This window comes from Molossus molossus, unplaced genomic scaffold (assembly GCF_014108415.1).
Source record: "Molossus molossus isolate mMolMol1 unplaced genomic scaffold, mMolMol1.p scaffold_m16_p_7, whole genome shotgun sequence".
In the NCBI taxonomy this organism is placed as follows: Eukaryota; Metazoa; Chordata; class Mammalia; order Chiroptera; family Molossidae; genus Molossus; species Molossus molossus.
The window spans coordinates 35,473,305-36,569,781 of record NW_023425401.1 but is presented as its reverse complement, the minus strand read 5'-3'; the positions used below and the strand labels follow the sequence as shown (position 1 = coordinate 36,569,781).

The window sequence follows — 1,096,477 nt, the reverse complement described above, 5'->3', positions numbered from 1 at the left end:
TTTCTCCTGTGCATTTGTTGTTGGGTCATTCAAATATTTCGTTCTGGATTATTATCACCTTCACAAGTGCTGATTATGTAAAACAATCAGTCTTGCTGAGAACGATTGTTATTTTTATATATAATTTACTTTTTCTTCGTCTTTATTTTTTTAATTCGTCTGTATTGTTGAAAGTATTACAGATGATTTCCACTTTCTCCCACTGTCCCCTTCCACCCTGCTCCCACCCCACCCCAGGCCTTCACCACACTGTTGTCTGTGTCCATGGGTTACGCATATAGGCATATAAGTTTTATATTTTATATTGTTATAACAACAGTTTTGTATTACATTTCATGAAAAGCAGTTCAAACCCTAGACAGAATGAAAGAAAGATTTTTTTCCATTTTAATACTTTTGTTGTTTTAAGTTGAACTTTATGATTAATCTTTTTGCTAGTTAGCCTTAAAATTTACCTTGGCAAAAGCTAGGTCTTCCTTCAAAATAAGGTCTTTCAAGCCCTTTGGTATTTTTTCATAGAAATTAGAACTCTTAATTATCTTTCTCATTTCAGATACAAGCCACACACAAGCAAAGAGAACTGGCTAATAAATCATGGGAAAATTTCTTGGCTAGAACATCAAATGCTAAAACTTTAAAGGTAGGATTTTTGAAATATTATGATATCCACAACAAATAGCTAATTCTGACAGACGTTTTCAGGAATAAATATCCAGTCACCCTTTTCTGTTCATCTTCCTGTAGAATACCAACACTGTTAGATCCCCATGTGCAGTTTAGGGTGATAGCTGAAACTGACTTTTCACAGTTACGGAGATGCCACTGTGAGTTTTATTTGAAACAGCAGCGGGAAGCGAGGGCGGTGTTTCTGGTTTGTATAAAGGAGATGAGAGGTGGCCAAGAACAAGCTTCTGCCTTCTGCTCTGAGCTTTCATATTCATTGATCTGTTCCATAGACAGAGGGAAAGAGAAAAAGTAATTATCCATATTATTCTCTCCCCCAAGGATGATTTTCCTTCGTGACCACCAAAAGAAACATATTAAAGTTTAAATGGGAATTTGGGATAAACACCCATTTGGAAGCTGTTTCAGCTATAATGTTTATAATGCTAATTGTTCTCTTGAAATATGTGAGAAGCAATATGGATTTCCAAAATCTCATTAATTTTATTCACCTTTTCCAAATACAGTTTTGTAACATTGTAATTCTTCCTCTAGATTTGCAATTGTTAAATGTTATATTAGTCCATGAAAATAGTGGGATCATATTAAGATAGAAAAAGCAAAGCTAAGAACACGCTTAATCAAAGTACCATGTCTTCCCTTTCTCAATGAAAGTTCTTTCCAACTTTACTTATAAAATATGCTTATAACTACCTGTACTTTTAAGAAATAGCTAATGCAAATCAGCCCTTTCTGACCAGATCATTGGTTACCTTGAATTTCACCTGTTCCAGTGCTTCAGATTTTGAGCTTGAATATAACTGCGAGTTACATAATTTATGTTATTCAAAATGCTTGAAACATTTAAATGTACTAAATTAGTATTTAATTTATACAAAATACTTTGAAAACATACCTGATATAAATTCAGTAGCTTATTCAATTATACATTAAAAATTGAACCTGATTTCTATAAGACCTTTTTTATTTCTTAGTATGTGACCAGGATTTCTGGAAATCTCAGTAATTTTTTTAGGTATTCTGCAATATACAAAAGATACAACTTGCTAATAACTATCTTCTTAGCCTAAATTATTAGCAGATTCAAGTGCTAACTAATTTTTTTTAAAAAAAAGCCAGACACAATTAAGTATAATTTGTATACTTCATTATAAGTATCACAGTTAACGCTTTAATAGCAATATTATTTTCTTTCTACTTTAAAAATCTTCAGAAAGCAAAAAGGCTTCAGGAAAAGGCTATAGAAGCCTCTAGACATAGTGAGCGACCACCAAATGCAATATTTCACCAGACAGATATTAAAGGCCTTAACACAACGGTAAGACTTTTTTCTCCATTACTTTTCTTGGTAGATATTTAATTTAGTCCCCAGAGTGATATTTCCATGGGGTTTTGTCTCATTTTTTTTTTCTGCCATTCAAATTTCATATAGTTAAGGCATGTTTGTCTTCAGGGTACCTCCACCCTCATCCAGTGCTGGTTTAGACTTAACCCAGCCCTCCAGGATTCTCAAGAAACTGTGGCAAACACCAGTCAGATGATATCTCTATGTCTCTTTGACAGAAAACGTGCAGTGCCTCCTTTGCCTGCACACAGATCCATGCCATATCCCAGTGTTCCTGGTGTCCTCTTCTAGACATAATTTGGCCCTGACTGCAAAGCTGATAAGCAGTAGAAGTAGAATTCAAACCCATTTGCCTGCTCCAAAGCCCTTTCCAATATGTCACGCTGCCTTCTAGGTGTTTCTGTTGTTATTGTTTTACGTTTTTTATCTTCACCTGAGGATATGTTTATTGATTTTTAGAGAGAGAGGAAGGGAGGGAATGAGGAAGGGAGAGAGAGAGAAACACTGATGTGAGAGAGAAACGTCAAGCCTCCTGTACGCACCCCAACCCAGGATCTAACCCACAACCTTTTGGTGTACTATATGATGCTCCAACCAACCGAGCCGCCGGCCAGGGCTTCCTCCTAGTTTCTTAGATGTACATTTTGTGTCTTTTTTAAAGTAACCTGAAGGATAAATGAGTTTTTCTCCTATTGAAAAATTTTGTAGATGGACTTTAGATATTTACCTTCTGGTTTTTTAGGTGCCCTCTGGTCGGGTAGTAGCGGTGGAAAGCACTCCTGTCCGGTTAGTGGGCGGACCTCTGGCTGACACAGATATTGCTCTTAAAAAACTTCCTATTCGCGGAGGAGCCTTGCAGAGGGTGAAAGCAGGAAAAACCGCGGCTGAGCCAAAGAAGAGTGTTGATATATAAAATGCTCTAGAGACGTTTTGAGATAAATTCTGCTTATAATTTTTTAGTTAAATATATCTTTATATACAAATGTAAAGCAAATATTTTAGAATAAATATTTTAGTAAAATTACTATAAAAATAAAAGTAAGCACATATCAACATACAGCATCAGTAAGGTTGTTACCAATTTCTTTGGAGAGATTACAAATTCTATTAATTGAAATTATGAACATATTGTATCAGTTAAGACTCCTTTGGTTACATATGAACTATTCCAACTGATTTAAATGCAAAAAAAAGAAAATACAAAAAACTTTTACAGGTTCTGTAACTATCAAACCTAGCAGTAATTAAGACTGCGGGCATCTTTGGATCTAAGGACTGAAATTCTGTGAGTGGGATCTTCCCCTTCCCTAGCAGCTCCTGGATTATGTTCTCCCGGGTTCTTATCTAGTAGAGAAGAGTGCATGCCTGTCTCTCAGTAGTCCTGCAACTGCCTTTGCCCATTCACCATGACTTTGGTCAAGCCTGAGTACTGTCAAACCTTGGAGCCAGAAGCAGGCCAACCCCACCCAAAGCATAGGGATGGAGTCACGATATTGTTATAATGAGTATATATAAATACTGGGCACAAAAACATTAGCAACAAATACACTGGTTGAAGTAAACAAGTTATTTCTGTTATAAAAAGCAAATGTTAGTTATGGGGTAAACAACAAAAATTTTAAAAACAGATAGTTTTAATATTTTTTATCCTCATTCGAGGACTATTTTTTTGCATGTATCTTCAGATAGAGTGGGAGGGAGAGAGGGAGGAATAGAGAGAGAGAAGCATCAATGTGAGAGACACATCCAGTTGTCGCCACCCACATGACCCCAACCAGGCCGGGGACCAACTGCAACCGAGGTACATGCCCCAAGTGGGAATCAAACTCAGGACTCTCTGGTCTGCCGACCAACATATAACTGCTGAGCCAAACTGGCCAGGGCTGGTTTTACTTCTGATATATAAATGTACAAAGCAAATTCTGTGCTACTTCTCTTCTTTAATGGAGAAGGGAAAGGGAGAGGGGGAAGTGTTTTCTCTTTTTTGGTGATAGAGGTTATCTTGCCAAAGAATAGGAGGTAGATGTATTAATCCTGGATGTAGAGTAGTGTCTGTGTCCCTGTGTGCCATTATGAGGTTTCCATAGCCTGTCTCCATTCCCATCCCCTTCTCCACCCAGGAAACCACCAAGTTGGGTTCATGTCCAGGACTGGGAGAGATAACCTATTTTCTTAGACAGGAAGATATACAGAATTTGTCTGGATTCTAGACCCATAGGGCACACTCATCAGCATACTGGTAAATGTATAACAACCATCTGTTCGGGGGGGGAAGCCCCCCTTTGTAGTGTTTGCCAATTTGCACTTCACTATGACCAATTCCAAGCTACCAGCACAATGCTACCAAATGTAGAGTTGGGAAGTGCACTTTCATTGTCCAATAAGAAAGGGCTCCAACACCCCACTGGGCCCGTCTCTACATCCTCCTTTCTTCTCCTCTTCTTCCCCCAACTCATATTCCTCCAGGAATTTTCCATTATCTTTATCGGTGAGGACAGTAACATGTACTATGGGGGAAGAAATTGCAGTTGTTGTCGTTCTAATTGGAATGTGTCGCCAGTTCCCTCTGGCCAGCAGCTTTTCACCCTGGCCCAGCTGCCCGCTCTTGTGGCCCACAGGAGTAGAGTATATGTATCAGCTTTGTCCTCTCCTGGATCGCTTTCTGTCTACCACCACCCACAACAAGACATTAGAAGGCAAAATGTGTTCCTCCTCTTCACAGGGAGCCCTAAGCACAAAGATTCCACGCAAAGGGGAGTTGCTGAGACACAAGAATGGATGTGGGTAGAAACATGTAATGATGAGATGCCCGTACAAAAAGCACCACACACACCTCAGATATGTCTCAGATACACACAGAATCAGGATGAAGTGTCCATGGCTAAGAACAATTAATCTTTGCCCCACTTTGTAGACTATAAGCTGCTCCCTCAGACTCTAAGCTCCCTAAGGACAAGGTAGAAACCATTTCTCTGTCGTTATTGTAAACAGTTCCTCAGTAAATTAATTATTCAGTAAGTGTGATGGTGGCCTCAGCTCCTGGCAGCCTTTCCCTTGAGCTCTGCAAATGCAGCAAAGTCCTGAGCTCAAAGGAAAGATTCAGCCAACAAAATACTATACAAGTAATGCTAAACTTGGACATGTTAAAGTAGATCAAATGTATTTACTTCAGAACAGTGAAATATTTTCTCTCAAACGATGAGGCATAAGTACTATTCCATTAATAAAGCATGTGTAGAAATAGAATCAATATCACTTGATTGACTATTCTTTTCTGTCTGTAACACGACTTGGTAGCTCCAGATTAATGAGGATTGACTACAATCAAAGAACCCTGGCCGGTTTGGCTCAGCGGTTAGAGCGTCGGCCTGCAGTCCAGAGACCCGGGTTCGGTTCCCGCTAAGGGCACGTCCTCGGTTGCAGTTTGTCCCCAGCCTTGGTTGGGTCATGTAGGTGGCAGCCACTCAATGTGTCCCTTCACATCGATGTTTCTCTCTCCCTCCTACTCTAGCTGAACAAAAAAATGGAAAAATGTCCTCAGGTGAGGATAAAAAGAAAAAAAGCACTTCGTGATGTCTGTGAACCTTTCCCCTACCATGTAGATCTTATTATTCTGGAAGAGAAAAGTTAAAAAAAGCAGATTACCAGTACACATTAACAGCTGAATAGATGCATACAGGTGGAGGGCAGTAATGTTGCTTAATCCAGACCCTTGCACTGGTAGACAGACTGTACCCGAGTTTGCCTATGAGAATTCTCCTGCAGGGAGTGAGTGAGTCAGTCTAGCTATCTGACAATGTCACCAGCTCTGTACCTGTCTCCTCACATCCTGTGCTCCCACACCACTCCTGAGCCCTGGGGGATGCACTACCTAGCCTATCCAGCCTGACTGGAAGGTGGACAGTCTAGTTCCTCCCGTTAAGTCAGTGGAGACAAGATTTCAAGCTCTCCAGCTGGAACTTTTGCTAACAAACTAAAATGGGGGTGGGGAGTTAAAAGAATAAAAATGATGGAGTTTGGTGAGCACAGATGAAAGTGGCTTCAACACCCTTCCGTAGTGAGGATTTTACCATATGAGGGAGCTCATTCCATGCCAAACTCTATTAGCCAGTGATTGCCTACATTAAATGAAAACCAGTGAATAATTCGGTGAATTAAGTTTCATTAATCTGGTTCTCATTCCACCTTCTGCAACACAAGGTACATTTCATATCACAGGGAATAACTAAGGTATTCACGCTAAGCCTTCTCAGGTAAAATACCAGTTTCTTTCATCATTCTTACTTAATCCTTCCAGACCTTATGAATATAAGCCAGCCCCTTCTAAATAAAGTGCTACAATTTGTTATTTCTCCCTGCTGTCATCAGCCCAGCCGAACAGATTTCTAGGTGTAGCCAAACCCATGGAAGGTAGTATAATGAAACAGTCCCTCTCATTTTACACACTTTCTGCCCACACAACCTACGAGAATACTGGTTTCATTCGCAATCATGTTTCTGGTTGCTTGTATTTAGTTTGCCATCAAGGAAAATGTCAAAGATGCTTTCTGGGAAAGGAAGAAGCAGCCCCTGACACCCAGAAACCAGCCTGGTGCTATCAGGTCAAAATTCTATAGATAGACCTAGTACTAAGATCTTGATTTCTAATAATATTCTCTAATAAAAGAAACAGTGTTCCTTGGAGAAATGCTGGTTCTAGAGATGGGGCAGAAATATACAAGATGTGTCTGGAGTACCCCATAGAGCCCCCAATGGCTAAAACTGGAATAAATTGAGCAACAAAATAAATAGTATAGTATTGGATTATACAGTGATACCTCGGTTCTCGAACGCCTCGGATTTCGACCAAATCGGTATTCGACCAGGAGATTCGAGAAACTTTTGTCTTGGAATCCGAACAAATATTTGGAACTCGAACTTCCGAGATGAACCGAGTTGAGCCGAATGGCGTTCATTCGGCCCAGCGCGCCTTGCTTGCGGCATCAGTGTGAGTGCAGAGAGAGAGTCACGCTTTGTGGAGAGAGTCACGCTTTACACTGAATTTAACCCTTAGACATACTGTACACTTTTATTTCTTGTGGAGACTTATGTTTTTCTACATATTATATACAAATTAGGCCAGTAAATAGGCATTTTCTGGGGCTTGGAACGAATTAATCCAGTTTCCATTATTTCCTATTGGGTTTCATTGCTTCGGTTCTCGAACAATTTGGTTCTCGACCGTCCTCCTGGAACGAATTATGTTCGAGAACCGAGGTATCACTGTAATCCAAAGTATAAAAAAAAAAATCTGTAAATCCGTATTTATATAAATAAGTAGGGAAAGGAAAGGAGGGGGAGGCAAATCTGCCACACGAAGAACTCCAGATAATTTATGTAGCTATTCCCTACTCGAGGAGATGGAACACAACTTGCCATCCACTTAAGTGTAGGTTATGCTTAGGGGCTTGCTTCCAAAGAAGAGTATAGAAAGAGAGGGTCTAGTACCTGTACAGCAAGGAAACCTGTCAAACATTACGTTAGCCAAGGTTAACATCATCATTGATGTCAGTTGATAGCATGTACCCTTGATATTAAAATGTCAAGAATAGTTCTTTACCTCTCTGATTTTCATCCAAAAAAAATCTGTAACTCTAGTCTAATCATGAGAAAAACATCAGGCAAACCCAAATTGAGGGACATTCTGCAAAATCATCAAGATCATCGAAAACAATTTCTTACACCCTAAGTAGACATGACAACTCAATGTAATTGTGGTGTCCTGGATGGGATCCTGGGACAGAGAAAGGACATTAGGGAAGAACTAATGGAATCCAAATAAATTATGAAGTTTAGTGTATAATGTATCAGTATTGATTCATTACTTATGACAAACGTACCATACTCATGTAAGATGATAACAGGAAGAAATGGGTGAGGAGTATACAAGAACTCTGCATTATCCTTGCAACTTTTCTGAAAACCTAAAACTATTCTAAAATAAAAAAGTTTAAAATAAAAGAGAGAGAGAAATTCTATAGAAAGAGCAGAGGAACTTTAGGTATAGATACTTAATTATTGTCCATTTTATCACCTTGTGAAGAAATATGCTTTTTTTCCTGTTTTTCTCCTCAGCCTTAGCTACCTGGAAGATGCCTGGTTCTAAGTTAATCTGCATATGCTCCATATAAACCCTTAGCTATGAAACTGATGGAGTATTCATCATATCACTGCCTGAGTTGGTGGGTTTTTTTGTTTGGTTTGGTTTTGAATGGTCTCTTGACTGATCTGATCAAATTATTTGAATAGGGCAAAAGAATGCATATTTATTTTACCACTCAACCCCATTTTGGCCACCATTTCTCTTTTTTCTTAACTAATATTTTGATATCATAAAAATGCTTTTGAATTAATTATATTTCCTACTTCACCTTTGTCCTGTTGCAGTGACAGCTCTGAGTCAAGAGCTGTGTCTGAATTGTTCAGCAGTGTACCTCCAAGCTCAATGCATTTTTGTTGAATAAGTGAATAAATAAATGATGAAAAAATAAAATTTTCTATACACAAATGTCATGATTTGGGACAAAAACTGGGGGGAATTTTAATAGAACATGATTTCTAAGAGGCTTAAGATAAACTGCTCAAACCAGAATGCCCTCTTTGGCAAATGTCCTTATTTCTAATATTTTTAATAATCCAACGTAGCATATCAGTTCAAGTAGGAGAACCAAGAAACCATTTGTAACTAACCTATTTTGGAAGGCAAATAATTATATTAGTTAACACTAAAAAGTTCTTTGCTGCAACAAAATTTTTATGACAACTATGATCAATGACAACTGGTTGAACAATCTTTTAGGCTAAAATTATGGTATCTTTATGGCATTGAACTTTTGAGCTTCAATAATTTGCCCATGGGTTGTAAAGGAGAACAGTTTTCTAAGAAAAATCACAACCCTGTGCCTCTTACCTTCAGAAAATGAATTCAGCCTCTTCTTGGGAGTGTGTCTGGTCATTTTTAGGAGAACATAAGCCCTACCCTCCAACCAGTTGATTTTCTGAGCTTAGGAATCCACCTTTCATTTGGCAATATAAAATATTTTTAATCTAGGGATTTATTAGACTTATAACCTCATATTCTCCACAACCAGTTATTATATAAAACTCAGTTTTATGAAATATTTGTAAAAGATACCGGAAAGTGCACTGGCCGGTTTGGCTCAGTGGACCAGAGACCTGGGTTTGGTTTCCGCTAAGGGCTCGTACCTTGGTTGCAGTTTTTTCCTGGCCCCAGTTGGAGTTGTGTGGGTGGCAGCCACTCGATGTGTGTCTCTCATGTTGATGTTTCTCTCTCTCTCCCCCTCCCGCTCTCCCTCCCATTCTATCTGAAGATAAATGCAAAAATGTCCTCAGGTGAAGATAAATAAAATAAAATTTAAAAATACCTGAAAGCTATGCAGTCCATTCATTCTTTAATATTAGTGATTCTTAACCTGAGGTTCATGGGCACACACACACACCCCAAAATTGTATACAAAATGATGAGTAAATGGTCTATAGCTATATCAAAATTTTGGAGTGGTCCATGACTCAAAGAATATCAGTCCCCCTCACTTAATTCAAAGTTTAATATTGGATCAAGTCAAACCATCAGACAGCTGCATACTTGTTCAGTATTATTTTTGCTGCATTTAATATTGCTTATTTTTTACTGTGTTCGGGTGTACTGGTATCAACCTGAATGAAAGGGAAGCTGTCATTGTCAGGATACTTGAAAACAGTGCTATACACCATGGTGGCCACTATGAAACCCAATGGGACAGATTTCTACTGGATCTGAGTCCTAGGAAAAGCTGGGCTTCTCCCAAACATATTGTTTGGTTTTTCTTATCAGTACTGTGAATCTTGAAACTGCTCATGAGTCTCTCTTCACTTAGAGAAGTAGAAAACTCAGACCAAATTCACAGCTACCATTTATCAAAGGTATAGGTTCTTATGACATGCATTTCAAAGTAATGATCTAAATTAAAACTGCATATTATTAGTTTCCTGTCTTTGTTCCCCATCATCACAATTTCCTCACCTACTTCATGTTACCCTATTTGTTGAGATATATATATATATATGTATTTTAATCCTCACCCAAGGAAATTTTTCTATTTATCTTCAGATACAGTGGGAAGGAGAGAGAGAGAGAGAGAAACATCAATGTGAGAGAGACACATCAATTGGTTGCCTCCCATATGACCTCAACCAGGGCTGGGGATGAACTGCAACCGAGGTATGTGCCCTTGACCAGAATTGAACCTGTGACTTTTTGGTCTGCAGGCCCGCACTCTAACCACTGAGCGGAACTGGCCAGGGCTGTTTGCTATATTTCTTTAAAACTTCATATCCTTCTTGGAATAAGATGTGAAATACAAATAGGAAATATTTAAAAAAACCAACTGAGCTAACACCTAAAGATAAAAATTCTATGAAACTGCACTTTACCAAAATAAATATTCTTACTGCCTTCCTTTTTAAAAATGAAGACAACAAAAATGAGAAAATAACAAAAATTTACTCCTTAATGCATAGAAAAATACTTTAATATATAAGATGGCTCGGTGATGAAATGAACGTATCAGAAGCCACAAGTGTACTACATCAAAATTAAACATTACTTTTTTAGGACAATACTGGTATTAGTTTTGGCACAACTTTAAAGTCAATATTATGTACAAGATACCTTATAAAATTGGTTGCAATTTTACTCCAGTGACTGTTGCATTAAAAAATAGGTTGCATTTGCATTTTAAGTGTTTTCTTTAAAGATGCTTTACAAAGATGCCTTCTAAGTAAGAAACTATTAACAAATTACTTGAAAAGAAGGAAATGACCATTCAATAGCCAGAAAGCAATTACACATCAACAAAAATACAACCTTCATCAATATTACAGAATTAGAAATAACAATTTTGATAAATACCACAAGAAATACTTGACCTCATAAATACTAACAGTTAAACTTTCAGGTTGGTGTCATCTTGCTTGAGATATTTTCCATGTTCTCTCTTAAATATAAAATCCACGTTTTATAAAATCCATTCCTACAAGGTTACAGAGGAGAAATTGTTAATATTAATTCTAATATGACTCTTAAGATTCCCTCCTTTTAAACAACTCTATTGAAAAAATTAATTTTAAAAGGCTAAATACATGTCCAATGTTTAACAACTTCATCAACAAATGAAATACGAATAATTACAGTATGAAATGGCTTTCTCATGAACTATTCATTGGAAAAAAATAATAACTTTAATGATCTATTAAAATGTATTATATTCCAAGATCATATAGAATCAAGTGTTTGTCCTTCAGAGCTCCTGTGGTTTCTACATTATATAAAATCAGTAAAAATGGAACTCAAAGCTGATTGTATTAGAAAAAATATGGCAAGTTTGCTAGTTTGTTTGTTGGATAAATGAAAAATCAAAATGATTAAATATTGAATTTTTAGGAAAACTAAACTGTTACTCTCTTAAGTAGACATTTAAATTACCTCCTGTTATCTTCTGTGGAAAATTATACTTGGGAGGCATCACCTGTCTTCTGCCCATTCCATGAGACCTTGAAAGCAAGCAGTCTACATACATGTCCCAGAAATCCTGAGCTATGCTTAAGAAGACATTATAATGTCTAGGCCACTGGGATTTTTGCAAGAACAACATGAAATTCCAGAAAGCGTTCACATTGTGCTCTATCTTGAGTTCCTTGAGATCTATCAGTGTCAGAGAGCAAGAGTTCCAGCACTGGAGATCGATGTCTTCCGTGATCCCTGGGCTGACACTGGCAAGCACTCCCTTTTGAAATTCAAAATCCGCATTAATCAGACTGATCAGCACCATACACCCCAATGGCAGACAGAACCATCTTCCTGTGGCAAAGTTCATATTCTATACAGAAGAGAAAAAAAAGAGAGAGAGAGAGAGAGGATATGGTTTTAACTTAGAAAGAAAATTATTCAATTACTCAATGATCTCTTTAAACTTAAAAAATTATGAATAATACATATTCATTTTTGATTCAGCCAAATTTGCCTACTATATATTTGTTGGTTTTCCTCTCAGTTGCTCATTCTCAGACCATCCTTTGAAAGGATATCACAATTACAACTTGTTTAATATTCTAATAAACAGTCTTCAGGGGTCACTGAAATCCAACATGTTTATGACGATGCTATAGCTATATTTCATCATATACCTTGAGAGCTGGAAGAAACCTTAGAAAACATGTGCTCCCACCTTATCCCTTACAGCATGGAAAAATTCTCAGTGATGTGGGTCAGGAAGTTCTCCTGTCTCCTGTGTCCCGAGCCAAAACTCCTACCACAACACATTTCAACTAAGTGGATCAAAATGCAGCTCATCATATGTGTAACCATGAGAAAAAGTTCACCCAAATGGTATTGACACTCAAGCAACATTTTAAGTTTCTAAGTTACTGATATTGAAAATGCTGTTTCATTTTATTAATTGAACAATGTTTGTTATGCATTGATTCTCCCAGGTTGTTCCGGATTAACATACATACACGAAGCACCAAGACAATAAAGGTGATATAAGCTAATATGGCATGATGCAGGGGCAATGATATTCAGCAAAATCTTGGCATTTTCTAATGGCTCTTTACACAAGTTTCCCTGCCAATTGATCACTCAGTAAATCACCTCAAAGCACCGAGGTGGAAGTCAAGGACTAAAACTGCCTTTGAACTGCCACAGAGCTACTATATTTCAGGCTGGCATTAGAAATGCCCCTGACACAAGCTTGACAGCCAGGGCGGGGGAGTGGAGTTGTGAAGGCAGGTTTAGAAGACAGGACTCACTCCCTTCACGGTATGCTGCTGATGGCCGCCTACCAAAAAAAGTTACGATGAAGAGACAAATCAAACGAAACCAATTTAAATTTAGGTTAGTAAGGTCATTTCACAACGTCGAAAATTGTGCAAATTACCCAAAATGACAGTGGCCACTTTACAAAGTGAAGGACTAAAAGGGAGGGGCTGGCAGGACCGAAGAATTTTTTCCCCTGTGACTTTCGGGTGACGCTCCCGACCACTGCCCTCCCTTCGGGTGGGGTCACCTGGATGCAGACGAGGGAGCCCGTGCGTGCGGGAGCGGTACCTCTCGGTGGCGGCCAGGGCGCGCGTCCTGGCGCGGTGTCCTGCGTGCGCTGCGCTCCCCGGGGGACGCAGGCTGCTCCTGCCTGGGACGGACCAAAGGTCTCAGCGCGGGCTCGGGACGAGCCCCGGCCCTCCAAGCCCTCACCCCTTGTCCAGCCGGACCCACCCGTGGGGCAGGCGAAAGGCGGGAAGCAGCGCTCTGCGCCCCGCTGCTCCGAGCTCACCCGGTTGAACCGTCTCGGCTCCTTGAGAGGCTCTGTGTCTCCAAAAGCGGCGCCACGGACTCTGCTGCTGCGGCCGCCGGAGCCTCCGGAGTCAGCCGCACAGCCAGAACCGCGCTCCTTTTCTAGGGACAGTGAGGGGGCGGAGGGGCGTGGCCGCGCTCTCAAGGCCCCGCCCTCACCTTGCCCACCTTCCCAGGCCGGAGACCCGCCGGGCCAGCCGCAATCCGCACCGCGGCCAGGGCTGCTGTTCCAGCTCTTTCGCCTACCTGCTCTCTCTCCCTTCTCACCTTCTTCCTTTCCCTCCTTGAGAAAATCCGTCGCGGCAGTAGTGGACATACTCAAGCTGTCTCCTCCGTCTACCCACCCAGCCTCCACGCCCTGTTCTATCCAGAGGAAAACTTTCCAAATGTGTTGTTGAGTTGTATGAGTTCTTTATGTATTTTATTTTATTATTTTGGGTATTAACTCCTTATCAAAGGTATCATTTATAAATATCTTTTCCCCTTAGGTGGGTTGCGTTTTTGTTTTGTTGATGGTTTCTTTAAGATCATTTTTATAAAACTAATGCATGGCTTGGGAAACATATTGGGTTAGGGGGGATTGGGTTTGTTTGGAATATAATAAATTAGATGGATTAATTAACTTGACCAACTATTAAGTCTAAACTTCTCCTTGAATTTATCATAGCTACTTTAAAAGGTAGTGTGTGGCCCAGTGGGTGTGGCTCAGTGGCTGAGCATGGACCCATGCACCAAGAGGTTGCAGGTTGGATTCCTGGCCAGGGTACATACCCAGGTTGTGGGCCAAATCCCCAGTGGGGGGCATGCAGGAGGTGGCCAATTTATATTCTCTATGTTTCTATCTCCCTCTCCCTTCCTTTCTCTCTCTAAAATCAATAAAGAAAGAAAAAAGGTAGTGTGTACTTTTGAGTTTCACCAGTGCGCTTTCTTTTTGCCACAATAAGATACCACCTCACACCTTCTAGAATTGCTAGCAATAAGACAAGAGGTAAGTGTTGGAGAGGGTGTGGAGTAAAGGGAATGCTTGTACACTGTTGGTGGGGATGTAAACTGGTACAGCCACTAGGGAAACCAATATGGAGGTTCCTCCAAAAATTGACAGTGGAGCTACCTCCTAACCCAGCAGCAATCCCTCTTCTGGGAATCAACCAAAAAAAATTTGAAAAAGCATATCCGTAAAGATATATGTACCCCTGTGTTCACTGCAGCATTATTCATAATAGCCAAGACATGGAAACAACCAAAGTGTCCTTTAATGAATGATTAGATAAAGAAGATGTGGTACATATAGGGTGTCACCCCAAAATCTAAACACTCTTAACAGCAGATAGCTCAACTGGTGTTTTTTTCTTCTCAGATTTAACCCATTGGAATGTATAATTATTCAAAGTGTGTGTACATTTTTTAGGAAACCCTGTATATACAATAGTATCTACTCAGCCTTTAAAAAATGATGAAATAGCCTGGCCAGTGTGGCTCACTGGTTGAGTGTCAACCCATGCACCAAGAGGTCACTGGTTCGATTTCTGGTCAGGGCACATGCCCAGGTTGTGGGCCCAATTCCCAGTGGGGGGCATGCACGGGGTGGCCAGTCAATATTCTCTCCCATCAATGTTTCTATCTCTCTCTCCCTCTCCCTTCCTTTCTCTCTAAAATCAATAAAGAAAAAATATTTAAAATAAATTAAAAAATGATAAAATATTGCCATTTGCAACAACATGGATGGATCTTGAGAATATTATGCTAAGTAAAATAAGTCAGATGAAAAATGATAAGAACCATGTGTTTCACTCATGTGGGATATAAAACAGAAAGCCACACATGAACTAACAAAACACAAACTCATAGACACAGACAACAGTATGATGGTTATCAGAGGGGAAATGATAGTGATGCCATTGTAATAACCTGGTTATTAATTAACAGGAAAGGAGCAAAGAAAAGACCAAATTATATAGCCATGCCATTTGTACAGCTTTGCCAGGAAGCTGAAGTTTAACATTCTCCAGGTCTGTTCCCTACAGGTTGATGCGGAAGGGACTGGACAGAGGTAGTTTAGATGCATGCCCAGTAAGATCTGGGTGATGTGGGAAGATGCTTGCCTGTCAGTCACACCTGAATACAGATCATTGGCCGGAATGAGCGTGGCCACTGCAAGTGAGGGAAGATTCGATATTTAAACTCCTGAACATAGGAGTTCTGCCCTCTTGGCTCTCCTGGCCCTCTTGGCCCTCTTGGTTCTCTCTCTTGCTTGCTCTCACCTGACTTCTGGCTTTCGGAGCTCTCATGCTTCTGCAGTCATCCACATGGCTCAGGACCATGTGGACCCCACACACAATGGACTAATGGACTACAGTCTGATGCTGCATGCGACTCAGCTCCACCAGGGAAAGGAAACTTTGAACACTGGCTTTGCTTTTAGCTCTGCCGAATCCCCAGCTGCATATCTTCCAGGACTGGTTTAAGGATAATGGGACTTTGCAAACCTAGGGATGTGACTACGTGCTATTAAAGCTTTTTACCACATCTCATTCTCCCATGGAGGCCTCCAGAAATGCTTATTTCAGCAGTGCCCCAAGAACCCCGTTCTCATTAGCACCGGAGAAGGGCAATCCACAAAATTCTCCAATCACAGTAGGAGACTAGACTTTGGATGGTGAGCACACAATGCGATATAGAGATGCTCTATTATAGAATTATATACCTAAAACATATAATGTTACTAACCAATGTTACCCCAATAAATATAATTTACAAAGAAAATGTGATTGATACACACATGCAATGGAATGTTGTTGTGTTTTTTTTTTTAATCATCTTCACCAGAAGCAATATATTAATCACTATCCTATCATGATCATCCTATTCCCATTGTCCCTAGACTTTATCTCTGAGTTATATCAGAGAACATTCTCTCTTTCTTCTGTCACTTTAGGCCTTGAGCCCATTTCAGAGTCCCTTCCGCTTAATTGAGCCTTATTTCTGCAATTAGGTGTTCATTGTCACTGCATTACTGGGCACCTGTTTGTATTTGTCATCTACTACATATGTTGTCTTTTTGTCCAAGAGAACATGTGATCTTCCCTGTGAATTTATAAAAATACTATTTATTTCATGTTTTTCCAGTGACTGGTATAGAATACAATGGGCACTCAATAAATATTTTCAGCTGATTTCTATTTCATATTCATGATATTCTCTCCACTTAGGAAGTTGTATCAGCTTTCCCAAGACACACACAGGTCGTTCGGAACTCTAGTGTTCCCTGTGATGATTTCCTGGTTTAGTCAGGCCAGGGGCCTATTTATTTGTCCCTGTGCTTCCTGCCGTCCAGTCATTTAGTTGCAGTTCTGTCATTCTTGTGTTTATCCCATTTCTCCTGTACACAGCATGTTTCTCCAGGAAATACTGCCTCACCACCCTCCACTGAGTTCAGAAGAGCCTCCGCACACAGCCTGAGATGTTGCCTGACTAAGGCTGAATATCTACAAAAGGGGGCAAAAAAACCTCAATTCATTGACTTTCTGACTCATTATAATGAAAGACATTAATTTAAGATGTCTACCACTGCAATTCCCTCTGGTAAACCTTAATGACAATGTATTTATCAACGTGTGATTCAATGACCTTGGGGAGAAAAAGAGCAGGAAATGAAGATGAAACAAATAAGTACCCTGCAGAGAAAACAAGCACTCTTTGATTGCTGACTAATTGAAGGGAAAGAGGGCTTTTTTTTTTTTTTTTTTTTTTTCAAGAACATGGGAGACAATGATGAATAAAATACTGTCTCTGAGATAGGAGATAGGAGAAAAGAAAAATTCAGGAGAGAAACTGAAAAAAGATCATTGATCCTTACTCCTGCCCAAAAGGACCATTAGTATAAAATATTTAGTTGTCTTTTTTTTTTTTAAAGAAAAGTAAGAAATGAAAGTTTATCTTAGGTTTAGTTTATCAGTATCTTCAGTTTAGCTAAAACATAGAAAGTGTATAAACATCATGTGTTCTAGGATCCTTATTATACCTATTTGCATTCTTTAGTGGTTTCTTTTAAAAAATTTTTTGTTTATTGTTGACAGTATTACATGTGTCCCCCATTTCCCCCTTCTGCCCCCCTCTACCCAGCTCCCACTCCACCCCAGGCATTCCCCACACCACTGTCTGTGTCCATGGGTTATGCATAACTGTTCTTTGATTAATCTTGTCCCGTTACCTCCAGCCGCCTCCCCTCTGAGGTCTGTCAGTCTGTTCCATGCATCCATGCCTCTGGACCTATTTTATTAGTCAATTTACTGTGTTCATTAGATTCTACATATTAACTGAGATCATGTGATATTTGTCTTTCTCTAACTGGCTTATTTCGCTTAGCATAATAATCTCCGAGTAGGTCTATCCATGCTGTCTCAAAAGGTAAGAGCTCCTTTTTTTTTTTTTACAGCATGGTATTCCATTGTGTAAATGTACCACAGCTTTTTTATCCACTCATCTACTGATAGGCACTTGGGCTGTTTCCAGATCATAGCTATTGTAAATAACGCTGCTATGAAAATAGGGTGCATATTTTCTTTCTGAATGGTGTTTCCAGATTCTTAGGATATATTCCCAGAACTGGGATTGCTGGGTCAAATGGCAGTTCTATTTTTAATTTTTTGAGGAAACTCCATTCTGTTTTCCACAGTGGCTGCACCAGTATGCATTTCCATCAGCAGTGTACTAGGGTTCCCTTTTCTCCACATCCTTGTATGCACTTGCTGTTTGTTGATTTATTGGTTGTACCCATTCTGGCAGGCGTGAGGTGATACCTTATTGTAGTTTTAATTTGCATCTCTCTGATGGTTAGTGACATTGAACATATTTTCATATGTCTATTGGCCATCTGTACGTCCTCTTTGGAAAAGTGTCTATTCAGGTCCTTTGCCCATTTAATTGGATTATTTGTCTTCCTGGTGCTGAATTCTATGAGTTCTTTGTATATTTTGGAAATTAACCCTTTATCAGATGTATCATTAGAAAATATGTTCTCCAATATCCCTTTTTATTTTGTTGGTGGCTTTTTTGCTATGCAGAAAATTTTAGTTTGATGTAATCCCATTTATTTATTTTTTTCCTTTGTTTCTCTTGCCCTAGGAGATGTATCGGTGAAAATGCTGCTATGTGAAAAGTCTGAGATTTTACTGTCTATGTTTTCTTCTAGGATATTTTTAGGTTAGCAACTTACATTTAAGTGTTTTATCCATTTTGAGGTTATTCTTGTGTATGGTGTGACCTGGTGGTCTAGTTTCATTTTTTTGCATGTACCTGTCCAATTTTCCCAACACCATTTATTGAAGAAACTGTCTTTACTCTGTTATATGATCGTACCTCCTTTGTCAAATATTAATTGACCATATTGATGTGGGTCGATTTCTGGGGTCTCTGTTCTGTTCTGTCTGGCCTATCTTGTGCCAATAACAATCTGTTTTGATTAAAGTGGCTTTGTAGTATAGTTTGATATCCAGTATTGTGATCCCTCCAACTTTCTTCTTCTTCTTCTCAAGAATGCTGAGGCTATTTGGGGCCTTTTTTAGTTCTATATAAATATTTGAAATATTTGTCCTAGATCGATGAGAAATGCTGTTGGTATTTTAATAGGGCTTCCCTCGAATATGTAGATTGCTTTGGGTAGTATGGACATTTTAATGATACTAATTCTTTCAATCCATGAACACAGTATGTGCTTCCACTTGTTTGTATTTTCCATTCCTTTGTCAATATCCTATAGTTTTCCAAGTATAGGTCTTTTACCTAGTTGGCAAAGTTTATTACCAGGTATCTTATTTTTATGTTGTTGCAATGGTAAATGGAATTTATTTATTTATTTTTTTTAGTTTCTTCGAGAGTTTATTATTGGTGTATTAAAATGCCATTGATTGCCTGGCAGGTGTGTCTTGGTGGATGAACTTCGACCCATGCACCAAGGTTACTGGTTTGATTCCCAGTCAGGGCATGTGCCCAGGTTGTGGGCCAAATCCCCAGTGGGGGTCATGCAGGAGGCGGCCAATCGATGTTCTCTCTCATCGATGTTTCTATCTCTCTCTTCCTCTTTGTTCCCCTCTCTCTCTAAAAATCAATAAAGAAAAAAAAATTTTTTAATGCCATTGATTTCTGAATGTTAATTTTGTATCCTGCTATGTTGCCAAATTTATTTATTAGATCTAGCAGTTTCTTGGTGCAGTCTTTAGTATTTTCTCCATACAATATCATGTAATCTGTGAATGATGACATTTATTTTCTCTTTTCCAATTTAGATGTCTTTTATTTTTTCTTCTTGTCTGATTATTGTGGCTAAGACTTCCACTACTATGTTGAATAAGAGTGGCAAAGAGTCCCTGTCTTGTTCCTGTCCTTAAGGGAAATGCTTTTAGTTTTTGCCCACTGATATGATGTTGGCTGTAGGTTGTCATACATGGTCTTTATTATGTTGATGTAAGATCCTTCTATTCCCACTTTGCTAAGAGTTTTTGCCACACAAAAAAAGGGTGCTGGATTTTGTCAAATGCCTTTTCAGCATCTATTGATATGATCATATGATTTTTATCTTTCATTTTGTTTATGTGGTGTATTACATTTGTTGATTAGCGAATATTGGACCAGCCTTGCATCCCTGGGATAAAACCCACATGGTCATGGTGAATAATTTTTTTAATATATTGCTGAATCTGATTTGCTAATATTTTGTTGAGGATTTTGGCATTGATGTTCATCAAGGATATTGGCCTGTAATTTTCTTTCTTTGTACTATCTTTATCTAGTTTTGGAATTAGGATTATGCTGGCCTTATAAAAAGAGCTTGAAAGTCTTCCTTCCTTTTGAACTTTTTGGAATAGTTTGAGGAGAATAGGTGTTAATTCTTCTTTGAATGTTTGGTAAAACTTCCCTGTGAAGCTGTCCAGACCAGGGAATTTGTTTGCTGGGAATTTATTGATTACATCTTCAATTTCTTTAGTTGTTATTGGACTGTTCAGATTTTCTGACTCTTCCCTGTTGAGTTTCAGAAGCTTGTATAATTCTAAGAATTTATCCATTTCACCCAAATTGTCTAGTTTGTTGGCATATAGTTGTTCATAGTATTTTCTTACAATCCTTTGTATCCCTGTGATGTCAGTTGTTACTTCACCTCTTTTGTTTCTTATTTTATTTATTTATTATCTATCTATTTATTTATTTATTTATCCTCAACCGAGGACATTTTTTCATTTTTTTGTTCAGATAGAGTGGGAGGGAGAGAGAGTGAGAGAAACATCGATGTGAAAGGGACACATTGAGTGGTTGCCACCCTCACAATCCAACCAGAGCTGGGGACAAACTGCAACCGAGGTACGTGCCCTTAGCAGGAACCAAATCCAAGTCTCTCTGGACTGCAGTCGGACGCTCTAACCAGAGAAAAACTGGCCAGGGTAGTTTCTGATTTTATTTATTTGGGTCCTCTATCATTGTTTTTTGATAAGTCTGGCTAAAGGTTCACCAATCTTGTTTATCTTTTCAAAGAACCAGCTCTTGGTTTTATTGATCTTTTGTATTGTATTTTTAGTCTCTATGTCATTTATTTCTGCTCTGATCTTTATTATTTCTTTTCTTCTGCTTACTTGGGACTTTTCTTGTTATTATCTTTCTAATTATTTTAGTTATAGTGTTAGATTGTGTATTTGAACTTTTTCATGTTTCCTGAGGTATGCCTGAAATGCTATGAACTTCCCTCTCAGGATTGCTTTTGCTGTGTCCCATAGATTTTAGATTGCTGTGTGTTCATTTTCATTCATTTCTAGGAAGTTTTTTTATTTCTTCCTTGCTCTTATTGGCAATCTATACATTGTTTAATAACATACTATTTAGCTACCATGTGTTTAAATGCTTTTGAGTTTTTTATTGTAGTTGATTTCTAGTTTTATGCCATTGTGATCCAAGAAGAAGCTTGATGAGATTTTAATGTTCTTGTATTTGTTAAGACTTATTTTGTGTCCTAACATGTGGTCTATCTTTGAGAATGATCCATGTGTACTTGAGAAGAATGTGTATTCTGCCAATGTGAAATAAAATGTTCTGTAAATATCAATTAAATCATCTGATCTAGTGTGTTGTTTAAGGTTGCTGTTTTCTTATTGATTTTTTTGTCTGAAAGATCTATCTAGTGATGCCAGTGAAGTGTTAATGTTCCCTACTATGATTGTATTGCTATCAATTTCCCCTTTGAAGTTCACCAAGAGTTTTTAAAATATATTTAGATGGTCCAATGTTTTTTGCAAATATGTTTACAAGTGATATTTTCTTGTTGGATTGATTCCTTTAGTATTATGTAGTGATCTTCTTTGTCTCTTGTTATGGCCTTCGTTTGAAGTTTATTTTTTCAGGTATGAGTATTGATACCCAAGCTTTTTTGTTTGTTTGTTTCCATTTGCATGGAATATTTTTTTCCATTCTTTTACTTTCAGTATGTGTGAGTCTTTTGCTTTTTTTTTTTTTTTGCGTTTATCTTCAGACAGAGCGTGAGGGAGAGATGGAGGAAGATAGAGAAACATCAACATGAGAGAGACACATCAACTGGCTGCCATCCACACAACCCCAGCTGGGGCCAGAGACAAACTGCAACTGAGGTACATGCCCTTAGTGGGAACCAAACCTGGGACTTTCTGGTCTACAGGCCAATGCTCTAACCACTGAGCTAAACCGGCCAGGGCTGTGTGAGTCTTTTGATCTGAGGTGAGAATCTTGCAGACAGCATATATATGGGTCATGTTTTCTTATCCATTCAACTACCCTATGTCTTATGATAGGAGCACTTAGTTAATTTCCATTTAAGGTTATTATTGATAAGTACTTTTTTTTTTTCTTTAGAGAGAGAGAGAAACATCGATGTGAGAGAGACACATTGACTGGTTGCCACCCACATGACCCCAACCGGGTTTGGGGACAAACTGTAATTGAGGTACGTGCTCTTAGCAGGAACTGAACCCAGGACTCTCTGGTCTGCGGGCCAACGCCCTAACTGCTGAGCAAAACTGGCCAGGGCCTTTTTTTTTTTTATATATATTATATCTATGTTCCTCTCTCTCTCTCTATTTCTTCTTCTTAAACAGTCACTTTAACATTTCTCACAGTGCTGGTTAGGTGGCAATGTACTTCTTCAGCCTTTTTTTGGTCTGGGAAGCTCTTTATTTGACCTTCTATTTTAGATGATAAGCAGTGGGAGAGGTGAGAAGAGATAAACCAAAAAACTTATATGCATATATGCACAACCAATCATCATGGACATTAGGCTGGGGAAGGCAGGAGGGGAGTGAAAATGAAAAGGAGGGGGTCAATGGGGAAAAACAGGGTCATCTGTAATACTTTCAACAACAACAACAACAACAAATTCTTTAAATGATAGCCTTGCTGAATAGAGTAGTGTTGGATTCATGTCCTTCTTTTTCACTACTTTGCATACTTCATACCAATCCCTTCTGGCCTGAAGTGTTTCTGTTGTTAAATCACCTGACTGTCTAATGGGAACTCTGTTTTAGGTAACTTTCTGTCTCTCTCTTGTTGCCTTTAAGATTCTTTCTTTGTCTTTAATGTCTGTCATTTTAATAATGATGTTACTTGATGTGGGTCATTTTGAGTTCATCTTGAATGGGACTCTCTGTGCTTCTTGAACTTGGGTGACTCTTTCCTTTACCAGGCTAAGGTAATTATTTCTTGTGTCATTATTTCTTTAAACAGGTTCTCTATTCCTTGCTCACTTTCTTCCTCTTTTGGTGTCCCTATGATGTAGATGTTGTTATGTTTCATATTGTCCCAATGTTCTTTTAAATTGCCCTACTGTTATTTTATTCTTTATTTTCTTTTTGCTGCTTTAACTGGATATATATATATTTTTTTTTTTTTTTTTTTTTTTTTTCCTCCTCACCCGAGGACATTTTTCCATTTTGTTGTTCAGGTAGAGTGGGGGGGGGGGGGAGAGGAACAGAGAGAGAGAGAGAGAAACATCGACGTGAAGGGACACATCGAGTGGCTGCCACCCACACAACCGACCAGGGCCGGGGACAAACTGCAACCGAGGTACGTGCCCTTAGCGGGAACCGAACCCAGGTCTCTCCAGACCGCAGGCCGACGCTCTAACTGCTGAGCCAAACCGGCCAGGGCTGGATATTTTTTTTTCTACCTTATCTTCCAAATCACTGATTTGATCTTCTGTTCATTCAATCAACTTTCAATTCTTTCCAGTGTATTCTTTTTTTTTTTATTTAAATCTTTATTGTTGAATGTAGAATGTATTACAGATTTCCACATTTTTTCCCCACTCCCGCCTCCCTCCTGCCTTTTCCCACACTATTGTCTGTGTCCATTGGTTATGCATATAAGTTCATTGGTTTATTTCTTCCCACCACCCCCCCCGCCCCCTTCCCTTTGAGGTTTGTCAGTTTAGCAACCAATTTGTACTTCTTAATCCCTTCACCTTTTTCACCCATTCCCCCAAAACCCCTCCCATCTGGCAACCAACAAAATGTTCTCTGTATCTATGAGAATGTTTCTGTTCTATCTGTTCATTTTGTTTGTAGATTCCATTGTTGATAGATATGTATTCATTGTCATTTTGTTTGTTCATACATTTTATCTTTTTCTTTAAAAAGACCCTTCATCATTTCATATAATAACGGTTTGGTAGTGATGAACTCCTTTAACTTTTTCTTGTCTGGGAAAGTTTTTATATGTCCATCGATTCTAAATGACAGCTTTGCAGGATAGAGTAATTTTCGTTGCAGGTTCTTGGTTTTCATCACTCTGAATATTTCTTGCCACTCCCTTCTGGCCTGCAAAGTTTCTTTTGAGAAATCAGCTGACAGCCTAATGGGAACTCCCTTGTAGGTAACTAGCTGCCTTTCTCTTGCTGCTTTTAAGATTCTCTCTTTGTCTTGAACCTTTTGCATTTTGATGATGATGTGTCTTGGTGTGGGCCTCTTGGGGTTCATCTTGTTTGGGACTCTCTGTGCTTCCTGGACTTGTATGTCTGTTTCCTTCACCAAGTTAGGAAAGTTTTCTGCCATTATTGTTTCAAACAGGTTTTCGATTTCTTGTTCTCTCTCTTCTCCTTCTGGCACCCCCAAGATGCGAATGTTGGCACGCTTGACGTTGTCCCAGAGGCTCCTTACACTCTCCTCATTTTTTTGGATTCTTTTTTCTTTTTGCTGTTCTGATTGGGCATTTTTTGCTTCCTTATATTCCAAATCGATGATTTGCTCCTTGGATTTACGTACTCAATTATTGAAGCTATGTAAATTATTCTTTATTTCAGTTAAAGCCTCCTTCGTTTCTAACTGTGCATCGATCATTTCTGACTGGTCCTTTTTTATGCTCTTGAGGCCCTCACTGAGTTCATTGAGCATCCTTATAAGCAGTATTTTGAACTCAGCATCTGTTAGGTTGCTTATCTCCATTTCGCTTAGTTTTTTTCTTGGGGTTTTGTTCTGTTCTTTCATTTGGGACCTGTTTCTTTGTATCCTCATTTTGGCTGCCTCCCTGTGTTTGTTTCTGTGTATTACTTAATGAGAGGTATGGGGCTAGCTGAGACCAGATGCTGCTCGTTTGAAAGAATTTAGGAAACACCTGAAGCAGGATCCAAGACAGGCCAATCCTATGGTTAAGCAAGTAGCAACAGCTTGGGTGGGCTTGAAAGTTGTGTGGGGCGGGGTGGGGCGGGGCGGGGTGGGGCGGGGTGGGGCGGGGCGGGGTGGGGCGGGGTGGGGCGGGGTGGGGCGGGGCCTCAGGGAGTCAGCAGGGCGGGGCTACCAGTGTGAGCCAGGTTGCTGGAGTCCCAGATATGGCAACTGTCTGCCGCCCCAGGGAAGGGCTCACCAAAGGAACAAAGGCCTCTTACAGCACGTTTGTCCCCGAGAAAGCCCCCTCTCCAGCCCTCGCTCCAGTGCCAAACAGCTCAGTTCTTCCCTGTATTTCTCTGGTGCCCCTCGAGCTGCCTCCCCTCCGAGCTTAGAGGGAGAGAGTCCGATAAGTTCGTGCGCGGGCCCTTTAGGGAGCTGCCTGTGGCTCCAGCCAGGTCAGCTTCCCTGAGCCTCAGTTTCTGCTGGTTTTTCCAGCCAGAAGTTATGGGGATTCTCTTCCTGGCACTGGAAACCTGAGCGGGGCACCTGGTGTGGGACGGGGACCCCTCCGTCCTCAGGAAGGACCTTCCCAGCCGCGGGAGCCTCCTGATTTTTATCCGCCACACGTGGGTGTGGGACCAGCCCATGCCCGCCGCCCCTCCTACCAGTCTGGATGTGGCTGGTGCTTTAATTCCGTAGTTGTAGGACTTCCATTCAGCTTGATTTCAGGCGGTTTTGGATGATGGTTGTTCTGTAGTTTTGTTGTAACTTGGATGTGGTTGTGGGAGAACGCAATACTGTGTTTCCCTATGCCGCCATCTTGACCGGAAGTCCCTGGGCACTCCTGTTTTAATTGGGTTTTGATTGTTGTTGTCCCATTTTTGGGTGGTGTCTCTCCTCAGGCTGGATGACTGTGAGGCTCAACTCAACCACATTATACAAACTGTAGTGCAGGTGCTGACAGAACTGACAGAACAAAACAAACACAACACAACAAAGCAAGAAACAAAATAAAAACATACAAAAGACCCCAGTCTTGAGCTGGTTTCTGCCTTTCCTTATTGAAAGTCTTCCCTTCAGCTAGTCTTCAGTTGGTAATTCTCGGTGAATCTTCCCCAATTTAGTTTTGTTTTCAGTTTGGCTTTGGGATGAGGTGCAAGAAAGATTCCCCTACTTGCCACCATCTTGTAAACCCTTTAGTGGTCTCTCTAAGGATCACAATAGATATCCCTAACTTTTCATAGGCTGCTTAGGGTTAATATTAAATAAAATTATGTAAAGTGTAGAAATCTTGCAAGGTATGACTCAATTTACTAACCCCTCCATCCTTTTTGCTATAGTTGTCAAATGTATTATATTTACATACATTATAAACTCATGATACAATGCACATTTTGCATTAAAGCATTCTTTAGCCTGAAGAACTTTAATAATTTCTTGTAGTTTATGTCCACTATCAATATATTCTTATCTTTTTTTAATCTGCAAATGTATTTTATTTCATCTTTACTCTTGGAAGATCATTTTTACTGGATGTAGAATTTTAAGTTAATGTGGTTTTGTCTGGAATTTCCTTTCTTTTTCATTGATATAGTTTTTCTCTGCTAGATTTTATATTTCATTTATGACGTACATATTTTCTTTTATATTCTTGAACATGCTTATAGTAACTGTTTTAAATCTTTGTCTTCTAATTCTAACATCTGGTGCATCTCCAGGTTGATTTCTGTTGATTGTCTTTTCTCTCAAAAATGGGTCACATTTTCATCTTTCTTGATTTATTAAGTAATTTTAGGTCATATCCTTGACATTGTAAATGTTATTTTGTAAAGACCCTGAATCTTGTAGTACTCTCCCATAGAATGTTTGGTTTTTGTTTGTTTGTTTTGTTTTTTCCTTTGATTGGTTGTTTTGGTTTAGCATGCAGTTAACTTGATTGGGTTATGTTTTATGGGCAGCAGTTCAAACATTAGGTCAGTTCTCTTAAACTGGGCTTGGCTACTTAAAGTTTGCCCTGTTCAGGCATAGTTAAGAGGTGCAAGAGATTTATGAAAAGAATTTGGGGATTCCTTTCTCTGGATCTCTCCTTCCTTGGATTTTCTCCTTACTTTCCAGCAACTAAACTTATCCCAAACTATTCCCCCATTCTTCAAGCCAGGAAATCTGGTATTTTGTATCAGAATTTTAGTCAACCTGTAGGGAGTAGACTGAGGTCATCCCTTGGGCTAGAAACTATGAAAATAGGAGTCAGTGGTGTCCTTCTAACAAATGTCAACTGCCCTCCAGAATCTGCTTACTTTTGGTTATTCTCCAATGCCTTCAGCTATTTGTTATCTTTTACTTAGAATTTATCCTTGCTATATGTAGGAGGATTAGTCTGACAAGAGCAACTGATCATCAGAACTCCTTTATAGCCCTCATTTTGTAAATTAATAAAATTGAGGCCCAAGAAGGTGTTTCCTTGTTCATGAGAAATTTATTGGAATTGGGGTTTGCCACCATGAGAGTTGAGTTTTTTAGTGGTATAGAGGTACAGAGCAATTTCCTTAACTGTAATAGACACTAGTTTAAACTAAGTGAAGTGATACCCAATCAGTCAAAATGCTATACTATCAAATACTATAATAGAAATGTTATAACTTTACATTACTTTTTAAGGATGTTCTAGCAAAGTGCTGAAAATAGAGATTCCTAAAAGATATGTTTATTGAATATCCAAAAAGTTTTTGAAATAAGCATATACAAATATTCAACAGATAATCTAATATGAATGTTTATTTATTTATTTTTTTTGTACAGACAGAGTGGGAGGGAGAGAGAAGAAGAGAGAGAGAGGGAAACATCGATGTGAAAGGGACACATCGAGTGGCTGCCACCCGCACGACCGGGGACAAACTGCAACCGAGGTACATGCCCTTAGAGGGAACCGAACCGGGGTCTCTCCGGACCACAGGAGGACGCTCTAACCGCTGAGCCAAACCGGCCAGGGCTGAATGTTTATTTCAAGAGGTAAAATAATATACACAAAAACAAACAATAATTATTTCTCTGATGATAGAATTTAGGATGTCAGGGTTTTTTTTTGGTTTGTTTGTAATATTTTGAGCCTGCAATATTTTGCAATAAGAAAAAAAGTAATTTAAACATAAAATAAATCCTCAAAACATTTCATTCACATTAAGCTATGTAAGTACTTCCTAACATCTTACTTTCTGGCTTATCTTTTTCTTTATCCTTTTGTGATTATGATTTTGTGAAAGCAGAGAAGAGAGTACAGATTAAATTTTTAACAAAGAAAAAAAAATTTTTAACAAAGAATTTTAAACATATACAGAGGTGGACAAAAGTAGGTTTACGGCTGTTTGTATGAAAAAATAATACAATAATTAATAAATAATACAATATAAACTGTGTTTCACATACTCACAACTGTAAATCTATGGTTGCCCACCATGTATAAAGAAAAGAACACATTTCGAGGGCTAGCTCTCTTTTTAATCTCACTTTATTGGGAATATAAGAATATACAAGGTAGATTTCCAGATTTCCTTTTAATTTTCTTGCTATATGTAACATTCTTAAGCATTCCCTGGTATAGGCTATGCTATACTCTTCACAGCCTCTCCTGCCAGGCTAAACACACATCTTCTTTGCCATGCCTAAGGAACATCTTTTTTTTTTTATCCTCACCCGAGGACATTTTTCCATTTTTTGTTCAGATAGAGTGGGAGGGAGTGAGAGCCATTTTTGTTTCAAATAGAGTGGGAGAGTAAAAGAGAGAAATATCGACGTGAAAGGGACACATTGAGTGGCTGCCTCCCTCACGACCCAACCAGGGCCAGGGACAAACTGCAACCGAGGTACGTGCCCTTAGCAGGCACCAAACCCAGGTCTCTCTGGACCACAGGCCAATGCTCTAACTGCTGAGCCAAACTGGCCAGGGCTTGAGGGTAACTATTTTAATCCTTTCTATCGATAGTCATTATATCAGATAGAGTTCACTCAAGAAAACAGAACACTATGAATTGTATGGAATAAGGAATTTATTAGAGGTATAAGAACTTACACAATTGTGAGAGAAGCTGAGGAAATAAAGGTCTGAATATGAATAAATGATTAGAGAAAAGCCAATTATAAGGAACCACAAAGAAATCTGTGGAAGGTTGTTGCCTCTGCATATGGTGGTGGGCCTGAGATCATTGTAAGTCAGTAGGTCAGAGAATTGGGGAGAAAAGCTAGACAGTTGGGTAAAGCAAAGGCACATTTTTCTTCCACAAAGACAAAATGAAGCCTATGTAGATCACTTCTCATGTCAAACCCCAAGGATTCAGGCCACCTGCAGAAAAAGATATTTTGACCATCTTGCTATACATGCTAACTGGCCCAGGAACTGGAAAACTGAAGGAGGAGATTTTGTAGAAGCTAGAGAAGCTGTGGGCCTGGGTGCTGCTCCATGTGAACAAGGTGAATAAGGTGAGCCAGAATGTCAGTAAACACATACACACAGACGTGCACTCATGTATGTGATGTACACAAGCATGTGTTGAGCAATGCCTGGGACCTGGCACCAACCTTCTGCTATAATGGCTGCTGCTTCTCCCTTCTGAACCTCATGCAAATTTCTCTAATGGCCAACTTTAATTGAAACTACTAAAGGTAAGGAAATTCTGAGAACTATAATTCTAGCTACATTGACACAGTACTAAATCACCAGAGTCATGCTCATTCACCTTGACCCCAACCATGGCCTTACTGAAAAAGACCTGAAGTGAGGTTGGATGTATTTAGGACCTACAGAATGTGATGGGAAGAAATAACTCAAACTCAACTTTCTGGTTCCAACCATCCAACAATCTATGTAAAATTCTCATAGACATTATGACTGGCACTAACATAGCAGGTTTTTTCTTTTTTTTTCATTAACTTGGGCTACTATTATTAGTAAAAGGCAAGGCTGGATAGATCATAGCTTTGACTCAGTGGTAATTCGTATGTGCCTACATAAATAAAATGGGTCAAGATTACTCAGTTTTATGTACTGTCTAATTTTGCTACCATCTTTTACATCTAGCCTCACAGTAATGTTTTATAAAAAAAAAACTTTGCTTTCTTGTTGTAACACTTTAATATCTTAGTAGGAAGTAATACAAAATTGATGTAGTTATTGGCTTTTCTCTTGTGTGAACTGTAATTTCTATACATCATAGATCTCATTTTCTTTTAACAAAGAGTGTTCATCAGCTAATAAGATACCATTTTTCTTTGATAAAAAGAAACTACCTTTCATCTATGAAAGAATTTTTTGTCAGAAGTCTTACATGGCAAGATTACAATATGAAAATTTTTTTCTAAGAGAAATTTCATGTAAGAGATGATTTCTTTAATGAAGAGATGCAATCATTCCAGACTACTGGAGAGACAATTTACCAAGTAGGTAAAGAGAAGTCCAGATTTAAAACTAATGGCATACAACAGAGCAGTTCTCACAGTCTAAGATCAGCCCATAGAGGTTTACTGGAAGGATTATTACTTCCTTTTCATTTCGGAAGGGATTTTTTAAAAAAAGGATAAAAGAAGTGGGAAATTCATCCCCAAATAAATATCAGTTATTGTAATAGAAAAGTTGTAAAGAGAAAAAATTTATTTTAATGCCTTCTCCAACTGCCCATAACAAAATTACTAATTAAGAAGGTAAATGACAGCCCTGGTCGGTTTGGCTCAACGGTTAGAGTGTCAGCCGGTGGACCAAAGAGTTGCGGGTTTGATTCCAGTCAAGGGTACATACCTTGGTTGTGGCTCATCCCCAGCCCTGGTTGGGGTCCTGCAGGAGGCAACCAGTCGATGTGTCTCTCTCACATGGTTCTTTCTCTCCCTCTCCCTCTCTCTCCCTCCTCCCACTCTATCTGTAGATAAATGAAAAAATATCCTCAGGTGAGGATTTAAAAAAAAAAAAGAAGAAGAAGATAAATGACATGAGTTTGGGATCATGCAGAGAAACCAAAAAGAATAGGAAATAACGTGTTCATTTTTCACTCAAATTTTATTCCAGTCCCAAATTTCACATTTCCCCAAAAGGAAATATCTCAGACCATTGAATGACATTATAGCCAATACATCAAAATGAAGTAAATGCTTCATACTAAAGATGCCAGACCCAAATTCAGATTTTTAAAGGAAATGATCGCAAAATTATTGGACCACTGAGGTCCTCCAGCTCCAATGGGGAGGGAGTAGGGGATGCCCGATCTCTTTCTTCATGCTTGTTTGGATGTGCAGGGGCCCCCAAGAGTCCTGCTAAGAGAGACTATCCTACCCCTGCCATGATGAGGCCCGTAGTCTGCCAATGCTTCTTTCTAGAGAAGAATATTTTAGCTGGTTAATTAATGATGTGGTAGTAATAAAGACAAGCTATGCACACATATGCAAATATAAACATTTCCTTATTTTGAATTATTATTAAAATTACCTAAGACTTCTATTTTATGGTAAACACTTATTGCTTTATGAAGTATCAGTAACAAAGAAAATGGGTTAGGTTAATGAGGGTCCTGAATATATTACTGACTTTCCTGCTGTATGAGCACTCTTGTTTTGAACAAGCAGGAAAGAGCATTATCAAAGTCTCTTCTGATAATTCCACTGTCATGGTTATACCTGTAGATGATTATATAAAAGAGAAAAATCAATGACTCATGGGATAGCAATAGCCCCTTAAAATATCTTTATTCCTCTAGTACAAGTGGTTGACAATGGGGGTCTTAAAAACATGATTCAACTAATTCTTAGGAGCTCTATAAATATTTCTAAGAAAGTAACCTTTCAATGATACCTTTCCTATTAAAAACAGGATGCATTTAGAACAAATTCATGTTCTATAAGTTTTTTCTACTCATTGTGAATTCTGGTACCAGAAATATTAAAACTTGCTTCTTTCTTTCATTAACACCCCTACTCAACTGTATTATTCTTGCTTAGTAATTTTAAAAACATGGCAGTTTTCTAGCACATAGCTGTGTGTGTAAGATAAACTAGGAACTCAATAATTGTTATATAAATAGATGAATGAACAAACTATAAATCTTTAGGAAGAAAGGCAATAAGATAAAGCCACTTTTTTTTCTTCACATAGGTTTTATTTCAAGACAAAAAGTTTATGGCCTGCGGCCCTCAATTTGACACTGCTACATTTGAGTTTAGAGAGATTACCTGGTATGTAGCTCTCATTTGTTTAATCTGCTTACCTTTATCTAGACTTTGATTTAATTGTACAGTGAAAGACCCCAATTTATAATGGTTCTCAGAGTAACAATATTTTGAATAGCATGAAACTAAAAGAATAGATGTTACTTTTGGAGATTTATAGGGCTAATGAGTGAGAATAACTCTATGACCCACTTCCAATGATTTATATGTCATAGGAGTTAGCAATCCAGCCACTGTCTTTCTTAAGAATAAATTGATTAACTAACAAATATCCAGAGAATATATACTGAGTCCAAGGCCTGAGCCAGATGGCCCCTGTTAGGATATATAAAAAAGGATAAGCCCAGCTGGTGTGGCTCAGTGGATTGAGCATCATTCCATGGACTGAGAGGTCCGGGTTCAATTCCTGGTCAGGGCACATGCCCAGGTTGTAGCTCAATCTCCAGTAGGGGGCGTGCGGGAGGCAGCCGACTGATGTTTTTCTCTCACATTGATATTTCTATCTCTCTCTTTAAAAAATCAATAAAAACATTGACCAAAACATTATGCTCAATTAATATTTGACAAAGGTGTCAAGAGCATACAGTGGAGTAAAGACAGCCTCTTTAATAAATGGTGTTGGGAAAATTGGACAGCTATATGCAAAAAAATGAAACTAGACCATCAACTTACACCATACACAAGAATAAACTCAAAAGGGAAAAAACACTTAAACGTGACTCGTAAATCCATAAAAATCCTAGAAGAAAATGTAGGCAACAAAATTTCAGACATCATACGCAGCAGAATTTTCACTGATACATCACCTAAGGCAACAGAAACAAAGGAAAAAATGAACACATGGGACTGCATCAAACTAAAAAGCTTCTGCACAGCAAAAGAAACAACCATCAAAATGGAAAGGGAACCCACTGTATGGGAGACCATAATTGTCAATGATACATCAGATAAGGGGTTAATTTCCAAAATATATAGAGTACTCATACAACTCAACAAAAGGAAGACAACAAACCCAATTAAAAATGGGCAGAGGAGCTAAATAGACACCTCTCCAAACAGGACATACAAATGACTAAGAGACGTATGAGGAAATGCTCAACATCACTAATCATCAGAGAGATGCAAATTAAAACAACAATGAGGTATCACCTCACACCTGTCAGAATGGCCGCCATCAACAAATCATCAAACAAGTGTTGGCGAGGGTGTGGAGAAAAGGGGACTCTAGTGCACTGCTGGTGGGAATGCAGACTGGTGCAGCCACTATGGAAAACACTATGGTGTTACCACAAAAAATTAAAAATTAAACTTCCATTTGACCCAGTGATCCCACTTCTAGAAATATACCCTAAGAAGCCTGAAACACCAATCAGAAAGAATATATGTACCCCCATGTTCATAGCAGCACGATTTACAATAGCTAAGATCTATAAACAGCCTAAGTATCCATTAGTAGACAAATGGATAAAAAAGCAGTGGTACATATACACAATGGAGTACTATGCGGCTGTAAGAAAGAAGGATGTCTTTCCTTTGAGACGACATGGAAGGACCTGGAAAGTATTATCCTAAGCAAAACAAGTCAAGCAGAGAAAGACAAATATCACATGATCTCACTTATTTGTGGAATATAATGAACATAACAGTCTGAGGAATAGAGCAGACAAAGAGACATGGAAGTAGGGTACAGACTGACAGTTCTCGGGAGGGAGGGCTGGGGGGGAGGAAAGAGATAAACCACAGAACTTACATGCATGTACGCATAACTGATGGACATGGACAACAAAGCCTGGACGGGGTGGGAGGGATGGGGAGGAAGGTGTCAATGGGGGAAAAAAGGAGAAACATCTGTAACAAAAATAAATTAATAATAAAAAAATATTTTCAAGGTTGAAGTAGCAAAAAGATGTAAGATCGGAAAATTCAAAAAAGTAACTTCATAAATGTTCCAAACTAAAACATGGATATGATGGCTGGAACCATGGCAGTCATTCTGAGACCATAAGAGGTCTTGAATACAGTGATATGATCAAATCTGTTGTTTAAGGGGAAAAAAACACCTCTGGAGATCACTATGGATAAAGGATTACAGTGACAAAGAACTTTGGTTATATTATTTTCTTTGCATATGAAAGGTGGTAAAGCCTGATCACAGGTTATAGAATCAATAAAATAATTGAGGTTAAAATGAATCCTACAGAAGCAATGTAAGCTGTGATGCTCTGTTATATTAGGGATACCAAGAAGCCTTCTCTGTTTCCACATATTTCCTACACTGAAGGATCTCCTACACTAAAGTTTGAAGTTCTTTTAGTAGAAGCCAAGGCCTTGTGTTCATTCCACAGTCAGAGATAAAAACTAAAAAGTAAATGCTCTGAGGGAATTAACACACTGACTTAAATTCATGTCAACTTGTAAAATACAAGTATCAAATCCATGCCTGAGATCCAGTTTTGATGGGCACTGGGAGAGGAAGGCAGAAAGCCACTTAGTACCTGGAGTTCGAAGTAATTATAAGGAAGAAAATGGGGGGAATCCATAAAAGGGAGGTTATATCTATAGAAGAGGAAATTCAGAGAGGAAGCATTTTGTTTATAAGTACTAGTAAATGCAATTTAATGATTACTGCTTGCTAACCTATAATATTCATAACAAAAATTATAGATGCTGAAGAATATCAGAAGGTTAATCTTATAGCACATGCTGAGGTAAACTATTTACATCTCGAGTAACTGTATTAATATAGAGAAGTGGGGTGAATAATATAAAACAATAAAATTATGTGTATGGTTCTACATGTAGTGATATACTTTCATTTATGATGTATAGGAAACTTCCTGGGAATTTGAGTACAGTTATTATCTCATAAAAATTAACTTGAATACTCACTTATAAAGGCTTATTTATTTACACCATTAATCTCATTCTTTTCCATCTGGGTTAGGCCTATGGTCAATATCACAGGAAACATCTGACCTAAGCAGATCTGAAAGACCTGCCTGTCTAAGCAGATCAGAAGAGACCAAAAAGCTCTTCCACTGACCCGCCATGGTACCTGAAAATTCCAGCAATAGAGTTATTTCTCCTACATGAAGTAACCAGAAGCTGTGTAGCAGGTAATTATTTTACTAGGAGTAACTTTATGCTGATTCCACCTAAAAACATCATGACACAATTGATTAGTTAAGACTGGCTGGCCAGTCTTTGCTAATGTTCTAGAAAGAAAGTATGGTCTGAGTAAGAGTTGATACAGAGGGTAAAGACAGAGGAAACTAAAGGTACTTACCGAGGAAGAAAAAACACATTAGGAGTTCCCTTGAGGACCCTGGGAAATGAATTTCTGGTGTGGAGGGGAAGACCCTGTCACTTCTAGGAAATTAATGAACACCAGAGAGAGTGGTGTGAAATTGTTGACAGATTCTACCTTTGCTGTTTCACATATAGACCCTCTAACAAAATTATGTTGACTCCTCTTGGACAAACAGAACCAAAGCATGATAGTCAAAAAGTGTAGATCTAATTGACAAGGTGAGAAGACACAAGATCAATTGAAATAATCTACAAAGGAGAGAATGAAGTTAGACAAAACAGTTTAACATCATAAAATATTAGATTTCTAAATTATGTATTTGTTCATGTTATACTTAAAATAATTATACTAAAATGTTTATTAGATTGAATGTAATATAGTATCCAGAAATGGACCCTGGAACAGAAAAAATTTTTAGTTAGTTGAAAAACCAGTGAGATCAAATAAAGTCTGCAGTTAATAATATTGTATCAACATTATTTTCTTAGTTTTGACAAATGGTTATATAAGATGTTAACATTCGCACAAGTTGAGTAAATGGTATATGGGAACTCTTTGGGCTATCTTTTTAACTTTTCTGTAAATTTAAATTTATTCCAAAATAAAAAGCTTGTTGAAAATGTTTTTATTAGAATAACTATTTTATATTAAACATTTTAAATTGTGAGTTATGCCAGTGGCTCATTTGGGATCACCATGCCTATAATGCAGAATTCTTTAGAGCCACTAAGTTTAATAGTTTGACTGTCTTCTGAGCAGCCATGGGGAAAGCATTCTGTCCTCTCAATGGCAGAAGTAGTAGTGCTCTTCTCTAATAATGACTTCTGCATCAGGTCTGGATAATACCTCGGGTCATTACACCTCATGTTCATTTTAGCGCACATTTTAAAAGGGGTAATTTCCAGGTTCATGTTTCTTTTGCTATCCAGTAACCAGAGCTGTAATAAATACTTCAGGCTCTGACCATACTTTGTTCAAGAAAAATATTATGCTTTCTCCTTTGTTTATAGTACCTAATATTCCTCGGTAGTTTGAGATTTTTTGTATCAATTTCTCATTTATATTTTATGTGCTATTATCATGTTCCCATACACTTCGTGTATTTCCAAAGAATCATTGTCATAAGCAAGGGGTAGAAAGGTGAAAGGATTGTGGAAATGAACAGCCTTGGTGGTTAAGGAGGATTTTAAGACTGGAAGTGTGGTGCAGGGTCGCCTACTATGGCTGTGAACATTTCCCACTGCAGAGGGCCGGGGAGAGGGGAGGGAGCTGCCAGATTCATAGAATGCAATTCTCAGACCCTGATTTGTGTCCTGGAAATTTTTGCTAGAGACCACTCAACTCGTCAGTGAACTAACACCATTCTCGGGTCCTTCTTTCCCAGTTGATTTTCTATATCTTTTACCGTTTGGTTTTATTGTTGTTTTGTTTTGTTCATACTGCTTTGGTAAAGACAGAGACACTCTATGGTTTCCGCAATCAGTGTGCAAATTCCTCTGAGGCAGCTCATCTCAAAATGTTCCCATTCAAAATGTTAACTCCTGAGGCACACACTCCACACCCAACTGACAACGGCGTTTCCGACTGCTTTCAGGTAAACAGAGACTACCTTCCTCCGTCTCCTGGGGGCGCACCACAAAGCGCATGCGCTGTCCCTTGCAAGTACGTTTTACGGCGCATGCGGCTTTCCCGTGGGAACGTGCAGAGGTAAATAGCGTCAGTGCCCGGCGATGACGTAAAAAGGCCGCGCGGCGCTTACTTGGACACACCTGCTGCGGCCGTGAGCCTCTGCCGGTCGCAGTCATGGTGCGCTGCAGTTGCGTGTTCTTCAGAAAGGTCCGTGACTGGTGCCCCTCCGCCTGATGCCCGAGGGCCAGGTGCTTCTAGCCCCCCCGGGGGGCTCTGGTACTTCTTTTCCAACCTACCTTTTCTATTTGCGGAGTCTCTTTCCTGCTTTTTGCTACGAAGGTGTTCTTTCTGCCCCTCCCGGGGGTGTGTCTACCCGGCAAGGTTGGGATGGTTGTTGGGGGACAAGGTGTGAGATTTTTCTGGGGAATTGTATGCACGTGGGATGAAGAGCTGGGGTACCTGCCTGCCTTTAGACCTGTATTAACGGTATACATGGAGTGTAGGTTTGACTTTCTCTTTTGGCTCAAATGGAGTATTTTTCGTTTAAGTAATAATATCCGTAGTCTGTTTACATATACATTTTCCTTGAGTGCGTTGCTTTTAAGAGCTTTCTAAAGACGACTTTTTATCAGTAAATGAAAATATAATAATCGGCTTGCCTTGCAAGAAATTTAGGTCAGTTTTTGTATAGTGTCGATTTTAGAATAATTTCTGTAAAAAAACTTACAGTTGCTTCAAATTTAAAAGCCTCTTTGAGAGCCTTACTAGTGTTTTTTGAAACTAGCCGGCATCATAGTTTGGCCATTACCTTATTACTAATGATGAGATGGAGATGTTTCTTTTAAGTTTGGGTTCTAAATCTGACTCTGATCAATGTACAACGGTAAAAAATGCATAAGCTACTGCATTTTTTGTGGATAAGTTATTAAAGGCTACTTGTGTAACCTTACTGCCATAAAAAGTCACTTCCAATCAGTGTCGTTTGCAAAGGGAATCTATCTCTTCACTTATATGTGATGCATTTCTGATCTAGACATGTAGAACCAAAGTGTAAGTTCTTCAGACCCAGAGAAAAATACTCTGGTTGGCCCTCAAGTTTATCTTTTATATATTCCTCCCACCTTATTCTCTTACAACACTGTTTTAAGAATACATTTGCATACTTTATGAATCTCTGCACTTTGATTCTGTGCTATGACATCCACTGCAATATCAGATCTGGACTGCATCATAATCACCAAGAAAGCGTTTGCTAAATGTGCTTGCTTGACCTATCCTTGTCCTCTCCTCCAGAGTATATCAGAATGGTCAGGGGAGTATATATATTTTATAAAACGTTTCCAGATTTTTTTTTTTAATCCTCACTCAAGGACATTTTTCCATTTCTTTTCAGACAGAGTGGGAGGGAGGGAGAGAGAGAGAGACATCAGTATGAGAGAGACACATCAATTGGTTGCCTCCTGCATGACCCCGACCAAGGCGGGGGACCAAACTGCAATCGAGGCACATACCCTTGACCAGAATTGAACCTGAGACCCTTTGGTCCATGGGCCAATACTCCAACAGCTGAGCCAAACCGGCCAGGGCATCCAGATGTTTTTGATACAACTATCCTAGATGACTAACGATGTGAAGATTATTAATTTAAGAAATTACTTGGTAAGGAATCTTGATAGTCTAAGAGATTACTCCATAGGCTCTTTACCTGCTAGAAGGTGTTGATTTAGTGAAGGAAACAGAAGTAAACACTAAATGCAGTATAAGATTTCAGAAAGTGTACGAATAGAGGTGTAATCAAATTGCTAAGAGCTCGGCAAAGTGGATGGTAAGAGTTGATTAGAGGAATGAAGAAAGACATCAGCAAATACGACATTCAGGTGGGTTTATGATAGAAAAGAACAAATGGCATAAGTAGAGGAAAAGCATGAGCAGAGTGGCATGGAGATGTGGAAGTATAACATGTAGTACAGAGCAAAAAAGGAAGAGGACATAGGGGGCTGAATGAATGGAAATGAAACAGGATAGGTTAAGAGCTTTGAATATAGTACTGAGAGTTTTAGACTTTATTTCATAAACAGCAAAACACACAAAACATGAATGATTTTTGAGTAAGGGAGAAACATGATTAGAGATCCATTTTCGGAAAAATAGCTCAGGCAGCAAGATGAAGGGTGCATTGAGGAATGACTAGATGCTGAAAGACCAGTTAGGGGCTAATGTAATGGTTAAGTTACTAGGGCAGTTTGTACCAGGAAGGAAAGAGAGCTAGGGCTTTGGGGAAAAAAGCATGTATAGTCAAAGATTCCCGTATGCAGTCTCAATGAATAATAAACTATGATTCCATAATTTTAAAGATCATTGGAGGAACAGACTTTACCTAAGGAAAAGTTTGGTTTTGCCCTATTAACATATATTTGAGATGACAATTACCCTTTCAATACCCATGAACAAGTTACATATTTCAGGGGTTTCAAATATAAGTTAAATACAGATCTTGTTCTCAGTTGCTTTAGACTATTAGTTAAGCTTACATCCTGATGATGTCCAACAGACTGGACATAGAGAATATCTCACCTAGGTAATAGTTATTGGAACAGACCGAGATCACCCAGGGGAAACAGTCTAAATTGAAAAGTGGACCAGTATCAGAGACCTTGAGAATAAGTGGGACAACAATTGATAATTGAAAAAAAAAAAAAATTTAAGAGTTAAATGGAAAGAGGAGGTCAGATAGGAGATGAACTGAGAAAAGACTATAAATTTGGCATGCAGGAAGCCATTATTAACTTTTCGAGGCATTTTAAAGTGGCAACAAAGAACTAGACACGAGTTCTAAATAGGTAAGCACATTTGGTATACAAATGTTCTCTTTCTCTCCCTCTCTTTTTAAGTATGGAAACTTCATTGATAACCTAAGACTCTTCACCAGGGGAGGAAGTGGTGGAATGGGTTACCCTCGTTTAGGTGGAGAAGGTGGAAAAGGTGGTGACGTCTGGGTTGTAGCCCATAAAAAAATGACTTTAAAACAACTTAAAGACAAATATCCTCAGAAACGGTTTGTGGCTGGAGAAGGAGCAAACAGTCGGTGAGTATTTACTGAATAACTTTGATTTTATAAAAGTAGTTCCTCCTGGAAGAAAAAAAAGTTAAAAGATAAAAATGTATTTAGTAAATGTAATTAGTAATTTGAAGTTAATTATATCCTGTATTTGTAACTGAGCAAAAATCTACATTTGTCTCAGCTGTAGTAAAGATAAAAGATAGGTACTAAGAAATGTTTTGGAGCATTCAAATTTTTTATCCTTTTCTTCTCCCAATGTCTGTTTATATATGTTTTTCACTTCCTCTGTAGAAACAAAAGGATCCGAATTCCTACTGTTTTCTTCTTAAATTATCTTTAACAGTCTTTAAGAAACCTCTCTCAAATCTTAACCAAGCCACTCCACCCCATCACCACCAATAGTTCTGCCAGCATCTCAGGCAGTGCTGAAAATTTAGAACCTATTTCACTGATATATCTCCTGTATGTTTTCCCTTTTGCTTCTGTTTCATTCTTTCTGATAGCAAAACCTTTCCTTAATTTTTCATTAATGTTTGTTATTTTCTGTGGAACATATGTTGGCATCAAAATATGAGAAGAATTTTTTCTTTCAAAACACAGGCTATGCCCTGGCTGGTTTAGCTCAGCGGTTAGAACTTTGGTCCGTGGACCAGAGTCACAGGTTCGATTCCGGTCAAGGGCATGTATCTAGGTGGCAGTTCAATCCCCAGCCTTGGTTAGGGTCATGCGGGAGGCAACCAGTTGATGTGTCTCTTTCACATCGATGCTTTTCTTTCTCCCTCCCTCCCTCCCTCTCTATTTGAAAATCACTGGGAAAATATCCTCAGGTGAGGATTAAAAAAAAATGTATGCTATGATTCCTCAGGCCTGACTTATCTGTTATTCTGTAGGAGGTATTGGTTAATTGGCTAGACGTTATGTCCCTCTCTTCTTTTTTCTTCCCACAGAAGTGTTGATATATGTATTTTGAGCATTTTTGTTTTATGAATAGTCTGATTGTTACCATTTTAGCAATTTTTTTTTTTTTAATTCTCACCCGAGTCTATTTTTCTGTTTATCTTCAGATAGAGTGGGAGAGAGAGAAACATCGACATGAGAGGGACACATCGACTGGTTGCCTCCCACACAACCCCGGCCAGGGCTGGGGACAAACCGTAACTGATGTACATGCCCTTGGCCGGAATCGAACCTGCGACTCATTGGTCCGCGGGCCAACGCTCTACCGCTGAGCAAAACTGGCCGGGGCTGATTGATACCATTTTATAGGTCGAATGTTGAGAACCTTATATTTGTTAGAATTCAGTAATCGAATTTTTGCATACAGAATATTTTATTATTTTGATATTACCAGGTGGGAAATAACAGCAGTTTACATCCTAAAGTAAAATGTCTTAACATTTTATAATTTCCTTTGAAAAGTAAGGTTGCTATAATTCCAATTTTATTCTGTTTGCAGATCAGTGGTATACTAAAGATGGTATACAATATTTAAATGTTAAGAAAGATTTAAGTACAGTATAACATATTTCTTACTGGGGTTGTGTTTTGCATTTTTCAGTGTAGAGTGGTTTAAATCTAAAGGATTAATAGGAGCCAGCAAGGTAGAGCGGAGGAAATAGCATTGCAGGAAGGGTAATGTGAACAAAGGCCCAGTAATAGAAGACAAGTACCAGTACAAGACACTAAAAGAAGGCCAGTGTGGCTGGAATGTGGGAAACAGAGAGGCGTAGAGGAAGATGAGACTAGAAAGATAGGTACAGGCCAGACTTCCATTGAGACTGTCATTATTTATGAAATATTGCACTCTTCTCCAATTTGGTCTTCAGTCTCAGTCATCACCTTCAATCTGTTCTTTATCCAGTTATTCTTAGAGTTATTTTTCTAAAACGCCAACTTGTTAATGTCACTTGCCTATTTAAAATCCTTCCATGTTCCCTGTCACTCTAGGATAATCTTCAAACTCTCTAACACAGACTATCAGACTCTTCATGACCTGGACTACAGTGTCTTTATTTCACAACGTGCTACTCCACTTGTACCAGCGTTATGCTAGAAATAACTCTTATTTTTCCAAACAGCTTGTTCCCTCCTAATCCTCTGTGTGTATGTATGCGTGCACATAAATATACATATATATTCAGTTTGCCAACACCCTTTTCTGCCTTGACTGTCTGGCAAAGTCCTATTCCCCTTTTAAGACTTGGTTTAAGCACTACTTCCACAATATAGATAACTGAGTAAAATTTGAATTTCAGATGTCTAATAATGTGTACTAAAAATCAGACTGCTTTTGTTTGTCATGAAATCATCTCCCAGTAAATTGGTTTATGCTTGCTCAACTATGAAAATTATCAAATACTATTTCAACTATTTAAAAAGTTCTTTTTAAATTTAAGTGTTAATGTTTTTAATAAAATAGTATTTTATTATTATTTTTTTTCTTTATTGATTTTAGAGAGAGAGGGAGGGAGAAGTAGGGAGAGAGAAACATCAACGAGAGAGAACATCAATTGGCCGCCTCATGCATGCCCCCTTCTGGAGATCAGGCCCACAACCTGGACATATGCCCTGACCATGAATCGAACTGGTGACCTCTTGGTGCATGGGTTGACACTCAACCACTGAGCCACACTGGCTGAACTAATAAAATAGTATTTTAATAGAAAGTTCACGAATGGTAACAAATAAGAATGAAAATTAAATCTTGCCTCTGTATTCTAAAAATTGTGACATACATCCCAATAAGAGAAGTGTTCTGTTTACGTTTTTCTTTAGTTTATTTCTAATTCATCCATTTCTGTCAATCCAATTCATTCATTCAACTGATGTTAATTGGTATCCACTATGTACCAGTCACTGTACTAGATGCCTAGGATACAATGATGATCTAAACTAATATGTACCCTGCCATTCTGGAAGTTACTGTAGCGTAGTGGAGAGCAGACATTAATCAAACACATGAAAAATGGAAAATTATGACTGTGACACCTCATATGACTGAGAGCTTACACATGTATGTGGGTCTGGAAATTCTGACCTAATCATGGAGATCATGAATAAAAATATTTTATAAAAGGTCAACCACTATAATTCCAGAAATAATCAGTGTTAACCTTTTCTTGACTTTTCTGTGTGTATACACAGTTTGGGGGTACAAAAATGAGAGGACAGTATTTTGCAACCTCCTCATTTCACTTAACTTTTTCTCTGTGCCAGAAGATTGTTCAGAGTGGCTGCATAGTTAGTATTGGAAATAACATTATTTTGTCATTCATCTATTTTGATAATTATTGATTTTTTTACTGTTATATTCACAATGCAACACACATCCATGTGTATATAGTAGTTTACATGATTGTTCAGTTACTTTCTTTTAGGATAAATATCCAGAAGTGGATTTATTAGTTAGAAGTTTGTACCAATGTATTCTCTCATGAGCAGTTTGAGAGTTGCCAGATGAGCCCCCTATAATTAGAGTACTCTTGTCTGAGGTAATTTTTTAAAAAGCTTTGTTATTCAATTGATTTTTTTTTCTAGTTTATTTGTGTACATTTCGGGTGTACAGTGTATTAGTTCATTATGATTTGTGATGACTTTTGGTGGTTAGCTTGGTAACAGAAATCATTACTTAATATTATCTTTATTGGGATATGATAGTTTAAAATGTAAATAAATAACTAGGGATAATTTTATTTTTTCTCTAATATTTGGCCATTTAACATCTACATTAGAAGAGTTGGTTGCTAGTCTTCTTTATAGACCATTATCTTTGCTTGGCACATAAGCCATTTAATTTCATGGGTTTTCCTTGTTTTAACTTGGTTTTATTTTTCTGTAGGGTTAATGCACTAAAAGGCTCCAAAGGAAAAGACTGTGAAATTCCTGTACCTGTGGGTATTTCAGTAACTGATGAAAATGGTAAAATTATAGGTAAGTGTGCTATAGATTCTAAGGCTCTGAAAAAGGTGCACATTTTCTAAATTGTTTGGGAGCTGTGGGGAATAGCACCTCTTGAGTTCCAGGGTGTTTTTTTTTTTTAAACATTAACTATTTCAGCTGCTAATTTATGAAAGTACTTTTAAAAATAATATATAGCTCTTGTCTGTGTGGCTCAGTTGGTTGGGCATTATCCCGTGCACCGAAAGTTTACCAGTTTGATTCCTGGTCAGGGCACATACCTGGGTTGTGGGCTCGAACCCCAGTCCCAGTCAGGTTGCAAGCAGGAGGCAACCAGTTGATGTGTCTCTCTTACATCAATGTTTCTTTCTCTCTCTCTCTCCCTCTATCCCCCTCTCTCCATCTCTTCTTCTCCCTCTCTCCCTTCCCTCACTCCCTCCCTTCTCCTCTCTCTAAAAATCAGTGGAAAAAATATCCTCAGGTGAGGATGAAGAACAACAACAAAAAAAATATAAAGGTTGTTGAAAATTAACTGCTAGATTTAAGATTATTTTAAAGATAGAGTATTTACTTGGTTTTAAAACATATAAACTATTCTCTTTCAACTGCTTACAGAAGTGTTTTTCCAGGGTCAAGCTTTTTTTTTATCCTTGCTCAAGGATATTTTTCTATTTATCCTCAGACAGAGTGGGAAGGAGAGAGAGGGAGAGAAAGGCAGAGAGAGAAACATTGATGTGAGAGGGACACATCGACTGGTTGCCTCCCACACAACCCTGACAAGGGAGGACTGGGGATGAACCACAACCAAGGTACGTGCCCTTGGCTGGAATAGAACCCACAAGTCATTGGTCCGTGGGCTGACGCTGTACCGCTGAGCCAAACCGGCCAGGGCAATGTCAAGCTTTTAATCAAAACTTCTGTCCTCTATTTCTGAAAGAAAAATTCATTAATGATAAGCTCCACTTACTAATCTTGGCTCTGAGTATCTTTATCTCTCTTTTTAAGGAGAACTCAATAAAGAGAAAGACAGAATTTTGGTAGCTGAAGGAGGTCTTGGTGGTAAATTCTTTACAAATTTCTTACCATTGAAAGGCCAGAAACGAATAATTCACCTTGATCTAAAACTTATTGCTGACGTAGGCCTAGTGGGGTAAGTATCATTCATATCTTTTTTGTTCCTAATCCTCACCTGATTATCCTCAGATAGACTGGGAGGGAGGAAGGGGAGGAGGGAGGGAGGAAGAGAGAGAAACATTAATGTGAGAGAGACACATTGATTGGTTGCCCCCAACACGACCCTGACCAGGGCCCAGGATGAACTACCACCAAGGTACGTGCCCTTGGCTGGAATCGAACCCGAGACTCTTTGGTCTGTGGGCTGTTGCTCTAACCGCTGAGCAAAACCAGCCAGGGCTCATTAATATCTTTATTTTTATTCTTACACTTCCAGAGAGAGTTCATGAATAAAAAATAAACATAAATGGTAATTCAGGGACAGAATTATTTCTAGTTTATGAAATTTGTGCATAAACTAGAGAATTTGTGTACTTAGAGAATATGCTGTTAAATGAAGTTATTTTCACAATGTCAGCATTGCATTTCATATTTACTATTTATTTGATAAAGATCATAGCAATTGAGTAGTCTAGTGAAATGTTAGAAATGAATAAAGAAAAGATTAATTAAAAGTAGTAAAAGAAGGTAAAAGAAAGATACAAGATATTAAGGAATAAAATGAGAATCTGAACAAAGCACATTTTTAAATGTGTGTACAAGGAAGTAAAAAAAAGGGAAAAATGATTAAAATATTCTTATAAATCTTATCATTAATCAGATGGCTCAAGTCCAGTACAGACAATCTCAGCCATCAGACTTACAGCTATTGAGCACCAAGTTGGATCTTGCAATGACTGTTTCCCTATCCTTTACACTCTGCTTAGGATCTGTCCGTTCTCAGTACGGTAGACCACCTTACAGTGCTGTCCTCTTCCACCAGCTTCATTTTTTCATCAAACAGTGCTGTTTAGCTTTGGGTTTGCAGTGCTCCCACTCGGCCAACTAGAGAGAGAGACAGAACAAGATAGAGAGTAAATAAAGGAAGGGAAAACTTCAACTTTGTGACATATAAGTCTAGTTAAAATAAGTCTAGTTAAAATCCATCACTACACAGTTACAAATTTTTTTTCTTGTGATGAGAAATTTTAACCTTTACTCTTAGCAACTTTTAAATATATAATACAGTATTATCATATAGCATTATTTACTATAGTCACCATACTATATATTATATGGCCCATGACATATTTATGTTACAACTAGAAGTTTGTATCTTTTGACCCCCTTCACCCATTTTGCCCACCTCTACATTCCCACTTCTAGCAACCACTAAGACGTTCTGTCTCTGAGTTCATTTTTTTGTTTCTTTGTTTAGATTTTACATATGAATAAGATCATACAGTATTTGTTGTTCATTGTCTGACTTATTTCACTTAGCACAGTGCCCTCAAGGTGCATCTATGTTGTCAAAAGTGGCAATATTTCCTTTTTATGGTCGAATAATATTTCATCATATGTATATGTATATATATAATAAATGCCACATTTTCTTTATCCATTTATCTATCAGTCTAAGTGTCTATTGATAGATGAACAGATAAAGAAAATGTGGCGCATATATATATATATATATATATATATATACATACATGTACATATGATGTAAATAATGCTGCAGTGAACATAGGGGTGCATAAATCTTCTCAAATTAGTGTTCTTGTTTTCTTCAGGTAAATACTCAGAAGTGGAATTGCTGGACCATCTAGTAGTTTTATTTTCAATTTTTTTAGGAAATTCCATACTGGTTTCCATAATGGCTGCACCAATTTACATTTCTATTTGTACAATAAATTTAATGAAAATATCTGAATGAAATTTAGGAACTCCTCAGTTAAGAAACCCTCATTCCTAGTACTTTCTTTCATGCATTGTGGGCCTTTCCTGAGGGGAATTTTACAGTGCACCTTTGAAAGGAGTTTGCCTTACATAATTCAGTAGAAAAAGAAGGCCAACCAACTATGGATAGTCTTTCAGAAAAAAAAAAGGAAATCAAAACGGGATCTGATCAAGACTTTATATGTTACTACCAATTAATAGAAAATCCAGGGCAAAAGAGCATGTTATATGACATCATGAGGTGTCAGCAGACTATGGAAAAACTGTACAGGACAAATGACCCAGTTTTATAAAAAGTAAAATTACAAAGGGAGAATCAAGATGGAGGGGGAACTGTTACCAAAAGAAATCTAAGAGACCCTTCACATCAACCAGGTGTAATGCAGACCTTATTGGAGTCCTTATTCAAACAAACCAACTTTTTATTAAGTACTGAGAATATATTAATACTTGTTGAGCTATGTACTGGCTAAATGGGATTTATTACTCCTCTCTAGTATATATTTGAAAATGTCTGCATAAAATATTTATATATTTCTGATTGCCTAACCAGGGGCTCAGTGATTGAGTGTTGACCCATGCACCAAGAAGTCGCCGTTTTGATTCCTGGTCAGGGCACATGCCCAGGTTGTGAGCCAAATCCCGGGGTGGGGTGCATGCAGGAGGCTGCCAGTTGATGTTCTCTGTCATTGATGATTCCATCTCTCTCTCTTCCTCTCTAAAATAAAGAAAAAGTAAATAAGTAAGATGTTTCTGATTATTTTTAGCTCTGGCTGGGTGGCTCTGTAAGAGCATCGTCCCATACACCAAAATGTTGTGGGTTCAATTCCTAGTCAGGGCACATACCTCACTTACGGGTTCAATTCCTGGTTGGGGCACGTACAGAAAGCAACCCATCGATCCCCTCCCCACTTCCTCTCTCTGTCAAAATAAAATCAAGTTTTAAAAGTTTAATATAATATTGTTTAATATAAGTAATATTTAATCGGTGTTTGGCTAGAGATTATAAATTACAGGCATTTTAATTAGTTTCTGTTTGTTTTCCTATGCTTTACAAGTTGGTTTTTTTTTTTTTTGGAACGTGCCCTTAGCGGGAACCAAACCCAGGACTCTCTCTGGTCCTCAGACCAATGCTCCAACCGCTGAACCAAACCGACCAGGGCTTTACAAGTTTTTTTTTAAACATAATTTGAATTATTTATTCACAATATTCAAACATTTTCAGTGTCCAGCATGGATTTATCCTTACCTATTTCATAAGTACATTTTGTTCCTCAAGTTTTTCAAGATTATTTTAAATATATACTCTACTTTTAATCTCAGAAATATTCAAGACACTTGCTTCTTTAAATGTTAAGCATTCAGCCCTGGCCTGTTTGGCTCAGCGGTTGGAGCGTTGGCCTGCGGACTAGAGAGTCCTGGGGTCGGTTCCCGCTAGGGGCACATATCAAAAAAAAAACAAACAAACAAACATGTTAAGCATTCAGCCCTGGCCGGTTTGGCTCAGCAGTTGGAGCATTGGCTCTCGCCCCATTTGGGGTTGTGCAGGAGGCAGCTAATCAATGTTTCTCTCTTTCTCTCCCTCACTCCCTCTCTTCCACTCTCTCTGACAAAGCAATGGAAAAAATATTCTCCAGTGAGGATTAATTAAAAAACAAAAAAACTAATATTTGTTGCAATGTATAAATTAATTTTCTTGTTTCAGATTCCCCAATGCTGGAAAATCCTCTTTGCTAAGTCAAATTTCTCATGCAAAACCTGCAATTGCAGATTATGCATGTAAGTATAAGTTGTTATGTATTTCAATGTGTGGTGGTGAAGTTTTAAAGACTAATCTTTCTTTTAGTATGCATAAAATGACCACTCTGAGTGTAGCCTTATTTTGAAAACTCTTGGCAGAATATATGCATTTCCCATTAATGTTTGAAACCTCTCTAACCTTCAGCAAAGTTTCTAGTATGTGTTATTTTGTTGCATTTACTTTTCTGTTGCATAATCATTTATTTGGTTTAATTATGATTTTATGAGCACCTGTCCTTTATCAGGTACTGTGGTAAATACTAGGAAGGCAGAGTTGAATTCTTTCACTCATTGCTTCACTCACAGCAAATAGATTTTTCTTGGAACTGCGTGACAAAGACTGGTAAGCAGAAACATACTATTCTGACTTTTATTGAGCTTACAGACTAGTGGAGAAAGGCACATAGCTCATTAACGAATATAAGGAACTATAATACAGTTCTATGAAAGAGTGTAGGTGACTGCTTTAGACTTTTTTGTGGAAGTATGATGCTGGGGCTTAGGTTTGAAGAGTAAATATGAGGTAATCAGTGACATAGTTGAGGTGATGGGTCTTTTAGTCAGAGGAAATAGCATGTATACAAAGGCTCTTTGGTGGCAGGGAGTGGATTTGTGTATCTAGAGGACATGTGGTGAGGGAATCAAGGTGAGGCTGGAGATATAGGTAGAAACTGCATCATGTAGACCATGTAGGCTATATTTGATCTTTATATCCTTAAGATAGCCTTTTAAGCGAGGGATATAATGATTATATTTGCTTTAAAAAGATTTCTGCTTATAATACAGAAAATGGATTGGTGTGGGACATAGGTAGACCTGGGAAGAACAGTTAGTAGACTATTGCGATAGCAAAATGAGATATAATAGAAGCTTAAACTAAGAGTAGTAAATGAATATGATAGGATGGATATCTGCCATCATTAAACAAAAAGGTACAGAATGACATTAACCTGAAAAATAAAATTAAGCCATTCTAAAAATAGACTCTGATAAAGTAGAGTTCCTTTTGGACTTACTGCTTTAAATTACATGGCCAGTATTTATTATTATAATACAGGTATTCTTGAGAAGGAAAGAAGAATAAAAGAAAAAAGTCATAGGGCCCTGGCCGGGTTGGCTCAGCGGTTAGAGCATCGGCCTGCGGTCCAGAGAGACCTGGGTTTGGTTCCCGCTAAGGGCGCGTACCTCGGTTGCAGTTTGTCCCAGCCCTGGTTGGGTTGTGCAGGTGGCAACCACTCGATGTGTCCCTTTCACATCAATATTTCTCTCTTTCTCTCTCTCCCTCCCATTCTACCTGAACAAAATATGGAAAAATGTTCTCGGGTGAGGATAAAAAAAAAAGTCATAGGGAGGATGCTAGTGCAGGATTGGTGAGGATAACTAACTGAGAAAGGACTAGACCAAACCTAGTGATAGAAGACCAAACCTAGTGATAGAAACCTAAATTCTGACCCCCCACCCACCATGCTGCTTCAAGTGTGATAGAGGAACTTTAAGGCCCACTAATTAGATTAGACTATGCTTATTGTAAAAATCTGTGTTTCCAAGCATATTGTAAATAGCAAAGATAATTGTACCTTCTTTTTCAACAAATGAGAACATGATCTGAAATTGTTCACAGAAAATATATATTATTTATTTTATACATAATACTAAGACAGTTTTAAGAGTACCAGCCTTTATTCTAGCCCTAATTTATTATTGCTGTTTTTCTTTCAGTTACAACATTAAAGCCTGAACTTGGAAAGATTATGTATAAAGATTTCAAACAGGTGGGTACTTTTAAAGTAAGTCACTTGAAAAAAATAAGTAAATAAAGTAACACACTTGGTTAGAAGTGAAAGTACTTGCTTTTGGCACTTGGACTTTATATTTGACTATTTCTGTCGTGTTGGGGGTGGGAGGGATAGTTGCGAGATTTGGTTTTTAATAAGTGAAACTGTGATCAAATCAGTAATGAGCACCATCATAGTAAAATATTGTATATGAATGTAACTTTTAAAATTAGGTATTACTATTTTGATCCCCTTTACCCTTTACTACCTCTTATACCCCCCTTTCCCTCTGGTAGCCACCATATTGATATCTGTGTCTATGAGTTTTTGTTTGTTTATTTTTCTTGTTTGTTAATTTGTTGCTCTCAGTTTTATATCCCATACATGATTTCACTCATATGTGGGATTTCACTCATATGTGAGCATGTAACTTCTTTTTTTTGTACTTGCCCCTAGTGGGAACCAAACCTGGGACTCTCTGGTCCCCAGAGGCTGGCGCTCCAACCGCTGAGCCAAACCGGCCAGGGGGAGAATTTAACTTCTTGTTCTTTGAGAAGTTAAGTCTAGTTTATCATTACAACATTGTATCTTCATTTTTCTTTTATTGTTTTTTTATCCTCACTGGAAGCTATGTTTCTATTGATTTTTTTTTTTTTTTTTTTTTTTGGAGAGATCAAGGGGGGGAGAGAGAGAGAGAAATGTCAGTGTGAGAGAGAAATACTGATCGGTTGTCTCTGACCGGAGATTAAACCTGTGCCCTGATCAGGAACTGAACCCAAAACCTTTTAGTGTGGGAAGACACTTCAACCAACTGAGCCACACCAGCCAAGGCCGCTTCTTTATTTTCTTAATCTCTGTTTTTTCTCATTGCAAATTCATATTTACTTCCATATTTGATTATTAATTTTTACTAACTAAAAACATTTTCTAAAGTCCATGGAAATGATTTTATTTCAACTTTCTCTTTAGAAAAATTTTAATTGAAAGGGATTCTGGCCTTGTCTAACTTAGAACTATTTTTCTTTAATAAGGAAAAACTGTAGATATTTTTAGTAATTAGACTAAAACAAAAATATGTAATGTGCAGTCAGCAATCATGTTCATTGGGATTTACCCATATGAGTTGAAAACTTATGTCTAAATAAAAACCTGCACACACATGTTTTGTAGCATCTTTGTTGGTAATTGCCAACATTTTGAATCAACCAAGTTGTCCTTCAGTAGATGAATGGGTAAAACTGTGGTACATCCAGAAAATGGAATATTATTCAGCACTAAACAGAAATGTGCTACAAGTTATGAAGACACAGAGGAATCTTAAATGCCTATTAACTGAGTGGAAGAAGCCAGCCTGAAAAGGTTGCGTACTGTATGACTCCAACTATATGAGATTCTGGAAAAAGGCAAAACTATAGAAATAGCAAAAAAAAAAAAAAAATCAGTGGTTGCTGAGGATGAGGGGAAAGGAAGGGATAAACAGGTAGGGCACAAAAGATATTTAGGACAGTGAAACATCTCTGTACGATGCTATAATGGTGGGTGGGTGTCATACATTTGTCAAAACGCATAGAATGTACAACACCAAGATTGAACCTGAATGGACTTTTGATGATGATGTATCAATGTAGTTTTATATAATCCATTGACACAATTCAAAAGAAATAAGATTTGTATTCATTTACAACTAGCATAATAGTAAAAAATTAATAAAATTTCAACAATTATTTATAATAAATAATAAGTAAATTTAGCCCTCGCTGGTTTGGCTCAGTGGTCAGAGCATCAACCCGCAGACCAGAGAGTCATGGGTTTGATTCCAGTCAAAGGATCGTACCTCAGTTGCAGTTCGTCCCCAGCCCTGATTGGGATCGCATGGGAGGCAACTAATTGATGTGTCTCTCTCACATTGATGTCTCTCTCTCTCTCTCTCTACCCTTCCCTCCCACTCTATCTGAAAATAAATGGAAAAATATCCTCGGGTAAAGATTAAAAAATAAATTTATAAATACAAGGTAATATGAATATAGCAAACTATTTATTTTTTGTTAATCCTCACCCAAGGATATTTTTCCAATGATTTTTAGATAGAGTGGAAGGGAAGGAGGGAGAGTGGGGGAGAGAGAGAGGGAGAGGGAGGGAAAGAGAAAGATACATCGATTGGTAGCCTCCAGCACCACCCCAGCCAGCGCTGGGGATTGAACCTGCAACCCAGGTACGTGCCTTTGACAGGGAATTGAACTGCAACCCTTTGGTCCAAGGGCCAACGCTCTTAACTGCTGAGCCAAACCGGCCATGGCAGCAAACAGTACTTAGAGGAAAGGAGATCATTGTAATTTTTTTTTTTTAATCCTCACCTGAGGACATTTTTCCATTTTTTGTTCAGATAGAGTGGGGAGAAAGAGAGAGATGTGAAAGGGACACATCAAGTGGTTGCCACCCGTACGACCCAACCAGGGCTGGGGACCAACTGTAACCGAGGTACATGCCATTAGCGGGAACCGAACCTGGGTCTCTCTGGACCGCAGGCTGATGCTCTACCACTGAGCCAAACCGGCCAGGGCAGATCACTGTAATTTTACAATGGAGGAAAATTAGTAAAGAACCTTCAAACAGAATTTCAGGACATGAGACCTCTGTAGTGTGCGCTGCTTTGTCACACACATCTTTTAAAACTCTGAAAGCTTTCTTCACATGAGCAGTGTGTGTAAGCAATGCTTCCCACTCCTTATTGCTCATCAGAATTATTTGGGTGACTTAAGAATAACAATGATAAAAGAAGCCTGTGCCCCAGAAATTTCAAACCAAATCTCTTCGGTGTAAGGCCTGGGCATCTGTAGTTTATAAAAATGATCATGATGCACAGTGAGGTTTGAAAACCACAATTGTAGAATAATGGTTAATAACGCTTATCTTTTCCAAAGGAATATAAGAACACTGTAATCTTTACTTTTAAAGAATGATCTATAGTTCTCTTCATAGAATAAACAGAAAAGGAACATTAACTACATATAGAATTTAAACTTAACACTATAGAGTGTACTAAGTAAATGTCAGCCGAATTAATGTCCTTGAACACTTAAGAATTCAGAAAGTTGAAATTCTATAGAAAGTTTATATTAAACAGTATTTATGGAATTCTTACTAGAATTTTGTGATTAATAATTGTTAAACTATTTCCTAAAGTTCTAGATTGTTAGATTAATAATTAAAAATGAGACTCTAATTTCTGATAACAAAGGATTTGATTCTTAATACATTTATTTTGTTGTAATACATTTTTTTTTCATCTTGGCTTTAGAAAGATGTAGTTGTAATCATAAATCAGGAGCTGTTTATACTTGAAATACCATGAAAAATTTTGAAAGTAATGGTTCTTATGGTTTTCATGTCTTTTTTTCTTTTATCAAACCATTTAACTTTGTATTAGATATTAGTAGCTGACCTTCCTGGTTTAATAGAAGGAGCACATGTGAACAAAGGAATGGGCCACAAATTCCTCAAGCATATAGAAAGAACTACACAACTACTGTTTGTTGTAAGTCACCTATATCAATGCAGTATTCAACTGAATGTAAAAATCAATCAATTTAGTTTTCTTAGAATTTTTTTATAATAAATTTAAAGACAAAGTGGTAGCATATGTGACTCCACTAAGTCTATTTAAACGAGGGTCAAATATTATAAGCAATCTTTGTTTATAATGTGGGGGTGGAAATAGCATTATTTACTGTATCAGATGTAAGTTTGGCCATACTTGTCAAGGTTTAATTCTTTAATTCCTTAAGATTTTCAACGTATCATAGAGTGTCTTTTTCCTACTTTATTGGTGGTGCTAGAGTTATACAGCTGACCCTTGGACAACATGGGTTTGAACTGTGCAGGTCCACTTATACGTGGATTTTGTTCAGTAAATACCTGTACCATTTTCTATCCATAGTGCTGCTGATGTGGAGGGCTGACTATATGCATTGATCTACGCCATTTTATATACAAGACTTGAGCCTCCACAGATTTTGGTATCCTTGCAGGGGTCCTGGAACTAATTCCCTGTGAATACTAAGGGGCTGTAGTTAAGTTATGGGGAAGGCCAAACGTATACACTGATTTTCAACTGTGCAGGGTGGGGTAGGTGTTAGTACCTATGACGCCCAAGGTGTTCAGGGGTCAGCTGTTTATCAGATTGTCTATATTAGTTTAATTGTTATTTATACTAGTTTTTCATTTTATTAATGGTTGTGATTTTATCCGAATAATTATAGTTATCTTGATACTTCATTTTCTCTTATTTTTTTTTTATCCTCACCTGAGGACATTTTTTCGATATTCAGATAGAGTGGGAGGGAGAGAGAGAGAGAGAAACATCGACGTGAAAGGGACACATTGAGTGGTTGCCACCCACACGACCCAACCAGGGCCGGAGACAAACTGCAACCAAGGTACCTGCCCTTAGCAGGAACTGAACCCAGGTCTCTCCAGACCAGAGGCCGATGCTCCAACTGCTGAGCCAAACTGGCCAGGGCTCTCTTACTTATTTTTAATTACTAAATTACCAATAGAGTATAGATTGAAAATTATTTTTAGGTTGAGAGAATAAAACATTTCAAAACAGAAATGTATTATCTTGTTAAAGGCCATCTCTTTTCCTCTTACTTTCCCTCAGGTTGATGTCTCTGGATTTCAGCTTTCTTCTCGAACTCAATACAGAACTGCCTTTGAAACCATAATACTGCTCACAAAAGTAGGTTTTCTGTTTCTATTTTACTGCGTTCTGCATCTAGTCTAATATGCAGGCACATAAGACTATCTGAAAAAACAAATAATTACAATAAATATGTATTCCATCTCTATGCTTTGAAGCTTCGATGTTAATATCTAAATTTGCTGTCTCCAGTTCTTCAATATTAGCCTGATCCTCAAACAATTGCTACCAGTAAAACCCTCCTTTTTGCATACTTCTCAAATTTTATCTGGCTTGAACTTTTCTTCTTACTTCTTAGACTACCTCTCTCTTTTATGCTCTTTCCTATTTATTTATTTGTTAGTCCTCACCTGAGGATATTTTTTCCATTGATTTTTCTGAAAGAGAGTGGAAGGGAGGGAGGTGGGGGAGAGAGAGAGAGAGAGAGACAGAGAGAAACATTGATGTGAGAAGAGACACATCAGTTGGTTGCCTCCCACAACCCCAACCAGGGCAGGGGCCCTTGCTCTAACCACTGAGAAAAACTGACCAGGACTCCTTTTTATTCTTTAAATAGCATTCAGTTAAGTAAATATACTGATGACTGCCAAATCTGTATCTGATACCCAGATCTTTCAGTTAAGCATTAGACCAGCTGCTTCTTGGACATCTTTGATTGGATATCCCATTAACTTCTCAAACTTTTTATGTATAAAACTGACCTTTTTTTTTTTTTTTTAAACTCTTTAGCTTCCTCCAGAACTGTACTGAGTATGTAAACGGGAACTGTGGGTGGTGGTCTTGTTTCTATCTTTTTTACCACCTGTATCAAGCCCTGTCAGTTTTACATCCTAATCTGCTGAAATTCATCTGCTTGTCTTCATCCACATTGTTTTAATCATCAACCCCTCTCATTAGAATGTTGTAAGTCCTTCCTATCTGGTCTCCTTGCTTCCAGTCCCATTTCTCTACAGTATTTTTTTATGTGGCATCTAGAGTGAGCTTTGTAAAAGAACTAAGCTGATACTCGTTTCCTGCTTAAAACACTTGGAAGGTGCCCCATTGTTATTAGGTTAAAATCTAACCTGAGCATGATTTGTGAGGTCTGGCAAAGTTGGGTTCCTACCTAGCAGTCCATCTCTTTCTCCCTGCCCCTCTTTCATTCTATATCCAGCCCTGTGATTTCTGTCTAGCATTTTTTGATCTTTCTTATCTCCAGGACTTTGTATATCCTATTTCCTTTGCCACTTTTTACTATTATGAATAATACTGTTGTAAATATTTGTGTACAGATATTTGCATGGACATGTTTTTATTTCTGTTGAGTATGTACCTAGGAGTGGAATTGAATTGCCAGATGACATGGTAACTCTGTGTTTAACATTTTGAGGAACTGCCAAACTGTTTTCCAACGTGACTGTACTGTTGCACCAGTTTACAATTCTACTCACAGTGTGTGAGGTTTCCACTTTTTCCACTTAATGTCTGCACTTGTTATTGTCTATCTTTTTATTTTAGCCACCCTAGTAGGAATGAAGTGGAATTTCATTATGGTTTTGATTTATATTTCTCTAGTGACTGATGATGTTGATTGTCTTTTCATGTGTTTATTAGCCTTTTGTTGTCTTTGGAGAAATCCCTCTTCAGATTCTTGGTGCATATTATAATTGGGGTTATTTGTCTTTTTATTGTTGAGTTGAAGCGAGCCTTATAGTTTGGATACAAGTCCTTTATCAAATCCATGATTTGCAAATATTTTCTCCTATTCTGCCTTTTTAGTTTCTTTATGATATGTTTTGAAACACAGAATTTTAAATTTTAATTAAGTTTCATTTGTCTATTTTTTTTTTTCTTTCGCTTAATGCTTCTTGGTGTCAAAGCTAAAAAACTATTGCCTAATCTACAGTCATGAAGACTTACTTCTATTCACTTCAAATTTTATTTGTGTGCTTCATAGAAGTCCAGATATTTGTATTTGGCTCGAGGCACAAATCACAGCTCTCTCTGGGTTGCCGTGTGAGCTAAAATAAATTAACACATGACCTAACTATTAAACATTTTCTGACTTTCCTTTGTTAATCAGTTTTGTGGTTGTTGGGATTTATTGCATTTCAGAGATGTGACTGGGCTGTAGATTACCTAGGCCTATAAGGTAAAGAAAGATATTACCAAAGAAGTCATCTATATAGATATTTTAATAAAATTATTTGGTCTTTTGTTTTTTTTATTTAAAGGAGTTGGAGTTGTACAATGAGGAACTCCAGGCAAAGCCTGCGCTCCTGGCAGTAAATAAAATGGACTTGCCAGATGCCCAAAATAAATTCCATCAACTGATGAACCAACTCCAGAATCCTAAAGGTAAAACTGATTCATTCATTTAATGCCAGTTTAATGAATACCTAATATGTGCAGAGTGCACTAAGTGATATAATCAGTGGAAAAGAAAACGAACAGTTGCTACTCTTAAAAAAGTATGTTTGAAGAAAGACCCCATACCACATGAAACATTTAAATAACATTGTAATGTAATACCAAGTTTCAGAATGTGTAATATAAGTAGTGAGAGGAGACAGAAAAAAAAAAAGATAATTTGAGCTGAAAACGCCAGGCTCATGAAGAAGTAAAACATAAACTGGGTCCTTAATATGTTAATGGGGTTTGGATTAGAAGAGGGAAAAAATCAGCATCTACCTGTAAAGTCTTTCACTTGAACATATTTCACAGTTCCTAGAACTTTATTCTCCTAATACATCATAAATTTAAAAACAGCTAATAGTTCTAAAGAGGTGTGTGTCTTTGTAATGTCAGCTCTATGGGTCTTTGAACAACACTAATCTTCTGAAAAGAACTTGTGCACATGTCTGTGTATGTGTAACACAGAAAAACAGATACTGTTACTCCAGAAGGATTTGTTTGTTTGAAATTTGTTTCTAAATGGACCACTTTATGTAAAAGAACTTAAAAGGACTCTCCACTGTCTTGAATATTGAACTTTGTAGAACTCTCTATCATACAGTGATGAAGCTTTCATTTTTCTAGAGAAGAAGACCTCTTCACAAATGAGGAAAAGTAGAGTGGATAGCAAGTGGTTAACATGTTTTTGAATAGTACTGATTTTTCTGTTTCTATCCTTAGGATAAAAATTGCGGAAAATAAGTTATTAGGACTAGCAGACAGCACCAGAAGATTCTTTCTCCCTTCAAAAATATTCCCCTGGTGTAATTTACATATTGGGGCTATCCTTGAGTTAGTAAGTTACTTTTGGGATATAAATATTTCCTGAAATTAGTAAATAGTCTTTATTCCTTAATGTCATTTGCTTTATGAGATTATTAGATCTGTTTGCTCATTAGTCTTGCAGAAAAGGGCATTTTCAGAGGAGGTACCAGAAGGGAGGGTAACTCAAGAGTTGATGGCTGTTTTGGACCATCATAAAAGAAAATATAGCCCTGGCCATTGTGTCTCAGTTGATTGGGCATTGTTCCGTGCACCAAAAGGTTGCCAGTTCGATTCCTGGTCATGGCACATGTCTGGGTTGTGGGCTCAAGGCCCAGTGGGGTGGGGTGTAGGAGGCAGCTGATCAATGTTTCACTCTCATATCGATGTTTTCTTCTCTCCCTCTCCCTTCCTCTCTCTAAAAATATAAAAATAAAACAAAATATTGTCCCCTCAGTGATAATTCCTGCATTAACCTTTCTAAACCTCTTGGAGGCAAATGAATCTTGGAATCCAAGCTCCATGTTGGTTTGTCCATTATCTCTCAGTACAGCCTTTGCAGTTTCATATCAGTATTAACCCATCCATTGTATTTCCTCTTCCCATTGCCTTGGTGGCAGGGGAAAGGAAAAAGTAATGTAACAGTTCTCAGGCCCCGTGGAGTGATAGAGTAGACTCATCTGAAAGTACCTCCCCTTGAACCACCCCCACACCCATCTCAGTGTTAGTAGGGCTCCTGTACCATTGCCTATACTTCAGGGCGTTAAAGGCCACTTGTGTACTGAGGCAAACTAGAGTAACCCAAATCACAGATGATGTTATTTTTATAAAAAGATTGTTTTAGCCTGGCTGGTGTGGCTCAGTGGGTTGAGCTTCATCCCATGGACTGAGAGGTCCAGGTTAGATTCCCGGTCAGGGCACATGCCCGGGTTGCAGACTCAATCCCCAGTAGCGGGTGTGCAGGAGGCAACCGATTGATGTTGATATTTCTGTTTCTAAAAAAAAATCAATAAAAACATATTTTTAAAAAGAAAAAAAAGGTCCTTTCAGAGAATCTATGTTGTCTCACTTTATCGAACCCACCCCCAAAAGCAACTTGCTTCTGTAAGTAAATCATCTTCTGTGATTCTTTTATCTATATTTAATTTAATATCTTTATCCAACAAATATTTACTAAGCCTCTATCATGTCCCAAGAACTTTACCATTGTCACTAGTTAAAAAAAACAAGCATTCTGAGAGCTTATTATGAGAGAGAAGGAAAAAAGAGAATTAAAAATGCAAGTTTTTGCCCTGGCCGGTTTGGCTCAGCGGTTAGAGCGTCCGCCTGCGGTCCGGAGAGACCCGGGTTCGGTTCCCGCTAAGGGCACGTACCTCGGTTGCAGTTTGACCCCGGCCCTGGTTGGTCGTGCGGGTGGCAGCCACTCGATGTGTCCCTTTCACATCGATGTTTCCTTCTCTCTCTCTTCCTCTCTCTCCCTCCCACTCTGTCTGTGCAAAGGATGGAAAAATGTCCTCGGATGAGGATAAAAAAAAAAAATGCAAGTTTTTGGTTCCTTGGTTCACAAATCAAACCTTTAACATAGTTTTAACTTACTTTCAAAAACAATGAAAATCATCATAGTGTTGTTTTTGTTTCAGATTTTCTGCATTTATTTGAAAAGAACATGATTCCAGAGAGGATAATGGAGTTTGAACATATCATCCCCATCTCTGCAATCACAGGAGAAGGAATTGACGAATTAAAGAACTGTATAAGGAAATCTCTGAACCAAGAAAATGATGCATATCATAAGAAACAGTTGCTTAATTTACAGATTTCCAATACATCTCACAGGGAGCCACTATTTCAGAATGCTCTTGCTAGTTCCAGAATGGATACAATTTAAATTTGTAATAAATTGTATTCATTTGAAATTGTGTTCATTTGAAAGCTTTTTCACAGACATGTATATTTTAGAATGTTAGTTATTACTAACCTTCTGATATATACGCCATTGTTTGAGAACCATATATTTTTAAGTTGTTTATAGTTAAATGTATCAACAGTAAAAATAATTGAGAGCTAAAAATGACAGTTTATAATTTTATGACCAATCCACTTATAATAAAATTCTCTGATATTTCTATACTTATGATGTCTCTAGTGAGGTCATTTTTGTTTTTAATATAAAATGATTTCTAGAATATAATGAGAATGAGCAACTAGGTTTTGTTTGTTTGTTTTTGAGTCTGTCATGTACCTGGCTCAACTATTTATAATCTCATTTTTAGAAAAATCTAAAAATAGATGTTTGTAATTTCAGCTTTTAGAAAAATTTCTTTTTTATTTTTATTTACTTATTTTTTTAAGAATTTATTTTTGAGAGTATTACAGATATCCTCCATTTTACCCCCTTTGACCCCTTCCACTCAGCTCCCACCTCACCCCACCCCCTGGCCTACACTGCACTATTATCTGTGTCCATGGGCTATGCATATAAATTCTTTGGTTAATCTCTTGCCGCTTTCCCTCCCTCCTTCCCTCTGCAATCTCTCAGTCTGTTCCAGGCTTCCATGCCTCAGGACCTATTTTGTTCATCAGTTTATTTTGTTTTTTAGATTCCACATATAAGTGAGATCATGTGATAATAGTCTCTCTGACTGACTGAATTTCATTTAGTGTAATAATCTCCAGTTCCATTCATGCTGTCACAAAGGGTAAGATCCTTTTTTACTGCTGCATAGTATTCTATTTTGTAAATGTACTACAGCTTTTTTATCTACTTATCTACTGATGGGCACTTGGGCTGTTTCCAGATAGTAACTATGGTAAATAATGCTGCTATGAACGTAAGGCTACATATATTCTTTCTGATTGGTGTTTCAGGATTCCTAGTATATATTCCCAGAAGTGGGATTACTGGGTCAAATGTCAGTTCCATTTTTAATTTTTTGAGGAATCTCTATACTGTTTTCCACAGTGGCTGCACCAGTCTGCATTCTCACTAGCAGTGTGCCAGGGTTCCCTTTTCCCCTCATCCTGTCCAGCACTGGTTGTTTGAAAATTTTCTTTTTTAAGTATGAGAGTGTTTTTTTCTGCTTTGAAGCAGACTGGTATATGAGTCTTTTTCTTATGGCTTAGTCTGTTTCATTGTCTACTTTCATATTTTAGTAAAGAGAAAATAGAAAGTACAGACTTTAAACAATACTATCAATCGTCAATATATTCTTCAGATTATAATTTCTACCTGAATTTCAAAATATTTACAAATTGGACATTTGTTCTTAATGAGTTTTCTTGTAAAATATACATGTTCATTGTAAAATAAAAATTTAAACAGTGCAAGAGCATATAGAGTAAAAAAAGTTCCCATCTTTCTGCATTAGGCACTCCAGGCCTTCCCAGACAAAACCACTGTTAATAGTTTCCTATGTTCTTGCAGATTTTTTTAATTTATCTTTTTACCCAAGTGAGTTTATTATATAAACTTTTTCCAAGTTTATTTTTTTACAAAACAGTAGCAAGTTAATGAGCTTTTAATAATTACTCTTCAATGCTGCTTTTAAATTATTAGGCATTGTTTTGGAATTTAAGGTTTAGTGAATGGCTATAAATAAAAATGATGTAAATATTGGTCTACTTAAATTTCTTCTGATAAGACAATGTGAGTGACTTTTTACAAGCATTATTTCACTTTCATTTGTTCTGTTTTCTGTACCTCCCACCTCTCATCCCTGTCCCCAGATCACTGGATTTTCTTGTATTTCTTTTTTCTTTGTTGCACGGATATTTACTGATATCCCCTGTACCAGGCACTGTGCAGGGCGTTGCATGTACGGTGTTGAAGAGAACAGGACCTACTGCCCTCATGGATCAGCCGTTTGATAGCAGAAACTGCAGGGAATAGAATAGCTTGGATTCACTTTATAACAAAGAAGTAAAAGTGAAGAGAGTATTTGGAATTTGAACATCTGTACTGATTATAGTGATTATGTTTTATATTGGGTATGTTTTTTAAATTTATGACTTCAGGGTCATTTTTTCTTTTTCTTTTTTAAATTCTGTTACTTCCTAACTATAAACAAGTAGCAATGGGAGGACAGTTGTATCAGGTGAATTTCTGAAGCTCTGACACCATAATATTATTCTCTGCTGTGGCGAAAGATAGTAATTGTGTATTGAGGATTAAAACGAATTGTATGTTATTAGCTTTGTCAAAAAGTTAATGAAATCTTTAGATTTTTTTCTTGCCAAAAATTAACATAAACACACAGAGTATTTTCCAAGCAGTTTCACAGGGATTGCAGAATTAAGGTGAAAAAAATCAAAGGTAACAAAGGTAAGATCCATCTAGAAATTTTTAATCTTTAAGGTACATTAAAAATAATTTTTCAGAGCAACAGCATAAGTGGACTTACAAAATGTAGCTTAAAAGTGAAATGAAAATTAGCAATAATACACATTTCAAACTTTACACAAAAGACACTTTATTTAAAAAATAGGGCAACATTTTGTTTGAAGACCAAACTGAAGTGAATTTAGTGGATATTTTTAAGTTCTTAAAAGTATCTTAGATTTAGTTTGAATCTGTCTCTCCTTGTGGAATAGACAAGTGAAACACATTTTAAAAAATGTTTGAATACATGATTTGTGCTGGTAATCATATTCTAACATGGCAATGTTTACATGCTGGCACTGCTGAATGTTTCTCATATATCATCTCTTTAAACACTACACTGTGTTGCCTCCTGCTCATTTATTAATTTGAAATTGGGTGGTGGGTATATGAGTGTTTGGGGTTTTTTAAAAACCTTTTTGAGAGTCTAAAATATTTTATAATTTTTGAAAAGCATTTATTTGCCTTACAAAAGTTTATACCTTGATAATTAAGCCATTTAGATACTCAGAGTTGGGCCCAGCTGGTATGGCTCACTGGTTGAGCATCGACCCATGCACCAAGAGGTCACCGGTTTGATTCCCGGTCAGGGCACGTGCCCAGGTTGTGAGGGGCATGCAGGAAGTGGCCAGTCGATATTCTCTCTCATCAATGTTTATCTCTCACTCCCTCTCCCTTTATCTCTCTCTAAAATCAATTTAAAAAAATTTTTTAAAATAAAAATAGATCCTCGAAGTTGACAAATGTTGACAGAACATGCTATAATTTTTACTGCAAAGTTAAACAATAAGGACAAATATACATTTATTGTTTTCCCCCTTAAAGAGGTATTTCATAGAAGCATTTTGTTTTCTCTTTTGTGATTGGAGCTTGGTGAGTAGATGAAAAGTATCTGAGGAATTTTTTTAGCTTTGAGTGGGTGTTGCAAGCCAGCTGAAGGAAAAAAAATCAAATAGGTGAAGAAATGAGTAAAGGAGAGAAAAAAGAAAAAAAAAGTATGTATGTTAGAAAGTTCTAGTATTTCCCTGTGGATAGTTCAGGAGTAATGGGCAGGGTTATTGCCTTAGCTGGCTATCAGGATGAAAAAGCCAAGGACAATTTCAACTACCATTTCTTTTCTTTTTTTTTTTTTTTTCATCCTCACTTGAGGACATTTTTCCATTTTTGTTCAGATAAAGTGGGGGGGGGGGGAGAGAGAGAGAAACATCGACATGAAAGGGACACATCGAGTGGCTGCCACCCACACGACCCCAGCTGGGGCCAGGGACAAACTGCAACCAAGGTATGTGCCCTTAGCAGAAACTGAACCCGGGTCTCTCTGGACTGCAGGCCGATGCTCTAACCGGTGAGCCAAACTGGCCAGGGCTCAACTACCATTTCTGATCACAACCTACCTTTAATTGTAGGCAGTTCTAGTTTTGCTTTTTTTTTTCTGTTTCTCATTATATGACTGTCACTTAATAGTTGTTGGGTACTTGAAAGACTTCAGAGGAAGTAATCACCTTTGTATATATTATTAATGTGTCCATAGTAGATATTAAGTCTGTTGGGATGCCCAGATCCCAAGCTATGTGAAGCATTGCTATTACCTGAGTCATGTCCTTTGAAATACTTGGAATTTGAAGAACAGGATATACAGTTTATATTACAACTAATTTTGAAGGAATATATGACAAGGTAGTTTATTTTTATAAAATCTGAGTACATTGAAAGTTAAAAGTGAAGGACAAAAGCTTTTTTGTTCATGGCACATATTTCAGTATATTTTGAAATTGCCAATATCTTCTGACCAGCACCTTCATTTTCTTATTTGCTACCAAGCATTATTATTGGTACTATATATAAAAGGCTTTAAGAAGACCATGTTGTAATTTTCTTATATTAAGTCAAGGAACAGGATTATAAAGCTAAAATATACCTTCAGTTTAGTTTGTATATTGTTTGCTACAGATTGAGGGAGACTGAAAATATTTTAAATCAAGAGCTGACACTGAGTAAAAGGTTTTGGCTTTGGATAGATTTGAAACATGATTAAATGAGAGTAAATAAAAGCCCCTGGTCAACCAAACCCTAATGGGAGGGAAATAAGAATACTATATAATAATTGAGCCTCAGTTTCAAAAACAAATTTTTCCATAATCAAGACAAATTGTAAGAATAGTACAAAGAGCACACGTGGCCTTTCCTATAAAAATACAAACCACCTCTGGCCGGTTTGGCTCAGTGGTTAGAGCGTCGACCTGCAGTCCAGAGAGACCCGGGTTCGGTTCCCGCTAAGGGCATGTACCTCAGTTGCAGTTTGTCCCCAGCCCTGGTTGGGTCGTGCAGGTGGCAGCCACTCGATGTGTCCCTTTGCGTCGATGTTTCCTCTCTCTTCCTCTTTCTCCCTCCCACTCTATCTGAACAAAATATGGAAAAATGTCCTCGGGTGAGAATAAAATAAAAATACAAACCAAAAAAAAGTCACTTGCTTTACAAAACCATTAATGTCAAATTTTTGACATATTTATCAAAAGTTTAATACCCAAGTTTCTCTTTGAAAACTGGGTTAAGCCCTGGTCAGTGTGTTCAGTGGTTAGAGTATTGGCCCCAGCCTGGATGGGGCATGTGCAGGAGGCAACCAATCAATATGTCTCTGTCACATTGATGTCTCTCTCTTTTTCTCTGCCTCTCTTCCTCCCTCTCTCTCTTCCCTCTATTCTCTCTCCAAAAATAAACAAGTCAATGGAAAAAATATTTTCAAGTGAGGATTAACTAACTAAATAATAAATACAGTTAAAAATAGTGGTGGGAGGAGGGAGTAACTATTTGTGACAGCATGCATGGACTTCAGTGAAATAAGTCAGTCAGAGAAAGGAAAATACCATATGATTTCACTGTGTGGAATCTAAAGAACAATATAAGCCAACAAACAAAATTGAAACAGACTTAGAGATACAGAGAACAAATTGATGGTTGCCAGAGAGGAGGTGGGTTGGGGCACTGGGTGAAAAAGGTGAAGGGATTGAGGGGTGCAGATTGGTAGTCACAGAATAGTCACAGGGATGTAAAGTACAGCAAAGGGAATAAGAACATACAAAAAAACCATACTTGGGGGAAAAAAAAGACAATAATTTAAAACACCTGAATGCAATTCCAGGCAAACGCCTTCAATTATCCTACATAAGGTAACTCTTTGGTACAATTGCCTTCCCTGCCCTCTTCACTAGTAACTTTATTAAAGAAGACTTGAAATGTGCTGTCATTCTACCCATTTAATGGTAAACACAAATTTAACAGTTTTTTAAATTAAGGTGTAATTGCATTTAATGTCATTAGGTTCAGATGTACATCATAACGATTCATTATTTGTGTACATTGTGAAATCACAATAAATCTAACATCTGTCACCACACATAATTAAAAAAAAATTTTTTTTCTTGTGATGAGGACTTTTAAATCACTCTGAGCAACTTTCAAATGTGCAATACAATATTACTAACTATAGTTACCCTGCTGTGCCCAGGACTTTAAAACTGGAAATTTGTATGTTTTTTTTAATCCTCAATATTTTTCTATTGATTTTTTTTTTCACTTAGAGTGGGAGGGAGAGAGAGAGAAACATTGATGTGAGAGAGACACATCAATTGGTTGCCTCCTGCACAACCTCACCTGGGGCCAGGGGTCAAAGCTGAAACCAAGTTACAGGCCCTTGACTGGGAATCGAACCCGAGACTCTTCAATCCATAGGCCAACTCTCCAACCGCTGAGCCAAACTGGCCTAGCTGCTAGCGGTTTGCTGGCAGTCTTTGCAGTTCCTTGGCTTTTAGAAGCATCATCCCAATTTCTGCCTTTGTCTTCACATGGCTGCGTTCTCTCTGTGTGTGGTTCCCCCTTTTATAAGGGAACCAATTATGGATTAAGGCTCACCCTCAATGACCTCTTTTTAACTTGATTACCTCTGAAAAGACCCTATCTCCAAATAAGTTTACATCCTAAGATAAGTTATCGAGGGAGTTAGGACTTCAACATGAATTTTTGAGGGACACATTTAACCCACGACACTTTCTTGCTTTTCTCTCTACACTTCCCAAGTTCACAATCAGTAGATGATGTTATATCTTATTTTTTTACAGTCTCCTCTAAAATACAGTTTATGGGGAGTTTTTTTTAAAATTATTAATCCATATTTGTTGAATTTCAGTTAAAGACTTGGAAATACGATGGTGAAATATATCTGTGGACAAAAAAAGGGCCATGTACTAAACCTGACAGGCTCAGGTACTGTACCTTAGGAAGTCAGAGGCCTAAAGTAACCACATAGCATGGTCTGAAATGAAAACATTTTAATTGAAAGCGAGTCTTGGCAGACAGTCATGTCCTAGGTCAGCATCTTCCTCGACCAAGCCTGTCTATTGTCTTTTTGCATCTACCATAACATACCTGTGGAGGTCAGAGTAATCCCCCTTTTGCCGGACCTCTCAGGGCACAACCTCTCACCAGAACTGGACACCACAGAATCCTTCACTGTTATCTTGTTCTCCCATATGCCATCTCCATGTTGTAAACGTCAACTGTTAACTCTCCTATACCCACCTATGTAAAAGCAGTATCTTTCTGTTTTACTTTTTATCCCATCTCAGAGGTTTCGCCACTGTGCTTTCTCCCACCTCCCTAACCTATCACCAGTGGATTTTATGTAACTCCTCATGTCTTCTTTGTCTTTGATAAGTGGTAAAACTGCTATTTTCTGGAGCATTTTCTCAATCTGTTGAGATTTTGCTTCCCAGCAATTGTCAGTTTGGTTCAAATAAAGTCATAAAAATTCTCTACAGATTTTGATGTTTCTTATGTTGACATAGGCCATTCCAAGTTCAGGAATAGCATCAATGAGCATTTAGGGTAAGTAATGTATTAGGGCAGAAGTCCAAAATAAAGGAGACCGTTCTGAGTCTGCACAGTTCTAAATGGTGATAGCAACCTTTTAGGAAGGTCTACCACTTACTACTTATGGGAAAATTATTTAACCTCTCTGCATCTCAATTTCTTTGTCCTTAATATAGGGTTATTGTGATTATATTAGGTAGTCCACGAAAAAGTGCTTGGCACATAATAAATATTCAATGTGATGCAGGTACGTAATAAATGTATTATTTTAAAATAGGCATTAATATATGTAAGGAAATTGTTGCAGGTGCCTTAATGTGGAGAGGTCAATTTTTTGTATCTGTAACAATGAAATGCTAGGTCTCTCAGGCTCCATTTTTTTCAAGTTTTCATTGGTCCCATGATCTTTAGGCTAATAGCTCCTGCTTTTGACATGCTATTCACTAGAGGAATTCAGTTTGGGGTGTGAGTTTTTACAAAAACAGCACCTCCCATTTTCTCTTCCCTCGACATAAAAGAAGCCAGAACTCCACTTTTTTAAAGATAAATTTGAGAAACTGCTAGTGCTCCCATCATTTTGGCTGGCACCTTCTTGATCAATAAACTTTTCCTTACTCCAAATTCTGACATTTTGAGTTTTGGCCTTTCAGAGTGTTGGGCAAATGAACTTTGAACCAGTAACCCAGTGAATAAGTGGCAAGTGGCTATTTCAAAGGAAGAAGGCAGAGAATGTGGTTTCTAATTTGAATAAAAAGTATGAAAAAAATATAAAAGAAGGTAAGAAATAAGACAATCGAGAAGAACATAAGAAACCCTGACAAGATAAGGAATAATGGAAGACATAAGGGGTACAATTATTAATCTGTATTTGGAAAATGCTGAAATTGAATAGCAGTTAACCACATGAGCTGGTAATTAGAAGTAGTACTAACGTTATGGAAAGTCTTGGCCAGAGATATGGATTTGGGGAGATAAAAAAGAGGTTGCCTTCTGAGGAAGTATTTTATTGATAGGACCCAGGACAAAGCCTTTTGATTACTGGGGAGTGGGGAGAGGAAAACGAAAGCAGCAGGTGGACAGGGAACTAATCAGATACATTTGAAGAGAAGTGGAAATGTTGGTGTTTTCACATCCAAGACAGAAGAGTTTAGGGGGGAATCAGGCATTTAGAATTGTGCAATGTGGATCCGGAGACGGTGGAAGAGAATTAGGACCAAAGAGAGGCTTGTGGATTCAACCAGAAAGAGGTTAGTGACTGTGGAAGGCAGACTAATGGTGTCCTAAGCCTTCCTCATCCTCATCTCCAGAATCTGTGAATATGTTCTGTGTATGTCTGGGGGGATTAAGGTTGCTAGTTAGATGGCCATAAAATAGATACATTATCCTGGGTGGTTTGGATAGGTCAAATGTAATCACAAGGATTCTTAAAAGACAGAAGAGGGAGGCAGAAGAATATCAGAATGATGTTGAAAGACTCGACCAGCTGTTGCAGGGTTTGAAGATGGGAGGGGGCCACAAGCCAAGGAAGCAGGTATCCTCAGGAAGCTGGAGAAGGCAAGGAAACTGAACCTCCCATGGAGCCTCCAGGAAAAAATGCAGCCCTGCTGACTCCTTGATTTTAGCCCGGTGAGACCCATGTCAGATTTCAGACCTCCAGAAAGGTAGGGTAATGAATTTGTGGTGTTTTAAATCATTGAGTTTGTGGTAATTTGTTACAGCAGCAATAAGAAATTAATATGGTAATCAAGTGGGAATATTTGTTTAATTTTGGTGATGAGATAGTGCAGTGAATTTTTTGTGCCTCACTCCTTAAAGAATCTCTGTTGAGAAAAACTGGAAAGCCGAGATTGTTAATTGCTATCTGAAGTCTTACCTAAAGTACTCTTGAGAATGATATTTTAGTATTCTAGTTAATCTAGTCCCCCTAGGATATTTAAGTATTTTGTTATGTCTTTGCTATATTGAATGCAGGCCAACCATAGACCTGAACTTTATCAGTAAGTCTAGAAATAGGATTTTCCCACCATCATTATCGAGCTATTATTTTTAAAATTATAGTTAATTTCCTATACATCCCAGATAAAATCTGCTAACCAGGTAGTGTTCATCAGTGATTGGGAAATGCATTATAAAATGATTTTGTACACAGCTATTTGACTCAATTCAGTTTTATAGATAAGAGAACTAGAGTTCAGAGCAAAGAAGTGAGTTATACTGTGTCACATTGCCATTATCCATCTACTATTGGTAGAGCTGGCCTGCAGCCCAGAGCCTGTGTGTGCCCAGATCCTTTTACCACCCAATGCTATTTTCCTTTCTCATTATTACATTTCTAGGTCTGGCTTTGTCATTGGATTGCTTCTGGCCTTAGAAGCAATATGGAAGATGAGAAGGTGTTAGCAGTGGACCGACAGTAGTTTTTCCCCCCTTTTCCATCACTAACAAATGGTCCAATTGTTATCAGAGCAATACAAAATGGAAAATAGTAATAGCAAACACATACAGTCCTTACTGTGTCAGACACTGTTGTAAACTTCTCTATGTGTAGTAATTTGTTTAATCCTCACCATTATTTTTTTAATTGATTTTTAGATAGAGAGGAAAGGAGAGGAGGAAAGACAGAGAAACATCGATGTGAGAGCAAAACATCAATTGGCTACCTCCTGCACACCCCCTACCAGGGATTGAGCACACAACCCAGGTATGTGCCCCGTCCAGGAATTAAACCGTCACCTTTTGGGTGCAGGGGATGACGCCCGACCAATTGAGCCAAACCAGCCATGGCCCCACTATTATGTTTTGATGTAGATACAAATGAGATCCTGAGGCACAAAGAGTTTACTTAACTTGCCCCAGGTCATACAGGGGCAAGGTGGGACAGGTAGATAGATGCTATCCTTTACTTTTGTTTAAAGCTATGATACTTTTTCTCAAACTTTTTCTTTTGAAAAAATTTCAAAGGTACAGAGAATTAGAATAGTACAATAAACACTCATATACTTAATCTCTCTAGATTCAACGTTTATCAACATTTGCCACATTTACTTTATCTCCATTTGTGTGTGTAGGCATCATTTGAAAGTAGTGGGCATCAATACTTCATCATCTTTTATTTAAAAAAAAAAATCAGATCAGTCTCATATAAGCCTTCTAAATTCTTTATATTCTATTGACTAAAACAGGACTTCACATTTAGAAGAAACCATAATAAAACGGGAAAGGACAGTTGAAATTGTGCGGGAGAGTAAAGTTAGTTCTATAGCTAGTTATGTGCTTGGTACTTTGCCTATATTAACTCTTAATTTTCAAGAAAACCCTATGATGTTGGTGATCTTATCCTTATTTTACAGATAACCTCAGACAGAGACAAGGAAGTTGCCTAAGGCCACCCAACTAATATGTAGTGGAGTCCCATATAAACCTAGGCAGTTAAATATATGTTTAAAAGTTTTAAAGGACGCTGAAGTGTCATGATGCCTACTGCTTTCAAAAGATTACACACATAATAAATGGGAATAAGATAATGTGGCAAATGTTGATAATTGGTGGCTATAGAAGGTAGGTACATGAGTGTTCGTCGTAGTATTCAAATTCTCTGTAACTCTGAACATTTTCGAAATAAATTATAGCTCTTTTCCACTTCCTGCCTTGCTAAGTACTTTGAGGGGGGAAAAGTATTTAAAGATTTTTTTGCTAATAAACATTACAGATAAATCACATTTAATTGAAATATTTACGTTGGTACCCAACTCAAACCTATCTTCAGGTTTTTTCGTTGAATTTTTTTTTTTTTTTAAGACTGATTGCCCAAATCTGGACGGAACTGAAGGTGCGAGGGGTAGAGAGTAGGCAGGGGAAAGGCGGGAGAGGCGGCCGCAGGATGTCGCGGCCGGCGGCCCAGTGGGTTCTGGGAATTGTAGTCTCCCAGGGCATTCCTGTGTGGAGCCTCGGGAGAACCGGAGCAGGCTCCCAGAAGTCTCCGGGGCGGCTCGCCGGGAACGCACTTCCTGGGACCCTGAGAGGGAGATTCATCGAGAGGCTGTTCGGTGTGGGCGAGCGAACTACCCTGGTGTGAAAGACAGGTAGGTGTAGGGAAGAACATTCCGATTTCTGGGTCTTCTGCATAAGTAGCTGAGGATTTTGTATAAAACATGTGGTAACTCGAAGGGAGTCAGGGACACTGGAAAATGCCGACCACGTCTGTGGGCACGCACCTTGAGTGGGAAGTGTTGGTAACGCTCGGGAAGTGTGTTTGGTACCCGGGGAATGGAGAGGGCGGAGTGCCTTGCGGGAGCAGCCGGGGGCTTGCGGCGTGGCCCGCGGGGGTGCTCTGTGCCGCTGCAAGGTGCTATTTTCGAATCTCCAGCTGCGGGTGCTTGTGTAATGATGACCTGCTCGCGGTTCAGACCCGCTCACTGTCGCAGGGATGGGCTTGTTCTGAGAGCGTCACAGCCACTGTGGCGGGCTCCCCACTGGCTCCAAGAGAGTCCCCCCTCCCCCCTTTTCTTTCTGCCAGCTCCGGTGCCCCTAAGGGCGCCGCTCGGAGGGAGGGGGTGGGGTGCGGATTGCCCTGGGAGCTTGCTTTGCTTTCCTCTGAAGCCTAGTTCTGTTCCAGGCCAGACGTAGTGACCGCACTTAAAATAACTGTAATCAGGGATCCTAGGCTGTGTTTTGAATTGTGAAATGATCTCCCTTAACTTTGGAGTGAGCAGTTATGCTCGATACCAACGCAAGAAACACACATTTAGAAAATAAAAATGGTGTGATTGAAATCTCTTCTGTGCAGACTGCGTGGGATGGTAATCCGTGTCGCGAGCATAATAGCGATGGTGACAAACGCCGTGATTCAGGAAGGTAGCAGGCGTTTACAAGTTTTCATTGGCAGCTTGCCTACCGAGATCAATAGTATTTGAAGAGGACATTGCTGGTGCTTAGAAAAGATATGGAAACATATTGAAATGGCAGGTTGAGCCATTTGGTGGAACTTAAACTCAAAAAAGCATGCTAGTTGCAGATGTTAGGATGCACAATGCAGATCAACTTTGCTAAGTTTTGTCATCAGCATCCATTTAAAAAGCATACAGGAAACATAATGAATTTTTTACTTCCCAGACAACTAACTGCACAGTGTTTCCTCAGCCCTCTTTATTCTTTCATTGTAGTTATAAAAATGATCTAAAATTTCATCAAATGTTAATAGTTTTATTGCCATGACAGTAAAGTGACTTTTCCCCTTATTTCTCCTATCTTCTCAAATCATAAAATGAGTTCATTTTTCTTTTGTATTTACATATGATGTGTGAATTTAAGAGTAAACTGCCTTTTAAAAAAAAGCTTACCGCCCACCTTTTTTAATATAACATTTCATTGGTTTTAGATGATTGCTAATTATTTATCCTAATTCCGTGTGAGTCCAAAATGAGTTTTAAGGAAGTATTGTATTAATTTGGGGCATTTTCCCTATTTCCTTAGGCCCAGATCAATTCTACTCTTTGTTCAGATGTGCAGATATTTCTTCTAAGTTGATTAAAGTTGTTTTAGAACTATCAAGCACCTCAAAGAGTAAGTAGATCCTTTGATTATATTTCTCTTCTTTTTGCTACCATATGTCAGATGACAGATTTTTCTCTTATTCAATAAAAAAGTTGTAGGACAGACCTCCCTTGTGAATGCAATGATTGAAGAACTACAAGTTTCTAAGAAAACCCACATTACAGGTAGAGGGACTGCAACTATAGCATCAGGAATTAATGTAGCTGCTGTTACATGTGTTCTCATATAGCCGTTCCTTAGGATTATCCCTGAAAAAATACATAGTTATGGGTCTGTGAATTTCTACAGCTCTTAGCCACTATTCCAGCTCCATACTGCTTTGAACTCTATTCAAAACCACAGAACAAATATCCTTTTGAAAATATTTTTATTTGAGATATCTTTGATAACCTTTAATTGGGTACCAAATTTTAGTCATCTACTTCTCTAAAAGGCATTGTGGAACAGATAGCCAAATGACAGATGTGAAGTAGCTGTTTGGAAACAATCCTTATTTGATGGACATTTTTTTTTTTTTTTGAATTTATTTATTTGTTTATTTTTTTGTTACAGATATTTTACCTTTTTACCCCATTGGCACCCCCCACCCCACCCCCCCTCCACCCTGTCCCTAGCTTAGTTGTCCATGTCCATTGGTCATGCATACATGCATATAAGTTCTGTGGTTTATCTCTTCCCACCCCCCCACCCCCCATCCCCTCTTCTGAGGGATTTCAGTCTGTGCCCTACTTCCATGTGTCTGGGTCTACTGTATTCCTCAGACTGTTATGTTCATTATATTCCGTATATAAGTGAGATCATGTGGTATTTGTCTTTTTCTGCTTGGCTTCTTTCACTTAGGATAATACTTTCCAGGTCCCTCCATGTCGTCTCAAAGGATAAGAGATCTTTCTTTCTTACCGCTGCATAGTATTCCATTGTGTATATGTACCACAGCTTTTTGATCCATTCGTCTACTGGTGGACACTTGGGCTGTTTCCAGATCTTAGCTATTGTAAATAGTGCTGCTATGAACATGGGGGTACATATATTCTTCGAAACAATCCTTATTTGATTTGGTCAGTAACTACTCCAAAGAGAATGCTCTGGCATTATTGTTATATGGCTAAAATAATCTGTGGTTGTTTGCTGATAATTCAGAAGAAGATTATGTTTCTAGCTAAATGAAGTATGTAATCCTACTAATCATCATTACAAACTTAAATTGCTGACCATATTCTGTTTTACAGAGGACTTTACCATTCATGATTTTAAATTACCTTGGGGGACATTTTACAGATGAATATTTAAGGTTCAGAGGGCACAGATATCTTGTCCAGTTTGTAAATGGTACCTTTTGAATAACATTTGGGTCTTTGATCCCCTAGGCTACAATGCCAAGTTGCCTCTCAAATGGAAGCAACAAGCCCACACAATCATATATATATATATATAACCCAGCTCAAGGCTGTTTCCCAGCTAGTGTTCATGAATGCTTCTCAGTTTTGTTAAAAGGTGTTCTTAGCTTTGCATATTTTCCACAATCCCTAGTAAGGGGTTTTCATATGGCAAAAAGATGTTTGTTTTTTTCCCATTGCTATTTTAAAAAGAAAATATAAATACAAATGTAATAGTCCTGGCCAATTTGGCTCAGCAGTTGGAGCGTCAGCCTGCAGACTAAGGGGTCATAGGTTCAATTCCCAGTCAAGGGCTGGTACCTGGGTTGCAGGTTCCATCCCTGGCCCTGGTCTGGGTCGTGCAGGAGGCAACCAAGCAATGTGTTTCTCACATTGATGTTTCTTTCCCTCCCTCCTTGCCTTCCACTCTCTCTAAAAATTAATGGAAAAATATAGAGTGAGGATTAACACACACAAAAAAATACAAATTTAATAAATTACTTAGCGTTGATAAACATTGATTTGATATATTAACCACTCTTAATGAAGAGGGTATAACCAGTGTGTAACATACTTATTAAGTTGAAAACATAAACAACAGCACAGTCATAATTGATTGACTCCCTAACCAGTGTGTAACTTAATCAGTAATGCCAAACTTAGGTATTTCTGGAATCATAGTTTATATGTAAATACCTGGAAATCGCCGCATTTTTCTTAGGAATTTTCTAGGGGAAGAAAATGAACTTTTGTTTTACGAAAATGGGAGAGACTTTGCCAATAAAGAGAGGAAAGCAGGGTACAGTCTGAAGCAGCTTGGAGGCTTGGAACACAGGATATGAATGAATGGGACTGTTGTTAATAGAGCACATTTATAACTTTCTGTATCCTAACTATACTCATATGGACCTTTCATTTGTTTGCTTGTTTATTCACTTAACAATATTTGAGTGCCTTCTATGTGCCAATGTTGGACAGACACAGTGAGTAAAACAGAAGGCTCTCTGTCCTCCTGGAGTTCACAGTCTGGTGGGAAAGATAAATACTTAACAAGGAATTAATAAGCACAGTGCTGCTACCAGAAAAACTACAGAGGTGCTACCAGAGCATCTAACCAGGGATAGGGGAAGATTAGAGAAGGGAGGAGGGAGGGCATGGTCAGGGCCAGGAAACTAGAAAGATGAATTAGTCTTCGCTAAGCAAAGGATAGGATGGATTAAGAAAGTTCTAGGAGGAAGAATAACATGAAGAAAAGACCTTAGCTAAATTAAAAAGAAAGATTTGGAAGTGAAAAAAGCTACATAGGCTCTAGTGTGTAAGGTGCGAGAGTGACAGAGAGATGGAGAATTTGGCAGGAACCAGATGGTGGGAAACTTGAAAAACTTTATTCTGAGGGGAATAGGTAGTCACTGCATGGTAAGAAATGTAGTGAAATGATTCGATTTGCATTTGAAAGAAAAACATTCTTGATTCAGAATAAGTTGGTGCACAGCACAAGAGTGCAGGTCTTTTTACCATCTCAATACAAAGAAATCTTAACCTGAGAGTCAGCATTATCTTTCAGTTTTAAATCACTAAACATATTCCTTTTCCCACCTATTCCTATAAATGTTACTTCATCTCTCTAGTGGGTTGTATGACTTATCAATCATGCATATATGGAGTTAAGAACAGCATAATAAGTAAAGTAGCCAAAGATAGGTACAAAGAGCAAGGACATTAATTCTAGCACTGGGGTTGAAATTTAGCTAAAGAATTGAGGTTAATAGTATTTTCCATCTGAAAAGAATTGCTGAATTCCTGTTGCCTTTGTAAATGAGACTTTTAGGTAATCTCTGTGATCTGAGCTAAGAATGCTTCAGTGAAAGCAAGTTCAGGGGACTGTTATATCGCGTGTATTGATTTGATGCAGGATAAATTTGAACACATTTTATACTGAAAAAGATATCGACCCATCTCTGTTTATCAGTGTCATTGAATAGTCTGTAGACTAAGAAATACAGGAATGTATTTATTAATCATAAAGTCGTTCATCCTGATCTTGTTTCTCATTCATTTGCATTGTAGGAACCAGTGGTGCAGGGCAGTTTGGAGAACTCCCACTGACACTGATACTCCAAGTGTCTGAACCCTGCCTCTGAAAGCGAGAAGGAAGTGTGAGAGTTAGGACCATGAGTAGGTTGTCTGAAGGAGTGCTGAAGCTTTGAAAGAAACAGAGGGATCCTTTTTCTTATGTCTTCACAACTTTCTATTTATTTTTTTATTAGTCCTCACCTGAGGATATTCTTTCATTGATTTTTTTTTTCCTTCCTAAGTTAGAGTGGAAGGGAGAGAGGGAGGGAGGGAGAGAGAGAAACATTGATGGAGAGAGACACATCAATTGGTTGCCCCCCGCATGACCCCAACCAGGGCCGAAGATTGAATCTGCAACCCAGGTATGTGCCCTTGGACCGGGAATTGAACCTGAGACCCTTTGGTTCATGGGTCGATGCTCTAACCACTGAGCCGAACCAGGGCAGTCTTCGCAACTTTGATCAAATTATCATTGTCTTTATTGTTCAGTCTTTTTCTAACCCTGGATAATACATTTTTATAAACAGGTACCTTATTGGTTCACTTTGCTTAATACTGAACAATAATCGCTTGATATGTGGTAATCATACAACTGATTCACTATCAGTATTTTGAGTTCATATCAAACAGCATATTCTTTCCCTCAGTCTGACTGTTAACATATTGGGGCAAGGTCCAGATCTTAGTGGCCTCTGTGTTCTTCCAGGGCCTAACAATGTTTTGCATGTGCTAGACACTCAGTAAATACCTATTGAATGAATGACTGCTTAGCAATGGCACCTTGTTCAACTCTACGTTGACAGTAGCCTACCTTTGTGAGTACTGTGGCCTTGGAACAGGGCCTGTTACTCATTTATGCAAATATTCCTGGAATGATTTGTGTGCCAGGCACTGCAAGTTGCTTACAGTGTGTGGGGGAGACAGGTGAATAAGCAAAAGCTAACAGGAAGCTGAATTCCGGAGCTTGACATCATTAGGGTTATCGAACAGAAAAGAAAGAGTTTGTCCACCTGGTGTTAGCAGAGCCAAACACTAGACACCAAGAATTGTAGTGGAGAAATACTGGCTGTTTCATTATGAATGGCACCACCAGGAGAATGGGAATTTAATGCTCAAAAGCTCAAGCTCCCCGATGGCATGTAGGTTACAGATTATATAGGACAAAATCACAAGACACCATAGGTTGGGAGGTTTGGGTCATGCTAGGGGTTGATTGGTCAGAAGTAAAGTAAAGGTAATAAATCATTCCTTGAGGTCTTGAGGGCAGTTCTGAGGTTTGTTCTGGTGTCCTTTTATCTGGTTCTTGGGAAGTAGCCAGGGGTTCATTTCACATTAGGGCTCAGGAGCTGAAACATAACTTAAGTCAAGATGTTATCTTTAGCCTGCAAGAGGTCAGGGCCCTGTGACCATTAGCCAGCTCCAGGCTACTATCTTCTGCTGCCTCAGGGGTTGCTAATTATCTGAGGAAAAGATTAGGTGTGGGGGGAGGGGTGTGTGTGTGTGGAGAGAGAGAGAGAGAGAGAGAGATGGTTTCTAGAGGTAGGGTTTAAACCTAATTTTAGTCAAAGTCATAAGGCCCCTCGGTTTCATTAGTCGTCTTTTCCAGTGTAAATATTCTCAAACCTGCACTAGAACTTTCCTTGCTGGACCAAGGTGGTTGGTTGCTAAATTTAAGCAGGACAGTTTTTTCCCCCAGTTTGCACACAAAAAATAAGGACTAAAATTTTTTTATTTTGTTTTTATCCATAACATTTTCTGAAACAATTGCTACTTCTGGCAACATTGACAGAAAGCAGTGTGATAAACAAGTAGTAAACTTGTTAAATATTAATGGAGAAACTTAGAAATAATTATGCTTAACTTGAAAATTTTAATAAAATGGTCACTTGTGCTTAAACTCTGATTTTATATTGTACACGTATATTTGTATAGGTATGTGTGTACACACACCTATATTTTCTGCTACAAAAATATTCCTAAATTATATTATTAAATTAAATATACAAATACATTGTTTTCTAAAGAACATTGGGCCTTCCCATTGAACACATTCGGTGAAGTCCTAACCCAGTTTTGGAGCATTTTGGTCATGTTCTTCTTTCTGACCCCTATACTCCTGAAATGCTGCTCCATCTTCACAGTAGACAATCTTTGACTCTGCAAAGGATGATGGGTTCTCTAAACCTGTAGTGTGTCCAGAAGTAAGAATATTCTCAACCTTGCCATGATCTGACTAAAAGAAGTAAACGTGCTACCTTATTAAAGTAGTCTGATCTGTTGCCTCCTAGGGGGCATGATAGAAGGCAGAGAAAATATATTTGAGTGATGTTTGGAGAGTGAGTTTCAAACTTTTGAAAAAAAATAAAGCTGAGTAAGATAGTAGTTTTTATAGTTTGTCATATACAGAAGAAAAACACAGCCCCTTAATTTGGGATGAGAGAAAGGCCTGGCTACTATTCTTTTCCTTATAATAGCACGAATAGAGCTAGGTTATCATTACTTTAGAAATCTTAGCTTTCATCTTACATGACCAGTAATAGCCAGGAAGTAGCTGAGCAGAATAATTTCAGGCAACTTTTTCTTGTCTTTTCACTTGACTAACTCCTTGGAGAGGAGTCCATTTGCATTTTGTAATTTTCTGGTGTGCCTAGTATAAAACTGAGATATTTGCTTTTTCTCCTTTACCATTTATTGAACTGCTGCAGTATATCAAGCATTGAGCTGGTCACTGAGAAGTAATTAACATTTGCCTTGCACTTACAATGCACCAGACATGTTTTAAGCACTTGACATTATATTAATTCATTAAATACTTAAAACAGTTCTGTGGGGTAGGCACTGTTATTTTTCACATTTTACAGATGAGAAAAAAATGAAGCACAGAGAAGTTTGTAGCTGACCCAAGATCACTTAGCTAGTAAGTGAGGAGGTAGAGATTAGAACTCATCTACCTGGGCATCTGCCCTCAAACACTCTGCTGTGCTGTGGTGCTTCTTTCTCTGCACCTTTGTGGTTTATGAGCCGCCTTCACCTCTGCTGTGTGCGGGTCTCATTTCACGTTTGCATGAGCATTTGAGGCTGAATTTGTGGTGTTTGTAGTTGATGGTTGTTGAATGCCCTGTCCCTATGTATTTGAATGCCTGACACATGAAAGCACTTAATATATGTGTGTTGAATGATTATTGACAACCACGAGAATTTCAGATGTGATGTTAAGAGAATTTGAAATTATTTTGGTTGTTCCTCTGATTCTCTGTGAAGAAAAATACTCATGTCTAAAGTTGCTAGTGACCCAGTAAGCCGTAACCGAGTGTGTGCTCAACTGTGTTCTGAAGTCTCACGCACATGTATTTTTAAACATTTTTATTGTATATATGGAGACTACCAGGACAGAATTTCCTCTTCTCAGTGACATCATTAGTTATGTTGCCAATCAGCACCACCTTTTCTACTCTGCTCTCCTGTTGTCCCCTCCTGATTCTGTGCTCTTGTGTGTCACCCCTAGTCTGACCGACTGTACTGCGCAAGCCTGCCTGCCATGGGCTGTCGGGATGTCCACGCGGCCACAGTCCTCTCCTTCCTGTGTGGAATCGCCTCGGTAGCGGGCCTCTTTGCGGGGACGCTGCTTCCCAACTGGAGAAAATTACGACTGATCACATTCAACAGAAACGAGAAGAACCTGACTGTTTACACAGGCCTGTGGGTGAAGTGTGCCCGCTATGATGGGAGCAGCGACTGCCTGATGTACGACACTACTTGGTACTCGTCAGTTGACCAGCTGGACCTGCGGGTCCTCCAGTTTGCCCTGCCCCTCAGCATCCTGATCGCAATGGGTGCCCTGCTGCTGTGCCTGATCGGAATGTGTAACACGGCTTTCCGGTCCTCCGTGCCCAACATCAAACTGGCCAAGTGCCTGGTCAACAGTGCAGGCTGCCACCTGGTGGCCGGGCTGCTGTTTTTCCTGGCAGGCACCGTGAGCCTCTCTCCGTCCATCTGGGTCTTCTTTTACAACACCCACCTGAACAGGAAGTTCGAGCCAGTCTTTACATTTGACTACGCAGTGTATGTCACAATCGCTAGTGCGGGGGGCTTATTTATGACTTCCCTTCTACTGTTTGTTTGGTATTGTGCATGCAAATCTCTGCCTTCTCCCTTCTGGCAGCCACTGTACTCCCATCCTCCCAGTATGCATGCCTACTCACAGCCCTACTCGGCACGCTCCCGCCTCTCTGCCATTGAAATCGACATTCCAGTAGTTTCACACAGCAACTAATGGAGAAAGAGTTGTTAAAGAAAACCTTTGGGCTCACATTTCCCTTTTACAAGGAGCTGTCTTGGACCAATGTACATTTTCCTTTGTTTCTGACCAGTCTATGAAGCCAAATGTGTATGGTAGAATGAAGTGCTGCTAGCTTTATGAAACGTGCATTATTTTAAATGTGAATCGTTCATCTTCTTATGCTACGGGGATTTTTAACCTCCACAGTGATGTCTGATCAGTAATTCAAGTGGAAAGGACCTGTGTCTCAATTGAGGTGATTTAGAGCAACATGGTAGTGTAAAAAGTGATGGCTGGGAGAAGCTGCTGCATATGGTCTTGATGAATATTTCAGAGTGTGTATTGTCCTTTTTCTTGAATACCTTAAGCCAGTAAAAAAGGGGGGGGGCAATTTCAGATATAAGAGATTTTTTCAGGTAAGGGGAGTTAATATCTTTACAGTAGTCAGCCTACCAGCCTAAGGCTGTGACTTCCCTTAGTTCTCTCTTGGGGCTAACTGCATTGGATAGAGTTCAGTGTTTTGAAGAGTCCTTTCTTTTGTGAGTTCCTTATCTTCTACCTCATGCCAGAGTTTAAAAATAAAATACATTTTAAGTGATATCAGAGAAAATAAGCCAAACATTTAAAATATCTATTAGTATGGATAACACTGAACAATTTTAAGAGTTAATGATTCTATAAATTATATTCTTGTAGTTAAAATGTGCCATGAGATGGATTGGTGCTTCCTCTGAGGCAGAAAACATTTTTTACAGATATCAGCCACTAAGTGGTACTAATACCCATGTATAACCTCTTAGTTACTAAGAGAAAAAAAATAAAGAGGCCCAAGTGGTTTATTATCTTTTAGGCAGTGTCAGGGGACAAGCATCTGTCTTCAGTGACAAACATCAGAAGTTCACTCTCATGACTGCCTTTGAGTATGGTTAAAGTAAGGTATAGCTTCTCCATGACCACATTCACTCCCGACTCAGTTCCTGCCCCTCATCAAGTACGTCCTTGAGCATATGTCTTTGCGCAACACTTCAGTAGGTGCGAGAGAGGATACATGAAAAGTATGAGACCTTGTCCCATTCTCTAAGACATTTTGATAGAGAAGGTCAAAATATTATCAGACAATTAGGGAACAGTAGGACTTTGTTGGTAGCTGGTCTTAACTCCTCAATTGTTGATCCAGGAATATACTGCAGCTAGAGAGGTGGCTTTCTGGTAGACAAGCTTGTACAATGCCGGGAGTATTCTGGAACCTAGACATTTCAATTCGTTGGATCCTTTAGAGCGCCTATCTTAGCCTAGACACTGTAATAACACTATACAAGATTCATGAGAATGGGCGGAAGCAGTAGAGAAATTAAATGTTTACTTTTCACTTCTGAAAGTATGGTGATGTATTGAAGAAGGAGGAGTATTTAAAATCTCTTCAAATGGGCTAATGTTTAGATGAAACCATGTTAACACTGAGATGAATGCTTAGAAATTCAGGGATATTGGGTCTTTACCCTTGTGAACTTGAGCTGCTTACTTAATTGGTGTATTCTGCTACACATCAGTACTGTGTTCATAAGGATTTTGTTCTATTAACCATTAACCATTACTGAACTGTTTTAACATTTCACAAACAGCTAGTTTGCATGGTAAACAGATTCTTGTGCCTCTTTGCAAATCTGAATATGATACTAATATGATTCTAGTACTTCTGTGGATGTAAGCGATACTTTCTAATTCCAACACTAGTTTATGTATATAGCAAATAAATCCAGGCCTGTAATTTCTACGTGCCATCAGGAGAACGCATGCACGCCTATGGGCTTTTAGTTATAGCTCCTGATTTCCTTCAGTCTGTTCCTTCGAACTCGCCTCTGATCGAGCTGCGTTTTGATCATTTCAAGACAATGGTGGTAGAATTTTGAGATTAATACTAATTTCCCTCTTTGCTAATTAATTTCATTCCCTTCACTAACTTTGTCCAGAAGTGTCAAGAAGTCCACCATCCCCTGGTCTTTGTATAAACAATGTTAAAGAAAAGTAGACTCGACCATTAATATATCAGACTGTTTTTAGTCCAGGGGATCATAAATATAAGTGTTAACCTTTTCCTACAAGAATGTTTCGGATTCTTTTCATAATCTGTAGCCTTAAATCGGTATTTATTATAGAGTCACTAGACAAATGAAACAGCTGTTTCCCTTTTTGTCTTTAATATTTCAGATTTGCCATCAGTAGCTATTCCTCAAAGCCATCCAAGGAAAGCAAGTATTTATGATTCTTTTTTGTAATTTTCGAGTGCTCATCAGGCTCTCCCTGTGACAGGGGATCTATTTTGTTACAAGCTATCAACGTTAAGGGCCTTTTGCAGAAGCCAGCTCGAAAAGCACCTTGAACGTGGTGTGATGCGCCAGCTTTGGTTTGCCCAGCCATGGGGAGAGCCCTAAGTGTACTTCACTTGTAAATGTTCGCTGGGTAGAGGACACGTTCGCTGTGAGCTGCAGTGGAAAGCCTCGGGAAACTGCACTGTACTTCCTGATGTTATTAAAAGATGTATTTTTACAAGTTTCTGTTCCTCTCCTCATTTTCCTCTATGCTTTGAGGTAAATTGCTTTCAGAAATGTTTTTTCCAATATATGCAAATTTTAAAAGACACAGCCCCTGCCCTGGCTGGGTGGCTCAGTTGGTTGGAACATTGTCCCGCACACCAAAAGGCTGTGGGTTCAGATCCCAGTCGGGCACATGCCTAGATTGTGGGTTTGAGTCTGGCTGGGGCATGTACGGAAAGTAACTGATCAATATTTCTCTTTCACGTCAATATTTCTCTCTCAAATCAATAAAAAACATATCCTTGGGTGAGGATTAAAAACATTTTTTAAAAAAGACATAGTCCCATTTAAAGCTATATAGAATAGCAGTTGGAAAGGAATTGGAAAATTGTATTTATTATTTCAGAATAATAATTGTATTATTATTTCAAGACCCTTTGTCCATTTTTTTTAGAATATTTTTCCATTGATTTTTTTTTTTCAGATATAATGGGAAGGAGGGAGAGAGAGAGAGAGAGTGACATGAGAGAGAGAGACATTGATTGGTTGACTCCTGAATGACCCGGACTGGGCCAGGGATCAGACCTGCAACAGGTCTGTGCCCTTGACTGGGAATCCAACCGGGGACTCTGGTCCTTAGAGTTTACTGGACTGTTCAAACATGCCACGAAAAAGCACAAAGTGCAATCAGTGCCAGATCTGCCTCATCAGTGGAGTTACTTAATGGACTGTGACTGGAGACTGGGAGTTATCAAGTGGTTGAAGAGAGGACCTTGCCTTACTCTGCGGAACTTGAGGTCACCAGGAGACATGGTCCTGACAGGTAAGTCACGTCAGCATTTCTGAAACCTGGAATGAGCTTTTAGTGGTCTGGACTCCCGCCTCCTGGGGGTAGTTCTCGCGGGTACTCACCGAGCGCACGGCACCTTAAGCCATGCAATGCACTGGAAACCCAGAGCTGCTGCTGGCTGGGCGTCTTCAGCTGGCTGTGCCAACACGCCCCAACCCCGAGTCCGCCCCGAGCTGGGCAAGCTCAGTGAATGCTGGAGAACCCTTTTGTGCAATCTAGTTCACAACAGACTGACTCACCAACCGGAAATGAGAAATACAGATGACTTGCAACCACTATCCAAGGCCAGTTTTTAAAAATACACCCTATGCCCTGGCTGCTTTGGCTCAGTGCTTAGAGCATTAGCCCTTGGACTGAAGGGTCTTGGGTTTAATTCTTGGTCAAGGGCATATACCTGGGTTGCAGGTTCAATCCCCAGCCCCAGCTGGGTCATGTGTGTTTCTCTCACATCCATGTTTCTCTCCGCCCCCCCCTCCCTTCTACACTATAAAACAATGGAAAAAATATACTCGGGTGAGGATTAAAAAAAAAAAAAAAATGAGTAATACATTCCACACAGAGCTCCTTGGAGAGAAGACTAATTCTAGTCCTGGCTAGGAAAGTACAAGACAAGCCCAACCCATCTTGATCTCCCAGAAAGCGAGGACATGCCCAAGGAATGCTGGGGGCCCATCAGGTTACGTAGAAGCCGGCCTGCAGAGTTCTCACTGGCCACGTCTGGGAAATCTGAGCATCAAAATAAGAAGAGTTATGGGTTATAACCCAGTGAATAAAGCAAAAACCTGCGTGTCCATGCCGCTATCCATCAGTGGAGAAGGAAGAAAAGCTGTGCGTCAGGAAGACTGAGCCGAGCCCACAGAGCCCTTCAGTCTCCCTGTGCAACTGGGGCAGGATTGACACATCTAGAACCTGCCTCGTATTCATTGCCAAGTCTGTTTTGAACAGGGCGTTTAGGCTTGTTTGCTGTGTTTTGTTTGGAAATATGCCAACATTCCAGGCTGTCCTATGAAACAAATTCTTCAGTAAATTAGGAAGAAAGTGAGACCGCGGATGAGGAAAGGAGGGCACGTTTTCAGTGTTTTGTATGAAAAACCCAGTGTCACGGTCCTGCTGGCAGGAGACTAGTAACTGCAGAGGCTTTTAGTGAGCACGAATACCTCAAGATCGATGATCTTGAGGTATCCGTGCTCACTAAAAGCCTCTGCAGGAAGACAGTATATGTTCAAGCCTCCAGGATTTGGCTTTATAGGAAAAAGTAGCAACTTCTCATTAAGAGAAAAGGCTTTCTCAATAACTTTGCTTGCATTATATCTAGTGGCTCCACTCCAAGATCCACACTCATCAGTTTGAAAGGATACTTCTAGTAAATCAGGACACTTCAGTTACATTGTAACATAATTTTTTCTCTACCCCCATGTCCTTTTTCCTGCCTTTACCCTCAGGCTAATCCTGTGCTGGAAGGTCCAGGTGGGGACATTAGCACTGCAGACAGCTGCAGGGAGGGGGAAGACCCAGGTCCTGGCAGCACCTCTGCCCCGGGGGCGAGCAGGGAGCCCGTCCTCCCCCTTGCTGGCCATGTGAACAAGGGCTTTGGCTCCACTGGTCCCTCGTGTTTCCAACCTACAATCTGCTCCGGCCTGGAGCCAGGTGGTACTGGCCAGATATTTACCAGCACACACCATTGCTCAGGCAAGATTAATTTGCTGGTGTAATAAGAGTTACATTAAAACACATAGATAAGGTACTTTGGAAGCCCTGAAGGGAGAGGGATTTATTTTAGGTGGGACTCATTTACCTATCTGACTTCCTCCTTCGGTTCATTACCTGCAAACTGCCTTTCTAGCAGTTTCGCAAAAACATGAACTGTATTTCTGCCTTTGGGGCTTTTTACTGGTGGTTCCTCTGTCCACATTGCTCTCTCCCTCGGCTCCCACTGGGTCTTCTTGACCACAGTATTTAAAATAGTATCCAACGATTTCTCCCCGAAACACCAAAGATCTCCTAATGCCATCTGTTTCATTGTTCTGCGTAGCATTTATCACTGTTAACGGCCGTAACTTTGGACTTGTTTGTTCAGTCAGTCTGTGTTCACTACAACTTAAGAAGCATAAGGGCAGGAATTTTTGCCCGTTTTGTTCATTGTTTGCTGTGTCTCCAGGGCCCAAACAAGGCTTGGCGTATGCTAGACACCCATACATGTTTGTTAAGTAAACGTTTACATTAAAACAGATTAATTTGCTGAGCTTCAGGTTAGTTGATGAGGAAATTAGGAATCATATCAAGGGTTGAGAGCTGTAAAACTTTACCTGTGATGAAAGGACTCTCTGTCTCCAGTGTTGCTCCATCTCCCTCCCTACCACCAATCCATCTTGTAAACAGGCAATAGAATGAGCCTGATAAAAGGCAAATATAATCTAGTTTCTGCCCTACTTAAAATAATTCAGCAACCGCCTGTCTGAGCAGAGTCTAAGCTCTTTAAGTCTGAATGGAAGGCCTTGTGCAGTAGTACACACAGGAGTACATCCAAGAATAGAGAGCCAAGGAAAGCAAACTACTTGGCATAGCATGGCGACACCAGTCACCTAGAAGGTTGTCCTCACTGTGCCCATAGCTGACAAGACTTTTAGCAATTACTGACAAGATAGCTCAAAAGACTGTAACAAAAAATGCAAATTTAATCATAAGAGGGACTATCCTTTTTCAGGGACCACTAGATTGGTCACATTCCTTATTCAAGGAATTTCTGTTTCCTTTATGATGGAAAGAGTGACATGGTGATTGTGGTTATAGCCTTTAAGATGCCCCCCGTATGATCCTTGCCTCCTGGTATTCATACCCTTGCATGGTTCCATCCCACACTGAGTAGTGTTGACCTATGTTTCCAGTGAGATTTTGCAGAAATGATAGTGGGTGACTTTTGAGGTTATTAGTTATAAAAGACATTGTCGCTTCTGCCTTTCTCTCTTGGATCACTTGCTTTGGGGGGAGGCAGCTGCCACGTTGTGAAGACAGGCACAGCCCCATGGCCATCACAGGAGGAATGAGGCCTCCTGCCAACAACCAGTACCAGTTTGCCAGCCGTGTCTGCAGGAGAGCCATGCGGGACGCAGATCTCAGCTGGTCACGCCTTCAGATGACTGCAGCCTGATTGAGAGACCCCCAAGCCAGAATCAACAGCTAAGCTGCCCACTTCCTGACCCACACAAACTCTGAAATAGTGCTTATGGTTTTAAGGTGCTAAGTTTGGGAGTGATTTGTTATACAGCAATAGATGAGTAATACAGAGAGCTAAAGCAAATACCGGGGATCATTTCTGAGGACTATGTGTGTGTGTCTGTTTTGTTCTGCCATGAAGAGGTGTTGTGAGTTCTCCTTGCTGCATATCATAAAAACCTCCCTCACAATCCCAGATTCCCTTGGAAAGTGCTGAATATTTATTGCCAGCACGGGGTAAAACAGCCTCATCTGAAGTGTGTGTGTTGGGGGTGGGAGGAAAGAAAGATCGGAGTTGAGATTGGGAGCAGAGTTCTCTCTAATTCTGGTTAGGTTGTGAGTGACTGCTGACGCTACCAGAGAAATACACTGAAGGATAAACATCCATGGGCTTTGGGATAGAAGTTAAATATGTTTACAGTCGCGAGTTATGTTTTATGGTTCCAGGAACAAATAAACTATAACTATAGAAAAGGCATTATTTATTTTTATCCATCTGATTATTTCTGGGGTCAACTCTCAGAAAGAAAAGAAATCTGATAGTTTCCTAGGTAGGAGAAGAATAGCTGATTCTGAGATTCATTAGGCAGTTGAGTTGGCAAGCAGTACCTCCCTCTGCTAGAAAAAAAGTTTGGGACCAGGAAGCTGACTTGTATTGACATTTCAGTACAGTGACTGTAATCTGATTGGTCTGCTAACACTTGGCCTGAAAAGGGGCCAGATTGGGTGGTGTAGGCCTCCCAAAGGGGAGAGGCCCACGGACACTGAGTTCCTTGGTTGGGGAATGAAGGAGACTCATAGAAGACGATGTGACCCAAGTGGAAAGTGGCACAGCAGTGCGAACACCAGAAGCCAGCTTCTCTACTCTTTCCAGGCTGCCTCTGTCTCCACTCTGTCGGCTCTACGGTAGAGGAAGTCCTGATGCTAAGACAGAGGAGGGAGAGACGGGTGGACTTTCCCAGGTGGAACCGCCATGCCCATGGAATCAAGCCCGCTCCGACACAGAGCAGAGCAGGAAATGAGAAAGTCCTAACGCCTCGTGGTCAAAGAAGTCGTTCAGCTCAAGTCAAGTGAAATCCTGTGTCCTTAGAAGTGATATCGTGAAGGAATGATGGACAACATTCACTTTATTCAGAGAACAAAAATATGTGTGGAGGAAGTAAAGGAATCACACTGTTAAGACGTCGAAAGAAAAATGGCAAAGGAAAAAAATCATCTTACTCTTAGTTTTACTTACAAATCCTGCTCTTGTCAGTCACATATCAAGAGACGGCAGCCGGTCTGTCTGTGCTTATATATTGGTTTTTGTCCCTACAGATGCCTCTGTGTTTTTTGTTGGAAGCAACGTCACTCAGGCTGCCAAGAGGGTTAGCAAAGCTTCCACAGGGGCGCAGACTTGAATCACCCCATGGACAGATGGAGGCACCCCTCCCCCACCCCAGCTCCCGCTGGGCCTGTGCCTTCTGAAGGAATCGTGACTTCAGGGCAGGACTGGCTTCATGGGCATGAGGCCTGCGCAGTCACACAAGGCCCTGCTCGTGTGGTCACTGCCTTGACCACTGCCTCTTCATTTTTGAACAAGGGGCCCTGTATTTTCACCTGGTTCTGGACCCCACAAATCATGTAGCTGGTCCTGCATGAGGGCACTCGGGAAGGCAATACACCATCTTTGGAGGCCTGCAGAGTTGTGATTTTATCCAAACCACCTCCTACTTGCTCTGCATTGGGACAAGTTCTTACATTTCCATCTGCAGCGAGGACAGTGCCATCTACCCCAGGTTATCACTGTGGGAATTAGGTGTGTTTGTGAAGAAAGGCAGATAAAGCAGCTAGCGCAGGGTGCCTGGCTTCACTGTGACTGTTACTCCTAAGTCCAGATATCAGATCCCAAATGCTATGACTGCCGGTCATAGAAATAAGTATCTGTATCAAAACAGGTCTCTATTTTTGCTTTACTCTTTACAGATAGCTATGGATTTATGTCATGACTGCTATCACTTTTGCCAGGATCCTCAACTTATTCTTTCTGTTGGAGCCGTTAGGAGAGACTAAGGCTACTTCATGTAGAGTAGTTCTGTTCTTCGTGATTCTAGAAACAAGGGCCGTGTGAGTCTCCCTGATTCTACAAGGAGATTTGAAGGTAACTGGAATTATGGTGCCCTTGCTGGTGACCTTGGGCAGAGGATGTTGCCACTGTTCCCACTATCAAAGCAGCCGGACCCTTTTCTGGTTGAAGGGAATATAAATTTGAAACTTATGCGGTGACCAAACAAATAACCTCATGTTTTAAGCCAGCCCCAAAATAGCTACAGGAAGGGAAACATCCTTCCTTGTTTATTACTGTGAAAGAAACAGTGATACTAGAACGCGGATTGACTAAACCCGAACCAATCCTTCAGTGGTTCCACTGTGAGGGAGGACGGAGATGATGAACCTCAAACCAACAAGTACAGATTGTGTCTAAATGCAGCCGAGTCTCACCATTTTTAGTCATGTCTATAAGGTCACCGTGAACAATGAATTAGCGGATACTGAAGCCCTTGCTCCTGGAAGAATAGAGACTTGGGTCCCTGGAACCCTCTGTTGACAACATTTCCATCAGTTGATCAACACACAACCTTGTTTTATGTGTGTTTCTGTTAAACATACCTTATTCGATATACATTTTTAATTCATCAACATTGAACTCATGGCCAAGAGCACGCATGCCTGAACAAACTTATCTAACAGGTGTTTTCTTCCTAAGGCACCTCACAGCTTTCTGGCACTTAGGAACACTATTCAGCACTTAGCACTGTGCTTCAAGGTCCTTTTAAATAGCAAAATCACCAACAAAAAGCCAAAAATGTGAAAAATGTGGCATGAAATAGATCACAGAAAGGACACTGTGGACACAGGGCTGGAGCGAGAAGGCCGAGCATTGCCTTGTTTGACCTCAGCTGAGAACATGCAAGTCGAACCCTTCCAATCCTCGTTGTCCTGCACGAGTCCTCGGATGACCGGGAGAGCCCCACTTCTTTCAAAGGGCGGTTGTAAGGGTGCAATGGGTTTTTTCAAGTTCTGTTTACTGCCACCTGATGTTGGGCAGGGAATGACAATGAAGCAGGTGTCATAGCGTGTATCAGAAGTTCCCCTTGTAGGTGGTTTTTCTCCCTAGAAAAATAAAAAGCCAAGTCCATGCAAATATTTGGATTTGGATAAGTATGTTTCCAGGCAAAATGCATTATGAATCCAAAGAAACTAAGTATAACTATGAGCATTTTCTGGATAAACTTGCCTTCCTAAATAAAACAAAGCATTTGAGCCCATAGGTTTTTTTTTTAATCCTCACTTGAGGACATTTTTCCATTTTTTTTGGTTCAGATAGAGTGGGAGAGAGAGAGGGAGAAAAAGAGAGAGAGAGAGAGAGGGAGAGAGAGAGAGACAAAGAGAGAGAGAGAGAGACAAAGAGAGAGAGACACATCAACGTGAAAGGGACACACTGAGTGGCTGCTTCCCACACAGCCCTGACCCAACCAGGGCCGGGGACAAACTGCAACCGAGGTACGTGCCCTTAGCGGGAACTGAACCTGGGTCTCTCTGGACCACAGGCCGACGCTCTAACTGCTGAGCCAAACCAGCCAGGGCGAGCCCATAGTTTTAAGACCTACCACACCCCTCTTCTACTACTGTTTTTTTTGTGTGAAATTTATTTATTTATTTATTTATTTAATATGAATTTTTATTTATTATTTTGTTACAGATATTTTACCTTTTTACCCCATTGGCACCCCCCACCCCACCCCACCTCCGCCCCGTCTCCGGATTAGTTGTCCATGTCCATTGGTCATGCATATATGCATATAAGTTCTGTGGTTTATCTCTTCCCACCACCACCCCCCCCAATCCCCTCTTCTGAGGGATGTCAGTCTGTGCCCTACTTCCATGTGTCTGGGTCTACTGTATTCCTCAGACTGTTATGTTCATTATATTCCATATATAAGTGAGATCATGTGGTATTTGTCTTTTTCTGCTTGGCTTCTTTCACTTAGGATAATACTTTCCAGGTCCCTCCATGTCGTCTCAAAGGATAAGAGATCTTTCTTTCTTACCGCTGCATAGTACTCCATGGTGTATATGTACCACAGCTTTTTTATCCATTCGTCTACTGGTGGATACTTGGGCTGTTTCCAGATCTTAGCTATTGTAAATAGTGCTGCTATGAACATGGGGGGTACATATATTCTTCCTGATTGGTGTTTCAGGCTTCTTAGGGTATATTCCCAGCAGTGGGATCACTGGGTCAAATGGAAGTTCAATTTTTAATTTTTTGAGGTAGCACCATATTGTTTTCCATAGCGGCTGCATTCCCACCAGCAGTGTATTAGAGTCCCCTTTTCTCCACACCCTCGCCAACACTTGTTGTTTGATGATTTGTTGATGGCGGCCATTCTGACAGGTGTGAGGTGATACCTCATTGATGTTTTAATTTGCATCTCTCTGATGATTAGTGATGTTGAGCATTTCTTCATATGTCTTTTGGCCATTTGTATGTCCTGTTTGGAGAGGTGTCTATTCAGCTCCTCTGCCCATTTTTTAATTGGGTTCTTTGTCTTCCTTTTGTGGAGTTGTATGAGCACTCTCTATATATTGGAGATTAACCCCTTATCTGATACATCATTGGCAATGATGTTCTCCCATACAGTGGGTTGCCTTTCCATTTTGATGATTGTGTCTTTTGCTGTGCAGAAGCTTTTTAGTTTGATGTAGTCCCATGTGTTCATTTTCTTCTTTATTTCTGTTGCCTTAGGTAATGTATCAGTGAAAGTTCTGCTCCGTATGATGTCCGAAATTTTGTTGCCTACATTTTCTTCTAGAAATTTTATGGATTCACGGGTCACATTTAAGTCTTTTATCCATTTCAAGTTTATTTTTGTGTATGGTGTAAGTTGATAGTCTAGTTTCATTTTTTTGCATGTAGCTGTCCAATTTTCCCAACACCATTTATTAAAGAGGCTGTCTTTACTCCACTGTATGCTCTTGCCACCTTTGTCAAATATTAATTGAGCATATTGCCTTGGGTCCATTTCTGGGTTTTCAGTTCTGTTCCACTGGTCTATATGCCTGTTCTTGTGCCAGTACCAGGCTGTTTTGGTTACAGTTGCTTTGTAGTATAACCTGATATCTGGAATTGTGATCCCACCTACTTTGTTCTTCCTTTTCAAGATTGCTGTGGCTATTTGGGGTCTTTTTTGGTTCCATATGAACTTTTGAAGTATTTGTTCTAGTTCTATGAAATATGTTGTTGGTATTTTGATGGGGATTGCATTGAATCTATAGATTGCTTTGGGTAATATGGACATTTTAATGATGTTAATTCTCCCAATCCATGAACAGGGTATGTGCTTCCACTTTTTTATATCTTCCTCTATTTCTTTTTTCAATGACCTGTAGTTTTCTGCAAACAGGTCCTTTACTTCTTTGGTTAAGTTTATTCCTAGGTATCTTAATTTTTTTGGCGCGATGGTAAATGGGATTGTTCTCCTAGTTTCACTTTCTGTGAGTTCATCATTGGTGTACAAGAATGCCATCGATTTCTTGACGTTAATTTTGTATCCTGCTACTTTGCCAAATTCATTTATTAAGTCTAATAGATTTTTGATGGAGTCTTTAGAGTTTTCTATGTACAATATCATGTCATCTGCAAATAACGACAGTTTCACTTCCTCCTTTCCAATTTGGATCCCTTTTATTTTTTCTTCATGTCTGATTGCTGTGGCTAAGACTTCCAGTACAATGTTAAATAAGAGTGGTGAAAGTGGACATCCCTGTCTTGTTCCTGTTCTTAATGGAAATGTTTTTAGTTTCTGTCCATTTAGTATGATGTTGGCTGTAGGTCTTTCATATATGGCCTTTATTATGTTGAGATATGATCCCTCTATTCCTACATTGCTGAGCGTTTTTATCAGAAATGGATGCTGGATTTTGTCGAATGCCTTTTCAGCATCTATTGATATGATCATGTGGTTTTTATTCTTCATTTTGTTTATGTGGTGTATCATGTTTATTGATTTGCGAATATTGTACCAGCCTTGCGTCCCTGGAATGAATCCCACTTGGTCATGGTGAATAATTTTTTTGATGTATTTCTGGATCTGATTTACTAATATCTTGTTCAGGATTTTGGCGTCTATGTTCATCAGGGATATTGGCCTGTAGTTTTCTTTCTTTGTAGTGTCTTTTTCTGGTTTTGGAATTAGAATTATGCTGGCCTCATAGAACGTGTTTGGAAGTCTTCCTTCTTCTTGAATTTTTTGAAAGAGTTTGTGGAGAATGGGTGTTAGTTCTTTTTTGAATGTTCGGTAAAACTTCCCCGTGAAGCCATCTGGGCCTGGGCTTTTGTTTGCTGGGAGAGTCTTGATTACCTCTTCAATTTCCTTAGTTGTTATTGGTCTGTTCAAGTTTTCTATCTCTTCCGGGAATAGTTTTGGGAGACTGTGTGTTTCTAGAAATTTGTCCATTTCGCTTAGATTGTCGAATTTGTTGCCATATAGTTGTTCATAGTAGTTGTTAACGATCTTTTGTATTTCCGTGGTGTTGGTTGTTACTTCTCCTCTTTCATTTCTGATTTTGTGTATTTGGGTTCTCTCTCTTTGTTTCTTGGTGAGTCTAGCTAAGGGTGCATCAATCTTGTTTATCTTTTCGAAAAACCAGCTCTTTGTTTCATTGATCCTTTGAATTGTTTTTTTGGTCTCTATGTCATTTATTTCTGCTCTGATCTTTACTATTTCCTTCCTTCTACTTGCTCTGGGGTTTTCTTTTTGTTTGCTTTCTAATTCTTTAAGTTGTGAGGTTAGACAGTCAATTAGAAATTTTTCTTGATTTTTGAGGTAGGCCTGTAGTGCTATGAACTTCCCTCTCAGAACTGCTTTCGCTGCATCCCATAGATTTTGTGTTGTTGTGTGTTCATTTCCATTGGTTTCCAGGAAGTTTTTAATTTCTTCCTTGATCTCCTCGGTGACCCATTCATTGTTTAATAACATGCTATTTAGCCTCCATGTGTTGAAATGTCTTTGCATGTTCTTGTTGCAATTGATTTCTAGTTTCATGCCATTGTGATCTGAGAAGATGCTTGATATGATTTCAATCTTCTTGAACTTGTAGAGATTCAGTTTGTGTCCTATCATGTGGTGTATCTTTGAGAATGTCCCATGTGCACTTGAGAAGAATGTGTATTCTGTAGTTTTGGGGTGTAATTCTCTGTAGATATCTATTAAATCCATTTGGTCTAGTGCTTCATTTAGAGTCTCTGTTTTCCTTGCTAATTTTTTGCCTAGAGGATCTATCCAGTGCTGTCAACGGGGTGTTGAAGTCCCCTGCTATGATTGTATTGTTGTCGATTTCTCCTTGGAAGTCCTCCAGAAGATTTTTAATATATTTTGGTGCTCCTATATTGGGTGCATATATGTTTATCAAGGTTATATCTTCCTGTTGGATAGATCCTTTCAATATTATATAGTGGCCTTCTTTGTCTCTAGTTATGGTCTTCATTTTGAAATCTATTTGATCAGATATGAGAATTGCTACCCCAGCTTTTTTTTTGCTTTCCATTTGCTTGGAAAATTTTTTTCCATCCCTTCACTTTCAACCTATGTGAGTCTTTTGTTGAGAGGTGGGTCTCTTGTAAACAACATATAGATGAGTCATGCTTTCTTATCCAATCAGCTACTCTATGTCTTTTTATGGGAGCATTCAATCCATTTACGTTTAAGGTGATTATCGATATGTACTTATTTATTGCCATTTTTGTTTAGTGTGGTTCTATTTTTCTTCCCATTTCTACTGCTAATTACAGCAGTCCTTTTAACATTTCTTGCAGTGCTGGTTTGGTGCTAATGTATTCCCTTAGCCTTTTTTTGTCCGGGAAGCTCTTTATTTGATCTTCTATTTTGAATGATAGCCTTACTGGGTAGAGTAGTCTTGGATTCAGATTCTTGTTTTTCATGAATTTGATTACTTCATGCCATTTTCTTCTGGCCTGTAGTGTTTCTTGTGAGAAGTCAGCTGAGAGCCTTATGGGTTTCCCTTTGTAGGTAACCTGTTGCTTATTTCTTGCTGCTTTTAGGATTCTCTCTTTGTCTTTAATTTGTGGCATTTTAATTACTATGTGTCTTGGTGTGGGCCTGTTTGGGTTCTTCTTACTTGGGACTCTCTGTGCTTCTTGAACTTGAATGCCTTCTTCCTTCACCAAATTAGGGAAGTTTTCTCTCACTATTTTTTTGAATATATTCTCTATCCCTTGCTCATTTTCTTCTTCTTCAGGGACTCCTATGATGCGAATATTATTACGTTTCCAGTTGTCCCATAGTTCTCTTAAGCTGTCTTCCTGTTTTTTAATAGTTTTTTCCTTTTGTTTGTCTGATTGGTTGACTTTTTCTACCCTGTCTTCTAATTCACTGATCCGGTCCTCAGCTTCCTCTACTCTGCTTTTTAAACCTTCCAATGTGTTTTTCATTTCTGATATGTCATTTTTTATCTCTTCTTGTTGGTTTTTAATTTCCAATTGGCTTATTTTCAGTGTCTCTATGTCCTTACTCATGCTGTTCAGCTTCCTCAAGATCATGGCTCTGAATTCTAGCTCTGTTAACATGCCTAATTGCTCCACATTGATCTCATCTTCGGTGGAGGTGTCTTGCTCTTTCATTTGGCTTCTGTTTCTGTGTTTCACCATTTTGGCTATCACTGTGGGCTTTGGAGCCTGTCAAGTTCTCCCTGTGGGTGTTGGTGTTCTGCTGTTTGTGGCTCCCTCTCCTGTGTTTAGATGAGCGAGGGAGGACCCACATTGAACACCACTGTCAAGTCTTACTTTCCTGGTTAAAGTTGCCAGCCCAGGGAAGGTACTGTTATCCTCTAGCTGTTTGCCTGGAGGCTAGCAGTCTAGGTTACTTGATGAGTTTTGGGTTGTCAGTTGATTGAAAAACTCCCTCTGGTGCTCAGCCAAGGGGCTTTCACGAGGGTGGGGCAGATGCTGGTTGTTAGTGAGCCTCAATTAGCACTTCAGTGGCCCACAGGGTGGGGTTGGATCTCCGAGGGAGGGGCTGCTACCTCTCCTCAGAGCCCTGGGAAGGAGCAATGTGGCCACCGTCCTGAGTGGCTGCACTCAGCCAAAGCTCTGAGCGCCCTCCAAATCCTGAATGTCCCGACACAGTTCCAGTCCAGTCCGCCTTCCCTCTGCCGGAGCCCAAGGTGAGTGGCTGTGGCTGTTTCAGCCTCTGTCCCGGCTGCGCTGTGGAGCCGCCTGGGAGTGTAACCCGAGGGCGCTGCTCCCAGCTAAGGCTGCTGCCGAGCTGCCGAACGTGGGCTCCCAGCCCCGTCTAGCGCCTTCGCAAGCCTACCGGGATGGAGTCAGTGTCCCTCGTTGTATGGTCCTCGCAAGCTGCTTTTCTGTTGGTTTTTCTCGTCGATTTGTCTGTGTTATAGTTGTAATTCCAGTTTGGTTCTGGGAGACGGTCTGTGTAGCTCCGTTCACTCCGCTACCATTTCTCGGTTCTCCCTTCTACTACTGTTTTAAGGGGAAATATGGGAATGAGAGATAACACTTCTGATGGAACAACCTTGGGGGAGGGGCCCAGTGAGAAGCTGGCTCCACTGTTAAGAACAGGAGTTGGGGTAGGTGGAGGAGACACTACAAAAGGCCCCGGCCGCCCTGGCCAGTTTGGCTCAGCGGTTAGAGCGTCGGCCTGCGGACCAGAGAGTCCCGCCGGGTTTGGTTCCTGCTAAGGGCACGTACCTCGGTTGCAGTTCGTCCCTGGCCCCGGTTGGGATCGTGTGGGTGGCAGCCACTCAATGTGTTTCTCTCACATTGCTGTTTCTCTCTCTCTCTTTCTCCCTCTCTCCCTCCCACTCTATCTAAAAATAAATGCAAAAATGTCCTTGGGTGAGGATAAAAAAAGATTTTTTTTTTTAAAGGATAATGGAGAGGCCCAGCCAGTGAAGCTCAGTGGTTAAGTGTCAACCCACGAACCAAGAAGTCGCCAGTTCAGTTCCTGGTCAGGACACATGCCCAGGTTGTGGGCCAAATCCCCAATGGGGGGCATGCAAGAGGCGGCCAATCGATATTCTCTCTCATCAATGTTTCTATCTCTTTCTCCCTCTCCCTTCCTCTCTAAAAGTCAATAAAGAAAAAATAAATAAATAAAGACAATGGACTGGACATGCAGTGCCCAGGCTAAGAGCCACCTCTTTCTCCTGTGTGGTCACCAACCCCAGTTTAACTAGGCCAAACCCAATGAATCTTCAAAACCACTGAGTAATAGTGCTTAAAGGGTCACTCCATGCAGAGCTATTTTAAACGTAATATTCTGTTAAATTCCTCAAAATTAATCTTCAGCAATGAAATTTTAGGTATTATGTGTGCTAGGGGTGAGATTCTTTGACACTTGAGTTTCTCCTGGAACTCCTAAATCATATCATCTGAGCCTACCCAATCTCAGTGAGTTTTAGGCTAAAGCCTTGTAAAAGCGTGTAAAAACTCACTGAGATTTCTTTTTTTTATCCTCACCCGAGGACATTTTTCCATTTTTTGTTCAGGTAGAGTGGGAGGGAGAGAGAGGAACAGAGAGAGAGAGAGAAACATCGATGTGAAAGGAACACATCGAGTGGCTGCCACCGACTGACCAGGGCCGGGGACAAACTGCAACCGAGGTACGTGCCCTTAGCGGGAACCGAACCTGGGTCTCTCTGGACCGCAGGCCGACGCTCTAACCGCTGAGCCAAACCGGCCAGGGCTGAGATTTCTTTCTGAGAAAATATTTTTTAAAGAAAATTTGAAGATCACTTTGTGAAATGGTGTTTTGGAAAATACTCTGTGATATGGAAAACGGTCCTTGCTGTAGAGTTGCCCTGGGTGGCATGTGTAAGTACCAATTATTCTAAAAGAACGGACTGTACATATGGAAAATTTCTCTGCAGCCTTAGAATTCCATTCATCTACCAAGCAATAGCTGTAGTTTTGAGGATCAATTGTGACATCTAGTGGTTATTCTAAGCAATTGCAAGGAATGGTTTTGCATGTTATGTTTCTGACTTCAATTCATTTAAATATGAGAATTTGACATTCAAACAATACTGTAACAAATATCTTTTTATATAATTATATGGGATAAAGACAAAGTAGTGGGATTTCTGAGTGAAAGGATATGTATTCGAAATGTTGATAATGCCAGTTCACCCTTCGAAGAAGGTTGCACCAATTTCCACTTCCACTGTGACTGAGATAGTCAGTCCTCCATGTCATCCCAGCAATGAGTGTTACCAAGCATGTTCATTTTGTTTTAATTTTCACTTCTTTATAAATGGGGATGTTCACATTCTATGCTTTTTCCTTTCACTTTCTTTTGTTTTTTATTTTGTTTTTTAGCTACTTTAAAAAAAACATTTTATTTATTTACTTATTTATATTGTTGACACAAATACAGATGTCTCCCCACACACACACACACACGCTCTGGCCATCACCACACTTCACCTTCTTTAGTCCAGCCCCCCCGCCCCCACCCTCACCCCCTGCCAACAGCTGTCAGTCTGTTCCGTGCATCCAGGCCTCTGGTTCTATATTGTCTTTCAGTTTATTTTGTGCATTAGATTCCACATGTAAGTGAGATCACATGGTATTTGTGTTTCTCTGACTTTGCCATTTCTTTATCAGTGAGCTAACTCACATCTTTATTCCATTTTTAAAAACTTATTACTTCTTTTTTTTTTTTAATCCTCACCCATGGATTAATTCCTGTGTCGAGATCTCTGTAAAAAACTGTAACTCTAATTTCCTGTAGCTTATGTTTTTCTTCTCTCTTCCCCACTCCAATGGCTTATTTCATTCTTTAAAAGTCTGATTAATCAGATATGTCTCATAAAATAAGATTATATACTTCATTAATACCTTTATAGGCAGAGATTTGTGGTTCAGAAGATAATTGGATACAAAAATATCTGACATGAAGGTTATTTCTTCCACTACATTTCAGCCATCCATGACTCTTTTTTTTTTTTAAATCCTCATCTGAGGACATTTTTGCATTTATCTTCAGATAGAGCAGAAAGGAGAGAGAGAGAGAGAAACATCGACGTGAGAGAGACACATTGAGTGGTCACCACCCACACGACCCCAACCGGGGCAGGGACAAACTGCAACTGAGGCAGGTGCCCTTAGCGGGAACTGAACCCGGGACTCTCTGGTCCACAGGTCGACGCTCTAACCGCTGAGCCAAACTGGCCAGGGCCCAAGACTCTTAATCACTGGATTTCTCTCCATACGTGACTGACCTCATCTATATTTTATGTGGAATAAGTAGCAAATACTCCTGATGTTCTTTGAATTCTTCTTACTTATATAATTATACTCACCCTTGTTCCAGAAATGATTTAAAGTAGTTAATAAAAACACACACAATTTAAAAATAAGCCCTGGCTGGTTTGGCTCAGCGGTTAGAGCGTCGGCCTGCGGTCCAGAGAGACCGGGGTTCGGTTCCCGCTAAGGGCATGTACCTTGGTTGCAGTTTGTCCCCGGCCCTGGTTGGTCGTGCGGGTGGCAGCCACTCGATGTGTCCCTTCACGTCGATGTTTCTCTCTCTCTCTCCCTCCTGCTCTATCTGAACAAAGAATGAAAAAGTGTCCTTGGGTGAGGATAAATAAATAAATAAATAAATAAATAAATAAATAAATAAATAAATAAAATGTAACCAGCTATAGTAAGTGTAAAATAAGTGGGTGAAGAAATAAGGACAAGGAAAATATAAGAGAAAGAAAGAAAACGAGATCATAAGACAAAATCTGTCCCTTAAGGGCCAGCACTCTTCTTGAGAGCCATCCCAGCCTCCTCAGCCACCAAGAGAGAGCAGAACTGGAGAAGGTCACACTGTGCTGAGATCCAGGCCAGAGGGAAACCACTCCATGCATGAAGTTTATCTGTGACAATAACAGCATTTATGGAGGCTTCTTTATGGGTCAGGAACAGGTCTCTTTACATCATGGTTTTCTTTAAACTTCACAATAACCCCATTGTTCGCGGGAGATATTTATGTCTATGTTTTTCTTGATTCCCGAGGAGGGAAACATTTGGGAGTCACTCTTTAGGCGTCTCAAATCTGCCGCTTACGTAATTTCTTCCTCCTCAGGAGAAGTTTGAGAGAAGAAAGGAGCCTGTTCTTCAGCACAGAGGCCCTGAGCCCTCCGTGCACAAAGCTTGCTCTCGGAGCTCTGCTTCCGGCCCTGGGCCTGCGTGTTCCTCATGCAGCTGCATCACTAAGAGACCGACGCTGTCCCCAGTCCCTTATCCAAAACTCCCGAGGCCACGCGGGTTTCAAAATTCGGAAACATTCTGATCTTAGAAAGGTTATATGGTTCATCTACGGGTTCCGGGACAACTCCACATCATCAAACATATGATTATTTCTGCAATAAAAGGTATAAATTCTCACACTGAGTGGGATCAATTAAGCCTATATCACATCGATTCAGATTGGATTTCGCTGTCAAAGGAGTTCAGACGATGCTGGATTCCGATGCCCAATGAGTTACAAACCACTTTTGGTACTCAGAACTTTTTGGATTTTGAATTGTAAATGTCTGACTTCTGTGTCTATTTTCTCTGTTGGTTCCTGGCTTGGAGACTGGAGGAAGGTAGAAGTAGCTGTACCTGGAAAGTAATAAAGATTAAGCTGCAGGGCCCCTCCTCTAGCCCTATAACTTATTTAATTTTTATAATTTTATAGTCTCGCTTTTAAAGAGACCTCTCAAAAATATAAGCTTCAGGCCCCCAAAATGTAGGTCCACCCCTGGAGAGAGGTTGACTGCCTTCCCTGAAACCCCAGTAGCCTGAAGATAGGAGCCAGAATCACCCTCATTTTGCTAAGGAAGAGACTGAGGAAAAGAGAGTTTATGTAATTGGCATTCACGTGTAAGCGGCAAAGTCTGGATTCAAAACCAGACAATGGAACTACCGAATTTGTGCCCACTCTCCCTTAACTAGGTTTTTATTGCTTTTTTGAGAGGGAAGGAGAGAGAGAGAGAGAGAGAGAGAGAGAAACATCAATTGACTGCCTCCTGCACAACCCCCACCAGGGATCGAGCCTGCAATCCAGGCATGTGCCTCGACAGGGAATCGAACCTGTGATCTCCTGGTGCATGGAACGATGCTCAATCAACTGAGCCACACCAGCAGGGCTGAGTTTGTGCTTTTAATCACTGCCTTTCTACATGTGTGAATAAAAATAAGAAAATAATTGGCATTTTTTGTTTTCCAGTTGAAGTAAATTGAGAGGATAGCCCTTATCCCAACAAAAATCACTTTAGGCATCTTAATTTATATCAAATGTCTGATGAGAAAAGAATGACATTCTTCAAATAAATAACACTAGCATCATAGGAAAAGTACTAACATAACACCTCTGTATACTTTCTTCTAAAGAAAATCTTCAGGATTACGTCCTGTTTGCACATTATCATCTTCCTGATATCCAGCCTTTGGTATTAGGCACGATCTCTGCTTGTTCCCCCCTAAAAGTGATTGTTTTTCCCCTTCCTGACATCTTAGCTGTGTCTGGCTCTTCACGTAATTCAATCTGGAGATCAGTGAGTGCTATGAACACAGAATCCTGCCCCATTTCTGTGACAGTCAACAGTCTCGCATCTCTGTCGCCTCGTTTACTCTGCACAGCAAACCTGTGAGAAAGACTTGTTCATTCTGCAAGAGAAGAAACTGAGGACAAGAGAAAGCTGATTCTCCAAGGTCACCAAGTACTGGTAAAATCGGCACGAAGATTCAGAACATTTTCCACCCAGTCCAGGGACACCAGAGCCACCTCCGTTTTATAAAATCTTGAGGAACAGGTTTCTCCATAAGGAGAAGCACAGAAGTTTGTTTATCTAAAGAGTACTCCCTCTGGTGATACCCGTTCCATCTTGTTTCACACACAGCTTCGTCTGCTGCCAGATTGTTGGTGAATTTCCCCAAGAACGACAGAACCATTTACACATTCAGACTGATTCTTTTTTTTTTTGAATCCTCACTGGAGGATATTTTTCTGTTTATTTTCAGATAGAGTGGGAATGAGAGAGAGGGGGAGAAAGGGAGAGAGAGAGAGAAACATCAACGTGAGAGGGACACATTGGCTGGCTGCCTCCCGCGCGACCCCGACCAGAACCGGGAAGAACCACAACCGAGGTACGTGCCCTTGACCGGAATCAAACTCAGGATTCACTGGTCTGTGGGCTGACATTCTAACCACTGAGTCAAAACGGCCAGGGCCAGACTGATTCTTATTTCATTCTCCACTTGGCATAAGAGAACAAGGAAAATTTGTTCTATTCCTCACAATTACAATAGCATTTGAAAGCATTTTATTATGAAATAGAAATAAGTTATAGAGAATAATGAATCCCTTGAAGAGCATGGTGATATTCAGCACCCAGCTACAACACACCTTCACATTTTGCCATGTTCGCTTCAGATTTTTTCTTAAGTAATAAAGTCCCAGTGAGTGTTTCTCCAATCCCAGTTTTTTCTTGCACTACCCAGAGGTAACCGTCAAACTAAATTTTGTTTATTAATCTAGAAATATTTATAGTTATTTTGCATACATAAAAAAGAGATTTCTATTTATATAACAAGATAAATATGGTATTGATATAAATATCTTGTATTTTCCATTCTGAAATTTTTTTTTATCCTCACCTGAGAACATTTTTCCATTTTTTGTTCAGATAGAGTGGGAGGGAGAGAGAGAAAGAGAGAGAGAGAGAGAGAAACATTGACGTGAAAGGGACACATTGAGTGGCTGCCACCCACACGACCAACCAGGGCCGGGGACAAACTGCAACCGAGGTACATGCCCTTAGTGGGAACCGAATCTGGGGCTCTCTGGACCACAGGCCGATGCTCTAACCGCTGAGCAAAACCGGCCAGGGCTGAAATTTTGTTTTTTACACTCAGTGGTTTTTTGTTTGTTTGTTTGTTTGTTTGTTTTTTAATATTGAAAGTTAATAGATTTATGCCTTTAGTTTTTTGTGTGTGATGTGGAGAGATCTTTGTTGCCATTACGTTTTGTACTTGGTTATGACTGGTATATGAGAACACTATTGATTTGGAATCAAGGAAACGTTCTGAGTTCATTTATTAGTTCTAACAGCTTGTAGAGTCTCTTAAGTTTTCCATGTGGACAATCATCTGAAAATAAGAGCAGGCAAGCATTTTCAGAATGATTGTATAGCTCAGTGTAACCTGCTACTTTACAGAATGAGAAGCTCCCAGGATATCTCATTTCTAAAATAAAATCACTCGCTAGTAGCTACAAGCGCACGTTCCAGTGCACAGATTCAGGAACGGCCTCCCATTCCCCATCCTGAATGGTCTCCAACAGGTGTCATTATAACCCCGATCTTTTCTTGCTCTGTCGCCAAAGCCTTTATTCCCGAGGACTGCTTAGTGTGGCTTCCAGCGGAGCAGCACGAGGCCAGACGACTGGAAGCAAACAGGCTACTTTTGTGTCAAGAAGAGCATATGACCCCACTTACGGACACCTGTGATTTTATAGGACTGTAGACTTTTTGGAGAAATAGTCTTTAGATTTAGGAAGCGCCTAATCGCATTGTTCTGTAAATAGATTTATATTATTTCTTTAAATAAATCTACTTCTTCACTTTTTGTCAATAAAACAAGTTGAGGAATAGCTGTGAATTCAACATCATCCGTTCCCATTGAGAAGAAAAGGAGAGTCACATAATGAAAATCAAGGCCAAAGACCCGTTCTCTTTGGGGCCATTTATTCTGGGTAAAAGAGACTAGTACTCTTAATAAAGCAAGAGTCTCCTGGAAAGCATCGTCTGGTTTCCATGGGAACTGGGAGTCAGAGCTTTAACTGGCATCCTTTCTCATTATTTTCAACTGACATCGTTAAAGGACATTTCCCCCAAACTCTGTTCAATAAAAGACATTATTGAATAAACTAGGCATTAATTAGAATTTTTTGGGTGCAAACCATAAGAACTGACTAACCTAAGCAAAAAAGTTACTGGAAATATTCTAGATAGCTCAGAGTCAAATAAAATGTTGAGCAATTTGGCCTCAGGAAGGATAGAGATGAAGGCAGCTCTGGGAGTCTGGGTAGTCTCTGCAGAGAGCTGCCACCTGTCAGCTCTGCACATATTCCTGTCGGTCACCCACTCACGATCAAGAGAGATGGATTTGCCTGGCCTCTGCTTGGTGTTGATGGGCGAAGGGGGGCACCTTCATTTCCACGTCCTTCCAGGACTAGATGTGCTGCAGAAGGGGTAGTTCCGAAGGGAAATCGGGGTTTTCTTATTCAAGAAAGGAAGAGAATTTTTGTACAGGAGGACGCACATGTATTAATTTCACTCCTCGGCATAATTTTTTTTTTTCTTTTGGCATTTATCTTCAGATAGAGCAGGAGAGAGAAAGAGAGAGAGAAACATCAATGTGAGAGAGACACATCGAGTGGTTGCCACCCACACGACCCCAACCGAGGCCAGGGACAAACTGCAACCGAGGTACATGCCCTTAGCGGGAACCAAACCTGGGACTCTCTGGTCCTTGGGCCGACGCTTTAACCGCTGAGCCAAACCGGCCAGGGCTCCTCAGCGTGATTTTTACCAAACCTTGATAGAGTCTCCTGGCAGAACCTCCTGGAAATAGCACCAGAGGGATCTAGGACCTCAGAGGAGATGACTCCTCTGAAAGTGGGTCTGGGAATGCTGGGGGGTGGGGAGGAGCCTCCATTAAGTTCACTGGGGACACCAGGCTGCCAGCATGGGCCTGAGTCCTCTGGGAGGAAGTAGCCTTATCACACACACGAATAATAGGATGAGCCTTTCAAACCCGAGAAGAGTATCCCGTGGGCCCTTCCGGGTAGGCTGGCCTAGAAGGCTTACAGGAAAGCACAAAGGTCCCATAAAGGGACTGGACTTTTATTTTTACCTTCAGACTATTAGCGCAGTGAGCTCCCCTGGAGACTTCTGTGGTGCCCGTCTCCTGCTTGGACACCTTGGCTTGACTGCCGAAGTTGATTCTGAAACATCTCCCCCATCATCCTTGTCTTGCTTCTGCTGCTGCTCCCATTGCCTTTGCCTGTAAAGCAGGTAAATGTGCAGATTCCAGCATGGAACACCTGAGTGCAAATCTGGACTTTTCTTCCTACTTTCCATGTCCCTATCCTGGCTCACATGTGACTGTTGCTGCTTTATCACTTACAGCTCTCTAAACTTGCTCTTTCTTCATAAGATTTATTAAGTTACCCAGTCATAGAGTTACTCCCATTTTCTGATAGCATCTAGTCTGGAGAAAAGTCTTGCTTCCTTAAGCCCTCCTGCAAATCACCTAACGTAAAGCCAGTTCCTCTTAAGTCCTTTCTAATACCTTCTTATTGAGACACCCACATTGCCTCATGCTGCAAATTCTCCCTCTCGGTAATGAGTAATAAATCCAACTTGTTGAACCACAGGTGTTCCTGGTGGTCTTTAGCTGCAGAGTATTGACACAATTATGTGTTCTGAAATTGGGTGACCTGGTTTGGCATCCTGGCGCCGACACTTAACAGCTGTATGTATGAGCTGTTACACATAACAGCTGTATGTATGAGCATAGAGATAACAGCTCTCTATGCCTCAGTTTCCTCATTTGTAAAGTGAAGATAATTATAGCACCTTTCATCTGCTGTTATGAGTATTAACATCTAAAGAGCTTAGCACAGTGCCTTACACATAAGTTATCAATAAATATTTACTATTATCATTGGCTCAGTAAAAGCATAACTTTTTTCATCGAATGGACATACTAATTCTAAGATTTGCATTTGATTTTGCCTTTATTTTAGTTTTTTTGAATTTTTACTAATTTATTTTTGTTACAGATGTTTCTCCTTTCCCCCCTATTGACACCCTCCTCCTGATTCTGCCCCCCCCAACATTGTTGTCTTTGTTCATTTGTTATGCATACATGCATATAAGCTCTGTGGTTTATCTCTTCCCTCCCCCCATCTCCCTCTTCTGAGGTTTGTCAATCTGTACCCCACTTCCATGTCTCTGGGTCTATTTTGTTCATCAGCTTGTTTAGTTCATTATATTCCACAAATAAGTGAGATCATGTAATATTAGTCTTTCTCTGTTTGGCTTATTTCACTTAGCATAATACTCTCTAGAAACCTCCATGTCATCTCAAAGGATAAGAGATCTTTCTTTCTTATAGCTGCATAATATTTTATGGTATATTTGTACCACAGCTTTTTTATCCACTCATCTATTGGGCTGTTTCCAGATCTTAGCAATTGTAAATAGTGCTGCTATCAACATAGGGGTACATATATTCTTTCTTCCTATTTCTCCTACTAATTATAGCAGTCCTTTTAACATTTCTCGCAGTGCTGGTTTGGTGCTAATGTATTCCCTTAGCCTTTTTTTTTTTTTGTCTGGGAAGCTCTTTATTTGTCCTTCTATTTTGAATGATAGCCTTGCTGGGTAGAGTAGTCTTAGATTCCGATCCTTGTTTTTTATGACCTTGATTACCTCGTGTCATTCTCTTCTGGCCTATAGTGTTTCTGTTGAGAAGTCAGCTGATAGCCTTATGGGGATTCCTATGTAGGTAACCTGTTGCTTATCTTTTGCTGCCTTTGGATTCTCTCTTTGTCTTTAATTTTTGGCATTTTAATTACTATGTGTCTTTTGTGTGGACCTGTTTGGGTTCTTCTTACTTGGGGCTCTCTGTGCTTCTTGAACTTGTATGCCTTTTTCCTTCACTAAGTTAAGGAAATTTTCTGTCACTATTTCTTCAAGTCTCTAATCCTCGCTCATTTTCTTCTTCTTCCAGCACTCCTATGATGCAGATGTTGTTATGTTTTATGTTGTTTCACAGTTCTCTTAGGCTGTCTTCCTGTTTTTTAATTGTTTTTTCTTTTGGTTTTTCTGACTGGGTGATTTTTTTTCTACCCTGTCTTCTAATTCACTGATCTGATCCTCAGCCTCATCTACTTTGCTGGTTATTTTTTCCAATGTGTTCCTTATTTCTGCTATGTCATTCTTCATTTTTAGTTGGTGGGATTTTCAATGTTTCTATATCTTTAATCATGCTGTTGAGCTTCCTCATGATTATCACTCTGAACTCTCTGATATCTTGCTCAATTCCATTTAATTTATTTCTGTTCCTGTCAAATTATCTTGTTCTTTCATTTGGGATTTGTTTCTTTGTTTCACCATTTTGGCTGTCTCAGTAGGTTTTGGAGCCTGCCAAAATTTCCCTGTGGGTGTTGGTGTTCCGTTGATTGTGGCTCCCTCTCCTGGGTTTGGAGGAGTGTGGGAGGACCCACGTTAAACATCACTGTCAAGTGTTACTTTCCTGGGTAGATTTTCAAACCAAGGAAAGGTTCAGTTATCCTCTAGCTTTTTGCCTGGAGGCTATTAATCTCAGTTACTTGATGAGCCTCAATTTGTAGCCCTCAGCTGAATGAAAAATCCCTCAGCTGTAAGAGGATTTCCAGCGGGTGGGGCATTTGCTTGCTGTCAGACTTTAGATGTTAATGAGCCTTAGTTTGCATTTCTCTGGCCTGGCCTGGTGCTGTTGAATTCCTGTGGGAGGGGCTGTTGCTTCTCCCCAGGCCCTGGGAAGAGGCTCTTTGAGTAAGATGGCTACTGTCCTGTGAGGGAGTGATTCAGTACAAAACTCCCGGTGCCCTCTGGTCCAGCTCTCAGCTCTCTCCTGAGCCAGAAGCCCCAGACTCTCTTCACACAGTTCCAATCCAGTCTGCCCTCCCTCTGCCAGAGCCCAAGGTGAGTGGCTGTAGCTGATTTGGTGCTTTTAAAAACCGTTGCTTGCCCTGGCTGGTTTGCCTCAGTGGTTAGAGCATGAGCCCATGGACCAATGAGTCACAGGTTCGATTTCAGTCAAGGGCACAAAACTCGATTGCGGCTCATCCCTGGCTTTGATTGGGGTTGTGTGGGAGGCAACCACTCAATGTGTTCCTCTCACATGGATGTTTCTCTCTCTCTGTCTCTGTCTCTCTCCCTCCCACTCTTTTTGAACAAAAATGGAACAATATCCTTGGGTGAGGATTAAAAAAAAACAAAAAACAAAAAACAATGCTTGCTTTCTCAGTTCGAAGTGCACACCACTAATACAGCCCACGTTGCTGTTCATGGACTTCCATTCTGCCCCCACATGCCTCCTCAGTTCCTACCAGGCTCAATTTAGCATCCTCTCTCTGTCCCTAGTTGCACTGGCTCACTTCCAGCTGCTCCTCAGTTGGTTTTTCCCAATGATTTGTCTTTATTTAATTGTAATTCCAGTTTGGTCCTGGGAGATGGTCTGTGTAGCTTCCATTCACTCCACTGCCATCTCCTTTTCCACCTGATTTTGCCTTTAAAGATTAGTAAAATTATCCTTGATTTTTTCCCCATAGTTCTTGCCAGATCACATAAACTTAAATTCCAGTGTATGCATGTGAGGGTGTGCATACACTCATTTGATGCGAAGATGAGAGGGCCTGACATTTATTGAACATTACATAACAGATACTTTGCTGAGGTTGTTATTTTTTGTAATGAACAAAAGCTAAAGAGATTTTTCTGAAAAAAATTTTGAGACCAGATACAATCTTTTCCAGCAAAGCTGCAAACAACTTTGCTGGAAAAAGGGGGCCATTCAGCCGTCCTCCAGAGGAATTTGATCCTAATGTAAGTCTGAAGCAAGGATTTGGATTTAATTTTTCAGCTAGGGGTTGGTATATTCTCTGCCAAAGACATGGCCTTCTTCTTCTTTTCTTTTTTCCTAAGAAATATCTTTTAGAGCCTGCAAAACAAATTCAACTCACATGAGAATGTAAATCAAGTTAGGACATGAAATCACATATGCTACTTACTGGCTCCATAGAAGTTTGACAGCAGAGCTTAGATTGCAACAAGCTTCAGGATACCCGAGAAGACCTTTCATTTCAGGGTCTGAAATGATTCAATGATTAAATTTGCTCTTTAATAATTAAACGTGCCATCTGTAGAAGGCAGAGTGTGACCTTTCACCCTGGGTCTCTCAGGCTGTTCTAGAATTTCTGCAGTTGGCACATAAGGTATCAGAAATCCATTGCTATTCTTCCTTTGAAATCTTAGAGGAGCGGACTTAAAGCAGCTGTTTTTGTGCTGCCAGATTTCATTGAAATGTGGGTTTTAAAAGCTCTTGGCTGTCATTTTGAGTTAGCTTACCTTCATCAAAAATTTCACCATAATATAATTCAACTGATGCCTGAAACTCAATATAGCAGAACATTTGCTGAACAATGCACTTAACAACAATAACCAACCAGAATGTACATTTTCCATTTAAATGTCCTTTTCACGTTTTATGTGCCCTCAAAAATGTCTAACAGATTATGAACATTCCTTTTTTCTATAACAAAATATCAAGAATACAATCTTCCCTGTACGCTCTTTCCCCGGGCCGGGCACATAAAAGGAATATGAATTTGGAGAACTATATGTTCTATTTCTGCAGCACCACTGAAAAATTGATGCAACCCGTCATTAAGCCAACAGTAGTAATTAGACAGCAAAGATGAGTACACTTGCATGTTTGTCTTAAATGTTATAGCAAACAACTCCCACAGGTCAGAGATCGACAGGTAAGATGGTTCGTATAAAGGGATATCCACCGCCATAAACATAATTTCTCTGTGTGTTTTGGGGAAGGGGGAATTGACCTTAACAGTGCTCACAAATTAGTCTGCAGTGTCCTGGAGACTGTTCATCTGCTTGTCTTCAACAGGCTGTTTAGTTATTGAAGTTCAGCTGTTGGACTACATCGAATGCTTTAAACGTTGACTTTAGTGCTTCTTTTGGAGATAAACTCAATTCTCCACTTCCGTTTAAAAGTGTGAAATTTTAAAGCCAGAAGCAAAGATAAGTGAATTAGTCTTATTCTTAACATATACTGCAAATTTTATTTTAAAAAGCTAAACAAAAAATGTGGAGGAACTAAAAAAAAGAAAACCTGCATAGTCAAGACAACATTATGGTGATTAACAGGGAGTGGAGAGAGGTAGGAGAGGATACGGGGGGAGGGGTAAATGGTGATGGAAGGAGACTTGACTTGGGGTAGTGAACACATAATATACAGATGATGTATTATAGAATTGTACCCCTGAAACCTATATAATTTTATTAAATCAAAGTTACCCCAATAAATTCAGTAATTATAAAAAAAAGTTTTTAAAGCTAAACCATGAATCTGTTATTTGAATTTGTTTCTCACATAAACTTATAGCTGATAATCTGAAAAAAATTATTCTGTTTGCTTTATTGATTTCTTCATTGTACTCAGGAGCCAGATGGAAATTGCTGGGCATTAAGACATAACATAAAATAGGGCACATTTGTCATATCTGTTCCGGAAAAATTTTAAGCCATGGGCATAGATAACAAATATTTACTTATTTATTTATTTAAAAATATTTATGATTTCTTCATATAATAAATATTGGAATACTTATCACCATGAATGAGACATGTAAGAACTCAATCTTGGATTAATACACAAAACCAAATGCATAAAATAAATATCCATAATACAAGGCAGTTTTACATATATTTATACATATGTACAAATATATATATACATACACATACACATTGATAAATCAGGATAAGGAGAATTCAATTTGTGAAGGAAAGGTATGCTAATTATTCACCAGCTAACTCCAAATTCATTCTCTACCCTTCTGTGCCATACTCTGACCTCTATGGATTGCATTTCCTGAGTTACTTTGCCCTTCTGACTTTGGGAGGATAGGTATTAAGAGAAGGAAGAGAGCAGGGTATTTATTTCCTCTACTCCCTCAGCCAAATGATTTTCCTCTACATTATGACCACAGCTCCAATCGGGCAGTCTCTCTCCAATTCTCTCTGAATTTCAGCCTCTCTGCCCTTGCTTTGCCCCTTCAATTCCAGGGCTGCTAATAGCTTCCCTTGGTTACTGGTCCCAGGGTGCTTCCCCATCCTTTGTTCTTGTTAATCCTGCCCACACCTCTGTATTTAGTCCCTTCATTGATTTCTCTTCAATTAACCCTCCTGCTGGGCCCTAGACTGACACAGAGTGGGATATAGAAGGCAAGAAAGGTAATGCAGAGCTTCCTGTACCTTCAGATGTTCAGCATCTGTACTTGGATAGATCTGAGCAAAGCTATTATCTAGACTGAAAACATGTCATTTTTGTTGCCACCAACAGATGGCATTAGCAGTCATGTCAATCATTTAGGGCTGTGCATTGTTCCTTTCTTGAGTCTGTTAGCTATGGTGATAGCCACCCTGGGTTTCTCCGTTTCAATTACCCATATGTATAGGGGAAACGTGGTATCCATGGGGTTCAGTACTGTCTGCAGTGTCAGGTATGTACAGGGATCTTGGAATGTGTCCTCCGCAGATAAGGGGCGACTATTGTATTAGGACTTATAATAAGAAACATATATATTTGCACTTCATGTCCCTTTCTGAGAGCTTTACGTTTGCTTTTGCTATGTTAACAAGTAGCATCTGTTGAAGTCCTAAACCCCAATGTGATTGTATTTGGAGAAAGAGCTTTTGAGGGGGTAATTTAGGTTAAAGAGGTCATAAGGGTAGAACCCTAATCCAATAAAACTGGTGTCCTTATGGGAAGAGGCAGAGGCACCAGGAGTATGCACCATGGAGGAAAGGCTGGTCAGGTAAGGACTCAGTGGGAAGGGGGCTGTCTATACACCAAGGAGAGGGGCCTCCGGAGAGACCAGCCCTGCCGGCACCCTGGCTTGGACTTCCAGCCCCCAGACTGTGAGAAAGAAACTTCTGCTGGTTAAGGCACCAGTCTGTGCTATTGTACTGTTGCGCAGACACCGGCACCAACCAGTGGACAATAATCCACAAGAGACTAGGACAAGGGACCGAGACAACGAAAGAAAATATTTGTATGTGTGGCTAAAGGATAATAGCCAATGCCTGTTAGCATTAGGAGAGGACTAGGAGTTTGTTCCAAACTTAAAGTGAGGAATGACTTTGAGGTTTCTCTCTAAGGTGACTGGATGGGTATTGGTGTTATGAATCAAATTAGGAATATAGGAGGAAGAACAAACATGATGGGGAATATGAGCCTGACTTTGGGCATACTGAATTTAAGGTGTCTGAAGAACATTCAGGTAGAGATTTCTAGAAAGAACTTGAAATATAAGCCCAGAGCTAAGGTAATAAATGACTGTTGGATATAGATTTAATTCAAAATATTTATTGGCCCTGGCTGGTGTGGCTCAGTGGTTGAGCATCCACCCAAGCACCAAGAGGTCGCCGGTTCGATTCCTGGGCAGGGCACATGCCCAGGTTGTGGGCCAAATCCCCAGTAGGGGGCATGCAGGAGGCAGCCAGTGAATGTTCTCTCTCATCGATGTTTCTATCTTTCTCTCCCTCTCCCTTCCTCTCTCTTTAAAATCAATAAAGAAAAAATTTAAATATTTATGGAACACCTATTATATGCTAGGTCCTTTTCTAATGCTTGGTTTACATCAGTAAACAAAAGAGACAAACATCCTTCTTCTGTGGAGCTTATATTCTAGTGGGCAGGAGAAAGGGGAAAAAAAAGCAATAACATAACAAGCAAATTATATAGTGTTTTAGAAGGTAATACAGTGCCTGGGAACCCTAGAGCAAGCCTAGGGGATTGGGAGTGCTGATATGAGGAGGGTGTGGGTTGCAATATTCTCTGCGGTGGTTCAGGCTAAGGCTCATTGAGAACATGCCATTTAAGCAAAGATTGGAAGGAGCTTAGGGAGTTAACCAAGGGGCTATCTGAAGGAAGTGTTTTTCAGAGGAAACAGCCACTGTGAAGGAAGGCCCTGCGGGCATAACATGCCTGGTATATGTGAGAAGCAGCAAAGATGCCTGCATTCCTGTAGCCTAATCACACGAGGGGGGAGTAATTGTAGATAATGCCAGAGAGGCAAGTGCCAAAGTGTCAGATCACATAGGTGTCAGCTTTTTATAAAGATCTGGGCACGATTCTGAGTGAGATGGCAAGTTTGGGATAGAAGTGTTACCTGGTCTGACTTTTAAAAGAATGACGAGCTAGGCCAAGAGAGTAGGGCAGGACCCGGGGTGGGAGTGGGGGTGGGGGGCAGAGAGAGAAGTTAGGAGGCTCTTACAGTAACAAAAGGGGAGACAGAGGTTGGCTCATTTGAAGTTAGAGATGATTTGCTAATGAATTGGATGAGGAGTTTCAGAGAATAAAAGAAGTCAAGGATGATTCCAAGGTTGTGAGACCAGAAATACTAGGACAGAAAAATGGATGGAAGGAAAGCTCATAAATTTTGAACATGTAGAGATGTGGAGATGAGATGTTTGCTTTCCATCATTTGAAGAAGATGAATAGGCATTTTGATGTATTTGACTGGAGTTTACTAGAGAGGTCCTAGCTGGAGATATACATTTAGGAGCCTGGAGCACATGGTTGATATTTAAAGCCTTATCACTGGATGAGATTACCAAGTGAATAAATGTACCTAGAAAAGAAAATCAAGGATTCAGCCTGGACCACTCCAATATTAACAGGTCTTAGAGAAAAGTAGCACCCAAAAAGGACACTGAGCAGCACCAACCTAAGAAGTAGGAAGACATTTAAGAGAGCATGAAGAACGGGAAGCCGCCCTGGCCGGTTTGGCTCAGCGGTTAAAGCGTTGACCTGCGGTCCTGAGAGACCCGGGTTCGGTTCCCGCTAAGGGCATGTACCTCAGTTGCAGTTTGTCCCCGGCACGTCGATGTTTTTCTCTCTCTCTCTGTTCCTCTCTCTCCCTCCCACTCTACCTGAACAAAAAATGGGAAAGTGTCCTCGGGTGAGGATAAAAAAAGAAAAAAAAAAGTACGGGAAGCCAAGAGGAGAAGGTTATCAAGGAAAATGGTGTGATCAGCAGCGTCAAATGTTGGTAATAAGCTAAGGAAGATAAGGGCCAATATTTGATCATTGAATTTAGCACAGATAGGTCATTAGTGTCCTTGACAAGAGACTTTTTGGTGGTGTGGGGGTGGGGGAGTCTGGTTAACGAGGGTTTAAAAAAACAATTGGTTGAGAGTTTAAGTCAATGAATATAGACTACTCTTGCAAAATTTTTTTTTCTTTCTGCAAATTTTTTTTCCAAGGGGAAGGTAAGGTTAAAGAAGTGGGGTTAGGACAAAGTTTGTGTTTTTAAAGATGGGACCAATAACAGCATGTTGATATACTACTGAGAATGATCCAATAGAGATTGGGGGGAAAAAAAGTGATGCAGAAGAAGAATAAGAGGAGAGTTGCTGGAGCAAAGCTGTTGGAAAGATGAGGAAGGTGAAATCTAGTGTCCTTGGGTCAGGTCTGACTTTAAGTAGGAGCATGAATAATTCCTCTACATGACAAGCAGGAAAGCAGAGAATGTGAGTGCAGATACTAGGTAAGTGTGGAGGTGGGGTCTAAGTCAGTCCTTCTGACTGGTTCCATTTTTTCTGGTAGTAAACAAGGTCATCAGCTAAAAGTAATTTGGGAGGCTGGTGAATAAGTGGCAATTGTTGTGTCTGAAGTGTGTGAGATTGCTGGTTCCAAGTCAGGCAGGGTCGGGACTACCTCACTGGACAAGATGGTGCTTTTGATGAAGAAATGAAACCTCACTCTTGAGACACCAAAAGACTGAGGTCAGTCCAAGGGTTTTCAGGTTTCATGGGTGGTAACATCATTTTCCCAACCGTCCGCCTGAGGTGGGATGTTGCAGTTATCTGAATAGATTCAGGACTAGTGAGGTATACATTTCAGCCAGGGGAGGAATCAGTAGGCACAGCAGAGTGTTAAAGAACAAAATCCAACAGAGTAAATGTGGAAATCTAATTGGCTTTATTAAGCAATTCATGAACCAGGCAGGAATCTCATATAGCAACCAGAAGGATACTCCAAGGAGTTATACAAAATGGCAAGTTTTTATAGGAAGAGGAATGAGGCTAGGGAGCTATTAAGAAAAGAAAATAAGGGATTATTTTTAGGTTGGGGAACAACAAGGATTTTTATTATGCAGATTGCCTCTTCTTTCTATGGGGGAGGGAGAGGGCCATGTGACAGATTACCTCACTGGTATTGACCAGAAAACTCCAGACAGGTTGATTAAGCTTATATTTCTGGGAGAGGCTGTAACAGCAATTAGGTCAGGTATTAAATCTAGGTTTGGTATCATGGGCTTTAGCACAGATGACGCCATTTGGGCCTGTGGTTTTCTCTTTAACAACTGTGGTGCTCTGAGCGAGGGAGTGTCCTGATCTTTTCTACTCTTCTGCTCCAGAAATTAGGGGTCTTCTGTAACACAACAATCACAATCTACTGTTCTTACTCTGGAAAAATATCAGAAAACTTTCTTTGATTTTTTTAAATTTCTTTTTTCTTTACTAATTTTAGAGAGAGAGAGGGAGAGAGAGATAGAAACATCTATGAGAGAGAACATTGATTGGCTGCCTCCTGCATGCCCCCCACAACCCGGGCATGTGTACTGCCCTGGAATCAAAACTGGTGACCTCTTGGTGCATGGGTCGACGTTTAACCACTGAGCCACACTGGCCGGACAGAAAACTTTCCCTTTGGATAGATAATTTTTATTTATTTTATGTTTGTGTGTATGTATAATAAATATATACTTACATATATGCAAATTGTATATAAATAGAAAGAGCAAGAGAGCAATCTTGGTTTGTGAACAAAGGAGCTTTATACATGAGATTGGTAGACTTACTTATTCCTCTTCTTCATTGCAGACATTCAGATCAAAAGGAGCACAGAGACCTTGCTTAAGAACAATAAACAAAAGTCTGTTACCACCATTTCTCCTTCCTGTGAGGAGTCATGATATATTGTCCTCAAGGAAAGCTCAAGAGATGAAAAACATCTCTCACACTGGCTTACGCAAAGGGGGAATTACAGATTCAGACAGCAGAACAATTGTACTCCAGGGACCATCTGATCCAGGGCCAGATAGATCAGCAGGAACCTGTTTCTTCTGAAATGACTCAATTCTCATGCTGGCTATTCCCTTATGAGGTGGAGTTCTCTGAGAAGCAGATGCCGAGACAGGATGAGACATGGTGATGGTTTGGGTCTCCATGAGTCAGTGTCAACTCAGGCCCTGTGTCCAAAAGTCCTCAAAATGTCAGGTATTCCTCTTTTCCCAGTGTACAGTCCCTAGTAAATGGCTATAGGTCCCTTTGGGCAAGGGCTGGGAGAATCATTATAGTATATTTCTGAGGCAGTGGTGTGGAGTCCCTTCTAAAATGTGGACACCTCTTCAGTCAGTTATAGCCAGAAAATTGGCTCAATTTGGGAACTGTGGAAGGGATCATGACTTTTTATTGGGGCTATTGCCCTCAACCTCCTGCTGCTCCATTGTTGCCCTTTGTTGTGGATGTTAAACAGCACCTTGCTGACTGCCCCTCTCTTTTGCTCTGTCAGCCATCTCCTTACCTTGCCATTGGTCGAGCCTCCATTGGCTTCCTCTCTGACTTTGGTGGTTGTTATGGCAAATGTGGCCTCTGGCTTCTTGCATTAAAGCATACCAGTTGACTATGATTACTTTGGGGGCTCTATCATTCTGATGGGATATGATCAAGCCCAGATCCATGACCGCTTCTGCTGTCAGTCCTGGCCTGCACTGAAGAGCCATCACTGAATCTTAGTGACACTGGTGTGCTTCTTACCAACACATTCCTGATGGCCTTGGTGAATGGTGTTTTATCGGGACCCTCTCCTGGAACATAATCATCTGGTGGTTTTCCTGGCCTCATATGTCTACTTCAGTAGGCCAAATTCTCTAGCCAGTTTATTCCTTCCTATTCCTCCTGCCTGGGCAACTCAGACATTTCTACTTTTCTCAGTGTTGGTCATCACTTTCTTCAGGCTTCTGAGAGTGAGTTTGCCTCCATCCCCCGAGAGCTTGCCAGGGCAAACATCCCATGTCCTACAAAAGTATTCCCATGCCCTGGACATGGACAGGTGGCTCAGTTGGTTGGAGTATTGTCCTGTACACCAAAAAGTTGCAGGTTCGATTCCCAGTCAGGGCACATACATAGGTTGCAGATTTGATTCCTGATTGGAGCGTGTACAGGAGACAACCAATCAATGTTTCTCTCTTACATCGATGTTTCTCTCTCCCCAACCCCTCTAAAAATTAATTTTAAAAAACCCAAATCCTCGGGTCAAGATTTTTAAAAGTACTCCCAAGTTGATGAACTCTTGTTTATCCAGTTTAGCATTCCAGCCCCTTGTTCAAGTACCTTCAAAATTCAGTATCAGTGGTACTCTTTGGCAGAGCCAAAACAAGCTAATTATACTTTGGAATATAATTTCTTTCCTTCTTATCAGGCCCAGAATATCTCTGGCTGGATTCTACTGAGATTTAACTGTTGTTGGCCTACAGTCCAGGAGAAGAGGCAGGGGCACCTATGTGGCACCCATTCAGACACCCTTGTTTTCTAGCACACAGGGAAGCCCCCTCTGCAAGCTCTAAGATTTCAGAGGGAACTGCAGAGTCAACCTGACATCCCTAGGAGCTCCGATCCATTCACCAAGGTCATCAGGAATGTGCCGATGAAGGGCACCAGCGTTGCTAAGAAGCTCAGCATGTCTTCTTTACCGGCTGAAACAGTAGAGGCTGGGCTCATTAATATCCGTTGGAATAACGAGGTTCCCAAAGTAATAAAGGCCAGGGGGTGGCACTCAAACACAGAAGCCATTTCAGGGTCCCGAGTTTTCCTAACCAGAGCTCTAGCCTCAGTACAAGACCAGACTGACTAGGCACATAAATGCCTCTGGAGCTCTCTAACTATCAGGTCCTCAGTTTGCTGCTTACCTTTGTCCACTCTTCTATTACAGGGGACAAGGGCTACCAAAGAGGTCCTCTAGATTTCACACTTAGTCTTTGAGTGCTAGTCACTGGCCCTTGGTTTCTCATTACCCCTCTGCAGGGCATCAATATAACTGTGTAGCCAACCAATTCTGTTCTTCTTTTAGGCACTGCTCCGCTATTCTTTCAAGCAATTGAATTATTATACCTACCGGGGCATTCTTATCTCAACTAGTTCATTTTCCTAAGTGGAAAACATTTCACCACCAGTGAAATTTTTAGCAATTCATCTGTCATCTCTTTTCAGGGACTATTCATATTCCACACACTACTCAAGATGGCATCTTCTGCCCAGCTGGTATGGCTCAGTGGTTGAGCTTCAACCCATGCACCAAGAGGTCGCTGGTTCGTTTCTGGTCAGGGCACATGCCCAAGTTGTGGGCCCGATCCCCAGTGGGGGGCATGTAGGAGGCAGCCAATCGATGTTCTCTCTCATCAATGTTTCTATCTCTCTTTCTCCCTCTCACTTCCTCTCTCTCTAAAATCAATGAAGAAAAAAAATATATATGACATCTTCTTTACCCATTGGATAATAAGTGAATCAGTCTCAAAGCTTTATCTTATCTTTTGTTTTCTCAGGATACTTCTTGTAGTATTTGTGTTAGTTTTTGTCCTTGAAGAATCAGCCAACCCTGGCTGATTTGGCTTAGCAGTTAGAGCGTGGGCCAGTCATGGGTTTGATTCCAGTCAAAGGCACATACCTTGATTGTGGTTCAGTCCCCAGTCCTGCTTGGAATGGTGCAGGAGGCAACCAATCGATGAGTCTCTCTCACATAGATGTTTCTCTCTCTCTCTCTCCCTCACACTCTATCTGAAAATAAATGGAAAAATATCCTTGGGTGAGGATTTAAAACAAAAAAAGAATCAGCTGCCAAGATGAGATTAGAAGTAGAAGAGGTTTATTGGGGAAACAGTTGAGCAAGATGAAGAGGAGGGAGCTAGCGAGGGTGAAGAGAACCTTCACACAGCACACAGGTATGAAACCTGTAAAGGGGGGAAAGGGAGCATTTGTTTGGTAGAACTTCAGAGTATAGCCCAGTTCTAATAAAGTTTCAACCAGGCTGCGGGGGAATCCTCGCGCTAGAAGCTTCTGTTGGAGGCATCCTGCATTAGCACTCGGGCCGTGTTTAGCCTTGGATGGGAGCAGCCTGTGGAAGCATGGCCATGGCACCACTATGATAGGAGAATCCAAGGCACAACCGCTGGGACCATCAGTGAATTATGGTCTGAGCAGGGCATGTGCACTGCCATACTCGGCATGGTCTCAAGACAGCTTTTAGCAGCTACGGGAATCAAATCTTTCCCAGTTCAAATCCAGAGAAAAATAAGCATCTTTTCCCAGAAAAGCCCTGAGATCGACTTGGACCAGTTTGGGTCATGTGCCTACCCCTGACCCAGTCAAGGTGGCCAGGGAAATGCCATATTCTGATTTGTCCAGGTCCAGTTTTCAGGCTCTACTTCCAGGGTAGGTGTCAGAGCCCCAGTTACACTGAGAATTGGGAGGCAGCGATGGGCAGATTCCCAAATAAACACACACACATAAAGAACATACATATTTTTAATGTTAATGGCTGTTGCCAGTTTGTTTTCCAAAGACCCTATAGCAATTCACAGTTCCACCGAAAGTTATAATGGTCATTTCCGTGCTTCTTCACTAACAATGTGTGCTAGCTTTGTTTTAATTTTTTGCCAACTGGATGGGTACAAAGTGCTCCTTATTACTGTAATTTACAATTTCCTAGTGCTAGCATATTTTAAAATATTTTTTAAACACATTTATTGGCTACTTGGATTTGCTTTTCTGTAGATGGACTCTTCACCTCTCTTTTCCATTTTCCTTTTTTTTTTTTGGTACTTTTCTTGCCAGTTTATAAGAGCAGTCCTCACATTATAGCCACTAACGCTCCATCTGACCTCCGCATTGCAAACAGGGGAGGAAAGAAGCAGTCTGGAACTCCACATCCTTCCCTTTCTCCATCGTCACTATCAGTACCAGGTCCATCGTCCTCAGGGTGCAGGCTAGATCCATACCCCAGGAGTGCTAAGGGACAATCATTCGTTTTCAAAAAACAAAGCAAGATAGGCCCTGGTCAAGGACAATTCTGCATGCCCTGTTCCACCTCCACATTGGGGTGATATTGCTCAAATCTCAGTCATCCAGGAACCGTCTGTACCATTTTGCCATGTCCTTTAAATCATGTACGGCCATCTGCAGTTCTGAAACTTTATCTTGTTGCCACCATTTCATTATAACTACTAGTTATATTTTTCTGATACACTTTAAAAATAAATCCATAGCTATGAAAATAAAAAAAAATAAGTATATTCATCTGTGTAGCACTTAAAACACATCATAATTTGGGATACTGGTTAGAGAATGCCATAGGGCCACAGACTAGTCAGGGACAAGAGCAAGGATACACAGAGTTGCAGGACCTCACCACCGAATCACACAACCACCCGGACAGGGCGGGGTGGAGGGTAGGTTATTTACATCTGAGGAAAGCGGCTCAGAAAGGTGCAAAGCATCACACATTATTGGGCGGTAAAAATTAGAATCCAGATCTTGTCCCAGACACAAAGGCATAGCAAGGACCAGTGGACAAACTGTCCCCGGTGGTCAGGCCTGGGATCGCAGTGCGAACATTCTGCGTTCTGGCCGGAACATTAGGAGTCCTAAGGTTCTGTGAATTATGCCGGGGTCCAGGGCTCGGAAGGAGCTGCCTTAGGACCCAGGGCTACGACAGATCACAGCTCCCGAGCGGGGTCCGCGGGTCCAACCCCGGCCCCAGGCGCGCGCCCGGGCCCACTGGCCAGGAGCAGGTGGAACCCAGGCCCGAGGAGCCATGTGCTGGCTGCGAGTGTGGGGCCACATCCTCCTGCCGGTTTTCCTCTCTCTCCTTCTCATCCAGCTGCTTCTCAACTTCTCGGAGAACGGATTTCCCCAAATCTCCAGACAGAAGGGCAAGGGGAAACCAAAATCTACGAACCAGGACGGTGAGCCACCAGAGCCCAGAGGCGGCAGCCGCACCGCCGCCCTCCGTCCCCTCCGTCCCCTCCGTCCCCTCTGTCCCGCCAACCTGGCAGGCTCTCTTCATCCCTAAAATTGCCGTTTGGTGTTGGCTAGAAAACGTATCTGACGTTTTGGGTGAAATCCAGTTGAATTGGGCTCGCATTAGTATGTTTTATCTGAAATGGAAAGAAGTGGATTAAAATAGCTATGAAGTTGGGAAGGCAGGTCCCCGCCCCTCTTTTCGCCTGACCTACGTAGCACCTGCGCTTTGTGCTGTGAACCAGGCGTTCGCTTTCCTTCTAGTCAGACTCCACTCAGTGACCACAACTGGTTTTTCAAGGTGTTTTAAGGTCTTAGTCAATAAATTGCTTACGTTGGGTCTTATCTTAAGAAATAATAACTTTGGTTTGGAGACTTCCCTTGGTTCTCCTTCCCAAACTGAAGATACTTTGCAGTGCTCAAAATCGTTAGGAGTCCAATTCATGAACTTGGAAGCAAGGTGTTTAGAATCCTAAATTAGAATTGAATAGATAGAATAAGGGCAAAATTTGAATTACTTGGAAAATGTCCTGTAAAGCCAAGATTGCCATTTTTATGGAGACTGTAAGACAGAATAATTACTGCTGTCTGGTTTCCGGAGTCTAAAATAATGTCACTGTCTGTTAGCGAATCAGTCTTCCTTACTAAAACCGAACCCAGAGCGCTCAGCCTGTTTCCTTCGGTTTCATTTTCCCATCGATTTCTCTCTTGGTCATCCCCATGCTCCTTCCAAGAGGAACAGTGTTCTAGTGCCATCTTGCCCTGGTCTCCCCACACACAGTGCCCCCAAACACAGGCCACACCTAGGCACAAATCCTTCCCTTTGTTATCTAGCAAACTGGAATCATACTAGAATGTTTTCAAAAGACCTTATAAAAATGCTTGAGGAAGAACAAAAAGGGAGTAAACAAAAGAAAGCCAGAATCATAGAGAACACAGTCAGTTCTAGGGCGGACCGACCCTGGTCAGTGTTGCTGAGGAAACAGCTTCTTTTTGCGAGGGAAAGCCTGGTTCAGCTTGTCCTGGACCTCCCCAGGGGGTTGGCTTCCCCGCTGGGCAGTTTCTCCTTTGTGCTTGCATATTACTTTCCTATCTGACAAAGATGTGGTTTTTAGACATGATTCCTTCACTTCCAAAACTGAGGAAGAGGTTCTAAACCCTCACTGAGATCCCCATCCTGGTAGGACTTGGAGTGAGTGGTAGGGTCTCACCCAGGAAAGCACAGGGCTTTGTGAATGAGCCCACATCAAGTGAGACCTCCCCCAAAGCAGGTTGCTTTGAATCCCAGGCCTTTGAACCCTAGTGTTCATTTCTATTTGAGAGTTTAGTAAGCAATATCCCAAGAAGTTACAGTTTGCACTTGGAACTTGGGGTTAAGAATTTTTCCCCCTAATATCTAATGAATGAATTAAATAAGTACTCACATGTACAGAAGTTCTTTCATGAGAAACAACAAGACAGCAAATAGGCATAGTCTAAAACACAGGTATCAGCCAAGAAAAGAAATGGAACGTTCTGGGTCAGGGTAGAATAGCACAGCATTGCAGAGCTACCATCACCCCTTAGAAGTAATTAGTGAGTCACTCAATTCCAAGAATTTTCATTAATACTCCCAGATTTGGAGAGATGCAAATTGAGCAGGTATCCTATTCTTTACCCTATTATGAAGATCAAGAGAGAGGAGAGAGAGAGAAAGAGAGAGAGAGAGAGAGAGAGAGAGAGAGAGAGAGAGAGAAAATGGTTACAGAGGAGACACAGAAACTGAAGAGTAGCCTGACTTTGATAGAAACACAGGTTCCTCAGCTACAACATGGATTTAGGGGGAGATTTACAATCCAAAGGTAGCTCCATTATAGAAATGGGAAACACTCCTAATTAGCTAGAGTGAACCCTGACAGTGGAAAATGGCCAAACCTCAGAAGAGAGTATAGAGCCACGACAGTCTAACAAACTCTGGCATAGCCTCATCTGAGTTCTATCGCATTGTCAAATGCTAAGAACAAGCAACTGAATAGAACATAAAATATCATAAAACCAGTTTCTCATTTAAAAGAATTCTAAAGGACAGTGGTAAGGTGATCAAGATGAAAATCAACAATATAGCACCTAAGCAAATACTGCATGGCTAACAAAATAAATAATGAAATTAAGGAGCATACGATAGCATGTAGAAAAAAATCCACCCTAGAAGAAAACATAACTCAAGGAACAGATGAAAAATTTCCCACAAGTTCTTTGAGCTAGAGAACCACCAAATGAGAAACAGATTCAGTGAAACAAATCTCAAAGTCAAGATAAGATATCAGGAAGAGATGAAAAGACAGATTTCTTCAAAGAAACAAATGGAAGGTTAAGTAATTTGAATATGAGGCAAGGCATTCAGGCTTTCTATTTATTCTGTAAGTATCCATTGATTTATTTCTGCCGATGGTAAACATCAAGGATATTTTTCATGCACACCCTAAGTATACTTACTGTATTGGGCTCTGGTAGCTGCCTCCTTCATTGGTCTCTAGCCTGGGGAGTGCTGTTATCTGGGAGGAGGTGGGGTTTCACTCTTTCCCTTAATAAACTTTCCAGTCTCTGTCATCATCTACTTACCCAATAAGGGCAAGGAAGACTATAAGAAAGATTGCTGGTTAGTTATACAAATCTGCTACCTCAGAGATGGATCCAGAGCAGGTGAGTCATTGACACGAAGGTAATGAGGCCATGTGGGGCAGACTTGGAAATGGAAAGGTCAAGAAAAGTGAAGGTCTGAGTGATGTCTAGATGCCTGTGAGAGAAGAAAGAAGATGCTTCTCGGAGAACAGAATATTGTGATTTAAGAATTCAGCCCTGGCCGGTTTGGCTCAGAAGTTAGAGCATCAGCCAGCGGTCCAGAGAGACCCAGGTTCGGTTCCCGCTAAGGGCATGTACCTCGGTTGCAGTTTGTCCCCGGCCCCGGTTGGGGTTGTGCGGGAGGCAACCACTCGATGTGTGTCTCTCTCTCTCTCTCCCCCTCTCTTCCACTCTGTCTAAACAAAAGTGGAAAAATGTCCTCGGGTGAGGATTAAATAAAAAGAGTTCATGGTGCCATGGACAGTTTGGCTTAGCGGTTAGAGCATCAGCTTGTGGACCAAAGAGTCGCGGGTTCGATTCTGGTCAAGGGCACATACCTCAGTTGCAGTTCGTCCCCCGTCCTGGTCCAAGTTGTGCAAGTGGCATCCAGTCGATGTGTCCCTCTCACATCGATGTTTCTCTCTTCTTTTCTCTCCCTCCCACTCTATCTGAAGATAAATAGAAAAATATCCTTGGGTGAGGATTTAAAAAAAAGTTCATGGTTTAGAGCCGTGTGGAATGATGGCAAAATCCAACTTTAGGTCATGGAAATAGTTTACCTAAAGTAAGGTGAAGAATAAACATTTTTCTGTATGGTGGAATTTCAGTTGATTTTTATTTTTATGTATATTTATTTCTTATATTGAATATATATATCACTACATAAAGATAGTAATCCTGTTTTAAATTGGGGGGGGGCAGGAAATGGCAGAAATGAAAAGAAGGAAAATGTCAAGGCTGTGAACCTTATACTCACTAGAACATTTTTGGATGCGGTGTAAGAAAGCAAGATTAGCCCTGGCCGGTTTGGCTCAGCGGTTAGGGCATCGGCCTGCAGTCCGGAGAGATCCGGGTTCGGTTCCCGCTAAGGGCATGTACCTCGGTTGCAGTTTGGCCCCGGCCCTGGTTGGCCGTGCGGGTGGCAGCCACTCGATGTGTCCCTTTCACGTCGATGTTTCTCTCTCTCTCTCTCTCCCTCCCACTCTATCTGTGCGGAAAAAGCAAATAAAAAAAATAAAAAAAAAAGAAAGCAAGATTATGCATATAAGAGAAATGTAAATTTGTCTCACTTGAGCTAAACAAGAGAAGAATAGAAATGTAGTGGACCCGAGGAATGAGTGAATCACCACCAGCTCCCTATTTCTTCTGTTTTCACTGCCTATCAGCTTCATTCTCTCCTTCTAGCTTCTTCCTCAGGACTTCGTGGCCACTGGCAGCTCCCACGCCACATCCTGTCAGCTTTCCAAGCAAAGAGAACGAAGCTCCCACTACCCCTTAACCCTCAAGTTCCAATTTCTTAATCACGGAGGAGAGGATTATGATTGGTCTGACTTGGTCATATTCCCTCTCCCTGGACCAATGAGTATGGTCTGAAGGATTCAATTAGCTCAGTTTGACTCAGGAGCACAGCCTTAAGTGCCTGGCTGGGATCAGGGACTTTGCATAGGAAATGGCAGTTACCTGTCCTACTATGTGTTCAGAGCTGAGGAAGGATGGGTTCTATTTCCCAGGAGAAGGGAGAGGTGCTGGTGGCCAAGTAAATATCTTGGATGCAAATCCTTACTCTGTCATATTCCTAGGTGAACTTAAATGTGTCGACTCTTGTGAGATCATCTTCTTTATCAGTAAAGTGGGGATAATAATAACCACCTTCCGGGATCTCAAAGATTGGCTGCACTTAATCACAAGTCAGCATTTATGTGTATAAATTGCTTAGTAAGGATTACATATAACCTGAGGGTGAAGGCCAGCTTATATTCCCCATTAGGCCAAGTTTCCAGCTGTGGCTGCTCAGAAAAGGTGAGCATCTTTCTAACTGGTCCTCTCAGAGGTGCACCTTTTCCAAATTAATATGAAGATGCCCTGTGTTTTCAACTCGTGCTAGCAGCAGCCCTGTCTTCCATGTTCTTCAATGTATTTAAATATGTAAAAGTTAAAAACCATGTTAATATCATGTCCATGACGATATGAAGCGATACAGAGGAAATGTCACCTCTGTAGTGTTCTTTCCTAAAACCCATACTCACTCCAACCATGAGAAAAACACCGGACAAATCCAAATTGAGGGACATTCTGCAAAATATTTAACCTGTACTCAAAATTGTCAAGTTCATGAAAAACAGGGAAAGGCAGAGAAACTGTCATTGACCAGAAGAGATACGATGACTAAATGCAATGTGGTATCCTGGATCTTGGAACAGAAAAAGGACGTTAGTGTAGTTATTGGTGAAATCTTAAAATCTGGACTTTAGTTGAAAGTAATGTATCAGCCCTAGCCAGTTTGGCTTAGTGGTTAGAGCGTTGGCCCACGGACCAGAGAGTCAATTCCAGTCAAGGGCACGTATCTCAGCTGTGGTTCATCCCCAGCCCTGGTCGGGGTCATGCAGGAGGCAACTGGTCAATGTGTCCCTCTCATGTTGCTGTTTCTCTCTCCCTCTCCCTCTCTTTTCCTCTCTCTTCCTCCCTCCCACTCTGTCTAAAGAAAAATATCCTTGGGTGAGGATTAAAAAAAAAAAAAGAAAGAAAAGTAATGCATCGATGTTGGATTTTTAGTTTTGATAAACATATTATGATAATGTAAGATGTTAGCAATGGGGAAACTGGGCGAAGCATATACAGGAACTCTCTGTATAATCTTTGCAATTTTTCTGTAAATCTGAAATTATTCCAAAATAAAAACTTCAGCTGACAAACAAGCTGTGGGGAGCGAGCAGAACCTGGTGGCTCAGTCACGTGCCCTTCCTTCCCAGTCCTGCCTCCTGGAGTGAGCCTGAAGCCCCTGTCCCCATCAGGGCCGAGGCAGTAGAATCTTTCCCATGGACCTTGCCTTTCCCTCCACTCAGCTTTTCCCTTGGAACTTCAAGGATGCTTTTGGATAGAAGGAAGAAATATTCAATAGGACTTAATTTGAAAAACTGTTGCAATTTTTTTCCCCAGCCACATCAAATCTGTATCCAATCAAACAATTTGAAATTAAGTAGAGAAGTATGACGTTTTCCATAGAGCCTGTGAACCCTGTTCCCCAAAAAACAGAGTCACTTCAGTGATACTGTATCATAAGACAACTAGGGTATTGATTTTAGACCCTACTTACTTTACAGAGATGTTGGAATAATAAAACGAACCATCAAAATGTTTTTTCATGATCCCATATTTTTTTATTCTAGAACTTTCAAATATGAATTAATATTGTTTCTTTTTTCACAAAAAAAGAAGAATGAAAATTCTCATTTGGAGGAAGTTTTTAAAGCTTTGTGGTAAAACAAGATGAAGAATATTTATTTTTTTAATATTTAAAGGACTAGTTAACCAGGTATATCTTGGTAAAAACATGCTGAATAACAAAAGAATTACTAAAAGAGATATTTAAAGTATGGCGTTTTAATTATACAGTGATATTGCAAATTTTTCTCCTTATTGTTTTTTGGAAGTCATTTTTCTTAGAACTGACTTGGCTAATCAAAGTTCGATGGTGCCAGTTCCTATTTTTCCAAGTAACAGGAGAAAATAAGAAACAGTTAGGATTTAAATAGCACCAATGGGAAATTTTTCTAGATTTAAGAAAATAATAAAGTAAAATGCTGGGGTATGGATGAATGTGTAATGAAATGGGAATGACTAGATGAAATGCACTTTCATATAATATTAAGCAATAAGTAGGCTTTGCATTTACATTTTTGTACTTAATATTTTTCTTATAGGATGTGCATTAAAGAAAAGTTGTCAATTGTGCCTAGAAGATAGAAAAGTAAGTTAACTTTCATATGAGGAAATTCTCTTGGGAATGTTGGAAAGTCACATAATTTAGAGCTGCATTCTAAAAAATACGCTAAACTTTGTTTTACACAATTTCTACTATATGAGTGACTAATAGCAGTTATTACGATGTATTTCTACATTTCAAACCATTCTCCAAGGATATAGAAAGAAACAATAAATAATTTAGTATAAACATGCACTTCCTTCTAGATGCTTCAAAACCAGAACAGTTTTGTGGGGTTTTTTTTGCATGAAAAAAAATTATACTGACTTTAGGAAGAATTTTTTCTATGTCAAGGAAACAAGAAGCCCTTTGAGATACAGTAAAAATGTTCTTGCTCCTCTATTCCCTAAAGACTAGAAAGGATGACACACTGTTCCTTAAGCACAATGTAGCTAAGGTCCCTTTTTCTGACAATCAGATGTCTGGCACCATTATTCTTCACTTCAGATTTGGAGGAACGCAGAAATGCCATAAGTAACGAGGTAAATGGTGTTACAGAGAGCTTGGCAGCAACCTTCTCAAAATCATTCTGGAGAACTGAAAATGAACACCAAAGACAGAGAGACGCAAAATCACTAATTAGAAAAAGGCACACTCTGGTCTTAGTGGTCTGGATGCACCGCACCCTAGTGGTCTGGATGCACCGCACTGTGCCCCTGATTATCTTCACCTAGGCCATTCTTCTGCTTCTATGAGGCCCTGGGCTCACGGCTCTTGCACTTCTCCACCCAGTTCCTGCCATAACCAGGTGCTTTCTGTACTTGCGACGGCCGGACACACTCGGTGCTGCCACGTCCCGAATCCCTCAGCTCTGTGGATTAGGAGGTCACTTCCATGGCCACACCCTGAACTCTGCATGATCCACAGTGGCTTTTGCACTCTCATCCCCTTACACTGTACATACTTTTTGGCCTCACCAAGACAAGAACATCCTCTAGTTCCTTAATCTCTTTGTTTTCCTTTAGTTTATAGCCCTCTCCTATGGACTCCCGACATTCCTGTGAATTCTCCTGGCTGTTCATTTGAATAGACTCTTTCTCTGTTACAATGGACATTTTCAAACATGAAAACAGTATAGCAGTTTATACTCCATTCCCAAGATACACCTTGACCAATCTTATGTTGTGTATGCCCTGTCCTCCAAAATGGATTATTCTGAAGCAAGTAATGATATGGATACCAGATCATTTTATTAGCAAGTCTCTCTTTCTGTTCACATGGAAAATAATACAATTAATAATAAATAATAATACAAGCATATAAGAATAAAATTTGTTTTACATATAACTGTAAACCTACTTTAGTCCCACTCTGTAGATGTATGTATGTATGTATGTGTATAGATAGATATAGATACATTGATAGATATAGATATATAGATACATAGATGTAGATCCTCTTCATTCCCTCAAAGATTCCAGTTTGAATGATGAATTATATGCTTATACTTCTTAACTATAAAGGAATCTTCCTCAGATTCTATCAGAAACTCTGCCCTGTGATTCAGTAATATGTGACTAGCCTCATTACACTCTTATCGAAAGCAAATCCATAAAAAGCAATGAAGTTACAGTACTACTCCCAATACACAACTCATAAACACAGCATATAAAAAGCATTATATATTTGTTGATATCTTGTCTCCCATTAGAAATAAAATCATACTAAGAACCTTAGTGGTTTTGGCTTTTATTGTTCAGAATCATGATGGTGTCACTGCTGATTCCTTGGAATGACAGGTTTCAATTATGGTGTCACCATGATGAGACTTGTCATAAGTGATCTTTATGCAAATGACAGTTAAAAGACTGAGTTTTGCAACTGACTTAAAAAACGAACTAGAGCAGATTATAGGTTTTTCTCCATAATCACATCTTTCTCATTCATTGCTTCTTGATATGGGATATTAGTTGGTACAGAAAGGAAGTTATGACAACCCAGTGGATTTTTAAAATATCTTCCGTAGTCTGCCTCATCTATTGCACAGTTCATAGGAAATGACCATTACTCACATGCTCGTAAAATGCGTTTATAAATCGCCTTACCTCAAACCCCACAAGGGTGCCCACTGTGATATTTTTCTGAAAAAAGCATGTGTGTGTGTGTGGAGGGGGGGCATGAGGAAGGGAGAGTGGACAGGGTCATGGATTTGAATCTGGATATGCCAGTGTCCATGTTGATATCACCTGTCAAGAGTTTCTCAGCTGAAAAAAATGTGGAGGACTAGTGTCATGGATTATTCTCCAAGGCAACTATTCCCAACACCTTAATTGCTCTTGGCATGACCGTCCTTCTGGTGCTTGATTTTCCTTGAGAAGCTTAAGGGCATCTATCAGGTTCAAGTTTTTTTTCATTTTTCTTCTGAACCAAGTAAGTGTCTTTCTCTTACACGCAGTTTCCCCTTAGGAAGTCGTTTCTCAGTTCCAAGGCCACACCTGGGTCTTTGCCTCCATGCATGCATCATACTCAGAAACACATTCACAAACTCAGATTTCCTTGTTCCCTTTATGTCAAATCAGTCTATTTCTCGGCACTGGCTCCTTTTTTATCAGTTCAGAATGAGATGAAAAAACACCTCGTTTCTCTCTAGCAGCTCAAGTCCTTATGCTGCCTTTGCTTGCTTAATGCCCATGATTTAATCATTAGCAAACTAAGAGCTCACAAAAGACTCTTCATATCCAAATGCGATTAGTCAGTCCTGGAGATTTGCTCCTGTCTTGGTTATCTGGACTTTACATGTTACCCTGTTCTGCCTCTTTCCTCATCTCTCCACTTCCTTCATCAGCTCTTCTTCCTCATACTCCAAAGCATATTTCATACCATGTTCTCACCCTGTGCTGTCTCACCTACTACTGTGGCCTCTGCTAGGACCTGCACATAAACACATCCCAACTTCGTATTCTTAGACCTGATTAATAGCCCCAGGAACTTGGGGTGACACAGTTCTTGAATAACATGTCTTCATCACCTCAAGTTCAAATATTCTGTAACTAAACATCATTTTTCTTCCCCAAAGAAGCTCATTTTATTTACTTCTGTATTTCTGGTAACATTCGCCCAGACATAATTTTCTAAATCTTTGGCTCCTTGCTCTTAGTTTTTCTCTCTCTGTACTTCGCCAAGTCCTATTAGTGCTTCTATTTTTGTCTTTCAACTGGAACAATCCTAGACTCTCTAGGCTCCTGTCCCTCCAGTCCCTCCTCATGCTTTATTCATTATCATAAATTAGCACTTTTATTATGTCACTGGTTAGCTCAAAATAATTCAGTGGATTCCTGTTGTTAAAACACAGACAGCCCGGCTGGTTTGGCTCAATGGTTAGAGCATCGACCTGTGGACCAGAGAGTCCCGGATTCGGTTCCCGCTAAGGGCACGTTCTTCGGTTGCAGTTTGTCCCCAGCTCTGTGTGGGGCTGTGTGGGTGGCAGCCAGTCGATGTGTTTCTCCTACATCGATGTTTCTCTCTCTCTCTCTCCCTCCCCCCACTCTATCTGAAGATAAATGCAAAATAAATGCAAAAAGGTCCTTGGGTGAGGATAAACATAAAAATAAATAAATAAATTAATTAAAGTTTAATTTCTTTTTTAAAATTTGTTTTATTGATTTTTAAAATTTAATTAAAATATATTTTTGTTACAGATGTTTCTCCTTTTCCCTCCACTAATACCCCGTCCCCCCACCCTCCCCACCCTGTCCCCAGCTTTGTTGTCCATGTCCATTGTTCATGCACACATGCATATAAGTTCTGTAGTTTATCTCACCCCCTACTCCTCTTCTGGGGATTCTCAGTCTGTATCCTACTTCCACGTCTCTGGGACTACCCCATTCCTCAGACTGTTATGTTCATTATATTCCACAAATAAGTGAGATCATGTGATATTTTTCTCTGCTTGGCTTGTTTTGCTTAGGATAATACTTTCCAGGTCCCTCCATGTCGTCTCAATGGATAAGAGATCTTTCTTTCTTACAGCTGCATAGTACTCCATTGTGTATATGTACCACTGCTTTTTCATCCATTCGTCTACTGATGGACATTTGGGCTGTTTCCAGATCTTAGCTATTGTAAATAGTGCTGCTATGAACATGGGGGTATATATATTCTTTCTGATTGGTGTTTCAAGCTTCTTAGGGTATATTCCTAGAAGTGGGATCACTGGGTCAAATGGCAATTCAATTTTTAATTTTTTGAGGTAACACCATATTGTTTTCCATAGTGGCTGCAACCAGTCTGCATTCCCACCAGCAGTGTACTAGAGTCCCCTTTTCTCCACACCCTCGCCAACACTTGTTGTTTGATGATTTTTTGATGGCGGCCATTCTGACAGGTGTGAGGTGATACCTCGTTGTTTTAATTTGCATCTCTCTGATGATTAGTGATGTTGAGCATTTCTTCATATGTCTCTTAGCCATTTCTATGTCCTGTTTAGAGAGGTGTCTATTTAGTTCCTCTGCCCATTTTTTAATTGGGTTCTTTGTCTTCCTTTTGTTGAGCTGTATGAGCACTCTATATATATTGGAAATTAACCCCTTATCTGATGTATCATTGGCAATGATGTTCTCCCATACAGTGAGTTGCCTTTCCATTTTGATGGTTGTTTCTTTTGCTGTGCAGAAGCTTTTTAGTTTGATGTAGTCCCATGTGTTCATTTTCTCCTTTGTTGCTATTGCCTTAGGTGATGTATCAGTGAAAATTCTGCTGCGTATGATGTCTGAAATTTTGTTGCCTACATTTTCTTCTAGGATTTTTATGGATTCACTAGTCATATTTAAGTCTTTTATTCATTTTGAGTTTATTTTTGTGTATGGTGTAAGTTGATGGTCTAGTTTCATTTTTTTTGCATGAAAGTTTAATTTCAAAACCAAAAAAACCATAGACTCTATAGTCTGCTACTTCAACCCCATCAAAATCTGAGAGAAATTTACCTTCCAAATAATTCCACAGACATCCACTGCACCAGATTTCTGCTCCTGCATGTTCTCTAGTCTCACTGTGGCTGTGTGTCTAAGGCCCACTCTGTCCTGTACAGATTTTACCTAATCTTCTAGGCTCAGACCAAATTCTGCCTATTCCCCGAAAGAAATCTAATCTAATCATACCACCTACAAAAGAATACTTTTTCTTATAAACTTCTATTACATGTATATCCGTTCCACTCCTTTTGAAATTATAATATTCTTCCATTTAGAGATTTGTGTTTTGTGGAGTGTACAGATCGTACCTGTCAAACAAAGCAAAAACAGCACTCTCTGCATCTGTAACCTCTGCTGTGTCCTGCATTTGCCCCTAAATCATTAGTAAATGCTCTTAGAGCTTTTTGATGCCACCACTTTATGTTTTTATTTTTTTAATCCTCACCCGAAGATATTTTTTCTATTTATCTTCAGAGTAGGAGGGAGAGAGAGAAAAAAAGAGAGAAGAGAGAGAGACAGCAAGAAGCATCAATGTGAGGGAGACACATCGACTGGTTGCCTCCTGCATGACCAACCAGGGCTGGGGACCAAACCGTAGCAGAGATATGTGCCCCCAACTGGAATCGAACCTGAGACTCTTTGGTCCATGGGCCAACACTCTAACCGCTGAGCCAAACCGGCCAGGGCGATGCCACTACTTTAAAATCCCCATTTGCACAATAACAGTTATGTAATGTTTTTTGCAGTGTAATATTAAACCATTTGGTTTACACAATGTTAACAAACCGCTAAATATTATGACGTACCTTCCCCCTTTCTGCATTTTTTTTCATTTCAATGATATTTGTTATAAAAATATAAATTTTGATGTCTATTTAAGCTTGTTCACACAGAGTTCTACCTTAGAACACTTGCTCTCGTTTTCCTGTGGGACAATATTAACTATCATTTTAAAGTCTTTCGGCTGACTTCTCAGTTGTCACTCTGAAGAGTGTGGATAAGCATGACTTTGTATTTATATGGATAATCATTGTAAACTACAAGAAAAATATCCATGAAATTTGTCTTAAATTATGAATGACCAATTTAGGGATGTTGCATACATTATTCTGTTCCTCTAGGTAATGTGAAGTTCTGCTCTTTGAAGACTTCTTTTAGATTTAGTTAAGGTATTAATCAAATATTTTTGCAGTGAAAGAAACTTAACTCAAACGAATATAATAAAAATGGGGATTTTTGACTCGCAAAATTGGGAGGCCCCAGAGTGGCCTTGGCTTTATGCACTGCTGGATCCTAAAGGATGGTATTTCCATCTCCTCTCTCTTCATCTCCCCGTTCTGCCTCCCTCTGTGTATTGACCTTGTTTTCTTGCATGGCAAATAGACATTCTCCACTAGAGAATGAGGCTGCTCCCAGCAGATATCTTCCAATTTCTGTATACAAATCCAAAGACTCTGATTGGCCTGATTTGGGTCTTATGTCCAGCCCAGCATTAGTTACTGGGCCAGTGGGACGGGCTACCCTGAGAGCCACCACCTGGGTCAGATGATTCCTTAGTAGGAAAGTGGTGAGCAAAGCTGACTGACAGCTGCAGAGCCACACAGAGTTAGGGGGGGAGGTCCACAAAGGAAAGAGGGTGTAGTTGCCAGAAGAAGAAAGATGGTTATACGAGTTGGGCAGACAGAGTAAAAAATAAAAGACCTTATTTTACCCTTTAACCTTTCAAGACACACACATTTTGTTTCCCCATCCCTACATTTCAAAAGATGCCCCTGCAAAAGAATGCAACTAGCCGTCAACTTAAGTTACCCAAAGGCATTGTCAGTTATTGCCTCCCAGCTCTAAGCCTGGGACTCACAGAGATGTACAGATTGTGCAGTTTGCCTGGCCAGGTAATGAGTCACCAGTCTGGCTGCCCGGGCTTAACCTGTGAAGGAGCTCTCTTTTCCATGGTCTCCTGAGCCCCCAGCAGAGAGAGGCACAGGGAAGAATGTCTCTTCTGAGGGCTGCACTGCTTTAGAAGCTCCCCTGTTGCCAACTTGGTTACTGGGGCCTAGGAATCAGCTCAGTGCTGAGTAACCACAAGCTCCTCTCTCGGGTTCAGGTTTTTACTGGCAATTCATGTCCCTTACAACCCTGCTAGATGGAAAACAAAACAACCTGCTAGATGGCATAGACTTGATTTCTAGAAACTCCAAGAACTAACAACCAAAGCCAGAAGTCTCTGGGTTGCAGTCCTTGAATCTAGGCCTTGACTTTGCAGTTCTAGTCTTTATACAACAGTCCAAAAGGACAGGACCCATTGAGCCTAACTGGCTTCAATCTCAGACTTGCCTAAAGGGCTTCATTTGGCCTTTGGTCTTGGTTTGTCTGAAACAAAAACTGGCCTGTGAATACCTCCTGCTCTCAGGCCATGTCTAAGGTGTGGTTTTTCACACTGACGTGAGTCATTATTTCTGCTGGACTCTGGATGTACAGTCAGAGTGACTGGCAGAGAGGTCTGGAATCAGTCCTATAGGGTTGGTTACCAGCATAGAACCACACAGATTAGGTTAGAACTCCAGGTCTCCTATTTACTAGTTGTGTGGCCTTATGTAAGTCGTTTGACTGCTCTGTGCCTTATTGTCCTCATTTATAAAGGGGACATAATGGTACCTGACTCACAGGGTTATCATGAGGATGAATTGAGTTAATACATAAAAAGGGACTTAACAATGGTGCCTATCACATGGGAAGCTCTCTGTCCTCTTTTTTTTTTTTTACTTATCCAGATTCTAGTCTTATCCCCCACAATGGTTTCCACCTTTGTACCTTGATTTTGCTTACTTCAACAAGGGACTTAGAATTCAGTATTCCTATTTCCACATGATCATGTGACTACTCATGAGCAGGAAGAGGGAAGGAGATGAGGCGAGGTTGACTGACAGCATCACCTGGCCCCACATGTAACAGAGTGGGTGCTGCCAACAAGGAATATGGGAAAGTATATTAGAGAGAAAAAAATCCTATCTACTGAAGTCATTATTACTACTTCACAAAGAAATGTCTTGGGTTTAGTTTTCTAAATGCAGAGCCTGAGAAAAGTATTCAGGTACATGTTATTTCTTGAGTGACTGCTCTTCAGCAAAAATCTATGAAAGAATAAGGCACAAGAGCCCAGCAAAGATGTGGTCTCAGCTAAAGCCTACACTCGGCCTGTACCATGGGCAGCCCTGGGGCAAAATAAGAATCACGTAGCAGAGTTGTCCCTGCCCTCAGGCAAAGATGCCCACTGTTTGGGACCCTTTATATTAGTCATTTACTGGTGGGTTGAGGGGTAGTTACCTCATGGGCAAGGTAGTCCCTATCTACTGAGGACAACTCAAAGAAGGGCACCTTGAGCCACACTCATTCCAGCTGGGATTGGGTGCATGGGCCTTGTAATGGGGATCTGGGTGGACCACCAATAATAATAAAATGATGCTGATGGCTGTTATTTATTGAATATGTATTGAACTAGCACTAAAAACGTACTGGAATTGTGATTATCATACTTGGACACTGCTTTTTTCTTTTTCTTTCTTTCCAAATACAGTGTTTTTGGTGCCATGGAGAAAACATTTGCAAAACGTTTTGTTTTTCATGTTTGGGGTGTCAATTAAGTTCAGCATATTGGTTAAGCTGTAATGGTGAGTTGTCCCTATTTGAATTTTTGTGTACTTTTAAAAATTGACTTGCAAATACTAGTGATTTGTTACATTTGAAGGATCATAAATTATTATATTTGCTTTATTAAAATAAAAGCAAGTCTGTTCATCAGTGTTTCCCCTAATATAGGCTGATACTAGTTCTTTCCAGCCTCTGTATGTTCAGTTAGGTCAACATTCATTCTGATTGCTGGGTGCTTTACCGTATCAGTTGTTAAATACTTTAAATTCATCTCTACTCTGTTTTACAACAGCCATAACCCAGAAAAGGGTTCTTACATTGTTTTAGGAACTCCAGGAGTTTCTTATAAGCTAGTCCTGGGTGAGGACATGTTGAGTCCAGTAGCATAACTATAGCTTACATTTCCTCAGCTAATGAATTTTTTACTGAGAATTGCCATTCAGACCAATAACTACCTAAAACTGAACAAACCTCAATCATCAAAGAATCTTTAAATACTATCTATATGCTATGTATTTGGTTTGTTATATGGTAACTACCAAGGCAGGAAAATGTATTAGAACCTTTTAAAAAGTTTTCAAAAAGAGTCCAAACAAAAGGCTTTCCAGGGGAACCCTGACTATATAAGAAAACCCTATCTACAGCAACCAGTTTTCTATGTCTTTTTCTTAATTGAGTGAAAAAACATAAAATGTGCCTTCAATTCCCTGTTTTCTTCAGGTACTATTAGGTATATTTAAATCAGAATTGTCGGTAGCAAAGATCTTATTCAAGTAACATGATCTATTTAGTATGAGTGGGAACCCTAGTCTCCTATTGCATGTTCTGCCCTTACAGTTTCACATAGCATGGGGTGGGGTGGGGATGGGGGTGGGGGAAGGGATTACAAGTGTTCGTAATCTGTTTCCCAGAGCATGTGTTATCTCTTTGATAAAGAACTGCTGAAACTCAAACAACAAAGTTTACCAGTTTGGAGATAATGTTACCTCCCTTTAGCAACCCAGATTATTTTTAAATGTTAGTGACTGCTGTGTTGATGGTCATTTGATGGTAGTGTGTGATGTATGTTACTGTATATTCAGTAATGACTCAATTTGTCCCTAAGAATCAGACTGGGTGATATTAGAAAAGATGAAACTATAAGAAATTACTAATCTTCTGTTAACTTAAAACTTGTTTCTTTTTATACATTTCAGTTGACTTGTTTGGATTCCTGATGATTTTTCTCATTGTACTATTAATTATAGCATTCATTTGGCATTGCTGCATCTTTCAGTATTACCTGCAGAGGTATGTTCATTTTATCCTTAGTAAGAATACACTTTGGGACAATATTGTTGAAGAAAATGCTAAGCTAGTTATTAGAAATGTTTTACCTTTTTATGTGATAAAAATAATATATCCATATAAGGAAAAAAATTCAAGAAGTGCAGGATATTATAAAATGAAAAATTTAACGTTCCCACCCTCTACTCCATTTCTGATACCTGCTCCCCAGAAATAATATTTTTAGTATGATTTTATTTTTAGTTCTTTTTTTGGTTACCTCTATGTATTTTAACAATATGGTTAGAATCTCCTCTTCATGATTCATTACCTTTAGATGTTATCTATTGACTATCAAAAAAGCTGAAAAATTTATCTTACATTACCCATATATATATTTTTTTATTTTGCTGATAGTGGATATTATCGTTTATTTTTGAATTGTAGTTATTAGCTCTTAAAATTGCTAATATTTCTTCTGTTGGTTATCTTTTTGACTTTGAGCAATATAATCTATGTTTCTATACTTGTCCCATTATTTAAGAAAATTTGGAACCCTATAGGTGGTGCTTCTTTTTATCCTCCCCTCCCCTATCTTCTAAACTCTGTAACTTTCTCACTATTTGACCTTATCAAGTGTACATTTACATTCTATTCTGTAACTATCTTTATATCTTAAAATGTTTACTCTACAGTTTGAATGTAAAATTTATAAATGAATAAAGGTTATAAGCCCAGCTGGTGTGGCTCAGTGGTTGAGCATAAACCCATGCACCAAGAAATCACCAGTTCAATTCCAGGTCAGTGCACATGCCCAAGTTATTGTCAGTCTGATCCCCGGTTGGAGGTGTGCAGGAGGTGGCCAATTGATGTTCTCTCTCATCAATGTTTCTATCTCTCTCTCCCTCTCCTTTCCTCGCTCACTAAAAATCAATGAAGGAAAAATTTTTTTTAAAAAAGATAATGGAACATACTATGATTGTATAAATATTATTTATAAAGAACTAAAATGGAAATAGGAAATGTAATCTGGTCACCACCCAGATTGCTTGAAAAAGAAGTATCTAGTATCAAAATAAAAAAGTCAGTGAAGTAAATGGAAGCTACACACACAATCTCCCAGGACCAAACGGGAATTACAACTAAAATAAAGACAAATCATCGGAAAAAACAGCAACAGAAAAGCAGCGGGAGAGGACCATATAACCAAACACTGGTAGGATATGTGGAGGCACGAGGGGGTGGTGGGCTGAAAGCCCACCAACAGCAGCAGACTTAGCTGTGAGCAGCACCTTCGGGGTTAAAATCCCAAGCCAGCTCCACAGTGAAGAGGACCAGGAGAGAACAATAGATTGGCTACAGCCACACACCTTGGGCTCCAGCAGAGGGAGAGTGGACTGGACTGGAACTCTGTGGGGACCCCCGGAATTTGGAGGGCGCTCAGTTTTTGCTGAGTCGCGGCCAAAAACGACAGTGGCCAGCTTACTCCTTCCCAGAGCTGAAGGGAAAAGCAGCAGCCCCTCCCTCAGAGATTCAACCCCACCCAGGTGAGCCAAAGAAATGCAAATTGAGTCTCATTAACAACCAGCATCCACCTCACCCTTGGGAAATCCTCTTAGGCTGAACACCTGAGGGCTACATACCAAGGGCCTGAGTAACTGAGACTAATAGGCTCCAGGTAAAAAGCTAAAGGATGACTGAACCTTTCCTGGGCTTGCAAATGTACCAAGGAAAGTAAGACTTGACAGTGGGGTTTAACGTGAGACATCCCATGCTCATCCAAACCCAGTAGAGGGAGCCACAAACAGCAGAACACCAACATCTACAGGGAAAATTGGGCAGGATCCAAAACCCAGTGAGATAGCCAAAATGGTGAAACATGAAAACAAATCCCAAATGAAAGAACAAGAGACATCTACCAAAGATGAGATAAATAAAATTCAGTCAAGCAAGTTATCAGAGGTAGAGTTCAGAGCATTGATCTTGAGGAACCTCAACAGCATGAGTAAGGACATCAACACCATGAATAATGATATAGAAACACTGAAAACCAACGAAGTCGAAATTAAGAATGACATAACAGAAATAAAGAACACATTGGAAGGACTAAACAGCAGAGTAGAGGAAGCTGGGGACCAGATCAGTGAATTAGAAGACAAAGTAGAAAAAAATCAACCAATCAGAAAACCTAAAAGAAAAAAACAATTAAAAAACAGGAAGACAGCTTAAGAGAACTGTGAGGCAACTGGAAACATAATAACATTTGCTTTATAGGAGTCCCCACAGAAGAAAATGAACAAGGGTTAGAAAATATATTTGAAGAAATATTTACAAAAAAGGAAGAAGGCATTCAAGTTCAAGAAGCACAGAGAGCCCCAAGTAAGAAGAACCAAAACAGGCCCACACCAAGACACATAGTAATTTAAATGCCAAAAATTAAAGACAAAGAGAGAATCCTAAAGGTGGCAAGAGATAAGCAACAGGTTACCTACAAAAGAAACCCTATAAGGCTCTCAGCTGACTTCTCAACAGAAACACTACAGACCTGAAGGGAATGGCATGAAGTAATCAAGGTCATGAAAAACAAGGATCTGAATCCAAGACTACTCTACTCAGCAAGATTATCATTCAAAATAGAAGGTCAAATAAAGAGCTTCCCAGACAAAAAAAGGCTAAGGGAATACATTAGCACCAAACCAGCACTGCAAGAAATATAAAAGGATTGCTGTAAATAGTAGAAGAAAGAGGAAGAAAAATATAACCACAATTTTAAAAAATGACCATAAATAAGTATATATTACTAATCACCTTAAATGTAAATGGATTAAATGCTCCCATAAAAAGACAGAGTAGCTGATTGGATAAGAAGGCATGACTCATATATATGTTGTTTACAAGAGACCCACCTCACAACAAAAGACACACATAGGTTGAAAGTGAAGGTATGGAAAAAAATCTTCCAAACAAATAGAAAGGAAAAAAAAAGCTGGGGTAGCAATACTCATAGCTGATAAAATAGATTACAAAATAAAGGCCATAACTAGAAACAAAGAAGGTCACTATATAATATTGAAAAGATCTATCCAACAGGAACATATAACCTTGATAAACATATATGCACCCAATATAGGAGCACCAAAATATATTTAAAATCATCTGGAGGACTTCAAAGGAGAAATTGATGCAATATAATCATAGCAGGAGACTTCAACACCATACTGAAATCACTGAATAGATCTTCTAGATACAAATTAACAAGGAAACAGAGACTCTAAATGAAGCACTAGACCAAATGGATTTAATAGATATCTACAGAGAATTACACCCCAAAACTATAGAATTCCCAATCTTCTCAAGTGCACATGGAACATTCACAAAGACAGACCACATGTTAGAACACAAAGTCTCTACAAGTTCAAGAAGATTGAAAGCATATCAAGTATCTTCTCAGATCACAATGGCATGAAACTAGAAATCAATTGCAACAAAAACATTCAAAGACATTGGAACACATGCAAGCTAAATGGCATGTTATTAAACAATGAATGTGTTATCGAGGAGATCAAGGAAGAAATTAAAAACTTCCTGGAAACCAATGAAAATGAAGACACAACAACACAAAATCTATGGGATGCAGCGAAAGAAGCTCTGAGTGGGAAGTTCATGGCACTACAGGCCTACCACAAGAAACAAAAAAAATTTAATAGACTATCTAACCTCACAACTTAAAGAACTAGAAAGCAAATGGGGGGGGGGGGGACCCAGAGCAAGTAAAAGAAAAGAAATAGTAAAGATCAGAACAGAAATAAATGACATACGAAAAAAAAAAAAAAAATCAAAGGATCAATGAAACAGAGCTGGTTTTTCGAAAAGATAAACAAGATTGATGAACCCTTAGCTACACTCACCAAGAAACAAAGAGAGAGAACCCAAATACACAAAATCAGAAAAAAAAAAAAAGAAGAGAAATAACAACTGACACCACAGAAATACAAAGGATCGTTAACAAATACTATGAACAATTATATATGGCAATAAATTCGACAATCTAAGCAAAATGGACAAATTTCTAGAAACACATAGTCTCCCAAAACTGGACCAGGAAAAGAGAAAAAACTTGGACAGACCAATAACAACTAAGAAAATTGAAGAGGTAATCAAGACTCTCCCAGCAAACAAAAGCCTAGGCCCAGATGGCTTCATGAGGGAGTTTTACCGAACATTCAAAAAAGAAGTAACACCCGTTCTCCTCAAACTATTTAAAAAAACTCAAGAAGAAAAAAGACTTCCAAACTTGTTTTATGAGGCCAGCATAATTCTAATTCCAAAACCAGAAAAAGACACTACAAAGAAAAAACAAAAAACAAAAACGCAGGCCTATATCCCTGATGAACATAGATACTGAAATCCTAAACAAAATACTAGCAAATCAAATCCAGGAATACATCAAAAAAAATTATTCACCATAACCAACTGGGATTCATCCCATGGATGCGAGGCTGGCACAATATTCGCAAATCAATAAATGTGATACACCACATGAACAAAATGAAAGATAAAAACCACATCATCATATCAATAGACACTGAAAAAGCATTCAACCAAATCCAGCACCCATTTCTGATAAAAATGCTCAGCAATGTGGGAATAGAGGGATCATATTTCGACATAATAAAGACCATATATGAAAGACCTACAGCCAACATTATACTCAATGGGCAAAAACTAAAAGCATTTTCCTTATGAAAAGGAACAAGACAGGGATGCCCACTTTCACCACTCTTATTTAACATAGTACTGAAAGTCTTAGCCACAGCAATCAGACATGAAGAAAAAGTAAAAGGGATCCAAATTGAAAAGAAGGAAGTGAAACTGTCATTATTTGCAGATGACATGATATTATACATAGAAAACCCTAAAGACTCCATCAAATATCTACTAGACTTAATAAAAGAATTTGGCAAAGTAGCAGGATACAAAATTAATGTCAAGAAATCAATGGCATTCTTATACACCAATGATGAAGTCACAGAAAAAGAAACTATAAAAACAATCCCATTTACCATCATGGCAAAAAAATTAAGATACCTAGGAGTAAACTTAACCAAAGAAGTAAAGAACCTCTTTGCAGAAAACTACAGGTCATTGAAAAAAGAAATAGAGGAAGATAGAAAAAAGTGAAAGCACATAGCTTGTTCATGAATTGGAAGAATTAAAATTATTAAAATTTCCATATTACCCAAAGCAATATATAGATTTAATGCAATTCTCATCAAAATACCAATGACATATTTCACAGAACTAAAACAAATACTTCAAAAGTTCATATGGAACCAAAAAAGACCCCAAATAGCCACAGCAATCTTGAAAAAGAAGGACAAAATTGGTGGGATCACAATACCAGATATCAGGTTATACTACAAAGCTGCTGTAATCAAAACAGCCTGGTCTGGCACAAGAACAGGCATATAGACCAGTGGAACAGAACACAGAACACAGAAATTGACCCATGACATTATGCTCAATTAATATTTGACAAAGGTGGCAAGAGCATACAATGGAGTAAAGACAGCCTCTTTAATAAATGGTGTTGGGAAAATTGGACAGCTACATGCAAAAAACTGAAACTAGACCATCAACTTACACCATACACAAAAATAAACTCAAAATGAATAAAAGACTTAAATATGACTCGTGAATCCATAAAAATTTTAGAAGAAAATGTAGGCAACAAAATTTTGGAAATCATATACAGCAGAATTTTCATTGATACATCCCCTAAGGCAACAGAAACAAAGGAAAAAGTGAACACATGGGACTATATCAAACTCAAAAGCTTCTGCACAGCAAAAGAAACATTCATTAAAATGGAAAAGCAACACACTGTATGGGAGAGCATGATTGCCAATGATACATCAGATAAGGGGTTAATTTTCAAAATATATAGAGTACTGATACAACTCAAGAAAAGAGAGACAAATAACCCAATTAAAAAATGGGTAGAGGAGCTAAATAGACACCTCTTCAAACAGGACATACAAATGGCTAAGAGACATATGAAGAAATGCTCAACATCACTAATCATCAGAGAGATGCAAATTAAACAATAATGAGGTATTACCTCACACCTCCTAGAATGGCCGCCATCAACAAATCATCAAACAAGTGTTGGTGAGGGTGTGGAGAGAAGAGGACTCTAGTACACTGCTGGTGGGAATGCAGACTGGTTGCAGCCACTATGGAAAACACTATGGTGTTACCTCAAAAAATTAAAAATTGAATTGCCATTTGACCCAGTGTTCCCACTTCTAAGAATATACCCTAAGAAGCCTGGAACACCAGTCAGAAAGCATATGTACCCCCATGTTCATGGCAGCACTTTTTACAATAGCTAAAATCTGAAAACAGCCCAAATGTCCATCAGTAGACAAATGGATAAAAAGCAGTGGTACATATACACAATGGAGTACTATGCAGCTATAAGAAAGAAAGATCTCCTATTTTTTTGAGACGACATGGAAGGACCTGGAGAGTATTATCCTAAGTGAAACAAGCCAAGCAGAGAAAGACAAGTATTATATGTTCTCACTTATTTGTGGAATATAATGAACATAACAGTCTGAGGACAGGGTAGATGCAGAGACAGGGAAGTAAGGTACAGACTGACAAGCCCCAGAAGAGGAGGTGGGGGGAGAGGGAAGAGATAAACCACTGAACTTATATGCATGCACATATAACCAATGGACATGGACAACAAAGCTGGGGAAGGGGTAGGGAGGGAGGGGGAGGAGGGTGTCAATGGGGGAAAAGGAGAAACATCTGTAAAATAAATAAATAAATAAATAAATAAATAAATAAATAAATAAATAAATAAATAAATAAATAAATAAATGAAGTACCTAGTGTCAAGATCAAATGGATTCTCTCAAACAATCCAAGTGTCCATCAGTAGATGAGTAGATTAAAAAGCTGTGGTGCATGTACACAATGGAATACTATGCAGCTGTAAGAAAGCTTTAAATATATCTTTCCTTTGAGATGGCATGCAAGGACCTGGAGAGTATTATGCTAAGCAAAACAAGCCAAGCAGAGAAGACAAATATCACCTGATTCCACTTATTTGTTGAATATAATGAACTACACAAACTGCTGAACAAAATTAACCCAGAGACATAGAGGTGGGTTACAGACTGACAGCCTCAGAGGAGGTGGGTTGGCTGGGGAAGAGATAAACCACAGAACTTACATGCATGTATGCATGACCAATGAACATAGACAATAAAGCTGGGGCTGGGGCTGGGGAGGGGGAAGGAGAGGATGGTGTCAATGGGGAAAAAATGAGAAACATCTGTAACAAAAACAAATTAATAAATAAAAAATAAATTAATTTTAAAAAAAGGATCAAATAGATTCTCTTTGCTTACTCTCCATTTCTGAAATCATGCTACATTTCAGTTTGTTGCATGTTTACATTGTGACTTTCCAATACAGCTTTTGCATTTTCTCAAGTTTTTCACTAAGGTCATTGTTTCTTGTCAAGAAAGACACATGAGACATGAGCCCTGGCCTGTTTGGCTCAGCCGTTATAGCGTCGGCCTGCAGACCAATGAGTCACAGGTTCGATTCCAGTCAAGGGCACGTACCTCGGTTGCAGTTTGTTCCCGGCTCTGGTCAGGTCGTGTGGGAGGCAACCAGTCGATGAGGCTCTATCACATCGATGTTTCTCTCTGTCTCTCTCTCTCCCTTCCTCCCACTCTACCTGATAATAATAAGAAAAATATCGTCAGGTGAGGAATAAAAAATAAATAAATAAATAAATAAATAAATAAATAATAAGAAAGATACATGTATCTTTATTCTCATCACTGTGGTTATTTATCTATTTGGTAAATATAGTCATTTTCTTGTTATAGACATTATTCTAAAAGTCCTGACTTCGTATTCTAATTTATAAAACTTAGTTTTTTTTCAGTGCTCTCTGAGTTCAAAGAATATTTTGGATCTCATATTTTCCTCTTTTAGGATTGATTTTTTTCTCTCTCTCACTGGAGTACATCCTTGAGTAATTTTTTTTTCAAAAGGAATTCACAGAGGTATAGAAAATATTTCCATGATCCACATATGTCAAAAAATTTGTTTTTCTCCATTATCCTTCAGCCCAGCTTGGTATTGTTTTCTTTCTTCAAACTTTATACCTTTTCCAAGAAGGCCATAGATAAGACCAATGTATGCTAATAGGCCCACCTATAAGTAAAATGTGCCTATAAAAAGATAAGTGTGGCCAAATATTCTACTTGCTTACTTAAGACCTCTACTTTGTATATGAATTTGTATTTTTCTGGCTCTGAGACTTTCTATCCCTTTTTATTAACATACAAAGATTTAAAAAAAGGATAAATTGGAATTCAACTTCTCATTTTTTACCTCCAGATCATAAATATATTCAGAGGAAGAACCAATAGGATATATTACTAATAGGTACATGTTTGGTAAGAGGCTATGGCAAATATGTTATTTTTTCTTTCTTTTTTTTTAGGAAGCTCAGAAGGATATTTTATTCTCCTTGCTTTTTCCAGTTTATAGTAACCACCCACAATCCTTAACTTTTCCCTCCTTCTTCCATCTTCAAAGCCCACAGCATAACAACTTCAAATCATTCTCTCTCTCTCTCTTTCCCTGATCTCCGCTTTTGTCGTTGCATATCCTCTTCTGATTCTAATTACGATCCTCCTAACCCCCTCTTGTAAGGACCCTAGTGATTACATTGGGCCTACCGGATAATACTGATTAATCTCCCAACTGCAAAATCCTTAACTCAATCACATCTTCGAAGTCCTTTATCCATGTTAAGTACCACATTTCCAGGTACTAGGGATTAGAAGACATTAGGACATGGAAGATCATTATCCAGTATACAGCATTCTTTTCTTTTCTTTCTTTCCTTCTTTTGTTTTTAATTTATCTTTATTGTTGAAAGTATTACAGATGCCCCTCCCCATTTTTTTTTTTTTTTATCCTCTCCCGAGGACATTTTTCCATTTTTTGTTCAGATAGAGTGGGAGGGGGAGAGAGAGGAAGAGAGCAAGAGAAACATCTACATGAAAGGGATACATTGAGTGGTTGCCTCCCATACGACCCAACCAGGGTCGGGGATAAACTGCAACCAAGGTACGTGCCCTAAGCGGGAACCAAACCCGGGTCTCTCTGGACCACAGGCCGACGCTCTAACTTTTGAGCCAAACTGGCCAGGGCCCCATTTTTTATTTTATATATTTTCTTCTGAAGATTCTGGTTCTTATATGTGTCATCACTTTTTTTGTATAGTGATTATGAGTAAAGTGGCAAATTATACCCATAAGAGAATAGGGTCCTGAAAAATATCCACCACTGAAGCTTCTTTTATCTGCATTTTAAAAGGAAATCCAAGGCTGGTCAGTGTTGCTCAGTGGTTGAGCATTGACCTATGCACCAAGAGGTCGCTGGTTCAATTCTCGGTCAGGACACATGCCCGGGTTGTGGGCCAGATCCCCAGTGGGGAGCATGTAGGAGGTGGCCAGTCGTTCTCTCTCATCAATGTTTTTATCTCTCTCCCTCTCACTTCCTCTCTCTCTCAGATCAATAAAGGGGAAAAAAATAAAAATAAATAAATAAAAGGAAATCCAAGTGCTGGCCTATTTGCTCAGTGGTTAGAGCATAGGCCTGCTGACCAAAGAGTCATGGGTTTGATTCTCAGTCAAGGGCATGTACCTCAGTTGTGGGTTCAATCCCCAGCCCTGGCTGAGGTCGTGCAGGAAGAAATCAATTGATGTGTCTCTCTCACATCAATGTTTTTCTCTCTCCCTCCCTCAAACTCTATCTGGAAAAGTTAATGGAAAATATCCTCGGGTGAAGATTAAAAAAATAATAATAATAAAATAAAAGTAAATAAACGGAAACCCCACAATGCAATATACAATGTGTCATAGAATTGTACACTTGAAATCTACATAGCTTTATTAACAAATGTCACCCCAATCAATACATTTAATAGAAATAAATAAAACTTGGGGGTGGGGAAATTCTTAAGTCCTTTCTGCAAATATAGCCGAACAATTTGTACTCAGTTCTGGTTTTTCACTGAAAATCGCCCATTATGTTTTCCTCAGTTTCTCCTAGAGATCTCCTAGACCTAGTTAATTCAATGAGCACTGTATTCTGTTAGAGGATTTGTCTTACTAAGGCTTTAGTTCATTTCATGATCTAAAGATCCTAGTTAGGTTCCAGAAACATCCATCTTTTCTTTAAAAAATACCCTTGAATGACTAATGGAGCATCAAAATATTACTACATTTAATCTAATATTCTTGTTACTCAGCAGATATGATTTTAAGCACTTAAAAGTTTCAAATGTTAAAGAATATAAATGTTTAACTGCTCTTCTACTCAGTTCCTCCTTGACTCTCACCTATTTCAGCAAATACTTATTGAGTATGTATTATGCCCTAGGCAGTGTTGTTGTCTCTAGATATATAATTGTAAACAAGAAAGATCAAATTTCTTCCTTTGTGGAGTTTACATACTACCAAAGGAACACAAATAAGAAACAAGCAATTGTTAGTTCTATTATTAACTTATTGATATTTTTACTGATAGTTCACTTATTTTAATTGCATTGTTCTTACTCAAACACTTTAATTCTCCTGGTGGATAAATAAATAGAGAATTTTAATAGAGTATTGGTAATTTTAAAATTGCATAAGTTTAGTCTTCTAATGAAATAAAATAATTTCAATTATAACCTTAACTATTATGAAAATAAACCTTACTAATTCTGAATTTACCATCATTTTGAACAGACATCGAATACTTTTTACTTCAAGAAGGCACGCTTTTATGGCTCAACATAGGAATGCTGGCAAGTGTTTTAACTTATTTGATGAGGTGCCCCAGACTCTTTTGGTAACTTAGAGCTGGAAGTCTTTCCCTTACTATTCTAGGCCTCAATATGAAAGTGTGAGTAGAAAACATGACAGATGTCATTTTCCCATTTCTAAGACACATTTTTATAACTTCAATAGTCTAGTATTGGTAAAACCATAAAATTGATGGAGAAGAATTAAAATTTCCAACCCAAAGTGAATATTAATAGCCTTCCCAGTTCCCCCAATTCCCACACCACAAAAGCAACTCAACAAAAGATGACCCTTGACTTAAGGAATCCTTGTAGGCTTTCCCCAAATTAATTCACTTCATCTTACTTAGTTGGCTGATCCTCTATCCACACTTCTCAACTCGATTCTTTAATCTTTCCCTTAGTTATAAGGCACTCTCTTTCCCAGAACCCAAATCTTGGCTTCCTTCAGCTCAAAATTCACAGCTCCTGGCAGGCCCTTCCACTCCCCTTCCCAGGCCAGGATCCTAAAACTCCAACTGAAGTCAGAACCAGGGCACTCCTTTTCACCTGGGTAATTGGACCACAAAAAAGTTTAGGTCAGCCCTGGCCTGTTTGGCTCATTGGTTAGAGTATTTGCCCATGGACCAATGAGTCGCGGGTTCAATTCTGGTCAAGGGCACATATGTTGGTTGCGGTTCATCCCTAACCCTAGTTGGGTTTCACAGGAGGCAACTGGTCAATGTGTCCCTCTCATATCAATGTTTCTCTCTCCCTTTTTCCCCTCCCTCCCTCCTGTTCACTCTATGTAATGATAAATGAAAAAATATCCTTGGGTGAGGATTAAAACATTTTTTTAAGGTCAGAATATGACTGAGAAAAGAGTGCTTTATAATTACCATTAAAAATAACTTTGGAGGTTGCCCTGGCCAGTTTGGCTCTGCAGTTAGAGCATCGGCCTGTGGATCAGAGAGTCCTGGGTTTGATTGTGACCAAAGGCACGTACCTCGGTAGCAGCTCATCCCCGACCCCAGTTGGGGTCATTTGGGAGGCAACCAATCGATGTGTCTCTCTCACATCAATGTTTCTCTCTTCCTCCCTCCCTCTTTCCTACTCTATCTGAAGATAAATAGAAAAATATCCTCCAATGAGGATTAAAAAATAATGATAATAACTTTGGGAGAACATCCAGAGTGTTGTGCTGCTCTGGGTCTTCGGGACAGAATAGTACATCTGAATGAGAAGCAGAGCAGACCTCACAGGGCCAAGGATGAAATGTCTAGCACATACACACTCCATTGCCAACTCCTAGATTTGTCATGTAGAAATTGTTTTGGTGGTAACAGGGTATTGAACTGTGTCAAAAGCTATTTGAGGAGGGGGCTGAAGTACCTCCTGGGGTTGAAATCAAAGCTGAAGACTGCAGAGAATGCTGCTGCATTTCTATTTGTCTTCCTCCATTTTAAATTCCACAGCAGACTGGGCCAGGAAAATGCTCTGAAAAGAGCACATAATTGAGTATTTATTTATTTTAGGTAGAAGCAATTATAAACAATTATGTGTTCACTACTTGAGAACAATTAGTTATACTAGATCCATCATCATAGAGAATAAAATATAATAAAATTTCCAAGTCAGCATGACTTTCCACCCAGGAGAATAATCTCTAAGCCCAAGGAGAAAACGCCTGTATGAAAGGATGAGTTAAGGAAACAGGATTCTTAAAAAGGAACCAAGATTCTTAAAAAGGAACCAAGAAGATGATGAAAAAGTGGGAGACAGGGATGTCTTAGAGATCAAGAAAGGAGGGTCTGCATATAGAGATTCGTGAGTGTCCTTTGAACTTACAAATCGAGAGTTTACTAGTGATCTGTTTTATGAGTACTTATTCAAGATAGGGAATAAGCAGACTTCTGACTCATGTAATAGAAAACTATGGAACCGGAAAAATGTTCTACACGGTGTGTTATTTGGCCACGGTACTCCTCACTGACCACGTTAACTTCCAGGAGTGGCGGTAATGTCATCCCTCTTGGTCCTTAGTACTTGGGCTAAACTTCTCTAGAACTGAATTCAGAAGATGATTCGCTGGTTAGGGAGTCATTGAGCACCCCCAGGTTTTCTCTCACTGAAGACTAGTCTTGTGGTCACCACAAAAGATTCGACCTTTTCCTCTTTGTCACATGTATACCAAATTGGTAATACCTTAAGTCGCTTGAGTTCTAAATATTCAAAGAGCAGTAACATTAAAATCTCAGAATAGAAATCCTATCATTATTTATAAATATTTTGTGTTTAACATTTTAAAATATTAGGTAAGCCATCATTAACTTTTCTTAGAAATACTCTGAAAAGGTAAATTGATTTTCTCTTCTCATAGAATATGAATAGATGACTGAAAAGATAGATCTTTCCAAGAGAGAAGAAGGAAGTTTCCATAACGGTAAGGTTTGAAATGATATTGCGTGAATTTTCTATACACCTTTCCCTCCATCTTAGTAAGAAAATATTTAGAAATGTAATCAGAATTATCAAGAAAATAAGTGGACTTCAAATCTGTAACATGTAAATAGGTTTTCAACGCCTGGAAACATGTAATAGAAAGCAGCCGAAAACAGCAGCTCCTCAGTCAGGGTGCCTTAGTTGAAATCTGGGCTTCATTACTGAGTACTGTGTTATATTGGACAACTAACTTAACCTGTCTGTGCCTTCCTTAACTCAATTGTTAATATTATCTAACAATAGTGATTAAATCACTGGGTAGCTCTGAGGACAAAATGAGATATTACAGGTAGAAATCTTTAGACTTGTTTCTGAGATGCAGCAACCCCTCAGTCAGTGTCCATTATTACTAGTCTAGTCATAGAATCTCAGCACTGGAAAGCATATAATATAAAGGTCATCCTACCCAACCCCTCATAAATAAAAGAACTTAATATAACAGAGCAGTGGTAATAAAAATTTACATAAGTATAATCTTCTAATGAAATAATTCCAATTATAACCTTAACTATTCTGAAAATAAGCCTGACTAATTCTAAATTTACCATCATTTTGAACAGAACTCAAGTCTGTTGCTAGAAGACAGTTCAAGGAAAAAAAAAATGAAGAAGAAGAAGAGAGTGCAAGGACCCTCTTAGAAAGATCTCCATTATGTTGGATGATGAAGAGCTAGGGACTGTCACTTGGAATAAAACAGTTCCTAATTTGGCTGTGTGTGTGTGTGTGCATGTGCTTACATGTGATTGGCTTACAACAAGGTAAACAGGAGGCATACTTTCACTGCCCCTCCTACGTCCACCTACCCAGAAAGGGAGTCCCTGGCTGGAGGCTCGAACCATAATTCTGTGGCTCCTGAAGTTGTCAGTGCTGGTTAACAGGGAGGCAGGGGAAGAAGAATGCAGTTACCTCCCAGAAACCTGTGGGCACCCTAGGGGCTAGAATAATCTCCAGGGGAGAGATAATACATATTAGTTTAAAAGATCAATGACACTAGAGTGACCATATATCATCCAATCCTTTTGAGAGTGAAAGGAGAGCATCACTCATCATCAGAGAGATGCAAATTAAAACAACAATGAGGTATCACTTCACACCTGTCAGAATGGCCGCCATCAACAAATCATCAAACAACAAGTGTTGGCGAGGGTGTGGAGAAAAGGGGACTCTAGTACACTGCTGGTGGGAATGCAGACTGGTGCAGCCATTATGGAAAACACTATGGTGTTACCTCAGAAAATTAAAAATTGAACTTCCATTTGACCCAGTAATCCCACTTCTAGGAATATACCCTAGGAAGCCTGAAACACCAATCAGAAAGAATATATGTACCCCCATGTTTATAGCAGCACTATTTGCAATAGCTAAGATCTGGAAACAGCCCAGGTGTCCATCAGTAGAAGAGTGGATAAAAAAGCAGTGGTACATATACACAATGGAGTACTATGCAGTGGTAAGAAAGAAAGATCTCTTATCCTTTGAGATGACATGGAGAGACCTGGAGAGTATTATGCTAAGCAAAACAAGCCAAAGAGAAAAAGACAAATATCATATGATCTCACTTATTTGTGGAACATAATGAACTAAACAAATTGATGAACAAAATAGACCCAGAGACATAGACGTAGGGTACAGACTGACCTCAGAAAAGGGGGTTGGGGGGAAGAGATAAACCACAGAACTTATATGCATGTATGCATAACCAATAGATGTAGACAACAAAGCTGGGGATGGGGAGGAGGGTATCAATGGGAGAAAAAGGAGAAACATCTGTAACAAAAATAAATTCATAAAAATAATTAAAAAAAAAAAATTATGCTGTGAGAACAGGTGTAAACCAGGACTATCTTAGGCAAACAGGAGTGTGTAGTCATGCTGGTAAATACCCACTGTTTCAGGGAAATGTGCTCATTTATTGTTGTTGGGGTGATTGATTATATGTAAACTTTTTAGGAGGCACTTTGGCCCTTCCTGGTTTGCTCAGTAGTTAGTGTTGGTCAGAGGACTGAAGGGTCATGGCTTCAATTCCTAGTCAAGGGCACGTACCTAGGTTGCTGGTTCAACCCCGGACCCCAGTGGAGTGTCTAATTGATGTGTCTCTCTCAAATCAATGTTTCTCTCTCCCTCCCTCCTTCCCACCCTACCTTCCACTCTAGATTAAAAAAAAAAAATCAGTGGAAAATAGCCTTGGGTGAGGATTAACCAAAAAAGAAGTCACTCTGACAATATCTATTACTATTTTATTTTTTGTACTCTTTGCTTGGTAGTTCTGCTATTAGAGATTTTTCTTTCCTGTATAGAAACACTTCATGAGTCACAAAATTATGTGTATTAGTAACCATACAAAATTTCTGGATTTTTCCATTTATGACATATCTATAAAAGGGCAATTTTATGTGGTTGAAACTAATGAAATCAGGAGTTGATCTAGGTTTTGTTGAGCCTGAAGCATATGAAATTTTGGAACCCTCTTCAACATTAAAAAAATGTTTTCCCTTTGTTATTTTACAAAATATATTTGACTCTGATAACAAATATTTTCAGGGCTTTGAAAAGGCTAGGGAAAATGTGGGCTCCCACACTTAAGCTACACACATACACATATTTTATGAAATATTTTAGAAATATTCTACACATGCATCCTTGATTAGGCTTGAATAAAAATAGAACTGTTAAGTACTGCATTTGAGGATGTAAATTAGTACAAGAATTCTAAAAATTCTAAAAAATTCTTAGCATAAATTTACTTTTTCTCACTCTTTATCCCAATCATGTCACTTTTGGGAATCTATTCTATAAAAAATAAGATGAATAGTTTTATTTTTTTAACATTTAGCTCTATGAGCCATTAGAATTAGTCATGATATATAGTGTAAGATTCAGCTACAATTTTTTCTTCTTCCAAATGGTTATTCAGTTGTTCCAACACAATTTATTTAAAAGCCCATCTTTATGCCAATTATATGAAGTGGAATCTTTTTCATAGATTAAATTTCCATGCACATCTGAGTGTATTTTTGTATGTTCTATTCATTGCCATTAGTTTGTCTGGCTAACCATTCCCTAATACCATAATTGTTTAATTATGGAGAATATATAAATTATATTAATATCTGGAAATAATATTAAATCATTACTCGTTTTCATTTTTAACATTTTAATTTCAAACAGAATAAAGATAAGCTGTTAATTCTAACCAGTGCCAATGATGGAAATTTCAGAAAATGAAACATTTGGTCTCTGAAAAACATAATCATTCTAGAACTTCAGAGGTAGGACATGCAAAGTAACTTATGAATTTACAATTATTTCCTCTTGATTTGTTTCAGCTTGGTTTCCCCTCATTCCTTCCCTTCTCATCCCTCCTCTCTTTGTCTTTCTTCCCCTTTCCGTCTTTCTTCCTTTCTCTCTTTCTCTTCCTCTCTTTTACTTTTCTCTCCTTCCTTCCTTCTTCCTCTCCTTCCTTCCTTCTTCCCCTCCTTTCCTCCTTCCTTCCTTCCTTCCTTCCTTCCTTCCTTCCTTCCTTCCTTCCTTCCTTCCTTCCTTCCTTCCTTCCTTCCTTCCTTCCTTCCTTCCTTCCTTCCTTCCTTCCTTTGTGTCAAATGCAGACATACCAAGAAGAACTTGATTACATTAGGAATTTAAAAAAATTTTGTCTTCTCCTGCTGCCATGTTGTTCAACTTTTGTACCAGAACATTTTATTTAGAATCAAAGTGGGAACATAGGGGAATGTTACTGCAGAGGAGTGTTTATCATTCAGTTGACTATAATAACCATATAAAGACCTTTAATGTAAAAGATATAATTTTTAATGATTTTTGGCTAGATATTCTGTTAAAAATAAACCAGTGAACCATCTTAGAAATTAGACCTGATAGTCCAATCCAAAATTGACTTCTATAAGACAATATTTTGAAATCTTAGAATAAGGCATTGAAACATGCTGCCAAAAATTATAGAAAGAGTTATGGATTCTTTTTCATATCTTATTAGTAAACTTAAAGAAAACTGTATTGAGAACTGTATTAGTGAACTATATTGAGAGAAAAGAAATTGATCTGGATTGTAAAGAAACAGGACCACAAGAAGAGAGAAATAAAGAGCTGGAAAGACTGGGGTTGGGGGAAGCTTCTGTCTGGGTTTGATGAGAGCAGCTGTGTGCAGTTGGGTTCCCTAGGAAAGAGGCTCTAAGGAAGAGCTTTGCCTGCAGGAGGTTATTGGGGAATGCTCTTAGGAATAACACACGTGCGGGAGAAGGAGAAGCAGACTTGGACAGAGGGAATAGTTGAATTATAAGTCCCAACAAAGCCCTCAATCAATCTTCTAGGGAGCTCTGGAAATTGGATGGTCTCCATGAGGCAAAGAGGCCCAAACCTCCATATCAACCATTATTAGATGTGGGGCGCTGTCCAAGAAGGGGCTTAACTTTGAATAAGGTAGCTCCCTTGGGTTGAGGGCAATACAGAGACTGGGAGCCAGAGCACTCAGTGCCTGGTTACCGAGGGGAGGCTCCTGAGTGGGAGGTTCCTGAGGGGGAGGTTCCTGAGGGGAGGTCCCTGAGGGGAGGCTCCTGAGGGGGAGGCTCCTGAGGGGGAGGTTCCTGAGGGGAGGTTCCTGAGGGGAGGCTCCTGAGGGGAGGTTCCTGAGGGGAGGCTCCTGAGGGTGAGGTTCCTGAGGAGGAGGTTCCTGAGGGGAGGTTCCTGAGGGGAGGCTCCTGAGGGGGAGGTTCCTGAGGGGGAGGTTCCTGAGAGGGAGGTCCATGGGGTGAGGTCTCTGGGGGGAGGTCCCTGAGGGGGACGTTCCTGAGGGGGAGGTTACTGGGGGGAGGTTCCTGGGGGGGAGGTTCCTGGGGGGAGGTTCCGGGGGGGGAGGTTCCTGAGGGGGAGGTTCCTGAGGGGAGGTTCCTGAGGGGGAGGTTCCTGGGGGGAGGTTCCTGGGGGGAGGTTTCTGGGGGGGGCAGGTTCCTGAGGGGAGGTTCCTGGGGGGAGGTTCCTGGGGGGAGGTTTCTGGGGGGGGCAGGTTCCCGGGGGGAGGTTCCTGCAGGGAGGTTTCTGGGGGAGGCAGGTTCCTGAGGGGAGCTTCCTGAGGGGGAGGTCAGGTAGTACACTGCAGCATCTACCAAGTCGCTGATTTAGGAGACTATTGAGAATAGTGATGCTGGGAAGATAGCATTTTGAAATGTTCTACTAGCATTAAGAGCACACTCCTCCCTCACCACTTTAGCATTTTCTTTGTAGCCTAAGTAAATATTTACCTTTCTTTAGTTTTATCTTTCTACTGTGTTGAACTGACTTTTTTTTTTTTTTTTTTAAACCCAGTGCAGAGATTGGACCACATGGGCTCAGCTTTATTTTTAGGTTAAATACATTTTGGAATAGAATTCATTGTGATGGTGAGTGAGAAGGGAAAGCTATGTAAACAGAAGATGGTATATTTACTAGAAAAAGAAGGTAATTTTAAAACGGGGTTTCTTAGAGAAGTAGAAAGAGCAGGTGTAATGGGACAGAGAGTGGGGGAGTAGAAGGTTGTGGCCAGAAATTATAATTTCCTTCTAAAACACTAAGAGATGGAATAACTTATATCAGGGATTGGCAAACGTTTTCTGTAAAGGGCCAGATAATAAATATTTCAGGCTTTTTGGACCTTATGGTCTACTGAACTTTGTTGTCATGGTGCAAAATCTGCCAGAGACAATACTTAAACAAATATATATGACTGTGTTCAAGTAAAATTTTATTTACAAAGTCACGCAGAGGGCCAGATTTGGTCTGCGAGCCGAAATCTGTGGGCCCTTGGTTTAGACGATGAAAAGGACCACTGAGTGGCTAACCTGTGTTTGCCTAACTTGTTACACTGAGTTGTAAACGATTGTTTTTAAAGATACCAAATAAAAGAGCCAACAGAAGAGACAAAGGTAAAGCTCCAATAAAGTAGCCATTATGTAATTTCTAATCCCACTTTTGTCACATGGTTCATCATGTAAGCATAGCATTTCTTTTCTTGATTTACTATTTCATGCTTCACACTTATAGTCTTACTTCAAAAAAAAAAAAAAAACTGCTGTTGTAGATGGAAGCAACAATTAATCCAACCAACATATGCCACCCTGATAAATCCAAATGGGTTTTGACAAACATACCATTAGAAGTAGCTAATCTCAAGATACAAGATGTAGCAGTAACCCAAAAGGAATAGATCAGACTTCTGAAATACACATGAGATGGAGAAAGGGGTCTTTCCACTTAATTTGAAAAATCTTCTAACCTCTATACTTTATTATGCAGCTGTCCAATAAAAACACATTTGATACATTTCTAGAGTTTTGAAATCCACATGACAAATTTTAAACTCATTTGAAAAGATGTTCGATGCCCTTTTAGAGTAAAGCAATATTTTCCACATTCAAGTTACTGCACGACCAAATCCACAAGCAGGGATGTTATGAAAGAAAGCCTTCGCTGAACTATAGTTGAGATGAAATGACCCTAAACCATCATCATTGTACAACCAGTAAAAATGCACTCCATAATTTCATTTACTCTTATAATTTGAGTGCCCAAATATTTTAAAAGGGAGAATTAAGAGAAGCCTTTATGTCTCTCAGCAGTCTGTTGGTGAACACACACTGTTGAATTATATATGGAGCACGCCAGAGCCTAATGAGTAAATTGTGACGGAAAGTTGTGGGGAAAGACAACCCGCTGTTTCGTTCTGGTAGAGAGCAACAGTCAAAAGGCTGAGCGGGAGGGGCAGAGTGACAACAGCTTTGTTAACCCGACCCTGCGGATTAGGTGATCATTGCCCAAAATGCCCGCTTCTGGTTGGCTGTAAGAAAATGCCCTTTTCTCATTTCACTCACCAGCTTTTCTGCCTCCATTGAAATGGTAATTACACATTTATAATGCATTGCCAGTGTGTCTAGTTTTACTCGAAACCCTCTGGGAGCTCCAGAACCTACTACTTTCATAATGAGGGATACCCTTTCGGAGTCATTTATTTGCTTGGGAAGATGTTTGTCCTACTAATTTTTTTTTCACCTGCACATTTTTTACTCAAAACCAATGGGAATTTTTTCCAGTCAAATAATGAGCATTGGCAAAATTGATTAATGATATTGCAGCCGTGTGACTTTTAAATACTATCTATATTTTAAGTAACTTTTAATTGCCTTGGTAGTTGCTGCATACATTTTAATTTGGTGTTGAGTATTGTTTTCTCCTAAATAAATCAGACTGATTGCCATCCCCCTCAATTTTTTGTTTTCAAAATTATATTCTTGTATTATTTTAAATATAAAGGTTAATTCTGATTCTGCACCTTTTCTTTCCTCCCTCTTTGTGCATGGCATTTAGTTCAAGTTCATTTCGGTATTCATATCAGTGTCTGCTTGTTTCTTTAGGTGTAGTATTTTATCATGACCTTCCAAATGGCTCGGGTGCAATAGAGGTACCAGCAAAGCCTAATGATCCTGTGAAATTAATAATCATAAGTACTAAGTATGGACCCTTCAACATATTCCCAACCTAGTGTTTATATAATCAATCACTTAGTATCAATAACTTCTATCTTTCTGATACCAAGATCATTTTTACGTAAAACTCCATCAAACTCATGGGAAAACAAGCATTGTCTTGCCAAGTTGTTTATAATAAGAATTAAGTAGTCAATATAAAAAGATAAAAGTTGGTTTGGCTTAGTGGTTAGAGCATCGGCCCATGGACAAGAGAGGCCCGGGTTTGGTTCCAGCTGCGCGCACGTATCTCAGTTGCAGTTTGTCCCTGGCCCCAATCATGTGGGTGGCAACCACTCGATGTGTCTCTCTCTCTCTTTTCCTCACTCTCTCTCTCTCCTGCTGTATCTGAAGATAAAACAAAATAAAATAAAAAGACAAAAGTTGATACACTATAGGGTGTCCCAAAAAAATGTATACACACTTTGAATAATTGCAAAGCCAGTGTTTATTAAAATGGTTTTATTTTCAACATGTAACGGCTATCAGCTGTAAAAAGTATGTACACTTTTTTGGGGACACCCTGTATAATAACTTTTTTTTTCTATAAGTTAGTGAGATTTCTGTCAAAAGGGTGTCCAAATGAAATAAAACCACATGAGACCTTGTGCATAATAATAAGATAAGAATAAGAAAATAAATGCAGTAATATTTCTTAAGAGACCTAGTGGGGGAGGTCTGTGGTCAGGTTTAAAAGTGTATCTGAATTTACTAGATGCAAAATCTAAGATAAATTGTTTAACCTCTGTGAGCTTTGATATCCTCATGCATATAGGAATAAAAAGAATCACTTTGCAAAGATGCTTAGAGATAATGTAAGAAAAGCTCCTAAGAGCCCTGGCCAGAGTGGCTTAGTGGTTAGAGTGTCGGTCCTCAGAGGGTCTTGGGTTCAATTCCCAGTCAAGGGTGCATACCTGGTTGCAGGTTTGATCCCCAGCCCTGGTCTGGGCACGTGCCGGAGGCAACAAACTGATATGTCTTGTCTCACATCGATGTTTTTCTCTCTCAGCTTTCCCCTCCCTCCTCCCTTCCACTCTCTCTAAAAATCAATGGAAAAAATATCCTTGGGTGAAGATTAATGAAAAAAGAAAGAAAGAAAAGTTCCTAAAATATAATATATAGTCAATAAATGATAGCTACTGGGCAGGAAAAGGAGCCAGACACGATAGCCACCATGAAGTAGAAAGAGTCCAATCCTTGAACCAGCAAGATCCTGGGTTCTATCTCTACCCACCACTTTTTAGCTGCTTAATACTAAGCAAGTTATCATATTTAAATATTGTCTCCCTATGTGAAAGGGAAATAACACTATGAAAGTTGTATGAGAATTTAAACTATGTTAAACACTTTTTATAGTACCTGGCTTATAGTTGGTACTCAATAAATGAGTCTCTTATTGACTATGATGAGCCTATTATGTCACCGTAGGTCTGTAGGCACAGCAGAGTTTAAAGAGTGGACAGGATATCAAGAGGCAGAGATTGGAGTTGCCTGAAGGAATTTTGAGGGACAAAAGCAGAATGAGCAATGAAAACCACAAAGGTGAAAAAGCACAGGTTATACATGAGTAAAATAGTAAATACATCCTATTATTTAAAGTTTAAGGAATGAGGAAGGTGCAGAATTAACAGCAGATACTTTCAGGCATTTATGTGCCTGTCACTGTTCTAAGAGCTTTACACACACTGATTCGTTCAGTTCTCACAACAACCCCATGAACTATGTCTTAGCATTAGCCCCACATTATAGGTAAGGACACTGAGCCCTTCTAGTGCCTGTAAGTGAAATAGAAATCAGTGCCTCTTCCTCTGAGCCTGTAGCAGCCCCGTGCGGAGGCAGAGCTGGGCGAGTGAGCTACACTTCTCACCTCTCACCCTCAGCCGGATGCCATACTCAGGGCCCCACTCAGGACCCCTTAGCCTACACGAGTGCGCACAGAGGCCCTACTTAATGTCACAAAGCTGGGCAATCTGGCTCCAGACTCGGAGCCTTTAATCAAGACACTATGTGATGAGAAAGGCACCTGGTTTTTATTTGTGGAGAACTTTGAAATCTACACTTAGGAATGTGAGCTTTATTTTAAAGTTACTGGGAGACCGTTGACTTTATTTTGCAGGAATGTAGAGGGACTTTTTTTTTTTTTTTTTTTTAGCAGAGATGGTGAGTAACATAATGGTATTCGTAAGGAAACTTTTCTTGATGGTGTTATTAGGAGGGGCAGGGAGATGGGAGGGTGGATGGCTTAGAGAGGGGAGCTAGGGCAGGAAGACCAGTGAGGAGAGTGCCAGGCATTAAAGTGGGAACAGATGAAAGACCAAATGAGGGCAGCGGCACTGGACAAAGGAGGCGGGGCCAGGCTTGAATGACATTTCAGATCAGAACTGGCAAGCCCTAGTGATCATTTCGAAGTAGAGTGAAGCCCTGGCCGGTTTGGCTCAGCGGTTAGAGCGTCGGCCTACGGTCTGGAGAGACCCGGGTTCGGTTCCCGCTAAGGGCACGTACCTCGGTTGCAGTTTGTCCCCGGCCCTGGTTGGTCGTGCAGGTGGCAGCCACTCGATGTGTCCCTTTCACATCGATGTTTCTCTCCTCTCTCTCTGTTCTTCTCTCTCCCTCCCACTCTACCTATGGACTCGGGTGAGGATAAAAAAAAAAAAGAAGTAGAGTGAAAAGGAAGAGCTGAAGGGGACCCCAAGGTTTCCAGCTTGAGTGATTGGAAGATGATGATGCTGGTAATATAAAGACGAAAAACAGGAGGAAGGGCCAGGAAGCTTTGGTGAGGAGGGTCGAGTTTTCATGTTAAATTTCTGGTAATAGCAATCCATGCATGTAGAAGCCCCAACCGAGAGTGGAGATTGAGGGTCTGGAGCTGGGGAAATTTGAGTTGGAGATGTAAATGAGGAAATGACATGAAGCCATGGGTATGGGTAAGAGTGGTTGTGGGGTGTGCTGAGAAAAAAACAGAAGGGCAAGAATGGGTCCTTCAGCATGGCCTTAACATAGGGAGTGGAAAGAAGTTAGGGTGTTCTCCAGGAAGATCGAGGAGTGATTCGCAGAGTGCGTGGGCCAGGACACAGTGCTGAGATGTGGGGTGAGCGTGGTCAGGAGCGCCGAAGGCATGGCACAGCCAAACGTTGCACATCCATGTAGGCTAGTTTGCAAACTGCAGTCATGCTTTTAAACTATTAGGATGTTTCAGGATAGGAAGGAGCAGTTTGCTAAATATTAGGTACCGTGATAGCTTAAAATAGAAGGCAACTTTTCAAAGTGTCTTGCATTGCAGGATGCATTTTCTATCCTGTGAAAAGGGTCATGCACAGTAAAAGTTTTATCTGGCAGGATAGAGGTTGCCTGGAGCGTCATGCAGGGAAGGGATCTGAGCAATGTATCAGCACTGTCTACCCTCTGCAGAGGGAGGGGGAATGCTGTGTCTAATTGCTCTTCCCTTCATTGGATGCTTCTAAGGTATCGCTAAAACTCCGAAGTTCTACGATGATCAGGACCTGATTTATTATACACATCAACTAAAAGGGGGGAGGGGGGCAAATGTCTCCTCATGATTTCAAGCACAGTTTTCCAGTGCCAGGACTTGTACAACAAAGCTGAATGTCAGACTCTGTAAGAGTGAATGAATGCAAAAAATGTCTTCAATATGATAAGTAATGAATCACCACACACCTTCAACTCAGCCCTTTCCTAATACAGGTGTGTGTGTGTACAGTTGTTTGGGACTTAAGTAAATGTTCTAATGGGAGAATAGTGAGGATATGTGAAGGGAATTGAAAGTAATTACTTTTTATTTATTTATTTATTTATTTTTTTATCCTCACCCGAGGACATTTTTCCATTTTTTTTTGTTTAGGTAGAGTGGGGGGTGGAGAGAGGAACAGAGAGAGAGAGAGAGAAACATCGATGTGAAAGGAACACATCGAGTGGCTGCCACCCGCACGACCAACCAGGGCCGGGGACAAACTGCAACCGAGGCACATGCCCTTAGCGGGAACCGAACCCGGGTCTCTCAGGACCACAGGCTGATGCTCTAACCGCTGAGCCAAACCGGCCAGGGCGAAAGTAATTACTTTTTACTGAAAGAGAAAAAAAGTTATTTAAATGTCTTCAGTCAGCTCTGGCCTGTTTGGCTCAGCTGTTAGAGTGTCGACCCGCGGACCAGAGAGTCCCGGGTTCAGTTCCCGCTAAAGACACGTACCTCGGTTGCATTTGTCCCCGGCCCTGGTTGGGTCGTGCGGGTGGCAGCCACTCGATGTGTCCCTTTCACGTTGATGTTTCTCTCTCTCTCTCTCCTTCCCACTCTATCTGGACAAAAAATGGGAAAGTGTCCTCGGGTGAGGATTAAAAAAAGAAAAAAAAGAGTTTCCTAAAAAATAAAATTTTAGATGAGATTCTCTACTGTTCTATGTAAATAATGTTGCAAAAAGCTTTCATTTTATAAGTACTCATTATTATAGACGGTTGTTGTTCTTAGTCTTGAAAAAGTTATGCATAAATACTTTTGGAAAGTTTCATTACAATTTAAATACCCACTGGGATTAATTTTAAAATAATTTTGCTTTGCAGAATTCTAGAACTGTAGTTCTTCTGATTTCTTCTAAAAATATTCACTGTATTGTAAGAATGTATACCAGTCATTTCATCTCTGAGTCAGAATATAAGCCTCTCGAGAGCAAAAGTGGCATTTTGTCACTATGCCATTGACATCTCTGTGGATAGTGCCTAACCTCTCGCTGGTCTCTCCTGACTTTTCTTCTTGTTCACTGATGTTTTCAAGAGTCAGCTTTCATGGCCCCTCTGATGAAAATGTGAGACATGGTGCCTGCCATCAAAAACTTGAAATCTAGTTGTGGAGAGACTATCCACCAAAAATAGATAATAAACTAGTAACAGAGAATGTGTCTCAGTATTTACTATTTTAAAACCTTGATTGCATTTTCATCCCCCTTTCATCCACAGATGGATTCTCAGGGATGTACAGGCAAGAACTTGCACTGTTTGGGCTCAGGAGACGGGACAACGTATGAGAACCCTGCCATTACTGTTTGCTGGGCACACTTCCTTTCTCGTTTTCCCTGCGTCTTTGTCCTCACTGTTTTCTTTCTGGTAAAGGCCTCTTGTACCAATTCCCGATAATCATTTGTCAAAACCCTAATATTTTTTTTGAATCTCATTTTAACTATCACATTCAAACAAATTTTTCTTTTTTTTTTAATCCTCATCCGAGGACATTTTTCCATTTTTTGTACAGACAGAGTGGGAGGGAGAGAGAGGAAGAGAGAGAGAAGGAAACATCGATGTGAAAGGGACACATCGAGTGGTCGCCAACCGCACGACCAACCAGGGCCGGGGACAAACTGCAACCGAGGTACATGCCCTTAGCGGGAACCGAACCCAGGTCTCTCCAGACCGCAGGCCGACGCTCTAACCGCTGAGCCAAACCGGCCAGGGCCAAACAAATTTTTCTAGTCTTGCTTAAGCAGATATGATCTCTTCCTTTAAATGTCCTGCTCACTTTTCTTTCCTCTCTCTCGATACTTATCTCAAGGTGAAAATTGTGTATTATTCAATAGAGTTCAGAATCAGCTTTATCACGTACTGTTTGTTTTATCTGGGGCACATTATTAACCTCTTTATGTCTCTGTTTCCTCATCTTTAAAGTAGGAATAAAAATAGTTGCTTGTCAAAATAAGTCAGAAAGGAAAAGCTAAGAACCATATGATTTCCCTCATATGTGGGATATAAAACCGAAACTCATAGACACAGGCAACAGTACAGGGGTTACCAGAGGGAGGGGGTGCAAAATGATGGTGGGGAGTAAATGGGCCGAATATTTGGTAGCGAAAAATTATTTGACTTTGGGTGGAAGGCACACAATTCAATATACAGATCATGTATCATAGAAATGTATACTTGAAACCTATATGTCACTCCAATAAATTTAACTTAAAAAATACAGTTGCTTGTTTGCATGGTTGTGATACAATGGGATAACATGTAGAGTACTCACAGTCGTGCTGAGCGGATAGTAAGCTCTCAGCAGGGAACATCCGTGGCAGCACCTTACAGTTTCTGGCTTGCAGTGGGTACACATGTTGACTTGAATAATAATGATAAATTGAGTAAATGGTGAGTTAATTTTGGTCTGATTCCTATAAGAAGAAAGAGAGTTAGAAAAAGATAGATTAAAGTAGGATGAATTTGATTGAATAAGCATTTATTATATTTTTGAGGTGTGCCAGCATTGGGGATAGAACGAGACAGATACTATTGGGGGGAAAGGGAAGTATTTGGTCAAAAGATACAAACTTTAAGTTAAAAGATGAATATATTCTGAGGATCTTATATACAGCATAGTGATTATAGCTAATAATACTCTATGATATACTTGATCGTTGCTGAGAGAGTAGATCTGAAATGTTCTTACTACAAAAAAGAAAATGGTAATTATGTGGCATGATAAAGTTGTTAGGTAATTCTATGGTGGTGATCATTTTACAACGATCAAATCAGTCCAGCCAGTGTGGCTCAGTGGTTGAGCATCGAACCATGCACCAAGAGGTTGCTGGTTCGATTCCCAGTCAGGGCACATGCCCAGGTGGTGGGCCAAAGCCCCAGTGGGGGGCATGCAGGAGGTGGCCAGTCAATGTTCTCTCTCATCAATGTTTCTATCTCTCTCTCCCCTCTCCCTTCCTCTCTCTCTCTAAAAATCAATAAAGAAAGATTAGAATTAAAAAAAAAATCAACAGGTTATACACCTTAAACTTACATATTATATGTCAATTGTATCTCACTAAAGCTGGAAAAGATGACAATATGGATACTAAAATAGTGAAGAGTGCCCTGGCTGGTGTGGCTCAGATGGTTGAATTGTCAACCCAAGCACCGAAGTGTAGCGGGTTCGATTTCTGGTCAGGGCACATACTCAGGTTTCGGGTTTGATCCCCAGTTATGGCAATGGGAGGCAGCAGATTGATGCTTCTCACATTGATGTTTCTCTCTCTCTCTAATCAATGAAAAACATATCCTAGAGTGAGGATTAAAAAAAAAATTTTTTTAAGTGAAGAGCAAAGGAAAATAATTTAAAATTGTGACACTCTTAAGAAGAAAAGAAGGAACAGAAATTATGGGAAATAAAGATAGGGAGCCCACTTGAGATAAATAGGAAAGGCCTCCAGGAAGTGGGGTTTAAGCAAAGGCCAAAACAAGATGAGTCAGCCAGGAGCAAGGTTGGGGGAAGGAACATACCAGGTGGAAGTTCCTATGTTAGAGAGTTTGGGGTGTTGGAGAAACTCAAGTTCAGTGGGGCTGAAGTGAGCAAGGGGTTCAGCTGAAGACATAGGCAGGTATCAGATTATGTAGGGATTTATGGGCCATTGGAAGGAGTTTGGGTTGCACTAGACTTGACTGAAACTGTGTGATTTTCAGCTATGCTTAAGACTATGTAAAATGTAGAGAGATATTTGGGAGTAGGCATTGAGATGCAGGAGGTAAGCCATGGGGTTGTGATTAAGAATGGTGTCAGAGAAAACAAGAACTAGTCTGCAAATTGGAGGAGTCGCACTGGGAAATATGAGAAACTGTTCTCTTTTGGAGGATCCCTTTCTACACAACAGCTGCTGCTTTCCTGTAATGGACTTTGACAGGATTTTTCTCATAGCAGACGAAAAGTTGAGCTGACATTGGTGACCTTTGGAATAGATGGTTTCTTTTCTGCCAAGCTGAACTTTTCTGTGAATATTTTTTGCAGAGTGAGCTGCATGACCTTAGTGCAGGGTGGGTCAACGCTATCCTTCAAGAACATTCAACTCTTTTCCTTTTATGTCAGTAGAAGGAAATAAATCATTTATGTTAGTTTGGTAATTGAAGCGTTTCATTTCCAATTTACCCCGGTGTGTGGGGGACTAATTTGAGTTGATAATCATTGTTACCCACATACAGCTTTTCAAAGGATGGACCGTGAGTTGGACAGCATTGCATTTCTGTAAGAATTGGTGTAATGGCCTTGAACTTAAGCTTTCTAGTCTAAATGTGAAACCTGAGAGTTAATATGGTGTTACCTTGCCAATAACAACTGTGTCCTTTCTCTTTCAACCTTCCTTCTGGATTTTAATCACCCTAACAGCCTCTTTGAGAAGGATTAAACTCCAAAATTCCCTTAAGTTAAAATTTTAAATTCTATTGAACATTTTTGTAGAGTATTTTATTACTTGTGTATTATGACTCGTGCGGTAATTTGAGATCATAAGGGTTAAAAAACTCGTGAAACAAGATTTTATGGTTGGTTTAAATGTGTTTACAATCTTAATAGTCTTCCTTTTGAACATAAAGTGGTATAAATATAGAAGGTTCAAGCACCTGACATATAAATTTATATGTGGCATAAGGATAGAAGGTTACACTCTATGATTCTTTCTGACTTTCCTATTTTTTCATCAGTGTTACCAGGTAATAAATACCTACTCTAATTTTATTTACATCATCATTACAAAAATTGCTCCATTATTCAAAATTTTCCCAATGATAGTAAATTTGGGGTAATGATTGATATCATTAGAATCTGTGTTGATGGAATTTTGAGTGGATCAATGCTAATATATTTTTAGTGTAGATACTTTCAAATAAAAGAAGTGAAGACTTACAATTTAAGAAAAATATAGAGGATTTTTTAATAGAGCAAAGTTATGCCAGGCTTGTTTCAATAGAAAATAGTTTCTTTATTAAAATTCAGTAATGTTCTGATACATTCATTAATAAGTGCGTTTCACCAATTTTTCCCCCCAAATTTCTATCTGTTAGGTAAAATTTGGAAAAAGAAGGCAGAAACTTAAATTTGATGGTGTTGCTGCTTGCAGTACTTTGATATAAAACTAATATGGCTTTGGTTGAACTTGGTTAGGGGCAGGTGATATAAAAAAATTATAAAGAACTTGATGAGGATGCATTATATAAAAAATCCATTGTCATAATGGAGATAAATAAAGCTTGATTCTATATATATTGAGAAGTTTGCCCGCAAGATATCAAGGCTGGAAATACTTAAGCTAGGAACAACCAAACTTGTCTTTAGTTGAGGTGACTGTAAATCTAGCAAGACAGATCTTACACTGGAACAAAGATTGATTTCTGTTCTAGAAGGAAATTAGGCTTGGATTAAAGAGCTGAAACAGCAATGCAGAAGTAGGTAGTATCTCTTGTTCCACCAAATCCAAGAACTTCCTCTGTCAGCTGAGGCTCTCTCTTATCTTATTTCTTTCCACTTTAGCTCTTTTCCTGAAATTTCTCCTTATTTTATTCCCCCCCCCAGTTTATTGAGATATAATTGGCAAATCAATTGTACACAGTCATGAGCTGTATACATAATGACATTTCAGCCAACAATGGACCACACATACAACACTGATCCCATTAGACTGTAGTGGAGCCAAAAAATTGTTATCACCTCATGACGTAGCTGTCCATATAGTAGCACAACACTATGCTATTTTTTTCTTTTTTCTTTTCTTTTTTTATTAATCTGTTTTTGTTACAGATGTTTCTCCTTTTTTCCCCATTGACACCCTCCTCCCCATCATCCCGACCCTATCCCAGCTTTGTTGTCTGTGTCTATCAATTATGTATTCATGCATATAACTTCTATGGTTTATCTCTTCCCTATGCTCCACCTCCTCTCCTGAGGATTGTCAGTCTGCACCCTACTTCCACATTTCTGGGACTACCCCATTCCTCAGACTGTTATGTTCATTATATTACACAAATAAGTGAGATCATATGATACTTGTCTTTCTCTGTTTGGCTTGTTTCGCTTAAGATAATACTTTCCAGGTCCCTCCATGTTGTCTCAAAGGATAAGAGATCTTTCTTATAGCTGCATAGTACTCCATTGTGTATATGTACCACTGCTTTTTTATTCATTCGTCTCCTGATGGACATTTGGGTTGTTTCCAGATCTTAGCTATTGTAAATAGTGCTGCTATGAGCATGGGGGTATATATATTCCTTCTGATTGGTGCTTCAGGCTTCTTAGGGTATATTCCTAGAAGTGGGATCACTGGGTCAAATGGAAGTTCAATTTTTAATTTTTTGAGGTAACACCATAGTGTTTTCCATAATGGCTGCACCAGTTTGCATTCCTACCAGCAGTATACTAGAGTCCCCCTTTTCTCCACACCCTCGCCAACACTTGTTTGATGATTTGTTGATGGCAGCCATTTTGACAGCTGTGAGGTGATACCTCGTTGTTGTTTTAATTTGCATCTCTCTGATGATTAGTGATATTGAGCATTTCTTCATATGTCTCTTGGCCATTTGTATGTTCTGTTTGGAGAGGTGTCTATTTAGCTCCTCTGCTCATTTTTTAATTGGGTTCTTTGTCTTCCTTTTGTTGAGTTGTATGAGCACTCTATATATACATTGGAAATTAAGCCCTTATCTGATATATCATTGGCAATTATGCTCTCCCATACAGTGGGTTGCCTTTTCATTTTGATTATTATTTCTTCTGCTGTGCAGAAGCTTTTTAGTTTGATGTAGTCCCATGTGTTCATTTTCTCCTTTGTTTCTGTTGCATTAGGTGATGTATCAGTGAAAATTCTGTTGCGTGTGATATCTGAAATTTTGTTGCCTACATTTTCTTCTAGGATTTTTATGGATTCATGGGTCACATTTAAGTTTTTTTAATCCATTTTGAGTTTACTCTTGTGTATGGTGTAAGTTGATGGTCTAGTTTCATTTTATTGCATGTAGCTGTCCAATTTTCCAACACCATTTATTAAAGAGGCTGTCTTTACTCCACTGTATGCTCTTGTCACCTTTGTCAAATATTAATTGAGCATAATGGCCTGGGTCAATTTCTGGGTTCTCTGTTTGGTTCCATGGGTCTATATGCCTGTTCTGGTGTCAGTATCAAGCTGTTTTGATTATAGTAGCTTTGTAGTATAACCTGATATCTGGTATTGTGATCCCACCAATTTTGTCCTTCTTTTTCAAGATTGTTGTGGCTATTCAAGGTTTTTTTTGGGGGGGGGTTCCATATGAACTTTTGAAGTATTTGTTCTAGTTCTGTGAAATATTTTGATAGGGATTGCATTGAATCTATAGATTGTTTTGGGTAATATGGACATTTTAATGATGTTAATTCTTCCAATCCATGTATGTGCTTCCACTTTTTTATATCTTTCTTTATTTCTTTTTTCAATGACCTGTAGTTTTCTGCGATTAGGTCCTTTATTTCTTTCGTTAAGTTTATTCCTAGGTATCTTAATTTTTTTTTTGCTGCAATGGTAAATGGAACTGTTTTCTTAGTTTCTCTTTCTGTGAGTTCATCATTGGTGTATAAGAATGCCATCGACTTCTTGACGTTAATTTTGTGTCCTGCTACTTTGCCAAATTCATTTATTAAGTCTAGTAAATGTTTGATGGAGTCTTTGGGGTTTTCTACGTATAGTATCATGTCATCTGCGAATAATGACAGTTTCACTTCCTCCTTTCCAATTTGGATCCCTTTTATTTTTTCTTCCTGTCTGATTGCTGTGGCTAAGACTTCCAGTACTATGTTAAATAAGAGTGGCGAAAGTGGGCATTCTTGTTTTGTTTCTGTTCTTAAGGGAAATAATTCTAATTTTGGCCCATTGAGTATGATGTTGGCTGTAGGTCTTTCATATATGGCCTTTATTGTGACAAGATATGATCCCTCTATTCCCACATTGCTGAGCATTTTTATCAGAAATGAATGCTGGATTTTCTCAAAGGTTTTTTGGCATCTATTGATATGATCATGTGGTTTTTATTCTTTATTTTATTTATGTGGTATTTCATATTTATTAATTTGAGACTATTGACCAGCCTTGCATCCCTGGGATGAATCCCAGTGGTTCATGGTGAATAATTTTTCTGATGTGTTGCTGGATCCGATTTGCTAGTATTTTGTTCAGGATTTTGGCATCTATGTTCATCAAGGATATTGGCCTGTAATTTTCTTTCTTTGTAATGTCTTTTTCTGGATTTGGAATTGGAATTATGCTGGCCTCATAAAACAAGTTTGGAAGTCTTCCAACTTCTTGAGTTTTTTGAAATAGTTTGAAGAGAATGGACGTCAGTTGTTCTTTGAATGTTTGGTAAAACTCCCCCATAAAGCCATCCGGGCCTGGGCTTTTGTTTGCTGGGAGAGTCTTGATTACATCTTCAATTTCCTTAGTTGTTATTGGTCTGTTCAAGTTTTCTATCTCTTCCTGGTCCAGTTTTGGGAGATTATGTGGTTCTAGAAATTTGTCCATTTTGCTTAGATTGTCAAATTTGTTGCCATATAATTGTTCATAGTATGTTTCGATGATCCTTTGTATTTCTGTGGTGTTAGTTGTTACTTCTCCTCTTTCATTTCTGATTTTGTGTATTTGGGTTCTCTGTCTTTCTTTCTTGGTGAGTCTAGCTAAGCATCCATCATCTTGTTTATCTTTTCAAAAAGCTATCTTTTTGTTTCATTGATCCTTTGAATTGTTTTATTTATTTATTCATTCATTTATTTTGGACTCTGTCATTTATTTCTGCTCTGATCTTTACTATTTCCTGCCTTCTACTTGCTCTGGAGTTTTCTTTTTGTTTGCTTTCTATTTCTTTAAGTTGTGAGGTTAAATAGTCTATTAGAGACTTTTCTTGTTTTTTGAGGTAGGCCTGTAGTGCTATGAACTTCCCTTTCAGAAGTACTTTCCTGCATCCCATAGATTTTGTGTTGTGTCTTCATTTTCATTGGTTTCCAGTAAGTTTTTAATTTCTTCCTTGATCTCCTTGGTAACCCATTCATTGTTCAATAACATGCTATTTAGCCTCCATATGTTGAAATGTCTTTGCATGTTCTTGTTGCAATTGATTTCTAGTTTCATGCCATTGTGATCTGAGAAAATGCTTGATATGATTTCAATCTTCTTGAACTTGTAGAGACTTAGTTTGTGTCCTAACATATGATCTATCTTTGAGTGTGTCCCATGTGCACTTTAGAAGATTGGGAATTTTGTGGTTTTAGGATGAAATTCTCTGTAGATATCTATTAGATCCATTTGGTCTAGTGCTTCATTTAGAGTCTCTGTTTCCTTGCTAATTTTTTGTCTAGAGATCTATCCAGTGACGTCAGCGTGGTGTTGAAGTCCCCTCCTATGATTGTATTGCTATCGATTTCTCCTTTGAAGTCTTCCAGATGATTTTTAATATATTTTGGTGTTCCTGCATTGGGTGCATATGTGTTTACCAAGGTTATATCTTCTTGTTGGATAGATCCTTTCAATATTATGTAGTGGCCTTCTTTGTCTCTAATTATGGCCTTCATTTTGAAATCTATTTTATCCATTTTATCAGATATATGTATTGCTACCCCAGCTTTATTTTCCTTTTTGTTTGCTTGGAAGATTTTTTTCCCATCCCTTCACTTTCCACCTATGTGAGTCTTTTGTTGTGAGGTGGGTCTCTTGTAAAGAACATATAGATGAGTCATGCTTTCTTATCTATCAGCTACTGTGTGTCTTTTTATCCAAGCATTCAACCATTTACAATTAAGTTGATTACTGATATGTACTTATTTATTGCCTTTAAGATTTCTTGCAGTGTTGGTTTGGTGCTTATGTATTCCCTTAGCCTTTTTTTTTTTTTAAATCTGAGAAGCTCTTTATTTGACCGTCTATTTTGAATGATAGTCTTGCTGGGTAATCTTGGATTCAGATCCTTCTTTTTCATGACCTTGATTACTTCATGCCATTTCCTTCTGGCCTATAGTGTTTCTGTTAAGAAGTCAGCTGACCAAATAAGTGGAACAGCAAATCTCTGTCTGTCCCTTCCTCTCTCTCTCTCTAAAATCAGTAAATAAAAATTAAAAAAAAAAAAAAAAAGTCAACTGATAACCTGATGGGTGTTCCTTTGTAGATAACCTGTTGCTTATCTCTTGCTGTCTTTAGGATTCTCTCTTTGTTTTTAATTTTTGGCATTTTAATTACTATGTGTCTTGGTGTGGGTCTGTTTGGGTTCTTACTTGGGGCTTTCTGTGGTTCTTGAACCTGAATGCCTTCTACCTTTACCAAATTAAGAGAGTTTTCTGTTACTATTTCTTTAAATATATTCTCTAATCCTTTCTCATTTTCTTCTTTTTCAGGGACTCCTATGATGTGAATATTATTATGTTTTCAGTTGTCCCACAGTTCTCTTAAGCTGTCCTCCTGTTTTTTTAATTGTTTGTTCATTTGGTTTTCTGATAGGTTGATTTTTTTCTACCATCTTCTAATTCACTGATCCAGTCCTCAGCTTTTTCTACCCTCTTGTTTAGTCCTTCCAATGTGTTTTTTATTTCTGCTACGTCATTCTTCATTTATTCTTGGTGGTTTATCATTTCCAATTGGTTGATTTTTAATTTTTGTATATCTTTACTCATGGTGTTGATATCCTTACTCATGCTGTTGAGCTTCCTCAGGATCATGACTCTGAATTGTAGCTCTGTTAACTTCCTTAACTGCATTTCCTTTATCTCATCTTTGGTAGAGGTCTCTTGTTCTTTCATTTGGGATTTATTTCTTTGTTTCACCATTTTGGCTATCACAGGGGGTATTGGAGCCTGCCAATTTTTTTCTGTGTGTGTTGGTGTTTTGCTGTTTGTTGTTCCCTCTTCTGGGTTTGGATGAGCATGGGAGAACCCACATTAAACACCACTATCAATTCTTACTTTACTGGGTAGAGTTACTAGCCCAGGAATGGTTCAGTTATCCTCTAGCTTTTTTCCTGGAGGCTATTAGTTGTGGTTACTTAAAGAGCCTTGGGTTCTCAATTGAATGAAAAACTCCCTCATGTGTTCAGCACAAGGGGATTTCCGGAGGATGGGGCAGATGCTGGTTGTTAATGAGCCTCAATTTGCATTTCTTTGGCCCACCTGAGTGGGGTTGAATCTCCGGGGAGGAATAAGATGACCACCATCCTGCGTGGCCGCAACTCAGCAAAAGCTCTGAGCACCCTCCAAATTCTGAGTGTCCCCACACAGTTCCAGTCCAGTCTGCCCTTTCTCTGTCGTAGCCCAAGGTGAGTGGCTGTGGCTATTTTAGCTCTCTGTCCTGGCTGTCTGTGCTGTGGAGTGGGCTTGTGAGTTTTAACCTCGAGGGTGCTACTCACAGCTAAGACTGCCATTGTTTGTGGGCTCTCAGCCCACCTCTCAAGCCTCCACAACCCTACCAGGATCAATTCTGTGTCCCTGGTTATACAGTCCTCACAAGCTGCTTTTCTGTTGCTTTTTCCTGACAATTTTTCTTTTTTTAGTTGCAATTTTAGTTTGGTCCTGGTAGATGGTCTGTGTAACTTCCATTCACTCTGCCACCGTTTTGGAATTCTATGCTATTTTTAAATAAATGTAGCCTAAGTGTGCAGTGTTTATAAAGTCTATACTAGTGCACAGTGATGTTCTAGACCAAGGCCTTCCCATTTACTCACTGGCTTACCCAGGGCAACTTCCATCCTGTAAGCTCCATGGTATGTGCTCTATGCAGATGTACCTTTTGTTTTTTTTACCTTTCATACCATATTTTATTGTATTTTCTATGTTAAGATATGTTTAGATACACAAATACTTATATTGTGTTACAATTGCCTACAGTAGCCTGGCCAATATGGCTCAGTAGTTGAATGTCAACTCATGCACCAAGAAGTTGCCAATACAATTCCCAATCAGGGCACATGCCCAGGTTGTGGGCCCAGTCCCCAGTGGGGGACATGCAGGAGGCAGCCAATTGATATTCTTTCTCATCGTTGATTCTTTCTCTCTCTCCCACTCCCTTCCTCTCTCTCTCAAATCAATAAAGAAAAAAAAATTTTTAAATAATTGCCTACAGTATTTTCAGTATGATAACATACTGTACAAGCTTGTAGCCTAGGAGCACTAGACTATACCACATAGCCTAGGTGTGTAAGAGGTCATATTCCCTAAGTTTGTGTAAGTGTACTCCACAATGTTTACACAATGACAAAATTGCCTAACAACACATCTCACAGAACATATCCCCAACCTCAAGCGATGCATAACTGTATACTTCAAGTTTACAACGTGATTTGCTATACATATACATTGTGAAATCAGTACCACAGTCAGGTTAATTAACACACTTTTTACTGCACATGGTTACCTTTGTGTGAGAATGCTTAAGACTACCCTCTTAGAAAATTTCAAAGTATACTATCATTAAAATCACTCTGTTGCACATTATATCCCCAGAATGTATTCATCTTATCCATTGCTCCACTTTCCCTAACCCCAGCCTCCTAACCACCATCCTAGTTTCTGTTTAGATGAGTTTGGCTTTTTTTGTTTTTTAGATTCCACTTATTAGTGAGATAATACAGTACTTGTCTTTGTCTACCTGGCTTATTATTTCCCTTAGCAGAATATACTCCAGGTTCATCCATATTGTCGCAGGATTTCTTCTTTCTCATAGCTGAATAATATTCCATCACACACACACACACACACACACACACACACACACACACACACACATTCTTTAGGGTGAATACTGACATCTCACTGTAGAAGGTGTGTATTTTATAGCACTCTCCCTGCATGGATTTTTTGGTAATTGTGTCTTCAGTAGCTTTCTTGGGGCTTATGCATATCATCTGAATCCAATTAGCCCCCTTCTTCAGTTGGAAGTACTGCACTGGCACCAAGAGAGAGTAAACAGATAGGTGGGGCCTAGGAAGTTCAAGTTTTAGTAAACTTGCCACAGATTAGAGCTTTTTCTCATAATTCTAAATAAAGGTGAGGTGCTTATATGTAGAAAAATTAGGAAGAATGCCAGAAGGAGGATTTATTTGACTATAAGATTACCATTGCCAGGTTTAAATATGTCTTACTTTTTTTTTTTTAATCCTCACCTGAGGACGTTTTTCCATTTTTTGTTCAGGTAGAGTGGGAGGGAGAGAGAGAAAGAGAGAGAGAAACATTGATGTGAAAGGGACACATTGAGTGGCTGCCACCTGCACAACCCATCCAGGGCCAGGGACAAACTGCAACCGAGGTACACGCCCCTAGCGGGAACCAAACCCCCGTCTCTCGGGACCACAGGCCGATGCTCTAACCGCTGAGCCAAACAGGCCAGGGCATGTTTTACTTTTTATTAGAGAAAATCATATCTCAAAAGCATGTTAACTTTTAGAATGTTAAAAATGCATTCATTTCTTGTTAATTCTCTGTATATGGCCATTTTCACAAATCTTTCAAAATCTCATTAATTGATGTCTTTGGAGGAATTTTATTTTACTTTTTCTCCTTTCACCATAACGATTCCCAATTTAGCTCCTTAGTTCAAAATAATTCAGTACAGTCTGTGGTACCTTCTTTAGACTGTCTTGTCACCTCCAAAGAATTATGGAAAAAAAATCCTTTAATTATACAACTTGAGTATGGCTCTTGATTTATAATCATCTGAAAAAGGGCTTCTATATATAAACATCAAAGGAAAAAATAAAATATTAAGCCACGTTTTATTGTAATTACAATATATATTTTTCAATTAATCTCTTTTTCACTAATCCTAATTAATTCATTTCAGAATCTACCATATTTCTATAATTATAAAAATAATTTACTGACTGGTTTGTAAAATGTTTTTCTTAATCACTTATTTTACACAATCAAATTGAATCAGTACTGATATATTACAATTCTAAAATGTGCAATACTGTATTTAAAGGATTCGTGATTTTGGAATTGCTTGATGTTACATGAAATTTTGAATAACCTTGTTTTCTATGCTCTGTTTGACTTTTTTCCTTTCCTTACCTATCAGGAAATCTAAAAAAAAAAAATTAAGTGCAACTCAGCTGGTTGTCTTTGAAGAATAACAATTTGAGACGAGAGTAAGTCGATAGCGTAGTAATAAGGTCTGATGATCGCTTTCCCATGAGATATCCTATGCTAAAATGACGGAGGCCTGCCCATCACTGCACACAGAATGCTGCCATTCTCGACTTCAATAGGAAAGCATTTATCTTCTGCACCTGCTCCAGGATATGAATAGCTGTAATGTACTCTAACAAAAGAGGGGAAAAACTGTCACTATGATTTTAAACATATTCATTGACATAAGAAAAAGGAAAATATTTTGAGCACTTAGAATATATTGTTCTTGCTCGATTATGCCTGATTTCTACAGTGAATTAAGTTATATTTAATATTATTAAAATTTTCCTATTGAGTTCATCAGTATGACTTCATCATCATAGAAAGCTCTTTGAATTATTAACGAGAGCCTGTGTGTGTGCTCTATGAGTAAAGGAGTGGCATGTAACAGAATGAAGCACCTAGGTAAAATGTAAATGCAGTTTTTACAACTGTCAGTAAGACATAAAATTTACAGTTGAAAGTTAAAACTTATTCCTAAAATGTCACTAAAGAAATTGATTATTGGGGGGAGGGGAGGGAAGGTTGACTATGAAGCCAGAGCTTTATTCATTTATTTTGAAGATACTCTTTATTTTTATTTTATTAATTGTCAAGTTTCTTACTTTGATTAGAATTTTTTATTGAATTTATTTGGGTGACATTGGTTAATAAAATTATGTACGTTTCAGGGGTGCAATTCTAGAATACATCATCTGTATGAAGCCAGAGCTTTTAAAGGTTTAAAAAAATAGTGAAATGCTTTTGCTTTTCCACAACATTTTTATTCCTAACTATTACCGCTTTATTGGGTAAAGCTCTGAAGGAAGTCTGTCAGATTTCTCGAACATTTATGTTTGCCCAGCAGGTGTTTCCTCTCATGGCGTTTTACATGCTGATTTTTCTTATGCTGCTGTCTTTCAAATTTAACTTTCCTTTAAAAAATATTCAAGAGAAGATTACAGCGTAGGTAAACGCGGTATCGCGTCCTCCCACAACCACATCAAAGTTACAACTAAACTACAGAAAAAACCCTCATTCAAAACAGCCTGAAATCAAGCTGAATGGAAGTCCTACAACTACGGAATTAAAGCAGCAGTCTCATCGAGACTGGTAGGAGGGGTGGATGTGTGACGGACTGGTCCTACACCCACGTGTGATGGATAAAAATCAGGAGGACACCTCGGCAGGGAAGGTCCTCCCTGAGGACTGAAGGGTCCCCATCCCACACCAGACACCCCTCTCAGGGTTCCAGTGCCAGGAAGAGAAGTCCCCATAACTTCTGGCTGGAAAAACCAGCGGGAACTGAGGCTCAAGGAAGCTGATGCAGCTGGAGCCCCGGGCAGCTGCTTAAAGGGCCCTAGCACAGACTTATTGGACTCACTCCCTCTAAGCTTGGAGGGGAGGCAGATCCAGGAGCACCAGAGACATACAGGGAAGAACTGAGCTGTGTGGCACTGGAGCGAGGGCTGGAAAGGGGGCTTTCTCTGGGACAAACGTGCTGTCAGAGACCTTTGTTCCTTTGGTGAGCCCTTCCCTGGGGCGGCAGACAGTTGCCTTATCTGGGACTCCAGCAACCTGGCTCACACTGGTAGCCCTGCCCTGGTGATTCCCTGAGGCCCCACCCCACCCAACTTTCAGGCCCACCCAAACTGATGCCACTTGCTTAACCATAGGATTGCCTGTCTTGGATCCTGCTTCAGGTTTTCCTAAATTCTTTCAAACAAGCAGCATCTGGTCTCAGATAGCCCCATACCTCTCATTAAGTAGTACACAGAAACAAACACAGAGAGGCAGCCAAAATGAGGAAACAAAGAAACAGGTCCAAAATGAAAGAAGAGAACAAAACCCCAAGAAAAAAACTAAGCGAAATGGAGATAAGCAACCTAACAGATGCTGAGTTCAAAATACTGCTTATAAGGATGCTCAATGAACTTAGTGAGAACCTCAGTGAACTTAGGGAGGGCCTCAAGAGCATAAAAAAGGACCAGTCATAAATGATGGATGCACAGTCAGAAATGAAGGAGTCATTAACTGAAATAAAGAATAATTTACACAGATTCAATAGTAGAGTACGTGAATCCAAGAAGCAAACCATTGATTTGGAATATAAGGAAGCAAAAAATGCCCAATCAGAACAGCAAAAAGAAAAAAAGATCCAAAAAAATGAGGATAGTGTAAGGAGCCCTTGGGACAACTTCAAGCGTGCCAACATTCGCATCTTGGGGGTGCCAGAAGGAGAAGAGCAAGAACAAGAAATCGAAAACCTGTTTGAAACAATAATGGCAGAAAACTTCCCTAACTTGGTGAAGGAAACTGACATACAAATCCAGGAAGCACAGAGAGACCCAAACAAGATGAATGCCAAGAGGCCCACACCAAGGCCCATTCCAAGAGGTTCAAGACAAAGAGAGAATCTTAAAAGCAGCAAGAGAAAAGCAGTTAGTTACCTACAAGGGAGTTCCCATAAGGCTGTCAGCTCATTTCTCAAAAGAAACTTTGCAGGCCAGAAGGGAGTGGCAAGAAATATTCAGTGATGAAAAGCAAGAACCTACCACCAAGATTACTCTATCCTGCAAAGCTGTCATTTAGAATTGATGGCCATATAAAGAGTTTCCCAGACAAGAAAAAGTTCAAGGAGTTCATCACCACCAAACCATTTTTATATGAAATGTTGAAGGGTCTTTTTGAAGAAAAAGATAAAATATAAGAACAACAAAATGTCAATGAATACATTTCTATCAACAATGGAATCTACAAACAAAATGAACAGGCATTACAGAAACATTCTCATGGATACAGAGAACATTTTGTTGGTTGCCAGATGGGAGGGGGGTTGGGGGAATGGGTGAAAAAGGTGAAGGGATTAAGAAGTACAAATTCATTGCTAGACTGACAAACCTCAAAGGGAAAGGGGTTGGGGGGTGGGAAGAAATAAACCAAAGAACTTATATGTATAACCAATGGACACAGGCAACAGTGTGAGAAAAGGCGGGAGGGGGGTGGGAGTGGGGAGGAGGGGGTCCATGGGGGAAAAATGAGGAACATCTGTAATACATTCAACAATAAAGATTTAAAAATATTTTAAAATAAAAAACAAAAACAAAAAATAAAAATAAAAAAAGTTTAAAAATATTCAAGAGATTTTAAGAGCGTATGTACATACGTGCACACACTGTGTATAAATATATAAAGTTTAGTGACGATTAATCTGACTCATCTTTTAACAAACACTAAAATTAAGAACCCAAGTTAATTTTCTCCCTCAAGGGTATTCACTATTAGAAATTACTCATTTGCCCTGGCCGGTGTGGCTCAGTGGTTGAGCATTGACCCATGCACCAAGAGGTCACCGGTTCAATTCCTGGTCAGGGCACATGCCCAGGTTGTGGGCCAAATCCTCTGGGGGGGCATGCAGGAGGGAGCCAATCAGTGTTCTTGCTCTTTGATGTTTCTCTCTCTCTTTCTCTCCCCCCCTTCCTCTCCCTAAAATCAATAAAGAAAAAATAAAACCAAATTACTTATTTGCCCTGGCTGATGTTGCTGAGTGGTTAGAGTGTTGGCCCGTGCACTGAAGGGTCATGGGTTTGATTCCCAGACAAGGACACGTATCCGGGTTTTGGATTCGATCCCCAGCCCTGGTCCGGGAACATGCAGGAGGAGTTAATCAATTGATATGTCTCTCTCACATTTATGTGTCTCTTTCTCTCTCTCCCTCCCCTCCACTCTCTAAAAAATCAATGGAAAAAATATCCTCAGGTGAAGATTAACAAAAAAAAAAAAAAAAAGAAAATAATTATGCACTTACTTCAGTGCTGCTGCTATTGCTTAAAATGTCTTTGGACCTCTTCCTTTGAAATGTCCTTAAAAATATGCAAAAAATTTTCAAAAATCTTTTCATTCATTTATTGGGGTAAATATAAAAATATATATATATTTAATTCATCTTTATTGTTTAATGTATTACAGATGTTCCTCCTTTTTCCCCCGTGGACCCCCTCATTCTCGTTCCCACCCCCCTCCTGCCTTCCCCACTCTATTGTCTGTGTCCATTGGTTATGCATACATGCATATAAGTTATTTGGTTTATCTCTTCCCACCCTCCCGCTCCCCTTCCCTTTGAGGTTTGTCAATCTAACAACCAATTTGTACTTTTTTTTTTTTTTTTTTTTTATCCTCACCCGAGGATATTTTTCCATTTTCTGTACAGATAGAGTGGGAGGGAGAGTGAGGAAGGGAGAGAGAGAGAAACATCGACGTGAAGGGACACATCGAGTGGCTGCCACCCGCACCACCAACCAGGGCCGGGGACAAACTGCAACCGAAGTACGTGCCCTTAGCGGGAACCAAACCCGGGTCTCTCCAGACCGCAGGCCGACACTCTAACTGCTGAGCCAAACTGGCCAGGGCCAATTTGTACTTCTTAATTCCTTCACCTTTTCCATCCATTCCCCCAACTTCTCTTCCATCTGGCAACCAATAAAAAGTTATCTGTATCTATGAGTCTGTTTCTGTTCTGCTTGTTCATTTTGTTTGTACATTCAATTGTTGACAGACAATACATTTATTGCCATTTTATTGTTTATACTTTCGATCTTCTTTTTCTTCAAGAAGACACTTCAACATTTCATGTAATACTGATTTGGTGGTGATGAACTCCTTTAACTTTTTCTTGTCTGGGAAAGTCTGTTTTTTTAAATGCTCACCCAAGGATATTTTTCCATTTATCTTCAGATTGAGTGGGAGGGAGAGAGAGAAACATTGATGTGAGAGAGACACATTGATTAATTGACTCCCGCATGACTCCAACCAGGGCTGGGGACAAACCGCAACCGAGGTACATGCCTTTGGCCAGAATTGAACCCGCGACTCTTTGATCTGCCAGCTGATACTCTACCCACTGAAGCAAACTGGCCAGGGCTGGGAAAGTCTTTATATGTTCATCTATTCTAAATGAGAGCTTAGTAGGATAGAGTAATCTTGGTTGTGGAGTCTTGCTTTTCATCAGTTTAAATATTTCTTGCCACTCCCTTCTGGACTGCAAGATTTCTTCTGAGAAATCAGTTGACTGTCTTATGGAAGCTCCCCTGTAGGTAACTAACTGCCTTTCTCTTGCTAAGATTCTCTCTTTGTCTTTAACCATCTGCATTTTGATGATAATGTGTCTTGGTGTGGGCCTCTTTGGGTTCATCTTGTTTGGGACTCTCTATGCTACCTGGACTTGTAAATCTGTTTCCTTCACCAAGTTTTCTGTCATTATTTTTTCAAATAGGTTTTCAATTTCTTGCTGTCACTCTCTCCTTCTTCTGGCACCCCCATGATGCACATGTTGGCACACTTGAAGTTGTCCCAGAGGCTCCTTACACTATCCTCATTATATTGGATTCTTGCTGTTCTGATTCAATGTTTTAGCTTCCTTATATTCCAAATCAGTTTGCTTCTTGGCTTTACCTATAATAGTATTTATTCCCTGTAAATTATTCTTTATATCAGTTAGTGCCTCCTTCATTTCTGACTGTGCTTCCTGCATTTCTGACTCTCCTGTTTTATGCTCTTGAGGCCATCACTAAGTTCATTGAGCATCCTTATAAGCAGTGTTTTGAACTCCACATCTGTTAGATTGCTTATCTCCATTTTGTTTTGTTCTTTTCCTGGAGTTTTGATCTATTCTTTCATTTGGGACATGTTTCTTTGTCTCCTCATTTTGACTGTCTTGTGCTTTTTCTATGTATTAGGTAGAGTTGCTATGTCTCCTAGGCTTCCTGTGGTGGCCTATTGTAGTAAGTGCCCAGTAGAGTCCAGTGGCACAACCTCCCTGATTACCCCAGCTATGTCCTCGAGGTATACCCCTCGTGTGGACTGTACACACTTCTGTTATAATTGAGTCTTGATTGCTATTGGCACATCAATGGGAGGAATTTACTCAGGCTGATCAGCCACAAGGACTGGCTGTGCCCACTGACCACTGACCTTTGACTACCTGGGAGAACCAGCTGTGCAGGGGCCCACCACACAGAGCAAGACTTACTTCAGCAGGGCTCTGGTACCCACTGAGTCCAGTCCTTGACTGTGTCACTTGTGGAGGTGGTTAGGTGGTGGTGCTTCAACATTGTCTGAAGCTATATACTGGGTGTGCTGGCTCTGGGGCAAGGTTAGCCACTGCCTGTGTTCTCCCCTGGACCACCATAGTGATCTGCAGATGGCTGCTTCTTGTGCTGGTCTTGGAGGTGCCCAGGCAAAGCCAAGTTGTAAACCAAGGCTGGCTGTTCCTAGTGCCAGGCCTGGGGCCACTTAACAAGAGGTATGGGCTCACTGAGGCTAAATGCTGCTTTTAAAAGAAAATTTAGTAAAATCTGAAACAGGAGCCAAGGCAGTCCAATCCTATGGTAAGGCCACTGGAAAAAGCTTGGGTAGGCCTGAAAGTTGGGTGGGCAGGCTTAGGGAATCACCAGGGCGGGGCAAACAGTGTGAGCCAGGTTGCTGGAGTCCCAGATATGGCTGCTGACCCCATGGGGGAAGGGCACACCAATGAAAAACTGCCTCTGCCAGCACATCTGTCTGGGAGAGAGCTTCCCTCCAGCTCTCTCCCTGATGCCAAACAACTCAGTTTTTTTTCTTGGATGTCTCTGGTGCCTTTCAAGCTGCCTCCCCCATGCTGGAGCCTGGAGGGAGTGATTCTGAGTAAGTCCGTGCATGGACCCTTTAAGAGGAGCTGCCTGGGGCTCCTGCAGCCTCAGCCTCTCTCAGCCTCAGTTCCCACTGATTTATACAGCCTGAAGTGATGGGGATTCTCTTCCTGGCACTGGAACTCTGATCTGGGCACCTGGTGTGGGATGAGGACTCCCCACTCCTCAGGGAGGACCTTCCCAGCCGAGGTAGCCTCTTGATTTTTATTCGCCACACGTGGGTGTGGGACCAGCCTATCTACGCCTCAGCCCCTCCTACCAGTCTCAATGGGGCTTCTTCTTTAATTCCGTAGTTGTAGGACTTCCATTCAGCTTGATTTCAGGCAGTTCTGAATGGTTGCTGTTCTGTAGTTTAGTGTAATTTTGATGTGGTTGTGGGAGGACACGATACTGCATTTACCTACACTTCCATCTTGACCGGAAGTGTAAATCTGCAAAACATTTAAAATACATCCTCAGTGGTGGCAGGTCATCATTCTTTGAGCATGGTTGAGAAATGGGAACCAAGGATTTGTTTTTGAAGTAGCAGAAAGGCATTCAGGCATATGTGATGAATAGGTAACTGTTTCAGATAATTCAGTTTTGATCAGAGTCAGGGATAAAATGTAAAGAATTTGTTGTATGCAGGGGATATGAAAAACTAAACATCAGGGAGGAAAGGATGGGCCAAAATGACTGTAATAGCAATTTAAAAAGAAAAATACAGACTGGTTTCGGCAGTTGTTGGAAAGCTTGGAGTTTTCCATGTTGACTATTTTTTGTTGTTACAGATGATTCTTTTTTCCCCCCGTTGACACCCTCCTCCCTCTTCCTCTCCCTCCCCGCCCTGTCCCCATCTTTGTTGTCCATGTCCATTGGTTAATCATACATGCATATAAGTTCTGTGGTTTATCTCTACCCCCCACCCCCTCTCCTGGGGATTGTCAGTCTATACCCTACTTCCACGTCTCTGGGACTACCCTGTTCTTCAGACTGTTATGTTCATTATGGTGACTATTTTGAACCAGTGCAATCATTTAGAAGTACTGGCTTCCCATGAAGCACTGAGGTTTTATGTGGTTTTCATTTCTACTTCTGAACCCCTTATATCCATATTAAGATTTAAAGTGATATAAATTAAAACTCAATCTGATTAATTTTTTCTAGGCTCTTCGCATACTTAGCATCAGTCTGGCCAAAAAATCTTACTTGTACCATCATGTTTGATTCCTACTGGGGAGACATCTTAACTTTGTTGAGTTTTGAAAACTCTTTAGTTACATAGATAATGCTGAATCAAGGTGGCTCCAGGAAATGTTGGTTTTAGAAAGAGGGAGCAAAGTAAATTTAGAAAAGAGGGAAAGATGCCTAGATTCAGGGAGTCACCAATCTAACCAGAACCTTGGGTGATTTTCACATTAAGAAGCTATAGTCTGGATGATACTTTCAAGGTCCCTCCATGTAGTCTCAAAGGATAAGAGATCTTTCTTTTTTACAGCTGCATAGTACTCCATTGTGTATATGTACCACTGCTTTTTTATCCACTCTTCTACTGATGGACACTTGGGCTGTTTCCAGATCTTAGCGATTATAAATAGTGCTGCTACAAACATGGGGGTACATATATTATTTCTGATTGGTGTTTCAGGCTTCTTAGGGTATATTCCTAGAAGTGGGATAACTGGGTCAAATGGAAGTTCAATTTTTAATTTTTTTGAGTGAAACAAGCCAAACAGAGAAAGACAAGTTTCATATGATCTCACTTATTTGTGGAATATAATGAACATAACAGTCTGAGGAATGGGGTAGTCTCAGAGATGCGGAAGTGGGGTACAGACTGACAATCCCCAGAAGAGGGGGGTGGTGGGAGAGAGATAAACCACAGAACTTATATGCATGTATGCATGAACAGTGGACATGGACAACAAACAGGGGAGAGGGCAGGGAGGGAGAGGGAGGGGGGAATCAGTGGGGGAAAAAGGAGAAACATCTGTAACAAAAATTAATTAATAATAATAATAAAAAAAAGAAGCTATAGTCTGGAAAGGAATTAAAAATGATCAATTTAATACCAGTTGCTAGCTGAAATTTTGTACGAATCATCCAAGCTTCTTTATGTCTTACTTCATGAGATTGAATGATATGCTTAGAAGAGGAAATCAAAATTTAGATTTAGGAGACCTAGTCTTAATTCAGCTCTGACCCTAAATTATTTATAATCTTTACAAATACTTCAAGAAAATGTTGGTTTTCTCTTTTTCTAAATGAATCCTTTGAGACAGGAAAAATTAGTGCTCCTATTGCATAAATAAAAACTTTTTAAAAATCCTCACCTGAGGATATTTTTCTATTTATCTTCAGATAGAGTGGAGGGAGGGACAGGGAGGAAGGAACAGAGAGGGAGGGAGAGAGAGAGAGAGAAACATTGATGTGAGAGGGACACATAGACTGGTTGCCTCCTGCATGACCCCGAACAGGGCCAGGGACCAAACTGCAACTGAGATATAGCCTTTGACCAGAATCAAACTCAAAACTCATTGGTCTGGGTGCCGACGCTCTAACTGCTGAGCCAAACCAGCCAGGGCTAAAAGGGAATTTAAAAAACAAGCCAGACACTGCAAAATAAATTGCCTAAGATCATTTGGTTTTAAGAGACGGAGCTGTGCTTGGGAAGATGCAGCTTTTGTCTTATAAGAAGCTGCTTTTCTATGATGTTATGGCTCAAAATATTTTTTTAAATTTGTCTGAAATCATGCAAGAAAGAGGTGATTGTGCTAGAAAAATCTTTCCTGTCAGTGAAACTGAGCAGTTCTGGAGGAAAATGCTTTCTCATCTGTTCATCAATAAACCAGAAAAATCCATGCTTGGTTATAAAGCTAAGGATAGGTTTGCTTTTTTTTATCCTTGTATTTAGTTCAAACACTTCCAGTGATTTCCAGCTCAAATGTTTACTTTGTTCATCACTGTGAAAATTCCAAAGCACACAGGATTATATTAAAGGAAGTCTTCTGGTCATCTGGAAATCAAATACTAAAACCTTAGGAAATCAGGTTTCATATTTAGGAATGGTTTTATGTCCACTGTTTAATCTTAACTAACATTTGAGACCCTACAGTGCACAAAGCATTATCAGTTGTTCAGAATAATTGCAATAAAAACACTGCATATAAAAACATTACATCGCCCTGGCTGGTTTGGCTCAGCGGTTATAACGTTGGCTCTCGGACCAAGGAGTCTCAGGTTCGATTCCGGTCAAAGGCACATGCTTTGATTGTGGTTCATTCCTGGTCCTGGTTGGGTCATGCGGGAAGCAAACAGTCGTATATCTCTCTCACATCTATGTTTCTCGCTCGCGCTCTCTCTCTCTCACTCTCCCTCTCTCCCAGTCTATCTGAAAATCAATGGAAAAATATCCTCAGGTGAGGATTAAAGAAAAAAAGAAAGAGCCCTGCTGGTGTGGCTCAGTGGTTGAGCATTGACCCATGCACCAAGAGGATACATGCCCAGGTTGTGGGCCTGATCCCCAGTGGGGGGCATGTAGGAGGCGGCCAATCAATGTTCTCGTTCATTGATGTTCCTCTCTCTCTCTCCCTCTCCCTTCCTCTCTCTCTCAAATCAATAAAGAAAAAAAAATTTTTTTAATTACATAATGGCCCTGGCCTGTTGCTTAGTGGTTAGAGCGTTGGCTCTTGGACCACAGGGTTGCAGGTTTGATCCCTGGCCCCAATCAGGGTCCTGTGGGAGGTAACCAATGAATGTGTGTCTCTCACTTCTCTCTCTTGCCCTCCCCACCTCCTTTACACTCTAAAAAATAATAAAATTGCATAGTGTCCCTGGACATCAAGCACTATAGATACAGATTCTAATTAATAGGATATTTTCATGTTCCCTTGCATACATTTACTGCTCTAGCCTATAGACAGAGGTATTTCATTTGAAAATATTACAACAGAAAAAATCAGTGGAATGTTCATAAATATCTGCAATTGTCAATGTTTGTTTTATAAGAAAAGCAAAACATCCATGGTTCAAAAATGTTTCATCAAATGTCTCTCATTCTCTCCAATTGTCTCCTCAAAGATTCCTGGCAAAGTCTCTCCAAAAGAACTCTCATTATTTTATAATCACACATTCTGAATTGTTGTACTAAGGGAAAAAGAAAGGCTAGAATTGCTTTAGGAGAAAGAACCATTTACAATGTTCATTGAAATTGAGCCATATTAAGTACATATTTTTGAAGTGTTTAGTATATGCCATTTGATATACATTTTGCTAACTTTCATTAAAATACTGGCTCTTAATCAAGAACGTAATTTATGCCATATTTTTCCTTTGGGAAAAACACCAATTTGAATTATTATCATTAGCTTATAATAACAAGAATAAAATTTTATGTAAATTTATGTTAACAAAGCATTGTCACAAACTTATAACCCAATGAGAGGCTTTTTTCTTCTTTCCTCATATTTCTCTTCCTTTACCTCCATTCTTCTTTTTTCCAGTTTTATTGAGATGTAATTAATACATAATTTTATATAACATTCAGTATTAGTATTAGCATTAGTATGCAACATAATGATTGATATACTATGTATATGTTGCAAAATGATTACCACAATAACTTTAGTTAATATCCATTGCCTCACATAGTTACAATTTTTTTCTTGTGATAAGAATTTTTAAGATATGTCCTCTTAGCAACTTTTAGATATGTAGTGTAGTATTGTTAACTATTCTCACCATGCTGTACATGCATCCCCAGAATTTATTCATTTTATAATTGGAACTTTATATCTTTTGACCCCTTTTACCCATTTCACCCTTCTCCTACCCCATGCCTCTGGCAACCACCAATCTGCTCTCTGTATCTGTGAATTTGTTGTTTTTTTTTAGATTTCACATGTAATTGTATATTTTTGGCATCTTTGTTATAAATTAATTGAACATATATGCATGGATTTATTTCTGGGCTTCTATTCTGTTCCATTGATCTATGTACCTATTTTTTGGCCAATAGCATACTGTTTTGATTACTATAGCTTTGTAATGTAATTTGAAACCAGAAAGTGTGTTGTCTCTAGCTTTGTTCTTTCTCAAGATTGCTTTGGATAGTCAGAGTCTTTTGTGGTTCTATACAAATTTTAGGATTGTTTGTTCTATTTCTGTGAAAAATGTTATTGAATTTTGACAGGAATTGCATTGAATCTATAGATTGCTTTGGGTAGTATGAAGATTTTAGCAATATTAATTCTTCCAATATATGAGCATAAAGTATCTTTCCATTTGTGTATTCTTCAGTTTCATTCATCGATGTCTTACAGTTTTCAGTGTACAGGTTTTTCACTTCCTTTATTAAATTTATTCCTAGGTATTTTGTTATTTTTGATGTTATTGTAAATGGGACTGTTTTCTGAAATTTCTCTTTCTAATAGCTCGTTATTAGTATACAGAAACACAGCTAAATTTTGTATATTGATTTTGTATCCTGCAACTTTACTGAATTAATTTATTATGTCATCTAAAAATAGACAGTTTACTTCTTCTTTTCCAGTTTGGATGCCTTTTATATCTTCTTCCTACCTAATTGCTTTGGCTATGACTTTTAGCACCATGGTGAAAAAAAGTGGTAAAGTGGATACTCTTGTCTTATTCCTGATCTTAGAGAAAAAGCTTTTAGTTTTTAACCATTGAACATGATGTTAGCTGTGCATTTGTCACATGTGGCCTTTATTATATTGAGGTATGTCCCCTCTATACCTGGTTTGTTGTTTTTATTATGACTGGATGTTGAATTTTGTCAAATCCTTTTTCTGCATCTATTGAGGTGATCATATGATTTTTATCCTTTATTTTGTTAATGTGGTGTATCACATACACCATGATCAGGTGGATTTATTCCAGGGATGCAATGATGTTTCAACATCTGCAAATCAATTCTTCATTAATCTTTGTTTAGGTTATCATGTGTTCCAATTTTCCCAGGATAGTCCTACTGTATGCTTGTTGTCTTGCTGTAATAAACAGAGCCCCCTCAATAAGTACATGAAAACATGTTCACCATCATTAGTCATTAGAAAAATGCAAATTAAAACCAGAATAAAATACTACTAAACAGTCACTGCAATGGCTATAATCATAAACACTGTTCATACCAATGGTTAGTGAGGATGTGGAGAAACTATACTTTCAATACATTGCTCTAAAAAATGTAAAATGGTGCAATCACTTTGGAAAATTATTTGGCAGTTTTTTAAAAACTTAAATGTACTCATCATACCACCCAGCCATTCAACACCTTGACACTTATCTAATAAAAAATAAATACATATGTCTATACCAAGACTTTTACATGTTCATAGCAACTTTATTTATAATTACTCCAAATTGGAAACCCAAGTATTACCAAGAAGAGAATGGATGAATTACGGTATAGCCATATAATGGAAATAAATAGGAAGAAGCTATTCGTGTACACAACATGTAAGAATCTCTATGTGAAAGAAGTCAGACAAAAAAGGATATAATATATGATTCTGTTTATGTAAAATTCTATAAAATAAAAACTTGTGACTTGAACCAGATCTGTGGTTGCCTAGGAATAGGAAAAGAGGATGAAAGGAGAGATTACAAAGTGGTACAAGAAAACTTTGTGGGATGGTGAATATGTTTATTATCTTGACTGTTGGAATAGTTTCACAGGTATATGTCAAAACTCATCAAACTCCAAATTTAAATATCTACAGTTTATTGTATATCAATTCTTCCTCAGTTAGATTGTTAAAAATAATGCCTCCTTTTATTCTTAAAGATATTACAGTTTGAATGTTGGTAATGTCCTATTTCTTAATCTGGTGCTGATTTTATAAATTTTAAATTTGGGTATTTGTCTCATAGATTCATTCAGTTTGTAAAAATCCACTTACAATATGTGCACTTTTCTGTGTATCTGTTATTCTTCAACCAAACAACAACAATAACAACAGAAACAAAAACAAAAAAAAAAATCCTGAAAGAATCCCTGAGGAAAACATGCAGAAAGCATTTCATGTGGCCAATAAATTATAGAATAACCCAGTTCTTTGTATTTTTATGTTTTCCTATTTTAAAGAAAACTAAGATTTAGAAACAACTTGCAAAAAGCCATAAAAAAAAGTAAATATTTCAGTGGAGACTTCAGCTAGCTATTTCTTTCCTGAAAAATCTATGTGCTTTTCAGGCCATTGAAAGAACTGGTCTATCTTTTTTTTTTTTTTATCCTCACCAGAGGACATTTTTCCATTTTTTGTTCAGGTAGAGTGGGAGGGAGAGAGAGAAACATCGACGTGAAAGGAACACATCGAGTGGCTGCCACCGGCACAACTGACCAGGGCCGGGGACAAACTGCAACCGAGGTACGCGCCCTTAGCAGGAACCGAACCTGGGTCTCTCAGGACCGCAGGCCGACGCTCCAACCGCTGAGCCAAACCGGCCAGGGCAGAAATGGTCTATCTTTAACAAAGGTTTGTTATGTTAAAAAATAATCAACCTGTTTTATGATCATCCCTTATACATTTATATCGTAATACATTAATGATTCACAGATTTTTTCACAGGTAAAGGATAATATTTATTTCAATATTTACAGCAAGTTTTGGGACACAAAGCATCTAATCCTTTTCAGTTAGTTCAGTGATGCCAATCCAGTCTTTGGAACAAGGAACTGTAATACAAAAGGATTTTAAGGAAACAAAGAACCTTTTACTAGTGGAGAATGTAATTCTGGTCATAGAATAAATTAACCAGTTGAAGATAATATATTCATTGGCATTTGAGATACAATGAACACTTAAGAAGAAGAAAATACACAGTGAATTGAAGTAGATTTGTATGTATTTTGGAAATCTGTTCTCTATGGAAGATTTTTTATTACCAGGGTAAAAACAGACAAGCCTTTGATAGTAAAGAGCAATTTAGTTTAGAAATTGATTAATTTTATAAAATAATAGTGACTTTTAAGTAATATGGCTTATTGTATTTTAGGAAACACTCCCAAGGATTAATTTATTAGTATGACATTTTGCATACAGTAGTCCTTCAGAGTGGTGTAGACCAATTTAAGTGCAGTTCAAAGCCAGTTTGGGGGAAGGAGAGGAAGGGAGAAGGTGGTACGGCAGACAGGAAAGAAGAAAAGATAGGCAAAGAAGAGCAATGCTCTTTAGGTTCTAAAATCAACTGTTTGCAATGATCATCAGCTGTTACTATGGGCTTTGGGTTCCTTATAGAGTGTAGAAGATTCTTCTGGTTCCCTACTCAATATCCATTTACCTACAGCTATGTGCTAAAATGACCCTGATTTTGTTTGAATAGCCATCCTTCTCCACATGGCCATGTGCTTGAGAGAGGCTGGCCTGATTCCCAGCCCCAGGGGTAAGTCCTAATTGGTCCACCACATTCTCATTTCCTTGCCAGTAATTCCAGTAATTGTTTTAGGAAGGACACATGACCCAATTTTGACCAATCAGAAATAAGAAATTCGCTGGAAGCTTCTAGGAAAGGCTTTCTTACTCTTAAATAAGACACAGTTGGGCAAATTAAAAAACAAACAAACAAACAAAACTTCACCTGAGGATCTTTTTCCATTTTTTTTTTTTAAAGAGAGAGTGAAGTGGGGGGGGAGGGAGAGAGAGAGAAATATCAATGTGAGAGAGACACTTTGACTGGTTGCCTGCCACATGATCCTGACCTGGGCGGGGGATGGAACCTACAACCCTTTGGTCTGAAGGCCAATGCTGTAACCACTAAGCCAAACTCGTCAGGGCAGTTGGGCAATTTTGTATCTGACTGTGATTCCCAGAGCTACTTCAGCTACATTCTTATCATGAGGTAAGTGAGGCCCGCAGACCAATGAGTCGCGGGTTCAATTCTGGTCAAGGGCACCTACCTCTGTTGTGGTTTGTCCGGCCCTGGTTGGGGTCGCACAGGAAGCAACTAGTCAATGTGTCCCTCTCATGTCAATATTTCACTCTCTCTTCCTCTTTCTCCCTCCCACTTTGTCTGAAAATAAATGGAAAAATATCCTCAGGTGAGGATTAAAAAAAAGAAAGAAAGAAAAAGTTGATACCTTTTGAGGGGCAGAACTGAGCTTTAGCAACAACATAGGTCCTGATGATGTCATTGAGCCCCTACATGTTCCAACCCTGGGCTTACTGCTAACCAGCCAGGTGATCTTGAAGATCGATCTGGGCCTCAGTTTCCTCAACTACACAATGAGGAAGACAAACCTTTTACTTGATCCACCTGGGATTCTTCAATTCTACTCTACCATCAATCCACTGTTCTTGTGACTCATACACCCTTCATTGAAGTTACTGAACACCTCTTGCTGGTAAAAGTATATAACCTGGAAAATGCAAACATCAGTGAGCTCTAACATGATTTTTCAGTGTAATTTCTAGGAACACCAGTTTTAAAAGTTGCCCAGGGCCAAGCTATTAAAAAATTTTCAGAAAAAGAAAAGGAAAGATTTTTCAGGTATTTCAAATATCAAAAGCTGATATGTGCCCGTGTTGATATGATGTGAGAAATAATTGGTAAGAAGCTCAAGTAAGTGCCGAGAGCAGAATCTAGGCTGAAACTCCCACATTCTTATTACAGTATTATATTGATCACAGTGTAAAAGAAGAGCTGGTCTATGCCAGACGATCTCACCTCACTCATTTTCCTTTGGGCCATTATACCTTCATATGAAGGTATTTCATAACTTGGTGATTTTTCTTACTACTCTGCCTTTACAGCTTTGAAATTTCAGCTTCAGGTAGATGAAATGGAATTGTCTTTTGTACCAGGAGGTCACAGGGACTATTCTATATCTCTTTTGCTTTCTGTGGTATTGCTGCTACTATCTGTTAACTTACATCCAGTGTTTCAAAGCCATTTTCTCTTGGTCTGGGTTTGCTAATGATGTTTAAGAATTGCCTGACCTTTCAATTACGTACTGTTAAATATCTTCAAAGCAGAGAAAAAAGGATCCATGCATCAAATGGGGTTTTAAGCTAAGCGATTCCCAAGACCTTTTCCCACTCTTCAGAATCCCCAAGAAGCAAAATTTTCCCCAACGGAATTTTTCCTATGTTCGATGTTTCCAAGTTATCGATAGAAATGAAAGTATTTTTAGTTTAAACCTGTCTAAAGTCAGCCTCATATGTAGACAAAGAAGCAGGGATTTTCAGGAGCCCTAGGATGTTCCCATTAGTCCAGCACCTGTGTTTGAAATGCCTGCATAAGTCAGTTAACAACCATCTGATACAGAATTTCCTCTGTCAAGAAAAGATGGACCAGCGTGTTCTCCAGATATTTTTCCTGGTTCAAATTTCTTTGAATTAATATATGAATTAGGAAATTAGTAAAAGCTATTATACTTTCTTCCATATAAATCATATATTTGTGAGTCCCTATAATATACAAGGTACTGTGCTTTCATTTCATGCAAAAGTTAAAATGTTATAGCAAGAAAAGCAAGCCAATAAAAATATAAACATCCCCTTAGAAACCTTGGCAAAGAAAGCAAGTGATAGGAACAGTAGTGGGAAGGGTCAGGGGTAAATCCTGCAATTCATGGCCTACATTAAATTATACCTTGGTTTTCTGTGTCTATAATGGTAGTGCACTGAATGTTTTTGACTGTTAATAAAAGCCACCTGTTTATAAAGGACTTAGAATTTTATGAGTTATGGCAGAGAAAATATAAACATGATGTGGGAATCTTAAAACTAATAATATCACCTAATGCTTTTTAAAAAGTGTAAAAACTCTTTTTTGGTCATAATGCTTCTAACATTGTAAATATCACTGTCGGAGACCAGCTTTTCTCCAGACAGTCTTCCCTTTGGAAGGAATGTTCGGGAAAGCCAGCCTGTTTCCATTCTCCTGCCTCATCTCTTCTCCTTGTCTTTCCCATGATGCCCTCTACTCACGGTCACAATTCCACCTGCCCGTTTCTGTCTAATCATAAGCTCTTCAGACTATCTGCAAGCTTTTCAGAATAAATTCACGCGACCAGACCTGAATCCCTGAGCTCTTCCCTTCAGCATGTTGCCGACGAGCCTGGGTCTCCGGCGTGCTTTGGGTGCCTGGGTTCTTTTCCTCTTTCCCTTCCTCCCTGGTTGGCTTGTCCATAGACACAGCACCTGCCTCAGTTGTCCTGTCTGCTTCTCACTTCTCACCCTCCTCCTAGGATCGACCAAGTCCTGCCAAGCCACCCTGTAAAATAAACCCACAATGCCTTAGAATTGAGCACGAGACACAGTTTTCAGTGTTGTGTCTGGCCTCCTAGCTTCAACACCCATTTCTCCTTTCAGCAGAAGTTCCAACCTTTGCTTGGGATCTGCACTTTCCCTATTTTAGTCCAAGTGGACTGGGTGAGCCTCTGTTCTAAGCACTAGGGGATGGGGCTTGGGACCCGAGATAGGCTCTCCCCACAGTGATTGGTTCGGAGGTGGGAATATGACCTAAGATGACCCAAGCAGAGAAAAAGTCAGACTTCTCCTGGAAGAGACAGGATAGCTGCTCCCTCATCTTTGGTTAAATTTAAACCTGAAAGATTGTAACTGAAGCACGTTTGACACTAACATTTGCAGGTCACGGAGCAAGGGAACAAATGGAGGCCTACATAGAACCATAGGCCTAAATATGTAAAAGTTATAAAATCAAACACACTATTACATACAAATTGTGATTTTCTCTATCTGGACAAATAGATTTTCCTAATAACCCGGAAGTTCCAGTTCAGATTCTCAGACTCACAGTTCCACTTTGGAACATGGCTCGGATGGAAATCTCACACATACTTTGGCCCATCTCCTCTTCTCTCTCCGGCCTCAGTTCTGTACCACAAGAGGGGCTCATAAGTTATGCACGAATGTCTTAGCCTGATCATCTGAATTTTATATACATCCTTTGCAAACAGCTACGTCTTGGCCCCCGAGATTGGCAGTGTGGTTCACCCTCAGGTAGATGGACTCAAGGAGGAGGCCCACACAGGGCTGAGAACTAACTTGGAGATTTTGGGCAGGGAATTCTTGGGTCTGTGGTCCCTGAGTGTGACCTAGAAGGATGTGAGAAGGTTCCAGGGGTGTCTGTGCCTTGGGTTCCAGAGGCTCTTTGCCCCCTGGGGAGGGACATGGCTGGAGGAGAGCCAGAGAAGAGCTGTCTGTAGGGCAGGGTCCGGGAGGGGGCCCTTTGGCCTGGATCTGAGGGTGGCTCTTTGTTGCAGGCAACCATCTCACAAGCATGAGGGCAGGAGATGGCTTAGGAAAAAATCTAACACTCCAGAGAAAAACGAGCCAAACCAAAAGATTGAGGGAACTGGGTTATGGTTACGTCATGTGAATCCCTATATAAGCCACACCTAAAGGCAACCCTGTCCTGAGACTCTCCAGTTTTATGAGCTGATTCATTTGGGTTTTGCTCAAGCCAGTGTGGGGTGAGGTTTTTGTCACTTGACGACGGAATCATGTCTGATAGCCTTCTTGATGATGGTGTGTGGATGACTCATGTCTGGGCTGCTCTGCTTCCTAAAACTGTGGGATAAGCCTGGATCTAGCCAATCTCTGCAGATGAGAGTTCCCCCATCCCCTACACCCTCGTGGGGAGAGGGTTCTGTGTCCAGTGTTAAGTTGCTTCCTTGTCAGCCCTGTTCTGCCCAGGTACCAGCCTACCTCATACCTCATCCTTCAAGTTTACAGAGGGAAGGAGCTATAAACTGCCAAACAATAATCCACTCATTAAACTTTTGCTAAAATATAACACCCAACAGTTGAGCCAACTGAAAATATGCTCCAGTGTAATAAACCACAGAGAAAAGACTCAAACAACGATGACGGCTACAGTCTTGAAAACATCCATGCCTCATCACCAGCTTCTTCAGTAAGGGCAGCCCAGACATGTGGGAAGGAAATAAATGCTCCTGTTTTGAAAGCGGATTATTCTGTTTGTTGACAGGTTGTGTTCATCATTTAGGAAGATGTGTCTTTGTATAGAAACATATTGTTTTCTATTCCACACCCCGATGGCCTCTCTGATTTTAGTACCAGTTAATAAAAGTTCAGCTCAGAATTCTGACTCTCTAGCAGAGACTCTGAACCTGACATTAACTTCTTGAGGTCATATAAAACACTGTGAAAAAGAATAAAGAAAATGAATGAATGAATGAATGAATGAATGAATTTATGAATGGAAAAGCATATAATACTGTATCAATTTCAACTGATGTATCATTATGTTCTCTATGAAATCATGCCCTACTGAAGTGTGTTATTTTTTATTTAATAAAGAGAAAAATGTTGAGGATGCAAAGTCATAACAGGGATTTTTTTTAAGCGAATATTGTAACATAAACTTTTTAGGGTATTAGTCCAACTACAACTCATCCCCAGTTCTCTGAGAAACAACGTCCCCGCTCCTGTGATGGAGGGTGTGTCTGTTCTGTTCATACACCACGCCTCACCACCACCCCTCCCAGCTTTGGCCACAGACAGGGAGGTGTGAGCACGAACAAAGCTGATGAACAAAACAGAGATGAGAGAACAAGAGGACCCAGAGAGAGACTTGCAGACACAAAACAAAGTGATGGCCAAGGGTCTTGACTGCTCTCCAGTTCCTGGTTCCATTCAGATCCTTCCTATTGGCTCTGAGAGACCCCTCGCCCATAGCTTTCCAATTAAATTGGGGGTGCCCCCCTTTAGGTTAGTTGTAGTAGGTTTTTGCTATTTTAAATGGAAATTCTTTCTTGTTAATCCTCACCAGAGGATATTTTTTCCCATTGATTTTAGAGAGAGTGGAAGGGAAGGAGGGAGGGGAAAAGAAAGAGACACATTAATTGGTTGCCTCCTACACATGTCCTGACCAGGGCCAGGGATCGAACCTGCAACCCACGCACCTGCCCTTGAATGGAATCAAACCCATGATCCTTCAGTGCACGAGCCAACTCTCTAACCATTGACCTACACCAGCCGGGGCTTAAGTGGAAAATTTTAACAAACATATGCTTTTTAAAAGTTTGTCTTTTAACATATATACAGTCATGAATTTTCATCTCATTAAACTTTACAGAAAAATTTGAGAGATTTTGTTTTGGTCTGAGCACATCCTGAAATTCCACGATTACTGTCACTTGAACAAGAATTTGCTCTTCTGCTGCATAAGAGATTTCTATTTAAAGCAGTCATTTTTACTGTGGATAATGTGAGTAGTACAACTTGCAGTTTTCTTGGGATTTTACAATAGACATCTTTCTCCTGAATTTCTCAGCAATAATTAGATGTCTAATCAATTGCTAACATCCACAGTGACTCAAATCATCAGCAAACTTGAAAATACGGAACTGTCCCTCTTGGTTTTAATGATCTCTACTCTATATTTAAGTGGTTCTAGTGCATGCTGAAGCTGTCCTGGAGTAAAGAGAAGAAATGTTTTCTATATACCTGTTTTCTTCTAACCTTGATTAATGCCTCCGCAAACCTTCCTTTTTGTTGTTGTTAATTGTCACCCAATGATATTTTTTTAACATTGATTTTTTATTTTTAGAGAGATGGAAGGGAGGGCAGGAGGGGCAGAGAGAGAAAGAAAGAGACATCACTTGGTTGCCTCTCTCACATACCCTGACCGGGGCTGGGGATCAAACCTGCAACCAAAGTACCGTTACCTTGACCAAGAATCGAACCCAAGACCCTTTCCTGTGAGGGCTGATGCTCTAACCACTTAGCAAAACCGGCCAGGGCCACATCTTTTTTCCTTCCTTCCTTCCTTCCTTCCTTCCTTCCTTCCTTCCTTCCTTCCTTCCTTCCTTCCTTCCTTCCTTCCTTCCTTCCTTTTTGAATTTAATTTTTCTTACAGATGTTTCTCCTTTCTTACCCCATTGACACCCTCCTTCCCATCCCTCCAGCCCCGTCCCCGGCTTTGTTGTCCATGTCCATTGGTCATGCATACATGAATATAAGTTCTGTGGTTTATCTCTTCCCGTCCCCCCACCCCCTCTTCTGAGGGTTGTCAGTTTGTACCCTACTTCCGTGTTTCTGGGTCTACCGTATTCCTCAGACTGTTATGTTCATTATATTCCACAAATAAGTGAGATCATGTGGTATATGTCTTTTTCTGCTTGGCTTGTTTCACTTAGGATAATACTTTCCAGGTCCCTCCATGTCATCTCAAAGGATAAGAGATCTTTCTTTCTTACACCTGCATAGTACTCCATTGTGTATATGTACCACAGCTTTTTTATCCACTCTTTTACTGATGGACACTTGGGCTGTTTCCAGATCTTAGCGATTGTAAATAGTGCTGCTATAAACATGGGGGTACATATATTCTTCCTGATTGGTGTTTCAGGCTTCTTCGGGTATATTCCTAGAAGTGGGATCACTGGGTCAAATGGAAGTTCAATTTTTAATTTTTTTGAGGTAACACCATAGTGTTTTCCATAGTGGCTGCACCAGTCTGCATTCCCACCAGCAGTGTATTAGAGTCCCCTTTTCTCCACACCCTCGCCAGCACTTGTTGTTTGATGATTTGTTGACGGCGGCCATTCTGACAGGTGTGAGGTGATACCTCATTGTTGTTTTAATTTGCATCTCTCTGATGATTAGTGATGTTGAGCATTTCTTCATATGTCTCTTAGCCATTTGTATGTCCTGTTTAGAGAGGTGTCTATTTAGTTCCTCTGCCCATTTTTTAATTGGGTTCTTTGTCTTCCTTTTGTGGAGTTGTATGAGTACTCTATATATTTTGGAAATTAACCCCTTATCTGATGTATCATTGGCAATGATGTTCTCCCATACAGTGGGTAGCCTTTCCATTTTGATGATTGTTTCTTTTGCTGTGCAGAAGCTTTTTAGTTTGATGCAGTCCCATCTGTTCATTTTTTCCTTTGTTGCTGTTGCCTTAGGTGATGTATCAGTAAAAATTCTGCTCCGTATGAAGTCCGAAATTTTGTTGCCTATATTTTCGTCTAGAATTTTTATGGATTCACGGGTCACATTTAAGTCTTTTATCCATTTTGAGTTTATTCTTGTGTAGGGTGTAAGTTGATGGTCTAGTTTCATTTTATTGCATGTAGCTGTCCAATTTTCCCAACACCATTTATTAAAGAGGCTGTCTTTACTCTAATGTATGCTCTTGTCACCTATGTCAAAAATTAATTGAGCATATTGCCTTGGGTCAGTTTCTGGGTTCTGGGTTCTGTTCCACTGGTCTATATGGCTGTTCTTGTGCCAGTACCAGGCTGTTTTGATTACCGTCGCTTTGTAGTATAATCTGATATCTGGTATTGTAATCCCACCTACTTTATCCTTCTTTTTCAAAATTACTGTGGCTATTCGGGGTCTTTTTTGGTTCCATATAAACTTTTGAAGTATTTGTTCTAGTTCTGTGAAATATGTCGTTGGTATTTTGATGGGAATTGCATTGAATCTATAGATTGCTTTGGGTAATATGGACATTTTAATTATGTTAATTCTTTCAATCCATGAACAAGGCATGTGCTTCCACTTTTTTATATCTTCCTCTACTTCATTTTTCAATGTCCTGTAGTTTTCTGCAAATAGGTCCTTCTTTGGTTAAGTTTATTCCTAGGTATCTTAATTTTTTTTGCTGCGATGGTAAATGGGATTGTTTTTTCAGTTTCTCTTTCTGTGAGTTCGTCATTGGTGTATAAGAATGCCGCCGATTTCTTGACGTTAATTTTGTATCCTGCTACTTTGCCAAATTCATTTATTAAGTCTAGTAGATTTTTGAAGGAGTCTTTAGGGTTTTCTATGTGTAATATCATGTCATCTGCAAATAATGACAGTTTCACTTCCTCCTTTCCCATTTGGATCCCTTTTATTTTTTTCTTCATGTCTGATTGCTGTGGCTAAGACTTCCAGTACAATGTTAAATAAGAGTGGCGAAAGTGGAAATGTTTTTAGTTTCTGCCCATTGAGTATGATGTTGGCTGTAGGTCTTTCATATATGGCCTTCATTATGTCGAGACATGATCTCTCTATTGCCACATTGCTGAGCGTTTTTATCAGAAATGGATGCTGGATTTTGTCGAATGCTTTCTCATTATCTATTGATATGATCATGTGGTTTTTATTCTTCATTTTGTTCATGTGGTGTATAACATTTATTGATTTGCGAATATTGTACCAGCCTTGCTTCCATGGGTGAATCCCACTTGGTCATGGTGAATAATTTTTTTGATGTATTGCTGGATCCGATTTGCTAGTATTTTGTTCAGGATTTTGGTGTCTATGTTCATCAGAAATATTGGCCTGTAGTTTTCTTTCTTTGTAGTGTCTTTTTCTAATTTTGGAATTAGAATTATGCTGACTTCATAAAACGAGTTTGGAAGTCTTCCTTCTTCTTGAATTTTTTGAAATAGTTTGAGGAGAATGGGTGTTAGTTCTTTTTTGAATGTTTGGTAAAACTCCCCCATGAAGCCATCCGGTCCTGGGCTTTTGTTTACTGGGAGAGATTGATTATATCTTCAATTTCCTTAGTTGTTATTGGTCTGTTGAAGTTTTCTATCTCTTCCCGGTCCAGTTTTGGAAGACTATGTGTTTCTAGAAATTTGTCCATTTTGCTTAAATTGTCGAATTTGTTGCCATATAATTGTTCATAGCAGTTGTTAACGATCATTTGTATTTCTGTGGTGTCAGTTGTTACTTCTCCTCTTTCATTTCTGATTTTGTGCATTTGGGTTCTCTGTCTTTGTTTCTTGGTGAGTCTAGCTAAAGATCCATCAATCTTGTTTATCTTTTCGAAAAACCAGCTCTTTGTTTCATTGATCCTTTGAATTGTTTTTTTGGACTCTATGTCATTTATTTTTGCTCTGATCTTTACTATTTCCTTCCTTCTACTTGCTCTGGGGTTTTCTTTTTGTTTGCTTTCTAGTTCTTTAAGTTGTGAGGTTAGATAGTCTATTAGAAATTTTTTTTTTGTTTCTTGAGGTAGGCCTGTAGTGCTATGAACCTCCCTCTCAGAACTACTTTTGCTGCATCCCATAGATTTTGTGTTGTTGTGTGTTCATTGTCATTAGTTTCCAGGAAGTTTATAATTTCTTCCTTGATCTCCTCGGTAACCCATTCATTGTTCAATAACATGCTATTTAGCCTCCATGTGTTGAAATGTCTTTGAATGTCCTTGTTGCAATTGATTTCTAGTTTCATGCCATTGTGATCTGTGAAGATGCCTGATATGATTTCAATCTTCTTGAACTTGTAGAGATTTAGTTTGTGTCCTATCATGGGGTCTATCTTTGAGAATGTCCCATGTGCACTTGAGAAGAATGTGAGTTCTGTAGTTTTGGGGTGTAATTCTCTGTAGATATCTATTAAATCCATTTGGTCTAGTGCTTCATCTAGAGTCTCTGTTTCCTTGCTAATTTTTTGTCTAGAGGATCTATCCAGTGGTGTCAACAGGGTGTTGAAGTCCGCTGCTATGATTGTATTGCTGTCGATTTCTCCTTTGAAGTCCTCCAGGAGATTTCAAATATATTTTGGTGCTCCTATATTAGATGCATATATATTTATCAAAGTTATATCTTCCTGTTGGATAGATCTTTTCAGTATATGTAGTGGCCTTCTTTGTCTCTAGTTATGCTCTTCATTTTGAAATCTATTTTATCAGATATGAGTATTGCTACCCCAGCTTTTTTTGCTTTTTGTTTGCTTGGAAAATGTTTTTCCATCCCTTCACTTTCCACCTATGTGAGACTTTTGTTGTGAGGAGGGTCTCTTGTAAACAACATATAGATGAGTCATATTTTCTTATCCAATCAGCTACTCTGTGTCTTTTTATCAGAGCATTCAATCCATTTACATTTAAAGTAATTATTGATATGTAATTATTTATTGCCATTTTTGTTTAGTTTGGATATATTTTCCTTCCTATTTCTTCTACTAATTACATCAGTCCTTTTAACATTTCTTGTAGTGTTGGTTTGGTGCTAATGTATTGCCTTATCTTTTTTTTGGTCTGGGTAGCTCTTTATTTGACCTTCTATTTTGAATGACAGCCTTGTTGGGTAGAGTAGTCTTGAATTCAGATCCTTGTTTTTCATGACCTTGATTACTTCATGCATTCCCTTCTGGCCTGTAGTGTTTCTTGTGAGAAGTCAGCTGAGAGCCTTATGGGGGTTCCCTTGTAGGTAATCTTTTGCTTATCTCTTGCTGCTTTTAGGGTGCTCTCTGTGTCTTTAATTTTTGGCATTTTTATTACTATGTGTCTTGGTGTGGGCCTATTTGGGTACTTCTTACTTGGTGCTCTCTGTGCTTCTTGAACTTGAATGCCTTCTTCCTTCACCAAATTAGGGAAGTTTTCTGTCATTATTTCTTTGAATATATTCTCTAATCCTTGCTCATTTTCTTCTTCTTCGGGGACTCCTATGATGTGAATGTTATTACATTTCCAGTTGTCTCACAGTTCTCTTAAGCTATCCTTTCTTCTTTTTTAAAGGGAAAGAAAACTTCTATAAAAACCTCCCTATCGCCCTGGCCGATTTGGCTCAGCGGTTAGAGCATCCACCTGCGGTCCGGAGAGACCCGGGTTCTGTTCCCGCTAGGGGCATGTACCTCGGTTGCAGTTTGTCCCCGGCCCTGGTCGGTCGTGCGGGTGGCAGCCACTCGATGTGTCCCTTTCACGTCGATGTTTCCCCCTCTCTCTCTCTTCCTCTCTCTCCCTCCCACTCTATCTGTGCAAAAAATGGAAAAATCCTCGGGTGAGGAAAAAAAAACAAAACCTCCCTATCAATACACACACACACATACACACACACACACACGATCAAATCACCTTATCATTTAGACATTTGTATTAGTTTTCTAGGGTTGTCATAACAAAGCACCACAGACTGGGTGGCTTGAAGAACAGAAATGTATTTTCTCATAGTTCTGAAGGCTAATAGTCTGAAATCAAGGTGTCAATAAGGGTTGATTTTTTCTGAGGCCCCTCTTATTGGCTTATAGATGGCTATTTTCTTCCTAGGTCTTCAATGGTTTTTCCTTTGTGCTTATCTGTGTTCAAATTTCCTCTTCTTTTATTTTTATTTTTTTATCCTCACCCGAGGACATGTTTGCATTTATCTTCAGACACAGTGTGAGGAAGAGGGGGAGAAAGAGAGAGAGAAACATCGATGTGAGAGAGACACATCGAGTGGTTGCCACCCATATGACCCCAATGGGGGCTGAGGAAAAACTGCAACCGAGGTACATGCCCTTAGCGACAACCGAACCTGGGACTCTGGTCCGCAGGCCAATACTCTAACTGCTGAGCCAAACCAGCCAGGGATCCTCTTTTTTTAAGGACCCCAGTCATAATGGATTAGGGCCACCCTAATGCCATCATTTAACCTTAATTACCTCTTTAAAGGCCCTATTTTCAAATATAATCACATCTTGAGGTACTTGAAGGTTAGGACATCAACATACTAATTTTTTTTTTTGGCCTGGGGAGAGACAATCCAGTCCATAACAACATTTACCAGTGTTTTCTGAGTGCCTAATATGAGCTGTTTGGAAGATTAGGAACAGCTGGAAAAGAAAAGTCCTCCCACCTACCCTTCTAAAGGTCCAAGTCTTGAAGGGCTATTTTACTTAGGGTGCTGTCTAAGCCTCTGTGACAGAGACCCCAGAGTAGAATAGGTGGAGATTTCTCTCCGGGGTTGAGACCTGAGGTGGATGCCAGGCTTGTGGGACGGCTGTGCCATCCTAGCAGCAGCTTCCTCTCTGGGCACAGGGTAGCTCCTCGGGCTCTGACCATCTCCCCCACATCCAGCAGGAGGAGGACAAGGGAATGCACGCTCCTTTTAAGGCCATGACCAGGAAGTTGTGGTTATTATTTCTGGTCAAAAGAGAGTCGTCATGCATCCAAGGTTGGAAAAATGTGCTGTGTATGGAAGTTGTCATGGGCCTAGGTAAAATGCCATTTACTGTGGGGAAAAGGGCAGATGGGTATTCGGGTGCAATTACTGGGACCGTAAGTAGGCAATGGCTTTCTATGGGGAAATAAGGGAGAAGGGTCACTTGTACAGAAACAGCAAAGGCTGGAATAAAGAAGGGTAGACAGGGGGAGCCACGCAGGAAAGTGGAACCCGAGACCCAGACCAGACAGAGGTGCATGAGGAAGAAGCTGCCTGGTTTCCCAGAGCTTTTCAGGTCCTCATTTTATCCCTCATGTTATGAGATCACTTTCTTATTTTTTATTTTCTAATCCTAAATTGCTTATTAATTCAGGTTTTAGTTTCTTTTTAAAGTGACTTTCTTGCTCTCGCCAGTTTGGCTCAGCAGTTAGAGTGTCAGCCTATGGACTAAAGGGTCTCGGGTTCGATTCCTGGTCAAGGGCATGTACCTGAGTTGCAGGTTCAATCCCTGGTCCCAGTCAGGGTCGTGCAGGAGGCAACCAATGGATGAGTCTCTCTCACATCAATGTTTTTCTCTCTCTCCCCCTGCCTCCCTTCCACTCCATCTAAAAATCAATGGGAAAATATCCTCAGGTAAGGACTAACAACAACAACAAAAACATAAAGTGACTTTCTTGTTTACAATGACCACTCACCTGTCAGGCAGGTACTTGCTTTCAACAAACAATTCAGAAAACCAGGTCTTATTGCTTATTCTTCCTGGGCAGTAATTGCCATAATAGCAAGTGTGAAAGAAGTCAGCCCAACAGTTGCTTGATAATATACATTGTAACCACAAGAGAAGGTGTATAAAAGGGCCCTGGCCAGTTGCTCAGTTGGTTTGACATCGTCCCATAAACCAAAAGGTTGCTGGTTGGATTGTCAATCAGGGCACATGCCCAGGGTTGCTGCTGGATCCCCAGCAGGAGGAAGCCAGACAATGTTTCCCTCTCACATCAATGTTTCTCTCTCTCTCTCTCAAAATCAATAGAAATATATATATTTTTTATTTTTTTCAATTTTTATTAATTTATTTTTGTTACAGATGTTTCTCCTTTTCCATCCCTAGACCCTGTCTTCCACATCCTGCCCGCCCCCCCTAGCATTGTTGTCTATGTCCACTGGTTATGCATACATGCATATAAGTTCTTTGGTTCATCTATATTTTTTAAAGGAATGTATGAAAGGGGCTGGAAGTTATTGGTAGGGCCTGCCAAATCTGTTACACCCTTTTATTTTGTAGTAAAACATCCTCTTGAAGAAACAGACCTCATTAGAAAAGTTTCCACACATATTAGAAATTGCTACTGTAGGATTGTACAGGTTTTTGTTTTGTTTTGTTTTGTTTTTTTTTGTTTGTTTGTTTGTTTTAGCAATAAGGTTTTCCTGTAAGGTAAGATAAATGCATGCAAACTATCCCAGTGCAAAGTCTTTACCTACTAGTGGCTGTTGAAAGCTCAGGTGATCTCATAAATGTTTAAAAGGGAAAGCAATTTACTTTGCGTATTTCCTAGATAGGTTTCTAAATACTTGTAGTTAAAAAGAAGCCTGTGATTCCAAAATTTGTTTACTCTGTAATCACTGTCAGTGGGAATTCAGCTGAGACAGCTAGATTTTGCTTATGGCTATTTGGACTTTGGCCATTGAACATCCATTCCCCCTTTTTAATAGCACCCCAGTATCCTTTGGGAAATTACTCCTGCTTTGGAAATACTCTTGGTAAAATGATCAATTCAGGTCCCTCTCCTCCCATCATGGATGAGAAAGGGGCCTTTGTAGGCCCCTTCCACTAGAGCCTCTCATTCAGCGACTGGGGACAGCACTTGCTGTAAGCTAGGTCAAGTTGAACCTCACTCCTGGGGATTTAAATTGTGAACAGAGTGAAAGCAAACCTGATGTTGGTGGGATTTACTCATTCCTGCAGCTGAACTCTGCTCAATGAACTTAGGCCTAGGCCTCCAGAGATGTGCACAAGTTCCCATATAACTCCATTTTCCTTAAATTTAGCAGATTTGATTCTTGTTATTGTTGATCAAAAGCCCTTACTACTTCACCTTCCACCTACTGATTTATAAATTGACCACACTGAACGATGATTACAAGACTGGGAGGGAGGGGCAAAATAACACCCAGTACAACAATTCTATGACCTATGGAGGAACTTAAGTGCCGACAACTGAAAAGACAGACGAAAAGGGGAAGTTGCTGCAAATTTTCTCAAAATTTTCAAAAATCTTTATAAACATGGTAATTGTCTCCAGTAGAAAAGGAAGTGTATCAAAAAAAAAAAAAAAAGTTGAACTTCATCAGTAATCCAAGAGAAATAAATTAAAACTAGACACCAAGCCTGATTGGTGTGGTTCAGTGGATTGAACATTGTCCCATGGACTGAGAGGTCCAGGTTCGATTCCCAGTCAGGGCACATGCCCTGGTTTCAGGCTCCATCCCCAGTGGGAGGCATGCAGGAGGCATGTTTCTAGCTCGCTCTATCTGAAAAAAAAAAATCAATAAAAATGTGTTTGTTTTGTATGTGCCCCTAGCAGGAACCGAACCTGGGACTCTCTGGTCCGCAGGCTGATGCTCCAACCACTGAGCCAAACTGGCCAAGGCAATAAAAACATATTTAAAAAAATAATAATAAACACTGATTTTTCCCCATAAAATTGAAAGTGATGTAAACATTAGTGCTGTTAAGAGGGTGGTGAGATGAGCATTTTCATAAAGTTCTGGTGAGTGTATAAATAATTCTGAGTTTTCAGGAAAGCAATCTGGCAATACATAACAAGAACCATGGAAATACTCCGATAGTGTACTAGTCAGACAAGCAGAACTAGCATGAGGGTTACAGAATATGGGGTTTATTATTATGTAAATAGACCTTACACCACTGTGGGAAAAGTGGGGGAGTGAAAGCAAGACGGGGGTTTGAGAATCAGAGAAAGAGTTACTAGCCAGTCCTGAAGCCCTGGGGTGGGTGGACAGGACAGAAAATTTGAGGCATTGATGTGGACAAGCAAAGGGGGATTTGGATTCGTGGAGAGGTCTCTGGGAGGCCAACGCCTCTGGGAACCCGCAGCCAGACAGGTGGACAGGAAGCAGGGCGGAGTGCCAAGAGCAGAGCGAGGACAACCTGGAACCCACTGAACGGCTCAGCCACTGACAACAAAGACCTGCAAAGAGCGAGCAAGGTGCTGCCTTACTTCTGCTGCCCAAATTTCACACGTGTTCCTCTTTCAGCCAACTTCATCTCTAATTGTGCGGGGAAATTGTGCAGGGAATTCTGGGTATCATAGCTGTCAGCTTAACCAACTTGATGATAGCACAATCCAGCACTCATAGCTTTTGATTCTGTAGTCTCATTCCACATTTAGGAATAGATCCTAATGAAGTAGATGATACAAGAAAAAATTAAATAAAAATATAACTACAGGTACCATAGTTAAAGCAGATAAAATTAGAAATGAGTTAATTACCCAACAATAACAGAATGGTGAAATAGATTAAAGCAAGACAGACAAGATATTCACACATTCATTCAAAAAATTTTTTCAAATGACATGATTGTGTCCTCATGGTATAAAATGAAGAAAGTAGAGACAAAACTGTACTTTAACTATAATTATGAGTTTTGAAACATAGTCAGATTTGATTTTCTTCTTTGGGTTTTTTTGTTTGTTTTTGGTGCGTGCCCCTAGCAGGGGCCGAACCCGGGACTCTCTGGTCTGCAGGCCAGTGCTCCAAATGCTGAGCCAAACCAGCCAGGGCTGATTTTCTTCTTATACTTCCATATACCCTTCCCACTCTTCACAAAGCAGTCAGCGTCTTTTTTTTTTTTTTTTTTTAGTTGTCTCTTTTTTTTTTATTTTTTTAAATTTATTTATTTTTTATTAATTAATTTTTGTTACAGATGTTTCTCCTTTTTCTCCCACTGATTCCCCCCTCCCCCTCCCTCCCTGCCCTTTCCCCAGTTTGTTGTCCATGTCCACTGTTGATGCATGTATGCATATAAGTTCTGTGGTTTGTCTCTCCACCACTACCCCCTCTTCTGGGAATTGTCAGTCTGTACCCCACTTCCATGTCTCTGAGACTACTCCATTCCTCAGACTGTTATGTTCATTATATTCCACAAATAAGTGAGATCATATGATAATTGTCTTTCTCTGTTTGGCTTGTTTCACTTAGGATAATACTTTCCAGGTCCCTCCATGTCGTCTCAAAGGATAAGAGATCTTTTTTTCTTACAGCTGCGTAGTACTCCATTGTGCACATGTACCACAGCTTTTTTATCCATTCTTCTACTGATGGACACTTGGGCTGTTTCCAGATCTTAGCTATTGTAAATAGCGCTGCTATGAACATGGGGGTACATATATTCTTTCTGATTGGTGTTTCAGGCTTCCTAGGGTATATTCCTAGAAGTGAGATCACTGGGTCAAATGGAAGTTCAATTTTTAATTTTTTGAGGTAACACCATATTGTTTTCCATAGTGGCTGCACCAGTCTGAATTCCCACCAGCAGTGTACTAGAGTCCCCTTTTCTCCACACCCTCACCAACACTTGTTTGATGATTTGTTGATGGCGGCCATTCTGACAGGTGTGAGGTGATACCTCATTGTTGTTTTAATTTGCATCTCTCTGATGATTAGTGATGATGAGCATTTCTTCATATGTCTCTTACCCATTTGTATGTCCTGTTTAGAGAGGTGTCTATTTAGTTCCTCTGCCCATTTTTTAATTGGGTTCTTTGTCTTCATTTTGTGGAGTTGTACGAGCACTCTATATATATTGGAAATTAACCCCTTATCTGATATACCATTGAAATTATGCTCTCCAATACAGTGGGTAGCCTTTCCATTTTGATGGTTGTTTCTTTTGCTGTGCAGAAGCTTTTGAGTTTGATGTAGTCCCATGTGTTCATTTTCTCCTTTGTTTCTATTGCCTAAGGTGATATATCAGTGAAAATTCTGCTGCGTATGATGTCTGAAATTTTGTTGCCTACAGTTTCTTGTAGGATTTTTTTGGATTCATGGGTCACATTTAAGTCTTTGATCCATTTTGAGTTTATTCTTGTGTATGGTGTAAGTTGATGGTCTAATTTCATTTTTCTGCATGTAGCTGTCCAATTTTCCCAGCACCATTTATTAAAGAGACTGTCCTTACTCCACTGTATGCTCTTGCCACCTTGGTCAAATATTAATTGAGCATATTGCCTTGGGTCCATTTCTGAGTTCTCTGTTCTGTTCCACTGGTCTATATGACTGTTCTTGTGCCAGTACCAGGCTGTTTTGATTATGATGGCTTTGTAGTATAACCTGAAATCTGGTAATGTGATCCTTCCAACCTTGTTCTTCCTTTTCAAGATTGCTTTGGCTATTCGAGGTCTTTTTTGGTTCCATATGAACTTTTGAAGTACTTGTTCTAATTCTGTGAAGTATGCCGTTGGTATTTTGATGGCGATTGCATTGAATCTATAGATTTCTTTGGGTAATATGGACATTTTAATGATGTTAATTCTCCCAATCCATGAACAGGGTATGTGCTTCCACTTTTTTATATCTTCCTCTATTTATTTTTTCAATGACCTGTAGTTTTCTGCGAATAGGTCCTTCATTTCTTTGGTTAAGTTTATTCCTAGGTATCTTAATTTTTTTGCTACGATGGTAAATGGGATTGTTTTTTCAGTTTCTCTTTCTGTGAGTTTATCCTTGGTGTATAAGAATGCCCTGGCTGGTTTGGCTCAGCGGTTAGAGTGTCGGCCTGCGGTCCAGAGAGACCCGGGTTCGGTTCCCACTAAGGGTATGTACCTTGGTTGCAGTTTGTCCCCGGCCCTGGTCGGTCATGCGGGTGGCAGCCACTCGATGTGTTCCTTTCATGTCGATGTTTCTCTCTCTCTCTCTCTGTTCCTCTCTCTCCCTCCCACTCTACCTGAACAAAAAATGGAAAAATGTCCTCGGGTGAGGATAAAAAAAAAAAAGAATGCCATCGATTTCTTGACGTTAATTTTGTATCCTGCTACTTTGCCAAATTCATTTATTAAGTCTAGTAAATTTTTGATGGAGTCTTTGGGGTTTTCTACGTATAGTATCATGTCATCTGCAAATAATGACAGTTTCACTTCCTCCTTTCCAATTTGGATCCCTTTTATTTTTTCTTCCTGTTTGATTGCTGTGGCTAAGACTTCCAGTACTATGTTAAATAAGAGTGGTGAAAGTGGGCATCCTTTTCTTGTTCCTGTTCTTAAGGGAAATGCTTTTAGTTTTTGCCCATTGAGTATGATGTTGGCTGTTGGTCTTTCATATATGGCCTTCATTATGTCGAGATATGATCCCTCTATTCCTGCATCGCTGAGCGTTTTTATCAGAAATGGATGCTGGATTTTGTCAAAGGCTTTTTGGGCATCTATTGATATGGTCATGTGGTTTTTATTCTTCATTTTATTTATGTGGTGTATCATGTTTATTGATTTGCAAATATTGTACCAGCCTTGCATCCCTGGGATGAATCCCACTTGGTCATGGTGGATAATTTTTTTGATGTATTGCTGGATCCGATTTGCTAGTATTTTGTTCAGGATTTTGGCATCTATGTTCATCAGGGATATTGGCCTGTAGTTTTCTTTCTTTGTAGTGTCTTTTTCTGGTTTTGGAATTAGAATTATGCTGGCTTCATAAAACGAGTTTGGAAGTCTTCCTTCTTGTTGAATTTTTTGAAATAGTTTGAGGAGAATGGGTGTTAGTTCTTCTTTGAACGTTCGGTGAAACTCCCCATGAAGCCATCTGGGCCTGGGCTTTTGTTTGCTGGGAGAGTCTTGATTACCTCTTCAATTTCTTCTATTGATATTGGTCTGTTCAAGTTTTCTCTCTCTTCTTGGTCCAGTTTTGGGAGACTATGTGTTTCTAGAAATCTGTCCATTTTGCTTAGATTGTCGAATTTGTTGCCATATAATTGTTCATCCAACGTCATTTAATAAAAAAAAAAAATAGCGACCAAATCATGTGTCTCCCTTGCCTAAAATTCCCAGCATAGCTTTCCATTGAACCTAGAACAAAATGCAAACCCTTCCTACTGTCTGCAGGGTCTTTCGCAATCCTGTTTTGTCAGCTGCTCTGACTGCATCTCTGATACATCACTGCTCAACTCCAGCCCCACTGACTTTTGGCCAGTTACTAGCCTAGGCTAATAACTCTCTGACATTAAAAGCCTGGCAGTTATTACTCTAACTTTTCCCAGATCCTGACTGACCCCTTCTCATTATTCAAGACTCAGCTCAAATGTCACCTCCTCTGAGAGGCCTTTCCCTGAGCACCCCATCTACTATGTATCATTCCTCACCACACCCAGAAGTCATTCCCCAGTTCATCGCCCTGCTTATTTTATTATGTTCCTCCTCCTCCTCCTCCTCCTCCTCCTCCTCCTTCTTCTTCATTTTTAGAGAGAGAGAGGGTAAGGGAGAGAGAGATAGAAACATCAATGTGAGAGAGAAACATTGATCAGCTGCCTCCTGCATGCCTCCGACTAGGGATCGAGCCATGACCTGGATATGTGCACTGACCGGAAATCAAACTGGGACCTCTCAGTCCATGGGACGATGCTCAGTCCACTGAGCCACACCAGCTGGGCTAAATTTATTATGCTTTTTACTTAGCAGTCTTCCTCACTAGAAATGGAGCCCATGACAGCAGGGTCTCATCTATCAGGTGTTGCACCTGTGTGGCTCCTACACCGCCATCAAAGCTCCATGTTTTCACTGAATGGATGAATCAGTTTTCTGAGTTTCTATAGTGAGCATTTTCCCTCTCGTATAAGGAAAAGATATTTGGGAGGAAAATGTTGCTCAGAGGGCAATCTTGTGTCAGGAAGGCTGTTCACATGTTATATAACTTAAGCCCTCTCAATTGTCATAACTAGTGATTATAGAGGCCTGTTTTGGCTGTTCTATTCCTCTTACAAGATCTAGGTAGGAGAGATGTGAATTAGATGTCTATAAAAGCACAGGAATCTGGAGATACCTCTCCCATTTATTTATTTATTTATTTATTATTGATTTTATTTTATTTTTTAATTTAATTAATTTATTTTTGTTACAGATGTTTCTCCTTTTTCCCCCATTTATTCCCCCTTCCCTATCCCTCTCTGCCCTGTCCCCAGCTTTGTTTTCCATGTCCATTGTTCGTGCATACATGCATATAAGTTCTGTGGTTAATCTCTCCCCCACCACCCTCTCTTCTGGGGATTGTCAGTCTGTATCCCACTCCCACGTCCCTGGGACTACCCCATTCCTCAGACTGTTATGTTCTTTATATTACACAAATAAGTGAGATCATGTGATATTTGTCTTTCTCTGCTTGGCTTGTTTCACTTAGGATATTACTCTCCAGGTCCCTCCATGTCGACTCAAAAAAATAGATCTTTGTTTCTTACAGCTGCATAGTACTCCATTGTGTATATGTACCACTGCTTTTTTATCCATTCGTGTACTGATGGACATTTGGGCTGTTTCCAGATCTTAGCTATTGTAAATAATGCTGCTATGAACATGGGGGTACATATATTCTTTCTGATTGGTGTTTCAGGCTTCTTAGGGTATATTCCTAGAAGTGAGATCACTGGGTCAAATGGAAGTTCAATTTTTAATTTTTTGAGGTAACACCATATTGTTTTCCATAATGGCTGCACCAGTCTGCATTCCCACCAGCAGTGTACTAGAGTCCCCTTTTCTCCACACCCTCACCAACACTTGTTTGATGATTTGTTGATGGCGGCCATTCTGACAGGTGTGAGGTGATACCTCATTGTTGTTTTAATTTGCATCTCTCTGATGATTAGTGATGTTGAGCTTTTCTTCATATGTCTATTAGCCATCTGTATGTCCTGTTTGGAGAGGTGTCTATTTATTTCCTCTGCCCATTTTTTAATTGGGTTCTTCGTCTTCCTTTTGTTGAGTTATATGAGCACTCTATATATATATTGGAAATTAACTCCTTATCTGATATATCATTGGCAATTATGCTGTCCCACACAGTGGGTTGCCTTTCCATTTTGATGACTGTATCTTTTGCTGTGCAGAAGCTTTATTAAAGAGGCTGTCTGTACTCCACTGTATGTTCTTGACACCTTTGTCAAATATTAATTGAGTATATTGCCTTGGGTTCATTTCTGGGTTCTCTGTTCTGTTGCATTGGTCCATATGCCTGTTCTTGTGCCAGTTCCAGGCTGTTTTGATTACAATGGCTTTGTAGTATAACCGAAAATCTGGTAATGTGATCCTTCCTACTTTGTTCTTCCTTTTCAAGATTGCTGTGGCTATTCGAGGTCTTTTTTGGTTCCATATAAACTTTTGAAGCATTTCTTTTAGTTCTGTGAAGTACGTCGTTGGTATTTTGATGGGGATTGCATTGAATCTATAGATTTCTTTGGGTAGTTTGGACATTTTAATTATGTTAATTCTTCCAATCCATGAACAGGGTATGTGCTTCCACTTTTTATATCTTCCTCTATTTCTTTTTTTAATGACCTATAGTTTTCTCCGAGTAGGTCCTTTATTTCTTTGGTTAAGTTTATTCCTAGGTATCTTAATTTTTTTGCCGCAATAGTAAATGGAATTGTTCTCTTAGTTTCTCTTTCTGTGAGTTCATTCTTGGTGTATAAGAATGCCATTGATTTCTTGACATTAATTTTGTATCCTGCTACTTTGCCAAATTCATTTATTAAATCTAGTAAATTTTTGATGGAGTCTTTGGGGTTTTCTACATATAGTATTATGTCATCAATGAATAATGACAGTTTCACTTTCTCCTTTCCAAATTGGATCCCTTTTATTTTTTCTTCCTGTCTGATTGCTGTGGCTAAGACTTCCAGTACTATGTTAAATAAGAGTGGTGAAAGTGGGCATCCTTTTCTTGTCCCTGTTCTTAAGGGAAATGCTTTTAGTTTTTGCCCATTGAGTATGATGTTGGCTATATGTCTTTCATATATGGCCTTTATTATGTTGAGATATGATCCATCTGTTTCACATTGTGGAGCGTGTTTATCAGAAATGGATGCTGGATTTTGTCAAAGGCTTTTTGGGCATCTATTGATATGATCATGTGGTTTTTATTCTTCATTTTATTTATGTGGTGTATCACGTTTTTTGATTTGCAAATATTGTACCAGCCTTGCATCCCTGTGGTGAATCCCACTTGGTCATGGTGGATAATTTTTTTGATGTATTGCTGGATCCAATTTGCTAGTATTTTGTTCAGGATTTTGGCATCTATGTTCATCAGGGATATTGGCCTGTAGTTTTCTTTCTTTGTAGTGTCTTTTTCGGGTTTTGGAATCAGAATTATGTTGGCCTCATAAAATGAGTTTGGAAGTCTTCCTTCTTGTTGAATTTTTTGAAATAGTTTGAGGAGAATGGGTGTTAGTTCTTTTTTGAATATTTGGTAAAACTTCCCCGTGAAGCCATCTGGGCCTGGGCTTTTGTTTGCTGGGAGACTCTTGATTACCTCTTCAATATCTTCTATTGATATTGGTCTGTTCAAGTTTTCTATCTCTTCCTGGTCCAGTTTTGGGAGACTGTGTGTTTCTAGAAATTTGTCCATTTCGCTTGGGTTATCGAATTTATTGCCATATAATTTTTCATAGTAGCTGTTAACGATATTTTGTATTTCTGTGGTGTCAGTTGTTACTTCTCCTCTTTCATTTCTGATTTTTTGTATTTGGGTTCTCTGTCTTTGTTTCTTGGTGAGTCTAGCTAAGTGTCCATCAATCTTGTTTATCTTTTCGAAAAACCAGCTCTTTGTTTCATTGATCCTTTGAATTGTTTTTTTGTTTTTTTTGTTTTTTGTTTTTTATCTATTTCATTTATTTCTGCTCTGATCTTTACTATTTCCTTCCTTCTACTTGCTCTGGGGTTTTCTTTTTGTTTGCTTTCTAATTATTTAAGTTGTGAGGTTAGATAGTCTATTAGAGATTTTTTTTTTGTTTCTTGAGGTAGGCCTGTAGTGCTATGAACTTCCCTCTCAGAACTGCTTTTGCTGCATCCCATAGATTTTGTGTTATTGTGTGTTCATTTTCATTGGTTTCCAGGAAGTTTGTAATTTCTTCCTTGATTTCCTCGGTAACCCATTCATTGTTCAATAACATGCTATTTAGCCTCCATGTGTTCAAATGTCTGAATGTTCTTGTTGCAATTGATTTCTAGTTTCATGCCATTGTGATCTGACAAGATGCGTGATATAATTTCAATCTTCTTTTTTTTTTTTTTTTTTTTTTTTAATCCTCACCCGAGGACACTTTTCCATTTTTTGTTCAGGTAGAGTGAGAGGGAGAGAGAGGAACAGAGAGAGAGAAACATCGACGTGAAGGGACACATCGAGTGGTTGCCACCCGCACAACCGACCAGGGCCGGGGACAAACTGCAACCGAGGTACATGCCCCTAGCGGGAACCAAACCCGGGTCTCTCAGGACCGCAGGCCAACGCTCTAACCGCTGAGCCAAACCGGCCAGAGCTAATTTCAATCTTCTTGAACTTGTAGAGACTTAGTTTGTGTCCTAACATGTCGTCTGTCTTTGAGAATGTCCCATGTGCACTTGCGAAGAATGTGAATTCTGTAGTTTTGGGGTATAATTCTCTGTAGATATTTATTAAGTCCATTTGGTCCAGTGCTTCATTTAGAGTCTCTATTTCCTTGCTAATTTTTTGTCTAGAGGATCTATCCAGTGATATCAGTGGGGTGTTGAAGTCCCCTGCTATGATTGTATTGCTATTGATTTCTCCTTTGAAGTCCTCCAGATGATTTTTAGTATATTTTGGTGCTCCTATACTGGGTGCATATATGTTTATCAAGGTTATATCTTCCTGTTGGATAGATTCTTTCAATATCATGTAGTGGCCTTCTTTATCTCTAGTTATGGCCTTCATTTTGAAATCTATTTTATCAGATATGAGTATTGCTACCCCAGCTTTATTTTTCTTTCCGTTTTCTCGGAAGATTTTTTTTCATTGCTTTACTTTCAACCTGTGTGGGTCTTTTGTTGTGAGGTGGGTCTCTTGTAAACAACATATAGATGAGTCATGCTTTCTTATCCAATCAGCTACTCTGTGTCTTTTTATCAGAGCATTCAATCCATTTACATTTAAGGTGATTATTGATATGTACTTATTTATTGCCATTTTTGTTTAGTGTGGTTTCATTTTTCTTTCAATTTCTCCTGCTAATTATAGCAGTCCTTTTAACATTTTTTGCAGTGCTGGTTTGGTGCTAATGTATTCCCTTAGCCTTTTTTTGTCTGGTTAGCTCTTTATTTGACCTCCTATTTTGAATGACAGCCTTGTTGGGTAGAGTAGTCTTGGATTCAGATCCTTGTTTCTCATGACCTTGATTACCTCGTTCCATTCCCTTGTGGCCTGTAGTGTTTCTTGTGAGAAGTCAGCTGAGAGCCTTATGGGGTTTCCTTTATAGGTAACCTGTTGCTTATCTCTTGCTGCTTTTAGGATTGTCTCTTTGTCTTTAATTTTTGGCATTTTGATTACTATATGTGTTGGTGTGGGCCTCTTTGTGTTCTTCTTACTTGGGGCTCTCTGTGCTTCTTGAACTTGAATGCCTTCTTTCTTCATCCAATTAGGGAAGTTTTCTGTCACTCTTTCTTCAAATATATTCTCTAACCCTTGCTCATTTTCTTCTTCGGGGACTCCTATGATCCGAATGTTATTACGTTTCCAGTTGTCCCACAGTTCTCTTAAGCTGTCTTTCAGTTTTTTAATTGTTTTTTCCTTTTGGTTTTCTGAATGGTTGATTTTTTTCTCCCCTATCTTCTAATTCATTGATTCGGTCCTCAGCTTCCTCTACTCTGCTATTTAGACGTTCCAATGTGTTCTTTATTTCTGATATGTTATTCTTCATTTCTTCTTGGTGGTTTTTAATTTCCAACTGGTTGATCTTAAACATTTATGAATCTTTACTCATGGTGCGCATGTCCTTACACGTGCTGTTGAGCTTCCTCAAGATCATGGCTCTGAATTCTAGTTCTGTTTGCTTGCTTAACTGCACCTCATTTATCTCATCTTTGGTAGAGGCCTCTTGTTCTTTCATTTGGCTTTTGTTTCTGTGTTTCACCATTTTGGCTATCATAGTGGGCTTTGGAGCCTGCCAAATTTTCCCTGTGGGTGTTGGTGTTCTGCTGTTTGTGGCTCCCTATCCTTGGTTTGGATGAGCCAGGGAGGACCCACGTTAAACACCACTGTCAAGTCTTACTTTCCTGGTTAGAATTCCTAGCCCAGGGATGGTACAATTATCCTCTAGCTTTTTGCCTGGAGACTATAATTTGCTGTTACCTGAAGAGCCTTGAGTTGTCAGTTGATTAAAAAACTTTCTCAGTTGCTCAGCATAAGGAGATTTCCCGAGGGTGGGGCAAATACTGGTTGTTAATGGGCCTCAATTTGCATTTCAATGGCCACCAGGTGGGGTTCAATCTCCAAGGGAGAGGCTGCCTCTCCCCAGAGCCCTGGGAAGGAGTAAGATAACCACCGTCCTGTGTGGCCGCAACTCAGCAAAAGCTCTGAGCGCCCTCCAAATTCTGAGTGTCCCCACACAGTTCCAGTCCAGTCTGCCCTCCCTCTGCCGGAGCCTAAGGTAAGTGACTGTGGCTATTTTAGTCTCTGTGCCGGCTCTGCACTGTGCAGCCGCTTGGGGGTTTAACCTGAGGGCACTGTTCACAGCAAAGGCCTCTGCTCCCAGCTAAGGCCGCTGCTGACCATGAGCTCCCAACCCCCTTCTCACGTCTCCGCTAGCCTACCAGAATTGAGTCAGTGTTCCTGGTTATGTGGTCATCAAAGCTGCTTTTCTGTTGCTTTTTCCTGACGATTTGTCTGTATTTTCATTGTAATTCCAGTTTGGTCTTGGGAGATGGTCTATGTAGCTTCCATTCACTCTGCCGCCATTTTGGAATCTCTATTATTGATTTTAGAGAGAGAGGAAGGGAAGAGAGAGAGATAGAAATATCGATGAGAGAGAACATCGATTGGCTGCCTCCTGCATGCCCCTCACTGCAGATTGGGCCCACAACCTGGGCATGTGCCCCGACCAGGAATCTAACCAGTGATCTCTTGGTGCATGGGTCGATGCTCAGCCACTGAGCCACACCAGCTGGGCAATAACTCTCCCATTTAAATCATGTCATACATAGCAGTTAGTGGGCAAAGCCCATTCTCCCATGATAATACTCTGTAAGACTCAAAGAGATCATGAATTCAAAGCCTGATTTAGGGCTACATCTGCCCCGCCTTCTAGCTCAGTGGTTCACTCACTCTCAGCCCCTCTGGTTTGCCTTACCAACAGCACTCAGCCCGCAACAATTCTGTCTCTTCACATCTCTCAGCCGCTCCTTCCTCCATGCCCTATGCTAGCATGACCAATGCATCAGCCATTCCTACTGGTTAATCCTAACCCTCCTTGTTTCTTCTTCCTTCAAACCTTCCTGTCTGAGAAAATCTCAGCTCTAGAGAAACCCAGCTACCTGTCTTCTCCATGTTTGTGCCTTGGCTTTACGCTGTCTCTGGAGTAGCAAAATGTTATCACCTTTTGTCTTAGATTGCCTTTCTATGTTCTAGTCTCAGGTTGTGCCTTGTTCGCCAGCGACTTGAACAGAAAGAAAGAGGTGAAGAAAGGCTGAGTGCCGTCAGGCTCCGGAGCCTGAATATTTGCCCCTTCCTGAGCCAGCAACACAGACACACAGGGTGGGAGACAGCACTGTGTGTTAGTTCCTGTCAGACCCTTCCTTCCTCGGCAGTGGACAAGTGTCATCCAGCCAGCTGATGCATGATTAGCTCACTTGGCAGAAAGCCAACAGTGAAAGGGTGATACCTGCTCCCTATAGCCAGGCCTCAGGTCTGGGGAAGTTGTCTCATTCTTCCTGGGAAAGGGCTAAGTTTTATATATAAGGAGAAAAGCTCATCAGAGTAGAGCTTTAATTAGGTTTTATTCAGAAGGTAGAGTACACAGATTAACCTGTTTCTCAAAAATTCACTTTGGGGATTTTTCGTAAAACAATCTTTTCCAAAATAATCAGTGAAAACTTCCAACACTCTCATATGGTCGATGGGTTTCACTGCTTTTCAGCAAGCGGGAATTCGGGTGAGGGCAGGTTGGCAGACAGCTTTCTGGCTCCTAACTAAACAGCCTGGCTGAGTCTGTGCTCATCTGACTGTGGATTTTGTGGCAAATGAAGCTCTGTGTAACAGGTTCCTTTTTTAGACTCTGAAACTGGCAGCTATTTTGTTCAGTTTTATGGTTATATAAATTTTGGTATCAGCCTCAGCGATTTTTCACGCTGTCCATGTTTTCCAATTAAGGGATATTGGACAGTTATCAGAAATTAGCCATAGAGAACTTCCTCTCACCTATTACTAAGTTCTGCTGGAGAGAAATCACCCTATTGGACAGATTGATTTCGCTATAAATTGTTGGACACGCTCCAGCTGGCCCACGACATTCCCAGTGAAACTTTTGTTTCCCAACTACTTTCTTTCTCTTATTCTCAAAAATATCTTCTCTACTATCAAAACTCCAGTTCACTCCCAGGAAAATACTGTGTATCTTACTTGGTAGAGAAAATAGAAGCCATCTAAAAAGTGCTTTCTGCAGCCCTGACCAGTATGCTTAGTGGTTAGAGTGTCAGTGTTAGAGTATCAGCCTGTGGACTGGAGGGCCGCATGCTCGATACCCAGTCAAGGGCATGTGCCTGGGTTGCAGGTTTGATACCTGGCCCTGGTTGGGGTCATGTGGGAGGCAACCGACTAATGTGTCTTTCTCACTTTGATGTTTCTCTCTCTCTCTCTCTCTCTCTCTCTCCCCCCCCCCCATCCTCCGTCCCTCCCTTACACTCTAAAAATAAGTGGAAAAATATCCTCATGTGAGGCTTAGAAAAAAGTGCTCTATTCTCACTATAATTATACAAAACTGCTCTTGACCCAACTCTTCTCCCTTCCTTCCTTCCTTCCTTCCTTCCTTCCTTCCTTCCTTCCTTCCTTCCTTCCTTCCTTCCTCTTACTGTAGAAGAGGTCTCTTTCAGTTTAAAGTGTTTCACATGGTGAGCAATCTGTAAATGGCTCTCAGTGATCCCCACTTACTGATATCCTGTGTCACACACACACACACACACACACACACCCCATTGAATGAAGGTTGGACATAGTGATTTTCTCCCAACAAACAGAATATGGCAAAAGGCAAACGTAATAGCATGTCACTTCTGGGGTTAGGTTAACAAAAAGATTGTGACTTGGGTACTCTCTAGCTCTCTTTGTCTCTCACTTACTGACCCTGAAGGAAGCCAGCTGTTATGTTGTGAGCTGCCTTATGGAGAGATTGGCAGCCAGCAAGGAATTGAGGCCCTTAGACCAACAGGCTGGGGTGAACTGAATGCTGACAGTAACCACATGAGCAAGTTTAGAAGCAGATCTGCTCCCCTCCCCCACGGTTGAGTCATCGGATGAGACCATAGCCCAAGCAAATAGCCCGACAGCAACTTCATGAGGGACCTTAAGCCAGATACACTCAGTTAAGCTCTTCCCTGGCTTTGGACCCACAGGAACTATAAGAAAATAAGCATTTGCTGTTTTATGCTGCTAAATTTGGGTGTGATTTATTATGTAGTAATTGATAACTAATACAAATTTCATCTGTGCTTTGGATCCTTCTTTCCTACTTCTTTTTTCCACATCTTCTAATCTTCTATTTCTAACCACTCTTCTAATTAGGAATTAAATATGGACAAAACTATTTGAAAGAAAGAAAACCTTCCATTTATTTTAATTCCCCTTCCAGCTACAGCCACGTTTCTCCCCTCCTCTTTAAAGCCAAACTTCTTTAAGTTTCTACACTTACTCAGCTTCCTTTCCCTTCCCTTCACTTCCATTTCATTTGCCTCCTGTCCATTCACTGCTATTCATGGTCTTTAGCCTCATGAACTGCACAGAAGCTTCTCTCACCAATGTCTCCAACAAATCCAGGGGGATTCTCTTATTTCACTTCACACTTGTGTATCATTCAGTACACCCTATTCCTCTCAAAGTGTTGTCCTTCCTTCATACCAGTTAAACCACACTCCCTGGTTTTCCTGTGATCTTTTGGAACATTCCATCTCTGCCTCTTTTGCAGGCTCTGTTTACTCTGCCCTAAAAGCTGTGCTCCTCGGGGCTCAGCCCAAAGTTGTTGGCACTTCTCACTCTGTGTACCCTACCTGGGTAGGTTCACTCCACATGAATCTGGATTAATATCCCAGCTCCTTCCTGAGCTCCAGACACATATATCCGATGGTTCCACTCAGCAAGTACAGAACTATACTTATCATTAATGACTGCCCCCCCCCCCCATCCTCTTCTTCTTCTTCCTTCTTTCATAATAAGTGACTTTACCATCTGGTCATTTTTGCCCATGCTCGAAAAAGTCAGCTTGACTCTCATCTGTCTATATACTAAATTGTTATCTTTCTCTTTCTTGATACTTTACAGTTCTGTCTACTTCCCTCCATTGACAATGCCACAGCTATGGCCTGAGACACCAGCACCTCTTGCCTAGATAACTGTAGCAGCCTTCTAACTGGTCTTGAATTCATTTTTCTCTCTGCAGCCTATGGGATTGTTTTAGAACCCTTTAAAAACATAATTTCCCTGCTTAAGGTTCTTCAGTATTCTTCCATTGCCCTTAGGATAAAGTCAAGGTTTTATGTCAGAGTGCGTAAGTAGTGTGGCCATTTAATTTGTTGTCCATATGGGGCACAGTGGAGAGAGAAAAGAAGTGCTGTTAATAAATATGAAAGAACAGGTGAGTCAGCTGAGACAGTCTGGAAATATGGCTCTAAGGTCAACTTATTCACAGAGCCCTGTGAAAGGTGGTCCCCACAGCAGCCCATCTCCTGTGCTGCCAAACACTCCGGCTGGTCTGAGCTCCAGTGAGTTCCTTGAATTCACCATACTCTCCCTTGCTTTGAGCTTTTGGATATATTGTTCCTTTTGCCTGGGAAATTTCTTACCCCTCCTACTCTGAAAAACTTCTCTTCACCCTCCTGGTCTTGACACAAGTGTTCCTTGTCCAGGGAGATCTTTCCCGACCCGGAGATTCCTGTGCTGTGGGTTCCCAAAGCACATGGAACAGCTCACATCATACCTCTTGCTTCCTCATATTATGTATAAGTACTTGTACACAGTAAGTGGACTGTAAGATCCTTGAAGGAAGATACTGTCCGTGTTTTGTTCATCCCTGTATCACAAGAAGGAAGCAGTTTATGGAGGTAAAATGTTCCAAGTGCCTGTATGGTATTTTTAAAAAAAAATCTCTCACCCTTTGACACTGCAGTAGACGGCATTATCTTCCCAGCCTCCCATTCCAACTTCTGTTGGCTGGCAAATTTCATTGCCTGGAGCAGGAATATAGCACAGAAGGAATTTTTGAAGATTAAGATCTCATTCCCAGAGATCCTCACTCAGTTGGTCAGCTGTGGGCACAAGGAATAGTACTTTAAAAAATCATACTGTAGTCCTGGCCGGTTTGGCTCAGTGGTTAGAGTGTCAGCCTGTGGTCCAGAGAGACTCGAGTTTGATTCCCACTAAGGGCATGTACTTCGGTTGCAGTTTGTCCCCAGCCCTGGCTGGGTCGTGTGGGAGGTAGCTACTCGATGTGTACCTTTCATGTCAATATTTCCCTCTCTCTCCATCTCTCTCTCTTTCTCCCTCCCTCCCACTCTATCTGAACAAAAAATGGAAAAATGTCCTCATGTGAGGACAAAAAAAAATCTCACTGTAGCCCTGGCTGGTTTGGCTCAGCAGTTAGAGTGTCGGTCCACAGATCAGAGAGACCTGGGTTCGGTTCCCACTAAGCGCATGTACCTCGGTTGCAGTTGGCCCCAGATGGGGTCGTGTGAGTGGCATCCAGTTGATGTTTCTCTCTCACATTGCTTTCTCTCTCTCTCTCCCTCCCACTCTGTCTGAAGATAAATCCAAAAAGGTCCTCGGGTGAGGATTAAAAAAATTATATGGCTATGGTAGGGTTCATGCAGGAGGCGGCCAGTCGATGTGCCCCTCTCGCATCAATGTTTCTCTCTCTCTCCCACTCTCTCTCACTCTTTCTCTCTCCTTCCTTCCCACTCTAGCTGAAGATAGATGGAGAAATATCCTTGGGGGAGGATAAACAAAAATGTTTTTAAAAATTTTACTACAACCGGCCCTCGTTTATCACAGTTAATCAGTTCCAGCCTCTACCGCGATAAATAAATTTCCGAGAAGTAGGATTCTTTGCGGTTTTTTCAAATACTATACTATACTATACTAATTTGAAAAAACCATGATAGAGTGAAGCCACAAAAGTCGAAGCACAAAGTGGCGAGGGACAACTGTATATGATTTTATATTATTTTTATTCCTTCTTTTTTTTTAATTTTAATTTTTATTTTTGTTACAGATGTTTCTCCTTTTTTACACCATTGGCACCCCACTCCCCATCACCCCCGCCCAGTCCCTGGCTTTGTTGTCCATGTCCATTGGTCATGCATGCATGCATATAAGTTCTGTGGTTTATCTCTTCCCACCCCCCCACCCCCTCTTCTGAGGGATGTCAGTCTGTGCCCTACTTCCATGTTACTGGGTCTACCTTATTCCTCAGACTGTTATGTTCATTATATTCCGTATATAAGCGATCATGTGGTATTTGTCTTTTTCTGCTTGGCTTCCTTATTTCACTTAGGATAATACTTTCCAGGTCTCTCCATGTCGTCTCAAAGGATAAGAGATCTTTCTTTCTTACAGCCGCATAGTACTCCATTGTGTATATGTACCACTGCTTTCTTATCCATTCGTCTACTGATGGACATGTGGGCTGTTTCCAGATCTTAGCTATTGTAAATAGTGCTGCTATGAACATGGGGGTACATATATTCTTCCTGATTGGTGTTTCAGGCTTCTTAGAGTATATTCCTAGAAGTCGGATCACTGGGTCAAATGGAAGTTCATTTTTAAATTTTTGAGGTAACAACATATTGTTTTCCACAGTGGCTGCACCAGTCTGCATTCCCACCAGCAGTGTATTAGAGTCCCCTTTTCTCCACACCATCACCAACACTTGTTGTTTGATGATTTGTTGATGGCAGCATTCTGATAGGTGTGAGGTGACACCTCATAGTTGTTTTAATTTGCAACTCTCTGATGATTAGTGATGTTGAGCATTTCTTCATATGTCTCTTGGCCATTTGTATGTCCTGTTTGAAGAGATGTCTATTCAGCTCCTCTGCCCATTTTTTAATTGGGTTCTTTGTCTTCCTTTTGTGGAGTTGTATGAGCACTCTATATATATTGGAAGTTAACCCCTTATCTGATGTATCATTGGCAATGATGTTTTCCCATACAGTGGGTTGCCTTTCCATTTTGATGGTTGTTTCTTTTGCTGTGCAGAAGCTTTTTAGTTTGATGTAGTTCCATGTGTTCATTTTTTCCTTTGTTTCTGTTGCCTTAGGTGATGTATCAGTAAAAATTCTGCTCCGTATGATGTCCGAAATTTTGTTGCCTACATTTTCTTCTAGAATTTTTATGGATTCCCGGGTCACATTTAAGACTTTTATCCATTTTGAATTTATTTTTGTGTATGGTGTAAGTTGATGGTCTAGTTTCATTTTATTGCATGAAGCTGTCCAATTTTCCCAACACCATTTATTAAAGAGACTGTTTTTACTCCACTGTATGCTCTTGCCACCTTTGTCAAATATTAATTGAGCATATTGCCTTGGGCCCATTTCTGGGTTCTCTGTTCTCTTCCATTGGTCCATATGCTTGTTCTTGTGCCAGTACCAGGCTGTTTTGATTACAGTCGCTTTGTAGTATACCCTGATATCTGGTATTGTGATGCCACATACTTTGTCATTCTTTTTCAAGATTGCTGTGGCTATTCGGGGCCTTTTTTGGTTCCATATGAACTTTTGAAGTATTTGTTCTAGTTCTATAAAGTATGTCGTTGGTATTTTGATGGGCATTGCATTGACTCTAAAGATTGCTTTGGGTAATATGGACATTTTAATGATGTTAATTCTTCCAATCCATGAACAAGGTATGTGCTTCCACTTTTTTATATCTTCCTCTATTTCTTTTATCAATGTCCTGTAGTTTTCTGGAAATAGGTCCTTTATTTCTTTGGATAAGTTTATTCCTAGATATCTTCATTTTTTTGCCGTGATAGTAAATGAGATTGTTTTTTCAGTTTCTCTTTCTGTGAGTTCATCATTGGTGCATACAAATGCCATCGATTTCTTGACATTAATTTTGTATCCTGCTACTTTGCCAAATTCATTTATTAAGTCTATAGATTTTTGATGGAGTCTTTAGGGTTTTCTATGTATAACACCATGTCATCTGCAAATAATGACAGTTTCACTTCCTCCTTTAGGTAAGGGTCCATCAATCTTGTTTATCTTTTCAAAAAACCAGCTGTTTCATCGATCCTTTGAATTGTTTTTTTTTTTTGGTCTCTATGTCATTTATTTCTTCTCTGATCTTTAGTATTTCCTTCCTTCTACTTGCTCTGCGGTTTTCTTTTTTTTTTTTATCCTCACCCAAGGATATTTTTCCATTTTTTGTACAGATAGAGTGGGAGGGAGAGAGAGGAAGGGAGAGACAGACAGAAACATCGACATGAAGGGACACATCGAGTGGCTGCCACCCGCACGACCAACCAGGGCCGGGGACAAACTGCAACCGAAGTACGTGCCCTTAGTGGGAACCGAACCCAGGTCTCTCCAGACCGCAGGCCGACGCTCTAACCGCTGAGCCAAACTGGCCAGGGCGCTCTGGGGTTTTCTTTTTGTTTGCTTTCTAGATCTTTAAGTTGTGAGGTTAGACAGTCAATAGAAATTTTTTTTGTTTCTTGAGGTAGGCCTGTAGTGCTATGAACTTCCCTATCAGAACTGCTTTTGCTGCATCCCATAGATTTTGTGTTGTTGTGTTTCATTTTCATTGGTTTCCAGGAAATTTTTAATTTCTTCCTTGATTTCCTCGGTAACCCATTCATTGTTTAATAACATGCTATTTAGCCTCCATGTGTTGAAATGTCTTTGCATGTTCTTGTTGCAGTTGATTTCTAGTTTCATGCCATTGTGATCTGTGAAAATGCTTGATATAATTTCAATCTTCTTGAAATTAGAGATTGTAGAGATTTAGTTTGTGTCCTATCATGTGGTCTATCTTTGAGAATGTCCCATGTGCACTTGAGAAGAATGTCAATTCTGTAGTTTTGGGGTGTAATTCTCTGTAGATATCTATTAAATCCATTTGGTCTAGTGCTTCATTTAGAGTCTGTGTTTCCTAGTTAATTTTTTATCTAGAAGATCTGTTCAGTGATGTCAGTGAGGTGTTGAAGTCCCCTGCTATGATACTATTGCTGTTGATTTCTCCTTTGAAGTCCTCCAGAAGATTTTTAATATATTTTGGTGCTCCTATATTGGTTGCATATATGTTTATCAAAGTTATATCTTCCTTGTGGATAGATCCTTTCAATATTATGTAGTGGCCTTCTTTGTCTCTAGTTATGGCCTTCATTTTGAAATCTATTTTATCAGATATGAGTATTGCTACCCCAGCTTTTTTTTACTTTCTGTTTGGAATTTTTTTTTCCATCCCTTCACTTTCAACCTATGTGATATCTTTTGTTGTGAGGTGGGTCTCTTGCAAACAATATATAGATGAGTCATGCTTTCTTATCCAATCAGCTACTCTGTGTCTTTTTATGGGAGCATTCAATCCATTTACATTTAAGGTGATTATTGATATGTACTTGTTTATTGCCATTCTTGTTTAGTGTGGTTCTATTTTTCTTCCTATTTCTTCTACTAATTACAGCAGTCCTTTTAACATTTCTTGCAGTGCTGGTTTGGTGCTAATGTATTCTCTTAGCCTTTTTTTGTCTGGGAAGCTCTGTATTTGACCCTCTATTTTGAATGATAGCCTTGTTGGGTAGAGTAGTCTTGGATTCAGATCCTTGTTTTTCATGACCTTGATTACTTCATTCCCTTCTGGCCTGTAGTGTTTCTGTTGAGGAGTCAGCTGACAGCCTTATGGGGTTTCCTTTATAGGTAACCTGTTGCTTATCTCTTGCTGCTTTTGGGATTTTCTCTGTGTCTTAAATTTTTTGCATTTTAATTACTATATGTCTTGGTGTGGGCCTGTTTGGGTTCTTCTTACTTGGGACTCTCTGTGCTTCCTGAACTTCAATGCCTTCTTTCTTCACCAAATTAGGGAAGTTTTCTGTCACTATTTCTTTGAATATGTTCTCTAACCCTTGCTCATTTTCTTATTCTTCAGGGACTCCTATGATGCGAATATTATTACATTGCCAGTTGTCCCATAGTTCTCTTAAGCCGTCTTCCTGTTTTTTAATCATTTTTTCCTTTTGGTTTTCTGTTTGTTTGATTTTTTTCTAACCTGTCTTCTAATTCACTGATCCTGTCCTCAGCTTCCTCTACTCTGCCTTTTAGACCTTCCAATGTGTTCTTTATTTTTGATATGTCATTTTTTTTTATCTCTTCTTGGTGGTTTTTAATTTCCAATTGGTTTATTTTCAGCATCTCTATGTCCTTACTCATGCTGTTGAGCTTCCTCAAGATCTTGGCTCTGAATTCTAGCTCTGTTAACTTGCCTAGGTCCTCCACATTGATATCATCTTTGGTGGAGGTCTCTTGTTCTTTTATTTGGCTTTTGTTTCTGTGTTTCACCATTTTGGCTATCACCATGGGCTTTGGAGCCTACCAAGTTTTCCCTGTATGTGTTGGTATTCTGATATTTGTGGCTCCTTCTCCTGGGTTTAGATGAGCCTGGGAGAACCCACGTTAAACACCACTGTCAAGTCTTACTTTCCTGGTTAGAGTTGCTAGCCCAGGAATGGTACTGTTATCCTCTAGCTTTTTGCCTGGAGGCTAGCAGTCCAGCTTACTTGAAGAATTTTGGGTTGTTCGTTGATTGAAATGCTCCCTCAGGTGCTCAGCATAAAGGGGATTTCCTGAGTGTGGGGGCAGATGCTGGTTGTTAATGGGCCTCAATTTGCATTTCAATGGCCCACAGGGTGGGGTTGAATCTCTGAGGGAGGGGCTGCTGCCTCTTCCAGAGCCCTGGGAAGGAGCAAGATGGCCACTGTCCTGTGTAGCTGCAACTCAGCAAAAGCTCTGAGTGCCCTCCAAATCCCAAGTGTCCCCACACAGTTCTGGTCAAGTCTGCCCTCCTTCTGCGGGAGTCCAAGGTGAGTGACTGTGGCTTGTTTTAGCCTCTGGACTGTCTCTGCACTGTGGAGCCAATTGGGAGTTTAACCTGAGGGCGCTGCTCACAGCTAAGGCAACTGCTGTCTGTGGGCTCCCAGCCCCCCTTTTGCGCCTTTGCAATCCTACCAGGATCGAGTCAGTGTCCCTGGTTTTATGGTCCTCGCAAGCTGCTTTTCTGTTGCTTTTTTCCGTCGTTTTGTCTGTATTTTAGTTGCAATTCCAGTTTGGTCCTGGGAGACAGTCTGTGTAGCTTCCATTCACTCGGCCGCCATTTTGGAATTCCCTATTGATTTTTTTTTTTTTAATTCTCATCCAAAGATACCTTTCCATTTATTATCAGATAGAGTGGGAGGGAGGGAGAGAAGAAAACATCAATGTGAGAAAGATACATTGATTGGTTTCCTCCCACATGACGCTGACTGGGGCTGGGGATCAAACAAACCTGTAACCAAGATATATGCCCCTGACCAGGAATCTGATCCGACACCCTTTGGTCCACGGGCTGATGCTCTAATCTTTAATTAAAACCAATTAGGGTGAACCTTCTATATCTTGATGGGAGTGCGTTACACAGGTGTCAAAACTGAAACCTGTGTGTCAGTTTTGTCCAAACTGATCAAATGCACACCTAAGAGCTACACATTTCCCTCTATTTAAGTGATACCTTAATTTTTAAAAACTTGAGAATCTAAAAATAATATAATAACTACATTTGGCCTCTGTTACATTGATCCATTGATCCTATTAACTCTACTAATAATGGTCGATTACCCAAGGGTGGTGATGAATAGCAGTTCATACATGTTGTCTACTTAGCTAAAAACTGTTGTTGTTATGGATTTGAATTTTCCTAAACATAGCTGCAGATGTATTTTCATTTTCTTTTGCAGATTTATTTTAACATGTATATTCAACTATAACCCACTGCAGATTTCTTTAGCAAATGACCGATTTTCAACTCAGTTCCCTCAATGCTTTTCACCAACCGGTGATTCCCTTACATGCTTTTGTTCATTTTTATTTTCTGATCTGAAATGTCTTCAACATTTTGTGCCTTGCCACCAACATCCCATCAATTCATCATAGCCCAATACAAGTGCTATTTCCTCTATGAAGTTTTTATTTCCCCTGCAGCTAACATAGCTAAATTCTTCACTGAACTATTAAAGCAATTTTCTCTCAAGTACGAATTCCCATGATGACATAACAGCTTAAAATATATTTGGAACGTCTTTTCTTGGTTGGCCTTCTTTTCTAAAGTGCAGGCCACACAGGGCTAAGCCACAGAAGGTTTCAAATACCTAAATAAATATTTGAACTCAAAATATTTAATCTCAGATAATATGGATTTCCTTCCCCTGAACCCAGAGCATACATGTAAAAAGATAAATGATTTGCCCAGCTGGTGTGGTTCAGTGGATTGAGCGTCATCTCGTGGACTGAGAGGTCCCAGTTCGATTCCTGGTCAGGGCACATGCCCAGGTTGTGGGCTCCATCCCCAGTAGGGGGCATGCAGGAGGCCACCGATCGATGTTTCTATCTCTCTCTCTAAAAAATTAATGAAGACATATTTTTAAAAAGAGATAAATGATTTAAGTGTGACCAAATAGATCTTGCCTTATCTGGAAAGAATTAATAACAGGAAAAGTTGAATGATACTCTAACTTTTCAATGCTTATGGTTAAAATATATCGTTCTCATAACCAAGGTCATTTTATAATTATAGTCATTATACTAGAGAAAGTTCAACAAAATAAAACAATTTTCTGAATGACAATTTCCATCTTTTTTTAAAAAAATTTTTTGTTACAGATGTTTCTCCTTTTTTACCCCATTGGCACCCCGCTCCCCATCCCCCCCGCCCCGTCCCCGGCTTTGTTGTCCATGTCCATTGGTTATGCATACATGCATATAAGTTCTGTGGTTTATCTCTTTCCACCCTCCACCCCTTCTTCTGAGGGATGTCAGTCTGTGCCCTACTTCCATGTTTCTGGGTCTACCCTATTCCTCAGACTGTTATGTTCATTATATTACATATATAAGTGAGATCATGTGGTATTTTTCTTTTTCTGCTTGGTTTATTTCACTTAGGATAATACTTTCTAGGTCCCTCCATGTCGTCTCAAAGGATAAGAGATATTTCTTTCTTACAGCTGCATAGTACTCCATTGTGTATATGTACCACTGCTTTTTTATCCATTCGTCTACTAATGGATGACACTTGGGCTGTTTCCAGATCTTAGCTATTGTAAACAGTGCTGCTATGAACATGGGGGTACATATATTCTTCCTGATTGGTGTTTCAGGCTTCTTAGGGTATATTCCTAGAAGAGGGATCACTGGGTCAAATGGAAGTTCATTTTTTAATTTTTTGAGGTAACAACATACATAGTGTTTTCCACAGTGGCTGCAACCAGTCTGCATTCCCACCAGCAGTGCACTAGAGTTCCCTTTTCTCCACATCCTCACCAATATTTGTTTGATGATTTGTTGCTGGTGGCCATTCTGACAGGTGTGAGGTGATACCTCATTGTTTTTTTCCATCTTATTATTAAAAGACAAGAGTCTGGCCCTGGCCGGTTTGGCTCAGCGGTTAGAGCGTCGGCCTGCGGTCCAGAGAGACCCGGGTTCGGTTCCCGCTAAGGGCGCAGTTGTAGTTTGTCCCTGGCCCTGGTTGGTCGTGCAGGTGGCTGCCACTTGATGTGTCCCTTTCACGTCAATGTTTCTTTCCCTCTCTCTCTCTCCCTCTCTCCCTCCCACTCTATCTGAACAAAAAATGGAAAGATGTCCTCGGGTGAGGATAAAAAAAGAAGAAAAAAGACGAGTCTGGTTTGACTAGAAGTATCTGTTTTAAACAGGCACGTCATACATTTATGACAGCTGTATAAGAAGACAGCTCTATAATTCAAATTACTTGTGGCAGTGGCAAATATGTAGCCAATTCACTAACGAGAACATTGTATACTTTTATTGCAAAGGTTAGTTATATTGTGTTGCGGAGGAGCCTTTAGTATGTATTAAGGACCATCACTAAATAAATATATTTTATTTTTCAGGTGTGTTTTGGTTGTTACATCCTTTACTTTATGACTGAGGCTTGTATCAGTCAGTTCTGTATTATAATGGCAATAAGAGAAACAATGCTAATACGTGATGACTCGTTACACTGGATGTACAAACCCTGCTTCATGACTTTATTCATTATTTTTCCCTGTTCTGGACCTAAACCAGTGTCTGTTCTTATTACATGAGTATTTCAAAGGCCCTGACAAATAAGTAAATACAGAACATAGGAATTAAATGGTATTCAACAAACTATAATATCTTAACTATACTACACATCAAATACTAAGGTAGTTCAAGATACTTACTAAATTAAAAACCACCAGAGGGCAGCTTCATACAATAGTGTTGGAATACTTTAAAGAGTATGGTAGTATTTTAAAAGTAATTCCAATCAGCTAGATACTATAGATATAGAGAAAAGAGAATAAAAAAGAGACATTTAATATTTTAAATTTTCATTTATAGTAAATGTTTCTGAGTTTCCATATTTGCATTATATTTTATATTTAGTGCTCTTTTTAAGTTGATCTTCAAATACAAATGTGAATTAAAAGTATCCACCTCCTGCCCTGGCTGGTGTGTCTCGGTTGGAGTGTTGTACCATACATCAAAAGATTGTAGGTTCAATTCCAGGTCAGGGCACATAACTAGGCTTGGGTTTGATCCCCAGTGGGGGTACATATGGGAAGGCAACGAATTGGTTTCTCTCTCATGTTGATGTATCTCTCTGTCTCCCTTCTCCTCTCTCTAAAATCAACAAGCATGGCCTGGCCGGTATGGCTCAGTGGTTGAGCATCGACCCATGCACCAAGGGGTCACCAGTTTGATTCCTGGTCAGGGCACATGCCCATGTTGTAGGTCAAATCCCCAGTGTGGGGCATGCAGGAGGCAGCCAATCAATGTTCTCTCTCATTGATGTTTCTCTCTCTCTTTCAAATCAATAAAGAAAAAATATTTTAAAAAAATAAGCATGTCCTCAGGTGAGAATTAAAAATAATTATAACATTATAATTATTTGTCAGTAGCAAAATCAGCCAGGATGTCAAGCAACCTGACCAATATTAAAATTTTTTACACGTGATCTTAGATTCTCCCCTCTCTGTAGTGGCCAATGCTCCTCCTGTGAGAAGGACGTGGCATCACTAGTTTGTGTCTTTCTACTTTAATGGAATTAAAAATTAAAAGTAAGATGATAATGATAATTCTACTTAAAGTACTTTTCATAATTTTTTACAATTGATGTATTGATTTCTTTGTTCTTTGTCTCTTCCCCTAGTTTGAATGCTGCATGAGTTCAAGGTTATGTATTTCAGGGACCTTGCCAAACATAGTAGCTAGCTGTTGGTTTTCAATAATTTTTTGTTGGCTTAATTAAGTAACTATAAATTCTTAAGGGACTAACACTTCTAGAGACCATTCCATGTGTTCATGTACTCAACTTCCATTCATCCTGTATCCATCCATCCATCCATCCATCCCCACAGACACCTAACCCTCAAAGACAGTCTTTAGGAAGGATTGCTTTCTCTTTGGTAATTGAAAAAAAACACACAAACCTTTCTCAGTGAAGAATTTCCAGTGTAAAAACCTTCCTCCTAGAATACATAAAGTTGCTAGAGTGGTCTTTACAGCAGGGGAAGTCTCATTTTAAAGACTGACAGCCTTCCTCAATTCTTCCTTTTGGCCAATGCCGCAGTGAGGGTGTGTAAGGGTCCATGATGCTCTATTTCCCTCCATGAAGTCCTGGTCACTGGTTAGGAACCACTTTTGACAAAATGAAAGATGAAGCCTGCCTTCGTTCACAGAATTTATGTTATTTATTCTGTAATATGCCAGAGCTTTCGAAGACAATTTATTGCTACTCTTGTGCTTCTTAGTAAAATATATGAGCACTAGGACTCTGCCCTGGGCCATCACCTCCTCTCAGCTATAATCCCCACAGCGTTAACCATCACCTCCGTGCTGATGCCTCTCAGATCTGTACCTTGAGCTCTACCTGCTTTCCAAATCTTCAGACTTTTGTACCCGCCTGGATGACACACAGCCACCTCCCATCCACAGAGGAAAGGGAAGGGAAGGGAGAAGAGAGAATAGAGAAGTTGGATGTTTTTGTCGAGTTTACTGTCTACTACTTCTCCTTAAAAACCGTGAAGAGAATAGAGACTTCCAGAAAAATGTTTGGCATCAATCAACAGCAGAGGCTTGTCCCCCTTCCATCTAGAAATCTAGGAGCAGGACACCATTTAGAGACCTGGCACAGCATGAGTGAGCCTAAGGGAGGTAGAAATGTCAGTGGGTCATTTTTGGGCAGAAAGAGAGGTGGAGACAATACCCCACCCCTAAGTTCCTCAAAGCTTGCTTGAAGAAGAGAAAAGATATAAAAGTTCCATATACTGAGGTTTGGGGATGCTGAGGATTGAGCCAGGACCTGCCTGGAGTCACCACGAGGGGTCACCTAGAACTGGGGGGCTAAGTGGCAGAGGGATGTCAACCTCCTCAAGAGGACTGAGGAGAGGCAAGTCCAGGGAATGGTGGAGTGATGGGGTGGAATTGGAGATAGAAAGGACAACCACAGGTGTTTGTCAAGAGTAGAGACCAGAAGTCACACTGTCCGGGCACATGCAGTGAAGATGGGCCAACAAGAAACCCCTCACCTGTGGTCTGTGGGAGCCAGTGAGGAAGGACCAGGTGCCAGAGGCCTGCCTTCAGTGCCATTATGTACCACCAGAGTGGTACATTTGTTAAAACTGATGAACCTACACTGATGCCTCATAATCACCTAAAGTCCATAGATTATTTTAGGGTTTACTCTTGGTGCATTCTGTGGGTCTGAACAAGTGTATGATGACATATAGCCACCACAGGGTCACACAGAATGTTTTCAGTGCCCTAAAATTTTTCTGTGCTACACCTATTCACCACCACACCCCTTTCCCCCAGATGAACCTCTGGCAAGCTCTGATCTTTTTTTTTTTTCCCCTCACCCGAGGACATTTTTTCCATTTTTTGTTCAGATAGAGTGGGAGGGAAAGAGAGAAACATCTACGTGAAAAGGACACATCGAGTGGTTGCCACCCGCACAACCCAACAGGGCCGGGGACAAACTGCAACCGAGGTACGTGCCCTTAGCAGGAACCGAACCCAGGTCTCTCTGGACCACAGGCCAACACTCTAACTGCTGAGCCAAACAGGCCAGGGTGCAAGCTCTGATCTTATTACTGTCTCCACAGTTCTGTTTTTTCCAGAATCTCATATTGTTGGAATTATACAGTCTGTAGCCTTTTCAGATTGGCTTCTTTAACTTGGCAATATGCATTTAAAGTTCTTCCATGTCTTTCCATGGCTTGATGGCTCGTTTCCATTCTCTGGATGTACCACAGTTTATTTATCCATTCACAGACTAAAGGACATCTTGGTTGCTTCCAAGTTAGGGCAATTATTATGCATGAAGCTGCTATAAACATCCATGTGCAGGTTTTTGTTTTGTTTTGTTTTGTTTTGTTTTTGAGAGAGAGAAATATCGATTTGTTGTTCCACTTATTTATGCATTAACTGGTTGATTCTTATATGTGCCCTAACTGGGGACCAAACCTGCAACTGTGATATATTAGGATGATGCTCTAACCAACTGAAGTACCCAGCCAGGACCCATGTGCAGGTTTTTGTATGGACATATGTTCTCAACTCCTTTGCATAAATACCAAGGAGTGCAATTGCTGGATGGTATGATCAGAGTATGTTTGGTTTTGTAAGAAACTGCCAAACTGCAAAGTGGCTGTACCATTTTGCATTCCCATCAGCAATGAATAAAATTTCTGTTGCCCCATATCCTTGCCAGCATTTGGTGCTGTCAGTGTTCTGGATTTTGGCCATTCTACTAGATGTGTAGTGGTATCTCCTTGTTTTATTTTGCATCTCTTAGGACAGATGATGTGGAGTGTCTTTTCATATGCTTATTTGCCATCTGTATGTTTCTTTGGTGAGGTGTCTTTTAAATTCCTTGGTTAATTTTTAAATTGTGTTGTTTGTTTTCTTAATGTTGTTTTTTAAGAGTTCCTTGTATATTTTGGAACAGTCCTTTATCAGATGTGTCTTTTGTAAATATTTTCTCCCAGTCTGTGCTTGTCTTCTATTCTCTTGACATAATTTTTGTAGATCAGAAGTTTTTAATTTTAATGAAATTCAGTTTATCAATTATTTCTTTTATGGATTATATCTTTGGAGTTTGAATCTAAAAAGTAATTGCCTTGCCCAAGGTCATAAAGGTCTTCTTCTATGTTATCTTCTAGAAGTTTTATAATTTTGCATTATAGTTTTAGCTCTGTCATTCACTTTGAACTCATTTTAGTGAAGGATGTATACGCAGTGTCTTGATTCACTTTTTGCATGTGGGTGTCTAGTTGTTTCAACACCATTTGTTGGAAAGGCTCTCTGCTCCAACTGTATTGCCTCTCCTCTTTTGTCAAAGATCAGTTGACTATATTTATATGAATCTATTTCTGAACTCCGTATTCTATCTATTCTTTTGTCAGTATCACACTGTCTTAAATTATATTATTATAGTGTTATAGTATGTTTTGAAGTTGGCTAGTAATTGTCCTTCAACTTTGTTCCTCAATATTGTATTGGTTATGCTGGGTCTCTTCCCACTGCATATAAAGTTTATAATCGGTTGGTTGATATCCACAAAATAATGTGTTGAAATTTTGATTGGGATTGCATCTATAGATCAAGTTGGGAAGAATAAACATCATGGCAATATTGAGTTTTTTTATCCATGACCACAAACTATCTCTCCATGTATTTAGTTCTCTGATTTTATTCATCAGACTTTTGTAGTTTTTTTCTCATATAGATCCTGTACATATTTTGTTAGATTTATACTTAAGTATTTCCCTTTTTAGGATGCTACTGTAAATGGTACTATTTTTAATACTCCATTACTGGTCGTCAATACATTTGTTAACAGCAGCATGGTAATTAATTATATGGCTATGTATTATTGTTTTTTTAAAACTTATCTTTATTGTTGAAAGTATTACAGATACTCCTCCTTTTCCCCCAATTGCCACCTTCTCCCCACTCCCACTCCCCTCCTGCCTTTCCCCAAACTTTTGTCTGTGTCCACTGATTACGCATATATGCATATAACTTCTTTGGTTTATTTCTCTTCACCCCTCCATCTCCCTTCCCTTTGAGGTTTGTCAGTCTAACAACCAATTTGTACTTCTTAATCCCTTCATCTTTTTCATCCTTTCCCCAACCCCTGTCCTAGCTGCAACCAACAAAATGTTCTGTGTCTATGAGAATGTTTCTGTTCTCCTTGTTCATTTTGTTTGTAGATTTAATTGTCCACAGATGTGTATTTATTGCCATTTTGTTTATTCATATTTTTTATCTTCTTTTCTTCAAGGAGACCCTTCAACATTTCATATAATAATGATTTGGTAGTGATGAACTTCTTTAGTTTTTTCTTGTCTGGGAAACTCTTTATATGGCCATCGATTCTAAATGATAGCTTTGCAGGATAGAGTAATATTGGTTGTAGGCCCTATCGAAATACCAATGACATATTTCACAGAACTAGAACAAATACTCCAAAAGTTTATATGGAACCAAAAATGACCCTGAGTAGCCAGAGCAATATTGAAAAAGAAGAACAAAGTAGGAGGAATCACAATACCAAATATCAGGGTATACTACAAAGCCACTGTAATCAAAACAGTCTGGTACTGGCACAAGAACAGGCATATAGATCAATGGAACCGAACAGAGAACCCAGAAATGGACCCAAGGCAATATGCTCAATTAATATTTGAAAAAGGTGGCAAGAATATATAGTGGAGTAAAGACAGCCTCTTCAATAAATGGTTTTGGGAAAATTAGACAGCTACATGCAAAACAAAGAAGCTAGACCACCAACTTACACCATACACAAGAATAAACGCAAAATGAATAAAAGACTGAAATGTTACTCATGAATCCATAAAAATCCTAGAAGAAAATGTAGGCAACAAAATTTCAGACATCACACACAGCAGAATTTTTACTGATACAATGCCCACAGCAAGAGAAACAAAGGTAAAATGAACACATGGGACTACATCAAACTGAAAAGCTTCTGCACAGCAAAAGAAAAAACCATCAGCCCTGGCTGGTTTGGCTCAGTGGTTAGAGCCTTGGCCTCCGGTCCAGAGACCTGGTTTTGGTTCCTGCTAAGGGCACGTACCTCAGTTGCAGTTTGTCCTTGGCCTTGGTTGGGTTGTGCGGGAGGCAGCCATTCGATGTGTCCCTTTCACGTCAATGTTTCTCTTTTTCTCTCTTTTCCATTCTCTCCCTCCCACTCTATCTGAACAAAAAATGAAAAAATGTCCTCGAGTGAGGATAAAAAGAAAAAAGCAACCATCAAAATGGAAAGGGAAACCACTATATGAGAGACCATAATTGCCAATGATACATCAGATAAGGGGTTAATTTCCAAAATATATAAAGTATTCATACAACTCAACAAAAAGAAGACAAAGAACCCATTTAAAAAATGGGAAGAGGGCCCTGGCCAGTTTGGCTCAGCAGTTAGAGCGTCAGTCAGCCTGTGGTCCAGAGAGACCTGGGTTCAGTTCCTACCAAGGGCGTGTACCTTGGTTGCAGTTTGTCCCCGGTCCTGGTTTGTCATGCGGATGTCAGCCGCTCGTGTCCCTTTCACGTCAATACTTCTCTCTCTCTCTCTCTTTCTCTCTCTCTCTCTCTCTCTCTTCCTCTCTCTTCCTCTCTCTCCCTGAACAAAAAATGGAAAATGTACTCGGGTGAGGATAAAAAAAAGAAAGAATGAAAGAATGCCATCTCACCCCCATTAGGATGGCTACTATTTAAAAAAAAAATGGGCAGAGGACCTAAAGAGACATCTTTCCAAACAGGACATACAAAAGGCCAAGAGACATAAGAAGAAATGTTCAACGTCACTAATCATCAGAGAGATGCAAATTAAAACAACAATGAGGTATCACCTCACACCTGTCAGAATGGCCACCATCAACAAATCATCAAACAACAAGTGCTGGCGAGGGTGTGGAGAAAAGGGGACTCTAGTACACTGCTGGTGGGAATGCAGACTGATGCAGCCACTATGGAAAACACTGTGGTGTTACCTCAAAAAATTAAAAATTGAACTTCCATTTGACTCAGTGATCCCACTTCTAGGAATATACCCTAAGAAGCCTGAACACCAATCAGAAAGCATATATGTACCCCTATGAACATGGCAGCACTATTTACAATAGCTAAGATCTGGAAACAGCCCAAGTGTCCATCAGTAGATGAGTGGATAAAAAAGCACTGGTACATGTACACAATGGAATACTATGCAGCGGTAAGAAAGAAAGAGCTCTTATCCTTTGAGAAGACATGGAGGGACCTGGAGAGTATTATGCTAAGCGAAACAAGCCAAGCAGATAAAGACAAATATCACATGATCTCACTTATTAGTAGAATATAATGAACTAAACAAACTGATGAACAAATAGACCCAGAGACATAGAAGTATGGTACAGACTGACAAACCTCAGAAGAGGGGATGGTGGGGGGAGAGATAAACCACAGAACTTATATGCATGTATGCATGACCAATAGAGATAGACAACAAAGCTGGGGACGGTGTGGGGTTAGCGGATGGGGAGGAGGGTGTCAATGGGAGAAAAAGGAGAAACATCTGTAACAAAAATAAATTAATGAAAATAATTTAAAAAGAAAAAATAGGCCTTGTAAATACTGGGCATTCTTTTTATTAATAAAGATATAGATAACAACATGAAAAATATATATATATTGGTGGTAGGTTCTTGGTTTTCATCACTTTAAATATTTCTTGCCACTCCTTTCTGGCCTGCAAATTTCTTTTGAGAAATCAGCTGACAGTCTTATGGGGGCTCCCTTGTAGGTAACTAACTGCCTATCTCTTGCTGCTTTTAAGATTCTCTCTTTGGCCCTGGCCGGTTTGGCTCAGCGGTTAGAGCATCGACCTGAGGTCCCGAGAGACCCAGGTTTGGTTCCCGCTAAGGGCGCGTACCTCGGTTGCAGTTTGTCCCCGGCCCTGGTTGGTCTTGCGGGTGGCAGCCACTCGATGTGTCCCTTTCACGTCGATGTTTCTCTCTCTCTCTCTCTTCCTCTCTCTCTCCCTCCCACTCTACCTGAACAAAAAAATGGAAAAAATTTCCTTGGGTGAGGATTAAAAAAAAAAAAAAAAATTCTCTCTTTGTCTTGAACTTTTTGCATTTTGATGATGATGTGTCGTGGTGTGGGCCTCTTGGGGTTCATCTTGTTTGGGACTCTCTGTGCTTCCTGGACTTGTATGTCTGTTTCCCTCACCAAGTTAGGGAAGTTTTCTGTCTTTATTCTTTCAAATAGGTTTTCATTTTCTTGTTCTCTGTCTTCTTCTAGCCCCCCACAAAGATGCAAATGTTGGTACACTTGAAGCTGTCATAGAGGCTCCTTATGCTATCCTCATTTTGGGGGGGGATTCTTTTTTCTTTTTGTTTTTCTGATTGGGTGTCTTTTGCTTCCTTATATTTCAAATTGATGGTTTGCTTCTTGGTTTAACCTACTCTACTATTGAATCTTTGTAAATTATTCTTTATTTCAGTTAATGCCTCCTTAATTTCTGACTGGTTCTTTTTTATGCTCTTGAGGCCCTCACTAAGTTCACTGAAGTTCTCACTAAGTTCACTGAGCATCCTTACGAGCAGTGTTTTGAACTCTGCATCTGTTAGGTTGCTTACCTCCATTTTGTCTAGTTCTTTTCCTGGAGTTTTGTTCTGTTCTTTCATTTAGGACCTGTTTTTTGTCTCTTCCTTTTGGCTGCTTCCCTGTGTTTGTTTCTATGTATTAGGTAGAGTTGCTATTTCTCCTGGGCTTCCTACGGTGGCCTATTATAGTAGATGTTCTGTAGGGGCCAGTGGCACAGCTTCCCTGATCTTTGAGCTGGGACCTCGAGGTGCACCCCTAGTGTGGACTGTACACCCTTCTGTTGTAATTGAGTCTTGATTGCTGTTGGCACATCAATGAGAGGGTTTTACTCAGGCTGATCAGCTGCAAGGACTGGCTCTGCCCACTATCCACCGACCTCTGACTACCTTGGATAATTAGCTGTGCAGGGGCCCCCCACACAGAGCAGGACTTACTTCAGCAGAGCTCTGGTACCCATTGAGTCCATTCCTTGAGTGTGTCACGTGTGGAGGTGGTCATTTGATGTGGTCTGAAGCTGTCCACTGGGTTTGCTGGCTCTGGGGCAAGGTCAGCCACTGCCTGTGTTCTACCCCGGGCCACCAGGCATAAGCTACAAAGCAGTCAGCAGATGGCTGCTTCTTGTGCTGGGCTTGGAGGTGCCCAAGCAAAGCCAAGTTGTGAACCAAGGCTGGCTGCTTCTAGTGTGAGGCCTGGGGCCACTTAACGAGAGGTATGGGGCTTGCTGAGAACAGTTGCTGCTTATTTAAAAGAATTTGGGAAAATCTGAAGCAAGATCCAAGACAGGCCATTCCTATGGTAAAGCAACTGGCAACAGCTTGGGTGGGCCTGAAAGTTGGGTGGGGCAGGGCCTCAGGGAATCACCAGGGTGGGGCAAACAGTGTGAGCCAGGTTGCTGGAGTCCCAGATATGGTAGCTGTCTGCTGGCCTCATAGGGGAAGGGCGCACCAAAGGAACAAAGGCCTCTGACAGTATGAGGGCTGCCTCTCCAGCCCTCGCCCCACTGCCAAACAGCGTAGTTCTTCCCTATGTGTCTCTGGTGCCTTTCAAGCTGCCTCCCCATGATGGAGCCTGGAGGGTTTGAGTCTGAGTAAGTCCCTGTATGTGTGTGTGTGTGTGGGGGGGGACCTTTAAGAGGAGTTGCCTGGGGCTCTAGTAGCCACACCCACCCTCAGCCTAAGTTCCCACTGGTTTTTCCAGCCAGAAGTGATGGGGATTCTCTCCTGGCACTGGAACCCTGAGCTGGGTGCCTGGTGTGGGACGGGGACCCCTCAATTCTCAGGGAGGACCTTCCCAGCTGGGGTGTCCATCCTGGTTTTTATCTGCCACACATGGGTGTGGGACCAGCCCATCCACCTCTGCCCCCCTACCAGTCTCGGTGTGGCTTCTTTAATATTGTAGTTGTAGGACTTCCTTTCAGCTCATTTTCAGGTGGTTCTGAATGATGGTTGTTCTGTAGTTTAGTTGCAACTTTGATGTGGTTGTGGGAGGGGGTGATACCGTGTTTACTTATGCCGCCATCTTGACCGGAAGTTTGATCATGTGGCTATTTAGTAAGTTAACTAATCTCTTTCTTTGAAACAATATTTAGGTCATTTCCTGTTTGCTGCATTTTAAAATATCAACAAGATAATGTAAAATCCTATACATATATCTTTAAGGGTTACTAAGATAATTTCTTTAAAATAAACTCCTTAAGGTGAAATTTCCAGATGAAAAGGTATGCATATTTTTAAGGTGTTTTTTTTTGTTGTTGTTGTTTTTTTTTTTTGGTATGTGCCCCTAGCGGGAACTGAACCCCGGACTCTCTGGTCCTCAGTCCAACGCTTCAACCACTGAGCCAAACTGGCCAGGCCTAAGGATTTTGATATATGTGGCCAAATTGGCCATGAGAAATATTATGTCTCTTTCAATTCCAACCGACAGTGTATGGAATACCTCTTTCCATACTTCTCCAGCAACACTGGGTATCACAGTATTGAAATTCTCTTCTGAAAAAAATATTTTTGATTGAAAAAAATCTTGTTTTAGTTTGTAATTATATGATCACTAAGGAGATGGTACAATTTTTATTTACGAATGAATCTCTCTATCGAGGATAGCAATAATGTGCTTTATGCTGCCAGGATTTTCCCCATTTTGGTACTTTGACAGGTAGGAGCACAGGAAAGTGGCATAGTGTGAAATGTCAGTAATGACAAAAGCAATAGGTGTGTGTGGTTAATGGGCAATAATATAAGAATCCTCTTTTCCTTCTCAACTCATAAAACATAGTCCAGAATAGAAAAATCCATGGACACACAGAGTAAATTAGTGGTTGCCAGAGGCCAGGGGGAGGGAGATTGGGGAGTGACTGCTAATGGCACAGGGTTTCCTTTTGGCATGATAAAAATGTTCTAGAATTAGACAGTGGTAATGATTGCACAACTTTGTGGATGTGCTAAAACACTGTATTGTACATTTTATTATTATTATTATTATTTTCTAATCCTCACACAAGGATATTTTCTCCATTGATTCTCTTAGATAGAGTGGGAGGGAGGGAGAGAGGAAGGGAAAGAGAGAGAGAGAAACATCGATGTGAGAGAGACACATTGATTGGTTGCCTCCCACACAATCCCAACTGGGGCAGGGGATTGTACCTGCAACCGAGGTATGTGCCCTGACCAGGAATCAAACCTGTGACTCTTTGGTCCACAAGCTGATGCTCTAACCACTGAGCAAAACTGGCCAGGGCTAAATTGTACATTTCAAATGGGTGAATTTTGTAGTATGTGAATTAAATCTCAATAAATCCATTATTTTAAAAAGTCAATGTAATTATTTTTCAAATATACAGATGATATTTTAATTAAAATAGAAAGGATAGTGTGTTTTAAATCATCTTCCCAGCCCTGGCCATTTTGGCCCAGCAGTTAGAGCGTCGGCCTGTGAGTTCCGGGTTTGGTTCCCACTAAGGGCTCATACCTCAGTTGCAGTTCCTCCCCGGCCCTGGTTGGGGTCATGTGGGTGGCAGCCAGTTGATGTCTCTCTCACATCAGTGTTTCTCTCTCTCTCTCTCCCTCCCTCTCTCCCTCCCACTCTATCTGAAGATAAATGCAAAAATGTCCTTGGGTGAGGATAAAAATAAATAAATAAATCATCTTCCCAGGTCAAAAGAAAGGTCAGCGGACTCTAGGCTTACTGATCCAACATTACTTCAAAGATAATGGGTATAAGTTTTCTATTTGGGGTGGTGAAATTTTTCTAAAATTACATGTTGTGATGGTTGCATAGCCTTGTGAATGTACTAAAACCCAGTAAAGTCTACATTTTAAAATGGTGAATTTTATGGTATGTAAATTATATCTCAATTTTTAGTTTTTTGTTTTGTTTAAGTTGGCACAGAGTTACTACACGACCCAGCCATTGTACTCCCAAGATCAATGGAAACACACATCCATACAAAAACTTGTAACAAATGTTCATGACAGCATTATTCATAATAGTGAAAACAACCCAAATATTATCAACTGATGAAAGGGTAAATAAAATGTGGAATATCCACACAAGGGAATAGTACTCAGCAATAAAAAGAAATGAAATACTGACACAGCAACAGGATGAACCTTGAAAACACTGTGCTAAGTGAAAGAAGCCAGTCACTAAAGACCAAAGATGGTATGATTCCATTCTAATGAAATGTCCAGAAATGGCAAATTTATAGAAGTAGAAAGGAAATTAATGGTTGCCCTGGGGGGAGGAGGGAAAATTAGGAGTGACTGCTGATCAGTAGGGGCTTCTCTTTTAGGGGTGATGAAAATATTCTGGAATATATGGTGGTAATGTTTGCACAATCTTGTGAATATGCTAAAACCCATTTGATTGAACACTTTAGATGGATGAATTATGTGGTAAGTGAAAATTGTATCTCAAGAAAGCTGTTTAAGAAATAAATAAATTGCCCTGGCTGGTTTTGCTCATTGGTTAGAGCATTGGCCCGCAGACCAGAGAGTCCCAGGTTTGGTTTCCACTAAGGGCATGTACCTCGGTTGCAGTTTGTCCCCAGCCCCGGTTGGGGTCATGTGGGTGGCAACCAGTCTGTGTGTCTCTCTCACATCAATGTTTCTCTCTCTCTCTTCCTCCCTCTCTCCCTCCCACTCTATCTGAAAATAAATGTAAAAATGTCCTCGAGTGAGGATTAAAAAAAGAAAAAGAAAAAAATTGCTAATAAATGGTTACAGAATGTTGAGACAAATGTTGAAGAAAGATAGATGGCAGAAAATACTCTGCTAATATGATGTAGCCCCCCCTCAAAGAACCCTTTTTCCTTTCCCAACCTTTTTCATGAATTATAGCCAGCTTTTACCAACATCTTGAATCTATAATGATTCCTTAACCCTGTTCTAGGTCTTGAGTATATTAGTTAACATTATTTTTCCATTCTTTTCCCTTCACGGATTCATGATTCACTCTTCTGTGCTTGTACACATTGTAACTATCCTGCTTACTCACAGAGTTTATGAAATCCACATGCATTTTTTGCACAATATTGTGCTGTATTACAATAAAAAGTTTAATGCTAAATTTTTGCTTTTACCTTGCACTCTTTCTTTAAAATATAGAAATGCTGAGTAATGTTGGTCATGCACATTCATGCCAGACCACCACCACAATGGTCAATTCTGCCACAAAAAAAGCATTTACCATTAGGCTTTGGTTCTTGTTATTATTCAACTCTCTCTCTATGAAAAGTATGTCTCCCTGCTAACTAGGTTGTTTGAGCCATTGTTTTGACTTTTAACAGCTTGAGGAGTGCAATCTTCTCAAATGTTTTAAGTTATAGCACTTCCAAATTCATTCGACAAACATTTATTGAGTATCTATTATTGGACAGACACCATTTTTTTACAGTGATCATTAAAGAACTACATTTGATTAATCAAATATGATTTTCCCCTTACAGATACTGGTAAGAGCACTTTAAAGATGTGAATGGGATTAATTCAGGGCTGCTCCTCCTCACAGATGTGCCTGTTTATCTGCTTAAGAATGACATGCAAGAAAGGAATTAGGTAAGAAAAAAGTTATTTGAGTAGATTCTTTTTGTAAAGTGCTTTTGTTTTTTTAGGGTTCTTGTTTTGTTTTTTTTAATTTATTTTTTATCCTCACTCGAGGACATTTTTGCATTTATCTTCAGATAGAGCAGGAGGGAGAGAGGGGGGGAAGAGAGAGAGAGAAACAGCAATGTGAGAGAGACACATCGACTGGCTGCCACCCACATGACCCCAACTGGGGCCAGGGGCAAACTGCAACCAAGGGACGTGCCCTTAGCGGGAACCAAAGCCGGGACTCTCTGGTCCACGGGCCAATGCTCTAACTGCTGAGCCAAACTGACTAGGGGCTGTTTTAAAAAAAAAAAAATTCTGAGAAGAACCTTGGGAGTGAGGCTGGGCAATACTTTCAACATGATTCTTCTGTGGATGAGGGCCGGGAAGTGTGATGTGCTCGCTTAGACGGACACAGAAACCTAGAAAGTTTAACTCTCACTATTTTATTTCAACTTGAACTCTAGAAGCAAACATAAATGACCAAACCTCCGTGACATTTTCTCTACTGTCTATTTTACTTCAACTTGATTCTAATCTGAAGGTGTCTTCCTTGAGGAAAGAGCCCTAGATTTCCTCCATGGGACCAGGTATTCCACCCATATTTCTATACAAATTGACCAAGGTTAAAAAGAAAACAAAATCTTTCCTCAACGTTTGGGACAATTTATCTGCAAGGTATAAAAAAGTAAAGTGTACCTCTGTTTTTTGATAAGAAAAGCTCAAATGACTGTGTTCTGTTAATGAAAACTTCACAATACTTAAAATAATAATAATAATAATAATAATAATAATAATAATTAGCCCTGGCCGGTTTGGCTCAGCAGTCAGAGCGTCGGCCTGCCGTCCAGAGAGACCTGGGTTCAGTTCCCGCTAAGGGCAAGTACCTCAGTTGCAGTTTGTCCCTGGCCCTAGTTGGGTTGTGTGGGTGGCAGCCACTCGATGTGTCCCTTTCACGTCGATGTTTCTCTCTCTCTTTCTCTCTCTCCTTCCCACTCTAGTTGAACAAAAAATGAAAAAATATCCTCGGGTGAAGATAAAAAACAAACAAACAAACAAACAAATTTCACAATACTTATCTTTGGCTAGAGATTAAGCATGAAAAATTCCATCCATTCAAAATGATAATTTTTGTAAAATTAGACACCATAAAAACAAATGGATCAGATTCTTTATCTGTTGCAGCAATTTTACAGCTTTAAATATTGCCCAGATGTGTAGAAGTGCTGTATTTGGAGTCATTGTCATAATGTCTCATTCTTATCAAGTACTAATTGTGTACCATAGGAAAACCCACAGTACTCCCGTGTGTCTTTTCTACTCGCACACGACTACCACACCCACAACACTTCTGACATCAGATGTGTGGGGTTTGTTCCCACACCAAGCAATTCTGTGACATCAGCTAGGTGTCCTACATTTTAATTCAGTTCTATCAGTATCTACCTGGACATAGCAACAGATCCTACAAGTTGAGGGCTCAGACCCACAAGACTGCCCCCCACCTTGATGGCAATCAGAAGTAGTAGGTCCCACCCTGGCCGGTGTGGCACAGTGGTTAGAGCGTTGGCCTGTGCACCATAGGGTCTTCAGTTCAATTCCCAGTCAAGGGCACATACCTGGATTTCAGGTTTGATCCCCAGCCCTGGTTGGGGTCATGCGAGAGGCAACCAATTGATGTGTCTATCTCACATCAATGTTTCTCTCTCTCTCCCTCTCTCTCTCTCTCTTTCTCTCTCCATCCCTCCCTTTCATTCTCTCTACAAATCAATGGAAAAAATATCCTCAGGTGAGGAAGAATAAGAACTAGTAGGTCTCCAGGTTATCCACAACTTCTGCCCAACTTGGTTACAGATCAAAGGTTCCCATGACCCCTCTCCATTGGATTTGATTATTTCCTAGAACAGATCACAGAACTCAGGGAAACCCTTACATTTACCAGTTTACTAAAAGATATGACAAAGGACACAGATGAACATTCAGATGGAAGAGCTACATGGGGCAGGGTGTGTGGTGAGGGGCACGAGCTTCCACGCCCTCCCAGAGCCCCACTTGCCAGCGCCTCCGCGTGTTCACTAGCCCAGAGCCCCATTGCCAGCGCCTCCGCGTGTTCACTAGCCCAGAGCCCCACTTGCCAGCGCCTCCGCGTGTTCACTAGCCCAGAGCCCCATTGCCAGCGCCTCCCCGTGTTCACTAGCCCAGAGCCCCATTGCCAGCGCCTCCGCGTGTTCACTAGCCCAGAGCCCATTGCCAGCGCCTCCGCGTGTTCACTAGCCCAGAGCCCCATTGCCAGCGCCTCCGCGTGTTCACTAGCCCAGAGCCCCATTGCCAGCGCCTCCGCGTGTTCACTAGCCCAGAGCCCCATTGCCAGCGCCTCCGCGTGTTCACTAGCCCAGAGCCCCATTGCCAGCGCCTCCCCGTGTTCACTAGCCCAGAGCCCCATTGCCAGCGCCTCCGCGTGTTCACTAGCCCAGAGCCCCATTGCCAGCGCCTCCGCGTGTTCACCAGCCCAGAGCCCCATTGCCAGCGCCTCCGCGTGTTCACCAGCCCAGAGCCCCATTGCCAGCGCCTCCGCGTGTTCACCAGCCCAGAGCCCCATTGCCAGCGCCTCCGCGTGTTCACCAGCCCAGAGCCCCATTGCCAGCGCCTCCCTGTGTTCACTAGCCCAGAGCCCCATTGCCAGCGCCTCCGTGTGTTCACTAGCCCAGAAGCTGTCCAAACCTACACTTTGGAGGTTTTTATGAAGCCTTCATTATAGCACTAATCGATAATTAACTCCCTGTCCAGTCCCTCTCCTTTCTCTAAAGAACAGGTTCCAAATCTTAGAACAAAAGATGCTCCTAGTGCTCTTATCACTTAGGAAATTGTAAGGTTTTAAGAGTTCTATGCCAGGAACTGGGGACAGAGACCAATATATATTTTTAATGATCTCACATGTACTGAGAACTATTATAAGTGTTTATAACTATTAACTGATCTCATACAACACTATGAGGTTGAGCTCCACATAACATAGTGCAATGACGCAAAGCGATGGTCGGATACGACAACGTGATGTGATGTAACATAATGCACCCTCATCGTATAATTGAGGGACTGAGGCACAGGGGGAAGGAGTTTCATAGGTTTTAAGGAATAAGGTCAAGATTATAACTTAGGCACTTAAACACTACCTTATTTAGATCAAATGCTCTCATGTTCAGCACAAGTTCTTAGCTCAGATATGAGTAACTGCCTCCATTCCTACCAAAAGCAAGTTCAGCAACACGAGGGCTTTAGCAAAGTTTGAAATTTTTCTTTAGCATTTTCCCATTTCCCTGCATATGCCTGTGAACCCCCCACCTCCCTTTTTTTGGTCCTTATTCACTCCTTACCCTCCTCCCATGGGCTCCCTGCTCAGCCTGCAGTGCTCCTAAGCCCGGCCCCAGGAGTCCATCCAGGGCAGCCCTTCCATCTCACTGACCTCCTCCTTCCTTCTGCATCCAAACTGCCGCCCCTCTCGCCTCAGCTACTATGAGAAAAGCTCAGCAGTATTTTGTTGACAGAGGGACCTGTCGATTAGGTCAGAGCATAAAGTCTGGTCAGGACTTGAAGGTCATTTTCCCTTTGGCTTATTCCAACATAGCCAACAAGCAGCACAAGGGATAGACAAGAAATCCAGGATGCAAAGGCGTGGCCATGACATCCCCTACCTCTTCCGTTCCCTACCCAGTGTACCCGAAGTCCCTGATGACAGCGAAAAAGCACTATGTCAGAGGAGCTGTCACGTGTGCTTGCTGCCTTTCACACGCATGGTACCCAGGCATGGGGCCACGTCACGGCTCAAGGGCCCACCCTTTTTGCTTACCCGGAAATGCTTGCTGCCCCCACAGTCACTTAATTCTATGTTCTAAGTTTTGGAGTCTACAGAGAAATTTCCCATGAAGCTAATAAGGTTTAATATTTAGGATTCCTCAGTTCCCAGGCCCGAGTGAGTGGTGGCGTTGCCTGGTGTAGTGTCCCAAGTGGGAGGAGAAGCCAAGGTGCAATCAGGAGGCGATTCTGTGGGGGCATTTCCGGTCTATTTCCTAGGGACCCCCTCAGAAGAAAGGGAACCGAATCTCCCAAGCTCCAGTATTTTACTGTGGTTTTCTCTCATTCTAAATAGCCGGTCTCATACCTAGTTTATATATGTAATTCTATGTTCTTTGTTTCCTTCCCTCTTTCCTCCCCCAACCCTCTTTCTTTTTGAAGAGGGCTCACAACATTGCATGAGCTGCAGGCCCCACAAAAATCTGGAGCCACACCTGGGGCCAACCTGCCTGGTCCTTATCTTTGCTGAATTAAATAAGAGTCAGATTTTGGGGGAAGAGATTTGGGAGCGAGCAGCCTGTGCTGAATATTCTGTCTGCGTGTCCAGATCCACTCTCCAGCCGTCTCTCCCTGAAGCTCAGGAGACCACCTTCTCTGCATGTGTCCCTGGCTTCCTGGCCATCTAGTCCGGTCTAGCAGTGGGGGCGCCTGCGGGAGATGGGAGCCTGGAGGAAAGAGCACTGATTCCCCTGGCTCCTTCCTTGCTGGTCGCGCACTGGCCAGAGGGCGGTTTCATGGTACATGCCCTGTGCAGTCAGCGGGCCCGTGCTCAGAAGGGCCGTACACTTGGTTTAATGCTTTGCTGTCACCCTCATGACATTCCTAATTTTTTACCTTTGAACATGTGTGTAGTTAGTGACGTCTGATATGCGAATGGAGGAGATACCCATGATAGGTGTCTGCCCCTTCCAGCTGCCCCGTCAGCATTCCCAGTGCCCCACGGTCACAGGATTCCTGTGCCCGCATGACACCTGGGAGTTCAGTGAGACTCACAACAGGCGCGAGGTGAAAATGTCTCATCGACAACTGATTAAGCCCTGAAATGTCTCTCTTTCCATTTGAATAAAAACTTGCTTCAAATTCAGAAAATAAGGGCAATGGCATTTTTAAGAAACACAAACAGCCCTGGCCAGTTTGGCTCAGCGGTTAGCGCGTCAGCCTGCGGTCCGGAGAGACCCGGGTTCGGTTCCCGCTAAGGGCATGTACCTTGGTTGCAGTTTGTCCCCAGCCGTGGTTGGTTGCGCGGGTGGCAGCCACTCGATGTGTCTCTCTCACGTCGATGTTTCTCTCTCTCTCTCTTTCTCTCTCTCCCTCCCACTCTATCTGAACAAAAAATGGGAAAATGTCCTTGAGTGAGGGTACAAAAAAAAAGGAAACACAAACAACCAAGGGACTGGACATGCCCTTGCTCACCCATGTTACTCCCTATCTTAGCTAACCACCTGCACTAAAAGTGATGCCACAGAGGGAAGAAGGGACAATCCATAGTTCCTGTTTCTTTCAGTCCCTCGTGACTGATCAGTAAGCCAAAGGCCGAGAGTGTTGGCATAATGTGTGCGTACAAAGAAGTGAAATAAAACAGTTGAGTTAGTTTTGTGCAGATTTCCACTGTTCCAAGAAAGAAAAAAAATACTTATGTATATACAAACTATGAAATACGAATTGTATAATTTTGGTCATTCTGCTCTGACAGGCTCATATATTGCATTTAAATCTGACCTTCATAGTGTAAATGGTAAAATCCAGACCAATTATTTCAACTTTTAATTTTTTATTTAATTAATTTATTTTGTGCATGACATGGCTATTCTTTTTTATTTTTATTTTTCTATATTGATTTTAGAGAGAGGGAGAGAGGCAGAAACATCGATGAAAGAGAGCATCGATTGGCCGCCTCCTGCATGTCCCCAACTGGGGATGAGGCCCACAACCTGGGCATGTGCCCTGACTGGGAATTGAACCAGCAACCTCTTGGTACATGAGTTGTTGCTCAACCACTGAGCCACACCAGCTGGGCTCAACTTTTAATTTTTTAAAATTTAGAATGGCATTAAATATAAAATTTTTTTAAAAAGACCAGTCAAGCCCTGGCCAGTTTGGATCAGTGGTTAGAGTGTCGGCCTGTGGGTCAAAGAGACCCAGGTTCAGTTCCCACTAAGGGCACATACTTCGGGTGCAGTTTGTCCCTGGCCCCAGTTGGGGTTATGTTGTTGGCAACCAGTCAATGTGTCTCTCTCACATAGATGTTTCTCTCTCTTTCTCCCTCTCTCCCTCCCCCTCTATCTAAAGATGAATGCGAAAATGTCCTCGGGTGAGGATAAAAATACATAAATAAAATAAAAAGACCAGTCAAGAGAGGGAGAGAGAGACTGTGGAGGCAAAGTAAACGCTTTCTATTTTAGGACCTTTAACCACATTTTTTTCTTGATCTTCAAAATTTGGACTTTACAAATTGTGTACTGGGCCTTGCTTGACAGTGGCTGCATTCCTCCATTCAGGACCACGACCTCAGATGGGTGGCTTTTTCCTACAGCTATGGGCCTCCCTGGGCATCATCCCATAGATTAAAGTAAGGAAAGTGGCTTCCGACACATTACCTGCCTGTTCAGTGAAACTTGGTTCCCTGACTCCCTCCCCAGCATCCTAGCTCATGTTAAACCAGGCTTCGTTTTGCACACAAAGCTGCACAGAGAGGGCATACTCGGTGTCATCCAGAATAAGTGAATCAGTTCAACCAACAGCGTTTATTCCAACAGATTAATAAGTGCTCTGTCTTTTCACTCATAAGAGAAAAGGAAAAGCTGAGGAAGAATTTTTTTTCTTTGTGAGGAGGTCCTCTTTGTGAGAGAATTGATTACATGGTCTTAGGTCAGCAACGTATTTGTCTTCCACAATTTCATGAAAATAATTTTGTCATTAATGAGATTTGCTAGTAAAGCAGAAAGGTCATATTTTACAAGGATAGATTCATTTGCGATATGAGACCCTGGACTTTTTTCTCAGCAAGAAAAAGAATCATTTCAGATTTAATCTTTTTACTAGTAGACACAATAAAAGTAATGTACTAGTCTAGAAATGGGTATTTGGAATTAGACTCTTTTTAATCATGTCCCATCAAGGGTACCATAGAATTGTCTAAATCAATAGGAACCTAAAGAAGGAAGGGGTGGGGGAAAGCATTAATATTTTTGAATGCCTTCTTTGTGTTATAAGTTCTCTCAGGGTCATTATCAATTTAATCCTCATAGTAATCCTAGGAGGTAGATGTTATTATTCCTGTGCTATCTAGGAGAAAAGTGAATGAAACCCAAAAAGGATAAGTTGCTCCAAGGTCCACAGCTACATAATAATCACCATAACCACCTATTTGTGTCTTGCTATGCTTAACTCTCTGCGAAACACTTTACATCCACTGTGAAACTTAACCCCATGCAGTAAATTGCTTTATGCCCATAGTACAGAGGAGGTGGGTTAAGCATCTTGCCCATGGTCACCTAGATAATAACTGGCAGAGTCAGAATTTGAGTCAATTCTGGCTGACTCAAATCCTTGCTATTCTTACTACCCTCTGTTGGCTCCCCAGGGAGATGGGTACAATTTCCTTTTTCATCTTAAATTCTCTTTCCCTTTACCTTTACCAATGTCCATTCAATCATTCTTAGTTAGATCCTTCTCTCTGGTAAAAGACACAAAAGCAAATGTGAGCAGACAGGTCCTTTATCATCATGTTTCATTGCACAATCAATCTCAACAGTGGGCCTGTTCTTACCTCACTCATTTTGTGGTCTAAAAAATGTTCTCCTTTCATTGTCTCCAGACATTTTCACTCAGGACTCCTCCAATAGTTTAAGAAGCAATACATTCCTCACCACATTTTTAAGTTGATGCCTGAAATTTTGATCATGTTAAAAGAGTTGGAAAAATAAAAATAAAAACTCTATCTATCTATCTATGACATATAAAAATAAACTGTCACATGGCTATTTGATATCTCATAAGAGATATTCAGTAGAATCTAAATAATATATAATATAGTAATTCAGTACCCATCATACTTCTATAAAAATTTTTTTTCTTTATTGATTTTTAGAGAGAGAGGAAGGGAGAGGGAGAGAGAGATAGAAACATCGATGAGAGAGAACATCGACTGGCTGCCTCCTGCATGCCCCCCACTGGGGATCAGGCCCACAACCTGGGGATGTGCCCTGACCAGGAATCGAACTGGCGACCTCTTAGTGCATGGGTCGATGCTCAACCACTGAGCCACACTGGTTGGGTGCCATCATACTTTAAACATATACATAAGTCAATTCTTCTTCACCTGTAGGAAATTTGTTGTTCATTTTTCTTCTTGAAATTATATTTTCATTCCACTTGTATATGTAAATAAATAGAAATAATATAAAAATTTATGTGGCCATGGGTTCAAAGTGTTAGAAAATTCCACACAATATCTCAAAACAGTATAAATATGGTACAAATACTGATGAATAATTACTAAACATAAAATGTAAAATTGTATTAGAATTGCAGTTCTTAATGAAATGGGTATAGCCTTTTCTCCTTATATATTCAGGCATAAATATAACAGGATTAAACATCAATGCTGAATGTATGATTTGGTGGATAGATACAGGCTGAGAAACTCTTCACTTAAATAAGTATGTAAATAGGAACCTGGAGTCTTGTTATAGCAACAGGGCTCAGTTTTTTGAATTCTTCTCAGTTATATACCAAAAATTCCCTATCATCAAGATTATTTTTAGTAACCCTCTCATCTGATGACTTAATTAGGTGTCCTTCCCTTTTGTGGAAAGCAGAGAATTGGGGTCCATCTGATTTGCAAAAGGACTAATTAAGTCCTTCACTTCCCCTTTCTTGAGCACACCCTAGGCAATGCCTTGGGAGGTTCTGGATGAGTGTGAGGTACGCCTTTCTATTATCAAGTGATAAAAGAAAGGTGATTGCTCAAAGGAGACAGGAAGAAAGAAACAGCCTGCTGCGTTAATCACAGAGCTTTCTCGGATCAATCCAGTTCCGGAAAGCTTATCTGGGAAAGGAATTCCCTGAAACAAGACTTCAGGTACCTCTCCCTTCCCCCACTCCCAGTTCAAGACTCATTATCTCTACCATTTGCTTTTCCAACCTATAGCTCATTTGGCACTAGAGCACCCTGGCACTGCTGTATGTGCTGTGGCTAGTCTTTTACATGTGTCCTGTGAAACGGGCCTTTTTTCTCCCCAACTTTAGCACATATTTTCTTGAAGTTTAAGCTCTTCTGAAGGCTCCCTTAGGGCCTTGAAAATAAGACAACTATATGGGCAGAGGTGTTTAAGTCCAATTGAAAGGAAAGAAGAAAAGGGAAGGAAGGGAAGGGAAGAAAAGGAAAGAGAAGAGGAAGGAAGATGACAAAATGCTCTCGAAGAGAGAGAGGGGATTTTAAATTGTAAAAGGTTGATTCTAAATGGTAAGAGTTGATTCAGGATGCAGTTATTTAGGCCTCTTGGGCTTACACAGACATCTATTCCCAGCTGCCTCCAGCGGCAGTACCCCGGAGACAGGCAGGTAAGCCAAGGCAAGTGGAAGAGGGAAACTCAGACAGATAGTTAACTGGGCAAGCAGTGTACAGCCATCTAGTAAATCGCAAAATCCTGCCTTTCCTAACCAAGAACACTTAAGAGTAAATGGTTTACTTCTCTTCTGTAACCAGAAGACAAATAGCTTAAATCACCCTACTCAGGGAGAAAATAAAATCCAATTATCCCTATTTGTGCCAACCACACCCAAAGGTGGCTGACATCAGGGGAATAAATCTCATTGCGGAGCAATTAGCATACAACTGATGACTTTTGAGATCTTCCCCTCAGACCTCCCCTAACATCCTCAAGACAAAGGACATAGCACACATTCCCTCTCAGAAGTCCCTGCGCCTTTCCCTCACCCTCCTTCTTCTGTAGGCGTGTTACTTTGTCTTTCCCTCTGCTAAGCTCCAAGGGCCCTTCATTTGCTTCTGTAACTTGTTTCAGAAACTCACTTATACTATCTGTACATTTCTAAATAAACATCCTCTTATAATTTGAGTTCTTGGCTCTGAACTCAAGAACTGAGGTCTAATTTTGCCACTAACACCACTGTTAACCCCCCAGCTCATTCTCAGTTTTGTGGCTTTGGTGATTCTTGTCTGTGCCCTGACCAGGGATGGAGCCTACAACTTTAACATATTGGGACATTGCTGCAACCTACGAGCTGCCAGCTGGGGCCAAGACCTGTTTTCTTTATTACCTAGTCCAGTATATCCCATATTCCCGACTATAGGAATTGATTGGTTCAAAATAGCACATAATTCAATCCAAGAGATTTTGCCCATGCTTCTAAGGAGAAAGAAAGCATATACAAATTCTTTTTTTTTTTTTTTATCCTCACCCTAGAACATTTTTGCATTTATCTTCAGAGAGAGCTGGAGGGAGAGAGAGAGGAAGAGAAACGTTGATTGGTTACCACCCACACGACCCCCACCGGGGCCGGGGACAAACTGCAACTGAGGTACGTGCCCTTAGCAGAAACTGAACCCGGGACTCTCCGGTCCGCGGGCTGATGCTCTAACAGCTGAGCCAAACCGGCTAGGGCTAAAAATTCTTTAAATTTTTGGCAGAGATGCTTCTGGCAGAGATGCTTTTTTTTGCTGACGGGCATGAGTGAAGAGAAGTAGCCCTGGGAGTCTCTGACAGCTATCTTACAACCATGAGGTCAGAGATCTCTTAAAAAAAGATCCAACACTTTGTAGCATAATTTCTTTTCCCATCTTGAGTTTCTCGGAGCTCTTGACAGAGCAAAGAAATTCCCGGGATCAACTTCTCCCTGAGGCAGATAAATTCCCAAATAATCTGTTTCAGGAACCAATGAATTTTTCTTACTGTTGGTTAATCTGAATTAGTTTCCTGTTACTTACTACACAAAAAGTAATAATTAATATAGTCACTACTATAATTAGGACATCTCTGCATTTATTTTGTTACTTTTTTTTTTACTTATTTGGACTAACATATACATTGTTTAAAGAAAAAATACCATTGCTTAAGAAGACTAAAAAGCCAGAGACCTGGATTTTCATTAACTTCAGGAAAGAAATACTGGGTCTTTATAAGGGTCAATATATAGCACTTCTCTTTCCTCTACCTGATCTCCAAAGACATTGAGATCCAGATCGAAATGTCAGCATTCTGTACTGATGGAGCTGCTGTGGCCACAACTTAGTAGAATCATCGCGGTGGACTTCCTACTACTTCAGTCCTGAATTGGACTTCGCACTCAGCCACAGGCAGTGCTGAACCAGCACAGGCTTGTTCTTATGGAACTCTTGACAAGAGCACGCAGACGGATACCCTCAGTGCACAGGCTAGCTTCCAAGAAGGGAGAAAGGAGGGGCAACAGCACCCAGAGTCTGATCTCAAACAGCATGTCGATCCTGTTATCTAGAATGAGATGAATGAGGGGCAGGGGCTGAGAATCAAAATAGCAAATATACAAAAATACGTATTTAGAATTGTGGCAAATACTAGGAAAGAAACAAACAAGGCCTTGTAAAAGAATAAATGGGTGAGGTTGTTTTAAAAGAGGTAGTCTGGAAAGGCTCTGTGAGATGACATTTAAATGGAGACTTGAAGGGTGAATAGAAGCCTGTCATTCAAATGAAGGGAGGAGGCTGGAGTCCGGCTGCATTCCAGGTAGACAGATCAGCAAGCACAAAGGCCCCAAGGTGGGGAAAAGTGGGGATGGAGGGCAGGTGGCACAAGATGGAGCTGGACAGTTAGGCAGAGCTGTAAGGAGGGTCAGGTGTTTGGATTTTATTCCAAGTGCAATGGGAAGTTGCCAAACCATTGAAGAGTGTAAGCAGGAGAGTGACATGAACTGATTTGTGATTTTACAATATCCCTGTTTTGATAATGAACTGGGCAGGAACAAGAGCAGACACAGGGAGGTGATCTGGAGGATACAGCAGTAGCCCAGGTGAGAGATAATGATGCCCTGATCTAAAGCAGTAGCAGTGGGGATAAACAGAAGGCTGGGCCATTTGCTGGTGGATTAAATATGATTAAATAGGAGAAGTAAGCAACATCTTGATTTTGGGTTAGAGCACAAATATAATATTTCCTTCTTTCCTTCCTTTCTTCCCTCCTTTCCCCTTCTCCTCCCTGTCTTTGTCTTCTTATTCTTATTCTTCTTAGTAGGAGAAGAATACATCAATATTTTATTTGTAGACATGTTATTTTTGAGATACATAGTTGAGTTTTAACTATATGGATATATGAATCTGGAATTTACATTTGGGATATGCATTGGAAATTATCAGCAATAGATGGAATTTAAAGCCATGGGAATGCCCGGCCAGTGTGGGTCAGTGGTTGAGCGTCGACCCAGGCACTAAGCGATTGCTGGTTCAATTCCCAGTCAGGGCACATGCCCAGGTTGTGGGCCAAATCCCCAGTGGGGGGCATGCAGGAGGCAGCCAATCAGTGTTCTCTCTCATCAACGTTTCCACCTCTCTCTCCCTCTTCCTCCTGCTGTCTCTCTAATATATCAATAAAGAAAATAATAATAATAATAAAACCATTGGAATGACTGAGAGCACCTAGGGAGAGAGGAGATAAAGAGAAGAGGCCAAGGAATCAGATTGTCCACAACATTTAGAGGTCTGATAGGAGCAAAGGTGCTAGAGAGAAGATTGAGAATGAGCAGCCAGTCGGATGGGTGGAAACCAGAGCAGAGCATCATGGCAGTCAGGGAAGGAGTATTTCAAGGAGGGAGGGGCCAGCTGTATCACTTGTTCTACCAGAGCACTGTGAGAAGAGAGAGACTTGCTGTATTTGTTCCCATGGAGGTCTTCCCTTGCCTTTGACAAAAGCAATTTCACTGGGGGAAGGAAACCTAACTGTAATACCTTGAAGAATGAATAGGAGGTGAAGAAAAGGAAACAGAGTTATAGGCAACCCTTCTTGCATATATGAATCTGGAATTTACATTTGGGATATGCATTTGGAAATTATCAGCAATAGATGGCATTTAAAGCCATGGCAATGCCCAGCCAGTGTGGGTCAGTGGCAGGCAGTAGAGAAGCTATAAAGGGAAGAAAATGTGAGGCCAAGGGAGGGAGGGGTGTGTGTGTGTGTTTAAAGATGGGAGATTTCAAAGCTATTTGTTTATTGTTGGAGACGGTCCAGTAGGGTAGGAGATGGTGACACGCAGAAGAGAAGGGTTAAGCAAAGCATTGAGGTCTTTGAGGAGACAGAATCCAGAGCACAAGAGTCGAGACTGAAAATTGAGAATAAAGGGTTGTCATCTATTTAACAGGAGAGAAAAAGAAGATGAGAGCAGAAGTGAGTAGGCAAAAAAGATGAGAGAGTTTCCACCTGATGCTTCTGTTTTCTTACTGTTATTGAGGACCTAGAATAGAGTAATATTGATATATTGTCCCCAATAATCCCAATGTCTTAAAATAATATTTTAATGCTATCATATGTCAATCAAAATATGAGTTAATTTATAACACGGTGGGACTTTCCATAGATATAAATGCACAAAGAAAAACAACTTTGTTTGTCAGAACATGTATGCAAATGTTTTTACTATTAAGTACATTCTAATTGACCACATTTAGAATTAAATATAAAAGAACCAAGAGTATTCTATAATTATCGATATAATTACTGACATTTGAAAGAAACCTCCTTGGTTGAATAAACCAGATAATCAGAATTTCATGTTAAATAGGCTGAAGTTCAAACCTATACAGGACTGAGTTCTTTGCACAGAGAAAATATTTCCTGGATAGAGAACTACATTCTTAAGCTGGGCCAGGTATTTCAAAAGCATGCTGTTTAGGTCATAACAGAACACTGGGTGGGGATGGAAGGGGTGGGGAGAAAAATATGACACGTGATTGTGCAAACTCATCACCACTGTTGGAAAAACAGCACAAAACCATGACCAAGTTGGTAACATTATCTTTGGCCTATACAGAACAGTATATTTTTTGGCTGACTAACATCCTCAATAATTTATCTTGATATCACGTAATGTGTTTCCTTAAGAAAACTCCTATGCAAGTTATTTCATTTATCTTAACAGCATTCTGAAGCTGGAAACAGTTATGTAGACCAATGCTGTTCAATGAAAATATGATTTCTCGTATCTACATTTAAAAAAAAGTAAAAAGAGCCTGGCGAGTATGGCTCAGTTGACCAATGCACCAAGAGGTCTCCAGGTTGATTCCCTGTCAGGGCACATGCCCAGGTTGTGGGCCTAATCCCCAGTGGGAGGCATGCAGGAGGCAGCCAATCGATGTTCTCTCTCATCGATGTTTCTATCTCTCTTTCCTCTCCCTTCCTCTCTCTCTAAAATCAATAAAGAAAAAAAAAGTAATAAGAAACAGTTGAAATTAATTTGAATATTATATTGACCTGACCCAAGATACCTAAAGTATTATCATATCAACATATAGTAAATACAAAAGGTTGTTCATGAGATACATTGCATTCTTTTGTTGGTACTAAGTCTGAGATCCAGTGTGCATTTAACACTAAGAGCACATCTCAGTGTGGACCAGCCTCATTTCAAGTGCTCAGTAGCATCCTGGCCAGTTTTGCTCAGTGGTTAGAGTGTTGGTCCGTGGAGCAGAGAGCCCCAGGTTTGGTTCCCGCTCAGGGCACGTACCTCAGTTGCAGTTTGTCCCTGGCCCCAGTTGGGATCGTGTGGGTGGCAACCAGTTGATGTGTGTCTCTCACATCGATGTTTCTCTCTTTCTCTCTTCTCTCCCTTTCTCCCTCCTGCTTTATCTGAAGATAAATGCAAAAATGTTCTTGGGTGAGGATGAAAAAAAGCAAGTGCTCAGTAGCCACATGGCATCTCAGCTTTAGAGAATATTGGAATGAGCAATGGATGGTTCCAGAATCCAAATTCCGGGCTCTATTGCAAGGTAATCTAACATGAGTTACACTATTTCATTTTCCTGCTCCAAATCCTCTCAAGAGTTCCCATCATTCCTAGAACAACAGCTAAAACTCTTACCTATGAGGTTGAATATGATACAGCCCCACCTCTCTTGCCAATTTGATGGCCTAACAATTTCTTCTAATTCTGCACCCACTCCCCACTCCCCACTCCCACCCTTACCTCAGGATCCTGCCACTTCCTCCTCCTTAGGCTTGGAATGCATTTGCTCATGGCTTAGTCCCAGAATTCACTCAGGTTTTTGCTGAAATGTCCTCTCAGGAAGGCCTTTGACCTAAAATAGCTCTTCTCTCTAGCCAGTCTCCAGCTACGTACCTGCTTCCTTAGTGTTCATTCCACTACACACTGAAAATGCACGCATTCCTGCCTGGCAGGGGAGGTACCCTCCACGATCTCGAAGGTGGTTTCCCAGGGAGAGGCTTATCCAAAGCACTCGGGATGTGCTGACCCCTGCGATTTCCCCAAATGTGGGAAATGCAACTGTATAATTTGTGGTAGTGGGAGACTGCATTCCTGCTCTGCCCTGCAATAAAAAGAGAAAAAAATTATTTTAAAAAAGAAAAGGGGATTTCCGGTCAAGATGGCGGCACAGGTAAATGCAGTCTTGCCTCTTCCCACAACCACATCAAAGTTACAACTAAACTACAGAACAACCATCATTCAGAACCACCTGAAAATGAGCTGAATGGAAGTCCTACAACTACAGAATTAAAGAAGCAGCCACATCCAGACTGGTAAGAGGGGCAGAGGCTGATGGGCTGGTCCCACACCCACGTGTGGCAGATAAAAACCAGGAGGGACACCCCAGCTGGGAAGGTTTTCCCTGAGGATTGAGGGGTCCGTGTCCCACACCAGGCACCCAGCTCAGGGTTCCAGTGCCAGGAAGTGAAGTCCCCATAACTTCTGGCTGGAAAAACCAGAGGGAAATGAGGCTGAGGGAGGCTGCGGCTGTGGGAGCCCCAGGCAGCTCCTCTTAAAGGGCCCGCACATGGACTTACTCGACCCACTCCCTCTGAGCTCCAGTGTAGAGGGGAGGCAGCTTGAAAGGTGCCAGAGACATATGGGGAAGAACTGAATGGTTTGGCCTCGGGAAGAGGACTGGAGAGGCAGCGTTCTCTCAGACAGACATGCTAAAGGAGGCCTTTGTTCCTGTGGTGAGCCCTTCCTCTGGGCTGCAGACGGCCGCCATATCTGGGACTCTAGCAAGTTGGCTCACACTGTTTGCACTGCCCTGGTGATTTCCCGAAGCCCCGCCCCACCCAACTTTGGGGATTTACCAAAGGATTGGCCTAATTTGGCTCCCGCTTCAGATTTTCCTAAATTTTCTCAAACAAGCAACATCTGGCCTCAGCAAGCCCCATACCTCTCGCTAAGTGTTCCCAGGCCCAGCTTGGCTTTGCCTGGGCACCTCCAAGCCCAGCACAAGAAGCAGCCATCAGCAGATCACTTTGTAGCTTATGCCTAATAGCCCTGGGTAGAACACAGGCAGTGGCTGACCTTGCCCCAGAGCTAGGTGGACACCCAGTGGACAGCTTCAGACCACGTTGAAGCACTACCACCCAACACTTTCACAAATGACACACTCAAGTAATGGACTCAGTGGGTACCAGAGCCCTGATTAAGTCTTGCTTTCTGTGGTGGGCCCCTGCACAGCTGATCCTCCAAGGTAGTCAGAGGTTGGTGGATAGTGGGCACAGCCAGCCCTTATAGCTGATCATCCTTAGTAAAACCCTCCCATTTACATGCCAACAGCAATCAAGATTCAATTATAACAGAAGGGTGTAAAGTTCACACAAGGGGTGCACCTCAAGGGCCCAGCTGGGTGACCAGGGAGGCTGTGCCACTGGACCCTACAGGACACCTGCTACAACACATCATCCTAGTAGGCCTAGGAGACATAGAAACTTTACCTAATACATAGAAACAAACACAGGGAGGCAGCCAAAATGAGGATACAAAAAACATGTCCCAGATGAAAGAAGAGAACAAAACTCCAGGAAATGAACAAAACAAAATGCAGATAAGCAATCTAACAAATACAGAGTTCAAAACACTGCTTATAAGGATGCTCAATGAACTTAGTGAGAATTTCAAGAAACTTAAGGAGAATGTCAAGGAACTTCGTGAGGACTTCAAGAGCATGATAAAGGACAGTCAGAAATGAAGGCTGCACTAACTGAAATAAAGAATAATTTAAAGGAAATCAAAAGTAGAGTAGGTGAAGCCAAGAAGCAAACCATCAATTTGGAATATAAGGAAGCAAAAGACACCCAATTATAACAGAAAAAAAAAAAAAATCCCCCCCCCCCCAAAAAAATGAGGGTAGTGGTGTAAGGAGCCTCTGGGACAACTTCAAGTGTGCTAATGTTTGCATCATAGGGGTGCCAGAAGGAGAAGAAAGAGAACAAGAAATTGAAAACCTATTTGAAAAAAATAATGACAGAAGACCTCCCTAACTTGGTGATGGAAACAGACATACATATAGTGTAGGAAGCACAGAGAGTCCCATACAAGATGAACCCAAAGTGGTCCACAACAAGACACATTATCATCAAAATACAAAAGGTTAAAAACAAAGAGAGAATCTTAAAAGCAGCAAGAGAAAAGCAGTTAGTTAACTACAATGGAGCTCCCATAAGGCTATCAGCCAATTTCTCAAAAAAAACAAACAAACCCCAAAAACTTTGCAGGTCAGATAGGAGTGGCAAGAAATATTTAAAGCGATGAAAAGCAAGGACCTACAACCAAGATTACTCTATCCTGTAAAGCTATCATTTAGAATCGATGGCCATATAAAGAGTTTCCCATACAAGAAAAAGCTAAAAGAGTTCATCACCACCAAACCAGTATTATATAAAATGTTGACAGGTCTTCTTGAAGAAGAAGATAAAAAAATATGAACAATAAAATGGCAATAAATACAAATCTATCAACAATTGAATCTACAAACAAAATGAGCAAGCAGGCTCATAGATACAGAGAACTTTTTGTTGGTAACCAGATAGAAGGGGAGTTGGGTGAAAAAGATGAAGGGATTAGGAAATACAAATTGGTTGTTAGACTGATTAACCTCAAAGGGAAGCGGGGAGGTGGGGCGGGGAGAGAGAAACCAAAGAACTTATATGCATATATGCATAACCAATAGACACAGACGATAGTGTGGGGAAGACGGGAGAGGGGTGGGAGTGGAGACGAGGAAGTCAAGTCGGGGAAGAAGGGGGGACATCTGTAATACATTCAACAATAAGCATAAATTTAAAAAGAGAAAAAGAAAAGGCACATTTAAAATATGTTTACTGTCTGTCTCCAACACTAGAAAGTAAGTTCTATAAGATCAGGGGCATTGCTTTGTATACTGTTGGATCACTAGCACCAGGACCACCATTACCTGGCACACAGCAGATTTGCAGAATGGACAAGTGAAGAGTGTTATTTTTGGCAGGTTGTTTAGAGGCAAAGTGCAATGTTTAAGAGTGTACACACTACAGTCAGATTTGTTGAGAACAAATGTCAGCCTATCTGCTTACCCCTGTGAGTAATTGCTTAACTTCTTTAAACTTCAGGTTCTTCATCTAGAAAATAAGGGTGTTATTAATAATAGCATCAATTTCATAGAAGTGATGTTCCTTTGGAGATTAAATGAGATATAGTATGTAAAGTACCTTATATAGTATTTGGCTCACAATAAGTACTCAAGAATATGTCCTATTATTACCTTCAGTTAAACAGAGATTAAAATGAGAGCTCTGGCTCAGAGGTCCACCTCAGCCTCCCCCACCACCCTAGGGGCGTAGCTCTTTTCCGTCCCTCCTTGCCTTTCCAGTGCAGGGGTTCTCATTCTGGTCTCAGTCACCCTTTCAGTTCCACTGAATACTGCTGAGCATTCTCTTCCCTGACTTCCATAGTACACAGGCCTTCCTGCTGCCCCTCTGCCAGCTTCCTGTCACCCCTTTGGCTGACTCCTCTTCCTCTTCCCTTCAGGCTCTGCCTTCATTGCAGGTTACTCTTTGCCCACATCCTGAGTAATCTCATCCACTCCCAGGACTTAAGGTGTCATTTCTGTGCTACTGATTTCAGATCTGCATCTCCCACTTTCTCTACTGAGCTCCAGATCTGTATCTGCAATGGCCTTGTAGCCATTCCACGTGGATGTCCCAAACTGCAATCAATCCATTCCCTCCAGACTCACTCCTCTTCTACTAAGGAATGGCCCCTCACCTACCCATTTTCCAGACTAGGAAGTGCAGTGTCAGCCCTGAGTCTTCCCTCTTCTATCCCACAGTACAGTAATCAGACCAGATCACAACTCTGTCTACTTGTACCTACCCTGTGGCCATACCTGAATCCTGCCAAAATCATTTTCTGTCTAGATTCCAGGCTATACTAGCTAAGCTTCCTAACAGATACCCTGTATCCATTCTTTCCTCCCTCTACTTCTTCTCCACAAAATAACTAGAGTAACCTTGATGAAATGCAGATCTGATCTCACTATCTTATGTTCAGAGCCTAACTGCTTAGAGCTCCAAGGTGATGGGTAGGTAAGTCCCCATTACCTTTAGGAGAGAGTCAAACTTTATTACAAACAGCAGTCCTCCAATGCAGCCTCTTCTACATCACTGCCCACCATTTCTTACTCTTTGCTTATCAACTATTTTACCTGATTCCTTTGGAATTGTCTCCATATCTTTAAAGAACATTTGCATTGCTATTTGTTGTTGTTGTTGTTGTTAGTCTTCACACAAGGATATTTTTCCATTGCCTTTTTTTTTTGCATTTATTTTCAGATAGAGCAGGAGGGAGGGCGGGAGGAAGAAAAAGAGAAACATTGATATGAGAGAGACACATCGAGTGGTTGCCACCTACAAGACCCCAACTGGGGCCAGGGACAAACTGCAACCGAGGGATGTGCCCTTAGCAGAAACTGAACCTGGGACTCTCTCGTCCGCAGGCTGATGCTCTAACCGCTGAGCCAGACCGGCAAGGGCTCCATTGCTTTTTTAGATAGATTGGAAGGGAGGGAGGAAGAGAAAGAGAGAAATATTCATGGGAGAGAAACACAACGATTGGCTGCCTCCCACACAATCCCAACCGGGGCTCTAGATTGAACCAGCAACCCAGGTACGTGCCCTTGATCAGGAATTAAACCTGACACCCTTTGGTCTGTGAAGTTGATGCTCTAACCACTGAGCAAAACCAGCCAGGGCTGCATTGCTATTTTGTTTAAAATCCAGTGATGCAGTGACTGGTTTGACTCAGTGATGTCAGCCCATGGACCGAAGAGTCTCAGGTTTGATTCCCAGTCAAGGGCATGTACTTTGGTTGCAGAATCCATCCCTGGCCCCTCCTTTGGGTCATGAAGGAAGCAGCCAATCGATGTATCTCTCTTACATCAATGTCTCTGTCTCTCCCCCTTCCTCCCTCCCACTCTTTCTAAACATCAATGGAAACATATCGTAGGGTGAGGATTTAAAAAAAAAATCTGCCCTGGCCTGTTTGGCTCAGCGGTTAGAGCGTGGGCCTGCGGTCCAGAGAGACCAGGCTTCGGTTCCCACTAGGGGCATGTGCCTCAGTTGCAGTTTGTCCCCGGCCCCAGTTGGGGTTGTACGGGAGGCAGTCACTCAATGTGTTCCTTTCATGTCAATGCTTCTCTCTCTCTCTCTCTCTCTTTCTCTCTCTCCCTCCCACTCTGAGCAAAAAAAAAAAAAAAAAAAAATCCAGTGACTTCCAACTCTAGAAGATGAAAATTGAGCTTATTTTCAGCAAATCCTGTGATGCCCACCACATACATGAACACTTCCCTTCTTCATCTTCTCAACACCACATGACTTAATTGTATATTGAATTCAGTATCTGCATTGACATGACTTTGTCACTGTTATTCACATCTGAGCCACAGAGTATATACTATCCTATTAATACTTTTCTTTTCCTGTACAACTTTTTTGCTTTTTTTTTTTTTTTCTTGAATTAATAACTGCCTTTTCTCCTCTGTAACTTGGTTTTTGGAACAAAGAGGCTTGATTCTATTTTTGATGTTTGACTGTTGACAGCTGTCAATTTTCACTCCTCTTATCTGCTCCACACCTGGGCAACCAAGATAAGATCTGTATAGGTATTTACCCCCAGCAGCTGATGGGAATGTCAAATAGTGCAGACTCTAGCACATGCCAGGGGAAGTCCCCGCTATTGTGACTCTATCCTTTATCCACGATAAAAGCCCCCAAACCATCCCTAGTCCTTTGCTCATCTTCTCATTTGAACCGTGAATGAGCCCCTTCTCTGCTGGGAACCCCAGCTTAGTGTCAGTACTAAATATACTTTATTTATATTCACTGGTGGGTGCATTGAATCATGTGTCTAGATATCCAATCAACTCCTGAGTGGGCAACCATGCCCACCACTGGGCAGATTGATCTATGTAGTTTCTAAGTACTCATCATTGATACATCCCCAAAGTGCTCACATCCCCAATTTTGTATATCTCTCAATATGCTTTAAATACTAGTCATTTTATCCAAGTCATGTTCTTGATGCTTTTTCTCACAGGGCCTCTGCCCTGTTTCAGTTCACTGATTGGTTGATCTTTAGGTTCCTTCAGAGCTGTGGTTGTAGATTTTCCTTTTACCAACAATCTGCTTTTCTCATGTATCGGAACCCTACATCCTGGATTCCACATTCTCTCTTCTTATTTTGGTTAAACACGTCTGTTGATAGCGTCCTGAAAAACGGAAGTTTGAGGTAACATTTTTGACCTTTCAAGTCTGAAAAATCTATATTCTACCTCCCACTTAATTAATAATTTGGCAGGGAAACACTACATTAGAAAGCATGAAAGGACAAAAAATAACAATTTCCTTCTGCTATATTCCAGCATCTAGTGTGGCTGTCAAGGAGTCTGAGGCTATTCTGATACCTGGTTCTTTTTAGAATCCTGTTTTTCATTTCTGAAAGTTTTTAGAATATAGAGTTGGCAAAAGCAGGCTTACAGTTGTAATACAAATAATACAGTAATAAATAAGTATTAAGTACCTCAGGGTAGGTTTATTTTCATCTATTCTCTTGGGAGCTCAATAGGCTTTCAGTTTGGAAAGTCGTGTCCTTTCATTCCAGGAAATTTTCTTGAATTGTTTTCTCTGATAATTTTGTTCCCTCCCTTTTCACTGTTCTTTCTTTCTAGAACTCCCATTACTCAGATACTGAACTTTCTGTGCCGTCTCTCGGCCTGCCCAGTTCGGTGCAAAGTAATGAAACTACAAGCACATGTTTCTTGGAGTGAGGTGAGGGGGAGCTTTGCAAGGTAGCAAATGCTCCAGATCTCTGGACGCAGTCTCATTTATTTGCAGATTGGTACCCCCAGGTCACAAGTGGATTTAAGTAAATTATTTCCTTGAGATGGCATTACTGCAAACATACACTCTAGCTTTGTCTCTTGCTTTTTAAGGGAAGAGACCTTGAAGCCAAAAGTTAACAAACCCTTATTCACATGCAAATGAAGCACCCAATACGCCTCCATGGGCCAGGTTTCACCCTGGGGCTAGGATTCCAAGAATGCATTAACACAAGGTTGAAAGTGCTTAACACAAGATTAAAAAACCCCAACCCCACATTTCTGGACTAGCTGGTACCTTTCTCATCTTTTTATCTCTTCTCTTTTCATCTTTTTGTTTTACTTCCTAGGAGGTATTGCCAGCTTTATATTTTAAACCATTGCTTGAAATTTTCTTTTATACTATGATTATTTTAACACCCAAGAATTCATTTTTGCCCTCTGACTGCTATTTATTTATTTATTTATTTATTTATTTATTTATTTGTTTATCCTCACCCAAGGATATTTTTTCATTAATTTTTAGATAGAGTGAAAGGGAGGGAGGAAGAGAGAGAGAAAAACATCAATGTGAGAGAGAGACACATGGATTGGCTGCTTCCCACACAACCCTGACCAGGGCTAGGCTTGAACCTGCAACCCAGGTATGTGCCCTTGACCAGGAATTGAACCTATGACCCTTTGGTCCATGGGTCAACACTCTAACCACTGAGAAAAACTGCCCAGGTATTTTTTATTTTTCAAAAATATGTACATTTTTATTGTTGTCAATATTATAGATGTCCTCCATTCCCCCTCTCTCTTTAACCCTCTCTACCATACCCCTACCCTGCCCCCATGCCTTCACCACACTGTTATCTGTGTCCATGGGCTATGCATATAAGTATGTAAGCTCTTTGGTTTATCTCTTCTTGTCATGCCTCCTCCAGGATATGTCAGTCTATCCATGTCTTGGGACTTATTTTGTTGGTCAATTAAGTTTCTTCATTAGATTCCACAAATAAGTGAGGTCATGTGATATTTGTCTTACTCTGAACACAGTATACACTTCCACTTTTTTGTATCGTCTTCCATTTCTTTTTTCTTTTTTTTTTTCTTCTTTTTTTTTATCTTCACCCGAGGACATTTTTCCATTTTTTGTTCAGATAGAGTGGGAGGAGGAGGAAGAGAGAGAGAGAAACATCGACGTGAAAGAGACACATCGAGTGGCTGCCACCCGCACGACCAACCAGGGCCGGGGACAAACTGCAACCGAGGTACGTGCCCTTAGCAGGAACCGAACCCAGGCCTCTCTGGACCATAGGCCGACGCTCTAACCGCTGAGCCAAACTGGCCAGGGCCCATTTCTTTTTTCAATGTCCTATAGTTTTCCAATATCGGTCTTTTACCTTTTTGGTTAAGTTTATTCCTAGGTATCTTGCTTTTTTGTTGTTGCAATAGTAAATGGGATAATTAATTTTTTTTTTTTTTTTACTTTCTTTTTCTGAGAGCTCATTATTGGTATATAAGAATGCTATCAATTTCTAGATGTTGATTTTGAATACTGCTACTTTGCCAAATTCATTTATTAACTCTAGTAGTTTCTTGATGGAATTATTAGGGTATTTTTGAATGTACAATATCATGTCATCTTCTAATAATGATAATTTTACTTCTTCCTTTCCAATTTGCATGTCTTTTATCCTTTCTTCTTGTCTGATTGCTATGGCTAGAAGTTCCAGTACTATTTTGAATAAGAGTGGCAAAAGCAGACATCCTTGTCTTGTTTCTGTCCTTAAGGAAAATGCTATTAGTTTTTGTACATCAAATATGATGTTGGCTGTAGGTTTGTCATATATGGCCTTTATTATGGTGAGGTATGATCTCTCTATTGCCTCTGCTGAAAGCTTTTATTATAAACGGGTGCTGGATTTTGTCAAATGCTTTTTCTGCATCTATTGATATGATCATGTGGTTTTTATCCTTCATTTTGTTTATTTGATATATCACATTTATTGATTTGCAAATACTGTACCAGGCTTCCATCCCCAGAATAAATCCCACTTGGTCATGGTGTATGATCTTTTTCATGTATTGCTGAATCTGATTTGCTGATATTTTGTTGAAGACTTTAGCATCTGTGTTCATCAGGAATATTGGCCTGTAATTTTCTTTCTTTGTAGTATCTGTCTGGTTTTGGAAATAGAATAGTGCTGGCTTTATAAAAAGAGTTTGAAATTATTTCTTCTTGCTGAATTTTTTTGAATAGTTTGAGGAGGGTAGATGTTAGTTCTTCATTGAAATTTTGGTAAAACTCTGTTATTCATTATTTCCTTCCTTCTATTTCCTCTGGGCTTTTCTTGCTGTTCTCTTCCTAATTATTTTAGTTGTAGGATTAGGTAGCTTATTAGATAGCTTTTTCTTGTTTCTTTCTTTCTTTCTTCTATCTTCACCTGAAGATTTTGGATTTATCTTCAGATAGAGCAGGGGGGAGAGCTGGGGGAAGAGAGAGAAACATTGATGTGAGAGAGACACATTGACTGGTTGCCAACCACACTACCCCAACTGGGGCCGGGGATGAACTGCAACCGAGGTACGTGCCCTTAGTGGGAACCGAACCCGGGACTCTCTGATCCACAGGCCGACGCTCTAACCGCTGAGCCAAACCAGCCAGGGCCTTTTCCTTGTTTCTTGAGGTAGACCTGTAATGGTATGAACTTCTCTCTCAGGACTGCTTTTGCTGTGTGGTTGTTGTGTGTTTAGATTCATTTGTTTCCAGGAAGTTTTTTATTTCTTCGTTGATCTCATAGGTAATCCATTCATTATTAAATAACGTGCTTTTTAGCCTTCATGTATTTGAGTTATTTTTTTTTATTATTATTTTTTAAATTGTAGTTGATTTCTAGTTTCATGTCATTGTGATCCAAGAAGATGCTTGGTACGATATCAGTCTTCTTGAATTTTTATATACTTGTTTTGTGTCCTAACATTTGGTCTGTCTTTGAAAATGTTCCAGGTGTACTTGAGAAGAATGTATATTGTGCCGCTTTGGTATAAAATATTCTATAAATATCAGTTAGATCTATCAGATATAATGTGTCATTTAAGGAGGCTGTTTCCTTGTTGATTATTTTGTCTGGAAGATCTATCCAGTGATAGATAGTTGGTGGTGTGTTAAAGTCTCCTTCTGTGACTCTATTGCTGTGGATCTCTCCCCTAAAGTTCATCAAGAGCTTATATATGTATTTGGGTGCTCCTGTGTTGTGTGCAAATATGTTTACATGGGTTATATTTTCTAGTTGGATCATTCTATTTATTTATTTATTTTTTAATCCTCATCTGAGGATATTTTTACATTTATTTTCAGGCAGAGTGGGAGGGAGAGAGAGAGAGAGAGATAGAAACAATGTGAGAGAGACACATCGATTGGTTGCCACCTACATGACCCCAATCAGGACTGAGGACTGAGCCACAACCCAGGTACATGTCCTTGACCAAATTGAACCCACAACTCTTTGGTCCATGGGCTGACGCTCTAACCACTGAACAAAACCATGCAGGGCTGGATCATTCCTTTTTTAAAAATTTTTTTTTCTTCTTTATTGATTTTAGTGAAAGAGGAAGAGAGAGGGAGAGAGGTAGAAACATCGATGAGAGAGAACATTGATTGGCTGCCTCCTGCATGTCCCTCATTGGGGATTGGGCCCACAACCTGGACATGTGCCCTGACTGGGAATCAAACTGGCATCCGCTATTTGCATGGGTTGACGCTCAGCCACTGAGCCACACTGGCCGAGCCTGGATCATTCTTTTTAATATCATGTAGTGACCTTCTTTGTCTCTTGTTATGGCCTTTGTTTTGAAGTCTATTTTTTCATATATGAGTATTGCTATCCTCACTTTTTTCTTTGTTTCCATTTGCATATACTATTTTTTTTTTCATCCCTTCACTTTCAGTGTGTATGAATCTTTGTTCTGTGGTGGGTCTCTTGTAGACAGCATATATGTGTCATGTTTTCTTATCCAAACAGCTACCCTAAGTTTTTTTATTGGAGCATTTAAATCAATTACATTTAAGTTTATTATTGATAGGTACTTATTTATTGCCATTTTTATTTTTTTTTATGTTTCTCTCTCATCTTCTTCTTAAACAATTTTTTTTTTTTTTAACATTTCTTGTGATGCTAGTTCGGTGATAATATACTCCTTTAACCCTTTTTGTCTGGGAAACTCTTTATTTCACCTTCAATTTTAAATGATAGCCTTGTTGGATAGAGTAGTCTTGGATTCAGACCCTTGCTTTTTATTCCTTTGAATACTTTATGCCACTTCCTTCTGCCTGAAGTGTTTCTATTGAGAAGTCAGCTGACATTCTAACCAAAACTTCCTTGTAGGTAGCCTTCTGCCTCTCTCTTGTTGGCTTTAAGATTCTTTCTTTGTCTTTAACCATTGCATTTTTTAAAATCCTCACCTAAGAACACTTTTTGATAGCGTGGGAGGGAGAGAGGGGGAAAGAGAGAGAGAGAAACATTGACGTGAGAGAGACACATCGACTGGCTGCCACCCACACAACCCCAGCTGGGGCCAGGGACAAACTGCAACTGAGGTATGTGCTCTTAGTAGAAACTGATCCCGGGACTCTCTGGTTTGCAGGCTGATGCTCTAACCACTGAGCCAAACAGGCCAGGGCTAACCTTTGCATTTTGATTATAATGTGTCTAGGTATGGGCCTCTTTGGGTTCATCTTTATTGGAACTTTGTGCCTCCTGACCTTATGTGAGTTTTTCTTCACCCAGGTTAGGAAAATTTTCTGTCATTATTTTTTCATACAGGCTCTCTGTTCCTTGATCACATTTTCTCCTTCTGGTACCTCTATGATGAGGATGTTGTTATGTTTCATATTGTCCCAAAGTTCCCTTAAGCTATCCTCCTGCTTTTTAATTTTTTTTATTTGCTTTTCTAATTGGGTATTTATTTCTAACTTGTCTTCCACATCACTGATTAGATCTTCTGCTGCATCCAAGCTACTTTTTTTCCTTCCAGTGTATTCTTGATGTCAGATTTGTTATTACAGTATTCACTTCTAACTGGTTCTTGTTCATGGTTTCTATATCCTTTTTCATGTTGTTGTAGTTCCCACTGAGTTCCTTGTAATTTTCACCAAGTTTCTGAGCATCTTTTTTTTTTCTTTATTGATTTTAGAGAGAGAGAGAAAGTGAGAGGGAGAAAGAGATAGAAACACTGATGAGAGAGAACAATTGGCTGCCTCCTGCATGCCCCCCACTGGGGATTTGGCCCACAACCTGGGCATGTGCCCTGACCAGGAATCGAACTGGTGACCTCTTGGTACCTGGATTGATGCTCAACCCCTGAGCCACACCAGCCAGGCTCTTGAGCATCTTTGTAACCATTACTTTGAACTCAATGTGTGATAGGTTGGTTGCCTCCATTTCATTTAGCTTTTTTCTGGAGATTCCTCCTTTTTTTCACTTGGGGGTTGTTTCTTTGTGTCCTCATATTAACTGTCTCTTTGTGTTTGTTTCTATGTATTACATAGAACTGTTATGCCTACTCATCTTCATGGGATGGCCTTATTTAGACAGTGTCCTGAGGGGCCTAGTGGTGCAGTCTCTTTGATCTCCTGAGCTGGATGCTCAAGGAATGTCCTTTATGTGCATTATTTTGGCTCTTCTACTATAATTGGGACTTGGTTATTGATGTTTCATTTGTGGGTGAAAACTCCCCTCTGACTTGCTGACTGTGAGATTCTCCCCATACATTGGCATGCCAGCTGTTATACAGTTACTAACAGAACAAAACAAGACACAACAAGACAGAAATGAAAATAACACATAAAAAACTAAGCAAAGCAACAAGAAGAAAGACTAAAGAAAAAAAATAAAATAGCAAAGCATAACAAAAAATTAAAATGCTAAGAGACATGATACCAAAGACTTAGAGTGATATAAAGAAAAAAGAAGAAGAAGAAGAAAAAGAGAATATAGAAGCAAAGAAGGAAGCTAAAAGAACTAGAATAGCCTGGTTGGTGTGGCTCAGTGGATTGAGTGTCATCCCATGGACTAAGAGGTCCTGATTAGATTCCAGGTTGGGGCACATACCTGGGTTGTGGGCTCGAACCCCAGCAGGGGGCGTGCAAGAGGCAGACAATTGATGCCTCTCTCTCACATTAATGTTTGTCTCTCTCTCCCCCTTCCTCCCTCTCTAAAACTCAATAACAATATATTAAAATAAGAATTAGAATATAAAAAGTAAACAGAAAATGTAATAATAGTAATGATTTTAAATAGTAATAATAACAAATATATATATATTTTTTAAATATTGTTTTCTTTCTTTTTTTTTTTTTTCCCTCACCCGAGGACATTTTTCCATTTTTTGCTCAGGTAGAGTGGGAGGGAGAGAGAGGAACAGAGAGAGAGAGAGAAACATCGACGTGAAAGGGACACATCGAGTGGCTGCCACCCGCACAACCAACCAGGGCCGGGGACAAACTGCAACCGAGGTACGTGCCCTTAGCGGGAACTGAACCCTGGTCTCTCAGGACCGCAGGCCGACGCTCTAACCGCTGAGCCAAACCGGCCAGGGCTTAAATATTGTTTTCTTTATTGGTTTTTAGAGAGAGGAAGGGAGAGGGAGAGAGAGATAGAAACATAGAAAAGAGAGAACATCAGTTGGCCACCTCCTGCATGCCCTCCACTGGGGATTTGGCCCACAACCTGGGCATATGTCCTGACCAGGAATCAAACTGGCAACCTCTTGGTACATAGATTGATGCTTAACCACTGAGCCACACCTGCTGGGCTAAATATATTAAAATATAAATAGAAAAAGTAAAATGAGGGAAAAAAAGAGAAGAGACAAGCAAAATAAATTAAAATAAGAAAAATTATTAAGTATAAAAAGAAGAAAAAAGAAAAAGGCAAAGAGAATAGAGTAAAAGGAAAGAGAGAAATTAGAGATATGTCAGAAAAAAGAAAAGGAAAAAACAACAACAACAACACACGCGCACACCTCCTTTAGATGTGCTATTTTTGGAGCTCGTTGGATTTAGCTCTGATATTGTTAAATCTGGTCCCTTGGTGTCTAACCTGGGCCTCCTGGGAGCTTCTCTGGTGCTGGCCAATGTGAGTCACTGTCCCTGCCTGTCTCTGGGCAAGCTGACTGAAGTCCAATAGGTTGGAGCCACAAATAGTCCAGTGCACAGGGACTCTTTAATCCAGAGGCAGGGTCTGCCTCACGTCTTGCACCTTGAATATCCCTGTTCTGAGCTGTTCTCCCTTCCCCCATGGAACTGGGCTCTGCAGGTTTATCCTGGTCTGGACCAGGATGGTTTGATCATAATTGTGTGGTGTGTGGTGCCCATGGCTTGCAGGAGTGGGGCTGGGCACTGCCTCTCCTCCCAATACCTCCGGTCTGCCTGGCTTGCTGGCAACTCCTTGCTGCCACCTGCAGAGGTACAGATTTACAGCTCAGAGCTCTTCCCCCTTGCCTTGGGGGCACTGTAGGGTGGGTCAAAGCAGCTGTTCTGCCCCTGGGGGAGAGGGCACCTCCCCTCCTCTCCAGGTAGGTAAAGATGATCCTCCTTCCTGGTCATACTGTCCAGTCCCATCCTGCTCACTAGTACGAGTTCCTTCAAGAAATAAAGGGGGGGTCCCCCAGATTCAATGCTGGGTATATCCTTCAGGCCCTTCCACGGCAGGCTGTCCCTGAGCTCCTCTGTGGGGCCCTTCCCACTGACACAGACCAGGGTGAACCTCCCAGGCTGGATGATGGCAGGGTGCTAGCACTACTCCCCCAGGGGTTTCAGTCCCTGGCTGCCACTGCTGCACCCCCTCTGTGGTCTCCATAGTCAGCATCCTCCAGGCCACCTCTCTCCATCCCAGGCACTCCCGTCTCACCCGTAGATCTGCAGCCCCTTCAACTTCCGTCTGGTCCTCAGTTCTAGCAGTTCCCAGGGCCAGAAAGGCTACAGCCTCCTCCCCAGCCTCTATCACAGTTCCTGCCTGTGACCTCGGACAGTCGGGCTGTGCAGCTCAGCACTAGGGCGGCGGTGGCAGCATGGTGGCAGTGGTGGTGGCTTTAAGTCCCCTGACTGCTACTTTTATAAACATCTAGTTCTTTTTGGTTTTTGTTTTTAATCCTCACCTGAGGATATTTTCCCATTCATTTTCAGATAGAGTGAGAGGGAGGGGGAGAGAGAGAGAGAAACATCAAGGTAAGAGGGACACATTGATTGGTTGCCTCCCGCACAACCCTGACCAGGGCAAGGGACCAAACCGCAACCCAGGAACGTGCTCTTGACCGGACTCAAACCCAGACTCTTTGGTCCGCAGGCTGACACTCAAACTGCTGAGCCAAACCGGCCAGGGCCATCTAGTTCTTGTTTAATGACTACTGCAGTATCTTATAATGTTTTCTCTATCTTTGAATCTTTGAAGATATTAACAATAGAATTTTCTTTTTCCTCCTGTGCAGTCTTAATTTTTTCCTTATTACTTTTCTAAGTTAGTTGGTTTTGGTTTCTATCTTTCTTATTAGAATATTTCATCAACTGTCTGGATATCCTTAGTTGTCTGCCCATAACTAGAAGAGAAACACTAAAATGTTTGGGGCAAGCTCAGTGTACATGGTTGAGCCTGTCGGCTGTGGGTTTCACTGTAGGGCAATCTGCTGGTCAGAACTATGGGAAGAAGTGAGGAAAGAAAGCAACGTGCCTTCTCTTTCCATTATAAACCTTCAGTAGGTTGCCTCTCAGCCTTGCCAACTATTGGCTTAGGATTCAGCTTTCTTGGGACTGACAAGTCAGCTACTACTGAACTATAACTTTTCCAGCTTCCAAAATTATCTTGGTGATATTTCTTCTTTCATTTTCTATGCGGTTGTGAAATTATGCTTTTAAAAAAATCCATTCGGTATAGTTTTAGTGGGTTTTCAGGAGGAACAGAAACTACTATGAGTGTTGCCTGACATTTTAATAGGGATCAAAGCACACCCAGCTTTCACTGCACCCACCTTTCGGTCCCTGCTGGATTCACCAGTCTCAGACCACCATTCAGATTCTTGAACGCACCACATCTCTTTTTGCCTTCTAGTCCCCACAAGTGCTGATCCCTGGTGCTGGGAACTCCCACTTGCTGCCAACTAACTACCTCTATGGCTCTTTCAGGTCTTAGTTTAGGAGCAATTGCTTGGGGCTGACATCTCTTACCCTCAGATTAGGGTGAACTCTCCCTGCTCTAATGGTATCCACAGGACCCAGTCCTTCCCCTACTTTAAAGTGGGTCATTTTTATTTTCCCTTACTAGTCTGTAAGCTCTGTGAAGACAGAGGCTGTGCCCATGCTCAACCTCTTTCACTGCAGTAGGTGCTCAAAGTGCATTTGATGGATGAACCAATGACACCGTAAAATTACTTGCTTATAAGAAAACAGAAGTAGTACTAGAAACTGATTTTCTCAACCCTTTCTGTGCCACTATCTTGGCCTAGCATTTTCTTAGATTGCAATTAGAAGTCAAACATACTTGTTTAGGAAAAGGAGATAATTACCAAGATAATTGTCTATCTTAGTTTACAGACGAGGAAGCAGAGGATTGGTGAGGCTACATGGTTCTATAGTTCATGACAGAGGGTTCTAGAACTGAGAATTAACATTTCCAGGCTCCTTTTTTTTGGGGGGGGTGGTTCTTAAACTTCTCAGGTTCTAATGGTATGTATGTATGTATGTATGTATGTATTTTCATTGTTTGAAATGCACATAGGATGTTACCTCTCCAACCTTGTTGTCTTTTACACTCCATGGGTATTTTTATGTTGTCTTCTATATCTGACTTTCATGAAATAACTACCATCACATTGCTACTTAAGGGAGTAAATCAGCAATTCTTACTTGGTGGTTGTACAAGAATTGTTTCAGAAGCTTCTTCAATCTATATGTGCCTCTTCCTCCTCTGCCCCTCCAGTAGTCCTTTGAAAATGCTCCCCAAGTGCTATACACTGAATATTTGCCCCCCCCCCCCCACCAAATCATACTTCGAAACCTAATCCCCATGGTGATATTTGACGGGTCTTTGGGAGATGATCAGGTTAGGAGGGTGAAGCTGTCATGAATGGGATTAGGACCCTTATGAAAGAGGCCCCAGAGTGTCCCCTCACCCCTTCTGCCATGTGAAGACTTGATGAGAAGTTGACAGTTCACAGCCTGGAAGAGGATTCTCACCAGAACTCAGCCATGCTGGCACCCTGATCTTGCACTTCCAGCCTCTGGAACTGTGAGCAATACATTTCTGTTATTTGCAAGCTACTATCTGTGGTCTTCAGTTATAGCAACCCAAGCAGACTAAAACACCAAGTAGTTTTGACGTGAATCATCCTCATAGGTGAAGAATATTGGATTAAATAGCAGTTATGATCAAACTGCATTTTATTAATCCACTACTGATGTTTGCTACAATGGTTTAAGTGATACTTGTAGAATGTTTAGTTCATTTACAAACACCAACTAGAGTAGAAAGGAGCCTCGTTTTCTGAGTCAACTATGCATTTTCAATACCACACTTTTAACTTCTTTTCATAACATAGGAAAAAGCAAAATACTTTGCTGGAATTTAGGAGTTCTGACCATTTATTAGCCTTTTTGAATTGGCCAGTTCCTTGAACTCTCTCTGCTTCAGAATAGTTCCAATTTTTACAATAAGGACAACCATGATTATACCCAGAGTATAGCAAAAGAAAAAAAAAAGCCACACATCATGTTTCAGAAATGTTTTATAAAAGAAAAGATTTTGGTAACCAAAGTGTGTCTTAATCTAAAACTAGAAACTGTGTGAAGATTTTGGGGATAGCCTGTGGCATGTCTAGGCCTATTTCTTTGTGTAATATAGTGTATGTTAGCTAGAAATAGTAGTATTTTCTTACATAAACTGCTATTGTACAAATTATATGAAATGAATCAGGAATGAAATAAAAAACAGGAATAAGACGCTGCTGTGATATTTATGCACGGTTTAATAGAAGAGCAGAATTTATCAGTATTTCAATGCACACTTTGACCCCCATAGTTTATTTTCTTTAAAAGTATTCTGAGCTAATTTATGATTGAATTCATTTGGATATTTCAACAACTTCTTTGTTTTCCCTACAGTCATTTGTAAGTACATCAATTTCTTAGTTCCCTAGGTCTCTTGAAATATATAATAAAAAATTGAATTACCTCTAAAACAATCAGACAAACATAGGTCTTATTCCTGAACAAGGCCGGAGGTTTGTGTCAGCAGGGGAGTGATTTCTGTAAATGTGTCAAGGATTTGAATTAGGAGGGAGCAGGTAATAGATGGCTGATAGAGGGGGAGGGGGAGAGAGGAGGGGAGGCTGCATTAATCTGAGCGTGAATACAATGGTTTCTGCAAACTTCCGTTTCCCTCCCCTTTTGATTTTAATTTGCTCTTTGTCAAAAAAATAAGAAGGAAGAGGTGGAGGAAGAATGCTTAAGACTGGACATTATCCAACAGATGGAACATAAAAGTTGTTAACAGGAGTTTTGGATTCCATGTAACAATTTCACTGATGACTCACTGAAAACTGGGTATAGGTGCTTAACCTTGTGCTACTTCAGTTTCTGGATGTGTTCAAAAGAGGAGGATAATGGTTGATCCTAAAAATAATGAACTAGAATGACTATTTAGAGTTCTAAGAAGATATTTAATTATGTAAATTTCCACCACTTTAACAATGATGCTCTGACTATACGTCTTTTTTTTTTAAAATCCTCACCCAAGGACATTTTTGCACTGACTGGTTGCTACCCACACAACCCCAACCGGGGTGGGGGAAAACTGCAACTGAGGTATGTGCCCTTGTGGGAACCAAACCCAGGTCTCTCTGGTCTGTAGGCCAATGCTCTAAACACTGAGCCAAACTAGCCAGGGGTGACTATATGTCTTTTTTTTTTTTCTTTATTGTTGAATATATTACAGATGTTCCTCATTTTTCCCCAATTGACCCTCTCCTCCCCACCCCCACCTCCCTCCCACCTTTTCCCACACTGTTGTCTGTGTCTATTTGTTATGCATATAAGTTCTTTGATTTATTTCTTCCCACCCCCCAATACCCTTCTCTTTGAGGTTTGTCAGTCTAGCAACCAATTTGTTCTTCTTAATCCCTTCACATTTTTCACCCATTCCCCCAACCCCCCTCCCATCTGGCAACCAACAACAGGTTCTCTGTATCTATGAGAATGTTTCTGCTCTGCTTGTTCATTTTGTTTGTAGATTCCATTGCCAATAGATATGTATTCATTGCCATTTTGTTTGTTCATATATTTTATCTTTTTTTCAAAGTATTTCATATAACGGTTTGGGGGTGATGAACTCCTTGAACTTTTTCTAGTCTGGGAAACTCTTTATATGGCCATCGATTCTAAATGACAGCTTTGCAGGATAGAGTAATCATGGTTGTAGGTTCTTGCTTTTCTTCACTCTAAATATTTCTTGCCACTTTCTTCTGGCCTGAAGAATTTCTTTTGAGAAATCAGCTGACAATCTTATGGGAACTCCCTTGTAAGTAACTAACTGCTTTTCTCTTGCTGCTTTTAAGATTCTCTCTTTGTCTTGAACCTTTTGCATTTTGATGATGATGTGTCTTGGTGTGGGCCTCTTGGTATTCATCTTGTTTGGGACTCTCTATGCTTCCTGGATTTGTATGTCTGTTTCCTTCACCAAGTTAGGGAAGTTTTCTGTCATTATTGTTTCAAATAGGTTTTCGCCTTCTTGTTCTCGCTCTTCTCCTTCTGGCACCCCCAAGATGCTAATGTTGGCACGCTTGAAGTTGTCCCAGAGGCTCCTTACACTATCCTCATTTTTTTGGATTCTGTTTTCTTTTTGCTGTTCTAATTGGGTGTTTTTTGCTTCCATGTATTTCAAATCAATGGTTTGCTTCTTGGCTTTACCTACTCTACTATTGAATCTGTGTAAATTATTCTTTATTTCAGTTAGTGCCTCCTTCATTTCTGACTGGTCTTTTTTAATGCTCTTGAGGCCCTCACTAAGTTCATTGAGCATCCTTATAAGCAGTATTTTGAACTCAGCATCTGTTAGGTTGTTTATCTCCATTTCGCTTAGTTCTTTTTCTGGAGTTTTGTTCTGTTCTTTCATTTGGGACCTGTTTCTTTGTCTCCTCATTTTGGATGCCTCTCTGTGTTTGTTTCTGTGTATTACTTAATGAGAGGTATGGGGCTATCTGAGACCAGATGCTACTTGTTTGAAAGAATTTAGGAAAACCTGAAACAGGATCCAAGACAGGCCAATCCTATGGTTAAGCAACTGGCAACAGCTTGGGTGGGCCTGAAAGTTGGGTGGGGTGGGGCCTCAAGGAATTACCAGGACAGGGCAACCTGTGTGAGCCAGGTTGCTGGTGTCCCAGATATGGCGACTGTCTGCCACCCCAGGGAAGGGCTCACCAAAGGAAAGGCCTCTGACAGCAAATCTGTCCTGGAGAAGGCCGCCCCTTCAGCCCTTGCTCCAATGCCAAACAGCTCAGTTCTTCCCTGTATGTCTCCAGCGCCCCTCGAGCTGCCTCCCCTCCAAGCCTAGAGGGAGCAAGTCTGAGTAAGTCTGTGTGCAGGCCCTTTAAGAGCAGCTGTCTGGAGCTGCAGCCACCTCAGCCTCCCTGAGCCTCAGTTCCTGTTGGTTTTTCCAGCCAGAAGTTATGGGGACTTCTCCTCCTGGAACTGGAACTCTGAGTGGGATGCCTGGTGTGGGATGGGGACCCTTTAGTCCTCAGGGAGGACCTTCCCAGCCGAGGTGTCCCCCTGATTTTTATCCGCCACATGTGGGTGTGGGACCAGCCCATCCACCTCCACCCCTCCTACCAGTCTCAATGCAGCTGCTTCTTTAATTCTGTAGTTGTAGGACTTCCATTCAGCTGGATTTCAGGCGGTTTTGAATGATGGTTTTTCTGTAGTTTAGTTGTAAGTTTGATTTGGTTATGGGGGGATGTGATATTGCTTTTACCTATGCTGCCATCTTGACTGGAAGTCCTGACTATATGTCTTAACCTTTAACCGTATATGCTTTGGCTCTGGCCTGGTAGCTCAGTTGGTTAGAGCATTGTCCTGATATGCCAAGATTATGAGTTTGATCCTGGGTCAAGACACATAGAAGCAGCAACCAATGAGTGCATAAATAAGTGGAACACAAAATCCATGATTCTCTCTCGCTCTCCCCGTTCCTTGCTTTCTCTAAAATTAGTAAATACAAAATTTAAAAATCCCCTCTATATTTCATTTCATTTGGGTTTGATTCTTTCCCTTAAAATTTGCTGCCAGTATATTAGCCTGCTATTTTTCTGATAAGGATAAGATCCATTTATAATAAAGGCATAATTTATATATAACATGACTAGAAATAATGTATCTTAAAATTCACATAATTTCTTGTCTCTCTCATGTATGTATTAATTACTCTTCACTAATGTATATACCATTTAGTATAAATCTAGGAGAGGAGTAATTTACCATTCAACTTAGAATCAGAATTTCACAGCTATCACTGGTCATCTAGTTCAAGCCTCTCATTTTAAAGATAGAAAAGTGGTAAGTCACTTACTTGTCTAAGGCACACAACATTTAGTGATAGAGTAGGGACTAGCACTTATGAGTCCTGGGTCTCCAGCTACTGTTACTACTACTCCAGGTCTAATTTATACACATGAATGCTTTAAAAAAATTTTTTTTCTTTATTGATTTCAGAGAGGGGCAAATGGGTGACTTCTTGGTACATGGGTTGATGCTCAGCCACTGAGCCACACCTGCTGTTTTCACACGCATGCTTTAATTGATGAATCTGATTAAAGTCATCCCATGATGAGTTAGCCCCCAGGTAAACTTATGTGTTTGTATTCAGACACTGCACCTTTATTTCAGGCCAACCAAAACTCTAACCTTGTGAACCAGAAATTCAGATGGAGAACTGGCACTGATCCACCCTCCCACTCAAGACACATATGCCATGCAGATGCTGCATAGTCATCGTGGTTTCTGAGGACGACACATCATTTCTCAGTGGCAGCACTATATTCTACATTCATTTAACAAACATTTAATTAACATCCACTATGAAACAGGCATCGTATCTTTTGTTTTGTATCATAGGGTCCCTGCCATAAGGGACCTTACAATCTAAGGTGAAGGCAAATGTGAAACAAATAACTGTATAAAGAGTTGGGTCCTAGCTCAGCTGATGAGGCTCAGTGGATTGAGAGCATCATCCCATGGACTGAGAGGTCCCAGTTCAATTCCAGGTCAGGGCACATGCCGGGGTTGTTGGCTTGATCCCCAGTAGGGGGTGTGCAGGAGGCAGCCTATTTATGTTTCTCTCTCACATCCATGCTTCTCTCTCTCTCTCCCTTCCTCTCTCTCTAAAAAATCAACATATATAAAAAAAGAATAGAGTCCTATAACATAAGTATACATATCTTAAAAACATCCACTTAAAATTTTTCTTTGTTTTATCACTTTCTCTCTGGACCGCAGGATGATGCTCTAACTGCTGAGCCAAACTGGCCAGGGCTCGTTATCACTTTCTTACAAAATTTGCCATTTTAATATATCACCAACAAAGGAAGCAGGTAAGCATATCATGGAAAGTTGGTTATTCATAATTTCCAAGGCTTATTTGGTTCATTACTACCAATCGTTTCTCCTGTCAGGTATACTGTAATTGGTTTTTTTGTAGGTGGGAGAGCTGAAGTTTTGGAGTGGGGTAAGTAAAAATGAAGTCAATATTTTTTTAATATTATAAAAGCAATGCATTCTTTGGGTAAGACATTCAAATTATACTTAAAGGTTTAAAATGCAAAGGAAACGTTCTTTCTATTCTGGGTATGCACACAACAGTTTTCTGGCTTTTTCCCTCCAGAAATTTTCTATGTATATAGAAACATATATATGTATATACTTTTCCCCACAAATAAGTAAATGATAAATGTTTTTATCACTTACCCTAGATATATTTATGTATCAATATACTGATCTCATTTTATTGTATATTTTTTGCTAATCCTCACCTGAGGATATTTTTCCATTGATTTTTCGAGAGAGTGGAAGGGAGGGAGGGAAGGAGGGAGAGAGAAACATTCATTGATTGATTGCCTTCTTTGGGAGGACCCTTACCAGGCTGGGGATCAAACCTGCAACCCAGGTAGGTGCCCTAGTCCAGAACTGAACCCAGGAACCAAACCAGGGGCAATGTGCTAACTGATGAGTCAAACCCTCCAGAGCTAATCAATGTAATTTTAAAAAGCTTTTACTTGTTCCTGTAGGCCTTTGGCTAAGATCAAGGGTGAAAAATGTTTACCTACTACACATACCTTTGTATGCACAGACCATAATTTATTTAAGCAGAAGTTGACCATTTAAGAAGTCTTAAATACTAACTACTGAGGTGGTAAAACAGGAAAAAAACAAACAAAACAAAACATATAAACAGCCATTGTCAGTAAATAACAGAACAACCACAGGCATACAGTAGTCAGAGTTTATCAAATTAATGACTATCTCTGTCAACTCTCAGAACCCATCAGTTATTTAACTGGTTGCTTTTGTCTTCATTCACAGCTGCTGATAACTTTCTCTCTAACCTGAGGAAGTGGTGAAAGTGAAACGTTTTTCTGTCTGAGGTCACACTTAGTGCTATTTGTAATAGTAGATATGGTCACCATTAACCAACATCCCTGCATTTTTACTCATATGGACTTCCTGACAATTCCCCACACTCCTGGTGCTCCCCACTTGGCTTGGCTTCCTTTTTTTTTTTTTAATCAGGTGCAATCTATCAAGACCCTATAATGTGCTCAGTGCCCAGAACAAATCTAAGTGTTTTACGTCACAATATAAGGAAGGCAAAAGGCTAGTTTTTGTTTTAAGATAAAAATCTACTAACAAAACACAAACTCCCAAAACTTCCTTTAAACCAAACTGCATTGTCACAGGCTCACAAGCTCTCATTACACAGCCAGATGACTCAAGATTACTAAATTTCTATTCATAAGAAGTTTGCTGGCTCCAAATCAACACATTCAGGCCCTCCCCCACCTTCCTTTGCTCTCCCTGGGGAGACTGACATTTGGAGCACTCGTTTTAGTGGAATGAAATGATGTGTGTTTGCTGCCTGAACTGTTTGTTCAGGGATTTTATAAAGCGCCTCCTGCCCTCCCCTCCCCCCACTTAAAGTTCTGTTTTTCTGGGGTGGGGGAAGAGGAGGTCAGAATACCTTTGGCCTCAAAGTCTTCCAATTTAGAAATAGATTCTGAACATGGGAAACAAACCAAGGACGTCTGTTTGCTCTTTACCGAAGAACTGGATATTCCTAACAGACATCACATCTACATTCCGACCGTCGCTCCGTGTGGCATGGGGGTGATGGAAGCAGAACCCTAGCCCTGCCTTGCGGGGTTAGAGTTGAAGCTTCTGCTTTTGCTCTTGACTCTAAATCGGCCCACCTTTCCCTTTGCATCTTTCGCTTCACAGCTCCTCGGCAAAATTAAAGGGGGAAAAAAAGTCACCATTAAGCCTGAGTATGTCCTCGAGGCCTTTCCACTCCCCCGGCCAGGAGGCAGCGGTGGTGGACACCCCCTTTTCTCCCCAACTCCGTGCTCTTTTCACACGCGTTCGTGGCAGGGAGAAAACCACTCAGATAAACGATCTAGACTCAGTCCCTTTCCTTTCGGTGGCCTCTCCACAGCCAAGATGGGGTCCCCAGTCGCGGGCGCTCCCAGCCCTGCGGGTTCCCGGCCCTCCACGCCGGTCCTCCAGCGCGAGGGCGGGGCGGCCAGGCCAGGGGAGGAGCGCGGGGGCGGCCAGGAGGGGGCGCCGCGGGGGCACCAGCGGGCGGGGAGTGCTGCAGAGGACGCGGGCTCCGAGCAGAGAGCCGAGGTCGTGCTGGGGTCCCGCGCCCGGGGGCCGTTGCCGAGGGGAAGGCGGGGCGGCGGCGGCGGGAGAGGCGGCGAGGGCGCGGCGGGCAGCGGTTCTGCGTCGCGGCTCTTTCTCCCGAGCGTCCGAAACTCGGGGTTGAGAACTTCTCCTCGCTCCTGCCCCGCGCCCTCGGCGACCCCTGGCTCCCGCACCTAGTCCCTGGCCCGCCCCTGCCCCTTCTCCAGCCGCGCCACCCCCACTGCCGGCCGCGCAGCTCTCGGTTACAAAGGAGGGAAAATGAGCCGGGCGGCGGCGGCGCGGCGCGGAGCCACCACGGTAGCGGCGATCGCGGCCGCCCCCCGGCACCACATAGGACGCCCCCGCCCGCCCAGCGGGGGCCAGGCCTGAGCGGAGCCTGCAGCTCGCCGCTCGCCTCCCGAGCCTCCCGAGCCCTGCGCGTCGCCTCCCGGCCGGAGGAGGAGGAGGTGGAGGAGGAGGAGGAGGTGGAGGAGGAGGAGGAGGAGGCGCCGCCTTCCCCGAGCCGCGCTCTCGCCGTTGTCTGCGCTCCGCTCTGGACCAGTTTGGGGAAGTTGCCTTGGCCCGGTGTCGCCCAGATGTGCGACCTCATTGAACCGCAACCGGCCGAGAAGATCGGCAAGATGAAGAAGTTGCGGAGAACTTTGTCGGAGAGTTTCAGCCGCATCGGTGAGTGGCGCGCTGCCCGGGGCACCTGGCCCGGCGCCCCCGGCGTCCGCCCCTTCGGCCCCGCGCTTCTGGCACCAGCAATGCAGCGGCCACCCGGGGCTCTCGTGGGGTGCGCCAAGCCGCGCGCGGACGATGAGGGAACAGTGTCCGGGACGTGGGGGAGGCTGACGACGGAACGGAGAGACACCCCTCTCCTTCAGGATGTGGGGTTTCATTTGTGGATGATCTGAAGCCTCCAGTTTGGGTTTCCCGGTCCTCGCCACTACCGCTCCTGCTTTCGCGCCCGCGGGGGGGACAGGCGAGGGGACGCTCCGGCCCCGCTGCACACGCTACTGTGCGGCTGTGTCAGTTATTTTTTGCGCGCAGGCGTTGGTATTGGGTGTTTAGTCAATAATTTAGCTTCGGAAATTGGTGAAATGTTGAGTTCTGCCTTGGTATTGTTCAACACAGCTAACCTAAAGAGAAGTGGGACAGATACCTTGGGACCTTTTGTTCAGTACTCAGGTCCTCCAAAGCGAGACTAGGGTGTTCAGTCCCGAGGTCTCTGAATTTTTCCATTGCTGCAGAGAAATGCGCGCTGTGAACTTGTCCGAGCATTTAGGAATGTACCTCGAACTTCTTCCATTTATTTGAGCTCTGGGGCTATTGTCTTTAAACCCACCCACCAATCAACCAACCAACTGACCAACAAATAAAGACCGACCGAGAAATGTGTAGGACATTTACGAATAAATCCATGTGACAGACTATAACAGGGTGACAACAGTATCACGTGGAATGGGATTGCTAGATTTCTAGGGTTGGACATAGAAAAGCCCATTTAAACCTTAAGACAGTGGCCGCCACCTAACATAACTTTCATTTATACAGCTAACTGCTTTCTGCAAGAAAATTGTGCTAGAGCTAAAAATAAGCCCTCAGACTCCCTAAGAAGCCTTCTGGCCTTTGTTTCACTTGTTTAACGTGTCATCCACGTTAATGAAGGTGTTAATGGAAATTAAGCAAAAGGTGCTTAATGCCTTAAAATAAAACCCTAGAGTGCATATGAGTATTGTAATCATCCTTCTATCCATTTACTTAAAAATTATTTTATAAATGCCTTGGAAAATATGTAAACTTAGTTTTTTTGTTGTCTTTTAACTTAAAATTTCGTATTGGGTTGCAAAACCTTTCCCAAGATGACTGTAAAGTTATGGTGTGAAACCAATATTTAGTCCTGGTTTTATTTATTACATGCATTGAATTTTTGCAGTTTCACTTTTACAGGTTAGGGATACATTTGAAGAGTCTGTATATTCAAATGAAGTTTGAAACCAAGAAGAGTGAAAGCCAGCAAGGTGTTGAGATGGTGTTCATTATTAAGGAGGATGTTTCAGCCTCCCACCCAAACCATCACAGAGGCGGTTCTGGAGTCCATTAAGCCCTGTTCTAAAACACATTAACTGTGTATTTACTAATGCTAATGACTCTGTTGGAGCTCTTCCAGTTTTTTGTTAAATAATTCATTGCAATTGAATCTCAGTAAGAAACCAAGGACATTAATATAAAAATTCCTTATGTTTAAATAATTTCAAGGTTTTGATCGATAATCAGCAAAATTTGGATTAACCACAGTGCTGTCAAATGGGGAATTATAGTTAATTGGTTTTTCTAGCTTCTTGAGATTTAGTGATGTGAAACTCCTTTTGATTCTGGCTCTTGTTAAAATGTCTTCTAGGATCTAGTAGATTTTACTTCCTTTCGGAAACAGTACAGTGTAGTAAACATAACTGAGTATTGTATTGATGGAGGGTTTTGATTCTGAATAGCCTTATCTCATTCTGGAATACTGTAAAAGGAGATAAAGAGATTTAAAGTGATTATGATTGAATACTAAGCTCAAGACATTAGAGGTAGCATTACAGAAAAATGAATCCTTGTTATCTATGTATTTTCTTGATGTTGTATTTGCAACATAAAAAATCAATGAGCCCGGCTGGTGTTGCTTAGTGGTTGAGGTCGACCCATGCACCAAGAGGTCACCTGTTCAATTCCTGGTCAGGACACATGTCCAGGTCCTGGGACCGATCCCCAGTGGGGGGCATGCAGGAGGCCACCAATTGATGTTCTCTCTCATCGATGTTTCTATCTTTCCCTGTCCCTTCCTCTCTCAAAAATCAATAAAGAAAAAAAAAATTTACAAAAAAAAAATCAATGAAATCAATCTGATTAGTTAAGGATTTTTAAGGTACTAGATGATGTTGAGTTGAGGTTTTACTATGGGCTTATGTAGTGCATACATAAAGGGTCTTGGTAGGCTGTGTGTCAGACAGATTCAAGATTTCTGGTGTTGCCACTTGTAGCTGAGTGACCTTGGACAAGTCCCTTAACTTGTGAGCGTCAGTTTTTCATGTACAAATCAATTTTGTTATTGGCATTTAGTGAAATAATACATATGAGGTCTTGTGTGGTATGCAATAAAGACTCAATAGATATTCATAATATATTGTCATTATTACTGATCACATCATACTGACATAATTGATCTTCTAAGTGGAAAGCGAGAGAAGTAAGGGAAGAAGTGGCCACTGACTTTACAGTAGAGCTAGCCTGAAAACAGAATAGGTTTTAGAGTTGGGCTGGTCTGGGTTTGAATCCCTTTTTCTGTGCCTGCTGTGCACCTTGGGCAACTAGCAGAATTTCCCTAACCCCCAGAGTTCTCATTTGTAAATTTTCTTAAGGTGGTTTTGAGGATTAAATCAGATAAAATACATAAAATATCTAGTGTAGTTATCTGTCACATGATGGGACTCATCACTGGAGGCAGTTACTTTGTTTTTTCCCTATCTTCCTCCTTTCTTCATTGGTGCTTCATGAGGAGAGCAAAGAAATCTTTATTCCTGCTGAATAACCTGACGTCACAATATATTCACTCCCTTTTACCAATCTATGATGGCTTTTGAAATGAACATATTGACTTTATTTTGCTTTTTTAGTATGATTCAAAAGTGTGGCTTGTTATATGACAAAGAGTACAGTATCATTGTGTAGCCATAAGAAAGCAGTAATCATCTACAGAAAATAAGGGCAATTTTTGAAAGGATGTGATATCCAATCAAATGTTTATTAATGATAATTCTGACTATATAAAAGTGGCAATGCAATGGTAATGTGTAATTTATTTCTACATGAAAGATCATGCCAACTTTATCTTTGCCCACCTCAAATACAGCTAATCTGAGATTTCTGTATTATAGAAGATCTAATAAAACACATTGGCTTTCAAGCCATGGCACTGTAATTTACAGCATCTGCCAGGGAGTGACTATTATACAGCTGTGGTTCTTTTATAAGATGGGTGTAATTGAATTTCAAAGTCATCCATTGATTTCAATAGTATTTATGGTTTCCTGCTAAATAGTGTCAGTGTATTGATTTATTTAGGAATTACTGTGGTTGTCTCATGTGTTGTTGTTTTTTTTTAAATTTAGGTTAGCATAAACAAAGACAAATGGGAATTTGTTAATTAATCAAATGTTTAGAAGTTTATATTAAAATCCATTTCCTCTTTTCTTGTTTTTTATTTTCGAATGTTAGCCTTGGCGGAGAAAGGCTTCCTATAATATCTGGTGTAAGAGTAAGGTCAAACTGACATTTCTTCATATTCATTTGAATGCATTTCTTCACTCTTATTTGGATTTTCTCCTAGAGAAGGGAAGTTTATAGTCTGTGATATTTGAGATGAAACTTATGTATACCATTTCTTTAAAAGAGTTTTTGAGAGAACACAGTAAAAGGAAGGGTCTGTGGTTACGCTGAATTTTGGGGTTTGTTACCTTGCGCTGTAGATGTGTAATTCTAGAGTCCAGTTGCCATTTGATAAGTCCTTCTGTAAGAAAAGAGAAATGCAAGGTTAAAGGGTCGGACAAAATTTAACCGTTGTACCTCTTCCAATGTAGTTTCAGAAAATTTTATTTGAAAACTATGAAATGGCCTGGCTGGTATGGCTCAGTGGTTGAGCATTGACCCATGCACCAAGAGGTTGCCAGTTCAATTCCTGGTCAGGGCACATGCCCAGTGGGGGGCATGCAGGAGGTGGCCAATTGATGTTCTCTCTCATCGATGTTTCTATATCTTTCTCTTCCTCTCTTTCAAATCAATAAAGAAAAAAATATATAAAAAAAAAAAAGAAAACTGTGAAATGAAATTCATATCTAAGATCCTTTCATAAGAGAGAATAGTGTATGGTTTTCAAATACCAAAACATGAGAGTGTCTCAAAATGTGAGATGTTGTCTTTTTGCCATTGAAATGTATAACTCATTAATTCAACAAATAATTATTGAGCACCTCCCATCTTCTAGATATATTGTGCTGGCATTCAGATTCAGTGACCATTGTACTGGTCCTTGTCCTCAGGACTTTAAGAGAAGACAGGCCAATGAATGGGCATTGACAATATGTAGAGAGTGAAAAATTCTACCTTGAAGATTAGCATCATTTGCTATTGGAGGACACAGAAGGGGGCACCACTTTCGTCTTGGTGAGATTGTGGAAAGCTTTTAGAGGAAGCAGTGTCTGAGCAGAGGACTGAATAGAATATCTGGTTATCTTAAATGGCTTAGCACATACCCCTCTGTTAACCAAGAAACATATAATATACATATTATTCCAAGATATCCTTGAAGACACTGTGGGCTTACATTTACATGAATGATTAATGACAATCAGGGAATGTAATCAATAATGAGATGTTGTGTGCTTGTTTAGGTCATCAGTGGCCTGATAAATATTTGGAAATGACACCTTTAATTGGCCTTTGTTGTTACTATCCACTGTTCTTCAGGACAAGGATTCAATATTTAGAAACTGTGTAAGGTGGCAGTCACTGGAACAGTGAAGGGTTTCAGTGAAGCCATTGACTTTTTGGTCTTAAAACGATCTCCTCTGTAGTATCGGGGGCTTGAGAATAGTGTGCAGGGGAGAGAATCTGGCTTCCTGCTCTTGTATTTTAGAAAATACACCTACGATTGATTCCCTCTTCTATTTCCTCCTCTTCTGTCTACGTTTAGACTACACTCCTTTATCCAGTATGTTGGAGGAATTGGCAGGACTTAGGGGGCAAGAAGGAAATAGTCCACAGTGGGTGTTAAAGAATTCTAGTTTTCTGTTTTCTTTATCACTCAACTTGAGGGTCTTCATTTGATATTTGCAAAATAAATCTCTAATAAGTAGTTCTTCTTAGATGCATTGCTTAAGAAAACCATGGCTAAATTTCCAGAACTTTTATTATGTCCAAAGTAAATATATTCAAAAGTTTGCACTGTGAATTATAAGCTGGTGGCTGTTTGTAGCGTGTGTGGCAGCCACATAATGATTTCCATTAATCTTTGTTAAATGTGCTAGGTATGAGGCTGGGCAATAATGGACTTCGTATTTGAAATCAATGTTCTGATCTTTTCTTATTCCAAAATTTTGTTTTTATTTTTTGATGGACCCACTTGTCTATATTTTTGTAGGTCACTATAATATTTTATAACAGAATCTCTAGTCAAGTATGTTAATTAAAGGACATGCCTTGGGTTGAGCGAGTGAGGAATAGATACAGTCTAGTAACTTGTTGATCAGTATTTAAAGAAAGCCTTCTGGATTAGAAATTTTACACTCTAAGTTAAAATTTAACCATTAAGAACTAATCCTAAACATCAAGAACACCTAGGATCTTATATGTGTATTTCTATCAAAACAGGTTGCTTTAGATTTAATGTAAATTTAATCAAATACATAATAAAATATGTGTAATTGAGCGTGAGATAAACCATTTGAGATGGGGACAAAGGCCTGTCTTTTAATTTTCCATTCAGAAGAAATTGTTTTCAATTAAGGGAAGTAGAGAAATCTATTATAGACCAGTTTCTTAGGCAAAGGGGGAAGACTAAGAAATTAAATTTTTAGAAACATTTTATCTCCCTCAACCTGCCCCCATCCCTCTTAACATATCACCGCAAGCACATATTAATGTTTTCTTGTTTTGTTTTACATCCTCACCCAAGGGTATTTTTCCATTGATTTTCTAGACAGAGCAGAAGGGAGGGAGGGAGAGAGAGAGAGAGAGACATCCATGTGGGAGAGACACATTGATTGATGCCTCCTGCATAACTCCCATGGGGCCTGGGATTGAACCTGCATCCCAGGTATATGCCCTTGACTGGAATCAAACTCGAGACCCTTTGGTCCGGAGGCCAGCGCTCCAACCACTGAGCCAAATTGGTCAGGGCCTTATCAATGGTTTTTTAAAAAAATTGATTTATTTTCTTAGTATGAAACAAAACCTTTTTAAGATTGTTAGACTATAAAATATAAGCTTTGATATGAAAACTTCGTTTTAGGCACATGATTTCTCTCAGAACTTAATTGCCAAAATAATTTGCTTTCCACTGGTTTTGTCGATTACCCAAGTACTTCTTCTGTCTGGAATGGGACTATCCAGTGCAGACCAGTAAACACATATGCTCAATTCTATAAATTAAAACAAACTTTTTTTTTCTTTATTGACTTTAGAGAGAAAGGAAGGGAGAGGGAGAGAGAGAGGGAAACATTGATGAGAGAGAACATCGATTGGCTGCTTCCTGCATGCCCGCCAACTGGAGATTGGGCCTACAACCTAGGCATGTGCCCTGACCGAGAATTGAACTGGCAACCTCTTGGTGCAGGGGTCAATGCTCAACCAGTGAGCCACGCCAGCCAGACAATTAATTAATTAATTAAAAAATTTTTTTGCATTTGTCTTCGGATAGAGCAGGAGGGAGAGACAGGGGAAGAGAGAGAGAGAAACATTGACGTGAGAGAGACACATTGAGTAGCTGCCACTCACATGACCCCAACCAGGGCCAGGGACAAACTGCAACCTTAGCGGGAACTGAACCTGGGACTCTCTGGTCTGTGGGCCGACACTCTAACCCCTGAGCCAAACTGGTCAGGGCTAAAATATGTTTTTTTTATTTTTTATTGAGTTTCTTAGAGAAGAAGGGAGAGAGAGAGAGAAACATCGATATGAGAGAGAAACACTGATCAGCTGCCTCCTGCACGCCTCCTACTGGGAATCAGGCCCCACAAACCCTGGCATGTGCCCTGACCGGGAATCAGACCAGGACCTCTCAGTCCATGGAACGAAACTCAGTCCACTGAGCCACACTGGCTGGGTCACACGTCTATAAATTTGAAACATTTCTCCAGCTGGTGGTTTCGGCTAACTTAACTACTATGTGCTTAAGTTAATATGAAACATTCAAACTAATTGTAGGATTTAAGGAACTAGGTGTTTGCAAACTATGCATAATAGTACTTCTCTTTCTCTGTTCCAGTTCTGAACCCATGTGTATTTAAAATAAATATGAGTATTCACTAATTCCTATAAAATATTCTGAACGTATTGCTTCCTTTGTTGATACTTTGTAATAAAATTTCTCATGTGAAGTATTTATGTCTCTGCAGTGCCTATTGTACATGTTTGGTCTTTCATCACTGAACTTAAAGTTTTCTCAGCATGAAAATCTCATTCAAGGCACTGTGCAGTGGGTGTCATCCTGACAATTGGTTTGTGAGGTCCATATACTGTACATAATGATATATGCTCAAAAACCAGAAGTTTTAGGGGATATTTCCTTAATATTACTTTTTGATTCTTTCATACTTTCAGTTAAAGATTTTTCTGCTGAAGAAGAGATAGGGGAAAGATACTTCTCTTTCATACCTGGGAGGACAGTATCATTTACATATGTATGAGAATGTTTCACAAAGATGCATGCTGTGCAATTTTCTTTCTCATTTGCAGCTTTCCTCTTTGTATCATAACATTGTTATTCTGGTTGGGGTACAGTTTTACTCTGAAATGAAAACACTGTACTGCTTTGGTATTTTTTCTGTTTTCTAGAACTTAGTTACTTGGCCTCTTCGAGATGTTTCACAATAACTGTTTCCTTTTCCTTTTTATTTTATAGCTTTGAAGAAAGACGACACCACCTTTGACGAGGTAGGTTAAATTTCTTTATCTAATGTTAGATGTATTTAATTACTGCTAGGTAAAGTCAGTAGGTGCCAACTTTGCACTTAGAAAAAAAATGCTTGAAAAAAACCAACAAGAGGTCATATCGCTTTAGTTATATTATATTCTTTTCTAATTTTATATAATCAGTCAAATGAATGAACAGAAATATTTCTTTTGAATTAACAAATGCACAGAAGACCCCCTCCGGCCTTGGTGGTGGTCTTTTTTGATGGTGGCATTGCTGGCCCAGCCCAGTGTGATGTGCCTGCTTAGGACAGGTCTGGAGCCGCAGGTGAGCTGGGGACCACAGCTCCCTTGCAGACCTCCTCTGAATCAGGGTGTGATGCAATGTTGACGCCACATATTGTCTGTCGGACTCCCAGGGGAGAAGCTGACTTTTCCTGTTCTGGTTTTCCTATTCTTTATATATCAGATCTGTCTTTATCCACCTGCTACAAAGTAGCAGAAAAGCCTGTTCAAGTAAGGCAGAGGTAATTAATAGCATTCTGAATGTGATTTTTTTTTTTATCCTCACTGGAGGACATTTTTCCATTTTTTGTTCAGATAGAGTAGGAGGGAGAGAGAGGAAGAGGGAGAGAGAGAAACATTGACATGAAAGGGACACATCGAGTGGCTGCCACCCGCACGACCAACCAGGGCCGGGGACAAACTGCAACCGAGGTACGTGCCCTTAGCGGGAACCGAACCTGAGTCTCTCTGGACCACAGGCCGATGCTGTAACCTCTGAGCCAAACTGGCCAGGACTGAATGTGATTTTTTTAATTGAACTCTTTCCTGAGTTTTTCCTGTCTCTCTGGGAATCACCAGAGAAATAATGTGTTTACAAAACGTTCTCAAGAGTGCTGTAAAGTGGTGTTTCATTGTTGTGGTCCAAAGCCATAGTAATTGATCTGTGTTGTAAACTGGGCTACTATATGTGTATATTTATTGTGTGTTTATGTATGAACACAGTTGTATCTACACGATGTGCTTCTCCTAAAGCCTAATGAAAGCATAGATTAGTTTGGTGTGGTTAACAGCTGCAGATTCCGTGAAATATGCTACCTGTCGTCCCTCTGCTGTTCTGCTGTCGTGCCTCAGAGAGGAAAGGACATTTGTGCTCATGGAAAGTCCCTCTGGCCATGTGGCCGGCTGTGGTGCAGGGCGGGACCACTCAGGGAGAACCCGCTCCAGACTGGGATTTCTGGATGGGGCCAGTGTTTGGCTCTCACGCTCTGCTGCTTCGTCTGCTGCACCTGTTCTCTTTCCTGGGCCCAGCTCTGCAAAGCTGTGTGTCCCTGGACTCCAGAGCAACTTCCCCTGCCATCATTCCTGAAACATCCTATAAAACCTAGTTACTGTAGACCTGAAGCAACAGAGGAAACTTTTCTTCCTCATCTGTAGTAGTAATAATGATGTTCTCTAAACCTGTATTTCTGGAATTTCAGCAGTGTTACTGAGATGTGTTCGGGAGAGTATTTTCTTTCTTCTCCGAAGAAATCAATGTGAGAATATTGGGCACCTTGTCTCTTTAGAAAGAAAAGTCTCCCCTCTAATTATGTAGGTAATTTAAGCTCGCATATAAAAGAAGAGTAAGGAAAAGGAGAAAAGTCTCCTGAATACTATTATCCAGTTACAACCACTGTTGAAAGTTCGTCTTGCTTCTTTCCTTGTGTTAAAACACAAGCAAAAAAACCACAGCCCATATATTATAGCCTGCTCTTTTCCTTCTGACCTGTAACAAACATGTTATTTTCCTGTGTTTTTACACATGACTCCTAATCATCATTAGGAATGTAAAAAACCTCTTGTCTTGTTTAAATACCATTGTTAATGATTGTATGTTATTCTGTCCTATGGCTGTGATATGTGGCTTTCAAAATGAGATGAGGCTGGAGGCTAGGTGAACGTTAACATGTATATATCAAACCCATAATTACCCACTCTCCGTTACCCCAAAACCTCTGCCCAAAGTCTGGATTTTGTAATTTGGGGAAAAAATATCCTTAGCTTTTACCAAGTCGGTTTCTTCCGCGGTACCACAAGAGATTGGTTCAATACCTTGAATCAGTATATCTCAGAATGCTACCCCTGGAAGAGACATTGGAGGTCACGTGGCCCACTCCATCATTTCACAGATGAAGAAAGTGAGGTCCATCCCTGGCTGGATTTTCTCAGTGGTTAGAGCATCATCCTGCAGACTAAGGGGTCTTGGCTTGATTCCTGGTCAAGGGCACACATACCTGTGTTGTAGGTTTGATCCTTGGCCCCAGTTGGGGTCGTGCAAGAGGCAACCAATCGATGTGTCTCTCACATCAATGTCTCTCTCTCTCTCTCACTGGCCCTCCCTTACATTTTATCTAGAAATCAATGGAAAAATTCCTAGGGTGAGGATTAAAAACAAAAAACAAAAAAGAAAGTGAAGTCCAGAGGAGCCTGGTAGTTTCCAGTTAGGAGCCTGGGAGGCAGCAGTAAGTAGTAAAGGAATGTCTGGGTATAAATAACCCTAACTCAGCTACCCTCCCAAGAGCAATTGACTGACTCTTTCCAAGCCTGTTTACAAAATTCGTGTGAGGATTAAATCAGCTAAGTATACGAAGTTTCCAGAATAGTGAGGGGCACACAGATGTCTCTTAATTGGTATTATAATTACCCTTGTCTTCCTCTTCCTCCTTATCACTGATGCTCTCACCATGACATCCACCTTCTATAGTTGGAAGGGCTACAAGGAGGATGAAGGATTTAGTTTGAAATGAATAATTAGAGCTACCAGGAGAGTTATTTCAGATATTGTGCTGACATGTTCATAACCCCATAATTGACGATTGGTAAATTATTGTGCTGACTTGTTTATAGCTCCATAATTTATGATTGGGAAAGTCCCCGTGTGCCCTCTAGCTGAACCTATCTTGTAAAGACCCCCGGAACCAAGAAATTGTTGGGAGCTGGCTACTTGTCTGACAGAGTCCACAGAGCCTGGAGGTCTTGAGTCAGAGAGTGGACCTCCCCCACAATCTCAAGGAATTAGGCTTGCATTGTGTTTGTGCAGCTCAGGGCTAAGTGTGACCCAGTGTACCTTGAAATACCTAAGATAACAGACTGAGTGTTCCTGGGTGTGCCTGGGTGTTCCTAGGTGTTGCTGGGTAGCCCTGGGTGTTCCTGTTATCTGCAAGGCAAACTAATTCTATACAGCATTGTTGTAGTCCTGGGCATTATATCGAGAAGATCCTACTATATCATTAAACTTTTGCTGTAAGGTATAAAAGGCATGTAATAAAGCATATCGGGGCTGATTCCGAAGACTCTGTCACAGGGGTGTTCGGAATCAGACGCCGTCCAGCTAATAAGTGGCTCTTACTTGGACTTCAGTTCTCTAGTGGTCTTTCTTTGACTCTGTCGTGCCACAACAATATCCCTTTAAAATTCCATACAAGGTGTTGTGTGATGACTTGCAAATTAATTAAAATGGAAAATATTGTCCAAAACCTACTATGTTTCAGGTTCCATCGGAGGATGACTGCATTCAGCTTTGTAATCCCTTGGGTGACTTGCACATGGTTAACAGTCAGTAGGTATCTATTGAATAAGAGTGAATGTCTGCTGCCAGTAAGCAGAGAGAGTGTTGAACTGAGTGTCAGACAATGTGAATTCTCATTTGCCAGTTCCCACCTATCGGGGCAAGTCATTTCATTTACCCAGGGCTCAATTTCTCATTTGTAAACCAGTCAGACTATGATCTTCACTTTGCTTTCTGTGTCTAAATGTATGACAGAATCCTATGTAAAGATCAACTTAAAATGACAGCTTTACCAAGATCAGAAAAGAGCACCAGATCAGTGCTTATATAAACATGAAGTCACTGACTTGGCCAAAGGTCAACTTCAGATTATAGTGATACTGTTTTGTAGTTGGGGGAAGTTGGAGGAATTCAGCCATGTGTTGGAACTCAGTTACGTTTGAGTCCTAAAACCCAGGGCTGGGTCAGCTTCTTAGATGGGCATGGAGGTGTGGCAGCTTTCTCCCTCGCAGTATTTACAGCTGGAGGCTCTTTATCTCAGGGAGTGTCCTGCTCCAAAGTGCTTGGAGCTGAGTTCAGTTGCTACTCCCTGATTTATGTAGAGCAGCGGTTCTCAACCCGTGGGTCGCAACCCCTTTGGAGGCCGAATGACCTTTTCACAGGGGTCACCTAAGACCATCGGAAAACACATATTTCCGATGGCCTTGGGAACCAAGACATCGCTCCTCTATCCCCTCTATCCGTCTCCAGGCGGGTTCGCCCACATACAACACGAGGAACTGTGTTAAAGGGTCTCAACATGAGGAAGGTTGAGAACCACTGATGCAGAGGATTTTTCTAGGGTGTATATACATGTTAGACCTTGAGTGAAGGAGAAAAAAATATATAGATTTATTTGAAAAATAGATTTATTAACTTGTTCTTAAATAGGCTGAAATACTATGACTTAGTTTTCATAACCAGTCTGGAATTATATTCAGGAACTGCGTGCTAATGCTTGTTGTGGAGAGAAAATGAGGCACTTTGGAAATTCAGTATCGAGGGCTTCAGGTAGTTACACTGATAAGTGGTTGTGTTGGAATAGGGATGGATGATCATTTTGCCCTTAATTCATTGTGTGTCTGGGTCCTGATTAAAATAGGAAGCATTTTATGTTCTGTGGGTTTAATCTGCACATTTGATGAGGACAGACTAATCATTTATAAGGATATCCCAAATAAAAAGTTATTGGTTTTAGTTTGTTCTTTTGTTGTTTTTCCCCATAGAACTTTTCGATCTTTGGAGCCTTAGGGTTTGACACAGTACATGGCCAAAATGAAGGGGCTAAATTGTTGGAGAAATGAATGGTTAAGCCATGTTGAAGGGTGAAAGAACATTGCTATTTCGTGTCATAGTTTTAAGTGGACACAATGTTTTGGTGACATTGTGATGAGAGCTTGTCAACTTCATATCTATGACACTGTTGAAGAGCTCTCCAAATGTTTTTCTCACTTTTGGTCCCCAATAAATGGCCATGGTGTGGCCCGAGTGGGTCCCTTCTTCCTGGGTCAGTGAAAAATACACAATGACATCTGGTGAATTTTTGAATCTTATTTTTAAATTTAATTTATTTTAAAATAATAATAATAATAATACCTAAAATGTAAAGGGTCAAATATAGAGTTAATCTGCCCTACTGTAAAATTACCACATGTGAAACCTTTTGAACTTGGGAAGCAAGAAGCTCAAATTAAGTGTAAATATATGTGTGTAGAAAGGGTTGGGAAAGTCTAAAGCCTCAGCAAGCCATTCATGAACGGTCCCTGTGCGTAAAGTAAGAGGGTAAGTTGTGTGGTTTTAGTTCTGCTTCATGCCACCGTTACTTTAGCTTAAAAGTTGTCAGAACAAAGTGTTCCCTATGCTTGGGGGCTCTTCGGGGAAAAATACAAAAATTGTAGTGACTGAAATAAACCTTTGAAATGCAAAGAGTTTTATTTGTTTATGGTATATAATCCAGATAGTTAAGCACTTAATTGTTGGGGGAAAAAATGGGTGGTCACTTAGGAGTTTTTCTAATTATTCTTCGCCCTGCTTGGTTATTTTATGTTTGTGAAGTATAAGGGGCTGCAGCCAAAACATTTTGGCATTTTCTAGCTATTTTAATTTTTGTGTGCTAGAAGAATGTGTACAAAGCCCATCAAATAGCTTCACATTTTTACAGTTGAACTGTAACTTCTCCAAGTACCTTCTTTTTTTTTTTAAACTTTTTTTTCTTTATTGATTTTAGAGAGAGAGAAAGGGAGAAGGAGAGAGAGAGAGATAGAAACATCGATGAGAGAGAATATCTATAGGCTGCTTCCTGCATGTCCCTCACTGGGGATCAGGCCCACAACCTGGGCATGTGCCCTGATCGGGAATCGATCTGGCAACCTCTTGGTGCATGGGTCGATGCTCCGATGCTCAACCACTGAGCCACATCGGTTGAGCTCCAAGTACTTTCTTATAGGTTAACTTGCTTCCTGTCTGCTTAATGTAATCATTTTGTGAGATGGATGGGGTGGGGGGGGGGTAGTGTCCATTGATTATTGATTTCAGCTTCCAGTCTGTACCCCTCTTTGTTATTTTGTATAAAGATGATCATACCTGCAGTGCTGAATGTGACGGTGGTTTTTATGAGAACCAGAGCGCAGTGGTTAGGTACAGATATGATTTAGGGATAATCCTGCCCATTCTTTTCCATCCATTGAGGGTGGTGGCAGCTGCTGCAGTCTTTTCTCACCCGAACAGCATCGTCGTTGGAGGCCCCAGAGTCTGTGAATGATGTGTGCACTGTGCACAGTGGTCTACCTTCAGACATCCCTGCTTTCCGCACCTGAAACCATAACTCCCAGGCCCAGCCATTCCTTCCCAACTCTCTCAACTCCTGCTGCAGTCCCTGTCTCCTCCTTCGCTGACCCAGTTTCCAGATAACCCCTCCTTTGCCTGCCCTGTCCCGTTCTTCCCACTCACGACCTATCCCCCTCGTCTCTGTCAACTCACGGCATCTCCCCCTTTGCTGGTATCCTCAATGGCCTTGCCCCTTTGTACTTTGCTTGCAATCTACTCTGCCAGCCCTTGACTTTGACCTGGCATCTTTTCCTTTCCTACCCGTGGCTGCCGAGAGCTGCCTGAGGAAATCACCCTACAGTGTAAATAAGTGTATGGTCCCCAGCCTTCGCTGGAACCTGACTCCTGCACAGTCGTACACGGGGTGGCTGGCCTGCTTCCTGCTGAAACCTTTCCCTCCCCCCACACCTTCTAGCAACCCGCCTCCACCCCGCCTTCCTTCAAGTAGACACCTTTCCCTCTGTATTAATTTGCTAGAGTTGCCACTGAAAATTACTACACCCTGGGTGGCTTAAAACAACAGACATTTGTTGTCTCACGGTTCTGGAGACCAGGAGCCCAACATCAGAGTGTCGGCAGGGTTGGTTTCCTCCGAGGGCTGTGAGGGAAGGGTCTGTTCCAAGCAAGCCTCTTTCCTCTGCTTGTACATGGCCATCTTCTCCCTTTGTTTCTCCACCTCGTCCTCCCTCAATGGGTGCTTGTATATCCAAATGTCCCCTTTGTATAAAGGCATCCATCACAGTGAAGCAGGGGCCCGCTCTGCTCCAGTGTGACCTCATCGTGATTTAACTAATTACATCTGCGATGACCCTGTTTCTAAACAAGATCACATTCGGAGACACTAGGGATTGAGACCTCCACACGGGAATTTTTGGCGGACACAGTTCCACTCACAACACCCTCCAGCTTCTTGCAACACTCACTGCTGTTAGGCGTGGGCGCCTTACCCACCCATGTGCCACCTTCGCTGCAGCCTTCCTCCCCACCCACCCCCATGTCAGGAGGGTTGTCTTTTCTGTTCCAGGCTCGTCTCTCCTCTCCTCTGGATTCCTTCCCCTTCTTTCCATGCCAGAAACTTGTGTAATCAGTCTTTCTTATCTACACGTTCCGTCTCTTCCTTTGTGTATGGGTATTTCGCCATAGGCCCCGGCATGGTTTAAGTTCCCCATCTCTTTCGTCATAACGGAAACCCTCTGTTCCCCGTGGTCATTTTCTCATGCTGTCCTCGACTGGCGTGTCTCTCCCTTGCTTTTGGCTACTCCGTAATATTGTACACCCATCAGTGTGGCTGACTAGCTTTCTGAGCTCCACACCCAGATGTCCAGCTGCCCAATAGATGTTTCTGCCCCTGCATCTCACGGACACCTGGATCGCAGCACTTACAGAATGTTACTAAGTCTTGTATTCCCTACACCCGCACCTGTTCTCTTTCCTATCTCAGTGATTGTCTTTAATAGCCGCGTGATTTCCCAAGTTGAAAACCTGACACCATCCTAAATTTCGCTCCAAGCCTTAAATCCAGGCATTGGCCCTTGTCCCCTCCTGCCACCTCCATTCCCACCGCTGAGGTGCACATTCAGCCTCCTCCTGTCTTGCCTGGACTTGCAGTGGTCTAACTGGCTTCACTGCCTGGAGCCTGCCTCCAATTCCAGCTGAATGACAGGTCTGAAATACCAATCAGTCTGTTCACCCCCCTAATACTTTAAAAGCTTCTTGTCAGCCCTGGCCGGTTTGGCTCAGCGGTTAGAGCGTCGGCCTGCGGTCCAGAGAGACCCGGGTTCGGTTCCCGCTAAGGGCATGTACCTCGGTTGCAGTTTGTCCCCGGCCCTGGTGGGTTGTGCGGGTGGCAGCCACTCGATGTGTCCCTTTCACATCGATGTTTCTCTCTTTCTCTTCCTCTCTCTCCCTTGCACTCTATCTGAACAAAAAATGGAAAAATGTCCTTGGGTGAGGATAAAATAAATAAATAAATAAATAAAAGCCTCTTGTCAGCTGTAGGTTCCAGCCCAAACTCCTAGCTTAGCTTTCAAGGCCTTTTGTGATTCATCATTTGCCCACCTTTCCATCTCATCAAACAGCCATCTGTCATTTTACGATCTTCATTGTCATTCCAGCGGCCACGACCTCAGTTCAGAACTTTATTACTTTCACCTATTTTATCCCAATAACATGTTAATTGATCTCACGGTTCTCTCTGTCCCTCTCCCACTCCCGCCTTCCCAAAACGGCTTTCTTGTCATGATGCTTCCCTTCAACTCAAAGATTTGTACAGAGTTGTATGTGAGGCTCTGGACATGCTCTGAACCGACTTGGTCTGGCCAGTCTCAGAATTTACCCAACCGATGTGGATAGGTTGACCGGCTCCTGTCATCTTGTGGCCTGGAGCCTGGGTACAGATGCAACATCACTCCTGAGAATAAGCTTTTCTGTCAGTTTGTCTCCTGTTTTATTTTCATCACGGTTGTGTCTGTCAGCCCTGGAAGATCTGGACCAATCCCATGTAAGATATCTAGAAACGTACAGTGTTGTGAGTCATTTCAAATTCAACATTTTGGATGGCTGAAAGAGAACTTCACTTCCTCCTTAAAGCTCTCATTGGAAATTTAGTTGAAAATTTCAGACCCTTGAAACTTTCTGTGCTTGAGTTTTCCCTTCAGTGTGATCGCATTTGCCATCTCCCTAATTATGGTAGGCATAATTGCCGTAATTACGTCTGGCCCCAGACAGTGCCTGGAATGTCTGGGTAGTGCTATAAAGATTCGGAAAGGAAGTGCGTGTCACAAAATGCAAACTGTATGACATTTGTCAGAATTAGTCACTTTCATATGCTTAATTCCCAAAGGACAGAATGTTACAGAAGTTGAAGGCATGAGTAGTGTCTGTTTTCTCTTGCTGAGCACCGTGCATCCTGATGACAGGCCCGTTTACCTGGAGGAAGTCGCTCCTGTAAGGGTGGCTAGTGTTCCCTTGTGGGCAGGGCTTTGATTTGCATGTTTGAATTCATTTGGAGAAAGCTGACCTTTGGTGTAGGAAGTCTCTTCATATAGCCTAGCTACTTGTGATTTTCTTTAACAAGTGCACAATGGGCCCAACTACAGGGAGTTTATTATACCCATTTTCCTTCTGCCTGAAATTTGAGCCACTAATTTATAATCCACAAATCCTTAAATTGTTTGGTTGTGTTTGAGATGGCTCTTATGCTAGGAGCCGTAATGATAACTGAGATCAGCCAAGTCAGGGAGTCAGTTTATTTCTTAAATGCAGTCGTCCCTGGTTTATCGCCATTAATCCGTTCCAGACTCTAGCGGTTGCACCTGGCGTTGAAGTATTCCTGGGGTGCTCGAATACATAGGCCTACAGTCCATGCGTACAGTAATTTTAATTTTAATTGTAACACAGGGGTATAATCGACTCAGACAACCAAGTGCACACTGTCTCGATCAACTTTTTAATGAATATATATGAAAAAACCGTGATAGAGTGAAGCAGCGAAAAGTTGAAGTGCGAAGTGGTGAGGGACGACTGTACAACTTACATAAAATATTATATTAGTTTCAGGTGTACACCGTAGTGATTAAGCATTTTATAACTTACTAAGGATCGATGATAACCAGGTTTGACGGAGACTCAAATATGGGGCCCGCCTCAGAAAGGAACAGTGGCCTCGGCCAGCACCTCTGTCTGGGAGAAAGCTGCCCCCAGCTCTTGCTCTGATGTTCTCCCTGTATGTCTCTGGTGCCTTTAAGGGGAGCTGCCTGGGACTCCAGAAGCCTCAGCCTCCCTCAACCTCCATCCCTGCTGCTTTTGACAGCCAGCAATTAGGGGGGACTTTTCTTCCCAGCTCAGGAACCCTGGGCTGCGGGGCCTGGTTTGGGTCTGGGACTCCTCGCTCCTCAGATCCCTTCTGACTTTTATCCATGATACTTGGATGTGGGATCAATCCCTTCTGTACACCCGGCCCCTCCTACCAGTCCCAATGTGGTTTCTTCTTTAATTCCTTAGTTTTAGGACTTCCATTCAGCAAGATTTCAGGCCGTTCTGAATGATGACTGCTCTGTAGTTTAGTTGTATTTATTTATTTTCATTTTTCTTGTTAATCCTTACCAGAGGGTATTTTCCCATTGATTTTTAGAGAGAGTGGAAGGAAGGGAGGGAGAGAGAGAGACAGAGAAAGAAACATTGATCTGAGAGAGACACATCGATTGGTTGCCTCCCACATGAGGCCAGGGCCAGGGATTGAACCTGTAACCCAGGTAGATGCCCTTGACTGGGAATCAAATCTGCAACCCTTAGGTCTGTGGGCTGATGCTCTAATCACTGAGCCAAACCACTTAGGGCTAGTTTTTAGTTTTAAATTTTTCTTTTTTTTTCTCCCCTCCCCTCCCCTCCCCTCCCCTCCCCTCCCCTCCCCTCCCCTCCCCTCCCCTCCCCTCCCCTCCCCTCCCCTCCCCTCCCCTCCCCTCCCCTCCCCTCCCCTCCCCTCCCCTCCCCTCCCCTCCCCCATATGAGCCTGGGGATTTTATTTAAAAATTTTTTTAAATGATCTTAATATATGGCAGTACTCTTTGCTACAGTGTGTTATAATGCAACATTATATGCTTAATTTTAAAAAATGAGATGAATAGCCCGCTGGTGTGGCTCAGTGGTTGAGCATCCACCCATGCACCAAGAGGTCGCTGGTTCAATTCCTGGTCAGGGCACATGCCCAGGTTGTAGGCCAAATCCCCAGTAGGGGGCATGCAGGAGGCAGCCAATCAGTGTTCTCCCTCATTGGTGTTTCTATCTCTCTCTCCATCTCCCTTCCTCTCTCTTTAAAATCAATAAAGAAAAAAAAATGAGATAGTTTTTATATGTCTTTTTAAATATGTGTTTTTTTTTTTTTAAATCCTCACTGGAGGACATTTTTGCATTTATCTTCAGATAGAGAGGGAGGGGGAGAGAGAGAGAAACGTTGATGTGAGAGAGACACATCGACTGGCTGCTACCCTCAGAACCCCAACTGGGGCCGGAGACAAACTGCAACCGAAGTATGTGCCCTTAGCGGGAACCAAACCCGGGTCCCACAGGTCCATGGCCTACACTCTGACTGCTGAGCCAAACTGGCCAGGGCTTTAAATATGTTTTTATTGATGTTTTAGAGAGAGAGGAAGGGAGAGAGAGATAGAAACATCAATGTGAGAGAGAAACATCGATGGGCCACCTCCTGCTGCCCTCTACTAGGGGTCAAGCCTGCAACCCAGGCATGTGTCCTGACTGGGACCTCTCAGTCCATGGAATGACACTCAGTCCACTGAGCCACACCAGCCAGCCTGTGTAAGTCTTTTAAAATAGCTACTCATTAAATTCTAAATTCCGTGATATTAAATCTTATATGCATGGGTAAGGAATGTGTGGGAACAAAATTTTTAAGGCTCTTATGACCAGTTAAAATAAAGTAGAAAAATTGTTTCAGCATGTAATTATATATTCAGCCGATACTGTGTCAGGTAGAGCACTTATTTGACTTTTCACTGATAGGTGTTTTTCCAGCCTGGCAAATCTCACTTGTAAGTATTGAAAGAGACTTGAGATTGGACAGAGAACCCGGGGCGTCCTGGAGTCACCAGTACCCTATGCTCACTTGTGTCCTCTCAACCTGTGGACACCCTCATGTGAGACGTCTGTAAAGTGTGATTCTAGACGGTATCTTTATGTCCAGGGGGTTGCTGTTCTAGTCTTGCTGACCTCAAACACATTGTTCTAACTCTGTGCTCTGATCAGCTGACATATTGAAGTATGCAAATCATTTCCTTAAAAAATTATAGAGCAGATTGATGTGGGAACGAAAGGAGCTGAGTTGCAGTGAGAACATCAGGAATTTGGCATATTCCAGTTTGCCCACAGGGATGTGCCAAGTAGGAGATTGTCTTGATGTATGTCTTGGTGCAAACAAACTGAAATATGTTCTTCTAGTCTGTTCCTTGCCTTGAGGCCTATGACTGTAACTTAGTTACCTTAGAGCATTATGTCGTCTGTTTTAAAGGATTTTCAAAGCAGAAACTGCACCAGTTTTGTAAAGCAGTGATGGGCTTGGAGGGTGAGAGTTTTCTAAATGCTCCCCGAGGATTTTGGTGGGAGCGTCTCCACTAAATCACACCTGGAAAATACTGCTGCTGCAGTGACCAGGGTTATGTTTTGAGTGTGTCATATCCCACAAGTGTGTTCTGATGATGAAAATGATTGATTTACCACTGAACTAAAGAGGGGTTGAAGATGGATATTGGTACAGTAACACTCCGTCTGAATTTTTTTGAACAGCTCTTGATTTCAGATCATGCACCCCTATTTTTGGTTCAGAAAATATAACCTTAGTTTTTCAACTCTGTATTTCTTTTTTTTTTTTTATCCTCATCCAAGGACATTTTTCCAATTTTTGTACAGATAGAGTGGGAGGGAGAGAGAGGAAGAGAGAGAGAGAAACATCGACATGAAAGGGACACATCGAGTGGCTGCCACCCGCACGACCAACCAGGGCCGGGGACAAACTGCAACCGAAGTATGTGCCCTTAGCGGGAACCGAACCCGGGTCTCTCCGGACCGCAGGCCGATGCTCTAACTGCTGAGCCAAACCAGCCAGGGCGACTCTGTATTTCTTTATATCACATTAATTTTCTAGATATTTTAGCCAGAAGAAAAACTAAGACAGCGATAAAGAAATTTTAAACAAAGGAGGGCTAAGTAGACATTATTCCACAACAGATACAAATTAATAAGGCCTTGTCTGGTTTGGCTCAGCAGTTAGAGTGTTGGCCTGTGAACTAAAGGGTTGTGGGTTTGATTCTCAGTCAAGGGCATGCACTTGGGTTGCAGGCGTGATCCCCAGCCCTAGTCAAGGTCATGCGGGAGGCAACGAATTGATGTGTCTCTCTCACATTGATGTTTCTCTCTTTCTCTCCCACCTCCCCTCCCTCTCTTTCACTCTATCTAAAAATCAATGGAAAAATATCCTTGGGTGAGGGATAACAAAAAAAAAAAAAAGAAAGAAAGAAAGAATAAAGGGAATGCTGTAGATACTGAAAGTATCTGAAATTGTCATAAAAATAATGTCATTCATATGGGTTTTAAGATTTTTATCTTCTAATAATTGTAGAGAAATTAATGTAAAGAAGACTAGGATATCTTGCAAAGTACATACAGTATTTATTTATATTTTCCTTTTATGATGAAAGCACCTTTTTCCTGCACATGAAACACATCATTTATATAAAGTAGTGCAAACCTCTTGGGGAAAGTTCGGAGCTCAATTAAGGCATCTGGGGACAGGCCATATGTTACCAAGCATTTCGCACACCTGAACCCCAATATCTATCTAATGACCCAAGGATGCTCATTTATAAAATTAAATAGTCTGCCTTCTAAGAGAAGAGAAGCAAGCACTGTAGAAATTTTATATCATATTCACTTCAGACAATATAAAGAAACTATACAGCTGAGGATTTAAAATAAATGAGCACCTATAACACAAAAGAAGTTGTAATTCATGCCTTGAATGACTATTACTAACATACAGTTTTATCTTATCAATGTTATCTCTTCTTTAGCTATAATTTTTAATCAGTAAGGATTTCATTAAAATTGAAAAAATAATCATGAAGCTATCCTTATTCTTTTTTGATTAACCCTTAGGTCTGAGGGCCAACGCTTTAACCGCTGAGCCAAACCGGCCGGGTCTCTACAGCATTGCCTTAATTTCCCTCATTGTATTGTTTTATATATGCATTCACCTCGATTTGAAATTTGCTTTTTTCAGGCAGTGCAGGCACATTGAACCTCACCCTGGACTTTTTTCAGGTTCAGAATTTTCCCTTCTTATCATAGTTACATATTTTACACTAAATAATTTTAATATGTACTTCTAAGAAAAGTAATGCTCTTTGCAAAAAATTTACGAAATAGTAAAAAGCATAAAATAAAATTTACACTGTTAAGGGAAGACACCATTGTATATAGAGGAGTGTGATCTCAGCTTTGTAGAGCGTGTGTTTTCTGCCTGGGGGAAACTTCTGAAAAAAAGAAATACGAACGGATAATAGAGAAATCGAAGTTCCTTGAAGTTGTACCTTGCTCAGAGCTCCTCAGGTGGAAAGTGGTTAATCCGTGATTCCAGCCTAGCCTCTCTGATCCAGTGTGTGCTTAGCTTAATGCTGGGCTATGTCCCAGGAGAAGGGACAAAACGCCCAGGCACTGTCTGTGTGATATTTTGTGTATAGACAGGGAACAGACCTCAGGTTGTTACCAAGACGCAGCTGATGTTTGGTTGTAATTCTAGTAGATGAATAGTTTTGCCAATAAGGTGTAAGAGCAAGTGAACCTAAAAAATCCCTGAAGTAGATTCCAATGTCATTTCTGAGCCAAGTTCCACCCATTTTACTGAGGGGAAACTGAGGTCCAGGGAGGTTAGATAAATTGCTGAAGAGAACATGGTTGGTTAGTGTGAGATCAAGGTGGTCTCTTTTCTAAATTACTCTTTGCATTGCTTGTATTGATGTTTTTATCTGTATTTGGGTGGGGATTGGTGGAATTGTTGAAGATATAAGCTTCCTCCTTCTAGTAGTAATAGCTAAATAGAAATTTCCGGTGAGACGTTGGGGTTCAGTGGACAGTGGACGTTACGGAACGTTAGAGATGGATGAGGTACTGTGGACCACTAGCTTGCTGGGAGACACGAGGGTGATGCTGGTCTGTGTTTTAACTGGCATATTGAGAAAACTGTCAGAAGATCTCTCAATGGGTGTATATTGCCTTCCTTGAACAAGGCAAATAGTTACTACTGAACAGAGTACATCAGATAATAAATTCATTCTTTCTCTTCAAATACTGACTCTTAGCTTGAAATGTGAAGTGATTCTAGCTTCATTTTTATTTCAAATTGTGACACCTGAAATCTTTGTGAAGGTTAAAAATATAGAGCAAACAGGCTGATCTTTAAAATATTTATATTTTAGTAAGCAAAAAGAAAGATTTTAGGTGGGTATGGACATTGAATGCTTTGTATTCCTTTTTTTTTTAAAATCTTCACCGGAGGATATTTTCCCATTTATCTTCAGATAGAGATGGAGAGAGAGAGAGAGAGAAACATCGACTTGAGAGGGGGACACATTGACTGGTTGCCTCCTGCACAACCCCTGGACGAACTGAAACCGAGGTACATGCCCTTGACTGGAATCGAACCTGAGACTCTTTGATCTGAGGACCGACACTCTAACCGCTGAGCCAAACCGGCCAGGGCTTATATTCCTTTTAATTGGTGTTGAGAAAAACAGACCCATTTTTTCTCTTTTTATCCTCTTCCTCATGCTTCTAGTTTCATTGGCTGTTCTTTCCTTTTTTTGCCCTGAAAATGCTTGGTCTTGGTAGGGACCGTCCGAGTTCAGCTGCCAACCAGGGTGCTCCTTCACCCTGAGCCCTTCACAGCCCCAGCAGTGGGTCCCGCCAGTTGACAACCTTTTGGATGCTTGTGCCATCCGGCTGTGACAGTGACTCTCCTGGGTGAGCCGTGCAGGCCAGGGGATGCTGATGTTGTGGAATGATTGTACCTGTTCTGCAATTAGAGAATTATGACCCTAAACAAGGACTTGAACGTCCTGTGCCCCCCACTGCCTTCCAGGGACTCATTCTGTCATGCGTGTCATTTGATTTACTTTGTCTAATGCTTTTACCACCAGTTAAGCTGGGAAGATTTAAGGACATAAAGGGTTATTTTTAGATTCTTCTCTGGTACCATTTGGACTCAGAAGTAGGAGAATTTGTGCTCTCTTAGTGTTTTTTTTTCTTTTCTTTTTATCCCTACCTGAGGATGTATGTATTTATTTTGACAGAGAGAGAGAGAGAGAAAGAAAGAAAGAGGCATCGATTGGTTGCCTCTCATATGTACCCCGACCAGGGATTGAACCTAAAACCTAGGTATGTGCCCTGACAGGGAATCAAACCCACATCCTCTCTTTGACATACCGACAATGCTTTAACCAGCTGAGCAACTGAGCCACCCGGCCAGGGCTGTTTTTTTTTTTTTTTTGATGGCAAGGAGCAGGGAAGTGAAAATCTCAAGAGAACAGAATCAATTTTCCGGTCACCAAGCTCATTAAGTTAATATTTACTTTTAAAATGAATGTATTTGCCAGCCCTTCCTGCCGTTTATTTGGGGAACATTTAAGTACACGTGAGAGCCTCTAACTAGTTTCCACTTCCATTCGGGCATTTTACCTCTGAGGCCAGTAGCTGGTGTGATGTGCTGATCACAGTTATACCTATTTATTATTTTTTACTTCAAATCACATTTATCTCGAGAGTAAAGGAAGGGACAGAAATGAAGCTAGGTTGATTTTTTCCTGTTTCTCTGTGTCTACTGCTCAATATTGTTAAAACTACTTCTAATAACTCAGTTGACACATATTTAGGCATTTAAGGAATCTAGGATTAAAACAGAGTCTCAGAACAGATTGCATTTGAAAACTTTTGATCTTTATTTATTGCTAGTAATTCTAACACTATTATATTTTTATGATATAAAGTAATACCTGGTTATTATCTAACACTATTATATTTTTATGATATAAAATAACACTTGGTTATTAATGAAAAGATAAATACATGATGATATAGAAAAATTGGGAGTTTATTAAGATAAAATTTTATATTTAGTAAAAAGTTTTTTCAGTACCTTTAAAAGAATATTCTCAGTTTACAGCATTGTTTTTTCATGCATGCACATGATATTTTCCACTCTTATTTAAGTTTTAAAAAATAAAGATCTCTTCATAAAGTATTGTAGTTTTCTTAATCTTTGTGACTTGCCTTTTTTATTTGTCATTTATGTTATTTTGAAACATCTCTTAAAAATAATACTAATTAGCCCTGGCCAGGTGGCACAGTTGGTTGAAGTATTGTCCCATACGGCAAAAGGTTTTGGGTTTGATTCCTGGTCAGGGCATATACCTAGGTTGAGGGTTCAGTCCCCAATTGGGGCACATACAGGAGGCAGCCAATTGATGTCTCTCTCTCACATTGAAGTTTCTATCTCTCTCTCAAAAAAAGTCAGTAAAAACATATCCTTGGGTGAGAATTAAAAAAATAATAATGCTAATTAAGAATGAGGCTCAATTTTTATTGTTTCTGCTCTTATATATTTCTACATATTTATTTTGTATTTTTTCTATTTTACTAAACTTAATTGGTTTCAGTATTTTCCAGAGGTTTCCTTTGGGGTTCCTAGGTATATAACCATGTCATCTGCAAATGATATTCTTATCTCTTCCTTTCCTGTATTTGCAGTTATTTTTTTTCTCTTGATGCTTATAACTTTCTCAATTAAAGCTGTTATTTTCTTTAGCACTCAGGTGAGTATTTTTCCAGTATAAACAATTTTAATGAACATAATATGTTGATTATTTCAACTTCTAGGTATTTAATATCCAAAGGGTACTCAGGTACATTTTATCGTTGTTTTGTTGGTGAGTTTTTAAAGCATCCTGTGTAAGAGAACTGCTGATTATGTTTTTAATTATTTGAAGGCTGTTTTGAGGAATTTTTAAATTTATTTATTTATATTTGTTTTTATTAGAGAGAGGAACGGAGAGCGAGAAACATGGAGGTGAGAAATGTCCATTGTCTGCCTCCTGCATGCCCCCTAATGGTGATTGAGCCCGAAACCCTGGGCATGTGTTCTGACCAGAAATTGATCCTGGACTTCCCAGTCCGTGGGAGACGCTCAGTCCCTGAGCCACACTGGCCGCGCTAAATTTGTTTGTTTAAAAAAAGAGATATGGGGGGACTTCCGGTCAAGATGGCGACGTTGGTAAATGCGGTATCACGTCCTCCCACAACCACATCGAAGTTACAACTAAACTACAGAACAACCATCATTCAAAAATGCCTGAAATAAAGCTGAACGGAAGTCCTACAACTATGGAATTAAAGAAGCAGCCACATCCAGACTGGTAGGAGGGGCGGAGGCAGAGGGCTGGTCCCACACCCACGTGTGGCGGATAAAAATCAGGAGGACACCTCAGCTGGGAAGGACTGAGGGGGTCCCTGCCCCACACCAGATGCCCTGCTCAGGGTTGCTCGGAAGAGAAGCCCCATCACTTCTGGCTGGAAAAACAGCGGGAACTGAGGCTCAGGGAAGCTGATGCGGCTGGAGCCCCAGGCAGCTGCTCTTAAAGGGCCCGCGCACGGACTTATCGGACTCTCTCCCTCTAAGCTTAGAGGGGTGCCAGCGACATACAGGGAAGAACTGAGCTGTTTGGCACTGGAGTGAGGGCTGGAGAGGGGGCTTTCTCCGGGACAAACATGCTGTCAGAGGCCTTTGTTCCTTTGGTGAGCCCTTCCCTGGGGCGGCAGACAGAAGCCATATTTGGGACTCCAGCAACCTGGCTCACACTGTTTGCCCCGCCCTGGTGACTCCTTGAGGCCCCGCCCCACCCAATTTTCAGGCCCACCCAAGCTGTTGCCAGTTGCTTCACCACAGGATTGGCCTGTCTTGGATCCTTCAGGTTTTCCTAAATTGTTTCAAACAAGCAGCATCTGGTCTCAGCTAGCCCTATACCTCTCATTAAGTAATACATAGAAACAAACACAGTGAGGCAGCCAAAACGAGGAGACAAAGAAACAGGTCCCAAATGAAAGAATGGAACAAAACCCCAGGAAAAGAACGGAACAAAACCCCAGGAAAAGAACTAAGTGAAATAGAGATAAGCAACCTAACAGATGCTGAGTTCAAAATACTGCTTATAAGGATGCTCAATGAACTTAGTGAGAACCTCAGCGAACTTAGTGAGGGCCTCAAGAGCATAAAAAAGGACCAGTCAGAAATGAAGGATGCACAGTCAGAAATGAAGGAGGCACTAACTGAAATAAAGAATAATTTACACAGATTCAATAGTAGAGTAGGTAAAGCCAAGAAGCAAATCATCGATTTGGAATCTGAGGAAGCAAAAAACACCCAATCAGAACAGCAAAAAGAAAACAGAATCCAAAAAAATGAGGATAGTGTAAGGAGCCTCTAGGACAACTTCAAGCATGCCAACATTCGCATCTTGGGGGTGCCAGAAGGAGAAGAGCGAGAACAAGAAGGCGAAAACCTATTTGAAATAATAATGGCAGAAAACTTCCCTAACTTGGTGAAGGAAACAGACATACAAGTCCAGGAGGCACAGAGAGTCCCAAACAAGATGAACCCCAAGAGGCCCACACCAAGACACATCATCATCAAAATGCAAAAGGTTCAAGACAAAGAGAGAATCTTAAAAGCAGCAAGAGAAAAGCAGTTATTTACCTACAAGGGAGCCCCCATAAGACTATCATCTGATTTTTCAAAAGAAACTTTGCAGGCCAGAAGAGAGTGGCAAGAAATATTCAGAGTGATGAAAAGCAAGAACCTACAACCAAGATTACTCTATCCTGCAAAGCTATCATTTAGAATTGATGGCCATATAAAGAGTTTCCTAGACAAGAAAAAGTTCAAGGAGTTCATCACCACCAAACCGTTATTATATGAAATGTTGAAGGGTCTTTTTGAAGAAAAAGATAAAATATATGAACAAACAAAATGGCAATGAATACATATCTATCGACAATGAAATCTACAAACAAAATGAACAGGCAGAACAGAAACATTCTCATAGATACAGAGAACATTTTATTGGTTGCCATATGGGAGGAGGGTTGGGGGAATGGGTGAAAAAGGTGAAGGGATTAAGAAGTACAAATTGGTTGCTAGACTGACAAACCTCAAAGGGAAGGGGGTCGGGGGGTGGCAAGAAATAAAGCAAAGAACTTATATGCATAACCAATGGACACAGACAACAATGTGGAAAAAGGCAGGAGGAGGGCAGGAGTGGAGAAGAGGGGGTCAGTGGGGGAAAAATGAGGAATATCTGTAATTCAACAATAAAGATTTAAAAAAAAGAGATATATGTGTCTTTATTCAGTATTTTCTTGACATTCCTTTGCACTTAAGAGTCTGTATGTTAAATGTTTGTTAATAAAAGGTAGAAGTATGTTATGCAAGATGTAATTAGCACATAATATTTTTGTCCAGTTAGAAACCTGCAAAATGTGTATGAACTTGTGGCGGGACATCTACCATCATTTCGGGGATCAGTGAGCATCACCGATTTGGGGATGAGTCACAGGAACTATTGATTCAGTAGTTGATGGGCTGGGTATTTTGGTTTGAGATTTCTTTTATTTTTGAGTGATTGCTGCTGGCTGTCTTTGGTTGTGGGACTGTGCGCTCTCCAGGGTTTTCCACCCTGAGCTCCCTGTGCTGGAGGGTGGTGAGCCTGGGGATCTCTCTTTTGTCTTCCAGCTGGGAAGGTTCTCACACCCCACAACGTTTTGTGTGCCTCCTTTTCCTTATCTGTCCAGACAAGGATCATAATCTCTACCTGGAAAACTTATTGTGAAGATTAATCAGATAATGCTTGTAAATCCTTTAACAGGTCTTGGCACTTAGCAGGCACTCTGCTTCAGGGCTTGATTGTGCCTCTCACAGCATCCATCATGCTCAGTGACATTTGTGTTATCCTTTGCTCCATGTGAGCCTCACATCTGTGGGGAACAAACTGAGGGTCACATGTCATCTGCTTAGCTTCGTCAGGGGACACCAGTGATCTAATTTTAGGAACCTGCTCATTTTATGTAAAAAAAAATTTTTTTTCCTTACTGATTTTTTTTTTTTAATCTTCACCCAAGGACATTTTTCCATTTTTTGTTCAGATAGAGTGGGAGGGAGAGAGAGGAAGAGAGAGAGAGAGAGAGAGAGAGAGAGAGAGAGAGAAACATCGACGTGAAAGGGACACATCGAGTGGCTGCCACCTGTATGACCAACCAGGGCCAGGGACAAACTGCAACCGAGGTACACGCCCTTAGCGGGAACCGAACCCGGATCTCTCTGGACCGCAGGCCAATGTTCTAACCGCTGAGCAAACCCAGCCAAGGCTTCTTTATTGATTTTAGATAGAAAGGGAGAGGGAGAGGGAGATAGAGATAGAGATAGAGATAGAGATAGAGATAGAGATAGAAACATCAATAAGAGAGGTGAACATTGATTGGCTTGCCTCCTGCATGCCTCCCACTGGGGATCAGGCCCACAACCTGGGCATGTGCCCTGACCGGGAATCGAACCAGTGACCTCTTGGTGCATGGTCGACACTCAACCACTGAACCACACTGGCCAGGCAGGAACCTCCTCATTTTAAAGATGGGAAAACAGGCTGTGAAGTTCAAATTTAGGCTTCCTCCTGCCCCTGCTCCCTACCCCTCCCATCACAGTGGCACTGCCATAACCATGTGCCAACTGGGTGTTTGCAGGAAGGAATGGCCACTGGTGGGATTTGTCCTCGAGGTGGGTTTTGGTCATTTCATTCATTTAGCACAATGTTTTGCACTTAGTATGTGCTGAATAAGTGTCGCTGGAAAGACTAAATAGACAACACTTATGGGGTTTTTCTTTGGTGAGTTTATTTCCATAATCCAGACATAAGATTATTTCTTTTTCTCTCCTTTTTAGAATGCCATAAGAATTCACTAATCATTTATTGATTAGGAGACCAAAAAAACCCCGAAACACCCTAATGTGTTTAAAATTTTTAAAAATTAAATTCATTCAGCTAACATTGGTTAATAACATTAAATAAGTTTGTAAGTTTTAGGTGTACAATTCTATAATACTTCATCCATATATGTTATTGTGTGCCCACCACCCAAAATCTTCCATCGCCATATAGTTGACTCTCTTTATCCTTAAATGTTTTTCTTTATGTACATTATTTAATCTTCCCAATAATGTTGGCATTATTATGTCTGCTTTTACAGGTGGGAAGCTGAGGTTTAAAGTTAAGCAAGCAGCATAGGGCTAGTGACGTGGTGGCATTGGGGGGTGACTTAGCCCTCTTGCCAACAGCTAAGTGGCAGCTGGGAGGGACCTGCTGCGTGGTTGGCCTTTTAAAAGGAAGGTGAAAGTTCCGAGCCTTTAAATGACATTGAGTTACATTTACTGTTGAGTTGTGTGACTTGTACGTTACCGATTAATGCTAAGTGTGTATTAGGATATAGCCCTTGGCTGTGGGACTCACTGAGAAATGCTGCAAACAAATTGATTTTCCTGCTTAGAGTAGTGCTTCCTCCAGTTCTGAGGATCCTCTGGCATTTGCCTTCAGGATTCTTTCTCATCTCATTAAAAAGTGGAGGCCAGATGTTGTGCACGGCCAGTAATTTAGTACCCACTACTTTCGCCCCTGTTGTTAGTTCGTGGACAATTTAGAATAATTTCTACACATTTTCAAAAACCGTAAAGTGACTGTCCATTTGTGTGGTGGTATTTTTGGTCACGTAGAGCTTATGGGTTTTTGTCCTTACCTTGAAATGATCTGGTGGAAACACTGAGGATCTAGTGTGGTGACCTTTTCTCAAGCTTGTAAGGGGGGAGAAACAAGTTGTGATCCATGGGCATGTGTTTTGGGCTAATTCTGCTTGTAGCTTTGGTTTTTCGTCCTTTTCCCCAAGATATATAAAAATTAAACATTAGAGATTAATCACACATTATTAGTCCATTGGATTTTTATCTAAGGTTGTTCCTTCTCTAAGTGGGGAGTGAGGCTGGGGTAATACCTGTCTTATTTGGGAGATGTATTACTCTGATCCCAAACATCCTAGCAAAGCTATCCTGACTCTGTTTTTACTGAAAGCTCTTCCTGTCATTTGGGGTAGTTTATATTGTTTATTTGTTTACCTTTGTGTAAGGAAGTTCCTTTTTTACTGGCCCATCTCATCATAGATCAAAGTTTCCACCCAGGGACCTTTACTTACATAATATTTTGTCTGAGGCTGTGTGTGTTTTCTTTCCTCCTTTCTTCTTCTTTTTTTTTTTCCCTTTTAAAAGCTTTTTGAATTTTTGCCCCATCTGCACTCTCTGGTTTTCCTTCCTTTTATTTATGACTATTGTGTAATGAATATTCATAGTTTCCATTATTAATGTTGTTGCATACCGTTTGGCAGCTCACTGGCTTCCTGGTACTATAATTTAAAAAAAAAATCAGATTCTTTTATTTATTTATCTTAAATTTTGTCATCTTTCTTTGTCTTCTTTAAATTTTTTCCTTGTAGAGTTTATAATCATGTGAATTTTGCGCCCCTAACTGAGACATATGTTCGTGTCTAAAACTACACAGTCCAGAATGTCAGTCGGCTTAAGAGGATTCCTGCCTCGGACTGAAGAGGGTCTGAGCCTTCTGGGGGTATAGTCTGACCATATGAATACCAGGAATTAGACATCATTTATTTTGAGAGAGGGGCAGCTGTTGCTGTAGTTGAATTTGAAGATCTTTAGTTATTTTGTTCCTCTCTTTAAAGAGCTTTTGTCCATACATGCATCTCGTTGGCAGGGTTGATAGCAGACATTGGCATATTGATGATGTGAAACGAGGGAAAAAAGATCTGCAAAGGAATTACCTACAGTGTTCTGAACATTTGATTTTAAGGTATTAGGTTTGTTTTCTTACTTTTTTTTTTTCAGTTTATTAAAAATGGTAAAACCTCTAAGCATTGTTCCTGTCAATTCGTTTTTAAGTGATTTTAAGGTAAGATTTCTACCCATTTTACACTTGATCAGAAGGTCTCGCAATGCGAGCTCCCCGAAAGCATCCTCAGCCATCCCGTGGGGTTTGCTTAGGACGGCAGTCAAGTGGTGACCGTTTGCGCCTTCCTGCAGTTCTCAAGCCTTTTATTTAAATCAGTGCTTATGATCTCTCACTGTTGTTTAAGAACACAGCTCCTGGACCTTAAAATCAGTGATGATTTCAGCCGGGTATGTGGAGTCAGAGGGCCAGACCACCGCCTCCCTCTGCCATGGTGAGAGGCCCCGCCCACCCCTCCTCGTGCTGGTTCACACGGGGAGCAGTGTCACTGCGTATTCATAGCTGCTGTTTATAGGGCTCCAGAGTTTACAAAACAATTTCACATGCTATTTCAGTCCATTCTTGCAGCCGCCCTGTGAGGCAGCAGATAAATGTTTCCATCCCTGTTTTGCAGAGGAGGAAATTGTATTCCGAGAAGGTGAGTGCTGTGCCTTAGGCCACAGTTTTCTGTTCTCACAGTGGAGTTGGGTCTGGAACCCCGGTGTCCTGCCCACCTGCCATCCCTCTGTCATTCTGCTTCACCTGAGAGAGTCCGGGTTGAAGGACATTGCATTCAGGATCAAACTAGGGCAGGTGTGTGACTTTAAAGCCCTAGTAATGTGGAGTTCAAAATGATAGTCATTCCTTCATTATTATAACGTGAATGGCAGATAATACGAGTCACACTAATGTGTCCATGCAGACAAATGCTTTTTATTTTTTTATGTTTTGTGATGGATTTATAGCCCTGAATATTTAATTTTCCATAGCTGTGAAGAGTGTAGCCGCTGCTTGGTATTGTTCAGATGCCTCAAGAACCAGCAGCTCCTGCTGTGCTGGGAATACGGGCACTTTGGCTAGACGGGAAGAAGTGCTAGGTGGCTAGCAACCATCCCCTTGAGAGTAAGGAGAAAACAAGACACTTCTGACAGCATTACGAACTGGGGCAAAGGTTTGGTGAAAACAGGAAGCTGCTTGGGCGAAGAATTTAGCATTAGATATAGATTCAAGTTTCTGCTCCACCATTTAGTAGCTGTGTTACAACGGACAGTCTCTTAATCCCCTGAGCCTCCTGGAAGAGGGAAGGAAGGCTGTGAGGCAGTTTCAGGACTGGGTGAGAAGTCAGGGTGCTCCCTGCCTGATGTCATCAGCCCGCAGTCATGTCCAGGCTGCAGCTCTTCTTGGTTGTGTGACACTGGATCTCTGCATGCACTTTCTTTCATTTAATTAATTTATTTTTGTTAGAGATGTTTCTCCTTTTCCCCCCATCGACACCCTCCTCCCGTTCCCCTCCCCTCCCCATCATTGTCTATGTCCATTGGTTATGCTTATATGAGTAAGTTCTTTGGTTTATCTCTTCCCTCTTCCCCACCCCCTCTCTGAAGTTTTGTCAGTCTGAACTCCACGCATTCTCAGCTGGGGAGATAATGCCCTGGCCAGCATGGCTCAGTTTGTTGGCACATTGTTCCATACATCAAAAGGTTGCAGGTTCGATTTCTGGTCAGGGCACATGAGTAGATTGTGGGTTTGATCCCTAGTTGGCGCATGTATGGGAGGCAACTGATTGATGTTTCTTTCCCACATCGATGTTTCTCTCTGTCCCCCTTTCTCTAGTGTCAATAAAACATTAAAAAGAAAAAAAATGGAATAATAATAGTAATAATAATAATAACAATAAATGTAGGGAGGTATCTGATGCCTCTGTTAAGCTCTCAGGTTTTTTTCCCCTCTTCTCTAGAGGTTAATTGAGGCTAAATCTAATGGAGAGAATTTACCCCTAGAATAAAAATTTTAAATATTTGCATCTCATTTCATTCATGTAGTTATTGGCCTCTTATACCTTGAGCATTTATTTTTTAGATGTGATATTTTTGTACTTTTAATCACCAAAAATACTGTGTTATATCATGTCTAGGAAATTCATTATAAGCCTTTTGAAGAGAGAAGGTTTTGTGATGAAAGCCAGCTGCTCAGACTTTCCCCCTCCTCACCCATCCCCCAGCGGACTGCAGAAGCAGCCTGCTGGCAGAGGTCCAGATTCCCTAAGTGATGGGATTGTTCCTGGGGCCAGGAATGAGAGGAATCTGCCCAGATTGGAGATGGCTTCAGATACTTTGCTTGCTTCATATGCGTCCTCTCATTTCCAGACTAACTGACCTGGCACCATTTTCTATTGTTGGGAATGCTGTTTTAACACTGGTATGTGTGGAGGTCTTGCTGTTTAAAATATTACCTTTAAATCTACTCTTCAATCTCATGGAAGCTCTTCTGTTTTTGCACTGTGGAAGAACTGGGAGTTCATTTTAACTTACAGTTACACCTCTACAAATCAGTATGGTCTGGCTGTGGTGTTCACGGGTGGCCCCTTGCCTGGTGACTCAGGTGTTGAGATTATGGTTTTACTTTCTCCATTAACTCAGGGTGGGAAGGGTTCGTTACTGGAATGGCTCAGGCCAGGAAATTATTGGCTGTTGTCAGTGGAGTTTGTTTATCTTTTCCGCTTCTCTGCATTCCTAGACCCTGAGCAAGCTCATCATCACTGCGATTGCACTTCCGTTTGTACCAGCTCTTCCTTGGCTCTGCTTTTATTAAATACTTGATATTTTCCTCGTCTTTGGATGTAAATTCAGGGAACGCCATGCAGACATTTCAGAAAGGGCTTTCTTCATCAGCATTTGTTAAAAAAAAAAATTTATTGCTGAACATCTCTTGTTCCCTTTTTGTTTGCCTACCTCCTAAATACACATTTTCTGCAGGGATTCTCTAGGATTTAGGATGTCTATCTACATAATTTTTTAAAATTTAAGATTGATGCATGTAGTGAGCTTTTAGACCAACACTGTCCAATAGAACTATAATGTGAAGCCCATATAAATAACATTTTTCCTAGTAATCATATTAAAAAAGTAAAAGAAATAGGTTACTTTAATTTTTTTTCTTTTTGTCCTTACCTGAGGATATTTTTCTTTTTTTTTTTTTTTTATCCTCACTCGACATTTTTTCCATTTCTTGTTCAGGTAGAGTGGGAGGGAGAGAGGAAGAGAGAGAAAGAGAGAAACATCGACGTGAAAGGGACACATCGAGTGGCTGCCACCCGCACGACCAACCAGGGCCGGGGACAAACTGCAACCGAGGTACATGCCCTTAGCGGGAACCGAACCCGGGTCTCTCTGGACCGCAGGCCAATGCTCTAACCGCTGAGCAAAACCGGCCAGGGCGAGGATCTTTTTCTGTTTGTCTTCAGATAGGGTAAGAGAGGGAGAGAGGAAGAGAAAGGGAGAGAAACATCTACATGAGAGGGACACATTAACTGGTTGCCTCCCGCACAACCCCGACCAGGGCCAGGGACAAACCACAACCGAGGTACTTGACTTTGGCCAGAATCAAACCCATGACTCACTGGTCCGAGAGCAGATGCTCTACCACTGAGCCAAACTGGCCAGGGCTAGGTTACTTTAATTTTAGTGTATGTTATTTAACCCCATATAGTAGCCCCCCCCCGCCCTTAATTGAGGGAGGTGTATTCCAAGATCCCCAGTAGATGCCTGAAACCGGTTAGTTCCAAGCTCTATACATACGTACTAGGTTTTTTCCTTTACATACATACCTATGCTAAAGTCTAATTTACACATTAGGCACCGTAAGAAATGAACACTAATAAACCAACAATAAAATAGATGAATTATAACAACATCCTGTAATAAAAGTTATGCGAATGTGGCATTAAGTAGAATAAAGGTGACTTGAAACAAGCACCTTGATATCGCAGCAGTCCGTTTGGTAACTGAGACGGCTGCTCATGAGCCCCAGGCAGGTAGCATGTACAGCATAGATACATGGACAAAGCATGTCTGGTGGGACGGAGCGGGACAGTGTGAAATGTCGTCATGCTACTCAGAATGGCCTGCAATTTAAAACGTCAGAATTGCTTATTTCTGGAATTCTCTATTTAATATTTTCGGACCTTCGTGGAGCATGGTAGTGTGGATAAATGAAATGGTGGAAAGCGAAACCTCAGATAAGGAGAACTGTTTATCAAAATATTACAGTTTGGATATGTAATCAATATAAAAACTATTACTGAGATTTTTATAGTTTTTTTTGTACCAAGTTTCGAAATATGCTTGTCTGTATATGCTTTCAGTATATCTTAGTTTGGACTAGCCACCACATTTCAGGTGGTCAGTAGCCATATGTGGCTAGAGGCTACCTTATTGGTCAGCACAGAGCTACACTGTAACTTTTCTTCTGTCTCAGAAAGGCATCGCACTATACTGCCAAATATTTTCTCATCACAGGGGCTTAGAAAAGAGGCACGAGTTGGTGCTTCCTGCCTTTGCCCACAATTAACACATATCTAGAGACAATTCCTTTGTCAGAAAAACTAACTGTGGGATAAAATATCCTAAAACATGAATGCAGATGTAGCATGTGTCAAGTTGCCTAAACAGTTGACTGCTAGCAATAAAAATTGCTTTGTCTCACGGCAGGACTTAGTAGTCAGGACAAGCCTCAGCATTTAGCACAGTCCCTGGATGCACTCACGTAGAAGCCGTGGAACGCACTCACATGCTACGGATGTTGACTGCAAAGCTGTGCGTGGTGTTCGTGGTTGACACTTTATTGTCCCCCTACCTCCAATCACTTTTCAAGGTCATGAGGTGTAAAAGATGAAAGATGATTGATCCTTAGGATGCCAGCTCATCTGCTTTGTTTTATTTTCTGCCCTCATTTTTCCAGGGCTCCTCAATAACCTTCTCTGAAAAAATGGTTTTCATGTGTTTAAAGATCATTACTGAGTCTTAAATAAAGGTAGTTATGGCTGAATTTCAGCCAGTGGAGGGTCCGTATGATATATTCAAGGACAGTGTTTCTCAAACTTTACTGTGGATGTCAATCACCTGGAGGTCTTGTTACTGTGAGATTTTGATGCAGAAGGTCTGAGACCGGGCCTGAGATTTTGCATTTCTGAAAAATTCTCCTATGATGCCGATGGTGCTGGTCCACAGGCCATACTTGGAGCAGTAAGGATCTTGTGCTATGGTAACAATGCCAATGTTTGTTAACTTTTCATCAGCCCACTGTGAAAAGAGAAAGCTAACAATATAGAGTGAGGATTTCCACCATGCTGAAAGTACTTTTTTTGTTTAATCAATTTCTTAAAATTCAGAAATAATTTCTTGCTACCATGCTGATTGTAAACAGTAGTTATTATTATTTTTTAAATGAACTTTCATGGCAATATTAAAAAGCTGACAACCCTATTTAGATCTCCAAGTTAATAAAAATAAGATAATTACAAAAATTATCTTATTGTAAATCAGATAATTTTACTGATCTATAAACTCCTAAAGTCTGAGGCCACCACACCATCTAAACTAGTGGTTTATAGTTTTTTCAGAGCACTTACTAGGATTTGGTATTGATACAGTTACTGGGTAGTTGTTTAATGTCACTTTCTCCACTGCGCTCTAAGCTGCTTTCCCCCACCACCACGTTGTTCCTCGTACCTAGCACTGGCCCTGGTGTCTGTTAGTTTCCAATCAGTACTTCTAGGACAACTTTGTGCCTTGGGTCTCAGCGGGACTGGTACTGCTTCGCAGGGGATGTTTTGGTAATTGGGGAGAAACTAACTGATTGGCCGAAGGAATGGAGGGTGTACTGGTGTTTGGTGGGTAGGGGCCAGTGGTGCTAGACATTCTGTAGTGCACAGAACAGCCAACCAAGGCAAAGCTTACCCTGTTTGTTCTTCAAAATCTTAGAATGTCCCTGTTGGAAAATCCATTGGTAAAAAACCTGCCAATAATTACCTGAGCCATTTAGCATATAAAGACAAAAATTGGGGGGGGGGGGCAGTTTTAATTTATTATATGAAAATTTCAGGAATGTAACTGCTGAATACTTTATTTTTTTTATTTTAATTTTTATTTTTTTAGGGCCTTCTGGTAAAAACTGGAAGACCTACTAGACAAATTCAAAAAAAGCTGTAAGCACTTGCTGAGTACTTTAAAAGTTGTGCTTTGATTTATCAGTTAGTTAACAAAGACATTTTGGCAGATCCCATCACCAGTAGCAGTGTTGCTTATGGTATTTGAAGTGTACCAGCACTTATTTGAGGGCAATGTGATGATTAGGAATATACAACTGTGTATTCTCTCATTCCTCTCTCTCTCTCTGCCTTTATTTAAAAATGTCCCATAAGAAGTGTTGCAGGTATTCAGGTGAATGTCTTTCAGTGCCTTTAAATTCAAATGTACTCAGTAAAAATGGTTGCAAACATCTTAACTACGTCATTAAGTCATTTAGTGTAGTCATGCTTATTACACAATGAAAGTAAAAATTACTCCCCTCGATTTTGCTTTTATATGAGAGTTTCTCTTTCTGTGTGTGTGTACATTCTCTCTTTGGATTCCAAACGTTTGCTGTCAAAAGGTGGTGCTGTTAAGGAAGCATCGTGGGATCAGGGATTCCTGGCTTTGCCTTATTCAATGTCTCAGAACTCACTGGATGGTCTACATCATACAAATGATAGTAAATGTTCCATGAATGACCTCACACATGGTAAGATGCCCTAGCTTACTTGATGACTATTTGTCCAGAGCTCCTCAGAAAGGCAGACTGCCCACCTGAGACCCTCTGTGCCGCTTCCCATGAGCTTTCAGTTTGGGAAGACAGACGGTTTTGGAGGAGGATTTGCCAAATGCTGAGGTATGAAGGGGTGTGGGGACTGCAGCTGGTGGTGGTGGAACAGTTTTCCTGAGTTCACCAGTTTGTCAGGTGAATAAGAGTAGAGTGGTTTCAGTTTTTCAGGAAGAAGTTAGGATCCTCCAACCAGGGGTGCTATTATAAGACATTTTTGACAATTACATGTTTGTCTGTTTCAGAGCAATTAACAACAAAATCCATTCAGACCCAGGGACCGGGGAGCCTTGTCTATCTTGCTCAGTAGTTAGCTTGGGCGGGCTATCAGCTCAGGCCAAGGGGGGGCCCGCAGTATATACTTGGTGCCAGGAAGGCTCCTGGGACTGAGCTGAGGAGAGATGGCAGTGGGTTCCACAGAAATGTTGCTCATTAATTGGAACTAGGAAGGTATAGGAGGTTCAAGGGTAATTGGCACTGGAAGAAGGTCACTGAAGGTGAATCCACTTAAAACGGATATCAACATTTCATGGTTAATATGCACTTTAAGGTTTGATTGGGATTTGGTCTTTTGGAAAATAATCTGATAATCATGAAAATAAAGTTCTTCTTATTTACAACTATGTGCTAATTCTTAGAAAAAAAGAAAAGAATTAGGTATTTTTGGAATAATTATTTCTGTCAATTATATGAAAACTCATGCTGTCCTTCATTTAAGCATAATTATATAGAGGGTCCTATTTATTTATTTTTATTTTTCTAAGGGATTAAAAAAAATTGGAAATCATTTCATCCTCTCTCTCTTTTTTTTTATCCTCATCCGAAGAGACTTTTACATTTATCTTCAGATAGAGCATGAGGGAGAGAGGAGGGAAGAGAGAGGGAAACACCAATGTGAGAGAGACACATTGACTGGTTGCCACCCACACAACCCCAACCTGGGCCGGGGACAAACTGCAACTGAGGTACATGCCCTTAGTGGGAACCGAACCCAGGACGCTGGTCCGCGGGCTGATGCTCTAACCGCTGAGCCAAACCAGCCAGGGCCATTTCATTCTCTTTTAAAGCATCTATAAAGTTGTAGATTTTTTTTATCTTTAATTGTTAATTATAACAAGTATCCAGAGATCCTTATTTTCTGTGGTTTTATATGTGATAAGCAGTTTTCCAAAATCATTTTTATTAATCTCATGACATGTCTACTTTGCAAGATTAGTAATTGATTTGTTTGCATTTTCATACCACTGGTGGGAGGGCAGATCGAGAGGAATATTTGAGTGTGGAACTGATTTTACAAGTCATGAATTCTCTGGAGAATATTTTTGAATTATGATAAGCTACGTTTGGGGATAAATATTTGGATCACAAATTCCCTTACACCCCTCAGATTCTCTGTATATTTTGTGATGCCAGTTTGGTGATAAAATCAAGGGCTGACATGTATTTATCCTTCATCCCTCTATCACAGAATCGTATGCAAAGTAAGTTTTTAATAAATTCTGGTTGAATGGGATTGTTGAATATCATGAATTCATATTCTCCCATGATTTCATAATTGCAAAGTTTCTCTGAGTTGCTGAAGGTTGACATGATAAAACTTAGCCTAGCATCCTTTTTATGTTACGCTTTATAAGGTAGTGTTTTCATCTAAAATCTGGATCATGACTGAATTTTTGCTTCAAAGAGAACACTTTGTTCTTTGAAATTAATAATAATTAAAAACCCCACACACATACACTGGATAGCATCTGTGCAGGGAACTTTCCTCTCAACATTGAGCAATTATGAAACATGACCAAAGAGAGGTCTTGTAAATTATGAATATTCTGAAAACAATGAGGCATATTCTCCAGCTACAAAGATAACACCGGAGTTAATGGGAGTTTCATATGCCTAGGGGGAGATGTCATCAAGACAAACATGTAGTTTGTCAAAGTGGCATTTAGATGACTGTATGCGATATTAATCCAGTCATAAACTGTTGTCAAGCTTAAGTCTAATTTTAAAAGTAGCTATTTTAGACTTATTTTTATATTACTGTCTACTGTAGCAAGTGATTTGAAGCCATCAAACTTTTGGGGTAAAAGATAGAAAATAGCATATAATTAATCAGCATTTGGATGTCTTCTTATCAGCCGTTGAACACAAACCTTGATTGCTTGAATTATCTCCACTACTTTGACCCATCCTATTTTATGACAAAACATTGGAGAAAGTAAGCTGCTCTCTCCACCTAGGGTACCACTTCTCTCCAGTATAAAAGAGGTATTATGCCCTGGCCAGTTTGGCTCAGCGGTTAGAGTGTTGGCTTGTGGTCCAGAGAGACCCGGGTTTGGTTCCCGCGAAGGGCATGTGCCTCGGTTGCAGTTTGTCCCCGACCCTGGTTGGGTCATGTGGGTGGCAGCCACTCGATGTGTCTCTTTTACATTGATGTTTCTATCTCTCTTTTCTTCCTGCTCTATCTGAACAAAAAATGAAAATATATCCTCGGGTGAGGATAAAAAAAAAAAAAGAGGTGTTAGCAAAGAGAGGCTTTGTGTAATATAACAACTACTCATTATACTTAACCATCCAAAGGAGCATAAGCCCCTGTAAAGCAGCTGTTTCCCAGCTGGGGCACATGTACACTTAGGGGAGTGAACAGGCTTTTAAGTGGTATGTAGGCCTGGATAGTTTTTTTTCCCCCTTTTTTAATCCTCACATGAGGACATTTTTCCACTTTTTGTTTAGATAGAGTGGGAGGGAGAGAGAGAGAAACGTTGATGTGAGAGAGACACATCGACTGGTTGCCTCCCGCGCGACCTGGATCAGGGCTGGGGACGAATCGCATCTGAGGCACGTGCCCTTGACCATAATCGAACCTGCGATTCATCTCTCCAGAGGTCGATGCTCTAACCGCTGAACCAAACTGGCCAGGGTGGCCTGGATAGTTTTAAGAGAATCTCTTTCCACCTCCTTAACCTCTGATATTCTTTGTCAAAATTGAGCTCCCTGAAAAAAACACCCATGGTTTGGGCATCATGCAGAATCTTCCTTCCCACCTGTCTTCTTCCACAGCCTTCTCCTATTTTACATAAAACATACTCTCCTTCATCCGTAGTCTTACTATGGCATGCTGACTCGAGGCTTTCAAAGGCCCGATCATCAGTTGAAAGGACCAGTTCATAGTTCTGATGTCAGGCAGAACTTAAGGCTGCTTAACTCTTCCCTATCCCATCCTGCATACTAAGCAACACATTACCAGTAAAATTTATGTTACTTTTAATAACTATCACAGTCAATATTATGTTTATGGTGCCTATTAATAATGATAACTATAAGTAATTATAATAAAGACATAAAGATAAGAGATAGGAAAATAATCATAACTGAATTCAGAAGACAAATATTAAAGCTTAGAGTTTTGTGGTCACAGGAAATCAAAGGCATTTAAACATTTTAAAGTATGTATGAAACTTTTTTGCTCCAGAGAAGTACAATAGAATATTCCTAAGTCAGAAAAAGACTTTCAAGCATAAATATATGAGGATGAAACTCTGAGGGGAAAAAGGAATAAAATATGATTTCCAGGAGAAATGGGTATAATGTAAATTTTCCTACTCCTTGTTCATATAAAACATGCATAATGTTGAGAATGAAATGTCTAGGGTATTTAAGCTTCTCTGGACACATTTAAAAGAATAATGTTGAGCAAGTGAGAAGACAGCCCATAGAATGGGAGAAAACTTTTACACATTATATGTCTGATAAAGGTCTAGTATCTATAATATATAAAAGACTATTACAACTCAATAAAAAGACAGTTCAATTAAAAATTGGCAAAGGAGGCCGGCCAGTGTGGCTCGGTGGTTTACCATTGACCCATGCACTAGGGCAGCGGTTCTCAACCTGTGGGTTGCGGCCCCTTTGGGGGCCAAATGACCCTTTCATAGGGGTCACCTAAGACCATCTGCTCTCCAGGCGGGTCCGCCCATATGCAGATACGCCCACATACAACATGAGGAACTGTATTAAATGGTCATGGCATTAGGAAGGCTGAGAACCACTGTACTAGGGGGTCGCTGGTTCAATTTTCGGTCAGGACATATACCCAAGTTGTGGGCCTGATCCCCAGTGGGGGGCATGCAGGAGGCAGCCATTCGATGTTCTCTCTCATCCATGTTTCTATCTCTCCCTCTTACTTTCTCTCTCTCTCAAATCAATAAAAGAAAAAAAATTTTTAATTGGAAAAGGATCTGAATAGACACTTATTTAAAGAAGACATGCAAATAGCCAATCAATATATAAAAAGATGTTCAACATGATTAGCCATCAGAGAATTGCAAGCCAAAACCACAATGAGATACCATCTCACTCCTACTAGGAAGACTAGAATGGAAAAGACAGACAATTAGAAGTGCTGGCGAGAATCTGTTCAGCCGCTTTGGAAAATAGTCTGTAGTTTCTTAAATGGTTAACATAGAGTTGCAGTATGATACAGTAATTCTATTCCTAGGTATATACCCAAGAGAAATGAAAACATGTCCACACAAAAAATTCTATCCAGCCCTGGCCAGTTTGGCTCAGCGGTTAGAGCGTTGGCCTGCGGTCTGGAGAGACCCGGGTTCGGTTCCTGCTAAGGGCATGTACCTTGGTTGCAGTTTGTCCCTGGCCCTGGTTGGGGTTGTGCAGGGGGCAGCCACTCTATGTGTCCCTTTCACGTCGATGTTTCTCTCTCTGTCTCTTCCTCTCTCTCCCTCGCACTCTATCTGAACAAAAAATGAAAAAATGTCCTCGGGTGAGGATAAAAAAATATTCTATCCAAATGTTCATAGCAGCATTGTTTATAATAGCTCAAAAGTGAGAACAATCCAGCCCTGGCTAGTTTTGCTCCGTGCTTAGAACATTGACCAAAGAGTCACAGGTTTGATTCCGGTCAAGGGTATGTCATACCTCGGTTGCAGTTTGGTCCCTGGCCCTGGTCGGGATTGTGAGGGAGGCAACCAGTTGACATTTATGTGTGTCTCTCTCTCCTGCTCTGTCTGAAAAAAACAAACAAAAAATGGAAGAACAGTCCAAATGTCCATCAACTGATGAATGAATAAATTAAAAGTGTGGTGTGTCTGTATAATAAAATGTCATTAGTTAATAAAAAGAAATGAAGTGTTGATAGATGCTAAAACGTGAATGAACTTTGATAACGTGCTGAAATAAAGAAGCCAGTCTCACAAGACTACATATTGTGTGATTCTACTTATGTCAAATGTCCCAAATAGGTAACTCTTTAGAGACAGAAGATAGATGAGTGGTTGCCCATGGCTGGGTGGGAGGGTGGTGATAGGATTGGGGATTGACAGCTAAAAGGTGTGGGGTTTCTTTTTGAAGTAATAGAAATATTGTAAAGTTTGATTGTGTTAATGTTTGCACAATCTTGTGACTATAAAAGCTATTGAATTGTATTCTTCCAATGGGTAAAGTGTATGATATGTGAATTATACCTCAATAGAACTGTTTAAAAAAAGTAATCATTTTATTTTTAAAATGTCAGTTTACAATATGTCAGAAATGACATATTTTGCATTTTTTAAATAAACATATGATGAAGTGTTCCAGATGTAACCATAAAAACTTTAGAAAGCACCTTATATCTGCAGTCTGGTATTACCAGCTTTTTGGGTGCATAATATTTCATTGAATTGATGAGTGATACTTTGCTCATTCTCCTATATAAGGACGTTTTTATGTCTTGATATTTTAAAGAGTGAAGACTCCTCTACGCTAAAGTTTTTTTACTTTCTTTTGGATGAAATTTTAACTGGCTTTCAGGAATGAATAGATTGCTGAGATTTTTTTTTTTAATCCTCACCCAAGGATATTTTTCCATTTTTTGTTCAGATAGAGTGGGAGGGAGAGAGAGAGAAAAACATCGACGTGAAAGGGACACATCAAGTGGCTGCCACCCACACGACCCCGGCCGGGGACAAACTGCAACCAAGGTATGCACCCTTAGCAGGAACCGAACCCGGGTCTCTCTGGACCACAGGCCAGTGCTCTAACCGCTGAGCCAAACCAGCCAGGGCTAGATTGTTGAGATTTTTAATATGTATTACTATGTTATTTTTCTGAAGATTGAATCAACTTATATAAAATAAAATTTTACTGTTTTGTTAAGTACACAGTGTTCCATGCCATAGTAAAAGTCAATTTAAATTTCATTTCTTTGACTACATTGTTTCTAAACCTGTTCTTACTTCCCATTATTACCTCATGAATGGTGAGCATTTTTATTTATTCAACAGGCAATTACCGAATACCAGCTCTGTGTAAGGGCTTGTGCCAGATACTAGAGATATAAAGATGAGAAAGACGTATGTAGCCTGTACACGAAAAAAATAGTTCAGCATTTCACGAGGAAATAATTAATTATAGTAGGTCAAATGGGGGTTTAAATCAAAGTAATAGAAGGTGTTTGAGGAGGAACCTGGGGGATGTGGCCTGTCTGGGAGCAGAGAAAGATGAGCCAGCTTTGCCTGGAGGAACGGTGAGGGGCACAGAGAGGGGCCTCCTGGGCAGAGTGAGTTGCAGACACTGTGATGTGGGCAAGGAGTTCCCAGGGGTTTCCTGTGGCTGAAGGGTTGTCAGTGCCTGTGTTTCCTCTTTATTCATTAGTACATGCAGCTGTGTTTATTTTTATTATTTATTTATTTATTTATTTATTTATTTATTTTTTATCCTCACCCGAGGACATTCCTCCATTTTTTTTGTCAGGTAGAGTGGGAGAGAGAGAGAGGAACAGAGACAGAGAGAGAAACATCAACGTGAAGGGACACATCGAGTGGCTGCCACCTGCACAACCGACCAGGGTCGGGGGACACATCGAGTGGCTGCCACCTGCACAACCGACCAGGGTCGGGGACAAACTGCAACCGAGGTACGTGCCCTTAGCGGGAACCGAACCCGGGTCTCTCAGGACCGCAGGCCGACGCTCTAACTGCTGAGCCAAACCGGCCAGGGCTATTTATTTATTGTTAATCCTCATTTGAGGATATTTTTCTTTCTTTTTTTTTAATACTCACTTGAGGATATTTTTGCATTTATCTTCAGATAGAGCAGGAGGGAGAGAGGGAAGAAGAGAGAGAGAGAAATATCGATGTGAGAGAGACACATCAACCGGTTGCCACCCACACAACCCCAACCAGGCCAGGGACAAACGGAAACCGAGGCACATGCCCTTAGTGGAAACCGAACCCGCGACTTTCTAGTCCATGGGCTGACGCTGTAACCGCTGAGCCATACCAGCCAGGACCAGGCATTAATGTTTTGATTATGGTCAATGATTTGTTTGTAATGTGTCAGTCTGCACATAAATCTTGCTTCTAATTAAACAAATGATGAGTTACCTTTAAACAACCCCAAATCCTTTAAAATCACTAAAGAAACGGAATAACTGGTTTTACATTTTCCCCCCTTTTTCTGTAATTCAAAAGTTTAAAAATTCTATGCACTTGCCAGATTTGCATGGAAAAGGAATCTGAATATCTGGTGAAGGTGTTGGTAGCGTTGTTTGGTGGGTTTTCTATATAGTCTTATGATAATATTGCTTAAGTAATTTATAAGGAAAACTCTGGATATATTCCTCTTTTTTTTTTTTTTTTTATCCTCACCCGAGGACATTTTTCCATTTTTTGTACAGACAGAGTGGGAGGGAGAGAGAGGAAGAGAAAGAGAGAGAAACATCGACGTGAAGGGACACATCGAGTGGCTGCCACCCGCACGACCAACCAGGGCCGGGGACAAACTGCAACTGAGGTACATGCCCTTAGCGGGAACCGAACCCGGGTCTCTCCGGACCGTAGGCGGGCGCTCTAACCGCTGAGCCAAACCGGCCAGGGCTATATTCCTCTTTTTTAAATAGGTTATAACATGTATTTGCCAACATTTAAATGAATGTTTTAGACAGCTATGTTTATTTATGTTTGGGTGAGCAAAAATGCCCGCACCTCTTAGCAAATAAAAGCTCATTTCAAGGCATCCAGGTCTTGTCTTTAACATTTTGGCCAAAAGAGAAAAAGAAGGTTCTTTTTGAAAACATGTCGTCCTCTTTTAATTTCCCTTCTTGTCACACACACACTGAGAATAATTAACAGCCACTTACTAGACTTCTTTTAAACAGATCACTGGTCGGGAAGTGCTCACTAGTCTCAGAAAGGGCTTGGTCAATGGAGAAGAAAATCACAGCTGACCTTTATGGGTCAAGGCAGTGGGCAGGAGCGGCGGCTCTTCCACAGCAGTTGTATGAGCTATGGATGACTCCCGCTGGCCAGTGAAATGAGTGCTGACTTCTTATTTCTTTAACCTTGCTACTCTTTGCTCAAACACTCAAAGAAAGGCAATTGTAGCATGGTTCACGAGGCTTAGGGCAGGGGGATGTTCATCTCATGGGCGCCTTCAGTGGATGCGTTAGTGGTTTGCATTAGGATGGCAAGAGAGTGCTCATTTCCTCATTACTGAAAGGCACATGGACGATGCAAAGGACCTTTTCTCCTGGAGATGATCGTTAATGACTGAATGCAAAGTTGTTAAACCCAAAGCCTGACCTGGCTTCTTAGATGGGCTGCATTACAAATTAGTTGAAAATATAATTTAAGCCTTTATTTTTTCTTTTGTTCTTTTTTTCTGCATTAAACTCTTTCCCCTACTTAAAAAAATTAAGAATATAGGCCTGCTGTACAAAAGAAGTTGCCCTTCTCCCAGGTCCTTGCTCCCTAGAGGCAGCTCCAAACAGCATTTTATAAACTCCTTCCAGACATTTTCTCTGCCTACAAATCCTCTGCCCCCTTTTTATACTAATGGGATATAGCTTGTTTTTCTTCCTAACAATATATCTTGCAGGTGTTTCATATCAGCCCATATATAAATTCAACTCATTCTGTTTACAGGTTGCATGCTCTTCATTGTATGTTTGCACTGCAGTTTATTTACCCATTGTTTAAATTGGTGACCAGTTAGGTCATTCATAGGATTTTGTTCACCCAAACAGAGGTAAATGGACAGTTTTGCTCACACCTGGAAGAGCTGAGTTGCACAGGCCTATGTAGAGCTATGTTATCTATATATCTATATCTATATCTATATCTATATCTATATCCATATCCATATCCATATCCATATCCATTATATCTATATCTATATCTATATCTATATCTATATCTATATCTATATCTATCTATATATAATATATATTTTAATATGTTTTTATTGATTTTTTTTTTAGAGAGAGAGGAAGGAAAAGAGAGAGAGAAATATCGATGTGAGAGAGAAACATCGATCGGCTGCCTCCTGCATGCCCCTTCCTGGGGATTGAAACCCTGGCATGTGCCCTGACCGGGAATTGAACCTGGACCTCTCAGTCCATGGGATGAGGCTCAGTCCACTGAGCCCCACCAGCTGGGCTAGAGTTAAATTTTTATTTATTATTTTTTTCTTTATTGATTTTAGAGAGGAAGGGGGAGAGAGAGAGAGAGACAGACAGAAACATCGATGAGAGAGAACATCAACCAGCCGCCTCCTGCATGCCCCCCACTGGGGATTGGGCCCACAACCTGGGCACGTGCCCTGACCGGGAATCGAACTGGCGAATGGGTTGACGCTCAACCACTGAGCCACACTGGCTGGGCTACAGTTAAAATTTTAATGTATATCACCAAACGCCTTTTGGAGAGCACACTCCGATTCATAACCCCACCCACCATATCTTATCTCCAATGTGTTTTCTGAAACTCGCAGATTTTTTTCAGTCTGGCATGTGCAAATTAATACTTTGCTAGTTGTTTTAAATTTGCATGCTTTAGTTTTCAGTTTGGCTGAGCAACTTTTCTTTTTTAAGTTGGTAAGCCATTTGATTCTTTTTCCCCCTGTGAACTCCAGGCTGCTTTTAATACTGATGAGAATTACTACAGTTTTTTGGGGGACACTCAGAGACTTGTGCCTTAGAACCTTCTCAGTGTTATTAGAAACCTCAGAGTCATTTCATATTACCTTCCAAGGGGTGTAAGAAATATTTCATAACCTTTGATCATCTGCTTCAGTGTTTCTAGTTTTAGGGGGCTTAAAACCTCACAGGCATCTGATTCCTCTGTTGGCTTTAAATGACAGAAAATTCAAGATATGTTAAAAGAGTAGTTGAATTTATAGAGAGGGTGGGAGCAGGTGGACTCTTTAAATAAACCACAGTAATCAAGAAGATTAGAAGATTGTCTCAGGCCCCATCTGGGGACTAGAAGCAATGTGTGTTCAGTGAATCTTGTCCATTTGACTTCGCCATGAGAACATAACCAAGGAGGGCTCTTTGGGGATTGTTGGTTAATTACCTATTGCTCCATAATAAGTTACCCCTAAACTTAATGCCTTAAAACAAATAAAAAACATCTAGTATCTCACAGAGTTTCTGTGGGTCAGGAATTTGAGAGCAGCCTAGCTGGGTGGTTGTGGCTGTGGGTGTCTCAGAGGTTGTGGTCAAGGTTGGGCTGCAGTCATCTGATGGCTTGACTGGGCCTGGAGGGTCTCCTTGCACCATGGCTCGCTCGCTTGGCTGCTGGCAGAAGGCCTCAGTTCCTTGTCACATGAATATATCTCTGGAGCCACAGAGATGTCCTCAGATTCTGGCAGCTTCTTTTGGAGTGAGTAATACTAGAGAGAGCAATGTGGAAGCTACAGTGTCTTCTGTGACCTCAGAAGTTGCAGTCATTTCTGCAGTATCATTTTGGTTATAAGGTCAGTCCTACTCAGCAGGAGAGGTGACTACACAACAGTGTGGCTTTTAGGAGGCAGGGATCATTGGGGTATTTGGACAATGACTGCTCTGGCCCCCAAAGACTCACATCTCTCTCAACCTGAAAAACAAGATATACCCCTTCCTCTTAGGGGCCCCAGATCTCATCCCATTACAGAAGCCAACTCTTTGTGTAGAAGTATCAGGAGATAGTTACACACATTTGGAAATGCTAGGAATCTATTAAGAATTTTCCTTTGCTAGAAGAAATTGTTGTACTTGGGTAGCGTTCTCAGTTATAAAAGTATTTCTGTAGGCTCTGTCCTATAAAATTTCTGGCCCAAATAAATAGGAAATAGATCTATAATCCTGACAGAGAAAAGGAGTTCTAGTCAAACATTCCAACTTCTTTTTAGTTGGAAAAGCTAATGACATTCACTAGCTCTTGAAAGTGCGGGTCGGGTTCCTGGAAAACCCACATTGGAGCGTTCTCAGCGGGGGAACTGGAAACCTAATAGGGAAAATGGGGGTGTCAGACCCTGGCTATTGGCTTGTGGTTTCAGCTTCAAGCCCACCATTTTATTTCTTGTTTTGTGAGGCTGGGGCTGGAGCTCTGCAAAGTACATCTCCCAGACTCCCTTGCCAGCTGGCTTCCGTAGGTTCCTGGCAGGAGACACTGCGGAAGATGGAAATATAGGAGGCCGGGGGAGAGAGGACTTGGCTGTTTTCAGCTCCTGTCAGCATTTCTCCTGTGGCCAGCTGTAACGTGAAATCTATAGTTTAAGATTTTTGGCATCAACGTTTCCACAGCCCCAAACCAAGGTCCAAGTATCAGTTCTTCTCTGTGTGTCCTGTACCCCCACCCTGCCTGGAGTCCCATTACCTGCCCCTCCTTTAAGCCCCCAGGTTCTGTCTTTAAAAAAAAAATTTGTTTTTTCTTTATCGATTTTTTTTGAGAGAGAGGGAGGGAGAGAGAGTTAGAAACATCGATGAGCCCTGGCCAGTTTGCTCAGTGGTTAGAGCTTCGGCCTGCAGACCAGAGAGTCCTGGGTTCGGTTCCCACTAAGGGTATATACCTTGGTTGCGGTTTGTCTCTGACCCTGGTTGGGGTTGTGCGGGTGACAACCAGTTGATGTGTCTCTCTCACATCAATGTTTCTCTCTCTCCCTTTTCCTCCCTCTCTCTCTTCCGCTGTATCTGAAGATGAGTGCAAAAATGTCCTTGGGTGAGGCCCTGGCCAGTTTGGCTCAGCGGTTAGAGCGTCGGCCTGTGGTCCAGAGAGACCCGGGTTTGGTTCCCATTAAGGGCACGTACCTCGGTTGCAGTTTGTCCCCGGCCCTGGTTGGGTCGTGCGGGTGGCAGCCACTTGATGTGTCCCTTTCACATTGATGTTTCTCTCTCTCTCTCTTCCTCTCTCTCCCTCCCACTCTGTCTGAACAAAAAAATGGAAAAATGTCCTCAGGTGAGGCTAAAAAAAAAATGTTTTTGGGTGAGGATAAAAAAAAAACATCGATGAGGGAAAACATCAATTGGCCGTCACCTGCATGCCTGCCACTGGAATATTGCGCCCATAACCTGGGCATGTGCCCTGACCGGGAATTGAACTGGTGACCTCTTGGTACATGGGTTGATGCTCAACCACTGAGCCACACCAGCCGGGCCCCAGGGTCTTTTAATCCGATAACCCCTTTTGCTTCTTCAGCCCGCAGGTTGTAGCGGCTTCTAGCAGTTAGTAATATCAGGGTTATCTCTGTCCCCTTTCTTATTTTTTTAGTCTCCCAACACCTGTGTCATCAATTCCCTCTGTTCAGTCCCTGCCATTTCAGATACCTAATGTCTGAAGTGTCAGCACTGCCATGGATGGAAACAGCCCTAAGGTTTCTAAATACGTCATCCTCACAGTTACAGCAACCTATTTGTTCAGTTTTCTTTCTTGCAAGATCATAGCAAGAGGCCACTGTTCTTCTTTGTCTGATTCTTTGTTCATACGTTTAGTTCTTTTCTGATTTTTAGTGCTCATGTCATTGACTTCATTTGATGGGTGTGTACTCATGAGCAGGCCTCCTGGGTCCTCCTTCCTTTTTCCGTGGTGGCCTTGGAGGTGCGGTTATCCAGGGTGCCTGAGTAGTTTCCTTTCGTCTGTTTAACCCCAGCCCTTTTCCCATTCATTCCCAGTACTAAGGATGGTGCACATCCTTGGCTCCACCTGGTCCTGTCTGAGTACCTGCTGTTTGAGACTCTTCTACACACGTCTTAGTGGCCTCCATCCTCACAGACCCTGCCCAACATCGGCACCTGTGGGACCTGCTCTTATTATCCCTCAGCTTCCTTTGTCTTTCCCAAGACTTGACTCCTGTTCTGCCATCTCTTTATTTCCCTTTTTTATGCCCAACTCCACTTCTCTCTCTGTTTCTTATTATCCCCAATTGGAATTATTCATAGTTTGTATATATTAAATTTCAAAGTGCTTGCTGAGAAGGTATATCTGCAGAATTACTTGAATTTTACATAAGAACTCATGCGCGAGGAAGCATAATTATATTAACTTACTGGATCAAGTGAGCATTTTATAGACCAGAGGAGAACAACTAGTGATTTCACTCATGGTGTCTCTGTTCTGCAGGTTAATACATTAATGAAACCTTTCTGCTTTGGCTAGAGGGTTATATGTTTCTTAGTAAATGTTAATCCTGTTGCCCTGGAATCACTCGCACCCCTTGACCCTTCCAGCACAGAGGGGCAATGAGTCCTTGTTGGTAGCACTAACTTGCCCGGACTTTAATTTTTTTCTTTTCTTTTTTTTTTTATTGACTTTAGAGAGAGAAACATCCATGAGAGAGAACATTGCCTCCTGCGTGCCCCCTACTGGGGATTTGGCCCACAACCTGGGCATGTGCCCTGACTGGGAATTGAACCAGTGACTTCTTGGTGCATGGGTCGACGCTCAACCACTGAGCCACACTGGCTAGGCAACATTGATCTTTTTACAGTCTCCATTTTTTTGTCTTTTCCAGAATGTTATATAGTTGATTCATACAGACTGGCTTCTTTCACTTAGCAATATGCATTTAAGCTTCCTCCATGTAATTTAGTAGCTTGATAACTCATTTCTTTTTATGGCTGAATAATATTCTATTGTATGGATATGCCAGTTTATTGATCCATTTACCCATTGAAGGTCTTGGTTGCTTCGAGTTTTTGGCAACTGTGAATACAGCTGTTATAAACATTTGTGTATATGTTTTTGTGTGGACACAAGTTTTTTTTTTTTAAATTTTTTTTATCCTCACCTGAGGACATTTTTCCATTTTTTATTCAGATAGAGCGGGAGGGAGAGAGAGGAAGAGAAAGAGAGAAACATCGACGTGAAAGGGACACATCAAGTGGCTGCCACCCGCATGACCCAACCGGGGCTGGGGCCAAACTGCAGCCAAGGTACATGCCTTTAGCAGGAACCGAACCCAGGTCTCTGAGGACCACAGGCTGATGCTCTAACTGCTGACCCAGACTGGCTAGGGCTGTGTGGACACAAGTTTTGGACTGGCCTCCCAGGATTTAAGATATAACGGGAATTCGGGCATGTCTGTTATTTATTTATTTTTTTAACAGCCAGGAAAAAATGTAATTTTTGTCTCTGTTAATGTTCAGCTCTCACCCTGTTACAATGGCTTGGTTGATTGGATAATCACTAAAGCAAGGACCCAAAATCAAAAGATAACACAGGAAAAGGAAGTATATCTGGAGCAAACTACCCATGCTCAGAAGTGAAGTCCAGTCTCTAATCCAGCAAAGGGATTTCTTTGAACTAGTCAGAGCCAAGGGCAGATACTTGCTTCCTTGCCAAATACACTGAAGCTTAATTAATCACATACTTATGTAGGACCTGAGGATTAGAGTTGAAATAGAAACAGTATCTGACATTAATAAGTCAAGTATGCCATACTTACCTGTTTTATAATTTTATATGAGCAATTTACTTGATGATTTTTATTTCAAACTGAGGAAAATAAACACATTATGAATGCATTTCTAGTGTATGAACTCTTTGGAATGTTAATGTGACTCCCCCTTGCTTCTGAGTAAGCCAAGAGCCATTCTTTCAAGACTTCCTGTGGCCACCATAGTTCTGCCAAGGGACTGACGTCCTGGGAATTTGCCAGCCTTTCTTCAGAGACGTTGACTCATGCTCAGACACCCTTAGAGTTTCTAGCGGTCTGTTTAAATCTTCTGGTTCAGTGAAGGTGGGTGTTGAGCCAGCACATACAAATTCCCATCTCAAATCAGCTAACTCTTGAGTGGTGTAACTTCAGGAAAATCACTTTAACTTTTTTGTGCTTAGAGAGTACCTAGCTTCCCTCTGCTGCCTGGGGACATTATAAAGGTGGATTAGCCCAGGTTTTTTAAAGCACTTAAAGCTCCCCAGGGAAAGGGCCTTGCAACTTCCAGGCATAATTACTGGGTATATTCCAGCTGGAATAAGGCGCACAAAGTGCACTCACTGTAAAGCCAAATGCTCTCACCCTTTTCTTCCGAGGACGCCACTTACTTAGCTCCTTCATGGAAGTAATATATCTTGAATGTGAAAGCATTTGAGTTGCATTGGGGGACGTTTTGATTTATTACTCAATATTCCATCATAAATCTGGACTTACTCTCATTTTGGTATCTGACCCTAAAGACATCATACACAGTGGCTCAGAAGCTCCTTGAACCTAAAGGAGGTGGACAGGTGCTCCTCGTTGGTTCTGAAGAGCCCCTAGGCTAAGCTTCTTGATCTGGTTTTGCCTCTTTAATGGACCCATTCCCATCTATAGTATTCTCCATGTAGCTCAAAGCATCCAGTGTGAACCTTGAAGAATGCTTTTCTAATTTCTTACAATTAATAAACTCATAAACAGAAGTATTTTATATCTATAACATACTTTTTTCTATTTCATAGAAAATCACTGGCTAAAATAATGACATATCTTACCGCTCTTAAGAGTTTGACCCTTCATCTGTTGACATCAACAGATAAAGTGTGAATGCAAAATAGTTGTAGAGGAATAGATATTTAAAATTCTTTTTCTTTATTGATTTTAGAGAGAGAGAAAGGGAGAGGGAGAGATAGAAACATCGATGAGTGAGAACATCGATTGGCCATCTCCTGCATGACTTCTCTGGGGATTTGGCTCACAACCTGGGCATGTGCCCTGACCAGGAATTGAACTGGCGACCTCTTGGTTGCATGGGTTGATGCTCAACCACTGAGCCACACCGGCCGGGCCATCAGTTCCTTAAGCTAAATGTAAAAATTTAAAGCTGGATGTAGTGTAGCATGTGATACTTCATTTGAATATCTTCAGGTCTCTAGTTCTAGATCTACAGAAATTCATCTTTGGATATTTTTTCTCGATCTGTGCTGTCCAGTACTGTGACTACTACTCATGTGAAATGTGGCTTATGGGGATGAAGAACTGAATGTTAGTTTTAATTAATTTACATTTAAATAGCTACATGGGCCCAATGGCTACTGTATTGGACAGCACAGGTCAAATGAGTCATTTGGTTAATAAGGGCTTGTCTTAAATTTTATCTCAACATCCTCACAGACTTAAGAACAAAAATAAAAATTTAGCCCAGGCCGGTTTGGCTCAGCAACAGAGCGTCAGTCCATGGACCAGAGAGTCTTGGGTTTGATTCTGGTCAAGGGCACGTACCTTGGTTGAGGTTGGGTCCTCCCTTGGCCCTCATCGGGGTTATGTGGGAGGCAAACAATCGATGTGTCTCTCTCACATCGATGTTTCTCTCTCTCTCCCCTTTCTACCCCTTCCCATTCTATCTAAAGATAAATGAAAAACTATCCTCAGGTGAGGATTAAAAAACCAACAAAAAAAACCCCACAAAAAGCCAAAAACAAAAATAAAAATTTATTGAGCATTTATTTACTTTGTGCTAGGGATGACACTGGATATTTAGTTTTTATGATTTACAACAACCCTGTGAACTCCAGTTTTACTGTGAGGAAACCAAGGGCCAGGGAGCATCAGTAATCCGAATAGGGTCATAGAGCTAGTCCACGTTTGCTTTTTCTATTTTGTCACAGAATTCATATTCTTTGTGACTGGCTTCTTTCAATTAACATAATGTTTTCAAGGTTCATCCTTGTTGAGGTATGAATCAGTACTTTGTTCCTTTTTATGGTTGAATAACATTCCATGACATGGATATGCCACATTTTGTTTATTGATTCATTGGTTGGTAGACATTTGGGTTGTTACTACGTTTTGGTTGTTATGAGTAATGCTGCTGTAAACATTCATGTACAAGTTTTTGTAGGGATACATAGTTTCATTTTGCTTGGGTGTCTGCCTAGGAGTGGAACTGCTGGGTGTATGGTAACTCTGTGTTTAGCATTTCTGAAGCAGGGGTAGTTTCTTTTGGATAAGTGTCATTGGTTCTTCATTCTTTTCTTGTGGTTTCTGTCTACTGTTGAATCAGGATTACAGTGGAGTATAGATTCAAGACAACAATAATAGTGTATCTGATAGTCTCCTTTAGTGTCAGGTAAGACACTTTAAAAAATAATCAATAGTTGTTTTTAGATTTCTGCTCATGCATTTGGGATTTTTAAAAAAATGTGTGACAGTGTTCCTGCTTATGTCTGTCTTTATACTTTTGTTTAAAAAAAGGTTTATATAGGCTGATTTTTATAAGTGGCATTTCCAGTATAATGTGGACAGTAGAAGTCCACAGATTGTTGGTGGAATAACAGTTGAAATAAGAATCTGTACTTTTGAGTAAGTTTTAAAGATAGTTGGGTGCGGGGGGGTGGGTTATGAACCCAAAGAAGGACGATTGTCTCTGTTGGTTTGTTGTATTTTCCTTGTCCTGTTGGTTTGTGGTATTTTCCTTGTCCTTCCATTCATACCCTAAAGGGTTGGACTACATGTCTTCCTATTGAACTGCCTGCAAGAAACAGCAGAATTTTGAGGCACTTTAGTTTCTTTTTGTTCAATAAATAGATGGACATTTCTTGCTAAGATTACAGAAGTCTGAAACTACTTTAAAAAACTGCATGTGGCTCAACTCTGTGAATGTTGCCAGAGGTGACCTTATTAAAATAAAGTTATTGCACTTTGGCCTGAAAGAATATTACCCTGAATTACAGTACAGTTGGCTTAAAAAGGAGGAAAATAAGTCCTAGGATAAAAAACTCCACTCTTGGGATATTTTCCCTATTTTATCCAAATACTTTCTATTGTATATTTTCTAGTCGTGCTAAGGAGATCACAAAACTATGTGTTCTTCTTGTCTTTAGGGAGTTTATGAAAATAATGATATAAGGCAGAAATGAAGAAAAAGCTCCAAGAATGATATAAAGGGCTGTGGGAAAGTTTCAAGTAGTTCAGAGAGAACTCAGTGGTCTGGGGTCTTTGGAGGGTCTGGAATCCTGGAGCTGAGGGGTATGTGTGTGTGCGTGTGCATGTGTGCGCGCACACGTGTGTGTGTAAATCTTTTGGTTGATTTTTCATTTTAAAGACTTGTTTTTTCAGAGTGGTTTTAGCTTTATACTAAAATTGAGGGGAGATACAGAGATTTCCCATATGCCTCCTGCCCCTGCACATGCATAGCCTCTCCTATTATCAGCATCACTCCCCAGAATGGTATTTTTTTTTTTTAACCAAGGATGGATCTCGGATTGACTCTTTATAGTAAAAGCATGGGCCTTATTGATTTGGACTCCGCTGATTAGGAAATTTTTGTGAAATGGTTAAGGATTGAGTTATAAATATAATTTTCTAAGACATGAATGGCATCAGTGACATCAAGTTTGACCTATTTAGACATCATGTCATTATGTTTGACCTGTTTAAAAGATGATGGTCTAAAGTACTTCTGTAACGAGGAATCCATGCATACACATTCCAGTAACATTTATTGAGTATGTAGAAGTCGAGAAAGGAGAGTGTGATGGCTAAGAGCATACCTTCTAGCATCAGGCTCCCGGGATTTCAATATTGGCTCTACTATTTACTAGCCCTTTGGCTTGGGCAAGTTGCTTAACTTCTCTGAGCCTTGGTTGCTTCTTCTGTGAAATGATAATAATAGCCCTGGCCAGGTGGCTCAGTTGGGTGTTGTGTCGTCCCATATACAAAAGGGTTGCCGGGTTTAATTCCTGGTCAGGGCACATAGTAGGTTGTGGGTTAGATTCTGGGTTGAGGTGCGTGTTAGAGGTAACCGATCGATGTTTCTCTCTCTCTCTCTCTCTCTCACTTTCCCTTCCTCTCTCTAAAATCAATGATCATGTCCTTGGGTGAGGATACAGAAATAAAATAAAATGATAATAATAATCTTGCTTACCTAATAGCATTGCGGTGAGGTTTGAATGTATTAATACGCATCAATACTTAGATCCTTGCTTGGTACCTGATAAGCACTCATAAAGTGATAACTATTTATTAATCTTCATCCGAGGATATGTTTTTATTGATTTTTAGAGAGAGAGGGAAGGGAGAGAAGGAGAGAGACAAAGGAACAGAGAGAAACATCGATTGGTTACCTCCCATATGTACCCTGACCAGGGATCAAACCTGGCAACCCTTTGGTGTACAGGACGATGCCCCACCCAGCTGAGCCACCCAGCTGTGATAACTGTGGTTAATGTGTTCCTAGCACTGTGCTAAGTGCAGAGCAGAGATATAAGAAAATTTCTGGCATCAAAAATTTTACAGACTAGCAGGTCAAAGAACATGTATTGATATATAATGTTCACACAACTTCAGTATAAAACAGTACAGATGGATGCATACTTTCTAGTTTGCAATTTAAAAATGGTAATCAATTCCATGGACTTCCAAAATCTAGTTTGAACCCCTTCAGATAACAGAAAAGTAATAGTTTTTCATATAACATGCTCTGTTGTTTAGACTTTCCCATAAGTTCTGAATGACCTTCCCCTAGTTGGATTGATTTAGTGAAATCTGGCTACTTGTCCCACTGGGGAAATGCACACTAACCTTTACCCTCACATCTCAGGTGAATATACTTAATTAGGAGGAAATGCTCCTGTTTCTTGAATATTTTCTCACAGCCCAGCTGCCACCCAGTGGCTCCAGAGCCTGAGGATATGGACACAGGCAAAACCACGGAGGGAAGCCACGACGTGCGGAGCCCTCGGCCACACCACTTGGCACCTATTTTGCAGGGATTCTGAAACTTTTCTTGAAATGTTGAGACACGAGTGAATTGAATTCTGTGTCTGTTACAGGATTCCTGTGAAACCTTTTGAGAGGTGGAAGTTTGCCTCCTGAGGTCTATTCAAGCTGAAATGAAAAACCACTGTATTTTACAACCTTTCCCCTGGTGAAAGGTACCTGTGGTTGTTGATGCTCTTTTGCTGGCTTCACTGATGTTTCAGAGCAGGGACCCTGCAGCACATAGCTCCAGGGATGGTCCTCAGAGAGAGTTTATGTGAAGTGCACCCCCTGGAATTGTGCAGTCCATGGCCCGCACAGCTGCGGGGTGGGGGAGGGGGTGGTCATGCCGAATTTGGCTCTTCGTCTTCGTTCAGAGCCTGTCGTGACAAGTTCTTTGGAATGTGTGCTGGTCTTATGGATGAAATGGGGCCTTGCACTAGACAGGGCCATCCACTGCAAAGACTCCGCTGATTACCTCCTCAGATAACCCTGGATCTACCCTGTGCCTCTGTCTGGTGGCATGAACCCAAACTCTCACTGTTGTCCCCCAGGTTATGATAACATGCCTTATCAGTGTAACCCAACTGGTGGCTGGATGGAGGAGTTTCTAACCCTCATGTGCTGGGACTTCACTAGGCAATCCTCACTTTTAAGCCTGATGTGATACTACAGCCGCTGTTGCTGGGTTGATCCTTCTGCCTTCCTGCGAAGGGCTGGGAGGTTCTAAATGCACGTAAGGGGCTCCTCTCCCTCTCGCAGCAGGGTGGTGTGCCTCCAGCTGCTCCAGGGGGTCTGCAGCTGCCCGAGGAGCGGAGCCCTCTCTGTCCTGCATTACAGCGGGATTAAGTATGCTCTTTGCTAGAGCTGTGTCTGGCAAGAGTCTTAGACCGCTTTCAGGAAAGAAAAACAAAATCGTATTTCAACAAAGGAATAAGAAAAGTTGGCACTTATCTCCTGAGGTCACTTTACTCTTTATTTATAAATAAAGAGTTTGCACGCTCTCTATTTTAATCAACCTTGTAGGTACTCCGAGGAATACTCGAAGCCTGCGATTCTAACTTACAAAGATTGTAACAATAACTTTGGGGTGACTGGAACCAGGATGTTGTATTTTGTGCTTACAGGTTGTTAGGAGTGTATGTTTACTCCTGAACAAAGGTGATCACTGTTCATACCCGGATTTCTTGATTTTCACATTTGGGAGTTAGGAGTAGTGGTATAAAGCAAGTCTGTTCATTTAAAGCATGGGTGTTTAGAACTGGAGGAAATTCTGGTATCTCGTACGACAAACTCATTTTGCAGGTATCCAAGCTGGGACCTGAGAAGCTAAGTCACTTGTGTGAAGTGACAGAGCCGATGGGTGGTAGAATCTGAACCAGCTCGCAGGCCATGCTGTGCCTCTGAAACAAGTCCTGCCAGATTCTGTACCCGGGCAGGTGCCATGGAGAAGACGGGGAGTCTGGGGAATTTAATGAACCCCTCTGTGCAGCTGAACTGATTTTCATTGGAGCGCTTTATGGGGGTGGTGTGGAATCATGCTTATGAAAGGCCCTATTACTTACTAGAAGAGTGACTTGGGGTAGTTAACCTTTCTCTTCTTCAGTTTCTTAATCTGTAAAATCACATATACTTTCTCATACAAAAGCAGGGATGCTCTGAGCTAAGACTTGTAAAGTACTTACAGCAGCGTTGAACACAGAGTCGCTGCTGTGCAGCCACGAGCTGTTAAGAGTATGTGTTGAAAGTTGCCTTTTAACTTTTTTGTATAAGAGAAGTAGTATCTTTAGAGAGATTTCAGTAGTCATCACCTTACTCCCAGCTCAGAGTTTTGAAAAGGGGAGAGACTTCGATACCAGATAATCATACGTTTGAATCTGGGTCCTCCCCTTTCTAGCTATGCTACCGGATGCAGGTTATGCCAAACTGTTCGGTTTGCTCATCTGCCAAATGGAGACAGGGATATACATCCATATATTCATTAGGTTGTGAAGGTTAGAGGACATGGATGTGAAACCCAGCCTGAGCGCCCAGGTGGGTGGTGTTTTGTTGAGTGGAATGTCCACCCTCCCACTTCTTTTTTTTCCCCGTGAAGTCTTCTTTCTCCTCTCTCCCTTCAGCTCTGATACATCTCTCTATATAGATTATAACACATTTGCACCACTTTCCTTCACTTCATACATAGTGTCTTGAATATTTAAAATAGTTTGCTGTGTATTCACGTTCTCTCTGAAGTTGCGGGCTCCCTGAGAAACAGTGTTAAGGTAGTGCTGAGGGTGTGATAGGTGCTCAGTAAGGAACTGTTGATGTCGATGGAACGGTTCATCGAAGTATCCGAGGAGCGGGTCTGCTACCGCTTTCTGCTTCTGATCTCTGAGGAGGAGCCACTGTCCCTTTGTCTCTGTTGTTAGCGCAGGAAACTAGAGATATTTCCAGTCATTGAATATTTATTAGCAAAATCTTCCTGCTTAAGACTTTTGGTCATATTCCTGTCTTCAGAATGTCCCTCTAAAAATTTATTGCGCCCGGCCAGTGTGGCTCAGTGGATTGAGCGTTGTCCCAGACTGAGAGGTCCAGGTAGGGATCCTGGTCAGGGCACAAGTCCGAGTTGAGGGTCCGATTCCCAGGAGTGGGAGTGTAGGAGGCAGCCGATTGATGTTTCTCTGTCACATCGATGTTTCTCTTTCTCTCTCTCCCTTCCTCTCTCTCAAAAAAATTAAAAAACACATACAAAAATTCATTGCAACCTTTAGTCACCTTTAATAACACAAAAATAAATTTCTATCATTTTCATTGTTCAAGAGCTTCTTCGCAATGCTTGTATTTTATAGTACCTTTCCTCTACAGAATAGAAATGGCTTCCTAAAAAATAAGGGGTTTTACAGTTATAGAGTCTGAGGCTCCTAGAAATTGTTTACATTGTCAATGTGGAGGATTTTTTTTGTTTTTAATCCTCACCCGAGGATATTTTTTCCATTTATCTTTAGCTAGAGTGGAAGGGAGGGAGGGAGAGAGACATGTCTGTTGGTTGCCTCCTGCATGACCCCTACCAGGGCCGGGATGAACCACAACCGAGGTACGTGCCCCTTGGCTGGAATCGAACCCACTACTATTTGGTCCGCGAGCTGATGCTCTAACCGCTGAGCAAAACTGGCCAGGGCAGGGTGTCCTTTTTTTTAATCCTCACACAAGAATATGTTTGTTTGTTTTTTATCCTTACCCAAGAACATTTTTCAATTTTTTGTTCAGATAGGGGGAGGGGGAGGGGGAGGGAGGGGGAGAGGGAGAGGGAGAGGGAGAGGGAGAGGGAGAAATATTGTCGTGAAAGGGACACATTGAGTGGCTGCCACCTGCACGACCAACCAGGGCTGGGGACAAACTGCAGCTGAGGTACGCGCAGAGACCGAACCCGGGTCTCTCTGAGGAAATACTTTATTTTTTAAATTGATTTTAGAGAGAGAAGAAAGGAGGGGAGAGAAAGAGAGAGAGAGAGAAACATCAAGGTAAGAAATATGATCAGTTGCCTCCCATACGTGTCCTGACCAGGGATTGAACCTGCAACCTAGGTATGTCCCCTGACCAGGAATCAAACCCCAACCTTTTGGTGTACGGAATGACGCTCCAACCAAATGAGCCACCCGGCTCAGGCTGCAGAGGGATTTTAAATATGATATCTTCTAATGTGTTTTTCGTAACAAATTTTACATTTTACCCTTAAGATTTTGCTTAAAATCTTTCTAAATGGATTTCCCCCCCTCTAAATGTTGCTTAAAATCATGTTGCTGTTAATGATATGTGAGGAGCATTCATTCACTCACTATTTAATGTTCCCTCTGTGGTGATGTGCTAGGTTTTAGGAATATAGTGGTGGTTGACACAAACTTGGTATATTAGTCCTTGTGGAATTCTCAGCCTAGATGGAAGTAGGAAAAAACTAGTCTTCAAATGAAGTAATATGCAAGGAAAGGTTCAAGTCAGCAGAAGTTGCTAAATTGCACAAGTACTGAAACTAATGAGTTTTAAAAAAAACTGTTCAACATGTGATGAACTATGAAAGTAGGTCAAGATGAATGTATTTTATTCTCCATGATTGTTTACTTCTGCAAAGACTATCATAATTTGTTTCTCTGTACTTTAAGTGACAGAGAACTCAGAGGATCTTAGACATTGTCCTGCAGCCATCTGACACTTGTGACACATTTAACCCCTTGGAGCCCAGTGTTTGAGCGTCAGTGTGCAGCAGTCAAGGGAAAGGAAAGAGCTTCTTTCTGTGAAACTTAAGACCACGGGCAGAGACAAGGTGACTTCTGTTTCTACCAGAAGGTGGACAACTCGCATTTAGATGAAATTTGGGTTGCCTTTACTCTAAATCTTCATCTGATAATTATAACCTCTAGTTGTTACAGCCACCCTCTTGAAGGCACAAAAGCATGAGCAAATAATCCCTGCAACTCCCCACCCCCCCCTTGTTTTTCTACAGTTTAATGAGATTTTGAAAGTTATAGCTACATCTAGTGTAAAATGTTTTTTTTTTAACCCTCTTTGAAAGAGATAAGGATTGATTTTTAAAACTGAAGTAGCTAAAGGAAGAACCAACAGAACTTAATACATTTGCTAAAATTTATCAATCATAAATGATTTAGGATTTTATCTTTAATTAGACATTACCTAGGTGGATTAGATTCATAACTGATAGCAAGATCACAGCAACATGAAATCTGCTCTGTGCTTGAGAGGAATTGTAAATGTCTGGAGACTAAAGCTAGTTGAAGAAACTCTCCCCTTGGGGAGAAATTTTGGTAAATCTCAATTGATGATTAGCTCAGCCCTGTCTTGGAACCCTAACATTTATACTCAAAGCAAAAGAATTTGAAGTCATATTTTACTTAGACAAGGTCATGATTCCACTTCAGTAATTACTTATTGCGTTTTATGGGCTTGTATCTACCAGCTGCATCAGAAATCTCTTTGTTCCTTTTAATTGGTGGGTATTGTTTTTATTGTTAATTATCTTATGTATTTAATTTGATAAACTGCTTAAATTTTTTTGGATTAAATTTAGATCAGTATAATCCTATTTAATAAAAATAAAACCAGGCATGACAATCCACTTTGCATGAAGGTAAATGGGCAAAGTGCAGGGTGGGTGGAGTTCTTGCTACATTTGAAAGGCTCATCTAAGGGGAGTGTTGTTATTTTTATCTCTAGCTGATTGTATCCTGAAAAATTCCAAGCTCAGTATTGACAGATCTTCAAAAATATCAAGGGACTCAAGAAATCCAGACTTTATGTGAAATCACTAGATCTTCAAATGTTCTTAACTAATTAATTTTTTTAAAAAGCATGATGGATGACATAGAAACCAGTTAAAAAGCAAGTTCCCAGCCAGGCAGCAAGGGGACAGTTTTAACCTCAGCTGCAGTCAGGGTCGATAATTGAAAGTGCATCATGGGAAATAACTGTAGAGTTGCTTTTAAGTAATGAGGGGGATTCTTTTAAGTGGCAGCATACCCTGGAAGCTTTCTCCTTTTTTCCAGAAATTTAAGCATCAGAAGGAAAAAGATTTTGGAGAGCTATTTTCTGTGTGTGCAGTACAGGAGACTCACACTTTAAAAAATTTCAGCATTTGCAGCCTAGTTGGAATAGTAGTAGGATTGCATGAGTGAATTATACCCGGGCTGCAGTTTGAATAATTATATATGTGGACTGGGAAGTTGCTTCATTTAGCAAATCAGTTCTAATATGGACACATGACTTGTCCAGAGCAAATCATCATGCTTCCAGGTGTGTGAATGGACGGCATATCTATTTGGGACACCAAAAAAATTGCAGGTTTGACCACATCACTCCTCTGTTAGTACTTCAGTGGCTTTCCACTGCTCACTCATCAACCTCAGGGGACCTGCAAAGCCCTGCCCTGCCTGACTCCTGCCTGCCCCTTCAGCCTTCTCTTCTGTCAGCCCTCCTCTCCCCTTGTATTCCTGTTATCCAGTGATAGGGAGCTACTCTTGGTTCCCAAATGATTCATGGGTCCCTTTGCTTTTGTATCCCTGCACCTATTATTCCCTTTGCCATGAATATAATGTTGCTTGGTTAGCTGCTTCTCGGATTTCCAAACTCAGCTCCAATATATTTTCTTAAACAAAGACTTTCTTATCTCTAAACCAGCATTTCATAATGGATCTTATGAAATGGTGCTAGTGGATCTTAAAACATAGACAAAAATTGTATTTATATCAGGTTCTAGAAGTGATTTGCTTCTCTGCCAGGATTGCTAGAGAAATTATTTCATGAACTTCATAAATATGCTGTATAAATAAGTCGATTTACATGAGTTTTCCAAATCGGGGATCTTATAGCTCCATTGGATAACTCACAGTGAGCGTATTCACAACATGAGAATTAGTGTAGCCGATACTTTAACTTCGTTTGACCTAGTGTTTCTCAAAGTTATTTGACAATGGAACTCTTCTCCTGGAGTGCATTTGTTAATGTCTTGAGGAATGTCTGGTTTGGGAACATAATTTGGGAAAATATTGCCTTAAAACATGGTTTTGGTTAAAAAGAGGAAATACCTTAGGATGGAATGTCTTAGAAGTAGGGGAAACAGCAGATACATTTTGTTCATTTTTTTGAATGGACTTCACGACTTGGTTTCAGTATTTTACTATTTACTCATTATTAGTGGAGACCCTTCAAAGCCACGACTGGCCTAATTGCCACCTAGTCCAACCATAAGAAATGCAAATTTATATCACAATCTCTTAATAATTTTTATTTGAAAAATTTTAAACACACAGAAGTAGAGAAGAGGGTTATGTTGGACCCACAAATACTTATTACCCAGATTTAACAGTTAAGGTTTTGCTACCTTAAAAAAAAAAATCATCTCCCCTCTTCTTTTGCTGAACTGTTCTGAGGCCTTTCCAAACCACCATGTCATTTCACGCCTGCACTCCTCAGTTCACATGTTCACAAAGGGGCATTGCCTTGTATGACCTCAGGAATACTGTTTTATTTATCAAAATTATAATAATTTCTCGGTAATGTCCAAGGCCCAGTCCCTATTTAAACTGAAAAATATTGCCCTGGCTGGTTTGGCTCAGTGGTTAGAGCGTTGGCCCACAGACCAGAGAGTCCCAGGTTCGGTTCCCGCTAAGGGCACGTACCTCGGTTGCAGTTTGTCCCCACCCAGGTTGGGGTCATGTGGGTGGCAGCCAGTCGATGTGTCTCTCACGTCAATGTTTCTCTCTTTCTCTTCTTCCCTCTCTCCCTCCCGCTCTATCTGAAGATAAATGTAAAAGTGTGCTCGGGTGAGGATTTAAAAAAAAGTTAAACTTTGAAAAACATTGAGTTACAGTTCACGTACCATAAAATTCCGTTTCCTTTACAATTCAGTGGTTTTTAGGATATTTTCAAAGTTATGCAACCACCCTCTGATTCCAGAAGTGTTTTATTCCCCCCCAAGAAATTCATACATATTAGCAGTCGCTCCCCGTTTTCTCCTTCCCCTTAATCTAATTTCTGTCTTTAGATTTTGCCTGCTCTGGGCACTATTTGGTCTTTGTGACTGGCTTCTTTCATTTAGCTTAATGTTTTTAAAGTTCATCCATGTCATAGCATGTATTAGTACTTTATTCCTTTTTATAGATCCCATGGTATGGATATTTCACAGTTACTTATCCATTCATCAGTTGGTGGGCATTTGCTATGTTTCCACTTTTTGGTTTATTCTGAAACATGCTGTAATAAACATTCACACACAACTGTTTGTGTTGACATGTTTTTCATTTCTCTTGTGTATATTCCTAAGTAGAATTGATGGGTCCTATAACATTAAGTGACTGCAAATTTTACATTCCCATCAGCAGTTTATGAGGGTTCCAGTTTCTCTACATCCTTACCAGTCCCTGTTATTGTCTGACGGCTATATTTTAGCCATATCAGTGGGGGTAAAGTGGTGTCTCATTGTGGTTTTGATTTGTACTTCCCTAAACACTAAGGATGTTAAGCACCTTTTCATTTAACTATTGACCATTGTATGTCTTCTTTGTAGAAACATCTATTTAAATACGTACCTAGTTTGTTTTTTTTAAAAAATATCCTCACCTGAGCATATTTTTCCATTTATCTTCAAATAGAGTGGGAAGGGGGAGAGAGAGATTGGTTGCTTCCTGCATGACCCCTAGCCAGGGCCAGGGACTGAACAACGACTGAAGTATGTGCCCTTGACTGGAATCGAACCTGCAACTCTTTGGTCCGCGGGCTGATTCTCTGACTGCTGAGCAAAACCGGCCAGGGCTACTTGCCTAGTTTTTAAATAAGTTATTTGTGTGTGTGTGATATATATATATATCTCACACACACACAAATAACATATATATATATATATATTTTTTTTTTTTAAATCCTCACCTGAGGACATTTTTCCATTTTTTGTTCAGAGAGTGGGAGGGAGAGGAAGAGAGAGAGAGAAACATCAACGAGAAAGGACACATCGAGTGGCTGCCTCCTGCATGACCCAGGGCCAGGGACAAACTGCAACTGAGGTACGTGCCCTTAGTGGGAACCGAACCCGGGTCTCTCTGGACTGCAGGCCGACACTCTAATCACTGTGCCAAATTGGCCACGGCATATATGTGTTTTTAATATTGAGTTGAAAGAATTATTTATATGTTCTAAATGTAGTCCCTCATCAGATATATTAGTTATAAATATTTTATTTCATTCTTTGGGTTGTCTTTTTACTTTCTTGATGGTGTGCTTAGGAGCACAGAAATTATAAATTTTGATCAAGTCCAATTTATCTACTTTGTCTTCTGTTGCTTGTGATTTTAGTGTCATACCTAAGAATTTTTTTTTTTCCTGAGAGTTTTCTAGTTTTAGCTAATACATGTAGGTCTTTGATACATTTTGAGTCAATTTTCATATATGGTTTTAGGAAGGGGCCACACTCTTGAAAGTAAAATTTTAGCTTTAGCTTTCAGGTGACCTAGAAAGACAGCTATTTTTCCTTTGCCTACATCTACCTGTGCACCCCATCCCCCACCCCCACTCCTCACTCTTAACCAATCATGACATAATTTATTAGAATCTATTTGTATAGTAGGAGTTTATGAGAGGACAAAGTCTCTATTACAAATGTGATTACATTTAATTAAGCAAACAACCAAGTTGTAATGGACATCTGCCGTATTGCCGTTCTTGCCTACTTCTTCTGTTTTTCTGGAAATGGGACTTGTTTGTTCTTTGTGGAGTCCCCTTGCCACAGCATGTCTGTCTATAGGCTGATTTTACAACACATACTCCTGCCCAAGGGATGAGCAGTGGGCAAATTGTGCTGACTTGGCCAGTGAAGATCCCATCCCCAGAGTCATAGTGACTGATTCAGAGATGGACACAGACCAGAAAGGGTCATGAGAGATTCATTCCTATAATTAGTGGGCAAGAGAAGTGGCTATTCTGCAAATACTGTTGTCTTCCCACCAGGAAGGGGCATCTGTCTGTTTATAAAACCAACACGAGGAAAGGTGAGCTGAGCGATGGATTCTTAACTGTCTACTGAATAGCTGCACCTAGCTTTGCCTGAAGCTTAGACTGTTTCTGGATCTATCAGATACATGACTCTGTATATTCCTCTTTATACTCACAGCTGAAAGAGTTGTGGTTATTACAAAGATGGAATGCTGGAGACACAAGATATATAATAAGCCACTTTCTACCTTTATGGATTTAACAACCCAGAAGGGAGACAGAGAGACATGACTGACTGACTGACTGACTGACTGACTGACTGAATGACAACTACAAGAGTAGATAATTCTATGAAATAGATGAATAACACAACTACTGGGGAGGGGTTAGGGAACTGGAAAATGTCCTCAAAAAGATTAGTCTTAAATTGAAAGGTGGATTGGCATTCACTAAGACTTCCTGTAAACCACAAAACTGATTCTCCCGCTGCCCCCTGCAGAGGTCATTTCAGTTATGTTGTTGAAGATGGATGTGTTGATCCATTGACAAGTGGTATGGCACTGATCATCCAGTGAGCATGACCAGAGCACTTTTCGAATAGCCATGAAGAGAAGGTGGGAACTCACTGTAGCATGTTGTCAGAAAATTCATAATTTGGGAAGTAGCAGTACAGTTTTCAGAATCTTATTTTCATTTATGTAGTGTGTTGTTGACATAAAGGCCCAGTGTGGTATTGTGCCTCAGGTTAATCTAACCCTATAGACTTGAGATCATTTCATCCAACTCATTCATTTCACAGAGAAAAAAAATTATAGCCCGTATAAGCTATAGAATGTGCCGAAATCACACAGCAGGCCTTGAACTGTGGTCTTGGCTTCCTTACTCTTGGTGCAGTCTTTCTACTCCTTGGTATCTTCTCCAAACAAGGCGATAGAGGCGTGTTTTTAAGAAAGAACTTTCTTAAGAAGAAAAGCTGGCAAGGCTTGCAGTAAGATTCTTGAGGAAAAAATAAAGAACAAGGAGGATTTTATGTGGATGAGCCTTTTGTTTAGGACACTGCCAGCTGGATGTTTTCATCATTCCGAGTTTGGTCTACCCAGACCCGCTGGAGTGGCTGGATGGCTGCCGCTCTCCATCCAGATGGTGCTCCCTGGGTCTGTTAGATCGGGCGGGAAGCCGTCGTCCTCACCGAGATGGTCAGCACACCGTTTCCAGCATTCAGAATCGTCAGCGCACTGGATTTGAGATCAAGCACACATTAGAAGCCACAGATCCCTCCCACCCCCGCCAATTCTCAGGAAATTATTTATTTAAATAAAAATCTTTACTGACCCACCATCTTCTCCCCTCTGCATACTCCGTAATGGGAAGGTTATACAGACTCACTCTAGCTTTGAGTAAGGTATTGGAAGTAAATGAGAAAAGGCTAAGGTGTAAGCAAACAAAATAAAAAGTTAGAATCTGTTTCTTAAGGAAAAGTTGATGCCAATGTTTGGTCTTTTCCAGTGGTGGGCACTCAGAATCTTTATATGGAATAGTCTCACGTCCTGGCCAGTTTGGGTCAGTGGTTTAGAGCATCAGTGTGTCAACTGAAGGGTCTTGGGTGTGATTGCGGGTCAGGGGCATGTACTTGGGTTCCAGGTTCCATCCCCAGCCCTGGTCAGGTCATGCAGGAGGCAACCAATAGATGTGTCTTTCTCACATTGATATTTCTCTCTCTCTCTTCCTCTCTCTCTCCCTCCTGTTCTATCTGAAGATGAATACAAAAAAAAAAAAAATGTCCTCGGGTGAGGAGTAAAAAAATAAATAAATGGAAAAATATACTGAGGTGAGGACTAACCAAAAAAACAAAACAAACAAAACATGTATATATATAAAATAGTCTCAGAAGGGGAAGTCTGTTTGTGTGGCAATCAAGAAGACATGTCTTGAAGTTTCATTTGGATAGCAAGCCCATATTTTAAAACATTTGTATGTTATTTGGGATGGCCAAATAGGGAGCGGTTGATGGCTTTGTGGGGAGATGAGTAATGCTCTGCCCTTCCCAGCAAATAGTAGGATATACCACCCTGGCTAGTTCTTTGTGTCTTTCCTGATGCTCGATGAAATCGTTTCTAGTGAATTTGCCACTGTAGTAGTTATGAAACTTACCTAAAGAGTAAGAAGTTTCTTCAGCATCTTTACGCAGGTTATGTAAAAGCAAAAGCTAAAGCAACATGACATACATCCACTAAAAGTTTGCCGCCTACCATGGAGGGTGACACAGAAAGACACCTGTGTTTATGCTCAGCTAAAAATTATTCTGTTCCCTTGGTGTCCAGGAGCTATTTGCCAGAGCTTTGGGAATAGAATAGATTGTCAGTTATCCTCATGTTGAATGTAGTTTTTTTGGGGGGGATATGCAAAGTGGGAGGAAAAGACAGCTTCTGGAACTACTTGGACTGTGTGGCAAGGTGACTGGGAGAGATGAAATCTGCATAAAACTAAGAGAGATAAATATAGATGCATATATGAATATAGAATACAAGAATATAGGAGGTCCTATTATGTTTTAGTAATAGCTCTACTGAGGTATTATTTACATACCATTAAACCCCACCATTTAAAGTATACGAGTCAGTGGTTGTTATTTATAGAGTTGCACAACCATTGCCCCAGTCAGTTCTAGAACATTACATTGCTCGATAAAAAGCCTGGTAGGTTTTACCTGTCACCTCTCTTCCCCTCTATACCCTCTCCCCCCAGCCCTAAGCAGTCACTGATACTCTTTCTGTCTCTGTGGATTTTCCCATTTTGAATATTTTTATGTAAATGGGATCATACAGTTACAATTTGTAATCTTTTGTCTGGCTTCTTTCCCTTAGAGTGTTTGTAAGATCTCTCCATGTTGTAGCATGCATCAGTACTTCATTCCTTTTTATGGCTGAATAATATTTCATTATATGTAAGTATATTTTGTTTATCTGTTCATCAGTTGATGGGAATTTGTGTTGCTTTCACCTGTTCCCATTAGGAATAATGTTGCTATAAGCATTTGTGTTTAGTTTCACAGACAGGTACAGAGAGCAGTGGAAAATTACTCTAACTAAGATGCCTGAAACATTTTTTATTTAAAAAATTAATTAACCTATTTTTTAATTTTTAAATTAACAGTTGACATACATTATATTAGTTTCATGTATACAACCCTGTGATTAGACATTTATATAACTTATGAAGTGATCACCCCGATAAATCTAGTACCCATCTGACACCATCCATAGTCACTACAGTATTACTGACTGTATTTCCTATGCTGTACTTCACATCCCCATGACTATTCTGTAACTAGCAATTTGTACTTCTAAATCCCTTCACCTTTTCACCCATCCTTCCAACCCCCCTCCCTTCTGGCAACCATCAAAATCTTCTCTGTTATCTATGGGTCTGTTTCTGTTCGGCTTGTTCGTTTGTTTTTAGAATCCACATATAAGTGAAATCATCTGGCATTTGTCTTTCTTTACTTATTTTATTCAGCATACCTTCTAGGTCAATCTGTGTTGTTGCAGATGGCAACATTTCGTTATTTATTTTTTTTATGGCTGAATTGTATCCCATTGTATATATGCAGCACTTCTTATCCATTCATCTGTTGATGGAAACTTAGGTTGCTTCCATATCTTGGCTGTTGTAAATAATGAACATATGGATGTATACATCTTTCCGATTTAGTGTTTTGAGTTTCTTTGGATAAATACCCAGAAGTGGAGTTGCTGCATCAGAAACATTTTAGTTTGCCATCGTTTAAATGTTGATTGACCTTTCAGAACACAAAATCTGTATATTTACTTCCAAGGAGTAGATAAAAACATTTAGAAGACTGATTTTAGTTCAAGTTATAGAGATGGAACTTTTCAACTGATTTCATTCTCAGTAGTTATTAAATTTCTTCCCTCATATACATCACAGTTCTCACACTCTTATCATTTTACTTTGTCTATAAGGGATAGGACCTTTTCCTGTCAGACATTGTGGGGCTCTTTCATAGTGATTCTGAAGGAGCGAGGAGAAAATAGACATATAGATATACTTAGTGTGTTAGGTACTCTCATGGGTACCGGGGATGGAGAAGAAGAGGGAGTGATGCTCTCATCCTGGAAGGTTCAGGGAAGACTTTGCTTCACAGATGTGGTCACATTCGAAATGAATTTTTAAAAATTGAATGAGAACCTAGATTTTTTTGTCACAATTTAAAATAGTTTAAATTTTTGCTCACGGATTATTTTGTTACCATCATAATCACTATTTTTAAGCACTCAATATTTTCTTTTTTTTTTTTTGTAAATACCACCCCACTCCTTCCCTCTCTTTATTAGGGAAATGAAATTAAATAAATCATGTTTACATAACAAACTACTAAACCCTGTTAGTTGCACAGAATTTGAAAAAAATTATGTGAACTTCTATTATTGATACTTTTTTCTTAGACACTTGTTTTTGGACTAATATTTCCATTTTTTTATCCGACTACTGCAAGAAAATGTGTAGTGGGGTGTAATATGTAATATTAATGGAGTGTAATATGTGGAACTTTATGTGGGCAGATAAAGTTCTAAGTGTTAAAACCATGGATTTTCCTAAAGTTTAAAATGTCAGTCCTAGTGTTACAATCAATACAATATTTTTGCATAAGTTTTCTCAGTGTATTTTTACTATAAAAATGACATTTTAAATTCTAAATTTATGTTTAAAGTGAAACACTAATTAATTATTGTCTTATTTATAGATGTTATGAAAACTGCTTACTTCATTATATTAAAAGCTCTAGAATTCGGAAGAGACTCTTAAAATTGATTAATTCATTGCTCAGAGTCACAGTTGATGGTGCCTATTAACAAAATTTTCTCTAGAAGTCTTCTGACTTCAGTATGCTAATTATTCCCATCATTACACTGAGAAAAATTGGGATGTGAAGAACCACAAATCCATCTTTCATAAATCACAAAAGTATAAATCTCAGGCCTTATTTATTATGCAACAGGCCTTTACTTTGCTTTTGTGACTACTACTATATAATATAATAATGGAATACTATGGTGCATTTTATTTATTTTAATAACTTTCATATGCCTGAGAGTCTATATCTACATTGTCCCAAATTATCCTAATTTATAGAACTTTTTCATTTTTACTTAGGGTGAACAATAGGAAATTAATATGGAAGATAGATGGACAGCATTTTTTTTTTTAAATCTTCACTTGAGGACAATTTTCCATTTATCTTCAGATAGAGCAGGAGGGAGGAAGGGAGGAAGAGAGAGAGAGAGACAGAGACAGAGACAGAGACAGAGACAGAGACAGAGACAGACATTGATGTGAGAGAGACACATCAATTGGTTGCTTCCTACACAACCCCAACCAGGGCTGTTGATGAACTGCAACCAAGGTACGTGCCCTTGGCCGGAATCGAATCCAGGACTCTTTGGTCCATGGGCTGACACTCTAACTGCTAAGCCAAACTGGCCAGGGCTGATTGGTGCATTTTAAATATTCTGACATCCATTGAATTTATAGCAAGGCTAAAACTTATTTTTATATAGATATCAGTGGTCTAATAAACTGAATTAAAAACTTGTCTGTCACTCCATGTATACACCACTTACTGCTTTATACTATAGAGTGTTCAGTTGTGCTGATTGCATTGGGATGAGTGCTTTGTCATGGAAAATGCTCTTTGGCCCTGGCCGGTTTTGCTCAGTGGTTAGAGCGTCGGCCTGCGGTCCGGAGAGACCCGGGTTCGGTTCCCGCTAAGGGCATGTACCTTGGTTGCAGTTTGTCCCCGGCCCTGGTTGGTCGTGCGGGTGGCAGCCACTCGATGTGTCCCTTTCACATCGATGTTTCTCTCTCTCTCTCTCCCTCCTGCTCTATCTGAACAAAGAATGAAAAAGTGTTCTCGGGTGAGGATAAAAAAAAAGAAAATGTTCTTTGACAGCTGGGCATTTCACTAAGTTGGCTGTCTTGGAACCTCGTTCTGTAGTGAGAGGGTCTGTTGTTCATAATGAAGGGGGATATAAAAAACTGCATGGAAATTTTGAATGAGTCCTACAAAAGGACTGCTTCCAAAGATGGAACAGTATATTTAAGAATATGGTTATTTATAGTAAGAAGAAAAATAAAGCCTTTCTAACAAAGCCATGCATTAATTATTGGGCTATAGGTCCTCCAAGGTAGGATCACGAGAGAGAATCTATAGAGTTGGACCTTTGGTTAGTGGAGAGATGGCTGGGGATCACTTGATGGGCTGTCCGAGTTTGTATTGGAAGGTTTAATCTGAACAGATCATATCAACCTAGAGATAACATAGCCATAGCTGGAGAAAATGATCTTTTGGGAAAGGTGGAGCCAGAAATTCCTCCCAAAGAATATGAAAGATGAATTTCTGCAGATGTGGACATGTTCAAGGTGAGAAGAGAAATGAGCTACACAGTAACCTCAAAAGCTTAATTTGCTTCCATAATTATACTTCTAAATGGAAAGGTTAAAAAAAAACTTTTAGATATTTTAGGGATGATTCTCAGAGGGCTAAAAAAATCATAAAATGCATAATTATGGTTTGTGCAAGCATGTTTTTAAAAAACATTTTGTCTAGGCAATTCTGCAAATGATGATGAGTAGAAACCACAGAGACATACTTGCCTCCTCCCAGGAGCACTGACCCCCTCCCCCTCCTCTGCACACTCGAGGCTCCAGACTGGGACAGGCCAAGGTCTCCCCAAGCAATCCCAACTTGGCTGTATGCCAAGCAGGGCGCTCCTCTCGCCTCTCCTTCCCTGCCAAGAGGGGGCACCCCACCCCTCTCTGACGGCAGAGCCCAGCCCTGTTCATCTGCAATTTATTTTCACCTGTGGTATAGAAAGTTTAAATAGACCCCTCTCCACAATAGTCAATTGTAGGACTCCTGTTTATGGAGCATAGTTCATTCTTATTATATGGTGTTTGGCCATGATGGGGGTGGGGGTGGGTACTGGCTTGTCAACAACATGGATCTCATTATTACTGAGAGATTTTTGGTTTGGGGCTGGTTTTCAGGGTCAGAAAGCCAAAACCTTACCCATTCAGCCTTCTTTTCTATATGTTACCCTTTTATTTATAGTAAGTTTTATTTTCTTGAGGTATTATTTTCCATTTATCTGCATTTATATTCTTGTGCCAGAACTGTGCTGTTTTATTTATTTTAGGCATATAGCACATTATGATAGCTGGTATGGCTAGTCTGACCTTTAATTCATTGTTTTCAAATTTCTTTTAATGATTTCAAACTGAATACTTTGCTCTTAAGGTCTGTATAAATCTTTCCCACCCCCAAATGACTGTTGGCATAGACTATTTGAACTTTTTTCTTGAAATATAAATTTGGCAATTGCCAGCAAAATATCAATAGTTAATTTTGGGTATCATGAAATTGATCGAAGGGATGTGCTTTATGACATAAACAGCCAACTATAACTCTGTTAAGGGGTATATAGGCTTAATTTATAAACAGCAGCTTCTTGAATTACACTCAGAAATAGAATTGATTCAGTTCACCAGTGGAATTTGTTCTTTTCTGGTTATGCAAACAGATATACAAATCAGCCGTTCCCTCCATCGGTTAAGTGTCTGCCACCTCTTGGTGAGCTCATAATATGACTTAGAGATTGCAGAATCGTGTAAAATGGAGAGAAAACCTTTCACAGCAACCACGACCTTGCTTCTTCTTACTGATTTCTTTGCATCCTACTTACTGTCACAAGCAATTTCAGGTTGTTTACAGTAAAATGCCATTTTTTTTTTTAATCCTCACCCAAGGACATTTTTCCATTTTTTTTTGTTCAGGTAGAGTGGGAGGGAGAGATAGGAACAGAGAGAGAGAGAGAAACATCGATGTGAAAGGAACACATCGAGTGGCTGCCACCCGCACAACCGACCAGGGTCGGGGACAAACTGCAACCGAGGTACGTGCCCTTAGCGGGAACCGAACCCGGGTCTCTCAGGACCGCAGGCCGATGCTCTTACCGCTGAACCAAACTGGCCAGGGCTAAAATGCCATTTTTAATAAGAGTTAAAACAGTGACTACAGGAAGGAAGAAGAAAACTAGGAAATGAGAGGACGGAAGGTGAGGCTGTAGATCAAGGATTTGGGGGTTGGCACAGGTCCTGTGGAGTGAGTTAGCCCACTCTGCAGCTCATCAGGAAGGCCGCCTGGTAGACAATCTAAGAACAGTCTTTGTGCTGACTTGTTCAGATAGTCAGGACATATTTATTGAGCAACTCCTAAATGCCTGGTACTCTTTTAGGCACTGGCAATACAGTCGTGAACAAATCTGACACAAATCTCTGCTCTCATAGAGCTTACATTGTAGTGAAGGAGCACCAGTATGCAGCATACACAGTCTACCTGGTATGTGAGACAGTAACAATTGTTGAGAAAAAGAAATAAAGCATGGAAAGGTAGGTAGGAAGTGTTGGGGGGAAGCTTACTTGTTTTGTTGGAGTGGTCAGGGAGGCCCTCCTTGAGAAATTGAATTGGGAAACACGGCCAGAAGGCCATGAGGGTTGGTGGGGATTTCAGGGGAAGAGAGGTACTGGCAGAGGGCGCAGCTTGTGCAAAGGCCCTGGTGTGTTTGGAGGAGGGAGTGAGGGAAAAGGGCTGGAGAGACCGAGCACAGGGAGTGGTAGGAGGTGGCACCTGCAACTCCAGGACCATCCCAGATGTTTTAAGACTCTTCAAATGAGAAAGAGCAGGGCCACAAATAAAACCAAAGAAACCAGCCTTGCCGCAGTTTGTAGTTTTTATTCAGTTGTACATCAGTTTTCATGTATGTGTGCTCAGAGTTTCCAACACCTTGAACAATAAGGAGAAGTAATGGTGTATCCTGTTACGTTTACAGTTCTTTTCTGTTTACTTTGACGTGGGCCATGTTGGAATTTTAGCAAACATCTTAGGATGTACTTCTAAATGTGGTACATCACTGTTTATTTTGGAAGCAAATAGGAAAAGAACCTGTCTGGATCCACTTGGCATCATGACAACTTACACAAATATCCACTAAGAGAGTATTGTGCTAAAAGCAGGTGAAGCCTGTGGTTTGTAATCTTGTTTAAGCAGTCAGAGTTGCAAATACTGATCCTTGAAATATAATTTCCTGTCACTCACCTACCTGCCAACTTCCTCTTAAATTGGGTTCCTACAGAACTGACTGTGAAGCTTGAGGTGCTTGTAATAGTGAATTTCAGACTAATTTTATACTTTTTCCAGACAAAGTTGTCTTAAAATTATGCCACTGAAGTCTCGTAGTCATTTTTCACACTGTTTTATTGTGTTTCTGGCTGTTTGTTATCTGCTTAAAGAAAATAAAGTGATGTTTATAAAATCATGGTTGCAGTTCTGTTCCAGAAATCTAGTTGATTAGCCATTTTATTGAGGTTTCTTCTATGTATTTTCTAAAGGGGAACCCACCAATTCACTCTGCATTTTTGAGGTGCTGGGGAAGAATACATAATATATTTTCTTAGAAGCTGTTCTTTCTTCTTGTGAATAGGAGGAGAAAGCCTACCCTTTGCACCCTGGTGCATATACAGTCAAGCCTGTTTCCTCTGAAGTTGATGATTGGTGCCTAAGATGACTCGATCTTTCCATTTTAGTGACACTTGTGATTTTTTATCCCTTTGTTTATGGAAAGGGAAAATGGGGGCAAGTGTTACGAATGTCGGGTCTCTGTGGTTGATGGTCTCACTCCGGGGTGTTGTTTCCTTCGCTTTCAGGGGAATGGGCTAGGGGGATGCTCAACGCTGCCAGCTGTGTGGCTGGCAAGCAGCTGGACCACATAGGCGCCTCTTTGGCAGAGTCAACAGTTGGGCCAGAAAGGCTGTGACTCAGCGATGAGTGTAAACATTTGTTTAGTTTGAATGATTGGGTGCAGAGCGTCTGGTCCCTGGTTATTAACTGCTTATGAAAGTGAAGGGAAGGGAAGCTACAGCCTTTGTTGGAGAAGAGTGCTGTTAGCAGTATGTAATATAGGGCCTTTAAGGGAACCACTCATGTTCAGAATGTCAAGTGAAACCATGGCGTTGGGGGACAGGCACCTGGTGAGTTCTCCAAAGCTGAGCAGAGGGACCAGCAGAGGTGAGAGAGTGGAAGGTTTGCCTGCCACCCTTGGCCAGGGATTGGGGTAAAAGTAAGGTGTTGTTTGCTGAGATCCTTCGCAGTCACATCAGTACGTGAGTGACTAAATGTGACCCAGAGCTTTAGAGGAAGAGAGTAATAGCAAGAGCCAAGGGAAGAATTACCACCTGTATTATTTGCTTATATTTATGTCTCTCCCACTAGACTTTGGATGCCCTAAGGGTGATGTTCATGCTTATTTGTTTTATATCACCTGTTTACTGAAATAAACTAAAGGATGGGTTAAATTTATCTTTGTAATGTCATTTTTTAAAACCTCTTTAGTTTGATGGTAACTTGTTATTCACATGTAGTATTCCAAGAAGCCCACAGTGTGTAACATCACTTTTCTTCCTTTTAAACATATGGGATTTAAAGAAGGATTACACAAGACCAGAGGGCAGGGTTGGCTTCATAACAGTGCAGAAGTAATCATTGGTTTATCGTTCATTTGTTCATTCGTTTGTTCATTCATTAATCAGGCGTGCACTACTATGTGTCAGGTGCTGGGGTTGCCAACAGAACATAATCAGTGGCTTAAGACGCTCACAGACTTCTGTATTTGAAATAAAAAGAACATGAGAATAATCATCCACCTAAATTGTTTCCAAAGGATTTGTATTAGCAAGAGTTGCAACGAGAGCTGGGAATGGCTCTTGAGAAACTGAATTCAGAGACAGTATTGTGTGATCAGCTTAGACTTTATTAACTGATAGCAACTTGAATTAACAAAATGAATTCAGTTATATATTCAGATATAACATTCTAAAGCTTGTTATTTAAGATACATTTTTCTGATAATTTATTTACTTGAAGTAATTCTATTTGCATTTTATACTAATACTAGTGGCTAATTAGTGTAGGTAATGTATTGTCTCTTGTAAAGCTTCTAATGGGGCCTGGCCGGTGTGGCTCAGTGGCTGAGCATCGACCCATGCACCAAGAGGTTGCTGCTTTGATTCCCAGTCAGGGCACATGCCCAGGTTGTGGGCCAAGTCCCCAGTGAGGGGCATGCAGGAGGTGGCCAGTTGATGTTCTCTCTCATCGATGTTTCCATCTCTCTTTCCCTCTCCCTTCTTCTTTCTCTAAAATCAATAAAAGAAAATGAACGAATAAATAAATAAAAGCTTCTAATGGAAATTATCTCAGCCCTGGCCAGGTAGTTCAGTTGGTTAGAGTGTCATCCAGATACACCAAGGTTGTAGGTTCGATCCCTAGTCAGGGCACATACAAGAATCAACCAATGATGCATAAGTAAGTGGAACAATAAGTCATTGTTTCCCTCTCTCTTTCTCTCTCTCTCTGTCCCTTCATTTCTGTCTAAAATCAATAAGTAAATAAAAAAAAGAAATTATCTCAAACTGAATTAATTTGTGTATTTTTTCAAATTGTTTATTCCTTCTGAGGACCTTTAGAAACACCAGTCCCCAAGGCAGTTTATTTTAAAAAAGAATTATAGCCCTGGTCAGTTTGGCTCAGCGGTTAGAGTGTCAACCCTTGGACCAAAGAGTCATGGGTTCGATTCCTGTCAAGGGCACGTACCTCGGTTGCAGTTAGTTTCCGGCCCTGGTCGGGGTCGTGCAGGAGGCAACCAGTCGATGTGTCTCTCTGACATCGATGTTTTTCTCTCCCTCCCTTCCACTCTGTCTGAAAAACCAAAGGAAAAATATCCTTGGATGAAGATAAAAAAAAAGAGAGAGAATTATAGGTAAAATTGCAGAGAATGGAGACGGATCCAACTGCTGTGGTTTTTTTAACCTTTTAAAATACTCTGCACATTGGGAATGTGCAAGTAATGCTCTTAAGTGACCCCAGTAGAGTTATTGAATAAGAGGAGATTTCTTTTTTAATCAACCCACTTTTGTTGGCATAGTGCAGTTGTATTATGTGACTTGCTGTGTAAATCATTGATTCTGATTTGTAAGAACGAGTTTTAAAGTGCTCTTTTGCTCTGTATATTCATAGTCACCATAGGCTATTGAAGAGACTGCCTCAGAACGTTATGGATGGATGTCTCCAACTTAGTAATGTGCTGTGGTGCTCAGAGGCAATAATCTTCATTATTTTACTCCTAGTGCTCTAGATATAATTAAAAATGATCCTGTGTAGTTGGGTGTGAGGGGTTTATGGCATTAGTTTTCCCTTTGTGTGCCTAAATTGTATTTATACACATTTAGTTTATATATATTTGTACACATGCATTTATGTATATTTTACATATATATTTTGTGTATATATACACATTCATATACATGTTTTGTGTATATGCCATCTTGTGTAGCATGTACATTTTTTTATGTTGTGAAATATTAACTCAACAAATGACATTAGAAGGACGTCAGTTTATATCTTCCTTTGATTTTATGACAACCTCTTTGAGGTGAACTAGAATTTTCTTGCATCATTAGACATTTTCTAATGTCTGATTAAGAAAATGCAGTTTGTTTATCTTAGATTGTCAAATATTATTTAATATAATTAAATTTATCTATGAAATCATGTGGGTAGTAGAGCTCATGTTCATCATTGATTGTAGAAGGAAAATATAGAATGAATAATAAATTTAAAATTACAGTGTAGAAGAGGCCAGATGAGACCCTGGGGTCAGGCAAAATGAGTTTCTATTTGTCTTGCTCTCAAACACACTGTTGTATGTTGGAAATCTGTTGGGCAAATTAATCAAATTCCCTGTGTAGGCTTTTCATAACAAGACAGTGCATTAAATTGCATGTCTCATAACCACATATCAGATGTGCATAATATATAGTGATTCAGATCAGAAGCTGGAGTGTTTGGACACTTTTATTCCTTTGAGTTCTTGAGGGTGGAGAAGAGGTAGGTGTGATAGAAGTTAGCTCTGGGTACCCTGACAGTTATCATTTATTGGTACATATTTCTGGAGACACAATTGGTATCACAGGTTAGATGTCTAAAGTAACTAATTTTTAATGGTTTAATACTTTGTGTGGCAAAACAGATTTCAGCCATGCTTGTACTTTAGAATATGACTATGTGCACAATTAACACATCTTCTCTAAGTTCTGTCAGATAATTAGAGGCTCTTTTATGGATTTTACAGAGACAGATTCCTGCATTTGGGAGTAGTGTGCATGTTTGAAAGTATGGATGCTCGGATTTATTTTAGAAGAGGGTATCAAAGTGAGGGGTTTTGTTCTCCTCTTATCCTGTGTTCTTGTTATTCTTTTTTGATTTGCATTTTTTTTTAGAAAATACTTTGAGACTTGACTACTTGAGGCACAAACTTTAAACTGTTGTTTATTATGCAGCACCAGGCATTTCTGCTCTCGCGTATTGCTGACCTCTAAGAAAACAGGGAGGCTCTTAAATTGAGCCCTCTAGCCTGCAAACTTGATCATATGTCACTTTAATCCCTGTGCACTTCTGGCAGACTAAGAGCTATTTGTAAAATACTTAGTTCACTCGTTTGAGACAAATATTTTCATTGCATACTTGGTCGAGGTGGCTCCATGTGGGTATCTGCCAGTCATTTCATACTGATCTCCACTCAATAGACCCATGGAACGAACAGGTTTGTACTCTTCGTTTGTTCTGAGGGCACACGGACAGCCAGTGCTCAGCTCCTCTCGGGATCCCCTTGCACTGCTGCTCTCATTGGTCGAACTGCGTATTTTGCTAATTGTACTTGTGTTTCTAATAATATAATATAATTAACAATAGATGGCAAAATGTAAGTGCATAGAGAAAGAATGGTTGTTCCTATGAAAAATAAGTTAAATGCATTGGAAAGATACAAGCATGTTCTAAACCTCTTTTTCCCCTTGTTGACTTAAATAGAGGAGAGACAGCTCTGAAGATTGTACAAACTTTTAGAAGACTGTTTAGCTCCAGTGTCTTTAATCTTCCCCTATGAAACTCAATAGTAGCATTTGTAGATGATGCTTTATGGTTATGGGTAGTGGGGGGGAGGGGGACTGAATTCCTGATCATTTTCAAAAGAAAAATCCTTTAATCTATTTCAAAAGATACTTGAGTGAATGTCCATTTATAAGAATTAAGGTAAATAAAATGTTTAAGGCATATATTATACTTTTTATGTCAAGCACTACTTTAACATTTTGCTTTGTCTATTTAGTAGTGATATCCATCACTGGTAGATTATTTATGTTTTACATTCATTTACCTGGATCTGTGCACTGAGATGATATATATTATTTTTTATTCTTAATAATCGAGTTACAGTCCCAAATATTAATGGTTACATTTTCACTATCTAGTCAGAAAATATCTAGAAAACAGTAATAACCTAAAAAAACCTTTAGGAAGAATGTATAAATATCTAAAAGAAGGCTTTTCTTTTATGGCAGAAGCCAACTAAATACATTTTAAAACTTTATTTGGAAATAATTTAAACTTACAGAAAAGTTGTAAGAATAGTAGAAGGAACATGAGAATATCTTCTACCATTTGTTTTATTTGTTCTATCTTTCTATAATCTAATATGTGTAGATATACATATAGATATACTCTCTCTCTCTCATACATACACACACACACACACACACACTGAACTATTTGAGAGTAAGTTGCTATAAGATAATATGTAAGAATAAAGATATTCTCTTGCATTCCCCCAGTGCAGTTATTAACTTCAGTGTATTTTGCATTGACACAATACTTTTTATGTAATCTGTGGTCTGCTTTCCAATTTTGTCAATAAATTATTACCCAATAATATCTTTTTATGGCATTTTTTCTCCTCCAATGAAAAACTAGACATAGGATGACTCATTGCATTGAGATGTCATGTCTTTTTAGTCTCCTTTAATCTGAAACAGTTCTTCAGACTTCTGCATTTTATGACATTGACATTTGTAAATAATTTTTTTTGTTTTGTTTTGTTTTTGATGGAACGACCCTCATGTTGTGTCTGTGTAATGTTTCCTCTCGTTTAGACCAGGTTATGCGTTCCTTGCCAGAGTATTTCATAACTGATGCTGTGTCCTCAGGGTCTCCCATCTGGAGGCATTGATGTCCATCTGCTCCTTAGTTTTGATGTTAATTTTGATTATCCAGTCAAGGTGTTAGCTGATTTCTGTATACTATTTTTTGTTCCGTCCTACTAATAGACAGAATGTGGGGATGTGGGGAGATGTTTTTTTTCCATGCAGATATCTTGCTCCTCATCAAAATATTTCCCCGAGATTTAGCATCCATCAATCATTCTTTGTGTTGGTTTCAAAAGATGAGTTTCCCATTTCAAAAGATGAGTTTCCCCTCCACATTGACCATGCAAGCAGGAGCCCTCCCCTTTCCCCCTTTTATTTCTTTTTTAAAAAAATTTAATCCTCACTCAATATTTTTCCATTGATTTTCAGATAGAGTGGAAGGGAGGGAGGAAGAGAGAGAGAAACATTGATGTGTGAGAGAAATATTGATTGGTTGCCTCCCACATGATCCTGACCAGGGCCAGGGACTGAAACAAAATCGAGGCATGTGCCCTCGACTGGTTCTTGGGCTGACACCCCAACCACTATGCCAAAGCAGCCAGGGCCCTTTTATTTTTGTACTCATTTATTAATGGTGTCAACTTATAGATTCCCATTTCCCCTGCAATGGTTTATAACTCATTCTTGTTTTAAATCATCTTGGTGTTCAAATGGTCTGAGTCGGCAGCAGAAGCCTCTTCAGGCTGGCTCCTGTGTCTTCCTGAGAGGCCAGACCTTTCATTGGAGCTTCCGTCTCACTGCTTCGTGGCACGGCCAGGTGTTAAGGCTGCTCTGTGACTTCTGCTCCAGCATTCCCCAGGAGCTCTGATGCCTCCGAGTGGGGATGGTGTTAGACATGAAATTCTGGGTAGGTATGTTCATGGCTTTCGGGAAATCTGCCTCTCCCTTTATTGATTTTAGAGAGAGAGGACGTGAAAGGGAGAGAGAGAAACATCAGTGAGGGAGAACACCAGTTGGCTGCCTCCTGCATGCCCCCCACTGGGGATTGGGCCCACTACCTGGGCCTGTGTCCTGACCAGGAATTGAACCAGCGACCTCTTGCTGCATGGGTCAACGCTCAACCACTGAGCCACACCAGTCAGACTATATACACATTCTTGTATACGTTCATATATCCATATGCTTGTGTGCATGTATACATGGTCATACATATAATACACATACATATTTTAGAAATTGTGAGTCCACACAAAATCCCAATTCTAATCCATCCCCATGTAAAATTTTACATTTACTCTATTATTTCCCCCTTACCCACTTTAAGATTCCATTCTGAGTGTTTCTTCTATTCTTTTTTCTTTTTCTATTAAAATTCCATTAATTTCTGTTTCTGTTTTTTTGTTTTGTTTTTTCTATTTTACTCCACTGACCTTCCATCTACTCGTTTGGAGATAAATTTCATTGTATATGATAACTAGAGATCTGTTTCATTTAAATTTTTTTTAAAGCCAATAAAATTGAACTTTCAATATATACTTGGGCCTATATACTGATGATGATATTGCATTTATTTGTCTTTCTTTTCCTGTATCAGTACCACTCTTTTAATTATTGAAGCATGATAAGATGCTTTTTAAATATTTGGTCTTCCAATAAATATTAGAATTTATTTTCGAAATTGAAAACATATCCTGTTGAGATTTTGAGTCATATGGCACTGAATTTAGAAATAAAATTAGGAAGAATTGCCATCTTTAGATTCAAAGTTTTTCTGTTCAAAAGCAAGTTATGTCTCTAGTTATTTGTTTTCTTCTCTGTTTCTTATTGGTATTTTCTAGTTTTTCTCATCTAGCCACTGTGGAATTTTTATTACTATTTATTCCTTGGTATTTTATTTTCCCATTTCTTGATATATATATTTTTTATCCTCACCTGAGGACATTTTTCCATTTTTTGTTCAGAGAGAGTGGGAGGAAGAGAGAGAGAGAAACATCGACATGAAAGGGACACATCGAGTGGCTGCCCACCCACATAACCAACCAGGGCCGGGGACAAACTGCAACCGAGGTACGTGCCCTTAGCGGGAACCGAACCCAGGTCTCTCTGGACCGCAGGCCGACACTCTAACCGCTGAGCCAAACCGGCCAGGGCCCTTTTCTTGATATATATATTTTTTTATCCTCACCCCAGGACATTTTTTTATTTTTTTGTTCAGATAGAGCGGGAGGGAGAGAGAGGAAGAGAGAGAGAGAAACATCGATATGAAAGGGACACATCGAGTGGCTGCCACCCGCACAACCCAACCAAAGCCGGGGACACACTGCAACCGAAGTACATGCCCTTAGCGGGAACTGAACCTGGTCTCTCCGGACCGCAGGCCGACGCTCTAACCCCTGAGCCAAACTGGCCAGGGCTCTTTTCTTGATATTTTGGTTGTGCTTTTTATTCAACTCTGTTTTCTGTTTGTTTTCAAGTTGGTACATGAGAAAACTGTTTAAGTCTACATATTACTTTTAATAAACAATACCATAGTGTATGTCTTTAGGCAAGTTCCTTGCTCCAACTATCTAATCTTTTTTTTTTAAATCCTCACTTGAGGACATTTTTGCATTTATCTTCAGATAGAGCGGGAGGGGAGAGAGGGGGGAAGAGAGAGAGAGAGAAACATCTATGTGAGAGAGACACATCGATTGGTGCCACCCACAGGGCCCCAACCGGGGCCCGGGGCAAACTGCAACCATGGTACGTGCCCTTAGCGGGAACCGATCCCAGGACTCTCTGGACCGTGGGGCGACGCTCTAACCACTGAGCAGACCTGGCCAGGGCCAACTCTCTAATCTTTAAAACAAGATAATAGTTGTAACTTGCTCATTTAAACTTGTTTAGTTTAAATGAGATGATATTTTAAAAGGTATTGTCACTTAGTTCTTAACAAATGTCATTTGCTATTATTCTGATTTTTAGTTTTTGACAGCTTTCTCTACTGCATTTTCTTATTGTTCCCAGTGTTGTTTTTTTCCAATTGATTTTTCATAATTTCCAAATATTTAGTCATTCGCCTCTAAATAAATAGTTTTCCGTCTCTTCCTAATTAAGTAAGATTTCAAAGTGCCTTTCTGTAAAACAGTTTAATTCAAGAAAAGGTACCATGGATTATTACCATTTTCATCAGCCTTTGACTTATTGGTCAAAATGTCAACCATCTCCAAGTGAATAAATTTGGATAATTAACTTGTGAAAATGAATTATATAATATGATTTTGTTTGCTTCTTGAGAGGCTCCTGGAAGACATGGTCTGTAAGAAAGGTGTGTTGTCCAGAATGGCCTTGTAAAACCTGACGTCAGCGTTCTCTTATTAAAAGAGAAGGACTCCGTGTTGTTCCTCATTGTCTCCCATGTCCCTGCTTGGGTGCTGCTAAATATTGTAAACTGAATGGACTCACCAAAAATTATGAAATGGAGTACATCAGGTGATATTTAAGTATTTGTTATTATTTTCTGAAAGTGAGGTGTGGTGGTGAATATGATCAATTGAGATTGCTACTAGTGGCTATCGATTTTGAGATATTTGTTGAGGGAGTCAGTGGAATATTATTGTCTCAAATTAAAATCTTCCATGTGTTAAACATTCTGTTGTGTTTAAAGTATATTTTAAGTGAGTAATGCAGTTCCATTATATTGTTTGAACAAGAGAAAATGAAAAACTCTAACCAAATACTGAATTGTTCCTGAACTAAAGACCAGGGAGGAAGAAAGATTTAACACCTATTCATCATGACCGCCTCTAATGAGTGAATGTCTGATCTAATCGTGAGTGAATTTTTTTCAATGCAGCAGCTGTGACTTATGCAGTTTAGAAATGTTAACGTGCATGTAGATCCAGCCAGCCACATCAGGGCAGAAGGGACAATTTATTCACAAAGGGATTTCACTATTTCTTAATTCATGATCTGGGTGGGCTGCAAACCCCATGTAAACATGAGAAGTAGGAAGATTTAAGGGATAGCCAAAGTAGTGAAATGGGTTCTTTTTTTCTTTTTCTCTTTAAACCTAAAAAATCACCTTCAAGGCGGGTCTCTTAAATTAATCAACCAGTATTAAGGGTTTGTTTAGGGCTGGTCTGAAAGTCAGGCTGGGTAAGCAGTATCTCAGGGCTACTTGACTTCTGGGTTCAGGTAACCTTCCTTAAAATAAGAATTGTGACAGAAAATGGCTTTACCTAGGAGGTGGGATTTCAATTTACATCTGAAGGGTGAGCAGGGTTTGAGTAGAAGGTGGAAAAGGGAGGCTTGTGGGCAAGGGCAAAAGATGAGAGCGGAGGTACTGAAAGTAGGAATAATAGTGAGGTATGAGGACAAGGACTCACTTGGAGGCACACTGATGACTCAGTGTGTAATGGGAGGGGAGGCAGTGTGCCAGGGTTTTGGAGTGTCTTGCTAACTAGGCAGTTTTTTTTTGTTTTTTTTTTTAACCTGTGCTGCTTGGGGTAATACTCCCACCCAATCCCCAAAGAAGGATTTAGGCAGTTATTTAAAATATAGCATTTTTATCTTTAAAACATAATTAACTTTTCCCAAAGGCATTTTAAAGGAAAGACAAAACATGATTAGTCACGGAGAAACTTAGCTGAAATTACAAAAGCAGCCTCTGAGCTATTGGGATGAAACTGAAATCATCCAGCTCTTGCTGATGCTCGGACACAAACAGCAGCAGCGGCTGCGGCCGAAGGCCGTCGCCGCCAGAGGACGGAAAAGACAGCCAGTAGATACTTGATTTAAGCCACCAGCTTTGACAACTGAGAAATGTGATTTAGAATTATGATTGCTTTTTTCTCAGTGTCACCTAAATCAATACCAACAGTATTGGAATGACAAAGTATGAAGTTAAAATGCTCAGGCTGTAAGGAAAGTATTAGGAAGGAACTTCAAGAAATTCAGGCTAGCCCTGGCCAGTTTTGCTCAGTGGATAGAGCGTCAGCTTGCGATCCAGAGAGACCCGGGTTCGGTTCCCGACACACACCTCGGTTGCAGTTTGTCCCTGGCCCTGGTTGGGTCGTGTTGGTGGCAACCACTCGATGTGTCCCTTTCACGTCGACGTTTCTCTCTCTCTCTCTCTCTCTCTCTCTCTCTCTCTCTCTCTCTCCCCTTCTCTTTCCCTCCCACTCTATCTGAACAAAAAATGGAAGAATGTCCTCCGGTGAGGATAAAAAAAAAAAAAAAAAGAAAGAAAGGAATCCAGCTAGATTGTAGTAATCACAGAGCAGTCAGAATGCACCTGTCCAACACATTTCTATGACTCTTTCCTGCATCTAAAATGACCCAAAGAACAATTATTGCTGCCCTGGCCGGGTAGTTCATTTGGTTAGAGCATTGTCCCAATATGCCAAGGTTGTGGGTTCGATCTCCAGTCAGGGCACATACGTGAAGCAACCAATGAATGCGTAAGTTGAACAACAAATCCATCTCTCTCTCTGTTTCTCTCTTTCTGAAATCAATGAATTAAATTTAAAAATAATAATAAAAGAAAATTATTGCTTCTCAGATTTCCTGTAGTTGTCTAGTATCTGGTTTAGACACGTGGGATCATACATAGACCAGTGAATACAGATTTCTTATGGAAATTGGTAATGACACCTAAGAAAATAAATAAGAAATGGAAATATAAATTGAAACAGCATGTCATTTTGTTACCATATTAAACACCTAATAACCTGAAGACTTAATTTTTCACTTAGGTCATAATTAGCTTTCCCTATATGTCAGTACTATTAAACCACTTAATTAAAAATCTGCTTAATAATTTACATTTTATAAAAAAATTATTTTTCATTGTTTACATAGCACATGGAAATGACATAATAACTGTGCATGTTCAAACACCAAGTCAGTAATTCGTGGGCAGTGACTGCAATAGTTGTTAACAAAAAACCCAGCAGATTCTTGTAAAAGTAAACTAGAAAACACAATCCGGTGCAAGTTAACAATACATGTTGAAAATGTGCCATTGTAATAAAAATTGTCATACAAAGTGACTCAGTGGCAGAATGTACCAAGATGGCATTTCTGAGAAAACAGGAGTTAAAATCAACAGTGATGCAATGAGTGCTGATTTCAGAGACAGTTTCGAATAGCATTCACGTGTAGAAACAGTGTTTGCGATGTGATTACATTATGCCACCAGCCATATGAATTTACACTCCTTCCCTCTCTTCTTCTCTTTTCCTTCCTTCATCCCTCTCCCCTTTCCTCCATCCCACACACCAAGATGACTGTGCTCCTAAAAATCTACCAGACATTGTGTTTAGAGTTGCAGCCATAAATAAACAAGACAGAGAGGAGTCTCTTGCCCTCTTGTGGAGCTTGAATTCTCTCCCTTTCTTCCACCCTCGGTGCCCCCAGTTTTCAGACAGGTTAAGCGTGCAGTTACAATACAGTGCTAATACGAATATTGGAGTTATGTATATACTTATCTTGATCTTCAGGAGAAGCAGATATGGCTAAATGTGGTTGAAAATGTAGAATAAACTACTGAGTTCTTTTTAAAATTTTTTATTAATTTTACAGAGAGGAAGGGAGGGATGGTTGAACCTGCAACCTTGGCGTTTTGGGGCTGATGCTCTAACCAACTGAGCTGCCAAGTCAGGGCAAGCTCTTAAAAGGACTTGTGGTTACTTTCAGGAGCCATGGCGCTGTTTTAATGACTAATTTAATACCAAATTTATGGTTTATAAAAATTTGTAGTATACAGTAGATTAAACACTGCCTTTATTTTATCATCCCAGGGATCATTTTTTGTTTTGTTGTTTTGAATATGGATTGAGGGATGTTTAGAGAAGTTGGATGTGGGTAGAGAATCTCTTTAAATTGTTGCACAAGAAAGACTGAGACTAGAAGAAAGGGATTAAAGTGGGAAGTTATGCAGGAATGAAAATAAATGTTTAAGTGAGCTGTGGTCTGTGCATCCTTGGTCTCTTTTGAGTTAGAGAAATCCTGAAGGCCTTTTCCCAATTCAGATCTTCCCATACTGGCCCCTGGGGGAACCGCTAACCTAAAGTAGTTTAGTTGCTCATTTGAAAGCCTGTTCTTCGGGGAAGACTAGCAAATTCCTGATTGTTAGGGATAGACTTTGTATAATCAGTGTTCATAAATTGAGTTGTCATAACTTAGGACATTTTTACCTCAAAATTAGAATTGTTTCTTTTTTCTCCCTTTTTATTAAATTTATTGGGGTGACACTGGTTAACAAAATTACATAGGTTTCAGGTGCACAATTCCACAACACATCATCTGTACACTGTACTGTGTGTTCACCACCCCAAGTCAAGTCTCTGACCATCACCATTTATTCCCCTTAGACCCTCCTTCATCTCCTCCTATCCTCCCCTCAAAATAATATGGGAAAATGTTTGGAATTTGCGCCAGTTTCTTTGAAGATATGAAATACATCTTATGTATGTTTGGATCCCTTCCTAGGTAGGTTCGGGCATTTAATCATTGCTGAATGGGTGGAAGAATTTGCAAGTTCCTAGTAAATAAGTTGCATATTACCTGGAAACCATTCTTTGATGGTCCAATAAGAAGAAAAACTTTTGGTCTTTTTTGAGAACAATTTTAGAGAATTTCAGAATTTGTGATTGATATAAGAGACTTACATAGTCTAACTGCTTTATTGATGCTTGAACCTACATTTTTAGTTTATATTTAAAATTTCTAAAGGTAATGTATTTTTGTTGTTGTTAATCCTTACCCGAGGATATTTTTCCCATGCTTTTAGAGAAAGTGGAAGAGAGGAGGGGGAGAAGAGAGAAAAACATCGATGTGAGAAAGACACATTGATTGGTTGCCTCCTGCATGAGCCCCGACCTGGGCCAGGGATCAAATCTGCAAACCATGTATGTGCCCTTGACCAGGAATTGAACCTGAGACCCTTCTGTGATTGGTCCAACACTCTAACCATTGAGCCACACCATAATAATATCCTTGGATAGGATTAACCAAAATAATAACAACAACAACAACAATAATAAATTAAAATACTACAACTTTATTTTATCTGGGAAGGAAATTCTTTTGGAAATACTAAATACTTCATTTATAACTATTTGCTATGATTATGTGGTTTCTTTTACATTGAGCCAGATGGCGTTCTCTAGCTACAGATTAAAGAATCCTTTAGCTGTGTGTCATTTAGTAGCAACCACATACATCACTTTAAACTGAAATTACTGTGGAATTTAAAATATTGATATATGGCAAGTGTATAGAATTTTTACTAGCTTGTAAGAAAATCATGTTTGCATCTAGGTATTTTTAAGCGCATAAAAAAGATGCATTAAAGTAAATACTTGTAAAGGCTTATTTAGACAAAGATTACTTTAGAAATGAAGCAAAGAAAAAACAAAAAACCAGAGAAATCCTGTAAGTTTAATTATAAATGATTATAAATGTGCCCATGAATTTCATGGCGCTCAACTTAGATTTAAGTCCTCAATGTACTCTCTATTGTGATTAATTATTTTATATTTATTCATGGTAATAATTACTTGGAAATATTTTTTTAAAACTCTAATGTAGCCCTGGCCAGTTTGGCTCAGCGGTTAGAGCGTCGGCCTGTGGTCCAGAGAGACCCCGGTTCGGTTCCCGCTAAGGGCACGTACCTCGGTTGCAGTTTGTCCCCGGCCCTGGTTGGTCGTGCGGGTGGCAGCCACTCGATGTGTCCCTTTCACGTCGATGTTTCTCTCTCTCTCTCTCTCCCTCCCACTCTATCTGAACAAAAAAATGGAAAAATGTCCTCGGGTGAGGATTAAAAAAAAACACAAAAAAACAAAAAAAACCTCTAATGTACTTCCTAGTAGGTCACATGCAACTTGATGATTTGCAGATAGAAACCACTTCATTCACAAGTGTTTATTGAACATTTAGTATATGAACTATCAGATACAGCAGTGAACAAAACACACTAAAATCCCTGCCATCATGGAACTTAATTGGGAGGGGAGGCAGGTAGTAAACACAGAGGTAACCTTTGTCTGGTGGTGACAAGTGCTCTGGGGAAAAATAAAGCAAGAGAGTATACAGGAACGTTTGTAATTTTAAATAGGATGAACGAGTCAGAGAGGACGGCATAGAAAATGTGACTTTTTTTTAATCCTCACCCAAGGACATTTTTGCATTTATCCTCAGATAGAGCGGGAGGGAGAAGGGGGGAAGAGAGAGAGAGAGAAACATTGATGTGAGAGAGACACATCAAGTGGCTGCCACCCACATGACCCCAACTGGGGCCAGGGACAAACTGCAACTGAGATTATGTGCCCTTAGCGGGAACTGAATCCGGGACCCTCTGATCCACAGGCTGACCCTCTAACCTCTGAGCCAAACCGGCCAGGGCAAAAATGTGACTTTTGAGCACAGACTTGGAAGCCAGTAGGGAGGGAGCCATGAGGCTGCACGTGCATTTTACGTGGGGAAACAAAAGATCTTGTTGTGGGTGGAACAGAGTGAACTGCAAAATGGACTTGCTTAATGAGATGGGAGACCATTGGATGTTTTTGAGCAGAGTAAGGTGATTTGGTTTTCATTTTAAAAGAATTGCTCTATCAGCTATTCTGAGACTAATCAGAAGGGAGCCGCAGGACACCAGGTGAGAGGCTCCTGCTGCCAGTAAGATGCTGGTGGATCAGGTCACCATTGAATGAGGGTGGCTCCTGCGGAGGTACTGACAGGTGACTGGAGTCCTGATTTACTTTGAAGGTAGAGTCAACAGGATTTGCTAACAGCTTGAATATTAAATTAGACACTCAAGTCTTTGGGTCTGAATAACTTGAATGATGGAATGACTGAACTGACTTGTGGGAAGAGGGCTGCAGGAGTCGATACCAGGATTGTTGTGGGCAGGAGGTCAGCAGTTTTGTTCCATGTTGAGTTTGAGGGGAGAGGTGCAGGTTTCTACATGTAATCCCGTAGCACATGTGTGTTATACTTAAGGGTATAAAAAGTAAAGGAAAATTAGATATGGTGTGCTCCAATTTGAGAAATATGTGCACTTTACATTTGGAATTGTTTTCAAGACACACTTGATTGCAAATATTTAGGGACTTGTATTTCCAGCTTGCTTCCTTTTGTCATTGTTCCATCCAACACTTCTTTTCTGTAATTAAAGAGTGTGTTTTATTTTGTTGGTTTGGTTTTTAGACACATATAGCCAAACATTCCATTACATATTTATCTTTCAGAGATTTATCTTTCAAGTATTATCTACATTGGGTAGCTATGTGTTTATTCCAAAATGATATCACAGTTGCCCAAAAATATTCGGAATTCTGTTTTTATATTAATTCAAAAACTAACTTATAAGCCACACAGAAAAATTAGTCTGGAAGGGGTTTCAACCTCTGCTTTGGCACATTGTACATTGATAGTCCAAAAGAGCCAGCAGGTTTTCATGTGCCACATTTAGTCTTTTATCCGTCAGTAGACTAATGATGTGGACTAGTGAGGGTGCAGGAGGGCTCTGCCTGCTGGAGACTGTGCTGGGGGAAGATACTGGCCCTTGCTGTCCTCTGCCTCCTGTCTCAAGACTGCCTGGCACTGTGACGTTCTCCCCTCCTAGGCCCAAGGAGGTCAGAGTTTGCGGAAACTGTTACTAGCATTTGATATCTTTTTATTTATCCGGAAAAAAAAAAGCCGATATATAATAGATATCATATATTAAACATCTATTTGCTCCCGATGTAGAAACATTTTTTGTGTTTGCTAAGAAGAGGTATTATGTAATTAAACATAGTATCATCTTAGGAGAATCCTTGCCACAAAATTTCCTTTTTTCCTGCATCAGGATTAGTTACAGTTCTCTTGGGGATTATGGGTTTATGGCTTCATTATTAAAAAATCTTTTTTACTTATTGATTGATTATTTTTTTAGAGGGAGAGAGAGAGGAAGGGAGAGAGAATAAACGAGAAACATCAGTTTGTTGTTCCACTTACTTATGCATTCATTGATTAATTATTTTTTTACTTTTTTTTTTTTTTTTCAGTCCTCACCTGAGGACATTTTTGCATTCATCTTCAGATAGAGTGAGAGGGAGAGAGGAAGAAAGAGAGAGAGAGAGAAACATTGATGTGAGAGAGACACATTGACTGGCTGCCACCCACATGACCCCAACCGGGACCGAGGACAAACTGCAACCGAGGTACGTGCCCTTAGCGGAAACAGAACCTGGGACTCTCTGGACCACGGGCCGACGCTCTAACACCTGAGCCAAACTGGCCAGGGCCATTGGTTGATTCTTATACATGCTCTTACTGGGGATCACCCACAACCTTGGCATAGTGGGATGATGCTCTAACCAACTGAGCTGCCCAATCAGGGTTTAAAAAATATGGATACTGAATCATGTCACTTAGTTTGGCTATTAAGAGACTTAGTCTGATTGGTTATTCAGCAATAGTGTAATGCTTTTCCCTTGACTTAATTTTGCCATGCAATTTTATTTTACTTTCAATTGTGATAGAAAGCATATGACATAAAATTTACCAACTTAACCATTTCTAAGTGTACAAATCAGTTGTATTAACTCACATTGTTGTGCAACAGATCTCTAGAACTTTTATATCTTGCAGAATGGAAACTATACTTATTGAACAACAACTTCCCATTTTCTCCTCCTCCTCATCAATTTCTTAAAAAAAAAATCTGACATATACAGAGAGCATTAAAATGTCGAATTATGCCCAGCTGGTGTGACTCAGTGGATTGAGTGCCATCCCATGGACTGACAGGTCTTGGTTCTATTCCCAGTCAGAGCACATGGCTGGGTTGTGGTCTTGATCCCCAGTAGGGGGCATGCAGGAAGCAGTTGATCCATGTTTCTCTCTTACATCAATGTTTCTATCTCTCCCTTCCTCTCTATCTAAAAAATCATTAAAGACATATTTGAAAAAATGCCAGATTATGCTAAATGGATGATTGTAATAAAACAGCAGTTTTGTGTTTCCCATGTATCTTCCCCTACTCATCCTAATCTATATAGACATGGATATTCAACTCTTTTTTTGTTGTTCCTCAGAAATATATCACAATTCTTATTTAAATCAGTAGTGTATATTTTCATTATGGAGACTATGTAATCACTATTCACTATCTAGTGAAATGGTCTACTATGCTAAGTTGCTATTCTTGTATGATTTTTTTGCTTTCATTATTGAGTTAATAATGAACATTTGTTGCCTATTTGTTTACTTTTCTACAGTACCCACCCTTTTGTCGTCCTTCAGATGTGCTGACAATATTTTAAATGATCAAATGATTTGGGGCCCTCACTTTTCCAGCCCAACGCTAGATGGCTTATTCCTTAGGCCTGAAGACTCTTCATTATCCTGGGACTTTCTTTAGTGTCATGTTGGGTTGCATGCCTTGTGCTTTCTTGCTTTGCAGAACACTCAGCCAGTAGCTTCCTGAGGAAAGGAATATTGGAGGCTAAATTTTTTATTCTTTCACGGCTGAAGCTGCCATTATTTCTGTTCTTACACTTGAATGATAGTTTGGGTATAGAATTTTATGTTGGAAATCGCTTTTTTCCCTATGGCATTTAAAAATCGTTGCTCTGTATTGTCCTCTAAATCCCACTTTCACTTTCAAGAACTTTTTGCCATTTAATTGATTATGGGGTGAATCTGGAGACTTGTGTTTTGTCTGGGAAATTTTCTGGTTTTATTTTGCTAATCACCTTTCTTCAATTTACCCTATACTTTTTGTAATGCCTATTAGCTAGACTTTAGATCTACTGGATTATGGAATAGTAGTTTAATCTTTTTTTCTGTTCACTTGGGTTTTTTATCCTTTGGTTTTTTTGTTTCTATTTTCTAAGAGATTTCTTTGACTCAGTTTTCCAACTCCTTGCTTTAAATTTTTATTATGCTAATTATATTTTTAATGTCACAGATCTCTTTCTTGGTCATTGATTTTTTTTTTTTTTTTTACATAACCTCTGTTCTTTATAAAATTTAATTAATTAATTTATTTATTTATTTTAATCCTCACCTGAGGACATGCTTAGAGGGAGGGAGGGAGGGAAAGAAAGAAAACATCAATGTAAGAGAGACACAGGATTGGTTGCCTCCTGCATGACCCCCACCAAGGCTGGGGACTGAACTGGCAACTGGGGTATGTACCTTAACTGGGAATTAAAACCGAAACTCTTAGGTTTGTGGCCACTCTAACCACTGAGCCCAACCAGCCAGGGCCAAGTGTTTTTCAGTTTACAAATTTTCACTCAGTACCTCTATGTTCATTGCTGATTCTGAGTCCACTTTCTCTTGGTGATAGCTGATTCTCAAGCCTCTACCGGTCAGTTTCTCCAGAGGATAACCTGGTTGCGCTGGGTAGGGGCGGAGGCCTGGGGGTTTCAGTTGCTCCATAGGGAGACTTCATCCAACTTTCTTGTTTTTAGTTCTGCTCCTCATTGCCTCTGTCCTTGGTTTTCCTTGCCTGCCTGAGCCTTGTGTATGAATTGGCTCACAACTTATTGGTGTCTCCCTGACAGGCCCTTGACCAGCTGCTGTCTCTGCTTTAACTTTCTCTTTGTCCCTGAGCGTTTACATCATTTTTATCCCTTTACTAGCATGTGTTTTAAAAGCGAGAGGAGAGAAAAGGTCTGAGTGGCTCATCTGCCATGTTTAACAAGTATCCCATCCAACTTTCTGAATTTTTATTTTATCTTGCTAGGTTATAAGTGTTTTGCTCCCCAGCTTAAAAATCATTTATGAGCCCTGGCTGGTTTTGCTCAGCGGTTAGAGCGTCGGCCTGCTGACCGGGGAGACCCAGGTTCGGTTTCTGCTAAGGGCACGTACCTTGGTTACAGTTTGTTCCCGGCTCCGGTTGGGGTTGTGCGGGTGACAACCAATCAATGTGTCTTTCTCACATCGATGTTTTTCCCTCTCTCCCTCCCGCTCTATCTGAAGATAAATGCAAAAATATCCTCGGGTGAGGATTTAAAAAAAAAGTCTTTAATGAAATAAGGCCGGGTAGCAAATGTTTTAAAAGCTCCCTTTAAAGGATGGTGCTGTGTGTGGGCATGGAAATGCAATATGGAGTGGAATACAGAACTGAAAATGAATGAAATCTTAATATAGAGTGAATAGAATTCTGTGTGATTAAAGACAACCTTTGCAGTTTTATATATCCTAAGTATATAATCACCATTCCTTCTAGCCAGATTACCCCCTCTCCATAAAAGGGAAAGGAGAAATTGCCAAAGACTAGAGTATATATACCCTTAGGCACATTTTCTTTATATTACTACCTCTTTTTTATTTATTTATTTATTTATTTATTTATTTATCTACTTAATTATTTTTGATACATGCCCCTAGAGGGAACCGAACCTGGGACTCTCTGGTCTACAGGCTGATGCTCAACCGCTGAGCCAAACCGACCAGGGCTCTACCTCTTTTTTAATGCTTAATGAGTATGTTGGCATACTAAAAAGAATGTGATTCTTGTTGACCAGAATAATTTTAAAGTATGGCCCTGGCCGGTTTGGCTCAGCGGTTAGAGCGTCAGCCTGCGGTCCTGAGAGACCCGGGTTCGGTTCCTGCCAAGGGCACGTACCTCGGTTGCAGTTTGTCCCTGGCCCTGGTTGGGTCGTGTGGGTGGCAACCACTCGACATGTCCCTTTCACGTCGATGTTTCTCTCTCTCTCTCTCCCTCCCACACTCTATCTGAACAAAAAATAGAAAAAATGTCCTCGGATGAGGATAAAAAAAAAAAGTATGGATTATAGATTATATATAATAATATAGATTATATTACTAAAAGTAGGTTTTAAAATAAAAATAATTCAGATTTTATAGTTTCTAGGTTTGATCTATGTGTATTTTTCTGATAGAACTAGTCCATGAAGGTATTCAATGGTGAAGAACTACTCTGTTAATTTTCAAAGAGAAGTTTAATCTTTAGTGGTCACATGACTTAACTTTAGACAGGCAGGTGAAAATGTCCTATAGCCATTTTACATTTGTGTTTGCTCCATTAGGATAACTGAGGTTATCTACTTACTTGGAGTCTAATGCTGAACAAACCTCACATTATAAGGTACATAAATGTTGAATCACTGTGTTGTACACCTAACACTAACATAATATTGTATGCCAATTACATTTAATTAAAAAAAAAAAGATATAGACCAACCCCTCATATCTGTTTTCTCTACATTGTATAGATTTAGTATGTTTTGTACACATCTTCTAAACAGGGAATAATGTATTTATATAAAAGTAGTTTCCTTGCTGGAGTATATTTCTTATATTGCTATATAGAAATAAAAGACTTTATTTCAAGGATAATTCATGTTTGAGCACATCATGATTTTTTTTTTTTTTTAATCCTCACCTGAGGACATTTTTCCATTTTATTGTTCAGACAGAATAGAAGGGAGAGCGAGAGAGAGAAACATCGATGTGAAAGGGACACATTGAGTGGTTGCCACCCGCACGACCAACCAGGGCCAGGGACAAACTACAACCGAGCTACATGCCCTTAGTGGGAACTGAACCCCGGTCTCTCGGGACCGCAGGCCAACACTCTAACCGCTGAGCCAAACTGGCCAGGGCGTAATTGTTTTTTTCTTCTCACTGCTTAGTGCATTAGCAAAAGCTCAGTGTTTGGCCAGAATTGTTTTTGTTTTTAATTTTTAAAAATGTTGTGTATCGAACACTTATATGGTGTTTACTGTGTGCAAGGCTTTGTTCCAAGTTTTTTGCAAAGATCAGCTAGTTTAATTCTCAGCAGTCATCTGATGTTGGTACTGTTATCATTCCGATTTTCTCAGAGACAGGAACTTGGTGGAACAGCTGGTAAAGAGTAGACACATGATGTGAACCCAGGGAGTCTAGCTTCTGGGTCCATGACCACTATGACTAGAAGCAGTGATCACTCACTTTCAACATAAAGCTGTTACAGCTTCTTCAGTCTTTGTCTGAACCACAATAGACATTAAGGGCTTGTGAAGTAACTCTTAGATTCCAAATAAAAACTAAACAAAACTAAAACAAACAAACAAACAAAAAAACTGTTGACTGTCTTGATGCTAGTACAATAAGAGCGGCCAGTTAAGAATCTTGTCAAACTTTACATTTAATAATCCTAAAAAAGGAAAACCGTGAATCTGTCTAAAATATATCCCTCTCTGAAGGTAGGGGTGTAGAGCAGGTAACACTCAGCAGTTCTGTTGTGGTTTCAGCTGGCTGTCACGGAGACAGACTCCTGTCACAATAATGAGGCCCTTTGGCTACTCTTTTTTTGCATTTATCCTCAGATAGAGTGGGAGGGAGAGAGGGAGGAAGAGAGAGAGAGCAACATCGATAGGAGAGAGACCCATCGATTGGCTGCCACCCACATGACCCCAACTGGGGCCGGGGACAAACTGCAACCGAGGTACATGCCCTCAGTGGGAACCGAACCGGGGACTCTCTGGTCCGTGGGCTGATGCGCTAACCACTGAGCAAACAACCAGGGTATGGCCCTTTGGATACTTTAAAAACAGACAAAGACTAATTTATTCTGGCAGTAACATGGGGGATTTTATGATCCTTTTATAGACAATTAACTACACAGAAGGTAGGAGGTGTGACAAAGGTGACTCCAAGGTATGTATTATTGACAAAACCCAGTGGGTTCCTCCAGCACAGGCTTACAGCTTCGCTCTCTCTGTAACCATCCACATGGTACGATTGCAAAGGATGGATTGGAGGGTATATTTTCAGAAGTGGTAAAATAAATCTGTATGCCTTCAACTTGGAATCTCTGTATTTTCTCTTCATGAGGACCTAAAACGTGCACATACACATTACGCTCAGATAGACAGTGTGATGTTAGGTCCTTCCCACATTTGCAGGTCAGCAGATAATATCAGAATTACCCAGATCTCATATACATTTGGTGGGAAATGAAGTCTTCTAGGCAAGGAGGGAGTGTAGACCATCTGGTTCCTGTGTTAGAAGATAAGAGTGTGCCGGAGGAGGACTCCACACAACTGGGTCCCGGAGCAGCTGTAGCTCCAGTCCGCAAAGCTCAGCAGGAAGAGGAGAACATCCCTCTGTGCGTCTGAAGCCATCCTGCCAGCCACCATGTGTTGTGTTAAGGAGAGACCAACCTGATTGTGAAAGATAGTGCAGTTACGATACTTATAAAAACCGATACATGAGAAATAGTCTGACATTAAAGTGTCTTATAGTGAACACTAGGTACTTTTAGGCAAATGATGCTTTCCAGTTACCCATGAATTCACAGTCCTCGGAGGTTTGGGGTGTAAGGAAGAACTTGGCCTACAGCCTTTATAAGGCACAGGTGTGAGTCCTGGTTCTCCACAGTCTTGGGCATGCTGCTCAAGTTCTCTAAGCTCTGTTGTTCTCATATGTAGAATGAGGATACTAGTACCCCACCTCCTAGGCTGACCAATAGCATAAAATGAGATAAAATGAACAAGCATTCAGCACCGGGACTGCCCACTGAAACACCCAGCACATTGTAATGATAATGGTATCAGTGGCAGTTGTCATCAACATCGGTAGCAGCATCTCCTTCTCCTTCGCCCCCCCCATCCTGACGATCTCACAAACAATGTCTTTCTCAGACGTCTCTCCTCCTGCCAGCTCGGTTTCAGTTTTCATCTTTCACTCATGCTGCTGCTACCGTGGTGTCCCGTTTGGCTCAGCGACTCATTTTATACCCCTAAAATCCATCCTCAAAATCCTCACTAGTGATCTTTTTAAAACTCTGATGTGACCATGCCCCTCACTGCTCAGTCCCTTTCAGTACTCACACACAGCCTTCAGATGAAGATGGCTCTTTTCAGAGTTGCAAGGAGAGAGCCTCTCCTTAGGTTTAAGCCCAGGTGGGTATGTTTAGCTTTTGCAGGCTACCATTCGCAGTCTTGGAGAATGAGACAGAGCGTTGTGCTTTCTTGCTACATCTTAGATCATGAAGTCAACCACTGAGCACTTCTCATTGCTCCATTTGTTAGTTATTCAAAGAAGAAAGAAAGATCTTTAGACCTTCTACACATGGTCATACAGCTCTTGAGTCAAATCAGTAAGTTTTTAATGAATACAGTCCATGAATGTAACAAACAAGAATGGACTTTTTCTGTCGGAATCTCAGTCTGAGGCCCTTTTTATTTAAATAATTTCTAAATTTACTGTGGGTTATAAATGTTACTGGAATGTATTAGCAAGTAGAGTGTATGTACTAGTAATTTTTATCTTATTTTGACTCCACCAGCATTTCTATAAATCTGTTTTGACAATATAGGCTATTTGTGAAGAAGGCTTGTAGTCACAATTGGCTTCCCAGTGGTATCTGGGTCTCCCTTGGGAGATATCACCATCAGGAGGGCTTCCTATATGAATAGGATTATTTTATATTTTATTTGTTTTGGTTGAGTGCATTCTGAAGTTATAGATCTGACATCTTTGTAGACATAAACTCAGGCTTTGTTTTTTCACTTACTGCATTGACTTGCATTTTTCATTATATTTTGCATAGAGGTCACTGCACTGTTATGATGAGAAAGAAAAACCGCTTAAAATTCAAGGCATTGCTTCTGTCAAGTTAGAAAAAGTTCTCCCGGGAGACAAGCATTTCGCTAGCAGGGTTCTGCAGCTTGTGGGGTGTGCTAAGAAAAGGTGCATGAAAATGTGGAGCCTGTGAATGAAAGAATAGTTCATTTAGCCTTTGTGTGAAAGTCCAGATTTCTTTTTCATGCTCTTATAAGAAATATTTTAGGCTGTGTACATATTTGCTTCTTTCCATTTTGAAATGGTTGCTCTGCGTTTTCTTCCCAAAGGTATTAAAAATGTGATGACTTCTGTGGAATGTAAATATTAAGGTTGATGTCTAAAGGTCGTTTTTAAAATTTTAAACACCTACACCCCTTCAGACTTATTTATTGAACAGAAGTTATATCCGTTACATGCGCTGCTGGTGAGTCCCGGCGTAGGCCCCAGTCTGCCATGCCTGCCTACACAGACTTGGAGAAAAGGGGCCAGGTTCGCGCTCAGTCTGTAAGTGTTCCCGGGACAGCATCTTGAGAGATTCCCCCATTCTCCTGTGAATTGAGTCTCTGTAATGAATACGCTGTGTGGAGGCCTTTCCTTTGGCTTTCCCTGCAACACTCTGCACCCGCCTTGGTGCGGTTGGGAACTGCCAGGAAAGGCTCACAGGGGACGGGAATGGGGGAGCAGACACTGAACTAGTTTGCGCTGCAGTAAAACCGTGCTGTGTCCCTAGAGTCTGTTCAGTGGATGTCTCAGGCACACATGAACAAGTGCCAGTGAAGCGCGAGGGAGCATCCACTTGGTCCCTGACTTTGGGTCCTCTGCTTTTTTTTTTTTAATCTTCACCCAAGGATATCTTCTATTTATCTTCAGATAGAGTAGGAGGGAGAGAGAGGGAGAGAAAGGAAGAGAGAGAGAAACATCCATGTGAGGGGGTCACATCAACTGGTTGGTTGCCTTCCGCATGACCCCAATCAAGGCCAGGACCGAACCACAATCAAGGTATGTGGAATTGAACCCATGATTCATTGGTCCATGGGCCGATGCTCTACCACTGAGCCAAGCCAGCCAGGACTTGGGTCCTCTGCTTTCTTTCATTCTATTTGTTGTTGTTGTTGATGTTAATCCTCACCTGAGGATATTTTTTCCATTGAATTTTAGAGATTGGGGGGGGTGCGGGAGAGAAACATCAATATGAGAGGGACACTGATTGGTTGCCTCCTGCACAACCGCTACCGGGGCTGGGGATGAACCTACAACTCAGGTATGTGCCCTTGACTGGGAATCAAACCCAAGACCCTTTGATCTGAGGGCTGACACTCTAACCGCTGAGCCAAAGAAGCCAGGGCTACATTCTTCTTAATGATTGCCTTCTGAGATCCTCTCTGAATTGGTGTGAATCATAAACCTGCTTACTGAGCAGAGGGGAGTTGTTTAATAAGGAAGTATAGCTTCCTTTAAAAATGGACTTATAGCATAAGGATGCTAATATAAGAAGGATCCTTGAGGAAGATCCAGTGTGTTATTGGAATTAAGTCATTTGCAGAAGGAGATAAAAGCAGATGGAGGTGGATCATTAAATTAAAGGGATACATTCATCCCTGGTTTATCGTGGTTAATCCATTCCAGACTCTAGCAGTTGCACCGGGCGTTGAAGGATTCCTGGGGTGCTCGAATACATAGGCCTATAGTCTATACGTACAGTAATTTTCATTTTAATTGTGATACAAGGTTGTATAATTGACTCAGACAACCGAGCGCGTGCTGTATCATTTTCACTGTCTTGATCAACTTTTTAATGAATGTATTTGAGAAAACCGCAGTAGACGGAAGCCGCAAAAGTTGAAGTGTGAAGTGGCGAGGGACGATTGTAGTCCACACCATGGTGGATGCTGTCATGCCACACCAATTGGTCACTGTCATCAGGATCTGCTTCAGGGTGGAGCTCTTTCTTACCTTTTCATTTTTGCACCTTAGTGCTTGGATATGTGGTAGGGTGTCAGTACCTGTTTTTTCCAAAGCAGTCAAAGGTGGCGTATGTGTCAAGTGAGATATTGAGAGTAAGCTCTAAGGTGAGAGGGGAAGTAATGACTACATTATAAATACTAAGGATACAGAGAAAGCCAAGAGGAGTAGAAGGCAAGCAGTGATTAAAAAACAAAAACAAAAACAGTGAAGACAGACCATTTATTGTTAAATTGAAAGGCCTTTAATTAAAAAAAGAACTTAGTGTTCTTCAAAATGCTAAGAAACATATGCATTCTATATTAAACTTGTTTATACAAGTAGTAAATATTAAAATCAAACCTACTGTTTTAACCTTAAAAATACAGACTTTTTATTTTTATTTTTTAAATATGTTTTTATTGATTTTTTAGAGAGAGAGGAAGGGAGAGAGAGAAACATCCATGTGAGAGAGAAACATCAATTGGCTGCCTCCTGCACACCCACTACTGGGGATTGAGCCTGCAACCTGGCGTGTGCCCTGACCAGGAATTGAACAGGGACTTCTCAGTCCATGCGATGGTGCTCAATCCACTGAGCCACACTGGTCAGGCATAAAAATATAGAACTTTTTATATGTCTCTTGTTTAGACTAACTGAACTCACTTTTCTTTTTCTTTTTTATTTATTTTATTTCATTTTATTTTATTTATTTTTGTTAATCCTCATCCAAGGATATTTTTCCATTTATATTTTTTAGAGAGAATGGAAGAGAGGGAAGGAGGGAGAGAGGCAAGAAGGGGAAGAAAGAGAGAGAGAGAAAGACATCAGTGTGAGAGAGATATATCAATTAGTTGCCTCCCAAAAGGCCCCAGGGATTGAACCTGCAACCCAGGTTACATGCCCTTGACTGGAATCAAACCTGAGACCCTTTGGTCTGGGGGCCAACGCTCTAACTGTTGAGCCAAACTGGCCAGGGCATAAACTCACTTCTAATTGGAAACTTGTATTGGATAAACTCTAGACTATTTCCATATCTGAATGATCAGATGCCAATTTTTTACTCATTAAAAAAACATAAGTGAAAAATCTTGTTGAATATTTTCCTATCCAGTGTGGTATTAATATTTAGTGTTGTTAGTGAGTTAACTGATTCACCATACATAAACTAGAATCTGAGTGCATTAATTAAAGACTATCATGTAAGTGTTCTTGAATTTAAGAGCTAATTGATTAAAAGTTGAAAATATTCAAATAGGAACCTGCTGAGAAAAGGTTTCATTTGTAAAATTAAAGATTTGTGAGCAAGAAACGATGAATACCTTTTAGGTGTGAATAAAGGGTGAAACAATCATGTGAGACTTAAATGGCATGTCTTGTTTCTATGCAGACCTCCAGCTGCCAAACTGCTACTTAACTTAGAGCAGACATGATTATAATCTTATGTGACCAGAGTAATTTATCCTAAATGAAATTCTGATTGCTCTTTTCTTGCTTATAACTCCCTGGCTTCAAGAGAAATCCCAGACCCAGGCTGGCACACAAGACCCTTCCTGGTTGCCCGTCGTCTGCTTTCAGCTTTGTTCCAAGCCTCACCTTTCACCTGTCCTGCTTCCTTCTCCGCCAGCTTTCCCCACATCTCTGTAGGGAACTACCCAGAGTCTCCAAAAAACGTTCTACTATTTTCTACCCCTTTGTTGTGCCTATGCTGCTCTTTCTGTCTAACATCATGAGACTACAAATATAACTAGAAAAACCTTGAATGGCTCCTTTTGGCATTATATTATGTGTATCAAAGTAATAAATAATGGAAATATCTATTCTCGACCCCAGTAAGCAGAGAGAAAGAGCATAGAATGATTCACCCATGTATTTATTCATTCAACAAATATTTATTGAGCACCTGCTATTTCCCGGGTACAGTTCTTGGCCCTGGAGATTTAAGAGTGAGCAACATAGAGACATTTCTGCCACCGTGGAACTTTTACGTTAGTGGGGATGACAGACAGATAATAAACAGAAATATTATGTAATGGTCAAGAAGATGTTTAAGGAATATAAACCAAAGAAAGGAAAGGGGAAAGAGAGACATGGATGTTGTGGGGCAGTGTTAATGAAATGGTCAGAGAACCTGTTTCTGAGAAGGTGATGTTTGAGTATAGGTCTCAAAGAAGGGAGGGAGCAAACGGAATATCTAGAGGAAGAGAGGACACAGCCTTGCGTCGTAGAGGGGCTGAATGTCCCAGAGAACCCGGGAGGAGCTCAGGGTGGCTGGAGGACCTTGACTAAGGGGACTGGTGAGAAGGTCATGGTTGGAACGGAGCATTTCGTTCTAAGTCAGAAACTCCAAGATTTTGACCAGGACAGTGATAGTTTCTATAGTCCTGGCTGCTGCATACAGACTGGGGCAGGAGAAGAATGGGGAAGTAGTGGAAAGAAGACAAGGTAGGAGCTGTAAGGATGGTCGTGGGGACTCGGACTGGGATGGGAGCAGTGGAGGTCTGAGGCGTGGTTTGGCTTGAAGTAGGTTCTGAAAGTGGAGTCCAGAAAACCAGCTGTTGGATTGGATGCAGGAAATCAGAGAGAACAATCAAGGATCCTCAGGTTTTTAACTAGAAAAATCAAGTTTTTTAATGGTAGAGCAATTCATTGAGATGGAGAATATTGGAGGTGAGGGCTGTTGGGAGGGTGTGGAAGCAGGAATTTGGTTTTGGATTTGTGTCAGATTTGAGATTCATATTCAGTATATCAAAGGAATTGTCACAAAAGTAGTGGGATATCGGAATCTGGGGATTAGGGAAAGGTGGGGCCTGGAGATACAAATTTGAGAACCCACAATGTATTGATGGTTTTAAACTATTACACTTAAGATCACCTAAGGAGAGAGTGTAGACAGAGGTGAAAAGAGATCTAAGGTCCTGTCCGGGGACACCTCCGGCTTTAGAGTTTCGGAAGAAGAGAGACCTCCAGCAAAGGAGCCCAAGAAGGCAAAGGTAGGAAGACAGGACGAGAACGAGCTCTGGAGCCCGAGTGAAGAAACGGTTTCAGAAACGAGGAGGTGGCCTGTTGCTGCTGGGATTGGCATCCTGGGCCATTCTGGCCGTGGTGGAGTGGGGAGCAGAAGCCTGGTTAAACAAGATGAAGATTGAAGGGCACTTTTTGCTTTTGGTCTCAAAAACTCCTTGCGAAGATCGATGTGTGGTAATCATTTCACAATATATACACATATCAAATCATTGTGTTGTAAACCTAGAACTAATACAATGTTAAATGTCAATTATATCTCAATACCTTACCTCTCCCTGCCCCACACAAAAGAAAAGAAAAAAAAACGAGGAGAGTGGAACCAAGTGGGATAAACGGCTTTTTGAGGAATTTTGTTACAACAGGGACCATCGCAATGAAGCTATAGTTGGGAGGGTTGAGGGGTCCAGGGAGAATTAAGGTGGAGGATAACTTTGGGAATAATGACCCTGTCATTCTCCCCCCTCCCCCCTTGTTTTGTTAAACAGGAAGACATGCTGAGCTAAAGCAGTCCCTTAGCTCTATGTTTACAGTCTTTATAAACATGAGACAATTGTCATGGAAAGACACAGAGCTTTTTACTTTCTCTGTGGTGCTAAAAATCTTTTTATAAAGTATCAGAGTTTAGTGCATTTACAGTGTGCTTTTTTCTTTTAACTTCTCAGATGTTAGTGTCTTTGAACTGATAGAAAGTTGAACTATATTGTGTGAGATTTTCTATAAACCTAGAAGTAATTTCAGAGTAAAAATTTGAGGGAGGGCTTCTATGTTTGAGCAAAATTGGTGACAGAGTATTCTAAGTCTTTTAGCATGCCTAAATGGAATTAAAAGAATCAAACGTTTTCCCAATAAAAGGAAGTGTTGGATGGATATGTCAATTGTTAGAAAAATATAAAAAGCACTTAATACTTGAAGAAAAGTAGCTGATACATGCTACTTGATGTTTGGTCTGATACGTGGAGCTGGGTTAGTTTTACTTTAAATTAATTGTCCACCCAATTATATACTTACCAGCCCTGGCTGGTGTGGCTCAGTTGGTTGGGCATCGTCCCATGCACTTGAAGGTTGCTAGTTCGATCCCCGATCAGGGCACATGCCCAGGTTGTGGGCTTGATTCCTGGCAGAGGGTGTGAAGGAGGCAGCCAGTCAATGTTTTATTCTCACATCGATGCTTCTCTCTCTCCCTTTCCCTTCCTCCCTCTCTCAAAATTAATTTAAAAATCTTTTATAAAATACCCCAAACAAATATATGCTTTCTTTACATGTTCATTGCTTGTGGAGAATATCTGGGAGAAGGGGCTTGTGGGGGTGGTATTTTCACCTGTGCTTGTATATACTTTTCTAACACTAATTATATGAGTATGTATATTCTTGCTTTACTTTCATGCTAATTTCAATAATAGCATGATCATGAATTCCACCAGTAAATTATGGTACCCACTCTTAAAATATAATTTTTTAGTTGAACCACCTTATGCTGTTTGTACATAGTGTGAAAGGAGAGAAAGAGCAGAATGGGGGTGGGTGACTGAGATCTAGCACATTGTGTAGACTCTGCTTCTGCATGGACATCATCATGAACGAGTCACCAGACTTTAACAAGAAAGCCATTTATTTGTGTATGTCAATTCGTGAAAGTCGAAGCCTCTGAATTTTACTCCTTCTTTGATCAGATGGAAGGTGTTGCTCACTGTAATCTCAGAAGATGGCGTCCTGCTTGCTGATTGACATCGGTTTTCTTAAAACACCCAACCCTAAATGTCTTAGAAATGTGTGCCTGCCGATTTCGAGCTGTTTATTTGAAAAGTTACTTGGTTGCTACTGGTAAAACGGACTCTTGATAAGTTTTTGCTTTTCTAATCTTGTCCAAAGTTTCAAGTGGCAGCCAGGTAGGAATATGTCACGTGCCTGATTTTCCTGTTGGTAAATGTAAAGCTCACCTCTTCCAACATTCACTACTCCTGAAATTTCCCGTGTGTGTCCTGGTGGTTCTGAAATCTCTTATCATTCTAATCTGTTCAGTAAGCCTTGTTTTTAAACTGCAGGTTTGTAGTTGCAGTGCAGATATATGATAGATAGTGAGAAAAGTAAGAAAGTTGAGAGGAGAAAAGAAGAGAGAGAATGAGAGCAAGCTAAATTTTCTCATTAAAACTCATAAAGAACCATAAATAGCTCTTTCTACCTTTAGCCAAAGGAAATATCAAGAAGAAATGTTGGGCTCACCAGACAGGCTCAATTGGTTGAGCATCGTCCTGTGCACCCAAAGGTTGCTGGTTCGATTCCCAGTCCGAGCACATCAGGGCATATACATGGGTTTTGGGTTCAATCCCTGGTCAGGGCACTTATGGAAGGCAACTGATTGTTGCTTCTCTCTCACATTGATGTTTCTCTCTCCCTTTCCCTCTCTCCCTCCCTTCCTCCTCCCCCCTTCTTCTTTCTCTAAAAATCAATAAAAAAAATCTTTTTAAAAGTGGTTGAATTTCGTGGGATGGTAAAAAGCAAGTGCAGTGGTAATAGAGTAGGAATATAGATACTGAAGAAGAATCAAATCCATAGGAAGTGATGGAGTTAAGGAGTGACCGAGAAAATGAGCCTGGGTGCCCGGACATGGCTGCTGCAGAAGTGCCCAGGCTCACGTGAAGCGAGAGAACCGAGACCAGCACCAAACCTCGTGCAGAAGTGCAAGCCCCAGGACAAAGGGGCGTCTGCGGTGCCTACTGCCTCAGTGGGCCCAGTCACCTTTACATGTGCTCGTCACTGGGGTGTAAAGCCTTTGATTTGCTGAGCACTCTTCTAAGCAGGATATACCATTTAGCCTCACAGCAACCCTCCAAAGTATATGAACTGTTGTTATTATTATTATTATTATTATTATTATTATGGGGGGTGGGTGAAAGTAGGTTTACAGTTGTAATACCAATAAATAATGCATTAATTAATTATAATACAAGAATAAACTCACATACTCAGAACTGTAAACCTACTTTTACCCAGCCCTTTATTTTTATTCTCCTCATTTAGATATGTTGCCCAAGGCCCAGACTGGGAAGCCAGGTTTGTCCAGTTCCTGAGCTCCTGTTTGTCTCTGTCCAGCTGTTCTGCATCTGCACTTACACTGAAGTTGGTACTTCAGTAAACCTGTTTATATGGCTTCACCCATGCTGTTCTTTCCTTTCTCCTTATCAACCTGGTTTCATCCTTTGGAGTTCTGAGTTAAAGAACCTTGGCGGGGCGGGGGGCATGGGTAGAAGGGAAATATCTAAAACCGGGTGGACCTGGGGCAGGATGTGGTCCGGCCAGTACTATAGTGACTATGTGCCCAGGGAAGGAACTGGTTGTGATGGGCTCAGTCAGAAAGTATGACTTATTTTTTATGTGAACTTGTGAACTTCTATATGAACTGAATCTTCCTTGAACAATTAGTAGAAACAGTGACTGTTGAGGGGCTCTGGTGCTTCATAAAACTAAGCTGTTCAGTTGGCCTTTGCTTTGTGGTAAGTGAAACTCCATCTTCCCTAGGTTAGAATGAGAGGGAAAGATGGCCTCCAAGCTCCCGTGACTGGCTGTTGCAATAGTCCTGAAGCTCAGTTTTCCTTAAGGAATAAGGAAAAGGAGATTGGTTGTCTGCATCCAGGATAACTAGGAAGAAACACATCTTCGAACCACAGCAGGCAGTGAACTTGGTGTCCCTGGAGTCCATCCAACTAATCTTGCACCAGAGGATTCAAATCACTAGGCTGGGCTCCTATGATATTACAAAGGTTCTTCAAATTGCATCAAGATAGCCCTGACTGGTTTGGCTCAGCGGATGGAGCGTTGGCCTGTGGACCAGAGAGTCCTGGGTTTGGCCCCCGCTAGGGGCATGTACCAAAAAATAAAAAATAAAAAAATAAAAATCCTGATATAGGTAACAATTTTTATGCTAAGAGTAATCATTCCTAGTCTCTGGATGTACATTTCCACCCCCAACATCTTTCCTATTGAATTCTTTGTGACTCTAATATTCAGATTTTGATACCTAAAGGGAAAATCTGCCAGTTTTGCTCAATCCATCATTCTGAGGACTTTCTCCTTCTGAACTCCTATAGTATTTTCTTTTAGTTCTTCCAGGGCAATTATTTCTTGCATTTTATTTATTTGTATACGTATCTGTGAGAGCAGCAGTTGTGTCTCATTTATCTTTCTACTCCCCGTAGTACTTAATACAAAGGTAAATAAATGATCGGCAAATGAGTAGAATATGACAAAATCCTTTAGTCATAAAATACAGAAAATGTAGGTTCCTTTATAATGTCTTCTTAGAATTTTCCTTACTGTATGTTTGTGGCCTTTTCCAAAACCCATTTCTTTAATTTGCAATAACTCTCTTTCCTTCGTGACTAGAGCCTTTAAAGCTCAGAGGTGGTGTAACAAACTTACTTCCCTTTCATAACCTGCACCATTTCTCAGCTACCGATGGGTGGTGATATTTACCGACACTTTAGAAACGGAGTCTGTAGGCTGAGTCAGCTTATTTTCCTTTAGGTACTGTGCCTAGAATTTGAATACATGCTACCACAGCAACTTGGATGCCCGGTTAAATTAATTGGTCCAAGCATTCAGGCATCTCAGAGGTACAGATAACCTATTTCTAGGTAATGCTCCGTGTCTTACAGCAGTTATAATTTCTCCTGTAAGTTCTAACAATAAATTAAAAAATTTTAATATATATGATAATGTAGAATAAATGTATAGAAATGTTATTATATATCGTGGCTGCGTGAAGTAGCTTTGTAAAAACCTTTGGCTGCTATTAAACCCATCCTTCCCTGCCATCAACATCCACCTTGAGTTCCCTTTGCCTAGAGTTTAAAGCAACACTCCTATTAAAGGACTCTGGCGTTAGTGCCGCTCAGTAGCCCCACATCCTTTTGCACATGTGTTTCCATGGGTACTGGCACTCCTGGTTACAAGGAACTGAAAGTCAACCTAAAGGAGCTAAAGAGAAAATGGGATTTATTGGGAGGATAGCGTGGCAGAATAGAACAAGGGCTGAGCAACCATCCTTGAGAAAGTCAGGCGACCAGCCAGTGCGAGGGCTTCAGCCGGGACCAGGGACTCTGTGTTTCGAGTGCTGCCTGTTTCTTGTCCTCATCTCTAGACTCTCACTCATGGTAGTTTCAGGATTTCAGTCCAGCTTCTCTTCAGAGCTAGAGACACAGACACCGGTGGCTTCTCAGCTGATGCTTTTGCTGCTTTACCACCAACAGTGGTGTCGGGATGGGGTGCAACTCAGTTCTGGTTGGAAAAGTCCCAGGACCGACTGGCTAAGTTGGACCCCCTGTCTGGTTCTGGACAGGGTGCAGCCTCCCTAGATGGCAGTGGTGTACATGTAGTTTTGGAATGATCTAAATTAATACCGGTATTAGCTTGAAAAGGCAAATACTGAAACATCGGCCACATGCAAGTTAATTAAATTACATAGGCTGCCTCGTAAGGGACCCCAACTGGAGCCAGGGATTGAACCTGCAATCGAGGTACATGCCCTTGACCTGGACTCGAACCCAAGATCCTTCAGTCTGTAGGCCAGCACTCCAACCGCTGAGCCAAACTGGCCAGGGCCATAGGAGCACATATTTCAGTTTCAGTTGTGAGTTATCTTTTCATTATTGTGAGTACTTATTGTTGAGTGTACAGTATTGTTATTTTTTTTTCATGGTTCTGCTTCCTGTTTTATTTCTTAGGTGTACAGAGTGAGACAAAGGAAGCAAATTATTTAATGAATACTTTTTATTCTAATATTTAAAGTACATAGTAGATTATTGAGCAGAAATATTTAGATTTAAAAATGTCAGAAGTAGTCCTGGCCCAGTAACTCAGTTGTATAGAGTGTCGCCCTGGTTTGGATTTGATTCCTGGTTAGGAACATACAGTAATCAACCAATGAATGCATAAATAAGTGGAAAATCAACATCTTTCTCTCTCTCTCTCTAAAAAAAAAAAAGAAATCAGTCAATAGAAAAAACTTCAAATGGAATTTGAAATTATTTCTTATTTGTCTATTTGGCAGGAAGCTTTCTTCCTTTTGGGGTTTTTCTGGTTTTCTAACTGAGTGAAAATTTACAAAGCTGGGCTAAAGTTCCTAAAAGCAATAAAGCTGACTCATAACCCTGAACTAGAAAACTCGTTCTCCCCTTTTGATAGTTAGCTCAAAAACTTAGCTAAGTTCTTAAAAAACGAGCCATAGCTCCTTAAGAAACCTTTTGATAGTCATGTATTTGTTAGCTCTCTCCTTCCTGGCATCTTGATATCAGGAAGAGAAAATCCTCACACCTGTTCTCTGTGCCTTTTGACTTTTTTTTCTTGTTGCTGAGGATTTTGTGTCCGCCACTGAAGTTATCATTTAATGCACATTTCTCAGATCATATTGACGCTATACATTTGGAATTCTCTGATACTGTTCCTTGGTGAATGTGGTCATAATAAAATCACTTGTACACCTGGGTCTCCTGCTTTCTTTCGTGCATGGAGCATAGCACCACATCAGAAATCCAGTTGTGTTTTTGCTGGGGTGCGAATAAGGAAAATCTGGACTGGGCCATGGAAATGCCCATGCATTTTATATATCACCTGAATAAATAATAACGACATAAATGTGTATGTATGTAGAAACCATGTAATGTATGTTTATTTTTATTTTTTTAATTAATTTATTTTTTTTTAGAGAGAGAGATACAAATATCGATGTGAGAGAGAAACATTGATTGGCTGCCTCCTGTGTGCCCCTCACTGGGGATCGAGCCCACAACCTGGGCATGTGCCCTGACCAGGAATTGTACCCGGACTTCTCAGTCCATGGGATGATGCTCAATCCACTGAGCCACACCAGCCAGGCTGCAGTGTGTGTTTTAATGCAATGTGTGTTTTATGTGGAATTAGAAATTTAACCGAGGAAAGCAATTTTTAATGCAATGTGTGTTTTTTAATGCAGTGTGTGTTTTATGTGGAATTAGAAATTTAACCGAGGAAAGCAATTTTTAAAAAACAAGCCTTAGCTCCTTAAGAAACTTTTTGGTAGTCATGGGGTGTTGGCTCTCTCTTGCTGGCATCTTGTTGATGAGGACATGTTGTTACCTGGGGTCATTGAGGGCACACAACCAGGAAACACTACATACAGGGGAGAGGAAAATTGTTCCCTGAAACCTTGGGGAGAAGTGTCAGATATCAGATTTTTGAAATATAGGCAAAAAGTAAGGCCTGCCATTTTATTATTGTAGTCTGCATATACTTGTTTGTGTTATTACATTGATGAATCTCAAGCTTCTATGCTGCTTTTTACTAAGATAATTTAAAGTTCCCCTGTTATTAACAGCTCTGTCTTTGCACTTTTAATGTCCAACCTGGAGGAAGTTTGTAAGTGAACTTTTTTCACCTGGACATATTTTCTTCAGTTCACCAGCTCAGGGTGTATCTCTAGCCAAGAAACAGAAACAGAGCCTCTATCCTGTGTGAGCGTGGACACTGCAGGGAAGAGACGGAGCCCATCTGGGCTGTGTGGGTGTGTTCGGTAGGGGCGTCTTGTTTTGATCAGTGTTCTGGATGCATTCGGGTTTTGAGTGGTTTGCCCTCAACCTTATTTTTCTGATAAGCCCTCTTGTTTTTAGGGCGCAATTTAGCACAAGGCGGCATTTTTCAGCAATAAATTTATTGGGTTGTGATAGAATTACATGTGTTTACTGATAAACTTTGTTAATTTTTTTCACCTCTAGAATCCAGAAAATACTCAAAGTTGTGTAATATAAGAAAATCCTAAAGTTTCCATGAGATGCCATAAATGACATATGGATGTTTTTGGTATTGTGGTTGGGTGTAATGGCTTTTAAACATCTGATTCAAACTCCTTCAGAGTGTTTCGAGAAAGTATCTTAAGTAACTTTCACAATGTTTTAAGAAAATATTTTAAGATTTCTTTGACTATATTGGAGTGTAAGTAACAGACTGGCATCTGTGGAGAAGAATTAAGTTTAAAATTTTTAGGGTTTATGCAAAATAGAGTTTAGGTTTTCTAAAACATTAGGAGCATTTTAAAAGAAATCATATCCTCAACATTTCACTGTAAAAGTGTATAATAGAAATAAATTGCCGGGGTTACATGGAATTACAGTAATTTGAAACTCAAACTCTTTTTTGCAAATTTTTATCTTTTCTCTATCACTTTTCAATATAAAATACTTGTCTCTCCTGAAGAGCTTAAACACAATTAAATTAATTCATAAAATAGGTGACTTGTATTAGATTTATATGCATAGTTTTTATTCTTACCTCCTTCCTAATTTTTATTTGTTTCTTTTTCCCTTTTCAGTTAAAGTCCTTCTCTACTTCTATCTTCAGTTCTTTTTTTCCAGGTTCATTTTTAGTTTTGACAGGGGATGGGCATCTGTCTGTAATATCCTACTTGTATAAGTGAAGGTCAGACACCTGGCCGCTTCATATGTCTGGGACAGCTCCAGGTAGGATGATGAGAAACCAGAGTTTGTACACAAATGAGAAGAACCACAAAGCCTGTAGGGCACGGCCTGTGGTTGGTGGGTTCCTAGGCTGTTATTTCTCCACTCAGGAGAAGGTTCCTAGTTCTGCTTTGAACCCATCCATTAACTCCACCCTCTGTTCACAGTTCTCTAATAAGCTTGTTTATCTAGTTGCCCAGTACAAGGGTGGTTGAAGAAGCTGTGGCAAGTCTGAGAAGAATGTGGTGGTGGTAGAAGGAGGAGGAGGCACATTTAGAGCCATAAGAAGAGAAGCCTTAAGAGAGAATGAACCAGAAACATGAAGCAGAAAAACCCGTAGATGTCATTTATTGCGATCAGGGCCCAGTGGCCCTGTGTGCTCACCATTAAACCCTGGTGGCTGTCAGTGATGTCTGTACCTGACCTCGCCATCAACTGAAGAACAGATTGTGTTCATTGTAATCCATTAAAAAAGTCAGGGAAGTACACAACACTCCTTAGAATTTAAAAAAAAATCACATATCAAGGCAGGCACTTCGAGAAAAATTAATTTTTATTTTTCTCCAAAATATGACCTAAGCAGGTGTCAGATTCTCACAGTTTTCTTTTTGGCCTTTTCCTTTATGTCCACTGAGATGCTGCTTTCACAAAAGACTTTTTTTTGTCTCTTCTCTTTACAGATAGAGCCTTTATTTTAACCTCTACTGTTGTTCTTTTATGGTGTGCTTCAGATACATCTCGGTGTCCCCTAATACACATATTCTTAGCAGCAGACGGAATCTGGTGTGCCATGACTAGTGATTATTTTCCTGCAGCTTTGCCCTCTGGCTTCTAGGCTTCTTGCATAGTTGTATACATTTGTTGACACTGTTGTTTACCCCACACATTTCTCAAGCTCCTCCCTGTCCATTTCCATTCTGCAGGAGTGCGAAGAATTAGTTCAAACTACTGTCATCAGCAGCTCCTTCTAATATTTATTTATTCAACAAGTACTGAATGCTGTTCCGGGGGCCGGGAGAGCACAGGAGAGCAAGTAGAAGTCCATGCTCTTGAGCAGTTTACATTCTAGCGGGGAGGAGGACAAATAAATAAAGCCAGTCAGAGAGTGAAGCCAAAGTGGTGCACCGTCGTGGGGGAAGGAGGACAACAGAAGAGGGAAGTTGAGCAGGACTTTCAGGCAGAGATGCCCGAGATCCAACTGAGTAACGGAAGGAGTTGTCTGGGAAGAACAATGTAGGCAGACAGAGCAGCAAAAACCAGATAAGGACCAGCTTTGTGGCAAAGAAAATGTGCCCATCCCGTCTGAAGCGCAGTGTGGTGAATGCTGTGGGCGCCCTTCCTCCCGGGCCTCAGACAGCACCAGGTGTGCACGAGGGGCCCTCGAGCTTCAGGGGGACTGGTGGTGGTGCTTTTACTTCACCTGAGGCCACATTCTTCCTCGCTTTTCCCCCCGTCCTCCTACCCTGCCTCCTACCCCTTTCTCTGAGAGCATGTCCTCAGTAAGCTAGAATCCCGGCTCAGCGCTCTTTCTAGGGAACCCTAAACCCTGACACGTTAGTGAACTTTTGACCTTTTCTCTGGGCTCCAGATCCTTAGACAGGTGCCCACCCAGCATGTCCACTTGACTGTCCCACAGAAGCCTAAAACTCCACTTGGATAAAAATGGAATTCATGGTAATCCCTGCCCTCTTCGAGCTTTTGATCTTCCTGTATCCACGCCATTAGTTTGTGGCCCCACCTTTCACCTAATTGTAGTAAGAATTCAGAGTTGTGCTTGCGTTTTCCCTTTCCATGAGGCCTCGTGTCCAGCTACTCCACCAGTCACTCTTCCCGAATGTCTCTCACTCCCGTTGCCTCTACAGTCCACGTCCACCGCTTTAGCCCAGGGCCTCGACGGGACAATTGTCTAGTCTCCCCAGTGGCCTCCTCCCCTCCCCTCACCCTCTGATCCTTTTCTACACCATTACCCCCTGTAACATGAAAAATCCCATCTGGCCACCTTCTGCTTATAGTCTTGTAGTGACTTCCTGCTGGATGAAATGGCAGCTTCCTGTGCGATAAAGTGGCTCGTTGCTAAGCAGGGCTCTGGTGCCCGTTCTGCTCTGGCATCGGCTGCCTTTGCCCCAGACATCACAGCTGCCACCGCTGTGCGCACTGCTCCGAGGTTTCCCCAGACAGCTTCCGGTTTAGGCCTCTGACCTGTCAGTCCTGTCCTGTCCTGCTGTCCCTCAGGTGCCCAGCCCCCCAGGCCGTGCTGGGAAGCCCCAGCGTGGGCTGCCTCCTCAGCGGGGTCTTCTGTGAGCCCCCGAAGGAACATTATTTGTGTCCGACTAAAGGGCTCTGAAAACACTCAAGCCAGTCTACTGCGATCACTTGCCTTACTTCCGAGCGCTCACTGGGCTCCTGGAATGCAGAGAACACAGTGGTTCACATTGCTGGGCAAATCAGTACATGCTTTTTGAATGACTAAATGGAAGAATAAAGGAGAAACTTGACTGTGTTAAGTTTTCTGGCTTTTATACAAGATAGCTTAATGCATACGAATGCTGTACACGCTCTTATCCACCAACTCTATAGAGAAAAGGATTGAGAACAACTTAGATAAAGTGACTAGCAATAACCCTTGTAATGTGGAGTTTTCCCAGGGGACACTGAATGCTAGCGGAGGGGAGATTAAGCCCTAAAACATGGAGTTGGGCAATTCATTAGTTGGTTAAATATTTATTTAATATCTGCTAGATGCCTAGCATTGTGTCATGTGCTTTGGGGAAATAAAACAAGATGAAGTTGATACTGTTCACTGCACAAGGGCCTCAAAATGGGGAAAATGCCAAAATACAAGAGAGTTTTATGAGGCACCATGTGACCAAATCCTAAATGATTCAAATAAGAAGTGCAGTTGGTTCTGGAAAAGGAGTCTTTGTGGGCTGGAGGGTTGAGCAATCATCAACAAAACCTCGGATTTTTGAAAGCCTTATTGAAATGAAGTTTGCTACGCAGAAATGATGTTCATATAACTTAATAGTTTCCAGATACTAAGGAGATAGTGCTCTCTCTTGGCTTCGGTAAAGAAGCGTGTACATCATATTTGCGTTTGAAGAACTTTTTGTAAGATTTTTGAGTGAGCTTTTGTGTTGTAAAAAAAAAAAAATTAAAGTTCAATATCTTCACAGTGTCACTCAGAAGGATGAAGGTGAAGAAGGTTTGCAAATGGGGAATGGGGGAGATAATTCCTTTAAACCCATTAGGATGTGAAGGGAAAATGCTTTTCCTTGAGCTTTCTGATTTATGTGTTCACCCTGTCCTGGGAGCTATGGGAATATTGGCCGCTTGTCACTGACACAATAGCTACCTCTGCCTATACTTTAATTTCTTAATGAACTGAATATCTCTGAGGTCACATTTCATGCCTGGCTTAAAAAAAAAAATTCCTGCCTAATGTATTTCTCAGTTGTTTCCTTGTTCTTAATCTAATTTATGCCCTTTTGTTCTGTTTTCTGAGGATAGAAAATACTTTAAACAAGGATGAATTGTAGATCAACCACTCTCCTGTAGGGGTCGCTATGAGAGTAGCAGTTTGTCATTCTTCCTTGCCACCCAGCACCATGTGGTATGACTTGACACAATTAGCCTTAGGACTGTCAGATCTGGTTTGTGTTGGCCTTTTACTTTTGAGATGGTATGAACCTAACCCCACTAAGAATTCTGCAGGTTCATCACTGTATTTTATCATTTTAGTCTATAAACGCTACCTGTGCACTTATTTTTTAGCTCACATATTTGGTGCATTATAATTTTAGAGTTCTCATATGCACCACTTGCATATGACAGACACATGCACATAGACACATTAAACCATTTAAGTGGCTTTTGCAGCATGAGTGATGGTAGCCTAAACTTGGCCTTCTGTAGGACCTCAGATTATTGTTTAATGGGGTTGTCACTCAAGGTACTTACTGGCTTCCTCCAGTGCTTTTAAAAAATTGAATTGAGCATGATTAGGTGCATCCCTTGATTAAATGTTTTTCCTCCCATGCACTCACCATTAGCTGTTTGGCTCCAATTCTGCCTTCTTTTGAAGCAGCCCTGCATGGCAAATCAATAGCTTTCTGGAGAGAGTGTTGTGATAGCCTGGACAGCATACGCACAGTTACTTTGGCTGCAATGCTGCTGCAGAGCCCGGTTACTCTGCCTTCCTGGGAACTCCACAGGCAAGTCCATCGTGTTTGGAGGAAAAAAAATTAGAATTCTTTTTTAGAAAAAGATTGGACTGTTAAAGCTCTTGATACTGAATGTTTAGCATGTGCTTTGTGTTCTTCTGAACCATTTTTGGTCTTATTCCACAGAGACTGGCTTCTCTAGGGTGATTTCTGGGTTGGGTTTTTTTTTTTGCTTCTGCTTCCCCCTTTCTTGGTTGTAGTACGGCCGTACCATTTCAGCTTGCTAGTGCAGAAAGATGTGAATTCAGTTACTGGATGCGCCTGGCCTGGTGCAAACACATTGCTAGAGACATGTTACAGAGTTGCAGGTGAACCGAGCCTGAGAGATACAACAGCAAAACGGTAAGAGGAAGCATGCTTAAATTTTAGAGCAGGGGTTTTAATTTGGAGCATCTCGGCAAGTCTGAAGCCTGACTCACTCATTTACAACTTGAAGAGGATTCATTTTATGCATGTCATTTTACTCATCCCCTTCCGTTTAACTGCCAAAACATCACAGACTGATCAAGGAGGTATTTAAATAAGAGAGCTGACTGGAGGTTACTCATGAGAGAGTCCCTTGAGGCTCCCGAGGCTACTGCTTGTAGTTTGTAAACACCAGTAGCAGTGACAAGATGAGGAAAAGGTTTTGCGACTGTGCTTCTTTGCCATAGCTGAGTCTTATTTCTTCGGAAACTTATCTTATTTATTACAGCTTATAGATGTCTTACAGGCTGTTTTGCCTGGCTAGGCTTGGCTGCATGCCCTCTGAGTCAAGCTAGTGAAGGACGGGAGACCACTTTTTTCATTTGGATAAACTGATGTCTATGAATTAGCGGGGTTGGATCTGAGTGGAATAAACATCTCTGATATATTAGGGATCTGGGACTTCCTCCCTGCTCATCCCACTCTCTCCCCGTCTGGAGCACAGAAACGCACCTGCTTTAAGTGTGTGCTGCCTGGCAGAGGTCAGTGTGCTGGTATTTTGCATCGTTACACCTGTAGTGGTTATGCTTTCATGTGTGGAAGTGATGATGCTTCATGCAGTTCTGCTTGAAGCGCTGGCTCGAATAGTGGACCATTAGCATTTTGGATGCAAATGGAGAAACCCCTGCATGCAGGAAGGACAGGGCAGCAGGCTGGCTACTCCAAAATGATGCTCACCAGCTCCTGAAGAGGATAACAGTCAAGAGGCAGAAATGTAAACCTTGTTGTCTACAGAGGCTGAATTCCTATTTTCTTTGTTAAGTGGCACAGAGTATAGTGGGTAGGGGTGGTTGAAGTTGAAGGACATGCTTTAATATTGTTCAAAGTGTGGCTACTACACTACATGGTCCTGGTGAATTTATAAAGATCCATCTATTGTATAGATACTGGATGTTAAGGATGTCAGCATTTGATTTTTTGCTTTAAAAATATTCTATGTGTGTATATTTAACTCAGTAATTCACATAAAATATAAATGATATAGATTGTGAATGTTAGTTGAGAACATCATCAGTAACTTGCTATAGTATGTTGGCCATAGGCCAATTGTGTATAATTTTGTGACATAGGCATTTTTAAGAAAGACCACCTGATTATTTGATAGGCTAATTAAGAGAAATATTGATAATATATTAGGGTTCATTGGGATTTTTTTTTGGTGGGGGGAGGTGCCTTAAATATGTTTCTGTGTTTACTCAACTGTTTATGGTAAAGGTTGGACATTGATTTTTGGGAATGAATATTAGCATTTTCTTCCAAAGAGAGTTCAGATTTTTTCTGTTTTGACATTTAAAAATTATTTCTTAAAGAGTAACGATGGACTATAATCTATCATTTCTCATACTTTATGTCTTCTTTTTCATTTAAAACAAATAATTTTTTTCTATTCAGAAGATGATGTGCCCTGTGTTTACTGTTTCTTTTCGTGAGAGTGATGTGTTCTAGCTATTTATATTTTTACCTCCACTCTGTGTAAGCTGTGAGGCTTATTTTTTCGCCTGTGACAGAAGGAATTGTACATTTGCAAAAAGTAAGTACTTTTTAAAAGGGGGAATAAATAGTAGAGTAATAATATGACCTTGATTTTACAACCATGCATTTTTTTATTTCTCATTGTACAACATTTACTAACCATCTCCTGTGTGTAGGCACTTGCAGGGCATACTCTGGGGAAGGACAGGTAAGATAGATGCACTGCCTTCTGTCAGCTGACGGAGCTTAGATATGGTAGCATTGGTATTTTTTCCTGGAATAGGCTTCATTATACTTTCTCAAGAATAAGTACATGTACTGCTTTTTGTATACTATATTTCCCACTTAGGAGAGTCCTTTGTTTATTTTCTTCTAATTGTTTATTAAGCAAACATTTATGAAGAGTCTATTGTGTCATAGTGTACCTACTTTGTATCAGTAAGTGAAATAGAGCTGGTCCCTGTCCTCAAGGAACTTACAGTCTACTTCCTTTTAAAATATTTCAAGGATCAATTTTGGGGCCCTTGTTTTTTTCCATTTTGAGCACGTGTGAAACAGATACCATGCGCTTTGATTTTTTTTCCTTCATTTTTAAATTATGCTGTAAACTATACCCAGCAAAATTTACCATTTTAAACAAAATTTTCATTTTCAAGTGTACAATTTATTGACAGTAAGTATATCATAGTGGTTTGCTACCATCACCACTATCCATTTCTAGAACTTTTTTATCATCCCAAACAGAAATTCTGCCCCCACTCCCCAGGTTCTGGTAATCTCTCGTCTACCTTCTGTGTCTATGAATTTGCCTATTCAGGATACTTCATATCGTATCAAGTGGAATCATACAGTATTTGTCCTTTTGTGTTTGATTTATTTCACTTACCTTGTTTTTAGGGTTCATCCATGTTGTAGCATGTCAGAATTTCATTCTTTTTTAATATATGCTTTGATTTTTATATGGAAAAGACAGCAATCCCTGCACTCCCTTATATGATTTCACTAAATCAAGTTCCCATGTGGACATCATCACAGATAATTTAGAGATACTAAAAACAAAGGCCTCTTGGGCAGGGGGAAGGAATGAGGACTGGAAATGCTCTGAGGGAATGATCTATGATATATTACACGTGGATTCTTTACATGGTGATTGGGCATGGTGGGCTGCTTATACTTTCATGTCAGTTCTTTGCTGATGGCAGCAGTCAGTGGAAGGCTGGCCTGTGGCTTTTGTCATTATTGACATTGGAACTGCACCCACTGTGCGTCTTCATGTACCTTGCTCTGTCTAACTTTGTAAGCAAAGACTGATCATGTTGAGTTCCTCTTATAGAATCAGAGACTCTTAGAACCTATAGGTATTTCAGCAATTGCACTGTCTCATTGGCTCATCACCATCCATTCAGCCCATGGAGAGCCTCCTGATGCTCACTGGAAGCCTTCTTTCACTCCCTGCTGCTGCTGTTCTCGGTGGACGCTCAGTCCGAACACCCATTTTCCTCTGGGTTAAACAGGGAGGAATGAGAGAGGGTGTAAGCTTGATGCCATATTAAAGCTGTTTTCCATTGGATGAGGTGAGCCTGGCTTCGTCCTATAGCATTCTGTCTCTCAAGTGTCTACTTGACACTGCTTCTCTTGAATCCAGATGTTTTTCTGATAGAGAATCCTTTTAGAAAGCCAAGTTAAGGCTCCCAAAGCTGTTCACATATCTGCCATCAACTGATTTGATGATTCTTCGCCTTTAACAAAGTAGTCAGGAAGCATAAATGTGCGTGGAGGAGGAAGAGTCAACATGCCTGTGTCGGCCCGTCCTCCCCACCAGCCTGCCTACTCAATGAAACTTATGCTTTTTGCACCCCCCACTCCCTCCACTTAGCTTTTCAGTTCTGACTTTTGATATGAGGCAGACTCAGATTAATCAAAAGTATGTTGCCCTGGCCAGGTGGCTCAGTTGGAGTATTATCCTGAACATCAAAAGGTTATGGGTTCGATCCCTGGTTGTGGTGTATACCGGAGGCAACCAATTGATTTTTCTCTCTCACAATGATGTTTCATTCTCCTCTTCTCTCTCTCTAAAATCAATATAAACATATTCTAGGGTGAGGAGTAAAAAATAAAAAGTATGTTGAATTCGGGTGGTGGGAGTTGCGCAGAGGAGGGGAAGATGGGCCAGGAAACCTTAGACCAGAGAGCAGTTATTTTGCTCAGCTTTAAAAACAAATCATCAAACAAGTGTTGGCAAGGGTGTGGAGAAAAGGGGACTCTAGAACACTGTTGTTGGGAATGCAGACTGGTGCAGCCACTATGGAAAACACTATGGTGTTACCTCAAAAAATTAAAAATTGAATTGCGATTTGACCCAGTGATCCCACTTCAGACTCTAAGAGGCCTGAAACACCAATCAGAAAGAATATATATACCCTCATGTTCATAGCAGCACTATTTACAATAGCTAAGATTTGGAAACAGCCCAAGTGTCCATCAGTAGACGAGTGGATAAAAAAGCTGTGGTACATATGTACAATGGAGTACTATGCAGCTGTAAGAAAGAAAGATTTCTTATCCTTTGAGACGACATGGAGGGACCTGGAAAGTATTATCCTAAGCGAAACAAGCCAAACAAATACCACATGATCTCACTTATTTGTGGAATATAATAAACATAACAGTCTGAGGAATAGGGTAGACCCAGAGATGTGCAAGTAGGGTGACAACCTTCAGAAGAGGGGATGATAGGGGGAGGGAAGAGATAAACCACAGAACTTATATGCATGTATGCATAACCAATGGACACAGAAAACAAAGCAAGGGACGGGGGGGGGGGTGATGGGAAGGAGGGTGTCAATGGGGAAAAAAAGGAGAAACATCTGTAACTAAAATAAAATGAAAAAAAAAAAGTGTTTTTTTTTTTTTTTCTCATCAGAACAAAAAAGAATGAGAAACGTGTTGCAGATCAGGTCTGTCCTTTATTTATTTCTCTTGGGATAAAAGTTCCACAGAGGACAGCCTGATGGTCAACAGCTTGAGCTTTGTAGTCCGAGTCCTGGTATAAATCTCGTTCCCCCTGTTTCCTCTCTGCACGATCTTGGACATGCTACTTAATTCTGAGCCTCAATGCAATCATCTGTAAAATCAGGATAATAACAGTACCTCATGGGCTTGTTGTAGGGATTAATTAAGAAGCTACATATAAAGTATTTCTCATAGTAACTGTTATATAAGAGCTGAACAACAGCCATCATCATCATTGTTATCCTCATATAGAAATCTATAATTTCCATGTCTCTTTTCTATCACCCTGCATCGTATCCTGCCGAAACTCCTTCTCCAGTGTGCTTGCTCATTGAGCACACAAGACAATGTCTATGTTATTAGGTTTGTGTGTATAAAAGGAGGATGTGAAAGAATGCCCCAGTATTCTATCCATTGTCTGGCAGGTCTGGGGAGGGTATGCATTCTATAGACTTCCCTCCTGCCCAGCTGAAGCAAGTTTGCCCCCTGCTGCTTATTCCTCAGCTATATGAGATCTCAATAAAAATACAGGGATGACAGTGAACTGCCCTGGGGCACTGGGGGTGGCGTTCAGGTGGCGGACAAGCAGCAGGGTTTGTGTAACCCACCGCTCTCTGCTCTGTTCACCTTGGATGTCTCAGTCATGATTCACGAGTGACTTTTCCCAGCCATAGGAAAGGTTTACAGAACCAGTCCTCATGAAATCAGTTCAGACTTTATTATTAATGGATCGCTGTCAAATCTATTACTGCTGAAATTTCAGCTCTTTACAGTAGACGGACCAGTTGCCAAAGCTGCATTGAAAGCTGAATTTCTTTTCTCCCCAAAGGTTCATTGTTCCCTGTGTTTCTCTTCTTAAGCTCTGTGTGGTTAGTGACCCATATATGATTCTTTGAAAAATTTAAGAGCTTCAGAAGTCAGTCCTGCATTGAATGCCCCCCTACATTTTTTTGAATTCTTTGGTGCGGTGTGCGTCTAGATTATTTTATGAGAATAAAAACATTAAACTTTTAAACTTTGTAGCATCTCCTATGATGTTAATTACTTAATTATTATCCAAGTGTTACTAATACATTCAAATTTTATTAAAAATAATGGTTATTGTAGGTGAGTTGGCTTTATTTACATAGCCATATGTGTCAGAGTAAGAGTACACATTTTGTTTCTTCTTCAGGAAAGGAATTTAAACATATTTATAATATTTATTTTTAACTGCTGTTCATATGGTTACCAGGAGAAAGAAATCCAGGCCCAAATGGATCAGTCAGTACCTGCAGTGGTGTCTTTTCAGTTTCCATGTTTTTAATGTTACTGTGCCTTCTGGATGCTTTATCTTACATGAGGGACAGAAGGGTGAGCTACAGACATCTGAGAGGAGTAAGTACGAAAGGCCGTGGGCGGTGCAGTGGCACAGCAGAGAAAGAGCAGAATTCAGGGGCACCTGAGGCTGTTGTGTTACAGCCTCGGAGACGGGACAGCTTTTCCGGTCCTCACAGTGTCAAACACCCCGCAAGCACCAAGCATATGTGTGCAGGTAGAAAGCGTCCCGGACCATGTTATTGATTTCAGACATCTATGAATCTGAGTGTAGCCTCATCTGTTTATTGGTTAGTAGCGCTTCGGATATGGTAGATGTTTGGAAATTGCTGTAGTTCATTTTGGGCAGTCCCCCTTGCCAAGTGATTTCACACCCCTGCACAGTGGAAACACACACTGGTTTCCTCTTCCCAAGTAGGGCCCAAGACAAAACCTAGTAAAAAGGAAATCTATAGTTAAACCTGTAGAGTCTCTGGGGGCGGGGTGCGCAGAGCCCCTCCTCCCCCCAAAATAAGAGCTTTAAAGGAGTAGTGTCTTGATGAAGAAACTAATTGGCCATGCAGTGTGAGCCACATCGTAGCTCAGTTCTTCTGGTTTGTCAAGAATGGGTGTTCCACCTTCCACTGCTGCTCTGGGGATTTCGTAGGTCGGAATAGGCTTCGCTTTGTGGAATTGCAACAAAGCCTGCTTTTTTTTTTTTCGTAGATGTGGCGGCCAATGGCAAAACAATGCTTGTGTAGTAAAGCATATAAATCCAAAAATTCTATGCAGGAAGTAACGTTGCATATGCTGTTATAACCCATGTATACTTTTCTGTGTCTATTCCCCACTCACGTTAATTTGATTGTTTTTTAAAACTGTATGAGTGCATTGGGTATATCCACCATTCAAACATATTGGTTATGCCTTATCACAAAACTTTATTTTAGAGTTCAAAATTATGTTAAAGAATTATCTGAAGTTACCATGCTCTTCTGTAGGTCATTTGAACAAAATAGTGACCCAAGGAATATTGAAATGATTATCACCTGCATTGTATCCAGAGACTGAAGTAAGTTTTGCCTCTGAAAAGCTTGACCCTCTCTCACAATCTCAGTCCCTTGTCCGACCATAGCCCAGTCAGTACCTGTCGTCACAGTTCAGAGCGCTGGCCTCAAATTTGACCTTGCACATGGATCCCCTTAGGGTCTTGTTAAACATTAGGGTTTGACTCAGTGGGACTGTGGGAAGGGTGGTGGGGGTGGGGCTGAAATCCCAGGTGATGCAGTGCTTGCTGGTCTGCAGCTAGCAAGGGGTTAGAGGGTATTCCAGATAAAATTCTATCCCCAAAGATAACTACATTCTGAAAAACCTGTGTGGGCCACAACTCACCATAGACATGGTATTTCTACCTTTTCTTATTGAGTGTTCATTAACCTTACTGTTACACTTATCATTATGACTTGGATGAAATGAAGAGGTCAGTACATATATGCATCTATCTATGTGAGCCTGTGATTAAAATGGCATCTTTTACATCTAAATCAAGCGTATAATTATAACAGAAGGGAAAGCAACTCAATAAAATTATTTTAGCAATATATATTAAAAATTTAAGCTGCTGGGAAGACCACCTAAATATTTCATAATAAGATTAGCAGCAACAGTCATCCAGCCTCTTGGTGGTAAACGCTGAGGCCCAGTAAGTACTGTAACAACACTACCGTGGCAGAAGCGGGGCGTAAAGGAATGTGCTGTTCCCAGGGGTCCGCCATTCGGCTGTGTCCGTTAGCCATGGATTCGGGATTTAAATGAAATCGGGTCACACCCCAGAGAACCCAGTCAGTACCTCAAGCACTTTAAAATAAGCATTTTAACATTAAATCACAGTAACAGACTGAATTCAGGTGAGTGGGAATAGCTGGTGAGAGAGCCTTTTCATTGACTGGAAAAGATCTAGCCTCAGAAGGTGCCTCATCGTTACGTGATTTTTTAAAATATGGTTTATTGGTTTTTTAGAGAGAGAGAAACATCGATGTGAGAGAGGTACATCAATCAGCCGCCTCTTTTACGCCCCCTACTGGGGATTGAGGCTGCAACTCAGGCATGTGCCCTGACCAGCAATGGAACCGGGACCTCTCAGTCCATGGGACGATGCTCAACCCACTGAGCCACACCAGCCGGGCGGGGCTGATGTTTTAAAACGGCCAATGTTTAGTTAAAGGGGAAGGCTTAGACTAAGTTAAACAATCCATTTTAAGTAAATATTAACAGAGCACCCATTTTATGCTGTCTGTTGGGCTTTGGGAACATTAAAGAAACGGAAGATATGGTTTCTGTTTACAGTCTGCTCACAGACATATAATGAACACATGAGAAACAGAACAAAACAAAGACCTCCTTTCACCCTGCCACGTTAACCAGACACGTGGAAACAGATTTCACAGTTGCCGAGGAAAGCAGATAGGGCAGCGTACTCGAAAGTGACAAACTATGAGGTACGGTCTGAAGGTGACGGAGCTCTTTGTGAAGGCATTTGGCTGTGGCAGTGACAGTGACGGGCACAGCCAGCACTTACCAGGCAGAACCAAGGCTGCCAACTGTCCCACAGAGTGTCTGCGGCACCTCGCTGTGCAGCAGCAGTTCCCCAGCCAAAGGCCCGGACTCTGTCCTGGGGAGCAGTGCCAGGATCCCAGCCGTCAGGAGGACCTGCAGAGACGGGAGCTGTCATCAGTGTCCACGTGGGAACCACCCGCCTCCGTTCTAAACCCTAACATCCGAAGGGAACGTACAAGGAGGCTCAGAGAAGTGAGTTTGTGTGTCTGATCTTATCTAGCTGATCTGTTTAAAATCATTCACCCACTGTAAACTGCCGCCTAGAGTTCATAGTAGGAGGGTCGAGCTGAGCAAGGCCTTCAGTGCTGTTTACTCCAGCTGTCTCCTTTTACAGATGAGAAAACTGAGACCCGGAGGTTTGTGTGGCTGAATTCTGGTCACTTAGTTCTGACTTAGGTGAGCAGCACGCTTGGCTTGCCTGTGTATTCACTAAAGTTCTGAAGGTGATTTTGGGTGAGACGGTTCTGATAAAACACAGCTGTAAGTAAAAGTACACTCATGCATTTATCCCTTTATATACATATAGTTAACACATCCTTTATATTTGTTCCATGTAGCCATTCATACTGCCCCCCCACCCCCAACCTAGAAAAGAAAAAAGAAAAAAAGACTGTAACCAAAGAGAGGACAGCATGCTTTTAGATCTTACAGGTTTAGGTTAGAGACGATGGGTTATGATTCCACTGATACTGAAATCCCCACCTCCACCCATATACCTTGTCCACCTACCCCCTATTAACTAAAACTCATTTTACAAGGGATGAAGCTTTTTTATTTTATGTTGCTTCAAGTTCAAATAATTCTGAGAGAAGTAACACTCTCATTTAAATGTTCACAAACTTGTACATGACGGATGGTGGATTTTGATTGGGAGGGACTTTGAGAGGAAATACTGAGTAGGAGAAAGCCATCAGGATCTCACTGGGTGAAGGGAAAAACAAATGCAAGAGGTGGTTTGAGTGTCAACATTTTTGCTTATTTCAGTTTTGCATTGCTTTTTTAAAAATTCCTCACTCAAGGATATTTTTCAGATAGAGTGGGAGGGAGGGAGGGAGGGAGAGAGAGAGAGACAGAGAGAAACATTGCTATGATAGAGCCACATCTACTGGTTGCCAACCACATGACCCCACCAGCACTGGGGACAAACCACAATCGAGGTACGTGCCCCTAACTGGAATCGAACCCGTGACTCATTGGTCCGGTGGCTGACACTCTAACTATTGAGCCAAACCAGCCAGGGCTCAGCTTTGCATTGGACCTGTGATGGATATTCCTTTTATGACTATCAAAAGACCATGACTTAGCTCACTGTCTGATGCATGATGTATATTTGCTGGGGGTCAAGTGGAGTCTTTTGAGCTCATTCTTTTTCTGGTGACTGCCTTCATGAAGAGTGTGAAGTGAAGAGGTGGAGAAGAAGACCACATTCTGGACTTAAGAAAATGCCGATCACCAGAAAATGGTTGATTCAGAGGGACAGTTTTCAGCCCAAATGAATTCACTTGAAATGAATGCCGACGTTAACTGAATTAGTTGTGCTCTTTCCAGCCAACTGCTGTGAGTAAGGTGGAACGTTGTCTGGATTTTACATCACTCCAAGCTAAAATTGTAGGTCAAACTGTGACTTTCAGAGCCTCCAACACTGTTTGAATGTCTAACAATTTTTACTGAGTCTAGAGTCTGCTGGCTTGTGTCCAGACCCCCGTTAATGATGAGTGAGTGAACCAAAGTAATTGATTTGGAGTAACACCTGAATGTGTGGGTGCTTCTCTAACCTTGTTTGAAATTCTACCTTCTATTGGATTTGCTGGAAAAAAAGATCAGGGATTTATTTTGGTATTTGTGATGATTTCTTCTCTTTATCTGTTTGCAAGTGTCATGAGACATCCCTGCTAACATACATTTTGTCACTTCAGTTTCTAAATGGAACAAGGAAGTGTGAAAAAATGCCGTCATAGAGAGGCTATATCCTTGATTCCTGATGATATTGGAATGCCTACTGTTTTCAGGCAGCATTGATGGGACAGCTGTTTACCGTGGGCAAAGGTACCAACAGTGTTTTCTTCTGATCCCACAATGTGAGAAAACCATTTAACCTATGGAAACCCCTTACTTCCTATAAGTTAGTAAAAAACCTTTACCAGACCCTTTAAGCAGAAATTTGAAGGAAAAGGTACTCTTGGGGGCTATAAAACAGAAGAAACCAGTCTTTGCCCTTTGGAGGAGACAGTCATGTTGTTGAGATTAAAGTATCTCCAAAAGAATAATTACAACCCGGGGTACACAAAATATTGGAGCAGAATAAACGCACAATCCCTGAGTGAATTGTTCATAAAGGATTGGTTTGAGTGCGGGGGTTTAACCAACGAGGGCTTGTGAGCAAAGATAATTTTTGAGAAGTCTTTATTTTTGTTAATCCTCACCCAAGGATATTTTTTCCATTGACTTTTAGAGAGAGTGGAGAGAGAGAGAGAGAGAGAGAGAGATTGGTTACCTCCTGCACATGCTCTGACCAGGGTTAAGGGTCGAACCTGCAACCCAGTTACGTGCCCTTGACTGAGCATTGAACCCAAGATCCTTTGTTGTGAGGACTGACACTCTAACTAGTGAGCAACACTGTCCAGGGCTTGAGGAGAGTCTTGAGTAATGTAGTCCGTCCATGGCTTGGTGTTGGTACGCCCCATGTTGAGGGCACAATGAATGTGTGGACAGTGAAAGCTGATGGGGTGTGGAATGCCCAAGGGTGTCCTGTGCCTGGAATATCCACAGTCAGTAGCATTTGTATTTGTCCAAGTGCCCATGTCCTTAAAAAATATATATAGCTAATATAATTTCAAAACCCATTTTTAATCTATTTAAGTATTAATAATGACAATTACATTTCTTTAATTTCAAATACTAATTTAGTGTGCCTGCCTATGTTAACATATTTCAGACACCCTAAACAGAAAACATGCACAAATATGTTTATTGCAAGTTATGTTACTAAACTATACTTACTCTATTTTAATACACAAGCATTGTCAGTTTAATTCATTTCGGTATCGTTTCTATATTTCTTTGTATACCTTCCTAGAACTATGGATGTACTTGTTTAGATTCCTTCCAGGCATTCCAGTAATAATATATTTTTTTTAATCTTCTTGATGTTGTATAATTTTTATAAATCCAAGAGAAACAGTGCCTTCTCAGAATAGCCAGCGTTATAGGATCTGAGTTGTGGACAGTGTTGGGGTCTTAGTTGCTTTTTCCCAAGTGGTTCAGATCTGAATCACTGGTTAGAGTGAGGTTGAGTTTTCTTTCTAAGGTTTAAATTTTTCATACTTATTAAAATGTAACTTATTTCCCCCAAAATACTTTCCACATTGGTTTCACGTAAGTTTTCTTCACAATCTGGTGTCTCTCTGCCAGATACACGTATTCTCTGTGAAACATTGCTTGGGTGACATTACGCACCTTTTAGCCTGTTACCGTGTTATAGTGACCTGGTCTGCATCATTGGAAAAGCCTTTGCTGCTGATCTTTCTACACTGGTGCTGCTTAGACCCTCTCTCTGCAGGCTCCGATCAGTCATTCTCATTCTTGGTACAGCTCCTACTTTTTATTCGTGGCTTGCTCACAGTTCCATGAGCTAAAAACCAACTGTACCCTATTGTATTTATCCTTCCTTCTGCCATATTCCCTTTATATTAACGGTTCTCTCTTGAAATCATAACAAACTCATGGTTTTTCAGTTATTCAACTTGTTCCATTTAACTGTAATTTTATTTTTCTTTGGATGCTCAAATACGTAATCACAGTTCAGCCAGTCAGAACCCGATAGGCAGACTCCTTTGTCCTTCTAGCATTGTCCCTGACGTTTTGAAAAGGATCCTTGTTTCCTGGTAACAGCTGGATACTTCCCAGCTGTTCTGCGCTTCCTGCCCTGTGAACTGGAATCAGACCACCTTCCAAGGAGTCCTCTTTTTTCATAGTGGAGGATTGGAACGAGGGGCGTCCATGAAAGTAGTGGATCAAAGGGCTACTGTTTGGTGGTTGGAAAAATCTGCCTTTTTGAGGCTATGGCTTCCCATTAATTTTTTCCAACTGGACGTATAATGATTCTGGCCCTCAAGTTTTCTTACAGGATGAGGTTTTAGCTCTCATCAAGACTTTCTGCTGCACTAGCCATAAGCGTCTTGTTGTGGGCACCAGGGAGTAGTAGCTCCAGCACATAATCTGGTTTTTAGAACCCTCTTTCATTATTAGGACCCCAGTCCACCCACTCTTCTCTTCATGTACCCTGGACACTTCAGGTACTTTATTCTATGAGCTGCCAGAAATTGCAGTGAGTATGATTCTTACTTTTTGCTTTGCCTGAATCCTTCTCTAGACCAAACCCTGCTCGCTCCTCTTCGGGGTCTGCAGAGTGAGTTGCCTGACAAGCTCATGAGGTCAGACACAAGGCGGATTCCTCATATCTTTAGGAAGGGCCTGGATTCTGCTCTGTTGTGCTGGTGGTTAACAGAGATGGCCAGGTCACGTTTAAGTTGTTTGCCCCAGAGATTGGAAACTTGAAACTTTTCCAGAACAGTCACTTTGACCTGTGTGGAAAACTCAAGTATAGATTACTTTCCTGGATGAAGTTGCATGCCCCAAGCAGGTGCTGATGCTGGTATTATTCACATAAACCCCAGATGAAGTAGAAACCAGCATAAATTGTGTATAAACTTAATTATGTGCAGAACTTGCTCATGGGCTTTGTAACGCTGATGGAGTTACACCAGGCAGAAAACTCTCAGTGCGTAGTCATTTATTGATAGTGCTCATAGATTCATCATTTGTTTTCTCCTGGATCTGATACAGTGTATCAAATTCAGAAAGTGTTATCTGCAACATGTTCCTAAGAACGTTCTTTCTGCTCAGATATCAAAGTGCTTCAACCAATTTCAGTAAAGTGAGTGTATCAGTTGTCTGTTGCTGTGTAACACACTACCACATGCTTACCAGGTTATTTTCTGTTTCTGTAGGTTAGAAGTCCAGGCATGGCATAGCTGGTTTCTCTGCCCTCGGTCTTACTGGGCTGAAATCAAGGTGTTGGGTATGGTTGAGGTTCTTACCTGGGGCTCAGGATTCTCTTACAAGCTCACTAGCTGTTAGCAGAACCTATTTTCCTGTGGTTGTGGTCCCCATTTTCCTGCTGGTTATCAGCCAGTGACCACTCTCAGCTCCTACAGGCTGCCCCACAGATTGTGCTCCGAAATGCATGCTTTCTCGCAGTCAGATTACATCTCTCTTTCTTTTCTGTGACTAACTGGAGAAAAATCCCTGCTTTTAAAAGCCTCTCCTGATTAGATCAAGCCCACCCAGGATAATCTCCTGTTTGCACTATCACATAATATAACCGTGGGAGTAATCTCATATTCAACTCAAAGGGGAGAGGATTATTTAAAGGTGGGGGACTTTGGGTATCATGTTAGAATTCTGCTGATCACAGTGAGTTTGTAGTTTAAAAAAAATCTTACTTTTGTTAATAGCATTTTTTAATTTATTGATTTGAGAGGGAGGGAGTGAGAGAGGGGGAGAGAGAGCGAGAGAGAAAGAGAGAGAGAGAGAAAGAGTGAGTGATTTGTTGTTCCACTTATTTATACATTCATTGGTTGTTTTGTTTATGTGTCCTGATCTGGGATTGAACCCAAAACCTTGGTTCTCGGGATGATGCTCTAACAACTGAACTACCCGGCCAGAGCTGTTGATAGCATTTTATGTGTATATATTTTTATTATTTTGTGTTTTTTTGGACCATAGCTTTTGAATAATAATGTTTCAGAGCTTCAGCCCTTTTTAGCAAGAGAGCATGAAAACTACTAATTTGAATGAACCATCTTAAATTTGGTTTATTAATTTAACAGAACCTTAGTGAGTGTTTCTGTGGGCCAGGCTCTGAACAAGACACTGTAGGAAAAGGAGGCAATGCTGTGGACAGCATCTTTGCCTACATGGAATGGGACAAGCAGATACTGAGCCCCAAATGTATCTTGCCTGGAAAACATGGTGTCTGGGAAACCACTGTGGGATATTGATGTTTTAAAATTTTCATATGAACTAGGAATTAACTAGTAAGATATATGCTGTGAATGCAGTAACATTACAATCATAGACATGTTTTTATGGAAGTATAGTGTTTCTAAGAAGTTTATGTTAATGATTTTTTTCTACTTGTATTTTGTCATTTGCTAGTAGATGATAAAACTGGTAAATGTGGCCCATGCCAGGTAGCTCAATTGGTTAGAGCATCGTCCCGATACACCAAGGCTGCAGGTTCGATCTCAGGTCAGGGCACATACAAGAAGCAACCAATGAGTGCATAAATAAGTGGAACAACAAATCGATGTCTCCCCCCCCACACACACACTCCTTTCTTCTCACTCTCTAAAATCAATAAATTATAACAAAACCTGATAAATGTGAAATGCTTAAGAATGTAGGAAATATTTTAAGTTTACAAAATTTCTGACTTGATGTAGAATACCTTAGAGAAGCTGGTTTTCCACTGTGCATAGTTTTTGCTGAGTTTTACAATTAGCAAGTGTGCCAGAGTCAGATCCACTAAATGAGCTGCTGCGTTAATATGGCTTGTTTGGCTCGGTGGGAGCGTCGGCCTGCGGACCAATGAGTCGCGGGTTCGATTCTGATCAAGGGCACGTACCTCAGTTGAGGTTTGTCCCCAGCCCTGGTCCAGTCGTGTGGGAGGCAATCAATCGACGTGTCTCTCTCACGGCGATGTTTCTCTCGCTCTCTCCCTCCCTCCCACTCCATCTGATGATAAATAGAAAAAATATCCTCAGGTGAGGTTTAAAAATAAATTTAATATGGGACCCTTACTGTAAGGCATGAAGAAGGAGAGAAGGCTTTCCATACAGTAGGTTTTGTAACAGTCTCTCTTGCTCACATTGTATAGGCTCAGAGTTATCATAGTTTTCTATTGGAGTTCTGTGTCTCCTAAACTTAACAAACGGAGCATGAAGGGGGTAGCAAATGAAAGGTTTGTATGCATTTATATGATTTCACGAGCCGGTTAGGAATTAAGTGTGTTCTTTTGGCTTTGATGGTGCCCTTCCAGCTCTTTTCTCTGCTGACATGTTGAGGTGACATTTGTCATTTAGCCTTTGCTAGTATTTTGTGCCGTGGCTGTGTTGGTGTACATGTGCTACAAATTCATATTCTATAGTCAAAGTTTCCCCATGTATCTAGAAATATGTTCCTTATATATTTTCCCATAAATACAGAAAAAAAGAGTATTCTATCTTTTAGAATGTAGGGTTGAATAGAATGCACCATATTTTTCTTGGCAAAACTAAGAAACATTTCTGTGGGATGTATGCCTCCTGGTACTACTTTTTAAAGATAGGAGTACCATCTCCCCATTATTTATGTATCAATTCAATCTTTATTTATATCTTTTTAGATTCTATACACATTTATTACCTCATTTGATTTATATATGCATATGTAAATCTTCTTTTAGGTTTTGTAAGAAATAATATTTTATGGCAGAAACAGAGAGATTAGCTTCTTTCTGAAAGTATCACAGTAACTGGAAAGATCCATGAATTGGTTCCTTAGTTTTGTTTATTTACTCTTTGATTTTTGCTTCTTTCAGCCATATTTTATAGTCTCTGTACATAGATCTTGCATATATTTTGTCAGATTTATTACTAAATATTTTTTATTGTTTGAAACTATTGTAAATTGTATTTTTTAAAATTTAAATTTCTGATTGTTGCTAGTATCTAGAAATAGAAATTATTTTTTGCATATTGATTTTATATCTTGCACCCTTGATAAACTTACTGATTAATTCTAGTGGTATTTTTTTGAATAAATTTCATTGGATTTTCTATGTAGACGATAGTGGTTTTCTGTGAATAAAGTTGGTTTTATTTCTTCCTTTCCAATATGAATGTCTTTTATTTCTTTTTTCTTGCCTTGTGGCATTGTCTAGAACTTATACAATGTTGAATCAAAGGATGAGAGTGGACATCCTTGATTTGTTCCTGTTCTTAGGTAGAAGACATTCAGTTTGAAGTTTTATGTTAGCTGTAGTTTTTTGTAGATGCCCTCTATCAGGTTGAGGAAGTTTCCTTCTGTTTTGTATTTGTTGCGTTTTATTATGAATGGGTGCTAGATTTTGTCATATGCTTTTTCTGAGTCTACTGAAATGATGGTATGATTTTATTTTATTTTATATTTTTCAATCCTCACCCAAGGACATTTTTATTTTTTCTCTTTATCTTCAGATAGACTGGGAGGGAGGGAGGAGAGAGAACATCGACATGAGAGGGACATATCAACTGGGTTGCCTCCCGCATGACCCCAACCAGGGCCGGGGATGAACTGCAACCAAGGTACCTGCCCTTGCCTGGAATTGAACCTGCGACTCATTGGTCTGCGGGCTGAAGCTCTAACCATGGAGCAAAATTGGCCAGGGATGATTATATGATTTTTAAAGAGGTCTGTTGTATCAGATGTCTCCTGCTGCGTAAAAAATTACCCCAGCATACAGCATCTTAAAACAACAAATATATACTTTTTATCTCACAATTTTTTGTGGGTCTACAGTCCAGGTTCTTCTTAGCTGGATGCCTCTGGCTCAGGGTCTCTCGTGAAGTTCTAGCCCAGCAGAAGGCCAGGACTGTGGTCACACTGAAGGACAACACGGGCGCCCCTCCACAGGGCTGCCTTGTGCTGTGGCCGCTGGCTTTCCCCGGAGCTCGTGGTCTCAGAGAGACGGAGAGGGAGAGAGTACCCACCCGCAGCCGCAGTCTCTTACTGTCTTTTCTCAGAAGTGAGAGCCAGGACTTCTGCCTTGTGCTATTTATTGATACACATCAATAATTGCAGCCCACACTCAAGATCTGGGGACTAAGTAAGAGTGTGAATACCTGGAAGGTGGCCAACACTGGGGGCCATTTATGAGACTTTCTACCATTTTGGAAGAATATTAAAATGATGAATTACCCACTCTTGAATGTCAGGCTTGCCTTTCTGGGATTAATACTATTTTTTCATGATTTATTATCCTTTTTATATATTATTGGATTTAATTTGTGTAAAATGTGCCCATAATTTTTGCTTTTATATTTATGGGAGAAGTTTTCTTATAATGTTTTTGTCTGGTTTTGGTGTTGGAATGATGCTGGCTTCGTAAATTGAGTTTGGGAAGTATTCCTTCTTCAGTTTTTTTGGAGGACTTTCTGCAGAACTGGTATTAGTTCTTCCTTCAGAGCTTGGTTTACTCCACCAGTGGTGCTGTCTGCCCTTGGAATTTTCTTTTGATAAGGTTTTTGGTTACAAATTTAATTTTATTAATAGACATAGGCCTATTCAGGTGTTGTATTTTTTCTTGAGGAAGCTTTGGCAGTCTTTGTTTCGTTTAATTTGCTGACTTTATTGGCGTGGGGTTGTTCATAATATCTGTAGCATCTGTATTGAAGTCACCACTTTCATTTCTGATATTGGCAACGTATGTTTTTTACCGTTGTCTTTATGAATCTGTCTAGAGCTTTATCTTCTTTTTTTAATCTTCTCTGAAAACCAGCTTTTGGTTTCATTGATTTTCTTTATTGTTTTCTATTTCATTTATTTTCACTCTGATATTTATTCATTATTTCTCTACTTCTTATCTGGGCTTTCAGTTATCCTTCTTTTTCTAGTATATATATAGTTTTTTATCCTCACCCGAGGATATTTTTCCATTTGTCCTCAGATTATCTTCAGATAGAGTAGGCAGGGGTTGTGGGGGGTTTGGGGGAGGAGAGAGAGAAAGAAAGAAACATCGATGTGAAAGAGAGGCATTGACTGACTTGTTGCCTCCCGCATGAGCCTGACCAGGGCCAGGGACGAACTGCAACCAAGGTGCGTGCCCTTGACTGGAATCGAACCCATGACTCATTGGTCTGCCGGCCGACGCTCTAACCGCTGAGCCAAACTGGCCAGGGCTTTATTTCTGGTATTTTAAGTTGTAATCTCATTTCTTTGACATCTTTCATCTTTTCTACTATATGCATTTAGTACTATCATTTTTTTTTGCAGCTGAAGTGCTACTTTAGCATCCTGCCATTTTGATATTTTGTATTATCTTCATTTAGTTGAAGATACTTTCTGTTTCTCCTTTTGCATTATTTAGTTTCCAAATATTTGCTGTGATACTTATCTCTTCAGGTACTTCCCTTCCACCCCCTGACTCCTTTTAAAGATATTTCTTTGTGACTGGTTTTAAGCAGTATAATATTGATGTGCCTTCGTGTCATTTTCTTTGTATTTCTTGTATGTGGAGTTCATTGACTTCTCAGGCCCAGGTGCTTATATTTTATAAATATAATTCAGTTTCTTCAGTTATGTGGGTGGTTTTACATCCACATCACCTATATTGGGTGTTGCTTTCACATCCTTAAGGACACATAAACCCTTAAAAAGGTTCTGTGCATCTAATCTCCTTGTGATAAATTGTGAGTTTTTGGTCATGAGTAGAGAACTGTGTTTTTATTTTTAAAAAATCCTCACCCAGGATATTTTTCCATTTGTCTTCAGATAGAGTGGGACGGAAGGAGGGAGGTGTGGGTGGGAGGGAGAGAGAGAGAAAGAGAGATTGGTTGCCTGCCGCATGACCAGGGCTGGAGACAGAACCACAACTGAGGAACGTGCCCTTGACCGGAATCAAACCTGTGACTCTCTGGTCCGAGGGCTGATGCTCTAACTGCCGAACCAAACCAGCCAGGGCGAAGACTATGTCTTTTAAAAACTCTTCAGCTATTTTCTGGTCTCATAAAAAGCATGATGATATCCATCTCATTTGACTTAATTAGAATCTAACCTGTGCTTAGTAGTTGAGGCACACTCTTAGGACAGAGTTAATGCTGAATAACACACAGAATTTGGTGTGGGTTTTTTCTGTACATTTCACTGGGCTCATACATACATACATATATACATATACAGATGTCTGCATCTGTGTCCGTATCTGTCTACATGTACATCTGTATCTATTGATATCTATTCGTACACATGGATACATTAATTCCCTTATGGAATCATCCCATATATATTACTCAGACACTGTATAGTTTTACTTTAACAAATTCAGGATTATCTGAAAGATCTTCTGTTTTCCTGCCTTGTAAAATGGGGATGTGGAAACTTCACAAGAAGGAAAAAAATAAACTTTAAAAACGATTTCAGAGTTATCTTTTCTCTAGAGAGAATAATAAAGCTACCTAGCTTTATAGACCATGTAGAAGCCATAACGTTATTTAGTAAGAACAACAAAGTCTCCAGAGTATACGGAGAATGAAAGAGTTAGAACGTGAAGTAGAAAACCAGGAGCAGAAGTCGGAGAGACTGAAGGAAGATGCGAGAGTGGCGGGCTGTGCCGAGAGTGAGCGAAGAAGCTGGGAAGGGAATAGGGGTCTAGCAGAGTCATGGGAGCAACACTATGAGATGTGTTAGTCAGTGCTTTTCCTTTACAGCATCATTCCTTTTCACCCATTACTTTTGGTATTTAAAACAATATTATTTTGTAAATTTTCAACATCTCTAACCATAGTAACCTTTTAATATGCTCCATTCCAGTTTGGAGATGAAGTCAAGACGGGGACAGATTTTATTTTACCTTATTTATTTGTTTGTTTGTATTGATTTTAAAGAGAGGAAGAGAGAGAGAGAGAGAGAAACACTGATTTGAAGTTCCATTTATTTATGCATTCATTGGGTGATTCTTGTATGTGCCCTGACAGGGATAGAACCTGCAATCTTGGTGTATTGGGACGATGCTCTAAACAACCCAGCCACCTGGCCAGGGCCAGGTTGGGGACAGATTTTAAACATACATATTCAAACATAAAACTTTTGAAGAACATAATGATCTTTTTCTCTAGAGAGCCTCTGTTAGCTGCTTCCATGATGACTCATGAGATAAAATGCCCATTTGATTTGGCTCAACTGATTTTTTTTTTAATCCTCACCCAAGGATATGTTTGTTTATTTTAGAGAGAGAAGAAGGAAGAGAGAGAGAAACATCGATGTGAGAAACAGTTTGTTGCCTCTAGTAAGCACCCCAACTAGGGATCGAACCTGTAACCTTCTGATGTATGAGATGACACTCCAACCAACTGAGCCACCTAGCCAGGGTTCAACTAATTTTGTTGTTGTTATTAAGGCAAGTTATCCAACTTCTTAATGACTCAGAAATAATTCCGCTTGCAGTCAGGCGACAGAGTTCAAAAAGCACCTTGGGGCACTAGCAGTCTAGGTCTCAAGTTTCCTGTTTTAGGGATAACACTTTCATGTCAGCCCAGAGTAGAAGTAGGATGATTATGAGGAATTTTTCATATTGTTATTTTATGCTGGTGTCGCTTTTAGAATGTGGCCTTTTTGGGTCTTCTTTGAAATTAAAAGTGGCATGCTTTTTAGAAGAACCAGTCAGCATTTTTTGATATTATAGTTCCAGGGGACAGTTCTGAGTTTAATTTCTTTTTCTTTTTTTTCCCCCCAGATATGTGTCACAAAGATGTCTACACGGAACTGCCAGGGAATGGACTCAGTAATCAAACCCCTGGACACAATTCCTGAGGATAAAAAAGTCAGGGTTCAGAGGACACAGAGCACTTTTGACCCATTTGAGAAACCGACTAATCAAGTAAAGAGAGTGCATTCAGAGAACAATGCTTGCATTACTTCTAAGACCTCCTCCACCGGCAAAGAGTCTCCTAAGGTTAGGCGGCACTCCAGCCCCAGCTCGGTAAGTGTGGTCTTCTCTCTTACCAGTGGGTAAACAGGAGTAGCCCTCTTGGAGGAGTAGCTCGCTGTGCTGGACGAGGGGCAGGTGGCTCCATCAGTGCATTCTGATGCCCCTCCCCCGCCAGGGTGGCTTTATGTCTTGGAGGAGAGAGAGTGTGTGCTCCAGCAAACCACAGACAGACTCTATGCATAAGCACCCAGAAAACAAATGAGGAATGGTTCAGCTTAGGTTTGGAAAAATCACTTTTTATTCTAGTTGTTTTCAGTTAGAGGCATTTATAATTAAAACCCCTTTTGTATTTCAAATCCTTGGAGAGGATACTGAACTTTGCTGTGTGGGCAGTGAGGACAGTTTTGAATTTGGCAAGTCCACAAAGGATGTCATTTCAGAATAAATGTTCAAATTTGTTCACTTGTGTTATTCCGGTTTGTTTTCAGTGTAAATATAATGTAAGAGGTAGACATTGAATCTTCTTAATGACAAATCTCGTTATTTATTGTAGAATTTTCTAAACTCTTATCATCTTGCCTTTTGGCCTAAGGAGGTATAAAGATCTGAAGTGACTGCTGCTTTTGACTGAAAATTTTACTAAAATTCATATTTCCAAGACTGGCTTGCATTTACCGTTGTAAAAAATCCTTATGATCTTTTAAATTAAGTAATTTTCAGATGTAACTCACACTTAAGAACCTTTTGAATAGATGCTCTTAAAAGGTAAGAGGAAAATGCTGAGATAATTTTGACTCTGTCATCTTGCTAAGAAACACATGTCATTTCACAAGTTTTAAATATTAAATTCCATAAGAGCCAAAACAGAGCTAGTAATGTCAGCTGCTAGGCAAGTGTTGCCACTCCAGTTTAATTAAACTGTGTGACATTGTACAAATTTTGTGTCACATTTTGTGTTAATGAAGTTGAAATAAATGTCATTAATGCAACATTTGTGAGGAGAATTGATTATCTGGGTTTCCCCAAACTGGCCTCGTAATCTTGTCTATGTTTGCAAGGCAGCATCCGTCTGGGTCGCAGATACATTGCTCACTCCTGGGAGAACTTTTCGATTTAGTATCGTTTAGAAGAAATCAGAGGAGTTGTTGTGAATGATTAAGTCTGTATTATGGAAAGAGAATTATGTATTTTTCACTATATATTTATCTTAATATTATTATATCAACCTATAAATGATATATAGAAATGGTATTACAGTCAGGCATATTTAAAATTATTCATTATTTAAATGAAATTTAAAATGAACGAGTCCTGTTTTCTATCTGCAGTACTAGTTACAATCTACTGCGGTGCTCTTTCTTCTGTGGTTCCAACTGTCCCTGCCTTGGTCTTTGGGAGCCAGTGTCCTCCGGAGATGTCTTCATTCCCTTGTTTGTCTTACCTGCTTGCCTCCTGCGCCTACGGGCAATCTTGGCTTATATTGGACTTTCTAAGCCCCAGGCCTAGAGTCAGTTATTTCTCCAAAGAACACTGGTTCTACTTGCTGGAAAGTGGTATTTGGAAACCAGGATGTGGGTCCTGGGTATGCTTGTTGCTACTGGGGGGGTCATGTAGTTTTAAAAGTCAGCGTATACATCATAGTATATGCTACTGGGGGGGGTCATGTAGTTTTAAAAGTCAGCGTGTACATCATAGTATATGCTACTGGGGGGGGGGTCATGTAGTTTTAAAAGTCAGCGTATACATCATAGTATATGCTACTGGGGGGGTCATGTAGTTTTAAAAGTCAGAGTATACATCATAGTATATGCTACTGGGGGGGAGTCATGTAGTTTTAAAAGTCAGCGTGTACATCATAGTATAATGATGGGGTTTCAGTATTTGTTTGTTTATTTTTAAATGCTCATCTGAGAATATTTTTCCATTTATCTTCAGATAGGATGTGGGGTGTGAGGGACAGGTGGGGGTGAGGGGAGAAGGGAGAGAGAGAAAGAGAAAGAAGCATTGATGTGAGAAGGACACATCAACTGGTTGTCTCCCGCACAACCCCAACCAGGGCCAGGGCTCGAACTGCAACCGAGGCACGTGCACTTGACCAGAATCAAACCCGTGACTCTTTGGTCCTCGGGCTGATGCTCTAATTGCTGAGCCAAACAGGCCCAGGGCTCAGTATTTATTTTTACTTTTTACTAAGGAATTAATTAAAATCTTTATCAAGAAAAGTTGAGACTTATCTGATGCTCTCTCTATTTCTCTCTTTAAAGTTCAGTTCTATTTTTTATTAAAGTAATGCTTGAACGTAGCTTGAAAGATGAGAAAGGAGAGAATTCTGGGAGGTAGGATGGTAGTGGCATAGGTTTTGAAACTCCCCAATAATTAGAGCAACTAGTAGAGTAAAACCAAAGCAGAGGATAGCACCACCAACAAATGCAGGGTGGGGCAGAAGCAGGGTTACAGCTGTTTGTATGGAAAACAATACAGTGATTAATAAATGGTAGTGCAAGAATAAACTCCGTGTTTTGAGGACTCACAACTGTAAACCTATTTTTGGCCCACCCTGGGTAGCAGACCAGGTATCTCCATGAACCTCAGAATAGGAGTGAGGGAAACAAACCCCACAGTGTTAAGAACTGCATGGTGCCTGCCGTGTGAGGGAGGAAGCTCAGGGCAGGCAAAGGGACCAGTCCCTACACTCAGCCAGGAAACCTCCTCATTGCCCTCAGTGTGGCATCAGCTCACTGGGCCAGCCTTAGGACAGTGACAGCACTTGGGAGGGGACTTGGATGGCTCCTCTGTGTGGATGAGTGCAAGATCATGGAGTGGTCTGCTGGTCTTTCTTCTGTGACTTCTCTGACTGTCCTGTTGCTGCACCTTTGCGGGACAAAGTCCTGCACTGAATAGAAAGGGCTGCAGCAGACTTCTGTGCTGCGTAGGTGCAGTAGGTGCACAGAAGGACAAGGTCCGGAGACAAGTGTTGGAGAGAAACAGATGGGGGAAGGCAGTGTGTGCTGGATTGTCTTTTTCTTTTTTTTTAACTTCATGAAAATAAAGACGAAGTTTATTCCATAAAGCTAGAAAAGCTGTCTGGGCCTCACCCCTCTACTTTTAAACTACAGGACAATTCATGATACTTAAAAATAACCAATGGGAAAATTATTGGTTGGATCCCACACAAAACGATGAACAAAAAGGGAATAAGGAGCTGAATAACATTTTAGATAATGAAAGCAAGCGAGCAGGTTTTTAATGATATATCTGGAAAGTTCAAAAGAATCAATGGAACTGCTACAAAAAATGAGAGAAGTGACCCAATTAGCAACCTTTATAAAGACGTCTTCCCAACTGTGTGTATGTATCTCTGTGCTGTTCACATGCTGGTCATTCCCTCTCTCAGGAGTCATGACTAAAATCAAAGTCACTTTGGTGACCATCACATTCATCTGTACCTCCTGATTTTGTCCAGATAGTGACATTTTAAAATTCGGGCAAAATGTAAAGAATGAGATTTTATCTAAATTGGTGTATTTCAAGAAGTGTTTGACAGATTTTGTTTCTTTGTTTCAGACATTTTTTGGTCCCTGCTCTTTCTGGGCCTGGTCCCTGGTCGTGTTTGATACTGTCACCCACAGGCCAAACGTTCCCTTCCCTTTTCCTGCCTCCTCCAGCCAGCTGTGCCCTTCAGCAGCCAGGGCTGGGGGGCCTGCGTGCCGGAGGAGACCGCCTGCCTGTCCTGCTGGCCCAACTTAGAAGGGATTTTATTGAGCTCTGCTGTCATAATCTGCACTTAACGAGAACATAGTTTCAGATATTCATATTCAGATCACTGTCCAGATCACTATATATTCCAAAAATTCCTCAAAAATTTACCTCTTTTCATTACAAAAAAATGAAAAACAAATCTACATCCTATGATAGGCTGAGCCGATCCAGAGAGAGGGGAGGAAGGTGCCAACCTGAAAACAGTCCTCAGGTGGTCGTCCTCGGGGTCTCGTCTCAGCATTGCCTTGTCTTGTGGGGAACAGACAGTTCCCAGGGAGAACCAGGCCCCCTTGGCGGGTCGTCACCGCGCACGGTGCTCGAGTCTGTCCCCCTGTCTAGCATCTAGATCTGTTTTGTATCCAAGTTACCCATCAAGTATGGATGACCTTAGTGTGACTGTGTTGACTGGGACCGGAAATGCAGGGTGAGAGAGCCTGTCCTGGAGACCAAAGGCAGAAGGAGAAGCAGCCAAGGCAGCTGCCGCGTCATGAGGTCCCGTAGTTCCAATGGAATTCCTCCCACCTTAGCCCCACACCACCCTCACAGTGATAGTATAATGTAGTCGAGGAGCGGGTTTCACTTGTGTTTTCCTCATCAACAGCCTTAGTCAAGGGGTTATAATCTGTAGGTTAAAATCTGTTTTTTCGATGAATTCAGTATGAAACTGTGAATGTTCTTACAGCCATATCACGCTATCATTACAGTGAACCAGAGGTACACTCATGAAGTTTATAAATATAAATACAGTTCAAAAACCCATCCCTGCTCTTAGGAATAGGGTTTCAGTAGATGACAGACTTAATCATAGTTTAATGTCTCCTCCTCTTGAGTGGGAGTTTGGTCTCCCTGTAAATTCCACCAACATAGTAGTGGTAAAAAAAATCTGGTTTTGATTCCAGTCAACTTGGTTTGAATTCCTGCTCTGCCATTAGCTTTTGGATCTTTGATGAGTTACTTAATTTCTCCAATCTTGAAATTCTTCATGTTCAAATAGGGATGCTAGTAGAACCAACCTCAGGATGGTATTATGGGGATTAAATTTAGGTAATGTGTTTGAAGTGATTAGCTCAGGCCTGGCACATAGTAAATATTTGATATATTCAGGTTTTTGTTGGTTACACCAACAATGAACGAGAGCTAGCAAGGTCAGGGTCCGAACATCGTTCAGCTGGGGTATTATCTTCACTTTTTCATTATCCATGCCAATGTTCCCCTCCACTGATCCAGACAATTGACAGTTGTCTGAACCTTTATTTTGTTTAAAAAAGTATTAGCATTATCTCATTAAATTCCATGTCTCTGTGCAGTTAGTGTCCCTTAGTAATTGCTCATTAGCTCCTCTGTATTCAAATTCTCTAAAGTGCTTTCTCAAGCCTGCACCCTAAGTAGGGAAGTGATAAGCAGGGAATAGTTGCCGCATAAAGCTGTTTCCTATGCATGCATGCACCTGACATCAAAGAGTCAAAAGTGATGTTTAGGGTTGACAACATACTGGTTTAATCTAGCATCTTTGTTCAAATGTGATGGTTTAATAAAGTTGCAAGGGAAAAAAAAAAAAAGGCAAACCAAAGGCTTGAACTTTAATTATTAAACAAAAGAGGACCCCTCCTTCTGAATTATTCTTAGTTTTGCTCAGTTGATAAGAAGGGTTTTATTATTGGCCTCTTTAAAGACAGCACTTGGATTCCTTATTTATTTACCTAGTAATTACAGATCCAAACATTTTTGCATACTTAAAATAGGAGGCTGCCTTTGTAAGAATCTAACCCTCAAGGCTCAGACCTTCTCGTAGACATGGCCCCTTCCATAGGCCCATTCATTCTCGGACTAGAAAAACTTTTAAAGAGGCTTTATGTATGTGCAGTTCCTGCTGTGGAGCTAGCATGATTGATCTGTAAGTTACAGTGCATTTCCATCGTGTCTGCATATTGGTTTCACAGGGCAAATAACATTGATTGTATGACCACCTGAGGTGGGGAAATATTAATTTTCTGCCATCACATTGTTCATAGAATATATTTTAACCACGGCAGTTAATGCATCCAGATCCATTTAATTAGATGAATAGAGTACTTTGTGCCATTAGCATTTTCTCTGACTTGATTTTTCTTGTGGATAAATGGGGTATGTTTTAAAAAATATTCCCCTCGTTTTTCTAACGTCCTCAATTCAGTTTCTTCAACTCGTAAGTGTGGTATGGTCTCTGTCTCAAAATGATTACATCAACTCTATGATATAAGGTAGTTTATGAAGAGTGAATAATTTTTAGAAAATTATTTGTGCCTTCCCGGCAGAGAAAATATTTCTCTTTTGTGTGACCGTGTCTTGTACTTGCTTTAAATACGCATTAGCAGTTTTATCTCCTAATATGAGCAAAGAGATTTTCTGCTGCTGCTTTTTACTCCAACTTAGATTGAATTTATTCTTACAGGAGCACAAAAGCAAACGTACAGACTTCTCATTCTGATTTTAAATAATTTAGAGTGGAACTGTGAACACAATATTTTCCCCATTGAAGATCACTTTATACTGAAGTTTCATGTAGGTTTTTAAATTCCTATTTAAAACTTGGGCTCAGGAGGGTGATGGAAAAGTGCGACATTCGCAAGCTGTTTCCCAGTGTTGAAAAATGCATGAGAACATAACCCACACAGGACTAGTCAGGTGATTTTGAATGTAGTTTTCCATTAAGTTTTACTTGATTCAGCTCAGCGTACGGTTTATACTTTACAAGTTTTTTGAAGACAAGAATAGGTGGTCCATTGTCCTTATTAACCCCTCCTACTGTGTACTTGGTTGTTCCTTTTCTAGCTGCAGTTAAATGTCTAACTTGTGTTACTTTCAAGCTTTCTTCTTTCTAGTATGTGCATATATATTTACACTTTTTATTTTATTGTTTATCTTTATTGTTGAAAGTATTACAGATGTGGCCCCTTTTCTCCCGCATTGACCCCTTCCTCCCTGCTCCCACCTCCCTGTACTTACATTTTCATCCTGTATTGATTTGGCTGCATCCCACAGGTCTTCACATGTCACGTCCTCTCTGCCACATATTTATTTATGAATTTTCAATTTTGATTTTTTTTCGCTAAACTATTTAGTGTTCCTTTTATTTTTCATTTCTAATTTATTGCATTGCATTCAGAAAAAGTAACTTGGAATGTTTTTGTTGTTCTGAGTATTGAGATTTATTTTTTTGTTTATTTCTATGCTTATTTTATGTGAATGTTAAATGTATACTTGAAGAAAAATTAATGTGTGTATTAGATTAAAGTGTTAATTTTAATATGCAACCCCACATATCCCTTATGCATTAGATGTCTGCTTGCTTTGCTGATGTCTGAGCAATATATATCTCCCATTATCACTGTAGATTTGACAGTTTCTCATTTTATTGCTATTAGCAGTTGTTTCATACATTTCAAAGCTATGTTATTTGGCTCAGAGTAGTTTATGATTATGAAATTTCTTGGTGGATTTTAATGATATATAAAATTTAATCCATTTGTTTTGTATAGTCTGTCTTGTCAGTATTGCTACAGTGCATGATTTTGCAAAAATGCTTATTTTTTCTGTACTCCTTTATTTTCAGATTTACTCATTTGCTTTAATTTTATCTCATCTCAATAGCATAGTTTATCTTTGTGTTTTCAATCTGAGAACTTGCTATTAAGAAGTTTGTTCAGCCCTGGCCGGTTTGGCTCAGCGGTTAGAGCGTCGGCCAGCGGTCCTGAGAGACCCGGGTTCGGTTCCCGCTAAGGGCACGTACTTCGGTTGCAGTTTGTCCCCGGCCCTGGTTGGTCGTGCGGTGGCAGCCACTCGATGTGTCCCTTCACGTCGATGTTTCTCTCTCTCTGTCTCTTCCTCTCTCTCCCTCCCACTCTATCTGTACAAAGAATGGAAAAATGTCCTCGGGTGAGGATAAAAAAAAAGAAGTTTGTTCATCTATATTTTTTGCAATTATTGATATGCTTGTACTTCCTTATTTTATGATTTTTCACTTAACATGCTTTCTTACTGCGTACTCTCACCTCCTCTAGTCTCTCTCTTCCCCTTTCCTTACTTGCAACTGTTTGTTTCTTTTACTTTCCCCAAATATATGTTTGGAATTTGTACATCTTATTTATATTATTCTAGGGATTATCTTTTAAGAGTTAAGAAACACACTGAAACTTACACATTTGTAGTTGATCAGTATCTACAGTCGATCCAGTGAATCTCAACATGCTTTAGTTTTCCTGTTCTACTGTTTCTTGCCTTCCTGCAATTCCCCCATCACTCTAACTTTATCTTATATTGAGATAGTATGGACTTTTGTATCTAGAATTCCTTTTGATGGTGGTGAAATTGCAGCTTTTCCATCCCACTTGAGGAACTATCTTGAGTACGGTGCTGGTGATTCAAAATCAGTTCCGTTTTCATTTGGAAAATATTGCTGAATTGTCTTTCTTCAGCCAGTGTTACCTGTAAAAATATTAGGCTTGTTGGAAAATTTTTCTGTTTAGATGCAACCTCTCCCCAAAGTTTTCAGGGAAAATTGTGTTCAAACATTGAACTTACTACTTTTTCACCTGTTTCCATTCTTTTACTCACAGCCCATTAGTGTTTTATTTCACTAATTAAATATTTAATCTCTAATTTCCCTGAAGATACTGTTTTTTATTTATTTATTTTTTATCCTCACCCGAGGACTTTTTTTTTTTTTTGGCATTTATCTTCAGATAGAATGGGAGGGAGAGAGGGGGGAAGAGAGAGAAAGAGAAACATCGATGTGAGAGAGACACATCAACTTATTGCCACCCACACACCCCCAACCGGGGCTAGAGACAAACTGCAACCGAGGTATGTGCCCTTAGCAGGAACCGAACCCAGGACTCTTCAGTCCGCGGGCTGACGCTCTAACCACTGAGACAAACCGGCCAGGATGATACTGTTATTTTTATTCAAAGCTATTTTTTTATTATTTTATTATTTTTGTTTTTCCATTGAGGCATTTTATTTGCACATGTGTATTACATCCCTAAAAAAAGAATCCCAGGATTTTCCCTCCTGTGTGTTTTCCTCTTGCTTCTTCCTGGTCCATGATGCCCGCTGAGGTTGTCAGTACAATGAAATCAAACTGATGGGATGAAAGCAGGTTGTTCTGCCATTTTTCTAGATCTTTATGTTGCGCATCAAATCTGGGGCTGATTACTCCACACTTGTTCAATCGGCCTGTGAGGTTCACAACAATTTCCCCAGCTCTGTGGTCATCAGTAATTTCAAATTTGCCAATGTAACCATGCTTCATCATCACAGTTAGAAACCAGACGATGACTTTGGAGCACGGCCTGATAAGAACCTGGCGTTTGCCTCTCTTTTCAGCCTTGTTGATACTCTTCAGAGCATCAGCCAGGACATTCATGTGCACCATTATGGTAGCACAGAATGATGGCAGAAAGAGAGCGATTCAAAGTTATTTTTACCTTTGCGATGTCACCTCCCTTACCAGGATTTTAGTTCAACTGTCCATTAAATTTTATGCTTCTTACTGATTTTCCTGAAATGATTTGTGATTTTTGGTTGTGTACTCATTTTTGTGTTTGAGAGTTGCTGTCAGCTTATTCTGTTATCTGTAAATTGTAATTGTATGAGAGAAGCAGGCCTTACAGCTTGGGGATGTAGGCATGTCATGTTTTCTCTAGGTACTGGCTACTTCGGTCCTCGCTCTGCCCCTCTAGCCTGGATACAGCTGTGTGCTCTGTGCAGATGTCCCTGCAGTTTGCTTGGGAGGACACCGCCTGCTCAGCTGTGTTGACTAGTCTCATATTTACCTAGAGATTCCTGCTTCTGTTATTTTTAATAGTCTTTGCTTACATGTTGGAGCTTTGAGTTCTCTCATTTTCTTTTCTCCAAAGTTATGATCCTGATTACTTCTGTTTTTCAGAATTTCTCGAAAATTTCACTCTTTTTTGTTTCCTATTCCCATTTTCTGGTTTATTATTTTTGAAATATATCTCTTCAGCCACTCCATGGCAATTTAGATGGGAAGGAGGTAAGAAGCATGTGCTCAGCTTGCCACACAGAACCGTTATAAATGGTGGCAGTCATCTTCGTTCTCAATATGCTGTGTTTCATAAGTGGTACAAGAGCATATGCTCAAGAACAGTGTTCTGTGAACTTTTTGTAAGAAGTTATTTCCCTAAGCTTCTATAGTTAGTTACCTGCAAAGCACCACAATCATTAGCAACTTTTTATCAATTACATATGTACTTTCATATAATTATCTGTGGTCAGATAATCCCTTTAATATGCTTTTAATTCCTTATATAATTATCATTTTCTAATATGTTTTGGTATTACCCTTTTATAGTGACATTAAAATTATAATTTGTTTCCATGGGTGACATTGTTCTCTGGTGAAGGTGGGATGGGGCTTGGGCACCGCAGGTGATGAGATCTCTCTCTTAGCACTTTTATGGTCATGGGGCATACCATTTCTTAAGGGAGGGTTATTTTGTTGCAGTTAAATCTTAAGTATTGGTTTGTGTAGACATAAGAGAGTTCCTTTTATATTAATTACTGACATCTGAATGATACATCTTTGAGCTGTTTTCATTGTCACTGATAGGTATTGGAGGAATTTATATGACTGAATTTTGTACAGTTATGATTTACAACAGGGTTCAGATAGTAACTATTTTCATCTTTGTTGGCCATGTGATCTCTGTTGCAATTGTAACTCTGTTGTAGCTTGAAAGTCATAATACACTATGTAAATGAATGAGTGACTGTGTTCCAATAAACTTTATGGATACTAACATTTGATTTTCATATAATTTTCACATGCTAAGAAATTTTTTCTTTTGATCTTGCCCATTAAAAAATGTAAAAACCTTTCTAAGCTAATGGGATATATGAAAACAGGTGATGGGTGGGATTTGCCAGCTCCTAATTTAGAAGATTATATGATGACATGGAAAATAGTCATAATATAGGGTGTCCCCCCAAAATATATACACAATTCGAACAATTATAAAGCCAATGTTTATTAAAATACATTTCATTTTTAAAATGTAATAGAATCCACAGACATTGTTTAATTGTTTTGTCAATGCCTGTTTTCAAACTGATGTCCATTCTGATCTAGGCATTGCTGATAATGAGAAGCAATGGAATCACAGACATTGAAAAACATTTCGTGTGGTATTAGAGTTCATTCTTGTCCAATGGCTACTCTCAGTTCAGTGACTGTTGCTGGTTTTGTAGCATAGACTAGATCTTTTATCTTTTTTTTTTTAATCCTCACCCAAGGATATTTTTCTGTTTATCTTCAGATAGAGTGGGAGGGAGAGAGAGAGAGAGAGAGAGAGAGAAACATTGACGTGGCTAGACTTGATCTTTTAAGTATCCCCAGAAAAAAAAGTCTAGAGGTGTGAGGTCTGGTGAACGAGGAGGGTATTCTAGGAAACCCCTTCATCCAATCCACCTGTTTGGCAAGAAAGAAACATCCATTGGCCCTGGCTGGTTTGGCTCAGCGGTAGAGCGTCGGCCCATGGACCAATGAGTCGCTGGTTTGATTCTGGCCAATGGCACGTGCTGCACTTGCAGCTCGTCCTCAGCCCTGTTCTGGTCATGCGGGAGGCAGCCAGTCGATGTGTCCCTCTCATGTTGATGTTTCTTTCTCTCTGTCTCCCTCCCACTCTATCTGAAGATGAATAGAAAAGTATCCTTGGGTGATGATTAAAAAAAAAAGAAACATCCATCAAACTATCAGCTATTACTGTGTGTATGCATTTTTTTGAGACACCCTGTATTTTGAGTGAGGAAAAAGCAGTTTACGAGATAGTATATATAGTGTACTTCCATTTATGTAAAAAAGCAATCTTTAGTATACAGATAGCATTGGAAGAAGAGATATCAAAATATTAATGGTGAGTCTCTCTTAGTGGTTCGATTATGGGTTAATCTAAACTTCTGTACTGTTTATTTGTATATTCAGAATTTTATACCCTGAATATCTAGGTTGTTTTTTAAAATAAGCATTCTTATATCAGACGAACATTCAAAAAGTGACAGGATCTGTATATTTTTAGCAAAAGCGGGTTGTTTATTGTTATTTTGATACAATCTGTTTTGTTTACCTTCTGCTCCATTTTTAGCCGACAAGTCCCAAATTTGGAAAAGCTGACTCATATGAAAAACTGGAAAAACTAGGGGAAGGATCTTATGCTACAGTATACAAAGGGAAAAGCAAGTAAGTTCATTCGATTTTGAATATTTCACATGTAAAATGTACTTGTTCTCTTAACACTAAGCCACAGTATATTTAAATAATTTTCGTTTAAGATATAATAAATCCCCGCACCTCAGGTTTCTCTTTCTGTTCTTTTAAAAAGTGTGAAAGTCAATAGAACTGGTTTTCCCTGCTAACAGTTTTTGCAGACTTGTCCGATTTATCTTTTCTGTCCTCCCCCACACCGTGTCTTTGTTTTCTCTTTCTCTCATTGGAGTTGGAACCCTCTGGTGAGAATTTGTTTCCAGGTGAATAATATGAATAATTTCCCACAGAGGTTTGGCGTTTGCTTGAATAAGACTACTGGTTTGACAAAGCCACATGCATTGGCCATTCTTGATATCTTTTTTAATGAGCTTTTACTCCATCTTTCAGGAGTTACTTAATTAAAAAACACTGCATACTCTTTTTATTTTTATTTTTTTCTGTCTTCTTTGGCATCATGCTGCATATATTTTCACAGAGAGAAATAACTCTTCCCCCATTTGTCCTCTTCCCCCATGCTATCTTGGGGTCAGGGCACAGATTTGGATCTTAAACAAGCTCACCCTGACACGTTTCTGATAGGCTTCCTCCCCCTCCCTGATTGATTAGGAGAACAGTTACTGTATTTGGTAGCATGTAGCTCATAGAAAATGTAATGTTATTTCTGAAACAACTGCAGCAGACACAGCCTCATTTTACTTTAATTGCATTACCAAATAATGTTGAAAAATAATTTTCTCAGTTATTTCTATTTTTGTCTCCTTTTAAGTCATTATATAAATTAGGAACTTTTAAGCTAATTAAATAAAAAGATATAGAAAAAAATTCTCTGAACTATCATTTTATTAAAAATTTTTTTTTCCTTTATTGATTTTAGAGAGAGAGGAAGGGAGAAAGAGAGAGAGACAGAAACATCGATGAGAGAGAACATCAATTAGCGCCTCCTTCATGCCCCTCAACTGGGGATTGGGTCCACAACCTGGGCATGTGCCTTGACCGGGAATTGAACTGGCGACCTCTTGGTGCATTAGTCGACACTCAACCACTGAGCCCTATTGGCCTGACTGAACTATTATTTTAAACACACAGGGAATTTTGACTCTATGATGATTTAGGCGGTTTTTTTGGCTTTTATGGAATGTATTCTTTTTTTTTTTTAATCCTCACCCGAGGACATTTTTCCTTTTTTTTTTTGTTCAGATAGAGTGGGAGGGAGAGAGAGGAACAGAGAGAGAGAGAGAGAAACATCGACGTGAAAGAGACACATCGAGTGGCTGCCACCCGCACGACCAACCAGGGCCGGGACCAACTGCAACCGAGGTACGTGCCCTTAGCGGGAACCGAACCCGGGTCTCTCCGGACCGCAGGCCGACTCTCTAACCGCTGAGCCAAACCGGCCAGGGCTTCTTTTTTTTTTTTAATCCTCACCCGAGGACATTTTTTGATATTTTGTTTAGATAGAGTGGGAGGGGGAGAGAGAGAGAGAAACATTGACGTGAAAGGGACACATCAAGTGGTTGCCACCCACAAGACCCAACCAGGGCTGGCGGGGACAAACTGCAACTGAGGTACGTGCCCTTAGCGGGAACCGAATCCGGGTCTCTCTGGACTACAGGCCCATGCTCTAACCGCTGAGCCAAACCAGCCAGGGCTGGAATGTATTCTTATACCTTTGTTTATGATTTTTTAGTTCAGAAGGTGAAGGAATAGTCCTGATAAAGAAAAATATATAAGTAAGGAAGTCCAGAAATGCTGTAAGTCAAAAATACTAGTATACATTTTGAGATCTTAGATATTTGAAAAAAGAAGGTCCTTATTTAAAAATATTTTTTTTTATTTGAATGAAAAATAAACATGATGGGGCATGAAAACCAAACAAGTCTGGAGGGCCGCTCATGGCTGCACCGTGCTGTTTGAGTATTGTAGAATGCCATTGGTCACGGTCATGGTCCGAACGGTTGAGCTGATTTCATAGGTTGTGTCCCAGATTTTGAATTTCTTCTAAAGAAAGATTAGTACTCTATTGTATAAAAGTACTCGTATATTTAATGTTAATACCATGAAGATAACTGCACTGGGTTAAGCAATTATGTTAAATATAACCTGGCATAGGCATTGTCTTGTTTACTCTTCACAATGCTCTGTAAGATAAGGTCCTGTTCTGTCATCTCCAAGTGGCCGCTTGTCCAAGTCCAGACAGGTGGTTAGTGGCAATTCTTGTTTTGGCTTCTATCTGTCTGGTTTGAAGCATTATTTCCCAATCATTACACTAGACCTCTTCCACAGTGTAAGGCCTTCCTGGGGAAGAGTTGATCTTTGTTGAATATTCCAGATGGTTCTCACATATGCTCTGACTTGGTTTAATCATGAATCAAACAGGAGCAAACATACAATTTTATTATAAGGAAACAAACCAATCACTTTGAAGTGCCTTCCCACAAAAGATGTGCTCGGCTGATTCCCAAATGTAAGTTAATAACTCTATTAAATGTTTAACTTTAAGATTTATGTCACAATCTGGGGGATGGTTGAAAAAATCCTCCATTTATTATGCCCGGATAGAAGGAAGACTGCCTTTTGAGTACCTGCAATCTTTGAGAAGGATGGTTCTGGACAGTTAATACTTTTCACTCCAGCAGGTCTAAGTGTATCTTGTCAGCATTTCTCAAGCAGTTTTAAGCCTGCTGGTCACGCATAGTATTTAATTTCCTCCAGCTGGAGATGAAAGCCATTGACCACTCACCTCCTTTACGAGATGGCAGGCTGCCTGTGCTTGCTTGCTTGCTTTAAGGTGGCAAGGTCAGGCCAAAGGAAATAGTTACCTGCCATGCAGCAAGACGTGAGATCTGTGGTTGTTCGGGGTATTCCCTGAAGCACTGTGTAGTTTGAAGAGCGGGCTATGTTGAGATCCTGTTGCAGCATCCTGACCTCTCTCAGAAATGTCTGCAGCCCTGCCTCCATCTCTGATATTGTTCTTAGCATCTTCTCCAAGAGCAGCGATTATTATCTTACACTAAAGCTGCCCGGCATTTGTCGGGATCTCACTGATTTTTGGTTTGAGAGCATGTTATGTTATGTTATGTTATGTTATGTTATGTTATGTTATGTTATGTTATGTTATTTATTTATTTAATCCTCACCTGAGGATGTTTTGGGAGGGTGGGGGTTGGGGGAAAGAGAGAGAGAGAAAGAAACATCGATGTGAGAGAGACACATCAATTGGCTGCCTCCCACACATGCCCCTACCAGGGCTGGGAATCGAACTTGAAACCCAGGTACATGGCCTTGACCAGAAATGGAACCCGAGATCCTTTGGTGCTCGGGCTGACTCTCTAACTGCTGAACCACACCAGCCAGGGCATTGAGAGCGTTTTACATGTGTCAATGTACATGTGTCAATGTACATGTGTCAGTTTGGGATCTGCCATGAACCTCATTGCATCAGTCTGCTAGGGCTGCTGAAACAAAGTACCACACACTGGGTGGCTTAAACAAGAAATTCATCCCCTTGGAGTTCTGGGGCCAGAGTCTGAGGCCAAGCTTGTGGCAGAGTTGGTTCTTTCTGAGGGTGGGTTCTGTAAGGCAGACGGTCCCCTGCCTCTCTCCTGGCCTCCGTGGTGTGCTGGCTTGCAGGTGTGTCACCTTGATCTCTCCTCATGTTCACACGGTGTGCTCCCTCTGTGTGTCTGTCTCTGTCCAAATGTCCCCTTTTTATGAGGACTCACATCGTATTGCTTAGTCTCACTTTAACTTGATTACCTCTGTAAAGACCATACTTCCACATAAGGTCACATTCTGAGGTATTAGGGGCTAGAATGTCAACATAGCTCTTTTGAAGGACAAAATTCAGTCCACAACACATATGAATTTCAAATTTCACTATTTGGCATTGTGTTTATGACATTGTTCTTCTTTTCCTACTTATGGTCTGTATAAACCATCCTTTATTTCATGTTTCTTCTTTAAATAATCCAAGGAAAGGATATTTTCCCACAACAAGAGGTTTGTGTAATTGTTGATTTTGGTATAGTAGTTGCTGTTAGCTATACTTTAGAAACTTGAGAAGGAATAGAAAGGTTTTATTACTCTTGAGTTCTCTTGAGTTTTTAATTCCTGTAGGACACATAGGTCGGGGAGTTGACTGAGATTCCTATACTGTGCAAACCCCCTGGGTAATGAGTTTGGTTCTATAGATTATGGCTGATTAACTGCCGCCATATCAATATACAACTTCAAAAATATATTTTTAAAAAGCTTTCACTTTTCATATTTGAGTGGAGATTTTTTTCAAAGTGTTTTCTCCAGCTTCATATTTCTTTGTGCATGTGTGTGTTTATGTTTGGGGCAAGGAAGCGGTTTATCATCACTCTGACTATTAATCTCTCTCCTGGTTTAGTTCCCTTATTATTTTCTCTCTTCTCAATCCCTTTAACATTTAATATGGGATTTTAAAAAGTCATGCATTGTATAACTCTTCACATTTTAGAATGTGGCATTTTAAAATGTCTTTAATTCAACACCTTGAAGTCATCCTTTTACCTCTCAGTTTCCCAGGGATGTTTGTATATTACGACACTTGTTACTTTTTCTGAGCTTACTCACCTGATGATGAATGTTTATTATGTTATTTTTACATGTTTTCTATGCCGTGGGTGAAAAATAGGTATCTTAAATATGGATTCTGCTGTCAGGAAACTTAACAATCTTGAAGGGAGGTGGTCCGTATACATAAATGAGTGTATAAAGTTAGAATGTAATATGTCCTGTACAAACTAGAATACAGTAAGAAAGGCCAGGTAAAATGGTGTGGGGTGTCAAAAGCAAGGCAGAGAGGATGGTGCTGATAAAGTCTTTTAAATGTGTTCTCTCCAGTGGTGAGTGTTTGAATTCACAGACTCACTGGCTTTTTAAATTTTTTTATTTTTTATATATTTATTTTTAAATTCTCACCCAAGGCTATTTTTCCATTTATCCTCAGATAGAGTGGGAGGGAGGGAGAGAAAGGGAGTGAGGGAGAGAGAGAAACATCGATGTAAGAGAGACACATCAACTGGTTACCTCCTGCATGACCCTGACCAGGGCCCGGGACGAACTGCAACGGAAGTATATGCCCTTGACCAGAATCAAACCTGAGACTCATTGGTGTGCGGGCTGATGCTCTAACTGCTGAACCAAAGTGGCCAGCAAAAAATTTTATTTATTTATTTATTTATTTATTTATTTATATCCTCACCCGAGGACATTTTTCCATTTTTTGTTCAGATAGAGCGGGAGGGAGAGAGAGGAAGAGAGAGAGAGAGAGAGAAACATCGATGTGAAGGGACACATCGAGTGGCTGCCACCCACACGACCAACCAGGGCCGGGGACAAACTGCAACCGAGGTACGTGCCCTTAGCGGGAACCGAACCTGGGTCTCTCTGTACCACAGGCTGATGCTCCAACCGCTGAGCCAAACTGGCCAGGGCTTATTTTTTAATTACAGTTGCAGTAAACATTATTTAGTATTAGTTTTACATTTATAGCATAGCAGTTAGATAATCATATACTTTGCAAAGTACTCTTCCTGATATTTTAAATACCCACCTGGCATCATACATAGTTATTGCAGTCTTGTTGATTATATTCCTTATGGTATATTTTACATCTTCATGTATTTTGTAACTACCAATTAGTGCTTCTAATTCCTTCATGCTTTTTACCCAGCCCCGCAAGCCTGCCTTTTCCCCTCTGGTATCCATCAGTCTGTTCTCTGTATGTATGTCTGTTTCTATTTTGTTAGTGTATTTTGTTCTTTAGATTCCACATATAAGTGAAATCACATGATATTTGTCTTTCTCTGACTGACTTATTTTACTTAGCATAATATCCTCCAAGTTCATCCATGCTGTTGCAAATGATACAATCTCATTTATTTTTTATTTTTTTATTTTATTTTTCAAGAATGCAAAATTTATTTTGTGACTCCTCAGATTAAAATGCTTTAGAGGTTTTACATTGCTTTTAGGATAGAAAAAACTACACAACCTATAAGGACATTATAGATGAATGATTTCTCCCTATACCCTTTTTTAAAAAAATTAAATTAAATTAAAACTTTTTATTAATTCATTTTTGTTACAGATGTTTCTCCTTTTTTCCCCAATGACACCCTCCTCCCCATGCTCCCCCACCCTGTCCCCAGATTTGTTGTCCATGTCCATCAGTTATGCGTACAGGCATATATGAGTTCTGTGGTTTATCTCTTCCCTCCCCCTAACCCCGTCTTCTGAGGATTGTCAGTCTGTACCCCACTTCCACGTTATTTTTTTACTTATTATTTTTTAAAAACTTATGTTTATTGTTGAATGTATTACAGATGTCCCTCCTTTTAGAAATCAGCTGACAGTCTTATGGGAACTTCCTTGTAGGTAACTAACAGTTTTTCTCTTGCTGCTTTTAATATTCTCTCTTTTCTTGAACCTTTTGCATTCTGATGATGATGTGTCGTGGTGTGGGCCTCTTGGGGTTCATCTTGTTTAGGACTCTCTGTGCTTCCTGGACTTGTATGTCTGTTTCCTTCACCAAGTTAGAGAGAAGTTTTCTGTCATTCTTTTTTCTTTTTTTTAATCCTTACCCGAGGATATTTTTTCATTTTTTGTTTAGATAGAATGGGAGGGGGAGAGAGAGAGAGAGAAACATTGACGTGAAAGGGACACATCGAGTGGCTGCCACCCACATGACCCAACCAGAGCTGGGGACAAACTGCAACCGAGGTACATGCCCTTAGTGGAAACTGAACCCCGGTCTCCCTGGACCACAGGCCGATGCTCTAACCACTGAGCCAAACCGGCCAGGGCCTGTCATTATTTTTTCAAATAGGTTTTCAATTTCTTATTCTCTCTCTTCTCCTTCTGGGAATCCCATGATGCAAATGTTGGTGCTCTTGAAGTTGTCCCACAGGCTCCTTATACGATCCTAATTTTTTTGGATTCTTTTTTCTTTTTGCTGTTCTGATTGGGTGTCTTTTGCTTCCTTATATTCCAAATCAATGGTTTGCTTCTTGGCTTCACCTATTCTACTATTGATTCCCTGTAAATTATTCTTTATTTCACTTAGTGCATCCTTCATTTCTGACTGGTCCTTTATTATGCTCTTGAGGTTCTCACTAAGTTCATTGAGTGCCTTTATAAGCAGTGTTTTGAACTCTGCATCTGTTAGATTGATTATCTTCATTTTGCTTGGTTCTTTTCCTGGAGTTTTGTTCTGTTCTTTTATTTGGGATATGTTTCTTTGCCTCCTCATTTTGGCTGCCTCCCTATGTTTCTATGTATTAGGTAGAGTTGCTGTGTCTCCTAGGCTTTTTAGGGTGGCCTGTTGTAGTAGGTGTCCTGTAGGGTCCAGTGGCACAATATCCCAGATCACCCTGCTGGGCCCTCGAGGTGCACCCCTGGTGTGGACTTTATACCCTTCTGTTGCAATTGAGTCTTGATTGCTGTTGGCATGTCAGTGGGAAGGTTTTACTCAGGCTGATCAGGTGCAAGGACTGGCTGTGCCCACTGACCACCGACCTCTGATTACCTTGGATGGTCAGCTGTGCAGGGGCCCCCCACACAGAGCAAGACTTACTTCAGCAGGGCCCTGGTACTAACTGAGTCCATTCCTTGAGTGTGTCACGTGTGGAGGTAGTTAGGTGGTGGTGTTTCACTGTGGTCTGAAGCTGTCCACTAGGTGTGCTGGCTCTGGGGCAAGGTCAGCCACTGTCTGTGTTCTACCTGGGGCCACCAGGCATAAGCTACAGAGTGATCTGCAGATGGCTGCTTCTTGTGCTGGGCTTGGAAGTGCCCAGGCAAAGCCAAACTGTGAACCAAGGCTGGCTTCTTCTAGTGCCAGGCCTGGGGCCTCTTAGCAAGAGGAATGGGGCTCGTTGTGCCAGATGCTGCTTATTTGAGGAATTTAGGAAAATCTGAAACAGGATCCAAGACAGGCCAATTCTATGGTAAAGCCACTGGGAACAGCTTGGGTGGGCCTGAAAGTTAGGTGGGGTGGGGCCTCAGGGAATAACCAGGGCAGGGCAAACAGTGTGAGCCAGGTTGCTGGAGTCCCAGATATGGTGGCCAGCTGCCTGTCCTGCCTGCCCTGCCTGCCCTGCCTGCCCTGTGGGGGAAGGGCTCACCACAGGAACGCCAGCCTCCGCTAGCAAGTCTGTCCAGGAGAAAGCTGCCTCTCCAGCCCTCGCCCTGATGCCAAACAGCTCAGTTCTTCCCTGTATGTTTCTGATGTCTTTCAAGCTGTCTTCCCTCTGAGCGAGCAAGTACGAGTAAGCCCATGTGTGGGCCCTTTAAGAGGAGCTGCCTCAGCCTCCCTCAGCCTCAGTTCTCACTGGTTTTTCCAGCCAGATGTGATGGGGATCCTCTTCCTGGTACTGGAACCCTGAGCTGGGGTCCTGGTGTGGGATAGGACCCCTCATTCCTCAGGGAGGACCTTCACAGCCGAGGTGTCCTCCTGATTTTTTTTTTTTTTTTTTATCCTCACCCGAGGATATTTTTCCATTTTTTGTTCAGGTAGAGTGGGAGGGAGAGAGAGGAAGGGAGAGAGAGAGAGAAACATCGACGTGAAGGGACACATCGAGTGGCTGCCACCCGCACGACCAACCAGGGCCGGGGACAAACTGCAACTGAAATACGTGCCCTTAGCGGGAACCGAACCCAGGTCTCTCCGGACCGCAGGCCGACGCTCTAACCGCTGAGCCAAACTGGCCAGGGCTTTTTTTTTTTTTTTTTTTTTTTGTCCTCCTGATTTTTATCCACCACTTGTGGGTGTGGGACCAGCCTGTCTGCCCCTCCTATCAGTTTTGATGTGGCTTCGTCTTTAATTTCATAGTTTCAGGACTTCCTCCCAGCTTGATTTCTGGCAGTTCTGAAGGATGTTTGTTTTGTAGTTTAGTTGTAATTTTGATGTGGTTGTGGGAAGAGGCAATACCGAGTTTACCTGTGCTGCCATTTGACCAGAAGTTTCCTCTCATTCCTTTTTCATGGCCAAGTAATATTGCATTGTATATATGTACCACAGCGTTTTTATCTACTTGTCTATTGATGGGCACTTGAGTTGCTTCCATATCTTGAGTGTTGTAAATGCTGCAATGAACACAGGGGTCCATATATTCTTTTGAATTAGTGTTTTGGATTTTTTCAGATATATATCCAGATTAGAAGCAATCTATAGATTCAACACAATTCCTATCAAAATGTCAAAGGCATTTCTCACAGCACTAGAACAAATAATCTTAAAAATTTGTATGGAAACACAAGACTCCTAACAGTGACAGCAGTCTTGAAAAAGAAGAACAAAATTGGAGATATCACACTATCTGATATCAAACTATACTACAAGGCTATAGTAATCAAAGCAGCCTGGTACTGGCATAAAATCAGAGACATTGATCATTTGCTTCAAAATTAAGCCTTCCTCATCGCTGTGGGTATACATAGGCCTCCTTGTGACAGTTCCCTTTGGGGCTTGGTCCACCAGGCAAATAGGAAATTTTCTCCCTTTGTTACTAGGCTCTCCACTAAATTTGTTAAAGCCCGAGGGCCTCAAAGCACAAGCCAACTGACTTGTTTTGATTATTGTGTGAATGTTCGTCAAGCAAAGGTGTTATGTTTGAATGTTAAAGAGGAATTGGCTTTAAGCCATATACTTTGGAAGGGTTGGTGGGCTGTTCCTATGTGAGTACCCACGAGTGTGTGGCTATGATAGATAAAAAGCTATCATCACTGGCTACCTCAGCTCCCAAACTGGAGATGAGGTGGGACCCACCTGCTGCTCAGTGCTCTGGGATCTGTTGGTAGAGCACACCCACGTCCCTCCGGGTACCTGAGTCCCCCAGTTTCTGCACCTGCCACAAGTGGTGAGATGCCGTGGACCTTGACTCCTGCCTGGGACAGAGTCCTCGCTTTTCCTTCCTGCTTTATCCAGGGGAGTGTGATTTTAATTTTGATTTTCTGACACTTCTAGTGCCATTTAGATAAAGGAAAACCTTGTTCTTTCTTCCACCTCTGGAATTAGAGTATTGCACTTACTCCGACAAAGCCATCCCACACAGGTGATCGGGACTTCTGGCCATTTTTTCTGCTTATCTTCAGTTTCTGTTGAGGTGAAGGTGCAAAGCTTCCCCTGTGGGAGCCTGCCGAACACAGAAGTCTGCTCTGGCTTGTGCCAGCCCGAAGTTGTTATCTCAGAGGTGAATAAGAACAAAGGAGGAATTTACTCACTTTATGTATCACCAGACTTAGGTGATCGAAAGTGCCAATCTTCTTTTAGCATTTTATTCTGCCCGTCTGTGCTGAATTATTGAACCTGAATGAAACGACCTCATTAATTGAGAGACTAGCCCAAACCAAGACTGAAATATACTAAATACATTTCAAAGAGCTCTTCAAAGCCCCGAGAGAAATGCTGTTAATTAAAACAAGCAGCAGTCAGGAGAAAGACAGCGGCAGTTAACCACCTTTTCAGAATATGTGAGATTAAAGAGGTGGCTTTTACTGCTCGCCCTGAAGGTCAGCTCCATTGCAACATTATCAGGAGGAGTACGAAGAATTCTAAAAGTCAGAAATGCCCAGATGGAAAACACTGGACTCCCGGTTCCTTGCAGTTTCAGTCTCAGGTGTTGTCAAGGGGACTGTCATGCTGACCTCCAGTGTCCTGGGAGGTTGTGGCCCGCAAGTGGGAACTCTGTCCACGGGGGAGGCAAGTCTGGTTACTTTGTATGAGCTCTGCTTCAGCAAGCTCCCGAGGCCCTCTCTCTGTTTCTCATTAGGTCCGCTTTGATTTCTTTTAGACTTTGGATCCATGGGCCAAAGCTTATTATCACAGCTCACTTCGAAGATCAAGCCTGTATCCACACCCTTAGTCACAGGGTACAAAAAAGGCAGACTAGTATGACAATACAATCAGCGTTCGTTTTGCAGTTTAATGCACAGAATACATAACAAGAGAAAAGAGAAATTGGATTTTAAAAAGAAGCTAATGGAGTAGATGGATTTTGCTCCGTGTGATTTTCAGGTCTGGTGCTCCTCGAGTATAGGTAAAAGTTGAAAAAGTAGAGATCTTATCCTTACCTAGACCAAGGAGGATAATAGCCCACCCACCAACATCTGCTGATTTTGTTTTTAAAAACCAGAAAGTCTATTGAAATCGTAGATTCAGCCCCGGACTTCCGTTAGAGGAGGAACGCAAGGCATGCGGGCCTGGCTCAGGGGTGCAGCTGGCTTCATTTGGCTTGCAGCAGGTAAACAGGGCCAAATCTGTTTGACAAACGTGACAACGAGGATACTGTTTAGGCAAGAGGCATGATTTCAATTATTAGATTAAACTGTACAGGGATAGCTTCCCTGTTAGACAGTGTTTAAATGTATTGGCCTCTGTGGGTCATTTTTGATCATTTGATTAGGAGCTTCTCAAAGTTGAGATCAAATAGCTATGCTCAGCTGGTAAAAATGGGGACATTCTTTGGATAGTGGAAGCATTTTTTAAAAAGGTTTGTGGAAATTTCCAATTATTATAAAATGTCAGGTTTCCTAGAATCTCTCTCTCATAGTTCAGTTGAAATCATTTTTTGAGGGGGACTAGAGGAAGCATATGGTGATAAGACTGGTTTCAGTTGAAAGCATACTCACATTCCTGCGTTGTTTTATTGTTATCGTCATCTCTTAGTTTAAACCAGGATACTTTCTGGTCTAAACCGGTGGTTCTCAGCTGGTTCTTGGTCTTTGTTCCCAGCATACATGCCATGATATCTGGAAACATTTTTGGTTTTCACAGCTTGAGGAGAGGTGGTTATGTTACCAGTGTCTAGGACTACAAATTGCACAGAGAAATCAAGTACAAGGTTGACCGGGGGCAGTTTTGAGGACTACACGATCCTGATAGGCTAGGATCACAAAAGAAAAGTGGTGGGGCTTGATCTGATTCTTCCCCTAAGTAGGCTTGGGCTGCCCAGGAAGTTCAACTTCAGGCTCTTGTTTGCTGTCTCATCATTGGGCTGAACAGTGATACCCACTGTGTCAGTAGCATCTGAAAATGGAAGAGATGGTACAAGCTCAGTGGCTTCTATCCAGAAAAACTTCCAAGCTTAAAAAAAATCTCAGACAGAAAGGAAATTATTTTAAAGATTTCAGGCATGAGACATTTTTCATGCTTAATGGTTGAGTCAGGAAAACAGACATCGCTTTCCCTGTATAAACAAATTCTTTGAAAATTTAAAAGATAATTCTATCTGTAGTTCAAAAATGGTCCCTTTGGGATTGCTGCGTTTTAAACTATCTCTGTTTTCAGGGAAGTGAATCAGTGGTCCTACAGATCCACCAGCACTATCTGAGCTGAGGGAATATCGTAAACACTAGATACTTTGGTTAATAGTTGAAAGCCCTGTTGTAACTCAACAGAGAATCAGATAGAAGTCATCCCTAATTGGCCTAATGGGTGAGCAAACAGAGTGAATTCGGAAGCAGCTTAGCAGCCAGCACAGGTACAGACGGACTGAAAAGCCCCCAAGGAAGCAGAAAAGGACCCAGAGGCGTTTGTTATGCCTCCAATCAAACCTCCTAGGAGAAGGAAGAAGGAAATGGAGATGCTGAGAAACCAAATAAATGTTACAAAGGAGCCCTATTGAGGATCCCAGAGGAAGCTGAATTCCTAATGAGAAGGCAGTGGACTAGGTAAAACAGAGTCAGTGTTAAAAACTTTCAATGTTAAGCTCTGGAGAATTGTGGGCACCTGTGAAGGTGCCCAAAGTAAAGCATAGAGGATTATTAAATTCAAATAGAATATATGTCATCTCTGAGTGAAATAGAAGAGACGGAAATATCGGAACACAGTACTGAGCGTTGGACTCAGGAAGAACCCCGGGAGAAGAGAGGGACTGCTAGAGAGGCAGGGAAACCAGGCAGGTACCCAGGAGGAGTGTGTGTGAGGAGCTCAGGTGTTCAGCAAGGTCGAATCAGAGGAGTCCCGAAAGAATCCTTGAATTTGTAACCATGAAGCTTTTTCTTTTCTTTCTTCTTCTTTTTTATTTTATCCTCACTTGAGGACATTTTTGCATTTATCTTCAGATAGAGCAGGAGGGAGAGAGAGGGAGGGAGGGAGAGAGAGAGAGAAACATCGATGTGAGAGAGACGCATCGAGTGGCTGCCACCCACATGACCCCAACATGGCTGGGGGCAGACTGCAACCGAGATATGTGCCCTTAGCAGGAACTGAACCCGGGACTCTCTGGTCCGCAGGCCAGTGCTCTAACCGCTGAGCCAAACTGGCCAGGGGTAGGGAGGTTTTTCTTAAGTACGAGTAGGGGATTGGTGGAGAAAGCAACCTACTTGCTTTGGGTTGAAGAGAGAGAAAAAGGGTGAAGAATGGAGGCTGAAATGCAAGCTGTTACTTTGAGGAGTGAGGCATGGAAGGAAAGAACGAGAAGAAAGGAGAGAGTAATTTTTGGTTTTAGTTTTAAACTAAATAAGAAAAAATTGAGTATGACATAGATTGTAACAAAGGAGTCAGTAAACAGGGAGAGAGAAAATGATTAAGGAAGCACTTGAAGTATACAATCTTTTTTTTTTTTATCCTCACTCGAGGACATTTTTTCATTTTTGTTGTTGTTGTTCAGATAGAGTGGGAGGGAGAGGAAGAGAGAGAGAGAGAGAGAGAGAGAGAGAGAAATATCAACATGAAAGGTACACACCGAGTGGCTGCCACCCACACGACCCAACCAGGGACGGGGACAAACCACAACCGAAGTATGTGCCCTTAGTGGGAACTGAACCCAGGTCTCTCTGGACCACAGGCCAACGCTCTAACTGCTGAGCCAAACCGGCCAGGGTTAAAGTATACTATCTTGATGAAGAAATCCAGGGAGCTCTGTTTCCTCTGTCGCTTGAACTTGATTCCATATGTCATAAATAATTGGTCTCCCCTTTTCTTGTTCTGATAATATATAGATCTGAAATATCTGTCTTTATTGCCAGCTACATCTCATTTAGGACTTAGAGCTAAAAGAATATTATCCTTCTTAGATCCTCCTTCTTTGTTTATCTTTGTTCTTTAAAAATTCAGATGTCTTGCCCGGCTGGTGTGGCACAATGGATTGAGCATTGTACCACGGACTTAGAGGTCCCAGTTCCATTCCTGGTCAGGGCATGTGCCCGGGTTGCCAGCTCGATGCCCAGTAGGGGGTGTGCAGGAGGCAGCTGATAGATGTGTCTCTCTCACATTGATGTTTCTCTCTCTCTAAAAAAAAAAAAAAAGTTTAACTTTAGATGTCTCATTGAACTCTGTAGAACATTGGTTTCTCTTCCTGGCCCCTTTTTACTCCATCAACATCAGTTGTGATTTTTAAATAACAATATCAATTTTTGTGAATGTTTTATTTTTCTTGGTGCTACTTTTCTTTTTGCAATTTAGGGTTATGAAATAAAAGTAACATTTATTGAACACTGGGTTAAGCTTCATTTTGTCACCTATAAAAATAGGACCAATAATAGAGTTGATTTCATAGAACTATGAGGAGTGTATATAAATGAATACATTTGGCGTGTTTAGAACATTGTCTTGCATATAGTGTCAATGAATATCAGTTATTACTTTTGTATTTGTTTCCAATAACAATCCCAGAAAAGCTTTGAAATAAGAGTATTTCCCCCACTTTACAGATTTAGAAACCGAGGTCCATAAAGTTTTACCAGCGTGCCCACGATCACATAGCTAAGTGGCAGAGCCACGATTCAGGCCCAGTCAAGTCCAACTAGAGAGCTGAGTTGTAATTTTTATCCTTTATTTTTTGGGGGGGAAAATTTGAAATATATTTTTTTTATTAATTAGTTTATTTTTGTTACAGATGTTTCTCCTTTTTCAAACTTTGTTCTTCCTCTACCCTTTTGTTAATGAGTGACTCTGGGGGTACGTAGCTAGTTTCTCCCATGATTCTCATGTCTTCCTCTGTGCCAGCAGTGTAGTATCTTTTAGTCGTTTACCATTCATATTCTCTGCTGTTCTGGGCAACCGCACAGTGACCTCATCATAGCAATGACCCCCTTACTCCACCCAAGTGATTGGTGGCTTTCTGTGTGGTAGGTGTCTGCTTGAGCTAGAACACTCACTGTTCCCTTTTCTCTGCAGTCGAATAGCTTTGTTTTGGACGAGGTTTTCATTCCATTGCTGCTTTCTCATTGTGCACCTCAACCCAAGATTAAATGTCACCCCTTTCTCTTACTATCTTTTTTATTCTACTGATATGACAGATGTAACTCCTGATCTGCCAGCAGCTTTACAACCTTTCCGTCCTTCTTGTAAATAATGGAGGAACTAATGTCTAACATTATAACCAGAACAGTACCGTAAACAATGAAATTCTTTCAAATAGGTTTTTGAGTAAATCATAAACAAGGCCCCCTTGAGCCCGCACCTGAAGTATGTTCCCACCATGAACTGTGAATGTAGTGAAACATTCAGAATTAAGTTAAGAGGGAAAAAAATGATTGTTTCTACCTTTTAATGCCATTTGGAAGTCTTGCCGAAATTTCATAACCTTTGCTCTTGTTTCTAGCCACTTCCTTATGTATTTGTATCTAAGCAAGGAGATTTATGTCACACAAACTTTTAGATGACTTAATGGAATTATAAATCATTTTTGTGATGGTTGGTGTGACCTGAGCTAATTCACCATTGACCTACCCATGGAAAAAAAAGTCTTGTTTAATGAATAAGACTTGGAGAGAACAAATGTACTTAAGCTTATTTTGTCTAATAAAAATGGTTATATAGATGATGCCTCATTCAAAAAGCAGTTGTTGAAGCCAGTGTGGCCAGATCTCTGCATATGGACAGTATTGGGAGCCACTTAATAGTCAGTCTGCAGTTGTATTTTCCTTTCCACTTTTCAAAAACTTCCTCTTGTGTAAATAAATTTATAATAATGCATGAACACATGCACACGCGCACACACACTTGAATCTGTGACAAAGGAAATGCAGGGTTGACAGGTTGAACGATGGGCCCAAGTTTATACACCTGAGTAGCTGAGCAGCACTGAAAACGTGGGTCTCCCAACCTCTCATCCGTCATTTTATTACTGTACTTCAGCACTGGGGCCATTCCATCCACCCAAGATAAACAAACCTCCCTGTTTTTTAAAATATCCTGTATAATTCAGCCATACTTTCGAAACTTAGTCACTCAAAGTGAATGTTTTGCAGCATAATGATCGCATACTTCTCCGACACAACAAGATTAATCATGTTTTCTCACTTTCTGAAATTCGTAATCTGAATTTCACTTGACTAATTAGTGGTCTGGATTTTTAAGATTGTGGTAAAATTGAGAAAATAAGGAACGTATTTTCTTTAAAAATTTGTGTATTTAAAAACAATAGAAAAAAGGAAAAGTAATCCCTCTGTGGTATAACCAAAGTTGTTTGTCTACCATGGACACAGGATATTAGTTTTATATTGTCCATTTTTATAGTAATTTTTATGAGGATACATTCAATACATTCAATTTCTTTTTTTTAATCCTCACCTGAAGACATTTTTGCATTCATCCTCAGATAGAGCGGGAGGAATAGAGAGCGAGAGAAACATCGATATGAGAGAGACACATTGAGTGGTTGCCATCCAAATGGGGCCGGGGACAAACTGCATCCGAGGTACGTGCCCTTAGCGGGAACCGAACCCGGTTCTCTCTGGTCTGTGGGCCAATGCTCTAACAGCTGAGCCAAACCCGCCAGGGCTCCATTCAATTTCTTAATAAGAATATAAATAGCCCTGGCTGGTTCGGCTCAGTGGTTGGAGCGTTGGCCTGCGGATCAGAGATTCCCGGGTTCAGTTCCCACTAGGCCCTAGCAGCTAGGGGCACTTACCAAAAAAAAAAGTATAAATAAAATCTTAGAAAAAAATGGTAGATATTTACTAAGTGATTAAATATCTCATCTACAGATATTTGACATAGATTTACGTATTTATATTCAGTTTAGCCAATTTACAGATCTACCACTCATTTTTTAAAACCTTATTATAACGTAACATATTACACTAGCTCACGTCTCATTTATTTTCTGGATGGGGCTTGTATATGCGGTGCTGTTGTGGAAGGATCCCTCCACTGGATGACACTAATGATCTCCCATCTGCTTCCCTTGGAGCAGCTCGGTGGCCGTTGGAGTCATTCCTCATTTTTGGTGAAAACAGAAAATGTCTGATTGTTTTTGAGTGAATGTTGCCCCTGAAGTCAGGGACTTGTCTCCTCCAACACTCATTTTGAACTTGAATGAAAATCATATCAGAAGGCTTTTGTGAATGACTGAGAAGATCGACACACACAAAGCAGAGGTATTGGAAAAGCTGACTTTCGTGATTTCTTAGTTCTGGGAAGGAATGGATCTAACAGGGAAAGGAAAGCTGGTGTAAGCTGCCCTGTCAGTAGCTGTTCGCTGGTTTAGTCCTCCTTCCACTAAACCGGGGGACAGCTGCGGCGTGAAGCCAGACTCCACGAAAGCCATTCAGCGTGGCTCCTCCTCACAGTGGCTACATTAGGTCATCTCGTTGAATGGAAATCAACCTCCTTAACATTATCGAACAGTTTTTGGTTTAAGACCTTGTCATTTTTCCTGACTTTGGAGCACTAAGCCTAGCAAACCAGATTGCTCTACAGAAAAGCGATGCTCTGTCCTGCGTGAAGGTGGCCTGGAAAACCCTGGAGATGGTGTAGCTGGGTTTAACCAGTCGAGTATTCGGCTTTTTGCCACAAAATATTTTACAGTATGTATGCATGACTATAGTATTTAAATCCTGGAAATTTATTTATTTTTTAGTGTGTTTTAATTTATACTTATAAGTACATTAATATTAGAGTCTGTTTTAATATATATTTATTTCACGAGGTATATTTAGTAGAGTTAGAAGCTCAGTTAATTTACCTGTATTGGTTAGGGATAAAAATGTATATTTGGCTTCTTCAGATGACCATTGGTGATATGTTAGCTTTTACTTCATTTTAAGCTCTCCCCTAAGCCCGGCCAGTGTGGCTCAGTGGTTGAGTATCGTACCCATGCACTAAGAGGTCCCAGTTCAATTCCCGGTCAGGGCACATGCCCAGGTTGTGGGCCCGATCCCCAGTGGCGAGCATGCAGGAGGCAGCCAATCCATGTTTCTGTCACTTCCTCTCCCTTCCTCTCTCTAAAATCAATAAAGAAAAAAAATGTAGTGGATAATAAATATGTTGATGTCCACAAGATCAAACATAATTACTGGGTCAAGATGGTGGAGGACTTGGCATCCAAATCTCTCCCGAGTCTGCTTTTCTTTCCTTCTGTACTATTGCTTCCCTAGTTTCCGCATCTGCACTTGAAAAGTCTTCTGGACCTTTGTTTATGACAGATCCCTCTGTGTAAGTGACTTACCTCTACTTGTCACCTGTCTGCATCCTGTTCCCTCTCTAAGGCCCAACTCAAGTCTCACTCATACTATGAAACTTTCCTGGTTTCTGACAAGACTCTCTTCTTGACTGAACTTTAGTTCTGCTCCTCTTGACTAGGCCTTGACTTTACCATCTACCCTCACCCCACCCCTTGGTCCTTGCCAGGTCCTGATAGCTTGTTTTTAGTAAAAATACAACAACGGCTAAGTCAGTTTAGAGAAAATGCCCTCACTCTTGATATCCTATTGCTCTGGCCTGCCCTCAGCAAGAATCCTGTTAGATCAGTTCAGTAATTTTCCATCCACAGTGACCCCTAACCTGCTCCTGGGCTGTAAATCCCTACTTGTTTTTGTTGGATTCAGGGTTGAATCTTACTTTTCTCTCCCCTATTACAATGGGCTTGAATAAAACCTTACTGTTTTAACAAATGTCTGAATTGTTTTTTCTTATTTTTCATGATTCACTTACTGCTTTGCTTGGTATCTACTTCTCGTATCTATGTCACTTATTCTCATATATGCATAACTTACTTTTATATATACAGTTGACCCTTGAACAACGCAGGGGTTAGGGGTGGCTGCCTCTCATGCAGTCACAAATTCACTTATAACTCCAGTCAGCCCTCTGCATACTCAGATTTTCAGCCATGACTGACCATTGAACTGTGTAGGTCAATTGAACTGAGCTCAGGTGAAAAAAATCTGCATATTGGTGGAGCCATGAAGTTCAAACGCATGTTGTTCAAGAGTCAACTTTATACATCTTATTCTTCAGTACATGTCACATTGCTTATTAATAGATGCTTAGTGATCAGTGTTAATTCTGATGACTGGGGGAAGTGTTCAGGAATCTCTGATCAGGCTCTGTAAGTGTGATGAGAAGAGGCGTTGACAGATGGTCCTTAGGAACAGAGATTTGTAGTCGAGTCATCGGAAATTCTTTCTTCAACTGACATCTGACTACTGTGAGTTTCAGTTCGGTTGATAGCATAGCTGTCCTGGAGAGGATTTGATTGGTTGTTTTCCATCACTGGGTACGAAGCACACCCATTAGTCTGAGTTGTAGTAGGAGTCAATTCAGAGGAACTGCCAGAAAGGCCCTGCCCCATGAGGCTATCAGGTCCACACAGGCTTTTATTTTTTGGCTAACAGGGTTGCTTTCACCAGTAAGTCAAAATGCAGGAGTCAGCCCTGGCTAGTTTGGCTCAGCGGTCAAAGCGTCGGCCTGTGGACCCGAGAGTCCCGGGTTCGGTTCCTGCTAAGGGCACGTACTTCGGTTGTGGTTTGTCCCCGCCCCGGTTGGGGTCATGTGGGTGGCAGCCACTTCTCCCATTGATGTTTCTCTCTCTTCCCCCCTCTCTCCCTTTTGCTCTTTCTGAAGATAAATGCAAAAATGGCATCGGGTGAGAATTAAAAAAAAATGCAGGAGTCATGAACTTTTAAGAACGAAAGAAGTACTGTGACCATTTTCTTTAAAAGGAAAGTATGAGTTTGTCTGCATTTGACGCTTCCTGGGTTCTTATTTCAGTTTATCCAGTAAAAGCATATATTGTTAAACCAAAACAGAAAAGAAATGACCAAATATAAAAGCAGGATACTGTTAAGAAAAATCTACACATACGGGGGGAAACAAAAACAAAACCTCTATAAAATATATACATGTTGAAGAGTTTACCTCTGAACAGTGGGATTTTAAAAGAAATTTTTATCCTCACCTGAGGACATTTTTGCATTTATCTTTAGATAGAGGGGAGGGAGAGAAGGGGGGCAAGAGAGAGAGAAAAATCGACGTGAGAGAGACACATCGAGTGGCTGCCACCCACATGACCCCAACCAGGGCCAGGGACAAACTGCAACCAAGGTACGTGCCCTTAGCGGGAACCGAACCCCAGTCTCTCTGAACCACAGGCTGACGCTCTTACTGCTGAGCCAAACTGGCTAGGGCAGGGATTGTTACTGATACTGGCTAGGGCAGGGATTGTTCTGTATTTTCCAACTAGTCTTCCATAAATATATATTACTTTTATAATTAGGATAAGACTTTTAAAAATATTTTCTTTTTTTAAAATTTTTCTTATTTTTTTTAAAGAATGTTATTTTTTTTTTAAATGTTTTCATTGATTTTTTTATTTTTTTTTTAGAGAGAGAGAAGAAGGAAGAGAGATAGAAACATGGATGTGAATCAGAAATATGATTGGCTGCCTCCTGTACGCCCCCTACTGGGGATGGAGACTGCAACCCTGGCATGTGCCCTGACTGGGATTGAACTGGGACCTCTCAGTCCATGGGATGACACTCAGTCCACTGAGCCACACTGGCTGGATGTTTTTTGTTTGTTTGTTTGTTTGTTTTTAATTGATTTTAGAGTGAAAGGAAGGGAGAGGGAGAGAGATAGAAACATTGATCATCCATTGGCTGCATCCTGCACACCCCCTACTGGGGCCTGAACCCAACACCTGGGATTGTGTTCGACACCCAGGTTTGTGCCCTGACCGGTTGAACCAGTGACCTCTTGGTGATGGGTCTCCATCCGCTGAGCCACACCGGCTGGGTTAGGATAAGACTAACTGATCCATTGTAAAATACATTGACTTATTTTGAAATTTGTAAAATATTATTAGAAAACAGTGACATTGCTTTTAGAGTAAATAATTGGATCACAAGTGTCTGACCATAATATGTACTAGTATAAGCAGAGTGCCTCTGTTGAAGGAGGGACCAGTATGAGCATGTGGACCACACACCTTTCTCCTGGGATTTACATTTTAATTACGGCTACCACAGTAAGTGGACTTGTCACATCTAGTTGTTAGACCCATACCTCAGTTGCTTAATACAATGGAGATCATAACAGTATCTATCACATAGAGGTGTTACAGGGATTCAGTGAAACAGTGTAAATAAAATCCTTGGCCCAGGGCCCACTATACTGTAGGTACTTTAACAACAGGATATTCAACACGAGTGCTGATTTTTAGTTAAAGACAACTATCTTGATTTGAAAATTATTGGCTGTGTCTAAAACCATTTCATTCCAAATCATGCTAACTAATTCATACTCTGCCTCTATTGCTAGGTTTTGGAAGTAGTAATACTAGCATAGATCTTATCATACCAATTGTATATAATTGTTATGAAGGTCTTTCTTTATATTTTATATTAATTTGCATATCACACTAGAGCTGATTAATATAAAACCTGATCTTCGACACGTATAGGTAGGTTGTTTTCAACTTTATATTTAAGTTAATCATTTTTACTTTGACACTCTGCTTGCCTATAAAGCAGCCCATTTTAGTGTTACTTTTTTACTTTTAGAACAATCTTTTAGATTTGGGTAATTCATAATGCCATGGCATTGTTCTCCAAGCCTTTCTATCGTAAAAGACAAATAGAAGTAGATAAATTTGGCCTTGCATTATGTATTTTAAATTTTATTTTAAAGATATTTAACAATGACATTTTCTATAATTATGGAATTAATACATTTTAATTGGGGAAAATAAAAATTATTCCTAATACTCTTAGATCGATATGTCTCGTCCTTTGACCAACCTGTTGTGCCTTTATAATAATTTTATTTGTTGGTTCTCCATGGGCCTTTGCAGCCAAACCCCAAATAGAAAATACTCTCTTTCTGTCCTGATTATAATATAAACTTGAAGTGTGCGTGTGTGTGCGCCCGTGTGCGTGTGTATCTTTATTAGAATTGGGTTGAGAATAGTCTGAACTCTGAATACCCCTGACTTAATGTCTCTCCAGGGTTGCCCTAATTGTTTTGTCCTGCTGTTCCAAACTTCACTTAATTTTGTATGACTATGTTTGAATGGAAAATACAAGATCTCTGTGGTTAGCAGTACTTGGCAACGAGTATTTGGGGACTGCTCGCAGCCTGTGGTGAATCAGGGATGCGCCTTCTCGTGCATATCACTTACCTTCTCGGAGATACTTTTTCTTGAGAGTAGAAACCTGACTTCTCTGTCATGATGCTAAACATGTATGCCACTACCAGAAAAGGGGAGCATGTATGGCTCTTTTAGAGATACGGGAACTTTATGCTTTCAGCATATCTTTGACATGGGAAGCTTAAAATGCTATAAGGTTGAACACATAGTCTTCATTATTTTTCCTTTAATCCCAGCTCATGTGTTGACTTACTCTGGCGGTGATGCCATACTTAGGCTTTTTAAAAAGAAAATTATGAATGAATGGATTTGATTTTGATTTTTAGATACAGTATGAGGTAAAGTATATAAGAATTTGGCAGAAAATATAGATTCTTCTCAATGTATGATGGGATTACTCCCCAATGAACTCATCATAAATAGAAACCATTGTGAGTTGAAAATGCATTTAATGCACCTAACCCATGAAACATCATAGCTTAGCCTGGCCTACCTTAAACATGCCCAGAACACTTACAGGAACCTGTAGTTGGGAAGAATCATCTTGCTGCCGCTGCCCAGCATCACAAAGCACCAGCCTAGGAAAAGATCAAAATTCAAAATTTAAAGTATGATTTCTACCGAATGCATATCGCTTTTGCCCTGTATAAAGTCGAAAACTTGTAAGTTCAACCATTGTAAGTTGGAGACCATCTGTAATAAGTAATCTAAGATAGGGGAAAAAATGATAGTATCACCCAGAAGTACATCCATTCCTTTTCTGCTTTTGTGAAACCCTTTCTATGGGAAAAAAAGCTACTCATGATAAAAATCTACCTGAAGTGGCAACTTGACCTCAGAAGGAGAAAATTTGATTTCTCTGGAAATGTAAAATGCAGCCTTTTCAAAGACCTCAGTAATATGTTTCTCCAGACAAGTGTGCTTGAAATGGGAACTAGGGAAAAACAAAATAACAAAAACATAACTCCAACTTCTTTTTTTTTTTAATACTCACCTGAGGATATGTTTTTATTGATTTCTTTTAGACAGAGAAGAAGGGAGAGAGAGCGAAAGAGACAGAGAGAGAGAGAGAGAGAGAAAGAGAGAGAGAGAGAGAGAGATTGATATGAGAGAGAAACACCAATCGGTTGTCCCTGTATGTACCCCACCAGGGATTGAACCCACAACCTTGGTGAACAAGATGATGCTCAGCCCACTGAGCAACCCTGCCAGGCCACCCTGACTTCTTTTTTTTTCTTTTCTTTATCTTTACAGTATCCCTTAATTTTAGTTTTTAGTGCTTATGAGTGCTTTTATATTTAGGGTGTTGGACATTGAAGGATATAAACTGTTCTATGTCATGGATAAAGTCTTCCAGAACTAATTAACACAGTAAGTTTAAAATCTCACCATGTGAAATATCAATTTGTGAAAAATCCTCATAATAGACTATGTTGTATTTATTTTTTTGAACCCCCATCTCATCAAATGCACACGCCCTTCTCCAGTACTTCCAGGGGTAGAGGAGCCAGCTCCCTTTCCCTCTGCGGGCACCCTGGCGTCTTTCCCATGCTTTGTGCCTTTTCTTGATATGTTAACATTCCTTGTCTTGAATAACTTTGCCTTACTTTTAAAAATAAGCTTAGCTATGTTATCCATGCACTTTAGTTGTTCGATCCTGTCTTATTTCTGCTTTGGAGAGGGATTTCCTCAAGGGATGTATGCATGTGACTGTTTGCTCTACCTAGAGGGGCCCCCTGCATCTGGAGTATTCTAGAAGGATAGCAGGCAGTGTACAGTTCATGGCTCTAAAACTCCAGAAGGTTAACGCATCAAAGTGGATGATAAACGTCTCTCAAAACCAAACCAACATTAGACCAGATAACTACAGTGCAGTTCAGCTCAGTGAGGGGAGGGCAGGAAGCAGTGGAAATCCAGGAAACCTCAGGTTTGACGTTTACACACAGAACATGCTACTCGGGCAGAAAGGGGACAGAGAACAAGTGCAATGACTTACCTTCCGCTTTGCTTCCGTCATCGCTACCAAGGAGAGGTGGCTTCCAGTGCCGAAGGGCAGGGCACACACAGGAGTGAATTACGCTGTCAGATGTCTTAGGAAGTTTGGTAGTACTGTGGTCCTCCAGGGAGTTCTGATTTAAGACCAGAGATGACCATTTCACAGAAGTTTAAAACAATTGGGACTTGAGATGGTCCCATTGCTGTCAGTCTTTGAGGAACTATGAAAAATTAGAGCGGTATTAGCAGCCTCGAGATGTCCAGATCTTCACAGAAGAAGATGGGTTCTGTGAACCAGAGCCAGGGGACATGGTCTGACCTTCACTCTGCATGCCCTTCTCATTCCCCCTTCTCATTCCCCCTCCTCTACGGGAAAATCTCAGGACAGGTTATTGTTCCGATGATTTCTGAGTAGTTAGAAAGCAAATAAGTGATCTAGGAGTTCATAAAACAATTATGTCATACCCATATAACCTTCATTCCTTTTTCTGGCCATATTGTTACGTTAGTGGACTAGCAGAATACTGTTGATACTGTGTATCTGCTTGTTGGTCAAGTGTAGATGAATGTTCCTGGTTATCTTCTGATTGATAAGGGAGAGAGAGGCCTTTGGGTGCTATGCTGTGGCTGCTGGTGGATTAAATCAAGCTGATTGACTATCCTGGAGAGCAGTGGATTTTCTAGCACCTCTTTCACGTGGTAAGTGGTTGGCTCGTTCATTACTACTGAGCCCGAACCGGGTGCCAGAGTTGTGCTGGGTGCAGACTTTCCAGCACAGTCCAGGGGTCAGTGGAAGGTCAGCTCTGGGGCCTGGGACAGAGGGTAGAAACCTGACTGGGGGGGGGGGGTTGTGGAGAGGAAGGACTGACTGGAGTGCTTGAAAGAGAATAGAGGAGAGAGGGGAGAGAGGAGACAGGACCCCCAAAAGGAGGACGAGGTGGGAGTCAAGTGTGCTGTCAGAGACCCCTGCCCTGGACCTCATCCTGGGAGTTTTCGTTCCTCCCTGGGATGAGGACACAGAGGAGATGTGGCCAGTGCCTGGCATAAGCAGGCTTGGAATTTAGAAGACATGAGAGGCTTGAGTGTTGGCTGCTGCTGACAGGTTGGATTAGGGATAAATAAAACTCCTGAAATCATCTTTAAAAAGTGAATTATTAGGGGGGGAGTGAATTATTAGATATAGGACAAGTTAGAGATGGTGCGATTACAGGGCCATGAAGATAGGTCACGGGTTTCAGTCGTTTGCAAGATCAACATGAATTTACAGTGTTTTGTGACTATCACTGTCTGGTTCAAGCTGAGGAGAAATTAGTACAAGTTTGGTTTCTGGAACAGGGCAGGGTACTATCCCAGACCACTCAGGACCTACCAGACCACAGCTGTTTTGTGTACACCATGGCAAAGACATTCAAAGGGGTTAATCTGCTGAGAGTTATCAAGAAGCTTGTAGCTGAGACCGTGAGGGCACTCAGAACGGTTGAAAGTTTTGGGATGTTTATTGTAAAAAGATGACGTCAGTGCTGGAGAGACCAGACAAAGGAAGAGAGGCACCGACAGGCGGATGGAGGAGCCTGAACGCTGAACACGGAGGTTCTCAGCCCCACCTGCACATTGGAATAACCTGGGGTGTTTTAAAAAATACAGGTGCTAGGACTCCACCCCACATCAAATAAATGTTATGTTTATTGACATTCAGTATTATATTAGTTTCAAGTGTGCAGCATAGTAGTTAGATGTTTATATAACTTACAAAATGATCTCTCCAGCCTGAGTCTAATCCCCACCTGGCACCATACATAGTTATCAGAATATTATTGACTATATCCCTGTGACTACTTTGTACCTACCAGTATGTAGCTAATCCCTTTACCCTTTGACCCAGCCTCCCAACCCCGCTTCCACCTGGCAACCATCAGTCTGTTTTTCATATCTGTCATTTATTTATTTTTTTAGATCCCATATATAAATAAGTGAAATCATATGATACATGTATATAGTATAGCATGGTGGTGCAATGGCAAGTTTTTTATTTTTATTGTATTTTTCTGTTAATCCTCACCTGAGGATATTTTTCCATTAATTTTTAGATAGTGTGAAAGGGAGGAAGGGGGGAGAGAGAGAGAAACATTGATGTGAGAGAGACACATCAATCAGTTGCCTCCTGAATGACCCCGGCTGGGACTGGAGGGTCAATTTTGCAACCCAGGTATGTACTCTTGATCAGGAATCGAACCCAAGACCCTTCAGTCTGTGGGCTGATGCTCTAACTGCTGAGCCAGGGCGGAATGGTGTGTTTTCAAGCGCCCCAGGTGATCCTCCCGGGTAGCCAGGGCCGAGAGCCTGTCCTTCCGCACAGCTGCGAAGGCTGCCCCTTCCTCCGCAGGTCTCCCCTGATTCGCGCAGGGGCAGCTACCCCGAGCAGCAGCCGCACAGCAGCCCCTATTCCACCTGCTTCCAGAGACCCGCAGCCTGGCCTCTCCTGTGCCTCACGTCACCGTGTGCCCAGGCACCACCCGCGGAGTAGAACTGCCTGAGCAGTCACGGCCCTCAGACCTCAACCCCACACTCTCACTACACCTCCTGCGCTGTCCTTTTTCCCTCCTTCAGACTCTTTCCTTGTCTTCTGGGTCTAGAACATTATTCTCTGATGAACAAATGACACGTTTTCTACCTCTTTCTGAGTGTTTTCTTGACTCCTGCTTTAGCAGAAAACTGGCTTTCTTTTTTTTTTTATCCTCACCCGAGGACATTTTTGCATTTATCTTCATATAGAGCAGGAGGGAGAGAGGGAGGAAGAGAGAGAGAGAAACATCAACGTGAGAGAGACACATCGATTGGTTGCCACCCACCTGGACCGAGGACAAACTGCAACTGAGGTACGTGCCCTTAGTGGGAACTGAACCCAGGATACTCTGGTCCGCGGGCTGACACTCTAACCGCTAAGCCAAACCGGCTCTCTTTTGAGGTTATTAGTTCTCTTTTGAGGGCTAAACTGGCTCTCTTTTGAGGTTATTAGTTCCCCCGGAGTCTTCCAGGTGACTCAGATTTTTGTATCTGGCCTGGATCTTTGTACCGAGATCCAGAGCCAAACATAGAGTGCTTCCTTCCATCTCCATCTGGGTGTCCTCAGGCTTAGACCCTCCCAAACAGGACTCTTGGTGCCCTCGATCTAAAGCTCCTCTGCTTCAGTTTTTCTCACGTCACCAACATTAAATGATAAATGGCACCTCCCTCTACCAAGATACTGAGGTCAGGACATTTGGAGTCATCCTTTACACCGTTTTGTACTTTAAGTCCAATTTATTCTGACTGTGTTGATACTGTCTTCAGAACATCACCTTCCCTTTCTCCTTTGCTGTCCCCAGTTCCCTGGCACAATCTTTGTGGCTCCCATCTTTCTCCAGGATCACTGACCTCTTCTTCCCTGCTCCGCTGCTGTGTTCCCTCAGGACCTTCTCACCATAGTGCGTGAGCTGCAGGCACAGAATTTAATTACAAAGTCCACTTAAGATCCTGCAGTGTTTTTTCTCAATCCTTTCCATGGCCTGTAAGAACCTCCATGATCAGGCTGACCCGTCCCTTTCTCTAGGCCCACCCCCTACCCCACTGCAGGCCAATAAGCTCCAGCCAGTCTTCTCTTATGCAGTCGTCCCTGGTTTATCGCGGTTAATCCGTTCCAGACTCGAGCGGTTGCACCTGGCGTTGAAGGATTCCTGGGGTGCTCGGATACATAGGCCTACAGTCCATACGTACAGTAATTTTAATTGTAATACAGGGGTGTATAATTGACTCAGACGACTGAGTGCGCGCTGTATCATTTTCACTGTCTTGATCAACTTTTTAATGAATATATTTGAAAAACAGCGATAGAGTGAAGCCGCAAAAGTCTAAGCGCGATGTGGTGAGGGACGACTGTATTTTGGTTTAATACAGTGTGTTCTCTGCCTCTGGGCTTTGGTGGTACAGGCTGTTTCATCTGCCTGGAATGTGCTTCTCTTTTATATTTCTTGTTTCAGTTTAAATGTCATACTTTCAGAGAATCCTTCCCTGTTTAATCTAAAATCAGTTCTTTATCTTTTTTTTCTTAATCCTCACCCGAGGATATGGATATTTTTCCATTTATCTTCAGATAGAGTGGGAGGGAGGGAGAGAGAGAGAAACTTCAATGTGAGAGAGGCACATGGAATGGTTGCCTCCTGCATGACCCTGACCAGGGCTGGGGACAGACTGCAACCAAGGTACGTGCCCTTGACTGGAATCGAACCTGCGACTCTTAGGTCCTGCGGTTGACACTATAACTGCTGAGCCAAACCAGCCAGGGCGGTTCTTTATCTTTTTTATAGCACATTACAGTTTTCCTTAATTGCATTTATCCCAATTTATATTAAGTGTTTTTAAAATTTTCTAGAACTTATTGTAGAAAATTAGTAAAAGACATAGTTGTGATAAATCCCCATGAACCTGTCACTCAATTTCAAACACTGACAACCCATGTCTGATACTGTTTTATCTATATTTGTTTCTCCCAATTATTTTGAAACAAACCACAAATACCATGTTATTTCATGATACATTTATTTATTCTTTAAAGGATAAGAACTCTATTTTAAAACACAAGACCACAATACCATTATCACATCTAAAAAATCTAACAGTTCCTTTATATCATCAAACATACATATGCACTGTTGGAGTCAAGATAAAAATTGGATCTATACATTGTAATTAGTTGATATCTCTTTTAATCTATAGGTTCCTCTCACATTTTTCATGAAATTTATTTGTTAAGAAACACATTTATTTCTTTTGTATGAAGAATTACCTGTGGCCCTGGCCGGGTTTGCTCAGTGGTTAGAGCGTTGGGTCTAAGACCAAAGGGTCTTGGGTTTGCTTTTTAGTGAAGGGCACGTACCTGGGTGCAGGTTCGATCCTGGCCCTAGTTGGGGTCATGCTAGAGGCAGCCAATCGATGTGCCTCTCTCACAACGATGTTTCTCTCTTTCTCCTTCTCACTCTCTCTGAAAATCAATGAAAAAATATCCTTGGGTGAGGATCAACAAAAAACAAACAAACAGAAGAATTACCTGTGGTTTGGATTTTTCTGATGTATCCCAATAATGTTATTTAAATTGCCCCATCTCTTTAAAATAAGTAGTTAGATATAGACTTGGTCAGATTCAGCTTGGATTTAGTCTAGAGGGGGATGAGTGCTTCCCTCGAGAGGCACATGATATCTGATAGTGGTTTGTTTTTTGTGATTTCTAGCAACTGTTATGAACCCATTAAATGATTTTGGTTAGCAAAATGGTGTTATTCAAATTCTGTTATTTCTTTTTCATTTGTTACACGCATCTGTAAAGAAACTTTCACATATCAACAACCTGGTTACATTGAGATACAGTGTATATGAAAATATATGAAAGGAAAGGGAAATGATTGATATATTATCTATATTTAACTGTTTTTAAACTCCATTGTTTTTTCTTTATTGATTTTAGAGAGAGAGAGGAAGGGAAAGGGAGAGAGAGAGAGAAACATTGATGAGAGAGAACATAGATTGGCCACCCTTTGCATAACTCCCACCGGCTATTTGGCCCACAACCTTGGACATGTGCCTTGACCAAGAATTGAACCCATGACCTCCTGGCACATGGGTTGATGCTCAACCACTGAGCCACACTGGCTGGGCAACTGTTTTTAAAGTAATGAGATGATTTCATAGCACCCTCCAAATATAGCTGATGAGTTTTTTTAAGTCTCATTATAAACTTATAGATTTAAACATATTTGATACCTTTCTATCACAGATATTATTTTAGTGATGCTCAAATTGTCCCATCTTTGTGAGTAGGAGCCTCCTGCCTCCCTTTGACATACATGTTTTAGTCATCTTTGTAGTTACATGCTTTATGTCTGTCTCCCTGGTGAGATGTAAGCGCTGCTGTTCATCCTAATTCCAAGCACAAAATCATCATCTCTCGATGAATACTTGTTGAATGAGGGGCAGGGTGTTAACAATTAAGTGAAGGTCTGTGTTGTAGGAGAATGTTTAGTTTAGTTGTTGTGGAGTCAGAATTTGAATCAGAGAGTGGAAATTACAAGCAGCAAAATTTGGCTCAACGTAATGAAGAACTAAATCACTTGAGGGTACTCTAGGGAAGTCTGAGTTCCATCAGAGCCTTTGGAGGGAAGGGGGGTTACCTTTTTCCAGGCAGTAAGAGGACCACGATAGACAGTCAAGCCAGAAAGGATCTTTTTGTCTGCTCAGAAGCCTGAATGATCACTGAGGTTTCTTTACTTGCAAGGTAATAAGACTCTCAAATTCTTTGTTGACAGATTCTATTTTTAGAAAGGTTCAAAGTTGGCTGTTTTAAAATGGTTGAAATGTGCTTAATTCTGTTTTCTCCCATGAACATTCTATGTTACTCTAATTTTATGTTTCAAAGTATTATGAGTGTGTACGCTTTATAAGACATTGATGATGATGAATTATGTTTAGCAGTCATCATTTCTTTTATATGTAATAATTGTTGTCTGAGCATACCCTATTCTCATTGTATTAAATCTTCAGACTTTTGTACTGTTGGGCACATCCTAATAAATAGCCATTATACTGTTCTCTTATTAATCTTTGGGTTTTTAAAAATTGAGCAGAAATAGCATTAGTCATAGTTTTTTTTTAAAATAATGATTAGGATGAGGTGTAATTACTGACAACTTACTTTGAAGTTCTAATGTATTTTTGAGAATAAAATATAAAATACAATAGCACTTTTAGGGTATTTCAGAATAGCAAAGGTTAAATAGTACTGAAATGATTTCTCATTTACATGTGAGTGAAAACTGAATTTAGATGAGGATAGCAAGGCCATGAATACTTAGTTTTTAATTTTTGAAGTATGTATGTAATGCAGTGTAGTTTGCATTTTAACTTGTGTCTTAAGAGGGAATTAATAAAGGAAGAGTTATGTCCGGCCGGTGTGGCTCAGTGGTTGAGCATCGACCCTTGCACAAAGAGGTCGCTGGTTTGATTCCCAGTCAGGACCCATGCCCAGGTTGTGGGCCTGATCCACAGTGGGGGGCATGCAGGAGGTGGCCAATCGATGTTCTCTTTCATCGGTCTTTCTCTCTCTCTCTCCTTCTCCTTTCCTCTCTCTCTAAAATCAACAAAGGAAAGAGAAAAAAAGAGAAGTGTTATTAGTCCTGGCCAGTTTTACTCAGTGGTTAGAGCGTTGGCCTGAGGACTGAGGGTCTGGGGTTTGATTCCTGGTCAAGGGCTCGTTCCTGGGTTGCAGGTTTGATCCTTGGCCCCAGTCGGGGTCTCCCTCACATCGATGTTTCTTTCTCTTTCCTCCTTTCCACTCCATCTAAAAAATCAATGGAAAAATATCCTTAGGTGAGGATTAACAACAACAAAAAGAAGTGTTATTAGTAAAACCTTTAAAAGGTTATAATGACTATGCCAAAAACTTATAAATTCAGCCCAAAATATTGTCCTTTATATACTCCATCTTGTCACTATCACTCTCCTAGTAATATCTACATTTTCTTCTTGTGCTTCTAAACCAGTGCAGTAAGGAAACAAAAGCATTGTGTCTGCCTGAACTCAGTATTATTTTCCTTAGCAATTTCTCTTGAGACAAAATCATAATGGAAGACTGAGGGAAAATATATTAAATTTCCCAGAGTATATTAAATTTCTTTTAGGTATATTGCCTTAATTTCCTTTATATCCTCTAGACATAATTTCTTCTAGGTGTTAGCACATGGACACTATTTTCAACGATGACTTGGATAATATTTGTAATTTTGTTTTATTATACTGTTATCCTATTAATTTCAGGTAACTAATAAAATAGAAAATCTTCAGGCTTTCCTTTGAGAATTACTTGCCTGTAATGAAATACTCTTTGTGTATCATTTTTTGAACCTGGAAATCGACCCTGAGCTAACTCGGGAGTATTGCTTTATAGGTTTCACGAAATGTTGGATGAACAAATGAAGAAATGCATGAGAAAATGAATAGGCTGTTCATCATGAACTTCACTCTCACAAGACAGTTGTATTATTTACAAACTTAGGGCACACAGAACTGTGGATCGAGTTCTGAGGTTGACAGAGGTTTGCTTATGTGATTAGAACCTTTTTGAAAGCAGGGTCCACTCGAGCACGACTCTGCTGGGACACCCTGTGTCCCTCGTCTCTGTGCGTGGACAGCTCCGCGCATGCGCAGGCACTGCCCCGGCTCTTCCTCAGCCTGCACTTGACAGCTTGTCCAGTTTGACGGGTGAACTAGAGCAGTGACTCACTCACCCGTGGGTGGCAAGTGAGCTTCACAGTGAGACCAAGCTGGGAACCAGTTGTTGGGAGAATTAGAGAATAAAAAAGAACCTCTGAAATTAAAATGACTCCCTATGTAGCTTAGAAGAACTAGACACAAACCTAACAGTTGTCTCCAATAGAATGTTCTGTGGTGATACCAACACAATTTAAAGCATTTATTTTTAACTACGTTATTTACCTGATTTATGTCTCCATTGCCAATCAAGCCTTGATTGCCTTCTGTTCATTAGCTTTTGATTTAATTAATAAGACTTGTTAAAGAGGAATCTTCAATGTTTTCCTGTAAACAGCTCTAATTTATTGATTCAATTTGAATTTTGTAATTATTCTAAAGAACTTAAATCAGTGTTTGAAGCCTGTGTTTTGAATCTTTAATAAAATGGCTTAAGCCCACAGGTAATTATTAGATACAATTTTTAGTTTGTTTTTCATATAATAACAGCCTTTTTTTTTTTGATATCTTTAAAAACTGACATTTTGTTAGAACAGTAACTTAGAATTTCAGTTATTTCAGCCCATAGTAAAGTTTAAAAAAATGTATACATCGAAGATTGAACATTAGAACATCGTAATGTTTTTTTCCAAAGGTACCTTTACCAAAGTGGGGCCAGTGACTTAACAATTTACTAGATTTTTGAACTGAGTGATTCAGTAGTTGGTGAGTGTCTAGACATGTAGAGAAAAACTAATTAAGAAAGCAGAAAGGTACAATGACTCTTAGGTTAAAGAGCAATTTGATAATCAATATGATTCTTAATGGAAAACCAATGAAGCAGTTGTAGAAGAGGAAGATACAGTGATCTGAGCTCATATTATTAAAGGATAGTGAGAGTTTTGAAACCTGTCTATTGGGTGCAAAAAGTTTAATTTACAAAACATTCTACAAATTCTAAAACTTTAAGGAAATGAAAGTTTCCCATATATGCATGCATCAAAAACAAAGAGACTGCTTCTTTAATTTGAAAAAAAGAAAATAAACATTTAAACCAAACATGACAGATGCGGAAGCTTTATAAAAGTTTGAGATTTCTGAAATTTTTGAAAGCGATACTTTTTTTGATTGAGTAAATTTGACATGCAACATTGTGTGAGTTACAGACACTGAGACTTTGTGATGTAACACAAAATCTCAATGTCTCTAACTGTTGTGATTATCATAACTATAATCAGTTAATACTTGGAGGTTTAATTCATGGAGAATTATGCTTCAGAATCAGAATCCCATTAACCTGAATCTTGTTCTTTTATTTTTTAAAATCTTCACCTGAGGATATGCTTATTGATTTTAGAGAGAAGAGGAGGGAGGGAGGAAGGTAGAGGTGGGGGAGGGGCGGGTGGAGAGAGAAAGAGAGAGAAATGTGAAAGAACATTGACTGCCTTCTATTAATGCCCGGACCGGGGTTCAAACCCACAGCCTTTCGGTGTACAAGATGACATGCCAACCAACTGAGCCACACCCACTAGATCTTGTTCTTCTATGCAATTATCATAGTATATATGTTCAAATTTTTTTTCTGCAGCAAAAATAACGTACATTAGTCTATGAGATTAAAGGTGTTCCATTTCTAATTGCTTTAAAAGAGTGAGTGTTGGCTCAATTGGAGGTTTATCTCTTTTCAGTGTACAAGACAAGCATGTCTTCATGGTCTGAGAGTGCTTTTTAAGTGTATAAACCTTCAAAAACAGGAATTCTCTGTATTCTGAGATTCAGTTCCTGGTACATATACGTTAACAATCTCAAGGGATATGGGAAAGCTTTGTGAGAAGAAGGTTGCGTGTGTGTTTTATGGGTGAGGGGAAAATATCAGTAAATGAGGGGAAAATTCCAAGCAGTTCCTGGAATCAGTTATTGCCTCCCCAGGGAGTTAGTGATGAGCTCAACTGGGCTGAGAAAAAGCTGTGCAGATGTCGGCACTGACTACATCCCAGCCTGAGGCCCCGCCGAAGGTCCCCCTTAGTCCTAAAGGACAAAGTGAAGAGCACCAGGTAGTCTCCAGTTGAACTGCATGTGCATATGGATGTTCTGCCCGCACCTGGGACCCCGAGCACACTCAGGATGAGAACGTTGCAGCAAGGCACTCAGAGAGAATGGCAGGGCAGCAAAGCAGCAGGTCTGACCTTCCAGCTGAAACGCAAGGAAACATAGACACCCTGTAGAGGGCACATTGTGGACTCCTATAATCAGACCTCCTTATTTGAGTACTGTAACCAATACTGTATTTCAACAATGAGTTTAATGAGGAGTGCCAGGAGGGTGGCCGGGCCGTGATAAATTCCTTGGCTTTTCGAGTTTCGTATTTGAGGCAGTTTTTGGAGCAAAAACAGACCAAGTGGATTTAATTCTTTAAAAAGAGACATTCAAATTCTTCATTTCAGACTCAGTTCTCCTTTGCTAGTTCCATAATCTTGAAAGATCTTTGGTTGCAATTTAAATTGCAGCGAGAAACCCTTTTTTCATCTAGCGGATTTCCAAATTTAAGGGTTGATAACATAGTGTAGGTGAAGGGGGAACAGAAGCTCTTGTCATTTGCTATAGGAAGTGTAAATTGATTCAGACTCTGTGCAGGATAATTTCCCAATATTCAGCAGAATTAGAATTTAGAAATGCACATACATTTTCATCTTGCAATTTTACTCTTAGGAATTTATCTAACAGACATATTTTTACATAGATGAAATTACATGTCCAGAAATACTTACTGCATCATTGTTTTAGTAGCAAAAAGTCGGGAACATGCCAAGGGCCTATCAGTAGACGACGAGGACCGAGTGAAGTTTACCACATTCATGCAAAGGAATACCCTGTGGTCTTTCGAAAGCAGGATACAGTTTTCCATGAATTTAAGAGGAAGTCACCAAAATACATTAAGTGATAAAAACTATATGCAGTGTACTCTGTATGGCTTACTGCCATTTGTGTATGTATATATGTGTATGTATTACGTATGTATGTGTGCTTTTATGTGTGTATATGTGTATATATATGTGTGTGTGTATATATATATGTATATATATACACATATATATGGGGTAAGAAAAATAGATTTACAGTTGTAAGTATGAAAAACAGTTTATAATTGTTTGGTTTTTTTTTTTCTTTATTGATTTGAGAGAGGGAGAGGAAGTGAGAGGGAGAGAGAGATTGTAACATTGATGAGAAAGAACATTGATTAGCTGCCTTTTGCATGCCCCCCACTGGGGATCGGGCCCACAACACGGGCATGTGCCCTGACTGGGAATCGAGCTGGTGACCTCTTGGTGCATGAGTCGATGCTCAACCACCGAGCCACACCAGCTGGGCCTATAATTGTTTTTTTTAATCCTCACCAGAGGATATGTTTTTAATGATTTTAGAGAGAGAGAAACATGGATGTATGAGAGAAACATCAATGGGTTGCCTCCCATATGCACCTCCACTGGACATCAAACCAGCAACCTAGGTATATGTCCTGACTGAGAATCGAACCTAAAACCTTTTGGTGCACAGGAGGATGCTGCAACCAACTGAGCCACACTGGCCATGCCAGACTTTCTTGTATTATTATGTATTATTGTATTATTTTCCATATGAGCAACTATAAACCTACTTCCGCCCACCCCTGTGTGTGTGTGTGTGTGTGTGTGTGTGTGTATTTAAGTATACGTGAATGATGTTAAGTGGTGACCTCAGAGGATGGGAGCTGGGGGACGGAGGGAGGATGGTAGGGAGATTTATTATTCATCAAATGCCTTCTTGTATTTTTTTTTTTTACAACATATTTTAATGTGTGCATGTTTTACCTATTTTAATGAACAAAATCTGTCAAATTTGCACATTTAATGGCCCAGTAAAGATAGAAAATAGAGCATTCAAGTAGAAAACTAATATACGCAGTCATGTCTTTGTTAACAGAATTGACTGGATAAAAGTTATCTGCCTAACGCATTCTTGCTGTTAATTAGAGCTGATACACATTTAGAATGTGTCTGGAAGAACCATCTGCTTTGGATAGGTCTTGTGTAACCTTGTAATAGTAAGATATTCATAATTTTTACTTGGATGATACACTGTATTCTAAAACACAGTCAGACCAAATACAATTTTAGGATGCTCCAGTAAGAAAAAATCGTGAAAAAGGAGGAATGGTGGATGTTGAGAGGGAGGACAGGAGGGAGAGGGAGGAAGGGAGGGTGAAGGGAAAGGAAAGGAAGAAGGGAAAGGAAGGAAGAGGGTAGAAGGAAGAGGGAAAGCTGAGTATCAAGTTTCTGTCCCTGGGAATTGAATGACCTCAATTTAGGACTGAAGATGACATTTCAGCAAAAGAAACAAAGGAGCTATTGGAGAAACAAAGAGTTATTTTGACTGCTTGATTTAAAAAAAAATTTTTTTAATCCTCACCAGAGGACATTTTTTGCATTTATCTACAAATGGAGCGGGAGGGAGAGAGGGGGGAAGAGAGAGAGAGAAGCATCAATGTTAAAGAGACAAATCGACTGGCTGCCACCCACATGACCCCAATTGGGGCCAGGGAAAAACTGCAACCAAGGTACGTGCCCTTAGTGGGAACTGAACCCAGGACTTTCTGGTCTGCACGTCGACGCTTTAACCGCTGAACCAAACTGGCCAAGGCTGACTGCTTAATTTTTCATTAATCTGAGAATAATTGACAGAGCATGGTGTTTTTTTAAAAAAAAATTTTTCTTTATTGATTTTTAGAGAGAGGAAGGGAGAGGGAGAGAGAGATAGAAACATTAGTGAGAGAGAAAACATCAGTTGCTACCTGAGAGATAGAAACATTAGTGAGAGAGAGAACATCAGTTGGTGCCTCCTACATGCCCCCCCAATGAGGATCAGGCCCACAACCTGGCTTGTGCCCTGACTGGGAATCAAACCTGCAACCTCTTGGTGCTTGGGGTGTTCATGGGTCAATGCCCAACCAGTGAGCCACACTGGCTGGCCCATGGTGATTTTGTTAAGCACTAGTTTCATTCTGGAAGAATGAATCAGAGAAAACTTCAGTTAAATTGTGGACTGTGCTAGTATGAATATTTGAAATGGAGTAGAGTGTGAATATTTATGATGATGATGTAGAATTCCTAGCCTTACTGAAATTAATCTTGTTGTGGTGGCATAATTGAGTCACTGACATTTTCAGTGCAAAAATATAAATTGTAAGGAAGAAAATTAGAACCATAACAGGAACAGATTTTCATGGATTTTTTTTCTCATTTTTCCTTTTTTTTTCCCCCCAGGGTAAATGGGAAGTTGGTAGCCCTGAAGGTGATCAGGCTGCAAGAAGAAGAAGGTACACCTTTTACAGCTATCAGGGAAGGTAGGTCTTTTCTCTTGTTATCTCTGCTTTTGTGTTTGCATGATACCTGTAGCTGTTTAAAAATTATGCATCTCTGAATATGTTGAGTTTTTAAATTATGTGGTTATATCTCTTATTGGAATGTGTGAACTGAAATTTAAAGATCAGTACCTCTTGCCATCATATCAAGTCATGTTGAATAAAATGAGAGCATCCTGCTGCATACTGAAGTGTGGGAAAATGTGCTGCTGTGTATTGATGTTCACTACCTGACTGAGGAATTGTATATATCTGATTTGGTTTGCAGAGCTCCTGAGGTGCATATTAATCTAGCTTTACTCTGTATTCATGACTGTAAGGAAATTCCTTACAAATGAGGGATCAGTCCTGGCTGGGTGGCTCAGTTGGTTGGAGCATCTCCCGTGTACCAAAAGGTTGCGGGTTCAATTCCCGCTCAGGGCACATGCCTAGGTTTAGGGTTTGATCCCCATTTGGGCTGTATACAGCAGGCAACTGATTGACGTTTCTCTATCACATTGATGTTTCTCTCTCTCTCCCCCTTCTTCTCTCTAAACATATTCTTGGGTGAGGAGTAAAATAAATAAATAAATAAATAAATAAATAAATAAATAAATAAATAAATAAATAAAGGAAGGAGGATCATACTGTCTTATTACTCATCTATATTCTTTCTTGATTTCTTTGTTTTATCCCTTACTACATTTTTATTTGATTTTTCTTTTTGACTTATAGATTTTTTTTTTTTTTTGAATCCTCACCCAAGGATATTTTTTTTATCTTCGGATAGAGTGGGAAGGAGGAAGAGAGGGAGAGAGAGAGAAACATCGACGTGAGAGGGATATATCTACTGATTGCCTCCCACATGACCCCGACCACGGCTGGGGACAAACTGCAACCGAGGTATATGCCCTTGTCCAGAATTGAACCCGTGACTCATTGGTCCTTGGGCCCATGCTCTAACTGCTGAGCCAAACTGACCAGGGCATTAGTGGGAACTTTTAAATTCAGTATCAGAACTTTTAGTATTAGTAGCTTTCTCTCTACTGCATTTTTGAAAATATATATTATCTTGACTTAAAAATTCAGTTTGTTCTTGTGCTGAAGGAACCACAGCTACTTGTTTTGTTGATCTACAGTGAAGTATAAATATCATTGATTTACTGCTATAGTATTATTAAGGTATTGGTGAAGTAAATGTAGTGTATTACTGGTTTGATTGTTTTCCACAACTGTTTTTATTATTTACATTATTTTGGAAGTCTTCTTTCTGTTTTCACTTTTTTACCTTTCATTCTCTTTTTTTCATACCACTTCAGTTTGGTTTTCATAATTCCTGTTTAGCTGAGCATGTTTTTATAAGGTTAATCAATGACCTCCTTATTGCCAAAACAAATAGACACCTGTCCTTAATTTATCAAACCTTTTAGCAGGTCATACATGGTTGAAACATTCTCCTTGGTGACATCAGATCTTCCAAGTAGGTAGTTTTTCTCTTTCTTTTGCTGGTTCCTTTTCTAAATATTAGGGCATTTTGGGACAGGCAAGGGGCCTTTTTTTTCTCTAATCAAATCTCTTCCAATGTGATTTTATTATTTCAGGACTTTAAATAGCAACGATAAGCTGATGACCTATACATATCTCTCTTTGCCAAGACCTTGTCTTTGTCTCCATTCTCATATATCCATTACTTGGCATTTCCTCTTGAATCCAGTAATATATAGGAAGGATAATATATAACTACCAACTGAGGTTTATTTCAGGAATGCAAGGCTGGTTCAATCTTGAAAAAGCAATCAGTGTGTAACAGTCATCTCAAACTTAACACATCCAGCCCTGGCCGGTTTTGCTCAGTGGTTAGAGCATTGGCCTGTGGTCCAGAAAGACCTGGGTTCGGATCCTGCTAAGGGCATGTACCTTGGTTGCAGTTTGTTCCCGGCCCTGGTTGGGTCGTGCGGGTGGCAACCACTCGATCTGTCCTTTTCACATCGATGTTTCTCTCTCTCTCTCCCTCCCACTCTACCTCCCCCTCCCACTCTAAATGTCCTTGGGTGAGGATTAAAAAAAAAAAAAACTTAACATATCCAAATAGAACTCATGTCCTCCACACCATCACTGAAATCATTTTCACCCAGTATTAGTTATAGCAGCACCCATTGCTGCTCCTCCCCAAATCTTGCCCATGAAGGAGTCCTATAAGTTACTTCACTAAAACATCTCAAATCGGTCTACTTTCATTGTCTTTATAGCCACCCCTAGTCCAGGGCATCATCAGCTCTTGCTTAGACTTCTGTAAGTTGTTTAATTACACTCTCCACGTCATCTTTTATCTTCCTATTTATCCCTTCTCTACTCTGTAACCAGCATAATCTTTTTAAAAACCTAAATCATATTATTTGAAAGCTGCCGTTTCAAGTACCGTATGACGTGTTTTTCCCCAAACATGCTACAAGATCTCCTGTGTCAGGGGTTTTACATGAGTGTTGGCCACGGCTGGAATGTTCTTCTCTGGCTCTTCTCATAGGCCAGGTGTCAGTTCATATATTTTCTTTTCAGACAAATTTCCATTGACTCTTTTATCTAAAAGGGCAGCTGACCACCTCCTTACCCATTTTTACTCACCATGTCACCACCCTGTTTTCTTCATAGTTTATACTGGAATCTGACATTAATTATTTGCGCTCCTCTCTACTAGTATATAATCTTCGTGAGGTCAGGACCCTTGTCTGATTGTTCATTGCTGTATCCTCAACATCTAGCATGGTAATCGTGATATTTACTGCGTGACTTCAAGAAAGTCATTGCGCTGCAGTCTATAAATACGACAGAGTGTTCGACACAGACTGTGCCTCAAGGAATCTGCCTTCTAGGTGGGAGGCAGAACACACAGATAATAATTTGAAAAACAACATTAGGTGGCATTTCAGTGCCAGATCATTTCTAAAAGATTGTAAGTTTTAAATCAATTCCTCCATTAGTCAAGGGAGGTGAGGTGGCAGGAGGGTCTTGAATTAGGCATGAGGGATAAGCAGTGGAGAGTAGATTGAGGAGCTGAGACCAGAAAGCTCAAGGACAGTGAATGGGTCAGGAGTTCTCATTTGGTGGGTGTGGGAGGGGGGGATGGTTATGGCTCCATAGAAGGTATCACCACAATAATTGGATAGTGTAACTAGCAGTTAGAGCATCAGAGCTGGGTATTCTGCAATATGTAGGACACTCGAATACAGAAGTAGGGAAACTACAATCTGGGTCCCTCTGCCAGTTTTTGAAAATAAAAAATTTTAAAAATGTTTTTATTTATTTATTTGAGAGAAAGAGGAGGAGGGGGGGAGAGAGAGAGAGAGGGAAACATTGGTGTGAGAAACATCTGTTGGCTGCCTCCTACACCCCCCCCACTGGGAATGGAGCCTGCAGCCTGGGCATGCATCCTGCCCAGGAATCGAACCAGGACCTCTCAGTCCATGGGATGATGCTCAATCCACTGAGCCACACTGGCTGAGCTAAAAATAAACTTTTATTTGAACACAGCACTTCTATTCATTTATGTATTGTCAGTGTCTGCTTTCTTAGAATCAGGTGACTGTGACAGAGTATGTGGCCCACAAAACCTAAAATATTTACTGTCTGGCTCTTTACAAAGTTTCTCAACTCCTGCTTTAATACAGTGAACAATTGTTTTATGTCCCATAAGCCTTTTGAATGTCCTACTCGGCATTCATGCAGGTGAAAACCTGTTTGTATTTGTCTTAGGCTATTATCCAACTATTTCATATATAAACCCAGTGTATGCTCTGCACATGTTTAATACACACCAAATTTTCTAGGAATACAGCTACAGTGTAAATCGAAGGAAAATTGTGTTTTGTTTAAAATTTTTCTAAAATTTGTTTACCGTTCTGGAAAGGTATTTATTTACCTAATGGCAATGTTGCTTGTGTTAATTAAGTTGCTGATATAACACTCTCAAACCGTCTAAATTTGTAGTGGTTGTATTCATGCTTATTCTGTATACAGATGTGAGCACCGTTCTTTATTATGATTTCCAGTATAGTTGTGCCTGACTATTTATATATTTCAATATATCATTTTGTTATAAATAATTTTTCTATTTCTCTTTTGCATTTCATTTATATACTAATATATGTATATATTTGAAATTATATAAATATTCAAAATTATGGTTGCTCACAGACTCATATCTATGAATTTTATTTCACTGTGGTATTTGTTATGTAAAGAAGGTATTGGGTCTGACGAGACTGGAAACCACTGGCTGAGATGGAGAGGTGAGTTCCAGTTGAGCTGTGGAGGGAGGCAAGGTTAGGAGTGCTAGTGAATTTACTTACGGGAAACCCTGAATGTTGGGAAAGTAGAAGAGTGGTAAAGAGATGCCAGGCCAGGAGAAGCAGGAAGAAAATGAAACTGAGTAGCAAGCCTGCTCCCTGGAATTAACCAACCTCACCTTGTTGTTGGTGCCTGTTAAGAGGCAGTTCATCATGACATTCCTGATCCAGTTGCGACAGTCGGGTCCATCAGTGGGAGGTCCAGTGAAAGAAGCAGGTAGGGTCCATTAAAGTTGTTGATGAGTTATCTGTTTATGTTGCCCGGATATGAGGCAAGGCCTCTGGGCGCATGGCAAGCCTGGAGATAAGCTCAGGAGCTGTCCCTGGGAGTCAGTTCTGTTGTAGAATGCAGGGCTGGCTCTGCAGTTGGGACCCTTTTTGTGGGTTGGAGAGCTTCTGACTTTTGAGCTGAGTATATTAGAAAGGTAAATCTGATATTAGGATAGGATCTAGATTAGATAAGAAGGAACCTGGAAGCTGATAAATTAGTCATTCAAAGTAGTGCAGATTTGAAATGATGAAGAGCCAGGTTTATTGCAAAGGGACAAAGAATGATAGGTAGAGGAAAAATGGTCAGAGCTAGGTGAATTATTGATTATAGATTATTTGAGAGGGAAATATCAATGGTTTTGAGTTTGAGTGTGTAATAAAAATGATGCCAGAGGGAGAAATAGTCTGTAACTACCTGGGGGAACTGCTTTTAACTCTTTACAATTTGAAAGGGCTGTTATGCAATTTCATCCTCACTTAGCCCTTTGAAGGTTATTTTTTGGATAGAATTTATATTGTTTATAGAATCTGTATTTTATAAATATGGAATTGAGGCTCAGAGAGATTAGATGACTTGTCCAAGGAGTTGGATCTGGTACCTAGATGCTCTCAGATCAAAACAGTGCCATACTAACTTTGAGGGTAGTTGATTTGGGTTTTAGGCATGTTGAGTTCATGAGTCATCTGTATGAAAGTGTCCTGTTGGCGACGTGGAAGTGTAGCTCACAAGACTTCAGCCTAAATAGTATATATATTTAGCATGGATTTAAACAAATTGAACAAGAGTCCTATTTTTTGTGGGAGAGAGTTTGGAGTGAAATCAGGGAGTTAAGTTGCAAGGCAGTGTCGTGAGGGGGAAAGCCCCATGGATATTAGAGTCTGGGATGCTGGGTAGTGATCCTGATTTTGTTTTTCATCACCTCACAATATAAGGCAAGTCATCTGTTATTAGTTTGGTAGGGCCGTAACCAAATATCACAGATTCAGTGGCGTAAACAGCAGAAATGTATCGCCTCACGGTTCTGGCGTCTAGAAGTCCAAGGTCAAGGTGTAAGGGCCCACTTTCTAGGGGCCACGAGGGAAGGATCTGTTTCAAGACTCTCTCCTTGGCCTGTAGACGGTCATCTTCTCCCATGTCTTCACATCGTCTTCCCTCTATACCTGCCTGTGTCCAAATTTCCTCTTCCTGTAAGGACACCAGTCATAATGGATTGGGGCCCACTCTAATGACTTCTCCTTAACTACCTCTGGAAAATTCCTATCTTCAAATACAGTCATGTTCTGAGGTGCTAGGGTTAGCACTTCAGCATATGAATTTTAGGGGACACAATTCAGTCCATAACACCACCCAATGGCTTTGGACCCCAGTGACCCTACTTGTAGAACAAGGAGCTGGTTTGTGTCATCTCTTAGAAACTGTCTACCTCTGCACTGTGGTTTTCATTTCCTAAGGAGTCTTTAAATTCAGAGATTGCTGCTCTGGATATCAGAGAGTGAAACAGGAATTGTTGACATCTAGAGGAACTGATCGCAAAATGACATTGTATTTTTTTTTTTTTTGAGTAAAATATTAAGGTTTCCTAATAAAATCTGACTTTTGAGTGGATAGAAATGATGCTATAATAATAATAAGAATTAAACTCTGGGTCAGTTTTGGTTATTTGTGTCTTTGCCTTCTCATTCCTGCCTTTCATAGTCTTATTTTTCTGCAATTCATGTGTGGAAACAGAAGCTGTCACCAATGCTCATAACCTTTTGCTATTAATACTCCTAGAAATCTGTGCACAGTAACTCCTCTGTGCGGCTAGTGGTAGAGCTTGAAATATTTAGGACGGAAGGTGGGAGATGCTGGCAATGCGTTCACTTGTACATTTTTACATCGATGAGGGAGTAGCGTGGCTTCTGCAATTGCAATGAAACGCTTTAATTTTCGTTGGCCTCTTTTCTGCTGTTTTGGTCAGTTTCCTTATTCGCAAAATGTCAACAGCAGGAAGATTTCAAAGTAGAAAACACTGTGCAAGTAACACTTGAAGGCTGCTTGCCATGTACAAGCTTACCTGGGAATTCAGACTTTAACACGTAATAGTCACCTAAAGTGCAAATACTTGTAAGCAACCCTAATCTTACCCAGATTTGTGTCCGAAGGTGGACTTTGAATTTTATCTCATAGAGCTAGAGTGCTTAATGGCTTCATTCCGGTTCAGATACTTTGACGCTCATTCTGTCTCTGCTGCTTAGAGAATGAAGTAGCAGTGTGAGGGCCAGCTTTTCTCTCTTAATTTAAAATCTTTATATGACATCCTCATGGTTTTTAGTGGTACTGATGAAGAATTGGGAGATAGGCTTGAAAGGAAGTAGATGGAATGTCTTAGGATGTGCCCGCTTGAAAATAACTTAAAAATGTGTGTGTTCTTACTCTGTAATAGTCTAGATGTCCAAAGTTTTTTTGTTTGTTTGTTTTGGCTAAGATTTCCCCAGAAGAGAAATGAAAGTGAAGGAACCACTTGTCTCCTTTTGTGGATTCTTGAGTATCTAATACATAGTTTTCCTAAGTGAGGGTTATGCTTGGAGAGAAATGGAGATACTCTAATAGAGAACAGTTTAACATTATAATAGTAACAGTGTCAATGAACAGTATTTTGTGTGTGTTTACACACTGTGCACACAGGGTCGGGGCCTAGTCTCCCTTCATTCTCACTACACCCTCAAGGGGCGCAGTTTCATTTGTTCTAGTTGAAGGTGAAGAAAGTGGGACTTGGAGAGGCCAGCGGCTCAAGGTCATAGCTAGTGCGCGGGTTGAATCCAGCCATTCACACTCCAGAGCCCACACGTAAACTTTACACTAGGACAGAGAGATTTTCAGTAGAAAATTTGAATTTAGACTGCATATTTGTTTCAAACAGAGGGTTACATTATTGCCATTAAATTAAAATAAGCAAAAAAGATAGATTTTAGGGGAGGTGAATGTAGGGGGAAAGCTTGTTTATGAAAGTGCAGGCACATTATTCAGTGAGTATAGTGGGGCAACATCCATGTAGGGCAAGCGAAGGTCCAAAACAGAAAGGAAACAGGGTCAAGAGGAGCTCAGGGACAGTCTGGGCATGGGGAAGCAAAAGCCCAGTACAGCGGTAAGCTGTAGACTCTGCATGTAGAGTATGGAACTCATTATTGGAATGTATCCTTTTCTTAAAATACGTTTTTATTGACTTTTTAGAGAGAGAGGAAGGGAGAGAGAGAGAGAAACATCTATGTGAGAGAGATACATCAATCAGCTACCTCCTGCAGGCCCCCTGCTGGGGATCGAGCCTGCAATCTTAGCACGTCATGCCCTGACCGGGAATCGAATCGGAACCTCTCAGTCCATGGGAGGATCCTCAGTTCACTGAGCCACACTGGCTGGGCTAGAATAGTCCAGTACCTAGAAAGGCAGAGGTAGGTGGAAATTAAAGAGGAGGTTAAGAAAGAAAGACAACATCTTTTTATGTAGAAATAGTTAAACTGCTAACAAAATGAATAATTGATCTTTTTTATTGTTATTTAATTGTATAATTGTCATTTAATTATATAACTAAATATTTTAATAGTACAGCAAATTTGGTATATAATATCTATGTTATTGTTACTGTTTTTATAAATTTGGTGAAGTAATAAAATAGAAAATAAGGCTGATTTTAATCGTGCATGAAACGTTTTGGTGTTTGCTATTTGATTTTTGTCATTGCATTTGTCTTATGTCATAGGCTCTTTTATTTATTTTTTAATTTTTTTTTTTTTATCCTCACCTGAGGACACTTTTCCATATTTTGTTCAGATAATGGGAGGGAAAGAGAGAGAGAGAAACATCGACGTGAAAGAGACACATCGAGTGGCTGCCAACCACACAACCCAACCAGGGCCGGGGACAAACCGCAACCAAGGTACGTGCCCTTAGCGGGAACCAAACCCAGGTCTCTCTGGACCACAGGCCAACGCTCTAACCGCTGAGCAAAATGGCCAGGGCGGCTCTTTATTTATTTTTGTTGCTGCTTTTAATCACAATTCTTTTTCCTTGTAGTTGTCTGATATAATTGCTTCTGAAGATTGAATATTAGCTTTGATATCTGAGTTGTAATTCAATCAGCAATGAACCAGTCTGAGTTTCATTTTTTACATTTCATGTTTGGGGTAGTCTATTACTTTCCTAGGGCTTAAAAGAACAGAAATTTATTCTCTCACAGTTCTGAAGGCTAGAAGTCCAAAATCAAGGTATTGGCAGGATGTACTCCCTCTGAAGGATCTCGGGGAGAATCTTCTCTTGTCTCTTTCTGGCTTCCATTGGCTCCCAGCAAGCCTTGATGTTCCTTAGCTTGTTCCTACATCATTACAATCTGTCTCTGTCATCACATGGTCTTCGTACTTGTGTTTTTTCCTGTTCTTACAGGAAGAGCAGTTGCTGGACTTAAGGCCTACCTTAAAATAGTATGTCTTCATCTTAGCTAATTACAGCTGCAAAGACACTGTTTGCAAATAAGGTTACATTGTGAGGTTCTGAGTGAACATAAATTTTGGGGAGACACTAATTCAACCCACCACTGGTGTTTATTCCTCTCTGTTTCACAGACAGATTTGTATGTAATAGTGGACTGGGACATGCATTGCCCTTTGGGAAGCTTAGGAGAAAAAAAAGACTGTAAGTGGCTTTGATCAGACTCTTCATTGCTATCTCTTTACTAAGTATACATTATCAGACAAATGAATGGATGCATTAACTTTCTTCAAGGTGATTTGTTCTTGGTTCATTCTATATAGGCTCTTTTGTTGTTGATTTGCATTTTTGTTTTTAAAAAAGTATTATTGACTGAAAAAGCTGAAGATGGTGGCGGGCAGGACTGGAGGGAGGGTGAGTGTGTGAGAGAGTGAGCGAGTGTGTGAGAGTGTGAGTGGAGGTGAAGGTGGACGACCAAACCCGAGCAGTGCAGAGCCGCGGAGCAGAAGGTTCCTGTGCTGTGGACGGAGCAGCCGGCTACTGTGGGCAGCAGCCCTTCAGCGCCCTTCTCCTTGCGCCTCGGGGAGGTCCCACCATTTTGGAAGATCCCGGGTCTTCCCTGGGAGGAGGCAGTGGGAGCGACTAGGGCCCAGCAACCCGAGCCCAACAGCACACCTGGCACCATCGGACCAGTAGACACTCTGTGTCAACACAAACCAGTGCACAGTAGTGGAGCTGTCAAGGTGCCGGTTGCGGAAACTGCAAATGGCTGGAAGACCAGCACTGTCCATCGCAGTAGCAGCCCGATCAAAGTCGAGATATACCCCCAGCAACAGAGGCTGGGGAGCAGACATCCATCCCCAGGCAACAGAAGCACAGACCAGCAGCAGAGAACCATCCTCAAAAACTACAGCAAAGGCTGAGCAGGAGCTGAGCCCCACTGGGCAGCAGCACTCCTCAGCCACCAGCGGCTGGACCTGGGGCTCCATAGGGGCCTGTGCAACACAGCTGTCCACAGAGCGGTGGGAAGCCGGGGATCCATAGGGGCCTGTGTGACCCAGCGGCTCACAAGAGTGGTGTGGAACCAGGGCTTGAGAGGGGCCAGTGCGATCCAGCTCCCCACGGGATCAGTGGGAAGCACAGGCTCCAACGGGGCCTGTACAACCCAGCTGCTCACAAGATCAGTGGGGAACCAGGCTTCCAGTAGGGCCTGTACAACATAGCTGCTCACAGGTCCAGCTGGAAGCTGGTGCTCAAGAGGGCCCCTGTGTGCCCCAGCCTCCCAAGGTGCAGGCAGGGAGTGTGGCCCCAGCAGAGCCTGAGCAATACAGCTACACCTGGCACCAGCGACCAGCTGGGAACACAGCTTCAGAGGGGCCCACACAGTCCAGCTGCAGCACCTGCCAGGACACACCAGTACCGGCCCCCAGTAGTCAGTCCTCCAGGATCCTCAGTAGGCAAGAGGCGACATGCAACAGAGCAGTCTGGGAGGCACAGTAGCCTTATTTAATATACAGTGAGCTGCCTACACATCCAAACATCCCCCACCAGGTCTAGAGCTACCAGACGGCTAAAATGGGGAGACAAAGAAACAACACCCAAAGGAAAGAAAAAGAGGAATCACTAGAAAAGGAACTATAGAAAATGGAAGAAAGCAACTGGTCAGATAAAGAATTCAAAGCAATGATTTTAAGGGTGCTCAAACAATTTGGTAAGAAATATAAGCAACTTAATAAGAATTATGAAGAGCTCACTGGGAACTACTTCAGCTTAAAAAAAGAGGTAGAAGCTATGCATAAAAATCAAGAGGAAATAAAGAATGACATAGCTGTTATGAAAAATACCTTAGAAGGATTCAATAGTAGATTAGAAGAAGCTGAAGACTGATTCAATGACTTAGAAGGCAAGGTAGAGAAAAACATCCAAATAGAGCAGCAAATGGAGAAAAAGTTTAAAAAGCAGGAGGAGAGTTTAAGGAAGCTGTGGGACAATACAAAATGTAACAACATTCACATTATAGGGGTACCAGAAGGAAAAGAATCATAGAAAGGAATAGAGAACCTGTTTGAAGAAATAATGACAGAAAACTTTCCCAAACTGGTGAAGGAAAAAGTCACACAAGTCCAGGAAATACAGAGAGTCCCAAGCAGGATGAACCCCAGAAGATCCACAACTAGACACATCATAATAAAAATGGCAAACATTAAAGACAAAATAAAAATCTTGAAGCAAGGGAGAGACAAAGTTACCTACAAGGGAGATCCCATTAGACTGTCAGCTGATTTCTCAATAGAAACTCTACTGGCCAGAAGGGAGTGGCATGAAGCATACAAAGTAATGCAAGGCAAGGGTCTGAATCCAAGACTACTCTATTCAGCAAGACTATCATTGAAAATTGAAGGAGAACTAAAGAGCTTAACGGCTAAAAAAAAAAAAAAAAGCTAAAGGAATTTACCACCATCAAACCAGCACTGCAAGAAATGCTGAAGGGACTGTTGTAAGAAAAAGAAGAAACAGAGAGAGAGAGAGAGAGAGAGAGAGAGAGGAACACAGGCATAAAATTAAAATGGCAGCTAATAACTATCTATCAATAATTACCTTAAATGTAAATGGCTTAAGTGCTCCAATCAAAAGACATAGGGTAGCTGATTGGATAAGAAAACACTACCCATATATATGCTGTCTACAAAAGACCCACCTCACAACAAAAAACTCACACAGGATGAAAGTGAAGGGATGGAAAAAAATTTTCCAAGCAAATGGAAATGAATAAAAAGTTGGTGTAGCAATACTCATATCTGACAAGACAGACTTCAAAACAAGGGCCATAATAAGAGACAGAGAAAGTCACTACATAATATTAAAAGGTTCAATCCCACAAGAGGATATACTCACCAAGAAACAAAAAGAGAGAAACTAAATAAACAAAATCAGAAACGAAAGAGGGGAAGTAACAGCTGACACTACAGAAATACAAAGGCTCATGGAAGCATATTGTCAGAATGGCCGTCATCAACAAAGCATCAAACAATAAGTGCTGGCGAGAGTGTGGAGAAAAGGGGACTTTAGTACACTGCTGGTGGGAATGCAGACTGGTGCAGCCACTATGGAAAACACTATGGTGTTACCTCAAAAAGTTAAAAACGGAACTGCCATTTGATCCAGTGATTCCACTTCTAGGAATATACCCTAAGAAGCCTGAAAGATCATTCAGAAAGAATATATGTATCTGTATGTTCATAGCAGTACCATTTACAATAGCTAAGATCTGGAAACAGCCCAAGTGTCCATCAGTAAATGAGTGCATAAAAAAAGCAGTGGTATATGTACACAATGGAATACCATGCAGCTGTAGAAAAGAAAGATCTTTTATCCTTTGAGATGACATAGAGGGACCTGGAGACTATTATGCTAAGCGAAACAAGCCAAGCAGAGAAAGACAAATATCACATGATATCACTTATTTGTGGAATATAATGAACCAAACAAACTGATGAACACAGTTGACCCAGAGACATAGAGGTAGGGTACAGACTGAGAAACCTCAGAAGAGGAAGTGTTGGGGTGGTGGGGAGAGATAAACCACAGAACTTATATGCATGTATGCATAACTAATGGACATAGACAACAAAGCTGGGCATGGGGAGGAGGGTGTCAATGAGGGAAAAAGGAGAAACATCTGTAACAAAAACAAATTAATAAAAATAATTTAAAAATAAAAAAGTATTGCTTTCCTTGACGATTGAAGGACTTGTGGACTGTGGCTTGTGTGGAGGGACATTATGTCAGGCAGGGTAGTGAATATGGTTGAGGCATTGGTAGTTATGTTGGCAGCAGAGAGAACTGATCAAATAGAGACCCCCGAGTCTGCTAAGTAGATGTGAAATGACACGGTCTACTTTCTCGATTCTTTATATAGATTGTTGGGACTTCAGAGACATTTACTCCAAGACAAAATATACATTTTGGTTGGGATCTATGCTGTTCCACAAGAGTGTTGTTTTTTTTTGGTTATCCAGATATGCATTCCAACAATTATATAGCTCTTAAGATCAAATAGAACCCAAATATTCTTTGTAAGATCCTGTCTTTAACTAGTGATATCTGAATTTCCAATGTCTGGACACCTTTCTGGTGAGAGAAGGAATCTGCCAGAGAAATCAACTCTTGTGTTTTCTCCCTCGCCCCTAACATGGAATCTCTCTTTCAGGCTCCTGGAAGCTGAATTGAGAAGGTGGGCACAGATGGGAAGTGGGGTGTCCGGATCATAAGCTCTTAGAACAGAACAGACCATGGTGCTGGGGAAGGAGCAGCAAGAGCAACCGTTTGTTCCCCTGTTTGCGTTTTATCAGTAGCGATATTGTGAATTGTTGATCGTCTTGTAATGCTTTCTGAATTAGCAAGTAGATTATAAGAACAGTTTTTAGTCAGGCTTTCCCCTGGGCTAATGCAGCATCTGAGCCTATGCTTTGCGTGTCAGGTAAAATTAGGTCTCTCTCAAGGGTCTTAAGGATGCTTAAGATTCAGTAATTGTGTGCTCAGCTTAGATATTTTTGAATTTGGCTGTTTTATTGGCAAAGTTTTTTTTAGAAACTACCTGTGCCACCATTGTTGGAGATACTTCAATCCTCTATGAGCTAATTTGGAAGCTAAGTCAGATTTTAGAGATCACCTTATCTCGGTCTCTCAGTTGCATACTGGTGGCACTCAAATTGCATGTTTGGTTCTTGCAGTCGATTTTAACAAATTGGATGAGCGACCAACCAGCAAGGGTTAGTTTCACTTGTGGCAAAGAGCCTGGGTTCTTAAAATCTAATTGCCACAATTCAAATTTGGCCTCCATTCCTGCCTCTGTATGTGATTTTGAGCAAGTCAGTTAAACTTTCTGTGCCTCAGTTTCCTCATTTGTAAAAGAAGGATACAAATACTACTAACCTCATAGGATTGTTGGGATATGGCAATCACTAAATATAAAGACGAGGCCATAAAATAGAAAGAGTCAGGGAGCCATGAAAGTGTCTTGGAAATAAAAAATTCATTAACAAGAATTAAAAATTCACCCTCACCGGTGTTGCTCAGTTGGTTGAACATCATCCCATGCACCAAAAGAATTAAAAATTCAGGAGAAGATTTGGACGGTCATCTCAAGGAAAACTCCCAAAAGAAGACCAAGAAGAGTGATCCTCTCTTATCTCTTTGAGGATAAGTGATACAGTTCCTTTTAATGTTGTTCCGTATTCTCTCTCTCATTATTTGCTTGTCTGTTTTGTTCTGTTTCTCATTGGAAGCATCCTTCAGCTGCCTGGAGATCTTGATTATCAGTTAATTTAAGAGTGAGACACAGATATGGTGATTGAATCTCTCGGTTCCTGGGTAGGACATGTTGTTGGTTAGGGGCTTCATTGTAGGGTGATGGGGGTGGGTTAGCCAGTTTTTTGCCCCTTAGATGTCAGTATGAGGGCGTTTTTTTCTTGGGAAGAGACTTAAATTTCTACATAAGGGATTATTTAATCTCCTGCCTAGAGGGTTTAAGTTTGCTGCCAACATCTTGGTGATTGAGTAAGAGATGGAATTGTGGGGGATTCTCACCTTTCAACATGCAGAGTTTTATTGAATCTCCTTATTTTCCGTTCAGATCATGCATCTAGTGTAGAGGGACTAAGAGGTATTGAGGACTCATGGCAAAAAGTGATCAGGGCCTATAGAAGGCCATGGCAGTAGGGAGAGATAGATGAATGTGTTTGAGAGAGACTTAGAGGGACACTTGATAAGACTTAGTATTTGTCTGGGCATAGAACTTGATAGAGATGGAGGCATACAAATGACTTCCAGGGTTCTGGCTCGAGTAATTGGGTAGTCAGTGGAGCCAATAATAGGAAAAGGGAAAGATAGTATGTGCAATCTTAACATGTTAAGTTTGAGGTCTGAGATTCATGTGGCAGCTGTTTATATGGTGATGCAATTTATATGATAGGTCAGGTAACCTACATTGGGAACCTTACTTGGCCCTTTCAAGTATGTGATCTCATTTCATCTTTCAACACCATGAGGAAGGTTGACATTATCTTCATTTTAATAATTAAGTAGCTGGGATATAAATAAATTTTTGTCCAAACTCATACAAATAATTATGTGGCAGATACAGAGTCAGCTTGGGTCCTGTTCCCAGTGCCCAGAACAGTGCCTGACACATGATAGCCACTCAGTACATGTTGATGAGTGAGTCAGTGAATAAGTGAGTCAGCAAACTCCAAAATCATGCCTTTTCATTCTACTACACTGTATTAAAATTGACACAGAAACCTATATGATCAAAAGTTGTACGTAGATTTTTTTTTTCAGGCTGCTAGGAAGCAGAGAAGTGAAGTTGGGAAAGCCAAAAAAATTTGAGTCTTGATAGAGACTGTGCTACTAGCTATGTGATTATGAGTGAGTTGCTTAACATATTTTTCTTCTGTTTCTTTATCTTTGAAATGAAGGAGGGTTAGGCTATCTGATCTTAGAGCTTCATGACTAAAATAATAGTACCAGCATGAGTCTTTACCTAGATGAAAGATCTATAATCGTATCATCAGTGTTCATGCACCATGCTGTAATGCAACGTACCTTTACTGTGTTTAAAATATTTCTTTTAAACCCTCCAGTGATAATCCTTTATGTCTGTCACTGCAAAATTAACATGGATTGCTTCAGAGCATTTGATAATTGACAAACATTTTGTAAATGGAAGATAACCATCCATGAGTATAGACTTTGATTCTAAGTAAGGTTATGTAAATTGATGAAATTGTTATTCTTTGTAAGTCTGAGTAATTTTGATGGGTGTTAGCCAATTGATATCAACAAAAGATTGGCAAGCTATTAGATCACGTGTTTTCAAAAGCTATGAAAATCATATGTTTTCTTTTTATGTCTAATTTTAAAGGGTAGAGTTTAAAAAATCAAGTAACATTTCTTGTCTGCTTTAAATTTGTAAAAAATGTATATTACATTTTGTTCTCTTTTATCTGGACATGTACATTTCAAGTTATATTTGGAAATATAAATATTTTCCTGGAAATATAAATTGAACTATGATACATTTATATTTAAAACCTTTTAAGAAAGATTATATAACTATCTCTAATCTGAAGGCATTTGTAACTGGCAAAAAATCTTCATGGACTTTTTCTATACCTTCTGTGCTAACCTTTTGAAAATGTTCTCTCATTTAACTCCCACAATAATTCTGTGGTACATAGGTATCAAAATCTCAAAATTACAGATGAGGAATTGAGGCCTAGAGATAAATAAATTGCCTTGTTTCAAACAATTTGCTAGTATGCAGCTAAGTTAGGATTTTAACTGGCATCTTTTAACTGAGGTGTTTGTTCCAAAGATGATACCTCTTTCCTTCAAAATTTCTTGACTAATTTAGAAAAGTGATGGGAATTCATAATCTATGTATAAATTGCTTGTCCTGATAATAATTTTCATAGCTCCTGCAGTTGCTTTATAAAAATGCAGCCCATTGGCACACCTTTGCACTTTTCAGTATTTGAGAAACGGTTATGCTGTTTGGCTGCCTACACTATGTACTGTCTAGTAACATAAACATAATCAAAGGATGACAAACTCGTAATTAATTCGTGTCCAATGTCACGACCACTGACAGGATTCAGTGTCATTTATACATCTTCAAGTTCTAGCTTACATGTCTTTGAATGTGTAAGGAACACGCAAGGACAGTAGTAAACAAGGGGACTTTTTAATCTTCATTTGAAAAAGAGTTATGCCTGTATAGTGGAACAGACTTCATGGAAAGGAATTTGGCAGTCCTAGAAAGAGAGGGAGAAGGGGGCAAAAACATATTTGAAGAAATAATTGCCAAAAATTTACTGGAAAATGTGATTGATTAATTAATTTTTAATCCTCACCTGAGGATATTTTTCCAGTGATTTTTAGATAGAGTAGAAGAGAGGGAGAGAGGGAGAAAGAAACATCAATGTGAGAGAGACACATTGATTGGTTGCCTCCTGCACAACCCCAACCAGGGCTGAGGATTGAAGCTGCAACCCAGGTGATCTTGACTGGAACTGAATCCACAACCCTTTGGTCTGTGGGCCAGTGCTCTAACTGCTGAGCCAGTACAGCCACGGCTGGGTAGTTTGTTAATCAAAGAAGACAAATGAACCAAAATTAGGAAAAACATAAGGAGACCCTAATTTAGACCCATTGTAGTCTATTGAAAGACAGAGGAGACCTTGAAAAAAATAGGAGTAGAGCAACTCATTACATGCAAGAGAAAAAATATAGTTTAAGATCTAACCTCTCATTCAAACCACAGGAAGCGAAAAGGCAATGTTAAGGACATACTCAAAACAAAGCAAACAAGCTACCCACCAAAACTTTTACATCCAACAAAACTATTCTTCAAAAATAAATGCTATACCTTGGCTCGTATGCTCAGTGGTTAGAGCATTGACCCTCACTGTCAAAGGCATGTACCTGGGTTGCAGGTTCAGTCCCTAGCCCCCATCGGGTACATGGGGAGGCAACCAATCAATGGGTCTCTCTCACTCACATCAATGTTTTTCTCTCCCTTTCTATCTCTCTCTCCCTCCCTCCCTTCCACTCTTTCTTTAAAAAAAAAAAAAATGGAAAAATATCCTTGGGTGAGGTTAAACACAATGAATGAATAAATAAATACATTTATTATTAACTAAATGATTAAATTATAAAATCTTTGTCTATGTAATTCTTCCAGTTTCTCTAAACTTGTGTTAACTTGTATTATCAGAAACAAGCTCATTTTGTTGAGTATAAAAACTGATTACCTGCTATCCTCAAAGAGCTTAGAATTTACTAGTGGAGAAAACTAAACGTGTTATCCACTGGATTCTAGGACAGCGATTACAAAAGTCTGGTGAGGGGAAGAGCGAGCAGGAAACTGCTGCTAAGTCAAAGCGCCTTTCAAGTAAGGGGGAAGCGGTGACCGCGGAGCGATGCTGCAGCTGGCCTGGAGGAAGATTGGGAGGGTCTTCTCCTGGTGCTACCCAACCTATCTTGTCGTCACAAGACACACGGGTCACGTGTTACATGAGAGCTTAAAAAGAAATCATCGTTGCAGTGCTGGTCGGAAGTCGAGTCTCCTGGCCAACAGTGTGACGTCCGTGCCCTTAGAGCCTTCACGGTCCAGCGGGAGAGGCCAGGGCCGAGCCTTCTGTATGCCTGGGCTGTGGAGCTGGCCGTCTCTGCTGGCTGTTTTTGACAAACAGCTTTCATCACAGCCTACTACTTGTTCACTGGGCTAAAATAACCCAATATGAGCCCCACATCACTCTATAACAGATGTAGCCAAGAAGCGTATTGTAAATGGAAACTGACATGTTGAACTTAATGACTCCATCATGGAGAATCAGCCAGAGACACTGTATCTGGGAGGAACAAATGTGCCTTGCCCCTCTGAAGCCCGAGTCCTTCCAAACTCTCCTTAGCTTTGCTATGACCATCTTTTTATGTGTGTGTGGTACGTGCCCCTAGCAGGAACCAAACCCGGGACTCTCTGGTCCGCAGGCCGACGCTCAACCGCTGAGCCAAACTGGCCAGGGCTGCTATGACCATCTTTTAAGACCTTGATAAAGTGCTGTTTTTTCCCTGAAAACTTTCTGGCTTTCAGAGAAACAGTATTATTTTTTGTACTCCTTTTGCTTGCTTGTTTTGTTACTGTTTTTTTTTTTTTTTTTGCTTATATACTTATCTTTTAGCATGTAGTACATTATACTTTATGATATGATCAGTTTTATTCAATTTTAAACTGTCGATAACTCTTGGGCCTTTATATTGAGGGCCATAGTGTGAATCAAGCATTGACCAGCCACATCCCAGCTCAGTCTGTGCTGCTGCCAAAATGGAACTGACCGAGTCCAGTTGGTGTTTTCATGGATTGTAAGCAGTAATGAAAAGGGCCATAGTAGTTTTTGAATTAAAAGGGAAGGAGATCTCTGGTACAGTCATGGAAGAGATAAGATTTGGGCCCTGGCCAGTTTGGCTCACCCATTAGAGCGTCGGCCTGCGCTCCAGAGAGACCTGGGTTCGGTTCCCGCTAAGGGCGCGTACCTCGGTTGCAGTTTGTCCCCGGCCCTGGTTGGTCGTGTGGGTGGCAGCCACTCGATGTGTCCCTTTCACGTCGATGTTTCTCTCTCTCTCTCTCTGTTCCACTCTCTCCCTCCCACTCTACCTGAACATGGAGAAATGTCCTTGGGTGAGGACCAAAAAAAAAAAGATTTGGGCTGAGCTTAAAGGATAGTATTTTAGTCCATTCAGGCTGCTCTAACAAAATACCAGAGACTCCGTAGCTTATAAGCAGCAGAAGTTTATTGCTCCCATTTCTGGAGGCTGGAAGTCCGAGACCAGGGGTTTCTGGGTAGTTGTGTGAAAGCCCTCTATCAGGTTGCAGACACCCCCTTGTATCCTTATGTAGCAGAAGAGACCAGAGGGCTCTGTGGGGTATTTTTAAAGAGCATTTATCTCATTCTGGAGGATAACACCCTCATGACCTAATGGCTCTCCAAAGGCCCTACCTACCAACACCATCACCTTTGGGGGTTAGAGTGACAACATATGAATTGGGGATGGGTGTTGCACAGATACTGAGACCATAGCAGATAGGTGGGATTCATATACAGGGAAATGAACAGGGAAAGGCCTGCCCGCTAGGGTACCTGGCTAAGGTAGGAAATATCCTGTCCTCCCCCCTTAACCCCCTCACCAGTTTGACTAGCATAGAGGAAGTTAAAGATCTTGATGCTGGGTTGTATAGGTTGTTCCTTAACGTTTTCTGATGAAAACTCTAGCTGTTCTTGTGTTCACTGTTATCACATTAGAAATATAATCTGGGTATTGTTTTATGCAAAATCTTAGTTTCGTCCTAGGACTTCTGTTGTTTTGTCTGTTTGTTTTTTTATCCTCACCCGAGGACATTTTTTTTTTTCCATTTTTTTGCACAGATAGAGTGGGAGGGAGAGAGAGGAAGAGAGAGAGAGAGAGAAACATCGATGTGAAAGGGACACATCGAGTGGCTGCCACCCGCACGACCAACCAGGGCCGGGGACAAACTGCAACCGAGGTACGTGCCCTTAGCGGGAACCGAACCCGGGTCTCTCCGGATCGCAGGCCGATGCTCTAACCGCTGAGCCAAACCGGCCAGGGCTGTTTGTTTTTTTATTACTCTCACATTTGTTGCGGTGACATGGTTTTCATTGTTGATGTGGGTGTCTGGGGTAATTGGTGAGGGAAAAACCAAGAGACCACAGATCTGTGAGAGAATGTCATGAAGGGCCAGGAAAGAGGAGGAAGAACAAGATACTGAAAAGGAAGAATGTGTCTGGTTGAGGGGACCAGTGAGGTGAGGGAGATCAGTGAGGGATGAGAGTGATTAGGTGTTGTAAGCAAGAGTGAGTTTGAGGTTGATAGAACCGTTTCCAGAAGCAAGGAAGTCGGGAGTGGCAGTAGTGTTAGGGTCAGTGTTTGAATAGATGTTTCCTATGCTAACCTTGAGGTGATGGCCATTTATCCCAGTAGAAATCACTGGATGGTAGGGTTTGGAGCCAAGAGGAACTTCAGTGATTGTGTAATCTGGTTCCTTGACTTTAAAGAAGAGCAAACTGAGACCTAGACAGTTTAATAGACTCGTTTTGAACTACCAAAGTCAGGAGAGCTCAGGCCTGGAGTGATAGTCCTGGGAGTCAGTGCCGTAGGGAAGGGGGTCAGAGAGCTGGCGTGGATCACAGCTGTAGAATGCAGCTCTCGCCCCAGAATGTATCTGTTCTCGGGGGACGTGCCAGAAAGATACGTCATTTAGGTTTCTCTGTATTTCTCATTTTCCTCTGACATTTTGGAATGTGGTGGAACTCTTCAAAAGACCATCCAGTAATTCCCATTTTAATTTTTAAAAAGCAAATGAAAACCATGTGTGGAGAAAATGTACCGCGTAGTTTATCACGGGAAACATTTAGAAGTAGAAAGTCAGAGGAAAGATCGTGTAGGGCATTTATATCTTGTGGAACGTGCCATCTCAGTCAGCTCCCTGCGTGTCCTCATAAGAATTGAGTTGATAACAGCACGAGAACAAAGCCCTAACCATCTGAACAGGGCCCAAGGAAAATAATTAAAGGAAATAATAAGCGAGAACTTGGCAGAGGTTCTGTCGTCTGGGAGCTGACACTCCTTCCTTCTGTCCTGCAGTTTAGGGACAGTTTAGGGACAGTGTGGGTAGGAACCAGCAGCAGGGACAGTTTTAATGATGACACCTTGGTTTCACAGAAGTACTTACAATTATCAGATTTTCTTGACGAAGACCAGGATTCATTTTTCCGTAGGGGCATCATTGTTTTTTCCCCCCATCTTTTTGCCACATTTGAGGCAGTTCCCATGGGGAGCAGCAGATTGGTTGTGTTTGTTTATTTAAAATGACCTGGGTAACATAGTTTAAAAGTTCTAAATGCATAATAGTCATTTCATACATAGTCGTCTGTGACGTTGCTTTCTAAATGTTTTTAACTAGACTGTAAAGATTGTAAGCCTTGCGGGAAGAGATACATTTCTACTCTTCCAGGGACTTCCAGGGTTGAGTTGGGTCTGTCCCTCTTATGTTCACATATTTGGAATGTTGCAGACGGTTGATGGGGGTAAAGGGAACCAGTAACTCCCTCCACCTACCCATTCTAACCAGCAAATTGTAAACCCACAGGATTGATCACCACATAGATGCAAACCCAGGTCCAGCTGACTCTATAGCTCAGGTCTTACCACTAGGTCATGCTGCTTCCCAGAGGCAGGGTCATAGAGATTAAGACTTAACCCTTAATTGACTTGCTACTTGATTGGCCCAGAGCTGCGGACCTGTACCCTACCCCTGCTCCACATTTCCTTTCTTAGCCTGACACATGAAGTCCTCTCTAGCAGAATCACAGATGTATTAGAAAACAATAAAAATTTGCCTGGCAGAGATTTACCCATAACCAGCGAAATTTTGGGAACAGAGATTAATCAGATACTAGACACCTTGCTATTTCATAAGGTGATTAATAAGGCAGAACTTAGTGCTGTCACACAGGTGGAATCATCACCGCAAAAGACAAGATTTTTAAAGTGTTCTATCAGGGGAACTAAATCACACTGAAAATGGAAAAACATGAAAGTACAGCTGCTTATTATGCAGTTTTGTTTTCAAATGCATGCTTGAAGTTTTTCAGAATCGGGGAACTCTGGTAGCTTAGCTATAGCCTGAGAAAGTGGACCTGTAGACATACACATTTCCAGTAGTAGATCGCTGCCGTATCGCCGTTAGCTGATCCCATTATAATTTCACATTTACCTAAACCATTACAGACAAAGTAATTCAGTTTTTCTAAGCAACCAAATGATAGTAAATTTGCTTTGTTAGAAATATTTTTCATCAACTCTCAGTTTTATGTGTGAGATTGCTGGCATTAAACCTTCAGTGTTTAACAGGCAAGTCCTGCTTTATTGCTTTCGTAAAAACCTTCATCAATCTAAAAGGTTTTGAGTAAAACAAAATCTTAAAACCCCCAAAGACCAAATGGCCAATATTTTTTGTATGTGTATAATTTGTTACCCAAACTTTTCCTAAGCTGCCATTTCATTATATATATTACAGTACTTGGAGCAAAAATATGACCAAAGAAATACATGGGGATATTATTTCATTGATTTGATTAAGCTGTATGTTGCTTTTAGGCTTCATAAAGCATCTAAGGAAATCCTTAAGTATAGTGACATATTGCTTTAGTGTATGCGTGGAGTTGTTAGTGGGAGCTTTCTGTGTCGTTGGAGGGCAGCAGTACATGGCCTTTATATTTCACAGGTGAAAGCAAATTTGAGGACAGTCAAGAGCTGAGATTTTCAAGCCTGTATACTTTTCTTGTGAAATGTTTACTTTTCTTTGTTTACAAGGAAGAAACGGAAGTGATTTGTTATGCATATGTGACCAAGAGGGTCTCCAGCAAGCTGTCTTTAACGGTGACATTTCCAGGATACAGCCCTCGCTGCATGCATGTGCATGAATATACACATCAACACACCCCTGCAAATTAAAGTCCTATTTTAGATAACTCACGTTTAGTAAGTGGGACTCATGTTGTTCATTCCCCTGGTGAGTGTGATGTCGTTAAAAAAAACTTCATAGAAATAAACATGTAGAAAAATGTCTTCTTTTGAATTGCTTTGGGCCCCCTGAGTTCATGGAATCACTCTAAGCAATTTGTGGCCCGTAGAGAAGGAAGAAAAGACATTAACTAAAGCAGTAAAGCAGGACTTGCCTGTTAAACATTGCAGATTTAATGCCAGTAATTTTTTTATTTCGCTTGTAAAACTCAAGAGTTGAGGGAAAATATCCCTAAACAACCAAATTTACTATCATTTGCTTGCTTAGAATAATTTCATTACTTTATTTGCAATAAAGATTAGGTAAATCTGAAATTATAATAGGATTTGCTACTCTCTTCAACTCAACATGGCGAAACCAAATACTATTTTGAATGCCCTGGACCAATGACCCCATTGCATTTAAGGTCAACGTTAGTTTCATCGATGGAAAGAAGTCAGGTTTCCTGGGTCATGTTATATTAGACTCCTCTTTCTGCTCATTGTAATCAGCCACCACTGTAGAGTTTTCATCAGAATGGCTACCCCTGTTGTTCCTTTCCTCTCCCTCTTCATTGCTGCTTTCCTGCCCAGGTATAAAGTAGTGAAGGCGCTTGAAATAATACCCTCTGAGTCCCTCTGATTCAGGTGTTCCTCCTTTCGATTTCTCCTCGTTCTGCCGCCAGATTAGTCCTCTTCAAACAGTTTTAGGTTGGTGTCTCTGGAAACAGACTGGGAGGCAGAGTAGCATGCAGGTTCATTGGGGCGGGGGGTGCTTCAGGGGTAAACCTTCAAGGAAGTGAGGAAGGCAGGATTGGGCAGAAAGAGAAGATAAACTGCATCGAAGTTGTGCCTGAAGCCTACAGAATGTTCTCGAGCTGGAATGGGCTTTCACAGTTGCAGGTCAAAGCAGAGGGCCAGACCCTTCTACCCCCTTAGCTCTCCCCAGAGGCTGCTGATGTGATCCATTTCAAAGACCCTGTAACTTTATCTCCTGCATGGCTACCCTTTGGTCTGTAGCCACCATGTAAATCCTTTCTGCCTCCTCAAATGTCTCTGAGCGAGTCACTTCTCCACCCCCCAGAAGAGGCATGAACTCGGGGGAGGCCGTCCCAACAGCCAAGGGCTCTTTCCCAAACTGGACACAGTGGTGGAGCAGCAGCCGAGGATGGACGTGCTGGCGCTGAAGAGGGCGGCGAGCTGAGACCCAGGCTCCATCACAGTCACTTCTCACACTGCACTTTCCTGGGTCAGAACCTCTCTGTGTGCTTCCTCAGGCCAATGTCTCTGCCTGACCTAGAGGGTGCTCCATCATCCGGCCCCTCCTTACCTGGTTTTGAACTCACGTTTACCATCCGCCCTGTGTGCCCTCATCCTCGGTGTTGCCCCCCTGGTGAACTCGGGTCTGCAGCCTCCTTGGGATCCCCGCTCGCCCATTGTCCGCTCTGCACCCTGAGGCCTTGGCTTCCGCGGTCCTCCCTCCTGCACTGTCCCCTCTCCTCCAAGTCTTCTGTTGTCCCTTCATACCCAGTCTGCGAGTACTGTGCCATTCTGTGCTGTGCTATATGTTTTATCATAATTTTCACTAGCGTTGTGGGTGCTCTGGTTTAACATTATTTTGGAAGGTGAGACATATTTAATTTCTTTGGTATTCTTGATAGAGTCCAGCAGAATGCTCGTGTCATCCTAGAGGATCATTGAGTGGCTGTTTTATTTTCTGATTGTTTTGTAAATGGCTTGGCCAAAAAAAAAAGAATACTCAGATTGGTGAGATAAGATCAGATTGAGCTCAAGGGATGAAGTTTTCGACAATGTTTTTATTTTTTATTTATTTTTTATGAATTTTTATTTATTTTTTTGTTACAGATATTTTACCTTTTTACCCCATCAGCACCCCCCCCCTCCACCCTGTCCCCGGCTTAGTTGTCCATGTCCATTGGTCATGCATACATGCATATAAGTTCTTCGACAATGTTTTTAGAGTTGTAAGCGTCTACAGGTGTGTGGCTCCTGAGCAGATGACCTGAGGTAAAATGAAGAGTTGACAGCAGTTTCCTTACTCTGTTGTCCCTGTTCACTTGCTCACACTGTACGGGGCCTGTGCAGCCTACAGTTCCTGCCCTGGGATTCCAGTCTCCTTTCAGGAGTTTTTTTTTTTTTTTTTAATCCTCACCCGAGGATATTCTTCCATTTTTTTGTTCAGATAGAGCGGGAAGGAGAGAGAGGAAGGGAGAGAGAGAGAGAAACATCGATGTGAAGGGACACATCGAGTGGCTGCCACCCGCACGACCAACCAGGGCCGGGGACAAACTGCAACCGAAGTACGTGCCCTTAGCGGGAACCGAACCCGGGTCTCTCCGGACCGCAGGCCGACGCTCTAACCGCTGAGCCAAACTGGCCAGGGCAGGAGTTTTCTTTTTGTCTCTATACCCAGCACTGTGCTCCCCTCCTCCCTTAGCCATCCAGGAACTTTCTACCCCAGAGCCGCCTCCCCTGGGCATCACCCCCAACCTCGCGGAACATCCGTCTGGTCAACTCCCCTTCAGTATTTATGTGGTCACACTGCATGTACACACAGCAAAACATAATGTTGGCTGAAAGGAGCCAGGCACAAAAGAGCACATAATAATTGTTATGAAGTAGACAAAGCTAGCCTGTGGTGTTACGCTGTTACGATCAGGATAGCAGTAACGCTTGGGAGAGAGCAGAGCGCAGGAGAGGGTTTCTGGAATGTTGGGAGTCTTATTTCTTCATCTAGCGCTGGTTACCTGGATGTGAGCTGTGTACTCAGGATTGGTACTCCTTTATATGTATGCTATCCTGTGATAAAGAGTTTTTAAAAATATCTTTCTGTTGGGCAAGCTGATCACTTTATGAGCCCTTCCTTCTGTGACCGGGGGCAGGTGTCGCTCTCCCCAGATGTGCCGATTTAGAGCTAGAGAGGAATCATGAACTGGCCCTTTTAGTTCACCCTGGTCATGTGGCTTTGGGGAAGAGTGAGAGGTCATCACATCATCCATTGGCTACTGGACATTATTCTACATTAATAATGAAAAACTCTTGTTCAAAGTCTTGAGGTTTTCTTCTAATAGAGCCTGGTTTTCACTTGTATCTTATTCATTTTGCCTATTGCAAAGGAAATAGCTTTACGCTTGTTTCATCTTCAGGAAGACTTAGGGAACAGTAGCTTATGGTTTTCCTTAGGTGTTCTAGACAGACACTAATTAATCCGTGTTGGAAAAAAATTGCCCGTTGGATACTTCCAAATATTCGGGAAGGGAAAGTTGAAGTAGAGGGATAAATCATTCTTTTCTCTGTTTGGCTACATCATTCAACTTGGATGTACTTTTTCATGGTACAAAGGCTTCCTTTTCCAGAAAAAGGAGACCCTATTGGACTTTTTAAGTTTCACTTGGGTGGTGTAAATTCATGTAATCAGATTGGAAAGGCAGGCACAGGAAAAGTGTGGGTAGCATGTCCTAGTGAGACAGAGGAGGTTTGGATCAGCCAAACCTCGTCTCTAATCTGGGTTCTGGCACTGAGTATGGGAACTTGGGCGGATTGTTCAGCCTTTTCCTACAAGGGCAGGACCAGGGCTCTCTTCACATGCAACATTCCGGGGACTGGACGTCATGATCGGAACGCTCAGGGTTCAGTCAGTGCTCAATTAAACGCGGTGGTTTCTTAAGTTTAAAATCACTTTTCAGTTACAGCTGACATACAGCAGTACTTTAAAGTGTACAACATAGTGGTTTGACTTTATGTACCTTATGAAATGATTACCTGGTAAGTCTAGCACCTATAGGACATCATCCATAGTTACTACAGTATTATTGCCTCTAAGGGCTGTGACGGTTGTGGCTGTGGTGACATAAGGCTGGAACAGAGAGGACACACATTTCCAGATTGTTGTTTTGAATGTACAGCATTCTGGTACAGGTATCCCATAGCAAGCACTTCCTGCATGTTTGGGAAATAAAAATAAATGGAAGGAAGCAATCTTTCCTCTTCAAACAATAACACAGAATTTTGTGTGACTATATTAGCAAGTAGCACAAAATCTTTCATAAATACAAAGGGGATTCAAAGTAAATGAAGGTTCTTGTGAGATGGAGTTTGTCAGGAAAGGCTTCTGTTCACAGAGGTAGCTGAGTTTTGGAACATTCATCATAATGACAACAGACAACATTGGTTCTTTTTTTTGTTTTTAATCCTCATCCGAGGACATTTTTGCATTTATCTTCAGATGGAGCGGGAGGGAGAGAGGGCAGAAGAGAGAGAGAGAAACATTGATGTGAGAGAGACACATCGACTGGCTGCCAGCCAGATGACTCCAGCCGGGGCTGGGTATAAACTGCAACCGAGGTACGTGTTCTTAGTGGGAACTGAACCTGGGACTCTCTGGTCTGCGGGCTGATGCTCTAACCGCTGAGCCAAACCAGCCAGGGCAACATTTATGCTCTATGGACTCTTAATGTACTAAACAATTGAGTTCCTGCTTTATATGTATGATCTCATCTAATCCACAGAACTACTCTGTGAGGTGTCGTTCCTGGAATTATCTTCATTTGAAGTGAGAAAAACGAAAGCTTTAGTGAAGGAGTGTGGCAGATGTCCACATCTGGGTAGCTGGCTGCATCATCCTAAGACTGAAGGCGGTGTTTGTAGTGGATGTCATTAAAATTGCTTTGGAAACAGTTGCTCTTAGGGGAGCTGTGAGTATTTGGGCAATCAGTAATTCTACCTTTGTGCCCATAAATCCCAACAAAATAGTAACCAGTTAAAGGTAGTCTGGTGCAGTGGAAAGAATGTGGATGTGGAGTGAGGAGAGCTGGCTTCCAGCCCTTGCAACTTGTTAGCTCTTTGTGCCCGTGGACGTGTCACTCAACAAAGCCGAGAGTGTCTGTGTCTTCAGAAAGGGCGGGAAGTAATGCACTTCACCGTTTTGCTCTCTGGGGCTATTGTAACCATCTCCTGGGTTTATGAGGTTGTCAAGTGCTACAAAATAAGCTACTTTTGATAATAATGTAAGTAATAGACATAGTGATGATGATAATAACATGGTAGTGATGGTCGAATCACAGCAATAATAATCATTTAAAATAGTTAGTGAAAATGGACAGTAACGCTTTGTGCAGGATGGCCACGAGGACTGGACTGCCCTTCACTGGCAACGTTTCAGATATTTACTGATTAAGTTGTTTTGGTCGATTTGCAGTTTGTACCCTTCTTGGCTCAAACAAGCAATTAATTTCTCCTCAGGAAATCATGAAAGGTTACCTGTCGTTGAACAGCCTCCATTGCTGAAATTTTGGCTTCAGTTCAAGATTCGTGGCCAAATTAACATCCGAATCACTTGAGGCTTGTTCATAAAGAATAGGATTGTGGACACCATGAAAGTTTATGTACTTAGCTAAAGTGACCTGAGTTTCGCAGTGTTGCCAGGAGATAGAAACTATACTTCTGTGCTCTGTACTCTGATTCACAGACTGAAACGTAGCCTTCTTCGGGTCTGACTGTGTTTGTATGTTTGCATCTGACTGGGGCTGGAGCTCGCCAATTTAAGGGAGGGTGCCTCCAATTTCACATCTGAGATTTGTGAAGGGCCCCTATGGCATTCCACGACTTTTTGTTTTTTCTATAAATGAGAGATAATGGCTATATTTTAGTCATTTGAAAATCATCTCTTTAAGTAAAATGCCTTACAAAAACCACTAAAACCATAGCATAATTATTTCTTTCTTTTTTTTTTTTCATCCTCACCCGAGGGTATTTTTCCATTTTTTGTACAGATAGAGTGGGAGGGAGAGAGAGGAAGGGAGAGAGAGGGAAACATCGATGTGAAAGGGACACATCGAGTGGCTGCCACCCGCACGACCAACCAGGGCCGGGGACAAACTGCAACCGAAGTACGTGCCCCTAGCGGGAACCGAACCCGGGTCTCTCCAGACCGCAGGCCGACGCTCTAACCGCTGAGCCAAACCGGCCAGGGCATAGCATAATTATTTCTAAAAATTGAATTCATGTACTCTTAGAGGGACTTCTTCAGAGCTAGAACACATGCATTTCAGACATTCGGTAGTCATTATTAACCTGGTCTTTCTTGCTGTGGTATAAGTAGTGAAGATGTGTGTTTGCAAAGTGATATCTTGGAAATTTTTATTTTTATTTCAGTTTAATTTATATTAGCTATTATAGGCAAATTGTATTTTGTTGTTGTTAATCCTCACTCGAGGCTATTTTTTCCATTGCTTTTTAGAAAGAGTGAAGGGAGGGAGAGAGGAAGGAAGAGAGAGAGAGAGAAACATCAATGTGAGAAAGACACATAGATTGGTTACCTCCCACACTCACCCCGACTAGGGCTGGGGATTGAACCTGCAAGCCAGGTACATGCCCTTGACCAGGAATCAAACTTGCCACCCTTTGGTGTTTAGGCCGACGCTCTATCTACTGAGCCACACTGGCCAGGGCTAGGAAAATTGTATTTTAATGAATTGTACCAACAGGATTTTGGACTTGGACTTGTCAGGCACTGAGTGATCATAGAGGGACTAGGTTCTAGTACGGAACCCAAGCAGACATTTGACTGTGGAGATTGTCCTGTGTACTGCGGAGTGCCAAAATCTTCCCAAATGGAAGTGCTGCATAAGGTGTCCTTAGGGGATGAAATGCATGATCATAAAAATTACTGAAGAATTAGTCCTCTGACTCAAACGCATGCCATGTTAGCTATTTTCCCGAACTTTAAATATTTGCTAGTTAGTATTCGTATTTCAAAACTCCATTAAAATAATGGGCATCACTTTGGATGAACTCCCTGTCTTATCCCACATCTTAAAACTAGGTTGGTGCTTCTAAGAGGCTAGAAGAACGCAAGGCATCATGCCTTGTCAGAGAGTGGGTTTCTTCCTCCTTTGTATGATTTTCTCAAAAAACAAACAACCCATTCCCCCTGACAAAAAAAATATCTGTGTGCAATGTATATGTCTACATGCCGACACTTTGGCAAAACTGTATTCCAAAGAATGCTTGGAAGCTTTCTTGCTGAAGTGTAGGTAGTGGAGACAATTGTTTTTAGATCAGAATTTTTTTGGATACTTAAAAAAAAAAAAAAATTTGCTTGATATGCAAATTATATCAAATATAGTTCTTAATAAAAGAATTTTTCAGATTGTATAGACTTTAATGTTAGGGATTTGGGAAAATAAACTCTTGACAATAGGACTTCACTCTTACAAAATTCTTGCATCATAAATTTATCATTGCTTAAAAATGTTATGACTCATGTTTTGGAAAGGATCCTTGGAGAGTAACATAAAAATGACCATTCAGAATGTGGTAGTTACGCTTTTGTTAGTCAAACCTCCCAGCCGTCTTATTTTTTTAAGTTCAAGTCTTGATTGGTCATCTGGTTAGAAATTTCAAGAAATTGCTTTTGCAATTATAGCTATCTTGGAAGAATTCGTTCTAGAGAAACTGAGCAAGGATGCCAATTAATTCCAGCTGTTGGAGTGAATTGTATGTAAATGTTTGAGTTCAACCTCTAATAACTTAGGAAGAAGCTCTTAAATGCTATAATTTAGCAACTAAAAAGCTTTACAGGCTGTTTGTCCTCTCATTTGACCGAAGTCTTGAATGAAGCATTGATTCTTCTATTTCCTCTTTAATGAGCTCAGTATCCCTGGCCGATGTTGACTCTGTGGAGATACCAGTTCTGGTAGGAAGGCAAGATTGGGGGAGGTTACAAAAATGCTTAATTTCTAATTTTAAAATTTATTATTATTAAATATTTTGTTCTCTAAACTTGGATATTCAGTTGCATATGTATGTTTTGTAAAAAAAAAAAATTAATACACTTTGTTTTGTAGAATAGTTTTAGGTCTATAGAAAAATGGAGCAGAAACTATAGAGTTTCCATATACTCCTTTTTCCCTGCCATGGAATCTGTTATAATTGATGAACAAATGTTGATACGTTATTATTAACGGAAGTTCACGCTGTGTTGTTGTGTGATTCTGTCAGTTTCTACAAATGCATAATGACACGTGCCCCCCATTACAGTCTCATACAGAATAGTTTCAGTGCCTGGAGACTTCCCTTTGCTCCCCCTGGTCATCCCCACCCCTTGCTCCTGGTCCCAACCCTAAGCTTCAATTTATTTTCACTGTCTCTATAGTTTTGCCTTTTCCAGAATGTTATCTAGTGGCTTTTTTCACTTACAAATATGCATTTTAGTTTCCTCCTTGTCTCTTCAGGACTTGATAGCTCGTTTCCTTTTAGCGCTGCACACTGTTCCTCCGTATGTAACACAGTTCAGTGATCCGCCCAACTGCTGAAGGTCCCCTTGGTTGCTTCCAGCTTTTGGCAACTATGAACAAAGCTGCTGTATACATTCTTGGGCTGCATTTTGTGCAAACATAAGTTTTCAACCCCTTTGAGTACTGTTTAATTTCTTTTTGACACTGAGTATATAGATGAGGATTAAGATAAGCCATTTCTGTAGGATGGGAGGTGGAAGGTTGGGAGGGGGAAGATGGACTATTCGAATGTAATGTATGGGCCCAGCAAAAGTTTGCAAACACCAGACTGTCTCCTGCCAGTGGGTTAGTGCGGTGGGGTTGGGGGATGTGAAGCAGTTGGAGGGATATTTCCCCCTGCATGGTTACAGTACAGAACAGCCGAGGGGAGTACCCGTGAACAGCCTCATCAATCCCAGTCAGTGTCCGAGCTCGTTAAATTCCCATAAACACTTCTTTTGGGGGGGGGGGTTGTTTTGTTTTTACTTTATTTATTTATTTATTTTTATTTTATTTTATTTATTTTTTTAAAATTAATTTATTTTTATTACAGATGTTTCTCCTCCCCCCCCCACTGATTCCCCCATCCCCGTCCCTCCCCGCCCTGTCCCCAGCTCTGTTGTCCATGTCCATTGTTCATGCATACATACATATAAGTTCTATGGTTTATCTCTCTCCCCCGCCACTCCCTCTTCTGGGGATTGTCAGTCTGTACCCCACTTCCACGTCTCTGGAACTACCCCATTCCTCAGACTGTTATATTCATTATATTCTACAAATAAGTGCGATCATGTGGTATTTGTCTTTTTCTGCTTGACTTTTTTCGCTTAGGATAATACTTTCCAGGTCCCTTCATGTCATCTCAAAGGATTAGAGATCTTTCTTTCTTACAGCTGCATAGTACTCCATTGTGTATATGTATGACAGCTTTGATATCCATTCGTCTACTGATGGACATTTGGGCTGTTTCCAGATCTTAGCTATTGTAAATAGTGCTGCTACAAACATGGGGGCACATATATTCTTTCTCATTGGTGTTTCAGGCTTCTTAGGGTATATTCCTAGGAGTGGGATCATTGGATCAAATGCAAGTTCAATTTTTAATTTTTTGAGGAAACACCATATTGTTTTCCATAGTGGCTGCACCAGTCTGCATTCCCACCAGCAGTGCACTAGAGTCCCCTTTTCTCCACACCCTCGCCAACACTTGTTGTTTGATGATTTGTTAATGGCGACCATTCTAACAGGTGTGAGTTGACACCTCATTGTTATTTTAATTTGCATCTCTCTGATGATTAGTGATGTTGAGCATTTCTTCATATGTCTCTTGGCCATTTGTATGTCTGTTTGGAGAGGTGTCTATTTAGTTCCTCTGCCCATTTTTTTTAAATTGGGTTCTTTGTCTTCCTGTTGTTGAGTTGTATGAGCACTCTTATATTATGGAACTTAACACCTTATCTGATATATCCTTGGCAGTTATGCTCTCCCATAGAGTGGGCTGGCTTTCCATTTTGGTGGTGGTTTCTTTTGCTGTGCAGAAGCTTTTGAGTTTGGTATAATCCCATGTGTTGATTTTCTTCTTTGTTTCTTTTTCCTTAGGTTATGTATCAGTGAAAATTCTGCGTATGATGTCTGAAATTTTGTTGCCTACATTTTCTTTTAGGATTTTTATGGATTCATGTGTCATTTTATCCATTTTGAATTTATTCTTGTGTATGGTGTAAGTTGATGGTCTAGTTTCATTTTTCTGCATGTAGCTGTCCAATTTTCCCAACACCGTTTATTAAAGAAGCTGCCTTTACTCCACTGTATGGTCTTGCCAGTTTTGTTAAATATTAATTGAACATATTGTCTTGGGTCCATTTCTGGTTTCTCTATTCTGTTCCATTGATATATCTGCCTGTTCTCGTGCCAGTACCAGGCTGTTTTGATTATAGTGGCTTTGTAGTATAACCTGAAATCTGGTAATGTGATCTCTCCAACTTTGTTCTTCTTTTACAAGATTGCTGTGGCTATTCGGGGTCTTTTTTTTGGTTCCATATGAACTTTTGAAGTATTTGTTCTAGTTCTGTGAAGTATGTCACTGGTATTTAGATGGGGATTGCACTGAATCTATAGATTGCTTTGGGTAGTATGGACATTTTAATGATGTTAATTCTTCCAATCCATGAACAAGGTATGTGCTTCTGCTTTTTTATATCTTCCTCTATTTCTTTTTTCAATCATCTGTAGTTTTCTGAAAATAGGTCTTTTATTTTTTTGTTTAAGTTTATTCCTAGGTATCCTAATTTTTTAGCTGCGATGGTAAATGGGATTGACTTTTTCAGTTTCTCTTTCTGTGAGTTCATCATTGGTGTATAAGAATGCTGTCGATTTCTTCATGTTAATTTTGTATCCTGCTACTTTTCCAAATTCATTTATTAAGTCTAGTAAATTTTTGATGGAGTCTTTGGGGTTTTCTACATATAGTATCATGTCATCTGCAAATAATGACAATTTTACCTCCTCCTTTTCAATTTGGATCCCTTTTACTTTTTCTTTCTGTCTGATTGCTGTGGTTAAGACTTCCAGTACTATGTTAAATAAGAGTGGCGGAAGTGGGCATCCCTGTCTTGTTCCTGTTCTTAAGGGAAATGCTTTTAGTTTTTGCCCATTGAGTATGATGTTGGCTGTAAGTCTTTCATATATGGCCTTTATTATGTTGAGATATGATCCCTCTAGTCCCACATTGCTGAGCGTTTTTATCAGAAATGGGTGCTGGATTTTGTCAAATGCCATTTCAGCATTCATTGATATGATCATATGATTTTTATCTTTCATTTTATTTATGTGGTGTATCACATTTATTGATTTGCGAATATTGTACCAACCTTGCATCCCTGGGATGAATCCCACTTGGTCATAGTGAATAATTGTTTGATGTGTTGTTGGGTTTGATTTGCTAGTACTTTGTTCAGGGTTTTGGCATCTATGTGAATCAGGGATATTGGCCTGTAGTTTTCTTTCTTTGTAGTGTCCTTTCCTGGTTTTGGAATTAGAATTATGCTGGCCTCATAAAACGAGTTTGGAAGTCTTCCTTCTTCTTGAATTTCTTGAAATAATTTGAGGAGAATGGGTATTAGTTCTTCTTTGAATGTTTGATAAATTCCTCTGTGAAGCTGTCTGGGCCTGGGCTTTTGTTTGCTGGGAGAGTCTTGATTACATTTTCAATTTCCTTTGTTGTTATTGGTCTGTTCATGTTTTCTATCTCTTCTCGGTTCAGTTTTGGGAGACGATGTATTTCTAGAAATTTGTCCATTTCATTTAGCTCGTCGAATTTGTTGCCATATAATTGTTCATAATATATGTTAACAATCCTTTGTATTTCTGAGGTGTCAGTTGTTACTTCTCTTTCATTTCTGATTTTGTGTATTTGGGTTCTTTCTCTTTGTTTCTTGGTGAGTCTAGCTAAGGGTCCATCAATCTTGTTTATCATTTCATAGAACCAGCTCTTTGTTTCATTGATCCTTTGAATTGTTTTTTTGGTCTCCATGTCATTTATTTCTGCTCTGATCTTTACTATTTCATTCCTTCTACTTGCTCTGGGGTTTTCATTTTGTTTGCTCTCTAGTTTTTTAAGTTGTGAGGTTAGATAGTCTATTAGAAAGTTTTCTTGTGTCTTGAGGTAGGCCTGTAGTGCTATGAACTTCCCTCTCAGAACTGCTTTTGCTGCATTCCATAGATTTTGTGTTGTTGTGTGTTCATTTTCATTGGTTTCCAGGAAGTTTTTATTTTCTTCCTTGATCTCCATGGTAACCCATTTATTGTTCAGTAACATGCTATTTAGCCTGTATGTTTTCAAATGTTTTTGTATGTTCTTGTTGCAACTGATTTCTAGTTTCATGTCATTGTGATCTGAGAAGATGTTTGATATGATTTCAATCTTTTTGAACTTGTAGAGACTTAGTTTGTGCCCTAACATGTGGTCTGTCTTTGAGAATGTCCCATGTGCACTTGAGAAGAATGTGAATTCTGCAGTTTTGGGGTGTAATTCTCTGTAGATATCTATTAAATCCATTTGATCTAGTGCTTCATTTAGAGTCTGTGTTTCCTTGTTAATTTTTTGTTTAGATGATCTATTCATTGATGTCAGCAGGGTGTTGAAGTTTCCTGCTACGATTGTATTGCTGTTGATTTCTTTTTTGAAGTCCTCTAGAAGATTTTTAATATACGTTGGTGCTCCTCTATTGGGTACATATATGTTTACCAAGGTTATATCTTCCTGTTGGATAGATCCTTTCAATGTTATGTAGTGGCCTTCTTTGTCTCTAGTTATGGCCTTCATTTTGAAATCTACTTTATCCAATATAAGTATTGCTACCCCAGATTCTTTTTCCTTTTTGTTTGCTTGAAAGATTTTTTTCTATCCCTTCACTTTCAACCTATATGAGTCTTTTGTTTTGAGGTGGTTCTCTTGTAAACAACCTCTATGTGAGTCATGCTTTCTTATCCAGTCAGCTACTCTGTGTCTTTTTATCGGAGCATTCAAACCATTCACGTTTAAGGTGATAATTGATGTGTACTTATTCATTGCCATTTTTGTTTGGTGTGGTTATGTTTTCTCCTATTTCTTCTAGTAATTACAGCAGTCCGTTTTGCATATCTTGCAGTGCTGGTTTGGTGCTAATGTATTCCCTTAGCCTTTTTTTGTGTGTGTGTCTGGGAAGCTCTTTATTTGACCTTCTATTTTGAATGATGGCCTTGCTGGGTAGAGTAGTCTTGGATTCAGATCCTTGGTTTTCATGACCTTGATTACTTCATGCCACTCCCTTCTGTCCTGTAGTGTTTCTGTTAAGAAGTCAGCTGAGAGCCTTATGAGGTTTTCTTTGTAGGTAACCTGTTGCTTATCTCTTGCTGCCTTTAGGATTCTCTCTTTGTCTTTCATTTTTGGCATTTTAATTACTATGTGTCTTGGTAGGGGCCTGTTTGGGTTCTTCTTACTTGGGGCTCTCTGTGCTTCTTGAACTTGAATGCCTTCTTCCTTCACCAAGTTAGGAAAGTTTTATGTCACTATTTCTTCAAATATATTCTCTAACCCTTACCCATTTTCTTTCTCTTTGGGGACTCCTATGATGTGAATGTTATTATGTTTGCAGTTGTCCCAGAGTTCTCTTAAGCTGTCTTCCTGTTTTTCAATTGTTTTTTCCTTTTGGTTTTCTGATTGGTTGATTTTTTTCTACCTGTCATCTAATTCACTGATTTGGTCCTCAGCTTCCTCTATTCTGCCGGGTAGTCCTTCCAATGTGTTCTTAATATCTGCTATGTCATTCTTCATTTCCACTTGGTTGGTTTTCAGTGTTTCTATATCTTTGCTCATGATGCTGATGTCCTTATTCATGCTGTTGAGCTTCCTCAAGATCATGGCTCTGAACTCTACCTCTGATAATTTGCTTCCCTGCATTTCATTTATCTCATGTTTGATAGAGTTCTTTTGTTCTTTCATTTGGGATTTGTTTCTTTGTTTCACCATTTTGGCTATCTCAGTGGGTTTTGGAGCCTGCCAACTTTCCCCTGTGGGTATTGGTGTTCTGCTGTTTGTGGCTTCCTCTACTGGGTTTGGATGAGCCTGGGCAGGCCCACGTTAAACACCTCTGTCAAATCTTACTTTCCTGGGTACATTTGCAAGCCCAGGGAAGGTTCAATTATTCTGTAGCTTTTTTCTGGTAGCTAGTAGTCTCAGTTACTCAGTGCTTTGGAATGTAGTCCGGGTGTTCTGCATAAGAGGATTTCCAGAGGATGGGATAAATGCTGGTTGTTAATGAGCCTCAATTTGCATTTTTTTGCCTCACCTGGGAATGGCTGAATCTCTGAGGAAGGGGCTGCTGCTTTTCCCCACAGTTAGGGGAAGGAGCACACTGGCCACCATCCTTTGTGGCCACAACTCAGCAAAAACTCTGAGTGTCCTCCAAATCCTGGTTGTCCCCACAGAGTTCCAGCCCAGTCTGCCTTCCCTCTGCCATAGCCCCCAGGTGAGTGGCTGTGGCTGTTTTAGAGCTCTGTCCTGGCTCTCTGTGTTTGGGAGCAGGCTTGGCTTTTATTCCCCAAGGGCACTGCTCACAGCTAAGACTGCTGCTGTCCATGGGTTCCCAGCCCGCCACCCTTTAGCACCTCCCCAGATCCTACCAGTGTCCCTGTTTATATGGTCCTGTCCTGCTGCTTTTCTGTTGCTTTTTCCTGAAGATTTGTCTTTATTTTAGTTGTAATTCCTGTTTGGTCCTGGAAGATTGTCTGTGTAACTTCTATTCACTCTGCCTCCATTTTCACATCCTCTATGCCTATCTTGTGCGTAGCTGGGTCACCCAGACCTCTCTGGTGCCCCTGCACCCTGCAGGTCCTGTGGGTAACTGGATCTCACAGTCCATTTGGGGACCTGGCTCTATGCCTATCTTATGGGCTGCTGGTTTTCACAGGCCTCTCTGGTGCTTCAGCACCTGGTAGGTCCCACGGGCACCTGCATCGCACTAGTCCCTCTCTGGCTCCGGCTTCCCACTGCTCTTGTGAGCTGCTGGACCGCACAGGCCTCTGTGGAGCCCCAGGTCCCACTGCTGGTAGCTGGGGATTGCTGCTGCCCTGTGAGGCTTAACTCCTGCTCAGCTTTTGCTGTAGTTTTTGGGGATGGGTCTCAGCTGCTGGTCTGTGCTTCTGTTGCCTGGGGATGGATGTCTGCTCCCCAGCCTCTGTTGCTGGGGGTATGTCTCAACTCTGATCGAGCTGCTACTATGGGGGATGGTGCTAGGCTCCTAGCTGTCCGCGGCTTCCGCAACCAGCACCTTGGGAGCTCCACTACTGTGCACAGGTCTGTGTTGACATGGGGTCCACTGGTCTGATGGTGCCAGGCGCACTGGTGGGCTCAGGTTGCTGGGCCCTGGCCGCTCCCACTGCCTCCTCCCAGGGAAGACCTGGGATCTTCCAAAATGGTGGGACCTCCCCATGGCGCAGAGAGATGCGCCCTGAAGGGCTGCTGCCCACGGTAGCCGGCTGCTCCGTCCACAGCACAGGAACCTTCTGCTCCGCGGCTCTGCACTGCTCGGGTTTGGTCGTCCACCTTCACCTCCATTCACACTCTCTCACACACTCGCTCACTCTCTCACACACTCACCCTCCCTCCAGTCCTGCCCGCCGCCATCTTCCCCCATAAACACTTTTAAACTGTGTTTATAAATTAATATGTTTGCTTCTTTTAATCAGTCGAAAGCCTTGATCTGACAACCAAAAATTCTCCAACTCTGTAAACTATTCTTGTAAATCTAATAAAACAAAATTTATAAATACAGTTCCTCTTAAGAATTCCAGTGCTGGTGAGAACCTGGTAAAACTCTCTTGTACTTTGCCATTTAAAATCATAAATTTAAAATAAGTTAAATGGGAACTATAAGCATAGTCTGTCAATAATACATCAAACTGTCTGAAGCATGATAAATACTATATCAAATAAATATCAAACTATGTCCAAATGATTACACATTAGTTTCTAAACTTAATCTCAGAGGTTTTAATACTGTGACTGTGGTTTTGATCCTTATGTCTGTATTTAAAGCACAACATTCCCAGAATTCTTGTCACCCTGAGTGACTTCGAGTTATCATCCCGGAAAGAGCAGGCTTGGTGTATAACGCGAGTTAGGGAGCTCACCAGTGGAGAGCGGAGGCCTGGTGGAGGACATTCTCCCCAAGCCACTGACGGGTCTTTGTATGGTCTCTAACCTTAGTGAATTCTTTCTCATTTGGGTTTGCAGTTCTTCAAATCAGGAGGTACTTAACTTCTTTTTAGCTAGCCTCTTCACCTTCTCATGGAGTTCTGTGTTCTTTCTGTATTTTCCCTGTCTGATTAGGCCAGAACTCTCTGCCGATTTCTCCCCCGTCACACCTCTGTTCGTCTCCAGCCACAGCACTAAGGTCTTGCTCCTGACAGCTGTGCTGATTGAGTTCCCAGCTGTGTCTGAGACCTCAGCTGCTTGCTGAATGACTCACTGACACAACAGGGACCACGAATCGAACTTACAAAGGAAAGATGAAGGGGTAGTGTCTTTTTAGAACTCAGATGTGAGGGTCTTATGCAACATTTATATTGTATGAAAGTGTATCTCTAAGTGGTAGAGTGAGTGTCAAGCATGACTAAAGGCTTTTCACAGAAGATTTCTTAAGAAGTACTTTTAGATTAGGTTGTTTGAGTTGACTTGCCTCTTTCTGTCAGTCCCCACATGTAGTCCATTGATGAATTCTGGGCTTCATCTGCAGAAATGTCTGGAATCTGACAACTTCTCACCACATCCTTGGCTGCCATTGTCTATGTCTGGGACTCTACTGTTAAATAGCCTCTTGGTGGCTTTTTGTTTGTTTGTTCCCATAGTTACCTCCCCTTCCATCCATAGTCTTCTTTCTACACAGTAGTTGGCACAATCTTAAAACAGATCAGATAGTTTTTCTTCCACTATTAACCCAATGGCTGTATCATAATAGACTGAAATCCAGATTCTTTACCTATATGCTCTAGATCTGGCTTCTCTCCAGGCTCATGTCCGATCAGTGTCCTTAACCAGACTGGCCTCCTTGTTGTTCCATGACCACATGAGGTTCTATCTCCGGACTTTCGGACTTCCTGTGTCTCTTCCTGTAACTCCTTGCCCTGGCATATTAACATGCCCCTCACATCGAAGATTACCTTCGAGACCTATTCAGAGTACCTACATGTAATCTCTTTTTCGTTTAAACTCCCTCCCTGCACCACCCACACACTCTACCCTAGTCTCTATCCCTCTGTGGTCTCTTACTGATTAATTTTTATTCAGAGTTCTTACCATTAGCTGGCATTGCCATATATATATATATATATATGTATATATATATATTCATAATATATTATTTTTATATATATTTAAAAATATATATATTTATATATTACATATTTACATAATATATTTATATTTATTTGTATATATATGTTATATATTATATATATAAATATATATATATTTATTTGTTTGTTGTTACTAGCTCATTGCTACATCCCCAGCATCTACCATACGCACTGGCCCTAGTAAGGTAACACTTGTAACACAGCATACTTACTGAATGAATGAATGAACAAATGACTTCCTTATTATATATGAAAGCCCAGTAAAAGCAAGGGCTTTGCCTGCCTGCTTTCTAGCAATCACTCAATAAATATTTACTGAATGAGTGGTGGATGGATTTGGGTTCACGTGTCTGTGAGGCATTTCAGTTCCTGGTCTTCGATTCCCTTGACCTTGTTTTACAGTGATCTGTGCCCCCACACCCCTTGCTGCTTGCCCCCTCCCCAGTGATGAAGTGGCTGAAGGGAGTCTTCTATAAGTTGCACATAAGAGAGTCTGATTAAAGCACTTGTCACTGGGCCCTTAGCTGAATTGGATTAGTTTTGCTCATGTCCTGCGTCTTTATGTTATGTAAAACCAGAAGTAAGATTAGTGTTGTAAGCGCAAAGATGAGAATAAAATGAAAAATTTGAAATTATTTGAGGACTTAGGGTTGCTAAAGGCACTTGTCATCTTCAGCATGGAATTGATGTCAGACATTGCCATTTACAGTTTTTTAAAAAATGCTATTTTACATACAGAGTAATTTATAGTAAAATACCTAGTATTTAAAAGTTAAAGTGTTTATAAAAATTTGAAAATCCCTTAAAGTTTGAATTTTAAAAATATCATCCAAATTTTTAAAAAAAGGAAGAACAACGTGTTGCCAAATATTGAAGTGTCATTGAGGATAAAACAAACCCTTATGTTTGAGCAGTGACTGCAGCGCATGAAGCACTTTATCTTAAGCAGATGTGGACATGGGATCAGGTTTGAGAGAAATACTTTAGCTCAGAATATAGGTCACTAAGAGGTGCTTCTAATAAAAGGCTTTGGAGAAGTTCTTTTATGTTTTTATTTTTATTTTTTTCAATTAATTACTTTTTGTTGCAGATGTTTCTCCTCTTTCCTCCATTGACACCCTCCTGCCTGCTCCTCTCCGTCACAGCACTGTTGTCTATGTCCATTGGATGTGCATATGTACATATAAATTCTTTGGTTTATCTCTTTCCTCTGAGGTTTGTCAGTCTGATCCCTACTTCTATGTCTCTGGGCTGTTTTGTTCATCAGCTTATTTTCTTCATTATATTCCACAAATAAGTGACATCATGTGGTATTTGTCTTTCTCTGACTGGCTTACCCCACTTAGCATAATACTCTCCAGGTCCCTTTATGTGATCTCAAAGGGTGAGAGATCTTTCTTTCTTACAGCTGCATAGTACTCCATTGCGTACATGTACCACAGCTTTTTTATCCTCATCTATTGATGGACACTTGAGCTGTTTCCAGATCTTAGTTATTGTAAATAGTACTGCTATGAACAGAGAGGTACTTATATTCTTTCTGATTGGTGTTTCAGGATTCTTAGGATATATTCCTAGAAGTGAGATCACTGGGTCAGTTCCATTTTTAATTTTTTGAGGAAACTCCATACTGTTTTCCACAGTGGCTGCACCAGTCTGCATTCCCACCAGCAGCGTACTAGAGTCCCCACTTCTCTGGAGAAGTTATTCTAGACAAAGGCACTTAGAGTAGTGCCCCTGCCCCATGGCTCAGTGGAGACCAGGAAGGTCACATGGGAAGGACTTGGTGAACTCTCTAGTTGTTAATGGCAGCCTGCAGTCTCTTCTCATGCTAGTAGCCATGTGCTTCCATACCTTCCGCCCTCACCTTGTCATCCACCATGTCAGCACTTAGCTCCTGACTGCACCCTTGTCTTTTTTCTTATGAAGTAGCAGAAGGAGGAGATTGTAGGGTTCAGAATCACTGGGCCTGGGTGTGGTTCAGCTCTGCCACTTACTGTTTCATAGGCTTCTTTTATTTCAAGTCTCATTTATGTTGTATAGAAACCTGTGCTTCCCACTACTAGTTGATTGTTATTGGAAACCACCTCATTTCTAAGATTTGTGAAACCGTTAAGCCAGTGGTGGCTATGATTTGAAAGCCATGAAACGGCTCTGGAGCTGTGAGTCTTGAACACTTTGCACGTTGGGGAGCACTGGGAGTGTGATTCCACACGGATTCCGGGGCACACCCGGTTTGCTGAATCAGTCTTCGAGGCTTAGGTACATGGATCTCATTTGTTAAGCTTTAATGTTCAAAACCATTGTTTTAGGAGTATAATACGACTTACAAGGCATAGTCTCTGCCTTCAAGATGCTTGTGTCATGCTAAGCGAAATAAGTCAGACAGAAAAAGTCAAGAACCATATGATTTCACTCGTGTGGGATATAAAACTGAAAGCAACAAATGAACAAACAAGAAAAACAAACATAAACTAGTAAGCACAGACAACAGTGTGGTGGTTACCAGAGGGAAAGGGGCGTGGGGGGTAGTGAAGGGGAAATGGGGTCAAACATATGGTGATGGCAGAAGATCTGACTTAGGGTGGTGGGCACACAGTACAATATGCAGATGATATATCATAGAACTGTACACTTGAAAACATAATCTTATTAACCAGTGTCACCCCAATAAATTTAATTTTTTAAAAAGATGCTGTGTCTAGTTAGAAAAGTGAAAAAAAAAATGAATGGCATAATTAGACAATGTAAGTTGATTTTTTGTTTATTTGGTTGATGGGAATGGAGGGGAGTCGAGATGGGACAGTATGGGGTTGGGTGTCCTTGATTTATTCTTGAGTACCAGATGCTCTGACTGGTATAGCAAGATTTCTTTATTTCCTTTCTTTATTTATATTTTGTTAACTTCACTGGATCACATCTTTTGGATTACAGATGCTTGAAATCTGATGTAAGCAACCAATCCTCCCCTATCAGGAAAATATAAAGTCACAAAAATTGGCACACACTTCAGGGGTTTCTTGAACTCCTGGTGCTTTCCTGTGGTCCACAGATTAAGGCTCGGTTCTTGAGTTTAATGAAATAACCGAGCCATTCCCCTCAGTCCTATGGCTTATTCCAGGCACTGTGACCAGTGCCAAGTTTACGTGAGAGAAAGTTTCTGTGCTATGGAGAGTTGGTTTTTATTTTTATGTATTTATTTTATTTTTTAATCCTCACCTGAGGATATTTTTCCATTGCTCTTTAGATAGAGTGGAAGGGGGGTGGAGAGAGAAGCATCGATGTGAAAGACACATCGATTGGTTGCCTCCTGCATGACCCCTACCAGGGCCAGGGATCAAACCTGTAACCCAGGTACATGCCCTCGACTGGGAATTGAACCTATGACCCGTCAGTCCGTGGGCCTACGCTCTAACTGCTGAGCCAAACTGGCCAGGGCGAGAGTTGGTTTTTAGATGTAGTACACTTCTGAGAAATACTTTTGAGTAATATTTACAAATGAACGAAAATTCCAGAGTGCAGAATGATGAGCTTCGTGTGTTAGAAGGTGATATCAGAGCCCTTACAGATTGCACAGAGGGAGCTAGAGATGGGTCAGCGCACCGTCTTCTGTTGCCCTCTGTCAAAGGCTGCGCGTGTCCTCTCTGCAGGGGAGAAAGACATGCTGGGCCCAGAGGAGCATGGCCAGAGGATCAGAGATGGATTCAGAAGCCCAAACAGCCACCCCTCTTTAACTTTTTTTTTTACTCGAGTCTGAGTTTCAGGTTGCTGCTCGCCTTTGTGGGCAGGTGGGCACACAGATTCCCAGGGATGTGTGGACACCATCTCTGGTCTGAAGGTGTGCCTGGGTTTTGTAGTATGAACCTTACAGTTATCGATTCTGAAAACAATAGTGTCAGAAGTCATATCGAACATCTTTCAGTGTAGTGACTTTCAAACCTGGGGTGGGTCGCATATAAGAGTCGAGGGGGAAGCTTGTGTTTTTTTTAAAAAACCCAAAACATGAATAATGTGATTATTGTTTCCATAATAGAAACGGTGGGACGTACACTCACCACAATCCTTTTGGCTGCGGCCAATGTGCTGGTGGTCAAGTGAGAACGTTTTCTAGAAAGATGGAGTGAAAAAGTGTTGCGATCTGGTCCCATCTGTTTATTTAAGAGGTAAGGAAAGGAATCATGCAAGTCTCAGAGGTGAAGTGACTCAGCCAAGGTTGTATAGCTAACAGTGTGGAATTGAGACTTAGCTTGGTCTCCAGAGCTCGAACCCTGTGCTTTTTCTCTCTCTGCATATGCCCTTGGCTCCCTGCAAAGGGGTTCATTAGCCATAATGAACAGCCCCGCTGCTGCAGTGTGGCGGGATCACACACAGTGAGCCTGCTTTCTAGAGATGCAGGCTGTAAGCAGGGCAGCCCGTTTGCTTACTTCCTCCCAACCCATCTGTTCTTCTCCCTAGAATACATACCTTAATGGTTTTACTCGCTGTGATGTTTTTTCAAGATTCAGAAACGAATGGTGCTTTGTGCCTCAGGAGTTTTATTTTCTTTATTATTTATTTTCTTAATCTCTATTGTTGAAAGTATTACAGATGCCCCCCGCCCCCAGTTGATCCCCTCCTCCCCACTCCCCCCCTCCCCCCTTTCCCCAAACTATTGTCTGTGTCCATTGGTTATGCATATATGCATGTAAGTTCTTTGGTTTATCTCTTCCCAGCCCCCACCCCACCCCCCTTCCTTTGTGCCTCAGGAGTCTTAGAAAGATTTATAGAAATCACGTTACATGTAAGAAACCGATACTTGTATTTTCTGGTCATCGTTCCGACTTCTTCCAGATGGCACCGCTGGATGCTCTGCTTTCTTCCTTTTCACTAGTTGAGCATAAACCACTGGTTTTAGGGAAAGGTAATTTATTAGAGCTTCATGCGTGGTTTTCATTCAGAGTCAAAGTGGAATGCTTTACCGAATGCTTGTGAGTAGGGAATTTTTTCCCTCTTTAAGTTGTTTCCTTGCATTGTGCTGATTCTTCAGCCCTCCTTCTGTACTGACACGCAGGGCGACTTGCAGGGACATTCAGTCCATGCATCCAGCATTCGTAGTATGCCGACCGTGTAGACATCTGGAAGGATGCTAAAGAGTGAAGGGTGAGAGTTAAGCTGTCATTTACACTTTGGAATAGATGGATGAGAGGCTGGAAATAAATGCTTCTGAGGACAGGCTACATCTACTTTCCTCCTGAGATGGGGCCGGCAGTCTTATTACCTTGTCACTGTCACCGGGAGCTGTCACCCTCAAACCAAGATATTCTTTCCTCCTATCTTTTCTAGCCTAGCCACTCTCTATCTTCCTTCCAAAGCTCCGATGGATTTTAAATGAGTGAAAAAGAGAGCCGCATAGTTATCCCCACTGGGGAGATTGTCAGAATGATTTTTAAGAACCAAGGGATGACCAGGGCTCAGTTTCTACTTGTCATTTGAACAATGAAGTTTGGAAAGTTCATGACCCTTAAAAATAAAAATATCAGAAGGCTTTTGGTTTTCTTTAAAGCCTTAGTGGTTTGCGAAAACCATCCGATATAACTACCAGAACAGAACATTGTCCTAAAAATAATGATAAAACCCCTTTAGGTGTATTAAGACTTAGGTAGGCTGGAGAAAGGAATTAAAATAATTTCTTGTCTTTTAATTGTGGTCTCTCCCATCCTTTGCTTTGCTTGGGCGGAGCTGCTGGGTGAGGAGTTGAGAACAAAAGAAATGTGTGGCTTGAGTTCAAGGTAGGCCAAGGTAGAAGCTCTGACGAGTTGTATAAATTCACACTGAGTCAGACCACTGAACAAATGGATTCTTATACACTGAAAAGTGTATACCTGGCCTCCATTGAGAGGTTCAACCAATACTGCATTTGTAGAAATTCTGAGGGATGCTGTTTACTTTTTCATTGACACTATGTCTGTTTAAATTAAAATGCAAGTGAGCCCTGGCCGGTTTTGCTCAGCGGTTGGAGCGTCGGCCTGTGGTCCAGAGAGACCCGGGTTCGGTTCCCGCTAAGGGCACACGTACCTCGGTTGCAGTTTGTCCCCGGCCCTGGTTGGGTCATGTGGGTGGCAGTCACTCGATGTGTCCCTTTCACGTTGATGTTTCTCTCTCTCTCTTCTCTCTCTTCCTCTCTCTCCCTCCCACTCTGTCTGAACAAAAAATGGAAAAATGTCCTCGGGTGAGGATAAAAAAAAATGCAAGTGAACAAAGTGAACAAAGAGAAGATATAAGAGAGTACACCCCCCCCACACACACACACGTGCACGTGCGCGCACACATACAACTATGTACATATATGGCGTCATATATATAGGGGAAATAAAGGAAAGGCCTAAAATTGTGGTTATCTACTAGTTGAGAATATGATGAATATTTTTATCTTTTGAAATTGTTAAAAATTTTTTGCAAGTGTATATATTATTTCTACTTAGAAATAAAAGTCACAGGGGACTTTTAGGGTAGTGAAATTTCTTGGGTGAGACATTGACAAACAGTGGGCACATTTATTCAACCACAGAATGTTCAACACAACAAGTGACCTGTGGGCTTTAATGAAAACAGTGATCAGTAGTTGGTCGTCTATTGTAACACACATGTAGCACGCTAAAGAAAGATGTTAATAGTAGGAGAAACTGTGGGACAGGTGGAGAGAAGGAAGGTTATATGGTATATGGGAGCCCTCTGAACTTTCTGATCAATTTTTTATAAACCTAGGAACTGCTCTAGAAATAAAGTCTATCATTGAAAAATTATAGTAATAGAGTATCGTTAAATTTTTTATGGTAATTGAACATGTTGCTTAGTTGCCTCTGTTCCAGAACTTCATAATAGTGGCAGTTTTTGGTGCAGTAATGTGTTTTCATTGTGTGTACTCAGCTATTAACTTTCCCCAGTGGCACCAAGAGCGCTGGGGGTTTAGGAGGTGGGTTGTAGTTAATTGAGGGTTCTTCTTAAATCCCGAGTCATTTCAGACATGTGCTATAGAAAGGGGGAAACTAAATTTTATGGAGTGCCGCCTCTGCTGGACATTCTGGTAGGCTTTCACGAGTCCTCAGCGTCCCTTTGTAGTGTCCTTGCGATATAGATATTATTCTCCTCATGTCATAGATGAGGAAGTGTCTGAGCTAGCAGGAAGGTCACAAGCTAGCAGAGACTGGAGCTTAAAATTCAGATGTGTCCAACCCACACTCGCTATGTTGTTCTGATTTCGTATAGTGCTAATTCTTGGTTGTGCAGAAGACAGATTTAGTATCTTTATATATTTTCCCATAAGATGCCATTTGATTCCATGAAAATGTCATTTGACATTATCCCCCACCCCACACCCGAGGATATGCTTTTTATTGATTTTAGAGAACGGAAGAGAGAGACACACACATCAGTGTGAGAGGAGAGACAGAGAGAGAGAGAGAGAGAGAGAGAGAGAGAGAGAGAGAGAGAAAGAGAGACATCAATGTGAGAGAGAAACATGATCGTTTGCCTCCTATAAGTGCCTGATCAGGAATCGAACCTGCAACCTCTTGATGTACCAGATGGCTGGCCAACCAACCAAACCACAAGGCCAGGGCCTATAATTTGACATTTTGGCAATAATGTTAGGCATCTCACTTTATTTTCTTTTTTCTTGTCTAATGATCTTCCCGTGAAGGCCTTGTGAAGGGTTTGAAAGAAGCCAGCATGAGGCGGGAAAAGTTTCCTTAACAGTGAGCTGTGCAAAAGAGAGCAGTGCGTGTGTGCCAGGAAATAACTCGGTCACAGCTCGGGAAAATGAAGGTGGACAGGAAGCAGGGAGGGTAGAAACGAGCGGCTCAGATTGCAGAAAGCAGCGACCGCTAGAAAAGGCTTTTCAAACAAAACACACGTCTCTCCCTCAGAAGAACCAGAATGTGTCAGACACAGTCTGACAGTTACACACACACGTGTGTGCATCTGTACATGCACACATGCACACTTAACACACCATTTGCCCTTTTCGTGGCACAAGTGTGTATCACAGTGAATGGTTGAGAACTGAGCACCGTCCTAACTAGAAGCCAAGGTTAGGACCTGGAATCCTGCTCTGGACAGCTGACTCCTCCTGTTAGGGTCTGAGTTGAACAAGGGTCTGACAAGAAGCGATGGCATTTGCTGGCTTGCGGTGCAGAGATCCTGCGTGGAACACCAGCAGCCTGACTGCGAATGGGGCTTTTGTAGGAGAGATTTGCACAGCGATGGTGATTTTCCCACTTGGTTTTATTGGGATCAAGACATAATTATTGTACTGTAGGGAGTGTTCTGTTGTTAATGATTTAGTTTGCTTCTTTTAAGTAGTGAAAGTGTAATTGCTCCTGAAGTTCACATCATCAGTAACAACAGGAGCTACTGATGTTTGCTTAGAATCCATATGAATTCGATATAAACCAAAAACTGGCCCCAAATAGTGCTGTTTCTCTTTCAGCTCTAATGTTTTAGCTTGCTAGTCATTAGTTTCAGCCCCGTTTTTCTTCAAAAAGGACATACTTATCGTTTAATGTAAGTCATCTGTACTTATCACACAGTGAGATGCATGTTTTAAATTTGAAAGTAGTGATTTATCTTGAAGTTTTTAGATTACTTTTGCAACTTTATCAGAAAATCGATTAATGACTTGATTCTTTTTATTGATTAAGGTTATAACCTTCCTTCTCTCCACCCTTCCCACAGTTTCTCCTACTATTAACATTTTTCTTTAGCGTGCTACATGTGTGTTACAACAGACGACCAACTACTGATCACTGTTTTCATTAAAGCCCACAGGTCACTCATTACGTTGAACATTCTATGGTTGAACAAATGTGTCCACCATTTGTCAATGTCTCACACAAGAAACTTGACTACCTTAAAAGTTCCCTGTGACTTTTATTTCTAAGTAGAAATAATATATTCACTTGCAAAAATTTTTTAACAATTTCAAAAGGTATAAAGATTCATCATATTCTCAACTAGTAGATAACCACAATTTGGGGCCTTTCCTTTATTTCCCCTATATATATGACACCATATATGTACATAGTTGTATGTGTGTGCGGGAATTAACAATCTCTGTCTCAGTAGGTTGACCTTGTATATATGGGAGATATTGGTCCAGCTCTGGATTTTCAGCAAGACGTTTGTTAAGGGAAAACGACCTACCTAATCATATTCTTGGATGAAAAGCATCCTGGATGTGAAAGCCAGTGTGGCTTTGGTCTCCTTAAGTGCACGGATGGTGGCAGGGGAGACTTTTGGACTCAGACCTGTGGCGAGACTGCCTGAAGTAGGAGGGCCGGTCCCTGGACATGAAGAAATGTCCCCTGTGCTTAAGAGAGCCGGTGGCAGTTTCCTGAGAACTTTCTGTTCTGGAAGCTAAAGTTTACTTTCTGATGAGAAGGAGGAAAATCCTTGTACCGGGAGGTTCAATAGCCAGGAAGTAATCTGGATGGCTCTTAGATTATTTCTGCCTCAGGCAATGGCATTTTTGACTATGTTGTGTATAGGCCAGTTTAATTTTTACTGAAGTATATCTCATCCCAAATCTTCTATTGACAGAACACTTTGAAAAGTTTATAAGTACAAGGTAACAGCTTTCCTCCTATTTTCACAGAACTACCAAGTTTTAATTTTGATAGTGTATTTTAAAAGGTAATAGATTTTTCAAAAAAAAATTTCCATTGTGCCTTGGCTTTGCAGCAGGCGTGTTAATAGGGCAACAGGCCATAAAGCCGGTGTGAGTTCGGCTAGAAGATTTCGAAAAGTTAGAAAAGCACTTCAGTTGCTAATTAATTGCATAGGCAGTTAAGACTGGCACCAGGGCGAGTCCGCCTGTGGAAGCGTAGTGAGGTGTGGGAGTTAGGAAAGGTGTGCTTGAAATCTGCTTTTAGTAAACCTGCCCTTGGCCAGGGGGTTTAACTCTCCAGGATCTCAGTCTTCCATCCACAGGAGGAGGGGTTTGTGCAAGTTCCCTCTCTGCCAGCCTGGCGTTCGTCCGGAACAGGGCGAAGAGAGCGCTGGTGTTGGAAGTGGGGCTTTGAAAGCCCTGTGCTGGTCTTTGGTCTCTTCCCTAAGCACAGGGTGAAGTTGAAGTCATTTTCTCAGAAATTCTAGATAGAAAATCCTCTGTTTTCTGGCTTAGGTTCATATTTTTGGCATACATATGTAAAAAAGATGGTAGACATGATTGTTTCATTTCTAAGCTCCAGATTTTGGTTCACGGGGTCTTAACCCTCCCTGAAGTCAACAGATGATGGATAAGGAAATTGTTTTCCATAGTGGCTGCACCAGTCTGCATTGGTTAAACATTTTTGATTATGAGTGTCTTTATTCCACTTATTTTAGAGGTTTTGTTTTACTCTTCATCTTTTACAATCATTAAATGAGGTGAAGGGATTCAGATGTGCAAATTGCCGGTTATATAAATAGTCACAGGGCTCTAACTACAGCTTAATAAATATATAGTCAATAATATTATAATAACTATGTATGGTGTCAGTTGGCTGCTAGACTTATTGGAGTGATCACTTAGTTAAGTTATATAAATGTCTAATTTCTATGTTGTATACCTGAAATTAATATAGTATTGTATGTCAACTGTAATAGAAAAATAAAAAATTATTTGAAGAATAAATCATCATTAAGTAGAAACATCATTTTCTAGAGGAAAATTTTCATCTGAAAATTGAGTAGATTTCTTACTTGAATTTCTCTTGTAATGTATTTTTTTTCCCCAAAATCAAGTGGTAATTTAAAACTAGCAGGAAATATAATGTCCAACTTCAAATGTATAGTGTGCAGGCAAGCGGAGATTGTTTTTGCTAAGCTCTCTTTTCTGGTGTCATTGGTTTGAGTCCATTCCCAACACATGTCATAGGGCTTGTTGAAGTAAATTGTGTTACTTATATGACAAGTAACAGGCACCACTCAATGCCAACCTTTTATTAGACAGTTACATTTTCATTTCAATTAATGTAATACCTATATGAATTTTTCTGAAAAAAATAAGATAAGAATTGTTTTTTCTCCTTGGTGACAGTTCTGTCACTGAGCTGGGGTCCAGCCATCTGGTTTGTGTCCATTAACAGCTGTTCTGCCAAGTTGTCACTAGAACAGTATGTCCAGGTGGTCACTTTTACGTGAAAGGACTTCTTCCTTTCTACGGCAGTACATTTCACCTGTCCCTGCTGGGTGAATTTTCTAGAAGTTCAGGTCCTGTTTAACCCTCTCTTCTTTGTATATTGTATATGAAAATAACTAGGCTCCATAAGAATCTGAGAAATGGAAATGCAAACCTTTGTCTCAAGCCTTGTCTTCATTACTTCCCTTCAGAGCTTTATTTTTTATCTTAAATAAACTAAGGTGCACAACCCCCACCCCTTCATGACTCTTGTTCTTTCCCCTCAGCCACATTCCTTGAGCTTAGAATGTTCCGTCTCCTTGCAGCACACCCGTAGTTCTTCTAAAGAAGCTCATCTAACTCTCGTATTATAAGATTTCCACGTTGTGTTCAGTTGGCGTTCTCTCTCCTCCCTCCTCCTCGCCTTGGTATTTTAGTTGTCAGTTGTTCCTCTCTCTCCAAACTTGCACAGGTCTGTAGCAGTAAAGTTACCTGTGTGCTTCTTCTCACCCACTCGAGTGTAGGCGTTTTGCTTCATGGAAGAGTAAGGTGACTCTCGAAGGTGCCATGGTCTGTTGCTGACCATTCTGCATACAGGCTCCAGGAATGTTGCCAGAAGGCCATGTCACTTTGCTACTATGTATCCATCAAACAGGTGCCATCATGGGAAGAAGACATCTGTTTATTGAGGTAGCAGGAAAAGAGGAAAAAGATACAGTCATATCAGTTGCCTAGTTCCCCACAACAGGGTAGGTTAAGACTGTGATCTGGACCGAGAACAGGTGTGGCCAGCTGTGGGTGTGATCGGTGAGCACTGGTGGTGAGCCCATTACTTGCCTTGGTTTTAGGAGGTGATTCATTGGAAAAAAATGGACATCATCTGAGTAACCAAAGCAGTCTCATGTTGGGGCTCAGCCTCTATATAGACTCCTGCTCTGCCCTCCCCTTACCTTTGTCATGAGCAGTTTGCTTTCTGGTTGATCAGGTCCCCAGAGCTGTTATATATGAAAGGGGGTGGGGGGCAGACAGGATCTCATCACCTTTTTTTTTTTTTGGTACATGCCCCCAGTGGGAACCAAACCTGGGACTCTCTGGTCTTCAGGCTGATGCTCTAACTGCTGAGCCAAACCGACCAGGGCATCATCACCTTCTTTTCTTCCAAGACACCATCACATTTGGTAGAGGGCTAGTGTGTAACAAGGAAACTTATTTATTTTTGGTTCACTTGCTTTAACTTACTTAGGGAAGCAGGGCTGGTAATTGTACTTATCAAAACATATTTCTAGGCAGGTCATTCCAAGCAGATGGAGTTGTTTTTGGATGCTCGTCTCCTCCGTCGCTAACCTACCTATAGTGTGAGGTTGACTTGCATTGCCAGAGGAGTGAAATCTTCCAAGTCTGCCGGCACCTTTCCACATCTTCAAGGTTAGATAATCACGTACAGGTCATAGGTGTTCAGCAAATACTGAATGAATGAATAAGTACTTAGTTAAATCTGTACCTGCCTAGAAGAGGGTAGGAAACAAGAGGACTTTGAAAATATTTCTTTGTTGCCCTGGCCGGTTTGGCTCAGCGGTTGGAGCATCCGCCTGCGGTCCGGAGAGACCTGGGTTCGGTTCCCGCTAAGGGCATGTACCTCGGTTGCAGTTTGTTCCTGGCCCTGGTTGGTCATACGGGTGGCAGTCACTCGATGTGTCCCTTTCACATCGATGTTTCCCTCTCTCTCCCTCCCACTCTATCTGTACAAAAAATGGAAAAATGTCCTCGGGTGAGGATAAAAAAAAAAAAATTCTTTGTTAATTTTTAGTGGCTCCATTTATAGTATAAAATAATAGATCTTAATAAAAAGCAGTAAACTAAATAATGAGTATTAAAGAAAAAGTGAACCACTCCACTTACACTTCCCTGAGCTTCCCCCCCCCCCCCCGTCACTCAGCACAAGTGACTGTTCATGGCTTCTGGCGTATATCTGCCCCCTCTCACTTCCCTTTTAAATGTATATTGCTTTCAACATCATATTTTCTTTCTTTTTTTTTTTTAATCCTCACCCAAGGATATGCTTATTGCTTTTAGCGTGGGAGGGAGAGAGAAACAGAGAGAGAGAGAAATAGCGATTGGTTGCCTCCTATACACTTCCTGACTGGCACTCGATCCCGCAACCTAGGTATGTGCCCTGAGTGGGTATCAAACCTGCCACCTTTCAGTGTATGATGGGATGATACTACAACCGACTTTGGCCAGGGCTCAAAGTGATGTTTTCTAAGATAACATGTCTTAGACATGTTTAGATATTAGTACTTTTGCCAGAACTATTGCATTGTTTTAATGGCTACACACATATTTTTGCTACTTGAATGTGCCATACTTTATTTAACCAGAACACAATGAATGGGCAGTTTAGATTATTTCACATTTTCCACTGTTTGTTAAAACATTGAAGAGAACATTCTTGTTAAGGCATCTTGGCTTATTTCTGCTTCCATCTGTAAATTGCCAGGAGAAATGCTATTTCAAGGGCAATGAGAAATATTTAAATTTTTGAGAGATGTTGACCCATCTCCCCTCCCATCTCAATAACATCTGGCCTCAAGTAGTGTAGGAGTATATTTCTTTCCTACGTCCTTGTCATTATTAGATCCTATTTGGATACATTTGCTCTGAGCTTCATGCTTTAGGCTTCCTCCCTGATGGTTGCCCTCCTTCCCATTTAGTCCTTTTGTTTGTGCTGGGGGTGGGGCCTTTCCCCACCCGGCGGTCAGACTCCACTCAGCAGGTTCCCGGGTAGGAGCCTGGCATAATGGTTGGGCCATAGATTCACTGTTGCTATTTTGAATAAATCCACTTCGTTTTTCTATTTCTTATTTTCCTAGGATGTAAATATCAGATGTTTAATGCCTGCCTGACATTTTTTCTAAGGTTCTGAGAATGAATTACAGGAAGAGAGGGCTAGAGGGGGGAAGTGACATTCCAAATTACATGACCTTTGGCAATCTCCCTGGGCCCCAGTACAGGGGTAGGCAAACGTGGGCTACAATTGTAAATACAGGAAACACAGTTTATTCTTTTTTATTATTACTTTTTTTTTTTTAATTAATTTTAGAGAAAGAGGAAGTGAGAGGGAGACAATGAGAGAGAACATCGACTGGCCGCCTCCTGCATGCCCCCCACTGGGGATTGGGCTCACAACCTGGGCATGTGTCCTAACCAGGGATTGAACTGGCGACCTCTTGGTGCATGGGTCAATGCTCAGCCACTGAGCCGCACCGACCAGACTACAGTTTATTATTATATTCTTATTTATTAATCACTGTATTATTAGCACAACTGTAAGCCTACTTTTGCCCACCCTGTATTCTTCTCTGCATCAGTTGGACTAAATGCCCTCCAAGGTCGGTTTAGATCTGTCAGTGAATCTGTATTCAAAATGATGTGGGGAAAGAAGTCTTGTTCTAGTAACCCAGGGTTCCCGTCCCACCAGGTGGGTCTCACTGGGGCTTGGAGATGAACAGTTTGAAATGCTATACTTTCATTTCTGCCTGTTCTCCTTTAGAGGGTGTGATCTTCCTATAATAAACACTCTTTCTTCTCTCCTAGCTCCCTGTCTTACTCTCTTGGTTTGTGGGATTCATTAAACCAACTTTGAATTGGTTGCTTTCAGTTTCCTCCTAATTGTGACTTCAGCTTACACAACTGAAGTGATACTGAACTTTTACACATGGCGCTCAAATATTAATTCAGAGATCACAGATTTCGATGTCCACCAGATAAGGGGGGGTTGAGGGGGGTAGGGGACCAGAGAAGTGATATCTTGTATGAGGGGTCAGTTATGTAGCTCCTGATGCATATCTTTTATGCACATCTCATTTTCCTAGAAAAGCCGAAGTTGTGCATTTTGCATGAAATCCTCCAATTTTTAAACACTTGAGACATTTCTAAAACAATGCACAGGCCAAGCATGCCAGCCTTGTGGGTTGGGTTTGACTGTCCAGTAAGCCCACGTGTGGTTTAAACATCTCTTTCTTCCCTCACTGATGCCGCCTTATTGTTTATGAGCTTAGCTCATGCTGGGTAAAATGTTCAGATGTAATTTTAGTTTCTAACATGAGCTTTTAGAAATAAATTACAGTCTCAAACAAATATTTTACCATCTTGCCATAATCTGAAATATGAGTGGAAATAAAAGAGTGCCTTTAAGTTACAGCTTTAGTATACAGCATTTCACCTACTCACGAAAGGAGCACTAATGATATCCTATAGGATGTTTCTCTGCTTCTTTTTAAAACGGAGTGAAATATACAGGCTCCGCGTGTGTGTCAGTTATTGCAGAAATGCGAGCGGGTTTATTTGATCGACATACGGGGGCTGAACTAAGCCCCGTGGGGTGAGATAACCCGCCTGCAGCAGAGCGGGAGACCGGGGCTTGTGCTGCTTGCGGCAGTTTGTGGAAGATCTCGTCGGGATTTTCTTTTTCTCCTTTGTGCACACATTATTCAACCTTCCCTTAATAGCATCTTCTGTGAACTTAGCGCTGAATTGAGTGCAATGAGCACAGCAGGAGCAAGAGCAAATAATGAGCAGGTGGGAATTCAGACAGGTTGAAATAGGTCGTCAGGTAATTATAACAGGAAAACTCACGGTGCTGAGGGGCTGATAGAAAATGCTCCTACCTTGAGCCTTGGGGGTCCGCAGAGGCCTCCAGAGGAAATGAGAGCTAAGGTCAGGTCTGAAGAGATGGTGGGGATGCGTGAGGCTCAGGGGCTATGGGAAGGGGAACAGAAGAGACAACATCTGCGAGGTCTGGGGACTCGGCGAGTTGGAGATCTGCAGGAAGCTACCTGTGGCCGGAGTGCAGAGGGGGGGGGGGAGTCGGGAGCTGTGGCGAGAGCTCCGTCAGGAGTCCTGTTGTGCAGGTCCCTGTAAGTCCTGTTAAGAAGCTGTTGAAGGGGTTTAAGAAGAGAAGTGACTTGATCAGATAAAGGCAGTTATAAAAAACCAATTTGAACAGCGAATTCCCCTTTGGCTCTCTCTTTACTTATTGCTGCCTTTTTCCACCTCTTGGTCCGGTGGTGATGCTGCAGGTGAACAGCTGCACAGATGTGTCTGATGTATCAGATGTCCTTCTAGTCTTCTTAGCTTCAGGCTTTCCCCCCTCAGCACCTGGAGAGATAAAGGGAAACCACAGCACAGCAAAACGCTAAGAAGAAAGACAAGAAAACAAAGACATTGAGAGAAGCAGAAGTCGCTTATTTTGATTATAGAAACAGAATTGTACTGTATTAGGCGTCAGGAGGTCAGGGTTTGAGACTCGTGGCCAACTTTTTGTATATTTTATTTTCCCATTTGTCCGTGAAGGTTTGGATTAGATACTCTTGAAGGTGACACTCAGGTTTACAATTCTGTGAGGATGGTTTCAGTTGTTCATAGAGTAAGGCACCCTGTGTGTGAATCAAATCACAGATGTATTTTTTTTTCTTTATTGATTTTACAAAGAGGAAAGGAGAGAGAGAGAGATAGAAACATTGATGAGAGAGAATGTTGATTGGCCGCCTCCTGCATGCCCCCCACTGGGGATTGGGCCTACAACCTGGGCATGTGCCCTGACCGGGAATTGAACCGGCGACCTCTCAGACCATGGGTCAATGCTCAACCACTGAACCACACCGGCTGGGCAAATCGCAGATGTATTTGATGCACTAAGAGTTTACATGTAGATGTGTGCGATCATGTGTGCATGCACACATGGATATAATGTATAGGAAACAGTGAAATGTCATTAGAAAAGGAAACCTGGGCCAGTAGGTAGAATACATTTGAGAATATGGTGGCAATGCTGATAATGAGTGGCTGCTCGCCTTAGTGTCCGGAGCAGCCTTCCTGTGTGGAAAGGCAGGTTGTCTGAGCAGCAGCTTCTGTTGGTACCAGTCACCAGCGTGGGGACAGAGACGCTAAGAAAAGCCCTCCTGTTGTCACAACATTGTAGGCTCGAAGTGTCGGGAGTCAGACAATTTCCTAGCTATGTGAACGTGTGATCAGATTATCCCTTCATCCAGTTCCCCTGGTTGTCAGTGGTGGAGATGGAGGTGCAACATTTCTAGAAAATTTGAGGCCATGTTAGAAGGATCTGTTTTTCATCCCCTTTGTCATTTTCTTCAATGCCTGTTTTTTATTCACATGTTTTTTTTTAAACTACCACGACAATCTAAAATTACCTTGCTAATATAGAAACATAAAATATGTAATGTATACTTAGTTCCTTTTACTTTGCTTATGTAGTTTTGATAGTAGATAAATTTTTATCTTAAGCATTTCTATAATACATTTCATGAAGCCAAGCACTGCTGAGGTGTTGCCAGTTTCTGACAAGTAGATAGGGACTTTGGAAAACATACTGTGAGCCCTGGCCAGGTGGCCAAGTTGATTGGAGTGTCCTCCCATACACCAAAATGTTGTGGGTTTGATTCCTGGTCAGGGCACACCCCTAGGTTGCAGGTTTGATTCTCCCTCACATTGATGTCTGTCTGTCTGTCTCTCAAAGCCAATAAAAACATATCAAACATGTCCTTGGGTAAGGATTAAAAAAATAAAAGATGAGCCTGGCTGGTGTGGCTCAGTGGTTGAGCATCGACCCATGCACCAAGAGGTCAATGGTTCCATTCCAGGTCAGGACACATGCCCAGGTTGGGGACCCGATCCCCAGTGGGGGGCTTGCAGGAGGTGGCCACACAATGTTTTCTCTCATCGATGTTTCTGTCTCTCTCTCTCTCCTTTCCTCTCTCTCTAAAAAACTCAATAAAGAAAAAAAAAAAAAGATGAGACTCTGATAAGGTTTTTAAAAGTTATTTTTATTAATTTTGTCTTGAAGTGGCTTCTCTAATATAGATGAGATTTAGCAAGGTTGGGAGGAGCCTGTCCCCAAACTTATTAGATAATATTTTGCCTATGTAACTTTGCATAAGCAGTTTTATTTTTATCACCATCAGCTTCTGAATACTGAACACTTGAGATGTCACTCTGCCCTTTACGCAGGTATATTTGTTTTTCTTTCTTGCTTCTGTATATTTCCAAATACAGAAAAGTCTCCCTCAGACGCCGCAGTGGCTGGAAGAACATGCAGCAGAGAATGACGGCAGCCGGAGACTGGGCTTGGCCAGGCCTGCCCGCATATGATTCAGTATCTTGTAAAACTTCAGAGTGTTTCCGTGGGGCCAGAGCGGGCCAAGCATGGTGTTAAGAGCAGCTGAGCATCACCTGACCCTGAGCTGTAGGAAGCACTGGTGGGAGCAGCAAGATGAGACTCAGCGTGTTAGCGACCTACCGCGTGGCAGAGCTCGCGCAGAGCCGAGATGAACTCGGGTTCATGAGGGTCCCTCTGATGACAAGCGGCGTGAAGGACTTCAGGGCCTGTCCAGGCCCATGGACAGTCGACTGAGTTCCCTCATAGGGTTGTAGGGTGAAGACAGCGTGACTGCTTGAAGGTCACCCGATGCTGTGAGAAACGTAGGGCTGTGGGCCTGGACGCTCTCCACTGAATTACACTGCGGTGTGTCATTTTCATGGCCTTGACTTTGTCGTTCAGTCAAATGAAGTAGTTGTGTGTTTGGAATTTCAGTGCAGGGGATAGTCAAGGGTAGGGATTAACCCGATCAAAATGTATATTCATTTTTTATAGTTTTTCATTTCTCTTCCTTTTGTGCTCAGAATCTGTTTAGACCGTCTCCAGACCTTCTAACTGCATGCTTCTCAAAGCACTGGCTCTGAGAAAGCACTTACTGCGATCTTTTCACATAAAACCTACTCCTCCACGGATTTTAGAAATTGTTGTGAGATTGAAAAGGCCATAAACGCACGACCTTATCAACATTTCATTCATATTGAAAAACTTTATGAGCTGACCTTTTTGGCATTTTTGAACTGAACAGAAAAAACCCCACACACATCAGAGAACCATCAAATTTTCAGAATAAAGATTTTCCTCTGACTTAGAGCTTAAGACGTAATGGTTTTCAATGGAATCTATTTCAGTTGGCTGTGCGTGAGAGAGAGAGAGAGGGAGGCTGGGTAAATGAACTGATTGACTTGCTGTTTTCATTGAATTGCTTATGGAACAGTGAGTAGACTGCAGTGTAACTAAGTGCATAAACACACACACACACACACACACACACACATTCACTCACTCACCCACCCACCTACACACCCCATAAACCTTCTACCCATCCCGCCATATCAGAACAATACACAGTGATTTTTAAACTTCAGGCTGCATAAGTTTTGAATAGTGATTGGTATATAGTAGATGTTAAATAAGTCTTCATTGGGCGATTTTGGGGTCCCAGCCCCATCTGTTTCGATTGGTAGGTTTGGAATAGGACCTGATAATTTGCTTTGATATGAGGCACACCCGTTGACTGGGACGTAGGTGGCTGAAGGACCGCACTTTGAGAAGCACCTCATGGTGGACCTGTGGCTGCGGCTGTGGCGACGTGAACAGCCTACTTCCTGACAAAGGGCAGGGGTGGGGATCAGGTCCCCTGTGTCTGGCCATCTGCAGCAGAATCACCCTGCTTTGTGAAGGGTTCTGACGGTGCTCCACCACTTGACTGGTGTTTCACAAAGTCAGTGTCCCACATGCAGGCCTTTAGGTACTAGGACTTGCGGCCATGGCAAAGAAAACATTTTCTGACTTTCAACTTATCTTTATATTTGTAAAAGAATATAATAATAGCTATTCACATACTTTCATGTATGGAGAGGTTGATTTAATGTAGCTGGACAGTGATGGCTACTATGATATAAATGTTTATTTTTCTTAACCATAAGGGGCTTGGTACCAAACCACATGTCTTTTTTTAGTGCATACTCTGTAGTATTCTTACTAATTGAACGTGTAACTCATGTGTAATACAGTGTAAAATAGTCCAAATAAAGCAAACCTAGATTTCATAGCCAGACATGCTGGAGTATGGGATGGCAGCTGAGAGGTCATCTACAGGTTCAACAGTGAGTAATTACAGACAATAAAACTATAAATCTTTGGCACTGAGAAAATTACTCTAAATGCAGGGGAGCAACTTTCTAGATAATAAATAGTGTCAGCATTTTGGATTAACATGTGATGGAGCAAATTAGAGACTGATACACAGCCTGCTGTTTTTCCAGGATAAGAAAAGAGACCCTTATAATGCAAGAATTGTACCTGAACCCCAGTGAGGGGGGATTAGTAGTGAAGAATCTCATTGTACTTACAATGATTTATTATTGTCATTGCATTGTAGATGCATAGTAATTGCTCAGTTAAACATCTGTATACTTTTTATAGTGCTATTTCAGTCTCTTTAGCCAATTAGCTTGTTATAAAGAACTTTTCCAGATCCTTTTATTTTAAAAGGAATATATATGTATCACAGACAATTCAAATTATATAGAAGGGTTAATATAGGAAATGAAATTGTTTCTGTATCCCTTCCCTTAGCCATAACCACAGTTTGACGAACAGGTTTTTCTAACCTTTTTTTGTTCTATGCAGAGTCAATTCTTGGTCATTTGGTGGCAGATTAATTGGTTTGAATATTAACAGTGGTAAAAGTAACAATGCATTTGTGAAAAAGTTAAAATTGCTTTGAACCAAGTAAACCCTATTAGGTTGAACCATGCCAAATTGCTGTGTTGGTAGGTCAAAAATATCAAATATTGGCAGTTTCATGTGGTGAAGCTATACTGTTAGAGGAATGTGTCCTTCGAAGTGATTTAGTAACCTGTTGATGTGGTCATGTGAAGCTGCAATGTGCAGACAGCCCCAGGTGACTGCTCTTTGCCGGTAGTCAAGTGGTGAATAAACTGGTATGGATGGCAGGGGAATGGTTGAGGCTGTACTTTCCAAACCGCATTTCAGGTCGGGGACGTGGGGGAATTTAGGAGGGGAGCAGAACAGGAGGAGTATGCATTTTTGTCCATTTCAAAAGAGAAAAACTCAACTCAGCCAAGGAACAAGTAAAAACAGTAGACTTTTTGATGGACATAAAACAACTTATGTATGATAGTTATAAGGTACTCCCAACCTGTTGTATTATCTTTTCACATTTGGACTACATCTGGTGAACATAAAACACATCTCTAAATCCTAGATGTGATTTTAACTAAATCAAGTTTATATGACATCACATTTGTTTTAACCTTGTGTTTTGGGTCAGCGATGACCTCTTTTCCCCATAACTGACTCTGTATGTATGTGTATATAAACTATAAAAAGCAGAAATGGTTTCGAAGGTACAATTCCATTTTTTAACCACATTGTTTCTCTTTTTGATTTAGTAGTTTATGGTGTGGGTGTGTGGGAACGCGTATCGGAGTGTATTCGTGAAGGGGTGTAGAACCACAGCTTTTCTCCTGTGTACAGCCGACCGGGCAGCACACCATGCCGCACCGCACAGTTAACCGGGGCTGTGCTTCAGTTCCCAGGGTGTGCAAATGTCTGTCCCTTAGACCCTCTGTCCATCACAGACCGTCAAGCAGGTGATCTTGTCTTTCCTCTGTGTGCATTCTCTTTTGTTGTGATTGGCCCTGAAGAGTTTTCCATTCAGGATATTTTACTTATGGAAATATTCAGAATCCACTGGCAAGTAAGTGAACTAGGATTTCTCATTGAAAGTAAATAGTTTTTTTTATATTCACCCGAGCTTTTCCATTTTTTGTTCAGATAGAGTGGGAGGGAGAGAGAGAGAGAGAAACATCGATGTAAAAGGGACACATCAAGTGGTTGCCACCCGCATGACCCAACCTGGGCTGGGGACAAACTACAACCGAGGTACGGGCCCTCAGCGGGAACTGAACCCGGGTCACTCTGGACCACAGGCCGACACTCTAACCACTGAGCAAAACTGGCCAGGGCAAAAGTAAGTAGTTCTTTATTAGTTTTTACCTATTTTTTTCCCCTGTCTTTCATGGATCTTTTATTCTTTAAAAAATTTTTTAAAATTGATTTTAGAGAGAGAGGAAGGGAGAGCAAGAGAGATAGAAGCATCGATGAGAGAGAACATCAATTGGCCGCCTCCTGCATGCCCCACCCCCTGGGGATTAGGCCCACAACCTGGGCATGTGCCCTGACTGGGAATTGAACTGGCAACCTCTTGGTGCATGTGTCTATGGTCAACCACGGAGCCACACCAGCTGGTCAAATCTTTTGTTCTTACAAGGAATTAGAAAGATATAAGATCAAATCCACTTATTATTTAATAAGTAACATCTTGTAATTATGTTCATGTCTTTATACCCTGCAATTTCATTTTTATAATTCATTATAGTGAAATAATTAGAAATATTTTTTCATAGTTCATTGATGTCCTTTGTGGTATTATGTATAACACCTGAAATCTGAAACAATCTGATTGTTTTTGCGATGAGCAGTGTCACAATGCGTCTGACTATGGGGGTGGGCTGGGGTTGTCTCATTGCTGTTTTTAACCCCAGGAAAGGAAGCTTGTATGGGGAAGAAATGGAATTTCAGAGGCAGAACCTGCTGCTCCTCACTCAGATCTTGAAATTACCAATATTGTTAGCTGGTCTTCTCTGGGTTTTTGGAAGCATTGGTACCAAAGGGCCGTGAGTTGAAAATAATTGTCGTTTATCATCAGACAGGTCAGGGGGCTAGTTCTGGTCTCAGTAAAAGGAAGGTAGATTAGACTTGAAGAAGACCTGCCGGATGGCAGCAGGCCCTTCTCATTCAAGGAGTAGACTAAGTCCCCTGCCTCATGCGGGGCAGGTGTGGGGGGAGAGTCAGTATATATATATATATATATATATATATATATATATATATATATATATACAGTGTGTGTGTGTGTGTGTGTGTGTACATATATATGGTTTTACTATTTCTAGTATAAACCGAGTTTTACAGTTTTAGAGCTGTCTGGCTGTGGGCTTGAAGAACATGTTCATTTCTGTTGTGGTTGTAACACGCTTGAGTCATGGTTGCCTCCTTGGGTAGTGATTTTTGTCTTCTGGAGAAGTCAGGTGGCAGCCCTCTAGTCTACCCCACTGAAAACGAACACATACAAACGACGAGAGGAAAACGTGAATGCACTTTTTCTTCCCAGAGGCTGAAGAGGAGGAGTGAGCAGGGTTGTGTTGTATTTATTTATTTGTGATCTCTCTCTTCCTACTAGGATGTCAGATAATGGCCATGAAAACCATTTGAAATATTAAAGAAAGTTTTTGTTTGTCTCTTCTTTAACATTGCTTTTAAAAATAGCCACTACAGTACGAACCTGATAAAATGAAATAGTGTGAATTTTCCAGTGAACTAATATTTTAATCATGAGAAGGTTGCAGTTTAGGTGGAATTTGTCCCTTCCAAATTGGAGTGAAAACTTGGAGATGTTTATTCTTTGAGCAGGAGGTGAAGGTTTCGCTATGGCTGATGGGTAGTTATCTGAATCCTGCTCCCAAACTAAGGGAGGGCTGCCCTGTCCTGTATCCAACTGGGACTTTGTCAGAGGCACAGTTATCCTGACGAGCAACAGTGTTTTTCTATTTTCCTATCATTTCAACGTCACAACCCCAAAACCATTGTTAGAATTTTCACCCTCAGCGCTAATTACAAGTATTTTACATCACGTGCAATTATACCTTTTCAAACCTCACTGGTGAAATGAATTTTAAATGTTGCCATATGTTTACTCAGAATCTGTGAAGAAGCCAGGAACACCGACATTACAAATGACAGTGTTACAGGATTTGCTTTGTGTGTACACGATAGGAAAAGAACATGCGGTATGTTTGTGGTGTTATTGGGACATGGAGAATTATTTTGACAGTGTTTGTCTTGAACGGGGAGACATACTGGTGCTAGGACTGTGGGTGTTAATCTCTGGGCTGACTTGGCAAGGCCTGGAGACGGCATGTGCTCCGTATCTGGCACCTGCCCCGGGGCAGTGGCTGCCACGTTGGCAGCCTCCAAGGTTGTCAGGTCTGCCACCCACCCTGATGTTGGTGGGGATCGCAGACAGTTCTCTGTCCTTCGTGCCATTTTTCTGCCATCAGCTTTGGAATTAGTGGCTCTGTTCTTTTCCAAATGTGAATTCATTATGTTCATTTCAAAAGAAAGAGGGTTTGCTGTGAAATATAGGTATCAATATTTATTTAATGAGTCGCATGTTTTAAAAGTGTATACAAAGGTATTTAGAAATCTAAAACTTATAATAATTGAAACGTATTAGAATTAAATGTGGAGCTCTTAGTCTTTTTGTAGAAATGGTGAAAACCATCATATAGCCCGGTCAATGTGGCTCAGTGGTTGAGTGTCAGCCCACGTCCCAAAAGGTCACCGATTTGATTCCTGGTCAGGGCACATGCCCAGGTTTCGGGCTCAGTCCCCAGTAGAGGGTGCGCAGGAGGCAACCAATTGATGTTTCTCTCTCGTCAATGTTTCTATCCTTCTCTCTCCCTCTCCCTTCCTCTCTATCTAAAATCAATAAAAACATTTTTAAAAAACAAATGAAAAATGCTATCATATAAAAAATGACATGACTCTTTTTGATATTCATCACTGTCAGGAAAAAGTATTTTTCCCCAAATGAATGATGGCAGGAATTAGGTTTTACTGAAACTGTAGGAGAAACACAACGGGAAATAATGGGTATGAAGACCTTTAGCGAAATGAGGAAGAATTTAGGTGTAAATGGTGAGAGAAGAAAGTGTGGCGGGGAGTAAATCAATCAATCAATATAAATAAATTTTAAAAATCCAAAGCAAAGGATCTTCAGGGGATGGGATTCTCAATGAAGTCTAAGCTTCGGTTCTTTTTCGGGTTGTTGCTGATAAGGATGGATCATCAGTTAGTTTGACAAGCTGAAGGATAACTTGGAAAATGAAATTGGATAAGATTACAAATGATATTATCACATTTCCAAAACTTGCTTCACAAAGCTGGGTTCCTTGCGCACAACATGAGATTCATGGGTCCTTAATTCATTTCATCCACCAACGTTCCTGCACAAACAAGGTGTGAAGTACCATACCTGGCCATCATTTTCAAATATCTTATTGTGGTCTGAAATGTCACTTTCTGAGGATGAGCCTGCTTCAGAAGACTGGTGCAGGGACAAGGGTCCTTTTTAAAATGCCATTTAACATTTTATTTCTTTCTTTAATGTTTTTATCTATATTGTTGTAAGTATTACAGATCCCCTCCCCCATTGACACCCTCCTCCCTGATCCCGTCCACCTCTGCCTTCACCACACTGCTGTTGTTTGTGTCCATTGGTTATGCATATATGCATATAAGTTCTTTGGTTTATCTATCCCCCCTTCCCTCTGAGGTTTGTCAGTCTGTTCCCTACTTTCATGTCTCTGAATCTCTTTTTATCATCAGCTTATTTTGTTCATTATATTCCACAAATAAGTGACATCATGTGATATTTGTCTTTCTCTGATTGGCTTATTTCACTTAGCATAATGCTCTCCAGCTCCCTCCATGCCATCTCAAAGGATAACAGATTTTTCTTTCTTACAGCTGCATAGTGTTCCATTGTGTAAATGTACTACAGCTTTTTTATCCATTCGTCTACTGATGGACACTTGGACTGTTTCCAGATTTTAGCTATTGTAAATAGTGCTGCTATGAACATGGGGGTGCATATATTCTTTCTGATTGGTGTTTCAGGCTTCTTAGGGTATATTCCTAGAAGCGGGATCACTTGGTCAAATGGCAGTTCAATTTTTAATTTTTTGAGGAAACACCATATTGTTTTCCCTAGTGGCTGCACCAGTCTGCATTCCCACCAGCAGTGTACTAGAGTCCCCTTTTCTCCACACCCTCGCCAGCACTTGTTGTTTGATGATTTGTTGATGGCGGCCATTCTGACAGGTGTGAGGTGATACCTCATAGTCAGAATTTGCATCTCTGTGATGATTAGTGATGTTGAGCATTGTTTCATATGTCTCTTGGCCATTTGTGTGTCCTCTTTGGAGAGGTGTCTATTCCTCTGCCCATTTTTTAATTGGGTTGTTTGTCTTCCTAGAATAAACTCAAAATGGATAAAAGACTTAAATGTAAGTTGTAAAAACATAAAAATCCTAGAAGAAAATGTAGGCAGCAAAATTGCAGACATCACATGAAGCAGAATTGCCTAGGGTAAGAGAAACAAAGGAAAAATTAATACATGGGACTACATCAAACTAAAAAACTTCTGCACAGCAAAAGAAACCAGCATCAAAAGGAAAAGGGAACCCACTGTCTGGGAGAACATATTTGCCAGTGACACATCAGATGAGGGGTTAATTTCCAAACCATGTAAAGTGCTCATACGACTATTTAACATTTTAGATGTCCAATTTAAAAATGAGCAAATGTTGGTCCTCAGATTAATATCTGAAAGCTAGCTATTTAATAAAACTTGAATTGTTTAAGCCGATAGGCTAGTTGAATAAGTAAAAGGAAGTTTATAAATTATTGGAATTAACAATACCAAAGTATCTAGTGTTTGTTTCTTCAAAGTTCATGTATTGTGATTTAATTGTAATTTTATTTTCTCATGCATGCTAATTTGCAGAGCTGAGATCAGATTAATTTGTAGATGTTTTAACTCTAAGGTATTTAGTGTGTAAAACTAACTTCCCATGGCAGATATGTGTGAGGTGAAAGAGAAGGCCTCCCCCCAATAACTTAGGAGTTCTTGGCCTTGAAATCTATCTATCTATCTATCTATCTATCTATCTATCTATCTATCTATCTATCTATCTGATGATGCTTCTGATTTGGTTTCACAAGGAATACATTCCTTGTCTTCTGGTCTGGAACCAGTGACAAGTCATTCTCAGTCCTAATAGCCTTCTTTGGACCAACTATGTGTTTGTTAAAGTTGTCTTGGGATTAAGGATATAGTATATTGCCCTGAAACAGTTTGCCTGGGGAAAACAACAGAAATTCATAGCGCTAACAGTAACTCGAAGAACTGGAGTGCACATTCATTGAGGTCACACCAGAACTTACCGGGCTGCATGCTGTATCTCTCTGTCTCCTCTGGGGACTGCCCTGTACAGCCTTTTTTGTGTGGTGATTGTATATCTAAAATACCACTTTATTTGAGTAAAATATTAAATAAATTAGATTCTCTTTTTCTTTTAGTATGTTAAAACATGAGTATATCTTTTTCATTTTAAAAAATGTATTTCTGAAGCAGTTTTGGGTTCAGAACCATAATTGAGTGGAAAGTACAGAGAGTTCTCAGATACTCCTGGCCCAACCCTCCCCACCCAACCAAGCCTTTATTGTTGTCAACATCTCTCACTAGAGTTGTACATTTGTTACAATTGATGAACCTACAGTGATACATCACTATTGTCCAAAGTTCATAGTTTACATCAGGCTTCATGTTTGGTGTTATAAATCTCTTTGAAAATATGTGGTTTTGCAGTATTATTTAGTATCAAGGGTTCAAAGTTTGTCCAGAACCACCAATGCCAGTAACTAGGTTCTGCATAAATACTTGAATAAATGACAGAACACATGCAAAACATTTTTCTTTCTTCTCTTCATGTTATATACCAAAAATCAAAGTCTAAGACACAGTGTTACCAAAATAAACAATGATGATAGAGGAAGCATCTGTTCTTTGAGTATTGTACCTGAATGGTCATTGATATAAAGGGAGATAATTCTGTTTACTTCTGGTCTTAGTTAGAGATGAAGAAGAATTTATTCCTAAATTATACTTGTAGTCTTAGTATATAAAATGAAGAAGAATTTATTCCTAAATTATACTTGTAGTCTTAGTATATAAAATGTTCATAAATTAATAAGAGTTTTGGATTTGATTATTTGATAAAATGGGTTACTTGTGTGGTTCAGTATTTTTTACATATTCTCCCATCTTTTATGGTTGCTTTATACTTATACTGAGAAATATGTAAGGCCAGATCCACTTATTATTTAATTATAAGTAATGTCTTACAATATGCTCATGTCTTTTTACCCTGAAACTCTATTTCTCATCATTATAGGGAGAACATCCTAAAGTAATATTTTTTCAAAGCTCAGTGATGTTCTTTGTGGTATTATGTATAAACACTGAAATCTTAATCTAATTTTTCTTTGAGATGAGCAGTATCACAATGAGTCTGTTTATGTTGTGTGTGTGTGTGTGTGTGGGGGGGGGGGTTGTCTCAGTCCTGTTTTTAATCCCAAGAAAGGAAGGTTGTATGGGGAAGGAGTAGAATTTAAGAGGCAGAACCAGCTGTTCGTTGCTCAGACCTTGAGATTGCCAATATTGTTAATTTGACTTTTCTGGGTTTTTGGGGCCATAGATATCAAGGGGCCTTGTGTTGAAAATAATTGTCATCCGTCATCAGACTGAGGTCTGGGGCTAATGCTGGTCTCGTAGTAAAAGGAAGGTAGATCCGACTGGAGAAAACACCTGCCAGATGACAGCAGGTCCTTTTCTCACTCAAGGAATAAACTAAGCCCCTGTCCCACATGAGGCAGTCTCTATATATGTATTTCCCACCGTGGACCTTAAATGAATGGCGTTCAATAAATTTATTGATGTGCTATTGTTTATCAGGCCTTGATCTAGGACAGGAGATTTGGAGGACAATGGATGGTTGCTGCCTGATCTTGAATCTTCATACTCACACTCCAAGAGTCATAAATCCAACAGCGAGAGCAAATAAAAGCACACATGACTCACACCTCAAGAGCATTAGGGAACAGCAGTAAGCCCGTGGTTACAGAGTGGTGCAGGGGAAGTTTAAGCAAGGTTTAAGTGACTGTAAAAAAAATGTAGAGGGACAGAGCATGGAGAAAGCCACTCCAGAAAGAGAAAGCTGGGACTACACAGTTCACAGCACTGTCTGCAGGAATGGAGATCAAAAGTGCGTGGGGTCGACAGTGGCTGCCACTGAAAAACATTGCTTCTGGGGAAGATTTAGATATATAGAGAAAGGATGCTACCCCTTGAAGACGTGACAGTGAAAGTGGAGAGGGAAAGAAAAGGAAGAAATTAAGGATCCTATATTAACAAGAACTAAGACTCACCTAACACCCCCCACCCTTCTTCCACTAGCACCATCCATAAAAACTGCACAGAAGAGGGAAGAACTGATGGAAAAGGGCCCTCAAGCTAAGAACCCAGTCCATTGAATGAATAGGAATAAAACATAATGGCCCACATCACCATAAAACTGCTGTAAAAAATCAGAAAACATAAATCAATGTATTTCTGCTGATAAAAATGCTTTTTAGAAAATCAGTCATGAAATGAAAGAAAATTGTGCTCAACACTGTAATCTAAATTAAGTTTTGATTCAGGCACTTGGGTACATGAAACAAACAAACAAAAAACCCACCTTGAATTGGAAATACAATTTCTAACAAGATAAATGAACAAAAGCCAAAATGAAGTGAGATTTGAGTTAATCGAACTCTTGGGAAATATAGAAGAAAAGACAAAATCAAATCAGAAATGAAGACTAAATCACATGGTGTCCAAGGGAAAGTAAATTCAAATGACAGGTGACTCAATATATTAATATTTACATTAAACTTAAGTGATCTACATATCAGTTAAGATTTAGAAATTGGCAGAATGGATTAAAAAACTACATGACCCAACACTATGCTGTCTATAAGAAACTCACTTTAGAAGTAATGATATTGGTAGATATAAAGAAAAAAAGATGTAAAAAGGTACACTCTGTAAACACTAATGAAAAGCAAGCTTGAGTAGCTATATTAATGTCAGACAGAACAGACTTCAGAGCAAAGAAAATTACCAGGGAGAGAGAGAGACATTATATTTTGATAAAGGGGCCAATTCACAAAGAAAACATGGCAATACTAAATGTATATACAGTAAACAACAGAGCTTCAAAAATACATAAAGCAAAAACTGGTAGAATTTAAATGAAAAATTGACAAACTCCCAATTACAGTTGGGGATGTCAATACTCCTCTCTTATTGATAGAAACTGTCAACCAGCAGCATCTAATTGACATTTATAGAACTCTGTACACAACATCAGCAAAATATGCAGTGTGGGGGAAAAAGTAGATGTGCAGTTGTGAATACTCGAATCACAGAGTCATCCTTGTAGTGTTTACTAGTTACTGTATCATTTTCCATACAAACAACTGTAAACCTGCTTTTGCCCCACCGTGTACATTGCATACATTTGGCACTCATACCAAGATAAACCACATCCTAGCTGATTAAACAAACCTTAACAAATTTAAAGGAATGGAAATCATACCAAGTGTGTTCTCTGACTGTAATAGACTCTAACTAGAGATTAATAACAAATAACAGCTAGAATAACGGAGATAGGGGAGCTTCATTTAAATGAAAACCTAGTTTCTCTGCCCTTGATTCTGCATTATTATTGGCTTGGAAAATTGGAAAATAAGTACATTTCAGCTGACAATGTCCCAAAATGATAATGAAACATATCAGTTGATTATTACCCATGACCAATTGTTTCTCTGTCCACTCTATTTCACAGCTTCTCTGTTGAAAGGACTAAAGCATGCTAACATAGTGTTGCTTCATGACATCATCCACACCAAGGAGACCTTGACACTTGTGTTTGAATATGTGGTGAGTAGAATAAGAATTCAGATTTTAAAAATATGAATAAAAATCTTATAGTATGATCCTAGAGTTTGATTTTTAGGTTGCTATGCTGAAATGAGTATTTTACCTGAGTACATGAGACTTGCGATATTGCATAATTTTGAATGATAGTGTCTTAAAGAAATGTTACTTAAAAATGTTACTTTGAGTTTTCATTAGATATTAGATATATTATCTACTTATAACCTATTTTTTACTAGAATACACTATAATTTTCAGGTTTATCAATATGATTACACAATGATGGTGATCATTCCATCAAAGGACGTTCACAGAAAATAAAAATATGGTTTTTTGAGAGGTGGGAATTTTTAACTTAGGATTTTTTTTGTGTGTGTGAAGAAAAGCCTGATACTTACAATTTAGACTTCATAGTTTTTTCCTTCACTCACTTGGCACTTCAACTATTAATTAAAACTTTCAATTTGCATAATACAATGTAATGATCTTATTGTGTTGAGAGTATTACTGCTGGAAGACTTGGACTTGAACTCATAATTAATCTTTCTCCATTTCTCTTAGAGAAACATATGGTGTTTGTGTAGTACCACTTCAGCATTTAACTGTGGAATCATGAAATGTAACCATGGTAATTAGCATCTCAATTTTCACAGATGGATCCGAGAACATGTAATTTATAAGATACAAATGACATTGGTGGAGACTTTTATTGAGAAGAATAGCTGTTGGTATTGTGAATGTATTAAGATCCCACTTGTAATTACCACACTACTTTTTAAAAAATGTGAAATAGTTTTTATTTTTTCTTGAATATATATAATAGAATGAATATTTGCAACATTTTTATCTCGCTAATAGTGTCTGCCCGTGTCTATTTGTCATTTGAAAATTGTCTTATGAAGAAGCCATTCATCTTGTCTATTTACATATAAATGATAGATACATTTGAATAATATGGTAATGTGGCTACAAGGACAGCTAGAGCTGAGCAGTTGAATATATTACATGCTACCGAGAATGGATGCCAATTCACACATTAGTGCAAATATAATTTCTTTTGTTTAATCAATGATGTTGGAATCAATAATGTATTCATCTGCTTTAGAACTGGAATTTTTGTTTCATATTTTCCAGTATGTCTAGTTGCAACATTTCAATTAAATCTAGAATTTGTCCTTAGTATATAACTAACTTTTGTAATGTTCTGTAGAAAAGATGTTTCTAAAGTATATTTGTCCCCTCTCCCAAAATTGGATAATTAAATTCAAAGGAAGAAAAGTACTTTGACTCCTTAATCAGTAACAGTGATAGAGAAACTAACAAAAATAGTATGAAAATATGTTCTCCAAATCCTTTTTTAAAAAAATATGTTTTTATTGATTATTTTGAGAGAGAGAGGAAGGGAGAGGGAGCTATAGAAATATTTATGTGAGAAACATAGATTGGCTGCCTCCTGCCCACCCCCTACTGGGGATCAAGCCCTCAGTCCCAGTATGTGCCCTGATCAGGAATCAAACCAGCAGCCTCTTGGTGCATGGGACAATGCTCAATCCACTGAGCCAAACCAGCCGGGCTGTCCTCCAAATCTTAAAATAAAATTAAATATATTTGTGAGGCTAAAAATGTGCATAACAGATCCAATGTTGTTTGATGGTTTTCTGTGGAGCTTGTCACATAAAAGGAAAGAAATTCACTGTCTCGCAATATTTGCTAATGGATTAAGACCAACTTTTTTTTTTTTTTAATCCTCACTGGAGGATAATTTTTCCATTTATCTTCAGATAGAATGGGGGATGGGGAGGGAGAGAGGGAGAAACATCATTATAAGAGAGACATGTGTTGATTGGTTGCCTCCTGCATGACCCTGACTAGGGCTGGGTCGAACCACAACCAAGGTAAATGCCCTTGACCAGAATCAGGCTCAAGACTCTGGTCCGTGGGCCGATGCTCTAACTGCTGAGCCAAACTGGCCAGGGCAAGACCAACTTTTAAACAATCATTCTTTTGTGTGAGTGAAATTTTCTGTGGTTCCAATTCTTGTGGCTACATCCCAGGTCCTCTTAAATCAGCCACATCATAGCGTGCAGTACTCTTCAGACAACGTTGCATTCCTATCTTCTCTGTGGGAGTTAAGACACAGATGAGCCAGTTCTCGTTTAGAGAACGAGGCAAGCTTGTATCGTTCACGGTTTATGATGGCCCTGCCTTGCCTCTTCAATTCTTTCTACTTTATTTTCTTGCTTTCCCCTTGTTTCTTGGCCTTTCTACTTTCCACCTTTCTTCGTCTGTCTTTTTCATTCATCTATCCCTGTGCTCTCTCTGGTGAAGCACTTTTTGCTGCTACAACTGAAGTTGGTTTGTTTCGTTTTGTTTATTTTGAATACCACGTTTCAGTGAATGTCTGAAATCAGAGCCGGGAGGGAGGCTGGTAGAGAACAGGTCCCAGCCGTAGAAATATCTTACAAGTCTTCCCAGGTAGAGTGGGGAAGGGGTGAATTGCCCAGTACAAAAATAACTTCCCTGAATATTTCCTAAAGTTTTTATTTTTGTACATTGCTTTCTCATTGCTTGTTGCTTGTGTATATGCCAATATCTTGAGGAAAATTAAGGTTATTATGTACTTTAATGGATTAGCTTAATCAAATTGCTTTCCTCTCAGTATCTAGCAGAAATAAACTCTCTTTTCTTGTATGTTTTATGGTGGTGGAAAGGCAATAGTAATTTCAAAGCGTGAAACGCCTTGGAAATGAGAGCAGATCTCGGTGTGGGACACAGCATAGTGAACAGGAGGGCACTGTGGCTTGGGAGGAGGGGAGGATCAGAAAAGGAAGTGAAAGGTTGTCCAAGACAAGCATGACCACAGTACTAACGACCAACAACTGAAATTTACTGAGTTTTGTGCCAAGCACTGTGCTTTACAGTCATTATTACTTTTTATGTTCTCGACAGCCTTAGGGAACTATGAATACTACCACTTTACAAAGGCAAAACCAAAGGATTAAAGAGATGAAGTGCTTCTTGTAACACGTGAGATAGAGTCAGACCCATCTTACTGTGAATTCTAATTGCAATATTATACCTCCTGTTTATTTTTACAACTGTGCTTCGGCTGAGCCTTTGGTCAGAGAGGGAAAGGAAACTCTTATTTTCTTCCACGACCCTCTTTGTACAACCTTCTGCAGTGTACAACCGGAGTGCAGTGGATCTCAAATATAGTTAAACTGCTTTATAACTTAAAATAAGTTTTATAGATTGGTTAAAACCCTAGCCATTTAAATTTTTATTTAATTATTAAATGTTTTAAGTTTCCATAAGCAAACTTATCAGTTACAGTATTGTCCCATGTATTTTACTGGAATCCCCCTAATCAATCTCTCTCTCTCTCTCTCTCTCTCTCTCTCTCTCTCTCTCACACACACACACACACACACAACCTTGTTATATAGCAAGCTCTAAAATCAGTCTCAAGCACTTAAATCTACAATTTCCTAAATTTAGTCATGATATGGCCATATTTCAAAATGGTTAACATCCAAGTTATTTTCTTTAAAAAAAAAAAGTTGATTTTTTTTAAAACTAAGTGATGAAAAGTTTCTGATGTGAAAGAACACTTGAGAAATGACTTTGAAGGTCATCACTAAAGTGATTTAGTGGATAATAGGACATTGTTAATATCTCTAGGTACTGTGAAGAGCCCCTAAAACATCTGAAATATAGGTTCTTATCCATTTTCAAAGTGTGGATAGAATGACCCGTAAACTGAAGGTTGGGAACACATTGGGAAAGGTGCTACCCAGGCTGCTGATGTCTCAGTCACGTGCCACGCGGGCCCGTGCTGTGCGCTACTTGGAACACTGCCTTCCTCCGGCTGTTAAATGCCAGGGAGCATCGTCGGCCAAAGGAGTGGCTGAGTTAGCTTGAAAAGGCATCTGGTTTCATAATGGTCTTGAATATTGTTATAACTCTCTCTTTTCTGCATAAGTTTGAGACCCGGAAAAGAAATACAGAAAATAGTGAAAGTGCTAACATATTTGTTTTCTTTACTTAAACAGAAAGTTAAGCATTTTATTTTTTATTTTTTTGCCAGAGACAAGTGCCACATTCCTCTATTTAACATCATGCTGAAAAATTTGAAACAGATTCTATAAGTGGAAATAAGAATATTAATAGTAAACATGATTATGTAAATATATATTACCGTTAGCTAAAGTGCATAACCATTCTGTTCTATTTTAAATTCAATGAGAGCAAAGTATGTGTTGCAGCACTTTTCATTACACATTTCATACTTATGTATAAGAAGAAAAGCAACAAACTTACTGCTAATCATGATATTCATTGGAGCAATCATTTCTTCAAATGTGCCATAAACTCATGAAATATTCCGAACTACTCTACACCATTACGTCAAACAGAAATCTGTATTCCACATGAAAAGCAAAAACTGTCACCAACAATCGTATAAAGTGATTTATGTATTACCCCCAAATCACCAAATTAATTTTTTTATATTGCTTTACATTCTATAAAGCGTTTTCTCATTAATGTGTTTCCACTGGATTCTCTTTTTAGTCCTTTGAAGTATAGCAGGCATGTAATATAGTTATCCAGGTTTTTATTGATGAGGAAAAATAAAGCTTAGAGAGAATTCAGAACAGATTTGCTAAAGTCACGTATCTAAGTTCATGGCAAAGATAACACTTTAGGCCAAGTCTTCTATGCCTAAAGGTCCTCCTTGTCACTGCATTTCATCTGTTGCCTGCTATTGTCGACCAGCACCGTTAGGATGGGCTGAGGTATGTGTGATGTTAGGGTATGGAACTCTCAGCTGAAAGTTATATTCTGTCTCATCACCCTGGCACACAATCTACCTAATTATTTGGCTTCTCTGCCTCATACATCTTGATTTCTAAATCTATGAAGAATGCTTTCATTTGCATGATTTTATTACACATCTGTTCTCGAAACTAGCTCTCCATCAGTATTCTGGTTTCCAGATTAAACCATCCTGGCACGATTTAACATTTTTCTGCTTTTCTATGAGAAAAAAATATATGTGCACATGTCCATGCACATACAAATTTTAAGTGGGGGAAGGCCTCGCCGAAAAGGTGAGAGGTATTTAGGTAAAGTCTGCAGGAGGTGAAAGAGGAAGACGTATTCTAGGCAGGAGCCTACCATAGAGAGCTGTGGGGAGCAGCAGGGCCCATGGCTGGAACTGAGTGACCAGCAACGAGACAAAGTCCAAGACGCAGTGGGGTCCGGATTATGTCAGGCCTTGCAAGGTGTGGTTTGAATGAATTTTGCTTTGACTCAGAAATGAGATGGGAAGCCCCAAAGGGTGCTGAGCAGAGAAATGATGTGATCTAACTCATATATTAATTGGATCTCTCCAGCTGCTTTCTTAAGACTAGACTGAAGGTGGACAAGTTCTGAAACTGGGAGACAGTCTGGAGGCTGTTGGCATTACCTAGGCATGAGGTGGTGTCAGCAGTGGAGGTGGTAAAAAGTGGATGGATTCCGCATGCATTTTTAAGGTTGACCTTTAGCATTGGATGCAGGATTTGGGAGATGAAGAGGAGTCACGAGTGACACCAGGGATTGTGGCGTGAGCCGTTACAGTCATGTGCTGCTGGAGGAGAGGTGGGGGAGACCGCAGGGGGGCAGCGTGGCGAGAGGCCACCCTGTTCTAAATGGGTTAAGTTCGAGATGCCTGTTACACATGTGAGAGATGTCACAGGCAGTTGGATGTAGAGTCTGGAACTGAGCAGAGAGATCCAAGATAGAGATTTGGAAGTTGTCTGGGTTATAGATTTTATTTAACAAGGAGTCTGGGGGAGATCCCCAAGAATGGTCACTGTTACATTGGTGGCTCTTGAGCCATACCTTTGGATACTCACACTCCTGTGTAGTCCCTGCCCCTTAATGTCGGCTGGGTCGTGGCTTGCTCTGACCAGGAAAGCAGCACGGTGGAAGTGACACTCTGCAGCTGTGGTCCTGACAGCTGCTGCGTTGTCTTGAGCATCCCGACCAGCGGTGTTAGCGTTCCAGTTGTCCTGCTGGAGAGACCATGTGGAGAGGCAGAGGCCCTAGACTACGAGGAGAGCGGAGAATACAGAGGACAGTGTGAAGTTGGGCCCTCGACGTAGCACCCCAGCCAGTGCCAGAGGTGACTGCACAAGCCGTCTGGAGTCGGGGTAGAGGGGCGCATTGTGGGTCCACAGGTATCACGTGGGGCCAAGGAGAGTTGTCCCTGCCATGCCTTTCCTGCATTTGCACCTGAAGAATCGTGAGAAATCATAAAGTTGTTGTTGTTTTAAGCCACGCAGTGGGTTGGTTGGTTACACAGCAGTCAGTAACTAAAACACGTGTGAGCGAATGGACACAGGAAATGGAAGTTTCGTGGACTGAACTTGGGACACTTCAACATTAAGGGTCAGAGTGATGAGGCACAGCCAACCAAGGAAACTGAAAGGAAGCAAGAAAGATTATTCATGAACTCCGATGGGACTCTTTCGGCCGAGACTCTGAGCCGGATGGGCCTGGGTGTCACAGGAGCGGGGTGCACACAGTAGGTGGTTAGCAAATACTTTTTATATGAATGAGTGAATGAATGACTTCTGAAGCAGGAACAACAAGAGACTATAATGTTTTACTACTTAAGGCAAACAACCAATAAAGCAGAACTACTTAATTCATATTTTTGAATTTTTTTATTTTTCTACTTATCTATATTCAGTCTTTGGTTTCTATGTATAGTCTTTATTTTTTTCTCTCAAAGCAAATACTCTTCCAAGCAGAAGATTTAGAACAAAGGTGACTTCACAGCAGTTAGAGTAGGCCTTAGACAATGCCACCTAAGTGTCTGGCCACTCTGAATAAACATACCAGTCAGAGTTCTCTAGTGCAAGCAGAAGACATTCTCTTTGGCTGAATTAATCAGCAGCGTTTATTGAGAGGATAGCATGTGGCTGACAGACCTGCTGGGAAGTCTTTACAAATGGACAGGAGCAGCGTGAGGCTGGAGAGCCAAATCCTGCCATTCGCTGTGCCCAGCATCTGCTGCCACCAGGAGCGTGAGCGCCTACAGTGTCCCTTACTTCACCGGATGCCCTGGGGGACTGGATGTTACTCCCTCCCCTGAGCTGACAAGGACAAAACGGCGTCTGCACTCCCTGCTCTTTGGGTGGGCTGGGTTGGGTTTGCTGACACGAGGGCACATGCTCTGGCTTTTGTAAAGGCAGGTGGGTCTTGCCTTTCACTAAAGTCACGAAGCAAATACAGGTTACACCTCCCTCAGGTCCTTGCTCTTCTCAGCCTCCTTCCTTCCCCCAAACACGTCCTGAACAGCCAGAAGAATAAGTTCATTATGCAGTCCCAGGTAAATTGCATCTGGAATGTGAAAAGAATTGTGGGTGGTGTTTTCATAGAACTATTGTTTATAATCTTTGAGATAACATTAAGAATGAAAGTGAGCAAAAGTAATGCTGATTTTTAAAGGGTGACAGGGACCAAACCTCTGACCCTATGGACATACACGCTTACTATAGAACATTAGTGAAATTCAGAAATAGATTTTCAGACAGTAAAGTCTAATAATCTTTATTCCCTTCTAGTAAGAAACAGTGGTGTTTCTTGATTTCAGCAAAGCTTATGACAGGGAGTCTCATGAGATCCTTATAAATAGAATAAAATTGAAATTCACTTATTCAAAGATTATTATTCTTTCAGTTTATTGCTGGTTGAACAACTTCCTCGAAAGCCTATTGATTAATGAATTGACATCAGGGTAGAGAAAATCTATCAGGTTATGCTGGAGGGCATTGTCCTTGACCTTGTCCTATTTGATATTATTATTAATAACTCAGATAAAGACATGGTGATTATGTGATTGACCTATTTGCATGTGTGTTGTAGCTAGGAGACATGATTAATACTTGGAATGATGGAATCGGGGGTCACAAAAGAATATGATGAAATGATGAGCTGAACCTACAAGGTGAATTACTGTGGGGATAAAGGTCTACTTGGTGTATGTTTGTTTGTTTTTTAAAAGCACACCCTGATACAGAAAAACAGGGTGGAGGAAAGTTAACTTAAAAACAATTCATTTAAAAAAGGCTAGTAATTCCTTTGGCTCAAATGGCTGCAGCAAACAGCAGTGTGCACCAAGGAGGGTCAGTACAATGGACAGCGAGAGGTCTATGAACCTGTACGAACACGAGATTTTCAACCGGTGTGCCACAGGAATTTTTACAACGTGCAGTACCTGACTGTTTAGTCAGGGGCACTTACCTGTTTCCCTTTAGATTGTCAAATAAGCCCTGGCCAGTTTGGCTCAGCGGTTAGAGCGTCGGCCTGCGGTCCAGAGAGACCTGGGTTCGGTTCCCGCTAAGGGCATGTACCTCAGTTGCAGTTTGTCCCTGGCTCTGTTTGGGTCGTGTGAGTGGCAGCCACTTGATGTGTCCCTTTCACGTCGACGTTTCTCTCTCTCTCTCTCTCTCTCTCTCTTCTCTCTCTCTCTCTACCCCACTCTATCTGAACAAAATATCAAAAGAAAAAAAAAATAGATTGTCAAATAAAAAAATGACAACAGCCAACACAATAGCTGGTCGGTGTGAATGAATCAAAATTTATACCTACTTTTGTCAGATCGGCAAAAAAAATACACATTTTCGTGTGCCACAGAATTTTAGTAATTAATGTGTGCCATGAGATGAAAAGGTTGAAAATCACTGCTGTACAGCATGAAACCAGTAAAGGTGCCAGGAAGACTTACTCAGGAGAATGAAAGACATACTGGAGAGCAGAGAAAAGGTAACATGTCTATTCCAGACACAATAGGAAAACCAGGTGCTCGCTTAGGCAGCGCATGTGCTAAAATTGGAGCAATACAGAGAAGATTCGCATGGTCCCTGCCAAGATGACACACACATTCATGAATATATATTTATATAAAAAAAAGGAAACCAAGTATGAGAGTTTGGGCTTAATTCTGGGAAGAATGTTGAAATGTTTTGTGTTACTTGTACATTAAATTCAGTGCCTTGGAGAAGAACGAGCACCTTGTCGTTAAAAGTATTCACGTAGAGGATAAATGGGTCCACTTCAGAAATAATGGAGGGAGGGTTTGGCTCAGGGCTTGGAGCCTCAGCCTGAGGACTGAGGGTTCTTGGATTCAATTCCCAGTCATGGGCACGTGCCTGGGTGGCAGGTTTGATCCATGGCCCCGTTGGGGTCTTGCGGGAGGCAGCTGGTCAGTGTGCCTCTGTCACATCGATGATTCTCTCTCTCCCTCCCTCTCTTCCATTCTGTCTAAAAAAAAAAGATGTCAAATACATTGACTCTTGAACAATGTGGGGTTGACTGCACAGGCCCACTTATACACAGATTCTTTTCATTAAATACATACAATAATGTAAATGTGTTTTCTCTTCCTCAGAATTTTTTTTTTAAGTAGTTTATAGATTTTTAGAGGGAGAGATGACAGGAGAGAAACCTTGATGTGAGAGAATAGCATCGAGCTGCCTCCTGCACGCTCCCTACCAGGGATCGTGCCCTCAACCTGGGCCTGTGCCCTGACTGGGAATTGAACCAGCAACCCTTTGGTGCTCGGAATGACACCCAACCAACTGAGCCACACCTTGGTCAGGGCTTCCTTAGAATTTTTAAAATAACATTTTCTTTTTCTAACTTATCTTGTAAGAATACAGGATATAACACAAAATATGCATCGACTGTTTGTTATCAGTAAGGCTTTCTGTCAGCAATAGTCTGTTAACAGTTACGTTTTTTCTGTTTGGTTTTGTTTTTTAATCCTCACCTGAGAATATTTTTCCATTGATTTTCAGACAGAGTAGGAGGGAGGGAGGGAGGGAGGGAGGAAGAGAGAGAGGGAGGGAGGGAGGGAGAGAGGGAGAGAGAGAAACATCAATGTGAAAGAGACACATTGACTGGTTGCCTCCTACACGACCCCAACCAGGGCTGGGGACTGAACCGCAACCGAGGTATGTGCCCTTGACCAAAATCAAATCCACAACTCTTTGGTCCAAGGGCCAACACTCTAACTGCTGAGCCAAACCGACCAGGGCAACGGTTAAGTTTTGGAGAGTCAGATTTGTATGCAGAATTTCAACTGTGCAAGGGATTGGTTGTCCAAGGGTCTAACTGTACTCTGTGCATAGCATTTCCCATGTCAGAGTGGGGATCCAGGGGACTCCGAGTGTGCATAGCACAGGACTGCCCAAGTGTTCCCAGCTGTTCTGCAAACTCATCCCATTTGGCATCATTTGTGGAAGCAGAAAAATGACTTGTTATGTTTGTTCCCTTAATAATTAATTTGTTCATTCATTCATTATTCCCCTCCAGCATGTATGTGCTGTCTTATCCTTAAACTCGAGAGATAACAATATATAGCCCTTGTATTTATATCTTTGCTTTATTTTGCAAAGGAAAGGTTTTATTTATTTTTGTTACAGATGTTTCTTCTTTTTCCCCCATTGACACTCTCCTCCCAACCCCACCCCCCACCCCCCCGCCCCACGGAATTATTGTCTGTGTCCTTGCATAAAGAGGCTGAAATCCACGGAGAACTGTGTCTCAGACTAGGTCATCTCCAGGTGACACTTAGATGATAAATTGCTGTCACAGAGCTTCATGTGTCATGGGACTACATCATATTTGTGTTTTAGTGGAAACAATAGGAAAACTGGATTCGACTCATGGACTTGAATTTCTAGAATTTCAAAGATGTTTTCATTTCATATATGGAGAAGGAGTTATACAGTGTAATACTGTGATTCTGTATTTTGAAGGGATGGTTGTCATTCACAACCAAGTACTGAGTATGAACAGATGTAAACACTGGATGGCTGAATGGGCAGGCAGCGTAAGATGGACAAATTCTGAACCATACGGAGAAACTGGAGAAATGAAAAAGAAACTAGCTAGCTTTCATTCAGTGGTCTGTTCTGAATTTCTCATCTTTTCTAATTGGTAGGATAAAGTCAATTAACTTCTTTTCTGTCCTTTTCCCTAATGACTTTTTCTCATCTAATGAGGAATCATGGTCTCTTTCAGTCATTTTCAACTGTGTTTGTTCACTATCATGTTGGATGAGATTTTAGTGGGGTTTTTTTCTCTCTCTTTATATCATAACTATCTTCTGAACATTCTAGTTTTATTTCATATGGTCGCCATCCTTATTAGGAAATCCTAATCATAGTATGGTATTTTAATTCACATGATTTATGATAGAAGCATGTCAGATCTCTAACTGTTGCTATAGTAAATGTCGGATTACCCACTAAAACACAGTTATGACAACATTCCACTATAAATTAGACTTTTTTTAATGAGAATACGCTATGCCTTTATGGGCTTTTAAAATGTTAAATTATTTCTCTTACTTTAATTTAGAATTTTATTATTTAAACTTATAGACATTTAATGGGGGAGCTGAGATATGTGTTATTTGCAGAGAATAGACCAAAAAAATACCATCACTAGAGGGAAGTCATAGGGAACATAACAGTAATAAAAAGGAAACATAACAGTAATAAAAAGAAAATTCCTGTAGAAAGAAAAGAACATATTGCACATATTAATTAGTTGGTATTTTTTTCTGAAAGTTATATCCACATGTCTTAAGAAAACAATAATCTTTTAAAAATGATGCATGTGTCAGGGGGCAGGTAGAGGCAGGAGAGGTGATGCATTAAATGTAGTAAGAGTGACAACATGACAAGTTGGGAGAAATCAGAGAAACAGCCCAGCTAAGGTACTAAAGTTGCCATCTGATGCAAGTACTCAAGATCAAGATGAAAGTGATCAATAACTCCAATTACCTTTACATTATGTTGGACTAGGCCATTAAGTAATTGGACAAAAAAATTCATTAGCAAATTTATCTCTAAGAGAGAAAACTTTTGTATGATTATTATATATCATAGAAAATGGGGTGTCTGCAACTTCACTGATTTTCAGAATCAGTAATTTGATAAATGCATGTCCTTATAATGACCATTTAGGATTTCCTTTCATATTATTATTTTTATTTCTTGCATTTCAAGAATATTTTGTTAATGCTTAGTTTAATACACATTTTGTGCTTTGGTAAAGGGATATTAAACCCACTTCAGGTTTAAATCATTCATTTTAGTTGATGTGATTGCTGATTTTGTGCAATTTATACACCACGGGATCATAGATTCAATTAGTTCTTTGGTTTGTTGTGAAAGACATCTGTTTTGACTTTGAACTATTTCAGCTAATTTTTTAGGATTTTCCTCTGAATATCTGGTGAGACTTTCTTTTATTGCCACTTCTTGGTTAGTCACTGGCATCATCTGTTCATCTTTACAACGAAAAATGTGAATTTAACGGACTCTGTTTTCATTCTTCCACTGTCAAACAAGTGAACCCATCCTATCCTATTATCCTGTTATCCTCCCAAATTCCCATTCCCAGTATTGGTATATTATAATTTTTATTAAATCCAAAATTCAGCATTTGCATTATTTATTACAGATGTAGATCTTGTTTGTAGCTGAGGTCTATAGTATATTGTGATTACTTTTCTCCTTCAGTTCAACTTTTGGTTTCCCTGAAATTAATAACAATTTCCCATTTTAAATTTCTGTTAGTAATTCAGGTTCTCCCCAAGCCTCAGCCTGGTTCATCTCCCTTCACTGATTTCTTGGCATGCCCCCCCCCCCCTTTCCTGGGCTGGGACTCTTTTTATTCTCAGTCTGAAGTTTTGTTTTGGAGGGAACTAACTTTCTAATAGCTTCCAGGGAAGGAGTGTGTGGATGATTTTTTTTTTTTTTTTTTTAAACATTGCATTTCTGAAAATATCTTCCTTCTGCACTCATGTTTGATTGACATTTTGGCTAGTTGTAGAATTCTTGGTTGGAAACAATTCCATTAGAATTTCAGTGGCATCTCTTCATTGTTGTCTAGTTTCTTCTGTTTCTGTTAAAATAATCCTATTTCTAGCATTCTGAAATTTCATGATGAAGCAAGAAATAGATTAATGTGCAACGTTATTTTCAGTGGGTGCAACTTTTCAATCTGGAAACTCATGTCTTTCCATCCTTTAAAACAACAACAATCACCATTTTATTGAGATACAATTCACAAAGCAAAATTTACTCTTTTAAAGTGTATAATTCAGTGGGTTTTAGTATATTCACAGAGTTTGGAGACTATCACTACTACCTAATTTTAGAAAATTTCATTATCCTAAACAGAAGACCTAAGGCCCATTAGCAGTCACTTCAAATCCTCTCTACTTTATGTCTCTATAGATTTGCCTGGATGTTTCATATAAATGGAATCATTAAGATGTGACTTTTCTGATAGACTTCTTTCACTTAGCATGCTGTTTTTGTAGCATATATTACTACTTTATCCTTGTCCATGGTATGGACATACCACATTTGTGTATCCATTCATCAGTTGATTTTTCACCTTTTGGCTGTTGTGAATAGTGCTGCTATAAACATTTGTGTACAAGCATTTGTTTGAATACCTGTTTTCAATTCTCATATACCCATGAGTAGAAGTGCTGAGTCATCAGATAGCTCTGTCTTTGAGTTTTTGAGGGACTATCAGCCTTCTTTCTAAAGTGTATGTATCATTTTACAATCTAACCAGCAGTGTGTGGGGTTTCTGTTTTTCTATACCCTTGCTAAACTTGTTATTGTGTGTCTTTGTTATTACAGTGGGTGTTTAGTGGTTTCTCATTGTCATTTGTTTCCCATTTCCCTCATGACTAATGATGTTGAACATCTTTAATGTGCATGTTTTTCTGTTCCAAAAAACTGTCTTAAATTATTTTGTTATGATTTTCTCCCTTCATTGTTTCTTTTCTCTTTGGATCTTTTATTATGTGAAAGTTGGACCTCCTGGGTTGCTCTTCTAATTTTCTTGTGTTTTGTCTCTTACTTTCTAATTATATTTTGCTTTAGCTCAATGTTAAGGGACATTTTTTCAACTTTGTAGTTCATCTGTTCTATTGAAATCTTTAAGTTTTATTATTATTAATTCCAAGGTACACTTTTATTCTCAAACTATTTCATTTTTTAAATTATTATTTTTTAAAATTTTTAATCCTCACTCAAGGATATGTTTGTATTGATTTTAGAGAGAGAGGAAGGGAGAGGGAGAGAAAGAGAGGAAGATTGATGTGAGAGAGAAACATCAATCCGTTGCCTTTGGTATGCTCCCTGATCAGGGATCAACCTGCAACCTGGCATATGCCCTGACTGGAAATCAAACCCTCAACCCTCCGGTGCATGAGGTGATGCTCTAACCAACTGAGCCACACAGGGCTCAAAATATTCCATTTTATAATATACTTTTCTTGTTTCAAAGTTGCAAGATCTTTTCTTAACCTCACTGGAAATATTAATAACATTCTTTTTAAAGCTTTTCTAACAGTACATGCTTTGTTTCAACCAAGTTAATTTTTTTTTTCCATTTTACTTTGGTCTCTGTCTTTAATATTATAGACTTCGATTTTTGATAGCTGTGTGTCTTGGCTGTCTAGTCATACTTGAAAAATGGTGTGGTAACAACCTGATTGGGAGCTCCAAGTGTGTGGGGTGGCCGGTTCCCCATGAATTTCACCATGGAGACTGACTAATCCATTTTGTTGGAAAACCCTTGATAGTAATGTCCATCATTTTCTTTTTGGTACATGCCCCTAGCAGGAACCGAAACCCGGACTCTCTGATCTGTAGGCCGACGCTCCAACCGCTAAGCCAAACTGGCCAGGCACAATGTTCATCTTTCCTGCAGTGCTGTGAGATCCCCAGTGAAGATTCTTTTAAACTCCCACTTGGAGGCAGAGACCTAGCTGCCAGTCTTTGGAAGTAGCATGGGTGATAGGACCCCACATAAGCCTCCTGTGTTAGGATGGCAATCCTTGTTTCTAACTGGTGGGGTTTTCTAGTTCAGATACTCTCTGTTTTACACTTTCTGGGTTTTATAGAGGTGATTTTCTGTGTAAGCAGGTTGGGAAGGGATATAAGGATTAAATAGCTATAGAAAAGACTTTCAGACAATTTCTCATATTTTATTATTATTATTTTTTAATCCTCACCCGAGGATATTTTTTTATTTATCTTCTGATTGAGTGGGAGGGAGGGGGAGAGAGAGAAAGAGGGAGAGAGAGAGAGAAACATCAATGTGGGAGAGACACATCCACTGGTTGCCTCTCGCACGACCCTGACCAAGGACCAGGACCAGGGCCAGGGACGAACCGCAACTGATGTACGGTGCTTTTGACTGGAATCAAACCCGCGACTCTTTGTTTGTGGGCTGATTCTGTAAACACTGAGCAAAACTGGCTAGGGGCATCTCTCATATTTTGGACTTCTACATGTAGACCTTATATTCATTCCCATGTCCTGGTGCCCCCAACCCATGAGCCTTTTTGGTTGTTCCATTGTGCATACAGGGCTGTGTCTAGGCTTTCCCCACCGCCAGGCTCATCATCCACGTGTCTGTGTTTTGTGGCGCTAAACTTGCTGTCTGTTTGGAACTTGTAAATTTCTGAGAGTGGGACCGAAAGAGAGTACAAAGTACATAGGTGCGTGTGTTCAGTTGGCTGTATTTACCTTGGAATATCATGCATTCTTTTTTTTTATCCTCACCCGAGGACATTTTTCCATTTTTTGTTCAGATAGAGTGGGGGAGAGAGAGAGAGAGAGAGAGAGAGAGGAGAGAGAGAGAGAGAGAGAGAGAGAGAGAGAGAGAGAGACATTGACGTGAAAGGGACACATCGAGTGGCTGCCAACCGAACCCGGGTCTCTCTGGACCGCAGGTCGACGCTCTAACCGCTGAGCCAAACTGGCCAGGGCAGGAATATCATGCATTCTTAATAAGTTTAAATATGAACAAATGCTTGAGCTTGTCATTGTGTGTTGCCACTGTGTAATTAGATATTTTTTCATGTTAATGGTTATGAAGTATATAAATCTGTGCTACTTATCAGTTGTCAAAATTTATCAAATGTGACAAGCCTATTGGAACTGAAGTTATTTGAATTAACTGTTATTAGATTATGGTTTCATCAGTAAAGTTTTAGGCACACCAACAGTGTCTACAATGTGTGTGCCTTTATTCGAGTGTCCTGTCTTGATGGAAAATATATATGCTTGTTACGTTCTTTTAGTTGCTTTTTTTGTTATAATTTGTTATGATGATTGTGGGATATTGCTACACTATATAAAGGCACACTCATACATCTGATAGTATTTTAAAGCCTTAATAAGAACATTTTTTTCTTTAATTATTTTTATTAGTTTATTTCTGTTACAGATGTTTCTCCTTTTACTCCATTGACCCCCTCCCCTCGATTTCCCCCCACACCACCCCCAGCTTTGTTGTCTATGTCTATTGGTTACGCATACATGCATATAAGTAATACGAACATTTTTACGGTGTAAGTGTGTGTATAAAGAAATGAACAATGATGAAGTGTTCTGATTATAAAACTTAATTATTAGGAATGTATAAATTGCTCATTTTGCAGGTTCAGTGTTTTGAGTGCTGCATATGATTAGAAACCTCTTTTTTAGATAACAAACTTTAGTGTTGAATGTTAACGTCCAACTTCAAGTGAGTAATTTGCTCCTTTGTCACTGGCAGATGGAAGGCCAGTTACAGATCCCCAGCAGATGCTCAGCCTCCTTTCTGTTGTGTAATTCAGGAATGGAAAAACTAATTTGTCATGGCAGTTATTGTTAAGTAAGAATTTTCCATCTTTTGTTTTTCCTTTTTTCTTGAATATGTGATCTTTGTTTTAAAGCTTTGGATCTCAGTTATTAGCTTTCATTTCAGCCACTGTCAGAGACATTTGGAAGATAATCTCTTTTTTCCTCTTTCTATTTCTCTACCCTTTAAAAAAATGTTTTCATTGATTATAGACAGAAAGGGAGAGAGAGAGAGAAAGAGAGAGAAGGAGGAGGAGCAGGAGAGGAAGAGAGGGAGAGAGGAAGAGAGGGAGGGAGGGAGGAAGGAAACATCAATAGGTTTCCTTCCACACATAACCCAACCGAGGACTGAACAAATACAATTAATGATTTTAAAAGGTTTTATTAGATACTTAATTCTGGCTTTTTAACATTAAAATCCACATGTTGAATAAGTACAGGTACTAAGTCAGCTTGCTTCCCACAAGTGTCAAGAGTCAGGCACTAATGTGGTCACTTTGCAAGTCAAGTATGGTTTCTGCTATGTTTTTCTTAATAGAAATTACTACAACTAGCTGTGTATGTTAATCATGATAGTTACATGCCAGGCCTACTCATTTATTTTGAAATAAATATTTAGATATTTTGCCCCAAATTCTCCAGTATGATTTGGTGGAAAAAACTTGTAATTGTTTCAAATTTGAACACCAATAACTTCTAAATTTTTCCAACACTGACTTTCCAATTGTATTTCAACCACAGCACCAGAAAACCACTACCTGAATTCATCCCCCACAGACTTGGTGAAATTTTATTCTTTTTGAAAAATTTTTCAATAACCTTTTGATGGCACATTTACTAATTCAAGAGCATGAAAAGATATTTTTAGCTCTGATTCACTGAATACATAACTAGATGTTGGCATGAAAGCTTTAAACATATCAGGAGGAGCAATAACGTTGATCTTTGCTTCTTGAAATTTTTGGATTCATATTCAAAACATCAACTATGTCTGCCAAATATGTCAAGTCCCTGGGAAAGTTACTGTCTTGGCAAGATTGCAAGTGTCTAATGATTGAGGACAGAAAAATAAAAGAGTTCTTTTTTCCAAGGTATTTTAAATTTTATACTCATGCCGACCAGGGAGTTAAGCACATTTTCATCGTCCATGAATCCAGCAAAGCTAGTAGCAAAAGGGACGAAAAAGAGCGATGATTTGATTTCTGGTAAAATTTTTTATGACAGGTAAGCCATCAATTTGACATTTGGTGATGGATCCTGAGAAAGGAATCTCTACTCCATTTTAACTTTGGGAAATACTCAGAATAAAATCAATTCATGAGTTTGGTTTTCTTTCCCTTCTGTGATTTGAGGTCTTTTTATTCTTTGCTCTTTAAGGAGCTACTTGAATGAAACTTTTTACAGTTTTTGTGGATTCTTAGCATGTTTCACTACTCCTCAGTTTCTTGTGTGCCAGAACATGACACTGTGTAGGTTAAAACTTGCATTTGAAAAAATAATGTTGGTGTGATCCTTGTACTCTGAGAGAGATAAATGACTTTTGCCTCTTTACATTCTATATTGAAAAAAATGGCAAAATATTTTTTAAAAAGGAGATCTTACATAAATGTGCTTATTCTTTTTTATTATTATTAGTTAATTAATTAATTTTTGTTACAGATGTTTCCCCTTTTTCACCCTCTGATTCTCCCCTCCCCCTCCCTCCCCACCCTGTCCCCACCTCCGTTGTCCATGTCCATTGTTCATACATACATGTATATAAGTTCTGTGGCCCATCTCTGCCCCCACCCCCTCTTCAGGGGACTGCCGGTCTGTACCCCACTTCCACGTCTCTGGGACTACCCCATTCCTCAGACTGTTATGTTCCTTATATTCCACAAATAAGTGAGATCATGTGATATTTGTCTTTCTCTGCTTGTTTATGTGTGCCACAAGAATAACAATATAAATGATCTTTTTAATCATGTATAACAAACAAACATTTCACATACTCCATTGTTTTGCCAGGAGTTTCTCTGAAAGCGTTGTCATTCTATACTCTATGCATTCCCAGCAGCCAGAAAGATTTAAATGAACTGTTGTTCCAATTGAAGAGTTTTTAACTTATCCCATTTTGGATTCTGTTGCCTACAATCCTTGCCCGACAAATAATCAGATATTCATAGCCATGTTTAAGAAATCCAAAGTATTTTTGCATTGTAAAATCTTAACATTACTTCTAATATATCCCTCTGTATTTCCTTTGGGGGACAAAAACCTCCTGAAAGCATTACTACTAAGTAAAATGATATGAACAAAAGTTATAAATGTTTCTTTTTGTGTAAGAAGAGAAGTGTATTATTCCCATTTATTTGATTTTTCTTATTTCCCTTATAGTCATCAGTAAGCTCCTAAATATTTTATAGTTTTTATTCATTTTTATATATTTTACAATACTTCACCCATTATAAGAGTTTGAAAATATATTTTGAGTGTTAGTTTGTATGCCAAAAAAATATGGGTGACAAATTTACAAACTATAATTGTTTATTGTATTGTGATGGTATTCCAGAATTACTCTTTTAAAAAATTAAACAAAAAATTTTTTATTATTTTATTCATTTTTATTACAGATGTTTCTCCTTTTTTTCCCCATTGGCACCCTCCTCCTCATCCCCCCAACCCCATCCCCAGCTTTGTTGTCCATGTCCATCGGTTATGCGTACGTGCATGTAAGTTCTGTGGTTTATCTCTCCCCCCCCCCCCTCTTCTGAGGGTTGTCAGTCTGTACCCTACTTCCACGCTCTGGGTCTACCCTGTTCTTCAGACTGTTCTGTTCATTATATTCCACAAATAACTGAGATCATGTGATATTTGTCTTTCTCTACTTGACTTGTTTCGCATAGGATAATACTCTCCAGGTCCCTCCAAGTCATCTCAAAGGATAAGAGGTCTTTCTTTCTAACAGCTGCATAGTACTCGATTATGTATATGTAGCACAGCTTTTTTATCCCTTTGTCTGCTGATGGACACTTCGGCTGTTTCCAGATCTTAGCTATTGTAAATAGTGCTATTATGAACATGGGGGTACATATATTCTTCCTGATTGGTGTTTCGGGCTTCTTAGGGTATATTCCTAGAAGTGGGATCACTGGGTCAAATGGCAATTCAATTTTTAATTTTTTGAGGAAACACCATATTGTTTTCCATAGTGGCTGCACCAGTCTGCATTCCCACCAGCAGTGTATTAGAGTCCCCTTTTCTCCACACCCTCGCCAACACTTGTTGTTTGATGATTTGTTGATGGTGGCCATTCTGACAGGTGTGAGGTGATACCTCATTGTTGTTTAAATTTGCATCTCTCTGATGATTAGTGATGTTGAGCATTTCTTTATATGTCTCTTGGCCATTTGTATGTCCTGTTTGGAGAGGTGTCTCTTAGGGTCCTCTGCCCATTTTTTTAAATTGGGTTCTTTGTCTTCCTTTTGTTGAGTTGTATGAGCACTCTATATATTTTAGAAATTAACCCCTTATTTGATGTATCATTGGCAATGATGTTCTCCCATACAGTGGGCTCCCTTTCCATTTTGATGGGTTTTTTTGTTTGTTTGTTTTTGTTACTGTGCAGAAGCTTTTGAGTTTGATGTAGTCTCATGTGTTCATTTTCTCCTTTGTTTCTGTTGCCTTAGGTGATGTATCAGTGAAAATTCTGCTGCGTATGATGTTCGAAATTTTGTTGCCTACATTTTCTTCTAGGATTTTTATGGATTCATGAGTCTTTTATCCATTTTGAGTTTATTCCTGTGTATGGTGTAAGTTGATGGTCTAGTTTCATTTTTTTGCATGTAGCTGTCCAATTTTCCCAATACGATTTTTTAAAGAGGCTGTCTTTACTCCATTGTATGCTCTTACCACCTTAGTCAAATATTAATTGAGCATATTGCCTTGGGTCCATTTCAGGGTTCTCTGTTCTGTTTCACCGGTTGTTTTGCCTGTTCTTGTGCCAGTACCAGGCTGTTTTGATTACACTGGCTTTGTAGTATAACCTGATATCTGGTATTGTGATCCCTCCTACTTTGTCCTTCTTTTTCAAGACGGCTGTGGCTATTGAGGATCTTTTTGGTTCCATATGAACTTTTGAAGTATTTGTTCTAGTTCTGTGAAATGTCATTGGTATTTTGATGGGGATTGCATTGAATCTATAGATTGCTTTGGGTAATATGGACATTTTAATGATATTAATTCTTCCAATCCGTGAACAAGGTATGTGCTTCCACTTTTTATATCTTTCTCCATTTCTGTTTTCACTGTCCTATACTTTTCTGAAAATGGGTCCTTTTCTTCCTTGGTTAAGTTTATTCCTAGGTATCTTCAATGTTTTGCCATGACGGTAAATGGGATTGATTTTTTTTAGTTTCTCTTTCTGTGAGTTCATCATTGGTGTATAAGGATGCCGTCGATTTCTTGACGTTAATTTTGTATCCTGCTACTTTGCCAAATTCATTTATTAAGTCTAGTAGATTTTTGATGGAGTCTTTAGGGTTTTCTATGTATAATATCATGTCATCTGCAAATAATGACAGTTTCACTTTGTCCTTTCCAATTTGGATCCCTTTTATTTTTTCTTCATATCTGATTGCTGTGGCTAAGACTTTTAGTACCATGTTAAATAAGAGTGGCAAAAGTGGGCATCCCTGTCTTGTTCCTGTTCTTAAGGGAAATGCTTTTAGTTTTTGCCCATTGAGTATGATGTTGGCTGTAGGTCTTTCATATATGGCCTTTATAATGTCAAGATATGATCCCTCTATTTCCACATTGCTGAGCGTATTTATCAGAAATTGGTGCTGGATTTTGTCGAATGCTTTGTCAGCATCTATTGATATGATCATGTGGTTTCTATCCTTCATTTTGTTTATGTGGTGTATCACATTTATTGATTTGCAAATACTATACCAGCATTGCATTCCTGGGATGAATCCCACTTGGTCATGGTGAATAATTTTTTTGATATATTGCTGGATGCGATTTGCTAGTATTTTGTTCAGGATTTTAACATCTATGTTCATCAGGGATATTGGCCTGTAGTTTTCTTTCTTTGTAGTGTCCTTCTGATTTTGGAATTAGAATTATGCTGGCCTCATAGAACAAGTTTGGAAGCCTTTCTTCTTCTTGAATTTTTTGAAATAGTTTGAGGAGAATGGGTTTTAGTTCTTCTTTGCATTTCGATAAAACTGCCCCATGTAGCCATCCGAGCCTGGGCTTTTGTTTGCTGGGAGAGTCTTGATTACGTCTTCAATTTTCTTAGTTGTTATTGGTCTGTTCAAGTTTTCTATCTCTTCCTGGTTCAGTTTTGGGAGACTATGTGTTTCTAGAAATTTGTGCATTTCGCTTAGATTGTCAAATTTGTTGCCATATAATTGTTCATAGTATTTGTTAATGATCCTTTGTATTTCTGAGGTGTCAGTTGTTACTTCTCTTTCATTTCTGATTTGGTGTATTTGGGTTCTCTCTCTTTGTTTCTTGGTGAGTCTAGCTAATGGTCCATCAATCTTGTTTATCTTTTCGAAAACCAGCTCTTTGTTTCATTGATCCTTTGTTTTTTTTGGTCTCCATGTCATTTATTTCTGCTCTGCTCTTCACTGTTTTCTTCTTTCTACTTGCTCTGGGTTTTTTTTTTCTTTTTGCTTTCTAGTTAAGTTGTGAGGTTAAATAGTCTATTAGAAATTTTTCTTGTTTCTTGAGGTAGACCTGTAGTGCTATGAACTTCCCTCTCAGAACTGCTTTTGCTACATCCCATTTTTTTGTGCTGTTGTAGGTTCATTTTCATTGGTTTCCAGGAATTTTTTAATGTCTTCCTTGATCTCCTCAGTAACCCATTTATTGTTTAATAACATGCTATTTAGCCTCCTTGTGTTCAAATGTCTTTGCTTGTTCTTGTTGCAGAAGTCTATTTTCATGCCCTTGTTATCTGAGATGATGCTTGATATGATTTCAATCTTCTTGAACTTGTATAGAATTACTCTTTTGAAAATTAGAAAAACATGTACCTGAACCTCATTATAGTATAATTCAAAAAGATCTAGGCTACACATCTGGTATAATTGGTCCTTATGTGGGTTTTACTGTTACCCTTTAGAACCCAGATGACGAGAAATGTTCCTCAATTCTATTTTGTAATCAGCAAAGGCTATTCCAGAATGGCCGCCTTTGAGTTCTCTCTATTGCCTTCCCTTTGTTATGGCCTCCCTTTCTCTCCCCTCTTCCACTTTAGTTCTCTGTTTCTAAGTTTTTTTTGCTCCTGTTGCTTTTACCCTATAATTTTAGGATCTTCCATATTTCTAGCAGGGCAAGTCCAGAAGGTGTTTTGGAGTTAAAGTATTCCTGAACTATTCCAGTTCCTTTATTTTTCTTCCATAACATGCTTTGACTCCAAAAAATGTTTCGTGGCTCACTTTGTTACTCCCTCCCCAATTCTTGAGGATGTTGGATGGTCAGAGCGTTTCATTCTTTATATCCCTTGGCTTTTTATTTTTCCTTTTAAAACTCCACCTGGCTTCAAAATAGCATGAAAATATTTTTAAAGTGGCTATTTGACTCTGTTAGAATTTATTATATGGTTTAGGCTTGTGAATGGTTTGCCAGAGGGCATGTAAACTATAGTGGGTAGCTCTTGCCTTCAGTGTTCCAAGAACGCACATTTTACACATTCTTTTCAATGCAGGAGTAGCAAATGATTCTGAAGAACCACCATGTTCTACTTCTAAAAATTTTCCTAAATTTCTTGAAACTTTCTAAGTCTATACTTTGAATTCATTTACTTTTATAAAGGAAAATCAGTTATATCCCTTAGAAGACTTATAAAGGAAATGAATTGTATAGATAAGAGCTATGGATGTAGATCCCTGTGAAGTTTGTGAATTAGCCCCTGTGATACTGAAACGCTTCAGACACGGTCTATTGGAACAGAATGTACCCTTTTTTTGATCAGAGAAGAATGTCTCACAACAGTTTGACTGCTGAGGTACAAGTATACAGTCTGTCTACCCATGACATCATTGCCAGGAGCCAAATAGTAAGGTTTTTTGTCTTAATGGAAAAGACCTTTCAGGTTGCTGGTTTCACCTGATGGGAATGTGGCTGGAAATGCTTCCTATCCAGCTACCAGCCCCGGGCTGCCCATGCAGTTGGGGGTCAGAATTGACAGTTGAAACCAACTGGGCAGAAGTATGGGATAGCTAAGTCACATATAGGTTTATTGTGACCAGGAAAAAGGAGAATACATTATACTTAAAAAAAAGAACTAATTTAATTATAAATAAAACACAGCACTGTGATTGCTGTGGGAGGGTTTTTGTGTATGCTAACCACCGGTGCCCTCCCCAGGGAATGGGTGTGTGGTATACTGGTAGAATTGCAAACAGTTCCTGGGTGGCTTAAGTTAGGAAAAAATAAAACAAAATAGAAAAAGGCTTTGTAATATGTAAGTTGAATCTGCTCAGCAACAGTGGAATATTTGAGAATATTTCATTTAAGGACGTATTTTTGGGTGATGATGGAATACATTGGAAGACCTTATTCTCGCTATTTTTTTTTTTTTTTTTTAAATCCTCACCCAAGGATATTTTTACATTTATCTTCAGACAGAGTGGGAGGGAGAGAGAGAGAAATATTGACAGGAGAAAACATATTGATTGGTTGCCACCCACACAACCCCAACTGGGGCCGGGGCTAAACTGCAACCGAGGTACGTGCTCTTGGCCAGAATCGAACCCGAGACTCTTTCGTCTGAGGGCCAACGCTCTACCGCTGAGCCAAACCGACCAGGGTTTATTCTCTCTATTGTTATACCATGTCCTGTGATGCAACTTGAGGCACAGTAATCTAATTTTAATTAGAATTTCTACTTCAGAAGAAAAAGAGAGCATTTTTGTGTTTGTTCATGAATGTCTTATTTTGTCATTAAAGATAAGGGATTTCAATGCATTAGCATAAAGCCTAAATAACACTTGATAGAATACTTACAAAATTGAATTTTTTAACGACTGTTTTAAAAATGGACCCCTTTGATATATAATGGGTATACCCTTCCTCTATAAAACATCTTGAATGGCTGTGATTTTGTTTTACAGGAAAGTTGATTAATGTTTCTTTGCATCTTTTCCTCACTAATGAATGATGCTCACGTGTAGGAACTCATAACATTAAGTTTCATTAATTATAATTTGGGAATGAAATAGATGAGTACTATAAAGCTTAATGGGGAAAAAAAATGCAATTTCAAAGTCAATTTAAACCCGTGGACTTCATATAAGAGCAGCTCGGAACCAACTGCTCAGTAATTTGATGTATCAATTCTTACAGCAGTGTGGGCTGATTAAAACGGAGATTATAGCTAGAGGAAAATGGCATTGATTGCTATAGAAGAAAGGAGGGCTCAACTTCTATAAGTTTTCTTCAGTCGCCTTTAGCAGCAACCGTTCCCCAGTGAATTACATGCCTCTAATGAGCTACAGGTGAAATAGAGTAAAAACTAAAATGATAGTGAGTTCTACCCAAGTTCATAACTACCCTTCAAGTGTGGGTCTATAGAGAATGCGTGTGGTTGTGTGCTGTGTTCCAGACCTGAGACAATGGTAATGAAGGTGACGTTCGCCAGTAACGGAGTAAGCATCACAGTAACATGTTTCCATGGCCACACTAACAGTTACTGTGGTTGTCATTAATTTTGGGGCCACGTATAGTACCACTGAAGAGTGGCAATAATTGCTCTTGTCCTTTAGAAATTTGCAAATTTCTTGATATGATCTTTTACTAGTCAGAGTACGTAAAATTTGTTATAATGGGACCACTTACCTGGTGGAGATAGGAGTGTCTGCATTCAACCTGGGATGAGGATGGGGAGCTTCTTAAACAATCAGAAATCAGTTAAAAGGAGGACTCTATATTTTTATGCTTCCAATTTTCACATTATCAACTCATTCTTAACATATCCCATCTTTTATAATCACATGGTTCCACTTTATTTTTGTTTTGTAAAAATAAGTTTTCACTTACTTCAAATGAAAGCATAACTGAACTTTGGTATTTAAACATAACACAGGCCTATCCTTGAAGAACAAAGAAATTCAAAATTCTTTTTATTTTCTGGAATCTTTCCATAGTCTTATTCTTGTGAAGCAGGGTTTTCTAATGTTATACAAATTACACCAAGCTTGACTAGACTGACCCACCTCTTGCTGTCAAAATGGAAAACTAAAGGAAACAGAAGATGTGGGGCTATGTTAAACCTAATTTCAGAATGAGGATTTCTGTTGGTTATTCCCAGAAAGACTTTCTTAATTTTAGCCTAGGTACTAAAAATAGGGCTGTGTTATTTTCAGTGTCATATGTTGGCTGTGCTTCTGAAGAATCGCAAAATTAGCTGACAAATATTGTGGACACTGTGCTTAACATCATAAGAGAGTGGAAGCAAGGCATGGTTGGGGAAGGGGCTTTATTTGGGTTGCTGCTTAATGAGACCAGTCCGGTTAGGAAGCCAGGGCTTGTGCAAAAGCAGAATTTCTCTGGGAATCCTCTTGAATAGGGGGTTCGATCATATGAAGAACCAACAATTGGAAAACCTCACTTCATGGTTGCTACATTGATTAAGAAGAAACATAAGCACACACTGAGTGGCTAAGCCTATTTAACAATGGACTCATAAGTGTCACCAGCCTATAAAATGTGTGGGTAAATTTTATTTCCAAGGGCTTGTCTGAGTTTGTGGTCTTCAGACAGCCTTTTTACCAGTGGCTTTCAGTGGGGGAATGTGTCCTCCCCCCCACACACACCCCCAAAGTGAATTTCAGAAAGAGTAAGGAATGGTGGGTGGACAAACAATGAAGAAATGAATGTCCTCTGTCCAGCCTGTTCCTCGTTGTCTTTGGCTGCCTCTCTTCCCCAGTCCCCTTTTAAAGGGCTGTTCTCCACTCAGGCTGGTTTGGAAATTGTCGCTATATTCATAGTTTATCTGTGTCGTTTGCTTTCAAGCCTTTTCTTTTTGAAGTCTCATGGCTGTGTACTATTAGTCACGGATCTCTCAGCTCTACAGATGATGGAAATTAGCTGAGACCCTACTGTGTGAAAGTCCTCGTGAGTGAAAAGTCTGTTCAGTTTTCTGTGATCTTTCTGTATCCTGCATTTTCACAAGGGGAGATTTCTCTCCTGCCTTCTACAGAGTCATCAAATCAGTACAGGGAAACCCAGCTTGTAAATGTGGCAAACTTCTTTACAGAGAACACATTTCCATTCAGGATGTTAGGATTTCAGATACGCTCCTCAAATTCTTTCCCTTAGAAACACTCCTGCACCTATGTAAATAAATCAGCGCTACCTGACGGGTCGTCAACAGTGAGGAAGGAGGAACCTGATTTTGAAAGAAATATATGCTAGTGTGGGGTTTGAGCCTTTGGGGCCCCTGTCTGCTCTCACCCTGTCTTCTTCGTCTGTAAGCCTAGCCAGACTTGATGGCTTCATTTAAAACCACCCACTGTGTGGAAGATGGATGAAGTGTTCTCAGGCATCCAGGTAAAATCCTGTCAAACACATGCACTTCTAAAGGTGTTACCCTGGAGAACAGCAGTAGCGGTGGAGTGAGTAAGACTGGAGGTGTGGGAAGGTGAGGTGCGGCATCATGTGGTGAGGGGAAGAGGAAATGTTAGCCCAGAGCCAAGAGGTTGAAGGACGAAGGGCGATTGTGTGTGATCTGCAGTCACCAGGCATCTAGTCTACAGGAGCCCCTTCTATTATTAGCACAAGAAATAGCCAGAGACCAAGCCAGATGGGTCTGAGATTATTCGTGCATCGTCGGAGGATGGTGATTCTACCCAGGATGACTTTTAAAAAATGGAATGACAAAGTACCTTCTAGTGATGCTGTTTAGTGTAGTTCTGTGTTTATCGACCAGTGCAAATCATAAGGGGCACATCATCCAATGATTGTACTAAGGAGAGAAGTTAAAAAGAAAGAAGCGATATAAAGAAATTTGTAATTTTGGCACATCTAATTCAGTGCCAGATGTGTGGTGTGCATTAAAAAAGAGAGAGAAAAGAAACAGTTTTTAATGCAGGTGGAACTGTGCTAGGGTACAAAACAGGAACTTGTCCTACCTCATCTTTTCCTCCATCTGAGATTTTCTGGATTCTTGCCCCTAATCACACAGAGCAGTCAGAGATTAATAATGTATTTGCTGCATGCAGTCTCAGTGGTTGTGTACAGAGAATGAGGAAGTCTGGGCAAGCACACAAGAAAACACTTATAAAAGGATGAAATGCTACCCTCAGGAGCTCCAACTTTCTGACTGTAGTTATCATTCAATTTGTAATTGCAGTCCTTCCAAATATTCCTCCCTGCTCTAAACACACCATAGAAAATCATCATCATCATCGTCATCATCATCATCATCATCATCATCAGTAGCATCTACCATGTACTGGGAAGTGTTCTGAAAACATTCTGAATATTTACTCATTAATTTTCACAATATCCATTTGAATAGGTCTATTAGGATTATCGTCATAGATGAAGATACTGATATGCGAGGTGATACAGTGTGCCTAAGCTTACACAGTTAATGAAGCTGTGTGTGTATGCATGGGGTGTGGATGCACACACACTTTCCATGCCATACACTTTAGTGAGTAAGAATTTGAAATTTTAAAAGGTTTGGAAAAATCTTTATTAAATTTCCCAAGATCTCATTTTTGAAGACGCCTCCTTCCTGTGATGCATGACACTTATGCCATTGGGCATAGACTCAGAAGGACATCACATGTACCTTGATGACCAGGAATCTACCCCCCCCCCCCAGCCCCTCATTCTTCATATGTTTCCTGCTTTATGGTTTTTTATTTTTTATAGAAAGGTTGAATACTTTATCCTTGGAAAAAAAGCTGTAATTTATAAGTGTGTGAAATCCACAGAATGCGAACTTTTGTTTTATTCATTTATGCAAAATGAGCATTTAACAACTATATGCCCAATATATAAGACCATAAACGTTTTAGAGGATCACATGAACAGATGTTCTTATGTTGAGCTAATTTTTCATTGCTAGGTTTCCCTACACATTATTGTCATTAGAACGTATACATCTGGGATCCCAGAGGTTGGTCGAGTTCTGTCCAGCTCGGCTTTGTTTCTGCCTGCTTTGACAGTGTGCCTTCAGGACGGAGTGGGAAGCATCTTTTTCTTTGTTCTAGAGAAATTTACATCTGTTACTTGAAGCTTTGGAAGGTTTTTCATGAAAACCCTCTGAACTTGGTACTTTTTTCTTAGGTATCACTCTTCAATTCCTATCTTTTATAGAATCAAATTTAGTCATTTTTGTGTTTTTTCTTCTAAGACTTAAGTTTTCTGTAGATGTATTGGTTTAAAGAAGTTTCTAGTATTGTTTAGTTTTGTTCAATTTCTAGTACTATATGTGTACAGTATATATTTTTAAATCTTCACCTTTTTAGTTGTGTCGTTTTTCTCATTCTTAGTATTGACTACCTTTGGCAAAACCCCTCACTTTAAGAAAAAATCAGACCAAAGATTGGTTTGTTTTATAGGGCTTTTCAAAGAAGTGGAATTTTGTTTAACATAATAAAACTTGTTGTTTTCTATTTAATTTCTGCTATTAACTACATTATCCTTTCTGTTTTCTTTTGGTCTTTTTAAAGAAATTTTTTATTTTGTATTCTCCAGCTTGAATTTATTGGTTGTTTTATTCATTTTCAGTCATTCTTATATTAAAAGTAATGTATTTAAATGCGTACATTTTCTGTCAGGAATGCTCCAACCACTTTCCATCACTTTTAACTGTATGTGGTAACTTACTGTCATTTATTTTCAAGTGATTTAAACAGTTTGGGGTTTTAATTTTTTTTTTAATTTCCATGAAAATAGATTTTCTTTTTTGCTTCTCTTTTTCTTATTCCCTTCTTTCAACTGCTGTTCTTCCTTAATTTACTTCTGCTGCCATTGAACTTAAGGCCCCACTGACTGGAAGAAACGCTACTTTACGTATTAACTAAAAAGGAAAAAAGAAAGCACATTGAAATTACGATTGAGTGCTTTCTTATCACTCAGAATTTTTACTTTATGCTTATTGCAAGAGCCCTACAGGTTTTAATTCTGGCACTTTTTTATAAAGTCTTACCTAAAGTTTTCAATAAATGGTTTCCAGATAACAATTATATTTCATCTTCCCATCTTTCTTCCCCAGATGGTCCTTAAGTTTTGCTGATATCTCATGTCTTCAGAGTAAGAACTCTGCAAATAGAGCAAAAGAAAGAAGTTGCTCAAACACAGGCAGTGACACTCATATGCTAACTACTGCCTGGTAATTGTCAGCCAATGCTCTTATTCCACTGTCAGAGATTAGAAAAATCGCATGTCTTACAGTTGATGAAATATAGTGTACATTGATGTTTATTTTATTTAGTTGTGGGAGAAGTAATAGGACTTCTGCTTTTTGGTAACTTTTTTTGGGGGGGGTTAAAATGAAATTTATTGGGGTGACATTGGTTAATAAGATTATATATTTTTAAGTGTACGGTTCTGTGGTACATCATCTGTATATTGCACTGTGTGCCCACCACCCAAAGTCAGATCTTCTTCCATCACCATATATTTGATTGCCTTTATTCCTTTTTTTAAAAATTAATTTGTTTTTGTTACAGATGTTTCTCATTTTCCCCCCATTGACACCCTTCTCCCCTCCCCCCCCCCCATCTTCAGCTTTGTTGTCTGTGTTCATTGGTCATGCGCTCTTTGGTAACTTTTGAGATGTCCTCTGTCTAATACATTGTCGATATTTGCGAATATGCTATTTGTGTTTACAGCTCACGTGGCACAAGTTTATTGGGCACAAAAGTAAACATGCTACTTAATCGTGGTACTAATGTTCTTTATAATCTTCTCTCTCTTTTATTCATTTATTCATTTTTGGCCAATTCTATTTGTTGAATTTTGAAAGAAGCAAACTAAACCTTTCATGATTTTGTGAATTTTTCAGTTTTCTTTTATTTTTATATTTATATTGATATGTCATGTTGTTAAATATATTAATGTTTACTAAATATTCCTTGAATTCTATTTATCTAATATTTTTGCTGATATGCTGATTAATTTTTATTGGCATTTTACCAGTTCAACTAACATGAAATATACATAATAGAAATATATACTAGAAAGTATATTATTTCTTTATTTTCTGTTGTTTATTATTCTTAGTTTGTATTTTGGAAACAGTGTGAATATGACTTTCTTTATTTTGTAAACTGAGTTTTTTACATTTTTATTAAGAATTTTAGCATATCATGAATATATATAATAATTGGTATGATTGGATGTATTTTCTATTTATCATTTTATTTGTTGTGTGAGAAGCAATAAACAAATTAGATACAGTTCTTTCTCTCATGGGTCTTATTGTGTAATGGCCAGTATCTTAAATACTTTATTTTTGTATATCATGTTATAGGTAAAAAGTACTTTCTCATACACTATTTATTCTTCAAAACTCTTCTCAAGGGAGATATTATCCCTATTTGAAAGGACAGAGAATTTAATAATATGGATTTACACAGTGGCAGTTTGGAGTGGAGAATTTATCCCTCAGTTTGTTAAATACATGATATAAAACTTTCATATAGTCACACAGGAAAAACTCCTCGGAACCCATTATAATTATATTTTCGGGTCATTTTAATGAGCTACTACTCTATATGTAAAACTATTTCCACTTATATGTACTCCATTCTTCCCTGGAGCAGAGAGACAATAATTTTCAAATTAAACGTAGTTTCTCTCATCATGGACTTTGCTTTTGATTTAGAAGCTAAACACCTTGAGTGTGGTCCAAAATAAAGGTAGTATTCACTTAGAACATATCTAAAAACATCTTTTCTGTCCCATTTTCTTTCCCTTTGTTGTTCAATTGCCCAACTTATGTGTCCTTAGTGACTAGTGCCTGGAACATAAGGGTTCAAGATATGCCGATGAATAGTGAATGAATGCTAAATTCTGCTCTATAGCCTTGTCAGTTACCACCTGGCATGAAATAAAAACTCAGTAAAGGAGTCTGAGTGTTGTCACCATGGCTGCAGCAAGATTCTTGAATGTATCATAAAACTCATGGTTTCTCAACAATTTACTCCTGATAATGAGACTAACATACTCAAGTTCAATGACATTATAAATTTTATGGTAACTTCCAATAAGACAAGAAAAATTAGAATAGCAACTTTACATGTTTTTTCAAAACTCTTCATAACTCATAAACAGAAAAAACATTAAGAAGAAAATATTTAATTGTGGCCCAGCTGGGGTGGCTCAGTGATTGAGCATCGACCCATGCACCAAGAGATCACTGGTTCTATTCTCGATTAGGGCACATGCCCAGGTTGTGGCCCCGCTCCCCAGTTGGGGGCGTGCAGGAGGTGGCCTAGCAGTGTTCTCTCTCATAGATGTTTCTCTCTCTCTCTTCCTCTCCCTTCCTCTCTCTCTAAAATCAATAAAGAAAAAATATTAAAAAAAAAAAAAAGAAGAAGAAGAAAGCATATAATTCTGGGCAAATTGAGCGTGGGATATCTAAAAGAATAACGTTTCTGGGCATATATTTTGGTTATATCTGGATGTATTTTTGTAACTGATGATTTTGAAAGTATTTCTGTTTCATAAAGTATATTTTTTGAAATATGTTCAGGAGTTTTGGAAACCTGAAAATTATTTTTTAATGAATACATCTAAGAGAAATTTAAATAAATCCAGTGGGTAATTTTACTATAATGATCTACTCGTAGTATTTTCATTTCACACAAAATAATCATAACCTGCATTTGCACTTGAACAATACAAGGTAATTGAAATTGTGAATGGATTGGTTAACTCGTGTGTGTGTGTGTGTGTGTGTGTGTGTGTGTTTAGTTATTTAAGCTATTTATTTTTAGTTTTTTGGTTAAAAGATTTATATTCAATGAGGAGGGAATTAGGCATTTAACAAATTATGGACATGAATTCCTTTTAGTACGCAGAAATGTTTAACATAAAACAGAGCCCAGAGGTATTAAAGGTAATGATTGAATTTGGTTAAAAATGGGGGTTGGAGGAGCATGTGACGGTGGAAACTGAAAAATCCACCCCCTTGTCTTTCATTTGCTTTGTTCAGAAGGTAATGGTGACTTTGAAGTAGAAAAATATTGATTCATCATGTTATAGCCAGGGGGATGTTAATACATTTTCCCTTTTTCTTCTAGCACACTGATTTATGTCAGTACATGGACAAGCACCCTGGGGGGCTGCATCCAGATAATGTGAAGGTAGGAAAAGATCTTTTTCAACCAAGTATTAGCATTCTTCACGTGCAAGTTTTGAGCCATAGTCTAACCTCTCTACCATAGCTTTTCCTTTTTTTGAAATTGTTGTCTTAAGAGAATATCGAAGTGAACCAAAGCTATTGGTTGTAGTTGGAAACCATGTTTTAACAGTAAATTTTTTCACTGGAGTATTAATGTTTAGATCTTATCGTATTTTTTTCTTCATGGAGAAACATTTGCCAATAATGAGTGAGATCCATTGGAATCTTTTTGTAGCACTATTAGCAGAGGGGAATCTCAGGTAGCTCTACCTTGGAGTCCCTGAAGTACCAGTTAGCGTCAATATAAAGTATTATTATGACCCAAAACAGTGGTGTGGTAAGCTCACAGAGCACACTTTCCATTTGTATGTGCAAACAGATAAAAATGGTTCTGTTCATACTGCTCTCCTTCATTTCTTTTACTACAAATTGGATTACTATTAGTCAAAAGAACACGGTTTTCATTATTTTACCTTACGGTTATCTTGGGAAATTGTCCCAAAATTTCAAGCTCAAAATAGAAGAGCCTTTTTTGGTATATATTAGGGAGTTAGACGATATCAAATTATGCCTGAACATCTAATGACGTGCTCACATTTTGTAATTCACATGACTACATTTCATGATCCTGAGAATCAGTGGGGTACGAGGGACGTATCTGAAGTGAAATTGTCTCAGTGCCCTCCCATTCATTGTCTATGCCCACCACTCTGCAGCATGGCATGTTTTCTCTCTCGTGCTTTTCCCCTTTGCTTGTAGAGGTGTATATGCCAATATGAGTTTTGTTATTTATTCTTTTGCTTTATAAAAATAATATGTATATTATTGTATGTTATGTTTAATTAAAATATATATCATGCATGTTCTTTAAAATCAGTATATGACTATGTAGTTCAGTCTTTCTAATAACTGCATATTAGTCCATAGTCGGAATAATTTTGAACTGTTTCTTGTAAGTAGATCTTTGGGTGGTTTCCAAAACATTAATGTTAAGACCAATTTTAGTCTAAATATTAGAATAAAACCTCTAAACTCTTATTTCTTTTGGATATCTAGTTAATGGGTTCTCTTTACTAAATAAGGGACATGATTTCAGTTTTAATGAATTTGGAACATTTTCCCACAAGGGTGTAAACTAGAGGAGACTTGGTTTTCTCTACTCTCACTAGCATTGACTGTAACCAGTCATTTGAATTTTTGCCATTCTGATGAGTAAAAATGGAATAACTTTTATGTTGGTATTTTCTTGACTGCTAGTAAGAACATCTTTTCTTAAGATTGTTGGCCATTTGTAATTCTGCCTTTTTAAATTGCTTGTTCTTATAGATTGCCCATTTTCTATTGGGTTTTTCTTTTTCTTTCTTTCTTTTTTTGTTAATCCTCACCCGAGGATATTTTTTCCATTGATTTTTAGAGAGAGTGGAAGGGGGGTGGGAAGAGTGAAAGAAAGAGGAAAAGAGAGAGAAACACTGATGTGAGAGAGACACACAGATTGGTTGCCTCCTGCACATGCCCCACCTGGGACCTGGGATCAAACCTGCAACCCAGGTACATGCCCTCAACCTGGAATTGAACTCATGACCCTTTGGTGTATGGGCCGAATGCTCCAGCTGCTGAGCAACACCAGCCGGGGCAAGGGATTTTGTTTTTCTTAATAAGTTGCAAGTACTTAATAATATGTGCAGCATTAATAATGAGGATTTTTATGATGGTCACTTATGTCATATAGTTTTTAAAAACAGTACCTCTGAAAAGTCTGGTTTTTTAAATGGAATTGATATGGTACTTAGAGTTTGTTGGTTTCTTTCCTGTACCTACCTCCTTTTGTTGTTTTTGTTTTATTGATAGATTTCTTTAAAATGTTTTGACTATTTGTTTTTCTTCAAAATTTGTATCCATTGACATAGTTTTTTAGTAGTTATATTGGGGAAGAAATTTTAACAGATGAAGAGGCTTGTTTTATTAATCTTGCTCATGTTTAATAAAAACATTACTATCACATGAGCATGATTTTATTCTTTTTTACCATTAGACATCTGAAATAGTCTTATTTATACATTAAATGTCCTCTTCCTAGGGTTGATTGGGTTTAAAATCAACAGCACAGTACATCCTTACCCGAGTCCCATGTTAACCCTGGGAATATGTAGAGGCCAGTTAGTGAGGCTTAGCTCTGGGGAGCCCAGGTGACTACAGCCTCAGTGGAAATCAACCACTACTCTTAAGTTAATTTTCACTTCCTGACTTCCAAATTCAGTGACAGGATTGAGATGAAAGAGATGAATGATCTTTTTCAAAGAACCATGGCGTCACTGGAGTTTTATTACTCTTGCTCGGTTTTCTCATCCACCCTTTGTGTGTCATTAGTTTGGGGCAAGTATTAGTGAAACAAAGAAAGAAAAGTCATTCCACAAAGTATGTCCATATTCACTGTCCTCAGGCCAATGTCACTGGTGATTTTTGTAGCATTTCTAAGTTCACTCCTTGAAATGGAATTTCAACTGCTTCTAATCTAGTTTCGTAAGCCTTTCTCCCTCCTCCCCATGGTGTTCGTCATACTTCAGTGGCGTTGTGTCTGCTCCTTATTCCGAGTGCAGGTTGTACCGTGGCAATCAATCACGTTTGCAGCTGCAGGACACGGTGCCTCCCAGGGTGTGGTGAGACACTTCGTGGTGGGTGCGACGTGCAGTCAGCGTACACACACTGTCACAGAAGTTAGATGCAACACCAGCTGAGAGGCTAGATGTTAGTCACAGAGCAGGAATTGTCCCTTGTTCCCGTACAGAAGTTGTTTAATGTGATCACAGACTGATGCCCTCCAACAGTTTTTGCCTCTGAAAGAGCATGATGTGATTTACCTCTTATGCTATTCTGAATAACTGGAAGGCAGCAAAATATGTTGATATATGGGTATTCCTTTCCTCCTAGCGATTGAAATCTTGGCTTCTTGCGGATTTGCCAGAACGCACTGGACAGTCTCAGTTCCTGGAGTGTTTAAGGGTACAAGAAGCCACAGTAGTCACCTGAGACGTCTTCCAATTTGGCTGCACAGCAGAGTCACCTGCAAAGCTTTAATATATATATTAAATAATACTTGATATATATATTTATATATATATATTTTAAAACATGTCTTAAATACATATATAAATATATACTATCATATATGTATATATCATATATATTTTTACCTCCCAAAATAAGAATCAAATTTTAAAATTTGAAATAGGAGAAGGTAGGCATTTGCTCAGACCCAAGGCTGAGAGCCCAGGGTGCCTCCCAGGACCCACAGCCTCCCCACGCTTCTCCGTGGCCCTGAGTGGCTTCACCCCCAGCCTGGAGGACATGTACACTCGCTAGCAGTCCTGGCCTGTAGCTCTGTCACTGCCTTTCAGCCCGTCTGCCGCCATTGCTCCCCACGCCAGCGAGGTGGTTGTAGTGGGATGTCCCAGAGTATGGCAAAGCTGGGCAAGTGGGAGGGGGAGGGGAGAGCATGCGAGACAGGAACAGCCTGTGGTGCTTCACAGACAGTGTCGCCCATGGCTCAAGGCAGAACATCATAGGCATCTTTTGTGGAGAATCTGGTCAGTCCAAGAGAACAGACCTTAAGAATAGAATCTAGGTGACTACAGTGAAGATCCCAGTTGACAAAGAAGTACCTTGGGTGAAGCAGAGTTTCTTGCATTGATTTGCTAGATAAAGATAGAAAAGAAATTACAATTAATAGTCCCAAAGAGGTAAAAGAAAATAGTATGTCTATAAAACGAGAGTAAGTTATTTTTACCAAGAACTTAACTAAAGTAGCTTTGGAAATTAAAAATATGATGACAGAAATTAAAACAACAAAAATAAAAAAGGGTGAAAGATAAAGTTGAAACCATTTGCCAGAAAATACAGCATAGAATACAAATATGGAAAAGGAGAAAGTATCAATAAACCCAAGAGTCCAGTCCAGGGTGTCCAACATCTGAATAATTGGAGAAAATAGAGAAGAGAGAATCATTAAAGTACTAATTATTAAAATATACTTTTGTAAGATGTGAAGGATGTGAATTTCAAGATTAAGAGGGTCCACTAAATGCCCGGACATTTAATGAAAATATTATTCGTGGGGTGCCCTCTGCATCTCCACCTGTTACCAGTGGAAGTGGAGTTCTTGGAGTGCTGTGGGAACAAGCATTTCCTGGGGTCCTCATGGGAGAATGAGGTATGGTGGAAATCTTTATTGATGATGAAACATTCCAAGGGGTTCCCTTCCAAGGTGCCCACTCCCTCCCCTCCACGATGGAAAAGTCCCATCTGTCTTCAGCAATGTTAGAATTAAAGCCACTGCCCAGAGTCTTCACTCCATATTTAAGCACCGTCCAGTCCAGCATCTGATCAGCTTAGCTTGTGTTCCAGCTTCAGTCCATTGCACATGGGATCCACATGGCCATGGCCATAAGGCTGATTAAGGCCACATGGTGGGCTAGGGCACAGGCGAGTGCGGGTCACAGATGAGTGAGAAACAGGAGCACGGGAGCAAGCGAGAGGGAGGACGTTCTCTGGGCATTGTAACCAGGAGCGTAGCCAGCCAGCTCTGCAGGACTGTGTGCACTTGCAGTGGCCCCGCCCTCCAGCCAATCATCTGTGTTCCCAGGTTAGACTGACAGACAAGCGCCTCCTCTAGGTCCTCACCCCCACCTTCACCAGGCATGTGCCCATCTTCCCTGTGTTTGCTCCCTTCCCCCAGAGATCTGCAGGGAATGGACCTGTGCTTCCCTGGGAGGATGAAGCTGCAGCTTCCTGCGAAGCTGCCCAGATGACCGTGCTATAATGTCTGGCCTCCCTTTGCTCTTTTCCTGTTATTAATATTGGCTAGCTAACGGCGACATTAACAAAAATAGACTGATTATAATGTTCCTTACTACATTATTTCAGAACACTAGCTTCAAAGAAAAGTCCTACATAAAGAAAACAGGTCTGATACAAAGGATCTAGAATTATAGTGGCAGTGGACTTTTTTTTTTTTAATCCCCACCTGAAGACATGCTTATTGATTTTAGAGAGAGAGGAAGGGAAGGGAGAGAAACAGAGAGACAAAGAAAAACTTTGATGTGAGAGAGAAACATTGATTAGTTGCCTCCCATATGTGCCCTGACTGGGGATCGAACCTGCAACCTAGATATGTGCCGTGACCGGGAATTGAACCTGCAGCCTTTCAGTGTTTGGGACCATGCTCCAGCCAACTGAGCCACACCAGCCAGGGCAGCAAAAGGCTTTTCATCAGCAACACTGCAAGGGAGATGACAGTGGGCATTGGCTTGAAAATTCTTATGTAAATTATTTCCAGGCTAGTACTCTCTATAAACCATTAGTGAAAAGTGAGGGTAAAAAATTATTTTCAGATCTTCAAGGAGTTGGAAATTTTGCCTCCCTTGCATTTTTTCCTCAGGAAGCCACATAGCATGTACTCCACTAGAACTCGGCATAAACCGAAGCAGAGAAGACAAAGAAACCAGGTAACAGGCCACCACAGGAGAGAGGTGAAGGAGGTCCTCAGGATAAGGATGAAAAGACTCTCAGGATGACAGTTAGCATCAGGCTGGGAGCCCAAGCCACCAGTCCAATTGGAGCAAGTAGAAGTCTCCAGGGGAGATTCTCAAGAGGTTGAAATGAAACTGTTAGATAGAATGCCTAATATGTTTAAGCAGGTTTACAGGATGGGAGAAGAGTTTGGTGATTAGTGGTAACCACAAAGAAAACCAAACAAAGGAAAACAGGCCTATAAACAAAGGAACCAGATCACTGCTAACACCAGAAAAAACAAACTGTTGTGCAGGGAAAAAGGAAAGTATTCATATTAAACAATGCTTCCGCTGAAAATAACATTTCCATGAACATAATAATTTAAACATTAAATGTTGATGTAATATAAAAAGAAAAAACACAAAATACCTCTTTAAGTGATTCTGCTGTAGCCAAGCCCATTCCAGGATTAGCTTCCTAGAAAAGTCCATTTAATATAAAATAAAGATCAGGATCATTGAAATTAAAAGGGACTTTTTGACTCTGTCCAGTGTTCTTTCCTCTACACAACATGACTAATACATTTAATTATTGTAATCAGCTTATTATTTGTGACTTTAGATGCACTCAGTTACATAGGTTTAACATTTTCTTCTTGATGATCATATTTTCACCTTCTCTGAGGGTATGGGAAGTTAAAAAATAGAAAGCAGCTTGTTAACGCCTGTGTTTTGGCATCTGAATTGTAGTGCACTGAAGCAGACGGCCCTTATTCCATGTCGGTTTCCATGGGAGGCCACTCACCTCATTATGCACTGACTTTTCACTGTTTGTCTGCGTAGAGACAATACACTCCTCCAGGGTTACAGTTAGGGTCTGCACTGCAGGTGAAATTATTCTCAGAGACATCTGATGATGACATAGTGACAGATGTCCCGCAGGTATTTCTGTTTGATGTATTAGCATCTTTTTTCATGCAGTTATGTTCATTGTCACTTAAATCTATGAATGCAAAATGAAGAATTTAAGAATAATATTTGCTGAATTAATAGTTATTCATACTGGTGGGCTAGATGGTAATTTAAAAAACAATTGAGCTAAAATTAGACCTTGTATAACGGTTCTCTATAAATTTAAGGAGATGTGAAAAACAGGTGAGCTATGCTATCGTCTTTAAAAGAGAATGTTTTGTTTGTTTTTTAACAACTCCAGAGCTTTGTATTTAGCTAAATTGCTTGTAGATCATTAAATGATTGGATTGTAATAAATACTGAATATTTATTATGGTGAACAGAAGGAAAACACAGTGATCAAATCCATTAGCTTCCAAATTTGACAATTTTGACTTTTAGTTTCATCACGATGCCCATGGCAGTGTAGAGAAACCTTTTAAATATTTATCTTGGATTCTAAAAATGGACATATCTTTGTTTGTATTAGCTGTATCTTTGTTTATTATGAAAATATGGGGTGTCAAGCTTGTAAGAAGTGAAGAGATTGTTCTCTAGTGTGAATCAGGTAGAGTTTCCAGCATTGCAGAGGTCATGTATCCGTGAAGAATGGGGTGGGGGCGGGGCAGAACAATCAGAACAGCATGGAATTCTGATTTCATAGTAAAGCGTGGACTTGTTTACGGACATTTCCTACTAATGCCCAGCAAAAAATCTATTAAAGTTTTATCTTTTTTAATGTATGTTTCTTATATGCACTGGAATAAACTCAGAAGAAAAATTGACAATTTAACTACATTTCTAGAATCACTTTGCTACTTTAATTGCCTACAAAATGTGTCTATTCTCAATATGGCATTCTGAAATAAATACTCACTGTTAACTAATGGTTTGTTTCTGAGTATAATATCAATTTTAGACAAATGGGTAATTTTAGCAGTTAATTACTTAGAGGGCAATTTAAAACCTGAATCAAAAGCCTGAGGACATTGGCCTTGTTATAAATATTTATGATAATTAAAGATATAGCAGCCAATTGCTAGAACATGATAATTGGTATGTAAGAAATTGGTTAGAGTTGTTTACTTATTTATTTATTTTTCTTGGTAGAGTAGTTCAAGAGTAGTTCATTTTTTCCCCCTGTTCACAAACCTTTATCTATAAATTTTATTGGATTTTGGCCCTCATAGTTGAATTAAATGGAGAACTTGTATTCGTTCTTAATTTTATAATTCTTAGGGATGTGCAGATTGGTCATTGTGTTAAAAAAAATGACCATAACAGTCTAGATTTCATTCTTTATTCAATTTTTTTATGTGTCTTTAAAAATTGATAAGCATGATACACTGAATGTTAAGGTTCATCAGAAAAAGATTAATTGATGCTGTCTCCATTTGATATCCAGAAATGTAGATGCTTGACTCTTTTGTTACCATTATGACATTGGATCTTCCTGTGTTTTTAAGTAATGTACCTTAATTTCCATGTTATCTTAAAGACCTTTCTAGAAGATTCCTTGAAAAAAACAAATTTGCTTTTTTTTTTTTTTTTTTTAACTGTTTTGGAATAATTAAAAATAACCCAAATAATTCTGAATTCTCTGCCTTATTCTGTGAAGTAGCTGAAATCCTATTGGCATAAAAGCTGAGTTTTATTTTTTATTTCAATGCCTATATTAATTTAAAAGATGAGACTCATTATAGTTGAAAAATTGGTGTTTTTCTTTCATAGTCCAGAGAACAAGCAGGTGTGTACCAGGCAGAATCATGTTATGCCAAATTAAGATTGTCTTATACAGATGGCTTTGAGAATTGATTCCTAAATGAGACTTTCTAATGTTCAGATAGAAAATCAGCTAACACCTGATTTTCTCCATATTCGGAATCAGAGCTTCATGTAGCTGATAATGATTTCCTACTATGCATATTATAGAGCCTTTCCCCATTCTGTATTTTGAGAAATATAATTATTTCATAACACCATTAAAGATTGTTAAAATTTTGACGCTGAGTTTCAGCACCTGTCTAAATTTCCTTTGAGCCTTTAGACCTTATTTTTGTTATAACAAAATAATCTTTCATGTCTAGAAAGTAAAGGATTAACAATAAAGAAAGTGAAATTTTATGTGTTGGACATTGAGGTGGGATCTCAGTAGTGAATTTCTGGTTAAGATTGTGGAGCCTGCCGTCAGTGTTCAGAACATGTCTCTTGTATCCATGGCATCATCTGCTGATTCTTAGGTGCTTTAAAATGCAGATTGCAGAGAAGTCACCCCAAAGATTGATGAGATACAGTCAGTGGAAGTATGCCATGTGATATTTTAATTGTAAGATGGCCAGTGTGGGGGGTCCCCAGTGGGAATGCACCCTCCTGGGTTTCAAGTTGCAAGCCATTCACCTTGCCTCTCTTCTCTGCAAGATGGATCCTGCACTTGACCCTTCTGTTTGCGTGTTTTCTAAGATGAGCACGAGGGCCCAGGAGGGAGATCAGCCTGAGTGATAGAGTATGCACACACTCCCAGGGATTTTTAAAATTGTCTCAGACAGGTACAACCTTCTTGTGACTGGCCAGTACATCTCATAGTATCTTCTCATTAATATATAAATTCCTGTTACTTAAGTCCTCTCTGAAAGGATACACTGAGGGGTTTGTGGATCATATACAGTATATCCAAAATCAAAGTGTTTCCTGCATTCCATTCGAAATTTATTTTTCTCTTTGGTACAGCTTGCACAAGACCCTTAAACTCATTACTTTGTCAGTTTTTCAGTCTGCATCTCTCTTTTTTAAAAAAGTTGCTTTGTCAGTTTTTCAGTCTGCATCACTTTGTCATCACTTTGTCAGTTTTTCAGTCTGCATCTCTCTTTTTTAAAAAAGTTGCTTTGTCAGTTTTTCAGTCTGCATCACTTTGTCATCACTTTGTCAGTTTTTCAGTCTGTATCTCTCTCTTTTTAAAAAGTTGCACTACCTTTATCAATGGACATTAAGACAGTTGGTGTGATTTAGTGCCTAAGATGTTGCTTTGGGCAGTAAAACCATTTTAAACTCTATTTATTCCTTTTCGTTGTGTTAAAAAAGGATGGCCCTTTAGTTAGGGGAGAGTAACATACATTTACAGATGAAGTAGAGTAAAAATTTGTATTTTGTGCTATTTCTTTTTAGTACTAAAAAGTGTATCGGTCAGGTCAGTTGTGTAATTCTGAACTATATCAACAAACAGAAACTTGACAAAAACAGGTCTTAAGGTGATATTATTTGAATTCCTTGAAACAACTGTTTCAGTTTTTCTCTGGGAAAATTATTTTGGGTAACTATGTAAACCAGTAGTTTAAGTTGGACCATCTTGTTGGTATTCAGCTAGGGAATATTTCTAATACTAATTTTAGGCTGCTAACCAGCTCTATGAAAGGGAAAATTCTCATCTTCAGCCCTCCTTGCTTTCTTCATCTTACATACAAATCCTAACAACTTGGAAACCTACTTACTATATTAGAGCTTTTTCAGTGAACTTGGCAAAACAAAGATCTGCCTTACAATCCTCATTTGACTCCTTGTAAGTATCTCAGGTCTGGTTCCCGTGGCTTCAGCCTGCTCACTGTGGGTGGCTCCGTGCCTGGAACAACACCTTGCTTGATAACCACTGGGAGAGAGGACAGGGTGAGAGGCCAGCTTACCTGCACAGGAATCACCGAAAGTGTGCAACAGCTCCCCACCCCCCACCCCCCCAAGCTTGCCTAAGTACCCGGAATTCTCATTTTTACCCCCAGTTATTCCTTTCCAGAAAGTTATCATCTTTAGGAATAAAATATTAAGATTTAAATATCTTAGAGAATATAAATCAAATTGTTGTTTATTATCAGGAATGTGTTTCAGGACGTTGAAGCAGAAAGTTGAATGGAAGAACTCAAAAAGAGCAAAAGTAGCAAGACAGGCTTTCCCTGCTATACAGATTTTCCAAGAGCTCGATCTATTGTAGTACATGGCAAAAAAGTACACATACATCTAGGACCTGATGCCATTTGTGCCTTACACTATCCCTGTAGCACACTTAATACTGTCGCGTATATCCAGAGTGACACATACATTATACAATAATGTTGAATGTGTAGGGTTTTATTTTTGTCTCTCTTACATCTTTGTATAACCTTCTAAGTATTCTTTTTAAAAAATTCAATGCATGGTATTATAATGATGCTTTGAAAAATAGATGTTTGAGTGTGAATTGTGTACATTGTATCACAAAGTAAGATTCAGTTGTTTGCACCAGGCCTTTGCAAGTTTGAAACTCAACTAAATGGAATGAATCATGATGAATTATTCTGTGGCTTTTAAAAATTGAAGAAGCCTACTATTATAATAAAACCATTATCTGATGCATATTGTAAAAATATTTTGACCTTCATTAGATATTTTGGCAGTCTCCAAGTTTCTAATTATTTTTTATTCCTAGGAAGTTTGATATCTGAATAATGTAATGTTTGTGTAGTTTATGGGTGTTTAAACAGTACATGGAGCCTATTATTCGAAGCACTTATTACCCATGGGAAACTTTGCTTTATTTGCCAGTGTCACATAAATATTACACATACTTAAAAAAAAAATCAAATAGTATAGAAGTCATACTCTTAATTGTGGGTATCACAGCCAGACAAAAAAATGGGTTTAAATGACCAGTACTGCCTCTTAACTTGCAACATGTCCCTTTGGCCAATTCATTTAATCTCTGAGTCTTTATTTATCTATGAAACAGAAATAATAATCTCTGTCTGGCAGAGGTCTTGGGAGGATTAAATTATCTAAATGAATATAAAACAGCAAATGTCTATCATAGTAAACACTTAACAGATTGCAATTATTATAGTCGTTGATTTGTAGAGTGCCCTCCATTTCTGTTAATCATAAAATAATGGTATGATACAATATTACAGCATGAATGACTATTAAAAGTATCTCAGCTCGATCAGTCATTTTTAAGATGAAAATCCTAAAATACAGAGGTGTTAATAAGCTTGGTCCCCAGGAGGCAGAAAGCAGCTTAACTGTTTTGTAAGAACTGGTTGTGTGATGGCTCTAATAAGCCTCCTGTAAGTCCTAAGAGAACCTGCACATTCCTTAAAGGAAACTGACCCATGCTTAGTTTCATATTAAGTGGAACTGCATATATTAAACAATGCATGCATTTCAGACCATTGCTGGAACTCCGTGAGTCTGAACATTGAAACAAATAGCAGCAGATCACACACCTTTAAACTTGGAAGCAGAGGGAAACATAAAATGTGTTGCTTACTGTAGGTGCAGTGAATCTCCCCAGTAATAACATATTCAGTCCAGTGATGTGTGGGCTCTTTACCAACTTACTCTGAAAGTTTTGATCAAAGGACTTACCTTGATATTTTTTACCTACTTAAAGTCTAAAGAGTTTCAGCAGGGATTTGATGAAGTACTAAAGGCTGTTCCCAAGAAGTCTGTGCCATGCCACTGAGGATGTGAGCTGCTTCCTACTGGGGAGGGCCGGGCAACTGGGCTATAGATAGACCTGCTGCTGGCTAGTGTCTCAGTTCATCTTGACATTGAGGGCATTTCCCCATTGGGGTTTTTATTGCAGAAAGTGAACATATTCAAACTCGGATATAAATCTTCAGTGATGATACTGAAGAATTTGGGGGACTCTCCTTTTATAAAGTTGAGTAGAATATCCTGAAACGACAAGGCATTCTTAGGAACACCTATGGCTACTACAATAAAAAGACAGAAAGAGAGTTTTGACTGTGTTAATTTTTCAGTTGCTAATTTTTCAAATGCAATAGCTGTCTCCTGCCATGTTATTTATTTCTAAGAGGTTTTGAAATAGCAAAAACAAATTCAAGAAGCACATGTTCATTAGATAACATGCTAATTGAGACTTAACCAACTTGGATTCACTTACCAAAAGTACTTTGCTTACATTGGGTGTATAACTATTCATTTATGCTTTTATTAAGCATCAACCTCATTTAAAATAGTGAGGAGTAGTGGAAAGTTCTGTGTGATGGTCGGATGAATGTGAGTGTTTTTTTGTGCATTTAGAGCTTCAGTTTTCTCATTTGTTTCAAAGAAATGGAAACATACAGGATGGTGGATGGAGAGGATCCAATGACGTATATAAAAGTACTTGGACCAGCCTTTCAACTAGAGGAAGCCTTCAGTTAATATTAGTCCTCCTTTTCTTTTCGGGAACTGAGATTCCATATATGGTTACTATGTTTTATCAGCAAATACCAAAGGGGACTTTTTATTCTTTCTCTGCATGTGACCCCTCTTTGCTGGTCCCTCTTATTCTCAGAGTGTCCCCTGGTTTTCACCAGGATCAAGTGTATCTTGTTGTGTGGTGATTTATACGGTGAGCAAGTGATGTGGTTTTCTCAAAAGTTTACATGAGACAGTTCAGTACTTGCCTGCTTGTCTCAAGGAAGACATCTGCGAGACTTGCGTTCTTAGGACGTTTGCGAAGAACACTCCATCGCACCTTCTCCTGAACCCAGCATGGCCTCTGCTTCCTGGCAGCCCTCCCGCCCGCCGCTAGCAGTGCACGTTCAAGGGGTATTTCTAATGTTTCCCATAAGTCTGCTGGTCCTCTTGCCACCATTGCTTTTATGATGGTGAATTAGTAGCTTTACAGTTTCATATATTATCTTTTCATTGATGTAAGTTTTTCTTCTTAATTTATCTAGTGATCTGCTTGCTTGGTGTCCTCAATATTTTCCCTTAAAAAAAGCAAGGGGTTAGCCTGGCCAGTGTGGCTCAGTGGTTGAGCGTCGACCCATGCACCAAGAGATTGCTGGTTCGATTCCGGTCAGGGCACATGCCCAGGTTGTGGGCCCGATCCCCAGTGCGGGGCATGCAGGACGCAGCCAGTCGATGTTCTCTCTCATCGATGTTTCTATCTCTCTCCCTCTCCCTTCCTCTCTCTCTAAAATCAATAAAAGAAAGAAAGAGAAAAAAAAGCAAGGGGTTTGTCACATACCACGTTGCTTCTCCTTGTGCATCTAGTGAAGGATCCCTTCAGTTTTCTATGAAAATTTATGTGTAATGAATTCTCTTTTTAGTGACAAGTTTCCTATCACTCATCCCTTTCATAAGGCTACTCTTCATATAATGGCAGGGACATTCTACACTTTTGTTGTTGTCTTTGCTAGATCATTTCTCCTCTGTCTCTAGTACATTCAGTTTGTGTTGCTGGTACAGTGCATACCTCCTGAAGTGGTGATTGTCTGTTTATCTGCCCCTCGAACCCTGGAGGCTGTGAGTTCCTGAATCCAGGGACTATATCTTATATTCTATTTATCTTAAAAAATTTTTTTCTTTACTGATTTTAGAGAGAGAGGAAGTGAGAGGGAGAGAGAGATAGAAACATCGATGAGAGAGAACATTGATTGACTGCCTCCTTATGCTCCCCACAGGGCATTGGGCCCACAACCTGGGTATGTGCCCTGACTGGGAATGGACCTGGTGACCTCTTGGTGCGTGGGTTGACGCTCAACCACTGAGCCACATTGGCCGGGCTATATTCTATTCATCTTTGCATCCCTGTTACATAACAGCACCTTGCACATGGATGGTACTTGAATCCTGAGTGAATTTATTCTATGGGGATTTGTTCTCACTTTGTGTATGTTCAAAGATCTAAACATTTGTTTCGGGCTATAACTTAATGTTTGGGGCTCTATTCATCATATTTGGGACTTAGTTCGTCCAGTTGTTATTGGAGTGTGCAGTTGCATCCTTTGCCAACACTGAGTTTTGTGATCTCCTTCAATGTGCTGCTGTATTTCAGTAGATTTTGTATTAGCATGTGGCTTATACATTTTCACTAATTACTAAAGGTATTGAACAAAGAATCCTTTGGGACATGTACCCACTTCTACACTTAACTTCTAGAGAATTCTGTTCCATCATTTCCTATTTGCTGTTTTTGTGTCTGCTCCATCCAGAAGTCTCTAAGTTTGGTTCAGAGATCACATTACTGGCGTAGGAGTGTTAGCTGTGTGCCAGGTGAGAAAGGCGCACAGTCATGGTAGGTAGGATAGTGCCGTACTGCTGTAGGCGTGCGCAGAGGCTGCGGGAGGAGCCCAGAGGAGGAGCACCTCGTGTTGACCTGTAGGGGAGTAAAGGCTGGGGAGGTGGTCAGGGAGGAGACCTAAGATATACATGGAGATCAGCAGACGAAGGGGAGAGTGGGCTTTCTGTCAGAGAAGAGTGAAGAACAGGTAAAGGGTTGAAGGGCAGTTTGCTCTGATGGGGGAGGGGGGGATTGCTGGAGTTGGAATGCAGAGTGATGACACCGAGCACTGACACGGATCAGCGCCCAGCTCAGTGGCCTTGAAGGCCAGGGTAGTAAATGCCCAGACTTCATCCTGTAAAGCAGCCTTTGTATCAGCACTTTGCCTACGTGTTTTGATTTCTGGCCAAGATTCCTGTAATGTAGTGGTTAAGGTCATGGCCTTTGGAGCCAGGCTGCCTGGTTTGAGTCCTGGCTCTGCCACTTAATTGCTGTGTGACTTTGAGAAATTGCTCAGTTTCCTCCTCACTAATGCAGAGATGACAGAAGTACCTTCTTCATTAAAATTCTTACCGAGATTAAATGAGCTCATATTCTATGATGCAGAGAATGGCAGCTGGCACGGGGTGTGTGTTTGTTAAACTAAAATGCATTGTTATGGCTAGATAGACTGTCACATTCGGAGAAGTCTCTACTACGCCCCCCGGAAATTAGTCAGCACCTTGCTGAATACTGAACTTTCTTTTGATAACCAGGGTACCATTTTACAATGGTAAAACCTTCACTTAAATTTATTGGGGTATCATTGGTTAATAACATTATATAAATTTCAGGTGTACAATTCTGTGATATTGCATCAGATGCTCACCAATTAAGTTTATTTGTTTTGGGGACTGTCTTTGTGTTTATTGTTCTTTTAAAAAAGCTTTTGAAGAAACAAAGTGACTTTATTTACTCACTTTTTTCCCCTTTGACCCGAAGGAATATGGATTTTCTTAGAAATTGTAAGCACCAGGCTTCAGGGGGCAGGGGCTAATGAGAAGGAAGGACAGGCTGGAAGCTGCTGGTGATGGTGTTGAGTCTTTCCGTCTGCCACACAGGGAGGATGGAGGGGGGAGTCTTAGAAATGTTTGCTTCCTAAGGTTCCTGAGCCATTAATTTAATGCAGTCTAACACAGAAGAGACCGTACTTTCTGCTGCTTAGATTCTGGAAGTAATGGTCCTCGGCATCTTAGCGCATCCACAGATTTTGAAATGAATTCATCTTACTGTTATTTCGAAGTATCTCCCCTGTCAACAATTGACTTGGCTGTTATAGTCCCTATTTGGAAAATATTTGGAAAATATTCCACAAACACTAGCTTCCGGGCCCCTCAAGGAGTTGCCAGTCTTATCCCATTTGAGTATTCTGGAATCCGATACCATCCATCTTTGACAACAGGCTCGTTTAAGATTCTCCTGAAGCTGCCTTTGCTGCTAGCTGACTATATAGACTGGAACGCTGCTGGCTTTAAAACATTTGTTTTTGTTTTAGGAGATGGATTTTTTTTTTTTAACTATGTCTATTAGGATTATTTTGGCAAGTAAATTTTTAAAAATATTCCCTTTCTCATAAACAGAATATTGGAAAGCCTAGCGAATCACATTTTTTTGTTATCCAAATAGACACATTTGATAGGATCCAATATGAAACTAAACAGAAGCCATTAATCGCGTCTTAAAATGATTTCTTACAAAAGTATTCCTCTTGAATTCTTGATTTCTCTGTTTTCTGAGTTTCCTTTCCCTTTGGATGGGGCTGCTCTGTAATTAGTGAAGTTACATGTCTGTCTTTAGGCAATGGCCTAATCTCTGTGGCCACATGTGCAAAAGCAATATAATTACAATGTAGTATTAATTGGACCATGTGACTGTTTTTGCTTTAATTATTTGAAATCATCTTATCTTTTCATTCCTTAAAGCATGTTAATGGGCGAATCCTTGGTATCATGTTTAGGCTGTTTTTATGGAGTTGAATATGTGCACATTTACATAAACTTGATAAAATATTTTGCTTTTTAAAAAAATGGTATGGATAGATTATTTTCTGTCTCAAACATTAATGTAGACCCAAGGAAATAAAATATCATAAAGAACTGAGTCTTTACATCTTGCTTAATTTATAGAATGCAGATTGGATTGTGGCTCCCTTTCGCTGAGGAGGCATCCCTCTGGGTGACATGATGGGTTGTTAGAAATGTTCCGATGTACTTCCTGGTAAACGAGAGAGTTCCCCACTCTATGCACGCTCTGTTTAAGTAGTTTAGTAGGCAATTTAGTGATGGGGGTTCCCACTTTTAGTAAATGCAAGTGCTTGGCAGACTGCATGTAGAAAGTGGCATTTATCTGCGCTTGGATTTTAACTCTGTCTCCCTATTTTTCAGTTGTTTTTATTTCAGTTGCTGCGAGGGCTGTCTTACATCCACCAGCGTTACATTTTGCACAGAGACCTGAAACCACAGAACCTTCTGATCAGTGACACGGGGGAGTTAAAGCTGGCAGATTTCGGTAGGAAAGCAGTTAATTACCAGTCTATTTTGTCACACTGTGCGAATGCCAGGCAGATGGTGGCCCTGCGTTTGTTTAGGTGTTCTTCTATCATTATAGATCATGGGAAAATGTTTTCAGGAATGAAGCAAATTTTTTTTTAATAATCGACATCATGCTTGGTGGATTTTTAAACATTCCACACTGCTTGTTACAGTCTTAAGTAATTATAAGCATAAATCACAACTCATGTATTTCCAAAGGAAAAGTCAGTAACATTTTGAACATAAAATATATTGAAAGAAATCTAATTTTTTTTGTCACTTTTTATTATGAAAATGTCAAACTCATTTCAAAGTAGGAGATCGGTGTAAGGAATTCCCATTACTCATCACCGAGCTGCAACAAACCACTGAGGTTTTCATAATTTAAAAATCTAGGGGCAGTGTTGACCTTTTTGGAAGTGACTGTTGTTTTAAGAATTCTCAATAATCTTATAAAAGTTGACTCAGATTCTGATTGGAAAGTTGAGGTCCTGGACTGGACCCATGTGAAGCCGTGTCTTCCTCAGACGTGTTACGGTGGGCATCTCCCCGCATAGAAGCGGGCGTCCCAGCACTGTCCCGAGACCCAGAGAGCAGCAGAGAGGCTGCACCGGCCTCGCTGGGACCTCGCTGGCCCCCCTCCCTGCTCCCAGCCTGGCAGCTCTGCCCCGCCCCGGCTGTCACAGCAGAGCCTGCGAGTCGGTGCCTGGCCCAGGGAATGCTGACGGCAGCAGGATGTGTTGACATCGCGTTGCCTCAATTATTTCTGAATACATATTCTGATTAGAAATGTGTTCCATTAAGAGTGGAATGGAAATATTACCCTTGGGACGTAAAGACGCCTGAGGTGGAGATATGGGCTTTTGCTGAGATACGATTATATTTTATCTCCCCACCCCCACTCCTCCTGATAAATAAAAGCAAGCCGGCAATGTTTATTTCTTATTTCAAGGTTAGTAGACTGTTCAGTGTCTTTGGAATCGACCCTGTTGAGTGTCGTATATTTGTTTCTTCCAAATTTGAAATACAATAAAAATTAGCATTTGTATTTTGCAAAACTTTGTTATTGTCCTCATGTAGTTTGGTAAATAGGATGACTGATACTCATGTTGCAGATTTTAGTATCAGAATAATACTAGGTCTTTCTATTACAGGGTAGAAAATAATGGGAGAGTAGGTTATTGTATTTGCTGTGAGCATATTTGTAGTTTGTCAGTATCAGTAAATTAATAAGGATTTACAGTGATTTTCTTCTGGTGTGTTAATATACTGTAAGGTATATGTTGGAACAAATTATTGTATTAAATATTCAATGTTATTGAGCATGGTTATCTTACATATTTTTAAAATACATTTTTACAAAGTTCATTTTGTCTGTATAACCAAGGGTACAATAGAATTGTATATAGATGTTTACTGAGGGTTCTTTTTAAATTTTATAATAACATATTTACTGTAACAGTTAAGTTTATTTTATTCTTTCCTAATCCTCACCCAAGGCTATTTTTTCCATTGATTTTTAGAGACAGCGGAAGGGAGAGAGGAAAAGAGAAGGAGAAACATCGATGTGAGAGAAACACATTGGTTGGTTGTCTCCTGCACATGTTAGGACTCGAACCCGCAATCCTTCCATCTGCAGGCCAACACTAACCACTGATCCACCCTAGTCAGGGCCAGTTAACTTTATTTTAAAAGGTTCTTATGGATCTTTAAAATGTATCTTTTATAATATCAGATTCAGAAATAAATTGTCATGTAATTTTAAACAACTTAGAAAGTTTTAAAGAAAATTTGGAAGTATAAACAACTCAGAGAAAACAAATACTAACATTTTTGTTGCGTATTTTCAATGTGCCTTTCTCCTCCTCTCTCTCTTTTCTTGCTGCTTCCACCTATTATAAATCCTCAAAAACCAAACTGATTGTTTTGTACATCATTTTCACATGAGACGATGTTATGAACTCTCTCATTTCATCAAATGTGAAAAATTCTTTTGAAACAGCTTAGAGTTTCCCCTTAATGGCCAGAGCTCAGTCTCTTTTTTTTTTTATCCTCACCTGAGGACATTTTTGCATTTATCTTCAGATAGAGCAGGAGGGAGAGAGGGAGGAAGAGAGAGAGATACATCAATGCAAGAGAGGCACATCGACTGGTTGCCACCCATACGACCCCAACTGGGGCTGGGGACAAACTGCAACCAAGGTACGTGGCCTTAGCGGGAATTGAACCTGGGTCTCTCTGGTCCGTGGGCCAACGTTCTAACCACTGAGCAAAACCAGCCAGGGCAGAGCTCAGTCTCTTTATCCCATCCCTTATCAGCTAAAACTCTAGTGCTTTCTAATTACCACGAGGAACAGTTCCGCGTGGAACACCCTTGCAGTGAAAGCTGTATATGCACAGGTGCAGCGCCGAGTGTGGTACAGCGTACTGCTCTGCACACCAGGCTGCCCTACAGGGAGGTGGGCGCCACACCCGCCCCTCAGTGTCAGCCACTGGGCCATCTACCGGGAACGCACACTTGGCGTGCATCCTATGCACGAGGTGTAATGAGCCAGATTCATTCACCAACTGACAATTTCCCCCAATTAATTGTGCATTATTTTTATCTTTTAATTTAAGACATGCAATTAACTGTGATTTACTGCACTCGGGCACGTGTTTGTGTTTGAGATGAAGGAAACGCAGTGCAGACTGTGGAGAAACCAGGCCGTCAAAGTGGGGTGATGCCAGGCAGCAGAACAATCAGAAAATTAGGTCTTAATTCAGAGTTTGATGTATGAAGAGCTTTAGAAACGGTTTCTTTGTCCTACCTCCTTCTTGTATGTGAAAATGCCACGAGATTTTCATCGAAGTAGACAAATGAAATCTGTATGCTTATTGTTCCCATACTGTAAATGTAACTGCCTTTATTAGAAAAATATATTGGGGAAACGGGAGAAACACACTGAACTTCATTGAGTGTATTCTCTGTGCCAAGCACTTAGATACTTTTGTTTCATTGTCTCAACTTCATAAGGTATAGTAACCTATATTTTTGAGAGAAGCGTGGGATTCGGAGAGGATTAAGATATTGCCGCAGCTTGATCACGCAGGTCGGTGGTCACAAAGCTGGAACTCAGGTACTTGATCCGTCTCCTTCCATCTTAGGTGGCCCAGGGTCTTTGCATTTATGCACATAGACATGCTACCTTACAGAGCTGCCTAATTTCTAGTAAATCATTGATCATTAATGAAATATATATATATATATATATATATATATATATATGCAGTTTTCTACATACAACACACAACATGCTATGAAAATAAATTGTACTAATACAAAAAAATGCATCACTTAATGGAAAAACATTTTATCATTTGACAAATTTAATAGTGAAGAGTGAATTTAACCTTAGTACTTGGAGATTTTACCTGCTGGCCAAGGTAAACCACATGATAAACGTTTCTTGACCTGAGCAGGTTTAAACAAAGGGCATTTCTGAATTCCAGGTGGTCAGAATGCTGTAACTGTTTTTTTTTTCCTTGTGAGCAAAGTCATATTTAAGCACTTACCTGAGGCTTGTTTTCTATTCACAGTTTGAAAAAGTAAGTTAGACATGACTTAGAGTCACTATGGCTTTCCTGATGCAGAAACCTCATCGGGTTTCTGCCTGTATATAATAAAATTAAGCAGAGGCCTGCAGACTCATTTCTAAAGAGGGGTTCATCTTTATCTTTGAGGAAAGAACATTTCAATTCTCTTACCCAGCCTATGTCTTCAGCACCTTGGTCCTTCTTCCGACTGTGGTACAATCAAACCCAAATTCAGTCCCATGTCGGAGCCTCTTAGCCTCCCCTTTGCCTGGAATGTTCTTCCTCCTGCATTTCACTGTGGCTGTCACTTTCTCATCATACAGATCGTCGATCAGGTGTCACCACCAAAAATCAAAGTATTCCCATTCCTGTCATTCAGTTTAACTTCTTCATTAGCACTTACCGAGCATTGAAATGATTTTGTTCATTTTTTTTTTTTTATTCTGCTATGTGTGAGTTTCTTGGAGACAGGTACTTGGCCTTTCTTGCTCAGTCTTTCTTGTCTGTGCTATGTCTAGAACATAGTAGGTGCTCAGTAAATATTGGTTGAATGAATAAAAAAAGATGCATGACTACAATGAGGTTTAGTGTAAAGACTGAAGGGCCACATGGATTTACTAGTTTCTGCTTGACTTATTTTGGGAAACCAGCAGTTTACAAATTAATGTTCTCTTTATCAGTGCTGTCCTAGCTGAGCACAGTCAAGAGTGTAAATGAAACTGGATGGTTTTCGATAGGGTCGGCGCCCTGGGATTGCTTCGAGGCTCTTACACGTAGGCTCTACATATCTCTTTGATGTTTACTGTGTTTGTAACCTCAGGCTGCAGAAATAAAGGTCACTGAGTGAATGTAAACATGCACAAAAGCTGTGTAAGATCTGAAGCTCCTACTCTGCAGACCTTTAATGATTGTCTAATTGTACCGTTGTTGAGAACAAAGTGTGTTGAGCATTGAATTAGGAGACCCAGTTCTGTCTATAACTAGCCTGTGACATATAAGAGGTCATTTATTCCCTCTAAGCCTTAGGCTTCTTGACTGAAAAATAAGAGCATTGAACCAATACTGTCTAAGATCCTTTTCAGTGCTGGTTTTTTATGTTGCACATTTCTGAAATTTTTAACTCATTTTCTAATGACCAGATATTTGCTGGCAGATAAAAATCAGTCTATTGAGCTTGGAATCAATGCTTTACCCTCTCTTCCTAGAATCTAATTTTTTATTCTAGCTTCTGGAGATTCAAATAGATGAGAGTGACGCTTTTGTGATACACATTGAGATCACATTAAAAGAAAATTATCTAAGTATGACAAGCTAAATGCATAAATTCACCGAGAAATTAATGTTCATTTGCAGTGCGAAGTATGAAAACTTAAAGGTATTTTTTTCCTGTAAATGAAATGAAAACAAAATAGATGAGTCTATAGAGTTAGAGTTTCCTGCAGTTCTTGCAAGATGAGGCTGGTGTCGTCCACATTTCCCAGCCATTCTTCCGCTATGTTTACGGGTCATGGCTTTGCTGGATGGAAAGACAGCTGGGTTACGTTTGCCCCTGTAAAAAAGAGTCAGTGACAACTTTGTAATGTAAGCATTTAAGGTCTTGGCTTATTTCACTGACTTTCCTAATGTAGGGATCAAGTTAAATAGCTCAGTGGTTTTAATCAAGTAAAATTACACAGGCCTCTTTCCCACCAGAGGTCTAAAATATTGCCATCCTAATGTTGGTAGTTTCCTCCTTCAGGCTGTTCCTTGTCTTCATTTGAGAAAGGAAATTTTTGTAAATCACATTTCAGATTAATTTGCAGAACACATCAGAGATGTAACTGCAGAGGCCACAGTAAGTGCCGGGTTTGTCTGTACTGTGCCTCAGAGTGCACGTAGGGAATAGTAGGAGGAAAGGAAACCAGGTACCTTCAGGTGCAGGGAAGAGTCTGTCAGGTTGCTAAGTATAAAGTCTCAGAATAAAAGCCTTAAAGTATAGACCTTTATCTGTTTTGTTATCATTAGCATATAAAATTCACCATTGAAGCCATAGTTGTAAATTCAAGGTTAGCTATAACTTAGTCCATTTGTTCTAGCCTTTAGGAGTCAATTTTGCTGTATCTTTGTTTTAGAATATCTTTTCTATTAGCAAATGCATCTTTATTATCCAGCGAGGTATCATTCTGCTTTTAAAAAGGCCCTTTGAGCAGTTTAATGCATAAGCAGTTTTAATGCAAAGCTCAGGAAGATGCTTTTATATGGATCTGAAAACTGAAGAATGTTTTTAGAATAATTGATGCTACAATATGAACCAAAGAAAGTGATTTCCCCCCTAATTTTTCAAGACTTTATTGAACTCCAAATCAAAATGTACATATCTTAAAATCTATCAGATTATGTTAGAAATAATTTTGATTGACGTGAACTAGACAGAGTTATTCCCCCTGACTCATTATCTTAACAATATGGTAACCATTTTGAAAAGGAAATTTTCTTCTTTCTGATCATGAAATCATCACTTAGCTTTATTATTTAAATCTTGTTTAATATTCATTCCACTCATCCCTCCAATGTTTTCTTGTATTCAAGAGGGATGATGATGACATTCAATTAATTATATTGTTTTGTGTTATCACAATATAACTTTTCCCAGGTATGTTAACAGGTCATATATATGAGGGTTTTTTTTTTTCTCCTTTTAAATAGACTTTATTTTTAAGAACAATTTTAGGTTCATAGTAAAATTGAGCAGAAACTACAGAGCATTCTCATATTCCCCCTGCATCCACACATGGCTAGCCTCTCCCCATTATCACCATCCCTCACCACAGTGGTATATTTATTATAACTGATGAACCTACATTGGCACATCAGTATCACTCAGAGTCCTTAGATTACAGTAGGGTTCACTCTTGGTGTTGTACATTCATTGGGTTTTGATAAGTTATAATGACATGTAACTTATTTGGCATTATAGTATCTTACAGAAGAGTTTCACTGCCCTAAAAATCTTCTTAAAAAAAATGCTCATCTTTATGGATTTTTTTAAAGCTGTGAGAACAAGAAGGAAATATATGAACTGTAACTAATATACATATTCTGCTCTGAGAAATCTCTGTTCAGTCACCATTAAACAGATTGAAGCAACGTGGATAGGGGTTGATTGCTAAGACTGCCACTTCAAACTCCATGGAAATGAGGAAATTCAAAACAGTGTTCATTCATTTTTTAGTCATATCATGCATGAGAGGTGAGGAAACGTTTTAAGTACAGAACAGAATGCTGCAAATAGAGCTGATTGCGTGAGGGTCAAAGTGTTGGCAGTAAATCAGAGAAGTGATAGAGGATGTGAATTGAAATACACCGATATATTATTTTTAAAAATCTGTATGGGGCCCTCAGTGCTGTCAGTGATGACCAGATAGGAAGAAATATAGGTGATGTTAGCAAGAATGGCACTGAAATGAACCTTAGAATTCTGCAACATGTGCTGTTCAAGACAACAGAGTACGCTTGAACGTGAGTTTTGGTAACCTACAGGTAAGTGTAAAAGTTTGCTTAGAGTTTAGCAATTCATTCATGTCTCTTATTCATGGATCTTCCTTCATTTCCTGCTCTTTACTTCCAAGAAGCCCCATTTTAAAATGCAGCCCAAACCAGACTCTACTGATCCATATGTCAATACGCCTGATTTATATGAAAATCTCGGAGACAGTGAGTCATTGTAGTCTAAAGCACACGTTTTCTGAAATTTTTACTGGAAGCAGGAAAAACTGACCAGCAACTATGGGAAATCTGAGCTATGCTTTAAATTCTGAAAGTAAGACATACTGGGAAAATGTGTGATTTTGATCCTTTTTTTCACTTTAATACTATCAGTTTAATATTAGTTTGATTTCCTGTTTTCTTCTTAATGCCATGTTGGTTTACTTTAGAAGTAGTATGTAGTTATAGTAATATTTAAATTTTTTCTTCTCACCCTGAATGATTTTTTTCTTTTGTAAGAGATTATACATAAGAAGCTAAGACTTTGCTCTTTTCACTTTAATGGATGGAAAATAAAAAAATAAGAAATGAGAACATGATCTCTGCTGCTTTAGGAATTTAGGTACCTGTCAGAAAAACAGTCTGAGTTTATTTTATCACATACTGTAAAAATAAACTTGATGTGCAAATTAAGCTGACAAATCTAAAATAATAAAATCTTTTTTTTTTGCCCTGGCCGGTTTAGCTCAGTGGTTAGAGTGTCAGCCTATGGACCCAGAGAGTTGCAAGTTCGATTCCCAGTCAAGGGCATGGACCTCGGTTGTGGGTTTTGATTTGTGGCCCTGGTCAGGGTTGTGCAGGAGGCCAACCAGTTGAGGTATTGCTCTTGCATCGATGTTTCTTTCTCCTTCATCCTTCCCTTCCACTCTATCTAAAAAAAAAAAGTCAGTGGAAAAATATCCTCTGATAAAGATTAAAAGTAAATAAATAATAAAATAATACACTTTTTTGCAAAAATTCAAACTTTAAAAATAGGACATCTCTCTATTACATATCTGCCAAGTTCCGCGACATTTCCGTTTTTAACCCGGAAGGGTGCTGATATAAAACGCAGCCTGGAGTGTTTGTTCCAGTTTTGAGGTCGAGTTGTCAGCTGAAGAAATCTGTTGTATGAAATAATGCCAGGCTGATAGTGGATGGGGACTGTGCTGAGAAGCACCTGGAGGGCAGGGACTGGGCAGCAGTGGGAAGGACAGAGGCATGAAGAGAGGCGTAAGGAAGGTGGGAAGGCTTCAGGGTCCGATGGTTGTGGTGGTTTCTGAAAAATTACCAGGGAGCTTTCAGCCTACTTAAAACAAATCAGGAGCGTCTAATAAAAATCACGAATATTAACATAATAAAAACAGCGCAAAATAAATATGATATGAAAGCATTTGCTCAAAGAATTGGAAACAGAGTGTGATATTATTGTTGAAGTCATCATCTGCTTGAGAGAATCATGTCATTGGGAAAGGGGGGGGGGTTTCCAGAATAAAAGCAGTAAATCTATGCTGGGAAAATTGATATAAATCTGTTATAATTGTATAAGAGAAAAGGAAAACCCATTATATCCACATTTTCAGAATTTTTTATTTTAGATTTTTTTCTGGATTTTAAAAAAATTCTCACTCGAGGATATGCTTTCATTGATTTCTAGAGAGAGAAGAAGGGAGAGAAAGAGAAAGAAAGAAACTTCCATATGGGAGAGAAACATGGATCAATTGCCTCCCATGTACGCCCCAACTGGGGATCAAACTTGCTGCCTTTTGGTGACAGGGTGACGCTCCACCCAACAGAGTCACCCAGCCAGGGCATATTTTCTCTGGATTTTGAAGGAACCTTCAAGATTATGTAGTTCAAACCCTCATCTTAAAGTGTACGTACTTTGGCCCAGAAATGCAAAAATAAGTTAATACTGGGGCTGTTATTTAGTAGGTGATGTGTTAAACTATCATTACCTTGCCGTGGCCAGTTTGGCTCAGTGGTTAGAGCGTCGGCTTGCGGTCCAGAGAGATGCAGGTTCAGTTCCTGCTCAGGGCATGTACCTCGGTTGCAGTTTGTCCCCGGCCCTGGTTGGGTTGTGCAGGTGGCAGCCACTCTATGTCCCTTTCATGTCGATGTTTCTCTCTCTCTCTCTCTCTCCTTCTCTCTTCCTCCCGCTTTGTCTGAATAAAAAATGTCCTTGGGTAAGGGTAAAAAAAAAAAAATTATCATTACCAACATCTCTAGGTACCGTTAGACTATTGATACCTTACTTGGCATATGCGTAGTCTTAGTTTCCCAAGCATGTGAGAAGGTGGAAATGATAACCAGTTGTCCAGCTCAGAGTAACCTCTGCTGGTCCGATGATCTGTGTTAGCTAAACAGAGAGATGCTTGTCACTCAGTCCTAAACACTGGCACTGGATAGGAAGTGTGTCTTGAGGAAATCGCAGGAAATAGTGTAAAGAACAATTCTCACAGAAGACCTGTAGGAAGCCTGATTGGAAACGTACGTTGAAATGGAGCCTTGGTAATTTATGAATTAGAAAGAATCACGTCTCCAGTTATGCTCCTGGGATAAATTAAAGCGTAGAGAAGCCCTCCGGGCAGATAAAGACCGAATTGGCTTTAACAAGGTGCCCCTTAGGACGCAGCAGTGCTGGGCAGGAGCTGGAACATGCGCTCAGCACTCCCAGTGGGAGGACCCCTGGTCAGTCTTACCTTTTCCACGGGTTGGAATGACACAGCCCGCAACTCCAGGCAGGTGCAGCTGCACCAGAAAGACTTCATAAAAACATTTAAGTCTGAAAGAGAAAACTTTTTACATGGAAACACACCCATGTGAAAAGACGGGATACAGTAAAATTTCCCAGAATTGTTAGGGTGCACATTCTGGGGCCAGAGGCCTGAGCTTGAACTGTTTACAAACCTTGCATCCTCGGGTGAGTTACTGAAGTTCTCTGTGCCTTGATTTACTTGTTTGAAAATGAGGATGATCTTCGTAATGCTGGGCACCTCAAAAACTGTTTAAAGAATTAAATAATTTAATTCTTATAAATCATTTAGGAACAGTGCCTGGCTTATAGACAGCCCACATCAATGTCATGTTTATTGTTAACCGTGTTCAAAACGTTATTTATATTTAATGTGACTTTCTCCCTAGAATATTTGACGAACATTTATGCTGTTTAAAAAATTTTTTATTTTTAAATCTTCACCCAAGGATGTATTTGATTAATTTTATACAGAGGTGAAGGGAGAGAGAGAAAAACATCGATGTATATCGATTGGTAGCTTCCCATACGTTGCTCCCACTAGGGAGCAAACCCCAAACCTAGGTATATGCCCTGACCAGGAATCAAACCAGCAATCTTTGGTGCATGGGACAGTGCTCCAACCAACTGAGCCACACCAGCCAGGGCCTTTTTTGCTTTTTTGAAGAAGGATATAGTATGGAATATTATTCAATAGTTAATTCAGCAGGTACCTGCTGAGTGCCTGCTGTATACCCAGCACTGTGCTGGTGGCTGAGCATACAGTCGTAAATCAAGGTAACATGGTTCTCACAGTCCTGCACTGAGCTGTCCCTACAGTCTGTGGTCACCATTTTGAGTATCAGTTAATGGGTTACACAGAGATGCCTGGGAACCAGTGAACTTTTAAAAATAATCTGATTTTTTTAAATCATCCTCTTGCATATTTTATAGAAATTATCATTGGTGTATTTTAAAGTATAACTACCGGGCAAGGTAAGATTTTAAAAGTAATTACCTACAAATCAATGTTAAGATCTTTGTGTGGTTTGTAGTTCAGATTTTAAAATGTCCCCACATCAGAGCCATTCAGTTTAGCTTCCTGGGTGAAGGGACTAAAGATAATTTAATTAAAGGGAATCATTCCTGTGATAAAACTTTTTGCGGTAGATTTGTAGCCCCAGTGTCATTCTTCAGAGAGAATGGTATGCTTTATGTTACTTTTTAAGTGGCAGAACACTTCGTTGACTAACCAAGAATCCACCGGTATTGCACCTTTTCTCCTCATAAGCAACCGAATACCTTCTGTCAAATGTATCATTAGGAGAAACCTGTGAGAGAAGAAAATTTCGTGAACCAGAAGAAGAATTAGTCTTTGCTGAAAATAAAACTACGCCCTATTGTACACGTTCATCAAGAAATGAGTAAACCTTGAACACTTCTCGAAAGAACACTGCTCTGTCCGGTGTCGATCTTGTAGTCTCCTAGGGGTAGACTTTGCTGCGGAAATTATTTTTACCTTGTCAGGTAATGCAGAAATCTAAATGAAAAATGGCATATTGATTTTTCAGCATCTTCAGAGGTTTGATGCTCTATAAAACAGCGAAATTAGTTTATGAGAAAACAATGTAGGCCGTCTATAACTTGTTTTCTAAGATTTATGTGGCAGTGTCTTTTTTGGAAATTAGATAGGATGTCAGAGTTTATTTGACCAGTCTTTAAAATCTCAAGAGGAAAAACACACAACTAGAAATAGGCATACATTAAGGAATACACTTGTAATCTTACAAAACAAAAAGGTACGCATCGATTGTTAAAATGAATGAAGATCACGGTGGATTGTAGATTCCTTGGCAAGTGTATAAATGCTTTTGTAGCATACCTCCTTCCTTTCACTGAAGTGCCAGTACCCTGCGTTTGTCAGCTGAGGCTGGGACAGCAAACTTAGTCACTTCCTAAATTTTAAGAATGGCTTATTTTACCTTCTTTGTGAGTGGCAGGTCTCTGGTCTGCTTTGGACATGGGCATCTCTGCTGCTGTACATTGTTGAAACAAAGGATGAGCATTTTGCCTAGTACAAGAGGTAGTCATTCCAGACTCCAGTGTCTGAAACACTTGTATTTGTGAATGTTGTATTCCGCATCTGAAAGCATGCTAGTAGTTGAATCGCTGAAACATGTTATCTGAAGCACTTGACATTAGATGGCTTTTAGGAAATGAAATTGATTCAGACCTCTGTCATTTCTACTGCTACCAATAATAGCAGCCCTTTCGAATTTATAAAGTGATTTCATAGCTCTTATTTTATTTATCCTCATAGCTCTGTGAAGTAGACAGTACCGGTCTCATAACCACCTTTTTAATATGAGAAGATTGATTTATGCTTGCAATATTACCTCAATGTGGGCTTCAGATTGACTGATATAACATTGGCATTTCTGTTGAGTCTATTTACTTAAAAATAATTCATCTTGAAATCATCTTATAAGATCATAGACTTCTTTTGTGTCTTTTAAACAGCAACATGTAGAGTGTTAAGGGAGTTCTCATTGTTATTCTGATCCGTGATCTTTTAAATATGAAAAATATAGATAAATACGTTTTGCTGTCCAGCACTTTATCAATGAGAATAGCTATAAATAAGCTCTTTGATCTCCCTGGGATAAGTAAAGAATTTTGATGCAAATTTGAAATTGTCCTTTAATCACTAAGTGAATGCAAAATAACCACAGGGCTGCACCCATCAGATCTGAAGGTTATCTAGAAATTGAAAGCACGGACATTGAAGGTAGTAGAACATTCCAGTATTTTCCAACTTACCCTTTCAAGGCCAAAGATAACATTTCTGGAAAGCAGGAAGGCACTCTAAAACAGAAACAAAACTCACAACCTTTGAACTCACATGAGACATCAAACAGTGCTCATTAAACTGCTGGCCACTTCCTGTCTCCAAGCTGCCGCATTCCCACCCCCCTCACTGACAGTCCTGCCCCTGTTATAGAGGAGGCGTGTCTCTGACGCGTGAGGGAATGAAGAGTGGTCAGTTGTTTTGTTGAGAAACACAAGTGTGTCATTTTTTTGCTCAGAAAAATACCATGCTTGGTATATTCAGAGAGCTAAAAGACTAGAAAAGACTATAAGAGTATTGGGAGAGAAACTTTTCCATCCTTGTATTATTTTTAGGAGTAGTCAGTTTCCCCCAGTTGGTTGGTTGGGTGACTGTTAATCGCCTTCATACACTTCTGCATTCTGTCTCCTGAGGCCAGCAGAGCCAGCTTTTGACGGTTGTGTCTTTGACTGTCTCTGTAAACCTGAAAAGACATTTCTAAAACAATGGTCCATCGAACATACATGAATAAAAAATAAATTTGACAATTAAAAAATTGGCCCTGACTGGTTTGGCTCAGCAGTTAGAGTGTTGGCCTGCAGACTGAAGGGTCTTGGGTTTGATTCTGATTGAGGGGACGTACCTGGGTTGCGGATTCGATTCCCAGCTCGTTTCGGTGTAGTTTGGGAGGCAACCAATTGGTGTGTCTCTCTCCCTCTCCACCCTCCCCTCCCTTCCGCTCTTTCTAAACAATCAATGGAAAAATCCTCAGGTGAAGATTAACAACAATGAGGGTGAACGGCTTGAGGGTGTCTTCCCCACCTCCCCCTGCATGGTGGAATCTAAGTAAGCCAGTGATTCAAGTCTTCACCTTTATGAAGTTCAAATAAAATCTGACATTGTAGCTCCCAGATTCATTTCATTAAGGACAGATTTTTGAGTCTGTGGAACTTAGGTTGGGAAACTGTTAGTGTATTAGTTATCCTTTGCTGTGTAATGAACTACCACAAAGGACCCTGTTTAAAACAACACACTTTTATTACCTCTGTTTTTCTGTGGACTAGAAATCTGGGTGTGGCTTTGCTGAGTGCCTCTGCGTCTGGGTCTGTTACAAGGCTGCAGTCACAGTGTCACCTGAGGGATCTGCTGGGAAAGGGTGCATTCCCAAGCCCATGTGGTTGCATCCTGTGGACTGAGGACCTCAGTTTCTTGCCACATGGACCTCTCCAGCATGGCTACCTGCTCTGTGAAAGCATGCAAACCTAGAAGGCAATAAATATGCCAGACTGAGTAACTGTCTTATGTAACAATCACTGGAACGATAGCCCATCACCTCTGTCATATTCTACTTTTCAGAAACAAGTAACAGGTCCTACCCTTACTCAAGGGGCAGAGATTCCATCAAAGCATGAATACCAAGAGACGGGGTTCAGGGGAACCACCTTAGAGCCTGCCAACTACTGTTGATGTGAAAATACTATCCCAATTATTTCATGGTGATTATACCATGTGATATGATTTCCCAAAAAGAATAACAGTTACCTGAGTAGTTGAAGCCTTAAGCAAGGATGTAAAGATGTATAAGGGTGTTGGTGATGGTGATGATAATGATGATGATAAGTGCTGATGATACGAGGCCTTATTGATGGGTGCTTGTGTCAGGTACTGAGATGAGCCCGCTGTTTAAACATCTTACTTAGTAAACCTCCTCTTCCAAGAAACCAAATAGATGCTTGAGAAGTTAAGTAAGCATTAGGTCTGGAGGTTATTCTCAAGCAGCTCACTGAGAAAAGAGACAGTTTATGCCACTAAGCATAGTATTTTCCAACCAGTGTCTTCTCCGTACAGAATGGGAGGCCAGGAAAGGGTGCCACACTTTTTGCTTGGCAGACTTAGAGGGGACAACCCAAAGAAGTCTTTTCAAAGGATGAGTAGGATTTTTTATGAGGTTTCTGAGACAAGGCCAGGGCAGAGCCAAGTAAAGGTAAGTAGGTTTACATAATGGTAATGTTTACAGCTCCCCCACAAGTAACCTGACAAAGGACAGAGCCTTTGCGGGTTAGCCACGGGCAGAGATGTCGGTAGACATATGGGCGTCAAAGCCAGAAAGGAGATTAAATATCAATTAGGTGGTGGCCATAGCAGCAGATGGCAACTGTTTGGTTTTTGTATTATTTATTTATCCCTCGCCTTCTTCCAAAATGGCCCTGAAGCAGCTGCTGATGGAATGGTCCCCTCGCTTTATTCCTATTTAGCCTGCAGGCTGTTCAGGCAGACTTGTTTCCCGCCACCGCTTGCCCTGCCCACCCCACTCCAGTTCCCGCCTCCAGGTTCCACCTGCAGTCACATGTCTGTGGAAGGGCGCCTGGTGCCAGTGCCGGGCGGCCCAGGGCCTGGAGGGCTGCAGCACAGCGGGTTCTAGCATTTATTTCTCTGGCCTCCTATCAGCGAGAACCTGCTACCACTCAGGAGCTGGGCCAGGCCCGACACCTGCAGAGATGGGCCCTGGGGACTGTGGCAGGTGCTGAGCCAGGTACCTGCCACCCCCAGTGTGCCACGCAGAGCCCCCTGACAGATCTGGGGAGGCCAAAGCCGCGAGAGTAAGTCCTGGTCCAGTGAATGACTCCTGGACTAGAAGAAGGGCAGCCAGGGCTCCCGGAGAAGACCGGGGGTGAAAAACTAGGAAATCCCTGGCTTCTCTGCAAGCCAGTCCCTTGGGCAGAGATAACAGCGAAAAGGCAGGCTCATTCACCAGTGCAGCTTACTGAAAGCGTGGCGGCCGAGGTAAGAAGTCCAAGGGCTTGTCCTGACCTGCTCTTCGCTAATTAGCTGTTCGACCTTGGATGGGTCAGTGAAAAGGGCAGTTTTGTTTTCTGTAAATAAAAAAAACAAAACAAATAAGACTGGATTTTAATGATCTTTAAATTTTATTTTTTAATATTTTCACATTTTTCTTAAAAACTATTCTAAGGGAATTCGTTCGCTTCTCTGTGTTTATACAGTTGACGGTCATTTTCTGAGAGGTCTCGGTTCAATTTCTGGTCAGAGCACGTGCCTGGGTTTCGGGCTCAATCCCCATTAGGGGGCAGGCAGGAGACAGCTGATTGATGTTTCTCTTTCACATCGATGTTTCTGTCTCTCTCCCTAGAAAAATCAATAAAAACATATTTTTTTTAAAAAGTGAAGGAACCCAGCAAATATTAAGCTCTGTGACCGCCAGCCTTATCTGGAATGTAATCATTCCAACGACCATTACTAGATAATTAGGGAAGACAATGGTAAAGGACTTTTAATGCTTCTAGAACATGTCATTTTTAAAACTAAATTCAAGGCAAAGCTGGAAAGACATCTTTATACCAAAAGAGAATGTGTAATCCTTTCCCCATTTCTTTCTATTTTTATTATTCTAAACATTGAGGATAAAAAAAAAAAACATAAGATGCCAAAGAAAAGAAGTCTAAAAATGTTTGCTCATAATCTGTGAAATTTATCACAGTAGCCATTTAAAAATTTTCAAAATACCTTCAATTTCTTGATTTCGTGCATACGTATCTTTGCATAGTAGCAATTATATTATTGATAACATGGATTCTGTTTTTATCACTAAGAGCAAGATTTTTCATACTTTATTTTCATATATTGGCTTTTACAATTATAAGTAATATATGTGCTTTGCTTTAATATAGACATTGTAGACAGCTATAAAGAAGAAAGTAAGCATTGCCCATTATCCTCCTTCATTCATATAGCCCCAGTTAAAACACCTCACAGCCTTTTCTGTGTACTTGCATAATGATATGTGTCTTAAAAAAAAAAAAAAAAAGTAAGTCGCTTTATTTTTTAATAGCACATACAATGATTTTTAAGGCCATATGATTTTATTAATTGGGTGGTTTTCTCACCAAGCATCACCAATTCATTAGTCATCCCAATGACATTCATCGGAAGCGGAGATTGATGTGACATGCTGTAGATGCAGGAGAAAGTGGATGAATGTTTTTCCACAAAATGGTCACAGACTCTGTATTTAAATCCAGTAGTGTTATATTTCAACTTGAGTAGGTCCTTTGCTTCCTTTTATTTTAATATTCATAAAAATGTACTACTCGTTTTAATGAAAAGAAAACTTTTATGCAGAAAACCTGCATAGTCTCTTATATTAATGATATTTCTCTTTTTTGAACTTACTGTAGTTATTAGAATCTCTTCATAGACAATAGGTTTGATCAAGCTTGTTATATGGACATTATTTTAACTTTTTATGTGTATCTAAAGCTGAATAATTCTTTAGACCCTTCAGTTCTAACACTGTAGATTGGGTGCCTTCAGAAAGAGAGCAGTCCTCATCACAAAATAATGACTGCCCCCGGATTTTCTGCTTCCTGGTGCATGGACGAATACTCATGTTGAGTCTGGCATCCAGATTATTTTTAATAATTCAAAGTGTGCATAGCATCATAAATAATAGTAATAGTTTTTTATATTCTATATTGTTATGGGTTCTATAATTCCTATCATAAATTAGAAACATTGCTACCAGAAATCACTTAGATCCCATCATAAGTGATTTTTCTCATTATGATCCTCTGATTGTATCACCTTATAACACTGAGGTGAATATGTCTTCAAGTGTTATTTTTTAGTGTTTTTGTTGCCTTGCATTTTACCTAAAATGAAATTTACCCATACAACTTGATGAGTTTGAGAAATACATAGAGTGGTAAAACTACCTCCACAGGTAAGTTTTAGAACATTTTCATCCCCTCAGAAACTCCCCTGGTTCCCTAGAGCAGTCAAGTAAACATTCTTTTTCTTATTATAATTTTTTTTTTTCCAAACATTCAGTCTGGAAGAATGGAACCCCAAATAAAAAAACACTGCTTAGAAAACAAAATCTCTCCCTGGCCAGTTTGGCTCAGCGGTTGGAGCATCGGCCTATGGACCAATGAGTCGTTCGATTCTGGTCAAGGGCATGTACCTCAGTTGCGGTTCGTCCCCGGCCTTGGTTGGGGTTGTGCGCGACAGGACCAGTCGATGTGTCTCTCTCTCATCGATGTTTCTTTCTCTCTCTCTCTCTCCCTACCTCTCACTCTATCTGAAGATAAATAGAAAAAAAACAAGTTCTCAGGTGAGGACTAGGAAAAAAAAGAAAACAAAACAAAATCTCTGTTTTAGGAGATATTTTAGAGTGAGGTTGGCAAACATTTTTGGAAAAGGGCCAGATAATAGTGATTTTCAGCCGTGGAATCTCTGTAGCAACTGCACAGACCTGTGGTTTAGTCCACATGCACTCTCTCACAGTGGTGTGGCTGGATTTGGTCTGTGAGGGGCAATTTGCCAACCTCTGTTCTAGACTTCAAAATTTGGTTTTTCTTACTAATAGCCAGTGAGCTGGATATAAAACATTTAATTAGCTCAGTGAGCTTTTCCAGGAGTGTATTAGATAATGAAACAATTTGTAGCATTTTATTTTAGTACACTTGTCTTTTGAAAGTTATTATTTCTGAAAGTGTCCAACATATGTGGCATTCTAAAAACCTGCAAAGTGCAATTAGAATAAGTTAATGTTGCCCTTTTTTTTTTTTGTAGTAACATAGAGATATTGGAAAAAATAGTTTGGAATCTGTATTTGAATTGAAAACTAAAATGCAAATTGTAAATCCTAAATCATACCACGAACCTATGAATGTTTCACAGATTGTTGACTTATGTCACATTGTATTTTCTTCACACATAATATTGCTACTCTAAATGGCATTTTTGAAAAATGAAGTCTACCTTTGTTTTGTCAGTGTTTCATAACTATTTAAGTCCTGTTCAAGAGCTTGTTGTGGAAGAAGAATGTCCCCTCTGGGCTGATGGCACATGCCTACAGACTGTTATATTATCTTTACCAAACCATTTTTAAGTTGAAACCTAGTAATCTCATAAAAGCTCAGCCCACATTCACTATTTTACACATTAACAAAGAATGGACATATCATAGGAGCTAGGTAAAGTCGACAATTTGTAATAGAAACAGTCACTTGTTATTTCATAATAAAAATATAGCAAAAAATTTCCCTGGCCGGTTTGGCTCAGCGGTTAGAGCGTCGGCCTGCAGACCAATGACTTGCTGGTTGGTTTCTGGTCAAGGGCACGTACCTCGGTTGCTGTTCATCCAGCCCTGGTCCGGGGTCATGCGGGAGGCAACCAGTCAGTGTGTCTCTATCACGTTGATGTTTCTTGCTCTTTCCTTCTCTCCCATTCTATCTGAAGATAAACTGAAAAATATCCTTGGGTGAGGATTTAAAATATATATATATATATATATATATATATATATATATATATATATATGGGGAGAGAGAGTGAGAGCAACAAAATGGATGTTCGCATAGAAAAGTACTTTTAGGAAAAAGTATTATATGATTTACCTTTTGAGTTAAAAGTGAGTAATGTATCAAGTTGCTATTTTTTAAGACAAAAATAGTTTATAGAAAATGGTTGATAGTATAAAGGATAATATTTTTTATACATTTGTGGGTGTTTTGTTTTGAATATTCCCTTGAAATTTATATTTGGAAATGTATAGCATTTGTTTACAACATTTGATGGTGTGTCATCTTTAAAGCCATGGAATAGATTTAGAGCAATTTAGTGCCCATGGGGTATTGTTTTGTACTTTTGGGTTTAAATATATAATCAAGAGTTCAAAGATTAACCAATCCCCATGTGATAAGTTTTACTTAACTTCCAGGTATATATTTCAAATATAATTTCCCCTTTGAACTCTTCCAGTGAAATATTTAATGAAGGAAACAGTGAGATCAATTAAAGAATGGATAGCAAAACAGAGCACTTTCTGATTCTGGAACTCAAATTTGGTTTGAAAAAAAGATTCTCAATTTAAAATGTCCTCATCTACATTGTAAAATTTTATTTATTATTTTTATGTTTTTATTGCCTTTTTTTTATAGTAAGAGGAAAGGAGAGAGAGATAGAAACATGGATGTATTGCCTCCTGCATGCCCCCTACAGGGGATCAAGCCCGCAACCCTGGCTTGTGCCCTGACAGGGAATTGTACCTAGGACCTCTCAGTCCATGGGATGACGCTCCATCCACTGAGCCACATCGGCCGGCCTACAATGTAAGATTTTAAGAAAGCTTTATTGGTAAAGATGAATACTTTGAAAGATAAGTTATTTGGACCAACAAGATGAGAATAAAGTATATTTAACAGATTCTAAAAAGGACATATGCTTCAGATGTTAGAGTTCTGTCTTATTCTTAAAGGATAAGACAGTTGTCTTGTATCGCACTAGATGAATTTGCATTTTATAGCTGACAGCTCTCTCAAGCCCACCGCAGACTTCTGGAAACTTTCTTGGTCCTCTCAAACTTAGCATGTGTGATGTTTGCTGACAAGTGCAGATAAATAGATTGTCAGGTTGCTGATTCTGAGTTCGAGCTTCTCAAAATCTACCCAACTACTCTTACATCCATCAGTTCTTGACTATTGAGACAGCATGCCTTCATGCGGTTAAATTGGATGTAGAAATGAAACCTTCATTGTATAAATTATAATTTTTCCTTAAAAATGCTAGCTGCTTGGGCAGTTTTGACACTTTCATCTTCGGGAAATCTATTATAAGCTTTATACTTGCAAGCAAGATTTTTTTTTAAACTTGGAAATTGCCTGCCGATTCAAGTTGCTCATGCCAGCTCATCCCAGGTCTTGGTAAGGGAACTGGCTGCTATGCAGAAAGCCTAATGGAAGGCAACTTGGTTGTAGTGGTAAGAACATTTAAATATTTTATTTCGGGTGGTTCCACCCAGTCATTAACTCGGTGCTGCCAACCATAAGGTTCCCTGCCACTCAGGGAAAGCCTGTCATTTAGAACCAATGACTATTTTAGGACTCAAACGATACAATGTAAAGAAACATGTTGGAATCGTAGGCTGGAGGCAGAGAACAGCATGCTAAGACTGCACAGAGCTGGGTGAGGTCTTATTGGACCCTTTTTCTTTCTTTTAAAACCATGTATCTTTCTTTTTTTCTTCAGTAGGTAGCATGCATACACAGTAATAGACATTTCAGAGAGGAGAAAATGGGAGCACAGTGAAAATTACGTTTCCTTCTCCTTCCTGGCCCCCTCCCCACAGGCACTTGCTTTCACCTGTTTTTTTATGTCTCCTTCCAGAGATACAATACACGTGTATAAGCTGTTTTTTTATGCAAATAGTATGTAACATGCCATTGTTTTTTTTTTGTTTTTTTTTGCCTTTTCCTTTGACAAAAGTTGGTTCCATATATGGACTTATTGGCGTCATTGGCTGTATTTTGTAGCTATACCAAAATTTATTTAGTTATTTTCTTCCTGGAGTTTGAGGCTCTGTGTAGTGTTTTGCTGTCAACAATGTCATAGTGAGTACCCATGCATATATGTCTTTGTGGGCACAAATATTCTAGGATAAACACCTGAAACAGGTGGCATGGATCACTCTGAAACTTCATACATACCCAGTGACTTTCACGTCAGTTCAGCCAGTCAGCTCAGTGAACTCGTTACTCACTGGACACCTGTGCTGGCGCTGGGGGCTCTCAGGAATCAGACCCGCCTCTCCCTTAAATAGATTAGGTCTCTCTCCAGCAACTGCGGTGCTTCAAGGCACAGTGCCTCGTGACACATTAGAGGTGCAGCTGAATCTTGCAGATGTTCTCAACAGCAAGAATGACTTCTGACCTTGCAGATCAGGGAGGACTTTGCTTGCTGGTGAGTCAAAATTAGAATTAGACATGTGACATGTCAGAGGAAGCATGTGGAGAGGGGACAGGAAGCATGGCTGCACCGTTGTCCATCACACGTGCTTCCTCAACATGCCTGTGACATGCTTCCTCAACACGCCTGTGACATGCCAGGCCCGCTTCTGCCTCAGGACGTTGGCACTCACTGTGCCCTCTGCCTGAAATATATCCCCTAGATTACTTTATGGCTTTCTTTCCTTACAGGGATGCCCACAGGGCATTGGGGCGTCTCAGCTCCAGGTGTTGTTCTGTTGTGTCAGAAATACATCCCTCGCCCTGGCCGGTTTGGCTCAGCGGTTAGAGCGTCGGCCTGCTGTCCTGAGAAATACATCCCTCATGTTCTTGCACATGTCTGTCCCTCTGATGCCACCATAAGAGTGCCTCCCATGATGGCCTCATGGCGCAGCGGGCTCCTGCCTGGTGTCCTGCACTGCCATGGCCATTCTGGCCTCCTCTGCTGTCTGCCCAAGGGCGGAACAGGCCTTCCCCTTAGGCTGCTGCAGTGCATCCACACCAGGCTGTCATTTCCAACCTGATTTAGTGAAGGTTGAGCATTTGGTGAGGACAGGGCATTGCGGCTCAGGGAGACTGTTCGCTTCCATTTGAAGTATTCCGCTCAGAACCTCAGTGTGAAAGAAAAGCATTCTCTCTGTATATCTCCTGCTTATCTCTCTCTGCCTAGGACTGACTTCTGTCTCTCCGAAGGGAGTGTACCCCACTGATGCATTTGGAATTCAGGTCTGGAGGCTCCAGAAAGAGGAAGTTCCCTCCTCCTGAGAATATGAGGCCCCTGGAAAGTCCATTTTCAGATCTCAGGGTCCCCCTTCCACCCCAGGACTGGGAGCGTTGGCCTGCAGCTCCCGTAAACAACCAGAGCACTTAATATTTATACCAAAACACACTCAATAGCCCAGTACCAGTACTCTTGGTGGGCTTTAGACTTAAATGTGACTATATATTGGGCTTATTGGTCCTGTCGTTTTATAGGGTGGAGAACAGCTCTCGTCACCTACTTTTCCTTCAGCCTTCCAGGCTCCTAAGAACCTCTGCTCAACAGTTGGGGGAAGTGGCGGGTGTTGTCTGTATTTCTCAAAGGCAGCAGACATCTTCCCCAAAGACACCCAGAGCCTCAGAAACTTGTTACCTCTGACAAACACGTGCCCCATTTACATTACACCCCCCCCCCCCCCCCGCTCTTTCTGAAGCATCAAGATTCGGGTAAATTTCACAGCTTGCTCCAGAACACAGGGTAGGGGCTTGCTTTCCATTTATGTAACAGAAACTGCCATTAAGTCGGTTTTCTTAGATTAAAGGAACAGTCAGCCTCAAAGGTAGATTCAGGTCTCTTCAGTAAAACTGAACAGCTGGAAGCTTTGAAATGAGTGTGTTTGTACTTCTCTGCTCAACGAGGTTTTTATAAAAAAAAAAAAAAAGAAAGAAAAGAAAACCTCTCAGGTCTGGGCACACTTCTTTCTGTGCTTAAGTTAACTCTTTGGGAGGCAGCCAAGTGGCCGTGCAGTAGCAGATAGTGACATTGTGGCTGCTGGGATCGGAGCTGGTTCGACACATCGGAGTACCGCCGTTCGTGGGTGCGCTCCTAGCTCGCGGAGGCGGAGAGACCCAGCTGATGTGCTCTAGACAGTCTTGTCTCAGCACCGCGTTTCACAGCAGGCTCCTGTTGCGTCGGGATGCAGAAGGGGTGGGAGTGCTGGCCAGGACCCGGGCAATCATAAGAAACGGTGCGTGCACATGGGGCTTATAATATAGATGGAGAGAGAAACAGAGATGAAAAGATGAATAAAACGGTTTTACGTGCTTACTGCCAAGAGAGCCAAATAGAGGACCAGATGTAACATAAAAATTTGGAGGAGAGATTGATTCATTCTAGAGGTTTCATTTATCTAAATTTTAAATATAGTAAAGTTTAAGAAATTATGGGATTTGTTAGGAAAGTAGGTCTAACACTTGCATTATTAAGACCTAGTAGTTTGTATATTAACAGACTTACGGTATGATATCTTTGTGAAGCATTTTTATTTAACATACATGTGGACACCATAAAGGGATTAACGTGTTTTATGTATGTTTTGGGTTTGCTTCTTGCCAAGACATATGGATCATGAGCTTTTTATATAATTCAGTTTTACTCACATTAGGTTTTAAAACATTTAAAAATTTAGGGACAGATTTTCTGTTGAAACCTGACACAAAGTCCCAAGGTGTGAAACAGGTAGAAGCAGAGGTACTCTGGCTGAGGTCGGGTTGGATTATTCTCCCTGTTGGCCAGGGCAACAGACACATGCCACCTGCTGTGGGGACACTGTCTCAGGGGTTCATGATAGGTGGCTGACCCTACAATGTCTGTCAGTCCAATAATAGGCTCACTTATGGGCCGAACACCATACCTGGGACCGGGGATACAAAGGCAAATGAACTATGGTCCTGCTTTTGGGGAAGCGGCAGTCTTGTTTGGACAGGTGGGGACTGACGTGTGAATGAATAACTTAGCTTGTCCATGCACGCTCAGGGCTGCAGTCAGTCAGAGAACAGAGGGAGGCTCATTTCATGGACCAGGGAGGAGAGGGCAAGTCACGGAAGCTTCTGGGGGATTTGGCCAGAGTATAGTTTTGAAGGACACGTGTGAGTCCACAGCTGAGGACGGCATTCCAAGATACGAGACGATACTGTGCAAACAAATGTGATAGACGGGCTAACCGTCGGCTAGAACATAGAAAGGAATAAGAAGCAACAAGGCTGCAGTAATGTCTAGGCATTTGTTTCTTGGAGTTTAGACTTTCAGATTAACGCCCACGGGGCCCATGAGGCTCTTTAGCAGAGACTGACCTGATCAGATTGATAATAGCCAATATGTGTTTGGTGTTTCTACTGGCCAAGTGCACAGTTAAGCACCTCCCATGCATTTCTTATTTAACTCACACAAATACCCTATGACCCAGCTGCGGTCACTGTGTCAGGGATCCTAGGAGGTAGCAGAGGGCAAGTCCGATGGGGCGGTTGAGGAGACTTTGATGAAGAGAGGACAAGTGAAACTGTGGGCAGGGTTAAAGATGTGACACCCCTTCGGGTTGGCAACAGTGGGGAGCTTTTCCCATCCCCAGCTGCAGGATTCAGAGAGAATTTGATTCTGCATCCCACTGAGGAAGAGCGGTAGCCTGCCACAGGAGGATTAGCCACTGCCCTGTCCCGCTGGCAAGGAGCCAGGGAACGAGGACACCACCCTCTCTTTTCCCTTTCCCTGTGATCTTTGGTCTGTGCGCCTCGCACTGGCCAAACCCACTTGAGGCAGGAGCCAGGGATTCTGTAGTTACAGGCTCCTTCAGGTCAGCCTGTAAGGAAGGGGCGGTCCCACCGACCCTCCAGAGGAAGCGCTGTCCCACTACACCCACTGCCTCTTCCTCAGACTATGGAAGAGGGACAGAAGGGCAAGCAGGGCCACGGGGAGACCTGTTGGGAGCTCTTTCGAAGGTTCAAGACCAGAAGAGGAAGTTTGGGGGCCTGACGTGGCGTGGCAGTGAGGACAGGGAAACGGACTGGACTGGGAGCAGTGGAGGCAGAATGCACCGACCTGGGGTCTGCTTCCTTCTCAGGAGATGCCGTGCGGACCGTGGACGTGTTAGATCCTCTCCAGCCCGAAAGCCCTGTGGCTCGTCTCTGTTGTGACTGGGACATATATTTATTTTTGGGAATTAATGTATCTTTTAAAATATTCCCCAAATGCTCACTATACCGTCTTTTGGAGAATTGAAGTTTATTTATTTACTACGTTACTGATGCCCAACTCCAATTGCAGGGCAACCAAGATGGTCATCAAATGCCTCTTTTCATCAGATTGTCAAAATAAACATGCATATCTTTTATTAGACATTTCCTCTTCATTATGATGTGTGAAATCCCGTACTGAGTGCAGTGTTGAGACCCCCAAGATATAACTGCACCTCGGCTCAAATAGTATGGTAAAAGACAAAACTGAGTGCACGAGAGAAAATAACTCTGAAAAATTGGGCAGCAATCATAAAATGAAGTGTGTAATGATTCAGTATGACTCAAAACTCCTTTCCCTTGAATTGGCTCAAAAATTGCCTCATTAATTTGAACTGATTTAGTTGGACATTTACTGTCGTAATAATATAAAAACTCTTAGTTCATTTTGAAAGTAACTGCCTATTTTCTTCTCGTGAAATATTTTCAAAGTTCACTTGAGAGAGGACACCTCTGAACTTTTTCTTTTGTGTTATTACATACACTTCAGACCCTGCCCCCCCCTGCCCCCAAAAACCTTAAACGCCGTGTGGTTAAAACAAATCTCCCCAGTTTTTGTTTGTTTGTTTTTATTAATTTCTAGCTGTTATTCTCCAAGTTATCACAGCCTCTGGCTAACTGCTCCCTTTCTGGGGCTGCTACTCCCTCCGCCAGTTTCCACTTTACAACAAAGAAAGCAGCAGATGAGAACTGTTCTCATTTCAGCAGCCAAGCCCTACTCGAAGGTTCCTGAGCCTTTCTCCTGAGAACTTCCCTGTTGGGTTTCTCTTCTCCTTGAAGCCTTCTTTTTTTTGGTACGTGCCCCTAGCGGGAACCGAACCCAGGACTCCCTGGTCCACAGGCCAGTGTTCCAACTGCTGAGCCAAACAGGCCAGGGCTCTGAAGGCTTTTGTCTGACGGTTCTGTGAGGCTCCCTGGAAACATCAGTCATTTTCTCTTGAGTTTACTTACATTTTTGGAAACTCCTTCCAGTGACACCAGCTTGTGTTTTCTCGTTGTTTCTCTTTCCTTTCTCCCCTGCCTCCCTGTTCTTACCCCATTCATCTCCCTCCTCACCAGACTGACGGGTCTGTGCCCCCGCCCATCCAGAGCCCAGGGACATGTTTGTTCCTTAACTCCCAGTCTTCCCGGGGAAGCTGTGGCCCCGTCCACATTCAGATCCTGGCATGGCCACTTACTACCCTGGGACCTGGAGTACATTAGTGTCCTCGTGTCCTCTCTGTTAAAGTGGGATACTGATAATCCTGCTATGGTCTACGTTGTTGTCATAATTAAATGATACCATACATTTAAAAACCCTGAGAGTAGCTAATGGATTAGAACTGCTCGAAAGATTCTCATCGGGTTGCCTCTGTAAGTACTAGCGTATCCACTGATTTTCATATTGTGGTATTATCCATAGTAGGACCAGGGAGGGATAGTGCCCACTACACACACACAGATTTTATTTTTGATGGAGTGGTTTGGGAAGGAAATGAGAATGCTTTCTTCCTAAGTCTCCCAGAGAAACCGTCACTCTAAGTTCTTACTTCCCTTAAAAGCTAACAACAACAGAATGAGAACGTATGTTGTCGTTTCAGATGTCATAAATGTATGATGATTTCATCTTCTTTGGATTGTCTTCTTTCCTGTTAAGTGCAAAGCATACCTCTGGCATAAAATCATAATTGTTCTCAGGTTATTTGACCTAATTACACATGCGATTATTCGGTAAATCTTTTTAACACATACAAGTACATATTCCTCTAGCATTGTGGTATATATTAAGCTATAAGCAAATGACCTAAACATTTTGAGTCTTACGTCTTGATTTGAAACTTAGATTCTTATGACAAATATAACATATTTCCTTTTAATTTTTAAAAATTGGAAACAAATCAGCATGAATGTGGAAATTCATCAAACTCGCGAATTTAGTCAGGTTATGAAATTCATTTTCTATGTTGTGTTGTCATCTGGCCTTGGAATAATGACAGCGACTTCCATTAACTGAGAAGCAGAATCTAGCAAATGAAATGCAAAGCAGTGAACTGTGAAAGTGATGGTGTTTTCGCGTGCGGTCTGTTGAGAATGAGTCTGCGTTCTCCGCCAGTGCAGGGGTGATGCTGTGGGATCCTCGAGGTGGAGTTATTCACATGAAGGGCTTTTCAAGAACTTGGGCATATGTGATCTTCATACATTTAATGAACAAGCTTTTTAGTAAAATTTTCTCAGGATCACCAAGGTTTAGTACAAACATGCCTCGGATATAAGGCAGGTTGTCTCCGACCAGCACAATAAAGCCAGTCGCATGCATGTTTTGGTATATGAAAGTTATGTTTGTGTTAGAACGTACCCTCCCCTTTTATTTTTAAATTTTTTTTTTTATTTTTCAATTACAGTTGACATTCAATATTATTTTACATAATATTGTTTTACATAATTTGTTTCAGGTGTACAGCATAATGGTGAGATAATTACGAATTGACCCCTCTGGTAATTCTGGTACCCACCTGGCACCGTACATAGTTATTACAATATTATTGATTTTTTTCCTGTGCTGTACTTTACATCCCCATGACTATTTTGTACTTCTTAATCCCTTCATCTTTTCACCCAGCCTCACCCTCTACCCTCGGCAATCATCAGTCTGTCCTCTGTATCTGTGAGTGTTTCTGTTTGGTTTGTTCCTTTGTTTTGTTCTTTACAGTCCACATATAAGTAAAATCATATGGTAAATGTCTTCCTCTGACTTACTTCATCTAGCAGAATAATCCTTTTTATTTGAAATCACATCTTTTTAATTATACCTATATAAAAAGTCACTGTTGTATTCTGTACTGTTAGGAGTTCAAACATTAAAATGATTAAACATCACCCGGCCGGTGTGGCTCAGTGGTTGAGTGTCGACCCATGTACCAAGAGGTGTCCGGTTCGATTCCCAGTCAGGACACATGCTCAGGTTGTGGGCCGATCCCCAGTGGGGATATGCAGGAGGCGGCCGATCAATGTTCTCTGTCATCTATGCTTCTATCTCTCTCTTCCTCCCACTCTTTCTAAAATCAATAAAGAATACTATTTAAAAAAATGGTTAAATACTATCCTTTGAGAATAATAAGGCTTTTGGCATATGTAAAACTAATATCATGGAATATGGATATAAATCCTAGTCATTTATTGGATACCTCTGTTTTTATTCAATTTGCCAGGAAACTGTATCCACAGACTATAAATGATAAAAAATAAAAGTTTTATTTATATCATACTGTAGTCTACTAAGTATGCAATAATAGCACTGTGTACAAAAAATTATACATGCCTTAGTTAAAATATTGTATTACTGTAAAATACTATTATCTGAGCCTTCAGTGAGTTGTAATCTTTTGGCTGGTGGAGGGTCTTGCCTCCACGTTGATGGCTGCTGACTGATCAGGGTGATGGTTCAGGAAGTTGGAGTGGCGGTGGCAATATCTTAATATAAGACAACAATGAAGGTCGCTGCAGCAGCTGACTCTTCCTTTCACAAACAATTTCTCTGCGATGCTGTTTGATAGCATTTTACCCAGAGTAGAACTTCTTTCAAAATTAGAGTCAATCCTATAAAACCTGCCATGGCTTTATCAACTGAGTTTATGTAATATTCTAAAAACTTTGTTTACATTTCACCAATCTTCACAGCATCTTCACCAGCAGTAGATTTCATAAGAAACTTTTTTTTTTTTTTTTTTGCTCATCCATAAGAAGCAACTCTTTACCTGTTCCAGTGTTATCGTGAGATTGCAGCAATTCAGTCACATCTTCAGGCTCCACTTATAATTCTAGTTCTCTTGCCATGTACACCACTTCTGCCATACTTCCTCCACTGACTGAAGTCTTAAACTCCTCAAAGTCATTCATGAGGGTTGGAATCAACTTCTTCCAAACTCCTGTTCATGTTCATATTTGACCTCATCCCATGAATCACAAATGTTCTTAACAGCATCTAGAATGATGAATGCTTTCTGTAAGGTTTTCAATTTACTTTTCCCAGATCCATTCAGAGGAGTCACTGTCTATGGCTTTACTAAATGTATTTCTTAAATAAATAAGACTTAAAAGTCGAATTACTCCTTGATCCATGGGCTGCAAAATGGATGTTGTGTTAACAGACATGAAGACAATATGAATCTTGTTTTGCACCTTCATCAGAGCTCTGGGGTGACCAGGTGCATTTTGAAAGGAATCTTTTTTTTTTTTTTTCTTTCTGAGAAGTAAACAGTGGGCTTAAAATATCAGAAAACCATGTTGTAAAGAGATGTGCTGTCATCCAGACTTTGTTGTTCCATTTATAGAGCACAGGCAGAGTACATTTAGCATAATTTTTAAGGGCTCCAAGACTTTTGGAATAGTATATGAGTATTGGCTTCACATTAAAGTCACCAGTTGCATTAGCCCCTAACAAGAGAGTCAGCCTGTCCTTTGAAGCTTTGAAGCCAGACGTTGACTTCTCTTTACCTATGAAAGTCTTAGATGGCATCTTTTTCCAATAGAGGGCTGTTTTCTCTACATTGAAAACTTGTTTTTCAGTAGAGCCACCTATGTTAATTATACCTTCTGGATAACTTACTGCAGCTTCTACATCAGCACTTGCTGCTTCACCTACTCTTTTATATTATGGACATGGCTTCTTTCCTTAAACCTCATGACCCAACCTCTGCTAGCTTGAAAATGTTTTTTGTTTGTTTGTTTGTTTGTTTGTTTTAATCCTCATCTGAGGACATTTTTCCATTTTTTGTTCAGATTGAGTGGGAGGGAGAGAGAGAGAAAGAGAGAGAAACATCGACTTGAAAGTGACACATCGAGTGGCTGCCACCCGCACGACCCAGGGCCGGGGACAAACTGCAACCGTGGTATATGCCCTTAGCGGGAACTGAACCCGGGTCTCTCTGTACCGTAGGCCAATGATCTAACCGCTGAGCCAAACCGGCCAGGGCTCGAAAATGTTTTTACACAGCTTCCTCATTGCTCTCAGTATTCGAAGAATTAAAGAGAGTTAGGGCCTTGCTCTGGATTATGCTTTGGCTTAAGACAATGTTGTGGCTGGTTTGATCTATTCAGACCACTAAAACTTTATTCAATAAAAGCTGTTTTGCTTTCTTATCATTTGTGCATTCACTGAAGTGGCACTTTTAATTCCCTTCAAGAACTTTGCATATACAGCTTGGCTAACTATTGGGAGACCTAGCTTTCAGCCTATCCCAGCTTTTGACATACCTTCTTCACTAAACTTAATAATTTCTAGCTTTTTATTTAAAGTGAGAGATGTGTGACTCTTCCTTTCATGTGAACACTTAGAGGCCATTGTAAGGCTATTAATTGGCTTAATGTCAATATTTCTGTGTCTCAGGGAATAGGGGGATCCGAGGAGAGGGAGAGAGAGAGAGATGGGAACAGCTGGTCCGTGGAGCAGTCAGAACACACAGCATTAACGATGAACATTGCCATCTTGTATGGGTGAGGTTCATGGTACCTGCAAACAATTACGAAAGTAACATCAAAAATAACTAACCAGCCCTGACCGGTTTGGCTCAGTGGTTAGAGCGTCGGCCTGCAGTCCTGACAGACCTGGGTTTGGTTTTCGCTAAGGGCACGTACCTCGGTTGCAGTTTGTCCCCGGCCCTGGTAGGTCGTGCAGGTGGCAGCCGCTCAATGTGTCCCTTTCAAGTCGATGTTTCTCCCTCTCTCTCTCATCCTCTCTCTCCCTCTCACCCTATCTGTACAAAAAGATGGAAAAATGTCCTCGGGTGAGGATTAAAAAAAAACTCACCACACACTACCATAACACCATAATGAAAAAGTTGAAGTATTGTGAGAACTACCAAAATGTAAAACAGAGCCATGAAGTGAGCAAATGCTGTTCAAAAAATTGTGTGAATAAACATGTCCCACACAGTGTTGCCACAAACTTTCAGTTTGTAAAAATGCAGTATCTGCAAAATGCAGCAAAGTGAAGTGCAATAAAAGGAGGTATGCCCGTGGTGGGGTGGACTCTGAAGTCTTCTTAGTCTGACCCATGGGTCAGCACACTTTTTCATCAAGGGCCAGATGCCATTTATCATTGCCTTATGGGCCTGTCATCTTCTCACCGCTGCTGTTTAGTGCAGATGCAGCCATAGACAGTACGTGAGGGAATGGGCATAGCTGTGTTCAGCAACATTTATTTACAAAGACACATAGGTGGCTTGCAGGCTGTAGTTTGCTGCCTTTGATCTCAGCTTGGTTATTTTACTTATTACATAAGCAAGAGAGCTGAAGTGACTTCATCAAGAAGCTACAACTACTGGTGTCTAAACCACTATAGGGAGTACAGTGTTATCATATAACAAGTCTTCCAATATGTAGCCTAATGCTCTGACAAAAATACCATGATCCTTATATGGTATTCGGCCAAAGAATTTTGACTAGTTGGTCTTCCCATAGTATTTATTAATTTCATTTAAAGCAGTATTTTCCAGGAAAATATATTGTTTTTATCTTCTATACAAAATAGAAAAAAAAAAATGTTCCTATATATGAAATTTAATTATTTGAATATTTCTTCTCTTGTTTAGAATGTCTACATTAAAATGTTGTGATCATTTCTGTTATTTAAAATGAAAGATTTATAAAAAAAAAAAGTCTGTGTCCTTTAGGATAGGCAGAAATTAGACATAATTTATTAACTTAAGAAATTCGAAGATAATTACATAAAATCAGAGCAAAATAAAATATTGTGTTAATATGTTTAAATGTCTTCTGGACTTAATTTTATTTTTGATTTTCAAAAATTCCTCTAATTCAGTTGAGGGACTCTGACTAGTACTAATTAAAACATTTTTTTTTTAAATCCAAAAATCCTCACTGGAGAATACTTTTCCATTAATTTTCCGATAGAGTGGGAAGGAGGGAGAGAGAGAAAGAGAGAGAGAGAGACATTGATGTGAGAGAGACACATCAATTGGTTGCCTCCCACACGAGCCCCACCAGGGCCGGGGATCGAACCACAACCAAGGTATGTGCCCTTGACTGGAATCAAACCTGTGACCCCTTGGTCCATGGGCCGACACTCTAACTGCTGAGCCAAACTGGTCAGGGTGCCAATCAAAACATTTTTAAGGGATTTTGTTTTCCTGTACGAGGAGGTTCTGTTAAAGTAGAAGTCTGGACATAAACAAAACCAAAAGATTTTCATTCAAAAGAAAGAAAAAAATCTAACTGTAATCTCAAAACTGTTTTTCCACTTTCAACAACATCATATAGTTAAATGTACAGTTGACTCTTGAACAATTTTGGGGGTTTGGAGCATCCTCCGCCCCTGCCCCAACATACACACGCAGTCAAAAGTCAACTTCTGACTCTCCAAAAACTTATCTTCTAATAGCTTACTGTTGACTGGAAGCTTGACCCATAACATAAACAGTCAATTAACACATATTGTGTGTGTGTGTGTGTGTGTGTGTGTGTGTGTGTAAAATAGACACAGGGTGGGACAAAAGTAGATTTACAGGTGTTCGTGTGGATAATACAATACTTAATAAATAATAATACAAGAATAAACTCTGTTTCACATACTCATAACTATAAATCCACTTTTGCCCCACCCTGTGTATGTATATATACTGTGTTCTTATAATAAAGTAAGCTAGAGGAAAGAAAATGTTATGAAAATTATAAGGAAGAGAAATTATTTTATAGTATTTATTGAAAGAAATCTATGTAAAGTGGACACACACAGTTAAAACCTGTGTTGCCCAGTGATCGGCTTATACGAAAACCATAGACCTACCCCTAAAACGCCCACACTTTCTGCTTTCTACAATGGCAAATATGGGGCAGGGGAATTGGAGGATGTTAAATTTTCATAGTGCTTATAGGGGCATGTAAGTCTTTTATTATTATTCATATTAGAGAGTGTTCCAATTAAATTTTAATTTTCAATAAAATTTTAATAAATGTAGATAATTTTTTATCTAGAATATATTTTGAAATTGATAACTATTTTCCATGGACAGATGTGAGGTTAGTGTAACAATCCAGTAAGAGACGATGAGGAAGAAAAGAAGGAAATTATAAAGCAAAATCCATTGGCCTGGCCGGGTGGCTCAGTTGGTTGGAACGCCTTCCCATACACCAAAAGGTTATGGGTTCAATTCTGGTCAGGGCACATACCTAGGTTTCAGGTTTGATCCCTTGTTGGGGTGCATACAGGAGGCAGCTAATCGGTGTTTCTCACATTGATGTTTCTTTCTCTCTAAAATCAATAAAATATCCTTGGGTGAGGATTTTTTAAAAAATTAAAATTCACTGAATTTTGTAATTTTATAAGTAGAAGGAGCCTGTAATGAGACAAGACTTCTGCCTGTAATGAATGGATCGATGGTGATGGCTAGTGGTGAATTATGGAACTCACCTGGAGAGGGTGGTACTGGTTGGAAAATTGGGGTGGGGGGATGTTTGAGATAGCTGTGGAAGATCCAAGTGGCTGTTCTTTTATGTAGAAATCTGAAGATTCCGGGGAAGATTAATTCTAGAGATAATGTATTTGAGATCATCAGCATATAGATAGTAACTGGAGCCATGGGATTAAATTTTCCTGGAGCCATCCAGGAAAATTTGTCAAATGCAGAGGAAAGAGATTAGAGTCAGCACTTGAGAAAATACCAGGAAAAAAAAGGGGGGGAGGGGTTGCATTTTGTTTTGTTTGGTGGTGGTTTATTGATACAGTTTAAGAGCAGCAATAAAGGGTTTTCAAATGGCTTTAGCACATCCTAAGATACTTAATATAAATCCTGTAGGAAGGAGAGGACTCCATTAAAAATTGGTATGAAAAAGAAATTCCTGGCCAGCTCCCAGGACTGTGGAATGGGAAAGAAATAAGAAGCCTCCCTCTGCCCTTCTCCAGGGACTAACTCATGAAATAGAGAAGTCTCTCCTTTTCTAGCCTAACTGCCAGATGGTAAACCATTACCCAAATAATTCATGTCTGTTTGGATTCCAGTTGTGAAAAGAGGAGCCCCTGGCCTAGACAGGCTGATGTTGTGATTAACGACGGACATGGCCATCTTTTTCTGATTGTTTAGTTTGAGAAATGAAGTATGTTGAGAGAGAGGTGTGGGAATTGCTCTAATAATAAAAAAAATGTCACTAACAAGCACAAAACAGTGGTCCATCCTCTGAAAAGACTGAAGTAGTGAAAGAAACTCCTTTATATTTTATTTTATTTGAATTTTTCAAGTTCATCTCGCTTTTTACAAGTTCATCATCTGACTTTTACAAATTAGAAAGAAACAAGTCATTGTTGCCAGTTCTTTTCGGTCCCTTAGCCAAAGCAGGTACGGCATGGGCATTGTCATTCTCACACTGTCCAAAGTTTAGTGATTTCTCCATGGAGTCTGAGAGATTACTCCAAGTCTCCAAGCAATTTCACCACCTGCGAAAGGGATGTATTGGAATTTGAAGGAATAATTACATGTGCATGGAATATCAAGTCTAATGTATATCTGTGTACAGCTAAAATAACTTCATCGTTTTGGGAACCCAAACGAGTTTACTAGGAAAATGCATTTACTTCTGGATTCATGGCATACTCCATTTGTTAGCGATGAAGATGGCTGTGGGCACTTGGGGCTGGGGTTGTGTTGAGTGCCCACAGGACATCCTTGTGCCTGTGTCTGCTAAGGAATTGGGTAGACCAAAATCTGAAGCCCATGGACAAGTAGAAGGTGGAGATAAAATCTTGTGAGAAATCACCTATTCATGACAGTTAAAACATGGCATTAGCCACAGTTACCTACAGAGTGTATGCATTTAAGAAAGTCCTGTTTTGCATACGTAACCCGAGGAAAAAACAGCATATCAAGGAAGATCCAAGACGGAAACCAAGTCACTCTTGTTAACTCTTCCATATCTGAGAAGTCAAGGGATTGATTTAAAAGAAGAGGTGTGGTTAACAGTGTCCATTGTAGCTGAGAGAGCTATTAAGATAAGGTCTGGAGAGTCTCCATTGGTTGATGCTGAATGGCCAGCCTAGGGCAAATGTTAGAAGCACTATGTGCTTTATCCTGTTTCCCTGCAAAATGGAAGATTCCGCTGTGCTAACTAGTATTAAGGTTGCCCACCTTTGAATAATTGGCAATAGGGCTTGAATAGCAGGATTTTTTTATTTCACTTTAGGGTCTTTGATTAGTTAGAAACAGTAACACCTTAAAGTTGGGTACTCAGAATTGTTACACAAGCTGTTTTCGGTGCCCATGGCAACATGCACCGGTTCATATGCACGCACTCAGCCAAAGCGACTTGCAGGTAACCTGTACTCATCTGGTTAGCAGTTCACTTTGCTTTTTAACTTTTAATTCAAACTAAACATTAATGCAAGAAGTTTTGATAATAACCCATGAACTTCATCCTTTTTAAAAGGTAGTGTAGCTCTCTTCCTGTAGTGTAACCATAGCAACTGACAAGGAACAGAGAAAGAAAGCTTTCACACATGCTGTGCTAATTAATCCTGTCCTACAGTTTTCCTTCAGCTGCAGGATACAGTTTAATAAATTTTACATGAGTAAGCGTGTTTTGATGCATGAACTATATAAATACATAGCAGTATCTTTATCAGAAATATTTATAAAAAGTCCAGTTATATATTCCTACTTCAGAATGTACTTTCTTTTATTTTTGAGTCATTGTTTTAATAATTTGCTCCCTCCCTGAAAAGTTTTGGGATGTATTTATCTTTTTAACTGAACAGAAATATTGGTAGGGTGAAAACTTTTTGTCTATCAATGTACAGAGACACTTTCCACAAGACACTGTTTCATTTGATTATTTATTTATGTGAGATGATGAGTTTTCTCAAGCAATGCAGAAAAATGTATCTTAAAACTGGAACATTCTTCAATATACAATACCTTTGCACGCAGATCATTTTAAGAAACGTTGAAGAGCTGGATATGGAAAACTCATTTTCACTGTTAATTTGGGAAGCTCTGTGGCCCATGTGAATAGAGTTTGGGCAGTCCTTGACCTAAACATGTGGGAAGGAGGGAAATAATATAGACAAAGCCTTTTCTATTTATATTTTCCAGATATATTTAACCAGTTTGTAAACTTACAGTCAGTGTGAACATAACTGACCTGAAATCACATGTAATTATTTAGATTTATACTATTTCTAAGTTACTTTGAGGTCATGTTCTCTCTTTAAAACTGAAAATATCATAGTTTTCTGTAGCCTGGTTGTCTGCGCTGTCAAAGAAAATCTCAGATATTTTCATTCTCCTCTCCCTCTGGCCTCACTGTCTGTCAACAGGGCCTCAGAAAAGCCGAGGGAATCCAGCCTGGATGTTTTTGGCATCCCATTTGACTTGACAACAGCATATGGAACTAGTCAAAACTTTTTCAGGGCTTGTGCTCAGCTCTTTGGTCTCTGTATAGAAACATGCCCATTTGAAGAACTAAGTCTTTTGATGAGATTACTAAATTCTGGAAACAGTGCCACCTCGATTGCCATATCTGTTCAGTTTTGCCTGAATTGAGGTAGGAAAACACCTTGCAGAAAAAAGGTGAAAGGGATTAAGAAGTACAAATTGCCAGTTATGAAATAGTCACGGGAATGTCAAGTACAGCATAGGGAATATGGTCAATATTATTGTAATAACTATGTATGGTGTCAGATGGGTACTAGACTTACTGGCTTGATCACTTCATAAGGTATATAGATGCCCAATCGGTATACATTAAAAAGGAAAAGAAAATAAGTAGAGGTTGTTTCAGAAATCTATTAGCAAAACTAGTTATTCTATTAATGTGCAAAAAAGTCGAGGACCAGGTATGTGTATGTATGTGTTTATAACCTGTACATTTTAATATGGAATACTTATAAACATCAACCAATTTATAATATGCCATTGTATTATTAGAAAAACTGCATCATAGAAAAATTGAGTTACTGTAACAATAGTTGAATTAATTAGAAATTCTTTGTTTCACCAGCTGTCCTATTAATTTTAACGTTTGCATAGAATATACTTAAGGGAATACCGTGTGTTTAATAAACAGGAAAAATGTCATGTTTCTAAGTACTACATAAAAATTTAAATAAGCATAACAAGGAAATGAATTTGTTATAGTAAAATAGTATTAAAATGTTGTATGTACCTTGAACATCACAGTGATAAATAATACTTTACACTTGTCATTAACAAACATACCCAGATAGAAAGCTATCACACAGATTATTTTTCCTCTTAAAAAAATAACGTTCTTAGATTTTGTGATTTTGAAAGGAATCATGGCCATTGTAGAAAGCTTGTAAAAATATTTTTTCTATCATTCGTTCTTCTGTGCATAAGTATGTATGGTTTGAGATCAAACTGCACACACATTATCACTTACTATATTATTGTGACCATTTTCCCAGTTTTAAAAAATTTTTAGAAAACATTTTCATTTACTTAACTATTCCTTTATAATTATTTAACTAGGTAGTTTTCAAATGAGCTTCCTGACTGTCTTTCCTGGCGAGCGCTTGACAGAACACTGAATCCAAAAGAAGTTTTGGAAATAGCTTTTGAGGTGCTGCCCTGCTCTCTTTCGGATCCACAGTACACACGGGGAAATTCGGGGCGCTGAGAATCTCCCTGTATGGAGTCCCGTTTCACTTTTTAAACCATCTTTTTCGTTTATTTGATTTTGGTTAATTGTCATAAAAATGATTTGATCTTAGAAGTCTTTCTAATAACATTATAACTCTCAGAACTAGAGCTCCATGAAACATTCTTTGGAAAGTGTAAGATTTCTAAGCTTCTGTGTAATATCTAATTGTCGACGAATCATTTGCTTAACTCTCCTGGCATTTTATTAGATTCATGATGCTTTATTAGGAATATAAATGATTTACTAGCATGTGTGTGAAATGGGTAGACCTTTCTTGTAACCTTGACACTGAATTCATGATTCTGTATTACAGTGTCATGTTTGACCTTTTAAAACTGTGAACATTCAAACTTAAATTCCCTTGTTCCATTAATGCCGATTAAACGTCTTTATGTTTCATGTAACCCACAGGTCTTGCAAGAGCAAAATCGGTCCCTAGCCACACATACTCCAATGAAGTGGTTACCTTATGGTACAGACCTCCAGATGTGCTCCTGGGCTCGACAGAGTATTCTACCTGCCTTGACATGTGGTGAGAACCGGAAGCTTTCTCTAGCTAATCTCTCTCTGGTGTCTGGGCTGGGTCAAGCCTCGACAAACATCCTAGCAGTTTGAATGAAGATTAATGGTGGAGGAGTGTTTGCCTGTGTGTGGCAGTGATGCTGGATTTTTAAAAAACATGATTGGGAATAGTCCCTAATCAGAGACTGCCTTGCAGATGGGCTCTGCTAATGGTTCTTAATGGGCAGGGGCAGAGCCATTTTTCTAACTGTCAGTGCGATGATTTTTCTCCCCAAAGGTCTTAATTTGTGGCTTTATTTTATGACAAGGACGTATATCTCTATCTCCAGACAACAGTGTGGGTTGGAAGTAGTAGCGAGCATGTTTAAATTCACAGCAAAACGCAGATAAGTGGTCTGAAAGTTTGGGTGTAACTGTCGGGCACTAAATTTGGTGCAGTATGCTTCTGGAAACTGTTGGCACCAGTGATCCAAAATGAAATAGAACTGTTCTTTTAAAGGGTCACAATAAGTTTAATGTCAATAGAGTCTCAGTCTCACATGATGTTTTAGCAAAACTTAAAAATCTGTCATAATAGGAGGCCCAAAGACTGATGAGATGTTAATGCATAATTATTATTAATAAAGTACAAGTTCCTAATTCATTGTGATCTGAATAAAATAATCTAAGAAGGTAATCATTTTTAGCTCTCGGGAGAGGCTTACTAGTGACTGTTGAAAATGCCCTTTATCGCCCTGGCCTGTTTGGCTCAGCGGTTAGAGCGTCGGCCTGCGGTCCAGAAAGACCCGGGTTCGGTTCCTGCTAGGGGTGTGTACCTCAGTTGCAGTTTGTCCCCGGCCCTGGGGTGGCAACCACTCGATGTATCCCTTTCATGTCGATGTTTCTCTCTCTCCCTCCCACTCTCTCTGAACAAAAAATGGAAAAATGTCCTCGAGTGAGGATAAAAATAAATATCCTCTTTATTAATAGAAAAATGCCCTTTATTAATAGAAAAATCCCTTTCTAGACTCAAATGTTTTTTCTAGCAAAACAGTTTACATAGCACATGGTTATTTTATAGCAGGAATCATCGTCCAAGAATGACCATGTCCCATGTACAGAATTCAGCTACATGTTCATATGATGTTTTTGCCCTAATAAAACTTTAGCACGTGTTGTCTGTCTTACTGCCATGTACTGACTTCATAGCTCTGCCCTCGGTTATCTTGGCTTTTAGTAAATTAGGTTGAGATGAGATCTGTCTTCCCTGATGTTTGTGATTCAGATAATTTATGGTGAGAAAACAAGTTCCTCGTGATGTAGGGCACAGTGTAGATTTTCCTAATTTGGGTTCCAGTACACCCCCAGGAATGGGATTTGGGGATCTTTGAAACCACTGAGATTAAATGCAGTATTTTGTGTCCACATGGATATATTCATTTTTATGGAGTGGAGATCTGTAGCTTTCAATAGAGCCATAAAAGAATCTGGGTCATCAAACAGCCTAAGATCTACTGCCATCAATTTTGTAATGTCTTATAAATCTGATGCTATAGTAATGCATGTTCCAAAACTCTGACCATCTATAAAGATGACCATCTATCACTGAGGAGCTGAGCTAATCTATTTTTTCATCCCACTTCCTGGCTTTTTTGTTTGTTTGTTTCGGAAATTTTTTTACAGTGAGATTTATTTTCCCCCCTAAGACGAGGCGCAGGGGCTTGGGCAAAATAGATATTTTGATCATTCGTTGTAATGGAGGGAAAAAATGGAAATAAAGGTCAAAGAATGCATCAAGATACCGGTTCTTAGCTTTCTAATTCCCTTCCTCCCTCCTGCCTTATACTTGACAATAGGCTATGCAAATAATCATTATTTAATATTCTTGAGTTATGGAGTGGTTTTTTTCTGTTTTTTGAGTATGGAAATTACGGGTTGCCTTTCAGTGAGGTCAGTTAAGGACTCTGCAAATAGAACATAATCTGGAAATATTTATGGCTTGGAGCCAGTTTTGTCTTAGTGCTTGGCAGTTCACTTGAGACTCTACCCTCATGATCGGGAGAAGCTGTTTTTTATACAGTATTGGCTAATTTTTCCCAAATCTTTAAAAGTGCTATTTAAAGTACAAAGAGCCACATAGATTGTAACTTGCTAATATGTTTGTTTGTGATAATTCGTATTTGATTTCCGGTCTTCACCTCCCTGCTGCCCCACACCCATTTTTCCTTTCATACGTGTGTGCACATGTATGTTCATTCTCTTAAGGAAGAAGGCTTAGGCACTTTTGGCCCATTTACTACAATCAGAGACATAATGAAGCATGAGAATAAAACTGTTATTTAAAGTGGAAGGGAGGTTTTGCTCAGCAGTTAGAGCTTAGGCAGCAGACTAAACAGTTGCGGGTTCGATTCTGGTCAAGGGCATGTACCTCGGTTGCAGTTCGGACCCCAGCCCTGGTTGGGGTCGTGTGGGAGACAACCAGTCGATGTGTCTCTCTCACACATCGATGTTTCTTTCTCTCCCTCTCCCCCTCTCTCATACTCTATCTGAAGATAAATAGAAAAATATCTTCAGGTGAGGATTAGAAATAAATAAAGGAGAAGGAAGGAAAACTGATACAAAATAGTAGACCCCAGCCCTACTGGGTGGCTGAATTGGTTGGAGCATCATCTCACATACCAAAAGGTTGCAGGTTTGATTCTCAGTCAGAGCATGAGCCTAGGTTTCGGGTTCAGTCCCTGGTTCAGGTGTGTACGGGAGGCAACCGACCTCTCTCTCTGTCCCTGTCCCCCTCCTCCCCTTCCTTTTTCTCTAAAATCAGTAAACATATCCTCAGGTGAGAATTAAAAAAAAAATAGTAGACCCCAAATGCCCTTTTGTCTGCATGCAACAATTATTGGCAAAAACAAATAGTGAATGTGTTACGTTTGAGCCTCTTCCTATGCTTCTTGGCTCTTCATTTCCAAGCCCTAAAATCTGAATAATGTCTGTGCTATGCCTGTCATTCTGAATTTGATTTCATTCCAAGCCATTTTCTAAAAGCCATTTGTTATTATCCTATAAGTCAGATAAAATGTATGTATTTTTCCAGAGAGAGAAGTTCACAGGGCACTGATTTTTGCATAATAAATGAGTCCATGCTGGGTATGTGAAGACCTAGAAATGGGACTGTAATTGAGTCATGGCTCAGCTGCACAGAGGAGAAGGGCAAATATTAACCCATGCACAATAGCAGGGAGGCAGGTGGCAATTGTTTCAGGCCATTTTTACAGTTCATTTACCATCCTGGGGCAGTAGGGTAGTAACTAAAACCTAACGATCCCTACACAGCGTTACATTTTCCAGTTTTCTGTTTAAATAGCCACAGGCAATAAAATATTAATGAAGACACATAGACATTAACGTTGGCAGCAAGTGATGGAAACCGGAGCTCGCCGTGTTATGATCCACTGCTCTAGGTGTCCACCCCCCGGTGGGTGTGAACACACTGTGCGATTGGAGCACTCATCGAGAAAGATCGTTTTTCATCCCGTTGTCCCCCTCCATGAAGGAGGCTTTAAGCAGAGGACTCAAACTAGACATTGTCTTGTGTATAACTTCTCTTAATTCTAGGACTGTGCAACTCGTTGAAAGTCAAGGTGTAGGAAATCATCTTTAAGCTCCTAAACCTAAAAGGGTCACCAGGTACTGAGAAGTGCGTTGGTGACAGCAGCTTACCCGGGTAGTTACTTCCTGCCTTGTCTGGGAGCTCTGTTCTAGCTGTGGAGGTCATTACTCTGAACGCTATCGTCCTTTATAGAAGCTTGGAAATATGTTTTGAGCGGCATTTGTTTTCTAAAGCAGGTCAGTTGGGATCATTTTAAGGGATTAATTTTTAACATAAGGTGACTTAGGTTATCTGTAGCTAATAAATAATTATCTCATAAGATCAAAATGTTTTTTGGGGGACACAGTATTTCTTAGCACTACCTTATGCTATCAATTACAGTGCTCCCCAACATGGTGTGGGAAGAATGATAGCGTGTCAGTCTCTTCCTTTCATCATCTTTTTAAAAGCTAATTAACATATTAACTATGCTTGTCAAAATGTGGGGCAAATCATTTATAAATAAGCCTGTCAAATGTAATGAGATTGCATATTAAATCACCTCTTTCTCTATTACATCTCTGATTTAAGATTAAAATTAATTTATTTAACATTGTAGCAGCTGGGTGGTTAGGAAAAATTTCCATATCAGTCTTGATATATAGAAAAATGTCTGCATCAAAATTGATTTTGCATATATCAGAAAAGAAACTGCGTATTCATTGCATATTATAAGGCCATTTAGCATTGCTTTTTATTAAATAAGCCTAATCACCATATATACTGGCAACATACAGAGTTGCCATCATCTTAATGATCTCTCTTGAACCAAGGACATGTATGTAATAAAATAAGTTTTTTGAGGACTCAGGTTTGTTTACCAGAGTTTTAAGAAAGAGAATCATAGATGAATCCCATTATAGCCCCCATCCTGAAAATAAATTTGTTCTACGTGAAGTCCTTTCTTGAGTAATTGAGTGATAGTAGTAATACTGAGTATTAAGTAATAATAATAGTAGTAACAATAATAGATACTTCTACTGAACACAGACCGTATTCTAAGCTTTCATGCATTTTAATGACTTGCTATTGTACTGTAATACAGCGGAAGAAAGCAGAACCCAGGACGCATCAGTAGGAGAGGAAGTAAGGTCAAGCAGTCAGAGAGGCAACATTCACACTCACTGCTAACCCACCCCAAGCCCTTTCCTTTACAACCTGTTACATAATACCTTCAGATGATTTACAAGCAATTGTTTTTTCTCTTGCTAGTCATGTTATTCCAAAACACAAATACAGTAAAATTCCTATTTTGTAATTTAGATTATGATCTGAGTCATGTTGAATCCTTCGTGTGCTTCCAACGAAGGGTGTGGTTTTCTGTCTCACTCAACAGCCTTGAGGACTGCCTTTCTCCCCTCACATGAATATTCTGTATTATACAGTTTTATTCAAGGAGGAGGGTCTTTAAAATACATTTAAGACACGAATCTCTGAATTGAATATATATTTTATCGGACCAATATCTATGCTGGCATGTATTTTCCCAACTCCTGACTGTTACTCATTTATCACTTCTGCTACAATGAATGAGTCCATTTAAAAAAGAATGAGAATTTGAGTTCATGGGCTACACAATCCTCTATCTATTAACACTGTTTACACATTTATAATTAATCGGGTCGTAAGACCAAGGAGGATTTGAATTAGTCACTGTCAAGAGTAACACCCCTTTAAGAGCTCTGGAGAGCTGCTCAGATAATAACAATCCAGGCGACTTGTCAGTGTGGCCACTGACATGCAAGGGAACCTAGCAGAAGAACGGGCGACAGTCAGAAGGGTATCTCGTGGGTTGAAGCTGAGCTCACCATGGCAGCTACGGTTTCTGAATCCACTCCTACTGTATTTAGGTGTCTTCAAAGGAGGATGACTGTGTAGCCTGGTATCCAGTCCAGAACACCTCCAAGAATCAATAGTAATTCTGCTGGAACAACACATGTAAAGTAGGGAGTTAACTGTGGTCATCTTTCTCATAAAGCACTTGAGCAGCAATTTGTTAAATACCAGTAACCAGAAGAGACTTAATGCCAAAGGACTGCTAGCTACAAAGTCAAATTTCTAGTGGAAAACTTCTATAACATTGATTAAGAACAAATTACCCCCAAAAGTGCAGTTCTCTAATAGTAGATTATGGCATTATTGACTGGCTACCAAAGTGCTGAATTTAGCAATGACTTGGGAGTGCTGAAGGGAACCAGTTCTAGTTTTCTATCAAAATCTTAGCATGGTTATGTTTTTTACACCCGTGTGGTTTATCAGTGTGTGTTTGTGAGAGAGTGTGTGTATGTGTTTTTTCAATGGATATGTTTGGTCATTTATTAGTGATAAGTTGGCTGAATAGTAATATATAAAATGAGGCATTATATGTAGTCTTTGCTACTAAATATTCTTTTTAAATAAAAATTCCCACCCTGGCCAGGTTTCTTAGTGGTTAGAGCATCAGCCCGCTGACCAGAGAGCCCCAGGTTCGGTTCCTGCTAAGGGCACGTACTTCAGATGCAGTTTTTCCCCCGCCCCGGTTGGAGTCATGTGGGTGGCAACCACTTGATGTGTCTCTATGTTTCTCTCTCTTTCCCCCCCCCCCTTCCTCCCACTCTATCTGAAGATAAATACAAAAATGTCCTCGGATGAGGATAAAAAAATAAATAAATAAATAAATAAAAATTCCCCTATTTTTATCAAAGTTGGCAAAGTGATTAGAACCCACAAATTGGTTTTGGATGATTTTTAAATAGCCAGTCACAATGACTAAGTTTCATAATATTAAGATAGCCCCTAGTATACTCAGCTGCATCGCTGTTTTTTGAGAATATCAAGTGATGGTTATAAGAATAGTGTTCTTACTAGTTCTTAATGTATCAGCCAAACAAAATATATTGCATTTTTATTGGACTACAAGCATACCTCAGAGTTACTGGGGGTTCGGTTCCAAACCACCACAATAAAGTGAGTAGCACAATAATGTGAGTTATAAACTTTTTGCTGGTGGAGGGTCTTGCCTTAATTTGTAAAAAACACAACATCTATGAAGCGTAAAAAGTGAAGCACAATAAAACCATGAATGCTGTATAGCATCCAGGGGTGCTACCAGCTATGTTGAAGAAATTGAAGCTGCTATATCTGATTTCAGGGAAATTAACATACCATCTATGCCTAGAGAATTAGAAACGTTGGCCCAAATGTTCCCTATCTTACGTGTGTGTGTGTGTGTGTGTGTGTGTGAGATTTGGAAATACATAACTCAGTGCTCAGAGTTTAGAGAACTTTGGCTGTTGCTGGCACCTCGTATGTAGTAAGTCGTGTATTCACGTAGACATCAGTTCTCAGGCTGTGTAACTCGCAGTGGTCTGCTGTGTGAAGCAGAGGCAGGCTTGTCGCAGAGAACACACGGAAAGCCTAAATGAGGTTCTCCTCTGCCATTCCTTCCCGTGGGACCTTGGTTGACCAAATCCTTTAACCATCCTTGTCTTTAGTTTCCTAATCAGAAAACTATAATAAAACAGATTTCAGGTGTAACTAAAAACTAATAGTTCCAAGAAGCAACTGCTTTCAACTCTTTTGTGTACCTCTCTATGTCTTAAATAATTTTTATTGCTATCGATTGATATACTATTTTAGACATTTATCTACTAGGAGATGGTTTAATTTCTTCCATCTCCCATCCCCCACTTCACCTCATTCTCCCAATATAGAGTTTGTATCACATTTTGAAACATTAATATATAAGTAAATATTTCAGCTTAATTCAGGTAATATTCATGCTATCTATATTTTCTTGTATAATCTTGTGTTCTTCCTGGACTTTATCATTGTCTGTGATTTTTATTAGTTTAGTTGTCTTTGGTCTTATTCTTAATTATTTATAGGTATGAAAGAATTATGTATGAAAAAAATTTCAGGTGCTCAAACACATCAGCCAATCTATCAATCCCATTTAATTTTCTTAATTTTCTTCACATCTCCGTCCTCAAACTTTTCTTTTTTTTTTTTTTATCCTTACCCGGAAACATTTTTGCATCCATCCTCAGATAGAGTGGGAGGGAGAAAGGGAGGAAGAAAGAGAGAGAAACGTTGATGCAGAGACACATCGAGTGGTTGCCACCCACGCGACCCCAACCCGGGCCAGGGGCAAACTGCAACTGAGGTACGCGTGCCCTTAGCAGGAACCGAACCCAGACTCTCTGGTCCGTGGGCCGATGCTCCAACCGCTGAGCCAAACCAGCCAGGGCTGTCCTCAACTTTTCCTTGGACCTCTCCTCTCTCCACTCTCTGATGTCTTGCTTACAATGGCTGAACATCTGTCATCTTGGAACTTCCATCGGCCCTCTCCTGTTATAGGTCCTAAGTTGGTTATTCTCTGTTTCTCTTCAAATCTGGTCTCTGCCCTCTTCTGCCCTGCCTTGCCCTGCGCCCTGGATGGCCAACGCCGAGGGCCTACATCCTCCAGGCTGTCTTGGCTGCCCGTCCAGGTGGTTCGGGCAGTAGACAAGTGAAGTGGGAGGAGAGGGAGATGAAATATTCTTTCCTAATTCTTCCCTACTTTAGCCAATATTTCTGGAAATGGCTGACTACAGCCTCTGTGGGGAAGTCCCTCTTCCATGGCTCTCGCTGTCAATAGGTTTCAGTAACACTTGACTTTTTTTTTTTTACTTATTTTTTATTTATTTTTTTATCCTCACTTGAGGACATTTTTCCATATTTTGTTCAGATAGAGCGGGAGGGAGAGAGAGAGAAACATCGACGTGAAAGGGACATATCGAGTGGTTGCCAACTGCATGACCCAACCAGGGCCGGGGACAAACTGCAACCGAGGTACGTGTCCTTAGCGGGAACCAAACCCAGGTCTCTCTGGATCGCGGGCCACCGCTCTAACCGCTGAGCCAAACCGGCCAGGGCATACTTGACTTTTTTAATTCTAGGAGGAACAGTGGCTCTTAGTTCTAAGGCCGGTAGGGGCTTCCTGCTGTTGCTAGTCTCTTAGTGTCTCCATGTCTCATTGGTTCCCTGGAAGCTCTGGAGGTAGTCATTGTATTACCATCTATTCTGGGTTGGATTCGTCCTCCTTCTGGATCTTTGCCAATCACAGATTCCCTGTTTCTTGCATTCCATGTCTTTTACCTTTAGTTTCCTAAGGAAGAGTGCCTTAGAGATACAGTTTTCAAATTCTTAGTTTTCTGAAAATGTCTTTATTCTGCTCCCACATATGACTGATGAAGTTTCCATCAGACTATGTCTTTAGGCTTTTTCCCTCAGAATGTTGAATGGCTGGCTTCATTTCTTTGCAGCTTCTGGTATTGCTGCTGAGAAATCTGATTCCATTCTGATTCTCAGCCATTTGTGTGCTCCTCATACCTTCTCTCTGGAAGGTACCAGGCTTTTCTCCCTCTCGCCCTGGCATTCTGCAATGTCAGTCCAGTTGGGGTGTGTCTTTTTCTGTTGGTGTGAGGTAGGTTCCCTTCACATATAAAGGCATCTGTTTCAGTTCTAGAAAGTTTCTTGAATTTCTTTTTTAATGATTTCTCTCATCTTCTCTGTCTTTTTAGAAAATTTGTAATGGTTTGGTATTGGAGCTCCTATCTTAATCCTCTGATTTTATAAGCCTTGTTTTTTTCTCTTATTTTATCACTTTTTATCTTCCAAACCTCCCTTATCAACATTTCAGCTATCATACATATACCTCCTGCTTTCTTTTTCTCTGGTCTCTGTTGGGTGCTCTCCTCAACTATGGGGGTACAGGCAGTCCTTGGCTATCTGCTTACTTTGTTAATGAAGCACTGTGGATCTGTATACTTAGGGAGTGCTGATTGACTGCTCAGCTCATTAGATGTTGTTCAGACAGGAAGTTGGACTCCTCACTGGGAGATGCCGGGGTCTGAGGCCTGCCTGTTCTTGCCTGGCTTCCTGGCGTCTGAACTCCTCGGAGCAGGACGCGGGAGGGGAGCTGATGGTCACTCAGGCCGAGAAACATGTTTTTCACTTCATTTCCCTTTTTTCAGCTCTGTGCCTCACCCTGCTCTCACCCTTTATACTCAGTTAGAGGCCTTTGGGATTTACTTGATCCAGAGAATAAATACCCAGTGTCCTGCTGGTGGGTTGGAGTGGGAGACAGAGAAGACCTGTGGGTCAATTGCCTGTACAAACTCAACCTTCCACCCTGTTTCCAGTTGTCTGACTCCCCTGCACACGTTCTAGAACCTGTGTCTCCAAGCCCTGAGCTGTTTCTGAGTTTTTGTAGGTAAGTCCTCTGACTGTGTCTTGGAGGTGTAACTGCCTGTGGTCTGCCTGGGTTGTCACACCTTCATCCACATCGTCAGGGGGAAAAGGGCCTCTCTCGTCCACTTGTGTCCTCGTCTATCTATTTTATTCCTGTATAAAGTTTTATTCCTTAACTGACACTTCAGTCACTTTAGGGAGAGAGGCGGAGTCTATGCACATATGTCTGCTTTGGTTGATAATTTAATATTTAAGGCTTCAACTATAGACGATGGACTACTGAGGTTTTTGTCCTGTAAAAATGTGTGATTTTGCTCGGGAACAGGCTTGAACTGCAGGTGCTGATGGGTGGGAGCCACTCAAACAGCATAATGCAGGTAGGAGCCTCTTGACTGCCAGCACCTTAGTGTGGTGGTGGAAATGTGTCTCCTGATCACTTAAGTGTTAGTGAAATAATGACATCTTATTTATGGGAAAAAACACACAAATCTTGAAAAGAAAGCCAAATACTTTTTGATGAGCTAGTATGAAAGAAGATAGACTGTGGAGTGGTAGTTCTTAAAAAGATAAAATTTTACGTGAATTTAAAGAATTGATTGTAGAAAGCAGGCCTTTTGATCAGTGGTATGTGGGAAGCCAACATAAGCTTGCTGTTAAAACCAGCAGAAGCAATTAGTGAAACTCCTTCAACACATATTCAGTCAGTCTAAAGTGTCAAGTCCAGTGAAGGTGAAAAGGTAGACTGTTGACTTATATGCCGTCAAAGATCTATTGAATGGGAATGTTTGGAGAGAACCTGGGAACTTGGATAAACATTGTTTGTGACTATGGTTAGTAAAGGGATTGGGGTGTCTACTTCATACTGTTCATTGAAGGATGAAGGTGGGGACTTCTGTGCTGTTATAACATTTGTGAATTAATTCCTGAGGACATTACATTATCTGAAGTATATTTTAATTAAGAATCACATTTTTATTTACTGGTATTCTGCTGTATGAATTAATATAACTTGTACTAGTAGCTTTCTTGATTTTAGATGCTATGTTATATAATTGATAATCTTAGATATTTATTTTGTTTTTTTGTCCCCTCCCTCCCTTCCTTTTTGCTCTTCAAATGTAGTGTCCTGAGATTACTATTGGTAACAGATGCCATTAGGGGAATAAAAGAAGTAATGCAACAGTTTAAAAAGATTAAGGTCAAACTTAATTAAAATAACCTATTAGTGGCCAAGAACTGGCCTGCTAAATTTTTTTTTTTTTAATTCTCACCCAAGGATATTTTTCTACTTATCTTCAGATAGAGTGGGAGGGAGAGAGAGAAAGAGAGAGAGAAATATCAATGTGAGAGAGACACACTGACTTGCCTCTGGCAGGACCCCAGCCAGGGCTGGGGAACCGCAACTGAGGTACATGCCCTTGGCCGGAATCCAACTCGAGATTCTTTGGTCTGTGGGCCGATGCTGTAACTGCTGAGCCAAACCAGCCAGAGCTGGCCTGCTAAATTTCATTAAAAAATAAAACAAGCCCTGGCTGGATGTGGCTCAGTAGTTAGAACATCGACCCGAAGACCAAAGCATCTTGGGTTGGATTCCCAGTCAAGGGCACACACGTGGGTTGCAGGTTTGATCCCTGGCCCTGGTTGGGCCACATGTAGGAGGCAACCAATCGATGTGTCTTTCTCACATCAATGTTTGTCTTTCTTTCTCTCTCTCTCTCCCTCCCTCCCTTCATCTCTCTGTAAAAATCAATGGAAAAAATACCCTCGGGTAAGGATGGAAAATAAATAAATAAAAGCAATCATAGTGTGTGACAGGCACTTAGTAAATTACTAAAGATAGAATCTGAGTAGCTTCCTGTTTTCCTATACATATGTGGGTTGTTTATCTTTTGCTATAGCATTTTATGGTTCTCTGTATTTCCATGTCAGACAGTAGATTCCAAGAATGAGAGGTTTATATATAATTGCATTTTGTACAGAAACTTGGAAAGGTTTTCTGTTCTTTCTCATCAATAATTTAATGGTTCTTGATTGCTAGCTTTTACCATGTTTGCTTCTGAAAACAATATATTCATGGTCTGATATAAACTCCACAAATTAAAAAACTTTATCAACTATATAAATTTTCATCTGTCATATTGAATCCTGGCACATTCAATTTAAAAATTGTTTTAGAATTTTAGTAACCCAGAGAAATCAATTCATAATTTTCTTTTATTGTTGTTCTATGGACATTTTTATACCGCAACCCCCAAATTCTGAAAATGCTTGCTTATGTCGAACATACCAACTAGGTGGTTGGTGATAGCAAAGAAAAAAAAACACCTCTAGTGGCCCAGGGCAGCCCTCGTTCCACAAAGATCTTTCTTACACAATGTGAGTGTCTTCATTCATTCACTCAACAAAACCTTATAGAATTTCCAGAGGTGCAGCAGTGAAAAGCCCTTGTCCCTGTCCTCAGTCACTATTCACTGGTGCCACTGCATGGCACACCTCCAGGGGGCGTCATTCACATTGTAGTTTATATGCAATGTGTAGTCTACACAGCCACATTCCAGGGCGAGTCTTTGAGAATATTTTAAAAAGCCCACAGACTCCACCAAAAAAATGGACAATGCGATTTACAATGGAAATGTTTTTGCCTTCAGGTCTTCTGTATTATTAGCTAAGATATCAGATGATTGTCAAAGATTTCACTCTCAAATATGCTCTCAGCAGTTATTCTCTTCATGATATACTAGATATGGTTTCTCTAAACAGATTGCTTGAATGTGCCATTTGCTTTGATCTTTAACATAATTACCCGTGAATAATGTTTTCCCTAATTCCCCACATTAACGCAGGAGGATTAATACATTTGCAGGGAGAAATCTTATAATATGACCTCCTGGTTCTGCATCAGCTGTCATATAAACAGAAATTAAACATGTGCAAGGCTTATTAATGTTTTTTTGTCCTGACTGGCCTAGAGTTATTCCTTGGAGAAGTGCCTTCACTGGTAGCATTTTAAGTGACTAATCAAGTGGAACTTCTCTCTTCCTTTCTTGTTCCATAGTACAAGAAAAAATACTTCTCTGCTACTGAATGCAATATTTTGAGTTTTACATCGTTTACTTAACAGTAGTTTTCAGTAAGGACCTTTCCTGTTTACATTCCTTTTTATTTTATTTTTTTGTTAATCCTCAACCGAGGATATTTTTCCATTGATTTTTAGATAGAGTGGAGGGAGGGAGGGAGAGAGAGAGAAACATCAGTGTGAGAGAGATGCATGTACTGGTTGTCTCCAGCACGACCCTGACTGGGGTCGGGGCTCGAACCTACAACCCAAGTGCATGCCCTTGACCAGGAATCCAACCCAAGACCCTTAGGTTTGTGAGCGGACACTGTAACCACTGAGCCAAACCAGCCAGGACTATTTACATTTCTTTTTTTTTTTAATATGTTTTCATTGATTTTTTTTTAGAGAGAAGGGAGAGAGAGAGAGAAATACCGATGTGAAAAAGAAACATCAATTGGCTGCCTCCTATCTGCCTCCTACTGGGGATTGAGCCTGAAACCCAGGCATGTGTTTTGACGGGGAATTAAACCAGGACCTCTCAGTCCATCTGATGATGCTCAATCCCCTGAGCCACACCAGCTGGGCTACATTTCTTTTTATTAATTGTGCCTCGTCTCTGGATGTTTCTAGTCTGAATATTCCCAGTTATCTATATAACCCAGGGATGTTATTTTAATACTTTATCTCTAGCATTTTCATTATCTGTGGGAGTCTGTTTTTAATTTTCAAGCATTTTTAAACATAGACAACCATCTTATTTTTCCATACACTAGCAATGGTGATAGGCTTCAGTTTTTAAGGGTAGTTTTATTGTCTGCTGAAACCTGAATTTTGGAGACTTGATTTTGGTGTTATCTTTATCCTTCTTAGCATTTATGTCCCCGGGAACAAGAGTAAATTAACTATCTCCTTTCCTCCTCTGTAATCTGACCGGACTGAGCGAATAGAGCCACTCTGGGGCGCAGCGTGGCATAATTAACATATCTCTGGGCCAGAGCCACAGTTTCAGGTTCAGGGACTGAAACGAAGACATTTAAATATGTGCTACAGTTTCCTTGGATGTAAAAGTCAAAACATTGTCTTAGGCATTCTCTAAAATTCCTCTATCTCTAAATTTTACCATTTAGTTGTACTACCGAACCAAGGGTTGCCATGGAGACTGCTTGAATTCCCTCAGTGTGACTTATAAATCAAGTTAGGGTTTAGATATTTGGGTGAAATTACTGAACTGATTTTTTTAGTGTTTAATTTTATGTGATGATATTCGTTCTACATCTGGTTTCTTTCTCTATTGCAGTTTCTTGTGTGTACTGCTCAGATTGATTTATGCAATGCCTTCACTCATTTTTAAGATGTTTATTGAACACCTATTTTGCACCAGGCACTGGGTCAGGTACCGGGGCTTAAAGAGATGAGAAAGACACATCATACTTCAGGGTCAGAGGGAAAGACTGTGATGAGCTATAACACAGGTATACAGTTGCTATAGTGTTGGCTCAGAGGTGACAGTGATACATTCATCCTTGGTGGATTGTTAAGGACAGTCCTCAGAGAGGGTGTCACCAAATAGTGATTACTTGGGCTGACTTGTCGAAGCCATCTTCCCAAGTTGACAAAGCTGGGGTTGAAGGCCATGGAAGCCATGCTGTGGATGAAATATCTGACCAAGAGGTGAAACAGCTGATATTTGTGGGTAGGAAAAGGACGTGGTTTGAGATGCAGGTAAAGAAAAAGGATGGAATGAGGGTGGGGGTGGGGAATGGTTGGAGACCATAATGGAAGGATATTGAGGAATAGTTAAGATACGCCAGCTTGATGACTGAATGAGAACAGTAAGGAAAAGCCAAGCATTCTGGATGATTCCTGTGTTTCTGGCTTGGGTAACAGGACCAGAAACATAGCTTTGCCATTTGATTAAAGAAAAAATGCACACACAAACACACACACACACACACACACAACTTTGTACCAAAATATATGTATACTGAAATATGCACTTTGATAGATGTATATTAAAATGTGTGAGCAAGAATTATCATTGTAACATAAGAAGAATTTATGCTGGCTGGTACTTGAAGATGGTTGGGTTGTTGAGCTTTCTCAAAAGTCTTATTTCAGATGTCAGTGCTGGTAAGGGGGCTCCCACTCACCTACCTAGTACCTCCTCCCAAGGCAGTCGCTGACCCCCCTGTGCTTGGCCTTACTGAACCACATTAGCTGCCTGAACTTCATTCTTTGCTTTTACTTAAGTTTTGTTCTGATATGCTTGATTGAGATGTAATTTTGTATCATCATTTGAAAAACAAATCTTAGAGTTTCCCATTATATAAAAAAATCTATTCTTTTGACTCGAATGTTTTTTGAGATGGGCTTTTACCCACAATCTAGGTTTGGTTTGGTGTGGTTTTTGTTCCTTGAGAACTAAGTACTCCAGAGAAGTATTTGACTAAGATGTATTGTGCCTATCTGTGCCTAATGAAGCGCTCACCACAGTAAATGATGAGTGACAGTTTAATCAATCCAGTCCCTTCAGTCGTCACCAAGGGCACATGGAATGTAATTTTTTAATCTTTCACTTTTCAAATTTTGCAAATGCCAGCTTGAAAAGATCACGTCAGTTATGTGTAATACATTTTCTTATAAGTTATTGCAAAAAAAAAAAAATTTTTTTTAAATTTTGATCTTTTAGAAGCTGACCTCCAAGGGGACAAAACCCTGGTCTAGTTTACAAATGTATACATTTCAACAGAGAGAAATGGGATAAATAAATGGCAGTCTTAGTACATCAAAGTGCACTAGCTCTAATTGCATAATGGTTTATTTCAGTGAAGCATGGCTAAATAAAATGACCTATTAGGTTAATTAACGAAGGACCTTTCTGAGTTAGTGTTGCATCCCTGAGCGTGAGGTTCGGGTTGTGCTGAGCATTCGATCTAGTTTATTTCACTAGTCTACTGCCTTTGTTGTTCCTTTGACTGGAGCCTGAATCGATATTCAGACAATTAATCCAAGTTATAAAACTCCTTTCAGAGCAGAATTACCTTAGATTCCTTTCAATTCTTGCTCCTCCGTTTCTGGCCCTGCACCCAGCAGCGTGGGCGGCAGAGAGGCTTGTTAGAGATGCGGGATCTCAGGCCTTAACCCAGACCTCGCCAGTCGGAGCCCTCATCCCAACCAGATCCCCGCGGGAGGGGCACACACTTTAAAGAGAGACAGAAGCTGCTTCAGATGCTTCCCCCCCTATAATGGACACACAGGCTTTGAGGGAATTTCTGGTGCCAGCATAATGTTGAAAGGCAAAGCCCGCAGCGAGGGATGGTTCTGGACATCTGTCCTCCCATCAGAAGCCGCTTGACACTCTCTTCATCTACAGCCGTCTTCTGACTCTCTGAACTTGAGGAGAGGCTCATAACTTTCAATTAGGGAGGCTGGAAGGAGAAAGGGCGGGCAGGTGCCCCTCGGGGTGAGAGCGTGAGCTGGCAGGGCCGCTGCCCTCTGTGTACACCCTCCAGGGCACAGGCTGTGATGGATCATAATCTGGGATCTGGGGTTCAGCGCTGCCCCTGGAGGGTGAAACTGCCCGTCTGCCTAAAGCTCTCCACCCCGAAAAAGCCCAGGCTTTTGTAACTGAATGGATGACATTAGAAGCTAAAATCTAGGAGGTTTTTTTTTTTCTTTTTTAATATTTCAATTTTTTCTACATTGTCTACTGAGATGCAGCCAGCTGTGGCCCTGAGAACAATGTTTTATTTTTTGATGACCAAAATAAGATTAGTTGAGCTAAATTATCATCTCTAGGTCCTATTTTATACCTATTCACGTGGGATAATCACTTATTGGGTGAATTAGCATCTTGTGACATCAGTGTCTTTATGAGAATATTTAGTACACTCCGCTTGAAAAGTCATGTGTCAGATGCAGATACTACTTGAGTAGGCTGCTGGTGATTTCATTAATCCCTATTTTAGTTTAACGGTATAAAGTTGTCCTGCACCATGACATCCCAACAGGACTTTAATACATAGGTGGTTAATACACAGGCAGGCTACGGTATATCTTAGCTGGTGACTGCTGTTGGCCTCCCCGTTTCACTCAGGTCTGGGTGACTGCTAGATTTTATAACCCTTAGCTCATTTGAAACTTGGTCTTTAAAACGAAATGACCAAACGAATTTTCTGAGAAAGATGATAGTGGCTAATACATGTGTAAGTTAACAGAGTACAGTTGGAGGAGGTACCACGGGAAGCATGGAACGAGGGCACGAGCTAGCCCAGCCAGGCCTGAGATCTGGAAGCCTTCCCAGAGACGTGGCATTGAACTTGTGTTCCCTGCTCCGATGGAGAAACGATCTGGCCCCTTCCCTGTGAAGTCCACTTTTTCTCTTCCCCCATTGCCCAAAATTTAATCGTTTAGATAAAAATTTTTTCACCTTGAATTCCTTTGCCATAGAGTGTGCATGTCAGTTTGCAAAGACCTTCATATCAGACTTATTCTTTCATTCACTTGCTGCCCAAGTTATTGAAGGTGAACTTTCACTGGCATTTGCATTCGGGCCTCAGTCCTGGGTGGCTTTCGGTGCTTTAAGGAACGTTCATCAGAATGCACAGAAGTCTTTTTTTCTCACGTGGGGAAACGGAAAATGCTGTGTTCTTCTACTTACATGAATATTTTATATACTGTCCCAAGGAGATGCTGTCCTTCTTCATTTTGCCTTGTAAAAAAAAATAACCTTTTGATTTTAGAATAGTTTTAGACTTATAGAAAACTTGCAAAGACAATAGAAAGTTTCTACACCCTTCTTACCTGGTTTCCCTTGTTGTTAACATCTTACCTGTGGTCACCTGTCACAACTGAGCAACCCACAGTGATACACTGCTGTCATCTCAACAACTTATTTTGATTTTGCTGGGTTTTTCCTAATTTCCTTTTTCTGTTTTAATATTCCTTGCAGGATACCACATAATATGTAGTCCTCCTGTGTCCTTCGCCTCCTCTGGGTTATGGTAGTTTCTCAGAATGTCCTTGCTTTTCATTACCTTGACAGTTTTGAGTAGTACTAGTCAGGTATTTTATAGAATGTCCCCTCAGTTTGGAGTTGTCTAAAGAAGACTGAAGAGTTTAAGTGACCTCATGGTCACATTCTATCAAGGGTACATGCTATCCACATGGCTTATCACTGAGGACATTAACCTTGCTCACGTGGTCAGAGTGCTGTTTGCCTTTTTTTTTTCCCATTGTAAAGTTACCGTCCCCCCCCCCCCCCATACATACTCTCTGGAAACAAGTCCCTGCGCTTAGCTCTCACTTGGTAGCCGAGAAAGAGAAGGGAGGGAGGGTTGCACGCTTTCAGTTCATTCCTCCAACAAACATTTTCGAGCCCTCACTACGTGCCTGACACGTCTGGTGCCTTGGGGACAAGCTGATGGCCACAGCCGTGTTCCTTGTCTTCGGGTTCTTCCAGCTAGAGGAGACACACATCCAAAGCGCAGAGAGAAGCTACGATCTTCCTGGTGCGTGAAGGAAGCAGAGCAGGGAAAGGTGAGACGTGGGGTCTGGGCAGCAAGGAGGAACCTGCCCTTCCCACGGTGTCTGAGCAAGACATTGCTGGAGGAGCCCGTGGAGCTGACCCTGCGTGAGGAGAAGCAGTTGCCCGGTGCAGAGTGAGGGGAAAGCCATCTGGGCAGAGGGAGCAGCCGCTGGGGCACAGACGCTGCGAGGGGAGGAGCATTGCCTGTTTGGGGAAGGACCCAGGCCGCCGGCTGCGGGGAGGAAGGCTCCGAATGCGGATAAAAGGATAGAAGGCGCGCCATGCGCCCTGGCCCGTTTGGCTCAGCGCAGAGCGTCGGCCTGCGGTCCAGAGAGACCCGGGTTCGGTTCCCGCTAGGGGCATGTACCTCGGTTGCAGTTTGTCTCCGGCCCTGGTTGGGTTGTGCGGGTGGCAGCCACTCGATGTGTCCCTTCACGTCGATGTTTCTCTCTCTCTCTCTCTCTCTCTCTCTCTCTCCCCACTCTATCTGAACAAAACAAAACAAACAAACAAAAAGAAAATGGAAAAATGTCCTCGGGTGAGGATAAAACAAAACAAAAAAAGGCGTGCTGTGCAGTTGGGGGCCCTGGGGCCTCCGCTCTCCAGTCTCCACTCTTGGTCTTAAGGGAGGAAAAAGCTGAAGATATCATTAAAATCCGACTCCTCTTTTCATCAACACAGACACACTGACACTGGATGTGGACAGAGAAGAGCTTGAAATCATTTCAGAACACAGCAGTCTTATATTTATAAAATTTAATTTATCAAGTGAAATTGTCTGTTGTTTATGAAAATAATAGGTAGCACTTCGGATAAGATTTTGCTCCCCAGTCTTCTCAACAGAAAACAAAAACTTCTTTAAAGAAGGACAAATATCACATGATCTCACTTATTTGTGGAATATGATGAACTAAACAAACTGCTGAACAACATGAACCCAGAGACATGGAGGTGGGGTACAGACTGACAAGCCTCAGAGGAGGGGGGTTTGTGGGAAAAGAGATGAACCACAGAATTTACATGCATGTATGCATGACCAGTGAACATAGACAACAAAGCTGGGAATGGGGCAGGGGGGAAGGGGAGGAGGGTGTCAATGGGGGAAAAATAAGAAACATCTGTAACAAAAACAAATTAATAAATAAAAATTAAAAAATAAATAAATAAAAGAATTAAAATTTAAAGAAAACTTCTTTAAAAAGTTCATCAAAGTAAACTCTCCTCCTTCCATCCCACCACCCATTATTCAGATCAACTCACCAAACCCTCTATTTTGAGAATAAATTCTGATAGAGCTGGTTGTAGAAGCACTATTATTAAAAACCACCATACATATTTTCTCCCAGTTTATTTCTAAGTTAGACATACTTTAGAGATCAAAATATTCACCTTAAGTCAGATTTTAAGAATCTATCAGTTTGTGAAAACTTTATTTTTATTGTGGACACTGTTACAGATGTCTCCCCCACCCCTTTGCCTGCCCCAACCCCGGCCTCACCACACTGTTGTCAGTGTCTGTAGGTTGTACATGTATGTTCTTGGCTGATCCCTTCACCTTCTTTCATCCGGTCCCCCTGCCCCTGCCCTCTGACAGCTGTCAGTCTGTTCCCTGTATCCATGCCTCTGTTTCTGTTTTGTTCATCAGTTTATTTAGTTCATTCGATTCCACACATAAGTGAGGTCATGTGGTATTTATCTTTCTGTGACTGTGGAAACTTGGAAGGAATAGCTGTCACAGGAAAACCACTGAGGAGCATAGTGAAAAGCCAGATCTTTGAGAGCCCATTTCTATTCATTATTCACAAATAGTCATAATGTGTCATTGTTTTTCCTCCATAACTGATGAAGATTATTTTTCTTCTATGTATAAGTAAGTTTGTATGCAAGTGGAGTGTAACATGAATAAGGGTTCGGCAAACTTTGTAAAGGACCACCAGATAGTCAATATTTTCGGCTTTTGAGAGCATATAGTCTCTAGCAGCTCTTCAGCTGCCAACGAAGACGAGAAAGCCACGTAGACGACACAAACGAATGGTTATGGCAGTGTTCCAATACAGCCTTATTTATGAGCACATCATGTGCATATATCACCAAATAGTCTTAAAAATTTGTTTTGAACCATTTAAAAATGTGAAAGGCATCCTTAGGTTGTAAGCTTTATAAAACAGGCACAGGTGGGACTTGGCCCGTGGCCCGTGGTTTGTGGACCCGTGGACATTACTGTGTGTAGTTCCCCTGCCCCCAGTGAAGGGAGGGCTCATACTGCGGTTCATCTCGTTCACTTGCTGCCATGAGTGGGAAAGAACAAGGTGCTTTACAACTAGCGGCTGTGATTGCTTCTGTCCTCAAAGCTGTTTTATCTCCTATCTGCCTGCGATCTGGGTTCCCACTCGAATGTCCGGGGAGCTTCATCCACCGTATTGGGATGTAGAAAAAAAAATTGAGACCTTCTAGCCTAGGAATAAAACACCAACTTCTTAGTGCAGACTATGGACCTCTCTCTTCTTAACGTTTTCCTCGTTTTCCACGCAGAGTCAAAACAGCCGCATCTGGCCCTCTCAAGATTCCTCCCTCACTGGATCCTGTCTTCTCTGCCTGAATGCCCATTCCCACCCTGCCTCCATCACCCCATAATCCACCAGGTTCCCCTTTCCTTGTCCTTTAGGTCATCACGAGTACGGGTCCTTCCTCGCTCTCCACATGGGGCCGAGCCTGTCCTCTCGTGCTCCCCTGGTGTCTTACTGTGGGGATTGTGTAGAATGGTTTAGAATTGCTGTGCTGATAATACTGTATACAGACATTCTTGTAAGGAACTTGAGAGAAGTTTTCCCAGAATTGACAACAGTCCTGAAAGTTTACATGACTCTACCAATAATGGGAAGTGAGCTGAAAGAAAACAAACTTTTCTCTGTACTATCAGAAAGGGTCATCATTACGCTAAAGAGAAGACTAAGTTATCTCTGTATTCTTTGTATTTTTTTTTAGAGATGATATTATGGAATTGTTATAGAAGAGTTAATCAAAGAGTATGCAGGCAAAAGTTTAGAAAGAAACGTATTAGAGAGGTGTGTCAGACAGTTAATGCTTCATTACTTTTCGAAATTTTATATTATCACATTTGTTAGATATAAAAATTACTACTTTTGATTTATTTTCTCATTCTAAATTCACTTCTTTTTAAAAAAATATGTTTTTATTGATTTTTTAGAGAGAGAAGGCTGAGAGCAATAGAAACATTAATGTGAGAGAGATACATCGATCACCCCCTGCTGGGGATCGAGCCCACAACCTGGGCATGTGCCCTGACCAGGAATCACACCAGGACCTCTCAGTCCATGGATGATGCTCAGTCCGCTGATTCACACTGGCCAGTCTAAATTCACTTTCTTTTTAAAATTTTTTATTTATTGATTTTACAGAGAGAGTTGTTGTTCCACTTATTTATGTATTCATTGGTTGCTTCTTGTATGTGCCCTAACCACAGGGATCAAACCCACAACCTTGGCATATCAGGGTAATGCTCTAACCAGCTGAGCTTCCCAGCCAGGGCTTCTAAATTCACTTACCTACTCAATTTTTTTTATTCATAAATTTGTATTCTTTGTCAAAATCAGAACTCCAGTACTGTATGACCTTCAGGCCTAAAAAATTGTCCATCTCTGCTCATAAATTACAAAAATTATCAGTTCAGCTTTATTGTGATAAAAATCTATTTATACATCTGTGGCATGAATTACATTGGGAAGTTTTGAGTTTAAAAGAATTAAAGATTGCCCTGGCCGGTTTGGCTCAGCAGTTAGAGCATTGGCCCGCGGACCAGAAAGTCCCGGGTTCAGTTCCCGCTAAGGGCACGTACCTCAGTTGCTGTTTGTTCCCAGCCCCGGTTGGGGTCATGTAGGTGGCAACTAGTCGATGTGTCTCTCTCACGTCAATGTTTCTCTCTCTCTCTTCCCCCCTCTCTCCCTCCCACTCTATCTGAAGATAAATGCAAAAATGTCCTCAGGTAAGGATAGAAAAAAAAAAAAGAATTAAAGATGTGTAAGCATAGGGGGATGTTTTATATATTACCTTACCAGGTAACTAATCCTAAAGTAAAAATTTAATCACACTCTAATTATAAGCTTTGTGACCAGTTTTTATTCTTGAAAAATTTAGATTAAGTAGCTGATAATTACATAATTATTCAAATTGTCAAAAGAAGCAACACATCAAAGGAGACATGTGCTGGAATAAGTTTAGATATCATAAGTACAGAACATACATGGATGAATTCTTTCTAAGTAAACTACTAAGAGCAGTCAACTTAATCCATCACGAGAGGGGAATTGAAGGGCTTTTATTGCAGTTCAGCGGTAACCAGCTCCAGGAATAAACTGTTCTGCTATGTTAACATGTAGATATTTTAACGTCAATGTTTACACTTCTCCGTTTTAATTTTCTTGAGCTTCCTATCTCTTTTTATAAACCTTTAAGTATAATTCTTTTATTAGCATACCCTAAGGCATCTTTGAAAAATGATGTCACAGGAAACATCCATTAGAAATGAGAGTTCAAGTCCAGCTGGTGTGGCTCGGTGGATTGAGCGGCGTCCCATGGACTGAGAGGTCCCGGTTCGATCCTGCTGAGAGCACATGCCTGGGTTTTGGGTTTGATCCCCGGTGGGGGGGGAGGCATGTAGGAGGCAGCCAATCGATGTGTCTCTCGCATCGATGTTTCTAGCTCTCCCTCCCTTCCTCTCTCTCTAAAAAAAAATCAATAAAAACATAACAAATATTAAAAAGAAAAAGAAATGAGAGTTCAAGTCCCTTGGCTAGCTAAGCAGATCAGAGCCTACAGGTGTGCTCTATCATCACCTTCCAACCGAGTAGAATTACAGCCTAGATTTGTCTTTAATTGTTCTCAGTATCACATCATGGAGATTATATACTAAGCACAGGCATGGTAAAGGGGTTTCTGTAAGGAGTCCTGCCTGACAGGGTAGTGGTGACCAGCCAGCTTAGCAGAGTAGACAGCGGGGGTGGCTGTGGCCTCTGCTGAGGGTCCTCACATCAGAGCTGGAGCTTGTGGTGGGAAAGACTAAGGCCAGAGGTGGAGAATAGAGGGTATGTCCTGAACACTGAAAAAGAAAGGTGCAGGTAGCTGTTTAAGATCTGACATAGTCTACGTAAACTTCAATCAGAAGACAATAAAAATGTAGGTTAGGCCCTGGCTGGTTTGGCTCAGCAGTTAGAGCGTCGGCCTGCGGTCCAGAGAGACCCGGGTTCGGTTCCCGCTAAGGGCACGTACCTCGGTTGCAGTTTGTCCCCGGCCCTGGTTGGGTTGTGTGGGTGGCAGCCACTCGATGTGTCCCTTTCATGTCGATGTTTCTCTCTCTCTCTCTCTCTCTCTCTCCCCCTCCCTCTCTTCCTCCCTCCCTCTCTCTCCCTCCCACTCTACCTGACAAAAAATGGAAAAATGTCCTCGGGTGAAGATTAAAAAAAAAAAATGTAGGTTAATAGTCTTAGAAATGAATTCGTAAAATCACCAAATTGAAACCTCACACCTAACCAGACATCTGAAGCCCCAATAGTTATAAGAATATCATTGCATTTAATATGCTAATAAAATAATTTTTATACCTATTTTGTTTCTCAAATCTTAGATGAAAATATTAAAACCCATCTGCCTAGAACATTGATTTTGAAATTAACTCTTTACTACTTGAATTACTTTTTGATATAAAGTAGCATTTGTTTTTACTCAGTTTGACTCTATATACTATTGGTGTTTAATTTGAGTAGAAATTGTGTGGTGTAATAGAGAAGAGATGTCTGTAAATGCATTACTTCTTCAATTCAGAGCACTGTTTATATACAATCGTGATAACAACTGGGGCCGCTTTAGAGAAGTGGGCCCCTTGTCTTGAACCTCTAGAGGGTCTGAAATAAGTTAAAGACACAAGAGTTTGCTCACCCTAAGTTGAATATGAGTGCAGCAATGAGAGAAGTACCCCAATATGGTCATGATTTTATTAGGATACTTTCAGGAAACAAACTCATTCAAGGTGCAGCCATTTTTTTTAATCCTGGAAAATTGCTAGAAAGTAGAGAGATCCAACAAAAACACTGGATCATGATTATCTGAACATCCAGGTCTTAGAAAGGCAGAAACCAGGTCAGTTCAGGGGACTTCATCTGAGGAAAGTGGCCGTTCTTGCTAGTCCTCTGCTACTTACGTGACTTATCCCATCTACATACGCTGGTTTCTTTCCATTCTGCTCCCAAGTGACTTCCTCTCCAAAATCCCAGCAAAAGTGTTTGATGGGCTCTTTGCCTATTCTATGGATGGACTGTTCCTGCTGGGTTAGGTGCAGGCTGCTGTCTGGGAGGCGAGGTCTCCTGACACGCGGCTGGACTGCCGTGCTAGAACTGGGAGCATGGCAGGCTGAGCTAGGGGAGGAAGTTACCAGAGTAAATAGCTGATATATTGAACTAATAAATAAACTCATAAAGAAAGCTATTCTGTATGCTGTGTTAATAGAAGCCTTTGTGGGAGAGATGGCATTTATATCACATTATAGAGGTTGGGTAGGATTCAAAGGTCAAGAGCAAATAGATGAAGAAGGGGGAAGTTCTAGGTAGTGGAGCAGTTTGAGCCAACACGCACAGGTCATTCTGTCTTAGAGCTAGCTCCTCAGTGTAGCTGTGCCAAATCGCCCAAGTGACTCGGGTCAGTGCCTGGACTCCAACCCAGATTGATTGTAACAGAATCCTTAGAGTTTGTGTTCAGATCATTTGCAATTTTTAGAAGTTTCCCAGATTATTTTGATGCAGAGATGGTTGAACCTTGGACAAGCTAGAAGGAAAACTACATTATGAATTGGTGAAATAAGGTTGGAAAAAACATTAGAACAAGACTGGGCTGGTTTTCTATTATCAGGCTAAGGAGTTTCTGGACTGTATCTTGTACCGTAAAGTGGAGCCACCAAGTTTTAGATTTTAACCGTTTCCACCTTTTTCTGAGCCCAGTGTAGTTGCATCTATTCACATTCCTTTCAGGGCAGTAGACGGGGGAAGGAAAGTTGTGGGGTCTAAGTGTGTGTACCACCCTTGGTACTTTCTGAGGATATTGTTTATTCCTTGTTTCTTCTCTGTGGGAGTAGGTGTTCTAATTCCAGATTTATTTTTATAAACAGACTATGTTAAAGTCTTTGTAACAATTGTTTCTCCTCCGTAGGGGAGTTGGCTGCATCTTTGTTGAAATGATCCAAGGAGTGGCTGCTTTTCCAGGAATGAAAGACATTCAGGATCAACTTGAACGAATATTTCTGGTAAGTTCTTTACGGAATGCTTTTGAGAAAAAGTATTTTCTAGTTCATCCTTTAGTGACACATTCCACAGGGGTAGTGGAAAATTATTGTAAACAAATTTATTGGTTGTCAACGTTTAATGTTAACCTATTTTGGACCTTTGAAAAGGCAGAAAATTAATGATTATGTTTTTAAACTACTGCACATTAATAAATTGGCAAAATGGTCAGAAAGGACAGGATGTCAGAGGATGTAGAATAGTGGGTGAAAATGAGAGCGCAAACAGAAAAATTGCGAATAATTCATATGAATAAATCCCCCTTCTTAACTCCCTCCCATCTCCACCCCTGTAAGTGGGGGCTGTGATCAGTCGCTTTTCCCCATAAAGTAGAGCACAGAAAGAGGCTGAGGGGAGAAGAGGATAGTAACTTTAAAATGGGGAAACCAGGTAAACATACCTCAGCCAGGTCTTCAAGGTTGTTATTATCAAAGAGATGTCATGTTGGTAGCATGTACCCTTGATACAATGTATTGAGAATGACACTTCACTTCTGTGATCTTTCTCCCAAAGCCATAACCACAGTTTGATCATGAAAAACACATCACACAAACCCAAATTGAGGGGCATTGTACACAATAGTTGAGTAGTACTCTTCAAAATTGTCAGGGTCATCAAAAACAAGGACAGTCTAAGAAACTGTCACAGCCCAGAGGAGGCTACAATGACAAGACAACTCCGTGTGTGGTGGTGCCCTGGATAGAATCCTGGAACACACCAAGAACATTAGGAATGAAAAGGAGGGTGCGCGGTGTAGTTAACATCAGCATACCAATGTGTGCTTCTCGGTTTTGACAAACGTTCCATGTGCTGTAAGATTTTAACAGGAAGGGAAACTGGTGAGGATATACAGGAACTCTCTCTACCGTTTTTTGTAACTTGTCTAAAGCTATTCTAAAATTTAAAATATCTAAAAATTTTAAATATGCAAAAAATAAAAATAAAATGTGTTCTAGAACCAGATGATCTGGGTTTATCACCTGCTCTGTCACCTTGGGCAAGGGACTTAGCTCTCTGAGCTTCAGTTTTCCCATTGGGAAAATGAGCAGTGACAGGAACACCTACTCCATAGGTCATTTTCAGGAATAATTGCCCAAATACACATAAAATGCTTTTAGAACTATGCCCGACACATAGTAAATATCCTGTTGATTTTCTGTCTGCAAGATTTATCCATTGATGTCGATGGGATGTTAAAGTCCCCTCCTGTGACTTACTGTCCATCTCTCCCCTAATGGCCATCAGTATTTGCTCTATGTATTTGAGTGCTCCTGTGTCGGGTGTGTGTTTACAAGGTTATAGCCTCTTGTTGGATTGATCCTTTTATCATTATGCAGTGTCCTTCTTTGACTCTTATCATAACCTTTGTTTTGAAATCTATTTGGTCTGATATAAATATTACCACTCTAGCTTTTTTTTTTTTCCTGTTTCCATTTTTATGAAATATCCTTTTCCATTCCTTTACTTTCAGTCTGTGTGTGTCTTTTGATCTGAAGTGAGTCTGTACTAAACATCGTATGCAGGGTGGGGCAAAAGTAGGTTTACAGTGTTTGTATGGAAAATAGTACAATGGTTAAATAATAATACAAGAATAAACTCTGTTTTGCATACTCACAGCTGTAAACCTACTTTTGCCCCACCTGGTATATGAGTCTTGTTTTGTAACCACTTCTTTTCAATTCTGCTTATTATTTGTTATCCATAAATTCTCACACAGAATAATAAAACAATGTTTTATGGTTATAATAATAATGCATCTTTATAATGGAAGATTCCCACAATATCAAAAAGTATAAAAGTTGAAAAATCACCCTTTGTTCTACCCAGAGAAAATCACATTTAGTATTTTGATATATATGTCCTCCATCTCTATACATGTTAAGAATATTGGATCATGTGTACTGTTTTGTAACTTTTTTTTTCACTTAACAATATGTAATCAACATCTTTCATTGAAAAATAAATCTAGAAACTTATTGTTAATGACAGTAGAGTGTTTCATTGTATGGATGAGTTATATTTTGCATAGTTTGTTTACAGTTATCAACTTATAAAGGGCTGCTAGAAACATCCTTTGTACAGTTATCCTAATACTTAAGAATTATTATAATTAAAAGTTCTTAATTCAATAAAACTTAATTTTCATAAATCTATTGACTATTCTTTTACATCCATCCTTTTATCTAAATTCATGGAACACTTCCTTCTCCCTGCTTCCAAGAAAATCTCTTACTGATTTCATTGAGATTGTACTGAACTGCCCTGGCCAGTTTGGCTCAGCGGTCAGAGCGTCGGCTGTGGTCCAGAGAGATTGTACTGAGCCTGTAGATTATATTAGGAAGAAATAATATAAAATTGTGTTTTCTCAACCAAGAATAAATTATATTACTTCATTCAATTATTTAAAACAATTTTTCTCCAGTTATTTTCTTAAAAAATATAATAAACTTAGCACTGGCCAGTTTGGCTCAGCAGTTAGAGCATCAGCCCAAGGACTAATGGATCGTGGGTTCAATTCCCAGTCAAGAGCACATACCTGGGTTGCAGGTTGGATCTCCCGTCATGCGGGAGGCAACCAATCGATGTCTCTCACATCAGTGTTTCTCTCTCTTTCTTTCGCTCCCTCCCTTCCACCCTATCTAGAAATCAATGGAAAAATATTCTCGATTGAGGATTAATAAAAATATATATATATATCACTATAATATGTATATTATAATGTTATAATTATAACTATATGCAATTATAACACATATGATAATAAATATAATATGTAATATATATCATATATAAAACAAACTTGTTCATATATTATATCATTGAAAAATAATAGAAGAGAGAATTTTACTGGCTATAGTTTGCATCATATAGATTATTATACTAAAAAAATCTTCAAATACTTAGCTTTTTAAAAATATTTTATATTTTTTCCATCAACCTTTATCTCTCTGTACCCTCTCCCACCTCCTTTTGTCCTCCTAACCCCCACAAAATCACCATAATGTTTTTTGTGTCTATGACTTCTTTCTCTTTTTTTTCCTTTGTTGCTCCATCCCTCTACACCCTTTGCCTCCTTCCAACCCCCCAAAGCTCTCAGCCTGCTCTCTATCTATGAGTCTGTCTCTAATTTGTTAGTTCAGTTTGTTCAATAGATTCCACATATGAGTGAAATCATGTGGTATTTGTCTTTCTCTGACGGGCTATTTCACTTAGCATAATGTTCTCCAGGTCCATCCATGCTGTTGCAAAGGGTCAATACGGTTGAATAGTATTCCATTGTGTAAATACATCATAGCTGTTTTATCCACTCATCTACTGATGGGCACATCAAAGAAATATCTTCACTTATACATTATTTCAGAATGAATTCAAAAGAAAAGGAGATGGTTATACTAGAAATGAGGTATATTCCATAACAACAGAACAAAACAAGAAAAAGAGCTTCATGAAATTATAGTTTATTGATATAACTTAGTGAAAGTTTTTATTTTAAACATCTTTTTATAATGTAAATAATCTCAAACAGGTACTAACCTGTTGGATCGCTTCCTGTATGAAGGTTTTGCTAGTATTTCTTAATTTTATGACAATACTTTCCTAATTTTATGAGTGTTCAGAGGCCTTTGAGCTATGACGAGGCTTTTAATGAATCATAGAAATAAATCACTGTAAATGTCCCATGGCAATATTGATATTCTAATCTACTGTTTGTTCTTGTTGAGCACAGAGACCTTTAAGTACAGATAAGCATCAGGATTGATGTTAATAACTCCATTTTTACTGTAGTTATTATACATGGGTAGCGCTTTTTACAAGTAAAATGTCCTTTGGTAATTAGGAGATAAATATCATCTTCTAAAATTGCTGCTTTAGGATTAAAAATGTTAGGTTTTACTCTGAAGAATTAGACATGATAAAAAAAAAAAGAGAGAGAGAGAAATCTATAAACTTCTTTTGACAGTAAATGCTTTCATCTTAAATATTTTATTTTCTCCACTGAATTGTTCAAATTTGCAAACGCTAGCTCTGTGTCATGTTCGACTAGCAGACTCTCTCAGGAGTTGTGCAGTCATTGGAAGAAGACATTCTCCTCACCCAGTGGTTGAATCACTGGGAAAAGTGCTTTTCCTTGGTGACCTTTTACGTCTAGTCTGAAACAGAATGCCTATTAAAGTGCAATTAAATTCGTTTGCACGAGCTTCTCATATAAACTGGTTTTAAACAGCAGTTGTGTCTCTGGTAAAGCATTGCCAAGGATATCATCAACTCTGAGAAGTCGTGAAACATGGGATTATTTGGTTTGTTTTGTATTTTAATACAGGGATTATATCCAGTTATTTGCCTGTGAACTGTATGTAGAAAGATGGTTAATAACTTTGAAGCACAAAATTAATAGCTTGTAACCAAGATAAACTAATATAACTCCCACACACTGAGTCTTTATAACAAATTTGAAAAGCAACAAAGATCAGTCAGTGAAGCTTTTATGTTCTTTTTTTGCTGGTTTTTCTCTTTCTTTTTTTTTTCTTTCTCTCTTCTTTGGTGGAAAGGAGCAGTTCACATTTTTAACAAGTCCAGTGAATTTATTTCTACAACATAATAACTCTGTTGATAGCTATAAGGTGAGCTGGCTATGCTATAATTTGAGATTTCACCATTAAATCATTTTCCTTGAAATTGTGATGCTCATATGCAAGAAAGAAGGAAAATAATAGAATTTTGATAAATTATATTTAAGATGCTTTGAATTGCCAGGTGAATGAGCACTCAGTTCTCTTAGCAATAGCTCTGCTCTTAGGTGAAAACAGTGATTTGTTTTCTTTTTTTTTTGGTACTACCAGTTTTTCATGTGGCACAGTACATTCTGTTCACCTCCATTCATTGCAGAAATGAACAGTAGATGTAGTCATCGGGCAAATATATGTTCAGAGTGACAAAAATCAGAATAAAAAATTTGTATTCCAATCAAATTATTCTGAATTGAAAAAGAAATCTGCATGGTGGAACCCTGGGAATATGCGTCTCTCTTACTTCACAACAGCTGAACAGACAGCAGAGTGCTGGCACAGCTGTCTGAGACCTTTGGCAGGTGCTCCAGCTCGTGTGGCTCGTGGCCCAGTGTGCAGCAGCCAGGACACAGGGCCGGGCGTGACTCTGTTTGGGGGCCTGTCCTTGTTCTCCCTGACTGAAGGTTGTTAACCCTGAGGGTCTCACCTCTCCTTGTCTCGAGTCTTCTGGCTTGCAATGGAATTTCAGCCACCAGTTAGTTGCTAGTTAACCTGTTGCACATTATTTGATGGTACAGTTGTTAAAAATGTTTTTCTGCCGTGTGTGTATGTCAATCAGGATTTAAAAGTGCGTATGTGTGTGAAAAGACCCACTTGCAACTTAGAAAGCTATTAGTCAGATCGTTTCTTAAGCCAGCCTGTGTTTTGCAGTGGACTGACCATAGAGATGTAGTCTGCAGACCCAGTTCCAATCCTTGTTTCCTGATCTTGGCTCTGCATCCAGGATTTTTTTTTTTTTAATTGATTTGAGAAAGGGAGGGAGGGGGAGAGAGAGAGAGAGAGAGAGAGAGAGAGAGAGAGAGAGAGATGGTTCGGGGATCAAACCTGCAAATTAGGTATGTCCCCTGACCAGGAATCAAACCTGTGACCTTCTGGTGCACAGGACGATGCTCTAACCAACTGAGCCACACAGGCCAGGGTTATTCCAGCTGGAACCATAACCCTGAGGTTTCCTGTTTGGCTAGGACAGCATTATCTAGAGAGAAAATAAGAGAAAGCTGGCACTGACTCCTCAGATGGTTGTTACCATCCAACTGGATGTAGCCGCCACATTGTTAAGATGGAATATGGATATCACAGGTTGTATCACCTCTGCCATTGTTAGATTTGCGAGAGGTCATGTCCACCGTACTTCTTCAGCACGCACCCTGCAGCACAAGGCGCAGTGGCGGTGGGAAGGCATTGCGGGCCACGAGTCTGCGCTGGAGAAGATAGCAGTCGAGGTTAGGGGCAAGCATGCCTCTAAGCGTGGAGTCATAAATAACTGCTGAGCAACTGATCAGCAAATGAGAGACCCAGTGTTGGTAATAGATCCTGTATTAGTTAAAAATACTGAGCTCTAAGAGTTAAATATTAGGTTCTAATCTTAGGTTGGTTTGTTTTTTTCTAAATTCTCCCTGAACAAGTCACCTGTTCTAATTGGATTATATTTTGTGTGTCACTAGAGGGAGGAGTTGAACTAATTTCAATGATGTCTTGTAGCTCTAACCATTTTTAATTCTAAAATGCATGATATTACAAGATTATCCATAAAGGTCTGTGGGTGGTATTTAAAGACACAGTTTCTAAGTAATTTTTGATAAGCATTGAAGGAAGTTTTGAAGTGAAGATCTGAAGTGGAGTAAGGGAGATGGGACATCAGGTCGCAGTGCAGGAGTGGGAGTCTGTCCTGTGTGCGGGGAAGGTGACATTGGAGGTTCAAGACTGGACTTGGACAGATTGAGGCCTTTTATCTTATTTTATCTGAGATGATATACAGTGAGACAGTATGGTTTTTTAACAAGAGAGTAATAATATTAAATGGCTTGAGAAGAATTGATAGAGTATGATGGAATGATGGACTCACCTGTACAAAGACTGACAGAAGTAGAGAGCTGAGCAATATGCGTTGGGGTGAAGGATACAAAATATACTAAATAACAATTTAAAAAGTCAGTTTGGTTCAGCGGTTAGAGCATCGGCCTGCGGTCCGGAGAGACCCGGGTTCGGTTCCCGCTAAGGGCATGTACCTCGGTTGCAGTTTGTCCCCGGCCCTGGTTGGATCATGTGGGTGGCGACCACTCGATGTGTCCCTTTCGCGTCGATGTTTCTGTCTCTCTCTCTTCCTCCCACTCTATCTGAACAAAATATCAAAAAATGTCCTCGGGTGAGGGCTTAAAAAAAAAAAAAAAGTCAGTTTTAGCAAAACAGTAGGAGAACAAATACCTCTTTTAATTTGCACATGCTTCTCACAAGCTTTATTTATAGGCACAGTTATATACACGGTGGCTACTACACCTAGTTAGTGTTAAGTTTATTTAAAAAATAAAGCGGTTAGGAACATTTAAAAACAGTATGAAAATAGATAAAAATCACTATTCTGAAATAACCATTGTTGCACATTTTTGTTATTTTCTTTTCTACATTTTCACAGTTGAGTTAATAATAAATGTATGGTTTGGTATCTAGTGTTTCTCTATTTTCACATTAAATAGGGAACAATTTCCAAGCCATTAATACATACTTGAAGATATTATTTTAATTATACTATAATGTCTTATAAATGTGCCCAAATGTACTAACGCATTGCCATATTACTAGGTAATTCTCTTGTGGTCTTTATGGTGCAGTTAGCATCAATATTTTTATCTCCTTCAATTATTCTTTCAGCAGGTTTATTACACACCTATTCTGTGCCAGGCGTTGTGCCTACAGGCCATGGTAAACCAACAGACACCGTCTCTGCTCGCCTCAGAAACACTGTCTTCTGGGCTTCCTCGGAAAGTCCGATGAGAAGGCTGTGGGTGCAGGCTTGTTTGGATGCGTCCTGCATGTAAAGGAGACAGGAGAGAAAGGAGTCAAAGATAACCTCGGGTTTCGAGCTTGCGGAGCTAAGTGATTAGTGAGGTCGTTGAAAACAGCGGGGACATTGAAAAGCAGCGCCTGTGGAGGGACAGGAAGACGCGAGCTCAGATCACTGGACTTTCTGTGATGGCAGGTGAGCCCAGATGGGCATGTCCAGTGCAAGAAACATACAGAATCAGGAAAACGATGAGGATCAAGGGCTCATTGACCCAGCCAGTTCCTGACAAGGAGAAGGTGGAGGGGAGCTGCGGTGGAGCCCTGCCTAAGCCTTAAGGGTGCTCACGGTCTGTCAGGAGGGTGTGGGTGGGAGCTGGACCAGGAGAGGACAGAACAGTGGCACAGAAGTCAAGGAGAGGGCGAGCGGCAGAGACGTGAAGGAAAAGAAAGGAAAGAACTCTCCCTCCAGGGAGATTATAGATCATCTCAGGTCTGTTGAGCTGGTGGGTGGGGAGTTCCAAGGCCGGAGCCTTTCTTTTCTGTCCCTCAGCATGTTCTTGTCACTGCTGGTGAGTATGTGGCACGTTGTACGTGTTCATTAGATGCTTTTAGCCCAAAGGAGAAGGGTTTCCTGCTGAAGGAATGGGAGAGTTGACACAGGAAATACATCTGGGTTTAATTAGGAAAGTTTAGACTGTCCATGGTTTTTAAAGGAGACTCGGGAGCCTCCTCAGTATCTCAGATGCTAGAATGATGGTGGATGTGGCCTCAAGGAGGTGCTGTTCCCGCCCCTGGACTCCGGGCTCTGCATTCATTAAGGTTCTGATTGTGAAATAGATCCTACTGCCGAAAGAAAGGTTGAAAACCCCTGGACTAGTGCTGCCTTCAGGTCCTCCCAGGTCAAAAGTTCTATGAAGAAAAAAAAGTCCATGTAGAAGAAAATGATAGAGAGAGGATCCAGTGAAAGTGAAGATGTTAGAGAAATAAAATTTTAGTGATTTATATACAGAGACAATAGCACAATAGTTAAGAAAACATAACTAATAACGAAAGTTCTGTGCTAATAAGCCAATAGACATGTTAGCAACAAAACTTCAGTAGGGTCATTTGTCTTAAGAAAAAACCAGGACAGTGGGATATCCCACTCTAGACTAGCCAATCACATTACTTTTTGCAAAGAAACTTCTATTTGAACATTAGCTGGCTAGGATGTAGAGATTTGAATTAGCTCTTATGATAAAAAAAAAAGCAAAAACATTTTTTACCCTATGCTCTTGCATTTACATTATGGTGTTACAAGCTTTCTATAAATGGAAAATGAGAGCATTTATATTAAATCATTCATTTTCTCATTAAGTTATTTATATCTTTAACAAATATTTATTACATGGTTATTGTGGGCCAAATACTCTTCCACCTTCTGGGGAGACAGCACAAAACAAAGTTCCTGCTCTCATGGAACCTGTATTCATTCCTGTGTGGGAAGATAGACCACAAGCTAGTGCATGTAAATGTGTCTCGTAAGTGTTGCATGAGAGATGCTCCTCCCACGTGGCCTTCTGGGGGGTCCCTCTCGGAAGGTGAGGACTTGCCGTTGAGTGAAGGTAGTGAAGGCACGAGACAGGCAAATACCAGGGATCAGAGCATTCAGGTGGAGGGAATAGCGACTTGTGTGTGTTTAATGATAATAATACTAAAATTTGAGTTCTCAAGTTCGTATTTGGTGACTTAAGAATCATTCATTCCCTGGCCAGTGTGGCTCACTGGTTGAGTGTCAACCTATGCACCAAGAGGTCACTGGTTCGATTCCCAGTCAGGGTACATACCCAGGTTGTGGGCCCAATCCCCAGTGGGGCGTATGCGGGGGGCATGCAGGAGGCAGCCAATCGATGTTCTCTCTCATCCATGTTTTTATCTCTCTCTAAAATCAATCAATAAAAATATATATATATTAAAAAAAGAGAATTAATTCTTCCTAGTGCATGGAGGTGATTTTTAATATTCTTGTTATTTTGGCCCTGGCCAGTTTGGCTCAGCAGTTAGAGCGTCGGCCTGCGGTCCGGAGAGACCCGGGTTCGGTTCCCGCTAAGGGCACGTACTTCGGTTGCAGTTTGTCCCCGGCCCTGGTTGGTCGTGCAGGTGGCAGCCACTCGATGTGTCCCTTCACGTCGATGTCGATGTTTCTCTCTCTCTCTCCCTCCTGCTCTATCTGTACAAAAAATGGAAAAATATCCTCGGGTGAGGATAAAAAAAAAAAATTCTTGTTATTTTGACCTCCTTTATGTAAGGTGTTTTCTTATATGAGAAGTAAGTCCTTGCTTTGTGTGAAGCATTACATTCCTGTATCTGTTACTGTTCAGAAAGGGAGGTGCACAGAATTTGAGGTGCACTCATACTGCAGCTGAAGATTTGGGATTCCTGATTTCATTCACCAGAAATGTTGGTGCAGACAGAAAAAGTAGCAAATGTTTCTGTTTTGGAGAGTAGATGATGGTTTAGAGGAAGAACCTCCAGAGGATGAAGAGAGCCAGGGGGCACTTTTTTGTCAAGTCAACAGTAGAATTTCAAGAAGAAAACAATGTATAAACTCCATCAATGATCAACCTGACTCTAAGTGAAAGGGAGGTGGTGTGGCTGACACAGTGGGCAGGTGCGGGGGGAGGCTATGGGCATGGGTTTTATTTGCAATGCTGGTGTAGTGCCAAATGGTTTGCAACTGTGATAAGACAAGAGGAGGTAGTTGCTGACCAACTTGTTGATCTGATACATTTTTACAGCAATAGGAATGCTGAAATAGTTTATGTTACTAACAGTTTAGTTTACTAGGGACATAGGGTTGCTTTTAGGCATATCCATCCTACCTGTAAGTATTTCCCAATTGTAGTGCTTTTAGCAAAGACGTTTCTGAAGTCAGTAGTTCACATCTGTGGTCTAACCATTTTAAATGTTCTGAAATGTTTTAATCTAACATTTCCCTGCTTTACACTAACATTTTTATGATACACGACTGTGGTGTCCATATATGATGACTTACTGGCTGTTGCAGTTATTTCTTGTCATGTAACCACCTCAGAACTCTGGGTTAAATCAACAGCAGTCATTTAAAAAAATTATTTGTCATAGTTCTAGAGTCAGCAATTCAGTAAGGCGTCGGCTGAACAGTGCTGGACTTGGGGTCTCTCACATGGTTTCAGACAGATGGTGGGAGGAGCGGAAACACTGAGAAGCTGCATCAGTTGGGGGTTGGCCAAACCCCTCTCCAGTTCAAGCTTCCTCGTGGCATGGTGCTTGGGTTCCAAGAATGGGTGTCTCAAGAGGACCAGATGGAAACTGCCTGGTTTCTCTTAGCCTCAGAAGTCATCCAGCAACTCTCCATCCATCAAAGTGATCCTCACCCAGAGTCAAGGGGAGGAGATACAGACCCCGGTTCTAGATGAGAAGAGTGGCAAGATTGTTGGGACCATGTCTTAAACCTCCAGAACTGATTATGTAAATTTTCATCAGGGCATTTCACCAAGTTCAGCTGATAAACAACTTTGTAGGGAAGAAAACAATCTGGCAAACAGTTTCTCAAGCTGCTGAATTTTGTTGTTGTTTTCCTCATACTCCTGGTAGTCACTGCAGTACTGTGTCCCACAATAATGTGAAGGTGTGAATTGTCACAGTGTTGCTTTGTGGGTCACGGGGTCCCTCGTTTGCTTGTCCCTTCCTTTTTTGACTACCACGTTCACAGATGTGTCAGCCTGCAGAAGATAGGGAGATACCGCTGTGTGCGGTGCATCTGAGGCCAACGCCGAGTGGGATACTTCTCAGCAAATTCTCAGAATGTTATCCATGAAGTAGATTTTTATCACTCAAATTCTCCCTTCAAAATGTTTGTCACTTGCGGTGTGCTCCCACAGATAAGTCTTGTATTCCCCGGGACACAGCCTGTTATCTCTTGTGGAAGGAGGCAGGTAAGCTGGCTCCCAGTGATCCCGCCTCCAGTGTTTATGCCCTGATGTCATCCCCTCCCCGTGAGTGTGGGCTGGACCTAGAGACTTGCTTCTAATGGACAGGCTATGGCAAAGTGCTGGCATATTCCTACTGAGACTAAACTACACAGACTGCTCCTTCCTTCTTGCTCGCCCCCTCTTCCTGCATCACCCGCTCTCAGAGGCAAGCCAGCAAGTGTCCTGTTTAAATTGCTTTGCGGAGGGACCCTCTGGTCAGAGAACACGTTCCCAGCCCGAAGACCTGACACTTGGCAGCAACCACGTGGAGGGGCTTGGAAGTGGCCCCTCCCTCAGCTGAGCAGTCCTGGGAGCCCACAGCCATGGTAACGCTTCCGTTGCTGTCCTGGGAGGGACCGAGCCCAGCACCCAGCTAAGGTGCTCCCGGATTCCTGACCAGCAGGAACTGTGACATGATGTCTGTTACTTAAAGCCCTGAGTTTTGGAGTAACTTGTTCCACTGCCGTATGTGACTAATGCATGTCCTTTGATCCCGTGACCAGGAAAGGGTAGGCACTATTGTTTTATAGCTGAGCAAACCGTCTTCAGAGATTATATGAATTTTCCTAAGAAGATATTCAGTAAGAGCCAGAACTGAGACTAAATCCTAAATCTGCCGACCTTTTCACTGAAATACTCTTTTTTTGGGGTGGGGGGCAATTCTTACCCAAGGAGGGAGGGAAGAAGGGAGGTAGGGAGATAGATAGATAGATAGATAGATAGATAGATAGATAGATATTTTATTTTTAGATAGAAAGGGAGAAAGGGAGGGAGGGAGGCGGGGGAAAGAGAAACATAGATGTGAGAGACATCAGTTGGCTGTCCCTCCCCCCATGACCCTGACCAGGGATGGGCATTGAACATGCAACCCAGGTACGTGCCCTTGACCAGAAATTGAACCCGAGACCCTTCTGTCCACAGGCCAGTGCTCTAACTGCTGAGCCAAATGGGCCAGGGCCAAAATACTCTTTTTTTTTTTTTTTATCCTCACCCGAGTATATTTTTCCATTTTTTTGTTCAGATAGAGTGGGAAGGAGAGGAAGAGAGAGAGAGAGAGAAACATCGACGTGGAAGGTACACATCGAGTGGCTGCCACCCGCACGACCAACCAGGGCCGGGGACAAACTGCAACCAAGGTACGTGCCCTCAGCGGGAACCGAACCCGGGTCTCTCCAGACCGCAGGCCGACGCTCTAACCGCTGAGCCAAACCGGCCAGGGCCAAAATACTCTTTTGTAGTTGGTTGGATGGTTGGTTTTGCTCTGATTTGTAACCAGGGGTGTGCGTGAGAATGACTAGGGAATCATTTCCTGATACACGTTCGTAGGCCCAGATGGGGCCTGTGAATCAGTCTCGGGGAGGCGATGCCTTCAGATACACAGGCAAGCCCTGGCTGATGAGGCCTCCTGGTGGAGAAACTTGCTCTTAAACATACTGTCATATTTTGAAACGTAGGGCATGCTTTACATTTTCTGGCCTTTTATGACAACCTAGACACCTAGATAGGGTAGACATACTCTCCAGAATGTAGGAATTATTATTCAGTCGGGATGAGTCCTGTGCTTCTTACAGGGACACTTTTAGTGTGACCCTCATGGGCACGTCATTGTAAGGAGTATATTTGAGGGTTTCTTTTTTTAATCCTCACCCGAGGACATTTTTCCATTTTTTGTTCAGGTAGAGTGGGAGGGAGAGAGAGGAACAGAGAGAGAGAGAAACATTGATGTGAAAGGGACACATCGAGTGGCTGCCACCCGCACAACCGACCAGGGCCGGGGACAAACTGCAACCGAGGTACGTGCCCTTAGCGGGAACCGAACCCGGGTCTCTCAGGACCGCAGGCCGACGCTCTAACCGCTGAGCCAAACCGGCCAGGGCGAGGGTTTCTTTCACATGGCTTTGGGTTAATAATATTAGGTGACTATTAGTAGAATTGTGTAAACAGCAAATGAAGATTTGTAGTCATCCTATCCCAGCACTGTAACTTCCTGTCTGCTCTGATCACTTGATGAAGGCTCTAGTTCCCTACCTTTTCTTATACCTCTGAAGACGCCCAAGGATACATTTATCCAGGCTCTTCATCTTTTGTGAAGCCTGAGTTCATTTAAAAAAATCTAACCTTGTATCATCACCTGCCCAACCCCCTGCAGGAAAAGAAAAACCACCTCAAAACATTCTCTCCTAAATTGATCTCTCATGTCTCATTATATATCTTGATAGCAAGCTCTGACTGTTTGATTAAAATTTATCATTAAGAATAATCTACCCAAGTCATTGGAGCATGTCGCCTGGGGAACAGTTTTATCCCAGATCAGGTGAACAGATGACCTGACCTTGGAGCCGAGTTTGTCCTCTCTCTCATTTCTTCAGAAAATTACAGGCGTGTGTTTTCCAGGTAGTTGGAGGCTGTGGCAGTGTTGTGCTTTACCTAGAACCTCTTCATCTGCGAATTTTGTGGTACTGGAAAAGTATTGGGAACTATTTTATTTTATTCTTTTTTACACCCCCACCTCTGGCAACCACCAATCTGTCCTCTGTATCTGTGAGCTTGGAGTTTTGCTCAGATTCTACATGTAAGTGAGATCATAGGGTATTTGTCTTTCTGTGTCTGACTTATTTCACTGAGCATAATGCCCTTGGGGTTCCTCCATGGCATTGCAAGTGGCAAGATTTCATTCTTTTTTATGGCTGAATAATATTCACACACACACACACACACACACACACACACACACACGTATATATACCACATTTTCTTGAGAACTGTCTTATTTTAAATGTACCATTCATTTAATTTTTTCTTGGTATTGTGTCTAAAATAAACTCAGACTTCTGTTACTTTTGAATAACGAGATGTTAAAACTGGCAGTGAACTTGAGTTTCTATTTGAGAATATATTCTCCAGGACAAGAGCAAATGTCAGTATCATACTTCACCTTTCACGCTGGCCAGTCCCTGATAACAATTTAGGAATTGGCCCGGCTGGTGTGGCTGAGTGGTTTGAAAGTCGTCTCATGGACTGAGAGGTCCCATTTCAGTTCCTGGTCAGGGCACATGCCCGGATAGGGGCTGGGTCTCCAGTAAGGAGGCATGCAGGAGGCGGCCGATTGATGTTTCTCTCTCACATCAGTGTTTCTATCTCTCTCCCCCTTCCTCTCCCTCTAAAAAAAAAAAATCAATAAAAACGTTTAAAAAAAAGTAAAAGATGCAGGAATTGGTTTAGGGACACATCCCGTGCTATCAAACTTTTGTGCCTTTACACTTGCCAGGAATTACTCTTCTCCTGTCCCCAGTGTCTAAATATAACCCACCTTTTGAAATATTAGAAATGTTTCCCCCTCTAGTGAATTTTTCTCAGATTTTCCTATTACAAATTCTTTCTCCTTCTCCTAGACCTCTTGGTTTCTTTACCCAAACATCTCTGTTCTCTCTCTTCAGTTTTGACCTTGTTATGCTGTTATTTTTGCTTTTAGTTCCCTAATGGAGTTTAGGATTTGGGAATAGGGGTGGGGGAGAAAGGAATACTTTGTGCAAATCAGCCATTAGCATTAACACTGATGCTGCAGAAATAGAGTTGCAATTATAGAATTATTGCAGAGAAGTATTGCATTTTTAAAATGTTATTTTTTTATTACAGTTTGCACTTCATACTTTTTTGTATCAGTTTCAAGTGTACAGTATAGTGGATAGACATTCATAGAGGTTACTATGTGTTCCCTCTGATAATTCAAGTGCTCATCTGGCACCATACATAGTTATGACAGTATTGTTAGTTATATTCTCTGTGCTTTACCTTATATCCCTATGCCTGTTTTGTAACTACCAGTTAGTACTTCTTAATCCCATTACCTTTTTTTTTTAACCCTGTTCCCCAACACCACTCCATTCTGACCTCCATCAGTTTGTTTTCTGTATCTATAAATCTGTTTCTGTTTTATTTGTTTATTTTGTTCTTTCGATTCCACATATAAGTAATATCATATGGTATTTGTCTTTCTCTGACTGACATTTAACTTATCACAATACACTCTAAGTCCATCCATGCTATTGCATATGGTAAGGGTTCGTTTTTCATTGCCAAGTAATATTCCATTGTATAATATGTACCACAACACTTTTATCCAGTGTCTATTGATGGACACTTGGGCTGCTTGCACGTCTTAGCTGTTGTAGATAATGCTGCCATAAACATGTTGGTGTATGTCTTCTTTCGAATTAGTGGTTTGGGTTTCTTTGAATACATACCCAGAAGTGGAATTGCTGCCGTCATAAGGCAGTTCTGTTTTTAATTTTTTCAGGAAGCTCTACACTTTTCCCTAGTGGTTACACTAGTTTGCATACCCACCAACAGAATTACTGCATTTTTTAACTTCATTGTGTTCTTTTTTAAAAATGCGTCTTTTAGGGTAACTCTATGGGGACAACATTAAGAACCACTTTAAAAATTCATTTGTTTGTTGAAAAATAGATGTGAGTTCATATTTTTCTTAGTTTCTCCTTTTTGCAATTTTTGTTCCAATAATATGTAAGTCACTATAATTTAACATTCAGGTGTATAGTTCATTTTATTGAAGCTCAGTAGAACAAATTACTATCACTTTGCTCTAATTGCAATTTAGTATTAAAAATGGTTCATGTTTGTCACGTGAAAAGTAAATAGCTGAAAGGTGTTAATAAAATATTTTTTGGAGAATAATACTGGTCTCATTTCTCAGATTCCATCTTATTTTTGATAAAATGAAATACTGTTTCTCACGCAGAGCAGTGATGTGTGCACATTTTAATCTGATTATAGGCTCTTTGGAGGTGGTTCATTTCGTACAGCAGTTGTGCTGAGTGCCTGTGATACTCCCGGCAGTGGGCTTCAGTGAATTTCTGTGTTGATGAAGTTTGGCATAATTTTCATTGAGTTTTCTTTTTAGAACTTAGTTCTGGCTGGGAGTGCTACTCTGTGGATATCCAGAAGCTAAACCATAACGGAACTTAATATAATTGCCAATTCCTTATTAATTTTATTCCTTATAATGAAAAATATGTTTAGACAAATAATCAGGTAGTGTGTAGAGAGCTCATCTCATAATAGTGAGCTTCCTGATACTATGATGTCCAATTGGATATGAAATGGGAAAGGCATTAACTTTAGTGAAATTATAGTCTTCTATCTAGCAAAAAAAAATTAAGCAAATGTAATACAGTGTTTGTTCATCTTTTCAAACATTAAGCTCAATTTTTGTAAACAGTAAATGATGCTATTACATGGGAAATCTCTGTACTTTCCACTCATTTTTGTTGTGAACCTGAAACTGCTCTATAAAGTCTATTAGGGGAGAAAAATAATGCTGACGATGAATCAAAGTGGAACACTGTCCAAAAACTCCATTCTCTTCTTCTGAGTCAGTAGTAAGACTTCCTTTCATGTCTTCTGTCAGTGAGCCATGCTGTGGAAGGGAATAAACATTTAGGCAGTAAAAATATTTATTGCCTAGCCACTGAGTGAAGGCTGTGCTAGATTGGCAGGCGTGTAAAGATCCTGAAGCCAGGTGGCTAGCAGTATAGTAACAAGGTCAAGTTGAGGCATTAAAACCTACAGTCATTACTTTGGGAGTAGGAAGAGGGGGGAGGGTTGCTGATGATCTTCCTGTGTATTGAAGTTAGTAAGGATTGGGTAAAATGGGAGCACTCGTTTATTTGAACAAACCTGTATCAATATTATTTCAAAAAAAGGTAAGAGGTGCTATACCATGTTGTCCATCACATAAACTCAGTGACTTTCATCGAAATCAGTGAACCTTTGAGTTTTAAGATAAAGAGTGGCCTGTACGTTAAAACAGATATTTTCTGACTCACAAATATTGAACTATTATTTACTAGTAAACTATTCTGTCTCAGCCACCACTTAGCATTTTTTTTTAATCCTCACCTGAGGATATATATATATATTATCAATTTATTTTTAGAGAGAAAAGAAGGGGGAGAGAGAGAGACATTGATGTGAGAGAAAATCAGTTGGTTGCTTCCCATATGTGCCCCAACTGGCGATCAAACCCGCAACCTAGATACATGCTCTGGCTGGGAATAGAACCCCCAGCCTTTTGGTACATGGGAGACATTCCAGCCAACTGAGCCACCCCACCAGGGCTTCACTTTTTTTTTTTTGGTCTAACCGATATATGTGTTTCTTTGTCTTCTAGTTTTCAGAGTAATGATTTTATTCATGAAAATGCTACAAGAAGCAAGCTGATTTTTTGGTTTTGTTTTGTTTTGTGAAACCAACTGCTTGCTATTCTTTGCTCAGTGAGTTAGAGAGCTGAATGGAACACAGCAGAACTCGCGTTCCCTCCAGCCTTTTGATTTACTCTCCGTTGGTGGTCCTGAAGCCCAAGAGCCAAGTTTGACAAATGCCAGGAACCTAGCCTATAATTTGAAGTTAGTGTTCAAAACCCTATCTTAAGAGGAAAAGAACTACCAGTGTGTCTTCTCCTGGCTACTTCCCTTTCACTGCTCAGTGTTTTACTGTCTCTTCCCATGTGATCCTGCCCTGCAAACAGCTGTGCTGTATTTTTGCTGATGTGCACACTTATTCCAGATTATTTCCACTGATGTCAGCCAGGCCTGACAGGCCAAGCCTTCTGTTTACAGCGCTGGGACAGAATCCAAGACAGCACTGGAAGGACGAGCTGCTCCTGCAGGTACAGAAAAGATGCTGAGATGCCACTGGTGTGAGGAGATGGTCAAGGTGTCCTCTCTCCAATGACAGAGACAAGTTCCCCGACTGCTTTCCTCCCACGTACCCTAGGCTGCTCCCTGGTGATTTCTGATGCTTCAGAACTGCCTGCGACCATATGAAGGACACGTTTGAGAAAGTAGAAAAAGACAGCGATAAGATTTCATTTTAAGAGAGCTTTTCAATCCCTAAAAAAGGAGATAGTTTAAGTGAGGTCATCAGAAGAGCAGTTGGTGAAGGGAATGAGGCAGAAAGCTTCTCTGCGCTTCAGGAAGCTCAGCATATTAACCATGAAGAGGATGGCACATTGTAAAAATCAGTGCAGTCCCAAATCTTTTATTTGTATCTGCTTGGTCTTCATTAGAAGAACATTGTGGGGGCAGGGTAGTCCAATGGCAGATCGGTTTTCAAAAATCTGTAACTAAATAAAAAAAGAAAGTACAAATCAGCAGGCAAAAGTATTATGTTTTGTTTGTTACTGGGTTTTGTTTTTTTTTTTTGGTTTTTTTTTGGTTTTGGTTTTTAGTCTTAGAATTTCTGAGAACTCAATATTTACGTTCTTTAGCGGCTTTTGGTTAGAAATGCTTCCTTTTCTTTTGCTCTAGTTCATCTATTCATGATAAAATGTTTAAATATTGTGAAGGAACAGTACACTGTCCAGCGTGACAGATTAATTACCTTCTTTTCCCCTTAAGGGAACCTAGTAAGAATTTGAAGACATATTGGGGCTGATAGCTTGCTTACCCCTACGGCCTGTGTGTTCTACCGAAAATAATGAAAACAGGAAATTCAGGCCTGCTCCTGACTCTCAGGGTATACAGCTTTGATAATACCAGCCTGTCATTTCAGATGAGAAGATAAAAATTGACTCAGAAAAGCAAGAAGAAAGCAAATGAAGAGATTTTATCCACTGTGTGTTGCAGTATAACCTGCTATAGGAATAAAACAGTGATAATGAAAACATAACATGAAGGCACCTTTCAGAGTCGCTCTGCTTTTTTTTTTCTCCTTTCTTGGAAAAGGCAATACTTTTTTAAAATGTGAATATAAAAAGAAACTTTCTTTTTATCCTATCTCTGTGTATTTCATTTAGAAGATTAGTATTTAATTAATTGCACTGAACTCCAAGGGGAAAATCAGGACACGTTGCAGTGACCTGTGTATTCACCTCCTAGCAGGGCTTGAGCAGCAGAGTTGGTTGGCCTGAATGCTCTGTATTGCCTGCATTTAAACAACACATAAATCTTTCCTGTAACTGTAGCCATAACAGCTTAAACCCAATTGTTGTCTTTGAAAGCTCCCTCTCTTTCCATTACACTGTATTGAAAAGTCCAGTGCAAGTGATATAATACAACCATCTGTAATAAATTTATGGAATTTATGACTCCAAGTCATGAGAGGTAGTAAATATAAAAGTATGTTCAAAGATTTTTTTAAATTTTTTTAGATAAATTCTGGAATGAAAGCTCATGATCTCTGGACTGCTTGTTGGAAGACTCGGCTTCTAGTCTATTTGTAATTGGACATGATTGAGCAGGATTCATTTCTTCACCTGTAGAATGAGGCTAGAGTAGCTTTAAAAACATGTTAGTAATATAATTCTTCTTGAAATAAATTCCACCTATAATCCTGAGATCCCAAATTCCACCCGCTTGACCTCCTTCCCTGCCCCTACAATAGCCCTGGTGTGCCTTCAAGAACTTGTACAACTCCAGGGAGCACAGGACGAGAACCGTAAATGGAAAGAGATACCATGTTCATCAACAAGAAGACTCAGTATTTTAGTGAAGTCTCTAAATTGACCTCCAGCTTTAATCTGTTTAGAGAAAGAAAAGATAAGGCGATAACTATAAGGAAAGTCCTGACTGAGAAAATCTGAAATAAAGAACAACTGTGTTATGTATCAAGTTGGAAGTGTGTGGGGGTGATGGGCAATTCTGACTTTTTTTTTATCCTCACCTGAGGACATTTTTCTATTTTTTATTCTGATAGAGTGGAGGGAAAGAGAGGGAGAGAGAGAGAGAGAGAAACATCGATGTAAAAGGGACACATCGAGTGGCTGCCACCCGCACAACCCAACCAGGGCCGGGGACAAACTGCAACCGAGGTATATGCCCTTAGCGGGAACCGAACCCGGGTCTCTCTGGACCACAGGCCGATGCTCTAACTGCTGAGCCAAACCAGCCAGGGCCTGATTTTTTTCTTTTAACCTGAAAAGAATGTAAGCAAGATCAACATGAGAGCAAATCAAGGATCTAACAATTTGGATTTTGAAGGAAGCTCTTATTTTCCTTAAAGAATATCAGTTGATGTCATCTTCTGGTAGTTAGTTGTTGGTAAGTTGGTCGAATTGGAGCCTCAAGGATACACGGGAGGGTCTGAAATAACCTGGTAAGCACTGTGCTAGACTGACAGTGAGAAATGAGTGATACAATTAGTGAAACTCACTGAGAGCCAATGTGAGGTCTCAAGTTGCTGCCTTCTCCAGTGGATGGCAGCAGGGTCCTGGGTCCAGTCTGGAGTCAGAAGCCACACTATAATTTAAACAGGGATGATTTAATACAGAGAGTTGTTAACTATATGTAAGATATTTGCTATTAAGAGTGTATAGAAGAGAATTCTGAAGAATATCCAAAGGCTGAAGGGACAGAACCCAAGAAGGGAACACACTTGGAAAGGGTCTCTAATCCCAAGTTTGGGTTTCAGACCTCATTGGAAAAGGTGTGGCTTCAGCCCACTGGATGGCAGGGAAGCTCTTTGGGTTGCCCTGGGCCAGAGCTCGTCCACGGCTACAGACAAGAGGCTGGTGGCACGGACCTTCCAGTCAAGACTAAGTAGCTGCTGGTCCTCCGTCAGGGGTGCCAGCGGGCCTGGGCTGGCGGGCAGGGCATCCAGGCAGGAGATCCTCTCTTGGTTCTGCAGGCAGGCTGGGAACTTCGACTAGGCCAGGAAAGCTGGCAAGTGGGTGGGATGGCTGGTGCACTGCCAGGGCTCAGGTGCCCCTGGATGGAGCTAAGATCCTTCCTCCTCTGGGGTCCCTCCAGCAAGCGACACTCGGAGCTGAGTAGCATCACGTTGATAAAGGAAACAGTTCCTAAGTTCTGCGCTAAGTAGTCATTAACAATTTCAGGGACTACTTCCTGCAAAGTCAAATGTGAACACACAGACTCGTCTCATTACTAAATGGTAGTTCGATTATTAAATAAAGGAGGAAAACATCTTACACATTGTGAGTCAAAGGAAGAGCGAGATAGATTCCAGTGCAGTTAGAACTCAGAGTCAGGGAGGCTTGGAACGTCCACAGTTTAAAACGGCTACCCTCGGACAGAATGACACATTTTGGCAGAATTTTAAGGTTTCCAAGTTCACATTCCAGGGTGCGGCCACTGTACCATTTGGACACAGGATTAGCATCTCTAATTAATGTTATGTAACACAGAGACCTGGGAGGCAGAGCCCAAGGAGAGACGTTCCCTGTGAGGCAAAATAGTATTTTTAGGACCAGACCGGATTTTTCTTTGAGGGTCCACATGGCATGAAGCAGATGGTGATGTGGGCGGCTGTGGTTTGAGATCTGAAGCTGTTCATAAAGACACCCAGTCTTGTCCTTGTCCAGCTTGGGAGGCGGTGATGGCTACAAGCTGGTCCCAGAGACTGCTGCAAGCTGGTGTCAGCCGTCCCCGCAGGCAGAAAGCGGCACCCTGCAGACTGGTAGCGCCCCAGACTCAACTGTGGGGCGGCTGGGAACCCAGCCTGCTGGCGGCGTTCAGAATTAGCATAGCCGTGCCTATTTCCATCTGAAAAGGAACTAGGAACGTTTTATGCATCATAGTTCTCTTTTACTTCTTAAAGGTATAACTAAAGTTGAAACTCCGCTTTTGCTTTTATTCACTGTTGCTTACGGTTCATGCTGTCTGCCTCCTTGGCTGCACTTATCCAGAAACTTGGCTCGTGGCTGTTAGCGGGAAGGAGAGAGTCATTTCACAAGTGCTCTTTCCCTCCCCAGAAACACATTATACATTTTCCTTGATAGAAACTTCTTACTGCCAACACCTGTATTACCAAATCCATTTCCTCATCTTGATCACTTCTCGTTGTCCTTACCATTTGTTCTCCATATCAATATCCTGTTCCATTTATTTAAAATGTATTTAATCGCCCTGGCCAGTTTGGCTCAGCGGTTAGAGCGTCGGCCTGCGGTCCGGAGAGACCCGGGTTCGGTTCCCGCTAAGGGCACGTACTTCGGTTGCAGTTTGTCCCCGGCCCTGGTTGGTCGTGCGGGTGCAGCCACTCGATGTGTCCCTTCACGTCGATGTTTCTCACTCTCTCTCCCTTCCTCTCTCTCCCTCCCATTCTATCTGTACAAAAAATGGAAAAATATCCTCGGGTGAGGATAAAAAAAAATAAAAATAAAATAAAAAAAAAATAAAATAAAATAAAATTTATTTAATTTTACTGTCTTTTTTGATGGATCTAATTAAAAAGCACTTAGAATTCCACTATGTTATGGAAGTATGTGAATGTACAAGTTAAAATTCTCTCCAGCATCACAGTAATCCCCTCCTTGGCAACTCTGATTAAAAATTTTACGCACATTCTTCTATGCCTGTGCATAAATAGTATGTGTTCATGAACGATGTGTAGTTCACGAAAAAATGTCACCAACATTGTTTTCAATTCGCTCTACTTCGTTTTGACTGCTGCGTGATAATCTGGCTATGGCTGTTACAGTTACACCACCTAGTCCTGAAAATTCAGGTTGGTCCCAGGTTTCTCCTATCATGGAAGTGGCACCTGCTCAGTGACATCCTGGTTTACGACCAGGGCTTCGTGCATGAACGCATTACCTCAGCAGACAAGACTCTAGAAGACTGTTGGGTGTCCCTTGAACGTTCTTCTTTTTTTTTTTTCAATCCTCACCCCAGAATATTTTTCTATTTTAACTTCAGATAGAGTGAGAGAGGGAGTGAGAGAGAGCGAGAAACATTAATGTGAGAGGAATACATCGACTGGTTGCCTCCCCTGTGACCCCAACCAGGGCCGGGGATGAGTCGCAACCGAGGTACATGCCCTTGACTGGAATCGAAAACGAGACTCTTTAGTCCACAGGCTGCACTCTAACCACTGAGCAAAACTGGCCAGGGCCCCTTGAACATTCATACCGCTTTTGACAAATCATCTTCCGAAAATGTTGAGCCAGTGTACGCTCCCATCAGCAGTGGTGCACATGCCCTTCTGTCCTACTCTGACACCAGTGTGACTGAGGCCCCCGAGGTGCCCTCCCGGCTGCGGACTGCGTGGCACTCCAGGCTGCCTCGTCGCCCAGCCCGGGCTTCGCTCTCCCCAGACGGAATTGTCGAGGAGCAAAAGTAGTGTCCTTCTACCCTTCTTAGTCCTTACCTGGGGCCCTTGTAATGAAAGACAGGTTAACAGGAGAAAAACAAAACTTCGTTAACATGTTCACCTCGTGCATTTGTGGGAGGTACCCAGGGAAAAAACGAATAACTCCCCAGGGTGGCCTAGAATCCAGACTTAAATACCTTCTTAACAGGGAAAGGGGTGGGGAGGTGTAGCCTCTCAGAGGAGGGTAAAAGGTTTTAAGGAAGGATGAACAGGTGGGAAGTAAGCTAGTTTGTGACCAAGTTTGGGTGCAGTGTCAACTTCTAGTCTCCTGTCCTGTGACCGGAGTCAGTCTTCACTGGTGGATGAAATTTCTCTGGTGGAGGGAATCTATGATAGTTGAGCTCCATTTTGGTCGCCCATCTTCAGGCAGATAAGGGGAGTTCAGAGGAAGCTCGTCCCTGCATTTGCTGTTTTCCAGGCAACTATAGCTCATAACGATTGATAGAACAGAGCGGCGGATTTGGGGTGGCATGTTCAGCCACCTTCAGCATAACCCCAGTGAAAGCTTGTTTCTCTCTCAGATGGTTTTGCAGGGCGGCAGCATTCCCCGGGGAGTTGTCATAACATACACTCTGCTTCTAGAAAGGTGTGGGTCGTTATCACTCAATTAACCAGGGTCAGTTTTCTTTATCTTGTGAAATGGGAGATCAAGTTATGATAGTTTTTTCCCCTACACCATATACATTTCTAGACAGAACACTGCTAGACACATTTATAAAATGTATAACAATCAGATAACTGTTACCATTAATTGGCAGTCAAACAAATCCACTACAGTTACAACCACCCACCACAGGAGCAAAATAAATTTATTATTTTTTCTTTCTTCCCAGATGAATAGAAACCTCAGATTCATTTCAGCTGGAGAGAATGAAAAAGCCTTCAAGCTAGCAGCTGTCAATAAACTGTCCCCCCCCCCCATAAAGACCATATAACATCAATAAAAAATGAAAACAGGAGGGAGGGGGAAAAACCTAACAACTATTTTCATTTTTACACTTGTCCTTCTAATTTTTTTGATCTGTCATAATTTTTATGTGGTTTAAAATTCTTTCAGGAATTTCATTTTACATTCTGATTTTTTTTCCCACTTGAAACATGACATCTTGTTAGATATTTTAAGGAACAGTTGCAGCCTTGGTGGTCATCGTGTGTTAGTCGAGGTAAGGATGGTGATGGTTTCCCAGAAAAGACGTCTGCCACTTTAAATGTCCTACCGCTGGACTAGAATTGCTCATTCGGCCACACCAGCGCCTTACAGACGGTCTGGGAATGTGAGCCTGAACACGGGTGGTGGCCGTGGCATGAGTCGCAGTATTTCTGCTCAGGAGTTTTGTCTGACGGGTCCCAAAGCTCTGCTGACTCAAGTTGAAGCAGCCAGCAGCCTGGAACTGTGGTTTTAGAGTGGCTGCTGGTAAGCAGAGTAATCAAGGGAGAGAGGCAGGTGCAGAAAAAGGAACAAGTAGCTGCCTAAACAGACACTGAAGTTTTGGATTCAAGTTTAGAATAAAATCCAAAACTCAGCCTTCTCAAATTCAGACTGCACTTGAGGCCACTCTTTGAGGTTTTTCTTCTTTGTTGTTTGTTGATCATTTTGCTCTTTCCTTCCTTCCTTCTTCCCTCGTGTCTGCACTGTACTCTTCAGTGCCTGATTGGCATTGTTCACACACACACACACACACACACACACACACACACACACACACTTAAAATCATAATTGCAAAGGGACTGGAGCATATCAAAGTGACTGAAGGAGAATTGCAGTTTTAAAAAGCACATTCAGTGACCTTGTCTTTGTTCCTGTCAGAATACTTAATTATTTCTGAAATTTTAAAGAACATTTTATGGAAGGCATGAGGATTATATATTTCAGAGAGGATATTAATGTAACTAAAGTTTTAGAAACAGTACCCTAGAACAAATGTTTGTGCTTTGTAGTTGTATTTTATGCTAAATTTTCACTTTTTGAAGATAGCTGTGTTTTTAATTTTTTTTTCAATTGCTTTTGAGGTATAATGAACATGCTATATTTAAAATATGCCATATGATATATTTTGCCATGAAACCATTGCCACAGTCAAGATGGCAAACATATCCATCATCCATCAGTTTCTCCATGGCTCCTTGTAACCCCTCCATCCCCTCCTTTTTTCCCTTCCATCTCCAGGCGACGATGGGTCTGCTTTCTGTCACTTTAGATTCCATTTTGTGTAAATGGAAATATAGAGCATGTACTCCTTTTTTCTTTTTTGAAATGAGGATCTGGTGGTTTTTAGTGAGCATAACTAAGATTCATTTGTGTTGTTAGTTTCCGTAGTCCATTCTTTTCTATTGCTGAATGGTATTCCATTGTATGGATATACCATAATTCGATTATCCATTCATTTGTTGACATTTCGTCTCTAATTTTGTGCTTTCTGATTATTACAAATAAATTCTTATATGGACAATTTTTCCTTTTCCCATGGGTTAATACCTAGCATTGGAAAGGCTGGATCATATAGTGGGTGTATGTTTAACTAAAAAAAAATCTTGCCAATCTGTTTTCCAAAGTTATTGAAGGGTATTACTGTGCCGGCAGCCATGCATGAGAGTTCTGGCTCTACATCTTTAATTTTATGCATTTTAATGGGTGTGTACTGACAGCTTATGGTGGTTTTAATTGCATTTCTTCTGTGTTTTTTTTCTAGAAGTTTTATAGTTTTACATTTTATATTTAGGTCTCCAATCATTTATCATTTCTAGATCAGTTTGCTTTTTTGATTTATTTTTCTTCTCAGTATACGTTGTATTTTCCTCCTTGGTATACCTGGTAATTTATTTTTATTCAGTACCGTATAAAGTGAATTTTTTTTCTGTATTTTTGTATTCCAAAAAATATTGTTCGGCTCGTTCTGTGACATAGTCAAGTTATTAGAAACAGTTCAGGTCTTGCTTTTAGTCTGTGATAGGCAGGACCTAAGCTGTGTTTAGCCTAGGATAAAATTTTCTCTAGTACTGACACAAGATCCTTCTTAGTACTTTGAACAGTGCGTTGTGAATTAAGAGGTTTCCATGCTGACTCTGGGGAATATGCACCGTCCTCAGCCCTGTGTGAGCTCTGGATATTGTTTAATTGTTTGCTTGGTTCTTTCCCTAGCATTGGGTAGCTTTTTTAATTTATGCATTAATCAGAACTTAATTGAATCATCCGTTAGGATCATCGGGGTTTTATCATGACACTGATTTCTCCTCTCTGATGGTCTGCTCTAAAAATTCTAGCAGCCTTTGTTTCCCTGGATTTCCAGCTGAGAGAGGGTACTAACTCTCCCTGGATTTCCTTCTCTGCATTATGACCTAGAATGTTTTCCCAGGCGGTAAGGTAGCTCTCACCTTGTTTGCTTTCTGTCTCTCAGGAATCACTGTCCTTTGTTACCCGATATTTACATTCTTGAGAACCATTTCCCCCCCCCCCCCCCCCCCCCCATATATTTTCGCTGGCGTTTTAGTTATTTCAGAAAGGAGGGTAAATTCAACCTCTGTTGTTTGATCTTGGCGGAGAGTTGTGATTGTTTCCCCATGCCCCCTAGCATTTAGAATGCTGCTAAGTACATAGTGAATATTCCTCAAAGAGGCCTGTAAAGAGTCACTTACATAGACCCACATACAAATAACTGGGTGGTGTGCAAGTCAAAGAAAATTATGTAACAGTAATAAGAAATGTCAGACAACAGAGCCTTTCTGAGCAGGGCTTTCTGGATTGCTCTGTGCCTGGCCAGCTGCAGGGCACCGTGCATGTGAATGTTACCTTCCTCCCCCTGTAATGTATCACCTACCCTGATGATCCAAGGCAGCAGGAGAGGCATCACAACCCCAGACACATGGTAAACAAAACCCACATTTCTTCTCTTCCTTTGTTCCCTTCCTTTCCTCTTACCAGGTTCCTGCCCGCTGCTTCCCCCAGGGAGCTTCTCCCCAGGCCTTCTCATTTGTTCTTCACTGAGAGACGGGGGCCTCCCCATCAGCCGCTGCTGAACGGGTCTGGTTTTCAGTCTTCCTACTTTGGGGTCTGCTTTCTGGCAGGAGACTGTTCTTTGTTTGTATGTCCACTTGCTTCTACCAATTACTGGAGCTTTGTCTTTTATTTTATTACCTATGCCTCTCAAAATTTCATAAGCTCAGAAGCTGAGTCAGGATTTAAAGAAAGACATTCTAGAAATCATCAAAGCAAACTGCCGGGATATTTCCACATGGGGCCTTTTCTCCTTTTCCTCTTTAAATGCCGCTTCCAGCATTGAGAACATTCGAGCTTCTGTTCTTTGTAAGTCAGTCCAGGCTGGGTGAAGCCTAGGTTCCTATCCTATTGACTTACTACTGCATTTAAGGAAAGATCTTCCTTTCAGTAGACCACACAGCCTCGTTATCCTTGTGGTTTTCTGTTCCTGCTGCTTCTCCTTGGTGTACCATGAGGTAAGCAAAGGCAGTTCGGAGTTAGGAGAACCTTAGTGTCTGACTATAATAGTCACAAACGTTACGTAACAGGATTAATTGGAGGCACCCTGTAATTAAGACTCAATCTGCAGAGGACCAGCTCTGCGCAGGAGAGAGCTGGAGAGGCCCAGCCCGGCCTCGGTCTGTGTGACTAGTGAAATAGCTCTTCAAATCCAGAAAACTGGACTGGAAAGTAGGTGACCTGATTTTCCTTTTTACAGTTACAGATGTGCTGAGAGCATCTCACACAGCTCCTCTAGTGTGTAAGCTGATGATATCTTTGTTAGTTGTCAAGATATTAGCACCTGAAAACACCACACTGATAGACACGTGTTTCTGCTGGCTCCGTCACCAAGCTTTGCCTTCAGTCTGTTATAACCAGTGCTGATATTTGAGTTTTAATACTTATAATCCTGGTATGAGGGAAGGGGGGATCAGGGAAGAAGGGAATATAAGTGAACTGCAAAACTTCCTTCTGCTCCTGTTAAGCTGTCTACCATGGGTCTCTCCTTGCTTCCGTAGATTAGTTTCTGTTTCAGGGACTTTCTGTTCTGACACTCAGTGCTTTATTATAGACATGGGAAACTGAAACACAAAGGCAGTCCAGAACAGAAATAGAGATTTCTTTGTGACCTTCTCATTCCTTTCTTGGAGTCTAAACATGAGATCATGTTTAGAATGATGGTCTAGCCCATGCTCTTTTTTCCCAAGATTTTTTATAAATGTTACCAACCCTACAGCATTAAACATGCCATCGCAGACAATGGTCGTTTTATTTGTAGATCTTCATTAGAAGACCGTATATTGTCACCAGGCTGAATGTGATGTAGAAATGCAGTAGTTCTAACCAAACTTAGGGATTTTGTATGCATTAAACAAACTAACATTTTAAACAAACTTACCGTAGGTTAATTGTCACTAAACTAAGTTAGCTGCCAGGAAAGCTTTGTTGTCATTAATATTATCAATGGAGTCCTGTTTCGTTTGAGAGGTAAGGATTAAAGTGCACTGTGGTGTGTGCCCAGAAGGTGTGCGGGGCAGCCTGTCTCAGGTTGCAGTGGCTGAGTGCCCACTTCCTGGCTGTATGGATCCCCCATTTATAAAGTTCCACTGTGGAATGGGGCAGCTGGGAAAGCCCCTCAAAGTCTATGATTTGTTTTTATTCATAGTAACACACATACTCCTTGAAACTAAGTTTTGAGAAGTGTGGTCCACCGTCACCAATATGTATTAAGACCCTGGGCGTATTTCCCTTCTAGCATGCGTCGCCCCCACAGAGGCGGTCTGCGGAGGGTGCCCTTGGGCTTTGCCCAGGCCCCGGTGCTTTTGCTGGCTCCTTTCCGCATCTGTGAGGTCCAGACACGGTCATCTCTTCTTCTCCGACCCAAATCCACATGCCTCTCGTTCCCTTTCAAATCCGGTCCGTCTCTTTACTGAACCCCCTTATCTACCAAGGTCATTCCTGTTTCTCTTTCTCTTCCCAGGCCCTGCCCTCTCCTCAGGGCCTTCCCTGGCTTCACTCCCTCACCCATGTTCCATCCCTTTTTTGTTTTTTTAGTTCTCCTCAGGGGACATGATTTTATTGATTTATTTAGAGAGAGACGAAGGGGGAGAGAGAAACACCAATCAGTTGCCTCCCGTATGTGCCCCTACTGAGGATCGAACCCACAATCTAGGTTTGTGCTCTGACCAAGAATCGAGCCTTCAACCTTTGGCATACAGGATAATGCTCCAACCAACTGAGCCACCAGCCAGGGCTCCATCTGTTTTTGCCACAACGGCATCTGCAGCGAAGCTCTTCCATTGCTAACCCCTCTGGACTCACGATTCAGATGGCACAGCCTGTGCTTGTCCTGTGCCCTGTGCACCCAGCACCGCTCCCCATGACCGCAGATAGGTCCAGCAGCGTTCCCCTTCCCGGCACAGTGCTTCTCCTCAAACACGCCTTCGTTTTTCACAGCCTACTGCACAGAGTATAGGTAAGCCTCAGTTCTGCGTTCTATGCAATATATATATATATTATTGGAACCTCCCACAAAATATTTGTTTGCTTTTACAAGAAGTAGTCCAAAAAGGATCATTGGTGACACATATTCATAGATTACTGTGTTGAAATTACATTTTGAGGACTTGATTTCGGGGGTGGGGTTTGGGGTCGACATGTAGCATGTCAAAATTTCTCCCACATAAAGTAATAAGAAGTAGGCCCTCCGTTAGCATGGAATGCAGAACTCTGGCTTTGCAGATACAGATTACTGAGCTAAAGTGAGCAATGTCTGTGCTAACCAGCACTGCATAATACATCCTGCTACTGTCACACTGGAGGATGCTGGGGGACAGAGCTGACCTCCAGGCGGTCCCCACTTACGGCCTGTATACCTGCAGGTAAACCTCTGCCCTTGTGAGTATTGATCGGGGAATATTTGAAATCTGACGTGTTTTCTCTGCCAGCAAAACCATAATACTCTAACATGTTTCTACCAATCACCTTTTACCCATGCTTCTCATTTTACCATGATTTCGGGCAGCCCTTCAGGCCTCAAGGACTGAATTTCGTGTATCTGTCAGTTTTAAGGAACACTCTTCCACACGTGCTCTCAAGGACTGATGGAAATCCAGCCAGCCATTGTCAGAGGTGCTGCAGTTCACTCGAGGGATGTTTACGTTTAGTAGTGTATGTTCTTGAGAGAGTATACTGTCTCTGATTGTTTAGTGTGTGTGCGGGGCTCCACCTGGACTGTCAGCCTCTGTGAAAGGTGAGCTCCTGGGAGACCTGCAGTCCAGAGCATAAGCAGAATCGCAGCGTGCCTTCGAAACCTCAGTACGTGTCCTCTCAGGCCTTGCTGTGACCAACCCAATGCTCTTCTATGCTAGATGCCTTTTATATTCACCACTTAGGGCAAGTTTGAAGGATTGGAAACCCGTTTCTACAGGAGTAGGAAGGTGTGTGTGTGCGTGCGTGTGTGTGTGTGTGTGTGTGTGTGTGTGTGTGAATGACTTTTATTCATCTGTTAAACTGTTGAGCAAAACTCAACAAAGCATTGTCTACAGTAACTGGAGATGCACAGATGCACGAGTGTCTGGAGAGGCACAGAAAGTGACTTAGAAGGGACCTTAGTTAAAGCTTTCCACAAACCTCGGTATGCCTTTTGTTCCTCTTAAGAAAAACAGGAAAAGGAAGTAAGAAACAAAATCCTTATATCAAGGAAGAAGGCAGTCTACGTCCCCGTGGGCTCTTGTTTGTCTGTTCTTGGGTCCCCAGTGATGTCCCCTTTCTTCCCTTTATCGGCTGGAATCCATTTGTAATGAGCAAAAATGGTTTAAGGACACAGGTCTATTTTCTCTGAAGCTAATATTTCTTAGCGACATACATTCCACTTTTCAAAAGAGATTGACCTTTTGAAAAGAGATTGTTCCCCACTGTTTTCTCCAATATGGAAAGATTCTCAAGATATGTAAAAGAAAAAAGGCAACGTATAAAATAGGTCTAAGAGCCCATTAGTGGAAGGAAGGGAGAATGTTCTGCCGAACAGGGGGATATGATATGATGTCCAGGGGGTGCACAGAGCTCTTTCCAGATGGAGGGTTAGGGTTCAGGTCCGGGCCTGTGCCGACAGATTGCGTTTTTATCAAATACTCTTCTATGCTATTAATTATTACGATTATTACTGTTTGCATATGATATTTTCATAAAAAAATTTAAAGGTGAAACAGAGTTTTCAGAGAAGAGAACCTTTTTCAAACAAGACATCTGAGTAGCTTTCCTGTAAACGTGCAGCCCAGCGGTAGGCTGCACGCTCGATGATGCTCACGCGAGTCCTGGACTTTTGGTCTGTGTGTTGCTATCATTGATGACTTCAGCTGCCTCCATAGGTATCTGTGCTTGACATGAGCAGGGTGGACGAGCTGGGCTTTTATGATGGATGAGTGTCAGAGCTCCTGGAAGGGCTGTGCGTTCAAAGAACTCTGTCGGGAGGAGCCAACACCACTGTATCCTATTGTTATTTGTGTCTGTAAGTAGGTGAGTCTGTGCACGGAGATAACAGAGCGTTTTGAATTACCAGGCCACCCGGGTGCAGAAGCCAGCCAGCCTTCCAGATTATTTCCATAACTAAAGAATGGTGCTGCTTACCAGCTTCATCCCATTTCAGGGCTTGAAACCAAAGTAGATTGGCTTTGCATCAGCTCTAGCTGTACCGGCAATCAACAGACACAGAATTGTGGCGTGGTTTCCTAAACAGAGGGAGAGTGGTATTTCTGAGCGAATGTGTGATACAGTTCATGACAGTACTGATGAGTAGATGCACAGTGGCAACGTGCGCAATCCTCAGTACCAGAGAAGCAAGAAGGGAGGGAAAGGAAAGGGAGCCACCCTTGTTCAGAGACCTCAGGAGTATTGTGATGTTGCAGAAAGAATCTGGGCCCCAGGGTCCGAGCTCTCTCTGCTTTTCCCTCGTTCTTCACGTGCTCGCTCTTTGTCTTCCTACAGCACACTTCACTTTCCCAGCCTTGTCTGTATCATGAACACAAGAGTACCCAGCCCGGTAGGATTACTGTGATGATTGAAGATAGAGAGGGTTTGTGGCAGAGAAAGCCCGGCGTATGCAGTCCCCAGCAAGTAAGGAGCACTGTGCAGTTATTGGCAGAGAAGCGGCAGGCTCCATGCTATGCACTGTCCGCAGCAGCCCCGGGCTGGCCCCGCTCTGTGAATGGACAGTTCCATCCAGGACCAGCTCCATGCATTTCTTCTTTCATGTCGGTCGTATTAAGCTTTGATACTCCTCTACACCTTTTCCAGGGAAAATTACACCAAATAGACTAGCTTTGATCTATTTTCAATTTTGACTGAATTAGGGACAATAATACCGTATTTGAAAGTATAGCCAGAGACTCCAGGCTACAAAATGTCAAACCCTTTTAGTCTTTTCAGATCTTGAAAGTAGATGATTAACCATTGTCAGCTCCACATTGACTTGGGCTGTCTCGGCTATTGAACTCCTGGCTCCAATTCACACCTCTATTCTCCCCCTAATCCTCTATGCTTTTGTGTAGTGCCTTAATTTCAGGAGGGCATTTATGTATTTGTTTTGTTATTTTAACAGAATTATGATCTTTGATTTATTCTATCCTACAAGCTGCTTTTAGTGTAATGGTTACAAAGCATCTTATAGCCAACAAAGGGACTATTAAAGCATTAATATCTTCCTTTACTGCTCAGGGCTTTTGTCCCCATAACGCCAATGTGTGAAATTTCATGTTAACAGGACTGCAGGTGGACTGGAAGTGCAAAGAACTCTTTCTCATCCTTGATAATGCTGCAAAACAAACCACTTCAAAACTTAGTGTCTTAAAAACAACTGCTTACTCTTCTTAAATGCTCATGGGTTAGTTGGGGTGGGCTGATCCAAGCTCAGCTCATCAACGCCAGGTTGAGTCCACGTTTGCTCCACACATTTTCTTCCTCCTCGGGCCAGTGGGCTGACCAAGGCATGCTTTCCTCTGGTGATGGCAGAAGGGCAAGAAGGATGAATGGAAACAGGTGTTACCTCCTAAGTCCTGAGTTTGTAACTGCCCCTTTCACGTCCAGCCCCATGCCATTGGCCAAACTAGGCCAAGAGCCATGGAGGAGCTGTACATCCAGAGGGCAGAGCATCCATTTATAGGAAGGGGTGAGGAATCAAGATCAGTGATACAACCAACCACATCCAGCTTTGCCACTAACCATCCAGGGACTTGGTTCGAGCAAGTCTCCGAGCCTCAGCTTCTCGGGGAATTGCACTCACTCATGGAATTCCACAAATAATTTCACCACCTACTTGGTGCCAGGAATTGGTCTAGGTGATGGGACTACAACAGTGAACAAAATAGTAAGAAATCCTTGCCCACATAGATCCATATTCTAGTCAAAGAGATAGAAAGTAAATAATGTGTATGTGTGTAATGAGTTTATGAATGTACATGTCAGAAAGTAATAAAGTACAATGAAGAAAAATTAAATAGGGTAAGTAAAATAAGCCGCCTCTCCATGCCCCATAGATTGCCATTACTAACAGTTTGGTGTCTGTGGTGAAGGGAGTGGATAGTGGAGTCTAACCACTGGGGTTTGAACCCTGCTCATCCTTTTACTTGTTCTGTGATCTTGGGCATTTCTCTTATATTTTCACTACTGGATAAAAATTCCCGCAAACTTAATGCCTTAGAGAAACATACATTTATGACCCCATAGTTTGTGTGGGTCAGGAGTCCAGGCAACACCATAGCTGGGTCCTCTGCTCAGGATCTCACAAGGATACAGTCTAGGTGTTGGCTGGGCTGCATACCTTTCTGGAACTTGGGATCTTTCTTCCATCTCCTGTTGTGGGATCTCTTCCTCCTGTTGTGGTTGGCAGAATTCAGTTCCTTATGGTTGTAGGAATGATGTCCTCATTTTCTTGCTGTTAGCTCCCAGCTCCTAGAGATCCCCATAGTCCCTTGCCATGTGACTTTCTCCTAATACTTCTCACATCAAGGAAGCTTGCTTCTTCAAGGCCAGTGGGAGAATCTTTCTCCACTCTTCCAAGTCCACCGAGACAGAGTCTTACATGATATAATGTAATCATGGGAGTGACTCTCCCATCACTACTGCCGTTTACTGTTGACTTGAGGCACGTCATGGCTTCTGCCTGCCTGCAGTGGGCGGGGTTTGTTCCAGGGCTTGACTGACTGAAGGTCATCTTAGCATTTGTCTGTCACAACATGGTACCTCTCAGTGTCTCGGTTTCCTCATCAGTAAAATGGAGGTGATAATAATATCTACCTTATCCAGTGGTTTTGAGGATGAAAGGAATTAATCGAGTAACTCACTTAGAACAGCACTGGCTACAGAGAAATTCTTATATGTTAGCTATTTTATCATCTGTAAAACATGAGGATTTTGTTAGATGATTTTTAAGATCCCTTTCAGCTCAAACATTATATGGTTTTGTTATAATTCACTGTAATGCAAAAATGAATAAGGACAAGAAATCTGATTTAAAAAGAGAGAGAGAGAAAGCACATTATAGGGATGAGCTTGAATTAATCTAAATAGGCTACATTTCCAGGAGGCAGGAGTCTTTCCTCCTTTATGCAGCCGTCAGTGGAACCTCCGCAAGTACTTCCTGATGTGAGGTTCGGTGGGCTGTCTTGTCAAGGGATCTTTTGGGGGACCAGAGATTCTCTAAGCAAATATTGCTTAGTAAGAAAGTCTCCTCCTTTGGTCACCATACTGTCCTTAAAGTAACTGAAGCCTGAGGATCTCAAATAGATCATTGGATGATGCCACTGAATTATGTAATGTAACAGTTTGAACACAGGTGCTAGTGCTATAGTTGAGGGGGGAAAGGGTGAATGCGTCTAACCAGACCTGTTTAAATATGAGTAACTGAAGCCGTACAGCCCCTGAATGCCCTCTCCCACCCACACAGGCCTGTGAAGAGAGGGTCTTACAGTCACCTCTTCTGAGGCACAGGAAGCATGCAGATCTTGCTGTTACTGCTTCCCCTGCTAAGAGCCGGTGATGGAAGCCCTTTCTCCCCAACCAGACAGGAAACGGCCTGGGTGTGGAGCCGGGGAGTGTGCAGTCCCTGCATTCCCGGTCTCTGGGTAATGCGCTGTGTCTGGCGCAGCGAGGAGCCAGGAGGCAGCCCCAGCAGTTGTTTGTATGATTCACACTCTGTGTGTGTGTTCTCCGTGTAGAGGCCCATGCTTTAGACCAGCAGTGCCTCTGGCCTTTCGAGCTGGCTGTCGAGGGGGCTGTCCTGGGCTCGTAGGAGGTTTAGCAGCAGACCTGGTCTCTATCTACTAAATGCCAGTGGCCATCCCTCCCTTCATCCCATCGTGACAACCAAAGATGTCTACAGATCTTGCCAAATGGCCCAGTACCTTTTACATATTTATTTACATACTTATCGTAAGTTTTAAAGAAATAATTAAAAAACATGCATGATTTTTAAAAATTCAAACAGTACAAAATGGTAAAGAGTAAAAATAAGTCTCTTACCCTGGTACCCAGCACCAGGTTTCTCCCTCCAGAGGCAAACGTGTCACCATTATTTAGGTCATCAGAGGTCTCCAGAGATTGCACTGAAATTTATTGCACAGATATGAGTATCTAGTTATGGGTATCTAAGCACATAGGCATTTGTATTACCTATCTATCTATCTATCTATCTATACACACACACACATACACACCACACACATACATATATATATTTAATTTCTTTTAACCCTCATCCAAGGACATGCTTAGAAAGACGATGGGAGAGAGAGAAAGGAAAACATCAATGTGAAAGAGAAACATTGATCAGCTGCCCTCACATTCGCCCCGACTGGGTATCAAACCCACAATCCAGGTATGTGCCCTTGCCAGGAATCGAACCGGCAACCATTCTGTGCGTGGGACAATCCTCGATTAACTACTCTAGCAAGGCAGTATTATATTTTTATTAGTAATTTCTTTTTCATTTATGTTCAATATGAAAAGAAAGTGACTGGAATGAATCTCTTTTACTTTCTTTTCATCGTACTTTTGAAGAAAAAGTCTGTCAGCTCTTTCTGGACTGATGTATAGTCTCTCAAGAAGAATTATTTCTTGCACGGTGAGAAGCTGCGCCCTCTTAACTCATTTCCTTGGCCTCTGGAGCCTCTCACCATGGTCTCTCTTAAGACTGATGCCATGTGGCAGTAAGGAAGAAGTCTTTGGGGCATCAATATTTTAAGCTCTTGACGGAGACATTTTTCATCTAATGAAACAACTGAATCCTTCCAAAGTACTAACAGCTGTTTTTTTGCTGGGAGTATAAGAACTGTGGCTTCTATTGATTTCCTTGTCCTGTTGAGGACACTACTAACGAACCTCATGAGGTTGTATTTTTCTCATCACAGCACCAGCTTCTCACGGGGTGGAAGACGATGTTCTTATCAAGGCTTGTACATTTGCCGATATTCGTGACTTACCATTTTCATAATAAATGCGTTGTTCTTCCTGCTACTTCAAAAATCTGTTTTCTGTATTATAGTAACATGAAATTTAAGATTGATTTTTGTTGGTCTTAGTGGTGGTGGTGATCTGCCCATAAAGTTGACTTCCACAGCTTCAGCAAAATATATAATACAGCCCTGGCCAGTTTGGCTCAGTGGTTAAAGCATTGGCCCACAGACCAAAGAGTCATGGCTTCGATTCCAGCCAAGAGCACATACCTTGGTTGTGGATCGTCACTGGCCCTAGTCAGGGTCACGCGGGAGGCAACCAGTTGATGTGTCCCTTTCACATTGACGCTTTTCTCTCCCCCCCCCCTCCCTCCCTCCCACTCTATCTGAAGATAAATGAAAAAATATATATATAATATGTATCTTCAACTGTATATATATTTTGTAATTCAGGAAAGATTTTTCAAACTGATAATTCCTGTTCTTGGCAAGGTAAAACACGTACTCTCGTACTTCTGATAGGATTATAAATGGACATAATGATTCTACAGAATAAACTAGAGAAACATCTAAAATAATCATATCGTCTGGCATAGAAACTAGCCTTCTCAGAGTTGCTATATAATCACAAGGACAGAAAGATTTCTGACTAGAAAAGTCCAACAACAGAGATACAGATAAATTATTTTTGTTATTACTGCTATTACTATTAGCATTACCTAACAAAGTGCTATACGAAGAATTTTTATGCATTACCTGATTAACTCTCACAATGTTGTGAAATAGGTGTTATTATCCCCTGACCATAAAAGGACAGCTGAGCAGGCCATCAGCATGATAATAGTGACGGTGGTGATGATAATGATGGCAACTGACATTCACTGAGTTCTACTGTGTCATGTTTCTCTCGTGCATGTCTTACCTTATTTAATCTTCTTATCAAGAGCCAAATGAGGTAGGTCCTCTCTATTATTCCCATTTTCCCAAAGGGGAACCTGGAGCACAGAGAAGTTAACCAACTAGAATAAAATAGGTTAAGATATAGTATTCAGATACTCTGGTGGGGTTAGAGTGTGGGTAGATTGCTTTTGGAGTCACATTCCTCTTCATGCCTACCAAGGTCATGTGGCTGGTTTAGTAAACGGCAGACCAAGACCCAAACTCAAACCTGTTAGACAGTCTTTTAATCACCAAGCAGGATAACCAATCAGTTAATCGAATTCCACGTCATGGATTGGCTTGTAGTATGTCATGTGATGACTTACTCTCCAGAACTGAATGGATACATGTATAATCCTGAGAGGCTGTCAAAGATAAGGAAGAAATGAGCCCATGCATCATATTAGGATTACACCCCCATTTCCCCGGCTGCCTCCAGGATGTGATGGCAGCTTCTCAGCTGGAAAAATGACTGTGTGGGGGGTTTCATCCCAGAGGGAAGGATACCAGCTGGGCCTAGAACCTAGCAACTGTGTAATTTTAAAAAAGGAGTGCGGCCCGGCCGGTGTGGCTCAGTGGTTGAGCGTCGACCCATGCACCAGGAGGTTGCCTGTTCGATTCCTGGTCAGGGCACATGCCCAGGTTGTGGGTCCGATCCCAGTCGGGGGCGTGCAAGAGGCTGCCAGTCAGCATTCTCGCTCATGGATGTTTCTATCTCTCTCTCCCTCTCTCTTCTCCTCTCTCTAAAATCAATAAAGAAAAAATATTTTTTAGAAAAGAAAGGAGTGTGGACTCTGAAACCAGTCACTCTTTTGAAATCCTGCTTAATAAGGTCTTAGTCAAGTCCCTTAACATGTAAGGCTCAGTTGTCTTATCTGTAAGGTGGAGGAATGTGACTCCCCCAGAGGCAGTGTGTGAGGATTAAGTGAGATGGTGTATCAAGGGTCCTGCACCAGCGGAGCCCTTGAGGGTGTGGCCGAGACCCTCCTTTCCCTCAGGCCTCCACGGACACACTCCGCACACCTCTTCCTGATTTAGTAGCAGCCCTTGAGTACTGAACACTCTCATCTTGTACACACGCCCTCCAAAGTCCACAGCCATGAACATTCTTGTACCCAACCACCCAAGAGTTTTCTACCCTCCCCACACGCAAACAGTCCAGCCTGGCCTGAAGTGTACCTGATGTTGAATAAGTTAAAGTAACTTAAGACTCGGGGGTATGTCTTGAGGTGTTTCGTTTGCTCACCTGCTTCATCACTGGCTTCCTCTGAAATAAGCGAGGTTTTCTTGGTCAGAGGTGGGAGGGTCTGTGTATTTTCAGTGTTTGTTTCTAATCTAGTAGCAGAACTTGTCATAGTACATATTAATAAGAGAATAAAATTCTGATTTATATTATATATGCTCCACAACAAAACTCAGTTGCCTCGTGCTACACTATAGTTGTACCTGCCACTGTGTTCGGATCTCTTCCTTCTGAAGTAAAGGCCGAAGAACCTACTAAGGAGGAGATGGGGTTCTAGCAGGGGGCTATCCAAAGATAGAAAGGTACGTTTTCCAAGGCGTCTTGGGGAAACCAAGCTGGTCAGCTCAAGTAGGAGGTGGTTTAAGGCTTATGCAGTGAATAATTTAGGAGAGGACAGTGATTTTATGACTTAAGTCTGATTAAAGGGCACACATGCAAGCATAGTACATGGAGTGAGCAAGTGCTGAAAAGTACGGTGGTGGTTCATGGGCTCGAGTCCAGTCCTTTAAGGGACTGTGCGCGGCTCGATCATATGGCTGCTGCGGACAAGGCTGGAAGGAGAAAGAAAGACACAAATGGCCGTGCTTGTAAATCAGGGTTGTCTATAAACGCATTTATGGAGGACAACCTTGTATAAATAAGACTCTGAGCCAACTGCCTTGCACTGTCTCTAATGCAACATAAGGAAAATAACAGTGGCGATGAGTGTTTTCCTCTTTTTGAATTTAATTGCACATCTACTAAAAGAATGAGTCCCCAGTACTCTTAGGCAGCTGTGTCACTGGCCAAAGTCTTAATCGTGTATCTTTCAACAATGCCTACCCACCCTAATCTCCATTCCTCAATTAACTCTACTGGGAGCCTATTTCAATCATAAGAAACCAAAAGACAGAGGTTGCTGAATATTTTTAAAAGCTCGGTGAGCCCAGCCAGTGTTGCTCAGTGGTTGAGCGTCGACCCATGCGCCAAGAGGTCACCGGTTCAATTCCCACTCAGGGCACATGCCCAGGTTGTGGGCCCGATCCCCAGTGGAGGGCATGCAGGAGGCGGCCAGTCAATGTTCTCTCTCATCAATGTTTCTATCTCTCTCTCCCTATCCCTTCTTCTCTCTCTAAAAATCAATAAAGAAAAAATTAAAAATTAAAAAAATAAATAATAGCCCTGGCCGGTTTGGTTCAGCGGTTAGAGCGTCGGCCTGCGGTCCAGAGAGACCTGGGTTCGGTTCCCGCTAAGGGCACGTACCTCGGTTGCAGTTTGTCCCCGGCCCTGGTCGGTCGTGCGGGTGGCAGCCACTCGATGTGTCCCTTTCACATCGATGTTTCTCTCTCTCTCTCTGTTCCTCTCTCCCCCCACCCCCACTCTACCTGAACAAAAAATGGAAAAATGTCCTCGGGTGAGGATAAAAAAATAAATAAATAAATAATAAAATAAAAATCTATTTAAAAAAAAACTTGGTGAGCTTTTTGAAAGAACTAAGTTGCCTGCCTCCTTAGTGAATGTGATCATTAGAAGACTGTGTGCCTCGGGTGGGCCGGCCCTTTGCCCCTGTCTGTGGACAGGCAGTCCTGGACAGCTGTCCTCTGTCCCCTGCGGCCTGGCTGTGGAGGATGGGGCAGTGGAGCGAGAGTACGGAGATGCTGCCTCCTTGAGAGAGCAGAGGACCAGCAGCGCCGACAGCTTCAGCTGTGCAAGGTGGCCACACTGTGTCACCGTTTCCATCCCGAGCTTTTGGGCAGCTTTATCCTCTACTGCAAATAGTGAAGCTTCCAGGCAGTGTTTTGTGATGTGTTGATAATCTAGACTAAAAGCCAGCTCTCAAGAAACAAAACAAGATGGTCTCATGATGGAGACTAGGAAGAGATACCCATTGTTGGCCTGACCCTGATGTGTCTGAGTATCTTTCAGCTTAATTTTGCCCTTCACATGAGGATAAATCTCATGGTCAAAGGTCAACATATGGGTTTAAATTATTTTTACGGTATAATCTAACAGGAGCCCATTAGTTCTTCGGACTCCAGAGACCATCTTTTCTCCCCTCCCCCACCCGTCACCATTAGCTGTGTGACCCTTGCAGGTCACTCAGCCTGTTTCAGACATCATTTGTATGTCTCTGTATAAATCTGAGATCCCCACTTAGGGTTTATTAATCATTATATCGCACTTCACATTCATATGTACTAAAGCCCCTTCCCCCAGCCCCTCTGAACATTATAAAACTTTCTGTCCAAACTGTCGTGACACAGGGTAAATTAGTGCGTGTGTTTCCCACCGGGAGCTCCTCCAGGGCAGGCTCTCACTCTCTTTTCCTTGGTACACGCAGGCGGCCGCAGATCTCTCGGCCTCCACCCGCCCCTTCCTGTGTCACTGGAGATAACAGTGCGGAGTGTCTCAGTCTGTACCGGCTGCTATTACGGAAGATCATAGACTAGGGGGCCTAAATAACAAACATTTATTTCTCACAGCTGGAGGCCGCAAGTCCAGGATCAGGGCCCAGCATGGTCCAGTTCTTGGTGAGGGTCCTTGTCCTGGTTATGTCTTTACATGACTTTCCCTGGAGGGCATGCTCAGAGAGATCCCCGGCTCCTCCTATTTTAAATAAGGATCTTAATCTGATTGTAATTCTTTCCCAAGACCATCTAGAAATACCATCACACTGAGGAGTGGGGTAGGGGTAGGGTTTTAACATAATGAGTTTTGGGGAGGAGGAGACCCAAACATTTAGTCCATAGATATGTGTTTAAAAAAGACTGATTAAGGAATAAGGAAGATGTAGGTATATATCTGCTTTTGCATTAATCTCTTAGCTGATTCATGTATAACCTACAATGCATAACTAATAATGTCTAGTTATTGGAAAATAATCAGTCAAATATGCCACTTGATGCAGAACTGCATTAAAATATAATGTGAAGTTAACCAGATAGCTCAGAATAATCTAAGCTGGTGCTGATGAAGCTAAATGAACAGCAGTTTAGCATTCAAAATCAAGAATAACAGCAATTGAAAGTTACACCCAACTCACTGTGATACTGATGATGAACCCCTAGTTCGGTGTTCTCCGGAGAACTGCTCAACTCCAGCTCTCTGGACGTGCGGGCAGTGGACAGATGCATCCGAAGTTGTCCGGACCTGAGTGGCAGCTGTGCTTCCTGAGAGAATACCTCGTTTCCAACTCTAATTTACTCATTTTAGATTATAAATACCAAATTTTAGCACTGGTATTCTAAACACTGGTTCGGGACCCACTGAACTGGTCAGAAATAAGCAGCCCATTTGTAGGTGAAAGTCTGTGGCGTTGGATGTCATTTGCCAGGACAGTGTTGCATTGAGAGTGAGGGTCTGTTCTGGACCAGGACTGGGCCGATGGGGCTGATGGGCCAAAAGCTTATCATGAAGGTCACCCTTTATCAGGGACTACCTTTTCCATAGTTGTATCCTAGCATCTCGAGCAGAGTCCTTGGCAATAACAAGCATGTAACCATTTTTTTTAAAGAATAGGCAATAATATACACATATGTTGTAATTGTATATATCCAAATAGTATATATACAGTTGCAAAAACTAATAAAATATTGCCGATGTAGCACATAGTGTAGAACTTTCTTGACCTAAAATTTTAAACAGCCTTTTTGCTAGTAAACTTCGCAGATTTAGTTGTTAACTCACACATTCCTGCATACCCCATTCAAAGCTCTAAAAATAGCAGCATCTTTTTTAAGAACAGGTAAAGGTATAGATTTCTTCTCCTAAGCAGGTCCTGACCTACATACTCCCAGTATAGGTGCAGCACTTACTCTGTCCTGTTCTCCCTCCCCCACCTACCTTCACCACTGCAGACACAACAGCACAGGGATGGGGGCACTCCTTTTAGTACTGTCCACTTCTTCCAGGAGCCCCCATTCTGCCTATCCAATGCCCCCTCCTAAGTGCCTCTGTGAAAGAAGAGGTAATGGGCTGTGAAGAGAAGGAAAATCCAGCCTGACCCTGGGGGCAGCCTCCAGACCTGCCCCCTCCTCCCCTCCTCCCTGTAGCATTGTCCCTGTTAACCAGTGACAAAAATGCAGAGAAAATGATTCACTTTGTAACCACCTCTCATCCCCTCCAGGAGAGCTCTTGTCACCTCTCCCAAGTCACAGCTCCCTTTGTGTTCTTGACCTCAGTCCCATCCCAGCCTCTCCTCGGGCTAGGACGCCTCAGGCCAGCCTGTTCCTCCTCTGGGCTGGAGTGGCTGCCCCCGGCTAGAGCTTCCTGGGTCTTGGGGACGGGAGCCCTGTCCAGCTCCCTGGCTGCCTCCGTTGGAAGCATGTTGTGATTCTATGGTGGCTACACTTTTATTGGAAATGCTGCTGGATGGGGTGGTTTGTATTGCTTTCTGGCTTGTAATGGATTTAACAACCTTCTGTGCGTCAGCCAGGGGACTGACACCATGTGGAAAAGTGTTTCTTTGGGAAAGTGTTGTGAGTCCCAAATAGCTCTCAAAGTGTTGGAACACAACTCCATTTTAGGAGCCAATCTTTTATTTTTTCATTATGAAATTTTATGGCGATAAGGGGATAATAAGATGGCTGATGAGTTTCAACTTGCCATTTTTATATAATGCAATTTTCCTTCCTGAATCCTGGGCAGAAACTTATAAACAACACAGATGCCCATCAATAAGAGAGTAGATGAATAATATTTTATTCACATAATAGTCACACAAGAGTTTGGCTGAATCTTAGCAATATAAGTTAAAAAAATCCCAAAAGATTACTTTACAGCATTATATGTTGTATATAAAATTAAAAATAAAACACATTTTATAATTTTTACAAGGATGATAAAATTATATAAAAAGGAAAGATAATAACGAGCATGATTCAGGATGGATCTTACTAGGGATTGTTAAAAGTTAAATGACCTAGCTCTTGTCTGAGGTGGTGAGCACACGGGTTTTTATTATATTAATTAAAACAAAATTCTGTGCACTAGGGCCACAGAAAGAAAAAATAATAAATACATTTATTTCTCTTTGGTTTGAGGGATAAACGCCTCTGTGACTGTCAGCGTCCAATAAGAATGAATGACAAAATAGGCTTTCTTAGTAGATAGCAATATAGGAGTATCACTCCTTGACTTTGAAACCAATCTGAATGATACGTCCAGTAGTCAGCAGAAGCATGGCAGCACCAGCTGGGAGGACAGGAGTCACTTAGCTGGTGAGGTCACCTGACTGGCCACTCAGCCTCAGTCTGTTGGTCTCTGCTGGTCTTGCATACATAAGTTGCTTTAGGAGTCAACTGAGGTGAATTCACAGTCCTATTTATGTCACACCAGCATCTGAGTGACAGGGTGAGAAGGGCACCAGACATAAACCCAGGTTGTGTTCCGTAGATCAATGGAACAGAATAGAGAGCCCAGAAACAAACCCACGCCTTTGTGGTCAATTCATCTATGACAAAGGAGAAAAGAATATACAGTGGGGTAAAGACAGTCTCTTCTATAAATGGTGTTGGGAAAACTGGACAGATACATGCATAAAATAAAACTGGACCACTTTTTTACACCATATACAACAAAAAACTTAAAGTGGATTGAAGACGTAAATGTAGGATGCAAAACTACAAAACTCCTAGAAGAAAACATAGGCAGTAAACTCTCTAACATTGCTCTTAGTAATGTTTTTTCTGATATAGCTACTTGGGCAAGGGAAAAAAAACAAAAAATGTAAACAAATGGGACTACATCAAACCAAGAAAAGCTTTTACACAGTGAAGGAAACCATCAACAAAATGAAAAGACAGCCTACTGAATGGAAGAAGGTATTTGTCAATGATACATCTGAAAATAGGTTAATTTCCAAATTATATAAAGAACTCACAACACAAAAAGACAAACAATCCTGTTAAAAATGTGCAGAGGACCTGGATAGACATTTCTCCAAGAGAATATACAGATGACCAATTGACATGTGAAAAGATTCTTAACATCACTAATCTTCAGGGAAATGCAAATTAAAACCACAATGAGATATCACCTCATATTGTCAGAATGGCTGTCATCAATAAATGAACAAATCACAAGTGTTGACAAGGGTGTGGAGAAAAGGAAACTTTCATGCCCTTTTGGTGGGGTTGCAAATTGGTGCAGCCACTCTGGAAAACAGTATGGAAGATGATCTCAAAAAATTAAAAATAGAACTACCATATGACCCAGCAATCACACTTCTGGGTTTTTATTCAAAGAAATACAAAACACTAATTCAAAAAGGTATATGCATCTCTATGTTTATTACAGCACTAATTACAATAGCCAAGGTGTAGAAGCAACCTAAGTGCCCATTGGGTAAAGAAGATGTGGTTCATATATACAGTGGAATATCACTCAGCCATAAAAAAGATGGAAATCTTATGATTTGTGACAACATGGGTAAACCTAGAGAATATTATGCTAAGTGAAGTAAATCAGAGACAGACAAATACCATACTATTTTATTTATATGTAGAATCTAAAAAAACAAAAACAAAAACAAAAACCCACAAAATAAATGAACAAATGAAACAAAAACAAACTCATAGATACAGAAAACAGGTTGCCAGGTGGGAGGGGGACTGGGGAGCTGGATGAAAAAGATGAGGGGTTGAGAAGTACAAATTGATAGTTACAAAATAGTCAAGGGGATATAAAATACAGCATAAGGAATATAGTCAATAATATTGTAATAATTATGTGCAGTGTAGGGGGTACTAGACTTATCAGGGGGAACACTTCCTAAGTTATAAAAATGTTTAACCACTATGATGCACACCTGAAACTATTATAGTAATATTAAATACCATCTGTAATTGAAGAAAAATTAAATCTAGGTTGTGTTCTGGTTCTGTTCTCTTCTAGGAGACCTAGGCAGGTTACCCCTCTTTGCAGTATAGTTTTCTCATCTGCAGAGTAGCCAATATTGTCCTATTTTATTGGGTTGCTGACAACTCATATGAAATAATAGAGGCAAAATTGCCAAAAATAAAGCAGTTTATGTGAAGTTATTATTGCTGCAGGTAGACATGTTTTCACAGATTTTTCTCTTATTTCCTGTCTTCTATGTATAAACAATTCATTTTGAATATCATTTAGAAATAATACCTTGTAATTTTACTCTGTATAGGCTGACTAAAGAACAATTGAATATTAAACCCTTATTCCTAGACTGTATTTCACCTAAATTGGAAAATGGATCTTTTGCAGTTAGGGATCTTGAAATGAGGAGATTATCCTGGATTATCCAGATGGATCTGAAATGCACTCATTAGCATCCTTATAAGAGAGGGCAGAAGGAGATTTGATAGGGAATAGGAAAAGGCAGTGTGAAGGCAGAGGCAGAAATTGGAGTGATGTGGCCACAAACTGAGGAATGCTCTTAGCCCCAGAAACTGGAAGGGGCAAGAAACATTCTCCCCTAGACCCTGGGAGAGAGAGGGTGATCCCGCTGACATCTTGATTTCAGCCTAATGAAACTGACTTCCAACTTCTGATTCCAGAACTTTGGGAGAATTAAATGTCTGTTCTTTTAAGCCACCAAGTTTGTGGTTGTGTGTTACAGCACCCACAGGAAACTAATACATTCCCATTAATATGTTTTTTAAGGTAATACAATTTTCTAAAACACAAAGTTTCATACTGTGATGAATCAGTTCAATAGCTCTATCATTTTACATTTTAATGTCATAAAAATGAATACAATAATACATTTTTTGTTTCAATCCAATGACTATTTTTTATTTATCTTTATTATTGAAAGTATTACAGATGTCTCCCCCTTTTTCCTCCATTGACCCCCTCCTCCCTGCTCCCGTCCCCCTCATGCTTTCCCCACACTACTATCTCTATCCATTGCTTATGCATATATGCATATAAGTTATTTGGTTTATCTCTTCGCACCCCCGCCCCCTGTCCTCTCTTCCCTCTAAGGTTCCTCAGTCAGTATAATAACCAATTTGTACTTCGTAATCCCTTCACCTTTTTGGCTCATTCCCTAAACCCCCCTCCCATATGGCAACTAACAAAAAGTTATCTGTATCTGTGAGTTTTTTTTCTGTTCTTCTTATTTATTTGGTTTGTAGATTCAATTGTTGATAGATATGTATTTATTGCTATTTCATTGTTTATATTTTTTATCTTCTTTTTCTTCAAGAAGACCTTTCAACATTTCGTATGATACTGGTTTGGTGGTGATGAACTCCTTTAGCTCTTCTTGTCTGGAAACCTCGTTGTATGACCATTGGTTCTAAATGATAGCTTTGCTGGGTGGAGTAATCTTGGTTGTAGGTTCTTACTTTTTTCATCACTTTGAATATTTCTTGCCACTACCATCTGGCCTGCAAAGTTTCTTTTGAGAAATCAGCTGGCAGTCTTATGGGAGCTTCATTGTAGGTAACTAATTGCTTTTCTCTTGCTGCTTTTAAGATTCTCTCTTTGTTTTAATCTTTTGCATTTTAATGATGACATGTCTTGGTGTGGGCCTCTTGGGGTTCATTTTGTTTGCTATTCTCTGTGCTTCTTGGACTTGTATGTCTGTTTCCTTCATCAAGTTAGGGCAATTTTTTTTTTTTTTGTCATTTTTTCAAATAGGTTTTCAATTTCTAGCTCTCTCTCTTCTCCTGACACCCCCATGATGCAGATGTTGGTACGCTTGAAGTTGGCTCAGAAGCTCCTTACACTATCCTCATTTTGCTTTTGTATTCTTTTTTCTTTTTACTGTTCTCGTTGGGTGTTTCTCTCTTTATTTCAGTTAGGAAATCCTTCATTTCTGAATGGTCCTTTTTTATGATTTTGAGGTCCTCAGTAAGTTCCTTGAGTATCCTTATAACCATTGTTTTGAACTCTGCATTTGTTAGATTGCTTATCTACATTTTTGTTCTGTTCTTTCATTTGGCACATGTTTCTTTGTTTTCTCATTTTGTCTGCTTCCCTGTGTTTGTTTCTATGTGTTAAGTAGAATTGCTACATCTCCTAGGCTTCATAAGGTGGCCTATTGCAGTAGGTGTCCTGTAGGGTCCAGTGACACAGCCTCCCTGATCACCCCAGCTGGGCATTCAACATGCATTACCCATGTGGACCATACACTTTTCTGTTGTAACTGAGTCTTGATTGCTGTTGGCACATCAATGGGAGTGGTTTTCTCAGGTTGATCTGCTGCAAGGACTGGCTGTGCTCACTGACCGCTGACCTTCAACAGCCCAGAAGGATCAGTTATGCAGGGGCCCACCACACAGAGCAAGACTTACTTCAGCAGGCCTCCGATACCCACTGAGTCCACTCCTTGAGTGTGTCACTTGTGGAGGTGGTTGGGTAGTGGAGCTTCAGTGTGGTCTGAAGCTGCCACTGGGTGTGCTGGCTCTGGGGCCTCCTAGGAGGCACAGGCTAAAGTCAGTCACTGCCTGTGTTCTGCCTGGGACCTCCAGGCATAAGCTACAGAGAGATCTGCAGATGGCTGCTTCTTGTGCTGGGCTTGGAGGTGCCCAGGCAAGGCCAAGATGTGAACCAAGTCTGGCTGCTTTTAGTGCCAGGCCTGGGGCCACTTATTGAGAGGTATGGGGCTTGATGAGGCCAGATGATGCTTGTTCGGGAGATTTTAGGAAAATCAGAAGCATGAGCCAAGACTGGCCATTCCTATGGTAAAGCCACTAGAAACAGTTTAGGTGGGCCTGAAGGTTGGGTGGGGCAGAGCCTCAGGGAGTCACCAGGGTGGGGCAAACAGTGTGAACCAGGTTGCTGGAGCCCCACGTCTGCCGGCCCTGTAGGAGAAGGACTCACCAAAGGAACAAAGGCTTCCACCAGCAAGTCTGTCCAGGAGAAAGCTGTCCCTCTAGCTCCCAATGCCAAACAACTCAGTTCTTCCTCCTAAGTCTCTGGTGCCTTTCAAGCTGCTTCCCCCACGCTCCAGCCTGGAGTGTGGGAGTCCAAGTAAGTCAGTGCATGAGCCCTTTAAGAGGAGCTGCCTGGGCCTCCAGAAGCCTCAGCCTCCCTGAGCCTTGGTTCCACTGGTTTTTCCAACCAGAAGTGATGGGGATTCTCTTCCTGTCACTGGAACTCTGAGCTGGGCACCTGTGTGGGACGGGGACCCCTCACTCCTCAGGGAGGACCTTCCCAGCCAAGGTGTCCTCCTGATTTTTCTCCACCACACGTGGGTGTGGAACCAGCCCTTCCCTGCCTCCACTTCTCCTCCCAGTCTGGATGTGGCTGCTTTAATTCCGTAGATGTAGGACTTCCATTCAGCTCTATTTCAGGCGGTTCTGAATGATGGTTGTTGTGTAGTTTAGTTGTAATTTAGATGTGGTTGTGGTTCATCTATGCTACCATCTTGACCGGAAGTCCCAATATTACATTTTTGATTGTGAAAGTTATCATTTTGCATTTTTGTGACCCCCAATAATCAAGAACACACTTCCACACAGTCAATGCCCAGTAACTAGGAAAACTACTTTCAAGAAAAAGAAAATAGTGACCTATTTGGCTGTTATGTGTCATTTATGACACACATATGTCAGAATTTTAATTGGCCTCAAGCTTGCAGCTGAAGTAAAGAGCATCAGTGGATGAATGGAGTGTTTTTTAATTATCAGTATGCACATCCTGCTTGTTTTCAGAAATGATTGGCAGCCTCTTGCTGTAAGAGACACCTGGGGTGTAGGACTGTACGGTGAAGACAGGAAGGCAGGTGCTGGCAGATGCAGTGAGTTACAGACACCACTGAGCGGCCTGTGAGCCGTCACCTCTATGCCCCTGATAAGGGCTGCCCACAGCCCTCCACTTGAAATTGCCACCACAGTCTCCTTTCCAAATGCTATTTGAACAAATAGAGATTCAGGTGGACCTGTGGCCCTAATTTCCTTGTTACTGCTTGTGCGTTTTAAGTTTAAAAACCCAATTAGAACAGATTTTTTGAAGCAGTGCTTCTCAAAGATCAGTGTGCATGCGCATCACCTGGGCTTCGTGTTAAATTACGGGTTCTGCCTCCTCAGGTCGGAAGCGGGGTCTGAGCCTTTTCGCGGTGCTGCTGCTGCAGCTGGCTCATGGACCGCGCACCTGTGCTCCCGCCTGTGGGTCCCTCTCCCTCGCTTTGTTGTTCTGCACTTTGTGCTGCTGCTTCAGGCAGTCAGACTAGTTCTGCTGCGTTCCAGTGGCAACACCGCCCCCTGCAGCCTCGGCAGCCCGCCCTCTGGCTCCTGAGCGACTGCTCCTGCATTTCCACCACCGCGGCTCCCTCAGCGCACACCCGGGCCTGACCGTCTGAAGCCGTGTCACAACAGCATCACTCAGTGAGGAGAAGAGACACGGTTAGATGAGAGTGACATTGACAAGGGCGTCAGGGCTGAGGGCAGCAGGGAATAGAAACAGGAGAAAAGAGAGAGGGAAATAATGAAAATGTAGTCGGAGACAAACATTTTAAATGAGCTGCAGAATTTTCCAGTTAGCAGCTTCTACTTTCTCTAACTGCTTGATTTGTTCATTCACCTACTGAAAGTCTTTTGTGGCCTTTTGGATCCAGACCAGGGACTTTTTTAAAAAAAACCTATAAACCGCAGAACTGAACTGAGGACCTCTGAGAGATTGCCTGGATACATTGGGCGAGTCGGGAGTCCCAACCTTATCTGACATCGGAATCACTGGGGAGGTTTAGAAAATCCACATGCCTTGGCTGCATTTTGGCCAATTAAATCAGAATCTTTGGGATGTGTCCCAGTCTTCAGTTTGTTTTATGTGTTCTTTATTATTATTTTTTAATCCCAAATGATTCCCATGTGCAGCCGAGTACCACTAAGCCAGACCTTTACCTTCTAACAGGTGAGTTGAACTCACTTAAAATAGAACTCTAAGAGTTGTCCTTTACTTACTTGGGTTACGTCTCATCTAAACCTTTGCCATGTTGAAAACGGCACAGTATTTTGGAAACGCTGTCTCTCTCAATCCAGCTGATTAAACATGTTCAAGTAGTTTTCCGAAGCCCCAGCAGCTTTTTATTTTCTCAGTCCGGTGGCTCCCTCTCCTGGCCCTGCTCAGGTAAAGCTCCCTGCTCTGCAGAATCTGTCTACAGGTTCTTCTGCGGTGTGAAGCACAACCCCGAATCAGCATTTCACAGCAGCTTTCCAAATCCTACCCCAAGCCCAATGCCATTGGCCATTGCCGAAAACTGACAGTTCAAACAGTCTAACCTCTTATCTAGTTGTACTTCCGCTTAAGCCTTAGGGAATGATGGAAGAGAGGAACTATATACATGTGTGTGTATACACATACCATATACATGCATATATTTTGCTTGTCTTGCTACTACAAAATATTTTGATATCTGCCATTGATTTTGCTGGTTCCCTGCAAAATAATGAACATTGATACTTACTTTGGATAGAAAATGGGGAAGGAAAGCTTTCATCCACCCCTTCTCTACCCTCCTTCATTCAGTCATACCCTTTTCCTCATCATCTCACTTCTCCTCATCTGCCTCAACTAGGACAAATGAAAGCAAAGGTAGATGTAAGTGCATGACCTCATCTGGTCACCCAAGCTACTTGTCGTAGTCTTACATCAGAATTTTACTGCACCTGACCCTTGTGTCTATGGAGGCAGAATTTGATTCTTACTGTATTTCAATGCGAAATGCGGGGCCTTTCAACCCTTAGCTCCGACTAAACCACATAAGGCTGTCTATCCCATTTTACGCAGCTCTTGTCATTAGCATGTCCTTCTTTGTTGTATAGCAGTGTCTCACCTCACAGTCCTTGTTTTCCATCTGACTCGGCACAGCGTTCAGTCAGTCCCCTATGGACATGGGAGTACTTGACTTACTCAACCTCATCGAGAGTAGACACTTCCAATCCACCTCGTGGGACATGGGCCCACCATCCCCTGGCCTCTCTGGATACATCCTGTGGAAGACTGTCTTGGTTATTTTTGTCCCTTTTTACAGGCAGCACCTGGTATTTGATATGACTCTGATTAAATCTGTGTTAGTTGTTTATTGCTGTATAGCTACATCTCTACAGACTTAACGACAACACACATGTATGTATCAGCTCACAATTCCTGTGGGTCAGGAGTCCAGGCTTGGCTTAGCTGGGCTACCTGCTTTAGGGTCTTACACGGCTGCATTCAAGGTGTCAGCTGGGCCTGCCGTCTTATGTGAGGGTCAGCTGGGGAAGGATCCACTTCCAAACTCTGTGGTTGTTGGCAGCATTCACTTTCTTATGGGTTGTTGGACGGAGGGCCTCAGGTTCTTGCTGGCTGTTGGCTTAGACCACCTTGGTTTCCTTGTCTTGTGTCCTTCCTGCATGACAGCTCACTTCCTCAAAGCCAGCAAGGGAGAGTCCCCTAGCAGAAGGAGAGTTAGCATCTTACACAATATAATCACAGAAGTGACACCTTGTCACTTTGTCATATTGTGTCGATTAGAAGCAAGTCCTGCCCTGGCCAGTTTGGCTCAGCGGTTAGAGTGTCGACCTGCGGTCCCGAGAGGCCCGGGTTCGGTTCCCGCTAAGGGCGCGTGCCTCGGTTGCAGTTTGTCCCCGGCCCTGGTTGGTCGTGCGGGTGGCGGCCACTCGATGTGTCCCTTTCACATCGATGTTTCTCTCTCTCTCTCTCTCTCTCTCTCTCTCTCTCTCTCTGTTCCTGTCTCTCCCCCCCACTCTACCAGAACAGAAAAGGAAAAGTGTCCTCGGGTGAGGATAAAAAAAAAAAAGAAGCAAGTCCTTAATCCCATCCACACTGAAGGGGAAGAGTATGAACACCAGGAGGCGGGTCGCCTTCAAGTCACCCCACCTCAGGTCTTCCCATCTGGAATAACTGATTGATAGAACCTAGGTACTGGGCTTCATGTTTATTGGTATTAGATGTCTCGTTGTTAGGATCAGGCAGTTGTTCTTACCTAATTGAATAGTTTATAATTCAGACTCGGCCATCAGAATATTACACATCCCTTCTATTCCGTGTCATTGGAGAATGTAAAACATTTTTCTATATCTTCCTTTAAGTCGCTGAAGAGGTATATATGTATATATACGTGTGTGTGTTGGACTGGAGGGAGCGAGACAATGAAAAAGCCTAGTTACTAATACCCAGCCCCTCTAGCGTCGGGTCAGTTGGCTGTGAATCATGAACACCATCTGACCGCATTTCTCCCTTTGATCCTCCTGGGGGCGCACTGAACTGCTCTGCAGGGCAGTCTTCCTAGTCAAACCAACCTGATTTTGGATTCCAGCTCCACTAGATAAAGAGCACACAGCAGCATAAGGGTTGGGAGGTCCTGCTTTCTCTGTGGCTCATCTTTGACCTTTATACCACCCGTTCCAGAATGGAGTGTGTAATGGCCAAGTTGAATTCTGAGTCTCGTCACGCGTTTCCTTTAGGACTTCTCAGCAAGGAGCCAGAAAGAACCTTCCAGAGCCTAAAGCAGCACCGCTGTGAAGCAGCCATTATTGTAGAGATGCATGTGCGGACTTGCAGAGATTTAGGCGAAACGTTACAGAAGTTTTCTGGATGCTCTCCATTTCTTTAGCTTCATTACTAAGTCCTTTCAGAACCACCAGCACTACTGTAGGGCGCCCATCTCATAAAACAGAAAACTGAAGAGGGTGCCGGCGTGTGCCACGGCCTTTGTCAGTGTGTACCGTGCGGGCCAGCATCACCTGCGTTAGGTCAGAATCCTTCTGCCAGTCTCCCTGACCCTTGACCCGGGAAGAACATTTAGCATTCCTGCTTCTGCTTAAACCACGGTGGTTCTGCAAAGAAAGCCCAGGGACTCATTTTTAGCAGCCCTGGGGCCTGTGCCAAAGCGAAGACCAGCACATGTGAGAATTAGTGGAACCGTGAACAATTTAGAAGGTAAGTCAGGGTTTCTGACAAATACTCGTCCTTGAACCCTGAGCTCTAGAAGTTCAGAATTTGTCAAGTGGATGATGTAGCAGAGAAGCCCTCTTCTTCTTAGTGCCTTTTCTTTGCCCCTCAGAGGCCGTTACGATCGGTGAGCTTTAGCTGCACCTGTCAGCGCATAGAAAAGTCTGGAAGAAGACATTTGAGGGCATTAAGTCCTTGTTCATCAGGGGCAGGCGGTGTAAACCTTTACTGATAAGGTGAAATCCCCTCTTGTTTTCCTTAACAGATACCAAGTCCCAGAATTCCCAGAGATGCTCTTCAGGGAACTGGACTATGTGACCATGGGGAAGGGGGACCATTTTGTAGCTGTGGTTTGGCATGTGCTTTCTACTACTACGTGTGCTAAAGAGTTCCAGATGTTTTTCTGGATCCTAACTCCCTCTCCTAAAATTCATGCCTTTGTTTCTGAACGCCCTCTACACAGCCCCTATCTTGACTGCAGGCATTTCTAACATTTAGCAGGCCCAGGACTAAACTGTTTGCCCTCAGCTCCCAAACTTGCTTATCTCCTGTATTCTCGACTTCAGCCGATAACTTCTTGTTCCCTATAGGCTGGCTCTTGAACAGTAAGAAATGCCTTTTACATCATGATATACAGTGCGCGCGCGTGCACACATGACCTGAACAGAAGTTTCATAAAACGCTGTGTATCTTTACCATGTATGTTGCCCTGTGATATTTTCTCTTTTGAAAAATGCTGATGCCAACATGCTAAGTGAAATTTACAATCCCCCAATGGGTCCTGGGATCTGTAGTTTGGGAAAATCTGAAACATGAAATACAGTTTCCTTGGATCTAGTTCAGGCCATAGCCTCCCATCCTACAACCCGGTCAACAGTTCAGTCACATCAAACTTCAACTGGTAGACATCATTCATGCATTCATTCATTTAGTGGATATTTACTGAGTGCATGGAACATGATGGGCACTAGGGATCCAAAAACAAGCATTGTGGCCTCCACTCTGCAGTCCACGGTCCAATGCAAAGACAGACAAGTGTTCTAGCATCAGGAGGCAGTAGGTAGGTCCTATAAAAGTCTGCAAAAAGCCCCCCGTGATCACAAAGACCACCACCTGCAACTTGGACCAGAGAATCCAGAAAGTCTTTCAGGAAAAAGTGAGCCGTGAGCTGAAGCTAGAGTCAGAGATAGGCGTTAACCCGACCCGTTAGGCATGGGGCATTTGGAAGAGAAGCCAGTGGGAAGGTGTAGGGGCCTGAGCAACATGGGATTTGGAGAAAGTATATTGACATAAGCCTTTCCTTTTAACCGTAATGCATTCCTGTCATTCCCACCCTTTCTTTACGTGGCCAACCATTAGTCACTGTCCCTTCTCCTGCGACCAGATCCTCCAGTGTAGCCGTTCTCCCCGCCCTCGGGCAGACTGGAGCAGTCCTGCGGGGGGCTCTCCCCTCCCCCTCCCTCTGAGACGGCACTTAGGCCGAAGGCAGCTCGTGCTGCCCGGCCTCAGCCCTCTGTCTTCTGTGACAAACACAGTAAATGTTGGCCCAGCAGAGATGAACCAGTAAAGGAACAGGGAGATGTGCAAGCCACCGCACAGGCTTCAGGTGAAGCTGCTTTCATGGATGTGTAGAAGAGTCTTTAAGCATCTCAAAGCATGTTATTTTAAGTTTCAAATGGGCCCGATATGCTTATGTACAGATGTGGAAACCACGTTTTAAATGTTGATGGCACAGCAGATGGCATTTTTTTTTAAACTGTTTTTATTTGCAAGAGATTGTTTTTGGCTTTTAGAGAATACCTCTTGTTGTTTCTAACTTAGAAGCATCTCGGTAGTGAAATTTCTTGGTTGATTCATATACGTGAAACTCTGACATGAGACAGCACACACCCACTTTCCCTAGGGCACAAGCACCCCGTCATCTCCAGCCTTGCATCTCATCCAGATTGTCCTTCCCAAAAAGGCCTTAATAAGAAGCAAGGTTGACTTTTAGTCCTCCTTCTTCTTTGCCCACTAGCTGCCCAGTTTGTGTTTCCTGTGCCCATGGCCCAGGAGTTGTAGGCAGAAGAATTTAAGATCTGCAGTCTCATCAATCACAGCTGTCACAACTCATGAAAAAGTCACCTGTTTTCTCTTTGCAAGCAAGTTTTATGAGATGGCCATAGTATTTTGATCATCACTTTGAAACAGACACTGGGTCTGGATGAGGACTGTGCCGATGAGAAAGTTTTGCTAATGCAAACGTCATGGAAACGGGTACAGTCAGGGTAGCAATGATACCTTTGTTAGGAGTGAGAGGACGGGATTCGGGTCCTGGCTGGACTTTTCACTGTTTATCAAACCTTCGGAGGGTCTATTTCATACGTGATGGATTAGCTGTGATCAAGTCGTGAATTTGAACTGAAAGGTCCTCTCTTCAGTTGCTAAAGTTTTAATACCGTTGAACCCCCCTTTGTCCTTCGCCCGAACTCAGTGTGAGCTCCAAGTGGAGCTTCCCAGTGAGCTGACTGCACGCTGATTGTCTCCCTCTCTTGAAATCGTGGTCAGAATTGGCGAAAAGAAAGGGAGGGGGTGCCTTTTACAGAGATACTGGTATTGCCCTTGTTCATGTCAGACACAGTGGTTTTGTCTCTTTCCTGGTCTTGCTACTCTTCCAGCCCTCACCTGTTTTCATCCCCACTCCCACCCAACCCATCATTAATATGACCTTGTTTGTGTAGATCTACCTATTACTGTTAGGATTAATTAGCACTTGCAAAATTAGCCAATTACATTTTTTTTTCTTTATTGATGTTAATGGAGAGGGAGAGAGAGAGAAAAACATCGATGAGAGAGAACATCAATTGGCCGCCTCCTGCACGCCCCCCCACTGAGGATCGGGCCTACAACCTGGGCATGTGTCCTGACTGGGAATCAAACCAGCGACCCCTTGGTGCATGGGTCGACACTCAACCACTGAGCAACACCAGCCGAGTGCCAATTATAGTTTTAAAAGAAAAAAAAAAAAGTATTATCAGCTCTCCAGAACCTAGATTCAGTGTTTCAGTGAGGAACACAATATGTGTATGTAACCCTGATTCACCAGAGTGGGAAGCAGTGTGAAGTGCTCACTGTATGTGTGCCACCCTCTGACTGGACAGCCCTGTCCCCTGTGAATAAACGCATCAGTAATCAGAGCTCTGCACTTCCTCGTTGCCTAGAAGTACCTGCTGACCCCCGGAGAGGAAGTGAAAATGCCTCATTGCTTCCCATGCAACCTGCCATTCCTCCTGTTTCTCCAGCCTCTGGCTTTATCTGTTGCCCTTTCCAACCTCTTTGACCCTTCATCTTGGTTCATGCTAGTTGGTGTTAGAGCATGGGGTCACTGGAAACAGCGGACTAGGTTCTGCCACATGGCCAGCCCTTCCTCACTGACCGCGTTGTCTGTGGGGGCTTTGAATACTGTCTGATAGGGACCTACAGTGCCTGCTGCATGCCAGTTAGGTGCTGTTATCACCTCCAGTTTACAGATGAAAAAATGGAAGCTCAGTGAGGTTATTTCTTGCACAAGGTCCCATAACTAGTGTAAGTAAATAGGGGTAACAAGGAGTCTGTCTCCACAGTGTGGGCTCTGAACCCGTCACTCCACTGTTCTCAGCTGGTGATTGACCGTGATCACTGAGTATAATAGCCATACGTGGTGGGGTTGGAAATTCAAACGGAGCGTGCCCAGTTAATGTGGGAGCTGGACTTGCCCTTTAATTCCTTTAACCAGATCAAACAGTGTGGTGATAGAAAAGCGCTCGGGGAAAGAAGGTAGACAGACGTGTGGGTAAAGAAAGGAAGACGTCTGGGGAGAACAGTATTTTGGGACGAGGAGCCGATAAATCACATAATTAAAGATGTTGACGGTAATGAGCATATGGCCAGTAGAGAATGCAAGCCTCCGGGCTGTCAGTCCTGCTGCTTTGAAACCTGACGATGCTCAGACCGAGGAGGAAGGATGGGAAACGACAGAACTCTTAGACCTGTTTGATGATGAGACATCGGATGCCGGAGTGACAGACGGAAGCTCATGAAAGAATCACGAGGAGCATGCCATCCTCTACTCCGCTCCATGAAGATGAGAGCTTATCATTTGAGTCCTAAACCTACTTATTAAGTTTGGAGTTGATAAAATGCAGCCGATTTAACTTGTCTTACCTCATTCCGCCGCATTTGTTAAAACACAGACATTCATCTTGGGTGGCTCTTGAGCTGGGTTTGTTTTTTGCTGAAATGAAATTCCTGGCACACGATAATGGAAAGGGAAAAAAAAAAAATTCCAGAGTTTCATCATATGCAGTTACTGTTTTCTACACTGGAGAATTTTGAGTGCTTTGGAAATAATAAGTCTGTTTCCACAATTTCCTGCTCTCCACTAGGTTCTTGGAACGCCAAATGAGGACACTTGGCCTGGAGTTCATTCTTTACCACATTTTAAGCCAGGTATGTTTCATTCATTACAAATGACTAAATGCTTCCTATATGCAAAGGGTGAAGATATAAATGTTCCCCCTCAAGCTAATATATCACCTTGAAAAGTTCTGGTTACTTTTGCTATTGTGTATTCTCCCTATTAGTGGAGTTGTCCTCTTATTTTCACATTTTATTGGTCTGTAAAGATAGAATAAAGGATATCCTTCATGAAAGGGTTTCATCATGGAAGATGTAATTCATTTGATTTGACAGGCTAATCTTCGAAGTAAGGTTTCATTTCATTATCTGTTAGACTAGCATCCATGTATCTAAAAACAAAATTTAAATCGAGGTACAACAATGTGTGTGACTTCTTGTAATAATACTAGGAAAAGTATTAAATTGAAAAGAGGAAAACATCACATTTTGATTTCTTTTTTAAAAACTAGCAATTTATGGTCAGTTAATTTGCATTTAGACATATGAAGGGTTCTGAATATCCTATTTTACAGCATGCAGTCTTTTTTTTATGTAAAATATTTTATCACCTAAACCGGAAAATCTTAAGAGGAAAATGCAGAATTTATAGAAATAAACTGTCACTTCTTTTCTTACCAGTAGGTGGCAGTCAAGAAACTTTCGATTTTAATGATTAGACTAAACAGAAGAATATCAAACTTGGTCTATTTTACTTTTATAGGAGAGATGAAAGGTTTGGGATTGGAAATTTAATAAAAATCCATGGAATGAATTATTGTAAAATGATTCTCTTGTTGTTGTTGTTTTCCCTTGGTTACAAAATATGCATTATAAATTGCAGACCTACCATAAAATTACTGAAAGGAAGATCTAATAGTTCATTATTTTATGAAGGAAAAGAACTGTGAATAATTTTTGTTGTGGGAGCCAAGTATATTCTTTTTCTCCTCTTTCCCTCTTTTGAGGGACCATCAAGAATAAATTAGCAATCCCCAAAAATGACTGAGTTGGGAAACTATTTTTATTTTTAATATTTTTTTTCTGAAAGTGTAGAGTATGTACTGAGAATTCTTTTATCTTCTTTAGTGCCCCAAGGACTCTTTGTACTTTTACTAAAAATTTTAACTAACTTCTAAAAGACTATAGCAACTTAACAATTTAGATGGATTTTCTCCTTCTTTTATATATATAAAACATATATATATTATATATATATAAAATATATATATTATTGATTTTTTGTTTTTTCAGAGAGAGAGGAAGGGAAGGAGGGATAGAAACATCAATGTGAGAGGGAAACATCAATTGGCTGCCTCCAGCATGCCCCTTACTGGGGCTCGAGCCTGAAACCCAGGTATGTGCCCTGACCTGGAATTGAACTGGGACCTCTCAGTCCATGGGATGATGCTCAATCCACTGAGCCACACTGGCTGGGCTAAATTTCTCTGAAAAGAAATGGAATGTGGGTCTGTTCATCCTTTAAACCTGATTGCCTTCTCATTTCTTTTCCTTCACCCTCAGTGTTCTGTGGTTCATGGTTCAAAAATAGGGTGTCTGCCCTGGCCAGTTTGGGTCAGCGGTAGTGCATCAGCCAGTGGACCAATGAGTCTCGGGTTCAATTCCAGCCAAGGGCACGTACCTTGGTTGTGGTTCGTCCCTGGCCCTGTTCGGGTCATAGAAGAGGCAACCAGTTGATGTATCCCTCTCACATCGATGTTTCTCTCTCTCTCCCTTCCTCTCCCTCTCTCTCTGTCCCACTCTATCTGAGGATAAATAGAAAAATATCCTTGGATTAGGATTAAAAAAAAAGTTGGATGTCTCCACCTCTCCCCCCCCCCCTTCTTCTCTTTCCTCTCCCCCCACACCGTGCCAAAGAGTCTCCTTCTGTCACTGTGTTCAGGCCGCTTGCTGTGGGCCAGCCTCTGAGGAGAGAGGTTACACTGGTATTTTTAACACTTCAGTAACTATGTCCCTATGATCAGACTCATTACAGTCCAAGTCCCACTCTCCAACAAGAGAGTCCATTGTAAAATTTAGACGTTTTTCCGGTCACTGTGTCACAGTTACTCATTAACGGGATGCTTTTCCATTATGCTTTGTACCTCAGTTGCCTTCTGGGACGGTAAGAGTCGTCCCTGTGTGCATCACAGGACAGGCAGCGTGCCGGCGCCTCTGGGGAAGCAGTGCTTGACATCAGTGTTGTAAGACAGACTTAGCACTGAGTTTTCTCAGAACTCATCTTTCACGCACATCTGAGGGGCAGTTTGGCCTCTGCAGAACTGCGGTAACCCCAGATCAGGGTGGAGCGTAGGTGGACATTTCGGCTTCCCCGCTGGTGGAGTCAGGGATTGAGAACTGTGAGAAGACTGGGATTTCCTGCTGTCAGGGAAGCCCCGGCTGCGGGACTGGAGTGCGGGTGTTTGGGCTGAACACTGGAGCTGGAAGGAGCTCCAGGGCCATCTCTCCCGCCATCCAGTCCGCCACGCCGTGGCAAGGTGAGAGCCCGAGGTCAGCCGTGTGAAGGGACTTCCCGGAGTTAGTGGCGAGGGGAAGCAGACCGGCTCTCCCTGGGTGTCTGGCCAGTGTTCTTTTTCCCTGTGTACGCTGGGGAAGATCCCGCTACTGGATCTGTATTGTGGTTTCTCACTGACCTCCCTCGAGTGAACATTGTTTTTTAATTCAACCTCTTTTTTTGTTGTTGTTTGGAAAGAATTAAAAATTTTATTTTTCAGTTACTGTTTACATTTAATATTATTATCATTATTATTGTTTTAAATCCTCACCTGGGGATATTTCTCCATTTATCTTCAGATAGAGTGGGAGGGAGAGAGAGAGAGAGAAACAAATGTGAGAGAGAGAGACATCAATTGGCTGCCTCCAACATGACCCTGACCAGGGCCAGGGACCAAACCCCAACTGAGTTACATGCCCTTGACTGGAATCGAACCCACGACTCTTTGGTCCATAGCCTGATGCTCTTAACAGCTGAGCTAAACTGGCCAGGGCTAATATTATTTTTTATTGGTTTCAGGTGTACAGCATAGTGGTTAGACATTTGTATACTTCACAAGGTGCTCCCCTTGATAGTTCCAGTACCCATCTGGCACCATACATAGTTATTACAGTGTTATTGACTATATTCCCTAGGTTGTACTCTGTTGACAACTAGTTTATAAAGAACATCTCAGAAAAATAGAGAGAATCTGATCTCTGTATTTAGTAAAATGCATCAAACCACAAATATCACTTTGTATATAAAATAGTTTGGCCCTGGCAGGTTTGGCTCAGCGGTTGGAGCATCAGCCTGTGGTCCAGAGAGACCCGGGTTCGGTTCCCGCTAAGGGCACGTACCTCAGTTGCAGTTTTTCCCCGGCCCTGGTTGGGTTGTGCAGGTGGCAGCCACTCAATGTGTCCCTTTCACGTCGATGTTTCTCTCTCTCTCCCTCTCTCTCTCTCTCTCTCCCGCTCTATCTGAACAAAAAAATGAAGGAATGTCCTCGGGTGAGGATAAAAAAAATAAAAATAAAAATAAAAAATAATAATAATAATAAAATAGTTTGGCCCCGAAATAACATGTAGATTCCATGTCTGATACTTGTAATCATTTCTTAAATACTTCTGACAAATTAACAGCTATTTTATGACAAATTATTATCCAGGAGTGTAAAAAAGAAAGACACTGAAAGATTCAGGGGGAAAAATGCTCCTAGACCAGAAGCAATTAAAAGTCATGAAATTTAGCCCAGCCAGTATAGCTCAGTGGATTGAGTGTCGTCCCATAGACTGAAGAGGTCCCGGTTCGATTCCCAGTCAGGGCACATGCCCAGGTTGTGGGCTTGATCCCCAGTAGGGGGTGGGCAGGAGGCAGCCGATTGATGTATCTCTCTCACATTGATGTTTCTTTCTTTCTTCCTTCCTCTCTCTCTCTAAAAAAAAAAAAAAAAAAAATCATGAAATTTAGACTAAAATAGTTCTATTTTCCCAAATCAAGCAAGAGAATAGAGTGTTTTTTTTTAAGTGATTATATTATTCCTAAGAGAGAGTTACCTAATATAAGAGGCTGTTTGGTTAAGGAAAGTTTGATGAAGAATTTCTTACAGTGAATGAAGAGGAAAAGAGAAGAATTTTCCAGTGGAGGCAAAATGCAGAATGGCAGTATTTTAAATAGTCTGTACCCAAAACTAAGCCCACAGACACACTGACCTCGAAGGCAGCACTTAAATATGGGCTTAGTTGTACTAAGGCTTTGTAATGAGGTGAAAAACTTCTCACGTCCTGCTATTCACAGGTCTGACAGAGGCCCCTGAGCTAAGCAGATCTAGACTTCTTAATTCCAGAGGGAAGATGTAAATTATTCCAGAAGTAGAATACTATGGTGATATCGGCTTACATTTTATGATGTATTTTATTATTTACCAAGCGACTTAATATAGTATCTGAACTGGTAGTTAAAATAATTCTGAGTCATTATAATGTTACTGTCCTAATACCTTTATCACATTTTACAGACAAGGGAACTAGGGAACGGGGCTCAGAGAGATTGTGGGTTTGCCCAAGGCCACATTTCCAGTATGTACCGGAGTCAAAAACCAAAGCCAGGTCTTCCAGTCCCCAGCCTGCAACTGTCACTGATACTGTGCCTCTCTTTTTAAAAAAAAAATTTTTTTTTATTGATTTGAGAGAGAGAGGAAGGGAGAGGTAGAAACATGAATGAGAGAGAACATTGATCGGCTGCCTCCTGCATGTCCCACAGTGGGGATCGGGCCCATAACCTGGGCGTGTGCCCTGGCCGGGATCAAACCAGTGACCTTCTGGTGCATGGGTCAACGCGCAACCACTGAGACACACCGCTGAGCGATGCTGCTTCCCTGACTGCCGACAGAGATGAACAAGGGAGAATGGCCAGGCTCTTCTCAGCCCCGCCTGTGGCATCTTGACACCAAACCCACTCGTCACCTGCCCCCTCTTACGCCCTTTAAGCCCGGGCTTCCGAAGGCTTGTGGACTCCAGAACGCCCTGTGTGGACGTGGTTTCAGATGGGCAGTCCTCTGTGCCTGCTGTGGGAACTGCCCAGCTGCGTATCTGCAGACCTGCGGAGGTGTGACCCCTGCGCCTCCGCCCACCCTCTGGGCTTCCCCTCGTCTTCAAGAGAGTGAGGCAAAGCTGCGGAAGCAGCCGGGATCATGGGGGTATTCCGTGCAGGAAGGATGAGAACAGGGTGTCTTCATTGCCATGACGCTTGTTGCCCTGCGCAGACCACACCTGTAGTCAGGGGCCACCGGGGCTGTGCAGAGACAGTTTCTTCTAGAAGAATCACATCTGCCTCATCCAGCTCACAGAATTCCTATGGAAAGCAAACGAGACCATCTATGTTTGCCTTCTCTTCATTACGTTTTATTTCCTTGCACTCTGTTTTTAAGATCTGAGCGAGCTGTGTAAGTGACGTAACAGTGCCTTCGCGCTGGTAAGGGCCCGTAACTCCAAAGTCCTAACGGGTCCCGTTGCTACAGCCCTCTGTCCATGCTCCCTCCCCACTTCTCCTTTAGCTTTACCTCAAGAGCCTTTTTTATGTCTTTTTAAATTTTATTTTATTTTTCATGCCTTCTTTTATATTGATTGATAGCAACTGGGATGAGCACGGGTTGCATCTGAATGTACAAGGGTGTAACTGCATGAGGGTTATAAGATGGACTTCAAAAATTATTATGCACATGACTCATCTCAGATTTTATTGCTGAACACGCAGTGGGTCTGCTTGACCCAAAGCTTAGAACATTCTGAGCTCTCTCCACCCACCCCCAGCCACCGTGTCCTTCAGCCCACTAAGAGATGCCACTCTGGCCACATGGTGAAAAAGCCAGTTAATTAGCAAATTTATGAAATAAGTGAACTTTATAGAGCAGAGGAAGTAAAAAAATAAACATGACGGGAAGGGCAGACTGTCATTACTGGCGAACTTTCTGGTGGCGGCACCCTGCTGGGAGGTCCTGGGGCTGCAGCGGGAACTCCGCCGCCTGGGCTGGCCGGTCCGGCCGCACTGCGGGTGCCGAAGGGCCAGGCGTGCACAGAGCAGTGGAGCCCCTGTGCCGGAGGGGACCGTGAGGGGACAGATTGCGCGGGGGTGTAGCTGGAGAAGAGGGACCATGGGGAGAGCAGAGAGGGCAGAGCAGCTGGTCCTGAAAGGCTGAGGCAGGAGTGAGGATTTCATCTGACGTGTGAGAAAATTCACCGGAGGCTGTGGAGCAGAGAAGTAGATTGGTGTTTGAGGTTTTCAAAAGGACCTACTTGCTGCAAAATGTCGCGGACCCATTGAGGCGATGGAAAGGGGCCCATCGCTCTGGAAGAGTAGTTCCTGCCTGCAGCTCTGGGTGGAGGAGGGTCCATGGTGGCCAGGCCTGGCTGGCAGAAGTTGTTCTCGCACCAGGTAGCAGTAATCAAAGACAGAAGGACAGTTTGTTCCCGTAGGGCCATAGCTGACCAAGGTTAATATGACATTAGTCACCGATTGGCTAGTGCTATAACATGAAAATAAGAAATAGCCAGCAATCTTGATAATCACTCAACAATGTAAAACACAGCAGCCCTCCTTGTCCGCAGTTTTGTTCTCCGCGTCTCAGTTACCCGTGGTCAACTGAGGCTCGAAAATACTAATTAGGAAATTCCAGAAATAAATAGTTCGTTAAGTTTTCCATTGTGCACAGTTCTGCATAGTGTGATCACTTCCTGCTCTGTCCTGCGAGGGACACGAATTGTCCCTCGGTCCCAGGTGTTCATGCTGTGCATCCCCTGCCCGTCAGTGTTTCATCAGCTCAGCTGTCCTGCGACGCAGTGCGTAGGTACAGGTGTCTCTTATTTTACTTACTAACGGCCCCCAAACATAAGGATAGTGACGATGGCAATTCAGATATGCTAAAGAGAAGCTGGAAAGTGCTTCCTGTAAGTGGATAGGTATGCACGTATAGGAATAATCGGTGTAGATAGGGTTTGGTACTATCTGCAGTTTCAGGCATTTGCTGGGGATCCTGGAAATTATGGGTAAGGGGGGCTACTGTAACAATTCATTTCCTCCCCAAAAGACAGACCTGTGGGTGGAATTATCTTTATGAACTGTGGAAAGCCATTTCAGTGCAAAGCATAGACTATCTGCACTGACTTGCTGTGTATCTGCTTGAAGCATTTCACACTTATTTTCACTAGAGGTCATCAGTAATGATGGAGACTAGCAGAGTGTCTAGAAAATGCCAGAGAAAATGTAATAAGATTAAATTTTCAAGGAGAAGTGAAGTTCTAATTTCAGCCTTAACAACAACAACAAAATCCTAAATAGACTGGTTTCATATTCTTGCTCTTGGAATTTTGTAAAATTCAGTTCGATAGTTTTCAAACTTTCTCTCACCAAAGTTGATACGGTATGCCAATCACTAAATAAAGACCTCTGTCTCTCTTCAGTAATCCTCCTCCACCTCAAGAGGATTAACATCCTTGAATACTGCCCAATTTGTATGGTTCAGTTAATATCATATCTAAGAAAAGAATTTGAGTTTTAGCCTAAGGGTGGAGATTAGAATTAAACGAATACACAAATAATTTTCAAAGGTACTGAAAGAATCGTCATCTCCTTAAAAGTAGAACATTTAAGTGGTTACATACCATTGGCATTACCATAAACCACCATACATTTTTTATCGCTTTCTTTAAATTGCATGTTTTTATGTTTATTTGGTTCACAGTGCATGCCTGCAAATGTAAAGCTAGAAACCGATGCATTGTAAAAAGCCCTCCATATATCCTGACCCCGAACTTTTAAACATCTTTCTAAAAACATAAAAATCAAGATCTCGGGAAGGGAGACAAGGGGATTGGAAGTTTAGATCTATAGCAAGAAAACTTGATTCCTGTGTTTAAGTTGGGTCCTGACGACAGTACATTGAGTAGGAAACTGTCTCCAGAGAAGGAGTGGAACTCCAGCAGCTCAAAGCCTTGTCCAGCTGACCATCTTGAGCGGAGATTCCCCAGCACTGTGACGAAGTGGGAAGCCTAGGGGAGGACGAGAGAAGGGTTTTCTCTCTTCAGTCTCTGGGACATTAGAAGCATGTGGTGTTTGTAATCTGAAAATCTGTGTAACTTTTTTGCACTTGAAAATTCTTAGAAACACAGAATAATGGCAACAAATTTAAGTGCTGGTTGGTGATGCGTTTAGCATTGTCCAGTTTTCACTGTTTGCTAAATGCTTTCACTCTCACGAGGTCCTCATTGGGACAGGTAGACAGAAAGATGGATGATGGTTGAGGAAAGCCCTGCAGCATGGTTCAGGGTAGCCCTGGGCCAGAACCAGCTGTAACAGTCAATTCTCTGTGATAAACTCAAAACACGTTCCTCCAGAGCTAGTGCCGGACACCCGTAAGCGCTGTTCATTGCTCGTGCCTGTGTGGTGAGCTGGGTCAGCTGATCTTGTCTGTGTTCTACAGGGCTCGCCTCCAAGCTGCAGGTTCAGTTCAGGTCTTTCCACACTTATCTCCTGGAAATAGCAGATACAAAATAATGTATCTGTTGTGACAAGAGACTGGAGCACCAGGGGCAGGCCCATCGCCACAGGCACATTTCAAGTGTGATGACTTCTTGCTCTGTCCCGCTCTGTCCCGCCCAGGACACGAAACATCCCTTTGTCCGCCGTATCCATGCTACGTACTCCCCCTGCCCAATGGCCACTGAGTAGTTGACCATCTCGATTGTCCCGTGACGCAGTGCTGATGTTCAAGGGACTCTCACTGTACTTACTGATGGCCCCAAAGCGTGAGAGTAGTGATGCTGGCAGTTGAGATACGCCAAAGTCAGTACCACGAATATTCCATCACGTACATAAAGTATCGGTGGGGCAGGAAGTATACCCCACTCGTGAAAGTGGGAAAAGGTAAGAGAGGAAATAATTTGCTGAAAAACTAATGTCCCACACTAGGTCTTCAAACTTAGTAGGCTTGTGGGCTACTCCTAACTAAAATAAGTGAATCCGATTCATTTCTGTTTAAAATGTTAATTTGAAAACCCTTGAAGCCATTATCATTAGGCTTCTGCTACAAGAAGGTGTGACTATGGAATAATAACTCTTTGCTAGTAGATAGAAAGAAAAAAAATCTTGGTTTCTGTTATTTAAGATGCAAGTAATATTTTACCCCCAATATTCAAGTCACACCAATGGGGTGATAAGCTGACTAATAATGAGCTTGGTTGTAAGATCTGATGAGATTCTCTTCTCTTACACGTGTCCTTGATGCAGTGCTGTCAGAATGCCTTTGTAGCTAACAGACAATACTGTTTGCAATGGAGATTATTTTAAAAGGACATAAGTAGGTATGTACACAGATGCCTTGGCCTCCAGAGCCAGCTCTGTGAGCCCAGTTAATAATCACTTAACTATAACAAGCGACAGTTGACACTCGCTCAAGAACGCCAGCCCTTGCTCTCCACCAGGGCTTCAGAATCACGGAATTACATATGAGGAGTCAGAAGAGCATCCATGTGTCTGTGACTTTTATTTATTTCTTTAACTGTTGCCTCGAGATGGATATTTAGGGTAGCTTAGCATTTACCCTCCCTAGAGTAATATTGCTTTTCACATGCCGTATGTCTGCTTGTACATGTATAACCTAACTGTACCAGGTGCTCAGCTTTTCAAGCACACTGATAACAGTCGTGGTGGTAATAATGGCTAACAGGTACTGAATGTTTATTATGTGTTAGCGTGCTTATTAGCTCTGGAGATGCTCTTTCTTTCTTTCTTTCTTTCTTTCTTTCTTTCTTTCTTTCTTTCTTTCTTTCATTCATTAATCCTCACCCGAGGATATTTTTCCCATTGAATTTTAGACTGGGGGTGGGGATGAGGGAGAGAGATAGAAACGTCCATGTAAGAAAGACACATCAGTTGGTTGCTTCTTACATGTGCCCCTACCAGGGATTGAACCTGCAACCTAGGTATGTGCCCTGACGGGGAATCAAACCCACAAACCTTGGGTGCGTGGACCAATGCTCTAACCGTTGAGCAAGGGATGGAGATACATTTTCTTATTGAACATTCATAGCTAACTCTTTAAGGTAAGTACTGCTATATGTAATATAGGGAAACTGGGACACTGAAAGATTTTTTTTTTTTTTTTTTGTAAGTAATATGTCTAAAGTCGCTAGAACTTGGAAGACATTGTCTGGCATGTCCTAGACTGAGAACAGTAAGACACCTGAAGCGTATGGAAAGAGTTGGGAGTAAGGAGAACGTCGTTGGTGTTTGTTTTTATTTTTCTTTATTGATTTGAGAGAGAGTAAGGGAGAGGGAGAGAGAGATAAAAACATCAATGAGAGAGAAGAACATCGACTGGCCCCCTCCTGCATGCCCCCACTGGGGATCAAACCCACAACCTGGGCACATGTCCTGCCTGGGAATCAAACCGGCAGCCTCTTGGTGCATAGGTCGACGCTCAACCAGTGAGCCACACTGGCTGGGCATGTGTTTGTATTTTTTAAAATAGAGTTTACTTTTAATGGAAGTTTTAGGTTCAGAGCGAAACTGAGCAGAAGGTAGAGATTTCCCATATACCCGTGTCCCCACACATGAACAGCCTCCCCATTATCCACACCCCAACCAGAGCGGCACATTTGTTAGAACTAATGAGCCTGTGCTGACACATCATTAGAACCCAGAGTCCATAGTTAGCATTAGGGCTCTCTCTTGGTGGCATACATTCAGTGGTTTTAGTCAAATGTGTGATGACACGTGTCTGTCATCATGGTATCATACAGAGTAATTTTACTGCCCTAAAAATCCTTTGTGCTCTGCCTATTCACTCCTCCCTCTCCCTTAGCCCCTAGCAACCACTGATCTTACTGTCTCCAGAGTTTTGCCTTTTCCGGAATCTCATCTGGTTGCAAGTAAGTTTTTTATTGCTGGTTAAAGGAACTTTGATTTGTTTGTGCTTCTATGTGTCCTAGCTCTTTGGTAACGGTAGACTGGGAGCGAAGTCCTGGTTCACCCCCTGCCACTAGCCTGCTTCACGGCCTCAGGCAGCTCAACCTTCCTAACCTCAGTTTACTTTCTTGTAACATGAAATGGTAAGACTACCCGATTGCTGGAGTCCTGTCCAGCTCACACTCCCTGAGAAGGTTCTGAGTGTTCCTTTGCTCATCTCTTACCTGCTTTGCAGGGTTCGGATGGAAGGGGTGGGTGGGTACACACGGAGAGTGAGACAAAAGCTTTCTTCTCTGGGAGCTGTAAAGAATTGTTCTAATTTTTGAATAGTATACTTTAGCCTTTAATGGATGCCTAACTAATTAAACTTGTCTTCTGGAAAGAGAAGTGTTTCCTAACTTTTGGGTTGAGAAAGGTGTGGGTAGTTAGAAGATCTCACCTGGGAATATACCCCCACAAACCCACATGTGTATGTATATTAGACAAACCGAATGCTGTCCTAAGTCAGAGTCAAATGAATATAGCAGAATGTCTGTTTCTAAAAGTTGCTCAAAGAGGACTCACTTCCACGCGCACCCCATGGTAGCTGAGGGGTGACTCGCTGCAGCGGGGCAGGTGTACAGTGTCCCGCCCGAAGATGGCTGCATGCACCTGAGGAGGCCACTCTGGGCGACAGCCACAGGGCAGTGCAGTTCTGTTCAGCGTTAGTAGTTCCCTCAAAGCCTCGCTGGTAACAGAGCTGTGTCATATCTCAATCATATATTTTGGGGATCTCAAGTGTTTTAAAGCTTTGAGTTGCAATTGTGCAATTTATAAAATGCCCTTTTTGAATCACTATGATTTTTTTGGAGCTGAGGTATCTAAATCCTCAGATTTTGGATCAAACTTAGCCTTCTGTTTGGGGTAAACCTTTTTCTACTGTAAATGTATTCTGCTTTACGTTTGTTCTAAGGACCACACATGGTTTCAGTCCAGCTCTTTTGAATCTTTATCAGAGTATCAGCTGAAATGTCTAATGCTGGCCTGGTTTTCCTAATAAATATAAAAAGGTAAAGTCTTGTGAACACTTGTAAATATAGTTTTCTTCTACAATGGCCCCTCAGTACTGGTCCCCACGATGTCTTGTAGGCTGCTTATGACTGCGTATGTTCTGTCACTGCTCTGTCCCCAGAGCCTAGAACAGTGCCTGGCAAGCCGCAGGCACACGATTGATATCTGCAGAATGAGTAAGAGGATGACTGAGTACTCTGCCTTCTATCCTGAAGGACTGAGGGATATTACCTGTTGCATAAACAAGTAACTCGGGTGGTTGTCTGAAATGTCACCAGAGTGATTCATGACTGTGTTCATTGTTCACCCTTATAAAGGACTGGAGCCTTTTCTTCTACCGAAGTGATCTTGAGAAAGGCTTCAGGTTCCACACCTTAACCAGGTAATAAATAGGATGCCCACAGCTCTTGGCTTCTATCTTTACTACAAGCTCAGTAGGAAAAGTTAAATGCATTTGTTCAAATGCAAACGAATTCTAAGGAGTTTAATTGTGAATAGTTGAATATCTGGCTTAAAGTAGCAGTCTTCAACCTTTTCATCTCATGGCACGTAAGCTAATTACTAAAATTCCGCAGCACACCAAAAAAGATATTACCTTTTTTTGCCAATCTGACTGCCCCCGCCCCCAAAAGGCATAATTGTGATTCATTCACACCGAACGGCTATTGTTGTGTTGACTGTTGTCATTTTTTAATTTAGGGAAAAGAAGTCAGTTCCCCTGACTAAATAGTAAGATAATGCATGTTTTAAAAATTCTTGCAGCACACCGGTTGAAAATCATTGGTTTAGAGGAGTTAATTATGAAGTACATCCAATATTTCCTATGGCGTTTTGGACATACTTGTTTTTATATTGACATATTTATTCCATGGTATTATTTACATTGGATGATATTATATCCATTTGCAAAAGATACAGGAAAGTTTGAAACTTTTTTTGATTTTTGTCTCTATTGCGAATCCTCCTTCGCTTCCTTCCATCCCCTGTCCAAAACGATAGAAAGAAAAATGTTAGTTTACAAATCCTGACTTAGCCTTTTAAGTTCTTTGAACATACTTGTGTTTTTTATTTGTTGGTTGACTTAACTATTTGTTTCCTTGTTATTGAGTTAAAAACACAGCAGTGGCTTATAATGTGCAAAAATCATTGGCAGAAAGGGAACGTGGAAAATAACCAAATAACTCTTCTGCCCTGCGCACAGTACGTACTGATAAGCAGATGAGTAATTTCCAATTTGGGTTTTACCCTCCTGTGTATTCATGTCTGCTTTCAGAGTGCCTCAGGCCATTTCAGGTGTCAGTCTTTTCAGCTGTGAGACTTGAGAATCCACAGCATTGTTCTCCGGTTGTTTTCCTGTGGAATTTCAATGAATTGCAATGTGCAAGCAACGGCTGGCTGGCAGTTTGAGGGAAAACCTTCCCAGCCTTCTGTCCCCGATCCTCATCGCATGGCATAGCAAGTGATTCCTTCCCTGGCCTCCCGCTGTGTGTGACCATCCTCTGTAGTGTCCCTGCAATAAAAGAAGGTAAAAATCAGCCTGCAGGTTTAAATTAATTGCACTCCTCAGTCATGCTTTGAGTTAGCCAATGCTTTAAATGGCAACGTTCTAAACTTCTAGCTTAAGCATAATTGAAGAGAGAAAGCCACCATTAAAGTACCAAGTAAGAGAGTAAGCTAAACTGAAGAACAGTGTAGAACACACATAGGCAAATACTTGAATAACATGATATGTTTACTCATAGGCAGTTGAATATTTTATTAAACGAATCTGTCATTAATTTGGGGCACTAATGTAAGCCTGTTTTTTGTTTTCAAACATTACAGGGTTAATTAGGTTGCTTTCATTCTAATGGAACATGACTTTTATTTCTGATGGCAGTCATTTAAAAAATACAGTGCAAATGTAATGTATGCTTATTGCAGAAAACGTTAGAAATGGCTCCGTGTGAAGTTGTAGACCTCAGTAGTTAAGGCCTGAAAGATGCTCTCCATGACATCAGGTCCTGTGTGTTACTCCTGGTTTTAGATATCCGAGTGTAAATCTCGTCTTCCCTGGGGAAGGAAATAGGTGCAGGTAGAGGCTGTGCCTCTGGGCCCTGGGGACTGTGTCCATATCCACATCGCAGCACTTTTCATCCCGTGTCTGCAGTTCTCCATTTACCTTTCTGAGCCTCTGCACTTGAACCGGGACGTCCTCATTTCCGTGGGCCCATTGCCCAGGGCAGTGTCGGGCACTCAGGCAGGTGAAACTTGCAAAAAGAATTAAGAGTTTATATAAAGTGTTAGAAGGTAAACATAGGAAGACTTTATTCTTTCTCACTTTTTCTACTTTCATATGGCTCGTTTTGCTATCAGCTTTGGCTCTTTTATGCACAGCTAAAATGGACATATTGTAGTTTGAAAAAAATTTCTGTTTTGACAGCGTCTCCTCCTGTCGAGCTCTAAACAGAAGCACGTCTTAGAAGTAATATTTGTGTGTAGTCATTAATTGCTAAGAATAATAATTTACTTGTAAGATTGTATTCATTTTATCTGTAATGGAATTCTTGTTCCTCCCCAAATCATAGAGAATTGTTAAAATTGCTTTGTGGGTAGTACAAAGTTAAGGAGATCAAATTCGTTTTATAAAGACTTTAATGTAATTAATTTAAAAAATATATCTTGCTTTTTAAATACCAACTTTAGATAATAATAATTTTTACAAAAACCTTTTATAAAAGAACTATTCTTCCCATTTCTTCTTTGTCAGTTAATCCTCAAACCTAGAATATGCCTTTAAATTTCTGCTCTACACCGACTGGCTGGATTATGTTGCATCTCATATAATGCGGTCTACTAGCAAAAATTCAGACATCACACGTTCTTTTGAAACAAATAAATACATAACTGTTGGTGAGCACGTTTGCCTACAGCTTTAGAACAGTGGATATTTGTCATCGGGCCTGACCTTCAGCTCGTGCACGTCATACGGCAGAGTGGCTCCTTCTGTGTTAGTGGTCAGTGACTTGCCTTGCAGGCTATTAAATACTTTGACAATTACCGCTGCTCAGATGATGACTCTGATACTTCATGAGAACTTTAAATAATGTCAGAATCATCACGGAAAAATGAATGCAATTTTAGGGGACTATTTTAGTTGTATATGTAATTATAAATCTTTGAAAATGGAAATTGGAGAAAAAAAAGTAAGCGCTCTGTTAGTCATCTGAAATCCTTCCTTTCCCGTGTCTAGTTTATCAATACATTTTACTGGTTCTACCTATTAAAAAGTTGCAGACCGACCCATCCTCAACTGCATTCACTCTGTTGCCATAGCCCAAGTCATGTCAGCTCTCTCCTGAACAGTCATAATGGTCTTTTATTGGTTTTCCTGCTTCTAACCTTGTCTATGGTAGTGTATTCTTCAAACGAAGCCAGAGTGATCCTTCCAAAAAAAAAAAGTTTAGATCACATTTAAAGGCCACAAAGGCTCTGCCTGTCTCTGTCTCAGCCTCCGTTTGTCTTTCCTGGTCTGTCTGTCTGTCTGCTCTAGCCACCCTGTCCTCCGGGCGCACACCAGCCTTGCACATTCCCTACTGGAATGCAGGCAATATTTCCTGTTTGGTTCCCTCCCGTGTCTTCAGCCCCATGAAGTATACCTGGTTCACAGAAGTTGCTCAATAAACAGTAATTGAGTGAATGAATCATTGCCCAAGTATTTCTGGTCATTCCTTAGAATCAACTCTGAGTTTAGAGATAGGAAACTGAGTATGTTCTTAATATTCTTTTTGTTGTTCATATCTAATGGTATTCTTCTACATGAAACATATTGTAACAAAAGCAATTCAAATAAATTTTAATCTCTCCTTCAAAAAGCTTATGGTTAAAAGCAGACAACACTGACAAAAGACACCAACAAATATTAAGCACATTTAAGCCTGTTGAGTGGTAAATTATTTAAAATGAAACAAGAGCACTGTGAAAAAGAAACCATTTAATTTTACTGGAGATGTACACACTAATCCTGTCGAATTGGAGAGACACACCGTATTGTTATGTGGAAAGATTTTATATTATCCTTTAAAGATAAATATATTTTTTGAGGAGTATTTCTTTCTTTCTTTATTTATTGTTGAAAGGATTACAGCTGTGCTCCCCTTTTCCCCTCATTGAACTCCTCCTCCCCATTCCCACCCCCTCCTTCTTTCCCCAAACTGATGTCTGTGTCCACTGGTTGTGTATATATGCATATAAGTTCTCTGGTTTATCTTTCCCCTGCCCCACCCCCACCCCTCTGAGGTTTGTCAGTCTGTTCCCCACTTCCATGACTCTGGATCTATTTTGATTGACAGCTAATTTTGTTCATGACAAACCATAAATAAGTGAGCTCATGTGGTAGTTGTCTTTTTCTGTCTGGCTTTTTTCAGTCAGCATAACACTCTCCAGATCACTCCATGTTGTCTCAAAGGGTAAGAGATTTTTCTTTCTTACAGCTGCATTGTATTCCATTGTGTATATGTACCACAGCTTTTTTATCCACTCATCTACTGATAGACACTTGGGTTGTTTCCAGGTCTTAGCTATTGTAAATAGCACTGCTGTGAACATGGGGGTACATATATTCTTTCTGATTGGTGTTTCAGGATTTTTAGGATATATTCTTAGAAGTGGAATCACTGGGTCAAATGGCAATTCTATTTTTAATTTTTTGAGGAAGTACCATATTGTTTTATGGCTGCACCAGTCTGCATTCCCACCAGCAGTGTACTAGAGTCCCCTTCTCTCCATATCCTCACCAGCTCTTGTTGTTTGAGGATTTATTGATGGCAGCCATTCTGACAGGTATGAGGTGTTAGCTCATAGTTGTTTTAATTTGTATCTCTCTGATGACCAGTGATGTTGAGCATTTTTCATATGTCTTCTGGCCATTTGTATGTCCTGTTTGGAGAAGTGTCTGTTTAGGTCCTCTGCCCATTTTTTAATTGGATTGTCTTCCTTTTGTTGACTTGTATGAGTACTGTATATATTTTGGATATTAACCCATTATCCGATGTATTGTTGGCAAATATGTTCTCCCAGAGAGTGGGTTCCCTTTTCATTTTGATGCTTGTTTCTTTTGCCATGCAGAAACTTTTTAGTTTGATGTAGTCCCATTTATTTATTTATTTATTTATTTTTCCTTTGTTTCTCTTGTCCTAGGTGATGTATCAGTGAAAATTCCCCTACATATATGTCTGAAATTTTTCTACCTACATTTTCTTGTAGAATTTTTATGGTTTCATGAGTGACATTTAAGTCTTTTATCCATTTTGAGTTTATTCTTGTGTGTGGTGTAAGTTGGTAGTTTAGTTTCATTTTTTTGCATGTAGCTGTCCAATTTTGCCAACACTATTTATTAAAGAGACTATCTTTTCTCCATTGTATGCTCTTACCTCCTTTGTCAAATACGAATTGAGCATAATGTCTTATGTTGATTTCTGGGTTCTCTGTTCTGTTCCATTGATCTGTATGCCTGTTCTTGTGCCGTTACCATGCTGTTTTGATTATGATGGCTTTGTAGTATAAATTGATATCTGGTATTGTGATTCCGCCCATTTTGTTCTTCTTTTTCAAGATTGCTGTGGCTATTTGGGTTTTTTGTGGTTTTTTTTGGTTCCATATAAAGTTTTGCAGAGTTTATTCTAGATCTGTGAAATATGCCATTGGTACTTTAATAGGGATTGCATTGAATCTGTAGATTGCTTTGGGTAATATAGACATTTTAATGATGTTGATTCTTTCAATCCATGAACATGGTATATGTTTCTACTTTTTTATATCTTCTTCTATTTCTTTTTTCAATGTTCTATCGTTTTCTGAGAACAGGTCTTTTACCTCCTTGGTTAAGTATATTCCTAGGTGTCTTATTTTTTGTTGTCGTTGCAATGGTAAATAGGATTTTTTTTTTTTAGTTTCCCTTTCTGAGTGTTCATTATTGGAGTATAAGAATGCCATATATTTCCAAATGTTAATTTTGTATCCTGCTACTTTGACAAATTCATTTATTAAATCTAGTAGATTTTTGATGGAATCTTTAGGGTTTTCTATGTACAATATCATGTCGTCTACAGATAATGACAGTTTCACTTCCTCTTTTCCAATTAGATGCCTTTTATTTTTTATTCTTGTCTAATTGCTGTGGCTAAGACATCCAGTACTGTGTTAAATAAGAGAAGTGAAAGTGAGCATCCCTGTCTTGTTCCTTTTCTTAAGGGAAATGCTTTTAGTTTTTGCCCATTTAGTTTGATGTTGGCTGTAGGTTTTCCATATATGGCCCTGAGTATGTTGAGATATGATCCCTCTGTTCCCACTTTGCTGAGCATATTTATCAGAATGGGTGCTGGATAATAAATACATATCTTAATGAAATTCCAACCAGATTTCTAACAGGAACTTTATTTTGTTGGTGTTTCATCTCTCTCGTCACCCAAACTAAAGTGTTTCTCTCACATTGGCCACTCTGCATCTCCTTCTTTTACTTTGTTAGAACAGTCTTTCTTTTCCAGCTTTATTGAGATAAAATTGCCATATAACATTGTATAAGTTTAATGTGCACAACATAGTAATTTTATATATGTGTATATTACAAAATAATGAATCACGATAAATTTAGTTAACACATCCACTGCTTTATATAATTATTTTTATTTTTTGGTGTAGTGAGAACTTTTTTAAAAAAATCCTCACCTGAGGATATTTTTCCATTTATCTTTGATAGAGTGAGAGGGAGGGAGAGAGAGAAAGAGAAAAAAAGAGAGAGAGAGAGAGAGAGAAATCAACCGGTTGCCTCCCACATGACCCTTACCAGGGCCAGGGACCAAACTGCAACCAAGGTACGTGCCTTTGACTGGAATCAAATCCAAGACTCTGGTCTGTGATCAACACTCTAACCACTGAGCCAAACCAGCCAGAGCTGTGGTGAGAACTTTTAAAAAAATCTACTTTCTTAGCAACTTGGAAATATACCATGCAGTCTTTTTAACTATAGTCACCATGCTGTACATTACATCCCCAGGACTTATTTATCTTATAACTGGAAGTTTGTATCCTTTGACTACTTTCACCTGCCTCACCCCCCAGGTAACCACTGATGTGCTCTCTGCTTCTGCTATTAGTTTGGAGCTTTTTGAAATTTCACATGCAAGTGAGATCACCCAGTATTGATCTTTCTCCTCAGACTGATTTTACTTAGCATATTGCCCTCCCCATAGAATGCCCTCCTGAGTCCATCTGTGTTGTTGCAAATGGCAGTATTTTCTCTTTTATGGCTGAATGATATTCTATTGTATATGTACACCACATTTTCTTTATCCATTCATCCACCAGTGGACACTTACGTTGTTTTCATATCTTGACTATTATAAATAATGTTGCACTGAACATAGGGGTACAAAAATCTCTTCAAGATAGTGATTTTGTTTCCTTCAGATATATACCCAAAAGTGAAATTGTTGGGTCATATGGTAGTTCTAGTTTTAATTTTGTGAGGAACTTTAATACTGTTTTCCATAGTGGCTGTACCAATTCACATTCCCACCAAGAACGTATCAGATCCTTGTCAGCACTTAGTTCTTTTTTGTTGTTTTGTTTATCCTCACCTGCGGACATTTTTCCATTTTTGTTCAGATAGAGTGAGAGAGAAAGAGAGGAAGAGAGAGAGAGAGAAAAAAACATTGATGTGAAAGGGACACATCAAGTGGCTGCCTCCTGCACAACCCCAACCGAGGCTGGGGACAAACCGCAACCGAGGTACATGCCCTTAGCGAGAACCGAACCCGGGTCTCTCTGGACCACAGGCCGATGCTCTAACCACTGAGCCAAACTGGCCAGGGCAGCACTTAGTTTTGTCTTCTTGATAATAATCATTTGAATGAGAGTGAGATAATACCTCATTATGGTTTTGATTTACATGTCCCTGTTGATTAGTGATATTGAACACCTTTGCATGTACTTAGCAATTTGAATATATTTCTTGGAAAAAATGTCTGTTCAGGCAAGTCCTTTGCCCATTTTAAAAATTGGATTATTGGGTTTTGTTTGTTTGTTTTTGCTATTGAGGTATATGAGTTTTTTATATATATTTTGTGATTGACTTCATATCAGATACGGGGTTTTCAAATATTTTCTCCCATTCTGTACGTTGTCTTTTATTTTGTTGAATTTTTTTTTCTCTACAGAAGCTTTTAGTTTGTTGTAGTCCCACTTGTTTTTTTGCTTTTGTTGCTTGTGCTTTGTGTATTATATCCATAAAACCATTGCCAAGGTCCCCTGTTTTTTTCCTATGGTTTCAGGTCTTACCTTTAAGTTTTTAGTGTTTTTTGTTCTTTTATTTTTAGTTAGTTTTTGTAAATGGTGTCCAGTTTTATTATTATTATTATTTGTATATGAATATCTGGTTTTCCCCAGCACCATTTATTGAAGAGACTATCTTTTATCCATTGAGTATTTTGGCTCCTTGTCAAATATTAGTTGACTTTATCCACATGAATTTATTTCTGGGCTCTCTATTGTTTCATTAGTCTGTGTGTCTGTTTTTATGGCAGTACCATACTGTTTTGATTGCTATTGCTTTGTAATATAGTTTGAAACCAGGAAGTGTAATACCTCCAGCTTTGTTCTTCTTTCTCAAGATTGTTTTGACTATTCAGGTTCTCTTGTGGTTCCATATGAATTTTAGGATTGTTTTTTCTATTTCTGTAAAATAAAAACAAAGCCACTGGAATCTTGATGGGGTTTGCATTAAATCTATAAATGACTTTGGATAATATGAAAATTTTACCAATATTAATTTTTTCAATTATGAGCATGGAGTATCTTCCTATTTATTTGTGTCTTCTTCAGTTTCTTTTATCACTTTCATCTCTCTCTCTCTCTCTCTCTCTCTCTCTCTCTCTTTCTCTCTCTCTCTCTCTCTCGGAGAGACGGATGGAAGGAGGGAAAGAGGGGAACTGGTGTGCGGGCCTGGGGTCTGGTGCTGGGAGGGGGCTGATAGGCTGATAGGTCTATCACTGTCTTAATATTTTCAGTGTACAGATCTTTTACCTCCATGGTTAAATTTATCCCTAGGTATTTTATTGCTTTTGCTATTGGAAATTGGATTGTTTTCTTTCTTTCTTGGATAAGTTGTCAGTATTTAGAAATGCAACTGATTTTTATAGATTGATCTTGAGTTCTGCACCTTTACTGAATTTATTACTTCTAACATTTTTGGTAGAATCTTTAAGATTTTCTATATATGAAATTCTGTCATCTACAAACAGAGACAGTTTTACTTCTTTCCATTTTGGATGCCATTTATCTATTTACTTATTTATTTATTGTCTTGCCTGATTTCTCTGGCTCAGACTTCCAGTAAGTACTATGTTATATAGGAGTGGTGAGAGTGTCACCCTTGCCATGTTCCTAATCTTAGAGGAAAAGCTTTCTGCCTTTCATCATTAAATATAATATTAGCTGTGGGTTTGTCCCATATGGACTTTATTGTGTTGAGGTACTTTCCTTCTATATCAAATTTATTGAGCATTGTTATCATGAATGGATGTTGAATTTTTTCAAATGCCTTTTCTGCATTGGTTGAGATGATCATGTGATTTTTATCTTTCCATTAATATGATGTATATTCTTCACTTGCATATGTTGAACCATTCTTACATCCCAGGATGCATACTATTAAAGAAACTTTTTTTTTTTTTTTTTTATTGCTTGTGGGAAAATGAAAAGTAACCTGTCAGCCTCTATTTAAATGTAAAATGTACATACACTTTGCCAAGTAGTTGTACTGTATTGGGGAATTTATCCAACAGAAATGAAAGCATCAGTGTATAGAGTTGGATGTACAGGGATATTTACTGACACCTTGTGTTTAAGGTAAAAGGAACAGGCCCTGGCCAGTTTGGCTCAGCGGTTAGAGTGTCGGCCTGCGGTCCGGAGAGACCCGGGTTCGGTTCCCGCTAAGGGCACGTACTTCGGTTGCAGTTTGTCCCCGGCCCTAGTTGGTCGTGCGGGTGGCAGCCACTCGATGTGTCCCTTCACGTCGATGTTTCTCTCTCTCTCACCCTTCCTCTCTCTCCCTCCCACTCTATCTGTACAAAAAATGGAAAAATGTCCTCGGGTGAGGATAAAAAAAAAAAAAAAAAAAGGTAAAAGGAACAGGAAGCCACCTCTGTTTTCATCAGCTTGAAAATTGTCAAATAACTTATGGTACTTCGATCTGATGGAATATATATATATTTTTTAATCCTCACCCGAGGATATTTTCCCATTTCTCTTTAGATAGAGTTGGAGAGAGAAAGAAACATCAATGTGAGAGAGACACATTGATCGGTTGCCTCCCGCACGACCTCCACCAGGGCTGGGGATGAACCACAGCTGAGCTGTGTGCCCTTGACCAGACTCGAACCTGAGACTCCCCAGTCCGTGGGCCTTCGCTCTAACTGCTGAGCCAAACGGCCAGGGCCGATCCTATGGAATATTAATAGAGTTTTAAAACAATTGTTACATCTATTTTCTTGATTTGAAGGGTTATCCACTATATATTATTAAATTTCTAAACATTTTTAGAGGATGCTTACTGTATAATCCATCTAAAAAACTAAAATAGTGTATATAGTGGCTAGAATAATATGGCTAAATTGAACACTGTCTTTTTAAAAATTGATTTTTTAGACAAACTTTTTGAACAATGTGTACATTTGAAACAAAGAGTGTTTATTATGTTTCTTTCTGTTTCAGAACGCTTTACCGTGTACAGCTCTAAACACCTTAGACAAGCGTGGAATAAGTAAGTCTTTGTACAGATTATGCTCATTCTCTCTCTCTCTTAATTTTTAAAACTCTCCTGACAGTTGTTGTGACATTTTTTTCATCTGTTCATCCAGTTGTTCATTCATACATTGATTTCACCATTAACTAGTTACTGGCCCTCACTGTGTGCCAACCACCACATTCAGCCCGCACCGGTGCTGTTGTATGGGCGAGCTTGTGTTCCAGCGTGGCGTGGCTGCAGAGTTGTAAATCCTAAGTCATTTGGTCAATCTCCTTGTAACTAGATTCCAAGAAACATTTTCACGTCCGTAAGGTAGCATTTATTAAGCACAATATAATGACTGACTTTAAAATCTAAATAAAGCCGGTGACAACTTTTGAGCTAGATAAAATTGATCTTTCGAATTTTTTCGCTTCACCTATTTTCCCCCTAAGCTTTCTTGAGAAAGTAAGTACATACCTGACCTCGTTAAAATGGTTTTATTTATTGGTGTCGAGATTTGATGAAATCTGTGGACCTAGGCTTCTCGAGTTACTCAGAGGTCTTTTGTTGCAAGCCAGCCTGTGAGTAAATCATTGAAAGTTGAAAGCAGAGTAATTGAGTCAGGCCTTTCCTTGTGGGTATCGCATTTCAAGCATGATGCTGGGAAAAGGTAACTAGAACTGCTTTGATAAAATATACTATAATTTCTAATAAGAAAATTTTGTCTCTGGGGAATTTAGTGTTATTGTCTCACTTTTTACTGTTATGACATTTTCATTATAGATGTCAGAAGTTATGAAGAAAAGTAAGAAAATCTTTCTAAATAAAAATGTCTTTAATCAATACTGTCAGTAGATACAGTAGACAGCTTATTGTGAGAACCTCATGGAATGAATACATTAAATTCTGCAGTGGGGCCCTGGCCAGATTGGCTCAGTGGTTAGAGCGTCGGCCTGCGAACCAGAGAGTCCCAGGTTCGATTCTGGCCAAGGGCATGTACCTCAGTTGCGGTTCATCCCCGGCCTTGATTGGGGTCGTGCAGGAGTCAGCGCGTTGATGTGTCTCTCTCACAATGATGTTTCTCTCTCTCTATCTTTCTCTCTCCCCACCCCCCGTCTCTCTTTCTTCCTCCCTCCCTCTTGCTCTATCTGAAGATAAATGGAAAAATATCCTCGAGTGAGGATTAAAACAAAAATTTTTTTAAATAATTCTGCAGTGGTTTATTGGAAAGATTTGGCTATTTATTTTGATTAAATTCATACTGAGAAGAACACTCTAGTATAATTACTTTTGTCTAACACAAGGCCTTGCATTTGCCATTTGAAGAGCCGGTTCTTAATATCTGGAGTCTCCCTAATATCTGGGGAGGTGCGCCCTCTGCTGGGAGCATTCTGTGTGTTCCTCACCCTTTTAGTGACCGCTCCCCCCCATCCCCACCACTTTACTGATCAGTGGTCTAACATATTTTAATTAAGGGCTTTCATACACCAAGTAATATATACAGTATACAGTCCCTACCTTAATGAAATGATCAAACACATTCCTTTCTTGTAGTTCCACCAGGTAACCACCTTATGAAACAATTCTTGACAAGGCAGTTGAATCTCTGACCCTGTCTTTGAAGTAACAGGAAATTCTGACACAGCTACACATAATAGCATCTGTGGAGAATAGCCTCCCATTTAGATAACTCCTTGTCCTTCTTTCAGATGGACAAAGCTGGAAATGGCTGTCAAATGGCCCAGGAAAATACATGACAATTCTTATCTACTTAGAATAGTCTGCAGCAGATGGGAGGAGGTCTGTGGATGATGCTGTGATATTTCTTCCGCTGTCCTCTTGGGGATAGGACCCCTCACCATATACATGTGGCCCAGTCCAGTCATCCCTTGTTACACCTTGTCGTCAGCACCTGCCATCATGGGCCACTAACAAGGCCCACGAAGGGCCTTGTTCAGTCATTCCATAGTGACCAGTGGGCTGCCTCTCAGAGAAAACACTTTTGTCTGTTTGCATTATTCTGTCCCAGGAAAAACCATGTTATTTCATGTGTGCCGAAAAGAGAAAGAAAACTGAAGTAGTATTCAAGTTTTGCCTTGTTTCGCTTCAGTCTGACCACCTCCGACCTGATGCTTTTCTTCCTCTGACAGGTGTCGCTTATGTCATGACAAAAGTAGTTAATTTCTTTGACAAAAACCAATGTGCAGTCTGGTAGTGCTGCTTTAGAAATTTTAAAAACTATGTGCATCGTGCTCAATCTTTACATTTTTCTTAAAAGATATAAGATACCAGTAAATATGCTTTTAATTTTGAGGGCAAATAAGAATTCTTAGGAATATAATTTTCTACAAAATAAGAACACAGTGTCTTTTTAAGAGATTACTTTAGAGATATTTATCACAGCATTTTCCATGAACATAAGAGTTCTAATTTTTCTACCCAAAACAAGGTCTAAAATGCTGAAGGCAGTACTACGTTTTCATGTAAAGTGTTTTTAATCAGTTGATAGAATTGTAGTTAATGATTTTCTTTTCATCTCTACCATCACACATGCTTTCTTTAAAATTTAGAATTAATTCCAAGTTATTTAATAAACCAAGTCCCAACCTTAGATTACTTTGAAAACATTTTAGGTAAAATATTAAAAGCTGAGCTTGTGGTAAAAATTTAGAATGATAAACATAACTCATTTAGAACCATGCTAATTTTAAGTCCCTGTAAGTCTAATTTTTTTTTGTATTGCCTTAAGGATTTATTTCAGAAAACACTAAGTAATAAAATCATCACTAAAGATGTAAAAATATTACTTTCTGGTATCCCAGTGTTACACATTGAACCCCGAGAGCCGAGAGAGAGCCTCCAGCCCATTCAAACCCCATGCAATTTGGAGAGAACTGTGAATTCAGAGACATTAATTATATGACTGATTCTCCCTCCAAAGGAACTGCGACCCTGCAACCATCAGTGACATTTCAACATTGCCCACTTCAGAGTGAGGTCTAGATTCAAACAACTGCATTTAAACCCAATTGAGCCAGTGCTGACTCCGTCATTGCTGCTAACTAATTTGCTTGTCCACAGCACAATTACGAAACAGAAGCAATTGGTAAATTCTCTTGCAGAGCAGTAATAGGTTCAAAATAGAGTGAACTCATTTGCAGGAACTAATTTGAATTCAATTTAGATGGGTTAATAAAAGATGGGTAGGTTAACATAAAGAAGTAAGTCACTGTTCAAAATTAAGTAACAATGTCTTTAAAAAGATACATTAACTCAGCTATTAAAGCTAGTGGATACGTTAACCTGCCTGAGAGAGTGAGAATTTCTCAAGAAATGAATCCTCAAGTCTCTTTGAAGGGCTGTAACATGTGACCCAGATTATTTGGGGCCAAGTCTGCCCTAGGTGACACCATGCAACTCCCTGCTGACTTCATTTACACCAGTAACCATGGGCATAATTTTATCCTTTGAAGGATTTTTTTTTTTAGTATTCTGGGCAAACAAAGCACTGATGGGAGAAAAATATCAAAAGATCTATCAGCTGTCTAAAGTCAAAAGGATAATATAAAGAAGAAATCTTAATTATAGGATTGGGAATAGTAAATATATATATTAATAAAGAAAAGAAAGTTGTTTTATTCCCTTACACTGGAAGTGCGTGATCTGGGTGGGCTCTTTCTGCTCAAAGGGGATTTTGGACCGAAAGGACACAAATCTAATTATATAAATGCATGTACTGTTTTCTGACGGCCTTCAAAACATTCCGTTTTATTTCACTGGAGTTATAAAGACTCTCCCTATTTTTCTTTCAAATCTCTCTATTTATAGTTGTCTGACATTGGCATGTATGTGCAATCAACCAAGAATTTCAGCCACTTAACAGATCCTTTATTATTTTGGCTGTAGGGGAAGCCTTAGTATATGTTCTCAGTAAAGTTAAGGGTAGGATTCCAGGAACACATTTGCTTGTTTTGGAACTTTTTAACAGCTGAACAATTTTGGGACGTTTGAAAGTAGCAAAAAGAGAGGTAAGGATAAAGAACCAAAGTCACAGAAGACAAGACTTGAAAACACAGCTTGCAGGTGATAGGGGAGAGCCGTCCACACACTCGAGTAGGTGTCGGCCAGCCCTGTCCTGCTCGCTCCTCCCATGCACTCTGGTTCTCCTTAGAATCCTCCTGTTAGTTAAGCCCAACTGGAATTCTCCTAAGAATTAAAAAAAACTGATACTTTAGCCCGGCCACTGTGGTTCAGTGGTTGAGCATTGACTCATGCACCAAGAGGTCACCAGTTCAATTCCTGGGCAGGGTACGTGCTCAGGTTGTGGGCCAATCCCCAGTAGGGAGCATGCAGGAGGCGGCCAGTGGATGTTCTCTCTCATCGATGTTTCTATCTCTCTCCCCCTCCCCCTTCCTCTCTCTCTAACATCAATAAAGAAAAAAATATTTTTAAAAATTCATACTTTAAAATGTGTAATAATCATAGACACATTGCACTGAAGCTACCTTTATAAAGATGCAAAATTTGAGAAGAAAACATTTACATTTGAGTGTATCAGCAGAGTCACAAGCCCTAACATTGTGTTCTCAAACTCTTATTTGCTGATTAACTTCCAGTACATATTTGAAAGATGACTTGCCAAAGAGTCGTCACATGTGCATAAACGAAATGTATTTAACACAGTATTTGGAGGAATAACAAATTTCACTGTGTATATTTATGTGGATGGTTCACTACTATATTTTTCTTATGGTCCTATTTAATTGTTTATCATTATGATTTAAATCAATGCCTTCTGAAGAAACCGAAAGGCCCTGTTTTCTACTCTACCTTATTCTACATTGATCTGAAGTTTTCCAAGTTAATAATCTATTGCAAAGTAAGACAGAGCTTTCAATTTGTTGACCAGTTGTTTAGAAATGTCAGAGGAAGGTAACAACAGTTATTGACACTAGGAGGAGCCGTTGAGTTGAGCCTACTCTTTAAGTGATCTTTCTCCACTTGCACATTTTTTTATTGTTGATCTTTTTTTTTTTTTTTTGGTTATAATTCTATTTACTTCAAAGTAAAAGTTTTATTTAGTGCCCGGAGATTTTTTTTTTTTTCCACAGTATCTTCAAAGAAATTGTTCTTTACATCATCAATGCACTTTTTCAGGATGGGTTTATTGGGGTCACAAGCTCTAACGCAGACTCTAAGCAGACATTTTGGGATTCCATTCTCTTAACTCAGAGATGAGCTGGAGTTGCAGGTCTCGGCTGCCCAGTCTGTGGCTCTGAGTCCAGCACTAGGAGGCTACGCAGGGCCTAGTTCTTCCCACACCCTTCACAATGTTATTTCAACATGCGGACCATCAAAATCAAAGCCGCTCTCTGGTCCTGACCTTGGATATCACACATGGTAATGTTTGGGGACTTCATCCTGTCACCTGCCTACTTGAAAGTCACAGTTCAGAGCAGCCTCTGGGACGTTCATTTCCACAAAAATGAATCTTCAATGCAGACACTGAAAGCATTATGTAGGTGAGATGTTTATCAGATCCGTTAAACCCCTTGCCACCTAATGGAGAGCCGTTCTTCTAGAAAACTGCGGAGTGGATTCTTGGAAGGGAGAGAGGAAGTCCTATAACAGGAGCTGCTTTCCGGGCTCTGATGGCAGTCCTCGGGGCCCAGGTAGACGGCACAAAGGTCTGCTCGGAGGCGTGGCGGGGACAGGTGCCAGGTGCCAGAAACGCAGAGAGAGCTGCCCGAGAGAAGGCCAGCGACTTTGCCCGAGACCTGGTCCTGCCCACTGCCAGCAGCAAAGCAGAGATGTGGGAACTTGAACGGTTCCTCATCAAAGACCTCTTCTCATTGCTCCACAGTCCCAGCTGTGGGGGGACAGTGTGACCGTTCACACTGGAGCAGCCTTGTTCAAGAGAGAATTTGCTTTTATGTATGTTGTCACCTCCTCATATCCTTATGATGGTTTTGGGAGGTAGTCAGGGAAGATACATCGACCTTTTATAACTTGAAATAAAAACACTCGTGAGGTTAAATGACCAATTCTATTGAAAGTATAGCTTGGAATCTATGCCCCAATGTGAATCTTGTGGAGGAAATATTACCGATTTTAAAACCCTGCCGTTTGAGGGGGCTCATCAATATCTGACTTTATTTTATTTTCACTACAACTTTGGTTAGAGCGATCTCTTCTGGGACCTGAAGTCATTCGTTCCCAGGCTAGTTTTTAGGCACCTGGGGCTGGGATGGAGGGGAGGCTGGACTTCCTCTGTCCTGGGGAAACTGCTTGCAGCAGGCTGTGCGCCCACATCAGCTCCCGCCTCTCCTGGGCCGCTGCTGGGCGGCGCGCCATCTGGAAAAGGTGGGCTTGTGACAGTCGGTGCTGCAGATGACAGGCCTGCCGGCCGCCCGCCCAGACCCTCGGAGTGCGACTCATTGCCCATTCCACACAGTCCCCGGGGGATCTCCTCTGTTGTTTGGTGTCATTGCCAGGTTTCTTGTCCGTGTCTTTCTTTCTGAAGCGAAGAATCCACTCATTAATAAGCCCCGGTGATGGCCGAGGGTAGGCCCCATGCCGTTTGTTGTCTGCTGGGCACGAGCTTTTTGTTCCCCTTCTGATAGAAGATGCCCATCGCTAATGGGCAGTCCGTGCCAGGCCTGGGAGTTGGCAACGGCCATTGTTTTTCATCCTTTCAGATCATGTGTTGGATTCCGCATCCAAAAGCACACTTTTATGGTGCAGCTAATACCTTCCTTCTGCCGTCCAGCTCTTTAAGGACTGAACCCAGCCCTGCTCTGGAAGCGGCCCCGAGCTGCCAGGCCCCGCCGGGCCACCCGTTCCCGAAGGGAGGCTGATAGGATCGGGCTTTCTCGGACTCTTCCCCAAAGCAGACTCTAGAAGTGTGAACTGAAGAAGTTCTTCAGCTTCTCCAAAATATAAAATGGTGTATTTGGATTCTGTGACTGCCATCGCTAATTACAATTTTATTGGCGTGAAACACCACCAAGGTGTTATCTCACAGGACTGGCGGGCAGAGCCTGGATGGGCTCAGCTGGTTTCTCTGCGCGGGGTGTGACAAGGCCAAAATCAAGGTGTTGGAGGGCTTGGGCTCTGCCTGGAGGCTCTAGGGGAGAATCTGTTTCCAGGCTCGTTCAGGCTGTTGGCAGAATTGACTCTCTTATGGCCATCAGGCTGAGGCCCTGTGTCCTTGCAGGGGTCCCCTGGGAGCCCCACCAGCTCCCTGTCCTGCCGCCGCCCTCGAACAGCAGCAGTGCAGTGAGGCCTTCTCCTGCTTCAGATCTCTCGCCTCCCCTCTGTCCCTGGCGGGCAGCTCTCCTACCCTCCCTGCTGCCAGCGGGACTGGGCTTCTTGCAGAGTCACGAGGGAAAAAAATGTCTGAGACACACGGGACAATGAGTGGCATATATTTATGTGGAGTTAAATAAATCCCTGAGTCTCCAAGTTCCCATTTCCCTTCCTCCCACCAAGGAAGAAGTCCAGCTGTGCCTTTCGTGGGTTAGGATGAAAGCCACTGCCCAGAGTGTCCATTCCATGTTGGGGCACAGTCCAACCCAGCATCGGGCAGGCTTAGTTTGTGTTCCTCAGTGCGGTCCATTAGTCCATTGTATGTGGGGTCTGCAGGGGCACATGGCTGTGGAGGGAACACGGCAGGAGCAAAGCCAGAGGAACAAAAGAGCTACATTTCAAGAGCCAAGACAGAGAACTCCTTTGTCTGGGGGATTAGGTATTCCCAAATTTTCTCCAGCTTGCATTACGCCCCCCCTTCCTGCCCCTGGCCAATGATTTCTGTTCCAGGTTAGACTGACAGGTACCTTCCCTACATCGCCCTGACTTGGTTGCATATGTGTCCATCTCCCCTTTCTTGGGCCCCTTCCCCCAGTGGTTTGTAGGGAATGGTCCAGTGGTTCCCAGGGGAGTGAAATCACAGCTTCCTGGTGAAGCTGCCCAGATGGCCATGCTTAGGTCTGGTCTCCCTTTTCTCCTTTCTATTATTAATAACTAGCTAATTACAACGGTGTCGCTTCCACCCCTTCCTCTGCCTCCAGTAAGACACAGTTTTCTGCTTCTAAGGCCCATCTGTACAGTTCAGGTTAATCTCCCTATTTTATGGTCTGTAACCCTATTATATCTAGAAAGTCTCTGCTGTAGAAGGTAACATATTCCCAGGCTTCAGGGTATGGCGAGTGGACATCGTTGAGGTCAGTCTGCTTTCCACGAGTTGCTGCTGAGGTTTCCTATTCAGGGAAGAGTCACAGGGGGAGGCAGAGCAGAGGGGCAAACCCAGCCCTCCCCAGCAGTCACAGTCCCCTTCGCCTGATCTCTGGCCCACCAGGTGACAAGGACAGGCCTCTGACTGCTGGTTCCACATTGCCTGGTTCCCATTAGGTATCCTCAAAATTATATGTAAGGAAGAAATTATTCTCCACCCCCAGCAGAGAGGAAAAAAGAGGTTGTTCTCAGGGAAGCTCATAGTCACAGAGAGAACGAGACGTTTGGCCTGACCTTTCTGTCCCGTCCAGATCGGTGTTGTTCTGTAGAACCTTCTAGGTGATGAAAACCTCTGTGCACTGCCCAATGCAGCGGCAGTGGCCCCTGTGGCCAGTGCGCCTTGGGAACAGGATTTTAAATTTGATTTAAATGTAATTAATTTAAATGCACACAGCCACATGCTCAGCTACCGTATTGGGTGGCACAGCTGTAGATCACCGTGTACACCATTCCTTTATTTTCAGTGCCCACCAGGGTCAGACGAGTGTGGACGTCTGATGCACTGGAAATTCTGCGCTCGAGAGTCCTTGCTTGCATTTTGCACTCGAGAATCCAGAGATCTTGCTTTATATTTTTGCTTATATATTTCGCCACGGTCTCTTATTTGTAAACACTCCGAGACGATAATAGCTCTGGAAGACCGAATAAGAGTAATGAATCTGCAGAGGGAATAGTGGAAATATCAAAGAACATCAAGCAGACATTCCTTCCCCTCCTCCTCCCCTCTGGAAGCCACGCTGCTCCCTCCTCCGGGGCACTGCCTGTTGCCAGCTCTCTGTTCCTTTCTCCTTCTCCTGTTCTCTCTCTCTCTTCTGGTGGGAACTGCTAGGGGTTAGACACACAGCTCTCGCCCCTTTTTGAACTCCCTTAAGAATTCACCTCTCCGCTGTTGTTCCCGGCCCCCTTGATCTCCCTGACTCTACTCAAAAAATATCATACGGGACCAGCTGCCTCTTCACCACTTATGAGGTGCTCTTGAGAGAGGATCCAGTGTTTAAATAAGCCTCCCACGGGCCTCTGCGAGTGAGTACATATATTGGTTCTTCAGCTTCAGGACGTTGAAAATTGCCACATTGTACAAAGCGAAGTGTGAACAGAAATGCAGAAGTTTTTACTGCTCTTTATTTGTAGGAAACACCAGATAGGAGATCCCTTTCCTCAACATGTGTTTATATCCTTTTCTTTTGATTAAGAAAATGTGTATGAACTGAGTGAATTGTCTGCCCCAAAATGAAGATGAACATGAGAGTTGCTGGAGAAAGATGATTTTAACAACAGTGTCGTCTTCTGTCTCCACGGTCACCCAGCTCACAGTTCACCTGGGTTTATCGTGAAAGTTAGGATCGGACAAGGGGCCCACTCATTTATAGGGACAAGGGATTCCCCTCCTCATTTTGGGAGACTTTCTAGAAAACGGGGGCTCAAATCCCACGCGTTGTGAAGATAAAGTGAACAGACTTACTTGTGTTGACGTGTACATCTGGCACCCGCTGTGTGGACAGTCGTCCTGCAGACCTTGTGAGAACACGTAGTCAGTAAGTGCCATTGATATGAAGGCTGCAAAACTCGGTGTTGGCACAGATAGCAAGAAAACACCTGAAAATCGCTTAATCTTTGGTATCACAGAGACCAAGTTCCCATCCTCAATCCACAACTGAATCATATAATATTTAGGAAGCTCACTAACCAGTCTGATCCCCAGTATTTAAATCTTCAACACCCTTCGCAGGGGTTTGCGAGCGCTGAGTAGGGCGTGCGTGTCAGTGGTGGTACCTTTGGCTAACGTTAGCTTTCCTCTTGTTTCGTATCACTCCCTGCCTCCCCTTGCCAGGCAGAGTGTTTCATTCGATTCCAAATAAGTTGTCCGTGAACATGAACAGGTTCCCCAGACAGCTTCTGCAGTATTCCTTCTGCCTTTCTCGGAGGAGGAACTAAATAGCTTGGTCACCCAATCATTTGTAAAGTGCTTCTTGTGTAGAAACAAGATTCCCGCCCTGGCCGGTTTGGCTCAGTGGTTAGAGCGTTGGCCTGCGGTCCAGAGAGCCCCGGGTTTAGTTCCCGCTAAGGGCACATACCTCAGTTGCAGTTTGTCCCCGGCCCTGGTTGTGTCGTGGGGTGGCAGCCACTCGATGTGTCCCTTTCACGTTGATGTTTCTCTCTCTCTCTCTCCCTCCCACTCTATCTGAACAAAAAAAAAAAAAAAGGAAAAATGTCCTTGGGTGAGGATGAAAAAAAAAAAGAAACAAGATTCCCCCCCCAATAGTTCCTAAGAGAGCAGTGTTAACAAACAATATTGTACATGATAAATCTAAAACTGATTTATCCTACACCGTGAAACATTATTACACAGTTTTTGTAATTAGAATGAAGGAAATCCATAGACACACACTATTACCAAATTCAAAGCATCTGGTAGACCTTTCCATGATGTTCTCTATACATGAACTGATGGGTAAGTCTAAGCTAGGTGTATAGCCCCTGGGTGTCCACTTGACCTAGGGGTTTTCATAGTGAGAATGGAAGTAATTATTCTCCCTGTTTACAGCTGTTAAATAGGGAGGGTGGAATCACAGTGAGGCAAGGACAGGAGTATGGCCTTGGCTTGGCACACCTGTCATCACTGGGGCCAGGTGGACGGGCCACTCCAAAGGGCACTGGCTTTCTTCTTCAGGGACTGAGCCACGTCCCTACCCTAAGACACAAATCCCAGGTTATCTTCTTATATCCATCACGGGAGTGACTTCCACGATGTCTTTAACAACAACAAGGATACATTAAAATGCCTTAAACACACACATATACAACCCCCAAATTAATTCTTTGGTCTTATCTAAAAGAGCATTTTTAGACCATTTTTACATTTTTAGGATCTCAGAAAAGTCTAGTGGCAAGTCACAGTTGAAGTCTCACAGTGAGTATATATGTGCGTGGATGTTATTACTCAAGACTGTAAGTGAGATATAAATGAATAGAAATATTAACTCAGAGGGATCCGTATTCTGGCCCTCATTGCATTGTTACACAGCGTATCTTTGTGTATCTGCATGTGAATTCTCTGCTAGTCCTCAGCTATATTTAATCCCTCAAGAGTCAATATACAAATATAATGCCAAAATACAAATATAAAGAAGAGAACTTCTCTTAAATTATTCAGATCTTCCCATAAGTGATTTCCCATTCTCCCTGCAATGGAAAACATTTGATCATAAATTCAATTAAATCAGCGATCATCTTTGTGATGTTTGTCCAGCTAAATCCTTCAGTGACTAAAGCGGTAAACATACCAGCTGTGTGTGCATGTACGTGTGTGTGTGCGCGTGTACGTGTGCGTGTTTATGGTACGACGTTGCGGAGGAATGGATGTGAAGTCAAGATGAAGAGCACCTCTCATGTCTGAGGCCCACTTTTGCCCACTTCCCCGTAGCCAAGGTTTAAAAGATTAAACTCTTAGCCAGGATAAAAAATCGTGTATATTGTATTTGTTAAATGCATTGGCTGTTATTTCCCAACTCAGAGTCTAGTTTTAATACATGGAGTTTTCACTCGAAACTGACATACTTTGGAGACATTAGTAAAAGCTGTCCACATCAACCATTCTTTCTCTTTCTTCTACACCCGCTTCTCACGAGTTAAAACAAAGAAAACTGACTGGTGACACACTGCTAAGTTCCTCAGGGAAAGTGCCCTGATAGGACTAGAGCACTATTTTTAGTTTCTCATATGTATGCCGGCAGCTCAAGAGGTAAGATGTATTAGAGGCTTGTAAATGTGAAGTGTTTCTCTTCTTGATCCTAAAGCATTTCAGACCACAGATACAACCAGCCGCCTCCCCTCTTCCATCACACCTTTACTGCTGCTCCTGCTAATTTGGATAGAACTGAACGCTCATTTGTGCGCATCTTTACATATGTGTAGACTCACGTGTCCTGTAGAGGGCAGCATGTTCTGGGGAAGAAAAGGTTAGAGGACAGTCACATATCACCATAAAATATGACATGAGCAGCTGACTTTTTTCCCCCTTTAGCAAAATAGGTCAGATACCTCCAGCGGGAAAGCCCGAGCTGCGTCCCCTGCGGCTGGCTGCCAGAGCCTCTCTGCCACTTGAGGTGTCTGCTGGACGGCAGGTATTCTCGTGACTTAGCTGCACCACCTCGGAAGCTACTCAATTAGGGATTACACGCGGTTCCATGCCTTGGTCACCTAATGGAACTAAGCACCTCGTTTTCTCTACAAAGATCAGTACAAGTGGGATTTTCCATTTGTCTGTTGTTTCTTGTCACCCTGGGCTGAAGTTTGGAATTTGAGTCGAATTATACCGACAGTTCTAAGTTTATTTGGTGGTCAAATGCAGCTTCCCCCTCCATCGTAGAACTCAGCTACCGCACATCCCTTACTCCTCAGTTGATCCCTGAAAGAATTCTAATGTCTGTTATTTTTTCCACAGGCTCATTTTCTATCCATCCTGATTTTAGGCTTTTTCCTACCAGCCAGCACCTCTGTGGAGTGACCCCTGACCCAGCCCTCTTCTCTATAGTTACATTCACAGAGTCTCTCAATCCAGCCTCTCCTCTTCATCCAGAGGACCAGATCCTCCCAGTGTATAAACAACACAGTTCTTTTTTAAATTTCAGGAATTCCTAGCAGCTGCAGCAGATTGTTTAAGGACAGTAGAGCGGCACAGATGTGCTGATGGAAGGGTCTGTCCCCACACTGCCCAGTACCGGGCCCCTCGTCACACATGGCTGGCGAGTCACTTACAATGTGGTTAGTGCGATCGAGGAACTAAACTTTTTTAAAATCATATTTAACTTTAATTTAAATTCAAATAGGCACCTGTGACTTGGGGCTACCAAACTGGACAGTGCAGAACAGAGCATGACTTCTGATCACTTTGTCGTAAGTGTTTTACAAAATATTTTGTAAACTGGATTAGATTTTGCAGCAGAAAACCTTCCGCTCAGGCTTTCCTTCTCTTGCGTATTTTTTTTTTTTTTCTCATCTAGCTGTAGGCTTGAATCCAAAGCCTCTGATTCGGCTCCAGGATTTTCCCTCTCTCAGAACATCTGAGAGATTTTCAATTTTCAAATTCTTCGATTTTGTTGAATATTGAATGTCTCTCTCTTGGGTATCCAGAGTGGAGTTTCAAAGCGTGGCGTTTCAGCCGCTCTGATTCTGTGGGCATGGGCCATTTCACCATCTAAGCTCAGTCATCTCTCTCTAGTTTTTTTCCCTAAATACAGAAGCAAGGTTAGAAAATGTGCTAAAATCTGTTAAGCTTAACAGAAGTTAGCATATTTCCTAAATTGGAGTACATGTGCGCCCCCTCCCTCCCTCTCATAGATAGATAGATGATAGATGATAGATAGATAGATAAATAGATAGATGAAATAACTGTTTACATTGACTACAAATAAAGCCTATTTTTGTCCTATCCATTCTGAAGCAACCTCAATATTCTTTTGAAAATTTTCTTGTGAGTTCCCAAGTAATCATTTTAAAAAATGTTTCCATATCTTTACACATGATCTGCAAACACATGCCTTCAGTTCTCTACAGTATGCTGATGGTGTTGGTTTTGAGACATAAGAGACGTCGTGTAATGGCTTGTGTCGTGCCACTAGCTTCTGCCTCGTGTCACAGACACGCCAGGAAACACTCGTACCCACGTGCTGCTGGCAGTCATAAGTAGTTGGACCCCAAATGATAATAAATGTGCAGCTTTTACATGCCATTCATTTATCTTTCTTTTATTTCAACTGTAAAGATAGAATTAGTGCTTAAGAAGATAAATAGCTCCGGCAATTATGCCAATTTGGGATTTCTCTAAGCCCTGGATATACATCAGCCCCTTCCATTATAAGTCATTTTCCATAAAGAGCCAGATGTGGAGTTAAAGGCAGGAGTAAAGGAATGTGCGACTCAAAGGTTGTGCTTGCTTTCAGCAAGGACAGCCGCAGCCTGCGCTCACCATCGAACCACCCTTGGAGCACCCATGGCCCCAGACCCCCGACCTCCTCCACACAATGAGAGAGGAAATCAGGGACGGTTGGTGGTCACCTTGTTTAAGAGACCAGCCTCTGGGGAAATCATAGGCATCCTTACACCACAGGGCACAACAGAGCAAAGTAGACAGGGATCATGAAGTTCTTGTCAATACTTTGCTCGTAACGGGCTTCAGGACCGGGCTGCCACGCGCAAAGCCAGTTTCCTGCCATTCTGAGACTTCCTGTTAATGGACACGTGTGTTATCTGCAGAGACAGACTGAAGTCTCCATAACGCAGCAACTCTGTCTTGTTGGGAATACCATTTGCAAACTCCAGAAGCACTTTGAAAGACTATCTGATAATAGAGATGCAACCCTGCAGGTTCATCTAGGTAATAAGAGAGAGAGAAATGAAAGGTCAAAGGCAAAGGCTTGGCCTGGGGAGAAGAATGTAAGGTTATCTCTTATCTCTTCCTGAATTGGAAGGCACCTCGCAGGTTTGCTGATAAAAATCACTCCTTAAATTACACATTCTAATGTAGGAGGATATGATGTCTTGTGGTGGAAATGCATGACATGTTTTTTTCTAAAAGTTTAAGAATCTCTTCTCTGATGGCTTTTCACATTGGTAGCCTACATCACATCACAGCACAGAATAAATTATTTTCCAGGCCTTGAACCGTAAAACTAAAACACAACCAAAAAATGTTTTCTCCATAGCATCAGCTTCAGCCACGTGGGACATTACAGTAATCCCTCCCAAACACGTCCCAGTTACTCCGAATTCTCGTAGGTGTCATTTGGACATTCTACAGCTCCCAGGGCCCTGGCTCAGAGGCCAGCGAGTCACTCCATTTGGGGACCACTGGAACAGCAGGGCTGGGACTAGCAAAGGAAGAATGGAGCTGGCTGAGTAGGAGACGTGCTTTCTCGCTGTTGTCTTCATAAATGTGACCCGAGGGCAGCATCCTGGTGCCTGCGAGGCAAGAGGAAATCAGATGCTAAGACAGGCCAGGGAAACGGGGACCAGTCGTGGTGAGCCATAAAGCGAGGACGACACTGGGCATTTAGAAAGAGGACCGACAGAGCTCAAGGGGAGATTGGCCAAGAGGGGAGCATACCTTGGCGTGTAACACAGCAACACACATTGCTAAAATCTTCTTAAAATTAAGAGGCAGGTCCTGAAATATATCCATCAAGAAAATGTTTTTATCTTAAGGTCTATAAAATAATATTGAAAATAGTTTTACTCAAGGTTCTCTATCATTGTTTTATTTTAATGAGCAGTTAAAAATAATGAGACCTTTTTTGTATAAATTGACTCATGGCCTATTTGTTTTATTAGTTCTAAGTCTCACAGTGAGATGTTTTCCACCAAAAGATTTTCAGGGATAGTTGGAAAGAATTTTAGCCTTTTTTAAAAATCATTTTTTTGTTTACTCTAAAAAATATATTCTTTTGTATGAGTTTCAGGTGTACAGCGTACTGGTTAGACAATCAAATTCTTTACAAAGCTTTCCCCCAGATATTTTCAGTACCACCTCACACCATACACAGTTATCACAGTATTATTGATTGTATTCCCTATGCCGTGTTTTACCTCCCCATGACTATATTGTAACTACGAATTTGTACTTCTTAATCCCTTCACCTCTTTCACCCAGTCCCACCCCTGCCCCCCTTAAAATGCATGTTTTACTGCATTAATAGGGTCCGTTTACGTTTTGCATGCGTAGACATGGTGGAGAAGTGGCAGTGATGTTGACGATGGGTGCCAACAGCTGCAGTTGTTCATGGCACACATGGGCGTGCCCACGGCGTGCCAAAGCTTTGCCTGCATTATCTAATTTAATCCAGAAAATAACTCTCTAATAGTTTTCCATATTTTTCAGATAGGAACAGTTAAGCTTATTTTAGGAAGTTCATTTCCCTGTCATCAATTATTTTGTAGCCTCGAGAGCAAATCTATAAATATCCCTCATTTGCCATTTTATACGTGGCAGCGCTGAGGTTAGGGTAAGGCATTCGCTTTGGGTTCGGAATTTAAGGTGGTGCCCCACCCCTCAAGTAAACCAGGTAAATAACATTTTAATGCAATTTTTTTTAAAAACCAAAAGGTGGCTTCAGTGTCGTCTCTGCTCTCCACCGAACGGGGCTTCCTTAGCACCCATCTCCCCAGATCCACAGGCTCCTCCTCAAACCCCAAAGCTGCTGAGGTCACAGGAAAATGGACCCATTTATTTACTGCTGAGGGCACTGTAAACTGGGAAACCACGGGGAAAACATATGGAAACGTGTTAAAGGCTATAAAAATACTCATTCGCAGCACATTGAAGACATTTAATTAAACATCATCTAACTGTTCTGGGTGCTTGGGAGTGGACAGGGAGGTTCTCATGGAGCTCACCTTCCAGAGTGTCAAGGACAGTGAACAACACAATAAAGAAAGTAACCTCAAGGAGTGATAATACGCGAAGACAGGAAAGGAGGGCAATCTGAGAAAAAGGAACAGCATTGGCAAGCTGTAGGCCACACGAGCCTGGGGTTTGACTGCGTTGTTTCTCCTACATCCTTTGCACCTAGAACAGAGCCCGTCACGTAGTGGGCACTTGAGACACAGGTGTTGAAGAACGAAGGTGCTCAGTGGTAAGGTGTAGTGAGTGGGAGGGGATGAGGTTGCAGACTAGAGGCAGAGGTCAGGTGAGGAGCAGCCTCATAGGCTCCAGTTGGGATTTCACTGGTCTTCTAATAGGAAGCTTGGAGAATTGTTTTGCTTTGGTTTTAATATGTTTTCTAACTGATTTTTTTAGAGAGAGAGAGAGAAACATCAATGTGAGAGAGAAACATCAGTCAGCTGCCTCCTGCACGCTCCCTACTAGGGATGGAGCCTGAAACCTGGGCATGTGCCCTGACAGGGAATTGAACCGGGAACTCTCAGTCCATGGGACGACGCTCAATCCACTGAGCCACACCACCAGGCGGGAATTATGTTTTTGACCTAGTAATTTCACTCTTTGGTGTTTCTTCTAAGGAAGGAGATCAACAGGGTAAAAGCATAGTTGCCCAAAGATTCTCATTACTTAAATGTATGGTAATTTTTCTAAAAAGACTTGGTATTAACTTAACCAAGATTAAGGGAATGGGGAAAGGTTTAATAAATCATGATTCATGAACCCAGTAGAATATTACACAACGTCATGATGGTATTATGAAGAATGCTCCATATGTTTCTGAGAAAAAAAGTAGAAAAAATTATATCCGTACTAACATCAACTATAAAATTATATCTGTGAACTATAACTAAAATGTAATATATAAGATAAAAATCATAGTGTTAAGTGTAGTAGAATCCTGGGTGATTCTTTTTCTGCTTTCCAAAAGTTGACTTTAATATTATTATCACATTATTTTAATAAGAAAAATGTTACTTAACTAGTACAGAGTTTCTGTTTGGAGTGATGAAAGGGTTTTGAAATAGATATTGGTGATGTTGAACAATATTGTGACTATAATTAATGACACTGAATTGCACACTTAAAAATGGTTAAAATAGCAAATTTCAGGTTATCTATATTTCACCATAATTTTTTAAAAGGTGTCTTTCTAAATCATCAGCACAGATCAGCAGCCTCCAGGGTGAGCCCAGTGATCCCCTCTTCTGGTCTGCACACCCCGGGTAGTTCCTCCCACACGATGCCAGGACTGGTCTCGGTGACCGGTAGCTGCAGAAATGACGGCACGTTACTTCTGAGGTTAGGTTACAAGAGGTTGAGCCTCCGTCTTAGCTCTGACAGCCCCCATCATTGGCTCTGAGGAAGCCAGCTGCCACGTCACATGAAGAGTCCTGTGGAGATGCCCATGTGGTGGGGAACGAGGGCCTCCTGCCAACAGCCGTGCGAGTGAGCCACCTGGGAGCGGACTCACCAGGCCAGTCAAGCTTCAGACGACTGCAGCCTGGGCATCAGCGGGGCTGCATCTCTGAAAGACTGAGCCCGAAGTGCCCAGTTAGACCGCTGCAGGACTTCTGACCTGAAACGGAGTAATAATGCATATTTGTGTGGGGGTTTTAAAAAATAAAATAAATTACAAAAATGTCCATCTCATTTCCAATACAGCTGTCTTCTCATGGGTATGCAATAATTAGCAGCTGTTTTTTACCCTATCCTTGACATCTTATCTTCTCCTCTTTTAATGGAAGTTCTTGGAACAGCCAACTTTATGAATACACGTGTATTAATGCCCGGCTGGTGTGGCTCAGTGGTTGAGCATCGACCCATGCACCAAAAGGTCACCAGTTTGATTCCCAGTCAGGGCACATGCCCAGGTTGTGGGCCAAATCCCTAGTCGGGGGCATGCAGGAGGCAGCCAGTCGATGTTCTCTGTCATCAATGTCTCACTCTCTCTCTCTCCCTCTTACCTCCTCTCTCTCTAAAATCAATAAAGGGAAAAAAAAAAAACTTTAGAGGAGACTTGTGTTATAAAATGAAAACAAAAATGTATCATGGCATCTACAGTGTGATGGTCACAAAGCTGAGAGCATCATTAGGACGTGGTCTAATATAAAATGCCGATAGTCGCGTTTTTGCATATGGAAGGAGGTTTGGTGAAACTACACTCTGAAGGGAATATTGAGTGGCAAAGTGAGAATCAATACCCCACATGGAGGAAAAACACATACACCTCAACAGAATGCAATAGTCATGGAGGTCTGGATTTTTTGGTTATAAACATGTTTTTGTTCACTAGGGGTAAGCAGAAAGCTGAATGACCTTAGAGTGGGCTGTGTCTGACTTTCAGGAGTTTGAAGAGAGCTTTTAAAATTCAGGTTTTAAGAGGAAATTTTATCATGAGAAAAAAAAATGTACACAGTGATAAAAACTACAAAGAAATAAATGTATATATGTGCTCAGACCTATACACTCGAGAAGAGTAAACCTAATTAGTAAAAAAAAAAAAATGTCATCTTATCTGGATTGAAATGTTTTTATTTTTGGGGGTCTGTTTCAGGATGTTTTAAATTCTCTAGAGTGAGTGTGCCCTACTTTTATAGTGAGAAAGCGTGAGGTATAAGTAGAGCCTTTGGAAGGATGATACAGAGAAGACAGCATCAGCCTCCGAGGCACCTGCCATGCGCCCCCCTCGCTTGCTGTGTGACTGGCCGTGTTGCTCATCCTCTCTGAGTCTCAGTTCCCTTGTCTAAAAGGAGGGATAAAGAGAATCATCTCATAGCTGGGTGTGTAGAGTGAGAGAGAGAATATGAACAGTCTCTAGCACATAGTCAGTGCTTTGCTCCATTGTATCCCTTCCCACAGTTGTGTGTAGAACAAGTGTGCCATTTGCTGGCTGGTCGTGTCTTTTGGGAGAATCGGGGGAGATCGGATAGTTCAACAGGTATTGGTTCAGTGTGCCATCTAGAAGACACTGGGTGACGGACAAGGCAGACACGAAGCTCCTTGTAGGACCAATAAGCATTAAAAGATATTTTGAAAATAAATAAATTAATAAAGAAAAAAAAGTATTTTGACTCTTCTTCTTCGAGCATCAGACCCCTTGTAGAGGTCATCTGACCATACGACAGTCTTATTTCTTGTTTTATAGATAAACACACAAGTCAGTTCTTCTTTCCAACATAATGAACTCATACAGTTTCAATACCAGAAGCAATGTTATAAGATAAGAAGCCGGAATTAGTCCCAGCAAATCGATTCCTCATTTGCCTTGAACTAAACTTCAGTTTAGTTCATAAGTTCGGACCTTTCTGAATTTTTTTTCATATTGGTTTAAATGGGAGAACTGTTTTTAGTGATTTCCTCCAATCCTAACCATTTCATATCTTTACAAGACAACCATTCTTTTTTTCTTAAGGAGTAGGAAAACATTATTTCTTCTACATCATCGTAGGATGTTAAACTCTGTATCTTTTGATATTTCCTTTTTACATTTTTCTTATCTTGGATCATGTCCAGTCTCTAAGGAAATAAATATGTGAAGTAAGAGTTCTGTGGAATGTTAACTGCACTGGTATTTTTCTTCCTTTTATCATGCCCCAAGATTTGCCAAAATTGATATCAATTCACCACGCCTTCTTTCAAAAGAGCAGCGGCACGGCCTTCTTCCTGTAGGAGTCGGGCTGTAAAAGGTGATTTCCTTTCAGTCCGTTTGGTTTAAGCCTGTAAAAAGCATTAAGTGAAAAATCTGATATATTTGTTAGGGTATTTATTGCATTACCAAGTTATATTTTCAGTTTTCAGTGAAAGGTTTATTGAGAACAGAAACTTTGAAGAGGTTTTGTTCAGGATTAAAATTTTTCTTTCCCTTCTCTTTTGGCAAAATGATAACACGGCAAGAGGATGCCTTTCAGGAGCTATTTTTAGCACTGTTTACAGTCGAGGGACACATCGGCCCATTCCGGTGAAGCAGATTCCGGCCTCCCAAACCAGCCTCTGATGATGAGCTTTGTAACTTCTCTGGGGTTTTAGAGGCATGAAAGGCTGTGAAATTACCCTTTCCAGAAACTCAGTTTACCGTCATACAGATGCACCAGTAAGCTAAACTGTTTTTCAGGAGCATTGTACAGTGAGATGTTTTTCACACTGCGCAGGCAATTAGAACTAAATATTTATAGCCAATCCATCTGAATGCGAAACATAAGCCACAGCTAAAGTTTAAATTTTTTTTTTTATAAATATTTGAATTTAAACTCCTGATGCATCTTTTATCATAAAAACCGAGAGTTGTCTATTTCACGTGAAATGATGCTGTAATCAACTACTGTGAATTCAGGAAAATTGGATAATCTTCTCTAAGTAGTATAAATATCAAGAACACCGCGTGGGTAGGACATTTACTAACAGTTTACTTTGCTTCACTCTTGATGTCCTAAAAATGTGTTCAATGCTTGTGAAATAGGTGAAATAATAAGATGCCTGTAACGGATGTAAGCAAGTTATGGGAAGAAAAGGTCAGTCTTCACAGCAGACCTGTATAGTGGGAGGGGGTATTCATTTTATCCTGACCTATATCCAGAAGTTGGAACGGTCACGAGTCGCCTGACATTCTTCAGGTAACAATGGAATTCCATTTGGGACAAGAACATGTGGTTATGAATTTCTAGTGTTTATGATTGGATATAACTATAAGCAGAATAACTGGGAAGTTGGAAATCAGTTTGGTTGATTGTACATCCTTTTGGTTTTGAGGATATTCTACACTGACTTGTGAATTTAGAATTTTCTTTTAAGTATTCTGTAAGTTTTAGCCTTCTGATGAGAAGGGGTAGTAATTATTAATGTATTTTTATTTCCTTTAATGAAATAAAATATATCCCCTTTTTTCATGTCCTGCAGTCAGAGGGTTCAAAAGTATTTGTGCTGCTTCTTGCTATTAACCACATTATGAAAATAAAACACAATGAAAATGATAGAATCATATAATCGCTACTCTGCTAAATCTAAGAATATTTTCTAAAACATAACCGAGGTAAAAGTATAATTCCTGACAGGTTTGTACTATCCTACTTAAGAAGAAATGTCAGTGTTTGGCAAGCTCTAACAAATCTTAGAGTAATTTTTTAAATTATTTAAGCAGGTAGATTAATAGGTTAAGTACACATGGATTATAGTGTTTTAGATAAGCTATTAAAAAATAAAACTTTAGCCCTGGCCAATTTGGCTCAGCAGTTAGAGTGTCAGCCTGTGGACCAAAGAGCTGCAGATTTCGATTCCGGTCAAGGGCACGTACCTTGGTTGCAGTTCATCCTCGGCCCTGGTCGAGGTCATATAGGAGGCAGCCAGTCGATGTGTCTTTCTCACATTGATGTTTCTCTCTCTCTCTCTCTCTCTCTCTCTCTCTCTCTCCCCCCCCCTTCCCCTCCCTCTCCCTCCCACTCTATCTGAAGATAAATGGAAAAATATCCTCCGGTGCGGATAAAAAAACAACTTTACAACTACCCAAAGTCACTGCTGCTAGGCACAGGAGAAGAATTGGAGAGGACATTAAAGTGAAATCTCTGTAAAAACCATGCAGGGAAGAATTAACTGATTCTTTCCCATAAGCAGGTTGAGTGAAGTTTGTTCTACTTTTGTGGTTATTAAGTAAAAATAAGTTTAAATATGTACACAAGGGCTTTTGTTGAAAAGAATATAACATGAAATTTCACTTATATTAGCTTTTGAATATTTTATGATAATACTACATCAGTAGATTTATGGAGTATAAATATAGAAATCTAGCTTCATATTAGTATATCCGAAAGACTAGTATAATTATTTTATAAGTTAACCTTTTTTTAAAAAAAAAAAATCAGACCACTCTTTTTTTTAATTTTAGAGTTAATTTACATATTTAATGACACCTGTTTTTCAGGAAGGGTAGAAAAGAGTAAAATCAAAGCTAGAAAATTTGGGGTAAATATCTAGCTGAGCTCTGAAGCCAATGTAAGAATTTAATGTTTTCCTTTTACAGGCCCACCTTTTGGCAGTTTATAATACCCTTAAGAGAGTTGGTGCTGGCGTTTTCAAAACCTTGATTCATTCCCATCCTGCTGAGGGCTCCTCAGCACTTTCTGTACTTTTCCATCAGGTCCACTTGACTGCAGGGCAACTATGTATCGAGTAAGGGTTAGACTTGAGGGAGAGACCTAACCTAGCAGGGCACATTACTATGAGTGGCTTTGGGGAGTTTTTGTCTTATCCATGTTCACGTGTTGTCTTGATTTAATTTAGGGCAATTGGGGTGTTAGCAAGAATGCAGAAAGAATATTCTCCATAGCAGTAGAGTTCAAAATTAAAGGAAGAGAGAAATATCAAAAAATGTAAGGTGTTCTCATGGAAAACTTTAATCTGATTTACCATCTGGGTAACATATAGCTTTGTATATATGCATTTTAGCAATAAATCTTTGGCATGGAATGCAGTGTGCACTCTTATTATTATTATTTTTTTTTATCCTCACCCGAGGACATTTTTCCATTTTTTGTTCAGATAGAGTGGGAGGGAGAGAGAGGAAAAGAGGGAGAGAGAGAAACATCGACATGAAAGGAACACATCGAGTGGCTGCCAACCGCACTACCAACCAGGGCCGGGGACAAATTGCAACCGAGGTACATGCCCTTAGCGGGAATGGAACCCTGGTCTCCCTGGACCACAGGCCGACACTCTAACCGCTGAGCCAAACCAGCCAGGGCGATGCACTCTTAATTTTTAAAATTTGTTTTGTTTTTCTTTTTTCTTTATTATTTTTTTATTGTTTATAGTATTACATTTTGCCCTCCTTTGCCCCCCCTCCACCCCGCCCTCACCAACCTCAGGCATTCACCACATCATTATGTGTGTCCATGGGCTGTGCATATATGTTCTTTGGTTAATATTTATCTGTCCCCTCCACACCCCTTCCCTCTTGAGATCTGTCAGTCTGTTCCATATATCCATGCTTCTGGACCTATTTTGTTCATCAGTTTATTTTGTTCATTAGATTCCACATGAAAGTGAGATTGTGTGATACTTGTCTTTCTCTAACTGGCTTATTTCACTTAGCATAATAATCTCCAGGTTCATCCATGCTGTCACAAAAGGTTAGCTTTCCTTCCTTTTTATGGCCCAGTAATATTCCACTGTGATATGTATCACAGCTGTTTTATCCACTCATCTACTGATGGGCACTTGGGCTGTTTCCAGATCTTAGCTATTCTAAATAACACGGCTATGAACATAGGGGTACATATATTCTTTCTGTTTGGTGTTTCGAGATTCTTAGGATATATTCCTAGATCACTGAGTCAAATGGCAGTTCCATTTTTAATTTTTTGAGGAACCTCATACTGTTTTCCACAGTGATTGTTCCAGTCTGCATTCCCACCAGCAGTGTACTAAGGTTCCCTTTTCTCCACATCCTCACGAACACTTGTTTGTTGATTTATTGATGGTGGCCATTCTGGCAGGTGTGAGGTGATATACCTCATTGTGGTTTTAATTTGTATTTCTTTGATGATTAGTGATGTTGAGCATTTTTTCATGTCTATTGGCCATCAGTATGTCCTCTTTGGAGAAGTATCTCTCTAGGTCCTTGGCCCATTTTTTAATTGTATTATTTGTCTTCCTTTTGTTGATTTGTATGAGTATTCTATATATTTTGGAAATTAACCCCATATCAATTGTATCATTGGCAAATATATTCTCTCACACAGTGGGTTCCCTTTTCATTTTATTGATGGTTTCTTTTTCTGTGCAGAAGCTTTTTAGTGTGATATAATCCCATTTGTTTATTTTTTCCTTTGTTTCTCTTGCCCTGGGGGATGTATTGTTGAAAATACTGCTATGTGAGATGTCTGAGATTTTACTGCCTATGTTTTCTTCTAGGATTTTTATGGTTTCATGACTTATATTTAAGCCTTTTATCCATTTTGAGTTTATTCTTGTGTGTGGTGTAAGTTGGTGGTATAGTTGCATTTTTTTGCATGTACCTGTCCAATTTTCCCAATACCCTTTATTGAAGACAATGTATTTACTCCATTGTATGCTCTGGTCTCCTTTGTCAAATATTAATTGACCATAAAGGCGTGGGTTGATTTCTGGGCTCTCTGTCCTGTTCCACTGATCTATATGCCTGTTGTTGTGCCAATACCAGGCTGTTTTTGTTTTTTTATCCTCACCCGAGGACACTTGTCCATATTTTGTTCAGATAGAGTGGGAGGAAGAGAGAGAGAGAGAGAGAGAGAGAGAGAGAAAGAGAGATGTGAAAGGGACACATCGAGTGGTTGCCACTCACACGACCCAACCAGGGCTGGGGACAAACTGCAACCGAGGTACGTGCCCTTAGCGGGAACTGAACCCGGGTCTCTCTGGACCGCAGGCCAACGCTTTAACCACTGGGCCAAACTGGCCAGGGCAACCAGGCTGTTTTGATTAAAGTGGCTTTTGATTAAAGTTTGATATCTGATATTGTGATCCCTCCAACTTTGTTCTTCTTTCTCAAGATTGCAGAGGCTATTCAGGATCTTTTTAAATTCCATATAAATTTTTGGAATGTTTGTTCTAGATCTGTGAATTGTGTTAGACTCCAAAATTTAAGAGTCAGTATCTAGATATTCCTCATTTTGTAAGTATGACCCTTTGATTATCTGGATGAAATAAAATAATACATGTGAAAGCACTCTTTAAACTGCAGAGGTCCCTACAGATAGCATTATCACTATATAGTATGGACAGTCAAGTGAGCTGACCATTATGAGAATGAGTGCCTGACAGGGAGAATGTGTCATTAAACAGTTTCACCAGAATAAATGAATGAGAATTGTACAATTGTTTATGCATAACAAAACACAGCCTATTTATGGAAACTATTAACAATATTATTTGTTTACCTCGAAGGGAGGAATCTCACTATTTTTTTTTTTTTTTGCACCAGTGTATTAAACAACACCAGAAAGTCTCAGCATTAAGTAACTCTATGTCTCTTCATTGTTAATGTAATGAAGAGTCTGGCCTCTGGTTTCACAGCCCAGTGAACAGAGACATTCACTGCGCAGGCCTAAATCTTTCCTTATATTAGTCTTTACTGTCCCCAAGAGTTTATTCCCGTGTCAGGGATTCCCTTCATGTTCTGCTTGACCAATGACTGACCCTTCTTTACCAAATGAATAATTTGAGTTTATTTTCTAAAAATAAGTCAATTTTTGAAAAACCAGAGCAGTTTTATGACCACAGCCCTCCCTCTATGTCAGAAGCTTTGATAAGACGGTGATTCAGTGACTACTTTGCTTTTGATGTAGGCAAGAAAGAGCGCAGCATCTGACGGGTCCGTGCGGTGCAGTCGAGGAAACAGACTTGTCTTGATGGGTGGGTGGGCTTCTCCACAAAGCACTTCAAGAGATCAGCTGTTGTGTAATCCAGTGGCCAGTGCCCATGTTGGCAACTTTGCCACAGAGACAGTATGTCTACTGTCAAATGAAAGGATCCGGCCCCTGGGCTTTGCTCTGTGGAGAGTGTGGCAGCAGGTGGAGCGTGGAGAGGGAGACCCTCCGCATCACTCATTCCAGGCCGCTCGGGTCACAGCGCTGGGAGACAAGCCCACGCTGTGCCTCGGACACAGGCCTGCAGTGCGCAGTTCCACCCTGCTGCAGGATGCAAGTGAGGAATAGTCTAGAACTTTGTTGTTCCCCTTTATTTCCTTCTAAGCTTTTACATGGAAATCAGTATCTTTATTGAAGGCTCTAATAAGTAAATGGAACCTACTATATCTCTACTCTTTATGTCCAACTTTCATGAGCTAAAACATTAATAAATCCCAGTGAAGATTTTTAGAGAGAGATTTACAAGTCAACTCTTGGGAACATAATGTAACTTGGTTGTTCTGCAAGCAGACATATCATCCATTTAGAGGGAGACTTTTGGAACAGTGTAAAAAGCAAAAAAAACAAAAAGCAAAAAACCGTGCAGTCCCAGTTTATAAAATAACTTTAAAGAGACAAGGACGGCCCTGGCCAGTTTGACTCAGCGGTTAGAGCGTCAGCCTGCGGTCCGAAGAGACCCGGGTTCGGTTCCCGCTAAGGGCGCATGCCTCGTTTGCAGTTTGTCCCAGACCCTAGTTGGTCGTGCGGGTGGCAGCCACTCGATGTGTCCCTTTCACGTCGATATTTCTCTCTCTCTCTCTTTCTCCCTTCCTCCCTCCCTCCCTCCTACTTTATCTGAACAATAAAATGGAAAAATGTCCTCAGGTGAGGATAAAATAAAGAGAGAGAGACAGGGACCAATTTTTTTCCCACTTCAAAAGAAAAGAAAATGATATCCTCTGGGAGAACGTGTACTTTGAAGATGTTTCTTAAAGACCAGAAATTGACCTTAAGATCTTGTGCTCAAAAATGTTTATTTACTTTTTAAAGGTATGTTTCTCGGTAAGGAAGAACTTCTGTAGCCATGACAATGATATACTCAGTCCTCAGGCAGGCACCCGGTCCGTGTCCCCACCAGGAACCATGCCTCGTGGGAAGTAGCCGCCACGCCTTGCTGGGGCCCGGGTCTTCCTCCTTCTTGCACCATCATTTTTGTTCTCCCTTCTAATTCCCTCTTCTCGACTCGGACAGTCTCCTTTAGTCTGGCAGAAGATTCTGCATTTGCTTTGCTCTTTGTTTTTAGGATGGCTTGGAAACTTGGGCGAGTTTTTAAGGGCTACTTTTTACTATTATGTTATCTTCTTTCATATATATCTATGTATCTTCTTTCGTATATATACACATATATGAAGGTAAAGTGTGTGTGTGTGTTTGTGTGTGTGTGTGTGTTGCATGGATAAGGACTAGGAAATGAAAATTCATTATGACTAGAATAGCAGCAATCCATTATTTTTAAATGTATTAAAAGCATTTGTTTGAAAGTTATTCATTATATAAGCTTTTCTACACACACACACACACACACACACACACACACACACTGAATTCAGTAGGGCTTGTTTCTCTTCATTGTCATGAAGATTTACAGTTTTGCAATTTCTTAGATATTTTCCCCCAGAAGTTTCCACAAACACCTTCTTTTCAGAAAATGAGTGTGGAGTGACGTGAGAGGCTCCCGGCCCACACACCCTGCCAGTGTACTGAGTACACCTCCAAGCTGATCAGCTCAGTTCTGACAGCGGGAGGCAGGTCCCCACTCAGTGACCTGGATTTGAGCCCTGAAGTCAATGGGAGGGCCTCACCATTGGCAGTAGCATCTCCCCATTTGCCAGAACATCCTTTGAGGCATCAGGGTCCCTCCCCCCAAGAAGTGGAAGTCCCAGTGCCAGCCGCTCACAGAGGGTCAGCACTCCACATCTATGCCGGAATGCCCCACGTGAACAACTGCCATCCCCCATCTGTCTAGACTGCTCCCTCCACTGAATTTCCTTGGCAAGTCCCCTGACCCTGCCCTCTCACATCTCTGGGTGGCCTGATGTCCAGCCTTCTTGATCAAGGTGAAGAGCCACCTGAAAAAAATTTTCCGTGCTCCTTTGTTAACCCTTTCCACCCCCAGCCTCAGACAACCACTGCTCACTTCTCTAGTTTCTATAATTTTGCTTTTTCCAAAATATCATATAAACATATATTATGTAGCCTTTGGCTTCTTTCATGTGGGATGATGCATTTGAGATGTTTCTGTAAAGTTGAGTATAAAGAAAGATTAAACTGAAACAATTTCATTTAGCTAGTTCTTGAAGCTTAATAAAGGCTACCAAAAAAAAAAAAAAAGCCCTGGCCGGTTTGGCTCAGTGGTTAGAGCATTGGCCTGTGGTCCGGAGAGACTGAGTTTGGTTCCCGCTAAGGGCATGAACCTTGGTTGCAGTTTGTCCCCGGACCTGGTTGGGTCATGCAGGTGACAACCACTTGATGTGTCCCTTTCACATTGATGTTTCTCTCTCTCTCTCTCTCTCTCTTCCTTTCTCCCCCTCCCACTCTATCTGAACAAAAAACAAAAAAATGTCCTCGGGTGAGGATTTAAAAAAAAAAGATGCAAAGAAACAATCCTGATTTACTCACTATTCCAGGCAGAAAGACCTAGAAATTATAAGTATAGATTGTTTTATAGTAACTGATTAGATTGTAGAGATTATAAATATATAACTAAAGGGGGGGCGGGTATCTTCTATCTGCTACCACTAAAAATCACCTAAAATGTTGGATAAATGCCAGTGCATCCATTCAAATGTATATGCATAGCTGAACCAAGAAGAAAATAAGTGAATTTTCAGGGGCCAAGGATGAAGAAACAAGTGTTGGTGTAAGTGGTTAGCTGGTTATTTATGAAGGATGGAAAAAAGGAAATCAGACATTATTAAGCATAATCAACTAGAGATCATAAACCTGCTTGCTTCCCTAGGAAGTTACAGCTTCACACGCTGCCCAGGGAACCACTGACCTGTTCCCCACAGATCCCTGGGGGAGGAGACAGAACAATAAAGGGGAGGTGAGCATGGGCAGCAGGAGCCAGGATGTTGACCACAGAGGCCTGTCAGTCTAGCCTGGGGAAAGAAGAGATAGGTTAGGAGGTGAACCCCTAACCTATCTACTGGAAGCCCACAAAGGCTTGGGAAGGTGATTGGTTATTATTATTATTATTATTATTATTATTATTGTTAATCCTCACCCAAGGATATTTTTCCATCGATTTATTTTAGATAGAGTGGAAGGAAGAGGTGGGGGGAGAAAGAGAGAGAAAAACATCTATCTGAGAGACACACCGATTGGTTGCCTCCCGTAGAACCCAAACTGAGGTCAGGGATCAAACCTGCAACCCAGGTACATGCCCTTGACTGGGAATCGAACCCTCGACCCTTCAGTCCATGGGCCGATGCTCTAACAACTGAGCCAGACCAGCCAGGGCTGGTTAGTTATTTTGAAAAAGCGCCTGGTCCTTCCCAAGCCTGAGATAATAGAATCAGCTTAAAAAAGAAGCCTCCCCCTTCCCCTGTGACACAGGCTTGCCCATTCTTTTGCACATTCTCTCCATGGCAGCCGTGTGGGACCAGAGGCTGCCTGCAGCCCCAAGGCAGCCCGTGGACTCCGAATGCAGGACTGTGCGGCGCAGCTGGGACACCAAGCTCAGCCACTGGGATGGCGCCAAAGGCTGGACTGGCCCAGCCTGGCATGGCACAGAATGTCTGGACATTGGCCCTATTTCTGAGCCTGATGAAGTCAGGATTGGACTTTTCCATGGCAGGACGGACAGACATAGGACACCCGGAACCCAGAGGTTCCTTTGATTGTGCATCTGGCACCACAAACTCATCTTATTGCCTGACCTCATCCTCCCTTGTGGGTCTCCTGGAATGCAAGAACCCCACTTCCACCGGCATCACAAGGGTAAATAAGTGCGAAGATGCAGCTGCCTTGGGGTGGTGTTGCTACAGCAGGAAGTGGAGCCACTTAGGAGTCAGGAAACAAGGCTTGGGGCCTGAGAAAGGTGGAACATAGGAATGAGATTCCCGTGTGGAGTCAAGACCCTTGAGGCACTTCAGCTCAGTAACGGGCTGGCTCAGAAAAAGTAATCTACTTCTAGCACAAGGAGACTGCAAGGGCAATTGTTTGTGTTGGTCTTGGTTCTAGATGGGAATAAAAAATTATTCACTGATGCCTGGCTGATGTGGCTCAGTTGCTTGAACGTCATCCCATGGACTGAGGGGTCCCGGTTTGATTCCTGGTCAGGGCATATGCCTGGGTTTCAGGTTCGGTCCCCGGCAGGGGGTGTACAGGAGACAGCAGATCGATATTTCTATCTCTCTCCCTTCTTCTCTCTCTAAAAAATCAATAAAAACATTTTTTTTAAAAAGTCTCTCCTGGCTGGTGTGGCTCAGTGGTTGAGCATTGAAGTTACTGGTTCGATTCTTGGTCAGGGCACATACCCAGGTTGTGAGCCAAATCCCCAGTGGAGGGCATGCAGGAGGTGGCCAATCGATGTTCTCTCTCATTGATGTTTCTATCTCTCTCCCCCTTTCCCTTCCTCTCTCTAAAATCAATAAAGAAAAAAAAAATTTAAATACAAAGTCTCCACTAAGAATTCTATGAGATTAGGTTAAACTTTGTATAACAGCCATGGTCTCAGAAGCCAACAGAAAGAACTTGGAGTGCCTCGTTGTTGAAACAGCCCCAGCACTCCTTGAAGAAGCAGAAGAAAATTCCTGCAAAGAAATATCTTTTTAACCCAGCCTCCTCAGGCTTCCCAAAGATTAACATTAGCTAAGCATGAGCTCACAATCCAGAATTATAAAACATAAGAGAAAGTCATTGTGAGTGAGGTTCAGTAGCACAAGCAACAAAATGAAACTTCTCCCTCACCCAGAACTTCAGCTATTGGGAATTATGAGACATAGAGCATAACTACATTTAAAAGGTTGTAGAAAAAAAGAAGAAGAAGAAGGAGGAGGAGGAGGAGGAGGAGGAGGAGGAGGAAAAAATTTCAAACTTGAACTAGAAACCGTCAAAATTGAACACATAAATGTATTAAAACACTTAAAAAGAACCTGTTAAAACAAAAATGAACAGTGCCCTAGCCAGTTTGGCTCAGCAGTTAGAGTGTCAGCCTGCGGTCCACAGAGACCCGGGTTCGGTTCCCGCTAAGGACACGTACCTTGGCTGCAGTTTGTCCCCAGCCCTGGTTGGGTCGTGTGGATGGCGGCCACTCGATGTGCCCCTTTCACATCGATGTTTCTCTCTCTTCCTCTCTCTCCTTCCTGCTCTATCTGAATAAAAAATGGAAAAATTTCCTCTGGTGAGGATAAAAAAATAATAATAATAATAATAAAAATAAAGAAATGAACAGTGAAAACAGCATGTTAGATGCAACTGATTGGAGAATTGGTGGAACTGGAGATAGCTCTGAAATAATTGTTTAGAATGGAGAGCAGAAGACTACCAGACGGAAAATAGGAAAGAATGCGTGAAGACGTGGACACTTGGATAAGAAGGCATTGCATTGGTGTATAAAATGAGAGAAGAGAATTGGGAAAAAGCAATATTCTAAAATATTGCCTGGGATTTTTTTCCAGAATTAATGAAAGACAGGCAGCCTCAAGTTCAGGAAACACTATGAATACCAAGCAGGCTAAATCAGAAGAATGTCTTCTATTACAATAGCAGAACCGTAAGGAGGAAGGAAGGCCGATCAGGCAGAGACAAAGAAGTCTGTGCAATAATATATTCAGAGTAAGAGAAAATGCTCTGAACGTGAAATTAGTCCCCAGCCAACCGTTATCCTATATGAAAACAAAATAAAGAATGTGGCACCAAGTTCTTTCATCATGGAAAGAACCTTTAAAATTTTATTTCAGATACAAAAAAAAAATCTGAGAAACAGTATCTGAAACATGGGAACTAAGGTGATAAAATGAATTATAAACATGGGTAAATCTGAATAATAATAACAGTAACTGTTTAATCTGTGTCCTTAGAAGCACAGAAAAGAGAAATAAAATATTAGACAATAACAACATGAGAGATGGGACTGGTGTCATCAGAATTAAAGCGTTCCAGTGTTCTTGTATTGTTTGTCAGGATGGTAAAGATAAAGTTTAACTCTGAATAGTTAAAGTTAAATGTTAAAAAGTGAAGGAGCCATTCACTTGGAGAACTGAGGGTGAAGGTATGAAGTGTGGAAGTTTCTTCTGATACCCTTGATGGTTATAAAAAACAAAACAGTGAACCAACTTCACAAAAGAGGACAGCACTAGCTACAGATGGGGGTTCTAGGGTGTTCTTGCTCACATATTTATTAAGTTACTGGTGGGCGGTGGAGATCATTACCAGGAACATGGTATAATCTTTATACAGACAAGTGAAACTACAGAAATTCATTACTATCCCACCAAGAAGCGCTATAAGATGGGTTAACTAGGACACAAGAGGATTGAATTAAAATCAGGAACGTGTTTTATAAGAGTTCTGACCTAGATGGGCTAAACCTGGGGGAACAGCCTTTCTATCGTCTCATTACAGAGTGAGAGAGCTGCTGCTGTTTGCTAGGGGGCTCATTTCACTTCCCATTACTCCCACTCAAAGCACTGAGAATTGTAAGTATCATATACTGAAGTAGACTTCAGTTTCTTTTTTTTTTTAATCCTCATCCAAGGACATTTTTCCATTTTTTGTACAGACAGAGTGGGAGGGAGAGAGAAGAAGAGAGAGAGAGGGAAACATCGACGTGAAAGGGACACATCGAGTGGCTGCCACCCGCACGACCAACCAGGGCCGGGGACAAACTGCAACCGAGGTACATGCCCTTAGCGGGAACCGAACCCGGGTCTCTCCCGGGACTGCAGGTGGACGCTCTAACCGCTGAGCCAAACCGGCCAGGGCAATTTCTTTACATCATTCTTTACTTCTGTATTCTGTATCGAACTATTTCAATTCTTTCATCATCCTATAAAGTGTGTCTTAGCTAAATTAGTGTGGCTCAAATGGACGGACCAACTCTTGTAACATCATGCATAAGACAGTCCGACTAGTGTGACCTTAAACAAATTTATAGAGGCACTTAAACTGTGCGGCACTTCCTATTACTACAACAGTAAGACTATGTGAAGCAATTTACAACACTGATCTTGTGGAGAAAGAAGGTGTCTGGTTCTGGACCGGCCATCTGATGGTGTACTGCCTTCTGACCAGACTACTGATGACTGGTTATGTCTTGTAAAAGTGAAATTTCTTGAAGAACTTGGTGGTTGTATTGTTGTCTTTGTGCGCTAGGTCTTGGGAGAGTCCTAATGCTTGCTGCTCTAGTGCTAATTGAAGGTGGAATGAAATATGAACATGTGGTCTGTTCATAAGACAAAAGTAGAGTGGAGATTTTAAAACAAGCAGCTTCTATATTTGGAGATGTATTGTCCTAATATCCAGCTACACTTCATAGATACCAGTAGTCGTAGGAATTACCATTCCAGTCGATGAAACTGGGCTGCTGGCTGCTATTGCCTTGGAAATGGAACTTCAGACAGCACCCAGTTTCTCATCACTATGAGCCAAAACGCTGGTGAAGGGTAAGTCAACGAAGCTTTCATGGGAGCATTGATAAGCCTTTTTATCAGGCTCAAGCTTGGCAGAATTTCAGCCTCTGCGTTTGGATTATTATCAGCCTCGTTGGAAACTTAGCAAAAGATTCTTACTGTTCAGCATTTAAAACGTGCTTATCATTTTTATCGACTGACCTTTCCTGAAACCATGCAGTATTGAGTTATATCTTTTTCAAATCTGTTTCCATGCCAGAATCTTATCAAAAGGTAAGAAATTTAGAGACTGGGTGCTGAAATACCCAGCACAATACTTATATGTTTTTAATATCATGCAGAATTAAAATCCCAGGAACTAGGAAAACCAGTGTAGACCGCCTGTGGTTTATCCCTTCATTCATTTCAAATATCGGCAGTAGGGTTTCTATGGCTATTTGCCGGCTACTTTATGTTTATAGCTCCCATATTTAAAACAGTAGACATCAGGTTTGTGTAACTGCTGATTTTGTTGGCTTTTGACCAAGTTTATGATGATTTTTTAATGTCTTTCTATAAATCTCATTTTGCACAGTTATGAAAACCTCCATTTTTTAAAAATCACAAACCTCTGGTGGAAAAGTTCATGTAAAATCCACATTGTACAGAAGCACATATCTTTACTGTCTCTAGACAAAATGTCTGAAAACTAATTTAATGTTTGCACTTTGGGGTGCAACTTAAAAGAGAGGACCTAAAAAAGAATGGGAGAGAGCTATTAAAGGATTTTTAGGAAAATATTTTGCTTGTCTTATGCAGGATGTATGGAATATGCCCCAAAAAACAGACTTTAGTGTCTGCTAATGAATTGAACATATAGCTAATATTTTATATTCCTGTTGAACTGTGTAATTTTATTTTGTATACTTAACAGTTTGTCCTATGTAATTGATAAAATGGTGCTGCTTATTGAAGTTAATTGTGTATTGATGTTTAAATAATTATTCTGTCTGGATGTATGATTATAGTTCTCTGGGAACAATAAATTTTCAGTGTCCATCAGCTTGTAAAGCTCATTGTGAGAGTTTAAACATCTAAAATATTGAAATACAAAAAAAGAAAAGTAATTACTAAACATGAAAATAGGATGGATAGCTTCTAAAACAGAAGATGGAAATGTTGAATTTTAAAATTCAATACAAAAGAGACAGAAAAATTAAAAAAAAATAAAGTTAGTCAAAATAGAATGCAAGATTAAGATGGCAGCAGTAATTTAAATATATCAGTAATTGCAAAATTTAAATGAACTATATTTTCTTCTTAGAATATGGGCATTATTTAATTGAATAAGTATTAAACCCAGCTATATAGTATTTATGAAAGAGGTGCCTTAAAATTATGGATATGAAAAATTTAAAGTAAGAGGGTTACAAAAGGTATGCCAGGCAAATAATTAAATTTAAAACAAAAAACTGAGTTATTAAATTAATATGAGAAAAAGAATGAACTTTAACCCAGAAAGTTTTATTAAAGATAAAAATGGTCACTACAGAAGGGTTGATGGCTTAGTTTACCAGGAAGAGATAACAGTGCTAGATTATTATGCACTTAATTACTTGGCTTTAGAATATATAAAACAAAAATAGATGGAATTACAAGAGAACGCTTTTTAAAAAATTTTTAATCTTTACCCGAGGATATATTTTTTTTCTATTTATCTTCAGACAGAGTGGGAGGGAGAGAGAGAGAAACATCGACGTGAGAGAGACCCATCAACTAGTCGCCCTCCGCACGACCCTAACCAGGGCAGGGTGAACCACAACTGAGGTACGTGTCCTCGACCGGAATCGAACCCTCAACTCATTGGTCTGTGGGTCGACACTCTAACCGCTGAGCCAAACCGGCCAGGGCACAAGAAAACATTTTAAAATCTACCATCACAATAGGAGATGGCTTGGGATGAAACTCCAAATACTGTAAGATGTCCCAGAAGGGTCATCTCAAACAACTTAGATGAACTCAGAGGTTCTGGTAATGACAAAGATTGTTGAAAATGCATGTGAAGAGTTGGAATAAACATGGTTCTTGAAATGCAAGTGAGGAGATAGCAAACTTTCTAAATAAAACATTTTTATATATAATTTATATACTTGTGTGTAAACTGAATGCCACAAATAAGCATTTGTTTATTTCATCAACATTATTAAAGTTTACTCAACTTGGGAGATGAGAAATGAGATTGTCTTATATTGGTGAATTCCTTATATTTAGGTACATATGTACAAAATTTGAATGTGACCAGCAATCTATTGCAAAAACAAAGATACAACTACAACTATAAGTCTTCAAAGTAGTAAAACCATGCTTCAGGTGTGATTCATGGCTTACTGGAGCAGTAGGGACTACACAGCATGTTACATCACTCTTATAAGAGTCAGGACTAAAACTCAGATCTAGTCTCATTCTGGCATTGTTCTATTTTATCAAAGCCATATAAAATGGATACCAGTGTGATTTTCACCATGATTATAGCTAAACCAGACATGCAATATAAGTGCAATCTTTAACATAAAGTTTACATATCTCAAACTTTGCATTTGATATTCTAAAAATACTAATGAAACGTTTATAATAGTGGGAGTGTCTTAGGAAGAGGAAGGAACAATTTGGATGGCCTTGGCCCCTCTTAAAGGAAAAACTATAGACTAATACCACCTTTTCCTGTGGACAAGTTTCTCTTTGCCAGGCAGATATTTAACACCAATCCACTGATCAGTTAAAAAAAAAAAAATAGCCATTGCAGTTGTCAAACACTGAGCCATCTGTAAGAGAGATCTCTTAGATTGGATTTTTAGAAAAATATTTTCCTTTGCTCTTTTCCCTTTTTCTTCCTCTACCCAAATTCATTGTTTCCTTTTCTCTCTGCATGCCCAGTCCTCCCTGCCCCCATAACAATTGTAAATCAAGACTAAAAAGCTGTTGAGGAGAGGAATGGGGAGAGTTGTTGGTCATTCAGGAAAGGTATTTATTGACTAATTGTGTGTTTAGTGGCTTCAAGGGCTTTTGAACAAACAACCACTGGCAGGTGCAACTTTCTTCCCAGTCTTCTGGCAGCCTCTGAGTCTATACTTATTGAACCTTGCTGCAGAAACACAGGGATCCGAGGGCAAAAGCCTTTGGGAACAATTCGAGAGCACGGCCGATACAAACCACTTTATGTATTTCATGTTTTTTTATTTTTCAATTATAGTTGACATTCAATATTTTACTAGCTTTAGTTGTTCATCATAGTGGTTAGACATCTATATAACTTAGAAAGTGATCCCCCGGGGAGTCTAGCACCCACCTCGCACCATACATCGTTATTTCAGTATTATTGACTGTATTCCCTGTGCTGCATGTTACCTCCCTGTAACCATTTTAGGGTTGTGATTCCGTATAGGTTTGAATCCACTCAACCTTCTAATTGAGCAACACGCTACCTTCTCAGACTTCCACTTGGCTTCCCCTGTTGTTAGAGGGGAACAGCATTGCCTTGTCGGATTATCATAAATGAGAGCTTGACACATGTCCAACTATCCGTACATGGGAGCCAGCCATTATTAAGACTATCTGTATTAATATTATTATGTTAATAAACCTGGCTTGATTGTACTGAGCAATGAAATAGAGTCCATGCAAAGCAAGGCTGGTCTGGGCTGTGTGGTTTGCTACCCATTTGAAAACTGTACCACATGGAAGACTTTACTTCTATGGGTTTTGGGGGGTTTTTTTGTGTGTGTTTTTTTTTTTTTTTTGGTAATCTTGAGACACATATTTTCTATCTACTGTTGTTCTAAAGTTCATCTCGAATTGATTCAGCCCCATGTGGTTTAAACATATCCCCTTTGTTAACCTGCATGTTAATATTTTGATTGTTGACATTAGACAGTGTACTCATTCCAAAAATTTTATATTCAATATAAGAAAATGTGAATTCTTAGAGAATAAGTAACATTAGTAACTAGAGAATTTAATAGCAGTTTTATTTTAATTCTCCTGGTTATTTTGTATTAATTTTCCTATAAATGTATCCAGATGTGTATGCAGCACATCAATCCTATGAACAAATTCTGGCAACCATTTCATAAATTATCGTCTGGAATTTTCTACCTCTGGGCCTAATTCTAGTCTCCGGGTATCAACCCAACCCTTTGCTTATAGTAGGAATTTATTATTATTATTATTTTTTTTTTATACCTAGCAGGAACCGAACCCAGGACTCTCTGGTCCGCAGGCCGCTGAGCCAAACTGGCCAGGGCTATAGTAGGAGTATTTTAAATCAATGAGACTAAGATTACAAGAGTAAAAACCAGTTTAGGGTAACAGATACTCGAAGAACGATGTGAATTCAGCTTCTGTGTATTTTCAGCAGGTAATTGAACTTGTTTTTTTGGCCAGGAATAAATAAGTCCAGAAAATTTGGGTGAGCCTTATGTCTTATTTAGTGACTTGTCATGTTTAGTCTGATTTCTTTCCTTTGTGCTTATGTTTTCAGGCTCAGCTATGTGAATCATGCAGAAGATCTGGCCTCCAAGCTCCTACAATGTTCCCCAAAGAACCGACTCTCTGCACAGGCTGCCTTGAGCCACGAGTATTTTAGTGACCTGCCCCCACGGCTATGGGAACTGACTGACAGTGAGTAGAACACATCCACAACATCCAGTCAAAGCAGGGGCATCATTTTAGCATCTGTGCGTAATGTACCTGTAGAGAGATTCATGTTTACATGTGCATGTGTAAGATTATGTGCTTGAGTATATATTATGTGTTTGTGTGTATATACATATATATTTACATATAGATTGTGTGTGTGTGTGTGTGTGTGTGTGTGTGTGTGTGTGTGTAGGGGGAGAGAGAGAGAGAGAGAAAGAAAACACAGGGGAAGGGGGTTGTGTGTGTGTATATTTAGTCGAATCCTGCCATTCAAACGCCAGCTCACCAAACACAGGAAGAAAATGGATTCCTTTTTTGCTATCTCTGCTCTGCAGTTTGCAGCTGCATGTCTTTGTATTTGATTATGTGTGTGTCCAAAAAAATGATCTGAGCAGTCATGAAGGAAAAGGAAAATATGATTTACATATTTATGCATACAGTACTTTTTAACTGGCTGCAGTACAGAGGAGAAATTATTCATTTCTGTTTGATTCTCAGAGACCATCTTGGTTGTAACAATAACCTTAAAAAGGGCTGTTATGCATTGAGCTGACGAATAGAGTTGGCAGTTGGCTAATGCACTGAATTGACATGTAAGAAATAAAGACATAACTCATAACTACAAATGCTCTTGGTATTAATACAGACAGATCTTCTCTAGATCTCTTAAAACAAAACACATTGCTGGGTGGGTTTTTGTTTTGTTTTTACAAAAAAGTGTTCATATTTACACAGCCTCTTTCAATTACATTTTAAATATTTGGGGGAGGATTTATAGCTGGGAGGATCTCATCTTTCTTCCAAAGTGTGAAGCAGAATTCTTGTGAAATTTCACAAAACACTATTGCAGTAAGAACATTTTTGTGTAATGGTGATTCTTTCCACATGCCATTAGAGGTATTTCTCCTCATTCTCATTCTGATTGCCTTAAAATGAATATATTACATATATATGCATAGATATTTATAATATGCTTATTAATCCTTGGGTATACATCACTTACCATGGACATGTATAGTTATTTATTTAATCTTTTAGACTTTAGACTTTCCCCTCATTGTATTAGATTCTCCTGACAACAATAATCCTTTCATTTTGGAGCTAAGTCATAAGTAACAACTGCTCTTGGTTATTTCTACCCTAAAGTATTTTTTATAATCCCACAATTAATTTGAATTACTTTTTTTTACCCAAAAGTGACTATAAATATATAATCCACTACTCCCCCTATGCTTTGTAAATTTTTCTTTAACATTACATATTTATTTTATATTCTGCCCTACTTCCTTTCTAAAAGTCTACCCACTGGCCATTACAACAGCTACCCCATTTAAAAAAAATTAAAGATGAAACCCCTGTGGAAAACTAATGAATCAGTAACACATCCTTCTATACTGAAAAAAGAAATGATGCAAATGGGCTTATTAGTTTATGGCTCATCAAACTCAAACATATGGTTTGTTTTCCTTTCTGGTATAACTTGCAACTTGATGTGAGTCCGTGGTGACATCTCAATCCCATCTGACTTGATGATTGAGTTCAAGTCAGGATTTTGGTGGGCCATAAATTCCGAATTTTATAGTCATACTTTCTGTTAATATGGACTTATTACCCACTGGCCACTTAGTGTATCAGCCAGTGGTTAAATCCATTTTCTATCAGTAAGTAAATGCCTACACATTATCACTCGGCAGCAGGCGGCCACGCGAGACAGCCTCGTCCGCGTCATTAACAAGCACAATGTATGCAGAACACCAGAGGGGAATTAAAACCACAAAAAAATACCTCAGGGTGGTATTTTTAATATGAGAATTTAATTTGTAATTTCACAGATTAAGAATTTTGGCCGCATTAATCCCTTTATCAGCGCACAGCAGGCTATTTGCAGAAGCATAACCATAAGGTGGTATTCATTGGCGGAAACACGTCTTTGCATAACGTTCAACATCAGGAGGAGTGAAACCTTTTGAAGGGAGGAGAATAAAGATGAAAAATCTTTTTTTTTTTTTAAAGCAAGATTCTGCTAAATGCCTCTGGTAACAATTTTGAGTTACAGAAATGCTATTTCTGTGTCTAGTAGATAATCATTATGAAGCCTAAATCTAGACTCAAGAAAGGACAAGCCCAGTATTTAATACCATAGTCATTTCCATTTTGAACAACGTGGTAGTCCTTGTAAACATGTTTACAAAACAAAGAATTTGGAGACTTTGGGAACTAGTTCTTCTAGGTGAAGTGACTAGTTTTGGTGACTGTTACCTAGGTTAACACTCTGCAGACTATATTTAGACATTCTTAACATTCCATTTTACATCAGTGTGGAGCCTTGTAAAAGTTGGCCAGCTGGAAAATGGCAGTAGAGGTGGCAATACCCTCCTGTGCTTCCTTTTCAAGGGGATTCGGTAGGAGGTCTACCTGGGAAGACGTGTTGCAGAACCAGTATATGAATTGTCCTAGGTCATGGTTTAGATTCATCAATTCCAGGAATCTCAATGCATTGTCTGTTCAGGCTGCTATAACAAAATACATAAAGGGGGAGCAGGTGCTTAAACGGCAAACTGTTCCTCCCAGTTCTTGGGCCTGGGAAGTTCGAGATCAAAGTGCTGGCAAATTGGGTTCCTGGTGTGAGCCTCTTCCTGCCTCCTGGACAGCCACCTTGCTATATCCTCACATGACAGAGAGTGACCTCTTCTCTCTTCCTCTTCTTAAAAAGCCACTCATCATGAGCGCCCCACCCTCATGACCTCATCCAGCCCTAATTATTACTTAGAGCCCCATCTCCAAATACCATCACACCTGGAGTTAAGGCTGCGCCATAACGAATCTGGGAAGACACAGTTCGGTCCAGAGCACTCCCGTTCTTAAAGACAGCTCACAGCATTTTTAAAAGCAATGTCCACAAAAGGAAGACATTTACGCAAGCAGAAAATGAAACCAGACGAAAGGGAAAAGAGTGGAAAAAAATAAGTTCAAAGTGGGCTCGAGCTTTCTTGGCCACTTTAGTCTATGTCAGACCCTGAGAGAAGACTCTCACATGTGGGCAGGGTGTTGGTGACATAGGGCACTGCCATTTCATGGATTATATAAAAATGAAGTATGTGCATATGCCAGACTCTCATTAGCTTTGGAAGAACATATAGCAATAGAGTATCTTTTTCTACTAGTCCTTAACACCTCACCAGCTTACATAATACCAAAGTTTAGAAGTAATGTATTAGTGTGCCAGTGAGGCAGGGATTACAGATTGATTAAACAGGAATAATGGTAGTTACCTGGGGACCTAGGGTTCGAGCTGGCTAATTCTGGTGCACCTTGTCATCCTCTGTCCTGAAACCCCAACAGCCTTGCCCCACTTCTTCACCAGGATTTAATTGCAGGGAAGTAAATGAAAGGCTGATTTAAAAGAAATTCATTACTTTTCCCAAATACACCATCGGGCATTCTCCTGTGTATACTATCAAGTTACATAAATTATTGAAGCTGAACTACCCTTGTCAAAGTAAATGAACAAAATACACTTCATAGCACAGAGGCCTTGATTTTATTCCATTCATTTGCTAATTCACAAAACTCAGAACTGCAGTAAAAGAAGGCCAACAAATTGATGCAGTGTGAAGAGCCCTGAGCTGGGACTCAGACCACCTGGATTCTAGCTTCAGCCCCAGCTTCAGTAGCCAGGCAACTGTGGCCAAATAACCTTATTCTCTGTGCGCTTCTGATTTTTCCTTTAGAGAAACAGTGTTCCCTACAGACTCTCCAGCTATAACGTTTGTAAGTTTTCTTCCATGTTCCTAAATATGTCCTATACATTATCCTAAACAACATCATGTCGCCAGTGTCGCTCCATGTCATCTTTTAAAATATAAAACAAGCACACCCATTTAAAATATATTTGCTGTCTTGAATTTCTTGGTTTCATTCCCTTGCGAATTCTTTTGAACCAGGCCTTTGTACCCAAGACTCCAAAACCACTGTTTTCAGTCTCTCGCCATTGATCCCTCCCCAGGCCTTGTCTTGACCATCCACAAAATTTAACACAGTCGACCATCTCCTCTTAGTAACAGTTCCTTCGCTTGGGTTCTAGGACAGGGCTCTTCCCCTGTTTTCCTTTTGCCTCTACTTTTGGGTCTCCTGTGGATTTCTTCTCATCTGCCAGACCTCTCACCGTTGGAGTGTCCTGGGGCTTAACCCTCACATCTTTCTATCTATATTCACTCCTTAGAGCCAGGTGATCTCATCCAATCTCGTGATTTAAATATTATTCACACATTGACAGCTTCCAAATTTATATCTCCAGTCCCATCCCCCCTGACTGCATATCCGACTGACTACTCAGATTCTTCATTTGGTCACGTAGGAGGCGTCTCAAACTCGGTGTTACCAAAACTGAACGCCTGATCTTCATCCCCAGACTTGCTCCTTCTGTCGTCTTCCCCTCGTCAATGAATGGCAACATTGTTCTTCCAGGTGATGAGGGTTCTCTCTGACGCCGTCTTTTGTCACCTCTTCTCACTTCTCCACTGCTGTCACTGTGCTCCAAGTCACTCACTTCATTCACCTGTTGTTTATTTTACTTTCAATATTATTTTGTAATAGTTTCACGTGTACAACATCATGGTTAGACAATCGTATACAAAGTATTCCCCCGGTATAATGTTATTGACTCTATTTCCTATGCTGTACGTTACATCCCTGTGACTGTTTGGTGGCTACCAATCTTCTCAATCCCTTCACCTTTCCACCCACTCCCTCAGGATCTGGGGAAGGCAGACTGGCAACTATCTTCTGTTCTCTGTATCTAGGAGTCTCTTTCTGTTTTGTTTATTCATTTATATTGTTCTTTAGATTCCACATATAAGTGAAATCATATGATATTTATCTTTGACTGACTTATTTCACTGAGCATAATACCCTCTAGGTCCATCCATGCTGTCGCAAATGGTAGGTTTCATTCTTTTTTATGGCTGAGTAATATTTCTTTGTATATATGTACCACAGCTTTTTTATCCACTTGTCACCTGTATTTCTACAATAGCCTTCTGCTTCTCTTCTTGCCTCCTACAAGTCAGCTGTTGCTATCTCCTCTTTCTACAAGTGTATTTCCTCTTCCTCTAGATAGGCCTGGTTTGACCCCTCACCTCCTTTGGGTCTCTGCTCAGATGTAGCTACTTCCATCCCAAAATTTCCAGCTTCTCTTCTTTGATTTGTTTTTCATCATGACACTTACTACTACCAGTTGATTTTTTTTTTTTGGTACGTGCCCCTAGTGGGAACCAAACCCAGGACTCTCTGGTCCACAGGCCAGTGCTCCAACCACTGAGCCAAACCAGCCAGGGCTACCAGTTGATATTTTATATTTGTTGGATTATCTTCATCTGCCTCCCCCAAATGGAATCTATAAGAACAGGGATTTCTTTTCATTCTGATTGATGCACTGCAGGATCCCAAAGTCCTAGAACAGCGTGGGGCTCAGTAAGTGTTCCTTCAATGAATGAATGAAAGTATGGCACAAAGAAAAGGCATTATTGTTTTCACCACCTGAGCCATGATTCTGAGGGCAAGACAGCCTCTCCTGTCGTGTGTGTGGCTATGGTGACTTGACTTTCAAAGACCAATACATGTAATGGTGTTCCATGTGCTGGCCGTCCAGAATTGCATCTCAGTATCCATTTTTAAAAAGAGATTATAAATACATCGATAAACATATAATTGATAACTTTTCATTCTGTCCACAGTGTCTTCTATTTTTACCATCCCAAATGTAAGATTGCAACCAGAATCTGGAGAAAGCATGCGGGCCTTTGGGAAAAACAATAGTTATGGCAAAAGTCTATCAAACAGCAAGCACTGACGAGCACAGCATCCTCAAGAGAGCACAGGTAAGATGACCCACTTTACTCGGAAAGTGATATTGACTAGTATCAAATAGATCTTTTTCAGGAAATATTTCAGATTCATTCTTCCCCATGTTACAAGTCTCTTGTGTTCACTGTGGCATTCATCACCGAGTCTGCCGAGGCAGAATACAGTCAGTCATTTGCAGATTTCCAGGTACTTCTCGATCCTAACCAAAATTGTTCTTCGTTTTTGTAGTCAGAAGCAAACCATTCAGTCCTAAGCAAATCATGTTAACTATTCACACATTCTTCCTCGAGGTGAGAAAAAGGTTGACCTTGGCCTGTATCTAAAGCCACAGACCCACTTCATTTGATCCACACAATGTTTTAAATTAGTTGTTCTCATTGTAAAATGGGGAGATTTTACACGAAGTCTGGGTTTCTGGCTTTTCTTAGAAAATCAGCAACTCTGCCAGTACCATGCTCACAATCCTGCCAGAAGGGTGAGTGGGACTGAATGGTCGCTGCCCCACTTGGAAAGGACATGCTCCCTGGCTTCGCTCAGCTGCCCTGTGGGTCACTTCACCCGCTTCTGACACCTGCCAAGCCCCTAGTGCAGACCTTGTCATGATGAAGCTTTCCTTTTTGCCTGTATGGCACTGTGACCTCTACTATTCTGCAGAGAGGATGCATAATCTAGACAAGACCATCTCTAAGCAAGTCAGCCTGTCCCTGTCACCACACATGCTTCACAGAAACAGGCATAAGACAGCAACTTCTGAAAAGGCCCTCTTAATGCCGGGTGGAAATGTCTGGGTTTTGGAGTTTTGTGCCCCTGTGTATATACCTTTTTGGTCAATGTCACATAACCCTCTCAAGCAACTAGAGAACCAACTTTTTTTGTGGGGAATGCTTTTTATTTGCTTGTCCATATTTGCCCCTTGCTCGCGCGGGTGTTGAGTAACGCGGTGTCGGAGTGAATCGGGCGGTGTGTCCAGCATTGCGGCAGCTCCTCTTCGTTCCTGTCTCTTAGTCTGAAGGAGGTTAACGGGCTGAATTGTCAGCCAGGCAAAGAGAGCAAATTGTAAATAGTACTGTTGTGAACAAAGGGCGCATATGTTCTTCTTGATTGGTGTTTCAGGCTTCTTAGGATATACTCCAAGTGTAATGTCCAAAATGTGTAGAGTACTCATACAACTCAACAAAAGGAAGACAAACAGTCCAATTAAAAAATGGGCAGAGGACCTGAATAGACACCTCTCCAGACAGGACATACAAATGGCCAAGAGACACATAAAAAAATGCTCAGCATCTCTAATCATCGGATTAAAATGACTATAACATATCACCTCACACCTGCCAGAAAGGCTGTGTTTCTTCTCTGCTCTTTTGAGATGCCTCTGACCTGAGCCTGGTCAGTCCGAGCTGTTAGAAGATATGTGATGAGGTCAGCTGCTCCTGCTAAAATCAAATCAAACTCATGGAACTGATGCATACCTTGTAAGGACTCAAAAATTAATTGAAAAGAGACTTTAAAAGGTGCTCAGAACTGTAATCATCAGTATTTGAAAGCCTTTTTAAAATGTATTTATTTGCATTACATTTTTTTTCTTTATTGATTTCTAGAGAGAGAGGAAGCAAGAGGGAGAGAGAGAGAGAAACATCGATGAGAGAGAACATTGGTTGGCCACCTCCGGCATGCCCCCCACTGGGATCAGGCCCACAACCTGGGCATGTGCCCTGACCAGGAATTGAACCAGCGACCTCTTGATGCATGAGTCAATGCTCAACCACTGAACCACACCGGCTGGGCCTTTTCATTACATTTTTTTTTTTTATCCTCACCTGAGGACATTTTTTCACTTTTTGTTCAGATAGAGTGGGAGGGAGAGAGAGAAACATCGATGTGAAAGGGACACATCGAGTGGCTGCCACCCGCACGACCAACCAGGGCCGGGGACAAACTGCAACCGAACAAAGTGCCCTTAGTGGGAACCGAACCCAGGTCTCTCTGGACCGCAGGCCAGTGCTCTAACCACTTAGCAAACTGGCCAGGGCTTTTATTACATTTTTAAAACTAATTTAAGGTTATATCTGCATGGTGGACGTCTTCCTCTAGAATTATTTGATGATAATACAGTATTTTCTCTATGAGTTTTGTCTTTTTATATCAACTTGTAAAGCTTGTTACTGTTTTTCTTCCAAATCTAAATACCTCAGCTTGATTCAACATTATATTGAGAAAACATCTAACTTTTCTCTTTTCTGAGAAAAGCTGTATGGAGGCTGGATTCTAAGAGTTTTTTTGTCATCAGAAAAAGAAATCATTTTAATTTCTCCCCTTTGTAGGTTCTTAATTTTAATCAAATGGGGCCATCTTAGAGATAAATATATATAGAGAGAGAGATAAAATATATATATATTTGTATACACATACACAGACACACATAGCCTATATATTGTCCTAATATATCTTGTACAGTGGAACTTATTCTGACCAATGGTTGACTATCAAATTGTAGACATATAGAGCAAAAGGTCTACATAGATATAGGTATTCATAGAGAAAAACATGGAATAGTCTAGATTTTAATTTTGTTGTTTATGAATGAATTGTTTACAGCAGGATGTAGCATCTTAAATTTTCTTCAAATGTCCCAGTTCTTTGTAAAGCCCAGAAAGAATGGGAAGGAGAGGGAGAGGCTAAGACTAGGCGAAGGTTAGCATTTCATACTGTTCTTGGGAGTTAGCTGGAGGGAAATGCATTGTATCCCTTCTGGTTTTGAAATGATGGAGGACTGACAGGCAGGAGTGTTTCAGGTCCTAATTTTTTCCTGATACCTCGGTGCCAGACTGTTTCTATACTTGCCTGCTGAGGTCATTTCATTATTTAGTTAATAGTAGTGGATTTGCATAAGCTGGGTAATGAGAAGCAGTATTTTCTTTGTAGCAGAAAGTGATTTTGGCTTCAGAGTCCTGTGAACAAATAAAAGGAAAAGAAAAACCACTCACACCTCTGTTAGACATGGAGAGGTGCCACTGGATGACCAAAACACTGTGATTCCTACATTTTGTTATCCTCTAAAGATAGTAACAGACTCAAAGATTTCATAGATTGCCCCCATTCTTTATATTAACATAGCAGGGTAAGGTCCTCTTAACGTCTGAGGGAGCCTTAAACGTGCATAGAAAATTTCCCCAAGGAAAAGAGAAGCCCCGTTGAATACCACATCCATCAGTGTCACTTATATTTGCATACAGTGATACCAGACAGCCCTGTGTCAAGCTCAATTTTCCAGCTACTCTAAACAGACCGGAAGTGCTCAGTCGCTCTGTCTACTTCTGTTTTTGCTGAATACAAGAAATAAGAATGGCTTCTAATCTTTAAGACAGATATTTTATACTTTCTTCTGAAATGATTTATGCTCATTATGGTATATCTCTTTTCAATGAATCAGCTGGTCTTCAGAGCCTATTAAATTTGTAATGAATATACAGCTGTCTAGTGCATGAAAAAATTGTATTTCGTTCAAGTGTAAGCAGTTAACTGCCTGCAGATTTTGGTGACCTTATCCTTGCCGCACTGGGCGTTATCTTTGCTAATCAACATTCAGTTATTATATGACAGTGAAAAAAAGTGTTAGGCTTGACTCCGTCATCTAGCAATAATTAACCAAAAGTAGTCTTTCAGGTAAACAGAGTAAAATGCATACATTGCTTAAGAATTTTGCCTAGTCCGGTCAATGTGGCTCAGTGGTTGAGCGTCGACCCCTGCACCAGGAGGTCGCCGGTTCGATTCCTGGCAAGGACACATGCCCGGAACATGGGTCTAATCCCCAGTGGGGGGCATGCTGGAGGCAGCCAATCGATGTTCTCTTTCATCGATGTCTCTCTCTCTCTCTCCCTCTCCCTTCCTTTCTCTCTAAAATCAATAAAGGGGAAAAAAATAAAGAATTGTGCTTAAATAAGGTAAAGATTTTTTAAAAAAACAAACAGAATACGCTGCATTGGTGCTGAACATGCAGCAGAGCTGTGGGCCCAAACCCTGGGGATTTTAAAAAATTCATGTTCCTGGGCTCCATGAATCTGCATTTTAAAGAACCCAGAGGAGGTTGATGCAGGTAGCCTTTGAACCACATGCGATGAAATATTCAGTAACTACCCAAGAATTGTGTATTTATAAAGTACAACGTTCCACGTCCTTGTCAGGACTGGCTCTAGACAAACCAGGGAAAGCTACCGTTCTCCGTCCTTTTTTAGGGAAGAGCAGGGTAGAGTTGTGTGAATAAGGTAACCACTAGTCACGTGTGGCTTTTCCAGTTTAATTTTTAATTGGTTAAAATTAAGTTAAATAACAGTCTGTTTTCTCAGCGGCCCAGGGCGCGGGCTCAGCAGCCGTCGTGGGGTGCGCCTCGCGGGCAGGGCGCGGGCAGAAGCTCAGCGTCACAGAGCCCCGGGGACCGCTGATGCGCAGCACTTCTGTCTTCTAAAGGCGGATCAGGCAGTTCCACCGATTCAACCAGTGAAAAGCTGTGTCCGTTCTCCATGATAGCCACGTGGAGCCGCTTGAGCCCAGCCGGGGTGGCTCAGGGGAGTGAGTGTCGACCCCTGCACTGAGAGGACCCGGTTCGGGTCCCGATGGGGGCATATGCCCAGGTAGTGGGCTTGATCCCCAGTGAGGGGCGTGCAGGAGGTGGCCAATCACTGTTTCTCTCTCACATCAGTGTTTCTATCTCTCCCTCCCTCTCTCTCGTAAAAAAAAATCAAAAATATATTTTTTTAAAAAGAGAGAAGCTTGACATGTGTGAGGAAGAGAAGTTCTCACACGAGGAGAGGCAAATAGAGTGAGAAGGAGGGACGGGTCGTTGAGAACAGGAGGGAATGGGGCCACAGGAGCAGGGCAGCCCAGAGAAGGTGGGCTTGGGCTGTTTTAGGGGACGGAGACACAGGCAGGTGTCCCCAGTTAAGGGTGGTCTTGGTTGAGGTTGCTCGGGGAGGAAGGACGAGCAGGCTGACAGTCTACGTGGATGTGCAAAACTGGAATGTCCCTCAGAGTCCAACAGGACCTTCAGCTCTGCCATGAACCCCGGGACCTGCTCCTGGAGAGACGCCCCCTGCTGCCCGCCTTTCTGCGGCGACCTCGGGGCAGCTGCTTCTCCGTCGCTGCACCAACCAGCCTTGCGTCCATCTTCTCCTCATCTCATGGCTCCTGCTGACTCGTCCCTGCTTATCGTCGTGTCTCTGTCTCTCTTTTTCTGGGGCAGCCCGTTGCTGAGCTCTTCCCCTCAGATTCAGACCCTCGGAAGCAGCTCCGATCGGGGTGGCCATCGTCGTGAACTGGAGAGCAAGGTGTTGGGCAAGGCTGTTCTGTCGGTCACCCCCAGAAGCTGCTGGCTGACTGTAGACTACTCTGGGGCAGGCGCCGATCCAGGCAGCTGAGCTGCACCCTGGGCCTCCGTCTTTTCCTTAGGGGACCCCTCCGAAGAGGGCTCTGGGCCTAGCAGTCCCTGAAGCTTCTGCGAAGCAAGCAGTAGAGTCTGAAGGAACCTTGCCTGGCAGCTACTGAGGAAAACACTCAGCCCAGTACAGAGGGACACTCCAGTTCTCATGGAGTAGCAACATCCTCGTGTGATATTTTTGACTAAAGGTCTTTTTAAGCTATGTTGCGTTTCCTCAACAATAGACACAAAAGGAGATACTACCAGTCAGTACTCATCACAGTATAAGAAATTCAAGTATTGGATCTTTCTTTCAGTAGCAGGAAGGCTTCTGATTTTTTTTCTGCAAGAACTGATCCTGCAAATGTTTTTTCTGTCTAGCAACTACAATTTTATTCTCTGTTGTCTCATGTAGTTGACAAGACTAGTTCTGGAAATAACGGGGGCCAGTGGGGGAGACAAACTTTAGTGTTTCTCTAAGGTTTCATCTGAACGAATCCCTGGTTTTTGTCATTACCCTGACATTGCTGCAGATTAAAAAATACGTATTTGGGAAATTGACAGTGCTTCAAACCCCAGATGCGTAATGCATATTAGGAACCCCCGGCAGAGGAGAGGCTGGAATGAGGTTTGGTTTCCCCACCCCACCTCCACCCCCTTTCCTTGGTTTCCCCTCTGCCCTGGAGAGTCTGTTATCTCCTGTAAACTCTGATGCAAATTAGTAGGCTAATGAAGTTTGTCTCTACTTCCCTCCCTCTTCCTTCTCTGCCTCTCCACGTCTCCCTTTCTTGGCATCACCTCTGGTCTGTCCTCTGCACCATCACCACCAACCCCGTGAAGGGGTGAGCAAAGGACTCTAAGGCCTTTACTAGCTAATCTGCTTAATTATGTCCCGGGACGGTGACAAAGCAGATTGAAGATGGAGTTGAACATATCATGCTTCATCCAGGGTGCATTTTTAAATATTTATTTAATTTTGGTATATGGACATAATTTCGGACTTACAGAAAAGTTTACAGAATAGTGGGCACAGGATGTGATGCGGCTGGTAAGCAAGAAGAGTACCAAGAGCTCCTGATACCCTTTTCCCACTGTCCCCAAATGTTTGCCTTTTATCACATTTGCTATATTATATTCATTTTGTGTCCCTCTCACACGCACATTATTTTTCTAGACCATGGTTTTAACTCACATGACACTCCATTACCTTTAAATATTTCAGTGTTTTTCTTTAAAAGAGTTCCAAGTGGTATTTTTAAAAGTAAAAGTAGCCTTGGCCGGTTTGGCTCAGCGGTTAGAGCGTCAGCCCGTAGACCAGTGAGTCGCGGGTTTGATTCTGGTCAAGGGCACGTAGCTCGGTTGCGATTCGTCCCTGGTCCTGTTTGGGGTCGCGCAGGAGGCAGCCACTCGATGTGTCCTTTTCACATCGATGTTTCTCTCTCTCCCTCCCACTCTATCTGAACAAAGGTGGAAAAATGTCCTGGGGTGAGGATTAAAAAAAAAAGTAAAAATAGCCCTGGCCGATTTGGCTCAGCGGTTAGAGTCGTCAGCCTGCGGTCCGGAGAGACCCGGGTTCGGTTCCCGCTAAGGGCACATACTTCGGTTGCAGTTTGTCCCCGGCCCTGGTTGGTCGTGCAGGTGGCAGCCACTCGATGTGTCCCTTCACGTCGATGTTTCTCTCTCTCTCTCCCTTCCTCTCTCTCCCTCCCACTCTATCTGTACAAAAAGTGGAAAAATATCCTCGGGTGAGGATTAAAAAAAAAAAAAAGTAAAAATAATAGTAGTTTGGGGCCTTGCTTTTCCTTTTTCCTTTTCTGATTAAGAATTTTTCAAAAGCAAAATGACTAAAAGAGAAGAAGCGTTTGATGCTTCACAGATTGGTTCATCAGCCCACGGAAGCTCAAAAATGGGCTCTATTTTTGTGATTCAGTGTTTCAGGTCAGATGAGCTTTCAAACGGGGTGGGATGTAGATAGCACGGCAACTTGTAGCTCTGTCTTTTTACAACCCAAATTAATTTCTCAGGGACTGTTTAGCCAGCAGCATAATATGAGTGAAGCTGTCTTATAAAAAATAGTGGGCACAGGATGTGATGCGGCTAGTAAGCAAGATGGCTATTAGAATGCTTGGCCAAACTATTATGAAGTTAGCAATCACATATATTATAACAAGTGGTTATAATCAACTCTGGTGTTCTATTTTTTCCTTTTATTTAATGTTGATTCTTATGAATTTGGGATACAGCGGGAATCGTCTATGCCCTAGGTGCACTGTATTGTATTATTAATACCAGGATAGCAGCTGAGTCCCACTAGACAGTCTTTGTGGTCTGCGGATACTCTAAGAAGTGTCTGAGCATGAAAGGAGGCTGTTTGAGCTGAAGTGGGCTGATGGTCTGGGATGACATTTGAATGCATGGAGGACAATGTCTAAATGATAATGTCGAGAAGGGAAGGCAAAAAGGAAGCTTAAAACTATTCCTATTGTCCCACGATGCTCATCACTTCTCCTGAGATAGTCCTCATGTGGGAGTTTTGTCTGGGTAGAAATGGGAGTGGAGTCAGGGAGGGATACACACTGGGGCTCCAGGACAAAAGCCAGGGATTCAGGTCCTTAGACACATTAAAATTCTAGTCAGATAGCAAATGTAATGAAAAAGCACAACCCAAATGTATTTCGAGTCTAACGAAGTTAAACATTTTAGCTAAATTATTACAAGTATAGTTAACAAAATGTTTGCAATACTCTGAGATGCTTCTATGAATAAAGCTTTTAAGAGCATCAAATCAGTTGTGCAAATGAATAATTTACCAAATCTCTTTTGGAATTTAGGATAACTGTTTCCTCAACCAACACACACACACACACACACACACACATGCATATGCATGCATGAACATCCACACACTGTATACTCACAAAACCAAATAGAATAATTTTTCAAGTCCTTGAATTGCTAGAATAAGATCATAGATTAGTCAAAGTGTTACTTTTCCACCTAGGGAAATAATGCACACAAAATCTCAAACAAACAAAAAAACCAAAAGTTAGAGAAATTGATGGAAAATTAACTCATAATAAGTATTAGCATGTATGCGAAGCATGTGATCAAATGCTATGGTCGTCACCCCAGCTGGTGTGGCTCAGTTGATTGGGCATCGTCCTGTATGCTGAAAGGTTGCCAGTTCGATTCCTGGTAGAGGGTATGCAGCAGGCAGCCGATGAGTGTTTTTCTCTCACATCAATGTTTCTTTCTCTCTCTTCCTCTCCCTTCTTTGCACTCTAAAAATCTATTTTAAAATTAAAAAAGAAAGTAAGCTCTGGCCGGTTTGGCTCAGTGGTTAGAGTGTCAGCCTGCGGTCCAGAGAGATCTGGGTTCGGTTCCCGCTAAGGGCATGTACCTCGGTTGCAGTTTGTCCCCGGCCCTGGTTGGGTCATGCGGGTGGCAGCCACTCGATGTGTCCCTTTCACATCGATGTTTCTCTCTCTCTCTCTCCCTCTCTCTCTCCCACTCTATCTGAACAAAAAATGGAAAAATGTCCTTGGATGAGGATAAAAAAAAAATTTTTTTTAAATACTGTATATTAAGTATAACTTCCATACTTGGGTGAATTTTATTCATTTAAATCATCACTATTCTTTTAATGTGGTTTGCATTATGTATAGTGTCCTTGGATTTTTAATTGCTCTGGATTATCATTTTCAATGCAATTAGTAAAATGCCCTCAATTACATATAATAATTACTGTAAATGGGGCTATTGGCCTAATTACTATAAATGGGGAAAGATGTGTGATTATCATGTGCAATTAAATCATGTATATTTATTTTACATTATTACATACAATGGTGTAATGATTAATTATACTGTATCATTCCTCAGTCAAAAATCTACTTTATATTAAGATACTTAGAATTGTGATCCATCATCAAAGATTCATGTACCCAATCTTTCTTCCTAAGGTACTTGAGTTACTCTGTGGGCTGGGAACCCACTAAATAAACTGCACAGGCAAGAAAAATCTGGAAGGAAAAAATTTTTTTACCTCTATTAATTAAGAATGCCCAGATTATCCTATTTTCCACTGTTAAATCCTCCTTGAGCCCAATGCCAAGTCCTACTATACCTGTTTGTTTTTATGTAAATGAGCAAAAATAAACACCCCTAAATGATGGTAACATTTAGAACATGCCTGAGGTGGGGGGGGGAGGTCTTCCTTCTACTGTGGCAAACATGATAATCACCCCTAGTTTACAAATGCACACTTAACAAGCTTATAGCACATAATTAATTCTGCGAAGGATGCAGTTTGACAGAGAGGGATTATGAGAATTGCATATTGATAGTGGCAGGAGAAATAAATCTATTTCCTCCACGTCAGGTAGGGTGTTCTTGTGCTCCTTAGAAACTGGCACATCTCAGAGGTGTTGCTCTCAAAATGATTTCAGGATGGAAAGAAATCAGTAATTACAGAGCCAGGCATTCAGTTGTGTCCTAATTTTCCCACCAGTTTTTCAGTGTTTCAGCTGCCTCAGAGACTTAAAGTATTCTCATTAGGTAGCTGCCGAGGCAGCCGCTCGCCTACTCCCTCATTCTCTCACTCACATTTCCTTTTTTTTTTCTTCTTCTCCTATTCCTGCCTTGGGAGTGACTGTGAAGATCATTTGCTGGAATGATTGGCAGGTTAGAGGATTCGATCAGATGAGTTCCTCTTAGCGCAGGTCAAAAAGGCTAGTTAGCAGGAGCTGTCGAAAAATGCCAGCAGCATTCGAAATGGGAAATGTCATGACTTCGAGGCAGGGGGTGCCACCTGGAACAGAAAGCCCCCAGCTCATTAGCAAGTTACAGGATGCGGGCTTAACTGGAGGGAGCAGAGAAGGAAAGATAATACCCAATAGGAAAAATGATTGTGAAGTGGAATTGATTTCATGTATAATTTGTTTATCACTAGAGGGGACAAATGCTGTCCTCCTGACATGAGCAGAGGAGTGTGGACTATGAATGAAGCCACTTAGCATAATCTCCAGATTGAGTTTTGGATTTAAAGAATGCAAACTACTTTATTCTTAACTGTGGAAATGATCAGGTCATGTTACATTAATTAAAGCTGACATACTCTCAAATGTTTTATCTGGGCGATGTGGCAGTTCAACAGGAATGAAGATGGGCAACTTTAGAAAATAAGAGGGATTTTTCCCCCCTCTGCTGGTGTGGAAGACTAGCTTAGCTGCATACAGAATTATTACAGGGCTGTGGTTAGCTGGGCTGCACGAACCGAGCCCGGCTCCCCGATTCTCATGCAATCATTTATACAGGGGAGTATTTGCCCTTTGGGAGATTTAGATCTAATCCATGTTAAAATATATTTGTATATTTTACAATATGACTGTATCATATTTTGGCACAATGTTAAATTTTTAATCTGTTTTTTTAAAGGGGGGAACTTGTCCAGTTTCATTACTGCCTAGTTGTCAATTCATCTAGAATTTGATATTTTACTATTAAGTCAGCAACTTACAATAGCCATATTTACAAATGAAAGGAAGCTACAAAGATGGGCTTACAGGGAAAATTAATCTGCAATTTATAGAAGGAGAATGTAGTGGCAAAACAGAAAATAATATTGCCTAGTACATAATCAAACTAAACTTCCAATTTAGAGGTTCCAGTGTTTTTACAATATGTTAAACGGGGTTTAGTGTAAAGCCTTTTTCTACATAAATTCCGACAGAAAATGTTTTCTCTTTTGATAAGAAACTTTTATGATACCACTTATCTTTCACATGGAGATCTGCGTTTGTTATTGTAAGTCACAGATGCCGCAGCTGCAAGTCTTCCTGGCTGAGCACGAACGCATGTTTACTTAGCATCCAGATTTTGGTTAAAACATATATTTTCAAACCGTCTTTGCCTTGAGTCTCCCCTTAACTGTGGAGACAGTTTGTGGGGCAGTTATGGAATGGCCAATGCCTGTTTTATCGAGCTGCCGAGACTGCTGTCTTCGTGAAGAGGAATCTTAAAACCGGTCAGGACTGGTGGAGATGCGCTGTGTTCCGTGTCCGGCATAAAAAGCTTAGCGTTAAGCTACTGAATATAGCTGTCAATATATGCTGCGTGACTTTTGTCAAATCGAAAAGTTTAAACATCGGTGTGAATCCGCTCATCCCCTCCTCTGGGAGTTTGATTGTGTGGTCCAAAAGCTGGCCTTTGGGGGGGGAAAAAATGAAACACTGTTTGAAATGGTTCATCTAAAGTTACGTTTTTTTATTCTCCCACAGTAACTCCGTTTGTTGATAACTGACACATTTATTAGAAAAATGACTGGATTAACTATTTTGAGAGAAAATATTGTCAAGAATGTTTTTGTAAGTCAGAGAACTGGGTTTAGGTTGTGTCCAACTGGACTTCCCAGTTTTAGACTAGCTTTAAGGAAGATGTCCTTACCTCTTAAGACGGGCAGGCCAGAGGAGCCTGGCCGTCGAGCAGAGGTGGGTAGCAGAGTGGATGGCGGCGCTGGTGCTGGTGCTTGTCTCCTGCCCGCCTGTCTCCATCCCCTGCCCTCAGCGTGGAAGGCCAGGGTCTGCCCTGCATTCCCGGACCCCACAGACCCTCCACTAATCTTGTGTTCTTTTCAGTTAGTCCCCTCTCCATTAACTAATGTCCGATACATATTGACATTCTTCTTCTTTTTTTTTTTTTTCTTTATTGATTTTAGAGAGAGAGGAAGGGACAGGAAGAGAGAGACAGAAACATCGATGAGAGAGGACATTCTTTGCCACCTCCTGCATGCCCCTCACTGAGGATCAGGCTCACAACCTGGGCATGTGCCCTGACCAGGAATCAAAACAGTGACCTCTTGGTGCATGGATTAACACTCAACCACTGAGCCACACTGGCCGGGCTTAACAGTCTTATATTTAGCATTCCCTGCGTTGAATCTTTCCACAGTATGGATTGAGTGAACTTACTGTTAAAATGTCACCTTCAGATTTGTGGGTTCCCCTAGATAAGGTCCGTAGGTTCCAAAGAAATGGCATCCTTATAATTGTCCTCAATGTCAGCAATCCTCAAGGTGTTGTCCATTTACCCTGGAGATTCCCACAGACTCCATGGGGTCAAAACTGTTTTCATAGTAATACTAAGATGTTCTTTGCCTTTTGCACAGTGTTGGCATTTGTACCGAGGGTTGGAAAACCACTAGTTCCTTAGTGTGAATTAAGGCAGTGGCAACCAACCCGTATCCGTAGGCACTGTTTCCTTCACCACCACGCAATGGGAACTATTTTCAAAAGCTAGTTTCACTTAATAATGTTCTTGATGAAGAGGTAAAAATGATTACGTTTGTTAGATCGCTCCCTTTGAGTAAATGTCGCTTTAGTATTTGGTGTGACTCAATGGGAAGTTTGCCGAAGCCATTTCCACGGTAGACCTAACTGCTGTGGCTGTCTCCAGGAAGCCTCTGGTGCAGGTATTTGAGGTGCAAGGGCGACTAGCTGTTTGTTTGTTTGTTTCTTGTGAAACACGGTTTCACTTGAAAGAATAACTGACTGACCGAGAAATGTGGTTATGTCAACCGGGATGTGTGGCAGATACTTTCTTAAATAAGGAAAAGGGAGTCTGTCACCTGAGGAAAACAACCCAGTGTTTGTTGCCAAAGATAAAATTAAAGCTTTCAATAGAAATAGTCTGGGAAAACTTTAGAAAACTGTATTTTCCACTATGAACTTGACAAGATCCCAAACACTTTTCAAGTGAGGTGAGTGGCAGTATAAGCAAATAGGATTTTTTAATATTATATAGTGAAATGTGTCAACATTTGAAGATCTGCATAACTCATTGAACCAGTGTTTTCCAAATGACCAATGCATGATTTAGAAAATCATTGTATGTCCCTGGCCGGTTTGGCTCAGCGGTTGGAGCATTGGCCTGCCGACCAGAGAGTCCCGGGTTTGGTTCCTGCTAGGGGCACGTACCAAAAAAAAAGAGAAAAAAAAAAAAAATCAACTGGCAGTAGTAAGTGTCATGATGAAAATCAAATCAAGGAAGAGAAGCTGGAAATGCAAAGAAAATCATTGCATGAATAATATATTCACTATACTTGTAAAATAAACCAATAGATTTTAAAGTAACAGAAGACCAAGAAGTCATTGATACAATTTCAGATGTCTCAGTGCAACTAACTCTAAAGAAACTACCACTTGCTGAGTTCTGTTGTAATATAAAAGAAGAATATATACCTACAGTTATCTGAAAGGGCTATTAAAATGCTTCTTTCTTTCCCAACTATGTACCTGTGAGTGGCCATATTTTTTTCAGTTGCTTCAACCACAGCAGCACATCACAAAATAGATAGAATGCAGGAGCAGACACGAGACTCCAGCTATTCAGCCAGACAGGAAAAAGATGTCCGTGATAAGTCATTGCCACCCCCTCACTAATTCTGTTTGGAAAACAGAATTCTTTTTACTCAATGTTTTTATATTAACATATAATGGATTTATTTTTTTAATGAATAAATATTTTACATTTAAAATTTTAATTACAAATATGGTAAATATTAATAGCTATAATCCATATCAACAAAAGCTCTTTTTTTCAAACATCGAGAGTCCTTAAGACCAAAAAGTGTGAGAACCGTTATTCAGTATAACTAGCGCTATGCATTAACTCTAACCTGCTAATTATATTGCTAACATTTTCCCCCGTAAATAAATTACTATTCACTGAATTTTTTTGTGTTTTTTTGTATAAAGTTATTTCAGTTCTGTCCATCTTATTTAATATCTCAGTTTTTCTGGATAAAATTCTTATTGTGTTCACACGGATACCGTGTGAAAATTACAATAGAGTGCCATTTACCATGCCATTGATGATTAGCAGACCAAGTCTTAAAAGACTTGTGCTATATATTAGTTGTTTGAGCTGTAACTTTTCCTTTTTTATATGCATTAAGTTTGATGTTGCATGGAGAGGCTCTGACTATAAAACAGTAAATCATCAGGCCATTTTCACAACGTGTTTGTAGGTCCCAGGAGGACTCAGTACAGCGCTGATCAGACTCATCATTCATTCTGTTTCTCTCAGGAGAAGGGGCTCAGGTTCCTCTTCTGCCTACCTGCCAGGCTGTACCTCATGGAAATCGGGGTACATTTTGGGATTCAGAATTGAAAGCTACTACTTAGCATGATTAGCAGTCATATTAGGGTTTTTCTGTTTTGTTTTGTTTTACTCTTTATTTTGAAACATGTTTATAGAAAAGTTGCAATGCCAATACAGAGAGCTATACCCTTCACTACATCTAATATCAACAACCTTTATAACCATGGTACCTTTATCGACTTAAGAAATTAACATAGGTCCCATACTATTATTAATTAAACTATAGTTTTGTCACTCACCTGTTTTGTTTTCACACCCATGTACTTCATCTGTCCCAAGACCTTATCCAGGGTATCACATTGCATTTAATCATAATGTCTCATTAGTTGTCTGTGGTCTGTGGTAGTTTCTCAATCTTCCTTGTTCTTCATGACCTTGATGCTTTTGAAGAGTACTGTTAGGTATTTTATAGAATGTCTCTTAGGATATTTTTTCATGGTTAGACTGGTGTTAAGAGTTTTCAAGAAGAATACCACCAAGAAAAAGTGTTCTCATCACCTCATGTTGGGATGTACATTATATCCACATGACTTGTCACTGGTCATGTTGGCCTTGATCACTAGGTTAAGGTAGGTGAAGTTTTAAAGCCCATGTGATTTCCAGAAAGTAAAATCAGAGAGGCAGAAACTGTGGGACAGGTTCTTAATCAAATGGAAGGAATTCAAGATGAGGACAGGGCCACCTAACGTCAGATTCAGACGAGAGACGCAGAAATTAATCTCTTCCAGTGCCAAGACTAACTGCTCAGTGTTGTTTTGTGGGCTGAGAGGATGGAGGCTTTGCAAGACCTGGCTGGAAATGGACAGAAATGGAAGAGAGGCGTCATGGACAGAGAGGACAGTGTCCGAGTTCAGAATCCTGAGATGTTCCAGCCTCTCACTCACGATCAATGGTAGAATTTAGCAAGATGTCTGGCAGAGTGTGAAATATATTTTGTGAACATGAATAAATGTATGGCTACTTTACACGTGTTGGGAACAAAGCCAGAGTGTCAGCTTCTCTGTATTGAAGTCCCCTGTCCTTTGTCTGTCTTCCTGTCCAGAATCGAAATATCAGAAAACAGGTCTCGTGTACCGAAAGGTTGTCAGTTTGATTTCTGTCAGGGCTTATGCCTGGGTTTGGGGTTTGATCCTCAGTTGGGGAGTGTACAGAAGGCAACCGATTGATGTTGATCTTAAAATGAGTCTAACCAATTCTTTAAAACCCCCTAATATTTAGTAACTCAATAACTTTTTTGATCATGGTGATGATAATGACAAAGAAAAAAATGTTGAAATAACTAACATAAGACAGATTAAACATAGATTTTTTTTTTTAATTTTTTATTTATTTTTTTGTTATAGATATTTTACCTTTTTTACCCCATTGGCACCCCCTCCCCTCCCCACCCCCGCCCCGTCCCCGGCTTAGTTGTCCATTTCCATTGGTCATGCATACATGCATATAAGTTCTGTGGTTTATCTCTTCCCACCCCCTCTTCTGAGGGATGTCAGTCTGTGCCCTACTTCCATGTTTCTGGGTCTACCGTATTCCTCAGACTGTTATGTTCATTATATTCCGTATATAAGTGAGATCATGTGGTATTTGTCTTTTTCTGCTTGGCTTATTTCACTTAGGATAATACTTTCCAGGTCCCTCCATGTCGTCTCAAAGGATAAGAGGTCTTTCTTTCTTACCGCTGCATAGTACTCCATTGTGTATATGTACCACAGCTTTTTTATCCATTCGTCTACTGATGGACACTTGGGCTGTTTCCAGATCTTAGCTATTGTAAATAGTGCTGCTATGAACATGGAGGTACATATATTCTTCCTGATTGGTGTTTTAGGCTTCTTAGGGTATATTCCTAGAAGTGGGATCACTGGGTCAAATGGAAGTTCAATTTTTAATTTTTTGAGGTAACACCATATTGTTTTCCATAGCGGCTGCACCAGTCTGCATTCCCACCAGCAATGTACTAGAGTCCCCTTTTCTCCACACCCTCGCCAACACTTGTTGTTTGATGATTTGTTGATGGCGGCCATTCTGACAGGTGTGAGGTGATACCTCATTGTTGTTTTAATTTGCATCTCTCTGATGATTAGTGATGTTGAGCATTTCTTCATATGTCTCTTGGCCATTTGTATGTCCTGTTTGGAGAGGTGTTTATTCAGCTCCTCTGCCCATTTTTTAATTGGGTTCTTTCTCTTCCTTTTAAACATAGATTATTTAGAGTTGATTACTTAAATGTTTTTAGAAAGGGTTTTTAAGTAAATTAAAGTTATCAAACTAATTACAATATTATGCAGCCTTGAAAATTATAGCCATATGCCTGGCCAGTGTGGCTCAGTGGTTGAGTGTCAACCCATGCACCAAGAGGTCGCCGGTTCGATTCCTGGTCAGGCCCAATGTCCAGGTTGTGGGCCAGATCCCCAGTGAGGGGCATGCAGGAGATGACCAGTTGATGTTCTCTCTCTCTCTCCCTCTCCCTCTAAAATCAATAAAGAAAAAAAAAATTTTAATTATAGTCATAAAGGCAAATTACATGGAGAAATACATGTGATAATGTGAAAAAAGTGCAATATTCTGCTTGTGTATATAAAATATGTATGTGAAGAAAAATGGTTTTACAAATTGTATTGTATATGTAATAAAGCTAGTCGTTCTACAGCGTTACAGACATAGTCATTTCTCACTGTAAGTCCAGCCTCAGACTCCCCTCGGATAGGTCCAGGTTTTTGATACTGTCTCATTACCAGACTTTCCTCTGTAGACAGTGTATGACGAAGGGTCAGAAACCACGCCAGCTAACCTTACTCGCAGGCACAGAGCATTTCATAATTTAACATTTAAAGTATTTCTGTGAGGACTAAGAAATGCTGGTAAGGTAACACTAGAAATAACGGTGTCCCGATGATTAAGGAACAACATGAAAACACAATTCGGCCAAAAGCAAATAGAAGAGCTAAAGTAATCATATCAGAATAAAGAATCTGAGATTCCAGAGTCTTCCTTCACCTACTGCTTATCTCACTACATGTTCCCAAAGGCTGCTTTTCGGGTCTTTTTTGGAACATTACCGCCCTTCCAGTGCCAAGACTAACTGCTCAGTGTTGTTTTGTGGGCTGAGAGGATGGAGGCTTTGCAAGAAAGCCATGACTGTTTTCCAGTTTGATCCATTTAACTGTAGCTCTACAGCTCAGAGCTGATGGAAAGTCTTCAAGGTAAATAATTTCCTTTATTACTTCACCTCGTCCCCCAAATGTCTCCTGATCATGGTGGGTGTTAGTCTGCCTGAGAGAACATAATACAGTCCTCGGTGGTCCACTGGCCCACCTGCCAGAACCTGAAACATTTGCAAGAGGTCAGAAATTAAGATTCCTGACCCTACCGCTGTCTTGTCTGCAGCTTAAGGATAAAGAAGAGAAGCTGGTGAGACAAAAATCATTTCCATTTATTTGAACTTTTTATATTTGTAATACAGGCTGAGAGTAAGTTTTGAAAAGAAGATATGTGTGAAGAAAATGAATTTGTAGGACTTTTATATTCGGTGTTTGTACAAACATATTTAAGACCTGAAACCAGTTTAGTATGTGGTCATTTTACATAAACGTGTTTCAAATATATAAATTCACATTTATTTATTTGTGTCAACAACAACAATTTATTTCACTTTTAATTCGCTTTCAGTTTCTTTGTGACCTTCTAGGCGGTCCCTCACCATTCAATAAGCTTTGCTTTTTGAACCATCTTTTTTGTCGTTTCCAGTTTCCACCGTCAGTCCACTTCTTCCCTTGAAATGTTACCAGGGTGGACCAAAAAGAAAAGTGTATTTGTAGGGAGGTGAAAAGAAGGCAAAGGGAGGAATACTGCTGAGGGGGAAACAAGATTTAAATGAGAAACAGAATGAATGCTTCACTTGTTGGCTTTCCGCACAATTACCATACGTTGGGAAATATGCAGGGAATATTTAATTATGACTAACTAAGCCCCTTTTAGGTCCAGGGAGCTGACTGTCAGCTGTGAAGGACGTTGAATTGGAAGGCTGGCCTCTGTGTCAGGCAGCGGATGGTCTGCCCCCGAGCCAGACAGAGAAAAGATAACTGGGTGAGAGTAGCCTCAGACAAGGGAGCCACGTCTAGCATTTGCATTCTTTTCCTGCAAAGGGGGTTTAAGCCACAGAAAGAAGGAGATTTCAGTATTGTCAGGCAGGCTTTGTTCAGGGCGAAGAGCAGAAGGGAATCTGCTGAAGGGGCCTTTCTCAAAGCCTTGCTCTCAGCCTTGAGGTTGTTCTAGTAAAGTTATGTTCTTGAGGGGTGTTTGCACACTATTGTCTGTTTGAAGATCTTCTAAACCCAAAGGGCTCAAAGTATCCCCCTTTGTCAGCACAAAAGAAGGGAATTTGTGTGGTAGAAACGACTCGTGTTGCAAACTGAACCCAAGCACCTTTTGTTCTTACACAAAATACTCTGAAGTTCCAAGGATGTCTTTTGGAGCCAGACGGAGTGAGTGGTACCATAAAAGTGTTTGCAGGCTAGAAACAAGGAAAAAACCAACCCACGCGTGTGTCTGTCTTTGCCAGCTCAAGGAAGGCCTTAATGTAATTTCCAGAAAAAGATGGCTCAAATAAATATGGCAGATCAAAAACAATGTTTGATTGGCTTGCATCATTTTTGCCCTGTTTCCTCACAAAGTGTTTGAGATTGGAGTGTCTAACTGAGTCTCAAGTTGAGGCAGATTATTTGGGCCACGAAGCGGGGGGAGTTTTCTGACCATACCACCAACCTTGTCTTTTATCTGGCAACGGGCGCTTTTGCTTGTGGTCTGCAGCCAATTTTCGAAACGATGACTAGGATGGTGTACTCCTCACCGTGAGCTTTTCTAACAATCTACACATTTGTGGTGAGGCTATATATCTGCAAACCTGCTTACATAGTAAATGATCACAAAATTTATAGGTCAGAAATCAGGACTTGTTTCAACTTCAGGAGTTGGTTTGACCTAAGTACCCATAATCCTTATACTTCAGGAAAGTATGTGCTAAAAACACAGAATCTGAGTTTTAAACACAGCAGTGTCTTGTTTATAAGGATAATGTGGGCTGTTGGGAGTGCCTTTTAAATTTATGATCTTCCACTTGGAGCTTAATGCTTCAAAAATAGGGTATCTTAATACGTTATGTATTATAATCGAAAACATACAAACTAAACATTGCTTGTAGCTTATCAAGCAGGATATGTAATAAAACTTGACCTTGGAGGTTATTAAAAAAAATACATGTATTTATACATAGCAACTAATTTAGCTTTATATATTTTTAAAGGTATTTGCTTTATCAAAAATTTTTTTTGTTATTGTTGATCCTTTTGCTGGATTTTTGGCTTATTTGGAAATCTGCATGGAAGACCCTATACAAACTCAACATAAAAATAAGTAATGAAAAATCTGTCTGAGGGTCTAAAAGACAAGGAACTGTCCAGCTGAGTTTCAAAATAAAGGCGAAATCTGTAACATATAAAAGGGAAGAGAAAGCTTACTTTGAAATTAGCCTGAGCCAGCTTCTGAGAGAAAAGTGATGCCCTCTTCATTGATGGAGTAATTAGGAAACCTTTATCATAGTGGTCGTATTTTTGGGTTTCCACTGATGTTATAATGCAGTGATTGTGGATCACAGGTGAGGTGGGAAGCTAAGACATGAGCAGTGGCCAGATGAGAGCTTTCTGAAGTTGTAAATGAATGGGTAAAATTGTGCTTGCTACTTTGCTCAATACGTTATTTTTTGTTATGGCTGAGATGCTCGTCTCTGATCTAAGTGAACTCTGGAAATGGTGCATTTCTTTCTCCTGCTTTGCATTTTTCCCTGTGAGAAGCGTGTCTGAATTGGGGGACCTGAATATGCCTCTTTGTTGCTGAGCTTGTCAAGCACAGCGCTGTGTTCTCTTTCCCACCAGGAAGGTCAGGCCGCTGGGGGCCAATCTGTTTTCTGAAATGAACCCTACTGTCTGTCCCTGGTGTCTGACAGATTGAAACAGTTACTGCGCTGTGTTACTGCGCTTTCAATGCTGATTAAATGCCTCGTTTTCCGGGGGAAAGGTAATATGCATAGGCTACACTGAAAAGATAAAATTTTTAGGAAGGACTGGACTTTGCATGTTAATATTTATCTAAAAGGCAAGTTTAATTAACTTTCTAAGAACATATTTACAGATTCAGGAAGTTAACTGCATGTACTGTGTACACACACACACCCCCCCAAGATAAGCCTTCACTTGTGAGCTTTTACTTCTAAAGACTTATATTGAGGAGGGGGTTAAATTGGAGTAATAAAATTATGAAGTATGGAACTGTTTCAGCAGTAGAATGGCAGAAACGAGAGTCTTTTGTTCACGTGTGTTTCAGCAGCGTGTATTTTCATCGGGGGTACGTACAAAGCCTGAAGAAATGTGTACTGTGCTGAGCTCACTTCAATACTCTCCAGATAATTGAGCTAATTAAATCTTTACCAACATTAACACAACTCCGGCATTCCTTGGATAGCAGATAATTATTGCACGAACATGGCAAGCTTAAACGAAACAGGCGAAAATAGAGTTCTGTGCAATGGGTATTGAGCTTATTCTTTATTCATCTTTTGATAAGGTTTAATTAAAACTGCCTCTCTCCATTGTGGTAAGAATGAATGTGCTTGTTTTCTTAGTGAAAAGCAAATTATTCACTTCAGCCATGGTTCAATAATCAAAGCCTTTGCAAAGTTCTGGGTTATAGTGTAGCTGTGGGGATATAATTGCTGCAATTCTGTATGAAGGCTTTATCTTTTTTATTACTTTCTCCTGTTTATTTTTGTAGAAAGAAATTTATAAAAGCCCATTTTGTGACTTGGTGTGGAAGTCCATATGTTTAAAACCTTTTTATAGATTTAACATGGCTAGATTTTTCAAGGTGTGTTTTTTACAGCCTCTTGCTAAAATGAAAGGTGAAAAGGGACAGACATTTAAATAAATGGCATTTGAGATGATCTTTTAAGTTAGTGACGAAAGATCAATGAAATCTTTAAATCCTGTGGCTGCCACTGGATTGACATACGAGTCGACGATCCTAAGGGTGGGAAGGTAGCAGACATTTGCAGTTTTTCTGCAAACATATGTTTGCATATTCTTTCACTGTCCTTAAGTCCACCAGAAATATCTTTTGTATTGTTCTTTGAAAGGGGGTTGGTTTTTTTCCCCCTTTAGGTTGGTGATAATTTTGCCACATGAATAGATTTTATGTATATCAGTGACAGCTTATTTTGGAATTTATTGTCATGACTGTGCTGTGATTTCTTTTTCTTTCTTCTTTTGTTTTAATAAGTGGGAGATTACAAGGATACAGGGTGTTTTATGAAACCAAGGACAGAAATAAAAACAGGCCCCTGGCATAAACTGGAAGCAAGGACTTACACACAGAGAGGCTTTCTCTCCCTCAACGCCTTTTTTGTTGCCTTGATTCTGACTTTCCCCACGTCCCTGGTCCACATGGCAGAAACCATGTTGACCTGTCCGATGATTTGTCACAATCACCCTTGGTCAGCACTCCCAGTCCCTGCAAAGGGACTCTGCCCTTCTCAGGTCACGTGAACCAGGCCTGCATCCCAATTTTAGGTCCCTCTGCTTATCCCAACTTACTGTACTTTCTCTTCCTCAGTTCCTTAGAGAGAGAGAAAATAGAGACACAAGCAAAAGTTTCTTTGTAGAATTATTGTCAGGGTGAAGTCATTGAATGCCGTGTTTTTCAACTTCCCTAGTGGGTAGTGACATGAATCTAGCAGGCTGGAAATGGTGTTTCTTAAATAGAATAGACTAGATGAGAAAGGAAAATCTCAGAGATCGCCCGTTTAATAAGAATAAATGACTGTTTCAAGAAATTTTTGTTTCAGTTGTGTGTCCGTGTGTGTGTGTGTGTGTGTACTCCAGTGCGCCTGTATCAGGTCACTTACTAAAATGTGTTTTTACAGTCAGTGGTGGCCAAAACAAATTTGAAAGCCAGAGACTGCTCCTCAGATCCCTTTCAAGGTTTCTCCCGGGAGGCAGGGGGAGGGACGGCGATGCTGGGCAGGGCTCCAAGCCCATCACTCTCCCCATCAAAGTAGCTCTACTTTAATCTGCTTTCTACTTTATGTTTCCACCTAAGATATCCTTTAAACAAAGGATGCAGTGGCCAAAAGTTTGAATGAATGATTTCCCAGGTCCCTTCCTGGGATTTGAAGAGCTAAGTGCAGCAGCCACAGGAACCAGATCAGCATTATTTTGGTTTTCTGTACCAGGAAGAGCTGAGGAAACCATCCAGCCCTCAGTTACTTGGTTTTGTTTTTTTCCCCCTTTCTTTTTAAGTTGACATGCAGTTTCCCTACTTAATCCCATAAAAACTTTGAGACTTAGCGTATAACCAGGACAACACTAAATCTGAATGGACTTTAAACAGCCTAACAACTTAAAAAAGGGGGAAAGCAGCAAGCCCTTCTCCCTGCACGTTTCCTGTCAGTTCCTTAGACAGGAACGAAAGGAGGACGTGAGCAATGGTGAGATGAGTGGGAAGGGTCCGGGCAGCCCCCTCAATGCCCGAATCAGGTCCTTGGAGAACTGAGGATCATGGAGAAAAACAATCTCCCTAATAGAAATAAACAGAAAGAGAACAAAGACTAAATTAGAAAAACAAGCTGACTTCTCTAAAAGTGCTTTTCATATGACTTCCTTTGGAAAGTTGAAATAGGTTTAGCGATTGCTTTTTCTGCCCTTGACATTGTTGGGAGGATGTAAGTGACCCAGACTGTCCTGAAAGCTGGGGTCTGATGTTGAGTTCTTTGTTTAATTGTGGGTTCTGTTGTGCCCATCTGCAAAAAATGGGAAGCAGTTAGGAGGCTTCTTTTATTCTTACATGATGTCAGTGAGCCTTCTGTTAGTCATTCATTGCATTAATACCAGTCCTGTTAGCAGGGGACTCCGTCCGTACAGGAAGTTCTTTAAGTCCGGAAGCCGAGTAGGGTGGGGATTAAGGTCTTTGGCTTGGACCAGCAGCCTGCATTTTGATATTTCACTACATTGCTTTCTTCGCTCTCTGACCGGAGCTAAGTCTGAACCTTTCTGAGTCTCAGTTTTCTCATCTATAAATCAGGACTAGAAATAGTGCCTATCTTATTAGCTTGCTGTGAATTATTAAATGGGATGATACATGTAAAGTGTTTAGCACCATGGCTTTCTTGACTTGTAACAAGTGCCTAATAACTGTTATGGATCCTACATTTCATGAAGTTCATGATAAATGAAAAATTTATTTGAACTCTTTTATGATCACTTTTTTTTTCCCATTGGTATTTCCATGTATTTTACCTGCAACGAAAATAAAATAAAAAGTTAGACATTCTTGTGTGTGTTCCGTGGGCTCTGGCTCCGGGCGACTGTAAATGAGTGATGTCCACAGTGTCCTGTTCTCGACAGCCCTGCTCAGCTCTGCAGGCTCATGCCTGTGGTCTTTGTGAAGTCAGTCCGTTTTACATTTGGTCTTCCTCTTCTCCTGCTTTCTTCTGTCTTTCTGAGCGTTACAGTCTTTTCCAAAGAACCGTATATTCTCATGAGATGCCTGAGTAAGACAGCTTCATTTTTGTCATTTTTGCGCCTCCAGAGATGTTTCGGGCTCACTTTGCTCTAGGACCTGCTTGTTCATTTTCCTGGGGGCCCAGGGTAACTGTAGAGCTCTCCTCTTCCGACCCCATATTTCAAGTGAGTCCATTTTTTTCCCATCAGCCTTCTTTATTGTCCACATTTCACATTTATACATAGTAAATGGGAACACGAGGATGTAGATATCTTAGCCATTGATGATCTTTCCTGATTCTTCCGTGGCTGCCCTTCAAGTCTCAGCCTTCTCTTGCTTTCCTGGCTGCAGAAAGCGTCCCTTAACCTCTTGATGTCTGAACCACGGTGAGCAAGATCTTCAACAGTTTCAGTGTCTTCGTTGTTAAAGTTGTATCATTTCTTCTGTCGTCATGATTTTTTGTCTTCTTGCTGATCAAATGCAGTCCTGCTTCGGCATTTTCTTCTTTCACTTTCACCAGAAGTCATTTCAGATCATTGCAATTTTCTGCCAGTAAGATGGTGTCATCTCCATATCTTACATTATTGATATTTCTCCCACCAATTTTTAGCCTTCCTTCCTTGGAGTTTAGCCCAGTTTTCCATGTGATGTGTTCTGCATACAGATTAAGCAGACAGATAAAATGCACTCTCGTCTGACACCTTTGCCTACGGGAAACCATTCGGTCTCTCCATGTTCTTCCCTGACAGTGGCTTCCTGTCCACAGTACAGGTGACACTTCAGAACAGTTGAGTGCTGAGACCCGTCTCCTTCACAGCAACCCATACATGGCTCTCCATGGTCCACACAGTGAAAGGCTTTACTGTGGTCCGTAAAACACAGGCTAACCTTCTTCTGAACTTATTCAGAGCGCTCCAGCCTCCAGCAGCTGCTTGCGACGAGATCTCAAGTGCTTCTTCCTCTGCCGAATCCAGCTTGAACACCCGGCATTTCCTAGAAGGTAGAGGCCTTTGTTGCCTCACCTTGGGCATCACTTCACCTGCACGGGAAATCAGAGCAACGGTCTGTCTAGTTCCTGCACACCGTGGCCTCTCCTTTCTTGAAAATTGGATGTATATTGATCATTACCAGTTGCGGGCCATTGTTTTGTTTTCCATTTTTGTTGGCATATTCTTGTTAGGATTTTGACAGGTTCAGTCTCTATGGCTTGAAATAATCCTATTGGTATCCCATGTACCCCGGGTGATTTATTTCTTCCCAGTACTTTCAGGGCAGCTTGGTTTCCTTTGTAGAATTACAGGTTCTTCCTCATAAGAAACTCCTTCAGAGGTGTCTGTCATCCTTTTGTCTCATCTATAGATTTTCAGTACAGTTTCCGCCTTCCCGTCATTTCCTCCTGGTGCCCTGACGCGCGTCCTTGTTGGTCGTTCAGCATCCCCACCCTAGGTTTGGATGTCCCTCCTGTTTGTCCTGGTGGCGCTCTTCTCCCGATGTAGCTCTCGTGCACGGCCTGCAGCTGTGTCTTGGCAGAGTGCTGTTTCCAGGCTGGTCACTGAACACCCGCACCCGGGCTCACCCCTTGCTGTTCTCCCCTGTTCCTTTGGCCTCCTGCTTATCGCTAGCGATTTTCAGCGTTGTTTCTGTCATCCAGCTTGGTATTTTCCTTTCCTTTTTACTTCCAGCACTGTCTTTTCGCGTTCTTCCCAAATAGTTCCAGCTTCAGCCCACAGTGCTGGCTCTCAGCCAGCCGGGTGCGGACAGTGCGCATCTGGTCCAGACCGGAGGTGGCTCTGAGGGCAGAGCGTGCGAGGCGGTACATGGGTGCCCGCGGAAGGTCTGGGAAGAAAATCTGACCCAAGGCCATTTACCATGATGTCCAGGCGAGCACCAGCTACTCGTTTTTCTTCATCTTTGCTCTGAGTGCTCTGCTCGGCCGTAAAGCCCAGTCATCAGGTGAATCATAGCGACAGTGGCGATATCTCACTTGGTGAGGGCCTACTGTGTGCCAGGCGTCATGCCGAGCACTTCACATGAGTCCTGTCCTTTTGTCCCCTCAATGGCCCTCTAACGTAGGTGTTCTCATCTCCACTTTGCAGAAGAGGAGACGGACATGAGCTGTTCGTTCACATCCCCAGCATCCCACCGCTGAGTGGGGGCCGCAGCTGTAGCCCAGTTCAGCCAAGTGCTAGAGAAGTAAAGGGGGGTGTGTGTCTGTCATCAGATTGCCCTCGTCCCTGGTCTCCTGACTGTGACTGACATTTCAGATGTTTCAATCATAACCACTCTAAGCCTATGCAGTTATTTAGTTGCTAATATCTAGAGGAACTTTGACTACCTCTGGAGATAAAATTAGAAATGCAAGAACTACAGTGCCCCCGAAACCCAGTCCAAATTGAATTAATTAATCCGTAACTCCAACACCCTAAAGGCCCTATTTAAATACAATTTCACTGTTAGTGAGAAGCTCCAGGAACCTTGATTAAAACTGAAAGCAGTCGGAAATAAAAAGTATAACTGTTTTGAATCTAAAACTCTCAACATGAAAATGTAGCGTAAGTCTCATATTGTTTTGGTTGGCTCTTAAAATACATGTCACAGTTATTAGTAAAATGACAATGTTCTGTATAAATTTCATAAACATACAACTGGTCCGAAAACATCTGCGATTTCTGCAGAAGCGCTGGTGTGTTGCAACATATACTTCAGATACTGTTATGATGGGCCATGTTCAGATGGTATTGTCATTTTATAAATATTTCTTTAGAATTAAAGACGCAGTAGGTTCTGTAGATTCAGCTGCAGCCCTCGCCTTTGACCATCTCCGTAGATTCAGACTGCTCTCCCTTACGTCTGTCGGTCCAGGGAAGAAATGACACAGAGAATCCAGAAGTCGTGGCGTTCGAGGGTGCCTTCCTGAACCGCGGCAGCACTGTCATCGTAGTCTTTGGCATAGCCTCCTAGTAAAATTAGCTTGTGCTTCTTAAAACACTGACCATTTTGGAGCAAGAATCCCAGAAAGTCCTGGGGCCTGGAGCAAGTCCACGAAAGGGATAATGTACGGACAGATAGCTGAGGGCATTTCAAGAAATGTATATATATATTAAAAGCAAATACAGTAAAACAAAGAGAAGAAAGCATGCAAGGGAGGGATGCTTGAAAAGAGAAACATAAGCTGTTTCTAGCTTTTCATTTTTTACCATCAGACCGTTTAGGTCGGTACTGGGGACGCGAGGACAGGGGGAAACAAGGGAGACGATTGCAGACAGTCCTTCCTACGTAGAGACGGAGCAGTGTTCTCTCCTTTCGTTTTGCCTTTGTGCGTCCTAGCTAATTGCTGAAGCTTTCATGAGGAAAGCCATAGGTGTTTGCCGCTCAGGTATCAAGGACTCTCGACAACAAAAAAGACTGGTACTCCGGGCTCCTGAGAGAAACACTAACTGAATGAGGCAGAAGGGGGGTAGCCTATTCTCTTCAGTGTTTTAAGATTTCCTATTGATGTTGATCACCAAGATAAGCCAAGACCCGTTCTGATGGAGCAGTCTCACTGCAATCCATGTCGTGCCTTACTTCTTTAGACGTGCCTTTTCAGAGGCCTGAAATTTAAATTAATAAACCAGCCAGGGCCACATGCCGACATGACTTGAAAGTTAACTGGAATTTATTGATCTGCAGCCTACAAGCTGTTCTGTGCCGCATCGCACGTGAGAAAGCCAGTCTCTAAAGTCGCCAAAATTTTTTTTAATCACCTCAAAAAATATCTTTTACATCTTGAGACAGTACTGTTGTTTGACTGGAATCTTCTCCCCTCTACTTCTCTTCCCCCCACATTGGGTCATTGGTGACTTGTGTTGACAACAGTAGTCGCTCATGTGACATTCATAATCCACGCTCAGTCTTCTGCATTAATGGAGGGGACCGGAGCCAGGGCTGGGCCGGCCTCTCCAGCCCCGGTCTGGGAGGGCTGGAGGGGAGGGCACTCCAGGAGGTGGGGATGCCACCAGGAGCTCCTTGTTTCCTTTATTGGCCTGGTGAGAAGCTGCCTCTATGAATGTCTCAAACTTTTTAAGCCCATTTCTGTTTCTCACTGGATGCTTTCTCTTGAAGAGACACCTGTTGTGTAGATCTAGACCCTTCCTATCAGGTGTCCTAAAAGAGCCTTTTAAACTTCAAAGGGGTTTACCTGGCTTTGCTGTTCAGACAGTGTGTATCGTGGGTACCCCGCTTGTGTGCTTTGTGACTTTATGGACTTTTCCAGATGCTTCTCGCAGCTTCTGTTTTTCCAAACAACCTCCATTTGCTATCCTGTTCTGCCCGCCTATGACTTTTTTATTATGCGCGCGCACGCGCACACACACACACACACACACACACACCCTACATCGATGAGGTTTGTACACCTCTGTTTTTAAAAGTAATAGAATATTTACTTTCCCCAGTTTCACTGGACTTTCGAAATCAAGTATATTGTAGGACACAGTAAATGAACTTGTACATGGTGGGAGGCTGCAGATAAGCCAGATCGGTACACAGTAGGAGCATCTTCTACTTCTCACTCTTCAGGTCCCCCGACAGCCCCCACTTTCACCAGCATCTAAATCTACAATCTCTCTGTTTCTAACTCACACAGATGGGTCCTGCAGATTGGGTGGGGTTATTTTTGTTTGTTTGTGTGTGTGTGTGTTCTGGTTTTCTGGGAGTTCTCTCTCTATCCCTCCCTCTCTCCCTCCCTCTCTCCCTCCCTCCCTCCCTCTCTCCCTCCCTCCTTCCCTCTCTCCCTCCCTCCTTCCCTCTCTCCCTCCCTCCTTCCCTCCAAGATAAGTTTTAACATCAAAAATAAAACCCAGCTAATGCTAGCTACTCATTATTAGTAACGCTTCTCCGGTGGAAAATGTTGGCTCTACTCATTATTTCCATCTCTAATCAAGTACCCTCTCCCTGAAAAAGTGCTCTCCCCAGTCCCATGTTAACTCCATGACTGTAATCTGTCTTTGAAGTGGAACTTTGTCCAGGGTTTTGAAAATTTAAATAAATTCTGCACCCTGCTTATTTACCCTTTCATATAATTCGAAATGATTGCAGAGACATGCCTGTCTCTATATAACCATGTTGCTCTTCCCCTCACAGATTATGTCTGCTTAAGTGATAAATATCTTATTCTTTGTTGTAGGTTTTACCAACTTGCCACATGTGAAGTAAGTCTATTAGTTCCAGGATCCAAACTGCACTCTTTTTCTCCCATAAAAATCTGGATAGGTGCATAAATTATCCAGGATAACAACCCACTCAGAAATTATTACTCTTTTGGTATGATAATACTTCATATCTTATATTCTTCTAATCTGTATTTTTAATGATGTTTAACCTTAAAATGAGCACATTTAACATTAAAATTACCATCAGGGAATCAGTCAAGAAGTAAAAAGAGACCTAGGGTTAAAAGTTTATATATCTTGACAGCTGGAGTGGCTCAGTGGATTGAGCGTTGTCCCCTGGGCTGAGAGGTCCCAGTACGGTTTCCTGTCAAGGCACATACCCGGGTTGTGGGCTCCAACCCCATTGGTGTGCATGCAGGAGGCAGCCAATCAGTGTTCTCTCTCACATCGATATTTCTCTCTCTCTCTCCCTTCTTCTCTCTTAAAAAAAATCAATAAAAACATTTAAAAATATTTTTTTTAAAGATTATATATTTTTTTCTGTATCTACACATACATATGTCTATATATAGATGTATACATACAATCAATAACTATCTCAGGATTCTGAATAACATGTAAATAATAAAATCAAGCTGTACAATACAAGATAAAAATTTATTTTAAAAGAAAATTTGTAAATCAGATAATGATGTGCACATAATTACGTCTTCCTGGTATAAGAATTCTCCATGTCCAGCCCTTTAGGAACATAGGACTGTAGCAGCTTTGGTGGCTATGACGTTTGTGAGGTAATAATTAGCTTTGTGCCTTAGGCCAGAGAGTGGAGTGGCCTCTGTAAGTCCATCGCTGTTCTGGATGTTTAGGCTGTAAATTCAAGTAAGCCTGAGTGTCTTCCCTTAGGGATGTTGCCGTGTTAGAGGGGAGCCGGCTGCAATCAGAGATCCTGCCCCCGTAGTGAGGGCTGTGGTCCGGCGTGCCCAGGAGTTCCGTGGGAGCGCTGAGGAAGGCCGTGTCTGCAGGCTGCTGGGTGGGACTCCTTGCTGAGAAGTGTTATTTTATGTTTTCCATTGCCTTCATATCAATGCAGGTCAGCAAATGACTGTTCCATTTTTGCTATTTGCCAGGCATCGGGGAGACCGGTTGTAGCTGCTGTCTAGAAGGGGCCTGCAGACTGATAGCAACATAACACACCGCACGTCAGCGTTTACGGTTAGGGAGCTTATCATTACTGTGCAGCGGAGGCCTAATGACTTCTGAGTGTTCTGGATGGACCAATAGTCCCAGCTCCTTTTTAATAATAATGTTCATTCAACACTCTGACTTTTGGCGTAAAACAATTTTGCCCTCTTGAAAAAGAATCGTTGCAAGAATGCCAGTGAAAGGGCTCTTTCAGGGTACGGAGTAAATAGCCCTGTGACGAGGGAAGGCGTGCGAGAGAGGAGATGTTATTCAGAGGGGACGAAATGTTGAAAAGAGCTTTATTTCAGAACATTTCTTCCCTCTTCTGAATGTGACCCTCACATTGGGAGCTTCTTCAAGAAAACAGTTAGCACCACGCTCAGCACACGTTACAGCCTGTTTCTTTCCTTGTTGACTTTCCTCTCCTTCCTGCCACCTTCCTTGCACCCTCCGCCCCCTGGTGCGCACACCCACGGGATCCCAGAGCGGAGAGCGGCCAGCGGACGGCAGATGACATTGTAATAGTTTTTAGTGGCTCGGGCTCTCTCAGTTAGCTTGTAGCTAATGCATAAAATGTTAATACTTCTTAAAAAGAACATGTGTTACAATCTCCGTGCCTTGTCAAACACACTCTAATCTGTTAGCAATTTTAGACCTGACAAAAGCTTGTTCTTGGCCACATATCTGTCTCCATTGTGTCTCCGGTGCAAGTACAAAGCACGAGGATGACATTGAATAGCACATGTCTTGGTTTTGTTTGCTAGCTCTAAACTGTTTTCTGTGAATGCACTGATTTCACTGTATGGAATTAAATATGCCTTTGGGTGTGTTCCGGTTGGCCTGATACATTCATTTCATCATCTCCCCCCAGCCCTCTTTATTGACCCAATGCATCCAGATCTATAATGGGGAGAAAAAAATTGATTGACTCAGAGAGTAGGGGATTGCAATGTAGTGATTTCACGCTCAGTTGTCGGCTAACAAGGCACCATAGTTTTTATTTCGTGAGGCCCGGTGACAGGAGATGAGGAATTGTGTAAGGCCCAGCTGTCACGGCTACAGAGTGAGCAGCTTAAAGGGTTTCAGGGTTCCAAGTGTGAGGGGAATTGTCTCTTCCCAGCAGGTAAGGGATAGATCTAGACAAAGTCTGTCGTGTTCAAGATGCTGACTGGCCTGGCCAATTCATAAATCCGAAAAATTACAACACCCTCCGGTTGGGAAGAAGTGGGAAAGACATTGAGTGGTGCACTTAACCCTTCTAATGCCATGGATGTAAAGACTGCCTGCTGGCTGGTGTTTTCCACCCTCCTTTTATTTTGTTCTGTTGTTTGTTTTTAATAAGGGGGCAGTTTGTGTTTTAAGCATTTTTTAAAATGTAATTTCTCTTTCCAAGTTTGCTTTTAAATTAAAATATATGCTATGGCTGGCTTTGCTCAGCGGTTAGAGTGTTGGCCGATGGACCCAAAGGGTCTCGGGTATGATTCCCAGTCAGAGGCATGTGCCTGGGTTGCAGGTTCCATCCCTGGCCCTGGTCAGGGTTGTGCGGGAGGCAAGCAATCCATGTGTCTCTCTCACATCGATGTTTTTCTCTCCCTCTTCTCTCTCTCCTTCCCTCTCTCTTTCCCTCCCTCCCGGCCTCCACTGTATCTAAAAATCAATGGAAAACTATCCTCAGGTGAAGATTAACAAAAAATAATTATGTGTGTGTGTGTGTGTGTGTGTGTATGAAACAGTTAATTATTTAGGTAAAATCTAGTCAGTCAGTCCATTCGCTTTTGCTGCTCTGTAGCAAGATAATGTAATATAGTTACATTCTTTTTCAGACAATCTTTTTTTTTACATGTTATTCTAAACAAACTAGAAAAGCGTAATGTCTACGTGCTAGTTGTGTGTGTGTGTGTGTGAGTGTGAGTGCACGCTCATGCTTGCATGAGCATGCATCTCTGTGTGTGCATGAGACCACCACTAAACTTTTACAACTTTTTAAACATTTAAGCTTCAGTATATAATAATTTTTGTTAAGTCAAACGGCCTGCTGAATTTAGCCTTTCCTCCATCTATGAAAGGTAGTCGGCTAAGTCAATAAAGGTTCTGAAGATGAACACAAGGGAGAGTGTTTATCCTATTAAGAAACCTGTTTTCACCCTGGCCGGTTTGGCTCAGCAGTTAGAGCGTCAACCCACAGACCAGAGAGTCCTGGGTTTGGTTCCCGCTAAGGGCACGTACTTTGGTTGCAGTTTGTCCCCAGCCCTAGTTGGGGTCATGTGGGTGGCAACCACTTGATGTATCTAAAAGCAGTCCTCTTCTAGTTTCTGTGTATCTTTAATACAATTGCATCTCTCTCTTTTTTAAAAACTTTACCCGAGGATGTGTTGTTTTTTTTAATTGATTTTTTTTTAGAGGGAGAGAGAGAGAAAGGGAAACATCCATCAGTTGCCTTCCATATATACCCCGACCAGGGATTGAACCGGAAACCTAGGTATGTGCCCTGACCGGGAATTGAACCCATCAGTCTTTGGTGTTTGGGAGACACTCCAACCAACTGAGCCACCCAGCTGGCTACAGTTGTCTCTCTTTAAAGAGTATTAGAATTTAGATTTTGCTTTAGCTGTGTCTTTCAGGCCACAAATCTAGTATTAGATTTTACTGTAATAAACACAATACTCATATTTCTTTATTATTTGCCTCCTCAGTACATAAAGTATTCTGTTATTTTATTTGGAGAACTCTTCACTCAAGGACACATATGTCATTAGTGATATTTGCTATTTAAAGTCTGATTTGCTAACAGTCACAAGTCCAGTGGGAGCCCCCTTATTGGAGTCCGTATCCTTGATAGAGAAGGGTCCTATTAAAAGTGGCTCATTGTTCAAATCCAGAGACTGTGGATCTCATCTTGCTCTCATTCAATGCAGATCAACGTCACCTGTTGAAAGCCAGAGGCAATGTCATTAGCCTATAAAGTGGGGAGCTGGACCTGAGTTTCCATAACTCTAGAATCATGATGGGGTTTCACTTAAAACGAAATCTATTTTTATTTCCTGATTTCATAGCAGTTCTATAGGAAATCACATGTGCGGTGCTTTTGCAACAATGTAAATAAAAACTGGCTTGGAATGGCTTCCGTGGTGGAGTTCCCTATTTGGTTCCAAAAGGGCACTTTTGATGCTTATTCCATAGAAGATGAAGAGGAAAATGCTTCCTTTTCTCTCTGCATATTCTCCCTTTGATCCAGGTTCACACCTGGATGGATGACAGAATCCACTGGTAGCTAAATATCTACATTTCATGGTCGCTGAGGTAGAAAGAGGAGTCTCAGTTTTGCCCATTTATGATGTAATGTTATGGCCCATAGAACTCAAAGAAGTAAAGTAGTCTAAAGAGATGGAAATTAGAGCCAACATGAAATGGAAAAATCCTTGCAGACTCAATTGGAGTTATACCCATACATTATATAAAACCAAGCCTGTGTGTTTGGGATTACGGTATTCTTAAATACAACCAATGGCTTAATTGGTGTATTAACCAGTCAGACTTTCCTCATGTGGTTACAACTTCTCCAGAGCGCCACAGAAAAATTATAGCTTCCCATATAGAGCACTTATTCATACAGTGTTGTGTCTTGTGAATTGTGGTATGATCTTTTGGTCGCCACAGATACGTAGCAACTTCAGACTAATTTAGAGTATAATGGGGAAAGTGGCAACTGGAATTATCATTTGGGAATTTTCATTACCAATAAAAAAAAAAATTCCTTCTCCTCTCCTCTTACCCATCTTATCACTAAATCTCTAGATAGGAACAACCTTGTAATATAAGAAATCATTATGATGGGTACGACCTATATTATATTTCAGGTTAACTTTTATGCATCTCTTAGATACCTGGTAAAGTTCAGTGGACATAGGACGTATCTTTTAGCTTTAATAGTTTCACTCTTGGAGGTTTTAATCATTTCTGGTGTTGGTGCTGTATTCTAGTCATGAGTCATGTGAAGGTTGCTTCCAGGATTTTCTTCCAATAACTTATTATAAGCTAGGGCTGTAAAGTTTAATTAGCTATTATTCCTGAACTAAAGGAACTGGTAATTGAGCAAGAGAGACATACATGTAAATATCTCAGTTTAATTTAGGTGGGAAGTGCTGTGAAAGATGTGATGGGAGAGACAGAAGAGCAACTAAGACCAGCATGTAAATGTAAAACAACACATGAATAGGAAGACTGTTAATGCTACTTGCCTGGCTTGTGTATGGTAATGGTGACTTTTTGTAATAACTGCATTGCCCATAGTTTGAGTGCCATTTTCCACACGTGGTAAAACTAGAAAAAGGTACTAAACGTGTATAAGTCAATCCAACTTGTCTTCTAAGAATCCAATGGAAAAATTGATGTATCTGTGTCAGATGTGAGTGATGGGGCGGGGCTCTGGCTGGGCCTTGGCCAACTGCAGACCTGGGAGGGGATGGGGATGGGAAGCATAGTGAAGAGACCATCTGGCTGGAGTCACATGTTCTCCTGGAAAGATGCAAAGGTTGGGACTGAAGAACCAACAAGCCACCCCAGACAAAGGGGCTTGAACTGTAGGCAGGGAAACTTTCAACCAAATGTAACAGGCAGTGAGTGTTTATTGTTGTGTCATTGACTGGGAGATGACCCTATAGAACTAGTGGGATTAGAATAGTTTGTACTTTGTTTATCCTCACCTGAGGAAGTGTTTTTCGATTTAAAAAAAAAGTTTTGTTTTTGAGAGAGACAGACAGACAGACATCGATGTAAGCAGTGTGATTGATTGTCTCCCATATGCACCCAACCTGCAACCTAGGTGTGTGTCCTGATGGGCAATTGAACCCAAAACCTTTTGGTATATGGGATAACACTCCAACCAACTGAGCCACCTGGCCAGAGCTAAAATGTTATTTTTTTAATAACATTCATCATGGCAAGAGGCTCTGATTACAGTGTATTATTTTTTTTAATTTTTTTCCTTTATTGATTTTATTTTATTATTATTTTTTTGTACAGATAGAGTGGGAGGGAGAGAGAGAAAGGAAGAAAGAGAGAGAAACATCGATGTGAAGGGACACATCGAGTGGCTGCTACCCGTACGACCAACCAGGGCCGGGGACAAACTGCAACCAAAGTACGTGCCCTTAGCGGGAACCGAACCCGGGTCTCTCCAGACCGCAGGCTGACGCTCTAACCGCTGAGCCAAACTGGCCAGGGCATCCTTTATTGATTTTAGAGAGAGAGGAAGGGAGAGGGAGAAAGAAATAGAAACATCAGTGAGAGACAACATTGATTGGCTGCCTCCTGCACAACCCCACTGGGGATCAGGCCCACAACCGGAAATGTGCCCTGACCGGAAATCGAACCTGCGGCCTCTTGGTGCATGGGTCGATGCTCAGCCAGTGAGCCACACCAGCTGGGCTGATTACAATATATTATATATTCATTGTACAATTTTAGAAGAGCATGAAAATAAATACCTAGAGTCCCAATACCTCAGAAACAGTTTTGGTTAATATTTTGGTGTTTTGGGGGGGTTGATTTTTGCCTTTTTTTTGTTTTAACAAAATTGTATTTCTTCTTTACTTTACATAACTTATTTTAATTTTATTTTTAAAATTACATTTACTTTCAGTATTATTTTATATTAGTTTCAGGTGTACAGCACAGTGGTTAGACAATCATATACTGTACAAAGTGTTGCCCCAATATTTCCAGTATCCTCCTGGCATCATACATATTACTACAATATTACTTTTTATAATGTTTCTTTTCACCTAGTAAATCTTTTTCTTTTTTTTTATCCTCACTCGAGGACATTTTTGCATTTATCTTCAGATAGAGAGTGGGAGGGAGAGAGGGAGGAAGAGAGAGAGAGAAACATCAATGTGAGAGAGGCATATCAAGTGGTTGCCACCCACACGACCCCACCCAGGGCCGGGGACAAACTGCAACTTAGCGGGAACAGAAGCCAGGACTCTCTGGTCCGCCTGCCAACGCTCTAACCACTGAGCCAAACCGGCCAGGGTTCACTTAGTAAATCTTGAGCATTTTCCCTTGTCATCAAATACTCTTTTGCAATGTTCTTCCTTTGTTTTTGTTGTAGTGTCATTCTGAACGGTGTGTGTTCCCTCATATGAATGAGCCAGAGTCCTGTTCAACCAACCATTGAGCATTAAAATTGTTTCCAGTTGTGAACTATTAGAAGTCGTGCTGCCGTGAAGGTCCTTGCATATAAATCTTTCCACACATTACTAATGATTTCCTTAGGATACGTTTTCAGAAATTCGAACTCAGATCTCAAGCCAACAGGTGTTGATAGTCAAGGTTATAATACATACTGCCACACTGAAAACACCCATTTTAGAAAAGCGAAGGGCAGCCCTGGCCGGTTTGGCTCAGCGGTTAGAGCATCGGCCTGCGGTCTGGAGAGACCCAGGTTCGGTTCCCGCTAAGGGCATGTACCTCGGTTGCAGTTTGTCCCCGGCCCTGGTTGGTTGTGCGGGTGGCAGCCACTCGATGTGCCTCTTTCACGTCGATGTTTCTCTCTCTCTCTCTTCCTCTTTCTCCCTCCCACTCTATCTGTGCAAAAAATGGAAAAATGTCCTCGGGTGAGGATAAAAAAAAAAAAGTAAAAAAAAAAGAAAAGCGAAGGGCAGGTAGTGGGTGGCATGGTGTGGACGGAAGAGTCTGCAGCAAGCAGTTCGAGCTAGTGCTGAAGAATTCCGGGACCACACAGCCTTGGTTCAAGTCCTGGCTCTGCCTGGTGTGTCATAATTTCCTCTCTCTGGCTTGGTGTCTTCCTGTATGTATCACGAGATAATGAATATGAAGTGATTAGAGCTGTGCTTGGCACAAAATAGCAGACGTCACTGAGTTGTCGTTAGTATCATTATGACAATAATTTAGGTTTGAAGTGTTGAGAACCTACACTCGGTGACTGAGAGGACACAGGCAGAGAGAGAGAAGTCTCTGACAAATCCGAAGGACTCCAGGACCGATGGGCTGTATTGGACAAAGGAGAGAGAAAAATAAAGAAGGAGTCCATTGTTAACCCTGAGCAGTCCCGAGGCATGGTCTCTCGGTGGTGGAGGTGGCTCTGAGCATCAGAAGCTGACACCGTGGGAGAGGGACATGGGCCAGTCGGTGTCTGTAGGTTCCAGGGTGGAGCCTGAGGGAGGACGTGTCGATGTGGGAATGAGCAGAAGTGGGTGAACACCCAGGAAAGGGAGGACTGGGAGAGCAAGGCGGAGGGTCCCGGACTGCTGGAGGTTAGTGGAGAGGGGCTGGCAGGAAGGAAGACAAGCCAGCCAGAGCCTGAGAAGATGCCATTGCAGAGGTGGACAGAGAAGTGAACCCTGGGTACCGTGGGAGGGTAACTGTCACAAGGGAGAGGGGACTCAGCAGTGCCAAATGGCAGAGTTCTGACATGATGGGGAATAAAAGCCACCGCTAAGTGTAGTTAATCAATTGAAGGTAAGGGAGTTTGAACATTCTTTGTATATTCTGTGATGGTTCTTTTTGTTGATTTTTCTTCTGTTATGCTCACCTGAGGATACTTTTTCTGTTGATTCTTAGAGAGCGGAAGGGAGAGAGGGAAGCGGGAGAGACAGAGACAGAGACCAAGACGTGGATTGGTGGCCTCTTGCACGTGCCCGAATGGGGCTGGGGATCAAACCCACAACCCAGGCACGTGCCCTTGACCAGGAATCGAACCCAAGACTCTTCCGTACGTGGGCCAATGCTCTAACCCCTGAATCACACCAGCTAAGGCTATTCTAGCTTTTTAAATGTTCTTTGTGAATTTTAGTCATCAGGTTTTCTTGGTCTTTTTCTAACACTATTTAGAATTCTTTTTTATTATATAAGTTACATTAGAAGAAAACCTGCAAAGCAGTTAGTCATCCAGCTTGCCCGCTAAGAAATCTATATTTCTCCATCAGATCATCTTCAGCACAGTTGCTTAAGCATGCGGTTCGTGTAACCATTACAAACGCACGAACAAAAATGCTGTAAAATAACAAGACTGCAATATTTTATGCAGTAATCACTTGCCAAGTCACCCCTTTGAAACTGAAGCCGTTTTTGTGTCACTGAAGTATAGTAGAATGATCCATAAACAAGATTTCTGTTGGGTTTGTATAATAAAACAGATGAAATCATTTTAAGCAAAATGTTAAAAGCACTTACTTCCTAATTCAGACCAAGCTCGGTCCAAAAAATATCCATCATGTATCCAAAATTTAGAAAGACAAAACGAAACTGAGTGTTTTTTGATTCCCAGTCCATTTGCTGTGTAAACCTGGAAAGGCTTTTTCAGATATAAAAACTCAATCACTAATGTAAATCATCTCTTATTTTATTCCACTCTGTGCAAGTGGTTTTCCCATGATCATTTTCACTCTCACATTTTAAGACTTCGCTTATTGGCACTCACTTATCACCTTCTCACTTTCTGTGTGACTCTCACTGGACCCAGCTACCAGACTTCTTGTTCCTAGTTACCTGCCTGTTGATGTTTCCTATCGCCTCTAAAATGCACTTCGCTTTGTCTTGGTTCTGAATTTAATTTGAAATATAATTTTCCTTTGGGTCTGGTGTACCTGACTTTGCATTAAATCATCCTGAGGTTGATTTTTTTTTCCCCCCCAAAACATGTGGTTGGATCATTTTTAAAATCTCTTTGTTAGATTTGGCTTAAACTGTTTTTTTCTCCTGTTTTCTATTATTCCTTGGGTGCCCAGCACAGCACTGATCCCAGATGGATTCTTTATAAGGGCTGTTTGACAACAATTTGAAGGAGGGAGTGAGGAGATGCTTTTTTCCCCCCTTGCCTACAGCTGCTCTCAATATGGCTCATCATGACTGAAAGGAAATGAATAAAGATGAGTTATCTGAACTGAAAATCAGCCACAGAGCAGGAGCAATTCATACTGCTCAACCCGTCCACAAATTCAGTAGGGAAAAGGAAGTTATTGCCATCATTTATTTATTCATATCTTTTTAATGGTGGCAGGGTGGTTTCTTAAATCATGTACCTTTGAGTAGTGGCCACTTGGAGCCTTCGTGAAAAGCCATATGGTTTCCAATGAGATTCCCATCACATTCTGTGCGTTCGAAGCCATTGATGCCGAGCCGCTTGGCACAGCCTGCGCCTGGAGAGCGAGCGGATCCATGCAAAGGCTGCAGACGAAACTGAAGGACATGCAAATAGCATTTAAGGAAATGTTAGTGGTTTGACTTGCCATTTTTGGATCAGCCTTCCTTTGGATGAGACCATCTATATTTTATTTTAAGCAGCTATCATTTCCATATTTTGTGCATTACGTATCTCCTGTGATTAATTCCTATCCTTGTGACTTAGGTATCTTAAGGGCTCAAAAACATTTCAGACAGAGAAATATGTAGAAAGAGAGCTTTGAATTTGGGTCCAGGTTGCGAGGGAGAGGATAAAGTTCATCGGAGAAGTTGCTGAATCACACGTTCCGCATTTTCTCTGTAAGAAGAAAAGATGGATGTAGGTATGAAAGGCAATTTCTAACTAAAATGATCTCATGTCCTCTGAGTTGGGAATATGAGTACCTAAAACTCTAGCCACAATCAGCTTTTTAAAAAAAAAATTCTTTTTAATTTATTGGTTTAAGAGAGAGAGAGAGAAATCAATTTGTTATTCCACTTATTTATACATTTATTGGTTGCTTCTTGTATGTGCCCCGACCGGAGATTGAACCCACAACCTTGGTGTATCTGGACCACACTCTAACCGACCGAGCTGCTAGCCAGGGCCTGGCCACAGTCAGCTTTTACCCATGACAGGCAAGACGCTCTCTGTGCCTTGTCCTGCAGAAGCCACACAGGGCTTCTCGTTGTACTTCAGATTCTTACAAACCTGGCAAATCCCAGCAGCATCGTTTTTTGCTAACTGGATGTGTGTGGGAAAGTCCCTAAGTCTCCCAGAGGCTTGTTTTCCTCATTTCCAAGTATGGATAGGAGCATTACCTTCCAGAGCTGTCAGAGAATTAACAGACAGGAGGTGTGGCCATCAGGAGTTCTGCTCCAAAGTCAGCTGTCCGGGTTCAACACTTACTAACTTTGTGGCCTTGGGGACAGAGCTCCCGTCTCCTTATCTAGACAGCAGCAGTAATCATCGTCATATCTCATCGACTTGCGATGGGGAGTGACTGAGATGATCCATGTAAGTACTTTGTCCAGTACTTACCGGATACACGGAAAGTGCTCAATGCTTTCATATGATGGTTGGGCAGATGCGTGTTAATGTCTGTGATTCCTGGCACATCATGAACAAACACGAAGTAGCAGGTGCTATCCCTGCCATCCAAAAATAATCCAATATGGAGTCCCCCCTCATGGTGGGTGCTCTTGACTGGATGCCACTGGCTGTCGCTCTGTAGTTCGTCGAGGTCACAGAAGAAGCATCCAGTCTGGCTCCTACCGTCTGTGATGCTGCTATTCTTCTCCAAACCACGATGAGTTCCACAGCTCCCAAGAAACTTTCTTCACCTCTCATGATAGCCATTTGCCAACTACAGAGACATTTTGACATCTGGTTAGGCTATGGCACTTATTACATGGGAGATGTGAAATTGGTCACAACTTACATAGTAATGGAGTATGAAACTTTCTCTAATTCCTCAGTAGATTTCTCTGAAAAGTAATGTATTCTTTCCAAGATAAGTTACATATCGCAAGTTGCTGTAGAAAAGGAGGACAGTGAGAGACAGGTGTATGAGTGAGGGAACCTTCTCTGGCAGAAAGAAGGAACTGGTGGGCAAAGGGTTGCCCTCTTTCTGCAGCTCCAATATAGTCAGGTCACAGGGCAAGGCTGGGGGGAGGGGTGTATTTAATGTCCTGGCCATCTCGAAGCAACTCAGAAAAACTACATCCTTAAACTTCAGGGCTGCAAAAGAGAATGGAAATTAGGTTACATTTTCAATGATGTGCTTTTCCTAGGAGGAGAAAAACTTTTAATATCTGTGAACACTTTCTTTAATACCCAATAAATGTGATATGCTGCTGATAGGGCGAAGAAATGCCTATTTCAATTTTGTGCTTCGTGGTAATAGAACAATACGGAGCTGATATTGCCGTAACTGGGCTCCAAAAGTACCCTCCTAATGAAAAACAGCACTGTTGGGGCAATATTTTCTGGCGTCTTTATATTTCCTTTAACTGGAAACAGAGAAAATGCTGGCTGGTTGTCATGACTACAGGATACTGTGTTTTCTAACTAAAAACAAATTGTGGAGACAGTTTTGCCAAGAAGGGTGAAGGTGGTTAGAAGGTATGGAATGGCGTACTCCTGGGCCTCTGTCGAACAGCTTCATGGCCATGGGTTGGTCTGCTAATAAAGGACTGCTAGTTGGTCTGCTAGTTGGTCTGCTGATACAGCGTGGTGATGCTGTCGTCTGCCAACTTTCTAATATATAGTCACGTACCCTCCCTTCTGCCTACTGCCTCAGTGGTGAAGGAGATTCTGTAGAGATGAATAGCTTACTATTACAAGAGTTGTGAACACTTGGAAATTTGAAAATGATGTGTGATATCTAAAGTAGATCTAATTTTTAATTACCCAAAGGCCAGTTACTCTAAGTCCGTGTTGCCTAAAGCCCTGCCCCCAGCTTGCTGTCTGGACAGATGTGGGGGGAGGCTGTGCTGGGAGCAAGGAGCCGTGAGGCGGGCCCCCCGTTGAAGAGCAAGGTGGCCTCAAGGAGGGAGGACGGGGAACAAACCTGGACGTAAGCCTGAGTTATACCCCACAGCCAAGGGCCTACCAAGAAAAGGAAGAATCCAGCAGACAGCCAGTGGGCCAAGCCTCCTGGGATTACAGGAGGGTCCCAATGCGGCTGGTTGACGGTCTAGAACCTGCCCGCGTGGTGTTTGCAGGACACCTGCAGCTTCATTCACGGATGTCGAGGGAGCGGTAGAGGCAGTAGATCAAATGAGCCCCTGGTTTTCCTCCAGTTTTCGGCTTTTTGACCATATGCTATTTTTTTAATACATCAATGTAATGGGGACACATTTTTACGATGTTGAACAGCTAGAATCAGAATTAGCCTCAAGGGCATTCCTGTCTGAAGAAATATTGATTAGACATGACACTTAAAGATGAGATCCAGCTAGGCTGGGAGAATGAGATGGTGCCACGCTTTCCTTTGGAAGATCTGAATTACTTTACCCAGGATGGAGAGAAGGGGGAAATAAAAACAGAAGATAACAGGTAGAAAGGAGCCATCTGGGTGGTGGTAACCGTGTGCTCTGGGCTCTGCCTCCCCCAGATCTCCAGCAACTGAATTCCGGTGTGCGTGTTCCCATGGGGATAGCGCCAGAGCCCCGACACCGTAAGTAGCACCCCGACCGTGGAGTTTAGAGAAATCTTGGGGCTGTGGGCTGCCGTGGGCTGAGGAATTGGCAAGTTCCCTGCCCGTTTTACCCAGACTTGAAGGCAGAAAAGTCCCCACCTACCATCTGGGTAATAGACTTATAAAGATTGTATTATGACAGTGAGGAGAAAAAAATTCAACAAGCAACTCGTGGCCTGTAGATACTTGTACAGAAACATTCATTTCAACAGATGATTGAAACCTATAGCTAAAATGTAGTTTGTAGTTATCTTTGGATTTTACTCATCCAAGTTTATAGGTAATCAAATGTTCACTATGTACTGTATATATTTTTAAAGATTGTCCTTGTCTATTTCAAACTTCTTTCACTTCCTTTTCAAAATTTCCTTTGTTATAATGTATTTATCAACTCTACTTATGAACATGGATGCTACAAGTTTGACAGAGTACAAGGTATCACTACACAAATAACTAATCCACCCTTTAATTTCATAATCCTGTCATAAGCATTATGTATTTATAACAGTTCCTCTGACATGTGATTGACGGCAACTCCCAAATTTATATATAATGCAAATCATAAAGTATGAGCTGTGTGTAGCCTCCCTGATCTCCAGGGGCATCCAGTCTAGTTGGGGAGGGAGGTACGGAGACCCGCACCCGCTGTGGAAAGACGTTGTGAAGAGACACAGGCAGGCGGTGTTGATGTCCTGAACACAGGGTCACTCATTCTGGCTCGGACCACTCAGGAGAGGGGGATTTGGTGTGGATCTGGACCAGTGGGAAGGATTATGCCTATTGTGGGTTAGAAATAAGGGGGTGGACAGAAGAGTCGAGCAGGAGCTACCCCAGCACCAGACCTGTGGTCAGACAGGCAGGGTGAGCACAGGGCAGTGCAGGCAGACGGTCGGAGCGTGCGTGTCTTAGGCAGAGTGGAGGGTGAAGCCAACGTACGGAACTCAATGTGTCTGAGAAATCAGGACCGCCTCTGTATAACTTACATGTATATCTAATATATCCTGAGAAAAAGCTGACTGGAGAGGTTCCCAAAATGTAAGGCCTATTGCTCATTTTTCTATAACACCAGGGCAGAGTGAGAATTAACTTTGTACCGCAGGTCCTTGAAGAAAACTGCTTAGTTCGATGTCATTTGGTTATAATGTTGATGAGATGCCATAGTCACTTAACTCTTGGTCATATCAGTTAACTTAAGGCAAAATTGGTTTCCTTATATATTGTCGTTTCACTTCAGGTCGTGGAACCTGTCAACAGTGTTGAGGACTTAGTGTATATTGGTCCTAGGTAACAGCACACGCTGGTTCTGTGATAGGCTCATCCTAAAACGGCTGTGGAGTGAAGGTACCGAAATCAAGTTTTTACAATGAAGTCATCTTCTTCATTATTTTAATCATGATCTCCTTGTTAATACATCCTTGCCTTTACTGTTTCAAAACAATTTAAGGCAGACAACTTGTGTTTAATAAATAAAACTGATGAGCCTAAAATGACTTTCAAAATCTAAGATATGATTACAAGATAAATAAACTGAACATTAAAACAGCAAAACTATAGACACTGCTAAGTTATTCTTGGCATTCAGCACATGGTGAGAACATAATAAATAAAATATTAGTTAGTCTTCATTTTTCCCTCAATTTGTGAGTCAATAATTTCTATTAACAGTCCATAAAATGGCATGTCAACATAAAATATAAGTACTTTTTTATATAACATTAAAGTAATAAAATCTCTACAAAAGTTGAGAAAGTAAATTAGCTATTCTGCTTTCTCCAAGCTTGATACTTTTAAAAAATTAACTTTTCTCTTGGTATCTCAAATGTTTGTTATTTTTTAAAAACTCGTGAGAGAGAGGCACATGAAAGAGAACAGTCACTACCTTGTTTGACGACAAGCAAGCGGCATTAGCGTGGGCAGACTTGTTGGAAAACCCTCACTGGACTTTATAACACATGGAAACATTAGATTATATATATTCTGATAAAATGGTCTTTCTTTCAGGAGATCATCTTCTTAAAGCAATCCAACATCCAAGTTTAAGTTTTCAAAAACCTCTGTTCTAATTCCGTAGTTCCAAGTTGACCTCATTCATTCATTCACTCAGTACATATGCATCTATTGCCTCTTGTATGTGTAAGACATTTTACTAATTGCAATGGTCTCTTTAAGCACCAGTTTCTCTAAAAATATATGTTTGAATTATGAGAACTTTTTTATCTTTTATATTAAATATTTCTTTTCCATGTATTCATAGTAATCATTTAAGCTTTGATTTAAGAGAAGTGATTTTTTTTTTCCTGTTTCATTGATACATTTAAATTCCCGTCACTCTCAGGGAAGACTTCGTTGAACAGGTCGAAAGACATTTTTTGAGAGTAAGAAGGAGGTAAGAGGTAGGAAACTAAGAAGCCCATGTTTGGGGAGTGACCCTGTGATGGTACCAGTTGAGGAACAAATGTGAGGAATGAATGGGAGGAGGTAGCTGTGACCTGGGCTGGGAGGGCAGGGGAGCCAGGAATCAGGGGCACATAGAGGCCTAGGGTAGTGGCAAAGAACAAAGGCCCCAGGATCAGACTGCCAGGCTCAAATCCCAGCCTTACCACTTGCTGACTGTAATCTGAAGAAATTACCTTCTCTCCACCTCCAGTCCCTCAGGTATGAAGTGGAGGAAATAATAGTAATAATAAAAATTGTATCTATCTCATAGTGTTGTTGTGTGGATTAAGTGGAATTAATACATATTAAGTACTTAGAATAGTGTCAGGCACAGAGTAAATGAACAAGAAATTTACCCACTGTTATTATAGCTAAAGGTGCTCTTGGAGAAGGGGCAGGCAGTGAGGGAGGACAGCCCTGGCTTGGATGTGTGGTGTTGTCAGAGCCATTCCAGATTCCTTTCTCTGGGAAACGTTGTGTGTGCAATAATACAACGTGTACATTTAGTGTACTTACATAATCGTTCCTCGGTTATCATCTCTATCTTCAGAAACACAAATATACCTGTATCTTCCTTAAACCAGCACCTGTGCGCTCATGCACACTGCTCCCAGTAGTAAGGGCAGACATTTTCCTCCTGGTCAACTAGATATTTGTTCAGGTTTTGTAAATGTGTTGCACAAGCCTGCAGCAGGTGAAAGCAGCAAAGAAGATCTGGCTAGAATGTAATTATACCCTCTCTTCAGGCTGTTCATGTCCACTCTGTGTCCGGCTGGTCAAAGCAGTCTGGCATGAATTGGTGCAGGGAAATACCCAGGTCCCTTAGAAGCCTGTGTGAGACTTTATGAAGATGCTGGTGATTTTGCAATGTAAGCATTCCTAATAATAGGTCAGGCGTTTTAAATTGAGGAGTCTGGGCCCACGGGGAAAATAACACTGCAGTTATTCTGAATTATTGAGGAATGAGATGGTCCATATAAGAAAAAGTCTAGATCGATGGAGTTTGCAACTTTAGGTGCACAAACTAGTTGTTGTAATAACCACTTTAAATAAGAAGGTAGGGAATTGATTAAGGCTTTGGGATCCAAAAGTATGAGCTTGAGTCTTGCATGTAACACTTACCTAGTTGTGTGATCATGTTGTCTACATCTTCATTTCCTCGTCTGGGAAAGGAAAGTACTAAGAGCATCCGCCTCGTAAGGAAGCTGGGAGGACAGATAGCTGGGAGGGGCAGATGGCACGCAGCATCACCTGCATAGCGGCACGGTGGAAACACACCGGAAGTCCAATGATAGGTGCGTGATTGAATCAACTGTGGTATAGCCATGTGATGTTCATTAGCTTAACAACGATTCCTTCACTGGTGTGAAAGTAATTTCAGCCAGCTAAGACTATGAGGAAGTCTTAACTCCATGAAGTGAAACAATAATTATAATTACTAACATTGTTATAGTGCTTATATGCCAAGTCCTATATAAGTCCCGCACTTATAAGTAGGCATTCAGTCTTCAGAACAACTCTAAGAGACTATTATTATCTATGCCCATTTGACACATGAGGCTAGAGGGGCAGAGTAAGATTAAGAAACATGTCCAACCAGTAAGTGGTCAGACTCGAGCCGGGGTAAGGGAACTGGGGACTTTGTATGCAGTGAGGAAATAGGGTGGACTAAAGGTGGCCTGTCCAAGATTCATCTAGCTCTCTGATTTCCAAGACCAAAGGAGAAAGACTTGGCTATGTTGCAGATGAATAAAATGCACCATTTTTGCGGTGTTGGCATTATAGCAATTGGCTCGCAGTCCAGATGGAAACTGCTATATTCGGTGTAGAAAGACCTTCAAGTATCAAGATTGGCGGCCAGTGATTCCGCAAGCCCGGTATCCAATTGCAGACCGTTCTCCGCCTGCCTGCTCGACATCGCCTGCCTTTACGGAACACAAACTGTGACGTACTGAAGGAACCCAAGATACATTTATAAAACATCGTGCCAGGCCCTTTCTAGTCCCAGTATCCCCTGGTGATCCAAGGCTGGGGTCTAAAAAATAGAACAAAACAGAGAAGAAGAAGCAAACACCAACTTACCACAGGCATATGTAGAGTGAAGGAGGTATTTTTGTTTAAAAGGGAGACAGCTGAGAAAGAGTTATTTGATCCCTGCTGCTTGCGGGACGGTAGGGAGAGAAGATATTTTTGTGATCACTCTTCAACGTTCCCTGTGCGGCTTGGTGCATACACTCACAACAAAAACCAAGCTCTAATAATACGTTGCAACCGACCGCAGAGATGTTGCAAGCATTATGCACAGTAGTAGCTAACACTCAGCTCCCTTTTGATTACTTCCAGGCCTGTGACATTTAGATCTCTGCACATTTCTTCTAACCTCAGAGAACTACAGTCAGCAGTGTATGTACATCTAATAATCATACGCTGACATGGAAACTCTCAGGAACTGGTATCGGTTAACTGTGTTTCATCACCTTTAGGGTGATGGGGTGAATGAGCACCGTATCAGGAGTCCAAAGACATGGGCTTGGGACTAAATCTAACCTTGTCGCCAACTAGCTGTGACCTTGAGTATGTCACAATCTCTGGGAGGCCTCTGGTTCCCTTTCTGTAAAATAAGGATAGAGTTTTGGGTTTCCAGAAGCCCTTTCAACTCTAACATTCTGCTCTAATATTCTGTGTGAAGTCGTCAGTGAGTTCTGGCTCAACACAGGTTCAAAAGGGAATAAATAGTGTTCACATTCCACTGCGTAAAATGAGCAGGAAGACTGAGACCGTGGACATTCCAGATGCTTGTCAGGTTTACCCGTCCACTAGGGGTGGCTCAAATAGTTCCCAAAGTAAGTCACGCATCCCTTCTCTAAAGGGAGAAGCGAGAATGTTGGCATGCATCTGAACATTTTCATTTTTATTTTTAATCTATTTTTTAGCTACAGTTTATGTTCAGTATTATTATGTGTTTGTTTCACGTGTACAATGTCGTGATTAGACAATCGTATCCTTTATAAAGCTTTCTCCCCGATACTTCAGATACCCACCAGGTACCCTACCTATACCTCTCACCGTATTGTTTACTATATATTTCTTATGGTGTACTTTACATCCCCTTGACTGTTTTGTAACTACCAATTAACGCTTCTCAGTCCCTTCGTCTTTTTCACTCAGCCCCACAACCCCTTCCCTCTGGCAACTATCAGTCTGTTCTCTGTATTTCTGAGTCTGTTTCAATTTTGTTTGTTTGTTTGATTTGTTGTTTAGATTCCACATATACTGTAATTGAAATCATATGATATTTGTCTTTCTCTGTCTGATATGTTTCACTTAGCATAATATCCTCTAGGTCCATCCATGCTGTCACAAATGGTAAGATTTCATTCTTCTTTATGGCCGAGTAATATTCCATTGTGTATATGTACCACAGCTTTTTCATCCACTCGTCTATTGATGGACACTTGGGTTGTTTCCATATCTTGGTGATTGTAAATAGTGCTGCAGTGAACATGGGCGTGCATATGTTCTTTCTTTCTTTTTTTTTTTTTAATCTTTATTGTCAGAGGTATTACAGATATTCCTCCCTTTTTTCTTTTGACCCCCTGTTCTTTCAAATTAGTGTTTTAAATATCAAATGCCTCTGCATTGCTTTTATCTTTAAAGTTCTCTATGGCATCTTCATTATCAAAGTTAGTCAATCACTGCATTATTGGGAAATACAAACATCAATTTTTTTTTAATCTCACCTAAGTCTTTACTATACTAAATTTTATTCTATTACAGCATGTTTGAAAATGTGTAGTTTATAAGTTAGTCAGCAAGTGCATACTTTTTGAGCAAACGAAAGTAATGTGAAAGAGTAGTTCTTAGAGTTTCCCTAGCTTGTGTGTGGGGGTGCCCTACACTGTTAACCATACCAAGCCCCACAAATCACTAATGGACTGTTTGCCAACTGCCTGTTTGCTCCTCAGAAGGCAGCGTGTTAACTGGCAGCCTTATGTGTAGAAGGTCTCATGCAGGGAGACTCATGAAATGCATATCTGGATTTCTATATATATTTATTCACAAAAGCCTAACAAATTCATGTAGTCAAATCTTAGGAAAGGAAGTGTGTTTGGTAGCTTGAGCCTGCTGCCCGTACAGGCTCTGTGTGTCTGCTGTGAAAGACTGAATATCATCCCAGTGGGCCTGACCTAGTTGAACATAAATACACCATTGAGGAGCAACTGGCTTCAGAATTAATCAAATTTATAAATAAATAGGATGGCCTTGCAAAGAGGCTACACTTGAAGTGCCTCAATTAATTTTTAAAGCAATACAGTAGCCTGTATCTGCCCTACTGATGGCACAACCTGTGAAATGAAATTGTTGTAGAGAACGCAGTTGCATTGTTCATGTTTTACAAGGTCAGGATATGAATTTAACCCAGAATAGGATCATAACACAGAGCCTTATGTTTTTCGGTAAGATGCTGATCCAGCTAGGAGCCGAAAGTTAGGGCTGGGTTTACCATCCAGGTAAGGTGGCATTTTCCGTTTATTTGTCAGGTCTCTGAGTATGTGGACTATGTTTGTAAGTGCATCTGAATTTCAGTTTTTATTATTCATAGAGTATACTCACTGGTTCCACTGACCCGTCCCAACAACTCAGCTCAATCTGCATCTGAATTGATCACCTATTACAATTTAAAGAGCTGGCTGGGCCTGTGCCCAGGCCCTGCTGGTGAAACTCATTAAAGAATCAACCCCCAGCAAGGGCATCTATCCACAAGGGTTGGAAAGGAAGCACCCAGATCCCCACTTCACTTGAGAATATTATCTGAGAAAGTGGAATATTTTTCAGTTCTTGCTCACCTAAGCTGAATTTTGAGACGTACCCATAAAGGCAAGGCTGAGAATTATAATTGGGTCTTTGGTATAGATAAATTATACAGTGTCTCTTGATTTCTTATTTTAAACCCCCCCCCCCCAAAAAAAGGTCACTGGATACAAAGACAATCTCTGCATTTATTGAAGGGAAAGCCACAAAGCTGTTATATGCAGCTCTATCCATGCCTATTTGTATTTCACACTCTCTTTTGTCACCCAAGAACAGACAAAACGGAATTCAATCTGAGAATTTCTTTACTGTCTTTTAAAGACTTTCTCCAAGGATGTGTTTCCAAACAATGATCGAAAATATTTCTAATTTAAAAAAAGGAAAAGACAAAGGTCCCCACACTTGCCTAATTATATGGTCTTTTCTGCATTCACTATGGCAGATGTTAGAAGCACATTTACAGTTGCAGTTCACCTGGATAAATGTAGACATAAAGGCCATAGGGATCTTTTCAAGAAACCGCCCTGCTGATTGCTCTGATGTAGACAGGACCATGGCTCCAAGGTGAACCCAGTCTCAATGCCATGTTCATTTTGAGCTATTTTCTAGGTGTCCGACTGGGTCTCAACCTGATGTCTCAGTTTGGGATTCCAAATCAGCCAACACCATGACGTTGCCCCCAAACAGTGGGGGCTCTGGGCCCCTCTGGTAGAGAGAGATACTACAGCGGGGTAAGGGTCAGGCTGCCTGTGTGTGAATCCTGGGTCTGCTACTTGGTTGCTGTGCAAATCCACTTAACTTTGAGGGCCATAAATTCTCATCTTAAAAAAATGTGCAGAGAGGAGTATCTACTTCATAGAGTATGAAATTAAGCTGTTCAGTAGAAGGTAATTGTTCACATTTTACAAGATTAGAAAATGTATATAACACAAAAGGAAATCATCATGCAGAATCTGATATTTTAGTGTGAGATAGTGATCAAGCCTAAAATCTGATCATTGGGGCCATTTTATATATGGTCATGTAAACTAAAGAAATTAACTTTGTAAAGTGGTTAGAATAGCCCTGGCACATAATCAACATTGTAGTAGTGTTGGCTGTAATAAATTTCAGTGTGTACTTATCACAGTCAAGGAGCCCCTTGCAGAACTCATAATTGAGAAGTAAAATATAAGACTAATTATTTAAGCTTTTCAAAGTTATACTTGTCAGGCATGTTGCTAGTCACTTTATATCTTGTTGAAGACTGCATGATTCCTTGAAGAACATATATTTTTCTCTGTTAAAAAGAAATAAACAAGTATAAAAGGAGTAGATATTTTCTATTTTTATGTGTAGACTGAATATCCATTGATACAAGTTACATTTCATTTCTTAACTATTTCTTAAATACCACACATTATATCATCATGCTGCATTCTTTTCAATTTTTTATAAGTTCTTTCTCATTTAAGAGTTCATTTTTTGTTTACCCATTTGGGGAGGTAGATAGGTCAGAAATAATAGGACATTATTATTTTCTATTTTTATTTTATTTTATTTATTTTTTTATCCTCACCTGAGGACATTTTTCCATTCTTTGTTCAGATAGAGTGGGAGGGAGGGAGAGAGAGAGAAACATTGACATAAAAGGGACACATCCAGTGGCCACCACCCGCACAACCCAACCAGGGCCGGGGACAAACTGCAACCGAGGTACGTGCCCTTAGCGGGAACCCGGGTCTCTCTGGACCGCAGGCCGACGCTCCAACCGCTGAGCCAAACCGGCCAGGGCTATTTCCAATTTTTATATGAGAACACTGAAGTTTTGTGAAACCGAGATGAAGTGACCATCCAAGATTGTCAAACAGGTTCATAGCCAAGGCCACAACCACAGTCCAGCCCCGATTTCAGCCCTGACTGTGCCGCGCCGTGGACTCTGCTCTGTCGCGTGTCTGCTGAACATCTCCTCCAGGAACGGAACATAGCCACCAGCTTTGCATGATTTCCAGAACTACTGATTGCGCCCCAATTCTTCGTTCATCTTGGGGGTGATAAATCCATCCACTTAAAGACAAGAAGAATTCAGCGTTCAGCTGTGGTCTGCTACACACATGTCCACTTTTCTTCCATTTTCTTTGAACAGAACACAGTAAAATCTATTGTACAGCCCACCGGTGTGCTATCGCTTTGATAGACACTGAGTGACCTAATACACACACTCCAGTTACTCTAGTCTGTGGTCTCCCAGCTCCCACTCGGCAGGAATTCTGAGATGTTGATGGAACCCCGTGATTTGACAGAGCAGCCGGGCTGCCCTTTCACCCCTCACACTGGTTCTGACAGCTGCCTGCCATGTGGCGAGAAACCTCACAGGCTGAAACCGTCACAGAGTAAAGGTCCTGGAATAAACACACACGCACGATCATGCTAGTACTCTAAAATTAATTTGTTTTTAGTCAGTAGTTCTCATTTTCATTTTTAAATTTATCTTTATTGCTAAAGTATTACAGATGCCACCCCCCCGCTTTTTTCCCTCATTAACCCCCCCACTCCAACTCACCCCCCCCCCGCCCCAGGTAAAATTAATTTTTTAATTGAATTTGTACTGAGGAGATTTATAACTGAAGATCCAAAGCACCTTAAAGTATTCCTTCTTCCTTTAAAAATAAAATAAAATAACGCACACAGTAATTCTGATTTTGTCCACACTTACCTGACTTACCTGTCTTTTTCTAATGGATTAAGCCATTTACTGACACCCAGATTTTTCTACTGGGAAACAGTCACAAGCCTGCCAGAAATCACGGGCAGTGTCTCCCGGGCTGGTCAGGAAACTCGATGTGTGTCTAAGCGATCACTTTAATCCACACCGCCTCTTTACTTTTATCAGGATATTCTTCAGGTAGAGAAGAACGGAAGGAGGCTTGAGGCATGACTACCGTCCTAAATATAAAGTTGGTTTAAAAAAAAAAAAAAATCCCTCCTCGGCCCAAATAGCATTGTGCTTTATAATTCATTCTTTTCACATACAGTACCCTGCGTTATCATGGCTAATGTTTTCCTGCTGAGTTGCCATCATCCTTTGTCAAGCTGTCAGGGTATTAAATTGATGTACCTTCCACATTTGGATAGAGGTCATTATCCTGTTGCCTGGTTGCATTGCCTCTGCTGAGCAGGTTAACTGCTTGAGGTCTTTCATCTAGATAAATGTTTCGCCAGCACTTTTGCTCTGTGATGACATGAGCTGTTCCTCAGAGGTCAAATCGTGATTCTGTGCTAAGTTGTTCCCTGTGTGCTCACAGACAGGGAAAGGACCGGAGCTCAAACTTCATCACGGACCCAAAAATAATGATAAGTGCTCATGTTAGCCTCCTTCACCCCGAAATACTGGACTTGGGGCACTTTTAAAAATATGTACTTATGTATTAATTTTATATACAGAGAAAATTTTTGCTTTTAAGTAGTTTATTGTTTCAGTATCGTGAAAGATTCCACTAAGTGTGTCAGAATCTACCCTTTAGTTCTGATGATGGCAGAAATTAATGTGTGTGTGTGATAGATAATATGCATTCTAACATTGCAGGTTTTCTAATATTAACATAATATTTAGAATTATTTAAAGACCACAATATTAGACATGTTGGTACTGTCGATATAAAAAGACAGTTTTTAAGTGGAGATATGCAATTGAATCATTTCACTTCAGTGAAATTGATTTGTTAATTAAAAATACCTTTAGTGCCCTAGCCACTTTGGCTCAGCAGTCCGAGTCTCGGCCCTCGGACCAATGAGTCACGGGTTCAATTCCGGTCAAGGGCACATACCTTGTTCTGGTTGTCCCGGACCTGGTCAGGTCTCACCAAAGGCAACCAGTCGACGTGGCTCTATCACATCGATGTTTCTCTCTCTCTCCCTCCCTCCCTCCCACTCTATCTAATAATAAGTAGAAAAATATCCTTGGGTGAGCAATAAAAAAAAGAAATAGCTTTAGCTTGCTTATGTTTTATTTTTTATAATGAAGACTATCCCAACTAAAAAGGAAACATGATTGTAATTGATTATATTATAGCCAAATAACTTTTATAAAATTTGTTTGTGAATTCCTAGGTTTTCAATCCATTTTTTATTTATTTTTATTTATTTTTGTTACAGATGTTTCTCCTTTTTCTCCCCTAGACGCCCTCCTCCCCATCCCACCTCCCCACCCCTCTAGCATTGTTGTCTATGTCCATTGGTTATGCATACATGCATATAAATTCTGTGGTTTATCTCTTCCCCCACCACCACCCCATCTTCTGAGGTTTGTCAGTCTGTACCCCACTTCTATGGCTCTGGGTCTATTTCATTCATCAACCCACCTTGTTCATTATATTCTACAAATAAGTGAGATTATGTGGCATTTGTCTTTCTCTGATTGGCTTATTTCACTTAGCATAATTCTCTAGATATCCCTCCATGTTGTCTCAAAGGATAACAGATCTTTCTTTCTTATAGTTGCATAATATTCCACTGTATATATGTACCACAGCTTTGTTATCCACTCATCTACTGATGGACACTTGGGCTGTTTCCAGATCTTAGTGATTGTGAATGGTGCTGCTATGAGCATAGGGGTACATATATTCTTTCTGATTGGTGTTTCAGGCTTCTTAGGATATATTCCTAGAAGTGGGATCACTGGGTCAAATGGCGGTTCAATTTTTACTTTTTTGAGAAGACACCAACCAGATTGTTTTCATTAGTGGCTGCACCAATCTGCATTCCCACCAGCAGTGTGCTAGAGTCCCCTTTCTCCACACCGTCGCCAGCACTTGCTGTTTGATGATTTGTTGATGGCAGCCATTCTGGCTGGTGTGAGGTGATACCTTATTGTTTTAATTTGCATCTCTCTGATGATTAGTGACGAGTATTTCTTCTTATGTCTCTTGGCCATTTGTATGTCCTTTTTGGAGAGGTGTTTATTTGGGTTGTCTGCCCATTTTTTAATTGGTTTCTTTGTCTTCCTTTTATTGAGCTGTATGAGCACTCTATATATTTTGGAAATTAACCCCTTATCTGATGTATCATTGGCAATGATGCTGTCCCATACGGTGAGTTCCCTTTCCATTTTGATGGTTGGTTTTTAGTTTCTCTTTCTGTGAGTTCATACAGGAACAAGATAGGATGCCCACTTTCGCTACTCTTTTTTAACATAGTACTAGAAGTCTTAGCCACAGCAATCAGACATGAAGAAAAAATAAAAGGGATCCAAATTGGAAAGAAGGAAGTGAAACTGTCGTTATTTGCAGACGACATATTATACATAGAAAACCCTAAAGACTCCATCAAAAATCTGCTAGATTTAACAAACAAATTGGGCAAGGTAGCAGGATACAAAATTAACATCAAGAAATTGACAGCTTTCTTATACACCAATAATGAACTCCAATTTTGTGTGTGTGTGTGTGTGTGTGTGGTAAAACATATGTAACATAAAGCTATGTCAACTTTTTTTTTTATCCTCACCCGAGGACATTTTTGCATTTATCTTCAGAGAGAGCAGGAGGGAGAGTGGGAGGAAGAGAGAGAGAGAGAGAGAGAGAAACATTGATGTGAGAGAGACACATCGACTGGCTGCCACTTATATGACCCCAACCGGGGCCAGGGACAAACTGCAACCAAGGTATGTGCCCTTAGCAGGAACCGAGTCTGGGTCTCTCTGTTCCGTGGGCCGATGCTCTAACCCTTGCTAACGGGCCAGGGGTATGTTAATTGATTTTTAGTGTACAGTTCAGTGTATTATATTCACAGTGTTATGCAGCCATCACCACCATCCATTTGCAGAACTCTCTTTTTTTTTTTTTTTTTTTTTTTATCCTCACCCGAGGACATTTTTCCATTTTTTGTACAGATAGAGTGGGAGGGAGAGAGAGAGTAAGGGAGAGAGAGAGAGAAACATCGACGTGAAGGGACACATCGAGTGGCTGCCACCCACATGACCAACCAGGGCCGGGGACAAACTGCAACCGAGGTACATGCCCTTAGCGGGAACCGAACCCGGGTCTCTCCAGACCGCAGGCCAACGCTCTAACCGCTGAGCCAAACTGGCCAGGGCATGCAGAACTCTTTCTTATAAATGTGGTTTTCCAACTGAAACAGGCTTTATCTTCATATCTACCATAGCTAGTGTTATTTATGTGATCTAAAAGTTGCTTTCTTGAGTAAATGGAATACATTTTTTAACAAATTTTTGGATGCCACTTTATAGTCTCTTTTAATATGTAAACACAATGATACATAGAATTAACTTTCTTGATATGTACTGAATAATTTTGGGTCAAACTGCTTAATTTTATCCTTTGACTACTGCATTTCTGATTGAATGATATATTTAGTCTTAAAATTTTATTTATGTATTTATTTATTTATTTTGGGGGTTAATCCTCACCCAAGGATATTTTTCCATTGACTTTTAGATAGACTGGAAGGGAGGGAGAGAGAGAGAGAGATCTATGTGAGAGACACACATCAATTGGTTGCTTCGGGCACAACCCTGACCAGGGTTGGGATCGAACCTGTGACCCTTTGGTCCAAGGGCTGACACTCTAACCACTGAGCAAAACTGGCAAGGGCCATATATATATTTTTTAATGTGTAGTATTATTTTCAACAATTAGATTAGATTTTAGATTATTGTTTTATTAAGGGTCAGTTATGTTCCATCCATAGATTTTATCATAAAACTATTTAAATTCTGTTTAGAGAGACCATCTTGTTATTGAACTTGGAGTCAATGAGATCAAATATGCTGATAAATGTATTCATTTATTCAGTAATATCTGTTAGGTGGTGCAAAAGGAAACATGAAGGAGACGGTGAGAGCTGCTGTCAGTGGAAGATTCTTCATTCCCTTCCTGCCTGTTAATTATATCATCATCAGTGCAGTTGCCCAAACTGGAAAGCTCAGCATCCTCCATGACTTGCTCTGTCTCTTAATCATACATTGAGTGAACTACCAAGACTTGTCCATCTCTTCTAAACATGATCTCATAATCCCTTTTCTCTTCTATGTGCCCTATTGTCTTCTAGCCTTGTGAGGCCCTCTTGATCCCATCTGCTTTCTGTCCTGCTCTGCTTTACTCCTGCTCCTGTCCCTCACCACCACCCCTTTCCTTGCTGCTAAGAAAGTTTACTTTCCCAAACACCAATCTGATCAGTTACTCCTTGCCTAGAAATGTTCCAGTGGGTCCCATTGGTTAGAGGGTGGAGTAAAATATATTGAGTCCTACATAATCTGGCCTGATTGGTCTTTCCACCTAAACCTCCACTGCTTCCTCCAAACCCACTTAGTGTTCTGGCCATGGAGATGCTTGAGGGTCTAAACATATCTCACTCTCCCTTTCCCGAAGCTTATTCTTATGCATGGAAATGCCCCCTTCCTTATTCTGTCGGACTTCTTTTTCTTTATTTATTTATTTTTTTTGGTACATGCCCCTAGCAGGAACTGAACCCGGGATTCTCTGGTCTGTAAGCCGATGCTCTAACCACTGAGCCAAACATCGGATTTCTTTTTCTAAGAATCCTTTTTTCACATCTCCACGAATTGATAATTGTTCTTCCTCTGTGACCTCATCCCTTACTATTACACTCACATCAAGTTTTATTTTTGTCAATTTATTTGTCTCTCCCATCAAATTATGAGTGCCTAGAGAGCATGGACTGCATGCGACTCCTGCAGTTCTCAAGCTAGGGTGAACGTACCCCTCCAAATCCAGGCCTGCCGCTTCTCCTTTCCCAGTGGCCCTTCCCCCCTTTACCAAAGAAAGCCTCCTTACATCCACCCCAACCTTACCATGTGAAAGAGTAGCTTTTTACAAACCTCCAGGTAGCGAACAAAGGAACGAGTCCCCTTTCAGGTGCCAGAAAGCCTCCTCGAATCAAAGCTCCCAGACTCATCATAGTAATAAACATTGTCCTTCCGGAGATGCAGCAGTTAACTTTGAGAGAAGAGAGGCCACCCTCATCTATCTGATTCAGAGAAGCATTATCAACAAAAGTTTAATTTTATGTTTAATAATTACTTTTAATTTTGTCAGGTTTTGTCATAGTTGATCAATTTGTCTTGGTAAATTTCTAAAATTAAATGTAAACTTCTGTGTCTGTTTATGCTATGGAGTGTTATAGAGTGATAAAGACATTCAAGGATAAGATATTATATCAGGATAAATCTATTAGGGAAGTACAATGGAAATACTACTTAAAGGAGGAAAAATGTATGCTATAAAATATCCCACTGTTAATAATTTATTTATGTACTTTTTAAAATGGAGATGGCAGATCACATGTACTTACATTCCATTGAACCCATGGTAAAGAATGATATAAAATCTTTATTTTAAGATGTCCGTATGTTCAGTAAGCCCAAAATTACACCTTTTGCTACTATTTAAATGTATGATAAAAGTATCCTATCTCAGCTTTAAAATGCACTGAGTACATAGCTTAACTAAAACATTTATGAAGCAAAACAGGTTGACGATTATTAAAATGATCAGATTCCAGTCCTCGAAATGCTGAATAAATGTGTGGAATATTTATGCCCAATACCTTAAAAAGAGTTGTTTTAACACTAATTTTAGTGTTATACATGAATAAGTAGGCAAAATCACTTTCCTCCCAGTTGTGCAAGCAACTTGTGCTATCCAAGGGCTAATCAATGGTCGCCTAGGCCTTCTGCAAATCTCCATAGTTGGGCCTAAGCCAGAGGCCCCTGCTAATCTCCAGTGGGTATAGAATTTACTGGATTACTTATGTAAGCACATGACCACTCTTCCCAACTTTATTAATTACTGTCCTTGCTGCTGATCCAGAATGAAAGGAGCTGGGGCAAGAGTTCAGTGTTCTGATTTGAAGTGGGAACCACATAGCTAAGAAATCGGTGACATCCAACATTGTCATTACAATTTTCTAGCCCTGAATTTTTAGAGTGCATTCAAATACCAGAAGCTGATGGATGTTGGGCTAAACATGTAATACGATCCACAGTCTTCAGATTCCTCTTGTCAGCTGAGCTGCCAAAGCACAGCCACATGATTAACTCCATCAGACGTTCCCCTTGAGCAGACCTCATCAGTGTTCATCACGGAAGATGCTTTGCTAGATGCGTGGGATGCAAAGTGCATTTCAAATTCACAGCACTCCTGCCTTCAAGGAGTTTACTTTTTGTTTGAGTGAGAAGTTTAGACAAGAATGTAGTTTATGTTGCTGCTATTAGTCATTAAAGTAATATTTAATGACATACTGAAATATGCTCTATGCCTATCACTAAGTGAAAGAAGCAGGTTGCAAAACAGCTGTGTGTAGTATGACCCCATTTCACTGACTGAAAGATGCTCATTTACGCATAGAAAGAAGACAGAACAATATAAGTTAAGTATTGACAGTGTTTCTCTCTTGATCAAGTAGAATTATGGGTGAGTTCAACTGCTTATTTGCTGATTTGTAACTTCTACAATGAGTTGATCTCTTTGGTAATAAAGCTGTTGTCACTGGGCCTGCGGATGACTCTTGGTTTTGGGTAAGAGACTGTGGGCTGTGGACAAGAGAACAGAATATTAAGACAAACAGGAGAACTCACTTTTTTTAAGATCATTTTTGGCAGTCAGAGCATAGATAATGCTACCTGTAGAGAAGGCCAAGCACCCATCGCTCACTCGTATCAACACAGATTCACGTCTCTGTTCTTAGACAAAACATTCTGTTCTTGCTGGCAAGCCAGGAAGGTTTGGAGACAGAGCGAACCATCTGCCGTGAAGCTTTCGTGTGGCCTTTGCCGTCCCCGGTCTGTGTACTGCCCTAGTGGCCCGTGATCTGCAGCCTCTGGCCCAGGTTGCTCTCAGCTTTTCCATTGCTAAAAGTATGTGGATGCTTTTGCTCTCAAGGGTTTAAGGGGAGAGGCTTGGTGGGGTGGAGAGGACTTTGTCTCTAGTTGAAACCTGGCTCCGGCCCCTTCAAGCTGGATCACCTGGATAGTCCCTTATGTCTCAGAGTATATCAGGAAATACCTTTAAAATGGGGATTGCACCACCTGCCATGCTGCCTTTTAGGAGAATTTGAGAGACCAAAAGGAAAAGATGTGGATGGAAAATACTTACGAAAAAAGACCCGTGCAAATATTAAAAATTCCTATTAGAAGACCTAATTTTACATGGAGAGATTATCCAGAGACTCCATTTTTAATGACATTTTACCAGATCCTATTTCTTTGGAAATGTCGAGGAGTAAGTTTTGCACCAGAGAGGGAAAGCCTGGGTCCCTTACCCCAGCCGAATGCAGCTTTCCAGGGCATATCTGTTTACATGCAACAAGCAAACACCAGCTCTGAGGTTCACGCTGCAAACCTCTAATGCTTAGTTGACTCTAAGGGATTTAATCAAGCTACAGGCTATAGGATTCAAAAGCAAATTGTTTCCATTAATTTTATGAGTAATTTTGTTTTTGTTGGCTGAAAACTAAACCCGGGGCAGGAGTAGTGCACAGCGGGAGGGAGGACCTCTTGGAACAACACGGGGTTTATGCCACAGGCGTGCCTCACTACATGGTCACATAGCACACGTGTGCACGGACCCCACCGTCACTCAGTATGGTCAAAGCTGGGTTCTCCTCCCCTCTCGGCTTTTCTCTGCATCCTGGTCCCACTCTGCTCACAGTGGCTCTAAGTCTCCTTTCATCTGCATTCCCTACCAGCCTCCAAGACCAGCCCATCTTTGTTTTCTTTTTTAATTGATTTTTACAGAGAGAAAATAAAAACCACATTGATTTGTTGTTCCACTCATTTATGCATTCATTGGTTGATTCCTTTTTTTTATTATTCCTTTATTTTTGTTACAAATGTTTCTCCTTTTTGCCCTATTGACTCCCTCCTCCCGATCCCGCCCCCACCATTGTTGTCCGTGTCCATGGTTATGCATACCTGCATATAAGTTCTGTGTTTTATCTCTTCCCTTCCCCCACCACCACGCCCCCTTCTGAGGTTTGTCAGTCTGTACCCTACTACTGTGTCTCCGAGTCTAATTACTGGTTGATTCTTGTATGTGTCCTGACCTGGGATTGAACCTGCAACCTTGGTGTATCGGGCTGACGCTATAACCACCTGAGCTATCCAGCCAGGGCCAAAACCTGCCATCTTTACTGTGAACAGTCTCTTGAATTTCTGCCCTCTGATGCATTCTCTCACCTTATACTACGTTTCTGTATGAGTTCCTTCAGGCTCAACCCATCAGACAACAAACATGTATTGCATGCTTGCTGTGACCACAGGCTCTCGCTTGTCCCCCTCCGCCCTGACTGCTGACACATAACAAGTCTTCCAGAATGCTGTCTGCATCATGTCATTGCCCTGCTCAGAGATCCGAAGTGACCCCTTGTTTTTTCTGCTAAGTTTAGCCTCTTTTCTTTGAAGGTCAAGGCCTTTTTTACTCTAACTCCATTCTGCTGAAATCTACCCCTGAAGTTCCACTTTCTCTACTCAACGAGGCTGTGTGTCCATGTTTCATTCATTCTTTTCTCCACACTAATTCACTGGGCACCTGCTATAGGCCAGACACAGTGCTAAGCACCTAAGAATAAGATATGGTTTCTTCCAATAGAAGCTCCAAAAGTCTAACAATGGAAATATGTAAGGAGACAGCGTGATATGATCCGATCAAGGTTTTGTAAAGGTTTGTCCTGTGTACTGAGTGAGTTCAGAGAAGAAAGTGGCTGCTGATACCACCTGAGCAGGCAGGTTGATGATTTCATCCAGAGGGGCCAGGGAAAGGTCAGAAGGGGTCCATGGCCAGACCAAAGGAAGAGAAAGCTGAGAGCCAAAAGCTGGCATGCCTACCTAGTCCTAAAATCCAGATAGAAATCCCATGAACAGGGATAGAACTTCAAATGAGGAAGGAACTGAAGCAGATGGAGGGGAGTCAGAATGGGACCGGAGAGGGGGTCCTGGACAATCACTGAGAGCAATGTTAGAATGTGGACGGCTGGTCTTTATTAAGTAGTAGGTATTTGGCCTAAAAGCATTGAATTGGTGGGATGAAGACAGTAGTGGGAGCCAACACATGGAAGCATAGTATTATAAGCCTTAAGCATAGAATAGGTGTTGGAAATGGTATGATAGGACCAGAAAGTCGTGGTCAGGCTGAGAAGAGCTTGGATTGCCAGCCCCAGGAGCGTGGACTTTCTCTTGTAAGCATTTGAGGGTGTGGCCATCACAAAAGAGGTTGGCCAGGCAGCAGGTTTGGAACAGGTCAGAGGCGAACAAATCATTGACTTTCCCAACTGCAAGTCCTAGGAGAAGAGGTCATCAACCTAGGAGAAGGGGACACCTTTTTCTAATTTGCATTAAAGCATACATATGCTGTAAGTGGTAGCCACAGTTCTCGTCTGCATTTTAGGAAAAGGATTCTAGCAACAAATATTCTTTTATGGATTCAGTTAATGTTTATGGAGCACTTCCTTTGTCCCGGGCAGCATTCTAGACCTTGGGTACTCCGTGGTAAGTAAGACAAATACATGTCCGCCCTCAGAGCCCAGTGAAAGTAAGCAATGGTGCTTGAAATAGAAGAACTGCTTAGAAAGCTGTTAGCCCTTCCCTTGGCCTTTCTCTGTCTAATTCTGCCCTCCTACAGCTCAATTCCAGCCACCTTCCCCAGCTATAACTCTTATTGATGTTTGTCCCCAGAGCTTCTACTTCTAAAACATTTTTTTTAATTCTGATACTTAACCTTTTCCTGATTACAGAAATAACATGTTCAATACACAAATACATAAACAAGTACATAGTATGAAGAGAATATATTTATAGCCCATCATCTCACTCACTAAATGCAACCATTTCCATTAGTACATATTCCTCTAATATTTTACTTCTCTGTAGCCACCAGTATATCATGGTCATAATCATCTTCATCTTCATTATCATTATAAATTGGGCAGTAACTTCCATATTCCTGGAGAGAACATGGAATTTAGACTTGATTCCTGGAGAGAACATAGAATTTTTTTTTTATTTTTACATCTTTATTGAGATATATTTCACACATCATAAAACTCACTTATTGTAAGTGTACAGTTCAGTGGTTTTTCGTATATTCACCACGTCGTACAAACATCACCGCAATCTCATGTTTCCAGAACATTTCATCACCCTGAAAAGAGACCACACACCTCTTCACAGTCTCTCCCAGTCCCACTCCGCTGCATCCGCCACAGCCCCGGACAGCCACGGCTGTCTTTTGTGTCTGTGGATCTGCCATTTCTGGACATCTCACATAGATGGAACCGTACAATGTATGGCCTTTGGTGACTGGCTTCTTTCACTTAGCGTAATGTTTTCAAGTTTCATCCATGTTGCAACAGGCATCAGTATTGTCTTTCTTTCTTTTCTTTTTCCAAGTAATAGTTCATTCTATGGATATATACCAGATTTATTTATCCATTCTTTAGTTGATAGCCCTTTGAGTTCCTTCTTTTTGAGCTGTGATGAATAATGCTGGTGTGAACACGAGTGGCTGCGCCATGTGACATCCCACCAGCAGTGCAGGAGGATTGCGTTTTCTCCACATTCTCATAGTGTCCTTTGAAAGGAGACCAGGCTGCCCCATCTCTGGAATAGAAGGCGGGATGGCTGCTAATACACATACGTTGTGTATGTGCAAATTATGAAAGCTTTGTCTGCCAGTGACAGTCAAGTCTGGAAAGCTGCTTTTGAGTGAATCCTTCACTTTGAGGAAGGAGAAATAATATTTGTGTGGGTTAATGGTCTTCAACAGAGACACATTTGACTGTAATGTTTCTCCTTCAGCAATCACGTGAATCCAAAAGGTGGGTTTTTTTGTTTGTTTCTTTTCTTTAACTCTGACACAGGGAAAGAGCCTGAGTTTAGATATCAGGAGTTCTGGACTATTGCTGATCCTACAAAATCTGTGATAATTAAAACATTCTCTTGGCCCGGTGGTGTGGCTCAGTGGTTGAGCGTCGACCCATGCACCAAGAGGTCGTTGGTTCGATTCCCAGTCAGGGCACAGGCCCAGGTTGTGGGCCAAATCTCCAGTGGGGGGCATGCAGGAGGTCACCGATCCTTGTGCTGTCTCATCAGTGTTTCTATCTTTCTCTCCCTCCCCCTTCCTCTCTCTCTAAAATCAATAAAGAAAAAAATGTTTTTTTAAACAATATTCTCTTGGAGGGTTAGTATATTATACCTGTTAAGGGAAAAACATGCACACATATTGGATTTTATACTTGGCAACATTTCTGAAAATAACGGAGCTATAATAGAGCTGCAGGAGAAAAATACCTTCAAAAGCAGGTTGAAGGTGAAATTTTAACTCAATGAAAGAATGACAATAGGCTCAGGATTAAATAAAGTAGTGATAGAGAACAGTTAAATTATTTAAAACAACATCATCATGTCTATATCACATCTCTAAAATTTTCTGTAATTTACTTAAACATAATGATTACTGTTTTCTCTTGTAATAAATTATACTATTACAAAATTTACCTAAGTACTGTTATGTACTTCTCTGGTAAACTCTTTGCCACATGCTGCAATTAAGACATTTCTCTCTTTTTCATGTTGCAGTCAAGACACGTCAGTAAACAGTCATTTCAACGTTAGCTTGAAATCCAAATTTCAATAAAGGCAAATATTACAGGGAGTACATGGAAATCGCTTAAGACAGAGGTCAGCAACTTCTTCCAAACATATTTCTGAACATAGTAATGTTCCTTTCACCATTAATCCCATCATTCTTCTCCATTTTATTATGAAGTATTACTTTTATTTGTCAAGAACTATAATAATTTCCTATTAGGAAGAGTAAGGTAACTAATGTCTATTGAGTGATCCCTTGTAATTTTGAGTGCTGAGACTTAATGTGTGATCCATTGTAATTTTTTTTTTTTAGGACTTTTTTTAAATTTTTTTTTTATCTTTATTGTTGAATGTATTACAGATGTTCCTCCTTTTTCCCCCTCCTCCCTGCTCCCACCCCCCTCCTCCCTTTCCCCACACTGTTGTCTGTGTCCATTGGTTATGTATATATGCATATAAGTTCCTTGGTTTATTTCTTCCCACCCCGCAACCCCCCTGCCCCATTTCCCTTTGAGGTTTGTCAGTGTAACAACCAATTTGTACTTCTTAATTCCTTCAACTTTTTCACCCATTCCCCCAAACCCCCTCCCATCTGGCAACCAACCAAAAAAATGTTCTCTGTATGTATGAGAATGTTTCTGTTCTGTTTGTTCATTTTGTATGTAGATTCCATTGTCAATAAATATGTATTTATTGCCATTTTATTTGTGCATCTTTTTTATTTTTTTCTTCAAGAAGACCCTTCAACATTTCATATAATAATGGTTTGGTGGTGATGAACTCCTGTAGCTTTTTCTTGTCTGGGAAACTCTTTATATGGCCATGGATTCTAAATGACAGTTTTGCAGGATAGAGTAATCTTGGTCGTAGGCTCTTACTTTTCATCACTCTGAATATTTCTTGCCACTCCCTTCTGGCCTGCAAAGTTTCTTTTGAGAAATCAGCTGACATTCTTATGGGAGCTCCCTTGTAAGTAACTAACTGTTTTTCTCTTGCTGCTTTTAAGATTCCTTCTTTGTCCTGAACCTTTTACATTTTGATGATGATGTGTCTTGGTGTGGGCCTCTTGGGGTTCATCTTGTTTGGGACTCTCTGTGCTTCCTGGACTTGTATGTCTGTTTCCTTCACCAAGTTAGGGAAGTTTTCTGTCATTATTGTTTCAAATAGGTTTTCAATTTCTTGTTCTCTCTTCTCCTTCTGGCACCCCCAAGATGTAAATGTTGGTACGCTTGAAGTTGTCCCAGAGGCTCCTTACACTATCCTCATTTTTTTTTATTCTTTTTTCTTTTTGCTGTTCTGATTGGGTGTTTTTTGCTTCCTTAAATACCAAATTGATGCTTTGCTTCTTAGCTTTACCTACTCTACTATGGAATCTGTGTAAATTTTTCTTTATTTCAGTTATTGCCTCCTTCATTTCTGTCTGTACATCCTTCATTTCTGACTGGTCCTTTTTTATGCTCTTGTGGCCCTCACTAAGTTCACTGAAGTTCTCACTAAGTTCATTGAGCATCCTTATAAGCATTGTTTTGAACTCTGCATCTGTTAGGTTGCTTATCTCCATTTCACTTAGTTCTTTTCCTGGAGTTTTGTTCTGCTCTTTGTCTCCTCATTTTGGCTGCCTCCTTGTGTTTGTTTCTATGTATTAGGTAGAGTTGCTATGTCTCCTGCACTTCCTAGGGTGGCCTGTTGTAGTAGGTGTTCAGTAGCGTCCAGTGGCACAGCCTCCCTGATCTCTTAGCTGGGCCCTGGAGGTGCACCCCTAGTGTGGACTTCACACCCTTTTGTTGTAATTGAGTCTTAATTGCTGTTGGCACACCAATGAGAGGGTTTTACTCAGGCTGATCAGCTGCAAGGACTGGCTGTGCCCACTATCCACCGACCTCTGATTATCTTGGATGATCAGCTGTGCAGGAGCCCACCACACAGAGCAAGACTTACTTCAGCAAGGCTCTGGTACCCACTGAGTCCATTTTTTGAGTGTGTCACTTGTAGAGGTGGTTGGGTGGTGATGATGCTTCAGTGTTCTAAAGCTGTCCACTGAGTGTGCTAGCCCTGGGGCAAGGCCAGCCACTGCCTGTGTTCAACCTGGGGCCACCAGACATAAGTTACAAAGTGATCTGCAGATGGCTGCTTCTTGTGCTGGCCTTGGAGGTGCCCAGGAAAAGCCAAGTTGTGAATCAAGGCTGGCCGCTTCTAGTGCCAGGCCTGCAGCCACTTAACAAGAGGTATGGGGCTTACTGAGACCAGAAGCTGCTTGTTTGAAAGAATTTAGGAAAACCTGAAGCAGGATCCAAGACAGGCCAATCCTATGGTAAAGCAACTGGCAACAGCTTGGGTGGGCTTGAAAGTTGGTTGGGGTGGGGCCTCAGGGAATCACCAGGGCGGGGCTAGCAGTGTGAGCCAGGTTGCTGGAGCCCCAGATATGGCTGCCGTCTGCCGTCAGCCCTGTGGGAGAAGAGCTCACCAAAGGAACAAAGGCCTCTGAGAGCACGTCTGTCTAGGAGAAAGCTGCCTCTCTAGCCCTCGCCCCCTGCCAAACAGCTCAGTTCTTCCCCGTAAGTCTCTGGTGCCTTTCAACTGCCTCCCTCACACTGGAGTCTGGAGGGTGCGAGTCTAAGTAAGTCTGTGTGCGGGCCCTTTAAGAGGAGCTGCCTGGGGCTCCAGAAGCCTCATCCTCCCTCAGCCTGAGTTCCTGCTGGTTTTTTCAGCCAGAAGTGATGGGGACTTCTCTTCCTGGCACTGGAACCCTGAGCTGGACACCTGGTGAGGAATGGGGACCCTTCAGTCCTCAGGGAGGACCTTCCCTGCTGAAGTATCCTCCTGATTTTTATCCACCACACGTGGGTGTGGGTCCAGCCCGTTATACCTCTGCCCCTCCTGCCAGTCTCTATGTGGCTTCTTCTTTAATTTCATAGGTGTAGGACTTCCATTCAGCTTGATTCAGCTGGTTTTAAATGATGTTGTTCTGTAGTTTCATTGTAACTTTGATGTAGTTGTGGGAGGACGCAATACCCCGTTTACCTATGCTGCCATCTTTACCAGAAGTCTGTTTTATTTTGTTTATTGTTGACAGTATTACAGATGTCCTTCATTTCCTCCCTCCTTTTCTCTCCTCCACCCAGGCCTTCCCCACACTATTATCTGTGTCCATGGGCTATGCAAATATGTTCTTTGGTTAATCTCTTTCTGCCCCCCTCCCCAACCCCCTTCCCTCTGAGATCTGTCGGTCTGTTCCATGCATCCATTGCCTCTGGACCCATTTTGTTTATCAGTTTATTTTGTTCGTTAGATTCCACATATAAGTGAGATCATCTGATACTTGTCTTTCTTTAACTGGCTTATTTTGCTTAGCATGATAATTTCCAGGTTCATCCAGCCTGTCACAAAGGGTAAGAGATCCTTCTTTTTTATAGCTGTATAGTATTGCATTGTGTAAATGTGTGACAGCTGTTTTATCCACTCATCTACTGATGGGCACTTGGGCTGTTTCCAGATCTTAGCTATTGTAAATAATGCTGCTATGAACATATGGGTTGCCTATATTCTGATTGGTGTTTCAGGCTCCTTAGGATATATTCCCAGAAGTGGGATCACTGGGTCAGATGGCAGCTCCATTTTTAATTTTTTGAGGAAAGTCTGTACTGTTTTCCATAGTGGCTGCAGCAGTCTGCATTCCCACCAGCAGTGTATTAGAGTACCCTTTTCTCCACACCCTCACCAGCACTTGTTTGTTGGTTTGTTGATGGTGGCCATTCTAGCAGGTGTGAGATGATACTTCATTGTAGTTTTAATTTGCATCTCTCTGATGATAAGTGACATTGAGCATTTTTTTCATATGTCTATTGGCCATTTTTATGTCCTGTTTGGAGAAGTGTCTATTCAGGTCCTTTCCCCCACCTCCCCCTTTGTTTGTTTGTTTTTTGGTTATCGTCACCCAAGGATATTTTTCTATTCTTTTTTTTTTTTTTTTTTAAGATAGAGTGTAAGGGAGGGAGACAGAAAGATATGAGAGAGATACATCCATTGGTTGCCTTCCACATGACCCTGACCAGGACCTAGGATCAAACCTGCAACCCAGGTATGTGCCTTTCACCGGGAATCAAACCCTCGACCTTTAGTCTGAGGGCCGACGCTTTAACCACTGAGCCAAACCAGCCAGGACCCTTTGCTCATTTTTTTAAATTGAATCGTTTATCTTCCTGGTGTTGAGTTGTATGAATTCTTTGTATATTTTGGAAATTAATCCTATGTGTCATTGGTGAGTATGTTCTCCCATATAGTGGGTCCCCTTTTCATTTTGTTAGTGGTTTCTTTTGCTGTGCAGAAGCTTTTAAAGAAATTTAATTTCCATTAATTCAATGAAGAAATTAAGAAGTGTTACTTAAACTTTGTTCCTCATATATTTGAACTCATACTCTTTTTTTTCTTCTGGTACGTGCCCCTAGCGGGAACTGAACCCAGGACTCTCTGGTCCACAGGCCAACGCTCAACTGCTGAGCCAAACTGGCCAGGGCTGAACTTATACTCTTTATTAGTGACGATGAACAATATAACACAATGCAAGTGTTAACCCTCAATGGAATTGAGAGGAAAGAAGTAGTAGAGAAAATAGTGTTTATCGCCTTCCAAACTAAGCAACTGAAAGCAATATCTGGAAGGAAGGAAGGAAGGAAGGAAGGAAGAAAGGGAGGGAGGGAGGGAGGAAGGAAGGAAGGAAGGAAGGAAGGAAGGAAGGAAGGAAGGAAGGAAGGAAGGAAGGAAGGAAGGAAGGAAGGAAGGAAGGAAGGAAGGAAGGAAAAATTTTAAGTAACATGGTACTATTATGTTTATAGTAAGAATTGCAGAATTGCCCTGGAAGGAAGGAAGGAAGGAAGGAAGGAAGGAAGGAAGGAAGGAAGGAAGGAAGGAAGGAAGGAAGGAAGGAAAAATTTTAAGTAACATGGTACTATTATGTTTATAGTAAGAATTGCAGAATTGCCCTGGCTGGTTTGACTCAGCAGTTAGAGCGTCGGCCTGCAGACAAGAGAGTCCCAGGTTTGGTTCCTGCCAAGGGCACGTACCTTGGTTGTGATTTGTCCCTGGCCCCGGTTGGGGTCCTGTGGGTGGTGAACACTCGATGTGTCTCTTTCATGTGAATGTTTCTCTCTCTCTTCCTTCCTCTCTTTCTCCCGCTCTACCTGAAGATAAAGGCAAGAATGTCCTCAGGTCAGGATAAAAAACAAAAAAAGAATTGCAGAACAGTTAAAGTTTTAAATAAAAATGAATACATCCAAATTTTTTGTCTTCCTGCTCATTATAGAGTATGGTTATAGAGAAACTAGTTATTGGATAAAAAAGATAATGCCATTGTCCTATTGCCAACATTATATCAAACCTCAAAATAAGGTGTTGTAAATTGTTGGTCAATTTAAAAATAAGAAAGTCAAACCTAGTTTTTTACTGTAAAGAAAAGGATAAGCCCTGGCTGGTTTGGCTCAGCAGTTAGAGCGTCAGCCTGCGGTCCAGAGAGACCCGGGTTCGGTTCCCGCTAAGGGCACATACCACGGTTGCAGTTTGTCCCCAGACCTCGTTGGGTCATGCAGGAGGCAGCCACTCGATGTGTCTCTTTCACATCAATGTTTCTCTCTCTTTCTCTCTTCCTCTCTCTCCCTCCCACTCTATCTGAACAAACAATGGAAAAATGTCCTCAGGTAAGGATTAAAAAAAAAAGAAGAAGAAAAGAAAAGGATAAAAGTATGTTAAATTTTAAAGGTTTATCTTTATTTTAGTAATGACCAAAGTGCCTAAAATTATGTCATTATTTGATTCTCTTTCTTTATACATGTGTCTTCTGTTTTTGTAATTTAAGAAGTTGAGCAATATTTGACATTCATAATCACTGTCTAATTTGATATCATATCTCCTTTTCCTCTTTATCATTATCATCTCACTGAGCCATAGCGATGGAGTCAGCAGTTATCTATCACATTATGTGTATGTTAATTTCACAAATAATTTTAAAATGCATTCTTATTGGGAAGTATCCAAATAACACATAAGACTAGCTAATAAAACTTGAAAGTTTCCACCCTGCAGAAAATCTTGATCTCCTTCCCAAAGGTAGCCACTTTTAACAGTTGGTATGTATCACTCCAATCCTTTTTTTTTTTTTTTTTTGGTACATGCCCTTATCAGGAACTGAACCTGGGACTCTCTGGTCCGCAGGCCAATGCTCCAACTGTGAGCCAAACCGGCCAGGCCTCCAATCCTTTTTTATATACCTGACATTTCATGCTTATATTTCAAAGACTACTATTACTTGAATTTTGCTTATGTGTAATCTCCACCCTTCATTTTCCTTATTGGAGTAAAGAATGGCAAAACCATTACCTCACTAGGATTATTTTGAAGAGTAGGTAAGTTACAGGTTTTGTCCAAGGACCTTTGATTCAAATTAGACATGACTGGCATTGTATCCCTCAGGATGGGCTGGGGTTTGGTAGGGCTTCATACAACAAATGTTTATTTCTTACTCACACTTTATGTCCATTGTGAGTCACTGGGGGACCCTGCTTGGCAACACAGGTTAACAAAGTCTGCAACTCCACACATGCTTCCTCAGTCACCTTGGCAGGGGGTGGGGGCGCAGCGGGAGGAATGCTGGGCCTTAAAGCAGTCACATGGAAGTGCACGTTTCATTGGTCAGAGCAGGTCACATGGCAATGCCTAACTTCCAGGGGAGCTGGGAAGGGCATTCCACCAGGTCCAGAAAGCAGAGAGCTGGAAATGAGTGAACAGTACTAATGACCCCCGTAGAAATGTTAGCAAACACTAGAGATCATGCAAAGCATTTCTAGGGCAAGGTGAAACGTCATTCCTCGTTTTCTTTGATCCTGGAGATATTGAAGAAAGCTTTCCAATGGAGGAAAACAAGTCTGGGGGCAAAAATGGAGGCTTGCTGGGTGTCAGGCATGGAAAGGAGCGTAGATTGAGGACTTCAGTAAGAACGGAAAGTGAGGGAGACAGGGCGTCACAGTGAAATAGCTGGTCCCACGTGCGAGCAGAGATCGAGCCCACCTTCTAGGTCTGAAGAGGGTTGCAAACTGCAGCCCAGGCGAATTCTTCCTCAGTCTCCTCTCTACTTCATCAGATGTGGGATGCTTGCCCCTCTCAAAGGACCTCAGAGCCTCTTGATCCAAACTTTGTGCTCAGCTCCTGGTACTGCGTCTGGTGTCTGGTTCAGCGTTGTGTATGTGTCTTGGCCTTTGTATAGCCTGGTGCTTCCTCACTGTGCAGCATCATTTACTGATCCAGGGTTGGCAGCACCGTGGCCACGAAGCTTCACCAGCCACTAAAGTGATCACATCCCTCGATTCCTCCAGAGTCTCTAAAGAGCATCCTGTTTTCTCGATGCTTAAAAGTTAAGGAAAGGTGACTCCCTGGTGTTTAAAAGAAAGACGTCAAATGAAAAAAAGTTTAGATTTCATTATGCCCAGTCCAGTGTTTTTCTTCAACTTCCTCTACTTTGGTTTAATTGTAGAAGGATGACAAGTCTCCAAGATGCTTGGGATCTTAATGGATGTGTTTAGAATTTCTCTTCAGAGTATTCCTTGAAAAATACCAACAGCTGTCATTCAGATAGTGTGGGCTGTGTCAGCGTGTTGAGGGAAGGGCCAATCAGGGAAGAGGAATCGGGAACTTCAACAAGGGCAGACCAGGAGTGGTCTTGCTGCATTTGATCCGGTGGAACCTGTGCTCCAAACATGTATATTTTGATTTAGGAACTCTTAGTCTTTTTTCTCAAGAGGGAAAAATGGTATAAAATGATGGTGTATAGAAGTAAAATGATGTGACTGGAGAACCGCAGTTCTGTGCGAATTCCCTTCAGCACCCACACCAGTGAACAGAGCAGGGGAAGGAGCAGGGTAGAGGGACAGCAGTGTGGTTGCTATGACAACCGTGTGCTGATTGGAAGGAGGCTGAGAAATCCTGATTCATCCCTGACTTCACATTCCCTCTTTCCCTTCTTAACGGGCTCCTGATGACTTGCAGCCCTCGGGGTCTCGGTGCTGTCAAGCCAGGTCACAGAAGGACACGGTGTAACCAGACGCAGCTGTCCCCAGCAAGGAAGGCACAGCAATTCTCGTGCCTGAGGCGAACAGGGTACGCATGTAAATAAGATTTAAGCAAGGAGATGAAAATTAGCAGAATCATCAGAAAGCCAAGCTTACAGGCCAAGTTCTGGTACACCGCAACTCTGGAATGACAGAACGAAAGTAAGACCATAGAAGCTGGATCAGTCCATGGAAAGCAGATGTAGACCATGGCTTGGTCTTCTGATGATAGGAAGAAGCACTAGTGATGATAAGAAAAACAAAGCTTTGTCCAGACAGTAGGAATGGGAAGTACTTCACTAATAGCTTCCACTTTCTCAACCATAAAATAAAATACCTGCCTCAGAGGTTATTGTGGGGACCAGAGGCACAATAAATCCCCTCCAACTTCTCAGAAGAATTATCCGTGACTTTTTCTGACAGGTTGAATATGGGTGGGTATATTAAAAGCATTTGCAAAATTTTGGTCGATACTGTTTTTATCTTAAAAGGGAAAAGAAGAGCCCAGGGTCACTGGCAAAACTATGAGAAGCCTTCATAATATTTTTATATTCACAATGAAATAAAGCTCATGAAATAAAGTGCTTACTCATGGTATTTCATATAATTTGTAAGAATGGGTACTATGGAATTAGTTTCCTGTCTCTTTTATCCTGCAATAATGTGGATACTTCACTGATGACTTTAATAAAAAAGGAAAAGGAAGGAAGAGTGAAGAATTGTATTTGGGGAAAATAATTTGTGAGTCAGCTCCTCATACTCTGAGAATCATCGACTTAGCTCTCTATGTAGGAATCCACACGCCCTTATGCTTCTGTTGGCAACTGTCTTCATCAGATAGGTTGGCCCAGGTTCGTGAGGGACACATGATGCATAGACTGGATGAGATTTGGGTTTTGGGTTTTGGGTTTTGGGTTTTGTGTTGGTTGGTTGGTTGGTTGTGTGTTTATCATTGAGGGGAGGGCGTAGGAAATCCTGAAAGCCTTTTTCCTTCTTGACAGGGGTGTTCCTAGACAGTGCCGCTTGTTTGCAGGGAATTGCCTTTAACTGCTTAACTTCCTTGAAAGGTATTTTCTCCGCAGTGTGCTCAGCATTCTGACGTGCTAATCCCGAGGTTCTTGACCTGGGTCTGTGGGTCTGTTCATGAAATTCAGGTCTGTTAACCAACTGGATTGTATGAGAACAGCGGCCTGTGGCTGTATGGATGATCTTCTGGAGAGCACCCCTTAGTGCTCACCTGGTTCTCAAGTTCAGCAGCTATTCAGAATGGTTAGGAATGGTCACAATCTGAGGGCTCTGTGCCTGTTCTTTTTTATTGGCAGTTTTATTTACCAGTGTTTTGCTCACTGAGGAGTTGGTGAGAGTAGGAAAGAGGGGATGACATTAAATAAGTTTCTGGGGGCCCTGGCCAGTGTGGCTCGGTTGGTTGGGCGTTGTCCCGTGCATGAAGAAGTTGCTGGTTGAATTCCTCCTGGTCAGGGCGCATGCCCAGGTTGCAGGCTCAATCCCCACCCCGGGGTGTGTGTGCAGGAGGTAGCCAATGAATTTTTCTTTCTCTGTCTTCTTCTCTCTCTAGAAATCAATAAAAATATTTTAAAATAATAATAAAATAAATACATTTTTATAAGAAAAATTACATTTTCAGATTCTGAATTAAAACTGATCTCTCCTGCCCTGGCCAGTTTGGCTCAGCGGTTAGAGCGTCGGCCTGCGGTCCGGAGAGACCCGGGTTTGGTTCCCGCTAAGGGCACGTACTTCGGTTGCAGTTTGTCCCCGGCCCTGGTTGGTTGTGCGGGTGGCAGCCACTCGATGTGTCCCTTCATGTCGATGTTTCTCTCTCTCTCTCTCCCTTCCTCTCTCTCCCTCCCACTCTATCTGTACAAAAAATGGAAAAAATATCCTCGGGTGAGGATAAAAAAAAAAACAAAAAACTAATCTCTCCTATTACATAGCAATGTAACATTTTCAGTACAATATTATTAAAAATTCATCAAATGATGCACTGACAATTTGTGCAAGTAAAATTTACCTAAAAACTATAAATCTCTATTGGGCTCTAATTAATAATATGTATGTTTAAGGGTGACGTGTGCTGCTTTCTGCAGCATTCTTTGAAATGCATCATGATAATAGGATGAATTCATGGATAGATAGAAAGATAGGTGATTAGATGTGTTACAAAGCAAACATTTCAAAATGTGAATCAAAGAATTTGTGTAGTGGGTATATAGATGTTTACTGTATAATTCTTTTGTTTTTCCATATGTTTGAAAATTTTAATAAAATGTTTGGGAACTATATGATCATAACATTTACAGAACTTACAACTTTAGATGTCATAGCAGACAGAGCAAGTGTGGAAAAAAGTGAATAGAAGTTGGTTTTATAACTCAGTTATATATTAAGTTAATTTGGAGGCCTTTCTTTAGTGCATAGAAAGAAATCAACTTACGCCCAGCCGGTGTGGCTCACTGGTTGAACATCGACCCATGCACCAAGAGATCTCTGGTTCAATTCCTGGTCAGGGCACATGCCCGGGTTGTGGGCCCAATCTCCATGCAGGAGGTAGCCATTCGATGTTCTCTCTCATTGATGTTTCTATCTCTCTCTCCTTCTTTCTTCCTCTCTCTCTAAAATCAATAAAGAATTTAAAAAAGGAAATGGCCCTGGCCGATATTGGCTCAGCGGTTAGAGCATCGGCCTGTGGTCCAGAGAGACCCTGGTTCGGTTCCCGCTAAGGGCACATGCCTCGGTTGCAGTTTGTCCCCGGCCCTGGTTGGTCGTGCGGGTGGCGGCCACTTGATGTGTCCCTTTCATGTCGATGTTTCGCTCGCGCTCTCTCTCTCTCTCTCCCCTTCCCACTCTATCTGAACAAAAAATGGAAGAATGTCCTCAGGTGAGGATAAAAAAAAAAAAAAAAAGGAAATGGACTTACACAGATGCCCCTTGACTTATGATGGAGTTACATCCCGATAAACCTGTCATAAGTTGAAAATACCAGAAGTCGAAAATTCATTTAATACACCTCACCTCCTGAACATCGTAGCTTGGCCCAGCCTACCTTAAATATGCTTAGAACACTGGCCTCTGGTTGGGCAAAGTCGCCTTGCTGCTCCTGCCGCCCAGCATCACAAGAAAGTGTTGTGCTGAATAGTGCTACCCTGGGAAAAGATCAAAATTCAAAATATGGTTTCTACGAATGTGTATGGCTTTCACACCATTGAAAATTACAAAAACAAAAATTGCAAATCGAACCATCAAAAGTCGAGAACTGCATTCGAATTTCAAGTGCAAAGAACTTACCGTCAGAGGGGTTCCTGTCATGTCTGTGAAGCGCTCCGAACAGGGACCGCGATTGCATACTTTTTCCAGGTCGGGCGGTGGTTGCAGTTTCCTGGGGAGGTGGTTTTACCATAAAGCTCTTCTCGCCATTAGTTGTTTTCTAGTCCCTCTAAATATTTCTTTGCTTGATTTCACACCATTAATCTTAGTAATTCCCTTCTACCCTATCTGCTTCAGATACTTCTTATCTTATCTGAATCACCCATCGCTAGTATGTTGGCAGTCTTAAGCATTCTACAGCCCATGGAGCTAAAAAAAGATTTCCTCTGTTCTCCTGTACATTTTACCAGACGTGCGTCAGTCCTCAAAATCAACCTGTTCGAATGTTTCCTAATAAGGAAGGACTGAGAGAAATGAGGTTCAACTTCACCATGTTAATCCAAGCATGAGTAGTTTTATATCCTGACTAGACCAAGGTGCTCAGTAATTGATTAAGAGAACGATATAAACCCTAACACTAAAACCCAGGAGGTTAGTAATCAGAAAACAAAGGGCCTTTCCATTTCAGCAGCTCAGGCCCTGGCTTAGTGCTCATAACATCTCAGGCAGAGCCACTACATCGAACAATTGCAAACGATACAAATCCAGAACAGTTTATTGGAGCTGATTGGGCTATTTTGTTTTGCTTGTTTGTTTCACATTTGTATACTTCATACAGTGTACATTCTATTTAATTGCTATTTTAAATAGAACTCTGGTGGGGTTTTTTTCCCCATGATAAGCTGAAGCAACTAAGTCACTAGATCTGTGGTTTGTTTTTTGTTTTTCCTTCAACTGACCCCAGTGTTCAAAGTCACAACTTTTGAAAAGAGCTTAACAGAGTATCATGAGACGTGATGGGTGCTTAGGGTGCAGTTTTAATGCCAACAGACTGGAAAACAAACAGCATAACCCAGACGAGACATGGCTTTGTTCTTTAGCATCTGTGTGAAGAGGAAATAGGAGCTTTCTGGGATGTGCTCCCTCTCACAGGTGTGGAAGAGAGGATGTCACATTCCGGGCTTACCACCCCGTGTGTGGGACTTCGGTTGGGGGAAGGCAAAAGGGTGTTGCGTTGCCTCTCACAATAAGATTTGAATACACTTAACTCTGCTGGTGCATTTGTGTCATAACTGCCACAAGTAGACACTGAACAAGCATGAAGCATTGCTTCGTCCCACGAGCCTGGTGCGTCCTGGCTCCTGGCTCTGGGTTTTCCAGTTGCGTTGCCAGTGGAAGTGACTGATCCCAGGCCTGCAGCCCCTGCTCTTTGCTGTGCCACCAAACCACTGAGCTGTTGGCACTTTAATTGTTTTATACCAGGAGGAAACCAATTATGGTGATGGGAACGTCTTATTTATTAGACATTACAGGCTTCACATTTTTAATGAGCTGAACCTCCTGGTCCACATTGTGCAACCACAGTGAATCAAGACAAGAGTGTAGTGATGACGTTTTCTAATTCATTGCAGTTGCTTTTTAAAAGATTTGACAGTATTTCATAACTCCAAAGGCTGCAATTTAAAGTCAGTCTGAGGTTGTGTGCTAATCAAAAACAGTAAATCATGTTTGACTTATAAAGGACAGCAGAGTAAGCAGTAAAGCTAGGAGTCGGTATATATTCTTTTTTTCCCTTTTCCTTTTAAATGCATAGACAAATATAAAGATACATATGAGCAAACTATTTATTATCTAAGGAGTCTTTCTGGTACATGAAAAGGTCCAAATTATCCGCATGGGCTACATTTTGAAAACTGCATTCCCTTAGGTAGAAGTTTAGTTTCTATGTCATCATTAGTCCTGGGCACGCTGGATACTTCTCACAGGCAGGATAAGACCTTTCAACATGAAGTGTTACAAACCTGGTGCATTGTGAGCAGTCGCAACAGTTATTTGAAGAATCGTCGCATTATCTAATTCAATAGCGTCCTGAAGAAGACAACTCTTCACCGACACACTTCACAGAAGCCGCTGAGCCTTCATCTGTGTGAAGAGTACTCGGCTGCCCTGGGGTTAGAACCTGGGGACTCCCCACTCAACAGCCTCCTCACTACACACAGATAAAGCCCAAACTCATAATCGGCACAGAAGGTGCTCCGCTCCACCACCCTGACCCACCCTCTCAGCTTTCGCCGCATCTGTTTTCTAACATCCAATTATGTGCCTGCCCCATTGGCCTCCTTCCTCCCTTTCTACACATTAAACTTTTATTTATCTTTCAAAGCCCGGTTCTTTCTCACTGCATTGGCACCTGTAGGATAACACTTCCATTTTCCATTTGGACTTATAGGTTGTCTTGGCCAGCATCCCCTTCCAAACTCTCGAGGCTCCTAACGACAGCAGTGGTGCGTTGGTAAATAGTTAACAGCCAGCTCTTCAGAAAGAATGCAGAAAAGCCCTAATTGGTCATGCTTGTCTTGTAGCTCATGGTATAACCCCTCCTTCCATTGCCAATTTCAAGGGTGGCTGTGTTTAACAACTGGTTTGCAAAATTCCTGAAAATGTTACCATTTGACACTTGTGAGCCAGTTCAAGCCAGCCCCAGACCACCACCCGGGTTTTGCTTTACTAGTCCTGGTATTATTCTCCCGTTACCCCGAACGCTGTGCTTTGCTGGAAGAAACAGATGCTCAGTAAATGTTTTCTGAATTGAAATAGGCAGGCCCATTGACGGCTTGGCTCCACCTCTGCTCACTGAGCAGGGGTCCTTTGCCACGGAGATTCAGGCAGTATTTACACTTCTTGTCATTTGAGAGCGGTGGCCTCAGCCATCTCCTCCAGGCCACACGTGTGGGTTTAAACGGACGGGTTTATTGACAGTGCAACTGAGAATTGTGGTGAAGAACGCGCTGATGGTCTCGAAGCCGGCAGCCTCGTTAGAGCGGAATGGGGTCCACCGCGGCTTCAGTGACAAGCTTACAGAGGGAAGTCCGAAGCAGGGTCAAGGAGAGAAGGGCTTAGAGGAGAGAAGGCCAGGCCGGGGGCTCTGTTCCCACCTTCTCATCAGCAAATGCTCGGTCATTCTCGGGGTTCAGCATTTGTAACGTCTTGGTGACGCACGTTTCAAGATTGGAATGTCAGTGTGTTTTAGTTCATGGAGTCGAGTGCCAAGCTCACTGGCTCTGTTTTTCCAATAAACTTGGACATGGCAGCAGATCAATCCTGTTGTTTCTGTTAGGGTGACCAACTCAGTCTGGCTTGCTCCAGTTTCAAAACTGAAAGTTCCGCATCCTGGAAACCCCCTCCGTCCTAACGACCAGGATGGGTGGTAGTCATTCTGGCTCCTGCAGGGGTGGGGGACCTTTTTTCTGCCAAGGGGCATTTGGATATCTGTAGCATCATTTGAGGACCATACAGAGTTATCAGCTTAAAAATTAGCCTGCTGTAGTTGGCCAGGGTAACTTGGTGAGGGGTGTGAAGTTAGCTGGTCCTGATTTCTCAGGCCTGATGTGGCCAGATTCTCCTCATCCCTGCAAGGTACCAGCCCGGTGGTGAGTGTGCCAGCAGTTAAACTGGGAGCAGACCTCTTGCTGCCCATGTGCAAGAAGACATGGAACCAGTGACTAAAAGGATCGGAACCTTTAAAAAGTTTATAAAAATCTCTTTTCTTTTTAAGATTATGGTTCTATTTTTCAGACACTTTCACTGAATGCAAGAATAAATGGAAATGTACTTTGGATAGGAGAAAATGCTACATGAGCACACAATGCTGGTATTTATTTCTCCTAACAACACACATGTTCCCTGATTATAACTGTTAGAACTCATCTTGGGTATTAGAGAAATATAGCAACGTGTTATATAGTAGCATAACCAGTAACAAAATACTTTACGATAACCAGTTCCAGTTTTGTGGAGAGTGCACATCAGATGACTTTACATGTCGATACCGTCTTAGCTGCCATGAGCCAGTGCTCAGTGATGTGTCCTTTGGGGAGAGCTGTTCATGGGCACCGTTCACATTGTAATGCAGCCACGTGGGAAAGCTGGTGGGGAGCGGAGCGGGCGCTCTGGTGTCCTGGACCCTTCTTGCTGACATTTCCTGGTGGACATGATGTGCTACGGCAGGGTCCACAACATGTCCCGTGTGACAGTATCAGAGTGTGCGCTGCCCCACAAGAATAGATGTTTTTGTTATAGTGTGATAGTCATGTTTCTACCTGTGTTCAGCAAAACATCACAGTAAAAATTGTATGGCTTATGGGGAAAAAGTAGAACAAAGGGCAGACCAATCAAAATGCATTCCATTCGGGCTGCTGTCACAGAACACTGTAGACTGCGCAGCTTATACGCAACAGAAATGAATTTCTCGCAGTCTGGAGGCTGGGAAGGCTAAGATCAGGGCACCGGCAGATTCAGTGGCTGGGAAGGGACCTCTTCCCCTTCTTGCTGGTCTCTGCTCTCGTAACCTAGTCTCCTCCCAAAGGTTCCACCTTGAAATACTAGCACATTGGGGATTAGATTTCAGCATATGAATTTAAGGGGACACAGACATTGAGTCTCCAGCATGTAGCACTCACAAAAGCAGTTAAAAAACACTAATAGCCCTGGCCGGTTTGGCTCAGTGGTTAGAGCATCAGCCCGCGGACCAGAGGGTCCTGGGTTTGGTTCCCGCTAGGGGCACGTACCTCGGTTGCAGTTTGTCCCCAGCCCCAGTTGGGTCGTGTGGGTGGCAACCACTTGATGTGTCTTTCTCACATCGATGTTTCTCTCTCTCTCCCTCTCTTCCTCCCTCTCTCCCTCCCACTGTATCTGAAGATAAATGCAAAAATGTCCTCGGGTGAGGATTAAAAAAAAAAAAAAAAAAAAAAAACTAGTAAAAATACTAGCATAATTTATGGGTGGAGAAGCTTGGAGGGAAGGGTTGGAGATATCAGACTTTGGATGGAAGGGAAAAATGGGCCAAGATCTGGGAGAACTGTACAGTAGACAGTTCATTCCAAGACAGAGCATGTGGCCCAGCCCAGCCAAGGGGACGCCTGCGGGTGAATGGACAGCAGGTGCAGGTCCAGACACCTCCTCCGCTTGCCCGCTGATGCTTCTGCCTCCTGCCCAGGGCTGCTGTGAGTTGGTAGCTGGAAACGTTCACATTGGGAAGAAATCTCTCCTGTGAACCGACACAGCTTTTGGGTTATGCTGACGCCATTCTCTATTTACCTACAGAAATGCGTGTTTTAGCTTTGCAGATTTCTGCTAAATAGATGGTTTATGAGACAGATTCAAATTGTAGATCATCATATATATTGAGTTCATAATGTTGAGCATGAAAACTTTCTGTGCCTCAACACCAGACAAGTTTTCATTGGAGGGAAAAAAACACCCCAAAATGAAGTCACATCTCCTCTCAGATCTTTTAATTAAAGTCAGACCCGAATCCAGTCCTCATGTTTCCTTGACTGCTAACTACTTAAGAAGTGTTTATGAGATTGTGTGTGTGTGTGTTTTAAGTTTTAGAAAATGCACATGCTGCTGCTGGGTTACATGACTTTGTATTTGGTTATTTAAATACAGTTTAGTAGGACTGTAATATCTAGGGAAGGTTCAAGTGTCAGAATCCTATTTAATTAACTTATACCCACTTGGGAGCCCATCGATTATAAAGGTTTGCTGAGCAAATAAAGCTTCAAATATGAAATCCTTGAAAAGAATAAGCCACATTTGATGAAAGCTTTTCTAGTCTTAACTTTGTCGTTAAAACTATTTCAATGAGCCACTTCAAACCTTACAGTCTATTTATGTATGTGTGGATGGTTTTATATATATGATCTTTTAAAAAGATTGACTGGCCCTGGCCGGTTTGGCTCAGCGATTAGAGCATCGGCCTGCAGTCCAGAGAGTCCCGGGTTCGGTTCCCACTAAGGGCATGTACCTTGGTTGCAGTTTGTCCCCGGCCCCGGTTGAGTCGTGCGGGGGGCAGCCACTCTATGTGTCCCTTTCACATCAATGTTTCTCTCTCTCTCTCCCTCCCACTCTATCTGAACAAAAAATGGAAAAAGTGTCCTCGGGTGAGGATTAAAATAAATAAATAAATAAAAAGATTGACTGTCGTGGTAGTCCTGGCCTTCTCTGAGACAGGACACACTCCCAGCACTGCTATCCTGTGGTCCACATGTGTCTGAGATGTGACCAGTGTTTTACATTTACATAAAATTGATTTACTAAAGAGTCTCGCCATTAAGATACAGCATCCTTTTCAACCACAGCTAACGACACGTTCATACGATGCCTGGTCGGGGATTTCAGTAAACGTCTGTTGATAATGATGCGTGTTGAAACATGTTAAGTCAGTCTCCCGTGTGAGAAAGGCTTCGTTTTGAGACGTAACACTTATAGCATCGCCTAAAAATTTTTAATTAAGATCACCACTTTGGCATGAAACTTCAAATGTGCACAGTCGCCGCGGTTAGTGCATCCATATGGATGCTACCAAACAGCTTTCAGCCGAAGCGTTTGGGCTGTTTTGCATGACGGACCTTCTGTTAAGTTTAAAACAAAAGCCCGTCATTCTCTGCATTCATTTTAATTAATACTCTCTGGCTGGTCTCAAAGATGTGTTCTCTTCCGGGGGTGGGAAGCATGATTATCACACGTCAGAAATACGTTACAGAAGTAGATTTGACTGATTTTCTACTTCCTTCTGTTTCGACCCGTTTCTTTCCACCCCCCAAGGAGCTGCAATGCAATGTCAGAATAACTGAAAACACCGATTTCAGATGTTCTCAAAGAAAACCTATATTTCAGCCAAATCATGGCATAATTAAACTCTCTCGAAAAATGAAGACATTAAGCTGTCCCCAGCTTTTTAAAAATCAGTTTGAAGTTTAAAACTTGTCATTTTGAGGCCAACATTATTCATATAAAGTCTAGAGTATAAAATGTGAGTATATGGGTAACAGATACACAAATGAACATAGGTCATGGGTGTGTGTATTTGTGTGTGGACATGATAGGGCGACTTCAGAGAGATCTGGACTTGCCCAGGTGCTTAGGGTTTAGTAACCTTTGTGGACTGACTTTCCCAGTTGCCAAATCTGCTGGAAGATGAATTAGGTACAAAAGATTAGTTTGTTTTTTGTAGTATGTTAAGCAAAATCAAATCCAAAGTGGCACAGCCTGGAAGGTTTTATTTTTCCTGGTTATTTTTCTTCATATATATATATTTATAATCTTCACCCAAGGATATTTTTCTATTTATCTTCAGATAGAGTGGGAAGGGGGAAGAGAGATAGAGAGATCCATGTGAGAAAGACACATCGACTGGTTGCCTCCCACAGGACCCCGACCAGGGCGGGGACTGAACTGCAACTCAGGTGCGTGCCCTTGACTGGAATCAAACCCGCAACTCTTGGGTCCACGGGCCAACGCTCTAACCACTGAGCAAAACTAGTCGGGGCTTCTGGTTATTTTTCACGTGAACTCTTATTAATACGGTACTAGGGGAAGGGAAGCTTTCTTAACTTTGTTTTCTGCGAAAACAGAATAAATTCTATAGACAGTTCTGTGTGTTAGTTAAGGACCAGATTTTCTAACTATTTTCAAACATCTCCCCTACAGTCACTCTCCATATACCTTCAGAAAAACATTCACTCTGATGGCCACTGGAATCTTCCAACTACCTGGGTGCCTAATTTAGGCCAGTTTTGAATGCTGCCTTAAAAAGTAGACAGTTAAAGTTATCTCCCCAAATCTTCATTGCATTATTAAGAATAAGATAAATGTGAAAATTACAAAGCAGAATTGTAATTCCCAGAGCACATGGATAAAGTCGTTCACCCAACATGGGAGTCAACGGCATGAAACCGTACGACTGTTCTAGAACACCACCACAGCAGGTCTGGTGCATGTCCCTCGTCATCCCAGCCTGTGGAAGCTCACTGGGGTAGCCACCGGATTTCACGCAAAGATACCCTAATTTTCTCAGACTGTCTGGATTTTTTTATTTTTATTTTCTTTTTTTGAAAGCATGTAATTAGTTACGTGCCTGTCTTTAAATGCCTCCTGATGTACCAGTTACTTGGAGTCTACATTAGAAAAGGAGGTTGGAATTAGATTTATTCCAGGCTAGAAACCGATAAAAGCTAAACTTGGTCAAATGACGTACATTGTTTTTCTGGAACATAACTCCGTTATTTTATAATTCTATCCTGTCTTTACTGTCGTGAGGTAGCTTTCTTTCCATCAGGTTTTAGTGGTTGTACCCTCTCTGTTAGTCATCTTTACAAAGAAGTCTCTCAAATAGAAGTGAGCGGATTACCCTATGGCTTCACACACATCCTGGTGAATATCCTGTTCACAATGTAGGCGATGAAAGGAAAGCCTACAGTTGTTGTGACTTAGAACCAAAATAATTACTTCTCTGCAGTGAAGTCTTAAGGGGGTGGGGGTAGGGGTGGGGGTAGATGAACCTGCCTCTAGAAAAATACTTTGTGGAGGGAAAGTGCAGCAGGAAAACAATCGTTTTAGTAATTTATGAAAAACAGTAAAACAAACACAGTACCTTCGAGTGGGTAAATAAGGCTGGCCAAAGAAAGCCCATCTGATCACACGGAAGCAGCCCGAGCTAGGGTCCCCGGCTATGTCATCCCGCCCAGAGTAAACGTCGTGTGTGTACAGGGGGCGCGTGCGTATGTACACACAGAGATGTTACGGGAGGACAGAGGAAATTAGAAGGAGCCTGGCCCATTTCTAATGTGGGTCAGTTTGCTTGCATTCAGCACGTAGGGCTCCGCATTCGGTTTGGTCAGAGTCATGGAGCACTCCTGGCTGATGCCTCAAATCAGAAATGCATGAAGTGCAGCTGCAGAGATAATACATTTTCCCCAAAGGCTTAGGCTGAGCAAATTAGGTGTCAATGGGGTGCCTGCGCAGGCAGCACTCTCTCTAATTAGTCTCTCGAGCCTAGTTGGTGGCGGGTATGAGATGATCTAATCAATTGGTCTGTGTCTGATGGCTCCTGTAAAAATCCTACCAGGCAGACTCTCCCCCACAGGTCACCCACCTGCACAGCGGGGCTGCTCATTTTCATTTTTCATCTCCTCCATCACATGACGCTGACAGTTGGTTTTAAGAAAATTGAATCCAAAAAATATCTAGTTCATAGGGCACATGGGTCAGAACAAAGTTGCATTGTGGGTACCAGCGATCCAATTAATTAATATTTATAGCTGAGAAGCTCTATGTAGATATTTCTGAATAAGGATTTTTATCAATAAAATCCAATTTCTTGTGTAAAGCATTCATTTCTAGAGAAAGAGCACTGTAAAAGCAGAAAGCAAGATAAAAATGGCATCCATTAATCTACTGATTTATATACCTATGAACTGATGTGCACACAGTTGAGCTTGTAATTTATCTTCACTGTTCATTTGTGTTGTGTGTGCGTTCTGTTTCAATAATCTATTACATGTAAGGGAAGGATTTACATCACTATTATAGTTTGCTTCCCTATGAATGTCATAGACTCTCCTTTCGCCTACATCCCCATCACATGTATGATTACATTTAGATTTTAAAGAATTTTTCTAGCAGTATATTCACCTACCTTGAAAACCGAAACATACCAGTGTTGCCCAAGGAGGAAAAAGGGGCATCGCGTGCCGCTGGTGAACAGTGTCGGTCAGGGCACCTGGCACAGTGTGGGCTACGGAGTCATCTCTCAGAGATGGGACAGGGTCTAGCTCTCGTGGGCACCCTCCTCCTCCTTCCTCTTTTTTTTTTTTTTATCGGATCCTTTCTTTAAATGTCTGACCCCAAACCTAATTAAGTGGATGTATCCAAAATCACTGTGTTCACCATTCATTATTCAATTACTATCATTATATATGATCCTTTATTATCCGATTCTACTTATGCCCTGGCTTAAGTATATGTGATTCTTACAGAGATTACACTTGAACAGTAAGGACAACAGCAAGGATACACACTGTCAATGGCTTCAGAAACAGTCTTAAGTCAACCAACACGATAGTAGCATGCCGTGGACTACGGTGACTACAGTTCATTGTTTCGTGAAATCAAATACACTGAAAAGCAAAGTATTCTTTTCAAATAGAATGTCATGGGTTTCTAAGAGGTTGGCTTGCAGGTAGGTGTTAGTCTTACCCGCCTTTCTCAGCCATTGGTACATCTGTGGACGGCCCGCTCTGAACCCGGCAGTGTGCTCTCTCGGCAAGGTCACGGCGTGTGCCCTGGGCAGTGTGCCCTGAGGGACCTCTGCATCTGAGAACATCTTCCACTCCCGAGTTCTCAGATTCCTCCTTTTCCCTTCCTTTACATTCAACATCTGTGTACTGAGCACCTGAGCTGGGTCTGGGCTGGGCTTTAAGGACACAGTGGTCAACAAAACGAAGCTGAATCAAGAATTAATGATGCCACCTGCCCCCTTACTTGATCCCTCACAGGCAGTGTCCTCACCCCTCAAGAGGGACTAAAGGAAGTCACTGGTTCAGGAGGTCAGCTTGACCCAGGTCTGCGTTCTGTTGAACATGGTGGCGTGGAGCAGAGCCAGACAAGGACTGTGTTTTGGGTGTGGCTGTGGGACCACCATGCCTAGGCAAGCGGATGTCGGGACAAACCCACACTCCCTTTCGGCCAGGAAGGAGCTTGAATCTCAGCTGCTGCTTAAGCGACACGGAAGAGAAAGGGCATTTTGGTCATCTGCTTAATAAAAATATTGAGGTTGGTAGTGGGGTTAGGGACTGTCCAGAGATGCTTGTAGACAGACAGGTGAGGTTGAAATGCTACAGGGACAAGTGTTCTTTCTCACCTTGATCATGGGCCTCAGAAAAGATGCCACATGCCTACATCAGAATGCATGATTATAGGGGAGCAACAGGGAGAGCAAAAGGGAGATTTCCTTCATGTCCCTGGAAAAGCACAGCGTGGGATGAGAGCTAGACCGTAGTTTCCATGTCATTTCTGTTAGAGTGGTGACTTTTTTAAAGAAGAGGTCTGATAAAGACATAACTGGACAACCTTGCTGGGCTGAGGGGTGGCCAAGTGAGCCACATGAGAACTGTGGCTCAGCAGCAGTTATTCGAGCTAACAACTGAGGAGTTTCGATTTAGTGGTAGCAGAAGCCTATGTGTGGTACCCATCGACCCCCAGCCCTCTCTGTCCACCCCTACACCTCTCCCAGAAACGGAAGGTCAGGACTCTCGTCTCCATCTGGCTCACTGAGGACAGAGCACTTCTGTGAAGGGAATGCTACCCCCCCCTCTCACCGTGCACCAGAATAACTCAGAGTGGATCAAAGATCCACACGTAAGGACTAAACTCTTAGAAGAAAACCTGGGAGTAAATCTTTATAACCGTAGATTTGGCAACGGATTTTAAGATACAAACCAAAACCACAAGCAACAATATAAAAAGTGGGTAAATTGGACTTCATCCAAATTAAAATGTCTTGTGCATCAAAGAACACCGTTGACATAGTGAAAGGCGATCCATGAAAAGGCAGCAAATATTTGCAAATCAAGATACAAATGTATGAAGAGCTCCTACAACTTAACAAGAAGACACCTCAATTTAAAAAGGGGCCAAAGACTTGAATAGATATGTCTCCAGAGATAGACAGATGGCCAATGAGCACATGAAAAAGTACTCAACATCACTAATAATTAGGGAAATGCAAATAAAAACTACAGTGAGATACCAGTTCATACCCACTGGGATGTCTATAATCAAGAAAAAACAAACAGCCCTGGCCAGTTTGGCTCAGCAGTTGGAGCATCAGCCTGCGGTCCAGAGAGACCCAGGTTCGGTTCCCGCTAAGGGCGTGTACCTTGGCTGCAGTTTGTCCCCGGCCCTGGTTGGGTCGTGCGGGTGGCAGCCACTTGATGTGTCCCTTTCACATCAATGTTTCTCTCTCTTCCTCTCTCTCCTTCCCGCTCTATCTGAATAAAAAATGGAAAAATGTCCTCGGGTGAGGATAAAAAAAAAAAAATAGAAAGTAACCAATGTTGGAGAGGGTGTGGAGAAATTTGAAAATTTGTATGTAGCCGGTGGGAATATAAAATGGTGCAGCCACTGTGGAAAACGGTTTGCCAGTTTCTCCAAAAGTTAAATACAGAATTGCCATATGACCCAGCAGTTTCACTCCTAAGTATTTACTCAAAAGAATTAAAAACAGGTATTTAAACAAATATTTGTACATGAATATAGCAGCAGTACTCACAATAGCCAAAATTTGAAAACAGCCCAATTGTGCACCAACTCATGAATAGATAAACCAAAGGTGGTAAATCTATAAAATGGAATATTGTTCACCATAAAAAAGAATGAAGTAGTGATACATGCTACAATAAAGACCTAAAAAACATTATGTTAAGTGAAAGAAGCTAGACATAATAGGCTACATATCGTATGATTCCATTTATGTGAAATATCCAGAATAGGTAACTACATGGAACAGATAGCAGGTTAGTGGTTGTCAGGAGCTGAGGTGAGAGGAGAGGATTTGAGGTCTCTTTGGGGGATGACAAGATGTTTTGGAACAAGGTAGAGGTGATGGTTGCACAACATTGTAATGTACTAAATGCCACTAAAGTATATGCTTTAGTATGGTTAATTTTGTTATATGACTTTCAGCTTAAACAACAAGGGGGGGAGGGTGGATGGAAGGTTAACCTTCCAAAAAGTCATCATAGTCAGTGGGAGAAATGAGCAGAGGCTGCCACTCCCAACTGTAACAAGGTGGGAACTTTCGGCTGTCTTGGCCAGGGTAGAGCCAGGCGTGGGTGAAGGCCTGGGTGCTGCGGCCTACATGGCAGCAGGGGGCGACGGCCCTGTGAGTTCTCCCCAAAAGGCCGAGCTTTCCTTTTCCTCTGCCTGGGAGGACGACAGTGTGGCACTGTAGAGGGGACAAGCAGGCCCGGCCAGGCTTTGTGACCTCAAGCTTCTAAACGGCGATGCGTTGATTGGGGACTCGCTGGACTGCTGGATCGGATCTCGTGAACCTAGGTGTGTTTCTTTCCACCCCTCCTGGCGAGACATTTTTTCCCAGCTTAGAGACTTAGTGCAAGTCCTAAGGGCCAAAAAGAAGTGTGAACAGGAGCAGAATAAAACATCCTTCCCGCTCCTCCAACCCTTCACGTGGAATAGAGAGGAGTTGAAGCAGCGTGGTCGGAAGTGCGCAGCCACGGGCCGGGGGTTGGCGGAGGCTGGCCGGTCAGGTCGTGCTGCCCAGTTCTCCTTCTGCCGACACTCGGTCCCATACTAGGCAGTGGAGGGGTTATCGACAGCTGGGTTTTTTGATAAAAGCACGTGTGCGATCCATTTTTCTGTTCCTTGTTCATAAAAATGAACGTGATGATCTGTCCTGTACCACTGACGATTTGGGGAAGGAAACTTGCTGAATTCTCTGTATTAACCAAAGAGAAGTTTAAATTCATGGAAAATCAGTCCGAACATTTGTTTGTCTTTTCACAAGAGCTTTATGGGTGAAAGGAGACAAGTTTACCTCGGACACGTGTTTGGGGTAGCTCTGGAGAAAACGGGTGGTCTCACTTTGGCCTGACCAGTTTGGATGTCTCGTGTAATTTAGGAAAAATGATTGATGTAAGATTCTTTTTTTTTTAAACCATATAACAGTTTTCTCTTTTCCTCCTTCTAGGATTAAGTTGTCATCATTCTGGGAAGAAAAAAAAAAATTTAATGAAGTGGCCAATAATAGGAAGGGAATCACAGATCCGTTTCCTTTACTCCCTGCGGTGGATTTTACTTACAAGAAAATTGAAGCTGGCAAGACCCTGTTTTCTCCGCAATTTCTTTAAAACCTTGCACGCATTTGGATACCTTGTGATTTCCAAGAACTATGTGAAGATTAAGCTTTGCTTCCTGATACATGGCATGTATTCTTTTCAGTCTTTTGTGTTTGATTTTGTTTGATTTCCCTCCGCAGCACAGCGTCCCTGCAAAGGTTTTTATGCTTTTACCAGCCATGTCTTAAAGACATTAAGACAACACATTTGGTGTTCGCACTTCTTCAGTCACGTCGGTACTTGAAAGCCACGTGGTGGCGGGAAGCTGTGTGCTCTCCTGGAGACCCGTGCACATTTCACAGCCGCTAGGAAGGAGATGTTCGGCTAAAGCAAACCCGTGTTCTCCGACTAATTTGACAACTGGGTCCCCGGCCGTGGGGCCCGACTTGTCGCCTACCTTTTGAGGACGTTTGCAAGTGTGGTTTTTTGTTTTTTTGTTTTTTCCTTGGAAATACCACACGTTTATATAGGCTATCAGAGTCTGCTTAGCATTTTCAGGTCGCGTAGCACGACTGTGTTCCAGTAGGTGGGAAGTGAAGAGACCGGGATCAAGCATTAAGAACAAAGACAGGGATAAACTGCTCACTTTTCCACCTCCGGAGACTGAGGTGACTTTTTACATTGTCTGGGTCTTGTCAACATCTTATTTTTCCATCCACTCTTTGACACTTTGTGTTAGCTTGGTGGGGAAAAGAGTGAGGAACAGAATGTTTAAACCTTGGGTGCGCAGAGTGGGCTGGGCTGGATGGGCCCGGAAAGCCATGTCTGCTAGTTAACATTTAAAAGGCAAATTACAAAGTGACCCAGAGTTAAAAATGGGCTCGTTTACACCAGAGCACCTTTAAATTACTTTTTTTTTGTTTAAAACATTCCAAGCTGACTGGAAGCCATCATTGGATACCCTAACTTTAAACTGTCTCCTGGACAAAAATGTTTGAATGCAGGTTGTAGAAACAATACAGGAGTCTTGCTTTAACGGTGGGAAAGGGAAACAGAAAGGCCCGCCTTCCCTCGTTCAGGGAGCTGAGAGGCCCGGAGGATGAAGGCGAGGATGACACGGAGGGGGAGCGGGCTGGGCGCTGGTGGGCTTTGATCTGGAGGGGAAGCTGTCTGATGCCCGCTGTCTCCCAGGGGGACGGGCCTCACTGCAGAACCCTAGATAACGCCGAGGCCAAGGGGGTGGCTAGGAAATGCATGTAAAGCATGAAACCTAGCTTCTCAGGACACGAATTCCTGATCTGTGGAAATACTTCGTGTACATTGTTTTACATTTTCCTATTAGAAAAAAAGGAGAGACTGAGAACTTGAAATGCTTTTCTCACTCTGGGGGATCAAGTCTAGGAATGATGAGCCAGCCGGACAAAGACTTTCTCTGAGAGTCAGGTAAGAGAAAGGCTTTTCTGTAGTCGAACCCAGTGCAGACCTAGGGAACTGGACCCAGAATTCCTAAACATTAGAATGGCACCTTCCCCGGAGTGAGGTGTGAGCATATCATATATTCAGGGTCACCGTCCCTCCTCCCCAGAAGTAGCATTCATCGTACACTTCTAAGTGTAAAGCAGGAATTTTTTACTGATTGATGTGAAAGAGAAAAAGTTACCCAAGGCTAGAGTATTTACTATTTGCTACCTAGAAGTATTTCCCATTCTTCTTTCATACATTCCAACCCAGTGGTAGTCTTTAGAGGTATTTTGATTTAATGTGTATTTAAATTAAGGTTTCTTATAGTAAATAAGGAGAAGAAAACCTTACATGCAATTAAAAACAGCCTTGCCTGTGATTTGTCTTGAATTATTCACTTGGGGAAGAGGCATAACTCTTGTATCTTCCTAAGTTTAAACCGAGAGCAACTGATGGGTAAATCCTGCTATTTAACAAGCTTTCTAATTTGAAAATGTTTAGTGTTAAAAGACTTCAGTGAGGAATGTTAGAGTCATTTAGAGATCCTGCCCTATCATAGGCAGCGTCTCTCGGGAAATGAAACATACTAGTCCTCAGTGAGGGTAAACCCGTTTTATTACAGAGACATACCTCTCAGAAGATCTTGTGTCGGGATTTGTAGCCCCCCGTCCTCACCATCAGCACAGAACATCCCAGGTGTGGGTTGTCTCTCGTTCTCCCTTCCCTTCCCTTCCCACCAGCGCTAGCTGAGGGCAGCCACAAAAATCATCGCAGAATGTGTTCATTAGCAGATTTATTATTCCACTGAGAAAGCACTGGAATGTTTTTGTGAGATTATTTTTATATGAAGGAGTACCTTGCATCCACACAGCTGGCGAGTAAGAACACATGAGCGCAGGGACTGTACCAAGGCACATCCTGCACACACGGCATTCTGCAAGGACACGGGGGCTGCATGTCCATGTTCTCAAAGGAACAGAAGGGTTGACTTAAAAATATAGATAGGTAGGCCATGAGAAGGAATGTTCGCAGTGCTCAGAAAAAAGCGGGGCGTCAAGCAGGGGTGGCTGTCCACCCACTGATACGAGGGTGAGAAGCTGTTTCTACCTCTCAGGAGCGGTGAGAAGTTTCCAGGGGCGCCTCCGGGCTTGCAGAGAAAGCAAGGACTCCGGTACCCTTTCCTCAGTGTGAGCGTGACAGCCAGTGTAATCACTACCCTAGGTTATGCGTCTATATAAGATACTCATCTGTGAATATTACTGGTTTTGTAATCTTTGTTATATAAGAGGAAGTTTAGGCTGTACATACTGGGGTAGATTATCGCCTGCCCCTATACATAACAAGATGTTGCATAATAGTGCAGAATATCCATCTTCCTTACTGGCTTGTAGGCAGAGGAAACCACATACCTTACTGCCTTGCAATCCTCCTACACCAAAAACTAAACGAAAAAAGCAAAAAAAAAAAAAAAAAACCTCAAATGAAAACAGCAATCTCCTATCTCATTCCCACACCACAGCAGCATATGTTAGAGGCACATATAAAATCTGCATTCTCTAGCTGGGAGTGGATTTTTTTTTTTTTTTTTTAATCTTTTTTTTTCCTGTAAGATACACTGAGATGCGTACTTTCTAACAGGGGTACCTAAGAAATGTGCTAGCATCATTCAGAAAACTATTATACTGCAAAATAACACATAGTAAGGAGAATGGAATAATACATGTTGCATATTTGTCCCCAATTGTAATTTGTCTGTATTATGAAAGATGTAATGGTTTGTCAGCTGTCACTGTTATTTTCTTGTAACATGATATGGAATAAAAGAATCTGTACATTTCCCTGGTACATCTTCTTGGTGGGTATCCAAAACACCACACACTGGGTCGAAGAAACATGGTCTTGAAAACTCTTAGGCACAACCATTCTGAGAGAGAGGAATGAGCCTGGCCAGTGTGGCTCAGTGGTAGAGCGTTGACCCAGGCACCAAGAGGTCACCGGTTCTATTCCCGGTCAGGGCACGTGCCCAGGTTGTGGGGGGCATGCAGGAGGCGGCCAATTGATGTTCTCTCTCATCGATGTTTCTATCTCACTCTTCCTCTGACTTCCTTCTCTCTCTCTCTAATATCAATAAAGAAAAAAAAGAAATGAGAGACGAAATGCACAGTGCTCTTGGATGTGGGAAGGAGTGAGTCAGCAGGAACGTTCCAGGAATGTTTGAAACCCTCCCTGTCCCTGATTTTCAAGGCCGAGTTCAGGTGAAGTGGAAGAGGCCGTCATAGCCCCCAGCTCCTCCTCCGGTGTTCACCAGGTGTTCTACTCATCTGCGGCCAGTCTGGTTTTGTTTAATAACAACCCTATTTATTGTTTATTACCCCTTTTTCCTTTTTTTTTTTTTTTTTTTTTTGCATGTGTCCTAAGATGAGGCGAGTAGGTTACCCTCCACTGAATACAAATCAAAGCTTCAGTCCACCGATGTTCTGCCAGCCGAGCACACTTTCCTGAACACCACCCAGTGGGGCCGCACCTGGGTGGGCGGGGCGCTCACCCTGGGATTGGCCATGTTGCCTTGGGGGGGTCGATGTCCTTTCTATCATCACCTTGTTAGATCTGTCGGCTTCATAACCCCACACGAACCCCCATTGGCAAATTGCTAATAAATTGCATGTCAGATGCAGCCATCGGTCTATAGATATGATTTGAAAATATTTACCCTTGAAGGGTAAGTTCAAGTTTCATGTTAAAAGGGCCCAGGACACCTGCCTTTCCCCTGGGCAGACCCTCACCTACCGGCAGCAGCTACCCCCGGTTCCCCTCCCCTTGCTCCTCCCCTGGATCACCCGTGACTTACTAGTTTATAAACCGTCACAAACATCCTCACAAAAGCAAACACAAGTGCTCTCAGCTGATGCCTGTTCCATTCCAGAAGTGCTCACAGGAGCCAGCTCGTGCGCCCCCGACTGTCGCTGTTTCCCAGAAAACAGTGACTCATCTGTGGACTCTAGGACAAGAAATGGGGAGACATCATGGTGCCCAAGGTAGAGATAATAGGCAAATTTCTTAGTTAAATGGGCACCAAATGTTGCCCTGGAAACTGATCAGAGCTGTGGAAGTGTCCAAAGAACCACTTGATCCCTGGAGTCATTTCAAGGCCGTGAGGTGGATACAGCTTCCAGCAGCCCCGGAAGCACACACGCCCTTGCTGAGGTCGCGCCCGCAGCCTCGGCAGGGCTCACGTTGTAGAGCCTGTGAGCCTGGGTCGATGTAATCCCGTGAGCTCTTCAAAGATCAGCCCTGGCCGGTTTGGTTTGGTGGTTAAAGCGTCCGCGGGCCCTGACCGAAGGGTCCCGGGTTCAACTTCCAGCCTGGCCGGGATCATGCAGGAAGCAGCCAATCAGAGTGTCTCTCTCACAGGATGCTTTGCCCCCCCCCCCCCCCCGCTCTAAAAAATCAATGGAAACATACCCTTGGGTGAGGATTAACAACAACAAAAGGTGAAGATGGAACACTGGTATCTACAGGAGGGCAAACAAGTAGCTCTGGGAGATACTTGCCAACTTTTCAATGTGGCAGCAGAGGCGACAGTCATCTTACCTCCATAATGGCCCAACGTTCCCTTTTCCTTCCGCAAGGGCTCCCGGCTCTGCCAGGCTGGGCGTGTGATGTGTGATCGCCGAGGCAAGCAGTTTGGCACTCCTAGACCAGCCCCAGAGCAGAGGACGCCAGAGGGGCGGGTGTCAGAGCAACCCTGAGCCCCCAGTTGCTGCGTGGCGGCAGGCATTGTAAATTGTGCCCTGAGAACCCCCCAGTGCCCCGGCAGCCTGCTGCTACCAGTGGGTGGTGGCGTTATGGGCATTAGCTCTGAGAAGCTTATACAGCAGAGGGGGCTAGGATAAAGGACACAAATCAGGGGAAAACTGACAAGATTTTTGAAAATCCAAGGCCTCGTGTTTATGTTCGTCCCCCACGCACTTGCTGTGCTCTATTGTCTGCGCTGAGTCCCGCTGAGAGAGAGCCAGGCACAATAATAGCTGGGAGCAGCCCCGCAGCCCGAGCCAGCCTCTGCCAGCGGTGCTGACTGTGCCGGTGGAGAATGGGATTCTGATAGAGTTGTCTTTTTTCGCCTTCCCTGCAAGACCACCAATAATTACGGAGGGCATGTGGCACAGGTGGGGTAAGGGTTCCCTGTTGGCGTCTATCCTGAGAAGTGACCCGGTGTGGGGGGTGGAGGGCCGTGTGACAACAGCCCAAGGTGCCTGGCATGCAGACAGTGCTGGGGGCCCTGCAGGGACACGTGTTGGAGCCAGCGGTTCAAGGATCCAGAGAGGTGACTTAAGGTGATGGGAGCACGGAGCCGTGTGCACATGAAATCTTATTGAGTTGTACACTTGAAACCTGCCTGGTTTTTCAAACCAGTGTCACCCCAATAAATTCCATTAAAAATAAATGAATGAAATAAAAGGAAGAATTTTTTAAATTGCATTTTAAAAAACAGCCCTGGCCAGTCTGGCTCAGGGGTTGGAGTGTCGGCCTGTGGACCAGAGAGTCCTGGGTTCGGTTCCCGCTAGGGGCATGTACCAAAAAAAACAAAAGACAGCTTTATGCATCATAATACAATGTGAAACAATAAATGATTATTTTCCCTCTCTCCGTCTCCAACCAAAGGAGGTAACCGGGTACCTTGCATCCTCAAAGAAAGGCTATCCATGCAGACTCTTGGGGGAAGCAGGCACAAGCCCTGCCACCTTATTCTGCCTAATATTTGGAGAAGTCAGACCCTCATGTGTCCACACCCTTAGCCCTGGCTCCCCTTAGAATCACAGGGAAGTTTCAAAAACACCCCCACCCTGGACCAATTCATTCTAGAACTATTGAGGGTTGATCCCCAGCCGTGGTCTATTCTGGGAGTTCAACAGGTGATTCTATTGTGCCGCCTGCGTGAGCACAGCTGGGTTCTTCTTCCTCTTGTCTGTCGGGAAGGGTAGGCACACTCGGTCTGGAAGAGCCAGGCAGTAAAGGCCTGCAGCTTCCCAGGCTGGGCCGTCTGCCGCAGCCCCTCCCTCCGCTGCGGTGGTGCAGGCAGCCACGGCGACGCGCCAGTGAACGAGGATGGCCGTGCTCCAGTCAAACGGTGGATGGCACTGACATTCGAACTTCAGGTAATTTTCATGCCATGAAATATTTTTCTTTTGGTTTTTAAAAACTATTTAAAAATGTAAAACCCATGCTTAGCTCGCAGCATGTATGAAAACATGCAGTGGGCAGAAACTTGCCTGGGGCTGGAGCTTGCTTAGAAGGCAGCCCGCGTAGCCCTGGCCGGTTTTGCTCAGTGACTAGAGCGTCGGTCTGCAGACCAAAGAGTCCCGGGTTCGATTCCGGCCAAGGGCAGGTACCTCAGTTGCGAGGCAACCAATTGATGTGTCTCTCTCACATCGATGTTTCTTGCCCCCCCCCACCACCACCACCTTCCACTCTATCTAAAGAAAAATATCCTTGGGTTAGTATTAAATAAATAAATAAATAAATAAAATCATCCTTAAAAAATAAATAAATAAATGCACCCCTGGTGATTGGGGGTAGGGCAGGACCACTCCTGATATTTCCAACACCTGGGGTAGAGTACAATGGAGGCTCACTACGTATATCTGGATATTTATTCATATAATGTGACTGACAAACTGTTAAGTATATTCAGTTCTCCTACCTTGACACTATGTCTTTAGAATGACCTACTGGGCCAGGGTTTTGCTTAGAATTCTTGGGCTCCTCAAAGTCCACCAAAATGTGGTGACATGCAGAAAATCAGCCAGGTCCAGACCACCCCCCACTTTACACTTCCCACTCCTAGCTCTGGGGGTGTGTATCCAGTGTGAGGAGCCCCCAGCCCCACATCCACACTCTGTCCATGCCCTTGACAAACAGCCCTCCTCGGCCAGCCCTTGGGGTCAGGTGCACAGTCTCAGGGGAGACGCCTTTTGCAGAGAGAATTCAGGGTCCTGGGCCTCTAGAGTATGTGGAGCAGAGGTGGGAGGTAGTTTCCTGTTGGTCTGGCTCCTTATTCTGTGCTGAGAGCGATGCCTGGGGAGGATCCGGGCCAGGCCTTGGAAACATGGGTACCAAAACAGGGGCCCTCTTGCCTGGGTTTAAGGGCACTCCTGGTGGGTGACAGGAGCCTGAGAATCAGCTACCCTGAGTTTTCAGGTCCCTTGTGCACTGGCCCAACCTACCGCAAACCGGGGGAAGCAGGCCCCCCAACGCGACCAGAACTGCTGTGAGGAAAGGGCCACCGATCGCTCCATCTCCCAGAGTCACAGAGCTGCACCCTCGCTCACGCAGGGGAACTCGCTCGTCCCAGTTCACAGGAACCAACGGTTAAAAATTTAGGAATTTTGTGAGCCAGTTCTTAAATTATTGATAACTTGAAATCAGATGGGAATACTTACACCACAGAAATTGGCAAACTCTACAAATCAGGTCTTTTTTTCTTTTGAGAGCCAGCTTCCCAGCACACCACTGCTTCCTGACCCCTTTCCTTCCAGGCTCACCTCCCGGCTCTGCGTGCACACGCCGTCCACAGCCCGGTGCTGGCCCCCCACTGATCCCGGGACGCCCCAGGCCCCCGCAGGCCCCCGCAGGCCCCTGGGCTTTTGCATACACCGTTCCTTCTGATTCAAATGATCTTTCCATTTTTCTAGCAGGCAAATTCCTATTAATCCTTTTAAGACCCTGTTTCAAAATATCTCTGTTGCAAAACATTTTAGAACTCCCCTCAAAACTGTATTTCCTTCTTCCATGTCCCCACATCACTTTGAAAATAGTAACAACACAGATCTTTTTTCAACCTCTATATCCTCAAGCTCAAAAATGGCGACCAAGGCACCGTAAATGTTTTTTAACGATTTTTTTCAACCAATCAGTTATTAAAGGATAATACAGATTAAACAAGAGCATAACAGAATTTAGTTTACCTTCCTAAGAAAGGGCTCAGAAACATGCAAACAATGTGAATATACTACATGTAAACTATGTGCTACAACATGCAATTACATGCAGGTACTGCCTGGCTCTCTGGCAGAATCAGCTACCATGAGAGAGGAGAGGTCTCTGCTGGTCCTCAGGGAGTTCAGTGAAGCAGGGATTCCGACCCGTGGCTGATAACCAAAATCACCTGGGGAACTTTCTAGACATTCCTACTGAATCTGTCTCCAGGGTGGCACCCCAGGTATGTGTACATTTTATTTTATTTTTTTACTTTTTGTTAATCCTCACCTAGGAATATTGTTTCCATTAATTTTTAGAGAGCGTGGAAGGGAGGTAGGAAGGGGGGGGAGAGAGAGAAAGAAACATTGATGTGAGAGAGATACATCAATTGGTTGCCTCCCACACGACCCCAATCAGGGCGTGGGATCAAATCTGCAACTCAGGTGCCTGCCTTTGACCAGTAATTGAACCCCAAACCCTTCAGTACACTGGCTGATGCTCTAACCACTGAGCACACCAGCCAGGGCATGTGTGTGTGCATTTTTTAATCTCCTCAAGCAATTCCAATTTCATCCATGACCGTGAAGCACCCTGTAGGGAAGTTTAGACGCATAACTTCGTAACAGTCTGTTTGCCTCCCTCTCATACCTCTCGTCTATCCTCTCCCCCTGAAGACTCGGTTCAGATTGCAAATCATTGGAAATCATCCTGCTTCAAGCTCTGTAGGATGGCATCAAGCTCCGCCCCCATGCCCTCTGATCTCCCTTTTCCTCTTCCTCCTCTTCGTTTCATGTATTTATTTATTGATTGATTGATTGATTGATTTTAGAGAGAGAGGAAGAGAGAGGGAGAGAGAGATAGAAACATCAATCAGGGAGAACAGTGATTGGCCGCCTCCTACATGGCCCCCACTGGGGATTTGGCACACAACCTGGGCATGTGCCCTGACCAGGAATCTAACCAGCGACCTCCTGATGCATGGGTCAATGCTCAACCACTGAGCCATATCAGCCAGGCCTCCTCTTCATTTTCGTCTCCTCTCCTCACCTCTCACTTGTCTTTCAACCTCAGGAAATGCTGGCTTGTGCCCCCCAATTTCCCTCCCTCTACTGGACTCCTCCCTCCTCCATAGGTAGCTACATCCTACCGATCTTTTAAGACATATCTTTTGCATCACCTCCCCCATGAAGCCTTCACTGACGAGAGTCCTTCTTCTGGTTAGTTTAACTCTTTTCCTTTATTGCTCCCTCCCTTGATTCATACAGTGTGACAGAGACTGGCTAAGTGTTTTCTCTTGGTCTAGACCAGCTAGACCACATTTCACAGTCCCCCTACAAGGACTGACCAATGGATGTTTCTATCTCTCTCTCCCTCTCCCTTCCTCTCCCTCAAATATCAATAAACAACAACAAAAAAAGAAGACAAGTCCAATTCTTCCCATGTTCTGTGACGTCATGAGCACATTACTGAATGTATGTTCCTCTGATATGGATGCCAGACTTATAACATGTTCTGCATGTTTGTCTTATTGACTCCAGAGGTGAGCCCCACCCTAGGGAGGGGGCTGAATTACCCATCAGTCTCTGTGTCAATTATCTGCCTAGTGTAAACCGAAAAAAGTAACATTTTATTCTGCTGCTGGTCATGAACGTCCAGGTGAGGGTCCATGTTTCCAATTGTTACCAAAACTGTGAATCCAATATGGTGCTCTATATAATGTCATTTAAGGATTCCCATTACTGCTTATCCTATCTCATTACATGCTCAAGTTTATTCATGAGTTTATCATCAGAATCATGGTATTTTGGGTCATCTCATTTTGTGGGCCAGTAAATAGACCCCGAGAGTACAGGTGCAGCTTGACCAAAATGTTGCTACCTTTCCATGGAGGTCACCGGTTGCTGGCTGAGGGCCTGTCATTAGCAAGTTTGTGGGGTTAAGGTTTCATTGGGAAGCCTGGAGACACATCACCTTCTACACCCACACTGGGGAATGGGCAAGAGGCAGCTGTTTACATGGGGTGGAAACGGAACTTAAATGTGTGTGTCTCCCAGATCCCCCCTAGTTTAGAGCAGATCGGGATGGGAAGAGAAGGGGTCTTCATTCAGTGTCTTGTCAGGTACAGGTCTTCTAAAGTGGAGGTCAGGGTAGTATTTGGGGGAAATCCCAGGGTGAACTAGAGAATGGCCAGAAGAGATTAGCAAAGCCAGGCTACCCATTTATTAGGGGCTAGCTTAAAGCTTTGTATCAAATGAAGTTAAAACATGGAATCAAATGGAAGTTAAAAAAAAACAAAAACAACACAGGGAACAAGAGAGAAAAAGTGAGAAACAGAGAAGCATGGACAAAGTCTGGAGATGTCAACCAAACTTACAGTTGGGTTTGAACAGACTCCTAGGATCGCTTGCTGAAGAATTCCAAGGAATTCTGTTCACAATAAAATGTGACTGGTGCCCCCTTGTTCTGGTTACTTGTTGCTGTCTAACAAATCCCCCCAAACTTAGTGTCTTAAAAACAACAATCATTTATTATCTGTCATAATTTCTATGGGTCAGGAGCAGTTCTGGCTTGTGATTTCTCATGGGGCTATGGTCAGACGGTGGCTTAGCTGGGGTCATCTTGAAGGTTCTTCACCCATACATTTGGTGCCACAGCTGGGGCCACTCAAAGAGCTGGTGGCTGAAACATCCAGAGCAGAGCACCTCTAACTTCACAAGGTCTCTGAAGGTAAGCTGGGGTGAGCTGGCTATTTTTAGGGCTCCAAAGTGTGTGTGCCAAGAGAACAAGACAACCAGGTGGGCACTGGACTGTTTTCATGACCTAGCATTCTATTTGTTAGAAGTGAGTCACTTAGGCTAGCCTACATTTGAAAGAAGAAAAATTAGACTGCACTTTTTGATGGAAAGAATGTCAAAGAATTATGGGCATGTTTTAAAACCAGAACAGTCTGCTCTCCAGCCACAAGTTATTTATATTGATCCCACAGTCAAAATACACTCACCCCCCCCCATACACACCCCTGCAAATATGTCATCTGGATGACATCCATCTGGGGTTCAAGATCCAGTAACCCATCATCCAAATCAGGGTCAGAGGCTTGTTGATTACCGTTCATAATCGGAGAATCTGCGAACTCGAGTGACAAGATTTTTGCTCCCTTCACTCAACATACTTTGGTGGGATAAGCGTAGGATACCACCGTAGACTTTGCAGTGGTGTGTGGCCACCAGGGAATCAGTAGTCTGAACAGTTCTGATAGCCAGCTAGGCCCGTGTTGCCAGTTCCCTAACTAGAGCTCAGTAGTGTTTCCTAGGACTGATTCTCCAGGACTCTGGGCTCCACTCTCCAAGCTCTTGGTTCCTCCCTCTGAATTCTCCTTCCTGTTCTGTCGAATGGACCCTACCTCTTTCAGCCTACTTCTTCCCCATAGAATTTCGGGAGTCCAAAAGCTTCTTTTCAGTCCACACTACCTCTGTCCCTTTCAGTCTGACCAGGCAATGTTTCATCAGTACAAATCTCTTGCACACGGCCCTGGCCGGTGTTGCTCAGCAGTTAGAGGGCCGGTCCACAGACCAGAGAGTCCCGGGTTCAGTTCCCGCTAAGGGCACGTACCTCGTTTGCAGTTCATCCAGGCCTCTGTTGGGGTCGTGACGGTGGCAACTAGTCGATGTGTCTCTCTCACGTCGATGTTTCTCTCTCTTCCTTCTTCTCTCCTTCCTGCTCTATCTGAAGATAAATGTAAAAATGTCCTGGGGTGAGGATAAAAAAAAAAAACCTCTTGCACATAATATGTTTCCCATCAATCTGGTTGGGATTCATTCCATTAGACAAAAACCACATCCACAGATCTCAGTGAGGTGTAAGCTTTTCTCTTCCTTAGATTGCAAAGGCTACTGTGGGAGTGTGCCCTTAAGATTTTTAGAAGCATTTCTGCTTAATGGAGACAATTAAAGGTATGCCCTTGAGATTTTTAGAGGAACTGTTGACAGAGGATCTGTGAGGTGCTGCCTTAATTCTGTCTGAGGTCTTAACAAAGGGTCCAGAGTCACACCAATGCCTTCATCTTTAGATGGAAATTACGTATTTCAATGTTAGCCTCATTATTCATCTGGAGAGGAAGAATCTGAGAACTAGTTTTATGTTCTGAACCCAAAAAATCTTGGCTCTTTTATACATAACTCTTTCTTGAGGTCATCTCTCTCCTCTCATATTTTACTCTGGGCAGCTAGAAGAATCAGGTGAGAACCTCGATACTCGTACCAGATCATGAGTTCGTAAGGTACATTTTCCATTGTCCATGCCACCTCTGGTAAAAAGATTGCTACGCTTTGCACCACTCTGTAACCACGGTCTCCTTCCTTCCAGCTCACAGCAGCCTCTTCAAAGCTCCTTCAGTCTCCACCCTGCACCCCTCCCTGAGCTGCTGCCACGTGTTTTAAGTTTTGTTATGGCGATGCCTCGCTTCTAGGTATCCCCAAATTCCAGTTGTCTGTTGTTGCGAAACAAGCCATGCCCAACGTTGGTTACCTCTCATGGTTTCTGTGGATTCAACATTCTGGATCAGCTTGTTTGAGTAGTGCTAACTCCAGCTCACTGACAGTCGGATGTTGCTGGAGCTGGGGCCAACTCAAAGGCTTCGTTCTCTGATATCCAGCACGTGGGCCAGGAAGACTTGAACGGCTGGGCTTAGAACTGCTGAGTCTCTGCAGGCATTTTTCTGTTTGTCCACGTGGTCTCTCACTGGTTTCTCTAGCATGGTGGTTTCCATGCTCCAAAGAAATGTACTTAGGAGAGACAGCCAGGCAGAAGCTGTATTGCCTTTGATGAACTAGCCTTGAAAGCCACAAGAATCACTTCTGTTATTTACTCTTAATTAGAAGCAAGTCACTTAGGCCAGCCCAATATTTTCAGGGAGGGGGAATTAGATTCCACCTCTTGATGGGGGGTATTTCAAATCCCTTGCACACTTGTGTTAAAATCACCACAGCTCTGGAGTTGAACAGCACAGAGGCACTGTCTTCATATGCATTTGCTTGCTGACCAGGAGAAGTTCTGCAGACTTGGAGAAAATCCAAGACTGTGATTTTCTTGGAGTTCTGGGAGTTAGGTCTCTGTTTTTAAAATTATCTGCAAGTGAATAGTATTCTGCATAAGCACTTGGGAAACCTTGGCCCACTCTGTTGCTTTTGAATCTGGAGGTGATAACTTGCCTCTCAGGAAACCATGTATTACACAGAGGAGTGTTCTCTGTCCCTCCTTCGCTTCCTACTTCCCAAAGCCAGGTAGCCACTGTCCCAGAGGGAAAAGAGTCCTCCTCAAGTAGCCAGCAAGCGGCATTCCCTTCATGTCCAGTCTCTAAGACTTCCTAGAGCTTGATTTAGTCTGGGTAAGTAGCTTTGTAATACTAATTTTTTTGAAACCCTGCTGTGCCCAAGATTTAAATAAGCCATTTTCTAGCTCTAAATGCCTCATGGGGGACTAAAATAACAACTTCGGGGATAGACAAGCCAGTTTCAACCCCACCTCGTTCAAGGCAACAAATTCTCTTTGCCTTGAGGTTTTTATTTTGCGGAATGCAAGTTTTGTGGCCATTGCTAGGACAGTGTGTAATCAGTTTTCCAAGCATAAAGAAATTCTAGGGGTACAGAGATTTTTCTTTGCAGGCTGACAAATTAAATAAAGTATGTTTATGGGTGGATGGAGGGTGCAAAGGAGTGATTTTCAACACTCCGAGGTGACTGGAGGCTTCTTTTCTATATTTAGACTGTACCTTGCAATTCATGAAAATGAATTGCTTGTTCTTTCCCCCGAAACCATTCTCCCTCTGCCCCCTCCCCTCTCCAGGCTTTATTTATTTATTTTTAAAAATAACTGAGTCACATGTGATTCACCCCTAAAGCTTAAGACTTATTTTTAACAACGTGCTCAAACACAAATCCCATTGTTCACGTCCTTAGGAAGAGTGAGTTACTCGTGTGTGTGTGTGTGTGTGTGTGTGTGTGTGTGAACATTATTTAGTGAATAAAGACTTAATTTACTTTAAAATAAATTGTGCAGAAAATGTGACAGATCTTTGAGGAAGCCAAAGACTAGTGTATTGGAGACCAGATGAGAAATCATTGAAATCCATAAAGCTTTGTGGAAAACAGTGAGGGGGAATTTTCATTAAAAGTTTTTTTAATGGTATCAGTGTTGTGTTCAAAGCTGAGGTTCTATCCATTGTTCCAGGGGACTTGTTCCTTGCCACCGTGTTCATCATCTCTTCTTCACTTTAATAAATGTTGTTAGGAGTCTAGGAAGTTTTGATAGAGACTCAGCAAAGGTAAACGTCAGAGATCATTGAGCTGGTGTAGACCAGAGTTAAAGGGGGGAAGAGGAGTTAGCAGGGAAGGCAGAAGGAGCGAGAGACACTATGATGACAAAATATCATATTGCATTAGATCAACTTCCAGCTCTCTGTCTCTTCATTTTAGTCACATCTTTCCTTCTTGGGTATCAACAATATTGCTGCGAAAACCCTACAGCTATGGGTGACAACAACATTTACATCTACCAGAGACAGATGGCAACACACATCTCCGTTGTTGCTTTCTTACAGTATCCCCAGCACTGCTGCTGTCTGCGGTGAATGGGACTTTAGAGGTGACAGTTTACCACAAAGGCACCTTGTAGATTTACGTTCAGGAAGTTAAGATGTCTCATTGTTTAGGGGGAGTTTTGTTGGCAAAGATTGTGGGAATGACAACAGCAACAGAAAGCTAACACTGGAATGAAAGTGACCAATTAGCAACTCCACAGCTTCCTGTCTGTTCAGCCCCCAGGAGAACAGATGAGGTTGTGCCAGCTGGGTACCTCTATCCAAAGAGTGTTGTGGTGACCATGCAGAGTAGCCTGGCTAACAGCTTGCCTTCGTTACAGCCAGGGAAAGCTCGATGGGTCAAGCCCTGTTTTCGATCGGAGAATCACAAAGAACATATTTAAAGTTATGATCATGCACTTAACCAGAATACGGCCTTTTGCTGAATTGTTCTAATTTTTTAATGTTCTATTTTCCTGTTCTGTGACAGCCTCTGGTTGATCGATCTTCACTAAACACATTATAACACTAACACTTTTTTAGATGATTGTCTCCTCGGCACGACTCATGCTCTGCTTGTTCTCTCCTGAGCACAGGCCCTGGCACACAGTAGGCCCACAACAAAATTACGCTGAGTGAGGGAGCGGGTAAGTGTCTCTGTGTCCTTCTTCCACCCACAAGACCAGTTAGTCCCTGGCTATCTGCAGGCTGCCCCAGGAAGCTCCCCAAACACCCTGAGTCTAACCTTTCATTTATTTTACTTTTTCTCTTTATATTAGGTTATAAGTACTTAGATTATTACTTATCTACTTACACATTTGCTACTTCTGTAGGTCAAAAGAACCCAACATCCACAATTTCATACGGTTCAGCCTAATAGAACAGCAGGAGCACAGAGCAGAGGTGTCCATCAGACAGACCTGTGTGAGTACTGCCTTGGTCCCTTCAGGTGGCTGCGCGTTCCCGTCAAGCTCCCTGCCTTCTCCATGCCTCAGTTTCCCCAGGTGCATCATGGAAATGATAGTAGCAACTACAGCATAGTGGCGGAAGGAGGATTGGATGACGCCGGCTGCATGTCAGCATGCAGAATGCAGGCTGAGCCCGTATGATAAACGCTACCGCAGTTGGTCAGTAGTTAAATATTGCTCGTGGTTGGAGGTACAAAGTGGATAAGCGGAAGCAGGCTTGCCTTCGTGGGGCTCACAGACATTGGAAGCGTGAGGATGAGTCTGATCAATGCTACTAATGCTACTACTGCTGAGTGCTAAAGGCATCTGTTTCTAACTTTGTGCCAGGGTGACATCATCCTTATGTAGATCTAGTTTCCCAAGTAATCTGTCAGAAGGCTTGACTATGCTTCTCCCTGGCATATGGTGGATACTCAATAACTTGGGTTGAATGATTCGATGAATGAGTCAACTGATCAATGAGTAAATGAGCTATAGCTCCAGTCCCATATGAGACAAACTTCTCGGGTCAGCATTCACAGCCAAAGCGGCCGGGAGTTCTTTCTTAGTAAATTGAAGTTGTCCGGTGTTTTACTACAGAGATTTATGGGCCAGAATATGTTTTGGATGGAAATGGCAAAGAGTGCCCCTCAGCTGGATATGGGGTTTTTGACTGGTTATTGTATATTTTTAACTCTTTTCACAAGGTTGAGGCACAAGAAAACGGATTTTTGAACATTACTGTATATGTAAAGTAATATCACGTAAGCACACAGACAGAGGAGAAAAATGAGAGATGATTTCACTCAGTTTGCCAGCCATTTACTTATTCATTCATTTTTATACATTCCACAAGCATCTACGTGCAAGCCTTGTGTGCATAGCAAATGTTTGGGAGAAAAACAGCCAGCCAGCCATACTGTTTAATGGTCCTCTGCTTCAGGATTCTTTTTTCTTTTATCTTTTAACTTATTTCATCGTGTACATTTATTCATTTATTTAAGAAAGATTTGCCAGGAGCCCAGTGATGCGCGCTAAGGACTCAGTGATGAGAAAAGCTGTCTTGGCCTCTGATGCCATTAAACTTGGAGTCTAATGGGGAGGACAGACAATACCAAACAGTCACAAAAATATGTATAATCAAACTTCAGCCACTGCAGCAAAGGAAAAACAGGGTGTCGGGAGAAGACATAGCAGGGCCCAACCTGGGAATCAGGAAAGCTTCCTGGAGGAAGCGACTTTGGAAGCAAGATCTGAAAGTTGAGAGGAGGAGGCAGCAGCAGGAGAACTGAAGAAGCCAGTGTGGGAGGGACCTGGGCTAAGGACCCGCGAGGATGGAGACTGGATGATGTGATCTGCTCAGTTTTACATCTTCCACTCTGTCTACCAGCAACTAGGTCGTGGGTCTTTGAGTTATGAGGGCGCATCACACTCACTTTTACACTCGGACCACATCCCGCAGGGGTTTTTAAACACAGGTGGTGCTCAGTGAACACTGACGGACACGGAGAGCATGTCAGTGATGTGACCATGTGCTGGGATGTAATGACAACCTAGGTCAGTGGATACTTGTATCTCCAAACCAAGGGGTGCTCTAGAATCCCCTGTGGTTTCCCCTCAGCCATGCAGATGAGAGATGAAGGAACATGGCTGTTTTTCACTTAAGAAATGTTTTTTTCTCTATGAGACAAAGAGTTCTTAGCTATCCCCTGGCCCAGATTCTCATGAGGAGAATTGCTAGTTGGCCACACTCTCAACTGCAAGACTCACTAGTCATTCTGATGATCTGGGGCAAGCGGGGGCGGGGGGGGGGGCTGCTCACTCCCCCGCCCCTTCCCACTCTGCCCTTTCACTCAGAGTCTGATCGGCAGCTCAGGTGTCATATTCCCTGACGTTGGTTGCTCTTTCTGCTCTTCGCTCCTACAGAGGCTGGTCTGCAGGATCATAGGTGTCCTTTTGGAATTGTGACTCCTCGTATTTGGGGATGGATGCTTCCACCCTCTGCTAGAGAAAATGTAGCCTTTGGGGTCTTTAACAATACATTTGCCACCTCTATCTTTAGATCCTAAAGGAAAAGCTTTTGGGAATAGGGACAACAGATGGAGATACGTTTTGGAGATCCTTTTCACACAATGATTTTCTCAGAATGAGCCCAGATTGCAAGGATCTTCACCCCTTGGAGAGCTTTTCTTCCCAGTGTGTGGCTAGGATGTCAATGTGACTGTATAAATGCAGCAGGAGAACCAGCTCCTGGTCACTCTTCACACTACTTGATGGCGACAGTGATGTCATTTTTAAAGCCACTAGAAACCACAGAGGATGGCTAAACGACTGACATATTCCTAAACAGCTTCCATATTTATCTGTTTGGCTGTTTGCATCCCTTCTTATTCCTCGTGCCTTCTGTGGTATCGCCTCAGTCTCAGAGATGCAGCAGGGCCGTGTGCTGAACACATGAATACTAAGGAATCGGTTTCCTTAGTAACAATAACCATGAAGCGGCCCTCAGAACTTCCTGCCTTTCTGTCTGTCTGACTTTCTGTTTGTTTTCTCTTGGTCACGTGCAGAAAGACGCCCAAACCAAACCTGCCCATATGGGACACACATAAAGGTTGTGACCCGTAAGCAGAAGGGAGGCTTGTCTCTGCTGACGTCATTTCTTTTCTCAACCTGCTGCCCTGTTGTGTGTGGTTAGGGCCAAGCTGGAGCACCTGCGGAGGCCCATGGCCACCTCAGAACTCTGTCAACATCTTCTTCTGTCGACATCCAGAACTACAAAACCGTAATGCAGGACATGCAACTGAAACGGCCTTTCTCTGACATGGCACTTTTTTATTTTATTTTTTGTTGTTGTTGATCCTCACCTGAGGATATTTTTTCCCCATTGATTTTATTTTTTAATTTTGTTATCCTCACCCAAGGACATTTTTCCATTTTTTGTTCAGATAGAGTGGGAGGGAGAGAGAGAAACATTGACATGAAAGGGACACATCAGTGGTTGCCACCCACACGACCCAACCAGGGCCGGGGACAAACTGCAACCGAGGTATGTGCCCTTAGTGGGAACCAAACCTGGGTCTCTCTGGACCATGGGCCAACACTCTAGCCACTGAGCCAAACCGGCCAGGGCAATTTTTTTCCCCATTGATTTTAAATAGTGTGGAAGGGAAGAAGGGGTACGGAGAGAGAGAGAAACAACAATGTTTGAGAGACACATCGATTGGTTGCCTCCTGCATGACCTGGACCAGGACCAGAAATTGAACCTGCAACCCAGGTACACACCCTTGACCAGGAATGAAATCCACGACCCCTCAGTCCTTGGGCCGAAGCTCTAACCACTGAGCAAAACCAGCCGGGTTTGTCTTCTTTCTAAAAAGAAGACATCTTCTCTTTCCACAATATTTCTAATTATTAAAAGAAGATATTAATCAAGTAGAGAAAGTTCTGATGATTTCCCAGGGTGGTTTTTTTTTTAGGGTCTGTTTGTTGTGAGAAATTGTCCTCCTTGCTGCCCCAGCTCCAGCCAGGATAAACCCTGGGGGCCGCCCTCCCCAAAGGAGCCGAGGGAGCGTGCTTCAGGAAACCGTGCGCTCACTGTCTCGCCTCTGGTTCCTGAGCCTCTTTGATGAATTCGGCCACCTTATCTCCTGGGCACGTTCTGGGGCACCTGCCCTCTGGGACTCCATGTTCTGGCCTGGGTGCTGGCGGCCACAGAAGCACCCCTCTGCGTGGCAGTCCCACGAGGCTCCTCCTTGCCTCCGCTGTCTTCCCGGGGCTGTGTCCCCGCCATGTGCCAGCACAGCAAGGCCCCGCTTGGGCCTCGCTGGCACACAGCTCCGGGTCCGCCTGCAGCCCTGCCGCCTCCCAGCTCTGGGACCCTGTGTGAGGGGCTGTGACTCCGAGCCTCGGTTTGAAAAGTGGGCACGGTCACAGAGTCTGCTTCATGGGACTCTGTTGAGGGCATTAAATGAAATAATGAATATACTCTAGGTTTTCACTTAACAGCATCAGTGGGGTCTGCCACTTTAAGCAAAACCACATATAATGAAACCGATTTGACCAACGTCACAAAGCCAGACACCGTGAGCCTGAGGATGACTACGGTGACAGTGTTCCCTGACCTCATGAGGCTCACAGTCTGAAACAACAGTTTGGGTGCCAGGCACAGCACGTGTGCACTGCAGTCGGAGCTGAGGGTGAGAGGAACGTCTAACACAGCCTGTGAAACGGCAGGCACTCGGGAAAACTTCCTGCAGAAGGCTAAGCCCAAGCTAAGTCTTAAGAAAAAAGAAAGGCAGTAGGAATAGGAAAAATACGTTGAGTGCTTACTACCTACGAGGAACTTCCCGTGCTGGACAGTAGGTCCTCGAATAACGTGGTTTCATTCAACACCGTTTTGTTACAACGTTGATGAGATACCGTAGGAACTTAACTCTTCTTTATGTCGAGTAGCCAACAGTAAAACTGGTTTCATTGTACAGTGATACCTCAGTTCTCGAACGCCTCGGTTTTCGACCAAATCGGTATTCGACCAGGAGATTCGAGAAACTTTTGTCTCGGAATCTGAACAAATATTTGGAACTCGAACTTCCGAGATGAGCCGAGTTGAGCCGAATGGCGTTCATTCGGCCCAGCGCGCCTTGCTTGCGGCATCAGTGTGAGTGCAGAGAGAGAGTCACGCTTTGTGGAGAGAGTCACGCTTTACACTGAATTTAACCCTTAGACATACTGTACACTTTTATTTCTTGTTGAGACTTATGTTTTTCTACATATTATATACAAATTAGGCCAGTAAATAGGCATTTTCTGGGGCTTGGAACGAATTAATCCAGTTTCCATTATTTCCTATTGGGTTTCATTGCTTCGGTTCTCGAACAATTTGGTTCTCGACCGTCCTCCTGGAACGAATTATGTTCGAGAACCGAGGTATCACTGTATGTCATTTTGCTAAAGTTGCAGACCCCATTGACGCCGTTAAAGTGAGGACTTACCGTATATTCAATATTTAATTCACACAACAGTGTCCTGTAAAGCAGATTCTGTGGTCGCGTCCAGACTTCAAACTGAAACTCAGAAGTCACAGCCCCTCACACAGGGTCCCAGAGCCGGGAGGCGGCAGAGCTGCAGTCAGACCCGCAGTCAGACCCAGGGCTGTGTGACAGCGAGGTCCAGGATCTCCAGCACGGGTCGAGTGGAGGGGGGTCCCAAGGCTCTCCTGTGACAGGCACACAAGCCGTTGCCTTTGCCAGGACGTGAGTGTGGGGTGAAGCCAGGAGCGAGGCAGCAGGGCCAGGTCATGGAGGCCTTGCTGATAAGTGTGGCCATGGTCCTCAAAGCAAAAGCAAGCGCTGAAGGGTTTTAAGTAAGGTTGGGAAATGGTCTGATGTGCATTTTGTAAAGACCATTCTGGCAATAATGAGGAGGATGGACTTGAGGGGTTAGAACCGGGGACAGGAAGAACAGCTAGAAGCCCCTCGCTGTCAGCAGTCCTGGTAAGCAGAGATGTTGGCCGGAACGTGAGCATCAGCAACAGGAGCAGAAAAGAAGGGCCCTCCCACAGATTTCCCACATCAGCTCCATCTACTGGACGCCTCCTTCCAACTTTGTACCAGCAGCTCAGGCTCCAGGGCTCCTTTTGACCTTGGATCTTCACATCTATCTGGGATTACCTTACCCTCCACACCTTGCTGAATCTCATTGTGTTTTCAACTTCCTGTATAGGCTACTATAGCGGTGGGCACTGGGGGTGGGGGTGGAGGGCAGAAATGTTGACTAAAAGAATGAGTGAACTGAAATAGTTTCCCATTTTAACCCTGTTTAATAAAACCTGTGGTCCTGACCATCGCACTTTTCCTGCTGTCCCCATTCAAAAGTGATATGAAAACTGGATGGATGTGTTGACCAAGCCTGAGACATGAATGATCCGGCTATCACAATGCAGACGATCCCTGATTGATATGTAGCATCATTTCCTCTGTCTTGGATTTGACACTAAGTGACAGATGTCAAATGATCTGTACCTCAGTCCCCTTAGCTAGAAGAAAAAGAAGTGGCATTCAGGAGTTAATTCTGTGCAATTTCCTACTTACTTAGAGACAGAGGCAGGGATGGGCCCTCTCTTCATAATTTTCCCAATTAAAAAGTGGGCCAAAGTCTGCTGGGACAGTGACAAGTTGAATTGGGCACACACATGAAGAGATAGCTGAAACATTCTAATCAGTTGAAGTTCTACTGTATAGCATGTTGAAGACAACGTGTTTATAGCTAATAATTTGAATAGCTTCTCCCAGCTGGTGGTCTTAATTTGTCCTGATGGAAAAGTTAAAACTTCAAAAAAGGAAACACAACCTGCATGCAGATGTTTATCGCAGTTTTATTCATAATTGCCAAAACTTGGAAGCAACCAAGACGTCCTTCAGTAGGTGAATGGATAAATAAACTATGTTACATCTGTTATCAGTAGGGAGCTCTCCACGTCCCCACCTGTTGCCAGGGGAAGTGGGCTGCTCGCCACGTCACAAGAAAAAGAAATTTCTGAGACTCACATGGGAGAATGAGGTATTGTAGAAAGCTTTATTTCTGTGGAGTCAACCCCCTTAGCTTCCAAGCTCCCATTTCTCTCCATCCCGCCAAGGAAGAAGTCCAGCTGTGCCTTTAGCAGGACTAGGATTAAAGCCACTGCCCAGGGTTTCCATTCCGTGTCTGCACCGTCCGATCCAGCATCGGGCAGGCTTAGTTTGTGTTCTCAGCTGCAGTCCATCAGTTCACTGCGTGTGGGGCCCATAGGGCCACATGGCTGTGGAGGGAACATGGCAGGAGCAAAGCCAGAGGAACAAAAGAGCCAAGAGCCAAGAGCTCCGAGAGCCAAGCGTCGAGAGAGAGAGAACTTCTTTGTTTTGGGATTATGTAGCCCCAAATTTTCACAGGCTTGCAGTGGCTCTGCCCCCTCTAGCCAATGATCTTTGTTTCCAGGTTTGACTGGCAGCCAGCACCTTCCCATGTCACCCCAACTTTACTGCACATGCATCCATCTCCCCTTTGTTGGACCCTTTCCCCCAGTAATTTGCAGGGAATGGTTTCGTGGTTCCCTGTGGAGCATAAAGTTTCAGCTTCCTGGTGAAGCTTCCCAGATGACCATGCTCATGATGTCTGGCCTTCCCTTTGCTCATTCCTACTATTAATACACAGCTAATTGCAATGGTATCACATCCAGGCGAAGATATATTATTTAGTGCTAAAAAAAAAATATGCTCTCAAGCCATGAAAATACATGGAGGAACTTTAAGTATATATTACTAAGTAAATGAAGCTAATATGATAAGTCTACATATTGTATGATTCCCACTATATGACATTCTGGAAAAGACAAAACTATGGAATCAGTAAAAAGATCAGTGGCTGCCAGGGAGGGTAGACAGATGAATAGGCAGAGCATAGGGGATTTTTAGGGCAGTGAAAATATTCTGATATTATGATGATGGATATAAGTCATTATACATTTGTCCAACCCATAGAGTAAACTGTAATGTAAACTATGGACTTTGGGTCCAATGTAGGTTCACCCTTGTTAAAAAATGTACCATTCTGCTGAGTCATGTTGATAATAGGGTAGACTATGCATGTGTGGGAGCAGGAGCTATGTGGGAAATCTCTAAATGCTCCCCTCAATTTTATTGTTAACCTGAAACTTCTCTTAAAAATAAATAAATAAATAAAGCAAGAAAACACAAAATCAGAATAAACAGCTACAGAGTAAACTCAGTGACGTCAGCTGTGATGAGGTGAATGCACATATTATTCCGTGGCCCAGCATTTTTTTGTTTTTTTTTTATCCTCACCCGAGGATATTTTTCCATTTTTTGTATAGATAGAGTGGGAGGGAGAGAGAGGAAAGGAGAGAGAGAGAGAGAGAAACATCGACGTGAAGGGACACATCGAGTGGCTGCCACCCGCACGACCAACCAGGGCCGGGGACAAACTGCAACTGAAGTACATGCCCTTAGTGGGAACCGAACCTGGGTCTCTCCAGACTGCAGGCCGACGCTCTAACCGCTGAGCCAAACTGGCCAGGGCCGTGGCCCAGCATTTTAACAAACAACTCAAGGCTTACTTTTTGTACATATTCCCAATAAAGAATTTTGACAAACTATGTACATCCCATGCACATTTTTAGGTAACTTTGGAAGAGCAGGACTCAGATGGACAAAAGGATTCAGGGATCCAACTTGTGTGAAACCCTATCCGCTTTTCTATGGTAAGATGTATTCCTGTTAAAGAAATGAAAATCTACAAATAAGTGCAGAGGGGAACTAGTGTGGTTCTTAGATGCTGAGGTAAGAAAGAGCCTTATGGCTCTGACTCACCAGCCCAAGGCAACAAATCATCAGCAACAACTCAAAAAGACACAGGAAAAAAGGACTACTTCAAAAACCATACCACAGCAATGACCATATTTAGCGTATGGTTCCACACTGCATTATTTCCATTATAATTAGGTTGCTAATGCAGTGCAGAATTGGAAGATACACTAATTCGGTATACACTGTAACAGTGTATCTAATCTGATGGAAATGCAACATTTAGAGGGCCTGACATTTTTTTCATATGCAATTAAAAAGGACTTCTTCAATTTAGGAACTTTAGTATCACATTTTTTTTATTATTGTGTTGGGCTTTGTGGTGTGTATTTGGTGGCAGGGAGAGGGGAAGGAGAGAGAGAGAGAGAGAGAGAGAGAGAGAGAGAGAGGGAGAGGGGGGGGGAGAGAGAGAGAGAGAGAGAGAGAGAGAGAGAGAGAGATTCCATCCCAATTATAAGCATAAGCCATATGCTTTTGTCTCTGATTTTTCCCCCCAGTATTCAGTTCATCATGTAAGATTCTTTCCTTTCTTGCTTGCCTTTTTTTCTTTTTCTTTTTCTATTCTGTCTTTGGTGAATTAAAACTGAATTTTCTTCTCCAGGACAATTCTCTGTTCTAGTCATAGTAAATACCAATTTCATTTCCATCCTATTATTTTTCTAATTAAGCATTTGTCATGCAAAAGAAGATCGGAGGTGCCTGTGGTTTTCATTATGTAAAATATTCCCTTATGATAATAGCTCAGGATGGCATCTAGAAGGTGTTATGGAAGAAATCAGTGAAGAAATAAAATAAAATAAACTCTGTTTTACCTGCATGTTTATTTTCTCCCTGATATGCCACAATTGCTAATATTCACAATGTCCTGTTATGGAGGATGAACACATAATTAGCATCCTTTAATAAAGAGAACGTTGTTAAACTCCTATCTAAATGTTTAAGGTTAAAATATAATCCTTCATCTCATTTTTTTCTCTTCTGTTCACACTTAGCAAAACCTATAACTTCTATACTTGATGAAATGTGCTTCTGAGCTCAAATTGTTTCAGAACAAAGTAGGAATATGCCAGAGGACAACCTGATATTTCTTGAAAATTCTTTCTTCCTTCTTATGACGAATCCCAAAGGGCTAGGCTCTGTCGAAGGAGAATTTATTTTCTAAACCCTTTGAACACAAAGCTTTTCCATTTTCTGTGGCAAGATGTTTTTCCCAGACAAACATTAACCATCACATCTTGTATCTATATTTATATCCATACATATATATTCTATATGTGTGTGTGTATATCTACATGTATGTCTTTATCAATTTATAAAATTTTAGATTTTAAATTTCAATGTCTTCCATCATTTTTTTCACAAAATAAGTTATGAAACTGGATTTTATTTTATAAAGATGGGACTATTTCCTCTCAATTTCTCAAAATGTAGACTGAGAACTTGCTAGTTTTGGAAGGAACCCTGGTGTATTTTCTGAAATTGCCACATCCTGAAACATGCTGTGAATGGGGTGTGTGAGTGTGTGTGTGTGTGTGTGCACATGCACCCTGACTGAGTAGAGAGGGCTATTAGTTGAATAGCCCTCATTGTGAATAACTGTGTGTTGTATATTTTTATTTATTTGTTTGTTTGTTTTTATCCTAACCTGAGAATATTTTTGCATTTATCTTCAGATAGAGTGGAAGGGAGAGAGGTAGGAAGAGAGAGAGAGAAACATTGATGTGAGAGATACACATCGACTGGCTGCCACCCACACAACCCCAACAGGGGCCAGGGACAAACTGCAACCGAGGTACATGCCCTTAGCGGGAACCGAACCTGGGACTCTCTGGTCCGTGGGCTGATGCTCTAACCACTGAGAAAACCGGCCATGGCATGTGTTGTATATTTTGGAAGATGCTTCTGTGGTGTCCCTCCCAGATCCCTTTACTGGTCTGGTGAAGCCCCTCAGCTGCTCTGAGTGTTGGCTGTTGGGGCTCACAGATGCCCACCCTGCAGGGGAGGTTGCCCTGGGCGCAGTGAAGAGCCATCTCACCCAGGAAGTCAGTGGGGCAGGCCACACCGAAAGACTGCTGGATAAGGGGTACAATAGGGTAGCACCCTGCCCCCAAGAAGGAGCAATTCTGTGCTCTCTCTGTGGTCCAGGCCAGGATGGATTTTCTCCCAGACCACATCCCTCCACTGCCCTGTCCTGCTTCCCCCCTCCCCTCCCAGAGGTTCCTGAAGAGCAGCTGCCTGCGCCCAAACCCGGCTCAGGCTCCGTTTCTAGGAAACGTCTTTCCAATTCCGTCATTCAATCTCCTAATTAATAAAATGTGGGTAAGAATCCCTGCCTAGTTTATTTCTCAAAGTGTGGTGTGAATGGCAAATTATGTGGAAAAATTCTGTGAACAGCCAAAGCAGTAAAAATATTTTGCAGGCAACATGATATATTAATCTTACATTTAACCTTAGGTTCTATGAAAATATGCTTGATGTCTCCGCACTTGTGTTTTATATGCTGCAGGCTACTGTCCGTGAGCTCACTGTCTCACTCCCGAGGAGAGCTGACTTGTCCTGTCACATGGTTCTCTGCACGTGGGCTCTCCCAGTGGAAGACGGTGAACTGAGAGAGGCGGGAACTCTTCCCGTGAAATTCTGTAAAGAGCCAAGGTGAAAGAGATGCCAGTCCAGCCAAGGAGAGGACACAGCCCCCACCAAAGGCCAAATAAGCAGGAACCCAAAACCTGGTCTCCTCAGATCTTCACATGGTTTAAGGCAAAGCCAGGCACCAGATTTTTATATGAAATCTTTGGATTTTTAATTACTAACAACATACTTGTTGAAAATCTTTAACATCCTACTAGCATTAACATTAAATCTTTAACATTAACATCAAGAAAACATGACAGAAGATTTAACTGAGCCAGCAGTGTGTTGCCAAGGTCCAGATTTAATTCCCTGAAATAACAGAGCTGATGAGCCCCCTTGAGGCCTCAGCTCCCCGAACAGTGCTAAGCACGTGGTAGATGAACTACCTTGGAGCCCTGGCCCATGTGACTCAGTGGTTAGATCGTTGGCCCAACGCACCAAAGGGTCAAGTGGTCAATTCTCAGTCAAGGGCATATATCTGCGTTGCCATTTCAATCCCGATCCCCGGCCTGGAGGGCACATGGGGGAAGCAACCAATCCACGTGTCTCTCTCACATCGATGTTTCTCTCTCTGTCCCCCCCCCCCCCCTTCCACTCTAGGAATCAGTGGAAAAAATATCCTCGGGGGAGGATGAAAAACAAAAAAAGAAAGACCCTGGAAAAACAAGGACCACCATTAGCACTGCAGGTTTCCAAGGAGTTAAGGACTGGCCTCTAGTTTTAGTAAACAGTTCTCTACTGTGTAAAAACCACTGTGCATATGGTTCTTGTCCCTAAACAGTGTCACTGCATATGCAAATTTTTATCCACTCGCCAGCTTGCTGTTGCACAACTTTTTAAGGACACTTGGTCTGTTTCCTCATCTAGTAAACAGAAATAATTATGCGTGACCTGAAATAAGTGAACGCTTGTGAAAATGCTTTACAAACAGGGGCGAGCAACCCAGATATAAGAAATCACTGTTCTCGAAATTCTTCCCGGAATCTAAACTCGAAAGCAAGGAACAAAGGCTCTCTCATCTTTCTTCCAAGATGGTGCCTCCTTAACGTTAGTCATGATTTTTGCCCTAAAAACGGCATTATTATTTTCTATTAATATTAATTACATAATCTTTTTCTTTAAGTCAGATAACATTTTTTTTTCCTTACTGCCAACTATCTTTTTCAACTCCCACCTTTATCTTTGTCCTAAGCAAGAATATCCATGAATGCAGAGGTTTCATTTCCCAATATTTAACTTTTTATAGACATACATACATATGTATGTATATATAATGTGTGTGTATGTATATAAATATAAAGAAAATATTCATCTATGTACCACCACCTGAAATCACCCTATCACTTGCTTATCACCAGTTATATATCTCCCATCATTTTGGAATATTCTTCCCCCCAGCAATAGTAGAATTTCATAGGAAGATTTTCTCCCTCTCCCAGTTTATTAATTTACTCACTGACCATTTGTTACCTACCGTCCATCTCATGTGAACCTGGAACAGACAGGAGAAGATGAACATCATTAATTCCACAAAAATCTTCAGCCCCTCTAAAAGGCTGTGTGAGCCCATGTGGCTAATGAATTTCCAGTAGGAAACTCAGGCTCCGAGTCTTCCGGCTCCAGAAGCCCCTGGACTTGGGAACACTCAGGAGTCACAGAGGGAAACCCCAGAGCTGTGTGTGCCAAGGGCCGTGCCAGCAGGGAACCTGGGCAGAGCTGCTCCTGAGTGTCCACCAGCGAAGTCTGGCGCCCTCCCAGCAGCCTCACACGGGAAGCTGTCTGGTGCTGTGTTCCTAATCCTCCCACCCACCCCCATTATCATCTCTCATTTCGGTTTTAGTCATTTAATAAGATGATGGCATTCCAACCAGTCTCCATTAGGATGTGAGATGACGTTATTCACTTCCGTCTGCATTTAGGTGGCGCCTCTCCTGGTGAGCTCTGCGAGGTTTACCAGCGTTATCTCATGTTCATCTCATGACACCCTCGCCGCGTTTGTGTTGCGTTACTGCAGGCGCCGCCGCACCTGCTGCCAGATCTGAGGTCCCAGATCTGCAGCCTGGCTTGATGATGCCTGAAGTGGCTGTAATGTGTGTATTCATTTCACACTAAACGTGGGGAACAGCTCTGAAAATATTTACACTTAGGTCTGTAAATTCATCGGCTCTTTCAACCTGGCGGCGTGGAATCAATGGGATGTGCGTTCTCTGATTAGCAAACACAGAGGTGTAATGTGGAGTCTGACGCACTGTATGCCATCTTCTAGATAACATATGTGGCATTTGCATGTGCCAGGCACTGTTCCAAGTGCTTTATAAGTATCAACTCATTGAAACCTCATAACCACCCTACAGAGGAGGTGCCACTACAATTCCTCATTGTGTAGGGAAGGAAACTAAAGAGGTTAGACAACTCGCCTAAGTTCCCACTGCTGGTAAGGGGCAGAGCTGGGGTTCCCATCCACACAGTCTGGTTCCTGAGTTCATATCTTTCAATCAGAACATTCTGCATCTGTCATGCTTTTAATAGCTATGTGTTTGAAAGTGTACTATTTCTCTGTTTCTCCGGTCAGTCAACGTTTGTTTTCCTGTCAGAGGTTATCCTCTGAACCTCATTTATTCCAGGCAGAAGTTTCCCATTTAGCCAATGATCCTGGTGCCGCAAACTGTGTGTAAGGTCTGGATGGGTGACTGCTGGCATCCTAGCAGTGACTGCAGAAGAAGCTCAGCAAATCATCCGTCCACGCCACTCAGAGTTCAACGAGACACCTCCCAAAAATACAGACGGAAGGAAATCCCTTCTTCAGTTGTGCTTGGAAAAGGGGGCAGGGGGACATTCTTCCACCAGTTTGCCCAGGATTGGGGTGAGTTTTTATAGCAAGCAAAGATATTTTTCACTTATGCAATACACCTTACGTTTAGAGAGTGTTTTCAAAGTGTTAAACATGTTCATTATTTTATTTGATCCTTACACAACTGCCCAGTGAAATAATCAGGGAAGCTATTTTTATAACAGCCATTTTACAGATGAGAAAATTGAGGCCCGGCGTCATTTAATAAACTTGTCTAAAATCACCAGCTAATGAGCTACAGGAACAGAATATGTCCAGTGTCATATGTTAATAAGCCCTATAAATGATCTCATCCCATATTAAGCTTAATAGCTTCTGGTGACATCATTGCTAAAACCAGACATTTAAACAAATGAAAGTCAGAGTGATTCCTCCGTAGGGTTGAAGACAGTCAGGACACTTGGGAACATTTAATGATTTCCATGTCCAGCTCCCTCCTCCTGCTTGAAAGAACATGAAATTGACTTTCCAGAGTCGTGGAAAGGAGAAGAGCTCCCAACTGGCCACTTCCGTCGAACTTGGGACTTGTACTCGCTTCCGTGCCCAAAGGCTGCTCACCCCCGAGGGAAGAGAACCTCTAGGTCTGAAGAAGAGCCATCCCCCTTGTTTCAGGCTGGGTCCCTTCTCCCCTGGTCATAGACACTGCGTGATGAAAAATTAGTTCCACTAAAGAAGGAATGGAAAGGCAATTCACTTGGATGAGTAATGTATGGGCGAGGCATTTGGCCCTGGAGGTCAAGTCAGCCTACTTATATGTTCTCTATTAAGTGTTTTCTATAGCAAATTGGTTATTTTTCTCTTCCAGTTGCTAAAACAATTGCAGTGAATTTACCACTCATAATTTAAGGTTTTTTTATACTTAGTCTGCCTATTTATGATTATTGTTTTTATTATCGATTGTTCTCTAAACAGGTTGTTATTGCAAGCAAACATTGGCTTCCGTCCTCTGCATAGGTTGTTACCTCCACTTGTCTGACGTGAGCTTCCCTGGTTTTTCTACCTGCCACCTCAGGGTTTCTTGGATTTTCTCCCCCAGTCCCTCTCTCGCGGGAAGAGGTGGAGTTCTCCCAACTTCTACTTCTGCTAGAGACCCTTCCCTTACCATCTCCGTGAGAACCTGACTCCCTCCATCACGAGCATCTCCCCTGACACTCCCATCCCACTGTGGGCCTCAGCCAGTCTCTTTGCAGGGATATTTCTCTTTATCCACCAAGAGTTTTAAGTCTTTTCGATTTCATTTTTCATGGCACCCTGTCTTTGCTGGCCTTTATGCCGTTAAAATCTGACTTTCATCTCTTTGCAGTTTCTGTTTCATTTACTTACATTTCTTCCTCTACCCCAAAACACAGTTAAACATAGTTATGCTCCAAAAGTTGGTCCTCAGCGTTTTCTCTATTTTCTAGAATTTCTCATTTGGTGGTTTATCCATCACATTGTTATGATTACTCTTGTGTCTGATGTAATATTTTCTTTGTCAAGATTACTTTGAAATAACAGACTGGTTTCATTCGTAAATAAAAATGCAATTCCCTGAATAAAATTTTTAGCAAATAGGAAACAGCAAACTATCAAAGACTAAAACACCATGACCAAGTGAGGTTTACTCTAAGAATGGAAGGATAGCTCAGAATTAGGAAATGTATCTATATAATTTACCATATTCATAGATTGAAGGAGACAAAACTCATACAATACTCCACAGATGTTGAAATTTAATAAAACTTAACATCTCTTTTAATAACTCTCAATATTGGAAATAGATGGATATTGTTTCTTTAACATGATAAAATAAATGGCTCTCATCTCAAATGTCAACTTTATCCTTACTAGGAAAATAGTAGAAGTATTTTCATTAGATTAAGAATAGGACAATTATCACTAGTATTGTTTAACATTATTCTAAAAGCTCTGGCCAACACAATTAGACAAGAGAAAGAAATGAAATAAAAAATAGCAGAGGAAGAGGTAAAATTATGGATACAAGAAATCTTAGAGAATCAACTATAACACTATAACATAATAAAGGGATTTGGTCTAGATGTGTTAGACAATGTATAGAATACAGTCATTCTCACCTTTTTCTGGTGAGAGTATAATTGTATACAATTTGTATGAAGGATACTTGGGTAACAGTTATCATAATTAAACGATGCATAATCTTTGACTCAACAATTTGACTTCTAATAATATATTCTTGTACTTACACATATACAAATGATATAAATACAGAATATTTATTGCAGTTTTATTTGTAATAAACTATTAGAGGCAAACATCCATAAATAGGGGACTGATTAAATAAATATAGTATATCATTAAGTAGAATGCTATATGTCGTTAAAAAGAATGAGGCAGCTCTATGTGTGTTGAGTATGGAACTACCTCTAACATTTACGAAGAAGAGACAAGAGGAAAGTGTAAAAATATGTGTATAAAAAAAGAAATGAAAAACAAAAGACACTATTTCCTTTTTTGCCTATATTTAAATACCTAAGGAGATCCAAAAATGGTTGTCTCTGGGAGTAGAACTAGGTGACTCAAAGAAAAAGGTGAGAAGAAAGAAGACTTTTTTTATTTTTTGCTATATGATTTTTGGTATTAATTGTTAGAAAAACAATTAAAATGTATTAGTGTCCCTTGCCAGTTTGGCTCAGCGCTTAGAGCATCAGCCTGCGGACCAAAGAGTCGCAGGTTCGATTCTGTCCAAGGGCACGTACCTTGGTTGCAGTTTGTCCCTGGTCCTGGCCCTGGTCAGGGTCATGTGGGAGGCAACCAATTGAGGTCTCTCTCTCACATTGATGTTTCTCTCTTCCCTGCCCTCCCCCCCTTCCATTCTATCTAAAGATAATTGGAAAAAATATCCTCGGGTGAGGATAAAAAATAAATAAATAAAATAAAATGTATTAGCAAATCAAAAATGCTAAAAAACAAAAACAAACAAACAGAAAACCCCAAACAGCAAAACCCCCAACAACAGAAAATTCACCGCCTCAAAAGAAACTCACATGGAACCTCTTCAGTGGCTATGTAAAAAACCACCCGAAGCTTAATGACTTAAAACGATAAAAACGCATTATGTCTTACAATTCTATGCGTTGACGGGGCTCAGCTGGGCCATTCTTCTGCTCATAAGGTATACGTTGAGATCACTCCGCAGCTGCACTCCGTTGGGAGCATGGCTGGTGCTGAAATGCAAGAGAGGGCCTCAGTCTCCAGGACCCTTCTGTGTTCTTGCTCATCGTCCAGTAGCCCCGGAGCTTCTTCACAGCACTGGGCTGGCTTCCAAGAGCACAGGAATAGAAACTGCCTGCCTCTTGAAGGCTTAGGCCTGCAACTAGCATCCTGTCATTATTTCTTCTCTGTACCGCTGGTTAAAGCAAGTCTTAAGGCCAATCCAGACTCAAGGGGAAGGGAAATAGACTCCATCTCTTAACAGCAGGAATGGCAAGGGATTGGTGGTCATCTTTAATCCACCACACACCACAACATTTGTTCAGCTCAAATCATCACAGTTCTCACAATAGGTATTTGGAATTATTCTTTAAAGTGTTAATAAATCTGGGTCAGATCATCACACCTAACTCCTAATACTTACAGTTTCTCCAAACAAAATAGCTCAATTTCTGGCCTTAGAGAAGTAATTTTATAGACTCTTAAAATTCAAGAGCTGTTTTTAAAACTATTTAAAATTCTGTCAGAATTTATATAGGTCTGTTCTGTAGATACAAAGATCAGGTGGCATATTTATAAATCCAGAGAAAGTAGGTGAAGTGAATTTTAATCAACCTTCATTTTAAAAAGGAAATCTAGTATATTTCTGTAAAGAAGATGAGTATTTCTATAAGGCAAAAACAGCCATCAATCAGAGTTCTCCACTGGCTCTATGACTACCAGTAGAGAGGAGCCTGCTGTGGACGCCCCGCCTGGGAACTCAGCAGTGCCCTTGCTGGCCACCAGGAGTCACAGTGGCTTCCTAAGAGGGCTGGTGAAAGGGACATGGGCCTGGAGATAAAGCCCTCCAGTCCACCAGAATCAAAATGCTCTTGGCCATAATCCAGACTTCTCATAGGTCCTCCAATGAGTCTTACTGTTTCTTCCTTCTGAGTTTCTGCAGACACCATTCCTGTTTATCACGGCGCTCTTCACTCTCTCCTTCCTCCACTTTTCCTTGAGGCTCAGCTAACTCCTGTTCTTCCTTTAGGAAGTGGGATTATAGTTCTCAGGCACAGTGAAATTTTCCTTGAGCCCATCCCCTTTCCAAATTAGGTAAAATGCTCTTGGGGAAATTCTTATTTCTGTGGTATAAATAATTTTCCAGAGGCTGCCTCACCTCTTCTTTGGGGTCTGAACCTCAGGGATGACCCCCAACAGCCATGTCTGCATACGAAGACCAGCTTCCCGGCTCTAATCAATTAGTCCAGGGGAAGACACTACACTCAATATGGACCAAAGGCCTTCCCTGTTGGACTGAAAAACTTGGAGTATTAATAAGTAAGCCACATTAGAAGGAAGAGCCATAAACTTCTAGCAGAGAAGTGGAGCTAATTTGAGTCTTGCACTTGTTTATCTCTTCCTTGTATCTTCTTAGACACCTCTATGACTTTCCCATGCATTCCTTTCTTTGATGAAGCTATCCAGACTTGTCTATAACTCCCAACCAAAGACAACACAATTTATAACAACTGGGATGAACTCATGCATGCATGTGTAATAAACGGTGTGGGCAGTTGTTCTGTTTCATTTTTTTTCAGTACTACAATGAAGGCTCTGTGAACACAGGGGAGGTGTTTGTCTTGTCTGACGTTTTTATCTTGAACACCAAGCAGAGTATTTGTCACATGACAGGTGCTTCATACATATTTGCTAAATGAATGAATAAATGGAAACACAAGATTGATGCAGCTCTTTCCGAAGTACCTGGGAAAGAATGAGACTTCATTATGGCTGGGCAAGAGGGTGAAGGAACCATCGTGGGTTTGGATTACAAATTGGTAAGATATGCTTTCAATGTGAACCCTTGATTGAACTGCTCAGGTGGCCACAAAGCTCCACCTTTGGAAAGCATCCTATATTATCTGATGGCAAAAAGAGTAAAGTGCAAATTTCCTGTCTACCTTGAATGCTAAGATGAGCTGAAATAGCTTTCTTACCGTAGATGGAAGAATCTCTCTAAACTAGTGCAGAGCAGGAGAGGAGGGTGGTAGCTCTGTGAAGACGTGGACCCTGCATGGCTGTGTGGCCCATCGCAGACTGGTGAGAGGGCAGCAGGGACGTGCCAGCAGTCTCCAGTGGTCGGTGTGTGAGGACAGCAGCTAGGAGGGCCATTTGCAGCACGGAAAGTAGCCACGGGTGGATGGAAATGAGCAGCTGGGTCCCATTTTCTGTCCACTTCACTTCTCTGGGAACAGGGCTGAGAGCGCTGAAATTTCAGTGTGCACATTGGTTCTACAGCCACAGATTCTGGGCTTGCCCCCAGCTCTGAGCACACCCAGGCTGTCACAGGTTACACTCTCTTAGCTGCGTGCTGAGGTTTCCTAGTAAGAAGGAGGGGAGCTGCAGGACACAGGTTTTTAATTCATCACAGAGGTGTGTCTCTTTGCAATTTTGTATTTTTTTTTGTAGGACATGAACCTGCTAGACAACTTGGTCAGATGCGTGAAAATTGAGTTAAAAAAAAATAAAAACAGGAGCTTTATATTTCTGTGCTTTAGCTATATCTACTTTCTAATTGCTCTGAAAGATGAAACAACTTTGCATTGGAATATGTCTTGATAGCAGCCCAATTCTGGATGCAAAAACATCTCTGAACTTTGGAATGATATCCAACTGAGTCAAAGACGAAAGCCTGATTTCCCAGCATTCACAATACAGTAACCCTCAAGCCTCATGACTCACCTCATTCCTCTGGGGAAGGTTCCAACCCTGCAAGTCCAAGCCTGTCCAGTCCTGTTAGAAACATACTCTTCCAGCACACAGGTGTCTGTGTAGAGGTGAGACATGTTGTTCAGCTGCTGTGGGTCTGAGACCATCGACTCTGTTCAGTAACAAATTTACCTAAAACATTTCTTAATATTCGGTAAAGACCTATAGCTTTACATTTTTGCTTCACAGTTCTTAAACAGCTTTACTGTAATTAGCTGGGGAGAAATTACATCACCCAGGGTTTATGTTCCTATAGTCTACAGCCAGATCATTTTGTTGTTGTTGCTGTTGTTAATCTTCATCTGAGGATATTTTTCCATTGATTTTTTTTGAGAGAATGAAGGGGGCGGGAGAGAGAGAGAGAGAGAGAGAGACATTGATGTAAGAGACACATCAGTTGGTTGCCCCCCATGCACACCCAAACCGGGGCAGGGATCAGACCTGCAACCCAGGTATGTGCCCTTGACCTGGAATCAAACCATTGACCCTTCGGTGCTGGGGCCGACGCTCTAACCACTGAGGACACCGGCCAGGGTTACAGCCAGATAATCTTGGTTCAAATCTCCATTCTCCTGTTCATTTGATGTGCCCAGTTCCTTATTCTTTAAGCCTCACTCTCCTCTTCTGTGAAATGGAGGTAACATAGAGCATTCCTCACGGAATGAATGTGAGAACTAACAAGCGCATAGTAAGTACTCAGTAAATGTTATAATTATAGCTATCTTTAACCCTGTAATATAAAATAAAATTATTTTATATATTCAGGTTTTTTAGTGTGGTGTTTTTTTAAAAACTGCTACAAATTCCTTGACACTGCTCCCTTTCAAGTGGTGTCTCCATTACCTGAATCGGATCAGGCTGATGACTGTTTTGACCTTGACCATGTTGAAGGTGACACTCTGTGACTTCCAAAGCTAGGTCCTAAAAAACATGCAGCTTCTGCCTTGTTTTTGGGAACCTGAGCTGCCATGGACAAGTCTCAGTGGAGAGGAGAGGCCACTCCCAAGCATTCTGGGTGACAGTCCCATCAGGGTCCAACCATCCCTGCCTAGGAGGAGACGTTTTGGAAGTGGATCCTCCAGCTAAGCTAGAATAGTCACCCCCTTGCTGCTGGAGTCCACCCAGATGAGTCCCAAGTCATTCCTGCCGTCCCCATCCACGTTCCTGACTCTGTGAACCACGAGCATAGTAGAGTAGCTATTATTTTATGGCACTAACTTTGGCAAAAAATTTGGCACACAAAACCGTAGGTATATGGAACACTCCGAAAATCATGGATTTGGAGGTAATAATGGGGTAAAGGGAAAATTAACCATATCCCAATCAGCAGATCAATCTTGATCTGTGTGCATATTTTTCAAACATATATCAGTTTTTATTTTATTGTTTAAAGACTTTAAAATTGATTTTAGAGAGAGAGGGAGAGGGAGCAGGAGAAACATCGATGTGAGAGTGAAACATCAGTCACTGCTTCCTGCATGCCCCCTAGTGGGGATGGAGCCCGAAACCTGGGCATGCGCCCTGACGGTGAGAGGGATGACACCCAACCAACTGAGCCTCACCAGCCAGGGCCATATGTCAGTGTTTAATGATAGCAAAGTTTACTACTTTCTTCTTTCTAAGCTAAAAGTCCTGTGTTAATCTGAAGGGCCTGTGCAAACAGAATGCCCTATATACACCACAGACAGTAAAGCCAAAGGGAAGCACACTAGCCCACGCAGACAGAGGTTTCTCTTCTGTTCTTGTGGCAACTGAAGGGAACTGAAAGCTGAAAAGAAAAGCCCTTGGTTTAAACAGATCCCGATTGTACTCCAACCTATCAGATCCATATTGCAGAGAGTCCTAAAATCAGTGTGTTCAGGCAATTGTATCAAATGCATTTGCCTACTGATTAAAACTTCGACTTTAAAATGTAAGCATGCATATCTCTTTGTTGTGATCAGAATTATAGTATATTAAAGGCAGCAAGATACATACTACCCATTAGAGTATCACACTAATTTGATAAGTGAGGAAACTGAGGATCAGGAAAGCTATAAAACTCATCATGATGAAAGGAACAATGGTGTCTTTTACCCAGCCCTGAAGAATGCGCCAGGCCTTTCTTCTGACGCAAAATAAATGTAAAAATGGAAAGTACATCTCCTAACAGGCTAGTCCTGGACCAAGACAAATCATAGGAAAGCTATACTTTGAGTCTTCTTCTTCTTCTTCTTCTCCTTCTCCTCCTCCTCCTCCTCCTCCTCCTCCTCCTCCTCCTCCTCCTCCTCCTCCTCCTCCTCCTCCTCCTCCTCCTCCTCCTCCTCCTCCTCCTTCTTCTTCTTCTTCTTCTTCTTCTTCTTCTTCTTCTTCTTCTTCTTCTTCTTTTGTGCCTCCTTGCAGAAACACCTTCCCAATCTAAGACACTTCAATATAGCTCAGTTTTTATCATGGGTGGGTGTAAGAAATGGCGATCTGTTAATGCCCTTTGATGTTTGATCTCCTTTATACTAAAACATCCAAATAACTCTCTTACAGCAAAGCAGAATTTTGTATTTCCTAATGAACTTTATTTGATGATAGCTGTGGAATGCATCTTATTTCCTCTGGTGTGCTGCTGTTAATGCATGTGGTAACGACATTTGAATTCTGGTTTCCCCAGCTGACCTGCTGTGTGAGCAAGTCGACTTCTTACCCAAGGACATTTTCCCATTGATTTTTAGATAGACTGGGAGGGAGGAAGGGAGAGAGAGAGAGAGAAACATCAGTGTGAGAGAGACACATCGATTGGTTGCCTCCTGCAGGAGTTGGACAGGGGCTGGGGATCAAACCTGCAACCGCTATACGTGCCCTCGAACCTGAGACTCTTCGGTCCACGGGCCGATGCTCTAACCATGGAGCCAAACCGACCAGGGTGCAACCTCCATTTTGGCATCTGAACTCAGGGTCATCATCCTGCTACCTTCAGTAGCACTGTTGTAAAGATTAAGTCATACACTAGGGTATGATGACAACTTTCATGAAGGAAAAATGTTGCTTTTTTCTTTTAAATTTTTTTTCAAGTATTAAGATCTCTTCAGCCTTAGATGTCTAATAAAGTATAAATAACCCGGTGCATTTCTTTACCCTGGCCAAAAAGTATTTTTATATATTGTCAGATCCAAAATGATAATGCCCGGTTGCATGTTTCGTTTGTTCTTAATCATGATTTCAAAGATGTTATTTTAAGAACGTGTGCTGTACTTTTGAAACTGTGGCTTGATTTCCATGTTACCTTCAGCCAAAGAATTTCAGGTTAAAGCAAGAAACAAACAAAAAGAAAACTACTTGGTCAGACTCTGATTTTAAAAGATGTATAACATTATTTCCTCCATGCACACGCGCACAGAAATGCCAAGTCGTGTGGAAGACAGAAAGTAGGGCAGGAACGCTCGCTTATAGAGAAGCACAAATTTTACTTGTTCTCTTAAGAAGTTCTTTCTGCACGGAAATGATTCCAAACTCAGCTCCCCACATCTTAGCCAATCAGAGAGGCCTCTTTAAGCTCATGAAACATAAGGTTTTAATTTACAAGGGATCATCTATATTTCTTTCCCAGGGCCTCACAGAAGGACTACATATTAAATCCAATACAAATGCCTGCATGTTTTGCAAAAGTTTTCCCAGATAATACATGTTATTTCCAATAACAACAGAACTAATTAAAGCAGAGTCATGGGATAGTTTTTTACCTCTGGTCTTTTTGAGACACTGAGGTTCAAGTAACAGCTTTAGCAAAATCTTCTTTTACACTTTTACCTTTGAATTACAAGAAAAATTTGGGTAATTATTAGCCCACCTTATTGATGATAATTTAGTGCTGATGGTGATACTTTTTTCCTTTCATACTTGTGTTTTTTTAAATGTGTTTTCTGAGATTTGTGTACGAGTAATCCTGATTCATATTAAGACCTACTGAACATACCCATCTATATTAAATCTTTGAGTCTTACTATGTTTAATATGCAAAGTCTAACAAATTATGACTGACTCTCAAAAGATAAGTTAGCTTAGGATCTTAATATGAATCAGCCAGAGGTGCCCAATGAGATAAAAGTCAAAATAATCAGCCCTGGCCAGTTTGGCTCAGCGGTTGGAGCCTTGGCTTGAGGACCAAGGCGTCCTGGGTTTGATTCCAGACAAAGGCACGTACCTAAGTTGCGGTTTGGCCTCAGCCCTGGTCAGGGTCGTGCATGAGGCGGTCAGTCAATGTTTCTTTCTCACATTGATGTTTCTATCTCTCTCTCCCTTCCTTTATCCCTTTAAAAATCCCCCCCTCCAAAAAAACCATTAAAAAGATATCTTTCTCTTAAAAAAATATAATTAGTACCTACCTCAAAGAGTGGCTAAGGTTAAGTGACACAGTATCTGTACATACAGTGTACAGTAAGAAAAGCAATGCCAAATACATATGGTAGGTGCTAAAAAATCTAGTCTTAACCAGTGTTAGTACATGGAGATCTTCAAGCCTCCCACCCACAAGCTAGCAACAAACAACCCACCTAGAAGCCCAAGGTCCGCCAGGTTGAACGTGGAGCATTCACTGAACTGTTCGTGTGTCCATGCGCACTCAACTCACTGTACGTAATTGGAACTGGATCTCTCCCTGGTAATTACCGACATTCAACCTGACATACAGTCTGGAGAAGCTTCAGAAGATTTGGGAAAGGCCCGATAAAACAAAATCTTTGATATAAGAAAATCTGACTCAGTCCAATGCTTAAAAAGCCAATTATCAAGGAGAAATTGGGTTATGTTTATAGCTTTTACCTAATTGAAATATTTTTATGAAGAAGTTCGTAGTAGCTCATACTTATTTAGTAATTTTTATCTGTGGATCCCAAACCTTTCCACAGCCTTAGAAAATAATATATTTTAGATTAAAGTAAAAATATGCTGCTCATATTTCTCTTCTAATATTTTGTTACCCACTACCTTCAAACCTCCCCCAAAACATGGCACTAATTATTATTTGTTACAACTCTGAACTGTTTCTGATTTTAATAGCTTCCTCTGTATTACATAGGGTTGATACATGAAATACTATATTGATATGAAAAAATAAATAATCTAAGTGGTTTTTTAACTTTGGAAGACAACTTTCAGGAAATGATTTTTGTTTTTCATTTTTACAAGGTCTTTTTTATACAAACCATTGAGAAATTCTTCAAAAAACTAATAATAATAATAATAAAGGATTAAAATAAGCATCTAATGAAATCAAGCCAAATAAGGCCATTTAACCTGTCACACATCCCTTAACATTTCTGGGCCTAGTATTTTTAATTGTAAACTAGAGAAAATTAACTAGTTCCTATATGATGTCGATAGTTCCTTCCACTTCCATGATCTGGTAAAAATGACTTTTTCTTTCTTTATAACTCCAATCACTGCACTTCTGAGCCTCCCCCTAGTAAACTTCACTGTCCGTGGAAGATAAAATAAGCTCAAGAATTCCAATAGAACAACTTTTGAATCACGAGAGTGTCACCAACTCTGAGGAACAGAAGTGAGCAGTCCGCCATAGTCTCTGTGCCCTATGCCCGTCGGAGTGATAGTGGCCCAGTCATCTAGAATAACCTTGAGAGAATGGAGCATAGGACAGACAAGTTTCCTTTTGCAATGTTTATTAATTTATTTTTGTTACATATGGTTCTCCTTCCCCACTCCCAGACACCCTCCTCCTGATCTGCCCCCCTGCCCAGCATTGTTGTCTATGTCCATTGGTTACATATACATGCATATAAGTTCTTTGGTTTATCTCACCCCCTCCCCCCACCCTTATCCCAGCCACCCTCCTCTGAGGTTTGTCAATCTGAACCTTACTCCTTTCTATGTCTCTGGGTCTATTTTGTTCATTAGCTTATCCTATTCATTATAGTCTACAAATAAGTGAGCGCATGTGGTATTTGTCTTTCTCTGATTGGCTTATTTCGCTTAGCATAATGCTCTTCAGGTCCCTCCATGTCATCTTAAAGGATAACAGATCTTCTTTTCTTACAGCTGCATAGTACTTCATTGTATATATGTACCACAGCTTTTTTATCCACTCTTCTACTGATGGACACTTGGGCTGTTTCCAGATCTTAGCTATTGTAAATAGTGCTGCCATGAACATAGGGGTACCTATATTCTTTCTGATTGGTGTTTTAGGCTTCTTAGGGTATATTCCTAGAAGTGAGATCACTGGGTCAAATGGCAGTTCAATTTTTAATTTTTTGAGGAAACACCATAGTGTTTTCCATACTGGCTGCACCAGTCTGCATTCCCACCAGCAGTGTACTAGAGTCCCCTTTTCTCTACACCCTCGCCAACACTTGTTTGATGATTTGTTGATGGCGGCCATTCTGGCAGGTGTGAGGTGATACCTCATTGTTGTTTTAATTTGCATCTCTCTGATGATTAGTGATGTTGAGCATTTTTTCATATGTCTCTTGGCCATTTGTATGTCCTGTTTGGAGAGGTGTCTATTTAAGTCCTCTGCCCATTTTTCAATTGGGTTCTTTGACTTCCTCTTGTTAAGTTATATGAATACTATATATATTTTGGAAATTAACCCCTTATCTGATGTATCATTGGCAGTTATGCTCTCCCATACAGTGGGTTCCCTTTCCATTTCGATGCTTGTTTCTTTTGCTGTGCCGAAGCTTTTTAGTTTGATATAGTCTCATGTATTAATTTTTCCTTTGTTTCTCTTGCCTTAGGCGTTGTATCAGTGAAAATTCTACTACATGTAATCTCTGAAATTTTGTTGCCTACATTTTCTTTCTTTTTTTTTGTACCTGCCCCAGCAGGAACCGAACCCAGGACTCTCTGGTCTGCAGGCTGATGCTCCAACTGCTGAGCCAAACCGGCCAGGGCACCTACATTTTCTTCTGGGTTTTTTATGGGTTTACGAGTCACATTTAAGTATTTTATCCATTTTGAGTTTATTCTTGTGTATGGTGTAAGTTGGTGGTTTAGTTTCATTTTTTTGCATGTAGCTGTCTGATTTTCCCAACACTATTTATTAAAGAGGCTGTCTTTACTTCACCGTATGCTCTTGCCACCTTTGTCAAATATTAGTTGAGCGTAATGTCTTGGGTCAATTTCTGGGTTCTCTGTTATGTTCCATTGATCAATATGCCTGTTCTTGTGCCAGTACCAGGCTGTTTTGATTACATTGGCTTTGTAGTATAACCTGATATCTGGTATTGTGATCCCTCCTACTTTGTCTTTCTTTTTCAAGATTGCTGTGGCTATTTGGGGTCTTTTTTTGGTTCCATATAAACTTTTGAAGTATTTGTTCTAGTTCTGTGAAGTATGTTGTTGGTATTTTGATGGGGATTGCATTGTATCTATAGATTGCTTCGGGTATTATGGACATTTTAATGTTAATTATTCCAATCCATGAACAAGGTATATGTTTTCACTTTTTTATATCTTCCTCTATTTATTTTTTCAATGTCCTCTAGTTTTCTGCAAATAGGTCCTTTATTTCTTTGATTAAGTTTATTCCTAGGTATCTTAAATTTTTTTTTTTTTTACCACAATGATAAATGGGATTGTTTTATTTATTTATTTATTTATTTAGTTAGTTAGTTAGTTAGTTTCTCTTTCTTCGAGTTCATTATTGGTTTATAAGAATGCCATTGACGCCCTGGCCAGTTTGGCTCAGCGGTTAGAGCGTCCACCTGCGGTCCAGAGAGACCCGGGTTCGGTTCCCGCTAAGGGCACGTACATCGGTTGCAGTTTGTCCCCGGCCCTGGTTGGTTGTGCAGGTGGTGGCCACTCGATGTGTCCCTTTCACATCGATGTTTCCCTCTCTCTCTTCCTCCCACTCTGTCTGTACAAAAAATGGAAAAATGTCCTCGGATGAGGATTAAAAAAAAAAAAAAGAATGCCATTGATTCCTTGATTTTAATTTTGTATCCTACTACTTTGCCAAATCTGTTTATTAAAACTAGTAGATTTTTGAGGGAGTCTTTAGGGTTTTCTATGTAGAAGATCATGTCATCTGCAAATAATGACAGTTTCACTTCCTCCTTTTCAATTTGAATCCCTTTTATTTTTTCTTCATATCTAATTGCTGTGGCTAAAACTTCCAGAACTATGTTAAATAAGAGTGGCAAAAGTGGGCATCCCTAGGACAGACAAGTCTTTCCAAGAAAGGAGCAGTAGAAGAAGATGAGTTGGTAATGTTCCTAAGCCTGGGATACTATCAGCAAAGGAATGATCATCAGGGTAGAGGGCTAGAGAAGTGTCCCAGGAGACTGTGGATCAGGCTGCTGGTGGGCAAACAAACAGTAATGTACTGTGAAGGCTCAAAGGACGTCAGAGAGCACTTGTGCTTCCCAACCTTCTTTCAGTATCAGAATATTTCATGAATTACTGCCAACATACACACACTGACATATGATACCTATTGCACATTTAGTACCTGTTGCTTTTTCTTTTAATATATAGTAGGAATTCAGAAACACTTTTATTTTTTATATCTTAATCCTCACCCAAGTATATGCTTTTTTAAAAAATTGATTTTAGAGAGAGAAGAAGGGAGGGAGGGAAGGGCATAAGTAGGGAGGAAGGGAAAGAGAGATAAAAAATTGAAATTAGAGAGAGAAGAAGGGAGGGAGGAAAGGGCATAAGTAGGAAGGGAGGGAGGGAGGGAGAGAGAGAGAGAGAGAGAGAGAAACATCAGTGTGAGAGAGAAACATTGATTGGTTGTCTATCATATGTACCCAGCCCAGGGGATCAAACTGAAAACTTGATTATGTGCCGTGACTGGGAATCAAACTCTCAACCTTTTTGGTATATGGACTGAGCCACATGGCCAGGGCCTGAAACACTTTAAAACAGATATTTTATGAATTTACTGAATTCATGAATATTTGAAGAACAATAATATATGTGTCTGAAACAGGGTCATTTTGTTTTATCAGGTAAAGCTATGACTACACACTCTTTAGAGACACCAACATGCATGGTGATGAAATTCACAGTGCCCTGTTAGTGTGGAGTAAAGGTAATGTTGCCAAACCAAGGTGTTTGCCCCCTGGGGCATTCTATTCAAGAATAAGATGTGGTTGTCTTTAGGTAGTTTTATTTACTTAGAGCAAGTAAAGGAGACAGGGGATTTACATCCAAAGTTCTGGTTCTCTAAAGGGAAGCTTAGCCATTGCTTATATACACTATTTAGTCAACTACATTTTGATTCCTTCTTTGCAGTTGGCTAAACTTATGGTTGGGATCTGGTCAAGCTCATCCGTTCACAGCTGTATCCGCAAAATACTGTGCTATATTTTAACATTTAGCAAGAACCACCCAGACCTTAAGACCCTTGTCCTATCTAACAGTTGCACCCATCTTAAGTAGTGACCTTCATGAGTAGACTAATTTTCATGCTTTTCAGTGACAGTGTGTCCCTGGTTCTTTCTCTCACAGTCATCGTAAAGCCACCCCCCTGCTTATGTAGGGGGAAGTGGTCTTTAGTAGCTCTCTATTGTCTGTCTGTATAATTAAGCCCAAACTTTTTAGCATGGACTAAAACTTTCTCCTGACTTCCCCAAAGTATCTCAGCCACAGTAATCCCCCGACCCACCCTTTGAGCAATGTAAGCATTTCAGAGATCCTCCTATCTTTTGTACCTTCCACCCACCTCTCCATCAGAACCCTCCTCACCCTTTCTACAGTCTGGCTGCTTCCATTGTGTTCCTTCAGCTTGAGGTGGGCCTTAGGATAACTGATCTCCAGGACTGTGAACCCACCGTACCCTACCCTCCTGTAAGGCTGGGCCATGTCTTGTGTATCTTTGTACTAACAGTGCTTATAGCATAATAGGTGTTTGGTAAGAAGTCATTAGACAAACAAATGGATAAACAAAAGATAGAAAATAATGGTAGAAAAGTATCCGGAGGGTCTCATCATCAGCCAACAGATCCTAGGTATAATTAATAATGTAATGGCACTTTATTGATGGAACTCAGTCACGTAGTTAAATCGTCATTTGAAAAATATCTTACACAGCTCTAGCCGGTTTGGCTCAGCGGTTAGAGCATCGGCCTGCAGTCCAGAGAGACCCGGGTTCGGTTCCCGCTTAGGGCACGAACCTTGGTTGCAGTTTGTCCCCAGCACTGGTTGGGTCCTGAGGAAGGCAGCCACTCGATGTGTCCCTTCACGTCGATGTTTCTCTCTCTCTATTTCTCTCCTTCCCACTCTATCTGAACGGGCGGAAAAATGGCCTCGGGTGAGGATAAAAAAGAAAGAAGAAAGAAAAATATCTTACACAGAAAACAGGAAAAAGAATGTAAGTCAGCCTAGATGGATTGTGTTGTTTGAAATTAGGAAGGGGATGTGCAGTCTGCTTTTAGCTTTATTATTTGTTTTGTTTTCTAAACTGGCATCTCCAGCTCTGCGGACTGTAGAAGACCACGCTGCAGCCCAGCCCGTGGCACCTAACTGGGCCGGGTCTAACACTCCCAGAAGTTCCCTTAGAGCCATGGGCGTCCTGGGATTTGGGAGGCTCCTAGCAGCTCCCCAGGGCCCAGGCTACCAGCCAGCGCAGTGTGGAGCCACCTCTGGGGTCTTGGGCTGCTAGGATGCTGGGGGGCGGGGGACGGGGTCGGGGTTCTCAGTTTTCCCTCTAAATATTTAATGGGTAGTTTCCCTTTGCTTCTGTTTCTGACTTGATTAAAAAGGAGAAAAAGGAGTTGGACTACAAGAATAGTAGCAGACGGTGCATCTGGCTTGAATTTTAAAATCCCATCAAAGTTTTCGTTGTTCTTGTTTGTTGTTTGTTTGTTTGTTTTCATTTTATAGCGATCCCATGAACTTCTCCTTGGGGGAAATGGCGCATCCAAAGCCCGCCAAGCCCAGCCTTAGAGCTCAAGGGTTTATTAGAGTAATATTTTAAACAAAACCCCGACAGACACAAACTCAAAGGAAGCCGTGCGCTCCTTAAGTCAAAGGCATCTGTTCTGATCGCCTCGCTCGGTTTGCTGTTTGTAACAAGCGTTAAGAGCAGGATTTTAAAACATGAAAATGGATAAAAGAAAAGAGAAGCTAAGTCCCGCGGTCCGCCGACTCCTATTCATTATCTCCAGTAGCATATGGGACCATTCTCCTACTTGTCCTCTCCCTTTCTTCCGTAAAAGCAAAAGCAACCAAGCCTGTCCCGCTTCATAGCAAACCCACTCTTTGTGCCAGAGCGGTGCCTCTGCCACTACTACTTCCTCCGCCTCCCGCCTCCTCCTCCTCCCCCCCAGCGCCACCGACTTTTGCTCGGGGAAGAAGGCGGTGGGCGCCCTTTGCGTCGGGAAGCCAGAACCGCGATTGGGCGACGATCCCTGAGCCTCCAGTTCCGCGTCGGTTTCAAGGCTCCTCCCTCCTGGTGAAAGACAGACTGCGGGGCGCCTGGAAACCGGTCCGAGGGCGCGCGAGGGAGAGGAGAGCTAGCGAGTTGAGGGATTGACACAAATGGTCAGGCGGCGGCGGAGAAGGAGGCGGAGGCGCAGGGGGGAGCCGAAGCCACTGGGCTGCCGAGAGTTGCGCGCTCTACCGGGCCGCTGCCACTAGCGCGGCGCCGCCAGCCGGGAGCCAGCAAGCCCAGGGCCAGGAAGGCGGGACGCGACCCCGGCGCGCCCGAGCCACCCGGGCTCTCCCCGCCGCCTGCGCTTCATGAATCGCAAGTTTCCGCGGCGGCGGCGGCTGCGGGACGCAGAGCAGGAGCCAGGGGAGCGGGCTGAGTGCGCCTTGGGCTGGACGGAGGGCACCGGCGCGGAGGAGATCTCCCCGGCCGCAGGGGGAGCCGCCGCCCGCCGCGCCACCGTCAGCCCCAGCCGAGCGGCGCCAAGAAAGGAGCCGAAAAAGTATGGCTGAGGAGGAGGCGCCTAAGAAGTCTCGGGCCGCCGCCGCGGGCGGGAGCTGGGAACTTTGTGCCCGGGCGCTCCCGGCTGGGCCGGTGGCGGAGGGGAGCTGGGACGCCGGCCACCGCCACCGCCGCCCCCCAGCTGACTCGGGGCGCTTGGCGCGCTGGCTACTGCTGCTGCTTTGGCTGCTGGAGGCTCCGCTGCTGCTTGGGGTCCGGGCGCAGGCGGCGGGCCAGGGGCCTGGGCCGGGTCAGCAGCCCCCGCAGCCGCCGCCTCAGCAGCAACAGAGCGGTCAGCAGTACAACGGCGAGCGAGGTATCTCCATCCCCGACCACGGCTACTGCCAGCCCATCTCCATCCCGCTGTGCACAGACATCGCGTACAACCAGACCATTATGCCCAACCTGCTGGGCCACACGAACCAAGAGGATGCGGGCCTCGAGGTGCACCAGTTCTACCCGCTGGTGAAGGTGCAGTGCTCGGCCGAGCTCAAGTTCTTCTTGTGCTCCATGTACGCGCCAGTGTGCACCGTGCTGGAGCAGGCTCTGCCGCCCTGCCGCTCCCTCTGCGAGCGCGCGCGCCAGGGCTGCGAGGCGCTCATGAACAAGTTCGGCTTCCAGTGGCCGGACACGCTCAAGTGCGAGAAGTTCCCGGTGCACGGCGCGGGAGAGCTGTGCGTGGGCCAGAACACGTCGGACAAGGGCACCCCGACACCCTCTCTGCTGCCAGAGTTCTGGACCAGCAACCCCCAGCACGGCGGCGGGGGGCACCGCGGCGGCGGCTTCCCGGGGGGCGCCGGCACGTCGGAGCGAGGCAAGTTCTCATGCCCGCGTGCCCTCAAGGTGCCTTCATACCTCAACTACCACTTCCTGGGGGAGAAGGACTGCGGCGCGCCCTGTGAACCCACCAAGGTGTATGGCCTCATGTACTTTGGGCCGGAGGAGCTGCGCTTCTCGCGCACCTGGATCGGCATCTGGTCAGTGCTGTGCTGCGCCTCCACGCTCTTCACGGTGCTCACGTACCTGGTGGACATGCGGCGTTTCAGCTACCCAGAGCGGCCCATCATCTTCCTGTCGGGCTGCTACACGGCGGTGGCCGTGGCCTACATCGCCGGCTTTCTCCTGGAGGACCGGGTGGTGTGTAACGACAAGTTCTCCGAGGACGGGGCGCGCACAGTGGCGCAGGGAACCAAGAAAGAGGGCTGCACCATCCTCTTCATGATGCTCTACTTCTTCAGCATGGCCAGCTCCATCTGGTGGGTGATCCTGTCGCTCACCTGGTTCCTGGCAGCCGGCATGAAGTGGGGCCACGAAGCCATCGAGGCAAACTCGCAATATTTTCACCTGGCTGCCTGGGCCGTGCCAGCTATCAAGACCATCACCATCCTGGCGCTGGGCCAGGTGGATGGCGACGTGCTGAGCGGGGTGTGCTTCGTGGGGCTCAACAACGTGGACGCGCTGCGTGGCTTCGTGCTGGCTCCTCTCTTCGTGTACCTGTTCATCGGCACGTCCTTTCTGCTGGCGGGCTTCGTGTCGCTCTTCCGCATTCGCACCATTATGAAGCATGATGGCACCAAGACCGAGAAGCTGGAGAAGCTCATGGTGCGAATTGGCGTCTTCAGTGTGCTTTACACTGTGCCAGCCACCATAGTCATTGCCTGCTACTTCTATGAGCAGGCCTTCCGGGACCAGTGGGAGCGCAGCTGGGTGGCCCAGAGCTGCAAGAGCTACGCCATCCCCTGCCCCCACCTCCAGGCCGGTGGAGGGGCCCCGCCGCACCCGCCCATGAGCCCGGACTTCACAGTCTTCATGATCAAGTATCTTATGACGCTGATCGTGGGCATCACGTCAGGCTTCTGGATCTGGTCCGGCAAGACCCTTAACTCCTGGAGGAAGTTCTACACCAGACTCACCAACAGCAAACAGGGGGAGACCACCGTCTGAGACCTGGGGGCTTGCTCAGCCCATTCCCAGCCTTCAGCCGGTCCCAGCCACCTCCAAAACCGTTCCCCATGGAATCCTGGCCAACCCTGGCTGCTACATGCTTCCTCACTAGACACTTTCGCAGGCTCCCTTTTGACAACATAGCTCCTGCAAAAGCTTCCGTCCGTGGGGTCAAACGGACTCCAGGGCCCAACTACCCAAGGGGTGGTGGACCGACCTCTCTCGCTGGTACCAGGACTGTAGGCTTTTATGATTGTAAATAGCCTGTGTAAGATTTTTGTAAGTATATTTGTATTTAAATGACCGATCACGCGTTTGTTTTTTTTGTTTGTTTGTTTTTACTTTCCTTTCCTTTTGGTTTAAATTTTAATTATTTAGGGCAGTTTAAACATTTGAAGCTTTTCCTTTTTGCCCTTTTCGGAGTACTACAGAGATAAAACCGGAGCGCACCCGCCCGGAGCTCCCGCTGTTTCGCGTGCGCCCCTCCCGCCGCGCGTGGGTGGAGTGCGTCTGGGCTGTAGGGTCCTGGTCACTTCCCACCTCCTCTTTCTGATCCCTCCCTTCCCCTCCTTGCTTGAGTTTGGAGATCTTAAGGTACTGAACTTCTTAAAGCTTTCAAGTCTGCCCTGGTTCAGGGCCAGATTTGGAAGGCCTGGCCCATTGACTTCCCGAAGCTGGATTTTTCACTGTGGAGAACCTTCCCTCTAGCTTCAAGGAGGCCCACGTATGTGGTTGCCCGCAGTCCCTGGCTCCCTCCACACTGGCCTCCAACGCCCAGACACTCCCTCCTAACACCTAAGTCGGTTAGAGGGTGAGTGGGATAACCAGTGCCAAACTTTTTAAAGTCTAATTTTTGGTGGATGAGCTCATTTCATTCTCTAGTGTCTAAAACCTGGTATGAGTTTGGCCAGCGTCATGGAAAGATGTGGTTACTGAGATTTGAGAAGAGGCATGAGGCTTTGCGTGGGTTGGGAGAGACTGAAGATGGGGGTTATAAAATATTCATTCTAATTGTATACTGATGCCTGGCAACCAGCCTGTAGGACTGAGACAGTCCGCGTTTAGATTTTAGCGTTGTGTGAAATGGAAACGTTGAGGTCACCTGGAAAGCTTTGTCAAGGAGTTGATCTTTGCTTTCCTAACAGGACAGTAGAACGTAAACCGAATAGGGAAACTTGAAGGAGAGATTTCAGTGTAATGGACTTCCTCAAAATGAAGTGCTACTTTCTGATTTTTAATCAAATAATAATTAGACATATATCAGAAACTTAAAAATGTAAAAGTTGTGCTTTCAACATATTATGATTCTTATTCAGCAACACATTCTGAGGGAGGAACAATCCACATCAATAACAAAAACCTGGTAAGATTCTGGGAGGTAAAGGAAATGGAATAACTGATGGGATTAGCTCCTGAAATAAACAAAACATGGGCATGCATGCTAAAGGAGACTGTGTGCAGGTCTGCTGCGTTGAATCCTGTGCGCTCCTCTTTGGATTTACAGAAATGTATCAAATGTAAATCTTTCAAAGCCATTTAAAAATATTCACTTTAGTTCTCTGTGAAAAAGATGAGAAAAGCAATCCTCCTGATTGTATTGTAAACTTTAAGAGTTTATCAAAATGCTGGTACTTAGGACCTAAATTTATCTATGTCTGTCATACCCTAAAATGACAATGGTTTTTGAATTTGGTATGCATTTATTCTGTTCACTATCACAAAATCATCTATATTTATAGAGGAATAGAAGTTTATATATATATAATACCATATTTTTAATTTCGCAAATAAAAAAAATCAAAGTTTTGTACAAAATTATATGGTTTTTGTGCCTGAAAATAATAGAGTTGAAACTGTCTAAACTATGAACTATCTTTACATTTTATAGTGTCTTGTGGCCAATCCCACAGTATATAAATTCAGGAATTCAATGAAAAAGCCTATCTTTAAACCTTCATACCCGTCCTTCCAAAGACTTAACCTACTTGCATTGTGATTGATATTGTGAGGTCCCTAGAAAAGATCTGCTTGCATGACAGTAACAATATAAAATAGAAGTTTGAAAATTATTTCTTTACTCAAAGAAGATTATTAAAAAGAACTCTAATTTTAATATTAAAGCTTTTTTTTCTTTCAAGAGGTAAATTTACATGGCTTTTTATAATATGGAGGTTTATTTTTACATCACCAGCCATCACCTTTGTCACAATTTTTATGAGGTATTGTCTTATATTTTCCATAATCTTGGATATTCCAACACCATAAACAGGTATTCAATAAATGGTTAACTGACTGTGTTTATAGCATTTTAAACAGCAGTTGGGTGTATAAGGTTATTTTGTTGTTTGCTTCTGAAGACTCCATTTTTATATTGTTCAAGGAATCTTCTCCAGAGGCATTATCTAGTTGGTCTACTCTTAGAATTTATCTACATGCATAGATGTAGAGTATATATGTGTGTGGGGGGGGAGGTGTGTACACACACCCACATACATACACACATATGTCTATATATACATATACACGTAAGTATATAGACACATTAATTTTTATAAAATAGAGATGCAAAGTTTACTTACACATTTTACAATATGGAAATCAGGTTATAGGAAATGGAAAATGCCAGATGGAAAACCTTAAAACCTTTGAAAAATAAGTCTCATTCCTTTACAGACTAAAAATATCTTTATTAAGTTTTCTATGAAAACACTGGTAAAATGACAAGGGGCTAAAAGGAAGACCACTGATACAGCACAGCTACTTTCATGGTGACAGGGCAGTTGGTTGTCTTATGTCATTATTTTAATGCAAATGAGAAAGTTAAATCTAATTGAAAATACAGCATTCAGTTTTAAGTACAAGATGCAATTTCATGTTCTTTTTTCTTTGTTACATTAATATAGCAGATATCTGAGAAGGTTTTATTATATAGACACACAAAACAATTCTTAGACAAATTATCACAAGATAATTCAATCAGATAATTTCTGGAAAGAAATTAAGATTATATTTCTCTATCCATGGAATAAATATAAAGCATTCTTATGGTGGGTGTCTTTAAAATGATGGAACTATAAATTTGCTGCAGAAAGGTGTTATAATGCTGGATTAAATAGCGTTAAAATACATTTCTAAGTCAGCACTAGGCTTTGTGTTTAGAAAACAACTTGTTTTAAATCATGTAGAATATAGAAAGCCAGTGAATTATTTTGTTTCTTTCAGTACTAGTGGCAAAATAAGACTTGCCTGGAAAATTGTAAAGCTACTGGGAATATGGTCCCATTAACATGTTTCCATGATAAACCCTATTTTCAGATGGTTTGGTTTGCCTATCAATGGGAGCCAATTTTCTCCCTCATGGTGTGCTTGATTCAGCTTTTATGCATAGTGTAAAAGCCTTCTGGTGCTCTTTTTTAAAAGCCATTTTTAACTTGAACTTTGTGGGGGCAGAAAGTCATATTTTTAATCTCAAAGCCAGCCAGTGTCAAACATATGCAAAACAGCTGGACCAGATTTTTCAGTTTGTCTAGGGTAGTCACTTGTCAGCCTGAGTTTACAAGATTTGGTCTTTTTTGTCTCCAGTGAGCACTGAAGCCTTCCGCTGTAGCATCATTTCTGAAGTCTAGCATTTAACTAGAAAAGGAGACCACAGTGAAGAGTTGGTGGCCAATTAAGAAAAAAATTGCCTAAACCCATAAACCATTTCAGGACCTGGATGGTTTCCACTCACTTTCCCTCATATCATGTTTCAGTCTTGGTACACTTTTGTTTTTTTAAAAGATGCCATATTTTCAGTGTGCGTATTTGGGTTCAACTTGAGCTACTCTAGCTTTTATTGCTTTCAAATCCATCTATTGGCTGTAGGCCACATTTTATGTAATGTACATGCAGTTAATTGAAACCAGTGGTATGACACTGGGTATCTCTGACATTTCTGATGATAATATTCTGTGTAACTGGGGCCTGAGAGAAAAGAATCAAAATGTGCTCACTACCTGTGTTTTGGGGTGGACACTAGTCATATAGTTATTGAATACATGAGAATATGCAGGAGCCAAAATAAGATGTGGACTATATATAAGAACTCTATATTACTAAAAAGAAATTGCAGTACTGCCTGAAATTCAAGGCTTTTATCTTAAGGCCCTTACATTTGACATGGGGGTCTTACAAGGGAAGTGCCACATAAAGTAGTTTATTTTGGTGACTCCTAAGATTTACATCTAGATTTTAAACTTTTGGCAGATACCAGTAGAATTTGAAAAACAGTACTTGAGCTTCAATCAAGACTCCCTTAAACTTTATAGGTTTAAATATTTCTGTTCACTTTGTTCATGTCTTTTGACAGCGAACATGTTAAACTATAACAATTATAATGACAAAAGAGCTTATTTGGAAACTGATGATTAAAAGGCAGATAGACTCTAGACTAATTTTATTAAGTTTTGTCGTGATTTATGGTGACAAGTGTCTCTACTCTGTTACAGAATCAAGTTTCTGTTTAAATTTAATAACACTTCCTTTGGTTACCAGTTGATTTGGGACCCTATAATAAGTTATATCAGAGCGCTTTTCACAGAAATCTTTCTCATATTATGGATAGGCTCAAGTACAATCTCTAAGTACATCCTATTATGAACATGTAATAAATACTGTAAAGGTTATCATTGAGTTTTATAAGTCAAGCAGATACTTAATTGCTTGAAAAAATAAGATAACATTTTCCAATAGCGATTTCTCTAAATCATTTCATATTAAGATGGTGACATTCTAAAGAGGCATATTTTGAGGTAATACAATCAAGTAACATTGTATTTTCTAAAGGGATCATTAATACACTAGTTGAATGGCGTATTTGTATAACTAATAATTCTAAAAGCAAAGTTTCCCTTTGATTTATTTCCTTACATTGAGTTTAATTGTAAAGCATTGATTTGCACATTTTACACATGCATTCTATTTTTAAAATAAAATTGGCTTGCTTGAAGACAATTTTTAAGTTTTAAAATTTATAATATGCATATTTCACATAAAGATCTCAAGAAATTCCATTCACAGTAGTGACTTTCAAAACACATTCATAGGAATACAGTGATTAACATGAAAATGAACCACTATTGCTACTATGAGGTAGTTTTCTGTGGACTGGATTTCTTTTCTTTTTAAAAACCAAGTATCCTCTAATTTGTGGATATCTCCATATTTCAGATCTCGATACCTGTTTGAATTAAATTTGCTGGGGAATAATGGCAGGATCCCCCATAGACAAAGTGTGGCCTTTATTTCCTTTCAAGTTGGCGGTGTGTCCTTGCTTAAATGAGACAGATTGTTCTCTTGCCCTTGGAAATGCTCATCCTCACAAACGTAGCAGCAAATACCTGGAAGTCATTAAGACTAGTTAAATGCATATTCCAAACGCTAAGTGCTACCTGATTGTTATAAGGATTTTTTTTTCTTTAAAGGTGTATTTGGAGACTATTCTTGACCTTGTATTTCCAACTCTTAGAAAACATTTTTAAAAAGTTCATTTCAGTAAATACTCTGTCAAAACTCAACTCCGATAGAGAGACTCGTAGTCCACATTTGCCCAGGGGCCAAGGGATATCTAGGGTTGTGGGACTTTTAGTAGTGAAACCAGGAAAGTCCTGGACAAACTGGGATGGTGTGTTACCATATTCCATGGATTAAATTGTGCTACCAAGATAAAGTAAAAGCTTCAGGGTTGGTGGCTGGTATTTCGCGGTAGCGTTAGTCTTTTTCATTAGCAGATGAAAAGCCAATGAGCCCAACCCTGTGTAACTGATCTTCACAGTCAGAACCAATTAACAGAAGCGGAGTGGAACATGAAGGTATAATGGAACAAAGCACATGGATATCTTGGCCATTTTACCTTAAGCCTACTGCCTCTTAAAAAAAATGGAGTCTAGATACAGGAATCTGAGCCCTGTTCTGGCTACATACGAAATCAGGTTAAGGAGGTATTTTTATAAAAGACTCTCAAGCTCCAACCCATTTGGCCCAGCGGTTAGAGTGTCTGCCTGCGGACCAGAAAGTCCCCGTTTGGCTCCCACTAAGGGCACGGACCTTGGTTGCAGGTTGCCCCGCCCCAGTTGGGATTATGTGGGTGGCAACCACTCCAGGTGTCTCTCTCACATTGATGTTTCTCTCTCTCTTTCTCCCTCTCTCCCTCCAGCTCTGTCTGAAGTGCAAGGGTGTCCTCGGGTGAGGATAAAAGACTCTTAAAAGTATTCTCTTGGAATGTATAGAGTTTTTTAAAAATTGATATTACAGTTTAGGTAATTGTGAGAAACTGTTAGATTTTTGCATATGTTTATATTTATTTTCCTGTATAATAATGCAGTCCACTCGAATGAAATTACAAATTTAAGCAGGGATTACTCCAGATAGCTATATATCAACATATACTTGTTCTCAGAGGTGAGTAGACTTACCATTCATACTTTTCCCAAAATGAAAAGTTCTATCTACAGGAAAGAAAAAAGAAGTATATAAATTTAGAGTTCTGTGATGACTGGTAATCGTAGAATGTAGCACGTGGACCATGCCCTCCACGGCCTTCACATTTCTATTTGCATCAAACTCTGCAGTCAGAACTGTCCACCCTTTCTACGCTGAGTTCTTCCTTTCTGTCATTCCTATTATCTATCATTCCTGCCATCCTTCTTGGACATGCACATAAAATTTTACTGCCTTTTTGTTGAAATAAAACACTAGTCTTACTATCTTTTAATTAAACTCAAGGAATTTATGTAAATAAAATGTAAAGGAATAAAAAAGATGTGCAGAAAATGTGATTATTTCAGGAGGTACCGACACATTAGACTCTAGAGCTATGATTCTCATTTGGCAATATCTGAACACATTTTTGATTGACATGACTGGGGGTGGGGTTACTATGGCCTTTTAGCTGCTGAAGCTACAATGCACAGGACAGTCCCTGACAACAAAGAAGTGGTACATGTACACAATGGAATACTATGCAGCTGTAAGAAAGAAAGATCTCTTATCATTTGAGATGACATGGAGGGACCTGGAGAGTATTATGCTAAGTGAAACAAGCCAATCAGAGAAAGACAAATATCATACAATCTCACTTATTTGTGAAATATAATGAACTAAACAAACTGATGAACAAAATTGACCCAGAAACATGGAGGTAGGGTACAGACTGACAAACCTCAGAAGAGGGGGTTTTGGGAAGGGAGAGATAAGCCACAGAACTTATATGCATGTATGCATAGCCAATGGACATAGACAACAAAGCTGGGGATAGGGCCGGGGTGGGGTGGGGGGGGATGGGGAGAAGGGTGTCAATGGGGGTAAAAGGAGAAACATCTGTAACAAAAACAAATTAATAAAAATAATTTTTTAAAAAAATGAATAATTTGTTCCAAAGTGCCAAAGTTGAAAAAATTCTGCTCTAGAGGAATACTTAAAATTGTGAAAAATACATTTTAAAATAATGAAATATATTAACTTTATCAAATGGAATTGAGGGAAAATATAGATTTACTGTGCCTACAGCATGGGCTTTACTTTTGACCTGCAAATTTCATTTTAAATTGATGGGTGGCCTGATAATATTGCCTAGCTATTGATATCTTCATCTCCTTGGGCTGCTATAACAATGTATCCTAGATTGGGTAGTTTAAACAACAGATACTTATTTCTCATAGATGGGAGACCTGGGAAGTCCAAGATTAAGGTGCCAGCAGATTTGGTTTATTTTTATTTATTTCTTTTTTTCCTTTATTGATTTTAGAGAGAGAGGAAGGGAGAGGGAGAGAGATAGAAACATCGATGAGAGAGAACATCAATTGGCTACCTCCTGCATGCCCCCCACTGGGGATCAGGCCCACAACCTGGGCGTGTGTCCTGACCAGAAATATAACCGGCGACCTCTTGGTGCATAGGTCGATGCTCAACCACTGAGCCACACCGGCCACACAGCAGATTCGGGTTCTAATCATGCTTCTGGGCTTATAAACACCAACTTCTCATGGTGTGCTCCCATGGGGGTGGCGAGAGAGATATTTTTCTTCCAGTAAAGGTACTCATTCCATCAGGAGGATCTTAGAGTCAAGACTGAATCTAAGCCTCATTATTTTCCCAAAGACCCCCACCTTCAGATACCATCACATTGGTTAGGACTTCAACAAAGGAATTTGGGGGGAGCAAACATTCTGCTCTTAACAGTCAACAATATAAATCTGCTTTTATTATTTAAATCTGGACAGGGGTGTACAATATTATAATTTCAGTGGAAATAAATCAGTAAATAACAACAAACAAATTTATTGAAACATTTCTTAAAGGTGTCTGTCAGTATAATGCTGTTATACTTCATATTACATATTTTCTTCTGCACATTTCCCTGCGTCACTGAAGGTGCCATGGTGCAGAGGAAGCACCGGCCTGGGAGCTAGACAGCCTGGGTTCCAGTAATGACCTGGGAAATCAGGTCAAGGGACCTTGAGTGACTCTGACCCACAGGATTTCATGAGTCAAACGGAGACACGCATGACATCATAGATGAGCAAGCCCTTTTATAAACAGTAAAGCTCTGTACAAATGTGAGGGGTTTTTATTATTCACATTGAGCTAGTCAAGGAGGAGGCTGAAATCTTAAAGGCTCTGTCTCTGCTTTGACTGCTGCACTTCCCCCAACTCATAGAAAAGGATGGTCTAGTCACTGAAGGGACTCAAGGTGATTGGGGGCCTTTCTACAGGTTTCCTGGCCACGCATCCTCTGTCTTTGTCACTATACCTAGGTTGTCTGGAACACACGCAGGATTTGCCCAGTTTTTATTTATTTATTTATTTTTATCATCCTCACCCGAGGACATTTTTCCATTTTTTGTTCAGGTAGAGTGGGAGGGAGAGAGAGGAACAGAGAGAGAGAGAGAGAGAGAGAAACATCGACGTGAAAGGGACACATCGAGTGGCTGCCACCCGCACAACCAACCAGGGCCAGGGACAAACTGCAACCGAGGTACGTGCCCTTAGCAGGAACTGAACCCAGGTCTCTCAGGACCACAGGCCGACGCTCTAACCGCTGAGCCAAACCGGCCAGGGCGGATTTGCCCAGTTTTTATGAGTCTCTGGTTAAATTGAAAAAAATCAATGTGCAGTGTAGCTACTGCACCATTCGAAAGAGATTTGGTCCTAGTAAGAAGAAAGAAGGCCCTTGTTGGAGAGGGCTGGTTTGGGGACAGAATTCTGCTACAAGAATATTTTAAGGTTAGAGGAGTGGGAGGGCTAAGAGGATGTTCTAGGTCCAAATGTAGCAAATTCACAGGCAGACACTCTGGATTGAGAGCCTACCCAGAGCGGCATAGCTTTCCCAGGAGCTGTGTTTGTTCATTTGCTCACTGATGAGTTGGGGTAAGTGAAAGAAGTAGCCAGTGGGGGGGGGGTGTGTGTGTGTGGGGGCGTCTTTATGTCTTGAAGGCAAACAGGTTGGGGTCATTTGGCATTGGAAGGAATAAAAAGGAAAGGGGTATAATGAAAACCAAAGTCGACTATTCTTTCCAAGGGCTGGTCCTCGTGGAGGTGAGTAGAATAGTTGAATGAAAACATCTCTTGAATAGGGCCATAACCCTGGATTGGAAATATCACCTTCTTTCTTCATTCTCCTTTTCAAGAAAAAAAAAAAAAAATCAATTTCAAGATAATAGGGAAACGGAAACAGAGAAGTTGAATGCCATCTTAGAAAGAATGTTGGACGTGTAAGACCCAGTTTGAATCCCAAGTAGCTCTTAGCCTCAGATCTATTCACCTAAAGTGGTAGTAGTACCAATATTTTACTAAATTGGCTGTTGGGAGGATCTAAGAATTAAAGTATATAATGGTATATAAGCACTAGATACTCATCTACAAATCTTGGTCTTCCTCTCCCCTCTGTATATTTCTTTCTCTCTTCCTCCCTACCTATTCTTATTTTTTTTTCTTTTATATTAATTAATTTTTGTTACAGATGTTTCTCCTTTTCCCCCCACTGATTCCCCTCTCCCGCTCCCTCCCTGCCCTGTTCCCAGCTTTGTTGTCCATATCCATGTTCATGCATACATGCATATAAGTTCTGTGGTTTATCTCTCCCCCACAACCCCCTTTTCTGAGGATTGTCAGTCTGTACCCCACTTCCAAGTCTCTGGGACTATCCCATTCCTCAGACTATTATGTTCATTATATTCCACAAATAAGTGAGATCATATGATACTTGTCTTTCTCTGTTTGGCTTGTTTCACTTAGGATGATACTTTCCAGGTCCCTCCATGTAGTCTCAAAGGATAAGAGATCTTTCTTTCTTACAGCTGCATAGTACTCCATTGTGTATATGTACCACTGCTTTTTTATCCATTCGTCTACTGATGGACACTTGGGCTGTTTCCAGATCTTAGCTATTGTAAATAGTGCTGCTATGAACATGGGGGTACATATATTCTTTCTGATTGGTGTTTCAGGCTTCTTAGGGTATATTCCTAGAAGTGGGATCACTGGGTCAAATGGAAGTTCAATTTTTAAGTTTTTGAGGTAATACCATATTGTTTTCCATAGTAGCTGCACCAGTCTGCATTCCCACCAGCAGTGTATTAGAGTCCCCTTTTCTCCACACCTCGCCAACACTTGTTGTTTGATGATTTGTTGATGGCGGCCATTCTGACAGGTGTGAGGTGATACCTCATTGTTGTTTTAATTTGCATCTCTCTAATGATTAGTGATGTTGAGCATTTCTTCATATGTCTCTTGGCCATTTGTATGTCCTGTTTGGAGAGGTGTCTATTCAGCTCCTCTGCCCATTTTTTAATTGGGTTCTTTGTCTTCCTTTTGTTGAGTTGTATGAGCACTCTCTATATATTGGAAATTAACCCCTTATCTGATACATCATTGGCAATGATGTTCTCCCATACAGTGGGTTGCCTTTCCATTTTGATGATTGTTTCTTTTGCTGTGCAGAAGCTTTTTAGTTTGATGTAGTCCCATGTGTTCATTTTTTCCTTTGTTTCTGTTGCCTTAGGTGATGTATCAGTGAAAGTTTTGCTCCGTATGATGTCCGAAATTTTGTTGCCTACATTTTCTTCTAGAATTTTTATGGATTCACGGGTCACATTTAAGTCTTTTATCCATTTTGAGTTTAATTTTGTGTATGGTGTAAGTTGATGGTCTAGTTTAATTTTTTTGCATGTAGCTGTCCAATTTTCCCAACACCATTTATTAAAAATTATTACTCCACTGTATGCTCTTGCCACCTTTGTCAAATATTAATTGAGCGTATTGCTTTGGGTCCATTTCTGGGTTTTCAATTCTGTTCCACTGGTCTATATGCCTGTTCTTGTGCCAGTACCAGGCTGTTTTGGTTACAGTCACTTTGTAGTATAACTTGATATCTGGTATTGTGATCCCACCTCCTTTGTTCTTCTTTTTCAAGATTGCTGTGGCTATTCGGGGTCTTTTTTGGTTCCATATGAACTTTTGAACTATTTGTTCTAGTTCTATGAAATATGTCGTTGGTATTTTGATGGGGATTGCATTGAATCTATAGATTGCTTTGGGTAGTATGGACATTTTAATGATGTTAATTCTTCCAATCCGTGAACAGGGTATGTGCTTCCACTTTTTTATATCTTCCTCTATTTCTTTTTTCAATGTCCTGTAGTTTTATGCAAATAGGTCCTTTAGTTCTTTGGTTAAGTTTATTCCTAGGTATCTTAATTTTTTTGGCGCGATGGTAAATGGGATTGTTTTTTCAGTTTCTCTTTCTGTGAGTTCATCATTGGTGTACAAGAATGCCATCGATTTCTTGACGTTAATTTTGTATCCTGCTACTTTGCCACAATCATTTATTAAGTCTAGTAAATTTTTGATGGAGTCTTTGGGGTTTTCTACGTATTGTATCATGTCATCTGCAAATAATGACAGTTTCACTTTCTCCTTTCCAATTTGGATCCCTTTTATTTTTTCTTACTGTCTGATTGCTGTGGCTAAGACTTCCAGTACTATGTTAAATAAGAGTGGCGAAAGTGGGCATCCTTGCTTTGTTCCTCTTCTTAAGGGAAATGCTTTTAGTTTTGGCCCATTGAGTATGATGTTGGCTGTAGGTCTTTCATATACGGCTTTTTTTTTATGTCGAGATATGATCCCTCTATTCCCACATTGCTGAGCGTTTTTATCAGAAATGGATGCTGGATTTTGTCAAAGGCTTTTTCGGCATCTATTGATATGATCATGTGGTTTTGATTCTTCATTTTATTTATGTGGTGTATCACATTTATTGATTTGCGAATATTGTACAAGCTTTGCATCCCTGGGATGAATCCCACTTGGTCATGGTGGATAATTTTTTTGGTGTATTGCTGGATGCGATTTGCTAGTATTTTGTTCAGGATTTTGGCATCTATGTTCGTCAGCGATATTGGCCTGTAGTTTTCTTTCTTTGTAATAATATCTTTTTTTGGTTTTGGAATTAAAATTATGCTGGCCTCATAAAATGAGTTTGGACGTCTTCCTTCTTCTTGAATTTTTAAAAAGAGTTTGAGGAGAATGGGTGTTAGTTCTTTATTGAATGTTCGGTAAAACTCCCCTGTGAAGCCATCCGGGCCTGGGCTTTTGTTTGCTGGGAGAGTCTTGATTACATCTTCAATTTCTTCTGTTGTTATTGGTCTGTTCAAGTTTTCTATCTCTTCCTGGTCCAGTTTTGGGAGACAATGTGTTTCTAGAAATTTGTCCATTTTGCTTAGATTGTCGAATTTGTTGCCATAAAATTGTTCATAGTAGTTGTTAATGATCTTTTGTATTTCTTTGGTGTCAGTTGTTACTTCTCCTCTTTCATTTCTGATTTTGTGTATTTCGTTTCTCTCTCTTTGTTTCTTGGTGAGTCTAGATAAGGGTCCATCAATCTTGTTTATCTTTTCAAAAAACAAGCTCTTTGTTTCATTGATCCTTTGAAATGTTTTTTTGGTCTCTATGTTGTTTATTTCTGCTCTGATCTTTACTATTTCCTTCCTTCTACTTGCTCTGGGGTTTTCTTTTTGTTTGCTTTCTAGTTCTTTAAGTTGTGAGGTTAGATAGTCTATTAGAGATTTTTCTTGTTTTTTGAGGTAGGCCTGTAATGCTATAAACTTCCCTCTCAACTGCTTTTGCTGCATCCCATAGATTTTGTGTTGTTGTGTGTTCATTTTCATTGATTTCCAGGAAGTTTTTAATTTCTTCCTTGATCTCCTTGGTAACCCATTCATTGTTTAATAACATGCTATTTAGCTTCCATGTGTTCAAATGTCTTTGTATGTTCTTCTTGCAATTGATTTCTAGTTTCATGCCATTGTGATCTGAGAAATTGCTTGATATGATTTCAGTCTTCTTGAACTTGTAGAGACTTAGTTTGTGCCCTAACACGTGGTCTTTGAGAATGTCCCATGTGCACTTGAGAAGAATGTGAATTCTGTAGTTTTGGGGTGTAATTCTCTGTAGATATCTATTCAATCCATTTGGTCTAGTGCTTCATTCAGAGTCTCTGTTTCCTTGCTAATTGTTTGTCTAGAGGATCTATCCAGTGATGTCAGCAGGGTGTTGAAGTCCCCTGCTATGATTGTATTGCTATCGATTTCTCCTTTGAAGTCCTCCAGAAGATTTTTAATATATTTTGGTGCTCCTATATTGGGTGCATATATGTTTATCAAGTTTATATCTTCCTGTTGGATAGATCCTTTCAATATTATGTAGTGGCCTTCTTTGTCTCTAGTTATGGCCTTCATTTTGAAGTCTATTTTATCAGATATGAGTATTGCTACCCCAGCTTTTTTTTCCTTTCCATTTGCTTGGAAGATTTTTTCCATCCCTTCACTTTCAACCTATGTGAGTCTTTTGTTGTGAGGTGGGTCTCTTGCAAACAACATATAGATGAGTCATGCTTTCTTATCCAATCAGCTACTCTGTGTCTTTTTATGGGAGCATTCAATCCATTTACATTTAAGGTGATTATTGATATGTACTTATTTATTGCCATTTTTGTTTAGTGTGGTTCTATTTTTCTTCCCATTTCTACTGCTAATTACAGCAGTCCTTTTAACATTTCTTGCAGTGCTGGTTTGGTGCTAATGTATTCCCTTAGCCTTTTTTAGTCTGGGAAGCTCTTTATTTGTCCTTCTATTTTGAATGATAGCCTTGCTGGGTAGAGTAGTCTTGGATTCAGATCCTTGTTTTTCATGACCTTGATTACTTCATGCCATTCCCTTCTGGCCTGTAGTGTTTCTTGTGAGAAGTCAGCTGAGAGCCTTATGGGGTTTCCTTTGTAGGTAACCTGTTGCCTATCTCTTGCTGCTTTTAGGATTCTCTCTTTGTCTTTAATTTTTGGCAGTTTGATTACTATGTGTCTTGGTGTGGGCCTGTTTGGGTTCTTCTTACTTGGGACTCTCTGTGCTTCTTAAACTTGAATGCCTTCTTCCTTCACTAAATTAGGGAAGTTTTCTGTCACTATTTCTTTGAATATATTCTCTATCCCTTGCTTGTTTTCTTCTTCTTCCGGGACTCCTATGATGCGAATATTATTACGTTTCCAGTTGTCTCACAGTTCTCTTAAGCTGTCTTCCTGTTTTTTAATCGTTTTTTCCTTTTGGTTTTTCGGATTGGTTGATTTTTTTCTACCCTGTCTTCTAATTCACTGATCCAGTTCTCAGCTTCCTCTACTCTGCTTTTTAGACCTTCCAATGTGTTTTTCATTTCTGATATGTTATTCTTCATTTCTTCTTGTGGTTTTTAATTTTCAACTGGTTGATTTTCAACATTTCTATCTTTACTCATGGTGCTCATGTCCTTACACATGCTGTTGAGCTTCTTCAAGATCATGGCTCTGAATTCTAGTTCTGTTAACTTGCTTAACTGCACCTCATTTATCTCATCTTCCGTAGAGGTCCTTTGTTCTTTCATTTGGCTTTTGTTTCTGTTTTTCACCATTTTGGCTATCACAGTGGGCTTTGGAGTCTGCCAAATATTCCCTGTGGGTGTTGGTGTTCTGCTGTTTGTGGCTCCCTCTCCTGGGTTTGGATGAGGTGGGGAGGACCCGCTTTAAACAGCACTGTCAAGTCTTAACTTTCCTGGTTAGAGTTGCTAGCCCAGGGAATGGTAGTTATCCTCTAGCTTTTTTGCCTAGAGGCTATTAGTAGAGGTCACCTGAAGCATCTTGGTTTCTGAGTTGACTAAAAACGCCCCTCAGGTGCTCAGTGTAAGAGTATTTCCCGAGGTTGGGCAGATGCTGGTTGTTAAAGGGCCTCAATTAGCATTTCAATGGCCACCCGGTGGGGTTGAATCTCTGAGGGAGGGGCTGCCGCCTCTCCCTAGGGCCCTGGGAAGGAGTAAGATGACCACAGTCCTGCATGGCTGCACTCAGCACAAGCTCTGAGCACCCTCCAAATCCCGAGTGTCCCCACACAGTTCCAGTCCAGTCTGCTCTCCCTCTGCTGGAGCCCAAGGTGAGTGGCTGCTGCCAATTTAGCCTCTGTCCAGGCTCTGCGTCGTGGAGCCGCCTGGGACTTTAACCCGAGGGCGCTGCTCCCAGCTAAGGGCGGCCGAGGCTGCGGCACCAGCCGAGGGCGTAGCACCCTGCTGAGGTTGCCGGACCCAGCCAAGGCAGCTGCTGGTCCCAGCCAAGGTTGCAGGACCCAGCCGAGGTCGCAGGACCCAGCTGAGGCGGCCACTGGTCTCAGCTGAGGCCACAGGACCCAGCCGAGGGCGCAGCTTCCAGCCAAGTCCCCTGGTCCCAGCCGAGTCCGCTGGTCCCAGCCCAGGCCGCTGCGGACTGTGGGCTCCCGGCCCCCTCTCGCATCCTCACAAGCCTACCAGGATTGAGTCAGTGTCCCTGGTTATGTGGTCCTCCAAGCTGCCTTTCGGTTGCCCCTTCCTGATGATTTGTCTTTATTTTCATTGTAATTCCAGTTTGGTCCTGGGAGATGGTCTGTGTTGCTTCCATTCACTCCACCACCATTCCCCCCCCCCCCTATTCTTTACTAACCCTCCTTTCTCATCTCCCATCATTTCCTCGTCCTTCTTCTACTCACTGCTCACAGTTATGGCTGATAGAAATGGAAAAGGCATAATACAAACTAATGCCGTATTTCCTGCATCTTCTTTTCCGGCTAAGCATGTTTTACAAGACGTATTCAAATAAAAGACTAAGTAAATGGGCAGCCTTAAGTTATATGATACAAATAACATTCTGTGTACTAACTAGTGGCATTGCTTTAAAGCATATGTGCATTTCTGTGCAGTCGTGCCCACTTTGGATACACCGTTTCCAATTCAATTTCTTTCCAGCTGCTAACAATTCAGACCCAATTGGTAGGTTATACACTTCGGTAACATGGCAACAGCCCTTTGAGGCCACTCCAAATCATGACCAGGAAAAGAATCATAATTTCCTTTTAGAAATATGCTCCTTACTGAAATGATAACCAATTGAAGAATTGAAGGAGTCTTTTTTTGTCCTTGTTGACTATATTGCCAAAAGGAGCTTATTCAATATCACTATGAAAATGTTCCTTTGATACTACTGAAATATATTGAATATATTTTAATACGTTAAATCAAGCATGGTTGAGGGCTTACATCAAAGCAGTTGATTGGTCATTTTATTATTTTCTTATGTAGAAAGGGCAGCTAGCCATGTGGTGTCTGGTTAGCCCCATAGTCTAGTGTATTGATTTTCTACTGCTGCTGTAACGAATTACCACCGACCTGAAAAACACAAATTTATTGTCCTACAGTCTTTTAGGTTGCAAGTCTAACAGTGGTTTCATCGGGCAACAGTCAAGGTGTCATAGGTTGTGTTCCTTTTTGGAGGCTCTGGGAGAGAATCCCTTTCCTTCCCTTTTCCAGCTTCTAGAGCTCGCCTGCCCCTAGGTCATGGCACCCTTCCCCCATCGTTAAAGCCAGCAGCCTGGGGTCAAGTCTTTCCTCTCACTGCCTGATTCTCTCCACCTGGGGATGATCCCCTACTTTTAAGGACTCATAGGCTTAGATCAGTCCAGAATAAATTTCCAAGGATTAGAATGTGCCCATCATTGGAAGACCTTTATTCTACCTGCCACATCTCTGTTTAGCTGAGAATCTTTTTTTTTTTAGAAGTATCCCCACCACATTCTCATTCTTTACAATTCCATAGTTTAAAAACTGGCTTCCTAAATTTCTCCCGACCTCCATTTCATTCTCTCATAGGCATGTTTCTATCAATGGTCAATTACTTACTGGTTTCTCTCTGCCTTTACCCCTTTTCTGGCAGGCAGTCTGTAAATCAGTCCTCATTCTCTACCTCTACTGGATTTCTGTATATTCCAGATGTCATCTTTCTTCCTTGTCCTTGCTACATATCCTCTTGTTTACTACCCTTCTGTTACTTTCTATGTGGTTTCAGTACATATCCCTCTAGAGTCCTGTTTTGTGTTTGTCCCAGAAATAGGTCAGAAACATATGGTGAGGGACTAATATCAACCCTCTTCTCCCAAGGGAACACATATAATCCTACTTATTATTATTATTAGTAGTAGTAGTAGTAGTAGTAGTACAGGTGCTATAGCCACATGGTTTCCTTAGAAACATATCTGTCAAATTATTGCAATTTTGCCCTTGGGTGAATGGCTGGGGGTGAGAGTTAGTGGATGTAGTTCATCTCATCTCTATTAATCCTATCTGTGTTTCTGGCTGTGATTGTAGATTTTCGTTCTTCATGAAGTTACCATCATGTTCATAGAAAAAACTTTTTTCTCATGATTGTTAATTTAAATGTTTTGTCGGAAAACAAACAAAAAACCCCAAGCCTTGATTGCCTGGGCTGTGTTTTATACAAATTCAGGAGATAGATATGCGTGCCCTTGTTCAAAATGTTATGGTAACATTTTTGGAGGACATTTTATAGCATCACAAATGCATCCTTAAAAATGGTTTCTAAAATGTAATTTTTAATCTACACTAGAAACTAATGGCAAGATTTTTTTTCTGTCTAGACCAGTGGTTCTCAACCTTCCTAATGCTATGACCCTTTAGTACAATTCCTCATGTTGTGGTGACCCCCAACCATAAAATTATTTTTGTTGCTACTTCATAACTATAATTTTGCTACTGTTATGAATCATAATGTAAATATCTGACATGCAGGATGTATTTTTATTGTTACAAATTGAAAAGAATTAAAGCATAGTGATTACTTACAAAAACAATATGTAATTATATTTTGAAATATTTATTTCTAATTACAAATAAATGAAATTTTGTCTTGAAGCATGGTGTAGCACAGGTAACAGTCTTACTATAACAACAGTAAGCTACATTATTACATTTTGCAATAGTATGTGTAAAAAGCTAACGTCAGTGCAAAGATTGAGATTGCTTTTTTCTCACCAGATCAGAAATTCTCAGGGCAGTCTTTGCAAGAGCACAACAAAGATCATCTTCCGCAACAAGTTAACTTCTATATTTAGACTTGATAACCAACAAGCTGGAAAACCCTGTTTCACAAACATATGTTGTTGGAAATGGAAGAAGAAGAAGGTGTAACACAGTCTCAGACAGAACAGGATATGACTGCAAACACTTGATCCAGAATTTTGTTACTGGCATTGTAGAGAAATCAGTTCTTGCTGCATCACTGTTAATAAGTTCAATGAATTCCTCTTGTGCTGTCTCAGGAACATCTTCAACTTTGACTGTGAATGGGCTTTTGGCTAGTGCAAATGGGGTGTCAGATAGATTTGGAAAGTATGATGAAATTTCGTCTGCAAGCATGTGCAAGTGTTCTTTCACAGAAATTATCATCATAATCCTTTCGTCTGGTTCAATGTCATGTTCCTCAAAGAAAGCAGATAAGGTAGGCAACATGTAAATTTTATTTTCATCTAATTTTTTTGCCAAAGCTGACGTTTCATTTGGAATGATCGAATCTTTTCAGACAAATCGAGGCATGTTGCATTTGGTCCTTGCAGTGATAAATTTAACTCATTCAAGATGGCAAAGATGTCAACCAAGTAAGCTATTTTCTGCAGTTCACTTTTATAGCTGAAAAGTGCTTTGAACTGCGGTCTTGTTTTCTGATTAAAAAACGTTTTGACTTCATCATGAAGCTCAAAAACACATTTTAAAACTTTTCCTGTGGTAAACCACCTCACTTCAGTGTGAAATAGCAGAGCATTGTTTGACGCATCCAACTTGTTGCACAGTTGCAGAAACAGTCTACTGTTTAAAGTGCTCACCTTTACAAAATTGACAGAACTTATGACACTTTTCACTACTTGTAACTCTTGTGGCAGCGTCTTCATTGCTGATATTTGCCAATGAATCATACAGTGAGTTCCAGTGACTTTTGGTGACTCATTCAGTGCCAAACGTTGAAATCCAGATTGACATCCTAGTATAGCTGGAGCACCATCTGTGCAAATACCACAAACCTTTTCCCAAGAGATCTTATGTGCTTCAGAAATGAACCAACTGTGTCAAATACATCACATGCAGCAGTTGTCATTTCAAAAGGTTTGCAAAAAAGAAACTCATATTTAAAGTCGCCATCATTAATATACCTCACGTAAACCAGTAACTGTGAACAGTTTGCAATGTCTGTAGATTCATCAAGCTGGATGCTAAATGTTGGAAGTGGAGCAGATTTAATTTCCTGGATTACCTGATCAAGAATGTCAGTAGACATGTCATCTATTCTTCTGTGGACAGTGTCGTTAGATAAGGAAATTGCACTCAATTTGGTAACAAATTCATCTCCAATCATAACTCAATGTCTTTGGCCACTGGCATCAGTAAACCCTCAGCACTGGTGATTCTGAGTGCCACCAAATATGAAGCTTCAATGGCTGCAATGTTTTATTTGTGGTACTTACCACCAGTGTCAAGTCTGGCTTTCTTGAGTCCATCAGCTTTGCTTCTAAAATAGTTGGTATCCTTGCTGGCAAAACTTGGATGCTTGCTATCAAAATGGCATTTTAGCCCTGGCCGGTTTGGTTCAGTGGTTAGAGCATTGGCCTGTGGTCCAGAGAGACCCGGGTTTGGTTCCCGCTAAGGGCCTGTACCTCGGTTGCAGTTTGTCCCTGGCCCTGGTTGGTCATGCGGGTGGCAGCCACTCAATGTGTCCCTTTCACATCGATGTTTCTCTCTCTCTCTCTCTCTCCTCTCTCTCCCTCCCACTCTATCTGAACAAAAAATGAAATAATGTCCTAGGGTGAGGATAAAAAAAATTGGCATTTTAGTTTGTTCAGCTTTATAAATTAGGCTGATAGAACTTTACAACAAATGACACATTGCTGTTTCTCAATTTCTGCTATGATTTTTGAGGTAAAACCGTACTGTAAAAAAATCCTCACTATATTTTCTTTTCTTAATGTTCTTCTCTGCACGATCCATTGTCATGGGATGGTTTGCTAATGAAAATAATATATAACAATAGCTTTAATAATACAAAAAATGATACATGGCATAGTTTAGTCAATACAGTTCATTAAAGTTTCCTATGATTTACCATTCTCTGTGTTGTTGTTTTTTACATACCTGTTACAATCACAAGGGGGCAGTATTCACATCAACCACAGCTGAATATAAAAGACCAATCAGTATCCAGATTAAGTTCCCACGGTACAGATAATTTTTTTTTTTTTTTTGCAGTAGTTGGTGATTTTACAGTACATGAGTTTACATTTACCCAGTAATTATAATTCATAAAGTGTTGTTTTACCTCCAATACTGCTGCTTTCAACACAGTAGCTGCTTTTAACAGAGTAGCTGCTCTCTACACATGTGTGACTGGTCCACATAAGTAGATTATGGCGCCAAGCCTGTCACATACACCTGTATTTGTACGGGGTGTATGTGACAGGGTTGGCACAATGATGTCATCACACCGGGAACTCGTATGTGGGCGTATCTGTATGTGGGCGTATCTGCATGTGGATGGACCCACCTGGAGACGGATAGAGGAGCGGTGTCTCAATTCCTAAGACCATCGGAAATATGTGTTTTCCCATGGTCTTAGGTGGCCCCTGTGAAAGGGTCTTTCGACCCCCAAAGGGGTCACAACCCACAGGTTGAGAACCACTGGTCTAGACCATTATGGCTAAAATTACATTTTTCCTCCCATATACATATAAATCTGTTGGAAAAATATATGTCTTTTTTTATCAACTGTTTAAGAAGGATTTCAAATTTTCATAGCTATCCCCAAGTATGCACTATTTGTAAGCATCTGTATTTGCAGAAATTATATAGAAATATAGTAGTATTTCTAGAATATTAGTAATAAGTTAACGCATGTGAAGTATTTAATACTATCATTTATCTTCTTTTAAAATTTTACATCATTTATACTTTCAATAGTTTTTTTTTTCCCAAGTAGGGAAAATTCAGTAACAGACCAGAGGTCACTTGAATGGAGTAATGGCTCTATAAATAAAGAAGGCATGTCTTAATAATCAGGAGCTTCATTACTGCCGAGTTGAATTAATGTAGGATGTGTAGGTGTGTTTGAAGATCTCAGATAGGGCAAGTTATAATGAAACCTCACTCAATGCTTACTAAAATGAAACTAGATGACCCTCAAAATATGCAATATTTATCAGAGGTGGTAAAGGATTACTAGAAATTCTTAAAATTGTGCATAAGAATCACTTAAGGAGTTATTAAACAGGAGGATCTCTGACCTCATTTCCAGCGATGCTGGTTTTGTGGGCCAGGGGAAAGAGTCAGGAACTTCCACTCTGATGATCCCCATGCAGGAGGTTCTTGAGATGGTCTTTGGAACACCGGGTCAGGTGGTTGAGGAAAGGTGGAAAGGACCAACAGGAAGAGAAATGCCTTAGCGAGAGAACACACTAGCAGACCCACGTGGGGGCAGGGTGATCTTGGATGAAATTGGTGACAGCCCTGGCCGGTTTGGCTCAGCGGTTAGAGCGTCGGCCTGCAGTCCTGAGAGACCCGGGTTCGGTTCCCGCTAAGGGCGCGTACCTCAGTTGCAGTTTGTCCCCGGCCCTGGTCGGTTGTGCGGGTGGCAGCCACTCGATGTGTTCCTTTCACATCGATGTTTCTCTCTCTCTCTCTGTTCCTCTCTCTCCCTCCCACTCTGCCTGGACAAAAAATGGAAAAATGTCCTCGGGTGAGGATAAAAAAAGAAAGAAATTGGTGACAAGATACCCAAGACTGGCAGTAGGGGCAGGATCCTCTGCTCCACCAGCCTGTCCTCTCATTTCTGATAGGGACAACTGATGTTTCTCAAGCTTGCGCGAAGTATTTAGAAAACAAACTTCAAGACAACCTCCTAGCCATTTCCCTCTACCTGCAAGCTTCCTTTTAGAAAGATTTGTGAAAACTTCACTGAACTCAGGGCCTGAAAACTGTGAGAACTAGCCTATCAAAACAGATTTCTGTAGGTAGCAGATGTCCTGCCTGCATTGTCTTTGTCCCTAAAGGTTTTAATCAGGACCAGCCTGCTGTGCCTCACAAACCTCTCTCCAAGGCCATTGAGTGGTCTGCCCATGTCCGAAATTCTTTTCATTTTAACCTCTGCTTCATACAAGTAGAGGTTAACTTTGAGTTATTTCTTAGTTAGAAGACTTTCAGAGTAAAATCAGTTCGCCCATCACTAGGTCAGAAAGGAGAAGAATATGATTCTCTCTTGCTTAGATGCATCTTCTGACGGTGACAGAGGGGGGGAGAGTGCAGCCGGTGGAAGCTTGATGGGCAGGCAGAGGAGGGACTTTGAGGGGCTCCTGGTCTCCCCAGGATGAGCCCATTTGCTTTCAGTGGGGCAGCCACGGACGAAGCTAAGCATGGAGGCGTCTCGGGCAGCTCAGCTTCCCACCCTTTCTCATTTTGTCTGTTTAGGTTTTTCATACAACGGACTTCTTAGAAGGCCCTTCCTTCCCAGGGAGTTCACCAATCAAGGTAATGCTCTGCTTTTTCCCATAAACAAAGCCTGTGAAAGAGCAGCTCCTTCGTGAACTGAGAAATGTGATCATGTCCACTGCTGTACCGAGTGCTTCCCGGAGCCATGGTTGTTCACACCACTGAGCCCAGGCTACTGGGACACGTGAGTCGGACAGACTAACGCACACCCCAGCTGATTATACAAGATTGAACAAACCTAAGATATCTAAACTCTCGTTGTCTTAAGCATGCTAAGAACTTGTTTGGTAGGAAAGAATTATCATAGTACAAAGGAGATAAATGTTGTATCTTTTTAGAATGAAGTAATTTTATTCTGTAGAATGTTGTGGAGCTTGGGAATTTTCAAGCAGTGTCTTCCTGGTGCTGGGAATGTACTGGGAAGGGACCCCTCCTCCAGGTATAGTGAACGCCATGCTAGTGTCTAGCTGGGATATATGGAGAACAAATTCTGGTAATGTTTTAATTATTAAAATATTTTTATGGTCTAACTAAAGACAGGTATTGCATTTCAAAAATAAACATTTATTAGATCTAATTAATCAGTAGATAAATAGTCTTACTACTTAATTCAAAGGACACAGAGTTTATGACTAAAAATGAAAAAGATTTAGTCATTTAGCAGTTATTTTTTCCAAATAACAAAGTGTATACATTACAAGGCTAAGGAAAAGAAAATTTCTATGAGGTTTTTAACGAAAGCTACAACAGAATGTACCTGAATTAAGTAGAGATGGTTGAAATGATAATTAAATGAAGTCCGTTGTAGGGAAACAAAATTGATTTATCTCCCACACATTTCTGTTGCCTCAACTAATTTTTCAAACTGCCTTTTTAAAACATTAAGATATAATTCACATACCGTAAAAGTCACCCTTTAAAAAAGTTTTAAGTTCAGCAGGTTTTGAAATTTCACACTTATACAACCTCACAACTACCTAATTCCAGAATATTTTATCATGCCAAAAAGAAACCCTGACCCATTAGCAGACTCTCCTTATTCCTTTTTCCTCCTTTTCCCTGGGCAAATACTAGTCTATGTTCTGTCGGTATAGATGTGCTCTTTTGGATGCTTCATATAAATGGAATCACACATGTGGCCTCTGCATCTGGCTTTTTGACCCAGCATACTGATTTCTAAGTTTATTCACTTCACTCCTGGCTGAATAATATTCCACTGTATGGACTTACCACATTCTGCTTATCTATTCCTCAACTTGGGTTGTCCCCATTTTGTACTATTATGATTAGTGCTGCTATGTGAACAGTGTTTGTGTGAAAATACATTTTCACTTAAGAGTGGTACTGGGTCATATGGTAACTGGGTCATTCGCTGGGTGGGAAGTCAGGAGTGATTGAGGAAATCAGTTTGACGCAACCACCTTTGTCGAGTATGTTTAATTTTTGGAGGAGCTACTCAACTGTTTTCCAAAGTGCCACTGTTTTCACCCCCACTGACAATGCATGAGGGTTCCAATTTCTCCACATCCTCTTCAACATGTGTTATTGTCTTTCTTATTATAGCCATTTTCTCGAGCATGAAATGGCGTCTCACTGTGGTTTTCACTTGCATTTTGCTTCTTTTAACATTTTGAAATTAACTCAATGGTGAAAAAGGGAAGGACGTTCATGACATTTTTCACATCTCTGAATAAACTGTAAAAGCAAAGCAACTCAAGAACTAGCCCATAATGTACCTATTTATATATCATATCACTATTAACAAAAAGGATGCATGTGGCTTATCAAAATGTATAGTGTAATAGCCCAGCTGGTATGCTCAGTGGTTGAGCATTGTGACCCATGCACCAAATGTCACCGGTTCAATTCCCAGTCAGGGCACATGCCCAGGTTGTGGGCCTGATCCCCAGTGGGGGGCATACAGGAGGCAGCCAATTGATGTTCTCTCTCATCAATGTTTCTCTCTCCCTCTCCCTTCCTTCCTCTAAAATCAATAAAGAAAAAAATGTATAGTATATCACCCTGGCCAGTTTGGCTCAGCAGTTAGAGCGTCAGCCTGCGGTCCAGAGAGACCCAGGTTCGGTTCCCGCTAAGGGTGCATGCCTCAGTTGCAGTTTGTCCCCGGCCCTGGTTGGGTCATGTGGGAGGACCACTGATGTGTCCCTTTCACGTCGATGTTTCTCTCTCTCTCTCTCTCTCTCTCTCTCTCTCTCTCTCTCTCTCTCTCTCTTCCTCTCTCTGCCTCCCACTCTATCTAAACAAAAAATGGAAGAATGTCCTTGGGTGAGGATAAAAAAAGTGTATATTATAACAGATGTAGAAAACAAAATAATACTGTATAGTAGTAGAACTCACTGTGCTGGGTGACTATAAAACAGGTGAGGTAACTTATAAGACGTAATGGGCATTTATAAAATTTTATACACACACCAGAGGTGGATTAAAATTTGTCTCTGAGCTTCCTAGGAGCCAAAGTCAAGAGACAAACTGTAAAATCCACAATGCTCAGAATCTTAGAAACAACTTAGAATCTTGATGCGGTCCTTCCCACTGATGACTGTTCCAAGTGACAGACGAGCTAATCTTGACCAATAAATTCCTTCCGCCTGGTTAGTCCTCACCCGCTCTCTTCCTCTGGGCCTGCCTCCTTTACCACTGAGGAAATGCAAACTACAGTGTTAGTTTTAGTTATGGATCCTTCATACCCTCAGACAGAATTGATTTTCCTCTCTGTGTTCCCCTAGCACTTCTTAAGCAGCCATTGCATCGAATATCTCAGTGTCAGCCTCCCCTCGGGGCACAGGGGTGGCTTTCGCAGGGGGGAGGCGTCTTCGTCCTCACACTCGCAGAGCCTGGCACAAAGCAGGTACTTGAGGAAGGTGGTTGTGTCAGCCTGATTTCCTCAGTCACTCCGACTGCCCACCCGGCGAAGGAGGTCGTGAATGCATGCTCTGAACCTGGCTTTGTTCCTGTTCTCCTTAAAAGGGACCCCAGGATGAAAAAACGTCTCTCAGATTTCAGCCCATCTGCTCTGGAAGCCAGGTTTTCCTCAGCTTCCACTTTCTGATCTACATGGAGGCCCTGATAAATGTGACCTTGTTTTCCGTGGGGAAAGATAACATCATGTGGCCAGACTAAAATGGTCAGCTTCAGCCTGAATTTTGTCATAGGTCATATCTGCTGTCAGCCAGTTTTAGGTCATCTGTGTATCGAGGATACTGTGAAATAAATGCATTTGCCTTTTTTTTTCATCCTCACCTGAGGACATTTTTTTGATATTTTGTTCAGATAGAGTGGGAGGGAGAGAAAGAGAGAAACATCGACGTGAAAGGGACACATCGAGTGGCTGCCTCCTGCACCACCCAACCAGGGTCTGGGACAAACTGCAACCGAGGTACGTGCCCTTAGTGGGAACCGAACCCCGGTCTCTCTGGACCACGGGCTGACGCTCTAATTGCTGAGCCAAACCGACCAGGGCTGCATTTGTCTTTTTAATGTAATTATGTATCTAGTGCTACCAGGGAAAAATATCCAGCACGATTAATAATTTATTGGAAAATTTTTGTTGTTATTCTGATTTAAGATTCTAAAACATCATGTTTCTCTCCCCCTTCAGCTCCCACCAAAGCTTTACACAGTTGTGGAAAAATATGTCATCATTTAATATATGTGTCCTCTGCTATATGTCTGTCTCCCTGACCTCTGCAGACCCGAGTGTCCCCACTGTGCATCCTGCACGTTCATTATCATAAAACTTGCCACATTTCAAGTAATCGTTTGTGTTCTTGCCTCTCCCTTACTAGCCTACAATCTCTGTTTTATTCAATATCTCAACAGTTCAGCACATTGCCTGAATAAAATTTTATTTGATATGTACCCCTATGTTCATAGCAGTACTATTTACAACAGCCAAGATCTGGAAACAGCCCAAGTGTCCATCAGTAGACAAATGTATAAAAAAACAGTGGTACATATACACAATGGAGTACTATGCAGCGGTAAGAAAGAAAAATCTCTTATCCTTTAAGATGGCATGGAAGGACCTGGAGAGTATTGTGCTAAGCAAAATAAGCCAATCAGAGAAAGACAAATATCTCATGGTCTCACTTATTTGTGGAATATAATGAACAAAACAAGCTGATGAACAAAATACACCCAGAGACATAAAAGTAGGGTTCAGACTGACAAACCTCAGATGAGGGGGTCAGGGGGGAGGGAAGAGATAAACCAAAGAACTTATGTGCATGTATGTGTAACCATGGACATAGACAGCAATGCTGGGGATGGGGTGCAAGGAGATGGGGGAGGTGCCAATGGGGGACAAAGGAGAACCATCTGTAACAAAATTAAATTAATAATAAAAATTAAAAATTAAAAAAAATATTTGAGTCAAATCGACTTTAGATCAATTATATAGTATGTATAAATACAATATTCTTTCATGTGGCTGTACCACTGGACCAGTAACTAAAAAGAGGGGCTGTACTATCTCAAAATAGCAAGATGGACATTCTCTGAGGGATGGTTAAGGCAGTCAGCAAGTCAAATGATTTCTCTGATACCATTTCAGGTTTATTATGAACTAATAAGATAAGGACTTACATTCAGCAACACTTAAAACCTAAAGTATGGAATCTAACATTTTGTCAATACACAAAAGATTGATTTGGAATTTGTTTCAAGGTTTATTTTTATTTGTTGCCCTGAAACTTCTACGTAACTCTAGGCTGTAATGCTCAATCCACTGGGGCATCTTAGACACTGTTCAAGGGGGTTTGTTCCTGAAGCCCTAAGAGGATCTGATGAGAAGCCACTCGCCACCCAAAGAAGGTCCCCGGCAGGAAGTCTAAGGACAGTGCTGTGGTGAGAACTCAGTATAATTTGGATTTTTAAATTTCCACTCTGTGAGACACCCCTGTGATATAAATATTCCTAATTAGCACAGAATTTCAGTTCATACAAAATGCTGCAGTGCAATTTAAGGCTGCTTAAAATGATCTTAACTTGTCCCATTTGGCAAATTAAGCCAGGGCCTTAAGAAATGTGGAGCTACAGTGTGCAGGAATGTGGGCGGGCTGCGCGCTCCCTCCAACTCGGAGGGCCTGCTCTGCACCTCACACTGAATTCGCATGTTTGAATATATCAACAGGATGCACTCGCCAGCTACTGGCTTACTGTCAAGAGAAACTCCTGGAACATCAAGGCAGAAAAATGTAAGAAGTGGAAAACTACCTAGAGTTTTTCAAATACGGTTCACTTCCTAACATACATCCACATAAGCAGCCCTGATAAAAAGTAGTTTTTCTATTAGCAGACGCCAAAGAGACAAAAAGACTGTTTCAGAGAGACTGCTTTCTTCCCCTTAAGTTAGCTATTGGACGCCATGGGGAAGAAAATATATCTATATTTCCTGAACCTACCCAATGTTTTTAATATTTTGACCCCTATATTTACGTTCTGCCCAAAAGTTAGTGATGCAAAGGACTTATTGCAAATCCCAAGCTTTATTTTCTAAATCAGAACAGCAGTTGTTATGGGCTCACACATACATCGCATTGAGTCTGGGCCATGACGCCTGTTCTCTAGAAACTCATTGTTGAAAAGATGTCATTCCACAACAAAGATCCTCCCCTTTCTTCCACCACCATAAAAATAATAAAATAAAGCACAAGAATTAAGAAAATGAACATCTGTTACACTAATAAAATTTTAAACGGAAAAACCCATGGAGTTTGGAAAACTGTCAAGAAAATGTAGAACAGGGAAGAAAACAAATTAGGCAAAAGGTAAAAAAAAAAAAAATGGGGCCCAGGATATCAATATATTAAGAAATGACCGTGTATGGCAAATAAGATCGCACTAAGATCCAAAGATGCCTGAATAACTAGAGCAATGGCAAAATTTTAATGAGACCAAGGCACTGCCTCCAAACAGCTCACCTTAGAATGAGTCAAACCCGCCCAGCCTGGTGGAGGATTAGTGACAAAGTATCGGGAGTGAGATTTACAAGTACTGCCCTTGGATGGATCCCCATGAAATCGTACCTAAAGCCTACCAAGAAGGTAGCCCGAGCTTGAACACCACAAGTGCTATTTTCATTCAGATCTGTGCAAAACAGTAGTAGCACGCTTCCCCACCGCACTGACAAAGCGCACCACGCAGGGCGCCCCACGTCACTGGAGAGTTCATCGTGACCTTGTGGAGCCGAGAGCATTGGCTCGGGGGTAGCCTTGGCAGTGTGGGTGCACCTGGTTCCCTTAGGGCTATCACATCACACACCATCAGTGCAGGTGGCACCGACTGACCTTGACAGTAAAAGGGAGTGGCCCAGGGCCAATGGGGGCAGCAGGGGGGTTGCAGGAGTCCTTCACGAAAGCTCTGTGGATGCTGCGAGGTTCAGAAGCACATCTCAGCAGGAGGAAAATGGTGGGCATCACACTATAGCTGTGAGGACCATGCCCTTGAGCACAGGAGACAACTTGCAGAGCTCTCGAAATTGCTGGGTGAGGGTGAATTTTGAAACTGGACAGAGTCTACGGCCATCCCACCCTGAGCGCCCGATCTCGTCTGAAAATGGACTGAAAGAGTTAGCCATGGGTTATGAATCGGGTAACATGCAATTTGTCATCCAAACAGGGATGGCTGTGAGGAGGAAGGGTGTGTGCTACTAGTCATTATGCTGAGACAACATGCAGAATAGGATTGTTCTGGACAAATTGGAACACATCGCCACACCACGAGGACCTGTCACTTTCAACTCCGCTGGCTTTGCAAGGTTTGACGTTTTTAGCCTAAGCACGTATTTTCTTTACATCGGAAAAGTACACAAAATCACGCATCTAAATGAAGTAAAGAGAATGAGGTCTCACAAGAATGACAAGGCAAAGAGAGAAGCATAATATTTGCATTGTTATGCTGACCCTAGTAACACCCCTTCTGACCCCACATTATAGTCTAGAAAAGTATGCCTGTCAGTTACCCATCACTCAGCAGCAACCCCTAAGCATCCTACCTTGCTTAGCATGCTACCTTGCTTGTCCCTGCAGCTCTGGTATGCCCCACTTCCGTCATTTGACTTAACTTTCTGCCTTGTGATCCTTTGGGGATAGTAGTCTTTGAAGGCCCAAGGGGATGTTTTATGTTAAAATCCTTGGGGTCAAGTTTAGAAACACAACGCTTCTCATCGTAGCTGGCCACATCCATCAGTTCTGTCAGGATACTGATGGTAGAACATTTCTTGACAAATGTAGTCCCCCTGAGATCAAGATCCTAATTTACTTTGTTCCTAATTCACAAAGGGAAATTGACTTTTTTAAAAAACTAAATTGAGGTTTTATCTTAAATGAAGTCTAACATGTGGCTTGAAGTATTCATTGCAAACTGTACTTGTTTTGTTTCAGGTGACTTGATAACTTTTACAAAGTTTCAGCATCCGAAATTGAACTCTTCCTCTGTCCAGAGGGCCAATACAGATGAACTATGCAGTCTTCTGTCCTCATCCCCACTCACTTCCTTGAACAACTGCCTTTGTGAGAGAGATGACATTTAGCAACTTAGTGCCACAGTGCCCACACAGGTGCAAATAACGCTGGGGTTGATGCCAAGTATGACAGCAGATGGGCTGCTAGTCCACTGACTCTAGGTCTGATCGCTCTACAGAAGTTGAAAAGCAGTTATCAAGTGCAAAGTCAAGGCCCAGCCTGGCTGGTGTGGCACAGTTGGTTGGAGTGTAGTCCCATACACCAAAAAGTTGCAGGTTCGATCCCTGGCCCGAGTCACATATGGAATAATGTTTCTTTCTCTCCCCCTCTCTCTCTCCCCACCTCTTTCTCCCTTCCCCCCTCTCTAAAATCAATAAGCATGTCTTCAGGTGAGGATTAAAAAGAAAAACACACACCCGGCCACGTGGCTTAGTGGTTGAGTGTTGACCCATGTACCAAGAGGTCGCCAGTTTGATTCCTGGTCAGGGCGCATGCTCAGGTTGTGGGCCAAATCTCCAGTGAGGGGCATGCAGGAGGCAACCAATCGATGTTCTCTCTCATCGATGTTTCTATCTCTCCCTCTACCTTCCTCTCTCTCTAAAAAAGTCATTAAAGAAAAAAAATTAAAAAAAAAAAAAGGAAAACACACACATGCAAAAGTCAAGGTCCAGAAGGGGTGGTAGCTGACTATTTGGTCTGACTTAAGATCTTTGCCAAAAAGTCTTTCTAAAACCTCTCTTCATTAACCTTCTCAATAATCTAAGAACTATGAGGGCATGGACTTTTGTGTTTTGTCCCCTGGAGTATCCCTATAACAGTGCCTGGCATATAGAAGAAGCTCAAAAGTAGTAGTTTAATAAAAGAATATTTCTTCATCTTTAAAATGGGGATAGCCAGGTTTGATATTCAGCTGGCTTCCATTCTAACATATAATTTTAATGCCACGGGGTTGTTGTTAGGATTGCATGGGTTAAAGCATGTACAGCACTTGCAACAGAACTTGACACACAGCAGGTGGTCATCAGTAAGAACACAGGGAGGTTGGCATCCAGGAAGACTGGAGAACAGTGCAGGAGCCCAGCAGGAGCTAACCCTGGGTCTGAGAAGCAGTAACAGTGGTTTGTGCTGAGTCCAACCTGATTGTTGGGAAGGACGGTTGCTGAGACTGCTGCGGTCCTTGCCGCATGCGCCCAGGCTTGAGCTTCACTGCAGGGGAGGCGAGGGCAAAGAGGTCGGAGCTCAGGTTAAATGCACTCCCCACCCCCCATCCTCCAGGAGCTTGTTTATGATTCAACCATTAGTTCCCTAGTCTTTTGATTTGATACATTGTGTATTCATTTTCTATTCTCTGTTGAAATGCAAATGCCTGGGGGTTGGAAGTCCTACATTAGCCTATCATCAGTAGATGGCATTTATATCATGGCAGAGTTCTGAGAGAACGGGCCACGGGGCAGGTAAATTTGATAATGGGGCACAGAAGTCATCAGAGCACAGGACAGTGCCCAAGAAGGGGCAGCCCCATCCTGTGAGGGAGGGGCACTGTAGGTAGATGGCTGCTGGGTGGCTAAGGTGGAGGGGTGATGGGAGCAGGATGTGAGCAGAACAGGTAGGAGGGCTCTGTTACCAAAATATCTATTGTCTACCTGGGAATAAATAGTGTTACAAAGGTGAGAGCTCAAGTACTCTCAGGTTTCAATTTCATTGTTCTGTTCCTTTTCCTAATAGAAGCTTTATTAACTTAGGATACAGTACATGGTGCTCTTTGGTTAAGTGATGTATGTAAGAATCAGGTCAGTTGGAGAAGGTTAAGTTGGGTTGAAATGCATATTATTTGTTCATTTTATTTGGTAATAATAATTCTTATACTTCACATTTGTATATGCAATACAAATACGTATTATATATAGTCTATGTATATTATATATTATATATTATATATAATCATAAATGTGTGTGTTTGTGTGTGTGTGTATAAAATCTATCACAATAATTCTGTGAGGTATGTGGGCATATACTATTAACTCTATTTAATACACGAACAAACAAAGGCACAATTAAGATGCGAGGACGGGGTAGAAGCCCCTGGGAATGGGCATTCAAACCATGGTTTTCTAACTTTAGATTCAAGGATATTTTTTTTTAACCATACTTGGCTGCCTCTCAACTACCAATTAATTGGTGGCATCTGGCAAGCTGAAAAACAGTGTTTTTCCTTTTGCCATTAAACAAAAACATTCTGGGTTCCATCTACCAGTTTGCTTCCTACTACGTGTACTAATTGAAGAGTAAACTAGTTCTATTCTCTAAACCAGTAGTTCTAGAGAATATACAAGATGATCCACTTTGTAGGGGTCTGGAAAGAAAATACCAGGATTTTTTTTTTGTTTTATATTTTTAGATATGTTTAAGTGAACATAGCACTTCAGTATACTTTAAGACATACATACATAAACATACACACATATATAGAGCAATACATGTGTGTGGTTTATAAGTAAGTGTATTTACAAATACTGGGATGTGAGCTCCATTTCTTTTTTTTTTTTTAATACAGAGTTGCAGGCTCAAAAAAGCTGGGAAACCATTGTTCTTAACTAGCAAGCACTTTCTCTAGAATGTCTGCACTGTTTTTAGCTAAGCACACCTCTCCTTTTGTTCCATCTTGGGCTTAGTGCCGCGGCTGCTGTGCCCAGAACAACAGGAGCTTTGAGTGCGAAGGGCCTGGAGGGATCAATTCGCCTAACCCCTTCATTTGACAGAGGAAGAAACTGAGGCTTACAGGGGTTAAGGGATTTGCCCAAGCTGACAAGTTCAGGTTGAGCCCAACAATATGGGAAACGGATGGAAAATCCAGTTAATGCTTAGCTAGCCATGGTAATGTGTCATGGGGCTGGCTTGCAGAAATTAAATCCGTTAATAATCCCCAAACCTTATTTTAGCCAGAAGTTGTAAATGCCTCACCTATCAAACCCTTTGCTAAAGATGATAATGCAATGGCTTTGTTTCTCTGGGCGCCCAAAGATGCCTGCATTAAGCAAAAATGTCACACATGTATTGCTCACTGGGTATCGGGTTATGTGGGGAGCACATACAGCTATTTAATTATATGCACCAACTGTCAAAAGTAATGCTATTGAAACAAATATACTCCTCACATTTAACTGTTGTAGAGAATGGAACCAAATTATAATATTCCCCAATAGGCAAAGAATTATTTGCTCAAGAAATACTGTAAGTGCTTCTGCAGGGAGTGTCATCTCCTTGGAATTTAAGACCAGAGCAATGCTGGACTATTGTCATATGCTAAATTCCAGAGTGTGTTTGGTTCTATTTCTAGACTCTCAATCTCTTTCATTGATCTGGTTGTATAATTAATTACCAGTGCATGGGATTTTTATTTATTGAATCATTATAACAGATAAGACTAGCCCCTTCATACATTACTTCTTAATTTTATTTTTAAAATGCCCAGATTGCCCTGGCTGGTTTGGCTCAGCAGTTAGAGCATTGGCCTGCAGACTAAAGGGTCACAGGTTTGATTCCAGTCAAGAGCACATGCCTCAGTTGTGGTTCAATCCCTGGCCCTGGTCAGAGTTGTGTGGGAGGCAACTAATCACTGTGTCTCTCTCTCAATAATGTTTCTCTCTCTCTAACCCCCCCATCTCTGTCTGAGAATCAATGGAAAAATATCCTCTGGTGAGGATTAAAAAAAAAGTCCAGACTATTATTGAATGTCATCCCCCCAAGAACTTTATAATCATTTTGACTATTCAAAAGCAAAATAAAATGAAACACCCAAAACCACTATCACCAACAAAAAAACCTACTAGTATCTATATTGGGAAACTCATGAAATTTATAGGTTGGCCTATGAAGAATTGACTTTCCTATACTATTGGATCATTCCTCCCCCAAATGAGCTATTTAAATTTTTTTCAATTAAGATATATTTTTATTTATTCAACCATTTTATGTCCCCTTGGCAAATGGGATCTTTTCATTCTATTTTCTAACTCAAGCTGTGAATTTTTTTTTTTTTTTTTTACAAATCATGTAATCTCATTTTCTTGCACTTTCTTACTATTTATAGTACTTTTTTAGTTGATTCTCTTGGAGTTTTCCACAAAAACATTCATCTCACTTATGAATAACGATAATTTTGCCTCCTCCTTTCCAATTTTTATGCTTCCTATCCTGTTCTCTTATGTAACTGTATCAACCTCTACTTCTAGAACAATTATATAACTATGCCTCTATTATTGATCATGTAGAATTTTTCTCATTATAATGTTGCAATTGGCATTTGCACAGAATTTGAGTAGCTTAGGTAATTTTCTTAGGATTGATTCCTATAAATGTATTTTGTTGGGTCAAAAGGTATAATTGTAAAGACTGTCAATCTACTTTGTCCTATTACTTTCCCAAAAGGCCCCATCAGTGACTGTGACCCCCTTTACTTCTCTGTCGGCCCTCTGGAGCCTCCCAGCCCAGATGCCCTCTTCTCACCCCTTCCCCCACGTGCCTCCTTTTCAGTGGCACTGAGGTGGCACCTGGGAAACTCCAAGTCTAGCCCCTCAAAAGCAAATAAAAATCAACACAAGAACATAAAATTGTTTCTTGAGTAACCCACTATTCAGTTTGGTGATGAAATGTTTGCAAATTGGAGATTATTTGCTCCTTCTACCTGCAAATCATCCTAGACTTCTCCTTTCCTCATTCCTCACATTCTAAAAGCCACTAAGTTCAGTAGATCCCACCACCTTAACTTCTCTCCTGTCCGTTCTTTATTCTCCACCACAGCTCCAGCTCAGGAACTCACCCTCTCTCATCTCGACCACGGTAGTACCATCTAACTGATCTTACTGTCTCTGCACAATTCTTTCTCTACCTACTCAAAACCCTCCAGTGACAGGAAAACTCCCTAGGATGGTCACCATCTATCTGTCCAGCTTCTCCTTCTAACCTCCCCACTTACATGCTACCTTCTAGCCAAACCAGACTATTTGCAGTTCCCTGACAACTTGTAATTCCTAGCTAGTCTCTGTGCTTGTCCATGTGCTCTTCCAACTGTAGGAATGCCCTCCTTAGCTCACCCCCTCAATCTCATTCATCCAGAAAAAAATCCTTTTTATCTTTTACGATCCAGTTTAAGGGGGTTCTCTCTGGGGAAACATTTCCCATTACATCCCTGGCCCTTACCCTAGAACTATTGTAGGAAGGGCTACCCATTGATGGAGTATGGCGATATTTCTTGAAGTTAGTTGTGTGTCCAGTTACCAGTGTTCAGATATAAGTGGAACAAAGGTTGATGAAAATGGTAGGGACTGGCTTTTTGGTGAATTATAAATTGTTTAACACGACTTTACGGTTATTCAATACAAATCTATTTTCACCATCAGTATACACACAAGAATGGGCACTGCAGAAAGGCCCTAAATCTTGAGCTAGGGAAAGAATATTCAAAGTTAAGAGTCCTCTCTGCACCTTCCTGCTTCCTAGCACCCGGGGCTCTTGCCTTGCTGGCTATTAATGACCATCTTGGGCCCCGGAGCACAGTGAAGAAAGACCCCCAGTGACTCTTGAAACTTCAGACAAAGCTGTAAGTATTCCTTTCTATATTTATTTGTTTGTTTTTGGTGTGAGAGAGATTAAAAACTCCTGAGAGCTAGTTTGATAGAAAGGTAAAATCTTAGAGTTGAAATGGGGATCAGCATCATCATCTAATTCAATTACTTGCTTCCAGAAAGACCTAAGAACAAACCAGAACCTCCTGTTTCTAAAGGTCTGGGAATGAAAAATCAGTTGTTCATCTAAGCCAGCACTGTGAGCCCTCACCGGTGAGGAATTCCCGGGTCTCTCTTGCTATCTGCCTGCCCCCCGTCTTACCTCCTACAACCCCATTTCCCACCTCTGGAGCGCCTGGTCTAATATCGCTGGTTTACTTGGGTCTCTAGGGAGCAAGAGTCTTCCCTGAATAATGCCAGTTACATGTTTCTAACTTAGAATAGAAAAGCTTACCTCTTTTCATATTCTGTAAGAGTGGTTGGGGTGCGGGGGTGGGGGAATAGGGAGAGCTTCACATGGAGATGAAATTCATTGGGGAAATGGAAGAAGTGTTCCCATCACACACCTGGAGGATGAGTTTGCACAGCACAGCTGTTCTTCTGCCAACTGTTCCAGAACAGGCCAATTGATTCCAAATTCCAGCGCGAGTTAATATCTACTGAGATGTTCAAAGCAAGTTAACCATCTACGAGTTATGGGGGTGCTCTTTGTTGTGGATTCATTGAGAGACACAGACAAAACTGCTAACATATGTTTCTGTTGCTAAGCCTTAGTCTTATCACAATTTGAAACTGTAGAAAATCAATGATGTGCTTTGAATCACTCCCTTCCCTGGCACAAAAGTATTTCTTCGTTCTTTCGGGAGAGTGAACCCTGCAACATCTACCACTAACAGCCTGTTAGGATCTTCTGCTCAATGAATGTAGTACAAATAAACCAACCAGAAGGCCAGTGGAATGCTAAACAGCCCCCCACGCTCCTCTGTTGTGGCCTCCTTGCAGCTTGGGACCTTTCTGCCTTGCTGCTGCAACATCTGGACAGCATTCAGGGTTGCTTCTCAAGGACACAGGCGTGCACCTCCGGTGAATTTCAACTTTCAACATCTCTCTGGCTCTAATCTATATTTAATGTTTCATGACTGGTAGTCAAAGAAGCTTCAGCTAAATATCAGGTTGGAATGAAAATGATCCTTGGGAGAACATTTGCTTCCAGCGCGCGCCAGCAAAGTGTCTGTGACAGGGGCTCTCCCCAGAGACGTGTTGCCCATTCTCTTGCAGTAATAATAATTACGCCTTATGATTGCTGTGCCCACATAATCAAAGATCGCTTCATCACACGTGATCCCGAGGGGAAGCTGCCCCTGCTCCTAACTGGATGTCAGTCACGGAGAGCAGCACCCCTAGGGATCCCCAATCTTTCCATTGCCCATTTCAGGACTGTGTTGTTAGCATTGTGTTTCTTCGTATTCTTCTCAATGCAAATGATGTGTAAATCATGCCCTCCAGAAGGCACATGTGGTGAAGGGGGAGAGGGTAGGGGGGGATGGGGCCAGTGTATTCTTCTCCCCGGCCCCCCTCCCCAACCTACCACAGGGATTTCTCCCATGGAACATAATTACATCTGTGCCATATGGGCTCATTTATATTCTATTACAGGTTAAGCTAATACAACTCAGAAATATGCTAAAAATACCTCAAAGTATTCTAGGGCTGTCAAAACACTTGTCACTTCTTGCTCACACGTTTGATTGCTAGTGTTTTTGTTTTTGTTGCAAGATTCAGAGAGCTGAGAAAGCATGCTGGTGTGCTGGTGTCCAGTCTGTAAATATAGTTTAATTTCCTATATTATTGCAATCTCTGGGCTCGCAGAGAAACAATCTTTCTTTATAAACCTGGAATGGCCCCAAGAAATTGGGCACTGAAGTCCCTCTACTTGTAGATTTAATTTCCCAAGAGGTAGAAAATACAGATTTCAGATGTGTGGTTTTGTCATCTTTAGAATATTTCTTGTCTTTGTTTGATGTAATTATTCATTGTGATAGAAAAACACCTGCAGTGGGCTGACTCACCAGAGAAACGTGCTGTTTGAGTTGTAAGAGTCGGTTTGGTTGTCAGGCAAATCTTGTCAAGATTTTGCACGTGGCGTGATAATGAGAAGGACAATCTGTAATAAGTAATGAGTTCAACAATGATTTACAAGGGCATGTTGGGTTGTTTTAATGCAGTGGTTAAAGTTCATCAACCCATTAATTTCTACCATCACTTTGGAAAATTGGTATGTCATGCTCATGTAGACTCTTAACCTAATGGTTTGATTATGTAATTATTATTTTTTCATTATTACGATCTTAACATGTTCATTGAATTTTTGAAAATTAGTCTTGGGGACAGAAGAACAAGCACAGATATTTTACTTTTCCATGCTTGACAAGCACCATTTCCAAAGCATGTATGGTACTAATCATAGTATCAACCATCAGTTACATAGAGCCCATTTAACTAGAACTGAATTCACACAAAAGCATACTTTTCTAATTTACTCGTAACTGTCCTATGCTATCTATTTGAAGGAATGGTTAAGACTGCCTGCTTCCAATCTCAACTCTACTACTTGGTAGGCTGTTATCTTGACAAATTTCGTAATTTTTCCAGTTCCCTCATCTAGAACAGCAGCTCTCGCCATGGGGTTGTTGGAAGTATTAAATGAGATAATGTATGTAAAATACTAGGCACAGTGTCTGGCACATAATAACGACATAGTGAATATTTGTTATTATTGTTATTTTAGTTTTTAACCAATAGCTCTTTTTATATAATTATATATTTTTTTTTAACTTAAAATTATGTTTTTGCCAAAATTACATAGGTTGTACAAACTTCCATTTATCTTAGAACATGTTGGCCAGAATTTCTTGGCAATTTTGTATTGCACAACCAAGTTTTTACTCCATTTAGCATCAATAGAATTTCATGGACTTGAACAGGAAGAAAAATTTAGTGTTACTATACCAAGGACAAGTTTTTCTACTTAACACATGATTTTGAAGCATTTGTACATTTCGGATTGTTCAGAATACAAACTCTCTGAACTCATGCAATTGAAATGTTACATTCAAATAAGAAGAAATTCCAGTTTATGGTAGATATATGATTGAACCAGTAACTATAACCAAGTTTGTGCTTCTTTTAATCCTTAATATAGAGCTATTTGAAGATTTTGAAACTCTGTGTGTGTGTGTGTGTGTGTGTGTGTGTGCACGCGTGAGTGTGTGTGTGAAGGAGAGAATCTATACTGTAGATATATGCTCACAAGAGAACCCAATTTGGTGTCTTGATTTAGGGGTTCCTAGTCACCTCATGACCTTGGGTAAGTCATGTGACTTGAGTCTGCAAGATTAGGTTGCAGATTATCTCTCTCTTAGTTCTTTCCTCCTTTCATGCTGCTTAAAAACAGGATGAAAAAAGTAAAATTACTATGAGAAGGGCTGCAAGTTGCCTAGACACTTCAAACTTACATTTCTGAATAGAAGATCTAAATCAAAATTAATGTAGAAATAGGGGTTTTCTTTTTCACTTGCCTTGGCTTTGTGTTTGGGTTGGAGGAAGGACAGATGGGATCTGGGCCATCTTTCACCCTGAGCATCCCCACCACCCTCCCCGGCCTGGTGTCGACACCAGGTTTTTGGACAAGGGTGTGAGAGATTTTACAAGGAAATAGCAATGTGAATCTAGATCTTCAAGACTTATGAAATGTTTAAAACAGGTATTTTTTCAGTTTTTAGAAAATGTTTTTTCCTCTCAAAATTACCTGTGGAAACTTCTGCAGAGAAGCTCAGACACAAACTTTTGATGGTTCAAGTTCAATCACCTTTTCTTTTTAGTTTCCTTTTGTCAACTGTATTGTAAATGGCTTTAAAAGTTTTCCTCTTTAACCTTACATATTCAAAATAAAATAAATCTTTAAAATGATGAATGAGATTTCTTGCTCAAGCTAGATCAGTATAAGATTAATGTCTTCTGAAATGGCTGGACCCTAAATCTTTTCTTATAATATCTTCCCTAATCTATTCCACTGTTTTCAACATAAGACTACCCAGGGTGTTAGAGATGAGGACTGGGAGAAATCTGTTCTACTGAGAGCCCAAAGAAGGTCTTTTTCTTTTCCCCTGTAGTTTCCCTTAAAAGATTAGGAAAAAATTCTTTGGGAAAAGCTAGAAGTAAAAATGAAACAACCTAAGACAACCACTAGGGTCCCAAACACAGACATTTGTTCGTTTCTGGGGAGAGAAAAGCGTGTGTGTGTGTGTATGTGTCTTTGCTTTTACTTCAAGCCAGACTTAATAACAAATTTAAGATTAACTGCATTTATTTAAAGATGCCCAGACACAACATGCCTTACTAAGGACCAGAGACCCCCCCCCCCCCCCCCCATTGGAAGCCTTGTTTCCGGTCCAGCCCTGAGCGCCAGCAGCCCTACAGAAGTGATCTGAGTTATAACCACCCTGGTTCTCCACGCCAGGTCTACATGCTCAGAGCTCTAGAAATATAGCTGCCGTGTCCCCATATCGTCTGTAAAAAGCATGTGTCCTGTCCAGAAGGATAGATCATTTCAAATTTGAACATCCATTTATAAAACTTTTGGACAGAAAAGCAAATTCCCAGAGTCCCAATTGACTGGGAAAAAAAAATCTATTATATAAAAAAATCCTCTGAAGATGAAAACAAATGGAAACTTTAGTCACAAAATTGTGTCATATTTCACTTAACCTATGTAAGCTATCATCTAGAAGACAGTGGGAAATCTGAGAGCTGTGACTAATTATTTTTTATTTTGAAAAGTGCTCTTAAGAAATATAATGCATTAGAATTATAATGTGTGCTTGCTTTTGTTGCTTTTTGTTAATCTTTTTTTGTTTTTTATAGGAAATTTAGAAAAGTCACAGTATATACAAAGAAAATATAAATTTTGCATAGAGATAAATTCCATTGACATTTTGTTTTGTCTCCTTCTAGTCTTTTTTCTATGCATAAAGATATATTTTAGAGTAATGACATTGTACTACATGTAAAATTATATATCTTGGATTACCCCTTCCTTAGCCTCCTTTCATCATTTCTTCATATCTTTAAATATTTTTCCTAGATTGCTTTTTTGTTAATCCTCACCCGAAGATAGATAGATAGATAGATAGATGATAGATAGATATTTAATCCTCACTCAAGAATATGTTTCCATTGATTTTTAGATAGAGTGGAGGGGAGGGGGAAAGAGAGAGATGTTAGAGAGACACATGGATTGATTGCCTCCCACATGTGCCCTGACAAGGGCGAGGGGATAGAACCTGCAACCCAGGTCGGTGCCCTTGACTAGGAATCAAACCTGTGACCCTTCTGTATATGAGCCAATGCTCTAACCACTTGGCACACTGGCCAGGGCCTAAATTCTGTTTTTAACAACTGCATAATATTTCATTGTACCATGACTTTGTTTACCTAAATTTGCCACTTGGGACTTGCTTTTCTTTATTATTTCAATATGTAATGAATGATCTTTTTTTTTTTTTTTTTTTTTGTACATGCCCCTATCGGGAACCGAACCCTGGGACTCTCTGATTCGCAGGCTGATGCTCCAACTGCTGAGCCAAACTGGCCAGGGCTGTAATGATACTTGGGTTGTTAGATCCCTAGTAGTGGTGTCCTCCCCTCTATAGTCACCCACTCCCAAGGTCAGACCTGAAGAGCGTGTCATTCCCACTCTCAGAATGACGTGTATCCCGCTCTGACCAACATTCCCTGACTTTCTGGGTCATTCCTCTTGTATTCTGACTGTAATTATTTCACCCGGGATCTTCAACTCCACCACCTTTTCACTCTCTTCCTTCACATCCTGGTCCCCTTTGCCCAGCTGAATTCCATGTACAACAATCACTCTCAACAGTTCACACCTTCAGTTTCCTTGCCATTCTGCGTTGTCACGTTTGTTTGGCACAACCACAATGCTGCTGAAATCCAACTCTGCAGGGTCCTTACACCTGGGTGACTTATCATGGCCTGTGAACAACGCAACCGTGCTGATTGGCATCACTTTAAATTCATAAGCACACACTCAATGAACCCTTAGTGGTCATGGTAGCCATTCTATGCCTTTCTAGTCCTCTCACTAGCCTATTCACTATTTGAGACCTAGTTCTCTCTACTCAAACCTCCAATATCTCCTCCTCCCATCTTTATCATCAGCTGATGATACTGCATCCTATTTACTGAGAAAATGGAAGCAATTAGAAGAGAACTTCCACCGACTCTTACAGTCACATCTCCAAACTCACATTCGCCCCCACGCGTGCTATTGTCCCACCTGCGAACACGCGAGGTCTCCGTGCTCCTGGCTAAAGCCAGCGCCTCACCTGTGCTCGGGAGCCCACCCTTCCTCACCTGACTCTTCTAGTAATCATCCTTTCTGTCTTACGTTATCAAGGTGGTTATTCTTACCAGATCATTTCCAGTAGCAGATAAACATGCTGCTGTTCTTCCACTGTTCCCTACAAGTTTTCACTCCATTTCTTTGAGTTCTTTGCAGCAAAATTTGTGGGCAGGAATGTCTCTACTTACCAGTTCCAATTCTTTCATTCTCTCCTACGTCCTCTCCAATCCGATTGCTGCCTCACTGTAGTTACCTACCCTATCTTCATGTGGTTGTCTCACGTTGAACATACCGAAACCTGAACTCCTGCCCTGGCCGGTGTGGTTCAGTGGTTAGAGCGTTGGCCACACTGGAGGGTTGCGGGTTCAATTCCCAGTCAACGGCACATACCTGGGTTTCGGGTTTGTTCCCTGGCCCCTGTCGGGGCGCGTGTGAGAGGCAACTGATTAATGTGTCTCTCTCACATCAATGTTCCTCTCTCCCTCCTTCCTTCCTACACTCCCTCCCTTTCACTCAAACATCAATGGAAAAAATATCCTCAGGTGAGGATTTTAAAAACAAACAAAGCGAAGCTGCACTCCTGATATGGCTACACCAGCACCTCCCACAGAGGTCTCCATCTCGGCTGACGGCAACGCCACCTTCCTGGGCTCAGGCCACAACTTCGGCGTCATCTTGACTCGTAGCTTCGCCTCACCTCCTCCATCCGACCCCTCAGGACATTTCTTCCTCTACCTTCGTCGTACACCCAGAACTCGACCATTTCTCAGTACCACCTATTCTCAGCACAGCAGCCAGAATGACCCTTCTAAATCTAATCTGATCAGACTCCAACCTCTGCTCAGAATTTTCTAGTGGTTTCCCAGCTGACTCGGAGGGAAACCCAACCCCTTACAGTGTGTTATGACCCCAGTCTGCGGCTTCTTCCCATCTCCCCGAATACACTCCACCCCAGCCACATCGGTCTCCTGCTGTTCCTCAAACTCCCAGCTCAGGGCCTTTGTTTTTTTTGTTTTTTTTTAAATCCTCACCCGAGGACATTTTTCGTTCAGATAGAGCGGGAGGGAGAGAGAGGGAGAGAGAGAGAGAGAAACATCGATGTGAAGGGACACATTGAGTGGCTGCCACCCGCACGACCAACCAGGGCCGGGGACAAACTGCAGCCGAGGTACATGCCCTTAGCGGGAACCGAACCCGGATCTCTCTGTACTGCAGACCGACGCTCCAACTGCTGAGCCAAACCGGCCAGGACCCAGCTCAGGGCCTTTGTACGGGCTGTTACTTTAGCCTGAAAAGCTCTTCTAGTCTTTATGTGAATGTTGCCTTCTCCATAAAGCCTGCCCTGTTCACCCCACTTTATATTTTACCCCAATACCTGTTCTGATCCCTCTCACTGTGTTTTCTCATTCTTTTTCTCCCTGTATCATATGGAAAGCTTCTAACAAGCTGTGAAATGTACTTATTTATTATGTTTGCGTTTATTATCAGCATTCCCATCTAAAATATAAGCTCTTATGGTGCTGAGGTCTTCATTTTGGTCACTGAAATATACCAAGAACTGAGAAAAATGTCTGGCACATAGTAGGTGTTCAATAAATATCTGCTCAAAAACTTTAGTAAATAAGTCTATTCACAGAGAAAAAGCAAACATTTTAAAGGCATGTTAATCTTCTTACTGCCGTCAATAGTCAATATTTGTTTCGAAAGCTTGGTGTCTGAATTCAAATGTGATTCCAAACTTTGGGCTGAAACACCCTACTTGGAGCTTCGGCTTTCCATCCTTTGCAGAGGCTGAGTCAAAATGTTTCGATGATGGAGAGACGAGAAAGGATAGCCAGACACACTGCCATGTAAAATGAAGAATTATGACAACCATCTGGCTATTCGGCTACCTGAGCTCCTGCGGCGAAGCCCTGTCATCAGTGGGATAGATCGCTCCCAGCAGAAATGCTTTCATTTGCGAACTGGAGCGTGGAGGGTGGTGGGTCGGAATGGGCATGGGTCGGGGGGTAGCCGTGAAATGGAAGGCACATGGGTGTGTTAGAAAGGGCACCAGCTACCTGACCCCTGTAAGTGACCAGGCCTGTAGTTACATGTTGGAAGTGCCTGTTTTCTGACGGAGGAAACCGCACGGTGCACTCACCGCACGACCAAGACAGGGAAGCGTTCCTCTTTCCCTCGGATCTGAAATGGTTTTTCATTGACACTGGGACTCAAACTGTGCTGCGACTTCTCCCCACCCCACCTCCGGAGCCTGGGCTCAGGCACTGCTGATCTGGTGGGAAAAACAGATTGGAAAGGATCTAGGGAGATCCGTTTCAGGTGTGCAGGCATGCTAACCCAGGCAGGGGACAGGGGGGCAGCCCTGAGCGAACACCTGCCTTGGTGGAGGAGCCTGAGCCTGGGCCGGAGGACCTGGCCCGAGGGTTTGCTGCGGGAAGTGGGTTCCTAGGAACAGGGAAGCAAAGGGCCTCCCAGGACCCCGCCACGTGTGCGCACACTGCTCCACGGCCACTTACACTCATGTTCTCCCCATCTGCTTTCATCAGTCCCTACCAGTTTCTTTCCCAGTTGATTTCCTAGGTTGAGAAAAATTACTTCATCATTTAATGGCGAGAGGGTTGGGGCAGGATGGGACAGGAGCGGCGGGTGGGGAACTGAGCAGAGTACCTTCTCCCATTCCGTGGAGCAGCTGTTTTATTTGGGGGGGGGGGGCATTAAAGGCAAGTAGAAGAAGTACTTTACATATATATATACAATTGAATTTATTGGAGTTACATTGGTTCACAAAACCATACAGGTCAAATGTACAACTCAGCAAAACATCATCTGCACACTGCATCGTGCACCCATCCCCCAAGCGCAGTCTATTTTTGTCTCCTTTATCCCCCCTTTGCCCACCTCCAGCTACCCTCAGCCCCCTTCCCTCTGGCTGTCAACACACCGTTGTCTGTTTTATGTGATAGATTAGATAGATATAGATATAGATATAGATATAGATATAGATATAGATAGATATAGATATATAGATATAGATATAGTTATATAAAAATGTTACCTTTTCATTTTGTTGATGATTTCTTTTGCTGTGCAAAAGCTTTTTAGTTTGATGTTGTCCCATTTGTTTATTTTTTCTTTTGTTTCCCCTGCCCAACAGGGTTTATCAAGGACCTAAGACTTAATTGCAAGAGAAAACAAACTCCAAAGAATATTAAACTCCCAACCAAGGGTGATCCTCTATCTCAAGGTCAGGACCTCCATTGTTAGAGAAGGGAACCTAACACATGGGGTGGGACTTCTGGGTTAATGCATCTGAAAGTCTCCAATCCTTAGTTACAGTGGTATTCTAACAACTGGCTCACCAATATATTTATTGGACCCACTTTTAAGTTTATTTTATATTATTATTATTATTATTATTATTTCTCCATCACTTTCCTTGTCTGGACAATCAAGAAAACAGTAAATCAAGCCCCGGTTTTCAGTGTCCTCTAATTTTTATGGAGTAAATATGCCTGCCATGGCCAATTTCAACGTGACATCACTGAACATGAAGTTGGAAAAAGCTTCTCAGTAGTATCCCATTATGTATATTTCCTATTTCCTCCATACGGACAGACAGATGTAAATAACCTTGAGAACACGCATAATAGTAAGATGTAGTAAAATCACTAGGAAATGATGAGTTTTGAGTATTTATTACCTCTGTTCCATTTTTTACTTAACCGTAAGTTCACATAATTTTACTTATAATAATGAGTGTTTTTACAACAGATTCACAAATTTCTGAAAATTGAGTAATTTTCTTGAATCAGGAGTAAATCGGCTATAGAATTCTAATGTAATTGAACTGCAATTAGCAGATCTGGTGTAAAACCAAGTCTTCAAAACTTAATAAAATCTAACATGAAGATTATGCATGTTCTTTACAGAGTCAATGAATCTATCAATGAGAATGGTAAATTATAAATTTTGCTCAGTTTTTTTTTTTTTTTATCCTCACCTGAGGATATTTTTCCATTTTTTGTACAGATAGAGTGGGAGGGAGAGAGAGAGAAAAAAACATCGACGTGAAGGGACACATCGAGTGGCTGCCACCCGCTCGACCAACCAGGGCCGGGGACAAACTGCAACCGAAGTACATGCCCTTAGCGGGAACCGAACCCGGGTCTCTCCGGACCGCAGGCCGACGCTTTAACCGCTGAGCCAAACTGGCCAGGGCAAATTTTGCTCAGTTTTAAGGTATACATAACAGTTTTTAGAAGCTGTCATTTTTTTCCATATGCAAGAGTCAAGTCAGTTCCCTTAAACAAAAGAATACAACCATTGTTTTTTCACCTGTAATTTGCCACAACAATGCCTCCTCAGCAATAGAACCCCTGTAGTTGGTTAGCAAGTATTTTACAATGTGACAAAAGATTGCAATACAAAATTTGTTCCAATGAACATTCTTAAAACGTTTGCTTGCTGAAGGAAGAACTTTTTTCCTTTTCTTTAAAGTGCTACGAATTTTCTAACTGTAATTGAAAAATCAAATTTAAAAGACTGCTGTGGATTTTCTTTTAACATGTTTTCATTTAAACCTCCTGTTTTATCTTAATGGAGTTGGCCCTAAATAGAAAGGGATGGAACCAGGAAATTTGGTATACTGTAAGACAGAAACTTGGATAGCAAAAATAAATCTTGAACAAAGAAAACATTGGGGCTATTTATTATTGTCTATGTTTTTATTTGAGCATTTTTTCACTGACCTATAGAATTATGGAGTCAATTAACCATTCATTACTTCAATAAATATTTGTAGAATGCCTATTTTGTACAAGGTACTGTGCTATAGATACAAGTTAAAATCAGTTGTCTAGTGTCAATCTAAATAAAGAGGGAAATTGAGGCAAGCTCGATTTACCAGAAATTGAGTTTGTTTAGTAATAGCAGTGGAATTTCAGTTCTGGAAACCCATATTGTAGCAAACTACAAGTGAGAAAGTTTGGGGTGGGCTGTAATCTGTGGGCAAGGAAGGCAAAGGGAAAAAGTGCAGCCAGAATCCAAGCAGTAAGTTCATTGGCTTTAGGATGGGGAAGAGATTCTTGGCAAATGTTCATTGGTCAGGAGATAAGTTCTGGTTTTCTGTAGGTTTCTCAATTCTTCTTCTTCTTCTTTTTAAAAATATGTTTGTATTGACTTTTTAGAGAGGGATAGAAACATCAATGTGAGAGAGAAACATCAATTGGCTGCCTCCTGCACGCCCCCTACTGGGGATAAAGCCCAAAACTAGGGCATGTGCCCTGATGGGGAATCCAACCAGGACCTGTGAGTCCATGGGACACCGCTTAATCCACTGAGCCACACTGGCCAGGCAGTCTTTTGATTCTTAAGTTGCATTTTTCTGAGGGCACATGTGTGAGAGTCTCCATTTTACATCCTCCTGTTCAATTTTAGGTGGAAGTCCTTTCACACTGGAAATAATGTGTAGGGTCTGCTCTGTGGCCCCATAGTGCGGATCTTTCAGCTCTAATCACTAGGCAAGGGCAAAAATCAACTCAAGCTGTAGGCCATTTTCTACTTAAAAATAGAATTTAAAAAAATAAAAAAAAAGAGTGCCTCTACTCCTGCTGGAAGCTCCTCTGGCAGCCTGTAGTCCTACAGAAGCTGGATGAGAAGATTTGGGATAAGTTAGCATTCCTGTTTTTGTTGTTGTTTTTAAACTTTCCTCTAATAACTTCTTCCTGCCAGCCCTGGGGATTCTTTAGAAAACTGCTCTGAACAGCAAGTTTAGAGAAAAAAGCGAAGGAGGGAAGGTTGCTGCTGGGGCTGTTTTTTCTGGGTGAAGAGGTGATTTTGTCCAGCCCCAGTGTGAAGTACAAATCTATGAAGGAAGAGGGTAAACTGTCCAAGATCTGGAAACTGCCCAAGATCTGGAAACAGCCCAAGTGCCCATGAGTAGACGAATGGATAAAAAAGTTGTGGTGCATTTACACAATGGAGTACTATGCACCTGTAAGAGAGATCTCTTACCCTCTGAGCCTACATGGAGGGACCTGGAGAGTATTATGCTAAGTGAAATAAGCCAGTCACAGAAAGACAAGTACCACATGATCTCACTTATTTATGGAATATAATGAATAAAGTAAGCTGACAATCAAAATAGATCCAGAGACAAGGAAGTAGGGGACAAACTGACAAACTGCAAAGGGGAGGGGTTGGGGGGGGGAGAGGGAAGAGATAAACCAAAGAACTTATATGCATACGTGGATAGTCAATGAACACAGACAGTAGTGTGGGGAAGGCAGGAGAGGGGTGTGAGGAGGGGATCAATGGGGAAAAAAGGAGGATCATCTGTAATACAACAGTCCAAAGATTTTTTTTTTAAAGATGTATAAACCGATAGTTACGAAATAGTCATGGTATGCAAAGTACAGTATAGGGAATATAGTCAATAATATTGTAATAACTACATATGGTGCCAAGTGGGTACTTGAAATATTGAGGGGAGATCACTTTATAAAATATGATTGTCTAACAACTATACTGTCCACCTGAAACTAATACAAAATAATATTGAATGTAAATTGTCATTAAAGAATAATTTTTTAAAAAAGAAAACAAAAAAAAAGGAGAGTAAACTAAATACAATAGCTGAAAAGCTTCTTCATTTTTTCAGAGTGGACACCTCATGCTGCAGTTTCATTCTTTTTAAAAAATTGTATTAAATTTCCAAACTGTCAGACACATAAAATCGACTGCACATCTAGAAATCCTAATAAACATAACGAGTCTTGGGCTAACAGAGTCATTGGCCCTCTCCATTATTATGAGTGATTAAAAACTGACTTTATTAAACTAAGCAAGGAGTAAAAGAAAGAAATGGTAAAGGTTCGTGTTTCTTTTTGCTGTCATACCCGCTGAGGAGCCTTTGCAGTCTCTGTTCCCACTGCTCATAGCACTCTCGACCCAGACGACCTTTGCACAATCAGCTCCAATTAGGTCACAAGTCAAAGACACCTCCTCAGAGAGGCCTTCCCTGGCAACCCAACAGAAAGCAGCTCTCCGCATCACGCTCATCTTCACATCCTTCTTTACTTTCTTTGTAGCAATTAGGTTTTTCTAAGATGCATTTGTTCAATTGATGTGTTTGCTCAGTAATTTGTATGTCTCCTCCCTCAACCAACTGAACGGAAAGGAAGGTGGAGCTTTTGTGTACCTTATGGTGTGTGTGTGTGTGTGTACGTGTGTGTGTGTGTGTGTGTGTGTATTCTTTTGGAGTTATATGATGGATTCCAACACTTAGATAATAATTATTTTGTTGAATCAGATACTTACTAATTTTCATGGTCCAATTAAAAACATTAAGGGAGATCCGGAAACAGCCCAAGTGCTCATCAGTAGATGAGTGGATAAAAAAGCTGTGGTACCTATACACAATGGAATACTATGCAGCTGTAAGAAAGAAATATCTTGCCCTGGCCAGTTTGGCTCAGCGGTAGAGCATCAGCCTGCGGTCCACAGAGACCTGGGTTCGGTTCCCGCTAAGGGCATGTGCCTTGGCTGTGGTTTGTCCCTGGCCCTGGTTGGGTTGTGTGGGTGGCGGCCACTTGATGTGTCTCTTTCACGTCACTGTTTCTCTTCCACTCTCTCCTTCCCGCTCTATCTGAATAAAAAATGGAAAAATGTCCTCGGGTGAGGATAAAAAAAAAAAGAAAGAAATATCTCTTATCCTTTGAGACGACATGGAGGGACCTGGAGAGTATTATCCTAAGTGAAACAAGCCAATCAAAGAGAGATAAATATCACATGATCTCACTTATTTGTGGAATATAATGAGCACAACAAGCTGATGAACAAAATATACCCAGAGACATAGAAGTAGGGTACAGACTGACAAATCTCAGAAGAGGGGGAGGAAGGAAAGGGAAGAAATAAATCACAGAACTTATATGCATGCATGTGTAACCATGGACATAGACAACAATGCTGGGGATGGGGCGGGAGGTGGGGTGGGGGGATCAGGAAGAGAGTGTCAATGGGGGGAAAAGAAGAAGCATTTGTAACAAAAATAAATTAATAAAAAAAATTTTTAAGGGATTTGTTACTATAATCAGGTTTGTTTTAGACTTTTATAGATCAAGATTTTCATTGAATAATACCTCCGTCTCTCCAAAACATTTTTAGACTTTGCATCTTCTGTCTTACAGTGTTCTCACCTCATTTGGATTGATAATTTGAAATTAGAAAGTTAGTCTTTCATAGTTGTTTATCTTGTGTATAGCTTGGGTTTCATATTTACGAAATGAGTAAATGATAAGAGATACATGTGATCATGAGATGTGTAACTTAAGCCTACAGGGAAATGTTACTCTTCTATCCAAATAGATGAATTTGGGCCCAGAAGTCCAGGAAGTGACTAAAACTTAGTCTAATCTAAAACAGATGAGTTATAATTAATAATATCACTGGCAAAGCTGCTTGAATTAGGCAAACCCTATTTATATCCCGCATCACAGTTATTACTCAACTGTGATATCTCAAAGAGAAAACTCTATGTCCCCTATTAGTGACCAGGCTTCTTATTGTAGATGACTTCTACAATCATTCCAAAAGATGCTTGTCTATTCGATGTTCCTGACTTTGTTTTGCTCATGGGCCTGTCTTAAGGTCCCCAAACCCAGCTAATATCAAGCAGGAACATTTAACAAACTCTACTAAGGAACTTGGATATAGCGAAAAGGCCTCAGCCAATGCTTCGTTGGTCCCCACCTGTTCCTACATTGTGAGGATTGTTTACATTCTGCTCTAGGCATGTCTTCTCTACATCGCTCAAACAGCTCCTTTCTCTGATCTACCACAGGAACTCCGAACCCCAAGTCTTTCTCTCAAGTTTCAAACAGATTTCAATCCATATCTTTCTGGAGGTGTCTACAGGATGAGTTATTGGACCCAGCTCTTCATCATTTCCTTTATCCACACCCTTTGCCTTTTAGTTCTGCCTTTTCTCCTATGAAAGGCAAAGTGTGCTTCCTTGCCTCTTGACTTTGGGTTTGGCCATGTATTTTGCTTTGGCGGGTAAGGTGTTAGCAGCTGTGATACAAAAACCTGCTTGAAACATGCTTATGTGGTTGGACTTGCCCTGGATATGCTTATGCCATCACTGAGAGGCTGTGTCCTCAATAGCCCACTGGGACCAGGGAGATGACGGTCAGTCATGTCGAGCAAACCCAGACCTGCAGACCTGCAATGTGAATCAAACCAGCCCTGCTGACTCTCAGATCTGTGAAAATACAACAATTATCTTCAGTCTCTGCATCTTGAGGCTGCTTGTTATACACTATTATTGTGGTGAAAACTCATTGATATAAGATATAGCTCTTTCCATGGTAAAGTCAGACATTTACATCTTATGCAAAGTAGTTTGACTTACTATCCTTAGTGCCCAGTCCCAGAGTAGAATTTTGGCTTTACCTTTGTGGTTTTCTCATAATAAAGGCAGAAGTCTTCTATAAAGTTGATTTTCCTCTAACTATAGAGACAGAAATTAAAAAACAGAGACAAAAAGCAAACACTTTTCAATGACCACTTTTCTACTTGTGGGGAAAAAAATTAAAAACTTGGCTGAGCACTATGCTAGATGAAAACCCAGATTTATCAAAAAGACAGATTAATGAGTGGTTTGTTTTCTTTCTGAGGAAGTATTTCTGTATAAATGTGCCCTTCGTTTTATAAAAATATTTCTTGAAGTAATGATTTTTTAGTATGTCTGTCTCCTGCCACTGGACTCTACTTTCCCTGAGAGGGAGGTAGGGACCGCCTTGTTCATTTCTGTGTCTCCAGCACCAATTCCAGTGCCTGGCTTATTATATTATAATTGGCCAATAGTTGCTTGTTGAATTTTTTTATAATTAAATGCACATCCTATAGTAATTCACATGAGTGGGAAAAGCTAGGATGGGGATGACCTTAGGGAAAGGTCAGAGAAGTGGTATTGGTGGTGAGCTTGAAAGACCGCATAGGATTTGAGTTGACAGAGAAGAAATGGGAAAATATTTTAAGGAGGGAGTGAAATGAACAACGTATGACTAGAAAGCACAAAACTTATTCAGGACCATTTAAAACAATTTACAGCCCTGGCCAGTTTGGCTCAGCGGTTAGAGCGTCGACCTGTGGTCCTGAGAGACCCGGGTTCGGTTCCCGCTAAGGGCATGTACCGCGGTTGCAGTTTGTCCCGGCCCTGGTCAGTCGTGCGGGTGGCAGCCACTCGATGTGTCCCTTTCACATCGATGTTTCTCTCTCTCTCTCTGTTCCTCTCTCTCCCTCCCACTCTACCTGAACAAAAAAATGGGAAAATGTCCTCGGGTGAGGATAAAACAAACAAACAAACAAAAAAAACAATTTACAAATATTTTTACATATAATTTCAAAGAAACTTTTGTTGTGAAAAAAATGAAGGTAATCCATTGTTGACCTAAAAGACCAGCTGATACCAATAGAATTTCTTTAGAGTATTAAAGAAAGTAAAGTACAGTGAAGTTATTTTCTATTCATTAGTATGTTGAAAACTGGTAACTAGACACATTCCAACTCCAGTTCTATTTCTTCTTTAATCTTATTGCCCCTAATTCCCCTAAAAATTCCACTGAGATTTGCTTTGATCTGCATCAGCATACTGTATGTCATTATTCCTCAGTTCTCACACTTATCTTGAAGCATATTTGAGTAGAGTAGGTTCAGTATATTCCATTTGCCATTTGTCTTTAGGCCAGCACATTGGTTTGCATGTAGCAAGTATGCAAAACAGTTGCTATGACTATTTTTTGTTAATATCCATATTATGAGCTGTACCTAATCATATTGATTCCTTATCTCATTTGCTCTTTGAGGTGGGTACAAAATTTAATTCTATTTTTCAGTTGAGGAAACTGAGGCATAGAGAGATCAAATAATTAAGAGATGAGGCACCAAATCACACTGGGAGTAAGTGACAGCACCGTGACTCAAGTTCAGACCTGCCTAACACCAACACCAAGCTATTTTAAAACAAACTGATACACGTGGTTTATAAGAAGCTACTATATGTCAACCATTTATTCTATTTCAGCCCATGGCCAAATATTATTGCAGTACAAAGTGCTGTGTTATATATTGTATAAATCTGTGTGTCTATAGAGTGTGATCTGCCTTTCTCACTTCCTGATGGTAGAACTTGGAGAATAATGGTTTCTGTGACACACAAATTACACACTTTTTTTTCTTTTCCATTTTGCAGGTCCTGGAATGCTCATTTACCTCTCTCCCCTTAGGAGTTACAATGTGCTCATAACTAGCAAGAGCGAGCCTGCTGCTGCCACCTTCAAGTCATTGCTTAAAGAATCTCATAAAGAAATGGAAAATCTCACCTTTAAGCTTTTCAGGAAATCTCCCCATAGCCTTTTCTGTCTGAAAATGCATTATACCTTGTTTAAAACACTGTGGGAAACAGTTTTACTTTTTTTTTTTTTTTCAGTTTCACATAAAATCACTCTATGAGCTACCAAATGAAAGCTAAGAAAGCTCAGTGAATGGGGATACCTCCTTCAAAAACTTCTATGTAGACTAGAGCTTCCAAGTCCCCTGATTAAATAGACAAACTGGTTACTTCACACCTTCATTTCATTCCTATCTAGACATTAGAAATTCTTTAGGACATGCCCATTACTTAGAGTGAGACATAATCAGTGCTCACTAGTAGAAATGAGGCAATAAACATACCCTCAAAGACTGTCCTAACACAGGAAAGGTGGACAGCTGAAATGGAGCTATACTGAAGCAAAATTTTTGTGTTATTAAAATTAAATTGGTATTAATTCAAACTAGATTATTTTAAATTAAGATGTTAATTATACATCAGAGAGATGCAAATTAAAACAACAATGAGGTATCCCTACACACCTGTCAGAATGGCCGCCATCAACAAATCATCAAACAAGTGCTGGCGAGGGTGTGGAGAAAAGGGGACTCTAGTACACTGCTGGTGGGAATGCGGACTGGTGCAGCCACTATGGAAAACACTATGGTGTTACCCCAAAATATTAAAAATTGAACTTCCATTTGACCTAATGATCCCACTTCTAGGAATATACCCTAAGAAGCCTGAAACATCAATCAGAAAGGATATATGTACCCCTATGTTCATAGCAGCACTATTTACAATAGCTAAGATCTGGAAACAGCCCAAGTGTCTATCAGTAGATAAGTGGATAAAAAAGCAGTGGTACATATACACAACGGAGTACTATGCAGCTGTAAGAAAGGTGTCTTATCCTTTGAGACATAGAGAGAACTGGAAAGTATTATCCTAAGTGAAACAAGCCAAGCAGAGAAAGACAAATATCACATGATCTCACTTATTTCTGGAATATAATGAACTAAACAAACTGATGAACAAAATAGACCCAGAGTCATAGAAGTAGGGTACAGACTGACAATCCTCAGAAGTGGGGGGTTGGATAAACCACAGAACTTATATGCATGTATGCATAATCGATGGACATAGACAACAAAGCTGAGGACGGAGTGGGAGGGGTTAGGGAGGAGGGTGTCAATGGGGGAAAAAGAATCATCTGTAACAAAAATTAATAAATTAAAAAAAAAGATGTTAATTATAATCCTTAGGATAACCACTAAGAAAATAACTCCTTCAAACATAGTAAAATAAATAACAGTGGTACACTAGAAAATAGCTATTCAACACAAATAAGGCAGTAATGAAGGAATCAAAGAACAAAAAGATAAGACATAAAAAAACCTTTAAAATGGCAGCTATAAATTCTAATTTGTCAGTAATTACATTAAATGTAAATGGATTAAACACTACAATTAAAGGTCAGAGATTGCCAGAATAGATTTTAAAAAGATACACTTTATATTCAAGGATATAAACAGGTTGAAAGAGAAAAAGATGGAAAAAATAGACCATGTAAGGAATAACCAATAGAAACCTGGAGTGGCTATATTAATATCAGAAAAAAATAGACTTTAAGACAAAATTTGTTACTAGAGATTTTTAAAAAGCATGGTATGATAAAGGGGTCAATTTATGCACAATCTATGAGGACAGCAGCAATTATACATATATATGCATCTAATAAAAATATCCCAATGTACCTACAGCAAAAACTGACAAAATTGAAGCAAGAAATAACTCAGTAATCATAGTGGGAGACTTCAATATCTCACTTTCAAAAATGAATAGAATAGATAGAATACCAATATGGAAATGGAAGACTTGACCAACACTATAAACCCATTAGATCTATCAGACATCTATAGGACACTCCATTCAACAGCAGCAAAACACACAATCTTCTCAAATTCAAATTCACATGGAACAGTCTTCAGGATAGACCATATATTAGCCACAAAATAGGTCTCAATATATTAAGAGGACTGAAAACATACAAAGTATATTCTCTACAGTGGAATTAAATTTTTATGTCAGGAGGAAATTTGGAAAATTCATAATTATATGGAAATTTTAAAAATTTAAAAAGCATATTCCTAAATAACCAATGAGTCAAAGAAGAAATCACAAGGAAAAGTGGAAAGTACTTTGATAAAGTATACATCATATCAAAATTTGGGGGATGCAGCTAAATTAGTGATTAGAAGAAAATTTATAGCTTTAAAGACCTGTATTTTATTTTTTAATGTGATATATACATGTTATTTTTAATTCCTTAACTTCTTTCACCCAGCCCCCTAATTTTTTGCAACAGCATGGATGAACCTAGAGATGATTACGTTAAGTGAAGTAAGCCAGTCAGAGAAAGACAAATATGATATAATCTCACTTATATGTGGAATCTAATGAATAAAAACCTATATTTTAAAAGAAAGATCTCAAATCAAAAATTAACTTTCCACTTTAACAAACTAGAGCACAAACCCAAAAGAAGTAGAAGAAAGAAAAAGAGATGATTTTCCAAATATTAAGAGAATTAGTGATTCTTCTATAAACTCAGTGAAACTTTTTATTTAAAGAGTTTATTATAATTTTTAAGTACAGAGATCATTTAAAATTTTATGATTATAAAAGCAACTTTGGTTTACTTAGAAAAATTGAAAATTTCCTAAAAGTATTTAAATATCACAATCTAGATTTAACCATTATTAATTAACATTTGGGTACATTCCCTTCTAACATTTATTTTAGGCTCATGCATAAAACTTATATAGTGGACAGAAAATATATATGTATATCTCTAGGTATTTTTACTCAATATTTGATCATAAATTTTCATGTGTTATTAATATTTATTTCCAATGGCTTTATAATAATGTCCTCTGCACATATAACTTAATTTATTGAACCATTTCCCTACTTTTTGAACCTTTAGATTGCTTCTAATTTTTTTCTTAGAATAAAGTTATAGGTATGGGATTACCTGGTTAAACTGTTTTAAACTGCTTGGGATTACTAGGTTAAATTGTTAAAGATTAAATTGCTTTAATGCTTTGGCCTGTTGAGATTTGCTTTTCAGAAAGGACGTACTAATTTACATTACCACCCAACAGTGTATTAAAATGCCTGTGGAGATACTATTTTCTGAATCCAAATTGAGCTATACAATTTGACAAGTACTAATATACTTACAGGATCAAAACTTTTATTTAAACTCAAGATCATTCCAGAAAATTTAGGACATGATATTAAAAATCAGTAAAGAAATTACTATTTTTCTTTTCACAAATAACCAAACTATTACTAGATTGAGTTAAAATGTTTTCTGCTACTGTGTATCCATTCATAAAATCTAGAGCTGGAATTTAGAGTCCTGTGTTCATCCCATTAATTTACAAACTAGTTAACTAGTTAAGCCTAGAGAGATAGAGTAGCCCAAGTCACATAGCTGTGCTCATGACTTAGCATCCAGTGCACTTTGTTATTTTAAGCAATTTAATATTTTAAAAGTATTAAGTGACTATGTGAATATACTCCTGTGAAAAGTCAAACATTACAGATATACAGAGACATAGATACAGATATTCATATATCTCTATCTCTATCATCTATCTCTCTAGAGGGAAAAAGTGAATATCCCCCCTGTCCCCTACTTTCAATTGCTTTCTACTTCTCAAAGATTTGGTGGGGATCCCTGCAAACATTTTCCAAATTCTTAAATTATAAATTTAAAATTTTATTCAACTTGGATTTTCTTCTATCTTCTTTTCTTTTTTTTCTCTTTCCTTTCCTTTGTCTTTCTTTTCTTTCATTTGACCATATGACCATATGTTCTGGAGATCCTTTTATATCAGCACATAGAGATCTACCTGTATTTTAAACTGCTACCAAGTAATACAACATGGACATATCGTAATTTACCAAAAAAGCCTTTCTGCAGGGTATTTAATTTGTTTTAATCTCTTGCTCTCACATATGATGTTGCAATAAACATCTTTGGACATACATTTTTATGCCAATGTGCAAGTGTTTCTGTAGGATAAATACCCAAATGTCAGTGGTACGCATATGCCACCAAACTGTCCACTAAGTAGGCTATGTGATTACCATAGTGTGAGGCAGATCTGCCCCCTCCCAAGATGTCCATGCCCCAATTCTGAGAACCTATGACTATGTTACCTTACCTGGCAAAAGGGACTTTGCAAATGTGATCAAGGTTAAGAACCTTGAGATGGGGAAAACATCCTGGATTATACAATTGGGCCCAAACTAATCACATGAATCTTTAAGAGCAGAGGATCTTGCCCTGGTCGGTTTGGCTCAGCGGTTAAAGTGGCAGAACAAAGGGTCTGGGGACCCGGTCAAGTGCTGCTACTAGGGTTGCAGATTAGATCCCTGGGCCCCATTGTGGAGGCAACCAATTGATGTGTCTCTCTCACATCTCTCTCTCTCTCTCTCTCTCTCTCTCTCTCTCTCTCTCTCTCTCTCTCTCTCTCTCTCCCTTCCTCCCTCCCTTCCTCTCTTCCACTCTATTTAAAACTTGATGGGAAAATATCCTCCAGAGAGGATTAACAACAACAACAACAAAAAAGCAGAGGATCTTTCCTAGCTGTGGTCAGAGAGGGAGCTGTGCCTAGAGAAGAATGATCAGGGAGACACAACATTGCTGGCTTTAAAGATGGATGAAGGATGCCAAATATGCTGTGTCCTCTAGATGATAGGACATGGCGATGTGTTTCCTCCAGGGAACCCCCAGGAAGGAATGCAGCCCAGTCCAACACCTTGACCTTAGCCAAGCGAAACTCACGTTGGACTCGGTACTACAGAATTGTGAGATAATAAATTAGTGAGGCTTTAACCAACTAAGTTTTTGGCAATTTATTATGCAGCCGTATATTATAAATATAATTCAGCCCAGCCGATATGGCTCAGTGGTTGAGTGCTGACCCATGCACCAAGATGTCTCCGGTTCAAGTCCCAGTCAAGGCACATGCCCAGGTTGTGTGCCAAATCCCCAATGCGGGGTATGCAGGAGGCGGCCAATCAATGTTCTCTCCCATTGATGTTTCTCTCTAAAATCAATAAAATAAATAAATAAATATAATTCAGTTAATACTCATTTCTTAAAATTCTTGACATTAGATATTTATCAGTCTTTTTAACTTTTGAAATTTGATAGTCAAAAACGGTGAGCCTCCATTGCTTGCATTTGGATTTCCCTGATTCCTGATGAGGCTCAGATTCTTTTCATATGTTCTTGACCTTTTGAATTTCTTTTGTGCCTTGACAGCAAATAACCTAGTTTCATTTTTCTGTTGGATTGTTTGACATTTCTGATCGATTTGTAGAGTCTCTTTTATATTTTTACATTCTGATATTAGTACTTTGTAGCCCTTGCTTGTTACATGTGTGCCAAATATTTTTTTCCAATTTGTCACTTGTCATTTTACTTTCTCGCCGCTCATTCTACTTTATCAGAGTTGCTTAATCTGCCTCATGAATTCCTAGCTCATCACTCAGTGTTGCCTATGGGTAGATACAGCCTGTGTGTGCCATACACTAGAAAGTTATTGAAATGGGAATGATCTATGGTGGTGGACTCCTATACTACCGAATAGATCTAAACACTGCCTAATTCTATGAAAGAAAATAGTTTTGTTTGTTTGTGTTTTTGCTTGTTTATTTGTTTGCTCATGGAAGAATAGTAGGGAAGGTTGGTTTCTTTCTTTCTTTTGTTAAATTTTTTTATTCCTCACCCAAAGATATGTTTATTGATTTTAGAGAGAGGAAGAGAGAGAGAGAGAGAGAGAGAGAGAGAGATCTATGTGAGAGAAAAACATCAGTCAGTTGCCTCCTGTATACGGGGATCAAACCCACAACCCAGGTATGTGCCCTGATTGGAATCGAGATTGCAACCTTTTGGTATATGGACGATTTTCCAACCAACTGAGCCAACTGGCTGGGGTGGGATGGTTGGTTTCTTAAGAAAATAATCCACAGATCTGCAAAATTAATGAACTGAGAAGTTGACAGATTGATTCAGAGTGATTGATTTTTTTTTTTTTTGACTCAGATGCTACATGACTTGTACTGAACAAAGGAGCACTTGGCCGATGCATATTTAGGACCAGCCCTATCCTGTTCTCATTAGACCAAAATTTTATAAAGGAAATATCCTGGGGACCTAAGACAGTCAGGTACATTTAAAATACAATATGTAACTAAAAATATGAAGAACTAATATTTGTTGCTAGATTACCATGTGCCACGCTTCCCACTGAATCCTCACAGCAATTCCATAAGGTGAGTGTTATTATCCCATTACATACACGAGAAAACTGAGGCTCAGAAGGGCAAGCAACTTGCCCAAGGTGGCATTAAATGATAGAACCTCAACTTGAACTGGACCTGTCTGACTCAAAAGTCTTAACCACTATAACTCTGCCAGACACCACATTTGAAAATTAGTCTTAGCCACCCTATAATAAAAGCTCTCCCCTAATCTGGACAGGCAAAATATATATTTTTTTAAAGTTTATTTATTGATTTTAGACAGAGAGAGTAAGGGGGAGAGAGAGAAACAGCTATTTGTTGTTCCCCTTATTTATGCATTCACTGGTTAATTCTTCTAAAAAATATTTAATTTATTAATTTTTGAATTATTTGTTATAGGTGTCCTTCCTTTTCCCCCTTTGACCCCTCTGCCCCACTCCTGCCCCCTCCCCTGCCTTCACCATACTATTGTCTGTATCCATTGGTTGTGCATATATGCATCTAATTCCATGTCTCTGGGTCTATTTTGTTCATCAGCTTATTTTATTCACTATATTGACCCATCCCGCAGGTCGAGCAACGAGGACTCTAGAGGGGGAGTGAGGATGAGGAGGGACAAGAGACACCAGAAATGGAGACAAGACAGGGCTCTGATCAAGTCTCCTTTATTCAGGGGTAATTCACACAATATATAGGGCAAGAAGCACCTTTTCCCAAGCACCAAGCTTGCCCGAAGCAATTCCAGGAAATACTACAAAAGGAACAAAAGTTCAGCAAAGACTGGCTTGTTGAGTAAATGGTTACTTAAAGAAATGCAAAATGCAGAGATAAAGAAATGTAGAATGCAGAGATATCCTGCCTTGGGGCAGGCGATGGCAGAGCAGATTTTAACAAAATTGATGCCATGCAAAGTCTCCCACACTATATTGTACAAATAAATGAGATTATGTGATACTTGTCTTTCTCTGACTGGCTTATTTCACTTAGCATAATCCTCTCCAGTTCCCTCCATGTCATCTCAAAGGGTAAGAGATCTTTCTTTCTTACAGCTGCATAGTATTCCATTGTGAATATGCACCACAGCTTTTTAATCTATTCATTTATTGATGGACACTTTGGCTGTTTCCAGATCTTAGCAATTGTAAATAGTGCTGCTATGAACATAGGGATGCTTATATTCTTTCTGATTGGTGTTTCAGGATTCTTAGGCTACATTCCAAGAAGTGAAATCACTGGATCAAATGGCAGCTCATTTTAAAATATTTTGAGGAAACAACGTATTGTTTTCCATAGTGACTGCTCCAGTCTGCATTCCCACCAGCAGTGTACTAGAGTCTCCTTTTCTCCACACCCTCACCAGCACTTGTTGTTTGACAATTTGTTGATGACAGCCATTCTGGCATGTGTGAGGTGATACCTCCTAGTTGTTTTAATTTGCATCTATCTGACAATTAATGATGTTGAGCATTTTTTCATATGTCTCTTGGCCATTTGTATGTCCTTTTTGGAGAGTTGTCTATTTAGGTCCTCTCCCCATTTTTTAATTGGATTGTCTTCCTTTTGTTGAATTGTAAGAGTACTCTATATATTTTGGAAATTAACCTCTTATCCAGTGTATCATTGGCAAATATGTTCTCCCACAAAGTGGGTTCCCTCTTCATTTTGATGCTGGTTACATTTGCCATGAAGAAGCTTTTGAGTTTGATGTAGCCCCCTTTATTAATTTCTTCCTTTGTTTCTCTTGCCCTACGTGATGTATTGGGGAAAATTCTACTACGTGTGATGTCTGAGATTTTGTTGCCTATATTTTCTTCTAGGATTTTTATGGTTTCATGAGTGACATTTAAGTCTTTTATCCAGTTTGGGTTTATCCTTGTGTGTGATGCAAGTTGGTGGTCTAGTGTCATTTTTTTGAGTTTTCCAAGCACCATTTATTGAAGAGACTATTTTTACTCCATTGTATGCTCTTGCCTCCTTTGTCGAATATTAATTGAGCATAATGTCTTGCATCTATTCCTGAGTTCTCTGCTCTGTTCCATTGATCTATCTGCGTGTTCTTGTGCCAGCACCAGGCTGTTTTGATTACAATGGCTTTGTAAATCTGGAATTGTGATCCCTCCAACTTTGTTCTTTTTCAAGATTGCTGTGATTATTTGGGGTCTCTTTTGCTTCCATACAAACTTTTGGAGTATTTTCTCTAGATCTGTAAAGTATGCTATTGGTATTTTAATAAGTATTGCATTGAATCTATAGATTTGGGTAATATGGACATTTTAATGATGTTGATTCTTCGAATCCATGAACATGGTCTATGCTTCCACTCCTTTTTTTTTTTTTTTGGTTAATTTTCACATTGATTTTTAGATAGAGTGGAAGGGAGACATGGAGAAGGGGGGAGAGAGAGAGAGAGAGAAACATCAATGTAAGAGAGACACATTGATTGGTTGCCTTCCACAGGGCCCCATTGGGGCCAGGGATTGAACCTGCAACTCAGGTACATGCCCTTGACTGGAAATCAAACCTATGACCCTTTAGTCTGTAGGCTGACGCTCTAACACTGAGCCAAAACAGCCAAGGAGCTTCCACTCATTAATGTCTTCCTCCTTGGTTAAGTTTATTCCTAGGTATCTTCATTTTTTGTTGCAATGGTAAATGAAATTTTTTTTAAGTTTATCTTTCTGTGTGTTCGTTGGTATATAAAAATGCCAGTGATTTCTGGATATTGATTTTGTATCCTGCTACTTTGTCAAATTCATTTATTAAATCTAATAGTTTTTGGTGATGTCTTTAGAGTCTTTTATGTACAATATCATGTCATCTGTGAATAATTACAGTTTTACTTCCTCTTTTTCAATTTGGATACCTTTTATTTTTTCTTCTTATCTGATTGCTGTGGCTAATACTTCCAGTACTATGATAAATAAGAGTGGCGAAAGGGGACATCCCTGTCTTGTTCTTGAGAAAAATGCTTTTAGTTTTTGCCCACTGAATATAATGTTGGCTGTAGGTTTTTCATATATGAACTTTATTATGTTGAGATATGATTCTTCTACAGTATTCCCACTTTGCTAAGCATTTTAATAAAAAAATGGGTACTCGATTTTATCAAATATTTTTTCCACATCTATTGATATGATCATGTCTTTCATTTTGTTAATGTGGTGTATCAAATTATTAATTTGCGAATAGTGTAAACCTTGCATCCCTGGGATAATCCCACTTGGTCGTGGTGTTTAATTTTTTTTACTATATTGCTGGATCCAATTTGCTAAGATTTTGTTGAGGATTTTCACATCTGTGTTCCTCAAGGTTATTAGTCTGTAATTTTCTTTTTTTTTTTTTTTTAGTGTCTTTATCTGGTTTTGGGATTAGGATTATGCTGGCCTCATAGAAAGAGCTTGGACATCTTCCTTCCTTTTGAATTTTTTGGAATAGTTTGAGGAGAATAGGTGTTAGTTTTTTGAATGTTTGGTAAAACTTCCTTGTGCAGCTGTGTGGACTCGAGCTTTTGTTTACTGGGAGTTTGTTCATTACTGCTTCTATTTCTTTAGTAGTTATTGGTCTGTTCAGGTTTTCTGATTCTTCCCAGTTGAGTTTTGGAAGGTGGTATGATTCTAGGAATTTGTCCATTTCGCCTACATTTTTGAATTTGTTAATATATATAATTGTTCATACTATTTTCTTACAATCCTTTGTATTTCTGTGGTGTTAGTTGTTACTTCACCTCTTTTGTTTCTTATTTTATTAATTTGGGTCCTTTCTCTTTGTTTCTTGGTGAGTCTAGGTAAAGGTTGATCAATCTTGTTTATCTTTTCAGAGAATCAGCTCTTGCTTTCATTAATCTTTTGTTTTTTGTGGTTTTTTTTTGGTCTCTATGTCAATTCTTTTTGTTCTGAAATTTATTATTTCCTTCCTTCCACTAACTCTGGTTTTTTCCTTTTGGTTGCCTTCTAAATCTTTAAGTTGCAGGGTTAGTTTGTTAGAAAGTTTTCTTGTTTCTTGATATAGACCTGTATTGCTATGAAATTCTCTCTCAGGACTACTTTCTCTGTATCCCATAGATTTGGGGTTGTTGTGTGTTAATTTTCATTAGTTTCCAGGAAGTTTTTTTATTTCTTTCTTTATCTCATTGGTAACCCATTCATTATTTTATAACATGATACTTAGCCTCAGGTGTTTGAATATTTTTGAGTGTTTTTATTGTAATTGATTTCTAGTTTCATGCCAATTGTGACCCAAGAAGATGCTTCAATTACTTTTGAGGCTATCTAAAGTAACTAGTAACCAGGCTACAATGTGTCCAATAGAAGAGGATTTAAAAATAAAATGATTAAATAGACAGCAATGATTTATAATTAGTCATTGGTTTATCAGCTGATTATCTGTTGATGGATGCGTCTAAAATAGTGAAGGGTGCTTGAAAAGTTGCTTTCCCCATTCCTCTGCAATCTTATTTACCCTGTAATTTGCACAATAAATCTTTTATTGAGAGGTAATAAATACAGGAACTTCATTATAGCTCCTATCTGATGATCTCAAATGCTAGATTTGCGGAATCCAAACTAATGAATTTAACTGTTAGGTCTTGCATTCCTGTTCCTTTTTGACATGCCTTTGGTGGGGGAAGAGGGTGGAGAAAGCAGTCAGCTCCAAGTGTGACAGAGAGAGAGAGTGCACTAACTGCTCTCCGAGAGAAAAATGTGTCCTGAGGGTGTTTACAGCCCGTTCAGAAACTGTCAGAAGCCTTGGGGGCTGCAGCAGAGGCTGGCTGGCCCTGCCCTCCAGTCCTCCTGCCCTGAGGGGGCTGCAGGACAAGCTCCCACAGAGCCATCTCAGCCCTTACCCCAGGCTGGTGCATTCCCTCCCCTTATCTCACCAAATCTAAGAGTCTCTGCTCTCAAAAAGAAGTTGAATCAGCTTCTTCAATAAAGTCTTCTCCCAGTATCTTTCTAGAAGAAATTAACCAATTTGTTGCTGAAAAAGACATAGTCTACACTTTGGCCAAATAATGGAAACGTGTATGTGTGTGTATTCTTTCTTCTTTTTTGATTTTGAAAGGGGTGCCCCCTGAAGACATAGCCTGAGTTCCAAGACCCAGAAATGCCATTGCCATGACTTTATCCTTTAAAATAGCTCATAAAATAGAATCAGAGGTAGGACTCTGGGTTTGCTCTTTGTCTGTTTGTGTGTTTGTTTTTATCCCATTTCTGCAGTTCAACCTTTGCATTTTTCAATTACAATAGTAGCCCACTCCATAAAGTTACAGTTATTAAGGATGTCCAAGGTGTGGGAGACAGTTGAATTCCTTCCTCTAAGGAACCACCAGACCCCAGTCTGTGCCCCCACTACAGCCAGGGATGGATCAGGCTTGCCTTTGAGAATGAGCCCTGGCCCCGGCCCGGCCCCAGCCCCAGTCACTGCTTCAAGGAAGAGCTGGATCCCTAACTGGCTTTGAGAGTCCTACCTGGGGTTCCTGCCGGAGCTAGCAGGAAATTCTACATCTTGCTCTTGCAGGTCATTCCATTAGGAAGATGTGAAGTTAACTTACCAGCGACTCTATATTTTAGGAGGCAGCTGTCTGGAATGAAAAATAAAGAGGACAAAACACGGAGGGAGGCAGTCAGCAGAGAGACACTCCGAGGGCATTGCCTGAGCTCCTGATGTAGCTACCTCTTGGGCCAACTCCACCTATTGGTTCCCAGTGATGTGAGCCTTACCATTCTGTCCCTTTTGTCTAGTTTCTGCTCAGTTCTGTCACTTTGAACTCAAGATTCTGAGAACAACTTTCTTCCCTGTATATTCAAACACCTATTGATCCCTCCCCCGCTTCTAGGAAACAGGATCATTCTATGCATATTGCTTTATAACTTGCTTTTTCACTTAATGTATCATTGGCACTTTTCCAGGTAGTACATTTAGAGCAACTTCATTCTTTTAAAACAGCAGAGCATGCCATAGGAATGCATCTATTTATTTTTAGACTATCCATTGATGAGTGGACATTTTGTTAGTTTCCCAGTTTTGGGTATTATAACCCAGCCTGCAATGTACATCTTGATAAAAATATCTTCAGGCACTTGGGTGAGTATTTTTATAAGATAAATTCATGGCAATGGCATTTCTGGGTCAACAATTTCATAGCATTTTTCATGGAAATGACAAAGAAATTGCCAAATTGCCCCACAGGAAAGTTATGTCGTTACTAGGCTCACAGCAGTAGCATATATGAAAGGTCCCGTTCCCCACACTGTATCCAAAGTATGGGATAGTATTACTCTTTTAATCTTTGGTACTCTCTGAGGTCAATTTATCTCATTGTTTTAAAATGTGATTCTTTAAATATAAGTGGGTTGAGATTCTTCTTTCCTTCTGCTTAATGGTTTTGTGTTTCTTTATTTGGGACATGCTTGTACATGCCCCTTGCTTGTTTTCTGCTGGGGTCTTTGTGTTTTTCCTGGCGATTTGTAACAGCTTGTTACATGTTAAGTGTATCAATCCACTGCCTGCTTTATATCTATAAAGCCCCTTTTTTCCCCTAAATTGTCTCATGTTTTAAAATTCTTACCTCCGATGTCTTCTTTTTACAGTCTGAAATTGTAATTTTCATATAGCCAAATACAGAAATATTTTTCTCCTTAAAAAATACTCAGTAATATTATAAATCTATTCCTAACATTTACTTCCAAATATTTTAATCACCACCCATAAAGAATTCAGTTTTGTAGACTAGAAGATTATGTGCTAATACTTTTAGGCTGCAAGATGTAATTCATAATAATTTTGTGAGGCAATTACCATATGTCTCTTTTAAAACAGTTCTTTTTCAATGCACATGGTGATTTTTGACTCTGGAAAAGTTGTTTGTAGCCTACCCATCAATTAAGTAATGATTGGCAAGAGTTAAGGTAAGGGTCAAGGGTTGGGTTCTAAGCCCATCTTTGCCACATCTTGGTGGATGATGCTGGGTGAATTTTGTAAGTGCCCTAGGTTTTACTTCCTCCATCGTGAAAGGAAAGGTAGATGAAATAACTCTGAAAACCTTTCTAGCACCAACAGTTCAAGAGTCTAGAATACTTTGCTCATGGTTTGATTTATTTAAATCTAGTACTAAGTGATAAATTATTTTCTTTTTTTTTTTTTTTTCCTCACTCGAGGATATTTTTCCATTTTTTGTACAGATAGAGTGGGAGGGAGAGAGAGGAAGGGAGAGAGAGAGAGAAACATCGACGTGAAGGGACACATCGAGTGGCTGCCACCCGCACGACCAACCAGGGCCGGGGACAAACTGCAACCGAAGTACGTGCCCTTAGCGGGAACCGAACCCGGGTCTCTCCGGACCGCAGGCCGACGCTCTAACCACTGAGCCAAACTGGCCAGGGCTGATAAATTATTTTCTAACACACAGTCAATATTTCATAGTTTTCAAAAGAGTTTTTTGGGGGGCATAGGAGGGGAATTATATTCATTAAGTGCCTGCCAGGCACTATACATATTTTATTTAGTTTCTACAACAAACTTTTGAGACAAAAAAATGGAACTCCATTTTATAGATGTGGAAACTACAGCTCCCTGAAGTTAAATGATATTTCTGGGGTCATATAACAAGGATGAGGTAGAACTGGGATATCATCTGATCTTCACAATGGTTTGATGTAGGTATTATTGTCTTCTTTAGTTATTGTTGTTGGTAAACTAAATGTATTACTAATTTTTTTTAAAACTTTCTTTGAATAGGTCAATTATTTCTACATTTTAAAAATTAAGATGTATAAAAAAGCATGCAGTGAAAAATCTTTCTCTGACTCCAGTACTCCATCCTTAGTTAACCATTGTTAATTTCTTGTGTACTCTTCCAGAGATTTTCTATGTACATACATGCACACATGATTTATTTCCCTCCTTCTTACTCTAAAGGTAGCATCTTTTATGCATTATTGGGTACATTGTTTTTCCATTTAATATTACATCTTGGAGAGTTTTCCAGATTATTATGGAGACGGCTTTGTTCTTTTAACAGGGCCATAGTAGACCATTATTTGGGTGTACCATAACTCATTTAATTAGTTCTCTATTGATCGACATTTCAAGCTTTTGGTTTTTATAAACAATACCGCAATAAAAAACTTTGTAGAATATCATATCACACATGCCTAAGTGTGTCTGTAGCATGAACTCTCAGAATTTCCATTTGACAATTTGATAGACATTGCCAAATTGCCTCCGTAGGGTTTATGCCAACGTATACATTTTACTAGCAATGCGAAGCGGTATTTGTTTCTGAATAGCCTTGCCAAACAAGTTTGCTATCATCATTTTTAACTTGTAGCAAACTCATATGTGAAAAATAGATTCTCAAAATGGTTATAATCTGCATTTCGCTTACTATGAGTGAGGTTGAGGTCTTTAGGTGACAGTTGCATTTCATTTTGTGTGACCCATCCATATCCTTTGTCCATTTTTCTGATAGGCTACTGACCTTTTTTTCTTTTCTTTTTTTAGTGTTTCTAAGGCTCTTTATATTCATAAAAAGCTTAGTACAAGATTTAAATAAATAAAAATGTGAGCAAAATGATTAACCCTTTGAACTACAAGTATACTTCCCCTATTTGCATTTTGACCTTGGTTATGGAGTTTTTGACCACACAGGGCTGGGTAGGGAGGAAAACGAAGCCACCAGGGAGATGATAGATGGCAGAATTGAAGGACTTTGGTACTAATTAGAATCAAGAAAAGGTTCAGAGGGAGGGATGGATGAATGTGTGCTGCAAAGGCTGCTGGGTGCCTCCCCATCATCCATGTGTCACTTAGTCCTTGGCAATACAATTTCCAGTCCTAACTAGGAGTTGTGGCTACATGAAATAAAGACTACATTTTCCGATTCTCCTTGCCCTATGGCTAAGTTCTGACAAATGAGATATATGCAAAGTCAGGGTTCTTTTTGTTTGTTTTTGATGCTCCATTAAAAAATAAGACTTTATGTTTTAGGGCAGTTGTAGATTCATGGCACTCTTGAAGAGCGGGGATGCAGAGGCATCAGATAACAGTTTCCAGTAACCCTTCTTTACGTAACAGGTCGCACATTCCTTTTGCTTCGTCCTCCTCTTCTCCTTTCTCCTATCACCTGGACATGTGATGTGATAGCCGGAATTCCGGGTTTCCTAGTGGACCATGCCAATGACACTCTTACCCTAAGAAGGGCAGAGCAGTAAGCTGGAAGGAACCTGGGTCCCTGATAATCACGGAATCCCCAAATCAGCTCTCAATTGCCCAACTTCAGACTTCAACAGGCAAGAGAAATGAACATCTATCTTCATTAAGCCATTGCTGTTTTAGCATTTTTGTCACATGCAGAAAATCTAATTTTTAGGGATGCAGTTTGGTTGAGCAACAGGCTATGATCAGAGGAATAGTTTTCAAATTTTTAGAAATCAGAAGTGGAAGGTTCCAATGATCATATGATATGATCTTTTTATTTAAAGTGGAGTGAGGTGAAAGCTATTTTTCTTGAAAAGATTAAAGAAGGGTGAGGCCAGGGTACCAGAAAGATCATCGTCATTAATGCTTTAAGGCCACTGACATGATGGGAAAGGGGGAGAACCTGGGATCTTGGCAATGGAATCCCCTATGAAGGGAGGACATTGTTCTGGGGGTTGGTAGCCCCTTTGAAAATGGAGGGAAGAGGTTGCCATGTAAAAATAACATATCCTTAGACAAGAGGGTTTGCTGGATACAGATGGGAAGGCAAGGGTCTGGAAGCAGCAATAAATACAACTAATAATTACCGTTCACTTAGGAGGTGAAGCTCCCCCTGGAGAGGGTTTTAAGGTGACTGATGTCACTGAAGGCCAACTTCCAGGCAATGTGAAATGGTGGAAGGACACGGCAAAAGTCTGAGCAATTTCTTCCAGTGGTTGGCACAGAGCAGGCACTCATTATGTATCTGTTGATTGAGTCACCATAAAATGGGGGTCCTGAGGGCACTTGAGAGAGAAGAACAAAATCATAGCATAGGTGCCAGATATCTCTCTAAGCATTGGGCAAATATTAAATCATTTCATCCTTGCAACAATCCTATGCAGTAGGTACTATTTTTACTCTCAATATCAGATGAGAAAACTGAAGCACAAAATGGTTCAGGGTCTTCCCAATGACACACGGTGAGTGGTAGAGCCAAGAAGTGACTCCAGAGTCTGAAGTCTGTACCTGAAAACTGTTACATGGGTGGTCTCCTGTGCGTGCCCTCTGCCTCTCCCTGGAGGGAGGGCGCGAGGTGTCACAGTCTGTCTGCAGGGGTGAGGAGTGGAGAGTAGACCTGCCGAGGCGTGAGAGCGTGGAAAGGCGAAGAGAGGGGGATTGGCCTTGGGTAACACATGCTGATGCAGAGATGGAGATCAGGGAACCCGGAGCTGGGAGGAAGGTTAGAGAAATGTAAGATTATCAGGAGAGAGAGAAAGTGGGAATTAACCCCGAGTTTCTTTTTGTTTGCCATGTGTGAGTCAAGGTTATCTGCATTGAACGCTCAGCTAAAAATACAATCATCTCAATTTACTTATTAGAGAACCCGTAACCTCATGCTTCATAAATGCTGTCCTTAACAAAATGCACAGCCTACTAGAGATCGGGGAAAGGAAACATATAAGGGAGATTTGTGGCTTGCTCGCTTGTTTTGCCTTCTAGAGAAATCAGTGGACAAATTTATAAAAACTGAGGGGAATGAAGACCTGGCATTCAGGGGAAAAGATGAGGGGTAAAATCTAAGTATCTTTGTAAGAAATCAGTAATTTATTTATAAATAAAAAAACAGAGGGGCTGATTCAACATGATGGTGGGAATAAATTGGAATAAATAGAATTACCTGGAATAAAAAGGAATAAAATATTGATACGACAACATGAATGAACCTCAAAATAATTCTGCTGGCTAAAAGAAGCAAAGTAGAAGAGAATAGCTATTATATGATTGCACTTATATAGACTCCTATGGTAACAGAATATATACTGACAGAAAACAATTGAGGAAACTTTTTAAGGGGACAAGTGTGTTCATCATTCTGATTGTGGTAATAGTTTCATGGATAATTACAGCTGAAAAAACTTATTAAATTGTACACTTAAGTATGTGCAGTTTATTTTTTAAAAATGTGTTTTTATTGACATTTTAGGGAGAGAGAAACATCGATGTGAGAGAGAAATATTGATTGGCCGCCTCCTGCACGCCCCCCCACTGGGGATCGAGCCTGCAACTTGGGCTTGTGCCCTGACGAGGAATGGAACTGGGACCTCTCAGTCCATGGGACGATGCTCAATCCCTTGAGTCACACTAGCCTGGCTATACAGCTTATTTTAGGTCATTTTACCATCCATAAACATAAAAAGAGATATATTCAGACAGAATTCCTTTTGATGTACCTTAATAGTTATCTAGTAATAATGAAGTAACTAACATCAACTTTTTTTAGGTCAAAGACTTTGCCAAGTTTCCTGGCTCTTTTTTTTTTTAAAGTTTTTAATGGACAGCTCAGTTACTTATGTTACTTATGCATAAAGAAAACACTTCTTAGTTAATCCTGGCATGTATACACCAGTGTTCCCAGATCATATATCCCTTGCATTAAATTTTTTTTAGTAACTCCAGAATGGCTTTGCTGATATCGCCCAATGTGGTGAGAAATTAGTCTCTTAGGCATAGAGAAGAATGTTAGGTGTGGGGGATATTTTTATTTTTAAACCTAGAAAATAAAAAGCACTTGAGATTCTCTAAGATGTGATCTTAGAGTAATTTCACTCTGGCATTGTTTGCAAAAAAAAAGGTTATTTTTAAAAAATAAAATAAAACTTCTCACCTTTGATATTCAGACACTTTAAACATGAGCTCTCCCATCCCCATCTTGAAACGTCTTATACTGTCAGTAAAAGTCTCATAATCTTGAACTTCAAATGGGAGCCGCTTCAAGGCAGTTCCACACGAGGCCACAGGTATTGTGTCTTCTGCTGATACTGCCCCTTCTCCAAATGTCTCTTTGGTAGAGTCATCTCTGAGCCAAAAGGACAACTGGTCTCTTCACTATAGTTACAAATCACTGAAAATGTTATTACAAAGTTAGAATACCCACTCTATCTCCCAGACCTGGGTCCACATCATTTCAGAGTATTTTAAAAAATTCCTCCAAATTAATTTTCCCAAACATACAAAAATTTGCAACAATATTTTTGGGAAAAAAAAGCTCTTCTCTTATTTGGCCAGTAGGTTGCTTGACCAATACCGTGGTGTAGAGACATGCCTTTTTATTTTCAAAAAGAAAGAAATTGGGCATTTAATTTTTACACATAAAAACTGGCATTAATACATTAGTTCTTCATGGAGGAATCAAGTATTATAATACATATACAATAATACAATGCTACTAAAGATAGAAAGCAGCCACATACTAATGTCTTTTTAGTTAACTGCTATAATTTTCTTACTCAAATTAGTGAAATCTTCCAAAAGATTGTCTCTAGAGAATATCATTTAAGAGGACATGTCATTTTTAGACACATTCTGAAATTCAAACTCATTTTGTAGCAGAATAATGTTTTAATTAAATTTGTTTCTCAAAAACCTGTCAGATCTCCATTTCTTGGGAGATACTTCCACCAGTTAGTTGTTCAATTTCCCAGGTCATTCACTGCTGTTAGAAATATTAGCAATATTAAGAATGTTAGAGCCCTGGCCAGTTTGGCTCAGCGGTTGGAGCGTTGGCCTGCGGTGCAGAGAGACCCGGGTTCGGTTCCGCTAAGGGCGCGTGCCTCGGTTGCAGTTTGTCCCCGGCCCTGGTTGGTCGTGCGGGTGGTATGGTCGTGCAGGTGGCAGCCACTCGATGTGTCCCTTCACATCGATGTTTCTCTCTCTCTCTTCCTCTCTCTCCCTCCCTCTCTATCTGAACGAAAAATGGAAAAATGTCCTCGGGTGAGGATAAAAAAAAAAAAAAAGAATGTTAGAGCCCTGGCCAGTTTGGCTTAGCAATTAGAGCATTGGCCTGCAGACCAGAGAGTCCCGGGTTCAGTTCCTGCTAAGGGCACATACCTTGGTTGCAGTTTGTCCCTGGCCCCGGTTGGGGTCATGTGGGTGGCAACCAGTCAAGGTTTCTCTCTCACATCGATGTTTCTCTCTCTCTTCCCCTCTCTCTCCCTCCCGCTCTATCTGAAGATAAATGCAAAAATGTCTTCAGGTGAGGATAAAAAAAGAATGTCAGAGAGATTACATCCATTGCTTTTTCAAAATAACATGGACTGTCTTAAACTAAGGAGATATCTTTAAAGTCATGCAATCATGATATCCCCACATGATTTTAAGGAAACTACTCAAAGTATCAGTGATGTCATCAAAAGGCATATCTTGCCCCTCCTTAAGAAGAAGAGATAAATAAATTAAAACCGACACTATAAAAAATACATAATCTATTGGAGATTCTGTATATGAGTTCAATATGTCCAGGGCCCTGTTTGGACAATTAATCTGTGTGCTTACACAGACTATGAGGATTAGCAGCAGAATCCAAGCCAAAGGATATCTCAGCTGAGGCTTTGCAGCAGAAAATTCTTTAAAGGAACGCCCGGGCCTTTAACATAGCCAACTAAAAGCACTCCACTTATGGAGCAGATGGTTATGTAACAAGAATATTTGTTTTTATGGTGAGGCCCTAACAAAAAGATTAATGTCAGGACTGCAATGACCACAAGTATTGCAAAAATCACAAAATGTGGATCGCCTCACTTGCAAGACATTTCGTCTCTATGTCTGCTTCTTTTGTAGCGTGAACGATTGTAACCGTAGATCTTAACAAGGACGACGAGAGCTCCTAATGGAGGCCTAGGATGGCTGGTCCAAAGCATAAGCAGCAAAGTTGGCCACCTCGCCAGCACCCATTGAGAGCAAGCCGGTCCACCACAACCATTCTTTCAGATTTGCATTAACACTTCGACTTTGCTCGTGGATCCTATTCTGGTGTCAGAATAGGAACCCCTGTTTTTGTTGCTTTTATTTCAAAATGTAATTTTCCCCAATAAAAATGCTGGAGCTCATAGACAAGCCCAGATTAACATATAAATCATATAATCCGTGCTGCTGGCTGTAGCATTTGCTTCCGGAAAAGCTCCTGTGAGCAGTTAACAGAAGAAGAGAAACTGTTGGTATTGGAGAGAGTAGTATTCAGTCTTCAGATCTCAGGCTTTTACATCCCCACACAGGCTGCAGGGGCCACCACAGCCCCCTCACGCCTCCGTTCTCACCTGTGTCCAGTGGGAAATGGGCATGGCCTGGGCTGCAGTGGGCTCCTCCCCATGGGGAAGTGCTAAGCTGTACATCCCCAGAATGACCCCTGGACATCTCTGCTGCCACTACCAGGATGAGCTCGTGTTCTAGTGGCACCTAGTCCTGGGCCACGTGATAGGAGATGTCAGTAAATACAACTGTTGTGGTTGAAATGAATGTATCCTTGGCCGTGGAGCACAATTTAAAAGGAGAAGTGTTCTCATCAAGCATGTAGCCTCACAAACTTATTACTTAAAAGGTGGTCTGAATTTGTATATGTGTGTGTATAACGCAGTGGGCCCAGTGAAGTCTGATTTTAGTATTCTTAGGCCAGAAAATCCCAACCCAGGAGACAGTAAAAAAAAAAAAAAAAAATCACAAAATGCACATGTAGTGATGGTGGTGTGGGTGTGACAACACAAGTACAATGTTCCAATGCAACATATTGACTATTATAAGAGAGCTTGAGCCATTGAAGGATTTTAAGCATCCTTTGTCCTAGACTCATGTTGCTGAAATTATCAGTCTTGCCTTTATGTTTGATGCCTGAGAACATTCTACATTCAACATGTTCTTATGGGCAATATATCCTATAGAAAACTCTGAGAAGCTTTAACATTTTGTGGATTTTTTCCATCAGTCAGACTTCTTGTTTGTTCCCGATCAGTTTCCATAGACACATACAGTGTGTTCGTTTTTATACAAACAACAGGTTGGTGGCAAATTCAAGTGGAAATATGACATCTAAACACCACAGGCACAGAACAGGAGCTACTAAAGGACATGCCATTAAAAGGGAAAATGAGAAAATAGATCCTTGGCGAAGACTCACTCCTAGATGAAATGAACTTTCAAAACATAAAGAGGCTGCAAGAAAGAAAGTTAAAATTCCAAAATCTGTCTTGGGATGTGAAGAAAAGCAAGTGTTTTCGATTCAACCCAAACATGGCTGGCTGACCCCCATATCTGACTGACCTTAAGATAGCTGGCTGACCCACGTTTTGCCCATCCCTTGAACCAAACTTGAACCTTAAGTAAAACTGAAGTCATTTGGAGATCATTTGAAAATATTTTCCTCTCTTTGTCTTCTGGTTTGGACTGAGAGTGCTCTGAGGAGAGCCATGTGGAATCACAGGGGAGAGAGCTCATTTTTCTTTTGTTTGTGTTTTTATGACCATTTCCCTGCAAGCATTAGCCAAGGAAGCAATGATGAGCATTGAGAGACTCCTTAATTTGTGCAGGGTGGCGAGAGCACATGCAGTTTCCCAGTGAGGCAGTGTGGTAGGAGAGGAAGCACTGGCTTCAAACTTAGAAGCCATCATTCTGATGTCCTGTTCTAAGTAGTTGTGCAACATGCTGTGGAATGGATGTGGGGTGAACAAATAAAGGAATGACAGCTAGCCCTAATTAAGACATATCAGCAAAACTAAGACTAACCTGCAGCAACCACAGAAAGCAAAACTCAGGAGGTTACCACTTTGGGGGTTTAAATATATCCCAGATGTGGGGCAAGAAGCGGAGACTGAAGATGTAGCCCCGGCGAGGCATTCACAATCTGAGAACTCACAATTCACAAACTGAGCGATAAACATAGAACTCCACCAGCAAGTCACAGAAGGAGAGGTCCGGCATTGGATGCCACATGAAGAAGGAGTCAGAACTCTAGCTAAGCCTTGAAGGGTAAAGAGGGTTTTCGGCTAGACAGAAGGGAGGGGAAGAATGCATGTTAAGAAACAGGCTGCAAAAAGCACAGAAGTGGTTTAAATCATGATGAGGACATTTGTGAGGCAGTGAGCTGACCAAGATGACTGAGGGAGGAGGAGGGTGGAAGAGAGCAGGTTGGGCTTGAAGTGGGCAACGGAACAAGATTCGGCATAGTAGCACAAGGAGGAACAAGCCACCATTGCCCTTGAGTTGAAGAGAGATGTCCTGGTGACAGATCTGGCAGAGTTGATCCCTCCTCACCACCTCCTGGGAAACTCTTGCTCTTTGCACGCCACTGAGGTTAAATGGAAATCCAGCGAACATTTCTGTTGCCCTCCCGGGTGAACACATCTTCATGTGTGTGGGACAGGCCCGCTCCCAAACTCCTTTGTCCAAAAATTAACCAACACGACAAGGACTAGATCACACGCTTTCAAAACAAACCACTGCCTCTTCCCTCTCATATGATTTGCCAGATGACAGATGATCCCAATCCCTGTAATTACTTAGATACTTTAATTGACTTTCAGTGGCAGTAATAAGTAACTGGAGTTCAGGCTTGTAGAATTTCCTTCCTAATTGTCGCCGTTAAACTACTCATTATGGGGATAAATAACACACCACTTTACTTAAACCATTTCCTCCATTCATGTAGCTCATGTAAATTCCAGCGGAAGTGTCCCAGCATCTGCAGGCTCCTAGGGGAGCTGTTTGGGGCACGAAGCACCGCGGTGTACCATTCAAAGAGCTTCTCAAGCTGGTTGGCTGTTTCGTTTGAATTAGCAAGCCGCAAGTTCCCAGCACTGACGTACTTCCTAGTGCTTCGGGTTTAAAAGGCTGTAGAAAGGATAATTGACCACAGCTTGTCAGCACGAGAGATTTACTGTCATTAGCACAAACTCAGATGAATTACTTTAATATCATAGAATATAAAAAATGGCCAGATAGTTTCCTTTCCCAGTACGTTAAGAGTACTTAAACGGCTTTTCACACTTTACTTCTGCATCTGGGTGTAAAGGAGAGAGGAAATTATAAAGGGCTCGTGAGTGGGAGTGGAAGGGATGGGTGGGATTAACCTGGCAGAAGGAGGAAAAGGTGGATTTCAACTTGTCGAATGAAATCCAAGCGAACAGACCTCCTCAGGGTTGCTTGTTTTCGGGCTGGCATAAAAGCTAAATTCACATTCTTTTTTTTAAGTTTCCAATATTGATTTCTATTTTTTAGTGTAATGTTAATTTAGATAATTCTATTTCAACGTGGGTTCTTTGTGTTTTGACTCCATTCTAGAGGGGAAGTATTTGAAATGTTATAAGGTAGAGTCTCAAGCCTTTATTACACCCTAGACACCTGTTTGGGAGACCTGAATTGTTTTATTTAGGGCAATAAAAATACGGCCCTTTAACATGTTCAATTTTGTTTTGTCTTGTTTTTGAACCATCTGCTCTTCTGAGGACTGTGTAAAAGGCAGCCAGTACCCAGGCACAAAGAGTGCCTAGAACCGGAGCAATTTCTTTTCATTTTGCTTCCCCATGGTTCCTTTTGCAAAAAGTATTTGCCTCCTAAGTCTTAGAACCCAGGACAAGCTGCCATCGGCAAAGATTTCATTTTGATTTTCAGGAGGAGGGCTTCATTCTTGTCTGATCATTGAATCTAGACTCGCTCTGCGATCTGTCTCCTGCTCCCATTAAGACACACTCGTGCGGGCCTGATTCCTGTTGTGATTGTAACTGAAATGGAACGAATCTCACTGGGTTCTGTGTGGCTCAGCACTGCAGGTTTATGTCTGTGAACGTCACTGCCAACTCTATTGCTCCGTTAGTCGATTAGTTGGATGGTAAACGCTGTTTGTTCTATTCCCTTTGTATTTCTTAAACACATTGTTTCATACCTGAAAAGTGATATTCATAGAAATGCCCTTCTGGGAGGAGGGAGACAACCTGTGAACTCCAACAGCATGCGTAGTTACTGCAGATCCGACTGCTTTCCTTCATCGAGTGTCATGACAATAACAGAGGGAAATGAACATTTCATGAAATAACCTCATTCGTAGCATGTTGTTAAAAATACATTCGCCACAGCGACAATCAACAGCGGCACTGCGAGCCGTTTCCGCCTGCACGGCCGTTGTGCTCTAGGTTGGAGGGCGAGTGGGTGGTTTCTCAGGAGCAGTGAGTGGTCACATTGCAGAGACGGGCTGCAGGGTCTCTACCCGACTTCTGCTTTCGAACATTTTGTTGCTTCACCTACGTCTCATTAATCTGGTGATGGCTTGCCTCCAAATTGCTTTCAGAGGGTCGTTTGAGTTTCCTAATTCCATTGTCAGCAATCAAAAATGGAACAGAGGCCCCAGCCCCTTGGCCATTTGTCCAGACTTTGTATGTGTGTGTGTCACAAAGAAAGACATAATATTTACATTTAAAAAAAAAAAGTCATGTAAAAAGGCTAGAGCAAGGGTGGAGAGAGGTTGAGGAAGTAACTTCAAAGTTGTCGAAACCCAGCTATAAAATGCTTGTTCCTTCATCCCTACAAGACAGGTAGTAACGGAACTACTACATTTATCAATGCCAAATGTGTGTGAAATGATGGCAGCCATCATACAGGGGAAAAAAATGGCAAGAAATAGTGGTGTACCTGACCAGGTTATATTAGCGTGTGAGACTCTTTGTTGTAGCCCGGGGCCCTTTCATGTTCTCCAACACAGATTGCATCCAGGCCTGACCAGGATGACAACATTTCCTCTTGCAAGGACGGTCATGCGTCCTTTTAATGAAATCTACATGCTCTGTCTCTGCTTGGCGTGCAGCGTTAACTGGCCCATCACGGGCCCGGTGGGGTGTCTGAGCCCAAGACAGGTTAGAAAAGGGCAGCAATCATTGGAGATGCTCGGAGAAGGGCTGGGAGGCACGAACCAGATGCTGATCACACCCATGGCCAAGAATCTGCAAAGTGGACTTACTCCACTTCTGGGACCAGGATGTAGAGGAAAAGGGAGCTTTCATATTTAACTATGACCACATGCCACGCAGTCTTAGCATCTCTCTCCAGGGATGGCGGGGTCCATATGGCAGGTTATAAGGGATGCTTGAAATGTGCCAGTGAGAGAGAGAGAAAGAGCCAAAGAAAGAAAGAGAGAGGATAATAAAGGTTGGGTTTCGTTCCTGTGCCGGTTCTGTTTTCTGCCATGGAATGCTAAAGGCTGCGCCGATGTTCACCTGGCGGTGTCCTGGTGAGTAAATGCGTTTCTGGACGTGGTAGCCTGTGGTCTGAGGGCACGCTTCCTGGATTTCCTCTGCCTGGAGGAACACGCCCCTCTTCACTGTCACGTCCACTCGCCTGACAGCTCAGCTCCCCTTTCTGGCTACAGAGAGGCCATCAGTCACCAGCAGCCTGCCAATGAGTTTGGGGAAGGTGGGGATGGGGGTGGCAAATGTTAAATCACTAATGAAAACAAGGCTGTGTGTGGAGTGACATCACTGAAAAGCTCCAAGTCTTTTCTACAGTTATGATTTCCTATAATCCTCCCAAGTCAGTGGCTTGAGGAAGCACAGAGGGGGGTGTTCAATCACTACATGAGGCCCCTGCGATTCTGTGGTATAGATTCTGGTGGTTGATTTAACATATTCCAATTTGGCATTAATATTTGCATGTCCCCTATTGTCACGTGTCCCCCCCAATTTAAATTGGTTTACTTTTATTCTCTTGCAAAGTATCTTATACAATGAAAAGAGGTATAAAGAAGTAAGTAAAAATAATCTTTAATCTTAACACCCTGTGATAATTCATTGAATACTTTGATAAATATCTTTCTAAGTATTTTTTCTATGTATTGTACACACACATACACACACAAACATGTATGTTCTTTCAAAAATATTTTTTAACTTAAAAACATATCATACCCAAATTTCCATCCACATAACTATGTTCTACATCATTCTCTCAAGTAGCTTCTTAGTATTCGTTGTATGGTTTCTTGCTTCATTATTATGAAGTACTTTAGGATGCATTTCTTCACACTTTTATAACACCTTAACAGTAAGTGTCTAGGAGTAGACTTGTTGATTGGAAGATTATGAACATTTGAAATATGGATGTTCTCATATTGTCTTCTAGAAAGTCATTAATGATATGTATCATGGATGTATCTTTTTTTTTTTTAAGGGATATTTGATATGTATTTCCTGCCTTTCCAAGTTACAGGAAAAAAATCTTAATACCATGTAAGATGCTTCTAGAAGGAAAAAGTATGCTATAGTCAGGTAATTGTTTTGTCAAATTAATTGTCCTTTTACAGTTCCTGGATTTTAGTGATAATTTTCTGGTAAAAAGTATAATTGTGAATGGTCATTTTTTTTCAAGTGACTTCCTGATTTTCAGTATAATTTGTGACTTCAAACTAATTATGCTGTGTGGACATGGTGCCTTTGGGATAGTTTGTAGGCAGGCATGTGTTGGATTTGCTTTGGAGTTTAAATGACAAAACTAGGTGATTCCCACGGACAGTGTAATGCAAATGCGAGACGGAGGCCTGGGGTAGCTCCACCCCTTCCTTCTGAAAGTGGCACCCCAGCCCTGGCCAGCAGCAGGCAGCAGGGACATTCAGACTGGTGCATGTGTGCAGGTGTGAAAACACACGCAGGCACAGACGCCCACTGCTGAAGAGCACATCCACAGTCTTGTGAATGAACCGAAGAAAGGTGAACTAGGAGTGTCCTGTGTGGATGGGGGAGAGGTGAAGGAGTCATTGTGTGGGACACTTAGGGGGAGGGTGGGGAAAATTAGGGACAGTAGCTTTTTCCCCCAGAAAGTACCATATCTAGGCTTTCTAGACATCAACAAAATAATCAGATTAAGGCCAAAAAATCTAGTTCCGGTGGCAAAAACAAAACTCAGACAAAAATAAACAGTTGTATAAATTCAGTGTGTGTGTGTGTGTGTGTGTGTGTGTGTGTTTAGCTATGAGTTTGCACAGAGTTCATTGTTCAGTAGCAGGAAGACATACATCACTGAGTCTTATATATTGTATCATGAAACTCAGTTCTTTAAACATGAAATCATAGCCACCCCCACTGGGTGCAAACATAAGGCATGAGAACTAGCCCAGAACCACAGCCGTTATCATCTGTTATCTGGGCCTTCATTAATATTTATGGAGCCCATAGACTAAGCAAAGTCCTCTCTCTATAACTCAGGGAACCAGCACTGCACCCTGAAAACAGTTTAATCTTGGCTTTTCATGTAAAAGCAAATTTTTAAAATGTTTGCAAATCCGGGGGAAAAAAAAGTACCTCAAGATAGGCTACATGGCTTTAAAAAATTCATTTTTTTCCTCTGAAATGAGGACCTGTGCCCTGTTCTAAAATAACTCTGCAAACAAGTTTGGTCCTTTCTGAACTGCATCCCAGAATAAGTCTCCTGTCTCATTCCGTGTGGGAAAGGAAGCAGAGAGCATGGTGTACCTAGGACAGTTTATGGGACTTTAAATAAGTAACTTAACCTCTCAGACCTCGATTTTACCTCTCCATTAAGGACAATAATACCCACCTCTCAAGGTGTTATGAGAACAAAATTAAATTGCATCTGAGAAAGGTAAAACCAGGTACAACACGGCTGTGGTTTCAGATAAAGAAACATGGACATTAAATGGGCATATGAAAGGGTCGTTTCACTGTGGTGAACAGAGTTCCTCACAGCTCTATGGCTTTTCTGTGTCTGTAAACATTACGAGGCTGACACGATGCTTTTCATGAAAATGGCAAAATCTTTTCACATGCCCTGTGTCCTCAAGTTCCCTGAGTTTTCAATGTTTCTTGCTTTCAAGTAGCTGATGCCATGGCTCAGGGTGGGGTTCACCCAGCAGTTCTCAAGATGTCTCGGGGTGCCTCAGCGTCTCAGGCTCCCCGTCTCTTGAAGGCCCTCTGTGGCTGTTTCTGGAAGGAGGCCCAGTGCTCACCTCGCACAGGTGGGTTACCTCTCCAGCTGCCCTGATTCATGGTTTCCCTTTCAGTCCCCAGGTAAAGATGGCACCTTCTTGTAGACTCCTTGTGAGCACCGGGGCAACACAGTTCAATGATGCCCTTTCCTGTCTGCCCCTTCACGCACCAACCCAGTCTCTTTTCTTGCTCCTAGACAGACCTCCGCTTTCTCTTCCTCAAGCCACTGCCTGATTGACATGAGGCGTGTTCCTCAATAAGCCCAGTGGCTGATTACATCAAGGCGGGCAACACCCGAGACTCCAGTAAAAGGCATTAATTGCAAGAATAGGAAAGTTATCACACACTCAGAATGACTTTTTAATAAAAACTCACTGAAAGAAATTAACGTTTTCCTGATGATTTCCTTTTCTGCCTGGACAAGACTCATGTTTTGACTGTGTTTACAAAACTCCTGCTGCTAGCTATGGCTGAGGGCTGGACCTTCCACACTGGAGCCCTGGTTTTGATTATCCAAGAGTGGGGAGAGTCACTCCACAAATCTCCAGTTATCCACGACAGCTTCCCTTCCGCCCTGCTCTGCTGTCTTTCCTAACATGATGACAATAACAAAAGCAGTAATAATAATAGCTAGTACTTACATTGTCAGTGTATGCTTTGTGCATGGAGCTTTTCTAAGCATTATAACTGTATGAACTTGTTTAATGTCTGCACCAAACTACTTTATAATCTCAAGAAATCTGAGGACAAGAACTGAGTTCAGAGCTGTGACAGAGTCAGATGGGGACTTTCAGTGCCAAATGATGGTTCTCAACAAGGAGGAATTTTGACAATGTCTAGAAACATTTTTGATTGTCTCAACTGGGGGTGGGGTGCTACTGGCATCTAGTGGGTAGAGGTAAGGGATGCTGCTAAACATCCTACCATGCACAGGTCAGTCCCCCAAACAGAGTTATCGAGCCAAAGGTGTCACTAGTGTGAAGCTTGAGAAATCCTGGTGCTATGTGACTTAAATACTCTTGCCCCAACTGCCTAAATTCCAATCCTGCTTCTGCAACTTACTGGCTGTGAATCTTGAGTAATCTGATGCCTCAATTTTCTTATCTTTAACATGGAATGACAATAGTAATATGTCATGGGGTTGATGTCATGATTGAATGTATTAATACATATAAAACGCTTAGCTCAGTGTCTGGCATGGAGTAAGTGCTTTATATGTTAGTTGCTATTTTTATTATATGGAGCCCTTCTACCCTAGGGAGACAATATATGAGCCCTTCTACCCCAGGGAGACAATATATGAGCCCTTCTACCCTAGGGAGACAATATATGAGCCCTTCTACCCCAGGGAGACAATATATGAGCCCTTCTACCCCAGGGAGACAATATATGAGCCCTTCTTCCCTAGGGAGACAATATATGAGCCCTTCTACCCCAGGGAGACAATATATGAGCCCTTCTACCCCAGGGAGACAATATATGAACCCTTCTACCCTAGAGAGACAATATATGAGCCCTTCTACCCTAGGGAGACAATATATGAGCCCTTCTTCCCTAGGGAGACAATATATGAGCCCTTCTTTCCCAGGGAGACAATATATGAGCCCCTCTACCCCAGGGAGACAATATATGAGCCCTTCTTCCCTAGGGAGACAATTTATGAGCCCTTCTACCCCAGGGAGACAATATATGAGCCCTTCTACCCCAGGGAGACAATATATGAGCCCTTCTTCCCTAGGGAGACAATATATGAGCCCTTCTTTCCCAGGGAGACAATATATGAGCCCTTCTACCCCAGGGAGACAATATATGAGCCCTTCTTCCCTAGGGAGACAATATATGAGCCCTTCTACCCCAGGGAGACAATATATGAGCCCTTCTTCCCCAGGGAGACAATATATGAGCCCTTCTTCCCTAGGGAGACAATATATGAGCCCCTCTACCCCAGGGAGACAATATATGAGCCCTTCTACCCCAGGGAGACAATATATGAGCCCTTCTTCCCCAGGGAGACAATATATGAGCCCCTCTACCCCAGGGAGACAATATATGAGCCCTTCTACCGCAGGGAGACAATATATGAGCCCTTCTTCCCTAGGGAGACAATATATGAGCCCTTCTACCCCAGGGAGACAATATATGAGCCCTTCTACCCCAGGGAAACAAACTGGGCTTCTCTTTAGTCTTGAGAAGATACCTTCAATTCATGCCATCCAAGGGAATAGTTTTTCTCCATCTTAATCCTAAAAAGAATGTTCTATCTTAGCCCACTAGGAAGTTCAGGAGAAGTTACCTTTGTTTCAATTAAATGTCCCTTTCTCACCTTTTTCTTCTGCATCTCGTTTTACTAAAGAGAGTCAAGGTTTTCTGTCCTGCACTTGCACTTTGTTGGCTGCGTTTTCATGCCTGCCTTCCCAGGATTGGGTTGTCTGCCTGTCCCCCTGCATCAGCATGCCCTGTGTCATGTGCAGTGAGGAGGGAGCCTGTATGACCTCATCCAAGTCTACATTCCCCTCTAGGATGGGTGTTCTTCGCACGTAGAGGAGAACCATGTCTACTTAGTCATCAGGCAGAATTATGGATCGATATCACTGAAATCATCAGAAACCCAGGGCGAGAGGATCACTGACTTATGTGTGTTGTCCAACAAGTGAGTGAGCGATTTAGGAAAACACTTAGCTTCTGGTCTCCCGCTTCCATTTTCTTTGCATTCCCCACCGAGGGGAGTGATCACGTCAGGTGTTTGAAGTCTCCTGCCATTATATACTATGTTTTTGTGATGGGAGACTCACTTGGAGCCTAAGTCGGTGCATGATTATAATTCAGACTGGCTGGATATTTCTGAGCGGGCGGAGCAGGCCTGCTAGAAGATTCTACCAGAAGAGGGAAAGCTTTTTCTGAAGGGAGAGAAAACTCGGAAAGTGTGATGTGATACTAAAACTCTGGGGTTATGGGGTAGGGAGTAGTCCTGAGAACAGGACAGTGTCTGTCATCCAGTGTCCATGAAGACAAGTCCTCTCGAGCCCAGCGAGTGTATATGTGAGCACGTTTGAAAGATTTGTTTTAGGAAAACTTTACAAAAATTTTGTCCAAGGAGCACAGCCATGTTTACCTAACAGGGTGTGAAATGGAACAGAACACTGAACAGTTTGTCATGTGGAGGGTTCTGGGGCCTCAGCGGAGGGGGACACATCTGTTCTGGGAGATTACGGCAGGAGCGCCAGATTCCTGGGGAGAGACCGTGGAGAAGAGGTAGCACCCACTGGAGTGGATAGGAGACCCTCACTGGGGACTCAGGAGACTTGGAGATATTTCTGCAGACCTATGAATTCTGATCTGTAATGTTCCCACTTTGGAACATGCAGGGCTAAGGAAATAGATGGTGTTTGAAATTTCCCAAAGATTTTGGTACCTCAAAATGCTAACAAATAAGGTGGTTTGTTATACTTCTCTTTCAATCCTTCAAATTGGCATTTCCAGAAGGCATGCATTGTAGACTACTACTTTTCAGAGGCTGCAAAACATTGCTAGGAACGATATACTTACAGAACGGCCTGAAACCCTGGGCGAATGGTCTCATCACATCATTTATGAATTACCTTAGTATCAGACAGGGCATTCAGAGCAATCAAAACACATTTATTTTAAAAGACATTCTGTCTTTCAATATCCATATTGAAGTAGTTTAAGTACAAATAACGTCTACAAATATGTCAGACAAAATACAGCTGCCAAAATTATAAGATCATTGGCAAATGTTTGAATGGCAGCCCAGGGCTAGGCCTTAAAAGGTTGGGAAGGAACTTCCCAGAAGAAATTCAAACTGTGTAAGCAAAAATACATTTTATAATTCCATCCACTTGAAATTTCTTTGTTCAATACGTTGACTGCCTACGCATAGAGTGTCCCTTTCATGATCTTCTATTGGGTAAAGTGAGTCACAAGGCCCGTCCACATTCAAAAGACAAAGGACTACACAAAGCCATGAATTCTGGGAGGCGGGGTTCACTGGGGACCATCTTTGGAGTCTGGCTACCCTAGGTAATACCAGTGACAAAAAGATTGAGAAGGTAAGCTCTGGTCTTAGGCAGACAAAAAGAGCTAATTCATAAATAGATTAAAGCATGTTAACTAGCGTATAAGCATAGATATCTCCAAAGCACAGAAATTATACCATGCATGAGTAGGAATACATATATTTTTTAATCCTGAAAGACATATTGCATGACAAAGAACTGCAGGAGGACGACCTTGAGTTTCTCATCCTGCAAATGTACTCCAGGTGAGGATGGCATTATGCTATCCTATGAAGAGAGAAACAGAACCACATTCATTTGGAAGCTAAGAGGTAGAAGTCAGAGGTGAAGGAGACATTTTAAAGTAAAGAAAAGCTTGAAGGAGAGGCCGTGCAAGTTCTTGCTAAATGCCCTTCGTTTTCTGGAGGTCGTTAGGAAAACGATTGTTTACTTGGGGTTGAGAAGGGCAGAGTTAAGTTTGGCATATACTATGGAAAATAGGGAATGGTTCCAAATAAAGGGACGTGGTATCTGAGAAACACCGGGCCCAGCTGTTGTTGGACTCATAAACATGCAGCGTGGCCCGTTGGCAGACCGGTATGGTTTTCTGCTGTAGCACGTTGGCAGGGACAGAAACAGAAATCAGTAGTCAGATCTTCACAAAGGAATGGGCTGTGAGTGTTGGAGGTATCTTTCACTTTTCTTCTTTCAGGGGAGACTGTGGAGACAGCTTGAGGATCTCGCAGGCATCACCTTCCGCGACCCTTCAGCCATCTGCTGCCGCCAAGGGGGACATTCTTGACTGGCACAGCTTCTTCCCCAGAGGTGACTTCTTCCCAGTAACCTCTACATGCAAAACAAGGCCCGTAGGACTCATCTGGTTGAAATCAAGATGGAAAGGATACTTTATGAAAATTTTATTCCATTGATAATTTACAGAGTCTTAAACAATATTTCCCCCTACACCAGTAATGCATTTTCTTTATAGAAAATTAGAAAATATAGGTGGGGGGAGGAAACTTAAGATGATCATAATGCTACATCACAAAAATAACCATGTCAATAATTTGGTGCTGATACCAGTTTTTTCTGTATCTCTACAAAGTTGTTGTAAGTAAGTGTAGGGTAATGATTACACTCAGGACCAGCTACATAATTGGGGGGGGGGGGGCAGTGTAAAATTAAAATGTGGAGTTCCTTGTTCCAATATTAAGAATTTCAAGATAGTGACAGAAGAGCATTAAACCAATGATGGGGTCCTTTTACATGTGAGGATTAGTACAGGTTGCACACCCTGCGTGTCCCCTCATCTGAAGCATTAACAGTTTACCAGCCGCAGGACTTTCTCCTCCTGTCCCTTCTCCCAGCCACCTGCTGTCGCCAAGGGGACATTCTTGACTGGCACAGCTCCTTGCTGTCCCCTCTCCCAGGCTCACAGGCAGCTCTGGGACCGTCAGAGTAGTTGAAGCTGCAGATGTGGTCAAAGAAAACCAGTCCAAGAAACACTTCTCAGGTTCCATCCTCAGTAACATATAAAAATGGGTAGTTTACTTTCAGGTATTTTCCATTTTCTCCTTTCACTGCATGATACCTTTCCTTCAGCCTCATCTCCAGGGGAGCCAGGCTCTCCTTCAGTCTCCCGAGGGCTGGGGGTCCCTCTGCCAGCTGGCCCAGCAGACAGAACATGGAGTCCCAGAGAATGATTCTGGGCTCTTGAAACCTAGTGGAGTTTGCCAAGCTGGGCCTTAGGCTCGCTTGGGAGTTGTAACCCCCCTTTTCTTCCAAATTTCTACTTTTCGAATCGAAATGCCTCTTGCCCGCCTGTTTCTCTATTGTATTTTGGAAAGATAAGGTGTTTGGTAAGTTCTACAGGTCCACAGATGGAGAGGAATGTCTCCCTAGGATGAATCATGCTCAGAGTCTCACCTATACCTGATTTATATGATTAAGGAGATAAGATTGGGACTTTTCGAGTTGATTATATGTAGATGAAGTTTTGACTTGAGTTGATGCTGGAATAGGTTAAGACTATTAAGGATTTGGGAAGGAGGGGAATGTATTTTGCCCATGGACAACATGTGAGTTTTGGGGAGGTCAGAGGGTATAGTGGACTGGGTTGAATTGTGTCTCCCTAAAAGATATATTTGGGTCTTAACCCCTCGTTCCTGTGACTGTGACCTTCTTTGGAAATAGGGTCTTTGTAGATGTAATCAAGTTGAGGTCACGCTGGCTTAAGGTGGTACCTAACTCAACAACTGATATCCTTATAAGAGGGAGATCTGGACACAGAGATACACCGTGAGGTGAAGAGGCAGAGACTGGAGTAATGCAGCTGCAGGCCAAGGAACACCAAGGGCTCCTGGCATCCTCCGGAAGCTAGGGAAGAGGTATGAAGCAGATGCTCCCCTCCGCATTTCCAGAAGGAACCAATCCTGCCAACACCTGGATTTTAGAATTCTAGCCTTTCAAACAGTGAGAGAAAAAATTTAAAGGACTTTAAGCAGATAAGGACACAGTCCCACTTATGACCATTAGAAAATGATCACTACAGCTAAGCATGGGAAGACAAATTGTGGGGAGCAAGAGTGTTGGTAGGGAGACCGTCGCTCCTGGGTGACTCCCTAAATGGTCCAGGAAAAGGATGCTGCTGGTGCCTCCCATGAGGGTGGTAGTGACAGAAGAGGTGACAAGTGGTTGGAATGCGTTTTGAAGGAAGAGCTGATAGAACTTGCTGGTGGATTGGAGCGGAATGTAAAGGAAAGAGAGGAACCAAGAAAAGCTCAAGGTTCCTGGTAGAGCCCTGGGTGTATGCTGGTTATCCTGTGCTGAGAGGGGAGGCTCTGAGAAGAGCAGGTGGGAGATGCTCAAGATTGTCCCCATCGAGTTGCCATGGGAATGTCATGCAGAGGACAGGTGTCCAAAACCTCAACGGCCTCCCAGTGGGAGTCCCCATATGAAAAGTCTCTCCGAAAGCGAAGTGTGGAGAAACAGAGAACAGTCGGATGTGCTCCCTGAGCTCTTGTGTTCAGCCCAGGCCCGAGGCCTGCCCCACCCCTCTGAGGATTCTTCACCAGGCTCAGTAACTTCTCCCTTTCTTTACTGCTCACACTTATCGAAGTTAGGTTTCTCTCATTTGCCTCCAAAAGAGGCCTGAGTACGATGAGAACTATAACTCAGAAAACGGTACAACAGAACTGATGGCAGAGTAAGGTACTTTGTGCGTTCGTCAAGTTCCTTAAAATAAAATTTATAATCTGTTTCTACCTGTTTCCAAGTGGGTGGGGTGCAATTTGAGATCATATAAAGGGCAAGACAACACCAGAATATTACTTCTATTGACAGGATTTTTAAAAACGGTTTTCTTTATTTCAAAAAAAAAAAAAAAAAGAGACTAAGGTAAGTTGTTTCTCTGCTCCTCCTCCTTCCCCAACTCTCCCCCGAGACCCGCTCGGCGCCCCGCTCCCGGTCCCAGGGAAGCAGCGGCTGTCCCAGCGAAACCTGCTCGGCGAAGAGCCGCTCTCATCAGCTGCAGACCTCTGAGGCTTCAGCCGCATCTCCTGTGCTGCCAGCTGGCGGGTGCCCCCCTCCCGGCCGCCAGCCGCACCCCGAGGCTCACAGCCTTCCTCCGCGCAGCAAGCGCGCCGAGGCGCTTGTTTCTGAGGCCCTGCTGGAAGGAAGGAAGAGTGGGGCCAGGCTGGGAGTATTGTTATCTTTGCCTTATTAATAAAATAGGGTTAATGATTAATTCATAGCTGGGACAATGCCGCTCTGCTCTGGAGGACAGCACAGAGCTGTTACATTAGAGATGAGCAGCTGCTGGGGAAGAGATGGGAGCCTTCCGAGATGGTCTCGCCTGTTTCCATAGGCGGCAGTGAGCAGACTTATCTGACCAAGTCAGGGCTCGAGGTAATTATCTGTATACTGGGGACGTTGTAGGATAAATATGGGCGATGGAGGTCCCCGGAAAGATGCCCCCTTGCTTTTCCGTTTCTCATCTAATGAGTGTTTGTTCACCTTCTGGCTTTATCCTCTCCTCCTCGGTACCTGGAAGACGCCTGAGTTTGTCATTCAAGATGTGTTATCTGGGGGATATCAGTATAATACACATGTGAACGTGATCCCCATCAAAGAGAACTCATTCCAGGAAGCAGAAGAGAGAAATGGTATTTGGGCTTTTCTGGCGCTGGGCAAAGATTACACTATTTTTACAGAAGAAATCCTTTAAAATCCTATCTCTTCTTTCCCAAATAGACTGCACATTTTTTAAAATAAACAATTAGGAAAGAAGTTAATGCACTGCCGAATCCTGATATGTAGCTGGGAGAGATACATTTTTTTTTTTTTTAAATGCCAATTACTGTCACTGTTGTTAAGGACAAGGCACATTGCTGTTAGTGCCACTGTTTGCTGGGTAATGAGCTGGCTGATGCGGTGCAGAGGGCAAGGTGAGGCAGGATTTGACAGTCTCCAGAAAAACAAAAGGCAAACCAAACCTGCCCAGGTTGAAATGGCCAAAAATTAGATATATTTACGGCCCAGTTGCTGTTTTTGCTCTCTTGTTCCCCGTCTGAGCCTCCCTGGCCTCCCCTGAGACTTCGGGAGATTTAGATCAGACGTCAGAGAGGAGGGCCGGATTGCCGTCCCTTTGGTGCCTAACGGGAGGGGGGAACTCAAGGCCACAGAAGGTACTGGAGAAAGCCTCCCCGTTGGTGTGTATGTTGACACATGGCAAGCCCCTCTTCTCGGCTTCCTTGAGAAGAGATCAAATGTCTCAAAGCATTTCCACCTTTACTAATTTTTAATGCCTCCTCCAGACTGAGACTTGGCCACTGGGGGGAAAAAAAATCTGTGCTGGTTAAAACAGCCAAAAATAAAAGTGATCCTCTAACAGTAGCACATTTAACTTCCTCCACAACTGCCAGCAGGAGCCAAGGGTACAACTTTTGCTCAGTATATTAAGCCTAGAAAATGTCTCGGGGAAGTGATCACCCTGGAATCAGAATATGTTTAAATGGAACTCACAACGTTCAGAGTCTCCTTACACAAGAATCCAAGAGGCCGTCCTCAGTTCCTTCCTGGTAACTGCTCCGGCTCTCAGCCCCACCCTGCCCATTCCTTTCCTTTGCTCCTTTGCCCATTTCCCCCCCAAAAGCCACCCACGAGGGTCCATGCGGGAGCCAGGAATGTAACCCTAGGATTAGATTTCTCAGGCCATCAGGAGATAACACTGCCTATCGGCCAAAAAATAGAGCTTCCTGACAGCAGTTGCAGAAATTACAGCTAATTATATGCTCCATGTTTCCTGCAAAAGATATATATTTTAAGCTGCTGGGCTGACTTTCTCCCTTGGCTGTATTTAAAGGTTAGTTTCTGACCTGCTTCCTGGTTTAATGGAATAATTTAAATATTACAAATTATTACTTGATTTCAATGAATTATATCTCCCCTGGCACCTCACAAAATCCTTATCACGCCAAAGGAAATAGTTGGAAGGAACAGGGCAGCCTCCATGATAATAAACAGAATAACGTGCCATAGGGTTGTAGATTTCAGGATCCTGGGCTTCTTGGGTGGTTGAAAGCCTTTGGCCCTGGGCCTCACACTCACGGAGCACCTGAGGCATGTGGCGGAGCAGCATGAACTCCCGCTCCCCTGCCTCGCATGATTGTTCACTTGGCTTAATTGTCAGCTCCTGCTAAGAACGTGTAACATCTCATTTTCCCGGAGATGAGGAAGCTGGAGCTTTGCTCGTGGCCAAGTTGGGAAGCTGAATGTGCAGCGCTGCCTTCCTTGATGTGCAAATTCTGGGCATGGGCTGAACGTAATTCAATTCAGAGAGTCCTTTTATTGAATTCCAGTCTCAGAGTCTAGCGAAGATCTGGCCCCAGACAGTTTCTCCCTGGGCATAGTCTCATCCGACTTGCTCTATTTACACACATTGCCGCTCTTATTAAACGCAGGCTTACCTTGGAGATGTTACGGGTTTGGTTCTAGACTATCGCGCTGAAGTGAGTGTCACAATAAAGTGAGTCATGATCTTTTTGCGGGTGGAGGGTCTTGCCTTCAGTTTGTAAAAATAATAAAATAAAATAAAAACTGCTACCTCTATGAAGTGCAATAAAGCAAAGCACAGTATCATGTGATATGCCTGTAGAAGCAAGAAACCAAAACATACGTGTGCAACAACATAGGGGATACTCAAGGCAGGGAGGTAAAGAACATAGGAGCTAGAGGAGGAGATTCAAGTCTCTTGATTCCAGTTAGATAAGACTGGAGGGTTCTCCAGCCTTGCCAACTGGATCATGAATGCCCATGTCTTCAGCTGTTTGATTGAAATGCCCAGGTGGAAAATCCACCACGTGTCCACATGAATTGTTTGTGTGGTACCAAATGTCCCGACTTCCATTTTGGTGGCTAGCAGATTTGGAAATGAGGTGAGTATCCCTAAAACTATCAACCATGCAACATGTCTCCCATTGCATGGAATTCTCCTGCAGTATATTGAACTATCTGAAATAGTTGATAATCCATAATTATTTTTACAAAAGATTAGCCTTGTAAATATAAGGGTTTACGCTGCTATGTTGATACGACTCCACCTGATTCTACAGCCTATGAAAAAATCTCTTACACTGCCCAATGCAAGTAATTCTACCTTAGAAACTAATTTGTTTTTTTTTCCTCAGGAAGTTCCCCATTAAAATGCAAAATTCCCTGAAAGAGGTAATTTACCTTGGGAAAAGTAAATTTATCAGATTGTTTTCTAAGGTGATGGGTAGGGCAAGAGTCTTCGCGAAATGGACGAGGTAGCTATGCCTTGCAGAGAGGAGATGGCAAGTGTGGAAATGTCCACCTGGGGCTGAAAGAGCCCACAGCGAGACTGGCCATATCTATGGCATCCAAAGTGAAGTGTCAGGAGCCCTCTCTCATAGGCCATTGGCAAAAAGAATGACCTCTTATTGGACAGATACTGATCACTCCCAAACAGACAGGGAAATATCCAAATGGAAAATTCAAACTGTGTGTGTGTGTGTGTGTGTGTGTGTGTGTGTGTGTGTGTATGTGTGTGTGTATAATACTACACTAGTAAAAATATAATACTACACTAGAGCCTTTTATTTTTAATGTTTTTATTTTTGAGAGAGAAAGAGAGAGAACCAAAGTGGAAAAATAGGGCCCTCGGAGTTACTTTCTCTGAAGAAAGTTAAGTGAAACCAAAACTCTCCTAGGGATAGATTTGAGGGTACATACAATAAAAGCAAAATCCAATTTACCAAAAATAAAATATAAAAAATCCCATCTAACAAGATGAAAGTCCTGAAACTTGATTTTTCTTTTGTCCAGAGCAGAGGAGAGCACAGGGAACCGGAGAAACCTGAGCTGATTTTTCAATGGGAAGAAACCAAATGTCTCCCAAATCCCGGTGTGCTTTAAAAGAAGGCCCATTTGATGGATGTTTCAGCATCTTCCTAGTCACTGCAGAAGGACAGTTTAACGTAATACCTCCTTCGGCAAGATCATTTATCACACTCAACAGAAATGACAGTGGGAGGAAGAAAAGGATGGGAAACCATTTGGGGTGGTGAGCAAAGGGTGAGAACAGGATGGGAAAATCCAGCCTTCACAAACATTTATTCATGCTTATATAAACCTCAATTAGCTGTCTTCAAATGTGAAGTCTGCTCTGCAGAAAAGGAGCATTTGAAAATGCGACTTGGAAGTTGCTTGGTGCCTGTTATTTTGCCGCATTGTTGATGGATGTAATTGAAGTATATATTACAGAAACAGAAAAGGAAATGTGACTTCTTCAGGGACCCATTAATTTCTTAAGGAGAAAGTGTTTGAAGGTTCAAAGGCTTTGTTGAAGCTTATTTTAAATTTGAAACTTTCATTGCCAAGGGATTGATTACCATTCTTATATTAGCTTTGTCAAACACCAAGTTGATCTTAGTTCTTTCAAAGTTTTGTGGCACTTATCTGTTTTCTGAGATTTTTTTTTTTAAGAGGACGGCTGTCTTATAAGTTCTCCCAAGGACAGATTTGCTTTCCTTCCCTTTGACAAGAACAGCAAGATGAAAATTTCTAAAGTCTTAAAAAGAGCAATTCCCACTCTCCCCAGCTTTGGGATCTTGAAAGTCATCTCTGCAAGTCAGGTACAGCATCTCCTCATTCAAACACTTTCCCATATTAGTTTCTGTTTGGTTTTCCCTGGACTTTAAAACATGAACTCATTTAGTGCCTTTGTACGTTTGAAGCTTTAATAATGTTGTTTAGGGACTCTTCGGTAAGATTATCCCATCTCTTCACCCCAAATGACTATACATAGTTCTTTTTATAACTCTGCTGTCTTGCTCTGATCACTGCTTAGGCGCTCTCATAAACAACACCCTTCCAAAGTGAGCCAAGATGTTCCAAGCACTCGGCTTTATTTGTGCTGTCCCAGTAGTGAACTCCTTAGTTCAAGAAGTCAGACAGCAGTATTTCCGGCTCCTTGCAAACCCAGCCCGAAAGAGTCCTGTTATTTCACATAGGAGCAGGAACAGGAACTACGCCATTAGGAAATCATGGTTAAGATGGCACCGCCATCCACCCAGATGAAGGTGGTTGCATTAGCTATAAAAGCATAGTGACTCTAGGCTTTGCCACAGGACATTAATAACAAGGTTGTTAACACCCTAAGAACCGTTCAACAGAAAATGTTTTTTCTTACAAGGAGAAAGGTACTTTCTCCTCATCAGTTTTGGTGTTCCTTATTTTTCTGGTCCTGAAAACTCCTACAGCATGGCATTGAGAGTGTGAAGTCCAGCCAGCAGGGGGTGCCCTGTTGGACTGTGCTTTCTTCCTGGCTGTCTCCAAGTCCACCTGGAAGTGCCAACCCCTGGGCTCAGCCCTTGAGAACCCACCCTCCACATCTGCACCCAAGCTTTGATTTCCTGCAGCCCCGAGAACTGTGTGGACTTGGCGAATCGGGACACATTCTCCCATCTGGTGTGGGAGATTCTGCCTCAAGAAATGCTGTCACTCACATCAACTTTCTTCTCAATGCCTTTTCCACTTGAGTTCAATTTGGGGGATGACAATCTACATCCTACTACAAATGTCTGGGAGGCAGCAGCAGGCTGGGCCTGGGTTAAAGAAGCATGACTTTGAAGACGCTCCTCTCCCCCAGTCCTCTCACGGTGGTGACTTCGGGGCCTGCTCCTGGTCGCAGATCTGTGTCTCCGCCTTCCCCCTTCCAGAGCCACTCCTCTCCAGGGACGAACACATTCTAAGTACCTGCTTCTGAATCCTCCAACCCCAAAGAACTGGCAGGCGCATCTGGACTGAAATGGCTTTAATGTGCTCCCCATCTCTAGTACCATTTATACATTAACTAGCTCTCTACCCCTTGGCTGAAAATAGTGAATTGTGAGCAAGAGTAGTGTGTGTGTGTATGTGTGTGTGTGTGTGTGTGTGTGTGTAACTAGGTAAGATGAGTGGTGAAGACACGTGGGGGCTGTGATGAGGGGTGCACTTTCCTATGACACTAGAGCGGGAGTGGTATCAATCCAGTGCTGGGGTATCAATCCAGTGGACAGCCAAACACCCGCAGCTGGGCCCTTAATAAAGGTAATAAATGATGATGAGGATATGGCCCGGGGATAAAGTGGGATTATGAGGTGGAAGCACAAAACCAGAGGCTACAGTTTCATTGATGCTTAAAATATATATATATATATCCCCAGTGGGTGGCTGGTGAGTGACATGGAGAAACACTTAAGGAGGCTGGGTTTTGCCATCATGTTCAAGCTCAACACCCTCTCCTGGGAATCATACTCCGCTCTGGTGTGCACCCGAGGGAGGCTGAGCTAGCATCCCATGGAGAATTCAGAGGTACTGAGCTCTACGTTATTTGCTAACTTGGAAGGCCAATATCCTCTATACCTAAGACCGTGTGGACACCCTAGGCATTCTCCATTCTTGAAGAGCCTTCCTCTGCGGGCAGCTGCGCAGATTTCACAGCAATGGCGCTGGTGAATGGCCTCTACTCTGTGTTTCATTTATCTGCAAGGGGTTGTTTGTTACCAGTAAGAGGGTAGATGCCTTGGCAGGGCCCTGTCTCCTCCCCATCTGCCTTTCTTCAGCATTCACCAAGCACAGACTTACAACCTTATCCTAGGTCAGGCACTCAGGATACGCAGGAGTGAGTGGTCCCTGTCAGGGGTGGGGAGGTAGGTAGAATCATCATCGCTTGACAGATGACAAAATATTGTCAGAGAGGTTAAGTGGCTCAGAACCAGGGTGTCTTAAAGGATTTTATGACATTCATTAGATATTCGATTTGAGAAACCAAAGGGTAGAAGAGACCTTCACGGTCATTTCTCACAAAAACAGACCTGTGAAACATGGAAACTCCTTTCCCCCGCCACTGTGCACATCAGACGGATGGAGGAGCTGAGCTGGAGTGCACATGGCTGGCCGGGGCATTAGTGCTCTGTCTTCACCAGTTTTCACATCTGTAGTCACCTTCCCAGACAGCCAAGCTCTATCTTTCAGTGCCATCCTAGACCACTGAATGATGACGACGGTGAACAGAAGTGTGAGCACAGCAGTAACGACAGCTACCACTGTTGCTCCCATGTCTGCTGATACTGAATTCATCTGGGTGTCACCTTCCCTACAGAGCGCTCTATCAGCCCGGCAGATGCCATTTTCACTCTGCAGTGTAGTAGTTGAGAGCACAAGCTTGGGAGCCAAACAGGCCTGAATTGAACCACTATGACCATTATGTTATAGTTGAGGAAACCCAAGCGCAGAGAGTTTGTCACCCGACCAAGATCACATAGCTTGTAAGTAGGAACATCATGCCATTATTTGACCGGTTCCTGTCTTATTCTTTCACTATGGGATGCTGTCTACTCACATTAATCTCAGCAATTATTGACAATAGGATCAATCTGTTAGGCACCCCCTGTGTGTCAGGAAACATACAAAGCCCACACATGCAGTCTCCTTGAAGTATCTTCGATTGTTCTTTATATTTACCTCCATTTTTGGAAGAAGGAAGGTGTTCTAGAGAGATTTAGTCATTTGCCCAGCATTCTGCAGCTAGAAAGTAGTAGAACTCAAACTAGATTCCAAAAGTGTCTGACTTCGAAGCTCGTTTTCTTAACCACTGTGTGGGCTGTTTAGACAAGAGATGTGGGAAGGACTGGTGGATTGGCGTCAGAGTCAAAATGTCCTTTTATCACGGGGTAGATGCTTCTACTTTCTTGGATACAGAAAAACTGTGAGCGTCCAGTTTAGATATCCAGGTTAGCAGCACAGGCAAAACTAATACATACCGACACGGGCCCTCAAATCATTAAACCTTCGAGTTCAAAGGAAACTTTCAGGTCCTGTGATCCAAATTCTCTTTTAGTTCGGAATGTTGGTGTTTCCACATCCCTGCCAGGTGGAGGAGATCTCATCCCTAAAAAGGAGAGTTCCAGCCTGCATTACCTAAAACGCATTTTTTTTTCCTGAAATTTGATTTACTGAAAAGAGCAAAGATACCCAATCTTGTATTTGCATTATTAATAATGATAAATGTGGTGCTATTTTTTACTAGCCTTGACTTCCAAAGCATGCGGGTTAGCTGTGGGTGGTAGGATGGATGGATTTTTTTTACTATGGTTTTCTGTGTTTTCGAAGTTTTCTGTGTGTGTGTGTGTGTGTGTGGGGGGGGGGTTAATATAATCATCCCACATTTAGAAAATGCTATTTTTCAAGAGAAAGGAACAAATCAGGTTTCATTAGTATTACATGTGAAGCGTGAGCAGCATAGGTTCCAACGTTGAACAAACCTGGCTACTAAATGTCTGCTCTCTATTTCTTACGATGTGTGTGGTGTTATCTTCTTAACTTCTCTGAACCTCAGACTCCCTCTGTTAATGGATGTCTCCACCTACCTTCCAAGACTGTGTGAGGATTAAATGAGATATTGCAGTAAATCACTTGTTAAATCTCTTCCTTTCCTTCCCCTTTCATTCCTTTCACCAGTTAAAAGTACAATTTGCATGAGGCAGGGACAGTTGGGGTGGGGGTGGGGGCTCAATTATTCTGAAGTTCCTAAAAGCATTTGCAAATGACGAATTACAAAGTCCTAAGTTTCTTCCTACAGTGTCTTGGGAATATCAGCTAATCAACTCATAAACATAAAACAGATAAAATGAAAATTGGACAAGAAGAAGGAGGAGGGAGCTGAGATATAGTAAGAAAATATTTCAAGAGCCTATATATTTCATTTAAGTTTTCATCTGCATCTCATTATTTTAATAATCCAAAACAACAGCCCTTCGATGCCTCACACAGAAGGAGGGTGGGAAATAATTTACTTGGACAGGGTCCCTGGCCTCTCTATCACATTTGATCTTATTTCCAAATGTTGAGTGTCAAGGGAGTGTTTCACATTCTCCTAACCATGAAACAGTTTGGTTTCCTTTGGGGAAGAGATGAGTTAGCCACGCACAGCGGCCTCCTGAAGGACACTTCTCCGGAATCCACAGCTCCACCAGGGACACACTGCAGCACATGGAACCGCCACAGAGGAATTTCACCCACATCTTTGCCCTCCTTTTGGAGGTTTTATTTCATTTTTCCTCCTGGGAAATTTAATGCTTTTCAAAAACTGGGTATTTTTTTTTTTTTTTCAGTATTTCCAACTTACAGAGTTGCAATAATAGTACAAAGGATCTTATATGCTCTTCATGTAAATTCCTCCAATGTTAACATTATAGCACAGTTGCTTTAATTATTCTCTGTAATTATATATAATTATTATCATTACTATTTTCTAAAAACCATTTGAGAACAAGTTGCAGATAGGCTGTCTCTTTACCCCTAACTACTTCAGTATATTTCCTAAAAACAAGGGCATCTTCTTACATAAACATGGTAAAATTATTATAATCACAGAACTAACATGCCTATGACACTAGTATTAATCCTCAGACTTCGTTCAAACTTCACCGCTGTCTTGGTGTATGACAAAGACTGCATGACAAAGGCGTTGCCTTTGGTCTCTTTAGTCTCCTTTAATCTTGAACTCTTCCTCTGTCTTTGTGGTCTTTTAGGACCTTGACATTTTTGAACAGCATAGGCCATTGATTTTGTAGAGTTCCCCTTAATTTGGATTTGTCTCATGTCTCCTCAGAGCTATTTTCAAGTTATGAGAATTCGGCAGAAGTATCGTGGAAGATATGTGGCCTCTTTCTCAAGGTGTCACTGCAGAAAGCACCTGATGTCCATCTGTCCAATTAATTAATTAAAGTCTGGCAGGGAGATACTATGAGACTATTAAAATATTGTGCTTCTCTTCAAACTTTTAGCCACCAGTTTGATCTTTTAAAATATTTTAGAACTTACCCCTTTTTGAACTTTTGGCTAAAACTAACAAAGGTATACCATTAATTAAAGCCCATGTCCCACCCTGGCCAGTTTGGCTCAGCGGTTAGAGTGTCGGCTCACGCGCTCACGCTCCAGAGAGACCCGGGTTCGGTTCCCGCTAAGGGCACGTACCTCGCTTGCAGTTTGTCTCCGGCCCTGGTTGGAGTCATGTAGGTGGCAGCCACTCGATGTGTCCCTTTCACATTGATGTTTCTCTCTCTCTCTTCCTCTCTCCCTCCCTCCCACTCTATTTGAAGATAAATGCAAAAATGTCCTCGGGTGAAGGTGATGATAAAAATAATAAATAAATAAATAAATAAATAAAAGCCCATGTCCCCAGAAAGCCATATATAAGAAGGGTGCCCGCGAGGCAGCCCCTGACAGAGCGCAGATGCCCGCAGACCAGACCTGTTCTCTCCAGGCGTCTCCGAAGCTCACTGTCTCTCCACCTCCCCCGCTCCCCGGGAGAACTCTCAGCCAGTCCTCCCAGCTGGCCCCCTGCCGGCTCCAGAGGATCTCCCATCCCGAGACTCTAGTCTGCTGGTTTATTTTGGAGCATGTTTGCAGAGCTTTTGTGTTTTTATGTCTATGGATCTCTTTATGATGGTTTCTTATTGTTTACACTGGACATTGTTAACTGCCGCCTCTGGCAGGGCCCTAAGCTCGGAGCCCCGTGTCTGAACTGGTAGACTAGAGTGACAACCAGCTGCGGGGGTTGGGGGGTGGGGATGCATCAGAAGGGCAAGGAGAAAGCCCCCACCACCACGTGAGAGTTCAGTCTCTTGATTACTCAGAAGATCCTGTAAAAATGCCATCATGTATGCATAATCAATGGACATGGACAACAAAGGCGGGGGGATGGGGAGGAGGGTGTCAATGGGGTAAAAAAAGAGAAACATCTGTAACAAAAATTAAATAAGAAATAAATAAAAATGCCATCAGCTTGGCAGCTGTACCCTAAGCAATGCAGACCCCTCTGCTGAGGAAGAATCCTACCCCTTTGGGGCATCTTCCCACCAGAGCTCCGTGGTGCTCACCCTGCTCCCACCCACCACTCCCGCCATCTGGGAGAGCCCACCATCGTGTCTGAGAGCACACACTCTCGGGGCTGGCTTTTCCTTCCAAATTCTGCCTTCTTATGGGGAAACGAGTGGGGAAGAAATTACGAAGAAAGAAACCAGCATTCTTTCCCGTCTGCCGGGTCGGGTCGGGTCGGAGCTGGACCCCGTACCACACTCCACCCCACTCCAGCTGCGTTTTCCTCTCTCCCTTCCCCCCCACCCCGAACATGATACAATGAAATACAAGAAGTTGTTTGTTTTTTTCAAATAACAATTTTATTGAGGTTTCGTTCTCATGGCCATACTACTTGCCCATCTGAAGTTACAACTTGATGGCATTAGTATATTTTCAGAGTTGCGCAACCATCACCACAATCAATTTTAGGACATATACACTACCCTTAAAAGAAAACCATACCCATTAGCCGTGACTCCCAAGGGGTCACTTTAAAAATGGCAGACACTGTTTCTTGAACAATAGTTGCCCATCTTTTGTTCTTTCCTCGGCTTAAGTATTCAGCCACCGCCTTCCAGACGCACGGGGCCTGCAGCAGCCTCTCTGAAAAGACTGATTTAATTGACGGCAGCTATGCAGTTGGGTTTCCTTCCCTGGGGAGCACTAACCTGAACTTATGCTTAGTAAATTTTGACTTAGAATTTCTTCTGACTTGTTCCCTGGAGAATTATGACTGGGTTATTCTCAGGAAATGACAGGATTATGGGAATCATCTTTTCTAGGATTTACAGTTTTAGTAGCACTTTCATGTACACAATGTTATTTTATTCTTCCAAGCAGCATTTAGAAGTAAAAAATAACAATAGAATTCACTTATACAGTGTTTATTCTGTGCCTGGCAGTTCTAAGTACTTCCCATACATGTATTAACTCAGCTAATCCTCAAGCATCAAATGAGACAGGGCTCTTAAAATTAGCCAGGAGTGCAAAAGGTTAAATGGTGACAAGTCCAAGGTCGTGGCGCTAGTGAGGGCAGGGCTGAGCTGTGAGCATATGCAGCTTGAGTCCAATCTGAACTCTAAGCACCACTCATTTTCTCCAGTGTTCCCATTTCAGAAACAAGGACGGAGGCTTTGAGAAGTTACACATTGTGAAAGGAACTAGTTAGGACCTGCATACAAGTACTCCGACCCCAAGCCCACGTTGCTATAACAAGGCATCACACATCCATCAATGACTTAGAATTAGTTTGACATCTCGCCAAATACACAGAATCAAGTCATTCAGCGAACCCCCCTCTCAAAAAAGAATAGAAAATATTCCATCGAAGCATCATGTTATCACATGTATTGTTATCATGACATTAATAGTGTACAGAAAAGCTACCAGAATGTTATAAGATTGGCTATATTTTTGGTGAACCAGAAGGACCTTTCAAGCAAATCTCCAAGGTCCGTTTTCCTTTCTTCATATTTGCTTCCCTTTGCAGCCTCCCTTGATTTCTCGGTCTCAGTGTTTTCTATCCACAAACAGGGAATGAAGCACATGGGTTTAATAACCAAAGCAATGATTCATGTACACTTTCATCTAATCAGAAATAGCAGCGGCAGGCCCAAGAACTCATTTTGGTTGTATATCATTTTAAAAGAGTCGACGCACATGTCGTTTAGAGAGAAAATAATAAAATTTTAAAAGCAAAAGCCAGCTCGAACCTGCCAGCTGCGATGATTGCTTACACAGAAGAAAGCCATGGAATTCTGAGGCCATTTGGGTTTCGTTACGTGTGCTGAAGCAGCACCAACTGTGATCTCTGCCGCTTTAAACGGTTTAATGACTTTTGGATAAGCCTTCAGAGTTAAATGGTTAAATCACCAAATGCTCCATAAAATAATTATGCAAACAATTTTCTGGCTAATTATCTAACATGAACAGAAGCACACAGCTGCTCAGACATATAATTGCTGTTTCACCAGGGCTGGCTATTGTATTTACATAATTTCTTTACTGATCTTGGTGTGGTATGGTGGGAGGCCATTGATATAATACCTCATGAAATGAACAAGTTAAAGTCATAGCTCTGGTGACTCACTTTGATTATTTTTTTAAGAGAATGAATGAGGGCCTTCAAATGTATCCATAATGGATGGATAATAAGCACATAACGAGTAGGTACATTTGTATGGTATGTCTAAGTCTTGCACATGTAAGTTTAAATTGTCCACAGTGGGTAAAGATAAATATTTTCACTCATTAGATATATAATTTACATATATAAAAGTACATGTATCATAATTGTATAGTTTACAAATGAACACTCTCAGGTATCTAGCACCCAAAGCAAGAAACAGGACATTACCAGGGCCCCAGAGATTTACAGTTTCAGAGAAAAACCAACTGAGAGAGTTCATCAACTTTAGACCCTTGCCAAAATAAGTATTAATGACCATACTTCAGGAAGCTGGAATTTTGAGCCCAAAGTTAAAAAGCAAGAAAGGATGATGAGCAAATATACATATTAGTGTGTGTGTGTAAATATGTTTATAAATATAAAAAAGTGCTGTTTTGTGTTTTTTTTTCTTTTAAAAAAGATTAATTGGGGAAAACTAAAATGCTAGATGACATGGACAAAAAGAGCGAAAGAGGCTGATATTATTGCTCCAAGTTCATTATAATATTCAAGAGTAAGAGAAATAGGTTCATTTTAGACTTTAAGCAAGACTTTAGACTCTTAAAATTTAAGGGTAATGCTCAAAGGATAGAAAAAAGATGTACAATTTCCAAACAATTACATATAAAAGAAAGGATCAAAGAACACGCCAGTGATCTAATAAAGAAGCAGAAAGGAGAAAGGAAATAAATAAGAAAATATATATTGTAGAAAAAGTCTAGATATATTAGTAATGTCAATAAGTGTACACAGATTAAACTGGTTTGTTCAAAGGTAGAGATCATATTATTTTTAAGAAATACAATCCATTTATATGCCGTTTACAAGAGGTAATACCTAAAACACGATGATGCGTGAGGATTAAAAGACATGGGGGGCGGTGGGATAGGGAGGAGGGTATCTGTAGAAAAAAAGGAGAAATATCTGTAACAAAAATAAATTAATAATAATAATAATAAAAGACATGGGGAAAGATAAAACAGGAAAATGCCAACATGCCTGGAGAATCATTATTAAGGCAAAAAAGCATTATTTGGAATAAAGAAGGTCATGATTCAATGATGACAAACACTTCACAGGGAAGGGATAGCAATGATGAATCTGCATGTTCTGAACAAAACAGGTTGCTAACCTACCAAATAAATCTGACAAATCTATCTTAATAGGAAAGAAGAAGAGGAAGAGGAGGAGCCTGGAGGACATTCTTGAAGAAAATTCAGTGGCAAATTATACTAAGAAGGAACTATTGTGGCTGAAGATAGTTACACTGGGTTTGTTGGACCTTTGTTTTAGACATACCTTCTGAGTATTGGAATACAACAGATTCCTTTAAGGCAATAAACCTGTTAATTGATTGGCAATTTATAGCACAAAATAGTTGGTTTGAGAGTTATAAGAAATTTGGAGCGATTTCATACACAATTAGGTGATAATCCCTGAACCAGGGGAAGAAAATGGCCCTTAGAAAAAAATACTGTAAAGGAATTAGGATAATTAACACAAAAACTGCATATCGGGGTCCCATTTTCTGCAAGCTAAGAATAGCTTTTATTGGACTAATACATGTATGTCCCCTGTTTGAAGGCATTGGAGAGTGGCCAGGGTAGGCAGAAATCAGGAAGCATTTGACCCATGAAAGAAGGGAGTTTGTCCCTTGGGGACAATCCCGTGTTGCGTGCTACATGGGGTGCTAGAACTCAAGCAAAAAACAAAAACAAAAAACCCCTTACAGTCCTTTTGGCCTGAAGGAACAGAGAACAAAGCGTGGGATAGACAGAATGGCTGCCAACTGAGGGTGGGGATCCCAGACAGACGGAAGCCCTGGTGAAAAGGGGGGTAAGTTCTGCATATAAATTCCCTTAAAATACTGAATTGACTTCTGAGCAATACAGGCATGAGAGGAATTCCAAATATCCCCTGGAGAAAATGACATCCAGACGGCTGAATGGCTGAGGAAAGACTGGAGCAGTTGGAACCACAGGGGAAACAGTTTGTAGTTTGAGTCCAAACAGAGTTTGGTAAACACTTTGGGCTTTCCATTGAAATGTCAGAGAGCCCTTACGAGTAAAGAGCATATAACAGAACTAATAGGTTCAGCCTGGAATGAAGAGAAAGTGAAAATAAATTCAGTAAAGCATAAAACCAAGTCTCCAGAAGTTAATGGTGACCTGTTAATAATATGACTGCTTGCTTAAACAAAATTTAACATTCTTCAGAATAAGATCACAGAATACAGAGTTTCTACAATGTGTCTTTTCAACAATTCAAAATTATTAGACATACAAAGAAAATTTTATTTTGATGCACAGTCAAGAGAAAATGCGATGAATATAGATTGACAAATGACCCGGATATTGGACTTATGAGATAGGAATTACAAAAGATATTTAAAGACTCTAAAGGAACCCAAAGTAAATTCTGAAACTAAAAAATACATTGCCTGACATTTTAAAAAATTATTAAATGGAATTAATAGCATATAGAGAAAACAGAAGGCAGATCAATAGAAATAATCCAAACTGAAATGCAGAGAGAAAAAAATTGGGACAAAAATGAATAGAATCTCAATAGTATCTGGATTAATATCAGTTGACCTCATATAGGTTGATTTCTAGAAGGGGAAGAGAGAAAGAATAGAGAGGAAAAATAGTTTAAGAAATAATATTGCAATATTTTTAGAGTTAATTGAAAAATAAACATCCAGCATCCTATGAATCAAGGATGTAGACTGAACCTCAGTAGATAAATATTAAGAACCTCAGTAGGATAAATATTAAGATAACCCCATTTAAGAACAAAATAGACAGACGGCTGAAAACCAGTGATGAAGGAAAGTATCTTAAGACAGTCAGAAAAAATACATTATATGTAAGAGACAATGATTACAATAACTGTTGACTTCAGAAGCAATGGAAGCTGGAATACAATGGAATGGCATCTTTTAAAACTCATTATCTAGAATTTTATATCAGTGAAATAGCTTTAAAAATTGAAGTGAAGTAGACATTTTGGGTCAGATGAAAGCTGAGAATATCTGCACCAGCAGAACTGACTACAAACAATGTTAAAGGTTCTAAATGTTACCAAAAATTTTAATTGGTAAAATCCAAAAATACTAAAAGTTCTTCAAAGGGAAAATGATATAAGTTGGAAATTCAAGTCTATAGGAAGAAAGGAGGAGTACTAGTAATGGTAAATATGTGGGTAATTATAAAATACTAATTTTCCTTTAAAAAGTGTTTATGTCGCCCTGGCCAGTTTGGCTCACCGGTTAGATCATCGGCCTGTGGTCTGGAGAGACCCGGGTTCGGTTCCCGCTAAGGGCATGTACCTCGGTTGCAGTTTGTCCCCGGCCCTGGTTGGGTCGTGTGGGTGGCAGCCACTCAATGTGTCCCTTTCACATCGATGTTTCTCTCTCTCTCTCTTCCTCCCATTCTATCTCAACAAAAAATGTTGAAAAATGTCCTCTGGTGAGGATTAAAAAAAAAAAAATGTTTATGTCAACTGATACAATAAACAATTTATTGTGAAGGACTATAACATACATAGTAATAAAATATATGGCAAAAATAGCAACAAAAAAGGCCAGAACATAAATGAAACTGCTTTTGCATTATCTTACATTATCCATGAAGTATTATAATATTAATTCAATATTAACTGTGATGGGTTATGCGTGTATATTGTAGTTCCTAGGAAAAGAAATACAAAGAGGTATAGATAAAAAGCCAACAGAGGAGAAGATGGAGTAAAATTAGAAAAATTACTTGATTGCCACATATTCACACACACAAACACAGGAAAGGAGACACAAAAGAACAGAGAGAGGCAAATAAAAAATAAACAGAAAGATTGTAGACTTAAACTCAAATACATCATTAGTTAAATGAAATGTGAATTGATTAAGCACTCCTATTAAGAGGCAGAGAGTGTCAGATTGGGGGAAAAACAACAACTATATGCTGTTTACAGGAAAGCTACTTTAAATATAAAGACATGTTGAAAGTTAAAATATGGAAAAAGATACATTATATGTACACCAACTATAAGAAAGGTGATATTGCCATATTAATATCTGACAAAGTTGACTCCAAGGCAGAGTATTATAAGAAATAAAGTTGTTTTATGATAAAAAGAACCAATTCATCCAGAGACCCAACAATGGCAAATGTACATGTATCTATTAATTAAACTGCATATAAAATTGAGTTGAGTGACAAAATCGTTCCCTATTCTTTCTTTTGCTTTTTCTTTTTCTTTTGAGAGTGCCCATCCTTTCTGTGGCTAGGAATGATGTGAGGATAAAGATGGTTTAAATAATGTTTACAGGGAGTGTAATTGTATATGCAACACAGCTGAATTGTATATTTCCTTCTGCCATGAACTGTATTTGGATTTCAGGTGGTAATTCTTTGTTTCTTTTTTAACTTTAAAGTAAAAAATGTTACTCTTTTTATGGATGTAACCTCAAGTTCATGAATTATATTGAGGGATGTCCTTTGCACACTTTGTTAGCCAAGAGTTGTGACTGAAAATAAGCTGGGTCAACAGCCCAAGGTAGTCTATGGTGAGACCATTCTTTTGGTGTTTCTGGATGTTGGCTACAGCTGGTTTCACCGATTGCTGAAATCCTGGCATTAAAGTGGAGATAGCAATCAGTGTGCAACCTTGATGTTCTATTATGATAGCAATCACATACATGATAACACATTGAGTCATCCCACTGTTCAACATTTTCAAAACTTCTTATTTCTCTAGGATAAGCACCCAGGAGTAAGAGAGCTGGGTCATATGTTAACTTTCCAGAGTGGTTGCACTATTTTGCATTTCCACCAGCAATGTATGAGAGTCCCAGTTGCTCTGCATCCTTGTCAATACTTGGTGTCATCAGTATTTATATTTCTCCATTCTAAAACAGGTGTGCATTTCCCTAATGGATAATAATGCTGAACATCTTTTTATGTGCTTATTCACCTTTTTTATTTACCTTTTGGTGAAGTGTCTGTTCAAGTCCTTTACTCATTTTTAATTTGGGTTTTTGTTGTCTTCTTGAGTATTGAGAATTCTTTATATATGTTGGATACAAGTCCTTTGTCAGATTTCTTATTTTTAAATCTTCTCTTGACAGTCTCTTTGACAGCAAAAGTTCTTGATTTTGATAAACACTAATTTATCAAATTTCATTTCATGAATGGTTTTTTGGGTATCATTTCTAAGAACTCAATATCTAACTCCAGGTCATGAGGATTTTCTCTTACATTTTCCTCTTAAAGCTCTGTGTATTTATGATTCACATTTAGATCTATAATCCACTTTGAGTTAATATTTCCATTAGGTGTGAGATTTAGGTCAAGTTTATGTTTTTGTATATAAAAAGCCAGTTATTCCAAAACCATTTGTTGAAAAGACTATCCTTTCTCCAGTGAATCACTTTTATCAATTGCTTTTGTCCAGGATGAAACAACCACATTTGCACAAGTCTATTTCTAGACCCTGTTTTGTTCCATTGATCCATGTGTCTATTGCCTCACTAATTCCAAACTGTAGCTTGATTACTGTAGCTTTATTGTAGGTCCTGAAAATCTTACATCAAAGAGTTCCAACTTTATTCTTCTTTTTAAACATTATTTCAGCTCTTCTAATTCTTCTTCTTTTCCATGTAAATTTTAGAATCCAATTCATTTTCTCTTCCATATAAATATAGCTTGTCTATAGCTATACAGCATGTATAATCTATACAAAAATCTTGCTGGGATTTTACTTAATAGTGCTTAAATCTATAGCTCACTTTGGGAGAACTGACATCTTTACTATGTTGAGTCTTCTAAACCATGAACACAGTATGTCTTTTCATTTGTTTGGGTCTCTTTATTTCTTTTGTCATCATTTTATAGTTGAACATATAACAACTAAAACATGTTAGTTATAGTTGTTACATAATTACAATTGTTAGATTTATAATTATTTCAATTTTTAGAGCTATTGTAAAGGGTACATACATTTAAATTTTTAGTTTTCAATTTTTTACTGTTTATATATAAAATACAATTAATATCTGTGTGTTGAAATTTCATCCCCACTGTTAGTTTACAAAGTTCATTAGCAAATACTGAATACTTAGATCTCACCAGAGAAAGCAGAACTAGACCCCTTGAGGCCAATACACAGCATAGAAGCAGGGCAGGAGGGAAGCATGGTGCTATGAAATAGCCCAGGTGTAGGTAAAAGGAGGCAGCTTTGGGATTTTATCCCGTCTTCTCCACAGCTTCCCAAATGTGTGACCTTGAGCAATTCCTTTGCATAGGCCTGCCACACTGTAAGTGATCAGCAAGTATTAGCATTTCTTGAAGAGAAGAGAAGATGGAAAATCTAGAGCCATCATTTCTAGACTGTTTTTCCTTTTTAAGTATTGAGACTTTTTTCCAAACAACAGCTTATATGTTAAACCCATTAAAAAATAAATAAATGCTGTAGCAGACTAGCTCAGTGTCCAGCCTTATTTGTTGAGTCTATTTCTGGACCCTACCCTATGCTCTCACTGATACTTACTGTTCCCTAGAAGTTCAGGAAACACTGTTGGAGAAAAACTTAACTGCAGCATGGATGCAGAAATCCTGTGAAGCTGGCTGGACTTCATGGGGCCAGAGCAGAGAAGTAGGTACAACTTTGCTACTCAAAGTGCAGTCTCTGGACCGGCAACATCACCTGAATCCCAGGCTCCATGCAGACCTACTGACTCAGAATCTGCATTTTGACACCATCCCCTGCTGATCTGTGTGCCCATTAGAGTTTGAGAGACCCTAGTACTGTGTTTGCACAGGGAGAGAAAGCATGCAATAGAGTCATCACAAAATATGACACGTACCAAAAGAGTTCAGCTGAATTTTGCCCAAACGGCTTTCCATTAGTCTTCTTTAGAAATTTAATAATTTGTGTAATATTATTAGCATTTTTTCAGAGTTCTTCAGGGAGTATGAGTTTATTAAAAGGGTAATATATTTTATTTATTTTTTCTCTGTGACCCTTCAGACCTATTTTTGGATTCTTAATTATCTTTCGATTATGCTAACAACCTCCCATGAACATTAATGAATTCTAATTATTTTGTTTTAAAAAAGTTCCAGTCCTGGCTGGGTGGCTCAGTTGGTTGGAGCATCATCCCACACACCAAAAGATTGCAGGTTCAATCCCTGGTCAGTGCATGTGTGGGAGGTAACTGATCGATGTTTCTCTCAACAATGTTTCTTGCTCGCTCGCTCTCCTGTGTGAGGATCTAAAAAATAATTAAAAAATAAACAAATTTTCCAGCCACAGAGAAAAATTCCTAATTACCTGACTGTACAATGTGAGTTGTAAATGAAATATTAGCTGTCTGAGTAAAAGGGTACTGCCCACAAATAATTGAACGAGAAAGCGAACACCAGGCGAGAATCCCTGCACCTTCACAGTGGCGGCTCAGCAGCGCCCCATCAAGACACTGGTATTCCTTTTGTAAATGATTGATTTTTTTCTCATCTGAATACTGATCAATCTATAACCAGCTCTGATGTTAACATTATGCCAGGATGAAAAACAGAATAATAATGGCATAGCAGGGGTCCCAACATTGAAAGAGAAATAGAAAATTCAGCATACCGAAAGGGGTTTTATTATCTACTTCTTTTGTGATCTGACCTGGAGCCCAGAAACTGTGGTTTCCTTCCAGCTCCTTAATCTCTCAAGTTCGGATTAGTGATGTTCAAACTATTTTGTAGCTATGGAACTCTTCGTGCCGAGGAAATGCCACTGCAGCCCTACCTGTGAAAGAAGTGAAGAGGGACAGCTTGAGGGCAAGCTGAGGTGAGAGCCAGGTTTGGAACTCCCGGGCAAGTTGCTCCTAAAGTGTTGCCTCGCTCTGTGGAGGCGACAGCTCCCTTGAAAATTAATGGGTTAAAGCCAACTTGTATTTACCTGAATAATTTTATATTTATTCTTGATTTTTAAAAAGACTTGTAACTTACATGGCTGAGGGGCATCTCTGTAAAAATAAATGGGTCATGGCAACTTACTGGGTTGACAACAAGTATATCAAATCTCATCATTTCTTTCTGAGCATCACCTGCATTTTTTATTCATTCTCTCCCTGCCATTCTCACAGCCTCCACCCTCGGTCAGGCAAACACAATCCCTGCCTGGATACTTAGGTCGCCCTCCCAAAGAGCCTCCTTCCACCTGCAGTCCTTTGGGGAGAAAGCCAAGGTTTACACATACCAAATAGGCAAGAGATCCTGCAATTTGCTGCAGGCTCTGTTACAAAGCCACATTGCCACCGAGAGCAGAGTCCAAGATCCCGTGCCTGGCATGAAGAGTTCTCCTTTATGTGGTCCACTGAGTGTTCTATTTCTCATGTTCTCCTTGGTGAATCTCACGATGTAGTCAATGGGAGCTACTTTCTCTTTCTGATTTGCACCTACCCAGTGCCTCTCTTTCCTAACACCCTTTGTGTAGATCTCTTATCCAACCTCTTAATGCATCTAAATAATACCCACCTTTGAAAGACTGAGCTCAAATGCTAACTCCTCCCTGAAGTCCTTTGTGAGTCTCTGACCTTCCCAAAGTCCTCCCCTTCCCCAAACTAGTAATCACTCTATTACTTAACATACCCATGCACCCAGCTCTGAGCACTTAACCCATTCCAACTTGAGTTACAGCTCTATACATTTAGCTCATGTTACTGTGCTATTGGCTTTCCATTCTTTCTCATACTGACTAGAGCATAAACCATGCCTTGTTCTATTCTGAATCCCTCATGATGTCTATCATATGCCAGATACATAGATATGTGATGAATAAAATATGGTCTGTCTTCTATACTATGATTATCGTCTCCCTGAGAAAACCTGTGTTACAAAAACAATTGTTTTCGTGGGAAATGGGAGATGTAACTTAAATTTAAGACCATAATAATAGTTTTCCTATATAACATTTAAGAATAGGCTTTTTGAAATAAGCCAATCAGAGGAAGATAAATATCACATGATCTCACTTATTTGTGGAATACAATGAACAAAATAATCTGATGAACAAAATAGATTCAGAGACATGGATGCATGGTAGACTGACAAACCTCGGAGGGAAAGGGGGTGAGGGAGCAGGATGAGATAAACCAAAGAACGTATATGCATATATGCATAACCAATGGACACAGACAACAGTGCAGGGGGGGGGGTGGGCAGTGAGAGGGCAGAAGAGGGTGTCAGAGGGGGAAAAAGGAGGGACATCTGTAATAAAAACATTAATAAATTTAGTATTACAGAAAAGAATATGCTTTTTAAATAGCTCTAAGTATATTTTGTTACTGTGAGTGGATATAATATATTGGATAAGTGTAACTCACTAAAACAACATATTCTTCATTTCTTTTTAATTCATCCATTTGGAGCTTCTTGATCTTTATCACCCTTGATCCTGAACTTGCGCTTTTACATGCAATACAGTTCCCAACTAATCACAACAAACCAAATCTAGGGAGGGTAATTGAAAGGCCAGGATGCAATAGAGAACTCAGTTATGTAAAATAATTATGAGTCTCTTTGCTTTGTATGTGGAAATATAAATTATTATGTCATTGGCCCCTATAGAAAATGTTGAAAAAGGGAGAGCTATATTTCCATTGCAATTCTGCCCTCTTGTCCCTTGGGGGTTGTTGGGGGACCTTCCTTCGCTTACTTAATCCTCTCCTCTCCATAGGAGGAAGAGTCAGCCAACTGGTTAGAGTCCATGTCATTCAGAAGCCATGGTTTTAGCAGTGGGCAGAGTCTCTCCACACTGAAGCTCAAAAGCTCTTTTCCACTCCCAGGTCTACAGCTATTTGGAAAAGTGGATTTGGAGTCTGTTCAGCAGAGTGAGTTGATCAGGAAAATCCTATGACCTGTTTCCAGGAGAGTATTAGAAAGATTCTATGTTGGCCTCTTGTCCAAGATGTACTCTCTACTCCAGACATTACCAGGCACTGCATTCTGAGGAATGTTGGGTATTTTCTCTGCCTGTTGTACAGGCTCTATACCTGGTGCCCTTTGGCTTGTTATCTTTACACCTATGCTCTATCAGTTGGAACATAGAAAAGGAGAGAGATAAGTCTTGGGTTCTCTAGTCTCTTTCACAAAACCCTCTTGCATTTGTAAACATTTTGTAATTTACAAGACACATTTACTTTTAGTAGCTCTCTTGATCCTCACAGGGAGAGATACATTAAGATCTTCCCACTGTTGCCCATGGTCTTTCCAGTGGCAACGGATTCAGGTCTTCTGACATCAAGAAAGTGTTCTCTTTACTCCATTCTGAAGTTGACTCTTGGCAGTGACTTGAGCAAGATTCCTTCTATTCTGTTTCCTGTAAGCTAGGGCTGGGAATTCTCTTCAGCATACTCTTAAACAGACCTTCCCTATGAATTGAGGGACAAAGTTGCATAAGTAAAGGAAGATGCATGTAAAATGCATTGGAGAGGAAGTGACAGGAAAAAGGAAGGTGACTTGTAAGTGATTGGGTTGGAAATCCAGCAGCTATGGCAGAAATGCTGGATAAGAAAAAAGATTTGGGCCCTGGCCAGTTTGGCTCAGCGGTTAAAGCATTGGCCTGCGGTCCGGGGAGACCCGGGTTCGGTTCCCGCTAAGGGCATGTACCTCGGTTGCAGTTTGTCCCCAGCTCTGGTCAGTCGTGCGGGTGGCAGCCACTCGATGTGTCCCTTCACGTCGATGTTTCTCTCTCTCTCTGTTCCTCTCTCCCCCTCCGACTCTACCTCAACAAAAAATAGAAAGAAAAAAAAAAAAATGTCCTTGGGTGAGGATAAAAAAAAAAAAAAAAAGAAAAAAGATTTGGAAGAGCAAGTCTTCATTCCTTTGGTCCTCTGACTTCCAGGTGACCAGTCGAGTCTACTGCTGACATCTGTAATAAACTATAGTATATTCTGGAATTGAAGTGCAACTGAGGTACTGGGAAACCATTTGAAGAGGATGACAACATCTATTGATACTGGAAAATGTTAAATATTATTAATGACCCTTAATTTGAACAGGAACACAATTGTCTCCTACCCCCTTGGCCCATCCCCAGTCTAATGCCTACTTCTGGGGTTATCCAGAACATACAGAGATGGAAATGCTGATTGAGCCAGTTTCCCATTAGTTCTCCCAAGGCAAAGAGGCCCTTTCTAAAATTGTTGCCTGGCAACATGAATTTAAACCTTTACCATCCGGTGCCACTCATGTGATCTATAGACAGGACTCCAGGGTAGAAGTTTATCAATGAACATGGACCCTGTTCTCCTGATGGGGTACATATTTGCCCTGGATCTTGCCAGTCTAGCATTTACCTACATGATTTTATTGGGTTGCTACAGTGCATATTTCTTACACAACACCTTAAGGAAGAAGAATGAAAAGGACAATTTATTGAGCATATTATCATTTTTCAGGCAGGATGCCAGGTCATTTATGAAAGTCATCATGCCTACAGGAAGCCAAAGCATTAAGTGGCATCTCACATTAATAAAATAGTCCACAGTTTATAATTTATATAAAGTATTTCATTTAATCTTCATAATGATCCTGTTGTGAGGAGGGCATGATCCCCATTTTAAAAATGGAAAAGCTGAGACTCCAAGAGGTTGACCAATATCACCAGGAGAGTTCAGAAAAGCTAACACTTGTACTCAAATTAGTATCCATTTCACTAAGGCCTGAGAGTCCTGATTTCCATTCATGACTCTGAAGAAGTGGGAAAGAATGTAGGCTTCAGAATCATCCAGATGTGGGATCAAATCCTGGCTCTGGAACGTCTTAGTTCTGGGTCTTTGATAAATCTCCTAACCACATGGAGCTCCAGTTTATTTATCTAAAATGGGAAAAATAGCCCAGCTGGTGTGGCTCAGTGGTTGAGCATTGACCCATGCACCAAGAGGTTGCCGGTTCAATTCCCGATCAGGGTACATGCCCCCAATCCCCAGTGGGGGGTATGCAAGAGGTGGCCATTTGATGTTCTCTCTCATCAATGTTTCAATTTCTCTCTCTTTCTCCCTTCCTCTCTCTAAAATCAATAAAGAAAAAAATTTTAATGGGAAAAATAACACATATGTCATAAAGTTGCTACACAATTTGAATGAGATAAATTATACTCTGTGCTTGAAGCTTTATGGTTTTTAACAAATGCTTACTTCCTCTTCTGTTCATCTTCTAGAACAGGTAACCATCAATGGAGTGGTAGATGAGAGGAAGATCTAGGATCAGAATCTGGGTATAAGATTAGAAAGGTGAGCACGTGTTTATCAAAAGGAAGAGTATCTTTTAAATATGGAAAGTACTGTTCTATAATTTATTATTTTCAAGATGTGTGATAAAAATTCTTTTGTGCCCTTTCTTCATGGAAGGTAGTGTATGTGGTACCTGCCATGAAGACATGGTCCTGGCATCAGAGAGTGAGCTTTGGTCTGTTTCAAATGTCTAGTCTTCCTCCAAGGATCACCATGGAATGGGATGCAGCCTGTCAGATTCTAGATGATGTCCGCTTCCCTAAGTGATCCCTCCATCCTTATGTGGTTTCTTAAGAAGTTTACCTGCACCAACAGGGTCAAAACAATAAAGGATAGAGTTTAAAACTCATGAGAAGCCTCTAAAATCTCTCACCAATGGTACCCCTGGTAATCCCTCAGAAAATTCTTGGAACTAAGTTTGCTGGGTTTTCTCAGCATTTGTCTTACAGTCTTGGAAGTCAGCCATGCCTAATTGCTCTAACATAGCTTTCTCATTAATAGGTCATAAAGTCAGTTTAGTAGGTCTTGACCAGCATTTTTTAAATTAAAAAGACAATACCAGATTAGAAATCTCAAAATACATCATGTTTATCCTTAGTACTTTTTTCCCACGAAACATTAGCCTGTGTAAGATATTTTTTAGTGTGGGTGGCCATCAAAAATGTTTTTAAAACAAGGTCTTACATTATAAGTGCCAAGAATACTCATGGAATAAATGGTAAGAGCTAGACTTTAGGTTTAAGTCTAATATTTCAGAGGTTATTTTCTTCTAGGCATGTCCATTAAATATATGTAGCTCCCATTAGATCAATGGTCTTCCCTTCTGTTATAGCTGCATAAACCAATCAGCTGGATTTTCCCCTGCTGTCATGTTTATCTATACCACCACTTATTCCTCCTCCTCCTATTTCCATAGGGAAATCTCTTTGACAGGGTGGAATACTCCTGCTGTTATTCTCAGCATCTCCTAAAAATAGGTACATGATCAGTCCACCACCAGAAACAACCCAATCTTACTCATAGCTGCCTGGAAATTTATATGCAGTGCAAAGGATGGGGCAGATTTTTATCATCATTGTTGTTCTCCTCTAGCCCCCTTCTGCTGTGTTGTCCTGCTTTGCTTGGATGCCTGGGAACACCCTCTCCCTTGGAATTCCCTCTTCCATCCTTTTCTACCCATTTCTTCTTGGGGAACTCAGCTTCATCCTAGCACCACTCCCTATACTCAAACCAGCGAGTTCCCCTCGAAGCGGTCACCACTCAGATCCACATTAGCAGATTCTTTTCACTTAGACCTTCCCATTTTTGAGTGTGGAGTTCTCTTAGACTAGAACCTCTCTCTGGCTGATACACCTCACTCCTCACAACACAACTCTAATGTGTTGTTATGATTAAAAAGAACAATGATAGGAACGGACAAACAGGATGAAATGGACAGAGCATACCATCCTGCCATACTGGTTTTATCTGATTAGACTGAGTCCCTGTTCTCTGCATCACAGGAGGTCTCCACATTGGACAGTGTGCAAGCTGACACAGAGATTTCTAAAGAACCTATGCGTTTTTCCCCGCTGAATAATGTTTGACTCAAAGGATACTTAAAATATACATTATTTTAACGTGTCCCATAGTTCTATAATTGCTCAGAGAAGGAAGTGTTGTTGAGGACTTGAATGATGACAGAAGTCTTGATGCACAATGAGGCTAAAACTGAACCCGGGAGGATGGGCAGAATTTGGAGAAGCAAAGCAATGTCAATAGAAACGTGCAGGCAAATATGACAGACATAGCGGAAAGAACTCAGGAGACTGTACGGATCAGTGCACCAGGCTGGTGGGATGGAGATTTGGATAGGAACTCTGTTGTGAGGTAGAATGAAAATGTGGATTAAGACCAGACCCTCATGGAAGTACTTAAATTTTAGGAACAGAGGGGAAAGCTTGAAGGCATTTGAGCAAATGAAAATGGTGTTTTAAAGAGATTAACATCCCACTTGGTGGAGCAGGATTTGGTGCAGAGAGACATCCAGCAAAGGCAGGTCACCAGAGAAAGAACTGTAAAAATCCAGAAGTGAGCAACCAAGCCCCCCGCTGGAGTGTGGCAGTGGGCACTGAGAGGGAAGCATAGGTCTCAGGGCTTTTACAAGACAATGTGCCATTGCCTTAAAGCAATCTAACCAGCAACCTTGTATTTATGCACTCAGTCTTGGACCAGTTAATTTACCCTTCAGATGTATTTTCCCTGAATATGTAAACTCTCTCATTAAGATACAAGCCATATGCCTGCTTTGAAGCGGAGCCAGACCCCACCTAACGCTGGCCTTTACCTCTTTTTTCTCATTGGTAATCAGCTCACTGAAGCAGATGTTACTTCCTGACTTCAGAGATGCCAACAGCCTCACAAAGAAATGGATTATAGAACTGGGGTCTGCACTCAGCATGATCCAAATATGGAAATCAAACTGAGGCCTTCTTAGGCTCCATGCTTGGCAAGAGGAATGAAAAGGGGCTTAACGTTGGGCCTCAGAAGACACTGTGGTTACCAGAGCCATAGTGGGCCTGTTACTTGCCTACGGAAGGTCTTGCCAGTAATAACAATTAAATACTAATGGCATACTTTCAATTTACCTTCATAGATTGATTCAACAAACATTTATTGGCTATGTACCAGGCATTAAACAAGGCTTGGGGGATAAAAAAGATGCAAAGGGCACAGTACTTGCCTTTGATAAAGCTTCCAGCTGAGTAGGAGAGACAGACCTATAAACAAGTAAATAACATTACAATGGAGTGTTTTTCTCTCTGCTTGTCCTCAGTGCACCAAAAAAATTCTAGTGATCTGATGCTATAGAGGTAGAGAGTTTGGGATTAAAGTCTTCCCACTGCATACTTCTCAATAATCACTTGGAAGGCCAAGAAGCCACAAAGAAACACCTTACACTAAACCTTTTATTTTAATAAAAGGAAAACTAAAAGCAACAAGTTCTCAGTAAAACCTGGGAGTTTTCCCTGGAATGATTTTGCCTTTTCCCCTGGGCCTTGTTTAACCAGTAGTGGTTATGCTGTTTGACCTTCTTATGCAGAAGCATTGAACTTCATGATGTGGAGGCCCCTATGTTCAGTCCCTAGAGTGAGTCAGACTAAGGACACTTCGCAGTAGAGAATTCCAACCAACAGCAATAGGAACAGTAGGAACTGGAGGGAACACAGCCCAAGCCCTTAGTGAAATCCTTCTGTAGGGGTTGCCAAAGTAGAGTCTAGTGAGGTTTTGGTTGAGAAAGTTTAGAAAAAATCAAAAGCTTCTTGGTGAACTTTTAATCTTCTCTGTGAATTATAATCCTCTATTTACAGACAGAACCCTGTCCTTCAATCAGAATTGCTTCCCAGTGTCAACAACAGAAGTCATCTTAGGAAAAGGTCAGTCCAGGATTAGTAAGTAAAGAACAGATTTTGTTATTAGTCATTTATGTTTTTCTGTAACAATCAGACTGTTGGTCTTTGCTAAGAATTAGAACCATATATGATTGTGAGTCTTTGCTTTTCTGTTTTAAAGGGTTTTTTGTTTGTTTGTTTGTTTGGGTTTTGGTTTTTGGTTTCAGTTTAAATGAGGTGTTTTCTAATGGTGGGGGATACATAAGAATGAGGTTGCAGAAGGCTAACAAAAGAAATAAATAAATGTTGGAAATAAATGTTGTCATTATGTTGGCTTTAAGGATTATTTCAAACCTTAGGAAGAGAAGAAGGTATTGAGAACTCTTTAAAAAATAAAAATTGTAGATACCACGTCTCTAAATAGTTTCAGGCTAGTTTCTTTGGAAAGTATACTACCTCCTTTTGCCCCTCATATCCTTGTTAAATTCAGCTTAATAATAATGTGAGGGGCCAAAAAAGCTTTTAAAGCTGATTTCCTTCAGTTTGTTTCTTGCCAGGAACTGGAGGACTGATTGGCCATGGCTTCTGCAGTCTCTTGGCTATTTGTGAAAGTATAAAATGTAACAAAGTGCACATGTCTACACACACACACACACACATAACCCAGTGCGAGGCAGCACCACAGAAAAATATGTTGACATTAACTTAATTTCATTAAAACTGGAATGGTAAGAGTGATAATAAATCCCATTAGTAGGTTGTTTTTCTTGTCCTCAAAATGAAGTGCCTGTTGATCAGCCCTTCCCAGAGAATTTGTCAGGTATTGCATTGGGTGTGGTAGAGACGAATCCCCTGTTGGTCAAGGACAAGCCAAAGTCTGTTCATGGAGGCTGGAAATGTAGAGGTGAAATCGTATTTTGTTTTCTGTGTTTTTCAAGTGAACACAAGTAACTCCACAGCTGTGTTTCACTGCACTGGAGTTTCCCAAACATACACGGATCCCAAAAGTCACTCAGAGGAGTACATGACAAAGTAATCAGTAAGTTATTCCGTTCAGCTGTGAAGCCAGGTGCGAGGTGGTCGTCTGCAGATTTCAGATGATTACTTTACATATGGAGTAAGGCAAAATTCTACGGTTCCTCTTTTGCTGACTTATAACGTTTTCTTTTATTAATCAAAAGATCTTAGAAAGTTGTATGAATCACAAAGACAATGAAAAACATCAATACAGCATATGTTGAGCCAAAGTTGCCCAATGTCTAAATTATGCTCTGGTAATGATGTTTTCACATAGTTTAACATTTTAAAGCATAAGTTACCAGCCTTCCAGTAAGTCTAACATGCCTCTTTCTACAAAAGAAGAGCTACTCTCTTTATTCAACTTAAAACATAAAAGGCTAGATTTTCCACCCATTAGGAGAAGCTGAGCCTTTGACATTCCTTGAACTTCTACCAAGGCAACTAAAGAGAAGGTCAAAGAGTCATTCACTTAGAAAATATTTTTTGAGTACTTACATTTCAGGCATTACTAGTTGCTGGTGAAACAAATACTGTTCTTGCCCTCATAAAGCTTATGGTCTGGACTTCCACATACCTGGGATGCTCACCCAATCGAAGGATTAGATTCAAATCATGCACAAAGGGTTGTAACAAAATGGGGTATGCACTAAAAAGGGGGACCAAGAAAGTAAGGGCCTGGGAATTATGTGGTATGTAGAGCAGTTGAAAGAAATTGGAAAAGTTAGGGATGTTGTAGCTATTATTTTCTATAGTTCTAGAGGATGTATCCCAACCGGGAGTGAATTTCAGTTCAACTTAGGCAGGGTATAATCTTTAGAACCATCTCAGAATAGAATGGGCTGCTTTGGAAAGTGGCAGGAGCCCTACTCCTATAAGTTGAAGTAGCCTCTCTCTTAGACACCGCTGCTCAGGGGTCTTGTGGAGCCACTTTTGCATCAGGCAAATGACTTCTAGTGAGCCTTCTAATTCTGAGGTTCTATATTCTACTAATCTGATGAAGCTGCCAGCTCCTTTTAGCAATTCATTCTTCAGCCTGCATGTAGTACATCCAGTCAAGCAGAGATCTGGGAGAGACTCTACCTTTGTTCCTAGAGAAACAGCACAATATAGTAATAGAAATTGCTCTTTCCTCTTACCGCAAACTAGTCCTTAAAGATCATCTTCCTAGAGAGACACTCACTGACCAACTGTTTTATAGCAGGGGTGTTCAAAATCATGTAGCTCTTTGTTCAAAGAGACATCGTTGGTTGATGGCAGAGCCCAGACAATAAGCTTCACTGTTCCAATTCAGTTCATTTCCCAAGACATGCAGATTGTAAGCGGTTGATTTTGATTCATGTTCTGAAGAGCAGGAGGATGAGGATATTTGATTGTGGCTGATCACATGCTGAGCCTAGGACATAGATTCATTCAGTCCAACTCTTCCAGTATTTATTTAACTTTATAATGGGCCAGCTCCAGTCCTCAGAGTTGACTAGCTATAAGATTCTGACCAGAAAAAATTCTAAACTTCTTTCCCCACATTTTCAATTCTCCTCTTCTGTTTCTTCCAAATCAAACTTTGAGGTTCCACGAGTGTTTACATAATCAGACACTTTGTTTCAGACACAGCACAACTAATGTTTGGGTGCGGAAATGCCCTGCAAATGCTCAAAACCTCAAAACAATTTTCAACCCCTACTTTCTTTTCCTTTTTCTTTCTTCTTCTTTTTTTAATGGAAGGAACAATTAAAGAGATTTTAGGGGGGAGGGTCTGGTATACAACACCTTCAACCACCTTCCAAGGTATTTTCTTTGGAGGATGTAATTACAGCTGTTTAAACTTAAAATTATTTACATTGAACAAAAAAAAAAAAAACACCTCGATTTTAAAAAGTCATATGATTATATATAAACTAAAACATGGCAAGGAACCAAAATTTGGCATTTTTCATGGACATGCATGGCCCATTGGCTATGGCTTCTGAAGGGTGTTTTGCGGGGCCTTTGGGTTGTGGGAAATGATAAACAAAGACTGAAGAATGAGAATTTTACCTAGTGAGTCATACTGGGTTGCAGCTGAATTTGAAAACAGCAGGTAGTCATCAGAAGGGTTTATATGAAATCTAATGGATCAGAAAAAGAAAGCAAGGGGAAATGGTTTCTTTTCATACAGGGCCAGTTTCTCATCTGATGTAAGTCTTGGAGAATTAGCCCGCATATGGAAATTATCCCCATGTGGTCATAAGGGATAGCAGTATGAGGAATTGTTAAGGGAACGAGAACATTTAGCTTTGTAAAGAGAAGATCTGAGTGGGACAGATAGTTCTTTTCAAATATTTGGAAGGTCAGCGTGGAGAAGGGAGTATTGTGTGTTGCTCTCAAGGGCAAAACAGAGTTGGGGGGGTAGACACAGGAGAGACAGGCTGTGGTTTAATATTCTCCTGTCTCCAACTAGGGCAGCAGAGCATGGCTGTATCCTCACAGCAAGATAGGCTCATGTAAGGAGACAGAAAGCTATTTCTGGCGATGTTCCCTAGAACCGGAATGGGAACTAAGGAGACTGACCCAGCTCTGGGACTAACAGCAATGTTTAGCCTACCGAATAGAACTAGACTCCATGTGCAATGTCCATACGCAGTGCAGGCACAAAGGCGATGAGGAGGGATGGAAGGCACCCAGACAGTCAGAGGTCCAGGTTGAAACCTTGGCCCTGTCGTGTGTTGTCTGTATAACTTCGGGGGAGTTGCTTGGCTTCTCTGACTTGCAGTTTCCTGATCTGTACAATGGGGCTAGCATCACCTGTGCTAGTGGGCAACTGTTGTTTAGGTCCACTCAGCATTCTCTCTCGCTGCTTTAGTTAAAGCCCCTGGATTTTCCCCAGGTAAAGTAGGGTCCTGATGTCAATCGAGGTGGCCTGCCAACCCCTGAACAATAAACTGCCTCCCTGGATTTTTAATCCTGAGTATACTGAACCCAGGATGAAAAAGGATCAGATTATACCAACTATAATTGAAAAATAAATTTTATAAGTAAATAAGTACATTTTTATAAAAAAGAAAAGGGTGGGAGCTGATCCCTTCTAAGGATGGCGCCATGCAGACGGCTGTCCTTGAGTTCCTGCTGCCTGGATTTCCTGAGCCACCAGGTGGCTGTCCTCCTTGGGGCCTATTTGTTCAGATTCTTCTTCAGTTCTATGAGCTACCTCATGTCTTCCAATAGACTTTTTTGCATAAGTGAGCTGAATCAGGTATTGCGGTTTGCAAAAATAAAGAATTGTATCTGTACACATACTTTAATAGGGTTTCTAAGATGATTAAATGAAAAATATACATAAAGCCCCTGACACTGTCCTAGTGTCTAGCACATAATAGGTGTTCAACAAATGGTAGCTGTTGTGACTACCAGATACTGTGAACCCAGATAAAGTAAAGAATAATTCCAACAAGTGGGAAAAGCCACATTCTGAAGTTCAGGTAGGCACACAGAATCAGGAGTTATCTATTTTCAAGTATCGGACCCCAGCCGTTGGAGTTGGCTTGCCCATGGGGTTTGGTGGGATTTCATGACTCTTAAAGTGTCTAAGTCCCAAATCAGAAGGTCATAGAAAGGGTCCCACTTTGGGAGGAAGGCTGGACTTGAGGATCTCCAAGTTCTTCCCCTACTCTGTGCAACTCCATGCAATTGCTGCTCTAACTCCATCGGCTTGTGTGCAGGGACTGAAGCCTCAGGGTCACCCAGGCATCAGAGAACACTTGTCAGCCCCTGCTCTTACTTGACCCTGTGCCATTTAACACTGTTAATCATCTTTTCCTCCTAGCTTTCCTGTGCCCACCCTCTTTCCTGACTCTCCTCCTACCGGGCAGTGCCTTTGCACATGCTGTTCCCTCTGTCCTCAATACCCTTCTTTACTTCAACCATCAAGCTGACTCCTCTTCGTCTTTCAAGATTCAGGTGAAGGTTCAGGTCTACTGCAATGCCTTCCATGCCACGCTCATCACCCCCGTTCTCTCCTCCGTGTGCCTCAGCACTCTCTGTTCCAGCAGCCAGCTGTGGGTTCTCATAGCTGATTCTTCATCCCATCTCAACTGTGAGGTCAAGGCAGAGGCCAGATCTCCTTCACTATGTACCCCAGCACCCAGCACAATGCATGGCACAAAGTAGGCATTCATAAGACATTTGAGGAAGGAAGGGATAAAGGGAGGGAGCAAGGGAGGAAGAAGAGAGGAAGATGTACCAAAGGAAAAAGGCCCCTATACTGCACATCTGAGTTTTGTTTGGTGTGTGTGTGTGTGTGTGTGTGTGTGTGTGTGTGTGTGTTGGAGGCCATTTATTGGCATTACTTCTTACAATTGGAGACCCAGTTTATGCAAATATGTCAAAATGGGACAGGTGGAATTTTTTCACAATTCACTTACCTGACTTTGCTGCCAAGGAGCACAGCTGGGATCCAGAGAGTGACCCAAACTGAGACGCTCATGAGAAGACACTGGGGGGATCAGATTGACTAACCCTTACAGGTCAGCACTTTAACTCCCTGCTCCAGGTAACTCCAGCCCTAGATAATTCTCAACATGTTTCCTGTAGGGTCAAAAATTCTAGGATAGTTCATACAAAGTTTACTTGAGTATGCCTAGTGTAGTCCTTCACAAACCATCCTAAATCAAAATATTTACTGCGTGAGCCCAGAAAGAACATACTACCTAATTATTTACCCTTCATTAGTTAAGGAGTGGAGTCAGTGATGTGTTAGGTGCTTTCATCTCCATAGGCCATAATTCTATGACTAATTTTAAAACAAAATGAGAACCCAAACCTGCATTAGCCTGGCTTTCCTCAGTCCTGCCTTGTGTCCTCTGGCTGTCTTCATGAGCAGCTCCAGCGATGAAGAACATGATGATCCCTCACCGTGATGCGCATTGTTCCCAGAAACATTTAGATGACTTGTAATTATTCTTACTAGCTAAATTAAACTTAGATCTTACGTTAGAGGAAAATGTGCTTCTCTTTATACTTTGAATTATGAGCTCCCAGGGTAGGGGCTGTGGTGTAAGAAGAAGGTGGGGCATTGGTGTTATTATTCTCAGTCATCAGGCTAAGCCTCACTCTTGATCCTGCCTCAGACAGAGAGCAGGTTGGGGTGAGCACTGGCTTGCCTCCCAGGGCACCTTTGGATGGTGGGAAGGCAGGTCTCCCTGCCTGGACACAGGCCCTGAGTGCCCACCCTCAGGAGAAGTACTGGGCATGGACCCCTCAAATGCAAAGGAGAAAAGGCGTAGAATGCTCACATTTCTTCTATAAACAGGCCGGTTACAGGGTTCTAGGAGTCATATAAATTCATCTCTGTCCCACAAGGCATGACACCTGCAGCAGCCAAGCAGCTGTTCGCTGGAGGAAGCAAGACTGTTCACTAGAAGAGATGTGGGGATGGCTTATGAGACGAAGAGACACTTGAGAGTTGTCTTCAGGACGATTAGGTTTATTCTCCATGGCTACAAAAGACAGGATACCAGGGTGGACTATTTCCACTCGATGTGGTAGAGACCTTTGCATCAGACAGGGCTGTTCAAAAGGGAATGGGCTGCCTCAGGAGGGACTGTGGTCCCTGTCCCTAGAGAACGTTAACCACACACCTGGGACCCACCTCATGAAGAAATTGGGAAGAGACTGTGGAAACCCACCTGGTAACTGGGCTAGAAGGCCATGAGGATTCCTTTCTTTCTCAAAAATCTAAGAAAACACAACGTCTCAGAGAGGAAGAAGGATTAATTCACTTTTGCTCAAAATAGATTTTGTGGGGTCTTGACAAGCATGCTAGGGGATGATCACTAACCAAAGAAAACCCCTTAAGTAAAAAAAAAAAAAAAAAATTCACATTACTAGAATAAGCTGGCAAGAGTCTGAAGATACAATCCCAGAATCTCAGAGCACTTGACACACACTAGACAGCATCTAGAATTATTTTTATTAGTCATTCTGAATTGCCTCCTATACACAAAGCACTGTTGTAGGTATTGGAAGAATTACAAGATGTGTATGGTCCAAGGTAAGTGTAATATATACAGAGAAAGACATTTTTACTAACCAAAAACACAAGACCAACATTGAGAAAAATTTCAAAATATTTCAAATATGAAAGAAGAAGGAAATTGAAGAGGATTCCAGCTGTAACTTAGAAGGCCAGGATCTCCCCAAACTATGTCATGCCTGTGTTTAAGTGTTCAGTGGGTGTGGGTCTCTAATGTGACCACCCATAACCCCTTCTTATCATCCCTGTCATGGTCTGAGGAGGGCTAGGAGGAGGAGGAACTCTGCTCTCAGCGCAGGTTTTTCTTTTCACTCAACAATGTTTTAATTGGTAAAAATGACTGAGGCAAAATCTTGGCTTCCCTTTCCTAATCTCTTTATCTTCTTTATTTCCACGGTGCTTTATCGATACTTTGCCTCTACGTCCCCCAAGACTGGCAGAGAAGGCAGCCACGGGACAGGCAGGGAAAGTGAATGATTGGAAGCAGAAGACGAGAAAACAGTTTCTTCCTTCAGCCTAAAGACTGTACCACTAATTCTTGCCGTCCAGGTGATGTTAAGCTTCAAAATGTCAAATGAAGCCAGGGAAGTACCCACCTGGTGCTAGCATCCCACGCGGCCTCCAGGCCTGATTGTCTTAAACATGTACACACACACACACACACACACACACACACACACACACTGTGCATTCAGATTTGGGGAAAATAATGGCTCCATTCTCATTTGAACCAAATACCAGAAGACATATTTCCAATATGAAAATTACTGCTTAATTTGGTAGACTTTTAGATCAGACCTAGAAAAATACCAAGTCTACAGGGCTCATAAGCCAGAGAAGGGCATGAGAAGGAAGAAAGGTGTAAGCCAGGAGGAACTCCTGACAAACAATTTCAATGGAGCTTTGTATTTTCAAAGCAGTCTTAAATCATGAAGTAGCCCACCCAGCGATCCCGAGAAAGTAGGTCAGCACAATATTTTCACAGGTGAGGAAACTGAGATACAGTGTTCAGTGGCTCACCCAACACGTACAACTTGGGTAGGATACAGATTTCCGGAATTCAATCCAGACAGTTAACTAGGCTGCCTTCTTCCCAGAAAGAGAAAATACAGGCATAAAGCTACTTTTATATTTTTATATGCTAACTAGGTTAAAACACTGCTGCCGTGGACCAAGAAGTCTTAAGGTGACAGCACTCCTTACGAGCAGAGGCTGACACTGGTGGTTATTCCCCAGCCTTGTCTATGGTTCAGATGCTCTGTTCTGAAGATATGGTAGCCAAAGCACTTGCTGGAGAGGGAGGGGGTCTGGGTTCTAGGAGTAAGCTGCATGACTTTGCAAAAGTTATTGAACATCTCTGAGCCTTGCTTTTTCATTATCCTCAAAATGAAGATAAAAAATTTTTGAAGCGTTCTTTGGATAAATGCAGAAAAACATGAAATAGAGGAATTATCCATAATTTAACCATACTTTTTCAAATATATATATGAAAATAAGTGGTAGTGTCCCTTCTCTGCCCCTCCGATACCGTCCCAGAGCTTAAAGCATATTTTTCTAGGTTTGTACAAATACATAACATATAAATATTTACATGTATATGCAAAATTCATATTTCACAATTCTTTAATAAAAATGAAATCATCTGTATATATTGATCTGAAACTCTCTTTCACTATCATATGGCATCATTCCACTTCACACTAATCCTGTTTTAAATGGCTGCAAAATATATTCCATTGCATGGATGCTACCTAATTTGTTTAGCAATTCCTTTTTTTTTTATCCTCACCTGAGGACATTTTTTGCATTTATCTTCAGAGAGAGCAGGAGAAAGAGAGTGGGAGAGAGAGAGAGAGAAACATCAACATGAGAGACACATCGACTGGTTGCCACCCACACAACCCCAACTGGGGCCGGGGACAAACTGCAACCGAGGTACGTGCCCTTAGTGGGAACCAAACCTGAGACTCTCTGGTCCATGGACCAATGCTCTATCCACTGAGCAAAGTCAGCCAGGGCAGCAATTCCTTTTTTGATGATCTTTTTTTAAGGTCCAAAGAAGATAATACATGATAAAGGGCTTTGTAAACTTTTAGGCATGGTTTAAATATAGTGCATTACTTTGATTATTGACCAAATATATAGGACATACTATATTGGTTTTAGCTTCTAAACTCTAAATGTATTTAACACACTACAGATGTACAGACAGAGGAGTAATGTCCTGCCTGTAATCCAGAATCACCACCATCATTTGGAAGTTGACTTACTGCAGGGAGTTAGAAAGAACTGTTAATAACTGAATGTACAATACAATGTCTAATGGGTTTTCTCAAAGGTGAAACTTGTTTTCCAATGAGTAACCTCTATTCATTCAGCTGATAACTTATATTCTACAACAAATTTTTTTATTTTTTATTTTATTTTTTTGTGGTACGTGCCCCTAGCGGGAACCGAACCCGGGACTCTCTGGTCTGCAGGCCGACACTCAACCGCTGAACCAAACTGGCTGGGGCCTCTACAACAATTTTTTTAAATCCCACACCTTGCTCTTGTAAGTAAAACAGAATTGACGATTAGAAACTATAAAGTGAAGTGTGTGAAGAACAGATGTATTGATAGCATCTGATACACAGAATAAAGATGAGATTTTTGTTTGTTTTATGTATGTGTCTATGTGATGTTTGTTTTATTTTGTTTCGAATTGACCCTGAACTAGAAATGGAGTGTTAGCAGGTCTCTCTTACCAGGGGACAAAAATTGTAATTTTCACTAAGAAAATGAAAGCTGAATTTTCTATCTCTGATATGCTGTTTACAAATGTAAAATAAAATAGAACAATAAAGTTCTCACCGCCCTGGCCGGTTTGGCTCAGCGGTTAGAGCGTCAGCCTGCGGTCCTGAGAGACCCGGGTTCGGTTCCCGCTAAGGGCGCGTACCTCCGTTGCAGTTTGTCCCCGGCCCTGGTCGGTTGTGCGGGTGGCAGCCACTCGATGTGTCCCTTTCACATCGATGTTTCTCTCTCTCTCTCTGTTCCTCTCTCTCCCTCCCACTCTACCTGAACAAAAAATGGAAAAATGTCCTCATCTGAGGATAAAAAAAAAAAAAAAATAAAGTTCTCACCTGTGTGTTAGGGCCAGCAAGCCTGCTTATAAGGAGAACAGGTGGGTCTTGGACTAATTTTCCGAGTTCCTTATCTGCGTTAATGAACAATGATTAATTGGACCATCTCCACTTCATTTAGTCTAAGCACACATAAGAGACTGTACACAACATAATTTGTCGGACTCCTGTGATTTATGGAAAGCAATGGCAACTAATGGGACCCTCTCCTGAAGACAAGGTTGGGATATTAGTTCGCAATCCCCCCAAAACCAGTGCAATCCTTTTTCTTATCTCAAGGTCTGGAAGTCAGAGGTTCAAGGTTAGGTGACTCTGCTACTGCCTACCACTCTGGTAAAAGCACAGAACCATGGGCTGCCGGTTCGGTCTCTGAGGTCACACGCCCACGCGGAAGGGGTGCTGCTAACACGAGCACAGCGGACCCCGCGAGCGGGCCTGTGGACAGTGAGGCAGCCTTCTGCCAATGGTGAGTGTCACTCTCACCTTTATTCCTCCATATCGTTAACAGTGGGTGTCGTCTGCAGACATACACAGGCTATAGGAAGTGCCACACTCACTTTGTCTCCCAATCAAGAAAATACATCAGAATGCATGTGAGAGAAAGTGGCATTAACATGGGAACAATCTTTAATCCCTTCTGATGTGCAAAACTGTGATACTTTGTTCCCAAGTGATTGTGATCCACCAGTCTGGCCAGTGCAATGTCTCAAGATCACTGAACAAGAGTAACTATTTAGTCTCCTTCATATCTGAATTCTCTTTATCAAGGATGCAATGATCCCACCACAACCAGGCCTCAAGTCCTTGTAGGATTTTGATCAACCATAGTGATTTTGCATAGAAACATCCAGAAGACTGGCTAGAAGCAGGCCGGTAAGTAAAACAGAATCGAAGGTTCTCCCACAGGCTTGTTCTCCCAACATCTCCTAGCCTGTGGCTTGGAGGAAATTTCCCTCTGCTCCTCCACCCCCTCAACAAACTCCAAAAGACTTACTTTTGCCTAAAGCTGCATTTGTTATGAGATGGTTACAGACAATGGGTGAAAACCCAGATCTCCATCATATAATCCAGGGAATGGTCCACAGAGGACAGGGCCCAAGGAAGCCAACAAGGCCAAATAATAAATAGTTTAATACCAAATTTTCTCATCCCGATCACTCCCCACCACCACCACCTCTCTTGGGCAGGGAGTGGGGGGAGCTCTAGGTCATAATTAAAGGTTTTTCATAGGTAACCTCTTCTCTCTATTTAAATTAACCCAGAGACGGTGCTAAAAGGATGCCTCCGAAAGTGCTCCGTGCTGCCCTCACCCCGGGGGTCAGAAAGACCGGAGCTCCTTGCAATGTGCTCCTCCCACCCGAAATACACCTTTTCGTGACTGGTGAGCATCTGCACTTCTCCTGTTGAACAGCGATCTCATGTACGCTCAAGTGTTCAAGTGCAAGGAAAATGTCACTAAATGCTGCAGCCTACTGAGCTCTTGATTTGCACGGATAGGAGCACGGTGGTAATGGCCGACTGAGCTAATCTTCCCACGAAAGAAGGTTTTACTCACATTATTCTCACTCTGGAAAGGAGCTCTGCATTCGGCCTCATGTTTATGAAACATGAAGGCACATGTCATAAAAATGTTCTGCATATAAATGAAATAATGCAAAGCAATTATTATGCTTGTTAAGAATGCAATAATATGCTTATGAAATGTAAAGTGTTAATAATGAATAAAATACGTTTTAACTCGTTTAAAATAATTTTCCTCTTTCGTGGCCATATGTGTGCGCAACTAAAGCAAGGAGAGATGCCACACGGAGAGTGTGAAAAGGCAGCAACTTAAACATCACAGCGACAAAGTCCAAACCAAAAAGCCAAGTTCACTGTGTTATCTATGCAGACTGGCTGTCAATATTGTTCAAATTAGTGGGTTAATTGCCAAATCTCCAGTTTACTTCAGGCTGTGTAGATAGTGTTAGTGTCAAAATTAGATGCTTCATAAATGGCTCTTTTGATGTTATCTCCAGATTCATCTCCTTTCCTAAGTAGGGCTATTAAAGTAGCTTCTACAGTGGCAGCAATCTTTCCGAGAAGAAAATAGCTAAAATGCTTAATGGGCCCCCGAGGCAAAGATGATGGGAGTAAGTATTCAGCCAGCTCTGTCAGTACAAGAGCCAAGGGTCTGGTGGGTCAGTGGGGAAGCACCTTCCTGTGCTCAGTGATGGTCATGGAGACCATGAATAATCGACTTCATTCACGACCTTAGAGCCCTCTACCTGCCAGCCAACTCCTGCTCTTCCTCTTTCCATATCTCCATTCTCTTCAACCTCACGCCCATGCCCGTCCTCTCTTCCTTTCAGCCCCTGCCTTTCCAGTTGATTCACAAAGCAAAATCAAAGATATCAAGCAGGAACCCTTCCTCCCCTACCGTGCTTACAAATAATTGCCCGTCCACAAGCATCTCCTCTTCCTCCTGTGTCTAGGGTAACCCCTACACCTGGGAGCTGAATGCCATTTCTTCCTATTTCTCAGGTGCTTTATAACACTCTCAAGTGCAGCCTCCCCTCTCTCCTTTATAGTCAACGAGTCCCTTTAAATTGGAGGGTTCCCACTGACATTAAACAGCAAAAATGTCATCTCACCAGAGTGGGCGTGCCAAATTAAGTACAGGATAAATAACAAATGATATTTTAGTATAAATATGTCTCCGATATTGCATGGGATAAATACACTGAAATGTATTTGTTCTTTAACTGAAATTCAAATTTAACGGGGCATCCTGTATCTTTATTTGCTAAATCTGACCACCATACACCAGAGGTCATTCTAGTCCACCCACTGTATAAATCAGTACTCCCCACTTCAGATACTCCATTACCTTCCTTTATTTTATTTTAAAATAATTTTTGTTAGATTTATTGGGATGACATTGGTTAATTAACTTATATAGGTTTCAAGTGTATAAGTCTGTGATACATCATCTGTATATTGCACTGTGTGGTCATCACCCAAAGTTAAAGCTCCTTTTGTTACCATATGTTTGATCCCCTTTAGTATCTCCCTCCTACTCCCCTTCCCTCTGGTAACCACCACACTGTTGTCCACGTCTATGAGGTTTTGTTTTTTGTTCATTTGTTGCTTTCAATTTTATATACCACCTTTGAGTAAAATCATCTAGTACTTGACTTTTTTCTATCTGAAGAATTTCACTTAGCATGATATTCTCAGGACCCATCCATGTTATTGCAAACGGCAGTATTTCATCTTTTCTTATGGCTGAATATTATTCCACTGTAAATATGTACCATTTCTCTATCCAATCATCTATCAAAAGGCACTTCCGTTGGTTTCAGGCCTTGTCATCGTGACTAATGCTGCAATGAACATAGGGGCACATATATCTTTAGAAATAAATGTTTATTAAATTTTTAGGTAGATGCCCATAAGAGGGGTTGCTGGGTTATATGGTGACTCTATTCTTAATTTTTTGAGGAACCTTTATACTGTTTTCCATAGTAGCTATACCAGTTTACATTCCCACCAGTAGTGAATGAGGGCTTATCATCACAACCTCTCCAACACTTCTTATTACTCATCTCATTCACTTTCCTTTATTAGTCTTCATACATTATCACTACTGGGCATATTATATATTTATATGTTTGTTTATTGTCTTAACCCTCCACCTCCTCACTAGGATGTAAATTCAATAGGAATAGAGACGTTAAAGTTCGTTGCTGCATCCCTCTTGCCTAAAATGGGGCTAAGTACAAGGTAAGTGCCCAATAAATATTTGTTGAATAAACACATACTTGAGTCTATCTCCCTTTAGAATAATTGCCATGCAACCCCACAATCTCACTAGATCTACTCCTCCATCTCCCTCCCCCACTTCAGAACCAGATTTTGTAGGAGGACTTAACATTCATTGTCCCCATGACTTCATCTCCCAGTTCCTCCTGTTCCCACTAGTCTGGCTTCACTCTACTGTCCCACCAAAGCAGCTCTGGCTAAGGGCATCAATTACTTCCATGTTGTTAAATCACATACACTTTTTTTTTGTTTTATCCCCGTCTAATCTCTCAACAAGATTCAATGCTATTAACCATTCCCTGCTTCATGAAATAAGCCCCTTGTTTCACCGCACTGCACTGTGCTGGTTTTCTTTCCACCTCCATAATCACATTTTCTTATTATCTGTTGCCAGATTATCCTTCTCTACCTGGCCATTAAAACTTGGAGTTAGTCCCAGGCTCTCTTCTTTTTTTCACTCTATATTCTCTCCCCCAGGTATCTTCGTCTATGTTTGTGTCTTCAATGGCCACTTCTCTTTTGATGAATCCCAAGTTTATACATCCAGGCCAAAATGCCCCTCTTAGTTCCAGATCTATCTATCTAATTGCCTATTTGGCGTTTCCACTGGATGTGTCCAAGTTACCTCAACCTCAATTGCTTAAGACTGAATTTAAGACATCTTCTGCTTACCCTAAACCCGATCCTCTGGTATTATTCCACATCTAGGTGAATGATACCCCCATGCATGTAATAGCACAAGCCAGAAAACTAACACTCCTCCTTGACTCCTGGAAATCTCACCTCCCAAATAACTCTCGAATCTATTCATTTCTCTGTATCTCCACAGTCACCTAGTACAGAGCAGTATTATTACCTCTTGCTAGATTACTGTCATAGCTTCTTAACCAAAAGAACTACATTAATTGACTCAGAGCTCCTTCTGATCTATTTTTCTATATTTACAGCTAAAGTAATTTTTCCTTGGTTTCTTCGGAGACCCAAGCTGTCTTCCCACTCCCATCTCACGCCGCTCTCTTCGTTATTCTCTCAACTACAGCAACAATGGCCAGGACTCATTTTCTTAAATGCAACGATGCGTTCAAAGGGGCTAAATGAGAAACTGATTACAAAATCACTTGTTTGAAAGAGTGTAGTAAGAAATAATATTTCCTGTGAAAAGCAGCCATCTTCCAAAAACATATAAAATTTAGGGCTGAAAGGTCCCTCACACATCATGTAGTCTAATTCTCTCCCTCCAAATAAAATTTTTTTTAAAATGAGGAAATAAGGGTTCCGAGAGAAGAAGGAAACAACCAAAGCCATTTGATGGCAGAGCTAGGAGTATCTGAATCCAAAGTCACACTTCTTGCCCCAACTGAAGAGGGAATAACTATTGAGAAGTAAAGAGCCCAGAGAATTACCATAGTTCTGAAGGCATGAAGGAGTGGATCAGAATGAGGCTGAGGCAGATGAAAGGAACAAAAACCAATTAACCAACAAACCTTCCTGCAAGGGAACGAGTGAGCCTTCAGACAGGAATCAGGAACTTTGTCAATAAGCTGTCAGCCAGGTTGAATAGGCCTGACCTCTGATACACACTGATTCTAGCATAATAGTTAGTGGATGTGGGTGGGGCCAGAGTGGGGCCATGGTGTACCAATTGCTCAGTATATAAAAAAACAAGTGGGTCTCGACCAAACTATTGATTGAGAGCCCACCTTTTATGAATCTGCCATATAAGCCACCTGTTACCACCTGGGATTTTCACAAAGAACTCTTTCCCTCTTCCATGAGTCCTTCAAGAAACTAAAAGTGATCAACTTGATGTTCATTGCAAGTTACAAACTGAGAACAATAGATTCGAGGCACTACTATTTCCTGACAATTAGGCCAAGGTATCAACTGAGAGATCCTAGTTCATTTCCTTTTAAAGGAAATCCCAAACTACTGAGCACAATTCATACTTGAAAACTAAATTTGTCATTCAATAGCCAAGAAAAGCTTTCAAGAGGACACTAGTATTGAGATCAAGGGAGGCTGAGTAAACACCTTGCGTATGCTTATCACTATGGGTTCCGAGGTATAAATGAGTGTGAAAGTTGCCTTTTGGTGTCAAAAGACCTAACAAGATTTTTTTCCAAATGGGATTGGAATTATTGGTAAATTTGTTGAGCTAAGAGATACTCTTTACCAGCTGTAAGTATTTTTAATTGGTTTCCAGGGAACACCTGTGTTAGGGTTATAAGCATCAAAGGTGATAAACAACTTAATTATCCTCCCAGAACCATTAGGAAAAATTATCACTGTTAGTGAACTTTCTTTAATGCTTTCTTTTGAAGTGCCATCCTGCTACTATTGTGGGGCTATTTGTAGTTTATTTCCCAGAGCTTTGATGCTCCCTATAAACAGAAAAGGCAGTTAGAAGTAAATTGATGAAGCCCTGGCCGGGTAGTTCAGTTGGTTAGAGCATGGTTCACATACACCAAGGTTGCTGGTTCAATCCCCAGCTGGGACACATACAAGAATCAACCAATGAATGCATAAATAAGTGGAATCACAAATTGATGTTTCTCTCTGTGTCTCTCTCTCCCTTCTTCTCTCTAAAAATCAATCAATAAAAGCAAGTAGATTAATGAAATGAATATATTTACACTGGTCAGATATATCTTTAGTTATATTAGGCATAGCTTCTCTTTGGAGAAGCAGCAAGTTAAAGACCCTGAGAGAATTTTGAGGTGGGGCAGAAAAAATCTGAGGAGACAGGAAGCCTAAGTGTAGCATCCATGTCTTTATCATGGAGGTTTCTGGGAAAAGGGAGTTGTCAACCCAGGAGACTGTTACAAGCAGGGAAGGGAAGAGTTTTGTATTTTGTTTATTTCCAACCACTGTCTTTACATTTTTGTGTGTGTGAAGACAAATGGAGACATGAAGACGAGTATGGTAACCTATGCAGTGTTAGTAGGCCAGACTCTGCTCAAAGTACCGTTCTTTCCTCAGATTCCACCTTTGGAGCATGAAGATTTTTCTACTTTCTAGACTCTATTCTGATACAAGGTCCCGGGGAGATTTTTTTTTTTTTTTAAGTCACTACTATAACAGAGAACAATAACCTTTTTGTAGAAACACAGAACAATCAGGAAGTGGGATTTGAATAGATGCCAAAGATGGACTTTCCCAAGTTCAGATCTGCCCAGGACTAACATGAGTTACTTAGCATTATGGTCTTGCTTCCTTCTCTCATTCCTCTGTCCCATGAAAAATTTTCTGGCTCTCATTTTTACTCTTTGAAATGGGGTTATGTGGTTAGCCTTACCTGTCTTTTCACCTAGCAGAAACTAACAAGAAACTATGGTTTGAGAGTCTCAAGAAGTAGTGTTTTAAAGGAATATAGTAAAGTAGTTTGTAAGCACTTCATGTTTTAAAAATATTAACTGGGTTGAAAATCAGAGTTGTAAAGGGACTGCAGGAAGCTAATCCTGTCTCGTTTTATGGAAGCTATGACCCATTGGGAAAAAGCTATGAGCCAGGACTCGTGGTGAACTGCCCCACAGCATTCCCACTTGAATTTGCTGCGGAACATCTTGCAATCTTATAGAATCATGTTAAATAACTGTGTTCATATGATATCTTTGGTACTGGATAGAATTAAAGGGAAGCAAAGTGGCCACCATGCTTTCAGCCCTGCCCCAAATTGGCAATCTACGAAGCAGGCAAAATAATTTCTTGGAGCCATTTTGAAGCATTTAGACATTAAAATCGGTGCTTCAAAAAAGGATTTTCAAATACATGGCTTAATTGCTTTGGATTTAAATGGAGAATGAAGCAACTGAGTAGTTTCTGGGTCTGACTTGATTCGAAAGAGGTTGGACCTTGGTTAGCACTATTGGGTCTATTGACCTAGGGTCCTAGACTGTGAACTTATAGCAGGTGTTGTTCTCCTTTACACTTATCTATACCATCGTCAGTTTCCCCTTCTCCTTTTCCCTTGTGAGACTGGTCAGCTTTACTTTTTTTCTGAATGTTGATGGGAATTGCGTGTTGAAAAACAAAAGCTTCAACTATATCTATTTGCATCATACAAGTGAGAGAGAGAGAGAGAGAGATCCAATCTTATGATTTCATATTTGATATGTAACATGTTTTGGCTCCAGAAAGGTATTTTAAAATTCCTGGCTTTCTCAAACCAGATTGCCTCTGTCTGTAGACAAAGGGTTGAATAGGAATTTCATGCACTCTGCAGACCCCAGCACCTCTGCTCTGCTTCCTACCTATTTCAACCACAGCCCTATTTCTGAGATCTTTCTAGAGAGGCAGATAAGAGAGATCTTTCCTCCAGAGTTCCAGTTTTACACTTAGAGAAAGACTTAGAGAAAGACAGACATCTTCCTGCTCTGGGTTCTATTATTGATGACAGGGAAGGGCAAAGACCATGACTTTTACAGTATTTAATTGGCAGCCAGCTCATGGCCAGCCTATTTGACTCTGTAATTTCTCTCAGCTGATGTTGATGGTGGTCATAGACAAGCTCACAGGCTTGTGAAGCGTGGCAGCCACAACCCTTTTGGTTTTGAGTAGAAACGATGATGTAGAAAACATGATGGTTTTTAGAGACTAAAACCCATGTTTAAGAATTCTGCATCTTCAAAATTTCTCCCAAGTTTTCCCTAAGCTATTTTCCCAGCCCAACTACCACAGAGATTCACACAAGTTCCCCAATAACTGTGGCTCCTGGTGACTGACAGCGACTTTACAGATCCCCTTAAGGGGTTCTTTGTACCCTTAGAATATTTCCCCTAAGTTACAAAATTGTTTTATAAAACAATCCTCTCTACTATTACTCAACTACTAAAATTAATAGAAAGAGTTATTATTTCAGTGTCCTTCTCCTTCCTGGCCAGGCTCAGAATAGGGCTGCAGATGGAAACTCAATACGTGTAGAAGGCAAAATTACAACCCAGGGGATTTTTGTCTGTGGAGAGTTTTCATCTTTTTTTTTCTTTTCTTTTTTTTTTTAATCCTCACCTGAGGATATTTTTCCATTTATCTTCAGGTAGAAAGAGAAGGAGAGAGAGAGAAACATCAACATGAGAGAGACACATCGACTGGTTGCCTCCCGCACGACTCAGACCAGGGCCACGGACGAACTGCAACCTAGGTACATGCCCTTGGCTGGAATCAAACCTGGCACTCATTGGTCTGTGGGCCAATGCTCCAACCGCTGAGCCAAACTGGCCAGGGCGAGAGTTTTCATCTTTATATCTTATTTCTTGGGCACTCCCTTGTTATTTGTCTCTAAATGACCAACAGTAACCTCATGGTAACATCTGATCACTGTCAGATTCCTCTAAACAGTTCCTCTCAATAATGTCACCCCACCCCCTTTACTACAACCCTTGCCAGATTTTAGTAAAACTAGTGTCCTGTCTTCCTTTTCTTCAAGTTGTTGTAGATAACCAGTAAGAGATTTAATACACCAGCACATGTTAGGTGACGTGGGCAATCTAGTGTAGCCCTTAAGAGTATGTGACTTAGCCTAGTTGGTGTGGCTCAGTGGTTGATCGTCAACTTATGCACCAAGAGGTCTCTGGTTTGATTACTGGTCAGGGCACATGCCCAGGTTTCGGGCTTGATCCCCAGTGGTGGGGGTGGGGGGGTGGGGGGACGTGCAGGAGGCAGCCAATCTATGTTGATGCTTTTCTCTATCATTGATGTTTCTATCTCTCGCTCCCTCTCTCTTCCTCTCTCTCTAAAACATCAATAAAAACATTTAAAAAAAAAAGAGTATGTGACTTAAAGTCAAACCACAACATCTGAAACATTGTACTGGAAATAATGGCCCAAACAAGAAGAGCTGTTATTATTGTATTGTTATTCATCAATAGCAGCAACTATTCTAACTTTTCTGCAGACTTTCTATGACCTTACACATTAAAGTCATGAATGTGAAAATTTCTATGTCTTCTAAGCTGGCCAACTGGGACGTGGTCTAGCTGAGATGTTTTCAGTTCCTCTAATCCGCCTCCTGCCCTGTACTGGAGGCACCCCGCCCTGATCAGTCCAGAGGCAGGCACAGGGCAGCGCACAGCAGAGAAAGAACGGGCCAGGTAGTGTTGCCACTTCACGTTCCCTCACTTCCTCTCCTCTTAGGAGCCACATGGGAGTGCAGCCCTGAACTTCTCAAGTTCCAAACTGAGATTCGTGAAGTATCTCTAAGCTCCGTGTCGAATGAGCAGACAAGGATTTCCCTTCATCTAATTTAAGACAGTCTTAATAATCTACATGACAGGGTTTAAGATACATGAGGAATCCTTTCTTAATATGTGTGGAAGACTGGGCAAAGGCACACCCTCCCCCTAGTCCTCCAGAGTGGCCCAGGAATTGGCATCTCCTGAGCTAATTATAAGTGAAACTAACAGAGTGGTGATAACATTCCAGAGGGAGCCATGTGCCCTGGTGGTTCGGGTTGATGGTGGGGCCTTTCCCATTTCTGGTACAGTAACCGGAGAGTGGAGTACCTTGCAAGGATGCTAACACTGAGCCACATGCCAAGCACTGATGCCCTCCAGACTTTGGTGACTTGGTTGTGCTGGCTCTGAAATAGAGCATATTTCTCAAGTGAGTTAATGCCTACCTTACTACTTTGTTGTAATGTGTAATTATCAAAAATAACACTTAATTGTTTAATTACAAGACCAAAAGATAGATAAGAACTGACTGCAAGCAAAATATAAGGCCAAGCCTCTCTCTGCATAAAAAGACATATATATTTTAGATGCCTATGTGCCATACATGTGCATACATATCTAGAAGTATTTTATTTGAGTATTTATGTATACATCTATACTTGTATATGTTTTAGGCATACCAGATCGTCATGGGTCTGATTAAGGTCATACGTGTTGACTGCAGGAGAGATGCAACCCAAAGAAGGAAATGGTTGGCTTGGTTCAAAAGCTGAAGCCCTTCACACTGGCTGTTTTAGAAACAGTGTTACTAAGGACTATTGCCAAAGACCACTCTGCTGAGCCATGGTGACCTGGTCCTCTTGCTGCTCTCTTCTTTGAAAATAATTCACACTATAGTGACAGCCTACAGTGACTGGATTGCACACAGTGCCAACTCAAGATGGAGAGAGGGTGAGCCAATCTGAATAAGATTTCTGAGCTGAAGTCTGGTACTTACTCAAAAGAAGGACTGGTCCTTGAAGAAAATATGAAGAAAGGAATATTCACTTAAATCCCCTCTGGATTTGTGCTAAACAGTGCCTAGAAGTCTTAAAGAAGTGCTGACCTCCCTTTTTCACAAGAGGTCAACATTTTTACCTGCAGTCATCTATTTTTTTTACAATGACTATTAGGTGCATTGTACTTCTGTCTGCATTTTATAGATAATAACATTAAGACTTGGAGGTCTAGCATCACACAACCCATAGGTGACAGAAACAGAATTTGAATCCAGTACACTGTGCATTGGTTTGTGACTGGTGCTGAAGGTTTAAAAAACTCAGACTAAATTAGGAAAAATAGGCTGGTTTCCACCAGTTGTGAGTGTTCTCCTTTGCTAATGGGAAGTCTTGGAAAATATCTACAAGAAAATGAGAACAACAGCCCTGGCCGGTTTGGCTCAGCGGTTAGAGCATCAGCCTGCGGTCTGAAGAGACCTGGGTTCGGTTCCCGCTAAGGGCATGTACCTCGGTTGCAGTTTGCCCCCAGCCCTGGTTGGGTCGCGCGGGTGGCAGCCAGTCAATGTGTCCCTTTCACGTCGATGTTTCTCTCTCTCTCTCTCTCCCTCTCTCCCTCCCACTCAAAAATGAAACAATGTCCTCGGGTGAGGATAAAATAAAAAAGAAAATGAGAACAACAACGGCAGCAGAGGTTCTGGTGGAAGCAGTGTCTCAGTGTGACTCAACCCTTAGGAACAAGTCAAGACTCCTGCTTCCCCCCGCTTGGCACTGGAGGCAGGAGGCAAGGGGTGGTTAACTGTTGAGTCTGTGTAGCAGCCCCCAGTCCTGGGGTTCATTAACCACCAAGGAGATGAATGTCACAGAAGTGGCACAATGCACCCAAGAAAGAACTGGCTCATAACACTGGTCTCACATTCCCAAGCCCAAAGGTAAATCACATGTCCCCTCCAAAGGACACTTTTAGTGCTGCCACAAAACTATTAGGACTGTTAGAAAAAAGACAGTTGAATCTTTCCTTGTCCTTCATTGTCGCATGTGTACTCAATATTTCAAAAAGAGGCTTGAGATATCATGAAACCCACAGGGGGATTTTATAATAATCCTCTTGTACAAAGTCCTCATTAATTGTCTTCCTAATGTCTGAGGTGACTCTACTCATTCAAAAATGGTTTCATTTAACAATGGACATTTTATAAAACATATGGCCTGCCAAGCTAGCCTTACCCCTGAGGGGCAAGGGGAAGATGCTCACTCATAGGCTTGGGGGGTGGAGGGTATGTATTTCTTCAACAGATTTCTAGGAGGCAGCTGCTTGTCTGGGTCACTAGGCTGAGGGAAACACAGGGGTCAATATCACGGTCTTTTCTTGAAGAAGACTTCAGAGTAACATCTGAAATGCTCAGAGGGGGAGAGCTGAATTCAAATTGCAGAACAGGACTTCCTGTCACACAGACACAGTTGCCATGTTGCCACCATTATGTCCGGATCGTCCTCATTTGTCACCGACCCATTCAAATCTCTTCTGCCCTGATAAACAATAAGCCAACACAAACTGAGAAGATAAAATATGAGGTTGAACACCACAGAAAATGTTCTCAAGTCCAACTTAGCACTCTAGCTTCTGGACTCATTTTGATGTATGAATGTCACAGGTAGCATGTTTACAAAGATAAAAGTCAAGAGAAAGAGAATTTCTAGAGGGAAAGAAAAGATGAATTAGCTACATGGTGCATAGGAAAAAACACTTACGGGAAAGTAAATTAGATTATGGCTCCAGATAGGCTACTTGCTATGTTAACTGTATAAGGCACAGCCTCTCGAAGCTTTAGATTTTTTTCATATGGGACTAACAGTAACTGCCCTGATGTGAAAATAAAATGAGACATCCTTATAACATACCCCATAACCAGATTCTTTTTGGAGGGAAAAGTGAGTGAGCTCATAGGCCTGTAATCTTTAAGTACTTTTTCTTTAACTGTGTTGTTTGTTTGAGGTGACAAAGGAATATGGAGTATTTCTGTAATTCTAAGTGATTTCTTACCTCATGAAGCTGTAAATACCATTGTATCAGACATCTGACATGCACCTTCTCTAATACTTTCTGTCTCACTTGTTTCTAACTCCAGCCACTGCTATGGTGACTAGATCTGCATGGTTTCTAATAAAATTCACCCAGGTTCACCCTGACAGTGATGTGTTCTGTGCCCTGACTTTGCTTCTTCTGCCAGAGGTTCCAATGTTATCACAGAAGTTAAAATGCCACAGGACCCTGCTAGGCATCCATGCAAATACAATCTGGGGTGAAAATTTGACCAGTGGGTGACAGGAGCCCATGAATTAATTTTTCTTCCCTTTCCTTCTCTCCTTCTGGAGAGATCGTCCTGAAAAGCAGTTACCTGGTTTCTCAGAAGATGGTGTTGCAACATCGAGCAATGATTAGAAGTTAGCAGCAGCCAGCTTGATCAGTATTCTTATATTTTCTTACACCCTTGTCTGCCTCATACTCCACACCCCTCATTCTGGATTACACTCCCTAATAGAGTAGTGTGGGAAGTCTTCTTCAAGGCATGTTTTCTGAGGAATCAAGGTGAAGACCATTGATACCAGAGTGGCTCCAGAAAGCCGCTCTTCGGGAGGATATTTTGCATCTGGGTTGAAAAGACCCGGTTGCTAGCAGAAGACAGAGTGATGATAACCCCTGGCATGTAGTCCCATTGTAATAACTAAGACTTTTACCTGTGGGTAATTGGGCTGAGATGGAGGATGTAGGTGGTATGTGAGGGGGCCCTGATGGTTAAAAGCATAGATAAAATGAAAATGGTAGAAATTGTGGAAGAGAGAGAGGACTGCTCTCAACTTCCCTGGAAACATTAGAAAAGAAAAGCTAGACACAGGGAAGCCAACTGTCAACTCAAGCCAAACTTTGAAAGCCAGAAATCCTCTATCGCAGCTTCAGTGAAACGCCTGAAAACAGGGAAGAACGTGCTGAAAATCTAATTGCAAAAGAGGCAAAACCACAAAGGAGAGTAACTATGCAGCCTCAACAAATCTATGTAAAAGTCAGGACCTTGGCATGAAAAGAGTGGATGGGACTATCTGGATGAACCAGACTGAGAATCATGAGCTCTCACTAAACCTTCCGGGACCCTTACAGAACAGAACTGGCTGCCTGCCTGGAGACTGTTGAAGACTTTCTCTAAGGCAGGTGCCTCATAAAATTATAATTTTCCTCCCTGAGATATCACCCACCATCCTTTTTTGCCTCTAAACTATTGGACAGGGTGAAGTTTCAGCCCAGCCCAAGCACTACTCCTGGAGTAGCTTACCAGAAGAATTGCAGACATTTGCGAACATGATCTAGTAAGAGGAGAGGCTATGCATGTGAGAATGGAGCTTGAGGGTCTTGAGGGTCTTGAACTAGAGTGAGGTCAGAACAGGAAGTTCGATAGAGGAAAATTGATTGACATGGGGCACCTACCCATGATTGGGATTTAAGATTCTAAAAAAAAAAAAAAAAAACATCCCTGGAGCCAGTCCTAATAGTCTGTTAAGATGGGTCTTGAAGCTTGGTGAAGAAAAGAGTAACAGCAACTACCATTATAGAAAATCAGAGCCCATCACCCAGTTTTCAGAACTAAATCAGTTCATAGACCCGGAGTTCACTGACTGATGGGGAGGCAGGGATCCCTTGTGGAAGGACTCTTTGATGTCACCACAAGTATATTCGAGAAACATTCCTCTGATTCTTCCCTCAAATGCACCTGTGGCCAGCCCTTTATTAGTTTCACTATATATTGTTAAAAGGAAGAAACCCAGGGCTCTTAAAGTCTTTTAGATAGAGTCTTGGCTGAAATAATACCAAGGGTCCTGAAGTGCCATCAAGGTGCCCCAGTTAGAGTGGAGGCTCTTCTGAGCACCACAATAATGGAGTTTGGTTCTAAGGTTGTCTCACAGGGGGTCTAAAGCATTCACAGACCTATGCTGAGGTTATTTCTCATATTCTGAGTGTATCCTTGGTGTAAATATGCTTCTCAGCTTATAGAACCCTCCCACTGGTTCCCAGGTCTGTAAAGGTTATTATGATAGGAAGGTCCAAGTCAAAGCTCCTGGAACTGCCCCTGTCTGTGGCCAAGACTAAATCAGACGCAATGCTGCCTCCCAGGAGGAATTGCAGAGCTTGGTGCCACTATTAGACTTTAGGGGCACAGATGTGGTGCTCTCCACCATATCCCCTGGTTCAATTTACCTGTCTGGCCTTAAAAAATCCTGAAGGATCATGACACATGATGTAGAACTAGCACAAATTAAACTGGTAACCCAAATCACATCTGCTGTGCCAGGTGGGTTGTCTACTGTGAGTGATTAAAGGGGCCTCTGGTACTAGGTAGGAGAATGTGTTCTCCACACCCGTAAGGAGGAAGAATCAAAGGTGGGTTGCGTTCACATTGTAGGGACAGCAACTCATATGTGACATTTGTACTTTGTTTCCACAAATGTATGGTCCAGGTTTCCAGTTTGCAGTGGTAAAGGAGGAGGAGGGGCGCTCCTACCAGGTACAGAAAGGGTTCCACTGAACTAGAACCTTCCACTACCACATTGTGGACCCTTTGTGCCAGCGGACCAGCAGGCAAAGAGGGGAGTGACTGTATAGGCCATGTGACCAACCCTGATTACTATGCAGAGCCAGAGCTACTGCTACGGAACACAGCCAGGGAGGACGGTGTCCAGGATCCGGGAGATTGCCTTAGTGGCAGCTCTGTTTTGCTGCTCATATTGGCTCTCCCTCCTTCCCTGTTTCACTCCCCTTGCCCCTCACGTCAGCTCCCTGGGAGCTGGGAAAGTAGCAGCAAAGAAGCCTTTGCCTCATGCTCCCCTTTCGGTAGAACCCAAGCTCAGGCTGCTGTCCCACTGGTAGGTTCAGATGTGCTTACTTGCTGGGACAGAATGTACATGCCAGCTCTTTACATATTGCATTTTACTTCATCATCATCATGACCTTGAGAGGCAGAATAATTGTTTCTTTTTTATGCATAAGGAGAAATGTTCAGAGAAGTCAAGGATCTTGCCAAAGGACATATGAGTAGCAGAGCCAGGGTTGGCCCAGGGAGTGTCTCAGTCTAAAATTCAAGCTCCTGGGGATGGGGAGGAGGGTGTCAATGGGGAAAAGAGGAGAAACATCTGTAACAAAAATAAATCAATAAAAAATAAAATAAATAAAACTCAAGCTCCTTCCTCTATGTTTTAATGCCTAGATCAGTGATAATAAAAATGTGCACTCACAAAATAGGCAATTTCTTCTCTTATATCACTCTGATAACCCCCTCTGTACTACTAGTGGTTGATTTTCACTTTAAGGCTTAGTTTTCTTTTTAATATGTAACTTAGGATACAGTGCAACTCTATACAGGTAAATATTATAGGAATGTTAAAGGAAATGGGAGGATTCCATCTGAAATGTGTTATGGAGGAAATCAGAGAATGCTTTTTTAACAAATCAAGATCTAAGAAGTGCATATAGAGATAAAGTAAAAAAGTTAGCTCACTCAAAATTTTCACCTTCAGGAAATAAGTTGTTACTAAGTAAATTCAGCACAATAAAAAACAGGAGAGGAGAAAAAAAAAAGTGAAACCTTATTATATAACTTTAGTTTGATTATGTCACCAAATAACCTAAATGGCAGTAGAGTGGAAAGAAACATGATCTATAAAGGAAGTGAGAAAGGTTAAAGAAGTCAACAGTAATTAAATAATGACTAAAACCGAATGGAAATTGATCTGTATTCGCTGAAGGCCATTCCTGTCTTTCAGAATGTTATGCATCAGTAAAGAGAGAAAAGAAAGGCTTCTGCTATTTTGATATAAAGATATGTCATTTCTGAGCTAAGGTTTCTAATTCAAGACAGCAGTGGATTCCCAAGACACACTCTAATACTCTACCTACTGGCAGGTATTGAAATCGGTAAGATCCTTTAATGAGGCCATGGGAGACTGAGTCATAAGAGCCTCGTTGGTTTGCTGGCTGTTTACCCTAGCAGAAACTGACAGCTGATGGACTCAGTCTAACGCAAATTAGAGGTGAAAGTGGCAGCTGGTGCTTTTAGCTGATATGGCCTCTGCTGGATGGTCATCTGTCCCCAGGGTTCTCCCTGTTCCATAGAGACTCAGGTGACAGCAGGAGTCTGGAAAAACTTACGCTCCATGTAGGATTTTGTTATGGTGTTGCCTCTGGATGTTAGCCTTTCTTAGGGAACACATCTAATGGGAAACAAAACTGTGTGATGTTTATAACTTTTAATGCTAACATAAATAATCAATCATCATTACTAATGATGATGACAGTGACTGACATTTGTTCAGTGCCTACTATATTCTGGTTCTATGATACATAAATTGCTGTATTTACAACTCTGGAAGGTAGGTGTTATTATTCACACTTTGTACATGAGGAAAGTGAGGCTTAGAGGGACTAAGTATCTTGCCTAAAGCAGAGATTGAAATAGTAAATCAACCAAGCCTCCTCTCTGTTCTTTCCATTGTACAACATGGCTGCCCATTTACTCCCATGAGTCCAGATAAGCAAAGGCAGACTTTAAGAAAATCCTTCATGTTAGCAGAAGGTGCATTATAGGGAAGAGTTACTGTACATTTTTGGAGTGGTGAGTAAATATGATTAAGACCACTGCCATAGATCATGGTTGAATCAGTAATAACAACAAAAATAGAGTTGATTGATTATGGTATTTGGGCCATAATCTCTATCAGGTGATGCAAAAGATGCATCATCGAACCCAGAAGGCTATCCATTCATTGAACACACATGTGGAGTGAGTTTTAGGTGCTAGAGTTGTACTAGACTTGAGAGCTGAGAAAAATAAGAAAAAATACAGAAAGAAATGACATTGCTAAAAGGAGTTCTCCTGCTTTAGAAGTATTCATTAAATCAGAATGCCATTCTGCTGTGGTAATTCCTCAAATTTTTAGCAGTCATACAACTAGTGGTCTGGGGGTAAGTATTTCAATCGGAATAAAATTTATAGATCTACATTTTGAGCACCTGGAAGTCAAGGTTCTCTTTATGGGTTACCATGGAATACCATGGACGAGACAGTCAGTCTACCAACAATTAATCCTATTTTCTCTTCTTCCTGACTGTACAGGCAGTTATTACGTGGTTAGACTACATTTACCAGCCTCCTCTGCAGTTGCTTATGGCCATATGACTGAGTTTTTGCCAGTGGAAAATATGTGGAGTTGACGGGCACCAATTCCTCTCCTGGCCCACAGACATCTCCCCGGAGCTTCTCACCATGCTTCCTCCCCTTTCTCCATTTTCATGCAGATAAGCCTCGTGACCCTAAAGCCACATGTTAGAGATCACAGAGCCATTAAATGGAAAAAACTATAATCCTGAATGACTACAGGGAAGGCCACCCTTCCAGGAGTCCCTCATTGTACTATTATATGAGCAAGAAATAAAGTTAAGACATGAAAAATTGAGGGTTTGTTTATTACAACAACTAGTACTACTCTAACACAAATGCTAACATATGTATTCAACAGATATTTATTTGAGCACTATTATAAATCCAATTCCTTCCTCCACAGGAATAATTCAACGAGCACACAATATGATTGCATTATTATATAATCATTTTCTCACTTCAATAATTCAGCAATGCATGATTCTTGAGTTTCTCTTACTGCTAGTTTTTGTTTAGTCAATTGTTTTGTCCTACATTAGGATTTCCTTGCAAACAAGTAAGCTGATAATTTCTGTTTTTAAGGAAAGAGAAAAATGTGAAGTTGATAACCTAAAGTTGATGGTTAAGGAAATTCTGTGTCTTGGGGAAAGGTTTCCAGTATTTGATTCAGGCTACCTCGAACTAACTAATGGAAGGAACATCACTGTCCTGGAGAAGCATTGTGGGAACTGGTCTGAAGGAGCATAACGTGAGATCCCCCACCTGAATGCTGTGCATCTGAGAGAAATGGCATTATTCTGCCTGTTAATTCAAAGATTTGACACAAAGTAAGCCGAGCCAAGTCACTGAGTGAAGAGTAAGACAACACCTGAGCTCTTGGTCCCCACCATGGGGCAGCCAGGTGGGACAAAAATGACATAGCCTTTGGTGTCAAACCCTACTATGAATCCTCCCTCTTCACGTGCTTTTAAACCACTTGAATTTCATTTTTCTCAGTAAACAGAAGGTAATAATATCCATCTCCCAGAAATGCTATGAGATAATCATAGTAACTTTGAACAATGACTGAAGGTCACTAGAATTGTTGTAATCACTTCATTGTCAAATCACTATGTTGTATACCTAAAACTAATATAATATTGTCTGTCAACTATACTTTAATTTTTTTAATGTTGTGATTATTAGAGGTGGTGTTTTGTTTCTTTTCTGTTTTTTTTTTTTTAATCCTCACCAGAGGATATTTTTCCATATTTTGTACAGATAGAGTGGGAGGGAGAGAGAGGAAGGGAGAGAGAGAGAAACATCGACGTGAAGGGACACATCGAGTGGCTGCCACCCGCACGACCAACCAGGGCCGGGGACAAACTGCAACCGAAGTACGTGCCCTTAGCGGGAACCGAACCCGGGTCTCTCCGGACCGCAGGCCGACGCTCTAACCGCTGAGCCAAACTGGCCAGGACTAGAGGTGGTGTTTTCAAAGTGCTAACAAACTTTATACCTTAATACAGGGTAGACATTAGATTTATTATTAATTGAACTTATGTTTGTAAAAAGCATACAAAGAAAGCTTGGACCATTTGCATCAAGAAATAACATTGAACATCTGAATGTTTGAGATACTAATTTTATGGCTTCTTTTCTCATTTGTGCAATAGCAAAATTAAGTTCATTTTATACTCTGTTATTCAATAATTAAGGCAAAATCATGACAATCATTTCCAGTAATCTCTTGGAGATATAATTCAACATAAACTTCTCAAGTACCTTTAACATGCAACACATGTGTTAGCTTCTAAATATGTTGCATCCTGCATTTTATTTGGCTCACAGCGATTATTGTAACCTTCTCTTGTCACCAAGCTATGAATTATTTTATCTCAGGGCCACTGAGATTTGAAAGTGTTTGTTGCTGTTGCTGCTAAAACTTCATTCAACAGCCAGTATTTCAGAATGAGTACATGAACCTCTTTTAAAAGACTGAGAAGCAATGAGTGGAGGTTAATTTATATCATGTGTGTATTTAATGCTCTGGACTTAGAGAATAACACTAAACAAATTAGTGAAAGAAGGGGGAAGGAATAAAGAGGCCCTGCTTTTTTATTCCCTGTATGTCATCAAGTGAGGTATGTTTACTAGGGCGTGGTGTGATTTTAGGGTGCAGGCTTTCTCCAGGCTGGGACTCTCCAGTCTGGCAGATGTTTTAAGCTCGTATTAATCGGGCTTATTCCTTTATCACTCCCCAATATTTGTACCACACCTACCTCATGGTAAACTGCCACTGTGGCTACCATTAATTGCAGTTTTTGAGGGGATGAGGCATCCTTAGCTCCACCACCTGCCTGGATCCCACCTCTGACGGGTTGAAGACCAATGAAGGCGTGCAGCTCTGGGGAGGAAGGTCTGTAATGCACAAGCAACAAATCATACTTGTGATCACAGACGTGCACTGGGTCCCCTCCCTCTGCAAACGCTCTAGAAAAGCACCTCTGCTGTACATCTCTCTGGAGAGCAGTGTGATGTCAAGAAACGCTCCCTCTCGAAAGAACCCCTCTTATTCACAGTGGAATACCCTTGAATTTTGCAGGTCGTCAAACATACCCACACAAAATTTTTTTTAATAGTTGAGGAAATCAGCCGAAAGAAAATGTGTCCCTAATCCTATTAGCTGACTTAATATAGAATTATTAAAAGCCTTGATATACAGGACTTAACAGCATTTTTCTAGCAGGGTGTGATGTAATCTGTTTTTGTTCCTCAGCTAGCAGATGGCTTACCTTTAAGTAATTTCCAATATGTTAGGAGATCAAAAGCCATCCTCCGCCACCGAGCAGTAAACGTTCTTCTCTGCTGGGGGTTGCTCGGGACTGTGGTAGGGATATGCAAAGACTCCTGGCATTTCCAGAGATAGAAGGGCGACATTTCTTCAGACTTTGAAGTTAATAATCCTTCAGAAGTTAAAAAAAAAGCTGAGGGATTTTTCAAAACCCTTTTAATGTGCTATATGCCATGCACGGAAGTATCTGTAAGGAATCACCGAGGGCTGGGGCTCCGCAGGCGCGGGGAGTGGACGGGCGCACCTCTCGCCGCGAGGGTGGGAACCGGCGCTGCTCCGTCCAGTCGCGCTGTTTGAGGATGTGGTTTCTGAGCTGAATGACTTGAGAACGATGCTCGGAAAAAAATCTGCAATCCGTTGCCTGCGCTGTCATTGACGAGCTGGAGCAGGGCTTTTACGACAGGCCTATCCCGCTATCAAGACTAGTCTTCCTCCGGCGGGGATGCCCTCGGCGCTTCCTCGGCTTTGTCCCATTGTTGGAAATGGCCTATTGACGAAGAGGTGGGGTATATTTGCATTTGGGATCCTGTTTGATCTTTACCACAAGAAAGACAAATGTTCTGAATCTCAACAGTTTAATATGTTCCTAATGGACCCAGAGTGACTTTTTTGTTGTTGTTCGATCCAATTAGATCTTCACGAGGTGCTGAGTGATACAACCCCGATGAATTCTGAGTTCAGACAGACTAAGTGTCTCAGGGTTTGTTATCGCCTTTGCTGAAGGCTCTTGCTTTTGATGCACAGAGGTTTCATTTTATTCCTTGGACCAGTTATTTTCGAGTTACTTAAAATAAGAGAAGAGTTTTAGTAGATAAATATATTCCTAGGCAAACTGGTGACCGAAGGTTGGATCTCCCTCTTGGTGATAAAAGGGATTGTTTTAACTCAAATGCCAGGTTCCTCTTCTATTCCCCCCTCCTCCTTTCACCATTTTGGTTTATGAATTTGATGGCTGGAATATTGGCAGACAGTGGATGGATAAGTGAGCACCTAATAGTCATCGAGAGAAAGAAGGAGAAAATCAAAATAGAAATTCCGAGGCATATGCAAGAAGCCGGTATGTACGGCATTTCCTTTGGAAAGGAGGTAGGGGAAAATGGCCAAGGACAAGAAAAATTATGGAATGGAAACCTGAAATGTCATATTATCATTATACCCAACACAGAAAATCACACATGAACAGAGAGTACCTGTTTACCACAAATAGACTCATGTTTGGAGCTATGTGCAATCTCTGTTCTCCGTCCGAACCCACAGCCAACAAGGAGCAGTATTACTCCTTACAGTCCTCAACTACAAAGTATTGTCCTTTTGAGAATTTTTTGTTGTTTTAAGTAACCCAAAATAACTGATCCAAGGAAGAAAATGAAACCTCTCCATATCAAAAGCAAGTTGGTAAGAGTAAGTGATTTACACTGCCTCTTACCCAAATCTTTCCAGAATGATTTCAACACAGCTGTTCCTCATACTCTCTGGAATCTCTTTCCTTGTCCTTGAAAACCATTGTTATGCCTCTGCTTTCTTCTCTTCAGGATTAAAGGACCCCTTGTTTCTTGATCTAGCTTTATTTAAGGCCTCTTGCTTCCTCATGGGTCTCCCCTGGGTACTACACTCCCCTGAGGCTACAGGATGTGGTAATTCAAGTAGAGGGCTGAGACTACGGCAGACCAAGGGTTTGTTCTTTCTTCATTCACGTACCTAAAGACCGTGTGACTTTAAATGGAATGCCTAAAACTGAATCATAAATGACTGAGGAGTCTTGGAAACTTGGAAAGTCAGTGATTCTGTTGGAATACTGGTCAGTCAGCTTAGATAATAACTGTTCACCCTGTCAGATGAGAGAGGCAAATAGTCAACTCTCACTGAACTGGGTTCTTCAGGCTGGGGTAGGAGTGGGAGGGAGAGTAGCCATGGAAAACAAAGTATCAAGCATAAAAATGAAACTATTCATTGCTCTATTCAATGCTGCATAAGTCATTAAGGAGCAGCATAATCTATAACTTGTTTACCCCTGAAGATTGCTTAACACTTAAGAAATGGTTTTTAGTTCTTCTCCTACACCCACCCAAAAGAGAAGATTCAAAACTGGGAGCTTCTGGGCTTCCTGTTGGGAGAAAGAACTAACAGGCTGGGAAGGGGACTGTCCCTTCTGCTTCCATTCCTTGCGACCAGAACTGCTCTGCCACCCCCTCTGTTCATCTCTGAGGAAATTACAATGAGCAATAATTAGCCAGGATGTAATTATTCAGCTCCCCTCTCCTCTGGGTGTGAGCCCCACATCCCTGATGCACCGGAACCATAGTTAATCCATGAATCCATAAATCAACACTGAATAAGGTCAAATAGGTTGCAGAAGATATTTGTTGGATGTTAGGCACTTAGTTTTGAAACATGGGAGAATTTTAGATCATGCACCAATGTGACACTCGGCTCACAGAAAAACTGTGACAATTCTCAAAGAGCTCTGGTTGCTTGAAAGAAAAATATGGCATAAATCACAAGGCTAGCTCTCTTCCTGGCTCCTCAGGGCATCACAGTATTCTCTCTCACATCACTGGAGAGCACTGACAATTGCCAGCTTCCTTCCCATCTTCCCATATCACCGACCAGGGAATGGGTTAATTTTCTATACTCTGGACTCATACTTTAGATTCCTATTCTTTGTTAAAATTAGGAGCAGGGGTGGACCCTACCTGTAGTGAATGAGGAAACACAGTACTAAGAAGGACATTTGGAAGTCAACAAATTAATCTTTCTGTCTTTCTGTAGGACAGTAGCCCTTGCCACTTGGTCAGCATAGGGTGAATGCGGGATGTCTGACTCCAGCACACGGTCAAAAACTCAGCCCAGCAGTGACTGCACAGCACTTTCTGTCTTCCTCCTGTGCCCTGAGTAAAGACTTTTCACTTCATACATCATTCACAACTTGCTACAGGGATTTCTCAAAGCCAGTACGTACCCTTTACACAAAGAAAAGAAGAAAAAGAAAGCATCCGATGGGGGGAAAAGGTGTCTGCCAAGTGTAGCATCATCAACCGGGAAATTAACAAGGCACAATGCAGTCGAGGATGTTAATCAATTAAACAAATGGAGTTTCTCCTCCTGTTCACACATTTGAAATCTAGAGAATTTCAGAGTCAAACATAGTCGGGCAGATTCATTTACTTGCTTGGTTCTGGTGCCATGAGGAGCAAGGCAGAAGGTGGAAACTGGAAGCTGTACTTCCCCTAGAGAGATCTGGTAAACAGACACCGAGTCCTACCACATGGCTCACAAAATCCCAGGGTCTCTTTGGAGGATGCCACCCGAAGGTGCTAGAGATACTGTCAGTGCTGCATGTGCTGCTCACAGTGACTGAAGAGAAAGGACCCAAAGTGCACAGGAGGAAAAAATGCCTTCACTTGAGTCCTTGAATGTTCCATGCCAGCTTCTTCGCCACAAAAAGATAAAAGGAAGGCTCATTTCTGGCTAATTCTTGAGGGATTTTCTTTTTTCCACAAAATGATTCCTTATGAACATTCATGACTACTTTCTAATTAGCACTACTACTAACTAGTAATTGGAATTCTCCCCCAATTATGTTATGTTATGTTATGTTATGTTATGTTATGTTATGTTATGTTATGTTATGTTATGTTATGTTATGTTCTGGTTGGGCTTCCTAGGAGCTTCATGGGCAGATTTGCATGGAAGAAATTGAGCCATAGAGAATTAGTCAGAAGAATTAATCAGAAGCGGAGTCATTAGTTTCCAAATAGTGAATTAATTTAGGAAAACCACTGGATATGTTGTTTTCATTGTCTTTTCCTCTTGAGAAATAAAAAATGTTGATTTTTGAAGTTTGGTGAAAAAGATCTGCTTTGTTATTAAACTGAGTCATCCTAAGCTCTAATAGCTCATTTCATTCTTCTCTCCGCCTACACTCACCCCCTGTTCTTTTCCCTAAGCCCTCAGGAAGAAATGATGGGCAGGTTGTTTTCCATATCTTGGTCCTGGATCCAGAAGCCCACCAAATTCATGTCCATGAAACTATAGGCAGAACCCAGGCTCACCATTCAAGTTAACAAAAACAAAGTGCTGGGACATGGATCCTAGGACATGTCAGCTGTCTGCCCTGTCCTTCGCTTCCAGGCCTGTAAGTCCCTCCTACACCACACTGCACGAGCACACGAAGAACCTACATAATGGTACATGACCTCCACGTATTCATCAAGTCCTGCCTCTTTCTTGACAATTTGGTTTCGTGATCCCTATCTTTTCTTGATCTTTTTCCTGGTCTCCCACATCCTCTCCTGACCCTGGGATTGGGGCATCTATTCTGATTCCTCTTTCTAGATTACTATAAAGTAATCCACAGTCTCCCTCTACCCCAACTCTGCGGTTGACCCACTCCCCTGACTCTGGAATCCCCACAGTTCTGAACAGAGCTCCCTCTAACAGACCAGCCCTGTGGGATCCTGTTGGCTCTGATCCCATTTGGACAGAAAGGGAGTTGGAGGGTTTCTGTCTTGCAATGAACACTTCAGGGAATAGAGTGGAAACTTCTCAGAGAACTCTGAATTTAGCTTCCCATCCTCATGCAAGAGGTCAGTCCTTCAAGAGCAAACAGAGGACTAGAAAATCTTTCAGGGAGAACCAAACTCACCGTGTCATTCATTCGGTCATCTATTCATTCATTCATTCATTCATTCATTCAATAAACATTTGTTAAGTTTCCACTAAGTTTGCTAAGCACTGTGCTAGATTTAAGATGCTGCTAGGTTCCCCCATGTTTGTGCTGTTCAAAAGGATAAGGCTAATGCCTATCCCGTATGAACAGGCTTGGAATAAAATCACTGCAGAATGTTGCAATTTTATTTGGAAAACCAACAATCAAAGTGCCTGATTGTTGTCATGGCCCAGATGCCAACAATACGTTGCTCAAAAGGTCATAATGATAGACTGCTTATAGGAAATGTTATGTGTAAACCTTGGGCAGAATACGTGATGTCAGGGCAATGTCCAATTCCATTTTCTCTCCCTGTGGTTACTTCTAATAATCATTCTGGGATCTGCCTGTTTCATGAGACATTCCTATATGAGCCTAACAGGGCTGACTCATCTCTTTATCATCATTCAGCTTGTGGATTCTAATGTTCACCATGTGTTTGATTGGCTTATCTGTCTCTTGCCTGGAAACTTAGTCGAGAGGAAATCCAAGATCACAAAATGATAGAACAGATATTTAAATCTCTTAGTATAAGAGGCTGGCTTTGTTTTCCTTTATTTTACAGGAAAGGAAAGCAAGGCATATTTGCAACTGGGTAGTATAGTCTATAATAGGACCCACACATTTGGGCTCCCTATATTGAGTTTCCCTTAAAAGAAACAGAAGCATCACAGTAAGGAATAAAAATCCATGACAAGGGGAGAGTAATAGAGTATGCTCACATAAAAATAGGTTTTGAGTATCTCTGTCTGGTAGCTTGGAAAGGTGACAAGTAATGTAAGGCTTAGAAATGAATAGGATTCTAATGATTTCACCATAGAAACACTACAATGGTTTATTTTCAATGGTACTGCAGGTAGTGCGTAATGGCACTTGTTCATAGAGGCAATGTAAATGCATAGTTTGGAAACTGGAGAGAGAAATCCTTTAGATAAAGAACATGTATAGGGTTTTTATGGGTAGCTTCATTCGATCAGCCATTGTTCCCTCAGAAGTCTTTAATAACTCTGTGGTACCTCTAATGAAAAGCTTTCCTTAACAAAGATAGTGTTACTTTAGAAAGAAAACTTTTTAATACTAGCCTGAAAGATACAGAAAAGCTATTGAAAATCAACTGAAAAACCATAGGCATGTTGCCCTACTGTGATTGCTAGAGATTTGGAAGAATTTTGCCCAAATTGTGCTGGATTTGTAAAGATTTTCATAACGGTGTTTGGATTCAGACCAGCTTTTGTTCAAAGCTCTGAAACAGCATAGGGAGGTATGCCGGAGAAGGACATGATTAGGACAGTCGTTTTTAACTTGGAGAGCAGAATGGTTCCCCAGAGAGTCACTGATTACATTTTCCCCACATTTATCAATGGGAGAAATGCTCAACTCTTGGAAAGTGAGCAGAGGGCTGCCCAACTTCCTAGGATATAGAGGAGAGAGAAATGCCTCCAAAACCCAGCAGTCGTCCATTAGAGTTCCCAGTAGTGCTCTAATTAGATTGATAGGAGCAGGTGTTTGTAATGTGGGCCATGTTCTATCATTTGACTTAAAAGTCAATACACATACATTGCTGGTGGGAATGTCATTTGGATCAACCATTTTGGAAATCTGTTTGGCAGTAGCTACTAATATGATGCTGAATATAAGTACGCCATATAACCCAGACATTTCATGCCTGGGAATATACCCAACAGAAATGCATGCATATATTCACATGTACAAAAATGTTCATAGTAGCATTGTTCAAAACAGCCTCAAGTTGGAGACTGCTCAAATGCCTATCAACAGTAAAATGGACAAATTATGGTAAATTTACAAGAGAGGATACTATACAGCAGTTAGTTCAACAACTACTTGCAACAATATAAACGAATCGTATCAACACCACATAGAATGCAAAAAGTCAGATACAAAATACTGAATGAGTCTATTTATTTAAGTTCTAAACAGGAGAAGTTATTTTATGATGCTAGAAGTCAGGGTAGTGGTTACCCTTAGGGGGTGTAAGTGACCAAAAGGGAGGCTTCTCTCTCTGATCTAGGTGTTGATTGAAGGGGTAAGCTGAGTTTGTGAAAATTTACTGAGCTACTCACTTACATACATTTTAAGCATTTTTCTGTGTGTGTGTGTGTGTGTGTGTGTGTGTGTTTCAGTCTGTTTGGGCTTCTATAACAACATGCTATAGACTAGGGCACTGTGCTTATAAACAACATTTCTGTCTCCCAGACTGGAGGATGGGAAGTCCGCAATCAAGGCACTGGAGGGCTTCACGTCTGGAGAGAGCCTGCTTCCTGGTTCCTAACAGCCATTTTCCCACTGTGTCCTCACATGCGAGAAGAGGCAAGGTAACTTTCTGGGGTCTCTCTTATAGGGTCACTAATTCCATTCCCATAGGTGACCGAATCACCTCCCAAAGGTCCCACCTCCAAATACCACCACACTGGGGGTTAAGCTGCAACATATGAATTTGGAGGACACAAACATTCAGTCTATAGCGGTATGTTTTTCTTCCCAACGATTGATGCAACAAAAATCAATAACTTTCTTATACAGTAGAAATAATAAGTATGTAATTGAAGAAAAGACCTTGCTTATATGTCACAAAAAATGCAATATACCTAAGAATGTACCAACAAGAAATTTTCAAGACATCTCTAGAAACAAGAATTTTTGAGTAGATGAAGATAAATGCAATATTCATAGATGAGAAAACTCTCTGTGGTTCAATAACAAGGTCTTACCTGCAGAAACATGGGTACGAGTGTGAGCCACCCTTCTGCGGTCTACCCCACCGCGAGGGAGCAGTACCAGCTTCGGGGCTCAGCGTAGGTCAGACTCAGACTATAGCTGAATCTCACACTCAGCAGCGGGTGGAGACAGAACTGGAAAAATATGGGAACTACCTGGCATTCTCCTTGATAAGATGTAAAGGGAAAGTGGAAATTCTCTAATCAACATACCTCGTTATATGTTTTTAAAAGAATCAAAGTGTACTATTGTCCAGAAAGGGAAAATGACTCTAATTTCAGCAGAACCTAAGAGAAACATCATGCCCTTCTAGATAGCAAGGCAGTCATAAAACTCTGGTGGTTAAAACAGTGTGGACTCGCCCTGGCCAGTTTGGCTCAGCGGTTAGAGCGTCGGCCTGCGGTCCTGAGAGACCCGGGTCCGATTCCCGCTAAGAGCGCGCACCTCGGTTGCAGTTTGTCCCCGGCCCTGGATGGATGGTCGTGCGGGTGGCAGCCACTCGATGTATCCCTTTCACATCGATGTTTCTCTCTCTCTCTCTGTTCCTCCCCCCCCCCCCACTCTACCTGAACAAAAAATGGAAAAATGTCCTCGGGTGAGGAAAAAAAAAAAAAACAGTGTGGACTCATCACAGGAATAGACAGATCAGTGGAAAACAATAAAGAGTTAAGAAACTAATCCACATAAATGAGGAGATTGCATCTAACACTTGTCTTGGCAGACTATTCATTTATTTATTTTTATCATTGATTTAACTACATTTTCTAAGATAGGCACAAATTATAAGGTGTCAGGCATACTATTTCTTTTCTTGCTTTATCCCCAAATTATAGGGTTGGAATAATGGGTTCAGTTGAAAGAGAAATACCCTGATTGCCACACCGCCTTATTTAATCTAATGTTTACTCTGGTGTCAATAAAATATCTATATTTTTCTTTTCTGTGTTTTGTATTTTTTCTATTGGTTTGTTTTATTTATAAAAATTAGATTTAACTGATATTACATATGATTCCTAAGAAAAAGTATAGAAGTTAAACTTGTAACACTATACTCTCATCAAATTGGCAAAAATTGAAAGTCAGATAATAGTAAATATAGGTGATGAAAAGAAACAATGACAAGTCTCATACACTCCCTATGGAAGTGTAAGATGATGCAATTACTTTGACATTATCCAGTTACATTAAATGTATGCCTAACCCATGATCCCAGAAATCCCAACCTGAGTATATATATAGTCTTTTACACAGGTGCTCCAAGAACCGTGTCTAAGAATGTCCATAGCAATTTTATTTCCAAAATGTAGAAATAACCTACGTCCCCAGTAATTGCAAAAAGGATAAATTGCAGAATAGCCTATAATGGAGTATCATGCAGCCATGAAAATAATTGAATATCAGCCACATACAATTTCATGATGTCAAGTACTAGAAGCCAAACATACAAAACAACATTAGTTCATTTATATGAAACTCAGAAACAAGCATACTACCCTCTAGTGCTTAGAGATATGTAATTAGGTGGCAAAAGTATTGAGAAAAGCAAAGGGGTGACAACCAGAAAGGTCAGGATAGTGGTAACCTTTGAGAGAATGAGGGGTTTGGGACTGAGAAGGAACACATGGGAGCTTCTAGGGTATTGGCAATGGTTGGTTTCTTGATCTGGTTCAGAGTCACACAGGAGACACTTGACTTATTAAACACATCTTTAGATGTTATTACTTTTCTAAATATGTGCTTTATTTCCCAATCCTTTAGTTAAAATAAGTCAAACATGTCGGGCACTTTTTCTTGAGGGTGGGCAAAGACATATGTCTCTTAACCATGACTTTTCTTTCCCTGTGGCTGGGCTTCTCCAGAACTCCTCGAAGGTCAGGTTTACTGCCTGTAGGGCTCCGTGTTAGGGAATAAATAACTCTTGGTTCTGAGACACATCACATTTCACAGGAAACTGAACTAGCTCAGCATTCTCTATTTTAGAAATTTGGATTTATTTCTCCTTATGGGATATTTCATGAGCCTGTAATTGACTTTTTTTTTTTTTTTTAACTATAGTTTTCAAATAAATCCAGGTTGTTTTGAAGTATATTTTTTTGATCTAGTGAAATATAGAGTGCTGTCGATTAGATATTCTGAATGTCATCTGTTTGTTATCATTTAGTAATGTGATATGCCCTGTATGTCCACTTTGGGAGCTTTTTTTTTTTTATTTCTGTATTTACCACTATTGCAAAATCAATCAAATGTGAGCAAAAGCACAGGCAACTTGAATGACCCAGAACTGAGATTTGAGCTGCCAAAACAAGCAGTAAAACAATTTTTACTAGCTCTAGTGATTGTCAGAAAGATAAGAGTTATAAACTTTATTTCAAGTACGTTTCTGAAAGATCTGGAAATGTGGTTATCGGAATGCGGACTGTACAGAACTTTATGTCCCCTGATTATTCACAGATGCAAATTATCATGCAACTGGAAGCATATTAAGATATTGCAAAGATATTCTGACATTAGTCCTACGCTGCCTTTGTTATTTTAAGGTCAATCTGCTCATTCTTTCCAAAAAACAGAGCCTTAAAGTTTGTATTCTTCCACCGGTGGAAAATGATCAGGTAAAAATTTTATTCAAACACACCTGACTGGTTAATCGCCCTTCCTTCCAGAGAATGGCATTTTTGTTGGGAGAGAGGCAAAAAAGCAGTCACTTTTAAAAATATGTATTTCAGAATTGTTTGACTTTGATCAAAAGAGTATTTCATAAATGTATCTCACTTCATATTTAAATTTCATAGTAAAAATCGAGATTAAAAAATGAAATTGACCAGCTTACCCCCACTCATCTCCTCCTTTCCATGGCTGACTCCACCTGATTCTTCACATGCCCTTTTAAAACCCTCTCTCTGAAGCAGTTCTTCCTGTTAGCCTCCTTCTTGGTAACTTTTTCTTCCACTCTTTCTAGCATTTATCATATTTTTAATCACATGTTTATTGGATTGTTTGTCATCTATCAGCCCCATTGATTGAAATCCCCATTAGGGAAATTATGTTTGTTTTATTCAACACTTTATAGCCTATGCCTAGCATAGTTACAGAGTGCAGTCAGTCATATATTTGGTAGGTGGATATATGGATAAATGGATGGATGGATGGGTGGATGGATGGATGGATGGATGAAAGAAAATTACCAGATTAAAACTACCAGATGAAAACCGCCATCGTATCCTCTTGCACAAACTATGATGTTATAAATTCTTCCTTGCACTATTTTGCTAGACACTTGCTCATAGTACCAAAGGGAGCTCAACACTAGGACTCAGCATTATGGACTCCATTTGGCTGTCGAACAAACCCACAGAGTCAAAGCAGGTTTCACCTCTGTCAGAGATGCCTTTCTTCTCTCCTAAAGCCATCATCTTACATACTAACACTCACCCCAGCCCCCAAAAGCAAAGTAATGAAGATAAATAGGCATTTTACAGACAGGTAATCTCATGATAACAGATGCCTGTTATTTACACCAGCAAAGCCATTTCCACAGTGTCAGGACTTGCCTGCGCCCACCAGGGTCAGATTCTGCCAGTGCGTGATCTGTGAGGGTGGAGGGTTCATTGGGGCTCTGAGAACAGCTGTCTATGACTGCTGTGGATCAGATTACCGGATCTCATTAACTCACTCTCCTTGCCTGCTTCAAGCCTTTTGTTAGGACCAAGACCTATTATTTCAACTGGTCTGGTATCAAGAGGGCCAGAGGCTGAGAGTTTTGTTTTACCTACTTCTGGTCAGTATCATTTTAAAGTGCATGCTAATGAAAACCAATAACAATAACGTTTACTGCAAATGTTGCTATGAAATATGGAATTGTTTCATATCTCTGAGCAACTAGTTCTTATTTGAAATTTACTATGATCTATTATGAATGACACAGTTTAAATATTAATCTGCAAGAGTCTGTAAAATATAGAGACATTAATAAAAATCCTAGGAAGTTTGTTTTGTGTTGCTTTTTTTTTTTTTTTTTTTTAGTTTGGTTTGGTAACTTATCTGAGGAATGAAAATGGCCCAAGTGTTATTAAAAGCATGTGTATTTGCTTGGGGTTCACTCAGCACAATAGTCCTCGCTCAGAGAGTGGGCCAGCATTTTAGTTCTTCAAAGCACGAATTGCAAAGGCATACTAGTCTTGTGTAAGAGTCTGCTGTGGACAAGTGGAGGGTGACTGGAGAATGTTCCGAGATAAAGGGGAAGTATATATGTCAAGTCTTGAAGAATAAAGAACATGGAGGGATCAAGAAATAAAAAGAACACCATTGGCTGAAGAGGAGAGTGCAGAGGGGAAAATGGAATTAGAATAGAGGATGGTAGGTATGGGCCAAGTGATGCATGGCTTTATAGAGTGTTTTAAGGATGTTGCTCTTTAATCCCAAAGTAAGGGAGGCACCTATGGCTTCCACCATGCATGAAGGCAGAAAGGTAGGAATGTGGTCAGATTTATTTTTTGAGAAAACACATAGACTTGATGTGGATGATTAGTAAAAGTGAGGTTGTGATGCTATTGCAGTGATCCAGTATGAGAAATCATGGTAGTTTGGATTGGGATGTTGGCTGTGTAGATAAAGAAAAAAGAAAATGGCCTTGCTGGTGTGGCTCAGTGGTTTGAGCATCAACCCATGCACCAAGAGGTCACCGGTTCAATTCCCAGTCAGGGTACATGCCCAGGTTATGGACCAAATCCCCAGTAGAAGGCATGCAGGAGGTAGCCAATTGATGTTCTCTCTCATCGATGTTTCTATCTCTCTCTCTCTCTTTCTTCCTCTCTCTAAAACCAATAAAGAAAAAAATTATAAAAAAGAAAAAAGGAAATAAAAGGATTTAGTCCATCTTTAAGACACACGAAAAATGTATATTACTTGCTAACGAATTGGGTATGTAGTATGAGGAAGGAGGAAGGGTCAAGAACAACTTCTATATAGCCTTTCAGCAACTGGGTAAGCAGTAATGCCATCCACTAAGAGATGACACTGGGGAAAACAACGTGTGAAAAAAAGATAATGGCTTCAGGCTTACAGGTGTTGAGGCTGCGGTCCTTATATCCAAGAGAAGATGTTGCATACCCAGTTAGATACAGGACAGGGCTCAGAGGAGAGGTCTGTCATCAGCACTGGTAATTCAGGTCATGGGAATGGATGAGATGGCCAGGCAAAAGGATACAAAATTTTGGAAAGAGGGTATGAATCTGAGCTGTAACAAATTCCAACATTTGGTAGTTGGAGGGGAAGAACTGGCAAAGAGCCTAAGAGCAGTCAGAGTTAGAAGAAAAATGTGAGGAGTGGGGAAGGGGAGACTGGGCATGGAAGCCAAGGGAAGAGGGTGTTTCAAGATGATGGGACTGATCAGTGGTGGCGGGCCAAGGTTAATACTGCTGAGCTTCGAATAAGGCGAGAACTGGACATTGTTAGCTGGATTTAGCAATGTGATGATCACAGGCAACTCTAGAAAAAGCCATTTTGTTAGAGTGAGGGAACCAAGGCCAAAAAGAAATGGGTCTTTAGAGGATTTAGTGGAATGTGAGGAAACAGAGAAAGCGCATATAGAGTTTTGACAAATTTTATTGAGAAGGGAAAAGGGAAGGTTGGTGGATGAAAGAAAAGCAACCTAGAATGGGGCTTCTTAACTTATTAACACAGAAGAGGCCAGAGGATGTTTAAACATTGATGTCAATAGTCCAGTTGAGAGGGAGACATTGAATAAACAGGAAAGAAAAGGGTTCATTAGTTATATTTTCTAAGGATGCATGCATGCTGTTGCTGGTATCATCCTCTGCTAAATTGCAGACTCTCCCTGTATCTCTTCTTGTCTATCAGCAGACACTACAAAAAGAGTCCCTCTATCTTCCAAACATTGTCTCCATGTTCAGCTTCCTGAATCAGCAACCTCCACTTTGGCCAAGTCTCTTATCGATCCTTCAAATTTCAGTGGTCAATCCAGTCCAGCCCTCCAAATGTACTTCCCTTTTGCTTCCCTTTTGCTCAAGACTAGCCACAGCACAACCAGCTCTTTAGCCACAGATCTTGGAACCTCATCTTAGGTCAGAACCCCAGGCTTTTCACTTGCCCAAGATGGGAAGTGGAAGGAATAAACACTAGAATCACAAAATATCAGTACTGTTCAGTGGCTGAAAATATGTGCCCTGTATTATAAGAAGGGCCTAATGACCAATCTCTTAGTCCATCTTAAAGAACACCCAACTTCAAGGACAACCTACAGTTGTAAGCCAGATGTTGTACACTCTTGAGATTCTTTATGCATGTTTAATGGGTTTTCCTCTTGGGTCTCCCTCTAGCTAGGCTTCTATTAAATTCAATATGGCTGTAACTCCCACAAAAATCTAGTCCCATCTGTTTTACGTTTCTTTCCTGGACCTTTTAATGTCCTAACTTACTAGTTTGGAGAAAATATTGAAAGCTGAAAGTAGTAGATAAAGATTTGTGTTCAGGAAACAAGCTGTCAGCACAGATGTATGGTATAATTTTTACCAAAAGTTCAATATTACCTTAATGTGTATTCAGGGAAAAAGCTATAAATATAATGTTCACTCTAAATGGGATCATAAAACAATAGAATATTTTCATGGCTTTTTTACCCAGACATTGGGTTGAGGCAGTTTTATAGTCTATTATTTCTAATTCTTCTGTGATTACGATTGGGGTTTCATAATGAAAGAAAGAAGGAAGGAAGGAAGGAAGGAAGGAAGGAAGGAAGGAGGGAGGGAGGGAGGGAGGGAGGGAGGGAGAAAGGAGAGAGGGAGGGAGAAAAGATTTTTTAAAATCTGCTTTAGTTTTTGCTCTAACAGGCTAACAAGCAATTGGGCATCTACTTTAAAAATCCAGAATCCTGTGATACTTCCTTTGGTTCCATCTCTGCTCACCTCATGCTAAGAGGTAGCACAATGCAGTGATAAGATCATAAACTTTAGAGAGATAGATCTGGGTTCAAATACCAGCTCCATTGTTCACCATCTATGAGAGCTTGGGCATTGTTCTAACTCTCTGAGCCTCAGTTTCTTTGTAAAATATTTAATCATATGAACCTTGCTGGGTCACTATAAGGATTATATAGGATTATGTGTGCAAAGTGAATTATATATCAATATATGGCTGCTATTGTTGTAAAATGGACTGAGACCTAACATGTGCATGCCTGTCTATTCCCTTCCTGAGAGAAAAAGTCTGATTGGAATAAGAGCCACCTGTTGCAGATGGAGCTAATCACAATAAGCGGAGTCATTCACACTCAAGTTGTGACTCTCATAGTGGAAGGGACCAAATGCTCCTTAGCATGAGGATGTCAACATTATAGTTCCCCATGAAATACTCTTTCTTTCTAAGAGACTAGACTGAGAGATTTGGGGGTGGGTTTGGGGGTGTGCGGTGAGTGAAGCTGAATGCTGCTTTGATGAATAAGCTTACTTCTTAGGGCCAGAGTAAGGAAACCGAGTCAAGGGAAACGGTTTCCGTAATGCATAAATCTAGAACAAGCCCCTTTCCCTTCGGAGTCTGCAAAGCCCGAGAAGCTTCAGTTCGTGACACCAGGAAGAACAAAGAGGAGGAGACTCCAATGAGGAGCAATAGAGATTCCTGAAATGAGAGCCGGGTCAGAATTCTGGCTTACACCACCAGAAGATAATAATTTGCATTGTTTTAGCCTCTAAATTTGTGGTATTTTGTTATGGCAGCAGAAGGAAACCAACACTAAATACTGGTGAGAATGTGCAGTCACTGGAAGTCTCGTGGATTCTGGTAGGAGTGTAAAATGAATGGTACAACCACTTTTAAAAATAGGGTGATAATTTTTTATGTAGTTAAATATAAACTCACCATGTTATTCAGCAAATCTACTCTTCAGCATTCAGCAAAAGAGAACATATGTCCACAGAAAGACTTTCACAATGAATGTTCATAGCAATTTTATCCATAATAACCCCAAACTAAAACAACTTAAATATCCATCAACAGACAAATGGGTATATACATTTTGGTATAGTCATACAATGAAATATTACTTAATAAGAAAAAGGAAGAACTACTCTTTCAAGCAACAACATGGATGAATCTCAGAAACATTTAGCTGAGCAAAAGAAGCCAGACAAAAGATTACATACTGAGGTATTTTTTCCCACTTATGTGAAGATATAGAACAAGTGAAACTAATCAGTAGCAACAGAAATCAACTTCCTCCATCATTATCCCACACTAAGTGGATATAAAAGGTAAGCGATCTGATTTATAGAAACCAACTTCTAAGAGAAAAATAAACAGAATATTCTTGAATTTATAAAATTTTGAATTCATTTTGAAATTGTTGTAGTTCAAATTTCCTTTTTTGTGTAATAGACCTGGTTAGGAGTCTGACTGTTTTCTCCTGATGGCCTATCCAAGAGGCCATTTAATTTCTAGGCTCCTCAAAATGATTGAAGCATCTAGAAAAGAAACTTCTGTGCTAGTTCTCAGTGAATCACCAAAAACACCCATGCGTCTCTTTGACACTTTGAAGCTAGTCAAAGTGCAATTCAATTTGGTAATCCAAAGAGTAATTATTCTCTTTGGGGGATTATCTTATTATGTCTCCCTTATTTCTCTGGTTGTTTGACCACAATCTGTCTATTTCTCTATTGGAAGAGGGTCTTGGGCAATTGAGGAAGACCAGGTCATAGTAAATATATCCGTTTATTTGGCAAATAGCTCCCTTTGTCAAAAGAAATGAAAACTGTTTTTAAAGTAGGTTTTAGAATTATCCTAAAATCATGTATTACAAGCTCTCCACATTTGATGTTATTGATGTGGTGTGTGTGTGTGTGTGTGTGTGTGTGTGTGTTGAGATGGAGGATGGAAGAGATAGTTATGATAAACAGTAGACTCTTTCAATAACTCAAACCTGAAACATGGGACTAATTCTATTTTTAAGAGCTGTTATTTGCCAAAGATTTTTTTGTTTGTTTTTTTGTTTTGGTTTGTTGTTGTTGTTGTTGTTGTTGTTTGGTATTTAACTTGTTACCTCTTAGTCATGGTGTAGCTATGAGCACAAGTCAATGTCATTCTTTTAAGAATTATCCCAATGGGGGCAACAGGGGTCTTGAGAAAGAAAACCCACACTGGTACAATAACATATGGTCTAACAAATACACAATTGAGTGACTTTTCTTGCAGCTGTGGTTCAAATTATAGGCATTTCAGAAATCTTAATGGTCACTTTAATTTGCTGTGAGGAAGTGTATGCTGAGCATCTGGAATGACATGATTGTTTCTTTAATCATTTTGATTTAGGTGACACTAATCACAAGTATCATCATAGTCTGTGGAGAAAACATTGGTTGTACTGTTACCCGCCAGGACTTGTTTCCATCCTCCACTGGGCTTTTTTTCTTGGACTAAGAGGGGTTAAAGCATGTTCTTAAAAGGTCCTTTGCTACTTAAGTCCTGGCATGAGCGTGGCTTTATAACGATAGAACAAATTGGTGAATTTGCTTACCAAACTAACACATTAAAAGATTACAAATAATGGTATTTAAGGTAACTGAAAAAAGCAGTGTACATCTGCCCTGGAAATTTTATAGCTAAATAAGTGTAGCAACTTGAAAGACCCTGGAGTAACATAAACTGCTTCTGTCTCTGACTACACAGGTAGTTTTGCAAAAAGCTCCGCTGGGTGTCCTGCCAAGAAGGCATCAGTATGGAACGGGGCAAATGCCTCACTGAGCTCGTCAGTCATTCTGTTTCCTGTTTTACAGGTATAGACTGGAAAGGTTAAAGTAATCGTTTCACTCTAAATCCCAAGAAGAGATGCAAACTCAAGATCAAAATATCTCTGACAACCAGAAGGCTTTTCAAACTAAAGGGAAGATCCAGGAGATATGAATAAACATACTTCAATAGGGAGACATAATGAACATGTCTCAATAAATATTTATTGAATGAATAAAATGAGAATTCCAACCAATCAAATCTTTCAATGAGGCTGTTTAACAGTTCCTAGAGCTTAAAGGTATCTTACAAATATGAACACCGCAACTGTAAAAAAAAAATAGGTAGAATCCTATAAAGACACTTTCTATTGAGAAGATCCAATTCCGTTTGCTGGCTCTGCCAATATTACTTTTGGCTCTGGGCTTCCTGAGTCTCATATTTTTCCTTTGAGATATATGAGGACCATAATATATATATATATACACACACACACACATATATGTACATATATATATATTTTTCCTCATCACCAAGTTGTAGTGAAGATCAAATGAACAAATAAACCGAAAATAATTCAAAAATGCATATTATCCTCCTTATATTTTCCCATTTTAAAAAAATGGCCTTTTCCTCTGTTCTTCCACATACATACTAATACAGGTATTTGAGATCCAGACAATGCATTTCTTCTGGAACTTATAAATAATAATGCTTTCAGTCATGGGTTTATTCAGAGAGATTTGTTACCATTGTAACTAGCTAGTTAATATTAATAATAGGAAGAGAGCGAAGGGATGACAAGATATTATAAGCATGGTCATCTAGGCAGCTTCACCAGGAATCTGCAACTTTATACTCCCCAGGGAACCATTGGTCCATCCCCTGCAAATCACTGGGGGAAGGGATCCAACTAAGGAGGAGATGGGCACATGCACAGTGAAGTTGGAGTGATGTGGGGAAGATGCTTGCCTGTCAGTCTGACCTGGGAACAAAGATAATTGGCTGGAGGGGCAGAGCTGCAAGCACAGAAATCCTGGAAACTTAATTGGTTAAGCTCCTAACTTCTTATTCCTCTTATTTCACTCCTGCTTCCCTGCACTTGCTTGCTACATGGCCCACACTCACCTGCCACGTGGCCCTGGAAGCTGCATGGCCATGGCCATGGGGACCCCACATACAGTGGACTGCAGCTGGGAACACAAGCTAAGCTAGCTAGGTGCTGGACTGGACTGTGCTTTAATATGGAGTGAAGACTCTGGGCAGTGGCTTTAATTCTAACACTGCTGAAGATAGATGGGACTTTTTCCACAGCAGGACAGAGGGAGACGGGACCTTGGAGGGGAACTCCCTTAATGTTGCCTCATCAATAAAGTTATCCATGATACCTCATTCTCCCATGGGGGCCTCAGGAAATTCTTGTTCCCATGGTACCCCAAGAGCTCCACTTCCACCAGTAACAGGTGAGGATGCAGAAGGCACCCCATCGATAACAAATGATTCCAGAGATGATCAGGTCCAGGCCTGTTCAGTTGGATTTGTTCTCCCTTGTTTATATACTTTGAAGCAGTTTCTTTCCTTATTAGCACATCCTTCCAAAAAGAGGTAGCATAAATCCAAGAACACCATCATATATTCTTAGAGTTAAAAAGGCATTAGAGACCTCAGCCCAAACCCTCCCCCTACCTAAGCATAAGGTCATAAAAGACCACATCTGCCCATAGCAAAGCCGGGTGTTCCCCAGGTCCCTGTATTAATCTGATCGATTAATAAATGCTTTTGCCATAGAGCGGTGGAAGGCCTTAGTTAAAATGAGGATAATCACTTCCCCAACCCTTCCTATCCTCTTCTTTGCCTTGGTGTTTGAGAAGTGGCGTTGGTTGAGAAGTCCGTGAGCCTATGGTGAAAATATTTAAAGCTATGGACCCTTTGCAGCTTTTTGATTCTGTCCTTAAGTTTCATTCTTTTTTTTTTTTTTATCCTCACCCGAGGACATTTTTTCCCATTTTTTGTTTAGATAGAGTGAGAGGGAGAGAGAGGAAGAGAGAGAGAGAGAAACA

The 1,096,477-nt window shown here is 41.0% G+C and overlaps 6 protein-coding genes, 3 non-coding genes and 1 pseudogene across 15 annotated transcripts; 6 read left to right on the top strand and 4 right to left on the bottom strand.

Annotated features, from left to right (window-relative positions):
* Positions 1 to 11,523: 11,523 nt before the first annotated feature.
* On the bottom strand, positions 11,524 to 11,943 carry FAM237B (family with sequence similarity 237 member B). Its single transcript, XM_036246262.1, has one exon. The coding sequence runs from the start codon at positions 11,941 to 11,943 to the stop codon at positions 11,524 to 11,526; it is 420 nt and encodes a 139-aa protein (XP_036102155.1).
* A 25,382-nt stretch (positions 11,944 to 37,325) lies between these two features.
* Positions 37,326 to 60,633, top strand: GTPBP10 (GTP binding protein 10). Its single transcript, XM_036246863.1, has 10 exons — positions 37,326 to 37,379; positions 40,064 to 40,257; positions 44,072 to 44,163; positions 45,136 to 45,280; positions 48,788 to 48,861; positions 50,602 to 50,654; positions 54,085 to 54,192; positions 55,318 to 55,395; positions 57,570 to 57,693; positions 60,192 to 60,633. Exons 1-10 carry the CDS (start codon positions 37,347 to 37,349, stop codon positions 60,437 to 60,439), a joined length of 1,149 nt encoding a protein of 382 aa, XP_036102756.1. The 5' UTR covers positions 37,326 to 37,346; the 3' UTR covers positions 60,440 to 60,633.
* An 11,177-nt stretch (positions 60,634 to 71,810) lies between these two features.
* On the top strand, positions 71,811 to 83,587 carry CLDN12 (claudin 12). 2 transcript variants are annotated; one of them, XM_036247655.1, is made up of 3 exons: positions 71,811 to 71,877; positions 73,268 to 73,357; positions 80,303 to 83,587. In XM_036247655.1, exon 3 carries the CDS (start codon positions 80,336 to 80,338, stop codon positions 81,068 to 81,070), a length of 735 nt encoding a protein of 244 aa, XP_036103548.1. In that variant the 5' UTR covers positions 71,811 to 71,877; positions 73,268 to 73,357; positions 80,303 to 80,335; the 3' UTR covers positions 81,071 to 83,587. The 2 variants fall into 2 exon arrangements, with proteins under 2 accessions (XP_036103548.1, XP_036103549.1); XM_036247656.1 differs by lacking the exon at positions 73,268 to 73,357.
* A 177,232-nt stretch (positions 83,588 to 260,819) lies between these two features.
* LOC118620614 lies at positions 260,820 to 260,986 on the top strand. The gene has a single exon (XR_004957511.1). It is a non-coding gene; the product is annotated as a U1 spliceosomal RNA (small nuclear RNA).
* A 25,224-nt stretch (positions 260,987 to 286,210) lies between these two features.
* Positions 286,211 to 881,226, top strand: CDK14 (cyclin dependent kinase 14). 6 transcript variants are annotated; one of them, XM_036246267.1, is made up of 16 exons: positions 286,338 to 286,397; positions 294,376 to 294,407; positions 413,082 to 413,152; positions 427,229 to 427,474; positions 439,324 to 439,418; positions 477,358 to 477,437; positions 548,484 to 548,578; positions 581,556 to 581,618; positions 598,576 to 598,699; positions 636,992 to 637,112; positions 662,741 to 662,834; positions 721,425 to 721,488; positions 744,191 to 744,239; positions 782,463 to 782,602; positions 788,356 to 788,499; positions 878,204 to 881,226. In XM_036246267.1, the coding sequence occupies exons 4-15, from the start codon at positions 427,244 to 427,246 to the stop codon at positions 788,469 to 788,471; spliced, it is 1,272 nt and encodes a 423-aa protein (XP_036102160.1). In that variant the 5' UTR covers positions 286,338 to 286,397; positions 294,376 to 294,407; positions 413,082 to 413,152; positions 427,229 to 427,243; the 3' UTR covers positions 788,472 to 788,499; positions 878,204 to 881,226. The 6 variants fall into 6 exon arrangements, with proteins under 6 accessions (XP_036102157.1, XP_036102158.1, XP_036102163.1 ...); XM_036246264.1 differs by lacking the exon at positions 413,082 to 413,152 and having other exon boundaries at positions 286,211 to 286,397; XM_036246265.1 differs by lacking the exons at positions 413,082 to 413,152; positions 878,204 to 881,226 and adding an exon at positions 845,367 to 845,447 and having other exon boundaries at positions 286,249 to 286,397.
* LOC118620572 lies at positions 324,392 to 324,454 on the bottom strand. The gene has a single exon (XR_004957477.1). It is a non-coding gene; the product is annotated as a U7 small nuclear RNA (small nuclear RNA).
* On the bottom strand, positions 436,168 to 436,595 carry LOC118619595 (40S ribosomal protein S15a-like). The gene has a single exon (XM_036246271.1). The coding sequence runs from the start codon at positions 436,593 to 436,595 to the stop codon at positions 436,203 to 436,205; it is 393 nt and encodes a 130-aa protein (XP_036102164.1). The 3' UTR covers positions 436,168 to 436,202.
* LOC118620559 lies at positions 557,429 to 557,533 on the top strand. The gene has a single exon (XR_004957471.1). It is a non-coding gene; the product is annotated as a U6 spliceosomal RNA (small nuclear RNA).
* Positions 881,227 to 925,437: 44,211 nt separating the features above from the next.
* FZD1 (frizzled class receptor 1) lies at positions 925,438 to 928,126 on the top strand. Its single transcript, XM_036246838.1, has one exon. It carries the CDS (start codon positions 925,883 to 925,885, stop codon positions 927,821 to 927,823), a length of 1,941 nt encoding a protein of 646 aa, XP_036102731.1. The 5' UTR covers positions 925,438 to 925,882; the 3' UTR covers positions 927,824 to 928,126.
* A 43,521-nt stretch (positions 928,127 to 971,647) lies between these two features.
* Positions 971,648 to 1,003,816, bottom strand: LOC118619611 (annotated as a pseudogene).
* Positions 1,003,817 to 1,096,477: the final 92,661 nt, after the last annotated feature.

Excerpts from the sequence above, each read along its gene's own strand:
- CLDN12 (XM_036247656.1), top strand. The coding sequence starts at position 80,336 with ATGGGCTGTCGGGATGTCCACGCGGCCACAGTCCTCTCCTTCCTGTGT.
- LOC118619595 (XM_036246271.1), bottom strand. The coding sequence starts at position 436,595 with ATGGTGCACATGAATGTCCTGGCTGATGCTCTGAAGAGTATCAACAAG.
- GTPBP10 (XM_036246863.1), top strand. The coding sequence starts at position 37,347 with ATGGTGCGCTGCAGTTGCGTGTTCTTCAGAAAG. Across the intron at positions 48,862-50,601 it reads TGCAATTGCAGATTATGCAT|TTACAACATTAAAGCCTGAA; the intron begins GTAAGTATAAGT and ends TTTTTCTTTCAG. Across the intron at positions 57,694-60,191 it reads CCAACTCCAGAATCCTAAAG|ATTTTCTGCATTTATTTGAA; the intron begins GTAAAACTGATT and ends TTTTTGTTTCAG.
- CDK14 (XM_036246264.1), top strand. The coding sequence starts at position 286,307 with ATGTGCGACCTCATTGAACCGCAACCGGCCGAGAAGATCGGCAAGATG. Across the intron at positions 286,398-294,375 it reads GGAGAGTTTCAGCCGCATCG|CTTTGAAGAAAGACGACACC; the intron begins GTGAGTGGCGCG and ends TTTATTTTATAG. Across the intron at positions 581,619-598,575 it reads TGCATCCAGATAATGTGAAG|TTGTTTTTATTTCAGTTGCT; the intron begins GTAGGAAAAGAT and ends CCTATTTTTCAG.
- FZD1 (XM_036246838.1), top strand. The coding sequence starts at position 925,883 with ATGGCTGAGGAGGAGGCGCCTAAGAAGTCTCGGGCCGCCGCCGCGGGC.
- FAM237B (XM_036246262.1), bottom strand. The coding sequence starts at position 11,943 with ATGAACTTTGCCACAGGAAGATGGTTCTGTCTGCCATTGGGGTGTATG.